This window comes from Vulpes vulpes, chromosome 5 (genome assembly GCF_048418805.1).
Source record: "Vulpes vulpes isolate BD-2025 chromosome 5, VulVul3, whole genome shotgun sequence".
NCBI lineage: Eukaryota > Metazoa > Chordata > Mammalia > Carnivora > Canidae > Vulpes > Vulpes vulpes.
The window spans coordinates 19470378-20623810 of record NC_132784.1 but is presented as its reverse complement, the minus strand read 5'-3'; the positions used below and the strand labels follow the sequence as shown (position 1 = coordinate 20623810).

The window sequence follows — 1153433 nt, the reverse complement described above, 5'->3', positions numbered from 1 at the left end:
AAACAATTTTTTGAAAATGACAGTTTTGAGTTTGCTACTAAACATTAAAACATGGAGGTCCACTTTTACTTTTCTTCCAAGTGTACCTCCAGTTGTATCAGTACTATTTATTAAATAATCCATTTACTCATGTAACTGAACTACCCTGTAGATCGTCTATGACCTTCTCATACATATTGGATGCCATTTCTGTATTCTCTATTCTGTGTCACTGATTTATTTGTCCTGTCTTATATAATGATGAATTAATTAGTCATGATATTTTCTAATAACTAGTATATCATTATTGTATTTTTCTTGACTGTTCTTTGGTAATGACAATCATCTTTAATACAAACCTTAAAGTCATTTTTTTCCAATTAAAAGGAGTTGTTGAGTTTCTGATTGAAATTTCATTAAATTTACAAATTAATTCAGGAGAATGAACAATGCCATGAAATTAAGCTTTCTCATCAAAGGTTGTATGTTCCTTTCAGATTTTGTTTTACACTTTTTAATACAATTTTATAATTTTCTTCATATAGACTAATGACTCTTGAACTCAATACTGCCATTGGAATTCTTAAAAGCTTTGAAAGATGCTGGTGCTAGTTCACACCTAGAAATTCTGATTTGTTTTGTCTGGGGGCATCAGGATATTTTCAAGTTCCCCAACATAATTTTAATGTAAATCCAAGGTTGAAAATCATAAGTATAGATCCTGTGTCATTCATGTTAAATTTATTTAGTATTTTATAGTTTTCTTAGAGCCTTTCCAATAATATATCTTTATTCACCTTTGGAGTCTCTTCTTTTGAGTTTGGTCCATCCAAGTTTCCTGCTACTTAATTTGGCAAATGAGTACATTGCTAGCAATTCGTTCATTTACTCTAGGTTTTCAAATATATTTCTATAGAGTTCCATATTATCTTTCCATTATTATTTTTTGGTGTTGCACTTGACTTTCCCTATGTACTTTTTAGGACCTATTCTTTTTCTCTAGCAATTTTATTTTGTTGGGTGTATGTTATGATTGTTTTTCCTGATTTTCCTCTCTCCTGCTGCTGGCCCTACCTTTCTTTGACATCTCATTGAGACCCATTTCTGATTATTGGAAAAATGCAGATGGGGCAAAAAAAGGGGGGGAAGCTTTGTTCCTATGTGTTCCTATGACCTTGCTCTGTCAGGCTCCTATCAATGCATCTGGAGGAAGCCTCTTTGTACTCTAAATATTCTATTTACTGTAAATGCACAAAATCCACCACTTACCTGTTTGTCTTCTTCACTTTGGGGGGATCAGGAAATCCAGGACCTTGTAGGAGACCCACGTCACCATTTTTCCAGATATGTATTCAGATATTTGAAAGCCAAGCTCTTCCCTAGATAGGTAACTTTTCCACCCATGCTTATCTGTAGGCTTTGACACTGTTCTCTTGTCCCTTGGTCCCTTGCCTACCCATAAGGGAGAAATCCCCACATTGGTGCTCTTTGTTGAAGCCTGAACAGAGTCTCAGTTGAGCCTGATCCCTTCCTGCTGGAGTAAAGAGGAAGCTAGTTATATTTGGGATACCACATTCTTTGCAAAGGGAGGATAGGAGATCACTTAGATCATACTCCACAGCATTTCACTGAGTCTTTCAACTTGTCTATCTTTGGCAAACATTCAACTTCACTCTCCCTTGTACTATTCTGTCCAAACTCATGTTGCAAAGATATTATTCCCCAATTTATAGTTATTTCTAGTTGGCTTCTCACACTTATTTGGCCTGTGTTGTGTAAAGAGAGGAAGCCAAAAAAAACCAAACCAAAACAAAACAAAACAAAAAAAAAACAAAAACAAAAACCAAACAAACAAACAAAAAAAACAACAAAAAAAACCCCTCAGGCATGGGGAAAGGTACATATTAGGAAAAATAGTACTTAATGGGCATGGAATGGATGCAGCTAACGTCTTTATTTTTTTAAGATTTTATTTATTTATTCATGAGAGACACAGAGAGATAGAGGAAGTAGAGACATAGGCAGAGGGAGAAGCAGGCTTCCCTCTAGGAGCCCGATAAGGGACTCGATCCCAGATCCCGGGATTAAGCCTCGAGCTGAAGGCAGACGCCCAACCACTGAGCCACTCAGGTGTTCCCAGCTAAAGTCTTTTATATATTAACTATAAATGCACTGCATAAAAATTTATTCTTTAAAAACTTTCTTTTAGAGTTGATGACAAATCAATACCCATGTCAGAAAGAGTGTTTTATAGTTATTCTAAATATCAAAGGAATATCATTAAGTTAATTAGGAGGCCTCATGTAAATAGGCATCATATTGCATTGAACTTACTTTGGTAGCATATGATCTATAGTAGATGGTGAAACAGTCAGATGTAAGTTATGTTTTTGTGGCTGCATGAATTTCTGATCTGGTATTGGGTTTCTTGATGGAACTTCAACACCCAGGTCAGCTACCAACAAAAACCGGGATAAAAAATGGAGGCAGAAGGTGGAAGCATACTACTACTTTTCTTCTAATGTTTTTGCTTTAGCTTATTGATAAGTAAATTTTTGCTTCTCTTCCAATTCAGTGAGTATGAAGAGAATTATTCTATTCTCATTTTATCCCAACACTGAATAGTCAACTATTCTGTGAGGCTTGTGTTCGCATTGCCTGAAAAACATTGGGTCACATTATCAGTGGAGAAGGTAGCTAGCCCCTCACAAAAAGAAAATAGACTTCTTTCAGGTTTTTAAGTCTATTTTTCTTTTCCTATACTCTATCAGGGCAGACATGTCATTATGCTCCTGGCCCCATATTGCAAGCTATTGTGGGGGAAACTCCAACATTCTGTAATTTTTCCGTTTAAGTTTTGACGGTAACTCATATCAGTTCTATTTCCTACCAGTCTTCATCCCTACATCACATTTTGATCTCAGACTCCAGAAGTGTTTTAATTAACTTGTAACAGAGAATTCCTATGGGAATTTTTAGATGTGTGTCAAAGCATTTAATATTCCAAATAATCATGTAGGGACTCAGGTTTGTTTTCTATGTGTTAGAATGTAATGAAAGGATAGGTAACTCATTGTCATTCCTGGTCTCAAGAAGTTGTAGAATTACCTCCATTTTTAAGATGGCAAATGATTAATTTTTTCAAAAAGCCATTTTTCCAATAAAATTGACATTGATTATTGCCTTTACATATAGATTAGACTTTGTACACTAACCTTAGTGCTAACTGCACATGTTGCTTATAATTTCTAATAGTTTACACTTTCTCTATGAAATAAATTATAAAAGATCCAAATTTTACAAAGACTGAACTCTTTTGGATTTCAAATCAAAACTAGTTTGATTGAAATGGTTAAAAGCAAATTGATTTTATGAAAGCTTCTAACAAGACTAACTTAAACATGTATTGCCATTAATAATGGAATCTTATGCTAGATATGAGAGATATAAAGTCACATAGCCCAGTTCTTCTACAGTTTAATGAGGATTTGGGCATGTATAGTTGTCTTAATCAGTTTGAACTGCTATAACAGGCTACCATAGACTAGGTGGCCTAAGCAACAGAAATTTATTTCTCATAATTCTGGAGGCTAGGAAGTCCAAGATCAGGATGCCAGCAGATTTAGGGGTGGGTAAGAGCCCACTTATGGTTTTGTTGATGGCTGATCTTCTCATTTCCTCATATGGTGGGAGAGAGAGATCATCTCTCTTTTGTCTCTTCTTATAAGGGCATTAATCCCATTCATGAGTGCTCCACTCTTAATGCCCCAATCACTTCCCAAAGGCCTCTCCTCACCCAATACCATCACACTGGGAATGAAGCTTTAACATATGAATTTTAGAGGAGACACAGACATTCCGTCCAGAGCATCAATGAGCACTATTGATGCTCCAGCAGACATCCTGAATCTCTTTGGCTCTTTCTGTCAATCCTTTGCCAGCTGCTTTGTGCTGCTTCTACTTACCTCCATCTAAGACTCTTTGTGGAGATCTCTGCAGCAGGGGGTGCTAGGGAAGTCAGGGCCCTCCCAGCAGCAATTTGGCAATGATCAACATTCAGTTTTAAGTGTCTAACAAGCCCATCCCTTTAGCCTCTTGTTGGATGAGTCTAAAACTGGACTTTTCTGCAACCACAACTTTACTTGTCTTCTCTCTTCCCTACCCTACCTCTGTTACTTCTTCCCCGTTTATCTCTGAGCTCACTTTCTTCATAAATTACTTCCAGTGAAATCCTCATCCCAGGGTATTCTTGAGAAGACCTGCCCTGTCAGCTTACAAATAAAGAGCTCTGCAATCAAATAAGAGGATAACTTTTGTAACCAGGATGTGAGTATAGCACAGACTATGAAGCACAGATTTCGTCTTCAACTGACAATAGCCCAGTACTCTTCAGGGATCCCTCAGGAGTCTGTGGGGAAGGTAAGAAGACAAAATGACAGGCATGGGGCTGAGAACATAAATCAATGAGGGCAGATTTATGACAGTGATCCTGTTTCTACTCATGGGTTACTGATGTCCAAGGAAATGAGGGCTGCACGTTGAATAGATAATGAGGGACCAGCCCAATGGGTGAAGGTAGTTGGCAGCCTGTTTTATATCTGAATTTGGAATGCCACCTCAGAAATCTGTTAGATAGGTAAATCTGGAAGGTGATGTCAGAAAATATCTCCTTTACAGGTTTTCCATAGAACCTGAAATATAATTATGGCACTTACTGAATTTAAGATACAGTTTTGTCTAGGAGAGCCCAGGTAATAGAACATGGTTACATAAATAGATCTGGAGAGGCCCAGAAATGGCAGAAGATTTCTGGAACCTGGAAAAAATTAACTAAAACGTGACAAGTGATTACTTTGGGAAGGAAAGAAATGAAGATAAATTTGCTTTTAATTTGCTGTAATTTTCTTTATTCTCCAAATTGTGCACAATAATGTGTATTAATGCTGTTATCTAAAAAGGTAAATTAAATTTTGAATACTTCATAACTTTATGCTTATAAGAAATTTAAAAACAAAATTAAACTTTATTAGGAAATTGTTGGTAATTACGAACATTCATACAAGGGAATATTATTGTACAACCATTAAAAAATGTTTATAGAGTATTTTGAAGGACAGTGAAAAATATCATGGGGTTATATGAAATGATAAAGGCAGGATTAAATATTTTATAGACTGATATTTTTTATGTTAGAATGTGTAGAAAATATACTAAAGGGAATCACAGTATATAATGGACCTCACTAGATAATGAGGTTTGGATTTTTTTTTATTATTTAGATTTTACAAATATTCTGTACTGAATTTTTAGGATCAGATAAAAGTAAACTTAGGAAATTTAGCAGTGTGTACTTAGATACTCTGGATCTGAAATGGTAGCATCTGAGGCAGTACTTCGTAATAGGCCTAGGAATAATTAGTTCTAGCTGATACATTTGAACTAATTTATGCTTTTAAATAGCTCACATTTTTCTCTGCTACACTTCTCCCATTTTCCTCTAAGCATCTATCTTCCTTTGAATGCCTGCCACTTCTTTGTCTGGGGAAAGCTTAAATTTATTTCCAGCACTTTTCTTCACATTCACATGAAAAATACACATCTGCTTGTGTGTGTGTGTGTGTGTGTGTGTGTGTTCTTTTTTTCTCATATCTCCCTGAGTGTGTGCTAGCATTTTTCTGATGATTTATGGAAAAGTAAATATAGTTTTCCAGTGCTTTTCACCCCATGTAAATTTCTAATGATCCCGAATGTGAGGGTGTGTATGACAATGACGCCTTGGTAAAAAGCCAGCTGCTCTTTTCATTTGAGCAATAGTTTGATATTATTCAACTCACTAAGTGAGCTTGTTTGTTTCAACAGCTGTTGACTTCATCTCCCTCTCAATGGATAAAAAGAAAAAGAAAGGAGAAAGAAAAAGAAAAAAAAAAAAAAAAAAGGAAAAGCTTCCCTCCATATTCCTTGCCTGGCTACCTTTCAGCAGTGCTCTTTTCCTAGGTGTTAGATTTCTTATCCTTGATTAGAATCAGAGACATTTGGAGCTGGAAAGAATCTAATAGATTATAATTGTCAAGCACCCTCTCCGTGAAGTAGTTTTACATTGCATACATTAGGGTAAGTGCCATTAACCACTCTTTGTCAGATAAGAAAATTGAGGCTCAAATTCATTTTGTAGCTTGCCTGTGGTTGCAAACCTTGTGGAGTGAGAATTTGAATTGCCACCTTCTTCCTCTTGCCGATGGAACCGTGAGGTCTAATTAACTTATTTGTCTTAAGGTCTAATGAGGGGTATAAGCCATAAGACAAATACCTTGTTAGGCTTCTGTGCATTAGTACACTTGGTTATAATCTTCAAGCTAGGATGCTGCTGCCCTCTAGCAAGAAGAAGTGGGCCCTTCTGCAGCCCAGAGGATTCAAGGGTTCAAGTCTCTGTGGCTCAGGGTCCTGGGGTTCAAGTCTCTCAAGCTTATCTGTTCTCATGTTTTGATTCCAAGTCTTGAGGTCCCCCTCTTTTCTTATCAAGGCCCTGAATATTGCCTGGGAGACTTGGGGAACTAACAAGCTGGCTTTTCTATAGGTCTGTGACTCTTACGGTGTGGGTCCTGGGCCTGATCTTCAGCATGTCCATCTCTGGCTGTAGAAAAGATCTGTTTAAAATATAGGAAGAAGTTTTCTGACTTTCTACCATGCCTGAAATTGACCAACTTGAGTCTGTCATCGTCACTTCCTCGTGGAACCATCCACAGTCTTTGTGACTACGCTTTAGCTTGTATCTCTCAAAGACCAAGGTCAATTGTGCAGTCTAGTGTATCCCCTTCTGTCAGTATCTCATCTGTATTCATTTCCTAGGGCTGCCATTACAAAGCACTACAAATTGGGTGCCTTAGAAAACCAGAAATTTTTTGTCTCATAATTCTGGAGGCTAAAAGTCCAAAGTCAAATAGTAAGTAGAGTTGTCTCTTAAGGCTATGAGAGAGAATCTGTTCCATGCTTCTCTTGGAGCTTCTGGTGGTTCTTCCTTGGCTAATAGATGGCATTCTTGCTCTACCTTTATATAATTTTTCCTCTGTATGTGTCTGTCTCTAGGTCCAAATTTCCTCTTTTTATAAGGATATCAGTTCTATTGGATTACAGTCCACTCTAATGACCTCATCATAACTTGATCTTCATAAAGATTCTATTTCCAAATAAGGTCACCATCACAGGTACTGGAACCAGGACTTCCACACAATTTTGGGGGACATGATTCAACCTGTAGCATCATTCTAATTCATTAAAAGCAAAAGTTTAGCAATCAGAGTGTTCTAATATGTCAGGGCTGTTAAGCCTCCACATACTACCTGTGATAGGATCCTCATTGCTCTTCGGTTGGTGATACAATTCTAGTGCACCATCCATAGAATCTGACTGCAAGAACAACCACTGCATTCATGGTACCAATTATCTTATATGGGTTTTCCAGAAGCAGACCCTGAGATACAATTTCATGAGTAAGGAGTTCATTAAGGGTCAAGAAAAACATGTAGAAGAGAAGGGAATGCAGAACAGAGACAGGCATAACTTTAGACAACTGCCTACCCTTCTCCTGATCTCTTGGGGAGCTCTAAGCTATAGATCATGTCAGAATTCACCCCACTTTGGAGCAAGGGAGCCAGGCTTTCAGACTCTTGCAATAGTCAGTCATTGGTTATAAGCTGCTCTGGACAGATTTAAGCTACTGAGTCATGTCCAGCTTTGTGTGGGGTTGAACTGATTCATGGCCAGCCCTCTGGAGAAGGCCACAGGTGTAAGGCACTTGAAACAAAGCACAGAAACTAAAGGATGTGTGCATGCAGCTGATAAGGTGGGTTAGAGGGGCTGGCGGAGAGCATGGATGGGGTCCATTCCACAATGCAACACAATTCTTCCCTCTTGTGTATGAAACTTCCTGGGGCTTCAACACCTGAGTGTTTCAGAGAAAACAGGGTTACTGTGGAACACTAGGGATTCCAGGAGGATCGGGAATGCCTCATGATAGAACTCAGTATGTCCTGGAAGCAGCGTATTATGGTATGTGAGGGAGGTGCTTGGTGGAAGTCATTCTCAGATCAGTGGCAGCAGCAATGGCACATACAAGGCAGCTTGACCATGGGCGGGAATTGGCAAGAACCAGCATTCTCGAGTTAGCACAACGAGCAGCAGCTGTTGGTCCTGCCTGAGACCCTGTTTGTCAGACACCCCCACCCCCAACAACTTCCAAAGACAATGCAAGAGAAGCTTCAGTGGAGATGCACTGAGGGCTTCCCTGTAACAGGTCAGTCGGGACAGCCAGAGGAATTCATGCTTATTATTTTTAACATCTCACATGTTTTAATACTGGACAGGCATGGCAATCTTTTGACAAGGACATTTTTTTTCCCCACAATAGTACAGAAAATTCACATAGCTCATTATAAAAATTTAGTGGATGGAAGCTAATTTGAAGAAATAAAGTAAGTTGAAAGTAATAATTCAAAGATATCAGAATTGGGCAAAAAGAAGTAGGAATTGACCTGAAGACAGGTAGATTTCAAACCAGGGACTTAGGAGGGAAAACATTACGTTAACTCTCTCTTTGAGGTGGAGAGTGTGCAGGGAGGGCAAAAACAACTGAATGCTCTATGCCAAAGATTTAGGTATTCTCTTGAGATGAGGTCTGGGGAGTGCAGATTAAATATATTTGAGGAAACTGAGGTTCTGAGGGGTTAAATGATGTTTCTCAAAATTCACAGCTGATGATTTTGCAGCTTAAAAAAAAAAAAAGACACCAAGAGAATTATAACTGAGAAATAGGTCTTTTTGCCAACTATTCTCTGGCAAATCCTACTTAGATTTATATAATCATAGCCCCCCACTGTGCTGCACACGAAGCCCACCCCTACTCTCCAGTGCTTCCAGCGGACCTGAGTTACCTGAACATGGGCTGTCTCTGCGACCCCTAGCCAACCCCAGCTCAGCTGCCATCTGTTTGGTTGCTTAGGCAAATTCCCATCTGGTCAAAGGTCTCTCTCCTATTTGACCCCTTAGCTGCCTCTTACCGGTTGGAGCACTTTGTGCAGCACGTTGGATCTTGTTAGGAGCCTGGTGACCCCTGAAGTGAAGCTTTCTGGGGGAGCCGTTCAGGTGTGGGCCCGCAGGCATCCGCTGGAGCTCGGGACTGCTGCAGGCCGCTTACGCAGGGAAGCTTGGAAGTGCTTTTTGGACACGTGGGAGTTTAACATCCAGCCCAGATCTCGAGCAAGTTAGGCCAGGCTGGCTTCACCTTTCCCAGGCCCATCCCATCCCCTGTGGCCTTTGAGGCTTGTCTCCCTGGGTGCGGGCGCCCTCTGGTGGCCAGCGGCCCCGCGGACGCGGGGAAGGGGCCCCTGCGCGGCCTCGGCCTGCCCTGACCCCGCGCCCCAGCCCTGCAGCTCACCCTACACCGCAGCATAAGCGAGGCTGCGCTTCCTCAACAATCTCTGTCCCGACGCTGGATTTCATTTTATTTTGACAGAGCAGCGTTGGAAAAGGACTTGGGAAGGTTTCCTGTCCTGCACACCGGCTTCCAAAGCTCACTTTGCATTTCCTGAGACCGTGGCCCTCACTTGATGCTCTGGAGGACCAGGGGCTCATCTTCTGCAAGAGTTAAGCTCATTTTAACTTTTTTTTTTAAAAGATTTTATTTATTTATTCATGAGAGACACACACAGAGAGAGAGGCAGAGACACAGGCTGTGGGAGAAGCAGGCTCCTTGCAGGGAGCCCGACGTGGGACTCGATCCAGGGTCCCCAGGATCACACCCTGGGCCAAAGGCAGCTCTAAACCACTGGGCCACCCGGGCTGCTCAGCTTATTTTAACTTTTATTTTTATTATTATTTTTATTTTTATTTTAACTTTTAATGTGAGCTCTTTCCTCTCAGGCTGGAACCCTGTTTCAAAGGATCAGCATTGATTGAATCATATCCACTTCTGCAAGTTTTTGTTTGTTTCTAAACAAGAGAGGTTTTTTTAGAACTCATTTAAGTCATATTATATTTCAAGATACTGGAATGTAGAGATATTGGAATGTAGACCACCAGAATCCCACCAACCACCCGGCATTATTATTATAATTTTAGTGTACTTCCTTTTCTTCTTTTTCTAGAGATATTTACACATCATACGTTTGGGCCACCTGGGTGGCTGAGTCAGTTAAGCATGTGCCTTTGGCTCGCATCACGATCTTGGGGGCTCACGTAAATGATCTTGGGGTTGGGAGTCCAGCCCTGCATCAGGCTCTCTGTTCAGCTGGAGTCTGCTTCTCTCCTTCTGCCTGCTGCTCCCCCACCTCCCCTCACTCATGCTCCTGCTCTCTCTCTCTTAAATAACTAAATACAATCTTTAAAAAATAAAAAATACATTTAGCCTATAATCACTTTTACATGTCTCATAAAAGTTGTGATTATATTAAATCATATAATATATATCATGTTGGGGCACCTGGGTGGCTCAGTGGTTGAGCATCTGCCTTTGGTTCACATTGTGGTCCTGGGGTCAAGTCCTGCATCTTCCTCTGCCTATGTCTCTGCCTCTCTCTCTCTCTCTGTCTCTCATGAATAAATAAATACAATCATTATATATATAATCTTTATATATATAGTTATATATATAGTTATAATTATATATTTTATCATTCATAACATTTTTGGTAATGTTGATCAATTACTATCTTGAGTGAATTATATTCAGAAAATATGCTAGAGCTACTCAAAGCTTAATAACAAAAATTCTGGACTAAAGTGTATCTGGGGGGAGTCTACATCCAAAACATGGGGCATACATGCACATACATATATTCCACCTTTCTCCTGGAGCAATGAGGTTATTAAAATATAACTTGTATTCCTAAGTTTACCATGATTTGTGTGTCCCTTTCACTAAGGATAAACTACAATGAGGAAGAAGAGAAGTTTATGCCTGAAATATCAGACTGTGTTGGTTGGCAGAGAATATTCTTACAGACTAGCACCACCTCTGCCTCTCATTGTCTGTGATGAGTTATCCAAGAATTTAGAGTTTGTGTTGCTTGAGGTATTCAGGTCATTCTGGTAAGGCATGTTTGCTCAATAAACTATATACAGAGACCCCCTGAAGAAAATATGCCTGTCTTTAGTTACATTTCATTATGGTTTTGCTTTTAGTTAGCCAGTCACGTATATAAGTGGTCCTAAGTGTATCAAGATCTATTCTGGCCAACAAGGTGGCCCCCAACAGTTTGGGAACGACGGGGCGTTCAAAGTCTCTGAAATTGCTCCATGGCCTGCAGGCAGTACCTTTCCAGGGTGGGCTGGTCTCATGGAAGCTCCTCAGAACACGAGGCAGGCTGCTCTGTATCTCTTCTCTCCTTAAGTCAGAGAAGGCAAACTCATAGGCACATCCTCCCAGGAGAGCGCCTAAGTATTACAAAATGCTAACATTGACCACAAAGAAAGAAAGAGGTCATCTTTTTTTTTAAAGGGGAAATCAGTTTTTTTTTTTTTTAATTTTATTTATTTATTCATTCGAGACACAGAGAGAGACACAGGCAGAGGAAGAAGCAGGCTCCATGCAAGGGGCCAGATGCATGACTCGATCCCAGGACTCCAGGATCGCACCCTGGGCTGAAGGCAGGTGCCAAACCGCTGAGCCACCCAGGGATCCCAAGAGAGGTCATCTTGAACAAAATGGACTGGGATTTCCAATCAGCAGCTGAAATTCCAGAAATTTCCCCATTACTTGACACTCTTATTATCCACAGATATGGAGAGTCTGGACTTGGGAATGGGGAGCATGGGGGTTCCCCCCTCTCAAACTCCCTACTTCCAGGGAGGGGCTGCCTGCCATTTCCCCCAGCCCTGCCCTCTGGCCTGGTCCTTCTGACCTCCTCCGCAGGAGGTAAAAGCTTGAGCTCACCTCTCCTGGGAAAGATCAGAAGTGAGGAAAAGCTGGGTAGATGGTTGAGGCCTGTTGCTTCTCATATCTAGTCCTAATTTGCATTAGCACTCAGTTTCACATCACTGTCTTTAGATAATTTTTAAGTAGAAAAGAGAAACTCCACCCCTCTTCAGTTTTGAACCTGAGATTATTATAAATAATTTGGTTTATAATATAATTCAATTATTATAAATAATTGCTATTCATCAATCACATTAGGATTTTCTGAAAATTACTCACCTGTTGTCATGTATCTGGCAGACATACACTAAGATATATTGTTGTAGGGATCCCTGGGTGGCGCAGCGGTTTGGCGCCTGCCTTTGGCCCAGGGCGCGATCCTGGAGACCTGGGATCGAATCCCACGTCGGGCTCCCGGTGCATGGAGCCTGCTTCTCCCTCTGCCTGTGTCTCTGCCTGTCTCTCTCTCTCTCTGTGTGACTATCATAAATAAAAAAATAAAAAAATAATAAAAATTAAAAAAATAAAAGATATATTGTTGTAAAATATACTTAGAGGTATTCCATGCCAGACACAATGATTGCAGTTCCTTTCAACTTCAGTCCACAGCATGGGATCTCTTCTGAAAGTGCATATACAAAAGTGATTTTGTTCATTACGGCCAGAAGCATTGACTTCCTTTCTTCTCATTCCTGGAAAGAATTATATTTTTTCCACCCTCCAGAATTTTATAATTACTGTGGAGGGAAGAAAAACTAAATGATGCTACATTTGCTGAGTGCGAATCTTTCAAAACTTCACAGGTAAAGTTGCCACAAAACACTTTTTTTTTTTTTTCCAGAATGGTTCTTACCACTGCTTTAATGAAAGAATTAGCTCAAGACTTGCTGTCTTGATGTGAAATTATGCTCTTCTTACAACACCTTTCTGTCTGTGATTAAAATTTATAATCTTTGTGTCCTCATTTAGCTTTATTACCTACTCTCTATAAGATATATTTAAGCTGATGTGAATTTTCTTTCCCTACCTCATTTCCCTCTTAAGATCTTTAAATTGTTTTCATTTACTGAAACAAGTTTAAAAGTCTAACACACAAGGGGAAATTAAGGAAATACAACAGAATCATCAAATCACAACCCAACGCCTATTTACTGCGTGATTACTAAGTGCTAACTAAGCATTGTGCTAAGTGCTACCCATCCTTTCCTTCATTCTCATAACACTGTCTGAGCTAGGGATGATGAGATGCTCATTTTGCTGGTGGGGAAACAGAGCTGGCAAGGTTGTGCATTTTCCTAATATCACAGAAGGTAGTGCCAGGTCTATCTGGCTTCACATCCTGAGGGCTTAATCCTTAGGCTTTACTGTCTCATGTGTTCCGTGGCCAAGAGCGAGATAACCCACTTGGACTCAGTCGTGCCTTCTCCTTGGTACTGAATGGCTGCATGGACTCCTGTTTGTCTTCTAGATAAAACTTCATGTATCCTGAACCACTCTCAATAGCCATGCTTTTCTGAATACTAAAACCCTCCAAGTCTATGTTCTCTCGAGATTATTTTATCCAATGTCATAACTTGTATTACCTTAGTGCTGATTGTTTCCAGATTAACACCTCCAGTTGTGACTGATCCTAACACTTCAGATTCCCATCTCTCACTGCTGAATTAATGCCTCCACTGGGATATCTGACAGACATCTAGAATTTATGTCCAAAAAGGAGACTTGACTGCTTCCTGTCCCAAATCCGATGCTTCCCATCACTTCCATCGCTTAATAGAAATATTGTCTCTGATCACCCAGTTGTTCAGGCCCTAAATTTAGAAGGCAGCCTGGATTCCCTATTTCTCACACACCCTACATCCAATCCATCGGTGAAGCCTGTCAGCTTTATCCACATGAGCTGTCCTAAAGCTAGTTTGTGTCTCTTCCATACCTACTGTGCCACACTCTGCGTCCATGATCTCTTTCCTAAAGCACTACAGGACCTTCCCACTGGTCTCCCTACTTCCAATATTGTTTCTTTACCACCCCAACTCTAGCCTATTTTTCTTTTTTCTTTTTTTTTAAGATTTTTATTTATTTATTCATGAGAGACACACAGAGAGAGAGAGAGAGAGAGAGAGAGAGAGAGGCAGAGACACAGGCAGAGGGAGAAGCAGGCTCCATGCAGGGAGCCCGATGTAGGACTCGATCCCGGGACTCCAGGATCATGCCCTGGGCAGAAGGCAGGTGCTAAACTGCTGAGCCACCCAGGGATCCCCTAGCCTATTTTTCAAACAGGAGCCACATTGAGTTTTTCAAAAACATTTATCAATTGCATCATTTTTTTGCTCAAATTTTTGCAATGGATGTTCCTCATATGTGCAACAAATCCAGAGTTGTCACTCCTGTCTACCAGCCCCAGATGCTTTGGGTCCTGGTTGTCTTTAGGATTCACCCCCTATCACTTTTCCTTCATTCACTTTATCACTTGTGCGCTACTTTTCTTGCTATTTATTGAATTCTTCTAGCTTTTGCTGCCTTAGGGCCTCTGATTGGCTCTTCCCTCTTCCTCCAGAGGCTGGTGTGGGTGTTTTGTCATTTCTGTCCTTTCGGAGCCATCTCTCTGACTCAGGTCCTCCCTGCCACACACTCACTCCCTGTGTCCCTCTGTCTTCAACCAGGCCTTACTCTCTCTGAGTCCTTATACAACTTAACCCTATACTGAACCTGGTTACTCTCTATTTTCCTCCCTAGAATACAAACTCCATTCTATTCCATCGGTGTAGAAATTCTACTTGGTCACCCTCATATCCCCAAATGTTTTAAAATGTGCCTGACACACAGTACATTTTCAAGGTAAATATTAAATAAAAGATTGTTTAGATTTATTTTTCTAAAATAAGTTTTTATACATACAATCTGAATTGTGGGATTATGCTGAGCACAATAGGCTTCTCTTTAAGATTTTCAGAATTTCTTAGAAACACAAGTTATGCTTTCTGCTAGAAAGGAATGGAAAAGTATGACAAGAGAGCGTGGAAGACTGACGCGGACCGTGGTCTTAATCTCTTTTTGTTGTTTTCTTATATAAACAACAGACATTTATGTCTCATAGTTCTGGGGGCTACAAGTCTGAGATGTGAGTGCCTGCATGGACGGGTGAAGGCTTTCTCCTGAGTTATAGACTTCTTGCTGTGTCCTCACATGGTGAAATGGACCAGTGAGATCTCTGGGCCTCTCTATCTCTATTTTCCTTTTTCCTTCCTTTTTTTAAAATTATAGTTGATACATAGTGTTACATTATTTTCAGCTGTGCAACATCATGATTCAACAGCTATATACCTTATGTTGTGCTGACCACAAGTATAGCTACCGTATGTCACCATACAGCACTCTTACAATAGCATTGACTATGTTACTTATGCTGTACCTTTCATCCCAGTTACTTACTGATTTTATAACTGGAAGCCTGTATCTCTCACTCCTCTTCACCTATTTTTCCCATCCCTCCATCCCCCTGGCAATCCTCAGTGTGTTTCATGTATTTATGCATCTGTTTCTGCTTTTGTTTGCTTGTCTGTTATTGAGATCTCACCTATAAGTGAAATAAGTTGGTATTTGTCTTTCTCTGTCTGACTTATTTCACTTAGCATAATGCCCTATACATGTTAACATGAATGGTAAGATCTCATTCTTCTTTATGGCTAAATAATATTCTATTGCCTACATATACCACATCTTCTTTATCCATTTATCTATCAATGGATACTTAGGTTGCTTCCATATCTTCTTGGCAATTGTAAATAATGCTACAATAAACATAGGGGTGCATATATCTTTTAGAATTAGTGTTTTTGTTTTCTTTGGGTAAATATACCCAATAGTGGGATTACAGGAGCATATAGTATTTCTATTTTAAAATATTTGAAGAACTTCCATTCTGTTTTCCACAACAGCTACACCAATTTACATTCCCACCCAGAGGGTTCCTTTTTTCTCCATTTTCATACAAACACTTATTATTTCAGGTCCTTTTGATATCTGCCATTTTAACAGGCGTGAGGTGAACTCTCTCACTGCGGTTTTGATTTGCATTATCCTGATGATCAGTGATGTTGAATTTCTTTTCATATGTCTGTTCACTATCCGTAGGTCTTCTTTGGAAAAATGTCTATTCAAGTCCTCTTTCCATTTTTAATTGGATTATTTGTGGTTTTTGTTTTGTTTTGGTGTGGAGATGAACGAGTTCTTTATATATTTTGGATATTAACCCCTTATCAAATACATAATTTGCAAATATCTTTCCTCATTCACTGGATGCTCTCTTGTTTTGCTGATAGTTTCTTCCATTGTGCAAAACCTTTTTAATTTTTAGTGCCAATAATTTATTTTTGCTTTTGTTTCCCTTGCCTGAGGAGACATATTTATAAAAATATTGCTAAAGGCTGATGTCAAATAGATTATGGCCTATGGGGTTTTTTGTTTGTTTGTTTTTAAGGAGTTTTAGGATTTCAAATTTCACATTTAGTTAGGTCTTTAATCCATTTTGAGTTTCTCTTTGTGTATGGTGTAAGAAAGTAGTCCAGTTTCATTCTTTTGCAGATAATGTCCATTTTTCCCAGCACCATTTATTGAACAGTCTCCCATTTTATGTTCTTGCTTCTTGTTGTAGATTAATTGACCATATATATGTGGGCTTATTTCTGGGCTCTCTTTTCTTTTCTCTTAATTTATGTATCTGTTTTCATGCCAGTACCATATGGTTTTGATTATTACAACTTTGTTTTTTTTTTTTTTTTTTTTTTTTTATTTATGATAGTCACAGAGAGAGAGAGAGAGAGAGAGAGAGGCAGAGACATAGGCAGAGGGAGAAGCAGGCTCCATGCACCGGGAGCCCGACATGGGATTCGATCCCTGGTCTCCAGGATCGCGCCCTGGGCCAAAGGCAGGCGCTAAACCGCTGCGCCACCCAGGGATCCCTTTTTTTTTTTTTTTTTTTTTTTTTTTTTTTTGATTATTACAACTTTGAAGTAGTGTATCTTGAAAATTGTAATTGTGATATCTCCAGCTTTGTTCTTTCTCAAGCTTGCTTTACCTCTTTGGGATCTTCTGTGGTTCCATACAAATTTTAGAATTATTTGTCTTAGTCTTATGAAAAATACTACTGGAACTTTGACAGGGATTACATTAAACCTGTAGATTGCTTTGGGCAGTATGGACATTTTAGCAATATTACTTCTTGCAATCCATGCATAGGGAGTTTCTTTTCACTTGTGTCATTTTTAATTTCTTCTATCAACATTTTATAGTTTTCGAAGTATAGGTCTTTCACCACCTTATTAAAAGTATATTCATAGATATTTTATTCTTTTTGGTGCACTTACAAATACAATGGTTTCCTTAATTTCTCTTTCTGCTACTTCATTTTTAATGTATAGAAATGTAAAGATTTCTGTATATTAATTTTAGATCCTGCAACTTTGCTGAATTCATTTATTATTTCTAATAGTGTTTTGGTGGATGTCATTTGTCATTTCTTCCTTACCAGTGTGGATGCCTTTTAAAATTGACCTTTAATCTTTGATATTTTAATTATTATGTGTCATAGTGTAGACTTTCTTGGGTTGATCTTGTTTGGAACTTTCTGTGATTTCTGAACCTGGACGTCTGTTTCCTTTCCCAGGTTAGGGATGCTTTCAGGTATTATCTTACTTGGTGTCCAAAAGATCTCCATTTTTTTTTCTTTTAAATGATTTAATTTTTGGAGCACCTGGGTGGCTCAGTGGTTAAGCATCTACCTTTGGCTCAGGTCGTGATCCTAGGGTCCTGGGATTAAGTCCCACCTCAGGTTCCCCATAGGGAGCCTGCTTCTCCTTCTGTCTATGTCTCTGCCTCTCTCTCTGTGTCTCTCATGAATAAGTAATCTCTATACCCAACATGTGGCTCAAACTCATAGCCCCCAGATCAAGAGTTACGTACTCTACCAATGGAGCTAGCCAGGCACCCCTATCTAAAAGATCTCAATCTATCTTTTTTTAAACTCTTTTTTTTTTTCCTGTTTAACTTGGATGCATTTCATTACCCTGTCTTCCAGATCACTGACCTGTTCTCCTACATCCTCAAATCTATCATTGGTTGCCTCTAGTGTATTTTTCATTTAAGTTTTTGTATTGTTCAACAATGATTGGTTCTTTTGTTCATTCTCTCTCTCTCTCTCTCTTTTTTTTTTTTTTTGAAGTTTTTTCTAAGTTCATCCATGCTTCTCTCTAGTCCAGCAATTGGACTGTTTATCAAGTCAATCGGTTTTCTCCATTTCATTTAATTCTTTTTCTGAGGTTTTGTCCAGATCTCCAATATGTTTGGGACATATTCCTCTGTCTCTTATTTTGCTCAATTGTGTTTATTTCTTTAAATTAGGCAGAACATGGGCACCTGGGTGGCACAGTTGGTTGAGTGACTGACTCTTGGTTTCAGCTTGGGTCATGATCTCGGGGTCATGGGATGGACCTCCACATCAGGCTCCATGCTCAGTACAGAGTCTGTTTGGGATTCTCTCCCTCTCCCTCCTACTCTGCCCCTCACACTGCTTGTGTGCTCACATGCATGCACACGTACTCTCTCTCTCAAATAAATAAATAAATAAATAAATAAATAAAATATTTTTAAAAAATCAAAATAAGTAAATAGGCAGAACAACTACCTCTCCTAAACTGAAGAAATGGTCTTGTATTGGGGATCCCCTATGTAGACTGTGTCTGTCTGGTGATTTTGGCTGGTTGATTGGAATCATGGTTGGCATGGCCTGGTGATCCCAGGGCACTGTGTGCTGGGGTTGCCCTGGTGGGATGGCTGGAGCTGAAGTGGGCATTGGCTGGTGTGGTCTTGGGCTCTCTGCATAGAGGGTGCCTGGGAGGACAGCTGACGCTAAAGTAGGTACAAGCTAGTGGTCTTGGGGTGCCCCACATAGAAGACACTCTGACAAAACAGCTGAAACTAAAGTGGGTGCAAGTAGTAGTATCCTGAGATGCTCACTGCAGTCAACCTGGCAGGGTGGTTGGAACTGAGGTCAGAATGGCTTGGGAGGACCTGGGGCACTCCCTGAAGAGGCGCCCTCTGGGGCAGCTAGAGCCAGAGCTACATTCATGCTGGGGTGACCTGGGGTTTTCACATGGGGCATAAACTGACAGGAGCTGGAGCCATGGTGGACATGTGCCAGGGGGTCCTAGGCACTCACTTAAGGGATACCCTCATATAGCAGCTGGAGCCAGAGTGATGTGAGCCTACAGTGTTGCAGTGTTCTTTTCACCTGTGTCACACTGGTGAGCTGGCTGGAATTGTAGGAAGCTCTGATATAGTGTGTCCCAATGTGTGCAATGCCAGAGCTGCCTTGGTGGGATTGCTTGGGATGGTGTGAGTCAGGGGCTCCGGGTTTAGGGCTCACTGAGGGGATTAACTGGCCAGGGCACCCAGACCCAACTCCTGATGGCACTATCATGGTGTAGGGGAATACAATTATGGCATTTGGCAGCCCCTCTGGTCTGGACAGAGTTCTAGTAGCTCCCTCACCATTTGATGGGGTTCTAGGACTAGTTCCTTTATATTCTAGTTGCTCTTTTAAACCCTGGTTTTTTTCTGTGCCTTAAGGCGGAGGAATCTGCTCTGAGTTCCTCAGTACTATCCCTCCCAATTGCAGTTCTCAGCATTGGGAGTGGGAGTTTCTTCTGTCTTTCTTGCCTTTATGTGGTTTTTCTATCCTTTGTTATGCAGAAACTGTTCAGTCAGCCCGCAGTTCTTCCTCAGGATGAATTGCTCTATAAACAGGTGTAGATTTAGTACATATGTGGAGGAGGTGAGTTCAGGATCTTCCTATGTTGCCATCTTTTTTTTTTTTTTTTAAAGACTCTATTTATCCATTCATGAGAGAGAGAGAGAGAGAGAGAGAGAGAGGCAGGCAGAGACACAGGCAGAGGGAGAAGCAGGCTCCATGCAGGGAGCCCAATATGGGACTCGATCCTGGGACTCCAGGACCACACCCTGGGCCAAAGGCAGGCGCCAAACCACTGAGCCACCCAGGTATCCCCCTATGTTGCCATCTTGACCTGGAAGCTCTTAGTCTTTATTTTGAATATCAGCGTAATGGCTCTGTGATTGGAGGCTTTACTACCCTTTGTTAAGTACTACTGATTACATTGCCCATATTTTTCTCCATATCTCTATACTCTGTTCCATAAAATAAATTTCTTTTATAATTTAGTTGTTTGTTGAGGTTTATTTATACCTCAAGAAGCAGTTAAATTTTACCCTCATAAATACTCACAGTTATAATATTTTCTTTCTTCTCTTCAAATATATAGCTAATTATATATAATTTTCCTGGGGGATTTATGATATTATTACAATTTCATTATTGAATGAGCTGGACTTGATGAGGTATAAGCAAAAAGTAGTACTTATTTTATCCACTAACTTTCTAATTCTCTCTCTTATATTTTTCCCCATATCTGTATGTTAGAGATTCCAGAATTTTTCTGGTCATGTTAAGGCACTAAATGTCTCATTTTCATTAATTAAAAGTCTTGTATAAAGCTGTTTAAATATTTACTTGAAAGTACCAAGTAAAATAGCTAAAATAATTTTGAAGAACAAAATTTGAGCATTTGCATTATCAATATCAAGCTTTACCATAAAGCTAAAGTAAATCAGACAATATGGTATTAGATAAGTGTGGACATATAAAATAGTGAAATAGAATAGTCCAGAAACAGGCCTGATATTTGACAAAGGCGCTACTATGACTCAGTGTGATAGAATGATCTTTTCAATAAAAGATGCTGGATCAATTGGATATCTACAAGGGAAAAATTTATTTTGATGTCTCTTCATACCTACACAAAGATTAACTTGCTCTGGATCTGACACTTCAGCAAGGAATATAAAACAAAATAGCTTCTGGAAGAAAATATAGATTAGTTTTGTGATCTTGGGATAGCCAAAGATTTTCTAAACAGTACACAAAATGAATAATCATAATTGTTAAAATAGAATGCTTTAAAAGTAAGAATTTCTGTTCATCAAAAAACACCACTAAGAGAATAAAAAGCCAACCCATGCCCTGGGGAAGATACTGTGATTTTTATATCTATATATTTATGTATCTAAGGATTTATATCATCAGTATATAAATAACTATAAGTACAGAAAACAAACTGCAATAAAAATGGTCAAAATGGCCAAAAGATTAGCACAGAGAATATACACAAGTGTGTGCACACACACATTTACAAAGCAATGATCAATAAGCATAAAAAGAGTTCAACATCATCACTTATTGGGGAAATACAATAACATCCCACTACAAAATGGCTCAAATTTAGAAGACCATCAAATATAACATTTTAAATTAGGAAGTAGTGCAACTGGAACTTTCCAACTCTGCCGATTGCAGTGTAAATTTTCACATCACTTGGAATTATTTGACAGCATCTGCTAACGTTAAATGTGGTCTTCAATGACTCAGTAACTCTCCTGGGTAGGCAGCTAAGAGAAACATTTGTACAAATATGTTCATAGCAGTTTTATTCATAATTGCCACAGCCTGGAAACAGCTTGTCCACCAACAATAAAATGGATAAACTTGATGGTGATACATTCACACAATGGAAGTTATTACAACAACTAAAAAGCACCATTAACACACACAACATTCTGGATGACCCTCACAGACATATTATCAACGGAAAGAAGGCTAGATACAAAAGATTTTATACTATGATTCCATTTGTACAAAGTCAAAAAGAGTTAACCATCTATAAGTGAGAGAAATCAGTTAATGGCTATTTACTCTGCAGATCTGAGTGGTGGTTATGTACAAGTAGAGATATATAAAAGTCATCCAGCTGTACATTCAGCTGCATTTTCACTTTATGTGAATGATTTCTTCACAGGAAGAAGAAAAGCCAGTCCGGGCTAATGTAAAACTCCATTTCCAACTCCCTGCTTCACTACAGGCCTGACTGCCGAGAGGCAGAGGATGTACTTGCACTTTCCATCTCTCTGTTTTCCTCTTGCTCCCAGTCACTAGCTGCACTCAGGTCAGGCACTGGAGTGAAAAAGGATTTGCAGAAAAGGCCAAGTCTCTCTGGCCTGGCACTTGTATGACAAATGTCCAAATTCTGGCCCTTTAATCTCTGGGATTTGTAGAGGATGAAAAAAAACCACACACACACAAAACCAGTTGCCTCTATCCTCTTAAATTCAGTGGACAGGGCTCTGCCCATTAAACTGGCAAGAGACAGATTAACTGGAGAAAAGGAAACCGTTTTTGCACACGGCCCCAATATACCCAGGAGAAACTCCGTGATGAATAACCACAAGGGATGGACAGAACCAACTTCATAGGTGATGCAAAAACAAATATGATAAGGTTTATCTATAGAGGTGTAAGGGGTCTTTCTATCTCCTTAGAACTATAAAACTCCTTTGGAGACGAGATATAAAGTAGGTTTGTTCTATGTACTTTTGGGGGTAAATATGCCCTGAAGAGGAATTTATGGCAGCTTTATTTCTCAGAAATTGCTGGCTTTAGTTAGGTAATGGATGCTCTAAAGAAAGCATGTATTATTATTATTATTATTATTATTATTAATTATTTTGCATCTGTTGACTCTTAAATGTCTTCAGCTTAAAATAATCGTTATTCCAAAGTGGTATATTTTGGGAAGGCATAATCTGGTCCTCTTGGAAGTTATTGCCTATTCTTCACCAGTATCCCCATCCTCAAGGCACCTGCCACCACACTAGTTGTTTGCAGGAGCAGTGTGCCCCCTGATGGACCACCTGAGTCACCTCACCCCATCAGGTTCCTCCTTTGGCCCTGGGGTCTTTTAAGATGACCCTGGTTCTGCTTTTTCTTACAAACTCTTTTTTTCCCAGGTGAAATTCCCACTCCTTTTGTCTTTCTAAACTCTAGAATTGCATACTGTTTCTATTATGTCCTTCAGTTTTTGCTCTGCAACCCAGACCACTTCAGCCAGCTTCTCACAGGTGGTTTTTGGCAAGATGCGCTCTAGGTGCTATCCAGTCAGAGTTCAGTGTCTCGCTAAGCTCTTCCAGCTGGTCTTTAAGTGCTGCTTTCATTTGTCTTGAGATAGTTGTGATGGAACTCCGGGAGAAAGGGAAGGAGCACAGTTTTCTAATAATTCTCTTTAAGGAAAATGTCATCCATCTCCTTTCCCCAATTTCTGGCCTCCTCTTTACAAATACTCTTACTTGGAGGTGGATAATGGGCTACTGATTGCAGAGCATCTTGGGGACCACCTGTCAGGACAACCTGTTAGATGGATTTTCATATTCACCTATCACCCATTGTCCTTCCAATTGAATCTCAGGAAAGTATGAGACCGTTGGGAAAAATGCACTTAAATAATATCATATTTTAAATATATATTTTGATTTACTTGTTTGTAAGCATAATTACTTCCCTCCCCAACATTGGGAACAGAGACTGGAATGTATTTCTTTGTATCTGAAGTACCTAGCTCAAGTCTGACATGGCCTGATATCTAACCAGATTTGCTGGGGAAAAAAATGGGTGAGAGTTATACTTGTTGAGGAACAAATAGATTTATTGTAATTTAAACATTACATGAGCCTCACAGATTTATTATAATTTAAACATTAAATGTGAATCACATACTGGTTTTTCGAGATTGTGCTCAGAAGATACATGTTAATTTCTCTCCCATTTCACTGACCAAGGCGAAGACAGATTGCAAGGAAATGGAAAAGTCTAATCCTCTCCTAGAAAAGGGCAATGAATGTTTAGGAACTATACTTCAGGCTAGCATGCAGTCATATTTCACAAATCAGAAGTAGCCGCTATTTGCAGTCATTCTATTTGCCATCAGTGCTTTTCCTTCTGTTTGCAAAATGGTGAGTGTATTTAATATTTGTGGATTGCGGTATTTCAATCGCTGTTCTAAACACTTGAATATTTAAATTAATTGAATCCTCACACTAAGTCTATGAAGTAGTGCTAATATCATCAGAATCTTAAAATAAGGAAATAGAAGTGCAGAGCAGCTAGGTAACTTGTCTAAAATCACACAGCTAGAGGCAGAGGGATTTAAGCTCAGTAAGTCTGGTTGTAGAGACCAAAATCTTAGTCATATCTATTTATCCATATATCTGAAACATACTATAATTACTACACATAATTCTACATGGAATATATCTGAACAGACATATAGATATAAACACAAATATAAACAATTAAAAAGGACATTTTAATTTAGAGTATTTAATTTAGAGTATTTTTAATTTAGAGTATTATAAAAGGTCGCAAAAACTTTTCTAGATTTTATCTGGACCCCACACTGAGTATTACAAACTTGTTGCATGTGCTTCTAATATTATTTGGCACATTTTTATAGTAAAAGTATCTATTAAAAATGTAATATTGGTTTTGTGCTTTATATCTTAAATGATAATATAAATGACAAGAAATGGCATACACAAATAACTATATTTTTGCCTTTCTTTCTTTCTTTCTTTCTTTCTTTCTTTCTTTCTTTCTTTCCCTTTCGGGCAGCAAAGCAAGGTTTATTGAGCAATAGCAAAGTAATAGTGCAAAGCTCCCAAAGAGGGAGGGGACCTCAGGGGGTTGCCACCTGAGTTTCTAAGTCTAGGAGTTTTATGGGCTTGTTAGCGGGCTGTTTTAATCTGATTAACCTTCCTTGTGCCTGTCATCCAATCAGGATTTTGTCCCTATCTATCACATATGAAAGGATAGAGGGCTCCTTCCAGGGTGGTGTAAAATCCTTTTAAGGATGGCCTCCCTTAGGGTGGAGGCCCCTTCTCCCTGCCTGCCTGCCTTCCAACTATCCTTCATCATTCCCCCTTCTGAAGAGGTAACCCTAAATGCTGTTAGGGAAAAAGGAAGCGAGGATCGTAGCTACTTCCTGCTGGTCAGGGGTGTTGGATAGGGCAGTAGTCAGGGTTCCTGTAGTCTGAATCTATCAAAGGTTCCCCTGTAGATGTCTGGTTTAACCTCCATGTAAGACTCCATGGGAACCTTGGAGTTTGGTGACCTTTATTCTGTAAAATATAAAACAGGTTGGGGCATTTAGGAAGCAAAGCCCAAAGCATAATGCAAGACAGAGTACAGCCAAGGATCAGTTGAGAGATAGAGGATGTTTTAGTGAACTCCCCACATTCTGTGAGGAGAAGGCAGGCAAAGGAATGCAATGAGGATTATGATTTTGAAGGGATAGAGGAAAAGTAACATTTATGAAGACTTATTTGTCTTATTGCTTCAAAACTAGTTTGGGTTCCTTCCTGGGTTCACAGAGGGATTTTGGTTTCTTGTTGTTAGGCCCCTTTGGGGACCAGGGTTTGACTCTGGAATGGTGGATCCAGGCTTCAAATGCAGGCACTTTGACTGCTATTGGAGTGGCTGATTTTAGCCAGACCGGCTCTAATAAGCACTTGGTCCCCACGGTGAAATGGGACAGGTTGGTTATTTTGGTGCTGGGAGTTGGGAAGCTCCCTGCAGGAGGGATGAAATGATATAACAAATCAAAGACTTCCTTGTCTATCAGCAGATCATTTACAGGCAAGTTCTCCCATGTGAGATCTCGAAGGGACTCAAGCCCTTTTCAGTGGGGATGTTCCTAATTCAGAGTATGGCAATAGGAGTAGAGACACCTAATTTTGACTTGTTTTTTGTGCTACTTCATTTTTCTGAGGATTGAAGTCTTCAGGCACAATGTAAGGGATAGTGCCCCACACCTTGAACGCTCCCTGTATTATCACACTAAAGGGACCGGAGAGTCCAAACTGAGATATTTACTGTGCCTTTATCACTTTTGAGGCTTTTTTGGTTCTATATAGGAAGGCCTCAACCCAGCGCATGAAGGTATCTACCCAAACTGGGAGGTACCCGTACCCATGCATTTTAGGCATGTGTGAAGCCCATTTGCCAATCTTCCCCAGGGCAACTTTCTTTTGCCATATGCCTATGGGGATTTGCAGATGGGAGAACAGGTTATTCTTCTGGCAAACTTCACACGTTTTTCCATCCCAGAGTTGGTTTCTATATGTCCCAGGGTTAGTTTCAGAGCTTAGGGAATCAAGGGGATAGGCAGCCACCACATGCTACAAGCCACCAGATCCAGCTCTTTGCTTAAATTTCCCATGGATGTTGAGCTGTTGAGCTGGCCCTGGGGTCTGGGTTAGGAGGCCCAAAGCTACTCTCTTTCTTTCTGTCACATACAAGTTGTAAGTCCTCAAGGTAGGAAGACTTAAAGCTGGGGCACTGAGTGAGGCCGGTTTGAGATTTTTAAAAGCTTTTTCCTACTCTAGATCCCACATTAATCGATAAGTACCAGCTTATCTATGTCCATATGTCCTTGATCAACTGATAGAGGGGGCAAGTCATTCCTCCCTATCCTGGTATCCATGAGTGACAGTACCCTGGTATGCACTAAAAACCTTTCCAACAAGGGAAAGCTGTGGGATCCTTACACAGGTGTATGGGAACAGGCGCTATGGTTAAGGCTTGACCCGCTTAAGTCTGAGTTGCCCAGACCTGGGAATTAATATCAGCCTCTATAAAGGGGAGGCAAAGGCTAGTCTGCCCAGGGGCTATCAGTATGGGAGTTAGTATCTCTACCTAAGAGAGATTGTGGGGCTCTCAGGCATTATGAAAAAGTGAGAGAATATTAGATTTCCCCAGGTGCATCCCAGAAGGTGAGAAAAAAATTTGGCTATGGGCTGCCCAATGACACCCTTAACAACAGTACTGTGGTTGGATAGTTGGCCCAGGGTGGAGAGTAGAACAGAAGAGGTAGCTCCAGTATCAAGAAGGAAATCCAACTAGTTTTCCTTCTATTTCCAAAATTATCAGTTACCAGTTCTGGGGTGTCAGCTCACATTGGTCCTGGCATTATCTCCTAGCTGCAGTACCTTAACTTCTTGTGTCATCGCTTGACACAGGCCCCTGCTTGACACAGACTCCTGCTTGACATGAAAGACTGACTCCATTTTGCTCTCTACACCACCTAATCTTTTAGTAGAAATGTTCTGTTTGGTGTAGCCACATGCAGGGACAAGATGGGCACCCAGGGAGGAAAAATCCATCGGGGATAAGCTACGATGAAACCAAAAAGTTGGGAGATCCCTTAGATCTTAGTTCTTTTTCCCTGCTTGGCCATTCCTTCACATACGTGGTGTGGCCAGTCTGAGGGGTGTCCTAGAAATGCCCAGGATAGAAGGAGTCAGAAACAGGAGACTGTTCCTTGCCATAACAGAGAACTGTGAGTGAGATCACTTGGAGGCCACCTGAACCACTCACAAGGGAATGTCTAGGAGACCATCCAGAGCTTTCCCATTAGTTCTCCCAGGGGAGGGATCAGCTGACAAAAGAGTAGTAAAGGGGTTTCTCTCTGGATGTCCAGAGGAGCAAATAAGTAATCAAGGCTGTCTGAAAGCATTCAGGTGTTCAAAGAGTAGCCTTGGTCAGGTCCTTCAGTGGCTGCTCAGTTTTCGCCAGGTCCCTCACATCTGGTGATCTGCTCCAAAAGGAGTTCTGAAAAAAAAAAAATAAAAAAAAATAAAAAAAACAAACAAACAAACAAAAGGAGTTCTGAGTTCTTACCAAACTGATATTTCCAACTTCTGTTGGGGGATCATTTGGAAAGGAGCCCAAAGAGCCTGTCACCCAAGACTTAAGAATGGCAGATGTGCTAATCGTTCTTACATGACTGATGGGTGCCCATTGTTTCAACAAACAAAATGGAGAGAGAGAGAGAGAGAGAGAGAGAGATGCTGCCCACTATTCACAGTTAGGTGTCCTTAATGATGGTGGAGATCCCAGACAAGCCCCCATAAATGTTACAGGATTTTTTTTTATCTCCATCCCTGCCCTCAGTTCTTGGTCACACCACTTTGAAGAATGAAGAGGTAGACCAGATAGAGTGGTGAGCAGCAAAACAAGTTTTTTTGAGCGATAGCAAAGTAATAGTACAAAGCTCCCGAGGAGGGAGGGCACCCAAGAGGGTTGCCGCCTTTAACACTATAATTTTAAACTATATCTTTGTTGACACATAAAGACCTAATTCATTCCTTTTAAATTCAGTTGACTCATTTTCTAGTTATACTTCATAGTTATCAGATCATATACTTGTTTTCTCAAGAGTCAAATGTGTTTTGTTTTGTTTGGCTTTGTTTGGCTTTAAAATTTTTTTTTCTCTAAAAGAATTAGGGAGTTTCAACAAATAGAAAAAATATGTTCTGTGGCTTCTTTCAGTTTTGTCAACGATGGCATCAGCAAGAGAGCCTTTTAGTCAGGAGTAGAAAGAATCTTGTTAGTTCACAAAGCCCCCTGTGTTATATTCACTCAAACCCTAAGAAAAAAGATCAAAAGTTCCACGGGCCACTACAAGCCCAGCAGTTTGGAAGGGACCTAATATTGTGAGGTCCAAATGTGTCCCATACACAGCATCACAACCACTAACACCTGTATATTAGTAGGTCAACAGCTTTGTCTTCTGGGTGATCTGTATGATACAAATGCCTTCTACTGTTTAGACAAAAATTTCTAGAGTTGAGAAGTATAATGCTTTTTTCAACAAAAGTTGAAGCCTTCAATAGTCATTGAGCCTTGATACAAAATATCCCTGTTAGAAAATACATGATCAAATGAAATTTCAAAGGCTCAAGCAAAAGAATGATCTTATAAACCATATAATAAAGTTGGAGGGGACTATAAATACTTTAATGTACATGTTTTCTTTTAAAATAAAAGATAACCTTTTTTCTTCTTTGGGCAAAAACATTTGGTTGCTTGGAACACGTTTGTACTAGACACCTTTACCTTTCCTACTTTGTGACCTGATTTTAATTTGCTTAAGTTTGGCATACACATTGAACGGCATATTTTACAGTGAAGTGAAAACTTGAGAGATTTTTTTTTTCCAGTTTCCAGTGGTGTTTGAGAGAATGCTGTCTATGATTGGGTAGGTGTATATAATGCTGTGATTCAGTCCTACAGGTAAAGAAGTCATTATTAAATTTTTCTAATATTATTAATGGAATAATCAGCTTAACATGAACTTACACATTCTTTGGAAATGCTGATATTTCCGCCTACAATATTGGTGAAGGACTTTTCTGGATAAGAAGAAAAGGTGTAGAAGGAAATTTCATTTTCAGTCATTTCTGCCTCCTCAAGCCATTTTTATATGTGAATAAAGAAAGAGGTTCAGAATTATATATATACACACAGTCTGATTGGAGGGATTTTTATAAATGATTATAAACTTATCTTTTGAGTGGTTGAGAAAAGCATTTTAGTTATGAACAAGATTTTAGCAAGTCATAAACATCAAATCTAGGACTCTATCAAAAAAATACCACTCTTCTTATAATTTCTTTTCTCAGGAAAATAAGAGCAGGTGTATGAATACCTCTTTTTTTTCTCTAATATGCATAATATTGACTGTGTTGAGATATACATTCTTTGTTATTATAGGAAAATATCTTATTTATTAAAAGGTTTATTTTTATTTTATTTCGTATATTATTTATTTATTTATTTATTTATTTATTTATTTATTTATTTATTTTTAAAGATTTTACTTATTTATTCGTGAGAGACACACACACACAGAGGCAGAGACACAGGCAGAGGGAGAAGCAGGCTCCATGCAGGGAGCATGATGTGGGACTCAATCCTGGGACTCTGGGATCACACCCTGGGCTGAAGGCAGATGCTTAACTGCTGAGCCACCCAGGCATCTCTATTTCATATATAATGGATTTAAATTTAATAACTCCCTTTTGTTTGGCCTCAATCCATATAGTCTTTTTTTTTATCTGACATGCTGATATGATGAAAAATGTAATGACATAATAATGAATTATACTTACCATTCTAGACTACTAATAGTGCTTGATCCTATTTTATGTTCCTTTTGGCATCACACTCGATTTAATTTGATGTACACAATTTTTTTTTATGTTTTTCAGTGATACTGATACTGTTTTACTTTTAGTTCTCTGTTTTGTTAATCTGAGCTCCTCAAAAAGAATTTTTAAACTTAAAAAAAAAATTATATAGCCTGGAAGAGTTTCAATAGGTTAGGATTTGTCCTTTAAATCCCCTATTGGTAAGTCATTCTGAGTTTTATGTATCTCAGGGGAATAAGTTTTAAGTCTTTGTTCAAATAATAGAGATATTTAAAGTTATAAAATATTATTCTGAACTTAATTTGACTATTCACAGGTTTTAATAAGAATAATTTTATTGGGGAGCCTGGGTGGCTCAGTCAGTTAAGCATTTGCCTTCAGCTCACGTTTGGGATGGAGCCCCACATCAGGCTCCCTGCTCAGTGAGAAGCCTGCTTCTTCCCCTCTCTCTGCAACTCCCCTTCCTTGAGCTCTCTCTCTCTCCCTGTCAAATAAATGAATAAAATCACTGAAAAAAATAATTTTATCTTTTCATTTTCAAAGTAGTGTACCAATGCAGTTTATATTTCTTATTTGATGTGAATTATTTGAGATTTTAAAATATTTCCAGTAAGGTATCTTGGGGAATTTATTGTTTATCTATTATTATTGTTCAGCTTAGTAAAATGTGGCCAGGGAATAGTGGCACTAAAATTTTGTAATGTAGATTTTTCTGTATAGCTTACTATTTTGATTTGTACGGAAGTTCCGTGGGAGGCAGCCCAGGTGGCTCAGCGGTTTAGCGCCGACTTCAGCTCAGGGTGTGATCCTGGAGACGCGGGATCAAGTCCCAGTTTGGGCTCCTTGCAGGGAGCCTGCTTCTCCCTCTGTCTGTGTCTCTGCCTCTCTCTCTCTCTCTGTGTGTGTGTCTCTCATGAATAAATAAATAAAATCATAAAAAAGAGAAAGTTCTATGGGTATTAGAAAATAATATTTGTACATTTTTATAAGGTTTCATGTAAAATTTACATTACTGATTATATCGTTCATGTATCTATATTATCCTTTTGTTTAAATTGTTTGCAAATGACTGAAAGATGTGTGTTAAAATCAATTCCTAAGAATGTGTTTTTGCTCTATGTCATAAAGAATACTTCATCCATCAGAAACCTTTTTATCCAATTCTATTATTTTGGCTTTCATTCTTCTTTGTCACACATTAATATTGATGCTCATTTGTTCTTTACTGATGCACATATGTGCTTATTTTTCCTCTTCCACACCAGCCCATAAAATTAAAGGACCAAATTATTGCTTAATGATGAAATGTCAAATTACACACTTGTATAGATGTGAGTAGCTACATTTTTTCACTATAAGCAAAGCTACACTGTTACAATGAGAAGTTTGATTGTGAGTAAGGAATCAAGAGGAGTTAACTAAGATGACTGGACACCTGATGGCATTCTGTTGAGAGCATTCATTGTCAACCCATTCATTGGCTTTTGTATTGAATGACTCAGAAAGGGAGAATCATAGTTTATAGGCTGCAGTTGTCTTTCTTTTTTTATCCCTTTGTATTTGATTTTCTCTTTTATTGTGTTAAAAAGTTGAATCTTATAAATTACATACTATGCATTTCTAACCCAATACAAAATAAATTCTCACGGAGTGCACTGCAGACATTGGTTGCCTATGTCTGAGGACTCACCTCTCCAAGTAGAAGGCTGGGTTCTAGCTTTCATTGGCCATAAAGTATGGTGGACCTCAATGCCTTCTCTGACTGGGGCCACTCATATTATTTTTTAATATAGACTTTTTATGTATTTTGATAATTATTATCTTGTAATTATTTTAAAACAGATGGCAGCTGCACAGAACGTGTCTTACTTTGAATGATACAATATTGTCATGTTTATGGTTATGACACAATTTCTATCAGATTATTCTTGGTCTTTTATTTAAACACATGGGTCTCAGGAAAAAAAAGATAATGAAAACATTTGGATTATAGTATTTTGACGCCAAATAAGATGCCCATTTGTGTGTATGTGTGTGATTAGGAAAGCGTGAGACTTGGTTGGAGGAAGCATCGTGACATCCTACTAAAGTTGTCCTATCCGTGTTGGTTCTTATAAACCAAATTAGCTGGAATAATGCTCTTTTTCTATAAGATCAAGGATGACAATGTCTCACCCTCCACTCCAACCACATATACAAATCCCCATACACACAGAGTCCTGCATTCCACAATGAGGGCAAAACTGGAAGTGAGCATATTACCTGGCATTCTGTGTACAGCACTGGAATGCTACTCTCAAAAGAAGTGATTAATGCCTGCTTCTCATCTACTGTCCTGCCCCAGCACCCAGCTCCTGAACTTGGAGGCATTAGACTATGCTGGTTATCTATTGGACTTTGACTTTACTCATGATGTCTTAACTGTTGCTCAGACATCCTTCATTCTAGTCTCACCTGTACTATATCTTACAAAGATTCTGCAAAATTCCTGGTGTGTGACTGGCATTCATCCTCTATTTCTAATGCTGTATAAATATTTCCCTGTAGTTCCAGAGAGTCGGAGAGGTGGTGGGAAAAGTAGTCAAAGGAGCAAGGCCAATTTGCCCTGTTACATTAAAATGTATAACTTAGTTAATTTAGTCTGTTTAATTAACCATATTAACCTTTTAGTGAATTGCTATGGAATAGTTAAGGGTATATTGGGCTGAGACTAAGGACAAATAGACCTGTTAACAACCTACTACATGAACTTACCCTAGCCACTTAATCGATCAGAGCTTCAGGCTTGTTACCTGAAATATGAGATAAAAAGGGTTTTGATCTCTAAAATTCCTCTCACCTATCTTACTTAATGACTCTGTGGTTTTTAATACTGCATTAACTGAAGCACTAGGACATTTCATTGCAGTTTGACTATTATGAGTTAACCCTGACATGTATGTATGTAAAAGTCTAATCCTAAATATGAAGGTGTCATTTACTCTGAATTTTGAGCAGACTGCAGTAATAACAAACAACCTCTGTGCACCCACTTTATGTATCTATTACATGGTAATTATTCATTTATGATACTTGATACTGTAGATATTTTAAGGGCCATTTCTCCTGGCTGTTCTTGATGAAAAATGTTATGCTCCATTACTCAGCATTTAGAACTAATGACTGCTCCTCTCAGCTTGTTGTCAGCCAGCTCCTTCTTTTATCTCCAGAACACTTATGATGGCAAAAGGCGTCTTTTGAAAGATTTTAGTCAAGAGAGGTCATGTTCATGCAGTCCCCCATCCCTGTCAGTTCTTCAACAAAATATTTAGTCACATGACAACTTCTTGTTGGAAAGCTCCAATTCACCAAGGAAATAGCAAGCAAGACTGCTGCTTATAAAAGGGAGGCAGTATTTATGCTTTCCTTAGCAGTATAGTTTATCTCATTGCTTCATACCATATTAAGTCATGCAAAATTGTCAGATATAGAAAATGCTCTTGGGATTGGTATATACAATGACAAAAATCAATTATATTAACTAACTTGACCAGTTTATTTTTCAAATCTCTTAATTATCTAATATCCAAAGAGATTCTTTTTTCTAAATTATGGTTTGAAATACATTTGACTCTTGGAAAGGATCATAGATGTTACCTCGTATTCCATCCCAACCAGTTCAGTGAGTCCTCTAATACAGCCATGGCAAGTGGCCATCAGCCTTTGTTAAGCATGTCTCATTAGAAAGAAATCACTATTAACAATATAGATATTTCTCTTTTTGAACATGTTTTTATTTTTTATTTTAAGATTTTTAAAAGATTTTATATATCTTTTTGAGAGAGAGAGAACATGAGTGGGAGGGGGGAGGCAAAGGGAGAGGGAGAAGCAGACTCCTCACTGAGCAGGGAGCCTGAGATGGGACTTGATCCCAGGACATCTGGATAATGACCTGAGCTGCAGGCAGACACTTAATCAACTGAGCCACCCAGGTGCCCCTTGAACATGTTTTTTAAAAGTCAAGTTTACTAATTTCCTCTCGATTCTACCAATTGGTCCTAATTTTTCACTTACTTGTTAAGTGAAACCACAACCTTACCCTCTATATCTGCATTGAGTAAGGATTCATTCATACCTGTGGTCATCTGACAAATTAGTTATTGTGTATATAATATGTGTGTATATTTAATACCTACTCTATATTAGGCATCATGCCAGTTACTAGAGTAAAATAGTGATTATGGTAAGAGTTATAGCAACCCTCAGAGAATTTACTGGCTAGGAGTAATATGAATGAAATGAACTGTTCATTTCAACTTATGGACAGTGTTTCCAATCTCTGAATACAAGCTTTCGGAAATACCTTTGCATAGAATATCCTTATATATATTCAATCCTCCCTACCCCACAAATCAATAATTACCCCTGCCTCTTCTGTCATTGATTAGCATTTCAGGACAATGTATAGTTACCAGATACTTTTGACGATATATTACTTAAAATACAATATTGCATTGTATCGTATAGGTGTAGTACTTAATGGAATAATAATGACAAACCCTGTTTCTCATAATTGAGAGTGTCACTTCAATTGTACTTTCATGCATTCTATTACCTTGGCTTCATTTTTAAGAAAAAGAAACTGATTCATCTAAGTGGCTCATTCGAAGTCATAGAACTAGACTAGAGTTGGATCCAATACTCAGTTCTCTAATTTAGGTCTCTCCAGAATATTAGCCATTGGAAAAGAATCTTTGCGGGGGATCCCTGGGTGGCTCAGTGGTTTAGTGCCTGCCTTTGACCCAGGGTGTGACTCTGGAGTCCCAGGATCGAGTCCCACATCAGGCTCCCTACATGGAGCCTGCTTCTCCCTTTGCTTGTGTCTCTGCCTCTCTCTCTCTCTCTCTCTCTGTGTGTGTGTGTGTGTGTGTCTCTCATGAATAAATAAATAAAATCTTAAAAAAAAAGGAAAAGAATCTTTGCATCTGCATGGGGAGGAGGTACCCTCTGCTTTTGACTCAATCTTATAAAGTGATACTAAGTAACACAAATGGAAAGTAGCTCCAACAGCAGAACCAACATTTAGAAAGGTCTTCTTGTATATGCATATTTTAAATATGAATCTTTATAACAAAAGTGATTTTAATTGATACTCAAATAAGAGTAATATGATTATTAGAAACACGCATCAGAATTTTAGATGTGAATCATTTGAAATATGTTTAAAGAAACAAAGACATTTCATTAGATAGCTCTGGAAATAAGTATTGAGGATATCTACATTTACTATTCCAGTGGACTTCAGGCTTCACCCAGTCAGATAAGCCTACTGCAAATAACTACAAAGATAGCTATGAAGTAACGTCACAGAACATTTGTACTTCACAACTCTGAGAAAGTTTTCTTGACTCATTTTGAGAGTGAGTGGTATCTGGTAACTATACATTGTACTGAAATGTTAATCAACGACAGAAGAGGCAGGGGTAAGTCACTTAGTCCTGGATTATTTTTCTGTATATAGCTCTTTCATTCAATTTTTCCTGTTAAAGATTGATTGATTGATTGGTTGGTTGGTTGGTTGGTTGGTTGGTTGATTGAGAGAAAGAGAGAGAAAGTGGGGAGGAGCAGAGGGAGAGAATCCCCATGCAGACTCCCTGTCGAGAATGGAGCCAAGTCACTGCAGGGCTGGATCCCAGGCGCCTGAGATCATGACCTGAGCCAAAACCAAGAGTCCAGCACTCATACAACTGAGCCACCCAGGCAATCTGAATTTTTGCTGTTAATGAACACATGTGACCAAGAAAATATTTTTAGAACACAACTATATAGCTATATAGACTGTTCTCGTTCCATGGAAATGTTTGCATAGAACTTCAGAAATAAAGGCATTTAAGCTTCTCTTTCTTAGACAGACTTAATAACAGAAATGATTTATATTGAATTGAGAAGGCTTAATTATTACCATTTCTAGTTAACTTCAATTTCACAGAATTTGCAAAACACACACACACACACACACACACACACACTTTAAATGACTTTCTAATTCCAAAAGTGAGAAAGTCCAGAACTCCCTTAACATTTTCATGGATGCTTTGATTCTTTAAAGTTCATGTTTGTAAGTACGTTTCACAAGTGACTATAAAATAGTCATAAAAAATAAGTACACTGTTTCTTCTCAAAACTTTGTCTCAAGTATGTTCCACAATAGATAATAGTATGACACTTAAGGCAAGGCAATTTTAGAAAACTTAAGAGAATATCACTTGTTAGATAAAACAAGTAATTGGAAGTTATAGAAAACAATACTTAGATACATAATTCATTCACTTTATATAATTCAACAAAGAATATTTAAAATCCTATTTCTTTCCTCATAAATCAAGCAAATGCATCTGATTCCCTTTACTCATCCTTTACATAATTCTGACTCTAAAACTGAGAGTAGGAGGAAGATGGAGCCAGAGAAAGTTGGAGAAGGAAGGGTTTCTGAACTGTCACAAATAAATATTTAATGAGGTATGTGGCAATGTGTGGTATAATTTTCTTACTTTGTACAGTACACAGCCATGTTATACTCCCTTGCATATCGTAAATGCTTTTTTTCCCATTCCCCAACCATGTTCCCTTGTGGCAATCACCAGTTCTTTGTTTTTATGAGTCTGTTTCTGCTTTTAGTTTATTTGTTTTGTTTTTAAAATTCCACATAAAAGTTAAATCATATTGTATTTGTCTTTCTCCATCTGACTTATTCCAATTAGAATAATACTCACTAGGTACATTGAAGATTTTACAAATGGCAAAACCTCATTCTTTGTTATGATTAAGTAATATTACATTATATATATATAATAATATATATGAGTGTGTATGTATACACACACACACCACTTCTTTTTTTTTAAGTTTTCAATTTTAATTCCAGTGATAGTTAACACATAGCATTATATTAGTTTCAGGTGTATAATATAGTGATTCAATAATTCTACTTACCCAGGGCTCATGATGGTAAGTGTCCTCTTTAACCCCCATCACCGGGCAGCCCTGGTGGCGCAGCGGTTTGGCGCCACCTGCAGCCTGGGGTGTGATCCTGGGGACCCTGGATCGAGTCCCACATCGGGCTCTCTGCATGGAGCCTGCTTCTCCCTCTGCCTGTTCCTCTGCCCCCCCCTCTGTCTCTCTGAATAAATAAATAAAAATAAAATAAAAATCCCCATCACCTAATTCACCCATCCCCCCACCCACCTCCCCTCTGGTAACCATCAGTGTATTCTCCATCGTTAAGAAAGTCTGTTTCTTGGTTTGTCTCTCTCTTCTTTCGCTTGTTTTATTAACTTCCAATTGGGAGTGAAATCATATGGTATTTGTCTTTCTCTGAGTTATTTCACTTAGCATTATACTCTCCAAATCCATCCATGTTGTTGCAAATGGCAAAATTTCATTCCTTTTTATGGCTGAATAATATTCCAGTGTGTGTGTGTGTGTGTGTGTGTGTGTGTGTGTGTGTGAAATCTTCTTTATCCATTCATTTACCAATGGACACTTGGGCTATTTCCAAAATTTAGCTATTGTAAATAATGTAATAAACATGGGGAGGTGCACATGTCCCTCTGAATTGGTGTTTTTCTGTTTTTTGGGTAAATACCCAGTAGTGCAATTACTAGATCATAAGATAGTTCTATTTTTTAACTTTTTGAGCCTCCAAACTCCTTACAGTTTTCCACAGTAGCTGTACCAGTTTGCATTCTCGCCAAAGCACAGGAGTTCCTTTCCTCCACTTCCTCACCAATACTTACTGCTGCTTTTATTTTAGCCATTCTGACAGGTGTGAGGTAATATCTCGTTAGAGTTTTGATTTGCATTTCCCTGATGCTGAGTGATATTGACCATCTTTTCATGTGTCTGTTGGCAATCTGTATATCTCCTTTGGAGAAATGCGTGTTCATGTCTTCTGCCCATTTTTTTTTAACTGGATTATTTGGTTTGGGGGGTTAAATTACGTAAGTTCTTTATATATTTTAGATACTAACTCCTTATCAGATATGTCATTTGGGAATATCTTCTCCCATTCTGCAGGTTGCCTTTTGGGTTTGTTAACTGTTTCATTCACTGTGCAGAATCTTTTTATTTTGATGTAGTCCCAATAGTTTATTTTTGCTTTTATTTTCCCTGCCTCAAGAGGCATATCTAGCAAAAGGTTGCTATAGCCAATGTCAGAGAAATTACTGCTTGTGCTCTCTTCTAGGATTTTTGTGGTATCAGCTCTCACACTTAGGTCCTTAATCCATTTTGAGCTTATTTGTATGTATGATGTAAGAATGTGGTACAGTTTCATTCTTTTGCATGTTGCCATCGAGTTTTGCTTCCAACACTATTTGTTAAAGAGACTGTCTTTTTTATTGGATGTTCTTTCCTGCTTTCTTGAATATTCATTAACCATATAATTGTGGGTTCATTCCTGGGCTTTCTATTCTGTTTCATTGATCTATTTGTCTATTTTTGTGCCACTACCATACCATTTTGATTACCACAGCTTTGTAATATGACTTGAAGTCTGGAATTGTGGTACCTCCAGTTTTGTTTTTCTTTATCAGGATTGCTTTGACTATTTGGGATCTTTTGCAGTTCCATACATATTTTAGGATTGTTTGTTCTAGTTCTATGAAAAATACTCTTGATATTTTGACAAGGATGCATTAAATCTGAAAGATCGCTTTCCATAGTATAGACGTTTTACAAATATTTGTTCTTCCAATCCATGAGCATCAAATGTCTTTCCATTTCTTTGTATCATCTTTAATATCTTTAATTAATGTTTTATAGTTTTCCGAGTAGAGGTCTTTCACCTCTTTGTTTAACTTTGTTCCTAGGCATTCTTTTTGGTGCAATTGTAAATAGAATTGCTTTCTTAATTTCTCTTCCTGCTACTTCATTATTAGTGTATAGAAATTCAATGGATTTCTGTACATTGATTTATATCCTGTGACTTTACCGAACTCATTTATCAGTTCTAGTAGTTTTTTGTTGGTGTCTTTAGGGATTCCTATACATAGTATGTCATCTGTAAATAATGAAAGCTGTACTTCTTCCTTGCCAATTTGCATGCCTTTTATTTTTTTGCGTGTGTCTGATCGCTGTAGCTAGGACTTCCAGTACTGTGTTGAATCAAAGTAGTGGAAGTGGGCATCTTTTCCTTGCTCCTGACATTAGGGAAAAGTTCTCACTCTTTCCCCATTATGAGGTCTGCTGTGAGTTTTTCATGTACAGCCTTTATCACATTGAAGTATGTTCCTTCTAAACCTACTTTGTTGAGAGTTTTTATCATGAGTAGATGTTGTATGTTGTCAAATACTTTTTCAGCATCTATTGAAATTATCGTATGGTTTTTATCTTTTCTCCTAATGATGTCATGCATAACAATGATTGATTTGTGAATATTAAATCAAACTTGCATCCTGGGAATAAATCCCACTTGATCATGATGAATAATTCTTTAAATGTTTTGTTGGATTCAGTTTGCTAGTATTTTGTTTTGTTAGAGTAATGCTAACCTTATAGAATAAGTTTGGAAGTTTACCTTCCCCTTCTATTTTTTTGGTATAGTTTGAAAAAATTAGGTATTAACTCTTCTTTAAATATTTGGTAGAATTCATCTATGAAGCCATCTGGTCCTGGACTTTGTTTTTTTTGGGAGTTTTTGATTACTATTTCTTCTTTACCCATTTTTCAATTGATGGACACTTGGGTTGTTTCTATAACTTGAATGTTGTAAATAATGCCACAATGAACATAGTGGTGCATATATTTTATCAAATTTGTTTTCTTTGAGTAATGGAATTACTGGATCACATGGTATTTAAATTTTTAATTTTTTCAAAAACCTCCATACTTTTTTCCACAGTGGTTGTACCAATTTATATGCCCACCAACATGCATGAAGTTATCCTTTTCTCCACATCCTTGCCAAGACATTTGTCTTTTTGAAACTAGTCATTCTGACCAGTATGGGGTGCTATCTCATCATTATTTTGATTTGCATTTCTCTTATTATGAGTGATGTTGAACACCTTTTCATGTCTCTGTTAGACATCTGTATATCTTCATTGGAAAAGAATGTCTATTCAGGTTCTTTGCCTATTTTCAATTGGATTATTTGGTTTTATTTGGTGTTAGATTATATGAGTTTTTATATATTTTGCATATTAACTTCTTATCAGATACACCATTTACAAATATCTTCTCTTTTTCACTAGGTCATTGTCCTGTTTTGTTCATGGTTACTTTCACTGTGCCAAAACATTTTATTTTGGTGTAGTTCTAATAATTTATTTTTGCCTTATTTGCCTTGCCTGAGGAGCCATCTCCATAAAAATGTTGCTAAGGTCAATGTCTAAGAGATTACTATCTATATTTTCTTTGAGGAGTTCTTTAGTTTCAGGTCCCACATGTAGGCCTTTAATTCATTTTGAATTTTTTTGTCTGTATGGTGTAAGAAAGTGGTCCAGCTTCATTCTTTTGCATGTAGATGTTTTCCCAGCACCATTTATTGAAGAGGTTATCTTTTCCCCATTGTATATTATTTGAAGTACATTAATTGGCCATGTAAGCGTAGGTTTATTTCTGAGATCTCCATTCTGCTCTATTGATCCATGTTTCTTTTTTTTTAAATCTTTTTTTTAATTTTTATTTCTTATTTATTTACTTATGATAGTCACAGAGAGAGAGAGGCAGAGACATAGGCAGAGGGAGAAGCAGGCTCCATGCACCGGGAGCCCGACGTGGGATTCGATCCTGGGTCTCCAGGATCGTGCCCTGGGCCAAAGGCAGGCGCTAAACCGCTGCGCCACCCAGGGATCCCATGATCCATGTTTCCATTTTTCTGGCAGTACCATGCTTTCTCCCCTCAATTTTCATTTAAATTCTAGTTAGTTAACATATAGTGTAATATTGGTTTCAGGAGTAGAATTTAGTGATTCATCATTTACATATAACACCCAGTGCTCAATACAAGTGCCTTACTTAATACCCATAACCCATGTATCCCATCCCTCATCCTATTTTGATCACTGTAGCTTTATAGTATATCTTAAAATCTGGGATTGTTATACCTTCATCTTTGTTCTTCTTTCTAAAGATTGCTTTGGCTCTTTGGGATATTTGTGGTTCCATAGAAATTTTAAAATTATTTTCTGTGAAAAATACTGTTGGTCTTTTGATAGGGATTGCACTGAATCTATAGATTGCTTTAGGTACCATATGCAATTTGACAATATTACTTCTTCCAGTCCATGAGCATGATACATCTCTTCATTTGTTTTTGTCAGTTTCAATTTCTTTCACTAGTTTCTTAGTTTTCATAGTATAGATCTTTCACTTCCTTGGTTAAATTTATTCCTAGGCATTTTATTCTTTTTGATGCGATTTTATATTGGATTATTTTCTTAATTTCTCTTTCTAAGTTTGATACTAGTATATAGAAATGGAACAGATTTCTGTATATTAGTTTTGTATTCTGCTTTATTGAATTCATTTATTATTTCTAATAGTTCTTCTGTGGAATCTTTAGGGTTTTCTATATATAGTATCTCATCTGCAAATACTTACCAATTTGGATGCCTTTTCTTTCTTTTTCTTGTCTCATTCTAGTACCATGTTGAATAAGAATAGTGAGGGTAAATATCTTTGTTTTGTTCCTGATTTTAGAGCAAGAAATTTCAGCTTTTCACCATTGAGTAATATGTTAGCTATGGGTTTTTCATATGTTGCCTTTATTATATTTAGGTATGTTCCCTCAAATCCCACTTTGTTGAGAGTTCTTTTTATCATGAGTAGATGTGGAATATTTCTAAATTTTTTGCATCTATTGAGATGATCATATTGATTTTGCTCTTCATATTGTCAGTGTGATGTATCACATTGATTGATTTGTGTATATTAAACAATACTTGCATCCCTGGAATAAATTCCACTTAATTTGGGTGAATGGTTCTTTTAATATTATTGAATACCGTTTGCTGATATTTTATTGAGGATTTTTCCGTCTGTGTTCATCAGAGATAATGGCTTGTAGTTTTATTTTTCATAGTGTCTTTGTCCTTTGGCATCAGGATATGCTGGCCTTGTAAAGTGAATTTGGAAGCATTCCTTACTCTTCTATTTTTGGAATAGATTGAAAAGAATAGGTAATAACTCCTTATATATTTGGTAAAATTCACCTATGAAGTCATCTGTTCCTAAACTTTTGTTTGTTGAGAGTTTTTAAATAGCCAATTCAATTGAATTCAAAATTCAAAATTGACTTTTTCTGATTCATTGTTGGAAATTATATGTTTCTAGGAATCTACCTATTTTTTGGTTAATTGCCCAATTTGTTGGCATATAGTTTTGTATGATAGTCTCTTATAATCCTTCATGTTTCTATGGTGCTCATTGCTACCTCTTCTTTTTCCTTTCTGATTTTATTTATTTGGGTCCTCTGTCTCTTTTTTATTCTTGATATGTCTGGCTAAAGGTTTTCAATTTTGTTTATCTTTTCAAAGAAATCAGCTCTTGGTTATATTTAATTTTTTTATATTTATTAATTTTTTAGCTTCTATTTCTTTTATTTCTGCTTTGATCTTTATTACTTTCTTCCCTCTCCTAACTTTTTAGCTTTTTCTATTTTTTTCTAGTTACTTTAGGTGTAAGGTTGAATTGTTTATTTGAAATTTTATTTGTTTCAGGAGTTAGGCCTGTATCACTATAAACAATTCCCCTAGAACTGCTTTTGTTGTGTTTCAAAAAATTAGGCCATGTGTTTTCACTTTCATTTGTCTCCATTACTATTTTTATTTCCTATTTTTTTAAAAAATGTTTATTTATTTGAGAGTGAGACAGACAGTATGAGCATGAGTGGAAGGGAAGGGCAGAGGGAGAAGCAGACTACCTACTCAGCGGCAGGGAGCCCAGCTCAGGGCTTGATACCAAAGGCCCTGGGATAATGACCTGAGCTGAAGGCAGATGCTTAACTGACTGAGCCACCCAGGAGCTCCCTTATTTGCTTATTTCTTTGTTGACCCACTACTTTAAGTAGCATGTTGTTTAGCTTATGTATGTTTGTGGGTTTTTTTCTTGTGATTGATTTTTAATTTCATACCATTTTGGTCAGAAAGATGCTTGACATGATTTCATCTTCTTAAATTTATTGAATTTGTGTGTTTAGGCTAACACATGATCTATTCTAGAGAATGTCCCATGTGTATTTGAAAAGAATGTATATTCTGGTGCTTTTGGATGGAATGTTCTATATATATATCTGTTGAGTCCATCTGCTCTAATATGTTGTTTAAGACCACTGTTTCCACTTGACGGGATGAGCACTGGGTGTTATTCTGTATGTTGGCAAATTGAACACCAATAAAAAATAAATTTATTGTTAAAAAAATAAAATAAATAAATAAAAATATATAGTCATCCATTCCTAAGAGAATGAAATGAGAATAAATGAGAAATGGAAAACTGTTTAAAAAAAAACCCCACTGTTTCCTTATTTATTTTCTGTCTAGCTGATCTACCCATTGATGTAGGTGGGGTATTAAAATCCCCTACCATTATTATAATACTGTCAAGTTCTTCTGTTATATCTGTTCATATTTGCTTTATGTATTTAGGGGGTCCTATATTGGATGCATAGATGTATTTACAATTGCTACCCTGTTGTTGAGTTGATATCTTTATCATTATGTAATGCCTTTCCTTGTCTCTTGTGTTTGTTTTAGAGTCTGTTTTGTTTGCTAGAAGTATTGCTACCCTAGCCTTCTTTTTGTTTCCATTTGCATGGGATATCTTTTTTCTCTCCCTTCACTGTCAATCTGTATGTTTCTTGTGATCTAAAGTGAGTCTCTTGTAGGCAGCATATATATTGTTTTGTTTTTCTTTTATCCATTTAATCACTGTATGTGTTTTGATTGCAGCATTTAGACCATTTACATTTAAAGTGCTTATTGATAGGTGTGTACTTTTTTCATTTTTGTTCATTATTTTCTCATTGTTTTTCTAGTTCTTCTCTTTTCCTTTATTCTGTGGCTCTGTGCCCTTGTGACTGATGACTGTATTTAGCATTGTGCTTGAATTTCTTTGTCCTTATTTTTTTGTGTATCTAGGATAGATTTTTGATTTGTGGTTACTATAGGTCTTATATATAGCATACTCAGTAAATAGCAAACTATATTAATGTGTTGGTTTTTTAAATGCCTTCTTAATTTTATCAAAAGAACAATCTTCTTTTCTTCTCAATAAGTGCCAACCAATACTCTTTGTGTGGTTATATTTTTATTCTGGAGCACTAGTTACTAAATAACTTTGCACCATTGAATAACAATTGACACATCTGTAGACAGCAAAACATCAAGATCCATATGAAAATGGCATTCTTAATCCAACATGACATATTTATTTGGTGTCACTGAACATTGGTCAAGATCATACTTAAGACCTAGAGCCCTTCTCTTTGTGGCTGATCAAAAATTTCTATTTGTCAAGTTTCTTCTAGATCTTAATATCAGAATATGATTATATGTTTTTAGGTTTGCACTTCTTTCTTTCTTTGTGACATTAAAATTGTCTCTAAAATAAGGATATTACTAATCAAAGACTATTTTTTAATTAAATGGGTAATGAGAGTGATATGCTTATCATTTGGAAGTACCATGAGCTTAAGAACCATGGAAGACATGTCAGTCTTAGGCCCAGAAATACTTTTTGTTTACATCATGGTGTGCTCAAAAGCATGGCACTAATGATGCATAGGCTTAGTGTTTCTGTCTGTAAAAGTTAGATAAGCTTTTAGGCACAAGTAAATGAAAACCTGAGTTACAGGAGTCCTAATGAATATGGGTGTATTTTTTTTCAAAGCAAGACGAGAGTCTAAGCAAAGCAGCTTCTGCTATTGGTTTAGCAGCTTGATAACAGGGATGTCTCAGATTCCTTGGCCTTTTCTTCATCCTTGCCACCCTGTGGTCCAGAATATCTACCCAAGTCCAGGTATCTTACCTGTATTCAAAGACAAAACAAACAGGAAGGAGACAGCCACAGAGTATTGTCTTTGAAGAAATCAAAAGTATTCTCACTTGAATTGCCAGGGTCATACGGCTATTCTAGCTCCAAGAAATTGTGTCAAAAGGAACATTTAGATTTTCCAGCCTCTAAATGTAGAAGTGAGCCAAAAAGGGTTGGGGTATGAGTAAGTATTGGGTTGCTAACTCACAGTCCCTGCTGTAACTATTGATTTTCAATCTTTTTTGGTCAAAAAGCTACACAGAAGCTACCAGCTAATAGACTCTATAGACTGTCAATTCAGAGAAGTAATGCTTGAATTAACAATACTGAACAGAAGAATAAATTAATTGGTTATATTTCTAACATGTACACTGGTTGGATTTATGTCGTGTAGATACTTCATTATATATATTTGTATATAATATTATAAGTTATATATATGTATATTTAATTTTTCCCCTTCTAGTCTTTTTTTCAATATTTATTTATTTATTATTTATGATAGACATAGAAAGAGAGAGAGGCAGAGACACAGGAGGAGGGAGAAGCAGGCTCCATTCCAGGAGCCCGACGTGGGATTCGATCCTGGGACCCCAGGATCGCTCCCTGGGCCAAAGGCAGGCGCTAAACCACTGAGCCACCCAGGGATCCCCCCCCCCTTCTAGTCTTTAATCAAATGTCACCCTCTCAGTCAGTGGCCTTCTCTGGCTGTGCTGTCTAAAAGTATGATACCTGTCAAAAAAAAAATCACTTCTATTACTCTAATTTTTTTCCATAGTACTTATCACTATGTGTTTTATATATTTACCTTATTTACTATTTGCCTGTCATAATAGAAAATAAGTTTGATAAGGCAGACCTTCTGTCTATTTCCTCCATGTCTATCTCCTGTACTCTTGGCACAGTACCTGTTGCATGATAAGTACTCATAAATGCATACTACAGAAGCCAGTAAATGAGTATCACCACTGAGTTCAGAGAACTTCCCCATTAACCAGATTTATGTAAGCTAGGACTTTGATTCTACTTAGATTACTGAAGATTAAATGGAGTTATTTGTTTATTGTCATTGTACTGTAACATTGATCAGACTAAACTCATCATTTCATATCTCCTTGTATGTAAGACCCCATTGATTGACCATCTTGAAGGCAGGTAAATTTGCTTTTCCTATTGAGGGTACTGAAACTTTCTACTGGATGCTTCATGGTTACAAAATGATAACTTATTTTCTGCTCAGTAAGGATAGCCAATCTGGACAGGGAGAAAGATAATTTGAATAAAGCTATATAGACCAGATATGCTGAGAAAAATGAACAATGCACAACTCGTCAGAAATGTGGGATATAGTATAGAGAAAAATTTTAAATTCTCCTTCATGATTTAGTTTTATTTTAAAGCAGTTCGTTTTCATACATAAAAGTAGATTTAATGTGCATGCATTTAACTTTTCAAAGCCCTTTCATTGCAAACTGTTACCTCATCTAATTTTTGTAACTTGTATAGCTAAGTTCTTAGTATTCTTCCGTCATACCACTAACTCTAGACCTAACTCCCCTAAGGTCTCTAGTGCATTGAAGATAGGGATTGTGTCTTCATCTATGTACCATTTAATTAAAATATTTTTAGAATTCTTTATTTAATTCAATTTAGTTAACATACACTGTATTATTAGCTGCTGGGGTAGAATTTAGTGATTCATCAATTCCATATGACCCCCACCCCCAGTACTCATGACATCAAGTGTCCTCCTTAACGTCCATCACTCAGTTACTGCACCCACACACCCACCTTCTCTCCAGCAACCCCAATTAGTTCCCTAGAGTTCAGCACCTCTTATGGTTTGCCTCCTTCTCAATTTTCATCTTGTTTTATTTTATCTTCCCTTCCCCTATGTTCATCTGTATCGTTTCTTAAATTCCACATATAAGTGAAATCATATGGTATTTGTCTTTTCTGACTGACTTATTTTGCTTAACATAATACCCTCTAGTTCCATCCATATCATTGCAAATGACAAGATTTCATTCTTTTTGATGGCTGGGTAATATTAGTTTAATGTGATATATATTATATATGATTTCTGTTATTATATGTAACTTATATTACATATAATGTGTATACAAATACACATATATAAACTACTCCAGAGGTAATTGTTAATTTATTGCTTCTTGGTAGATCAATTCTTTCTATGTAGCTCCAGAGACAAAAAGAGACCTACTTTATTTCATTCCATTATGTACAAATTTGACATTGACAACAAAACAAATCTATTCAGCTAAAAATAATTGATACAGAGGTTATGAAAGTTATGAATTATTCTAGTTTGTCAATCACAAGATCTTACTGGAAATCTAAAAGTTCTTAGCACAATATTAGATAATTGGAATGTTTTTTCGATATTACATATCTTACATGCCTTTAAGAAACATAGAGTTAGTGACTACTTATAACTCGACCAATGGAATATCCCCTAAAAGTCAGTGGCTTATCTACCAATACAGAGATTTATGCTTATTAAACAGAAATACTTCCATTTTTTGGTTAAAATTGATTCATAGTGCTAAAATACTACTGCTGTTAGTATACTCATGCTGTTAACTCTTCTGCCCTGTGGATTTTATAAAAATCATAATTTAAATTATTACCACAGAGAAAGAAATGCAGGTACTTAATTTTTTTAATTCTAATTTGAGTATAGTTGATATACAATATTGAATTAGCTCAGGTATACAACATAGCAAATCAACTTCTCTATTTGTTATTCTGTGCTCACCTTAAGTGTAGCTATTGTCTGTCACCATATAATACTGTTACACTATCATTAACCTATTCCCTATACTGTGCCTTTTATTCCTGTGATTTATTCATTCTATAACTGAAAGCCTCTATCTCCCACTCCCTTTCACCCACTTTGCCTGTTTCCCCATCTCTTCCCCTCTGGCAACCACCAGTTTGTTCACCGCGTTTATAAATCTGATTCTGCTTTTTTTTGTGTGTGTTTACTCATTTTTTTAAAGTCCACATATGAGTGAAACCATGTGTAATGCTAAGTGAAATAAGTCAGATTGAGAAAAAAAATGGAAGTACTTTTTTTTTAAATGGAAGTACTTTTAACATGCATTCTACCAACCCAAATTTTATCATTAAAATTACATGAAGCTTACCAGTCATCATAAATACTACCAGTATTCAAGAGCCTACCAGTCATCATAAATACTAACTTCTTATTGCTGTTAGCTTCTTGGAAAGAAATCCAGTGGGGCATTGTTGAGTTTTTTTTCCAGGGCATGTCATTGAAAAGACTTCAATGATATGTCCAAACAAGGGCCTACAAGGGCAACTCTTTCCTAATGTTTAAAATGTATTTCGGTGAGCACAGACTGCTTCCTGGGTCAGATGATTGATTAGTTTTTTCTTCTCTGGCTTATGTACCTGGCAGGCTGCCACCAACATCCTCTTAAATACAAATTGGAAAGTTTTAAAAGAGATAGTACTCTCTTTTGAGTCCTACTTTTCAGGTTGGTGACCAGATGCTTGACTCCACAAGCTTTCACCAACATGGTCTCCTCATTCCAGCTGTATAAAGGGTATTGACTTCTTTCACTGAAGACATTAGACCCAGCTGTACAGTGATAGACAGGAGTGAATGATGCTAAAGAAATTGCAAGTTTTCATTGTGAGCCAGTATGTGTTCTGTTTAGTGTATTAAGGAACCCTAATAGAGAGTGTTGGGTGGTCAGACCAACCAGTGTCAAGCTGACATAAATTGCCAGATATTTCACAGCTTCATATTTGCAGTTGACCTACTTTCAAAGTTGTTTTGCTCAAGACTACTGTAACTGACATACAAAGAGAATGAAATATCTTTAAAGTGAAGTTCAGCCAGTTAGACTAATCCCAGCCCCAAGAACAGGAGATCCCTTTGGAGATAGGCCACCTAAGAAGAAGTAGGAAACAACCCAAGGAGAGAAGCTCAGCCTGGGTGATAAGCCCTTCCAATAGATGTGACACAGGGCTGCACATTCACATGCATATCATGGCTATCAGAAAATATGTGCTTTTGAAAAAAAAATGTGCTTCTGTAATGTATGGATTTGCATAAATCCATTAGTAAAGGAAATAGAAAGGTCAAAACAAAAATTAATTTTTTAAAGATTTTATTTATCTATTCATGAGAGACACACACAGAGAGAGAGGCAGAGACATAGGCAGAGGGAGAAGCAGACTCCATGCAGGGAGCCTGATGGGACTCAATCTGAGGAACTCCAGGATCATGCCCTGATGCAAAGGCAGATGCTCAACCACTGAGCCACTAAGACATTCCGATTTAACTAATTAATTATGTATATTTGGGATATTTAGACATATGCACTAGATCTTACTTTTGAATAACTATACATAAAGATACAAAGAACTTCTTACAATTTGCATATCAGCTTTACTTTCATGAAACAACTTATTTACTCTGAGCTCTATACAATAAAATCTAGATGTCAAAGAAAGTGAAGACCAGGGCTAGTACTTTCATAGTTACATAAAGTCACTAAGTCACAAGTCTTTAGCTTATTTGCTCTGATCATTATCTTACTAGAGATACACTGACCTTTAATATCATGATTTCAATGTCATTATGCAGTTCTTATAAATATTATATGTGATTTTTTAAACATTTATTTTCATGTAAATATTCAGCAATCTATGTATAGTATATTCAATATTTTGTGTAATGTATTTATCAAATATATATATATATATATCTCATTACTTGTGTAAAAGGCTGTTTTAAAACATCTCCCATTTTGCCCACCTCCCCACTCCCCCCGACACCCGTGACAACCACCGAATTGTTTTCTGCATCTGTGAGTTCAGTTTTTTAAAATATATTTTAAGTTTTAATAATGATTTTGGTACAAAAAAATTTACTCTCCTTCTCCAGGTTCTTGAATTCTCTATTTAACATATGTCTGATAAGCAACAACTGTTATCATATGGTGGTGTCCTAGTGACTCCGCCAGACCTTTCATACTTTTCTTGCTCTTAGGTGGCCACAAATGTTTAGACTGATAACTGATGATGGAGAGAATAAGCTGGAGGAAGCATTGCTAAGAGGGATATTGAAAATGGAGCTGGGAGGACATTGAGGAAATGAGGCTTATACATGACTCCTGTTTCCAATTCTCAGAATTACTGTTAAACTCAATTAAAAGCCAAGGCCTCTGCTGCATGTTAGAAGGGACATAAATGGACTTCTGACTCAGCACCAACCCTGCAACTAATCAGGTGTAGGTTAGTGTAACTGTAGCTATACCAGCACCAATTCCATTTCTTTCTTTTTTAATTTATTTTTGTATATGTTTTTATTGGAGTTCGATTTGCCACCACATAGCATAACACCCAGTGCTCATCCTGTCAAGTGCCCCCCTCAGTGCCCGTCACCCAGTCACCCCACCCCCCTCCCCTTCCACTACCCCTTGTTTGTTCCTCAGAGTTAGGTGTCTCTCATGTTCTGTCTCCCTCACTGATATTTCCCACTCATTTTCTCTCCTTTCCCCTTTATTCCCTTTTTATATTTCCCAAATGAATGAGACCATATATTCCATGGTCAATTATATTTCATTTAAAATAGTTTATGCAAATCCCCCTTTCCTCTGTAAAAACTCTACTGTCCTTTTTCTCTGGAGCATATTTTCAATTTTGGTCAACTCTGTCTCCTGGATTGCAATCCTTCCGATCTCCAATAAATGTACACATTTCATTTTGCAGCTTGCAGTTTTGTATTTCATTGATCAACACAACCTCACTGAATAAATATTTGAAAAATGATTTTTTAAAATAAAACTAAAGAGGATGCATATACTCCAGTTATTATTTGTGCCAAAACACAATCTTCAATTCAGAGTAATGTGCCTTTAAAAATAAATGTACTGGGGCCCGTGCGTGACTGAGTTGGTTAAACATCTGCCTTCTGCTGGGGTCATGATCCCAGGATCCTGGAGTCAAGCCCCATGTTGGGCTCTCTGCTCAGCGGGGAGCCTGCTTCTCCCTCTCCTTCAGCCTGGCGCTCCTCCTGCTTGAGTTCTCTCTCTATGTCAAATAAGTAAATAAGATATCTTAAATAAATAAATAAAATGTACTAAACATGTAAATATGCTTATTTAAAAATAAGAAAATACAGAAAAAAATCAAGTCACTTAGTTCCACACAAAAAGAACTATTATTTATTATTTGGGTTTTTTATATTTTTTTTTATTGGAGTTCAATTTGCCAACATATACCATACCACTCAGTGCTCATCCTGTCAAGTGTCCCCCTCAGTGCCTGTCACCCAGTCACCCCAACTCCCCGCCCACCTCCCCTTTCACTACCCCTTGTTCATTTCCCAGAGTTAGGTGTCTCTCATGTTCTGTCTCCCTCTCTGATATTTCCCACTCATTTTCTCTCCTTTCCCCTATAATCCTTTTCACTATTTCTAATATTCCTGAAATGAATGAGACCATATAATGTTTGTCCTTCTCCAACTGACTTACTTCACTCAGCATAATACCCTCCAGTTCCATCCATGTTGAAGCAAATGGTGGGTATTTGTCCTTCCTAATGGCTGAGGGATATTCTATTGTATACATAGACCACAGCTTCTTTATCCATTCATCTGTGGATGGAAACCGAGGCTCCTTCCACAGTTTGGCTATTGTGGACATTGCTGCTAGAAACATCGGGGTGCAGGTGTCCTGCCGTTTCACTGCATCTGTATCATTGGGGTAAATCCCCAGCTGTGCAATTGCTGGGTCGTAGGGCAGGTCTAGTTTTAACTCTTTGAGGAACCTCCACACAGTTTTCCAGAGTGGCTGCACCAGTTCACATTCCCACCAACAGTGCAAGAGGATTCCCCTTTCTCCACATCCTCTCCAACATTTGTGGTTTCCTGCCTTGTTAATTTTCACCATTCTCACTGGTGTGAAGTGGTATCTCATTGTGGTTTTGATTTGTATTTCCCTGATGGCCAGTGATGCGGAGCATTTTCTCCTGTGCATGTTGGCCATGTCCATGTCTTCCTCTGTGAGATTTCTCTTCATGTCTTTTGCCCATTTCATGATTGGATTGTTTGTTTCTTGGGTGTTGAGTTTGATAAGTTCTTTATAGATCTTGGATACTAGCCCTTTATCTGATATGTCATTTGCAAATATCCTCTCCCATTCCGTAGGTTGTCTTTTAGCTTTTTTGACTGTTTCTTTTGCTGTGCAGAAGCTTTTTATCTTGATGAAGTCCCAATATTTCATTTTTGCTTTTGTTTCCCTTGCCTTCATAGATGGGTCTTGCAAGAAGTTGCCGTGGCCAATTTCAAAAAGGATGTTGCCTGTGTTCTCCTCTAGGATTTTGATGGACTCTTGTCTCACCTTTAGATCTTTGATTCATTTTGAGTTTATCTTTCTGTAAGGTATAAGAGAATGGTCCAGTTTCATTCTTCTACATGTAGCTGTCCAGTTTTTCCAGCACCATATATTGGAAAGACTGTCCTTTTTCCAGTGGATAGTCTGTCCTGATTTGTCAAATATTAGTTGGCCATAGAGTTGAGGGCCCATTTCTGGGTTCTCTATTCTGCTCCATTGATCTATGTGTCTGTTTTGTGCCAGTACCACACTGTCTTGATGATCACAGCTTTGCAGTACAGCTTGAAATCTGGCATTGTGATGCCCCTGGCTCTGGTTTTCTTTTTCAATATTCCCCTGGCTATTCAGAGACTTTTCTGATGCCCACACAAATCTTAAGATGATTTGTTCCAACTCTGTGAAGAAAGTCCATGGTATTTTGATAGGGATTGTATTCAATGTGTAAATTGCCCTGGGTAGCATAGGCATTTTCACAATATTAATTCTGCCAATCCATGAGCATGGAATATTTTTCCATCTCTTTGTATCTTCCTCAGTTTCTTTCACAAGTGTTCTGTAGTTTTTAGGGTATAGATTCCTTACCTCTTTGGTTAGGTTTATTCCTAGGTATCTTATGCTTTTGGGTGCAATTGTAAATGGGATTGACTCCTTAATTTCTCTTTCTTCAGTCTCATTGTTAGTGTATAGAAGGGCCACTGATTTCTGGGCATTGATTTTGTATCCTGCCATGCTACCAAATTGCTGTATGGGTTCTAACAATCTTGGGGTGGAGTCTTTTGGGTTTTCTATGTACAGTATCATGTCATCTGTGAAGACGGAGAGTTTGACTTCTTCTTTGCCAATTTGAATGCCTGTTATTTCTTTTTGTTGTCTGATTGCTGAGGCTAGGACTTCCAGTACTATGTTAAATAGCAGTGGTGATAGTGGACATCGTCGTGTTCCTGATCTTAGGGGAAAGGCTCCCAGTGTTTCCCCATTGAGAATATTTGCTGTGGGCCTTTTTTAGATGGCTTTTAAGATGCAGATGAATGTTCCCTCTATCCCTACACACTGAAGAGTTTTGACCAGGAATGGATGCTGTATTTTGTCAAATCCTTTCTCTGCATCTATTGAGAGGATCATATGGTTCTTGTTTTTTCTCTTGTTGATATGATCTATCACGTTGATTGCTTTACGAGTGTTGAACCAGCCTTGCATCCCAGGGATGAATCCCACTTGGTCATGGGGAATAATCTTCTTAATGTACTGTTGGATCCTATTGGCTAGTATCTTGTTGAGAATTTTTGCATCTGTGTTCATCAGGGATATTGGTCTATAATTATCTCTTTTGGTGGGGTCTTTGTCTCGTTTTGGAATCAAGGTGATGCTGGCCTCATAGAACAAGTTTGGAAGTATTCCATCCATTTCTATCTTTTGGAACAGCTTTACTGGAATAGGGATTGTTTCTTCTTTAAACGTTTGATAGAATTCCCCTGGGAAGCCATCTAGCCCTGGACTTTTGTGTCCTGGGAGGTTTTTGACGACTGCTTCAATTTCCTCCCTGGTTATTGGCCTGTTCAGGTTTTCTATTCCTTCGTGTTGCAGTTTTGGTAATTTGTGGTTTTCCAGAAATAGGTCCATTTCTTCTAGATTGTCTAATTTATTGGCATATAGCTGCTCATAATACAGGTCTAAAATCATTTGTATTTCCTTGGTATTGGTCGTGATCCCTCCTTTTTCATTATGATTTTATTAATTTGAGTATTTTCTCCTTTATTTTTAATATGGTTGGATAGGGGCCGCCTGGGTGGCTAAGTGGTTCAGCGCTGCCTTCAGCCCAGGGCATGATCCTGGAGTCCCGGGGTCGAGTCACATGTCAGGCTCCCTGCATGGGGCCTCCTTCTCCCCCTGCTTGTGTCTCTGCCTCTCTCTCTCTCTCTCTGTCTCTCGTGAATAAATAAATAAAATATTTTAATTAATTAATTAATTAATTAATTAATTAAAAGCTCAATGGGAGCAGGAATCTTTTTCCTTTTCTCAATATTATAGCCAATAATCTTAAACAGAGATTCTACTTATAGTTTCAACTCATGTTATATCTTCAGTGAATGTTTAAAAATCCCAAACATTCCTACAGGCCGCTTAAATCATGCTTCCTGTCTGTCCTTGAGGCTGCTTGTCAATGTGCCTTGTCTGTTCTGTCAAAACAAATGGTTGAAAGGTTTAAAACCCAATCAAATTATTTTTATGAACTTATATTGAGAATAAAATGCCAATGTTTGACTGTATGAAACTAACTCTTCTTGGGGAGATACTCAAATAGCTCTGGTCACATCTACACAATCTATGCTTTCATAGATAGCATTTAAAATGAATACAATCATAATATTTAACTGTAATCAGATTAACATCCAAATATAAGATTGATCATCTTATATGTACAGAATTATTCTTTTTTTTTTTTAAGATTCTGTTTATTTATTCATGAGAGAGAGACAGAGACGCAGGCAGAGGGAGAAACAGGCCCCATGCAGGGAGCCCGAAGTGGGACTCGATCCCAGGTCTCCAGGATCAGGCCCTGGGCTGAAGGCGGCACTAAACAGCTGAGCCACTGGGCTGCCCTACAGAATTATTCTCATCAAAGTTCTTAATTGCTTGACTAGTTGTGTTCAGAGCCAATGAATGTGCATTCATAACTCAACCAGGTTAGTTCTACATTAAAATTTGGAGCTAATATATTCTTTGTAAAAACCTTATAGTGTTAGTAGTAGGGGGTATGTGAATCCTATCATCTGTTCATTAAGAATGTTTTTTAATACATAAATTTTAATACTTACCCGTTTACCATAGAGTTTAATGAAATTTGGTTAGAAAGAATCACTTAATTGATTTAAAAACAACCTTAAATAGTTTTAGGAGACTGAAAGTCAACATGGTCAGTTAATTAAGCTTACCATTTACTTGAACAGTATACACTATATATTGATCATCTGTCTATTTTAATTGAAAGGTTTCATTTTTTTCTTTTAAAAAATGTACAATTTAACAGGTTTTAGTATATTCATAAGATGGTGCAACTATCATCTCTATATAATTACAGGATATTTCCTTAACACCAAAACAAACTCTGTACTCAATAGTAGCCACTCCCTAGTCCTTCCTTCTCCTGTCTCTGGCAAGCATTAATGTGCTTCCTGTTATTGGCCTATTATTTTTTTTTTAAATTTTTTTAAATTTTTATTTATTTATGATAGTCACAGAGAGATAGAGAGAGAGGCAGAGACACAGGCAGAGGGAGAAGCAGGCTCCATGCACCGGGAGCCCGACGTGGGACTCGATCCGGGGTCTCCAGGATCGCGCCCTGGGCCAAAGGCAGGCGCCAAACCGCTGCGCCACCCAGGGATCCCCTTGGCCTATTATTTTGAACATATCCTGTGAATTGAATCATGCAATATATGACATTTTAGTAGAGTTTCTTCAAGTTTCATCTGCACTGTAGCATCTATTATTACTTCATTTCCTGCCTACCCCTCTTTTAAAAAGCTTTATTGAGATACAATTTACATACTAGACAATTCACATATTTAAAGTGTAAAATTCTATTTCTCTTAGCATATGTAGACAGTTAAATATCATCACCAAAATCTATTGTGGAACATTTCCATTGTTCCAAAAAGAAATCTATTCCCCTTAACTATAACTCCACAATCTCCCAGCCACCCCCAATCAGTCCTAAACAACTACCCCCAATCAGTCCTAAACAGTACTTTTTGTCTCTGTAAATTTGATTATTCTGGACTTTTCATAATAAGGAATCATATAATATGTGGTCCTTTGTGACTAGCTTCTTTTATTTAACAATGTATTTAAGGTTCATCTATTTTATAGTAGATATCAATTATTTATTCCTCTTTTTTTGCCAAACAATATCCCATTGTCTGGATATACCATGTTCTGTTAATTATTTTATCAGTTGATGGACATTATTAGTTGTTTCCAATTTTTGGCTGTTATGAGTAATGCTGCTGTGAACATTTATGTACGGGTAAGTTTTTATGTAAATACATATTCATTTCTCTTGCATATATATCCAGTAATGGTGGTGCTGAGTCATATGCAACTCTATGTTTAACCATTTAATGAACTGACGAATTTTTCCCAAGTGTCTGTACCATGAACGATGAATAAATATCCCTAATTTTCCACATACTTTTCAACACTTGTGATTGTATGTCTTTTTGGTTTTAGTTAATTTAGTGGGTGTGATTTGGTACCTTATTGTAGTTATAATTTACATTTCTATAAAATTAGTGAGTTGCATATTTTTGATATGACTATTGGTCATTTATATATCTTATTTGATGAAATATCCATCCAAATCCTTTGGTCTTTTAAAAATCAGGTTAGGTATCTTTTTATTGTCTGTCATAAATTAATAAATAAAATCTTTTAAAAAATAAATAAAAACCTAAGTTTTTTTATCCCATTCTAAAGCTCAACATTTTTGTTTCCTCCCCAATTTTGTGTTTTTGATGTCACATGTTATATTTGATGTATTTTAATTATGTGTATCCTTTAATTATTGTAATCATATTTTTACTACTTATGTCCTAACTTCCATACTAGCTTCCATACTAGATTAACTTACTATCTTTACTATATGTTTACCTTTCTAGTAACATTTGTTCTTTGCTATGTATTCTTGTTACTAATTAGTACCCTTTCTTCTCAGCTTAAAGAAGTCCCTTTAACATTTCTTATAAGGCTGATTTAGTAGTGATGAATTCCTTTTGCTGTTATTTGTGTGGAAAACTCTTTATCTTTCCTTCCATCTGAAAGATAGTTTTGTCAGGTAAAGTATTCTTGCGTGAAAGTTTGTTTTTCCTTCAGCACTTTGGATATATCATGCTGCTATTTTCTGGCTTGCAAAGTTTCTCTGAAAAATCTGCTTGTAGTCTTCTGGGGTTCCCTTGTACAGAATAAGCTGTTTTTCTTTTCCTCCTTTAAAATTTTCTCCTTGTCATTAGCTTTTGACATTTTACTTATAATATGTCTTGATGTGGGTCTCTTTGAGTTCATCTTTTTGGAATTCTCCATATTTCCAGGATCTGAATATGTTTCTTTCTTCAGGTTACAGAAGTTTATGGCCATTATTTCTTCAAATAGTATCTCTGCCCCTTTCTCTCTCTTTTCCTTTTGGAAACTTATAATGTGAATGTTAAACCATTAATGTTGTCCCTACATCTCTTAAGCTATTTTTACTTTTCTTCATTCTTTTTTCTTTCTTCTGCTCTGGTGGGTTTCACTGATTTGTCTTTGAGTTGACTGATTGTTTCTTCTGCTTCATCCAGTCTGCTGTGGAACCTCTCTAGTGTATTTCTTAGGTCAGTTATATATTCTTCAGCTCTGTGACTTCTATTTGGTACTCTCTTATATTTTCCATCTTTTTGTTGAAGTTCTCACTGACATCACCCATTTTTCTCCCAAAATTGGTAAGCATCTTCATGACCATTACTTTGAACTCTTTATCAGTAAATTATTTGTCTCTTTCATTAAGGTTTATTTTTTCTCGAGTTTTATCTTGTCTTTTGGTTTGGAACATATTTATCTGTTTTTGTTTTGGTTTGGATTGGTTCGGTTTGCTTTTTGTGCCTTTTTTTTTTTTTTTTTCACTCTCTGGGTTGATATCTATATAGCAGATGAAACAATCACCTCTCCCAGTCTTGGAGGAATGGCCTTATGTAGGACATGGACCTTGTTTAACTCTTCTCAATTCTTGGTTGTCTGTCAAATTTTGTGCTTTTCCAAGCAGCCTATTATATTTTCAGTAGCTCCCAGTATTTGAGGATGTGCCAAGTCCTGTCAGTGTCCTAAAGATCTCAGAACCTAAAATTAGGCTGGCTGGAAGCCAGACCCTTAGGCAGCAACTTTTAAAAGTATGCAGATATATACAGTCCTGTGGAACATAAACATAACTTGTGCTGGCTTCTAGAGTCAGGAAATCTGAAGGTATTCATTCACCTGGAGAGCAGTCACAAAGGTCAGGGCTCCACAGAGAAGTACAGAAGCTCTTTTCTTGGAAATACTAGTGATCTGGAATAAGGCAGAGGGAGAGCATCTGCATGCCATCCATAGCCTATGTTCCTTGATAGCAGTCAGTAGACCACTAAATGTTTGCCAAGCCTGAAGCTTACTCCTTAGACTGAAGCTCTGGGAAAAATGAAGAGGCCTCCTTCACAGAAAGTCTTGGGAGAGGGGTGCCTCAGGCTGCTATCTGTGTAATACTCTGGAGTGGCAGCCTACCAAGAACCATCTCTCCAATTGGGAATTGGAAATGTCCCAATTTCCACAGTGCTGTGGGACCCAGGTATGTAAGCCCCCTTACCACAGGTGATAAAGGTTCATCCTCTGAGTGGCAGCTGCAAAAATTACGGTACCAGATACATGTAAAGCTCCCTTCTAGAAGACACTGGTACTCTGCAGCAAGACACAGGGTGAGAAAGAAAATAGTCCTTACCTTCTGAGGTCTCTGGAAAGAATTTTAGTAACCTGGTAGATGTGTTTTTAATTAGAAGCCTACCCCTCGGGCCACAGCCATAATTATCTAATAGGTCTCCTTCACAGAAAGACCTCCTGGGTCTGTTGCCTCTTGGTGTGTCCTGGGGGTGGTAACTGTTTAAGGACTTTCCCCTCACTGGTTACACTTCTTTAGCAAAAGGCCCACTGGCCCTAGAGCCAGATATGGAGGTGTTCCCTGAACACCTGAATAGTTGTAAAAATCAAGATTGCCAGTTATGAGCTCCTATCTGGGTGACACCAGTTTTTCCTGTCCCATGGGATCAGGAACATAAGCTACTGTGGCCTCTGGAGCCAGGTAATCAAGAAGTGCTTCCTAGGCAGCAGCCACAAAAAACACCAGATGGGTAAAAGCTCTCTTCTGGGAGATACTGGTGTGCTGGAGCACGGGCAAAGGGAGAGCTGCCAGCCTTTGGTCCAGAGTTTGTTCCAGGAGGCTCCTAGATTCATGTGTTAAATATACACTCACCCCTCAGGCCAATACTTTAAAGAGATGAGCCTCCTTCACACCAAGTGTGAGCATGATCGCCTTTGAATTGGGCTCTGGGGAAAAAGAGTCCAGGCACTTGAGCCCTTTAAGAGCCATTTCTCAGATCATGAGCCTTCTGGGTTTGGGGACATGAGCCCCTTAAGTTTTCAAAGTTAGATGTTTTTTTGGGGGGGGGGGAGAATGGCACTCATCTGTCAGGTGCATGCCTTAAAATTTAGGGTGCCTAATGTGGGGTTCAAATGTTTTACTCTTCAGGAAGCAGGTTCAGGTTTTAAGTTCCCTCTTGGTTGTTCGTCCCTGCACCTGGGGTGGGATTTATGGCAATATTGTGCCCCAGCCTCTTCTAACCACTTCAATGCTGTTTTCTACTCATTTTATCGCTATATAATCATCACTCAGCTAGCCTTTACATTTTTTAAGAAGAAATTGTTCTATATGTAGCTGTAGAATCGTGTTCATGGGAAGAGATGAGTTTAGGATCTTTCTACATCATCATCTTGAACCGGAACCCCTAAAAAAGAATTGTGTTAATTGAAGTATAGCAGATACACAATGTTAAATTAATTTCAGGTGTAGAGCATAGTGATTCCACAAGTTTACTCATTATCCCTAAAAGCTTTTAATTTTGATGAATATATTTTATACATTTTTTCTTTATTACTTCTGCTTTTGGTTTCGTATCTGAGAAATCATTGCCTAATCCAAGGTAGCAAAAATGTATATGTATGTTTTCCTCTAAGAGTTTATTGTTTTAGCTTTTGCATTCAGATCTGAATAATTCTTAGGTCATTTTTGTATAAGGTTTGAAGTCTGTGTGTGTGTGTGTGTGTGTGTGTGCGCATGTGTGTGTGTGTGTGCCAATGATTTTATTTTACTTCTCTCTTATTTTTCCCCTTCTCCTTCCATTTTTTAAATTCAGGTGTTTCCATTATGTCTGAGCACATTATGTTTCCATTTTATTCTTCCATGTTTACCCACCTTCGATTCTTAGATACAAAATTAAATATTCAGCTCTTTCCACCAATGACTTTGCCAGTTTCCTCAATCATCTCTTAGAGGGAAAAAGTTATCTACTAGTAACTTCTTCAACAATAGTGCCTGGAAAAATATTCATAGATCCTTAAGGGCTTATAAATGTTTTTTTTTCTTACCATAAGCTGATATTGTAAGGAAAACTGAGTTGAATATAGAATATTTTTTATTGAATTTCTTGAAAATATTTCTCTTTTGTATTCCTTTCAATATTTTTGTTGGAGTCTAATTTCAACCCAATTTTCTTTCATTTGTAAGCAGTTTGATATTTTTTGCCTGCAGTTCAGAGGATTGTTTATTCATCTTTAAATTCTAATCATTGAATTAAGAAACATCTATGGGTTGATAATTCAGGGTTTTTTTTTTTTTGGAAACTTTAAATATTGGTAATATAAACCAACTTTTAAACATTGGTTTGGTTTCTATTTTTTCTTTTTCATAGATTCAACAAAAATTAAATATCCCAGATTTAACAAATATAAGTAAATAATGGGTATCTTCAATAAAAACATCTTGTCATTTTCTCTGGAGATTGGTACTTCTAACAAAAGTGATCAGCTCATTTCCCTTTGTCATTACCTGGACATGTGCTACTAATTTTAAATGTTTTGTCTGAAAGAAGATTGTAACCTCAAACTCTGAGGCATTTAATACCTATGAAATGCAAAGGTATTTGAAATCTACATTCAGATTTGCTCTAAAATCTATGCAAATATGTCAGCCATATCTCAGTTCAGTGAGGCATAATTAGTTTGAATCCACTGCCATAGATTGGATATAAAGAACATTGTATTTGGGTTGTCTTTTAAAATCTAAGAATTGAATGAATCCAGTTAGAATGTGTTCATTTGTGACTGTTAATATTTAAAGGTAAAAATTATTTGGATGCACAAAAAAATTACAAGGAGAAAATTTACTCAACTGAAATCTGTTTCTGAGAAAACTAATAATGATTGACCAAGGTGATATTTTCTTTATACTTGGTTAGGCATGACATGATTAGAAAGTTGCCCTTCTAACCTTGAGCTTTCTCTCTTTTTCTATTTAATTCAATGGTCTTAACCAGAAGACTACATTATAGTCACCTATGAAGATTTTTAAAAGTATATATGGAAAGTTGGAACGACTTTTTTGAGTACAATCTGTTACTATCAAAACATACATTATGCATGCCTGGAGCCCAGCAATTTCTATTTCTATGAATTTGTGTGACAGGTGTATATATATATATATATATATGTAGAAAAATATTTAGAAACTAAAAAATTAATATCAATAAGAGGTTAGTTAATTGCATAATCATATAAATATATAAATACTATGCAACTTTTGGAAAGGACAAGAAGACCAACAAAAATATTTTTTCAATTTATTATCATATAAATACACATAAAACAAGTTGTAAATCAATATATATGGTATAATGCCATTTATGTAAATATATTTACATGTATAACTATATTCACATTCATATATACATATATATATACACACACAAGCATAAATAATAAATATACAGTATACACACAACACAAAACAGTAACAGAATATAGGTAGATGAACTCAGGAGACTTATTTTATATCCTGTGTTTTACAAATGTTTTTATTTCCTCTCTAATATTGATAGTAATATTTAATATAAGTATTTAAATTCAACACCCAGAGATTCTTTTCTGGCTCAGTAGTTTTTACAATTCTATACTCTCCACAGCTAGATTTTTATGCACACCATCCTTATTTTCTGAGCACCTATTTTTGATAGGAAGCACTCCAGCTCTGTGTTGCCAAATGTTGATCAAAAACAGACATAATATGCACACATGAAGCTCATAGTCTAGGGGAATATATTATCTAGTTTATGCTACAGTAACAAATCAACCAGAAATATTAGCATTTATCATATATAACAAGAAATTACAACAATCAGTAGGACAGCTCTGGGACCCAGGTGGAAGGAGCTGCAGCTCTCTGGGGTCTACTCTTCTCAGCACAGATGCCAGGAGTTTAAGTTAAAACAAGCAGAAATAGGTAAGACCATTTGAGGCATCTGTTCTTTTTCACCCAGAATAAAAACCAAAGTTGTTGCTTTGGCTGACAAGACTCTACATGATTTGTTCATCAGATGCATTCGTATCTATTTCCCCCTTCCTCCCTCTGCTATGGTTGTTCTGGCCTTTGGCTATTTAGACGCTGCAGACATGCTTATCTTGCTGCACATCTGCAGCTGCAGTTTCTTCTACTTAAGGCAATTACTCAATATTTGCAAAGGAAATTCAAGTTGAGTGAAGAATTTTTGAATCTCTGCTATTCAATATTAATTTTTACCAGTCTGTTTAAAGTCATATAGAATGATTTCAGGTTTTACAATAGAATGGGTAGTTTTTTTGGATGAATCAATAAAATGAATTACTTTTCAAAATTTCATTTACTCAAATCCAAAAGAAATTACATTCACATAGTATGTTCCTGACTGATATTTAAGATTCCTGAAGAGTGGCTCTTGGCTTCTTGTACAGACATTATTTGAATTTCAAATCTTGTAATGTCTTGCTACCAAAAAAAAAAAAAAAAACCCAAACAAAAAACCTTGCAAAGTATAACTATGGTTTACATAGTCTCTTCTTTATCACAGGGAATAATGGGACAGCTGAAAATTGTTTCAGCCTCATGACAAAGATGGGAGAATCACTTTATGGTTTCTAATTATACTCTCGGGAACAGACATGTGAATTCCCCCTGAAATAGTCTAGTTTTTGAGAGCCTTTGCTTGACTCTTTTACATACATTTCCAGTATGGTTGAATAGTGAAGTGCGCCTTGTTTTGCATTTTGTTTCCTGTGATATTTACATGACAATGGTGAGTAAGTCACAATCGGAATAGCAGAGCCATGTCCCAAATACCAGTCCATTTCAAAAGCACGTGTACCTTACAATTAAAGGAGGCACTAGCATTGGTCATTGATCATTTCCCTCTCCACCCTTTTTCATCCTGTTCCTGTATCTCTTGCCCTTCGGATATGGTCAAAGAGCACATTGGCCAAAAGTCAGAGGGCAGGATGAGAAAACGTTCTGTATTCCTCGGGTTACCTCTGGCAGCTGGGCAGGGGCTGTATGCCTTCCTCTGCAGCATCAGCTTGGTGGCCCCTCTTTTCCAGCTGCAGCTCTCACAAGTTCTGGCTATGACCGCCCCTTTCCCTTCAGGCCCTGAGGTAGTAAAGACTCTATACTCTTGTATCCCTTTGCCTCATTCACCTTTACTTGTTGGTTCCTTAACTCGGCCTCCAGCTTTCCAAATAGTCCCTTCAGTAAACTCTTTCAGTGATGATCCTGCTCACTGTGCCATCTGTTTCCTGTCCAGGACCTTGACTCATACAGTCATCTGTCGTGCTCTGTGTCCTACAAAGGTTTTCAGATTGAATTAGCGAGGATGAGAATAAGTTGCACTTCTCCAGCTGACAAGTCTATTTCAAATCATAAAAACAAGATTCAAGTGGGGCACCTGGGTTAGGTGTCTGACTCTTGATTCCGGCTCAAGTCGTGATCTTAGGGGCATGAGATCAAGGCCCACATTGGGCTCTGCAGAGGACATAGAGCCCACTTAAGATTCTCTCTCACTCTGCCCCTCCCTGCTCACATGCCCTTTCTCTTTCTCTAAATTTTTTTTTTTTAAATGGGATTCAACTAATAATCTATTTTCTTTCTATAGACTTGTCCCTAGTGTTCCTCAAACAACTGGGCTGACCTTAATCTTGCTAATTTTCAACCTCAATCTAATTCCCCCACCCTTGGACTCTCTGTGTGTCTTGGAACCTGATGTCTATTGAGGGAAAGAAGTGTGTGGCTTACCTGCTTACTTGGATGTTTTTAACATATTGGGATACTCTATTTACTTTTTGAAAAAATATTTTTCTATAGGCAAAAGATTTTTCTTATGATTATTGAAAAACATTAGTCCCCCTTTGTAATGACATAAGTAATACATGAATATATTATTATTTCATAATAATATGAAAATATGATTTCAAATAATATAAAGTATATGGAGTAGAATGTAAAAAGGCCTCTTTGTTACCTCCCAGTCTTACCTTAGTCCCCAGAAATAACTGCTATTTGACAATCAACTAAGCCTTCTTTCAGTCTTTGTCAATCTAATTATTGTTTTTAACATCAACAGAATCATATTGTATGTATAATTATGTCATATGTATGTTACATAGATGTCTTATATTTGTATATCATATAAAGACATCTTTATATGTATATTGTTCTATATCATATACATATTATCATATAAAATGAATATCTCTGGTTCTCAATCCGTCTGTCTAGTCTCACTACAGATGCCTCGGGACACTTTCCAAGTCTGATAATATTATTATAAGTTGTAAGTGCTGCATAATATTGCACAAAATTAATCTATTTTCTCATTGTTGTAAATAATGCAGTGATAAACAGCTTTTTTACATATATTTAATTGTACTTTTACTTTGGGATAGATATCTGAAAGCAGATGGCTGAGTCAAAAAATATATTCTTTAGAGGCTCAGTCAGTTGAATGTCTGCCTTTGACTCAGGTCATGATCCAAAAGGTCTTGGGATCAAGCCCCATGCCAGTCTCCCTGATGAGCAGGACGCCTACTTCTCCCTCTCTGTCTGCCCCTCCTCTCTCATGCACACCTATTCTCACACACTCTCTCTTTCAAATAAATTAAATTTTTAAAAATGTTCTTTAAAATTTTTGATAGATATTGTCACATTGCCATACCCAGTAGCAGTTACTCCCCATTCCCCTTTAGCCCTAGACCAACATTAATCTATTTTCTGCCTCTGTATATTTGCTTATTCTGGACATTTTATATGAATGGAATCATACACTTATTATCAACATCATAATGTTTTCAGGGTTCCTCCTATTGTAGCATGTGTCAGTACGACATCACTTTTTGCTGCCAAATAATATTCCATTAAATAATATGCCACACATTTATTTATCAGTTATCTATTTATTTATTTATCTATTTTATTCCACTAAATGTATATGCCACACATTATTTATCTTTAATATTCCATTAAATGAATATGCCACACATTTATTTATCTATCTATTGTAAATATTACAATATTTTTTGTGGTTTTTGAGCAGACATATGATTATATTTTTCTTGGGTATACAGGAATACATTTGTGTTTAGATCATATGGTAACTGTAATGTTTAACATTTTGAGAAACTTTGCCAAGAATGTTCAATAATACATTTGGTTCTAGTTATATTGGTAACATTTGCTAAAAGCATCACTGAATCTATAAGTTTGGTAAAGTTTTATAAAGATCATAAATATTTTGTCTGTATAATCAAGAGATTATAATTGTGTTGATAATACAGATTTGCTATTCCAAAAACATTCATAAAAAACATAAAGAAAAAAACTGGAAAAAATAGTCTTTTCTTTGAATCAATGCAATTTAGATGATGGTACAGGTTGAATAACTATTAGAAATGTTTAGAGCTTGAATTCTAAAGATTCATAGATTTAGAGATCATCATTTCAAATGTCTTTACTTTACACTTGAGGAAATAAATTATTGTCCAAATATGACAAACTTGGGGATAAAATTTGGGTTTTGTGTTATGAAAATCTCCTTTTCTATTGTGAGGACCATTTGATTTTTTTGTTGTATATTTGTTTTTACTTGTTTGGTGGTTGCCTGCTCTTCTTATGGAAAAGGGATGATTTGGGGGTACACAAAGATTTTCCCAATAAAGCCTAGCCTGTTTGGTGTCAGGTAAATACTATATACACATAATGGGCAATTTTTTGATGATGAAACGATATATAATGATCTTTGATTTTTATATAGAAATTTTAGTTTATACCTATCTAAAAAATAGTCTCTCCAATATAATAGAGTTTCTATATGCTAATCACCATGATAAATGGTAATTTTAAACCTTTTTTATTTTTTATTTTATTTTATTTTATTTAATAATAAATTTATTTTTTATTGGTGTTCAATTTGCCAACATACAGAATAACACCCAGTGCTCATCCCATCAAGTGCCCCCCTCAGTGCCCGTCACCCATTCACCCCCATCCCCCGCCCTCCTCCCCTCCCATCACCCCTAGTTCGTTTCCCGGAGTTAGGAGTCTTTATGTTCTGTCTCCCTTTCTGATATTTCCCACACATTTCTTCTCCCTTCCCTTATATTCCCTTTCACTATTATTTATATTCCCCAAATGAATGAGAACATACACTGTTTGTCCTTCTCTGATTGACTTACTTCACTCAGCGTAATACCCTCCAGTTCCATCCACGTTGAAGCAAATGGTGGGCATTTGTCGTTTCTAATGGCTGAGTAATATTCCATTGTATACATAGACCACATCTTCTTTATCCATTCATCTTTCGATGGACACTGAGGCTCCTTCCACAATTTGGCTATTGTGGACATTGCTGCTAGAAACATCGGGGTGCAGGTGTCCTGCCGTTTCACTGCATCTGTATCTTTGGGGTAAATCCCCAACAGTGCAATTGCTGGGTCGTAGGGCAGGTCTATTTTTAACTCTTTGAGGAACCTCCGCACAGTTTTCCAGAGTGGCTGCACCAGTTCACATTCCCACCAACAGTGTAAGAGGGTTTCCTTTTCTCCGCATCCTCTCCAACATTTGTGGTTTCCTGCCTTGTTAATTTTCCCCATTATCACTGGTGTGAGGTGGTATCTCATTGTGGTTTTGATTTGTATTTCCCTGATGGCAAGTGATGCAGAGCATTTTCTCATGTGCATGTTGGCCATGTCTATGTCTTCCTCTGTGAGATTTCTGTTCATGTCTTTTGCCCATTTCATGATTGGATTGTTTGTTTCTTTGCTGTTGAGTTTAATAAGTTCTTTATAGATCTTGGAAACTAGCCCTTGATCTGATACGTCATTTGCAAATATCTTCTCCCATTCTGTAGGTTGTCTTTGAGTTTTGTTGACTGTATCCTTTGCTGTGCAAAAGCTTCTTATCTTGATGAAGTCCCAATAGTTCATTTTTGCTTTTGTTTCTTTCGCCTTCGTGGATGTGTCTTGCAAGAAGTTACTGTGGCCGAGTTCAAAAAGGGTGTTGCCTGTGTTCTCCTCTAGGATTTTGATGGAATCTTGTCTCACATTTAGATCTTTCATCCATTTTGAGTTTATCTTTGTGTATGGTGCAAGAGAGTGGTCTAGTTTCATTCTTCTGCATGTGGATGTCCAATTTTCCCAACACCATTTATTGAAGAGACTGTCTTTCTTCCAGTGGATAGTCTTTCCTCCTTTATCGAATATTAGTTGACCATAAAGTTCAGGGTCCACTTCTGGGTTCTCTATTCTGTTCCATTGATCTATGTGTCTGTTTTTGTGCCAGTACCACACTGTCTTGATGACCACAGCTTTGTAGTACAACCTGAAATCTGGCATTGTGATGCCCCCAGCTATGGTTTTCTTTTTTAAAATTCCCCTGGCTATTCGGGGTCTTTTCTGATTCCACACAAATCTTAAAATAATTTGTTCTAAGTCTCTGAAGAAAGTCCATGGTATTTTGATCGGGATTGCATTAAACATGTAAATTGCCCTGTAAACCTTTGTTTTTAAAGAAGTTATGCCACAGATATTATTGAGTTTATGTTTTAGGTAGAAACCACATATTGAGTGGTGATTGGCTTGTTTAAAGTCAGGTGGTGAGGGACACCTGGGTGACTCAGTGGTTGAGGGTCTCCCTTTGGCTCAGGTCATGATCCCGGGGTCCAGCATCAGGCTCACTGCAGGGAGCCTGCTTCTCCCTCTGCCTATGTCTCTGCCTCTCTCTCAGTGTCTCTCATTAATAAGTAAAATATTTTAAAATATTAAAAAAAATAAAGCCAGATGACAAGCAACTGTAATTTGAATCCCCATCTTTAAATTCCGTATCTAGATTTTTATATCACAGCTACAAAAATTTGAAGATAGAGAGGGAATTCACTTTCTAGATTAATTGCCCAAAACAAGTGACTGTCAGTGAAGTGTGAGTGCTTTATGAAAATATTATTTAAACCTTATTGTACCTCTACAGATGGCCTAGGAAGAACTGTAATTCTTCATCTTGTCAGATGTGGTGCCTCTAAAAGAGACCTGCTGGGATCATAAAATACATTGTAGAGCTGCTCAAGGGTTTGGTAGGACTAAGTTTCCTATAATTGTAGCCTTATTTGAAGGACTATGAACACTCCTAGGTACGTAATTTGGGATAAAGAAAAATGCTTTAAATCAAAACTATGCCCTCCACTGTTGAGCCACAGCTATAAGTTGCTAGATAATATTTTCTAAAAAGCTTCTGACAGTTAATATCGAAATTTTTGTGTCAGAAATCTCAAGTCACCAGCATTCAGATGGTTTTCTTTTTTAAAATTTTAATTCCAGTGCCATTAACACAGTGTTAGTTTCGCATGTGCAAGACAGTTATTCAACAATTTGAAATATTTTTCTTTTTAATAAACCCTGTCAACAAAAGGCATTAGAATGAATGACTTTTAAGGTTTAACATCCCAGTTTTATAAATTCAATATATTCTGGGCTCTCTGAGAATAATAAAAGCTTTAGTTGTTTTTTTTTTAAATTTTTATTTTGTGTCCTCTTTGAATTAACTACTTTCTTAGTCACCTGTCTGTCCTTCCAATCTTCCTTCATTTTTTGTTTACTTTTGCTTCTGTAGCATATTGTTGACTTTTCTTGCATGCCTATAAACTCCTGGTTTTCTGTTCATATTTAAGAACAAGGCAGTTGAGTTGATGGGGGTTTTGATTTACATGAATGAGGATTGCTAATTGGCAGGAATATCTAAGGGAGAGGTAGATAAACTGTTTCAGTGGTAGGGGAAATTTTAAATGATTGAAGCTGGATTTCTTTAGCCAGAACACCAATGCCCACTTGAAATTGAGCTACTTCACTGAATGGTTTGTTTAGTTTATGCTGTTTATTTTTATCTGAGGAAGAAGGGAAGATAAGCTCTGCAGTCAAACCACCATCTACCAACACCTTATTTAACACCTATTAACATTATCTTGGGAGTGGCTGGGTTCAAGGGATGCAATCATAAAACTTGGTCTTTCTTTTAAAATAAACCCATATTGTTTGTTGGCGGTGGAACAAAATTTATTCAGATACTGGGAACCAGCATGCTGTCTCATTTTTACCATTTCTGTTAGTGGTCCTGCTGCTCTCCTTGTATCCCACAGTCGAACACATGAAGTTGTCCTTACATCTTCATCTCTCTTCTAGAATTCAGTTTAGTAATTTATCTTACATCTGTTCCTCATTTTCATTTCCTCTGGAACTAACCTTTAAAGGCCTGGGTACTTTTAATAAATAAATTGTATTTGTCAAGAATGAATCCACATTTGAAGGAAGATCGTTTGTATACTCTAGAGCCAGGTAGAACCAGATTTAAATCCTGGCTGTGTCACTTATTATCTGAATGAAATAAGGTACTTATCCTTTCTAAACTGCTATTTCCTCTTCTATAAAGTTGATATAATCATAATCAAAAAACCATATAGGTTTTTTGGGGGAGGTTAAATGACATGCAAAATATAAAGCACTTTATCCAGTGCCTGACACATGGTAAATACTAAAAATATTATGCGTGGCTATTTTTTATTTTTTATTTTACATGTCAATTTAAAAATATTTCCTTTAATCCAACACTCTAAATATATAAAATAAGAACTATAGTATTTCTTTCAAATATTTCTCTTTTGTATAGCAAGTTACTTCCAAATTCTTAATGACAAATCAATGGCTTCTAGCATTTTGCTCTATTATTAACCACTTACAATCCATATCCTACTTACAATCTAAAAATAACAGATTTTTCTAATGCCTTTTTGCATGTCAGCCTCATCCTCAGAAATCATGATTTTTCTTCTAGTTGTCTGGATAATAAAGTCACAATGTCTTAGCTGATATGGAAGGTACTTTCCTACTTGATCTCTACCTACTTTTTATTCTCCATTGATGTTCCATAATCTCTGCATATGAATGAACTGTTCCTTCCAGCAAAATTTATCTGCTTATTGTCTGCAAGTGTACGATTATATATTCCTGTCCTTGTCATTTTTTCTGATGAAATGATCTAAATTATTCCTTGAATTCTCAATTCCAGTTTCAATTCCTACTTGAAATCTGAAATTCAATGGTTTTTAGTTTCTGCATCATTATGGCGTGCCTGTAGCATACTTTTATTAATATTTTTTACAAATATGACAAATCTCTAAAGTCAGGTACCAGGTGTAGTTCAACACCAATAAGTAGAATGTAAATAAAGAGAGACTAAATATTTGTGATTGAGTGTTTAAAAAGTTCATCCCATTGATGCAGCCAATCCAGTTGGCAAAATCCAGAATGAAGAATAACTCAAAATGCAGAAACTATTATGCATACAAATATTCATGATGAGTCTGTTTATAATTGTAAAAATTTCAGAATAACCTTAATGTCTAACTATAATGAGCTCCTTAAGAAATCATAGTTCATTCCCATGGGAATAAATATATATTGTTAAAAATTAGATAGTAATCTGAAAAGCAGAGTGAAATGCCTCTCCTCATATTCCTCACCATTTCTCAAACACTCTATGACAGAATTAAGAGGTTATACACATCCATTATTTCATTCTCTCTATATCACCTGATAATGTTGATATTCCTACTGTTTTCCTATGTATCTATTTGTAGCACTGTAGCCTCTACACTGAGAGCAAACACTCTGAGAAATTTTGCTGATATTATAGATAATAGTCACAGGGCTAATCTACTAAGTACAATGCAGAAAAGTAGATCTTTTTGTTTTTGACCTTTTTTGAGGGAGCTTGTCTTCATAGGTTTGGGCTGTTACAGTCACAGATAGAAGTAAAGTTGAGTTCTTATGTTATTTCCTAGATAGGTGACCTCCAGTGTCTTTTATGGGTTCTAGCTTTCCCTAAGGGTAGTCACGCATTCACAGAACAGGTGATATTTGTAATGTTTAGAAACTAATGCAGCATGGACACTGGCCAGTCAGAACAGTGCCACGCCCAGTAAGAATGGAAACTTGCATAAGTAAGTAATGAGGCCACACCTGTGCAATGGGTGAATACCCACCCTGGTGAGTGGCAACTAGAAAGTGACTTGTCCTTTAAGTCACACTTTGCCAGTAAGCCCAAAACTATTAGACTCTTAGGAATCAACTTGTCTTTTCACGGATGACTGAGCAAAGTTTTAATGAGACACTCCTTTAATACATTGAAAGCAGTTTCCTCATAAAATCCCGATAACCAAGGTAAGTAGGGTTTCCAACAAATTACACTGGGAAATCTGTACAGAGTTCTTAATGAAGTGGCAAAGATAATTACAGACTTCTAATTAACTACTTAATTGCTATGAATTAGTAAATCTCCCAGCTTGGATGACTTTTATTCAGTTTCGTGGTTGAAAAAATACATTCTCTTCAACTTTCTTCTTATTCTTTCAGTGTAATTAACCATTTCCTTGTACCATTGACCTTTTCTAAGAGACATTTAATTACTGTTAATCCTTTGCTCTTGTTTTTAATCATCCAAAAAAATTAATGGCTTTAGCCACAGTAAGCGCCTTAGCTTAGAACCAGGTCCATGTAAATTATAGAACACCGAGTCATAGGGTCTAGAAACTAATGTAGCCTATTTCTTAAATAAATGAGAAACTGTTCGAAACATCTATTACCATGAAAAGGAAAGCATTAGCTAATATTTTATGATACATTCTGGTCTTTGTTATGTGTTAATGCATTTCTCCTCATCATCACCTTTTCATTATAAAACAGAGAAGTACATCATAATGGGACAATTGAATTTCACCTTTAATCTAGGCCAACGAGCAGGAAAACATTAAGAATCTACTTCCAACAATCCTTTCTACTTACTAGACTCATTCACAGAAGCTTGACACAAAGACTCATTGATCCCTTTCTGTTGATTGTAGAAACTGGAAAAAAAAATCACAGAATAGAAATGAAATTTTCACTCCATGTGTTGATAGAGGAAACTAAGAAAGTTTGTCATAACTAATATATGACATGTAATATGAGTTATCACACAGTTGTCTTCCTTAATCTTATGGGTGGGATAAAATATTCCACTGACTCTTGTTTTCTCCCGGTGGTTACTTTGAACAATTATTGCACCCACTTGCTCATCTACTCTTTTATTTTTTTATTTGATAAACCTGTTATCTCCTGAATGAGTCTATCTCATCTAATCCAGAACAAAGGGAAAATGATAGTTCCTGACACAATTGAGTGTTCTTGATAAAAATCCATTCCATTAACAATCCAAATGAGATCCCTTTCAGAGTCATTTCCTCCAACTTAGCAGGGAAGGTATGAAGTAATATATGGTGGAGAGGGGACAAAGATAAATTGTGTCTGAGGATACTGATCAGCTAAATGAAAATTATAATAGTCAAATATGTTTAAGGTTTACTTTTTTAATTTTCTTATTTATATATATTTGGTGGCTGTGTTCCTACATAACATAGGGAAAACCAAAGGGGCTAGAGATGCGAGGGGAATGTCAATATTCATTTTTACTCTCCATGGGAACTTGGGAAAGTCATATGCCTTCTTAGGTCTCTGATTCATCAAGGATTCATTTTACTCGCCTTACAGTACAGTTAATAAATAACACATATATATTTCTTAGTAGAATTCTTGCCATTTATTAGGTACTAAATAAATATTACCAACCAGTCCAACCTAAGTTCTGAATTGAACTAGCTACTTCTCTTTAAAAGCTAAATTCTAGGGGATCCCTGGGTGGCCCAGCAGTTTAGTGCCACCTTCAGCCCAGGGCCTGATCCTGAAGACCCAGGATCGAGTCCCACATCAGGCTCCCTGCATGGAGCCTGCTTCTCCCTCTGCCTGTGTCTCTGCCTGCCTCTCTCTCTCTCTCTCTCTCTCATGAATAAATAAATAAAATCTTTAAAATAAATAAATAAATAAAAGCTAAGCTCTATATAACTTCAGTTTTCAGAATTTCCCAGTGAGGCAGAGAGGAACAAAATATGATGGATTCTTGGGTGATTCTGTTCCAGCATGCTTCTGGCAGGGCTCACTAACTCCCAGCTCTGCTGGGATGTGGCCCTATCTACCACCAATTGGACTGTGCTACCGGTCTTGTCACACTGAATTAATGTGCTTGCCTTGGCATTTACATGGAGCTGAGAATTGAAGACTTCTCAAATACAGAGCTCCATGATTTTCTCTGAAGGAGGTACTTATATTCACAACGCACCACAGAATGTTCTTTCCAAGCTACAGTTGCTCACATACTTTGCCATAGCCTAATTCCCCAAGCTGTGACCATCTCCCCACCACGCCAGTCTCTACCTCAGCTGTGTAAACTCAGGATGGAGGTTGGATTTTCCACACTGCCTTTAAAGTCCTCATGCTGAAGTCCCTGGGATACAGTGAACATTAAGCTTGTGCAAACCTGGGGTGCAATATGGTTACAGGTTCTAGTTTTCTAGTCACAACATGGCTTTCCAGCTCCTGAGGTTTACAGAGATGCCTCAGGAAGAAAGCTGTACCCTCATCCAAAATACAGTGACCTTCTTGATGCAGCCCACCAAAATGAGAGGGTTGGCAAACCCAGGAAGACAAGTCATGGCCAAATCTTTCCTGTTTGTTCCAAGAAGGTCTAGCAGGCATGGAGAGGAATGTTCTGTTTCCTAATTCTGTTGGAAGAATTATGGAATCAAAAAGATCATAGGGGGAAAAGTAAAAGAATTTTGGCATCCTTTATATATTTTTAATGTGCAAATAGTATTTTACTCCATAGTTCCTATAATCAAGGAATTCATCCATTATAGCCATGAAAGAGTTATGTAAAATCCTAAAATAAAATAGTAAAAATATTTTAGATACTATAAACTCAGAAATATTTACAGTGGTTTCAGAAATTACTTTCTCTAATGAACATGTTCCTAAGCAAATTTATTATTAAAACAAGACTATAGGGGGCATAGATTTAGCCTATCTAGAAGCATGATAGGGATCCCTGGGTAGCGCAGCGGTTGGGCGCCTGCCTTTGGCCCAGGGCGCGATCCTGGAGACCCGGGATCGAATCCCACGTCGGGCTCCCAGTGCATGGAGTCTGCCTCTCTCTCTCTCTCTCTCTGTCTCTCTCTGTGACTATCATAAATAAATAAAAATTAAAAAAAAAAAGAAATAAATAGAAGCATGATATATATATATTTTTTACAACTTAAGTACATTGTATCTGGGGTGCTTATGACCAAGGAATTTTTCATTCATTATTTCAGAACTTCCACTTAAAAATAAATGTTAGTGTCATAAGTTTTTAAAAACATTTTAATTTCATTGCCAAAAATTTACTTCTTATTAGGTTAAAAATAAGATTTAGTATAACTTGATGTCATTTATGTGTGTGTGGTAGCAATACACACACACACATACAGGATGTTGCTGCCCTAGACTTTAGGACACAAGTCAAAATGACCATCTTTCGGGGCACCTGGGTGGCTCAGTCAGTTAAACTTATCTTAAGATAGTCTGACTCTTGGTGCTGGCTCAGGCTGTGATCTCAGGGTCATGAGATCAAGCCTTGTGTGGGGCTGCACACTCTGCATGGTGTCAGCTTAGGATTATCTCTCCTTTTCCCTCTGCCCCTCCCCTGATTTGTGCTCACTCTCTCAAATTAATAAATAAATATATTTTTAAAAAGACTGCTCATCTGTGTATACTCATATAGTATATAAATAGCCACTGAAGTATTGACATTGGTATACATGTTCTAGACAACAAAGGATAGGAAAGAATGAAGGAAACATTGTTTTCCTCTTCTATGTTCTCTTCAGATGTTCCCCCCAAAAGCATCTGGGCAAAGTCTATCCCTACATAAGGTACACCAGAAGCCTTCATTTACCCACTAGAGAACTCCACAAGACAGCATGTCTTGGTGTCTAGTGCTAGAGGATGCTGTTAACTGGGTGAAGATGGGAATCGCCCTTTCCTTGTCTCCCAAGCATCCAATGCAGTGTTTAGTTAGGTGGTTAGTTATTCTTCCTTTGAAGTTTGAATGGAAAATCCCCATTCTCAGAAATTCTTCCTTCAGACAATCTGAGATCCCCATATATGCCACGCGCTCTACTAAGTACTCTTCGGAGGCTTATTTAAGTCTTAAATAAGTCTCCAAAATAAGTAAGGATGTTTACAATAATACTATAAGGAAGATATTATGTCCATTTTAGGCATGAAGAAACTGATCATAGAAATGCTAAGTAACATATGCAAGTTTTCACATCAGAGGAAGGATCTGGGATTTAAACTTCAGTCTATTTGAATCTATGCTCTTATCTACAATTAAATGTGACTGGCCAAAATGTAGGTAGAATTTCAGGGTAGATGTGTCCTCGTGCATGCTTACAAGGCTCCTTGCCATTTGCCAAGATGGGGAGGGGGTAAGAGGGGAAAGGAGGCAGGATGCCTTCCCCATCCCCAAAGATGTCCATACTTAATTCCTAAAACCTGAAACTATATTACATTAAGGTAGCAGATTTAATTGAGGTTGTTAATCATTTGCCCTTAAAACAGGAATATTGGTTCTTAATCTGGATTATTTTAGTAGGTCCAGTAGTAGGGTCCTATAGAGCAGAAGAGGGAGAAAAAGAAGAGAGATCCACAGAGATGGGATTGTGAGTAGGCCTGGAGCCAATGCTGCTGACTTTAAGGAAGTCTCTAGAAGCTCGAATAGCCTCGGGAACAGATAGTCCTCTGGAGCCTCCAGGAGTGCATACTGATTTGCTGACACCTTGATTTTAGTCCATGGAGACCCATTTAAGATTTCAGACTTCCAGAAATGTGAGACAATAAACATGTTGTTCTAAGCTGCTACATTTGTGGTAATTTGTTACGGCAAGATTAAGAGACTAATACTAATACATGTTTGGTTGATTAATTGATTGATTGATTTGAGAGAGAGAGAGAGAGAGAGAGAGAGAATGGGAAAGGGTAGAAGGAGAAGGAGAGAGAAAATCTTGAGCAGGCTTCCAAGTCCAGCGTGGAGTCCAATGTGGAACTCAGTCTTACAACACTGAGATCATGACCTGAATCAAAATCCAGAGTTGGATGCTTAACCAACTGAACCACCCAGGCACCCCCTAATAAGCATTTTAGATACCTTAGAATGTGCTGCACCTTCTCTTTTCACATTTATACAGAGGCATTCATCACTGTTACCTGTAGGGGTGGTCTTACTCCAATAGCCAATTCCCTGGGTAACACCAGTGTTATAGGAAGCTCTGCCATGGGCTCAGTATAGAAGCTATTTGTGGTGGAAAGAAATTGTATTTTTTTAGGTATGAAAAAATGATTAGAGGTGGGACGCCTGAGTGGCTCAGTGGTTAAGAATCTGCCTTTGGCTCAGGGCGTGATCCTGGAGGCCTGGGATCAAATCTCACATCAGGCTCCCTGCATGGAGCCTGCTTCTCCCTCTGCCTGTGTCTCTGCTTCTCTCTCTGTGTCTCTCATGAATAAATAAATTAAATCTTTTAAAAAAAAAAAAAAAAGGAGATTGAAGGTAAGTCTATTAGTTGTTGCTCCCTGAACTCCTCCCTAAAATTTTAGTCCAATTGGACAATGCCAAGGGGTCACAATTTCGTTAGGGGTCAGTTTGGAGAGCACATGTTTTTGCTTGTGATTTTAACTATTGCACATTTGCAGTCATGATCCAAGTGTGCAAGGCAGGCCTAATTCTTTCACTTCCCTGTTATACAACATATAAATGTATGTGAGACCGGTCTACCGAAGGAGTGTACATGTGTATATGGAGGCAGCGGCAAGGATTTGATGTTGATTTTGATAGGGTCTCAATTTAAAAAGTAAAATGTATTTTTTATTTCTTTATCAAATTTTTATTTAAATTCTAGTATATGGTAAAATTGGTTTCAGGTGTAGAATTGGAATTTGGTGATTCGTCACTTACACATACCATCCAATGCTCATCACAAATGTCCTCCTTAATACCCTGGAAAGCAAAATTTAAAGACAAATGCGTTACCAGTACCAAAATATTAAGATGCCAGAAATGGTAACTTCTGCCATTAATAATTTTCCCACTAGATGGCAGTATGGTGTAAGCAAAAAGGACGACTGATTCCTTCGCCTTGGGCTTCTCTAGTGCTAGTAAGGGATGCTTTATTGCTCTTTCAGCAAATCAGCCAGATTAACAGAATCAATTTAGATAGTCCCAGGGCAGTGGAGTCCCAGGGCGAGACTGATCCCAGGGCAGTGGAGTCCTAGAAAGAGCATGGATTCTGTAGCTCTCAGTGCCTTTGATTCCTAGCTATGGCACCCTGGCAGTTACTTAGTATCTCAGGGCCTCAGTTTCCACATTTGTGTAATGGGTGTGAATATTACCATCTTCCTCAGAGGACTGTCATGAAGATAAAATGAAGTAATATAGTTAAAAATCTTAGGACATAATAGGCAGCCAGTTACTAACAGTCGTTTCTCTCCCCTGCCTAGGGGAAAATTAATACATAAAATTTAAATGGTGGGCCCTAAACTCATGTAATCTCTAGTTATGGCTGTGATGAAATACAGCCTTGAAAAGTAAGGAGAGATGATTTATTCTTTACTGGGCTTCAGTTTGACCACGAGTTTCCTAAAAGTGCCCTAACCTTCTCTTCATGCTCTTAAATGCAGTTGCTGTCTACCCCGTCTCTCTGTCAAAATTGAAGTTTATCTCCTGTGAGTCTTGTTAACTTTCTCTGAGGTCTGCAATGCTGGGCTAACATCTCCTGCATCCTGTGTCTGCAGTGGGTTGGCCTTTGGTCTGTGGGTGCACGAGAATGCTGCCTAAATAGTGTAGTGAGTGGAATGGTGATTCCCAAAAGACATGTCTACTAGAAACTGTGAATGTGACCTTGTTTAGAGACAGGGTCTTCGCAGATGTAATTAAGGTAGGGATCCTGAGATGGACCCACTGGACCCTAAATCCAAAGATAAGTGTCCTTAAAAAGGCAGAGGAAGATTGGGGCAGAGAGGTGAAGGCCCTGGGAGATGCAGGCAGATTGGAAGGAGACAGCTCCACAGACGGAGAAACGCCAGCAACCACCAGGGGCTGGAAGAGGCAGGGAAGGATCTCCCTGGGAGTCTTCAGAGGGCTGGTGGCTCTGCTGACACCTTGATTTCAGACTTCTGGTCTCCACACTGTGAGAAAATAAATTTCTGTTGTTGTAAGCCACCAGGTTTGTGGTTATTTGTTATGGCAAGCTAATACAGATTTATATCAAGAAAACCCCTGTCCCCAAATATATTTCTGCTGTTGCGAGAAATTCCATCATTAGGAAATTTATTTCTTTGGTTTAAATTGCAGCCTCTTTTAAAATAAAATACATAAGGTCCCTTAGGAAAGGTAACATATTTTGGAGAATGAATTTTTCACATTATGTACTCAGTGAATGGACAGCTTGGACCTGCAGAAAAGCACTGGGTACTTGGAAAGGAGTGATTCTAAAAAGGTGAGGGGAATTGGCTCTAAAAGACCAGCTTGATTTGCAAAGCAACTTGTCTGGCATTTGGCCCAGCGATTCATTATTTCAATGGTTCTCAATGAGAGAAGCCAAGATTTGGAGAAATCTCAAGCAATATTGCCATCTAAGAAGATCCCACTCCAGACTAATTTCAGTATGCCTCTTGCCATAAGATAAGGCCCCTCAAGGCCAATGGAACTCCAAGGTGCTTTAGGACTAGCACCTTCCCCTCCCAGACCAGGATGCAGGTACTCAGCATCCCCCAATTCCTTGTCCAAATGGCCCCCAAACCATTTTCAAGCTACACACAGCTTGCATCTCTAGGTCTACGCTCCCTAGGATCGATCACACCACCAGCATGCACACTCCTAGGCCCAGGGTGGTGAATATGAGAGGACCAGAAGTGGAAAGAAGGGGCTTCCTGGGCCCAGGACCTGTCACTTTTGGAACTTGATAATTCTCAACTCAAACATGGCTTTCTTGGTCTTTATAAAGGTATATCTGTCAAGCATTGAACATATTTTATTAAACAGTTAGCTTGGTCTGTAAATATTTAGACACATGGAATGTGGGTCTGCATTCACACCCTTTCCCAAAAGCTAAGGATGGACCTCACTCCAAGATATGCAATTCTTTAAAGACACTCCATGAAGGCAGAGTAGTGAGCCAACAGCAGTCCATAAAAGTCAGGGCGTAAAAACAGAATCACACTGCTGGAAGTGCCATGGGAAAAAAAAAAAAAACTTGGAAAGGAATTGGCAGTAAAATCTAAAAATCACACCAAGCGTGCAAATGACTACATGGTAAAAAAAAAAAAAAAAAAAAAAAAAAGAAGATACAGGCTCCACCACCTTTCATTTATTTGACTAAAAAAAGCAAAGTCTTTGAACTGCTGTTTCTTCAAATATAAAATTGGGATGATTAAATCCATACAAAAGAGTTACTACGAGAACTCAGAAAGGAGTAAATTAAAGTCACTGCTTTAAGTAAGGGCACATACTGCCTGTCATATAAATTGTAGCTCTTGTTACTATGGACAAACCCTCTCATGGTATCGCTGGGGCTAGGTAGGAAGAGGCTCCTACCCTGCTTTCCAAAATTGACTTTTGCTTGGCCATTCACCCATATATGATGAAAATAAACATCCTGAGACAGCATTGCTCATCTGGCATGCTCATGTTAAGCCCCAGAGTCATAAATGTGAATCTTAAATGTGATTTTTAGTTTGGTTTAGCTCAGACCAGATATCTCTCTGACATGAAATAGAGAGCTGTTGTTACTAATTTTTAATAATTGGGTACTTTATGAGAAAAATAGAAGGGCTGCTTTGAAATGAAAACCCTATGTAATTTATTGAAAGGTAATTTGAGAATAATTACATATATTAAACTAGAAGTTATAAATGGCACACTCTTCAAATCCATTCTATCTTTGCTAATATACAGGTGAATCCTAGGTCAGCTGGGACTGCTGTAGGAATGGCTTTTGTTTCAGTTTAGCTCTGACTTTCTGACTTCTTTCCACCTGCAGAATCTGTTAATTTCCTTTGTGGGCTGCATCCCTCTGGGTCCTCCTGGAAGCTGGGATGATTGCTTCTTGGTATCACCATCTTTGTCGTAATTGCAGAATTTTTTTTCCTTCCGTAACTACAAACACTGAAAGATTTTAGGTAATAAAGTCTTTACCAGGTGTTTCTAGGAAGGGCTTTTCCTGCACAATGGTCTGCAAAAAGCCAGCCTGCTCGCTGTGAGTTATTTGATGCCCAGGAATGACTGGCCTCTCTTTCTGCTTTCTTGGGTCAATAGCCTTCTTCTGTCTTGACCTGGTTGTGTATTTGCCCTGTGTTCTCTGCCCAGTTAACTCCATGTTGTTCATAAAGCTGTGGTAGTGGGTAGACTTTTTTTTTTTTTAAGATTTTATTTATGTATTAAAGAGAGAGTGCATGCATGAGAACTAGAGAGAGAGAGAGAGAGAGAGAGAGAAGCAGACTTCCTCCTAAGGAGGGAGCCTGGTGTGAGGTTTGATCCTCAGACTCTGAGATCATGACCTGAGCCTAAGGCCGAGGCTTAACAGACTGAGCCACCCAGGGACTCCAAAGCATTTTTTTTTTTAAACTCCGAGGCTTTTAAATGAACTTTTTTCCCCCTTTTTATATGCAAAGAGGAGCTTTCCAATTAGATCATAGCTAAATATTGATTCTCTATTAAGCAGACGTGTAAATACCCTTTTATTTCCTGTGTAACAGCATTAAACATCCTCCTGGCTACCATAGTCAAAATTTTATAATTTGTGATGATCTGTACCTTGATCATTTGGTTGCTGAAGTACCCAGGATACTGCAGGGTGAGAAAAAGAGAAGAGGATGGCCAACGTTGTATTACTACACAAGAATGCGATAGCTGAGTGGTGACCAACAATTTCAATTCTATCTTTTAGGCAACATGCACTATGATTTTTTGGGAGCTTATCAATAGCTCAGATAAGAATACTGATGAATGTGGAAAGCTGAAAGAGGTAGCTAATACACAAAAAATTCAGAATCAGGAGACAAAATTATATTGGAATGATTAGTGTACACCAACAATGTCAAATGCAGGATAGATAAATATAAATTCCTCTACTGAAATTGGAAAACCTGTCATTTCAGGTGCAGGTGGGGAGATAATGTCTTAATAGCTGAGCATTTACCAGGGGCTCAGTCTTCACATCAGCATTAGAAGTTGGTGTGGCCTTCAAAGCACTTCACGCTCTGGCCTTTACCTTCCTGTCTGCCTCATAGCTAATGACATTTTCTACCAACCCACTCTCTTCACACAGGTAATGGGGAGGTAGATTTTAGCTCAATGTAAGGAGGAATTTTTTTAACAACAGAGCTGTCCAAAAATAGAATGAACTTTCTCCAGAAGCAGCCAGTCCCCCCAGCAATAACAGGGGTTCCAGCTGAGGCTTAATAACCTTTTGCAAAGTAATTGGAAAGAGGACTGAAACAGTATAACTAAGAAAATAGACTCTCGGATATAAAAAGTTCAAAGACTCTAAATAGATGCATTATTTGGGGCAGAGGGGTGGTTTCTGGAGCTTGTCAGCCTGGTGTTCAATCCCCACCTACCACTTACTAGTGGCACATCATTAAAGCTCTCTGGCCTCAATGATCTCATCTGTAAAATGTGGACTGTAGTATTTTCTTCACAAGCACTATTCTCAGCATTGTCTGAGGATTGAGCAAGTTAATATAAAACTCTTAGAACATTGGCATATAATAAGCATTTAATAAATGTCAGTAATAATTATTATCTAACTACTTAAACCATGTTTTCTCCTTGTTAAAAGATAGATTTTCTTTGAAAAAGGATTGAAGTATGATTGATAAAATGATTAACACCTAAGCACCTAAAATGATTTAACACCTAAACTAATAAGTGGTTATTAGTTTAGTGAAATATTTTGCAACGTGTAATATCCAACATTTGTTATAAACCCGAGATTCATGATGAAATGACTCACCAGTGCCCAGATGCCAGAGGAATTCGGGGGGGGGGGGGGGGGGGGCGGGGATGAGGGAAAAGAAGAAAAAAAAGAAAGAAATTTAAAATTTGAAGATTATAATGCTCACCCCCAATAGTCCATGAAACAACATATGGACAATTAGGTACTAAAAGAGAGACTAAAAAAAAGAAAAAAGAAAAAAGAAAAGAAAAGAAAAAGAAAAAGAAAAAGAAAAAAGACTGCACAGAATAATCATTCTGATGTGCAGTGTATTTGTTATTCCTTATTATCATTGCATTCTTATTGGGCTTGAAAAATATGCATTTTTCAGGTTGAAGGATAGAAATTGATTTCAAAATCCCTACATAATTTTCTAAGAAATTCCTTCTTGCACGGAGCTGTCAGTATCATGACACATGTCAATTGTGCTTCTCTGTGAATAGTATTTTTAAGATATATTTTTTGACATTGTGGATTTAAAGAACGTTCTAATACACATCTTTTAACTTCTGTCTTCTATCCTGGTATTAACACAGTAGGACAGAGCACACCTATGCTCACAATTTCTAGCTCTTATGAATGGGAATTGAGCTGTCCTTCCAACCGGTCTTATTTCAGTTTTCTAACTGGACAATTCATGTATACCTCTGTGTAGGAAGTACATGTTTATGCGTGCACACACAGGCCCTATAGACCATCCAAAGGGAGCACAGAATTTCATCCCAGGTTTCTAGGTTAATATACTATGGTTGGGGTGGAAGAAGGACAAAATACGAAGTGTGACTATAAGATAGATAATAACACAAGCAGCTGACTGTTTACAAGGTGGGTACTATCAGTACTTTGGGGTTCAGAGATCTCTGGATAGATATGGGGACAGCTATTCTTTTTTTAAAGATTTATCTATTCATTTTAGAGAGAGAGAGTGCACGTGCAGTCACATGAATGGGAGGATGGGCAAGGGGAGAGGAAGAGAGAGAATTTCAGTCAGACTCCTCCCTGAGTGTAGAGCCCTGGGTGGGGCTCAATCTCATGACCCTGAGATTATGACCTGAGGTGAAATCAAGAGTCAGTGGCTTAACTGACTGAGACACCCAGGCACCCAGGGAGCAGCTATCCTTAAGAGATGCTGCCACAGGGCAAGAGCAAATGCTTTGTGACCCAGGGCAGGATAAACTCACAGAAACTAGTCATCTCCAGAATGAGCATACCAATGCTTGCCTCTTGGTGGTCATAAGAATTAAAGGCAAAGTATGGACAATACTGAGTATATGAAAATAGCCAATAACTGTGAGCTTGTTGGACATGAATGCGGGTGAGGTTCAGAAAAATAAGTAGAGTTCAGAGATTCACACAAAGATGTGAGGGAAAGCAACAGGAGTAGAAGTCCTATGCTGACAGTGGGGAAGGGGGAAAATTTGGAAAATGTGGAAAGAATGTGAGCAGCCCAGAAAAAAAGGGCAGTGAGTTTTGAACTAATTGTATTTTTTTTAACATAATATAAGCAGGAATAGATCTATTTTTTTAAGCTTGTAGCTTCTATGATTGGGTACCCACATAAGAACTTTTATACAAAATGAGGTACAAAGTGAATGGCTATTTCAAACGAGGACGTGAAATTGTAATAAATTACAAAATGTTATAAATTTTTAAAGGTTGATTCCAAAAACATCACAAAATTTAGGAAAATAGCATAATATGATTGTAAACCCAAAAGGTTATATGCCACTAAATTGGATTGAAATATATTCTCAACTAAAATTCTTGTTATAAAATCCAATATATTCCCACTGCTCCATCACCTCCTGACAAAGAAGGGTATATCAGCAAACAGAAAAACACGGTGGTTTGTTGTATTTGTTTAAAAGAATTTATTAATTTATTCATGAGAGACACAGAGAGAGAGGCAGAGACACAGGCAGAGGGAGAAGCAGGCTCCCTACTGGGAGCCTTATGTGGGACTTGATCCCAGGACCCCCAGGATCATGACCCGAGCTGAAGGCAGATACTCAACCACTGAGCTACCCAGGTGTCCCCTCACCCTTTTTTTAAGAGCATGGCAGTTTTATTTGGGTGCAATTATCCTACCTTTGCTAATTTTTTTTAAAAAGCTTTTTTTAAAATATATTTTATTTATTTATTCATGAGAGACACAGAGAGAAAGGCAGAAATAGAGACAGAGGGAAAAACAGGCTCCTCGAGGGGAATGGGTTGGGGGACTCCAGCCCTGGACTGAGATCGTGCCGGAATGCAGATACTCAACCGCTGAGCCCCCCAGGTGTTTTGTTTTTGTTTTTGTTTTGCTAATTTTACTTTACTTTTGCTAATTTTACAATAACATATGATTACATGAAGGTGATACTGGATCCCCTGCCAGTGAGTAGCCCTCAACACTAAACCTCACTAAATTTGTGGTGAATCACCTCTGCATGAGGACAATAGGAAGACTGTAGGAGTGAGCCATCAGAACTATTGCTTTAGGAAGACAAATCTAGTGTGGTCATAACTAGAAAAGCAACTGCATGGAGAAAGCAACATTTAGAATTCAAAAAAGTGAGAGACACCAGAGAATCAATACTCATTAGATGACTGACAAGAAATGGACAATGACAGAGAGGAGGAGCCAAGAGTGCCAGGATGTTGAGCTCAAATGACTGAGGGAATATACGCTAGAGACTTGGGCAAGGAAACAGCGACCGTCTGTAAGGAAGTCTGTCCACTTCCTGTTGGCCATGGGCTTCAGGAGGTCAGCACATCCAGTGGCTGGCAAGGAAGGAAAATGCCTCCTTTCTGGTCTGCTTGACCACATCAAATACAGAAGTAGCATGAATGGTTATTCCAACACTTGCAGTCCTTAGAAATCAGAGAGAGACTGAGGTCCTCCTATGGCAACACTATCACCACAGTCTAGGGATACCAACTTAACCTGGACCCAGTTTTCAGGAGACCCCAAAGAGAAATATACTCATAACAGGTAGAAGGCAAATTATTCTTGTTTATTGTGGGGCCTCTCTGCAAGTGCTTGGATGGGAACTGTGCTATTCCGGGATCCACCATGTACAGAACTCCTTTTGCTCAGGTCAGACACTTCTCCTTAAATTTAATCCAGAATCCCAGAATCCCAGTCCCAACCACGGAAGCAGATAGACAACAAGTAAGAGCTCGTTTGCCCACAGTGCTGCTGAGCTCGTCTGTTCAGGAGTCTGGGCAATAGCCCCACAGAACTTCCAGGTGAGATGAAGAGAAATTAGGAGTGGGTAGCTGGCCAACCCCAGGTAAAATGAGCACTCCAGCAAGAAGGGGACCAGACGTAGTTTCTGTCTTCAGTAAGCACCTGGAATCCATCTACCACCTTCCCTGACATGGACTAACCTAGAGAATGATTCCAACTACTTGGTAGCAAATTTGCTTTTCTCCTCACATGAGGGAAGCGTTATTCTACTTCACAGATGAGCTGATAAGACTCCAAGTTTAGCTACTTTATGTAACTATAAAGGCAGCACCGGACTAATAGTAATGGTAGGTAACATATCCACTATGTTGGTTCACTTCATTGTCCCCACCACCCTGTAAAGTGGTGCTGTTATTATGGTCTGCATTTCACAGGTGAGCCAACGGAGGCATAGTGAAGTCAGGTAGCTTGTTTGAAGTCACACAGCTTACAAGAGGCTAGGGTCTGAATGAGGTCAGTTCGGTTCGAGGACGTGATATTCACCATGTTATGCGTCTCCAAGATTTCAAAGTGTGACTGCTGATTCCAAGCCATCTGTCTTCACCACTCCACCACTCTGACCTTTATCCACAACTAGATACCCCTCACATAGAGATTGGGAGCATACAACTGTCCCAAGTGCCAACAGGAGAAGTAAGAAGAGGACGGAGTATTTTGCCAGAAAGGTACTCCTTTTTTTTTTTGGAAATGCAAAATGGAGATTGGAGATTTGGAAGTGCCCTGATGAAAAGGATCCTTTGGAATTTATTTGTCCTAGAAATGTAGATTTGAGAGTCAGCAGTAGGAGGAAATAGTCAGAGCTATGAGGTAGGATCTGCTCCTGTATAATTATGTAATTAAAATAATGATACCTTAGAGTCATTTACTACTTTATAATTTTCAAAACACTTCTACATGTATTATTACATCTAATCACCTGTAATATTTTAAACTTTAAGTGATACTGAATCTGCTGCATATTACAAAAAATGTGTGAATGTGTTTCCGTTCCCAAGATAAAAGAACAAGGTAACACAGGGAGGTAGGGAAACCAGCAGATGTTGAACTCATGTGATGTGCCAAGAAATGTGCAAGATGTTTATGCCATTATTTTACTCAATCCGATGACAAATATACAAGAACAAAAATTACATCCTACTTTACAGGTAAGAAAACAAAGACTCAGAGATTTTAGGTAACTTGCCTACGATCACATAGCTAGCAGGCACTCAGGCCAGGTTCTCCGAGGTCTGTCCAACCGCAGGTCATTCCCTTATGCAACAAGACAGCATGCTGCTATTGCAAAGTCTTTGGCGGGGTCGGGGGCTGGGGAGTACTCGGCCCTCTGTGTCATCCAGCACATGCCACTGCCCAAATATCTCTTTCTAGTTTTGGTGCTTCCTAGTATTCATTTATTAAGTTCTGTCTGTTTTACGTACATGTCACACACACATTCAGACAAAATGAACAGACTGACGATCTGGGAGTCTGTGTCCGCGCATCCCCATGACTACCAGACTGCGACTCCCGCTCTAAGCTCAGTTCATCTGGTCCTGGTTACCTTCCACATGAACAACCTTTGCTCTAAAATCAAGCTGCATCCCCATCCGTGTTGCTATTTCTCATTTACTAAGACTTGCTGAATTAACAGATTTTTATCTGCTTCCTCCATCCCCTCTGTATTCTTTAATATCTGTCTCCCAGAACTTCTGTTGACCTTTAGAATTCATCAATTTCAACCCTGACACCTGCTGTGCCTCCTCTAAGCTCAGTCCTCAGCTCAGGGAGCCTGACTGTTGACCACTTTTGCTAAGAGATTTTGGGGTCAGGAAGGCCATTCAAACAAGCATGACATCATATTAGATACAGACAGAAAAAGCCTACCATGCCAAATTGAATAAATGTGTTTGTTTGATCAGGTTTTCCCTAGGTTGGACCCTTTTCTGGGCAGGCTCTAGGCTACACATTCAAAGCTACTTTTCAAGCATCTAGAATAAAGGGTCTTGGATGGGGGCAGTATTAGTGGCTAAGATCAATGAATTTGCGTTTAGATCCTGCTTCCGTTCCCTAATTACTGTGTAAGTTTGGACAACACATCTTAACATATTTAAGATTCAGATTCCCCATTTATAAAATTGAAGGAATATCCACCTCAGGGTTGTTACATGAATTAATGAATGAGAAACATAAGTTACCTATGGAGCACTCATTGAGGCTGCTGCTACTAAGCTTTTATCACTAAGAGTTAAAGGCATAAGATTTTTGAAGATTTATCAGCCTGTTCAAAATGTTACTGTAGGTGCCTAGGGAGTGAAGTGTGATATAGACTCGTGGTTTCCAAACTTTGCTGCATGTTAGAACCACCTGGGGGAGCTTTTCAAAATTCTGATGCCTGGGGCACTGGGTGGCTCAGTCGGTTAAGCATCTGCCTTCGACTCAGCTCAGGTCCTGGGATCGAATCCTGTGTCAGGCTCCCTGTTCAGTGGGGAGTCTTCTTCTCCCTTTCCCTTTGCCCTTCCTCCCTGTTTGTCCTTGTGCTCTCTCTCTCTTTCTCTCTCTCTCAAATAAATAAATAAAATCTTTTAAAAAATTCTGATGCCTATCCAATCCTGGTTTAATTGGAATGTCTGGGAGTGGGAAGGAAGTGTTCATAGTTTTCAAACATCCACAGGTGGTTTCAGTGTGCAATGAAATTTGGAAACAGCTAATAGAGAGAGAGTGATTTTCAGCTCTTCAACTTCTATTTGAAGAACCAGTGTCTGTCCACACTCAACCCCCTGGGAAGCACAGTGACCTTGGCTCCCCATTTGGGTCTGCCTTCCTTCCCTTGGTATATGTACCCCATCATTGGAAACTTTTCTGAGCTCTTCAAGAAAATGGTGAAGGTAGGATATTAAGCAGTGGGCAGATGGGAAGGCTGTGGAAGGCAAAAATTCAGCAAAATAAGGGATGACGGATATAAGCCTTTGGGGGCTGCAAGATGATAGGAGCAGTTATTGAAGTCCTGATCAATTTCTCTCTAGGGTGAGAGCCCTTTGAATGTTTTCAGGGTAATTTCACTCCCACTTTTGCTCCTTTTGATGGGCTAATATAGAATTCTTCCCAGCAAGAAAAGGATGAGCTTTTCAACTAAAGCTTACAAACAATGCCCCTTCTCAAAGGACTTAATGAATAAGGAGGACGAAAGGTACCAGAGAGGAGGGTATTCTTGTGGAGACAGTCAAAGATGAACAAAGCTAGACACTAGCTAAAAGGGTAAGGACAGATTCTAATCAGTAATATCCTATTGCAATAGGGAAAAGGGCCCAATGTGAACTCAACTTTGATTTGAGCAGAGAAGACTGGGTGTTTTAAAGGGAGGGTGAGAGAGGAGAGAGCAGGCCACTGAGGGTTCAGTAGGGTCAGGAAGTGAAAGATGACAAAAAGCTGGAAAGGGTTGGTCCATGTGAACCCCATCTGGGTTAGCGAACTGGTGCTTCTTAAAGTTCGGCTCCTGGGGCACCGAGATAGCTCAGTCAGTTAAGCAGCTGACTTGGTTTCAGCTCAGGTCATGACCTCCTGGGTCCTGAGATGAAGCCCTGCCTTGGGCTACTCGCTTAGCAGGGAGTCCACTTGAGATTCTCTCTCCCCCTCTGTCCCTTCTCCCACTCACACTCAATCAATCAATCAATCTTAAAAAAAATTAAAAAAGTTAGGCTCCCACCCTCCCGCTGAGTCCCTATCTTCAGGTGTTGGCTAGAAGAAAGAGTAAGGTCTTTTATAGGAGCCATGAGTTTTCTCAGAAAGGAACTTCAAGGGGGCCTGCAGAGATCATAGGGATGCATTTTAAGCTGTTGGAAACAGACCCAGGAGGGGTTTTGTTTTAGCTCTGACTCAGATCCCTTGTTCTTTTCCGGTCGTCTGTCTTCTTTTTTGTATCAATCCTGTGGTTCCACTTGGCCTCTCTGCTGTTTGGGGGAGAATATGCCAGAAAGAAAGTGGCAGGTAGCTAAGAACTTCCCACAGAAGTGATGTTCCTGGCCTTCCAGGCCTCAGCCCTCTTGCCAGGATCCAGCAGCCCTCGGCGCCTGGGAAGCTGCAGTGTTGCCGTGGCGGCACAATGAGGCTGGCCCTTCTTGGACTCCAATTCCACGAAAGCTTTCTGGTATTTTGTTTTTTGGTTGTATTTATTTAATTTTTATTTATTTAAATTTTTTTTTAGGATTTTGCAGAAGAGGTTATCCCACAAACCACTACTTTATCACAAGATGGGAAATACTATCATTTAGCTATTTCTTAATAGGCTACAGCCTGTCAGTGCAGGGGCCACTCTCCTGAAACTGTGGCCGGGTGGTGAGGGTGTACATGCTTGGACTGGACTCACTAGGTGGCATCACAGCTCTGCTTCTTATTAGCTGAGTGACATTGGCATTGCTTCTCTGCAGCAGCTTCCAATCCTTTCAGTGGGATAAACTTGTGATAATTATATGATTAATATGTATAAAGTACTTACAACAGTTCCTAATAGATATAAGAATTACTTGCTATTATTAAGCACTTTGCCATTATACCAAAGTTTTCTATAACTTTCCACTTGCCTTTCCCTTTGGCAACAATTTATACTGTGGATTACAGATTTTTCTTAATATTTCTTATTTTCTGTGACTCAGACCCACTTCTGTCTTCTGATTTCTGCCTTTATCCTTGTTCTTATTTCTTCCAATTTCCCACCATCCAGGCATATTAAGCTATTCCAACATTTTATCTATAGCCGTCCTTCTCTTGATTTCTATATATTCCCTTCAAACAAGTTGAATTTCTTCCTATAGCTTGTTCTCTCATAACAAGCTAGATGACTCCAAGCCTCTGCTCTGTCCTTCAGTGCGGTGTGAGGCCTCACTTTGTGGCTGGAACTTGTTTGATTGATTCAGTGATTGATCAGCTTTGGCACCAGAAAGACTTTGTCTGGGCGTTGCTAGATGAATGGTATAATTAGCAAATTACTTAATTTCTCCAAGACCTTTTCTCCCAATAAAATGAGGATAATAACAATAAGTTTCTACTTCATAGAATAATCGTAGGCATTAAATGTATATTTCATATCAAATGCTTGGCAGAGTGCCTGGTGCATGGAATGTGTTCTAGCTATTATATTCAACTTCTCAAATCCAGTGTGTCTAAAACCCAGTTTACTGTTTACCTCCTGCAAAAACCAACCTGTCTTCTAAATTTCTTATTACTGTTAATGGTGCTATCATGTTCTTAGTCACCTGTTTTCGTGAGTTGAGTCAGCCTTGCCTCTTCCCTTATTCACTTCACACCTGATGGATCAGAAAGTTCTATTGACTTTTGTTCAGATTCCTGCTAATATCTACTTTTCCCTGCCTCCCCGCTCCTCATTTTTATTGTCATTGCCCTATATCTTGTTTGGCTTACTACAGTAATCTGCTGAATATTCTCTTTGATTTTAAAGCCCCATTACCTTTATTGGGATCATCCATTACTACTTGCAAAATCAGGGTTACAGACAATGTTAGAGGCCTGAACAGGATGAATGTGTGTGTGTGTGTGTGTTTAAAACTTTATCATTAAATGTTCTCAGTCTTTGCAGTGTATCACAAGTCCTACTGTTTACTTTGCTTTTTATTCTGTTGGTGCCTCAAGATTTTTGGACTTGCAACCTCTGTTAACCCTGTTAATGTAAATCCTTTGATGATATAATGAGCAGAATCGCCCAAAAGTGACCCTGGCAGTTAGCTGAGACCTGGGACCTCTGTCAAGACTCAACTTTCCAAGGGGTCTCCTTCTCCCACAGAGAACACCACAACATCCCATGGGTTCCAAGGTCTCCAAATTCTGGCTACCTGTCTTCCCCAGGTAGCCAAACACAGATACTCCCTACAGATAGGTGGCACCTCAAATTCAGACTCTGTAGAACTAAGTAATCTGTGCTTTCACCCATTATGATCATTAATTTTATGTGTCGACAGACTAGGCCAAGAGGTACCCAGATTAAACATTATTTCTGGGTGTGTCTGTATGGGTGTTTCTGGATGAAGTTAGCATTTGAATCTGTGGGCCCAAATCTTATAGAGTGGCTTGCCCTTCCCAATGTGTGTGGGCATCACCCATTCTGCAGAGGACCTGAATAAGCAAAAAGGCAGAGAAATAAGGAATCCATCCTTTTTGCTTCCTTCCTGCCTGCCTGCTTGAGTCTGGGCATCAGTCTTCTGCCCTCAGACTGGTTTTACATCTCCAACTTCTCCAGTTCTCAGGGCTTCAGATGTGGACTAGAATTACACCATTGGCTTTCCTGGGTCTCTAGGTAATAGACGGCAGATCGTGAGACTTCCCAGCCTTCATAATCACATGAGCCACTTCCTTATAATATATAATTGGTTCTGTTTCCCTGGAGAATCCTGACTAATATATCCAGTCATGGCCTAATTCTCTATACTTATCCTGTAACAAGGGAAAGTGGACTGTCAACTACCGCTTAGTTATTTGTCAAGTTCATCCCCACCTTGAATCCAACACACTTTTCTGTGGAATGAAAGGAGGATCAGGACTCTCAACTACTTTTTTTTCTTCCTTCAGCCTATTTAAGCTTCCCTAATAAAGCCTATTTTTACTGCATACCATAGGAAGTTGTGAATTTTGTCCCAAACCCTAGTGTATTACTGGTGGGAACACAGAAGTGATCTACCTTGCCAAAACAACCTGCTAGCTTTTCAGGTAAAGCTTTTGACCAACTTGCCTCTCTAGTTTCTTCTCCCATTCGTCCTTCCCGTTAATCTTCTATTCACACTGAGGTACTTTTAAGTCACTACCTTGTGGTTCACTACCTCTATGCTTAGTAAGCTCTCATCCCACTCCTGTCTCTTCCTATGGGAATCTTGCCCACCTTCCACCATCTATTTTAAAGGCCATCTAGGAAAGCTTCCCTTCAAGACCAATTCAGTTAAAATCTTCCTAGATGTTCTTTTTCAAACCATCTTTATGGCACCTAACACACATTGCCTTGGGTTGTGAAGATTTGGATACACTTTTTAAAAAATCCCTTTCTCCTTCAGAAAGAAGACTGCTGTTAATCATTATTGTATGTCCCATGGTTAGCACATACAGCTCTGCTTGAAATACTCAATAAATGTGTGGTGACATAGGACTTTTGTGTCATAGCATATATGAAGAAAAGGTGGCCATTGAAATGTCAGGGGCTTTCAAAACTAACACAAAGGTTTTCTTGGATTTTCAAGACTGTACAAGCCAATGATTTACTGAATGCAAACTATAGCTGTTACAGCCTTTCTCTGCCATTCTGACTCATTGGAGATTATCCTCCAGGTCTGAATGTCTGGCAAGTACTCTTAAATGAGATTTTTATTGTAGTTACTATTGTTTTTCTAAGCTACACACAGTAGATAGCCCTGATATTTTTATTTAATTGTGTTTGGCCCTTCAATTACTCTTAAGTTAAGCAGTTTGGTTAGGCAGCTGGGCCGCATTTCCTAGTGAGCCTGCTTATCAAGAAACCAGCTATTTACCGTAGGTGGGCCACCACACCTATTTTACTCTTTTGTATTAAAATATATTTCAAATATGAGTGAATACTTGAAAAGAAGTCTGCATGATAAAATGTCTCTCATCTTATGTAAAACAGAGCTGTATCAACAGGATGTTGAATATCTGGATTTAATGTCAAAACAATCTCAGTACTTGACATAAGCCATACATCTGCCAAGTATTTGCCTTTTTCTCCCACAAGATATTTGGTATCCTTTAGAATAAATTTTTAGATTTATGATATTTGGACTGATTTATTCTGACCTAAAATAGGGATAAATGGAAAGCAAAGCTGTCTATATCTGTATTCTTACAAACAGCTAGTTTTTGTTTTGTTTTTTTGTTTTTTGTTTTTTTTTTTTTACTAAATTCAATTGGACATAAAGTGATTAAAAATTCCACTTCCAATCAAGAGTCACAGGAACTGGCTTTACTTTCTGTATGCACTGGCTGTTTGTGTCCTATGGGTCCTATGGTTGAGCCCCACCCCTCACTATGATGCTAGTAAGGTAGGACCTTTGGGAGGCCATTAGGTTCAGATGAGGTTGTGAGATTTAGACCCCCCATAATGGGATTAGTGTACTTATAAGAAAAGGAAGAATGACCAGCACTCTCTCAATCTCTCCACCATGTGAGGACACAGAAGAAGGCAGCATCCACCTGTGAGCCAGGAAGAATATTGTCACCAAGAACCCAGTCTGCTGGCACCTTGATCTTAGACTTCCTATCTAGGACTGTGAGAAATAATTATCTGTTGTTTAAGCCACCCAGTCAATGGTATTTTTGTTATGGCAGCCTGAGTTGATTAGGATACTTTCCTGTCTTAAAAAAATTAAAAAACGAGACAAAACATGCAAAGCAATAATTTTCAGACAGTGAACAACAGAGTGTGCATAACAATGATCCTTGAGAGAAAGGCTACAAATATCATGAGCTTTATGATTGTTCCAGTCTAATGACTAAAGAAAAATTTCAGCTAATGGTCTAAGGACAGGAATCATCAATGGAGCCTGATAGTCTTTCTGTGTTGAGGAAAACACATTTGGATTTCAGAGGGACTAAGGAAACTTGAATTTGTGGGACAGAATACCAGAGACAAAATAGTTTCATAAAGAGAGAGTTCCAAAGATCCTCAGAGAGTTTTTCCTTAGGGCTTTAGCTGAGAATTGATCAGTGCTCATTAACAAACAACTAAGACCTAGAAAAGAACCATCAGAAAGAAATAATAATAATAATAATAATAATAATAATATTTGGAGTTCACACGGGGTCAAGAGCATTTCCACCTGACAAAGTGAAAATATCTCCTAATATATCTGCACTAAGTGGAGTCCTTAAAAGGGTATTACTTAGAAGTAGGATAAATTAGGCCCAAATAAAGGCTGTTCTATCTCCGATTAATGAATTTTAAAAGCAAGCCTCAAAAGGATGAAACAAGTGATTTAACTGTATCCCAGAACAAAGTTCCAAAATAATTAAGGAAATTTTTTAAAAAGGAAGAAAGAAATAAAAAAAGAATAATTTAAAAAACTCAGCATCCACCAACATAAAATTCACAATATCTGCCGTATACTGATAATGTCACATATACCTAACTCACTGGGGAAGGAAGAAACATGCTGTTTCTTGACTGAATGAGAGAATGACTTTTTCAGCTTTTTACTTGGTGAGGAGGATACAGTGGGAGAGGACTAAAGTAGGTTTACCCCCCTCTACTAGCCCTGTCTCATAGTCTGTGGGCACCGGTGCATAGCATCTATTGTTTTAGCCTTGATTTAACATTGAAGAACACTAATATTTACCTCTTTGTCGCTATCTCGGAATACTTTATGGGGAGGAAAAATATATATCACTGGTTGGATTTCAATGAAAGAGAGTTAAACAATTTACCCTTTCAATTATGCCACCAATAACATAAGTTAAAAATTCCCTTAAATAGGATTTTTCTGAATTTGTAAATAGCAAATAAGTAAGATCTATTTTTTATTCTCTTATTTTAAAAACAATAAAATACAACAACTTACCATGTTATAGCATTGAGTCTAAACCATCCAAAGTCACTTAGCATGCTGTGAAGGAACTAGCAGATGATTTGGAGCCAGACACTTCCAGAGTTGGTTCTACTATTTATTAGTTCTATGGCTTGGGCAATTTATTTAAACTCCCTGAGTTCCAGTATATACCTTTATAAAATGGAGATAGTGACATCTCAGAGGGTTATTATACAGATTAAATGAGGTCATGAAAATAAAGAATCTCTCTCACTCAGCTCTTGACACTCAGTAGGTGATCAACAAATCTTATTCCTCTTTCCTTCCCTTCCTATATCAGTCTTGCCTAAATATCTTAGAATAATTTAAAATTTTAATCCAGTAATGAGCAGATTCATGGCTTTACTCAGTATTTGGAAAAATAAATTTGGATGCTTCCTGATCAAGAGGGCAGACTGAGACACATGCATGCCAAAATATCATTAAAAATAGAGTTTGAGGGGATCTTTGGGTGGCTCAATGGTTTAGCACCTGCCTTTGGCCTGGGGTGTGATCCTGGAGACCTGGGATTGAGTCCCATGTCGAGCTCCCTATATAGAGCCTGCTTCTCCCTCTGCCTGTGTCTCTGCCTCTCTCTCTCTCTGTCTCTGTCTCTCATGAATGAATAAAGACAATCTTAAAAAGTTTGAAAAATTTGAAGTTTAGAGTTTGAAAGTACAAAATGGAATAACTCCTTAGCAGAATGGGAGGAACACCTCAACAAATCAGACATTTGAGGAAAGTGAATGGGACCACGTTGACATAAAAGCCAGAATGCAAGAAAAAGCCCAAAGAAGACAACATTAGGAATATGAACTATGTTTCCTGGTAGAACCCTGGCAAAGCTTCAGGCTCAGAATAATCAGGCAGAGAAAGCAGGAAGAGTGGGGTAATAATCTGAATAATTTATTTTGAAATTGTCTATATAAAAGCTAAGCCAATTGACTTCTTTCAACTCAAATACACCTACATACACCAAGCATCAGAAAGCAGTGCAATTTGCCTCCCTAGCTAAATGTGGAAAATAGTTTTCCAAAAGTTTTGAACAATCTATCCAAGGGTAGGATTCCTAATACGGGTATATGTGCCTAAGAGTAAAGTGCTCCTCTTCCAGTACAGGGAAAGGGCAGTTTGCCTACCTGACCCCCACCTGTGCACTCTAAAAGGACACCTGAAGGCAGCTTGTCCTGCCTAGATGCCCAGGACTTGTAGACTTGTCAGCCCTTCAATTCAAAGAGGGTTTTTGTTTGTCTGTTTTTGGTTTGGTAGTCAGATTGTCAGAAGAAGCTTAGATCAACTACTCGATTATCAAAGGTAATCCACTTCATTGATTACTCCTAAGTAATCAATTATAGAAAGTCAAAGACAACTAGGCATTCCAGGAAAAGAAATGGCTCGATATAGGAGTGCCGAAATGAATACACAGGTTGACTAAACCAGAGGAAAACACATAATTCATTGAAGTTGAAGTAACTTTTTCTTTAAGTTCCAATTTTTACCCTAAAGAGAACTGAGAAGATAATTAGCTTCATTATCAGAGAACCACTAGTGAAAAAAAAAAAAAGAATGCTAAGAGAACACAGAGCATACCTGAACTAAAAACAACTGACAAAAAGGTAAAAAATGAAGAAATCACATAAAACCTATAGCCAGTAGGCTCTTATCTTATGACTTGGACAACTTATTTATACAACAATTTCTTTAATTTCCAGTTAAGTTGAGAGTTAAAACTATGGGAGGAAAATTAAAAATATGAAGTTAGAAAGTCTGTATTTAATAAGAACCCGGTATTATTATTTATCTAGTAGTAATATCTGATTTAAAAGTTAGAAGATTTCAGCAGAGACTGAAAGTTAATTAAGAAGAAGGATAAAAAAAAGAAGAAGGATAATTAATTAAGGTGCAAATTAATGAAGAAAGAGAGAAGAAAATTTACTGGAACTAGAGAAAAATAGGAGAGTTTAATTGAAGTATGATGAGACAAGGTTGAAATCCAGACACATGCTTATGAAATTTCACACCACTAAATATAGAAGATCCTATATTCTCCTGAGAGAATAAGATAAAACATTTCAATAGCAACTAAACTACAATTAACGTGGTATCAGAACTTTTATCAAAAGCACTAAATGCTGGAACAGTAATTCAAAATTATAAAAAAACAAAATCCCAACCATATACATCAAGACTGTATCAGTTAGAGTGGGCTATGTAATGCTGAGGTAACAAATGCCTCCACAAGCTTCCTTTACTTGATCCAGACCTCTTTCTGATTATGGCTGTTCCAGGGACAGGAGAAAAGAGTGTACCCAGAAGAATGACTGAAAGATAATAGTGGCCTTATTCATCAAATATTATGACTTAAAAGCTGTAAGATTTCAGTTACATCAGAAAAGCATGGTTTCTCATACTCAAGAGATAGAGACATAAATAAGAAGGCATCAGACAACAAAGAGCTATATGAGAAGGCCATGCTTGAAGTATAAAACAAAAACCACTACGGAATTCTTTGAACAGTTGATAGATAGCTTTAAAAGATAATTATTTTGACTGATGGGAGGCACATTCTCTTTTCATCAGCATATTCTATGTCATGTCAAATTTTCTTTCTTTCTGTGGGTTCATGTGTACTACTTGGTTCTAAAAGGAGTAGCATTTGGATATGAAAATATTACTACTACTTATTGGCATTCAGATTTAGAATCTTAAACTATTAAGATTTCTAAATTAATTATGGTCTTATACTATAAACTAAATTTCATAAGTTGATAAGTTTCCTAAACTGATAAATCAAGCAATGGACTCATATCCATATTATTCAAATACTGCTAGCCAGCAGAAATCTAAAAACATGAATAGTTAAAAGTGGTTAACAGTGAGATCATTGGAACTTGCAATGGCATAATAACATTTTTCATTACATTTAATACCATTATGTGCACACATTATTTTATAATAAAAATATTGACCAAATTAGAACAATTATGATCAAATTTAGACAATTTTAAAGTAGGAATTGCATATAAGCTATCATAACATTTACTTGGCACAGTTATTTGAGGGATAAATGAGATAACAATTTCAGGAATGATTAGCAGATATATAAAAGATACATAGCCACAGAATTCTGTTGTCTATTCATAATTTATTAATGTCTGATTCCACATAGAGCCTGGTTTTATTCCTTTTTTTAAAAGATTTTATTTATTTATTCATGAGAGACACAGAGAGAGGCAGAGACACAGGCAGAGGGAGAAGCAGGCTCCATGCAGGGAGCCCGATGTGGGACTCGATCCCAGGATTCCGGGATCATATGCTGAGCCAAAGGCAGATGCTCAACTGCTCAGCCCCCCAGGTTTCCCCTGGTTTTATTCCATTATTGCAATAAGATTTATCTCCTCCCAAGCCTTAGTGAAACCATACTGCTTTTGATTACCATGTCTTTGTTCAATTTTTTAAAAAACAATTGACAAGTTGATGTCCTGCATAACTAGAATATTCTTACCAAGTACTCCCTTTCACCTAACCATGTGATAACTTTTGGAGAACCCATTATGTGCCAGGTATCATTCTACGGGTTAGTGATGGTGCCAATTCATATAGATATGCTGCCTTCAAGGAATCTACAGACCATCAGGGAGAGGGCAATTTCAGGACATTGTGGTAATTTCTAGGACCAAGGTAAGTGAAAATATTTTCGTAACATAAAAGAGTTTATTAATTCAGCTAAGTGAGGTCTGAGAGATGTCCCAGAGTAAGTGATGTTCAAGTTGTTCTTGAATGACTAAAAAAAAAAAAAAAAAAAAGACAAAAAAAAAAAAAAAAACGGTCATCAAAATAGGGTATAGAATTGGGTATAGCTTTCCAGGCAGAGGGAGTGGCTGGTACAAGTCATGGAGACATCAGACCAGATGGGGTTTGGGATAACATTAAGTGGTCTGTGTGCCTGGTCTAGAAGTTTCATGTGAAGGAACAGATGAGGATTAAACCAGAGGTATAGCTCAATCATGGCAGAGTTCAATTTGGAATATTATTCTTGAACTGCCGCATCTGGAAACAGTAGCGGGATCATACAGACCAGGCCAGAGTAATCACTCCCTACTCAAACCTCTCTATGCTACATATTCAGGTTCTTTATCAGTTTGTCTTCCACTCATCAAATATGTCATACCTTTCACTTTTCCTCCAAAGACTCTACATTTCAGGAGGCAGAGACTGTGATTCATTTGTATCTGCAATAAATGCTGATATTGGGGCACCCAGGTGGCTCAGTGGTTGGGCATCTGCCTTTGGCTCAGTTGTGATCCTGAGGTTCTGGGATAGAGTCCTGTATCTCCCTCTACCTATGTCTCTGCCTCTCTGTGTTTCTCATGAATAAATAAATAAAATATTTTTTAAAAGTAAATGTTGATATTCTTGGTATACAATGATACTAAATCTATAATTGTTGAATTAGAATGTTTAGGGACATATTTGTTAAATACAACGTGGTACATGTGTGATAGCCTACCTCATAGGATAGCAGCTAAATTAATAAACATAGTGTCATTGTAGATATATTTCTTTCTTTCATATGAATTTTGACATATCTCATTTTAGAATATTTCTCTTTGGGGGGGTTGCTGATATTGAATGAAAAATACAATTGAAATACTACACTACTTTCTCAATTTAGTTTTATATTCAAGATTTTCCCTAAATTTAAAGTGGAAATGATTTCATCAAGCATATGCTTACATATTCAAGAATAACATCACTGTAAAAAGAGTGTTAAAAATAGCTTTTTGTTCTCTTGTCAGTCAGTCCAAACTGCCAAAGTATTGTGGCATTTTGAGCAAAGTCTAGATTCTCATTTTCAAATGTGAGTTTGATTTGTCTTCTAAATTCTGGGCTATGTATCAGCTAGACACCTCATTAAAGCCTAGGTTTATTAAAATAGAGGAGGTGGCAACTCCTAGCATTGCTTTTATAATGTGCACTATCTCTAATAAGCCCAACAAATAGAACTTGAATGGCTGCAGTGTAAAGAAATAACTAATTAGTGAGATGCATTAAAATGAAATAAAAGGAGTTAGAAAATACAACCTAAATATTTTCTATATGATCACCGGGGAACTCCAGCAAAATATCATACTAGTCCCACATAATATAAAGCATTAAGTTCCTCATGGATGATTTTATCACTTTTACTTTTGATTTGTTTGTTAATGTAATAGTAAATCGAATTCTGGCTTATTTATTATGCAAAATAGTCTTCCTCTATGTCCCCATCCCACTACCCAGACCATGTATCTGGACATAACTCTCAATAAACGTTGGTTGGACAGCATTGGACTTCTAGATCCATCACCATTCCTGAAACAAAGGACAGGAGAGCCAAGTCAGAATGAATACTTTTATATTTTGTTTGTTTGTTTGTTTGTTTTATTTAGCTCCCTGCTGGAAACCTTACCCTTTGCAGGGCTGCTTTTTTTTTTTTTTTTCAGGGCTGCTTTGAATCCACATCTGTTACCTTGGCCAAGTGACACATCATATTCATCTCTTCTCCTAAATTGAATTACAGTATGCCTCTATCTATCCCCACTACAAAACTTTTCCTTCTCAATATTCTCTGAAGGAATCATCTAACTTCTAACAGGTTATTTATTGCAGTTTTAAATTTCTGGTCACCAACCTTTACTAGACTGTCGCTCCGAATGTGTTTCTCTATTCTGTCCCACTTTTTTTAATGCTGATATGGTGATGCCTTGTCAGAACTTACATTCTTTTATCTTCTTTTTTTTATTGGTACCTTTAACCTCTCCTTTTCTGCCAATTTCACATGCTAGCTTTTCAGTATGCTCCAGACGTCCTGTTTAAGACAAATAAACACACTTATCCTGTTTTCACTGCTAGTTGCTACACTCTGTGCTCCACTTCATAACCAACTTTTCTTGAAAGAATTTTCTACACTGTCTTCAGTTATTTAACCTTTACTTATGCTTCAATGCATGGCAAACAAGCTCACCATGCCCTGTGCAGAGACTGCTTTGCAACATCCCCAATAACTTCCTTGTCACATAATTTCATCAGACTCTGCAGTTGTCTCTAGCTTTAACCCTTGTAAACAGCATCATACTCCTTGACACTGCAGGAAAAGTAATAAAGCGGTTAGGTCTGCCTATGAGGTTGGGCCAGTGATGAATCACGAAATTCTTCTTGAAGAATTTGAAACTGAAACTAATATTGCACTAGCTGGAATTTAAATACAGATGTGGAAAAACAAACAAATAAACAAATCAAAGTTGGCCCTGAAGACACAGTTATCTGGAACTTGGATTTGCAGAAGGGTTTTTACCATTCCCAGAACTGGCAAGAGTGGCCCTCGATACCTAAACTGCCTGTGCAGACAGTAGGGTTTGTTCTGAACACCAGCTTTCCTTCAGCATGTCTGGAATTTTGATGTATGCCAGGCAGAAAGTGCCTACATGACTGGTCCCCCTTGAAAACTCCAGCCCCTGAGTCACTAATGAGCTTCCCCAGCAATGTTTTACATATGTTGTTTGAACTTGATGCTATGGGAATTATGTATGTCATGTGTGACTTCCCCTGGGAAAGGACACTTGAGAGCTTGTGCCTGACTTTCTCTGAACTTTGCTCATATGCCTTTTCCCTTTGCTGACTTTGCTTTATATTCTTTCATTGCATTAAACCATAGCCAGGAGTACGATTATATGCTGAATCTTGAGAGGCCTCCTAAAGAATTATTGAAACTGGCAGTGGTCTTGGATACTCCAATGCAGACACCCATTCCTTTAAAAAAAAAAAAAAAAAAAAAAAAAACCTCTCTGCACCTCAGACAATACACTTTCCGTGTTTTCTACTTGCCTTTGTGTATCTTTCTTTAATTTTTTAAAGACTTTATTTATTTATTGGACAGAGAGAGAGAGAGAGAGCACAAGAAAGGGGAGTCACAGGCAGAAGGGGAGGGAGAAGCAGGCTCCCCACAGAGCAGGGAGCCCAGTGCAGGACTCTATCTCAGGACCCTGAGATCATAACCTGAGCTGAAGGCAGTTGCTTAACCAACTGAGCCACCCTGGTGGCCTGTATATGTTCCTTTATTATTATTTTTTTTAGATTCCCTTTGTTCTCCCCATCTGTTTAATGTTAATGTACAATGTGTTTTTTTCATTATCAGTATTCATTTTTATGTTAATAATTCCCAAATTTGTATCTTTTCTCCAAGTCTCCCTTCTGAGTTTCAGATTTTTGTATCTGATTGTCAATAGGTCCACTTTGGTGACTCACACATTTCTCAAATATAACAGTTCCAGCACCATACTCTCACTTTCCTTCTCCAAATCTTTCCTCCTCAAGGCTTTCTTACCTCTCTAGTGGCACCAAAACCAAACCATTCCACTAATTCTTATGTTCCTACCTCTAAACATTTCTTGAGTTCATCTACTTTTTTTCTCCCATACTAGCATTATTTGCTCTAATGCAGTCTTGATCCTAGCATATGTTATGTCTTTCCATTTCTGTTCTTGATCTGGACAAGATCTTGTTATGGACAGAGCTGCGTCTCCTCAAATTCATATGTTGAATTCTTAACCCCCAACGTTAACTGTATTTGAGATGGGGCAATTAAAGAGGTTAATTAAAGTTAAATGAGGTCATAAAGGTAGAGCCCTAATCCACTAAGACTAGTGTCCTTACAAGAAGGGAAAGAGATACCAAATCTGAATCTCTGTATTTGCATAGAGACTGCATAATGCAGTCTTGATCCTAGCATATGTTATGTCTTTCCATTTCTGTTCTTGATCTGGACAAGATCTTGTTATGGACAGAGCTGCGTCTCCTCAAATTCATATGTTGAATTCTTAACCCCCAACGTTAACTGTATTTGAGATGGGGCAATTAAAGAGGTTAATTAAAGTTAAATGAGGTCATAAAGGTAGAGCCCTAATCCACTAAGACTAGTGTCCTTACAAGAAGGGAAAGAGATACCAAATCTGAATCTCTGTATTTGCATAGAGAGAAGGTAAGCGGTGTGCAAGCCAGGAAGAGAGCTCTGATCAGACCCCAACCCTAATGATATCTTGATCTTAGACTTCCAGCCTCTAGAACTGTCAGAAAATAGATGTCTGTTGTTTCAGCCACCCAGTCCATGGTATCTTGTAATGGCGGCCCAAGCTGATTATTACAAATCTATTCTCCATACAGCAATTAGAATAAAATTTAAAAATCTAAAGCATAAAGGTAATATAACAGGTCATGTTACTTTCTATTTTTTATTGTTGTTCAAATGAAATACAAACTCACTACTACTGCCTACAAAGCCATGTATGGTAAATCTTCAACTTCACCTTGACTCACTCTGCCCTTCCTTTTATATCCTAGTGACAGTGGCTCTTTTTCATCTTCTCAGATGTACAAGATATGTCTTTCCTCTGACCTTTACATACACTGATCCTTTGCCTAGAATCTTCATTCCATTCTTTACATTGCTGCCTTCTTAACCTTCCATTATCAGCATAAAATACACTTCCTCAGAGATACCTCTTATACCACCTTATCTAGGTGGGTTAACTTCTATTATCCTCTATCACTGTAAGGAGGTTGTTTCCCTCATTGTAGTAATAATAAGCTGTGTCATATATTTATTTGCTTGTTTATTGTCCATTCCTCTCTCTTCTGTAGAAGTTTCACAAAGACAGGAAGGAACTATGTCTATTCTTGAGTACAATGCTAATTCTTGCTACAATGCCTGCCACATAATAGACAATAAGTATTTGTTAAATAAACAAGTAGGTGTGTGTATGGATGGAAGGGTGGATGGTTAGATAACTGCCTGAAAGACATTTCAAATGCCAAATTTCTATTCCTTAAGATGCTTTATAAGAGTCTCTGGGATCTTGACTTCTGGTGATTAGTTAATGGGCAACTAAGCAAAAAAAAATCTTGGTGATGGAATTTGACTCTCCTAATTTAGAGAGTGCTGATCTGATCCTAGAGACATTAACTGATTCAATATTTTGGGGGGTAACTATTTGTTACCCCCATAATTACTATGTCAGCTCTAGCTCAGTTTGGCCCCAGTCTCCCATCACCCCAACATTGTGTACAAACTATAATGAGCACATTGTACTTCTACCAAGGATCAGTGCTCCCTTTGTCTTGCCTTGTCCTTCACACATACTGTTCTTGCTGCCCAAAACACTGTATAGCCACTTTCATTTTGATAATCCTATTTGTCACTATGGTCTTGGCTTAAACATTAATTTTGAAAGGAAGTACTTCTATGCCTCTCAGTCAGGCCCTCCAGATGCAACATCCTCTAAGTCCCCAAACTTCTCACACCTCTCTCTTCTCACAATGTCATTATTACTTGTCTTGACTCTTCGTTTCCATTAAACTAGCAGCTCTATGACATTAGGGACTATGGCACACTTGTATACCATTGTATCTCTAGAAACTAGCAGAGCGGCTAGCAAAAAACAACTATAGGAGTAGATTGATTTTCTATAAATAAGCAAGGTCAGGTTCCAACTCCAGAGCTTTCTGGTTCAGCTATCTACCAACTGGTGGTTGTTAATTTGAAGATCCTATCTACCAAATTAACTTTAGAACTAAAAGGTTTTTAAATTGTATCTTTAAAAAATGTGTCACAATGTTTTGACAGGAGCAGTCTTCATACCAAGGTACTTGACTTTCTACCCTTCATTAAATTCTTCCTTTAGTCTATGGTTCTACTTCAGAAGAAATAATCATCCAAAACCCAAAAGATTTTATGAATGTTTAAATGAGTAAAAAATATAATAATTCCCATTTTGCTGAGTGTCTTTAATTTCTTGGCTCTTTAAAGAGGATTTAATTAATCCCAGTGCTTTCCTGAGAAAGCAGACTTCTATACACTCTGGATTTCTCCATATGATTGCAGTATTAAATAAGATTAGTTGTTACCCCTGTCCTAGGACTAGCATTTTGCTAGTAAACCACGATTGCTTTGAGGCTGGCTGATGAAAAACAAGAGTATAAGCTCAAGAGGCAGAGAGATCTTAGTTACTGGGTAGTTGTGGACTAGGACAACCTGTAAGATATTTGTTGATTTATTGGGTGCATTGAGTGAGTTAACCAAGTTGTGTACATTAGACTGACCTGAATTATACCTGTGTACTGACCTGAATTATAATCTTGAGTCTGATAATGACACACATTTCTCATGTTTTACTACAGCTTTCTTTTCCTCCACCCTTTTTTCTCCCCTAGTCCTGCATGCCTTTCAGGGTCTCTTCTTGGGCATAGAACCTTGAGTACACTCTAGCAACTCTGCCTTATTTATCTCTTAAAGTCATTCTTCTAATCCCCCTATTTTTTTTTTTTTTGAGCCTAATTATATCTTGTGGGTTTGAGCCATTTTTTTGTTGTTGTTGTTCTGAGGGGAAGATGATTTATCAGTTCACCTTATTTATCTTTGTAATTGGTTAAATGTTGCAAAGACAAAGAATAACATAACCCAAAAGCAGCTTAAACAAACTGACAAATTAGGAGCATTTATTGGATTAGGAAGCTAGAAAGGATATCTGGACTTGAGGGAGAGCTATACAAACCAATGTGTTACCTCTTGGACTAACACCAGGATTAAAATTCCATTTCTGACCTTTTTTTAATCCTTGCCTTAATAATATATCTCCTCTAAATTTATAGAACACACTTTTTAACAGTTCCAGATTAATACTACCAGTTTATTAACACCAATGGAAAAATGGCTTCATCCTCTCAGTATCTGTGTGTGTATATATATATATAAAATCAAAAGCTAAATGTCAGCAAACAACAAAAAAGTAATATCTACATCTTGGACTAGTAACTGGTTCAGTAAGAAGGGATATAGCAGTTGGCCATACTTGGGGCATGTGCCCATTCCTATAGCCTGAGGAAAGTAGATTAAGGAAGGATGGTCGCCTAGAAGGTGTAGGGAAGACCAACAATGGGTAACAAGCTGATGTGCTGTAGGAATCCTGAGATAGCAGAGTTCATGTGCTGACTTACCCAAAAAGCTAGCTGAATGGCTTAATTTCCCTGTTTCTCAGTGCTCTTCTTTTCCTTCACACCCAATAGACTAATTGTATCATGTATAATGACATTAACTAGCCAAACTATGAGAACTTCTAGAATGCTATATACATAAGTAGCATATTGACCTGTTCCAAGTTTTGTTTGTTGACTTTTAGCTTTTTTTACATTGAAATATAAGTGACACAGGGATGCCTGGGTGGCTCAGTGGTTGAGTGTCTGCCTTCAGCTCAGGGCGTGATCCTGGAGTCCCAGGATTGAGTCCCGCAATGGGCTCCCTGCATGGAGCCTGCTTCTCCCTCTGCCTGTATCTCTGCCTTCTCTCTCTCTCTCTCTCTCTCTCTCTCTGTGTGTGTGTGTCTTTCATGAATAAATAAATAAATATTTTTTAAAAAGAAAGCAATATAAGTGACACAAAATCTTACATTAGTTTCAGATGTACAAATAGTGATTCAACAACTCTGTATGTTATACTATGCTCACCACAAGTGTAGGTACCATCTGTCACCGTACAATGCTATTACAATATCATTAATTATATTCCTTATGCTGTAATTTTCAACCACATAACTTTTTAAAAAAAGATTTTATTTATTTACTCATGAGAGACACATAGAGAGACATAGGCAGAGGGGAGTCAGTCCCAGGACCCTAGGATCACCACTCGAACCAAAGGCAGATGCTCAATCACTGAGCCACCCAAGGTGCCCCTTCATCCACATAACTGATTCACTCCATAACTAGAAGCTTGTGCCTCCCACTCCCCTTAACCCGTTTTGTCCTGCCCTACCCTCTTCCTCTGGTAACCACCACTTTGTTCTCTGTATTTGCAGGTCTGTTTCTTCTTTTTTAATTTTTCACTTGTTTGTTCTGGTTTTTAGATTCCACATATAAATAAAGTTATATGGTATTTGTCTTTGATTTATTTTAAAATTTATTTTTAAAATATCTTTTAAAAATATTTTATTTAAATTCAATTAGCCAACATAAAGTATATATTTAGTTTCAGATGTAGTGTGTAATGATTTATCAGTTGCATACAACACCCAGTGCTCATCACATCATGTACACTCCTTAATGCCCATAACCCAGTTGCCCCATCTCCCTACCCACCTCCTTCCATCAACTCTCAGTTTGTTTCCTATAGTTTAAGTCTCCAGTGCTTTTTCTTCCTCTCTGGTGACTTTCCATTCAGTTTTCCCTCCCTTATCCTATGATCCTCTGAACAGTTTCTTAAATTCCACATGTGAGTGAAACCACATGATAATTGTCTTTCTCTGATTGACTTATTTCCTTCAGCATAATACCCTCCAGTTTCATCCACATCAATGTAAAGGTAAGTATTTGTCCATTCTGAGCATAATACCCTCTAGGTCCATCATGTTTTTCACAAATAGAAGATCTCATTCATTTTTATTGAGTAATTTTTCATTATATATATATATAACATATTATATATATAGTGATATATATATATATATATATATATATATATATATATATATATCACCTTCTTTATCCATTCATCTATCAGTAGATACTTAGATTGTTTCCACGTCTTGGCTACTGTAAATAATGTTTCAATAAACAGGGATGTATAATATCCTTTTGAATTAGTCTTTTTGTTTTCTCTGGGTAAATACCCATTAGGGGAATTCCTGGATTGTATGGTATTTCTATTTTTAATTTTTTGAAGACTTCCATGCTGTTTTGTACAGTGGCTATACTGGTTTACATTTCCATCAACAGTACATGAGAGTTCCCTTTTCTCCACATCTTTGCAAAGACTTGTCATTTCTTGTTTTTTTCCTACTAGCCATTCTGACAGGTGTCAGGTAATATTTCTTTAAATTTCCATTTCCCTGATGATTAGGGATGTTGGGCATCTTTTCATCTGTCTGTGGCCATCTGTATGTCTTCTTTGGAAAAACCATGTCTGTTTAGGTTCTCTGCAGTTTTTAATCATATTATTTGCTTTTGGGGGGTTGTATAAATTTATTATGTATTTTGGATGTTAATCTCTTGTCAGATATATTATTTGCAGATATATTCTCCCATTCAGAAGGTTGCATTTTTGGCTTGTTGATGGTTTCCATCATTGTGCAAAAGCTGTCTATTTTTGTGTAGTCCCAGTAGTTACTTTGCTTTTGTTTCCCTTGCCTAAGGAGACATATCCATAAATAGGTTATTAAGGTTAATATCTAAAAGATTACTGCTTATGTTTTCTTTTAGGGGTTTTATGGTTTCAGGTTAACATTGAGGTCTTTAATTCATTTTGAGTTTATTTTTATGGATGCTCCAATAAATTGGTCCAGTTTCATTTTTTTTGAATGTACATGTCTAGTTTTCCCAGCATCATTTATTAAAAAGACTTATCTTCTCCCCGTTATACATTCTTCACTCCTTTGTCATAGATTAATTTACTATATGAGTGAGTTTATCTTGGGAGTCTCTACTTTGTTCCATTGATTTATGTGTCTATTTTTGTGCCAGTACCATACTGTTTTGATTACCACAACTTTGTAGTATATCTTGAAATCTGGTATTGTGATACCTCCAGCTTTGTTTTTCTTTTTCAAAATTGCTTTGGCTCTGTGAAGTTTTTTGAAGTTCCATACAAATTTTAGTATTATGGGTTCTAAAGTTCTGTGAAAAATACTATTTGTATTTTGATAGAGATTATATTGAATCTGTAAATTGCTTTGGGTAGTATGGGCATTTTAACTATATTAACTCTTCAAATCCATGAGCATGATGTCTCTTTCCACTTATTTGTGTTGTCCTCAATTTTTCTGTGTTTTATAGTTTTCAGAGTACAAGTCTTTCACCCTCTTGGTTAAGTTTATTCCTAGATATTTTATTCTTTTTGGTACAATTGTAATTGAAATTATTTTCTTAATCTCTTTTTCTACTTCATTATTGGTGTACAGAAACACAATAGATTTCCATATATTAATTTTGTATGCTGCAATGTTACTGAACTCATTGATTAATTCTAATAGTTTTTGGTGGTATCTTTAGGGTTTTATCTATCCAGTATTAGGTAAGGTGCAAATAGTGACAACTTTACTTCTTCCTTACTAATTTTGATGTCTTTTATTTATTTATTTTTTGTATGATTGCTGTGGCCAGCACTTCTCATACTATGTTGAATACAAGTGGTAAAAGTGAGCATCCTTGTATTGTTCCTGACCTTAGGGGAAAAGCTTTTAGTTTTTCACCATTAAGTATGATGTTATCTGTGGGTTTTTCATATATGATCTTTATGAGGAATATTCCTTCAAACCTAGCTTATGGAGAGTTTTTATCATGAACAGATGTTGAATTTTGTCAAATGCTTTTTCTTTTTTTTTTTTTTAGGAGGAAAAACAAAGTTTTATTTCACACACATGGTAGCCCAATGATGAAATTGAGACACAGAAAATGACCAAGGCAGGCAGCTTCTGTATGTTCAGCATACAGAAGCATAAATCTGTGAGATTTTAGCAGGACAATCAATTAAGTAATCAGGTATTAAACCATAGGTCAAATGCTTTTTCTGCATCTATTGAGATGATAATATGATTATTATCCTTTATTCAGTTGATGGTGGAGTATATTACATTGTGAATATTGAACCTACTTGTATCCCTGGGATAAATCCCAATTGATTGTGGTAAATAATCTTTTTAATGGGTTGTTGAATGTGTTTTGCTAATATTTTGTTGAGGATTTTTGGTTATATGTTCATTAGGCATATTGGCCTGTATTTTTCTTTTTCCCTTTCAGGGTATGCTGGCTTCATAGAATATATTTGAAAGCTTTCCTTCCTTTTCTATTTTCTGAAATAGTTTGAGGAGAATAGGTATTAACTCTTTTTTTTAAATGATTGGTAGAATTCACCTGTGAATCCATCTGGTCCTGGACTTTTATTTTTTTGTTATCAGTCCAATTTTGTTTCCAGTAATTTGTCTGCTCAGATTTTTTATTTCTTTCAGATTCACTTTTGGAAGATTGTGTGTTTCTACCAATTTCTTTCTTTTTCTTAAGTTCTCCAACTGGTTGTCATGTAATTTTTCACAGGATGCTGTTATAACCCTTTACATGTGTTTGGTGTCAAAAGTTACTTCTCAACCCTCATTTCTGATTTTATTTGTTTGGGTCCTTTATTTTTTTTTCTTAATATGTTTGCCTAAAGTTTTATCAATTTTATTTATCTTTTCAAAGAACCAACTCTTGGTTTCATTGATTCTTTTCTATAGTTTTTCTAGTCTCTATATCATTTATTTCTGCTGTGATCTTTATCATTTCCCTCATTCTACCCACCTTGGGCATGTTTGCCCTTCTTTCTCTAGTTCTTTTGGTGCATGGTTAGATGGTTTATTTCAATTTTTTTCATATACATGTGTTTGTGGTTGGCTTAAACTGCTATATATGTCACTTTTATGATAGCTTTCACTGTGTCCCAAAGATTTTTGACCTTTGTGTTTGCATTTTCATTTTTCTCCAATATTTTTAAAAATTTCTTATTTGGGACACCTGGGTGGCTCAGCAGTTGAGCGTCTGCCTTCCGCCCAAGGAGTGATCCTGGAGTCCTGGGATCGAGTCCTACATCGGGCTCCCTGCATGGAGCCTGCTTCTCTCTCTGCCTAAGTCTCTGCCTCTGTGTATGTGTGTCTCTCATAAATAAATAAATAAATTAATTAATTAATTAATTATTTCTTATTTGATCCCATTGTTGACTTATTGGTGGTTTAGTATCATGCTGTTTAGCTTCCACATGTTTATGCTTTTCTGTTCTTTTTTTCTTTGTGATTGATTTCTAGTTTCAAACCATTCTGCTCAGAAAAGTTGCATAGTATGACCAGTCTTTTTTAATTTATTGAGGCTGTGTTTTTATTGTTCAGCTTAGGTGCCTTCCATTATTCTATCTTTCAGATCACTAATCTGTTTTTCTGTATCCTATAATCTACTATTGATTCTGTCTAGTGTATTTTTCATTTCAGTTATTGTATTCTTCAACTCTAATTGGTTCTTTTGTTTTTATCTCTTTGTTGAAATGCTTTCTGAATTCATCTACTCTTTTCCAGTCTGTTGAGCATCTGTATGAAAATTGCTTTGAACTCTTTATCAGGTAGATTGTCTCCATTTCATTTAGTTCTATTTCTGAGGTTGTATCTTGTTCTTTCATTTGGAGCACTTTTGTACTGTCCTGTCATTTTGTTTGACTTTCTGTGACTTTGTTTTGCTTTATTTTTGTTTCTATGAATTAGAACAGCTATTACTTCTAAATTTGAAGGAATGATCTGTGTGTGATCATTGCTTGTGTAGACAGTGTGTGCCTGGTGACTCTGGCTGGCTGGCTTGAGCTGTGGCTGGCATGGGCCAACACAAAGACGGTTCCAGCAGCTTCCCACCATCTGGCAGGGTTCTAGGGCTGATTCCTTCATATTCTAGTTGCCATTTTAAACTGTATCTTTTTCTGTGATGCAGGGAAGATGAATCTACTCACAGTCTCTCAATACTATCTCTCCCAACCACAGTTCACAGTCTTGGGGATAAGGGTCCCTTTGTTACTGTGTTTCCATTTCAATGGCTGTTCTCTATATGTTCTCTGTCTTTTGTTCACTAAGAGCTCAGTACTTTTACAGGAGGAATTGCTCTATAAATAGGTGTAGATTTGTTGCATTTGTGGGAAAAGTTAGTTCAAGGTCTTCCCACACCATCATCTTGGACCGTCTCCCCAACTTTTAGCTTTTGATTGCTGTCACTTGTTTTTGTTGTTGTTGTTGTTGTTGTTGTTGTTGTTGTTGTTGTTTTTTCCTATTTGCTATGACAAAGCCTGGCATATATGACTTCTGGGCCATTTTCCATCTGAGTAAGTTGAGTTTCAAAATAGAATTTCTGTTATCTTGTTGTAACAAAGTTATATCACAGATTAATCTCCAAGTAGTCCTGGAGGATTGTCATTAACTATCCCAGGAGAGGGCTGCAGACCTGGTCACATGCCCCGGGCTAGATATTCTATTGCATGGTAGCTGCCTTGTCTCAGTTACCTTGTCTTAAATTTGAGAGATTCTCTATATCCTGGGGTCCATAGCACATTCTCAAGGCAGACTAGAAATAGCAGGTGTTATTCCACAAAGCAAGTGCACCAGGACATTTATAGATATGAGATGACACAAACTAAAATCTGAGCGTCATATCAGTCAGATATCAAATCAGAAAGCCAAGGAGATTGAGAGAAGATATTTTAGAACATCTTCCTGCCCCTGTTCCTGGCTTATGTTTATAAGATAATATACCACTTTGGACCCAATCCATTTCTCCACTCATATATCTGCATTGTTGTCTTCTTTAAGGTTGCAGGTAGGTGGTATAAACATGTTGCATTTGGTAACGTATTTTTTTCAAAGACAGAAATGTAGGATGGCAAAGAACTTTAGTGTTTCATCCAGATACGTTTTTTGGGCTTCCAGTATTTCCAAGACCAGGATTATGGTAGGTCTAATGGAAAACTAGAGAAATGTCTCAGAATTTTTCAGGAGTCAACACATTAGCAGATGTATTGCCTTCTCTCAGCACCTAGGAATTCATTTTTGCAAGTGTGAAACTTATACTCTTTGGCCACCAAGCAAAAGAGCAGCCCTACTGGGTAAAATTTTGCCCCAAGACATTTTAGAGGCTGCCTTTCTTTCAAACACTAATCCATGACCTAATGAGTTAAGATTAAGAGAAAATGTTTTCTATTATTCAATATATGGGGCAGTTATTTAAGCAACTTCTTTCTCACAAAAGTAGCAGGACTTACACCACAGGATGAGGAAGGAGACTTTATTATCCAGGGAACACTGTTTTCCTAATTTAGAAACCCAGTCCTAATTTACAAAAGGAATAAACCCAAGAATTTATGCATGCAATTTACTCATTCATTCACTCATTGAATATCACTTAAAGTTCCCAGATACCATTATATTGTAGGAATTGAAAGGTTAGTAAACCAGTATCCTTAGGTTAGGGGGGCTTACAGTCAATTGGAACAGACATATATGTAAATTGATAATTTAATATAGGTGTTATAAGGGATATACAAATAAAATGTTTTCAGAATACAGAAGTTGTGAATTAAAGTTCCTGGTGATACCCAGAGGGACTATAATATTCCAGTTATCTGTCTCCTAGAAGACTGCAATAAGAGGAAGTAAAGGGCTATTTAGAACTATTGGCTCAAAGTAAATCTTGAAATAAAGGAAGTAAGATTTTTCTGTAGTTTAGATGAGCCCAAAAATGATATATCCTGATCTAAGGATATATGTAAATTGAGAAACCTTTAAGGGACAAAGGAAGCTCTTTTCAAAATTACTCAAGGGCACCAAGCATGTCTTGGGTGTTTTCCTTGGGTTGAATATGAATTTGGAGAATTCAAAACAATTACATTTTAGGGAACCAAAAAAAAAGTCCATTATTAGACTTCTGCTAAGATCTTATCCTATATCTTGCTTATAAGATTCCACAACTAAATAAAGGCTCACTAGATTGCTATGTTCCCTCATTCAATTACATTTGCTCCATCTGTACTTGCTTGTGAAAACTCCCTAATTACCAAGCACACATTTAATTAAGCACCTTTTTAGTCACTTAGCATGAAGTTGTGAAAGTTGTAAGACCGAGAATCAGTCATATGAGACAAATAGCAAAAAGGATAATAGACCCACCTGTTCGAAATTGGTGGAATAAAATAAATATCTAGAGCATTAAATATTCTGAGGAGCAACTTCTACTTTAATGTTTTGCAAAATGGCTTTTGATTCATCATTAATACTCTCAGTAATTAATGAACACCAGATGGAATGTGCAATAGACAGGGCCACATCTATCAGGAGGTATATTCTCAGAGTTAAATGAGGCAATGAGCTTGGAAAGTTTTCATCTCCCATAGTCTTGGTTCAAAGAAGGCCCTTAGATTTATTTTTACATACTTTGGAGGAAACCTGGATGCACAGTTTGACATCTCTGATACTCAAAAGTGAGATACAGCACTTTCCTCCCACCTATTTACAAGCATACCTCAGATATTGCAGATTTGGCTCCAGACTACCACAGTAAAGTGAATATTGCAATGAAGTGAGTCAAATGATTTTTTTTTGTTTTTCAGTGCATATGAAAGTTACATTTTTGCTATACTGTAGTCTACTAAGTGTATAATAGCATTATATCTAAAAAATAATGTACTTTCTTCAATTAAAAATATTCATTGTTGCAATATGCTAACCATCCTCTGAGCTTTCAGCAAGTTGCATCTTTTTGCTGGTGGAGGGTCTCGTCTTGATGTTGATGATTGCTGACAGATTAGGATGGTGAATTCTGAAGGTTGGAGTGGTTATTGCAATTTCTTAAAATAAGACAACAACGAAGTTTTCTACAACAATTGACTCTTCCTTTCACAAGTGATTTTTCTGTAGTATGCAATGCTGTTTGGTAGCTTTTTACCCACAGTAGAACTTCTTTCTAAATTGAAGCCAGTCCTCTCAAATCCTGCCACTGCTTTATCAACTAAGTTTGTATAATAACCCTTTGTTGTTATTTCAATAATTTTCATAGCATCTTCATTAGGAGTAGATTCCATCTCAAGAAACTTTCTTTGCTCATTCATAAGAAGCAACTCCTTCCCCACTAAAGGTTTATCATGAGATTGCAGGAATTTGGTCACATCTTTAGGCTTTACTTCTAATTCTAGTTCTCTTGCTATTTTTTCTAATGAAGTCTTCAACCCCTTAAAGTCATGCATAAGGGTTGGAATCAACTTCCCAACTCCTATTCATGTTGATACTTTGACCACTTCTCATGAATCACGAATGCTTTTCATTGTATCTGGAATCTCCAACATCAATAGGAATGGTAAATCATTTCCAGAAGATTTTCCATTAACTTTGCTCATACTCATCAGAGTGATCACTATCTACGGCAGCTATAGCCTTATGGAATGTATTTCTTAAATAATAAGACTTGAAATTTGAAATGACTCCTTGATCCATGGGCTGCAAAATGGATGTTGCACTAGCAGCATGAAAACAGTAATCTCGTTCATCTCCATCTGTGCTCTTAGTTGACCAGGTGCATTGCCAATGAGCAGTCACATTTTGAAGGAATTTTTTTCCTGAGCAGTAGGTCTCAATAGTAGGGCTTAAGAATATTCAGTAAACCATGTTGTGAACAATCACGCTGTTCCATTTTTAGAGCACAGACGGAATAGATTTAGCATAATTCCTAAGGATTCTAGGACTCTCAGAATGGTAAGTGAGCAGTCGCTTCGGCTTCAAGTCACCAGCTGCATTAGGCCCTAACAAGAGTTAGCCTATGCGTTGAAGCTTTGAAGCCAAGCATTGACTTCTCCTCTTTAGCTATGAAAGTCCTAAATAACATTTTTTTCCAACATAAGGCTATTGAATCTACATTGAAAAATTGTAGCGACTGTCATTTGTTATCTTAGATCTTCTGGATAACTTGCTGCTTCTCCTTGCACTTTTATGTTATGGAGATGGCTCCTTTCCTTAAACCTCAAAAATATGTGCCACCTTCAAGATTTTCTTCAGCTTTGTCAGTTCTCTCAGCTTCAAAGAATTAAAGAGAGTTAGGGGCTTGCCCTGGATTGAGCTTTGGTTGAGGGAATGCTGTGTCTGGTCTATCCGGACCACTAAAAACTTCCTCATATCAGCAATAAGACTGCTTTGCCTTCTTATCATTCATGTGTTCACCGGAGAAGTACCTTTAACTTCTTCCTTTTTTTTTTAAAGATTTATTTATTTATTTATTTATTTATTTATTTATTTATTTGAGAGAGGGAATGCATGAGCAGGGGGAGGAGCAGAGAGAAAGGAAGAGAGAAACCCAAGCAGACACTGCTGAGCTTAGAGCCTGCCACAAGACTTGATCTCAGGACCCTGAGATTGTGATCTGAGCCAAAATCAAAAGTTGGATGCTTAACCAACTGAGCCACCCAGGTGCCTCTGCACCTCTAATTTCTTTCAAGAACTTTTCCTTTGCATTCACAACTTGGCTAACTGTTCAAAGAACCTAGCTTTTGTCCTATTTCAACCAAGAGGGAAAGAGACCGGGGAATGGCTGATCAGGGGAGCATCAGAACACACATTTGTTGATGAAGTTCATCCTCTCACATGGTTACAGTTCATCGTGCCCCCGAACAATTACAATAGTAATGTCAAAGGTCATTGATTACAAATCACCATAACAAATAGTGGTAACAATTAAAAAGTTTGAAATGTATTGAGAATTACCAAAATGTGACCCAGAGACATGAAGTGAGCAAATACTGTTAAAAAATAAATGGTACCAATATACTTGCTCAAAGTAGGGTTGCTGCAAAACTTCAAATTGTAAAAAAAAAAAAAAAAAAAAAAAACAGTGTCTGTAAACCATGATAATGGAAAGCATAATTAAATGACATATGCCTCTATTTCTAATACAAAATTCTACAATCTGACCCCAAATGTCTTCAAGCAAGCTTCTTCCTTCATTGTTAAATAGAAGGAACAATTTTGAGAATCTAAGGAATGAGAGGAAAGAGGAAGAAAGCAATTCCTGTCATTCCACATAGCAAACTCAAAGAAATAAATGAGTGCGTACTCTATAGATCCTTGCTTAGGAGGCAAGGTATATATTCACAGCTGAAGCTTATAATCAGTAATAAAATCAAAGTTCTAAGGTTCTCTAAAGTTCCAATGGACAGGGAACCTGGAGCAGAGCCTAGAGAACTTCACAGGCAGAGAGATGATTGAAGATGAGTTATTATGGGGTTTGGTCGTAAGTTAGGATGCAACATGTGTGTTCTGCAACACAAGAATTGGAAGATTACTTTTCAGACCTTTCTATAACTTTACTTGTATCTAAAACTTTGGGAAGTCTCAAAGGGAATGGAATCAACTTGTTCATCCTAGCAGTGAAAATTTAATTGGTAGAAGAGTTTCTGTGGAAAAGATTCAATCAGAGATGAAGCACAGGAGGATGGGCTGTAATATAGGAAAGCTCTCCTAACAAATAACACACAAATGTAAATGGATACCTGATTTTATGCTAGGTATTGAGTTTGATTTTTATCCAAACCAGTCAGAAAATTGGGAATCTGGCTTAGGCAAGTTAGACATAAACAAATTTCTGCCATTTGAAACTAATATATTGTACAAATTCCTTACTTAACTATTACCACAGCTCACTCTCAAATCTGGGCTTCTGATCACGTAGCCCCCACTAACTGACTTACTATTAACCTTCACTTTGAAAAAAAAAAAAAAAAAAACCTTCACTTTGCCTCCCATCCATCTACGTGATGAATCCACCTACTTTAAAGGTCCAACCCAATTCTAATCTCTAGAAAGACTTATTCATTTGAAACCTCCTTCTTCTGAAATATTTTGACAATCATGATCTGCTCCACCCAATTCTTGACTAAAATATTGTCTGTTCTATAATGCCTACTATTATTTTACATGCACAACCTTATAGCTCCAACTAAATTATAGATTCCTCTGGTTATGACTGTGACTTATACCTCTGTGTACCCATAACATGGATCATAGAGTAACATGGATTCATGGACTCTTTGAGTTGAAACAGAGATTTAATTTAAAATCCCAGATTTAAGGATGAGGCAACGGAGACTCAGAAAAGAATAACTTTTCTAATGGCTTTTAAAGAGGCAGTTACAGTGTCGAAACTGGAATATAAAATTTCTGAGACAAATCTAATGTTTTTGTATTATGCCAGATAACTTTCAGGGTCTGGTACGTAATGTGACTAATTAATTGCTTTAAAGTCTTGTAAATTTTCACAGGCATTTTCTAAAACACAAGTGTCAGAATCTACCACTCTGGGCAGGGGAAGGGGAGGCTTTTTTAAAATTGGCCAACTGAAGAGTTTCCCTAAAAATAACATTTAACCTGTTTGGTTGGAGCAGGGAGCTTTAGTTTTTCTCACCACTGTCCCTGCTCCTTGTTTCTACTAAGAATCAGCAAGAAGCAAGAAGGAGGGTTAATGTCATTTAAAGTAAATCACACTACCTGACTATGAGACCATCTTTCTGTCTTCTCTGGTAGTTAGGAAGTCTATAAATTTGGTGCCAGTGCCAAGTGGAAAAGGTCTAACTACAACGTGAGACTTCATCAAAAACCTTCCTGTCCCTCCTAGCTATAGATCACTCAGCATTTTTTGAGCAGCATATGGACTTTCTTCCAAAGAAAAAGTAACAAATACACAGTGAGTGAAGAAGGGAAAAAGGCAGACAAAAGGCACAATGTGATAGGAAACCACAGAGTCTTGTAGGGACAGTGCCCCCTGAGCATAGGTACAGAAACAACAAAAGGGGGCTTACATGAGTGCTCCATGACATTAGCAATCTACATTTTCCTTGAATCCTGAACAGATAACAGAGCCTTAACCTTAGGGGAAAGGATTGGCCAACTAATAAGTCCAAGGTGGGAAAGTTGAAGCGCTTCTACTAAACTTCTTGATTTTTAAATTTGTCTTAAACTAGTATTTTTTTTTCCTCTGAGGAAGTTATCAGAGCTGCCTTAAATACTCTTTCATACTTCTTGCCATTTTTGAAAGTGTTTACTACAAAGTTAGATTTCCGAAATGTGCTGACTTTTACAAATTAATTCACATAGGAGATAAAACACTAGGTATCTTTCATGTTTTCAATAGCTCAGGAAAAAAAATTGAGACTTTACTTGACAACTAAAGGGAGTTAGAAAACAATTTATGCTTATGCTTCTTTGAAAACCACTCCTTCAACATATCCACGATTTTCTTCCTGTTGTGCTGAACCAAAATGATTCCTGGAACCAAAGATAATAAAGGCGGGTCCTACTTGGTACTGATTAATTATAAAACAACCGGTTACTGAAAAAATTTATATATGTGTGTGTGCATGTAAATTCTAACCTTGGCTTGGCAAACGTTTTACTACAAGTTAAAGTAAATGTGCATTTCCAAGCTTTGAATGCTACTATACATTTATGGTTAATGTGACTTAGGGTTGCAATTCGGTGCTGGGACTAAGGTGCAGTGAGTGAGTGTGTTTCTCCTAGGAAACGAAACAGGAGACCTTCACTCTTGGGACTGACACTCTGAGTCCTGCACCCTGGGAGTTTCATGGCCTCACTTTGGTTCCAAACTAGTTGCAATCCCATAGATGCTCCATCATACTATCTTGGCCTGAGCATTATAGTGTTGTCCATCCTGATACAATCTCTTTTCTGACCATCTCTTTCTATTCTAGTAAACAGGTTAGTCTCAAAAGTGCCTGTTTATTATTATTTTTTAAAGATTTTATTTATTTATTCATGAGACACACACACATTGAGAGAGAGAGAGAGAGGCAGAGACACGGGCAGATGGAGAAGCAGGCTCCATGCAGGGAGCCCGATGTGGGACTCAATCCTGGGTCTCCAGGATCACACCCTGGGCTGAAGGCAAAAAGTGCCTGTTTAAATGTATGGAAGGGGTAGCCACAGATCAAAGACACAAAAGAGTATCATCTTGGAAGCTAAAATGCCAAGTACTGAAGAACTAGAATAAACCCTGGTGAAATACCATGTTCTGACTTCAGGGGACTTCAAGTCAATAGGAGAAAAATTGCCAGTTTATGGATCTGGCAACCATCTCCTCGGAGACTAAGCTATAAAAAGTCAACACAGTTGTGATTCAGCTATTTTAATGGATATCATCATTTTGTGACCTTCTATCTCATTCTAGATATGTTGCTAGATATGTGTCACATATTCAATTCTCACAGTAACCTGTTTCATACATGAAGTTGCAGAGTATCAGTGATTATGGTGATTGCTTGCACCCATAATGCTAGCAATTGTCAGTACCTGGACTTTAATCTATGTTCATATAGATCCAAAGCCTTCAGTATAGATCCTTGCTTGTGTTACATGGCTGTAAAGTGTAAAAACGAAGTAATTACTACGAATAAGGAAGCCAGGATGATGTTATAATCCATTGGAATATACTGTGATAGGCTTTATGACTTGGGAAATCTCACCCTGAAACCAGATTACTAAACTGTATTCTCACTGGGTTTCCCAGTAAAAACACTGCACTATACTACTCTACACACACCCTTTAATACAGATTGAAACAGAAACACATTTTTTTCATATCAATATAAAGAATTAAAGATCAGTTTCCCCAAAGCTTGCTAGGCTAGCATAAGCTTGAAAATAATCATTTTTCTTGTAAACTTTTAGGAAAGGAACTATCTCACTTCAATTAGTAATTATAGCAATGTTGCATGGATTCAAGAAGATTAAAGTGCTTCATATTTTATTATTATAATCTTATCAATAAGAGGTTTTCCATTTGCATTTGCTTTTCTTGGATTTAGAAAGAGCCACTGTATCTTGTGCTTACAGGAAGTGAGAAAAAAGAAAAGCTCTTTTATAAAGAGAACATGCCTGAACTCATAGTTAATAAGAAAGTTTTTTTCCTAAGTTGTTTCTTTCTGGTTTGAGGGATAACTTGGAAAGAATCCACCCATTCTCACACATATATCATTGTGTTAGGAAAGGGAATGTGTATGTGCATTGTGCTTTGGGATTCGTGTACATGTGGGAGAGTGGGACAGATATTTGCTAAATATCTTAAATGTGTCAGACTCTCTGTTAGCTCTTTCCATAGTTTTTCATTTCATTCTCACAAAATTTGATGATGCTCTATATTTTTCAGAACACTTGTGGTTTCAGTTGGTAGAAATCCAACTCAAAATGTCTTAAGTCAAAAAAGCGGTTTATAAAATAGGCACATATAATCACAAATGCAGGAGTAGGCGGACTGCAGGCATAGGTGGGTCCAGGGGCTTAGACATGTTCATCAGGACACAGAATTATTCTCCAGCTCTGAGGTCTACAGTGTCATCATGACTCAGGTCTCCAGCAAGTTCTCAAATCATATTAGCAAATCAGCTGTCAGTAGCTCCAAACTTATATCTGCATCTCTTTAGCTCCGAGAAAGTAAATTTTTCTTTGGGTTGTTTCATTGAGTCCCAGAATTGAGTCCAACTGGCTTATTGCAGGTCATAGGCCCAGCCCTGACCAAGAAACAGTGGCAAAAAGAATTTGGTGTCTAACTGGCCAAACCTGCATTCTATTACCTGTTTAGTACTGAGGTGATAGTCGCTTTACCTGAAACACATAGATTTTATTTGGGAGGAGGGGTGATTCTCCAGAAAAGCATCAGGAATTATCAGATAGTAAGGGGATGGATAAGCATAGAGTTGCTGGATAAATTGAAAATAATCATGTAAATTTGTATTTCAGACAAACAATGAATAATTTTTGGTATAACTATGTCCCAAATATTCCATAACTCTTAGTATAAATAAGATCCAGCAATATTTTGGTCATACACTAAGATGTGATCATTTGAAGCTCAAAGTTAAATGGGTGTTCTTTATTTTTATTTGCTAAACCTTGTAACCCTAAATAAGCAGAAGCAGCAGAGGCCCCATATAGATGTCCTATTATTTACATTCTTTACATGAGAATGTTATAGCCCAGAGAAGTTTCAGAAGAGGTTCCAAATCATACACATATTACATATCTTGATAGAATATAAGTCCATGGCTATCTGATTAGAAAGCCTCTGTTATTCTGTTCCTATCCTTCTCCACCTCACAGCCCTTAAAGGGTCGTATGTTCTCACTGGACCGAAGGAACTAATCTTGGCCTTCACCCTGGTGGTGTTGGGATCAATTGAAGTGACCTCTTGACTCAACACTAACTTCAGTAGGATCAGCACACGTTTGCAGCTTCATGTTATTCTAAGAATTTAACTTAGCCAATATTCTTTAAAATGTACCTTTTCAGGGCGTCTGAGTGGCTCAGTCACTAGTGTCCGATTCTTGATCTTGGCTCACGTCACGATCTTATGATCTAGAGGGTCGGACTCACGGGATCAGGCCTGTGTCAGGCTTCATGCTGGGTGTGGAGCCTGTTTGGGATTCTCTCTCTCCTTCTCCTTCTGCCCCTTCCCTCCTTTCTCTGTCTCTGGAAGAAAGAAAGCAAGAGAAATTGAGAGAAAGAAAAAAACAGAGAAAAAGAAAACGCACCTTTTCTCACTGAGTTCCTGATTACATGACACATGGAGAGAGTATTCCAAGGCAGAAGGGGAGACTATCTGGAAAAGGACACAGGGTGATTTACCCAGAAAGTGACCTCCATCACACATATCTTACCAATATAAAATTAAAGGAGCTTGGTAGTGCGGAGCCAGAAGGTTCAGGGTGACAGGAAACACTGACAACTTGGGCTCTGTGGAAGAACAGAGGAAGTTAAAAACCTAACAGACAATTTAAAGAGAACCAAAATCTTGTTTCATTGGCTTTAAGTACATAAAGTGAATTCTAGACTTAACTTTATCATGCCAATGTTAAAAAATAATGCAAGGTTTCCATTTCATCTTCTGATACAGTATACCCATAATGTTTTTTTTAATAATCGTCTTATGGTATATTAAGGTTAAATAAACCTTCTAATGTGCTTAAAAACTTTCCTCTGAAGACAAAGTACAAAGTACTGAGTGTAGACAAAATAGAGCCAAGAGAATCGCTGCTTAAACTGATTTATTAGCTCATTAGGATGGATTAACCTCTATCATTTACGGACACTTGGTCCGGATGAAACCAAAACAAATGACCAAGTCAGACAAAATAGTAAGACACAGTAATAAAATCAATACCTGGATTCAGTTAATGGGTCATTTTATTCAGTCCATTCCTGTTTCTATAATGATCCAGTACCACCAAGCTGACAGAAGAAAATCATAACTAGGACAACAACAACACCTAACATTTCTACTGACTTAGGTTCTGTGCTTAATTCTTGGACTGGTTTATTTAAAATTTGTAACAATTACAGTAGGTAAGTTTTATCTTCACATTGTACATATTAGGAGACTGTAGTTCCAAGATTTGTAATGGAATTTGTTCAGTGACAGCCGTGGAGTTTTAGCACAAATCTGTTCAGTTTTAAAGATCCATTCTGTTGGGACATCTGAATGGTTCATCAGTTGAGTATCTGCCTTCAGCTCAGGGCATGATGATGGTCTGGGGATGGAGTCCCACATCTGGCTCCCTGCGGAAGCATGCTTCCCCCTCTGCCTGTGTCTCTGCCTCTCTCTGTCTCTCGTGAATAAATAAAATCTTTAAAAATTTTTTTAAAAATTAAAAATCCATTCTCTTAACCACTGCACCATACTGCCCCTTTAGGCTGCAAAATAGGTATAAAAGCAAGGTCAAAAAAACTTTAAAAACTTTTGAAAGCATATCCTGGTGCACATCGGCTATTCATCAAAATAATTTAAGTAGATGACCTGTAAGTCTCCTTTCACGAAAATTACCTAGGGCCTAATCCTCTCAGGGAATCTTGCAACTGTGAAACACAGAGCTCTTACCTGTACTCTGATGCCTGGGGCTCCCATCTCAGGGCCTGATGTAGGACTTTCTTGCTTGGCTGGCACCTGAAAGTCTCAGCAGAATTCCTCCATGTGGAATGGGCACAGCAGCTTTCATGTGGAGAGTCGTGTGTGACTCCTTGCAGCTAACAGCCCAAATATAAGGAGGTAAGATGCCTTCTTCAAACACCACATCCTGGTTTGTGGGTATTCAGCTCTACTGCTCCTCTCTCAAGTAGCCCATTTTATTTCTAGTCCATAATGATCCAGCAATACTGTCAATTAAAAAAAAAAAAAGAACATTTTTCAGGATACAATTAAGGAACTATCTGGATATATATATTTTGGAGGTGAAATCTATATGTGGACTGCTATTCATTTTTCTTGATGCCCCACAATTCCCAACCTGACCTCCCAAACGACAGTAAATGACACCACTACTTACACAGTTGTTCAGGCTCAGTAAATGACACCACCACTTATGCAGTTGTTCAGGCTGATAGATTGGTCAGGTAACCAATTATCTATACCTGTTGCATCAGAGCTGGTAGAGTTGAAGTGAAAAGAAAGAACCATAGCCATTTGGTTGAGGGCTCGTGGCCTGTTTAACTCTGTGACCAGTTTTGTGCATGGTACTACCATCAGATTAGCTGTGAGCATTTAACAAGGACAATAAGAAGACACTCTCTTAACCCAGAGGAATGAGTCTAATACTTGGAATCTCCAGTCCCAAGTGATGAGTACAGAACATTATAAAAGGAGAAGTATGCTTTTCCATATCTCAAATCACACTTACATTGATGCCATTCTATTGTAAATACAAAGCCAACCTGGGCCACAGGGTGAAGGAGAGCACCTGTCCTGGGAATTAAATCCGAGGACCTCTGTTATAGAGTATTGCCTCCCACTTTAAAGGCAAGATTTGGGGGGAGGGGGAAAGCCATTTAATCCCCTTAAGACTGTTTACTAAAAAAAAAAAAAAAAAAAGACTGTTTACTAAATTATAGATGCGCTCTAGAACTTTGTCCTGATTGAGAGACTTTTATGATTCTATACAATCGATAAAAGATGAATCTCTTTATCTAGAAGCATCTGAGCACTGGCCTTAGTTCAGGCCACTGTTACAGATGCCACCGTCCCATTGACAGACCCTCTTCCAGGTTTGCAGGAAGTGGTCTTCTCCTTATGACCTCACAGAGTTTGGAGGGTGTCTGGTATCTCTTCTATTTATAAAGGCATTATTCCCATCATGCGGGGCCCATTCTCAGTACCTAATCTAATCCTAATCACCTCCCAAAGTCCTTATTTGCAAATACTTTCACATCGGTGTTAGGGCTTCAACATGGGAATTTGGAAGGGCACACCAACATTCAGTCCATAATAGTATTTTCTGCCTAAACATCATTTTCAACATACTCATTGGAAAGTATTTAAGTGTCTGCTAATGTTTCTGTGCCAACAAGAATTCCACGGACAGGGAGCTTTCCTGGGTCATTCTTAAGCAGATAGTGCTTATTAGGTACTTACAGTCTAAAAAGTGTGCTAATACATATTCTAATCTGTAAAACAACTCTTCAAGGTAAGCATTATTTCCCCCTTCTTTGCAAGTGAGAAAACTAAAACTCAGCGAAAAACTAGTTGGTAGAGACAACAGGATTTAGCTCCAAAGAACTAGATCCTGCTTCTGCTCATAGGGATGAAAGGAAAGCTAGCATTCCTTCTGAATTGCTTGCTGCTGAGTAAACTGGACAGAGAACACCAGGGATGAAGGGATCCTATGGCATTCCCACAGGGAAATAGGATAGTCATTAAGGGACTGATTGCTTTGTAGCTAGACCTGAGGTCAAATTTTGTTTGTCTTTTCAGCTATGTGCCCTCAGGTATTAACTATATGTTTCTGATATTTTGATACCTAGGGTCCCTGGAAAGACTGCCTTGCCCAGGTTGAGCCAACTCCTTGAGTTAGTGAAGGACTCAGCTGACCAACCAATCCAACGTCTGTACTCCCAACAGCCTCCCTTCATGGGGCATTTATACCCCAGACCACTATGCCCTCAGCCCTAACCACCCAAGACCAGGTACCAGTCAACTAGGGGAAGCTCCTCCACCTGAGAGCCAGCGGAAATTGTTCAAACTAGCCAACCCTAAACCTGCTTACCTTGCCCGTTTGTGCCCACAGAAACCACAATAAAAACTCTTGCCAACTTTTCCTCCCACTCTCTCTGCCTTCTAGTCAGCCCTGGTGCTTCCCTGTGCGTCTTCCCTGGCAGGGCATGCCTCCTACTCTTGGGAACTGTAACAAACTCTTTTCAATTACAGTTGTCTTCTGAACTGTTGACTCCACCAAACCTGAATAATAGTAAAATCTACATTTCGAAACACCTCAGGAAGTTCATTTAACTCTCCAATCTCAATTTATTGTCTGTATAGTTGTTGACCACAACTTTCTATATGAGGATGTGCATGAAAGGCTCAGCACAGGGCCAGGCCTGTGGTATGAATTCAACAACCATTCAACATTGTTGATGTTGTCCTTAATCAGATTATTGTTATTGTTACACAGTTTGCTTCTGGAAAGCATGGACCACATCTGATTCATCTTTGTGTGTCTAGTAGCTGGCAGAGAGTAGACACTCAAAAAATGTTTGTTGAATTTTAAATAAGTTAAAGCTTTTATCCTTCTCAAGAGTCCCGTATGACTGACATTAAAGACCTAATTGGGCCAAACTGCCTTTCACATCAGAGTGCTATAAATTATCGGTACCTTTGCAAAATGACTTAGCAAAACCACTAGGTCTCCAATGTGTATATTTTAACCTTGTTTATATTTTGGGTAAGTACATCAACCTATTAAACACACAAAAACAATACAATGACAGGAAAATTCTTTTATGTGCACTTTTCTCCATCTTGCTCTATAGACTATTAAGAGTCTAGAGTTTGGGATATATCTTTTGAGGAAAATAAAACCTTTGCATTCTTTTTAAAATGAGATAAATAATACATGTTCTTACCTCACAACATGGTGTCTGCCTGGTACAAATGATTGCCACATTAAGTGGAAACAGCACGCATCCTTTTTAAACAGGGTTCTTCTAGAATTGTTGGATGTCTTTCTTATTCTAATTGTGGATTCCAGAGGCATAGCATAGCACAAAGGCCTGGTGAGTGAAGTGGAGCCATTCTCAGGAAGCCTTTGGACTCAAATGACAATTAGTGAAGAATGAGATGATCTGAACTTTCTGTCCCATATGCACAGGCTCTGATCTGCCTCCGAGGTGGATTTATTTTCTTGAGATGGGGAAATGTTACCCAGGGCGCTGAACAGAAAACATTGGTATTAAGAGCAGTCACTGTCATGTCTATAGAATAATTTCTTGGAACCTAAAATTCTCTGTAATAACTTCAAATCATGTGGTACCTATGGAGAACAGGGTATAAAGAGAATGAATGTGGTACTGTAGGAAACTTCTAAATACCATTATTGCCAATTTTGACTGACAAAGTGATTACAAGGTAATGGCCACAAAGCTGCCCCAGAATCCCCTCTGCTCTCCACTTTTGTCTCTCTACTCTTGTCTCTTTCCAGATACCCTCTCTGTGGGCTGATGCAGTCTGGTTTAGGGAGAGACCTCCTTTCTCTCCTTCCAGGACATGGAGTCTCCCTTTCTTTTTCTTGGTGATTTGTCTTTCATCTGTGTGGCAAAACTTATCCCTTATTTTGCCTATAATTTGAGGCAATAGCGGGACTTGGACCAATATCAATAACACATACCTTCTTGATAACTTACAATTTTTTTCTAATGTTACTTTTAAACATGTGGATATTACATGGCTAAAATTACTTCTGTTTTTCTAATATTGGCTAACTATTAGAATAGGCCTGAAAATATATCTATAAATAATAGATATTTTAATCTATAAATGATTACTTAAATAATCATTTCCTGTGTCCCCACTGTATGCTGGGCATTGTGCCAAGTTTATTACTCATTATCTCTTACCCTTACAAAAATTCTCTAGGCTGGACAACATACTCATTTTATAAATGAGGAAATGAAGACCCAGGGAAGTTAAATTGGGCAGCAAAAGTCACGTAGATAGAAGTAAGAGATTATGAATCTTTCAGCCTATATAACCTACTACTACCACCACCACCACCACTACTACTATTACTACTACATCATCTTGAGTGTCAAATACTATCCTTTTTAGTGAATTCCCAGAGCTTTAAAAAAGTATTTATTAGGTTATTGAATGTAGAAATCCACACCATTTCTGTCCTTGAATGTGTTAAAGATATAGATATTGAGAATTTAGGAAACAAGGATGGATTTTTCTGATTGATTCTGATTTAATTCCACAGCATTTCTGAGGAAAGTTGATCTTTTAAGTCTTGTCCAGTCTCCAAATTGAATATGTAACTCTGTGCTTTTTCCTTCCCTGTGGAAACATTCCTACTCAGCTGTGAAGAGTCCCAGGCACGTACCAGGCCCCCTCCTGATGTCACAGTCCCCAAAGCTGAGCTGGATGGCAGATGTTACATGATTTCATGAAGGTCTAGGATTAGGCGGGCCTTTTGATGAGGCATTTAATTTGGAGTTTAGCACTCTTTCATGCAGCAAGCACTGCTGGGCCATTGATAATGCCTGGGACCTAGGCCTTTAATCACTGGATGTTTGTTCTGCCTTGCTAAGGTGATTTCTTCAGCTTAGCATATAAAACAATAAGAATTATCAAACAGAAAGCTGCTTGAATGCCAGCAAACAAGCACTGGGATATAAACTATGTCTAAAGTTTACCAGAAGTCACCCACAAAAAGCTCATCCTGGGGATAAACAGTGAAAGAGAGGAAGGAGGGATCCAAGGTCCACCCCCTATCACCAGGACCAGGGAACCACAGGGCAGCCAGCCTCCTGGTATGCTCCCTTTATCAGCACCCCCAGTGAATAAATGGGACATGTGGCTCTACTTTTCTTTCCCTCTTTTCTCTCCTTTGTTTTCATTTCTCAGCTGTTTAAGGTTTAAGGCAGAGAGTTACTTTTGTGTGTTTTCTCTCTCTCTTTCTCTCTCTCTCTCTCCTCTTTTTTTCCCCACCAGCCTTATCTAAAGTGTTAATGCTGAGAAATTTGCAATCTCTCAGAACCAATGCCCTTCTGTAGCCCTAGCTTTTCAGTGTAATGACAAGGTCATGCCATGCTGACCTTACAGACAGCATGAGGATTTTACTTGTTCAGGACTCAGTTCCTGTTGTCCCCTAAATACTTTGGTTGTTATAGGGCAATATTTTTAAAAAGGCATATTGGTATGGGAAAGAGAAAATGGAAGTATAGCAGACTGAAGATCAGGAAGGGCACTTTTTGCAATGCAGCTTTGCTGGGCTTAGAATAAGAGGAAGTGAAAGACCTCACTCCTACATCTTTCTGAATAGGTGTGGTCAAGACACTGGGTCAAAGGCTTTTCTTAGCCTTTCTATGCTCTGACAAAATGTGGTCAGGAATAGAGATGAAACTGAGAAATCCGGAGGAAAAGGAGTAGGTATGAGGAATATCTCTCAGCTCACACCTACACCTCATCTGTCCCAGGTGGAGTTGGTTACATAGTTCCCAAAAACATTTTTCTTACTTTTTTAAAATTTAAAAACACACTGGAAAAGTAAAGAGAAAATAGGATAATTCATATTCCTTAATCCAAACTAGCTCCTGTACATCTTGGCATTCTTGCGTTAAGCCAGTTGTTTCCCCCTTTAAAGGAAAACTTTTAAAATTGTTTTTATGAAAGGAAAAAAAAGTTCCTATGGAATTTACACAATGAAAAAGGCAGAAAAGACATATGAAAAAATGTTCCACATCATCAGGAAAATATAAATTAAAATGAGATTCTACTGCATATCTAGTAGACTGGCCAAAATCCGGAACATGAACACCACCAAATGTGCTGAGGATGTGGAACAGCAGGGACCCTTCGTTGCTAGTAGGAATGCACAATTTTCATATAGCCTCTTTGGAAGATACTTTAGTAGTTTCTTAGAAAAGTAAACATGCTCTTAGAAAAATATAAAGTAGGGGATCCCTGGGTGGCGCAGCGGTTTGGCGCCTGCCTTTGGCCCAGGGCGCGATCCTGGAGACCCCGGATCGAATCCCACGTCAGGCTCCCGGTGCATGGAGCCTGCTTCTCCTTCCGCCTGTGTCTCTGCCTCTCTCTCTCTCTCTCTCTGTGACTATCAAAAATAAATAAAAAATTAAAAAAAAAAAAAAGAAAAATATAAAGTAATCACATTCTCTGGTATTTATCTAAAGGAACTAAAAACATGTCTACACCAAAGCCCATACATGGATTTTTCATAAATTATGCATAATTGCCAAAACTGGGAAGCAACTGAGATGTCCTTCTCTAGGCAAATGGATGAATAGTGGAACATTCAGATGGTAGGATGTTAATCAATACTTTTTATCATTTTTATAGTTTTCTTTTTAGAAGTGTTGTATCAATCCATGGAAACAAGTGAAGGAAGTTTACATGCATGTTAAGTGAAAGAAGCCAATCTGAGAAAGCCATATATTGTACAATTCCAATTATATGGCATTCTGGAAAAGGCATAATACAGAGTAAAGTGGTCAGTGGTTACCAGAGTTTAAGGGAAGGGAGGAGTGAATAGGGGGAGCACAGAGGATTTTTTAGAGCAGTGAAGCTGTTCTGTATGATACAATAATGGATACATGTCATTCTATATGTCAAAACTCATCAAGTATACAGCTTCATAAACCCTGAACTATAGGATTTGGGTGACAGTGATGTGTCAGTGAAGATTCAGTGATCATAGCAACTCTGGTATGGGATGGTGATAGTGGGGAGGGGTGTGTGTTTGTGTGTAGAGGGAGAAATCAGTATAGGAGAACTCTCTTGCCGCTTAATTATCATTCAATTTTGTTATGAATCTAGAACTGCTCTAAAAAACACATGAAGGTGAAGTTTCTTTTTAATATGTGATTCTTACTATACATACATTATTTAACTAGTTGGGTATTATTTTCTAGGTATCCAGAAAATGAATTATAAATGAAGATAAATACATAAGTAAAATATATTTATAGAGCACATTTTATTTTAATAACAGGATGTAGACTATTCTGGGTCTTTTGCTTCTATACATAAACTTTAGAATCCAAAAAAATAAAAAAACTTTAGAATCCATTAATGATAGCCATGAAATAACTTGCTGTTACTTTGATTGGAATTGCATTGAATCCATAGATCAAATTTGGGAAGAACTGCCCTCTTGTCAATATTGAGTCTTCCTATCTATGAGCATAGAGTATCTCTCTATTCTTTAATTTATCAGAGTTTTGTAGTTTTCCTCATATAGATGTACATATTTTGTTAAAATTATTCCAAAGTATTTCATTTTGTGGAGTACTAATATAATTTTTTTTAATCTCAAATTCTAGTTGTTGTTGGTATTCAGGAAAAAAAAACTGACCTTTACACAATAATTTTGTATCTTACAACTTTGGTATAATCATTTATCAGTTCAATTGGTCAATTATATCAGATTTACAGCCTAGACAACTGCATATACAGTTTTATTCTTTCCTAATCTGAACATCTCTTATTTCTCTTTCTTACTGCATTGGCTCTGACTTCCAGTATGATGTTGAAAAGGAGTGGTGAGAGGAGACACCTTTTTCTTGTTTCCTGATTTTAATGGGGAAAACACCTAGTTTTTAGCTACTAAGCTACAGGTCTTTGAAGATGTTCTTCATCAAACTGAGGAATTCCCATCTATTTCAAGTTTGCTGAGTTTTTTTTTTTTTTATCATGAATGAGTGTTGAATTTTGTCACATGCTTTTCCTGCATCTATCAATAAGATCCTAAGATGTTATTAATTGACTTCTGTATATTGTATCTTTTGCAGTTGATATTTTTACACTTAACTCGTCTCTGATTGAGTTAATCCCCCACACACCAGACAAGATTGGATTTTAATCCTATCATGTGGCTAGACTAGGAAAATTAACTAAATCCATTCGGGAATTGAGCTAATTTGAAGTTGATTTGTATTTATAAAGGCTCCCTGTTTCCAATGTACATTTATTTCTAGTGTGTGATTCTGCTAGAGCCACCTAGTTTGTGGTTCTTTTGAGTTGATTGTAACTAGAAATCTGGAACATTTAAAAGGGTTCTTTCTCCCTGATGATTTCTAAACTCTAATTTTTTATTGTTCATTCATATGAAATAGCCCAAATCCCAAATAACAAGTTTTATTATTTTCTTTCCAATTGAATGACTCATCTTTTTCTTCTCTAATTGCTGTGGCTAGTATCTCCAATACTACCTTGAATAAAAATGAGATTGGTAATCTTTGTCTTACTCCTGAGCTTAGAAGAAGAGCTTTCTGCTTTTCATTGTGAAAATTATATTAGCTATAGGTTTGCCATATTTTTATTAGGTTGAAATGTGTTCCCTCTATACCAACTTTGTTGCTACCTTTTTTTAAAGTTTTTAAATTCCAGTTAACATACAGCATATAGCATTAGTTTCAGCTATAGAATTCAGTGATTCATAAATACATATAACACCCAGTGTTCATCACACAGCAAGTATCCTCCTTAATCTCCATCACCAATTTAACCCATCCTTCCTCTACCCCCACCTCAACCTCCGCTCCAGCAACCCTCAATTTCCTCTCTGTAGTTAAGAGTCTGTGTTATGGTTTGCCTTTCATTTTTCCCTATGTTCATCTGATTTGTTTCTTAAATTCCTCATATGAATAAAAGCATATGGTATTTTTCTTTTTCTGACTTATTTTGCTTAGCATGGTATTCTCTAGCTCCATCCATGTCATTGCAAATGCAAGATTTCATTCTTTTTATTGGCTGAGTAATATTCCAATATATATACATACCATTTCTTTTTATCCATTCATCAGTCAATAGACATTTGGGCTCTTTCCATAATTTGACTATTGTTGATAATACTGCTATAAACATCAGGTTGCATGTGCCCCTTCAAGTCAGTAATTTTGTATCCTATGAGTAAATACCTAGTAGCACAATTGCTGATTCATAGGGTAGTTCTGTCTTTAATTTTTTGAGGAAACTCCATACTGTCTTCCAGACGGGCTGTACCAATTTGCAATCCCACCAACAGTATAAGAAGGTTCCCCTTTCTCTGTATCCTCACTACCAATGCCTGTTGTTTCCTATGTTAATTTTAGCCATTCTTATGGATGGGAGGTGGTATCTCATTATAGTTTTGATTTGCATTTAGCTGATGATGAGTGACATTGAACATCTTTTCATGAATCTGTTGGCCATCTGTATGGTTGTTCATGTCCTGCTGATTTTTTAAATTGGATTATTTGGAGTTTTTTTGGTATCAAACTGTGTAAGTCCATTATAGATCCTGGATACCAACTCTATCAGATAGGTCATTTGCAAATATATTCTCCCATTCTGAAAATTGCCTTTTAGTTTTGTTTCCTTCACCATGAAGAAGCTTTTTATCTTGGTGAAGTCCTAATATTTTATTGTTGCTTTTGCTGCCCTTGCCTCAAGAGAGCTATCTAGTAAGAAGTTGCTATGACTTATGTCAAAGAGGTTACTTCCCATGTTCTCCTCTAGGATTTTGATGTTTCCTATCTTACATTTAGGTCTTTCATCCATCTTGAATTTATTTTTGTGTATGGTATAAGAAAGTGGTCCAGTTTCATTCTTTCACATGTTTCTGTCCAGTTTTCCCAACACCATTTGTCAGAGAGATTATTTTTTCCACTGGATCTTCTTTCCTGCTTTGTTGGAGAATAGTTGACCATATAGTTATGAGTCTATTTCTGGGTTTTCTATTCTGTTCCATTGATCTAAGTGTCTGTTTTTGTGCCAGTGCCATGCTGTCTTGATCACTACAGCTTTGTAATATAGTGTGAAGTCCAGAATGGTGATGCCTCCAGCTTTGCTTTTCTTTATCAAAATTGCTTTGGCTATTCAGGGTCTTTGGTGGTTCCATCCAAATTTAGAATTTTTTGCTACTTTTTGTTATAAATAAATGCTGAATTTTGCCAAGTGCTTTTTCTGTACCATTCAAGTAATCACATTTTTTGAGGTTTTAATATTTATTCATGTTTTACTTTAAGTGATGTTAATCACAGCATTTGAAGGGGAGGATCTAATTCCACACAAAATGGAAGACTCTAAAATTTACCCAATGAACTGCTAAAAATTAAACTGAGTTGTGAGAATATAACAAGTCCAGTTTTAATTCTGAATGTTGTCACAATATGATTACAGTCATAGGACTCTTCCCTGCTTAGAGCTGGGACTCTCTCTTTCATACTCTGATGCAAGGGCAGAAAACCGCAACATGACAGGGAATTAAGTCCTAAATCATTGGCTTCATCACATTCACCTTCTCCACCCCAAAATGGCAGAAAAGAAACCACTACCATGCCCTGCAGACTACTTTTGGCGTAAAAGAGATGATGGACTAGGGTGGAAACAGGTCATGAACATCGGTTTAAAGTCTCTTTAAGGTGAGTTTGTGTATACTATCAATGAATCTTTCCCTCATTTAGGTAGGAAACCAAAGTTCAAGTCTCAGGAAGTCATAATTTCATTCATTTACACATTACCAATTAACAAAGTGCTTACAAATTATCAGTTTCCACTTGTAGCCATTTATAGATAAAAAAAGAAACCTGAATACTCTAGAGGGGCCACCTTGTTCCCCTAAAGTCTACAGCTGAAAGGACTTTCTCCTGTATCTCTGAAAGGGTAACACCTTAAAGCGGAATCATCTTTAACCCGGAGATCTTACATGGTATTTAGCAATATTTGCATCTTAGACATACAATATTAAAAGGTACACTAAATTCTGAAGATAACTATGATTAAAATAGTTTAAAATTAAACAATTGTACATAATTCACATATGCTTGAAATTCCCATCCTAGATGAAGCTTGTGGCCACCAGTATTGACATTCTTGCCATCCAGTAGAGCCAAAAGTGTCAGTTTGATATCTGGCATTAGAGTCTGAGTATACCCTAAACCTATCAGGCTGGATTTATTCACTTTAGCTGAGAAGCAGACATTCAGGTCAATGTGATACTTGGCCACTATTCTGATCTTTATTCTTTGTTTTATTTTGTGGTGTATCCTGTTGACTTCTGAATGTCACTCTTGCTTCTCTGGTGTATGATCCTTTTAATGTATAGTTGAATTCTGTTTGCTAATATTTTGTTGAACATTTTTTGTACCTATGTTGATGAGGGATATGGTCTGTAATGTTCTCTTTTTTGTAGTATCTTTTTCTGGTTTGGTATCAGGCTAATGCTATTCTCATAAAATAAGTTTGGAAACATTTTATCCTCTTCTAGTATGGAATAGTTTAAGAAGGATAAGTATTAACTCTTATTTAAAGTTTACCTATAAAGCACCCTTGACTTTTGATTGAAGTTTTTTGATTGAGTCAGTATCATTACCAGTAATTCATCTTCATATTTTCTATTTCTTCATTATTCAGACCCAGCAGACTGTAGGTTTCTAGAAACTTATCCATTTCTTCTAGATTGTCCAATGTGTAGGTGTGTAATTGTTTATAGGAGATACTTATGATCATTTCTGTGGTATTAACTGAAACTTCTCTTTTCAGTCCTGACTTTATTTGAGCCCTCATTTTCTTGCTGTGTCTGCCTAAAGGTTTATCAATTAAAAAAAACAGCTATATTTGGAGCATTTCTCTTTTTTTAACCTCATTTATACTTGCTCTGATTTTTATTTCCCTCTAATATGAGGCTTTGTTATACTTTTTCTAGTTCTTTTAGGTATAAAATTAGGTGGTTTGAGATTTTCGTTTTGTTTTCTTGAGGTAAGCTTCTATTGCTATGAACTTCTGCTTTTGCTACATCCTATATATTTTGGGAAAGTTGTAGTTCCATTTTAACTTCTCTTGAAGCATATTTTGATTTCTTTAATTTTTCATTGACCCTTTGGTTGTGCGGGTTTCTACTTGCCTATTCTTACAGGGCAGTGGCTGTGGGATTATGGTATGTGGGATTTCCCCCTATTTCAGCTGCCTGGGGCTCTAGTAGTATTTGGAGCTCTCCCCCTGGCCTGACTGGTTAGGATACCTCACCTATCCACTGTGACTATGGTGGTCGTTGGGGTTCTAAGGCCTGGCTGGCTGAGCAGCTGTATTTGCTGCTGCAATTGTAGTAGCAAGTGGGGCATTCTCTCCCAGACTAGTTTGCTGAGGTGCCTCAGCGGCTGCCTCAGCTATGGGGGTTGGCAGGGCATGCCCACCAACATTTGCAGGCTAGAGCATTCAAAGATTACACCCACCAGGATCAGAAATACTAAAGTAGGATGTGATTGCAAAAATGGTGCTCAACAGTTTCCTTTCCCAGAGGCTCAGCAGTTTTCTGCCTCTCTGATAGATGTCTCAGGGCTAGTAAGTCTCTGTCACCTATGTTCTAGGCACTTTTGTGATTGGTGTTTTATCTCTGGGTCCTGGAGCAAGTGAGACTGTGTGTGAGGACTTTAATATTGGGCTATCCATTCCTTTTAGCTCTATGGATTTTCTTGGCATAATCCCTATTAGTTTTCAAAGTCTGGTTTTGGGGTTTCATCTCTCCTGTGTAGGATCTAAGGGGTGGAGTACCTGATAAAGAGCTCCAACCCACGACTCCTCAGGGAAAAGTTTTGTGTTTTCTTTTTTCTTTTTTAATATAGTTGACACATAATATTACATTAGTTTCCGGTGCACAGCTTAGTGATTTGACAAGTTCATGGATTATGCTATGTTCATCACGAGTACAGCAACCATCTTTCTTGCTGCACTGCTATTACAATATTATTGACTATATTCTCTAGGCTGTGCCTTTTATTCTGTGACTTATTCATTCCATAACTGGAAGCCTGGATCTCCTTCTTTCCTTCAACCATTTTTCCCAACCTCTTCTCTCTGCAAATATCAGTTCTTTTAATTGGTTGGATTCTGCTTTTTGTTTATTCATTTGCTTTCATTGTTATTTTGTAGATCCCACATATGAGTGGAGTCCTAAGGTAATTGTCTTTCCCAGCCTGACTTATTTCACTTAGCATAATAACCCTCTAGGTCCACCTATTTTGTCTCAAATGGCTTGATCCTGTCATTTTTATGGCTGCATAATGTTCCATTGTGTATATATATCACATTTGCCTTATCCATTTGTCTATTGATAGACACTTAGGGTGCTTCGATATCTTGGCTATTTTAAATAATGCTGCCATAAACATAGGGGTGCATATATCCTTTTGAGTCAGTGTTTTCATTTCCTTCAGGTAAATATCCAGTAGTGAAATTACTGCATCATGTGGCATTTCTATTTTCCATACACTTTTTCACAGTCACTACACCAATTTATATTCCTACCAATGGTGCATAACAGTGCATTTTCTTCACATCCTCACCAACACTTGCTGTTTCTTATCAATTGGATTTTAGTCCTTCTATTTGGTGTAGGTGACATCACGTGATTTTGATTTGCATTTCCTGGATGATTAGTGATGTTGCGCTTCTTTTCACGTGTGTTGGCCACCTGTAGGTTTTCTCTGACAAAAGTCTGTTCAGATCCTGTTTCTTTTTTTTTTTTAATGAGTTGGGTTTTTGTTTTGTAAGTTAATTCAACTATGAGTTCTTTGTGTTGCCTGTATTACTATATATTTCCCTTTTAGAAGTACTTTTGCTGTGTCCCAAAGTCTTCTGCTGGACTGCTGTGTTTTCATTTTCATTTGTCTCCACGTATTTTATTTCTTCTTTGATTGGCTGACTCATTGAGTGTTTAGTATCATGTTGTTGAATCTCCACATTTTTGTGGGGGATTTCTTTCCAGTTTATTTTTCTTGTACTTATTTCTAGTTTCATACCATTGTGATAAAGATGCATGGTGTGATTTCAGTTTTCTTAAATTTATTGAGACTTGTTTTATGGCCTAATATGTGATCTCTTCTGGAAAATGTCCTATGTGTACTTGAATGTGTATTCTGTATTTTGGATAGAACATTCTGTATATATCTATTACATCCATCTAGTTGAACATGCCATTCAAAGACCTTGTTTCCTTATTGATTTTCTTCTTGGATTATCTATCCATTGATATAAGTGGGGTGTTAAATTCCCCTACTATTATTGTATTACTATCAATTACTCCCTTCATGTCTATTCAAACACTTGTGTTACATATTTAGATGCTTTAGGGCTGGGTGTGTAGATACTTACAATTGTAATATCCTCTTGTTGGACTGATCTCTTAATCATATAATGTCCTCTTGTCTCTTTTTTTACAGTTTTTGTTTTAAATCTATTTTGTCTGATACAAATATGGCTCTTCTGCCTTCTTTTTTTCATTCTATTTGCATGATGAATATTTTTCTACCCTTTCACTTTCAGTCTGTGTCTGTCTTTAGTACTGAAGTGAGCCTCTTATGGGCAGCATATTTTGTTGGTCTTATTTTTGTTGTTTTTTTTTAATCCATTTTGCTGCCCTATGTCTTTTGATTGGAGCATTTAGATCATTTATTTCAAAGTAATTATTGGTATGTATTTATTGCTATTTTTAAATTTGTTTTCTAGTTCTTGCTATTCTTTGTCCTTGTTCTTTCTTTGTGACTGAGTTTCTGTAGTGTTATGTTTGGCTTTCTTTGTACTTATTTTACTGTATGTGTTATAGGTTTTGGGTTTGTACTTACCGTGAGGTTCCTATATAACATTCTAAGTAAATAGCAGTCTATATTAATTTGGTCACTTAAGTTCACACATTCTTAAAATTTTTTTGTTTATCCCTTCTCTTCCTCTTTTACTCACTCTTTCACATGCTATGTATTTATGTTGTCATCTTTTATATGTTTTTATTCTAAATTTCCTTGCATCTAATTATGGACATTTCTACTTAAAAATGTCCTTTAACACTTCTTGTAGGGCTGGTTTGGTGGCAATAAAGTCCTTTAAACTCATTTATCTTTTTACATTTTTATTTCTCCTACAAATATGAATGATAGCCTTGCCTGGTTGAATATTCCTGGTTTTAGGTTGTTTCCTTTCAGCACTTTGAATATATCATGTCAATCCCTTCAGTCTTCAAAGTTTCTGCTGAAAAATAAACTGATGGCCTTGTAAGTTTTTCCTTGTAATTTTTCTTTCTCTCTTGATGGTTTTAAGATTCTCTATCTTTAATCTCTGACATTTCAATTATTATGTGCCATAGTATATTGGTCTCCATGGTTCATCTTGTTGGGAACTCTGTGCTTCTTGGATTTGGATATCTATTTCCCTGCCTCTTAGTGAAATTTTCATGTAGTATTTCTTCAGGTAAGTTTTCTATACCTTTCTCAGTGTCTCTCTTCTGAAATCTCTATAATGCACATATTTGTTCACTTAATCACTTAATGTTGTTAAGTGATTAATCTCTTAATCTTTTTGCTGTTCAGCTTCTATAGTTTCTATTACCCTGTTTTCCAATTGCTGACACTTTCTTCTGCATCCTCTGATCTACTGATGATTTCCTCTGTTTATTTTAATTATTGTATTCTTCAACTATGATTGGTTCTCGTTAACATTTTCTCTTTATTAAAGGTCTCACTGAGTTCTTCCACTTTTCTCTCTGGTCCACTGTGTCTTTATAATCATTACTTTAAGTTCTTTATCAAGATTCTGCTTGTCTGTTTCATTTAGTTTTAGTTTTAGTTTTTTATTTTTTTTCCTGAGAGTGGTTGTTGCTCTTTGCCTATTTTTCTGTCTTTCCAGTTTGCTCAACTTTCTGTGTTTGTTTTTGTGGATTAGGCAAACAGATACCTCTCTTAAACTTGGAGTGGTCTTGTATATGGTGTTCCTATGTAGACTGTGTTTTTGGTGACTTTGGCTGGCTGGCTGATGCTGTGTCTGTATATGCTAGTTACTTTCAGATTATGTTCTAATCTGGTGTTTTAAGGTGGAAGGGAAGAGAACATTCCCATAGCTCAGCAGCCCTTTTAAACTCCAGCTTTTGTGTGTGTATCTCAGCACACCCAGAGCTGATGTAGGTTTTTGAACACTGGGCTCAGTCAAGTTTGTTGTGATTAGCTGACCTGCCTGTTAGGATATCTAGTCCCTGCTCAGGTCTAGCCTCTTAAGGTGGTGCAGGAATGTAAACTGTATGATTCTTCAGTCCCTCTGATTTGGAAAGTATTTCTACAGCTCCTCTGCCATTTGGCAAAATTCTAATGTTAACTCTTTTATAAGATTTTTGCTCCTTTAAATCATGGCTTTTTCTTTTTTCAAGGACAGAAATAGGTTCCCAGTTCCTCAGTACTATCCTTCCCCACTACTATTTGCTGTTTTGGGGATAGGGGTTCCCTTTGGTATCATGAATCCATCTCCCTTGCTATTGTCTTACCACTCTATGTATCTGTTATTGTTCAGTAGCTATTAAGTCAGCCCTCAGCTCCTGAGGAGCAATTGTTGTATTAATAGATATAATTTGGTGTTCTGTGGAGGAGAGGAGTTCAGGGTCTTTCTACTCCACTGTCTTCAACCAGAACTCCACAACGATCTGTTTTTGAGATGACCTTCCAAATGTGGAATGCCACTCCTGGAGTAGAGTTTTTCTCTTCTTTGGTGAGACCTTCTCTCTGCCACTCCTACCTATCTTGATGCTCTTCCATTGTCCTTAATGTGGAGGCTCTGTTGCTGTTTTTAGGGCATTTCTCTGAGGAAATTATTCCATATGTAAGTGTATAATTGCGTCTGTTGGAGGAAGTGAGTTCAGGATCTTCCCATGCCCCACCTTGAGTCCTCCTCTTTTTGAAGTTTTATTTTCCAGAACCCAGGTTCATTCTGGTGTCTCTACCATTTTTAACAGATAACTTTGAACTCAACATATTGTCTTTATCAAGGTGACAAAGACAAATAACCATATTGTATTTCATGTGGAATTTTCTGATGGGCCCGTTCTTTCTTTCTTTGTCTTCTTCCCTCCTATCTCTTCCTTTTTCCTGTTTTCAACCATCTTTTTCCCTTAGGTTGGCCTAGTTGCCAAGATTGCTTTATTTTCTATTCTTCTTTTTGGAAGTCTCTATCTACATATGCTATTTATTCTGATATATTGTGGTTAACTTTTAGACTCTTTCTCCAGAAATTAATTTTTTTTTCCTTCTTCACTATGAGCTATAGTGAGAGCAGAATACTTTGTATTATTTCCATTTTTATACAACCTGAGGAAATGGCAAAGAAATGGATAAAACTCAGCTGAGGCGATGTGTATTCCAGTTGGAATAGCTCAAATTTTGTTTCCTCTCCTGAGACTTTTGTAATGGGAATTATGAAGTAATAACATTTATTCTTCCTAGCTGTGGCTATGGTGAGTTGGTTATAATATTCCAATCGGAACAGCCTAGAGAGATTGGTTTTCCAAGATTAATTGCACTTAATCAAGTTGTGTGAGGGTGAGAGACATTAGGCCCTTGGCAACCCATCTTCAACTCTTGAACATATTTTGTCTTCATTATATAGCTCTCAATCCCTTCCATCTTTCCAGATTAATCCTCTACTTTATTATTTTTCAATTTCCTATCATAGGGACTCTCAGTATTTTCAGTATTTTACCATCCAGAATTTCCAAAGTGTTCTCAAGCATTAAAGTTTTTCAGTTCCTCTAGAACCACAGAAGCTGGAGTAAATGTCCTCTGTCATATGTCTCATGAAACAAAACAGGTTACTGATGTTCCTAGGCTATAAATAGGGCACCAATAATAGGTTCCTGGTAGATAAAAAAGGCACCTTAGTTTAAGAATGAATGGATATCCCACCTACTTCCCTAATACAGGGAAAGTGATTCCTAAATCATAGGCCTTCTAGTTAGGCTTTTTAATCACTTCTTTTGTGCAAATTCACACAGAACACTTATGACTTCCCTAATGAGACATATTACCTTAGACAAATTGTATTGAGCCCTATGTTAAATGAGTATTTTTACCTTAAAACTCTTCCTTTGGCAAGGTAAATAATACTTAAGGAAAAGATATTTATAGGCATATTAGATTTATTAATGAAAAATGGAAACATCTTTAATATTCCCAAATAGATTGAGAACTACCATTGTCCACATAATTATCTTATATAGGATATCATGAAGCTTAAACATTTAAATACTTGTAAATGACAGTAAAAACTGAAAATGTAACCAAGCTGTCAGCTCTACAAGGTTAAATACAGTGTCTATGCTGTTCACCATTTTATCCCCATGGCTATTATAGTGTCTGGCAGTATAAATAAACTAAAAAAGGCAAATAAGTCAAGAATTAATGACTACTTTCCTGCAAGAAGTGGGGGGGGGGGGTAAGGTGATAGATATCTAGTGTAATCAATTCCAAGAGCCACTTACAAATAGAGACTCATATCTAAAGGATATTATACACCTAATACTACAGACTTTATTTATTTATTTTTTGGTCCCAGTGGAACTTGAAGTTTTTGAGTCTTCTTAATGAACTCAGGCCGTTTAAAAATCTCAAAAGAAATCTACGTCACATTGATAGTCTACCAAGTTCTAAGCAGCCACATTTTTCTTAGCTCCTAATTACTATGAAATTTTGACAAGTATTTCACACATTCAAGATTTTGTGCTCTGTTTTTCAGACCCTTTAATCATTTCATCATGTCAACATGTCAGTGCAGAACCAGGGAGGAGCAGTCAATAAGGAGTGGAACGACCCAGTCCTTCCTCCTTTGAAGCCTGGAGTAACAGACAAGATACAAAATAAAGCATAGCCACTAAGCCAGGGTGTCTTTTTCAAAGACCAACTGAAATTTAATGAACAGGGAAAGTTTTCATAAAGCTAAAGAATCAGAAAACAAAGTTTGAGACATTTTACTCTTTAGAAGAGTCAGGATACAGAAATTGAGATCAAAGAATACTTAGGGGTTTGTAATATATGGTCAGGTATCTTTAAAGTACCTACTCTGCAAAGATTCATGTAAGGGAAGGAGGGAAAACAATATGACACTTCTCATTTTTCAGCACTTCAAAGTTTATTCATCTGATCTTTGCAGTTTTGTGAACTGTTTGACTTATTCTCAATATGGTAATAATTCATAAGAGAATTCATTTATTCACTCTTCCAACAAACTAGTGTAGAGTCACTTTTCTAGGCACAGGATAAAATATAGAACTTGTCCATGCTATGGACAGGGAGACAAGTGAACAAATAAATAATAAAACTAAAAAAAAAAAACCTAAAATTCTGGCTATCAGAAAATAATTCATAGTTCCATCCCCACCTCATTCTCTTTGGTAATATAAATCACATCAAAATATTCATGAGACATTGCTTGAAATACATACAAAATGGTTCAACTTAAATGTTTTGAATGATGGGAGCAGATAAAAATAAGTAGAAAACATGCTATTTCAAATAAAGACCTCAACTCTTCCAACTTTTCCAGTGATAGGCCAGTGGAGGGAGAGTCAAGACTGTGAACTCTGGGACTTGTTTTTGCGTCATAGCCCTGCTTCTTTTCAACTGTCCAAACTGGCCAAATTATTTACTACAGATACTTCAGTATCATTGTCCTGAAATGTGAGCAGTAATAGCACTCATTGTGGGTTCTGTGAGGATTACATTATGATATAAAGGACTTAGAATGTTACCTGGCTCATAAAATAAGTCACTTATAAACCAAAAAGTGACTTATAAGTGAAAACTCTTATTATTCAAGATATGTCCTTTCATAAATGAAATGGCAAACAGTATACAATCTGAGCATAATAATATAAAAACTGTATTTGTATATTGTCACATATGTATATAAAGGCACATATAAATCCATTTTGGTAGCATATATATTCAACTATTAAAAATAGCCTTTGAGTGGGAAATCTGGGATAATTTTTTTTTTAATGAGGGATTTTCTAGGTGTTCCAGCATCATGTATTAAAAAGACTGTTATTAACCCTATTCTATTAGATGATTTTGACACTGTTGGTGAAAATTAATTGACCATAGACACATGGGCTTGTGGACTCAAATTCTATTCCTTTGATCTATAGTTACTTCTACCAATACTACTGTCTTGATTATGCTAGCTTTGCAGTAAGTTTTGAAATTAGGAAGAGTCTTCCTTCTTTGTCCTTTTCTTTCTTTTTTCTTCTTCTGTTTTAGGATTGTTTTTGGCCACTCTAGGTCCCTCAGGATTCCACGTGAATATTTAATCAGTTTCATAATTCAAGAAATCAATTAGGATTCTCAAAGTAATTAATTGCCTTCAATCTCTAAATAATTTTGAGGAATATTCTCATCTTAATAACACTGTCTTCTAATAAGTTACCATGAAATGTTTCCTTTTATTTAGATCTTTAATTTTTATCAAATATTTTGTAATTTTCAGCCTATATATTGTAAACTTCTTTCATTAAATTTATACCTAAATATTGCTTATGATGCTATTTTATTTTTTTTAATTTTTTTTTATGATGCTATTTTAAATGGAATTTTATTTTGGATTGTTCATTGCAAGTGTATAGAAATGCAGTTGACTTCTTTTTTGTATATTCTTGTTTCCTGTAATCTTATGAAACTTCCTTGTTAGCTTTAACAGTTTGTAAGTTAATTCCTTAAGCTCCTCTATGTACATGATTATGACATCTGCAAGCAGATACAGTTTTACTTCTTCCTTTCAAATCTGGATGACATTTATTTCTTGCTTAATTGCCCTGGCTAGAACCTCCACTGCAATGTTTAATAAAAGTGCCAAGAGTGAACATTTTCTAGGAACTGTTTCCTGATCTTAGGGGAAAGAAGCTAGTCTTTTACCTTTCAGAACAATGTTAGCTATACATTTTTCAGAGATGCATCTGGTCAGATTGGGGAAGTTTGCTTCTATTTCTACTTTTCCATGTGTTTTTTTTATCATGAAAGGGGGTTAGATTTTGTCAAGTTCTTATATATTATGAGATTATCATGCAGTTTTTCTATTTATGCTTTATTGATAATGGTGTATTACATTAACTTATTTTCAGATGTTATGTCAACTTTGCATTTCTGGGATAAATCCCACTTAATCATGTTTTATAATTCTTCATAGGCTGCAATTTAGTTTGATGTTTTGTTGAGGATTTTGGTGTCCATGTAAGTGAGAAATTGGTTTGTAATGTTCTGGTGATATTTTATCTGTTATCAAAATAATACCAGCCAAGGAGCAATGGAGAATATTATTTCCTTCTTTTTTTTCTTCTTTGGTAGAACTTGTGGAAAAATGGTAATTCTTTTTTAAATGTTTGGAAAAACTCAGCCATGAAGTCCCATGTTCCTGGATTTTTCTTTGTTGGCAGTTTCTTTAGTCCTAATTAAATCTGTTTGCTTACTATAGATTTAGTTAGGTTGTTTATCTTTTCTTGCATTAGTTTTAGGAGTTTGTGACTTTTTAAAAAATACATCTATTTCATTTATTATATTAGCATGCAATGCTTCAGTATTCCTTTACAATTTGTGTTTCTGTCAGACCACTCCTAATGTTCTCTTTCATTTCTAATTCTAGAATTTGAGTCATCCCCCCCACCTTGGTCAATCCAGATAAAGGTTTGTGAATTTTTGCTGATCTTTTCAAAGAACCTGTTATTGGTTTCATCAGTTTTCTACATTTTGCTATTTGGTACTTCACTAGTATCTATTCTAATCTTATTTTCTACAGTTTGGTTTTGGTTGATTTCTCTTTTTGTCAGTTGCTACAATGGGAGGGTTGTTTTTAACATTACTTAAATGAGTTCCCTCTAAAGACTATTTTAGCTTTGTTCTGTAAGGTTGGTATGTTGTCTCTTCATTTTCATTACTATCAAAGTATTTTCCTGACATCGTTTTATTCGTATGACCCACTGGTTATTTAGGAGTGTGTTTTTAAATTTTCACATATTTTTATTGCCCCAAATTCCTCATTATTTCTAAATTTATTATGCATATTTTGCCTCAAAATAAAAAAGGAAAAGGAAACTGTGTTAACTGCAAGAAGACAATAGCAGTCAAATAGTAACGTGGTAGACTTAAACCCAATCAGAGCAATAATTACAATAAATAGAAATGGGCAAAACACTTTAAAAGACAGAAATGATCACACTGGATAAAAACATATGGCTCTATTATGTTTATAAAGGAGGCATATAAATATAAAGATACTCTAAATATTTAGGTTACTTTAAATATAAAAGTGTTAAAAAACAATAAAAATATTATGCAAATATCAAACTTAAGACATCTAGTATGATTGCTTTAATATCAAACTAGAGTTGAAGACCAGGAATAAACCTTAGAAAAAAGAGAAGGTATTGTCATAGTCATAAAAATGAAAAAAAAAAAATCCTGTCTAAAAATAAGAGAATTTGAAAATAAATCAAGCCTCTCTCCTGAAAAGAAAAAAAAAAAAAAAAAGACAGACTAAAAGGAAAATGGGCAATTCCATACACCTACTTGGATATTTGAATACTTTTTGCTAATTGATTATTTTTTTAATTGATTATTTTTGAAAGCCCATAAATAAATATACAGAAAATTTTAGTAATACTTGGATTATTCTAAGGTTTGGTTTCCTGAGAAACAGAAACTGATATTTGCACGTAGAAATATAATGAAGAATACTTTTGTAAACAACTTTAAAGAGAAGGAAGCAGAATTGAGCGGAACTGAATTGCTACAGAAGAAAATTACAGAAACTAAGTGTAGTCTTGGTGTAAGGATAAATATTAGAGTCCAAAATTTACCAATGCTTATACAATCAGTAGATAGATGCCAAGATAATGAGAAAAGAATGATTTTCAACAAATGTGATTTGACAAACTGGTTATTCATGCAAAAAAAATGAACACATATGAAAATATAAACACATAATGGTTACATATGACAAAGGACTTTTGTCCAACATATATAAACAACTACTGTGAATCAACTATAAGAAAATTGATCCATTTTAAAATGAGAAGTCTGGAACAGTTTACAAAATATAAGAATAGCTAATTAGCACATGATAGGATCTTCAACCTTATTAGTCATCAAGAAAATGCACACTGAAATCATGACACACCATTTTGCACAGACTACAAAAGGGTAAAATTAAGTTTACAATGTCAAACATAGAAGAAGTTATGAAGCAACTGGATCTCTCAAACGCTGATTTGAGTGTAATATTGTTCCATTACTCAGGAAAACCGGGTAGTAATTTCTTAAATACCAACGTAAAGAACCAGAAATTTCACTCCTGTTTACCAAAGATGAAAATATCCACAAAAAATTGTAAAAGAATGTTTATTTCAGCCATATTCACGATAGCCTCAAACTGGAAAATACTCAGATATCCATCAGCTGGTAAACGGAAAAAGGCCTTTTGGGAAAATTTACACAATGAATGATTTTCAGCAATAACAAGGAGTGAATCACTGATACACTCAACAATATAGATGGATTTTTCAAAAAATCATATTGAACAAAAGCCAAACACTAAGATATATATTGTAAATTTTTTAAAAAGATTTTGAGAGAGCAAAAGAGAATGCACATAGAGGGAGAAATAGAGAAACAGACTCCCCACTGAACAGAGAGCCCTACAAGGGGCTCAATCCCAGGATCCTGAGATTATGTCTTGAGCTGAAGGCAGACACCTAACTGGAGCCACCCAAGTACCCCTGCTGTACAAGTTCTTAAATGAAGCTCTAGAAAAGACAAAAGTAAGCTATGGTGATAGGGTAACATAAATCCTCTCAGTGGCTGTTTTTGTGTCAAGAGTGGGGAGTAACAGGGCAGGTCATTGTTTCAAAATGAGTACAAGGAAACCTTCTGAGTTAATGGAAATATTCTGTATCTTGATTAGAGTGGTAAGTACATTGGCTTATTAATTTCTTCAAGCTTAACTCTACACTTAAAATATGCATTGTATTATATGTAAAATACCTCATTATATGCCAAAATTTAATACATTTTTGGCCTTTGAAAAACAAAACTACTTAAAAATTAAACCCCAGAATCTAAAACTAAGACACCAGTGATAGAGGAAGTCATGGTTTAAAAAGCATTGAATTTTCTTACATGTAGGATTAAATAATTGTGGAAATTATGGTGTAGAATATAAATTTTAAAAATATAGTCATGAAATATTAACCTACACAATGGGGTCAGGAGTAGGGAGAGAAAGTTTTAAGCACATTCATTTTATCAGCTTTTATTATGTAAATTGTTCTAATCATTATAAACTTTTACTATGGATTTCAACTAGATGCTTATACATGTAAAATATTTTTTGGTTGAGTTTTTTGAAATAACTTCTATACATATATAAAAGTGTCATCACAGAGGAAAAAGGGAACAATTTCAGAAGGACATGCTGGTTCCAAAAGCTTGTACTCATCAATAACATGCATCCTTTCTGCTAAAAATTTATTGGTTAAAACAAGTTCTAGATAAGACTGAAGTTAATAAGTTGGGGTATGTAATCCTCCCATAAGGAAGAATAGAAAATATTTTGTGTAATAATCTAATAGAGACTCCATTCTTCCTCTTTTTTAAGATTTTATTTATGTATTAGAGAGAGGGGGGGGAGCAAAGGGATAGAGATAAGCAGACTCCATGCTGAGCATGGAGCTGAATGCAGGGCTTGATCTTATGACCCTAAGATGATGACCTGAGCCAAAATCAAGAGTCAGACAGTCAACCAACTGAGCTACATAGGTGCCTCATTCTTCTTCTTGTTGTTTTCTTTAAGAACAAAACAAAACACAAAACCTTCTGTATTAGATAAGTATTTAAATATTGCTATAGATATAAATTCATTCTGATTTTAGTTAATAGATCCCAGTATCCTTTCACTGTATGTCCAGTATATCTTAGACAAGAACTCTCCCAAGTGTCTAGCTGATGTATCCAGATATATAAAGATTTGAGCATTGTCCTTCATTATGCTATGAAAATATTATCTTTAGTTGACATGTATTACTACACTACCAAAAGTTTTGGATAGCTATTGAAACCTAATTCAAAGGAGAATTTCTTAAGTTTAAAATATGTTAGGAAAAAATTAACTTTAGGAAGAAAGAAAGAAAATTAAGCCTGTCAGCTTAGTAAGATTACTATTGACATCTGCTGGATAGAAAATTAAGCAAAAACTATAGTCACCTTGTGAGAACTGTTGTTCTGATTGACATGTGTTATACTAAAAAAAAATCCAGAGCTGGCAATTAATTTATTTTTGGCTATCCAATTATACTCGAAAGTCATTCTTTTATGACATTATAGTGGCTATGAAACTATTTCACAGTAATTTCATCGAAACATGTGACCAATCCCTCTGTCCATATATATTAAGCATCCCTATGTACTGGTTGTTGGGATACACATGGGAAATAATATCCAACAGCTTCTAATATTAAGGATATTCATTGTACCAGGAACTATATTAGCTGCTTACGTATAATGTTAAACATTATCAAGAACGTTGAAGGCTTGGAGATTTTACTCTTCTTGCAAACTAGCAAGTTAGCCTGCCACAGCTTCATTGGTGCAGGATAGACTACATAAGAACTCTGGTTCAGAAATGACTATCACTTGTAGTGGTAGCAAAAGTATCTGCGTTTATGTTTGCACTGTGTATCCAAGTCCCAATTTCTACTCCTCTATGTGAGGAAAAACAGTGCTTGCACTTGCTGTGGGTTGTGTTAGAGGAGAAAAGCTTTGTTATTAGGACCCTAATATTTCATAATATGTCTGTCCTTTGCTCAGGAGGGAAATGTTATATTTGAGAACGAGCATGTTTGCTCTTTGCTTTGAGTGGAAACACTAGGCTCTGTCTTTCAAGGCTATTCTCTGTATAAACATCCTTAAGAAGATAGCTAGAGAATAGGCTAGTAACTGCCTTCTTTATGAGACCTGCAAAAACATGAGAGATCCCTGGAGAACCCTCTACCAACAATATCTGCCCCTTTTTGATACTGTATCAGCTCCTGGTGAATTTCTCCAGGTGTATGCCCACCCTTATTACTTTGAACTATGTAGGCTGGAACCAAGTTCATGAATTTGTTTCAAAAATTCAAAAAAGACTGTCATCACCAAGACTTAAAGTAGCAGGAGGAGGCCAATCTGCAGTATCAACCATGCCCTCCAGCTGGACTTGTCTAGCTGAATAAATTCCATAAACCATCAGGGTCTACCACAGAATCCTAAGTAACTTTCTTAAATTTCTGAATTAATCTTTTTACTTGGTCTAAAACCTTTAATCTGGGTATAATAAAGTGTAACCTTGATGATACAGACTTAATCTTATCCCACGTTGGGGAACGTTTAGGGTAATTTGATCATATATCAGAACCCTGGCCATTGAGTTGTTGGCTATCTGAATGCTAAGATAATATTAGTGATCAAGTCAGATAAGTTAGGGATAAATTTCATATTACCTTTTCAAATTGGAAAACTCTCATTGTAGAAATAACTGCTCATAGGATGTGCATAAATGATGAGAACTTTATCTCTGTAAGAATCTCCTCTGAGTTACCAAGGGTGATCAAATTTTAGGGAGATCTCCACAGTTGTATGAGGGCTACATTATCTACTGGTTGTGTTCTCTGAAATACTTAAATATCTGCTAAGGTCAAGTCATCATGTTGTCAGGAAGAAGTCAAAATAATGCCTGGGTTACACATGAGCAAATGTGCATGGTACCTTGGAATAAAGCGGTGTTTATAATTGTTAGTGCCCCCAAAGTAGGACCTGCATTTGTCAGGGCTACAGCTTGACTGGACTTCTACTTGGCCTACTATCTGGCTAGTGAATCTTAGGGTCTCCAATTCTGTTAATTTAGTCAAGTCCTTATTTGAGAGGAATTGCTTGAGGGAAGTCAATGCAACCTGTCCTGTTTGTCTATGCTATAAGTTGCATGGAATTAGTCTGCCTCATGGAACTGATACAGTGAGGGTAGGGAAAACATCTGGATGTGTTGGCAGATATTTTGCATGGGAGGTACAGGAGCTGCTTTTTCCCAATCAGCTTTTCAGTAATGTTAAGGGAGATGACAATCAAATTATGGTCACAGGTACTTCATGAGGGATGATACAACAAGTAGCCTTTTCAATATAGAGTTCTTGTAACATTTTTGGAATGCAAAATCAGAGAACATTCCTTTGTGAAACAGGCTGCAGGGGTGATTTTGAGAAAAATTATTCTGGTGTCAGAGGTGTTCCTCCTCTTGAAGCCAGAATGTTAGTTTTATACCACCACACAATCAGTATGCCCCATTTCAGTATCCGTAATTTTTCCTTTTTTATAATCTCACCTATTCAAACCTAGCCTTCTCATTTAGGAAGGTTAAGTATGAAAGAAAAAAAATGTATTTTTATAAAACTTACACAAACATATTTCCTCACATTTATCCTGGGTGGGCTCCACAGCAGAGAGACTTGGGAGATTATTATCCTATGACCTAGGACCATGTCAATCCAATAAGAGAGCCTGGGTGTTTGAACCAGAATTAAGCTCCTTTTCTTTATATGTCCCTTTTTAGCGGGGCTGCCATCCAAAGAGGGTCCCAGCCAAGCTGACCTAGGTTTTCCATTAGGGGAAAGTGTAAAGCTTTATGCCCAGGAATGGTAAGGGAGGAATTCTGAATTTTCAAAATAGGTCTGTATAACTTTCTACCCTTAGATCTTAATCATTACCCAAGAAGCAGCCACAATGAGATGGTCTCTTGCTGGGGACAGCTGCATTCAGTGACCAAACTGTCCTACTAGGATGTGTAGATCATGAGAAAGTAAGAAAAGGCAGTGTAAAAAATTATTTGTCATTTCTTGAGGAGTCTGTTGCAACATACAATATCAGATATATGTGGGTGAAAGGAAATATGGAAATTTCACCCACAACCTTAATAAACAACTCTTTAAGTGCTTTTTATTAGGATGCCTGGGTGGCTCAGCAGTTGAGCATCTGCCTTTGGCCTAGGGCATGATCGAGTCCCATATCAGGCTCCCTGCATGGAACCTGCTTCTCCCTCTGCCTATGTCTCTGACTGTCTCTCTCTGTCTCTCATGAATAAATAAATAAAATTTATAAAAAATATTTTAAAAACATAAGTGATTTTTATTATGGAAGTCACCGATTAGGCTGCTAATGGTTTGGAAGCCCAAACACATGGGAAGGATCATTTTTAAGAATCATAATTGTGGCCAGATATAGCTGAGCATATAGAAACATGATAAAAGAAAAAGTATGTAGTGATAAATCACCATTATTGCCTTCATAAGGAGTCAAATTCTTTCTCTGGTCAATTTACAGGTGTGGATAAAGAGCCCTCTCCTGTCTAGTATGGTCTTCCACACCATAAGATAAATGGTTCCACTTTTGGCATGGGTCATGAATCTGGGAAATGGCAGAAGGAAACCTCTGTATCAGAAATAATCCCTTATATTGTTCAAACCTATGATGGTGAATGTCTTGCCCTATTTGGTGATGAATCCAGGTAATAGTGGTGGCAATCTGAATAGTGCAAATTCAAGCAGTCTGTCTCATCAGAGAACGGACTCTGACCATGGACATCTGTGTGAGTCCAGGATAGCTCTATTACTAGCCATGATTTGTTTCACTGTTTCTGGCCTCAGAGAAGATTACTTTAAATGGTTAGTCTGTAGTGTACCAAATGGTAGACTAAGCAGATAGGCCATTGCCAAGAGCCCCAAAGCCAGCAGAAGTAGAAGGTTCACCCAGAAAAATACTACCCACCAGCCAGAGTTATTACATACATTTTTGGTTCTTCAGAGCTGGTGCTGATGTTGAATAGCTGTAGCAGCCCAGTGAGCACCATTGGGTTTCAGCTTAGGTGTTCCATCAGTGTAGTTAGAGCACAACTGAGTTAGCAGATTTGTTTTAGATATTAGAGAAGACAAATATTTCCCCACATTGGGTTCCCAGCAAAAAGCCTGCTTCTCCCTCTACCTGTGTCTCTGCCTCTCTCCCTGTGTCTCATGAATAAATAAACAAAATCTTAAAAAAAAAAAAAAAAAAGAAGTGTAAGAGGTAATTAAGAATAATGGTCTTCTTGTCAGAAATAATAAAGTTCAGAAGAAAATGGAATGACATCTTTAAATTGCTGAAGGAAAAACAATTCTTTATCTAGAAAAACTATGTTTCAAAACAGAGGGCAAAATAAAAACATTTTATTTTTTAAAACGTTTTTTAAAAGATTTTATTTATTTATTCATGAGAGACACAGAGACATAGGCAAAGGGAGAAGCAGGCTCCTTGCGGGGAGCCTGATGCAAGACTCCATCCTAGGACGCTGGGATCATGTCCTGACCCAAAGGCAGATACTCAACCGCTGAGCAACCCAGGTGTCCCTAAAAACATTTTTAGATGAATAAAAAAGTAGAGAATTCATCTCAAGCACCTTGAATTGTAAGATGTTAGAAAAAAATTCACACTAAAGGAAAAGGATACCAGCTTGAATCTCTAGAACAAACATTGTAATTTTATTTTCAATTTTTTATAACCTATTTAAAGCAAAACTTTATTGCTATATGATATGTATACAAAGCATATAGATATAAATGCTGATAATAGCACAAAAAGCAGAATGTTAAATGAAAATATTCTATTTTTACAAAGTTCCTATATTTCACACAAAATAATATTCTAAGCAGATTATGATAATTTAATGATTTCTATTATAATCTTTAGAGCAACCACTAAAGGAAATAATGCAGGAAAGTATAGCAAAAAAAGACCAAATGAGGAGTCATAATATTAAATATAAACTTGTTTAACCCAAAAGTAGAAAGGAAACAATAAAAAAATAGATGAGCTAAATAGAAAATAAATATCAAATGGCAGATTTGATAATATAAAAGTAGACTATAGACTCCAACTAAAAGGCAGAAATGATCACACTGGATAAAAATCAAGATTCAACTATTCTCACTGAGATGCATTCTAAATATAAAGTTAGAGTAATCTGTACTTGACATTCTCGTAGACAATAGTCACACTATATTAGGTAACTAAAACCTTTAATCAGTCTGCAAATATTTACAGATAAAAAATATGGAGACTGAGCTAGAGTCAGACTAAAATTTGTTACTGTTATCACAAAAGTACAGTCCTAAATCCTGAAGACAGAAAACTGAAAATCTGAAAAGCATTTTAAAAAGGAAAAACTGGAATCAGTGACAAATTGGATACAAAATGTGATAAAAAGGTGAAAAATAACTTTGAATTTATTACAAGAGTATTACATTTTATTGAGCAACCTTTTTTTATGAATTCAATGATCTTTAGTGGTTGCCATAAAGGAAGCAAATATACTCTTGTGTATCTTATTTCCACCCCACCCCCTCTATTTGGCCTCAATTAGTGACCAATGGATTCCAGAACAGAGAGCCACCATCCAGAGCCTTGAATTATGGAAAATGGCAGAACCCAATTAATTCATGAGAGAAATTGAGTTTCTACCTTTTTTTTCCAGGAAGTTTATTCTCTATTCCTCAGCTAAATTTCCTCTTCTGATACTATCAAAATGCTCAGCTGTCATTTTCTCTTCCCTAATCTTACTAATTCTTATATGTGATCCTATATGTAATGGAAAAGGTTATCTTGCTGAGGGAGTAAAACTCCAGATACATGACTTAGCTATAATACAAAGAACCCACAGCGTCTTTGCCATCACCACTCAGTATGTAGAGATGGGCATGATACCATGTTTTGAGAATCCAGAGTAAATTCCACACATAAATCACATTCAGTCTCAGTACCTCTAACTTACAAATTAATGTTATGTACAATTAAAACTGCTTTGGTTTTTCCATGAGGTGAAAATGTTCATCCTAAAATCGCTCTAGGAATCTCCCTGGAGCGCTGGATTGATTGGAGAGCACATTGTGCTCCTTACCTCTTGGCAAACCGCCCCCCCCCCCACCCTCCTCAAGTCTCACCAGGATGTTTTTCGGAACAGATTTTCCTCTAATGTCAAAGATGTCGCTATGTTTAGATTAGCTTAATATGCTCATATCAGAATAAGAAATAGCCTTGTGGGGATAATACCCCTGTAAAGGAGACATTAATAATCCAAATAAATCCCAACTATCCTGAGGAGATAAGATATGAAGAAATGAGTAGGAGGCTAAATGTAGCTTGAAAAAGAGATGTCAAGTACACAAAAGACTATTCTAGGGAGGAAACCACCTACTATTCTCGATCTGAATACACAGTTTTAGATGTTGATGTACTGATTTACTAAAGCAAACACTGCAAGGTTGATAAGAATTACTATGTTTTCTAAAAGCACATATTCTCCGTCTCAGAACATACATTGCATTATAAAGTCAGTTGAGCAAGCATCATGTAAAGTAGTTCTACAATTGTCTTTCCTTCCCAGTCTTGCTGAGATGTCCTCAGGTAGAGCAAAGATATTTCACATTTAGTGGTAAGTATAAAATATTTAGGAAAGTAAATTTATTTCCAGGGAGTTAAAAAGTACAGTCGGATAAAATACTTATTTTTGAAATAGTTTTGATTTTTGTTTCTTGGGCTATATTGTTCTTCCTTTGGATAGCATGTACAAGGACAGAATTAAGCCCCATTAGGACTGTATCATATACATATAACTGCTTAGCTGGCTAATCCACTCAGGGCACCAGAATCTTGAGTCTAATTTTATAAGGTGGTTTCCATTCATCCCATAACAAAATATGGAGGGTGATTTAATTGGGAAATATTATCTCTCTTTTGTCCTTTCCTATTAGAACTACATAAAATTCCATCTACACACATATAATGAGTTGTAAAGTAATTCAGTGGCTCTTGGCCTATTTGCAGTTCTAATTACCATGGAGCTGATAATCTCTAAGCATGTAATAAGGGACTAGTCCCGCTGTTCTCTGAATTCTCTTGTTTGGGTGTGCTCTGATGTCTACTTCTTTGTTTGGGTCCTAATTATTTATTTCTCCCTTTGCTCATGGGACACCCATTGGCAATTGATTTCCATAGAAGCTGCATTTTACTCCTACAGGTTCTGTGCAATGCTAGCATCCTAGTTTTCATATTATCAAATATAGCCGTGGGCTCTTGAAGCCTCTACTCTTTACCTCAGGGATGTGGCTGTGCCCTCTGTCACCCATGTCCTCTCTGTGACATCAGTATTATCTTGGGTGCTATTGAGATGCAAGGGCATTTCAAAACCTCTTCATTGGAAAAAGTCATTTTCTGCCTGGAGATTTTATAGAAGTTGTGCTGCAATCTAACATGAGCCAATGTAGGGTTATTCACAATTATGAGGTTCTTTCTTGGTTGATAGTGGGAAGTCTCCAGTAGCTTAGAGGGGTTTGGGAGCTATAGGTATCCCCCTTATAGTCTTACCACCACAAGCAGCAAGTGACAATGAAAAATTCTTCCATGTAGGATCAAGATATATTAGCATGCATGCACAAAAACCATGGAATTTGTTCAGTAATACTGATTCAGTTCAGGTCTCTGACCATTTCATTGTTCTAACATCACTGTATGTAATTATTTGAGATGGATGTGACCTCATTCTAAAGCAGCAATAACTTAATGTTTTGCTTGGGACAAATGTCAAAATTCTTAGGTAGTTATGACGGTTAATTTTATCTATTAGTTTGATTGGACTTTGGGGTGCCCAGATACTTGTTCATACATTATCCTCAGTGTTTCTGTGAGGGTGTTTCTGGATGAATTTAACCATTAAATGGATAGAGTAAAGCAGATTGTTTTTCCTAATGTAGGTGGGCTTTTTGTTGTTGTTTTTGTTAAAGCAGCATTATATATCATATTATTTGGGGGGGGGGGCTACAGTATACTTTATTGATGGTACATGACAAGGTAGGGTTCCCCAAGCCCCTCCCCTTCCTCGGGGTCTGGGATGTAAATTGAAGGTCGGGAGATTCTCAGTGTGTTGGGGGATTAAATTGGGGCAGGGACTCCCCAGCAGCTGAGGACCTCTCTCTTCCTCTTGTTCTTGCTGTGGCTGGTAGTCCAGGAGGCTCTTACTCCTTGGAGGCCATGTGGGCCATGAGGTCCACCATCCAGTTGCTATAGCCGAATTCATTGTCATACCAGGAAATGAGCTTGATGAAGTGGTCATTGAGGGCAATGCTAGCCTCGATGTCAAAGGTGGAAGAGTAGGTGTCACTGTTGAAGTCGCAGGAGACAACCTGGTCCTCAGTGTAGCCCAGGATGCCCTTGAGGGGGCCCTCTAATGCCTTCTTCAGCACCTTCTTTATGTCATCATATTTGGCAGCTTTCTCCAGGTGGCAGGTCAGATCCACAACTGACACGTTGTGGGTGGGGACACGGAAGGCCATTCCAGTGAGCTTCCCATTCAGCTCAGGGATGACCTTGCCCACAGCCTTGGTGGCACCAGTGGAAGCAGGGATGATGTTCTGGGCAGCCCCTCGGCCATCATGCACAGCTTCCCAGAGGGGCCATCCATGGTCTTTGGGGTGACAGTGATGGCATGGACGGTGGTCATGAGGACCTCCACGATGCCAAAGTGGTCATGGATGACTTTGGCCAGAGGAGCCAAGAAGTTGGTCGTGCAGGTGGCATTGCTGGCAATCTTGAGGGAGTTGTCATACTTCTTGTGGTTCACGCCCATCACAAACATGGGGGCATCAGCAGAAGGAGCAGAGATGATGACCCTCTTGGTGCTGCCTTTCAAGTGAGCCCCAGCCTTCTCCATGGTGATAAAGACCCCAGTGGACTCCACAACATACTCAGCACAAGCATCACCCCATTTGATGTTGGCGAGATCTTACTCCTGGAAGATGGAGATGGACTTCCCTTTGATGACAAGTTTCCCATTCTCAGCCTTGACCATGCCATGGGATTTGCCGTTGGTAGAATCATACTGGAACATGTACACCATGTAGTTGAGGTCAATGAAGGGGTCATTGATGGTGACAATATCCACTTTGCCAGAGTTAAAAGCAGCCTTGGTGACCAAGCACCCAATATGGCCAAATCCATTCACTCTGACCTTCACCATTGTGTCTTGGGGACACGACTGGCACTGCACCAGAAGATGCAGCTGTCTGTCGAACGGGGAGGAACAGAGTCTATATGTCGTATTCTTATAATAAGGTAACATAGGGAAAAAGAAAATGCTAAAAAATCATAAAAAAATACATCTGCAGTATTGTACTATATTTATCAAAAAACAATTAGTATAAGTGAGCCTGTGTAGTTCCAACTGGTGGTGTTCAAGGATCAGTTCTAGTTGAGAACAGTATGTACCAGACATTGGCAACAAAGTCCAAGGCACACCATCCCTACCTTCAGTGAATTAGGAGTCAAATAGGACACAGATCCTGAACAGTTACAAGGGAATTGATTACTCTGAAAAAGGAAGTATAGGATGATATGGGAACATATAAACAGAGACCTAATTAATTATATGGGGAAGGGATAAGCCTAGATCCAGCACTTGCCCTCCCAATCAGTTGAAGGCCTGAATAGAGCAAACAAACCGACCTTTCCCCAGAAAATAGGGAATTCCTTCTGCCTAACTATCTCTAAAGAGAGACACTGGTTTTATCTTGACCTTAGATTTAAACTGAAACATCAGGGCAGCCCCGGTGGTGCAGTGGTTTAGCGCTGCCTGCAGCCCAGAGCGTGATCCTGGAGACCCAGGATCAAGTCTTGCATTGGGCTCCCTGCATGGAGCCTGCTTCTCCCTCTGCCTGTGTCTCTGCCTCTCTCCCCCTCTCTCTCTCTGAATGAATAAATAAATAAATCTTAAAAAAAAAAAAAAAAACTGAAACATCAGCTCTGTCTGGGTTTCAGGCCAGCCAGCCTTCAGACTAGAACTTACATCATCGGCTTTCCTGGATCTCTAGCTTGTCCACTACAGATCTTGGATCTGGCCAGCCTCTGTAATTGCTTTTAGCCAATTCTTTATGATAATTATATATTTAATATCCTATTGGTTCTATTTCTCTGGAGAATGCTAATACAGTGGTAAAATACAGATCGAATTTCAGAATCCTAAATCTAAGATTATATCCTATAGGACTGAGACTATTGGGTGTGCTGATTCTTATTCTCCATTCTTACAAAAGGTTTGGAGTGAGACATGTCACCATGAACAATAACTCTCTCCACACCCATCTTAAATGCCACTTGGTTCACTGATGAAAGCACATTTTATCATCCAATATGTTAGCTTTTAAGGGCTCTGATGTTGATTGAGGACAAAAACACAAAGCTTCTGGACTAGGAATGAACATAGTTACAGGCTACTATAGTCCAGTCAAAGAACTTGAAATGTTCACTCAGCACCCCTAAGTTAAAGATTAAAAACAATACACACTTACTGTCTGTGCTATTTTAAAATCAAGTACAGTCAATATAACATAAGCATCTTCTTACCACAAGTACATCAGCAGCAAAACCCTTCATATATAATCCATTAATTTCCTCTCAGTGGCAGGAACTTGAGGCCCTCCTGTCTTATTAGTCCACGTCCCATATTATGGAACTATCCAAGAAGTATGACCTTTCATATTTTGTATAAGACCAAATCTTCAGATCAGGCTTTACTATCACCACTTTTAAAAGCATTTAGAGACAGATGTCTTAATGTCACACAAATATGTATTCACATCTCAGCTCACAACCTTTTCTGAAGATAAACTGTTTTATTGCCCAAGTATCATGTATCTGGCAACATTTCATGGAAGCAAATTTCATGGTGCCTGGGATCCTTTGAATATATGAATTTACAGATACAAAACCAACATTCACTCCATATTATTCTAACCTCAGTTGGTTAGCTCTTTCTTTAAAATGATTCCAATTCCTTATTTATTTATTTATTTATTTATTTATTTATTTTTTATTTATTTATTTATTTATTTATTTATTTATTTATTTATTTATTTATTTATTTATTTTACAGAGAGAGTGTGTGAGCAGGGAGGTAGGGGAGGGGTAGAAGGAAAGAGGGAGAATCTCAAGCAGGCTCCATGCTCAGCACAGAGCCCAAGATCATGACCCAAGCTGAAATTAGAGTTAGATGCTTAACCTACTTAGCCACCCAAGTGCCCAAAATGATTCCAATTCCTAAACATCCTCCTTGATATTTATTCCTTTGAGTAAGGAAATAACATATACTTCTCTGTCTCTTTATGTTGTTTTTTTTAAAAAAAAAAAAAAAAAAAAACAGAACCTGGAGCTGCTGTATTTTGCCTCCTGTGAAACCCTAGCATATAGATTAGATCAACTTGGAACTAAAACTCTCTTCCCTTTTGATAATAGCCTTTGTATTTTAACATAACCCTTGCTGATAACCTTCTGATATTGACTCAGTTTAGCAATGCCATCAAGGCACTTAGTCTGATTATTGCTAACCACCCACAGTGCTAACTGAACTGTTTTTCAGCCTCAAATGCAGTGACCAATATAAATTCCAAATATGTGAAAAAATACTACTTCAAGCCAAAGTCCATATCCAAATAAAGCATCTCTCCTATCAATTTGGCATTCAACACAGGAAAGCAGCAAATTAAAGACTTTCCAGATCTAACCTGAGTGCTTCTGGGGAACAATTGGTTCCTTTCTCATTTATCCTTCTCATTTCCTATCAGGCTATCAGGAAAGCTTCCCTCCATTTTGAATTTTAAGGTATAATAGCAATACACTTCTTAAGCTCACAACTCATCTGTCCTAAAATTTGGACCATTTTTCTTGAATTCAGTCTGAAATGGAAGCATCAGGCATTTACTCCCCAACTTCAGTCAACTAATGTGCAAAATAGTTTTCATAATTCCTTAATAAACAAGCCAATTAGCTAGAATAGGCCAAGCAGTTATTTGAGTAATTTCCTGTTATCTGATTAAATTTAGCAGCCTGTTTAATTTGCTATTTCCAGGGCTTTTTTTTTTTTTTTTTTTTGAGTAGGTTCTTTTCTGGTAGGTCAGAATTAACTAATAATCTCTATGGACTTATTGGATAGACTGCTCTAGCACTTCCTAGATTTGATGACCCAAACTGTAGGAGAGGAAACAGAGAGATATGATGATTAATTTCACTCTTGCATCCTCTTCCTCCTTCTGTCCAGAATGATTTTGGAAGCCCTTGCCAAATCCAGAGAGGCACTACAGGCTATGAAGGCCAGGCAGTTTTCTTTTGGCAAGTTTTAGTAGTACTCCATAGGCCTGGATACCTGGAGGGTAAGAGAAGGGGTAGGGCTGCAGGTTCAGACTACCTTCAGGGAAAAGTACATTGAATCTAAATTCCTTGGGAAGAAGAGAGCATAGTAGAAGTGTCTGTGGTAGCAGGGAAGAAGTTAGAGGCAGAAGACAAAGAGCACAATGGCATAGGGAAACTTGGCATCATTCCTGTCACCCCAAAAGTAGCAGGGCTGAACTGGTTGGTAGAGATTAGAGCAACTGGTTGTAGGAGCAGCTGATGAAGTGCCTGCTTAACCATCAGATCAGTAGCTGCCTGTGCATTGTGATAAGGAAATGCAAATGCCATGGGGTTCAAGGGGGGAGAATAATGGTGCATCTTCAACGGACAAGTTGTAATTGTCCTGTAGGACTGGTGAAAGACCAGCCTCCCAAAGAATAACACTTCAAAAAATACCAGGAGGAAACCTCAGGGTTTCTAAGCTGCTTAGAAATCTATGTACTCTTTCAGTGTCATTACAGGAGCACTCAGCCCTGCAGGGTTTGCCGGTGTTAAGTGACTGAGCGGGAGGAGCTGAACAAAGGGACGGGTAACAGGCTGAATTTCCAGGTCAGCACTTGGGAAGGCATATTTAAGGCTGGTTTGCTTCTTTCTTAAAGCAGTACTGGTAACTGTTCAGAAGAGCTCTCTGGAGTCATGTAGATTCACATTCTAGCTCTGTGACCCACTGTGTGACCCTAAGTAACAATTGCTTGGCCTTGGTTTACTTAAGCCTTAAAATGAAGAAACCAATGTTGAGAGGTAAAAGGAATGATTGGAATGGAGGAGGCTTGGACCAGTACCTGGAGCCAACTGCTGGATAACAAATTTTTGTTGGGATTTCTCATGGCTCCCATGTGCTGCCTAGGCTGAAAGAAAAAGCCTTTAGAATTCAATGCTTTCTCTTGACAATGAGAATGAACATGATCAGATGGCTCCTTTCTGTGTGCCTTTTTAGGTGGGGGATTTGGGTGGAGATCATAGGAAGGAAGTTGCCAATGAGACCTCCAGGGCATGATGACAGCCGTGGACGTCTACTTAGAAGACAGTGACAGCCTCTCACACAGATGGGAGTAAGAGTTTACTGCTGTTTTGTTGTCTTTCCATATTTGACTGAGGCAAAAAAAAAAAAAAAAAAAGCCTCCTGATGTCCACTCTTGGCATTTTCATCACATTGCCAGTTCCAGATGTCACAATGGGATAACTTGGTGGTGCTAAGCTATTTCCAGAAATCTGTTTCTGGGAAAATGGTTTTCAAATGAAAGAGGCCAAGCACCTTACACAGCTAAACTATTACAGGTATTGTGAAGGGTCAAAATCTTTTGCTAAGTTAATGAAGTAGTAGTCTTCTGCCTACAGCTTACAACACCTTGTCAGTTCAATTTACTTTCTTGCCCATTTTCTCTTCCGATGCAAGCAAGGCTGTTGAAACCAAGCTTCATTTTTTTTTTTTTTTTTTTTTTTTTGTTGAGGCGTCTGTTTTATATTCATTTAGTTACTGTGTGGCATTTTTATGTTCTGAAAACCACAATTGCTGTCATGAAATGACCCTGAGGTAATGAACCATGAATTATCTTTAAAACCTGGTAAAGGATTTTGAAGTTATAAACAAGGAAAATAATTTGCAGACACTGTTATTTCCACATCAGATTTACCTAAAGAGATGATTTTATGGCAAGATCGATTTATTATATAAATCATTGTAAAGATGGTGAATGGGTATTCCAATTTTTATGTACTTTGCTTTCAAATTGGGAGAGAACTGGAGGTGGAAGTTGTTGGGGGAAAGCTCCAAAATCAAGTTCACAAAAGAATTAGAGAAATAATTTTAAAGTAAGCAAGCACCTTTAAGACTCGTGTCATGTTTAGTGTAAGAAATGGAGAAATTGCTTTAAGTCTGATATAGAATAAAATTTTTAAAAGTGCAAGTATTACATACATACAAATTGACATTTTATACCAGCAAGTACTATGTCATGCTATGAAAATCACTGGGATCAAGATGTACCAAGAAGAGCTTCCTTTTTTGTATCTTTTTTCACCAGTGATATGTTACCATTTTGTAATAGACTCTCTAAAGAGAGCACCAACCAGTATATATAATGTGTATCTACACACATATATATGTTTACACATATGAGTGTGTGTGCATAGCCAGTTCACTGACAGTATGAGTCATTATATTTGTCTGCTAAACTGATTCCTCTTTATATTTTACATAATTTCAGTAGCTTAAACACTTGGGATGGTGGGAAAGAGAGAATAAAATAACTGATTTTTCAAAAATGCGATATATATTTAAAGATGGATTAAATGGAAAAGTAAAGAGAAGACAAAATAGAGGTAAAGAAAAACTAAGAGAAGAGATAAAAGCAGAGGAGAAGAGTAGAGTAAGAAGGAAAGTAATCGGGTGCTGAAGAAAAAGAATCAAATTAGGGAAAGGAACTAAAAAAGAATTGGAGGCAGTATCTCAATTATCTATGAATAAGAGGCTCAGAAATAATTCCCTGAGGGAGACCTCTTCTTAAAGAATAGGAAAAAAAGAAGAGAATGCTACAGATCCTCTTAGGATTGAAGACACAATGGAAAGATGAAATATTGCCAATCATCAACTAAAAGTACAGGAAAGCAGACTTGAAAATGTCCTTAAAAATGATCATTTCTTAGAGTCCATCTCTTAAACATAATTTGCTTCCTTTTTATTTATTTTTTTCCCCTATGGCTGTGTAACTGTTGGAGATTGAATTTGCCCACCTGGCTTCCTGTAATTTACATTGGGGATTTATAATCTACTCTCACAGTTAAATCTGAAGCCAGGCATTAGCAGGCATTGGGCCTGCTGCTAAAAGGTATCTGAGTCCAAGTTTCTGTGATTTTTCTTGGCTTTTCATTAATGGTCTTAAGCTGGCTGCTCCAGCATCAGCTCTCATACTCGCACCAGACAGAAGGAGATGGTAAAGGGTAAAAGGGCATAAATGTGCTGAGTCTACTCATTTTAAAGGAGATTTTCAGGAAGATCTATCAGCTATTTGTACTTCTATCTACTTGGCCAAAATTGCATTACTTGGCCTTTGCTGTTTGAGAGAGGGACAAGGTAGTGTAGGTTTTTAAAACTGAGCCCTTTGGTGCTGCCCACACAATCGGGATGTCAGTAATGAAGGGGAGAAGACTGAACCTTTTGAATTAAGTAAGTTAAATTCACTGAAATTATATAAAATAATAGGACTGTTTTTTTTTTTACCATTTCTTTGATATTAAAGTATTATATGCTTTTAGTGAATACCTATGCTTTAGGATGATTTGTTTTTTATAAGACATAACTTAAACAAAGACAACTCAGTGTTTAATAATGACTACATTTTCTTTTCTTTTAATATACTCCAAATAATCACTAGGGGAAATCGAAAACTTAAATGCAAGTGAATAAACTGTTTAGATGAATAAAATCAACATGAATAAAAAAAAGATGAAAATACTTCTTGCATTAGCGGTATGGATGTCCACAGTCTCTGGAAATGTTTAGGGATTATTTGTAAGCAAAATTCCTTATTAAAATAATAGTAATGTTTGGCAGCTTATAGAGGGATATTAGGACTATGAATTGGAATAATTTGGCTGCAAAAAGAAAAAGTCTGAAATAACAGTGAGATAAAAATACATAAGAAGTAGGTAGGCCAGTCTCACTGGATGGTTTGATGAATTACTCAGCCACCTAACTCCTTCTAGGTTTCTGCTCAAGTATCTTCACTACAGGGCTTCTATCTTCAAGTTTCTTTCTTGACAAATATGAATTCTAAGGTTCAAGCCATCTTGTCTTCAATACAGATCACAAGAAAAGTGGAAAGAAGGATAGAGGCTGTGGAGCTGAATTAGCACTCCCCACCTGCAACTTTGCTGGAAGCTCTGTCCCACACTCCAATGTCTTATGGTCAGGGACATAATCACACACCCCTACCTTGTGGAAAAGAAAGCTGGAAAAAAGAATGGAAAATCGATTATATTGTCACACTAAATACAAATTTAGGGTTCGGTTTTTATGGAAGTAATGGAAAAATAGATGGGTGGCAATTAGCAGCATCTGCCACAGCAAGTGAAACTACTTCCAGCAATTTGCAGGGCTCTTAACACACAATAAATAGAGCAATGGCCACTCGGCCAAATTCCTGAATAGAAATAGCAGCTCTATGGCACACATAATACAGTAACAACAAAGAAAAAGGATTTGGGTTGCATACTGTAACATAGGTACCTTTGCAGCTCTGCTCCTGTCTTCTGCTCCTGCTCAGGTGAGGTGCGGCATTTGGTGACTTCTCCTACAAATCCCGTATATTCAACCTTAGATGATTTGCTGAGTAATAAAGATGTCAGGTAAGGTTTGTGCAGGGAAAGAGATGATTACTTTGCACATAATGTAGGAAGTATGCCTGTATGCCATATCAAACCACTTGGTCGTCCTTTATGGGTCTTTTACCTTTGGTAGCCATACCTCTACCCTCTTGTCTAAGCCTTGCTTCTTCAGAAGCTCCTCCTGCCTTCTATTTAGGCCAAACCCTAACTCAAATTCTCAGAGCCTTCATATCTTATCCATGGAAACACCAACAATGAATCCAGAAGTCCCCTGCCCCACACTGCCCCATCCACCAAGTGAAGACCATATGGTATCCCTTACTATCATTACATATTGAATAATTATTATTAGGTTTAGCAGGATTCTGAATTCTTAGCAGAGTACAAAAATATATAAACTGGTGTCTTGGGGCTCTAGGAGTTTGAGCTCTAGTGTAATGTAGAATGTAAATTCCATGAGGACTAAAGTTGTTCTGCTTGGCTACCAGTGAGAACTATGGCTACCAGTGAGAACCAGTGAGGAAAATCATGAGCAAGCATTGACTTTATTTCGCATGGGGCCCAACATACCTTCTCTGCAGCTATGTGTTCTCTCCCTGGTGGCTGCTTTCAACAAATGTTATTCCAGAGTCTTTTCTGCTTGCATTTTTCCAGCTGCTTTTGTAATGAACACTAAAAAAAGAAATTTGATTATTTTTTTCAATAGGAACAGAAAGTGTGTGCTCCCCACAGGGCTAATAGAAACAGCTACCATTGAGGTGCCTCTGTGGCTCAGTCAGCTAAATACCCCCCTCTTAAAAAATAAATAAATAAATAAATAAATAAATAAATAAATAAATAAATACTCCCCTCTTGATTTCAGCTTAGGCCATGATCTCAGGGTTATGAGATGGAGCCCTACATTGGGCTCTGCACTCAGCAGGGAGACTTCGTGAGGTTCCTTCCCTCAGCCCCTCCCCCTGCTCACATTGGCTTCCCACAAGTTCTCTCTCTCAAATCTTAAAAAGCAGCTATCACTTATTATACTTTACTGTGTGCCAAGAGCAGAATGCTAGGTGCCTGCCTTCTAGATATTATTTCATCCTTTATACAGGGCTTTAAGCTAGTTACCTTTTTTAAATTTAATTTTAAAATTTAAGTAGAGTTGACATACAATATTATTGGTTTCAGATGTACAATATATTGATTTGACATATATGCACATTACAAAATGATCAACATGAAAGGTCTAGTCACCATCTGTCACTATACATAGCTATTCAATATTATTGACTATGTTTTCTATGTTGTATTCTATATTCCTGTGACTTATTTTATAACTGGAAGTTTGTACCTCTTAATCCCCTTCACCTATTTAGCCCATCCTCCCTCACTTCCTCCCTTCTAGCACCTACCAGGTCTTTGAATACATGAGTCCATTTCAGTTTTGTTTTGGGGATTCATTTGTTTTTATTTTTTAAAAGATTTTATTTATTCATGAGACACAGAGAGAGAGTCAGAGACACAGACAGAGGGGAGCAGGCTCCTTGCAGCGACCCTGGTGCAAAACTCAATTCAGGGACCCCGGGATCACGCCCTGAACCAAAGGCAGATAGTCAACCGTCAAGCCACCCAGGCATCCCTGTTTTGATTTTTTAATTTCACATATAAATGAAACAATGTATAGTATTTGTCTTTCTCTGACTTATTTAACCTAGCATAATACCCTCTAGGTCCATTCATGTTATAGCAAATAACAAGATTTTATTCTTTCTTATGTCTGAGTAATAGTCCATTGTATATCCCCATGTATACATATACCATATCATCTTTATCCATTCATCCATCAGTGGACACTTAGGTTGCTTCCAAATCTTGGCTATTGTAAATAATGTTACTGTAAATGTCTTTCGAATTAGTGTTTTCATTTTCTTCAGGTAAATACTCAGAAGTGGAATTTCTGGATTTTGATATTTCTATTTTTAAATTTTTGAGAAACCTCCATAATATTTCCACAGCAGCTGCACCAATTTTTTTTTAAAGATTTTATTTATTTATTAAAGACAGAGAGAGAGAGAGGCAGAGACACAGGCAAAGGGAGAAGCAGGCTCCATGCAGGGAGCCTAAGGTGGGACTCAATCCCGAGTCTCCAGGATCAGGCCCTGGGATGAAGGCGGTGCTAGACCACTGAGCCACCGGGGCTACCCTGCACCAATTTATAGTCCCACCAACAGTGCATGAGGGTTAGCTTTCCTCCACATCCTTGCCAATATTTGTTATTTCTTGCTGTGGTTTTTTTTTTGTTGCTAGTCATTCTGGTAGGTATGAGGTGATATATCATTGTGGTTTTGATTTGCATTTTCCCAAAGATGCTATTGAATATCTTTTCATATGTCTGTGACCATCTGTATGTTTTCTTTGGGAGGAAAAAAGTCTATTTAGGTCCTGTACCATTTGTTTTAATTGGATTTTTTTAGTGTGGAGTTGTAAAAGTCCCTTATATATTTTTGTTATTAACCCCTTATCAAATATATCATTTGCAAATATATTATTCCATTCAGTAGGTTGCCTTTTTGTACTTATAAATGTTTTCCTTTGCTGTGCAAAAACCTTTTAGTTTGATTTAGTCCTTATTATTTGTTTTTTATTTAGTTGTCCTTTCTGAGTAGACAGATCCAAAGATTACTGCTAAGACCAAAGACAAAGAGCTTATATTTAGGTGTTTTATGGTTTTGGGTCTAAGATTTAGATCTTTAATCCATCTTGAGTTCATTTGGTATATGAAGTACAGAAGTAGTCCAGTTTCATTCATTTGCATGTAGCTCTCAAGTTTTCCCAACACCATTTAAGGAAGAGACTGTCCTTCCCCCTTTTGTATATTCTTGTTTCTTTTCCAATATGTTAATTGATCATGAGTTTTTTTTCTAGGCTCTCTGTTTGGTTCCATTGATCTATGTGTGTACGTGCCAGTACTATACTCTTTTGATTACTATAGATTTGCAATATAGTTTGAAATCTGGGATTGTGATACCTCCAGACTTTGTTCTTTCTCAAGATTGGTTTGGTGATTTGGGGTCTTCTGTGGTTCCATACAAATTTTAGGATTCTTTGTTCTTGTTCTGTGAAAAATGCCATTGGTATTGTGATAGGAATTGCTTGAATCTTAGATTGCCTTGGGTAATATACAGACAATATATAGACAATATAACAATACTCTTCCAATCCCCGAGTATGATATATCTTTCTGTTTATTTGTGTCATCCTCACTTTCTTTCACCAATGTCTTACATAATTATATTCTTATATTCGGAGTACCAGTCTTTCACCTGTTGGCTAAATTTATTCTAAATATTTTATACTTGTTGATGCAATCATATTATTTTCTAAATTTCTACTTTTGACAGTTCACTATTAGCATATAGAAATGCAACAAATTTCTGTATATTCTATATTCTGCAACTTTACTGAGTTTATTAGTACAAAAAATTTTTTGATGTCTTTTGGGTTTTCTGTATATGGTATCCTGTCATTTGCAAATACTGACAGTTTTACTTCATCCTTTCCAATTTTGGTGCCTTTCATTTCATTTTCTTGTCTGATTGCTATAGCTAGTAATTCCAGTACTATGTTCAATAAAAGTGGCATGAGTGGGAATTCTTGTCTTGTCCCTGATCTTAGAAAAAAAATCTTTCAGCTTTCCATCATTGAGTATGTAGCAATGTGTTTGTTAAATATGGCTTATATTATATTGAGGTATGCCCCTTTTATATCCACTTGTTGAGAGTTTTTATTGTGAATGGATGTTGAATTTTCTCAAATTCTTTTTCTGCACCTAGTGAGATGATTTTATGATTTTTGTGCTAGCCTGATAGAATAAATTTGGAAGCATCCTTAGCTCTTCAATATTTTTGGAATAGTTTGAGAAGGATAGATATTAACTCTTCTTTAAATGTTTAGTAAATTCACCTATGAAGCCATCTACTCCTGGACTTTTATTTTCTGGGACTTTTTGATTACTGATTTAATTTCATTTCTAGTAATATGTTCAGACTTTCTATTTTTCACTAATGCAGTGGGAGAAGATTGCATGTGGTTTTCCAATTTGTTTGCATGTAATTATTTATAAAAGTTTCATAATCTTGTGTATTTTTGTGGTGTCAGGTATGACTTTTATTTCATTTCTGATTTTATTTATTTGAGTTTCCTTTTTCTTGATGAGTCTGGCTAAAGTTTTATCAATTTTATTTATATGCTCAAAGAACCAGCTCTTCTCTAATTTTTTGTCTCTATTTTCATTCTCATCTTTATTCTTTCCCTCCTTCTGCTAACTTTGGACTTTTTTCATTCTCCCTTAGCCAGTTCCTTTAGGTATAAAGTTAGATTTTTTTTTTTTTGAGATTTCTCTTATTTCTTGAGGTAGGCCTGTATTGATATAAATTTCCCTCTTAACTCTGTTTTTCCTGAGTCTCATAGATTTGGGAATGTTGTGTTTTTGTTTTTATTTTCATTTGTCTCTTGGTAACTTTTTATTTCTTTGATTTCTTTGTTGACCCACTGGTTGTTTAGTAGCATGTTGTTTAGCTTCCATGTGTTTGTTTGTTTTCCTTTTTTCTTATAATTGATTTCTAGTTTCATACCATTGTGTTTGGAAAAGATGCTTGATATGATTTAGATATTAAATTTATTGAGATTTGTTGTGGTCTAACTTGTGATCTATCCTGGAGAATCTTTCACATGTACTTGAAAATAATATGTATTCTGCTGTTTTGGGTTGGAAATTTCTGTACATATCTGTTAAGTACATCTAGTCTAATGTGTTATTCAAGGCCAATGTTTCCTTATTGATTTTCTGTCTGGATTATCTATCCATTAACACAGGTGGGATATTAATGTCTTTTACTATTACCATATTACTGTCAATTTATCCCTTACATCTGTTAATATTTGCTTCATATATTTAGGTGCTTTCATGTGGGGTATACAGATATTTATAACTGCCATATCCTCTTGTTGAATTGATGCCTTTATCACTATGTAATAACTTTCTTTGTCTCTTGTTAGTCTTTGTTTTAAAGTTTATTTTGTCTGATATAAGTATTGTTACCGTAGCTTGTTTTTGTTTCCATTTGCATAGAATAACTTTGTCTCGGCTGGAAAAAGGAGCCTTGATTAAAATTTTATGTTTATACTAATACAGAAAAAAATTAAATCATAAACTATGTTTCATTATTTACATAGATTTTTTTTCTCTACTTGTGATAGTTTTATCATAGTTTTGATAGTTTAAACATTTCCGATGCAGTAATTCCTATCTTCCCTCTAAGAGCTTAAGAGTGAGGTACTTGCCTCTGTTCTCTACCTGGGCCGTCTATACCTTATTTAAAATAATTAAGAAGTCTGTGACTTATAAATGAAGAAGAAACTTAAATACATTATGTAACATCCCCAATGTTATGTAACTAGTAGCAGAACAGGAATTTAAAGTGAACTATCAAGCACAAATTTCATTCCTCCTAATCATTATTATATTAAGTCCTTTAGATTATTAGTATTAGGGCAGGCTCTCCCATAAACAAAAAATAAAACTTTGAATGAAGCAAACCTCAAGTGACCATATTACTTATTAGAAAGAATGTGCTGGTAAATGTTTAATGACTGGCTATCCAAAAAGCCCTCATTTTTAGCATTTGCTGATTTTTGTGATATGAATACTCCTTCCATGGCTGATGGTAAGCAATCAATCTGACAGCACTAAAAGAAGTTGAGAAAAGATATGCACAAAAGGCTGTCATTATCCACTGTGAGCCAGTACATCAGAGATTCCATGAAAATTACTAACAGTATCTATGCTTTGCTTTAACAATTAGATAATCTGTGAACTAAATAAGGTGTATGAGGTATAGAAAAGAGTTAGACTTTTCATTAAGGTCATTCAAAATTGAATCCTGGCCATACTACTAAAGAGCTGATAGTTAATATACATGTGTATATACCTATACACATATCACACAGTTTTTCTTTGTTTACCTATTGGCAGGCACTTAGGTTGTATCTATGTCTTAGCTATTGTAAGTAATGCTGCAATGAATATGGGGGTACTTATATCTTTTTTAGTTTGAATTTTTATTTCCTTCCAACAAATATCTAGCAGTGGAATTTCTTTAATAATTAGATAATTAATCTGTGGACTAAATAAGGTGTATGTGGTATGGGAAAGAGTTAGACCTAGCACTGAAATTACTGGATCATAGGTAATTCTGTTTTTAATTTTTTTGAGGGGACTCTACTGTTTTCCATAGTGGTTTTACCAATTTACATTCTTACCAAAAGCATACAAAGGTTGCCCTTTTTCCATGTGCTAATACTTGTTATTTCTTGTCTTTTTTGATAATAGCCATTCTAACAAGTATAAGTTAATATCTTATGGTTTTGATTTGCATTTCTCTGATGATAGTGATGATGGGCACTTTTTTTATATACCAATTATCCATCTGTATATCTTCCTTGGAAAAATGTCTATTCAGATCTCCTGCCCATTTTTTAATTGAATTGAGGTTTTTGTTTTGTTTTGTTTTTTGTTTTGCTATTAAGTTGTATGAATTTTTTAATGTATTTCAAATATCAACCCCAATCAGATCTATGATTTGCAAATGTGTTCTCCATTTGTTAAGTTACCTTTTCATTTTGTTGATGGTTTCCCTTGCTGTGAGGAAGCTTTCTAGTTTGATATAGTCCTACTTGTTAATTTTTGCTTTTGTTGCCTTTGCTTTTGGTGTCAAATCCAAAAAAATTATCATGAAGACCAACATCAAGGATGCTTTTCTAGGGGTTTGATGGTTTCAGAGCTTACATGCAAGTCTTTAATCCATTTTGAGGTGATGTTTGTGTATTGTATAAGAGAATGGCCCAGTTTCATCCTAATTTTTAAAAATATCTTCCTTTAAAGCACCAATAAAACCAGTGCTGGATTAGGCCAGGTCTGATAATCTGCTATGAGTTTGCAGCTTCTGAATTAGTGAATGAGGAGGGCTTGGGTAGCAGATAAAGTAGAAAAGGGAGCCTGAACAAGAAGATATAGAGACAGGAATAATGAAGAAAGGGGCATTTGGGGCATAGTTTAGGCAGAGTAGGAAGTCTGCTGCTGGAGAGAAGTACTCTTAAAATAGATAAACTTGGATCAGTATCATTGGGAAAAATTGAGCATGGTCTAGAATTCCAAGAAATATGATATTTCTTCTGTAAAAAATGAAGAATTTTTATCATAGAAAGTGATATAATTAATCTGGTAGTTGTAGATGAATATAAGAATAGAAAAGCAATACATGTGTTTTTTGGGGTTTGTTTTTGGTTTATCTTATTTTGTTTTATTAGAGCCTCATCTTTGGGGCACCTGGGTGGTGCAGTCAGTTAAGCTTTCAACTCTTGGTTTCAGCTCAGGTTGTGATTTCCGGATCCTGGGATTGAGCCCTGTGTTGGGCTCCACACTCAGTGCAGAGTCTGCTTAAGACTCCCCCCTCCCACTCCCTCTGCTGCTCCCCCCTATACACTCTGTCTCTAAAATAAATAAATAAATCTTTTTTTTTTTTAATTTTTAAAGCTTCATCCTTGGTGCCAGGCTGTCAGGGTTTGTATCTGATTCACCATTTTATAATTCTGCTACTGTGAAGAAATGTTATCTTTCTGGGTCTCATGATAATACAATTATTGTGAAGATTAAATGAATTACTGATTATGAAGTGTTAAGGTAGTGCCAAGCACTTAGGAAGCATTCAAAGCAACGTTAACTGTTATCCTCAGTGTTCAGATAAAGGAAAGGAGCAGCAGAAACATTGGTTAAGAAGATACTAGAAAATGCAGATGCAAATTGTTTAATGAAAGAATCAGACATTTGATAGCTTTAAAAAGAAAGTGTAAAAGTAAAGACTGAGGTCTTTTGTTTTGTTTTGTTTTTTGTTTTTTAACTTGACTAATAAGAAAAATGTCCCACCTTGACAAAAATAAGGAATTCTAAAGAATCTTGTGATCAGGAGTAAATGAGTTCAGCTTCACATGTGAGTAGAATTTGAGATAAAATATAAATATGTGCTGTCAGCAGTTAAAGATATGGGACAAGAGGTAGATTGTAATTTGAATATGGTACATTTACTGAATAGTGAATGATGTGCAGCATTTTATGTTCAGTGCTTTGGAAAAAAACAGAAATGCAAAACAAAATCTAGGTCATTCATCAAACAATATGCAGTTTATTTAACACAGAAAATCAGACAAGGAAAATTAGATAAGGATGACCATTCCACCAGGTAAGCACTAAAGAAATGGTGGCAACAGTGCTCTGGATGTTCACAGAAGAGAAAGATAATGTTGGATATGGAGTAACATCGGAGGCTTTGAAAAAGGCTTTCTACAGGATGCAGTGATGTGGTACAGAGTTGGAGGGGAAAAAGTAATCTTGAGAAAACAGGTACTGTGGAATGTATGGGGCATATTGGGGAACCAGGTTCCAGTTACTTTGGCTGGAATATGGGGTTTCTTTGGATCTACACATTGTTAAAGCAGAAAAAAATGGTTAGGAATATATTACAGAAGGTCTTTAAAAGTATGGATTTGGATTTACTTACTTATTCATGAGAGACACAGAGAGAGGCAGAGACACAGGCAGAGGGAGAAGCAGGCTCCTAGCAGGGAGCTCGATGTGGGACTCAATCCCAGGACTCCGGGATCACACCCTGAGCCAAAGGCAGATGCTCAACTGCTGAGACATCCAGGTGTCCCATACAGAAGGTCTTAATGTCAGGATGATGACTTTTTTTTTAAGGCATAAGGTGAAGAGTGGGCACTGAGCATTTTGGCAGTGCAGTAATACACGGATTCTCTGCTTTTGAAAGAATGCCATTTTCAAATAGGACTGAGTAGATAGAAAAGGCAGATAATTACATGAGATACAATCTACATGATTTAGCATGGACTATGTGAAGATAGTGAGTTGAAGGAGATGAGATGTGCATTTAAGGAAAACAGCACAGTTGGGCAAAGCAGCTGGTGCCCAGGAAAACATCTGCAACTCAGAAAAGAGACTCAGCTTTAAATTGCAAATTTAATAATCACCTAGAAATCATTGTTGAAACCAGAAGGGAATGGGATTGTCAAAGGAGTAAAACCAGAAGCAGAGAAAGGGATTCAGGGTTAGAGACATGGGTGATGCATACACAGAAGGAATAGGAGGAAGAAGAAAACTTAGCAAAAAGGATAGCGATCCTGGAGACCCGGGATCGAATCCCACATCGGGCTCCTGGTGCATGGAGCCTGCTTCTCCCTCTGCCTATGTCTCTGCCTCTCTCTCTTTCTCTCTCTGTGACTATCATTAAAAAAAAAAAAAAAAAAAGCAAAAAGGATAGAAAAAAGTGTTCATCGATGTAAAGAAGGAGCCAAAATAGGTCACTGTCATGGAAAACAAAGATACAAGAATGCCAGGCAGCAGAGAGCCAAAATTATGACTGGAGTTGAGTTCCTGGGCCTCCTTCAAAGAAAAGGGAGTCTGAGGAAAAAGCACACTGAGCTCCATCCAATACTGGGGAAGACCCTACATTGTAGGGGACAGAATAGGAACAACCAGAAAGAAAGCAGAAGTCTAAAATATTCCCAACTACAACTAAAAATGCAATTGGATTTCTTGGAAACTTATCTATATAATATATCTCTACATAAATTATTTGGATTTTAAAAGTTATTTACTTCTAATGGAAATGTCTGGTTCTATGTAGACATATCTTGATAATATAAGTCCATTACACTAAGAAGCCATTCTGTAGTTCGAGATTTATCATCCTTGGCACTAATGACATTTTGGGCTATTGTGTCGTTTAGGACTGTTCCATGATTACAAGATGTTCAGTATCCCTAGCCTCTGCCCACTAGATGCCATAGCATCCCTCAGCAGTTGTGACAACCCCAAATTTCTTCAGTTATCAAATATTCTTTGAAGGGCAAGATTGTCCCCTCTCCCCTGCATTTGGGGAACCACTGCTATAGTTTAACAGTGGCCAGAGTAAGGTTGTTGTTGTTGTTGTTGCTTCTTATTTCCTGGAGAATAAAATTATAGTTACCAGATTTGTGACATAAAGATGTCATAGACACATACATAAACATATACATATATTGGCAGAAAGAAAAAGTTACGCTTTTAAGTATCTAACGAGTGGAAGAGGCTGAAGTTATAAAACCACAAAATAAATTAACCATTATATCTAAACAGATATGCCAGAGGGTAGTATTTCCATTTAGTGGCAAATACAATTAAGCAGACATTCAGTTTGAAGCAAATAAAATCCTCCATATATCTGGTGGCATCTTTACACTGATATAAATTGCAGTGAGAAGCAATTTGTATAAATCACTATTATTCCACAGAGAGATATATAGACCAAGCAAATCTAATGTGACAGATGTTATAAATGTCGTCATTATGGTTTTTCATTTCAATTCAAACAGTTCATAGACTTCCTCCACTGATTGTATTAAAGAGGGGATGGGATCTTCTCTTTTCAAAAAAGAAACAACCTTGTCACACAGTAAATTTGTTCACTCAAATTGAGCCTTTTACCTTCCTGTGGATAAAATGCGCTCTGCAATATGGTATTCAAAACAAATACCTTGGATCAGAAATAGTCTATATCTGAAATCACAGATCAAGACAAAACAAGAAAGACAAAAATCTAGTCTGTATGTAAACAATTTTAGATAAGTCTATGCAAAATAATGATTTTATATTTTTTCATATCAATAAATTTCAAAATGCACAATACAGGACCATATCAATGGTTTATAAAGGTCTCAATTCCTATATGTAGACACTATAAGAGCTGTCTTGTAGCAGAAGTTGGCAATTTCTTTTCATTCCCTCAAATGCAGTAGATGACGTAGAGCAAAATTTATCTGTCTGTATATGTAGGTTTGTAAGGCTATTTCATGAAAAATATTATTTCCCCCTAAGATCTTTCCTAAAATAACAGTATACTGCTATCTATTAGTGGTGAGTTGACTATGTAATCTTAACCATAAAATGCAGACTCTATTTTAAGATCTTCTCAGAATAGTAAGCTTAATACTTATAATATTTATATACATATTCCTGTATATAACATTTATGAATGTGATTTATTATATATAGAAAATAAAAATATAGCAACATTAAAGATTACTCTTTTGAATGAGCAGCTACCTATAAAACCAGTGTATCCTGGGGTTTAGTAGATAGTATAGACCGAATTGTATCCCCCTAAGAATTCATATACTGATGTCCTAACCCCCCAGTATGACTGTATTTGGAGACAGGGCCTATATTAAGATAATTAAGATTAAATGAGGTCTTAAGATTGAGGCCCTAATCCAATATGACTGGTGTATTTATAAGAGGAAGGGACACTAGGGAGGCATGCATGCCCAGAGAAAAGGCCATCTAAAAACCAAGGAGAGAGACCTCATGAGAAACCCAATCTACTGACCACTTAATGTTGGACTTCCAGCCTCTAGAACCATGAGAAAATAAATTTCTGTTGCGAAAGGCATCTAGTTTGTGCTTGTGATATTTTGTTACAGCAGCCCTAGAAGACGAATGTAATGTAATGTTTGCCCAAAGTTCCCAGAACTTTTATGCTCACTGCTCCCACCTCTTAGACATATAAGAACATACAGAATTCAAAAGATTCCTCCTCTGCAAATATCTCTCAAGTGCCTTATGAATATATATGCTTCTATGCACATATGAGAATTGAGTAAAACTTTGTCCTTGCCCAGTGGAATAGCAATGAATATAGCCTGTCAAGCCAGAGCTCTAAACCACTGGTTTTAAGGTTAGTTGCCCAGGAAAGTTTGGGCTGCTGTCTTCTCAGGGTATTGCCCCACAAAATGGTACTAGAAAATTTGACACAGCTGCCACTGTCTTGGAGGACTAGTTTGGAAAATGCTTTGCTGCCATCATATTCTAGATGTCGTTTCTACAGAAAAAAAAGGGGGGGGGGGCTGCTACCACATTTGTGGCAGTTGTGCATAGATCTAAAAGCAGCAGAGGCAAAAAAAAAACCCACCTAGCCACATGGAGCTTGTAATCTAATGAGAGAAGTAGAAATTCAGTAAATTATATTGTAGTTAAATAAGAGCATTTTCAGGTAACTGAAGTACATAATGTAATCATGGAGGCTGAAAAGGTTTCTCTAGAAGAAAGCTGAGACCAGAATGATGACTAAGTCAGTTATTTGGAGAATTAACCAGTGAACCATACCAGTGAAGATGTGAGGAAGCACCGAGCTGGGGAATCCCAGGCAATAGGATGCCTACATGCCACACAACAGGGCGCATGCACAAAGGGGCTGGACAGGCAGTGGGAGAAAAGGCTGGTGAAAATATATGCTCCAGTAGGGCAGGTGCAGAGCCCATGGAATATGAACCTTACAAACCACTGTTCGTGTCTGGCTAAAAGTGAAATCTACTTTGTGATGCTTCCAGATGATTAATTCTGCTATGCCAAATAATTTTGAAATAAATTACCTTGAAGCAATAATTTAATGTGTATTTTGGCAGTAATTGAGTGGTCAAATGAGATTAATTCGGTTGAATATATGAGAGTATTTCTTTGGAGCTGGTGCAGAAATTGCCTGTGTTTCATCTGTTGCTTGAAATAGATGCTGGTGGGTATTTGAAACACTTAAGCTAGAGTGTTAGCTCTAGCTCTAGCTCTAAACACTGGAGCTAGAGTGTGTTCAAAATATGCAAAACTCTGACTCCTGATAAGAGTCTTCACTTGCCCACATGGAATGGGTTGTCTCCTAGTTTGTTATAGCCCAGATGTCAGCTGTGTGAAGAATTACAGCTTCTGAGACTAATTCTTTGCCTAACTAGAGTTGCGCTGAGTTTGGGAGTTGAGACTTCTAATACTGACCTGCCTTATATGTTGTGCTCCCAGCTGAAAGGTGAAAGTATGTGATTGTCTTTGTGTTAAACTACTGCTTAGTCTTAGATATAAGAACTGTATCTTCAATAGCAGGTCAACAAAAGTAGTAAATATACTCTCAGTCCATGTTGTTACTAAATAAAGATTCCTGCTTACTTTTAAAATAATTTCCAAGTCAGAGTAGCTTTTGAAAGTTGTAACCAGCTGGTGCCTCAGCCCCAATCTATTATAACCCAGTCTGATAATTTCAGCAAATGAGTCTTAAATGCAAATGGCTCAACAATGCTTGTAGCCTATAATTTATTTCCAAGACACTTATTATTATCTACCCTAGAGCTGTTGAAATTGTTAAAGCTAGAAAAATAGTGATGCCTTTAAAAATGAAAACTAAGTAATTAGGGATGGCCCTCAAAATACCCTCCCGGTGATCACAGGATTCATAAAGCAAAGAAAACTGGTGAAATAAGACTTTAAGTCTTTATCCTTGTTGAGCTACCTGGTAAGCCTCTATAGTAAAGATTTAAACATTATGGGTAAAAGAAGTGCTGGTTGGCCCATATTTTATTCTCATGTATTTCCCACTCAACCCTACACTAACAAAAACCAATATTTTTCTCCCAGGCTACATGCATAGCATAACCTTGATAACATATATAGTCAATGCTCAGTAATAAGACCTATCCTGGGTATGATGCACAAGAGAACCATTTTCCCTCCAAGGGGAATACCATTTAATGGAAGAGAAGGAAATCTTCATAAATATAATACCAACTATGAACTGCAGGTGCTAAGAGTAAAGGATAAGAAGTACCATTAGACCAAGATTTGGTGCCCGTTGATCATTAAATAAGAAATGGAAGGAAAATATAAAGGGATTTTTCATAAAATTAAATATATTTAGTTGAAAAGATTCAACTTAGGAGTGCCTAGGTAGCTCAAACAGTTAAGCCTCTGACTCTTGATTTTAACTTAGGTCATGATCTTAGGGTGATGAGACCCCACCCTGCTTCAGGCTCACGAGCTAGATGTGGAGCCTGCTTAAGTTTCTCTTTCTCCCTCCCCGTTTGCCCCTCCCCCTCCCAGCATGTGCGTGGATGCATGCTCGCTCTTTCTCTCTCTCTCTCTCTCAAAGAAAAAAAAAAGTGACTCAGTTTTAACATGGAAATCCTTCCTGATTTTTTTTTTTTTTGGAGGGGAGGAAATGAACATAATTATTTTATAAAAAGATAGTGTTATAGACGGTAAGGCGAAAAATCGAGTGATGAACGCAGAATCTCTTTACTGGATAACTTCCTCTAAATACCTGAGATCCATTGTTTTGGGATCCAAAGAGGAACAATTCAGTACCTGTATTTAAGTACATCTTCATAAAGGAGGTGGTTTTGAGTTAGGTCTGCCTTAAATAGAGTACTCAACCTTCTGATTTTGTTCTTTGCTCTCCACAATTGATAATTAAAATATTGTTGATAGGAAAATAAATATTAAACAGATCGCTCTAGTAACCTTAACATTTACTAGTACTAGAATATTCTCTATAATCAAGAGCTGTAACTCTTACATATTATGAAGTCTCTTTTGTGAAAGAAATAGAAATCAAGGAAAGATGTAAACACTAAATAGAAGAACCTATGAGAAAAAAAAAAAAAAAAAAAAAAAAGAAGAACCTATGAGTTTCCCCTAGAACCTAAAGCTGGATCTCAACAACAACAATAACGAAAGAAAGAAAGAAAGAAAGAAAGAAAGAAAGAAAGAAAGAAAGAAGAAAGAAAAGAAAGGAAGAAGAAAGAAAGAAGAAAAGAAAGAAAGAAAGAAAGGAAAGAAGAAAAAGAAAGAAAGAAAGAAAGAAAGAAAGAAAGAAAGAAAGAAAGAAAGAAAGAAAGAAAGAAAGAAAGAAAAAAAGAAAGAAAGAAAGAAAAAGCTCAAAGGCACAGGCATAACACAACTCTCAGTTTCACTTGTTCCAGTTCAAGTTATCAACAGAAACTAACTTTCTAAGTGTTATTCTCAGGAGATTTCTACTTGAAACAGATGATTCCTTCCCATAAAATTAATTTTACCTGGGATGTAGAAGGGGCAATGGACACATGGGTTTGTATAAAATAATAGCCATATGTCAGATACTATTTTAAAAGCAGTACTAGTATTACTATCATTACATTGTATTATAGAATCAGTATTGTATTTGTTATTTAATCCACCAGCAATTCAGTGAAGAAGCATTATAGCCATTATCCTCAATTTAAAGATGAGAAAACTAAGGTCCAGAAAGGTTAAGATCCTTGCTCAAGGTCGTACAACACTTAAGTGGAAGAACTTGAGTCTAAACTCATGTAAGTTGGCTGTGCAATCAGAACTTATATCACAGGATTCCTGAGCTCTCATAGCTGTGAATCAGAGAACAATTATCTCAAAAAGGGGGATCATTGTGAGCTGGAGAGACTATAAAAGAAAAGCTATTCTAGTTGTAACCACCGAAAGGTACAGACATAGAAATGGTAGAAAGCTTCAGTTTTTCAAAACCACTACAAATGAAAATTGAGTTTTTAGAATGTGCAATTAGAGTATGAATTCGGATACAGCATATTATTAAACTTACTCTTATGTTGAGGAAGTTATGCAAATATGTTCTACTTGACAGAAAAAACAATTAGTATCAAAATAGGGATAATTGTCATGCTGAATTCTTTCTCCTTAAAACTGCAATATTCTAACAAAATTAGAATAACAATTTACCAAGATTTTAGTAGCCACACTTTAATAAATACTGCTATTTTAGACATTGGACTATATCATGACCATAGGCTTTCATATGCCAATTATAAACAACAAGTTAAATACCAAAAGACAATTAGTGCAAGGCTATCATTGTGATGAAAGACAACATCCAAGATGAGCTAGGAAAATATAAAAGTATTTAAAAATATATAAATTGGTATACATGGATACTGGTAAACTCTCCTGATCTAGGAAAATAAGCCCTTCAAAGTTGAATTTGCTATGAAGAAACTGTGATGTACCTTATGGTCTTAAATAAATATCCAAGGAAAAGTAATAAATAAACTAAAAGGTAAAGGAGTCAATTTTCCTTTATATGAACCTAAAAGCGGGTTAAAAAGTAGATCGAATATATATAAAATTATATCAAACAGCATTTTTATTGTAAAATATTTTCAAAAAAAAGAAAAGGAAGAATGAAAAAAATGTTTCTAAGGAAGATAAAGTTAGAAAAAAGAAAAATAAAATCCCAGATGCATTTATTAGCTATTGAAGTAAAGTTATATTGAGTGTTTCAGATTAGATGTAACTGAACCGAAAATACATTTCCGTTGATATTAGTAGATACATAGTTTAATTCTTGTAATTGAAACATTTCCATCATGAAAATAATCTTTTCATAAATATGTTAAGACTTAAACTTGAATTAAAAGTACACTCAATCTAAAGTGAAAATGGAGAGGTTTTCAACTCTTTTGGAGTTGGAAATGGGAGAAAAACCTTCCCAGGGGTACGTTCCCCTTTTTTACTCTTACAGATTTGAGATCTTGGCCTGGTGATTCTACAGGAACCTCCAGTTAGATGTGTCCCCAACTCCGCTCATTATCTTTTTTTCTCAAACCAGATCCACACATCTTTTCAGTTCTTCTCCTTTTTGTTTCCATAGCCACTTCCCCTTGCCTCTATTACCCTACGCCCTGTTCCATGCTACTAAAATATAAATCTGAATTGTGCTCTGCTTAAGCACGCAAAATGGGTCTCCGTGCCTTTGGGTAATGTCCACACTGTTTAACATGCTACAGATAACTCTTTACAATCTAGCTCCTCTCTCCTTCTCAAGAAGCCCGTTCTTTAGTTCCACTTAACTTATGTTTCTGTCATACTGGTCTAATGATAGTTTCCAAATATATCAGGTATCCTATACCATGATACCCTACCTGTGTTTCCTCTGCTCAGAATGCCATTCCCCAGTCTGTCTCAAAACTTATCTCCAAATCCTTTGGACAGACATCACCTAGTCATCCTAGGCAAACTTAGCATATTTGATTTTTCAATATATTCTGGACATGCTACCTAATAATACTACCTAAACTTTTTATTGTATCACAGCACTTACGAGTCCTCCTTCCCCATAAAAGATTATAAATTCCTTGATGGCAACATTCCTATCCCAACATCTAATGCACAACCTTGCTAAGTAGATATGATTACATACTACTGTCCTACCAGTTGTGGCACAATATCCTGGATAAACTAGAAAAGATAGAGGCACTTCAGATTGTAATGACTTGTGAAATTTGTTATCCTCTCAGTCAATAGTCTATCAAAACAAAGTAAATGGAACCCTTATGGTCATCTCAAAGGTGTATATGTTGTCATAAGTATATATCTTAAATACCTTTCACCTCTTTTGTAGTTTGCCTTACATATTTTAGCCTTTTCCATATGTTAACAATCCCATTATTTTAAATAATGACAGTGTCTTTAGAATAATACTGAATAATAGCAATCATACTGGGTACCCTTGACATGTTCCTGTCAAAAATGTATGATCACGATACATTTTTTAAAACAAATGTTTGGTTAGGATGCTAATATTTTTTAAAGTTATTTACATCAATGGGCACAGTTAGCTGTAGTTTTCCTTTTTATTTATTTTTGGTCTTTCATTTTAAATCTTTATCTTCATTTTCTATTATTTATCTTATGTTTACATATCTATTCACTGTAACAAAAACTAATCTTTAAGGGTTATGTTTTTCTTAATTTACATTTGTCTAATCCCCTTATTCTCATCTTTCCACACATGTCAATCCTTACCTCCTACCAAGAATGTAGGCATTATTCAAAATTCCCCATGATCTCATAGTAATATATAAAATTTATGTATATAAAATGTATACTTTTATTTATTTATATTTATATGAATATATATTAATGTATACTCATATTTATATGTTTTATATATAAATATAAATATATACAAATATATATAAAACAGAAGTTTGGGTGATTTTTTTTTAGTGAAAATTAAATACTCTAACTCCTTTTCCTACTCCTCACTTTATTTACTTGATATTTCATGGAAATATTTCCAAGTCAAATAGTAATTCTAATTCTAATGGCTGTATCATATCCCATGATGTGCAGATACCATCATATATTAAACAGTCTTCATTATAAGGAATTTGTCACTCTTTTTTTTTTTTTTTTTTTAAATTGCCCTTTCCAGTTAATCACTACCATGGCAGATTTTTAGTGGCACAGAATTCTGAAGCAGTTTGTTAAGTGCTCTTGCCTGGGAAATTAGTCTTTTTTTTTTTTTTTAATTTATTTTATTTTATTTATTTATGATAGTCATACAGAGAGAAAGAGAGGCAGAGACACAGGCAGAGGGAGAAGCAGGCTCCATGCACCGGGAGCCCGACGTGGGATTCGATCCCGGGTCTCCAGGATCGCGCCCTGGGCCAAAGGCAGACGCCAAACCGCTGCGCCACCCAGGGATCCCATCTTTTTCTATGAAAATTCTACAGTTAACACCATTGCATATATGTACTTATGCATTGGTGCTTTAATTTCTGTTTTGGTTTCCTAGGAAATACATTTTTGGAAACCTGTAAATGTATATTTGATTATTTTCCAGTGAATGTTTAATAGCATATCATGCATGCCAAATACTGCACAAATCATAAATGTACACCACATAGTTTAACATATACAAAATTAACAGTATTCCATTATTGAACTTTACATAGAATCATGCAGTATACATTCCATTGTGTATGATTTCTTTTGCTTAACCTATGTGTGAAATTAATCTTCATTTCATGTAAAAATATTGACATCATTGTCATTTTATGGCACTCCATTGTATTAACTGACCACACTTTACCCAATCCTCCATCAAAGATTTGGGTTGTTTCTAGTTTAGGGTTATAAGTAATGGCATATTTATGTATATTCTTCTACATATCTCTTAGGTCCATTTATACAAAGAAATGGAATCTATGGGTCATTGGATGTGCTTTTATTCTATTTTAGTGGAAATTGCTACAAAGTCTATAGAAGGTCACAGTACAAATTTACACTCCCTTTGTTAATTTACAAGGGCTTCCATTATGCCATACTCTTACCCTTGATACTATCTTATTTTACATTTATTTTTATTTTTACCATTTTGCAAATGTATCGTGATATCTCATTGTAGTTTCAGCTTTGGTTTGTTGAGGACTAGTGAAATTTACTACTTTTTCATTAATTGACCATTTGGATATTGTTTTATAACTTGTTCAGGTCATTGGTTTATTTTCCTATTGTATTGTCTTCCTTTTATTGGTTCATAATAGTTCGTATGTTCTGGATGCATATATATTCTTGCTTTACCTTTTCACTTTCTGTAATGGTGTCTTTTGATTAATAAATACTTTAAATGTTAATATAATTTATCTATCAGTCTTTTATTTCATAGTTTATGTTTCTATGTCCAGCATAAGAAATCTTTGCCAACCCAAAACTTATTATGATATTATAACATATTTGCTTCCAGAAGTTTTATTGCTTTATCTATGACATTTAGATTTACAGTCCTTCTGGAACTGATTTTTGCATATGGTGTGAGGTATGTGTCAAGATTAAATATTTTTCTATATGGGTATCCAGTAGACTCAGCATCAATTACTGAAAAGATAATTCTTGTATATTACAGAGTCCTCTTTGATATAAATTAAAGATGTGTAGAGCCTTTTTTAGATCTCTATTTTATTCATTTGATTTATTAGTCTGTTTTGCATCAACACTACATGGCCTTAATTGGTGTTGCTTTATAATAAGTTTTGATATCTGGTATTAACATTCCTCCAATTGTGTTCTTCTTTTACAGCTTTGTCTTGTATGTTCTTGGCCTATTGTATTGTATTCTCATATATATTTAAGAACCAGCTTGTGAATTTACACAAACATATATTTTGAAATTTCCTTTAATTTACTGATAAATTTGGAGATAATTAACATTTTTATAATTCCTACTATTATGATTCATAAAGTTTCAGTTACTTGGACAGGTTACCTTTAAATTCTCTCAAAAATGTCTTATAATTTTTCTATCTTATACAACTTTCAATTTTACTCTTCGGTATTTGGTTCTTGGTGCTAATTAAATAGTATAATTTCAAGAAAGCATGAGTTTGTAATTTTATGTTATTGCATAGAAATATGTGTATATAATGACTTTGTGTTGTCGTTATATAAACCTTACTAAATTCATTTTTCAAGGCCTTGTTAAATTCATTTTTCAATTTTACTTTTAATATTATGGTTTTTCAAATGATGATGTCAGATGTGAATTATGACCATTTTGTTATTTTTTCCTAAACCCTATACTTTTTCTCTTCTTGCCATGTTTCAATTAGCAATAATCACGACTTGGATAAACCTCATTGGGTACGATACTGCCACTGTGCAAAACTTCTTGCCATGTTGTAGTAGAGAGAAATTTACACAATGTTGTACAATGTTGGGTAGAGATAGTAATAATGGACATCTTCATCTTGTTTTTTTTTTTTATTTCACAAAGAAAATTCAAAAGTTCACTATTAAATAGAATGTTATATCTCTCTATATAAATTTTGATTTGTTTTAAGTTTTTATTTAAATTCTAGTTAGTTAACATATAGGGTAATATTGGTTTCCGGAGTAGAATTTAGTGATTCATCACTTAATTACACCCCATGCTCTTCACAGGTTGGAGTTTACACACACAGTGAAGTGCACAAATATTAAGTATTCAGCCTAACTAACACGTATGTATACTTTTGGAGCCACCACTGAATCAACCATCATGAATCCTGGTACATTGCAGGTATCTCAGAATGGTCAGACATGGCCTCCTTCCATTTCTACCAGTATGTTTTGCTTAGTGACTTAACCAAATTGGTGTTAAATGGGTAAGGGAGTTCACTGTTGTGATTTATAAATTATTTTCTAGAGCATAAAGCATGAGAAATGTGAAAGTTAAATCTGCAGGACAAAAAGTGAGATTCAGCCTTTCATTTTCCTCCTCAGAATACACTTTTCCCTCTGTTCTTTTAAAAACATCAGGCTCCATGCAAAGTCCTAATAGCTACCTTATCATCCTGAGATGGTATCAATTCAATGAAACCTAAAACACTACTCTTTGTTCTTCATATATGACAGCAGGAAAAATAGTGAAGGATGGGAGAAAAACGAATTAACATAAAATATGTATGTTGGAGTTCTGACCTCGGTTAAAATAGAATCACAAAATAACTGAGCACATTAATATTAAGAAAAAGCATAAAACTTTATATACTATTTAAAGCCATGAAAGAACTAAGGTATAAACAAGTCTAAATAAAATAATTTTTGAAAGATGATGGCCCTTCAGAGATGAGAAAGACGAGCAACACTCTTTATTAATGCGGGTGTTGAGTCTACAGAGAAAAGAAAATTGGTACAAAACATTATACACAAAGGAACATTAAGCAGAAATCAGCTGAGATCTTTGCCACTGCAAAACGGCTGACATGGCTGCTAGCCAATTCTCCTCATAAGAAATCTGGGTAACTGAGTAATGGTCCTAAAAAATTAGGGGCTGTTTGGAAAATGAAAAGAAATTATTTAATTTCTTTTTGACCAAATTTCAAAGCCCTGCTAGAGGACAGGACCTAATCTCACTGTGAAAAACTAGAATACAAGTCACCTAACCTATCGCTTAAAGTGAAGATATAAGCACCTAACGGCATAACAAAGGAGCAAAGCAAGTCGTTTCTGGAAGAATTTATTATCTACTCGAGTTTCTGCTACTATTTTATATCTAAAATACAGGATACACAAGAGTAATTAGAAGACCTGCAAAATGGCAGGTCAATGTGATTACAGTAAAAAGTAAAAAAAGTCCCAAGAAGCAGAACTGTAGATGACACAAATGAAGGAATTAATAGAGTAAAAAATAAGAATTAGAAATGTGGATTAAATGGTATAAAGATGAAGAGTTTAAGTAGAAAAAAACAAAATTCTGGAACTAAAAATTATATTTGAAATGAAAAATTCTTTTGATTGGCTTAAAAGTAGATTGGATACAGAAGAAAAACAGAATTACTAACTTCAAAGGTCATTTGAAATTATCTAAACAAAAACACGGGGAAAAAGAGATATAAATTAAAAAATTGTGGATAAGAGCCACTTAGACCATCAGTTTCTATAAATGTATAGTAATAAATGGGAAATAAAATTGAAAAATAATATAATTTATAGCAGTATCCCAAAAAACTTAAAATACTTAATTTTTACCACATGTAAAAACTATACATTGAAAATTAGTGAAAGAAGTTAAAGGTATACATAAATGTAGAGAGATACTATTGTCACAAATTGAAAGTCTGAATATTAATATATCATTTCTCCTGAAGTTGATCTGTAGATTCACATTTACCCCCTTCCAAATTCTAGTGGGTTTTTATTTTAGAACTTAAAGTTGATTGCTTATAAAAGAATTATAAACCTTATAGTCGATACATAATTACATATTACTATGTTTTAATAATCATGTATGTTATATATTCTTATCATTAGACTTCTAAAACATAGTACATAAATTATTATAAATATACATTTTGGGACACCTGGGTGGCTCAGCAGTTTAGCACCTGCCTTTGGCCCAGGGCGTGATCCTCGAGTCCCAGGATCGAGTCCCACATGGGGCTCCCTACCTAGAGCCTGCTTCTCCCTCTGCCTGTGTCTCTGCCTCTCTCTTTCTCTCTCTCTGTGTTTCTCATGAATAAATAAATAAATAAAATCTTTTAAAAATATAAAAATAAATGATTATAAAAATACATTTTATATATACATTTAAAGAAAGAAGAGCCAAGGCACACTAGAAAAAGAAAAAGAAGGCTGAGGTACATATTTCAACATATTTCAACATTTAGAATAAAACTACATTAATTGAGCCAATGAAATATTAGCATACATGTGAGCAAATAGACTAGTAGAACAACAACAAAAAGTCTAGAAATAAACCCATATATGTAATTACTTGGTTTTGATGGAGGCACCTATGCAGTTCAGTAAGATGAAGAGAGATTTATTCAATTAAAAAATTTAGGATTCCCCAGAGAAATGGAACTAATTAGATATATATAGAGAGATAGGTGTAGATAAAAGGAGATATATTATAGGAATTGTCTCATGTGATTATGGAATCTAAGTTTCACAATATACCTCCTCTGCAAGCTGTAGCACCAGGAAAGCCAGTGATATAGTCTAAATCTGAAGGGTAGGTGCTTGTTTAAGTCCCAAAGTCTAAAGGCCCAAGAACCAGGAGCTCCACAGGTTTGAGGAAAAGATGGATGTCTCAGCTTCAGATAAGAGAAAGAGAGAATTCACTCTTCCTTCACTTTTTTGTTCTACTTAGACCCTCAATGTATTGGCTGATGCCCATCACATTGGTCAGGATAGCGGGGAAGGGCATAAGGAGACAGAAAATCTTAAGCAGACTTTATGCCCATCATGGGCCTGATGTGGGGCCCATCTTACAACTCTGAGATAATGACCTGAGCTGCAATCAAGAGTGACATATTTAACCGACTGAGCCATCTGGGAGCTCCATGAGTGGATGTCTATTCAGTCTACTGAATCAAAATGCCAATCTCTTACAGAAACATCCTCACAGGTACACCCAGAAATAATGTTTTGCCAGCTAGCTGGGCCTCCCTTAGCCCAGTCAGGTTGATACATAAAATTAATCATCACAACAAATATTGCTGGAGAAATTAGATACCCAAATGGAAGAAAAAATGTTTATAAAATTAGTTACCACTGACCCCCTCCACACATACACCTTACCCCTTGTACCAAAATTAATACAAAATGGATCAGAAGCCTAAATGTCAAAGGTAATATTTTAAGCTTCTAGAAGGAAACACAGATAAATCTGGCATAGGCAAATATTTCTTAATTAGAACAAAGAAGGTGCTAAGCATAAAAACAATTTGACTTAAAAATAAAATCTCCAAAATACACCAAAAGATGAAGTTAAGGAAGTAAAAAGACAAACCACAACTTGGAAGGTATATTTACAAAACCTGTATCTGGCAAAGGATTTACATCCAAAACATATAAAATAATCCTACAGATCATTAAAATGATAACTTTTTTTTTCAGATAACAAAAATACTTGGGCAAATACTTCAGAAAAATAAGATATCCATATGTCAATAAGCATATGAAAAGGTTCTTAATTCCATGACTATAATACAAATTATAGTCACAATGAGATTTTAAAATTAATTACAAACACCATACATACCAAACCAGCTAATATTAAACTCCAAGGATTTGTAAGGATATAGAGCAACTAGAACTCTTCTGTTGAGAGTGTAATACTGTACAACTACTTTGGAAACTGTCTGCTAGTCTCTAATAAAAACCAAGCTTTGGTCATATGAACCAGCAATTCTCTATGACAATGCACATCTTGCACAAGAATGTTCATTAAAATTTAATTTATAGAAGTTTATAACTAGATAGAACATGAATTTTAACCAATAACATATTGGGTCAATAAACTGAGGTCTCTAAGACCTCCAAACATACCAATCCCCAGATGCTATGAACAGAATGCAAAAATTCTTTGGGTGATTTGGTGAAATCGAAGAGTAATTTACTCTTACCTTGCAATGGACTGAACATTTATCTGTCCAAAATTTGTATGTTGAAACTTAATCCCCAATGCAATGGCATTTGGAGGTGGGGTTTGCGAGGGTATTAGGTCAGGATGGAGCACTCTCATAAATAGGATTAATACCCCAGGACATGAGGCCTTAGGGATCTCTCCCAACCATTCCTCTCATGCTGAGGTCAAAGTGAAAATATAGCTCTGTAGGGGATGAAAGGTGCAGCATAGGGAATATAGTCAATGATATAATAGTATTATTATAGGTTGATAGATGAGAGCTACACTTGTGGTGAGCAGAGAGTTGCATAAAGTTGTTGAATCCCTGTTATACACATAAAAATAATATAACATTGTCAGCTATACTAAAAAAAAAAAAAACCCAAAACAAAAACAAGCTTATCAAGGAAGTGGGCTCTTACCAGACACAGAATTTGCTAGTGCATTTATCTTGGACTTCCCAGAACTATAAGTTTATACAGTTCCCAAAATTGTAAAAAAAATTTCTGTTGTTCATAAGCCATGCAGTATATGTTATTGTGTCGTAGGAGCCCAAACAGACTAAGACGTACCCCCAACACTTTGATTTTACAACCCATGTGTTGGGGAGATTATTGCTGGTGGATAACTTAAAGGGGCTCCTTTTGACTTGAAGCAGTGTCCCAAAAGTTGTCATCCTTTAGCAATTCCACCTTCAACTGAGTCAGCTTCTTATGGGACATGGGAGCATGTGGTGAGACTTCTGAATTTAATGAACCTATTGTGACAATGTGTGTGAAATGAGTTCTCTAGTCCCAGGTGATACTGTGTGGACTACCTTACAAGTGATAATAATTCTGTAAGTCTGTTAGAGGTGTTGGGAAAGGTAATTGATAGCAAATCCTAACCCAGAGTATATTTCTATCTTTGTGAGATCAGCCCCTTCTTCCTTCTATTATAAACAATCAGCTATCTGGGAACTAGCTGGTTTCTTTGGAACTGGTGACATTTTGGTCTCAATATTGGTCTCTGTTATTAACAGATTTTGCACTCAACAATAATGATATGTAGTTAAGCTTTTGCAAGAGAAAGTACATGCTATTGAGCTATGTATAGCCTCTGCCCCTGCTATCAGGGCTTCATTATATATGAGCTCATTGAGCAAATGCCAGAGTGCCTGGGGAAAGAGGCTGACATCAAAGAATGGATCTTATGCATTAATTATTAAGAGTGTCTGATGCTGTAGATACCCTCTGATAGGCATTTATGTAGCATGTGAATATTATTATACTCTTTGCTAAGGTATTCATCCACTTAGATTTGTTGTCACCAGTTTTCCAATTTTGTTCAAGTTCCTGATTTACCAGCTAGCATATAGTATCACCTATGAATTATGTCAGTCTTTACCATGGGTCATCTCTAATGTAAGTGAACAACCCACTCACTAGGAAGATACCCATCAGCACTGTCTTTCTTTTTTCTCCATTTCCACCTAGTAAGAGAATATTGTGTTGATTTATTCATAATCCAGATCTTTCCTTTTTCCTTTTCATTAACTCTTCTCACAGTACTTTCGGTGAGGCCATAACTAGGATGAAGGAGAGACAGGGAAGTAGCAGGAGCAGGCACTGAAATCTTGACCACTTTGTGCCATTTAACCCATGCATTCTATTGACCTGCTAGCGCTAGATTGCATGCTATTTCCACTTTATAATACAATTACTTCTGTAAATGTTCCAATTTTATGATTTGGTAAGTTATATAACACCGAGTATATAACAAGCGATTTAGATTGCATAAATAGTGCTCCGTAGTGTGTTCAGTTTCTCCTTCTGCCCAGTAGCAAACCAGGGGCTACTTTTCCAGTGGAGTATAGTTGTTAGTTAAAGAGAGCAAAGACCCCACAGGGTCTGCACTGTGGTTCTTCTATGGGGGCTTGCTAGATGTTTCATTAAGCATCTCTCTAGCACAGTATTTCCAAAACAGTATGTCTATGGGTCACAAGTCCCAATGACAGTGCAGCTTGCACTGCAGCCTATACTTGCTGCAGAGACTTTATGTTGCAAGGCTCCACCCAAATCAGGAGTCTTCCAGTTAACCCAGTAAACACCTTTAAACAGTATGCCTTAATAAATAATAGCCCCAGATCTAGAGTATCACCACAATTGGATCTGTTTCTTCATTGATGAGCAGGGCAAAGTATAGCAGTTTCTCTTTTTACTTTATAGGAGATATCCCAACATGCTGCCGATCAGTGGGTCCAGAATTTTCAACATGGCAGGCCTCTGAATGTTCATAGATATTTATGGCCTACTCTCTGGCACACATGTTTTACTTTGTACTCTTTAAGTGTAATGAGGAAATGTTACCAATATAATGAACTAGTGTAATATTTTGTAGCACATCAGGAAAATCAAGCTCCCTTTGGAATATATTATGGATAGAGAACAAAAGGGTTAGAAATGGTCTGGTGACAAGATCATAATATTGTATCATTGCCAATATGTGAAGATACACAGCTTCTAACTAACTTCGTTCATACCAATAAGGGGAAAACTTACCAAGTTAGTATCTGTATACTAGGTGCCAAGGACTGTGTTTTTTTGCTCCAGGAAAATACTACATCCAGAAAGAGAACTGTAATTAATATCACCATCTAATTAAGTTTGTGGTGACGTATACTAGAAGACCTCTGGCTTTTGCACTGTTCAGATAAGATAAAAGAGCATAAATGGCTCTCATTCCATGTATCAGAAAATGATATTTCGAGAACCACTAAGTTAGAAAAATACTCAATTGGTTACCTGAACCATAGAACAAGGGATATTATGGTAGACAGGGTTTATAATCTCCAGACTAGAAGCATCACTATCACTCAGAAACTTAGATGTGCAGACAGGCAGGCTCCAGCAGAGACTTTACAGGCAGAGACTTGGTTAGAGGGTGTCCTGCAATCTGTATTTTAGCTAATATTCCAGGCAACTCCAATATATGGTAAAGTTTGAAAACTGCTATTCTCTTATTAACCAAGTCTTAATTCTTGGACAGGGTAAATCAGCGCAGGATGTGTATGAGCTTCTCTGGACTCATTGTGAGATAATGATTGGAGTCAGAAGTTTACCTGTCACCTGACCTTCACAAGTCCCCTCTTTCACTTGTGAAATGTAGTAATGTTTTCAGCACCTAGGGATTTGCATCAGTTAATAGCCAGTACCTAATTATGTCCCAAAGTTCAGAATTATGTCTGTACGTTTCCATATCTGTAGGGCAAAAAGATGATGGAAAATGGCCACAGGTCTCTCTGGGGAAGGCTCGAGCTATGATTTATAGTATACTGTACTAGTTACATTGTAGATCTCCTTTCCTATCAAGGGGCTCTAGGTCCATAAATTATCCTAAATCTGGGTATTGTATAAGAGACCACAATTCTCTAATATAGTTAGCCAGGTCTGTGCCACACAGATCTAGAATTTTTCTTTCTATATATGTATAGCAGTGCCCTAAAGACCTTCCAATCTATTTCTAGGGAACTTGTGGTCAATTAACAATCACCACAGATCCTTATGGATTGAAATATTCTGATTACCACTCTGTCCTGCAAATTTTTGTGAATATTGTTCCCAGTTTCCATTGCTGATTTTTAAGTACAGCAGCCTGAACTTTCCCATGTAGAATCTTATTATTCTCTTTAAAAACAGGGAACCTAATTCCATTGCAGCATTATCCACCATTATCTCTAGCCTACAGAAATCAGCTACCACAGAACTTATTATGGAAACTGGAGCTCTCTTTTCAATGCATTTTTTTTTTTAAATCTTCCTTCAGTTTTATTGAGACATAATTGGCATACAGCACTATACAATTTTAAGGCATACAGCATAATGACTTATATATTTTGCAAAATGATTACTGCAGTAAGTTAATATCTAGCATTTCCTATAGATACATTTTATTTTTTTATAGATACATTTTAAAAGAATTATTTTTCTTTTTTCTATTGCTATTTGTCAGACTTCTCATTTTGTTCATGTTGTTTTCCTAATTCTGTTCAATTGTCTGCATGTGTGTTCTTAAAGTTCACTAAACTTCAAGAGAATTATTCTGAATTCTCCATCTGATAGTTCATAGATCACCATTTCTTTAGGATCAGTCTTTGGAGCTTTATTAGTTTCCTTTGATGGCATCATATCTACCTTGTTTTTCACTATCCTTGATTCTTACATTTGGTATCTGTGCATTTGAGTAAGCCATGCTGTGTTCCAGACTTTATGGGTTCACTTTGGCAGAGATATTTCTTTACTAGTACGTCCAGGTTAGGTTAGGGCTCTGGATATAGTCAGTTGAAAACATCCTTGGGTAGGGAGAGTGTGCTATCAGGATCTATTTTGGGACAACATTACTGCCTAAGTTCTGAGGTTGATGGGGGTGAAGCTGCTGGCTGACAGCAGCTAAATAGGACAAATGTGCTGGTTCCCTGCCCAAGCAAGGCTGTAGGATGGATTCCACAATTGCTTGGATTCTCTGGACAAGACTCCTATGTGGGTGGGACTGGACTGGGTACTATACTCACCAATAGATGTGACTATGAATTAGCTTCCACTGCCTTGTTGGGGCAGCAGAATAAGCCCCAAAGCCTATATGGCTCATGTTTTGGGGACCAGAATCAAGCAATTTGAGTACTGAATTCCCTGGCTAGACAGGGCTACCAATTTTGCTCTGCAGATGGATTATTTTCATTTTAAGCAAGGCTGTAGGGTGGGCTAGACTGCTTTCCCCTGTGCTCTATTTACATTCCCTTGTCAGGCGGACAGAAGACTGTATTCACCCATGGGCAGGATTGTGAATTAGTTTTCCCTGCCTAGGCAGGGCCCCATACATTCCCCAAGGCTGGCAAAGGTCTTGTTTAGGAATCAAATTAGGCAGAACTATGCACTAGGTTCCCTCTCCTAATGGGCCATTATCCTAGCACTGGAAATAGGTAGAGTTGCCAGCCAGAATCTCTGCTCAAGTGCCACTGTAATCAAAATTTCAGAATGGGCTCCGTAGATTCTTGGAAGCTCCTGGTTAGATTTCCTGGTCAGGTCAGGCTGGAGGCTGTATTCAGCTTTGTAGAGGGATGTAAATTAGCTGCTCTTCCCAGTTGGGATTGCAGACCCTGGGGCTGTCAAGGCTCTTTGGGAATCAAATCAGACAAGACTTCATGCTAAGCTCCCTGATCAGACGTGGCCATTGTCTTGGTTCTGCAGATGGAGAGCTACCGGTCAGCCTCTCAAGTGCCACTATAATCTGGGCTGCAGAGTAAGCTGCCAAAGTTCCCCAGAGATCTGGAAAAGTATCCTGACCGGCAAGGTTTGGAGGCTATATTCAGCTGTGGTAGGACTATAGATTAATTTCCCTGCCTCAAAAGGGTAGGGCACACAGCAGTCCCCAAATCTGGCAAGACTTTTATTTGAGGAGCTAATCAGACAGACCTATGCACCAAACTCTTTGGCCGGGCAGGATTGCTGACTTGACTCTCCAGATAGGCAAGGTGCTGACTGGGCTCACTGCTTGAGTGATGCTGGCCTAAGCCATTCCTCAGAACTCAGGCCTGGCTTCCTGATCAGGTAGGATGGAAAGCTATCCTCAGCAGTGGGCAGGGCGATGAGTTCGCTCCCTCCCCCTTGGCAGAGATAGCTCTAAGTCTGGCAACACTCTGTGTTTGGGATCTTGACTCAAGCCAAACTGTGGCCCACGTTCCCCCAGGCAAATGAAGCCCCTGGCCTTGCTGTGTGGATGATCATTACTGCCTACCAGGCTCTCTGCTCCAGTGTTCTGGGCTAAGTAGCCCACTAGATGTCCCAACTAAGCTTTCTGGCCATATGGGCTGGGAGCTACACTCATCAATGAACAGGGGTACATTGCTCTCCTGCCCCAGGGAAGGGACCAGCCAAGTTCCAGGGCCAGCAGAGCTCTTTATTTAAAGTTCTAATAAGACAGACTTATATCCCATCAAGTATCCTGGTCAGGTTTGGTCACCACTTTTCTTTTTAAATATTTTATTTATTTATTCATGAGAGACACAGAGAGAGAGGCCGAGACATAGGCAGAGGGAGAAGCAGACTCCTTATAGGGAGCCCGATGTGGGACTCGATCCCAGAACCCCAGGATCACGCCCTGTGCCAAAGACAAACGCTCAACTGCTAAGCCACTCAGGCATCCCTGATCACCATCTTGAGTCTGCAGTTGAACAAAGCTGATGGTTGAGACTACTACTTGTTAGTCTCCTCTTCAAGGAGGAGCTTAGTATGACAAGTTCCAAGTGTTGGCTGCTGTAAGCTCCTCTCCCCTTCTCCATTACAACTCAATTCCTAGTCCTCAAGCCCTGCAGATTCCTCCATGATCTCCATGAGGAGAGACCAGAGGGGGACTCCCAATAAGCAACCCACAATGGTGAGGAGGTTAGATGTCTCCTGGGCTCCTTTTTACCTCTAGAAGAACTGTAGGCTCAGGGAAGCCCTCTTCATTTGCTGCTGTGCCAGCCTGGGGGAGAGGTGATGTGGTTAATCTGTAGACTCTCCACTTAACCTTGTGATGCATTCTTTCCATCTCTGTGGTATGGGGAGGGGAGATTGCTTCAGACTCAGTCCCATGTTTTCAGCATTTTCACAAGGCATCCAAAAACAGTTGTTCTCGTGAAAGGGAGTGAAGTCAAGAATGACCTTGCTACCTCTCGGTAAAATTATTTTCCCAGTTTACCAGTGCATTAATTACTTAATGCCTTGGTAAAGGTGGTATGTTCTGAGAATTTCATGAAAGCAAAGTTAATGAGTGAGCAGGTTCAAAGTAGTTCCATTCAAACTCTTCATCTCCTTGAGCTTTTGTGCTCTTAGAGCATGTTTAATCCAACACTGTCTCCAGGCTTAAATTAGCCAACCTAGGTGCCTATTAATAGGACTCCTTAGATATTCAATGTAACACATTAAACCATAAATTCCAGGTGACTGTATCCATGGTGACAAACTTGGGTTAATCAAGTCTCCAACTTTCCGTTTTGGATCTAACTATCACTAGAATCTACTCACATGCATGCTCCTCATATTCCTGCCTAAACAAATTCGGTGAATATTTTCATTTTTTTCCCCACCTACTGTAGTGGCTGAGCCCCATTTGCAAGGGCTCTCTTTTAGCTTCTCACTAGTCTCTGACCTTCCTACCCTCTTCAGTGTGGCCTCTTCTCTGTATTTAGCTTTAGAGAACCTGTTCTTCCAGTCTTCAGGACATTTTCTGTTTTTACACTGATGTGGTGTACATGTGAAACAAAGTCAGTTTAGGATCTTTCTGCTCCCCTATCTTCCCCAAAAGTACAGTTCACAGTTTTTATAGCTCCTTTGGTATATAGGTCCTGATATTTTTTTTTTAGCCTCTGTGGTAGTCATAGGTCACAGCTTCTCAACACATTGTTTAAATTGGTTATTTCATTCCTTAAATATCCCAGTCTTAGGAAGATCATTTGGTAGTCAACTTGGTGGTTAGTAGGTGCAAACAGGCATTTAAAACTTTTGAGAGAATATAGTGCACCCAAGAGATGCTTATGATTACTCTAAGCAGGATAATCCCCAATATATTTGGACTGTACTTTGTAATGCTGGTCTCCAAGACCTAAAGAAATCAAAATCAAATAAGTCGAAGAAAGACCTCATGAAAGAAGTTACTTTTTAAAAAGCCAATTGGCTTATTCCTAAGTAATTGAGTTTTAACTTCCCCAGAAGGGTTAATCCAGGCACAGCAGGTAGTTGGACACAGCTCAAACACCTCCTTGCTCAGCTCAACAATAACCAAGAGCTATTCTATTATTAAGGACAGCCTAGGATAGAGAGACTAAGGATTTTTGTTAGGCTGCTATTGCTTTTAGAAGATTTTAGGCAGTAATTTTAAGAATTAAGGAGAAGTTTTTTATCATAACCTCATTTACATCTATCCCTAACTAAGGAAATGGGGATCTGCCACATGAGGTTTCCTTTTTAACTCAGCAATGTGAATTTAGGGAAGTGACCAAGGAGAGGTCTATTTTTTTCTTGTGAAAAGTTAGATGCCTAGTTAGATTTTTTTTTTTTCTAACCTGAAATAAAAGAGGTTATCTTCCCTTAACAGTGGCCTGAGAGATACTAATGAGGTTGCCATCCTTTTAGGCCAATTCCAGAGTAAAGGAACAGAAAAGAAAGAGAAAGGATTTTATGTTTAGTTGAAATATGAAGTCCTGATCTGGTGTCTTGAGTGGAAGCAGCCCATACCTTAATGTTAGTTAATTCTCCTTCTTGTCAGTTTGATTTAGAGGCCTCTAGCATCTTTTAGCTTTGTAGCAGTGTCAGTGGTCAGGAGCACACGGTAAGGTTGCTTTTCATGGTACAAGGGCTGTCTTTTTTGATGTTTTAGAGTACCAAGTTACCAGGCTGTAGATTGAGATGGATAGGCTTTTTTGAATTAGAATTTAAGAAGGCTTTTTTTAATCAGTTGATGACAGACCTGAGAATAAAACATTAGAGACTTAACAGTACCAGGTTATACCAGTATAAGACAATAATAGATCAATAGAAGGTTCTATACTAATAGAGTTTCAAGAATTTTGTAAGGTTTTTATTAAGGCTTCTTTGATTTGTCCAGTGAAATGGGTGCTTTGATCACTGGAAATAATGGAAAATTCACCTCAGGTGGGAAACTTTAAAAAAAAATTGTGTTTTGTTTTGTTTTACCGCAAGCTTTGTAGTAAAGAAAGACTGTAACCCATCCATAATACATACATATAGTAAAGACATATTGATAACTCATACAGTTTATAAGGGCAGTTTAATAAGGGTAAGTTTCAGGTTTAAAAATTTTATAGAAGTCTCTACACTAAAGTTTGTTCATAAATATGAGTCATTTTAAGTGTACTATTGTGAGTGAAGGAATGTAAAAACTGAAAAGTGGGGTTTGTCAGAGAGCCAGGAAGGCTATCCTGGGCTTCTTCTAGCCCTAACTGTGTATTAAATTCACAGCCATTATTTGTATATATTAATTTGTTTTCAGAAGCAAACTATTGACATGTCACAAGAATATTAGAATGGCAAAAATCTGATGAGGTGTCATTTTTGCAGAAACTGACTGGACTATAGCTACATATACCACAATCTTACAAACATAATCTAAAGAACACTTAGTATTACTTATCTGACAATAATTGCTATGTTTTTGCATATTAAATAAGCCTGAGTATTCCAGGTTAAAAAGATACACACACATATATTATATATATTATATATATTCTTTTCCGTTTATGTTTTATCCTGTTTTTATCCTAAGTTTTTCTTTCTTTCTTTTTTTTTTTCTTTAAAGATTCTACTTATTTATTCATGACAGACACACAGAGAGAGAGAGACAGAGACACAGGCAGAGGGAGAGGCAGGCTCCCTGCAGGAAGCCCAATGCAGGACTTGATCCCAGGACTTGGGGATCATGCCCTGAGCCAAAGGCAGACACTCAACCACTGAGCAACCCAGGCATCCCTATGCTAAGTTTTTCTTCTCTATACCCACCCAGTCTCATTTTAGGACAAAACTACTTACTTTCCCCTCTACAAAAATGTATTTCCATTTCTCATATCTTTTTTTTTTTTTAACAAAAACACATATCTTTTCTTGCATATAGATTTATTTCCTTCAGTATTTCCAGTAGTTTTAATTACATTTATTATTATCCTTTATGCTTAGAAACCTTAATTTCTAGTAAAAATTAAGTAGTAGGTAGCTGTGAATGGCCTGCCATATCAGCATTTTTTTGATTTGCGAATTTATGAATAAATTTAAAACTTATTATGAATGTGCTTTTTTGAAGTACAGCCAGTAAAACATGTTTACTAACAGACCAAAACTTATCTTTAGTTTCTTTGTGATCAGACACAAGTGTATAAACCTATGTTTAATAATCAATATTTTAGTATTTTAACTTATTTGGAAAAGACTTTAGATTTCCAATGAATTCAACCTCATTTATCACTCAACCTAGCAAAACTGCAAAATTTTAGGTTACCAAATATTTTGGAATTATTTAAAAGTTTATCTACAAACCTTTTAATTTATTCAATTACTTATTCTTAACAATTACCATGGAAAACTTCATGAAACAAACAAAATCAACCATCATTTTAAGTCACTTTTGCTGACAAATTCCAACAGATACAACATGAATTTAAGAAACTTAAGTAGAATAAAAGTTGGTTATTTGTATTATATTTGAGATTGGTAACTCCAAATGACACGTCTATTTTAATTCAACTAATGGAGGATAATTGGAAGAGAGGCAGACAGGGTCAAGACCCTCCCTCAGCCACCTGCCCCCACCCCAGCCACATCCTAAGAGGAAAGTATGCTTAAGAAGAAAAAGACACCTTTCTGTTACTCAACACCACCTTGGAAGGAGCCCTCTACCCTTTTCCACATGATAGGTAGATGAGTACATGGACAAAAACCTGTTTGGGTGACAGGAGCATGGAGGGTTAATCAGATTAAAATGCCCTGCCAACATTCTCATAAAACCCCCTAGACATAGAAACTCTGGGGTCAAGCCTCTCAGGTCCCCTCCTTCTTTGAGAGTTTTATACTATTGCTCAATAAACTTTCCTTTGCTGCCCACACTCTTTGATCCACCACTTAATTCTTCAAAGTGGCATGACCAAGAACCATGGGCATTGAAGGAAAAGAAATCCTGAAACAATACCATCAATCTCAAACTAGCTTTTATTATCAAATACATAGATTTTTTTTAGATTCTGTGAACTTTAAAAGCACTTCCATTAGTTTTTATCTTGCTGAGTTTTAGAATGCCCAATCTTTATAAGTACTTACCTTCAAACCAACTAAATGTTATTTTACAAATTAATTTTAGTATACCACCTGGAGGTCTGAACACATTTACAACACGAATATGAATACATGTCAACATACAGATAGATGCAGACCTTATAGCTTCTGTTTTAAAACTACTGCCATCAAAAAAAAATAAATAAATAAAAATAAAATAAAACTACTGCCATCAAATAGGTACAAAATTTACTACTTAGGAAAGCTGGATCTGAGTCTGTTTTTCCGGTAGATAAAATAAGTTAGTTATTGGTCTAGCTGGTTAAAGCTTTCTTTTAATATTTGTGGAGAATACACTTAAGATTTTTATTTGTCGTTGATAAGTTTTAAATGGCTTTTTTTTTTTTTTTTTTTTTAACTACCCACTGACGTTTGCATTTTAGAAAGGTGGGCTAGGTAAAGAATTCCGCAGAAGACCAAGGGAACATTGTATAATTACATTGTAAAGGCACAAGGGGAAAATGCAAGCACTTTCTAGAAGAAAGACTTTTGTTCTCCTTAAGGATAGATTTTTTACAATAAATTTATTGGTTATTCAAAAGATAGCCAAATAAGGAATTGACAGCCTGCATGTCACAGGCAGGCAGAAAGACAAATCATGTTCTTAGGATGTAAAACAGGACTAGCAAGAAGGAGAAAGTTATTCCCAGGAGAAAAAAAGATTAATAACCAATAGATCTGGATTTGGAAAGGAAAGGATGACACAAATTTTTATTTCCCCCCTCTCAACTGTGCTCAGAAAGTAATCTACTAAAGAAACAAAAACAAGAAAACTTTCTAGGATTCTCTCTGGGTTTAAATCTTTTACTATGGCCCTAGTCTTTGACCAAGGACTGAAATACCTGAGGAGGATCTCCTATAACTTTAGGTGATTTTGTTTTCAAAGGTGATTGTCTCTTCACAGTGGGAAGGCAGTTGAGACAGAAAATTAGCTGAATACTGGGTAAAAAGGGGGTAGAAGAGTAAGAGTCACCTCAGTCTTACAGTCTTTTGTCTTAGGTACGTGTGTATATTAACCTTTGTAATGAATCTTTTTTTTTTTTTTTAAGATTTTATTTGTTTGTTTATGAGAGACACAGGGAGAAGGGGGCAGAGACATAGGCAGAGGAACAAGCAGGCTCCCTGCAAGGAGACCAATGTGGGACTCAATCCCGGACCCCGGGATCACGTCCTGAGCATAAGGCAGAGACTCAACTACTGAGCCACCCACGCGTCCCTGTAATGAATCTTTTAATGAGACTACTTTGGAATTTTGAAAACTTTTGGAGGTTTCTGTATACCAGTTAAAATGGATATCCCATTTTGTTTAATTTGGGAACACTTACTTTTAAGTGCACTTCTTAAATGAACAATCTTATCTAATTGGAACATTCCCCATAATGGCCACTGTAATTTTAAGATTTTTTTTTTAAATTTCATCTTGCTAGATATCTGGAACTTCTGGAACTATAATTCTTAGATACGGTAAGCAAGTGTGTAGCATGCTTGACTCTTTAGAATTTGAATATCTCAATAGCTAAGACTTTGGGTTTCTTGGGGCCAAACTAGTACCGTAAAGGGATGTTGCTGGGTTAGGAGATTGTGCATGCAACATAGTGTAACTTATTGCACAGAAGTTTACTTGAAGTTGGCAGATGATCTAGTGTCAATGTAACCTGTTCCATGACCAACTTTTCCTATAATGGGAGTCTTTTTGAGGTGGCAAGCACTGTAATATTCTTTAAATGCTCTACCTGTGCCCATCAGTTTTTGCTGCTTTTTGGGCTCCTAGAGGCTCACTAGAAATAACCTTTATTTACATAAAACAAGACAAATATTGGTGTCAATATATTAGAAGTACTGCATCCTGACTATAAAAAGGCCCTGTGAGCACCACCACCAATTCCTGTGAAACCTTACTGACGTTTTTCACCTAGGAATTATCTAGGGGCTTGCTTCTAGGCAAAAATATGACATCTCTACTGGGCTCAGTATAATTGGTATAATCGTCTTCTAGCTCAAGCTGACTTAGTAAAGGAAAGGAAAGCCAATTAGATCAGGAGTTCAAACAGGAAATAGAGCAGAGCTCAGAGTGAGATGAATTTACTTTCAGCCCTCTGACATGGCAAGAAAGAGTGAACTCAAAGTGTTCGCAGATACCATACCTGTGTTTTTTGTTGTCTCTGGATGCTTCTGGAAGTTCACTTTGGATCCCACTGATGTGGGAAACAAAGGCAAAAGGAAATGTAGCTAAAATTAAATGTCCCTATAGCCTGTAGCCCATTGACAAATACTTGAAGGAGTCAGAGTATAACCTGCCTCCAGGAAGCTCCTAACTTTCTTAATGTTAATGCCTTGCTCAAGGGAAAAACAACCTTAGTTTGACAATAGCAAGGCCTCCTGTGAGTCTTCTTTAGCACATGCAAATCATATTGGAATTTCCCTTATCTTTAATTACCCCCAACCTCAAAGTGTATACTCAGTTGCTCCTCACAGTCTTGGGACAGCAGGGAGCAGCAGGCAGCAGCAGGCAGCAGCAGCTCTTCCCATGGATCCTATCCCTGTGCTTCAATAAAACCACCTTTTTTGTACCAAAGACGTCTCAAGAATTCTTTCTTGGCCTTCAGCTCTGGACCCCACCCAGCCTCACCTGTATTCAAAAAACTACATCACCTCTACTCCCACTAAATCTCTCAAAAAACAAACCAAGTTTGGAGATCTAATTGGCTTTATTAAATGATTCATGAATCAGGCATCACCTCACCTAGCAAGTAGAGATGTGCTCTAAAGAGTTGTACAAAAGGGTTTTATACAAAGGAAAGTTTTTATAGGAAGGAGGGTGGGGCAAGGAAGTTATAAGCAGAAGAAAAGAAAGGATTGTTTCAGGCTAGATCACTTTCCTTTAGAGGAAAGGACAGGAGGTCTTCTCAGGCAGATTACTTCATCTTCCTTTGGGGGGGGTGGGTGGAGAGCACACATGTGACCCATTACTTCATTGGTGCTGATCAAAATTAAAGCATGAGGACAGGACCTGTAGGCAGAAAGAGCAGCGCTGAGGTCATGAGGAGTGGCCCATTATATACTTGGAAGTTGGGAGGGACAGCATAAGTCTCTAAGGAATTTGAAAGCAAAGCTCCCAGGACCTTGAGGGAGTAGCTATTGTTGGGAAAAGGTCATTAATTACCGTCTAATAAAACCTTAGTCATGAGACCCTTCAGATATATATTGGTGGGTCATTTGCTTGTGGGATGATTGCCAACATGTGTCTTGGGGGGACTTAGAGATTAAGGAAAATTTTAAAGGAATTTTTATATATTAAAGTAGACTTACAGGGTCCTGGGGGTTGGGCTAAGATCGTCTTTTGCTCTTAGCAAAGTATTAACATCGAAGCAGTTGAGTCCCTAGAAAAATGTCCCTCTGCCTGTTTCAAGGACTTGTCAATGGGCTGTAGTAGTAAGGAAATTTATTCAGTCTTCTGCCTGTGCTTCTCACATTGGTGAGTGCTAAGTCCCAGTTTGGGAACTTGGTGTAAATGACAACATTTTGGGCCTGCGGTTTTAATTATAATTTCTAGAATCATATGCCTTTTTAAAATTTTCCATTGAAGGATTAGTATTTCCAAGCGTGTTTTGGTTTCTCTGTAATAAGAAACCAAAAGTAGATAAACTTATGTTTAGTAATTACTGTTATAGTCATTTGTCCTGTTTAAAAAATGATCCAGACAATTACTGAAATTCCATTATCTAATTTAACTTAGCAAAACTCTAAGGTTTTAAGTTACCAAAAGGATTTAGGAGACTATTTAAACCTAAGTTATTTGTTCTTTATAACTGTGTTTAGATTAGTCATCAAAATTTTGCAAGACATTAAACCGCTAACCATCATCTTCACGTTATTTTTGCCAACAAATCACAAAAGATAAAACATTTAATTTAACTAGTAAATTGAGGTAGAATACAAGTTTATCCGCATTATATTCAATGTTAATAACTCTAAAGACATGCCTGTTTCAAACAAATCAACAAATTTAAACTAGTTCTTATGTTAAATATTTATCCAGATCATATGAACTTAAAAATATTTGGGTTGGTTTCTATCTTCCTGAGAGTTTCAGACTGCCCATTTTTTTTTTTCAGACTGCCCAATTTTTACAAGCACCTGCCTTTAAACCAACTAAATAAAGCTCTTTACCTATTAATTTTAACAATGCCATCCAGGGGTATAAAAATCTCATATTTGCAATATTTAGGTGTGTGTGTGTGTGTGTGTATATATATATATATACATATATATATATATATACACACACAATAAAGATACACAGACTAATGTAAAGACATTATAGTTACTAATATTTGTGGAGAATATTTTTTAAGATTTTTATTTGTTGCCGGAACTAATCTTAAGGAGGCTGTGCTAGAGTTTGGACACGAGTGACCTTTTAACAGTGTATGTTTTCAAAAAAGCTCTTTCCCTTTTCTTTTTATTCCCCCTTCAGTCTCCAGTGATTGTTGGCTGTGTTTATATTTTAAAGATATGATAGGATGAATGACTTTAAGGGACAGAGAAAGAAATTTAAGTTCCTGGGAGAAGGACTTTGTTTTCCTAAGGCCAATAATGTACAAGTCTTTTGAGATAAACAGGGTAAGTTTGGAGTTGGTAAAGGAATAGCCGAACTGAATGAATTGCCTCTAGAGCTATGTTTCTAGTTTTGTAAAGATTTGTAAGATAAGGACAGTTGCTTTCAATTTCTCTAAGAATTGGGTTGTAACTTAAATGACATCATAGGTTGATCCACTTATCTAACTACAATACCTTCCATTTGCTTCTTTCCTTCTGGGTACATAGTTCTAATTTTAACTTAAAGGAGGTCTTAAAAAAAAAAAAAAGATTCCCATCAGGCTTTGAATACCAGCTTCCAATCTGGCTGACTTTTGACTGGAGAGCAACTTTAAAAATTCTTTTTAGGGGCAGCCTGGGTGGCTCAGCGGTTTAGCACTGCCTTCGGCCCAGGCCATGATCCTGGGGACCTGGGATCGAGTCCCATGTCGGGCTCTCTGCATGGAGCCTGTTTCTCCCTCTGCCTGTGTCTCTGCCTCTCTTTCTCTGTCTCTCATGAATAAATAAATAAAATCTTTTTTAAAAAATTCTTTTTAGTTTTCAGCCAGGGCAAACAGTAAATATTTCTGGCAGTATTTAAAGACCCATCTCTTTGGTTTAAGATGGGTTCCCAAGTAAGTCATAGAGGATGCTGTCTTCCTGAGATTGAGTTACTCCCAAAGATAACCAAAAGAACTCACTGTTTCAGGATTTCTTTTCCTTTGGTACCCACGGTTCTTGGTCTTGCCACTTGGAGAATGAAGTGGTAGACCAGAAAAAGAATGTAAACAGCAAAGGAAAGTTTATTGAGCAATTGTACAAAGTTCCCAAACAGGGAGGGGACCTGAGAGGCTTGTCCCCAGAGTTCCTAAGTCTAGGGGGTTTTATGAGGATGCTGGCAGGGTGTTTTAATCTGATTAACCCTCCATGCACCTGTCACCCAATCAGGTTTTTGTCCATGTGCGCATCTACCTATCATGTTGTTGTTCATGTGGAAAAGGGTGGAGAACTCCCTTCAAGGTGGTGTAAAATCCTTTTAAAGGTGGTTTCCTCTTAGGGTGGGACCCCTTGTCCCTGCCTGCCTTTCTTCTATTTTTCATTACTACAACCTCTATGACCCAGGCAGGAAGACAAAATGAGACAAACAGGAAGGCAATAGGTATTTCTTTTCAGCCTGCAGGATCTCCCTTGCCTTCAGCACAAAATTGTCCAGTTGCCAAGGTGGCATATTTTGGGGTGAACTTGCTCTGAACTCCTTCAGGCCTGCTTTAGAAACTTTAAAGAAAATTTGCAATCTAGAAGCAAAAATGAATTTTATGTGCTGCTTTGCTAAGGCTCTAGAGGAGAAGGTAGATAGGAATGGATAGAAATAGAATGGGGAGACAACAGGAGGAAGTGTTGAGATACTTAGGGGAAGGAATTGATGCAAGAGAGCTTGGTTCTTAGTCTCATAGAATTGAAGAATGAATCTTGTGGACAAAGGAGAGTGAATAAAGTGATGGAAGTTTATTAAGTGAGGATACAGAGAAAGCTCTCAGAAGTGAGGAGGGTCCCAACAGGGTTGCCACTGAGGGCTTTTTTGGCTGGCCTTTTATTGAAAACCTGACTAGGGAGTTGATGGACTTGAGATTTCTTGTGCTGTCTTGAGTGAATGACATAAGATTATTGAGTCTCTGTGATTATTTGATAGCCATTAAAGGAAGATACTCTCTAGAATTTTGGATCCAGGCGGCCAGATTTACTTCCTTATCTCTGTTTTTGTTGCATTTCAGTGTCCTTGGGATTTATGGAAGTCTGCCTTTGGGGCCTCTCAGTGTCCTTGGGTTTTATGGGAGCACAGAATTTGTGGGAACCTGATTCTGGGCCTTTCCCTTATCTTTCCGTGCCTAGCCCTATCTATCCCTAACTCAGAATGGCGGGTGGGACAAAAGGAGGAGGAGGAGGTGCTTGTGAGGGTTCGGCCCACATACCAATTTTGAAATCCTCTCGAAAGATTTCAATTAGCTTTTGAATATTTTGAGTTAAGTCCTTGAAGGGAAACAACGTTTTGATATTTCTTTTGGAGGCCTACAGATGCCAATTAAAATAAACTCTGGATTCATTTGCTTTGATTTCTATAATTTTTCTCTTTCCAATTGTGCCTACACTAAATAATTTGAGGATTTCAAAAGTATCCCATCTTAGACAATGAAGTTTTAAATTAGCCTGGGTAATGAGTCTAATAGGGCAAAAATTTATAACATAAAGGACCATATTCTTTATTTTTTTATTTTTAAAAGATTTTTATTTATTTATTCATGAGAGACACACAGAGAGAGGTAGAGACACAGGCAGAGGGATAAGCAGGCTCCCTGCAGGGAATCTGATATGGGACTCCATCCCAGGACCCCTGGTATCACAACCTGGGCCAAAGGCGGATGCTCAACCACTGTGCCCCCCAGGTGTCCCAGGACCATATTTTTTAAACATAAATCCAGCAGGGTTTCCCAAAGAAGGTTGATCATTTAGGGCTGTTGTAGAGGAAATCTTTCCCTGTGATTAGAAAGGATTTAAGTTGAATGAAAATGTGGCCACTTGAAAATAAGTTGAACACCCACCAATAAATATCTTGTAATCCAAATCCTCCCCTACTCTGAAAGAGTGAGGACAGAACTAGTTAACTTTGCTCAAATAAAGTCTGGCCTATACCTTGAATAAAAAAGGTAGGAAGTTCAGATTGAAGAGAACTCACAGCCAGACCTCTGAGCCTCACCCCTTGGAGAGGCATAGAGAACAATGGTCTCCTAAGGACAATCCACATGTCCATACAAGCAACCAAGTTCCAGTATTCATTCCTTTGAATCCTGCCAACTATGCCAAAAAATGTCAACCAAGAAAGAATTCATTAAAAATTTAAGCAAACAGGTATTTATTTAAGCAATTAGTATTAAAATTTGGGAGACAGATTCAAATAGAAAGCTGAACTCTGTACTGAAGAAGACATAAAAAGGGAAGAGGTATAAAGGTGAAAAGACATGAGGACAGTTCTCATTTATGTTCCTCTAGACAGAACAGGGATTGAAACTAGGTTAACTGGACTTCTTGGCTTAATATGCAAATGAGGCATTGAATTTGTAGAATGGCATTGACTCCTTTAGAAGTGAAGAATGCAAACAATCCAGGTGTCAGAGTGAGGAAGAAATGTAGTTCAGGCTGAAGGTTTGTAGCTGGCAAAAAGTTTTTAGTTCAACCCTGATGGCCTCCTGACCCTATTAAAGGAGATTTTCTTGGCTAGGCTTCCTTGCTCCATTTTGAAGACTTCTTTTACAGTGACCATCAGTACAACACAAGCTTTGATGGGAGCCACATTGTTGTTACATTTAAACATCCACATTTATTTTGAAAAGCATGATTTCTTCTTGTTTTTTAATATATGATACTTTACAGCATCTAGCAATATACTATCCTGCTTTATTGGTCTTGAATTTTATATGAGTGAATGTCTTCCTTAAAATACTCACAATAAAATATTCTTTGCTTCCCAACCCTTAGGGAACAGTGTGCTTTAATTAACATATACATTACGGAAATATCTGCTCATCTTAGTTTTCTGCCTGAAAGGGATTGAAATTTGTTCCACCAAAGAAGCAAAATCAACACACTTGGAGCCTGGGTACAGGTGTATTAGCATTTCAGAAGCTCAAGTGTCATAACTGGTTTAACTAAACAAAGCCATAATGTACATTTTAGAAAACTGCCGGGAAGGAAAATCAATTCTGTATTTCAATTGAATTCAAATAAATCCACCACCATGTTTCTGCACTCTGCATATCCCTGGTAGGATTTCTATGAATTATTTGCAATCAAAGTCTTACTTAAGCTTGTTTGAAAAGCACAAATTTGCCATTCTTCTTAAACTGAAAGGTTTGTTCTCAACAGATTTATGGAGATTTTGTATCTTTAGAAGTGACGAATGTTGACCTGTTTTTCAATTTATAATTAGATTTAATTATTAAATTTTTAGACTTTAATTATAAATGTACTCAAGTTTGGAAGAAGGATTAAGTGAATTGGTAGCAGTTTATAATGTAAGTGAAGAAAATGCACCAAATATTGTCATGTGTACATTTAGTGTTTCTATCAATTAATATGATTTCCTTTTAAGAGAGATCTAGGAAGCTAATGGATTGGTGGATTACTATTTAGTATTTAAAAGTTATTTATATTTTTTTTTCTAAATCTTAGGATAAGACAAATTGCTAGTGGGGTGTCATAATATTTTTAACATACACTGCAGATGAAAAGCTGACAAATTTAAGATCTTTACTTAAAGTCAATCTATTTAAAGAATAAATCAAAACAATATAGTTTTCAGGTAAAAAAGTAAATTTATAGGACTTTTCTTTCTTCAAGCTTCTGTTTATTTGGTGTTCTAGCTTCAGTGTAAACATTCTTTTTTTTTTTTTTTTTTGCCCTGGGGAGGTGGGGGAGATGAGGAGGGGGAAGAGAGAATCTTATGCAGGCTCCATGCCCACCACAGAGTCCTACATGGGGCTTGATCTCACAACCCTAAGATCATGACCTGAGCCAAAATCAAGAGTCAGAGGCTCAACCTACTTAGCAACCCAAGTGCCCCTAATTGAGTCCTTTCAACTATTTAGTATTCAATATTCATATCTGTAATTTCATGAAAAATCTCTTTATATTTTCCTTCCTTTTCTTACTTCACGATCAACTAGCACCAAACCTTGGTCTGATGGCACTTTTATTCTTCCCTTTAACACCTGTGAGTTCATAGTTAGTATTGTATTTATGGAGAAATCTTTGTCTTCTATTAAATGGTATTCTTCTTGGAAAGAAAATGGTTGTCATATGCATCATACACAGGACTATATATAAGTTATCAAAGGTTATGCTATGCATGTAGCCTCTGAGAAATTTATCAGTTTTTGTTTTTTTGTTTGTTTTTTTGTTTGTTTGTTTGTTTGGTAGTGTAGAGTTGAGTGGGAAATACATAAGAATAAAATTTGGGCCGATAGCACTTCTTTTACCTACACTGTTTAAATCTTTAGAGACTACCAAGTAGCTCAACAAACATAAAGACTTAAAGCCTTATTTCACCAATTATCCTTGCTTTATGAGTCCTGTGATTACCTGGGGGGTATTTTGAGGGCCATCCCTAATTACCTAGTTTTCATTTTTAAAGGCATCACTATTTTTCTACTTTTAACAATTTCAACAGCCTCTAGAGTAGAAATAATAAGTGTCTAGGAAATAAAGTATAGGCTAAAGGCATTGTTAAGCAATTTGCATTTAAGGTTCATTTACTGAAACTCTCATGCTGGATTATGCTTTCAGGTCTCATATTTAGGTCCTTAATCCATTTTGAATTTATTTTTGTGTATGGTACAAGACGGTGGTCTAGTTTCATTCTTTTGCATGTTGCTCTCCAGTTTTCCCAGCACCATTTGTTGAAGAGACTGTCTTTTATCCATTGGACATTCTTTGCTACTTTGTTGAATATTACTTGACTATACAGTTTTGAGTACATTTCTGGGTTTTCTTTCTTTTTTTAAAAAATGATTTTATTTATTCATTCATGACAGACAGAGAGAGAGAGAGAGAGAGAGAGAGGCAGAGGGAGAAGCATGCTCCCTGTGGGGAGCCCAATGTGGGACTCGATTCCAGGACCCCAGGATCACACCCTGAGCCAAAGGCAGATGCTCAACTACTGAACCTCCCAGGCATCCCCAATTCTGGGTTTTCTATTCTGTTCCATTGATCTATGTGGCTGTTTTTGCACCAGTACCACACTGTTTTGATTACTACAGCTTTGAATTATAACTTAAAATCTGGGATTGTGATACCTCCATCTTTCTGTTTCTTCTTTCAAGGTTGCTTTGCTTTGGCTATGTGGAGTCTTTTGCAGTTCCATACAAATTTTAGGGTTATTCTAGTTCTGTGAAAAATGCTGTTGTCTTTTGATAGGCATTGCATTCAGTGTAAAATATTCTTTATTTAAAATATAAAATAGTATAATTTATCTTCCAAAATACTAAAATTAGAGGCAATTACTCCAAACTATCAAACTATAAAGACCATCAGGTCTGGAGCGTTACACAACTACAGATGGAATAAATAGAAAACATTGAGAATAGCAACCCTCTTTTGCAACCATGTGTGAATGGAGCTCTTTAGGGTTGGGCAACACCCTACAGCCTCCATGAAGGCTGTAAATATTTCTTATCTTTTTCATCAAGTAGCCAAACAAGAGGACTTGAAACCCTTTACATGTTTTCTCTTGCTCTTTCTATCTCTACTAATGACAACTCTTTAAACTGCCAAAGTATTTTCTCCATTTCCCTCCAAGTGATTATCCTCATTGGCTTGTCCTATTGTTCTGTCCAAGGGAAGATGTAGTATGGAGCTATTAAGAGGGACTATCCCTTATTCTGTTAAAGATAAAAGAACAGGAATGATACTTTTTAGAATTCTTCAGTGACCATGCATGGAGCATGGCTGTATGTTCACACTTAAAATCACAGATAAATCTGTATGAAAATATTAGTTTGCAATGTGATTAACAGCAGTTCCAAACATTGGCTAGGCTATGAGATTGCCTGTTAGTTAAAAGATTAATCCCCTGAGTACTCACAGACTTATTCTAGTGGATTTGTTACAACTTACTGATGGAATTATCTTTCATATGCCTAACCTCAATGCAAAATGAGAATAATAATGTATTTCTTGCCTAATGTAATTATGTACAATATATTAACTATTGAGTAGCTTCAGATCTCCTCTTGTTGGACTTAAAATTTGAATTCCCTGAGAAAATGCATATACATATATGCGTATATGTATACACATATATATCTAGTCTCAACTTTTTAGTCATGAACAAAACTTTCATGTATTGCTTATTGCTTTTTATTATAATGGCCTTGGATCCTTGCAATTTATGATGTAATAATCAGTAAAGAATGGTTTTTCTCCATTTTTTTTTTACCTCTCTGTTCTTTCAATTTTTCTGAAGCTTCTTGCCTTTTCATATTTGCTCTTCTAATTATATGTTTTCTGGATACTACTTTGCTGTATATAAGTATGGCTATGTTAAAAAGGTGTTAATGAGGGATGCCTGGGTGGCTTATGGGTTGAGTATCTGCCTTCAGCTCAGGGGTCTGGGATTGAATCCTGCACTGGGGTCCCTGCAGGGAGCCTGCTTCTCCCTCTGCCCATGTCTCTGCCTCTCTGTGTCTCCCATAAATAAATAAATAAATAAATAAATAAATAAATAAATAAATATTTTTTTTTAAAAAAAAAGGTGTTAATAAGAGGTGTTTGGGTAAAGGGTCTGGTAATAGAGAACTTGAAGGGGAAGTACATAGTATTCCATTTTAGGAAACTATAAAAACATCTGTACAGAACATATTTACTAGGCATGAGTGGTTCCACACACATGAATCTTTTGACTGCTTCCCTTGTGCCTTTAAATATATTGTAAATCAATAATGTTTGATACAGAGACATTTGGAGAATTAAGAAATAAATTGAAGCTGCATTTTTAAGAACCAAAACAACAACAGCAACAAATGAGGCTCAAGTGGTTATTCATCCCTGAAATGAAAAACAAGTCCATGGAAAATAGACATGGATATCTAAAGCTGAGATATACACAGGGCTCTTCAAAAACAAAATTCTGATTGGTTGTGTATCGACAGTTTCTTTGGAATTACATCCACCAGATTTTAAATTTACAAAGAAAACACAGCAAAATGTAGCATCTGTCAGATATGGTGTGAACTTCTAGCTTGAGGTAGTTCATATTTCAACATTAGATTGTACTACATTTATTTCAATGAGGTCATATCTTTATGAAACTGGGTTTTTACTGATGTGATAAAAATGAATCATGAATGAAAATCAATATGGAATAGGAAAAGAGAGTGGCAGCATCCAATCTAATTCCAAGGCTTAAGTTACAGAAGCACAAATCCACTTTATATGTGACTATAGTTATTTAAAAATGAAGAAGAAATTCTTTTAATTTGTGTGTATTTTTTTCCCAGAAGGTTGCTAAGTTGTTAAGACATAAATTATTAGGTTGTTTGGATCTCACTACTTCATAAACAGAATAATCAGGTATTGCTTTTGGCCTTTGGAGCACCATGGAATAATTACTGAGACACTCAGGGCTCTATAAATCAAGGAAGTGTAGGAAACTCTGAATTACACAATTGTAGTCTTTGACACTGTTAAACAGTTTGAATCTGTTGATTTTTTTTAAAGAATAAACAAAAAAGGCCAAGTGACACTCTAGGGTCTTTCACTGTTGTTGCTGTCAGGCTTTTTTGGGTTTTTGGAGTGTATATGTGTGTATGATCTCGGGACTATTGTTAAATATTCCCCAGTTTCCCTGTCTCTAACTACCAATGGATTGAGGTAGATTTTTCCTAATTATGTATCTGAGTAGCATGTTCTGCTTTCCACAACGCCCATTTGTTGTGTGAGATTGATGAGATTGCTCCATGATAGACATGGGATATAAGCTCATTGGTAAGGAATCTAGTGATTTGGTTCTGAGAAGAAGGGTCTTAAGGAGTTGTAAGGGAAGAACGATTTCACACTGCTTTATAAAGGAACTAATACATCTCAATTTGGGCTGATTTGAGATTATTCTCATCTTGGTGCATATTCCAAGGAATGTAAAAATTATATCTCTGGAATAGCAATGTGTAGGCAATTAGCAATCCCCTTTCCTCTACTTCAAGAAGAGTCTTGATTCTTGAGTGTATGGCTCAAATTCCAGTTTCTTCCTAAGCTCTTCCTTGATCTCTCATATGAAATTTGTCAAGCTTCCCTTGTGCCCCCATTTATATTAGTGTTCTTTACTGTTTATGTGCATTTCCTTTAGTTTTTAAATTTATTAAAATAAGAATATATCCAAGAAGCCTTTGTCAAATTCTCCTAATGAGCCTCATAATCTTAGCAGTTGCCAAATATTTTTTTTATTTTTCTTCTCTTTTGGAAAACAAATTCATTAACTAAGTCCATTGCAGGATTTCTTAACTTTATGGCATTCATATAAAATACTCATTTTATATCAAATCAGGATAAATGGATGAGATTATGACTAAGCTGAGAGGGTTCTGGTCAACCCCAAGGTAGAGGGAGGGTGATCCCTCAGAGCACCTGTAATCAATGGGTAGCATGCATGTGCACCCATATTGATTGGTAAGCTGGGTTTTATTGTACTTTGGGTACAATAACATCTTGGCATACATTTCTCAGAAGATAACTTATAAGTGTTATAACAACTATAATTCATAAACTTTATGAAAATCACACAGATCAAAGCTGTGTCAAAATCATTGAGGTTGCTATTTAATGTTGTTATTGAAGAACTATGCAGAGCTTGCCAGTAAACCCTTCTTTCCTTGAGGTTTCTGTTCACATAAGAATTTTTTTAGGTAGAGTCGTCATTAAACACTGGTCTTACAAGATTCTACTATCATAATCATTTCTCATTCATGGAGTATTTGCTGTACTAAAATGTATAGTACAGGCTAGGTAAGTAATAGATGAAGTGTCCTGGTTGATTTGGGCAAGGAGTATAGAAGTCATGGGACTATGGTAGGCTGCACCATGTTACTCTGCTGTTTAAAACCCTCCTGTGACTGGCCATGGATCAGAATAATATCCAAATTTCTCACAATGGCTTCCATAGTTGTATGCTATATACTGCTTATTTCTCTGACCTCATTTTATCAGTCTATAAATATTTTTTGAGTGCCTACCATATTCTACATATTTGGAATACATATAGAAACAAAATTAAGATCCTTGCCCTGATGTTGTTAACATCTTTATGTAAGGAAAAAAATGCAATAAGCTATAAAATAAATATGTATAGTAAATAGAATTTTAGAGATGGTAGGGTTATGGCAAAAAGAGAAACTTGGGGAATAGAAGATCGTAGAGTACCAGCAGGAACGGGGTTAGTAATTCTTTTTTTAACAAAGGGCCAGATAATATTTTAAGTTTTACAGGCCATAGGGTCTCTGTTACAACTGCTCAAACCTACCCTTGTAGCACATAAGCAACAATAGACAGACAATATGTTAGTGAACAGCATGGCTGTGCTCCAATAAACCTTCCAAAAACAAGCAGTTGGCCTCATTTGGCTGTTGAGCTATAATTTGAAGAATTTCGGATTACATTATTGAATCATCGCTGGAGAACATTCCATTGAGAATGTAGGATTTGTGCTAAGTTACTTTCTGTCCCCATGTCCTATATAGATTGAATCATAACAATGCTGACATGTTTTATTTGCATGTTTGTTTTTAAGCTTTGTTTCTGTCTTAGCCTCTGAATACAGAAGTGCAATGAGGGCTGTGAGCTGGTCTCTTTTTACTCAGCATCTAGAATAGTGTCTGGCACATAGTAGATATTCACTGAGTACCTGTTAAGTGGTGAGTGGAGAGGAAATGTTATTTCTAAAGGGTGCAATCAATACTCAGTTCCAGCAAATTATTAACATGAAAGATTGAGGCATTTGTTACCAGATCTTCTAAATTTTGAAGAGATGCTAGAAATCCAAAATTTTGCATAAAATCTCTCCATTTTAAATGACTGCAACTAATAAAAAGTATAAAAATCTCTGCATGTCTTCAGATTGACTTGGATGTGGATAGTTAGGTGAAAACATCGGATGAGCTGAGCTCAGGGTCATCCTACTGTACCATCTTAATAAGTTCCCTCACCACCTTTTATTTCTTATCTTTTTTTATTATAGCCATTCTAACAATTATGAGGTGGTATCTCATCATTCTTTTTATTTGCATTCCCTGATGATTAGTGATGATGGGTACCTTTTCATGTATCTATCGCCCATCTCTATGTGTTCTTTGAAAAAAAAATGTCTATTACAGATTCTCTGCTCATGTGAATCAGACTTTTTCACTATTATTGTATAAATTATTTATATATTTTGGATATTAACCCCTTATCAGATATCTGATTTTCAAATATTTTTTCCCATTTTATAATTTATCTTTTCATTTTATTGGTAGTTTCTTTTTTTATTTTTATAAATTTATTTTTTATTGGTGTTCAATTTGCCAACATATAGAATAACACCCAGTGCTCATCCCGTCAAGTGCCCACCTCAGTGCCTGTCACCCAGTCACCCCCACCCCCCCGCCCACCTCCCCTTCCACCACCCCTAGTTCGTTTCCCAGAGTTAGGAGTCTCTCATGTTCTGTCTCCCTTCTGATATTTCCCACTCATTTTTTCTCCTTTCCCTTTTCAGTATTTTTTATATTCCCCAAATGAATGAGACCATATAATGTTTGTCCTTCTCTGATTGACTTATTTCACTCAGCATAATACCCTCCAGTTCCATCCACGTCGAAGCAAATGGTGGGTATTTGTCGTTTCTAATGGCTGAGTAATATTCCATTGTATACATATATTGTTGGTAGTTTCTTTTGCTGCACGGAAAGTTTTTGGCTCGATGTAGTCCTTCCTGTTTATTTTTTTCTTTGTCGCCTTTGCTTATTGGTGTCAGATCTAAAACATCATCACCAAGAACAATGTCAAGGAGCTTAACACCTATGTTTTCTTCTAGGAGTTTGATAGTCTCAGAGTTTACATTCAAGTCTTTAATTCATTTTGAGTTGATTTCTGTGTACACTGTAAGACAGTGGTCCAGTTTCATTATTTTGCATGCGGCTGACCAGTTTTCCCTGTGCCACTTACTGAAGAAACTATATTTTCCCCATTGTACATTCTCGACTCCTTTGTTATAAATTAATTGACCATATATGTATGGGATTATTTCTGGGCTCTCCATTCTGTGCCATTGTTCTATGTGTCTGTTCCTATGCCAATACCATATAGTTTTGATTACTACACTGTGTAATACAATTTGAAATCAGGCATCATAATGACTCCAGAAATTTTTTTTTCCTCCTTCAGTATTCCTTTAGCTGTTAGGGATCTTTTGTAGTTCCTTTACACCCACTTTGCTGAGAGTTTTTATCATAAATGGTTGTTGAATTTTGTCCAATTATTTTTCTTTTTTGGGGGGGGGTTATTTATTTATTCATGAGAGACACACACACAAACAGAGAGAGAGAGAGGCAGAGACACAGGCAGAGGGAGAAGCAGGCTCCATGCAGGGAGTCCGATGCGGGACTTAATCCAGGGACTCCAGGATCACACCCTGGGCGGAAGGCAGGTGCTAAACAACTGAGCCACCCAGGGATCCCCTGTCCAATTATTTTTCTGTGTCTATTGAGATGATCATATGACTTTATCCTTTGTTTTGTTAATGTAGTGTATGATGATGATGGTTGATTGGCTTATACTGAACCATACTTGCACTGCTTTTCAATTTGATATTTGCCTGCACTGTGCAAAACCTTTTTAGCGTCGTGTAGTCTCGATTCTTTATTTTTTGCTTTTGTTTTCCCTTGCCTGGGGAGAAACCTATCTAGGAATATATTGATAAGGCCAATATACATGAGTTTATTTCCTGTTTTCCTTTAGGAGATTTAAGACTTGGGGTCTTACATTTAAGTCTTTATTTATTTCAAATTTGTTTGTGTATGGTTTAAGAAAGTTGTCCAGGGATGCCTGGGTGGCTCAGCCTGCCTTCGGCTCAGGTCATGATCCTGGGACTCAGGATCAAGTCCTGCATTGGGCTCCCTGGGGGGTGCTTCTTCTCCCTCTGCCTATGTCTCTCTCTCTCTCTCTCTCTCTCTCTCTCCTGTGTCTCTCATGAATAAATAAATAAATATTTAAAATAAAAAATAAAGTTGTCCAGTTTCATTCTTTTGCACCTAGTTGTCCAGTTATCCCAACACCATTTATGGAAGAGACTGTTTTTCCCCATTGCATATCCTTACCATCTTTGTTGAAGATTAATTGACCAGGAAACTGGGTTCTCTATTTTGTTCCATTGATCTATGTGTCTATTTTTGTGTCAGTACCATACTGTTTTAATTACTGTAGCTTTGCAATATAGTTTGAAATCTAGAGTTGTGATACCTCTAGCTTTGTTCTTTCTCAAGATTGCTTTGTTTATTTGGTGTCTTTTATGATTTCATAAAATTTTAGGATTTTTAGTTTTACTTATGTGAAAAAATTTGGTATTTTTATAAGAATTTCATTAAGTTTGTAGGTTGCTTTTGGTACTATGGACATTTTAACAATGTTGATTCTTTCAAGCTATGAACATGTAATATCTTACTATTTATTTCTGTCTTCTTTGATTTCTTTCATCATTGTCTTATAGTTTTTAAAGTATAAGTCTTTTACCTTCTGAATTAAATTTATTACTATTCTATTATTTTTTATGTAGTTGTAAATGGAGTTGTTATCTTTATTTCTCTTTCTGTTTTTTTGTTATTTATGTATAGAAACAACAGATTTTGGCAAATTGATTTTGTTCTGCAGTTTTACTGAATATGTTTATTACTCCTAATTTTTGTTTGTTTGTTTTTTGTGGGTCTTTAGGGTTTTCTACAGGTAGGATCATGTTATCTGCAAATAGTTTTATTTCTTCCTTACCAATGTAGATGCCTTTTATTTTTTCTGCTTTTCTGAATATTTCAACTAGTACTTTCAGTCTATTTGAGTAAAAGTGAGAGTGGGTATGTCTTGTTCCTGATGGAAACTAAGAGTAAGATGTTTAGCTTTTCACCATTGAGTATGATGTTAGCTGAGGGGTTGTCATGTATGGCCTCCTTATGCTGAGATATGTTTCTTCTATCCCTACTTGATTGAGAGTTTTTAACATGAATGGGTGTTAAATTTTGTCAAATGCATTTTCTGTATCAAGATGATTGTAGGATTTTTATATTTCACTTTCTTAATGTGATGATCACATTGATTTGTATATATTGAATTATCCTTGTATCACTGGAATAACTACCAGTTGATTATGGTGAATGATCCTTTTAATATATTTTTTTAATTTAGTTTGCTCATATTTGATAGAGAGTTCTTGGCATTTATGTTCATCAGGGACACTGATATGTAACTTTTTTTGTAGTGTCTTGTCCAGTTTTGATATCAAGGTAATGCTGGCCTAATCCTAATGGGATGAATTTAGAGGTGCTCTTTCTTCTATTTTTTGAAACAACTTGAGAAGAATAGATATTAACTCATTTATACATTTGGTTGAATTCATATATAAATTCATCTGATCCTGGACTTGTTTGTTGGCAGGTCTTTTTTTTTTTTTAATTAATGATTCAATTTCATTGCTAGTAGTTGGTCTGTTCAGGTTTTCTATTTTCCTTTATTTGTTTTTGGGAGATTGATGTTTCTAGGAATTTATATATTTCTTCTAGGTTGTACTATCATTGGCATAAGTTTTTTTGTAGTAGTCTCTTCTAATCCTTTGTATTTCTGTGGTGTCATTTATAACCTCTCTTCTTTTATTTCTAGTATTATTTATTTGGGTTTTCTGTCTCTCTGTCTTTTGATTAGTCTGCCTAAGTTTTATCATTTTTATCTTTTCAAAGAAAGTGCTTTTAGTTTCATTGATTTTTCTATTTTTTATTTCTTCAAGTTTCAATTTAAATTCCAGTTGGTTAAAATACAGTGTAGTACTAGCTTCAGGTATAGAATTTAGTGATTCATCACTTACATACAACACCCTGTGCTCATCAGTACTAGTGCCCTCCTTAACACATCACCCATTTAACTCATCCTCCCACCCACCTCCCCTTCAGTAACCCTCCATGTGCTCTCTAGAGTTAAGAGTCTGTTTTAAGGTCTGCCTCTCCCCTCCCACACGTTCATCTGTTTTGTTTCTTAAATTCCACATGTGCATGGAGTCATATGGTATTCTTTCTCTGACTGAAATAATTTGCATAGCATAATACTCTTTAGCTCATCCACATCATTGCAAATGGCAAGATTTCATTCTTTTTTTATGGCTGAGTAATATTGCAGTGTGTGTGTGTGTGTGTGTGTGTGTGTGTGTGTGAAGATAAAGAACAATATCTTCTTTATCTGTTCGTCATTGATGGGTATTTAGGCTATTTCCATAATTTGGCTGTTGTTGCTAATGCTGCCACAAACATCAGGGTGCATGTTTCTTTTTTGAGTCAGTGTTTTTATACTCTTTGGGTAAATACCTGGTAGTATAATTGATGGATCATAGCGTAGTTATATTTTTAAATTTTGAGGAACTTGTATACTGTTTTTCAGAGTGGCTGCATCAGTTTGTATTCTCACCAAAAGTGCATGAGGGTTCCCTTTTCTCCACATCCCGGCCAACACCTGTTGTTTCCTGTATTGTTAATTTGAGCCATTTTGCCTGGTGTGAAGTGGTATCTCATTGTACTTTTGATTTGTACTTCCCTAATGATGAGTGATGCTGAACATCTTTTCATGCATCTATTAGCCATCTGGATGTCTTTGGGGAAATGTCTATTCATGTCCTTTGGCCATTTTTTAACTCACTATTTGTTTTTTGAGTGTTGAATTTGATAAGTTCTTTATATAATTTGGATACTAACCCTTTATTAGAGATGGCATTTGTAAATATCTTCTCCCTTTCCAAAAGTTGCCTTTTAGTTTTGTTGATTATTTCCTTTGCTGTGCAGTAGCTTTTTTTCTTAACAAAGTCCCAAGAGTTTATTTTTGCTTATGTTTCCCATCATTAGGAGACGTATCTAGTTAGAGGTTGCTACAGCCAATGTTAATGAGGTTACTGCCTATATTCTCCTCATGTGAGATGGTTTTCTTTCTCACATTTAGGTCTTTCATCAATTTTGAATTTATTTTTGTGTATAGTATAATAAAGTGGTCCACTTTCATTATTGTGCATGTTGCTGTCCAGTTTTCCCAATACCATTTGTTGAAGAGACTATTTTTTCCAATAGCCAAAAGACTATTGTTTCCTGCTTTGTCAAAGATTAGTTGACCATATAGTTGTGAGTTCATGTTTGGGTTTTCTATTCTGTTCCATTGATCTACATTTCTGTTTTTATGCCAGTTCTATACTGTCTTGATCACTACAGCTTTGTAATATAACTTGAAGTCCTTAATTGTGATGCTCCAGCTTTGCTTTTCTTTTTCAAGATTGCTTTGGCTATTCAGGATCTATTGTGGTTCCATACAATTTTAGGATCATTTGTTCTAGCTCTGTGAAAAATGCTGGGTGTATTTTGATAGGGATTGCATTAAATCTGGAGATTGATTTCAGTAGTTAAAGACATTTTAACAATATTTGTTCTTCCATTCTGGGAGCATTGGATGTTTTTCCACTGTTTTGTGTGTCCTCTGATTTTTTCATCAGTGTTTTATAGTTTTCAACATGCAGATCTTTACCTCTTTGGTTAGTTTATTCCTAGGTATTTTATAGTCTTTGGTGCAATTGTAAGTGGGATCAATTCCTTTATTTCTCTTTCTTACACTTCATTATTGGTGTATAGAAATATGACTGGCTTCTGTATATTGATTTTGTGTATCCTTTGACTTTACTGAATTCATGTCAGTTCTACCAATTTTTTTGTGAATTCTTCTTGGTTTTCCACATAGAGTATCATTTCATCTGCAAACTGAAAGTTTGACTTCTTCTTTGCTGATTTGGATGCCTTTCATTCCTTTTTGTTGTTTGATGCTGAGGCTAGGACTTCTAGTACTAAGTTAAGTACCAGTGGTGAGAGTGGATATCCCTGTCCTGTTCCTAACCAGAGGCGAAAAGCTCTGTTTTTCTCCATTAAGGATGATATAAGGTGTTTTTTTTCATTTTATGGCCTTTATTATGTTGAGGTATATTCCCTCTATTCCTACTTTGTTGAGGGCTTTTAATCAAGAAAGGGTATTATACTTTGTCAAATGCTTTCTGTGCATCTATCCAGAGGATCATATGGCTCTTATCCTTTCTTTTATTAATGTGGTGTATCGCATTGATTGATTTGCGAATGTCAAACCACTCTTGCAGCCCAGGGAGAAATCCCACTTGATCGTGGTGGATAATTCTTTTAATGTACTCTGGATTCTAAATGCAAGCATGTTGTCAAGAATTTTTGCATCCATGTTCATCAGGGATACTGGCCTGTAAGTTTTTTCTTTCTTCCTTTTTTTTTTTAAGATTTTATTTATTCATAAGAAACACACAGAGAGAGAGAGAGAGAGAGAGAGAGAGAGAGAGAGAGAGGCAGAGACACAGGTAGAGGGAGAAGCAGGCTCCATGCAGGGAGCCCAATGTGGGACTCAATTCTGGTCTCCAGGATTATGCCCTGGGCTGACGGCAGCACTAAACCACTGAGCCACCCGGGCTGCCCCCTTGCTCGTTTCTTTCTTTCTTTCTTTCTTTCTTTCTTTCTTTCTTTCTTTCTTTCTTTCTTTCTTTTTTCTTTCTTTCTTTCTTTCTTTCTTTCTTTCTTTCTTTCTTTCTTTCTTTCTTTTCTTTCTTCCTTCCTTCCTTCCTTCCTTCCTTCCTTCCTTCCTTCCTTCCTTTCTCTTTCTTCCTTCCTTCCTTCCTTCCTTCCTTCCTTCCTTCCTTCCTTCCCCTTTTAAGTGGAATCTTTGGTTTTGGAAGCAGGTAATGCTGGCCTCATTGAATAAGTTTAGAAGTCTCCCCTCCATTTCTATATTTTGGAATAGTTTGAAAAGAACAGGTATTGGGATCCCTGGGTGGCGTAGCGGTTTGGCGCCTGCCTTTGGCCCAGGGCGCGATCCTGGAGACCCGGGATCGAATCCCACGTCGGGCTCCCGGTGCATGGAGCCTGCTTCTCCCTCTGCCTGTGTCTCTGCCTCTCTCTCTCTCAATCTCTCTATCATAAATAAATAAAAAAATTTTAAAAAAAAAGGAACAGGTATTAATTTTTTAAATGTTTGGTAGAATTCCCCTGTGAAGCCATTTGGGACTTTGCTTGTTGGGAGATTTTTGATTACTGATTCAATTTCTTTGCTGGTTATCCATCTGTTTAAGTTTTCTACTCCTGTTTCAATTCTAATAGCTTATATACTTCTAGGAATTTATTTCCTGTAGATTGTCCAATTTGTCAACATATAGTTTTTCATAATATTCTAATTGTTTGTATATCTACAGTGTTGGTTATTTCTCATCTCTCATTTTAATTTTATTTATTTGGGTTCTTTCTCTTTTCTTTTTCATGTGGTTGACTTTAAGTTTCATAGCATTGTAGTCAGAAAACATGCATGGTATCACCCCAATCTCTTTGTACTTTTTGAGGTCTGATTTGTGACCTGGTATATGATCTATTCTGGAGAATGTCCCATGTGCAGTTTAAAAGAATGTGCATTTTCCTGGTTTAGGATGAAATATTCTGAATATATTTATTAACTCCATCTGGTCCAATGTGTCATTCAAAGCCATTATTTACCTTTTTTATTTTCTGCTTAGACAATCTGTCCGTTGATGTAAGTGGATATTAAAGTCCCCTACTATTATTGTATTATTATCAATAAGTTTATTTTTGTTATTGTTTTATAGAGTTGGGTACTCCCAAGTTGAGGCATAAGTATTTACAACTGTTAGATTTTTTTTTCTTGTTGATGCATAGTCCCCTTTATTATGATGTAGTGCCCTTATTCATCTTTTGTTACACTCTTTGCTTTAAAATTCAGTTTGTCTGATACAAGTATTGCTATTCCAGCTTTCCTTTAAAGTTCATTTGCATGATAAATGTTTCTCTATTCCCTCACTTTCAATCTTTAGAAATCTTTAGGTCTAAAATTAGTCTCTTGTAGGCAGCATATAGATGGGTCTTGGTTTTTTTTTTTTTTTTTTTTCTTTTTTTTTAATCCATCCTGACATCCTGTCTTTTGATTGGAGAGTTTAGTTCATTTACATTCAGAGTAGTAGTAGTAGTAGTAGTAGTAGTAGTACTCCATGTAAAGTGTGGAGCCCAAAGTGGGACTTCAACTCATGACCCTGAGATCAAGAATCCAGACAATTAACCAACTGAGGCACCCAAGCACTCCCAGAGCAATTACTGATAGAGATGGATTTAGTGCCATTTTATTACTTGTTTTGTTATTCATAGAGATTTTTCTATTCCTTTCTAGTCTTTGTCACTTTTGGTCTTTCTGATTCAAAGAGTTCCCTCTAATATTTCTTTAACAGTTTAGTGGTCATAACTCTTAGTTTTTGCTTGTCTGGAAAACTCTTTATCTCTCCTATTCTGACTGATAGCCTTGCTGAATAGAATATTCTTGGCTGCAGATTTTTCCCATTGAATATATCCTGCCACTTTCTTGTGGTTTGTCAGGTTTCTGTGGAAAGATCTGCTCCTACCCTTATGGGTCTTTCCTTGTAAATAGGGACTTCCTTTGTCTTGGCACTTTTAGGATTTGTTCTTTATCACTGTATTTTGTAAATTTAACTGCAATATGTTTTTAATGTTAGCCTGCTTCTGTTGATTTTGATGAGAGTTCTCTGTGCCTCCTGGATTTCAATGTCTGTTTTCCTTTCCCAGATTAGGAAAGTTTTCAATTATAATTTCCCTGAGTAAACCTTCTACCCCCTTTTCTCTCTCCTTCTTCTTTTGGGACTCCTATGATGCAAATGTTATGTTTGATAGAGTCACTGAATTCCCTAAGTCTACTCTCCTGATTCAAAATTTTTCTTTCTTTTGTTCATCTTCATTATTCCATAATTCTGTCTTCTATATCAGTTATTCATTCCTCTGCTTCTTCCATTCTGTGGTCATTATATAAAGTGAGTTTCAAATCTTAGTTATTTCATTTTTAATATTGGCCTGTTTTTAAGCTCATTTATCTCTGTGATAAGGGTCTCCCTGATGACTTCTGTGCTTTTCTCAAGCCCAGCTAGCATCTTTATGATTGTTGCTATAAATTCTAATCAGGCATATTTATTTATATCTATTTCAATAGATGGCTGGCTATGACCCTTTCTTCTTTCTTTAGGGATGAATTCCTCTGTGTTAGCATTTTGTCTAGGCCTCTGTCTTCTCTGTGTTAAAAAAGACTGTTATGTTCCTAAGAGTGCTTCTCAATATGCTTCTGAGAGTAATGGCTTTATGAAGAAGAGGTCATATAATGTCCAGTGCCTGGAGCTTCAAGAAATGTTTCTTGTGTGCTCTGTGCACTCTACTACTGTGTTTTGACTGCTCTATCCCTTGGGTAGGTTGTCTACAGAGGTTCTCCTTGCCTGCAGTGGGGAGTGTTTGGACGTTGGCCACAGTGCAGTAAGTTTTAACTTGTTGTGCTCTGGTCTGCTTGTTAAAAGAGATCTGATGCTATTTTCACTAGAACTGATGCTTTGTAGAACTCTATGATCAATAGATATAGTGTATGCAGGGGCTTTTGCTGGTCTTCTGGGGAAGGAGCCTGCTGCACTTGTCCTCAGGCACACTAGCCTGAGAAGGTACAGGGGGGTGGGACTTGATATGAGCAGGTTAGGCAGCCAATATTGGTGCTGTACCTTTTACTGAAGTTGGTTTATGCTGAGTGCCATGGAGGGAAATGACCCAAGCCATTTCCTTTGTCCCCAGAGAGGGGAGTCTGTACTTGCTACTCTCAGGGAATTACTTTCAGAGGAGCAAATAACTTCCCCTCCTGTGTGCCAGGCATTTTTCGGATTGCTGTTTTCACATTATTTTTCTCTATGTCACTTGCCTACCTGGAGCAGTTCAAAGAACATTCGGCTTTATCCCAGCCATGCCTACTGATTTAAATTCCAAATACTAGGGACCTGGTGTGGCAGGTACCTGTTCTGGTTCTCTGTCAGAGTATCCCACTGTCCTGGGAGTGATGCACGTTTGACCTTCTTCTGAAATTTATTAAGACTTGTTTGTAGCCCAACATGATCTATCCTCAATAATGTTCTCTGTACAATTGAGAACGTGTATTTTGCACATTGTTATATACATATATATATTAAGTCCAACTGATCTAATGTAGTATTCAAAGTCACTGTTTTCTTATTGATTTTCTGTTTCAATTATCTATCCAATGATATAAGTAAGATGTTAAAGTCCCCCACTATTGCCATATTCCTGCCAATTTCTTTTTTATATATCTGTTAGTATTTGCTTTATATATTTAGGTGCTCAAATTTTTGATGCATAGATATTTACAATCTTTTAAATTGATCCCTTCATCATTATGTAATGCTCATCTTTGTCTCTTGTTAGTCTTCATTTTATCTTTTCTTTACTCATTTTTAAAACTAAGATATAATTGACATGTAACATTGTATTTTCGGTGTATAATGCAATAATTTGATATATGTATTATTACAAAATGAGTACCAAAATAAGTTTAGTTAACATCCATTATCATGTATAGTTACATCTTTTGTTTTCTTGTGATGAGAACTTTTAAGATCTACTCTCAGTAACTTTCAAATACCAAGACAGCATTGTTAACTATAGTCACCATACTGTACAGTGAGAAGGCTTTTGTAAACAAAATGACTTGGGAGAAGGGCACCACCACACTTAGTGGGTGGGGCAAGGGATGCTAAACACCCTACAAGGAGCCCCACTGCCCCACAATACAGCAAGATTCTTCACTGTATTGGCCTGTTTTTAAGCTTGTAGGGATGCTAAACACCCTACAAGGAGCCCCACTGCCCCACAATACAGCAAGATTCTTCACTGTATTGGCCTGTTTTTAAGCAAATGATTCCTGCAACCAAATGCCAGGGATACTCATGCAGTTTTCACAAACACCAACCTCACAAACACCAACTTTATATATATATATATATATAAATATACATATATATTTATTTATATTTATATATATATAAAAGTATAGTTGACATGCAATGTTACATTACTTTCAGGTATACAATATAGTGATTTGACAAGCCTATGTGTTATGCTATGGTCACCACAAGTATAGCTACCCTCTGTCACCATAAAACATAATTATAATACCATTGAGTATATTCCCTATGCTATATCTTTCATATATATACTTTTAAGATTTTATTTATTTATTCATGAGTGACACACAGAGAGAGGCAGAGACATAGGCAGAGAGAGAAGTGGGCTCGATGCAGGGAACCCGATGTGAGACTCGATCCCAGGACCCCAGAATCACGCCCTGAGCTGAAGTCAGACACTCAACCACTGAACCACCCAGATGTCCCTATATCTTTCATATCTTATTCATTCCTTAACTGGAAACCTGTATCTACCATTCCCCTTCACCGCTTTTTGCCCATCCCCCAATTCCCTCCCCTCCTAGCATCCACTCATTTGTTCTCCATTTTTGTAAGTCTGTTTTTTGTTTGTTTGTTCTTTACATTACACATATGAGTGAGATCATACAGCATTTATCTTTCTGTGACTGATTTATTTTAAATAAGATTATACCTTCCAGGTCTACACAAGTTGTTGGAAATGGCAGGATTTCATTCTTTTTTTATGGCTAATATTATACTTATATATGTACCATATATTTTTTTATCCATTCATCTATGGACGAACACTTGGGTTGCTTTCATATCATGGCTATTGTAAATATTTGCAATAAACATAGGGGTGCATCTGTCTTTTAAATTAGTATTTTTATTTTCTTTGGGTAAATATCCAGTAATAGAATTACTGAATCATATATTCTTTCTTTCTTTCTTTTTTTTTTTTTTTGAGAACTTCCAAAATGTTTTAAAGGCTGCACCAATTTACTTTTTCAGCAATAATTCACAAAGGCCCCTTTTCCTCCACTTCCTTGCCAACACTTTTCTTATCTTTTTGATTCTAGCCATTATGACTGGTGTAAGGTGATACCTTATTATAGTTTTGATCTGATTTTCCCTGATAATTAGTGATGTTGACCATCTTTTCATGTGTCTATTTACCATCTCTCCTCTTGGAAAAAAAAATCTCTATTCAGGTCCTCTGCCCATTTTTATTTATTTAATTAATTAATTTATTTTTTTCTCTTCCCATTGTTAATTAGATTATGATGTGTGTGTGTATATGTGTGTGTGTGTGTGTGTGTGTGTGTTATGTAAGTTCTTTATATTCTTTTGGATATTAACCCCTTGTCAGAATATCACTTGCAAATATCATCCCCCACCCAGGAGGCTGCCTTTGTCTTGTTGATGGTTTCCATCACTGTGTAAAAATCTTTTTATTCTGGGCAGACCAGGTGGCTCAGCAGTTTAGCACCACTTCAGCCCAGGGTGTGATCCTGGAGACCAGGGATGGAGTCCCACATCAGGCTTCCTTCATGGAGCTTGCTTCTCCCTCTGCCTGTGTCTCTGCCTCTCTCTCTCTCTCTCACTCTCTCTCTCTCTCTCTCTCTGTGTCTCTCATGAATAAATAAATAATTTTTTTAAAAATCTTTATTCTGGTGTATTCCTAATAGTTTAGTTTTGACCTTATTTCCCTGGCCTGAGGAGACATATCTAGAACAATGTTACAAAGGCTGATGTCAAATTACTGCCTACATTTTTTTCTGGGGGTTTTATGGTTAGAGGTCCCACATGTAGGTCTTTAATCTCTTTTGAGTTTATTTTTGTGTATGGTATAAGAAGGTATTCCAGTTTCATTCTTTTGCATGTAGCCATTTACTTTTACCAGCATCATTTGTGAAGAGACCTTTTCATTGTCTATCCTTCCATTGGCTTATGTGGCTGTTTTTATGCCAGTACCATAATATTTGTATTATTACAGCTTTATGTAGTATACCTCAAAATCTGAGACTGTGATATCTCTAGCTTTGTTCTTTTTTCTCAAGATTATTTTGGTTATTAGGCATGTTTTGTGATTTCATACAAATTTTAGGATTATTCTAGTTCTGTGAAAAATGCCATTGGTATTTTGATAGGGATTTCATTGAATCTGTAGATTTCTTTGGATAGTTTGGACATTTTAACAATATTAATTTTTTCCAATCTAGGAGCATGAAATATTTTTCCATTTTTTTGTATTATTTTCATTATTCTGGGTTCTATAATTTTCAAATTATAGGTCTTTCACTTTCTTGGTTAGGTTTATTTCTAGGTATTATTTTTGGTGCAATTATAAATATTGTTTTCTTAATTTCTCTTCTGCTGCTTCATTATTAATTATATAGAAATGCAACCAACTTTGGTGTATTAATTTTGTATCTGTCAACTTTACTGAATTTATCTCTTCTACTACTTTTTGGTAGAGACTTTCAGGTTTTCTATGAATAGTATCATTTATTTGGAAGATAGTGACTTTAACTTCTTCCTTACCAATTTGGATGCCTTTTATTTTCTTGCTTGATTTGCTGTCCTAGGACTTTTCTACTATCCCATGTCTTCTTGATGGATCATTTAGATCATTTACATTTAAAGTAGTTATTGATAAGTATATTCTTACTGCCATTTTATTAATTGTTTTCTAGTTGTTTTTGTAGTCTCTCTGTTGTTTTCTCTTACTTTCCTTGTGATTGATGACTTTCTGCAGTGTTATGCTTGGCTTTCTTTCCCTTTATTTTTTGTGAATCTATAATAGGTTTTGGATTTGTGGTTACCATAATGTTTATATATTAACAATCTAAGTATATAGTAGTCTATTTAAGTTGATGACCACTTAAATTTGGACACATTCTAAAAGGACTTTTTTTAATTCCTCCATGCTTTATGTAAATCTCATATTTTTACATCTTTTGGTTTATAATTTTCTTTTAAATATTCTTTTTCTTTTCCACTTAAAGCAATCCTGTTAACAGTTCTTATAAGGCACAATTAGTGACTGACTCCTATATCAATTATTTATCTGGGAAACTATTTTTCTCTCTTTCAATGATAACCTTGCTTGGCACAGTAGGCAAGAGTTGTAGGGTTTTTTTTTTTTTCCATTCAGTACTGTGAGTATATCATGCCACCCTCTTCTGGTCTGCAAATGAAAAATCAGCTGACAGTGTTACAGGGATTTAACGTTTTTGCTTCACCTTTGCTGCTTTTAAAAATCTGTTTATCTTTAATCTTTGACATTTTAATGTGTGTCTTGGTGTGGACCTCCTCGGGTTCATCTTGTTTAGAACTTTTGTGCATTCCTGAACCTGGATGTCAGTTTCCTTTCTCAGGTTACAGAAGTTTTCAGATTTTATTTATTTAAATTAACTCCCCCCACCTTTCTCTTTTCTCCTTCCAGGACCCCTATAATGTAGTATTTTTTGTTTGATGTTGCCAAAAGATTCCTTAACCTATCCTCATTTTTAGAAATCTTTTTCCGTCTTGTACTTCATCTTGGTTGCTTTTCATTACCTCTTATTTCGGTTGCCTATCCATTCTTCTGCATTCTCTGATCTTCTGCTAAATTCCTTGTAGTGTATTTTAATTTCAGTTACTTTATTCTTCAGCTCTATTGGTGTTGTTTTCTCTCTCCTTTGACATTCTCACTGAGTTTTGCCACTCTTCTTTCTAGTGTGGTAAGCATCTTTATGATTATTACCTTAAATTTTTTTCAGACATGTTGCTTATCTCTGTTTCATTTGTTTTTTTTCCTGAAGTATTGTATTTTTTTTTTTTGCATTTGAAACGTACTCCTCTATCTCTTCATCGTGCTTGATGTTTTCTGTTTTTTTCTATGAATTAGGTAGAATAATTATTTCCTCTAAACTTGAAGGAATGTTCCTGTATGTGGTAGTCCCTCATATTAGTTGTGTGTGTTTTGTGTCTTTGGTTGTTGTCATGGATTAAGATTCCTGGGATACTCCATGCTGGGAATGTCCTTGATGGATGGGCAGCACTGAAGTGGATGTGGGTCAGCAGGGTCCTAGGGTTCTCTGTGCAGAGGGCACTTTGGTAGAGGTATTGTAGCCAAGGTAGGACATGAGCTGGGGTCTCGGGGGTGCTTCATGCAGGGAGTGCCCTGACAGCATAGCTGTAGATGAAGCAGGTGCAGGCCAGGGGATTCTGCCACTCTAATCACTGAGGGTACTCCAGGAAGACAGCTAAAGCTGAGGAAGTGCAAACTGGTGTTTTCTTGCACAGAACACCTTGGAGAGGCATCTGTGAGGTGTGATCCGGGAGTTACCAGAGAGCATTGCACGAGGAATTCCCTAGCAAGCTGTCTGGAGCCCAGGTGGTGAAGGTCTGGAGTGTTCTGGGGTGCTTAGAACCTGTGTCATCTTGGCACTGCAGTTGGAGCTATAGCAAGTGATGACTGTGGTGTCTCGGTGTGCACTGCACTGGGGCCACCTTGGTGGGATAGCTGAGGCTAGTATGGTCTAGAAGCCCAGGGCTTGGGGACATGGTAAGCCAGCTAGGGTATCTGGATCATGTTTCTCTCCATGCTACCAAGTTGGAGGGGAACATGAACCATTGTGGCAGACAGCTTCTCAGTCCTAGAGAGAGTTTCAGCAGCTCCCTTGCCATTTGGCTGTTATTTTTGGCCAGTTTCTTTCTATTCTAGTAGAACACTCATTTATTCTCATTTATCTCGCTTGCTCTCTCTCACATGCACTCTATCTCTGTGTAACACAATTGACACACAGTGTTATACTAGTTCTAGGTATTCAACTTTATGATTTGATAAGTTTATACATTATGCTATGTTCACCATAAGTACATTGCTATTTCAGTATCACTGACTATTCCTTATGCTCTGCCTTTTAGTCTTGTGACTTATTCATTCCATAACTTGAAGCCTATATCTGCCATTCCCTTCCACCCATTTTGCTCAACCCAGTTTGTTTTTTGTATTTGTATGTTTGATTCTGCTTTTTGTTTATTTATTTTTTCTTTTTAGAATCTTCTTATGAGTGGAATCATATTTGTTTTTCTCAGCCTGATTTATTTCACTTAGCATAATATCCTCTAGGTCCATCTTTGCTGTTTCAAATGGCACAACTTCCTCCTTTTTAAAAATAGATACTTAATATTCCATTATATGTATATATATTTATTTATATACATGCATGTACACATCATATTTTCCTTATGCATTCACCTATTGATGGACGCTCAGATTACTTCCATATCTTGGCTATTGTAAATAGTGCTTCAGTAAGCATAGAGATGTGTATATCTTTTAGAAATAATGTTTTCATTTTCTTTGGGTAATACCCAGTAGTGGAATTATTGGACCACATATCTATTTTTAATTTTTTTGTATGATGAAAATAGATGCTTTATTTGCCAACATAGGAAAAGAAAGATGATTAGTAACTCTCAAAAACAGAAGGATATACTAGGAAATTATAGTCCAAATGTGCCAAACTAAATAAAAATGGCATGATTTTCTATAGCTTAGTAGGTAAGAAAAGAGATTTTGTTTAATCTCCATACCTTTTAACTGGATAAGTAATTCCATTGGTGAATCCATTCATGGTACTGATGTAAATAATATTCCAAATAAACACACAATTAAATAGACTGTTAATGGTTTCCAGTTTTTAGCATCAAGTTACAAAGCATAAAAACCTTATATTTAATAAGCAGATAAACCCAGACACTGTAGAAGTAATGGTATATAAAGCTTTAAAAAGAAAAGCTGGCAAGAAGTCAAGGGAAGTTTAGATATATATTAACTATGTTTTGGAAAATCATTAGATTCTGACTGGAATTAAAAGGCCAAGAAATGGGATCCCTGGGTGGCGCAGCGGTTTGGCGCCTGCCTTTGGCCCAGGGCGCGATCCTGGAGACCCGGGATCGAATCCCACATCGGGCTCTCGGTGCATGGAGCCTGCTTCTCCCTCTGCCTGTGTCTCTGCCTCTCTCTCTCACTGTGTGCCTATCATAAATAAATAAAAAAAAATTAAAAAAAAAAAAAAGGCCAAGAAATAAAATATAACTTATAAAGAATGAAAAAATACTTTTAAACAAGTTAAGAAAGCATTTATGGATAGAGTTCTTGACATTCGTGTAAGTATATAATATTCATTATGTGATGTCAGTTTTTAAGAAACTATTAAAGAGATGATGGTGGGGCACTTAGGTGGGTCAGTAAGTTAAGTGTCTGCCTTTAGCTCAGGTCATGATCCCAGGGCCTCAGATCCAGCCCCATATTGGGCAGGCTCCCTGCTCATTGGGGGAGTCAGTCTCTCCCTCTCCCTCTGCCACTCTGCCCTGATCATGCTCTCTCTCTTGCTGTCTCTTTCAAATAAATAAATAAAATCTTTAAATAATAAAAAAAATAAATAAAACAATGGTGGTAATCACTAGGAGAACTAAAAGTGAAAACCTAAAATTGGTTACTTTTAGGAATGAGAAATGTCTATTTTTAATTGTTCAAGGAAGCTTCATATTATTCTCCACAGTGACTGTAACAATTTACATTCCCACTGATTGCACACAAGGGTTCCTTTTCCTCCCCATCCTCATCAACACTTGTTATTTTTGTCGTTTTAATCATAGCTATTCTGTCTGGTGTAAGGTGATGTTTCAAATGTGATTTTGATTTGCATTTCTCTGATTAGTAATGCTGAGCATCTTTACTTGTGTCTGTTGGTCATTTATCTTCTTTGGAGAAATGTCTGTACATGTCTTTGCCCATTTATTAATTGGATTATTTGGTTTCTTTTGGTGTTGTGCAAATTCTTTATAAATTTGGATATTAACCCCTTATCAGTTACATCTTTTGAAAATATCTTCTCCTATTCAGTAGTTGATTTGTTTGTTTCATCAGTGGTTTCCTTTGGTGTGAAAAAGTGTATTTTGCTTTTTCTTTTTTTTTTTGGTTTTTTTTTTTTGCTGTCTCAATAGTTTATTTTGGCTTTCCCCCCCAGGCCTTAGGATATATATCTAGAAAAATGTTGCCACAGTCAATGTCAGAAAAATTACCGCCTGTACTATGTTATAGGATTTTTATGGTTTTAGGTCTCACATTTAGGTCTTTAATCCATTTTGAGTTTATTATTGTATATGGTGTTAGAGTGTGGTCTAATTTCATTCTTTTACATGTAACTATCTAGTTATCCCAGCACGATTTATTGAATAGCCCATCTTTTCTTGTATATTCTTGCCTCTTTTGTCATCAATTAATTGACCAGATAGTTGTGATTTCATATCCGGAGCCTCTATTATATTTCATTGAGTTGTGTGTCTATTTTTGTGTCAGTACATACTATTTTTATTGCTGCAGCTTTGTAATATAGTTGGAAATCTGGAGTTGTGATACCTCTAGTTTTGTATTTCTTTCTCAGAATTTCTTTGGATATTCTAGGTCTTACGTAATTCCATATAAATTTTAGGAGTTTTTATTCTACTCTGGTGAGAACTGCTATTGGTATTTAATAGAGATTGCATTCAATCTGTAGATGCTTTGGATAATATGAACAACATTTTAACAATATTCAGTCTTCAAATTCATGAGCATGGAACATCTTTCTATTTGTTATGTCATCTCCAATTTCTTCAATCAGTGTTTTATAGTTTTCAGGGTACAGATCTTTCACCTCCTTGGTTAAGTTTATTACTAGATATTTTATTCCTTTTTGTACAGTTGTAAACAGTGTTATTTTTAAAATTACTCTCTTTTTACTACTTCATTATTAGTGTATAGAAATACTACCAATTTCTGGGTATTAATTTTGTATCCTTCCAATTTGCTGAATTGGTTTATTACTTCTAGTAGTTTGTTGTTGGTTGTTGTTTTTGGTGGAGTATTTAGGGTTCTCTCTATATAGTATTATGTCATCTATGAATAGTGACAGTTTCACTTCTTCCTTATGGATATAGATGTCTCTTATTTATTTTTCTTATCTGATTGCTATGGCTAGAACTTTTAGTGTTACATTAAATAAAAGTGGTGGAGTGGACATTCTTGTCTTGTTCCTGACCTTAGAGGTATAGCTTTCAGTATTTTTCAATGAGTATGTTGTTAACTGTGAGTTTTAATACATGCTCTTTATTATATTGAGGTGTGTTTCCTCTAACCCCAGTTTGTTGAGAGTTTTTATCATGAATGAATGTTAAATCTTGTCAAAAATTTGTATGTTTATTGAGATGACCATGTGATTTTTATCCTGCATTTTGTTTATGTTGTGTATCATGTTGATTGATTTGCAAATATTGAACCACCCTTGAACCCTGGAATAAATCTCACCTAATTGTAGTGAACAGTCTTTAATGTATTGCTGAATTCAGTTTTCTAATATTTTATTGAGGATTTTCACATTTATATTCATCAAGATTATTGGCCTGTGATTTTCTTTTTTGTGGTGTCCTTATTTGGTTTTGGTATTAGGTAATGCTGACCTCATAGAATGTATTTCAAACCTTTCCTTCCTTTTTTTTAATATTTGAAGAGAGTAGGTATTAATGCTTCTTTAAATGTTTGATAAAATTCCCCTGTGAATCTATCTGGTCCTGGACTTGTATTTTTTGGTAAGTTTTATTATTATTATTATTATTATTATTATAGATTAAATTTTGTTACTTGGAATCAGTCTGTTCATATTTTCCATTTCTTTCTGGCTTAGTTTTGAAAGATTTTATATTACCTATATTACCTATTCCTTCCAGGTTGTCCAGTTTGTTGGCATGTAATTTATTGCTTGTATTCTTTTGTAATCCTGTGTGCTTCTTTGGCGTAAATTGTTACTTAATCTTTCTCATTTCTGATTTTATTTATCTGAATCTTTTCTCTTTTTTTCTGGATGAGTCTGGTTTGTCAATTTTATTCGTCATTTCAAAATAAAAAAACAGCTCTTGGTTTCATTGATTTTCTCTATTGTTTTATTAGTCACTATGCCAGGTACTTCTGCTCTGGTCTTTATTATTTTCTTTCATCTACTCACCGTAGGTTTTGTTTGTTTGTCCTTTTCTAGTTCTTGTAGGTGGAAATTTAGATTGTTTTTTGAGCTTTTTCTTATGTTTTTGAGGTAGGCCTGCATCAATAGATTCTTTTCTCTTAGAACTGCTTCTTCTATGTTCCAAAGACTTTGAACTGTTTTTCAATTTCATTTATCAACTTGTATTTTTTTTAAAATATTCTCTTTGATTGCTTGGTTGACCCCTTGGTTGTTTAGTATCATGTTTAATCTCCATATGTTTGTGTTTTTTCCAGGTGTGTGTGTTTGTCTGTGTGTATCTTGTGTGAGATTTAATTCTCGGTTCATACTGTTATGATATTAAAATATGCATGGCTAAATCCAATTTCCTTAAATTTACTGAAGCTTGTTTTATGACCTAATATGTGATCTCTTTTGGATAATGTTACATACACCCTTGACAAGAATGTGTATTCTATTCTCTTTGGATGGAATGTTCTATATATATCTGTATGTACATCTGGTCCCATATGTCATTCAAAGACATTGTTTCTTTATGGATTTTCTGTCTGGATAATCTATCCATTGAAGTAAGTAGAGTGTTAATAATAAGTATACGACCTCCAGTTTTTCTCTTCATGTCCATTAATATTTGTTTTATGTATAAATGCTTCAGTGTGGGTGCTTAGATATTACACTTGTTATATCCTCTTGTTGGATTGATTTCTTTATCATTTTGTAATGCCTTTCTTCATCTCTTGTTATAGTCTTTATTTTAAAATCTATTTTGTCTGATATAAGTATTGCTACCCTGGCTTTTTAATTTTCTGCTTCCATTTCCATTGTGAATGTTTTTACAATCCTTTACTTTCAGTCTGTGTGTCTTTAGGTCTGAGGTGAGCCTCATGTAGGTAGCATATCAATCTATCCATTCTGCCATCCTATGTCTTTTGATTGGAACATTTAGGCCATTTACATTTAAAGTGATTTTTGATAGGTTTATTCTTATTGCCATTTAAAAAATTTGTTTTCTGGTTTGTTTTTTCATTTTATAGTTCTTCTTTGTTCCTTCGTTTCTTCTCTCTTTGTGATTAACAAGTTTCTATAGTGTTATATTTGTCTTCTTTTTTGGGAAGGGGGTGTCTGTCATAAGTTTTGAGTTTCTGGTTACTGTTAAGTTCATACATAACATCCTAAGTAAAGAGCAGTCTATATGCATTTGATAGTCATGTAAGTTCAAACATATTCTTAAAAACATATACTTTTTCTTTTCCCCCTTATCTTCCCTTTTTACTCTCTCCCCCACATTTTATGAATATGTTGTCATATTTATATCATTTTATTCATAATTTTCTTATGTCTAATTGTGGCCATTTCTTACACTTAAAGATGTCCTTTTATCATTTCTTGTGACAAACTCCTGGGTTGTTTTTTGTTTGTTTTTTGGTCTCAAAATCTTTATCTCATGGTCAAGTCTGGATGATAAGTTGCTGGCTAGAATATTCTTGGTTGTAGGTTTTTTTCCTTTCAGCATTCTGAATATATCATGACACTTTCGTGTGGCCTGAAAAGTTTCTGCTAAAAAATCAGCTCATAGCCTTATAGGACCTCCCTTAAAGTAACTTTTTGTTTCTCTCTTGCTGCCTTACAGATTCTTTCTCTTTAATCTTTGAATTTTATTAATTATTAAAGGATTTATTTATTTATGATAATGCAGGTAGGGAGGGGCATAGAGAGAGACTCTCAAGAGATGCCCTGCTGAGCATGGAACCTGACACAGGACTGAACTCATGATGCTGAGATTGTGACCTGAGTCAAAATCAAGACAATTACCTGAGTCACCCTGGAGCCCATAATCTTTGACATTTTAATTATGTACTGTGGTGTGTGTACCTTTCTGATTTCATGTTGTTTGGAACTTTTCATGTTGTTGTTGTTTTTTTTTTTTTTTAACTTAGAGTTTATTTCCTTCTCAAGGTTAGGGAAATTTTATTATTCAGATAAGTTTTCTACACATTTCTCTTTTTTTTCTGGGACACCTATAATGTGAATGTTTGTTTACTTGATGTTGTCTAAGAGATCTCTTAATCTATCATCATTTTATTTTTTCCTCTTTTTGCTGTTCAGTTTGCCTTCTTTCCTTACCCTGTCTTCCACATTGCTGATCTATTTCTTGGCATCTTATAATCTACTGTTGATTCCCTCTAGTTTGTTTTGATAATTTTATTCTTCAACTCAGATTGATTCCTTTTAATGTTTTCTCTTTCTTGAAGGTTCTTAGTGAGAACTTCCACTTCTTTCTCTAGCCCAGTTAGTATCTCTATGATCATTTCTTTAAATTCTTTATCAGAAATATTGCTTGCTTCTGTTTTATTTTGATCTTTTTCTGAGGTTTCTTCTTGTTTTTTCTTTTGGAGCATATTCCTGTGTTTCTCCATTTTGCTTGACTTTGTGTGTGTTTCTGTGGATTAGGCAGAATGGTTACTTTTCCTAAAAAGAAGGAGTATTTTTGTGTATTGTGTCCCCTATGTAGACTGTGTACTTGGTGGCTCTTGCTGTCTGGCTTGCTGTTAGCTACCTTTTTAAAAACTTATTTATTTATTTATTTATTTATATATTTATTTATTTATTTATTTATGAGAGACACAGAGGCAGAGACATAGGCAGAGGGAGAAGCAGGCTCCATGCAAGGAGTCCGATGCAGGACTTGATCTCAGGACCCCAGTATCACAACATGGGCCAAAGGCAGATGCTCAACCACTGTGCCACCCAGGTGTCCCACTAGCTACCCTTTAAAGTCATTATTTTTTATAGAAAAGAGAATAATAATAAGAAAATAAAAAAAGAAAAGGAAAGTAATAGAAGAAAAAGAAAAAATACAAAAAGCATAAAAACTAAACAAGACAGATTGGAAAAGAAAGTAAAATTAATCATTAAAAAGCAAATAAAAACTTTAATAAAACAAAGTCAGAAACAACAAGAACAAAAATACAGGAAGTGTAAATGTTCACCCACATTTCTTTTACCTGGAGAGCATTCCTATAGCTCCTCTTCTGCTTGGCAGAGTAGTTCTAGTGTTGTCTCTTTTATGTGCTAGTTGATTTTGAGTCATGACTTTTTTTTTCTTTTCTTTTCTTGTCTGTGCCCAAGGACAGAAGAATCTGTTCCCAGTCCCTCAATACAAAGCTTCCTCATTGCTGTTCACAGTGGAGTTCCCCTAGTTACCATCTCTGTATTTCTTGCTGTTCTTTGTCATTCTCTCTTTTTGGTAGTGTAGGAGCCTGTTAATTCATTCTTTTTCAAGAGGAATTGTTTTATTAATATAATATAATAGATGTAATTTGGTGTGTTCTGTGGAGGAGGTGAGTTCAGTGTCTTCTTTCATTGCCATCTTGGACAACTGTCTAGTTGCTCTTTTAAACTTTTTGTGTATGTGTGTTTATTTGTTTTGTTTTATTTTATCTGCCCTGAGGCACAGAAAAAAATCAACTCATGGCCCCTTAGTACTATCCCTCCGTATGAGGTTTTCCTTGGTTACTGTGTCTCAGTCTCTCTTGTCATTCTCTATGTGGTCTCTCTCTTTTCATAAAGAAACTGTTTAGTTAGGCCTCTAAGTAGATGTCTATTTGGTGTCTAGAAGTTCATAGACATAATTCATAGGGCCTATCACCTTAGGTGGAAACTGTATTCATCGCCTTTGTTTTGTCTCATGAAAGTGTTACTACAACAGGTTTCTTTTTGTTTCCATTTACATCCAATACCTTTCCCCATCTATTCACTTTCATTCTGTATGTGTCTTTGAGTCTAAAGTATGTCCGCTATAGGTGGCAGGGTCTTATTTTTTTTATCCAGTTATGCTATATCTTTTGATTGGAGCATTTAGTCCATTTACCTTTAAAGTAAATATCAATATGTATGTTCTGATTGCCTTTTCCTGGCTGCATTTTGGTTATTTTTGTAGTTCTCATTCTTTCTTTTTTTCATGCCCTCTTCCCTTATGGTTTGGTGACTTTCTTCAGTGTTGAATTTAGATTCCTTTTTCTTTCTTTCTTCTTTCTTTCTTTTTCTTTCTTTCTTTCTTTCTTCTTTCTTTCTTTCTTTCTTCTTTCTTTCTTTCTTTCTTTCTTTCTTTTTTTCTTTCTTTCTTCTCTCTTTCTTTCTTTCTTTCTTTCTTTTTCTTTCTTTCTTTCTTTCATTCTTCTTTCTTTCTTTCTTCTTTCTTTCTTTCTTCTTTTTCTTTCTTGTGCTATAAATTTTTAGTTTTGGGTTATAATGAGGTTCATATATAATATTCTATGTGAACAGCATTCTTTATTAAGTTGATGGTTATTTATGTTTTAACACATTCTAAAAGTACTAAATTTTTACTTTCTCTTTCCTGTTTTATGTATATGATACCCTATTTTACATTTTTTGTGCATCCCTTGACTGATTTTTGTCAATCTATTTTATTACATTTGTGTTTTAACTTTCATAATAGCTTTATAAGTGATTCATCTACTGCCTTTACTGTATTTTTACTGTTACCGGTAAAAAATTTTTTTTTCTAGTTATGGCCCTTTTGTTTCCACTTATAGAAGTCTCTTCACAAGGGGCACCTCTGTGTCTCAGTGGCTGAGCATCTGTCTTGGGCTCAGGTCGTGATCCTGGAGCCCGGGATGCAGTTCCACACCAGGCTCCCCTCAGGGAGCCTGCCTCTCTCTGTATCTCTCATAAATAAATAAATAAAATCTTAAAAAAAAAAGAAATTTCTTCACAAGAAATGTTAATGCTGGTTTAGTGGTGATAAAGTCCTTTAACATGTTTGCTGGGAAATTATTTCTCCCATTTGAATGATAACTTTGTGGTGTAGAACATCCTTGGTTATAGTTTTTGTTGCTGCTGTTGTTTCCCTTCAGTACTTTGAATGTATCATGCCACTTTCTTCCAGTCTGCAAAGTTTCTCCTGAAAAATCAGCTGATAGTCTTATGGGGTTATCATTGTGTGTGGCTACATGCTTTTCTCTTGCTGCTTTTGTTGCCTTATCATTTATTTTTGTCATTTTAACTATATTATTTTGGTGTGGATCTGCTTGGGTTTATCTTGTCTGGGGCTCCCTGTGATTCCTGAACCTAAATGTCTATTTCTTTGCCCAGAAGAAGGACGTTTACAGCTATTATTTCTTCAAATAATAAATATTTCTTTTCTGTCCCCTTCTCTTTTCTCCTTCTGGGACTCTGGTAATGTGAACATTACTAGCTTCTTGTCTCAGAGGTAATTTACTCTATCTTTTAAAAATCTTGTTTATTCTTCATCTAGATTGCTTTCCATTACCCTATTTTCCAGATTGTTGGACCATTCTTTTGCATCCTCAAACCTTCTATTGCTTCCCTTAGTTTATTTTTCATTTGTTATTATATTCTTGAGTCCTATCTGGTTCTTTTTTATATTTTCTCTCTCTTTTTTGAGGTTCTCACTAAGTTAATCCACTCTTCTTTCAAATTTGTTATCTTTATGACTGTTACTTTAAATTTTTATCAGGTAAGTTACTTGTCTCTGTTTCATTTAGCTCCTTTTCTTTGGTTTTTCTGTTTCTTTCATTTGATATATAATCTTGTCTTCTCATTTTGTCTGACTCCACATTTGCTTCTGTGTATTATGTACATCAACTACATCTCCTGGTCCTGAAAGTAGTGGCATTATATAAAAAGCATTTTGTGGTGCCCTATAGCACAATCCTCCCTGGTCACCAGAACCAGGTGTTCCAGTGATATACCTTGTGTGTGTTGCCCGTGCCATCCTTTTGCGGCTGAACAGCAACTGATGGTGGTGTGCTGGGCTTGTTTCCATCATGGCTGACTGAGAAGTCCTCCTGCAAATGCTTTATGTGGTGCCGGCCCTCAGCTAGGCTGTCTGCCATGGTAGGCTGTGACTGCTGTGTGCACCCTCATTGGTAGGAACTGCCCCCTCCCCATCCTGGCTGAGAGGCACAGTTGCAGGTATTATGGGTGTGCTGGTGAGTAGGGTTTGCATATAGCACTGTTAGCTGAGAGGCCTTGCTTCAGCTACTTCAGACTTATTGTTAGGTGAGGCCAACTCTCAGTCCCGCTGTCTGCAATATTTGGATGTTATTGCTGTGAGTGCACTGGTGGGCAGAGCCTTCCCCTGTCTTTGTTGATTCAGCTGCAGCTAGTGCAGGAGCACTCATCTCTAGAGTAGGCATAGCTTTGATGTATCAGTCCCAGCTAGGACTTCCTTCTGGGTGTGGAAGGCCACTTTGGGGAGATACTGGTCTGACCTGAGTCTGCTTGCTGGATATAGTGGGGCAGAAGCCACTTTGGAAGGGCACCTGCTGGAGTCGGTAGATGGGGTGGGGCAGGTCTACATGGGAATGATGTGGTGCGCAAGCAGTGCTGGCAAGACAAATGGAGGGTGTCAGAATAGCCTCCCAAAGCATCTGGCTATCCAGGCTGATGGGGGACAAGAAAAATGATGCCCACCAGCACTTCTATTTCCAGAGAAAGCTCCTGTAGATCCCTGCCCCTCTGGCACATGTCCTAAAATTAGTCAATAAATCTTCATGTAAACGAAGTGCTTTTCAAACTGCTGTTTCTTTGCTGGGTCTCAGACTAAGTAATAAATTGTGCTGGTTCTTTAAGGGCAGAAATTTCGTTTTCTATAGTGCTCTGGCTCTCCCAGAGTCAAGTCCCACTGATTTTCAAAGCCAGACATTATGGGGACTCATTTTCCCAGTGCAGGTTTCCATGGCCAGGGATCCCCAGTGTAGGGCTTGATTCCCCTCACTCTTCTATGCTTATGATATCCCTCTAATTGGTGGGTAGCCATGCTTGGGGTTCCTGAGCACATCTATTCCCTTCCTACCCTTCAATGTATCTTTGTTCTTATCATTTTAGCTGTGGAAGATTTGTTTTGTCCATCTTCAGGTCTTTTTAGAGTGAGGTGCAATATATGTAGTTGTTAATTTGGTGTGTCTGTGGGAGGAGGTGAGCTCAGGATCCTTCTACTCTGCCTCCTTCCTGAGATCTTTCTTGTTTCTTGATGTAGGCATTATCATTATAATATATGCATTATCATGATCGCTATTGGTTTTACAAAACATGTTTACTCTGTACATATATGAGGATTTTCTAGTTTTTTTTTCTTGTAGTTGATTTCTAGTTTTATACCATTGTGTTCAGAAAAGATGCTTGATATAATTTTAGTCTTCTTGAATTTGTTATATTATTTTGTGTGAGAATGTTCCATGTGTGCTTGAGAAAAATGTGTGTTCTGCTGCTTTGGGACAAAATGTCCTGTATATGTCAAGTCCATCTGGCCAAACATGTTAAAGGATAATTTTTCCCTTATTGATTTTAATCTGTCCTTGATGAAAGTGGGGATATAAAGTCCCCTCTTATTGTACTGATATTTCTCTCCTTAGATCTATTAATATTTGCTTTCTCTATTTTAGGTGTTTCTATGTTGGGTACATAAATATTTACAAATTTTATATACTTTTTGTACTGACCCCTTTATCATTATGTAATGATGTTCTTTGTCTCTGGTAACAGTCTGCATTAAAGCCTGTTTTGTGTAATAAGAGTCTAGATATCCCACCTTTTGGTTTCCACTTGCATGCGATATCTTTATCTCTTCATTTTCAGTCTACGTCTGTCCTTAGATCTGAAGTGAGTCTCTTGTAGTACATAGATGGGTCGGTGACTGCTCCAAATGAAAGAACAAGATAAAACTGCAGAAAAAGATGTGATTTATCTGACAAAGTGTTCAAAAGAACACATTCCTATTTCTTCATTTGCCTTGATTCTGTGTTGGTTTCTATCTGTTGGATAAAATAGCCACCTCTACCAGTTTTGAAGGAGTAGGCTTTGCACTGATGAAACTTTTGGATTAACCCGGCTGGTCTGTCAAACTTTTGTGACTGTCCAAGTAACCTATTTAGTTCTTTGTGGCTCTCGGTAGGTGAGGGTCTGTCAAGACCTGTTACTGAACTAAAGGGGAGGACCTCAGCCAACACTTAGGTTCAGGCTCATTAGAAGCTAGACTCTTGGGCAGCAGCTTTTCAACTATGCAAATATACCTCTTATAGGAGATGACTAGGAGATGGGCTCTCCTGTCTGCTCCTTATTCACTGAGCCCTAGGGTAATAGCCAGTTAAGTACTGTTTGTCATTTAATATCTTTTCATTGAATCTATGCACACAATGCCCAGTGGCCACCAGTCAGATGATCAGAAAGCCTCCCTTGGATTACAGCCACAGTCTCCTTTCTAGGAGGTATTAGCCACCTGAATAACTTAGTGGGTGAGCATAAAGATGGTGTCCACCAGCCTTTATGATCTTTGTATCTTAGTAGGCCCCTAGATTTGTATTAAATTAGATACCTGACCCTCAGGTCATAGCTTTTAAGGGATGTAGATAGCCTCTTTCACAGAAAGAATGCTGCCTGTATGCTGTGCCCTGGAGGTTAGCCATTGTAAGTCTGTGTGAATCCTTGAAGAACTATTTCTCAGTTTTCTAGTCTTACAGTTTTGTGGCTAGAAGCACCATCGGCTTTCACAGCTAGATGGTGTATGTGTGTGGGGGATCCACATCTCAGGCACGAGTCTTAAAAGTTGGGAGTGCCAAAAGTGAGGTTCAAACATATGCTGCTGTGGAAGAATCTTGTTGTGTGTTCCCTTCCAACTGTGGGTCACTGCACCATGGGTGGAGCTTACAGTGAGATTGTGTCTCAGCCTGTCCTGTTCTAATGTTTATATTTCCTCATTTGTCTGATGTGTAGTAGTTCTGTTATTTGTGGGTTATATTATATTATGGGTTTATTTCATTGGTAATTGTTCCATAGGAAGCTGTAGATTTGGTTTGTCTCGAGGTGGGGGGGATGAGTTGGTGATCCTCTTACATTGCTATTTTGAACCAAAAAACCCATTTGATATTTATTTTAATGTCTAACTTAAGAGGATAATGATTTCATTATTGTATGGGTCAACAACTGAGGCAGAGATAGTTTGTAATCCTTATGCTGGATCACACATGGGTAAAGGGCATAGCCAAGATTTGATTTATGAAGCAGGATCTCTTGAATTACTATGAAGCCCGTTGATGCTTTCATTTAAGTGAACTAGTAAGAGGCCAATTCCAGGGCTTATTTGCTCAGTCACACTATTGATATAAACCATCCTTTTTTTTTTTTTTCTTTTTAAACAATAGTGCCACTGGACCAAACCAGTTAACAGAAGAAGTCATAGTATAAATGAAAGCATCCTCTTTTCCTCACTGTATCACATTTCTAACATTTCCAACATTTCCATTTTCTTAGGTCATTTACATATCAGTGTTGGCCTTATTTCAGCAGTTTGTTCTAATATTAACTGAGCTTTAAATATCCCTTCAAAGCTACTCTGTAATTGTATTTGGCTCTATTTCATAGTGTAGTTGATAGTGTTGAGAAAGTGCAAAAAGGATCCTTTTCTTTGGCAGTGATTTCAGCTGTCAACCCCTACAAGGGTAACACAGGGAAGCTGTCAGTAAAACAGTTTTTGTCAAAGCAAGGGCAATTCATAAGTGAATAAATCTAGAATAGGCAACATCTCAGTCTCTTGAGCACTTTATTTGTTATAAATACAAGTCAATACCACAAGATGGCACCTTCTTACTCTCAACATCTACGATTACAAACAATTATCTTCATAAAATGGTTTCAGCTTTTTAATGGTTTTAGGTATTATTGAAACCTTATAAAAGCAAGACTTGCTACAAACAGGATTGGTGTTCGATGTATATTAAATGAGGTCAGATAATTAAATTCAAAAAAAGAATTTATAAATATTCAGATAAGAAAATTGAAATTACAAAAGCAGAGTTTGTCATCGTTAAACTGAATTACAAGTGTGGATGGTATAGTACTATATCTACATGGCTAAATTTCTGTTAAAATACAGTTTTAGTAACCAAATAATCTACCTCATTCTCCCTCATTCTCCAATATAACCACCTAACACTCAATACATATTTCATTCAGAAGCCACCTAGCTTTCATCTAAACTAGCATTCATGTCCACTCTTTTTTATTTTTATTTTTTCAATAAACGCAACCCATGAAGTGCCATCATCCCCTGGCTACAAAACAAAATACAATATTTAAAGGTAAAAACTCAGAGAATTTCTGAAATGGTAAACCATTCTCTCTGTGTTCATGAAAATAGGCAATCCAATTTGAAAGTCTTTGAACCAATGTAAACTCTAGAAAACTCAGTGTTGAATTATGGGAAGAATAAAGACTTGCACTAATATAGTGCATAACAAAGCAGTGTCAGGCTCGTCATTTACAGTAAATGCCTTGATTGGACTTTCCTCCAGATTGTCATCATGCTGCTGAAGATAAAGTTTACTGAAGTCTGTGGGAATTCCATCATGTTTTCTTCCATTTCCAAACAGGAAGAGAAGGGTTTTCAGGACCCTTGGGAAAATCAAAAAATTAAACACACCCACAAACAACTTGAAAGCAAAATGGCAGACTTAATAATCCTTGACTCCATGTCCAAATGAAGTTGAGGCAATATTACTTTTGCAGTATTTGTATTCTGCCCAATGTGTCACATCATGAGATTCCTCAAAAAACTGAGAAGTCTGAGAGCTACAAAAGAGAAAGTGGTTAAGGCAGTTGATGTCTACATTTGGATTTCTTTTTCAGGTTACATGTCTAAGTCTCCATCGTAGGCTAAGGTCAGAGGCTTCTGTTGGGGAGGTGTGCTTTGATGTGGTTTTGGCTTCTTGCTGCAAAGGGAAAAAAAATCCTCATATAAAGGTTCACAGATTTCTGCTTCATCTGCCAAAGACAACTGTGAGATACAGAAATTCAAGTAGTTAAGTGGCAAAAGATTGAGCGCTCTGAAACTGTGGGTTTCATTTTTGTGTACTTGCATATATTTTTTTAAATTTTTATTTATTATTTATGTATTATAGTCACAGAGAGAGAGAGAGAGAGGCAGAGACACAGGCAGAGGGAGAAGCAGGCTCCATGCACTGGGAGCCTGACGTGGGATTCGATCCCGGGTCTCCAGGATCGCGCCCTGGGCCAAAGGCAGGCGCCAAACCGCTGCGCCACCCAGGGATCCCTGTACTTGCATATTTTATCCTTATTTTAAGGAGAAGCTATCATTTTTTCCCCCAAAATCCTAGAAAAGGACTTCATGGAAACAATGAACTTGGTAGAGAGCTACTTTTCTCGTTCTTGTTTATACTCAGTAATGAAAGCATCTGCTGTTCACTAATTCCTAAGCTACTGTGACCCCTACATCAGAGATGTTTCACATGAGCAGCTGAAGCAGCCAGATTCCTCTGCCTTACCCTAGTTCTGTTAGTAAGTAAACATGCCTCTGTGCTGGCCTCAAACCTGACATTTAGATGCTATGTCACCAGAGTCTGTCAGGAAACTTTCTCTGATCCTGCACCATGCAGAGTCACTCTCACCTGGCCTGTTTCACCTGAGGTTGACAATTTTGCCAGGACAGAAAGGGCTGCTCCTCCTTCTCACAGAGAAGCTGGAGCTGAGTAACCTTGGCAAATCATACAGTGATAGCCCAGATCTGGGGCAAGACAGCCTGCATTATACTTTGTTTCTTAGTGTGGTTGAAACTCAGTTTGCATTTATGAATGCTTATACTTTGAATTTTGTCACATAGTGCCCCACACCTACCATACTGTCTCTCTTCCTTCTTCAGTGCCTTTGCTTTTCCATGCCTTTAGAGCTCATCTCTTTGGGGTTACCCTTATGAGTAGGGAGTCAACTCTTTCCTTGTCTTCAACTGTATTAATTTTACAGTAGCATCTATTATTAATTAGAAATATACTAAATGCCCTGGCTTGTGTTCAGCATTTTACATAAAATATATTAAAATAGCTCATAAAATATCTCAATTCCAGAACAACCTTGAGAGAGGGGAAGCATTAAGGTCAATACATTTTTTTTTTTTTTTACAGAGAAGGACTAGAGAGATCACTTGCCTTCCCACAAGTCACTGAGTGGCTGAGGCTGAAATTTAAGCACATCTAACACATAAGCCCAGGCCCTTAACCTCTTCAGTCCACTCTCTCTGTATCCATGCCATTAACTTGGCATGTGGTAGAAATATTTTGTCTGTACATGGGAATTTTTAAGCTTTGAGCTTAAATTAGAAACACATTTTAATGTATACAATTCAGTGGCATTTAGTAATGCACAATGTTGTGTAACCATCACCCTATCTTGTTCCAGAACTTTTCAAAGAGAAATTCTGTACCCACAGAAGTGGTAGTCCTATCTCCCCCACCATCAGCCCCTGGCAACCACTTAACTTTCCATCTCTTAGGGATTTGCCTATTCTGGATATTTCATGCAGTCATAATATATGCGGTCTTTGTGTCTGGTTTCTTTTTCTTTATTAAAATGGAGAATTTTGTATTAGGTGAATTTACCACACACACAGAAATACACACAAAGAGATGCTTGATAGAATTAAAATGGGTCTAAGGAGAATCACCTAATTTAAATGTTCAAATTCTAAAACTATCTTCCTTGGTTTGATAATGCAGCAAACTTAAGAAATTAGAAATGGTTTTAAAAATCACTATAGGAAAAGCCACAGGTTCCATCAGTGCTCCTTCTTGGCATCTGTGGGGCAGTGGGTGCTCAATGGGTGAAGAGCTGAGTGCTGGGCACGGGCTGCAAGCAATTACCTTCCAATCAGAGAAGCTGAGGAAAGGCAGAAACCTCCTGTGGGATCCTCAGCCACTAATTTCGTGCTCTAAAAAGGTATTCATTGTATAATTATTAGAATAACATTCAATTTAACTTTATATTAATATATATTTCAGTGGCTCTAGTTCTATTGCTTGGCCTATACTATAGCATAAAGAATGATGGACCCATGGGGATCCCTGGGTGGCTCAGCGGTTTGGTGCCAGGGCACGATCCTGGAGTCCCGGGATCGAGTCCCGCATCGGGCTCATGGCATGGAGCCTGCTTCTCCCTCCTCCTGTGTCTCTGCCTCTCTCTCTCTCTATCATAAATAAATAAATAAATCCTTAAAAAAAAAAAAAAGAATGATGGACCCAGCTTGAAATGAGGTCCAGAGAGTGCTAATTTGCAGCATTTAAAAGTACTAAGAAATCACACAACAGTTTAGGACAATTGGGAAGTGACAGTTTGTGCATTCACTGTGGTGGTGTTTCTGGTGATAGTGGAGGTTGTCCTGATACAAGACAGTTCATCTGAAATGACAATTGGGATCTTCCCCATTCTATAGCTCCTGCCTTTTGGAAGGGATGGGAAGAGAGAGGGAGGAAATGTAGGTGCTTCCAACTAGTTTTTAACAATCCATTCTTAGTATTTGCTAAAGGCTATTGGGCAAAGAGAAATGGAAGAAGAACTGACTCCTGGGGAATGGGGAAAGGGACAGAGAGGGCTGAATCCATATATTGATACTGCCAGGAAGACATCAAAATTTGGCCACCTTGTGTGTTAGGCCTATAAAATTCTGCTCCAAATATTAGAGATATTTTTATGAATAAGTTTCCATGTATGGAATTTTGGAGAAAAAGAGGGGTCCAGATGGGGTGGTCCACATGGGGTTTGCTGGGGATCACTGGGATGAAGGCCTTATTTTATTATGAATCTCTTAGAATTGTGTAATCTCTCAACAGATAGATCCTAATATCCTAACTATAAATAGTTCTCAAATGTTGGCAAACTGAGTAAGGTGGTACATGCTGGGTAGCTGTAGCTTTACAAGGCTTCCTGGCAAGGTAAAAAGATCCCTGAGAGGAGGGGCTGTGTGGCAGGGCTGTCCTTAGTAAATCTAGCAACTAGGAGATCTCCCTTTTTTTCCCTTAAAAATACTTTAAAAATATTTTTTTTTTTTCTCTTCAACTCTGGTATCAGGAAAGGTGCGACCACCTCACACTAAATCAGGACCTGCAGATGCCTGCCTCATAGGCCACCACCACTCATCCTGTACCCAAGGTAGATCTCTAATCCATCACATTATTCTTGCCTGTCGAACTGAGGTGTTGCCTCATAACTCTTCCTAATGGAGCACTCGTGACAGCCACCACCACTTTCGGGGTTGGCACAGGGATAAAGCTATTACACAACAGTGGCTGTACAGAGATCACTGCATGACACACATTTAAAGTGACCTCTTCCATGATCAGTTGCATTTTAGCAAAGGATGAACGTGTGAAGCTGGGAAAGCAAATTGATTATCAACTGATGGGCAAACTCTTGGCACTTAATAGCACCACTGAATTCAAGCCCTAAGGACTCATCCCCAGGGCAGTAGAGAATAAATAGCTTGATGAAAGCCTGAAATGGTCTTCGGGTTAGGTAGCCACTCATGAGGGCAGAGCCCCTAGAAGTGGGGACACTACTCAAACCTGGGCCCAACGAGGGCCCATTTGCTGAGTTGTATTGGGCAGTGCAGAATAGATGTGCTGTAGTTATCTGGAACAATTTTCTGGCACTATGTCTAGATTAAGCTTACCCAGTGCTTGTCTTCACTAAATTGCCTCATGGATCTTTACTGCCAGGGGAGCAGGGGCATCAATAATATTTCAAAAACTCTGAACACTAATGGTAGATGTACAAAGCGTTGTATCTGAACGAAGTAGTCCTTAAGAAGGCTATTTTTCTATATTTTCTCAAAAGCATTTCTAAGTTTTATTATAAATTGCCTTCATCTAAAGTATACACTTAAGGCCTAGAATATTATAGTAGTTCTCTTAGCCTAAGTCTTTTATTTTGGGGAGAAAATATAAAATCTCAAAGACTGTCATCTTCTAACTCCTCTGCAAGCTATTTAATAGAAGTAAATGCCATGAAAGTATCTATTTGGACTCTTTAGGTAACTCATAAGTAACAGTAAATGGTATGTGTTTTGATATCAATAGGTCTGTTCCCAGGTCTATAGCTTACTTGGGAAACAAGGAGCTTCTAAAAAATATGAAAGCTATTGATGGCACATTGAATCTAAAAAGTTTTTAGGATTATTCAAGAGAAAGAAATTACAGACTAGGAAGACCAGTGGAAAGAGAAACCTTCTGGGCCTAGGCAAACCTAGAGGTGATTTTACCAGGCTGATGACCTCAGAGAAGTTATTGAACTTTTCCGGGGATCACTTAGCTCTCTTTAAAATAGGTATAACAGTAAAAACTCAATAGATTATTGTGAGGATGGGAAAGGCAACCTATGTATAATATTTATTTATCCACTATTCTACTTTGGGTGGTAGAGGCAGAAGATATTTATAGAAATTATTATAATCACAGCCTTGAGTAAATGCCAGAGAGGAGGAATGGCCAAGTTATTCTAGGCTGTTTGATGAGAAAATGCTAGCATTTGAGTTTTACTGGGAAGAACCAATAGAGTGTCAATATCTAATGATGAAAAACCATTCTAGATGAATGGGATAGGAGGAGGAAACCCTGGAAACAGAAGTCTCCTTGCAAAATTAGAAGGTAACACTATAAGTACCCTAATATAAGGTTCTTGCAAAAAATTATCCTCCAGAAAGAGGTGGAAGCCTTATATTCAATACTTATAACTTTTTCATATAATGAAGAGTTTATAATATAAAGAAGTGCATAATAGACATCAAAACTACACATGCACAGTACAAATAAAATGATGAACTTCTCTAATGCATGTGAATGGGTATGTGGGGTCTTGGGATAAAACTTCTGAAACAGCAACACAAATAGATTAAAAGTGCTGTATCTCAACAACTTGGATAGAAATGAAGATGGTAAACTTGAAAACCTGAAACCTGTGGAAAGGAGTGATCTGAAAGATGGATACAAACTTTGTTATGAAATATGATAGTAGAGAAAATGAGTATATTATAATGAACTAAAATAATAGAGGATTGATGGGATTGTAGAACTAAGCACATAGGTTAAACATTCCAGTAGGAAATTTACCATTTTATCAAAATAGTTTAGTTTTTAAAGGAAATATTTTTTTTAATGTCTTTAATGAGAAAAATCTATCTGGGCTTACACAACACACCAGACAGACTGTCCAAGGCATATGGAGATAGAAGATGAAATTGCAAGGATTGTTCAGGCTTAAATTATAGAAGACTTTAATTGGCTGGCTAGGCAGCCAAAACATGACTTTCATTTTGCTGTCAAAGGAAGCCCCTGATGGTATCTGTGTAGGAGAGGGGCTGATTATAAATTTTAGGAAGACTATTTGGCTGTAGATAGCAGAAAAGAGCATTTGTTTTGAGTCCCAATATGTAGCCATTGTGCTACTCCCAAAAGGAGATGACTAAATCCAAGCACTGAAGATGAAAAAATAGATGTGAGAAATACTGTACATCAATATTTATGTAATTTGGTCACTAAAAAGTAAGGGAAAATTGCATTGATCTTTTAAAAATTCTCTAGAAAATTGTTTCCAGAATTCAGTGATGTACCTAATTAATCCCTAGAGTTTAGAGTCATTCAGAAAGGGCCTCAATAAATATTTATCGTTGAAGGATAGAGAAATGTAGAAAGGCAAATTTAATGACTTTTACTATTAATTACTATGTCCCCAATTCCAAATCCTATGGTTCCCTCTTCCCTAGAATACCTAAGAGATTAAACATTAATTAACAACTAGAATCCCTCCAAGCTTTTACAGAACAAACTATCTGATTCCCTTACACTGTGTTGGGCCATTACTTTCAGAGATGTTTCTGTCAAATCTTCATGTCTTTTGTTGCAATATAAGATATTTTCCTCCTTTTCTAATCTTTTCTAGTGATGAATAGACCCTATCACTGTAAACCTCATATAAGGCTTTCAACTTCACATTTGTTCATTAGGACAGGATCTAGGAATATACACAAAATATATCAACTGAGACATAAAAATTGGTTAAATCATTTGATTATAGGGTGAAGGACTACCTGAAGGTGTTACTTTTTACTACAGCACTATGGAAAAATTAGTTGGGTAGAAATTCAATTTCTAGCACTATAGGTGGCAGAAAGAATTAAAGTCATCTTATTTTCACTGATCCAGAGCAAAGATTTAAAAACCTGTGTGACCTTGGAAACATAATTTGAGGCTAAATATGACTCAAATATGAATATTTGAGGCTACATTTGAATCAAGATTAAAACTTGGGTAAAAACTCTCAAGGAAATACTTTAATAGATTATAAGGATCTCAATCTGGAGAAAAAAGCAAAGTAACACTTTGATCTCATGAAAATTTTTTTTTAAAAAGAAGGACCCTTTAGAAATTTTGCTTGGGAAGCTAAATAAAATATACTCAACACACTTGAAAACATTCAAACGTATTTACTTCTGTCTGGCTTCAATAGCAGCTCATACAGTAAACTGATAATCATTTTCTGAGAATGATAAAAATTTCAGGCACAAGCCACTTACAAAATGGGGGTCTTGGAATTGACAGAAAATTTTCTTTCAAATCTGGTCAATGTGGATGAACACCTGGCTCCACTACTTAAAATGTACTAAACAGGTTGTTTGAACCCACTGGTCAAGATAGGTCAATTTAAGAATTAGAATGATCTAAAGTAATAGCTCTTAGCCTTAGCTGCATTTAAGGATTACCTGGAGCGCTTTTAAACATCTGGATGACCTGGCCACAGGCAAGACTAAGTAAATCAGAATCACTAGGGCTGGGGCCCAAGTATCAGTCCCCAGCAGGTACTAAGAGATGCTAAGGTGCAGTCAAGGCTGAAAAATAATTTATCTCTTATATCTTCTGATATTATATGAAAACTACATAAAAGAAAGTTATGTCAAATGATGACACTAAAGATAAATTATTTCAACTATTCTGTTGATAATTATTTGTGGGTTAAGAGTCTAGTTATAATGGCCAATGACACTTTAGTATAATATGTCACTTATCTTTAAGAATATGGAATACAAGCGTTTTGCTTGTCAGTACTTACCAAAGAAGGTAGGAAGTAAATACTAGGAAAATCATTATAAGAAAACCTCCACCTGAAACGCCATAAACCCAAATTTTTACTCGGCCATCTGTTTAAAAATAGAGATTAAATAACAAGTTTAGCATACAAAAGTCTTCTCATCTGAGTTTAATATTTATCATCTGAATTCTGAGACTGGCATAAATCACAATCAGTGAAACTACTCATATGTGACAGCTAGAAAATGTCCAACAAAGGTGAAAATGTAAAATGTAAGTCTATCAAATTTTTCAAATGGGAAGCACACAACAATAATCATTACTTCATAAAATCTAACATTTGTCAGGCTTTTTAAATATGTTTTTATGTGTGTATAGTCTTATATATTTAATACAAAAGTATTGCAATACATTTGGCAACACCGAGAGAACCAAAAAATTAAGAGGTAATCCTGTATGTAAACAAAATTGTTACATCACCACTTTTGGTGATTTTGCTTCCTGAAATGATGTTGAATGAACAAAATCTATATGCCCAAATATGGTAATAAAGTCACCAAATTATGTCAAATTGTAACCACACACGTAAAGTAGACATTTCTTTTTAAATTTTTTATTTATTTATGATAGGCAGAGGGAGAAGCAGGCTCCATGCACCGGGAGCCCGACGTGGGATTCGATCCCGGGTCTCCAGGATCGTGCCCTGGGCCAAAGGCAGGCGCCAAACCGCTGCGCCACCCAGAGATCCCTAAAGTAGACATTTTTGATGTCCCATCTGCCAGAATTAAGAAAAATAAAACCAAATAAGTCTGATCTATTTATGTGAGCACAGTTAACTGGACTGAGAAGACAATGCCTTAGCATCCCAAAGGAACTGCATTCCTTTCTGAAGCACAGATACACACAGAAGATTCATTAGACTACATGAATATAATTAACTGCAGGTCCAAAAAACCATATCAGCATCATATTTGAAAGGCATATGTGTGATGAACAACTATCAAAGTGTATTGTAAGCAACACTTGTTTGGAATAAAATCACAATTACATTCAATTATATTGTCGCTACCCATTACAGTTTTTGTTTACAGGACACTTTAAAGCCTCAGTCAGGTTTTAGAATGAGGTTTCAAGGTTAGTAATGATACTTTTCTATGGTCATAAAACTTTTAACAAAGCTTTGATTCTGACCTCTTTGAAACACTAATGATGAAATCCCCTCTTCTGAGTTTTTTTACACTTGAAAAAAAAAATCTTCCCTGAGTGAGAAAACACCTTTCATCTTTTCACTCCTAAATCTCACAGACCTGAAGTACTTGGAGGATTCAGTACTTTTAAATCCCAAGAGCAGAGGTATGTGGTCCATGTTACTTAAAAAAGAATATAACTTTTTATAATAACATAATGGATAGGATCAAACTTCAAAGTATTAAAAGATGTGTAGTGAAAAATAAGTCACCCTGATACCCTCTCTCAATTCCCGAGCCAAGAGCTATCACTGTTACCAGTTTCCTTGTGAAGCATTTTAGCTCCCTTTGTATATGCAAACATATGAGTACATGCATACAAATACATAACACCTTTTTTTTTTTAAAGAAATGCAAATGGCATATATTTTGATTTGTACTTTTTTTTAAAGCAATTTTCCATGCTAGGTCACAAGGCAGGTCTCATTCTTTTTAATAGGAGACATTGTATAATTGTATCATATTTTCTTTTTCCTTATTCTGCTTATACATAAGTATCAATGTTTTCCTCATGAGGAGAATATAAATTGGAGCAAACTCTAGAGAGACATTTAGGCAATATGTATCATATTTTGTAAAATTTCTTTTCTAAGAACTCATCATACAAATATATATGTGCACAAAATGATATTCATAATTCATTTACATTCTCATGAGGAAAACATACATATACATATTCATATGCATACAGTTACATATACTAAAAAATATATATATAATATATAGTTACATGCATATCACTATTGAGGTTTTAATTAGCCACCCAAAGGCTAAGGACCTCATTTAGGGAATTGAGCAATCCTTTCTCTAGAACCTCACCCTAATTCTCTTCTGGAACTGGAGTCTGCAGGCAGTGGGTGAGCCTGGCTACATTTCAGATCACACTTCCTTCAGATTTAAAGCTACTGCTAATTTAATCACAAAATGAATGAAATGATTTTAAAATCTATGGCATACCCAAATATATACAGTGGAGTCAGAAATGCATAAGATACCGTAATCATTCTGAAAAGTTGGATGAGGAGCATACATCTGGTTTCTCCTACTAGATCTAGTGTCTTTTGAGTCCCAGGCTCTGGTTTTTGGTTCATTGAAGTACATCATTAAGGCACTTTTGATTTGTAGAGGCCTGAGGTCTGGGAGGAAATTTCCAGGGTATTTTTTGCCTGAGCTCTGTCTGCCTTTTTCCTCTCCATGCCCTGTTAGGCCACTTTGCTTAGTTATTAGTAGAATTTTGTTTCCTGGAAAAGGTACTTCTGATTAGCACCAAGCATCTTGTTTTTATTTTCTGCATACTTTACAAGGGGGAAAACTGAGATAAATACTATGAAAGAGCTGAATGGCCCACCTTTTGGATCTTCCTATTAGTGGTGGTAGGACCTTGGTCAAATTCATTTTCTCTGTTTCAGACTCCTAATCTCAAAAATGGCAATGATAGCATCTCATTAGGTTTTTGCAACCTAATGAGATCATTCATGCAATGTAACCAGCACAGAAGGACAGGGTACACAGAAAGCATCTAACAAATTTCATTTCTATCTTTAATAACCATCATTTCCTGGGACACCTGAGTGGCTCAGTGGTTGAGCGTATGCCTTCCGCTCAGGGCATGGTCCCGGGGTTCCAGGATTGAGTCCCGTGTTGGGTTCCCCACAGGGAGTCTGCTTCTCCCTCTGTCTATGTCTATATCTCTGCCTCTGTCTTTTTCTGTGTCTCTCATGAATAAATAAATAAAATCTTAAAAAAAAAATAACCACCAATTTCTGAGCCCTGTACGCCCAGCACTGTTAAAACTCACAAAAGTTCTGCAAGGAAGGTGACTTTGGACAGGTTTCCTCACTATGAAGTCAATCGAGAGGTGAAAGCGTTACACTCAATCACAAAACAGGTACATTCTGAGCCGTGGTGCCAAGGTCTGTCTCTGAGATTAAGGCTTTTTACAGTTCCAACAGCATTTTTCAAACCACATAGGGTCCCTAGACATTTCCTAAGGTTATCTGCAGGTTCTTGATCTATTCCAACTTTTGCTCTTAATTTCAATTCTATATACACATTTGCAGAGGTAATTTACAATGAAAAGATAATTTTAAAAGTTACTATTTGGGGACTTAATTCCATATCTCAGACTGGGGGTAAGAGAGACTCATCTTCATTTATCTTCACCCAACCATGGGAACATTTTACATTTAAAGGGACTACCTCTTTTTGACACGCAAATCTGGGAAACCTTGAATTGGACCACATTACCTCTTCTGTCTCACCTCTTTTTCTTCTTCCCTCCATTTTTTCTGTCATAAGTAGTGGTGACAATGTGAACCCCAATGCCCCATGAGAAAACGTGTATGTCTTACTCTTAACTGAAATGTACCTGGATCAAGGGGTTGAAGTGACCATCCTTTGAAAATGTCATGTATCTTTGAATTCACAGGTCTGTTTTTCCCCGCAAGGTTCTTCGCATCAGCTTTTTTATCATCTGAGCCGGGTACTTTCATGCAGTAATCCAGGAAACCATTTGATCTCATGATCTCTATATAGCCCTTCTCACAGCCACAGACTCCACCCTACAGAATACAAAATAGTTTCATGGTTACACAGTGGTGAAAAAGAACAATTTAAAAGCTGGAATCATTTAATACATGTGCGATGTGTTATGGCAATTTGGGGTTTTTCAGTAACAGAGTTGCCAGAGATGAAAAACCAAGCAGTTCATTTTTCCAAATTCCTAAGTCAACCCTTTGTTTTTAAAATATTTTATTTAATTATTCGTGAGAGAGACATAGAGAGAGGGGCAGAGACATAGGCAGAGGGAGAAGCAGGTTCCCTGCGGGGAGCCCAATGCAGGACTCAAGCCTAGGACCCCTGGATCATGACCTGAGTCAAAGGCAGACGCTCAACCACTGAGCCACCCCTTAAAGACATCATCAGATTTCTCTACAGGTTGACAATTCTTACAGCTTGCAAGTAAGAAATCACGATTCTTTGTCAACGGAGGGCATTAACTCCATTCTTTTTCTCTAGTACAGAGATGTTTAAGATATTTAATCAAATTATCCTCCATTCTCCCCACAACTCTTTCAGATTCCTGCCCACTCATTCGAACCTGCTGCCCTTGATGCTGAGAAGTAAAGCAACAGGGATTATGTATGTAGTGCCTCTGGGCTTTGTGCTCTTTGATGTCTGTTACTGTGCCAGCTGCTGAATGCTGCTTACCACCTTCTACCACTGATCACTAACTAGTCTGAACTACCTCTCTGCTTGCAGGCTTGGTTTTGCACTCAAGGAAGGCAGCCTAAGTGGAGAAAAAACAGACTTCACCCAAGGCACTTGTCCCATATCCTTCCTTGTAGTAACCTGAGTGTCACATTACATCCAAGTTGGCATTATGACAATGTGTCCTTCATGCTTGTCTGTGAATTCCTGGTCATTTTCATTGTACAATAAACCTCTCCAAGATGCTGGCTATGGTGAGTTACAGCAAGGATTTCTTTCTGCCTTTAGAAGTGAAACAAAATAATTGCTCTTCCATCCTCCAGCAAATATGAAGACAACAGAGAAGAACAGAACATAAAAGTTAAGCATGAAATTATGACTCTGTATGACTTTGCTGTTGTAGTGCCTTACCTAAAACTATTTGGCATTTTTTAAACAGGCCCATCTGTTCACCCACTCAAGTTTGGGTGAGTCTAAGGAACTATGTATTTGGGTCACTGATTGTTAACTGAACACATGATTTTAAGGAGCAGTAAATAGTAAGTATTAGATACTAAATAGATACTAAAACTAAAGACTAAAAACTAAAACCTCAGTATTCTACAAAAGGAAAAGGTCAGAAAACTAGGATAAAATAATTAGTAATTGCCCATTGTTTAGCAAATAGGCAGCATTCCTATAATAGTGACATTACAGCATTTCATTTAAGGATATTGCATGGTGTTCAATAGAGTGCTAATTAAGACAATTAAGATCATCTCTTGTCTAAGGGAAAAGCTATAACCAATCAGGTGTGCCAAAGGTTCAAGGCAAACGCTATTTATGTTTTATTAAAGAGGGTATCTGGACAAGGGGTGGAAAGCTATGACTTCTATTTTGCAAATCTGATTAGTATATGAAGTTTTGCTGACCTCTTTTCTCCTCTATAAGCTTAGGCATTAGTTTTTCTGTGGTAAAGATTTAACCCACCTTGAAGTGAAAAAAGCCATAAACTAGGACTGAATACTTAAATTATTTTTAACCAGCTCATTTTTAGAAAGAGCACATAAGAAGAAGAAACTTGTTTCTTTAAGGAACATGACATAACTTTTATATGCACTGCTCACTATGAGTGCCATTGATTAGAACACATTGCACATCCTGCATTAATTCCTGAACAGTCATAAATGGGAGTTAAGAGAGAAGAACAGAGATAAAGAGCTCTGCTTTAAGAAAATGTGTGCACATGAGCATAATACTTTTTCTCCATAGCCGAATATTTAACTTATTTAAAATGAACTAAAAATTTACTTGTACCATAGTCATCAAGTGTAATCAATTTTATTCAATATTAGCAAATATGAACATTTATAATATCTTTCTAAATAGATTGACTAGATGGAAGGCTAAGAATGAAAGAATAAATCAACTGAGAACATTTATTGATAATCAGAGCTAGTATGAATTAGCTATCTATAGGCAGATTTGGTTATAGATGGAGATATATAGAAAAAGACTGTTTTACTTAAGACCCGGCCCTATTAAAAAAAAAAAAAAAATCCTTAGTAGCTGTGATTATTCCTGCAAAGTCCTCTAGATGGTACCGTGAGTACATGGAACTGTTGTTGGGGCTGTAGCCTACTAGAAAACACACAACATATGCAGAAGACGGCAATTAACTGTAGAAGGCTCTAGCACAGGACTCACCTGTGTACAGTAGGAAAAAGGTTTTCTGCAGGCTGGATTACACTGGCGAATAGCAGCAGGACGTGCCTGAGGGGAGCAGCCTCCTACAAAAACCAAACCAAAACAAAAAAATAACACAAAAACCCACCATCATCATTTGTGGACTTTTCTATGATAAACATTATATTTTTTTTTTCCTCTCAGGCACTGGCCACTCTGTAACAGTAATATTTTTTATATGTATTTGCCTATACATGGTCCAGCTTTATTTTATTGATTACTCTAGGAAGAATTGTTCAAGATGAAAGGCTCTGCTAACAAGATGTTTGCAGTAATTTTTATACCTGCTTATTGGCAATGTCATTCTATCATATGGCTCTGCTTGAGGGCAACATCTGTGTGCTGGGCCAAGATCAGGAAAAGAATGGATGAAATTTCAGTTTAAGTTCAGGAGCAGAAAATATATCTGCTTGAAGACTCATTCTATGTGTAGTTTTTTCCAGTGCCTGAATACCCCAAGTAGGCAATAAGCCAATTGTCAACAACCAAATGCTAAAAGAATGCCACAATAGATTCATGGACCACACCAGCCAAGTCTTTGGTAACATTTTAAAATGTATCGCAACCAGAATACACACACACACAGAGTCACGTATAGAGCTTCACACATTTTTAAAAGTAAATGTATAAGCTGCAGGAGAAGCAGTCATACATCTAATACAGTACTTGCAGGTATGCAAGATTTTTGAGTAAATGGATGGACTAAGGTGTCTATAATCTGAAAGTCATTTACATATTAGTCATGACTTTCTGGATTCAAAGTACTAGCCTAAGAAGATGATGTATTATTTGAGGGCAGGATTTAAAGTATTTGAATACTGGTTTCATTTCTAGATTCTAGCTTTTGTCTTAATACAATTGTCACCCAGTTATAGTTTATGACTTGTAGCTAGCAAAAAGCTTTGGGTTAAGATTGTAGAGGAAACATCTATGTTTTGCCTGAGAATGAAACAGCTAAATTCCTACTGTTACTGGAAGAATAAGAAAATAATCCCCAGAGGGGGAAAACAAAACAAAACAAAACAAGCCTACAATCGAGAACTATATCTATGTGTGAAATGGATAATTTGGACATTAGCGGCAATAACCACATGGTCTTGGTGCTACCAGTAACTGCTTGGGGGGGGGGGGCGGTTGTTTCCACTCTTTTAACCAGTGTTCTCCAAAGAACAGTGCCTGTACCCCTGGGGATAGAATCTCTAGAGGATTGGTTAGAAAATACTAGAGTTTTTATAGTTCATACAGTAGTTTGTTTAAATTTAAAAATGAAATTAAGCTGTAATACTTAGCAGCTGATAGTAATAACCTGAGCTCATCATTAGATGGCCCGGTTATACACTGTGCACCAAGTACTCTGCAGAGACTTTGACAGTGTAACCCTCACCAGCCAAAGCTCAGCATGATGTGGAGGATGCTGCTTTTGGTATTCCTGATTAAATAGATTTACAGTGTATTTAGTTTCAACCATAACTTACAGAATGGACAAGCAGCTTAAAATAAATTACCGTATGGATAAACTATGGGTTAGAGGGAATACAATAATGCAAATATAGGCAAACTAGACAAAGGCGGAGCTGACAATTCTTCAATTCCCACAGAAGAATAGAAATTCTCTCACTGATACAATAAGCTTTGTCAGCTGCAGTAGCAGTAAAACAATATTTTTCTGAGAAGGCATTAACAAACTTTAAAATTGAGATCATTTGTACTATCAAATTGTAGCCACTGTCATAAGTGAGGAAACCTTTGCTCAGTCTGTTTAGATATTAAATAGTGACAACTAGAAAAATATCCAAAATCAAGCTTCCAGTGCATGATGCAAACATCTATAACTTACAGAAAAGAAGTTCTGCACTATTAATGAATATATTTTATTATATCTTTATCCATCCTTTCAATTCAACTTTGTACGTGTTTTATAATACGATACTGGAGCATAATAGTGCAAGAAGAGGATATGTTGAGATAGGTCGTCAAAAACTTTTTACTGAGAAGGTACACGATTTAAAACTTTAGAGACTGTTGCTTTAAACTGTCATGTCTCTTTTTCAGCCATTGTCTCAGAACACGGTATTTAAGGAAATTTTACTATGTAAGTTGTTTTATTTTTTATTTTTTTTTATTTTTTAATTTTTTATTTATTTATGATAGTCACAGAGAGAGAGAGAGAGGCAGAGACACAGGCGGAGGGAGAAGCAGGCTCCATGCACTGGGAGCCCGATGTGGGATTTGATCCCGGGTCTCCAGGATCGCGCCCTGGGCCAAAGGCAGGCGCCAAACCGCTGTGCCACCCAGGGATCCCTGTAAGTTGTTTTATATATTATGGGTCTTTGGATCAAACTGTTTGCTTTCTAAGATGCAAAGGTCTATTACTCAGCCATAAGAATGAAGTCTTGCCATTTACAACAACATGGATGGACCTGGAGGGTATTATGCTAAGTGAGATAAGCAAGACAGAAAAAGACAAATACCATATGATTTCACTTATATGTAGAATCTAAAAAACAGAATAAGCAAACACAACAAAAAAAGAAAGAACCAGACTTACAGATACAGAGAACAAACTGGTGGTTGCCAAAGGTAGGGGTGGGGGGTGGGTTGGGTGAAATGGGTGAAGAGGATTAAAAGGCACAAATTTCTAGTTATAAAATAAGTCACAGGGAAGAAAAATGCAGCATAGGGAATAGAGTCTGCAATACACTCATCATGGTGGGCATCTTGTATATAATTTTTGGATCACTATGTTGTACACCTAAATCTAATTTAATGTTATATGCCAAGTATACTTTAATTAAAAATTTAAAACAAAATAAGATCCAATGACAATTTGCTATGAAGATCATCTAAGTCCACCTGCCCAGTCTTTTGCTTATAATTTGTAAGCTAATTCTTCTCACAAACAGCAACACTCAGAGATCTTTTTGAAGTGCCCACACAAATCTTAGGCAGGAATACCTGTGACATTAATGCCATCTGAACGTTGGCACCATACAGTTCGTTCATTATTGTTCCAAAGACTTGCTTTCCATGTGTAGTGATAACATTTGCCTCCTGCAAGTAAATACGATAACAGCGGTTCTATTATACCTCACATAAAAACAGATAAGCATTGATCAATCAAGGCTGAGAACTGAAAAGTGCTCTTGGTACCTGTACAAGGGCGTGTTTCTAGAACCTGCTGGGGGCAGCTGTCTTGGTTCTCAAAAGACTGAACTATAAATGTCCTTGACCTAGATTGGCGGCCCATTGTCTCAAAGCTTCTTCCATTGATGCAGGTTAATTCGCATGTGCTCCACTCAGACCATTCCGTCAAATGGCAGTCTCCTAGATGATGGTGCGGGACAGGGCAAGGAAAATAATGTGAAAACTAGCACCTGAAAACATTTACGTGGACAGGGTTCACAGTGAGATTTGTGGTGATGGCACAGTGATGTAGGTTGGTTGTAGGCACTATACATTCTACCTTGACCAATTTTCTACTTAGAATATACTAAGAATGATATATTTTTTTTTATTTAATCTAGTTCAGCAAGAAAGTATCAAAAGCTAGACTGCCATTACTTCAAATCATGATAGTCTTGTCTAGAGGACACCATAAGTAGAAGTAGAAATGCAAATTTAATATAGTAAGCTAATATAGTAAGCTTTTCAAAAGGGAGATACAAAAATGATAGCAACTCAGTTTTCAAAGAGCCACATAATAGCCGTCATAAAGTAGACGTTCACTGAAAGCATGTAACAGGAAGAAACTGGTCTCTGAAGTGGAATATCCTTGAGGCTAAATGATGTTTAATATTCTAAACATACATAATTGTGTGCGTGTGTATACATATATATGTGTGTGTACATATGTATGTGTTTACACACATGTGGATATATTCAGCCACTTTAAACTTAGGCCATACAAGGTAGGTTGGTTATTAGGATTAAAATCACTCATGCACTTTCTGTAATTAATAATGACTTTCACGATTACAGAAGGCTTTCATGAACCTACAATCTTACTTGCTCCCACCACACCATCATTCAGGGATTCATCAACTCAAGGATCCAGTCAACATTTTTTGAGTACTGGCCAGTGTACTAGATGTGGTCAGGTTGGGCATTGCTAACACATTTTCCAGACAGAGCAACTACTGGTCCAAGGCACTAGACTCTAGGTCCCTGATAAAACACCAGTGATGTGGCAAAATTTCTACTTCATTCTTAAATTTCCAAATCCAGTGCTTTTTTGCCTCTCACCTACTTTACCTGCATTGAAGCCGTAGAGATCTCCCAAAGTGATAACTTTATTGCATTTTTAATTTTGATTAATGCAAAATTTCAGTTTTGATGAGCGCTTCTCCAGAAAAATAAAATAGAAAATGAATTTAAAAATCACCAGGGAAGTCCCTCCCCATCACTGCAAACTGCATACCTGGGCAAGGCACAGAACATGGCTGTTTCAGGATGCTGTCTTGAAAGGGCATTTCTCCACACAGTGCATCATCTACACTTATAGCCAAGTCAGAGATTGAACCATTGTGGACCACACAGGACAGGCTGCGGATCTGGAATCCTTCCCCACAGTCTCCACCCTATCAAAGGAAAGGATGCTGTCAGAATTACCCAAACAGTTAGCATCTTCCATTTTTTGCTCCTACCACCTCTTGCTCAAGAAAATCAGCAGTTTCCTCCTCTTGGGAATTATCTTTTGATTGTTGACAATAAAGCATCACTGAGCAATTCTCCTAGAGCTGATAGAGAAGCTGAAGTAGAAATGCAAATTTATTCCATGGAATTTATGAACTCAGAACATGACGATTCATTTTGGAACTCAGCCAGGATCGACTGAAAAAGAGCAAACAATACAAAATTTGTCTAGGTATATGTATTAAAATGGCCTAATCCATAATCACTCCCCAAGAGAGCATGTATGGCCGGGGGGCATACATTTCTTTCTTTGCTGTTTTTTTTTTTTTGCAGGGAATTCAGTACTTTCTCATATGGTTTAGATGGGGTTTCTAATAAAACACTGATTTCTTTCCTGCCACAAGAAGTTGTTTTCCCAGCATGCCTCCTGTGTTGAATAATGTTCTTTGAAGGTACTTAATACAAATCCCACTCAGATTTTTCTGGGCAATTAGAAAAAAATTGTGCAGTGTCTCACAGAAACAGAAACTTCGAACAGGAAAGCTCTTAGTGGTTATCTGACCTAACCATCTGCCTGATGAAAGGTTTCCTATTATAACATTTTTGGCAGATACTCATGAGTATTTTCTCCTCAGTTTTTGTCAGGTGCTCATACATCAAAACGAAGACCACTGGATATTTGGATAGCTTTAGAGAGTAGCTCTGTTTTTCCATAAATACCTTAGAAAACAGAGCCAAAGGCAGAGCTTCTCTGCTAAGGAAGTAAAATCCTAGGATGACAAGAGTCGGGGTAAAGAACTATAGCAGGAATGGAGGAAAAGCAGATACAAGCTAGTGTGTCACCAAGCTGGCCTCAACTTTACAAACAAGCACAGCTGGTTTCTTGGTCACCCATATCTTCCACGCAGGCCATGTTGTAATACCATGTCCCAGTACCATCTGTGATGGGGGAGGGAGGAAATCCCAGGCAATGCCCTTAAACTCCTGGGGAGTGTTACTAAGAATTTCTCACTAAGTGCAGAAGTCAGTGGAGGAGCTAGAGTTTTCATGACTACTGCTCATACAGTGGGAGAGGGGAGAGAGAAGGAGCTCGAGCGAGCTCCCATCTCTGCACTTGTGCTGCTGCAGTCAGGGATGTCATGTGCTATCATCGATGAATTCATTATTAGGTGTTAGTCTGGTAACTATGCCCTGCACTGAGAAACTCGGTTTAATGTTCTTTTTATGCTATTCCCCTTGCTGGGGCTGAAAACTGCTTTCCTGAGGCTTTGGAGCTGCTGTGGCCTTTAGAGTGGCAGGAGCAAAGGAAGAAGAGGTGGTTGACTAATGCAGTTATGACCGTGGGCCAGGGTATGGAGCAGGTCTGGGGACCGAGGGGCCTGCTGAGCACCAGCCAGGTGCAGGCACTGTTGCAGCAGCTGCTGAGTGCCAAGGGCAGACTGCTGGACATTCAGGCTGGTACGGAGTGGCCTCTGAGAAAAATTCTTTACATAATAGGGAATTTAGGATTCAAAGACCTACTGGCAAGAAAGAAAAGGTCCAACATAGAGGAGGTCCAAGTTGTAGCAACTTAAAGCTTGAAAATCTGAATAGGCCCATAAATTGGGGCCATCACCTTTGCTTCTAAATATGTTTGAACAAGAATTATCATTTGTTTATCTAAGATGGCAATTCTCACACTAGATTCACCAATACTTCATAATTGCTGTAATCATTTCTATGGCTATTATGAATCTGTCAAAAAATGCACCTTAATTTTGAACCTACATGCGGTTTTGGGGAAATTCAGAGTTAATTTACAGTAGATTCATTTTGCTCTTGTAAATGTTCACTCTCTAAAGTGTAAAATAGTACAAGTTTAATTTCTTTTTTGGGGGAAGGATCTCTCTTGGAAACTATTATTCCAGATGATGGATCCATTGCAGAATTGTCTAAGATGTTATATTTTGCTATAGAGTACTTGGAGAGAAGAGTCAGAAGACTACAGCATGTATGAAATTTGAAATTTCCTGTCTGGAACCTTGGGTAACAGAAGATACAGTTGATTCGCGTTTTGTTTGACATTCCAGGAGATGGAGTGTGAAGAAATGACAGGAAACAAGTCTCCATCAGGAATCCCTTTAAAAACCAAGACAAACAATAATATGCTACTAGTATGTGTCCATAGTCAACCTTAATCTCTTCTATCTTTGACAACAGCGGCCGTAAGAGGGAGAGAAATCAGTATCAGAATGATAATCTCATTCATAAAGCAAGCATTCACTCATTCTCATTCATGAAGCTTTATACACTAGAGACTAAAATCAGACCCAGGCTTCTGTGAGCAAGACTGTCAATAAGTGAGGATTCTCTCACCGACTCTCCACTGTCCGCATTATTAATGGATGTTTTTATATGCTCCGAATTGGCATCTCCACCAGATGTGAAAAGGCAGATGGTGATAATAATCATAATCATAGTTCTTATCAAAATTATAATAGCAACAAATTTATTGAGCTCTTAATGCACGTCAGGTACCATGATAAGCACTGTATAAAAACTATGTAATCCCTACCAAAAGTTCCTAGAGAAATAGGTACCATTGCTACTCTCCTGATAGAGATAAAAACCAAAACAGACTTGGAGAGCTTAATAAGTTGGAAAAATTTACAGAGCTAAGAACTGCCAGAACCTTGACCAAAATTAAGCCCACTAGACTTAGTCTGAGCACCTAAGGCAGATTCATCAACATATGTGTGCATACATGTTATCAACGGAGAAATCTGGAAAGAAAAAGAAAACACTAAAAAAAAAAAAAAAAGTGAAGCCTGAGGATAAACACTCCTGTGCTAATTTCTTTCTATAAGATAATGGCAGAACTGGCACATCCACTGTGCCACTGATAGTCTGATCCACTGGATGGCAGTGGGCCATTTGGACGTCACAGCCACCTTCAGGGAACGAGCTCCCACCCTGTATTTATCTGGCAGAAGTGCAGCTGTGAGAGAAGTGATCTTCCTTTGTGTGCAAAGGCCCATGGGTACTTCCAAACTTAGTAATTCCAAACTCTGATTACATATACATTTAAGAAAAGGCCACCTGCTACAAAGATACTGGGTTATCTGTCTCACAAAGAGTTCACAGTTAGGCTTCAAGAAAAGCAGAAATGCAGCTTGAACTCAGGCAACGTTCATCAGGGAAATACAAATCAAAACCACAATGAGATACCACCTCACACCAGTGAGAATGGGGAAAATTAACAAGGCAGAAAACCACAAATGTTGGAGAGGATGCGGAGAAAGGGGAACCCTCTTACACTGCTGGTGGGAATGTGAACTGGTGCAGCCACTCTGGGAAACTGTGTGGAGGTTCCTCAAAGAGTTAAAAATAGATCTGCCCTACGACCCAGCAATTGCACAGCTGGGGATTTACCCCAAAGATTCAGATGCAGTGAAATGGCAGGACACCTGCACCCCGATGTTTATAGCAGCAATGTCCACAATAGCCAAAGTGTGGAAGGAGCCTCGGTGTCCATCGAAAGATGAATGGATAAAGAAGATGTGGTCTATGTATACAATGGAATATTACTCAGCCATTAGAAATGACAAATACCCACCATTTGCTTCGACGTGGATGGAACTGGACGGTATTATGCTGAGTGAATAAGTCAATCAGAGAAGGACAAACATTATATGGTCTCATTCATTTGGGGAATATAAATAATAGTGAAAGGGAATAGAAGGGAAGGGAGAAGAAATGGGTAGGAAATATCAGACAGGGAGACAACATGAAGACTCCTAACTCTGGGAAACGAACTAGGGGTGGTGGAAGGGGAGGAGGGCGGGGGGTGAGGGTGAATGGGTGACGGGCACTGAGGGGGGCACTTGACAGGATGAGCACTGGGTGTTATTCTGTATGTTGGCAAATTGAACACCAATAAAAAATAAATTTATTATTAAAAAAAAAGAACTCAGGCAACGTTCAACTCCTTTAATCATGATTCCCTTTCTCTTTTGCCTCTTTTTTTTTTTGGCACGTCACCTATGTTCATTCTCCCTTCTGAGTGACTTATTTTAGCTACAAGGCAGTAAAGTGTGGCAGGTAAGGGTTCCCAAATACACTGTCTTCAAACAGCTTCAGTTCCATTCCAAATTTTTAAGGAAGAATGCTGAGTGGGCTGTTTGGGTAAGGTGCTCACGGCAGAACTACAGACTTGTTTTTCAAGAGCTTTGCCTGGATTAGGTTGAACTGTGGAGTTTCCTCCTGATTGGAGGTGCCAATGAACAAGAATAAGCTCATCTAGAAATCAGAAGCAGCTCTGAAATTTCTGGATACACTTGCTGCTAGGGTCTCCAAGGGCCTCCAAGTCTGGGTATCTCCAATGGATGCCAAGCCCCTCAGCCCCACACTGGCAATTCTACAGAAAATGTTCATAACCCACCACTCTTGCTCCTATCATTCTCCAAAAGCTTAGTATGTGACAGCAAAAGGAAACCCTACATGCGGCAGTGCCCCATAATGTCCCCAGACAAGTGGGCAGATCTGTATGTTTGAAAAAGGCTCCTTACCCCTGAGAAGAGAAAAAGGGAAGGCATGAAAGAACAAATGAGGGAGAGTAGTAGTCGTATGCCTGGGAAGACTTGGAGCAGGGGGTTTTTATCAGGCCTCTTCCCTTTTCTCCCTGCCCTCTTAATTTTTTCTCCCTTCCCCTGCAATGGGTTCCTGAATTCTTTGAGTTCATTTTCTCTACTCTGTCAATAGTTATCACCGTGCTAAGGAAAAATATTCCTTCCATTTTTTTATTGGGATTCCAAGCAACATTTAAAAATTGCTGAAAATTTAGTAAAGAAGATTTTCGACTAGTAGACAAAGTATCCATATTTAAAGCCATTAGGTTACTATTGAATTAATGAGCATGGTTATCTTATTTTCTGTAAAAAGAGACTGAACAAATGTAGCACACATTTTTGTTCCTCTGGGACTTATTAAAATACATGGGCATTTAACTTCTGCAAGATAGTAATGCTGCATGACAATGTCATCCTGACAGGAACACTAAACATCTCTATGAGAATACTCTGCAGATTTCTTAACACATAATCACAATTATTGTTACCTAATTAAAATGTGCTTTGCAATATGAACCGAAGGATAAACTAGTAAAATAAGGAAATAAAGAAAATCAATGTGCTTTTTCTCATACAAGAAACCACAGAGAAAATGTGGTGGAGGATCTTTGCTGATCCAGCAAAAGCTCTGGGTATATGATATATGATGTTGCAAGGCATTTATATTTCAGGTCAATAAAAAAGTAATCATTGAGGAAAATGGAGTAACCTTGGTTCGTGTAATAATGTTAAAATATAACTTTCATACACTTTTGGTTTTCTGCCCATATGCAAGATTTTGCCTAAGCCTAAAAATGCCTCTTTTAAGAAATACGGTACCCAGCAAGCTATGCATTTCCATTGCAACAGGGTTTTGCCTAATTAAATAACACTTGATATTTTCAAGAAGCCAAGAACATAATATTGTATTCCTGAGGCTACCTAAGAGAATGAAAGCCCCTTGACCCTGTTAGAATCAGTGCCTAATGAATGGCTATTTTCCTAGCAACAACACTTGGCATGAGGTTAGACTTTTGGTTGTAGTTTTGCATGAGCTCTATTGCATAAAAATACATCGTGCCAGGCCCCTGGTGCTGTAAAATTTATTCCATCAGTGCATAGGTTGCCCAGATGCTTCAGATGTACTGAGCAGCATTTCTTTAAGTATCATCAGGTGACCTACCTCCAATTTACATGTGGACCAGTTTCCGAGGACCCAGCTGTAGCAGGGTGTCACTGGGCAGGTTTTCTGCTGGGTGAGCTCTGTGGGGCATGGCCGTCCTTCACCTTGGGTTGGCATGATGATAAATCGAGTCCGGCTCATTCGACCTAAAATGATAAGGAAGGCATTGGCTTTTTGTTTACAGGCTGGCTTCGAAAGGGAATTAAAAGACAGAATGTTGCCTGACATGCATAAGTCTTCATAAAATATGCTGAACTTTGTCACGGCTGGCTCTCAGGTTTCCTGCCATTTTAAGTTAGGTCTCTAGGGACACACAGGTTCTATAAGGTCTGCATAATGCTTCAGGTTTTGGAATTCTGTCTGCCTTCTACTTCTTTAGTCTTCCTAACTCCAAACTCTGTGTTGTTGCCCAGACTGACCCTGTAAACACTGGGGGAATGTTTGTTAATTCAACAAATATTTATTAAGCTCCAGTATGATCTAGGCGTCTTGCTATATGCTAGGGATACAGGGATGAAATTGCCAGATATAGCTTCTGCCCTCATGGAGCTTGTATTTTAGGCTAAGATTAAAAATATTAAAAATAGAGTTGTGCCTTTGTTAAGTTCTAAATTAGCAAGTAGAGGAAAAATTGCACACAACCCAAATTACTCTAGAAAATTCCTTAGGAAGGTGCCATTCCAAGGTTTCCAGGCTATCTCTCAATTAATATGGACAATCTTCCTACAATTTAGGGCCAAATTCTTTTTTTCATAAGATAAAGTTGTTAGCTTCTGTGAAGGAGGCATGTTTAAAAACACATGTTCAAATACCAGTATTCCATTTCATATATATATTTAAAAAAAGGGAAACTGGTTAATGGGAATAGCCAAGGAAAGAGCAAGGTACCCATGTCATTTTATGCCCACTCAGAGGCATCAGGTCATAAACCCATTAAAGGAGAATAATGGACAGAATTTAAATGTCCATGTTTCTCCCTTGCTCTCTCCCCCACTCAATCCTGTCCTCAACTTTTTTTTTTTTTTTTGTTGATGACATACTATATGCAAGTAGTTTCATTACTATTATCTGTGAATATGATGTCCTTCCATTGTTGTTTTAAAGTTAACTGTAATTGTATTTGTGATAACAAAGAAAAACAGAGGGTTCCATGAGAGAATGTTATGGGGATATATGTCAATCTGGAAGAAATCAGAAAATACTTCCGTGAACAGCTGACCTTTAAGCAGAAGTCTAAAGTCAGCCGGACATATGTACAGAAAGTGTCTCATGCTGAAGAAAGGGCATGTAAAGAAGTCCTGAGATGCAAAGGAGTAAACCGCATTTGAAGAACTGACCGAAGGCCAATGTGGCCGAGAAAGAGATAGATGAAGGATAGGTTGAAGCAATGCTATTAAAGCTATTTAAAGTGGGATCTTTTAGTTGATATCAAAGATTCTAGATTTATATATTAAGAAAAATGGAAAGCTAGAAAGGACTTCAACACAGAATTCACTTGAAAGCCCTGGGTAGGAGTAATTCTCAGATGCCCTCAAGTTCAGAGACAAGTAAGAGTGACTCACCTTTCAGTGGACTAGACCTCTTACTGGCCACCAGAAGATTTTTTTTTTTTTAAGATTTTACTTATTTATTCATGAGAGACACAAAGAGATGCAGAGCAGAATCAGGCTCCCTGCAGGGAAGGGACTTAATCCTAGGACCCCAGGAGCACAACCTGAGCTCAACTCAGATGCTCAACTACTGAACCATCCAGGTCCCTTGGCCATCAGAAGATTGGGTTTTGTGGTAAACTAATTCCCTCTGAGAAGACCTTTGAGGAAAACAGGAAAACTAGGAGGTTTGGGGTTTTGTTTTAAATTAGGCTCCACTCCCAGTGTACAGTCCAACACAGGGCTTGAACTCACTACCCTGTGATTGAGACCTGAGCTGATATCAAGAATTGGATGCTTGGGATCCCCAGGTGGCCCGGCGGTTTAGCGCCGCTTTCAGCCCAGGGAGTGATCCTGGAGTCCTGGGATGGAGTCCCACGTCAGGCTCCCAGCATGGAGCCTGATTCTCCCTCTGCCTGTGTCTCTGCCTCTCTCTCTCTCTGTCATGAATGAATAAATAAAATCTTAAAAAAAAAAAAAAAAGAATTGGATGCTTGACTGACTGAGCCACCCAGGCACCCCTAGGAGGTTCTAATCACTGCATGCTCCATTCCTTAAGGTTTGGGCTTCTGTCCCTACCATGGTGCTTCACATATATTAGGCACTATTTCTTTAATTCATATTTTCATGATATCTGGTATCTGAAAATATGTGATGATATATCAATACAATTATTGAGCAGGTACCAAATACTAAGGTAATATTCTAAATACTGACATGCTGAGGAATAATAACAACCCTAAAGGAAAATTCTTCCTATATTATGGATAAGGAAAATGAGGGAGACTTTAACTCACTTGTCTAAGGTCAAAAAACATGAGTAAGTTGCAGAATGGGATTCAAACTCAAAGTTTTGCTCTAGAGGCTGCTGTATTAGCCCTGAGTTGAGAGAGCAAGGATAGCTACTTACCACAGTTTTTCATAGGAAACAAAAAAAGAACTTTGGATGAAGGTAAAATTTGAGTCAACAATGACACGTGCTTGTAAACAACAGTATTGACCCATTCTGCAAGTGCCAAGTTCCTATAAAGACAATGCATTTTTGAACTGGTGTTCCATCCAGCATCACTTAAATCATACTGGTTGGACACATCCGTATGAAATGTTGCCCCTGCTTGGTGAATGTATTTGGCTCAAGATTTTACATTAATTCTTGCTTGAATACTCTTCAGTTTTATAATAATCTTTATGTTTATTCTCTTGACCTAAATGCCTGTCACCCTAAATGTCATTATAATTGCATTCTATTCTCTCCATCGCTGAGAGAATAATAGCAATGCAGTGTTGCCTTTATCACAGCTAAAGAGGCTCTATTTTATTACAAGCAAATAATATCTAGTTTGTTCTTGAATTGGTGGCATGCAGATGGCCATTACTTTGGAACTTTTACAAATTATTTCTATTAAAGCGATTGATATCTTTTGCTGGACATAGAGGTGGGGGGAACCTAATGTATTCAACAGAAAAAAATGATGCTATTACTTTTTGAAATGATGAAGTCTTAAAATCATTCATTGAAAGCTCAGCCATATGACTTCCTCTGCCTTTTGCTATCCTAACACAAAAATAAGGTTTTCAAACAATGCCAATTACTACCAAGAACACATTTTTAAAACCATAGAGCTTATACTAATCCTACATTTTGAAGTATATTGTCCTGTTTAAGTGGCTAATATTAAAGTTCAATGACAAAAATATTTCTAATGAAGGTATGAGTGTATAAAAGGTTTCTGTGGGGTACTTAATATCTTTTATTAAGTTCCTTTTTAAAAAAGATCTTATTTATTTGTTTTGGAGAGCAAGAGCATGAGCAGGGAAGGACCAGAGGGAGAAGTAGACTGCTCACTGAATAAAGATGTGGTGTGTAATACAGACACACACACACACACACACACACACACACACTGGAATTATTACTCAGCCATCAAAAAATTGAAATCTTGCCATTTGCAATGACGTGGATGGAACTAGAGTGTATCATGCTAAGTAAAATAAGTCAATCAGAGAAAGATAATTATCATATGATCTCACTCATGTGAATTTAAGAAACGTAACAGAGGATCATAGGAGAATACAGGAAAAAATAAAATAAGATGAAATAAAAGAGGGAGATAAACCATGAGAGACTCTTAACCATAGGAAAGAGATTGAGAGTTGCTGGAGGGAAGGAGGTAGTGGGATGGAGTAACTGGGTGATGGACATTAAGGAACACATGTGATGTAATGAGCATTAGGTATTACATAAGACTGACAGGGATGCCTGGGTGGTTCAGTGGTTGAGTGTCTGCCTTTGGCTCAGGGCATGATCCTGGAGACCCGGGATCGAATCCCACGTCAGGCTCCCTGCATGAAGCCTGCTTCTCCCTCTGCCTATGTCTCTGCCTCTCTCTCTTTCTCTCTCTCTCTCTCTGTGACTATCATAAATAAATAAAATTTAAAAAAATAAAATCAGGAGCCTAAAGAAATTGTTTTGGTGATAGTAAATTTTCATGTGATGGGTAAAGCAGTGGAAAACGTGGTCAAATTAAAGATATTTAAAGTTTCAAGTTGATATAGAATTTAAGAAAAAGAGAATTTTAAAATAGCTGATGTATGGTGAAAAGAAACCTGGACTTGGCATCAAAATTCTCTAGTTGAAAACAGTTCTCTCAAATTAACAGCTCATAAATGATGTGACTACATAGAAGTATTTTAACTCCTCTGAACATGAATTTCCACTTCTGTAAAATAAAGTATACAGAAAGTTCTTATTTTCTGAGGATAATTCATGCTGGGGAAAATGCCACTTAATAATCAATCTGCTTGGGCAGCCCGGGTGGCTCAGCGGTTTAGCGCCGCCTTCAGTTCAGGGCCTGATCCTGGAGACCCAGGATCGAGTCCCACGTCAGGCTCCCTGTGTGGAGCCTGCTTCTCCCTCTGCCTGTGTCTCTGCCTCTCTCTCTCTCTCTCATGAATAAATAAATAAAAAATCTTAAAAAAAATAATCAATCTGTTTAAATGGGAATTAAATTATTTTTAATAAATAACAGTCTAAATGTGACTTTTTCTGGAACTGAAAGTTATGCAGGTGAGTTTATTTGATCTAATATCAACTACCATGTAGAGGATAATTACAATAATGAATCATTAGGATGAATAATAAATCAGCTACTAATATTTCTCATGTAATTTTACAATTACCCTATAAAATCAATTTTTCATGACTGGCTTTTGTAGTTTGGTCATCAGGGACTTTGGCCTTCCACTCACTTTTCATCAATTTTCTCAAGTGCTCCCTATAATCTTTGGTGTACATATTGTTCCATTTTGTATCCTTTTGTTCTGGGTACAGAAGCTATTTGCAGCTAGAGACTGATGATGAAATGACGGAACATGTCAGTGTAGAAAGGTTGTTGGTTGAGGGATGGCTTCATACATGGCCAGTTCATTAGTGAATATTTTGACATTATAAAGGGTTTGGCTTCCTCAGAACTCACAATTATGCTGATTCAGGTGAAAAATACTGAGATGACAAGATTCCTTAGAGTCATCTCATCTTGATTATATAAATTAAAAAATACCATATATAAATCACCTTAACAGTATGTCTAAAATATAGCAAGTGGTTGTTAAAACTTCTATTTTTAACCTTTATTTTAATAACTAATATTTCATATCTATTCCTAGAATGGGCCTTGGCTGCTTTTACTGGTATTCTACTGGGCTTATGATACGAAATGCATGCAACTATGAAATCCTTAATGATTCCCAACCCACCAAACCTCTTACACCATAGCTTGGATTTCTTCTGCCCTCAGAATAAGAGTGAAGATTGCTACCATGCATAAACTAATGCTTCCAATCTGAAAATAGGGGCATTTTCTTTGACACTCTGCCTGGATTCCCCTTGTTTGGTTTATATTTTTCAATAAAAGTAAAAGATACAGGACTAGGAATCTCTTTGGAACCTGAATTCAACAGTAGCTATAGATAAAGCGTTTAACAAGCAGTACCAATGAGATGTAGAAACAGAAATTGACTCTGTTCATCTACTCATCAGGCTATAAAAGAGAGAAAAGGACTCCTTTACAAAATATGTTTCCAATTTAATAAAGACCCAAATTATAGTAGGGTAGGTTAGCTAGCAATTCTCTGAATCTTTTCCTCTCCTCTCTTGGGGAATATTGGGAACTCATTATGAGCAACAGTGATATTGGACCTACTGTTAAATTAGCAATAATTACTTGCAATGAAAGAAAAAGAATTACATGGTAAGAACTCCATTAAAAAAAAACAGACAACGAGATACACAAATGGTAACACACACACATACACACATGCACACACCACATACACACCCAAAGAGAAGCCTATATTGGTACCTGCATATAGGTTTAAAGCATATTGGATCACATTCTCATTGAAGTATTCAGACTTCACTATGGGGCTCCACTGACAAAGGGAATGTGGAAAATATAAGCAGTAAAAAAACCTCTCAAAACTGTTTAAGTATTTGTTAATTTATAAATTCATAAAAGGAAATAGAGTCAATGCAATTGTTCTCTGACCAGACTTTCAGATCCAGGGAGCCAGGCATCATGTGTCTTTACTTTGCATGCTTTAAACAATAGTTCTTCTGTGGCCCTGATTATGGTCACTAGATTAAATGAAAATTATGGTTTTGATGGCTCTGGACAGTTTGAATATGACCAGGCAAACAATGCAAAATATGTATGTAGGGGACAGTGAAAAAGGAAATGCAAGAATAATGAGCAACAAAGAATATACCTGTTTATTCATTAGTTCATTAAGTAAAATATCTGAGCAATTTAGAGAAACATTCCCATAAACTCCAATGCACCGTAGACATATAAATATAGTAACAGTAGTATAAGAAGTCACTCTGAGCTTATAGCATGTTATTTGAATAATATGACTGGTTTGCTTTCCACCTGGGCATTATTTCTTTTAAGTAGGAACTGAATTTTCAAGGCTTATGCATAATTGTTGGCAAGGAATGGTCTTCCAGAGCTGACATCTACAAGGGACTGGCCCAACTTATACTACGAAGGATGGGGCTCAATGTCACTAACCTTGATTTGATGGTGGTCCTTTCTGATGTGCACTGATCAATTAGGTTATTGAATACAGTGTTTCCACTTTTAAGTATTTCTTCCTATGAATTTATTCTTAAGCTTTTGGTGCCTGCTACTTAATATTAGTAGCAAATACTAGCAGATGACAAAATAAAAAGAAGCAAGGGGATCCTAGTAAAAACCTCATTAATAGCTGGTCATGTCAATCTATTAATCAATTTTTATCACATATGTTTCTGGTTAAGGCAATTTATTGTATAATACCTTTTGTCATTGCAAAAGTATTCCTTCTTAGGAAGGGAGGGACTAAGTTACTTAAGTGAATATAATGTGCTATGAAACAGAGGTGATACAGCATATTCTTGCTTAGTTCTTTTTCCTTCCTTACCCTTCTTGCTTTGTGGCCCCCTTCTCCTGAGAGCATCTGTTCTTCCCGCCACCCTCAAATAAATCACTTCAACAAGAATCTCAATCTTAGACTCTGCTTTAGACACAGTTATTACTATTCTCACTTCATAAACTGAAGCTCAAAGAGTTAAATATTTTTTGCAAGATCACGCAGCTAGCAGGATTGGAACAAAGATCTATATTACTCCAAAAGCATGTGCTTCTCAAAGGTTTTCATCTGGTCCAAGTCAGGCATCAGATGTTATGCTGTAATTGTCAGACTACTTGGATAAGTCTGAGATATGTACTTAGTCTACTCTGCAATAAATGTGTTGTCTGGGGATGCCTGGGTGGCTCAGTGGTTGAGTGTCCGCCTTTGGCTCAGGGTGTGATCCTGGAGACCCGGGATCGAGTCCCACATCAGGCTCCCTGCATGAAGCCTCCTTCTCCCTCTGCCTCTGTTTATGCTTTTCTCTCTATGTGTGTCTTTCATGAATGAATAAATAAAATCTTTTAAAAAATGTGTTGTCTGTATTAATAAATTTCCTATTTTCTTTTAGTAAAAAAAGTAATTATAGTACTAATGTCTTCCACTCTGATAGCTCTTTATTGTTTTGGGTACTTGTCAGTAAATTTCTGAAAGCAGTGGAAGGTTACAGTGTCTAAAATGTTTAGTTAATTTCATGGGGCTCTTTAGACTGGAATTTACCATTTAATTCTCTTGAAAATATCACTTTGAGGTGCCTGGCTGACTTTGTTGGTAGGATGTTTGACTCTTGATTTTGGTGTTGTGAGTTTGAGCTGTAAGTGTGGTGTGGGGTTTACTTAAAAAAACAACAAAAAAGTACTGCCTAGATTTTTTTTTAATCAAAGTAAGTGCAAACATTGTTTTAAATATACTCTGGTGAAGGTGGATTTGGGATCAATGTTGTTCTCTAATGTAACAGAGTAGGAAAAAAATTTGGCCCTGATCTGCAACCTAAAGACTGATCTATGGTTAGCATTGCTACAGATGGAAGACATGGTAACAGTTCTGCATTCAGAGCTATGGTCCAAGAGTTTTCCCTATAGAGGGATTCCTTGGTCTATCTGAAAATTGCTGCAGGCACCCAGATACCTGTCATCCTAGAGAATACTCAATCAGGCAAGATAAAGGTTCCATAAGCCTTTCATAGTAAAGTAGGCTAGTCCGAACCTTGACTATCTATCTAGGAGTGAGGTCAACTAAGTAAGAAATAACAAGATCATAGTTTTAGAGATCAAGACAGACAATGGTATCATGCATTAGGACAGAAGATTAGGCACCTTTGGCTTTGCTTGGAAATACAGAGCTCCAGACTTGGTAGTGTGCTCTGGGCCACTCACTTCCCATTCCACTTACAACAATCACATGTCAGTCCCATTAAAAGCTAACAAAACTTGATAGACCACTGTAAAAACCTATACATAGCAGAAATATCTCAATAAGGAGCTTCCCATGTGATGCAAGGGCAGAGAGAGTGATTCTGGCTGTCCTGCAGCTACAGTGTCCATCAGAGTCAAACGTTTCCCTGGTAGTATTGTCTCCTTGCAGCTACATCCCAACTGATGGACTAGATAATATGAAACATTATTGATTATGAAATAAGTATACATTTAGGAGGCTTAAAAATCTGAGTGACTTCTTAAAATCCTTACCACCCTTTGTGTTCCAATCTGAGATCCATTTTGTCTTATTTTTTTAAAATATCTATAAGTTATGAGAATTTTTACAAAAGTGATACACAGGGCCATGGACATAGCATAAACATACACAAGTACAGTGTCAGATGCAAAGGGGCAAAGTGGAACAAAGGGGGCTTTGGAGACACCTGAACCCAGGTTTGACTCTTTCCTTGGTAACTGACAAGCTACATGACCTTGAGCAGGTTACCTGTTTATCACCTCACCTGTAAAGTTCTGCCTATGCCTATACTTTGTAGTGTTGTTGTAACAAGTTCCTAAAACACTCCTGGCTATAACATCTGTGTCTCTGACCAACAGATGTTAAAAAGCAATTATTGTAACATTTCATCAGTTTACATATAAAAAGTAGTGCAAGTGAGTTCTGCAAAGCCTCGTTCAAAGTCCTACAACTTGCCATTGGAAAAGCCAGCTTGACAGCTCAGATCTTCTGGTTTCCTGTTCAGTCTTTTGTGTTCCCCATTCTGCCATTCTAATAATTTAGCTTCTTATTCTCTTGTCATAGGAACTAATTGCTTGATATAAGAAATATGTTTGAAGTGTTATAACTGTTGGACTGTGCCTGATAAAGGATACCACACTGGAAATACAGACACTAAAAATGACAGTTATACAGACACTAAAAATGACGGTTACTAGCTTACCTTTGCTAAAAAATAATAATAATAATAAGCAACATCACAAAGTTGGGGTACTTCGGAGTTAATACAAAATTATTTTTTCATTATAGAGTTGACAGAAAAATTATATGCCAACTGGGAAACAAAGAATCAGGCCGGATTACATAATATAGAAATTATAAACTCATATACATTGAATTAAAAATATGAAATAGGAAAGAAATCATAGTTTGGGATTAATAACATTCTTAGAGTGTTATCAGTTAAATAATAACCATGAATAATTCATGATATGCTAAATTTAGGGAGTTCTACATTCCATTGAACTGATGAAAATTCAACAAAGAACATGACTAATCCAAATATTAAGCTCTTCTATTACAAGCTTTGATCTTTGAAATCTATCTAAAAAGATCCCTTAGTGGAAGCTTAGAATCAGTCTCTCTCTAACGTGAAATAAATTGGATTCGAACTGTTCTGACCTTGAAATCTTTAACACAATTAGAAAGTATATGCCAAGCATCAGGTGTACATTAAAGAGGCAATCCAGACACTTGGAAAACAAAGGAAGAGCTCATTTCAAAATCTCTTCCCAGATCAATGTAGTTCTGTGGATCTGATGGCGAAGTATGGCTTGTGAGGGAGCATCTGAGACATCTAGCACACCAGCATTTGCCTGACAGGAGCAAATTTATAAACTGAGACAACTGTGTGAACTTTTTTGCCTTTGATAAAGAAGTCAGCCGAGAGCCGCAGGTGCTGGAGTCAGACTCCCGTGCAACTTGCTTGCCCACTTTAATGCGACTAAATAAACTATCTCTTCTCATGGTTTCTGTCCCATTGCCACCACCAGTTGAAAAAATGAAAGCGGCTCATACAAAAGACAGCCGCTGGCACACTGTCTCAGAAGGGAGAAGGTACAGATGCTTTTCAATGATAGTTTCCAATCCTTTCAGCTCCAGAGTTTGGTCTCTTTTAAGAAACACATTCATCTGTGCCATACATTTTTGCTTTTGATTATCACTGTTTGCTTATTGCTTTTAGGTCGTGCTGCACGAGGATTAAGGCATGATCTAAATACACAATACTCTCATTTTGGACACATTACTATCTGCCCATGGTGGGGGTAGGTGATGATCAGAAAAGAGTGGTGCTCTCAAGACTGGGGCTGCAACTGGGAAGAAGTTTGGGAGCCGTGGGGTATAATGTAATGTAAGCACAAAGGCTGCCTCAGCAATATCGGAGGGTGGGTGTTTAAAAATTCTATGGCTATGTGTCCTATTCTTCTTTGTACCGTTCAATTTATTTAAGACTGAAATAGGGCACAAATATAATTAGAAAAATACTTAGTTTTAGGTTTTTGTCTGTAGGTCCTGACAGCCTTGCATGTTAGAGGTCAGAAAATGCTTGTGAAGTTGAGTAAGAGCACTATCCCACTATCCCCCACTCCCGTGCAAAATACTTGATCTCCTTATGCTCCATCGCATGATCTGTTTTGGTTTCCTCTTGGACATTGGCCATTTTTGTGTTTATTTTCTCGGTTATTTGCTATCTGTCTTGTCATCACCATCCAATTTTCTACTGGAATATTTGTTTAATGAAGTCAAGGGACTCTGTTTGCCTGGGGTCCTTTCTCTTCCCTACAGTGTGGCCTCAGCTGTGGGGAGAATGCCCAACACTCTGAAAGCATCCGATGAATATTTGTAAAACGTATGAATACACTTCTACAATCCTGTCTTTGAGAACAGATGTCTAAATAGCACGGTTACCATATAATTTATTTTTCACATTGCCACTTTTGACAATGAAAGAAGACACTGTAGATGCCAGGATAACAGGTAAAAAAATTCAATCTTTGTTGGATGAATAAAAGGAACATGGAATACACACTCATTTAGATCACTGGAGGGTCTGACAGATATCAGGATTATGGAATAATACCTTGAATTAAAATTTTATTTAAAATTCAAATAAATTTTAATTTTAAAATATGCTTTATTATTTAAAAATTATTTTAAAAGTATTTTATTATTACATCTAACAATTCAGAAGATCGAGACATCTAAAGGTCAAGAAAGGATTCCCAAAAAGATATCCTAATAGACCCTTAGAAATTGGCTAGAGGTGGTTTATAACTAGTGTTACATTGAATGCCAAGGGATACTACTTATTTGACTTCCAAATGTTTTATGCAACTTGATTTCTCCAAGTAGTTAACTTTTCTTCCTCAGTCCCAGTGGTATGTTAGTTCACAAAATTACTTCCTTAGGAAACCCTTGATTGTTTCTCTTTATTATTCTGAGGCTTAGAAAAGGTGAATTTAAGTTCAAACTCTAATTACCTAAAATTCTCCAATAGTGGGATTCAGATATGGAAAGGTTTTTCTTTTGTTTTTGTCTTTCTAACAAACGGGCTGTTGCATCCACAGTACTAACAGAGCTGTTTGAAAAATTAAAGTAATACCTGAACACTAAACCTACAGTTAAGGCTCTTATTTTTAAAGGTAGTATATTAGCATAACACAGAGATATGTCGAGTTTCACTGACTTTATACAGTGGCAGAATTTGGACTGCCAGGCAAAAATAATAATAAGCAGATATGTCGCCTTTGCATTGAACACATTCTTGTCCTAAGTAATGGTACTTATGAATATGCAATTAGTTAGAAGGTGAGGAAAACTGGCAGGGGTTGGCTGCCTTTGGGCTCGTGATCCAGTCTGTAGGCCCGTCCCCTTTGAGTTTTCCCCTATGATCCAGAACCACATGAGCAATGACAGATATTAATTGAAATTCCTCCTATGTGTCAGGTACTGTGCTCATGGAAACTGGGGGGATTTACCCACGAAGAACCCAAACAAGGCCTTTGGCCCTTCAGGTATACAGAGTTACAAGTGATTCAATTTGGGTATGAGAAGAGAGTAACAGGAGGCAGCAGTGAGATGATGGTAAGATGTTCCACCTAAGGAAAAGTAGCACACACTCAAGGGTGTGAATGAAATACACTGTATTAGAACAGAGAGAGCCAATGTGCCAATGGAGGGTGATGGACATAGAGAGGCAGGCATGGGTGAGATCCTACACATCCTTGTGGACCACATTTACAGTACAGACTTCATCCTTTCTCTACTTTTCCATGCTACCCTTTACCACTGTAAAAGTCACACTCCCCGGAAGACACATGAGGACAAGATTGCAGTGTTTATAGGTGTAGAATAGCCAGGGTGAGTCATTGCTGGACGGACAGAGGAGCAACCAGTTCTGACAAAAGACATCACTAGTATGAAAAACACCTCTCATTTGTATGAGTCTGTAGTGAACTCATCAACATACAATATTACCTGTTTGCTTGTTTACCATCTGTTGTCCTTCAACTATTTAGTAAACTCCATGAGAAAAGGGCAAGTGTCTACCTCCCATCCACTGCTGCATCCCTAACTCACTGAACTAGAACTAGCACATGGGTATTTGTTTAACGGCTAAATGACTCTTAAGTTAATAGGAAAACAACTGTTCAAATTTGAGTTTTTAAAATACACTTAGGCTGTTATTATAATGTATAGATTTTAAGTGGGGTGAAAGGATGAGAAATGATATTGGGAGACAGAGTGACTAAGTCTATAGAATTTTCCTTGAAAGATCCTAGGGAGTCTCTAATGACCCTTTCTACTATTGAGGGCTAAGAAGATGGAGATGGAAATTAACATAGAATAAATACCCATGATGTGTCAATTACTGTGCTAGGTGTTCATATACTTTGTATCATTTAATTCTCAAACTAAAAACACCTCCAGTGTACATGAATTCTATTTTATAGATAAAGAAACTGAGAATCAGATTAGGTAATTTGCCTAAATAGCTGCAATTTGAACCTAGATTTACCCAACTTTAAAGTGGATGCCCAACTGGAAACTATAACATGCTATTGATCAGAACATTTGAGGAGCAGTAGGTCAATAACTGAAATCTTGAGATTTACCATTTGGTTTTCTGAGGTTCCTTATAGGCTCTCAGCTGTGCAGGAAAATGCATGTCATTATTGGACATTGTGACTCCCATATTTTCATTGTGAGTGATGTTCTTTGCAGAAGTCATTTTCAGTTTCCTTAGGCCCATTTTCCTCATACAAATCCTGACTACTGCTTTCATCTCTACCCTCTCCAAAATCTGAGAGGTAAGTTCACAGAAGAACCCCTTTTCCATGCTGCATCCTGCCCCAGTTCCTTAGATAATCCCAACTGAGGCAGATAATTATCTGCAACCCCAGCACACTTATTTGGGAGGAGCTGAGAAATGCATCTATGTCCTAGTGCCAATGGTCCAGTCACTTCTAGAAACCTGCTCCCAAATATTTTTGTTTGGCAATCAGATCCAGGTCTTGGTATACTCTCCTCCCAATCCTGATTCCATGATTCCTGCAATTTACAATTCTTCCTTTCTTCTCCCCTGTTGAGTGCCTAGCCATACAACAAGATTTTACCCCAGGGCCCTCCTCCAGTAACTGACTCCTACCTTGGGATAAATTAGAACTCTTTTTCAGAACCAGAGTTCTATCCTAAACCATAGGTTCCAATTATTTTCTGGTTGTGCTCTCTTCTATGGACAATGTCTTAATCCTCACTTGAGGCTGATGCTGGAGTGCCATCTATATATCCATTTGCCAAGCTTCTGAGTATCATTTGCCTTTCATTCCTTGCCATTGTATATCATTTTCCCACTGGGATCCTGGGAACTTGTGGTAATGGTTGCTATCTGTTCACCACAGATTTATATTCCTTTTCCTCCAGAGTGTAACACTATTGCTGAGAAGTGACTGGACATCTAGAAGCTACATTTGCTGCCCAATCATCTTGCATTGAGCTGGGAACATGGGACTAAATTTTGTATAATATAGATGGAAGGGATGTATGCTACTTCCAAACTGTCCCATAAAAACCTGCATGGAGCCAACTGGATGGCACCCTCCAGAGAAAATTGGTTATGTTAAAGTGATAGACCCTCCATCAGCCTGTGTCCTTGATTCATTTTTTAAAGTGCAAACAACCCCTCCTTTTATGTGAGTGAAAAATTAGTCTCTAGTCTAGGATATTAAGCTATTGTGACTTGGGGGTTTCCGTGACACAGGATCCAGCTATACTTATATAATACATACTTCTTCCAAAAACCATGGAGGCCTTTTTTTTTTTTTTTTTTTTTAGTTGGTTGAGCTTATGATTTTTTTTTTAGAGAGGTCAGGGGGCAAAGGGAGAAGAAGAGAATTTAAGCAGGCTCCACACCCAGCGCAGAGCCTGAGGCAGGGTTCCATCTCACAAGCCTGATATCATGACTTCAGATGAAATCAAGAGTCAGATGCTTAGCCAACTGAGCCACCCAGGAGCCCCAAACTTATAACCCTTTGGAACAAACACTGTCCTACTGGGCTAGCAGCTCCTCTAGTGTCTGCCACTGTGACCAGGTCAGTTTTGCAACCTCTACTTAGACATAAAGGACTGATACAAGATCAAGTTCTATCTTGCTTCCCCGCTGGGTCAGCTTCATATTCCCTCTACTGGCCAACCTATGCCCATTTGTCAAGCTATGACATAGAGAAAGATAGTTAGAAACCAAACTATGGGGGTGCCTGGTGGCTCAGTCAGTTAAGTGACCAACTCTTGATCTCAGGGTTGTGAGTTCAAGACTCACGTTGGGCTCCACACTGAGCATGGAGCCTATTTAAAAAAACTAAATTGGGATGCCTGGGTGGCTCAACAGTTGGGTGTCTGCCTTTGGCTTGGGGTGTAATCCTGGAGTCCTGGGATCAAGTCCTGCATGGGGCTCCCTGCATGGAGCCTGCTTCTCCTTCTGCCTGTGTCTCTGCCTCTCTCTATCTCTGTCTCATGAATAAATAAATAAAATCTTTTTTTTTAAAGTTTAAATTAAAAAAATTAATAAAAAAATAAAAACCAAACTGTTTGGTAGGAACAAACATGGGGAACCCAAATACCTCCATGGCCACAAGTCTTTGAACATTCTGTCCAAGCTGTCCATCCTGAGAGCTGACAGTTGACCACACATTCCACCAGGCAGTGAATGCTCACTTTCTGGGGCTTTTCCAAGTTACGCTGCAGATGGAAATAAAATATGATTTTACTGCAGAAATCATATCACTGTCAAATCAAGTCACTATCCTTTCATGAGAAAAACTTTATTCTCTGCCCTTTAATCCATGATAATAATCTTTTTACATTTTGTATGGAAAAATATCCTTTCTTATATAAATTGATGGCAGTCCTAGGAAATGGTTGTCCTAACTTCACAAAATAGAAGTTTGTTGGCTCAACTTTCTTTTTTTTTTTTTTTTAATCCTCAACTATAGAATAGACCTGCAATTAGGGTACTGGGAAAGTAGGCAGTTATGTGACACAGAAATCTGTCCTCACTTAGCAAACACAGAAACAGGAGGATGCCTCAGTGTTAAATTCAGCTACTTTGCACTTCTGGATGGGCCAGTAGTACATAGAGAGCTCCAAATTAACAGCTAGCCAGGCTAAAAAAAGTAAATAAGAATAAAAGCAGAATCAACAACCCAAATATACTCATTAAAAAGACCTATTAGTTTGAAAATATAACCATACTCTAAATCATGAGAAAAATTGATGACCTGGTTTATTTTTCTCTTGCCCTCTCTTAAACCAGCATGTAGGCCAAAATCTATAGATTTTTCTAATGGCCAAATAGAAGAGATCTTAGCGAAATAAAATAAATCATCTAAGAAACACAGAGAGAATAATGAAAAACTGCTACAGAAATCACAGACTGTGCACTTATTGAGGAGGACTCTGACATTCAACACGTGCTAAATGTTAGCAATGTTCACACCAAGCTAAAATGAATGATTATAGCATGATTATCTGCTGCATGGGCAAAAGCTGAATTACCACATAGGATCTTCAATCCATTTGAGATATAGGAATATTCCAGGTAGGTTAATACTTTGGGACTTCTTTAAACTAATATTTTTTAAATATTCGTTGAACATATGGTATTTGGAAAGCAGAGAAACTGATTTTTCTATTAATGAATAGTGCATATCTTACTTTGTATCAGAGGAAAGATTTATTACATACACCAAATGTAATAAGATTTTCAATGTATTTGGAGTCGCAGTAGATTGGGGATTTATTTTTCCTAAAGCAGACAACTTCATGGGGGGTCAGATTGAATGAAATGTTAAAATAAAGCGCTGACACTTGCTGGGCAGAACTCTGCACTGTCTTATCTGGTTTTAGAGTATTTCACCGAATGGGATGTCCAATTTCAGATGGCCTGGTCCCAGGGTTGTTGTTTATCTGAGCCAGCTGTATGGCTGGTTCAGAGAGCCATGTTTTTAAAATATTTAATAGGAGAATACTTAAGTCAGGATAGGTGAGAAAAGCTTGGTTTTTATTTTAATTCCACTTGTGGACTCTACCTGTGTCAGGAGAAATGGGACCAATTTTCATTTTGCCAATTTGTTTAAGAAGCTTCTGTGGAAACCTGAGTTAACTGACCCCGTATTTTCAAATTAGTCCAAAGACCATGTTGGTGATTCTTCTAGTGTGATAGCATGTGGTCATCTTTATTTCTATTAAACTGTCCCCACAGAGGTTTTTCTCTGTTAGGAAGGAAATGCAAATTCTTTGGAACATGTTTGACTACAGCTTTTGCCCAAAGTCTACACAGTTTATCACAGGAAAAAAAGGAACAATAACATGAAAAAAAATTCAGAACTCATTAATTGGAACTTGGTAGGAAGGCATTTTAACTTAGATTGAGAAGAAAAATACAACTGTGCTGTTTACCTAGTGATCATTTGCTAAGAAAATGAGCAGCATATTCTTATAGCAAGTGTCGGTGTTCACCTTAAAGGAAAGGCACAGTGTTCATATATGCAAATGAATTACTGTCCTAATACAGAGTCCTATCTAAATATTAAAGTCACCTGCTGTGAATAGTTTGTTAGCAAGCAAGTACATCTATATAAGTTCTTGAAAGTAATAAAAATAATTTTTTAATGACTCCACTTAGTGCAAAAGGATTTTGCATTTTGACCAAGTTCCCAGTCATTTTGACTAAATTCAAACTAATAAAGCATAACTGCGCTACACCAGTTGCCTCTCACTCTAACAGAACCTAAGCTTCAAGAAGCTTCCAGAAGGAATCAGAGCTTGTTTATATCAAGCATCAAGGTTGCAGACTAATATTAAGACACACACAGCTCTGAGTGTGAGATACAAATATAGACAAATTACCTGCTCACACTGGTCCACACCAACTGGCTTGCCATCACTGCGTACACAGCTCAGAAGGCGGGTCCTGACGCCTTGTCCACAGGTGGCATTTTCACTCAGCTGGCATGTGCTCCATTCTACAGGTATAGGATCACCGCAATGAGTTTCAGAATTATGGTCATGTGAGCAAAAGACAGCAAACCTTTGATTATTTGCATTGGTGAGGAAGGACAGTGTATACATAATCCTAAAATCATTCCCAGGTGGCTTAAAAAAGCACCCCGCAATTCTTTAATTGCAAAACAAATAAACAACCAAATAAAAGTGAGTTACCTTCCTAAATTTGCGTTCTAAAAGTAAAAAGCTGAATGGTTTGTTAAAGACCACGTCACTGTCAACTGAAGAGGGAAAGACACTAACCAGGATGGAAAGGAAAACTAGTTTGGAATCATCTGTTTGCTGGGGATAACAGAGAAAAGGAACCCAGAAACAATGCTCCCCTTTGACGTAAGCTGAAAAAATTTCAAGGATTAAATCCAATCATCTAAACCATTCTATATGTTCAGTACAGTGGAGCTATGACAGGTGCCTCGGAAAGGACAGAGAGAGGGATGCCTGGGTGGCTCAGCAGTTGAGTGTCTGCCTTTGGGTCAGGGCGTGATCCTGGAGTCCTGGGATCCAGTCTCACATCAGGCTCCCTGCATGGAGCGTGCTTCTCCCTCTGCCTGTGTCTCTGCCTCTCTCTTTCTGTGTCTCTCATGAATGAATGAATGAATGAATAAATAAATAAATAAATAAATAAATAAATAAATAAATAAATAAAATCTTTAAACAATAAAGAAAGAAAGAAAATAAAAGAAAGAATGAACGAACGGAGAAGGACTTCAGAACTACATGTTTATTACAGAAAATCTAATTTTTTCAAATTATTCTCTCATGAGGGAAGATTTTATAGATTTGGAAAGTTGCATTACAAACTAGACAACTGGGAGTTTGAACAAATTATCCCATAACTAATCTGACTCTTAAAAAAAAAAACACCTCTTACTTTTGGTGTAGAGTGTTCTATGATGATAAACATTGAGAACCTCTTTAAAGACATGTTTCATGTTGGATAAGTGATCTGTGATGTAACAGGAATAGTAAACACATAAAATAACTATATTATTTTATTTATTTGAGAGAGAGAGGGAGAGAGAATGCATGTGAGGGCAAGTACTTGTGTGCTAGTGGAGGAAGGGCAGAGGGAGGGAGAGAAGCAGTCTCCCTGCTGAGCCCCCCCACACACAGGGCTTTATCTCATGACCCCAAGATCACAACCTCAGAGGAAATCAAAAGTTGGTCACTTAACTGACTGTGCTACCCAGGAGCCCCATAAAAATCAGCATTTAACAGATATGTTCTTCCAGGAAAGCAAATTGTACTGTATTTCTAAAAAAATTACTATGAAAATCAAGGATCTGAAGCACCTTTAACTAGACAAAAAGGTCAATACACTAGATCATCTTTCATCAATAAAGACAATCAAATTGCCCCCTAGAATTCACTATGAAGTTTCTATGTGAGAAATCTCAGTGGTGCCACTGTGACCTCAGTAGGGAATTGAAGAGGTTATTGCTTGGCCTCTGCAGGCATGTGATAGTTTGGTTGTCAGCACCGAATTCAATTATGAGACTTAACATGGTTCTACATTTGGTGGCATTTTGTATATCGGCTACTGCAGGGAATGGCAGGTTGCAAGTCAATGAAACTAAACAGTCTGTGGTATTACGCACTGTGGTAAACAGAAAAATCCTGGGCAGTGGCTGAATAATGAAGTGTATGGGATTCCTGGTGCCTCTAAAATATCCCTGTCCACTCAGGTCTACCATTTATTCTCATTGAGAACCATAGAGCAAAGTACATCACAAGCCTGAATTTCTTGAAATAATAAGGGCCATGAAAGAGCTAAATGCTACGACAGCATGACTACATTCTTCTCTAAATGGTAAATTATGCCCTGCTGCATATTTTTCTTGTTTCAGTTTATCATGGCTTAATTCAGTTCTATTCTGAAACTTTGCCAAGTCTTTCTAAGTATCTTGGAATTCAGAGATTCCAGGTGGCTTTTCTGAACCTACATGCCAAAAGTGGGCATTTCTTTTGTGAAGGGACACTGGAAATGTCAAATCCTCAGCCTTTCCGTGCAATACACTCTCACATCCTGTCAGACCTTAATCCCAAGAATGAAAACATACACACACATTGTCCCATTAGTCAGTGTGCAGGGGAAATGGCACGGCTGTGGATTTCAACTGTACCTGTTAGATTGTACTGGAACTGGAAGCAATTTTCATTGAGGAGGCAAGGCCGCACCTGTGAGTCTTCAGCACATGTCCTTGAATTCAGTGGGGGCCTTAGCAGATGGCGGGTTCTTCTCTGCATTGAGTGAGGATCACATGACTATGAAAATAAAACAGCAGGCCGAGTTAGAATGGACCCAGACTTAGTTGGTAAATTATATATGATTATCTGTATAATAACGTATCACAGCTATAGGGAAAAGACAACTGAGAATGTTAAACATAGTGCTTAGAAAATAAAACCATTTTGTGATTCAGTATAAATTATTTTTTGTTTGTTTTGCCCTCCTGACAGCTTTTTCTTTTTCTATGCTATGGTGAAGGCTACATTTCCATCTCCCACATAGAATTAGGCACATAGAGACTATTTTCATCAATTAAACATACTCTGTGCTCCACACTGTGAATGTTTAAATAAATGAAAAAAAGAAGACCATGTCCCTGTGCCTCAGATAGTCTAGCCCAATAGATATAATCACACAGAACATTTTAATGAGAAAATCATTTTTAAAACCCTAGAACAGGTATATAGAGATAATTATAAAATCAATATTGAAAATATACCAGAACTTTCTCTTATTTGAGAGGTCTGATCCACAGGGGATGAGCCACTACACAATACTGCCCTTTTAGCAAAGCAAATATATAAATGTGAACTTCAAAGGTCTCTTGCAAATATCACTTTGCCCAAGGGTCCTCTTACAGCCCAGTTCATATAATGCCCTTGAGCCAGGTAAACCTCTCTGCCATATTTCATCCAGCCCCTCTACCCATGGTGAATCTTCAAGCCCCCCCTCACCCACTAGAATAATCTTTCAACTCCTAAATCCTACCCTTCCTCCCCTTCAGAACTCTAATCAAGGCTTCATCACGGACACTCTTTCTTTCGATAAAGATAAATTCTTCTCTTCCTTCCTGAGAAACTCTCCACCCATGCTCAGGAATTACTCTATAAGATCTGTTTCTGAATATATGCTACACCTGCCTTAATAATACTGCCACTCTTTCTTTATTACCCTGGCTCCTTCCTTTACCTATAAACTCTTAGAGGGCATGATAGATCATGATTTCTACTTTCCATGTCAATCTCTAAAAATCTTGGTATGTATTTGATACAATAATTGTTTGATAGATATCATCAAGTATGGTCACAACAACACAATTCCAGACCCCTAAAGAGGCACATAGATGCTTAAACCACAGGAGAAATAAAAAGTCTCTGAATTAAGGTCATCAAATCATCATTTCTATATCGGGATGTTTCATTTATTTTTATTCCTTTTACTTTTTCAGATTTTGTAGCAAGACCACAACCTGTAAACTGAATCTTGGCTGTTAATCAAGATGATAATGTTGGATTGCACTGAAATATGCAGAAAAAGCCTACAAAATTTTCTTCTAATTTTAAATGTTTGGAGCCACAGAAACAAATTTTTTATCCATGTGACTTTATAGTTGTATAATCTGTCAATATTGGTAAACTAATTTTACATTTTAATTGTATCGAATTGTCTCTGTATGATAAAGGGCCAACAAAACCAGGTAATTATACTTAATTATCTGCAAATGAATCCCATGCTAAATGCTTACCAATAATTTATTACAAGTTCACCAATTAATTTGATTATTTGTTCTCATAAGAAGGAATAAGAGCTTAAGTGATTTGCCAATGAATGAAAAACGAAGGTAAATAGGTAGATATCCCTGATTAGTGTTCAATTGATTTTCTACCTTATAAAAAAATCAATTGATGTTGGAACCAACTGACTGTTAGAATCTATATACCTGCTTAGTCTAAGCCATCAAAGCAAAAAAGAAAATAACACATGCACACATCAAATTGTTATGCTACTTTGAACAATTTACTTATATGCTCTATATCTTACTTAGCTCCTCATCTAAACCTGAGGGAGAAGAGGGTATAGGGACATAGGTGTAATTTGACATTTAAGAATTTCCTCACTCAGACCTCAGTCTATCAGTCTCCAATTCGGCTGGATATGGTTTTAAAATATTCAGTTGAGCATAACCCATTGTTCGCAGTCATGTAGACATTGGTAGTTATTTTCTAGAAATTAATATATTGAAAACCAACACCGCAGCTAACCTCTTTACTAATTTTCTCTCTATAGAAATAGATAGGGGAAAGTGTGGGTGGCTGGAATCCACAAACACAACCCAACCTAATCTTAGGCAATATTTTTATGTTCCACTTAAAAAAAAATGCCCTACCACTGCTAATGACTGATAGATAGGTTAATGTTTTCTCCTTATTTCTTTCTATTAGCTATTTATAAGAAGTTCATAAAGTAATGAATTTGTCACAAGGAAGGAGTGGGGCTAAATAAAAAAAAATGGTAAAGGATGCTTATGTCTGGATGATTTCTTTATTGGATCAAGACTCGTCAAATACAAACCTGGATCTCCTTTCCTCTAGAGTATTGATATAAAGACATATTGTCAATTTCCTAAATGAAGAGAGAAAGTGATGTGCGGATAACTAACCCAAAGTCTACTTTAGACCAGTTTTATTATAAAGATCAAGGTTATATAGCTAAAGTTTATTTGCTAGGGAAAAAGATGACCAATAAGAACCAGTTAATCTCTGGTAAACAAGCCCCCTTTATGAGACTGCATTTTCTAGCTTATTACCTTTGAAATCCAGCACTTATCTTAAAGTTCAATCTTTCCTTATGACATTGTGTTTTCATACCTTTTGTTCTCTCTAGCAATATGGCCTTTACACTTGAGCCTGACCTGAATATTTGTATTCATCTGTAAAAATTATTTTTTAAAAAAGATTTTATTTATTTATTTGTGAGAGACACAGAGAGAGGCAGAGACATAGGCAGAGAGAGAAGTAGGCTCCCTGTAGGGAGCCTGATGCGGGACTCAATCCCAAAACCCTGGGATCACACCATGAGCCAAAGGCAAACATTCCTTCATCTGTTAAAATTAAATCAGATATCCACCTGAGAGCCTCAAGTGACTCCCTTGCACCCATAAAATTAAACCTGAGTACAGGAGGATTTTGTATACTTTAAGAGCAGGTGACTGACTATAAGGAGTCCATGGAGAGGTTTTGGGTGTTGATGCAGTATGAGTTGAATGAACTCTTAACATTAACAACCAAAATTAACAACTGTCCTTTACCAGACAGTTTCCTGCACTGAAAATAAGTGGTTTGAGAAGAGTCCTAAATTGAGTAAAACAGGGAAAATAGCAATGAAGGAAAAGGAAGGACCAATACATGAATGGGGAAGGAAACAAGATCCAGTAAACAGTACAAAGTAAGTTGCTATAGTTCTGAACACTAAAAACAAAAGAGGGAAAGAATGAATAAGCCCTGGACCACGAAAATGACAGTAGGGAAAAACAATCCTTAACTACATCCCCTCCTAAAAGTTTACAAAATTTTACTTTACACACAAAAAATAGGGTGCCTAGGTGGCTCAGTTGATTAGGTGACTCACTCTGGATTTTGGCCTAGGTCATGATCTCAGGGTCAAAAAATTGAGCCCTATCTCAGTCAGGCTCTGCACTGGGCATGGAGCCTGCTTAAGATTCTCTTTCTCCCTCTCTGCCTTTCTCTCCCTTCTCTTTTTCTTTCCCCAGGCTTCTAAAAAAAAGGCAAAGAAAATTATCAAATTCAAATCCCAAACAACAGTATTATGATAAAAGATAATAAAGTTCAAAATATAATCCCCCCCCAAAAAAAATAGTAGAAAGACATGCATAAAAAAGTGGATGAAAGACGCTATTTCAAAGTGAACAAATCAGAATTTAGAAAATGGAACAAGATAAGAGAGATCATAAATAAGAATTGGAAAAGCATAGACTTTTAGTGATAGAACTCAACTCAGTAAATAGAAATAAAAGAAACATCATTTTCAGAAATAAAGATAAAACTAGGAAAAATACAAGAATAAAAATATACAAATTGTTTTTGTTCAAGAAAAACAAAAAGAAAAAATGAAATTAAAAAAAAAAACATTTAACAAGGGAGAACAGTTTTTGAGAAAAACTAGCAAAGAGAAAAGTCAGTCAAAACAGATGCCACATGCATATAAGATTTTATGAAGAAGAAAACCTAAGCAAGAGAACAGAACTGAAAAAAGATGTAAAAATCTTTGAAAAAAGGAAAGACTCAAAACTACTTATTGAAAGGGCACTTCAGACTCACTGAGACATATCCTAGTAAAAGTATTAAGCTTTAAAAAAAAGAAGAAAAGATTCTGTATCTGGGCAAGATACCAGGATGGTTTACAAAGGATAAAAAAAAGATTGGCCATTAGACTTTTGGACAAGAAACCTTAATACCATAAAAAATTCAGAGTTATTATAAAGATATATAAAGAAAACAAACAAATATGACCCAAGGATTTTATATTCAGCAAAGCTGACTTTCAATTAAAAGACCATGCATAAACTGTTGACAATATGCGAGAACTCAAGGAATGATGTTTCCAGGAGTCTTTCCATAGGAATTTACTGGTTACTGAGTTTTAGACATCCAAAAGGACTGGGAAGACATTAATGCAAAGACATGTGGTGAGCCAACTTTACATGCAGAATCTATATGAAGAAATAGATAAAATTCAAATATAAATAATAAGAGCCAATGAAAAAAATTAACATTTTAAAGTACTCATGTTTGTGGTAGAAGTATTGTTATACTGAGAATGTTTTCTGTGTTACATGGAAAAAATAAAATGTGTAATTATGATACATTCTGTTTCTTTTAAATCCAGTGTCCTGGAAAAAGTGATTCTTAGTATAGAAAAAAGGAGATATAGATATAATGTGGAACTTAAAAGAACTCCTATAGGTCATCAGTATGAACCCCTGAAGTTTATCATTTGAAATAATGATATACGTTTCAAACCTCTGCCTTTGGGATACTTAATGAGTTTAATGAGATTAACAAATATAAGCATTCTGAATTCTTAAAAGAGTTGTGGATTTTGCAAGTGCAAAGAACTCATCAATGTACTTTACATGGATAAAGAGTTTCATACAAAAAAGAATACTTACTATGATGTCATAGCAAATATGATCAGAAATTAAAATACCATAAACTAAAGTTACTGGTCAGTCAGAAGGGACAGAGGTTGGATTCCTGGACCCTACACACGCAGGCTCTGTTTCTTCCTATACTTTACTCCAGATTTGAGGAGTCTAACAAGGCATTTAATCCTATGTATAGCAGAATAGCCTCTTACAGCTTCTATTTGTCTTTTGAGGGATTAAAGGGATAACAGTGGATTCTGAAATCATATTTTGGATGCTGTCTTAAAACCTAAATAGCAATAGGTAACATTTTAGAGTATGAACATTGACATTACATGGGGATTACTGCATAAAGCTTCCTACTGATATTCAACTTCCTACTGATATAGGTATACTTCTAATATCCTTGTTTTTACAGATGATGAAATTGAAGTTCAAGGAATAGAACAATTTCATAGTAGGTGCTCAAGACAAGATTTTAATTGAGGGGGGCTAATTTGTTCTTCAGTATTTTCAGCTGTTCTACGTGTAAAATAGCAGTACTTGTCTAGTATGTTGAGGTGGGGACAGTGGGTAAAACAGTGCACCAGAGAGCTGTTCTGTGACTGTGATTATTGTGACTGCTATCTATTTTAACCTGGGAAGCTTTTAGTATGGACGATGGTAATTAGAGATGGAAAAGGAGGGAGAGAGAACAGACACAAGGAACTATGGCTTATAAACTAATCGAAGAGCAAGAGAAGCCAGGCTGAAGAATGAGTCAAGCTAAGGACAGGACAGTGAATAAGCCTTGCTTCCTGTCTTTGAGGAGACGACGGTTCATGAAAGATGCTCAAAGTCTAGGGGCTGTTGCATCGTATTTAGAGAGTTAATTGGAAAGAGGGGTGCCACACGTCTCAGTGTAATGAAACTGACAAGAGCAGGGGCAAAAGCTATCATATCATCAACATGAAATAATGTTCCTGGTAAAGCTTTGCTGGCCTATTGCTGGAGGAAGTTAGGATGACACATAAATATCTGGAGATTTTTGCTTAGCTAGGATGTTTGGGTGAAGATTTTATAATAGTCAGGGACATCCCCACATAGTCCTTCTGGTTGATATTTTACAATACTAAGGAATAGTGAAGGTACAAAGTTATAACCCAATCAGAGGCCCTGGAACAAATGAATGATGTATGTATGGCCTATCCAATCACCATTTATATGTATAAATGGTGTTAGCTGTTTATATTATTATTGGGGCTTGGGAATGAAGAAAGAAGAATGACCAAACACAACTCAAAATAATGGCCTACATGCTTCAAAAATGTAAAAATCATGAAAGGAAAAGATTAAAGAGACCAAAGGTATATAAAGATTAAATACAGTATGGTCTGGGTTTTGTAATCATAGGGCTATAGTGCTCGCATTGGCAGCACATATACTAAAATCAAAGGGCTATAAATGTTAGAAAGGACATTATTGGGACCATTGAGAACTTGGAAATCTAGCCCACAGATTAACTGCAAGTACTGCTGATGATATATTTCCTGAACTTGTTAACTATACTATGATTATGTTAGAGAATACCCTATAATTAGGGAATGCATACTGAATGGTCAGTATATATATATGTATTAAAAATATTTTTATATATAGCATATATTTATAAAATATACATATTATACATAGCATATATTTATAAAATATACATATTTTATAAATAGCATATATCTATACATAAATATATATCATATATATTAGAAAGAGATATATATAATATCTATATAACTATATATCTCTCCAAATATATTAGGGAGAGAGAAAAAAGGATATATATCTATTTCTATCTATATATTAGATAGGGAGAGGGAGAGAGAAAGATAGACTTAAGCAGGATCCATGGAGCCTGTTACGGAGGTCGATCTCACAACCCTGCAATCATGACCTGAGCCAAAATCAAGAGTCAGATGTTTAACTGACTGAGCCACCCAGGTATGAAGGTATACATACATACATACATACAGTCATAACTAATTATATGCCACCTAGAGGATCCCTAGGTAACAACTGCTTTTTGAATTGAGCGCACACAAACTCAATCTCAATGTCCTTCTCTCTACCTTTTTCTTTTTTCTCCTTTCCTTCTCTTATTTTTCCATATGACTCTTACTTTTCTTTCTTCATTCTAAGCCCCAACCATCCAAGAACCAAATAAAAAGCCAAACCAACATAAGCAATTAACTGCAGTGCAATTCCAGGTATGTGATGGGCTCCAGGAAGCTGTAGGCAATGAGAATCTCAGCACAGAGTGTGGTGTCTGCCAGCAGTGCAGCAGTGCAGAGCCCCTTTTCAGATCTCAGAAGACTAAGAGAGAGTCAATTCTGTGATATTTGTTTTAACGTTTGCGTCACCATCCATTCCCAGTCCCCACCATAAACCAAAGAAAAGGGGTTAAATAATGCACCCTAGAATGTGTCTAGGATTCTTCATTCTTCATTTTTGTCTGTCTTCTCCTACCCAAGATCCTTGGGCTCCTTTCCTCTTAGGAGAATCTGATTAGCCAAAACCACTTGATCTGCCAGCAGAAGAAAAGTGCTATTAAGTTCTATACATGGGGCTTACAACACAGAAGGTGCCCTCATGGGAAGCTGATCTGGGCTCATTTTTTTCCAGTCATACCTTTGCTCTGGGCTCTTGCTCACACGGAGTCTTCTATTTCCTCCCTCCATCATCTACTCTACTTTGCCTATCTAACCCTTACTCATCTCCGAGGTTTCCATATATCTATTTTCTGCCTAGAAAACTTCAGGGATCCTCCTAGGTGTTAGATAATGTGCCAATATATGCTGACATGACAACCTTTGCTTTTTCTCTTTTAACACCTGCTACTCTGTTGAAATGGACTAGACATTTTCTGTATTCCTCATTAGACTGTAGGTTACTTGATGACAAGTGCTGTTCATCATTATATCCCAAGGTCTAACGTAGCATTCATCACACAGGGGCACTTAATATTGGTCTAATGCATAATATTTGCAATTTATTTTTGTACACATATACTTTGTGCTAGGTACTGTGCTAAATGATTTACATGTATTAATCCTTACTATAACTTCTAAGTTGTGCACGATTATTTTAATTTTCCTGATTTATTCAAGTTAAATAACTTTCTCAAAGCGTCGGTGTTAAGAAGAGAGACAGGGAGAGAAGAGAATACAAATGTATCTTGGCTATTTTCTAAACTTCAAACTTATTCTCTGCAAATGTTTACTCAACACTGCTGTGTAACTAACATTTGCCTTTCAACATGGAATTTACTATCTAGAAAATAAGACATGCAACCAAATTGAGAAAGTCCATTTTATCTGAGGGTCTTCTAAAACTGGAAAAAAAAAACCCTGAGGGTGAGGGGGTAGGAAGTTGGTCTCTATACAATCTGAAATTATAAACTAATTTGAAGGTAAAAAAAAAATCTCATAGTATTTTTATCTGCCATTTCAGAATTACCATTTTTTCTTTTACTACCACATAATAAGTGTACTATTTTAAAACTTCAACAACCCTACAGATAAATATGAAGAATAAAGGAATACTAGTGAGATAGGATAAATCTAATCTAGCCAAACATATTATACCCTTTAAGAAAATATAGTTCACTTCTAATTATTCACAGATACTTTTAAAGGTGATATGAATATTATAATCAACAAGGAAAGGACCTTAAGATTTGGAGAACACATAAATTTTAAAAAATCTGAAGTGTATAGAAACATCACCAAGAGACAGTCCATTATAGCTGATCAGACATGCCATTTTATGGAGAGTTTCCATGGCAATCAGTGCTGAAAATATATCTACCATAGGGGTAGATATATTTTCACTTTTTTTTTTTCCATTTTACCAACTTGGGGGATTGAAATGATACAAAGAAGGATTTGTAGGGTAACCTTCACATACTGTAAACACATGTTTAAAATTCAAAGTGAAAGCCTGGCCTTTTCTACTTAGACATGAAACCTACATTTGGGATGAAATCGAAACCCAAGTGAAATGGAATATAGATCACAAACCTAAGTTTAAAACCATTAATTCACACTACTTTAATACTAAAGTTTTAATAATAGCCATCATAATAATGAAATATCATTGACAGTAAAGACAGCTCCTACATAGATCAAAGAGAGCAATTGAGTCATTTCAAAAAACTAAATTTTACATTTCACTATTTTAAAAAGTTGAAATAGTTGTTCTTTTCATTAAAAGAAAAGTTACAGTTACAGTTACCTCTTAGAGAAAACTACTTACTTGTAGAAAGCTGTGAGCAATTGGAAATGTTACAAGTAAATTTGGGCTCTCACTCTTTTAAAATTTTTAATATTATTAATTTTTTGATATACTTTTAATCCCCATAAAATCATATTTGATAAAGAGTAATTATTATCCTCACTTTTATAGATTGATAAATAGAGCTTCAAATAGTGTCAACAACCTGTCATAGACACAGTATAATACAAAGAACAGAAACCAAATTCTTGATACCCCCTTTTGTTATCTTCTTGGATATCAGTAATTACATCAAATACTTTATATACCCACCCTATAAATAATGTTTTACCAATATTAATTCAAAAGCAAGAAGAGTTATAATAGTGGCTAGTTTCATGCCCCATTCTACATTGTATGGATGATTGAAATCTTCCAAGTACACTGTTCAAAGATGTGGATGTTCCAATGTCAAAACTATCCTAAATAGAAAGATTTTGAGAACCGATTTTAGCACATTGTGGTTACAAAAGGGGCATTAAGAGAAGCCTACTGCCCTGGCAAACTAAGGCCATTGCCTCTAGAAATAAAAGTCATTTCTCTATGTCTGTTTCTTCACTCACTGATTTACCCCACATAATTCACAATGAAGACAATAAAGTAAGTTTAAGAGTACTCTGAAGAACAAAAAGCACTTTACAAACACACAGGGTTCTTGGTGAGGGGAGGAGTTCATGCTGGACTGTGCCACAAGGCAGCAGTTGATTCAGCAAAACATCATCTAGATGAAAACTAAGAGGCATCAAGTTCCAACTCATCACCAATTACCCAAAGGTTGGAGCCAGTCAATCAAGTGCCACCAGAAACAAATTGAAAATTGGTGGAGCACAAAATAGATGACAGTCAGACTCTAGAATGTGAGTCAGTGAGCATGAGGAGGGCTAATGACTGCCAACACAGAGTCTTTGGGGACTGCAGGTGCACAGGAGAGGAACGGCATAAACAGAACTCCCCATTGTGAAGTTTCTCAACTCCCTATTGACATAAACTTAGATGTACAAAGGATAATTTGGAGTGTATTCCAAGAAGGATGGTGTTTTCTTAGGTTAGAAGTCCAATGCAATAAGAAAGAGGCAAAAGAAAGCAATTTAGGTAAATGTGTGTGTTGGGGGTGGGGACAGGCTGCTTAGTAACTTTGGAAACTCAAACAGTTCACAGAGGCAAAGTTTCGCAGCATTCTATTCAACAGACATGACCAGTGTTCATAAGATAAGAATCTCTTGCCATAGTTACAGAGAAATAGGCCAAGCCGAAAGAATACAGATGCTGGTTTTTGAATTAGGCTCAATTTCATTTTTTTAAAAGATTTTATTTATTTATTCATGAGAGACACAGAGAGAGGCAGAGACATAGAGATAGAAGCAGGCTCCATGCAGGGAGCCTGATGCGGGGCTCGATCCCAGGACTCCAGGATCATGCCCTGGGCTGAAGGCAGGCGCTAAACCGCTGAGCCACTGAGGGATTTCAAATCTCAGATCCTGCAACCTCAGATATGAATCTCCTAAACCTTTCACTTTCCTCACTAATAAAAGGGGGCTAATCATGCTATTCTATAAGCGTATGCAATATAATTACATACAGAATGCTAGCATAGAGAAACAATGGGTTGGTTTGTTTTTATTTGTTTCTTTGTTTTGAATTTGCTTTTACTTAGAAGAGTTATTCCAAGGGTACACTGAAACCAATGGTCTATATATTGTTTCCAAAGCTGAATGCCCATTTTGCTTCTGATGTATCCTAAATGATAAAATTGGTGGAGATAGGAGTAGATAAAATGTGTCTGCTTGGTTCCTACATGATTGTGGGTGTGTGTGTGTAAGGGAGAAGTAGGAGAAGGAGGAGGAGGAGAGAGGAGGAGGGAGGAGAAAGGAAGCTGGAGGAAAATAGAGCACAAAGGAAGACTCAAGGCATAGGAAATTTGTCACTCCTTGGGGCTACAAGCCTGCAGAGAATTCCTGAGGCTTCCAGGAAGGGAAAGCTTGGTAGGGAAAGGGGAAGAGGATATGTGAGTGAAGACCAACCTACAGGAGCAGTGAGAGTCACTCCATAGGCTTCTGGTTGATTCTTTTTGTTATACATTAAATCTAGCTTCTATTAAAAAGTAAAGCTTTATAAAAGTATTCAAAATGAATATCTTTGAGGTAAATGTTTGTTGCTATCATATGAGAGGAGGGGGAAAAAACAAGAGAAAAATCTCTAAGGTTTTCTTTAGTGGGTTGCAAATCATTGAATTATGAATTACACAGATATTTACAAGTTTGGCCTAGATAGAGTATAGTAATCTATAAATGCTGTTCAAGTGATTTATGGCACAACTGTTCTAACACATTACCAATAGCAGGAAATATATTTAATTTATTCTCAGGGACGCACATTTACATTATTCACAACAAGCCATTTATAGGGAAATGTGCAACCCTTAAACTAAAGTGAATGCATCTCTAGTGGGTTTTGAACAGTTATAACTGTCTAATAAATGCTCATATCCTAACTTACTGTAGAAGCCAGTGTAAATGTTCACTAGCTATCCTGTAAACACTTGATTCCTTGTATTAGTGAATAGTTCTGGAACACATGGCAAAACATGTAGACTAACAAAGTTGTTTGTGTCCTGAAAGATAAAGAACCTACTGTCTTTGATGAAATGCATAAAAAAGAAACTCCTCTTTTATTCCTGATCCCATATTCTAGATTTGTCAGATGTAGCAGAGTGATATATTTCAAAGTTCTGAGGATCTCTTAGCATATTTGGCTACTGACCAGAGAATGTACCATCTGGCAGACTCTAGGTCATTGGTCTAATTTGGAATCTACCTGTATTAAGACAAAAATAATATTCTGAGCCTTTCTGGCTTCTTTATAAAAATATACATGCATACAGGTTGGAGACTGAGGTGAAGAAGAAAAGGGAAAAAAAGAGGGGGGAAAGAGGTGACAGGAATAGGGATGAGAGGGAGTGAGGGATATAAGAAGAGGGAGTTCCATGCTAAATCACCAAGGGTTTTCATGTTTTATCATTTATTTTCCTCAGGAATCCCTTGGTATAGTGATCTAAATAACACTGTTATATATATAAAAAATGAGGTATATACCTCTAGATACTCTGTTTACAATTCCAATAATTCAATCTCTCACCAGTCAACAGTGTAGCCCCAATTTAAAGTAATTAAATTGGAACTGCCACAACCATGTACTCTTTGTAGGTCTTAATTCAAAAACTCCATGAGCAGAATATTTCTCTTTTATAAATTCTGACAGCTGTAAAATAGAATTATGTACTTGAAACATAACATTTCATTGACTTTGTGTCTTTTGTTCTTGATGATGCCACAGTTTCTCTTTACCATTGGTCAAGTCATTCCTTGTCATTAAGCAAATACTTAAAGTGAACTAGAAGCCAATTCTTCCAAGGTCTAGATTCCCAGATATGTTCTGTTTAGTGATAAGGTATCTACAGACAACCACTTGCATTTTAAAAAAAACAAAGCTTTTCCCCCTCTTTTGCACTGGACTTTCTTGAATTAGTAAAGGACTTTGACAGCTATTTGGTATAACTGATATATTCAAAACGCAAAGAAACTTATTTTCAAACAATGAAAAACCATGCCCTGAGGCCTAGTGGACATTGGAGAGTTCCAAGGCCTAAAGACTGTTCTAGAGTCAGGGAATCATAACTCAATTTTATAGGTGTTTGATAATATAGGCAGAATTCCATTATTCTAAATGCCATGACAAAGATTGTATACAACAATCTATCTCCATGTATCATGCAATTGTCCATGACAACAGTCATTTGTTGCATTAATTACATCAATGCTCTATTGTAAAAAGTTGCCCAACAAAAATTTCAGCTCATTTCTTTCAAACTAAGGGTCATTATCAATGAGAACAAAGAGTGTATTATATTAGCAAAGTCATTCCCATTGCAATTTCTCTGCAAAAGTAAGAGTCTAAATAGGGAAGAGCAGAGCAAAGAGGGCAAAGAGCTTTATTCATTAATGAACATGAAAGAGCGAAATTGTACTTTAAAATCTATCTCAAAGTTTTACACTAACCATTAATAGAAGGAAGAATCAGAAAGTTTTTGTAACTGACTAGGGCCATTACCAGTTATTGTACTCTGGGAATAACTACTTAGCCTTGTGTCCTCATCTACCATTAGAGACATGATCATAACTGTCCCCAAACCCTCATAATATGCTTGTGAGATCAGGTATGCTAAGGTGTAGAATTACAATAAGTATTTCTTTAACTTTGGATTTCCTCAGCAGTCATCAACACATTCTGAAGAATGTAGTTTTATTGTCTTAGTATTTTCTCTAGTGACTCTGTGTGTGTGCATGCACATGTAGAATAATCAGAGGGAAACTACATATGCATCATTGTGTCATAAATTTTACCTTGTTTTTACAGTTCCCACTATAACTTTTCCAAAGTTGTGCTGAGATTTACTCTTAAATTACCTCCTAATATTGGCTACTTCCAATATACTAATGCTACAAAATTTCAAAACCACATACCACATTACCTCATATCCATGGATTTTGAACACTGGGCTACCAGAAATACCAGTTTCAAAATATTTTTGTGTGTGTGAAATGCTACATTGTAGCTTACATATTGATGAAACTAGTGAGTAAATATTAAATATTATTATACTCTTCTACTGTTTCTATGGCAATGCACATTCTCTAGCATCTCTGAAATTTATACATAATCATCTTTTATTAATTTAGTTCAAACCTTTAAAAATAATGTAAAATGTATAGTAACAGAGACAAAAAATTACCAATCAATCCACTGTTACTTGATCATAGAAAATACTACACATTATCACCAAGTTTTCAGAGAAAGAATGAGGAAGAGGAATAATAGAGGAAGAGGAGGTCAAGGAAGAGAAGGGGGAAGAGAAAGTGAAGGGGAGGAGGAGAAGAAGAATCAGAAGAGAGAAGGAAGGAGGAAAATAAACTATACATTTTAGGGACTCCAGCACAACTCTCACATTAACTCAATTTGTAAGTACTTTTATGAATCTGATTTTATTTCAATGTAAGATAAATACAAGTTGAGATAAAGCCAGCAGCATCTGATACCTCATCAGAGTATGTTTAAAGGATATCAGATTTTGCTTTAAGTTTTATCTGCTTGTATGAGCAAGAGATGATGTTTGAACACAGACTTAAATAAAATATAATTAAAGGAATATCTAAAATGGAAGTTTTGAGTAAGCATGCAGCTATCAAAATGCATACTAATTAATTCTATATGCTGTGAATTCAAAAGTAATTCATTAATCCACCATTTAAAGTTTTGTTCTTGGTTCCCATTTAACTGAATCCCCTCAGTTTGTTAACAGCTCCACTGTACTCCAGGGAAGGCAGCTCTGGCCTGTCCTTAGAGGATGCTATACCAACCAGTATGTTCTCATGCTTTTTGCCAGTGTTTAGGGACTTGCTGTGTGTTCATCATGCCTGTAAGATATATGACTTTTACTAGGAATCTTTCTCACCCTCTTAGGATTAAAATAGTCTCATCCTCTTGTGATCCCACACTAAGATCTAAACACTGACATATATTTGACTATTTTGTATTATTTTCTCTTTTTGCCACTCATATAAATAACTTTACTCTCTTCACTGAGATTTTGGGTTCTTTAAGGATTAGAACAGTGTAATATAGATATGCAAAAGTACCAAGCAATGTATAAGCTCTCTAGAGCTTATACTTAATACTTAATAATTAAAATATTAAGTAGCCATCTACTTTCACCTAAAGGAGTTTGTAATAAATATGACTTATAAGTAATTCATGATGGATCTATACTGATACCTGTATTTATCTTCATTGCTAGAAATGTGTGTATATGTATAAATATATAAACATACATACATATACAAGCACACATATTTTAAAAATAAGAATCCTCCTAAAGGATGACTAGCAAAAAGGGATATTAGCCTATATATAAAAAATAGTTCATCTTGTTATAAAGTTAAAAAATACTTCGAAACCAAGCCAACATAATAAATCACTAAATTGTTCTGGATTAATATTTGAATAAGTCTTAAGCTAAACAAATTGATTTGAAATTATACAAACATGACAACAAAAGTATTAGGAATCAGGAACGTTTTTCTGTATTATACCACTCTCACTGCTTTGAGAAACTGTTTATTTCTTGGTTGTTAGAATGTGTCTGCCTTAGAGGTACTTAGTTGCCCAGATTGCTATAAATATATAGAAAGCATGCCATGCCTTATGAAACCCACCATAATAATCTTCTCATACCATTTCCTATGAAAAGATAGATACAGAAAGGAGAAACTGGATAGACTGACAAATAAAAGGGGCAGATGTGGCATTTTTATGTCTTCTTATAATTAAATATTATAATTTTTGAATAAGGAAGAATAGAAAATTAAGCAAGAGGAGAACTTGAATTTTAGAGGCCATGATAGTGATGAAATATCATAAGGAAAAGAAAGTCATGAAGTCTGGAAAGACATTTTTCTTCCTATAGAAAGAGAATTTTTTTTTTTAAGATTTATTTATTTATCTATTTGAGAGAGAGTGCAAAGATGAGTGTGGGGAGGGACAGAAGGAGAGAATCTTCAGGTAGACTCCCGCTATGCACAGAGCTTGACATGGGGCTCAATCCCACCACCCATGAGATCACAACCTGAGCTGAAATCAAGAGCCAGAGAGGCTCAATCACTTGAGCCACCCAGGTGCCCCTCTTCAGAAAGAGTTTTTAGCAGTACTGAATTTAGCACAGTAATTTTATATAAATTTAATATTAAAAAATTAATTAATATTTTTACATTAGCAGTCCTGCTTGAACAGGGAGGCTGACAGTGCAGAAAAGAGATCTCAAGGTTACAGAATGCTTTCCCATTGTTACAGAATGCTTCTCTGAAGGCCGATTTAGGTTTTGCCTTGTAGAAATCACTGTGGGGAGTCAGCAAACTATACCACAGGGGATTATGTAGAGATGAAGAAGGGGGACAGGGCTCAGAACAACAAGCACATGGATCTTCACAACCTATATTTCTTTCGGCAATGATGTCCAAGCAGAAATGCCAGTCCGTGGCTCTGCCTATACTTGTTACTGAGCTGGTGGCCACCTTTGGCTAGGGAGCTTTGTGAATAGTTCTTTCCGGTTTATATCCCCAGCCAATGAGTTATCCTGGCCATGGAACCTATTTTACAGCCCTATCTGGATAATAAAGCATGTCAGCAGCCCTGCCAACTGATGAGCATAGCCTCTAGCACTACCTATTCAGGAAGCCTTGCTGGAGACCTTCATTAGCCATGAAGCTCATCCAGTAGCTAGCCTGGATAAAAGACCGAATTAGTAGCCCTGCACAATGATTGAGAAGGGCCTCCAGCCCTGCCTGAGCAGGGAGGCTGACAGTGACCATGGACAGTCTCAGAGCCCAGCCTACAGTAGTGCCTCACTGTGGAGCTCAGCATATAGCCTCAACTGGCAAAAGGGTACATGCTATAGTCTGATTGTTGAATGCAGCTACAGTCTCATTCAGGGAAGGAGCTCAGCTAGTAATTGTGCTAAATTGTGGAATCCAACAAATAGTACTGCCCTGTCATGGAACATAGCCTATGACACTGTACAACCAGAGGAGATTGCAGAATTCAGAGAGTGGCTCTACCTAATGGTGGAGCTCAGCCACCAGCCCTGCTTCATCAGTGAGCTGAGTGAGTGGTCCCAATTGAATGTGGAACCCGGCAGCACTCCCCAACCTCAGAGCATAGACAACAACCTCACTCAACTAAAGACCACACAGTACGTGTCACCTGCCACAGACATTATTCAGAAAAATAAACTGATCTGAAAGGAAAAGGTCTTGTCCTGCTAAAGGGAAACTATAAAGGCTGGACATGGAGGCCACTTCCTCAATTGTAGTTACCAACGTAAGAATACAAGGATCATAAAGAATATTCAGATAAACCAGAGACTACCAAAGGAAACTAATAAAGATCCAATACCTAATTCTAAAGAAATGAAGATCAATGAACTGTCTACAAATAATTCAGAATAATCCTCTCAAGTTCAACAAATGCATAAATAACTAAACAAATTTGGGGAAACAATGAATAAACAAAATGAGAAGTTCAGTAAACAAATAGAAACCATCTCACACACACACACACACACACACACATGCACACACACACATACACACACACACACAAAAACCACACACAAAATTCCCAAAGCTGAAGAATACAATGACTGAACTGAAAACCTGAATAGTTTTAACAGGGGACTTGACAAAGTAGAAGGAAGAAACAGTGGACTTGAAGATAAGTTACTTGAAATCAAAAAGTCAGAGGAAAAAAAAGAAATAAAAATGAAAGAGTGAAAAAAGCCTATGATACTTATGAGACAATATCAAAAGATTCAATGTATGTATTATGAGAATCCCAGAAAAAAGAGGGAGAAAAAGATACAGAAAGTCTATTTTTAAAGTAATGGGTGAAAACTTCCCAAAAGTGAGGAATAAAAGAATGCCTCTGAACAATACACTGAGATAACAGCTACAACTGAATAAGTAACTCTGAAAGTGGCCTGAAGACTGGCAGAAGAGACCTCTGCAGTTAATCATAGAGAAAAGGACACATTGGAAAGGGTTGGAGGGGCAGAGATGTGCTTGTGAACCAAATCCCACTTGAGACTAACCACAAATAGAAGGGACACCACAAGCCCGGAGAAGCAAGAGGATCAGCCTCCACACTAGGCAGGGACTTGTGCCAAAGAAAGTACCTCCTACCCTTGGGAGAAGGAGAGATAGATAATCCGTAAACCAGTGCACATGCAGTTCCAGCAGCCAAGCCTTTCAGTTGACAGTACAGGTAGAAAGCCCGGGCATTGGATGCACCTTCAATTGTAGCAGAGAGGCTGAATACAGACCCCTACTCTGACTGCAGCCCTATCCACCAATTAAAGCCTCTGTGGGGCTTGAAGAAAGACTAATTGCAGATAGCTAACCTGATTGCTGCCTCTGTCTACCTATGAACCTACCTAGGCCTCAGATAAGCCCCTCAATAGCTCAGGGACCAAAAAGCCCAGCATGCTCACAGCAGGCAGTATATCATTGGAGCTAACTGGGCTGAAGACAAATGTGGCTCAGGCACAGAAGCAGGACATACACACCACTCATGTAAGACACCCTTGGGGTACCTGGTTCTAGTGAGTAGCAGGAATTACACTACAGAGGACCACGGTAGCTCTTCTAACAAGGACACGACTTTTAAGACAAGGAGACATAGTTGACCTCCCTAATACATAGAAACAACACAGAGAGACAAAATGAGAAAGAAGATTTACCAAATGAAAGAATAGACAAAATCACGGCCAAAAGGCTAAGTGAAACAAATAAACATTATGCCTGATGAATAATCCAAAATAATGGTCATAAAGATACCCACTGAACCTCAGAACAAAGTGGATGAATCGAGTGAGAACTTCAACAATGACAAAATAGAAAATATAAACCAGACGCTGTAAGAGACGAATTTAGTAATGAAACAAAAGTCAGATTAGAATGAATAAACAGCAGGTTAGGGGAGGCAGAAGGGTAAATCAACAATCTGGAAGACAGAGTAATAGAAACAATCAAGGACAACAGCAAAAAGAAAAGAGAATAATAAAAACTGAAATTCACTCTAGGGAACTCAATGATATCAAGTGTAATAACATCCACATTATAGGAATTCCAGAAAGAGAAGAGATGGGGTGGGGGCAGAATTATTTGAGGAAATAATAGCTAGAAAATCCTAACCCAGGGCAGGAAACAGACATCCAGTCCTGGAAGTACAAAGAGCTCCTAAGAAGATGAACCAAAAAAAAATCTACACCAAGACATATAATGATTAAAGTGGAAAAATTAATGATAAAGAAAATTTTAAAGGTATCAAGAGAAAATAGTTACACACATAGGAAAACCTATAAGGCTATATTTTGACTTATCAGCTGAAACTTTGTAGGCCCAAAGGAGTGGTAGGATATTTAAAGTGCTGAAAGGAAACAACAACAAGAATTAAAATTAAGAATACTCTATCTAGCAAGGTAATATTCAGAATAGAAGGAGCGATACAGACTTTTCCAGATAAAACAAAATTAAAGGTGTTCATCACTACTAAGCCAGTCTTACAAAAGAAATGCTAAAGGGAATTCTTGGAGTGAAAAGGCCATAATTAAAAGGAAGAATATTATGAAAAACAATCCACAGCTAAAAGCAGACATATAAGAAAGGTAGTATCACTTATAAAGACAGTAAGAAGGTTAAAACACAAACGTAATTAAATCAATTATATCTATAAAAGTCATGCAAGAGATACACAAAATAAAAAGATATAAAATATGACATCATACACAAAATGTGGAGAGGAGAGTAAATATAATGCTTTTAAAATGTGTTTGGCTTAAGCAACCACAAGTTAATATAGACTGCTATACACATTAGATGTTGTCTATGAAACTAATGGTAACCACAAATCAAAAACCTATAACAGGTATACAAAAAATAAATACAAAGGAACTGAAGCATAACACTACTGATAGCCCTCAAGCCACAAAGAAAGAGAGCAAGACAAGAAGAAAGAAACAGAACTACAGAAACAACTGGAAAAAAATTAACAAAATAGCATAAGAATATACCTTTAATTATTTTAAATATAAATGGACTAAATGCTCTAATCAAAGGACAGAGTGGTTGAATGGATCTTTTTTTTTTTTTTAAAGGAGACTCTCCTATATGTGTCCTACAAAAGACTCACTTCAGATGTAAAGACATGTGCAGACTTAAAATGAAGGGCTAGAAAAACATATACAAATAAATGTAAGAAAAAAAAAGTCAGGGTCATAATACTTACATCAGACAAAATAAACTTTAAAACAAAGACTAAAGCAAGAGACAAACAAGGGCACTACAATAACAATAAAGGGATCAACAAACAAGAGAATATAACAATTATAAATATCTATATATCCAACCTAGGACCATGAAAATACATAAAGCAAATATTAACAGACATAAGGTAGGGGATTAATAATAGTAGGGGACTTTAATACTTTGCTTACATTAATAGATATCTCATCCAGACAGAAAAATCAACAAGGATACAGTGGCTTTGAATGACACAGTACTGGATGGCTTAACAGATAAATTAAGAATATTATGACCACAAACAGCAAAATATACATTCTTTTCTTTAAAAAAAAGTATTTATTTACTTTAAAGAGACAGTGCAAGTACATGAACTAGGGAGGGGCAGAGGGAGAGGGAATCCTCAAGCAGACTTCCTGCTGAGAATGGAGCCCAGCACAACAGCACAACACTCAATCCTGGGACCTTGAGGTCATGACCTGAGCCAAAATCAAGAGTCAGTTGCTTAACCAGCTGAGCCACGGGGTCACCTCAGAATACACATTATTTTCAAGTGCCCTTGGAATATTCTCCAAGGAAGATCACATGTTAGGCCACAAAACAAGTCTCAATAAATTTAAGAGGATTGAAATAGTATTAAGCATCTTTTCTGACCACAGTAGTATGAAAAAAGAAATCAATTACAAGAAAAAAGCTGGAAAGGGCATAAATACAAGGAGGCCAAACAACAAGAAAACAAAAAGGAAACAAAAAATACATGGAGGCGGGATCCCTGGGTGGCGCAGCGGTTTGGCGCCAGCCTTTGGCCCAGGGCGTGATCCTGGAGACCCCGGATCGAATCCCACATCAGGCTCCCGGTGCATGGAGCCTGCCTTCTCCCTCTGCCTGTGTCTCTGCCTCTCTCTCTCTCTCTCTCTCTCTCTCTCTCTCTGACTATCATAAATAAAAAAAGAAAAAAGAAAAAGAAAAAAAAAATACATGGAGGCAAATGAATATGAAAACACAATGATCCAAAAACTTTGGTATGCAATGAAAGCAGTTCTTAGAAATTTATAGTACCTTAAGAATGAAGAGAAATCTTAAATAACCTAACACACACCTGAAAAAAACTATAAAGGAACAAAGGCCAAACCTAGGAGAAGGAAGGAAAGAATAAAAAATTAAAAGAGAAATAAATTAAAGACTAAATAAAAGGGAAAGGTCAATGAAACCAAAATCTGGTTCTTTGAGAAGATCAACAAAATTGATAAAAACTTTATACAGATTCATAGAAGAAAAAGAGGACCCTGATAAATAAAATTAGAAATGGAGAAATAACAACAGAGGCCACAGAAATGCAAAGGATTACAAGAGAATATTATGAAAAATTACATGCCAAAAAAATTGGAAAACCTAGGAGAAATAAATTCCTAAAAACATAATATTCCAAACTGAATCAGGAAGAAATAGAATATTTGAACAAACTAATTACTAGTAATGAAATTGAATCAAAGCAAAAACACCTCTCACTCAACAAAAAAAGCCCAGGGGTAGATGGCTTTACGGGTGAATTCTACCCAATGTTCTTAAAGTATTCCAAAAAATAGTGAAGGAAGGAAAACTTCCAAATTCATTCTATGAGGCCAGCATTACCCTAATGCCAAAATCAAAGAAAACTATAGGCCAATATCTGATAAACATAGATGCAAAAATCCTTAACAAAATCCTCAACTGAGTTTAATAATATGCTGAAAACATCATTTATCAAAATCAAGTAAGATTCATTTCACAGATACAAGGGTTGTTCAATATTTGCAAGTCAAACAATATGATACATCATATTAACAAGGGAAAAAATAAAAACCATATGTTTATCTCAATAGATGTAGAAAAAAACATGGACAAAACACAAGATCTATTCATAATAAAAATTCTCAACAAGTGAGTTTAGAGGGAATATACCTCAACATAATAAAGGAAATGCATAGCTTTACATCATATTCAATAGTGAAATACTGAGAGCCAAGAGTATCCATTCTTACCACTTTTATTTAACACAGTGCTGGAAGTCCTAGCTGCAGGAAACAAACAAGTAAAAGAAATAAAAGGCATTTAAATTGGTAAGGAAGAAATTAAACTGTCATTATTTGCAGAATAAATAATGCTATTCATAGGAAACCAACCCTCAAGACTCCATAATACTATTAGAAGTAACAGATTCAGTAAAGTTTCAAGATACACAATTAATAAACTAAACTCAGTTGTGTTTATATGTACTAGTAACAAAGTAGCAGAAATTTCAAAAAATCCCATCTTCAATTACATCAAAAAGAGTAAACTACCTAGGTATAAACAACCAAGAAGGTGAAAGACCGATATTCTGTAAAATATAAAACATTGATGAAAAGAGAATGATGAAAGAGAATGAAAATAACATGAACCAATGGAAAGATATTCCATGCTCTTGGATTGAAAAAATATTGTTAATATGTCTCTACTACGGAAAGCAATCCAGATTCAATATAATCCCTATCAAAATACTGATAGCATTTTTTCAAGGAACTAGAATAATCCTAAAATTTGTAGGGAACCACAAAAGACCCTGAATAGCCAAAACAATCTTGAGAAAGAAGTACAAAGCAATATGGAAGAAATTCAAGTGTCCATTTATAGATGAATAGATTGAAAAATGTGGTATATATGTACAATGAAATATTAGTCATAAAAAGAAATTGATCTTGTCTTTTGTGACATGAGTGGACACAGAGTGCATTATTCTTTTTTTTTTTTTTAGATTTTATTTATTCATTCATGAAGGACACACAGAGAGAGAGAGAGAGAGAGAGAGAGAGAGAGAGGCAGAGACAGAGGCAGACAGAGGCAGAGGGAGAAGCAGGTTCCCTGCAAGTAGCCCAATGTAGGACTCTATCCTGGATCCTGGGATCAGGACCTGAGTTGAAGGCAGACACCCAACCACCAAGCCATCCAGGTGTCCCCAGAGTATGTTATTCTAAATGAAGTCAGTCAGGCAGAAAAACGACAAATACCATATGATCTCATTTATATGTGGAATCTAAAAATAACAAAACAGATGGAAAAAAAAAAAAAACCAAAAAACAGACTTAAATACAGAGAACAAACTGGTGGTGTCCAGAGGGGAGGGAGTGGAGGGCATGGGTAAAATAAAAGAGATTAAGAGGTACAAACTCCCAGTTATAAATAAATAAATCACAGAGATGAGAAGTTCAACAAAGGGAATATAGTCAATAATATTGTAATACTGTGGTATGGTGACAGATGGTTACTATATTTATTATGGTAAGAACAGATAATATATGAAATTGTTGAATTAATTTGTTGTTTACCTGAACTAGTAGAACATAATGTAATTATACTTCATAAAAAGAAAAACAAAAGGAATAAAAGTGGAAGCACAACATATGAAAATTTATGGAATTCAACAGCATTTCTGAGACTTAAATTTTTAGCTATAAAAGTCTTAAGAAAAATAAACTCAAATAAATGATCTGATATTATACTTCAAGGAAATACATAAAAATTGGCTAAGCAAAAATTAGGAGGAAAAATAGTAAGTATTATAGCAGAAGTAAATGAAAGAGCTTATGAAAATAGAAAATATTGGGATGCCTGGGTGTTTCAGTGGTTAAGTGCCTGCCTTTAGTCCAGGGCATGATCCTAGAGACCCAGGATTGAGTCTCAGATCAGGCTCCCTGCATGGAGCCTGCCTTTCTCTTTGCCTGTGTCTCTGCCTCTCTCTCTCTCTCTCTGTCTCTCATGAATAAATAGAAATATTTTTAAAAAATAGAAAATATCAACAAAATAAGGCTCCATTATTTGAAAAGGAAAAAAAATAGAAACCTTTAGCTAAACTCACCAGGAAAAAAAGAGAACTCAAATAAATAAAAAAATAGTTAAGAGAATAAACTTGATCCTTGAACAATGTGGAGATTAGAGGCACTGACTCCCCATGCTGTCAAAAATCCAGGTATAATTTTTACCCCCCCCAAAACTTAACTACTAATAGCCTACATAAACAATTAACACATTTATTTTATGCTAATGTATTAGTTACTGTATTCTTTATAATAGAGAAAGAAAATGTTAAGAAAATCATAAGGAAAATACATTTAAAGTATTCTATTTATTTTTTAAAAATCACATATAAGTGTACCCACACAGTTCAAATAAGTGTTTTTCAATGTGCACATTACAATTGATATGATAGAAATACAAAGATCATAAATGACTACTATGAACAAGTACATACCAACAACTGGCACCTTGAAAAAATGGATAAATTCCCAGAAACACATAATCTATCAAGCCTAAATCAGTAATAGAAAATGTGAACAAAACAATAATTCCATGTGATCAATAATCAGAAACTTGTAAACATAGAAAACACCAAAACCAGATTTTTTTCAGTGGCAATTCCTATTAGATATTTAATGAAGGATTAACCCCAATCCTTCTCAAGCTCCTTCAAAAATAAAATAATCCAATTTAAAAATTGGCAAAAGATCTAAGTAGGCATTTTTTTCCAAAGAAGAAACATAAATGGCTAACAGGTACATAAATAGATGCTCAACATCTCAAATCATCAAGGGGATTAAAATCAAAACAACAATTACATATCATTTCACACTCATTAGAATGGCTATCAACAAAAAGACAAGAAATAACAAATGTTAGCAAGGATGTACAGAAAAATATTATGTAGTGTTGGTGGGATTATAAATTGGTACAATCATAATGGAAAATGGTAGAAGTACATAAAAAAAAAAATTAAAAGTAGTACTACCATAACATTCCAAACACTGGAAACAGCTTAAGTGCTAGTTCACAGATAAATGGGTAAAGAAAATGTGGTACACATACAATGGAATGTTATTCAGCCATAAAAAAAAAGAAAATCATGTCATTTGTGTCATGGATGAACCCCAAGGATTAAGCTAAGTCAAATAAGTCACACAGAGAAAGACAAATAATTTACAATCTCACCTATTGGTAGAGTATAAAAATATGAAATTCATTAAATAGAGTAAAATAGGGGCAGTCCCGGTGGCTCAGCAGTTTGGCACCACCTTCAGCCCAGGGCATGATCCTGGAGGCCCAGGATAGAGCCCCACATCGGGCTCCTTGCATGGAAACTGCTTATCCCTCTGCCTGTGTCTCTGTTTCTCTCTCTCTCTCTCTCTCTCTCTCTCTCTCTCTCTGTGTGTGTGTGTGTGTGTCTCTCATGAATAAATAAATAAAAATCTTAAAAAAAATAGAGTAGGTTGTCTTTTAGTTTTGTTGAGTGTTTCTTTTGCTGTGTAAAAGCTTCTTATCTTGATGAAGTCCCAATAGTTCATTTTTGCTTTTGTTTCTCTTGCCTTCATGACAAGGGCAAAAGACATGAACAGAAATCTCACAGAAGAAGACATAGACATGGCCAACAAGCACATGAGAAAATGCTCTGCATCACTTGCCATCAGGGAAATACAAATCAAAACCACAATGAGATACCACCTCACACTAGTGAGAATGGGGAAAATTAACAAGGCAGGAAACAACAAATGTTGGAGAGGATGTGGAGAAAGAGGAACCCTCTTGCACTGTTGGTGGGAATGTGAACTGGTGCAGCCACTCTGGAAAACTGTGTGGAGGTTCCTCAAAGAGTTAAAAATAGACCTGCCCTACGACCCAGCAATTGCACTGTTGGGGATTTACCCCAAAGATACTGATGCAGTGAAACGCCAGGACACCTGCACCCTGATGTTTCTAGCAGCAATGTCCACAATAGCCAAACTGTGGAAGGAGCCTCGGTGTCCATTGAAAGATGAATGGATAAAGAAGCTGTGGTCTATGTATACAATGGAATGTTACTCAGCCATTAGAAACGACAAATACCCACCATTTGCTTCAACATGGATGGAACTGGAGGGTATTATACTGAGTGAAATAAGTCAATCGGAGAAGGACAAACATTATATGGTCTCATTCATTTGGAGAATATAAAAAATAGTGAAAGGGAATAAAGGAGAAAGGAGAAAAAATGAGTGGGAAATATCAGAAAGGGAGACAGAACATGAGAGACTCCTAACTCTGGGAAACGAACTAGGGGTGGTAGAAAGGGAGGTGGGCGGGGGGTTGGGGTGACTGGGTGACAGGCACTGAGGGGGGCACTTGATGGGATGAGCACTGGGTGTTATTCTATATGTTGGCATATTGAACACCAATAAATTTTAAAAAATAAAATAAATAAAATTTAAAAATTTTTAAAAATAGAGTAGAATAGTGTGCCATTGACTGACAGTGGGGAAACCGGAGAAATACTAGTCAAAGGTACATTCAGTTATAAGATGAATACACTTTTGAAGTATAATGTTAGCATGACAACTATAGCTAAGAATACTGTACTGTTTTCTTAAAATTTGCTAAGAGAGAAAAAGAGTTAATACTTATTCTTCTCAATCTATTCCAAAAATTAGAAAAGGAAGGAAAACTTCCAAGTTCTTTCTATGAGGCCAGCAGTACCCTGATACCAAAAACAGATGAAGAATCTACTAAAAAAGAGAACTAAAAAAAAAAAAAGAAAGAAAGAGACAGAGAGAGAGAGAGAGAGAGAACTACAGGCCAATATCCCTGATGAACATAGATGCAAACATTCTCCACAAATGTAGGAAACTGATTTCAAGAATACATTTAAAAAAAAGCATTTACCACAATCAAGTTGGATTTATTTCTGGGTTGCAAGGGAGGCTCATTATTTGCAAATCAATCAACATGATACACCATATCAACAGGAGAAAGGATGAGAAACATAGGATCATTTCAACAGATACAGAAAAAGGATTTGACAAAGTACAATATCCATTCATGAGAGAAACCCACTACAAAGTTGGTTTAGAGAGAACATACCTCAACATCATAAAGGCCACTTATGAAAAACCCACAGCTAATATTATCCTCAGTGAGAAAAAAATGAGAATTTTTCATATAGTCAGGAGCAAGACATAATGTCCATCCTCACCACTGTTATTTAACATAGTACTAGAAGTCCTAGCCACAGCAACCAGGCGACAGCAACAACAACAACAACAACAAAAAAAAAAAAAAAAAAAGAAAGAAAGAAAGAAAGAAAGAAAGAAAGAAAGAAAGAAAGAAAGAAAGAAAGAAAAGGCATCCAAACATGCAAGGGAGAAGTAAAACTTCCACCATTTGCAAATGACATGATAGTATACATAGAAAACCCAAAGGCTCTCAAAAACTGCTAGAACTGATAAATTAATTCAGTAAAGTCGCAGGATTCAAAATCAACATACAGAAACCTGTTGCATTTCTATATACCCAAAACAAAACAACAGAAAGAGAAATTAAGGAATCAATTCCATTTACAAGTGCATCAAAAGTAATAAGATACCTAGGAATAAATCAAACCAAAGAGGAGAAAGACCTATTCTGAAAAACACTGATGAAAGTAAGTGAAGATGACAGAAAGAAATGAGAAAACATTCCATGCTTATAGATTGGAAAAACAAATATTGTTAAAACATCTATACTACCCAAAGCAATCTGCACATTTAATGAAATCCCTATCAAAACACCAACAGCATCTTTCAAAGAGCTAGAAAAAATAATCCTAAGACTTGTATGGAACCCCCAAAGTCCTCATATAGCCAAAGCAACCTTTAAAAAATAAAAGCTTGAGGCACCACAATTCCAGACTTCAAGTTATATTACAAAGCTGTGGTGATCAAAACAGTACAGTACTGACACAAAAATAGACATATAGCTCAATAGAACACAACAGAAAACCCAGAAATGAACCACAACTACATGGTCAACTAATCTTCACAAATGGAAGAATAACCAATGGGAAAAAAAGACAAATGATATTGGGAAAACTGGGCAGTCAGATACAAAAGAATGAAACTAGACCACTTTCTTAAACCACACACAAAAATTATTTCAAATGGATTAAAGAACTAAATATGAGACTTGAAACCATCAAAATCCTAGAGAACACAGGCAATAACCTTTTTGACATCAAACATAGAAACTTCTTTCTAGATATGTCTCCTGAAGCATGGGAAATAAAAGCAAAAATAAAGGATCGAGACTACATCAAAATAAAATAAAAGGCTTCTGCAAAGGAAAGAAAACAATAATTAAAAAAAAAGACAACCTTTAAAATGAGAGAAGATATTTGCAAATGACAGTCTGATAAAGGGTTTAGTGTCCAAAATATATAAAGAACTTATAAAACTTAATACTCAAACAGTGAGTGTTTCTGTTTAAAATTAAAAAATGGGCAGAAGGCATAGACATTTTTCCAAAGATGACATTGGGATGGCCAATAGACAGATGAAAAGTTGCTCAACATCACTCATCATCAGGGGAGTGCCACTCAAAACTCTAATGAGATATCACCTCATACCTGTCAGAATGGCTAAAATCAACAACACAAGAAACAAGGGGTTGATGGTGAGAATGTAGACAAAGGAGAACCCTCTTATACTGTTGGTGGGAATGTCAACTGGTACAACCACTCTGGAAAACAGTATGGAGGTTCCTCAAAAAGTTAAAATATGGGGCACCTGGGTGGCTCAGTTGAGTAAGCATCTGCCTTTGGCTTAGGTCATGATCCCAGGGTCCTGGAATCAAGCCCTGCATGGAGCTCCCTGCTCAGCAGGGAGCCTGCTTCTCTCTTTCTCTCCTTCTGCCTATGGCTCTGCCTACTTGTGCTCTGTCAAATAAATAAATAAAATCTTTTTTAAAAAGTTGAAATATATGATCCAACAGTTGCACTACTAGGTATTTACTTAAAGAATACAAAAGTACTAATTCTAAAGGGTACATGTATTGTGGAGGATCCCTGGGTGGCTCAGTGGTTTGGTGCCTGCCTTCAGCCCAGGGCATGATCCTGGACCGAGATCGAGTCCCTCATTGGGTTCCCTGCATGGAGCCTACTTCTCCCTCTATGTCTCTGCATCTCTCTCTCTCTCTCTCTCTCTCTGTGTGTGTGTGTGTGTCTCTCATGAATAAATAAATAAAATCTTTAAAAAATGGGTACATGTATCCTGATGTTTATAGCAGCATTATCTACAATAGCCAAAATAAGGAAACAGACCATATATCCATTAACTGATAAATGGATAGAAAAGATGTGATATGTATACACACACACATACACACACACACACTAGGATAATAAGTCAGAGAAAGACAAATACCATATGATGTCGCTCATACGTGAAATTTAAGAAACAAAACAAGCAAAGGAAAAAAAGGAGAGAGAGAGGCAAACTAAGACACAGACTCTTCACTAGAGAGAACAAACTGATAGTTACCAGAGGGGAGATGAATGGGGGGGAGGATGAAATAGGTGATTGGGATTAAGGAGTAGACTTATGATAAGTATAGAGTGTCATATGGAAGTGTTGAATCACTATGAAACTAATATTACACTGTATGTTAACTGGAATTTAAATAAAAACTTAATGTAAATGGTCTCACCACAAAATCAAAAACAAAAAAAGGTAACTATGTGAGGTGAAGGATGTGTTACTTACCTCTATTGTTGGAATCATTTCACAACACATACACATATACATATATCAAACTATTGCATTGTACATCTTTAAATTTAAACAATGATATTGTCTATCTTTTTCCCAATAAATCTTGGGAGAAAACTAAAAAAAACAAATAAGAAAACTATGACCCCATGATAAAAGTAAATCAATGCATTTAAAAAACAAATAGGTAATTGACTTAAACAGGCATTTTACCAGTAAGATATCTAAGTGGCCCATTAGCCCATGAAAATTTACTCAACATTATTAGTCATCAGAGATATGCAAGTTAAAATTACAATGAGAGATTATTACAAATCCAGTGGAATGGCTAAAATTTAAAAAAGGAAAAAAAAAACTTGAAAACTATTAATGTAGATGCAGATGTGTTAGAATTGGTATACTCGTGCATTGCTGTAAGTAATGTAAAATGGTTCTGTAAGTTTGAAAATTGCCTGAACATTTCGTTAAAAAATATTTATTTATTCAAGTGAGACGCAGAGAATGGGTACAAGTAGGGGAAGGGACACAGGGAAAGAATACCCAAGCAGACTTCCACTGAGTGCAGAGCCCAACATGGGGCTCCATCCCACAAGCCATGAGATCAGAACCTGAGCCGAAACCAAGTCGGACACTTAAATGACTGAGCCACCCAGGTGCCCCAGGACATTTCTAATATACAAATATACCTATCTTATGACCTGATTATTTCCCTCCCAGATATATGCTCAAGAGATATAAACTCATATATCCACCAAACAACTCACAGAATGTTCAGAGCAGCTATATTTATAATAGTCCTAAACTAGAAATGACCTAAATGTCATTAACAAGAGAATGCATAAATAAATGCTATATTCCTATAATAAAACACTGTTTAGTACTAAAAAATAGCAACATTCATAAATCTCAAACTCATTTTATTTAGCAAAATAAGCTAGACACAAAATACATATTCCATTTACATAATGGAATGATGTGATTCCATTTATATAAGACATAAAGCTAATAAGATCAGACTCAAAAGTGTACATATTGTCGTATTCCAATTCCTTGAAGTTTAAGACAAGCAAAACCAATACATTTGATAAAAATAATAATAGTGGTTAGTTTGACTATGAAATTGTGCATATAAAAAGAAAAGTGGCATCAAGTGCCTGTACAGTGCTAGGATTGGCCTACGTTTTGATCTGTTTGGTGGTTAACTAGATGTATAAAAAGTAAAACTATATTCAATTGTACCCTTAAGATCTGTGCATTTTAATGTATGAAATTTATGCCTCATCAGAAGACTATTAAAAATTCCTAGAATTAGAAAGGGAAAATGCACATATAATACCCTAAATCATACTACACTTGATAATAAAGAAATGCAGCATGGATAAAGATACATCCAGTAACAGGTGAAAATGAGAGGGAGTGTGGGAATAATAGTTTTGGCCTTAGAATACAGTAAAGCATTTGGGCTTTAAGTTTTGTCATAGTTGGGCAGCCCTGGTGGTTCAGTGGTTTAGCGCCACCTGCAGCCCAGGGTGTGATCCTGGAGACCTGGGGTCGAGTCCCAACGTCAGGCTCCTGCATGGAGCCTGCTTCTCCCTCTGCCTGTGTCTCTGCCTCTCTCTCTCTCTCTCTCTCTCTCTTTCTCTTTCTGTGTGTGTGTGTGTGTGTGTGTGTGTGTGTCTCATGAATAAATAAAAATCTTTAAAAAAAGTTTTGTCATAATTAATAAACTCAAGGTATCATTCCAATTTGTTTGAGGAGATGTTTATGATTAAAATATAGAGTATTATGGTCTTAAAAGCAAAAATAGTGTAATAGGAAAACAAAAAAAATGACCATTTTCTATGTGGAAGTCTACAAATAGTAAATGATTATGTAAGATATTGAAGCTGATAAAAATGATCATTTAGCTCCATAATTGCAGATTATATTGACAAAGATAGGAATTTTTTTTAAGATTTATTTATTTTTTTTAGTTTAGAGAGAAAGAGAGAGAGACTACAGGAGGGGGAGAGGAAGGGAGAAAATCTCAAGCAGACTATGCTGAGGGCAGAGCCCAACACAGGACTCGTTCCCAGGAACCCAAGATAATGACCTAAACTGAAGCCAAGAGTCTGACATTCAAACCAATTGCACCACTTAGCAAAGACAGAAATTTGAGAGAAGAAATAAAATAAGATAGATATCTTTAACATACAATGTTCATAACTAGTGTTCTTTCTCTGCTTGTGCTCTCTCTCAAATAAAATAAAACCTTAAAAAAAAAAAAAAAGAAAGAAAGAAAAGTAGTTTTGGTCAAGACACAGCCATGTGGTGCACGCAGAGCCTGATCCTGACATGAGCCAGTTAGATGATTGTTTTCTGAGTTAGAACTGTGGGCAGGGTGAGGCCAACTGTAATGATGCTACTGAATATTCAGCATTCTTGTCAGATTCCTGAGTTTCACAGTAACACTAAGTATTTTATAGTTATTATGACTATTATATAGAGATAAATAATTTATAATATTTTTCTGTTGGCTTCAGGGAATAAAACACCAAGACCAAAAACTAATTAGTGTTCATATGTTCATAACAGAAAAATATATTCAAAGTTTTTTTTATAAAAATGAAAGAAAGTAGTAATATTAAAATACTGAAATGCATAGAAAAATTCAAGGCACAGACAGTAATGGAAGCAACAGAAAAAAAAAAAAACAATCATCTAACTGGCTTATGTCAGGATCAGGCTCTGTGTACACCACATTGCTCTGTCTTGACCAAAACTGCTTTTCTTTTGTTTTCCTTTTTAAGATTTTGATTTGAGAGAGAGAGAGAGAAAGAGGGAAAGAGAGAGAGAGAGCACAAGCAGGGGGAAGGCAGAGGGAGAGGGGGAAGCAGACTCCTCTCTCAGCAAGGAGCCCAAAGCAGGGCTCAATCCCAGGACCTTGGGATTATGACCTGAACCAGAGGCAGCTGCTTAACTTACTGAGCCACCCAAGCAACCCAACCAAAATTGCTTTTCCTGGCGTTAGCCATGGTAATCAGCTCAGTCAGGGGCCTAGTTCTTCCTTGGACTTGCACACAAGAATACTGCAAGTGCTGTTGAGGCACAAGGAATAGTGGAAGCACAGCTCAGACATGCAAAGTGAACTTAGGCCCTAACAGCAAAGAGAAAAATCAGGAGGATTATGGAAGAGAGATGTGAACTCAAGAGACCATTTAACTTCAATTTCTGTATCTTTTTTTTTTTTTTTTTTTTAATGTAAGTGGCACTTTGGTGGTCTTGGCTTTAGTTTTTGGTCTTGGTCTTTTATTCCTTAAGGCCAAAAGAAGAAGATTATAAATTATTTATCTCTACATAATAGTCATAATAAGTGTAAAATACTTAATGTTGCTGTGAAACTCAGGAGTATGACAAGGATGCCCAATAATCAGTAGGGTCTTTGATCACAGTTATTGTTAACTCTGCCTAACTAAATACGTCCTGATAAAAAATTAACAATCATACACACTCAGAATAAGGATACATTCATTATTTGAGATGATATAGTTCTCTTAAAATATCAAAAAAAAAAAAAAAAACAGACCCAAAATATAAAAAAACAAGTACAAAAGCCTAGTGAAATGAATAGAAACATGGAAAAAAAAAAGAAAAGAAAAACCAACACTTTGGGCTCCATGCCAGCAATAACATTTAAAGTGGTACTATTTAAAATGGTAATGCCTAAGTATAAACTTAACATAAAATATCTACATAAGGAAGGCCACAAAATTTCACAAAGATATATAAAAGAAGGGCTGAATTTTAAAAAAATGAAGTACACAAATTGCTAAGATTTTACAAAGCTAGAAGTTGGACCACTAAAAGTTTTATTTACATAATTCTCTGTAGTTTTCTGTATGACTAAAATATTTCATGATTAAAGAAAGAGAGCCCAACCATGATGGTAGTGTAGGAGGATCCTGAGCTCACATCCCCACATGGACACACCAAAGCTGCAACTATGTATGGAGCAAGTCTGAGTGTGAAAAGCTCGCATGTGGCTAACGGTACAAAGGAAAAGTTACAACTAGGAAGTAGGAGTGGCAGATGAGGTCTGGTTGGGACCCATAACCCTAGCACTGTGACCCACAAACACAAGTAGTATCACAGGCATGGATGTCCTCTTTGAGGAGGGGGCTCAAGTTCCACATCAGTCACCCCTCATCATTCCACCCCCACTTTGGGGATCTGCGTAAGGAAAACTAGCCACCATAACATCTGGCTTTGAAAATCAGGAGGGCTTCGTTCTGGGAGTGCCAGAGGGTTATAGATACTCAGCTATAATGGGCCCGTGCACAAACTCACTCGTCTGAGACTCAGCACAGAGGCAGCATTTGAAAAGTGCCTGGGCCACTTATGAAAACAACCTAAGTATTCATCAATAGATAAATGGATAAAAAATATATTGTGTATATATATATATATATATATATATATATATATATATATGATGGACTCATATATATCATATATATATATATATATATATATATATGATGGAATATTACTCAGCCATTTACAAAATTAAATACTGCCATTGGTGACAATGTGGATAGACCTAGTGGGCCTTGTGGTAAGTAAAATAAGTCAAAGACAAATAACATATGCTCTCACTTATATGTGGAATCTATAAACTAAAACATATCAACAAACAAAATCAAAACAGCCTCAGAAATATAGAAAACACAATGGTGGTTGCCTGAGGGAAGAGGGGTGGGACAATGAGTGAAATAGATGAAGGGGATTAAGAGATACAGTATATAAGATACAAAGTACAGGATGTGGAATTATAGTCAATAATATTATAATAACTATATGTCACCAATGTATGGTGACAGCTTTTCATAATGCATATAAATGTCATACAACTATGTTGTACATCTAAACATTTGTCCTGGAGAGCCCCATTGAACTAAGAATTTGACCAGCAAGTACATCTAAAAAAGGAGGTGAAATTAGGACTCAAAACTAGAATACTCATTAAAAGTCTGTTTTTGAAGTAATTACCCTGACCTTGTAGTCACTTAGCTGCCCACTTAGCAGACCCAGATGCTTGCCTTTCTCAACTCTGGTTAAAGATGGACCTTTATTATTTTTAAAAAGGTAAAACCACACTATATATTAACTAACTGGAATTTAAATAAAAATTTGAAAAAAGAACCTTTGAGTAGACAAAATTGACCATTTTAAGTCATCTTTTAGCTAACGAATTGCAACAGAGATAACACGAGCTTATTCAACCTTCGGTAATGCTCGTTATAATAAAAGTTTTATATTTAATGCTAATTGAAAAATAAAAATAAAACATAAAAATAAAAAAGGTAAAACAGAATTCTCTGCACAGGGACACTAGACACAAGTAAGCATAAAGCTAACATTTGGAAAATAAAGGGCTGACGTGAAAGGTGAAAGGCTCCCTATATAATAAACATTTAGACCTCTAGCCTTTTCTCCTACTTTGTTCTCACAGTATTGGTCAACCAGGATTATTTGATCCAGGTAACATTATCTGAGGACTACAGCCATTCTTATATTTAGAATAATTTCAGCTATTACTTCCTTAAATATTTTTCTGTCTACTCCCTACTCTTCTTCAGGGCTCCAATTATAGTTCATTAAATCACTTGTTCATGTTCCTCACATCATTTTGTCTCTACTCCTTTTCTTTCATTTTTTTAAAAAGATTTTATTTATGCATTCTTGAGAGACACAAAGAAAGAGGTGCAGACACAGAGGAAGAAGAAGGCTCCCTGCAGGGAGCTCCATGTGGGACTCAATCCTAGGACCCCAGGATCACAACTTTAACCAAAGGCAAATGCTCAAGAACTGAGCCACCCAGGTGCCCTTCTATCAGTCTTTTTGTTTTGCTTTAGTGTAGAGTTTTTATTATCTTAAAGTTCACATCCTTTCTTCTGTAAAGTCTAATATGTCATTACTCCCATTTGGTACATTTTTCATTTCAAACATATTTTATATCTCTAAAAAGTTATATATAGGTCTTTTCAATATCATCTATTTCATTCCTTATGTTCATATTTTCCTTTAAATTCTAGAACATACTTAAAATATTTATTGTTGCTGTTTTAAGTTCCTTATCTCAATTTCTATAATCTCTGTTATTTCTGATTCTGCTTATATTGACTAGTTTTCCTCTAGCAATGGATCACAGATTGTTGCATTCTCATATGTATTATAACTGCAGAGAAGATAAGATACATGCAGAGAAATGCAAATATCATGGGGACTCAGCTCAATGACTTTTCACAATGTGAAAATATTTGTATAACCAGACCAGAGCTCAAAAAATAAATATTACCAGTACTACCACTTAAGTCCCTATTTTGCCAATCTAATCCAAATATACCCAATGATATTCCATCATTGCTAGAAGTAAAAATTTTCTGCCCTAATTCTGTTTGAACCTGTCTTATAGTTATGCTGGTTTAATTATTAAGATGTTAATTAATTTGACACTTTGTATAAGAGTTATGTTTTTAATTTTCTATGATCATACCCCTACAAGATATAAACAACATGGTTATGTTTTGCTGTCATTGTGATTCATCATTATCTCCTAGAAAGATATACAGAAATTTATGGATGAAGTGATAGATGCATAGGATCTATTTTAAACTCACCTATTGGAGAAGGGATAAGAAGTGGGAAAGAAGAAATAAAATATTATATGTAGATAATTATTAAAGCTGTGTGATCACTGTTGACTCTGGATAATTAACTTATGAGACTCATTATACTATTTTTTGAGAATTTCTATTTAAAAATATCTCTTTTTTTTAAATAAAGATAAGTAGAGGCAGTCAAGGAGAGAGACAGAGATATTAAGAGCAATGGAATCCTTATTTTGTATTCCAAATTAGTGATAATGAGATTCAAAAAAAATCACACTGCATAAGAAAGAATAACAAATTACAAAAAAAATAAAAAACTGGAACAGCCCAAAGATTGCCTTTATAGGATTATCATCTCCTGCCATATTGTATGAAATGAGGCCTCTTTCTGCAGGGCCTAACGTAATTCTGGAAGTAAGAATGGCTCTAGGTTATATTGAATCTCACCGCACACTGGGTAAAATACTCCACAAAGCTCTGAGTAATGAATTATTGGCTTCTGATTAAGAGCCAATATCAATTTAACAAAAACAACCAGAGTCCAAAGTATAGAAAATTATCATCATTCTCCTCCTCTGGCTTTCAGTTGTGAGTCAAAGAAAAGCACTAGGCAACTTGAGAGTTGTGACCAGTAGACATGCCATCCAGAGACAAATACAGGTTGTTACCTGCATGTTATGGACTGAGGAGAGGTTGATAAAGTGCTTGGAGGTAAATACTAGTTGTATACGTTGGGGTACATTGTTTTCTTGGAAACATAACTTTCAGAGTGTTGTTTCAGTGCTAAGGTACTGAAAATGCTGAGTCATCAGTAATAAAATGTCATTGTTGACAGCCTTTACCAAAAAAAAACATTGGAGCACCATGAAAAATTAAGGTTTTTCTTTCTTTCTTTCTTTTAAGATTTTATTTTTTTGAGTGAGCATAAGCATAGGGAGGGGCAGAGGGAGAGGGTCAAGTACATCCCCCGCTGAGTGGGTAGCCCAATATGGGGCTTGACGTGGGGCTCAATCCCAGGACCCTGAAATCATGACCTGAGCTAAAGTCAGACACTTAACTGACTGAGCCACTGAGGAGCTCCCCAAAATAAGGTTTTTCTTAACCCTCAAATGCTTAATTCTGGAAGGCCTAGAAAATTGGTCTACTTTTCTGTTTCTTTTTTAAAGAAGTCTCTTTATCTGCAAGAATAATGGTAGTATCTATCTGTCAGTATATACTTGTATTGGCTTTCACTAGTATGTCCTGCACACAAAGACTCAGAGAAGAATCAAGTATAGAAAATGCCCTTTGGAAGCACAATATTAAGACTATGAAAGAACACAGATTCAATTGCACTTCAGCTCTATATCTTTGCAAAGTCTTCCTTTGTGATGCTTTCTCAGAGTTTGTCCTGGTAAGAAGGCAAAGATTTAGAGTCACTGCTTGATCATGAGATTGCATGCAGATCACCGTTAAATGAGTCTCCCATTCCTACAGTGTAAGGGGATGCCTGGCTATAGCTCTAACCAGCTTTTGATACATTGAGCTGGAAGTGAATCAATTAAAGTTCAAGTAAGTTTGCTAAACTTAAGTCACCTTTCTGGAGAGGAATTATACAGGCTTGCTTCTATAAAGTATACATCAGTTTGGAAATTTAACCTCCAGGACCTTCTTTGCTTTCTTCTATCAACATTATTGTTTAATAAATTCCTTTGTTGGGGGACACCTGGGTGGCTCAGTGGTTGAGCATCTGTCTTCAGCTCAACTTATGATCCTGAGGTCCTGGGATCAAGTCCTTCATTGGGCTCCCCATAGGGAGCCTGCTTCTCCCTCTGCCTATGTCTCTGCCTCTCTCTGTGTGTCCCTCATGAATAAGTAAATGAAATCTTAAAAAAAAAAAAAAAGAAATTCCTTTGTTGAGCTTTCAAGGAGAGTCACATATTATTCAATGGCAAATTGCTATAAGGATTAAAAGCATACATGAAGAGAATTAGGGATCCCTGGGGGGCACAGCAGTTTAGCGCCTGCCTTTGGCCCAGGGCGCAATCCTGGAGACCCGGGATCGAATCCCATATCGGGCTCCCAGTGCATGGAGTCTGCTTCTCCCTCTGCCTGTGTCTCTGCCTCTCTCTCTCTCTGTGACTATCATACATAAATAAATAAAAATTTAAAAAAAGAAGAGAATTATATATTCTTTTAGATATGTCAAGGGCTGAACAGTTTCTGAATTTAGAAATTTATAAACCTTTCTTGAAGAATGTATGATTCTATGAATAATAATCACCAGCATAATTAAGAAGAATAAGGATTAAAATGGGAAATAATTAAGATTGGGTAGAAAAAAGAGAAATACTTGGTAATAAATAATGAACTATTATATAAATGTATTTGTCATATGTATGTACAAATACACATGTATTTATACACATATATGCATGCCTTTAAAGAGTGAATACTATTGCAAAGGTTTTTAAATATACAACTTCATAAGCTTCTTTTCCCATTAAAGCATTCTGGAGAAGTGAGCATATTGGAGTAAAAAATAAATGAGGTGTGTGTGTGTGTGTATGTGTGTGTATGTGTGTGTGTTGTGAGAACATGAAAAAACAAGAACATAAAAATAAGTGAAACACATGGTTTTCTATTTTCTTCAAATTCTGCCTTGAACTGTGTTTTGCTTGATCCATTTATAGTCTTCAATTCTTGCCAATACAGTTAAAATGATCTCAACACAATTTTTAATGTCTTTGTTTTGTTTGCTCTTTGGTATGGTTTGTAATCACTTTAAGGTCAGTGACCCATTCATTTGAAGTTATGATGCCTTATTTTTTGGGACTGCTAACAAATTAGGCATAAGTCATTTTTCAGTAAAGGAGGTGACATTTTATTTCTGTAAGATCATGTAATAACCCATTTTGTGTGAAGGAAGGGATATTTCCTGTATGACTTAGAAAATATATAGCAACCTGTCTTATGTTTCTCAACCACTTTGTAACAATACAAGGGGAGCTTTGATTTGCTGCTTCTTTTTCCTTTTTTTAAAAAAAAAACAAAGTAAGTAATTCTTTGTGCTGTTCATCTTATATATATTATCTCTAATCTTTAAATAACCTGGGAAAACTACGATCATTGTCCTTCTTTTCCTGATGAGGAACCTGTAAGTAACTTGGTTTTAAGTAACTTGGTTCCTGTCATGTAGCCGGCAAATGTTGCAGGGCATTAGATCACACCCTCTTTTTTGACTCCTTTTCTTTCCATCCTTGGCAAACTACTCAGATTACTCAATTGAGAAGTATCTTCCTTCACAAATCCAATAACCAAAGTAAACCAGAAAAGAATACAACAGATTTTATGGGTTACCATAATCTAGAACAGGAAGTACAGATTCTATGTTTTTGAAGTAGTTAGGGGTTATGTGCGAATTACATGGGCTTAAGGAATCACTATGCCTTTTACTAGCTCTTCAAAAGTAGCAGATTACTAAACTGAAACTCAGTTTACTTACCTATACATTGGGAGTATAATAGCATCTATTCATAGTGGCATTATGCAGATTAAGTGGGAAAATAAAGTGCTAAGCACATTGGCACAAGAAAAGCATCTGCAAATATACGCTAAATATCCAATTACTGCTAATGCTTAATATTCAACAGATAGTTGTGATAAAAGTGAGGTTCAGAAAAAAACATGGTTTGAATGTAATGGCCAACAGTCTTGTGACTCAGAGTGTGTTCCCAGAATAGCAGAATCAGCATCACATGGCAACTTTATAAATGCCAACTCATGGGCCCCAACCAGATGTACTGAATCATAATCTCTGGGATAGGGCAAAGTTGCTGTGTGTTAGTACTTTCTAGATGCTTCTTATGTGTGCTACTGTGAAAGTCACTGATCCAGAGGTTAGGAAGTATATTTAATTATTTTATATATTGCCTACCACTCTATTAGAAAACATTGTGTAAACTAATAAACACTATCACACAGCTATTGAATCCTTTGTTATCCATACACAGTTCACAGTTATAAAGATACTGAGGACTGTGATTCCTTGGTAGCAGTGATGGTCTGTCATATATGTTTGGCTTCAGAGTGTGGGACACATATTGGGAATTCAAGATATAGGTTTACTTGATTAATTGGTTTTGCTAAGTTTCTTTTAATTAGCTGGCAAATCTACTTATTTTATAATGTTTAAAACATATTAAGCTTATTTCACATTAAATATATATACTTTGATAGTGGGCATTGAGGAGGGCACTTGACGGGATGAGCACTGGGTGTTATGCTCTATGTTGGCAAATCGAACTTCAATAAAAAATATTTAAAAATTTTAAAAAATCTAATGTAATTTTCAGAGTAATTTATAAATAAGTATAGGAGAAACATATTTTTGTGTCAGAAATATTCGGAGTCTGGTTTTTTTTGGTGAGGGAGTAGGGTGGACTACTGTTTTGCTTTTTTGGTTATGTGAAGAAGTGCCCTGGGAAGAACAAGATGAAAGAGAAATAGTGAATAGTCTGACACATGTCACACTACAGACTATCAAAAGAGAATTTGGTAAAATAATGGCCAATATTTAGATCCACAAATCAGAACATACTATAGAGAATAATTACACAATAACTGTTTTATTTTTCTCAGAAAATGCACATTGAAGTGCTAATTAAACTTCAAGTACAAAGATCCAGATTGCTAACTTCACTATAATCATGATCATGATCATTGTCAAGTACTGCTTAAGCACCTATGATGTTGGAGCATTATGCTAGGATGTTGCAATTTATTAAAATTATGTAACATATTTAAGAGATGGGGAAGATAATCAACTGTGAGCCCTGATTGCTACTTTTTATTTTTCCATTTTAAAGTCTTTATTTACATTCAAGAGCAGCATGGCATCTGAGAGACAGCTAGGCCATTGTGATAGAACAGACCTGAATGACTGTGGATAAATACCTATCATCAAAGCATAGTGTTATGAAATTCCAGCACTCTGCTTGTTACATAAGATGTGCTCAATGAAAGTTATTACTGTTGTCATAGCTATGATGATGATAATGAAGATGTAACTTAGCAGGTGCATAAGCAGTTGACAGACTAACCCTTTCTCTTCATGCTGACAGGTAAGTAACTACTTATGTCATCTTCTGAAAGGAGGCTAAAATGTTTTCTCTATCTCCAATTTCTGAATGCTCCAAAAATAGTGTGATTAACTTTGGAAAAACAAACCTTAAAGAAAATTGCCTTTTAGAAACCCAAAGAAATAAACATAGAGTGCCAGACCATCACAACATTGTATAAAATACTCCTATAAAGGACATTTGAGTTCAGTGGCCAGAATCTTTGAATTTAAAAGGGCAACATTTTCATTGTAAAATCATTATACCTTAATGGAATTTACTATGAGCAAATTAGAAAAACACCAAAGTAAGATCATGACCTCTACATTTAACTTCTTCAGATTGCTAAGTCTGCAAGTTGATTAATAAAGAATGTACACTGCCACATTTTCTAAAGTGTGAATATATGTACCTATGACTACACATATGTGGTCACAGAATAATCATACAGACAGCTAACTTGCTCTGTTCTTATAATAAATAAATGCTGCATCTTAAAGAAAGAAAAGTATGGATCTAGATCTACCTTAATTCTTCTAAGAGCCAAGGACATAAGGCAAAGGCTTTGGCTTCATCTGGTAGTATAAAGTTTAGCCCAGCTCCAACACTTATTCAGTGCAAGCTACTTACCTTCCTGAGAATTAGTTTCTCCATCTGTGCAATGAGACTGATAATAGTATGTACTTAACGTACTTAATAGGATTGGTATGGGGACTAAAGAGAATAATTTTACATGTGACTTGCACACAGTAAGTGCCCAGTAAATATTAACTTTCATCATATTTAAGTTATACACAACATAGGACCAACATTCCATTCCTATAAATTCCCTTAATTAATACCTCATCTTAATGTAGTGTTGTCCTAGCCCCCAAAAAACGACTCAACAAAGAAAAAATACAAAAGGAAATCTCAGGAATAGAATTATGGGAATGCCAAAGATAAGGTTGCAAAAATTAATGATGAGTCAATAATTCAAAACTGCAAATGCAGGATATTTACTGATTTCAAAAATACTTTCCATTTCTATACAAAGATTTTGCACAATCATCCCACACATTATATTGCCATTGAATTCAGAGTAAACCTATGTCTCCTTTCCTAATGTTTGGAGCCATATAGCATATTCCTTACCCTCGTTTTCTTTTTCAGCTCGTTAAGCCAAAATACAAGTCTAAAATATCAGAGTTTAGCTGCTGAGAATATTAAGTGGAACTATTCTATTTGAGGAATATTTATTTTTCTATAGTCACATTATATTTCCATTTTTTAAAAAAAAGAAAATTAAAGGCAAATGCTTTAGACTTTAAAAAGGGTCTTTCTTTTTGTCAGCTTTGGAAGAAGAACATGACAAAAGAACACCTCATCTTTGGGAAAACAGCAAAAGGCAAAAACAGATCATCACGAACAGAAGCTAAATTACACAGTAGAGTTGAGCTACTAAGATATAATTGATTCTGCCAGGATAAAAATGGAACAGAACCAAGAGATTATAATGAGAATCATTTTGGTACTAAAGAAGACCCCTTTAACAATGGGTGTGCATTCGAATCCTAGTGTGATTATTATAGGCTCATTTTCCTTGTTCATGTTCCCATGATAAAGGCCTTAAGAGAAGCACTGGCATTTTAAATTGCTCAGTCTCGCTATTTTTTTTTCTTTCTTCTTAGGTAAAATTATGTTCTCGTGTTACTAGAAGGATGTTTTGGAGAGCAAGTAGTGTGAATTAGCAGTCAAAAGTGAGGGCAGGGCTGGAGAATTAGGGTATTGACAAGGGAAGAGAAATTACCTGTGGGCATTTGCTCCAAGGTCCCCACTCGGACATGACACATTCACTGGGACACAGGAGAGAGCAGGACTGGGTTTCTGGGGGAATTTCATCCTGGTTGCACAGGCTGTTATCCACGGCTCCCCCTTCACCATCAGCAGCATTCATGCATCTGCAAGGCAAGATCACAGGATAAAACAGTGGAGACTTAAAACAGTGGAGAGTAAATTTGGTTGTAGTTTAGATATAGCGTAGATCTTCCCCTCAAAGATAATTAAACATAAAATAAGGCCAGCAAAGAAATCAAGGGGAAAAAAATTTTCCTTCTTCAGCCAGTTGACCTCTATTGAGTGATAACCCTTTGGTCAGAGCAGGAGAGAAGGATGGAAACACTGGGGACCACTGTAATCCTTGAAGAACTCTCCATGTCAAGAGACCTGCGCTCTTTTTACTCAGGTTCAGCACAGAGTGGATTTTCTTTTTACTGTAACAAATCTTGAAGACTCTTCTTCTCTGAATGAGTTCATCACTTTGTAATAGTGAGACACTTCACAATTCCCATGACTTAGACCTTTCCTACACTTTTATCTCACATCATCCAAACTTCCCTAATATTTGTCCAACACATTTAAAGTCATGGCCAAGGAATGTGAAACATAATTGAACATGTTTTTCTTTCAGGTATTTTCTGCATTTCAGTAAGGAATTTTGGTATCATAAACCAAAGGGCAATATGTAACAGCATTTTCATGCAGCATTTGAGGAAACAGTATGCAGATTCTTGGCCTAATCTGTGTCAGACTTTGAGATGAGTGCTAGCAAAGGCAAGATAATCATGCTATTTATCAAATCCAATCAAAATCAAAGTGTTGTACCAGTATGCCACTATGTATCCACCAGAATGGCTTTAATTAAAAAAAAAAAAAAAGGAAAATATCAAGGGTTGGCAAGAACATACAACAACTCTAACTCTTCTTACTCTGCTGGTTGGACCATAAACTCTTTGAAAAACTAGTCTGCAGTATTTACTAAAGCACAACATATATATATCATATAACCCCACAATTCCATGCCTATTTATATACACTAAAGAAATGTGTATGAATGTGCACCAAAAAAGAAAAAAAACTGACAGAAAATATTCATATTAGAACTATTTGTAATCATCCAAATTAGAAATAGTCCAAGTATTCAACAACAAGGTCAATAGATAAATATATTGTGGTAAATGGTGGGAAAGCATGAACTACTGTTAAATGACAGAGCATGAGTGAAGCTCAAAAATACAAATGCTGCACAAAAGAAGCTAGACACAAAACAATTTGCTGTATGATATCATTCATAGAAAGAAATAGGCAATAGTCATGTATGGTGTCAGAAGTCAGAATAGTGGTTACCTTTAGGGGAATGGTTACTTACTACTAGGGGCTTAAGGTAGTCCTGGTAATATTTTATTTCTTGGCCTCAGAGCTGGTTACACAGTAGTATCCCTGTTGCATAAATTCATTTAACTATACTCCTATGAGGGGCATTTCTCTGTCTTTACATTAAATCTCAATTAGAATTTTATGTTTGAAATATTTTTTTTCAAAATTGTTTAAGGAATACCAGCTACATGTAAACCTCTTTTGCTAGGCATGGGATACAAACTTAGTATTTATTTATTTATAATAATTCATTTAGTAAATATTTTTGAGTACTGACTATGTACTAAGCCTTTGCCTGGCTGCAGGGGCAAACACTCCCTCCCCCCAAAGAAGAAAGAAAGAAGATCCCTATTGTTATGATATTCTTCTTCTAGTAATAATAATCACAGTGAAGGTGAAAATGACAATGATGACGACATAAGTGGTGCCATTTGCTGATGTGATCACTTGAGATACAATGGCACAGGAATAAGCGTTTTAAGACAGACATGCTGGAGAGCTATTGGTGCTCTCCAAATCATGCTTGGCTAGAATGAATTATCCTATACGTTAGGAGTTTCTTTTATACATGTAATTTTTTTTTTAATTCAGGAAAATTGCAATGTAGCCTACTACGTTGTACAGAACATAGTAAGCTTTATGACTTGCTAAGTAATAAAAACCTGTACATTGTAAAAATGAAGTTAACATAGAATGGTAGAAGATGTAAGTAATGCCTTCTAATATAGGGAGGCATGGTATAGAGTCATCTATGGACTTTAATTTCTTTTGTGGTAATAGTCAATAGTGGAAGGAAGGACCACAAAATAGCTTATATGTCTTGCTCCGGACAAACTTAAAAGCTGGAAATTGCTTTCCTTCTTGCCTGCACACTATCAGCTGACATTCTTTTATTATTTCACTTAGAAAAAGGAGATAGGACTTCTAGTCAGTGGCATCCAGTTGAATGTACGCATTAGTCTTTGTTCACTCCTAATATGCCACAAAAACAATAGTAAAGGAATTTGTTACAAAAACCACAAAAAACCCCCCACAAACAAAGAAAACTCAAAAATCCAAGGCAGAAGGAAAGGCATTACCCTACAAGACAAAGAACATGGGTGAGGACAAAGAAAACAAATGGAAAATAAATGAACTGGACACTAGATGAACTAGTATAGCAAGAAGGCTGAAATACTAAGACTTCAAGGAAAAAAAAAGAAAGTAACTCAATTTACTCCACAAAACACACAAAAAATTCAGGAACGTGGGGCACCAAGTACCTCTGGAAATATGGATGAGGCTGAAAAACTGGAAGATTTATGAAAGTATGTTTAAGAAGTACCTGGGCCCTCAGATCTCCTCCTGCAATCCATAGGGCTATGTGATGGCCCCTCCCCTCCCCCTGCAGGTAACTGAAGATTTATTATCTGGAGAGGATCACAAAAAGAGACAGTCTTTGAGCTAGAGAACACATGGCTCACTTAAGGATGGGAATATCATACTGAAAACAAGGGTTTGAGTACAAGTTAACACACTGGAAGAATTATTACAAACCTAGTGCTTTAAAGAATGTAAACTATTATCTTACAATTCTGTAGTATACAAACCCAACATGGATCTCACTAAGCTAACATCAATGCTTTGGTAGAGCTGGATTCCTTTCTGGAGGCTGTAGAAGAGACCACTTCCTTACCTTTTACCAGGTCCCAGGGGCCACCCTCGTTCCCTGGGCATGGTCCCTTTCTCCATCTTCAAAAACAACAGACTTTCATCTCTCTGTCCCTTGAATCTGTGGTCACATTTTCCTCTTTCCCTTTCATTTCCCCTTTCATGCTTAAGAACCCTTGTGAATAACTTGTCCCACCCAGACAATTCAGAAATATCTTTCTGGCTCAAAATCCTCACCTAATCACATCTGTAATGTCCCTTTTGCTGTGTAAGGTGACAGATCCACAGACTTCAGGTATTAGATACGGATATCTTTGGGGGGCCACCATTCTGCCTACCACATCAACAGCCTTCTTTCATTAGGTTCCCAAAAGAGTGGCTGCTAGGATTATCTATTTTCAACATGATTTATGAAAAGACTTTTCTGGGGGTTTTGGCAAGCCCAAGAGTAAAGACTTAAAAAGACTGAAATTGAAGATGTTCCCAAATGAAAATGCCCCTGCAGTTACACCCTGCGTCATCAATTTCCTTCCCATATGTCCCTTCAATTGTTACCTCATTTCTACTCAAAACTCAGAGCAAAACTGCTTTAAAGCATATTTGTTTTCCCCACAGCCTTACCCCCCACTTCCTTCATGACTATCTTTGAATTTAATCACACTTCTATTACCATTCCAGAGAAACCTCTTACCTGGATCATTAACAGACTCCCCATTGCCAAACTCAAGTCAATTGTCATCTTAGTAAATTTCTGAGAACCATTTGAAACAACTGATTACTATCTTTTTCTTGAAAAACCTTCTTGCCTTCCATGTTTCTTGGTTTTCCTCCTTCTCCAACAGCCGTTTTCTCAGTCTCATTTGTAGAGCTTTCTCTTTGCTGTCAACTATGAATATTGAAATTCCCTATGGTTCAATTTCTTATGTCATTTCTTATCAATATACATCAAATGCATAAGCTGCTGATGCCCAAATTTATACCACTGTCTCTCTCTCTGAACTCCAGTCTGTATTGTCACAGTTGGAAGGCAAGGATCATCTCAAATTTAATGTGTTCAAAAGCTAGCTTTTGATTTTCTCTCTCAAATGTCCTAATACTCCTTAATTCAACAAATAGCACCATCATTCCTATGACTGTTAGGCACTAAAACATAGCAGTCATCTTTGATGTTTTTCTTTCTTCCACATTCTACAATCACTTTATAAATAAATCTTGTGGTCTGTACCTTCCAAATATAGTCCAAATATGACCTTCTCACCACCTTCATTATTACCAAGGCCAGTCCAGCCATCAGGGTCTCTCACCTGGAATTCTAGAATGTCTTTGAAACCTTCATTCCTGCTTCTATTTATATACCCCAAAATACCTTCTCTACGTCCAACATGGTCCTTTCAAATGTAAATAAGACTATGTCATTTCCTCTGCCTCAAACATTTCATGGCAAGTACAGTTAGAAAAAAAATCCTTTTACCTTCTTTTAGAAGATTGTATGATTTGAGTTCTGGCACCAACCATTTGGGACATCTTGTTATTCATTTTGTAACAAGCCAAGAAGATTTCTGCTTTGGACACTCCTTCTCCCTGGGATTTCTTTCTACAGATCTTCATATTCATTCAGGTCTCTCATTTCATTTAGATCTCTGCTTGGATATTTTGCTGATCAATCTCTCCAAAACAGTATCCCCCCCATCACTCCAACCCAATTTTTTTCTTGACATTTCAGAGCAAAGACATTCCATTGTATTTATGTATTTGTCTTTTTCTCTGCTGCTATATTAGAAGTTATTTGAGGGTAGAAACTTCTTTTGTTCGCTTTTTTTTATCCTCAGTGCCTAGACTGCCTGATACATAGAATATCTTTTTAAGATAATAAGTGATTGCAACCCAATTTGAACTATGAAGATGTCCTCCAGTTTGAAAGTTTCAAGAAAGAGAAAGGATAAGCTATTTTATTCATTATAACAGTATCTTATTAAGGTCAATAAAAGTTTGAAATGCAAGATACCTAGAAAATCTGCTGCACGATTCACATGTGACCGTACACATAAAGCATACAACAAAATCTGTCACAACAAGATATCACAGACTAGATGCCTTAAAAAAAATAGAAAACTATTATCTCACAAGCTTCTTTCCAGAGGCTTCAAGTCTGAGATCAAGGTGTTGACAGGGTTGGTTTCTTTTGACACCTCTCTCCTTGGCTTGTAGATGGCTGATGACTGCCTTTTCCCTGTGTCTTTACATGTTCCTCCTTCTCTGTGTATCTATGTCCTAATATCCTCTTTTTATAAGGAGATGAATCAAATTGGATTAGGGTCCATTTCAGTGACCTCATTAACATTAATTACCTCTTTAAAGAGCATATCTCTAAATATAGCCTTAATTTGAGGTGCTGAAGGTTAGGACTACAATACATAGATTTTTCACGAATGCAATTCAGCCCATAACAGAGTAGTATTCAGTAGCTGTGTTATTTTTATTATATTGAGCTTTTTATGTTTGAGCTGAGGAGTATGGCTTAAAGGTCTTCTTGTTTCAGTATGTTTTTCCTCAGTCAGCCTGCCACAATTCTGTCGGTAGCAATTTATTCTCTTAAAGCTTTCCTTTTTCTCCTGAGATTTTGCTTTAGTAGTGCTAAGAGGCTTGGTTGGGATGAGTGTGGGAGGTACCACAACTCATCTGCTTGTTACTTAATAAGCTAAGTTATCAGTCATTTTTCACGACCATGAGAACAAGACACAGGAGACACAGATTTTGAAGAGAAAAAGTCTGTGAGAGCTTGAGCATACTAGTCCCCAGAGGAAAGGGGAATGGAAAATGTGAAAGAAAGATAATTTGTCTATTAGCCATTTGCTTGGGTTGATGATAGTTTCATCAACAGCTACTTCTTCCAACATGGCTACCAGTGATTTTGCAACATTGGGACTAAGTCTCAGAAATGGTAGGTATATAATGAATTACTGAATATAGTAAGTTCACTGATGTTGAATAACAATCAACACAAATAAGTAGGCTCTGCCTTAACAAATGACTTCAATGTAACAACTCAACAGGGAGTTATAAGACTTGAGCACGTCCATTTGAAATGGAGCTTCCTAACTCTCACAAAATGATGTGCTAATGCAACTGAATAGTTAGCTGACTAAACTACATTTTCTTCTTGATGTTACATAATACTATTGTTTATCATTAATATTTGCGTTTTCAATTTGTTTAGTCTAACATTTATTACCATTATCCTCAGTTGGTAAAGGAATTCTTTCTTTCCAATTCATTTTTAAATAGGTCATTTTTACAAACTTGACCATTTCCTTTGCTTATTACTACCTGTATTTACAAAACAAAAACTCTAAACAAGATCCCTCTGTAAATAACCCAGAATATACTGAATTCTTTCAGAGGTGTGCTCTTTTTATATTAAAATTCAAAAAAAAAAATAAAAAAAAATAAAAAAAATAAAATTCATCACTGTTGTTTATATTCTCAGACTCTAGTTTCCAAGACCAATAGTGAGGGTTTAAATTGACCTTTTCAATGTACTGACATTCAAAATTAAGATAATGTCCATTAGCTACACTACCCATAGAGCAAAAAAGAGGTATGGTGTCACAGCCAAAAATCTCCCGATTTGTTAACTGTGATGGCTATGAATCAATGGAAGGATTCCAGCCTGCTCCTATACAGTTAGCTTTCCCACTGATGTCTTTTGCAAGGAACAGTACAGATTGTGACCACACTGCAGAGGAAATTCCACTGTACACATAGCAATTAAGACACATATGCTTCTAAAGATACTTAATGATCAGCAAAAGCCAATGTATGTGGTATGAAAATCAGAGTGCATGTGGACAAGCAACACTTTTTTTTTTTTAATAAAAATGCGTAAGTTCCACTGCCCCATTTCCCAAATGTCTCCATTTCCACACACCTGATTTTCCTAGATTGTGTTCCTCCTCCACAGCGCAGAGACCTCAGCTCATTGTGGATTTTGCATGGAGACCAGTGTTCTACAACCCAGGAATACTGATTGCATTCACTGTAGCATGGGACTGCCTCATGCACCTGTCAAGAAGAGGGAAGAAACAAAAAATTATGTGGAACTATCCAAGTTATATAAAACAGCCTATCTTTTAGTAATGCCTGTGGAACATAACCCAAGAACTATACTCTGGCTAAAACAGCCAAATTACACTCCCCAAAAGCAAGATGTATTTGGCTTCTCTGAAATTACTGACTTGCCTAAAGAAACATACAGGGGTAATCAACTAAGACATAATGGTATACCTTCACAGAAGAGAACAAAGGACGGTCATTTCCTATCACTGAGAATAGGAATTCCATTACCATTTCATTTCCTCAAAGACCTCACAAAACATCTATTAGATGGTCCAGCTCTCAATTATATGGCATATCATATTCTCAGATGTACTTTAACATGTCAATTGAAACAAATATATGTAAGGAAAATTTACTCTTGAATATAAGAAGTCCTTATAATGCATAAGAAAAGTGGTATTATTTGCACCGGAAATTTCTCTTTATGACCCCGAATGATCAATGCTAACAGGCAGTCATTTAGCCTCCTGGGTATTGTGGCTTCATATGAATTCAGCTATTTGTAGAATGTTTTCAGAGCATAGCTATAACACACACACACACACACACACACACACACACACACACACACAAGACAAACACTGCTAGACTATTAGAGACTGGGTATGAGTGATTACTGATTGTGAATATTTACAATTTCATGATAAAAACAATGATTACAGTAAATGAATTCTTAGGGTACTTCCTATGCAATTGTTTGTGATGATTTTTTTTTTCCTGAAATTGTATCCCAATGGATAGTCAATTGAGTTTGCCCGCCTTTTTAACACTGAATTTAAAATGCATTACTCAGTTTAGAGCACAGAACTCTCCCTCAGTAGGAAAATGTTTCATTGCATGATAGGTTATTCTAGATCACAAAAATGGCTCTAGTAGAGCATACTGATGAAGAGTGATTCAACCTATTACCAAAATAGTTAATTAATGCTCTTCCTTTTAAATAAGAACTTAAGCTCGAGATTTTTTCTCCCACTGCCTTTCTAATTCCACAGAATTGTAAATGATGACTAGGCAGTGCTATCCAAACAGAAGCATTACTTGCAAGTTTCCACTAAATGTGAGGGAAAGCACTATGTAATGGGATAATCAGAAAACAAGATTGGAGCACTGTCAGCACGTTAGATGGAAATCAAATGAGAAAAGGTTATTTGTGAGACTACATCTTAGGAATCACAAATAATGTCAGAAACTATTTTTAACCATGGGGTTCTATTTGGCTCTCTCATGTAGAGCACACAAGGAAAAAGAAAATCACAAAGTGAAAAATATGTGAGGGCAAAATGAAAGGAGATGGGAAAATAGAAGTGGAAATGGATGTAGGAAAGTAAAGAATTAAGTAATAAAAGAAGCACATTTCATGCTGTGAATGCTGCCAAGAATGGAATGAAAGGTTTGGAAGCAGAACCTACATTAGAATAAGGAGGTAATAACTTGTAAGGGAGAAACGTCTGACTCATAGCATGGTAAAGGTAAGAGGAAAAAAATCTATAAAAATGAAGACATGACCCCAATGGAACAGACACCTGGAAAGTGAGGTGATCAAAGCTGAGGGTTTAGCCAACTCCCCTATACCACAGGAATGAAGATTGCACTGAATTTGTGGGCTCATTTTATAAACTTTTCAATATGTATCAGACAGTTTAAATAAAGCTCTTTGGCTTTCATATGAGATACATGAAAGTCTGCCAGAGCACTTTGTATAAATCGGGGGTAGATGAAAATATTAATTAAAAAAATATCTTCCCATACCTCATGCATGAATTTGTGAGCAAATGGATGGAATATTCTGAGAGGGACCTATTCTTCTAAAGGTATCAATACTAAGCAGAGCTTACATTTTCACCCTCCCTCGTGCATAAAGCCCAAAGACACATAGAATAATGAAAGCCTGTGTAGTTGTCTGTTGCTCTGATTTACACATTTGAATGAATGTCTGATTGCATATTTGATTAACTATTTTTACTCTTTATGCTTTGCAATCTACACCTAAGTAGAGTAGCTAACCTCAATGAAAAGCTGTTGGAAGAGAGGGGGGAAATCTATGTATGAAGATGTTGAACGACCTTCTTAACTAATGGATAAAAAAAAATAGCACCTCTTAAAAAAGATTCACATGGATTGATTTATTTTTCCCCCCCATAAATGTATGCTATTTTAATACTGCTTATACTGTCACTGCTAGCAGATAAACCCCTACCCTTCCTTCAAGGAAATCCACCACTTCCACAAGACTTTGCCCATGACCCCTTTTTTACATGTTTTTGGTACTCAGTGGACAGTATTAGTTTTAAGCAGACTTGTGGCCAGATTATAACATCAGGATGCACACATATGGGACTGGGACAGTGCTGGTGGTTAGAACCTCATTGTGTTGCTGGAGGAGCAGACACATTTAATAAAGTCATCATCTGACTAAGTGTTTCCTGCTTCTCACACTACTTTAGCTCTTTTCTCACTTTGCTCTTAATGTCTACTTTTTACTTTATCTAATGTCCATTTTTTACTTTAAATAAAACTGAGAGAATAAGCTCAGAGAAACACAATTTGTACCTTTCACACCTAAGGATGCTTCTAGTTCTAACAAAAGTCAGATCTGGACAAGCAGCATTTGTTTGGGTGGCTACTTAAAAAAAAAAAAAAACAAACCTTGAGTCTTAGGCAGGTGGAAGCTATGTTTCAATGGTATCTGTATTTCACAAGACATGGAGAATGGAGTGGGTTCAATAAGTATTTGTTGAAATGAAACTAATTTTTGAAGGGGCCCAGGTTGCTAATTGGCCCTCACACAATTCTCTAGAGAACAACAGACTCACTAAACATAATGCGAATGGGGTATTTTAAAAAGTCCAAATGACAATAAGAAGGAGGAAAAACAAAAGCCTTTCCTTTCCATAATGGGGTTGAGGTGAATAGCAATCACTACGTCATCAAAAGGTGCTGTGTGATGATTTTGTAATGGGAAAGACAGACTGTCCCTTAAGAATTGTGAAAATTATCTCCTTAGAGTCCTTGTCCATTAGGCATGGAAGCTTATCGAGAGGACTGGAAACAACCACAAGAGGCAAAAAGTGCAGCAGGCATTCAAGAATAAAAATTAACTACCCAGATGGCCAATTTCTTCTCCTGTCAGTCCTTTATGTTCTGGCTATTTCATATCTATTTCATATTGCTATTTAGTTGGTGCTTATTACAATTTTATAATGGAAATGTGTTAAAGCATGGACTTTATCAAGGAATCATATGGAAATGTTCCGAAGGAAAGAAATGAGCCATGGGAAAGTTAAATGAAAATCATTCCTAAATGGCACAAATTAGGAAGAAAATAACAGGGTTTAATAGGGCCATAGATGCTAAAAATGCCATTGAAAAATCTAAATCCTCTGAGAGAGGCAACATTTCATTCTCCTAGTAATGAGTTCTATTTATTACTTCTTCAGTGGGGAATTGTGTTTTTATAATTTTGCTAGTTCCAGAGTCACATCATAAACTCATTCATTGACTCAGTCTTTTAATATTTATTAAATAAGTCTCTGCTCATTGCAATTGATCATTTTAATTAAGTACTATTTTCTGACATCCATCTCTAACTATAGACAGATTTCCCTGGCATAAACTTGGAAGCAGGGTCTCTCTGGAGCTCAGCAGATGTCATTACTGCATATCAGAGTCCTAGGGTTCAAGGGCTCCAATAAAGCACACAAACAATAACCACAATAAAAACAAAAATAAAGGAAAAATGACTTCCAATTTTCTGTAGTAAAAACCCTTTGCTCCAGTGAAGCTGCCAGTCAACAACCATGTAGAAGTCTTCATGCTGGAGACTTCCATGCTGGGCACTTACTCAGCAGAACTTGACAATCAGTTCAAAAACCCATCTAGGACCAGAAATTCCTGCAAGTCTGGGCCAGGGCCTGTATGTTGGAATATGAGAGGAAGTGGTCTCCTGGGAGTGAGATCAATAAGGTACTATGAGTTCCCTTCATCCCCAAATGCTGTGAGCTTCTAACATAAGATGTACAAATTTGCCTCAGGTCTAGGGCACTCATCTCTTAATTCAAAGAGCTTTGCTCCCAAACCAGCTCTTCTCTACTTGTCTAGTGTTTCTTTCTTTGTTTCTCCAGGGCTCATGCTTTCCCTTTAGGAGAGAACCCTACACTATACCCTTCCTCAACTTAACCAAATTTTGCTCCTTTTCACTGTTAATCAACTAAATTATGCATTCCTCTATTAAGAATGTAGGAATGACTGGAAAGTATTACATTTATACGAGTAAACTTTTGCTTTCATTTGTGTTAATCATGTATTTACACTTGTCTCTACTCAGCGTAATACATTCAATGCTACAGTTCAGTCCTAAAGCAACTACATCCACATGTTTTACAATGTGCTCATCACTGGCCACTGGTTATCAAGGACACCATAAAATGCTGTGTAGAAGTTTACAGTTTACATAAGATATTTTATGTCTCAGGTCTCAATCATCAGGGTCATTTGAGTTACACAAGATTAGCAAAATCCCTATTTCTAGGTAAAAATAAATAAAATTTGAAGATGCTCCGTGAGTCATTCATGGGATGAATGGTGCTCAAACTGAGATGATTTTAGAATCCCACTCTGATGATGCAAACAGTGTGTGGGTTTTGCCTGTTTAGCTTGTTTGGGCACATTGCCATGCTCTGAGAATATCTTTCCAATGAGGAAAATAATGCTAATATTTATAAATTCCTAAGAAGGGAAAACCAAGAACAAAATTTTCAAAGATGTCTACATAGTAGATGATGCCTATTACTTTATTTATATATGTGTAACTGCACAAACAATTGATCCCAAGGCTTCAGGTACAGAGCCTCTTCATAATTTCAAAAAAGCAAGAAGTATCTCAGGAAACCAACTTCCAAGAGAAGGTCTAAGTCTTTTAGAGGGTTGCAATTCTTTGTGTGAATGGGGGGGGGGTGGGTAAAAAATCCAAAACTGTTTTTAAATTGGTATCTGTGGGAAAACTATTATGCCTAACATTTTTGCAATGTGTTCCTCAACACATATGGAGTTTTCTGGAAATCTGGAATAAAGTGACCCATACTTGCAAGGTGGGCAACTGCCAGTTCCAGACTCAATGTTCAAGACTAAGGCCCTGGATGGCTTCCTCTTTCAAGACACTTTCTCACACTAGCTTCTCTAGCTACAAAGTAATTGAAAAGATTTCCCAAGCATGCCCTGTACTTATCACCATACCTGGTTTGTGAGTTCACCAGTGGTTTTATTTATTTATTTTTTTTAATTTTTTTTATTTATTTATGATAGTCACAGAGAGAGAGAGAGAGAGGCAGAGACATAGGCAGAGGGAGAAGCAGGCTCCATGCACCGGGAGCCTGATGTGGGATTCGATCCCGGGTCTCCAGGATCGCGCCCTGGGCCAAAGGCAAGCGCCAAACCACTGCGCCACCCAGGGATCCCTCACCAGTGGTTTTAAATATATATGTTTTCTTTTCAGTTTTCATAGTAAAAACAAAAACAAAAACAAAACAAAACAAAACAAAACCTCAAAATAAAGCTCAAAATGCTGAATGAATCTTATTTGCAAAATTAGGAGACAAACGGTTGAACTTAAAGTCAATGGAAAGTTTATTAGAAAAGTAATGGAGGTGGCTACAGTACTCATCTTCTAAGAACAGTAGTTTCTTATCTAGATGTACAGGTTCTGAGAACTGTAACATTGTATTGAGAGGCCCATAAATGCATTCCCATACCAAACCATGTCTGTAGTCTCAGTGAAGAATATAATCTCAAACATAGTGTCACCACCACTCATCAAATGAATGTAGGCAATGCTGTGATTAATGAAGTTTTAATTTAATTTGAAAGCATTGCTGTATTTGAAATTGCTCATTAGAAAGTTTTTCAATCCAGTTTGGCCAAAAGTACAAGATCCTTATAAGAAAAATGTAGAGAACTACTGCCTTTACATACAAAAGGAGGAAAAAAATGGACTAACAATGAGGCTATGCCTTAAAAACACATTACTGTTTCTATTTTGATAGAAGATACAGTGTACAGAATAGCCTTTTTCTAAAGTGAATATGGAAGAATGTTTCGTATGAGAAGGTCTAACCTCTAGAATTTTTTCCCTTTCATTTTTTAATCGTCTAAAGCACATAACCCATTACCTCCAGTCTGAATACCACTGATGACTGAAAAAATAGGGTCCTAAGCCGTGCACATACTTCCTCCCCTACCCCATTTTTCCTGCCTCCCTTAGGATATTACATGTAACCTGAACTTTACAGAGGGTATTTAATATTGGGGAGCCACCAAGTCATCATGTAAAAGACCATAGTTAAAGCTCAGTTACCTGTGTTAACGTAATTTAGATTATTTGTAATGGCAAACAAATAATAATGCCTTAGTTTTTTTTAACCCACAATATTTCCCAAGTAGCAGATTTACATTTCTTACTATGCATGATTTAAATGACTATGAAACTACAGTCCTATAGTGAAATGCATGGTAATAGGCAATCAACAAAAATGATGGTTGTGCAGATCCTACACAGTACATGATATTTTACAGTAGAGCACTAACACACACATACACACAGGGGCACGATCAGACTCCCTCTGTGTCTGATAGGTGGTACAGAATTACGGGAACATATTGACATAGACAAGTTGGGGCACGCTGAACTATAAGGCCTACACTCTGTACCTCAGCACTAGTAACCAATCATGAAAGACAGAATAAGGGGGAAACTCACTCCAGAGTCAGACTGACTTTTCCAACACCCTGGGAGATGCCACCCACTGCCATGCTGTGTTAACTGAAAAGAAATTAGATGGGATTTTTGCAGATTGCTCATAATATGCCAAAGACTATTATCATGGTGGTCCATTGGATTTGTGTAGAACAGCTTGCAGTAATCAGTAATCACACTGAAGTGGAGGGAAAAAAAAAAAAAAACCTATGCCAATATCATGGATATTTCCAGAAGACTCTGGAAGGGTTGAACTAATAGCCCTTCAGAAAAGAGGTTATGAATGAACCTTGAGAACATTATATGAAATAAGCTAATTACAGAAGGACAAATACTATGAGTCCACTTACAGGAGGTATTTCAAATAGTCAAACTCATTGAAGCAAAGAGTAGTGGTTGTCAGGGGTAGAAGAAGAGGGAAATGGGAAGATGTTAAATACTGAACATATAATTTCAATTATGCAAAATGAATAAATTCTAGAGATTTGCCTACAACTTTGTGCTATGGATAACAAATACTGTATTACATACTTAAAAATTTATTGAGGGTGGATCTCATGTTAAGTTTTTTTTTTATTTTTTATTTTTTCATGTTAAGTATTTCTACCATAATAAAAATTTTAAAATTTAAAAAGAGAGTGTGTCTCAAAGTTAGATTGTGCCATGGTAACCGGACTAGAGAAAAAACAAAACAAAACAAAACGTGCCTGCCTGCCCTTATTACATATGAGATACTGTTGAGAAGTTTGGTGCAAAGATTAGATAGATAGATAGTTAGATAGATAGATAGATAGATGGATAGATGATAGATAGATGAATGGAGAGAGAGAAAGAGAAAGTATGTGAGTGGGTGAGTCTGTCACTTATCTGGGTCACAGCATATGACCATCAGAAATCAGGGGAGAAAGAAACTTTCTCTGTAGACAAGAGCCTGAAATGGAAACTCCTGCCTTCCGGCAGGTAACAAAAGTTTTACAAGTTAGAGGCATAAAGCAGAAATGAACAGACCTCAGTTCTTACAAACACACATCCTCAGGGTATCTAGATCAGAAAGGTATATGGTACTGTTTAGGGTTTATCAAGACAGGGAGGAGAAGGGGTTTGGCCTGAGGCTTGCAACTCTTTACCTAAGTGTCAAACAAAAGTGAAAGCTTGGGGGAAAGTCTTTACTCTCCTTATTGGCCTTTGCTAGGACAGGATCTTGTACAGCTAGCTCCCACTTATTCTCAGTAGCTGAGAGCATCATGCTATCCCAATATTCTAAGATATATGCAACTGTTTCTTCACTCACTAAATGCAAAAAGCCTCTGAAAACATGCCTAGGAAATCAATATAATTTGGATGATAAAAACATAATTTCATAAAGAAGTAGTTTAATCTAAGTTGCACACCCCTTAGGCAGAGAAATCCTATGTTTGTGTGGCCAGCCTCTCACATACAAATGACAGAGAAAAGCCCTAGTTAGGATAATCTAATAGGAACTACTTTGGATGAGAAATTTGCCAATCAAGCAAACAAACCAAAATGTAAATATAATTCTCATAAACTGTACACAAGGGCCCCTGCACGTATGAGATGAAGCCTGGAGACTGCAGCTAGCTGGGGTAAGTAAATGGGGAAATGTGGTGAGATAGAATTTTATTTGTAGACAATGGGAGCCACTAGTTTCTGAGATTTCTATCAAGAGATATACTCCAAATAAAGTTTGGGGAACATAAATTACCTCAAACAGAAGGGAGATGAAAGTGGGAGAGAGCTCTGAGCAAGGCAGAAATGGCAGCAGTCCCAGTAGGAGGCTACAGTTTGGGAATAATGATCTTCGTAACTGCTATTTCCACAAAGCTTCCAACACGATGAGGAAGAAGAGACACTGGGATTTGGAAGTGAAAATGAAAGAGACAATCCAAACATCAGTGCTACTTTTTGAAATTATTTAAGATTAGTGTATTCTAGAACCTAGGGACACATGAAAGCTTCCTCTTTTTCACCAACAGAATTGTGAAGAAAAAGACAAGGCATCAGTTTCCTAAGAGCCCTAAATTCCAGGGAGTATTGCTAATGAGCAGAGCAGCAGAAACTCTTGGGTATTTGCCCAGAAAACTTTTCATGACATATTTACCATCTTATCTTGTCTTAAGTTGGCTTAGTTGGCATAAATCTGATGCCGTATAGGACCTGAAAAGCAATCCAGTCTTTGTAGGATTTGCTCAGAACTTACCAATACTAGGCAAGCACAAAATTGGCTTCCAGCACCGTGACCAAAAAGAAAGCCTCATAATTGGTGTTGCACATGCAATGAGAGCTCTAAGCTCATCAGGCTATAGTCGTTTAATCATTACCACAAATAAACCTTACCTACTCTGAAATGCATCAGAATTCTCATATAGCACTATTTTATTTTTTTAAAAGATTTTATTTATTCATGAGAGACACTCAGAGAGAGAGAGAGAGAGAGAGAGAGAGAGAGATAGGCAGAGACATAGAGGGAGAAACAGGCTCCCACATGCAGGGAGCCCAATATGGGACTCCATCCTTGGGACTCCAGGATCACGCCCTGTGCCAAAGGCAGGTGCTAAACTGCTACGCCACCCAGGTGTCCCATATAGCACTATTTCAACGGTCAATCAGGAAGTCAAAGAGAACAAAAGGAACCATTAAAAATTTAAATAAAAACTTAAAAAAAAAAAGAAAAAGATGGTCCTTTTTCTGGTTAGTAAAACCTATTTTAAAAAAAAAGGAAAAGCAGGGATCCCTGGGTGGCTCAGCGGTTTGGCGCCTGCCTTTGGCCCAGGGCACGATCCTGGAGTCCCAGGGATCGGGTCCCACGTCGGGCTCCCGGCATGGAGCCTGCTTCTCCCTCTTCCTGTGTCTCTGCCTCTTTCTCTCTCTGTGTGTCATAAATAAAAATAAGTAAATCTTAAAAAAAATAAAACATAAAAGAAGGAAAAGCATAAGAATTGCTGACTGCAAACTTCCTTCCTAATTTGGCTAATTTCTAAAAGATCCTAGCATAAAAGGCAGGAGAAGAGAAGGAAATCACTGTACTTTTCATCCAACAAAAACAGATGCAATTATTAATTCCTTATAGGTCGGAGCCAGAGAGGAAAATAATTATAAAATATCTTCAAGAGACTTTTTGCACAAAGGTTATATGTTACACACACACAGAACTACCTTTTTCTTCTGTGCATAAACGTATAAAGCAGCTGTTCTCAGCCTGCACTGTGCTCTCACAGTGTTCCCTGTTAAAATGCAAGACCAGGCACAGCACAAAATGGCTTTTTAAAATGTGAACTCTTAGTGTGAGTTCTCCCATAACAAACCTGATGTGTCGGGGACAAAGTTAAAGTGAAACAGAGAGTCACACATGATGTTTTATAACCCAGGATAGCACAGCCTGACCTTTGCAGAAATGAGAGGCAAGATTGATTGGATAATGGAATCCCTGCCATTCACTTACATGGTGATAAATTGAGATCCTGGCTCCGATTTTCACCCCAGTTTCCTGAGTCGGAGAGTCTTATTAGGGACTAATTGGAAGCTGCTGCTTTATGGAATAAAAAAATATCGCATTGCAAACATTCTTCCTCTGAGGCAGAAAGTGAGGAAGACGCAAGGACTAAGGCAGACCTTTCTGGTTCTTCATGAAATAAAAACAGAAGATGATTGCTGCAGGAAAATGATAGTTTAAGGCAGACAGTACCTGGCCTCTATTTTAGTAAATTTTATTGCGACCAAAGGGAAGACAGCTGATAGTAAGAAGTCATGTCTAACAAGAGCAAATATTACTATATACAACACCAATAACAAACCTATTCCTGGGTACTTCCACCCCACAGGTTATTCAAAAAAAACATGACAGTGAAGGTCTTAAAATGTGCTACAGTATGATCAGTTAACTCATTTACAAAAGTGGACATTTTCTACAAATTTGGCCGGGATAAACAGTTAAACCATAAATATACCTGTGCCTGTGCAACCAATAGCAGCCTTCCTGGGATCTGTACTAAGGATTCCAGAAATCGTTTTTTGTACAAATAACCCTCCCTGCCCCACCAAAATAAATAGGATATAAAGTTATTTCATGTCCCTGGTTTCTACCTTGTGCTTAATAGATGTATATTTGCATAAATATAAATGAATGAGTGCAGAAATATTTCTCTGAGCATGCTTCCTGAAGAGCATACACCTAGCACAAAACATGATGCTGGCATCATCTGGAGCTAAAACTATTGCCCTCTTTACAATTTTACAGGAGTTTTAGTATTATACATTAGTAATTAAAATCTAATTGCCTATAATTGTACTCTGGTCCCATGATTTGGAAGTAGATATCCAAATGAATTCCGAGCCTTATGTTTTTAGATTTATATAATTTCAAAATTCTCTCATTTCTAAATTTCTGATCTCTGAATATAGATGCTAGTAATTGGACAATATTACCCCATTTCCCCATTCCAATTATGGGTGCCTTGAATTAAGAAATATACTAGCTTCTAAAGCAATTGACTTTGTCTTCCCTTTTTTAAAAAAAAGATATTATTTATTTATTCACGAGAGAGAGAGAGAGAGAGAGAGAGAGGCAGAGACACAGGTAGAGGGAGAAGCAGGCTCCATGCAGGGAGCCTGATGCGGAACTCGATCCCAGGACTCCAGGATCACACCCAGAGCCGAAGGCAGGCGCTCAACCACTGAGCCACCCAGCTGTCCCTGACTTTGTCTTCCTGAAAGGCAGGTAATATTCAAGGTGATCCGCACTCACCATGCTTGGCTAAAGGCAGAGTCTGCTGGCATGAGGGAGCCAGGCTCATAGTGACTATGGATCTCTCAGAAGGTGGAGGTGATACCTTGCACCTTGCATTGCACATAGCCTTTGGCATGGGCAGGGCCCTTGACAGACTCAATAAATTCCTGTTGAACTAAACTATAGGAAGAACCTGGGTGGCTCATTTGGTTAAGTACCTGCCTTAAAACTCAGGTCACAATCCCAGGGTCTTGGGATTGAGCCCCACATCAGTCTCCCTGCTCTGTGAGGAGCCTGCTTCTTCTCCCTCTTACCCAGCCTGCTGCTCCCTCTGCTTGTGCTCTCTGGCAAATAAATAAAGTCTTTAAAAGAAAATAATCTGCCTTAGCAGGAATCACCTGCTTTGGATTGATGAACTTGACAAATTGACATTTGTAGAGTAATTTAGGAGATGAGCAGCCATCAAGGACTTTACTTGTATTGGATTCTGGTTCTCCATTATTAGATTATTTGGGACCCTATTAAGTTAATAATGGGGTCCTCTTTGGGGTTACCTTCATTTCACTCATGAGGTGATCCTTTATACTGTGTGAAAAATTATCTGTGGTCTAGTGAGCAGAGAAGGAAGCTGTGAGAAAGGGGGTTTGTATTAGGTTATGCCACTGATTTCTTGGCAGCTCACTTAAGGGACTCTCAGGGTCTACCTTTTGGTTTTCATCTCTTGACTTTAGTGTGTATTTTCAAGAGAAGAACAATAATGATATATGAGCTTTAGAAAGTTTGAGAGTTCACTGTAATAAGTAATAATATCTGTTTTGAGGAAGATCAGCATTGAAACACGGAACTGAAGGTAAACTTTATGATCATCTAGTTCAACTGCACCATTTTCTTTGTCAAAAACACACCGGCATTTCCATGTGGATTAACTTGATAAACTTAATAAACTTTACAATAAACATTGCAAGTTCAAAACCTGGGAGAGATGATAGAATGATAGAGACAAATGCCTTGAAATTTTATGCTTTCTCACCCTCCACAGCACCTAATATATTGCTGAGAAAAAGAGATGTACAATCAGTGACAGCTAAGCCAGCAAAACAACTTCAGTCACTCCGAAAATAGCACTACTATTTCTGACTATTTCTGATAAAGATACAAGGGGTATTTACAATTCCATAGTCACATCAATTTTTGACATTTCTTTTGAGTATGAAATGGTTCCTCCTAAAAAGGCAAAATCTTTTTAGAGCTGAGACATATAAAGTGCCCAACGTTGCAAGACTTAATTAAAAACTATTAATTTATTGATCACTTACAAGGCAGAGTAGCATTGAGGAGGAATAGAATAAATATAGAATGAATATAATGAGAACTATTCTTCATTAAAGATACATGTTATCAGATAACAGCAGTTATAGATTGTTTAACAGCTGGAACTAGGTATCTTATTCACTCATGTATTAATTCATCAGATACTACTGATGTTCCACTACGTAACACCAAGAACCTCCTTAACCATTGGATGAATAAAGATGACACAAATCCTTTTCTTTTGCATGTTCTTGAACTATGGCCCATGGGCCAAATATGACCTGCCACTTTTTCTTTTTTAAAAAATGAGATATACTTTTTCCTAAAATTCTCTTTTATAGTATACAATTCAGTTTTTGTAAATGCATTTGTAAAGTTGTGAAATCATCACTACTTTTGATTCCACAATATTTTCATCACCCTGAAAAGATGCCTATGCCTACACTAGCAGTCATTACCCATTCTCTCCTTCCCCCTTCCCCTGGCAACTGACCATTATCTTTTTGCCTCTTTTCTTACCTATTCCAGACACTTCATATAAATGAAATCATATAATATGTGGCCTTTTGTGTCTGGTTAATTTCACTGAGTATAATATTTTTGAAGTTCATACATGTAGGACAAGTACTTCATCATTGTTTACAGCTGAGTAACATTCTAATGTATTGATAGACCAAATTTGTTTATTCATTTTTGGATAGTTGATGGAAATTTGGGTCGTTTTGATCTTTTGGTTATGAATAATCATGCTATGAATATTTGTGTACACATTTTTGCATTGGATTTATGTTTTCGATTCTGTTGGCTATATACCTTGGAGTAGAATTGTTGGGTCATGTGGAAACTGTTTATGCTTACTTGTTAACTGCAAGAGTTTTCCAAAGTGGCTGTAACATTTACATTTCCTCTAGGAATGTACAAGGGTTATGATTATGCTACCTTCAACACTTATTATTGTCTTTTTTATTGTGATTATAGACATCTTAGTGGCTGTGAAGTGATACCTCATTGTGATTTTGATTTGTATTTCCCGAATGACTAATTATTAGCATCTGAGCATCTTTTCACGTGCTTATTGGCCATTTGTATATCTTATTTGGAGAAATGTCTACTAAGAATCTGTACCTGTTGATTAATTAGTCTTCTAATTGTTGAGTTTTAAGATTTCTTTGTTATTTCTTGGATACTGAATCCTTATCAGATAGATGATTTGTAAATATTTTGTCTCATTCTGTGGATTGTCTCAGCACTTTTTTGATGATGTACTTTGAGTTACAAAAGCTGTTAGTTTTGATGAAATCCAATTTACCATTTCTTCCCTGTCACAGCTTGAGCTTCAGGTATCTGTTGTCTAATCAAAGGTCACAAAGATTTGCACCAATGTTTTCTTTTAACAGTATATAGTTTTTACCTTTAAATTTTGGTCTTTGAGGATGCCTAGGTGGCTCAGCAATTTAGCGCCAGCCTTCAGCCCAGGGCGTCATCTTGGAGTCCCAAGATCGAGTCCCGTATCAGGCTCCCTGAATGGAGCCTGCTTCTCCCTTTGCCTGTGTCTCTGCCTCTCTCTCTCTCTCTCTCTCTCTCTGTGTGTGTCTCATGAATAAATAAAATATTTAAAATAAATAAATAAATGTTGGTCTTTGGCCCATCTTTAATTAATTTTTCTCTGTATGGAATATGCCTTCTTTTTTATTTGTATAGCTCATATTTTTTTGTTGAAAAATTAGATATTTAAAATAATATAATATGGAAACTCTGGAGACCAGCTTCTTCCCTCTCTCCAGTATGTGTTGTTGTTGCTGCTATTATTATTGTTGTTGTTGATCAACTTTTTTAACCTAATTCTGTGAAGTCTGTTTGTCATGCCTAATGATATCTCTGTCTAATGATCTGATGTCGATTCCCCTTAATGCCTGGCACCAAAATTTCTCCAGTCTTTGCTCAGGGCCTCTGTGTGTGTTGAGGCACACATTTAACCCTCAGCCAGGCCATTTACAATTTTCTCTTTGTGTTAATTTTCTGCTTGCACAGAGCCTTAAGGTTAGCCTGAAGCGAAAGAGTCTTTCTTGTTAGGGCTTTCATAAGTATGTGCACAGCTATCTGCATGTCCATGGTCTTGTAACTGCCAGGAATATGTCAGAGTTTTTCCAAACTCCTGTTCACATCTTATTCCCTAGCTTTTTCTTTTAAGCTTTTTTGTTATTCTATTGTTTTTCCCTACTGTTAACTATTGTCTCAGGTAGCTACAAGTTAAACAATTACCTCTGATTGTTTTAGAGTAATATGTCCAAGTTCTTCACACTGAGCCTGTTCTGAGGCAGGTCAAACAAAAATAGCCTTGTGAATGGGTTCTTCCAGGGAGTCACCAGACAGTTAAATAATGACACTTCTTCAAGAATAAGACCTTGAAGGAGCTCCAATCCTGTTCAGCCCTCTCCAGTGGCTGACAGGCTACTTATTATTATTGTTACTTATTATACTACAATTGTGGGCAGCTTCATTTAAGAACACTATGGAGCTGCAGTTATGAGCACTGATGTAAAACAATTTAAAATGTAATAATCTGTTCTGAGATTTAGCCATTTTCCTTGAATAAATGTTTCCCATATTGCACAGCTTTTGATTAATTTACAGAGTCCTAAGAAACATTACTTGGACAATTTTTGCCAGTATTCTTATTGCTTTTATGCAGGAAAGGATTTTGGGAGATCCCTCCTCTATTATTTTTACTGATATTGCCTATTTATTTAAATTTTACTGAGTCACAGACATGTTCATTCATGTAGGCCTTATCTATGACTGCTTTTGTGCCACTATAATAGAGCTGAGGAGTTGTGGCATGATCTTAATGCCTATAAAGTTATATTTGCTTACCCTTTCTCTATAACCCAGTCCATTCCACAACATATTCTCTATGTTATAGTCTATATTAAACTTCTAATCGTTTATTTCTTACATTGTAATTTTATGAACCAATTTTGAGAGAAATCTTCAAACGAGTGTCTTTTTTGGTGTAAAGTTAAATAAAAAGGAAATATACTAATCAATAAGATAAAGGATTGGTTATTCAGAAAGAATTATGTCATGAACAAGGAGAAGGATATACACAATTTTCAATCTATAAAAAAATGACTTTATGTCAACAAAATGAAACATTTGGGGTCAGTGAGCTAAAACACCACCTCAAGCTGCATGTACTATGGTACATAGTAGATAGCCCTGTTAGCAAAAAGTCATTATTTTCACTCAGAGAAAGAGGTTTCTAAGGGACTCTAAGAACTCATCCTGACAGATCATTATAATAATCTTAGAGTTAAATATGAGACTATGAAATGAATCTTTAATTTTAGCAAATGCATCTTCTTCATAAATGGTTTGTGTAGGCCGACCATGAAATGGGAGATGACCCTAAGAATAACATGTCATAATTCTATATGCCATATGACCAGAAAAAAACAACTTGACCATTTAGAAGACACTTAGATATAACAGAAGGTAACACATTATAAAATTCTTTGGATTTGAAATCCTGCTATCTAACTCCAGTTAATAGTAGGTTGAATCAGTTGAAGTTGTATATTCTATACTCTCCCCAGTGTACAGGATCCAAATTACCTAGCCATTTTATCTTTCATTGACAGACCCTGTAAAACTTTGCACAGGAAAAAAAAAAAAAAATCTGGATTCTCCTCTAACTGACAAACTCACTTTTAGGTGTACTTAGCTCTTGGCTCCTAATGCATCAGAAATATCACTCTAGTCTACTATACTGGTAGCCTCTGAAAACGTTACTGATGTTTTTATTTATTATATGACCAACAATATTTTTTAAAAATTAGGGTGGACAGAGATAGCATGTGGATTTATTAAAACTATAAAGGAACTTGAGATTTATATGAGAAATTGATGTAAACCTGAAAAAGATTAATTCCTTTAAAGAACAAAGAGAGAGATTGAAAGAGAGAAAACTATTGATATGCTAAATGCTATTTAGTGACCCTGAAATCAGCATCTCAGGAATTTCTGTATGGAATTTGTATGGAATTTTTGACGATGTTTGGAGATAGAGAGATCAAGCACAATACCATCTAATATACTCTGAAAGTACAGAGCAGATTTAATATCAGAAACCTTTCCAGGGCCTGATATATTCTGATTCTAAAGTCGTAAAGTGTTATTTTCTCGATTTCATAAAATAATATTGGCATGACAAATTTAAGCAGATACAAATCAATTTTCTGGATTTCTAAAATGGTCCTTCTGCTGGTGTAAAGTCATACATTTAAGAGCAACATACAGGCAACTGACTCTCCTACGGGAAGATATTTTTCTTCCGTGTGTGAACAATGTTTTGATCGTGATTTACAAAGAGAAAAAAAGCTGATTTGTGAAGGAAAACATCAAAGCTTCTTTTCACTAAATGAAAACAGTAAAGATCAAAACAGATTGCAACACCAACCTGAGCCTTTGTAGAAGTCCATGTTGGCAGTGCATGACAAGCAAAAAGGAAAGAAAATTATATATGCATTAGTTGAGCTGCTATTATAATGCAGAATTGAAAAAAAAAAGTAGAAATCCTTTTCCCGGGTTATTCAAAATTAATGGCTTACATTTCATCTAGAATTTGAATGTTTCCCTCCCAAAAATGCTTTATTTTAGTAAATATGAAACATATAATTGTGTAGGATAAAGAACACATGGATCTGAAAAAGTTGAACAGGTTTTCCCCAGCTGTCCTCTGGCTATGAGGGTTGAGTTCTAAGAGAAAGGCTTAAGGAAATACATTAAATCTCTGAAGCTTAACTCAAATTCCCTTAGTATCCCAGTTACAGTTCACCAATCAAAGCAGGAAAAAAAAATTAAGGATACAGCACGTGTAGACCAGACTCTTAGAATGTAGACTCCATGATACTTGTTCTTACTGCCTACTTTTTCTGCATCATGTATCTTTACTTTTTAATCTTATAATTTTAATTTTGAACTTATTTAAGTGGCTATTAATTACTGTCATTTCTACAAATAGATTATAAGACTATATGCTTCCCAAGAGCAGGGCCAGAAACATTTTGTTCTATTGTTGTTCATCATTGTCTTCCCAATGTTCATCTAGTGCCTGGCATTGAGTAGATATTTCAAAAATATTTGTAGAAATATAAATGAATGTAGTCCCAAGGCAATGTAAATCACAAATTTTATGATATGTCTGAAGAACTATAACCCAACTCTCAAATCAATTTTCTATTTGAATTCGTTTTTTACATAATAGATCATAAATCTTAACTTAACATAATAATAGTTGCAAAGAATCTAAGTTGGGTAGGTCAACTAAACATCCATATACCTGGTATCTTGCGAATTCTAGTCACATTTGAATCAATCCATCATCATCATAATGTGTAACTAATGGTTGTTTACAACCAGAAGTCACTTCACAAACTTAGCAGGTAGCTAAACTTACTATCAGTATTTCAAAAGCGCCATTAAAATGGATTTGTTGGTTATAAATAATACAGGTCAAAAGAGTATTATTGGCTTTATATAGAAGTATAAAAACTTGTAGAAGTGGTTAATGATAAGGAACTTAGGGAAATTTCCAATAGTAGAGAAATGTGTTTCATGATAATGGCTAGATATAATTAAGTCAAAATTAAGTGAACGATGAACAATGTTCACATAATTATTTTATTGCACATTAGTATCACATCTATGGAAGTGGTTCATTTGCTTCAATAGTTAATATTAAATATTTTAATATTTAAATTAATATTACTACCAAATCTTGATGATTGCTGCTTGTGGATTGGAATTTAGATAGATGAACAGAGAGATTTGGGTATATTGCTTGCTTTACTCATGTGGTGTGTCAACACCTTGAGTTTTTTGGCCTATCCAGAACTTAGAGTTAGTAGGGTTCTGTGAATACAGCTCTACAGCTCAAGGGTTGCTAAAACTATTTCATTTCAGTTAATTGCACATCTATAGAAAACATGTATATGTGTAAATAACAAATGCTTTATTAATATTAAAAGCCAAGAATTCTCTCAATGGATAATAATGGGTAATTTCTTTAATATAGTTGGCTACATTTCTAAAGAGCAATAATCAAAGTAACTTCTTTGTTATCGTCAGGATATTTACCGAGGAAGTTTTTCAAAGCATTAATAATCATATCAGATCTGGCAATGTGACTCTACTTGATGAACTCAGTTATTTTCCAGAAACCACATATACTACCTTTTCTTTTTCTGTCTTTTAAAAAAGCTTGGTACCGTAATGATTTAATCTGTGGTTAAAGTATGTAATTTTTGGATGAGATTAATCCTCTATTGTTAATGCTCAAAATTCTTTGAAATATTTCAACCACTCTCACCTCTAGATGCAACCTTATTATTTTTTTTCCTTAGCCTAACTTATACTGTTTTTGGCTCTTTCTACTTTAAAATACTACTATTGGATAAACTGTAATGTGCCTAAACAGAAACTGCCCACCTTTCCTGCTGGGCCAACTCCATTTTCACACATCTAAATACTACTCTAAATACTACTCTAACTTTAAAGCTCAGTTCAGTTCAGGTCTGACTTTCTCTTCCTCTAAATTTCCCCAAATCTGTGCTTCCATACTCCTCTGGATTCCCGAGGCTCAAACAAACAAACAAAAATATATATATATATATATATATATATATATATATATTCTATATATATTCTATGTTTCCAGATACAGTTTGAGTCTGTTTTAAGACTGGGATCCATAGAACATACATCCAACAAATTCAAACCAATTCACTTGACTACTCAAAACACTGCAGGAGCTCCTATTGCACTTAGAACCATACCTGTGGTTCTCTTATTCCTGACCCACTGAATTGTCAGGGAGCCCACCCTGCCTATTTCTCTAAAATTATCTCCAAGTCTCTCCCTGTAGCTCATTCCACTCCAGCCATTCAGCCCTTCATACTGTTCCTCAGACAAGAAAGGGAAAGCCTGTTTCTGTATCCCTCTCCATCTCCTCTCCATTATAATATTCGTTCTTTAGGCTTCCACAGCTTCCCTTCGCACATCACTCTGGACTATGCTCTGATGTCACTATCTCAAAGAAATCTTTCCTGATTATTCTATCCCTTTACCTTTCTTTATTTTCTTCATATGACCCATCATTACTTGTAAGTATATTTATAGGCTTACTTATTTGCAATCTATTTCCTTCACTAGAATATAAGCTTTACCTGAGCAGAGCTTTTGGCTGTTTTGTCCTTAGCTGTATTCTAAGCCTATGGCAATAGGAGGTACTACACAATTATTTATTTCACGAATAATTACCTCTTTATACATTAGGCACCTAGTATGATGTTTTAAGCATGGACTGAGAGGTTTGGCAACTAAAGAGTAAGAAAACTTGGTAAAAAGATACTTCGTAGATATGTTATGTGTGTCAGTGTGGTCAGCTTAAATAGGGATAGGTGTCAGAATTCTATTTTTAGGCAACCTGATTTATTAATTACTTTAAATTACATATCAATGACAGTTAACAGACATGGTAATTAAGACAGCTTTCTAGGAGACATGAACATCTTTCTTTTTTATTTACATGTGTTTTCTAGCACACACCCCCCTCTGCATTTCCACAAATAACGAATTTTCAGCCAGGTGTATTAACATGAATGGAGAAAAAACTGTTTAGACATGTAAATAATGAATACTAATTGAGGAAATGTGATTTGAAATATGAACCATAAGTAAAAATGAACTGATTTGTTACCAAATTTTACATACTATGTGCTTACCATAGTGCTAACTGTATTTACAACTGTTTTTAGACCCAAGCACCATAGTATAATGTAAAATGCTGCAGAATACCTGAAATCTACCTTAGAAAAACTGGAGAACAACAGAGATTTTTATGAATAGGTAGTTAAAGAGGATTTCGGTAGACAAAATCAAATTTTGATTCTAGGAGGATATATGCATTGAATGGTTTTTCTTCTTATGAAACATTAAAATTAAACTAAGGTATGCCATAATAGTCATTCTCACTATTTTTATATGAAAGGATATGCTATTATATGGCTTTTATATTACAGTTATTCACTGTGATCATATCACATGTTTTTTTTTTTTTTTTCACTTACTGGAGAACCTCCCATAGGGATGCTTATGGTATATTTTTCACAGATCCATGTGTATGTTTCTGCATATTTTCAAAATTGGGGAAAAAAATCTTATCATTATGTATATTTTTAATATAAGGTGCACAAAATGTCCCCATAAGTTATGTATTTTGTATTCAGTGCATGGGGACATAAATGATTTAAGTATTCTATACATTTTACAATTAAAGAGAAAAGCTATGGCACCGACATAACTCAAACATGCTTCCTCTTTCCTTTTTTATTTTTTATTTTTGCTTCCTCTTTCTTAGGGCGCCTGTATTTTGATGTCTCCTCAAAGATCAAATACAAAAAAATGCATTCCCTAGGAATCTCATCAATGATATTTTTCAGAGCACAACTTCTAGTTAGTCAGAAAGTACTATTCTATGATCACAATTACATAGAAAGGATTGTGATGCACGATACAATAGTCACCACTGACTTCTAAAAGTAGATAAATGCTATTAGAACCCTGGTTATCGTTAATTGTCTGAAACTTTCCAAAAATAGGTAAGAGGGGAAAAAAAGAAATGACTTTTTATTGGATGGTACAGAAACCAGAAACTAGAAATGGAGGAATAAACGTGTATCAAAGTAAAAGGGGAAATAGAAGGATTAGGAGAATAACCAGTGTTTCAAACTCTGTGGAAAATCAGAGTTGGAGCAAAACAAACTCCTCCACTAACACTATTAATTCCGCACAGATGCATGTGTGTGTGCTCGTTTGTGTCCGCAGGTCATGTGTGGGCAGGCGTACATGTGTAGAGTTACTTATTACTTTAAGGATATTTGAATAAACAAGAGTGCTATTAGAGATAGAACGCTTTTAAGATTGGAGTTGTCAAATCAAGTGTTTAGTCAAAGTTTTCATTGTGCTTCCATCTAATAAGAGAATCAATCAGGCAGTCAAATAAACAACATTATCAGAAGCAAATTGCAGGTTTTGAGGGTCCTTTAATGAGATGCAACTTGCAGAAATCTCAGTAACCAAAAAGCCCAGTGGCATCCCAGGCTAAGTGAGTGCATGCTATGACTACATTAAGACAAATACAATCATCTATCTGGAGATTCATTACTTTCTTTTGCAGAGAGCTATTTATGTAACATTTACAATATACTACTTTGCACAGCACTGGATTAGGTCACTAAACAAAGCCATTTGGAATGGATTTTCTAAAATAAAGAAACCAAAACCATGAAGCAATAATAACTAACCAGCACTCCAACTACTTTAACTGTTTGCTGCATAACAGAACAGCAAGAATCTTTTTTTTTTTTTTTTTAATGGGTAGGCGTGCTAAAATGGAGTGATGAAATTAGATTAAGGTAAACTAAAAATCATAAAATAACACGAGAAAGAAGTTTTTCATGCAAAGATTCAGATATAGACTTAACTAGTGTAGGAATAACAGGTTTTACTCTGTATTCTGTTTATTTCTATGAGGCAAATTTATGGCCAGTCATATTATGAAGAATTGCAACATTCCTAATACTAGAGGAATGAGTCAAGAATAATGCATTCTGAAGAAATCAAATTAACAGTGAAGAGTTATTTACACTCAAAATTAACATATTTTGTCTTCCTCATCTGATATTTCTAGGCTACATACTGTTAAGAAATATGCTACTTCGGGCAGCCCCGGTGGCCCAGTGGTTTAGCACTGCCTTTGGCACAGGGCCTGATCCTATAGACCCGGGATAGAGTCCCATGTCGGGCTCCCTGCATGGAGCCTGCTTCTCCCTCTGCCTGTGTCTCTGCCTCTCTCTCTTTCCTGTGTATTCTCATGAATAAATAAATAAAATTTTAAAGAAAAAGAAGTATGCTGCTTCATTATGTATCCCTGTATCATTATATATTTATATATAAATAATATTACATATAATTTGTATTACATAAGACATAGGTATGTGTATGTATGCATAGAAATATAGATATACAGATATGTAGGCATATGTGTTTATGTAGATATAAATCTATACCTATATACCTATGGTACATATTTAGTTTAACTGAGCAATCATTATATAGTCAAATACCTGCCCATTTTTCTGAACCACATATTTTAAGATGTTTCAACTCAATTTTTAATATCAAAAACATGGTTTATGCACTATTTTGATTCATTGGCATCAGACTTGTTTGTCCTAATGATAGACATTTAATGTATATAGTCACTAACCAGCTAGTTTATAGACTTGTTTGCATAAACAAGTTATAAAAATTCTAAATTAACCATTACTAAGAAACTATAAGGTCATAACACTCTACAGCTAAGAGCAGTGTCAGAATAAGAGGAAGGAGAAAGCCAACCATCCTCTGTATCTTGAGACAAACTCTGGGGAATACAAACAACATATTTTGTCTCTATTCTATAACCATGCACTTTAATCGTTATGGGAAATAATTTAATTTCTTGCACTCTCTAATAAGAAAATCTTACCTTAGAGATGTTCACTCTTCCCCAAGGGCTGTAATCTCATCAAATTAAATCTAAATTAAATGTGTTTTGTAGGAATTTATTAAGTTATAAAAAACATAGAAACAATAATCTAGAATATTTTCCCCCCTCAATCTAAAAGTTTTGCCTTTCCTATAATTAGACTGTCTCTAGTTTCTTCAATGATTAGTAATACCAAAAGTCTAAGAATTTCCCTTTTAGGAGCTAAGTCAGTAATAACTTCATTTACTTAGAAAAACATCCTTTGCTGGCATTTGAAATGCAGAGAAAATGGCATAATACATTTGACCAAGAAGGTTCTAATGATTTCCCAAGATGCAGATTCAAAATGGTCCTAAAGTAATTGCAAGGTTTGTTCATTCATTCACCAAACATTTCTTGAAAGCTTCTGGTATTCTTATTATGCTAAACAACTGACTTGGTAAATCAGAGCTACTATCCTCACTTCCTTAAGATTCAACTCCAAAAATACAATTAAAATGAGCTCTTCCTTTCAAGTACACTTCATTCTGTCAAATATACTCTTTGTTTATTTTAGAAGAGTTTAATCATCTCTATTTGGCTATACACCCTGGATTTGGACTGATTTAACCACAGAGAAAGCACTACTTGAAATTCTGTGAGAATACCACAACTCACCCAAAGTCTCCATGTCACTTCAGGAAGACACTTTACCACTAAGAATTTAAGATAATGCTGAATTAAGCATAAGTCACCAAGCAGTGGTATAAAGCAAATGAGGATTAAGGGCAAATAGTCACATAGGCTTCTTTGTCTTAAGTCCACCTTTAGCCCTTGCAATTAACTGCAGGTGTACCAAATTACATGCAGATATAATTGCACCTGAAATTAGCTGACTGCAGGTGTAACTGGTCAGTTGTACCCTCCCAAGGGAGTCCTTGGTTAATTACCTCAATTATTAGGTAATTATAGGTATAATTATATGAATTTCCATATAATTTTATTGCTTAAGAAACTAGTGCAGAAAGTAAGATAGTAACATGAGCTGCCATAAAATTTTTATTAAGTGAGAGTGTTTTGGGGTTTCAATGCTGAATAATTGAATTTCACACCAATAGTTCTTAGCCTGGGTGCCTGCCCTTGTACACATTCATTGTTTACTTGAATCATACCTGTATGTTTTTGTTTTTTTTTTTTTTTTTGACAAAGTGGTGCAGCAAGGGCATCTGAGTCAGTATATTTTCTTGGATTCAGGATCAAGTCTAAATACCATTATTAAATGTTGGGAACATCATGCTCTGTAAGACTGCTTTCCTGATCTTCAGAGACCAAGCAATGTAAATATTATACAATCAAGATCCGTTTTCAGAGGAAAGCAAGATATGTATTTCACCTTACTGCTGCTCTGGGATAGAATGCCAGTATTCTCCTAGTAAAAATAACTTGCTCACTTCGATTTTGTTCTATTTTCTGGATATGCAAACAATGAATTTAACGTTTAACAATAAGATTCAGGCTATAAAAATGTTTTATACTACTCTAAAATCTATCTCAAATATTGCAGGTTTTTTGGATATTTGAGAACTGGTGAATCTGGCTAGTTATGCCTCAGAATTCAAGGATCTGTGGTGCTCATGTCCTAATCCCAGCTACTAAGCTCTTGCCATATTCCTTGTGGGACCAAGCCCTGTTACTTACCGAGAATAGGGTCATAGGCTCTACCCGTGTTCTCAAATGCTTGAGTCTACTTTGTGCTCCATGAAACCCTGTTTGCTCTTTCCAGGCCTCCTGAAGTCCCATTCTGGATCATGACCCATAAGATCAGGGCTATAATAACGATCACAAGGACTCCCTTTAATGCTGCCTCTTTGCATCTCCCAATTGGGTCTTCAGCAGTATGGCTCATCTTCCTATCTTGATAATTAAAAGGGCCTTGTGCTAAAACAGCACAATTACCCAAGTGAGTCCAATGATCAATCTGACTTGAAGTGCTAGCTTGTCATTATAACTATCACCTGGCAAATTCAGGTGGTATCAATCACATTGCTATTTAATCCTGTTTCTGTTTTGCTCCCACAACACCCTTTGCAGTATGAATTGTGCACCCTGTCACAGAGAAACATGGCGAGGCCCTGTAGGTCATTTAGTCATGTCCAGCAATATCTCCATGGAAATCTCACAAATGGCTTAACAGATCAGATTGCAACAACTTTGTGGCCAAAGCAAGAGCTATCAATCTGTGAAATGTTCAATTTTTTTCAAAAGTTCAGTAGTCAGATTTATTTGTGAGATATTGCATTATCTATTTATGATATATAGATACGTGTAATATACATATCCCCTTTCATAATGCACATTTATATATCAGAAGTCTGAGACTTATAGAAGAAAAAGGTTATATTTGTTAAAATTCATGCTTTTCAAACTTATTTTAACATGAAACTCTTTTGGGAAGAGAATATCTGACACTAGTCTTTATAATGTCCCCGGAACATTCTCTGGAAAATACTATTCAAAAGCTGCATTTGTAAACATGGCTTACTCATTTTGGATCCCCAGAATTTCTTATTATTTAGTCAATAATTGGCTACCACAAATGGTAGAAGACATAGGCACATCTCTATAGCTTATTGCAAGAGCAAGAGGATGAGGATTTTTCTTACAGATCGGCACAGCCTTTAACGTCTAATTCTCTCAGGTGTACTACAGAACAGGCTGTGCCACTAACAGTAACTTTTTCAATTAATAGTATTTAGAGAGAGCAGTAAAAAGATTTTAAAGGCTCCTTTCCGCTTAATTGTTCCCATACACTACTTGGAAGGCATTTTCTTTCCCTTTTAATGTTAATTGAGTCATCATCTGTTTGTCACTCAAATTTCAAATGTGTGGCAGCACAGTCCTTTAAGTGCTACCTTGTAGTTACATGGGCACACTCCAAACCCACGTGTGTGGTTATTCTCCTCTCTCATCTCAACCACAGCCAAAAAACTAAGTGTGCTAGTTTCAGGACAGTTTAATTATTCTTATATAAAACACATGTCCCTCTCGAAAAGTTTATACTTTCTATCTGAATTTCTGAAGTTTGCTATAGTTTATCCAAGTACAGGTGCATGGTGATATCTTTTATTTTTTGGAGGATTCTAAATTCCTTAAAATATCCAGATTCTCCTTGCTGGTCTTTTTTTTTTAAGATTTTATTTATTTATTCATGAGAATACACAGAGAGGAGAGAGAGAAGCAGAGACATAGGCAGAAGGAGAAGCAGGCTCCATGCGGGGAGCCCGACGCGGGACTCGATCCTGGGTCTCCAGGATCACGCCCTGGGCTGAAGGCATACGCTAAACCACTGAGCCACCCGGCCGTCCTCCTTGCTGGTCTTTAATGCTTGCTTATTCTTCTCCTTCAAAACTCAACTTTTCACCTTTTTTGTGAGGCTCCTCTAAGCCCAATAAAATTATTCAGGCTTTATCTTTCAATTATTAGCCCCTCAGCACATTCAAGTCTCATGTTGTTAAATAAATTTTAGGTAAAAGAGCTAACTCCTTGTTATTGTATTTCTAATGCATGTCACAATCAATCACTCATTCTTCCTTTCACTCATCCATTCATTAAACAAACATCTACAGAGAACCTCATTAAATAGTATCTAGACTGCTGATATTCCAGTAGAAAAAGTGAGGGAGGGAAGGTAGGTGAGCATCAAATAAAAATGAGTACTTCATAAAAGCAAAAAGTGTCTTAGAAAGGAAAAGGACTACACTGTGAAATCTGGAGAATCCCAGAAGATTTATTTTAACCTCTATCATTAGTGATAAGTAGGAACTTGCTAAAAAAAAAATGAAAAGAAAGATTTTTTCATGTGAAAATAATTACCTATATGAAAATTTAATGACTACAGGTAATTATATGCTCAAGGAATGCCAAGAAATCTTAGAGTGGCTGGAATGTAGAGGGTGGAGAAAGAGGTAAATGGTAGAAAGGTTGTGTCTGGAAAGTGCTAGTCAGTCAAGTGTTTCATGTGTCATCCCAATTAACATGGTCTTATCCTAGGGATGAAGAGATCTCAACTCTGAGGTATATTCAGAAGCTCCTAAGGATTCTAAGGAAGGAGGTCTACAGTCAAAGCCAGGAATATGTGTTTGTAACATTTATAGTGATTCTTGTATCTTATTGATTTTATTTATTTATTCATGAGAGACGGGGAGGGAGAGAGAGGCAGAGGGAGAAGCAGGCTCCATGCAGGGAGCCCGATGTGGGACTCGATCCCGGATCTCCAGGATCACGCCCTGGGCTGAAGTCGGCGCTAAACCACTGAGCCACTCAGGCTGCCCATTTATAGCGATTCTGATACAGGTTACCCTCAAATGAAGTTGTGAGAAATGTCATATGTACACAATGGGAAACCTAAGGGAGTTATTAAGTAGACTGTGTGGAAACTGGATTAAACTGGGGAGTTTAATTCTCCACTACTAGGAGGCTTCGGAACTAGATGAGGCAAGGGAAGTTATATAATGCTAATTATAAACAGATTAATTAACTAATTATTAGATTAGTTATTTGCTTCTATTCTTTCATAAACCAAGATTATGCCTGAATGATCTATAAATAAAGGCACTTAAGTATCTTTTGTTGGCTTTATAATATTCTAGCAAGAATCACTTTTATTACACAGCATATTATTTCACTTAAGCCTCATAAAAATCCTATGAGGTATTTATTATTATCTCTAACACATGAAGAAACAAGGGCTCAAAGAGTTGAAATGAGACAGTGTTCCACAATGCATGCATGATAGGACCTGGAGGATATTCAGGTGCTAAGTGAAATAAGTAGACTGAGAAAGACAAATAATCTATGATTTCACTTATATGTAGAATCTTAAGAAATGCATGAGTGAACAAACAAAAAGCAGAATCAGACCTATAAATACGAAGAACAAACTGATGGTTGCAGAGGGGAAGGGGTGGGAGGATAGCAAAATGGGTGAACAGAAGTACAGGCTTCTGATTATGGGATGAATAAGTCATGGGGATGAAAGGTACCCAGCACTGGGAATATAGTCAATGGTTTTGGAGTAGTGTTGTATGGTGACAGATAGGAGCTAGACTTGTGGTGAGCACTGCGTAACATGTAAAGTTGTTGAATCACTATGTTGTACACTTGAAACTAATTTAACATTGTGGGCAAACTATACATAAAAATTAAAAAAAAAAAAACTCTAGGTCTGTGATTCCTTCTCCTACACCATGCTACCTTTCCAAATGACTGCAAACTCATGTCCAAAGTATGCAATGAAATACAATAGTCATCAATTTTGTGCCTAACAAAGTTGAACATATATTTGACATTACTGAAGGTTAAAAATATAGATACCAATCTTATCTTAGGATTATTCTTATTGCTGACAGCAACAAACCAAGGGCAAATGGTTTAAAGAAAATGATAATTTATTAGTTCTTATAGTCAGTCCATGGTAGACTCTATGTATCACTTGATTTAGGGAACCAGAAATGACTCTAGAAACCAGTTTCTCACTCCCTATCTTTTGACTGCTTTCTTTTTGTTATCTCCATGTGTTTCTACTGATCTTGGCAAGATGGCTTCCTCTACAACACTAGCCTCACATCCTCCAAACTTTAAAAAAGGAGCACAGTTTCCCGTCCAGCTACTTCTGTCAGAGAATGCTGAAGTTCTTATTGGGTCACATGTTGATCCCTGAGTCAAATGCTATATTCCAGGGCTGCTCAGTACTCTGACTCTCTAGGTGAGAACCTATTATTTACCTTTGGACTAAACTTAGACTCAACACCACAGCCTACAAGTTGGGGAAAGGGTTCCTCAAAATAAAATTAGATCAATGGTACCAAAAACAGCGGGCTTCAATTTGGGGCAGCAAAATTAGCAAATATCTACCACCTTCCCCTGAAGAAAGGGGCAGGATAACTGACTGTATTATTATGACAGATCAATTAAACTCACTGAGGAATTAGAAAATACTTTTCTAAATTTCCTAATATCTTTAGGATAACACACTGTCAAGTGGAATTTTATTTTAATAAGAAATATGTTTTGATATGGTTTCTACACACACACGCACACACACACACACACACACACACTGATTTCTGTAAGATTATTTGGTTAAGAATTGAATACATTCACATAAGATTATTCTGTAAACAAGTGAATCCTGTCATTTTGTTTTCAAAGTAACACTGCTCAACTGAAGTCAAGCACTTAAAAAAAAAAAAAAACTTGAAATTAGTTTGTGTGCACATACAGCCAAACTCATTCTTGGGTAAAAGTTCACTGGTCCTTTTAATCCTTTAATCAATACTTCATTCCAGCAATTCATATCTTTTTATTCCCTTTCCAAAATAATTCATTTCTCTAAAGAAAGTGGAAGATTTTACTGATCCATCTCTTTAGCAGTTTGTTTCAGATTGGAGTAGCAGTACAAAATTCCTGGGAGTTTTCCTCTTTGGTGATATTTAATTTTTTTGTTTTTGAGTATATGTGTTAGTTTTCAACTTGTTAATCCTTCAAGTCATAGCTCAAGTCTCTAAGACACCTCTTCTCTATGCTTCAATAGCCCCTTATTCAAAACATTTATCAAAGTGTGACACAATTATTAAGTATTAATAGTAAAATTGATTACACAAATTAAAAATTAGTTAATTAAACTAAGAAAAATAACTTCACTCCTACATAAACTAAAAGCTCAGTGAGGTCATGGCCCTGAATTTTCAGCCTCTCACATAATGTCTTGCAAATAATTGTTGGCTGAATGAATATATTATAAGCAGTCATGTGGTAACTGAATAGTTTATTTTTGCAAAAAGTTGATTTTGCTCAATCCTCCTGAATCAAAGTTTAGGGAGGGAACGTGCTTAGTAGCCAGGTATTTTATTCTTGCAAAGTGGAGGCTGGTAGCGGACATAGCTCTAACCACCACCACTCCTTACCTAGGCAGTACACGTACTGAAAATGGGGAGAAGAGGGAAAATGAGGCGGAGAACACAAACCAAATAGGTGCTGAGTTGGAAGGAGCTGGCTAGACACAAGTATCTGGAGCTGACGAGTCAGAGCTGGGAAATAAGACCCAGATACCAGAGAGGAGGTGCTTACAGACTAAGGAGAAAACAGGCTGGATGAAGCTGGCTTTGCTGTGACTCCAAAACAGAGATTTATGACTATACTGAGAGTTATGAACAGCGGGAGTAGTTTGGGCACACAGACACTTACTTATCCAGCCCCCTCTGACTCATTCAATACCTATAAATGTGTGAACTCACAGGCAGCTCTTTGTTCTCCAGCTTTTCGTCTCATTAGTTGCTACATTTTCTGACTGCCACATTTCATCTGTAAGCATGGCACATTATGAAATATTGGCATTAATGATATTTAAACGAATTAAATTGCACTAGTTTGGTTGCCCAATGTGGTCCACATGGATCAACACAACAGATTACAAATGCAAAACACTACTTAAGCTGCATAATGACAGCATATTTTAAAATTTATCCCTGAGTGGCAGTTAAGAGCTTCAAGAGGAGAGAAAAGAATTGTACTTGGTGGGAAATAGATAAATAGGTATAAGTAACTACTTCTGGAAAAAGGTTTGCCTAATGAAATACATGTCCCCAAGACATGCTGATAGGCTACCTGCCTAAGTGAGGAGATTTAGCAGCATCCAAGGAGTTGGAAGCTCCCCCCTCAGCTACCACATGGGACCACGATGTTAAGAGTTAAAATAAACGGAGATATCCAGGATCAGGGAGAGAGAGTGCCAGAAATTATACACGATGGCGGTCTTCTATTTTTTTTCCTTAGGAGTTCATGCTAAATATATTGCTCATGTGAATAGAACATTCATGAGAGTGGTCCCACTACTCTGGGTACTTTGAACTTCCTAACCAAACAACAGATATGTATTTCATACTGAGTACCAAGGATGTGCAAAGCATATGGGGAAAATAAAACTTAAACAACAAAAAATACAGTCCAACAGCAATCTCTTAGAGCACGCGGCAAGAAGTCTTCAATCCCAGTTGTTGGCACACACGAAAAAGACGGTGGGCAGCAAAACACCAAACAATGCTGTTCAGAACTCAAATGTGCACACGTTCTAGAGCAGTGATGACATTCAAAATGTTTAATAACCTGTGGCTGTGTAACACAATACAAAATATGTATTTGGTCTCTGCCCCTGGTTACTGACACAGAGCTGCTAAATCTCTTGTTTCCTAGATAAGAAAGCATCTTTTTTTTTTTTTTTTTTTAGCATCTTTTGTTTTAATGAGGTAACTAGAGATTGGCTACTGGATAGCCATGATTAGAAGTTAGTACCTTTTAGCCCTAACCTCTGACCTCCAGGAAGGGAGGAGGGGCTGAAGATTAAGTTAATCACCAGTGACCAATGATGTAATCATCCATGCCTTTGTGATGGAACCTCCATAAAACCTGAACAACAGGGTTTGGAGAGTTTCTGGGTTGTTGAACACATCCACACGCTGGAGGGTGGCACATCATAACTCCAAGGGAACAAAACTCCTGTGTATAGGACCTATTAGGACCTTATTCTATCTAGCTCTTCATCTATATTCTTTATAGTAATATCCTTTATAATAAGTCAGTAAATGTAAGTAAATGTTTTCCTGCATTTTGTGAGCTGTTTTAGCAAATTATCAAATCTGAGGGGGGTTGTGGGAACCCTTGACTTAACAGCCTAGTCAGAGAGAAGTGTGGGTACCTTGGGGACTCAATGCTTATGACTGGTCCCTCAAGTGAGAATATTATGGGGCTGAACCCTTAAATCTATGGTACTTGAAACTAATTCTCAGTAGTGTCAGAATGGAATTAAATCCTACGACATCCAGTTGGTGTCCAGAGACTAGGAGAATTGGTTGGTGTAAGGAAAGAACCTATACACATTTGGAGCCAGAAGTGTTGTGGATAGACTAAAAGTTTTCCTTTAGGCTACTAATCACCAATTAGAAAAGTCACCACGCCGATCAGAAGGAGGAACAGTTAAGGAGCTGGGCAGGTACTTATCCATGGACTGTCAGTCCAAAGAGGACGGGCTCCTCCAAGTAGGAATGACCTAAGATTGGAAGCTGACCTCAGATCACCACACATCAATTTCCTGACTTTACATTCTTTTTATGCATACTCAATACTTATAAAACAGAATCTAAACTCTTTGAGAGTTGAGACTTTCTTATTTAACATTTAGTACAGGGCAGTTGATTTTAGAACATTGGCTTGACAAATGTGATCAAGAATGCAGAGAGCATCTATTAAAATTGTAGAGGTTTCTGTTCTGGACTGTGCAGGAAAGTGATAAGGCACCTTGTACTCCAAAATAACTTGGACCCAAAAATAGTAGCGAGCAGGAAAGAAAGAAAAATGAACAATGAGCTCTAACAAGCATGGGTCCCACGCTCTGCCAGTCAAGCAGCAATTTCTCGTGGCCCATGGCAGGGATGGTGAGGAGGCAGTTCCACATGAGGGACTTCTTCATGAGTTGGAAAATGTCTCTTAGGCTAACTGCAAAGCCTCCCCAAGCTGGGTTGGGATTTTCCAGTGGCTTACTGAATATCCTATTCGTATCTCAAGGCATTCTTTCAAAATGAGGTTTTGATGCCAAATGTTTTGACATTTTGACAGGCTACAAAACTCAAAGCAGCAGGACTTTGTGTTGTTGCTGTTGTTTGGATTTCAATGCAGTAAACACACATGTAGTTTCACTCAGTGGACTGTAAATAGAATTGGATGAAATCCAGAAACTGATTAGTCAATTATTTTAATGGGAAAAAAATCCATAAACAACTACCCTCACATAAAATTAAATCCCTCCAATGGATTTTTTATGTAAGAGGCATGTGTTGAGAACTTACTTGTCCAGACTATGGTACAACAGTGTTTTTTCAATCATGGCTTCACATTTAAAATCACATAATAATCCTTTAAAAAACAGTGTTGCAAAAAAATTGTTTTAATAAATAAATAAACAAAACTAAACAAAACAGAAAATAGTGTTGCCTGAGTAACACACCCTTGAGCTTACAGTGTGCCCTGGAGATCTGTAAGTAGAAGTTGCAAGGACTAGGTCACAAGCTAACTGAAACAGCATAATAGATTAACCATGACTGGCTTAAACCCATTTTTATGAACGCTGGATGTATTTATGGCTGGATGTATTACTGACTGTACACATTTGGGGTCTATGAACATGAAAAAAGGAATGGAAGGAAGAATGGCTATGAAGAATGCAACCAACTGCGTCTGCTATATACTCCAAGTATCTCAAATTGTTAGAAATTTTCAGAGTGAGATGGGAAACTTACCAGAGCATAGTTTGAAAATAAAAGTATTTATCATATCAATTCAGTTAGTACCCTTCTTATTTTGTGTGAGTACAATACACAAAAATAACTGGCAATGGCTCAGGAAAACATGGGATCGGATTCAATAATGTTTAACTTTCTACCTTTAAAACCTCATGATTCAAGACACTGTGGGAAACTCCAAATGTGAGAAGAAATAGAACTTTCTGGCCCAGAAAATATGACAATCTTGTGAAGACATATTAGGACACACAAAAATATCTGAAGATATATTGACAAATAAAATTCATGTGACAATAAGTGAATTTTGAATTAATGATAGGAGCTATTAATAAATAACAACTGCAACCCGTACTCACATCACTGAATATATGCATAGTCCATTACTACCTGTGTGAATCCAAAATAATATATATATACCTTACATTGACCTAAGGAAAGTATATCACTCCTTGCAGCATTTTTAGGTTGTGGCATTTATGATGTCAAACATTAATCCTCCAGAATATTCATTTAAATACACATTTCTACTTAGTATCCACTATGTGGAACATCCTCCACAATGTGTTAGGGATATTTAAAGATGAATGAGATGCAATCCTTGCCATCAGACAGGTAAACAACTAGTTTGAATGCAATCACCCAGCACAAATGGTAGTAATTGGCAGACTCTTAAATGCAGAAATAATCTATCCGGAGCAAGTATATACTGTGTCATAACCTATAATTCTAAGTGCTCTGTTCTGCTCTGCTGAGAGACTTCTAATCATATTCTGTTTTGTTCTCATTTATGTAGCAGGTAGGTTTGCTACAAACTTTGCTCTTATGAAGTTGGGTTTATAACAATGTCAGTGAAGTAATACAAAGCAGTAGAAAGCCTGCAGCAAAACAAGTTGTAACTAAGGTTTTCCAAGTGCTAAGGAATGCCACAGTTGCCCCATCCTTATTCTTCCCTCTATATTAAAAAAAAAAAAGCCACTCTGAATCACTTTCTTTCCCTCATCAGCAATTCAATCAATAAACTATGCAGCAAGAAATATGCTAAACACAGAGAAGAAAATGAAGCTTGTAAGGCAGCCACAACCGGGAAATTTCCAGCTTGTCATTATTCTATTTTTGAGACGAACAGATAGAGACACACTACCTGACTTGCTCATGTTACAAAAAAAAAAAAAAAAAAAAAGAAGAAGAAGTATAAAACTAGGAGTTAAGATTAGGTGTCTTATAGTTAAAGGCTGTTTACACAGGGCATCCGTGGGGGTTACGGCATCAAGAAGGGGCAAAGTGCAGGGCCATATGGGACACATGGGACTGTGCTTCATGGCAATCAGTGAGGCCTTGGAGCAGTGAGTGTCTTGTGCTTGAACATAAAGCAGAACATGAAGGCAGGGAACTCAACAGCTCAGGGACCCATGCCAGCAGAGCCTGGCTCTGCTCTGTGGACATTCTACAACTGACAGGCCCTCTAATGCTCTACCATGTGACACAGTGACCATATGCTAGGAGCACTCCTGCTCTGTGGGGAACCAGATGGTCAGAAAAATCTCAAAAACCAGGCAGATGCCAGCAACTCCTCTACTGTCCCTGATCTACCAGAAACAGCCTTGCCAGCTGGCATCTCCATCTCCTCTAACCATGCTCTCATCACAGAAAACAAACAGGGCTGAGACACTAACAGCTCTATTCCTATATCAGCACAGCTCCGACAGTGAGAGATGAACTAATGGCCAAAGGCAAAGGTCCAAAAAAGGAGGCAAAGAGGCATGGGACGAGTATGAATGTGCCTTCCTCTGGGCTTCTTTTCCTTAGATGAGCTTGTGACGCACTTTGCATGGTCTACGATAAATTATTTATTGCATAATCTCCCTACTCATTAAAGAATAAGCTTCTCCATGACAGTGACTGTCTCACTGACTTCAGTCGTCACAACTCTTTCCCGGCACAGTGGCTGACACAGAATGAGCACTCAACAAATATGTTTTGCTATTTTTTGTTAAGAATGATGCTGTGGTCGTGAATTGCAATAGAATATGTATTAAATAAGGAATGTGAGATTTACGTGATATGGGGTCGTGACATACCAGGAATATCTCCTTTTCATCTAGAATTTCATACAAATTACACATCATCCCATAGGTGACGCCCAAGTGGCTATCTGCCTCTATAGCAGGTTTGTCCCAATACCAGAAACAGCAACCCAACCCCAGCCCCACTCCAGCTCAGATAAATGATTAGAAACAGGAAGGATCTAGTATTTTAATTTTCTCTGACCACAGACTTTGCCACATATAATTTTCAAACAATTTTGGGGGGGTGTTAAAAGTCTAAGTGCTGATGGTTTTTAAGCAATAATCATGATTCATCCAGCATATTAAATTATCAAATATAATTCTGTAGAAATTTCATCTCTCTAGCATTATGAAAGCAATATTATATAACTGCAATTTAATATGAAGCACTGACATGCTTATTGGTTTCCTAGTACATATACTATGCCACAAAGATGCTAAAGATAAAATGTATATTATACCAAAGAATAGCATATGGATGGACTGGTTAAAAGGAAATCAAGCAATAAATGATCTTACTATTCTAACAAGTGCTCCTACTGCCACAGGGCCTACTTAGGAGTCCTCAGACTTAAAATACACCTAGTCTTTACAGGCATCTTTGTTTTACACATTTAATGCATTTAATGGAGAGTTGAAAATTAGTTTCAGTTCTGGATCCAGCTTCCCTTACATGAACAGGGTAACTAGTTCACTTGCACCTCACTCGTTCATCTGTTGAGTAGGGGTACTTCAACATACTAATGATGATGATTATATAGATAGATGCGTCTCTTAGTGTCTGGCATATGGTTAGCATTCAATAACAATTAGATTCTATTAGTTACAGAAGATGCCATCATCATCTTTCATGAAACAGAACAATAATGTTGGATGGCTTTAAGAGAATTAGCTAATCCACACTCTTTTTCTTCAGAGAAAAGAAGCCACACTCTACTAACTAATGTGTTATCAAAGTCACCCAACAAATCAGGGAGGAAAATGAAAATGTATCCTAGTTCCAAGCTTAGAGCTTTTTCACCCAACTATTAAATAATACATACTGTTTTTAGGTTATTAAGGGTATCAGACAATATCAGAAACAGGGAATCTTTACCTCGTAGCATCTCTCTTGCAAAGTTCCCGTGACAAGGCTCCCATAGATAGGCTCTCTGTCTGTACCTGTTCAGCTGTCTTTTAATATCAAAAAGGAAAGGACAATAGGTAATGAAAGGTTTTGGTATTCTTTTGCTGACATTCACTCATTCTCTGAAATATGTTCTCTTTTAAAAGTTCCCGTGACCAAGAAAAGTTGCTGTTCTTATATTTTAAGTATTTATGAATTTTTAAGAAGAATTTGAAGGAAACTATAAGGTCTACATGCATAAAAATAGGACCATTAACATCTCTACCTTATGGCAGATGCTTTTTTTTTGTTTCCTTTTGATGTGTTAGACATTTATCTATTAAATTTCAGCCCTATATTTTTCCTTCTATATTCACCTTCAAGCTGCTAGGGCTAGTAGCCTGCAATCTACAATTTGGAGGCTTCCTTGCCAGCAAGTTTCTCATTATACTCTGTCATTCATGTCAAAATGGAAATCACTAAAAAGTTAGACATTCAGCTTCTGGATGATCCTCCTATAGTGGTGGTGGCAGCAGCCACCTAAGTTCCACTAATTAAGCATTTTAAAAGCAGCAGCTAGGCATTCCATCAAATGGAGTAAAAACAGCTCCTATTCATGGTTGCGTGCATGATTACAGCAGCATTGAAGATAATTGTTCTAACAATCTTAGTGGCAAGAATGTTCTTATGAACTTCAGCCCAAAGACAGTGGCATCTTCCTGACATCTGGGCTTTTTTCTTCTTTTCCAAAACTTCTGATACTTTTTAAAATAGGTTTTTATTAATTAATTATTTAAAGGATTATTTATTTATTTATTCATGAGAGACACACAGAGACAGAGAGGCAGAGACATAGGCAAAGGGAGAAGCAGGCTCCCTGTGGGGAGCCTGATATGGGACTCAATCCCAGGACCCCGGGATCACGCTCTGAGCTGAAGGCAGACACTCAACCAATTAGCCACCCAGGCGTCCCCTGTTTATTTTTTTTTTAAAAAAGATTTATTTATTTTATTTGAGAGAGAGAGCATGTGTGCACAAGCAGGGGGATGGGCAGAGGGAGAGGGAGAGAATCTCAAGCAGACTCCCTGCTGAGTGTGGAACTTCACCCCAGTCTGGATCTCATAACCTGAGCTGAAGTCAAGATTTGGACACTTAATGGACTGAGCCACCCAGGCATCTCTCTTTCTAAGTTTTCCTCATTAAAAAAAAATCTTGTGGCTTAACTAGATTTGTGTTAATTTCCTGAGTGAACAATGACTGATAAATACACTAAATTTTTACAATAACTCTTCAAGCCAGTATTATTACCTCCACTTTGCAGATGAAAAAATAATTTTTGGGAAAGTTAAGTGATATGCCCAGGGTGATCAGGCCAACAAAATAATTAGAAATGTAACTATAGTTTTATTGAGCTCAAATATCCTATTTTTCAATGTTAAGAACTACCTATTTAAGCAATGTGTGACAGTTTTAAGGGTATTTTATTCTAATTTTGAAATAATATGTAATAAATTTATAAAACCTGGAAAAATACAAGGAATAAGCATTGCCTCCTGGATTTTTAAGTGAACTGAGGAGTGCTCTGGTAACTCCCCGTAGTCTTTAATTGATGTGACATACAATACGTATATGCTGTCATATATGTTAGGAGTAAGGAAGGATGCAAGGTCAGTTTTGAGTCACTTATCAATTCTCAATTAGTGTTTAGTGGGAAAACACTATCAATAATGAAAAGAGACAGTCACAGAAAGGGTAGGAAAAAGAAAAAAATACAGTAAGGCACAAAGATAGAGAGAGTAACTGAATTATTACTTTGAGACATATAAAAATTGTATTTTACAAAGATAAATGGAATGTTATAGTCATACTCTGCATCTGAAACAATTTATATCTCCTCTCAGAGCCCCTGGATATCACCTGTCTCCCATTACTCCAGCTTTGATCATAGAGACTCCCACCTTCAATGGCTGCCAATCTGCAAACTCTGCTCCTTGCCGGGACAACCTCAATTAGGCGTCAGGTTGTAGAATAGCCCTAACCCTGTTTCCTCTAGCTTTGCCTCAAAATCTGTTTTTCCATAGTATCCTGAGTAAAATAGAAGGCAAAAAAAAAAATCAATGAAAAATTTACCTATTTGAGTTAAATTATGTTTGTTAAATTGAAAAGATTTTTGTTATATTTAATATGTGGCCACAACCTTTAAAAGTTATTGAAGCCTTGAAATTTATCAAAGACAATGTATTTATGTCTACCTGCAATATTTGGATCATAGTTTTTTCTAACAAACTATTAAAAGATTTTTGCTTTTCTGCTCCATTGACAAGCCTAATTTTTTATGTGAAGCTGAATCCTCCACTCTCCACTTCTCTGCTTCCAATTAAAACATCAATGCTACAGAGAGGTCATCAATTTTTCAACAGTTACTTTATTATGCCCTTTCAGATACGTGTTGCAGCAAAACTTCATATCTCCCCCCCAAATCCTCCACTTCAAATAATTCATGCAGAATGTGACAATGTAACCTGCTTCTTCTTATTTGACCTGTTGACTGTATTAAGTATAGAGTATGAATTGGAGAAACAAACAACATTGTTAAAAATATGATAAACAAGCCCTGATTGCTTAAAGAATCTTGAGCTCTTTAATGTGAGAAAGCTTGAGGAAGACACCAGGAAATATCAGAGATCTATACAGTATATTCTTCTGAGGTTTTCAGTGGTGTTGCTTAAACATTCAGTGTTTTTGTTCTTTTAAAGTTTAATTCAGCTAGTGTCAGAAGGTGAGTAATAGTCCTTGAGAAGCTTTGATATTATCCCAGGTTTGCTTCTCAAATGCTATGAAAGAAGAGACTCTATATGCTGGTGATTATTCCAGAATGCCTGAATTTAAATCCTGGCTCTGCCATTTAGTGGCTAGAAGATCTTAGGCAAGACATTTATTCTGTTCGTGCTTAGTTTACTCATCTAAAATGAGGTCAATAATAATACTGTCTCACAGGAGAGCTGTGAAGATAAAATACATGATTACACAGAAAGAATTAAGAATCGTGCCTGCATTAAGATAATCTTTAAATACAATAAATCTTTTATTGTAGACTTTTCAAGATCCTTTAAAAGTCTGATTAAAGACTTTTAAATGAAAAACATTAATTTAGAAAATAAAACCTTACATACATACAGATTCCATGCATGATTTCAAACAATTTATGAAAAACATTTAAAATAAAATGTAAGAATTTTACTTCTAACAATGCTTTAATGAGGAACATGGCTGGTTGGACCTTGCAGAAAACAGGTTTTAAATTGGTAAAAACTGTTAAAAATAACCATTTCAGGACATTGAAAAATAAAGGTAAGCAATGAATTGCATTGATTTATAAAATACTGCTAATTTATCCATAAGAATAGATTTTGTGGCCATATTGCTGGATATATTCCCATTACCTCAGTTCAGTGGCACAATATTATAGCTCTACCAAACGGCATTTATAGACTCAGTGGCAAACCAGAACAGGTGGCAAAACAACCAGAAATTTAAGTGAGGAACTTTGCAAGTGGGAAAAATCTAGAAAGGCTGAAAAATTACTGGTTTACTCTTCTATTACACACCAGGGATGCAGGTGAAAAATGAAAGCCTGGGGAGTAGTGTGGATTTGCCATGCTTTTAAGTCCATCTGTCAACAAACAAGCAGCTCAGGGGATAGAGGATGGAAACTTTACTGGAATGGGATGTATGAACATAACCTCTGTATATATCACTGACTGACCATGAAACTGCAAGAAACCAGGCTATTAACACTGAGAAGACATATCAGAGACTGTACACTACAGGGCAAACAGATTTTTAAGTCCAGAGAATTTAACTAACTTGTTAAAATAACACAATAGCCCTCAGAATAACAGGATGCTGGCATAAAAGTAACTACAACATATTATCTACATTGTCCAGTTCCTCACAAAAGAAATTATTTGACATGCAAAGAAAAAAGAAAGTTATCAATACATAGGGGAAAAAAAAACAGTCCATAGAAATTGACCTGGAATGGATGGGACTAAGACTTCAAACTAGCTATCCTAAGTCTGCTTAAACTTATGGAAAATAGATACAAAGAAGTGGAAGGAGATATAATCAAAGAATTGAATGTTTTCAACATATGGATAATGAACAAATAAATAAATATGAGAACAGATCAATATCCAATTCAAAGAAGACACAGAATAATGTTTAAGGGAAATGAACAGAGCCTCAGAAATCTGCAATACAATAGCAAGCATTCCAACACTCATATAATTGAAGCTCCAGAAGATGAGAGTGGGAAACAGTAAGAAAAAATATTTTAACAAACATAAATCTTGAAAGTAGCAAGAGAAAAATGACAAATCACATACAAAGTAAAAACTATATGATTAATGGTAGAATTATCTTCAGAAACAGTGGAATGCAGAGCACTGGAATATCATTCAAAGTGCTAACAGAAAAAAAAATCAATGAAGAATTTGATGTCTAGCAAAATTTTTCTTCAAAAATGAAAGTGAAATAAAGACTTTTCCAAAATAAGGAAAACCAGAAAGAATTTGTTGGCAGGAAAACTATGTTATAAAACATACTAAAAGAAGTGCTTTAGGCAGAAGAAAAATAACACAAAATGATAACTTAGCTGCACTGGAAGAAATAAAGAGCACCAGAAATGGTAAATATGGGTAAATAACACACACACACGCGCACACACACACACACACATTTGCATTTCTTTTTTTCTTAACTTCTTTAAGACTCAGAATTGTGTAAAGTAGAATTTTTAATGTTATTTTTGGGGGGGTTGTAAGGCATAGAGATATAATATACTTGAGGCATATATACTTAATATATATATAATATATTACATAATGTATATATACTTAATATATACATAATATACTTAAGGCATAGAGATATAATATACTTGACAACAATGCAAAATAGATGGGTGAGATAGAGCTACACTTGTGCAAAGTTCCTATATTTTATCAAAAGCCAGTATGAGATTATAATAAATTAAAGATGGTATTATAATCCCTAGAGCAATAACTTTATTTTTTTTAAGATTTTATTTATTTATTCATGAGAGACACAGAAAGGCAGAAACCCAGGCAGAGGGAGAAGCAGGCTCCCTGTGAGGAGACTGATGTGGGACTTGATTTCAGGACCCTAGGATCATGACCTGAACCAAAGGGAGACACTCAATCACTGAGCCACCCAGGTGCCTGAGCAGTAACTTTATATTTTTAAGGATTTTATTTATTCATTCATGAGACAGGGAGAAAGAGGTAGAGACAGAAGAAAAGGGAGAAGCAGGCTCCATGCAGGGAGCCCGATGTGGGACTCAATCCTGGGTCTCCAGAATCACGCCATGGACTAAAGGCAGGAGCTAAACCACCAAGCCACCCAGGCGTCCCCGGAGCAATAACTTTAAAAAGAGTAAAGGAATATATCTAAAAAGTTAATAGAGAAGATAAAATGGCTATTTTAATTCATAAAAGAAGTAAGAAAGGAGCAATAAAAAAAGAGAACTAGAAAATGTAGCTAAATACTGTATCTAAATCCAACCCTATGAATTATGTTAAATGTTAACTTACTAAACACATCAAACAGTAGAAATTTTCAGACTGGATAAAAAAGAAACTCCAACTATATATAATGTGCATAGGAAACACACTTTAGAATTTAAAAATGTAAATAGGTTGAAAATAAAAGGGTGGAAAAAGTTAAGCCAATAAAATAAATAGGAGTTGGAACTGCTCTAATTCCAGAGAAAACAGACTTCAAGAGAAGAAATATTCTTAGAGAAAGGAACTTCATGTTTAATGATAAAAAGGATAATAAATCATAATAAGTCTATAACAGTTACCAAAGTAAAAGAATCAAACTACAGGGAAAATGGCAAAGGAACATGAGGGACATCTGGGGGATAAGAGAAGTGTTCTAAAACTTGATTTTGGAAGTAGCCAAAATTCATCTCACTGTAAACTTAGAATGGCTAGATTCTACTGTTATACAAAATACACATAAAAGAGGAAAGAAAAAAAAATATACAGAGAGAGATAGGAAGATGACCTTAGCCTCCATAGGGCTGTCCAGGGTTTGGAGGGCCCTGGGCAACTATTTTTGGTAATGTTCCTATCTATAGAAGCAATTTGAGTGCTCCAAAATCAAGGTCAGTATTCTTCTGTTAGCCTGATCTCATATGATCCTGAAAAGAAATTATGCTGTGGTCATCGAGAATGACTCACTGACTGGCCAGGTTGCCTCTCAGGAATGAGGACCTGCCATAGTGCCCAAGACAGCGGCAGTCCATGGAGTTTTCTGAGGTAGAAAACGAGACACATCCTACATAAGTCTAGGTCTGGCTCAGGACCCATCCTAGATGCCTGGATGGTTTTAGGCACAGGATATTTTCTATCAAGGAGGGAACTCCAAAACTCAAAATCCTTTGAGAGGAGTCAGGATTACCAGGCACAGGGCCAGTGGTAATACTGAGACTGTGCTTATATATGTACATTTGCTTTCATTAATTCAGTTTAAAAATGAGGTATTCAAATAAATCAAATCTAAACTCGGTTAACTTGTCTGTTTTCAAACACTTTAGGGTATTTCAGTACTATTTAACAAATATAGTGATTGTTGTGTTCCAGTTACTATTTTAAATGTTTAGCAAATATTAACTTCTTTCATAATGATAAAAACTTTGTGGGGTAATGCTGTTAGCCTAAACCATCTTTCTAAAAAATCTATTTTATCTAACATAAATTAAAAAGAGGGGCAGAAAAAAAAGGAAGGAAAGCAGAGAGGGAGGGAAGAAAATGGATTTGAATATAGCAAATCTCAAGATTTGAAATTCAGCTCCTAGTTGAAGGGAAATTATAACTTTTCAATGAGCTTTATTCTCATTTTTACTTATTTCAGGCTTTCACTAAAGTCACAGAAAGGAAGTGTGGGGATCTAGGATTTCATGGAGTTTGCTACCCGCCTATAGTGGCAGAGCTACCTAGTAACAGAGCAGTTCTCACTGAGTCCTGTTGACTCCAACAACTTCACTCCAGAATTTCCAAATCACCAAACTCCAAAGTCACAGGAATTTGTCGCTGGTGGGGAAAAAACAGTAGACCTTCTGGTATGATTTATATTCTGGAAATCCCAAACGCATTTTGCGTGATTGCAGTTTGACCTCCCCCAGGCTGGCAATTCTTGGGTTTTGTGTTGAGGTGGCTCTATTTTCAGTGGTTTAAAAAGAAGCCTAAAGGTAGGATTGTTACTTTCTGGCATGGAAGTGAGACCCATTTGTAATTTCCCTCCCACCGCTAGCTGACATTGTAAGATGGTTGACAAACAGGCCAGATTTTGGATGACTGCAAATGCTCTATTCCTGGAGGGATTATCTATTTTCCTTTCAAGGATATAATTATGTACCATGCTGCCCTCCCAAATATCTTTAAGTACCTAAGTCTGCCAGCTGAGCTTGTATTGTTATCCCAAAGTAAATACTACTTTCTTCAGAAAACACCAATTATGTGATTATTTCTTGCAAGCCTCTGGAGATGAGTGTGTCTGCTGAGTTTAAGTTTGTCAGTTCACTTTTCTTTCCATTTGCTGCACAGGACTCCTTTCTGACTCAGAAATTTTTACTATTAGCTGCCTCCTGAGCCCAGGAGACAGGCAGTCTTACTTACAGTAGCTTCCAGGACATTCCCACACAACAAAGGCTTAAAGTCTATTACCACTGAATCAAGTTTTTATCATGAGGTCATCAGAAAACTTGAAAGAACATTGTAAAGAGAGTGAAAGATGCCCACTCTCTGAAGCTTTTTGTGTGGTAAAGGCTAATGGATAAGCTATTTGTGGGCTTTCCTGAACCTCCCCCCTGAGTATTTACCTAAGACTTTCCACATCCCCTTTGCTCTCTTCAAAGCAATGCTTCAGAGTCAGAAGTACAGACAATCAAAGGCAGGTAGATTCATTCTTCTTAGAGAATAAAAGGCTGGTTGATATTAGTATAAAAATAAGAATTTGAATAAGTTTTTATCCAGCAATACTGAAGAAATTAAAAGGAAATAAGAAAATGCCTATACTTGCTAGAAAATGGTTTTCCCACAGGCGTAACAAATCTCTAGAGCAAACTGCCTTCAGATGTAACCAGAATTACTTATAAGAGAGACATCTAAATGCTTTTTGTGCTTATAAGTCATTTCTGAAACAAAGCCACTGACTGTATTAATGATGGTTCTAGTTTCTGTAAGTTTGATATTTTAACATCTATGATATATATATATATGTATGTGTGTATATATATATATATATATATATATATATATATATATATATCCTGATAATATGTCTGATTTACCTTGCCATGGTCTTTTGTCTCCCTCAACTAACCCAACTACTCCTTAGGGGGATCTTCTTCCCAGAGTTGTGCTTTTTCACATGCAAACCAATCAGTCCAGAGCCCATACCCAAATAACTCCTTTATGAGGCTTTCAGGCTCCTGGCTACTATAAATCTGTCCTGATCATCCCTGGAACTGATACCAAACTAGAGACAATCCTTTTGCCCCAGAGCCCACTGAAATGATTTGAACTAGCTAATCCTAAACCTGCTTAGCCTGCCTCACCCATTCCCTCCTGTGAGAAGCACAATAAAGGCTTTTGGCCACAGTAGTTCTCCACTCCCCCACAGCCTCACTGCCAAACCTGGTGCTTTCCAGTGTGGCCCTGTGTGGTGTGCTCCCTCTTTTTTTTTTTTTAAGATTTATTTATTTATTTATGATAGACATGAGAGAGAGAAAGAGGCAGAGACACAGGAGGAGGGAGAAACAGGCTCCATGCCGGGAGCCCGATGTGGGACTCGATCCCGGGACTCCAGGATCACGCCCTGGGCCAAAGGCAGGTGCTAAACCGCTGAACCACCCAGGGATCCCCTGTGCTCCCTCTTCTTGGGATTGATGAGTAACAAACTACCTATTCAATGACAGTTATCACCTGATCTATTTGTCTTACTATGTTTCCAATTTTCTATTAATATATATTTTAAAATCTAGTATTTATTATGCAAAATTACAATTCTTTGTACATCATTCCAGATGGCTGGTCACAGATAATTGGTCCAGGGATGATCATGTGACACAGAGCAATCATCTAAAGAATGGACAATGGGCAATGAGTTGATCTGGGATATAAGTCCAACGGAACTAGGCTTTGTGGATTACAAGTGTAGGAGTAATGGGAAAATTGGACATCCACATGCAGAAGAATGAAACTAGACCATTCTCTTACACCATACACAAAGATAAACTCAAAATGGATGAAAGATCTAAATGTGAGACAAGATTCCATCAAAATCCTAGAGGAGAACACAGGCAACACCCTTTTTGAACTTGGCCACAGTAACTTCTTGCAAGATACATCCATGAAGGCAAGAGAAACAAAAGCGAAAATGAATTATTGGGACTTCATCAAGATAAAAAGCTTCTGCACAGCAAAAGAAACAGTCAACAAAATTAGAAGACAACCTACAGAATGGGAGAAGATATTTGCAAATTACCTAACAGATCAAGGGCTAGTATCCAAGATCTATAAAGAACTTATTAAACTCAACACCAAAGAAACAAACAATCCAATCATGAAATGGGCAAAAGACATGAACAGAAATTTCACAGAGGAAGACGTACACATGGCCAACAAGCACATGAGAAAATGCTCCGCATCCCTGGCCATCAGGGAAACACAAATCAAAACCACAATGAGATACCACCTCACACCAGTGAGAATGGCGAAAATTAACAAGGCAGGAAAAAACAAATGTTGGAGAGGATGTGGAGAAAGGGGAACCCTCCTGCACTGTTGATGGGAATGTGAACTGGTGCAGCCACTCTGGAAAACTGTGCGGAGGTTCTCAAAGAGTTAAAAATAGATCTGCTCTATGACCCAGCAATGGCACTGCTGGGGATTGACCCCAAAGATACAGATGCAGTGAAATGCCGGGACACCTGCACCCCGATGTTTCTAGCAGCAATGTCCCCAATAGCCAAACTGTGGAAGGAGCCTCGGTGTCCATCGAAAGATGAATGGATAAAGAAGATGTGGTCTATGTATACATGGAATGTTACTCAGCCATTAGGAAGGACAAATACCCACCATTTGCTTCAACGTGGATGGAAATGGAGGGTATTATGCTGAGTGAAATAAGTCAATTGGAAAAGGACAAACATTATATGGTCTCATTCATTTGGGGAATATAAAAATTAGTGAAAGGAAATAAAGGGAAAGGAGAGAAAATGAGTGAAAATATCAGTGAGGGTGACAAAACGTGAGAGGCACCTAACTCTGGGAAATGAACAAGGGGTAGTGGAAGGGGAGGTGGGCAGGGGGTTGGGGTGACTGGGTGATGGGCACTGAGGGGGGCACTTGACGGGACGAGCACTGGGTGTTATGCTATACGTTGGCAAATTGAACTCCAATAAAATTTTTTTTTAAAAAAAGTGTAGGAGTAATGGGATCACAAATGAGGACTGATCAATAACTGGGTGCTTTCTACCACTGCAATCCAATGTGCAGTACTTGGACCAGGGGCAAAAGCAGATCATGGGAACACATCAGAGCTGCAGAATCTTAGATCCCTCGGAGGACAAGCTGACTCAGAATCTGCCTTTTAACAAAAATCCCTAAATGACCTCTATGCTCATTGAAAAGGGCCACTTTTGGTGGTCATGAGAATCATCTCTCAATACCACAAACTGCTGAACTCTGAAACCCTTCACTGTGTTTGTACTGAGACAAGCTTCCCAGCAGCTGCTCCTAGCTTGTAACTGATTGCAACAGGAATATTATGTAGGCCCATTGTCAGGAAACCAAGGACTCCCGCAACAGGTAAACTTGACTCAATTTGCCTTAGAACTGTATTCTAAGATGTCTGCACCAATCTTCCTTGCCTCCCTCTCTCCTTCACTCGGAGTCAGACCTGCACTGTGGTGTGATGGCTCTACCAATACTACTGTGTTTTCTCCCACAAGCATGACCCCAATAAATTGCTGACACCTTTAATCCTGAGAATCTGCCTTTTGAACAACTTGGATTAACCCACAACCTACACCATTTCAAGTAGCAGATCTACAGATCTACAAAAACTACAAAAGTGACAAAGAAACTGCCTGAGTTTGAATTACATGGATATAGATATTTATCTTTCCTCGAGAGAAGCAGGTCTCAGATATCTCTTCCTAAAGTTATGATCTAAGACTAAATATCAGACAAATGTTGGACCCCAGGTAAGTATATATAGAAAAGGCAAAAAAAGGGGGGGGGGCACTTTTCTAAAACTGTGATAGGGATCTGATTTTTGTTTGACTCAATCATATTTTTATTATATCAACAACTATTTTAGGTAAAGATCATACTGAGTCTCCTTATTGAAAGGACAGGTGTTGGAATTGTTGCTATTACTTTGAGCAAGTTCATAAAAATAGTCAACCTACATGGATTAGATAGGAAGGAAATAATCCAACATCAACTCTGAAAGCTGATATCCCAGCAGAGCAGAATAGGTTGAGAAACAAGAGACAGACCTTTAAATCCTTTAAATTAGGCAGATGAAATAATAAATATTATCACCTAAAAATACATACAAAATATTCTTTTCCTTACATTGTATTCCAACACATAAGCATATATAATTTGCTTGTATTTCTACAGTACTCTAAGAATGTTATAAACTTATCACCCTGAAAAGAAACATTATGAGCCAAGACCCAGGGAATTAGAGATCCTGCACAGGACTGAGATGGACCAGAAGAGGTCTTCAAAGTAAATATAGTTTGAAGATAAGGTATGTTCAGTACCATAAAAGGGACAATCACTGATTGACTGGGTGAATCCTCTATAGGATCCAGTTTCTCTTTTCTACACTTTAAGTGGGTATTATCCCCATTTAATAGGGGAGGGACCCAGAGTTCATAGAAGTTATGGAACTTGAATGAAATTTATGCATTAAGAAAGTAGTAATCTGGAAGTTGAAAGCAGATCTGTTTTGTATCAAACCCAGTGCTATTTTTACTGCTGTCCAGCTGTGTTGCTTAATATTCTTCTCATGAGAAAAGCATAAACATAAGATTATATAACTATAGTATCTATATATGCAGAAGGGTAGAATTTTCAAAACACTTTCACATGTTTCTGTCCCCTAACACAGCACATGCTTACTAGTACTGCATATGGTGACAAGCTTAGGATGGGGATACACTGCTTCAACTAGAGTGGTAGTTACACAAGCATATAAGCTTGCCATAATTCATTGAACTGTACAGTATACTTAGAAATGCATCTTATTATATATAAATCAAACCTCAGTGAAGTTGATTTTATGAGTTAAAAAAAAAGTGTCCCAGAGTTATAACAATGGTATGCTTACATATTATATGTTCCATTTGGATGCATGATATTCTGCAAATAGCAATGACAGAATGAAAGTTTTGCTTAAAAATATCGTTTTGTCCCCACTGCTTCTTTGGAAATTTTCTTATCATATATAGGCCCTTACATAATGTGTATAATACGCAATAATGACTATCATTCTCTAAAAATTACACAGGGCAAAGCTTTTTTTCCAATCACATTATATTCTATGAACATACACACTTTGCATGATTTTCTGCAGTGCTTTAAGAACATAAATTCATCAACCTGAAAATAAACATTATAAACCATGAGCCATAGAGTCAAAGATATCATAGGAGGCTGAGATTGATTAGAAGTGGTCTTTTAAGTAAGGGCAATTTAAGGAAAAGGTAAGTCACCACTGGGTTGATCAAAGTGGAGACTGTCCCAAGGTGTAAAAATCTCAATTCATTTAAATTTACCCAGTTAATATTTATTGCAGCCATGATGAAAATTTTAGTTCCCCAGAGTCAGCTAATTTTGCCACATTTTAGTCTTAATCCACAAGTAAAGTAGGTGATTTGGAAGCATTTACTTAGGGCCAAGTTTAGCAAGGAGCTAGATTGTATCCAATTTGCCCTTGAGGTTTCCTGAACAGAATCAATGAACTCCCTTTCAAATGTCAGAGTTGTTTCTTCTCTTTCTCTCACAACATACGTGGACGCAGTACACACACACACACACACACACACACACACACATACATATGTATCTACCTATCTATATTTAAGGAATTATGTTGTACAGTGATCCTCCTGATTTGACTTACTAAGAGAACTGCTAAAGTGCAAAATCATTTTGATGAAAGAATGTTAATGGTGAAAGAATAATAAACACGAGGATCCTAGTTTTAATGCATACAACCTGACTTCATCATCATGGGTTTTATTATCTAATATATTTTCAGCTTATGCTAAAACGTTTCACCATGCATCATTTATTGGTTTATGAGTTTCTTGCATTTAGGCTTAGGATAAGCACTGAGAGCAGACAAATCAACACTTTTAGCTTGTGCATTGATCATCAGTGCCCATTTAATCCTTTCCTGTTTAAATTACTCAATTCATTAGCCAGACCACAGCCGCAAAAGCACTTCCCAGTTGCATTCAGGAGAAGCTCAACATTCAGCATATTGTAGGAAAGCCATGCTTGGATTTCTCTAACTACCCTTACATTTAGGCTCTGAATTTAACTTACCTCCACTCTTCTGTGGCTTTAGAGATGTTAATTTCCTCATTAACCCACAATTAGGGGAGTATATCATAGGCAATTTTCTTAAATAAACACTGAATTAAATGCAAATTACTTGAGTGATTCTTATAAGTACAATCATATTAGCAATGCATCCATGACTCTTTTGTGTTGTGGGAAGGGGGCAGGGCTAAATTTTATCCTACTTTAAGGCAAGTTTCCCATCTCTGAAGCCATCTACAGTAGCATCAATTAATATAAGTAAAACAAATGGATGGAAGAATGGATTCATTTTCATAGCACGTCAGAAAAAAATCCAATCAAAACCTTTTTTAGAAATGACCTGTTTTCACCTCTTTAATAAAACACCTTTACCAAATTCACTGTTTTCTTTTAGAAGATGGATGCAGAACACCTCAAGGTGATAGTGAAATAATTCTGATATTAAGAGTGAATTCATTCTGCATTCTATACTGACAGGGCTTCCATTTTATTGTAGATATTTTGTGTGCAGAGATATACCATTTTCTGTTAAGAGAGATCATTCCCCCTCCTCTCTGCTATATTGTGGCTCCTCCTTTCAGTCTATGAATACCCTTCAATGTTGGTTAAAGAGACACCTTTCCATAGTATACACCTATCATTTTGTTTAATCCTTAGGGAAGCCCCCGTAAATACATATTAGTATGCGTATTTTACACATTTAAGTAGTTTCAGGGAGTCTAAGTGACTTTCAGCGTTAAACTGATAGTAGGTCATGGACCTGGAAGGCAAACATAAGGGAGCCTCACTTAAAACAGGCTTTTCTAATTTCCCTCATTTGCTTTGTTGTGTTAATTCTCTAGGCTCTGGAAACTCTCAAGAACAAACTGGCATCTATCAAACCGAAATGTGAAGTGGGCCATCAGCCTGAATACGCACATCTATAATCAAGATCTTTGGTATTGGGCCAACAAGACGCATCTCTGAATTACTCACATAAGCGCTTTAATTTGTATTTTTGATAGCAGATCTAAACAGAGTCAGAACTTATTCTTAGCTTATGTTAGGTTGTTTTATTATACTATCTTACACACCCAGATAGGTTTTATTACCCAACATTCTTTATTCTAAGGTTTCATAATGGGTCACAATTTCACTAATGACTGATGATTTTCAAGTAAAGAGGAGTCTTCAAATGGAACTGAGGATTTTTTCTCTGAACTCCATGCTTACATAGCAGGTGTCTTGAAATCCGTCTGCTTTTGTTATTTTTCCTCCTACGTTATCAGAGATTAGACACCACTACAGTCTTTTACTATCCATTTTTTCTTCATAAGCTGCATTCCTTTTGATTTAGAATATTTTAACCTCATCTTCCCCAGCTGCTCCCCGCCAGCCCTGCCCTGGGATTTATATGTATTCCAATATCCTTCTCATTGATCACAGTTCATATAGTTTGGCCTGATCTCTTGCAATGTGTTCCTTCCCCCCAAATTTGGTATTCCTCAAGAAGGAGAGGGAGGAGGACAGTGGAGATAGTCACTGTCACTTTCAGCTATAGTCAGCTACCATCACTACATGGTATTTCTCAATCAATCCTCTCCGCTGCTCTACCTCATATTCCTCATTGTTGATATACTCTGTTTGTGAAGCCACTTAGATTTTCCATATCGAGCAGGCCAGGTGGCTCAGCAGTTTAGCACCGCCTTTGGCCCAGGGCGTGATCCTGGAGACCCAGGATCAAGTTCTACGTCGGGCTCCATGCATGGAGCCTGCTTCTTCCTCTGCCTGTGTCTCTGCCTCTCTCTCTCTGTGTCTCTCATGAATAAATAAATAAAATATTAAAAAAAAGATTTTCGATATCATCATAGCTCATGGAGCCTCTGGAGAGAATACTATTACCCACTGATGGGCATTGCTAAGAATGTAAGCAATTCAATACTTATCAGATAAAAATACCATCAGAATTGAATGAAAACCCATCAGAGTTCATAGGCTGATATTCTTTGATATAAAATGTTGAAAGAGCATAAGTAGCATAAGATGAGAGGGCTCCTCTACCACAAATTTCAGAGTGGATGCAAAATCAGAGGAATGAGTTGCAAGAAAATAATGAACTGTTGGAATGAGAAAATTATTTTGTTGTTACTCATGCAAGCATCAGTTAAAATGTATTTGTGCTTCAACCAGGCTAAAAATATCCATATCCTTTTTTTCTGCAAGTGCCAAGATATATTTAAAGTTTCTCAAAATAATGCAGGTTGGGCAAGTCTCTGCAAACTCTATAATAACTTATGTTTACAATGAACAATTGAGACTAAAAGAAGAATTGGTCTTATTAGATTGGAATAGATAGATTGAAGAAGCAACTGTTCTGTGGACCTCACTATCTTCCATGGAGATAAATTAAATCCCATTAGATCAAAATTGAGATTTTTTAGTCTTATCACCAGACCTCCCATTTGTGTGTCTCTTAAAAGAGGCTCCCAGAGTACTCCAAGTTTTCTAGAAGTCTGGAATAGGTGTCCACAGATGTTAATGAGCCAGGGTCCAAAACTCCCTTGTCTGTATTCTATACCCAGGAAACCAGCTGAACAAACTCAATACTGTCCCTGTTAGAGGTCATGGTGACAATGCCTAAATCCATGTCAAGGTGAAATTTGTCTGCATTCTCTAGAGGTCAGAACACCATAGGATTCTTGGCAGAAGGGAAGTATATCCCTTTCCCCATCAAGGTGCAGCTTACTCTCACTTAGGTCCTAAGATTGTTTTTGCTTCTCCTAGAGTTTCACAAAGTCTACTATAACGATCATTTCTCTAGGATTATGTTCATCTCTCTCTCCATTAACAACTTGTCTAGGTGGGCAATTCCTATCCTTCCCTCTTTTTCTCTACTTTATCTCTATGTCTCATTTCAGCAATAAAATATCCCCGTCTAATAGATCCAAAAAAGAGGCACTGACAAGTAAACTTTATAAACTCTGAATCTTAGTTTGGGATTGGTGGGGCATCATTTTTGAGATTATTCAATTTGAGAAGATTATATAGGATTCCCTGGTCTGATGTTTTTATTTAAGGTCAGGAGACTGAGGCCTAATCTGCATGCTCAAAGTCTCTGGGCTACCTAGTCATGAAATCAATTAAAATTGTCCAAATCATGATAATAAATTCTGCATGTGAAAAAAAACCTCATTGTCCATTTACAGAGACTCAATATACTGAACTAAGTAGTATCAATTCACCTTTTTATTCCCTGGGCCTAACATAATACCTTGACACATACAAAACTGGAGTGGGGTGTGGAAAGGAAGTGGCTCAAAAAATATAACCTCAATAAAGTCAAAGAGAAGATAGTATAATCGCTAGATTAATTCCATTTCCTATCTATCTGAAAAATACTTAACCAATCACAAGAACTGTTAGTTATTATACTACCATTTTATATATGGCTAAGTTCTTTATGCCTTAGAAAGAAGGCATATGCCTTCAAATTGCAATGGCAGTGAAGTTGGTATTCTACGGCACAATGAGTCCTATTAAGGTGCTTAGCATCCAGGACTGCAAGGGAAGTAAATTACCAGTGAATCTAAGATCTCCACATGAAGGTTACATTTTGTTTCACCTTGGTGAAAAATATTCAATTTCAGACTTTTGAAGCTTAGAAGGAAATCAGCTCTCCATGAAAACCAATATTAGTTTACTCTTTAACGTTGCACATGTGTGATTTTAAAAATGAGAGCCAATGAGGGAGTCATGAAACCTTCCTGCTACCTAACAATGCTTTTATTTCATGAGGGTAACTTTAGTTTGCAGTAACTGGCAGTTGGAAATAAGTTATAGTGCTATTAGGGATTTTTTAAAAGGAGTTAATTTTTCCCCATATGACAAGGAAATTGACCATTCAGGAAAATTCTTTTTTCTGTATTCAATCAAAGAAAGGTTGTATGCAATTGCTACATTTGGAAATGAATCTAGCCTCAAAACAGTGCTAAAATAACTATATTTAACAATACTGAGCTTGGAGGAGATGTACACTATTTATAACAAAGTTAAAAAAATTAGGTCCACATTAAATATTTTTAGGATCTAAGATTTTTTTGGCCAGGAAGTAGTTGAAAAAAAAAGTAATTCAATTAAAAGTTACTGATCATCAGTGTTAATAAACAGAACTTTACCTTCTTTAACAAGCTGAAAGAGACTTAAAGTAAGAGCTAGTTTGTGTGTATATTAAGTAAGAGCTAGTTTGTGTACAGGGGAAATTCCTGTAAGAAGCCTAACAAAGGCAATGAATGATATTTCTGGAAGTTTGGATTTATTTTATTATAGTTTGGGTAAGGGCTATCTTGAATGAATATTTCTTAACCATTTTTTGGATTATAAATCTTTGATAAACCTAATAAAGCCTATGACTGCTCTCTGTAGAAAAAAAAATATGGACAAATAAACAGTCATAGAATTTTTCCTACACTTTTAGGTGGTTCACTGACCCCAGAAGAATACATGGACTGGGTGATTGGAACCTTCCTGGGGCAACCTCTGAATGTATTAATTTCTACATTCTACAACTCTACATTCTACTAATTTCCTACAGTCCAGGGGCATTGGAGGCACTAAAAAATTATGGCTGAATTAAAAGTTATCTTTATGAAAAGAATTAAAGAGAAGTCCCAACTCTATGGATAGATATTAAATCCATTTTTTTAGGGGATCCCTCGGTGGTTCAGTGGTTTAGCGCCTGCCTTTGGCCTAGGCAGCCATCCTAGAGTCCCGGGATCGAGTCCCACATCAGGCTCCCAGCATGGAGCCTGCTTCTCCCTCCTCCTGTGTCTCTGCCTCTCTCTCTCTCTCTCTCTCTCTCTCATAAATAAATAAATGAATAAATCTTAAAAAAAATAAACCCATTTTTTAAACTATCCCTACTTGCAGGGTGTCTATAACATCATGATCACATCAGAAACTCTTCCAATTGTAAGAGTTTATCTTATAAATAGGTGGTTCAGAGATTTACACTGCCCAAAGAGCTCAAATATCGTCCACAGTTTTTCAGATGTGAAATTGAAGGAGAGAAGAATGTACAGCAATTATAATTGGTAATAACTTAAAAGAGCTGGCACCTAAGAGAACTCAGCATGTAAAGAAACTGCCCAAATATTTGGGAGTATAAAGAAAACTACAAAATAAAGAGGACTCCAAGAGGTATAGAATGGGTCTGCAGGTGAGGAGAGACAAAATTTTGACAGGGATCATGGATTAGTATACCCAGATTTAACTTTAAAATCTCAGAGGACACAGACTTATATTAGTTGGAGTGCACAGATATGGTTGTCAGGAAACCTAGTGCTGGTCAAAATCGGTTACTCTTTGGCTACAGAAGGAGACTTTAGGAAAGTCATTTGTAAGTGTTAGTCTGGAATTTACCCATCACCTGCACAATGAGAGGGCTCATTAACCGAGCTTGAAAGTCTTGTTGGCTTTAAAATTTTAGCTTTCTTTGATACATCTCTACTTGCACAATTTCAAAGGATAGTTCAAACCACAACTCACCGATATCAAATTTTTCTTGCTTAAATTTTTGTGACTGATTTGGGACACATAACATTTTTAAAAATAAGAAAAAGGTAAAATGTAAATAAGTCTACATTCCAATGTGATTCCCTAGAAAGAGAACTTGTTTTTGATTTTTTAAATGTAAAAAAGAGAGACAAAATTTGCAAATGAATGTAGTGGGCTTGCAAGGAAATAGAACTTTAATTTTGTTTGGATAGAATGCATCATTTAAAAGTTGAGAGGCATATATCTTGTCTAAGTATAAATATCAAAGATATTTTAGAGAACTTTGTTCTGTTAAGAACCATGTGTATAGTGTCTTTCAGTTACATAACCACTCACTGCTCAAAAGGTATGAAGTAAAAGGGCACTGGAGAGGTTGGTAGGCAGTTGGAATTTTGGGACCCCTTAGCAGACCCTGGAACTCATCATTGGGATGCTAATGAGAGCTGAGGTTTGGACCTTCTAAATGACTAACTTATTCTCAGGTTACTCTCAAGATAGCACTTGGGTTGATAAGGGAGTTAATCTCAGAGTAAATCTCTCCAGATTTTGGAATTATTATGGATGAAGGAAGGTTAGACCTGACTTCCTGCCAGGACCATCAGGGAAGAAGGGTTCATTCAACTGGGTAGAGTAGCTATAAAAGCCAGGGATCAGAAGGCAGCTTTGAAAGAAAAGAAAGAAGTCAAGGCTAATGGGCCTACTGTCTTATCGCCTGGCTAAACTATATATTATACCTGCCATTTTTGTCATGGGTATTATTTAATCTGAAATGACATATTCACTGCTGTTTTGTTGTTTGTTTGTTTTATTCATGAGACACACACACACACACACACGGGGGGGGGCGGGGGGGCAGAGGGAGAAGGAGGCTCCATGCAGGGGGCCCGACGTGGGACTCGATCCTAGGAATCGATCCTGGGACTTGATCCTGGGACTCCAGGATCACATGCTGGGCTGAAGGCAGAAGCTTAACCACTGAGCCACCCAGGCATGCCAAGAAGGGACGTTTTAATAAAATTCTAGATGACTGAGGTGTCTAGAGAGAGATTGTAAAAGCCATGGTTACAAAGCTAGAGAATAAACCTCTTGATATAATAAATAGTAGCTACAAAAGTTATTATAGAAGCAAAATATAGTTTAAGAAGTTAAAAGTAGGTATGAGATAGAAAAATATGCAGAAAGAATAATGGGGGAATGGGCAGGAATGGTGGAGTGACTTAATAAATGCTTCCCAAGAAAAAGGAGATTACTATTTTGTATTACCTGCTAAACTAGATGTTTAAAAAGGGCAGGAAAAGAAGATGATAGATTATATTCTCTGTCCATATATTACATGGTCACAGGTTCATCTCTGAACAGGGTATAGAAGGAAATCAGAATATATAGGATCTTAACTAAATACTTTCCTCGTGTTTTTCCATACTTAACACCCCGAAAGAGAGAAAGGTGAGGAAAACTGGCAAAAAGTATAAATTTATTTTTCAAAAGAGTAAATTCTAAGGAATATTTATAGTTCATCTGATCTACTTGCCTCTATTTTATGAACCTTTATTGTACTCTCAGGTACAAAATAATATTTAGAAAATATATGAGATCTAATCATCAGAGAATATTCCATTTTTTTACATTCATCATGCCATGCTCTATTTAATAAGGCTATGAAATAGACGAATAATTTGAAGCTATTTTCAACAGCAAAGATTAAATTAGTAACTTTCTGTTAACCACAGCTTTAAATTTTAATAATGAATGCCCTCTCTCCATGCATTTTAGTTAATCAAGAGTCAGGAAGATTGATTTCTCATGGGGAAATGATATGCTATTGTTCAATTTATTTACTAGTAAAGATTTTATATTCAAAAACTCCATGCATCAAATTTAATTACTAAGCAGATGATTCCACATAAAAAAGGGTAAGGTACTAAGAAAAGTGAAGATTTAAGCTGTAAATTTTAACATCATTTTCCAAATGATGCAAAAGGTAAAATGTGCCCAGTAGTAGGTCCATTTCCCTGTATGTTGGTATTACTCTTCTTAAACTACATGGTGATCAAAATGAAAAAAAAATATTAAAAAAGAAATAGGAGCAGGGGATAACAAATTTCCAGTATGCTACTATTCTCTGCCTTTTTAGAAAATTTCAGACTTTAAAAGTTGTCAGCACCTTGCCTCACATCTGTGTGGCTTTGTTTCTCCCCAGTCCACAAACCAAAGGTAAAATTGGACTCATGAGCTGACCTTTACCATCAGCCATTCTTTTATTTGAAGATGATAATGGATTTTCCTCATGGAGGAAGTTGTGAACCACAAGAGCCCTCATTTATCATACTGTTCAAGTGTGTGAAGTGGTGACAGTGGGGGGAACAGGAGGCAGCAGCTCCTAGGACAACAGTAGACAGGCATAGCTGCATCATGGTTTAATACTTCAAAACGTTCTTTGATTACATAAAATAAAGTTAATCTCTTGCTGACATTTAACTTGCATCTTTGTGGCCAAAATAACAAGACCCATTCTGCAAGCTGTTAGAGAAAGCATTTGTTAAAACTATAAAGGAAAGGCCTCAGTAAGTTTTACTCCTAACTTCCTATAAATCTCTTTCCAGAAAAACAAGGCAGATTTGAGGAATACTATAGATAAAATATGAAAACAACAAAGAGCTGCTGTTCAAAAATATTTTCTTTAGTGTATTGGCAAAATACTTAAAATTGTACCATTTCTAAGTGCTGATTTTTTTGTGTGTGTTATTTATTAGCTGCTAATTTATGTTGGACCCTATGCTTGGTGCTTTAAAGTATATCATCTAATTGCATCACTGCAAGGTTCCTGAAAGCTAGACACTGTCAAACCTTTTTACAGAGCAGGAAACAGGACTGAATGGGGCAAGAATGACCACTCAAGTGTTCCTGATGCCAAATCTTAAGTTTTTTCCATTAAGCCCATTTACCTACTCTCCACTTAGCTTGAATTAAGAATTTTTGTTTCATAGGGCAAATTGTACTGGACAGATGACAATACTATGCCTATCAGCTGCTTACTTAAACCTTACTGTCATTTCATTTCAGGTGATTTCCACCCTAGAGTTGGTTTAGTTGATGCTAGAATGGGAGTTTATAGGTACATAAGTAAAAGAGGCATGCTTAAAGGGTCCTATTAGGCGCATGGATACAATGAATATTTGGTGGTGGTGGGTGGGGTGGGCAATGAACCTTGGAAAATAGGTGCAAAATGGAAAGAAAAGGAAGTTTCAAAAATTAAATTCATTGTTTTGCTATTAGCTGACCCTGCTTAACTGAAGTTGTATTCTGCTCTGAAAGTTGGTATCTAAAGTCTCATTTTCCTACCATTGCAGTCCTGGGTATGTACTTGTATCCTAAAGTAGCAGAAAAAGAATTCAGGGTTAAATGTAAAATTGTGAAGGATGGATATAGTTGAAGATAGAACTAATCAAGAAATTGCTCTTGTCTTCTTAATTGAAGTACCAAGAGATTAGCTAAAACCAAGACCAGATTAGAAGTAGTACTCTTAAAGAAAAAGAGAAGGAAAGAAAACACTTTAGATTTTGCAAAGATTAAATACAGCACAGATTGCTTACTAAAATCAGGTAATAATCATGGCATGTAGGAACCTGGAAACAATCTGGAAATTAATAGAGTTGTACACTAATTTTCTAGAAACAACTCAATTCATTTGCTTCAAAGAATTTTTCTCCCACATGTAAATCATAAATGGTTTACCGTTCTTTCAGCTGACACTGAAAATAAGGAAGGCAAAATCTTATAAAACTCAATTGGAATATTATTATAAACAGAATAGCGGATAGCATGAAACAGGTCTGGGCTCAAAGTTGTGGCCTACATAGTAAGCCATTTCCAGCAGCCTGAGAGTGAAGAGGCTTATCAACTGCTAAGTCTTCTGACCAAGCCTGTATCCAAACTTGTATCCACCTGGCGGCAAAATAGTCTATCTAGTTAAAACATATTGAGAAGAAGGGGGAAAGGCACTAATTAAACACATTCCTTGGCACCGTGTAAACGACTGAGCAGCTGACTTGACTTTGTATTATTTCCTCCAGTTCCTAGCTGTTACACACATCTAGACTAATGGACACAGTCAATAGTAATAGTCCTACAGGCCACCCCTATAATTCCTGATAATCTTTTCCAGTATTTAATTCAGAAAAAAAGATAAATGTGTTTTCTCCCTCTTCATCCTTCCTTTTCACTTTAAATCCAGTTCTGTGTGTGTTTCCTTTCTTCAAGGATCCAGTGAAAAGCTACCTTTTGATTTTAAGAGGTCCTAGCTTTACTACATAGTATTACTATGCATATATTAAGTACTCAACTAGACAATGGCCTATCTGCTGGAGAATACATCCTTGTAATTATGTGGGACAATGTGTCTTTAGCTTAAAAATATAGGAACACGTAAAAACTTCACTCCCATGTTCACTGCAGCATTATTCACAATAGCCAAGATGTGGAAATAACCTACGTGTCCACTGACGGAAGAATGGATCAAGAAAATGTGGCATATATGTAAATTTGAATATTTTTCAGCCTTAAAAAAGGATGAATCTTGAGGACACTATGTTAAGTGAGATAGTCCAGTCATTGAAAAAATACTGCATGATTCCAGTTGTATGAAGTATCTAAAAGAATAAAAATTCATAAGAGCAGATAGTAGAATGGTGGTTGCCAGATGGGGGGAAGAGAGGAAAGTAAGTAGTTAATTTTATTTATTATTTAATTAATTTAATCAATTAATTTATTATTCTATTAATTTTATTTATTATTCACAGGCATAAAATTTTAGTTACTTAAGATGAATAAGTTCTAGAGATCCACTATACAACATTGTGCTTTTAGTTGACAGCACTATATCGTACACAATAATTTTTTCTAAGAAGGTATATCTCATGTTAAGGGTTCTTACCCTTAACAATAAAGACAAACCAAAACAAAAACTGGGATCAACTGAATAAATAACTGTCACTGGTCTGCAGATCTCAAATTCAGATTTAAAATAAACCTTTGAGGTAATTACTTGTTATTAGTATGACCAGAAAGGCAAATGTAAAGGTTCAATTACATCCTATATAAGTTTATAAAGCATTTGTTTGAAATCCAGAATATACTTAAATTTATTTTTACAAGAATTATCTTTGTAATAAAACATAATCATATGTACATACATGGACCGTTCTTTTAAAAAACTTCTGGCGTGTCTAGATTTGTCCATTATGCCCTGGAGATCCTCAGGCCCTGATGGATAAACTATCATGTAAAAGATTATAGCATACTTATCCCTTTCTCAATAATAATGTTTCTGTTAGGATCTTCCAAGGGATAAAAAACAAAACAACAGAATTCTGGCATCCTACTAAAATCCTTATCCTACTTTCTACCATCATTTGGAATGGATTTATAAAAATCTTATGTATTTAAACTGAATTGTCATCAATAAAAAATGTAATTAAAATTTACAGTTTGGATTCTATAACATCTAGCAGAAGGTTCTAAAAAGTCTCTGTCCTGTTAATGATCCACAGGAGGTCACACTTAGCTGGTACTCAATGCCTTTTGAATGTTAGTAGGCAAATATTAATGGTCAGAAATACACGTTTTAGTTGTATCCACTTTACCACTATTTACACATCATCATCCACGCTGGCTGGGTGATTACTCTGATCTCACATTCTGTCCAATATATTTGCATTTTCTTCTTGGGGAAACTCAAATTACCACTGATTTCTCTGATGGATTTTTTTTTTTAGAGATTTTATTTATTTATTTATGAGAGACGCAGAGAAAGAGAGAAAGAGAGAGAGAGAGAGAGAGAGAGAGGCAGGCAGAGACACGGGCAGAGAGGGAGAAGCAGGTTCCATGCAGGGAGCCCGACGTGGGACTCAATCCCAGGTCTCCAGGATCACGCCCTGGGCTGAAGGCGGCGCTAATCCGATGAGCCACCCGGGCTGCCCTCTGATGGATTTTTCTAATGAATATCTGTTGTTTTTGAGTTGCTCAAGTGTTTTCTCCATGTGATTCCATGCAGAACAAAAATACTGTTCACAGTCATATGGTGTACAGCAAGTGGTATGCATGTAGTGATGCAGGAAGGAGACTGCAGAGGAAGAAGAGGTTTCCTCTTAAAACTGAGGGATGGTAAAGAAATGGTTGGTGATTTCAGTCAGGGAAACATAAAAACATTCCATATTGAGGATGTATCTAGGGTATGTGCGTGTATATACACATCAAGAATAATGCTGAGTTCCAATTTGGGATTTCCTCCTTCCCCAACAAGCTTATTGAGGTATAACTGAATAGCTGCACATTTGATATATACAATTTGTTAGGCTTGATATACACATGTCAAACACACTAGGCTTCAGGTCTAAATATCTAACAATTGATTGAAAAGCTATGCCTAACTACTTTAAGGAACATTTGACATGTACGTACCAACCCCTGATACTATCACCATAATCACAGTAACAAACGTATATTATCCTCGAAATTTTCTTTCTGTCCCTGTTTTGTTGTAAGAACGCTTGAGATTTATATACTTAAGTTTAAGTTTACAACATCATATTTTTAACTACAGGCACTATTCAGGATTTCCTACTTTTAAACATTCATTTAAAGAATAACTCCACAGTGATTTCAAAAGCTATGGTTAGAATTTTTAAATATATATTTGATTTTAATTCAATGAATGCAATTCTTAAAACAAAGAGAAAGCAACTTGTGGTCCTTAAGACTAAAATTTTTAAGCACCAAAGAAACAAAGATTAATTTCTTTCATTGGTAATGTGATTAGGTAAATCGGTAAATTTTCTTAGGAAGAGGAGAAATATGAGACCAAATCAGTGTTTTCTATTTATTAGCATTATAAGTCACCCAGAAAATAAAATGCCTCCCTTGATCAAATTTAATAAATATAGGGAACTAGGTTAACATAAATAGAATTCAATTTTATCCCTAAAATCAGAGAACTGAGGGCAGCAAGGAGATGCTGCTTTGGGAATGCTGGAAACTTCATTCTAGTCCTGGATTTGCCTGTCATGATAGGAAAATTATATTACTATATTGTACACATAAAATTCGGTCCCGATGATTTCCAACTCTCCTCTCAAGCGATACACAAGTGAATGCTCCCTTCTCCAAAAATTGATGGGACAGGTTTTAGTTTTTTAACCTCAAAAGACTTGTGATTCTGAGTAATCTACTATTTGTACATTTACAAACATGAAATGGGGAAATAGAAAATGGGAGGACAAAACTGTGAGGTCTCAATCCCATTGAGACAGAGCCACTTTGTTAATAGCTTTTAGAGGTCAGCACCTTTATTACATACACCTTGTGTGGCAATCATTTCTCACCCTGAATGAGTAATATCTGGGCCTCTAGCACCTCTTTTCCAATTTCATGATCAATGAAAATGTATATTTTACATTGTAAGCAGTAGATAAAATTATGAAGGTCCAATCTTAAAGTCATACTCCCAAATCTACTTCTATACCAACGTTTTGAAATTCAAAGTGCCTTTTCTCATAGAAGATATACATATTTGCATATACTTATACATATATTTATGTATAGAGAAGGTACATCTAGAGAAGATAGAAGATATACATATATGCATACATATATCAAACATATGCATCTTTTATTATATATAATATATAAAATATACATAATATGTGTATTGTATACATATGTATTATGTACACATATACATGATATGTGAGACTACCTTATCTAGTGTTTATTTCATAACTTTAATAAGTTACTTCTGTTTTTATTATAAAAGTTAATAATAGATGAAATGGGGAATCCCTGGATGGCTCAGCGGTTTAGTGCTTGCCTTTGACCCAGGGTGCGATCCTGGAGTCGCAGGATCGAGTCCTGTGTCGGGCTCCCGGCATGGAGCCTGCTTCTTCCTCCTCCTGTGTCTCTGCCTCTCTCTCTCTATGTCTACCATGAATAAATAAATAAATAAATCTTTAAAAAAATAATAGATGAAATATTTCTACCTTCTTCATTCTACCCCAGTTTGTCCTATACTGAGTGTTTTGCTATGCTTAAGATCTAAATACCAAACAATTGATTGGAAAGTTACACCTAACTACTTTAAGGAACCTCAAATTAAGCATGTCTGGAACTAATCACATCTTGTCCAGCCCTCAAGGTTTTCTCTGTCCATTAATAGTGTTAGCATCTTACTAGCCAGCCAGCTTGAAAAATGATTCTTTCTAAACCCTCTCTCCCTGGAGTTCCAATCCATCAATATGTCCTACAAATTCTGCCTGTGAAATGATTTCTGAGGCTATAACCAGTTATACCTGACAACTTACTGTTCCTGGCCCCCACCAATGGCTGAGGACTTTTGTCTTCTCCTATGCTCAGAAGGCCTTTTTTTTTTTTTTTTTTTTTTTCCACTTCCTATTTGTTAACGTCATCTTACAGGCTCAGGTCAGTTGTAACTTTCTTTATGAAACCCTCCCTAATGTTATTACTCAGAATTAATTTTTCCCTACTCAGAGCTTCTGGAAATCCAACTATAAAAAAAACAAATACACAATAACTAGAATTCAAAGAAGCGGGTACTGTAAGTGCTTTCAGGGTAAGGGCTAGATCATATTTACTTCTGAGTGTATTGCTCCTGGAACAGTGCCCGAACAGTGCCCAGCATATTCAGTGGTCATTAAAGCTTTCAGCTGGGATTAGGAGCTTCTGCTCCCTCAAGTACCATGTCAGAAGAGGCAGGCATTAATTCAGACTCTGGAGACAGGCTTCCTTAGGTTTTAGTCCTTTATCTATGAGTTACTAGCTGTGCAACTAGGGCAATGACTTAAACCTCCATGAAGATCACTTTTTTCAGCTTTAAAAAAGGCAAGGGAGCGGCACCTTCCTCACATAATTAATCCAAGAACTAAAGAGATAACACAGGTAAAACATTCTGCTCATCAGTTTGAACTCTTAATATTATTATTTCCTTGAGCAGTAGAGCCACCAGAGCATCAGAACAAATGATGGTTTGGTGCAGCAGAGGACCAGCACAAGCGAGGAGCCATAGATCCTGAGGCTTCCTGTTGAGGACGCTTCTCACTCCTAAATGAGGCAGAACATACTTTCATAGCTTTTACCCATTACTTCTGTCACTTAATTACTTTTAAAACTCTAGACACTTCCACTCTTTCTGCCTCCTCAAGCTGTTTGTTAGAACCAGAGTATTGTGCAAAGTTTTCATGTTCCAGGAGTCTGAATTACAACTGATCTATAATTCAGAGAACCTAGGTTGAACCTAGGCTGTAGTGGGCGTAAGGATCCACCACATTCCTTTCCCCAATTCTTGTCAGTTCTCCCTGTTCTGAAACAAGGTGAGAAGTCAGGATACAATCAAGGTGGAAAGGATGGTGCTAAGAAGATAAAGCCCTGCATGTAGACTGAGGAAAGGAATAATTATCCTAAGGAGCCTACTGAGCCCTTCAGCCAGGAAAGCTATTTCCAGATGGCAAGTTATAATTAAGAAGGCTGGTAGGCGTCCTGAAGCCCAGCACTAGCATTTCTCAAACTATGTTGCATGTATCTCCTGTGATTGCTCAATGGGGCTTTCGTGATTAAGTAAGTTTGGGAAATAAATCCACGTCATCTGGAGATTTACATTATTTATTGGTATATAGTAAAATTTTTATAAATAAAAGTTTAATTCTGTATTTCTGAAAATTATTTGTACGTGAGAATTCACACAATCACTTCTACCTTAGAATGCTAAGTAACTTCTTGGTGAACATGTGAGATATACTTGAAGAGCAAGCCTATAATAATAAGTAGTCAATAGTTTTGTATGCAGAAATGAACCTTATGGCTAAGCTTTCACAGAATGCTATTTCCAAAAGCCCAGAAGAAATGCACTCTTCACTTTTATAGGCACTGTTCCTGAGAGCCCTTGGATGTGTGAAAGGCTAATGGGATCTGCAATTTTATTGATGTGTTCTGATTTTTACTATCTTCTCTAACTCCAGATATTCTGTGAAGCTATTTATAGGAGGCTTGAGGGTTGGTGAATGACTATCCATAGACCAAATCCAGTCTACTGCCTGTTTGTGTAAGGAAAGTTTTTTGTGAAACCCAGACATGCTCTTTGTTTATTTACTGTTTATGGTTAACTTTGCCATACAACAGAGCTGAATAGTACTGATAGATATCAGGTGGCCTGCAAAGTCTAAAATATTTACTATCTGGTCCCTTACAGAAGAAACTTGCTGACTCTAATTTCTAGGATTATTATTAAATTTAAAATTAGATACCTTCTAAAAGTAAGATTATAGACTTTATTATCCATTTAATTCAATCCAGAAAATGTTTACTTGATAACTTTATCTTGTGCCAAGACAAAAACCTTAAAACTGTCACAGATATAAAACTAAAACATCAAAACTGGATGTTTCAGGCTCAGTGGTTTAGCACAGCCTTCAGCCCAGGGTGTGATCCTGGAGAGCCGGGATCTAGTCCCATGTCAGGCTCCCTGCATGGAGCCTGCTTCTCCCTCTGCCTGTGTCACTGCCTCTCTCTCTCTCTCTCTCTCTCTCTCTCTCTGTCTCATGAATAAATAAATAAAATCTTAAAAAACAAAACAAAACATAACTGGATGTTCCATATGAGTGCAAAAGTCATGGCATGCAGATAGTCTCAGTGTTTTGAGAGATACCTAAGAGTTGCATACTTAGAGAAATTTTTTTCAGAATTCTGACAATTTTCAAAGCTTTACTAAGCTGCCTTCTTAAAACTCTAGACACTTCTCATAGTCTTTCACATGGTTAAAATTTTAATCTTGTTAATTTATTAATGCACTTAAATTTAGCCTCTTCTGAACACTAATGAAAATCTCTATTTGAATTATAATTAATTGGAAAGTTCTTGAAACATGCAATTTAGCTTTAATCAAAAGTGAAAACTCTCATCTTTCCTCAATAAAGACAGAACTTCAGAGTTATTGCTCAGTAGTAGAACACTCTACATATATATTGAATAAAATAAATCTAATACTTATAGTTGGTTTTTTATTGAATTGCAATATCAAATTGCAAAATTTGATGAGACCTACATGGGTACTATGATAAACATCTTGTATTGGTATTTTAAATCAGCATATCCTGTAAATCAAAATGAGTTTCCAAAAACTCTAAAATAACATGGTCACAGACTTTTTGTAAATATTGAGATAACAGTTATGATTTTAAATTGCTATAAAAGAATATCCTGAACATATTCTTTGTAGAATTACTATTGGTGATCTAATATGACATTCTTATCTCACATATTAAAGAGCATTCCAAAAGTACTTTAAAAGTGCTAAGTTGGAAGACATTAACATTGATTGTACATATAAATACATGTGAACTCCAACGGACTGTTAGAAATACACATGGAGAGTAAATGACATTATTCACTTCCATTGAGGGCACTGGTCCTTCTGAAAAGTTTATTTCCCTTTTAGAGTCTCTGAGAAGGAATACCCAATCCTACAGCAACTTACACTTGGACAAAGAACTAAGTGAATAGAGGGACACCTGGGTGGCTCAGTGGTTGAGTGTCTGCCTTCGGCTCAGCACGTGATTCTGGCGTCTGGGATAGAGTCCTGCATCCGGCTCCTTGTGGGGAGCCCGCTTCTCCCTCTGCCTATGTCTCTGCCTCTCTCTCTCTCTCTCTCTCTCTCTCTCTCTGCCTCTCATGAATAAATACATAAACAAATAAAAAAAAAAAGAAAAAAATAACTAAGTGAATAGAAATGGGATATAGCTCTTAGAATGATCTGTTAACTTTAGCAGTGACAGCTATCATTTCTTAAGGATCAATATAGTTATAAACTGTGGTACAAGAATTCTGTGTATTATTTTCCATATGATAATTCAATAATATAGGTATTATTACCATTTGTGATCAGGATGTCAGGATTCTGAGAGTTTAATCTTGCCAAAGGTTAATTCAATAAATGAATACAATTTTAAGGCATGCTTACTGGATGGACTCTAATGCCTAGGCCCTTATAAGTATGCCCTAAGATACTAATGAACAGGTTCATTAATTAGAGCAGATGAAAAGATGAAGAAAGCACGATTGGAAATTTTAAAATCTTGACAGACACCTAAGGTATCTGTGTTACGATTCAGAGTTTAAACTAACACCAAGCTTATGGGAGTAAATAAAATGACACATCTTGTGAAATATCTGAAATTCCCACACAACCTGGTCAAGTTAAGCAGTTGACTTTGTGGTCTCTATCTTGGGAGAATGGGTGAAGTGTGTTCCACTGGTAATACTAAGGAAAGGAAAGGAGAGGAAAGGAAAGGAAAGGAAAGGAAAGGAAAGGAAAGGAAAGGAAAGGAAAGGAAAAAAGAGGGGGGGAGGAAGGAAGTAGGAAAAAGGAAGGAAGGGAGGAAGAAAGAAAAAGAAAAGAAGAGAGAGAAAGAAAAAGAATAAGAGAGAGAGAGAAGGAAAGAAAGAAAGAAAGAAAGAAAGAAAGAAAGAAAGAAAGAAAGAAAAGGCAGACCTAGAAGAACATACTTTGACAATCAGAATCTGAAACCATCTGATGGCTTTCCTTGATCTGATGACTTAAATGAGACCTGGGATAAGCAGAACTCAAGGAAAAAGACTAATTAATGGCACGCAAAGTAAGTTTTTTGGAAAAGCCTAACATTACCAAAAACCAGAAGATTGAGGAGCAACTTAAGAGCAGTTACAGAGCAGAATTATATAAAGCATGGTAAGAGTATGTACTCACACAGTGATCCTAAACTTCAGTAGGAAAGATTTTGGTCATGAATGAAAAGTAGCTTTCTGAAAGTGAGGATCATAAGAACTGTAATGTCTTGGCAAAAGGAGTTAGGTAGCATCCTTTAAAAATGTTTTTTTTTTTTTTAACCCTCTAAAGTCATTTATAAATGGCTTTATTATGATTAAGTGGGAAATCTAAAAGGGAAATGTTGATTTACTTCAAGAGGTTCTACACTCATCCTTCTACTGTTAAGGTAGTAAGTTTTGTTTTTTAAAGATTTTATTTATCTATTTGAAGGACAGAGAGTGCATAAGAGAGAGCATGAGCAGAAGAAGGAAGAGGGGCAGGAGAAGAAGAAGCAAGTCCCTTGCTGAGCAAGGAGCCAAATGATGGAGCTAGATCCCAGAACCCTGATATCATGACCTGAGCTGAAGACAGATGCTTAATGAACTGAGCCACCCAGGTGCCCCAGTAGTTTTGAAAGTGTGGTTCATAGACACCTGAGGAGTCCTTGAGACACTTCCAGAGGGTGTATAGATCCAAACTATTTTCATAATAGCAATAATATAGATGTCATTGGCCTTTTAGTTTAATTCTTATGCATCCGTGATGATGATGTACAAGCAGTGTGGGTAAAACTACTGGTATCTAAAATGAATCAAGGAATGGCATAAAACTATACTATTGTCACTGCATTCTTCCCCACTACACACTTGGCTATACATCCTTATAATATGCTGCATGACTAATTTTGAAGCGTGTATAAAGTAATTCTGCATATTGAAGTTGGATGGTTCTCTCAAGAAAAGGCACTTACAATTGAGTTGCAAGCTAAACTCATTCCTTCGATTATGTGTTAACACTTTTACTTAAAAGAACATTTTGCAGACAAACTATGGTTATATAGACTTCAACAGTCAGCAAATAAATTCTCAAAAAAAGAAATGAAGAAAAATAACTAATGGTATCTGCTCACAGTGATTAAATCAGGCTTCCAAGGAAAAAGTATAATTGTGGAAAATCTGAATCTGCACCATAAGCTTACAAAGTTTCTCAATACTTATTTTTTTCCTGATGAGATCAGTAGTGATATTAATATGATTTTTTATATTATGTAGTGAAATGTCAACATTTCAGCATAACTCAATAGACAAATAAATATGTTCTAAATGACCAGTGCATGATGTTATAAGATCATGGGTGAAAGATTTATACAAAATGTCAGATAGCTCACTGGACTTTAAAGTAACAGAACATAAAAAGTAGATTGTTAGGATTTCATGTTTTATACTGCAATTAAACTTTGAAAAACTACTGTTAGTAAAATTTTGCTATATATCAAAGACTACCCAAAGTTACCTAAAAAGGTCTACTAAAATACTTCCTTTTCTATCTATATATCTGTGTAACACTAGAATTTCTTCTTATGCTTCACTAAAACACCTTATTACAAACAACTGAACACAGAAACAGATATGAGAACTCAGCTGTCATGCTAGAGATGCTATGAGATGCTAGAGAAAAAAAAATTACAAAATGTCAAACAAATGGCACTTTTTAAAACTTTGTTTTGGAATATATAGTTATTTTTCATAAAACTATTGTTAATATGCAATGGATTTAATTTTGATTATTTTAAAGAAATTCTTTTTAAGATTTTTCACTTTATATTTTGAAAATAGTAAACATAGATACACAATCCATATAAACAAAAGTTCCTTTGAATCTTCAATTTTCAAAGGGCCTTAAAACCAGAAAATTTGAGGATCATTGTTTTAAGGGCACTTTCCTAAGAGCCTTTTATTTTTTCTAAAGATTTTATTTATTTGGGCAGGGGCCTGAGGGAGAGGGACAACCAAACTCCCTGCTGAGCAAGGAACTCGACATAGGGCTTCATTCTGGGACCCAGAGACCACCACCTGAGCTGAAGTCAGATGCTCAAACAACTGTCTGAGCCACCCAGGTGCCCCACTAAAAGCCTTTTAGATGAAACTGATTAATTTCCTATTTCAACTGAAATGATTTATTAAGCGTTCTACAAATTTCAGTCTCTGGCATTAAGAAAATCAATTAATATTCATGAACAACAACTGTGTACCATAAAGCAATACAAAAAGGGCAGGAGAATGACTAAATTAAGACTTTGAACTCAAACACCTGCAGATTCTAGGCATGTGACATAAATACATAAAATAATCTCCATCTAAAAACAGTCTTAAAATTCTCCACACTATTATTCCATCAGTCGTGTTATTTTTCATAGAAACTTCAATTCCAAGAATAATGCTTTCACTGGAAAAACCACACACACACACACACACACAAAAGCAATATCACTAGTGTCACCATAGTCACTGACCCTATTGTCTCTGGCTTCTTCCCTGAGTATAGAGAACCCCTCTCTGGCCCTGTTCTAGGTGCACCTCTTCGTTATGGTGAAGAATCTACATAGGCAAGGAAGGGCACATGCCTGTAGGTGGTCTGCTCTGTGCCTCTTTCTAGAATGTTAGACCACATTCCACAAGCCTGAACTCCAGATTTCTCTGCCAAATGTTTCTCAAAAACTTAAAAATAGAGCTACCCTATGATCCAGTAATCACACTTTTGGGTATTTACCCAAAGAATATGAAAACACTAAGTCGATGTATATATGCACCCCCATATTCATTGCAACATTATTTACAATAGCCAAATTACAGAAGCAGCCCAAGTTCCATTGATGCGTGAATGAAGAAAGATGTGGCATATATACATACAAGGGACTATTAGCCAGAAAAAGGAAAATCTTTCCATTTATAACACGGATGGATGTACAGAGTATAGTGCTAAGAAAATAGGAAAGAGAAAGACAAATACCATACGATTTCATTCATATGTAGAATTTAAGAAACAAAGCAAAAAATAAAAAATAAAGGAAAAAAAAAAGACATACAAAGAAAACCAGACTCTTCACTATTGAGAACAAACGGTTACCAAAGGGGAGGTGGAGGGAGGTTGGGTAAAATAGGTGAGTGGGACTGAGGACTGCGTTTGTTGTGATGAGCACTGAGTAATGTGTGGGACTGTTAGATCACTCTAGTGTACTCCTGAAACTAATATAGTACTGTATGTTAACTATACTGGGACTAAAGTTAAATGTGTATACACACACACACACCCACACACACACACACCCCACACAGAGCAGTAAAAAATGTTTTCTGCTGAATGAGTCTGAGTTGCTTTCATAACTGGGTCTCTTCCCTAGGTTTATTCTGAAGGATGGGACTGCACCTCTACCTGCACATAAGCATTCCTAGGCCTGAAGAGTGGACATGGGGTATTAGTCTGCAGTGGACAGAGCTTGTACAAATAGTGGGGTACCATATGGACTGGAAGAGCACGAGTACAAACCATGGGCTGAAGACTGGTTCTCCTTATAGCCCCACATTGCACTCCAAACTTCTGAGAATCCCAAATTTAAATTTAGCCTTCGGGTTGTCATAAAGGTCTATTTGTTAAGGGAAAAAGATGCAAAATATTTTTTCTCCCTTACTTTCCCCTCTCCTGGAAGCAACATATTTTATGTTGTCCTGATCTATAACTTAATTATCAATAATGAAATGTTGGTATCTGCTTGTATGCTGTTGCCAGGCTATAACTATTAAGAGATAAGCCTGGCTATTGATGCCTGGCCTAGGTGCAGGGCAGGATGGGGGTACAGGGAAAGTTGATGACGATTGAACTGATGGAGTCTGTGTAAAGAGGACAGGCATTTTCAGATTAACCTGAAATTTGCCAGATATTCTGATTTTTAGAGATATTAGGAATCCAAATTTTAACGAAGAAATTCTTATTTTCAAATCTTGACAGTTAATCAGAAAAATACCTGATAGCAAACACTGATCAGTCTAAAAAAAATGAACTCAGAAGTTGATAACTTTCTAGTGGACCACCGGATTATAATATTTGAACTGGAAGGAAGGTTGTAATATGGTGAGATTTTTGAAAACCTTCTCCCCAAATCCTTACCAGTATCATAACTAATAATGATGTTAATAATAGCTGCTACTTACAGAATGCCTAATACAAAGCCAGACATATACTGTTGACTATGTTATCTCAATAGCATTTATACTTTTGAAGGTTTTCTCATCCATGGGAAAGCTTTGGAACTCAACCATCAGTTCCCACTTAGCCAGTCCCATTTATAATTCTTATCAAGAAGTTTGTTTACATTTCTGCGTGGTTACTTGATTGTGGAAGTATAAAGTATGCGCTTGTAGATTAGAACAATTTACCTGATCTGTGGAGGGATTAAATCTTGGCACAAATTGTAATCAAGTGAGTTAATCTGCTTCCCATATTGATTCCAAGCCTGTAATTCAATAACAGGTTCTGGGCAAGTACAAGTTGAACCCTTTTGAGCAATATGGGCACCAGGCATGAAACTCTTCCCCTTCTATGCCAATAAAGTGTCATCTCTTGATTATGACTTCTTTTATAGCTTTTCCATAACTCCTAGAAATGGTATTCTAGATGGGCTATAAAGTAGTTAATCAGAATAAATTAAAATTTGTACTTAGCACTAAAATGTAAATTAATTGTAGGTTTTCTCCCAAATCTAACCATTTTAAACATCTGGTATATATATTTTAGTGCTTCATTCACTCTAATGGTGATAATTTTAGCAAGTTGTTAAAACTACTTTTCACTTCCTCATCATAGCAGTTCAAGGGATGCAGCTAATGTGTCAGCATCGAAGCATCTCTTACATACTCATTAGAGAAACAACCAGTCAGTCCTCTTTGGTTCATCATAAAGTAAAATAGAGCAGAACGTTATCATCTGCCCACTGCCAACCAGAAAATGAAACCACTGGCCTTACTGTGAAGAAAGTTTAAAGTTTCCAAGAATCAAGGGCATTGAGTACAGAAAATTAATCTTTTCCCTGCCACGTTTTATACTTCTGAATATCAATTTTCACCAGCTGTGATAGTTTCTTTTGTAACATCTGCTAGAGAGTGGAAAAGATGCACAGCGATTGTATTTAAGCATAGCAATGCTTTTTTCTTGATGATTAAGGCCAACAGAATTATGGGAAATTCATGACTTGCAAATGATATAAATTATATAAAGATTGAAAATGCTCATAACTTACTTTTAATTAAGTAATAAGCCAGAACAGATTTTTCAGTAGTTTTGAGTAATGTGCATTGCAAATGACAGGCAATAATTCATGCAAAGAGGATCATATATTGAGTTCAAGATGTTCATATTTCATTTTTACACTCCAAAGCTGTTTCAATTCAGTTTTTCTCTTAGATCTTTGCTATCCCTATTTTGCACTAAACAGCCAACTTGACCAGTTGTTTCCCCGGAATTATTCAGTATTTTACTCAATTGTCTTTCTGATTTGGTTTTCTAGATACACAGGACTTTAGCCCTAATGCTTACAACTCTGGGGTGAGAGTAAAGATAAAATCCAGATAGGTCTTGATTCACGTCATCAAATGTTCCACTTTCATAAATGATTTTCCCTGGACTTTACTGAACTTGCCATTTGTTCAGCTTCATATAGACATAGCTTTAGTCGCTACATGTAGAAATTCACCATTTTTTTTAAAAGTGGACAAATATAAAGTTAGCAATTCAGTTTTCAACAAAAATGGTGCATGGATATACTGATCATGTGATGTGAAGTCTGCTTATTTATTACATGGACTGAGGCACTGGAATGTTTGTTATGCCAAATAACTTGCAAACTGGAATGATGCCCTTCCAAGAAAGAAAGAAAGAAAGAAAGAAAGAAAGAAAGAAAGAAAGAAAGAAAGAAAGAAAGAAAGAAGAAAAAGAAGAGAAAGAGAGAGAGAGAAAAAGGGAAAGGAAAAGAAAGGAAAGAAAAAAAGAAAAAAAAAGAAAAAAGATAAAAGAAAAAAGAAAAGAAAAGGAAAGAAAAGTCAGTCAGTCATGGAAGAGTCAAGGCAATTCAGGCAATTCATATCCTCACAGGGTAAGTTTTTTTCTTCACACAAAACAGACTTGCAGATACTTGATTAAAAACTTTTTTTTTCCAAAAACACCAAAAAACAAAAAAAAAAAAAACATTTTTCCATATCAATATAAGGCTCAAAATGTTACTTAAAATTGTGCCTTATCAAATTAAATGTCAAAAAGAGTAAAATTAAGACTATACAGTGGGCATTTTAGTTCACTCCTCCATCCCAGGTGATTCTCCAGTTTCAAAAAGAGCTTCTCAACTGCTATACACTAGCTTCTCAAGGTGTAATCTGCAGACCCAGAGCTTTGCCCCACTCTGGGAGCTTGTTAAAATCACAGTCTCTTATCCTCTTCCCCCCAGATCTACTCAGTCAGAGCCTGCATTCTAGCAAGATATGTCGCATAATTCACATGTACATTAAAGCATTGCCCTGCCACATCAGTGTCCCTTAAGTGGATTTCAGATGTGCTTGAGACATTGAGTCTAGGATCTCAGACCATTCACTCTTGCCATAGACAGCTTTAAACACATATTCTAGTTTGCCAGACAAACATTACTGATTGTGCCATGAAATTAAAAAAAAATAATAATAAAAGTTTGGAAAGTTCTTGATTGAGCTAATCAAGTCATCTCATGATTCCTTCCAGAGATGGCTTAGGAGTGAACACAAAATCCAACTTCAGCCAAGGAAGCATGAGGTAGTCTTTCAGGGGAATGAGGGAGGCTCTGGGAAAATTTTGTTGTTCCTAAGTTCCCTCAAAGAGACACTCTCTTATTCTTCTGGTTGTTACTGCATCAGGAGGCTATGCCTGAAACTGCTGATGGCAGTCGTCCTAAAATCCTGAGGATTAAATCAATATCAAAGATGACAAAGCAGAGAGATTGAGAGCAACTATATTCTTGATAATAGTGCTGAGCCACAGAAACAACCAGTCTACATCACCACTAGATTTCTTATTACATGAGATAATATATTTATTTTTTCAGCCAATTTGGGTTGAGGTTTCCATTAGTTGCAAATCATCTTAATATAGAAAAGGAATGGATATTTTTGCTGATTGGGTCCAAATTGCTTCATGCATTTTTAAAGGTAGAGCAGTTCTGATACCATAAGCATCTAGAGTATTATCTCTAATTCCAACCTATCCAACCATTCACTTGAGCTTCCAGGAATGCAAGTTCCCAGTGGAAACTGAACAGGGGTGTTGAAATGAGTATAGATGAGGTCTCCTTATGGCATAGCATTTATGCTCAGTGTTTGCCAAATGAATGAATGATGGCACAGGTGCACAGAATTAAAGTTGCCTTTCAAAACATTTATAATTACCTTGAGTTCCATTTTATTTTTACCTCATCTCTTTCTGAAAGCTACCAGGGCTCATTAAAAAAATTACTGTTGCTAAGAAGTCCCTATCAACATCATACACTTAGGTAATCTTATCTGCTACATTTCTCTAGGTCTCCTCCCAAAGTCCCTAGTTATATGTCATATATTTGAATAATTCAAAGTAAAGCATACTAACTACCATATCGTATCACTCCAAACCATGGGTCTGTCCAGTATCTTATGTTTTTCTGCATATTCAGGGGTATTTGCACAGTCAGCAGGTAAGTCCCCTTATGCCTAAGGAAAAGGGAGTTGCTGGAGGCCATATGTTCAGTTAAATCATCTCCCTGAAGAGGTCTCTTCCTCATGGTGAAGGTGATTCTCCCCTTTAATGGTACAGGGAGATTCACTGTCGGAATAGTGTTGCAGAATGAGCAACACTTGTTTTCCTAGAGAATAGTGAATATGTAGTATACACCTGTGTCACTGATATTTCTTACTGCCCTTTCACCATGAATATCCCAACTTCCTGGCCCTTCTGGTGTGAAAAAAACTTGGGCATAGGTTTTGCAAGTGTCCTAGAGTTCCCAGAAAGCTTCAGTTTTGGTGGCTGCCATGGTTTCTGGCTTAATAACACACCTCTTACTGGTTTTTACCCTCCCTGAAGTACTTCTTATTTTCTTCCCTAGTGGTGCTCCCTGCACTTGAGAAATATAATTCTTATTTTTGAATCCTGTCTGAAGTCTGCTTCTGGGAGAACCTAATCTAAAACCTCATCATCACTTTTTAAGGTGCTCATCCAGTACCAGGGAGTATACCTGTTTTAGGGGTAGCATTGAGAGACAGCCAAAAATTAAAATCAAAAGGAAATCAAGTAGTAAGAAAAGGAGAACCAAGGAAGGGTAAATGGAAGAAGCGTGGGTAAATAGGTGGTCAGGTAAGACACTCTTAGAAAGTGAATTTGAGCAAAGATTTAAATATATATATATTTTATATATATATATAAAATATATATACTATATATATATATTATATATATATATAGTTATATATATATATAACTATGCACTTATCACAATGTCTTTTTAAATGAACAAAATGTAAAATTTTGGATCTGCAGTGACTTAAATACAATTGTGTTCCCTTGCTCCAAAACAGAGCAAAGCAATAGCAATTTCACTCTGTGTTATTACCATTCTAGTTTATGACACATGGAACCTGCTGGCCTCCATTTGACATACAGGGCATTGGAGAGTCGGCACAACTCAAACTTCTTCCCTAATATTGCTACTCAAATCAATTTACCTTCAGTTCCAAGGGTGACAAGATTGTTGTCTATTAGGATGGAAGATGGCTTTGGACAACCCTTCTGCTATTAGAGAATATTCTTTGGAGGCAGACTTTGCAATTGGATCTGTACTTTCATGCTTTCAGCACAGGTAATAAGCAGTGTCCCTTACCTTGCCATCTAAGAGAAAGATTTCTCTCAGGGAAGACAGTGACAACTCCAAATGGCCTTGGGCAGTCTATATTTAAATAGCAGTGGAGCAGGACTTTATTTTTTTTTTTAAGATTTTATTTATTTATTTATGAGAGACACAGAGAGAGAGGAGAGAGAGAGAGAGAGAGGCAGAGACACAGGCAGAGGGAGAAGCAGGCTCCATGCAAGGTGCCTGACATGGGACTCAAACCGGGATCTCCAGGATCACACCCTGGGATGGCGCTAAACCACTGAGCACCCCCCCCCCCCCCCCCCCGGGCTGCCCTGGGGCAGGACTTTAATCCAATGTGGAGGGAATTTGATGAATAGCTTCCAGAAAGAAGGCAACAGAGTAAATCCAAATATCTAACGTCATTAAAGAGTGTTTGGTGACTTGCATATTGAAAGTCAATTTTTGTTAAAAGACAGCATGTTAGACAACCACTTGATTTATACGATCAGCCTTAAAAGGTGAGATTCTCACTCTCTATGAGAAAGCCTGTATGAGTGCTGTTGAGGAGCCAGCAATAGAGAAGTGGCTCTTTCCTCCTGACTCTTAAGCAGCTTCCCTGGCCTGAGGGTCTTGCTAACTTGAAAGGGATTCTGAACTCAGAGACATGTGTTTCAGGCAAGATCATTAAAGGTCTTATTAACTATATTACGTAGTTTGCACTTTATCCTGAAGGTAACAAGAGACCCATTAAAGGTTTTATGTATGGGCAGATCTGTGATTTAGGAAGTTCAGAGTGGCTGCTGTGTAAGGAATGGGGTGTAGGGGTGGTGGAGGTGGATTAGAGACAGAGGAAATATAATGCTTATTATGGTTGTTTAGAAAAGAGGTGAGCAGAATTTGGCCAGGAGGCAGTGGTTGTACACTTGTTCTCTTTGGGAAGGCAGATGTGACTCTAGGGTAGACACCAGTCACAGATATGCCTTGAGAGAACACGTGCTGAGATAAACATTTAATGTAGCTATATGACTTCCACACCACTTTTCATGATGCCAGACAGGTCATATTTCAGGTCATTATCTAGAAGTCTATAGTATCTGTGTTTAGGACAATCTGAGATAATTTACAAGTTAAAAAGAAATGCCATATTTCTGAAGTTGAATTTATATTCATATCCTATGACAGGAATTCTACTCTTAGGTATGTACTCAACAGAAATGCACACATACGAGCACCACACGATGTGTATAGGGATGGTCATAGCAGTGTTATTTCTGATAGCTCCAAATATCCAACCATCAACAATAAAAATAGGTAAGATGGGTGAATACAGTAATGTGATATACATAAAGACATAACAGAGCAATGAAAATGAAATATTAGCACAAATCACAACATGGATAAATATCACAAACATTTTGAGGAGGAAAAAGCAGGCACAAAGAGTAGATAGTGCAAAATTGATTTATGTCAAGTTTTTTTTTTAATGATAAACTATAGTGAAGTGGCAAAGTATACCATTAAAGTATACCACCTAAAATATGCCTCTTTTTGGCATATTGATTCTTTTAATCTAGTTATTTTTAAGAAACTGCAAGCACAGGAGAAGCTGTGAAAACCAAGGAGAAGTTACTTTGTTATAAGAGATATTTACATGTATAAAGAAAACGTCCATTTGTAAGGATGCCTCCCTCTCTGTACCAGGAAAGGGGGTATGACTCAATCTCTAGAAACTCTTATCAATGGAGAAAGAAACAACTTAAAATATGCATAACAACTTTACTTGTGTTTACTGTGTTTTCTCTGTAACCTGCCATGACTCATTCCCCAATCCCAACATCTTCTTTGTCTTTAGCTGAAGATGGTATTTAAGGTGATGACTTCTGGTCATCTGGAAATCAGGGAGTTATTCAGTATCCCTGGGTCACTTCCATGCTTACAAGACGTATATTGTTATTAAACATTTGTTTTTGTCCTGTTAATCTGTCCCATGTGATTTTAATTCTTAGACCACCCAGAAGAATCTTGAAGGATAAAATAAAAAAATTTTCCTCCCCAATAATAGTGTTGGAAATCTGAATAGTAGTTTTATTTGGTGAGAGGAAGGTGGTAATAAGAAAGATTGAGCAAAAGGGGGGCATCTGAAATATTGATAACTGAATGGAAAGGTTCACTATGTGAAAATTCACAGAGCTTTACTCATAACAATTTGGCTTATCTTTCTGTTATACTCCTTAACAAAAATATTTATAAAAATAAGGATGTAAAGAATCACAAATTCATAAGGAATTAGTCACAAATATACGTAAAGTTATGTTCCTTTCTGCCACTAAAAAAATGCAGTGCTGAACAGGATGTTTAGAAATAAAATAAATTAGGTTTCCCATACAGGAAGCAGTGACAGCAGCTTTTACAATGTATCTAATCTGAGTTATTACAACGAAAATATTTGACTACAAATGTTCAAGTAGCTAAATGCAAAAAGAGAAGCGATAAATGCATAAATTAGTTCTAGCAATATGGTATAGCTGAAAGCAAATGGAGTTGGAAACACAAATTATGTGTTAAAAGAATAAAGTGTTAAAGGAAAAAGAATCTTATCTAACATTTTTCAAGCACCTACTATATGCCCAACAACGAGATAGAAAGTTTGTGTTTTCATTTTATATTCATACAGTAATTTTATGAAGTTGTTGGCATTATTATGCCCATTTGACAGATTATGAAATTGAGACTCAGGTTAAATAATTCTCTCCTGTTCTCACAGCTAAGAGATATCAGGGCAGCATTTGATCTCGATGTCATTGACTCTTAACCTCTTCTATGTATCAGTGGGTGGATTTGAGGCTCTGTAAGCCTCAGTCTCCTCTTCTGTCAAGTGGGAGGGTCCTCCCAGATCTGCTTTGAGTATCAAACAAATAGTTGTGTTCATTGTTTAGCTTAGAAAGGGCAGCCTGAGTCAAGTGCAAAGAAAATCTTTTCCAGAGCTGAACTCAGCAGAAAAGGTAGCCTCAGTGGCAAGAATCTCAATTCTGGCAGCGTTTACCAACTTCCCTGATGTGAAGAGCCAGCAAAACCAAACCTTTGTTAACAAATACACATTCCTGGACCCACTGTAACTGTGCAGGCCACAGTCTCCAGAGCAGGGTCTGGGGAAACCATCTTTATATCACTCTCCACCCCCATGGTGATTATTCTGTTATGATCAATAAAAGTTATGAAACAATGAACTCTGGATTTCAAAATATTTAAATAAGCTTCTCTGAGAAACTATATTTATCCTGACTCTTAAGTCATGTAGAAAAAAATAAATCATGATTTCACTAATGCTTTCCTGTAGGGATCTATTACAGGATCCAGGTAACTTGCTTTCTGGTAACAATATTGGCATAAAGCTTAAAAAATCTAAACGGGATAAACTTCAATTCATAGGTGAGTCCTGAAGATCTAATATACAGCACAGTGATTATAATCAACAATACTGTAAGCTTCAAAGTTGCTAAGAGAGTAGGTCTTAATTGTTCTCACCACAAAAAGGAAATGATAACTATGTGACATGGGAGATGTGTTAGTTAGTGCCTTGATAATCACATTGCAATATATAAATGTATCAAATTGGTACACAGTACATCTTAGGCTTATATAATGTTAAATGTCAAATTATATCTCAAGGAGTTAGAGAATTAGTATGCCATTAAAATTTTACTTTCAAGTAGATATTCAGCAAGTTTTTTTTAAAGGTGTTACACTCCCATCATTTCAATTTAATTTTATAAAAAGTATGTTTATAAAATCAAATCTTGAGGTTAAAGTCAAAACCACATTCTTTCAATACCTGAAAAAAAGAGAGAAACTTCCACTCTGTATTTAAGGCTTTAGGACAGAATGATTCAAGAAGGATATGAAAAGCAGGTTATGCCACCATTTTTCTAGAAAAATACTTGAGAACTTCTACATTAAGTACTTGGTTAAGAAGATAGTTTTATAAAATTGCAAACATAGATGATGTGATTCCCTACTGAAGCTGATGTTATCCAATGAAATATTTCGGGACTTCAGGAGTTAAGGGACCAAGGATAATATGAGGTATGGAAACATAGTGAAAGTGTTACGAAGACGAAATTTGACAAAATTTGCTTGCTTCATAGCTCTATGGCTGTCCCTAGCCAGTCCTAGTGTTTCTGCCTAGAGACAGTATAGGGGCTAAGGGCAGGCTGCCCCAAGATGGGCTACTTTGCCATGAAAATTACTGTAAGCTGAAAGCAATCAAGACCCTACAGGCTCAAGAGAACTTCACAGAAGAACCTAAATTGGAGGTCTTTCTCAGAATAAGTATTATTCTCAGAGATAAATTTTATTGGAGTGACTCATCTATAAAGCAGGGCAAACATCTAATTACCAAACATCAGCTCTTCTTATCGCCCTGTGAATTTCATTCCTTTCCTCTAAAGTCCCAGACTACAGTCCCCCTTTCCCTTAGTTCAGAATGACATGCATACCTCATATTGCCTGTCTTTGGGATTTCCATGTCTGTGTGGATTCCCCGTACATGCAGTACTAAATTTGATTTTCTCCTGTTAATCTCCCCCAAATGAATTCCATTCTTAGTCCAGCTAGAAGGACCCTTGAAGAGGAAATGAATTCTTGCTCCCTGACAATAGCATTAGGAACATTTACTAAGCCAGCTTAATAAAGACCATTCTAGAGGTAGATAAGATCATCTTGAATAAGAATTAAAAGTGATTTTGAAAAAAAAAAGAAAAAAAAAGTGATTTTGAGTACTTGCAGAGTAGCAATACCCAGTATTAAACACAGTAAAATTCAAGACAGTAGACAACAGGTATAAGAAAATTGCTTTCATGAGTGATTTTGGCAGCTCTCAAGAAAAATTATCAAAGTTCCAAAACATTTTAATAAGCCTGAGAACTATTACTTTGGAATGATCAAGAATAGTTTATGTGTAGACACAAATGTCCAGGGGTGGGGGGAGAGAAATTTCTTAAGAAAAACAATTTTTCTTGAGAGACGGTGACAGGGCAAGAACAGAAAAGAAAAATTGCATCCCTTCTGAGCTCTACTCAGCTCAATTAGTGAGCTATCACAACTTGAGAGCCTTTTGGGTTGGCACACAGACATAAAGGATAAACAAATGGAAAAGCACTAGCCCCTAGGAGCTAGATTGTGCTGCTTCTGAGATGGAGTGTAGTGTACTTAGGTTTTGGAATAACTACTACTGTGTTGGGGAGAGATGAAATCTTCTAGGAGTATCTGCCCTATTGAATCCTCCCAAGTAACCCTGAGGAAAGAATCACTGTGCTTCCCTTAATTCTACGGCATATGATATTTCATACTTAAAATCTTATCAAAGGTGCAAAAACCAACACCCCTCCCCACACAAGAATGGTATACCTGAATGTATTTAATCATGGATAAGCCTGGGCTGCCTTCAATATTAATGCTTGAGAACAGGACCTCTTACTGCATTACAGTCTGGGTCTCCTGCCAAAGTACTAAGTCCAAAGTGAGCAGGACACTGCCAGGAATGATTTGGACTAGCCTAGAATGAGTGATAGTTCGGCTGGTGGAAAAGAAGCAAAAAGCCAAAACTGGTTAACTCAAATTAAAGCTTAAGTGTAGCCATATTTTTCTGGGTAAACAGGCATTCAGATAGAGTGACAGTTTCCACCGTAATATGCTACTATTAATGTAGTATTAAATGAGCATAAGCTCTTTCTCTTTAGCAACCTTTTTATTTTTTCATCCAAAAGCCTCTTCTAAGGAAGAAACATTCATGCTAAAATATTTTTATGTATCTTTGGGAAGAAAGTATTTTTAAAAACATTATTGGGGAGCCCAGGTGGCTCAGCGGTTTAGAGCTGCCTTCAGCCCAGGGCTTGATCCTGGAGACCCAGGATCGAGTTGTGATCCTGGAGACCTGGGATGGAGTCCCACATTGGGCTCCCTGTATAGAGCCTGCTTCTCCCTCTGCCTGTGTCTCTCTGCCTCTCTCTCTCATGAATAAATAAATAAAATCTTAAAAAGACAAAAACAAAAACATTACTACCCTGCTATGAAAAATAAAATGCATCATATTCATTTCCAGTTTTAGACCATTTCTCTTTGAGGGAAAAGACACAACTTTAAAAGAGCAATTGTTTCTAAAAAACACACATATTCAATTTATATACTCTCATTCAGTTGCGAACTTAATCAAAACTCTTTCAAAAATGTATTTAAGTAGACAGCATACATTTTTTAAGAGTATAGGTAATGAATCTCAATGTATGATTTTTTTCCACATCTACACTGTGAACACACAAGATTTGCAACCTATAAACAAAGGATTATTTTCTAGAACTCTTGTCTTCAGTCATATGAAGAACTCATAAGGGGAAATATAAGTCCAACAGAGCTTTAATGTCCCTATATTTAAGCTTCTATTAAGGAGAAGTTCAAAAGAAAAAAAAAGCAAAAATAAACAGTATAAATAATCTACTCAAGATATTATAGGCTGTGAAAAAATTAAAATGTATTATGTATTTTATTATGCAAAGGAGAGTCAAGGGCATCAGCCAAATGACCTGATAATCCAATAAACTGTTTAGAAGTTTTCTGCCTTGATAAGAGTTTTGGGTAAACTGTATGCCAGAGCTACTTAGCATCACAAATATACTTAGCAGAAAGCTATTCAAGTATTGCTGTCATTTTGGCACTTCTAGAGAAAAAGCTATCACATTGATAGGTTTGGGTTTAAAAGAGAGGCTTTTTATGAGAGATTATAAAAATTGATTCCACTAACAGGTTCAGAACAGTTTATGAGCTTGTGTATATAACACCAACCTCACCCCCCCCAACTTTTTTTTTTTTTTTTTTTAAATCACTGAATTAGATTTCAATGGGCAGCCAACATCCAGGAGTTTTCAGACAAATCCTGAAAGACTCTTGGGGTAATAATAGTTTGGAGGTTACTTTTTTCTTCCAGAAGGACTAATGTTTTTGAGGATTTGAATGACACATCAGAGCACAGGAGACCAGGGTTCTAACATTTTTTCTATGGAACTAACCACCCACTCATCCAGAGAAAAGGCTTCTTTTAAAATAAAGCATCTAGTATATGTAATCTGACAATACACAAGGTAGTTCACTAAAGGCTGGAATGAGTTACAAAAGTAGAAATACTTTGTCTTCAAAAGACCTCTCGTTCTAAAGAGAAACGGAGAAGAATGAATAAGCATATGTAGGTATACTGACATTTACGTAAGCATATATGTTATATATACACACACACAAGTTGTATATATGTTTACAGATACACTTATGAACAATATATTTGGCTCAATCTGACATATACAGAATTTTCCTCTTGTACAAGTACTAACGATATGTGCCTCTCTTACTGTTAAAATGTGTTTATATATTTTTCTAAGCTCTTACTTATGTGAATGGAACAGAGAACATTAACCTGGTTCTAAAAATAGGAAAAAATAAATTTAAACCTGAGAACCAATTGGAAAGGAGACAAATAACCTAAGGCCAGTAGTAAAATTTAACTTTACAAACAAGCCTCAGTGGGTGTACCTTTAACTGGATCACAGCTTATAGAAACAAATAGCAATCTTTTCTAAAGAAGACTTGCTGTAAATAATGTAAGCTGGGGAATATTTCCTCAATAATGAAAATTCCTGTCAACCCAATTTTTTTCAGTTAAGAAAATATGGATAACTTTAAACAGATTTCTATATATTATGTAATGTGCACACACACACATACATACACACACAGCGGCTGCTATTGGATTTAAGAGCAAATATATAATGAAGTCAGCAAAGATAGCTTTCCACAAATCTTAAGGTAATATGTGCCTACTTTGGAAAAGGAATTTCTCTAAGCAGAATTCTGTCTAAATTTAGATTTTTTTTACAATAAAATTTACTATTTATAATAGTATTTTACAATAGTATTCTCCTTATAAATAAGAGGGAAGCCTTATTACTTAATACCCCTATCAATTAACTTATGTTAAAATACAAAGCATGGATTAGGGTGAAGTTTTTCAATTTAAGTTGAATTAAGCCACACACGTGCTAGATATCTGAAACCTCCTTATAGTAGTATATATACCACACTAAATTTGAATTCTCATTAAATCCTAGGATTCGTTTCAAAGCATAAACAAATGTCTCTGGAATGCCAAAATTCCCTTCTTGAACTCAAGGGTTAGAAATACCTCTTGCAGATGGCCCCATCCTCACATAATTTTCACTTATAGAATTTATCTAAGTTATCCTTAAAAGTTGGGCTTAATTTTTTTTTTTTTAGCTTGTACTACTTCTGAAGGTTACCAGTTTTATATGTCAATCAAGCATTTTGAAAAAAGTTTCCTTTAAGTCACAACAGCTTGACAAGTATCTTCATCTTCTTTATACTCTCAAATTTGATAGACACACTTCTACACATTTGCCTTTGCATACTGAAAATAGTCTTCAATGAAGTCTGCACTCCAAAGAAGTCCCTTTAATCCCTTGCTAATTTCCTATTTCATATAATTAGCATATTAAAAACTGGTGTTTAACATAATTGTTATTAAGGTTTAGCTTTCATTGAAGATTTTGAGAAAGAATAAGAATTACCATGCATTGTTTATAAATTCTTAGTAGTTATTTTCCATTTTAAATGCCTAGAAAATCCTCTAGGGAGGGTCAAATAGTCCTCAGACATAGAAGTCACTTGAAAATCTTCCTTGTAATCATAAAACTGTCTTATATATTTCTTTGTACTAAGGTAAGGCTTATCTCTTAGACCACCTCTGCTTTGACTATTTCCCTCCTGTTTTTATTAATCATATCTTAATCTTCCCTTCACCAAACTACTATATCTGTGGTGTTTAGGGGGTTTTTTTGCTTGTTTTTGCAACTTCTATGTTGATTTTATGATCCTCTGCTTTGTCTTCCCCCATAGGTTTGCATTAGCTTTGAGAGAAGAAACTATGATCACTATTTTACCATAAAACCTTAAAAAAAGAGAACACTCTGCCATCTTAGAACAGAAATATTCTTTGGTGGAATGGTAATTTTTCACTTTTCAATGAGCTATGGGTCTTTTAACAAAACTTTAGGGGAAAAAAATAGCTCGAGATACTGGCCTTAATTGACACCTGATATCTTGTGTCATGTGTTTGTATGCTTTTCAAATTAATTAAGAATAGACACATGGATTTCCCTTCCATTCAACAACCTGTATAGAAAATCTAATCAAAAGGAGGTATCATAGGGCAGAAATAAATAGAATTAGTAATAGATGCCTATGCAGCTATTCTGTTCAAATTATCTGCAGGATCACACTTTTCACAACTTTAAAAATAAGGAATTTTCAACTATCATCAATTTATGCTCTATCTATTCAATTGATTAAAAAAATACATATTGGTCCTAATCTGATAACCACTATGTAATCATGGGAGAAATTTGTGGTCTTTATTATGATTCTTAACTAAATCTTCGGCTCTGTTACATAGGAAAAGCCAACTAACAAGATCTAACAATACTTTGCCTGGGATGGTAATTTTATTAGACATCTATCTATATGGAAGGGTATTCTTCAGGGTTCTATTTATGAAAATGGCTTTGACTTTGGGGAAATAGTTAGAGAAATCGGTCAGAAAAGATATGAAAAACTGGAAACTTTGGTGTTGTTGAGAAGAAAAAAATTAGATGAAGAGTTTGGTGATGGAAAATAGTATCCCATTTTTAGAATACATGGATGAAACTACTAACTCTACTTATCACTGTAAAGTACTAGACATTCTTCCTACATTAGTATTTATATATTTTTAATACTTAAATGTATTGTATGTATTTATATATATATATATACAAACAAATTACTTTTATAACATGAATAATCAAATTACACTTCAAGACCATATAAAATCAGTTGGATTATTTCTTGTAAACATTATTATTGCTAGTAACACCAAGTTGATCTCTGTATTACCTAGGAGTGGGCAAGGTTTCTATTACTAACTCTGTTATATTACTTTATGTCCTCTTAACCCTTCTTCTGAGCTTGTGATGACTTTTTATGAGCTACTTGTAACAAGACAATGACTTCAAATTCCACGAGAAATAATCAACTGGGTAATTTTTTCCCATTTTGTTGTTGTTGCTTCATACACTTTACCTGATTCTTGAGATCCAGTCTGGGACATGGGCGACCCCCATTGTAAGGTTTTTCTTTTAGCCATTTGGACCGAATTCTCACTCCAATCCCACAAGATGAACTGCAAGACCCCCAACTAGACCAGTCGCTTAACTTGCAATCAAAAGGGCATGGGATGACACATTCTTCTTGAATATAACCTGAAAGAAAAAGATTTATGTAAAGGGAGGAAAGCCTAATCAAAATGTACTGATCAAATTACTTATTTACAGAAAGTAAATAATTACAGCTCAGATTTTTCAACAATGTCACTGCAATGGCTTCAGTGATTTTTCTGTTCAAATAAACAAAGGTTTTAAGAGACAGGTACAAATTGTTAAGTTTGCATTCCAAATTTGTGCCATCTAACACTTTATAGCCAATTCTGTGAAGGAAGAGCAAAGTAGTTAGTCCTGCTTTCTGTTAGGAAGAAATAGTGTTTCAAAGCTAAGGATGGCACTATCTCCCCTCACTGAGCCTTGGGTTCTATATAATTCTCACAATTCTCCATGTGGGACAGAGTGCATAGGAGAGTCCAGCTCTATTAGTATCTGATCTGCAAGGCTTTCACTAAGAGAGCTCTTGATTCTCACTTTATGGCTTGGAGGTGGAAGGAGTACAGAGTGGATCAAAAATTAGGAAGACCAGGATATTATTTACCAACTACGGGAAGAATGAAAGATTGCGTGATGAGATTATACTGGAATCAAGAGGCATGGGTAGAAACGTACAGGCAGATGTTCTAGCTTTACTTAGACTTACACCTAATCCCAGTCCACTTCTTGCTATAGTCTTTCTCTGGATGATCTCACAATTTAACTATTACCTCTACTAATTATTACCAAATACATATTTCCTATGTTAATCTTACTACTAACTTCTCTAAGACCTACTGATCCACTCCTATTGGATTCCTAATTATCTTCAAATTCAACATATCTAAAACTAAAACCATCAATTTCATTATTTATTTATTTATTTATTTATCAATTTCCTTTAAAAACTGCTAATTCTCTTGTATCATTCATCTTAATTAAGTGCAACATATTTGATCCCTGTATCTGGTGGTGCATGCCTGTATAATTTAATCCCTTTAAGTGTGGGCAGGACTTTGAATATAATGGGATGCCACTCCCATGATTAGGTTATGGTATATAGCAAAAAGGAAGGGAATTTGCCAATTTAATACTATGTTATATTAGTTGATTTTGAGATGATCAAAAAGGAAGATTGAGAGATTAGCCCAGGAAAGTAGCATAAGAAGACCCTGAACTCACCTCCTCTGTGGACATACCAAATCTAAACCTAGTTATATGGCAATTCCTCCTGAAAAACCGTGGCTGATTGAAAACCTTCTGCCCAAAAAAAAGGTAGACCATGTAGAGAATGGCAAGACAGATGGTGACATGGTAGCTAAAGAAACCCCACAAGTAATGCTGGGAAGTACAGTGGGAAAAGATAGTACTGAGGGACCATGAGCAGGTTCATCTACCTGGGGCCCAGAAACAAACAAACATGGTTTTAAAAAGCAACTAGAATGAAAAGAACAGTCTTAGAACCCTGCCAAATAGATAGCTGTTGGAACTCTCTCCAGGTTGGACAGGCTGGCTAGCATTACAATATACATTCCCCTTCCATCCTGCAGACATGAGCAGGGTCCACGCATCCTAGTCAGCCTGCTACCTCAGCAACCCCTGGACCCCTACCCCCATGAGCCTCAGATTCTCTGGGGGCACAGAAAAAAGCCAAAGTTTATTTATTTATTTTTTTAAGATTTTATTTATTTATTCATGAGAGACACACAGAGAGAGAGAAAGGCAGGGACACAGGAAGAGGGAGAAGCAGATTCTATGCAAGGAGCCTGACGTGGAAAAAAAGAAAAAAAAGGAGCCTGACGTGGGACTCGATCTCAGGTCTCCAGGATCAGGCCCTGGGTGGAAGGCAGCACTAAACCGCTGAGCCACCTGGGCTGCCCAAAAGTCAAAGTTTAAAAGAGCAACTAGAATATAAAGGATTCGGTCCTTGATCTCTGCTAAACAGTGGAAGAGTTTGCTAACTCCAAGGTGGAGAGTCCGGCAAGTGCCACAGTTAATGTTCTCCTTCCATCTTGATAGTGTGGACAAAAATAGGATCCAGGCACCACAGTTGGCCTACTGCCTCAGTAAGCCTTTTGTCCCTAACCAACACTAGTGCCAGCTGTCCCATCAAGGAAGCCCCAGGGCTGCGCATAATGAGACACACCTGGTCAGCACTCACCGTAGCTCCAGCCATCTTACCAAGATGGCATAGGCACAAAGCACCCCAGAACATTCCAAGTTTGTACCACTTAGCTCCATACAACTTGGCAGGGTGACCCTACATGGAGTGCTTTGGGAATAACTAGCCCATTTCCATCTCTGTTCTAGCCATTGTGCCAGGATGCCTTGGTATGGCATTCCCTGGGATAGACAGCCCATGCCCATATAGGCTCCAGTCACCCTGACAGGGTATTCCTGTGCAGAGTACCCTCGGACATCCAAGCTTGCATCCACTTCAACTCAGCTGTCCTAGGACAGTCCCAGCATGGAGAGTCCCAGGACTCCCAGCCCACAACAGCCATACCTCCAGCCATCCAGCCAAAGTCACCAGACACACCTCTAGTTTAGGTGAAATAGCTGTTCTGCTGAATTCATACAAACAAAAACAAAATCAAGCAAAATGAAGAGACAGAAGAATATGTTCTAAATGGGAAAAAAAGAGGCAAAACCTCAGGAAATGAATAATATGCTTGATACAGAGTTGAAAGTGATGGTCACAAAGGTATATACCAGACTGGAAAGAGGAACGGATAAACTCAGAGAGAATGTCAAAGAAATAGAAACATACAAAAATAATAATCAGAGTTGAATATAATAACTTCAATGAAAAAATACATTAAAGGGAATCAACAGAAAATTAGAAGATGCAAAAGAATGAACCAGTGATCTGGAAGGCTGGGTAATGGAAAGCAGCTAAACTGAATAGCAAAGAGACACAAGGTAAATAAATGAGGATAGGTTAAGGGATCCTTTGGACAACATCATATAAACACACATATGCATTATATGGGGTCTTAGAGAAAAGAGAATAAAAGGCAGAAAACTTATTTGAAGAAATAGTAGCTGAAAAATTTCCTAAGCTGGGGAATAAGAGATATCCAAGCTCAGAAAGCACAAAAAGCCTCAAACAAGATGAGCCCAAGGAGGTCCATATCACAACAGACAACAATGAAAGTGGCAAAGACTAAAGATAAAGAGAGTTTTATGGGGCACCTGGATGGTTTAGTTGGTTAAGTGTCTGTCTTCACCCGGGGATATGATCCAAGGGTACTGGGATCAAGCCCCAAATCAAGCTCCCTGCACAGTGGGGAGCCTGCTTCTCCCTCTCCCTCTGTCCCTTCCTCTGCTTGTGTTCTCTCTCAAATAAACTCTTTAAATTAAAAAGTAAAGATAAAGAGAATTTTAAAAGCAGCAAGGGAGAAGCAACTTTATGCACAAAGGAATCTCAAGAAGTCTATCAGCTGATTTTTATTTTTTTATTTTTATTTTTTTTTAAAGATTCTATTTATTTATTCATGAGAGATAAAAAGAGAGAGGCAGAGACACAGGCAGAGGGAGTAGCAGGCTCCATGCAGGGAGCCTGATGTGGGACTCAATCCCGGGACTCCAGGATCATGCCCTGGACCGAAGGCAGGTGCTAAACTGCTAAGCCACCCAGGGATCCCCCTATCAGCTGATTTTTAACAGAAACTTGGCAAACCAAAAAAGAGTGGCATGATATAGTCAAAGTCCTAAAGGGAAAAGAAAACAAAACAATACCCATAATTAAGAATACTCTTTTAAACAAGATCATTAATCATAATTAAAGAAGAAATAAAATGTTTTCCAAACAAAAGTCAAGAGTTCATCACCACTAAACTTACCTGAAAAGAAATGTTAAAGGAACTTCTATAAGTGGTAAAGAAAAGGCTATAAAGAGTAAAAAAAAAAAAGGGGGGGGATCCCTGGGTGGCTCAATGGTTTAGCACCTGCCTTCAGCCCAGGGCATGATCCTGGAGTCCCTGGATCGAGTCCCGCATCAGGCTCCCTGCATGGAGCCTGCTTCTCCCTCTGCCTGTGTCTCTGCCTCTCTCTCTCTGTGTCTCTCATGAAAAAATGAATAAAATCTTTAAAAAAAAAGAGAAGAAGAAGAAGAAGAAGAAGAAGAAGAAGAAGAAGAAGAAGAAGAAGAAGGAGAAGAAGAAGAAGAAGAAGAAGAAGAAGAAGAAGAAGAAGAAGAAGAAGAAGAAGAAGTAAAATATGACAACATGTACATGAACTATGGAGGGAAGAGTAAAAAATGTTCTTTTAGAATGTTTTCAAACTTAAGTGACCACCAACTTAATACAGACTGCTATATATTTAGGATGTCATATATGAATATCATGGTAACCACCAACCAAAATTTATAATAGAAACACAAAAATATAAACAGAAAAAAGCCAAGCATAAGACTACAGAAAGTCATCAATTACAAGATAAGAAAGGAGCAGAGAAGTACATAAACAACCAGAAAACTATAAGAAAATGGCATTGTGTATAAATACCAATAATTACTTTCAATGTAAATGAGCTAAACACTGTAATCAAAATATGTGAGTTAACTGAATGGATGAAAATCAAGCCCCAACTCTATACTACCCATAAGAGACTCACTTGCTATAGACCTAAAGACACATACAAACTAGAAGGGAAAGGATAGAAAAAGATATTCCATGAAAATGGAAGTGAGGGAGAAAAAAGCTGACATAGCAGAACTTATATTAGACAAAATAGTGTTAAATCAAAGATTGTTTTGGGCAGCTGGGTGGCTCAGTGATTAAGCATCTGCCTTTGGCTCAGATTGTAAACCTGGGGTCCTGGGATTGAGTCCTGTATCAGGCTCCCCACAAGGAGTCTGCTTCTCCCTCTGCCTATATCTCTGTCTCTGTGTGTCTCTCATGAATAAATAAATAAAATCTTTAAACAAAACAAAACAAAAATAACAAAGACTATATCAAGAGATAAGGACACTAAATAATGCAACGGTGATCAATTCAGTTATAATGATTTCATATATCAAGTCATCCAACACTGGAGCACCCAAATACATAAAGCAACTATTTGAAGACATAAAAGTTGAAACTGACAATAATAGAACAATAATAAAGGACTCTAATATCCTATTTATATCAATGGATAGATAATCCAGGTAGAAAAAATGAATAAAAAGCAGTGGCTTTGGATGACACATTAGACCAGATGGACTTAAGATAAACACAGAAAATTCCATCCCAAAACACACAATACACATTCTTTTGGGGGCCCATGAACATTTTCCGGGATAGATGTGTAGGTCACAAAGCAGGTCCCAATAAATTTAGGATGATTGAAATCTTATCAAGCATCTATCTTTTCCAATCCCAATGGTATGAAGCTAGAAATCAATTATAAGAAAAGGACTAAAAAAAGACACACTCACATGGAAGTTCAATAATATGCTACTAAACAACCAGTGAGTCAATGGAGAAATCAAACTGAAGAAGTTTAAAACCGAGACAAATGACAATAAAAATGTAGTGGTCTGAAAGTTTTTGGACATTATGAAATGTATTCTAAGAAGGAAATTTGTAGTGATATAGGCTTATCTCAAGAAACAAACAAAACCAAATTATCTAATCTTATGACTAAAGAATTAGAAAATGAAGAATAAAGTAAGCCTAAAGTTAAAAAGAAGGAAATAATAAATTCAGAGGAGAAATAAAAGAGAGATGAAAAAATAGAAAAGATAAAAAGACAAAATTGACAAACTTTAGCCAAATTACAAAAAAAGATTCCCCCCAAATAAATAAAGTCAAAAATGAAAGAGAAGAAGTGACAGCTGATACCACAAATACATAAAGGATCATAAGATTGTAGGCCAACAAATTGGACAACCTAGAAGAAATAGATAAATGCTTAGAAAAGGAAATCTTTCAAAACTAAATCAGAGGGATCCCTGGGTGGCTCAACAGTTTAGTGTCTGCCTTTGGCCCAGGGCATGATCCCGGAGTCCTGGGATTGAGTCCCACATTGGGCTCCCTACATGGAGCCTGCTTCTCCCTCTGCCTGTGTTTCTGCCTCTCTCTCTCTCTCTCTCTCTCTTTGTGTGTCTCTCATGAATAAATAAATAAAATCTTAAAAAAAAACTAAATCAGGAAGAAATTAAAAATCTGAATAGAGAGATGCCTGGGTGACTCAGTGGTTGAGGGTCTGCCTTCCACTCAGGATGTGATCTCAGGGCCCCGGATTGAGTCCTGCACTGGGCTCCATGCAGGAAGTCTGCTTTTCACTCTGCCTATGTCTTTGCCTCTCTCTCTCTCTCTCTCTCTCTGTGTCTCTCATGAATAAATAAAATCTTTTAAAAATATGAATAGATTATGAGTAATAAAACTAAATCAGTTATCAAAAATAAAAAAAAAAAAACCTATAAGACAAAAGTCCAAGACCAGATGTATTTACAGGTAAATTCTATAAACACTTATAGAAGAGTTAATACATTCTCCCCAAATTAATTTAAAAAAGAAGAAGAAGAAGAAGAAGAAGAAGAAGAAGAAGAAGAAGAAGAAGAAGAAGAAGAGGAGGAGGAGGAGGAGGAGGAGGAGGAGGAGGAGGAGGAGGAGGAGGAGGAGGAGGAGGAGGAAAGAAAGATTGCAAATACATCTGCAAGGCCAGCATTACCAAAGACACTATAAAAAACTACAGGCCAATATCCCAACAAACATAGATGCAAAAATCCTCAACAAAATATTAAGAAACTGAATTCAATAATACATTAAAAGGATCATTCACCGTGATCTAGTGGTATTTATTCTGGGGATGCAAGGATGGTTCAATATCCACAAATCAATCAATATGATATACTACATCAATGAAACAAAGGATAAAAATGATTAGGTCATCTCAATATACACAGAAAAAGCCTTTGACAAAATTCAACATCCATTTATGATAAAAACTCACAATGGAGTGGTCTTATAGGGTACACATCTCAGCATAATTAAGGCCATATATGACAAATCCAGGGCTAACATCATACTAAACAATGAAAAAAAAACGTTTTCTGTAATGTTAGGGGGAAAAAAAAAAAAACAAGGATGTTCATTCTTACCAGCTTCATTTAATATAGTGCTAGAAATCCTAGTCATAGTAGTCAGACAAAATGGGCATCCAAATAGCTAAGAAAACATTAAATCTTCACTATTTGCAGATGACATGATGCTATACATATAAAAAAAAAACCCTACAGAAAGCAAAAAAAATTATTAGAATAAATGAATTCAGTAAAATGTAGGGTATGAAATATACAGAAATATGTTGTGTTTCTACATATTAACAGCAAATTAGCAGAAAGGGAAATTAACGATCTCATTTATAATTGCACCAAAAAGCATAAAATACCTAAGAATAAACTGAACCAAGGAGATGAAATACTTATACTCTGAAAACTATAAAATGCTAATTAAAGAAACTGGAGATGACACAGACTAGAACATACCCCAAGCTCATGGATGAGAAGAATCAATATTGTTAAAATGTCTATTTTACCCTCAAGCAAAGGACAGATTTAATGCAGTGCCTCTCAAAACACCAATGGCATTATTCATAACATAGAACAAATACTAAAATTTGTATGGGGCCACAAATGATTAGCCAAATAGCCAAAAGCACTCTTAAGAAGAAAGAACAAAACTGGAGTTATCATAATCCTAGATTTCAAGATTTACAACAAAGCTCTAATAAAACAGTATGGTACCAGGCCAAAAAGAGACACACAGGTCAACAGAACATTATATAGGGCAGAAAAATAAAACTATGTTTATATGATCAGTTAATCTATGACAAAGAGTGCAAAAATATAGAGTGGAGAAAAGATAGTTTCTTCAACAAATGGTTCTGGGAAAACTGGACAGCTACATGCAAAAGAATGAAACTGGGCCACTTTCTTACACTATTTGCAAAAATAAATTCAAAATGGATTAAAGACCTAAATGTGAGACCAGAATCCATAGAACCCCTAGGAGAAAATAGAGGCAGTAATCTCTAAGATGTTGACTTTAGCTACATTTTTCTAGATAGGTCTCCTCAAGTAAGGGAAACAAGCTATTGGGGCTACAACAAAATAAAAACCTTTTGCACAGCAAAGGAATCTATCAATAAAATAATAAGGTAACCTGAATGGGAGAAGGTATATGCAAATGATATGTCTGATAAGGGGTAATATCCAAAATATATAAAGAACTCTTAAAACTCAACACAAGAGAAAACCAAAACAAATCCAATTAGAACACAAGCAGAAGACTTGAATATTTTTCATTTGTATGTATTTTTCAATACATACAAATGGCCAAGAGATGCATGAAAAGATGTTTAATATCACTAGTCATCAGATAACTGCAAATAAAAACCCCAAAGAGACATGATCTTATACCTCTAAGAATGGCTAGTACCAAAAAGACAAGTAATAACAAATGTTGGTGAGGATGTAGAGAAAATGGAACCCTCACACGCTGCTGGTGGGAATGTAAATTGGTACAACCACTGTGGAAACCAGTATGGTGTTTCCTCAAAAAATTAAAAACAGAAATACCATATGATCCAGTAATCCCACTACTGGGTATTTGCCCAGAGAAAACAAAGTAACCAGCTTGGGAAGCCATATATGCACCCTTATGTCTATAGTAGCATTATTTACAATAGCTAAAGTAAGAAAGCAACTCAAGTGCCCATCAGCTGATGAGTAGATAAATAAGTAGTGTGTATATATAATGGAATGTTATTCAGTCATAAATAAGAATGAAATCTTGCCATTTGTGACATGGATAGACCTAGAGGGTATTATTCTAAATGAAATAAATTAGGGAAAGATAAATACCACATGACTTCACTTATATGTGGATAACAACCAAACAAAAACAAGGTAGGAACAGACTCAGAGAACAGAACTTCAGAGAACAAACCAAAGGTTTCATTGGGGAGGATACTGAAAGGATGGGCAAAACGTGTGAAGGGGAATGGGAGGTACAAGCTTCTAGCTATGGGATGTGTAACTCAGGAGGAAGAACTTTACAGAATAGGGAATGCAGTCGATGGTATTTTAATAGTGTTATATGGTGATAGATGGTAGCTCCACTTGTCAGCATAACATAAGATAAGTAGTCGTCAAAGCAATGTTGTAAACACAAAAATATTATGTTTTGTGTTAACTATATTTCAATAATAATTATTTTTCTTAAATTTTTTTTATTTACTTATGATAGTCACAGAGAGAGAGAGAGAGGCAGAGACACAGGCTGAGGGAGAAGCAGGCTCCATGCACCGGGAGCCCGATGTGGGATTCGATCCCGGGTCTCCAGGATCGCGCCCTGGGCCAAAGGCAGGTGCCAAACCGCTGCGCCACCCAGGGATCCCATATTTCAATAATAATTAAAAAGGACACTGTGTCCATGAAAGAATATTAGGTGCAAAACAAATAGCTACCACAACAAGAACAAAAAAGGAGGGAGGAGTTAATCTGGGGGTGGGCATGACTTAATCAGGTGAAAACTCTTAACAGAGTTTCTGTGGAGTAAGAGATCTTCTGTTGGCCTTAAAGATGCAAACAGCCATGGATAAAATGCCTGTGGAGTGGCCACATTTCAGGCAACTGCAAGCACCCTCCAAAATCTGAAGGCAGCCTAGGTCTGTCAACCAGTGGGAGAGCAGGGACCTCAGCCCACAGTTCACACCAGATGAATTCTGCCAAGAATTCCAAGGGAGTTTGGAAGAGGAGCTTCCCCAAGTCATGCCTCTGCTGGCATAACTGTGGCCTGTTGAGACTCCTAAGCAGAGAATCTAGGAAAGCCATTCCTGTGCTTCTGACCCGTGCAAATGGAGATTGAGCTGCTGAGTCTTTACTGATTTACGCGGCAATTAAAAATTAACATATTATCCCCATTAAAAATCTGTTATCTTAAACCTTCCTCCATCATTTTATTTATTTATTTATTTATTTATTTATTTATTTATTTATTTATTTTAAATATTGTTTGTTTTTTTTAAGATTATTTATTTATTTATTCATGAGACAGAGAGAGAAAGAGGCAGAGACACAGGCAGAGGGAGAAGCAGGCTCCATGCAGGGAGCCCGACAAGGGACTCAATCCCGGGACCCCAGGATCAGGCTCTGGGCTGAAGGCGGCGCTAAATTGCTGAGCCACTGGGGCTGCCCCCTCCATTATTTTGTACATATTTTATTAGGTATAATAAATTCCAATTGTTGAAGCATCACAGACATGTCATTTGCTCTATAATTCCTGGTTCAAGATCTTACAGTTTCTGGCCCCGAATACCATAATATTTTCTCCACCAGTCTCCCTTTTTACTAATCATTCCTTTTGTTATTGGCCAGTCACTCCAAAGAAAAAGTTACTTTTCTAAAAGTAACTTATGGTATTCCTACTTTGAAAACCTTTGCTGATTTCCTTAAAACTAAACTGCCATCTACTTTGTAAAATCTCTAAAATTCCTTACAAGAGGCTCTAAGCAAAGATTTTTGACCCTGGCTGTAAGATATATTCCCACTGCACAAGACACACTACAGATCAATTTGACCAGAATGCCATGGAATAGGACCTAGAGGAATACCAAGAGGAATCTAAAGTGTAGTCAAAGCTGAGGGCCACCTCCAGAACTCATTCTCCACCTGCCCTTCCCTCTCCTGAATCTTGAAATATGTCCCCATAGACAATTTCATCTTCTCTAGTAATGCCCATGCCTTTCCTCATGCAGAAAAATTTTCTCCAACCAGGTTAGCCTTCCTCATTCATTACATCAGCCACTCCTTGCCAACAGAGTCAACTACCTGGTGCCACCATTTGTCTGCCGTGCCAGTCTGGCAAAACTTCAGACCTAGATTGGTCTAACTGTTTTCCTATTCTGCTTCATCCTGGATGACCAGCAGAGATGAAGAAAATGCTAACTCTACACTTGTGACACTGTTAATTTCACACTTGTGACAACCACATTCTCATACCGACTAGAGATTTTTCTGAGTTTCCTCTCACTCCCTTTTCATATTACAGCTTGTTCAAACCTTTTCCACCAGTTCTCAAACTTTTAAGACCTCAACCCTTCTTTCCCAGAGAAAAACAGAAATAAGAGCTCCTTTATACTCCTGTGAATATGTCTGTATTCATTCCCATGTTTTTCTTCTGTCTACATATCATAATGGAAAAGACATCCATTTTGCCTATGTAGGACACATTTTTACTGTTTAAGTTCTCTACAACTCTTTCAGGACCTTATTTTCTTGATTGTAATTCCCCCTCCCTCCCCATATGTGTGTGTCTGTGTGTTTGCATATATGTGTTATATACATATTTTAAGTTCTACATTAAACAAATAATAAAAATAAATTATATTTAAGTTCATTTTCTCTTTGATTAATATTATAATGACTTTACACCAAACATCTAAGGGTCATCAGGAAGGATCTTTGTGGGGTTGAGAAAAATTACTCCATTTGAGGTCATTAAAAGACTAATTTTCAGGCAGCCCTGGTGGCTCAGCAGGTTAGCACCACCTTCCGCCTGGAGACCCAGGATGGAGTCCCACGTCAGGCTCCCTGCATGGAGCCTGCTTCTCCCTCTGCCTGTGTCTCTGCCTTTCTCTCTCTGTGTCTCTCATGAATAAATGAATAAAATTTTTTAAAAAGACTAATTATCTGTTTAACATAATTATAATTCTATAGTTCTTTCTAAGGAGACTTGAGAACAAATTTAGGCTTAGGTACATAACAAATGCTAATGTAAGATTAAATACATACGACAAGCATTGCTTCATTTTATAGAGGAACTGAGTCAGAACATGACTCCATTTGCCACTGAATGAAAGCAGAGGACTAGTAAGTGGAATTAGTTCTCATGGCATGCAAGTTTCAAATATAAAATTCCAGGAGACTTTATATAACTTTTATAACTTTTAAAGATTTCAATCCCTGGGGTGCCTGGGTGCCTCAGTGGTTGAGTGTCTGCCTTTGGCAGGTCGTGTTCCTGGAGTCTTGGGATCAAGTTCCACATCAGGCTATCCATAGGGAGCCTGCTTCTCTCTCTGCCTATGTCTCTGTCTCTCTCTGTATCTCTGATGAATAAATAAATAAAATTAAAAAGAAAAGATTTGAATCCCCATATAGAACCTATTTTAAAGTGTATTTTGAATTAGATGCTCTTTTAATGCAATGAGATTTTTAGATCATTTTCATCTATGCTTGCATGTTGAAGGATTTTAGAGAGCCTGTAGCAACACATTTTTTTTTTCTTTCACCATAAGACATAAACCCAGAAGATCTCTATGAAAGTCAAGGTCACAAATTCAAGGAGTATAAAATAATTTTGAAATTCAACAGGATTAAGCAACAGTGACATTTATTTTTCAGGAAAGTTATTTTCATGCTAAAGCATACCCCAAAGGAAAGCCCATAGTAAGAACTATTAATAATTGCATATTTTTATACCTATTTCATAATTGAAAGGATTAGCTTTACCCACATACTTAATACTTACAATTTTTGGCAACAGAATATGATCAAATGTGACTACATACAAGGTTAACCTGCCATATGAGAATTCCAAATCTTGACTATGTAAACTTCACTAATGTTTTAAAAACTCATTTACATAAAATATATCACAGAATAGCTTCACTGGCAACATTCATAAATCTAAATCCAATTGCTATGAAAGAGGCAGTTTTTCTGACAAAAATATTTTACGCTACAATTTATATGCAGAATACATTGCTTGGACCATCATATTACTTGGCCCAGGGATGCTTCATGTTCCATCTTAGTTATCCATATCCATATGAAAATAGGTATGAAGTAGTCATTATAGGATTATCAATAGAACATGAACCCACACTGTGATTGTAAAGTATAAGACATTACACATAGCAGGTGCTCAAAAAGTGCCTGTTTATATTATGGTTAAAGATGAACTGCATAGATCCATTAACAGTATCTCTTATGTATATTGTAACTAAAGAAATTTATTCAATGACTTATACCCAATGAGACTGAAGCCCAGAAACCTGGAATGACTTTTCAATCTATATTACTAAATCCAAACTTTGCTCTTTAGATAGCTACAATGGACACAGGTGGAAACACAGCTCGCTGAATCAGGTGGTCTCAGATAAAACTACTTCGAAGGATATTACCCATGCACTGTCTTTCTTCCATCATTCAAGCACTAATAGTAACACATCCCCACCACTTGAAAGATCTTGTTTTGGAGAATATGAAATATTGATGATATTAAGCCTGAGGAAATAACCTAGATCAATTTATTAATATTTTCCTACTGTGTAAAAATAAGAGCAAACATCCGAACTAGACAGGGCATGTTCTATTTACTGACACTGCTAAAATAATGAGAACACAGTCCCAATAATAAGACAGGGAGAAGATAAAATGTTGATCGTTGCTTTCTCACTTCCAAATGAGAAATCTGAGAGCACCTTGTGAATTAAAATTAGATCATGTCTTAATTTATTAATCTTTAAAGATTTACTATTTTAATTTATATATCTTAGTGGTACTATTTATCTATTAATACCCCATACTGAAAAGTATCTAATGACTTAAAGTACTTTAAAGTATTTGTTTAGGGGAGACACCTGGGTGGCTCAGCAGTTGAGCATCTCCCTTCAGCCCAGGGCGTGATCCTGGGGTCCTGGGATCGAGTCCCACATCAGGATCCCTGCATGGGGCCTGCTTCTCCCTCTGCCTGTATCTCTCCCTTTCTCTCTCTCTCTCTCTCTCTATCTCTCTCTCTCTGTGTCTATCATGAATAAATGAATAAAATCTTTAAAAAAATGTATTTGTTTAGGGGAAATAGGCAGAAACATGATGGCTAATGTTTTGACAATATTGCAATAACAACTTGAGAAAGTGGATTAATACTTTGCCCTTGTTCTCAAGGGAAGAACTGACTATATTAAACATTTATTTAAAATATCAATCCAGTGACACCTGGATGGCACAGTTGGTTAAGATTCTGACTCTTGGTTTCAGCTCGTCATGATCTCAGGGTCATGAGATTGAACCCTCTGAGCCTACTTAAGACTCTCGTCTCTCCCTACTGCCCTCTCAAAATAAATAAATCTTAAAAAATAAAATAAAATCTTGATCCATTAGTGTGTGGAAATGTAGATCAAATTCAGTAAGACTGCCAGCTTGTTCTGGTAAATTTTTATTTTGACCTAATACTGCTTCTAAATAGCAGCTACGTTTCTTTCGAAGACGGTACCAACTTTGTTTAGGCCTCTGTGGGGTCTGAGACAGGAAAGTTGGAAAGCCCCAGAATTATCATTACCTCTTGTTTTTTTAAATTCTGAGTTATCAAACAAAGGTTTTGAAAGACTCTCTAGTAAAATGAAAGTATCTTAACTGCATATTACTTTTTAGGCCATCAGAAAGCTTCTCTAATGTTAAACCTTATAAAATGATGGTTATGATATTCCAAATAAGAAAGTATCTGTTGGACTGACAGCCTAATCAGATACCCGAAATACAGTTGATTAGAAGTTACACAAAATTCAAACCATCATGTTGAGGAAAGAGTATTCCTGGACTCTTTAAAACTCAAATATTTCATAACATACTTATTAAAATTTAATCATCTAAGTATCAACTAGTTTCTTTAATTAAAAATATAACTTACTGGTGTTCTTTTAGACGCAGATGGGCTATTCAAAGTCATGTAAGCAAATAGCTTCATTTTATAGACTGGTCAGAAATAGAAAGGGAACTCTAAACCAGACTTGATTGAGCTACTCAGCTCACTGGCAAGAAGAAAAAAAAAATCACTATACAGACCCAGAATGTTCTTTTTAGTGCTAGAGTAATAAAGTAGGAAATCAACCCTGCCCTTAAAGAAATTCATATTTTGGAAGGTATCAGTCTTATAAATGGGGAAAAATGGCATATAATTAACTACTTAAATCTTGCGATACAAATAATAAACAGAAATTTTAACACAATAGGAGGTATAATGAATGTACATCCAATCTATTTTTAAAATAATTATTGTGAAAATATTGGCATAATATGTGGTAGACAGATTTTTTTTTGTCTAATTGCTTGAGATGGTTCACCTGCTAAGACTAAATGTATCAGTGTCAATTTATTAGTCAATCAACCAAATCATATAAGGAACTGATCTTTTCAATTGAATTGTCCAAGCAATTTAATTGAGATGGTATTTCCAGTTGTTCATATAGACCAAGTTTCACATTAACAACCTTGTGCCAAGTTCCTCCAGGCAGACAAAAGAGATGTTTTTCTCTTAGAAGACATGAGAATATTAGGACAAACAGAACATTAGACACAGAACAATCTGAACTGTTCAATTAGGACAGTATGTACTAAAGCAGTTTTTATCAATACTACAAATAAATGCTATTAAAATTAGTGACTGAAAGCTTTCACCACAGAATAAATTTGACATTTGAAACACTACAAGGTACACAGATGGTTGACAAACCAGTAGTGCTGTGTAATTCTTAGAACTGTGGCAGCAAGAAACTGTATGAAGTCCTGTCATTACATTTCCTTCCCCTAAAAAATCTTGAAACACACCAAACATTCTCTACACTTCTTTAAAAAAATCCTGAAAGTTGATCTGAGAGAGTGCCTTGTATTCATCAGTGCTATTGCCCAAATGTTTTAGGTTCTGCTCCCTGATCCTTGAAGTTAGGTGTGATCTTTAATTGCTTTAGCCAATGAGATGTGAGAAGTGAAACATGCCACTTCTAGGTGGAAGTTTTAAGAGTTCAAATGTACCTTGCATACTCTTTCTTTCCTTTAAGCCACAGGGACCAAAAATGTGAGATAGTGGCAACTCCATTAGCCGGGGTTCCTGAGTAAGCAAAACCCCTAGCTAACCCAAGATGGACATGGATAGTAAGTGATCTTTGTGACTTTCAACCATTATGATCTTGAAATATTGGTTGCATTTATTATTGTACCATAATCTACATCATCCTGATGGATCTACCTTGGAGTAGCGAAGTTTATCTTTCAGAAAATAAAGTGCAAGTCCCATAGAATATTTAAAGCATTTTGAGAACTTATATTATAATGCCCTGACACCATAAAATTAAGCCATATCAGCAGTTAGTCTATTTTGAAAGGGAACAGCATCAAATGAGAACTTGACCTTGAAAAAGTTGAGCCTATGGATATGTAATTCAGGAAAATTTATAATTTATTATTTAAAAAAGGACTAGAGATATGGATTATAAATCAAGGTCTAACCTTATGTGATCTGGAATAAAATATTAGATCCTAATAGTTCAGTCTCCTCATGTGAAAATAAAAATGCAAAATACTTGTCCTTTTTAACTTGTTTTAAAACTGTAAGGTCAAAAAACATAAGCAGGCTGTTGTGAAAAAAATTAAGATACAGCATAAATGACATGGTAATAATTTACCACCACTAAAAGCTTTACAGCAAGGTAAAAATGTTTTTGTCTTGTCCTATTTTTGGTGCTAGTGATTGATGGAGAATATAATTCTGTAAAGGTGCTTTAGTAAAAAAAAAAATGAATGCAGTGTAATAATTTTCAAATTTGGGTGCCACTTCTAATTCCAAATCATTCTCATGTAAATTAGAAGCTAGGCTAACATTGACAAAATGAGAGATTCTGTATTGCATCGGTAAATCAGTTGTTTGAGTCCATCTCTGTCTTTCCAAGTATGCTGCGAGCCAAGGCCAGACATTCATTATCTCTCACCTGGACTATTATAATGGCCCCTCAACTGACTCCATGTCTCTAATCTCTTCTCATCCATTCATGTCTGCTCAGTTCCCATATTAATGTCCCAAAGCATGTTTAATGTCCTAAATATATCATGGCCTAACTTTAAATAACTTCTAAAGCATGGCAAAACTTTGATAAAAAGGCAATCCAGGTGGGAGAGATATCACAAATTAAATTTAAAAGATGCAAATGGACATAAAATGTTCACAAATCAATGGAGAAATCTTTTGTATGAAAATCTGAGGTTGGGGAGAAGTATAATATTGGCTACATCAGGTGGGGCTGTACTGGAAGGTCATGCTGGAGGGCTTAAAAGTTATTAAGAATTGTGGCACTAATTCAGGTGTGCTATTGAAGAAAAGACATCATGAGAATGGGGTGCCCTCTTAAAAGAGGATTTGAAAATTCAGAACTTTAGTGACAAATGACTAGGACTTAGGTTAAGAAACCATTAAGTATAATAGATATATATTACATTTACTTATATATAGTTAGAGAATAATATAAGGAAATATAATTGACTATTACTTATAATTAACTAGCTCTGACATGTACATATGGCTAATATACTTTCTAAATGGAAATTATTATCTTCAAAATGATCAATGAACCAGCTCTTTAAATAGCAGCTTCATTTCCCAACTGTTAAAGACAGGTTTAACATAACACATTCTAACCATGAGCAATGGCCAGTTTATGAGATAGATGCTTCTAAGTATTCCATGAGATTCAGAAATAGATGAGCTTCAAAGTGCCCTTTTTGCTTCATCTTGTAGATACCTAAAGGAAGCTCTGACCTAAATCCAGACATAATATTAGACCAGCATATTGAATTTATTTATTGTCTATTTTCTTATTTATGTGTCTATTTTGAGACTAAAAGTTCACTACTGGGGGATTTCATATGAAAATAAAGATTTGCAGCTTCTCTTGAAAATGTGGAGGATCTAGGAACACCTGGGTCTCATCCTAGCATGGCAATAATTGGCTGAAACTGAGTAGCAGGGCCTCTTCAGGTGAAATATGCCTTAGCAGTTCTCTATAGTCCCTTGGAGTAATAGTCTAAATTTCTAAACCAAGGACTCCCCCCCACCCAACTAAGGCAAAACTTAACTCACAATTCTAATAGGAAAAGAGATGAAGGGGGGCTGCTGGAATCGTAGGGGAAGGAAGAAGATAAAGAAGCCCATGAATCAGGGCTCTATGAAGGCATCCATGAGGAATCTAGCTAGAAATTCCTATCTTGGAAGAAGCCCAGGCAACAATGAGTTCCTAGAATGTAAGCTTCATTGGGGGATTGAGTGCTACTATCATTAATACCCTGGATATTACTCATATCAGCACTTAAACTTAATTCCTAAAGGTGTCAAAAAGAGACATCAAAAGCACCTAGACCAGCATGTATACCTAAAATGAGATGGAGGAAGGCATTCTTCATTCAGAGCCAACCTTCTCCAATCTCTGAGGCACAGAACAAAGCTCGTAAGTGGTGAGGTGTGCATGAAAGAGACTTCAGAGATGAAATTCTTTTTTATTTGTTGGAATTTTGGGTCATTCAATGATTTGTATTCATGAACAACAAAACGCGTTATTATAAATTCTAAATTATGGAGTACATGATGAAGAAAATTTACCTCCAAAAGTTTGCTTTTGCCAAAGAACCGCATGTTTCACTGAGCTAATGCAGAAATCAATGTACTGGAATGAATTCACAGTACATTAACTTTTTGCAAGTTACTGTAAAAAACTTTGAAATATCGCCAAGGTGTAAAATTAAATATGACTCCCTGCCTTGATTTATATTGTAAGCTGGTAATGGTGAGTTTGTTTCACTTACCAATAAATTTGTTTACTAATGGATTGTGCATCACCTAACCCAGAGATTTAGACTTTTCTTATCTCCTATAGACAAACAGCCATGTTATGATTTTATTTAATAATATACCAACGAAAGGAAAAAAAAGTTATGAGAGTGGAATGAGGTTTTTTTTTTTTTCTCTAATAAAACTGAAATAGTCAACAATCTTCTAGTTATACTAATAATGTCAAGGAACTGTGGCAATTTCAATTCACTTAAAAAGAGGACCTTTTAAACCAGGAAAAGTATCGAGAGTGACCAGAAATTTGCTTCTGAAAACTTAAAGGAAGAGAGAAAGAGTTGATTAGTTTCCTAGTTTCTTGGCTTGTGGCAGCATTCTTCCGTTTCCTGCCTTCTCTCTCTCTCTCTCTCTCTCTCTCTCTCTCTCTCACTCTCTCTCTCTTTTTTAGATTTTATTTATTTATTCATGAGACACACACACACACACACACACAGAGAGAGAGAGAGAGAGAGAGAGAGGCAGAGACACAGGCAGAGGGAGGAGCAGATTCCATGCAGGGAGCCCAATATGGGATTTAATCCCGGGTCTCCAGGATCAGGCCCTGAGCTGAAGGTGGCATGGAACAACTGAGCCACCCGGGCTGCCCTCCTGCCTTTTCTTCATGGTCATCTTCCCTGTGTTTCACAACTCCTTCTCCTTTCTCTTATAAGGACATTAGAATCCTCACTAAATTCAGGATAATCTCATCTCAATTTTCTTAATTTTATCTGCAAAGACACCATTTGCAAATAAGTTCACATTCATAAAGAGCATGAGTTAGAACTTAAACATATCTTTTGTGGGGGACATAATGCACTAGAGTGAGGAATAAAGATTATGATAAGGAAGACAATATAACACAAGGATGAGAACCTGGCCTTTGAGATCAAACCTACCTAGGCTTATATTCCACTTTAATATCAACTGCCTAGATCCTCTAAGCTTCAATCTTATTATCCATAACAAAAATTGGTGAACTATGGCTTATAGGTCAAATCCAGCTTCTGCTTGTTCTATAGATATAATTTGCTGGAACAAAGATGAATCCATTTAAGTGCTCTCTATGGTGGTTTTGGCACTGCAACAGCAGAGGTGACTAATGCAAAGGACACAGTATGATGTGCAAAGCAGGAATATTTACTATCTGGACTTTTATAAAAAGAGATATGCAAATTATGATTTGTAAGAGAATGACAGTACTGACTGCATACGAGGATCAAATGAGAACTCTAAATATGGCTAAGCAAACAAGCACTATGAGTCAGCTGTTTCTTTTTTATTATTTTTTAAGATGTTATTTATTTATTCATGAGAGATACAAAGAGAGAGGCAGAGACATAGGCAGAGGGAGAGGCAGGCTCCATGCAGGGAGGCAGGCCCTCAACCAGTAAGCCACCCAGGCGTCCCAAGTTTGTTTCTATGAGAGAGGCAAAGTGTCATGGCCTATAATAGCATGGGCTTAGAATTAAGATACATCTGAGTTCAAAGTGAAGCAGGCCACTTCTTACTAGTGGTATTTTTTTTTTTTTTGTGCCTGTCAATGACCATCTTCGAGCCTTGATTTTATCATCTGCAAAATGGGAGTAATTATTATCATCAATCTCAAAGAACTGTTCTGTAGACTAGAGGATCTGAGACAAAGGGTGAGCTATTGCTGCTACTATTATTATTCTCCAACAAAGAAGGTATAACACATCTTAAGTGTATGACATAGGGATGGGAAACGGGAAGACAGTCGAGTTTGAGAAATCCTTTACAAGAAGAAAATCTAACATCTTGAGTCTTCAAGAATGATATGTTCTCCTCAAGGCCAAAACGTCTGTGGCATGCAGGAATGGGTAGAGTACTTGAGAGAATTTTGAACACATAGAACAGGTAATGATTGGCTTTTGGTATTTGGCCATTAATAGTCACATGCTAATTAAAGCAGGCATATCAAAATATTAAATAAATAGCTTGAAGGCACATAAAAATGGGGATGACATCACAGACTTTAAAAACTAAATGAACTCATTATCACCCCCACCAATCACATTCTTCCTTTTGTGTTACCTCTATCCTGCTCCTATATTAAAGTTCAGGCTCTTGACATGACTTACGGAACTTCCCTAATCTGCTGCTTCCATGTATCTCCATTGGTATTTAAGGTACATGAGATTCTGTAACTTCACAATGATCACCATGTGGTAATAATTTGGCAAAGGGAAGATTTAATTCAGGAAGCACTTAACACCTCTTTCCTTAGTTTTACTTCATGCAGTACACACACATCATAGCTTTATAGTATCCCTTTACAATCATTATTAGTTTAGGAAAAAAGCTGAGACTATAGCTTTGGTTCAGGTGCTGAATTATTTCATCTAAATTTGAAGTGCACTACAAGCATCCTTCCAATGTCTCCAAAGATGATCAGATAGAAAAAATCTTCGCAAGCCTTCTCACTCAATAGAATTGAAGTAGTACCAACCAAAGTATTTTAAGGTGTGAATTCTTGTTTTGCATTTGTTTTTGTACCTGATTTATTAAAAAATTAGATACACAAAATACAGACCATAGAGGTAAAAATTACTCTCGGGCTTTGATTCTGCATATGAGACTCAAAATGTGAGGGTTGTCAATAGTATGACTCTAAATGTAGAGATAGAAAATGGAAAGCAAAAGGAGTAAAGAGTTTGAGGAAGAAAACATTCTTACCATTCAAACGCTACCAACTACTGATTTTTTTATATATATCTCCTTTCTTTCTTGCTAGTGTTCTTAATTGGGGAGGGGGACAAACTGTACTTATAATATTTTACTAGCTACCTAGTAATCATTCTGGAGCACAAGGTATTATTATTATTTTTTAAAATTTTTATTTTTATTTATCATAGGCACACAGTGAGAGAAGAGAGGCAGAGACACAGGCAGAGGGAGAAGCAGGCTCCATGCACCGGGAGCCCGACATGGGATTCGATCCCGGGTCTCCAGGATCGCGCCCTGGGCCAAAGGCAGGCGCCAAACCGCTGCGCCACCCAGGGATCCCAGCACAAGGTATAATGATAGGACTATTCACAACATCCTTGGTTATCTGGCCCAAACTAAAATAAGGCCTGGATAATCACTACCATTGGAAAAGAAATATAAAATGCTAAATATGTGTAAAAGATAGAATATTATACAATGTCCCCAAAGGAACAAACAAATATATAAAAGGAAGAATGGAGGCAGTTAATATATTAAGAGATACACTCTGGAATCAAACTGCATGGATGAGAAAACAAGCTCTCACATTACTACTTGGGCAATCTTGTTCAACCTCTCTACTCATTAATTCCTTAATCTAACATAGTAATAAATAACTGATATTATTGATATAAAAATAAAATGAGCTAATAGAGTACTTACGGACAGGTATAGCCTATTATAAATGCTAAGTACTAGCCATCATTATTTATCAGGAAAAAAAATAGGAATACAACTCCCTATGATCCAGCAGCCCCACTACTGAGTATATACATAATGGAAATTAAACAGTGTACTGGATCGCTTCTCGGCCTTTTGGCTAAGATCAAGTGTAGTATCTGTTCTTATCAGATTAAACAGTGTACTGGAGAGAGAGCTATACTCCCAAGTTCATTGCACCATTATTCACAATAGTTTAGATGTGGAGACAATCTATATGTTGATGCATAAAGAAAATATGTCATTTATATAGAATCGAATAGGACTTAGTAAGGAAGGAAATTCTGTTATTTGCAACAGCATAAATGAACTTGGGGCCCATTATACTAAGAAGCCAGACACAGAAAGACAATACCACATGATTTCACTTCTATACAGGATAAAATAGTTGAACTCAGAAGCACAGTAGAATGGTAGTTGCCAAAAGTTGGAGGGTAAAGTGGGGAGACACTGATCAAAGGTGCAAAGTTTCAGTTGTACAAGGTGAATCAGTTATGGAAATCTCATGTACAGTATGGTGACTATAGTTAGCAATACTGTATCATATCCTTGAAATATGTTAAGAGGGTAGATCCTAATTGTTCTCATCACACATAAAAAAAAAAATGGTAACTATGTGAGGTGAATGTGTTAACCAGCTTGATTGTGCTGATCATTTCCCAATGTACACATGTACGAAAACATCAAATTATACAACTAAAATATACACAACTTATATTTATCAATTATATTCCAATAGAGGTGATAATGAGATGTATGTATATTATAAATGTAAATGAAAACACAAGCTAAATAATCACATGTATTTATACTTCAGAAATATATATACTTTATGATAAACACAGGCAGAGTGGATTAGAAGGTTATAAATTAAATATGAGGGAAGTTAATAGGATTGGGGATAGAAAATGAAAGGGGAAATTATGAAACTGAATTAGAAATCAAAGAAGTATGTGCATGGACTGAGGATGAGAGCATGCCGTAACCCATCAGATCCTCTCTCCAAGTATTTTATTTTATTTTATTTTATTTTATTTTATTTTATTTTATTTTATTTTATTATTTTATATTTTATTTTATTTTATTTTTTATTTTTTTAAAGATTTATTTATTTATTCAGAGAGAGAGAGAGAGAGAGAGGCAGAGACACAGGCAGAGGGAGAAGCAGTCTCCATGCAGGAAGCCCAACGTGGGACTCGATCCCGGTCTCCAGGATCACACCCCAGGCTGCAGGTGGCGCTAAAACGCTGCGCCACTGGGGCTACCTCTCCAGGTATTTTAAATATGAAACACAGAGGGTGGGAGAGACAAGTCTAGGTCATCAAGCAAAATTCAAGAGATGAAAAGACACAGAGGCACATGGTGGGGAGCAGTAAGCAGAGCCTAGAACCAGGAGTCAAGTGTGTTTCCTCCTGGGGCTGAGGAGGTTCTCCTTTCTTCCATCATCTCCATGACCTAAAAATGGGCCCCAAAGCCTGAAGTTACTTAAGTTTGTCCTCATTTTTGAGATTAAAATTAGCCTGATAATGTGTCAATATGAGTGGGTACTCCAAAGAGAAAATTTCCCCAAGACACACACAAAAAAGTACTTTAGTTCAGCTTGAGACATAAAATACAAGGACAAAATCATGATGACTTTCAAGACACTTGTTATTTTCTCTCCTGTCCGAAGCCCTGCAGTGGACACTGGGAGGGGCAGTAATGGGTAAAATAGTATATTTGAAATTTCTGTGCGTCATGATCCATGCTTCCACTTCTTTGTACCACATGGAGAATCTGAAAAGATTTAAAATACGTGGATTTCTTCCAATGCTATACCATATCAAGACTGGGCTGTGTGGGCACTGAGATTTTATTCTATGTAAATGGAGGTTATATATTAGGCAGATTGCCTAGCATATTTGAGAAGCTAATGTCTTAAACCTCACCTTTCCTAGGCATGGCTCCAATATCCAGAAATAACTGTTAAAACTTAATTGATTGTTACTTTCATTGATGATATCAGTGGGAAAGAATATAAGAATATAACTGATGAGGAATCTGAATGTAGCTCCTAGGACTTAACAGTCTTTGATGTGAGGATAATGGATTTGGGAAGAAACAGTAGAATCAAGAATACCTTTGAAAATTGAGTCCAGGATGGATCGGGACACTGGCAAGAGTACAATACAAACTTGAGAGTGGAAAGTGGAGAACTCAGTTTCAGAAAGTTTGCAGGCTGAGCAGAACAATTAAAGAAGTTAAAATAATAGAAAATATTTGAAGTTGGGAGAAAATAAATCACTGTAATTACACGTCTGGGATATAAATATTGGCATAGTATCTAGGTGACAAGGTAGGTTGATAAGGGTGATGTTGAGAGCAGGAGGAGATTTTCTCAGAATGCTAGGCCATCTTTTTTATTTGGGATGGTGAGAGACGAATCATCTACCTTCTGCTCAAACCTCCTCACTGACTAGGAACTATCCTACAACAGTCAGCTGAACAGCTGTAAAATTGGAAAGATCTTTTTAAAATCTAAATGGAGCTCCCTTTACTTACTGGTTCCAAATTAACTTTATTCGATTAAAAATCCAAAATATTGTCTACATAAAAGTATTTCAAAAATCTGAATTTATATATATATATATATATACACACACACACACACTGTATATATAGTTGTGTGACATTTTTAAGTTTATAAACATTTTACTTTTCAGGCTAAATATAGAGTGTTTTATAATGAAGCTCGTATGCAATATCTAGCCCTTGATTATTATGCTCATTTTTCTCCAATATGTTTCTATTTGGCAGTAAGCACTTAAATGATGGTAAAGGGAACATGGTGTCCCAATATCACTTTAAGCCACAGATTTCATGTACCATCTGCTACAACCATACTGGACTTCCTCCCACTGCTCCCCACGCACCTTCTGCCCTTGAATGACTCCTTCCTTTGCTTATTATGTTCATTCCTCAGTCTTTTCTTTTACAAGTGTCTCTCTTTATAATGAACTTCCACTCATCTTTTGAACCCTCACTCAAGTCCATTGCTTCAAGAGCATTTTTCCCAACTTTGCCAGACTGGTTCTATACTCTTACAGAAATATGGTCATACTTCCATGTAAAACATGATTTATATTAGATTTTATCTCCTTACATGTTTTTCTCCCTTTTCAAATTATTAGCATCCAACTCTTAAGCTCATTAATTCACTAATGCAGGACGGATTTATCGAATACTTAGTATGTGTCAAGCACTACGCTATACTTTGGTTATGCAGTGTGAGACAAAAGTTATGTGATCCTTGCTTTCTTGGGGCTTGTAGTTTAGTTATTGACAGATATATCAAGAAAATATATAAACGGGAAATATAATTTCAAATTTTCTTAAGTGCTAGGACAAAACTGATCAGGGAACAGAATAAGGGAATATTATTTAAAATGGGCAATCATGGCCAGCCTGTGTGGCTCAACGGTTTAGTGCTGCCTTCAGTCCGGGGTGTGATCCTGAAGACCCCGGGTCGAGTCCCACGTAGGGCTTCCTACATGGAGCCTGCTTCTCCCTCTGCCTGTGTCTCTGTCTCTGTCTCTCTCTCTCTCTCTCTCTCTGTGTCTCTATGAATAAACAAATAAAATCTTTAAAAAAAACAAAAACAAACCGGTAATCACAGGCAGCCCAGATTGCTCAGCGGTTTAGCATGTCTTCGGCCCAGGGCATGATCCTGGAGACCTGGGAGCGAGTCCCGTGTTGGGCTCCCTGCATGGAGCCTGCTTCTCTCTCTTTGCCTCTCTCTGCCTGTGTCTCTGCCTCTTTCTCTGTGTCTCTTATGAGTAAATTAAAAAATGAATAAATAAAAATAAAAAAATAAAATGGGTAATCAAACAGGGCCACTCTAAGGAAGAAAATATGATCTAAAAAAGTGAAGAATAGTAGATGTACAATAGGCAAACACTACTCTTCAGCCAAAATAGATGCTCAATGTCCCTTGAATAAAACGGAGTACAGTAGGGGATCCCTGGGTGGCGCAGCGGTTTGGCGCCTGCCTTTGGCCCAGGGCACGATCCTGGAGACCCGGGATCGAATCCTGCATTGGGCTCCCGGTGCATGGAGCCTGCTCCTCCCTCTGCCTGTGTCTCTGCCTCTCTCTCTCTCTCTGTGTGTGTGTGTGTGACTATCATAAATAAATAAAAATTTTTAAAAAAGGAGTACAATATTCTCCATATTATAATGTATTTACCCATTTCCTCTGGGCCACTTAGGTTGTACTTTTGTGCATGTTTTGTTAATTATCTCAAATACTTCCCAGTAGATGAAGTTAACATTAAAATAAACGAAACGCATAGCTTGTGGAGCGACAATGATGCATTTTCAGTTTGTAGCCAAATTTGAAAGTCTTGTTTTTTTAGAATCTGCTATAAAGTTTTGTATTCTCCCAGCCTGAGTATGTATGTTCAGTTGCCTTTTGGGTACCATAATGCAGAACGATGCTTTTTCCTATCTTTTTTCTCCTATTCTTAGTTGTAGCTCATTATGCTAGCTTGTTAAGCACTCTGGATCTTGATTCTGACATCCAACATATTAGCTATAACTCTCAGCTTTATATCATCCCAAAATTTGATAAGCATGCCATCTGTGTCTTTATCGGAGCTGTTAATCAAAATGTTGAACAAAAAGGACCAAGCATTTTCCCCTCAGCATTCAGCCTGGAAAATAAAATGTTTATAAATTTGTAAATGTAGGGGACATTATATTGAATCATATATACATTATACTGAATATATAGATATATATTTTTCAGATTTTTTTGAAATATTCTTATGTGAACAATATTTTAGGTTTTTTAATTGAAGAAAGTTAATTTGGAACCAGTGAGTAGAGGGAGCTCCATCTAGATTTTAAAAAGATCTTTCCAATTTTACAGCTGTTCAGTTGACTGTTGTAGGATAGTTTCTAGTCAGTGAGGAGGTTTGAGCAGAAGGTAGATGATTTGTCTCTCATCATCCCAAATAAAAAAGATGGCCTAGCATTCTGAGAAAATCTCTGTTCTCAACATCACCCTGCCACCTAGATACTATGCCAATATTTATACTCCAGACCTATAATTAGTGATTTTTTCTCCCAACTTCAATTATTTTCAATTATTTTAACTTCTTTGTTCTTCTCAGCCTGCAAACTTTCTGAAACTGAGTTCTCCACTTTCCACTCTCAAGTTTGTATTGTACTCTTGCCAGTGTCCCCATCCATTCCCGACCCAATTTTCAAAAGTATTGCTGATTGTGCCCTGTTCTTCCACCTCTTACCACTGTTGTCACCCTCTCAGATAATTTCTTTACTCTGCTCCCCTACTGCCTCTGCCTTTTCTCATTCTCACAGGGGCTGCTACAACTCTCTTCTGGCCGGTTCCTCTACCTTTAATTTTTCTTTTATCTAATCCACAACCTCAAACCTGAAATCAGAATGATCTTTCCAAAACAAATATGAAATCCTATCACAGCCCTGATTAACGACCTTATGTTTTTTAAAAGATTTTATTTATTTATTTGAGAGAAAGAGAGAACACAAGTGGGGGGGGGGGGCAGGAGGAGAGGGAGAAACAGAGCCCCCACCGAGCAGGAAGCCTGATGTGGGGCTTGATCCCAGGACGCTTGGATCATGACCTGAGCTGAAGGCAGAAGCTTAACTGACTGAGCCAACCAGGTGCCTCAACAACCTTATTGCAGCAAGGTCTTGACATTTTGAAATTTGTGGAATCAGTGGCAGAGACAAAAGTACAGAGAACAAGATCTCCTGGTTTCGCCTGTCCTCAAGCATTTTTACATATGAGGCAACCATTGGGAGTATCTACTACTGCTGAGTGTATGCTAAGCAAACATTATGGGATATATAAGTCCCCAGAGTGAAAAAAGGTTGAGAACTACTGTCCTAAAGCTGTTCTACAGGTATGGCCATGGCTCTTAAACCCTGCAGGTATTCCTTAGAGAACAGTAGATTTCAAGTTTCAACATTTAAAATTTTATACGTCGGGCAGCCCGGGTGGCTCAATGATTTAGCGCCTGCCTTCAGCCCAGGGAGTGATCCTGAAGACCTGGGATCAAGTCCCACGTCAGGCTCCCTGCATGGAGCCTGCTTCTCCCTCTGCCTGTGTCTCTGCCTCTCTCTCTCCTGTGTTTCTCATGAATAAATAAATAAATAAACTCTTAAAAACATTAAAAAAAATAAAATTTTATATCTCTTTCAGCTTTATATAGCTCTGTCCCATGAGTATAAGGAAATTCTGTTTTATATTGATACATTCTTTAGTTTTATCATTAAAGTAATTTTAGTAACAATGAAGCTTTGCTGGATATCCCTTTTAAAAAGTTCAAACATTATTTAGGTTAAAAAAAAAATGTATCCTGAGTAACAGCCTTTCTGCCATTTGAGTTCCTATACAAGTTAACTCTAACTTGTATTTCCAACCTTGTATTCTAACACCTACATATCTCCTGGTCACACAGAACTAGTCACCTTTATGAAACCACAATGTCCACTCTTCTCTAAGACCCACTTCCAATCTCTTTTCTCTTCTGAGACACTGTTACTAAAATTATCCTACAATTAGTTTATCACAGACTTCCTCAAATACTTGGCTCATATTTCTCTTCTGGCACATTCTGTATTTGAGTTTACTTATTTACAAGTCTGTTCATTTTTTAATGATGTATTTATTTATTGGGGAGGAGGGGACACAGAGAGAGGAGGGCAGAGAGAATTCAAGGCAGACTCCCCCTACTGAGAATGGAGCCTGACACTGGGCTTGGTCTCACAACCCTGAAATGAATGACCTGAGCCAAAATCAAGAGTCAGACACACCAAGTAAGCCAACAAGGCACTCCTCCAAGTATATTTTCATCAAAAGAGATTCTCAGGAAAATCCTCAAAATGAGTCAGAATCCCTAGGGCCAATATTTTAGTATGTGTATGAATATATGTATGTATACATTTATATATACATGTATGTATAAACAAACATGTAATGAGTATATATTTTACATTAAATCATTCTTTTGAATTATAAATTTCTGATTAACTTTTAGAGTTTACTTTTAACTTTAATGTGTGAATTATATCTCAAACTTAAAGTAAAGTATACAATTTTTTACGATATTCAGTGTTGGACAACTACTACCACAATCAATTTTAGAATACTATTGTCATCCCCCAAGAAAACTGCAGATCCATTACCAGTCTGCTGTAGTAAGAATTGTATTCTCTTAAAATTCAGATATTGAAGCCCTAACTCCCAAAGTGATGATATGTGGTAATTAGGCTTGGATGAGGTCATGAGGGTGGGATCCTCATAATGAGATTACTGCCCTTGTAAGAAGAGATATCAGACAGGGGTCTCTTCTCCACTCCACTGGATAGATGGAGGATATATCTTTGTTTCTTTGTAATTAAAAAAAACAAAAACAAACAAACAAAAAAACCTAAAGCATGTTCTGACTTGGAAAAGGGGAATAATACCAAATTTAGAAGTCTTCCAAACAGTCTTACATTAGATTGAATATCTCCAATGTGTATTACTCACTCATCTTTATAAATGTACTGTTATATAGAAAAAAAGCTTGATATAAACTAAACTAAATGTTTCATTGATGTTTGTTGAAAGAATAAATGATTACATAAACAAAAAGGGCTGCATTAGGAACAGTGGTTCATTAGTTGAGGTCTTAAACTAGGAGTTCCTCAAACATTTTTAGTAGTAGGCTCCTCCTTCAAATGAGAGGTTATCAGTAAAACTTTGTCTCTAATAATTGTTAAACAGGTTAAAATTAGAAAATAAAAAGAAATAAACTACATAATATAGGAACTAGATAGAAGTGGATCCCCTATGCCCTACAACAAACAAAACCCAAAACCAAAAAAAGTAATGGAAATATCACTTCCATATATTGTTCAAGAAAATAACCAAAAGCCCAATTTTCTTTCTTATGACATTTCAGCATTATATTTTGTCAAGTAATTTTCCAGATTGTGATATCATTCGCATAAATCCCCTTGTGTAGACACTATACATATGAAGAAATAAAGAACTCACCCTAGATGAATGTTTCTAATATTTGAGATGTTTCCAATTGTTTTTCATTTGCACATCTTTAAAAAAGTTGTTTCAAAAATTTAACAGGCTGTGGTAGGCTGAATAATGGCCTCTAATGATATCCTAGTTTTAATCTCTAGAATCTAGGAATGTTACCTTATATGTCAAAAGAAACTTTGCAGTTGTGACTAAATTACCAATATTGGTATGGAAAAATTATCATGGATTATCAGCACAGGCCAGATAATCATAAGTGTCTTTTTAAGAGGGATGTAGAAGGAGACTTGACACAGAATAAGGAAGCAATGAGACAATGAAGCAAGGGCTATGCCACTGGTTTTAAAGACCCAAGAAGAGGCCATTAGCCAAGGAATGTAGCTTTAGAAGCAAGAAAAGGCCAGGAAACACATTTTCTTCTAGAGTGTTTGAAGGGAGCATGGCCCTGATGACACTTTAATTTTGTCCCAGTGAAATCGATTTTGGATTTCTGACCTCTAAAACTATGAGAGAATAAAAGTTTTATTTTAAGCCACCAAGTTTGTGGTTTTGTTATGGCAGTCTTAAGAAACACATATACATTAAAATTCTTGATACATAAGCATGGATTTACATCTTGTTTTGTTAATTATTGAGTATATATGATGTGCTGACTCTGCCAGATGTTGGTGAGGAAAGAGTGATGGAGTAGACAGTCCCTTTCCCAAGGAGCACATGTCACCCTCTGGCAGGATTAACTAGCAATAAAGTAAATGAAATGTGAGAAGCATCTTTCTAAGAGAAAACACAGATATTCTCAGCTCTTAACGGGTTTCTAGAGGTTGGGGAGGGTGGCCTGGCAAGATAGCTTGTGATCTCCTGGAGGGGGTGATGTTTCTGATGCATGTCTGGAAAAGTTATAAGGAGTTAACCAGAAAAGTAGGTTGTAAAGCAGAAAAATTAGTCAGAGCTGAAATGAAATGCAGAGGTACAAAAGACTAAAGCCCTGGGAGAATGCCTGGTAGGTGTTGAGATGTGCAAGAACGTGGAAAGTCTGGAGTTAAACATAGGAAGGATGAGGGATAAGCCTTTAGAGATTAAGAAAAGGTAAAACCATGAAGGGCCTTGTAGGTCACACTAAGGGATCTGGGTCACAGGTTTTAAATTCACATCAACCTAGGAAAGTCGTAATTCCATTTGTCTTTTGGAAAGATCCCTCTTGAAATGGGAGAAAAAAAGTGGTGGAAGGAAGGATCCATTGAGGACAGTGGATAGGCAGTTACTATATTCCATCTAGGCAAAAGATAAGTTTGAACTAACAAAAAGGGAGAGTGGGATGGAAACTTGTAGAAGCGAGAAACATCTATAAAGCAGCAACATCCCGTGTATTTGTTTTAAAGCAACACTCCTATTAAAACAAACAAACAAAAATACACTTTCAACATGAAAACACAAACATAGTCATCTTGTCAATTTTAAGTTTTCTTTTCTCAAAACAGACACTATTAATTCTTTCGAGTCGCGATTTGAAAAGCTTTTCAATGTCACAAGAAAGAGAGACGTAGAAGATAAAGGAAATGGGTCATTTGGCAAAAGATGCAGATAACTAAAATGTGTCTCTTTCTGTAACTGAGGGTGGGGTTTAACTATTTCATCCATTCTTTGTAGCAAACTTATAAGAAGACCTCACAATAGTTTAACAAGTTTGTCCCATCTTTGCTGTAAACAAATCTGTGCCAAAACACTTTGTAAAATGCTGTCTAAACCACCTCAGTTAATAAAAATGTGAATTTTCAGTCCCTGAACATGCTCTATCAGCTCAAGCAAAATAAGCTTATCTATATGTAGTTGTAGCAGAAATTTTTCAGTATTTTAAAATTCAGTATCTACACGTAGAATATAAACTTTCTAAATATATTAAGATTGAATTGACTTTTCTTTTCCTAGTAACTGCAAATATGTGAAACATTGTTCTTTAAATGACAGATTTTTTTTTTTTTAGGTTTTTTTGTTTGTTTGTTTGTTCTCTCTGCTATCCATACCTCTTTATATATGAGAGCAAGTCAATAAAATTGTTGTAAACATTAAGCTGAAAATGCTGTTATCTCTGGATGAAATGTTAATAAAGATAATTAACCGCCTATTAAAAATGATAATCCATCTGGAATCAGCTATAAAACTGATTACATTTTTACTTTTCAGTTTGATGAATTAAAATTGTACATAGCTATCCCTGGATCACTTGGAAATCTTTTACTATATTCTTTCTTCCATTCTTGAAAAACATTGCTTGTCCAATTAGAGCAATACAACTTCATTTCCTCTAATCCTCAATTCTAGATCAAAGGTGAAGTAGAGCAGTAGAATCAGATATTCTTGTAGTCTTTGACCATGTATTGCCCAGCTGACTTCTCTATGGATCTATGTTCATTATACATAGCTCTTCTACCTAAAGATCTATTGAAACAAATGCATAGACACATATAGATGCACACAAACTTCAGAACTTCTATAAAGGCATATGTGTGTTGACTCATGTCATGTCTACACTAGTCTTTCCATTCATTCAATCTACCTATATTGATAGCCTTGATGAGCCAGACACTGCGTTACACATTGAGGATGAAGAAATGAACAAGATTTAGTCCTGAATTCCAATGAGATATAATTTTAGTGGGAGAAAAAAATATACATGGAGAAATTTTTAAAATAAGGTAAATAAAGTCATAAAAAGAATTACAAGGAATCATGGGCATCCTTGGATTGATCCTCTCACTTCTCCTGGGAGAAGTAATCCTACTTCCTGGAGCTGGTAGCACTTGATCTTCTCCAAAGAGCAAAGAGTCTCCTGCAGTGAGGAGAAAGAGCATGTCAAGTAGACTAATCAAGAATGTTGTGTCCTCTTTAGGAGATGATATGTGAAGAGGAGACCTGGAAAGAGTGCAGGCAGAAGACTGGCATAGTCACACCTGCCTTTTAGTATGATGGCTGATGGCTCCTGGCATGATAAATGTCAAATGGATAGGCAAAGGCAAGATAGTTCAACATCTACCATTATTATATAGCAGGATAAAAGGAGAAGACTGAGAAATATTTAGGGGACAATTATTAAGCATTATCAAGACTTGATCATTCAGTCCTATATTAAAAAAATCTGGAAAACCTACTAAGTTTCAGGCACTATTGGTGCTATGTATATAGTTAAAAAAAGAAAAAAAGAGCAAAAAAGTAGCTATTTTTCTTGGAACTTTACTATTTACTGGTAGGAAGGAAATAATAAGCAATTTTAAGTGAATATACATTATTTTGATTGGTGGTTAAGTGGACTATAAAGAAAAATAAAGGCTGGTAAGGGGCATAGGAAGTAATGAAGTGGACTGATTGTTAATATCCAGTCTTTCTCTAACTCCTCTCAGAGAACCAAATGAAGGGAAGGGTGAAGGTAGGGCAAGAGAAAAAAAAAAAAAACAGTGTATGCTTTATATCCTATTCTTAGGCAAGTTATCAGTGGGATAAGAAACTAAGTTGGGGGGATCCCTGGGTGGCTCAATGGTTTAGTGCTGCCTTCAGTCCAGGGTGTGATCCTGGAGACCTGGGATCGAGTTCCACGTCGGGCTTCCTGTATGGAGCCTGCTTCTCCCTCTGCCTGTGCCTCTGCTTCTCTCTCTCATGAATAAATAAATAAAATCTTAAAAAAAAAAAAAAACTTAGTTGGAAATAACTCACCTCAAGCATATTAATTTTGGCACATGCTATTTTGTTTTAAGAACTAGATAATCCCAGTCAACCTCTGGCTTGTTGTCCCACACTTGGAGAATACATTATATTCTTTGGCATTAAACCATGATGGTACTCAACAGGAATCAACAATTGTTAACAAAACATATATTCCTTTATTTTTTAATAATAAAATGCAATTTTAATATTAGTCCCAATAGTGAACAGACTTGGCTGAGATTATCTGTGGTCTGACTCACCTATAGGATCCAGACAGAATAGGAGAATAGATAATTGAAAATTTACTAGATTGTATTGCCCATAGCTATATTTACCACCAGTCCACAAAGGACACCTCAGCATGAGGAGTACTTATCCTCATGAAGAAACTTATGATATAATCATGGGGAATTTCTATTTATACCATACACATGCAGATGGAAGACAAATCTATGTAAGAACTTAAAAGGGCAAAGTATTCGCTGTTCTTATTAGGACAGCCAGGTTGCGATCACTGCTCTGTGTTTATACATGAAGTTAGAATTTTTTCTAGTGAGTGAACTCAGATTAGAACAAAATAAAACAAAATAAAACCCATGTCTTTATCAGTGCTGTTAAGTTCCCTACACCATCATTACCCTGCCTTGATAAATGGGGGTGTGTCTCATTCCTAGATATGACAAAATGAAGTACTGTCACTTACTCTTTTTAAAAATCTTCTTTTGAAACATGTACTATAAAGTTACATTAACACAAATATAAAGGATATATGTATATGCTAAATCTTGATCAAAGCACTATTTTCATTTGGTAAGTATATTTTAGATTCTCTAATAGTTTTGCTGTTGCTTTACAAATTGAATCAGTTGATCTCTTTTTCCTCAAGGAAATACCCTTTCTTAACCTGAAACAACTTTCTAAATTAATAAGACATGAAAAATTACAGGTTAATAACCTATAAAAATGAATGCCATTTACACTAATTTTGCCAACTTTATCTCAAAAATTTTACTATAAAACTACATTTTCTCTATTTCTTCATTGCTATCATTCTGGTTTAACCTAAAATCACGTCTTATACCATGACAACTGCAATCGTCTCCTATGGCATCCTTTCCCCATGAAGACAATCTATACACAGTATATAATTTTTAATGATTCTTTAAGAGAAAAAGTGATTTTTAAGAGAAAAAGATCATTATAAATGATAAAAGGGTCAACACAGCATGAGGATATAACATATACAACAAAGTAGCACCTAGAGATATCAAGAAAAACTTAGAAATAGGAGGAGAATTATCCAGCAATACACTAATGAAGAATTTTAATGCTACAGTTACATCAATGGATGTAATCCAGGCAGAAAAATAGGTAAGAAAATATTGACATTAGACTTGTTAGACAAAGTAGACTTTACAGACATATACAGAAGATTGCATCCAAAAGCCACAGAATACACATTTCTCCCAAGTGTTCATAGAAAATCCTCCTGGATAACATGAGTTAGGCCACAAAACAAGTTTTACTAAAATTAAGAATATCAAAATCACATCAAGCATTTTTCTAACCACAACAGTATAAAACTAGAAGTTTTAAGAAGAAAACTGGAAAGTTGAAAAATATATGAAGATTAGGCAACATTCTCCTGAAAAACTAATAGGTCAAAGAAGGAATAAAAATAAATAAAAAAATGCTCCAAGTCAGTGAAAATGGAAATTCCCACACCAAAACTTAAGAGATGCAGCTCAAGCAGTACTAAGAGGAAAGTTCATAGTGGTCAATGCCTACTTCAAGGAACAAGAAAAATCTAATTAATAACTTAATTTTACATCCTAAGAAATTAGAAAAATAATGAAGCCCAGAGTTAGAGGAAAGAGAATAAATGAGAGCAGAAATAAATGAAATAGAAACGCAAAAGAAAACAGAAGAGGCCAATGAAACCCAGAACCAATTCTTTGAAAAGATAAAATTAATCAATCTTTAGCTGGACTCACCAAGAAAAAGACAGTATCCAAAGTAAGAAATGGAAAGAGAAATAATAACCAGTATCACAGATCACAGATATACAAAGGATCTTAAGAAACTACTATGAAAAATTATATGCCAACTAATTGGACAATGTATATAAAATGAATATATTTCTAGAAATATACAATCTACCAACACTGAATCACAAAGTAGAAAGTCTGAACAGATCAATTACTGGTAAGAAGGCGGAATCAGTTATCAAAAACCTCCCAGGAGGGATCCCTGGGTGGCGCAGTGGTTTGGCGCTTGCCTTTGGCCCAGGGCGCGATCCTGGAGACCCGGGATCGAATCCCACATCAGGCTCCCGGTGCATGGAGCCTGCTTCTCCCTCTGCCTATGTCTCTGCCTCTCTCTCTCTCTCTCTGTGACTATCATAAATTAAAAAAAAAAAAAAAAAAAAAAAAAAAAACCTCCCAGGAAACCAAAGTTCAGGACCAGATGGCTTCACTGGTGAATTCTACCAAACATACAAAAAAGAATACCAATGCTTCTCTAAGTCTTTCAAAAAGACAGAAAAGGAGGGAAAAGTTCCAAATTCATCTTAACAGGCCAGCATTACCTTGATACTAAAACCAGATAAGGATAACACATGAAAAAAATAACCAATATATCTCATGATCATAGATGCAAAAATCCTCAAAATATTAGCAAAGTGAATTAAAAAATACAGTAAAAGGATCGTATACTATTAAGTGGGACTTATTCTAGGAATGACAGGATGGTTTAACATCCATACAATCAACGTGATATACCAAATTAACAAAACCAAAAATAAAAAGCATATGGTCATCTCAATAGATGCAAAAAAAGCATTTGACAGAATGGAACATCAATTTATGATAAAAACTCTCAACAAAGCATATACAGAGAAAATACACTTTAACATAATATGACAAGCCAACTGCTAACATCATACCTAATGATAATAAGCTGGAGATTGTTCAAGGATCGGTAACAGAACAGGATGGCCACTCTTACTACTTTTATTCAACATAGTAATAGGAGTCCTAGCCAGAGATAAGAAAGAAAAGGCATCCAAATTGGAAAGGAAGAAATAAAGCTGTCACTATTTGCAGATGCATGACTTAGTGTATAGAAAACTCTCAACACTCCACAAAAATAAATAAATAAATAAATAAATAAAAAATAAATAAATAAATAAATAAATAAATAATAAAAATCTTAAGAATAGATTAAGGGGAAAAAAAGATTAGGTAAGCTTGCATAATACAGAAATGTAATATATAGATCTATGGTCACTTGCATTTCTATATATATATGCACTAATAATGAACTACCAGAAAGAGAAATTAAGAAAACAATCCCATTTAAAATTACATCAAAAGAATAAAATCTAGGAATAAATTTAATCAAGGAGATAGATGAAAGACCTACAAACTGAAAATTATATGACACTAATACAAGAAATTAAATAAATGGAAAGAAATTCTGTGCTCCTGGACCAGAACTGATATTACAATGTCCATACTAATCAAAAGAATCTACATAATCATTGTAATCCTTACAAAAATTCCCATGGCATTTTTTTCAAAAGAAATAAAACAAAATCCTAAAATTTCTATGGAGCAACAAACACCCCAAGTAGCCAAAGTAATCCTGAGAAAGAGCGAAGCCAGAGATATCATGCTTGATGTCAAACTATATTAAAAAGCTAATCACAATAGTATGATCTTGACATTAGAAACAGACACATCTATCAGTGTAACAGAACAGGTAGCTCATAAATAAACCCACACCTATATGGTCAATTAATTTATAACAAAGGAGCCAAGAATATCAAATGGATAAAGAATGGTCTCTAACAAATACTGTTGGGAATACTGGACAGCCACAAGAAAAGAATGAAATTGGACCACTATCTTACACTTTACACAAAAAATTAACTCAAAATGGAATAAAGACTTAAATGTAAGACCTGGAACCACAAAACTCCTGGAAGAAAACATAGGTGATAAGCTCTATACTTCAGCCTTGATATAATGATTGTTTTTTTTTTGATTTGACACAAAAGGCAAAAGAAGCAAAACTAAACAACTGGGACTACATCAAACTAATAAGACTTCTGCAATTAAAGGAGACCATCAGCAAAATGGAAAGAACCTATAAAAGGAAAGAAAATATTTGCAAATCATATATCTGATGGGGGTTAATAACCAAAATAGATATAGAATTCATACAACTCAGTAGCAAACCAACCCCATAAAAACACTAAAAACAAGAGGGAAAAGAAAACCCCCAAAAACTAAGATTAGGAAGTGGATAGAGGATCTGAATAGACTTTTTTTCAGACAGATAGATGGCCAACAGACACATGAAAAGATGCTCAACATCCCTCATCATTAAGAAGATGCAAATCATAGCCACAAGAAGATACCATCTTGCATCTCTTAGAATGGCTATTATCAAAAAGACAAGAAATAATAAGTATTGGCAAGGATGTGGAGAAAGAACATTTGTGCACTGTTGATCAGAATGTAAATTGGTTCAGACATCATTGAAAACAGTATAAATGGTCCTTAGAAAATTAAAAAAAAAAAAAAAAAACCAGAACATCTGATCCAGAAATTCCACTTCTGGTATTTATCTGGAAAAAAAGAAACAAAACATTAATTTTAAAAGATATGTGTACCCCCACATTCGCTGCAGATTATTTCCAATAGTAAAGTAACCTGGATATCCACTCATGGATGTGTAGATAAAATAGGATAGAAATATACAACAGAATATCATCCAGCCATTAAAAAAAAATTGCCATTCATGACAATACAGATAGATTCCGAGGGCGTTATACTAAGTGAAATAAGTCAGAGAGAAAGACAAAATAATGTATGATCTCACTTATATGTAGAGAGAGGGGAGAAAAACCACCACCACCACCACTAACAACACACACACACACACACACACACACACACACAAAACCAAAGGCAAAACTCAACTCAGACATAACAGATGGTGGTTGTCAAAGGTAGGAAATCAGGAGTGGGCAAAATGAAAAAAAGGTACAAACTTCCAGGTATAAATAAGTCATGGGTATGTAATGTACAACATAGTTAATAATCTATTGTATATTTGAAAATTCTAAGCCTTAAAACTTCTCATCACAAGACTTGTAACTATATATGGTAATACCTATTAATTAGAATTATTGTTCCAATTTTACCATATATACAAATACTGAAAATTAGGCTATATGCCTAAAATTAACATTGTATATTAAAACTAATTTTTTAAAACTTAAGTTGGATTATATTACCTGACATTTTCACATATGATTATACTTAAATTAGATCTGTACTCCTTGCTTTGTCTCACAAGACTCTGTCTACTTTTTCAACCTTATTTCACAGAATTCTCTCCTCACTCCCTCAATTCAATCCATAGAGCTTCCTTCGTTTTGTTGCCAGAACTTCTTTCCTACCCTACTCTTTCGGACATGCTTATTTCACTACCTAAAATGATCTTGTATGTACTTTTCACATGGTTGCTTCTCTCTCATAGTTCACATCTCAAATTTTTGTCACTTTAGCATGGACCTCCCTAAATATTATTTAAAGATTTTATATTTAGCATCAAAAGAGCTAAAAAAAAAAAACCTTGAAATTCCTTTCATTTTTATCCCCCACTAGACAACAAACTTCACAAAAACTCTATTTCCCCTTAAATATGCACCCAAGTCATAGAAGACCAGGTATATAGCTGATGTACCGCACCTCCTGCTGGCTGATGGGCCAAATGAATATAGACTTTGACCAAATGAATGACTAAATCAATATGTAGATGACCTCAGGATCATAATGGTAGGAGTCACTTTTTTCTCCTTTTTAATAACTAGAATTAGACATCTGTAACAGAACAAAAGTGCCTTGGCACAATGCACTACAGGATCCAAGAGATTTCTAGTTAACACATGCATCCAAAAGTAAGCAAATGGTTCAACAGATGTAGAAAAAGCATTTGACATAGTACAATATCCATTCATGATAAAAACCCACAACAATGTAGACTGAGAGGGAACATAACTCAACATAATAAAGACAATGTATGAAAAACCCACAGCCAATGTCATCCTTAAAAGGGAAAAAGAGAGCTTTTCCTCTACAGTCAAAACCAAAACAGGGATGTTCACTTTCACCACTTTTATCAGACAACAAAAATTTTAAAAAGGTATCCATGGGGATCCATGAGTGGCTCAGCGGTTTAGTGCCCGCTTTCAGCGCAGGGCGTGATCCTGGAGTCTCAGGATCGAGTCCCACATCAGGCTCCATGCATAGAGCCTGCTTCTCCCTCCGGCTGTGTCTCTGCCTCTCTCTCTCTCTGTATCTCTCATGAATAAATTTTTTTAAAAGGCATCCAAATCAGCAAGGAAGAAGTCCAACTTTCACTATTCGCAGATGACATAGTATATAAAGAAAACCTGAAAGACTCCACCAAAACAGTACTATAATGGATACACAGATTCACTGAAGTTGCAGGATACAAAATCAATGTACAGAAATCTGTTCAATTTCTGTACACTGATAATGAAAAGAAATTAAGGAATCTATCCCATGTACAGTTGTACCAAAACAATAAGATACCTAGGAATAAATCTTAACCAAAGAGGTGAAAGACCTGTACTCTGAAAACTATAGAACATTGAAAGAAAATTGAAGAGGACAAAGAAATAGCATGACATTCCATGCTCATGGATTGGAAAAACAAATATTGGTAAAATCTGTACTACCCAAAGTAATCTACACATTTAGAACAATCCCTAACAAAATTCTACCATATTTTTTACCGAGCTGGAATAAACAACCCTAAAATTTGTATGGAACCACACACTGAACAGCCAAAGCAATCTTGAAAAAGAAAAGCAAAGCTGGAAGCATCACAACTCCAGACTTCAAATTATATTATAAAGCTGTAGTCATCAAGACAGAATGGTAGTGGCACAAAAACAGACACTTAGATCAATGGAACAAAATAGAAAATTCAGAAATGGACCAACAACTATATGGTCAATCTCTGATAAAAGCAAAAAAAAAATATATCTAATGGGAAAAAAGACAGTCTCTTCCATAAATGCTGGGAAAACTGGACAGCAACATGAATGAAACTGGACCACTATCTTATACTATACACTAAGTTCCAAAGAGATTGAAGACCTAAATGTGATACCTGAAACAATAAAAATCCTAGAAGAGAACACAGACAGTAATTTTGACATCAGCTGTAGAATCTTCTTTCTAGATATGTCTCCTGAGGTGAGAGAAACAAAAGCAAAAATGAAGACTTCATCAAGATAAAAAGCTTTGGCTCAGTAAAGGAAACAATCAACAAACCTAATAAAGCAACCTTCCAAATGGGAGAAGATATTTGCAAATGACATATCTGATAAAGACTTAGTATCCAAAATATATAAAGAACTCCTAAAATGCAACATCCAAAAATGAGTAATCCAATTAAAAAGTGAGCAGAAGGCATGAACAGATACTTCTCCGAAGACGACAGCCACGCTAACAGATGCATGAAAAAATACTCAACATCACTCATCATCAGAGACATACAAACCAAAACTATAATGAGATATCATTTCATACCTATCAGAGTGGCTAAAATGAACAATTCAAGAGACAATAGGTATTGACAAAGATGCGGAGAGAGGGGAACCTTCTTACTTTGTTGGTAGGAATGCAAACTAACTCAAGCACTCTGGAAAACAGTATGGAGGTTCCTCAAAAAGTTAAAAATAGAACTACCATATGATCCAGCAGTTGTACTACTAGGTATTTACCTAAAGAATACAAAAATATTAACTTAAAGGAATACATGCTCCCTGATGTTTATAGCAGCATTATCAACAGTAGCCAATTCATGGAAGCAGCTCAACTGTCAATGGACTGATGAATGGATAAGGAAGATGTGGAGATATATATATATATTTTTTTTTTCTTTTTTAAACAATAAAAGGACATCTTTATTTTATCTATATACTTTAGTAAGCTGAAAGTCTGGGTCTCCAACTGTAATCCAACAGAAAGGAAAATCAACATAGTTAACTAGGCATAGACAAAACTACATGCAAACAGAAGAGGTATAATAAATTAGGACAAGGAACAGAGCTGTTGCTTATTAACACTGGCAATGGAAGAATATATTTAAAGCTAAAAGAATGAAATCTAGAAATGAACCAGACTTAATGAGTATATTAACCTTCCATCCTTACTGATGCCAAGAATTGTTTTTACAACTTTTAAGTTGTAGGAAATGAAAGAGTTACATGAGTGTGGGAGAGATCTAAACCCTTCTGAAGTACTAGCCTTATAAAATGCCTGACCATTTTTCCAGGAGGTAATACAGGGTGTATATGGTAAAGATCAGGAGAAGTAAGGATACACAATGAAATGAGGAAACATTTTCCAAGGCCATCACACTTAATGGGTATTAGATGTTATAGGCCTTCCTTAAGCAATATGAAGAGATCAGACCTTGAAGATGATTTATCTGGAAGTAGTCCATGCTTCTCTTGACCTGGCTAACCCCATCAGTCTCTGTTCATAGAGTCTGTTGGACTGGTAGCTGGAAACCAGGAAGACTCTCTAGTCTATATATATATATATATATATATATATATATATATATATATATATTCTCCATATATATGTGTGTATATATGTATATGTATGCATATATATATATTTATATTTATATACACACACAAATGGAATATTACTATTCCATTTGCAATGATGTGGTTGGAGGTAGAGGGTATTATTCTAAGCAAAATAAGTCAGAGAAAGACAAATGCATATGACTTTACTCATACATGGAATTTAAAAAACAAAGCAAGTGAGCAAAGGGAGAAAAAAGAAAAGGAGAGAAGAGGAGAAGAGATAGGCAAACCAAGGAACAGACTCTTAACTATAGAGAACAAACTGTTAGTTACCAGTGGAGAGGTTGGAGGGGAGACGGTTAAATAGATGAGGAGGATTAGGAGTATAGTTGTGATGATGAGCTCGAGGTAGCATATGGAAGTGTAAAAAAAAACCATCACTATATTGTATACCTGAGACCAATATTACACTGTCTGTTAACTGGAATTTAAATAAAAACCGAACGGGTGCTTGGGTGGCTCAGTCAATTAAGCATCTGCCTCTTGATTTTGGCTCAGGTCATCATCTTCAGGTTGTGAGACAGAACCCCACATTGGGCTCCACACTGGGCATGCAGCCTGCTTAAGATTCTCCCTCTCCCTATTTCCCTCCACCCCTCCATGTGAGTATGTGCTCTGTCTCTAAGAAAAAAAAAAGGAAAGAAAAAGAAGAAAGAAAGAAAGAAAGAAAGAAAGAAAGAAAGAAAGAAAGAAAGAAAAAGAAAGAAAGAAAGAAAGAAAAACTTAAAAAGGGTAAAAGAAACTTTGCATTTGATCAGAATATAAAAAATTGGTATATAGAAGGAGAAGAATGGTGCAAATAGGCAGAGTTTAAAGAAACAAAAGCTGAGAACCTCCCAAACCTATGGAAGGACTTAAATATACATATTCAGGAAGCTGAGAGAAGACTCCATTACTTCAGTGCAAGAATACCTTTTCCAAGACACATCATATTGGAACTGTCAAAAATCAATGGTAAAGAATCTTAAAGACAACCAGGGGAAAGAAGTTACCTACAGAACAACCCCCCATTAGGCCATTGACAGATTTCTCAGCAGAAACTCTACAGGCCAGGAGAGAGCAGATGACACATAGATGGTATATTCAAAATGTTGAAAGATAAAAACTGCTAGCCAAGAATAACTGATCCGTAAGCTAGCTTTCAGATAGGAGAGAGAAATAAAGGCTTTCTCAAACTAAAAACATTGAGGGAGTTCACTACCAATAGACTCACAAAAAACAAAACAAAACAAAACAAAACAAAAAAACACTGAAAGGAACAAGGTGGGATGAAAAGATATTAACCAGAGAAAGGAGAACATAAAGTACATAACAGTCTGGTAAAGTTGAAGAACAGAATTAGAAAACTAAATCTGCTAGAATGTGTGTTAACCATTGAACTGTAGTATAAAAGCTAGAGAGTATTAACAATAATCATAGTGACTACAATTTGTTAAAGAATATAAAAGCATAAAGCATAAAAGAAGTAAACATCAAATATATAGAAGAGTCTAAGGGTAGAAACTCTATAGGCAAATTGAGATTAATTATTATCAGCAGAATATGGACTGTTTTATCTCTGGGAATTTTTGAGTAAAGTTCATAATAACTGCAAATAAAAAATCTGGAGTAGATGAAATAAAAAAGGGGAAGATAGAACATATCACTATGGAAAAGTATCAATTTACAAAGGTAGGCAGAAAGAGAAGGAAGAAAAACAACAACAACACTGGAGATACACAACAACCAGAGGCAAAGAATAAAAATGGCAGTTGTAAGTCCTTACATATCAATATATAATCACTCTAAGTATAAATGGATTGAATTCTCCAATCAAAAGGCATAGAACGGCTGGATAGATTGTCTTGTTTCTCTATTGTATGGTACCTACAGGAGACTCATTGTAGCTTTAAAGACACACATACACTCAAATTTTCAAAAGCTAGAAGAATATATCTCATGCAAGTAGATACCAAAAGAATGTAGGTATCGCACTATTTAGACAAAACAGGCTCCAAGCCAAGAGAAAAAAAAAGGCAATAATAAACATTATATAATAAAGGAGTCAATACACCAAGAAGATATAACATTCATAAATGGATATACATCCATTATCAGAGCCCCTAAATGTATTAAGTAAATACTAATGGATCCGATGAGAAAAATAGACAGCTATATAAAAACAATAAGGGAGTTCAACACCATACTGTCAGTAATGGCTGCATCACCCAAACAGAAAACCAAAACCAAAACAAAAACCCAAGGAATTGTTAAAATTGAACCATATTTTAGACCAAATGGACTTGATAGATATAGCACATTCCATCCAACAGAACAATATATAGTTTCCTCAAGTACACATGGAACATTCTCCAGTATAGAACATAGAGTAGGACATAAAACAATACTTACCAAATTTAAGAGTGAAATCATACCAATTATCTTTTCTGACCACAATGGTATGAAATCAGAAATCAGTAGGAGAAAGGTAGAAAATCTACAAGTATGTTGAAACCAAACAAAAAGCTTATCAAGAACAAATGCGTCAAAGAAATAAAAAGAGAAATTAGAAAGTTAACTCCAAACAAATGAAAATGGAAAAACAACTTATCAAATCCTACGGGATCCTGCAAAAGTAGTTCTGGGAGGAAAATTTATAGCAATAAATGGATACATTAAGAAATCCGATCTCAAACTAACCTAACATCTCAAACAACTAGAAAAAGACCAAATTAAGCACAAAGTTGTCAAAAGGAAGGAAATAATTAAGATCAAAGAGGAAATAAATGAGATAGGAATCAGACAAATTGGAAAGATCAATGAAACTAAGGGTTGTTTTTTTATCTTTTTTTTTTTTTTTTAACAAAATCGACAAACCTTTAGCTAAGAAAACAAAGGCACAAGCTTGGAAATGGAAGATGTTATAACTGATACCACAGAAATACATAGAATCATAAAAGACTACTGTGAATGATTGCATGCTAAAAGATTATATAATGTAGAAGACCTAATTTTTAGGAACACACAACCTACCAACACTGAAAAGCAGAAAAATCAGAAAAATCTTAACAAGCCAGTAATGAGTAAAGGGATTAAATCAGTTATGAAAAACCTTCCAAAACAGAAAATCCCAGGACCAGATGGCTTCACTTGGGAATTCTACCAAACATTTAAAAAAATTCATCCCAATTCTTCTCAAACTTTGCAATGGAGGAAAAATGAACTGGAGAAAACATTCCCAATCTCCTTCTACAGAGCCAGCATTAACCTGATGTCAAAGCCAGATATGGACACCACAAGAAAAAAGTATTACAGAACAATATTACTTAGGAAATATGTGAAAAAAATAACAAAATATTAGGAGACTGAAATGAAGAACACATTGAGAAGATTATACACCATTATCAAGTAGGATTTATTCCTTCAATTCAAGGATGATTCAACATATACAGATCAATAAATGTAATACATCACTGGGGTACCTGTGTGGCTCAGTTGCTTAAGTGTCTGCCCCATGGCTCAGGTCACAATCTCAGTGTCCTGGGATCCAGCCCTGCACTGGACTCTCTGCTCAGCAAAGAGTCTACTTTTCCCTCTCATTCTCCCTCTGTGCTCTTGCTCTCTTTCAAATAAATAAAATCTTTAAAAAAATAAATGTAATGCATCACTTTAATAGAATAAATGTAATACATCACTTTAATAGAATAAGAGATAAACATCACATGGTCATTTCAATAAATGCTAAAAAAGCATTTGAAAAAGTATCACATCTTTTCACAATATAAAACCTCAACAGGTTATGTATAGAAGAAACATACCTCAAAAGGATACAGGCCATATATGACAAACTTACAGCTAACATTATATTCAACGTTGAAAAACAGAAAACTTTCCTTTTAAGAACAGGAAAAAAGACAAAATTGTCCATGCTCACCTCTCTCTTATTTGATACAGTACTGGAAGTCCTAGCTGGAACAATTACATAAGACAGAAAAAAAAATGATATCCAAATTGGAAAAGAAATAAAATTGCCACTATTTTCAGTTGATATTATTTTGCATATAGAAAATTTTAAGGATTCAACCAAAAAACTGTTGAAACTAATCAGCAAATTTTTTTAATTGTTCTGTTTATTTAAAAAAAAAAAAAGGGCTCTAGTATCAGCTATTAGAAGGGACATAAATTGAAATGGTGCCATCCCGACACACAGTATCAGAATGTCCTAAAATTGCATTCTCCTGCTACTAGCATACCACCGAGAGTGATGCACTGCTATGTTATGGTGATGATTTGACATGATCCGTTCTCTTTAACTAAAGCTTTAGCTTCTGTTGTTGTCTGAGGTTTTGGTGGCCATTCTTCAGCAAAGTTCCAAGATTTATAAAATAAATGTACAGAAATCAGTTATGTTACTATACACTAATCATGAAGTATCTGAAAAAGAAAACTATCCCATGCACAATTGCACCAAAACAATAGAATATCTAGTAATAAATTTAACCAAGGAAGTAAAAGATCTGTATATTAAAAACTACAAAAGTTACTTGAAAAAAATTGATGTAGATACAACAAATGGAAAAAAAAAACCTGTGTTCATGGATCTGAAGAATTTTGTTAAAATGTCCATGCTACCCAAAGTCTTCTATAGATTCAAAGTAATCTCTGTCAAAATTCAAATGGCATTGTTCACATTAATAGAGAAATGGAATCACCAAGTATCCCAAATAGCTAAAACAATCCTGAGGAAGATGATGGAGGTATCACATTTCCTGATTTAAAACTATACTACAAAGCTATTGGGATAAAAACAGAATAATTTTTGGTATAAAAAGACACATGGACCAAAGAAACAGAATCAAGAGCCCAGAATAAAACCCTTATATATTCAGTCAACTAATACTTGACAAGAGAATAGGTGTTATTTACCTAATGGGGAAATGGTTTCTTCAAATGGTGTTGGAAAAACAATGTAGGACAATGAAACTAAACTGCTATTTTATATCACTCCAAAAAATTAACTCAAAATAGATCAAAGCCTTAAATATAAAACCTGAGGAAACTCTTAGAAGAAAATGTAGTCAAGAAGCTCTTTAACATTGGTTTTAGTAATGATGTTTTGCATTGGTCACCAAACACCAACAAAAAATCAAACAGGACTACATCAAGCTTAAACGTCTGCATAGCAAAGGAAACAACAAAATGAAATGGCAACATAACAAACAGGAGAAAGTTTTTTGCCAACCATGTGTCAGGCAGCAGGTTAATATCCAAGATATACAAAGAACACACTCAATCTGAGCATGAAATAGGCAGAGAAATAGACATTTTCCCAAAGACATCCAAATGGCCAACAGGTACGTGAAAAGATGCTCAACAAAATCATCAGAGAACTACAACTCAAAACCACAGTGAAATAACACTATATGCCTATTAGGATGGCTATAATCAAGAAGACAAATAATGAGTGTTGAGTAGGATATGGAGAAAAGGGAACCCTTGCACATTGTTGGTGGGAATGTAAATTTGTTCAAATGCTATGGAAAATGATATTAAAGTTAATTGATCTACTATAGGATATAGCAAAAATTAATTGATCTACTATAGGATATAGCAATCCCACATCTGGGTATATACCCAAAGGAAATGAAAATAGAATATCAAAGATAATATACTCATGTGCCCATTGCAGCATATTTTGCAATAGTCAATTTATGGAAACAACTTAAGGGCCCATCAACAGATGAATGGATAGAGAAGATGTAATATCTACAATAAATATATATCTCATATATAAAAAATGGAATATTATTTGGTCATAAGAAAGGGCATCTTACCATCTGTTACAATATGGATGGACCCTGAGAACATTACACTAAGGTAGGTCAGAGAAAGGCACATTCTGTAGGATATCACTTATATGTGAAATTTAAAGAAGTCAACGTGTAAAAACACAGAGTAGAACGGCGGTTACCAGGAGATGGAGGGTGGGGAGGGGTGGATAGGACAGACATTATTAAACTATATAAATTTGCAATGAGTAGTATAAGTCCTAGAGATTTAATACACAGTATAGCCCATATACACACCAATCTTGCATTATAACCAAACTTGCTAAGAGACTAGAACTTCATTATTCCAACCAGTTTAAAAAATATAAATAACTCTAATGTGAAAGCGGTGCTAATTATCACTACAATGTCAATCACTTCCATATAAAAATCAAATTAATATGTTGTACACCTTAAATTTATACATTGTAAATCACACGTATTTCAATTGGAAAAAGGAAAAGCAATTTTAGAAAATAAATCAATACATATTTAAAAACCAAAAGACAAAGATTAAAGTCAATCAGCTTAGCTTCCCTAAGATGGGTCCACTACTTGCTTCTGAAATGTTTAACATTTCTCTGACCCGACTGCTGAAGACAATTTTATTACCCAGGAAGCAGAGCAATATCACCAATTAAAAAGTCATTAAACTTTAAGTTAAATTCAGGGGCAGCCCTTGTGGCTCAGAGGTTTGGTGCCGCCTTCAGTCCAGGGCCTGATCCTGGAGACCTGCGATCGAGTCCCACGTCGGGCTCCCTGCATGGAGCCTGCTTCTCCCTCTGCCTGTGTCTCTGTCTCTCTCTCTCTCTCTGTGTGTCTCTCATGAATAAATAAATAAAAAAATCTTAAAAAAATCATATAATGATAGGGGCATATTTTAAAGAACAGCCAATCCATTGGCAATGCAGACAAATTGTCATTTACCTGACTTCTGTAACAGAACTGATTTCAACTTACCATTATTATTATTGAGAAAGCTTATTAGAACATAAGGCTTTGATGACAGAGACCAAATATTTTTTCCTCCCAGAGTTTGCCAGTCATACATGAATTCTTTCATGTAAAATTCCTAACTTTTTAAGTCTTAAAACAAACCACAAAGTAGAATATGAAATTCATAAGTTCCATTGTAAACATTAGTCTCAGCACCACCCCCATCAACATTTACCCTGACTGTATTTAATCTCATTCTTTTCCCCATTAACCCATATCTTTTGAATTCTCCCAAGGTTCAAAAAAGACAACCTTCTCCCTGCTTAACAGCTCACAAAATTCTCCCAGATTGCCCTTTTTCCCCCTACAGTTTTATTTTATTATTAATTTGGGTATATTTATATATTGGTATATATAAACCAATATATAAATATATATTCATTGGTATTTTGTCAGCTAACTTAGAAGGAATTCAAGGCCTGATGCTTTGTATATGTATGATCAGAGCACAAAAATAAAATCACAAAATATATTTTGTATTAAATATGGCTTTTCCAGGGCAGCACAGTAACTGCACTTATCCACAGTTAACCAAATGGCCAAAGGTGCAGTATGGAATGAGGTGAGTCAAAGATCTAAAACAATCACATTCCAAATAATCAATCACATTCCAAATTATCACTGAAATATGTATATGTGCATTCCAAATGCTTATACTTTATGAAAGGTAGTGTGTTATTAACAAAGGAGAACTGAAAGAATTGTGAAAGAACAAAGCTACTAATTCCAGATCTTCTACACTACCTCCTAGGCTATGTGTATGTTCCCAGGTTACTCCTCATCCATCTCCTTACCAGAGCTGCTGCAGTGGGAGGGGTCAACAGGTCTTCCATTTTTATCAGAGCAAGCTATTGCTCGAAAGCGCACGCCTTTTCCACATTCTTTGCCATCTCCTTGTATCCGAAATCCTCGTTGAGACTCCCTTCTGCCTTCTGGAAGAATGCAATCTGACCAGTTTCCATAAGGCTGAGATATAAATACATCACAAGGGCACAGTTCTGTTTCTATGAGAGGGTACAGGTCAGAGTCCTGACACTTCTCCTTCTTCCTGCTTTTCCCTGTTCCAAAAAGAGACATTGATATATTAATTTCACGTTTGTTTTGTTAAAAGTCATTGTCTTTACTAGCTCTTCAAATATTAAATGCTAAATAAAATATAAGGTTCTCCTTCATTTCTCCACTTTTTTGCCCTGAAAATAAATCCTAGGACAATGGAAGCAACTCTCAAATCAATGGTGAAATTCAAGTTAATTTGAAAAAAAAAAAATTAAAAATGGTTTTATATTGGAGAGTGGCAAAAATGAAACCAAAAAGATGTTTGCTTTAGTGACTCAACAGCTAGAAAATTATTGTTAGTTTATTTAGTATGATTTTCCCTATAACTTGTTGGTAAGAACACATGGATTACCTTGTCTCCATTTTCCTTTGAATTAATAGTTTCCAAGGAAACCAACAAAACGGCAAATATTAACATCCTCTTTTTGACGTACATTTTTGAAAACAGTTCATGTATTCAAAGAACAAAATTCTATCCTTCCATACAATGGCCCTGGAGTGAGGCTAGGTGTCACTCGGGATGTGGCAAAGTACAACTTATTTTGGTCCTTGCCATGAGGCAGCTCACAAATGCTGACATAATACAGTGAAATAAACACTCAAATACTGTTGGGTAATTTAATCTGAAAAAAGTTATGGCTTCCACTTTGAGAGACCTTTTCAACTTACATGTTCTAGAATATGACTTTACCTTAACCAATTGACTTTGATGGACCTTTCAGCTGTGATCCTGTCTTTGAGTAATGAGAATGCAGAATCATTTTCCACTGTTCTGAGTATTTGATAATTATGTTTAATGGGATTTCAAGTCAGCCTATAGCTTGATTCAACTTTTCTACTAACACGCTTCCACTAGATTCCTAAAAATTTTCTAATAGATCTAATTATAGTTTGTTTCCTCATTAATAAGTCAGCAGCTGGAGTGTTGGCTGCGTATAAAAAAAAAAATGAAACAGGTTGCTTTATTAGTCTTACTCCCAGTGTTTATAGGTGTTTTAAAAATGTTTGATTTCAGCTGATGTAATGGGATATTATCTCACTGTCAAATAGTTTATACATAATTTTGCAGTTGCTGCTGGGATGATTGGTTCTGTGGTCTAATATGTTTGCTTATGGCCACAATAAATAAAGATTCCTGACCATTCCTGAAATGGTCAGCCATGCCACTATCTCTCTGGGAGGATGTATTGACTTGCCTCCACCATAAGGGGCACTTCATGAAAAAACAGTTTGAGAGGGGCAGCCTCTATCATGGCTATGAGAATGTACTGGTTGAGAAATCAATGTGTGGTGTCTGGTTTCTTCCTACCAGCATTTAACATACCCAAGTCTCTGGTAGTTCTTAAATGTCTGTGAAGAACTATTGTCTCCATCTCTTCAATTTCTATCTGTTTTCAATTCACCTCAGCCTGGATTCAGAGTCCACCTATTCTTTGAAACTACTTACTACTGACAAAGTAATAAAACAAAGGAAGCCGTGGAATATCTTTATACCTTATCCTTCAGACTCAAAGATTGTGCAGAATGTTGACCACACCATCATTGTTGAAATATCCTTCCTAAATTCCATCATACCTTACCTTTTTGTCCCTCACCCCCAACATTTCTCTGGGAACAGCTTATCTGTTTGTTTGATTATTTCTCCTCTGTACATCTCTTAACTAATGGGCTTTCTCAGGGCATTGCCCTAGGTTCTCTTCTTTTCTGATCCATTATCTTCACTCACAGAAAGTTTTTAAAACTTTCTCTATCTCTTGATTCCTAATTATTATCCCCATTCTAGAGATTTCTTGCTCTAGCTTCAAGCCACAGACTGGAACTTCAAAGGCCAATCAAACTCAGCCTGGCAAAATCCATACTCAAGCTCTTCACAGGATGACCTTCCTTTCTCCATCTTCATTTCCCAATTATTCCAATATGACCAAGTGTAAAATCTCAAATGTCACACTGAAACTCTTTTGTACTACCTGTATCTGTTTAACGACAAAGATCTATCATTTCAAATGTCTAAGTACTTCTTGAATCAGTCCTTGTTTCCATTCTGACCAATACCACCCATATTTAGTCCATCTCCAGATTTCTAGCTTAAATCCTCACAACAGCTTCTTTGGGTATCATATTGCCATTGTGCCTCATATTCCCTTTGATCTTCTCCCCACACTGCAGCTAGAACTAGCTGACAAAAGACAGAGTCTGATTACATCATTCATCTACTTAAAACTCTTCAGAAGTCTAAACTCCTTGTTATGATTGTTAAGACTCCATAGTATGAGTTCACTAGCATGTGCCCTTGCCTATGTTGTGCCATTCTGCCTCTGGCAAGTTACCAGCTAGATATACTGAACATCTTTCAGATCCTGGAAATTAGTCATTGGTTTCTGGCCTTTGCATTTCTTATACCAGAAATATTCTTAAGTTCCAAACTCCCTCAATAGTCTAGTTAATGCCTACTCATCCTTCAGGTCCAAACTAATGCATTACCCCTACCAGAAAGTCATACAGAGACTCTTCACCTCAGGTACAGAAAAGGTACTCTTCTGTACTTTCATTATTCTGCCTATCACAAATTATGCCTTTCCAAGGATGTTCATATCTCAATTCTTGGAACCTATAATCATGCTACCTTAGATGGAAAAACAGATTTTGTAGACATGACTAAGATTATGGATCTTAAAATGAGATTATTCTGGATTATACGGGTGTTTTCAACCTAATCATGTAGTCAGGAAAGGCTTTTCTAATTTTAAGACCAAGTCAAAGGAGAATAATCAGAGAGACTCAGTGTTACTGAATTTCAAGATGGAAGAAGAGAATCATGAGGCAAGGAATGTGGATAGCCTCTAGATGCTCTAGGGTGGGTGGGGGTGGGGGAAGGAAATACATTTTCCCCTAGAGCCTCCAGCAAGGCATGTAGTTCCACCAACATCTTATTTTCCATCTCGTGAAACTGGTGTTTGCTTTAGATATACACAACCATGAGATCATAAATTTGTGTTGGTTTTAAGCCACTAAATTGGTAGTAATTTGTCACACCAGTAATAAGAAACTAATGTAGTGTTAATATAACAGCTATTGTCACAAGTTCTAGGTTAAAATTATAATAAAATCTCTGTTTCTCTCCCATTATACTGTAAGAGATGTTCCCTCCCTTAAGTCAGAGGGAAATTTGTGACTATTCCAAAACATAAACCTACAAGTACATGTTAAATATTATTTATTTAGTTATTTTGTACGTTAACAACCTGAACAAATCTACTTAATATATTATTTTTTCAGCACTGTATAAACGACTCCTAAAACTACCATCCAATCTCAAACCTGTGATGATCTAGTTGAAGTACAGCACCCAGGATACCCAGATATTGAATTAAAGCCTCTTTTTTTTTAAATTTTTTTTTGAATTAAAGCCTCTTGTTAAAAATAGAAAAAAGAAAAACATACTAGATGGTCCCCTAAAACATACTAGATGGTCCCCTATTCCATAGAGTGGCTGGTATTTTTGTCTGTATGCTTCTCTATGTGTGTCTGTGTTAAAGAGAGTCATGCTGCTTTACAGTCTAAGTCCGTGCCTTTTATTACCATTCATGTTAGAGATTACTTAAATTTACCACCAAATTACATGGGAGAGACCAAAATACAAGCATAGTACTGCAACAATAAACATAAGTCTTAAGAAGTGAAAAATTTCAATTCTTTACTGTACTGCACATACAATGATATAGTACTGTGGATTTTTGTTTGTTTGCTTTTGCTACAACTCATTTGTTTCAGAAGACTGACCAGTTGTTTTGGTGTTTCCAATATATGAAGAGACAAAAAGATTAATTACCCAGCAGAAAACATAACCAATAATAATTTAGAAAAATTCTAAGTAGTATTTTGGCATGGTAATTCTTGGGATAGAGTTTGCAGAAAAGTGTACAAGGGTCCTTGAATATTTACATAAAAATTATATTTTAAAACAAACCAAATTAATTAGCTTTGACAATTCATAGCAAAATGTACTATTTTAATAAATATTCTAGATTTTTTCACTATCCCTATTCTCAATTTGCAGGTATAAAATACCATTAATAAACTCTCAAGAAAAGAAAACTGGCCACTAATTAAAAATGTCTAAGAGAAATTCTCTTTGCTTCTAAGAGAAATTCTCATCTCAAAGGTAAAGAGAATTGCCAGGATGATGGCTTCCAAAGCCTTCTGCATGAACCTGCACACTAAGTTTTATTGTTACACCTGAACTTGAAATTACTCCTGTCTAACACACTCTACCCCATTATATTTCCTGTAAGAGTTTCTTTCATCTTAGAAACACAAGCAATGTTGCATAAAGTTATATATGCACAGATTTTTGTAGAAGCGAGCAAAGAGTACAGCATTTTTTTATTTGATTATGTATTTTACTTATGCTCATAAATGGGCTTCTGATTTGTGTGCAGAAACCCTGTTAAAGGCTCTCATCGATTAAGTAAATCCATTAGAGTGAGTTAAATTTAAAACATAATCTTGTAAGCCATACATTCAAACAAAGGGAATTTGAAACCAAGAGAATTAGCATTTGAACTGCTTATAAGAACAAATGGTCTTCTGTGCTTAATTCTTCAATGTCAACAACTATTTTATTATCCCAATGATTATTTTGGCATTTTTCCTTTGGGTCTTCATTACCTAAATTAAGTTTTCTGCATATTCAAATACACCTAAAAGAAATTCTAGGATATTTATCTAGACAAGTAGTATAATACACTATACTGCATCAATTATTTGTATATTACAAGCAAAAGTGGCTCCAGCACCTTGATTAAACTATTAATTGCTTTAATTTCCATTAAATTGCATGGATGTAAACAGAACAGACCAAAATAATAGACCACAAAAGTTAACTTACATATGTGAGTTCTGCTTTTATCTTACACTACTAAAATTTTAAAAGGTCAAATTGCTTGTAGAGTAATGGCAAAAGAGAATGATACAGGTTAGAGATGCCTTTGATGTGTTTTACACATCAGTCACTGTTTTCAACCCCGCTGAGATCCACTCATGACAAAATAGCAGAAATTTGCCATTAACTACTCCAAGGTAGTAGGGTGGCTATGTTGCCATTCACCACTCTAAAGATTATAAAGCCATATAGCGAGGAACTTCATAGCTATTGAATGGTCCACATCACTCATTTCACAAGTATTAACCAAGTGCATTGCGTGTGTCAGGTGTAGGCCAGAAGAGACACAATGTCAGGGAGGGGCTGGGAAAGGGAGAGGCCCAACACAATTTCTAGTCTTGCTTCCAAGAGTAAGTGGAAGTACTTACTTCCAGGAGTACACCCCTGGTCTGAAAGGCATACCCTACCCTACCCTACCCTACCCTACCTGTGAGCTGTCGCCGTCGACTTCGGGATGTTTCACAGTTTGCGGAGCAGGGTGTAAACCTGGACCAAACCGTGAAGGTGCAGTCATCTCGACAGGGTACTGCGCATTCTTGTACAAGGGGAGGCATGCCATTGGTCTGCTTGAGGCATTCCATCATTTCCGCTGACTGGTTATCTTCAGAGATACAGGAGACCGCTTTTAAAAAAAAAACATGGATTCTTTTGTTATTATTTTGATTAAATCAGTCCACTGCTTGCTGTTCAACAAAATAGCAATCCCCCAATGTTTGAAAATTTGGTTATCACTGTGATTATAAAAGGCGTTCAACACAGCTAACCTTATTTCTCTCTGGAAATTAAACGTTTATCGTCGCCAGTGGCGGTATTTGAAGATTTAATTGGTTTCATTATTAATCCAATTTGGTTGCATTGACAGCAACCAAAATAACTTCCAGTAATTTATTGTACATGAGCTTATGAGTATCTGATCTCTAGGGAAGATCTAAAAGTAGGAAAAAAACGTGCAAGAGTAAAATAGGAGGACAAAAAGGGGACAAAATCATGGATATCACGTGAATTCTTCCTAGATTTTAATTTGCTTTGCTTGTTTGAATGCATTTCTAGAAATAGGACCATTTTCACTCTACAATCAGTATTTAAAAAAATTTCTTAAAAAAAAAAATTCTATTGTTTATTAGTAAACTTTTTTTCCCTTAACACTGCAGGATTAGGAATTTTAAATATTTTTCAAGTATAGGCATAACCTATCCAGATAACTCCCATTATAAATATTCTATTAATTGCAGATAATTCTTCAAAATTTCACTCACAAACTTTTTCAAGTAGAAGGTCTCTAGTCCTATCATAAAATAATCAGTAATCTTAAGGTAAAGAATTTATGAAATTTTGCTTATTTCTATATTTGATTCTTTGGGCCAATGACATTTTATTCACTTATAAATGGTATTTTTATGCATCTTTTTTAAAAATATTTATTTATTTATTTATTTATTTATTTATTTATTTATGCTAGTCACACACAGAGAGAGAGAGAGAGAGAGAGAGAGAGGCAGAGACATAGGCAGAGGGAGAAGCAGGCTCCGTGCACTGGGAGCCTGACATGGGATTCGATCCTGGGTCTCCAGGATCGCGCCCTGGGCCAAAGGCAGGCGCCAAACCGCTGCGCCACCCAGGGATCCCCTATTTTTATGCATCTTTTATTCATCCTAATTATATACAATGTAGGGGTATGTCTTTATGTTCTCTCGAGCAGTATTTCTCAACGATGCACTATTGACACTTCAGGTTGGATACTTTGAGTAGGTATTTCCTGTGCACTGTAAGATTTTTTTTTTAAGATTTTATTTATTTATGAGAGAGAGAGAGAGAGAGAGAGGCAGAGACACAAGCAGAGGGAGAAGCAGGCTCCCTGTGAAGAGCCTGATGTGGGATTTGATCCCAGGACCCCAGGATAACGACCAGAGCCAAAGGCAGATGCTCAACCACTGAGCCACCCAGGTGCCCCATGTGCACTGTAAGATATTTAGCAGCATCTCTTGCCTCTACCGACTAGAGGCCAGTAGCACACACACGCTCCCAGTTATGAAAACCAAAAGCTACAGACATTGCCAAATGTTGCCTCGGGTGAAAACTATTTTCTAAACTGATTCCTAATCATGGAGATAGAGGAGAATACATAGATTCTATGGCATGACTTCAGACCTACTTCAACATCTCCAGGATAGAATTCTAGGAATCTTTTTATTTTTAAGTGTCCCAGAGGGTTCTGATCCAGCCTGTCTACTGACAACCCACATTTGGTATGGTACTTTTTTTTTTTGTAAAGATATTCATTTGAGAGAGAGAAAAAGAGAGCAAGTGAGCAAGCACTCATGCCAAGAGAGAGAACACGAGCTGGGGGAGGGACAGGAGAGGCAGGCTCCCCACTGAGCAAAGAGCCTGATGTGAGGCTCAATCCCAGGACCTCAGGATCATGACCTGAGCCGAAGGCAGCTGCTTAACAGACTGAGTCACCTGGTATGGTGCATGTCAATGGATATTTGCTGAATTTTTTATCCTACAGAAATCATTTAGGATCATTTTTATGACAATTCTAAAATCAACCAAGTTACAAGCAATAAACATACCACAGTTTAGGATCAACATTGTTAAGAATGCTTTATATGAAAACTTCTACAATGCAGGGTAACTATATAGAGGGGATTAATTTAATTGCCCATTCTTCTTATATTCTGAACTCCTTTCATTATTCTGAGTACAGAGAACAATTCAATCTGATTTTTTTTAATAACTGAAAGTCAAATCCATTGAATGTTTTAGGATTAAGGAATTAGCTAAGATAACAATGGATGCATACACAATACTTCCCAATTTGTACATCTGCTCTATGGAAAGTGGGGTTATTCATTGATTTTGAACAATTTTTGATTTTGTTTTTAATCGACATCCTAGGAATAAATCCATTGCACATCAGGCCAGCATCACCTGTGTTTGTTTGGTTGAGAATACCACAGCCATTCATGAATATACCAACATACCTTACGTAGTCTGCAAACAAATATTATTTGAATTACATGTTTAGATAACCCATCTGGAATCAATTTAGGGGACTTTTATCTTGCCAAGCTATTTCTCCCCCCAAAAGGACACTGATTAACATGAAGAGGAATTTTAAGCATTTTTAAAAAGCTTTGCTATTTGAAATATGAACACTCCAATGAAGTTTTTAAAAATAATTTTTCATATGAGTTCATAATTTGACAACTATGATAAACATTCTTTTTTTTTTTTTTTAAAGATTTTTTTTTTTAAATTTTTATTTATTTATGATAGGCACACAGTGAGAGAGAGAGAAGCAGAGACATAGGCAGAGGGAGAAGCAGGCTCCATGCACCGGGAGCCCGACGTGGGATTCGATCCCGGGTCTCCAGGATCGCGCCCCGGGCCAAAGACAGGCGCCAAACCACTGCGCCACCCAGGGATCCCCCTATGATAAACATTCAATGATACTTTGAAATTCTACAAACTAAATTTGCAAACACTGGATTTATGAATGCCCATATTGAGCTATTTTGTATTAATGAAAGAAAGCATTAAAAATAAAGAATAGCTTTAGTATATGATGCATTTCAGAGACATTCTTATCAAATGGTATGAATGCAAATTCCAACTCCAAACATCAGGAGTTACATGAATGGAGTTATTTAATATTTATGCTTAAATATTGTCTCCTAATCTTTAAAATGATTATAATAAGAACACTCATAACAAAGAGTTGTGAGAAGTCTTAAAACAGTATCTCTTATACACTGAGGGTTCAATAAATGCTGTCAACTATTATCCTTTGGAATTTTTAATTTATCTTTTAAAGCAAGCAGGCAGATAGTTCTCCTCGCATGTGTACATGTACACATTGTCACTCTCCATGGCTTATTTCTTACTTGGCCATCCTCAGAATCTGAGGGATAAAGGAAAGGAGAGAATCATAGTTGAATCTCACAGGATTCTGGCATTGTACTTAAAATGACCATTAGTCAAACTATGTCAAATACACCCTAAAAACTTTCACTACATTAATAGGGCTATGTAGAATGAATCAGATCCATTGCTCCTATACAAACTGATGTATCAGAGTTGTCTAATGGAGATGTTAGTGATCTCTAGGGGCCAAAGCAAACATTCACAGTTGTAGCATGAAGTTTCACAACATCCACATTTAATCACAAGACCATTGCTCTGTGTCATTACTGATGGTCTATTAACTCAATGGTGAGTGGCAATTGACACGCTGCATACCATACAATCATGTACTTAGGTCAAGCATTATGATTTTCAGATTTCTCCAAGTTCAAGATTCTATTTTTTTTTTCAAGTGTGGAAAAAAAAAACAAACAAACAAACCACCAGACACAAAAACATAAATGAAAGGCACTTGGGTGGCTCAGTCGGTTGACTCTTGGTTTCAGCTCACGTCATAGTGTTGGGGTTGTAAGACTGCTGCATTCCCTGCTGCATTCCCACTGGATGGGAAGTCTGCTTGGGATTCTCTTTCCCTCTCTCCCTTTCTCCCTCTCCCCACATTGCAAGCCTGAACATGCACATATTCTCTCTCTCCCTCTCAAATGAAATCTTATTTTTTTTTCTTGGGAATGTTCTAGTATAAAATGAATCATTTAATAAACATTTATTGGATGATTGGATATTGAACTGTACTAGTGGGTAGGAAATTACAGAAGACAAACTGCAAGCACAAAGTCTGCAGGACTGGAAAACCAGAAAATAAGAAAAATATTTGGAGTAAATGAGAATAACTAGTAGCTAGTGGCACAATCTAATTCAGAGTCTACTTCCCTTAAGCAGCTCACAGAGAAAGGATACTTTAAAAAATGTATTATTTTAGATCTACAGTGTAGTTCTTAACCAATAAAGGTGTGTGGACTCCTTAAGTCAGAGAACTTATTTTGAGAAAACAGAGTGGCAGAGTATACTGATAAAATTATAAGCCCTGGTGTCAGATAGGACTAAGAGTGATCCTTCATTTTTAATTTTTTTGTTACCTGGGCAATTTATGTGAAAAGACTCAATTAACTCATCCACACAATAAGAAGACCACCTCATCTTATAATAAATTGATGCAGATGAAGCACTTAGCACAATACTAAGCACTTAGTATATATGCCCAGAGAGTGACTTTTTTTCTTAAGAGAGAGAGTGCAAGCACACAAGCACATGTGCAAAAGGGGAGGGCCAGAGGGAGAGAATTTCAAGCACATCTGTGCTGAGTGGGGAGCCCAAAGTGTGGCTCCATCTCACAACTTTGAGATCATGGCCTGAGCTGAAACCAAGAGTCAGACTCTTAACCAGCTGAGCCACCCAGGCATCACATGGAGAGTGACTTATTATTATGATAAATCCCTCTCTAAAGAGGGGGCACCTGAGTGGCTCAGTGGCTGAGCATCTGCCTTGGCTCAGGTCAGAATCCCAGGGTCCTGGGATCGAGTTCTCATCAGGCTCCCTGGAGCGAATCTGCTTCTCTCTCAGCCTATGTCTCTGCCTCTCTTTGTGTGTCTCTCATGAATAAATAAAAATCTTAAAAAAAATTCTACTAGAAATGAAAACATAACAAGCATCAGGAAAGAAGAATCCAACATCATTTGACTTGGTTCAGGAAGAATTTTCCAAATCCCATCAATAGTCTTGGCCCCTAAGAACTAGGGCCTCCCTTCATTTATAATATCAGTCAGTAGCCTATTCCAAAGACTGCACAGCATTCCCCAAGCTATTGTCTGTTCTAGTTCCAAGTGATACTCTGTGCATTCCACTTATTATTTATAAAAACGGGGCGTATAAGCTACCATATGAGATCAGAACTCCCGAGAAAGTCAGAAACTGAAATCCAAGGCCTGTTGGGAATTCTTTCCAGAAGAACCAAGCTCAAAATCCTGAACTCTTGAGAGTTTCATGAGAGGACAGTTCACATTTGCATAGAAGAGTGCTGGCCATATTTGCAGCTTTCTACCTCATGCACTGAGGTGGTCATATCCAGCACAAAGAGGTACCATGCCTCTCTATGCTACAGCTGAATTCAAAGGCATTTTAACATCCAAGGTTTAGGAGGGTTTATCAAACTTTTCTGACCATTAGAACCATTTGTGCTTCATTACCGATCAGGAGAGGGCTGAAATAAGGCAAAGAAATATAGCTTATGCCCTAAGATCCGAAATACATCTTGAAGTCATTTTCTCTACTTTGAGGGTGGTCTAAACAGTAGACTTTGCTTCTACACCTGGATCGTTATTACCTACAGCTTGTTCCCTATTGAACTTACTGAACTTGATCCAGTCGTCCATCCAGTCACAATATGTAAGCAGCCATGAACAATTATAAAAGAACTGTGTGTATACCACATATGCACATACATATAAGTAATCTGGCTTCTAGGAGGCTATAGTAGCAGTAGTGACAGAAGAGTAGACAGATTGTACAATACTGTAGTCTCCCTAATGGAGACAACCAATGAGGATACTTGGCTTAGAAAGGAAAAGTAGGTACTTCAATCTTACATGGAAAAGATGTACAGTGGGCAGGAAGAAAAAAAATAAGCCATTACAGAGAATTTATCTGTCAGACATTTGCTATTTCACTCTAAGTCCTGGGTCCTTTGAATCATAGCAAATCATTTGCAGGCCACCATATGGAGAAAATATTTCTCTTTTGCTGTTTTTAAGTAGTTGAAGTACTGTCCTATATACTAGAAGGCAAAGTCTTTCTATGAGGAAAGGGAGAAGCATTGACTACTGACCCTTTCCGTGACGTATTTCTACCTAGACCGGATTAAGTAATGGCAGTTCAATGCTCAATTATGATCATTTATTAAACTTGGAATACTGTTGTCTTTGTGAGAGGAAAATTGTACTCCCAGATAAAATTAGTTCCAATAGCTGCAGAACATTCTCATTATTGGGCATTATCTGAAATTTAGCTACCTTAGGCTTTGGGCAGAAAGTTCTCAGACTAGCTGCCTGGGACAGCTGAGTATTCTTAAGGAATAATGGAGAAGCACGTGTTTGAGCCAAGCCACTTAGAGCAGAGCTCTCAGACAATGGTCACCTAGTAAATGGGTATGGTAGGGTGACCTGGAACCTCCAAAAACCTTTGTGAAGACTGAGGTCACATTTTCCCATTCACAGTGTCTAACGAAGTACACAACACATAGAAGGGAGTTCAGCTTTTTCACCTCTCTCATAATTATGACACAAACTGAGCCTTGGAAGGAAAAAAAATATCACAAAAAAGCAGAGAAGAGTTACTAATTGCTTTCCCCTGTTACCTGACTCTTTTCAATTTTAGCAGCATGAAAAGGAATGCCCTGACACAAAGTGTAAAATTATCTGATAATTTAGCAAAAGAAACAAAGCAAGGACTATATGAATTCTCCAAGTGTCTGAGTTAATTTTTTTAAAAAAGAACTACCTGCTGTTAATGTAGGAGGCTTAGGCAGCCTCCTCAGGCTTCCATGGTGACTAAATAATCAGATTTTTAACTGTTACTAAACAGCTAGTCTTTCTGCCCCCCATCACCTCTACACTCGGATAGTCAGATACACCATGATAAGTTGATCTTTTTTTCCACTTATGGTATGAAGAAGGCAGGGGTCACTGTCCTTATAGGAAAGGATGATATTCTTCCTGGGAAGAGTAAGTAAGTGATGGAAGCTGCTACTTCCCATCTGTCTACACTCCTCACCTTCACCAAGGATAACCACATTACTTTCCCCAAGTTGCAGTGGATTAGAGTTCAATTGCCATAGTTGACAGGAAAGGTTAAGAATTTATTTCAAGAGGTCATGATTTCCAGGCAATGAGGGTGACATGCTACAAAACGAGAGGGGCTCCATGAGCCTGCTGTCCTGCAGTGGTGAGCGGCTTCAAGTACAAAGCTCCATTTACATATGTGTCAAGAAGCAGAAACGATGGGCAATAGTTCCTCCACTCAACCAACATTCAGACAACATATTCTCTATATCAGGCCCTGCACATGTAGCCGGGGTACACAGATGGAAGGAATGTGGAAAGAAAAGGTCACTATACTCATCATCCTGCAAGAGCACAGCACTGGGGCCTCTGGCACTGGGCAGTCAGAGCAGCTTTCTGGAAGGACTGGCACAACAAAGTGGAGTAGGATGTATTCAGTAAAGACAACTGGAGTCAGGTCAGGGACCTGACATGCCACAGGCCTGTGCAGAGAACCAGCAAGCTGGTGGGCTGCCTTCCTGTCCTTGTTATGCACACTCCTAGGACTCTACTTCCCTTTTGATAAGATCCATAATGCATAGAAATACATGGGCTGTATCTGGGAAGTTACTAATTTAATGACATTATGCCAAGCTGCCCCAGACATGTGTGGGATGCAGTGTGAGAATGCAAGAAGAGGTCATAAACCAGAAGTCTAAAGAGTTAGAAGCTAAAATTGAAATTAACAGATGTGTAACAGATCCATTTGCTTTCATAATGTCTTGGAAAGCTAGGTTCTAATAAAAATTCTGGGATGAAGTTTTAGTCTGGAATGTGCCTGCACCCCATACCCTGACCCCCTTCCTTCCCTTCTCACTCCCAGGTCAATTCTACCTTCAGGCAGGACCTTCTTGGACTTGTGAATGGGCACTACTGTTAATCTTGCAAAGCTCAATCCACAAGTCAGCTGCCTGTCTTCCACCCTCAGGCCTAGAGGACCCACAGAGCCAGAGTAAGCTTTCCTCAGATAAGCTCTGAAGATAAGCTTCTGATCTTATAAGACTCTGATAAGACTCTGAAGAGGCTCCTTTCATCCTTGAAGCTGGTGTAGGGCCATATGGGCAGAGAGTTCTAGGGTCCTCAGGACTATGCAGACTTTGAATAAGGGATGGGTCAGGAAGCTGGACTCTGGTGGGACCCCTTACCTATGACAGGGAAGAAAGCTGGAAAGCCCAGAGAGGGGCCCTTGAAGACACAGGAGCTAGGAGCAACCATCTTTTGCTGAGTCTAAGGGAAGAACCGCTTTCCCTTCCAATTATTTCATTATAGACTGATATAATCTTCCTTAAGGGCTCCCTTCTTGGTAGATAATTGGGAGAAAATACAAGCACCAATTAAAGTTATATCGGAATGGGCTATTTTAATTTGTTCCCTTCCTATTTAAGACAAATTTTGGGGTAAATTATTTTTAGTCTTCCTCTTTCAGCTCCTAAGCATCTAGGTGTGGCAACCAGCAAAAGTCTTGCATCTGCAAGAAGGTTCTTCAGAAGCAGTCTCTGGACCTCTCTCAATGTCTGCAGTGAGACACCCTTGTTAATTTGGGGACTGCCGACTCTGGTGACATTCACTGCTAGAGTCTCATCTCAGGCTGAAAACCTTGTGGTGATTCCCTCTCACCGCTGTCAGAGACCACCTTCCTTTAGCAGATGAAGCCTAACCTGCCCCAGTGCCTGCTAGGGCTGAGGGTTCAGTGCCCTGGGAGATCCGGAGTAGATTCTCCTGTTATGACCACTGGACAAGCACCAGCAGCCACCTCACTTTCCTCATGAAGGCATTTCTGGAGACTCTGTAGTAGAAGAAACTCTGGGGAGCTAGTAAGGTCCTCCTTCTCGAGTGGAACCCCTGTGGGGCCATCTCTTCCCAGAGTACCAAACACAGCATGGAACACAAACCCCTCAGCTTTCTTCCTTTTCCTTAGCCAAACCCTCCACCCTTACCGCATCAGCTTGAGTCAGAGAAACCATGACACGTATTCCTTTGGCTTTATTTCCCCCTTTCTCAGGCTCTTTGCATTTCCTTCCCCAGCACCCATTCTGGCAGTAACAGGAGAGCTTTCCATTCTTCTTGTCGGGCAGACCCTTCTCCTGTATTGCATCCATCTCCCATGTGAGATGGCCTTTACTCTGTCCTTTTCCCTAAAGCCATAATGGCAGACAGGCTGCAGAGAGAAACCTAATTAGATTAAGTGTATAAATTAAGCAGTATCTAAAAAACGTGAAGCCTGCCATGCACATTCTTCACCACTAGGTAGTGAGGCCCAGGATTGCTGAACCTGAGTCTGGCTTGTGTATAGACTGGTCTCCCAATAAGTGGCTGACATATTCAGGAACCACTAGATACAGGGATGGATTCTTTGAGGCCCATCATGGAGTAGGAGGCAGAGGCACAAAAGCACTCTTTGGGAAAGCCCAACACTTCCCTTTAGTTTCAGAAAAGCCCCAGGATTTTTTTTTTTAAATGCTAATTTATTTCCAAGGGGTTATTGTTTTCTTGTTGCCATGCCACTGTAACAAATTTAGCTACTGAAAGAACAAAAATCTGTTTTCTTATAAGTTCTGGAAGTCAGAAGTCCGATATCTGTTTCACAAGGCCAAAATCAAGATGCCAGCAGGGCTGGTTCTTTCTGGAGGCTAGGGGGAATCAAGTTATCTCACACACTCTTTCCAGCTTCTAGAGGCCTCCTATACCCTTCAAGGATAGGTCCTGGCTCCAGCTTCAAAGCCCACGTTGTAAGAGAAACATACCTCCTCTCCATTCCCCTATTACCTTCATCACATTGTCTCCTGCATCCCTTATAAAGGCTGTTGTGATTATATGGGATCCACCTGGAAAATCTGGGATAATCTCCCCACCTCAGGATCCTTAATTTAATTACATCTGTAAACTTCTTTTTGCTTATAAGGTAAGACATTCACAGATTCTAGAGATTAGAATCTCTGGATTCTTTGGTGGGATGGTGGGGGGCTGTGGGGGGGGTGGGGGGGGAAATGGTTATTTATCCTGCAACACAGGGGAGAGGTATTTCTTCCTAGTTCTGAGGTACTGCCTCATTCACTGGAATAAAAGCCAGGTCTACTTCATTTGCTCCCAAAAAGAAAGAATGTGGATTTGACACAATGAGATTTACCATGACTTCCCCATTCCCTGCTCTCACATTGGTTTGTTTTGTTTTGTCTTGATTCTTTGGTTATCAATCACCATGCCTGGCTTTCCTTAGTCATCCAGACTACCTTTAGAATTACTCTCCCCATACTCTGATGGGATATTCTTAGGGAAAACAGACAAGTGGACTTATATCTTATTCAAGATCATGCATAATTAAGAATGTACATCTAGGGGCACCTGGCTGGCTCAGGGGGTAGAGCATTTGACTCTAGACTTCAGGTTGTGAGTTGACTCCCCACATTGGGCGTGGAACTTACTTAAAGAAAAAGAATTTACATCTACATTAAATAAAAGTGCATTATTCTCTTTGGGTCAGTCTGAGCCAAGCAAAATGCAAAGCCACATCCCACCCCCACCTCGCCCCACCCCCATCCAACTTTCATGATTCAATTATTGGCGTCATGAATGACTGAAAGGAAAAATCTCTTCAGGGAAATACTGGAATTGAGAAGAGAGTGAGAACAGCTAGAAGCAATGGAAAGTTCTATATCCCAAATAAGAAGGCCAATTCTATGCTCTCTTTCACAGCAAGCATGTCTTGTCATCTCTATTATGGGGGTATGCTCTGAAATATCCACCATGAGCTACAGCAGCCCTGAGCCACTCCCATTTTCCACTCCAAGTTCTAGAGCCAAGTGCTGGCTAGGGGGAGGATGCATGTCAATATGGTCACTTGCATGCTGTGTTTCAGAATAGAGTCTTCCCATCTTGTCTGTGCTGTTACTCTGGCTACAGACTAAGGAAAAAGACTGCTCTAGTCCTCTCCGAATGTGGCCAACCCTGGTCGGGGGTAGGACCAGAAACCCTGGTAGCAAAAGGAAGAACAGGAAAGCTGGTCATTTAGCACTTGCATTACCTATGTACGGGTATAAGGGTCACCCAGGCAAGACCAAACCAACTTCTCCATACAAGGATCAAACCCAGACCCTTGCCCTTTGGACTTAAATCATTTGAGCTGAACCAACGAATTACTCCACATATTCTAAATTCACTCGGTGGCTATCTTAGCAATTGTATTTCTGTAACCATTGTAAATTAGTGGAGAAGGCATTTTTACTTGCTATATCCAAAGAAGTTGATTTGGAAGTAAAAGGCAGTTCTTGCTGTACCCCACATGCATTTGTTTTTCCCTTGTATTTTCTCTCTCCTTGTGCAGAGCACGGCATGTGGGAACACAGTATTTGGAAGTCCTATTCTTCCAAACTGGAGTTGGAATAAAGTGTGTGCTTATGATTACATGCTGACTGACATATATGCAACTTTTGAGTGGAACAGCATGAATTGTGGAAATTGAATTAAACAATAAACCCGTAATTGCTTGTTAGGGTGCTTTAATTGACTCATAAGTACCATATGCGAAGCTGGGTGACTGCAGGAGCCCAATTATAAGCTTGCTTATGGAAAGATACAACTCATTTTGCATGTTGGAAATATACTCCCCAATTATTGTTGCTCTCAGAAAAAAAAAAGCATTTTTAAATAAATAAGAAATACTTGGTAAGCTAATAATGTATGTGTAATCCCAAAGTAACCCTGAAGCACTTTATTTAGGTTCTGATACAAGATCAGAAGATGCAGAGTGAAAAAATGCCCATTTGCTTTATTCCAAGGCATCCGTTAAGCTCCGGAGCTTTGTGTTCACAGCTAACCAAAGAGGTGTACACAGATAGGGCTCTTGGCTTAAGGGATTCTTTCTCCTGACAAAAACTGAAAAATAAACACATATGGAAAAAAGAGAACAAAGTAAAATTACAAACAATTCATAAATTATATTTAAAAATAGCTAATATGGGCCAGGGTCACAGAGGAGAAAGAAGGGAGATCTTAAAGTCTGGCTGCCAATCTAGTGGGGCAAATTCCACTAGAATTTGATTCCGCTAGGAATTGAGGTCAGGTTATCTAGCTGGAAGCACCCTGATCAGGATCAGCTACAGACCTTCGGGCGTGCGTGATGAAAGTGGGAAACACAGGAGGTGCTTGTTGAACACAGTAAAATCAGGAAATCAGGAGGTTCCAGATAAGTAGAATGAGCACCTTCATAAACTAGAGTGGAGAAGAAGCAATCCGTAGGAATCCTAAATCCAAGAAGAAAATCCAAGAAGAAGCAATCTGTAGGAATCCTAAATCCAAGAAGAAAAAAAAAAATTGTCCTCTAGGGTGCCATAGAGCTTGACCATGGTGTTTGTATGAACACAAATGGTCTTAGAGTACCCCAGTGATTTCCAATAGGCCACAGTGAAACCACCCAAAGTAAATACGTAAATACAAAGAGCAGCTTGTTTGTTAACAAGGCTTCCAGACAAGTCTTTTAATCTCCAGCTACTCCCTCCCTTAAACTAGACCAAAAAGACATACACCCTGAATAGAAAGACAGGGCATGGTATGTAAACTGAGCTTGGAAAGTTCTTAGCCACTCCTGCCATTTAGATTGCCTCTTTGAGTCCTTCCTCCTGCAGAGATAGTAAGACTTGTATTGAAAAAAAAAAAAACATTATAAATGCCTATAAATCATCAAACTCAGCAAGACATTGGCAGCAATCACTCTAAGTGAAGTCATGACAGTGAATAGAAGGAGCCATCCAAGCTCGTTATACATCAGCGATTCTCTCCCTGATTTTACAACTCCTTAGAGTAGATCCATTTATCTCAGTTGACTTTCTTCCATTAAAAATAATTCAATGGGGAACGACTGCTAATGGGATAGTGTTTCTTTGGGGGACGACAAAAAAGTTCTGGAATTAGTTTATGGTGATGGTTGCACAACTCTGTGAATAAACTAAAAATGACCAACTTGTACATGTTGAAGAGCTAATTGTATCCCAACCCAATAAAGCTGCTCTAAAAATTCATAACGTAAATATTCTGAATCTTGAACAAATATAAATTACAAATATAATTCTAAAGAATTACATCTCAAAAGGCATGTCACAAAATCATGTCAAGTAGATGCTGCATTTCTAGAAATCTGGAGAATCATAAGCAGTTAGAAGCTACAAAAGAAATTATCCTCCCAAAAGTTATGCTGAAAATCATTTACATTAACTTTTATAAACAAAGATGTTCCTGTAAATAATGAATTAGGATTTTATCATTAATACAGTTCTTTTCACATGTTTCCGACCTGCAAAGTTTCATTTTTAAATTTTGTCCTCCATTAAGAAAAACAAAACATAAAATTTAAAAAAAACCCCACATTTGCCTAGACTTTCCGTGGTGCCACACTTGCCAAATTAGAATCCTGTAGACTTTTATTTGGAGGCAATAGTCAGTTGAACCATGAAACATAAGAGTAATATAAGATAGAATTTCTGCCCTAAGAGGATTTATAATCTACACAGAAAACTTGTAATGTGTGTGGGGAACCCGGTAAATACTTAAATTCCTAAGAACCACCTGCGTGTAAATGGATTTAGAATACAAAAGCATTGTGTGGTGGTTAGAGCTAATTTATTAACACATTTTAAGAGCTGTCAGGTAAGAAATTATCTAACTCCCCTTAAAAATTATTTTTCTTTCCTCTGTCTCTATCATGGCCTCATTAGAGGTGTAAACTAATGATGAGATGCTTTCTAGTATTTTCAAGTCGTTTTTCTCACTACCGCTAAAAACTCTTCAGATTCCTTCAGAAATACCTCCCACATCTAAATTCTGTGTCTTATGCTGAATGAAGTCCTCAATACAAATCATATGAAAGTTTCTTGACGTTTCTTTTATATATTTAGAAAAAAAATTCATACACACTTCATTCTACAGAATATTGCCTATAACTATGCAATCTGCTAGAAGCTTTATACTCCTCTAGCCCCTATTTTATGTACATGTACAAGGGAAATGTATATTTGGAAGCTGTGAAAGAATAAATATGCTAATTCATACACTGCATGTAGAAGGTGATTTATTCCATTTTTAAAGGAATATGGCAGTATTTACATAAGTTTCACCTGTATCTCTGCAAACAGCTGTTGTGCAAACAACTTTCAAATCAGGAGAAAAAATGGGCTGGGTATTTTTTTAACAGTTGCTCTGGGCTTGACAGATGGATGGTGCTTTAGTTACCTACTTCACTTCACAGAAAGGCACAGGGTAGTCTCAGGCCAGATCACTGCACCAAGTAATTACAGAATTAAAAGGAAAAAAAAAAAACCCACAAAACTCACTCTTGGAGTATGAAAGCTAAGATTCTTAGACCCTGTATAAAAGAGGAGCTTTAACTATATGTATCCGCCATGAAATAAACTATCTTGATAATGAGTGCTCGATCGTTTATCAGGATGCTAAACTTGGGATCATATAATCCTTCTAGTAATAGTAACTAACAAATGAGATATGAAACTCCTAATTAAGAGGTAATTTGGTGTTCTCTATTGAAACCAAAGATCCAGAATATTAATCTCACTGCTACAGAGAAACAATAAATCAGCATAATATCCACATGTACTCCCCCCACCCCTTGCCGAAGTATACTTCATTGTCTTGTGGATCTACTTAAAACATGTTTGAAGAAACTTTTTCTACAAATGATTTCCTCTGTAGATCACCATGAGTACTCATGCTTTACATGAAACCATAATCACTGCCATTATAATCAGTTGTCTGTTATGTACCAAGCTGATGCCATGTCAAGAAGACATTTGTTTTCATTTTGTTAGGTCTCCTCCTCCATACACTCTGCCAAGATGCTGCTGAAATTATGTTTATTCATCCCTATTTTGTCTTTGGTCCCTCTGGAGACCATGTATTTGCTGCATCTTTTATGAAAAACAAATTTGTTACTCTTTAATTCTGTTCTAGAATCTCAAACTTAATAAAACCCTATAATAAAAGTCTGAGTAATGGTGGATTCAGAGGATCATATTGTATGCCTTACGCACTATATATATTCGCTAGTCACACAACTTAGCTTCTCTCACAAGATGTTTTAATGAGGAACAACTCACTTCATACAATATGCAGATGGATTCCTGAAAAGTTGTGTGCGATAAATATGAAGGAAATGAATCTATTTTAATGCAATAGGGAAGCCTGCTATCAAAAGGTTTTTCTATCCAGAATAAGGGTACTTAACCACAGAGATTCATTTTTCAATGTAAACAATGCATGTTCTTATGTGAAATTCTATTCAGTTGAAGTGATAGATCGCTCAAAATCAACTGACCTCCGATTTCTTATGTGTAATGATTTTTAACCTGCTAAAGTTAGCTCAGTTAAGACTAAAACTGCCTTCCAAAGTCTTACCAGTTATAAGTTAAGAACTTGATCTATTTCTACCTTTAAGCACTGAGAAATGATTAACCTTAATGTGACTAACAATATTCAATTCATATACTTAACTACTTTGAGCTAGTACCAGCCACTTGCATAATTCAAATTACCAAGGCTAATTGGGGCCTATAATCAAATCTTCTGATGATTCATTGTTTTACACATTTACGTCAAGTCTTCATAGCACCCAAGTGGCACCTGCTTTTTAACCATAGGTCTACACAAATGACAGGATCCAAACACAATCTGAAGAGGCAACAGGGTCAGTCAGGAGATTGAGCCTGGCTCTGGCTTCTCCTGTGAGAGCCGTTCTGGGTTGGACTCAGTAAGAATCAAATATATTTATGTGCATAATGAAGGAGTTGGACTAGGTTGATCTACGTCCCTTCTGGCTGTAATTCTCCATAATGACATTGCTAGTACAGGCAGGGCAGAGCATTCTCAAATGTATTGTGGTAATCCACAGTTTCATTGAGAACTTGCAAGATTAGCATAGCCAGCTGGAACTAAAGTAAGCATTTATGCATAATTGTTTTTATTTCCTTTAATGACATGTTGTTAAATCCATGCAGCATGCAAACACATGGGTGCTAAAACATTCTATAATTTTGGTAAAAATAAATCCGTACTTCACTTAGGAAGGCACTTTATATAACACATATAAATTGGTTGGACTTCTAGGTAAAGATGGCAGAATGGAAACATGATTATACTTCCACTTTCTTCTAAGCTTTGTGATTCCTTAACACATTAAGAGAATGGGAAAGCCGAAAATCAACGGACAAAAGGCAAAGGACTGAACAGATGGAGGAAAATATTCAATTCTAAGCAGTCAAGAACAAAAGCCAAAAGATAATCTGACTTGCAACACAGACTCTCTAGATATGAGGCTGAATGATTGAAATTGAGATTGAATAGGTCAGAAAGACTTATGAGAGTTTTTCTGAAATATGATACTGAAAGATCTGATTATCTTGAGAAAATACTCCAATCAGTGGAGGGTTTGGGAGTTTTTTAGGGTTGAAAAGATGAAAAACAATGCAAAGAAAAAAAAATAGGGTCACCTGGTGGCTTAGTTGGCTAAGCTTCATCCTTTGGCTCAGGTAATGATCTCAGGGTCCTGGGATCTAGGAGTCAGGCTCCCTGGAGTCGGCTTCTCCTTCTCCCTCTGCCCCTATATCCCCGCTTCTGCTCCTGCTCTCTCAAAATAAATAAAATAAAAATCTAAAATAAGGGGAAAAATCTAGAAAATTAATAACTCAGGATAATAAATAAAATGTTTCAATGGGATGCCTGGGTGGCTCAGTGGTTAAGTGTCTGCCTTTGGGCATGATCCTGGAGTCCTGGGATCAAGTCTCACATCAGGCTTCCTACATGGAGCCTGCTTCTCCTCTGCCTGTGTCTCTGCCATTCTCTCTCTCTCTCTCTCTGTGTGTGTGTGTCTCTCATGAATAAATAAATAAAATCTTTTAAAAAATAAAATTGAAATAAAAAAATAAAATGTTTCAAGAAAAGAATGATTATCATAGTTCACTTACACATAGTAAGACTTTAAAAAATACTTATATTAATCATACCAATATAAACAGCAAATATATCGATCTAATGAAATTACATGATAATCATATGGGGAAAATGGGAGGTGTACCAGCATATTGAGGGCAGGATAAAGCAAGAGAACTGTATCCTTATTATTGATAGTGAGAAGGCAATAGTTAATGTTCAAATATGAAAATATAACAAATCAAAAAGCAAACACAGTTTCTGGAGATACTGTTTAAAAACAGCATAATCAGCTAAAATAGTTGAAAGTAGTTGAAGCAAATGGAGGCAAGGAGAAAACCTCACAGAGTTATTTAAGTTTTTATTTCTGTTAAGGAACTATTTGATCCTTCAAATTATGAAGATGTATACATTTGATAAGACTTTCAAATAAAATCGACTAACTCTAACATATTTAAAATACTCTCAGGTATATAAAATACCTGAGAATAAAATCGACTAACTTTAACATATTTAAAATACTCTCAGGTATATAAAATACCATATTAAATTAAATCCATAATATACTAGATGATGTCTCATAAATACATTCTGTATAGGCAAAGCCTTTCCAAATTGTCTTCTTTTGCCAATAAACTAAAATGGAGTTTAATTTCCTATTTTAATACTCCAGATACTCTACCTATGTATTTATCTTTCTCAAAAAAAAGCAATGTACCAAAGGTGGCCTATTTTTTTTTTTGACTTTGTAAAAATAACAGAAACAGCTACTCACTCATTTCATATATTAATGGCTTACTATGTGTTCAATTAAACATTATAAAGCAAAAACACACACGAAAGAAACCCAGTCCTTGGCTTTTAACAGTTGTAGCAGCTGGTTGGCCCAGGTGGCTGATGTAATTTACTTTTAACCTCTAGAAAGAAAAGCTAGGGCCAGCCACAGAGAAAACTGTTGATAACAGAGGTCAAAATGATGAAGACAAAGTGCAATGGTTCTTGGCTTATAATGAGAGAAGAACTTGCAGAAACACTGGGGACTATAGACCAGAGTAACTTGTTCCTGAGCTGTGTAGAAAGGCAAGTGTAGCTGGTTATTTAGAAGTTTTCAGTTCACTTTGCTCCTTTAGAACAATTCTGTCCCTTTAAGGACATTTAGTCCCCGAAGACCACTGATTCAGAAATCACAGAATCTCATATTTCATATTTTTATTTCTCTATTTCTAGAAGAATAGCTCAAATTTATGTATCCCTTAGATTTCATGAGTCACAAAGAAAAAGTCTGGTGCAAATTCAAAGCAGCCGACATGAATCTTGGTATTAAAGGTGTCTCCAATCCTCCAAGCTGCTGCTTGCTGAAGCAAATAATGTCAGAAATCAATTTGAGAGATTGCCGATGACAATTAACAAACCCAACCCAAAATAATCTAATTTTATTCTCAGCCAAACTCATTACTATGAGATACCTGCTTCCTCCAAAACTGTGGGACCTTGTGGAGTAAAGAAAGGGAAATGTCTGAAGTTGTTTCGACCAACCACCACCAGGAAGGGATAATTTACGAGTTCAAATCAAATCCAAGGAAAGCTCATGGACTGGGTGGGAAAATAGTAAAATATTCTTTAAAAATTTGACTTTAACACACTTAAGTAACGCTAACATTCCAATCTGCTACCTAGTCTGTTTACTTGGGAAAAATCAACCCTATAAAAGAAACTAAGAAGACATAGCAAATAAATATCAAAATGGACCGAGTTTGAGGAAATATCAAACATAGTTCTAAGACTACTTAAAAATGATTGAGAATTCTGAAAATTATGGGATGGAGATTTTTTGTGGTCAGTGTTCCCAATGCAAGTAACATAATGAATATATTTATAACTGGATGGAAATTGGGAATTAATGAATCAGGATAAACTTAAAACTCAACACATAATTTTCTTCCTAAGGAGTTGGTAAGAACATTTAGTTTCTTTTTAATAATACTTTTCAAGAGTGCCTGGGTGGTGCAGTTGGTTAAGTATCTACCTCTTGGTTTTGGCTAAAGTCATTATCTCAGGGTTTTGAGATTGAGCCCCAAGTTGGGTTCAGTACTCAGTGTGGAGTCTGCTTGAGACTCTCTTGCCCTCTCCCTCTGTCCCTCCCCCCATTCTCTCACTCTCTCTCAAATAAATAAATAAATCTTAAAAAAAAATAATTCTTTCCAAATGGTGGAAACTTAGACACTTATTTTTTTTAAAACACTGAAGTGTTATTGACTCTATAATCTTCAATTCTGATCATCTAAATGATCACAGTAAAACAAATGTCTGGAAAGGAACCCAGTTATTTGAATATGACATCATTGACAAAATAGGCTTGTATTGAAACCAGCTGAGTTGGTATATTACCCTCTAAGAAACAATTCAATGTAAGCTAGCTGAAGAATCCAAAATTAAGTTAGCTAAATACCTCCTTCACTGAAGACATAATTTTCATATTGCTGGAGGAAAATCAAAGGGTTAAATAACTGCCAAAATTACTGATCCATACTTTTTTTTAGGAGAAAAAAAAAGAGGAAGAAAGAGAAAAAAAAAATAGGTTAGCATTTTGGTAAGAAATTTTAGTATAAAATTCTGTAATTTTTTTTCTTTTTTTAGTCTAGAGATTTGGGTTAATTTATAATTTTTTTTTAACATTTCCTAAATCTATCCTTCTTTAATATTGGAAGGCAATTCCTTTTTTTTCCCCTCTCATTAAAAGAGCCCAAAAATAGTGAGCTCATATTCTCTCCCTAATCTCTGGGTATAAGGAAGGTTTTATTCCCTTTCAACCATCTCTCTTCAAAGGAAAATGGCTCTCAGTCTTTTAGGCCCTCAACCACTTTCTCCAATATGCTCAGGGAGATACAACAAATGGGTTATGTTATGAACTGAATATTTGTGTCCTCTAAAATTCATATGTTGAAGCCCCAAACCCTAATACTCTGGTGCTTAGAGATGAGAACTTTGAGGGGGGCAATTAGGATTAGATTAGGTGATAAGGGTGGGGCCCCATGGTGGGACTAGTAACTTTATAAGAAAAGGGAATGTGGGAGAGAGAAATATCTCTCTCTCCACTGGCACACACCCAGGAAAAATCATATAAGCACATAGCAATAAGGAGGCCATCTGCGAGCCACAAAGAGAGTCCTCATCAGAACCCAACTCTGCTGGAACCTTAATCTTGATTTCTAGCCTCCAAAACTGTGAGAAAATAAATTTCTGTTGTTTCAGCCAACCAGTGTATTGTGTTTGGTTATGGTAGCCAAAACTAATGTAGTTATAAATATTATAGTATTTATATTATATATATATGCTTTATAATATATATATATATATATATATATATATATATATATACTGGAAAGGTACACACAGGTGACCCAAGCAATCCACAGATTAAAAACTGGTGGTCTTCTGAATTAGCCTGCAAACTTGTTTTGTAGGCGTGCATAGAATTAAAGAATACTTTAGGGGTAATAACTGTAATTTTACAGAAGCCCTGTTATTGTCAATTGCATCACTCCTGCCCTAGTAACACATTTGTATACTTGCTTCATGCCTGTGTCTCTGATTTCTGTTGACTCTCTCCCTTTATACATGAAGAAACTAAATTTCAGAGATGTAGGGGGACCTAAGTTGAGGCAAGTAATTACAATGAAAAATGGGTCTAGAATCCAGATTTCTTGATACCGTATCTGGTTATTTGCTATGTAGGCAGTCTAAGGCTTAGCTAGCTACATATTAGTTATGCTAGTTAACCATATCACCAAGACATGAGACTAGAATAATTTGGCTACCTGAAGCATGAATGACAGGAGAAAATATCAAGGAAAAACAGTCATTTATTTTTCATTTTGTCTATTCTTCTGCTGAGAAGGATTAATTCTGAAAAAGTACATAATAACCTTGAAGGTGAAATTCCATCACTCTGAAAGTAAAGAGGCAGAGCAAAAATTTCATACTATCCTCTTTGAGCTAGTTCTGTTCATATTCATTTCAAATTGAATTTAAAACATTTTTGGTAGACAAATATGATAATAGAGATGATAGCAAAGGAAATAACATAAAAAGGAAAAAATAGTTATGGAAATTCTATAGTTTAATATTGTATTAGAAGGGTGAACACATCTATTAAATCTCCATATTTTAATTACATTATGTAATTAAATGTAATTACATTTATAGGAAATATTAAAAATTATTTAAGGTTTTATTTATTTATTTATTTGAGAAAGAGTTGAGAGAGAGCACAAATTGGGGGAGGAGCAGAGGGAGAGGGACAAGTAGGCTTTATGCTGAGTATAGAATCTGACTTGGGGTTCGATCTCACAACCCTCACACATTCCTGGGTGTATGCCAGTGGAGAGAGAGATATTTCTCTCTCTCACACTCCCCTTTCTTAAAAGGTTTCTAGGCCCATTATGGAGTCCCATTCTGTGACCTCAATCTCATGGCTTGAGTTGAAATCAAGAGTCGGACACTCAACCGACTGAGCCACCCAGGCACCCCTAAATATTATTTAAATATTAAATATTAAATAAGTATTGCAATTAAAATCCCCCAAAGCTTGCTTTTCAGACACATCCTATATGTTACCCATCTCCTTCTGGTATTTCTTCTCACAATATCTTATTGGTATATAACCGGTTAAAGAAAAATTGGAGAATAATTATGCCTTTTTTGCAAATCTTGCAATAATCTGAAAAGGCAAATAGTGATAGCTAAGGCAGGGAATTATTCCATTTCAGAGAAGAGGAATATAAAGCTCAAAAATGCTCAACCTCAAGTCCAGCAGGGTCAGCCACAAATCCACATTTTCTGCATTCTGGTTATATTTCATATGTTGAGATAAGGTCTCTGAGGACATTGTTTCACTAAAAAAAAAAAGAGTCATAGACTTCTGTGTATTTTTATCTGGTAAGTTAATTTTTATTTATTTTTTATTTTATTTTATTTTATTTTTGACAAGTTAATTTTTAGTACTCATTACCTATAGCTTAAAAAAAATAACAGTTACTTAGTTAATGTAGCACTGCTAGATATATTTTAAGCCTGTATTTTATCCATATTACTGGATTTCATATTAAGATTTCTATATCATAAGTGAGCTATTCATTATTTCAATAAAAATATTTCAGATGCCACCTGTCTTGGGATCTTGTATGTATTTGTGAAAATGGAGTCGGGAGGTCTGGAAAGGATAGAAACCTAAGTGTGGAGCAAATCCCACAGGACCTTACTACAGTAGAGCAGGAGAGGTGTGTCATATGCACATGTGAAAAGACTACGGGGTGCATGACCTACTTTCCTAGAAGTTCATGGTGCCCTGGAGGGAACTAAATGTTTTAGCAAGTGTTGAAGGTTACTACAATAGCCCACAAGTTAACATGTTCTTCCAAAATGTAGGTCTGGAGTAAGTCAAGGGGAGTTTAAGGCCAGAGACCTGTCTGTAGCATCCTAATTTCTCTCTGTCCAGCTGCCCTCCCTCAAAGAGAACCTACTCTGGATCTACACCCCACCCCTCACAGCTTTCTTGGAAGTACCATGGCTTGAAGTTCCCCATAATGTCTCTAAAATTTCACCTCCTTTTCCTCTGCTCTGATGCCTTAACACTGACTTCCCTTTTCTCTAACTCTCAGGTTATTTTTAGATAAGCTGTTCTTTCTGTGTCCTGTACTAAGCCCTACCAGGCTTTTCTTTCAAATGCAACCTATACAGTCCTGGTCCCCTCCCTGTCTGTGGCTCACTCTACCCCTGGACGAGCAGTGACTGAGATGCTCTTGGATATAGCTCCTTCCCAGGACCATGAATGATGCATACAGTTTTGCCTGATAATATGGGGAAGGACCACATCCTATAGAGAGGGAAAGGCATGGCTAATTAGCCCTCCTTGGACTAAATCTAAGGTTTATGTGGGAAATAAGGCTATAAAAGCACACACAAAATTGTAGTAGACCCTAGATGCCCTATTAAGGACTTTGGTCTCTACAGGTAGTGGGGATCTGTGGAATTTGTTTTGTTTTCAGTAGAGGAATATGTATTTTAGGATATCTGATGAATGTCCATAAGTAAAGGCCTTCTCTGTAAACAGCTGCAGGCACTCAGAGAACCCACAAATCCATACATTTATAACCAAGGACACCAATATAAATGATTCACGAAACTTGACAACCAGATTGTGATACTTGGAAAAGTGAAATTATTAAAGCCATGATGAAACCATCACTCACGGAGTAAGTATTCATAAAGCACCTTCATGACACTGTGTTTGGCACTGAAGGGATCCAGAGTATAAGACGGCTTATTGCGTCTACAACAACTCCCGATCACTGCTGCTTCCCGCAAACCTCCAGGTGGTGACAATAGCAGAAATAGATTGGCAGAGGTCACTGACGTTGCTACTGAGAGCCATTTTCCCAAATGCATTCCCTTTGCTTCCTGTGAGGTGATCTTTCATAAACCATAAATAGCCTTGCAATTGTTTGAGATACTGTTTTCTCAAATTAATTTGCCATATTCATCTCCAGAGTTAAATATACATACTTTTTGTAGTTGTAGTAAGTTTACATCTAAATCATCTACTGTCTTCAAATTAAATCAGCCCTTAATCATCACCAAGAATGCTCTTCCAGATGTTATTAAATGAGATTGAAAGGTCTGTTCTATTTTGAAATCATTTTATAAAACAAAAGAAAAAGAAATAAGGTTCTTAATAGAGCCTTGGATAGCAATTAAATATATACATATATGTGTGTATGAGTTTTCAGGGAACACGACCATGAAGAAATTTCAGTTGGAAATCTCAGAATTCATTTTAGAAAATAAAATGACTAAGAAGTCTTCTATATCTCAAAAGAAGTTTGCTTTACTTATTCTCAAATACTGGAAAGAGACACATTTCAGGACCGGTGCCTGAAGACAACACCATGAATAAGGAAACATGTCAGGGAAAAGGCACAGACAATGGAGAAATATTTGCTCTATAATGTGAATATGTGATAGGATTAAAATTCACACTTACAAAGGGACTATTAGAAACACAGGCTTTACTCTCTATTTGAAATGTTCTAACAGGTGTGAATAAGTGTGAGCTGCAGAGAAAATTATCACAGCTCTTCCCACAGTTATGATTACATGGGCTACTGCAGTTTCATCCCTATGATGTGTCTCATCTTACAACTCTTAATATTTGGAGATGGGAGATTAGAGAGGGGGTATAGGCATTGGTCATGCATTATCCTTAAAAGAGAAACTTAGAAGTTCTCCAAAGTTAGACTGTCCATTTTCTCCAAATATCTTTTTCAAACAGCAACACATTCCAGTGGTTTTATTGGAAATCTGTCCAGATGGTCTCAAAACTGGCAACCTGTAACGGCAAGGAGAGCCCTGAACATACTCAACAACTAAGACAGGACGGCCCAACATTTTGCTACATGCTTGATGAAATCATTGTCTGATACCTTAACAGTCCTATACAAAGGACAAAATAGTCCTTGGCTTGTAGATAAAACTAAAGCTCAGAAAAACCTATCATTTTTCCCCGTATCACAAAACTAGTAAATGGAGATGCCGGAAATTATACCTATGGCCACCAAACTTCATAGGATATGGTCACTGCTATTATAGTTAGATGCTTCCAAATGGGGAAACAGATAGTTCTGAACCATAACAACATCTGCAGGTGTTTAACTGTAAAATATTGATTTTATTATTTTTTATTCTTTTTACACACTTTCCTTAAGGTTGAATTTTCTTAATACCTAGTAAAATCGTTTCCTGGGCATTTACCAAATCTTTAATTTAATGAATCATACACATACAATTAATCATTAATCTGCTTTGACAAATATAATTATAAGCTACATTTCTTATGAACACCTAATAGTTTCCTATGAACACCTAATACATCTTCAAGCCAAGCATAACAGTGTCTGCTACCAAAGAGTAAAAGTATATGTGTGGTGTGTGCATGTGTGTGTGTGTGTGTGTGTGTGTTTCTCTTCACCAGGGAGAGAGGTGTTTGATAATACTTTTGTTTGATTAGTAGGCATTGACACTGTATCAGTTTATCTATTGATGCATACAAACTAGGCAAAACAAAGGCTTATAACTATGGGTTGTCTGGGCAATGTTCTTGTTGCATGGGCTCACTCATGGGATAGCATTAAGCTGGAGGATCAGCTAGAGGCTGGACTGAACTGTCACAGATAGAATGGCTGGGCTTCTTTTCCATGTGGTCTTATACCTGAAAGAGGGCAAGACTTCTTCAAATAACAGCAGCCATCTAATGGGCAAGCACTTGTCAAATCTATGCTTCTGTCATCTTAACTAATATCCTACTGGGCAAGTCACGTGGGCAAGCACAGAATCAATGTTGGAGGGTGCTACACCATGGTCATGGATAGTGGGCTATGAGACTCATTAGGAATCTCATTAAAATAACACTCTAACATAGACGTCTTTTTGGACTTGAAGACAGTTTTCCCTTGGAAGAGTGAGTGAGCAGCCTTGTTGTTCAAGCTCCTAAAGGGATGTTATCAGATACTTGGTGTTTAAGGATTTAAGAGACAAGTGGGGCAAGTGTTATAGCCCATTTATTGGTGGATCATGGAATCGGTTCTGAATGGACATACTGGGACAGGTATAGAACTCAAGGGGATATGCCAGAGAAATAAAAGTACTGAGCAAAATTGGTAACTTGTGACAGGGTACCTTGGCCAGGGTACCTATGGGTATAGAACTGTCTTCACATTAAGAACCTTGGCGGCCCAGTGATACCCAATGAAGATTAACACTACAGGACCACCACAACGGACTAGCTGTCAACAGCAACTAACTGTATCGCTGAAAAGCCATGCCTGCAGGGGACTCCCTGGATGCCCATTCTTACCCCCTTACATGTGCATGGCAGGCTACTACATCTATGATTTTCAGGAAAGAATAAGATAGGGCAAAGGGGCAAAAAAGCATAGTAATTAGTTAAACATTGCATAGCATTTACTTTGTGCCAAGTACCATCCTATCCTATACACTCTACAGTTGCATTCTATTATCATTGCCACTCTTTACAGAAAGAAATAGAAGAAGAAAAAATTAACTTTTCAAATCCAAGGAGCTGTTATAGAGGTAGGGCTCAACATCAGGAATTCTCACTCCAGAGTATAGGCCTTGAAACACTGGTCATTCTGCCTTCACAGAGGATCAATTAATTAGAAAAAATTAATGGTGTGTCTATATTTACAACTCTTTGGAAAGTTCATGCTGATTTTATTTTATTTTATTTTATTTTATTTTATTTTATTTTTTTTTGTTCATGCTGATTTTAAAAAGCATTCATGCATTAGGAATTATCTATTAATATGCTTTAATATTAACCAAACTGCAGGTCCCTCCCAGATCCCTGTGTCTATACAGAGATCTATATTTTTTCTCAATAGTAAATGGGCATTTCTTATACTTTTCATCCTGTCTTAAGATACTTTTAGAAGAATATATAGGTGCTATAATATATCTTTACAAAAGAAATCCTTTATTCTTACTGAAATATTCCTGCTATAGCTGCGTCATTTTCTTTCTTGTAAAGTAAATACCAGTCATATAATGTTGCCTATTTTGTAATACAGCTTTGATGGGTCATTCTGATCCTCAGCCTTGCAGCATTTAAATGACCATCCACATTTCTGTTAAGAGTTGATAGAAACTGGCTCATTTTTTATTGCTCTGGCTCTAGCAAAAATAAAACCCTCCATAAGAACATGAAGCCTATAAAAAGCTTTAAAGTTTGTGGCTCTTCTTAAAAAGCATAAATATTTGAGGTCTGAAACTCATTCATGATTACTACTTTCACAAACCATTAAAAAAATCAATCATTCCAAATAAATCTATTAAAGATACTTATAGTGAGTGCTTACTAAATTTTTTTTTATTTGGTTGTTTACTTTTCCATTTCCTTACTAGACTGCAGTAGTCCCTTGCTATTCTTTTTATTTAACAGTTATTTCCAATCTCTCATAACATCTGCTTGAAGCCTCACTGTTAATTTTAGACAAAATGAAAATGCATTCAGAATATTCCCTTTTGATTAGATGATCAAGTCACAGAAATAAATGGCTGTTCAGATAACCAGAGGGACCTGAAATTCAAATTTTGACCAAAATAGGACTGGGTTTATGAGCTATTTTTTTAAAAAAAGTAGTTCCATCTTGATTCTATAGTTCATAAATACAAAAAAAAATTCCAGATTACCATAGATTTCACAATATGATATATAACCACAAAGGCAACTGTTAAACAGCCCAGTGACTGGTGATGATGGAACCTGTATTCACAGCTCTTAACTTGAGGTGATTTCCTATATGCCAGATGTACTCTATGTTATTTTATTTATATATGTATAAATATATTTATAATTTTATATACATTTTTATATATAGTATATGAATATATACATATTTATATAAATATAAAAACTGCTTGAACATCCATAACATAAAGAATCTAAAAGTACTAATATGTTGCCTTTATGTTGCTTAGCAGAGGATCTGAATATATGAGTATTAAAGAAAAATCCATTCAACTGGTGAAATCATGAATATAAATTATTGGCTCTTTCCAACAGTGGACCTACAGGTAATTTAATCAGTTTCCTTTTCCTCTTAAAAGAGGGACTTTTAAAATGTAAAGTGTCATGAATTGCACATTTACCAGAATTAAGATATCAAGAATAAAGAATTCTATCCTGATGGCAGTATTATAGTCATGCATTCAACATCCAAAATCTATGAGGTTGTAGGGATAGAAAGGAAGTAAGACACTATTCTAGCCCTTAAGAAACTCATAATCTTACAGGAAAGACAAATATATAAACAAATAACTATAAGGTTACATAATAAAGTCTTTCAGTGGAGATAAGCACATAGTTGTCTAGAAGCAGAGGGGAGAAAGACACTAGCTTTGCCTCCAGGGCCAGCCACGTAGTTGCAAACAGGATTACTGTGAGAGAGAGGAGCATCAGATATCAGACCCATTTAGAAGACTGGAAAGCAGGCCATTTGGTTGTAAGATTACCTTTCTTTAACAGAATGTGACATAGAGATTGATTCAAATGTGCTATATTTTTTTTGGTACAGCCACAGCCTAGTAATTCTCCTAAAATATACTTTATCTCTTTTTTTCAACTGTGTGTGGAATTTACTAAATATGTAAAACAAGGATTATGAAAGATTTGAAGGAAAGCTTCTATATGGCTGAAGCACCTATTATGTTCAGCAGAGTAGGCATAAGATTCTTTTATTCATATGTATTTATTTACAAACCTTTATCAATAAAAATGGAAACAATAAGTCCAGGTCAGTTCTCACTAGTAAAGACTTTAAAAGAGTGCCTAATATATACAGGACACTGGAAAATCTGGAATAATAATTCCTCACTCCTATAATTCTTTTAGGGAAATCTGTGCCATCATCCAGGACAGGACAGAGTGAACAGAACATTCCAACTTCAAGGAATATGGTTGGTTAGCTGTGTTAAGGATACACAGGGAGGCAGGGATGCTGGACAACTGTCTGCAGCTGTACACCTGGGCCTTGCAGAGAACTGGGACAAAGGTTCACTACTGATCAGAAGCCAACAGTAACAAGAATGGTCTAACAGCATATTTGATAACTGATGCATCTTGCTAAACTCTCAGATGAGTCCATCTATTTCTCCTGAAGTTAACATATCATACTCATTACTTAGTTTCTTTCTTACTGCTTTTCTTACTATCCATATCTCCACTTACTTCTGACTTCCTTCCAACACTGCATACCTGTCTTTAAAAAATTAAGACTTTGAGTCCAATAGTCACTGACTAATGCAGAACAACTCAACTGAGCAGATTTTCACAACTAGGTCAACTGATACGGTACCTAGTCTCTTTTAAGGCTACCTCAACATTTCTACTCTATTGGAATAGTCCCTGGAGCAGACACTAATTCTACCAGATGTCAAGCAGAGTTTACTCTGCCATCGAAAAAGCTAGGGAAGATGTATACTAAATCTACCTCTTACAAAGTCATATATATATTTATGTATTGAAGCCTCTATAATGTCCTAAAAGAAAATCAGTTTATGTTTCAAAGTTATTTATTTATTTATTTATTAAATATTTTATTTATTTATTCATGAGAGACACAAAGAGAGAGAGAGTGTCAGAGACACAGGCAGAGGGAGAAACAGGCCCCATGCAGGGACCCTGATGATGGACTTGATCGTGGGACTCCAGGATCACACCCTGAGCCAAAGGCAGGCTCCAAACCACTGAGCCACCCAGGGATCCCGTTTTGAGATAATGAAGCTGCAGAGCCAATCAAACCAGTGGCTCTCAAACAAAGTCTTTTGGATAGATGGGCTTCCCCAGAGTTTCTGAAGTCTTTTTTATTTTATTTTATTTTTTTGTATTTTTTTAATTGGAGTTCAATTTGCTAACATACAGTGTAACAGCCAGTGCTCATCCCGTCAAATGCCCCCCTCAGTGCCCATCACCTAGTCACCCCATCCCCCCGCCTGCCTCCCCTTCCACTACCCCTTGTTCGTTTCCCAGAGTTAGGAGTCTCTCATGTTCTGTCTCCCTCTCTGATATTTCCCACTCATTTTCTCTCCTTTCCCCTTTATTCCCTTTCACTGTTTTTATATTCCCTGAATGAATGAGACCATATAATGTTTGTCCTTCTCCAACTGACTTACTGCACTCAGCATAATACCCTCCAGTTCTATCCACGTTGAAGCAAATGGTGGGTATTTGTCGTTTCTACTAGCTGAGTAATATTCCATTGTATACATAGACCACAGCTTCTTTAACCATTCATCTTTTGATAGACACCCAGGCTTCTTCCACAGTTTTGTTATTTGGACATTGCTGCTATAAACATTGGGGTGCAGGTGTCCTGCCATTTCACTGCATCTGTATCTTTGGGCTAAATCTCCAGCAGTGCAATTGCTGGGTCTTAGGGTAGCTCTATTTATAACTCTTTGAGGAAGCTCCACACAGTTTTCCAGAGTGGCTGCACCAGTTCACATTCTCACCAAGAGGGTTCCCCATTCTCCACATCCTCTCCAAAATTTGTTGTTTTCTGTCTTGTTAATTTTCCCCATTCTCACTGTTGTGAGGTGGTATCTCACTGTGGTTTTGATTTGTATTTTCCTGATGGCAAGGGATGTGGAGCATTTTCTCATGAACTTGTTGGCCATGTCTATGTTTTCCTCTGTGAAATTTCTGTTCATGTCTTTCTCCCATTTCATGGTTGGATTGTTTGTTTCTTGGGTGTTGAGTTTAATAAGTTCTTTATAGATCTTGGATACTAGACTTTTATCTTATAGGTCATTTGCAAATATTTTATCCCATTCTATAGGTTGTCTATTAGTTTTGTTGACTGTTTCTTTTGCTGTGCAGAAGGTTTTTCTTGATGAAGTCCCAATAATTCATTTTTGCTTTTGTTTCCCTTGCCTTCATAGATGTATCTTGCTAGAAGTTGCTGTGGCCAAGTTCAAAAATTCTAAACAAGATACTAGCCAATAGGATCCAACAATACATTAAGAAGATTATTCACCATGACCAAGTGGGATTTATCCCTGGGATGCAAGGCTGGTTCAACACTGGTAAAGCAATCAACGTGATAGATCATATCGACAACAGAAAAATGAAGAACCATATGATCCTCTCAATAGATGCAGAGAAAGTATTTGACAAAATACAGCATCCATTCCTGATCAAAACTCTTTAGAGTGTAGGGATAGAGGGAACATTCCTCAGCATCTTAAAAGCCATCTATGACAAGCCCACAGCAAATATTCTCAATGGGTATACACTGGCAGCCTTTCCCCTAAGGTCAGGAACATGACAGGGATGTCCACTCTCACCACTGCTATTTAACATAGTACTAGAAGTCCTAGCCTCAGCAATCAGGCAACAAAAAGAAATAAAAAGCATTCAAATTGGCAAAGAAGAAGTCAAACTCTTCCTCTTCGCAGATGACATGATACTCTACATAGAAAACCCAAAAGACTCCACCCCGAGATTGCTAGAACTCATACAGCAATTCGGCAGTGTGGCAGGATACAAAATCAATGCCCAAAAATCAGTGGCATTTCTATACACTAACAATGAGACTGAAGAAAGAGAAGCGAAAGAGTCAATCCCATTTACAATTGCACCCAAAAGCATAAGATGCCTAGGAATAAATCTAACCAAAGAGGTAAAGGATCTATACCCTAAAAACTACAGAACACTTCTGAAAGAAACTGAGGAAGACACAAAGAGATGAAAAAATATTCCATGCTCATGGATTGGAAGAATTAATACTGTGAAAATGTCAATGCTACCCAGGGCAATGTACACATTCAATGCAATCCCTATCAAAATACCATAGACTTTATTCAGAGAAGTTGGAACAAATCATCTTAAGATTTGTGTGGCATCAGAAAAGACCCCAAATAGCCAGGGGAATATTAAAAAAGAAAACCACAGACAGGGGCATCGCAATGCCAGATTTTAGGTTGTACTACAAAGCTGTGATCATCAAGACAGTGTGGTACTGGCACAAAAACAGACACATAGATCAATGGAACAGAATAGAGAACCCACAAATGGGCCCTCAACTCTGTGGTCAACTAATATTTGACAAAGCAGGAAAGACTGTCCACTGGGAAAAAGATAATCTCTTCAATAAATGGTGCTGGGAAAATTGGACAGCCACGTGCAGAAGAATGAAACTAGCCCATTCTCTTAAACCTTACACAAAGATAAACTCAAAATGGATGAAAGATATAAATGTGAGACAAGAATCCATCACAGTTATTTATTTTAAAGACTTTTATTATATTTTCCTGAACACTTTTAGCCCTCTGCACATTTAAACATATCCCCACAAGTTGAAACTTAACTCTAGTTTGGGAAGCACTGCTCTGGTCAGCTTCAAGTAGAGGTCTGATATTTGGTCCATGAGTTGTGGGGTGAATGTCAGGGACACATGAAACATACTCAGCAGTTTGTATCAGGAACCACTGGTGAACAGCCCTCAGGAGAGAGGTGAGTCATGGGAGGTATTTTGAATCTTGTAGATCCCACTCTAGGTAAACCCCATAGACCTTGAGACAATAATTTAAAAAACAAGACTGGTTAGATCCTCTAAAGCTGAGAGGATTTTTTCTCAACCCATGAGCTGAGTCAGATTCTGGAAAGACCAACAAAACTGTTGAGTAGGAAGGAAACAAATTTTTGTCCCTCCTTAAAAAGTGGGACATTAAACATTAAAACATGTGGACTTTCAGAAGAAATCATGGTTCATTTCAGGTGAACCATTTGCCTAAAAACTTCCATTTGGATTACACAGGCAGATGAGAAAAGCAAGGGAGAGCCAGTGTCTATTTTGTCCTGACTGGCACACAGAATCCATCTTTCTTTTAGAACTATAGAATTTTTTTCTCTCCTTTATTTTTCTCTTTTTAAGGTAAAGTGTTCTTTGGAAAAAAGAATAAATGATATGGCTATTTAGTATTTTGTGGCTTTAGGGAGGATCAAATTAAAATTATCAATCTTATTGAAAGTCTATCCTTAAAAAGTTCAGTTGGCAAAATTTATCTGTATGCTTTCCCATCTTCTAATTGTCTTAGTTACATCTGGATCTTCTTTTCACCTCCATGTTCTATGTCCTCATGCTAAGTTTGACCCAGAGTCCCATGCTGATAATCACCTACATTTTATCTATTTCCTAAACTCTCTTAAGACTTATCTTGTCTCATTTTATCCACCTCTATTTTCTCTTGAGTTGGCAATTATCCCCAGTATAAATTTTTGCTAATGTTGTAACTCACTCTGCTCATGCACAGAGGGTTAGGCAGTCTTTCATTTTACCAACAAATAATCTGAAGCTTTAGAGGCCCAGACTTGTCTGAAATTTTAGGCGTATTGTGTGCATCCTGGTGAAAATACAGTACTTCATTTGATGGTGATGAAAAACAATCTAGCAAATGCATGACTTTAATATTCTAATGTTCTATGTTTAACATAACTTGCTAATTAAATAAATTATTAAACGACCATGTTCTATCACTTGACCATCATATGTTGGAGCTCCTCAGGTCTTGGTCTTAAGTCTTCATCTCTTCTCACTTGACATTCTCCATCTCTCAAATCAGTGGCTCTCACCCAATCCCAAAGATCCAATTACCAATACTGAGACCAAGGATTACCAGGCTTGAATCTGCAATCCAAATTTTTCTATTTAGCTCTAGTTGTCCACTATACATTTCTCCTAGGCTATTTTTTTAAGATTTTCAAACGCGACATTTCCAAAGTCTTTTCTCTATTCTGTTCCACTTTAGGGGCTAACTTATTAGTAACATCAATGCTGTCATTGCTCAAGCTGGAAACCTGAGTGTTTTTTCCTGGGTACTTCTCTCCATTTTACTCCCCTATTCCACTTAATCTTGGGTAGTCTCCTTTTAAAATACCTCTTCAGCACCTCCTTTTCTCTCCATCTCTACTGGTATGTTGATAAAGTTACTACAAGTCTTCACTGAATTATGAAAACGGTGTCTTATATGGTCTCTCTCTATTTTTTTTTTAAGATTTTATTTATTTGAGAGAGAGAGAGAGGCAGAGACATAGGCAGACGGAGAAGCAGGTTCCATGCAGGGAGCCCAATGTGAGACTCGATCCTGGGACTCCAGGATCACGCCCTGAGCCAAAGGCAGACGCTCAACCACTAAGCCACCCAGGCGTCCCTTATATGGTCTCTCTTAGTCTAGTCTCTCCTCACAAAAAATTCCTTCCAAACACTGCTGCCAGAGTAATTCTTTTAGAACCTAAATCTAATCATGCCACTCCCAACTTAACACCCTACTATGGTTCTATTACTTTCATCATAAAGTCTAGGCATACTGGCTTACAGACTCCTATATGATCCTTCTTCCCTCTCCACTGATGTAGCTTTATTTAAGGGTAGTCTCTAACTCTATTACTGGCTATACTTTAGCCACTAGTTCTATTTTAATTATTCCAATGCACCGAACAATTTCCTTACATACAGATTTACCTATACTACTTCTTTTGTTGGAAATAAATAACCCTCCTTGACCAATCAAGTTCCTTTAATCTGGCATCAATTTTATTAAACTCATTTATTTTATTCTGAACTTTACCTTTATAGCACTTATCAGAATAATAATTATTTATTTTTATAAACATTTGTTTAGTACATAACTTCCCCATTACATTAAAAGATCCACAGGGGTAATGTTTTATATACCTTATTCTCCATTCTATCCTCAGCACCTTGATACATAGCAAGTTATCAAAGTACTTCTTTTTAAAAGTAATTATGAGAAACACCTATACTATTTAAAAGACCCTTTTAGTGACATGTGATAGCAATATCACTCTTTCCAATCCCTATGTGTTTCATAATAGAAGTATGAAAAACTTAGTCTAGCAAATTAAGATGAACAATTACCACACCTTATGATTTATCTGGGGTTAGCAGAAAAGACAGATTCTTTAAAAAGACAATTCTCACTCTTAATCTCTGGTAGTTATTTGATGTTATGACTTTAGTATATAACAGTTCCCATTGGCTGATCACTGAGCAGGATTCTGATATAGTATGGACTCATTTTTAAAAAATGAGAGAGAATAGAAATTTGAAATAACTATCACAAGTAACTACCTGGGTATTCAAGAGTCAAAGAAAAATTGTCTCAATAAAATGTTGAACACAGCAGGCAGTAGCAATAGCCTACTTTGAAACTGTAACTGGAAGCAGAGTTTGCAGTAAGTATAAGTGGGTCAGACAGCTTTGCCCTCCTGGCATAAGTTTTTAAGGAAATTGAAAGGTTCATGAATTAAAGATAGACCTTTCTAAAATATTACAAATCTATAGCTATCACCTGGCACATTATTTAACAAATTGCTAAGGATTTTCATGAACTTTGCACATGCCGGGCATGATTCTTATAAACAGCATTGGGGTACTATGTCCCAGCTGGCTTTAATCAGCTGAAATGGAATGCAATCAGCATCAGAAATTAGTAATATTCCTTTTCATGATCATCTTGTTCCATAAAGAAATGACAAATGGGTAAAAACGCTGTTAACAAAATCATAAAATAATGTCTCCATAGGGAACATAAGTTAGTTTGATTTGAAGATTCCCATGATTGCTTATACGTGATTTCCCAAAGCAATAGATTTGAACGGACTTCTGAAACTGTTTTTCATTTTGATCATGGAGTCAAATAAAGGGTTTTACCAGAGGACAAAATGTATCAGTAACCTTATCTAAATTTATCCCAGACTGTGGAAATAGTTATGCATACACATACATACATACACACATGAGCACATACATGCACGTTCAGGAAATTACGTGCATTTTAGATTGCCAGAAAAATATTATTTCATAATTATTTTACAATGTTATTGATTTTTTAAAACTTTCAGATTTATTATCACTTTTTAAAACCTCAAGAAAAGTAAAGAACAATATCCTGTAGCCAGGAATATGCTACCCATATGCACAAATTAATAAGCTTTCAAGACAATAGGAATAAAAAAATGCATATGTAGATTCTAGTGCCTTGACTTTGACCATGACTAAGTTAAACTTTTGTGCTTCACCACAACCCAAGGAAAACTGGAAAGGTGAAACAAAAATCAAAATAAAACAAAACAAAAAAAGCCTGCATTCTTAGAGATAGGATAAAAAACTGTTCTACCCAGCTCATGAAATACTACTACTGTTTCAGATAGACACTTTGATTTAATGTGCATTGCAGACAATTCAAAAATTATGACTGAACCCTTATGTGACACACGTACTTGCTACAAAGCTTGAATTACTCATTTGTTTATCTCATAAAGCATAGGCTGGTGCAACATAAGGACATTTCTAGCACACTCCATGGAGACATAATCTGTAACTGTTTAAAATGATAAAAGGCTAACAAAATGGATTGAACACTGCATATCGAGGGCATATGATTAACAGCACTCAGAAAATCAAAAACTAAAGAAAACACACAAAAAAGTGAGTCTGAACATCTGGCCTTGCAGTTATGGATATTGTCATTAGGCATTCAGTGGCAAACAATTGCTTTTTAGTTACTAAATCATATTTGGCTCTTGACACTACCTCGTGTAACCTGAATCTAGATAGTCTATTGGTGACATTTTAATCATATCTTTTGTTGACTGTCTATGTCAATTGAATATCCATGAAATTTTGCATTTATTTTTTTTCATGATATCTTTCTTCACACGAGAGTCTTTAAGATGGGTCAGATGCCCCCATGTGGACTTTCCACACTGGTGAATTAACACAAACAAAATGATTAATAGTTCAATTCAAGTGCAGCTACTGTGAAACTCTGGTCTAGAGTCCCTCTAGTAATGCTACATTTTTTGAAAATGAATCCCCTACAACTCAACAACAAGAAGAACAAATAACTCAATTGAAAAATGGCCAAAAAAAAAAAAAAAAACCCTCAAAACCCTACAAAAACCCTTGAATAGACATTCCTCCAAAGACACACAAATGGCCCATAAGCATATGAAAAGCTGCTAGTTGATCAGGGAAATACAAATCAAAACCACAATGAGATATCACCTGACACTTATTAGGTGGCCTCTATCAAAACCTCCCAGGGGTGCCTGGGTGGCTCAGTTGGTTAAGCATCTGCCTTCAGTTCCTGATCTCAGGGATCTGGGATGGAGTCCCATGTCGGGCTCCCTGCTCAGCAGAGAGCCTGCTTCTCCCTCTCCCTCTGCTTCTCCCCGTTTGTACTCTTTCTCTCTTTCTCTATGTCAAAACAAAACAAAAACAAAACAAAACAACCCTCTCAAACCCTGTCCTGCCCAAAAAATAAACCCAAAGGTTTGCAAGGGTGTGGAGAAATAGAAAACCCCTGCACAGTGTTGGTGGGATGTAAAGTGGTGCAGTCACTTTGGAAAACAGTATGGTGATTTCTCAGAAAATTAAACATACAATTACTATATGATTCAGAATGCTGTTCTGGACATATATCCAAAAGAATTGAAAACAGAATCTCAAAGAGATATTTGCACACCCATACTCATTGCAGAATCATTCACAAAAGCCTGAAGGTGGAAACAATCTCACTGTCCATTGATAGATCAATAAAGAAAACGTGGAATATGCAAACACTGGAGTATTGCTCAGCTTTATAAAAGAAGAAAATCCTGTTATATGTTACAGCATGAATTTTGAAGACACTATGCTAAGTGCAATATGTCAGTCACAAACAAAAACAAAAACAAAAAAAACAATAAACAAACTATACTGCTTGATTTCACTTATATGAGGTATCTAAAAGCAGCCAAATTTAGGAACAGAAAGAATGGTGGTTTTTAGGGGCTGAGCGAAGGGGAAAGAGGGGAACTTTTTATGAGTATGATGTTTCAGATTGGCAAGATGAAAAGGTTCTAGTGATCTGTTGTACAGCAATGGACAAATAATTAACACTGCTATACAGTACACTTAAAAACAGTTAAAATGGTTAATTTTATGTTGTGTTTTTTGCCATAGTAAAAAAAAAAAAAAAAACACAAAAAGATCCTGGACACAAAAGTAAAGAAGGTAAAGGAAGGCGAACAAGATCAAGAAGCAGCTGATAGCACTCTGGCCTTACACAGATATAAGAAGGCAGATTCTCCTTCCCGCTCCCCCTACCACATGAAGCAACTCAGAACACTTCACCAAGGTGGAGCACAGGGATTACTAAATTAAAAAAATATATATATGTCTTATTGAGATGTATTTTCTTATACTGCTTCTAATTTCTTTTCCTTTCTATTACCTATTTATTTTGCATCAGCTGAATTGCTCACATCCTAAATTTCTCTTATAATCTCACAAACTAGCCCATGGGATCTTCAAGTCCCCTCTTTCCTTCTGCTCTAGTCTAGATGGGCTGTTTTCTAGGCCTGATACACTGGTGTTTTTCTTTGTCTTTATTTAATTGCTCTTCTTGATCACAGTCACTATTTTTGTGATTCCATATCTATTCTCTCTTTCTCTATTTTTAAATTTTTACCTCTTATTTCGATTGAGCATAACCCTCAGTAGCACTGATTCTTACATCCAGTTATTTTCCTCAATTGTTTTTCATCTTTCTGAGGCACCTATCTTCTAATTCTTTCAGAGAGGTCTATGTCTACAAAGCACTCTATGTTTTTGTATATCCATTTTTTTAAGTTTTATTTTCTCCCCACTTATGAGTAGGATAGTGTGGGTTTGGTATAAAGTTCTATGTGCCAAGTTGTTTCCCTTAGTTCCCTGAGGATACTGCTTCATTAAATTCATGTAGCTAGAATGCTTAATCAGAAAATCAATATCTAAATCTGCTTTATTCTCAGGGTGCTTCCTTAGTTAACTCCTGCTGGTAGGAGTAGATTCTTCTATTCATTAAGTTTTCTTCTGTGCTTTGGTAATGGAGGCTTTCCTTAAATGTCTGATGACTAATAATTATTTGCATTTGTTTATAGTTGAGATTTGATGTATCATTATACACTCCTGAAGGTGGCAGGTAGCAACGGCGAGAAATTACTACTCTGGCTTGTATTCATGTCCATTTTCAGAAAGAAGGAGTAGGGGGCTTAATATGTAGTTCCAAAAAGACCCTGGATAGGGTACTCCCTATTTCACTTGGGAATCACCAATTTTTCTTTTCCATCCATATAAGATATCAAATATCAGGCCCCATTTGATAACATGTACCTCTATCACTGCTGCTTGACCCAGGCTGAAGTAGTGTATCTCCCTACACTACTTCAGATACACAAGGGTCAACCTGTTCTGTTTATAACTACCCATCCTTTCATTTGCCCTTAGACCATCCTCATGTTCTTTCTGCTCCTTATGGCCACTTCTCTGAGACACGCCACACCCTTGCTTTTGTAGCAGTAAACTCCAAAGTAATAATTAAATAAATATGACTTTTTCTAACTTATGTTTCTTTCCTCTACATGAATTAAGTTCCACCAGCTCTAACACTCCTAGTCCATCTCTTCTTTTTCATTTTCCCTCCCATGGAGGGCAAGAAATTGACTGGGGTATTTGGAATAATACAGGTATACAAAATATAGCACCTTCCTTTCATCTCATTGAAAATTAGGCCTGCCTGCAGAACTCATGAGGTCTCCTCTGATCATCCACACTATGGACGCTACACAGGTAACAACCACATTTCTAGATGTGGGAAGGCCTGACCCAGTCCGGTGTTGCTATGACTAGCTGGTAAGTCTGTTTCATTCTCATATTTTGAAAACTCATTTGTCCCCAGATATAAACTACATTCTCCAATATCAGCTTGACAAGCAAAACATTTAATTACCTGTGCCTTAGCCCATTGTCCTTCTTCTCAATTCATTCAGAACTCAAAGAGGAAAAGAAACACGATTTATTAGGCCATCTCAAAACTCAACATGTGTATTTGAGACCATAGCTGTCATCACCTATTGAATCTTTTATGTAGGCAATTTCTGGTCCATGAAGGACTCAATATATTTCAAAAAGAATGAAGGTATGCATTAAAATATCTTTTCTACCATTTCTAAGGATTAAGTACACTATGGCATATATTTCTATACTATACAAGCTCTATAGTATTTATGCATTATAGTATGTGTTCAGCCTAACATCTAGAAAAAAAACCCTTTTGTAAAACAAACAAATAAATATATAGTCTAGTCTACAGGTTCTCAATTAAGAGTGGTAGTGCTCCTTTCAGTAGAATTTAAAAATGAGAGGCATTGTTCTTGTTGCAGTGATGAGGTGGTATTTAGTACCTATAAGCAGAAAAGCTAAACATCCTGCATTGCCCAGGGCAATCTTTTAAAAGAGAGTCATCCTGCCCAAAATATCAATAGTGCCAATGTTGGGAAACAGATCATCTAAAACCTGGAGTTATATTTTATTTATTTATTTAATTTTTTAAAAGATTTTATTTATTTATTCACGAGAGACACAGAGAGAGGCAGAGGCAGAGACACAGACAGAAGGAGACGCACGCTCCTCGCAGGGAGCCCAATGTAGGACGCGATCCCGGAACTAGGATCACGTCCTGAGCCAAAGGTAGATGCTCAACTGCTGAGCCACCCAGGTGTCCCTAAAACCTGGAATTTTAAAGTGAAATTGGAATTTTCTTAAATTATATAATATGGAGAACGTATTTCAGATTTGTATCTATTTGATGGAAAGAAAAAGTTCTGGATATAAGAGCACAATTCAAGATAAAATGTCTATAATAAAGGAAGTGATTTCAATTTGCATGGACTATAAACCATAATAATATATACATAATATATATTATATAAATAAATAAATAAATAAATAAATAAAATCTCCGATGTATCAGACACTGAACTAGTAAGTTTCTATCAAAACAAACCTATGCTGTACTTATTAGATCTACAGAAAAGAAAACTGGAATATCAGAATATCAGGCAACCTACTAAATATCACCTGGTTAATAAGTAGAGAAACTGGGATAAAATCCCAGATCTGTCTGATTTTTAAAAAGAAAAAAAAATCTTCTGTTCTCTCTAGTCAATTGTAGTCAATGCCTAGCAATATGGCTAAATTGGGAAGCAAATTGAGCTAAAGAGGGAGGTATGGGCAGAAAAGGAGACAGGCATGTATGTAAGTGAGAACACTGCATCCCTTTCTGACTGTCCCAAAGCCACCAAAACCCACAAATAAAATCCTATGGCTGCTTTTCACATCATGATAATCACTTGGCCCAAAACACTTTTCTTTATTACTCTCAATAAGAGATCAATTTATTAACAATAGCTGCCAGATAAATTTCCCCCAAAGCACAAGAGTGGTTTCATTTAGAAATTAGGACATCTACTTAACTCCTGTTTCCCAATACATCCTCCCTTACAGTACTGCTTTTTTTTCTCTGTTTCATCCACTTCCATGCTCCCAAGTATGGCAAGAAATATTTCTCTTGATATTTTTATTTTTTTTCTTTTCTCATAGCACTCCATAGAGCATTAAAGAGCTTTTCTTGTTTGCTCTTCTCTAGTTATTTTTGCATCTACCACAAACACACCTGCTTCAGTGATTTCTGGATGCACTGGGTGCCTGCCATCTGACAGGAACAGTTGTGCTTATTTGTCTGAGCAGAAAGACTGCAATTCTAATGGCACAAGACTCCGGCTGATGACACAGGTCTTAGGAGAAAAGCACCAGAGGTCAGTCTTTGTCTTCAAAAGATATTTATTCAGAAAAAAAGTTTGTCCTTTGTCAATTTTTAAAAGAAAGTTCACACTGGTACTTCCTTATGTCACAGAGAAATAGATTATAACTTCCTTGAGAGCGAATCCCTGTATCTATTTGCAGAGAGCAAAATGGAGTCTCTCATGTCAAGCAGGGGCCTGTGTCAAGCAATGACGCAAGCAGTTAAGGTATTGCAGCTAGGAGATAATGCCAGGACCAATGTCAGCTGACACCCCAGAACTGATAACGAGCAGAACCAGAAGAGGTCTGCAGAGACCCCAAAACAGATTACATCCCTTTAAAAAGGGAAGGTTTTTGGCAGCAAACTGTCCAACTCTTCACACGTGACCCCTCTACGTTGACCACTTAAAAAAGGCAACTGCTACCAAAGGCTTTGCCGGATTGATCCCTGAACAGAACTGAGATCCTTCACTGCTTGAACATAAGAAGCAGTAAGTGCCGAGAGCTGACCTGGGCCAGACCGAGGCCTTATCTCAACTGCGTGCCTGTAGACTGACTTCGCATTTGGCTGGTTAACTTCCTGCAAACTTCTGTTATCTTGTTTGTTGTGTGGTTTGTCTTCTGTCCCGCTTTGTGTGCTGTGTAAGGAGCCAAGTTTAATCACATGGTGAAATGTCATTGAGTTTGGAAGCCTGAACCTGCTTTATAACTGTGATTTAACTTTGCTTTATGATTGAATAAAGCTGACATTGTAGAAAGACACAGCTCTGTGTACTCATGACGCCACTATACACACGATCTTGTCGACTAAATAAAAGTAGTCAGTCAGTTATAGAATCATGGAAAAGATAACTCCCTAATGCTAAGGGGCCTTAATAAAATTTCTAAAACACATTTAACCTCCACAGACATGAGCTTTACTACCTTTTCTGTCCTTCTTCCCTTCCCTCCATCAGCAAATGATCTCATGATGTGCACTATTACAGGCTGGCTTTGCAATTAATTAAAGGATGAAGTTTAGGATGCCAGATTCAAAAACTTCCTTTCAGTATTTAGTACCACGTCTTAAGCAGATTTTTGGCTTTAATGAAGCAACATCAAATGTCATGTAAATTAATATTGTTAATTAAAAATGTATGGGATTTTTAGTTTGGTTTTAACTTTTCTTACTTTATAATTAATAAGCACTATAAGCATAAATAATATTTTCTTAGTTTTGTGGATTTAGATGTATTAAGTGGCATTAAAATTAAACTAATTGAAATCAATACTAGGTATGTGTGGTGGCTTGTCTCCAAGATGTCATCATCAATTTCTTCTCTCCTTTTTGTACAGTGCATTTCCCCTTGAAAGGAGTTGGCCAGGCCCCACTTTTTAACCTTGAATACACTGGCCTACAATGACTTTGATCAACAGAATTCAGCAGAAGTAATAACATATGATTTCTGAAGCCAGGTCATCAGGAACCTTGAAGTTTCCACATGGGTCTCTTGGAACACCTGGTCTGGGAGAAGTTACCTGCCATGTAAAATGGCCAACTATTTTGAGACTGCTCTAGTATGAGGAGCCTAACTAGCCATTTGGAGTGAATATTTTGAGAAAGAAATACCTGACCAGCTTCTTCCTTTTCCAAACATTTTTGGACAATCTTCAAATACAGAAATAAAGAAGACTTCAGCAGTCCTATCAGCTGACCTAACTAAAACTGCTTGATGGATCCCAAGTGAAATACACCAAACTAAGATAGCCAATTCCTCAAAGTATGAGAACTAATAACACTGTAGTGTTTTGGGTTTGTTACAGCATCATGTAACCATAACATTGTCCATAAGAATATATTTTTACCTCTTTAAAATATATTATAAGGAGCCAACCAACTTGAGGCAACTCTCATTGGCCAAACCTGGAACAACCTAAGCAACAAAACAGTCATAGTAATGGATTATGATTCATTGAGCAAAACAATTATCCATGATATAATATAATATATTCATAATTATAATATATAATTATAATATATATTTATAATTTATATAATTTAATAATATATTTATATATTATATAATTTATATAATTTTTATAATATAATAATTTATATATTAATTAATATGATTTATATAATATATAAATCCATAATATAAATAGTTGAATAAATTGACTGGTGGAGAAGAGACAATTTTTCTTCTCAGTATTATTCAAATGAAAAAATATAGTAAGAATAATGGAAATGGAAAATTATCACTTGACAAATGTTACATTTATGAACTTGGCTAATTAGAATCATTGATGGTTGCTAAAATTAATGGGCAAAAGAATGATGAGAAAAAGGATATCTGTATAGTCTCAAAGTAAATTCTCACAAAAACATTTAGTTACAAGAGAAAAATAGCCACTCCACAGAGGAGAAACCTTCCAGATAACACATTAACAAAGTGATCATAATTACACTGTAAGATGAATGGATAAAGAAGATATTGTATACATACATACAAAAGAAAACAACTCAATCATCAAAAAAATGAAATTTTGCTATTTGCAATGACATGGATGGAACCAGAAGGTATTATGCTAAGTGAAATAAGTCAGAGAAAACCAGTATCATACGATTTCACTCATATTTGGAATTTAAGAAACAAAACAGGATCATAGGTGAAGAAAGGGAAAAATAAAACAAGATGAAATAAGAGAGGGAGACAAACCATAAGAGATTCTTATCACTGGAAACAAACTGAGGGTGCTGAAGGGAAGGGGGATGGAGGGACAGGGTAACTGGGTGATGGACATTAAGAAGGGCACATGATGTAATGAACACTGGGTATTATATAAGACTGATGAGTCACTGAACTCTATCTCTGAAACTAAAAATACATTAAAGGGATCCCTGGGTGGCTCAGCAGTTTGGTGCCTGCCTTTGGCCCAGAGCGTGATTCTAGGATCCTGGGATCGAGTCCCACATCAGGCTCCCTGCATGGAGCCTGCTTCTCCCTCTGCCTGTGTCTCTGCCTCTCTCTCTCTGTGTCTCTCATGAATAAATAAATAAAATCTTTTTTAAAAGGTAAATAAATAAAAAATACATATGTTAATTAATATAATTTAAGTTAATGAAAAGATTAAAAAAATGAAATGAAAAAATAATGCTATAACTACAGTACTTTGATAAAAACCTAGGCATTTATCAATTGGCACTTAGAAAAAAAATAAGCTCTAAGAAGACATGTTGATAATCATGCAACTCCTGATTTGATACAATTTTTTGCCAAAAAGATATAACCTCAATATAAAGAAAAGAAAAATGTCAGACAAACCTAACCTGAGAAACATGCTATAAAAGAAATGATGGGTGATCTTCACAGTTGTCTGGGTCATGAGAGAAAAAAACTGAAGAATTGTCCCCAATTGAGGGCAATGAAGGCAACATGACAACTAAATGCAATATAGAATCCTGAATTGACTCTCAGACCAGAAAAATAAAAATCAAAATTCATGGAACAGTTGGTGAAACTTGAATAAAATCTGAAGATTACTGTTAGTATTATATCACTATTACTTTCCTGGTTCAGGTAATATTATTATTTTAAAGATTTTATTTATTTATTTGAGAGAGAGACAGCAAGGAAGCATGAATGGGGGAAAGAGGGGTGGGAATAGGAGAAGCAGCCTCCTCACTGAGCAGGAAGCCTGATGAGGGCTCAACCCCAGGACCCCAGATCATGGCATGACCTGAGCTGAAGGCAGATGCTTAACCAACTGAACCACCCAGGCATCCCAATCATATTATTGTTTTTATGTAAGATGTTAACAACAGGGAAAACTGGCATACAGATAATCAGTATACTATTTTGCAACTCTTTCACAGTCAAAGATTATCTTAAAAAGAAAATAAATATAAAGCTGATACTTAAAAAAGATTGAAGTGGAGGAGGATTTGGTATGATCTCAAAGATCTTCATTTTATTCTCGAAGTACATTTAAATCATTCATTCATTCATTCATTCATTCACTTACAAAGCCCATGTGTGAGGGGTGCAGGAGGGGCAGAGGGAAATCAGGAATCCCAAGCAGGCTCCTCACTCAGCCCAGAGACCCACATGGGGCTCGATCTTACAACCCTGAGGTCATGACCAGAATCAAGAGTTTGATTCTTAACCAAGTAAATTATTTTTTAAAAGACATTTTTAAAATAATGGGGGACTTTTATGTAATGTAATACTTCACCAAACAGATTAAAAAGAAGTTGACACATACAAGTTGTATGGTCCTCTGACTGAGAACTTGACTTTGCAATTTAATTGCCCATCCTGTGGTCATCTGCGTGGGGTTCTTCGTGTTCCCAGCACAGAGAGTGAGACAATGAAAAGAGACCCTGTTACTGCAATTGATCTGCTGACAGTTTTACACGTCTTGAATTTAGTTTGATATGCAGACCATTTTGAAGGTACAGCTAGAAGGGAAGGGAGTTTAAGTTCTACAGTACTATCTCTGTAAAGTATTTTCTGATGCACAGCGTAGATCCTTTGCTATCGTGTGGATGCTGCAAAATCCTGCCCCACTGGCCACAGACACTCGACCAAGAATTGAATGGATGAAAATTAAACTTATTTGAGTTGAAGTGGACTCAGACAGATGCCATCATATGGTGCTAGTGTAACTTCCAAAGATAATAAAAGTAGAGTTTGGGGAGGAGGCAAGTCACTTTGTAGTTTCGCCTGCTTTAGCTCTTTATATTACATTCTTGGCAGGCAGTTAAATTTCTTAACATCAGACATAAATATTAACTATAAATGGCCCCCAAATATTTCGAGTCACCTTGAATATTTTGGATAATCCAAGCCTCATGATTAACTGCTCCCTTGACACTTCAGTGTTGATAATTGAGCATTTTCTTCTACTGACTCAAGAAAGTAACATGTAACTTTCAATAACTAAGAAACTTTTATATTTGTATACAGATGGTTCCTGACTCACAATGGTTTGAATTAATAATTATTTTTGACTTTACAGAGGTGTGAAAGCCATGCGCATTCAGTAGAACCATATTTGGATTTTTGAATTTAGATCTTTTCTTGGGCTAGATATGTATACAGTGCTCTCTTGTGATGCTCGGCAGTGAGATGCAGCCCCATGGCAAATAACCAATCACTTATCAACCATTCTCTACCATACAGCCATTATGTTTTTTTTTTTTTCCATTATGTTTTTTTAACCTCAGTACAGTATTCAATAAATTACATGAGATATTCAATACTTTATTATACAATAGGCTTTGTGTTGGGTAATTTTGCCTAACGGTAGGCAAATGTAAGTGTTCTGAGCACAGTTAAGTAGGTTAGGCTAGGATGTGATGGTCAGTAGGTTAAGTGTATTAAATGCATTTTTAACTTTTGAATATTTTCAACTTACAAATGGGTTTATCAGGGTAACCCAATGGAGTATTTTGTGCTTCTGTAAGTAGTAAGCATCTCTGTTCTTTGAAAATTAAGTGTACTAAATATTATTTATTAATGGTTCACTAGTGGAATATCTCACTAGTGGAATATCTCAAAAGAAAATTAAAATATATAAATGAATAAAGCAGGAGAAAGAAGAAAATTACCAAAAACTAAAAAAAAGAAACGCTAAACGTTTCAAATGTGGGAGGGCAATATTCCTTACTTCAAACTCAAGCCAGTTTTTTCTTGAATATACTGTCTGAATCCTAATCACTATTCTCTGTAAAAGTAAAATCACCCAAAATCAATATTCAGGCCTTTTCTAGGCTTTTTCTATCTTCAAAACCAGCATTTGATCTATTTACTTTAAGTGCACTGAAGGGCAATAACTACAATTCAAAATCACCTTAATACCCGCTCTGTCCTTAATCTGGTTCCAATCTGTCTAACTAATGTAATGTATGCCAAACACTTTTTCTCATCCCAAACCAATATTATCACCAACTGTTGCTGATTTATATAGAGGCTCTGAGCCTGGGCTATTAGCTCTGGTAGGAAAATTCAATGTGGAGAAGAAAAAATTCTTTCCTGAGGGTGGGGAGAATAAAAGAAAGGTTAAAATAAAAGAAGCAAAATCTGATGCATCTAATCTGTTGTATGTGATGCATTGCTCATCCGTTCTCTCTTGTTTTATGGACCCTTCATGGAAATAGCAGAAGGATAAAGATCAGATAGTGTTTACAGAGCCCATGGAGAACACTCACTTCCCTGGCAGTCTATTACTAATAGTGCTTTTGTTACCTTATCTGCGAGTACTCAGAAAATCCCAATACTAGGCAATTTTTGGCTTACACAGGACAAAGAGACACTGTCTAACCTATGAGTGGTTGTATACTTAGAGTTTGTATGTTATGATTACCTCAATTTGAATCTCCAAATCACTACCATATGTTTCCAAAGAAATAAAATGTTCCTGGGGGTACATTACAGAAATCTAGTTGACACAATTCTAAGCTTATTTAACGGTCTTCTATTAACAGGATCTATTTGGGAAAACATATCAGGTCTCGGCCAACCACAGCCTGTGGATCCAATTTAGATTGCTACCTGTTTGTAAACAGTTTTACTGGCCTGCTGCCACACCCCTGTGTTTACATATTGTCTATGGTTGTTTTTGGGTTGAATGGCAAAAATGAGTAGTTGTGACAGAAACCACATGGTCTGCAAAACCATAAATATCTAAGCAGGGGGAAAGTTTGCTGACTTCTAGTTTAGAACCATCCTGGAGAATGGGTTTAGCTGAATTAAGAGAACTCATATCAAGAGAGAGAGCTTTTCCATCCAGCCCTTCTGCTCGTTCCTTCACCCCATCATCAGCATGCATGTTCTGCTATAGGCAACTGTGGCCCTGAGATGATGCACTAGAAGGAGATTAGTGACAATAGAGAATGGAGGGTTCCTAAGCAGCGATAGAAAGTATAGAACTAAGGAGAGGGAGTGAAGAGAAAGTACCTGGGTATCAGAAGGGAACAGAGTTTTCTTTAGCTATCCAAGGAAAGCTGCTTTTCTTACAGAAGGTCAAATAAAGACCCCCCCTTGCTAGTTCTCTTTTCTCTAATTATCTGTGCTATGAAATTTTGGATTTTGTCTACTAACTGGCTATCTTTTTAATCCATAAAGGAATCTGATTTTCTCATCTAGGCAATAATCTCTTTACGTGAAGATACTATATCTTTTACATCTACCATGATATCTGGCATAGTCTAGATAGGCATTTGCTGAGTAAAATAATCAAGGGTGACATCATGATGGATGGATTAGGTACAGAAGCTATATTCATGCAGAGGTACTCAGAGATAAGAAAACACAAGACTTAATTTGTGGAGGCCGAGAAAATTAGGGTCATTCAAGTTTAACATTGGCACAAGTACAGCCTTGTAGCTTCAGCAGCCATCTCAGGCCACTGTGACCAGGCCATGTGACCAGGTACTGAACTCTACCTTACCCCGGTTACAGAAAAAAACACAAAGCGTGCCCTTATCGGAATAAAGAAGCAAGAGCTTGTGAGACCTCTTTACTGGAGATTCTACCACCCCCACCCTTACTGAAAAAACCCATCTTACCCCTAGACCAGCCCATAAAAACCCAGGTGTAACCCACCTCGGGGTCCAAGTCCCTGCTCCGCTATGTCAGGTATACCTAGACCCAAGCTCGAGCTTGCTAATAAGACCCAGCTGTAACTCACCTCGGGGTCCAAGCCCCTGCTCCACTGTGTCAGGTATACCTGGACCCAAGCTTGAGCTTGTTAATAAACTCTCATGTACTTGCATCAGTGTTGGCTCCTTGGTGGTTTTCTCAGATTCGCAATCTTGGGCACAACAAACTGAGTCAGGTGAGTGTTTCTAAAAATTTACTGACTTAAGAACCATTTTTATAAATATTGACATTTTCCTGAATCTCAAGAAGTTATAATTGGAAAAAAAAGTATATTTATTAAATATTTTGTTTTTTATCTATTTTTGGAAATTACATTGCAAAAAAGCTAAAATTTTCTCTTTCTTTCTTTCTTTCTTTCTTTCTTTCTTTCTTTCTTTCTTTCTTTCTTTCTGTTTTGTTTTTAAATGTTGGCTCTCCATTGCATAGTTGCTATGCCATCACTCATGATGTTCCCAGTAGTTACGTGCTAAAGAAAAGATATTCTGGCAAACATTCAGTGATGAAAGAAAAGCCAGTGAAAAGAGCCAGATAGTAGACAAAGTCCAACATTTTATAGCATAGACAATTAGAGAAAAGTAGACAAGATCCAAAATCCAAAACTTTATAGCTAGATAACTGGAGAAGAGTGAGCCAGAAATCATGTTCATGTCCTGATCCCTGATGGCTCTTAAGGACATCAAAGAAATAGCAATAAGAGATTGCAATTTTAGCATCACACTGTGTATTCAGCTAGCTTGCCATAATATGGCCTTAAAAGGAAATTAGAATGTTGACTAATGCAATTTTAACATAGAGCTAAGTACAATAATGGCATAATATTACTGGCAATAACATCATTAAGACATTATCTAATTTAATTTTTATAATCACTATGTGTTAAATTATTAGCCCTGCTGTAAACTAAGTTTATGGATGATTATGTGACTTGACCAAGGTTACACAGCTAGATAGCAAGGAAGCCAAGACTGGAATTCTAGTCCACCTGACATCAGATCTCACATCTACTATCTTATACTTTCCTTCCACGGATAGTCATACATTTATATATGCATATATAAGAGATCCTAACCATATTAGATTCTGGGAAATTTGAAGTAAGTGCAACAGACATGACTTTATAATTTGGTTATCATGGAGTCTATTATCTGGTCTTGTTGCATCATTAATTAAAGAGTAGTTATTAAGTAACTAATTACACAAATTCATAATGAGCTATAGAAAATGCTACAATGACCAGGGTGTGGGCGGGTGGTCACAGGGAGATCTTAGCACTGTGAAAACAGAGAAGTTTCCTTTCCTGAGGGTATTCCAGGAAGAAGGGAGATATCTGCAGAGGGCCTGATGCTCAAGAGAACATCTCTTCTAGGAACTGAACAAAGACCAGTGTAGCTTGGCATGTAGAGTCTGAGGGGTAATGTGCTTTCCAGGTCTGAAAACGAATACAGATATTCAGGTCTTTCTCAACCATGTTAAGGATCATGCCTTTGTCCTCAGAATAGAGGTAAATCACTGAACCCTTTTAGGCAAGGAAATGGCATTATTCTGTTCTTATATTAAAAAGACTGGCTGGGCTGAAGGATGGGGAATGGATTGAAATGCTAATGTGAATTAGGGTGGTGGCTGTGGAGGTGGAGACAATCTGAGAATCCTCAAAAAGTAAATGTGAGAGAATCTAGAACCGGGCCAGGGATGGAGGGGTAGAGATGTCTAGGATGATGCCTTAGCATGCACTCATCTCGTCTCCACTTATAGCTATTTCCTCTACCCTACAGACCCTCTCAGTTTTTCTCTGGGAAACTTATGGTGAATTGATGCATATGGTTTCTTGTATACACATATGACTATATGACCACCTAACTCATTCTGTTGCTCAATAAACTCTTCTGTGTTAAGAGCATATGGGAAGATATGATGGGTAAGGGAAAACCAGTTGAGCACCACTAGTCAGTAGCCTTCTAATATCATTTCTCCAAGAAAGATACACTCACTGATAATACATATTCCACTGCTATGTTTTCTTGATTCATGTTTTAGAGAATTAAAAAAAAAAGATTTTGTTTTTGTTTGTTTATCACAGTAAAATAACAGGAAAATTAGCAGTGTCCTGATTAACATTTAAATGTTTTATGTGAAATTTCAGAAGTGTTCTCCATGAAATTCAATATAATTAAGCATTAACATAAGAGGACAACCAAAGCCTGTTGCTACTGGAAACTGGTTACTGTATTTGTTCATGAGATTTTCTCTGTCTAATTTTTAGTAGAGAAGCTCTTAAGGGTAAAACAAATTCAATTAAAAAATTAGCAATTTTTTTTCAAATTAATTTTGAAAAATAACATGTTATCTTTACCTAATTGATTGGACCCATGCATATTTAAGAATAAGATGTCAAGTCTCATAAAACCATATTCTACTCATAAAGGAGAAAGAGGGAAAAATGCCAATTACTTGTAAATATCTAATTGTAAAGCAAATTCCCCATATCAATAAGGGAAAGATATTGCAAGAGCACTGTAAACCTTTGCCTCCATGGTATCTTGAAAATTCATCCAGCTTAGAAAAAAATGTCACCCTGGACAATCTACCTTTCAAAATGCACAAAAAGTCCCCTGAAATTATCTGAAAACTTAAAAAGCCACATCTGTAAAATCTGACAGCTTTAACTTAAAATGATTAATGCTGTTTAGCTATTGTGCTATAAAAAATGCATGTGTATGACTAGAAATCAAAATTAATTTCATTCCCTAATAATTCTGACATTGTTTCTTGAAAACATCTTTTTACTGCATCATTTGAAATGTGTAGCTTTACACATTTCAAAGTCAGAGCTTACTTAAAATGAATTGTCTCATATTTATTGATCCATCTATGATAAGGTTGTGATAAATATTTAATGATGGAGAAAGGTAGAGGAGAAGGGAAGAGAGTTGGAGGGAGGAAGTACCAAGGGAGTAAAGAAGAGAAGAGGGTAAAAGGGAAGGGGACATGGAGAAGAGAAAGGGTAGAGAAGAGAAAGTAAAGATGGAGGAAAGTAGAATCCATGGAAGGAAGACGAGAAAGACATCACTGGAAATGTATCAGTCAGAGGTTAGATTAACTAACCACAGTAAGACTATACGAGTTTCTACTCCTTGGTATCGTAAGTAGGAAACCACTATAATGAGGTACTTTTAATATCAACAGTAATAAATCAAAACAAATCAATCAAATCTTGAATGCACTAGGTGGTTACAATGGCCCAATGCTCTAGTGCAAGATTAATAAGGAAGTTCACAATGCTCAGCAGATGTCTCTAAGAGTCTCTAGCATGGCCCATCAGCTTGGCTTGCCAGACCCTCCCTGGCCAGATTGTCCCAGCTGTTTTTGCGCTTGCTCTTTAAATCAGGGACTTTGGCAAGATAATATCCAAATTCTTTAAAAGTACACCTAGATTTCACTTAGAAATGACAAATAACTTACTAACCACTAAAGGAAGGAAAGATGACTTAATCAGCTAGAATAAAACCATTAAGTGTGTGGATAACTGTATTTTCCAGGAAAGAATCAACAAGCTTAAATGTTCTAGCATTGACCCACAGAGAGATTTTATGCATTTATTATTGTCACAGCTAAACATTTATCATAAAACACATCTAAGCATGCCTGCTACATGTATGAAACTACTATTTTATATTCTTAGAAAGTCTTGTGTTTATAGAGAAAAAGGATACATATAGACATATAAGTTAACAGATTGACAAATAGGCTTTTAAACTATTTTTTTAAACTACTATTTCTTAACTGCATGTATCAAGGGGTGTGTGTGCATTCTTCTGACATTCTCATATTGATTTGTGTTGGTTTAGTTGCTATTTTGTGAGGACTCAAGTCATTTTTACTTGTGTACATCCAGTTTCGTCAACTATTTTGTTTTCAAAGAAAATTCATTCCAATGTCTCCTATTTGTTTTTATATCTCCAAGCAGCTCTGCGTTTGGCAGACCTGAAATCAATGCCCTGGACTAACTGACAATCTTTCTTACTCAGAAAGGCAGCATGAGAGAACTGGCAGGCATGATTTTGGGTGGATTTCATGGTTTTAGAAAAAAATAGAGCCACTGTTCTCTTTGTCAATGATTCTGCCCCACTGTTAGAAATAAATCTAAATGGCTTTGTAAAATTTGTTCTGAAGTTTCTTTAGTTCAGTTTGCACTGAGCATCAATTACATACCCGGCAAAGATAAAAGCAGGTGTATATGCTGATGCAATGCTGTTTGCTTTTTATGCATTTATTTATCTACACTTCTCTAATTTTCCTTTAGGTATCTATTGCTCCTCACTATAATTATATGCCTCTAGAGAAGTTAAATCCCTTAATACTGCCAGAGGTAGGCTTGAAAAGTATAAAAGTTATACTCCTATAAATATTGTTTGGATCAAGAATGCAAACTTAATTATATCAGTTCTTGATATTCTCCTATTAACCAGCTTGGTTCTGGAATGGGCTTGTGATCCAATCTAAGTTGATGGTGTATGAGGGAAGATTTCCAAAGGTTTCTAGGAAAAAATGTTCCCTCGCATGTAAAAGAAGTCACTGGGAAGCTACATCTCTTCTCCTTCAGATATCATGGCAACATATGGCTGTTAAATCTGGAAGCCATAGAGAAGCCAGCAAATGAAAGAAATAACAGAAGAGTCAAAACAATCAGAAAAAAAAAAATGATGTAGATGCTAAGCCTTGACTTCTGGGTAGTAGGATAATTTGAGTAGCATTTTAAATTACTTGCACCAAAATCATCCCTCTAAATCCATTTATGTCATCTCATTTCTTCCTGTCAAATATAAGAAATAGACATTATTCCTATATTATAGATATAAACTTAGCTAACAAGTATTGAGCATCAGAGACTGTGCTAAATGTTTTCTTTTTTTAAGATTATTTCATTTCATTCTCAGTAATCTGATGTTGTATCTCATCATTTTAAGGATCATGAAATTGATGTAGGGTGCATAATTCTTCACAGTCAGGCAACTAATACATAAAGAGGTACAGATCTGACAAACCTCAGCACTAGGTTTCCTTCTGCCATATCATTTTGTTGAGTACAGGTATTTTTAACCTGCTTTTACCGTTATCCTTGCTCTTTTCTATGGGAAGCAAAATAGGGAAATGAAAAAAAAAAAGCTGTAGAGGAAAAGTAGACTAAAGTAGAAATCAACGGCATGCTTTCACTTCAGTTTGGTGCTTCCTCCTCCTTGCCCCAGACATGGACCTTATGAGCTATTAAAGAAAAATAAAAAAAGAAGAAGAGGTAGGGAATGGCACAGAAATCAGAGAGATGATTTCTTATTTAGCTGTGGCTGCCTGTCCAGAGACTACTTATTTCTATAGCAACAAAGTCTTGAATAGACACACTACTTAGTGCCAACACCTGTGGCAAAGCCACAGGCTGTATAAGAAATAAAACCACTGAATTTGAGTAAGTCCATCATACCGTATCTCGGAAACTGAACAACCAGTTGAATGCAGTTAACTATGAAATGGAGTTTGCTGACCTCTATTCTCAAGGAAGAGGCATGTATTGATCAAGCTGACTCATGTCTGAGGCTCTCTTCCTCCTGAGAGAAAGCTCCTTGGAAACCAGTCCATAATATGCAGCCTTGATTTTGCTCTGACTCCCATTTTAACTTGTCTTCCTGGTCCTTTCTTTTAACTAGTCCCTTCCTGTCATTAGACTCTTGCTTTGATTAGTGTTTCCCTTGGTTTTTACAAACAAGCTATTTCTTTTTTTTTTTTTTTTTAAGATTTTATTTATTTATTCATGATAGTCACACACAGAGAGAGAGAGGCAGAGACACAGGCAGAGGGAGAAGCAGGCTCCATACACCGGGAGCCCGACACGGGACTCGATCCCAGGTCTCCAGGATCGCGCCCCCGGCCAAAGGCAGGTGCCAAACCGCTGCGCCACCCAGGGATCCCCAAACAAGCTATTTCTTTAACAAGCTAAAGGAATATACATTTTTCCCCCTTACACTGTCCATTGTTAACAAAGGGAGAAGAAGTATGTAAGAATCAATATAAAATACTAACAATCCCTCCAAAACGTCTGTTGGTTAGTAAACATGTCATTTCTTTCCCTTTTAACTATAACCATTTTGAGGACAGGAACTATAGAGGCTTTTTGTTGTTATTTCACAAGGTTTATAATAAAATTCAAAGTAATGAATGAATGGGTTTTAAAGTATTTAGTGATTTATCATTGAATGAAATAAATAGGATGAATTTATTAATTATTGGCGGACTACATTTTTCACCTTAAGAATATTAACTCGGGGATGCCTGGGTGGCTTAGTGGTTGAGCATCTGCCTTTGGCTCATGGTGTGATCCTGTAGTCCTGGGATCGAGTCCCACATCGGGTTCCCCGCAGGGAGCCTGCTTCTCCCTCTGTCTGTGTTTTTGCCTCTCTCTCTCTCTCTCTCTCTCTCTGTGTGTGTGTGTGTGTGTGTCTCTCATGAATGGATAAATAAAATCTTTAAAAAATAAATAAATAAAATTTAAAAAAAAGAATATTAAGCATAGTAGATACAACAATGGATAGGGAAGAGATATCATTAGTTTATTTTTTCATCCATTAATTAAACAAACATTTATTGAGTGCCTGCTGTGTGTCTAACTACACAAGACTCTAGGGCTATATATCGTAAAAGGGGTGATCTTTACCTTCAGGTATTTAGGATTCAGAGAAGTAATTAAAAATTGCAAAATAGTGTGATCTGTGAAAGGCAAATAGCACTATGTGTCAACTTCAAAGGTAACCACTCACTTTTACCTCTGAAGCATATTATATCCCCAAGAGTTCTGACAACAGGGGAAGAGATAACCTACATCTCAAATGATGATATCTCTTGTGGCCATTCATTGCTGTGAGCCTCAGAAAGTGATGTATTTTCCTAATTAAAATTCACTTTCAAAAGGATTATGACCTAGAGAAAATATGAAAATAAATGAAAGGTATCACTGCTGACAATAATGTGGCATTTTGCTTTGCTAGAACTAGAACATTTATTCTTGTCAAATAAAATCTCATTCATCTTCTGAAGTTTTTTCCTATGAAATGATGAATATGTGCCTGTGAAGCTTATGGAATTAATATCTTTCCAAATTACCAATTTGCTTAAGTCCATCTCCAGTTTGGTTTGGCAACAAATTTGTCATCAAGTTTCCTGTCAGATTCATTCACAGAAGCAACAGACTGCACACTCACCTACTTGCTACTACCTATTCAAAACACCTTCCTTTCCTCCCTCCATAGATAATAAGCATCAAAAGAGAGATGGGAGCCCAGAGCTATATGCAAACAAAATTCTCTTCTTAATGCCACACACTACCTTCCAGCATAGTCAGTGAAGAATAGATGCCTTAATTCATTTTTTTGGTTGAAAGTAAAAAGAAGTTACTTATGATACAATGGGAAATGGGAGAGTGCTATAAGGTAATTTTGTCAGGAAAAAAGAAATGAGAATTTCATAAGAATAAAAGAGGACTCTGAACACCAAGCTTCTGGTGGGAGAAAGACACCAGGGGCCAAGGTGAGTCTACTTGTTCCCTTGCTCACGGGCCAAATGGTGTTTCTATCATGTCACCTCTGCCTCTATCCTCATCTTTGTTCCAGTCTATTCTCTCTGTTAACTGTGATTTAATTAACTAATTAATTTGCTATTCTATTTTATGGATCCTTTTTAATCCCATGGTTTCTGCTCACACATAGTTTTTCTCAAAATTCCTGATTGAACATAATCCATCACAGCCTCTTGACATCTCCATCAACACATTTCTTGAGTTTCTACTAAATTATGTGTGTAAATGTGTGATCAGTGGCTTGGGTCAGTGGGCTTGCCCAGGAGTCCGAGGAATGTGGAGCCAAACAGTAACAAACATGGTTGCATAAGGGTTGTCCTTTCAACAGGAGCTTTGGAATGACTTTCGATTACAAAAGCTGTGCAAGTGTCAGACAATATTTTTGATGTGTTTATGACAGAGATAATAAAACATCTTCTCTCCCATATCTTCCCAAACCAACTTAAACTAGGTTTCTATACCTGAAAGACAACAAGAAGAGCCTTTCCTTAGAGATGTTCCAAGTCTAGATGAGAGGGTATCATTTTGGGGCATTTCTTATATCTTACCTAAATATAACCAACCCTAAGACTATGATTTTAAAATGTCTAGTTGTGTCTCAAGGTTAAAATATGCTTCTGTCTCACCTTTAGTCAAACATTTGCCAGCTAACATTTATGAAATGAAGGACAGTCAAGTTAAGGATGTTATCTCTAAAGGGACACAACATGGGCTTGAATCCCAATTCCACACTTTCTTGGTGAATGAGCTTGGCAAAATTAATTTCTGTAAGATTTAACTTCCCAAGCTAACACTTCTTAAATGGGTACAATAATCGTACTTACCTCAAAGGTTTATTTGAGTGCTAACTACAATAATCCATACAGTCAGAATAGAGCTGAAAAATAATTTTCATTGGCTATGGTTATTATTATAGCCGGGTTCCTGCTATATGCTCTACTTCTATACTTGCACTTTAATCATCATAATTTCTCTACTGGGAAAGTGTTACTGCCTGCTTTTGACAGAGAAGGTGGTAGATCTGGGACTGGAATTAAATTTTTCGCAGGAATTTCCAGTCCAGTGATTTGCAATTTTATAAAAGCTTCTGCTAAAAATCCAGATTAGGGTTTAAATTATGATCCCACACTAGAGAGGAAAAGGGAACGAGTTTTGGAATGGGCAAATGACTTTTTAAAGTTTCAAAATTATATTCCCACAGTGGTATTAACACTTGACAACCATAATGCTCTACAACCTTAAAGCCCCACTTAATTCAACATATGAGGAGTAATGGCAATGCATAGGCAGCCACAATACAGAGTCTTCGAGTGCGTAAAAAGCATCTGTTTTCCCATAATGTCTCAATGAATCATTATGACAAACAGAAATAAAGCCAATGCATCTCACTGTATAGCTGATGCTGCTTTTCTGCTCACAAGGCACAGAAGTTAATTATTATGAACAGATGTGCTTAGATTGGACAAGAATTTATACTCCATGAAATTCCGTATGGATTAAAACAACACAATATGTTTGAGATATTTGTATTGGTGGTTGTTGAGAGAGATGTACAGCTCACCATCCCACAGGATTCATGTGAATGCCCTTGAGGAATTAATTTTCCCATTGCCAACATCTTCACGTACATTTCACTCCCCAAGAATCCACTTTGTACATTGCCCCATTGCCTCACTCTTATGGTACTTCATGATTGGTTGGCTCAGCTACTGACATGACAGACTGATGAAGCCAGTCACAGGTATCTTCTTCATCTAGGAAAGTTAATTTTATTCTGTATCATGTGAAGGCTCTCTCACCCCTTCTGGAGGAGGTGATCAGTAGGCTCCAAGCCCCATGTGGAGCCCAACATGGGCTCAAACTCACAACTCTGAGATCAAACCTGAGTTGAGATCAAGAATTGGATGTGCAACTGGCTAAGCCATCCAGGGCCCCCCTGTTTTTTTCACCCCACAACATTTCTATAATGACTCAGAATGTGTATGTATGACATTTATATACAATGCACAAGGCATACAAAAATCAATCATTAATTAATTCATGCAAAGATTCTTAGTATACTTAATATATAAAGAACCCATACTACTAATTAGCAAAAAATCAAACAATCTGATTTAAAAATGGGTAGAAGATCTTCAATAGATATATATTTTTTAAAGAAAACATTCACAAAAAAAAACAAAACAAAAAAGAAAAGAAAACATTCACATGACCAACAAGTACCTGAGATGTTCAACATCACTCATCATCAGGGAAATGCAAATCAAAAGGTCAATGAGGTATCACCTCATGCCTATTAGAATGGCTAAAATCAACAACACAAGAAACTATAGGTGAGGTTCAGGATATTGAGAAATGGGAACTCTTACATGCATGGTGGGAATATAAATTGCTACAGTCACTATACAAAATAGGATGGAGGTCCTCAAAATACTACAAGTAAGACCACATGATACACTATTTCAACTTCTGGGTACTTATTTGAAGAAAATGAAAAACTAACTCTAAAACAGATATGTGCCTACATGTTCATTACAGTATTATTTACAATAGCCAAGATGTGGAAACAACCTAAATGTCCATCGACAAAAGAATGAATATGCAATAGACACACAGACACACGCAAAATATTATTCTCCCATAAAAAAAAGAATGAAATCTTGCCATTTACAACGTGTATGAGCCTTGAAGGCACTATGTTAAATAAGCCAGAAAAAGGCAAACAGCATATGATCTCACTTATATGTGGGATCTAAAAAACAAAACAAAAACTAAACTCATAGATACACAGGATAGACTAGTCTTTGCCAGAGGCAAGGAGTAGTGTGGGTAAAGGAAGTCAAAAGATACAAACTTCCAGTTATAGAGTAAGTAAGTCATAAGGATACAGTAGACAGTATTGCAACCATACCTAATAATATTGTGTATCACCCATTTAACAGTTGCTAAGAGTAAACCTTAAAAGTTCTCATTATACATAAAATTAATTCTGTAATTTTGTAGTGATGGTTGTTAACTAGACTTATTGTGGTGATCACTTCACAATATGTATAAATTTGGAATCATTATGTTGTATGCCTGAAACTAGCATGATGTTGTATGTCAATTATACCTCAATTAACAAAATAAAATAAAAAATACTTATTTTAGATTTACCCTTCTCAATTAGTTAATCACTATTTAGTTTGGGGTTACTCAAAGACAGATAAGAAATTTTCCTGTTCTACACTGCAGAATTTAGCCTTCAAGAGATACAATGCTCTAAAGTATATTTTCAGTGCTAATATGGAAAGAATAGTTCTCACAAAGTTAATGAAGAACATAACAATACTGAAAAATTCTATAATTTGAGGGTTAAATATAGACTAACTTCTTTGTGAAAACTTTATGTAATTGACCTCATCTAATCTCATAGCTATTTTATGGCATAAGTATTGTCATTTTAAAGATGAGAAAATTGAATCTTAAAAGAAATAAGTAATTTGTCTAAGTCACATATAAGTTTAAAGTCAGAGAACCTTAAAAATTAAAATAAAGTCAGAGAGCCTAGTTTAATGCATAAATGCATTTTGTTGTGCTTCTCTTGGAAGTTTGGAAGGCTTGATGGAAAAAGTGCCATCTGACCTGGGCTTTGAGGTTAAGTAGTATTTTATCAGGCAAAGAATGGAAAGAGCATTCAAGGTAAAGGAAATGCTGTCACAAAGATAAGAGCAGAGAATAATTAATGAATCTGCACTAATCTGGACACACTTCTTCCAGTCTACTTTTGTGAGCATTTTTTACATACATATAATAAAACTCATTCTTTTTTTTTTAAGATTTTATTTATTAGAGACAGAGAGAGAGAAGTGCACAAGCAGGGAGGAGGGGCAGAGTGAAAGAGAGAAGCATACTCTCTGCTGAGCAGGGAGCCTGATTTGGGGCTCCATCCCAGGACCCTTAAATTTATGACCTGATCCAAGGGCAGACGCTTAACTGACTGAGCTACCCAGGTGTCTCTAAAACTCATTCTTATTTAGACATGAAAGCATTGTTCAGGCATTTGATACAAAGTGACAATTCCAACACTATTCCACATATTATAGTCAATTTCTACATGGTCCAAATACAGAGATTAACTCAAAATTAATAAGGCTTTACGAAGAGAAAATTCTACATTAAATGTCATTTCCTTAATCAAAGACCAATAAATCTCACTGAAGGTGTGTGATTTCAAAGTAGTTGTACTTCCTAATAAACTTGAATGATTCTTTACAGAAAAAGGAAACATTTTTTCTTGGTATAGGTATGGTACAGTAGCCTAAAAATATTTGACAGTGCTGTGCTATGCAGCAAAATATGTTTATCTATATATATATGGAAAAATATATATGGAAAAAATAGGCTATATGAACTTTATTACATGAACATTTATTTCATGTAACTTTATTACATGTACATTTATATGAACACTATATTACAAAGTGATATGATAATGATATATTTATACTTGGGTCAGACCATATGCTTAATATGGGTACTATGACAAGAAATAAAACAAACAAAATTGTATATTGGAGTATCTATCACTTAGGAATTGTATTCAGCTGTAATAACAAATCCAACTCTAATGGTTTAAACACATTAAATTAGCTTCCAATTTTATCCTCTCTTATAAATAAACTCAGTGACAAGTGGCCACAGGCTGATAGAACAGTTCCCCTAGGCTCTTCCTGTCTTTCTGTTCATGAATCATTGGTATCTGCCCTCTGTCCTTAAAGCCAGAAGATGGTGGCTACAGCACCAAAGGTCTCATCCACCAGCCAGGTAAGAGCAAGCCAAGGGGACAGCCAAGTCAGCTCCACTTAGGGATATTTCCTAGAAGCCCTACTCAATAATTCCTACTTGTAATTCACTTGCTACCTCTAGCTTTGAGGAAACCTGGAAAATAATAATAATGATAACAATAACAATAATAAATTATATATTTTGATTATTTATTTTTAATTTATTATTTTAATAAATAATAATTTATTAGTAATGTTTATTATTATTATTATTATTTTAAACCTGAGTACTTCTAAAAAGCCATATTTCTGTCAATAAGAAAAAGATGAAAGTGACAATTGTGCAGGCAACGAGAAGTTTCCACCATAGTATCTGATATGAAAAATCCAAACTGCTAGATAAGTTGAGAAAAGAGCAGCAAGAGCAGTGATGGATCTTTGCAGTGCTTCACTCTCTGTCAGATGTTTCTGCAGGCCACACAGTCTTGAACATGAAATAATTAAAGAGCAAAAACCCAGATTAAAGGGGCTGGGGCGTGCAGATCCTGAGAGATAGAAATCCCTGTGGGATTCCCAGTAAGAAGTAGCTTTCTGCCAAAAGCATTCTAAACCGCTCCTCTGTGGCCATGGCAGGCAGAGTGACAGGTGAACACAGATACATTATCCTCAGGTGAGAGTTAGAGCTGTAGGTAGCATCATGCAACCAACACTCATTACTGTGTGGAGAAGGGAGTCAGTAGTCTCCAGAGCACACTAAAGGCAAGAAAAACTGTCCACAGAAACATAGAGAGAAACATCCATTGTTGAAGCTTTGAACAAGTCCACTGTGAATAAGTGCTCTGAGTAAGAGAAAAGGAAGACTAGCATCCCTCTGTAGATGGTAGTAAGAACCTGAAGCTGGAGGTGAACATCGTGGGGAAAGGTCACATGCAATAAGCCTGGGAGACATGACTACGCCTGAGACAAAAAGAGGATAGAACAGAACAAACATGTAGCACATTATTACCAGAACCTTAGCGAGGACGAGCTGGCTCTCAGGACCCACTATGTGTCCTTTATAGAAACATATACATGAAGTTTAGTCACTTTAATAGATTGATTGATTGACTGATGATTGATTTGGTCTTCAAAATGCCCCAACTTTAAAAACACTCTGATTTTTCATAGGATTATGGAGAGTATAGATACTTGTAGGGGGTATTGCACTAAAATAGAGTAAGATTTTAGGGTGAGAAACAATAAGAGGGCAACTTGCATTACAAAACTCTGTGTAATGAGTCTTGTTTCCAGATATGCCACACATTACACCTTTCCATATATGATGCAATTCAATCCTCATCATATGCTTTGAGAGAAACTATTCCCATTCTATAGTTGGGAAAACTGCAGAACAAGGAAGTTAGAAGTTAAAATCAAGGTTACACAGCTATTAGATATACAGAAACAATTCAAACTCAGATAATTAAGATTTCAAATCTTGTGCTGTTTCTATTGGAAAGGAGCAGAGAAATAATGTAGTATCATGACTCTCCAACATCATTGTTGTTCAATGTACATTGCTTCCATCTTCTGCTGTCAATACCCTGCTTTTTCCTTGGAGGGGAAAGTTTTGACTTTGTGGTCAGTAGATGATGGGTTCAGTTCTAGACTACAGCAATAAAGTGAGTATCACAATATAGTGAATCATTTTTTTGTTTGTTTCACAGTGCACATAAAAGTTATTATACTATACCGTAGTCTATTAAGTATGCACTAGCATTCCATCTTACAGAAACAATTAGATACCTTAATTAAAAATAGATTTTGCTAAAAAAAATAGATTTTGCTAAAAAATGCTAACTACCAGGGCACCTGGGTGGCTCAGTGGTTGAGCCTCTGCCTTCGGCTCAGGTCGTGATCCTGGGGTCCTGGGATTGAGTCTGGCATTGGGCTCCTGCAGGAAGCCTGCTTTTCCTTCTGCCTATGTCTCTGCCCCTCTCTCTGTGTCTCTCATGAATAGATGAAATCTTTTAAAAAAATTCCAACTATCATCTTAGATTTTATCAAGTAGTAATCTTTGCTAGTGGAAGGTCTGTATCAGTGTTGACTGATCAATGTGGCAGGTTGCTGAAGGTTGGGATGGCTGTGGCAATTTCTTAGAGTAAGACAATAATGAAATTTAATACATCAATGGACTCTTCCTGTTTGAAAGCATTTAGCCACATTAGAACTTCTTTCAAAACTTCAGTAAATTCTCTCAAACTCTGCTATTGCTTTATCAACTAAATTTATGGAATTCTAAATCCTCTGTTGTCATTTCAACAACTCTCAAAGCATCTTCACCAGGCATAGATTCCATCTCAAGAATCCACCTTTCTCTGCTAATCCATAAGAAGAAAGTTCTCATTCATCAAGTTTTATCATGAGATTAAAGCAATTCATCACATTTTCAGGTTCTGCTTCTAATTCTAGCTCTTTCCACTTCATCTGCAGTTACCTTCTCCACTGAAGTCTTGAACTCCTCAAACTTACCCACGAGCACTGAAATTAATTTCTTTAAAAATCCTGTTAAATGCTGATATTTTGGCTTTTTTCCCATGAATCAGGAATGTTCTTAATAGAATCAGGAATGGTAAATTCTTTCTAGAAGGTTTCAACTGACTTTGTCCAGATCAACCAGAGGAATCACTAAAACTTTCTCCATATCAGTAGTAAGGCTCTTCTCTTTTTTTTTTTTTTTTAATTATTTATGTGTACACTAGAGTAGTACTTTTAATTTCCGTCAATAACTTTTCCTTTAGATTCATAACATGGCTAATTGTTTGGCACAAGAGGACTAGCTTTTAGTCTATTTCAGCTTTTGACATCTTCTTCACTAAGTTTAATTTATTTCAAGCTTACGATTCAGTGAGAAATGTGTGGGACGCTGGAGGAAGATGGCGAAGTAGGAGGATCCTGAGCTCACCTTATCCCATGGACATACAGAGATAAAGAGTATATCTATGCAACTAACCCTCAAAATGACCCAAAGATTGGCAGAACAGACTTCCCACAGCTAATCATAGGGAGGAGGCCACATCAAAAAGTATAGATGGTGTGGAGACGTGGCTAGGAACCAAAACTCCTATGAGACTACCACAAGCAGGAGGGACACCAGAAGCACAGAGAAAAGAGGAAAAGATGCCATACCTGGAACCCTAGGCACCAGGGACCTGCACTGGGAAGACAAATTCCCATTACAACTGCCTTTGAAAACCAATCGGTTTTAACTTAGGGAACTTTATTATTATTATTATTATTATTATTATTATTATTATTATTTAAGATTTTATTTATTTATTTGTTCATGAGACACACACACACAACACACACACACAGAGAGAGAGAGAGGCAGAGACACAGGCATAGGGAGAAGCAGGCTCCATGCAGGAAGCCTGATGCGGCACTCGATCCCGGGACTCCAGGATCACACCCTGAGCCAATGGCAGGCGCTCAACCGCTGAGCCACCCAGGGATCCCCTAACATAGGGAGCTTTAAAAGTCAGTAGGCTTACCTCCAGAAGAACTGGAGGACAATAGAAAACTCAGTACCCATCATTAGAGAGCCAGCAGAATGAATAACTCAGCTGACACAGCAAAGAAGCAGCAGTTTGAAAAATGCCTTAGGTATGTATGAAGATCTATTTACTAATCTCAGAATGTGTGTTGGAGGATCAGGGATTTTCAGGAGATGTCTCTGAGGCTCCAAGAATAAAGGAGCTTGAGGGTGCCATTTCTGTTCCCTTACCCTGGCCTAGATAGCCGGACACTTGCAGGAACAAGCACTAGCACTCTTTACATATCTTGCTAGCTCTATATGCCTTGTCCTTGTGTTCACCTGTGAACCAACTACATCCAGTCCTTCTGTCTTGGCTCCAATGCTTCACTGTACAATGTGAGCAGCCCTGGCAGGAACTCCCACCATTCCAAGGTGACTCCTAACCTGGAGAGGGGAGGAAAACCTTACATACCAGCATGTTGGTAGTTCTAGCAGCTGAGCCTTTCAGCTGGCCACATAGGAAGAGAGCCCTGCCATTGAGTGCATTTACAACTATGGCAGAAGCTGATTGCTGACAAGTAGCCTGACTGTTGTCTCACTAACCAATAAAAGCCTTCATGATACCAACAGTGAGAAAGCTTTGCTGATGGATGCATCACTATAGAGAGGCTAGTTAGCTTCTCTAGCCAAACTGCTAACCCTGACCATCTACATGCCCATGGAAGTCTCAGAGGGACTAAATCCTACACAGTGCACCCACAGCAGGCAAAGCAGGTCATTGCAGCTGATTGAGCCAATGGCAAACATGGCTCACACACAAGAACAGGGCACACATAATCAACACAGGATACAACCCTGAAGTGCCTCATTCTGTACAGAAAGCATTGTGTTACAGGGCTAGATAAGACCTCTTCTATATGAGGCCAATAATTTCAAGATCAGCAAACATATCTGACCTCTGTGATTCATAGTAACAAACATGGAGAATTAGACAAAATGAGAAGACAAAGGAATATACCTCAAATGAAAGAAGAGGACAAAATCACAGCAAGAGTACAAAATAAAACTGAGATAAGCAATATGCCTGATAAAAAGTTTAAAGTAATTGTCATAAAGACACTCACTGGACTTGAAGAAAGATTGGAAAAATTCAGTGAGATCCTCAACAAAGAGATAGAAAATATCAAAAAGGAATAAGTCAGAGATGAGGAATTCAATATCTGAAAACAAAACACTGGAGGGAATCAAGAGCCAATTAGAAGAAGCAGAAGAACAGATCAATGATCTGGAACACAGGGTAATGGAAACCAATCAGTTGAACAACAAAAATTAAAAAATAAATAAATAAAAAGAAAGAGAGAAAGAAGAAAAGAGAAAGAAAGAAAGAAAGAAAGAAAGAAAGAAAGAAAGAAAGAAAGAAGAAAGAAAGAAAAGAATAAAACCGAGAAAAGGTTAAGGGAACTCAGCAACATCATCAAGTATACTAACACTTGCATTATAGGGATCTGAGAAGAAGAGAGAAGGAGGTAGAAAACTTACTTGAAGAAATAATAGCTGACAAATTTCCTAACCTGTGGAAGTATCAGATATCCAGATCCAGGAGGCATAAAGAGGCCCCAACAAAATTAACCCAAGGAGGTCCACACCAAGACACATAATAGGTAAAATGGCTAAAAACAGAGATGAAAAGAGAACTGTAAAAGTAGCAGAGGAAATAAAATAGTTACATACAAGGGAAATCCCATAGGCTATCAGCTGATTTTTCGGCAGAAACTTTACAGGCCAGACATGATATATTCAAAGTGCTGAAAGGAAAAACAGAAAAACAAAAAAACAAAAAAACAAAAAGACAAAAAGCTGCAACCAAGAATAATCTATCAAACAAAACTATCATTTAGAATACAAGGAGAGATGGAGTGTTTTGTCAAAAAGAAAAGTTAAAGGAACTCATCATCAGTAAACCAGTTCACGAGAAATATTAAAGGGACTTCTTTGAGTGGAAAGAGAAGACCATAATTAGAACTAAGAAAATTATGAAAGGAGAGTAATTCATAGGTAAAAGCAAACATGTAAAAGGTAGTGAATTAATCACTTAAAATGCCAGTATGGAGTTTAAAATACAAAGGTGGCAAAATTAATTATATATTAAAAAATGTGGTCAAGGGATACAAAACTTAAAATATGTAAAATATGATCTCATATACATAAAATGTGGAGGGGCAGTAAAAGTTTAGTGCCGTTAGAATAGGGTCTAACTTCAGCAACCATTAACTTAATATAGACTGTTATACATAGAAGATACACTTAATGAAAACCATAGATCAAAAACCTGTAAGAGATACACAAAGTAAAGAGAAAGGAATCAAAGCATTTCACTAAAGAAAGCCATCAAACCATAAGTGGAAAAGAGACCAAGAAGAACTGCAAGAACAACTGGAAAACAACTAGCAAAATGTCAATAAGTAAATACCTACCAATAAATACTATAAATATAGATGGATTAATGCTCCAAACAGAAAACGTAGGATGACTGAATGAATAAAAACCAAACCAAAACAAAAAGACCTGTCTATATACTGCCTACAAGAAACTCACTTCGGACCTAAAGACATGTATAGACTGACAATGAAAAAATAGCAAAAGACATTCCACACAACTGAAAGGAAAACAAAAACCAGGGTAGCAATTTTAATATCAGATAAAATAGATTTTATTTTATTATTATTTTTTAAATTATTTTTTATCGGAGTTCAATTTGCCAACATAGAGCATATCACGCAGTGCTCATCCATCAAGTGCCCCCCTCAGTGCCCATCACACAGTCACCCCCACCCCCCACCCACCTCCCTTTCCACTACCCTTTGTTTGTTTCCCAGAGTTAGGAGTCTCTCATGTCTGTCACCCTCACTGGTATTTCCCACTCATTTAGTCTCCTTTCTCCTGTATTCCCTTTCACTATTTTTTATATTCCCCAAATGAATGAGACCATATAATGTCTGTCCTCCGACTGACTTACTCCACTAAGCATAATACCCTACAGTTCCATCCATGACGAAGCAAATGGTGGGTATTTATTGTTTCTAATGGCTGAGTAACATTCCACTGTACACATAGACCACAGCTTCTTTATCCATTCATCTTTCAATGGACACCCAGGCTTCTTCCACAGTTTGGCTATTGTGGACATTGCTGCTATAAACATCCGGGTGCAGGTGTTCTGGCATTGCACTGTATCTGTATCTTTGGGATAAATCCCCAGCAGCGCAATTGCTGGGTCATAGGGAAGATCTTTTTTAACTTTTTGAGGAACCTCAACACAGTTTTCCAGAGTGGCTGTACCAGTTCACATTCCCACCAACAGTGCAAGAGGGTTCCCCTTTCTCCACATCCTCTCCAACATTTATTGTTTCCTGTCTTGTTAATTTCCACCATTCTCACTTGTGTGAGGTGGTATCTCATTGTGGTTTTTATGCGTATTTCCCTGATGGCCAGTGATGCAGAGCATTTTTTCATGTGCTTGTTGGCCATGTCTATGTCTTCTTTGGTGAAATGTCTGTTCATGTCTTTTGCCCATTTCATGATTGGGTTGTTTGTTTCTTGGGTGTTGAGTTTAATAAGTTCTTTATAGATCTTGGATACTTGCCCTTGATCTGATAGGTCATTTGCAAATATCTTCTCCCATTCTGTAGGTTGTCTTTTGTTCTGTTGACTATTTACTTTGCTGTGCATAACACTTTTATCTTTATTAAGGCCCAATAGTTCATTTTTGCTTTGGTTTCCCTTGCCTTCATAGATGTATCTTGCAAGAAGTTGCTGTGGCAGTAAGTCAATCAGAGAAGGACAAACAGTGTATGCTCTCATTCATTTGGGGAATATAAATAATAGTGAAAGGGAATATAAAGGAAGGGAGAAGAAATGTGTGGGGAATATCAGGAAGGGAGACAGAACATAAAGACTCCTAACTCTGGGAAACGAACTAGGGGTGGTGGAAGGGGAGGAGGGCGGGGGGGTGTGGGGGGGAATGGGTGATGGGCACTGAGGGGGACACTTGACGGGATGAGCACTGGGTGTTATTCTGTATGTTGGTAAATTGAAGACCAATAAAAATTAATTTATTAAAAAAAAAGAGTGTTGCCTGTGTCCCCCTCTAGGATTTTGATGGATTCTTGTCTCACATTGAGATCTTATATCCTTTTTGAGTTTATCTTTGTGTAAGGTGTAAGAGAATGGGCTAGTTTCATTCTTCTGCACATGGCTGTCCAATTTTCCCAGCACCATTTATTGAAGAGACTGTTCTCCTTCCAGTGGATAGTTTTTCCTGCTTTGTCGAAAATTTGTTGACCATAGAGTTGAGGGCCCATTTCTGTATTCTCTATTCTGTTCCATTGATCTATGTGTCTGTTTTTGTGCCAGTACCACACTGTCTTGATGACCACAGCTTTGTAGTACAACCTGAAATCGGGCATTGTGATGCCCCCGGCTCTGGTTTTCTTTTTCAATATTCCCCTGGCTATTCGGGGTCTTTTCTGACGCCACACAAATCTTAAGATGATTTGCTCCAACTCTCTGAATAAAGTCCATGGTATTTTGATAGGATTGCATTGAATGTGTACATTGCCCTGGGTAGCATTGACATTTTCAGAGTATTAATTCTTCCAATCCATGAGCATGGAATATTTTTTCATCTCTTTGTGACTTCCTCAGTTTCTTTCAGAAGTGTTCTGTAATTTTTAGGGTATAGATCCTTTACCTCTTTGGTTAGATTTATTCCTAGTTACCTTATGCTTTTGGGTGCAATTGTAAATGGGATTGACTCCTTAATTTCCCTTTCTTCAGTCTCATTGTTAGTGTATAGAAGTGCCACTGATTTCTGGGCATTGATTTTGTATCCTGCCACACTGCTGAATTGCTGTATGAGTTCTAGCAATCTCGGGGTGGAGTATTTTGGGTTTTCTAGGTACAGTATCATGTCATCTGCAATGAGAGAGACTTTGACTTCTTCTTTGCCAATTTGAATGCCTTTTATTTCTTTTTGTTGCCTGATTGCTGAGGCTAGGACTTACTTCTAGTTCTATGTTGAATAGCAGTGGTGAGAGTGGACATCCCTGTCGTGTTCCTGACCTTAGGGGAAAGGCTCCCAATGTTTCCTCATTGAGAATGATATTTGCTGTGGGCTTTTTGTAGATGGCTTTTCAGATGCTGAGGAATGTTCCCTCTATCCCTACACTCTGAAGAGTTTTGATCAGGAATGGATGTTGTATTTTGTCAAATTCTTTCTGTGCATCTATTGAGAGTATCATATGGTTCTTGTTTTTTCTCTTGTTGATATGATCTATCACGTTGATTGCTTTATGAGTGTTGAACCAACATTGCATGATGGGGATAAATCCCACTTGGTCATGGTGAATAATCTTCTTAATGTACTGTTGGATCCTATTGCCTAGTATCTAGTTGAGAATTATTGCATCTGTGTTCATCAGGGATATCGGTCTATAATTCTCCTTTTTGGTGGGGTCTTTGTCTGGTTTTGGAATCAAGGGGATGCTGGCCTCATAGACTGAGTGTGGAAGTACTCCATCTCTTTCTATCTTCAGAACAGCTTTAGTAGAATAGGTATTGTTTCTTCTTTAAATGTTTGATAGAATTCCCCTGGGAAGCCATCTGGCCCTGGACTTTTGTGTCCTGGGAGGTTTTTGATGACTGCTTCAATTTCCTCCCTGGTTATCGGCCTGTTCAGGTTTTCTATATCTATTTCCCTGTTCCACTTTTGGTAGTTTGTGGTTTTCCAGAAATGTGTCCATTTCTTCTAGATTGCCTAATTTATTGGTGTATATTTGCTCAAAATGTTTTTAAAATCGTTTGTATTTCCTTCGTATTAGTGGTGATATCTTTTTTTCATTTGTGATTTTATTAATTTGAGTCTTTTGTCTTTTGTTTTTAATAAGGCTGGCTAATGGTTTATCTACCTTATTAATTCTTTCAAAGAATCAACTCCTGGTTTTGTTGAGCTGTTCCACAGGTCTTCTGGTCTCTAATTCATTGAGTTCTGCTCGAATATTTATTAACTCTCTTCTGCTGGCTGTAGGTTTTATTTGCTGTTCTTTCTCCAGTTCCTCTAGGTGCAATGTTAGCTTTTGTATTTGAGTTATTTCCAGGTTTTTGAGGGATGCTTCTATTGCTATGTATTTCCCTCTCAGGACTACTTTTGCTGTATCACAAAGATTTTGAACGGTTGTATCTTCATTCTCATTAGTTTCCATGAATCTTTTTAATTCTTGTCTAATTTCCTCATTGACTCTTTCATCTTTTAGCAGGATGGTCTTTAACCTCCACGTGTTTGAATTTCTTCCAAATTTCTTCTTGTGATTTAGTTCTAGTTTCAAAGCATTATGGTCTGAAAATATGCAAAGGACTATCCCAATCTTTTGGTATTGGTTAAGACCTTATTTGTGACCTAGCATGTGGTCTATTCTGGAGAAAGTTCCATGTGCACTTGAGAAGAATGTGTATGCAATTGTGTTTGGATGTAAAGTTATGTATATATCTGTGAAATCCATCTGATCCAGTGTTTCATGTAAAGCTCTTGTTTCTTTGGAGATGTTGTGCTTAGATCTTTCACTTACAGAAAGCACTGTGTTTGGAGTCTCCCAGTAGAAGTGTATTATTATCTAAGTATGTCTTAACTTTGGTTATTAATTGATTGATATACTTGGCAGCTCCCACATTAGGGACACAAATATTAATGATTGTTAGGTCCTCTTGTTGGATAGATCCTTTAAGTATGATATAGTGTCCTCTTCATCTCTTACTATAGTCTTTGGAATAAACTTTATCTGATATGAGGATTGCTACCCCAGCTTTCTTTTGAGGACCATTGGCATGGTTCTCCAAACTTATATTTTCAGGCTGGAGGTGTCCTTAGGTCTCAAATGAGTCTCTTGGAGACAGCAAACAGATGGGTCTTGCTTTTTTATCTAGTCTGAAATCCTGCATCTTTTGATGGGCTCGTTAAGCCCATTCATGTTCAGAGTTACTATTGAAAGATATGAATTTAGTGTCATCATGATACTTATTCAGTCCCTGCTTTTGTGGATTGTTTCTTTGGGCTTCCTCTTTCTTTTACAGAGTCCTCCTTAATATTTCTTGCAGCGCTTGTTTGATGGTCACATATTCTTTCAGTTTCCACCTATTTTGGAAGCTCTTTATCTCTCCTTCTATTTCTGAATGAGAGCCTTGCTGGATTAAGTATTCTTGGCTGCATGTTCTTCTCATTTAGGACCCTGAATATATCCTGCCAGCCTTTTCCGGCCTGCCAGGACTCTGTGGAGAGGTCTGCTGTTAATCTAATACTTCTCCCCATATAAGTTAAGGGTCTCTTGTCTTTCACTGCTTTAAGGATTTTCCCTTTATCTTTGGAATTTGCAAGTTTCAGTATTGAATGTCAGGGTGCTGAATATTTTTTATTGATTTTGGAGAGGGGATCTGTCTATCTCCTGGATCTGAATGCCTATTTCCCTCCCCAAAGTAGGTAAGTTCTCAGCTATGATTTGTTCAAATATACTTTCTGGGCCTGTCCCTTTGGGCGCCCTCTGGAACCCCAATTAAGTGTAGATTTTTCCTTCTAAGGCTGTCATTTATTTCCCTTAACCTTTCCTCATGATCTTTTAATTTTCTTTTTATGTTTTTTTCCTCAGCTTCCTTCCCTGCCATCAATGTGTCTTCTATGTCACTCACTCTTTCTTTTACCTCAATAACCCTCATTGTTAGGACCTCCAGTTTGGATTGCATCTCTCTTAAATTAATTTTTAATTTCGGCCTGATTAGATCTAAATTATGCAGTCATGGAGTCTCTTAAACCCTTTATTCTTTTTTTCCAGAGCCACCAGTAGCTTTATAATTGTGCTTCTGAATTGGCTTTCTGACATCAAATTGTAATCCAAATTCTGTAACTCTGTGGGAGAGAGTATTCTTTCTGATTCTTTCTTTTGTGGTGAGTTCTTCTTTCTAGCCATTTTGCTCAGTGCACAGTGGCTAAAAAAAGTTGTACTGGTAAAAGGAAGAAAAAAAAAAGGGAAAAAACAAACAAACAAAAAAATAAAGAACCAAAACCAAAACCAAAACCAAAAACACAGAGGGGTATCCTCTGGATCTATACACTGTAAATCCCTGGACTTTTCCTGGAGGTTTCTAGCACTGCTCCATCAGGAACTTGCTGTTCCCCTGTCTTTCCAGTTGGTCTTCTGGGGAAGGGGCCTGCTGTACTGAATCTCAGGTGTGTGCACTTGGGGGAGCTTCCCTGCCCCCTGCCAGGTTCAGGGTTCAGTGGGAGCTGTTTATCCTGTGAGGTCCCTGCTCCCTGGTGCCTGCTCCATCCCAGGCACAAGGTGACACTAGGAGGAACAACAACAGTGGTGGCAGCCAGTCCTCCAGCTCTAGAGTCAGCTCCCACAGTAACTACCGCAGCTCCCAGTCCACACTGGCCTGGATGCTCCCAGGCTGGGGGGTCACCGATCTGCACAGCTTGGGGATGCTTGGCGGCAGAAGCGTCCTCACCCTCCTGTGCCCTTCTTGCCACTGCCTGGCCCAGCGGGAGCGCAGGATCCTGGGTTGTGTCCTCTGGTGTCCTGGGCTCTGGGGCCTGCACCACTGGGATTGTGCTCCCAGGCCGCACAGCCCCCTCCATGTGGAGCCGCCACCTGAGCTGCTCCTGAGGCCCCACCTGGGGCTCCAGCCCTTTACCATGCTTGGCCTGCACTGTGTGGTGGGCTCTCCCCCAGGGCACACTTCCTCTGTTAGTGATCCCGGGAACCTGGGGGCTCCACCGCCCCTCCTGGAATCCCGCCCAAGTTCCCCGCGAGCTCCTTTCCCTCTAGGAAGAATCCAGGGTAGATTTTTAAAGTTCCTGCTTCTCTGGGACTGGGCTTTCCAGTCCTGGAGGCTCTCGCCACCTGGCCTTAGCCCGGCTCCTCGTGGGGGCCCTTCCTCCACTGGATCTTTTTTATTTATTTATTTTTTCCGTCTTCCTACTGTGTTAGAAGCGCAAACTCTTCTCTCTGCAGCATTCCAGCTGTTCTCTCTTTAAATCTCAGGCCGAATTCGTAGGTTTTCAGGATGATTTGAAAGTTATCTAGGTAAGTCGGTGGGAACAGGTGACCTGGGGACTCTACCCTTCCGCCATCTTAGCGTCTCCAGATAAAATAGATTTTAAAACAAAGACACTAACAAAAGACAAAGTAGGGTGCTACATAATGATAAAGGGAATAATCCAAGAAGATATAACAATTACAAATATCTATGCATGCATCATAGGAGCACTCAAATAGATAAAGCTACTGCTTACAGACATAAAGGCAGAAATTTGACAATAATACAATAATACTAGGAGACTTGACCTAGATTGGGTAAACCAACAATGGAAACAGTAACTGTGGATGACATGTTAGACCAGATGGACCTAACAGATATATTCAGAACATTCCATCCAAAACCAACAGAATACCCATTTTCTTTAAGTCCACATGGGACATCCTCTATAAGGGAGATCACATGTTAGGCCACAAAATAGGTCTCAATAAATTTAGGAAGAATGAAATCATATAAAGCATCTTTTCTGACTACAATAGTATGAAATTAGAAATCAATTACAGGAAAAGATTTGGAAAGAACACAAATATATGGAGGCCAAACCACATACTGGTAAACAATGAATGGGTCAACCAAAAAATCAAAGAGGAAATTAAAAACAAAACAAAACAAAACATAGAGACAAATGGAAATGAAAACACAATGATCCAAAATTTTGGAAAACAGCAAAAGCAGTCCTGAAAGGGAAGTGGATAGCAATAGAGGCTTACCTCAAGACACAAGAAAAATCTCAAATACACAACCTGACTTTACATGTAAAAGAGCTAGAGAAAATAAAAGAAACAAAATGCCTACCTAGAAAATAGAAGGAAATGAAATAGAGATTAAAAGAGTAATAGAACAGATAAATGAAACCAGGAGCTGTTTCTTTGAAAAGCTAAACAAAATTGATAAGCTTTTATCAAGACATACCAAGGAAAAAGAAAAGAAAAAGAGAACTCAAATAAAATCAGAAATGAAGGAGGATAAATAGCATCTGACACTAGAGAAATACAAAGGAAATACAAAGGATTATAAGAGAACATTATGAAAAATTATATGCCAATGAATTGGACAACCTAGAAGAAATGGGTAAATTCCTAGAAACATATAATCTTCTAAAACTGAATGAGAAAGAAACAGAAAACCCAAGCAGACTGATTACTAGTAATGAAAGTGAATCAGTAATCAAAAAACTCTCAACAAACAAAAGTCCAGGACCAAATGGATTCACAGGTAAACTCTACCAAATATTAAAGAAGAGTTTACACCTATTCTCAAACTATTCCAAAAAAATAGAAAAGGAAGGAAAACTTCCAAAATCATACTATAAGGCCAGGGTTAACCTGATGCCAAAACCAGATACTACAAAAGAGAAAAAAAAAAAAAAAAGAAACTATAAAACAAACAAACAAAAAAAAGACACTACAAAACCAAAAAACTATATAGGCCAATATCTCTGATGAACATAAATGCAAAAATCCTTAGCAAAATATTAGAAAACCAAATTAAGAATACATTAGGAACTCATTCTCTGAGATCAAGTAGGACTTATTTTAAAGATGCAAAGATGGTTCAGTATTCCCAAATCAATCATTATGATACATCACATTAAGAGAAAAGATTGAAGAAAAACATAATCATCTTAATAGATGTAGAAAAAGAGCACTTGACGAAATGTAACATCCAGTCATGATAAAAGCCCTCAACAAAGTGTGTTTAGAAGGAACATATCTCAACATTATAAAGGCCATATATAACAAAGCCACAGCTAACATCAGACTCAACTGAAAAACAGAGATTCTGCCTTAGATCAGGAAAAAAGACAAGGACATCCACTTTCATCACCTCTATTCAGCATAGTACTGGAAGTCCTAACTTAGTAATCAGACAAGAAGAAACAAAAGGCCTCCAGATTAGTAAGGAAGAAGTTAAACTGTCACTATTTATAGACAGCATGATACTATATATAGAAAACTCTAAAGAGTCCAGTACAAAAAAAAGAGTCCAGTACAAAACTATGCAAATTGATAAATGAATTCAGTAAAGTTGCAGAATATAAAATTAATATACAGAAATGTGTTGCTTTTCTATACACTAATAAGAAAGTAGCAGAAAGAGAAATTAAGAAAACAAGTCCAGTTACAACTGCACCAAAAAAATAAAATTAAATACCTAGGAATAAACTGTACCAACAAAGTGAAAGACCTGTGATCTGAAATGTATAAAACATTGATAAAAAAATGAAGATGACAAAAATGTAAAGATACCCCGCACTCAGGACTAGAAGAACCAATATTCTTAAAACGTCCATACCATCTAGGGGCATCTGGGTGGCTCATTTGGTTAAGTGTCTGCCTTCAGTTCATGATCTCAGGATCCTGAGACTGAGTCCTGTGTAGGGCTCCCTGCTCAATGGGGAGTTTGCTTCTCCTTCTGCCCCTAACGTCACTCATTCCCTCTCTCTCTCAAATAAATAATCTTTTTTTTAATGTCCATACCATCTAAGCAATCTGCAGACTTGATTCAATACCTATCATAATACTTTTTTTTTCCTCACAGAAATAGAACAAGTGATCCTAAAATCTGTACAGAACCAAAGAAGACCCCAAATAGTCAAAGCAATCCTGAGAAAGTTGAAGGTATCACAAATCCAGATTTAGAGATATACTACAAAGCTAGAGTAATCAAAACAGTATAGTACTGGCACAAAAATAAACATGTAGATTAATGAAAAAAATAGAGAGCCTAGAAATAAACCCAGGATTACATGGTCAATTACTCAATGACAAATGAGGCAAGAATATGCAACAGGGAAGAGACATTGTCTTCAATAAAAGATGCTGGAAAAACTGGACCTCCACATGCAAAAGAATGAAACTGGACCACTTTGTTGAACCATACATAAATTCAAAATAGATTAAAGACCTAAATAGATTAAAGACATGAAACCATAAAATTCCTAGAAAATACAGGCAGGAATCTCTCTGACACTGGTCTATGCAACATTTTTCTAGATATGTCTCTTCGGGCAAGAGAAACAAAAGCAAAAGTAAACTATCAGGACTACACCAAAATAAAAAGCTTCTGTACAGTGAAGGAAATCACCAACAAAGGCAACCTACAGAATGGGAGAAGGTATTTGCAAATGATATATCCAATAAAGGGTCAATATCCAAAATAAACATTAAAAACTTATCCAACACAATACCAACAAAACAAATAATCCTATTAAAATGGGCAGAGGACCCGAATTGACATTTTTCTAAAGACCAAAAGACACATTAAAAGGTATTCAACAAAAAATAAATAAATAAATAAATAAATAAATAAATAAATGGTATTCAACATCAATCATCGTCAGGGAAACGACAATGAGATATCACCTCTCAGAATATCTAGAATAAAAAACATAAGAAATAACAAGTGTTGGTGAGGATATGGAGAAAAAGGAACCCTTATGCACTGTTAGTGAGAACATAAATTGGTGCAACCACTATGGAAAACAGTATGTAGCATCCTCAAAAAATTAAAAACAGAAAAACCATATGATCCAGTAATTACACTACTCATTATTTATCCAAATAAAACAAAAACATTAATTCAAAAATATATATGTATCCCTATGTTCATAACAGTGTGATTTACAATAGTCATATATGGAAGAAACCCAAATGTCCATCAATAGGTGAATGAATAAAGAACATGGGAAAATATATGCAATTGAGTATTACTAACCATAAAAAAGAATGAGATCTTGCCATTTGCAACAACATGGATGGACCCAGAGGGTATTATGCTAAGTTAAATAAATCAGAATAAGACAAATATCCTATGATTTCACTTATATGTGGAATCTAAGAAACAAAACTACTGAACAAAGAAACAGACGAAAAAATAAAAACAGAAACTTAAATGTAGTGAACAAATTAGTGGTTGCCAGAGGGAAGGTCGGTGGGGTGGTGGGTGAAATAGATAAAGGGCACTGAGAGGTAAAAACTTCCAGTTATAAAAGAAATAAGTCACAGAGATATAAAGTGCAACATAAGGAATATAGTCAATAATATTGTGATAACATTGTATGGTGACAGATGGCGATGACACAGTGATAAGCACTGAATAACGTATAGTATTGTTGAATCAATGTGTTGTACACCTGAAACTAATATAACACTTATGTTCCTTATACATCAATAACGAGAAGGAGTTTTCAAAAAAAAAAATCGAGAGAGTTGTGACTCTTCCTTTCACCTGAAATGTAGAAGCTACTGCAGGTTATTAATTGGCCTAATTTCAGTATTGTTTCTCAGGGAGCAGGAAGGTCCAAGGAGAGGGAGAGAAGACAGGGAATGGCTGGTGGGTGGAACGGATGGAACACACACAACAAACATCTAAATTTGCTGTCTTTATGGGTGCAGTTCATGGTGCCTCCAAACAATAACAGTAACATCAAAAATGACTGATCACAGATAACCATAACAAATACAGTAATAATAAAGTTTGAAATATTATGCGAATTACCAAAATGTGACATAGAGACAAAAAAGAGAGCAGATGCTTTACATAGGATTGACACAAATCTTAAGTTTGGGAAAAAGACAATCTCTGCAAAGCACAATAAATCAAAGCATAATAAAAAGAGGTAGGCCTGTATTTGGGAAAGGCTTGACTCTATCTCACATCCCCTTCAGTGGGTACTGGACTTAGAGCTAACCTATTAGAGTCATATTGACTGTTTCAGGGACATAACCCTAAATCAGGCATTAGCCTCAATTTGCCACACCTTTTGCAAAGCATAAGCTCTCATTGTCCTGTGGTTGTTAGGTCTGAAGTGGAGAAGTACTTCCCTCATGGCTAGGGACAGCCAGAGAATGGAGCCAAGGCATAGGGAAAGAGAGCCAAGAAGGAAACTCAAGCTCTGATGACATTATTTGAATTCTCAAATTCAGTCATGTTTGATGCATGATCTATGTATGCCCTACAGTTTTGAACTATGTAAGATAAGAAGTTCCATCTTTTTGCAATCAGCCTAATTTGTTATATTTCCTGTTACAGCAATGAAAACAGTCTTGACTAATAAAGTTGGTTTACAAAAGACAAAATATTGTGTACCTAAAGGATGCAATTAATATTAAAAATCACTTAGAACTCAGTCCAGGTATAGCTACATATAACCCAGGATCCATACCTTTCAGAGCCAAAGTGTGAGTTAGTACAAGTATTTTACCTCCTGGAGACATTTGTGAATAAACTCTAAAAGTATTCGACTAGAATATTCTAGAATATTCTTTTATTTTGACATCATTTGATCCTCTAGAATAAGTAGCCCAGTTACCATATTTCATAAAGTCTCTTTATAAGTAGGTAACTGCAGAAAATATAGCCACATTGTATTACAAAAAAGGTTTATGTGTAATAGGGTTATTACACAACGATCAGTAAACTCTGTCTGAACACTTTCCATTCATAAAGAATATTTCAGTTTATGAAATGACTTCAAATGACTGTTCACAGATGTTTGTGAAAAATAAAGATAGATTAGAAAACTGCTATGTAGGCCAGTGTCATTTTACAAATAAAAGTAATATATGATCAATATTTTGCAAAGATAAAGGAACAGAAAAAAAATCAAGATCTACAAAAAATTTACATATCAACACCACCTAGGACAAACTGTCAACTGCATTCAGGGATGAATGAATCATTATGAATAAGAATTACATTTATAAATTATTTCAATTTTCTACTCTAAATTCCAGAGACTTCTTCTCCTGTGGTTTAGTTACTCTTGAAATACTGATTATGTCAGAACCTGCCAAGTGAGAGAATTAAAAAGCCTTAATTATCCATTGGGAGTAATAAATTGATAAAATATTTGCAACACTCAATGATTATAAACTCTGCTTCTTTCACTGATTCATCTTTCCACTTATCCTTTTCCTCAGTAAAGTTAAGAAATATGGAAACGTGACCATTGTTTCTTCACAGCAATTAGTTCTTACTTAGATGACTGACTTCTGTGAACTTTGATGTTTTTCAATACATTAGAAATATTATAAGAAAAATTGGGAAGAGGGAAATAAACTCATCAGGAAAACTGCTGGAGCAAATTCTTAATAACTTTTTGTTTGGTTGGTTAGTTGGGTTTTTTGGGTAAGTGTCAGAGGTTATTTTTAGCATAGAAATAAAAACTAGCATTCTGTAAGATAAGCATTTAACCTTTACCATATCCTACAGATTCTTCGTTTTAAGGATTCACTTGAAGCTACCATTTGTAGTAATCTTTTCTCCCTCCATGCAGCCTATCCAAAGACTATAACTTCTAACACATCCATGAAAATATATACCGCTTTGCTCTAATTCCTAATATATTTCCACCAGATTTATCTTTCTAAGGTAATATGTTTTACTCAAGCAATAACTCTGAGTTGATGTCAAAGACTATAGAATGCATAAAACAGCAAGTCTTTGAAATCAAAATCAACACTTGATAAAGGATTCAAAAGTTCACGTAGAAGAATATAGAAATACTTAAAATGGAAGGTACAATGGGAACAATTTGCTTGGAGATGTTAAAACATATTACAATACTAGGAATGTCACAGCGGTGGAACTTGTAATGTGTGAGTACATGGATTGAGAGAAAATAGGGCTCAGAAACAGACCCTTACATGGGAAATTTTGATAGGCTGCTTTTCAAACCATGAAGTAGCTGGGATAACTGGTTGGGTACTTAGAAAACAAGACATTCAATCTCTACCTCAATCTTTACCCCAAACATGTTACAACTCAATACAACAATTAAATTTTAATATAACATCAAAAGTATAGGTAGATATTTTTATAAGCTTCGGGTAGAGGAACTTTTCTAATATAATTGCAAAACTATTGGGGATCCCTGGGTGGCTCAGCGGTTTAGTGCCACCTTCGGCCCAGGGTGTGATCCTGGAATCCTAGGATCCAGTCCCACACCAGGCTCCCTGCATGGAGCCTGCTTCTCCCTCTACCTGTGTCTGTACCTCTCTCTCTCTGTGTCTTATGAATAAATAAATAAAATCTTAAAAAAATAATTGCAAGGCTATAAACCAGAGTAAAATTTGGTAGGCATGCCACCAGAAAATGTTTAAAAATTATGTGTATCAATTTCTGAATTCTGTCCAATAATTTTTAAAAACACATAAAAAGTCCTAAACAAGGTTAAAAGATAAATATCAGATTGGGAACATACTTGAAAAACATATCACAAATAAAAGTTTACTATTCATAATATATCAAAGAACTCTTTCAAACTATACGAAAAGACAGTAAGACAAATGGTCATATAAAAACAAAGAACTTTGAGGGATAATGTTTACAAGGGAATATAATTGACTAAGAAATACCAGTAATCAAGGAAATACTAGTATAAAAACATGTTATCGCTTATCCATTTTGATCAATAAATACTAAGTCTTGAGTAGATTTAGCATTAACTAAAATAGGGAGGACATAGCCACTTGCTATACTATTGTTGAGAGAATAAAATATTAGATTTCAGAAGCTAATTTGGAAGTATTACTAAAATTTTTAAAGATATACGATCCCTGACCCAACAATGTACATGTAGAAGAAAATCCTAAATTAAAAGTAGATAAAGTTATTCATTGCGGTTTCTGATAAACACCTTCACATCAGTCAGTAACAGATTAGTTACCACAAAACAAAGCATGCATATAAGCAGTAGCTTTGCACTAATTAAAAAGGACTCTTAGAAATGTCTATTACAAACTATAAGGAAATTTTAAAAAAACAGGTATGTTTCTGCATGTGCATTTATAAAAAGATGTGTGAAAGATTCCTTGCTAAAATTTAAGTAGTGGCTTTCCTAGGCCTGTGATATTGCAGATACTTTTTATTATATTATTTTCTCACAGAATTCTGTGTAACAATGAGACTTAAAAATATATATGTGTATATATATATAATGTTATAAACAAAACATACTGTATTTTGGAAACTAAGAAAATGATATAAAAATAGTCATTGATATCTATACCTTGACAACTCTGTGTTAGTGTGTTCTACTGTGCAGTTTAGGGCTAGTATACATCAACTATTCATAATGATTCCGAATGAAATCTAAAATAGGTCTTCTTAAATGTGGCTGTTATAAATAATAATACTCCATCACTTGTAAAGACCCTCTAGGACTTCAAAGAAAAGAAACATTTTTGCTAGATCTTTATTCATAGATGAAAGAAGCCTAAGTGGAAAATAAATTGGTCTAGAACCTCATCAGAAAACTCAGGACCAGTAAAATGAGTCATCATACACTGTTGAAAAATTCCTGCTTCCTTATAACTGGTTATCTTTTCTGCTTGGAGCTCTAATGGAGCAGACCCCACCCTACCTGGCTGGTGGTGTGGCTTGAGTTTGTTGAGTGTGTGTGCACATCTGTGCAACATTGTAGGGGTAGATGGGAGGAGCAATAAAAGGTTAATTTAACACCTTCAGGAAAGCATAATGGGAAGCTTCCATTCTTTCCTCTACAGTACCTCTCATGTATTTATCAGATAGGCAACAGGGATAGGATGACAAAGTGCCTGGATGATAGGAAATAGCTGCTCTACTTGCAACCATTCCCAAAAGAGTTTTTGCCTCTTATTGGCAGGTGGTAGCAGCTTCCATGAGTGAACTATAAAAAACTTCTATTATCAGAGTTCCCAGAGAGGAACATTCCTGCTGGTGAGATTCTGGAATCCTCTGACTAACAAAGGCATCAAAGTCAAGAATTATAAGCCATAAAATACATGCCAATCCTATAATTTACTCTGAGAAAAGTATAGTTTATGTTTGTGCAACATAAATCCAATTTATCAATTCAAATTGCACACTGAACAGTAAAAGATGTTCAGTGGTAAATGATCATTGACTTTACCTTTCATGAAAATACATGTATGATTTCCTATAAGTGGACACCTGATAGCATTTTTTAGGGACACATTTCACATTTGGCACTTGGCATTCCCATTTCCACACTTCAATAAATAAAGCTGCAATTTATCCAGAGTGTTCTCATGGCTATTCTAATATGTGTGTCTTTAGAAGGTAAATGAACATCACCTTTGGATTCCGGATGAAATAGAAATTGATATTGATTCAGAGCAGCTTCTTCTTATTCCTGGATTGTCAAGACATGTTCCTAGAAAGTTTAGTGCCTCTTTTTTTTTTTTTTTCCTGCTTGAGATCACTTAATGCCCCTTTTTGTCCTAGGGGATCTGGGAGTTACCTTGACTGAAGGTAGTCCGTGGTAGAAGGGCTAAAAAAGGAGCTTCTCACAGGACTGCTGGGAGCACCACCATCAAAGGCAAAAAGGCAACTTGAACTCCTCTCTTAAGGGTCTCCCTGTGTTGTTAGACCTAAAGGGGTGCTAATACTAAACTAATCCTTCTCTTCCACAGATATACCTATTTTGTAATGCTGCTGCAAAAACCCATGTTCCATGTTTAGCCCTTCAAGTGTAAATATAAATGAACCAAGAATCCCAAGACATACAAATGATGAAAACCAACAGCTTAACAGAGAAAAACTAAGATCAATAGACTTAATGAAGATTGTAGCAGATAATTTAAAATATTCTTGTTTTCGAAGACATAAAAGGACACTGTATCACTTTTTAAAAAATGGTTGTTACCGAAAATATTATGTTCTTCTCTCCATATACCTATCTCTTCCTTTATACTTTTTGAAAAAGGGACGATCAGAAATGAAAATTATCAAAATTAAAAAAGTAACATCACTGGTATTTACAAACATTCAGTAAACATGTTACAAAATAGAATATACATGGCTGAAAACCATACCTAGATCTGAACAATAAAAAAAAAAAATCAAAGGGAAAAAGAAAGGGACAATAAGAGAAAAAAGTAAGGTATAGAACATAAACACAGAAAATATATATCAGTGTAAAGATATTACAGAAAAAAGAATAGAAAGAAGCATAGAAAATAAAATATAAATTCTTCATTGTAGATAAATAAATCTGTATATTTTGTCCACTAACTATAGAGAAAAACCTAAAATAATAAAATGATATTAAAACGATTAACTATATAGAAGAGTGCTGATAAATACATTGGCAAATTCTTATAAAATTTTAGAAGGCCATTTTAAAAAGAAATCTTAAAGTTTGGAGAAATTTGTGAAATAAAATATCACAAATAGCCTACCTAAAAATATGTGTTTTGATGGTTTTTTAACGTGTTAACTTGGCTAGATTCCCAGAAATGTGGATATTTCCCAGGGCTCCCTTACTTGTATGTTTCAGGTTAGAGTGGACCACAAGGAAGATTTCCAGGGATGTGAAAGAAGGATGCATCTCATCCCCTACAGATGGCAGCCATCTGTAGTTCAACAATGCTTCTTGATCTGCTGACTTGCTTCCTTGCATGAAGTTGCAGGTAGGCCTACCTACAACTGTTCTACTCCCCCTGGATCCACCTATAGGTTTGCTGGGATACCCTCAGTACTAAAATCGAAGATGAACCTGAGGTTCAATTCATCCTTGTGAGTTTCCAGTTACTGCTTATGGGTTCCAGCCTACTCGTGACCTCTTCTTCCCACATGCCCACTCTGTAGAACTCAAACTTCAGTATCAGATAGATACAGCCTTATAGAGACTGCTTAACTAGTTTCCATAATTGTGTAAGCTAACTCCCTTATTAAATCCATATCTCCTACTGGTTTTGTTTTTCTGATTGATCCTGGACTGATACAAGGAGTGTCTGATGGGCATGATTTAGGGCCTGCATGTAGTATGTATGTGCATGTGTGTGTGTGGGGGGGGGGGGGATGCAATTATTTCAGAGCCAGAATGCTATACTTAATCAGAGTGTTATTTAAATTTGAGGAAAAATAACCTAATCTTTAAACATAGGAATCTCAGGAAATCTACCACCTCAGGACTTCTGAAACATAAGCCAAGAAAAATTAAATGCAAAGGTATATACACACATACACCCCCCCCACACACACACACACAAAGACACAAACAGAGAAAGAAGAAAGAGAGAAAGAGAAGGAAAAGAAAAAAAGAAAGTAAAATTGAATTTATGTTCAAGTCCTAGTTTTATGGTCAAGCCCCATGGGCATGTTTTCAAGAAGACAGTATTCACCATTAAACAACTGTATGATCAAAATCTGGAAATATAATTATGATACATGGTTGCTAAGAAAAACACCTATCTCTTTTTTAAAGATTTTATTTATTTGAGAGAGAAAAAGAGGGAGAAAGAGCACAAGTGGGAGAGAGGAGTAGATGGAGACGGAGAGGCAGACTTCCTATTGAGCAGGCACCCTGATGCAGGTTGGATCCCAGGACCCCGAGATCATGACTTGAGCCAAAGGCAGGTGTTTAACCAACTGAACCACCTGGGTGCCACAATCGTCTTTTTCATTTTTCTTTTTTAAACTAAAGAAACAAAGAAGAAACTTTAGGTAAAGAAAAGAGATCCATAGTTCATAGGTGAAAAAGCTAAATGTGGTGTGACTTGAAGCAATTAACACGGCATGCCAGAATTTTCTGGAAAAACAAGAGCATACATATAAGAGTAAAGAAACTGAAGATGATATAAGGGCCTACTGAGAATATGAAGTCATGTGATTTGTAATTTTTATCTAATTTATAAGAGGTACTAATAATTATCCCATGATCAATTTTTTTCTTAAAAAATGTTTTGTCACTTATAAGGATTTTGCCTTTCCCTATGTTATTTTTAAATCTAGATTTCTATATAAAAAATGTTGTTGTTCTTGTTTTTATTTTTCATTTATTTTTCAATTTTTTTATTGAAATTCTAGTTACTTAGCATATAGTGTAATACTGGTTTCAGAAGGAGAATTTAGTGATTCATCTCCTACATATAGCACCCAGTGCTCATCACAACAAGTGCCCTCCTTAATACCTATCACCCTTTTAGGCCATCCGCTACCTTCCTTCCTTCCATCAACCCTCAGTTTGTTCTTTGTAGTTGAGTCTCTTATGGTTTACTTCACTCTCTCTTTGTTTCCCCTTCCCCTATGTTCATCTGTTTTGTTTTTAAAATCCCACATAAGTAAAATCATATGGTATTTGTCTTACTCTGACTGCCTTTATTCACTTAGCATAATACACTCTAATTCCATCAATGTCATTTCAAATGGCAAGATTTCATTCTTTTTGATGGCTGAATAGTATTTCATTGTATATATATATACATATATATGTGTACACACACACACACACACATACACACACACACTGCTTCTTCTTTATCCATTCATCAGTTGATGGACATTTGAGCTCTTTCCATAATTTGGCTATTGTTGGTAATGCTGCTATAAACATCAGGTTGCATGTGCCTCTTTGAGTCACTATTTTGCATCATTTGGGTAAATACCTAGTAATGTACTTGCTTGGTTGTAGGGTAGCTCTATCTTTAACCTTTTGAGGAACCTCCACACTGTTTTCCAGAGTGGCTACATCAGTTTGCATTCCCACCAACAATGTAAAGGAGCTCCCCTTACTCTGCATCCTAGTCAATATCTCTTATGCTCTGTGTTATTAATTTTAGCCATTTTGACAGGTGTTAGGTAGTTATCACAGTTTGATTAGTATTTCCCTGATGCTGAATATCTTTTCATGCGTCATTAGTCATCTGGATAACTTCTTTGGAGAAATATTTGGTCTTCTGCCCATTTCTTAACTGATTATTTGGTTTTTGGGTGTTGACTTTGATACGTTCTTTATAGATTTTGGATACTAAGCCTATATTGTATGTCATTGGCAAATATCTTCTCCCATTTCATAGGATGAATTTAGTTTTCTTGTTTCCTTTGCTGTGTAGAAGCTTTTTATCTTTTTTTTTAATTAATTTTTATTGGTGTTCAATTTACCAACATACAGAAAAACACCAGGTGCTCATCCCGTCAAGTGTCCACCTCAGTGCCCGTCACCCATTCCCCTCCAACACCCACCCTCCTCCCCTTCCACCACCCCTAGTTCGTTTCCCCGAGTTAGGAGTCTTTATGTTCTGTCTCCCTTCCTGATATTTCCCAACATTTCTTTTCCCTTCCTTTATATTCCCTTTCACTATTATTCATATTCCCCAAATGAATGAATACCCTCCAGTTCCATCCACGTCGAAGCAAATGGTGGGTATTTGTCGTTTCTAATGGCTGAGTAATATTCCATTGTATACATAAACCACATCTTCTTTATCCATTCATCTTTCGATGGACACCGAGGCTCCTTCCACAGTTTGGCTATTGTGGCCATTGCTGATAGAAACATCGGGGTGCAGGTGTCCCGATGTTTCATTGCATCTGAATCTTTGGGGTAAATCCCCAACAGTGCAATTGCTGGGTCGTAGGGCAGGTCTATTTTTAACTCTTTGAGGAACCTCCACACAGTTTTCCAGAGTGGCTGCACCAGTTCACATTCCCACCAACAGTGTAAGAGGGTTCCCTTTTCTCCACATCCTCTCCGACATTTGGGGTTTCCTGCCTTGTTAATTTTCCCCATTCTCACTGGTGTGAGGTGGTATCTCACTGTGGTTTTGATTTGTATTTCCCTGATGGCAAGTGATGCAGAGCATTTTCTCATGTGCATGTTGGCCATGTCCATGTCTTCCTCTGTGAGATTTCTCTTCATGTCTTTTGCCCATTTCATGATTGGATTGTTTGTTTCTTTGGTGTTGAGTTTAATAAGTTCTTTATAGATTTTGGAAACTAGCCCTTTATCTGATATGTCATTTGCAAATATCTTCTCCCATTCTGTAGGTTGTCTTTTAGTTTTCTTGACTGTATCCTTTGCTGTGCAAAAGCTTCTTATCTTGATGAAGTCCCAATAGTTCATTTTTGCTTTTGTTTCTTTTGCCTTTGTGGATGTATCTTGCAAGAAGTTACTGTGGCCGAGTTCAAAAAGGGTGTTGCCTGTGTTCTCTTCTATGATTTTGATGGACTCTTGTCTCACATTTAGATCTCTCATCCATTTTGAGTTTATCTTTGTGTATGGTGAAAGAGAGTGGTCCAGCTTCATTCTTCTGCATGTGGATGTCCAATTTTCCCAACACCATTTATTGAAGAGACTGTCTTTCTTCCAATGGATAGTCTTTCCTCCTTTATCGAATATTAGATGACCATACATTTCAGGGTCCACTTCTGGGTTCTCTATTCTGTTCCATTGATCTATGTGTCTGTTTTTGTGCCAGTACCACACTGTCTTGATGACCACAGCTTTGTAGTACAACCTGAAATCTGGCATGGTGATGCCCCCAGCTATGGTTTTCTTTTTTAAAATTCCCCTGGCTATTCGGGGTCTTTTCTGATCCCACACAAATCTTAAAATAATTTGTTCTAACTCTCTGAAGAAAGTCCATGGTATTTTGATAGGGATTGCATTAAACGTGTAAATTGCCCTGGGTAACATTGACATTTTCACAATATTAATTCTGCCAATCCATGAGCATGGAATATTTTTCCATCTCTTTGTGTCTTCCTCAATTTCTTTCAGAAGTGTTCTATAGTTTTTAGGGTATAGATCATTCACCTCTTTGGTTAGGTTTAACCAAACCTAGGTATCTTATGCTTTTGGGTGCAATTGTAAATGGGATTGACTCCTTAATTTCTCTTTCTTCAGTCTCATTGTTAGTGTATAGAAATGCCATTGATTTCTGGGCATTGATTTTGTATCCTGCCACGCTACCAAATTGCTGTATGAGTTCTAGCAATCTTGGGGTGGAGGTTTTTGGGTTTTCTATGTAGAGTATCATGTCATCGGCGAAGAGGGAGAGTTTGACTTCTTCTTTGCCAATTTGAATGCCTTTAGTGTCTTTTTGTTGTCTGATTGCTGAGGCGAGGACTTCCAGAACTATGTTGAACAGCAGTGATGAGAGTGGACATCCCTGTCTTGTTCCTGATCTTAGGGGAAAGGCTCCCAGTGCTTCCCCATTGAGAATGATATTTGCTGTGGGCTTTTCGTAAATGGCTTTTAAGATGTCGAGGAAAGTTCCCTCTATCCCAACACTCTGAAGGGTTTTGATCAGGAATGGATGCTGTATTTTGTCAAATGCTTTCTCTGCATCTAATGAGAGTATCATATGGTTCTTGGTTTTTCTCTTGCTGATATGATGAATCACATTGATGGTTTTACGAGTGTTGAACCAGCCTTGTGTCCCAGGGATAAATCCTACTTGGTCATGGTGAATAATTTTCTTAATGTGTTGTTGGATCCTATTGGCTAGTATCTTGTTGAGAATTTTTGCATCCATGTTCATCAGGGATATTGGTCTGTAATTCTCCTTTTTGGTGGGGTCTTTGTCTGGTTTCGGAATTAAGGTGATGCTGGCCTCATAGAACGAATTTGGAAGTACTCCATCTCTTTCTATCTTTCCAAACAGCTTTAGTAGAATAGGTATTTCTTCTTTAAACGTTTGATAGAATTCCCCTGGGAAGCCATCTGGCCCTGGACTCTTGTGTCTCGGGAGGTTTTTGATGACTGATTCAATTTCCTCCCTGGTTATTGGCCTGTTCAGGTTTTCTATTTCTTCCTGCTCCAGTTTTGGTAGTTTGTGGCTTTCCAGGAATGCGTCCATTTCTTCTAGATTTCCTAATTTGTTGGCGTACAGCTGTTCATAATACGTTTTTAGAATCGTTTGTATTTCCTTGGTGTTGGTAGTGATCTCTCCTTTCTCATTCATGATTTTATTAATTTGAGTGTTCTCTCTCTTCTTTTTAATAAGGTTGGCTAATGGTTTATCTATCTTATTAATTCTTTCAAAGAACCAACTCCTGGTTCTGTTGATCTGTTCCACAGTTCTTTTGGTCTCGATATCATTGAGTTCTGCTCGAATTTTAATTAACTCTCTTCTTCTGCTGGGGGTGGGGTCTATTTGTTGCTTTTTCTCTAGTTCCTTTATGTGTAAGGTGAGCTTTTGAATTTGAGTTCTTTCCAGTTTTTGAATGGATGCTTGTATTGGGATGTATTTCCCCCTCAGGACTGCTTTTGCTGCGTCCCAAAGATTTTGAACGGTTGTATCTTCATTCTCATTAGTTTCCATGTATCTTCTCAATTCTTCCTTAATTTCCTGGTTGACCTTTTCATCTTTTAGCAGGATGGTCCTTAACCTCCACGTGTTTGTGGTCCTTCCATACTTCTTGTTGTGATTAAGTTCTAATTTCAAGGCATTATGGTCTGAGAATATACAGGGGACTATCCCGATCTTTTGGTATCGGTTCAGACCCGATTTGTGACCCAGTATGTGGTCTATTCTGGAGAAAGTTCCATGTGCACTTGAGAAGAATGTGTATTCAGTTGAGTTTGGATGTAAAGTTCTGTAGATATCTGTGAAATCCATCTGGTCCAGTGTATCATTTAAAGCTCTCGTTTCTTTGGAGATGTTGTGCTTAGAAGACCTATCCAGGGTAGAAAGAGCTAGATTGAAGTCACCAAGTATAAGTGTATTATTATCAAGGTATTTCTTGAGTTTGGTTATTAATTGGTTTAAATATTTGGCAGCTCCCACATTCGGGGCATATATATTGAGGAGTGTTAAGTCCTCTTGTTGGATAGATCCTTTGAGTATGAGATAGTGTCCCTCTTCATCTCTCACTATAGTCTTCGGGGTAAATTTTAATTTATCTGATATAAGGATGGCAACCCCTGCTTTCTTTTGAGGACCATTTGAATGGTAAATGGTTCTCCAACCTTTTATTTTCAGGTTGTAGGTGTCCTTCTGTCTAAAATGAGTCTCTTGTAGACAGCAAATAGATGGGTCCTGCTTTTTTATCCAGTCTGAAACCCTGTGCCTTTTGATGGGGTCATTAAGCCCGTTCACGTTCAGAGTTACTATTGATAGATATGAGTTTAGTGTCATCATATCTATTCAGTCCTTGTTTTTGTGGATTGTTCCACTGAACTTCTTCTTAAAGGGGAATTTTAAGAGTCCCCCTTAAAATTTCTTGCAGAGCTGGTTTGGAGGTTACATATTCTTTCAGTTCCTGCCTGTCTTGGAAGCTCTTTATCTCTCCTTCCATTTTGAATGAAAGCCTTGCTGGGTAAAGTATTCTTGGTTGCATGTTCTTTTCATTTAGGACCCTGAATATATCCTGCCAGCCCTTTCTGGCCTGCCAGGTCTCTGTGGAGAGGTCTGCTGTTACCCTAATATTCCTCCCCATAAAAGTCAGGGACTTTTTTTCTCTTGCTGCTTTAAGGATCTTCTCCTTATCTTTGGAATTTGCAAGCTTCACTATTAAATGTCGAGGTGTTGAACGGTTTTTGTTGATTTTAGGGGGGGATCTCTCTATTTCCTGGATCTGAATGCCTGTTTGCCTTCCCAGATTAGGAAAGTTTTCAGCTAGGATTTGTTCAAATACATATTCTGGCCCTCTGTCCCTTTCGGCGCCCTCAGGAACCCCAATTAAACGTAGGTTTTTCTTCCTCAGGCTGTCATTTATTTCCCTTAATCTATCCTCATGGTCTTTTAATTGCCTGTCTCTTTTTTCCTCAGTTTCCCTCTTTGCCATCAACTTGTCTTCTATGTCACTCACTCGTTCTTCCACCTCGTCAAGCCTCGTCGTTAGGACTTCTAGCTTGGATTGCATCTCATTTAATTGATTTTTAATTTCTGCCTGATTGGATCTAAATTCTGCAGTCATGAAGTCTCTTGAGTCCTTTATGGTTTTTTCTAGAGCCACCAGTAGCTGTAAAATAGTGCTTCTGAATTGGCTTTCTGACATTGAATTGTAATCCATATTTTGTAACTCTGTGGGAGAGAGGGCTGTTTCTGATTCTTTTTTTTGAGGTGAGGTTTTCCTTCTAGTCATTTTGCTCAGTGCAGAGTGGCCAAAAACAAGTTGTATTGGGAAAAGGAGAAAAAGAGAGAGAAGGAAATAAAAGAGAAAAAGAAAAAAGAGAAAGAAGAAAAAATAGGGGAAAAAGAGAAGAAAAAGAAAGAAAGGAGAAAAAAGAAAAAAAAAAGGGGGGGTGGGGGAAGCAATCAGAAATCAAGAAGAAAGAAAAGAAAAAGCACAAAACAAAACAAAAAAAAAAACAAAAACAAAAACAAAAAAACAAAAAACAAAAAAAAACCACGGGGAGTATCTTCCGATTCTGTGTACTTTAAGTCCCTTGACTTCCCTTGGAACTGGTCCGTCTCGCTGGTCTTCTGGGGGAGGGGCCTGCTGTGCTGATTCTCAGGTGTGAGCACTTGGGGGAGCTGCTCTGCCCCTGCCTGGTGCAGGGCTCAGTGGGGGTTGTTCACCCCGTGAGGCCCCGGGAGGAAGCCACAGTGGCGGGGGCAGCTCTGGGACCCTGGAGTCAGCTCCCGCAGTAGCTCCGGGGCTCTCCGTCTGCAGGGCCTGGGGGCTCCCGGGCGGGGCCGCTGATCTGCTCAGCTCCAGGCAGGAGCGTCCTTGCTGTCCTGGGCCCTCCCGGCCTCTGCCTGTCCCGGGGGAGGCCGGATCCTGGGCTGTGTCCCGGCGCCCTGTGCTCTGGGGCCTGCGCTGTTGGATTCGCTCCCGCCCCGCAGCCCCCTCCGAGCTGTTCCCGGAGCCGCGCAGCCCCCTCCGCGGAGCTTCTTCCTCCGCCCGAGCCGCCGCCGCTGAGCTGTTCCCGGAGCCGCGCAGCCCCCTCCGCGGAGCCGCCGCCCGAGCCCCTCCGAGCTGTTCCCGGAGCCGCGCAGCCCCCTCCGCGGAGCTTCTTCCTCCGCCCGAGCCGCCGCCGCTGAGCTGTTCCCGGAGCCCCGTAGCCCCCTCCGCGGAGCCGCCGCCGCCGCCGAGCTGTTCCCGGAGCCCCGCAGCCCCCTCCGCGGAGCCGCCGCCCGAGCCCCTCCGAGCTGTTCCCGGAGCCGCGCCGCCCCCTCCGCGGAGCCGCCGCCCGAGCTGCCGCCGCTGAGCTGTTCCCGGAGCCCCGCAGCCCCCTCCGCGGAGCCGCCGCCCGAGCCCCTCCGAGCTGCTCCGGGTCCCGCCGAGCGCTGCAGCCCTTAGGGAGCTCGGCGCACTCTCCGGGGCTCGGTTCCTCTGTTACTGTCCCAGGGAGCCCGAGGGCATCCCCGCCTTTCTGGGGATCCTGCTCCAATTCCCCGGGAGGCCTTTCCCCCGGGAAGGTTGGTGCAGCTCCTGCTCCTCCGGGACGGGGCTCTCCTGTCCTGGGGACACTCGCCCCGGCCTCAGCCCGGCTCCTCGCGGGGCCCCTCCCCCTTGGAGGCCTTTTGTGTCTTTATTTCTTTTTCCCCGTCTTCCTACCTTGATAGAAGCGCGAACTCTTCTCACTGCAGCGTTCCAGCTGGTCTCTCTTTAAATCTCAGGCCGAATTCGTAGATTTTCAGGATGATTGGATGGTTTTCTAGGTAAATTGTTGAGGACAGGTGACTTGGGGACCCTACTCCTCCGCAGTCTTGCCAGAAGCTTTTTATCTTGATGAAGTTTCAATAGTTCATTTTTGCTTTTGTTTCTCTTGCCTCAGGCTATTTTTCTAGTAAGAAATTGGTATGGCCAATTGCCACTCAGGGATCCCTGTTGAAGGTTCTTATCAAGAATGAATGCTGTGGGATCCCTGGGTGGTGCAGTGGTTTAGCGCTTGCCTTTGGCCCAGGGCGTGATCCTGGAGACCCGGGATCGAATCCCACGTCGGGCTCCGGGTACATGGAGCCTGCTTCTCCCTCTGCCTGTGTCTCTGCCTCTCTCTCTCTCTCTCTCTCTCTCTCTCTCTCTGTGTGACTATCAGAAATAAAAAAAAAAAAAAAATGAATGAATGCTGTGTTGTGTCAAATGCTTTTTCTGCATCTACTGAGAGGATCATATAGCTCTTATCCTTACTTTTATTAATGTATAATGTTGATTGACTTGAAAATATTAAACTAACCATGCCACCCAGGAATAAAGCCCACGTGATCATGGCGAATAATTCTTTTAATGTACTATTGGATTCGATTTGCTAGTATCTTGTTGAGAATTTTTGCATTCATGTTCATCAGGGATATTGTTTTATAATTCTCCTTTTTAGTGGAGTCTTTGTCTGGTTTTGAATCGGGGTAATGCTGGCCTCCTAGAAGGAATTTGGCATTTTTCCTTCCATTTATATTTTCTTGGAATACTCGGAATCTATTCTGGAGACTGTTCCATGCGCATTCTTAAGAATGTGTATTCTGCTGCCCTTGATGAAATGCTCTGAATATATAACATATATAAGTTCATCTGGTCCAGTGTGTCATTCAATGCCATTGTTTCCTTACTGATTTTCAGCTTAGATAATCTGTCTATTGCTGTAAGTAGGGTGTTAAACTCCCCTACCAAGAATTTCGTCATGTTTGTTATTAGTTGATTTATATATTTGAGTGTTCTCACATTGGGGACATAAATATTTACAATTGTTATATCTTCTTGTTGGATAAGCCACTTACTTATGATATAGTGCCCTTCTTCATCTCATTACAGTCTTTGCTTTAAAGTCTATAGTTTGTCAGATATGAGTATGGCTACTCCAGCATTCTTTTGGCATCCAATAATATGATCAATGTTTCCCCATCCCCTCATTTTCAATCTGCAGGTATCTTTAGATCTAAAATGAGTCTCTTGTAGGCAGCATATAGATGGGTCTTGGTTTTTTTGTTTTGCTTTGTTTTAATCCATTCTGATACCCTATGGTTTAATTGGAGCATTTAGTCCATTTACATTCGGAGTGATTGTTGATAGATATTAATTTAGTACTATTGTATGACCTGTAAAGTCATTGTTTCTGGAGATTGTCTCTGTTCCTTTCTAGTCTTTGTTGCTTTTGGTCTTTCTTCCTTACTCAAAAAGTGTCTTTTAATATTTCTTGCAGGATTGTTTGGTGGTCACAAACTCCATTAGTTTTTGTTTGTCTGGGAAATTCTATCTCTCCTCCTATTCTGAACAACAGTGTTGCCAGATAAAATATTCTTGGCTACTTATTTTTTCTGATCATGTATATTGAATATATCATGCCACTTTCTACTAGCCTGTTAGATTTCTGTGGAGATACTTTCTGGTAACCTGATTTACCTTCCCTTGTATGTTAGGGACTTCTTTTCCCTTGCTGCTTTCAGGATTCTTTCCTTATCTCTCTGTATTTTGCAAATTTAACTATACTCCACCTCGGTGTTGGCCAGCTTTTGCTGATTTTGATGGGACTTCTCTGTGCCTCCTGGATTCAGATATCCATTCCTTTCCCAGATTAGGGAAGTTTTCAGCTATAATTTGCCCAAAAAAATCTCCTTTCCCTTTTCTCTCTCTTCTTCTGGGACTCCTATGCCATGAATGTTATTACACTTTATGGAGTTGCTGAGCTCCCTAAGTCTACACTCATGATCAATATTTTTTTCTCTCTTCTTTTCACCTACGTTATTGTTCATAATTTTATCTTCTATATCACAGATTCATTCCTCTGCTTCTTCCATCCTTGCAGTCACTATTTCCAATCAGTTTTGCATCTTGGTTATAGCATTTTTTTTTTTAAATTGCAGCCTAACTAGTTTTTAGGTCTTTTATCTCTATGGTAAAGGTCTCTCTGGTTTCTTCCATGCTTTTCTCAAGCCCAGCTCGCATCCTTATGGTTGTTTTAAATTCTGGTCCAGGAACATTATTTATATCTATTTTGATTAGCTCCCTTGCCATGACCTCTCCTTGTTCTTTCTTTTGGGTTGAATTCCTCTGTTTTGGCATTTTGTCTAGGTCTCTGTCTTTTTTGTGTTAAAAAAGCCTACGCTTTCACCCGGTTTGTGTCAGTGCTGTCTGCCTGCCCAGTAACAATGCAGTGCTTCTGTGTTTTATCCTAGGTATAGGGCTGGGTTTCAAAACTACAAATTTTAGGGACTCCATGTGGTACAGACCCATGCTGATTCTCCAGGGGAGTGTCTCACCTTGCTGCAGCTCATTCTGGTTTGTTCCAGAAAAGCAGTCTTGACCACACAGGTGCTTGGATTTTATGGTAAAGCATAGCAAAAAGCAGGCATCCAGGTTAGTCGCCCTTAGCAACTCTATGCCTGCCAGGCTCCACCCAACAATGGTGCAGACTTTCAAAACTTGTCTTTGAGCTCTGCTGCTTGTAAAATTTTTCAATAATCAATCCCGCAGCACCCACAGATTCTTTTCTTCCCCAAATCACATCACCAAACCCCCTACCTTTCACAATGTGCCCTTTCTGTCCCTCTAGTTGTGCAGTTTGTTTTCTCAGAACTTAGATGGATTTCCCGGGTGTTCAGAATGATTTGATAATTATCTAGTTGTGTTCTAGGAACAAGGCAAGCAAAATCCTCCTATACTACTTGTATTCTTGTTTTTAAAATGAAGGCAAGGCCTCTACTTGCATTGAAATGATTCCATCTTTGCTTCATAAAATAATGCCTACCACATAGTCATTGCTTGATATTTTTGAATTAATTCTTAAAATATAGAAAACCTGAGTTTGCTGTTTAGACAACAGCAGTACATTCTGATTTTTATGATACAGTTTACCAATTATTATTAATGGAAATAAATTTATGGCCATTAAGAAACACAATTAAAATTACAATAAGGGACGCCTGATTGGCTCAGTGGCTGAGTGCCTGCCTTTGGCCCAGGGTGTGATCCTGGAATCCCAGGGTCAAGTCCCACATTGGGCTCCCTGCATGGAGCGTGCTTCTCCCTCTGCCTATGTCTCTGCCTCTTTCTCTCTGTGTCTCATAAATATAAAATAAGATAAAATAAAATAAAATAAAATAAAATAATAAAATAAAATAAAATAAAAAATAAAATAATATATAATAAAATTACAACAATAACTTTAACTTCTTAATGGATCCCTGAATTTTTTTTTTTTAACTTTAGATTAATTTTTGAGAATAAAGCAAGTTTTTTGAAACTAAAATCACTGGGATTAAAGCAAAGCTGTCATATGCATTCCTGTTCCTTTTCTTCTGCTACATTTATATGAAATAAAATGTAACACTCTTGAATAAAAATATTAATAGATGTCTTATCTCATGGAAGTGAGTTTAGGAAAAAAGTATTTGCTTTACATGACAGAGAATTTTTCCTTATTTTCTAACGGTTTTATTAACAATGTATATCCATTTTTGTAATCAGAGAAAAAGATAAACATAAGTATAAAAATGAATGAAAAGGACAGCCTGGGTGGCTCAGCGGTTTAGCGCCGCCTTCAGCCCAGGGCGTGATCCTGGAGACCCGGGACCGAGTCCCATGTCGGGCTCCCTGCATGGAGCCTGCTTCTCCCTCTGCCTGTGCCTCTCTTTGTGTGTCTCTCATGAATAAATAAATAAAATATTTAAAAAAAAAAAGAAAAAGAAGAACAGCCCAGAGCAGATCCAAGTTTTGTGAGGCCTGAAGCTTATACAATTTAGAAACCCTGTTTAAGAAAAATAATACAAAGTTCCAAAGGCAAAATTAGGTCCAAGGCCTTGGAAGCCATGTGTGCAAATGAAGGGCCCTGAATTCTACACTTCATTCACTTTACTGTAAATCCTCCTCTAGGAATAGTTGTAACAGGATCCCTGGACATATGTGTTCTCCTGAGTTCTTTTCTATACATAATAATGTGTGCCCTGGTGAGAAACAGTTAGTTACCTCTAGCCACACAAAATAGAGGCCATTCTGTCAACAAATATGCATTGAGGGTCTGTTCTACATAAAGCATATTTAAGGGGACAGAGAAAGGTATGGAAGCTGGAGTACAGCTGAGGAGATGAGACTTGAACTCACAAGACCACTGGCACCAGTTTTCCTTACCAGCTGTGGAACTGTGGTCGGGGCCAGGGCATCTCAGGGAGCCCAGCTTCTGTTTCTCTCCCCGGTTTTGGTCTGAGAGAGTCCTCTTCCTCAGATGAATGGAGAATGGACCTCAATGTGAGTAAAACCCTTTGGGGTTTCTGGATGGAACATTTGTTAAAGTTTAAATGACATTTCTACAACTGGGCACTGCCTGCCACCCAGGTTCCTTAAATATTAAATCACCAGCTTGGAATTCATGATGGCCACTTTTCCCCAAAACATACCTAATGCCATTGAAATAACTAGAACAGTATAAGGATCCTGAGTAAGCTGTATGTATATTCTCAAGAAATTTATTTAGGGGAGGAGGATGGAGGATGGGGTGACTGAGTGACGGGCACTAAGGAGGACACTTGATGGGATGAGCACTGGGTGTTATATACTGGCAAATTGAATTTAAATACAAATTTAAAAAAAAAAAGAAAAAGCCTGAATTTATACTGTACCTTTCTTTTATTTTCCTTTTCGATGGCCATAACTTTTTAATACACAGAACATTAAAAAGTAAGACTCATCCCTTCTTGCTTTTAAGACAATCCTTCCAGCAATTCCTTCCTCCTTCTCCATCATGAGTTTCTTTCTACTGAATCATTTACCTCAGCTATTAATTTTCCAGTATTAGAAACTAACAAAATAAATGAATAAACTCCATTGCCTCACTACTTTATTCCCTTCACGCCAAAAGTTGTAACAAGGTTTTTTATTTTTATTGTTTTCCCCAATCACTACCTCCAATCTTCTCTTAAACCCACAGAAATCTGGCTCTCACAATCCTGCCCCCTATATCCACATAACTCTTTTTGCCAAGATCAACAGTGACCTCCAAGTTGTTATGGCTCATGGACCATTCTCCAATCCATCTTACTTCTTTTTCCAGTAATACTTAGCACGGTCAATCCTTCTTCCTCCTTGAAATATTCCATTCTCCCGGTGTGCAAGGCTCTGCACTCACCTGGTTTTCCACTTATACAATTGATTTCTTTTCCTCTATCTCCTTTGCTAGCTACTCCTCATTTCTCCAATCTTTTAGCCTTGTGTCAGTCCTTGGACTCTTTGCTAGCTAATGGATTCCTTTAGAATCATTCCACCTAAAGTGGAAGGAATTACTAACTTGTAAGTCAGATCACATCAGTATTCTGCATGAAGTCTTTAATAGCTGCCCATTCCACTTAGAATAAAAATAAAAAGTCCTTACAAGACTCTCTTCCACCTATGTGACCTCTTTGCTCCCTTTTCTCCTCCTGGATTTTATGCTTAAGATTTAGTTTTTTGCTATTCCTCGAATACACCTGGCTCTTTACTATCTCAGGACTTTTATATTTCCCAGGTACAAACATCATTCATTCCCTCCCCTCTTTCAAATATTTGCTCAAATGCCACTTTCTTACCAAGAGCTTCCCTGATCAGTATGTTGGAAATTAAGCCATTTTCTTCACCAAACTCCTACATTTCTGATCCCTCTTTCCTGATTCACATTTCTCCAACATTTTTCACCAACTGATCTAACATACCACTCTTTTCTTCTGCTGACAATCTATTTCCTTTCATTATAATTTAATTTCCAAAGTAAGGAGTTTTTAAGTTTTGTTTATTAATGTATTTAGTATCTAGAACTGGTGCTTATCTGTATCTCATATATACAACTGGTGCCCATTAAGTATCTGCTTAATAAATTAATAAATAAGTGAATGAATTGACAAACAATCATGCCTGAGAGAGCCAAAAGAACATTTTGAAAGCTGGGGTCCAGAGCCAGTCACCTGGGAGCCAGGAAGGAAAAAGCAAGATCAGCAGTTCAAAAGGAAGCTGGGGGCAGTTGGGTTAATATACATAATAAACATTAACAGGCTAGTTGTGATGCAGTGCCAGGTGCAATGATTTTTTTTAAAGAGCCAGTGGGAGGGAGGTTTTCATATTGTTTTATGAATTATAAGAAAGGTTATAAATTCCAATTATGAAAAGACTTTAGTTCCTTTTGTCAGATATGAGAATTACAATAAATAAATTCATCCTTAGCACAGCCACATATACTTTATTCTCCACACCTCCACACCAAGGTGGTTTTTACAGCTTTAAGGTTTTATTTCACATGTCCTCTGCTTTCTTTGTCCTCTCTGGCTTGTCTTTTCCTCTCCTCTCCTCAGTCATTGAAAGAGCTCTTTCAATGTTGCTTCCCATACACATTTGATCCACCATCTTTACTTTTCTCATATTCCAATATCAAATAAACTACTCATCTTCACAAGCATGAATGTTTTTCCTTGGCTGATTTCACTTTTCCTTTTTCCAGCATGTGCCTTCTATTAGAGCAGTGTTCTCCTCTCATGACTTTTTATAAATTTCTCATCTCCTAATTTTCAGGCAGTATAAATTACATGTCAGGGACAAGGTATCCCTGCTTTTTCACACTGAATGGGTAATAAATTTTGAAAATTTCATTTTCTATATGGAAATGTCCTAACAAACAATAGCTGGATAGAAAACAAACACACACGCACACACACTTATCTTATAATCATGGACCAAACTATGTCATTAAACAGGCAGATGAAATGGAGATAGCACACCATAAAATTATGATTCAAAGAAAGGAAGGAAGGAAAAAGGGAAGGCAGGAAGGCAAACTTGTAAATGTTCATAACCTTTTGTAAATTACAAAATAACATGCCCAGGTTAAATTCTTCATTATAGTTGATTAAATGATATTGCTATATTAAGGATGGATATTTCAGTTGGAATAAATTAACATTTTTTTCCTTGTGGTTTAGAAACTTGCAGAGGTCAGGGGCAAGTAGGAATAAGAAGCAATTAAAATAGCATTAAGTTTATAAATGCTAACTATAATGAGATTCCTATTTGATTTCCCTTAGTACATAAAATGTGGAGGAACAATTCTATCCATGAAACAGATTTTTGAAAAATCATAATCAACCTTTATCTACTTCTATTCATTCCATGAAGTAGATAAAATATTTTTCATCAAGCATATAACAGTGAGACATAGCAATGCTCTTGTAAGGAATATTGTTCAATGCTTTATTGCCCAATTGAGAAAACAGACATAAAAGATTGCATATAATATCATGTTTTATGGTTTAAAAGCAATTTCTCAAAAATATAACAAATCTATACAGAGAGAAAGTTTAAAAACCATATCTATCATTCACTTGTGCCAAATCAATTTCCTATAGTGAATAGAAAAAAAAGATACAATAGCAACTATTCAAAGTTAAAAATATGTATGTTTAGTTTAATAGTTAAGCCCACAAGTTTAGATATTTTTTAAATGTGATAAGAGTATGTTGTTGCTTTTCAACAACAACAAAAAAAATGTTTCCCCAAATCTTTCTATATCTTAAAAAGCAGCTGATAGTTGCACTAAAATTTATTTTGTAGGTTTGTCCTCAGATTTCTTCATCTGAAAAATCTAAATGCAACCTTTCAATGGCACGGAATAAAATCAATAGCTCTTATAGTTCATCATATATTTATACACGTTTAAATAAAGACTACACCAAATTAGTTTAGTAAATTTGCTCTAGAATATTGTCTGTACTATAGAAGTTAGGCACTTTGGTTTCAGTCCAAGAGTGTGAGAGGAGAAAATGATGTACAACACCAACTTCAAGGTCAGATAATGAGTTATGATGGAACTTGGCTTTAAATATTTAAATTGCCATATTTATGGACTCATCTTTTGGCAATCAATTTATTCTGCTTTAAATATCTGTGTATTTCTTACCTGGAATTTGTGGCTTTAGAAAAAAATCTCAAATCTCACCAAGCTAAACTCAGTATGCTTACCTATAAAATATGTTGTAAAGGCAAGGGAAAGGATGCTAGGACAATAGGGTCATCCTATTATTTATTTTCTGAGATCTCCTCCAACCTTCGTATCTATAATTCTTTAGAAAAGACAACATATCTTAACAAGAATGCCCAATTCAAGCATTATGAGAATAATAATAAAACAGTTCACTGGAAAAAAAAACAAAACAGTTCACTGGAGATAAAGACAGAAAGGTAAAGCAGTAGACAGGTGTCAAATATTTGAATCAGATAGGCCAGTTATAGGGAACTTGGTGGTAATATAATGTGATATTAATTCCAGATCATTCAGAAATATGAGGCAGAGATTTGGAATATATTATATAGTCCAGAGAGGATGATGAGGACTTGGACTAAATTGGCAGTAGTAAGAAGAGAAATAAGAGATTGGGGGTAAACTCTGTAACTCTGCTCAATAAGATATGATGAGTCAAGAATTGGGAAGATTCTAGAATAATAAAAGGGTTGCCATTGTTTTGAATATGAAATACAAGAATAACAAGTTTGTTGTACTGATGTGAATTGAGAATTATGAAATTGCAACTGAGGGGTGCCTGGGTGTCTCAGTCAGTTAAGCATTTGACTCTTGGTTTAGGTTCAGGTCATGATCTCAGGAGTCATGACATCTAACCTCACATTGGATTTTGCACTCAATGGGGAGTCTCTTTGAAGATTCTCTTCCTCTGCCCCTCCCCTCACTCATACTCTCTCTCAAATAAATAAATAGATCTTTAAAAATATTAAAAAAAAATAAAATTGCAACCGAGAGAACCAGTTCTGGTTAACTTAAACCAAAGAGACAGAGAGACAGAAATGGAGACATAAAGATAGGGAGAAAGAAGGATATGAGATATTTCACAGAACAGGAGAAAAAAAAAAAAACAATTCCATATCTAAAAAAATACAAGCAAACAAAAAATTAGGGCAGTTCTTAAGTTTGTATAGTAAGAAAATTCTATAGGAAGCACCATAATTGGTTCACTCAACTAAATATTCAAAACTTAGGAGTCTAGTCTTAATGACTGGCTGGAGAATTATGCCTCTTATACTTCGGCAAGAAGAGAGCAGCAATCTGATTCATAGTTCTGCTAAGAAATAAGAAAATTCTGTAGTGGAGATAGGAGTGCTGACATTTGCATTTTACCTATAAGATGAAATGAGTCAAGAGCTAGTCATGTTATACGAGGAAAGGCTGATGCAGAGTGAGGTCATGACCAAGTCATGGCTAGAGCAATTAGAAGGAACTGGGATGATGAAACTTTTGCTGGACACTAGGGAAAGGTGGGCATCTTTATGTCCAACAGATATTGGTGGTTAGCCTGAGAGAAGAAATAGCCTCATATGGAAAAAATATTAGGAGATAAAAAGTTGTGGTGACAGTGTTATTCCTCTAGCAATACAAGGAAGAAAGTATATATAACAAATGCCAACGGTGTTAACAGTTGATTAGATGATTACAGTGATACCATTACAAGTTAAAATTAGCAGTTTCCAAAATATAAACACAGAATATTCTTTATGTGAGGTATAATTATACCACTCGTGTCACTCCAAAATCCAGACTTTCAAGGGGAAGTCGCTGATAAGAACAGAGTACTCAAATCTGCATGAGTACTTCAGTATTTAATTATGAGTTTGCAGTTTTGTAACTGTCATTATTACCATTTTCCATCCAGTTGCAAATTCTTAACTACTCTCAATCTACACATCAAAATCAGTTCTTTAAAAATGCCTTTAGCATGACTCTGGCTTAAACTGCATTTGTAATTATTTTACAGCTATACACGTAGTTAACCAATTAGCTTATTAACCTCAGCACAATTTGTAAGAATTATTTATATGTGAAGCATTCTGATTAGTCCCTTAAATGAAAAAATGGTATTTTAAAATTATATCTGTTTAATCATAAGAAAATGAAGCTAACACTATACTTCTGGCTCTAGAAGTAGAATTTCTCAACTTCGGCACTACTGATGTGCCGCAACCAAGCCAAACTGTACCTCCTGCTTTCCAGTCTTTACCATAAAAAATGCTTCCAGATGTTGCCAAATGTCCACACACACAAACACACACACACACACCCCACACATAGGGGGGAAAATTCACCACAGGTGGAAAATCATCACTTTAGAGAAAGCGAAGTAACACTTTCTGGTGCTCTACTGTAGGTAAGGGACAAAAATCCTTCCACTTTCATGTAAGTTCCTGGAGAGGAACATGATAAGTACACAAGTTTAATTCATGATCCCAATATCGGAGAATCAGGTTGTATGATATTTTATCATCATCTGATTATCTTACATAAGAAATATATATTTGAAACAATTTGTAAAATATGCACACTATAGAGTAAAGGTGACACAGACTCTACTCTCTAGGAGATTAAACTCCCATAAGCACATGGTTCCTTTATTTCTTGATTGAAGCATAGATAAAATTTGTTGCAATAGCAATTTTAATATGTCTTACTTTCTGACTTTGCCTTGACAGAATAAAAGCACACATGAATTATGTGTTCTTCTACTCATCGTATTTTGAGCAATATTCTGAACTTCTTATTCTGGTACACAAAGTAGTAACTGTTTAGCAAACATTTACTGAACAATTATTAGTTGTTCACCACATAGTACAGGGTGATTTGGAAGCATTGGTGATACACAGATGAATAAGGTACATTTCTGCATTCTGGGGGCTGAAATGTATAATAAGGGAGCCACTGAAGGCATAATATGAAGGCATAATATAATACAACACATAAATTATGAGTAAGTAGGGAGTGTACACTTGGAAATGTCTAACTATAAGTGGAAGAATGGAATTATGTGGGGAAGGAAATAATATCTGAGATGGGACTAGGAAGTGTAGGACTGAACAAGTGGAGGAAGATATAAAGATTTCTAGGCTGAAGAAAAGGCTTGACATTAATGAATGCTTTATGGATGACAAGTGTCACTTGGGCAATAGCTATCTGGTGGGGCTCCGGGAGACAATGATGAGAGAAGTAAAAGAGAATATAAGGTTAGGAGAATATTTAGGGCATATAGTAATGGCTTTGAATGGGAAAAGACCAGCCAATGAAACTCTTTTGTAGATGAATGGTAAAAATCAAGCTTAAAGTTCTAGAGAAAGTTAGGGTTCTCTAGACAGACACCATAGATGCAAGAACAAAAGCAAAGAGGAAAGTATGAAGAATGATGCCATATAAGGTTTGGATAGAAGTAGAAAAGTCTGGCTTAGAGATTAGAATCTAAATATTCAAGAGAGGCAGAGAGGCACCAGGAGAAAATTGGGACCTCGGAGTGGACATGGGGAGTCTCAAAAAAGAAAAGGAGACCTTCTGGATATATATACAATTCAAATATATACAGGACTTAAAATTAGAAGATCACAGATGACTACCAGGAAAGTCATTTTATGAAAACACTTTCATCTTTCTTCCTCACTGCTTCTGCATCTGTGTCTTGATATTTTCCTTTAGAGTTTAGAATTAAGGAAAAAAGGATTCTTCTTTCTAACTCCTGAATTTCTCTCTCCATTCAGTTGCATCCCCTCCAGAATCATACTCACATTCATATATTCTCACTCTGTAGTATATTTCTTTAACCATTTATTTCTACTTTTTCTTCATATTTGTGTAACGTAGTCCATTTGTGCTCTTTGAACCCTAAGCTATAATGTTATTTCTTTCCTTCTTTTCTTTGGCAAACACTCTGAAAGTTCATCCATGAAATATCCATTTCCTTTTAGACCCTGGTCTCAAAACTATGATTTTTTTTTCATCTACAATTACTTCACTGAGATTAGACTGTGAATATTCAGCTACATCCAGTCAGTTGTCAAATCCTTCCTCTCATTTATGTTTACACAATTATTTCTAAAATATTTGGCAAGACCACATACATATTTCTTTAAAATTTCCCCTCTGTGATTTTTATGATATAGTACCTACATTTCTCAATACCATAAAAAAATGTTTGGTATTTTATGAAAAATACCATCTGTGGACAAATAGATTTGGGCAAATTCTCTGCTAAAAAGAAAAAAGAAATAGATGTCCTCACTGCATCATTTCTAAAAGACTTCAATATGCTAATCCTTCATGGAGAACTTTTAAGAGGAAGGTCATATAGTCACAGAAGAGCCTTTTTTGTTTCATGTAATCAATTAATCTTTCCACTAATTTCCCCTTAGTTTTACAATATTCACATTCTCCTTGGACCTGAAATATTCCTATCAACACAAGCTTTGAAAGGGGGGAGGGAATTAACACATTCTGAGCAACCATAAATACTGGTAAAAGCAGCAGTTTCCAGCAAGAAACTGGAATCATTATTCTCATTGTGGGTTGGACAATTGAGGCCAAGGTAAGTCATATCACTTGATCAAGTTCACACAAGTAGTGAGTGGCAAAACTGTGATTTGAGCCAACGTCCTTCACATTCCAAAGAGAAAATTCTTTTCATCACATGAGATTGCCTCTAGGTCTTAGGCCTCTACTCTTTCTCTGTCCTTTCTCCTGGAAAGAACTGGCATCAACTACAACCTTTATGCAGACAATTTCAAAATACACACTATTTTTCTAAAAGTGATGTCAAATTTCTTGTCAATATCAGTCATTCTCATTGGTCTAAAACTACTGAATCTTTTCAATTCATCAATGTCCTTTGCTCTCTATATACCTTTGGCAACTAAGTACCACTGATTTTTTTTTTCTTAAATGCTTCTTATATACAGTCCTAATACATTCCTAAAGTCAGCATTCTGGTAGAGGCTTTCAAAACCCTTCGTAATTAAAAGCCTCAATGAACCTCAGACTTCTTAGTTTCAGTTCCTACTTTCAATATATTGCTATGAGATTGATCCTTCTATGAACCTATTGAGTTTAATCGATGTTAATAGGTTTTTAAATTTCATTCCTCATGCAAAATATTGGTTTTTGTCCCACCATGTGAATCCTTCAAATCCTGGTTGGCCAAAAATGGCACTTGTTTTGCAACTTTTGTATCTACTTGAATTCAGAGTAGTTAGTGGCTCCTCTGAGTTCTGATGCTCCTCTGTTAGTTTTCAGAGCCTCTAGAGCAAGTAGGAGCTCCTCCTCCTTTTGCTGCTCCCAGAAGGAGTGCAGGAGTTTCTGTTTTCTTTAGAAATGCAAATAAAAATGTAAAAACATTACTTCTTTCTGATACAAGCCTACGATAGCTCCTGGGATAACCAGAAATGAATACCTTGACCTTAGTAACCTGAGCGCTAAGGGAAGCCAGAAGATTCACATCTATTTGAAAAGACTGAATTCTGGTACTGGACAAGAGAAGTATAATCCTATTACATTTACACAGTTTGCAGTAGACTTTGAAATTCCTATTAACATTCCTAAAGGAAAGATAGTACTGTAGCTGAGAGTCATGCGGTCAGAAGAGAAAATCATTGCTCCTAGTTTAGCAAATGATTTCATTACTCAAATGAAAAGAAAAAAATGAACCCCTACCCATCGCCATCTCAGTGACCCATTTCATCAGGGAAATAAATACCTACTAGGGATGTGAGCAGGTGACTTCAGAGCTACTTTGTACTTATAGCTTCTTATGTTAAAAAATGGAGAAGCTGGTGAAAGACAACATCTCCGAATCCACACTTAGTTAACACTCTGTTACTAAAGCATCCTGCCTTAGGTCACTCACCTCCTTTAATATTTATTTTTAATTTATTGCCAATTTTTAAAAATGTGCACATTCTACCTGCAGCAACCATGAGAGCTCCGAAGCTAATCTTATCCTAAAACATGAAAAGGAAATGAAAAATAACTCCTAGAATCATTATTCACTTATGTAAAAATGCAATCTTTGCTAGAAGTTTCACACTTTCCTCTCTAAACCAATGCCCATAGTATTATAAAACCCATTCTTCTGTTAAAATCTGAGGATATTTTAATTTAGAGAGCTGCCCTATACTGTCAATTTAACTTCTACATTCTAACCTGATCCTTCTTGTATTTTCACACTTAAAAAAGTATATTTAGAGGAGATGTTTATAGTTCCTTAAAATATTTATAACTATTTTTGAATCAGGTGCTAATTAATAAGACAGATTAAAAATAATAGAAAAAAACCATGATGCCCTCTACCTTATTACTCTGGTTTTGAAGTCAGAACTGAAGTTAGAAATCACTCCAAGAATGATCTTTAATACAAAGAATAATGGGGTCTGATAACTTTTTCCTGTGAGATGAGCAATTATTAAAAATGATACCACAAGTTATTGATAAAAGTGTCATTCACTGTCTAGCCTGAAAACTTAATTTGGGATCTCAAGTGGTATCATGCTCTCCCTTCTTGAAATTGCCTATAAAAATATCACCACATGTCCTTCCCCCATTTAAGAGACATTTACATCTGTGGAAGTAGTTTCCAAGGCAGGGACAGTAACCCGCCCCACATATACCCAGGAACTGACAGTAACCCGTCCCACATATACCCATTCTCCTCTGGACATGTCCCCAATTCATAGCTCATTTTGGTCATCTTGAATTAAACAGAAGAAGTAACTCCACTTTCTTGCCCAGCAAGCTTTCCACTTCCTCCTCTCATACCAAAAATAAAACAAAAATAATAAAGACTCTATCTGTCTTTATTGCTCAGTCACTGTTAAAACCTATATATTTGTCTTCTCTGAATCTTCTGAAATGATTTATTTTTTTCTTGTTGTCATCTATGGAAATAAATATGACAGAGACTAAACATGAGCTATAAGGTTAAGTGACTCTGACTTTTTCCATATGAAGAATAAAAAGGTCAATTATCCAGAGATACTCTCTTCCTTTCTTAAAATGCAAGGATACTTGGCATCAGAAAGAAGAGCATGACTTGCTGTTTCAACATTTTATCAACAGGCCATAATCACTTCTTTATTTCAAAATGTATGTTTTTGTTGTTGTTGTTGTTGTATCTCCCTCTTTAAGAATAGAGATAAATCAAAACTCATTTTGATAGTGGATTATTTTCCTAACAAAGACCTTTCTTTAAAGAGATCTTTTGGATGCAAAGAAAACACTGATTCCATCAAAACTACTGTGTAAGAAGACGTGCCTCTCACAGGACAAAAAACAATTAAAGAAGAACAAAAAGATCTGATAGAGAAAAGAGTCCTGTCTCCATTGGTCCGCATAAACAGTGTTAGGTGAAAATAAACCAGAGAAGAATTCAGGCACTTAATGGAAGTCAAGGATATCTTAGGACAACTTTAATCTGCAATACTCACCCTGCATCTGGTGGAGGGCTATCTACATCCAGTCCTTAACTATGACAGGGAATTCTCACAAGCTTATGAGTACGAAGAAAGTACCGTCCAAAAGAAACACACTGGCAAGGCCATTAGCCAGTTTTAAAATATTCCCTGTGAATAGCGCAATAAGAATCAGAGTGTATCAGTCTACAGACAGATTCAGTCCTCTTCTAGGAATGGCAGCACCTTTATCTTTTTTATCACTCACATTGTACTCTTAAGGGCAGCTGCATCAAGGTGTTAGAATATGTAAGTTTATTACTTTTATGTTTTCATTTGCCATAAAAGCTGAGCTACCACACCTTCTTTATTCACATTAAGTACAGGAAGCTGGACTGAGAGACTCTGTGGCTCACCCTAAAGTATGGGGCAGCTAGGATATTGGAACCCCAAATGCCCACTTCCTTGGAGATGGTGTAGACATTTAACTCCAGTTGTAATTCTACTTGCCCTTCTATTTTCCTTTTTTTTTTTATGAGAGTATTATATAAATATATTCTTACTGTAAATCTATTAACCAGGTCACCAAGACAAAGAATGGTATAAAACAAGGAGTATTACTGTTTTGAGTAATATAATGACCTAAAAATCATAAAAGATCTTTCAAATGAAAAAAAAAACAAAAAATGAGATAAAATGTATATCTTCTAAGTATATTGTTGGGCTGCCCCCAAATAAAACCCATGAAGCACAAGACAACGTAAAAGCTTGGCATGCAAGGTAAGCAAAAAGACAACTTTTATCCTGAGGGCTTCTACCAAACCTTGGAGACCCCAATTTCCATTGTCATGTCCATGGTCCTGCTATGGAGAATCTCATAAAGGCTCCATACCACAAATGATGATGACAGAGGCTAGCCCTCAGTGTAAGAGTGAAGTAGAGATAAACATGCAAAGCAAAATGCCTTGACAAGGCCACTTGCATATCTAAAATCGAACACTGGATGGTGACGGGAGGGAAATCTCTTGTGAGAATTTATAACTCCAAGCCAGCCTTTCCATGATTTTATGGTCTAAATTCATGCTTCCTCTGTGATTCAAAAACTCCTCAAAGAGAAATTTAAATTTAAAGTGTTTTTTAGATTGATAGGGCATCCATGGGACTGAAAAGTATAAAAGCCACCTGGCTAGCATGCTAAAGCAGGTGAAAGAAGGGAACTGAGCATCTCTTAATTCCTTATTTGGACTTTAATATCTTCCCGATTTGAGACTAGGCCTTTACCTTCATTCTCCTCAGCTGGTTGTCCAAAGTACACATTTCCTCTGGTTTTGTATCCCCAGAGAATAAACCTCTAGGCTCCCCCAAAATAGGAAGAGGGGTGACACCGCTGACTGATCTTTAATCAAACTTTCAAGAGCCTTGCCCACCCCACCCCTCCAAAAACACACATACTTGCACACTTCCTTCCATAGAATGTGGGAACTTTCTGGAGTTCTACACGACAAATCACCTTGTTTTTCTTCAGCCCCCACACCTTCTTTCCTGCCAACACTTGGCATAATCTCATTCTCCAAAGTTATTTTACCTTATCCCCATTCACCTTCTAAACCACATATTATGATTGAGGTTACAGATGGCTCCTCGTTTACTTGAAGGTGAGTTTATTGTGCTGCTTGTTCTCTGGAATAGTTTTATAAAAGAAATCTAATTGGAAATTATTTTTTTCTTATTGTTTCACATCTTCCTTGCTGGTTTTGAAGTAATTTTAGAGAAAAGATGAAGTAGAGATGTCTTTGCTTCACTATCTTAAAATTGTCAAAAAAAAAAAATTGGAGACCCAGTCCACTACTTTAGAAGTATAAGTTTTCCAAAAGATAAACACTAGAAATCTTCTAATATTGGTGTCCATTTAGAGAAAACTCAAGTAGGTTACCTGCCTAGTCTAAGGGACTGTGAAGTCTCCAGCTAGAATCCATTTACATTGAAATCCAGGGCAGCCTGGGTGGCTCAGCAGTTTAGTGCCAACTTCAGCCCAGGGTGTGATCCTGGAGACCAAGGATCGAGTCCCACATTGGGCTCCCTGCATGGCGCTTGCTTTTCCCTCTGCCTGTGTCTCTGCCTCTCTCTCTCTCTCTCTCTCTCTCTCTCTCTGTATATCTCATGAATAAATAAATAAAAATCTTTTAAAAAACTTAAAATAAATTGAAATCCAAAGTGGAATTATTCTAAAGCAGATAAAATAATTCACCATTTATGTGATAAGATTCTATATAATTTAGGAGCAACATCTGCTTAGAAATTACTAAATGGTTTTGCAATGAAAATCAACCACTGGGGATCCCTGGGTGGCTCAGTGGTTTAGCACCTGCCTTTGGCCAAAGGGTATGATCCTGGAGTCCTGGAATCGAGTCCCACTTGGGGCTCCCTGCATGGAGACTGCTTCTCCCTCTGCCTGTGTCTCTGCTTCTCTCTCCCTCTGCATCTCTCATGAATAAATAAATAAAATCTTTAAAAATTTTTTTTTAAAAAAAACCAACCATTATGCTATACTAGTATCAAAATTTCAAGATCTGGGCCACCATACAGAGTAAAGTCATGCACCACACAAAGGTGCCATTTTTAAAGAAGTTAATTCCTAGAGATATTGCTGATCTAGATGTGTTATAACAATTTTTCCAGTAGAAAGTAGTCAAGGTCTTATAATTACAAGATCATATTATTACAATAATTTTCTGATATATGGAAGTAAAATGTTTTAAGGAGGTGGTCCCTTCTCTTAATTTACATAGTCACTATCTAGCTTCACAGAAGTCCTGAATGAAATTAACTTGCCAATCAAATTCACATCTATAATTATTCTGAGAGGGACATCATTTCTAAGTGTAATTGTCATAAACTGAAGTGACCCAAAATTCCTATGTCAAAGCCCTAATCCCACATATTACTATATTTGAAGATAATTAAGACCAAGAGAAACAGTTTGTTTTTAGGTGGTAAGGCCAGCAACACATTTTACCATCCTATCTTAGGGGTATATCGACTCTCCAGCCCTATTTCATAATTTAGTTCTGTGGGGATCTTGATTGTCTTTTCTTTCGATGAGATAGCCTACTAGTCCATTACATTAATGACATCACTCTGAATGGATCAAGTGAGAAAGAAATAGCAACTACTTTAGACATTTTGGTAAGAGGGTAAAAAATACATTTGAAAAAATTCAGAGGCCTTCTACCTCAGGGAAAATTTCTAGAGGTTCAGTGGTATAGGGCACATGAAGATATCCCTTCTATCAAATAATATGATTTTGCATCTGGCCCCTCCTAGTGGGTCTTTTTCGATTTTGGAGGCAACATATTACTTATTCAAGTGTGTTAGACCATCTTAATTACTAAGAGACTCAAAATGCTGCTAGTTTTAAGCAGGTCCCAGAATGAGAAAAACCTCTATAACAATTCAGGCTACTGCGCATACTGTTCTGCCTCTTGGGCCATATGATCCAGCAGATCCAATGCCACTCAGTATCAGTAACAGACAGGAACACTGATTGCAGCCTTTAGAGGCTTCTATAAGTAACTGCAGTACAGGTCCTAGGATTTTGGAGCCAAGCCCTGCCATCTTCTGCAGATAACCATCTTCCTTAGAAAAACAGCTTCTGGTCTGATACTGTGCCTTAGTAGAGATTGAAGGCTTAATCATGGGCCACCAAATTATCATGCAACCCATGTGCCTTCATAAACTGAATGTTACTTAATCCACCAAGCTTACAGTGTAAGTCATCATCAAATGGAAAATGGTATACAGATGATTTAGCCCACACAGGCCCTGATGGCACAAGTAAATTTATATGAATAAGTGGAAAATGTCCATGGTCTCTGCTTCTGCTTCAGCACTTGCTTTCCCCCAGTCTGTACCTATGGCCTCATGGAGAGTTCCCTACAATCAGTTGATGGAAGAAGAGAAGAATCCAGCCTAGTTTACTGATGGTTCTGCATAATATCTAGGCACAATCCCAAAATGGACAGCTATAGCACTATAGCCCCTTTCTGAGATAAAGAGAAATCTTCCTAGTGTATAGAATGTAAAGCAGTATATTTGGTTGTTCACTTTGCTTGGAAGGAGAAATGGCCAGATATGTGATTACATACAGATTCATGGGCTGAGGCCAATGGTTTTGCTCTATGGTCAGGGTCTTAGAAGGAACATGACTGGAAAGTCGGTGACAAGGAAATCTGGGGAAGGGTTTTCTAAACAGACCTCTCTGTATGGGGAAACAATGTGAACAAATTTGAGTCCCATGTGAATGCTCATCAAAGAGTGACTTCAGCAGAGGAACATATTAATAGTCAAATGGATACGATGACCTGTTCTATGGATACTAGTCACTTTAGTCATCCCTCTTTATCCAGTTACTCCTGTCATCATCAAATGGGTTCATGAACAAAGTAGTCATCATGACAGGAATGGAGGTTATTCACAGGCTCAGCAATACGGACTTCCACTCACCAGTGTCAACTTGACTATGGTAATCATTGAGTGCCCAATATGCCAGCAGCAGGAAGCAACACTAAGTCCTCAATATGGCACCACTCCCCAGAGTGGTGAGCTGGCTATATGGTGGTTAGCTGATTACACTGTCCCATTTCCATCATAGGACAGGTAATGTTTTATTCTTACTGAAATATATATTTATCCTAGATATGTATTTCCCTCCCTGCAGACAATACTTCTGCCAGAACTGCCATCCATGAACTTACAGAATGCCTTGTCCATAGTCATGGTATACCACTCAGCATTGCTTCTGATAGAGGAACTCACTTCCCAACAAATAAAAGTGCTGCAATGGGCCCATCCTCGTGGAATTCATTAGTCTTACTCTGTCTCCCACAATCCTGAAGCAGCTGGCTTGAAAGAGTGCTAGGAAGGTCTCTTGTAGACTCAATTACAATATCATTCAGGTGACAATACCTTGCAGGGCTGAGACAAAGTTTAACAGAAGGCTGTATAGGCTCTAAATCAGCACCTGATTTTTGATACCATTTCCCCCCCCTAGGCAGGATTTATAAGTATAGGAATCAAGGGGAGGGAATGAACAGGAGTGGCATAACTCACTATAACCTCTGGTGACTCACTGGTAAAATGTTTGCTTCCTGTCTCCTGCAATCTTATGTTCTGCTGCCCTATAGGTCTTCTTCCAAAGGAAGCAATGCTTCCACTAAGAGACAAGATTCTATTGACCTGGAAGTTAAGACTGCCACCTAGCCATGGTAAACTCCTCACAGCTTGAATCAACAGATAAAATAGGGAGTTCTTGTGCTGGCTGGGATAGATAACTGGTCCTGACCAATAGGTAAAGACACTTAATTCTAAATATGCCTTTTAGAAAAAACTATAAAGCCAGCATAATGCAGTTAGTTCAAAAAGGTCTGATTTTATTACAAAAATCCCTTTAACAACAAAGTGGTTAGATTTAAGATACTTCTTAACAAGCCTCATTTGATTGGTACCTGGATTATGAATGAAACAGAAAAGTAAGCAGTCTGATGAGTCTCTGAATGCTTTTCAGAGATTTCAAGATGTCACACCTTGGCATTGATAATTAAAAGCACTTCTACTTTAATCCAGACGCCTACTTGCAATGTCTTCCAGGAGTTTAAATAATACCTTTCTATGTGTATTATAAGAAGGCAGAGTAAGTACATATATAACCATTATATTTAACTCATGATTATTAAGATTACTCTATTTATTCAATTATCCTTAATTCATTTAACGAATATTAAAGGAGCACCTAAAAAATGCAATGTATACTGTTGGGTCTAATCATAGATATAGTCTTCATTCCTTGGATCACATCCAAAATATGTTTGGAACATAAGTATTGAGATATGCAAATGACTGAGAACAGTCACCTGCTTCTATTGCATTAGTCCTTAGACACACAAGTTGGTTATGGTTAAAAAATGGTAAAAAAAAAAAAAAAAGGTATAATATCAATATTACCTAATGCCAAACTTAAATTCAAATACTGATAAATATAAATAATTTGATCCAATAATATCCTAATTATTCAAATATAAAATAAGCAATAGTTTACAAGAATAACATAATTTTAAATTATATCATAACAGAAAAACTGTTTCAAAATTCTCTTACCTCTTGTTTGTACCCCCTTTCCACAGGGTTCACTAGAGCCCATTATCCCCTGCCTGACAGACTCTGGAACCAAGATACAAGGGCTCCATTTCTGTGGCCTCCACCTGTGATTACAAAGAACAGCAGACTAAAAATTTTACCATGGCAAATGTACAAAAGAAATACACAAAATAAATGAATTTGAAATCCAAAAGCACAAAAACAATAATTCAATAAAAACAGATTTAAAACCAATGTCATACAATGGATCCCTGGGATGCAGTTGGGAGGATAGTAGTCTCCTCTACCCTAGATTGATGGTTAATGCAATATTTCTATTTTTTAAAATGTGGACATTTTCCATAAAAGCTATAGTCTATAGAGCAAAGGGGCAGTAAAAATCTTTAAAAGCAGAGATTAAATCTGGGTTTACCGTCCTATGAGCTTAAAACTATCTAAAAAAGTAGGAGGAAAAAAAAAAAAGTAGGAGGAGGAGGAGGAGGAGGAAGAGGAAGAAAAGGGAGAAAAAGAAAAATTCCTCTGTCCGACACATTGGTGCTTTAGAGAATCAAGGCTTGAACATCTGAAAGTTTGGGGTGCAAACCGTCACACTCGATCTACTTCAAGAAATTTTTGTAAGATGTTTTCTAAGACTTTAGGGTGACTCAGAAATTTCAAAAGTCATAAGGTAAAAGGGAAGGCGGAGTTGAAGGGACCTATCTTATGTGATAGCGCGCCTCATGGAAGAGGAATGGATCCATCTCTGATGAATTGTCAATATTTCTCTTCCTCAAAGAAAATATTTTCTAAGGAAGTCTTGTGGATTTTCACTGTTTTCCTTCCTCAGGTAAACAAAACTTCCTATTTTTAGGACCCACAGGACAGAGTGACTTGTATCCTTAAACCCATCCCTTCAGAATGTAACAGAAAACCCAAACCTTAAGTGTAACCACAGATTCTGCTCCTTCCTTAGTATATTTTCGCACTTTTTCATATGAGCCAACACCTCTGATAGAAATGCTACTTCAAAAAAATGAAACAGAAACATGAAGCAAAAATATTATTGACCAGTTTTGCAAATGAAATAATTGATATATATATATATTGATCTCTAGAATTTTTTCATCTTGCAAAGCTAGTTAATTATATATGTAAAATCATTGACCTCACTCAAGTGGCCTCTATATTGGTACTAGTTGAGAAATTCTAGAGAAATTGAGAAACAGCTAAACATAAAAACTTATCATTTAAAGAAATCACCCCTTAATTTTAAATAACTGTAAATTTACTTTGTATATGCATAGATTCATTGAGTATAATCCCAAAATACAGAAATTGAAATGGCAAGGGGTTTTAGTCCAATTTTTCAATAGGATGAATCACTCATTCAGATATCTTAAGTTTACTGAGGCTTTCTACATCAAAATGAGACTATGGAGCTCAGTGTTGTTTAGTATGCTCCATAAACTGAAATAGAAAAAAATTTAGGACTCTCATTAAACACAGTTTTGGAATGATAAACTTGGGCTCAGAGTGATTAAGTGAAATGTATGATATTCCATAACTCAGCAGGCCAGTTTTCCCTCCTAAAACCCTGGATGTTCAGCTATAGACTCTTGGCCCCACCATCAATTCTATGTAAGGATACATCACCATACTGTCTTCCCTTTTGCTTATTAATTAAATGTGTTCAGAGATGCTCAAATTCACAGAAAATTTTCTAAAGACATTTTGATTCTGTTTTAACTTGTTAAACATGTGAATATGCCACCTTAATGGAGTCAAAAAGAAGAATCAGAAGATAATGATAAAGGTCCTACCTACCTAACACATCAATGAGGAGGGATGCAAAAACTAAATTGGAACCATGGTGCTCAAAATTCAAGAGTATTTTACTAAAAAGCAGAGAATCATGCTGATAACCTGTATGCATATTAAACTAGGCATCAAGAGAAATGATACAATGATACAATCCAGACACAGCAAAAGTGGTTTCTGGGGAAAATTGTAGGAGGTCAATGATGGAAACATGTTCAAACATGAGTGGCTAAAATGAAGTGCAACCAGAGAGTAAAGAGAGTGGACCATAGAAAGGAAAAAAATATCTCACTAATAACTTCTAGGATTTTTCTCTGATTATAATAGCCCTGGATTGATACAAATGTCTAATAACATTTGATTTGGCTATTTCTTTCAATTGGCTACTTTCCCCAAGAGCTCTCTGCTGGGCTCAGAAGTTTCCATATTTATATCTGATACAAAAGGATGAATATTGACAGTGTTTCCACAGCACCCCTGTGGTTAATGAAGGAAAACTGGTGGTCTGGGCATGTTCCCAGTGTTTATAAGTCCTCTTTAAACTGGCTGTTAGATGCATACAATGAGAATAAAAGATAATAAAATTGATGGTAATTTAGACTCTTCAGTGACACTCCATTTAATGTGAGGAGTCTTCTTAAAGAGAGAGAGAGAGAGAGAGGGAGAGAGAAGGAGAGAAAAGGAAAAAGAAAAATAACTTTGTTTTCCTGAACAAATTAGCCCTTGAATTTTATAGCTTTAAGATAATAGTTTCTCAAATAATCAGGGGAAACACTAGGCATTTTGGCTACGGCATTTTTAAGTGTGCTGATTACTATATGAGTTTTAAGACAATTTGTTGTTGTTGTTTTGTTTTTTTTTCTTTATTTATAAATCAGTAAAACTCAGCAGTGAGTGAATTCAATCCAGATGTACTTTAAAGCAATGCTTCAATCCAACATTAAAAGAATGGACATTAATGACTAATCACACAGATCTCAGGCATTGCTTTTATAAATAATAATAACAAACTTGTCAAGAGGAAAGATATATGTAACATACATATTTTAAAAGTCATTTTCTTTTTTAAAAATTTTATCCACAGGTCAAACTTTTTTTTCTAAGTAGATGTTTTTTTAAAATGTACACATGACAAAAATTAAGAACCAATTTTTTTTTTGGAATAAAAGTAAATAATTATTTTATTATATTTTATTTTTTTTTTATGATAGTCACACAGAGAGAGAGAGAGGCAGAGACACAGGCAGAAGGAGAAGCAGGCTCCATGCACCGGGAGCCTGACATGGGATTCGATCCCGGGTCTCCAGGATCGCGCCCTGGGCCAAAGGCAGGCGCCAAACCGCTGCGCCACCCAGGGATCCCAATAATTATTTTAAAAGTACATATTTGTTCTTAGTTCTTGATTAAAGGTTTTAAGATGAAACCAATAGAATAAGGTAAATTATATGTGTTTGTTTTCCAGGTAAAGACTTTATGCTGAATCTCTTTGGATCCTAATCCTTAAAATTGATTGCCTCGGTGCCAGAATTCCAGCAGTTCACTTAAAATCAAAACAAATTTCTTTCTTTTTTTTTTTTTCTGTTAATTAAGCTTTCATATTCTTTACTCCCTCAAAATATATTCAAAATAAGAGGGGAAAATATTGAGGTATTAAAGATAAACATTATCTCATCTTACCTCTCACTAAAAATCAGAAACTACACAAAGAAAATAGGTCATGATTTATACAAAAAAAAATTAAAAATAATTAGTTTAAAAGGTAACTAAGGGGCACCTGGGTGGCTCAGAGGTTGAGTGAGTGCCTTCAGTTCAGGACACAGTCCTGGAGTCCAGAGTCCAGGGACTGAGTCCCACACTGGGCTCCCTGCAGGGAGCCTACTTCTCCCTCTGCCTGTGTCTCTGTCTCTCTCTGTGTGTCTCTCATGAGTAAATAAATTAAATCTTTTAAAAATTTTAAAAATAAAAGGTAACTAATTACCGATACATGGGGCACAGTGAAATATCTTCACACTCTCGCTCTTCAAATAAAGTATCTGGGCATTCTTGACCTCCGTTGGCTGCTTCCTGGATGATAATTCTGTATCGAGACTGTTTTACTGTGGCATTTCCTAAAGTAAAGGAAAAATACAATTGTAGTGCACTTCTGTGTGGATGCAGGGGAAAATCCAGGGTTAGTCACAGGAAGGAAGGAAGGAAGGAAGGAAGGAAGGAAGGAAGGAAGGAAGGAAGGAAGGAAACGAACGAATGAAGAATATGTGTTAAGGCTACTTAGGGAACAAAAATAACAAGCAAAGACCAGGGGTTAATACTTCATATTATACTCAATCTTACTCCCATGAGATGGATAGGTAACACTAATAATTGTGATTTCAAAATTTGTTGTAATATGGAAAGATTGTCATTATGCTTTAAATTAATCAGAATTTATAGAGAGTTACATAGCATAATCTGAGGAACCCCAGAAATCCTCTTTGATCTCAAAACAATAGCTCAAGGGCTTTGAGTTTTACTAGGAAGAATTCCTTCCCTCCAGCAAGGCCCTTCCCTCTATGGGTGACTCTTTACAGTGCAACTACTCATTAAAATTAAGACATTAGGAATTTATTTATTTATGGATATTGGTTTCTTATACTTTTTATTCCTCATACCCTGAGACCATATTATATAGTTGAATTTAGGAAAAGGCACGAAAATTATAACAGAACAAAATATTGTCTACTTTCTGGCTTGGCTGAAAAGGAGAAGTATTAATAGGCACCTCAATAAAGATAGCCAATGTTCAGTTTAATGTGCTGGGGCACTCATCTCATAATCTTTGGATACCTTCTGAATCAATAACAACAATAAAAGCCAATCACAGTTACAACTATTTCAATTACCATGTGCAAACTTTGCACTAGATATAAATATACAAATTCTTGAACTTAAAATTAAAAAGAAAGAGAAAGAGACACACAGGAATACAATAAGTTTAAGACATCAATAGAGCAAGAAGACGTCAACAGTGTGCAGTGTTAGGAGAATATAGAAGAAAGAGTAATCATCTTTGTTTCTGGAAACAAGACAGTTCCTGGAGGAGGCAGATTTTATTCTGGGACTTGAAATCTTAATTGAAAAAAAAAAAGGCTGAAGTCATTTTGGGCCAAGGAAAGTTTGAGAAAAGCTCTGCTGAGACATAAATGAGTGCACAGAATTCACAGAGAAAGACATGTAGGTGCATTCAGATGAAAACTGTGTGCATTTGGCTTCTGAGTGTGTACAAGCTGGGGGAGGGTTACAAAGAATGAAGAGAAGGGGTGATGTAGGAGAAAATAGAATTAATTGGTAGGTTTGGGACAGATAAGGGACTTAACCATATTAAGAGGAAACTTCAACTTCTAGAAAACCAGTAAACCAAGTGGAGTGTGACAAAAGGAAAAAAAAAAAGACTTTTCATTAAAATTATATATTCACATGTTTTGTTTTTAAATCATTAGTACAAAGACAGTGAGAAACAATTGACCCACAACCTATTCCCTGTCCTCCTTCCAGAACACCTCAAAATCTATTTGGTTCTTCTGTGGTTATCTCCAAATCTATACATAATAAGCTTATGCCATTGCTTCTTGATTCATTAATTTTAGACACCATTTATTGACTTTCTGCTATAATTGATGGTACTTTACTTTGCACCACCTTTCAATTGTCTATAATTGTATCACCATTTTTATGCTTCTAAGGGTTATTTAAAGACTTTAAATAGTTCATTTTTTCCCCAGTCCCACTCCTCACTCCTGCCCTCTGTCAGACCAGCCACCATCATTCTAAAGAGTCTTTATGTGTAGATGAGCTTCCTCTTCTATTGCCACCCACATTCCTGATAAGTTAGGTCATGGCTTCCTGTGCTGCGTCACCACTTTCTCTGCTCTTTAGTCTTGTCTATTAAGTTTTTCATAAATGAGTTTAGAGCTTTCATCCACTGATGGTCCTCTCCATTTTTTTTTTAACAAGGAGTTTTACAATTTACTTTTACAATTCATTTCCATTATTTTAATGAGATTATGGAAAGAAGAGTAAACCAAATACTTATATATTTCATGAGCTTGAACTCTAAGTTAAGCAGATGTTTCTTTTCCACCTACTTATAGATCTATCCCCCTGCTTTTTTAAAATCTGCTGTCTATTCAGGTAACTGATCATGGAAAGACTGTATCAGTGACTCCCTTGTCCATTGGCTTCTGGTTGGGTTTGGCCAATAAAAGGATAGTACAAACAATATAAGGATATAAGATAAGAAGAGAGAAAGATAAGGGAATTTATTCCATCAGATTTCACCTAGATCACCTCGGTTTGTTCTCTACCTCAACCAAAAGCCATGGCTTCTATGGAGTGGACCTCTCCTGCAGCTGTAGTCCTACTATTTGTTCTCACTTCTATCAAATTTCAGGTTCCTAGATATCACTAGTCCAGGTACTGAACCGCCCATTATTAGCTTAAGTAACACTTCCCAGTCTTTTGTAAGTAACTCCTTCATTAAAATTTCCCCAGTTGTCTCATTTGAATGGACCACCTGTTTCCTGCCAGGACATGCTAATAAAATCAAAGGAAATATACGACTATACGACAGGGAAGAATTGTATAATTGACCCTTTTCTAAAAGTACTTAAGGTCCTGTGAGAAGTATAAAATAGAAAGTTAAAAAGGAACGAAAAAGTATAATTAAGACAGTTATGGTAAAAAGCTGAGAATTTTCCAAGTTCAGAAACAAGTCAAAAATGCTCACTCGTCACTTTAATTCAACATAGCATTGGAAATTTTAGTCACAGAAATTAGGCAAGATAAAGAAATAAAAGCTTTCAAACTGAAAGGACTGCAGATGACATGATACCACATATAGAAAATCCTAAAGATTCCACCAAAAAACTATTAGAACTAATAAATGAATTCAGTACAGTTGCAGGACACAAAATTAACATGCAGCAATTCGTTGTATTTTTATACATGAACAGCCAACTATCAGGAAGGAAAAAAAATTAAGAAAACAATCCCAGTTACAACTTCATCAAAAATAATAAAATACCTAGGAATAAAATTAGCCAGGGAGGTAGAAGATCTGTACTCTTAAAACTTTAAGACACTGATGAAAGAAATTGAATAAGGCAAAAAGAAATGGAAAGATATACCATGTTCATGGATTGGAATAATTATTATTGTTAAAATGTCCATACTATCCAAAGCAATCTACAGATTCAGTGCCATCAAAATATCAATGGTATTTTTCACAAAATTAGAATAGAAGCCGTAAAATTTGTATAGAACCACAAAAGATCCCAAATAGTCAAAGCAATCCTGAGAAAAAACAACAAAGTGAAGGAATCAAGCATACTCTCTGATTTCAAACTATACTACAAAGCTACAGTAATCAAAACAGTATGGTACTGGCACAAAAACAGATATAGAGATCAATGAAAAAGAAGAGAAATAAAATAGAAACAAAAAATCCATACATATATGGTCAATTAATCTATGGCAAAACAGACAAGAATATACAATGAGGAAAAGACAGTCTCTTCAATAAACGGTGTCAGGAAAACTGGCTAGTTACATGAAAAAGAATGAAGCTGGACCATTGTCTTATACCATACACAAAAATAAGTTAAAAATGGATTAATGACTTGAATATAACATATGAAACTAAAACTCCTAGAAGAAAAGACAGTGAGTTCTGTGACACTAGCCTTAGCAATATTTGTGGACCAGTCTGTTACGCAAGAGCAACAACAGCTAAAATAAACAAATGGAATTACATCAAACTAAAAAACTTGCACAGCAAAGAAAACTATCAACCTATTGAATGAGAGAAGATATCTGCAAATTATATACCTGATAAGAGGTTAATATCCAAAATATATAATGAACTTATACAACGTCATATAAAAAAAAATGAAGTGGGCTTAAATAGATGTTTTTCCAAAGAAGACATACAGATGACCAACAGACACATGGAGCAGTGTTTAACATCACTAATAATCAGGGAAGTACAAATCAAAGTCACAATGAAATATTACCTCACCCCTGTCAAATTGGCTATTATCAAAAACACAAAAAATATCAAAGGCCGGTGAGGGTGTGGAGAAAAGGGAACCCTTGTGCACTGCTGGGAATGAAAACATTCCCAGTTTGGGAGTACGGAGGCTCCTTTGAAAATTAAATATAGAACTACCATAGAATCCAACAATTCTGCTTTGGGGTATTTATCTGGAAAAAAAAATTAAAATATCAATTTAAAGAGATCTATGTACAACTGTATTTCCTGAAGCATTATTTACAATAGCCAAGATATGGAAGCAATCTAAGTGTCCATCAAGAGATGAATGGATAAAGAAAATGTGGTATATATATACACACAAAAGAATATTATTCAGCCATAAAAAAGAATAAGATCTTGCCATTTGCAATGACATGGAAGGAAGTAGAGGGCATAATATTAAATGAAAGCCAGACAGACAGATATCATATGATTTCACTTATATGTGGAATATAAAAAGCAAGACAAACAAACAAAATAAAACAGAAACAGACTTGTAGATACAAGAAACAACCTATTGGTTACCAAAGTGAGTGACGGGGTTTGGGGGGGCAGCAATGAAATTGGGAAAGGGGATTACAAGGTACAAACTTCCAGTTGTAAATAAATAAGTCATGGGGATGTACTTTTCAGCATCAGGAATACAATTAACAATATAGTAATAACTTTATATGGTGACAGATGGCAACTAGACATCATGGGAATCATCTCATGATGCTACAAATATTGAATCACTATTATGTACACCTAAACTAACAGGCTATTACATGCCAATTATACTTAATAAAAAAAATAAAAACAATTCTGTGTAATAATACAAAGCTATCTTCATTTGGGTGGGGCAGCTTTGTAAATAATTATTCCTTTAGGAATGAGTTTCTTCTCCCATTCTCAGTTAATTACAGTTACACTATACTTTGAAAATTATTGCTTACCTTTAGGATTTGTATGTAAGTGTGGGGTTTTAGGTATAATTGTATGTGTTTCTGTGTGGATGTTGTCCAAGTGTTATTTCAGAATACCAGAAATAAAAACTGAAGAGAAAAGGAAAAATAAAATGGATACCTTTACCTCACACTCAGAGAGAACTTTGATGAATGTTTCTCTCTTCACACTGCATGTGTGTGTGCACATGTGCACGCATGCACACACACACAGAAACACACACAATGAACACTCCCACACAGATGTTTTCTGCTTTATGATGTAATTCCAGGTCAAGTCATTCAGAATTTGGGGAACACAATTGCATTGATTATGATGAACTTCAGACATTCAGATGGGGGTTGAGAAAGATGGATTCTATGGGCAAAACAAACTTTTAGAATAGAGGCTAGATTTTTCCAGAAAGAAAGCCAATTGACATTGTACAGAAATGAAGAAAAATGTATTTATTTTCAAAGAGAGAAAGAGAGATGAGGGACAAGCCTAACACAGGGAAACAACACCAGGATCTGAGAGAGATCTGTTAAAAATTTTTTTTTTCTGTGTGATGTGTTTTTTGTCCTTGAACTTTGGAATGGTCATATTTAGCATTCAGCTTTAAAGGATTTTTCCACTCTTTGTGACATCAGTGCCTCAACATAACCAGACCTACAGTGCAGTCAGTCACACACAAGAGACATGATGTAGCTGGTGTCATGGAAACTTAAGGAAAGGCAATCTGGCTTGAGGTGGAACAGTCAATAGTCTTCTCATTCCACTTTTACTTCAGAGCCAGCCTAACGGTAGCAGCTTTGTACTGAGGAAGGAGTAATTCCAGAAACCAAGAGGTAATTAGCAAGAGGAGGCCTCTGGTAGAGGCAACATCCAGGTCTGAAGATGTTATTGAGTAAAAGGCTAGGTGGAAGCTCTCAGGAACTGATGTCAAACAGTCTCCCTTTCTGTTGAATATACAGGAAATGATTTCAGGGAAGTAGACGGAGAATGAAAGTCGCGGGCAGCCCGGGTGGCTCACTGGTTTAGCGCTGCCTTCAGCCCAAGGTGGGATCCTGGAGACCCGGAATTGAGTCCCACATCGGGCTCCCTGCATGGAGCCTGCTTCTCCCTCTGCCTGTGTGCCTGTGTCTCTGCCTCTCTCTCTCTCTCTCTCTCTCTCTCTGTCTCTCATGAATAAATAAATAAAATCTTTAAAAATTTTTAAAAAAGATAGTTGCTTTAGAGGTGGCAAATATTTGAATTACATATGTGTATAAAACACATTAGAATTTTCTAGGAATGATCATCTTAGTCTGTATCAGATCTTCTGGGCATTTTGCATATGCAATCTCATATATTATTATAACACTTTATGAGGCTGGGACTGCTACTACCATTTTCATTTCTTTAAAATTATCATTATTGTTCCCACTTTACAGATAAGAAAATGGAGAGTGGGAGTGTTAAATCATTTGCCCAAAGTCAGCTAGCTAGTTCTTGAGCCATTAAAACTATGTCATTAAAACTATGGCTAAACACACATCAAAACCCATACTCTTTCCATAAGAGACTTTATGGTAGATTTTTTTTTTTTTTTTTTAATGATAGTCACAGAGAGAGAGAGAGAGAGAGAGAGGCAGAGACACAGGCAGAGGGAGAAGCAGGTTCCATGCACCGGGAACCCGATGTGGGATTCGATCCTGGGTCTCCAGGATCGCGCCCCGGGCCAAAGGCAGGCACCAAACCGCTGCGCCACCCAGGGATCCCCGAGACTTTATGGTAAAACAAAGAGAGAGGGATATTGATTCTTGGGAGGAGTTTGCACCATAATTCCTCTGTTATTCTCAAGGAATACCCCCTCCTTTTTAATCAATTCTTCAGTAGTACCCTGTTGGCAGAAAGTTTCAAGTGCCAATAAACACAGAGCTAGTGGGGCTTGGTGAGTGATGCTTCCAACATCATTAGGCCTATGAAAAAATAACAATAAATTAAAGTTCCTGTTTGCAAACATAAATAACTGTTCAAGCATGATTACGGCTAATCAACAACTAGTCTAAACTCAGTTTTGATTTATGCATATTTTATCATCACTTAGTCATCAGGCATAATTATACTTAAGTTATTAATTATAGTCAAAAGAAGTAACATTTATTGAAGATGGCAGCTTAAACATCAAGAGTCATATTTAATATCAGACATATACAAGTGAGTTATTTATAGATATATAAATAATAAGAGATATTTATAGATTCTCTGTGAAGGTCTATATCGGTGCTTCCCAGAAGGATGATAGCAAAAGTGGAAGAAATTTGTAAAGAGTAGCTCTGGGAAAAAAAAAAAAAAAAAAAAAAAAAAAGAGTAGCTCTGGGGCAGCCTGGGTGGCTCAACAGTTTAGTGCCGCCTTCAGCTCAGGGTGTGATCCTGGGTACTTAGGATGAGTACCACATTGGGCTCCCTGCATGGAGCCTGCTTCTCCCTCTGCCTGTGTCTCTGCCTCTCTCTCTCTCTCTCTCTCTCTGTGTGTGTGTGTGTGTGTGTGTGTGTCTGTCTCTCATGAATAAATAAACAAAATTTAAAAAAAAAGAGTAGCTCTGGGTGACTCATGGCCATGCAAGCTGGGGCACATCATAATGAACTGGAGTCATGAGGGTTGGGGCCGGTGTCAGGTGAGTCAATCAAAGACCTGGGGTGAAGAATTGACCCCCTAGGCTATCAATAAATTTGAAATCTGAGAGTTGGGAAAGAGCAAGTGGAACATGGTAGAACACAGTAAATATATGGACTAGCTGACAGGAGAGGTAGGGCTAGAGAAGAACACAGGAGGGGAAGTCCTCTAAAGGTGAGTGGGTGTGCAAAGTAGAGGCAGGATGACTGCGTATCAGCAGTGTGTATCATGATACGCATATTGAATATCAGCAGATATTCCAATGCCAACCTGCAGAAATCTGAAAAGTAGATTAAAAAACAAAACAAAACAAAACAATTAGTGCCCTGTCTTTCCTTTTTTTCTCAATTGTCTCCATTATTAATGGGTCTAATAGATCTTAGTGACTCATTCTGCTTCATGGCCCCAACATTCTTCCAGGATTATTGCCTTAAAACTCTTGGTTCTCACCTGGTGCTCCTTGCCTTCTACTCCATTTACATATCCAGTTTACTATCAAACAAACAGAACCAAAAATCTACTGATGATTCCTCTCTAATTAATCTTGAAGCAAAAGGATGGCACCAGTATTTGAAGATTCCTATCATATATGTAAATACTTCCTGAGGCTGAGTTATAACTCTGCTGCCTACTAGATTCTGAGCCAGCCCTTTAATATTGCTAAACCTCAGCCTCCTTGGCTATGAAACAGACCAAATAAAAACTTTTCATACAATTGTCAGTAGGATTCAATAAAATACTGCATGTGCATATTGGCTGATATAGGAAGTCTTGCCCAAAAAGATCTCATGAGAGAAGATGAGGGGAAAAAAAAATAGAAGATGAAACCCATTTCATGATTGGATTGTTTGTTTCTTTGCTGTTGAGTTTAATAAAGAAACAAACAATCCAATCATGAAATGGGCAGAAGACATGAACAGACATTTCACCAAAGAAGACATAGACATGGCCAATAAGCACATGACAAAATGCTCTGCATCACTGGCCATCAGGGAAATACAAATCAAACCACAATGAGATACCACCTCACACCAGTGAGAATGGGGAAAATTAACAAGTCAGGAAACAACAAATGTTGGAGAGGATGTGGAGAAAGGGGACCCCTCTTGCACTGTTGGTGGGAATGTGAACTGGTACAGCCACTCTGGAAAACTGTGTGGAGGTTCCTCAAAGAGTTAAAAATAGATCTGCCCTACGACCCAGCAATTGCACTGCTGGGGATTTACCCCAAAGATACAGATGCAGTGAAACGCTGGAACACCTGCACCCCGATGTTTCTATCAGCAATGTTCACAAAAGCCAAACTGTGGAAGGAGCCTGGGTGTCCATCAAGAGATGAATGGATAAAGAAGCTGTGGTCTATGTATACAATGGAATGTTACTCAGCCATGAGAAACGACAAATATCCACCATTTGCTTCAATGTGGATGGAACTGGAGGGTATGATGCTGAGTAAAATAAGTCAATCAGAGAAAGACAAACACTATATGGTCTCATTCATTCAGGGAACATAAAAAATAGTGAAAGGGAATAAAGGCGAAAGGAGGGAAAATGAGTGGGAAAAATTAGAGAGGGGGACAGAAGATGAGAGACTCCTAACTCTGGGAAACAAACAAGGGGTAGTGGAAGGGGAGGTGGGCGGGGAGTTGGGGTGACTGGGTGATGGGCACTGAGTGGGGCACTTGATGGGATGAGCACTGAGTGTTATGCTATATGTTGGCAAATTGAACTCCAATAAAAAATATACAAAAAAGAAAAAAGAAAAAGAAACCCTTCAAGAGTTGAGGCTTCTTCATAATAAAAGAAAAATGTGACAAACTGGTCTTCCATTCAGTGCTATGCCTCAGACCATGTTCAGAGTATCTAGGAGTAGACCATGAGTAGCTGAAAATCATCCCACATTCCTAGTAAACTAAATTATGATTGCAAGGCAATTTGTATCAACTACCTTCTTGTATCATTTGGAGAGGAACAGATAAAGTGATCAAATACCTTGTTTACTCAAGGATGTCCTAGTTAATGCCTGTTATCCAGGCTTAAAAATGAAGAGCTCATCTACTTGCTTTCAGAAGTGCTTCTATTTGTATGAAAATTATATGATCACTCCGAGAAAAGACCATCCCTCCATGCGAATGTAGGAAAAAAGCACATTTTGTTTCTCACTGCAGAGCAGGGTTGCATTTCAAATGTATGGAAAAGGTAGACTGCACTGCTGCTCTTAAAATTATCTACTCAATTGGATCACTGGACCTTTTTATTTCTTGTCACAGATTTCAGCCTCAGATAGCTGAAAAAGATGGTCTTGTGCCCCAAGCACACTTGCTCATGAATCATTAAATTAAAACTGAAAGGGAAAAGAGAGTATAGGGCTTACCTGAAGGTAACTGACTGGAGCTACATAATATGTGTTGTTATGATAGAAATATCATGAATGACTAAAAGCTATGTAACTAAAGAGAAGTGTCATTTAATCAAAGTGGAGCTTGAATATGAGAAAACAACTTTCAGTTGGCAAAAATTCCAAATGATCATTAAGAAGTCTGTTCCTAAGTTAGTTCTATAGACAGAGATCACAGTATGAAGATAGACCGCACAAGTTCCTTCAATATTAAATCCCTAAAACCCTAAAAAAGGACATTCTCTCTACTGACTAATTATACACAAGAGAATGCCCCTCTCAGGTCTATTCACAACCATTGCTGAGGTCTCCTTTTTAGGAAAGGTACAAACCAGGATTCACCAGCCCAACTATCTCTCACTTAAATCTGGAGAAATAGATACATGATTCTGAGTTCTTGGAGGGCAGCACTTATGACATACAGTGTTGTCATTGTTGATAAATATTTATCAGGTTTCTGCTATATGTGTAGGAAATGCATGTAGGTGCTGTGCGTGATACTGAAATGTACATACATGCATTATTAAATTTCCCCAGTGAAGCAGAAGTGAAACTTGATGGATGGATAATACTGGAGAAGTTTTTCCACAGTTTATAAGTATTCAGAAATGATCCTATAAGCTTTGTATTTACTATCCAAAGCCCATTAATCCAGTATGTTCTCACTTTGTTAGAGCAGAAATGAAGGGGTTAAACAGTGCACACCACAATGCCCTAGAAGAACTCTGAGAGTTTTCATGTACTTCTTTCCTATTCATCTTGGTATTCCAGACAGAAAGCAGATATATCAAGAGTAGTCTCCCCTACTCCCCAAAGTTCCCTCCCAGCCTAGACCTCCAAGTACTTCAAAATGAATACTGAGCCTATCTATATACCAATGAAATTAAATAAAATTGCCAAGCTTTTCTGCTAAACTTCCCAGAACTGTTGAAAATAAGCTCCAGGATATCCATACACTTCTTTCATTTTAAAATGTTGCCTGAAAAAAATGTACTCTATATTCTTAAATGTTCATAATCATCATTCACTTTGCAACAGAGACCACATTCAATGGCTCTGGCAACAGACAGGACCTCCAGGGCTCTGATTTCTAATCCCAGCTCATTACTGAATTGCTGTATGACCTTGGGCAACGCACTTAACCTTTCAGAGTTTCAATTTTCTTGCTTTATCCTATGTGGGTAATACTGTTGAGCCAACTCATGGGACAGCTGTTAGGAATGCCTAATTAAATGGAATTTAAAGCATTTTGCAAATGTAATATGTGTGTGTGTATCCACTTAAAATTCCTTATATATAAACTCTTAATTTCAGATGAAGCAACCCATGTTTATATCTACATAAACTACCTAGGATGACCATCGAGGCACATAAACATGTAAACGTGGTCTCTCTATGGTAGTCACCAATACTCACTGAAGCCTATGTAATAGTTCTAATTTCTAGAGACCATATCCAATTTCTTCTACTTGCTATCCTCACAATTGCAGCTCTTAAAACATCTACAATTTGTAAAGCTAACCTTATCAAATAGTGACCACTCTGGCCCTTCCTTTCTCTATATATGATAACTGGAGTCAACCACAACTATCTTGCTTTTTGCTCAACCCATATGGTCCTTAACCCTAGCTACCTATTAGAATCACAAGGGGTATTTTCACAGACTCCTAATGACCCCCCCAACCCAAACCATTTAAATCAGAATCTCAGATGGGTGATGCCCAAGCATTGGTATATTTTAAAAATCTCCAGGGCAGAGAACCACTGATTTAGCACATTTAAAGCTGGCATGTCTTATTCATCCAATATGTAAAACTGGAAAAAGACAATGCAGCATGCTTAACCAAGCAATAGAAAACAAATGAGCACTAGCTAAATCATTAATGCTCTCAACACTTAAAAAATGCAACCTGCCCTCTAGCTAAGTACATCATAATGGGTATAATTGAAAATGTGTACTATAAATGAGGAGGGTTAACAACACTATTTATAATGACAATTTGCACTTGTCTTTTCTTCTTGCCAACCCGTGCCGAAATGACAGGGATTTATTTTCCCTCCATCCAGACCCCTTTTCATTTTAGCAGATGAAATGTCTAGTGGCTGCTTGCTACAGGCCTCCCTAACACATTCCACTTCATCAGCCTTAAGAGTAAAATACTCTGCAACACCATACTGCACTGTATATAGATTAGTTTTGGGGAACAGAGATATCATCTAAGATATAAACTCAAGACGTAGTCATCATTAGGCATGAATACTGAACTATATAGTTAAAAAAATTCTTTTGAATAATCCATATTACCCTAACTTCTTAATATGCATTCATGGGCATAAAGGTTGCTATTCATGCCCAGCACTGTGTTGACAGCTAGAGGACAGGAGGACAAGCTTACATGTTACAGCACAACGAGAACACACTCAGGGATGTACAACTAGCAACTTCAGAACCTCAGATCCTCTGTTCTTCTTACAGGTAAGTGAAGTGTATCACTTGCCCATCTGCCTGGCATGCTCAAAATGTACCACCACTCACTATGGGTTAGCCACATGAATCCCAGTTTCTGCATCTTTTTGCAATCTCCCTTCTAGGATGTATCTACATATAAAAAAATGGTTTACCTAAATGTAAGGTGTGAGGGATCATTTAGACATTAATATCAGTTGTGATATTTTAAGTTTTTGTTTTGGGGATAGTAGTAAGACAAGTTAAAGGAAAATAACCATAAAGCTAAACTAATCCAAGTTTTCCACTTTTAACTATAAATTTTAGCACAAAATGCAGACAAGATTTTTTAATTATCACTTGTATGCATGAGATGCATGTTATTTCCTGTCTTCTTCATTATTTTGCAGCATCAATATAAAGCCTCTGGCTTTTGAAATACCTTTTTTGGCTTAGTGTAATAACTTGACTTAGAATTGGTGATTCTGGAATGTCAGGCCTGTGAACTTGGGAAAATACTTATCTTCTGGTACCTCAAAAGAAAAGAATTAGAATTACTTATTTGGGGGTTTGAAGAATAATCAGGTAATGGCATATAATTAGTTCAGGGTTTAGAATCGGGTAATATGTAACAAGATTTATTGGTAGACAGGTCAGTGTGGGGTGAGTTAAGTGTACTTCTTTTCCGTCTTCATCTAGATAACCCCTAAGCTTCCTTTGAGACTGAACAGAGGGTCCCTTCTTTCAAGAAGCCATTCCCAACCCATCCTTAGCCAGTAGTCTCCCTCTTCCAATGCTTCCATGTTTCTAGGAAGATCCACGTTGCATCCTTTTGTATTCTTGTCTCTCTCTGCTTTCTGGGGCTTGTAGTGCTTAAAACCTAGTTAGCATCTAATAAATGATTGTTGAAAAAATAAGGAGATGAACAAATGAAAATCATGATCACATGAAAATATAGCCATCTACAATTTTTTTTTTCTTAAATGGAAAGTTGGAGACATTAGTTTCTATGAATAAGGCAGACTATATCTGAAGAAACTGCTGGCACACAGAAAAAATGCTGGAGAAGTTTGTTTCCCATTTAAGACATTTTTTTTTAATTTTGAAAATTTTCAAACATATGAAATGAACCCAATATATCAGCTTCAATAATCACATGGCTGTGCTTTAAAATATATATATATATACTCCTACCCTTCCTTGCACAGCCGCATTATTTCTAAGAATATTCAAACATCATAACATTTCATTTGTAAATATTTCAGAATATATTTATAAAAGATGAGGGCTCTTTTTAAAATATAACCATTGCAGGCACCTAGGGTGGCTCTGTCGGTTAAGTGTCTGCCTATTAGTTTGGCTCAGTCCATGATCTTATGGGTGGTGAGATGGAGCCCCACAATGGGTCCCACTCAGTGTGGAGTCTGCTTGAAGGTTCTTTCCCTCTACTTCTTGTCCTAATGTAAATGTGCTCTATCTCTCAAATAAATAAATCTTTAAAAAAATGAAATAAAACCATAGTAACACTATCATACATAGAAATGTCAATACCAATTCTAAAATACTAATAAATACCCAACTGTCATCGGGTTGTAATTTGGGTCCCAACTGTTAACTGAGTTGTAATTGGTTTACTTACATGTCCTACAGTTTCCTCCCCCTTTTCTTGTTGTCTTTGAAATTCTTTTTTTGAAATGTTTTCAAAAATATATTATAAATCTACGTCTAAAAAGGCAGGCAAGTAATGTTTTGGAGAACTGGCCCTTGATGAAATTTATCCATTGTTGGCAGTAAGAACATGGCTTTAAATAGATATATTAAATCAAGAAAGAGGAGACAAAACTTCATGGCCAGAGCAAAGAGTGATGTTTGGTCAGAGACTCTCCTACCTATACACACATAAAATTGGAATTCCCTTTGTATGTGGACAGTGAAAAAACCTACTACAACACACAGAAAGAGTGGGGCTGCTTTCTTGTCCTGATCTTGACTCTAGAGAGAACACGGGGAAAAAAAAGAAGTCACTCAGAGTTCAGGGGTGCCTGGGTGGCTCCATTGATTGGAAGTCTGCTTTTGGCTCAAGTCATGTCTCAGGTCATGTTTCCAGAGTTCTGGGATTCAGCCCCTGGTCGGACTCTCTGCTAAGCAGGGAGCCTGCTTCTCCCCCTCCCTCTGCCTGTCACTCTGCCTACTTGTACGCTCACTCTCTCTCTCTCTCTCTCTGTCAAATAAACAAAATCTTTTTAAAAATAAGTTAAATATAGTGTTTCATAAGGCATTTAAATGCTGTGCAACACACACACACACACACACACAAATATAGCAGAGTGATATTGTGCCTGTTTGTGTGTGTGTGTGTGTGTGTGTGTGTGTGTGGCAAAGAGGGAATGATGTAATTTTATTTTTTTCCTTTCTTCTTTTTATATATTATTTAAATTCAATTTGCCAACACATATTGTAACACACAGCAGAGTCAAATTCTAGAGCAAGCAAGGGTATCCAAGGTAGCTGGATCACTGGGTACATTGGAATGTAGAGCTCAGTCAGAGTGGAGGGAGGGGTGATAGAAGAGATCAGTATCTCCACAAAGAAAAAGAAATTGGATTCCTATCTAATATCATACATAAAAATGAATTACTAAAGATTTACACGCAAAAATTTCTGTAGAAAAACAGATATCTTTATGTCTTTGGGATAGGAAAAAAATCTTAAAACACAAAAGTGAAAATCATATAAGTGACTGATAAATTCAATTAATATTAATATTAACCATGTATGTTCATTGAATGACAAACCTTACTCTGAATGGTGATATCTGCACTATGTGAAACCAAGCAAAGTTTATTTTCCAGACTATAATCTTCAAAATAATAATAAAAAATAAAACCCAAGCACCCGCCATGCTTGATTCCTTTGCCAAGTGCTCTACATAAATCAACTCGATCCTCATAACAATTCTAAAACAGTTACTCTTGTTATTCCCATTTTGAAGGTAAGAGAATGGAGGAACAGAGACGTTTTGTATCATCTAAGATGCCAATAAATAATAAAAAGGACTTGAAACTCAAGAAGTCTGCATCCAAACTACGTGCTCTTACTGCTCTGCATTGTTATCCTATGCCTCCAACCCTTGAATGTTCCAAGTGCGAGAATAATCGCAGTCCAATAAAACTGCAATCGAATACTGGCAGTTGTTCCCAGGAATAAAAATTCAAACCAGAAAATTGAAACCAGAAAAAGCCAATAACTACCAACACCAGCCAGTTCACAGGATCCCAGGCTCAGTAGGGCTCTTAGTTTAATGAGGCTCTGCTAGAGCAGTCTTGAAATTTGTAGTAATTTCTAAATAAGGCACCCCACATTTTCATTCTGCACTAGGTCTTGCAAATTATGGTGCTGGTCCTGATAAAAACAATGGTAATGTGGGGGAATTAATGAGATCCTCTCCATCTTTGCGATCATACTATACCTTGGAAATATACAGAGAGAGAGGTGACAAGGAAGGGTTTGCTCCATCCTAGAGTTCTGACAGTTGCTTGGTTTTGTTCCTCTCTTAGCATTTAAATTTCTTGAGCAAGAGAGAGAGTTTGCATAATCATTCAGTTATGTGAACTCCACAGGATGGGCAAAGAACTCAGTACATGCTGGGTCATGAAGATATGCTATTATATAATGTTGAGTTATGGTAATTTATACACTTACCTACAATTCACTTTTTTTTTTGTATTCAAGAAAACAGATTCTCCTCATTTCTTCCCAGATAATTGAATGGCCTCATAATTTTCCCACTGGTTTCCAATGCTGTCTAACCTCATTATTTTCTGTACTACTTTTTTTCTAAAACACAAATCTGATTTTATCACACCCATGCTTAAAGTTTAAAATGTCTATTAGAATTTTAGATAATGTCCAAACTTTTTAGAATGGCATAAATCTTTTCATAAACTGGCTCCTGCATATCTCTCTAACCCTATTTCTTATCACCCCTCTATATGCATTATGCATCCTGAACATCACTAGCTGACTATAAATCATTTAATTAAAATATATTCTACTGCTGCCAAGCCTCCATACACATACATCCCTCTTCTATATTTAAGATACTTGTATTCCATGTTAACTTGGGAACTCCTGATCTACCAAATCTGACATCCTATGACCACTTAGCTGGTATAAGACACCCTCCTCTTTGGCTGCTTAATACTCTGTGCTGATTCCTATAATAGAAAAGATATGTTTACATACTTCTAATCCACTACCAAAAAGTCCCTTGAATAAAGTAACTCCATCTTATCAATGGAATTGATACAGTATACAGTAAACCCTACAGAAAGTTTACTGAATTACTGACACATTCATCTGTTATCATTCATTTGATTACGATTTAGGCACTTTGCAGCAACCACTATTCAACGTGTTTAAACAGTGAACAAGACTTACTTTCTAACAAGACTTACTTATAAGAGCTTACTTTCTAAATGGGAGAATGATTGTTATGAGGAAAACAACACATGGTATGAGCAAGAAAGAAAATGACATGAGGGGGTTTCTAATGAGGTTGTCAGAGAAGGCTCACTGAGACATGATCTTTGACCTGAAATCAAAATATTGAGCAGAAGGCACTCATGCCAAGGGCTGAGAGAAGAGCATTTTAGGAAGAAGGTGAAGCCAGTGAAAGATACAAAGGGTTGTTTGGAAAGGAGGCCAGCATAGCTAAAAGGAAAGTAAAGAAAGCAGTGAAAGGAACAGGGGGTTACACTTGCCTAGCACCTCTGTGAGGGTACAGCCTTTTAAATGATTCCTTCCATGTGAAGGGATAAATCTATCCACCTCCACAGCCCTCTTTTCCCTGGATTTTCTCCTCCTTCTCCACTTGTGTCTTCTTTGGGAAGGATGAGGAGCATCTAAATCATGGTTTTGTGAGAAGGAAGTGGACCTATGTGGCTCTTTCTTCTCTCTCCTTTTCTTTGGGATGTATGTGCTCATAGAATGCACATATTCCAATCTGTTCTGATCAAATTTTTAATTGTCCAACATGGGCTGTGACTAAGTGGTTAATAAGCCTGTCTAATTATAGGGTTGAGGATCAGCTAAAATTTTGATTCCCTGCCTACTTTAACTAATTCTCAATGGCTTCTAAATTTAGGTGGGGGGAAAAGTGGATGGGGAAAAGACAGACTTCCTCAGAGTCCAAGAACAAACATGAGCTTATTTGGTCTTCTATTGTATTTTATGTTCCATGCAATACAGTATATGTTTATTAAACTCTTATTATGGTTCTGTGGGAAGGAAGTCTCTTTCTTTCTTGCTCTCTCTCATTCTCTCTCCATACATACACTTCTAACTCTCTTCAGTTTATAAAATTAATAACTTTATTACTTGAGCATGAGTACTCATGGATCCTACAACCTATTCAGGGAAGATGAAATACAAAATGGAGGAAAAGGAGGGGATTAGCAGATTATGAGCAACTATTGCTAAGCTAGTCTCTTCGTGTAAAATAGGAAAACCCTAGGAAATAAATTGTCTTACAAATGCTACGTATTATGCCTATGTTACAGATGAGCGTATAGAGTCTCAGAGAAGCTAACTAAATTTTATAACACCTTACTAAGGGGCAACAGCAGGAGTCTACCATAAGTATGTTAGATCCCTTCCACTACACATGAACAAAGTAGAGAGAAATTCAATAAAGAATATAATTAAGTGCTAAACTGAATATAATCAAAAGCATGCAGTCGTCCAGCAGAAGAGGATGTTGTTGGCCCATGTTAGAAGCGAGCCACAGAACCTGTCACTGTACATGTGGTCTACATTCTTACTTTGGTTATCATTCATAAGGCCTCTAAATAAAGTTATGATAAGCATATTTCTGGTATCAGAGAAAACCAAATTTAACTTGAAAAGACCTCAAATGGCAGAGAATCGACCATTCCTAGTGCATTTATTTTGGGATACTTTATTCCTCCTCACTGAAAACATGTCATTCAGTACATAGTCTGCCTGAACTCTTTCCATGTGGCGACTTAATTTTGAAGGAATTTCAAGAAATTAGAATATCCAGTGATGTTTCTATTAGGGAACACTTGATAGTTATTTGTCTAAACTATGAGCAATCTACCTCATTTTAAGCACGACTTTAATACCTCCCTGATTTGTTAACTTACATAGATTATTTGACATTGTTATAAAACCTGGAGTTACAAATTGACACATTAAGATCCCCACATTTAACTCTACGTCTGACTCTAAGCTTTGTTGTAGTAGTGAAAGTCTAAAAATAAGCTCCTAATTAGAATGGGTAGGTTGGTTTCTGAAAAGCAGCTTATTTACTTCTGCAGATAAATAAAAACTATATTGTGATGCATTATATTATCTGCAGAGCATTCTAGAGATATGAGAAAGAAACTGGCCAGAACTTAAAAAGAGTTTGAAAAGAAAGCATTTATACCAAAAGAAACACAGATTTTTGCCAACAAGGCTAACAATAAGGCATTACGAATACCCATGTGAGCCTCAGGATTTATTTGTGATAATGTAGCTTGACTATTGAATGAAGGAGATTAATAGTGCTTTATAGAAAGTATCAAATGCAGATGAAGAAGAAATAGGGTAGATTTCAGACACGAACAGAACTTCACGGACCAAATCTACATTTTAAAAATTTTGTTTGCTTTTGTTCATTTGATAAAATAACACTCTTCATGATAGACTGTTGATAGAAATCACAGCCTAGATATTTTGATAAGAATTCAAGTACACACAGACTACAAAATATGTATATTTGGGGGGTTTTTGAAGTAAAATACCTGGCCCAGATCACACTTGGGGTGAGTGCTTTCTCTCTCCTTCCAGTCTATTCTACATGACCATATAATTCTACTGCATTTCTTTCACCTGCGGTTTCATTTTCATTTTCTGTGTTTCTAACGAATGTAAGTAAACCACTTTCTTCCCAAACCAACTCTGAGGTGGAAGAGGGTGGCTTTTGCATTGGAAGTAGGCAGGTAGCTTTCACCATGTCTCTCCTGCAGTTCAGCACCTATAGAGACTGACTGAAACAGAAGTGAGGGAATGAGCCATGTTCTGAATTCTCTCTAAAAGAGCTGGGCTTGGGTATCCTGGAGAGATCAATCTCAGTGGTGAACAATCATTGCCCCATCTGAGGGGATCCACCCATATTCCGTTCCTGCTGTACACTGACCCCTCTCCCTTTCAGATAGGTCCTGACCTCAGGCTGCTGAAGTGGCTGAGGGCCATCAGGCTCCCTTTCTTGGTAACCTGAATTAAGAGCCAGAGGGAAGTTTCTGTCCATGCTGGGTGCTGATGGAACAAAGTGTGGTAGAGTCGATCCTGGGACAGCCATTTCCGGGCTCTGAATCTGTTAGTTAGGAGTATATAGATTCATATAAGATTCATTACAAGGGGCAGGACAGTAGGTGCACACAGAGAAGCAGAGACAGGAGGAAGAACTCGGCTTGAAGCTGAAGTGAGAAGCATTAGTCCCTATTTGCATTTCTAGTTCCCATGATGTCCATGGGAAATTTTTTCCCCTTATTTTTGGATATCTGTGAGATTTCTTGTTATAATTTCATAACAAGGTATTTTAACCTACCATAGTTTAAAAACCTTTGATCTTTGAAAGCCAAAAAAATGATTAGAACAATACAGTAGATGCAAGTTACACATTTCTTAAATAATCCATAAGCTAATGGTTAAATCAAACATCTCCATAGTTCAGGTTCTCAACACCTTAGAATTACTAAGGCGGTTTGTTTAAAAATGCAGATTTTGAGGGCCTAGGCCTGACCTCAAAATCAGAATCTCTTAGGATTTTAACAAGCATCCCCAGTAATTCTGAACTAGAAGGGCCACTCTTTCAGAAACCTGTTCAAATTGTTTTAGACCCTTGGACCAATCTGGGCCACTGCAAGACTGCACATGACCATAATTTTGCATTTCAACATTACACCTTTGGATTTTATTAAAAAAACAAACAACATGAAACCCCTTAATTTCATTTCCTATGGACATACTGTCTCAGTTGGTGACCTCAGATGGAATGTGAAGTTGCAGTAGGAAATGCCTTCTGGGAATCAGCAATTGAATAGGCTTTGGCTCCCACAAGATACTCTTATTATTTCATTAAAAAAATAATAAACAAACAGGCTGATGGGCATAGGAATGAGTGAATTAATGGATGAATGTGTAAACAAACAAAAAAGATGAACCTTGTTTTTAACCATGTTTGCCAGGGAACCAAAGATAAATCTTACTCTCTAAGTCCCATATCTTTTATCACCAACATCACTGTGCATGTTCTTGCAGTAAGCTATGAAATCATTTATGAAAGAAATTTAGTTGTAAAAGCATATCAACTTTCCTCTGCTTCGCTTAAGCAGGTTGCTTCTAACTGGCATCTATTTATTTTATTCATTTATTTTTTTAAAGATTTAATTTATTTATTCATGAGAGACACAGAGAGAAGCAGAGACACAGGCAGAGGGAGAAGCAGGCTCCCTGCAGGGAGCCAGACATCGGACTCGATCCCGGGTCTCCAGGATCACACCCTGGGCTGCAGGCGGCGCTAAACTGCTGAGCCACCTGGGCTGCCTGGCATCTATTTATTTGACATGGATTTACTGAGTTCTGTTCTGTCTTAAGTTTATTACTAGGCACTTTTGGGAATGAACACAGAAAAGGTTCCAGCCTTCAAAGATTTCACATCCCTTCAGAGAGACACAAAACACCTTTACCGATAGTTAGAATGCATGCAAGTCAGACAGGGTTATGGGACTCAAGAATGAGAAGTGGTTGTTTCCAGCAGAAGGATCATGACAAATTCTGTGGAGGAGGCAAGGATTTACACCTTGGTTAGAGCTGGGCAAGCAGCAGAGATAAGGAGAAACAGATGTCTAGACAGAGTGGAATTCCGTTTTTGTTTTTGTTTTGTTTTGTTTTTCGCTTTCTTTCACAGCACTCCAATCTTCTGCCCAGCACATATTATGATTTGTACCTGCATGCATGTTCATTGGGTAATTGTGGGTTCAATGCCTCCATTTTCTTCTGGTAGACTGTCCCCTCCCTAATGGAGGGATGTGTGTCTGTTTCACTCACCACCCTACATATATGCACGCGGTATGGAGCACAACGGCTGGAACACACTGATTGTTCTGCAAATGTTTATTGCTGAGAGAGTGGATAAGAGCCTAGGCTTCCGTGTGGTTTTGTCCTAACCCAAGATTAGTTTTGCAATCTCGGGTCCTATCTTTAGGCTTCTATTTCCTCCTAGTAAAAGAGTAATAATAGTTCTTTCCATATAAGATTGAATTAGAATTAAATAGAATAATGGATATCAATAAATTATAGCTTTTATTAATTTGATAGGAAGAGGCAGTGAGATGAAGCCATGGCATGCTAATATGATAGTCTTTTGGTGATAAGTCTAACCTTGTCTAAATTTTTTTTCCCCTGTAACTGCACAGGCTCACCAGGCAAGGCAATGTGGCCAGTTCAATTTAAACAAAGTATTTTTACCTGCTCTTTGATCCTTTTGGACCAGGTGACCAGAAGTGCTTCCTTTGACCAATTCCATCACATCATCTCTGGAGCAGCACTAATGGAACAGCTGTTCCTGTTTCCCCAAACTGTCCTGATGGTCAATGGAACAGCACATGTGAAAGCAATGTGTGATAGGTCTGTAATGGGTCAAGCCTGTGTCACAGGTTTCAGAGTCCCAAGCTCCAAATTCTTGAATACCTAATAATTAACAGACAAAATGAGCTGTGCCTATCTATATAAGAAATAACTTCTTGTGGGACGCCTGGGTGGCTCAGTGGTTGAGCGGTTGCCTTTGGCTCGGGTTGTAAGCCTGGGATCCTGGGATCAAGTTCCCCATCAGGCTCCCCAATAGGGAGCCTCCCCCTCCCTCTGCCTATGTCTCTGCCTCTCTCTATGTCTTTCATGAATAAATAAATAAAATCTTAAAAAAAAAAATAAGAAAGAACTTGTTATGAGATAAAATGGGTGGGCCCTGGAGTCACCGAATCTGGATTCCGCTCTGGCTCTGGCTCTGTCTCTGCCATGCATGTTGGGTAATCTTGGACTTGTTACTTCACCCTTCTGACCTGGGGGTATGGTTCTTCACCTTGTTAGTCATTGGAATTATACCCAGAGTCCGGGCCCACTGTAGGAAGTGAAGAAAAATCCCAGCTGGTGATGCCATGATCAGGCCAGGTCCCTGCACATGAATCTCTGGTGCCAAAGAAGAGGGGGTTAGGGAAAGGAGAAAGTGTGCAGATTGAGAACACGTCCCTGTCAGCTATTATGTAGGCTAATATTTCCTCTGAAGTTGAGGTGTAGGTAGCACCAGGTGAGTTCCGACCTCCTAGCAGTAGCTCTTCTATCATACAATGCTATTCCTCCTCATTGGGAAATGGTCAAGGGGCTCTGAAGAAATAGTCTTAATTTTTGTTGTTGTTGCCAAATCTGATTTTATTTTATTTTTTCTCAAATCAAATCCCCCTCATACTGGGTTTTAATAGAGTCAGGCAGAAGGTGCCAAATTTTAGCAAAAGCAAAACAAAACCAAGCAAAAACAGACACAAGAGCAAAAAATTACAAGAAATTAAGAGGGTTTTATCCATTATTTTGTTTACCCATGAATGGAGAGAAAGTGTCTTTCATGGCTTTTATCAGCAGAACTCCTCAGTTTGGCAGGAATATGATTGAGAACTGTAATCTCCAGAAGTCCAAATGTTTGTTACTCCCCCTACTAAATTTTCAGGAACATTTATTGAGTACAAGGACAATGTAGTGACATGTGGGCCTTAGATTATAGACTAAAGGGGGAAGCTACCCCCCCCCCATGGAGCCCATATCAAACAAAGGCACCTATGCTCTGCATTTTGAGGCTGGAACTTGGGACATGTACGTGAGATACATCTTATTTTATGTATTTCAAAAACACTCAGGAATAGATAACATCGAACATTTATAGAGGCGGTAACTGAAATTTAGGTTAAGTCACTTTCTCAAAGAAAGTCATCAGATCATCATAATGCCTTCAACACTATTTTGGAGGCCAGTTTCCCAGGCCCAAAATCTTGATTGCTCAAATACAGAAGATCCTTCATTATTTGGGAGTAAATTAGTACTCCATCCAGTACTTCTCAGGTAAACAAAGGGCACAGAGGGGCCTGTGGGGAGAAAGAAAGAGGGAATCCTGTGTGCTGGGAAGGTGTCAGTGAAGAGATGGTGGTGTTAGTATGCATTTGAATGGATTCTAGGATAGATGACCTTTGACTTATCAGACATCCTGAATGACCAATAACTTTTCCCCTAATTGGTCTAGATCCACTGAACAAAGTGTTAATGCTATGACTTCATCTTTATGAAAGCAAAATCTTTAGTAATTAGAACTGGTTGTGGGAAAGTTGCAGAATTCATTTATTCATTTATTCAACAAAAATTACTGAATATCCTTCATGTCCGGGATAAGCACTGCAAGAACATTAATGAAATTAGAAGACACCTGCCCTCTAGATTTTATAATTTGTCTAAGAAAAACACAGACATGGAAACAAATGCCATTGTAGCATGGCATAGGAGGTCTAGAAGTCGCAGAAGACCAACATAATAAAAGACAAGTTCCCTGTTCTTAAGGGAACTTACATGCTACTACCACTACTACTAAATTTCCTACTAATTTAAATACTACTAATACTATTAAATACATAAATTTACTACTAATTTATGCGTGACATTCTTCAACGTGCCCTATTCTCAGTTAATCCTTATAACCACTCTAGGAAGTAGATGCCAATATTATCCCATTTTAGACAGGATGAAACTGAAACACAGCAAGCTGAAAGGGAGTCTAAAGTGACTTACACAGAAAAGATGGGACTTGAGAGTCCATGCTCTTAACCACTGCACCACACCACATAGGCATTAAAAAAATTACCCTCTTTGATACTGAAAAATCTCAAGACATATCTCTAGGAGGTTTGACATAGGAACAAAGGCTACCACCAAATGAAGTTTCCTACAATACCCAGCAGCAGTTTGCCTTTGGCCTTTCCTGTTTCCTTGACACTGCTCTCCAGCTTGTCCTTTGGAGATGAAAGTTAAAGGAGCTCCCTCGGCCTTTAATTATTGATACTGACAAATAATTAATCATTAGCTCTGTGGTTTCTAGGAATTTATAAGAAAAGCTATCTTGCATAAGGCATATTTTATCTTCCAACCTAATAACTTTACCTGCCACATATTTTCCCATCTATAGAAGTGGGATACACATCAGGGAATGATTTCAAAATAATCTATCAGCAGGGTAATAGAAAGGGGGATGATGGTAGCACAGAGAAAACAAGAGTGGCCACAAGTTGTTGATTGTTTTCACTTGGGGATGGTTACACAAGAGCACATTCTATTAATCATTAATCTTCTGCATTAATATTCTATTAATGTATGTGTATGTCTAAAATTTCATGTAATTCAATGCTGGAAATATAAAGTAAGCCCCTTTAAAGATAAGCTGAGATAAATCTTGGAAAATCAGTCCTGCTTTGTGACTTTAAAGTAAAAATATGAAATGTTACAGCTACAAGAACAGTGGCCACTATAATTCCCAACAACACCTACACAAACAATTATCAGTGATCTCCTACAAGAGGTTAAAATTTATTTGAAGGCATGTTGCAAAGTATACAGCACTAAATGAGTGCTTCTCACCTTTACCCATTTAAGAAGTCACTTAAGGAGAGTTTTAATATTGTAAATGTTCCTTCACTGGGAAGAGATCTTGACTAACACGGGCTAGGGTGAGTCTCAGACATCTGTGCATTGAAAAAATAAACAAAACAAAAACAAACAAGAAACCCTGCACAGGGCTGAGAACCTCTCAGTAAGAAAACTGTTGCCATTATTAAACAATAACATTGGATACTTCCAGGAGGCATTTACTTGGTAGGCTGAAGAAAGACTAAAAGAAAACAGCAAGAACAGTACCAAAGGATACTTCTTGGTCATTTGACTAATTTATTACTGGGACTTAAAAATCAGAGGCCACATCTTGACAAATATCTCATTTGCTTAGAAGAATGTGGGACTCTCATTAAGCATTTAAAGAGAGACAGATGAGGAGGATTATAAAGGTATGGGCAGTGGCTGTCTACTAGCTAGAAATCATTCATGGCTTGAGAATACTTTTAGGTCATAGGATTTAGTTCACGAACCCATCCAGGAGAATAAAAGCTCACACAACTCATCCATTGCTAAGGTACAAACCACTCCTGTTATACTCAGACCCCTGAAGCTCTGAGAGGTTTCAAATGGGTTTTGTTTGAGGTTCATATAACCTGGTGATTCCCTGATCATATGAAAAGCCTATTAGACCATGATGTTTTGGAGTAAAACCCAAACACAAAATAAAAGTATATTCTAGAGATCTCTAAGTGGTTCCACTGTGCATCCAAATTTGAGGACCATGAACATAAACTTTTCTTTGATGAACCAATCTGAAACCACAGCTGCAAAAAAGAGCTCCTCCTTCCTCATTAGCCAAGGTTGTCCCCTGCTCTGGCCCATGTTTCTCCTGATTTCTCAGTGCAGATTAAACCTACACTTCTCTTCATCCCACACTGTACCTCATCTGTATTCTCACCTGCTGATTTGTTCTAGGCTAATCTTCTCACTTTACAACTTCAATCACGTCATTACCTTGCTCAAAAATTTCTAATGAACACCACTCTGACCAGGAGCTTTGTAACCAAAATACAGTTATTACCTGGGACCTTACAGAAAGGTATAATTCCAGTCCCCATCTGGGTCTTCTGAATTAGAATCTATATTTACTAAGATCCCCGGGGGTTTGTATGACCATTTAAGTTTGAGAAGTATCATTCTAGAGCACCATTCTCCAAAGTATATTTTAAAGGACATTTTCAAGGACAAGAGAGTTTCCTGCCTGGATTCAAAGTTGCACCATTCTCTCTCTTTACAGGACCTCTGTCCATTCAAAAAGTAGTCATCGAGTGACATCAATGCCTCATCTCTGTGTGGGGTTTAGAGGATCCAGTAGTGAAGATGACAGAAAGGGTCCCTGCATTCATGGACTTATAGCAAGGACAATACTGGCATGGAAAGATAAGTATGGGGTACCATAAAGGGGTATGTGCAAGATGCTCTGGGATGATCTAGTTAATGGGATGAATTGGCAACATCTCAGAGATATGGAAAATGAGAACAGCATTCCTGGGGGAATGCAGGTTCCTGTGGATGCACGGGGTCAAAACAGAAGGGGCATCTGAATACAGTGTGAGCTTCACGCACAACAGGTGCAAAGGCTCAGAGCAACTGTGGAAATGCTTGTGAGGCTGTGCTCTAGGCATTTTCCATATAGGTAGGTGTGACTATTAACCCTGTTTTATAAACAAGAAAACTGAGGCACAGAGAGATGAAGTATGTATCCCCATCACAGAGCAAACTTTGAAACTCAACCCTGTCCATCTGGCTCCAGAGTCTATGTTTTTAGCCATCACACTCTACAGCTATTGACCTGGAAAAACACAATGCATTGAAGAAGCTGAAAAACAGGTCATATGTTTAGAGTTCAAACTGTGTTTGTACATGGATCTATTTTTATTAATCATGAAAAGGAAACTGCATTACCATTCAGGGGTAGCTACTTACAACTCACATTTTTGGGGACCATGCCATAGTTACTGAATCAAAATTTCTAGCTATGGAGCTGAAAATCTGCATTTTAATAATGCTTCCAGGTGATGTGGCAACAATAAAGTCTGAGAACCACAGGTTTAGAGGTACAATTTCCTTCAGTATTCTCCTTCCTCTCATAGTCACCCTAATTAACCCATGGTTATTTAATAATATATTGGTCCCAAGGTATAAACTAAACATGAGGGTAAATAGGATTGAAATGGAAAGTTGGTATAAATCTGAAAATTGAATCTTTGCTCCTCCAGGTCCCCTGGCTGCCAGGCTGTGAAAAGAATTATCTAGGCTTGAAAAATTGGAGGCAAAAAAAAAGACCACAGAGGCTTAGAACTATTTTCATTACGATGCCAACCATTTAAATAACTAATTGAATCTCTGAAAATTGAAGTAAAATTTAAAATTGCTAGAAGAGCAATTATTTCACATGCTCTATGATTCCTCCATCCTTAGCCAGTGCTGGAAGACTCTCAGGCAGCAGAGAATTTTCTTGAATGTCGAATACATGAGCGGTATTGAGCAAGAGCAGTAGCCAAAGTAATCTCTGGCCACTAGGGTGCACTGGCTCAACAAAACTAATAGGCCTCCCTCAGTGTCAGGGGACCCTGACAGCTCCAACACCAATATCTGGCTGCCAGTGGGGTATTATTTTAATTCAGTCTTTCCTTTCTTATAATCACTCAAGAGAGGAATTATGCTAATTTCTCGTGAGGAAGAAACTAAAAGTTAAAGCTGAATCTCAAAACTCCATAATCATAGGTTATTTTGTTTTCTTGCATTTTCCCAATATTTATCTTCATTTATCTTTGAATATTTTTCAAGTACATAACCATTAAAATTCCAAAAGTCAGCCTCCTTAGTCAGCCTCCTGTCTTTCAAATGGTTCAGAGAGATCATAGCTTTTCTGTCCCACTCTGTCTGGAAGTGACATTACTCTGGTTACTGGATAAACCTGGTTCATTCAGTTTACTTACTTTATATCCCCACTCAGGAAAATGAGTTTGGAAAAGTTTCTGGAAGAGACTGTTATTTTATACCCCAAAGACCAAAAAAATATTCCACTGTAATTATCAAAGCTCTTTCATATACAAAATATTTATTTTAATACTACCCATAAGAAAGCTCACTGGATACTATATTAATTCTGTAACAGAAGATCATTAAGAAGATGAAATGGCATGGTTATGAAAGCCTTATGCAGGTTCCCCAGCACTGCAATATAAGACACTGATAATGACAATCTTTTCTATCCATCACTATCCCTTTGCCAATCGTTGGGGGGGGGGGGGGGGGCAGGAGGGGCTATCAGGCAAGTCTATATCAATGTTGGTCATAATTTCACATCATACCCTTAATGATGTGTGAGCCAAAGAACATTTGGGGGATCCTAGATGCACAGTGATAGAATTTCCCAAGGAGATGTGTGAATGCTCTCAGTCTCTGGGGCAGGTTCTCTCCTCCCAGGACTGCATCTGTACTTCTTTGCTCCTTCTTCCAGGAGAGGCTAGTACAGCCTTGTCCTGCTTGAGAAGGCATGACTACCCAGAGATGGCAAGGATGGCTGGATGAAACCCAATTTACTCTGGGCACTAGGGTTACAATTCTATGTATCCTTCCTTTTCTGGATTTGCCTTTTCTTACTGTGGTGATGGTAAGATCCACAGGGCCAAGGCTAGGGTAGAAAACTATGGGAGAAGAACCAGATTATTAATTCTAGGTTTTAGATGGCAATGGAGCTTTTGGACCAGGAGTACTTGTATCTCCACTTGGACTAGCTCATTAGAGGGAGTGCAATAAGTATGGAGGGAAAGACCTGTTTTAAGAAAGAGGGTCATTTTACAAAGTGCTCCTGGGTGATTTTTTAGGACTTAGGTATTAAGTATCCTGGATCACTGCCCTCCAATGACACCCAGGTATATAAAGTATCACCATTAATAGTAAAAAAACACAAATCTTCTATTGTCAATTCCTGTACCTATTCAATGCTTTTTACATATTTATCCTCTTTCTTCCATAAGCTTGTATTTTCAGTGATGTAAGCACAGTGCTTAAGGCCCTATAATCTAATATAGATGTCTACAGTCAGACTCCGAGCACACAGGAGCCACAAGAACCTGTTGGTGATGAGGCTTTATAAGGAACCACATATGAATGGCTATTTAAAACACCACAACAGGGTTCCCAGAGGATGAGCACTCCTGCAATGCATGCCAGTGAAATTATGACATACAGTAACTGAGTATGTTTTCCCTGCCCAGTCCTGATAGATCTGGAAATCCAAGACTTCATTTACAAATTTTACCAACCTTGTTTCCCAGGGGGACATGCAAATGGAAAAGAAAGATGCTCCCATTCTATAATCTCTCATTTATTTAGCATTGGGGAAAACAAATCAGGTGCTTAGAAAGTAAAGCAATACAAACTGAATGCACCGACCTGGTTGGCACGACCTCGGGCAGGGCGTCCACTCACTGAAAGCTGTCACAATACAGTCTTTTTTGCAGGGAAGAAGACAAGGGCGTACTGTTTCGGGCCGGGTCGAATCTGGACACCTGTCAATGTGAAGAGACAATATCAATGCCTCCTGGAAGAAGTAAGTGGTTTAGCAGAGAACTGTAGGATTTCAGAACAGAAAACATTGAGGCCCTGTTGTTCGTTTTAAGATGAGGAAGAGAGAGCCCAAGGGCTCCCAGCCAGGGACAGAGCCAAAGGCAACTTCAGCTCTCTTGACCTAGAGACCAAAATACTTTTCAGTAGTCCAGGAGAAGAGCAATTCCTGAAACTAATGAAAGGCAATGCCTTCACAAGAAAGTGTCACCATGAGCATCAATTCAAATGACGTTTGATTTATTTTTTTCAGAATGAACATATCCGATATATTTTTTGAAAAGCATTTTATTCAGGATAATATATCAAATCAGTGATATTCTACAAAAGGAATAGGAAAATACAAGGCAATACATGGACATATTGGGAAACAAAAATCATTGAAAACCACTTACATATACTCTACGTCTTGGATAATGAACAGAATTTTAGAATACTTAAACAATTGGCAGGTATCTCTTTAGAAAATGTGGATTGATGAGCTGGAGTAAGAAAAATATGACAGATGGCAAATGTCAAATATACTAACTAGCATACTAGCATTAACAAGAGAAATACTCCAGTTCTGTTTTTTTTTTTTTTTTTTTTCTGATAATGAATGCTCACACTTGGGAGGAAAATACTACAGTCAATTGATTCAGAATCACTTGGAAGAACTAAAATCTCAGAAAATGGCAATCAAGCTTTTGTTTGTTTTCTTGCCTACTTACTTGTTTTATGAACACAGAGGGCTAAAACTACATTGATTATCTTCTAAAACAGTGATATGCCAAAAAGAAAAACAGGAAAGCACTCAGCAACATATATTTGCATTTTAAATTCTGTTCCCAAGGAGTTCTTCATAAAGCATATAAATGCAGTGTGGGTAAAACTTCACAGCACGAGCTCTGGTAATAAGTAGGCAGCGCTGCATAAGGGCTTTGGCTACCTTCTTCCATTTATTCCTAATGACAAAATAAGAGGCATTATAACCTTCATTTTCACATGATAAACTAAGGCACTGAAATAATCAGTAATGGACCAAAAGCCACACGGAGACAGACAGACCATTTGAGATAAATTATGATAGAAAAAAAAATACCAGTGTAGCAAATTCAGACAATCAGCAGATCTTCTGGAAGGAGAGAATAGAAAACAGAGGAGATGAAATTAATGAAGATATGATGAATTTAAAAACAACACAGAGCTGATGAAAGGATGCCAGTTCAGATGAAAAGTCCAACAATGGTTTACAAAATGACCAACATGCAAACACAGAGGTTGTCCAGTTTTCAAACACCAAGAAAAAGTAAGAGAAGACAATAATGGATGTAGAAGAAGAAGAAGAAAAATTGGTCATCCAAGAATCTGTCTGACATCAGTTCTCATCAATTTAGATAGTTATCAAAATTAAAACATTTTCCTAGTTTCAAAACTTTAAAAACAATATGTAAGCCAAACATGGAAGACTGAACTTGACCGTGGAACAGAATGTACAGGACACCACTCGTGCCACCATCAGGTGAAGACAGATTGGACAAAGCAGGGGTGGGGAGGAGGAGAGGGAGACACAGTGAAGGCTTAGATGTCTTTATTTGACAAAGCAGGTAAGCTAAATATAAATGATGTAAATATAATTGAAAAAAGAATAAAGTTCTAAAAAGATTAATCAAAAGTACTAATGTAACCTACCAACAGAAAACCAACAATCTGGGAATCGAGACAGGAATTAGTGTAAACGAGCTAAGGTTCATTGCTTTTACAAGAGGGAATCAAGGGATGGGCATTTTACTATTTTCTTAACTTCTTAAAAAGATTTTATTTATTTATTTGAGAGAGAGAGAGCATGATGGGGGACAAGAGAGTAGAGGTAGAGGGCAAAGCAGACTCCTTGCTGAGCAGGGACACAGACACCAGCTTCTATACCAGGACCCTGGGATCGACCTGACCTGAAGACAGACACTTAACTGATTGAGCCACCCAGGCACCCTGCAATGGGTATTTTAGATTGATAAGTGAAGAGATGTATGAAAGTTCTGTGAAAAAATGTATCATTTAGAGTTAAGAGGTAAACAGAAAGGGAGGAGGAAGAAGAATATACACTTGTGCTTGCTTATATTGACATAAAGATACAATGGAAAGAAATAAACTAACATAGTGGCCGCCAGTGGCAGGACAGGAGGTAGAGTGGGTGGGTGGGAGCAGGGCTGTGAGCATCAGGCTTCTCTTTGTTATGTATTATGTATCTCCTTGCATGTTGTTATGATTTGTGATCCAAGTGAAGTTTTGCCCAGTAAACACACAGAGAGAGAGAGAGAGAGAACACAGAATAACTGTTAAAAAGTGGCTGTGGTTGTGTTTGAGATGTAGGATACTAAATGCAGCAGGAGATAGATGGGACCTATCGGTTGCCATCATTAATCTCTCTGTATTATTTTACTTCTTTTATGGAGTGTATAAAAGTTGGATAAAAATAAGGTGAAAAGGAGGCACCTGGGTGGCTCAGTCAATTAAGGGTCTCCTTTCAGCTCAGGTCATTATCCCGGGGTCCTGGGATCAAGCCCCGAAACAGGCTCCCTGATTAGCAGGGAGTCTGCTTCTCCCTCTCCCTCTGCCACTCCCCACTGCTTGGGCTCTGTCTCCCAAGTAAATAAATACAATTAAAAAAAAAAAAATAAGTTGGGGATCCCTGGGTGGCGCAGCGGTTTGGTGCCTGCCTTTGGCCCAGGGCGCGATCCCGGAGATCCGGGATCGAATCCCACGTCGGGCTCCCGGTGCATGGAGCCTGCTTCTCCCTCTGCCTGTGTCTCTGCCTCTCTCTCTCTCTCTCTCTCTGTGACTATCATAAATAAGTAAAAAAAAAAAAAAAAAAAAAAGTTGAAATGGGAAGTGTATGTACTCACAGAAAAAGAATGCTCAATAAATTAACTCTTGGTGACATTAATATTAATCATACTTAATATACACAGAAACGCTATCAAAGAGATCAATAAAACAATGGAAAGAAAGAAGAGTGTGTTTGTGAGAATCTAGTGTTACTTAAGCTATTCGGGTAAGGAAAATTTATGTCATACCTTACTAGAGATAGCAAAAAAACGCTAAAATCATTCCCAAGTCCTTTATTCCTACTCTGAGGGCTACTAAAATTAAATTGAGCTGCTGTTTATGGTAACTTGTCTCCAACAGGGCCTGGTGTATGGCTGGAAATGAAAGTGTGACTTGAGCAATACCAGCTTCCTGTGTGCTCAGTGGGGCAGCAGGGTCCCTGCACCAACCAGCCACTTCACATTCACTGGACCTTTGGCAAAATAGCTTAGAAGCATTTATGGCACTGGCTTTAGGCTTTCTGGAGAGGAAGGCTGATCCTGTAGGGATTTTGCTCACTTCAATTAGGAGTAGGTGTTAATCTCTCTTAGGGAAAGGATATTGTCTACTTGATTTACCCTTAATTAGCATCACTCACACTAAATACTTCCTGGGCATAATGTCAGCTTTTCAAAATACAGCCCCTTTCTCTCTGTGTGTTCTTCCCTTAAGACCATAAGAGAGAAACAGTATCATCTCCTCTGTTGCAAAGATCAAGCTCAGGTTATATTGTTTTTATAGAGGCCACTAACCAAGGGCTTTCCTGGAACATGATTTCTGGTCTGATAGGAGCCAAATATTCTCCTGTCAGTGAAAACTGTTTTTTTGGTTCATTTCTTTTGCCAGTAAGGTTGACCCTTTCTCTAGGGGTTCAACTTCTCTTCCCTTCTATTTACATGATGTCTACTCCTTCAAGAATCATCACATTTCTTACTTTCATAAGTTTCTTCTTAGTCTTCAAAAATACTCTCTTTGCCCATTAGCAATAAACATGCCTTCCGTTTCTAAAAACTCTAAGGTTTATTTTCTGTATTGTTGCATTGACATTGACCAAAAAAGGTTTTTCGACAACTTTCATGCTGTTTTCTTGTGTGTGTAGGTCTGTGTGCCTGTGTATGCATGCACAATACATAGACTAATTTTTAATGATGGATTCCATCTTATATCTTCAAAGTGCCATATTTTAAGCTCAGTGTAAATATTTAATAACAGTAAGTGAATGATTGAATAGTATTCAATGTTATTGGAGCCTGAAGACAAAAAAAAATCCCTGGGGATATTAGGCTAATTTATCCAGCCATTTCCAAAATAAAATTAAAGCCTTAACACCGGGAAACATATGAATTCACTTTTTAGTTAGTAAACAAAGTATGGCCCCTTGGCTTTTGTCATAATTTATACCTAATTTCACATAACACTCTGATCCAAGATAGGCAGTGCTCTCAATAAAAGGATGAATGTATTTCATTTCGGCACATATATTTCCCTGGACCAGCACTGGAATGTTCCATAACTATTATCTCATTGTCGCCCCACAGCCTTTAGCTCCTTATAAACCCTGTGCTGAAATGCATCAAACTGAGCTACAGAGACCTGCCATTTTCCAGTTATGCCTCCATAATCAAGATGCAGAGACAATGCTCCATTTCTTTGATCAGTACCCTGACCCAGAACCAACATACGTCTCACTCAGCTAGGTGGGGCAAACCTGCCAACTTTGTCAACATTAAACGTTTAAACGGAGCCCTGTTTTATTGTATCTCACACAATGCCAGGTGTTTTCACACTAAAGGCAGAAAGTGCCTTATCAGGACTTTTGGAAGGCTTTGAATTGTGTGTTTTTAATCTTTTTTTTTTTTTTTTAATTCTTTGTACACTGCAACTGAAAAAAAAAAAAACAATGAATAGTGAAACAAGACCAAACAAAACCCCAGAACTATCCCAATAAGCTCTCACTTCTGTTCCCCTTGTGCCCTGGCTGGTTCTCATTTTCTGATATGATCAGTTCTATTACTCAAACAATGGTAACATTCTAACCTATACAATTGCATAGAAACCAAACACCAACCCAGGGAAGCAAGAACTTGCAAGGAACTCTGCCTCCCAGTGCAGTCAGCTTGGAGATAAAGTACATTATATCAGCTCATCCATTCCGTGGAGACATGCTTCTTTCTCTGTACCCTGAAGGCCCCTCCTTCTTTAGGATGTTCCCTCCTCCTTTTCTGTTTCCACTCCCACCCTGAGGACTTCACAAATGGCAGGGAATCTTTCTCCACTGCCATAGCTTTCACATAAAAAGAACCAAAAAATATATATTTTTTGAAAGGGCAGAGCAAAGGATATTTTCTACTGCTAATAGTTTCATTATCTCACTATGTGCTTCATGGACACTAGGTATTAACTTCTTAGTTCAATTAATCTCCTTAACCTATAAATTTTTAATTAATTTTCCTAAAGTCAATTCAGACGCCTCATATTTAGCAGAGTTGTTTGACTACATACAGTAAGAATTCAGTCTCCAGCCTCATTAGCAGTGTAAAAAGTAATTAGCAATATCTGTGTGTTTGTGTGTGTGTGTGTGTGTGTGTGTTAAGACATCTGTGCAATTCATTTTTCTGTGACGGTAAACTGAGCAAAACTGGATGGTATTCACAATAACAACATTTATGTGCTCGGGCTTTTACAAAGAAAACAACAACAACAATAAACAAACAAAGAAACAAAAAAAAATCACCTGTCATTTGAAGTAATTATAAGAATAGAAAACAGGCTTCTTGAACATAACGGTCCAAATAGGCCTTTATGTTACAATTTATTTGGTACCACTCTCAATTCTAATATCCCTTTGCTAAGAAATAAACAAACCATACTCATATCAAGTGGACTTTTCTTGTCCCGATTAAGAGCTGAAAAGTTTTGTGTCAGGGAGAAGATCAGACATCAGGCATACAAAAATTTCACATCATGATAAGGAGTAATAGTTTGCTGCATTTTATGGAGAGTTTACTACTATACCTAAGCCATATTTAATTTTATTTGTATATTCAAGCTAATATTCCATGCATCTTTTTTAAGCAGCTGAAAATTTACATCATAAAAATGAACATTATCAAAGCTTCAATCCTTCCCAAGATAAAAGGAGTTCTCATGTCTGCATAATAGCTTCATAAGCCTTCTAGGATTTTCATAACCAGGTGAAATAGATTTTCACCTGAGCCAGGTGATATGGAAAACATATTGTCCATGTCTGGCTATAACTACCATTGATTCAATCAGTCCATGTAGTGCTACGCACACTGGGCAAGTTGCAAAACACAACTGACATAATTTGGTATTCCACATTTGGTATGTCCACATTGTTCACAGCACAAGCAATGTAGAGTCAGGTCTAACGCAGAAATAACATCTACGAATTAATAAGAGTAGCAGGTAATACATATGATCTAGTCATATGTATTGTCCCCTTTGCCAAAATGTATGATGGTAAATAAAGTAATGTTTCTTGAACAAAGGATAGACATCAGCTTTTCTCAGTACTCTGCAATTCATATCCAACCCTGGTTGAACCCTATAGGCTTCCTACACATAAATCTAGTTCATTCATGAATTCCTTTTTTTTTTTTTAAGATTTTATTTATTTGACACAGAGAGAGAGAGAAAGTTAGAGAAAGAGAACACAAGCAGGGGGAAGGGCAGAGGGAAAGGAGAAACAGGCTTCCCACTGAGCAGGGAGTCTGATATGGAGCTCAATTCCAGAACCCTGGGATCATGATCTGAGCTGAAAGCAGATGCTTAACCAACTGCACCACCCAGGTGCCCCTCATTCATGAATTCCGAGGTCATTTAAGGTACACAAAATGCCAGACATTGTGCTTAAGTCTGGGGTTGCAGCAATTAAGAACATCCAACTCCAGCCCTCTAGAAAGCCACCCTTGGAGGAGAGAGAGATGAGGTCTCCTGGACTGTGCTTCACTTCAAGTCATATCATCTTCACTTGCATTTGCAGAACGATCTGCACATCGGACCCTCCAACATGTGTATCTGGTCAGTCTGCACTACTTTGCCCTCAGCCGTTCACTTCTCTTAACTAGCTCCTATGCCTTTCCTTACACAGCTTTTATAGTTTCCACACCAGTGTGGATAAGACCCAGAGCCTAGTATCAAAGTGCCCCAAGGTGAAATCAATCAGCTGTTTGAGTTGCCCAGGACAGCAACACAAATTGGATTAAATTAGGTGGAAGAGCAAATGTTGCCAGGAAGGGTAGGGGCATACTTAGCCGGACAGGACCAGGGCCTGATGCTGCCAAGGACATGTTCTGCTTTAGTTTCTGTTTCTTTCTGAGCATCACTTCCACTGTCCTTGCCTGCTTTTTCTTCCAGGACCATGTCTGGGGCAACTGTCAATTCATATACTTAGAGCCTCATGAATAGAAAGAAGAGAGGGTTTCGTTTTCCCAACTGGGAAATTCCTGGGGCAGAGCTCTAAGTTGCCTTGTTTGTGATACTAGACAAAACACCCTGAGCATGTGCATCCTGGTGATGTATCACTGCTGTGGGGGGAGGGGGGGCGGTAGGGGGAGGGAGGCAGTGAGGGGAGGTTTCTACCATAAGGAGGAGACTAGTTGAAACACATCCACTAGGAAATCAGCACAGACAGGACAGTTACCCAGTCACTGTATACTTCCTAGGTCCCTTACATCTTCTTTTCCATGAGGCTTCCCACAAGGACAGAGGAAAAGCCGTGTCTCCTCAATTGGTCAAGAGATAAAACTCCCACAGCTGAGTTTCTGCTTGATTACTCCTTTTCCCCTATCACTTGCAACTGACTCTGACCCTTTTTGATCTCTATAACCTAGTTCCCATGTCCAAATTATCCTACTGATTTTTTTGTCTTGTTTTGTAATTTATATCTTCAGGGACACCTGGGTGGCTCAGAGGTTGGGTGTTTGCCTTTAGCCCAGGGCGTGATCCCGGAGTTCCAGGATCGAGTCCCACATCAGGCTCCTTGCATGGAGCCTGCTTCTCCCTCTGCCTATGTCTCTGCCTCTCTCTGTGTGTCTCTCATGAATAAATAAATACAATCTTTAAAAGAAATTATATCTTAATGTGCAGAGTCTAACATGTATGAGATTGCAACCTAGTTACAGGCATGAACAGGCATAAAAGATCAATGGAACCTAACAAAAATGTACCACAACCCCATACTTTCAAAGTGGAGGATGTACCTTCACATTGTCCTAGTCCTTACATGATCTAAAAAAAGCCAAAAATACTGAGACAAGGTTGAGAAAATGTTTGATTACTTAAACGGATTCAGTATTTGTGGGCCACGTTTACTTTCCATGAACTAATGCATGTATTGTAACTTTACTAACGATCCATATTATAACAGTTTCTACCTTTGTTTCTGAGAGAGATTTTCTAGTCTTTAAGACTCAAAAGAAACAACACTTTTTCCCTCTAGCATACACTGAAGCATATTCGTTGCTTGATAAATGTTTTTGACTAAAAATACTCAACTATCCAATAATCATATGCATTTTTCAATAAATTATCGGTGATACCTTTTTGTCATCACTTGTCCCACGTGACTCTTGACACAGAAGACCCTCCGTGTCTGAATGCCCACACCACAGGTAGCCTCTCCATTCCAGCCAATGGTTGCATTAAGGGCAGTTACCAATGTGTCTTCAGAACAGGGGCCCCAAGGCAATGTCTCCCAATAGAGCTGCATACAGGAATGGTCATTGCATGAACGATACTCTTGGAGGGCCTGACTAGGAGGACATGGTTTTCCACCTGCGAAAATCAAAAAAAAAAAAAAAAAAAAAAGACATAGTTGTTGCTGTTTGTTATTACCATGTTTCTGTCATTTTGTCGTTCTTAATTTTGTTATTTTTGCTGTTTTAATGGTCCAAAAAAATGGTGTTTTTGACACAGGATTCCAAAGGCCTGAGCCTCTGTACCTTTCTGCCCACTCTGGGGCCATGGTCCTTTTGTCCTGAGTAACAATCTAAGGACAATATATTTCACTTTTCCCTCTTAAGTAATAGGCAGCAGCACATATTGATTAAATCAAAACTAAAATCAACAATAAAACCAGATTCTATTTCCCACCTTCAGATCATGTATCTCTGCGATAAACTCCAAATAAATCTGCTTTTATTTTAGTAACATGATGACTACATAAATTAGCCAGTTACATGTAGTAGTCCATGACCTTGAAGTGATATTAGGTCAAACATATGCATTTATACTCACATTACCTATATATGGCACCTTTTTCCTAAGACAGCATTATTTTTCTCAGAGAATCATTTTAAGACAGCCATCCTCCATCAACCAATACATTCTACTGCAATTTGAGAAGTCCAGAAGTATTTCTTAAAGTTTGGCAGAAGAGAGCCCAGCCTTAAACTCTGAAATAATATCTGACAATGTGTTATCCACTGGCAGGGAAACCAGACAGATGTGCATCCTTACACTCTTGGGTGAGTCAGACAATCAAATTTCATTACTGTCTTTTCTTTCATATTTTTATATCCATGTAAAACTGGCATTTATCTAAAGTATTGATTTTTCCCCCACTCTTCCACCCTATGATGTTTTATTCAGTGGGCCAAATGCTCAAAAAGATTTGTGACCTTGGTTTTGTTATTCTTGTTATTTTTTCCCATTAAATTCTACTGACTTTTTTCTCCTTCCAGAAATATAAAAGACAAGAGTGGGAAGCAACTGCACTTTAAGAATATGAAAATCTTCATTCATCTTGACCCTGGCCCCATTTTTCAGGATCACAGAACAGAATCTTGTTTCAAAAGGAGCTCCTCACAGCCAGGGGCCACACCCCCTGCTGTTCTAACTGAGCCATTGGCAGAGGAAGCCAAGGGAGAGCCTGAAAGAAAGGACATGCGCGTTTGGGGACAGAGACCATCACTGTAAATGATAGAAACAGCTGCTCCTCCAATTTGTTCTGATGTCACCCGTTTACATTTCCATAGCACATTTTAGCTCCTTCAAAGCCATTTTCAGAGCCTTCATCTTCTTCCCTCTCACAACATGCCAGCATGACAGAACAGGAAATCAGGCCGATGTTAGTGGCAGTTCCTAGTTAAGAGCCATGTCTCTTGATTTCTAATTTGGAGCTGTTTTTACCAGATATATTTCAATTATATTCCCAAATGTATGAGCTACCTGAAGCTGGATATGTGTCAATCAAACTTTGTTTTGTTTTTTTTCCCCTCAAGAAAGTATAATGAAAAATAACATCCATCTGACTGCCATGGCCTATACATGGGGTTGGGCTAAGGCAATTCCTTTAGATATGGGATCCATTCTAGATAAACTAGAGGATTTTAGACAAAGGCATACATGGAAATGAAACTTAATTCTTATTCAGGCAATAGAGCTATCATCCATATGTGGCTACATCCACAATACGACTTTCTCAACTGCCTACTAGAAAAAATAATAATAATTTAGCAATAGACTCCACTATTGAACCCTTTACTATTACTCACCTTCTCCAGCCAATGCCAGGATAGTCCTTGACCTGGTCTGTTTCCCATCCGAGTTTTTGTTTGAACAAGACTGGGAACAGGATGACCACTCTGTCCATTCACTCAGCACACAATCCATTCGGCAGGGAATTTCACAAGCCATCCTTTCAGGAGGAGGGGATGCTGGGCAGAGACTCCCTGATACATCTTCTCCTGTAATCAACCAGATCGAGACAGATACTGATTAATGCACAATTGAGGACAGTCCAAGGAACATTTAGGTTCGTTGCTTCCTCTATTACTTCAGTTTAGCGGAGAAGACTTCACCCGGTGTCTAAACCAATAAAGTGTGAAAAATGATGGTTTCTTCAGCAATTCATAATATTTATGTCAAGCAAACCTGCCAGGAGATCATTTGGCATTTAGAAAGGTAGATACCACAGCAAAACTCTCATTTGTCAACCTTCGCAGGGACAAAGTGGACTTTTTCCAGGAACAATTTAGCCATGGATGGCTAGAGATAGACATGATTGACGTGCTATTGACAACCATGTATAATAAGTATATGTTTTCCACAAAACAGAGGCCAGAGTAGTCTGTTGGCCCGAAAACCTCAATTTATGTTGAACATTCTATTCGATGCCATAAGGAATTAAATCATTCTAATTACCTATTGGATGCTTTTACCTCCATAAACATAACTTTAAACAAGTTTATCACATGATGATACTTTTGTTCTATTTGTACATAGTGGTAAATAATCCCAAATCACAATGAAAGGGACTTCTGGTTAAAATTATATAATGTGGACACAAAGGTTGAAAGCCCATCTGAAATTTTTCCTAAAATATTTATTATTCCCCCTCTGAATGATCTGATGAACTACTCAAACCAAAATAATTATATATATAAAATAATGGGGGTTAGTTTTGTTTTACAATGGACAGATGTCAAGACTAAGGGGATCATTTCTAAGTAACTTTTCTCTATCTCTAACTACAATAATTTTAAAAAATCCTCTTTTAGGTTATTTACTCACTATTCTTAGAATTCTAGTGTTACTCTTTACAGATAATAGTAATGGCATCTATAGGAAAGGCAGTTTCGTCTGTGTGACTTTAAGCCCATGGAATTCTCCTGTCATAATATGCTTGACACAAAAAATAACTACAAAGGGGACTAGTTTTTATGGGGCATCTCCTTTGTGCCAGGCACCATCCTCGTAAGAAGCGCTTAGAGACAGATTTAATCCATTTTGTTCTATAGATGAGGAGTCAGCATTTCTGGAAGGGAAAACTTGCTCAGGGCACACAGGCCTGAGTTGGGAATGAAATTAAAACTTTCTGACTCCAAAACTTCTGCTTTTCCCATTAACCACACTGTGTCTAATTCCAAGGAGATGGATATTCCTTTGCTGAGGAAGTAAATAAAACCAGCCGACAGTGAGCAAGACTGCCTGGAGGAGAAGACAGTACACTGTTAATATCTGCATTCATATTTGCAAATGAGGCCAGGCTCATTGCCCCTGAGGTACAAATAAAACTTTTCAAGCATATTATGAGAAGTAATAGAGATTCTAGCAGATAATCAAGCTGAAAGACCAGTTCCAATCATTCTCTTTTCAGTCTTAATCTATTTTCAGGTTGAGTCCACACTATATGTTACACACATAAACACACGCACACAGATATTCTCTGTCTCTCACACACACACCCCGATACAGCCGAAGGGTAGTGCTTTCCAAGTCCGGAAGCAAGGAGACCAAACAAATGCCCAATCTGCATCTAATCAAAAGTTAATTTCCACATTTGTGAATACTATTAACACAATTCTTATACAAAATACTCTAAAGCAGTGTTTTGCAAATGACATTTCTGAGGAATAACAGGGATTAGTGGGGCTCTTACAAAAAAAGTGGGAGAAAGCTGTGAGTACTGAGTTAAAGCAGTAAAACTGGTTTCCTATTGAAGAAATACTTAGTGTTGAAAATGCCAATGTATAATGTAAATTTCCCTGGGTGGAAATGGTGGGTAGTGGTTTTCAGCCTTATTTGACCAATGACAATTCTTTTTTGACAAGAATGTCTCCTATAAGTGATATTTTCATTAATGTTTTTAGAAAACCCTTCCTTCAAGAGTGATAAAACAATTGAGATCTATTTGTTGAGCAAGTACTATATCCAAGATGTATGATGGGGCAAAAATTGGTGAAGATACTATTTACCTCCTCCAAGTTCACGATTCATAAGAGATAAGATACAAACATATACAAAAGAAACTTAGTCCGAAAGCAAATGCCAAGTTGCAAAGGTGTGTCTCAGACAGAAAATTCTGTAGTAGCTCAGGGAATAGAGGGTCCTCTGGAGACTAGCATGATAGTAAAAGGCTTTCAACACAGAAAAAATAGAAAGGTAAAAACTTGGTGGCAATGAAAGAGGGTACTTCAGGCAATGAAAGTATTAATAAAAGTACGGTGGTAGGAAAATACAATGTATTTAAGAGATAATAGGGAAGGTGCATGAGAAGAGAAAACCCACATTGGAAGAGTGATGTGACATAAAGTTCTGAATGACTTAGATGGACACACAAGTTCTGTCATCTTTCTCCCTTCTTTAAATTCCCATTGCTCAAGTTTGCCATGACCCAAATTTAACATCCTTCCCAGCCACCATTCGGTACCCTCAGTATTCATGTCAGGAGCTCAAATGCTTTTTAAAACCTAAGCTTTCGTATAAACTGATATACCTATTTCCTCAGAGCAGTTGAATGTCAATTCCCACCAACATTTTGATAGCTTGTCTATACAGGTTAATTCAGACATGTGAGCAAACAGATGAGATTTTCTTTAGGGAAACCAAACCACTAGTCATAAGCAGGGTCTGTAATTTGTGAGTGAGCTACACAGAGTATCCTAGCTGTCAAGTGTCTAAAGGTGAATCCCAAAAAAATAATAATAATAAAAAAAAATAAAGGAGAATGCTAGCACCATATATCCTCCTGAATACATCACTTATTTGAACCTCAATTATTTGTAATAAAGAAATAAGACATTTCAGGGATATTCTAAGGATTATAAATCATTTATGTGACCTACATAGCAAGGCATCTAGCACATGGAGGACTCTTAATATATACAAAGCTTTAAAAAAAAGTTTGCAAAGATATATGCAACAAAAACCTAATGGTCTTCTTTATCCGAAAAATCTAGAGATTTATGTCACAGCCATGGAAAACACTTGCTTTGCCACTCATATATGTGTACAAATAACAACCAACAGCTTCACAGGTGGGTTCACATAAACTATAAAAACTATTTATAATTATCCAGATCATTTTATTTATATGACTGGTGAATCTAAACCATTAAGAGCCAAAAATAAAGCACTTGAGCCTGAATAACCTCATCTGCCCATCTACATCAGTATAATTATCTTCCCATTGTACAGAGAGAATCCATCTCAAAAGAAGAGTGTTTATACTTTCCTGTTTTCATTTTCTCAGATGGATCAATGAGACCAACTGAAATCTCAGGCAAGCATGGAAAATAAAGTGGCACATGGGACAGAAACGTAGCCATTAAAAGTGATTTTCACAAGCTCTGATAATCTAATGTCATAATAAAATAGAATATATTTAAGAGGGAAATTGAATTCATCTTTCAAGAAGACTGTGAAATTGCTTCCAGCCCTCATCAGCCTCCCTAGGATCAATAATGACAAACTCCACATTCTCTCCTCATAGAGTAGACTTATTTAAACCAATTGTGACTTAGAACATGGAATATGATGCTGCTTCAATGTGGCCACTCAGTATTTTTTTTAATAATTTAACAAGATGAAATTCACATTATATTAAATTAACCGTTTTAGAGTAAACACTTCAGTAACATTTAGTAAACCACAATGTTGTGCAACCACCACCTCTACCTAGTTTCAAAACATTTTCATCACTCTGAATAAAACCCTTTACCCACTAAGCATTTTCTCCATATTACCCTCTCACCTCAGACTCTGGTAGGCACCAAGCTATGTTCTGTCTCTACAGATTTATCTATTTTGAGTATTTCATATCAATGGAATCATATAATTTCTGATCTTTTGTGTCTGGCTTTTTTCACTTACCATAATACTTTGCAGGTCCACCCATGTTGTACCACATACACTACTTTATTCCTTTTATGATGGAATAATATTGCATTGTATGCATATACCACAATTCATTCATCCATTCTTTTGGCTACTGTGAATAGTGCTGCTATGCACATGTTTATATATATACATGTCTGAGTACTTGTTTTCAATTATTTTCAGTATATGTCTAAGAGCAAAATTTCAGGGTCATATTCATCATTCAGTTTTGTTTGTGACTCTGGGGACTATGGCATAGATGGCCAGATGACTAGGTCTTGGCCATAGCTCACACTACTGTCCTCCTGTCTACCCATTCCCAGCTAAAAGCAAAAGTACTTAGATGAAAGAAAGATTCCTGACATTTGAATTCAGTCACAATTCCCTGAAAATGTTTCTTTTTCCAGTTAAAATACTAAAGTATAAAGAGCTCATGTAGACTCTGTGGCTACTGGTCAAGCCACCATGTAAATTTAATGCTAATAAGCTATCAGAATTTGGGCTTCCTGCAGCAAACTGGTATTTAAACTATACCTATGCCATATGCTACATCCTATAACATTGTTTTATGACCTCTAAGGAATTCGAATTTAATATTGTGAAGTACCATCTATCTTTTGTATTTTTAAAGATTTATTTATTTATTTTAGAGAGAGAAGGAGAGAGAGCAAGTGTAGGGGGAAGGGGCAGAGGAAGAGGGAGAATCTAAAGTAGATTCCTCACTGAGTGCAGAGCCCAACAAGGGGCTTGACCTCACAACCCTGAGATCATGATCTGAGCTGAAATCAAGAGTCGGACACTCAGTGGACTGAGGCACACAGGAGCCCCTATCTATCTTTTATAACAATAGAATAAACAACTACTATTCTTAGTTTTCTGACCTATAATATGTGTAGAGAAGAGAAAGGATTATAAACAAAATGGAGGAAGAAAAGAGAAACCCAGCTATTCACAAAGCTACAGTATAATTGGAGAGTAGACCAACATTTTGTCAGTATGTAAACTTCAAACCATCTTGCTCTCTCTCAAATAATGCACTCTGGGTACTTTATTGATATTTTCTCTTGTATGCTATTATACTATCTATGGAAAATAATGAAACAGTTATTGAAAATACTCTACATGTCATAAAATTTTATGTCCTATTTAAATCTCAGAAAAGAATGCCGATAAATGTTGATTAAATGCTTGCCAACAGCTGAGTAAGATGTCAACCGATAGTACATAGCAGATTTACTGGAATTGACATGTGCTTAATTTCATTTTTAAATTTAAATGTTACCTTCTTAAAGGTACGCAGCCCCTGGCCACTTCTGGACTGAGACCCTAATCAGCTAAGGAAATGTTTATATTTCAAGCCAATAAAAAATAAAACAAAAGCTAAGGGCTAAGCAGAATCTGTGTGCAACAATGCAGTGCCAGCAATACAATGACTGTTTCTGCTTACTCACCTCACAATTCGAAATGTATTTGTCTACCTACTTGACACATATAGAGAGATGAAGAAACCCGATATTAGAGATTGTCAAGGTCCTAAAAACAAAAATAACTGTGATGAAATAACATCAGCATCTTATATTTGAGAAAGCATAGAGCATATCATACTCTGTGCTAACCACATTAATGTAGTGGCTTACTGAATATGAAGCATAACATCATCTGTTAGGTACCGTTGGTACACCTGAGACACAGGAAGGTTAAAAACAAACCCTGCTCAAAGCTATATAGCTGGGAAGTGTCTGAATTTGGCCTAGAAAATACATCTACTAGATATTACAACTATATTCTTATCTATGATAGTGTCCTGCTTCCTGGCTCCTATTGCACATCTGCACTCCACATGACATTGTTTTTAGCTGCAGCCAAAGCATAAAGAAGGGATTCCACACAATCCATTGTCAGCTAATCAGCAAATGTGACATTGGGATAAGCCCAAAGGGGTGGGCATTGGTCATCTGGGAATTGCATCTTGGGGTGGGGATGAATATTGCAAAAATGGAAAAGATAAGTAGATGAAAAAAAGCTCAGAATGGAAAGATGGTATAATAAGAGAGAGAACACAAGACCAAATAGGAAGAGGAAAGTAAGAGAGTAGGGTCCTCAGCTCAATGCCCCACAACTTACCTGGATAACTTTCAAACCATCCTGAACACCTACAAACTCCACCTGAGATGTAAAGAGAGCACAGCTGGAACGCTCCAGAGAAGGGTCTGCGCTTCTAACAAGGTGGGAAGGTGGAGAAAAAATAAACAACAATCGAGTGGGGGAGGCCCCCGGGGAGCCGGGCAGAGGGGGCGGGGAGAGCCTGGGGACAGGCAGGCCCAGCCCCCCAGGAAGCGGGAACTTTCCACCCCGCCCTCCTCTCCCGGGAGGGAAAGGCCTCCAGGGCGTCGGCAGGGGTGGGGCAGGCCGGCAGGAGGGCGGGGGAGAGCGCACCCCCACCGCGGCCCATCTCGGGGCAGGGCTGGAGCGCACCCCGGGGCCTCGGGGGAAGCCGGGGGTCGGGTGGGAACCCGGGAGGGGTGGGGGGCGGGGGACACGGGCCTGAGGGGCAACGGCGCCCGCCGAGCCCGACACCTGGCAGGGGCGGGGCATCCCCCAGGGGTGCACACCTGAGATGCAGCACCGCAGGCCCCGCCCCCAGAGGACCAGCTGTAAGGACAGGGGAAGGGCGAGCTCCGGACCCAGCAGGCTGGGAAGCTCCAGGACCCAGGCAATAGCCAGAGAATGTAGTATACACTAGAGGGTCCCTCCCTTTTTAAAATTTTTTTTCTTTCCTTTTTCCAATAAAACTCTTTTTTATATCAGACTATAAATTTCCAATTTTTTTTCTCTTTTCCCACCTTAACTACAATATTTTACCAGCTCTTCATTTTTAAGTTTTTTTTCCTTTTTTGCTTTCATAGTTCTACAATTATAGGTCTTACGTATATTTTTCACTTCTGGATTCCCTTCAACATATTCAATTTAATTTTGGGAGATATACAAGATATGTATTTTTGTTTTGTGTTTTTTGTTTTCTCTGCCTCATTTTGTTCTACACTGGCGAACTTAATACCTTCTAAACCATGACCAGCATAAACCCAGAACTAAGTGGAACACTGTGCTGGTTCATTCTGTGAGATTATATTCTCTCTTCATTCCCATTCTACCCCCCTCTTTTATCTTGTTTATGTTTTGGTGGTCAATGTTGGGGCTTTCTACAAGTATTGCTGGTTTACATAAACTTGAGACTGAGCTGAAACATACGGAATAAAATAGACTCTTAACCAAGAGGATCATCCTCTAGACCTCTCAGATCAATTACATTCTCTTTCCACCACCACTTCTTTACCACCACCATCTCCCAGTACACCCCTTCTTCCCATTTTTCTCTTTTTCCTCTTTACTTTTCTTTGATTCTTTTTATTTTTTCTTCTTCTTTGGGATTTTTCTTTTCTTTTACTATTTTGTTTTAAAGTTTTTCACTTTAGTGGTCTTTTGTTTTATTTTGTTCTGAACTTCTTTTTCATTTTCTGGTCTCTGACCTTGTCAGAATCATCTAGGGTGGAATTTACTTAGGACGGGGTTGATATTCTTGACTCAGCCAGCTCATACAGCCAGTCTACAGAGAGCAAAATGACTAGAAGGAAGAATTCACCATAAAAGAAAGAAACAGAAACAGTACTCTCTGCCACAGAGATACAGAATATGGATTTCAATTCAATGTCAGAAAGCTAATTCAGAAGAAAAGTTATAAAGCTACTGGTGGCTCTGGAAAAAAGCATAAAGGACTCTAGAGACTTCATGACTGCAGAATTTAGATTTAATCAGGCTGAAATTAAAAACAAATTCAATGAGATGCAATCCAAACTGGATGTCCTAAGTGGTAGGGTTAATGAGGTGGAAGAAAGAGTGAGTAACATAGAAGACAACTTGATGGTAAGGAAGGAAGCTGAGGAAAAAAAGAAAAGCAATTAAGAGACCATGAGGAGGGGTGCCTGGTGGCTCAGTGGTGGAGCGTCTGCCTTTGGCTTGGGTCATGATCCCGGTCATGGAATTGTGTCCCTCATCGGGCTCCTCATATGGAATCTGCTTTTCCCTCTCCCTGTGTCTCTGCCTAACTTTCTGTGTTCTTCGTGAATAAATAAGTAAAATCTTAAAAAAAAGAAAGACCATGAGGAAAAGTTGAGAGAAATAGAGGGCCACAAAGTATATTTGAACAAATCATAGCTGAGAACTTCCAAATTTGGGGAGGGAAACAGGCATTCAGATACAGGAGATAGGCTCCCTCCCCCAAATCAATAAAAAACATTCAACACCTTGACATTTAATAGTAAAACTTGCAAATTCCAAGGATGAAGAGAAACTCAAAGCTGTGAGAGACAAGAGATCCCTAACTTATATGGGGAGAAATATCAGATTAACAGCAGACCTCTCCACAGAGACCTGGCAGGCCGGAAAGGGCTGGAACATGCAGCCAAGAATACTTTATGCAGCACCGCTCTCATTCAGAATAGAAGGAGAGATAAAGAGCTTCCAAGATAGGCAGAAATTGAAAGAATATGTGACCACCAAACCAGCACTGCAAGAAATATTAAGGGAGACCCTGTAAAAGAAAGAGGAAGTCCAAAGAAACAATCCAGAAAAACAGGGACTGAATAGGTATTACGATGACACTAAATTCATATCTTTCAATAGTAATTCTGAACGTGAATGGGCTAAATGATCCCACCAAAAGACGAAGGGTTTCAGACTGGATAAAAAAGCAAGACCCATCTATTTGCTGTCTCCAAGAGACTCATTTGAGACCTAAGGACACCTCCATCCTGAAAATGGTATGTTAGACAACCATTTACCATTCAAATGGTCCTCAAAAGAAAGCTGGGGTAGCAATCCTCATATCAGATAAATTAAAGTTTATCCCAAAGACTGCAGTAAGAGATGAAAAGGGACACTATATCATACTTAAAGGGTCTATCCAACAACAAAAAGAACTGCAAATCATGAATTTTTATGCCCCTAATGTGGGAGCTGCCAAGTATATCAATCAATAATCAAAAAGTAAACAGATACTTAGATGATAATACACTAATAGTAGGAGACTTCACATGACACTTTCTGCAAATAACAGATATTCTAAGAACACCAAAGAAACAATGACCTTAAATGATACAATAGACCAGATGGATTTCACAGATATATACAGAACTTTCTATCTGAATACAACTGAATACACATTCTTCTCAAGTGCATATGGCACTTTCTCCAGAATAGACCCCATATGGGGCACAAATCAGGTCTCAACCAATACCAAAAGATTAGGATTGTCTCCTGCATATTTTCAAACCACAACGTTTTGATACTAGAACTGAATCACAAGAAGAAATTTGGAAGATACTCAAACACGTGGAGGTTAAAGAACATTCTACTAAAAGATCAAAGGGTCAACCAGGAAATTAGATAAGAATTAAAGAGATTCATGGAAACTAATGAAAAGGAAGATACAACCATTCAAAATCATTGGGATACAGCAAAAGCAGTCCTAAGAGGGAAATACATCACAATATAATCCTCCCTCTAAAAATTGGAAAAAACTCAAATACACAAGCTTACCTTGCACCTAAAGGAATTGGAGAAAGAACAGCAAGTAAAACCTACACCAGGCAGAAGAAGGGAGATAATAAAGATTCGAGCAGAACTCAATGAAATAGAGACCAGAAGAACTGTAGAACAGGTCAACAAAACCAGGAGTTGGTTCTTTGAAATAATTAATAAGATAGATAAACCATTAAAAAGAAAAAAAAAGACTCAAATTAATAAAATCAAGAATGGAAGATAAGAGATCATGACCAATACCAAGGAAATACAAAGGATTTTTAAAACGTATTATGAGCAGCTATATGCCAACAAATTAGGCAATCTAGAAGAAATGATGCATTTCTGGAAAACCACAGATTACTAAAACTGGAGCAGGAAGAAAGAGAAAACCTTAAGAGGCCAATAACCAGTGAGGAAATTGAAGCAGTCATCAAAAACTTCCCAAGACACAAAGTCCAGGGCTTCCCAGGAGAATTCTATCAAACGTTTAAAGTTGGGCAGCCTGGGTGGCTCAGTGGTTTAGCGCTGCCTTCAGGCCAGGAAGTGGTCCTGGAGACCCAGGATCGAGTGCCACGTCAGGCTCCCTGCACAGAGCGCACTTCTCCCTCAGCCTGTGCCTCTGCCTCTCTGCCTCTCTGTGTCTCTCATGAATAAATAAATAAAAAATATTAAAAAAATGCTTAAAGAAGAAACAACACCTATTCTACTAAAGCTGTTTTGAAGGATATCAAGGGACCTAATACTTTCAAACTCATTTTATGAGGTCAGCATCACTTTGATCCCAAAACCAGATAAAGACCCCACCAAAAAGGAGAATTATAGACCAATATCCTTGATGAACACAGATGCAAAACTTCTCATCAAGATACTAGCCAATAGGATCTAACAGTACATTAAGAAGATTATTCACCATGACCAAGTGGGATTTATCCCCATTATGCAATGTTGGTTCAACACTCATAAAACAATCAACGTGATAGATCATATCAACAAGAGAAAAAAACAAGAACCATACGATCCTGTCAATAGATGCAGAGAAGGCATTTGACAAAATACAGTATCCATTCCTGATCAAAACTCTTCAGAGTGTAGGGATAGAGGGAACATTCCTCAGCATCTTAAAAGCCATCTACTAAAAACCCACAGCAAATATCATTCTCAGTGGGGAAAAACTGAGAGTTTTTCCTCTAGGATCAGGAACATGACAGGGATGTCCACTCTCACCACTGTTACTCAACATAGTACTAGAAGTCCTAGCCTCAGTGATGAGGCAAAAAAAAAAAAAAAAAAAAAAAAAGAAAGAAAGAAAGAAAAAGAAAAAGAAATAAAAGGCATTGAAATTGGCAAAGAAGAAGTCAAACTGTCCCCCTTCACAGATGACATGATACTGTACACAGAGAACCCAAAAGACTCCACCCCAAGATTGCTAGAACTCATACAGCAATTCAGCAGTGTGGCAGGATACAAAATCAGTGCCCAGAAATCAGTGGCATTTCTATACACTAACAAAGAGACTGTAGAAAGAGAAATTAAGGAATCAGTCCCATCTACAATTGCATCTAAAACCATAAGATACCTAGGAATAAACCTAACCAAAATGGGTAAAGGATCTATACCCTAAAAACTACAAACTCTTCTGAAAGAAACTGCGGAAGACACAAAGAGATGGAAAAATATTCCATGCTCATGGATTGAAAGAATTAATATTGTGGAAATGTCTATGCTACCCAGGGCAATGTATACGTTCAATGCAATCCCTATCAAAATACCATGGACTTTCTTCAGAGAGTTGGAACAAATCATCTTAAGATTTGTGTGGAATCAGAAAAGACCCCAAATAGCCAGGGGAATATTGAAAAAGAAAACCAGAGTCAGGGGCATCACAATGCCAGATTTCAAGCTGTATTACAAAGCTGTGATCATCAAGACAGTGTGGTACTGGCACAAAAACAGACACATAGATCAATGGAACAGAATAAAGAACCCAGAAATGGGCCCTCAACTCTATGGTCAATTAATATTCGACAAAGCAGGAACGACTATCCACTGGAAAAAGGACAGGATCTTCAATAAATGGTGCTGGGAAAATTGGACATCCAAACACAGAAGAATGAAACTAGACCATTCTCTTACACCATACACAAAGATAAACTCAAAATGTATGAAAGATGTAAATGTGAGAGAAGAATCATTCGAAATCCTAGAGGAGAATACAGGCAACATTCTTTTAGAACTTGGCCACAGCAACTTTTTGCAAGATACATCTATGAAGGCAAGGGAAACACAGTCAAAAATTAACTACTGGGACTAATCAATATAAAAAGCTTCTGCAGAGCAAAAGAAACAGTCCACAAAACTAAAAGACAACCTACAGAATGGGAGAAGATATTTGAAAATGACATATCAGATTAAGGGCTAGTATCCTAGATCTATGAAGAACTTATGAAAGTCAACATCCAAGAATCAAACAATCCAATCATGAAATGGGCAGAAGACATGAACAGACATTTCACCAAAGAAGACATACACATGGCCAGCAAGTGCATGAGAAAATGCTCCACATCACTTGCCATCAGGGAAATACAAATAAAAAATACAATAAGATACCACCTCACACCAGTGAGAATGGCGAAAATTAACAAGTCAGGAAACACAAATGTTGGAGAGGATGTGGAGAAAGGGGAACCCTCTTGCACTGTTGGTGGGAATGTGAACTAGTACAGCCACTCTGGAAAACTGTGTGAAGGTTCTAAAAGAGTTAAAAATAGAGCTACCCTACGACCCAGCAATTGCACTACTGGGTATTCACCCCAGAGATACAGATGCAGTGGAATGCTGGGACACCTGCACCCCCATGTTTATAGCAGCAATGTTCACAATAGCCAAACTGTGGAAGGAGCCTGGGTGTCCATCAAGAGATGAATGGATAAAGAAGATGTGGTCTATATATACAATGGAATGTTACTCAGCCATGAGAAAGGATGAATACCCACCATTTGCTTTGATGTGGATGGAACTGGAGGGTATGATGCTGAGTGAAGTAAGTCAACCAAAGAAGGACAATCATCATATGGTTTCACTCATATGGGGAATATAAGAAATAGTGAAGGGGATTTTAAGGGAAAGAGGGAAATTGAGTGGGAAAAATTAGAGAGGGAGACAGACCATGTGAGACTCCTAACTCTGGTGAACAAACAAAGGGTAGTGAAAGGGGAGGTGGGCGGGGGGATGGTGTAACTGGATGATGGGCAGTGAGGAGGTCACTTGATGGGATGAACACTGGGTATTATACTGGGTATAATTATAATTATACTGCGTATTTCCATATGTTGGAAATCGAACTTCAATTAAAAAAAAGGAAGAGGAAAGTAGGGACATTCAGCAAAAACAGAGCAATGTATGTTTAGATAAATGAGACAAACACAAGCAAAAACAAAATATATAATAATGATATAAGTATACTCATAAGGTAAAAAAAACTCTAATAGCTAATAAAAGAGAAAAAAGAGAACATAAGAGTAAAGGCTAAGATAAATGGCAGAGACTCAAAGAGCTGCTAAAAGAAAATACTTTAGGTAAGAAATAATATCGGCTAAAAACAAGAGAATAATACTTCCAAGTTAAATATGTTTACAGAAGCCAGAAGTTTGCTGAAATTTCATCCACATGGCAGGTGAGCTCTTTGTTCAGAAGCCTAACTGAGCCCTTAAATCAAGTTACCCAACATAAAGTAATATCAACATAGCACTTACAATGTGCCCAGAACAATCTTACATTTTACATGTATTTGTTAACTCATTTAATCTTCAAAGAATTAAAAATAGTAAACACATGTACCATATGTAATAGATGCCATTCACTAAGTGAATTATATATATATATCAGCTCATTTAAAAAAAACATTTTATTTATTTATTCATAGAGACACAGAGAGAGAGAAGGAGAGAGACAGGCAGAGGGAAAAGCAGGCTCCACGCAGGGAGCCCGACGTGGGTCTCGATCCTGGGTCTCCAGGATCACACCCCGGGGCTTCAGGCGGTGCCAAACCACTGCGCCACTGGGGCTGCCCTATCAGCTCATTTTAATGTCACAACAATACTATGAGGTAAGAACTATCATTATGCTCATCATAGAGACAACCATATTGAGTCTTGGAGAAGTAAGACAACCTGCCCATGGACAAACAAGTAAAATGGTAGAGCATGAATTTGGACCCAGGCAACCTAGCTGTAAAATCCATTTCTTAAACATGATGCTTTATTGACACTCATTATCTTCTACTCATTGTCAGGACTAATTTATGTATGTGGCTACACAAAAGCTGATCCAGTAGGAGTGAGTCAAGCATAGAGGATTACAATACCTTTAGGTCATGAGTACTGTACTAAGTGTTACTCAGGGTAAGAGAGAATGAAAAAGATCAGAAACTTGCTCAAATTAAACAGAAAATTGCTCAAATAAAAAACAAAATCTGACAAAATGTCTTAGCACTGAAACGTCACATTTCCTTGGGTCTAGTCACATATTCCAGGAGAAAGCAACCGGTACTGTTTTTGACATCTACCAAAATTGGACCTTAGAAAATAACATCAATTTGCTCACATGCCCCAATTTCTGGTTGGCAGTCGAAGACAGAAAGGAATCAGGAAGGGATAGAGAAACATAAATATATCCATTTAAAGCTCCTACTGCCATATTCCCATTGACTTGGTCTCTGTATTTCAGTACCTAATTTTTAAAGATGCAGCTTCTATTTTCTAGAGTCTCTGACATAGCTTCTGATTTTCTAGTCCACATACATCATACTCACCTGGACCTGACTTCAAGCTAGTTCCAGTTTCCTGGGACAGTCAACACTTCCACATCCCACACTGGGGCACACAGGGATTTTGAGATGCCCCCATGTCCTAAATAGGCCCAGAGAGACCAGGTTGGGAGGGTGGTTAGTAACTAGCTCTGGTGTCCATTCTGTGCCTAAACACAGTATACCGCTGTCTCACTGTTGCAGCCCCTTTCCTATATGTGGGTGCAGGGAACCCTGTGTGTAAAGTCTCTTCCCAAAGTGTCAAGCAAGGAAACAGTCCATCTGCTTTTGCTTTACCTTTAGCCTAACTGAAACAGCCATAGTTTTCATTTTCACAGCCCAATAGTTCATTTGCAAAGGAAGGGAGGGGCCAGGACGCTCATCTGTATACTTTCCCTTGCTGTCCTCACTAGGCTCCTCCTTTCTGGCCCAGGCCAATGTAGAATTCCTGCTGATGCTAAAGCTGTATGGAGTGCTTTGGCCTCTCATCTTGATATCTACAGGGAGCTATTTGGAATTTACAAAACACTCTTTTCCCATATGCCTGGCTCTTGCATAGGAAAGCCTGGTTTTCAGGATTATTGTCTCGTGAAAAGAGCTTCAAATGCCATTTTAGGGCACCAACTTGTACTATTTGTTTGCATTCAAGGTATAGTAATATTGATCTTTTGGACACAGTGGGTAGCTCAGAAATCAGGGTTTTTGTGTGGGGGTGGTGGTCTTGTCCACAATGAAAAAAAAAGCACAATCTCACAACACAATCTACTTACTATCCATTTAGTATGGAAACTCTGTCATGAGAATTTTATAGAGATTCTCTGTATCTTTTAAAATATGAATCTAGAAATGTTAACAATGGAATATGTAATGTAGGACATGGTTCTTCAAAAGGGAAAATCTTGAAGTAAACAGTGATTTATAAAGAACATTATATTAGATGAGGAATTGTGACATGTGGATTTGAGTTCTGCCTTTAACACCTGACCAAAATGTGGCCCTACAAAACTGTTAGTTTTTTTTTTTTCTTTTTTTTTCAGGCTTCAGATGCCTTGTATAAGTAGTAGGAGGGACACTGCTATCATCCCTGATTATATTATTGGGTCTGGTGATAGATCAAAGAGGCTAATGCAAAATAATACTTTGGAAATTGCAAAGCACTATTTATATATAATGTGGCTTTTTATTATTGGAAAAAATGGGGATAAAGGATAGCCTAAATAGAAAAATGATTTGGATCAAAGATACTATCTCTATTCTCCAACCTAATTTTGTCTTAGCTAAAAAAATAAAAGAGGAATTGAAATGAGCATAAAGGCAGAAATGATATTATTCATTATGTCTATCTATCTACCTATTTTTATTTATTTATTTATTTATTTTTATAATTTTTTTTTTTTAAGATTTTATTTATTTATTCATGATAGTCACAGAGAGAGAGAGAGAGGCAGAGACAGGCAGAGGGAGAAACAGGCTCCATGCACCGGGAGCCCGACGTGGGACCTGATCCCGGGTCTCCAGGATCGCGCCCCGGGCCAAAGGCAGGCGCCAAACCGCTGCGCCACCCAGGGATCCCTACCTATTTTTATATCTAGCTATTCAGTAAAGGATCTGGACCAGCTTGAATACATACATGGTATACCATTAGAGAGTACTTCAGATTATCTAGAAGTTTGCAAATATTTGAAAATCAATGTTTTTAAGTTAAACTGGGTAAGACAATAGAGTAAAATAATAATATAGCAGTAAAGAATGATCATTTCTTTCTGTAGAATTAACCTGAAGGAAATTAAATGTAAGGGGTGCAAATCTATAATTTATAATCTATAATCTATAATTTAAAAGCCTGTAAAAAAGAAATATAGCTTATTTAGCTACCTTATTTTTTTAATATCATGTTTTATTTTTTTCAAGATTTTATTTATTTATTCATGAGAGATACAGAGAGAGAGAGAGAAGCAGAGACACAGGCAGAGGGAGAAGCAGGCTCCATGCAGAGAGCCCGATGTGGGACTTGATCCTGGGACTCCAGGATCATGCCCTGGGCTGAAGGCAGGCACTAAACCACTGAGCCACCCAGGGATCCCCTAGCTACCTTATTATAATTGTACAATTAAGATGTTTTCAATTTCTCTGTGACACATTACAATGTAAAGAATATTTCTGACCATAACATGGATTGCTTTCCTAAGACTAAATTTTGAGAAATGGAAAAATGAAGTCAAGGGACATGAACTTCATTACAGTACTCGCACATGAAAAATTGCCAATGTGTGTTTTTTTCATTATTTACTATTATCTACAAACTTTAAAATTTACATACAATAAAATGTACCCTGTATTGTATAGCTCAACGGGTTTTGGCAAATTCATAGAGCTTGTTCTATCTACTACCATTATCATGATACAGAACTGCTCTATCAATACAAACACATCCTTGTGCTGCCCTTCTGGAGTCAGTCTGTCCCCTGCAATCCTAATCCTTGGAAACCAGTGATCTGTTCTTTGTCTCTATAGTTTTGCTTCCCCTCCACCCCCAGAATGTCATAAAAAAATGGAATTATACAGCATGTAGTCTTTGTAACAAAGTACATTTGTGGGGTGACCATGTTGCTGCTTGTATTAAGAACATTGTTTTTTAATCTGGGTAGCATTCCATTGTTTGGATATAGCATATTTTGTTTATCCATTCACTGGCTAAACAACTTTTGGGTTGCTTCCATGTTTTGGTGATTATGAATATATTCACATAGGTTTTTGCATGAATACAAGTTTTCATTTGGGGTGCATAAATAATTAGGTGTTCATTGTAACACTGGGTGATATGTAAGTGTAGCTCTTATGACATTGTCAAGCTATTTTCCAAAATGGCTTTACCATTTTGCCTTCCCATCAACAATGTATGGAGTTTCCAGTTCCTCTGTGTCCTTACCGATGCTTGATATGACCATATTTTTGGTGTTGTTTTTTTAATTTTCATCATTCATAGAAAGATACAGTGAGATTACACTGAAATGTTTATTTACATTTTCTTAATGACTAATGATGTTAAATATCTTTCCATGTGCTCATTTCTCATCTCTACGTTTTCATTGGTAAAGTGTCTATTTAAGTCTTTAACTCATTTTGTAACTGGATTGTGCTACACACTGAATGTCTGTGTCCCTCCAAAATTTATAAACTGAACCCAAAATGTGATGGTATTGGAAGTGGGGCCTTTAGGAAAAAATTAAGTTTAGATTTGCATGATATTGAGACCTTCATGATGAGATTAGTGTCCTTATAAGAAGAAAAAGGAGCACATGATAAAAAGGTGTCTGCCTATAATTCAAGAAGCAGGTCCTCACCAGATATGCAGGCATCTTGATCTTGGACTTTCAAAACTGTGATAAATAAATGTCTGTTGTTTAAGCCACCTAGTCCAGCTTTGATACAGCCAAAACTGACAAAAGCAGGTCGTTTGTTTTCATATTGTTAGGTTTTGAGAGTTCTTTATAAAGTTAGGTATTGAGAAGATATGACCACTGGTTGACCAGTGAGTTGGACCCAGGCAATCAAAGTCTCTTTACTCCCTCCCTCCTTTGTCTTTGGAATATGCATTCCTTTAACCTTCCCCTCTCTCAGAGGCTGCCCCTGAAACATAGCCTTGAGATAGCCTTCAACACTGGATTATTCTACCGGGCAGGGAGGTTTGGCCCAATGAGGGAAATCTATAAGGGTGGTACAACAAATTCTTAGGGACCTGAGAATGAGACAGGCCATCTACATACCTGCCTTTGAAGACCTTCTCAAGCCACATTCAGTACAATGAAAACTAAGATATCCCAGTCTGCCCTCAGTACCTGGTATGAGACACTGATATACATGCTGAGCCCAGTTGTAAGACGAGATATTTATAATGTTGAGCAATTCATCGGTGACTGGGGGAAAGTGACAAATTCCAGGAATGCATATGAGCTGCGGAGAAGACCCAAGACAGAGCGAGAAAGCTCAGAATACCAAGAGACTAGCCCACTTGGCTATAAAGGGTCCAGTAAAAATAACCTGAAAGCAGATATGGTTTGACTTCATTGATGCAGGGACCTCATGTAAACTGTCAGGTAGACTGACAACCTAATGCTGTGTTGGTTGGCCTTTGAAAAGCCTTAAAATCTGGACAACAGTTCAGATATGTCCCATCTATCCCTACCATCCATGATGCCGGTCCTGCTCCAGCAGAGGCCTCACAGATGCAGTCCTATTTGGGGTGAGTGCCTCCCATGTCCTGGGGATAGGATACAGACCAAGCCTGCCTCCAGGTGAGAACCACTGGAGGAGACGGGAGACTTCATGTTGAGTTCAGTATTCACTAGCCCTCCAGGAATACGCAAAAGGTGACAGGTATGGATGATTCGGTAACCATACATACTCTAATACATGGTAACCCTCAGAACTTTTCTGGCCCCTCATTGCCATCAATAGGGAGGGCAAAAAGTTACAGTCAGGAAGGTCCTCTTGACACTGCAAATTGGGCATTCTCTCAACTCTCCCCTCATATGGGGTTTTTATCTCCCCAATGCCAGAGAATATATTCAGTGCTAATGTTTTACAAGGTCAAACTTTGCAAACCTCTATCACTGAATTCTGCTTCCAGGTTAAAGTCATCAAACCAGTATTAAGGGGAAATGCCAACTGGCAACCAGTAAGCCTGCTACCCTGCAAAGAGTGGTAACTGTTACACAATATAAATAGCCTAGGGGCATAAACAGATAGGAGAAAACATCCAAGAAGTGCACTGAATGATTGTTGTATGTCCTGTCCATAGTTCTTTCAACATCCCAGCATGGCTGGTAAAAAAATACCAAGTTTTTTCTCAACCTACCCAGAATTGAACAAGGTAATGTCCCCTATCCATGCAGCTGTGCCCACCATTGCCACTATTTTAGATGCCTTTTCCAGGGTCATAGGAGTGCACCATGTTGTGCTGGACTTAGCAAATGCCTTTTCCAATATACCTCAGGCCATCACAAGATTTACCTTCACATGAATGGAGCAACAATGGGCTTTTCAAGTGCTTCCCCAAGGTTACCTACCATATGTCATGGGATGGTAGCTTGTGACGTGTCCCTGTTTTCCTTCCCCAGGTTAGTAAAAGACCTATGATATTGATGATATAATGTTAACAAGTGAAGACATGCCTCTGCTGCAGGACACTCTGCAGGCTTTGCTGAAATATCTGTGAGGGAGAGGATGGATGGTTAACCCACAGAAATTCAAGACCAGGAACCACCATAAGGTTTTTGGAAGTTATCTGGTCAGGCGAGATGCATCTTTGTCCCAGAATCTGTGACTGATATAATGCAAGCTCATCAAACCTCTAAAAATGTGAGTCCATGCAAGACTCTCTAGAGATTTGGGAGTTTTGGAAAACTTGTTTTCCCCATCTGACACAATGCCTCCATCTCTTATACCACCTGGTAAAGAAAGGACACATAAGGAAGTGGGAATCAGAGTAGCAAGCTGCCTTTGTGAAGACAAAACTCAAGTGAAGCAGATTAGAGCTCTTGGGTATTTCTCAAGCAGAGCAACCATTTGAGTTATATATGTCCATGACTCTGGAAGGTATGGGTTAGGCATCTTGGCAGAAAGAACAAAAGGAGAGAATTCCCCAAGGATTTTGGACCTAGCTCTGGAAGGGATCAAAAACCTGTTAATGCCCCATAAAGGAAAAGCTCCTAACAATGCATACAGAGCTCCTCTAGGTAGAACCTCTCTTGAAGGAACAGCATATCAAAGGAAGAATTTCCTTTCTATCAAGGGTAGGTTGAGAACTTATTCCATCAACCCACCTCTGCCATGGTTCAAACCCATTTTTGACAAACATATTTGTAGCAGAGGAGAACCCTGTCCATCAGCCCACTATCTCTAGAAATGTGGGTGCTAATAGGCCCTGTAGAATATGTAGGACCCCAAATGCCCCTGTCCTTATTACTGTGGTGGCCCCTGTGGCCTGTAGAGAGGAAGTGGAGGAAATTCCCACTGATGTCTGCAATAAAGATGGGTCTTGTGGAGGCAATCTGTCCTCATGGATTCTGGTCCCTATTCAGCCCAGCACTGACACCATCTGGATGGACACAAGAACAAAACTCAGCAGCCAATGAGCTGAACTTACGGCAGTTTGGCCAGTGAACATCCATGAGCCGGAGCTGTGAACGCATTATACATCAGTTGGGCTCTTCTAAAGGAATTTGCCCTACGGATTGGACAACGGGAAGCCAAGGAGTAGATGATTGTATGGATAAACCTTTGTGAGGTCAGGATATATGGGAAGACATTTGAATTCTCCTACAGGAGCTTGAGGCATCCTCACTGTCTTCCTCATTCCAGCTCATATGATACTGACACCCCCCCCCCCCAGCAATCTGAAAGCTGATATTCTCAGGTACAAGCCTTAGCAAATGACCCTTCAGTTGATACAGCAGCTTAGGTGCACAGAAAGAGTGGCTACGACAGTGCCTGGTGGATGACATATTGCCAAGGATGCCAGATTGCTTTTGAAATACAGTGATTTGATTAATGAAGTAAGAGCTGTCCCTGTGTACTTTCAATGATGTCCAAGGCAAGTGCCAAAGAAGTCTGAGACCATCCACCTGAGTTCCCAACTGATGAAGGATTGATAAATTGATTATATTGGCTTCTGCCTCCCTGAGTGAATTTTCTAAATATATCCTGGTTTGTGTGGACACTGCAACAGACCTAATCCAAGCTTTCCCTTGTCACTTTGCAAAGTAGGCTGCCACCATTAGGGGGTTAGAGAAGAGTACAATGTATGGATGCCCTTGTTGAAATGACAGGGAATAGGGGTCACATTTCAAAGGTCATGATGTGCAAGACTTGGCAAAAGAATAGGCTATTAAATAGAGATTCCCTCTCTCCTATAACCTGGAAGTAGTAGGGCTGGTAGAACGAAAAAAAAAATGCAATACTGAAACAACAGATTAAATTAATAACAAGTAAAACCACCTTGACTGGGTGAACTAAAGTACTATCTCAAGCTTTAAGACATTTGAATGATCAATCAGTAGAGCCTGTTGTTTCATATGCCTAACTGGAGACCTTTGCTGAGGCACCAAACACCATAAAGGTATGGAAGTCTTGGGAAACAGTCACTGCTCCAATTTTCACTGTGGATTAACAGGCTGTGTTGCTTAGAACACCAAGTTCCATCATGCCTGAGAAAGGAGTTATTTACAAGAATTTGCAATGGGATGGCTGAGTTACTTTGCACCCCTTGGGAAAGAGGAGCTACTCAATCTCCACTGGGATCACACTGTCTTGCTGCACACTGACCTACTGAAATGCACTATAGCTGGAATAAAAGAGGGGGAAGGAAAGGGTCCTGGTCTGACCTATCATCCCAAATCCATCTTTTCATGCCTGGCAATGCTGCCTCCTCCAGCTAACAGGTGTGGTATGCACAACGAGACCACACTCCTAAAGTTGCAGCCACATTAACATCTAAGGATCAGGCCACAGGTATAATTTTTATAGAAGGAGGTCTTCCTATACAAGTTTCTATCAAATATTTGTCTTTGTGGCCTTAGACTTCTACTGGTTCTATGGTATCTGGTCACAAGATGGGCACCTGATAGAAATAACCTTTCTACAGTGGACCCACTCATGTGGCCAACAAAGGAATCAATACAACTGTTAAGTATGTGGGCAGCTTGTCAAGATTGCCATAGTGGTATCGCCACTACAGGGAGAGGATTGGAAGACTCTAAAGCAATACATTAAGGAACAGTAACTTAGAACTAATACTTTTAATTCATCTGATATCACAACTAATGATCCAGAAACTCATGCCACACACTACCAGTAACGCTGGGCATGGGTATTCTTTTACTGTCAATCAAACTGCACAGGCAGCCCACCAAACTGCTGACCAGAAGCATCCTGAAAGTATACCATCAAAGCCATGGGTAGTTATGCTCAGATTTAGGACAGGTTCATGTGGCTTACCCTGGGTCATAGACACTGAGCACATGGGTAGCCCTATGTCAGGAACAGAAAAATCACGCTAGACAGAGCCAACTTAACTGTACAAGAAATATGGGATGTATATCACCAGAACTGTACGATCATTCTGTCATATTAAAGGAGAGTGGCTGGTTTGGCACTGATTGGGTATGGCTGCCAGGTACTTGTTAAGTGGCCCTGAAAGGGACCCAGTGGTTATGTGGCACAAACTTTTGGCCATGGCTTCCACCTGAGTGGTTGGGCTGCTGCACCCTGGGTTTTCCCTGAAAACAGGAGAAAATCCACCCCATATTAGCAATTGCCAACTGCACCCTTCCCAAGGCCAGATGGGCACATTCTGTTTTCCACTGATATGATTATTGGGTGCCATCTTTGCCTTCCCACCTCTGACCTGGAGGATGTACAGCACATACAGAAGCCCTTACTAAATCCACCAGCGAGCCTTGAATGATAGTCAACCAAGTCCGTCCTTCCTGAACAGTTAAATGTCTCTAATGAGAAAAGCCTGTCCAAGGCCATCGTCCCAAACAGGAAGGCCTTGGACATTATTCTACTTCACAAGGAAGCATCTGTGTAGTTCTCCAAATAGAATGTTATGTGTTCAATCAGAGTATGCATCATCTTTATTAAATCAAATGGGGACACCCTGAGTGATCTGACCCCCAGGCTAGAGGATTTTGGAACAAGGGCTCTCAGTGGAAACAGTGTCACTGATTTTAAGAATCAATCTCTTAATATGTTTTATCTTGCACGTGCCTATATCACTACTGTGGCATCTGACATCTGCCTCCAATGCAGCCACACTACTGCCAAAGAAGCTACCTCCATGGTAGTGAAACCCCTTACTGACTGCTGAGAGCACATTGGTGGGGGGGGGGGTGGCTGTGGGACACTATAAGAGCTAGTCATAATGGATGGAGTGTCGCAGGTCATGGAGAAGTCATAACTGCTGGCTGACCTGTGAGTTGGATCCAGGCAAACAGAGGCTCTTCACCCTGTCCTCTGTCCTCAAAATGCACATTCTGCTGGTCTTCTTCACTTCCAGGAGCCCAAGTGATGTGGTAGTGAGACCACATGGACAGTATATGTGACTGAACTCACTTGAGGCTTTTATATAAATTTTACGTTTTGGCAGGCAGGCTCAGAAATCTACTAATTTTGCAGCCCCCCAAAGACAAGCCTCATGTATAAGTTCTCTTTGCTTATTAAATGTGGCACCTACCAATCAGGAACAGCCCGTCTCTGTCTCGGGTATCTCTCTGCTCTATGCTCACAGGGGCCAGCTTCAGATTATACCCAGGAAATGCCTGGGCTTGCAAACCAACATCTGGATGCCAGGTCTTTATTAGACTTGTGATATGCAAATATATTCTCATAGTCTGTGTTTTCTCCCCATTTTCTTAAGAGAATATTTTGCAAAGTGAAATTTTAATTAAAATTTTCATTTTATCTAATTTATCAACTTTTCTTTTCTGGATTGTACCTTGGTGTCATATTTGATTTCCTTTTAAGAAGACAAATGTTCAAGAAGGAACAGAAAATATACTTCCTGATACAAACAAAAAAATGAGTTGAAATTTATACATTAGGACCTAAACTTTCAAAATTGTGAATACTGTGATTTGTCTAACCAGCATGTCCTAGTGTATAAGTTTTTCACATTTGGTGCAAAAGCACAGATTTTTCTATGGCAAATATTTACTGATATAACAACAGAGAGTTCAACATTATAATATACTGTGACACAATGGACATTAGTTTCTGGCTAAAATATTTATGTAGTACCCAAACAGTATAACATACAGTTTATGAAGGTGAGACTTTGTATTTTACAACATTGCCTCAAATATCTGACACATTATCAAGCACATCGTAGGTCTCAATAAATTCTGGATGAAGGTAGAGGGAAAGATGGTTAGTCTATTTAAGGTATAAACTATATCTTACGCTTTTGTAGAAAGCACTCCAGCCTGTACTCCTGATAGATACCTGTGATGAGTCGTATTGAGACATCAGGCATTGACTGGAAACAATTCCCAAAAGTCAGATTTTCACCCCCAACATTAACTGAGAAGCAGTACATCATAATGGACTCTGGAATCAGACTGCCTGGGTTTAGATCCTACCTCTCCCACCTATTTGCCAATACTTCTCTGTGCCTCAGTGTCCTCATCTGTACAATGAGAATTTTTAGTTCATGGCTGACTGTGAGAATAACAGTATCTTTTTCACTGCACTATTTTCCTCAGTTAATGTAAAAAAAATCAGCTGATATATGCAAAGCTTTGAGCTGAGAACCTATAACATAATAGCTACTATAACAGTTATTATGATATAATTGTGATAGTAACATATTGAAAGCTACAGAGTATAGCAAACTATTTTCATTCCAACAAATTTTTAAGCTCAGGCCTCTAGGAAGCTTGCCTTTGAATAAAGTATAAGAAAGGCAAGATAAGTTTGCCTTTTTCTTGAGTTGGTGTATCCCTCTTCTTTTCTGTTTGAATTCTATCCCTGCTACTATAGGAACCATAATACCAGTTCTTCCCTTCAGACCTCGCACAATTTGAGATCTATGAAAAATATGTAGAGTTCACCAACATCTTTTAAGGATTTCTGTACCAGAGAACCATTCTACAAAAGCAAAATATTTTAAAGCAGTCTCTGACTACATAATTCTCAGAGGACAACCATACTGTTTTCCTTTAAAAAACATTGTTGATGTCATTTACTGTACTTGATCTCCTAGCTATTAAACTGTTCCTATTCAATTCTGCAGAACATGGCAGGTGTCTAATGACTACTTTTGTACCATATTGAAGAAGTATAATAAAACGTCAAACCACAAAACTACACTGAAGGTTTGCGGTGTTGAAATTGTGGAGAATCGCACAATGTCATTTTCTTATCAAAATGTTGCAAATTAATTAAGATCTCCAAATAATAACCGTATACTTCTTTTCCAATAATAACTGTATACTTCTTTTCCAATTTTTTTCCATCTACAGTTCAGATGTAGGATTACAGTATCATAGACCAGAGGGCACACACATTAATACTCAGAATATGTTCCATTGTCCATCAGAACTGGAGGTCCAACAGAAAACAGAAAGCTTTTAAAAGCTTAGTTCAGTCTTTCATAGAGCAGACAAATGAAAAATAAATCTCCAAATGAAAATGAGGTATCTTATAATTAGAAAAACAGAATGCTAAAAGATGAACACTGAAGGTTTATTAAAGTTCTTATTCAAATCAATCTGATGTCAAGGGGAAATATGCAGGAATGACAAAAATGTTTTCACCTAGATTAATTACATGGATGGTATGAAGTCAGTGATTATATAGATTCCACTTTACAATTTTTATCTACTCTACCTCACTAATGTCATCTTAAGATTGATATTAAGTCTCTTACCAATTGAATAGATTCTAAAGTAGAATAAACTCTATTTGTCTAGCTTCCACAAACTGATCTACTAGTTATAATGACAATCCAATTAGTTAAAAAAAAAGACCATAAACGAAAACTTAAGTAAAGCTTAAAATACAAATAAAACACAAGGTATTTCAAAACACAAGGAATAAACTTAAGCAAACATCCAAAACATCACTTTATATCATCGCCAAATTCTCCTCAATACTGCATAAGAGTAACTGTGACATTTGATTCAAACTATGTGCTCAGAATAATAAAAGCTGAATATAGACACTTGAAATCTATATACTTTTTCTTCTGCAGTGAGACCAAAAAGAAACATGAGCTTATTTCATGAAATAAATATTATTTATTGGATGTCTGCTTTACTTAAGAGGTCAAATCCTTAATTAGATCATTAATAATTATGTTGACATTTACTGCCTGCAAGGCATGGTTTCTTCGGAAGCAATTTAAGAACATGAGATATTTCTGATCATTTATCTTATTCTAACTGGCCCACTGGTTAGAAGAATAATTTTCTAATCCTTCTAGGCAGTTAAACTAGCACTTATTAGGTTATTTGTACATAGTACTTTTCTTCCTGAGACATAATAAATGAAGGGAAGCATCTGCTCAATAAATTTAAAGTTGTAGAATGTCTTAAGTCTTTAACCCATGACACTGTTTGGCTAAAGAAAATAATATAGCTTATGTATTTCTGAATTCTCATTGCCTAGAACAGTCTCCCTCATGGTAAGTGTTCAATAAATGCTAATTGAACTAAGTTAAATATAATTGATCTAAAGAGATGTTTAGAGCCTGAGACATTTCTCGTACCCATGGAGCAATCACAAATTGAGGAAAATTTAAAATGGTTAGGAATGTGCTAACATTCATATATCTTAATGAGGTCTGAAAGTCGGGTTTGAATTCTATCCTATCTTTATAGTTGTGTGTCACTGAGTAAGTTATTTTAATTCTCCATATATTGGCTTCCTCATCTAACTATGTGTATAATGATTCTTAACAATATACCATAGGAGTTATATGATGATTTAAGTGGTAAGACTGAAGTAACAAGCGTATAGTAAGTGTTCAATATGTTGGTGATGATGATGATGATGTCAACAGCAGTGACAACGTATGTCTATCAACCTCTATCAATGCCTTAAGATGCTGCACAAGGTCATTGTAGATACATACAATCAAGTCTGATAAAGACTATTTTAGCAGAGGAGAGGATTAAGAAAGAAATGTAAAAAAAAAATTAAAATTAAAATTAAAAAAAAAAAAGAAATGTAGAAAACAATGGGCATACCAAAAGGCATATATGGAAAACTTTGTAAGGCATTATCTGATTTGTCAGTTTGCTTTGGCAGTGGATTTATTTGTCCAGGTTTTTTTTTTTATTTTATTTTTGCTTGGGGTAACATTCCACTAGCATACGTTTCCTCAGGGGGAGATGCTAAGAAACAATGCTGAATAGCAAGAGAAACAGGTCAAATAGAAAATTTTACAACAGGGGCTCTCATTTAGGTAATCAAAAATGACTGAATGAGCCAAGAAAGGATAACGGAATATTCAAAAAATAGTTGCATTCTCATTACACATACATTGGAAGACATAGAAGCAATTTTGCCATGAAGCAGTTGGGGGAGGTAACCTAGATAGTGCTATTACAGTTTCTTTAAAAATATGAACATTACCATTGGCAGTGAGCATCTTCTTACAGATCTATCCTCATGTGACTTTCCAACCTAGTTTATGGAGATCAGCCAAAGCTCAGGAAACCACATTTTCTTTCCCTGTGAAATTTCACAGACTATGAGAGCCTAATCATCAACCTGTTCTATCTATCCAGCCAAAGCCAAGCTGATTCGCAAGATCTTGTTGAGTATGTTAAACCCATCCTTGGACATTTGGGTACCATCGTGCACTTTTATCCAACTCAGAATTAAGTCTACATTGTTTACTGCCAGACTGTGCTAGAGATTCCTTTAATTTCATATGTATGAAATGTCAACAATGTGGAAAGGGAACTCTGTTCAGTTTCCTTCGCTCATTGCTTCACCTAAAATCTCAAGCCTGTGAAAATTTCAATACATTTTTCCAAACAAATATGCGGAAATGTAAGAAGAGTATGTGTAATAATTTGCCTCAAAATACACAAAGGCCCAGAGTTAGAGAAAGTAATACTGCTTCTCTTAGAAAATATTCAATTCTCTTCACTATTCAGTTTTAATGGAAGAGAATATCCTGACTACTGCTTTTGGCAGAATTTTTTATACTGACATGGGCAAAGGAGTAAGTATGTAAACAGAGAAAAATATTAAAACTTTCAATGTTAATCTATATTTTAATACTCAAGCATATCTTGACAAACTTTCAAATACAAAATGCATGAAATTCATAAAATATATATAAGTGTGATTGCATTACTGTTTCTAATTTATTTTCCCCCTCAACAAAATTCTGCCTTTGAGTTCTTATTTATTATGCCTTTTATTCAATTGAGTACCAAAGTAGAAAATACAATAAAGCTCTGCTAATTTCATAAAATATTGAAACACTGACACTGCAAATAGAATTTCACTATCTTTATGTACTTCTGGGCCTATTTCACAGTTTAATCTAAAAACCTAGTTAAGGAATGCATAATTTCCTACACCCTTATCCTGATAAATTAAATTCAGCATCTTAGAGAAAAATATTCATATTCCAAAATAACATTTCCAATTGTTCAAAAGTAGTCAAAGAGCAAATTCACAAAGATTAAGAGATTAAAGAAGACAAAAAAAAAAAAAAAAACATGGTCAATGTCTTGACATATTTTTTTTTTAAGTGTGTCTCCTATCCTCTTGCATGGTTTAGAATTGAGTTGAAATCTCTTCAGAGAATATAGACTACTTCTTAGGTGGTCATGTTTATTGGGTAAGCATTTAAAAATGGGATCCCTGGGTGGCGCAGCGGTTTGGCGCCTGCCTTTGGCCCAGGGCGTGATCCTGGAGACCTCGGATCGAATCCCACGTGGGGCTCCCGGTGCATGGAGCCTGCTTCTCCCTCTGCCTGTGTCTCTGCCTCTCTCTCTCTCTCTGTGACTATCATAAATAAATAAAAAATTTAAAAAAAAATAAAAAAATAAAAATAAAAATGCAAAAATGCTCATTGTACTGTCCTAACTTTCTAATAATCAGATCTCTTTCAGCGGCTAAGGTATATGGAGCTCTCCAGGTTAGCACACTCCTCCCTATATTCCAGGAGGCAAACTCTTTATTCCAAATAACTTCTCTCTCTAGAGGACTTGACTATTCGTTTCCAGAACTCACATAACCCTTATGGAATCCTTGATTTTGTAGAAAAGGATGAAAATAATTTCAGTTAAAATGCTTATGTCTCTCTCTACCTCCTATCAAAGCCAGAACTTTCAAGACTTGCATATATATATATATATACACATATATATATGTATATATATATATATATATATATACACATTATATACCATGCTAGAGATGCTTATTAGAGTTCATATTCTTCTTTTAATAGCTCCATATGTCCTCTGGTCCCTGATGCATCAACCTTACTATCTAAATATAGAGAAGATGGTACACAAAAGGAAAATCCAGGTAAAGTACATAAATAGGTGTGGTAACAATAATAAGAATTTCTTATTTCTTGGTACGCCTGGGTGCTGAGCGGTTGAGCATATGCCTTAGGCTCAGGTTGTGATCCTGGAGTCCCGGGATTGAGTTCCACATCTGACTCCCTGCACGGAACCTGCTTCTCCTTCTGCCTCTCTCTCTCTCTCTCTCTCTCTCTGTCTGTCTCTCATGAATAAATAAAATCTTTTTTTTTAATAAAATCTTTAAAAAAATTCTAAAAAAGAAAAATAATTTATTTCTTAAAAAGAGTAACATATATGGGAAAAGCATGTATACTACCATTTACACATAGAATCTATGAAATGAAGTTATTAGCTAGAATTAGAGCCTCTAGCTTATTTTATTTCCTTTCCTCCCACTTGAACCATACTGACATGCAAATTCTACCTGTGAATAAAATATATTATTACATGAAACTCAGCATCAAAAATATCCTGTTTGATGTTAAATCAATGTCAATAGTCTTCCTTGTTTCTTTTTCTATTATGTTAACTTGATTTTCCAAACATTCTAGGAAGCAAAATATAATCATCCTATTAAAAACAAAAGTTACATATCATTCTCTAAAGGGTATATGCATATATATATATATATATAAATATACACATATATATATATACACACTCATGTGTGTGTGTGTGTGTGTGTATTTTCTTAGGTGTGTATCTGGTATAGCCACATTTATATCAATCATAGTAATTACACACAAAAATAACTTTAAAAAAATGTGTTTCTATAGCATTTGTTTCAGGGCTTTATGCTTTGATGACAAATGTGAGCAAATAAAACTGGCTGAGGTCGTTGATTTAACCTCAGTTTTTAGTCTAACTTTTTTGTTTATATATATGAAAAAGAGAAGATGAGATTTTTTTCAAAATATTTTATTTATTCATGAGAGACACAGAGGGAAAGACCGAGACATAGGCAGAGGGAGAAGCAGGCTTCCTGCAAGCAGCCTGATGGAGGGACTCAAACCCAGGACCCTGGGATCATGACCTAAGCCAAAGACACTCAACCACTGAGTGACCCAGGTGCCTAGATGATGAGACTTTTCAGTATACTTTAAAAAATTAAAAATAATCTAGAGGCGCCTGAGTGGCTCAGTCAGTTAAGCATCTGCCTTGCTCAGGTCAAGATCCCAGAGTCCTGAGATTGAGTCCTGCTTTGTCCTTGTCCAGCTCATTGCTCAGCAGGGAGTCTGCTTCTTTCCCTCTCCCTCTGCTCTTCTCCCTGGCTCATGTTTTCTCACACATGCATGCTCTGCTCTAGCTCTCTCTCTCAAATAAAATATCTTTTTAAATGTTAAAAATAATTTTATTTAATTTTGAACAGCACTGACTTTAATTATAGAGCCTACTAAATAAATGGTGATCCTAGATATTAAAACCATAAACAGAACCTGAATCCGTGGCTTCTGTTTATTAAAACACTACCCTAATGTAATAAGTGGATTCTGAAAATTTTGCTCACATATCATACAGATTTTCCTTACTGTATGGTTACTGGAATGGCTGAGGGGTGCCTGGGCAGTTCCCAAATCTGGCCCTGTGGTCCAATTCTGCTTGCTGTTTAGATCACCGGATGGCTGCTGTCTACTTTGGTTTAAATGAGGATGAGAACAACTCCAAGTCTTAAGCCTGGCTGAGATTCCCAGGACCAAGATCAAGATTTCAAAATGGTTTTGTTAGTGTTGGTTTTGTCAGCCCAATCCAACTGGGGGAATATTGGAGAGTGAAGGATCTACTCTCTACTTCTCTACATGAATTTTGTTTTAGATTCAGTAGGTAATTATATACACTATGTATAATACATGTGATCATCTGCTATTACATATGCTGTATCATACTATGGACCTTATTATAGCATAATATAAACTGCATTACATTACCTACTATATACAATCTAATACATAATCTATATAAGCTAAAAATACATCTTATATACCACCTTAACTAGGTTAGTCTAATATTAATAACATCAAATATAACATATAATACATATAATATACTATGTTATGCTTTTCTATATTATAATTTTTATATGATAATTTAGCAAGAAATTCAAGTGGAGGGAGAGAGTTGGTGGTATATAGCACCAGATATACTGAAAGAATGTCAGATATTGGATATTTACTCACTGGAATACAAATTTTAAAAGCAGTCATAGAAAATTTGGAGAGCTTATATGCTCTGTCAAAGAGAAGCCAGAGATGACCAGTAGTTAAAGCAGTAAACAGATTGATTTATTCAAGACTCCTTTATGGAGTCTTGCAACAGTGAGGAAGGAAACTTGCATACAGAACCGGGCTCAGGTCTGAATAGAACAAGGAAAAGTGGGGATTTATAGCCAAGGAGCAGAGTGGGGAGCTGGTGGATAGAAAGATTATTAAAAGGGTAGTGTAATTCTTGTTAAACTGACCTAACAGAATTCTTCCTGAAGAAGGCCGGGATGATAGGGATCCCTGGGTGGCGCAGCGGTTTGGTGCCTGCCTTTGGCCCAGGGCGCGATCCTGGAGACCCGGGATCGAATCCCACGTCGGGCTCCCGGTGCATGGAGCCTGCTTCTCCCTCTGCCTGTGTCTCTGCCCCTCTCTCTCTCTCTCTCTCTCTCTCTCTCTCTGTGACTATCATAAATAAATAAAAATTTAAAAAAAATAAAAAATAAATAAAAAAAAAGAAGGCTGGGATGATCATGTATTACTGGGGGGAAAATGGAAGATGAGGAATCTGGTCAGATATCGATAGTGATAAGGTATCAAGTGTGGGGATTCTCTGTAAATTGACTGAGTAGGATACTTGTTGACACTGGGACTCTACGAGGCTGGAGACTAAAGTCCAAGGTGGGGCCTCGCTGAGAATAGGGCTCAAAGAAGTCTCACTAAACTTGGCCAAAGAGAGAATCTTTGTTGGCTCCTAATATACTAACAGTCCTCAATGTATTTGGAATTACCTCACAGCCTCCTTCAAATTCGGGCTTTCAAAGTGACTATATACTTCACAAGGCTTTCCTGTAGCTGTTTGTTTGGCATACAATGCCACAAATCTGAGTCTGAGTTGAACTACAAGAATGCAAGAGTTGAACAGCAAGAATGTTCTCGAAACTTCACTCAGGTATCAACCATCAAGAAGAATACTCTTCTTATTTTTATTCATGAGCCATAATTCTGTATCATTTGCTCTTCTCTCCCAGGCCTTCTCTTCATAGCATCTATCTCATCCCTAGGGCTGTCCTCAATCCTCAGTGTGACTTTTTACACATTCACAGACTTGGCTCTCACCTTGAAAATGCTTTATGTTCATAGCTGACTATAGACTACCCTGAGCAATACAATTTCTGAACTAAAAGTCACAGGACAAAGGCGGTATTCTTTGTGTAGCAAAGAAAACACCAACTTGGAGATGAGGCCTACCTTAAAGAATTTATTATTTCCATACCAGCTGTCAGTACTTTCTACTTTGAAAGTCATTGGGCTCAATTTAGAACATGTTTTAATTTGCTGTGAAATTATGCTACACACTATTTCTCTTAGATACATCTTCAATCACTCAATTTGAAAAAAATATTGACAAATGAAATTAAACCCCAAATAATTTTCAAGCATTTTCAACTCTTGCTAAATGTTGACAAAGAGTTTCCTTATGAAGGTTTATCATAATTCTGATAAGAATAGCTATTGTAACATTGTGTGTCAATTATACTCAAATAAAATGAAATATGTTGAAAATAAATTTTTCATTAAAAAAACCCCAGATGATTCTGTATCATTTAAGTGTCTCTGAAATGCTAGTAGAGACATGCCTTTGAGAATAAAATCAATACAAAAGTCCAATCACAGACTGAATTCAGGAAAAGCCACCCATAAAACTACGATATCTGCCAAAAAAAGATGCTTAAAACTGACCAGAACCAGAGGTAATGAATCCAAGAAAGGCATTGTTTTACACAGAATGTAGGTTTTAAAAATATTTAATAACAATTTAACGAAATTGCTGACTTTTCTTTTTTTAATAGATTTATTTTTTATTGGTGTTCAATTTGTCAACATACAGAATAACACCCAGTGCTCATCCTGTCAAGTGCCCACCTCAGTGCCCGTCACCCAGTCACCCCCACCCCCCGCCCACCTCTAGTTCGTTTCCCAGAGTTAGGAGTATTTCATGTTCTGTCTCCATTTATGATATTTCCCACTTATTTTTTCTCCTTTCCCCTTTATTCCCCTTCACTATTTTTTATATTCCCCAAATGAATGAGACCATATAATGTTCGTCCTTCTCCGATTGACTTATTTCACTCAGCATAATACCCTCCAGTTCCATCCATGTTGAAGCAAATGGTGGGTATTTGTCGTTTCTAAAGGCTGAGTAATTTTTCAAACATGTGTTAGGACATATCACTACAAATACTGTTGTGGCTTTATATTAATGTGGGGTTTTATTTTGTTTTTGGATTGATGTTAGAATTCCTCTTTTATTTAGCTCCAAGATGACAAAATCTGTTCCTATTTTTCTCAGCATAGTATACTCATTCCTACACTGGACTTAGCATGAAATATGCACTCAACAATGACCTCTTGAATGAACTGATGCAGGCTTAACAAGGAAAGCTGATTTTTTTCCAAGCTTTATTGATCTATAATTGAGATATGATATTGTGTGAGTGTAAGGTATACAATATGATGATCTGATAAACATATATACTGCAAAATGACAACCACAATAAAGTTAGTTAACACATCCTTCACCTCACATAATTCCCATTTTCTTGTATGTGGTGGTGGTGGTGGTGGTGGTGGTGGTGGTGGTGGTGGTAACATTTATGTTCTATTCTCTTAGTAATTTTTAAGGATACAGTCCAGTATTGTCAACTATAGTCACTATGCTGTATATTAAGTCTCCAGAACTTATTCTTCTTATAACTAAAAGTTTGTATTCTTTGACCAATAACTCCTCATTTCCTCCACTCCCCAGTCCTGGCAACCAGCATTCTATTCTGTTATTACAAGTTTGGCTGTTTAGAATCTACATATAAGTGAAAGCATTCATGTAGCATTTGTCTTTCTCTGATTTAATTCACTTAGCATAATTCCCATAAGGCCCATCTGTGTTGCTCCAAATGTACTCAGAAGTGGAATTGCTGGATACATGGTAGTTTTAATTCCCTGAGGAGCCTCCATACTGTTTTCCATAGTGGCTGCACCAATTTACATTCCCACCAACAGTGCAGAGTTTTCTTTTTTCTCCATATCCCTGCCAACATATGTTGTCTCTTGTCTTTTTGGTGATGGCCATTCTGATAGGTGTGAGATGATATTTCTTTGTAGTTTTGATTTACGTATTCTGTGGTGATTAGTGATATAAGCATCTTTTCATGTATTTTTGGCCATTTGTATGTCTTCTTTGGAGAAACGTTTGTTCAAGTCCTTTGTTTAATTTTTTAATTGGATTTTTTTAAAGGATTTATCTATTTATTTGAGGGAGATAAAGAGTGGAAGCAGGGCTGCGCAGAGGGAGAGACTCTCCAGCAGATTCCATGCTGAGCAGGGCTTGATCTCACAATCCCCAATCACAACCTGAGCCAAAACCAAGAGTCAGACACTTAACAATCGAGGCCACTCAGGCAGCCCTTGTTTGGACTGTTTTTATTGTTATTGCCATTGAGTTGTATGAGTTCTTTATATATGTTAGATATTAAACCAATTATCAGATATATGGTTTGAAAATATTTTTCCTACTTAGTAGCTTATTATTTTCATTTTGTCGATTCTTTAGCTAGGCAAAAGCCTTTTAGTTTGATACAGTCTCACTTACTGACTTTTGCTTTTGTTGCTGGTAATTTTGGTTTAAAATCCAAAAGACTATCAAGATTAATGTCAAAGAGCTTTTCCCTATGCTTTCTTCTAGGAGTTTTATAGTTTCAGGTCTAACACTTAATTCTTTTTTAATCCATTTTGAGTTAATTTTTATGAGTGGTAAAAACAGGGGTCCAATTTCATTCTTTTGCATGAGAATATACAGTTTTGTCAACACCATTTATTGAGGGACTTTTTCCAATTGAGTTTCTTGGCTTCATGTCCAATATAAGTTGATCTTATATGTGTTGGTTTATTTCTGGGTTCTCAAGTCTGTTCCATCACTCTATATGTCTGTTTTTACGCCAGGATCATACTATTTTTCTAAAAGAATGTATGTATGTATGTATGTATGTATGTATTTGTGAGACAGAGAGAGTGAAAATGAGAGGAGGGGTAGGGGAAGAGAGAGAGAAGATGACTCCTAGCTGAATGCAGAAAAGTCCCTTCTGCTGACTACTATTATATCTTTGGCATTCATACCTAGTAGTGCAATTGCTGAGTGGTGGGGTACCTCTATTTTTAACTTCTTGAGGAAACTTTGTACCATTTTTCAGAGTGGCTGGACCAGCTTACATTCCCACCAACAACATAAAAGTGTTCCCTTTTCTCTTCATCCTTACCAACATCTGTTGTTTCCTGACTTGTTAATTTTAGCCATTCTGATTGGTGTGAGTTGGTATTGCATTGTGGTTTTGATTTGTATTTCCCTGATGCCAAGTAAGGTGGAACATTTTTTCATGTGTCTATTGGCCATTTGTATGTCTTTTTTTTTTTTTTTTTTTTTGAGAAATGTCTGTTTATATCATCTGCCCATTTCTTGACTGGATTCTTTGTATTTTGGGTATTAAGTTGGATAAATCAATTCTTTTTTTTAATTTTTATTTATTTATGATAGTCACACACACACACACACACACACAGAGAGAGAGAGAGAGAGAGAGAGGCAGAGACACAGGCAGAGGGAGAAGCAGGCTCCATGCACCAGGAGCCCGATGTGGGACTTGATCCCGGGTCTCCAGGATCGCGCCCTGGGCCAAAGGCAGGCGCTAAACCGCTGCGCCACCCAGGGATCCCAAATCAATTCTTTATAGATATTGGACTTTGCCCTTTACCTGATATGTCATTTCCAAAAATCTTCTCCCATTCCATAGGTTGCCTTTTAGTTTTATTGCCTGTTTTCTTTGCTGTGAAGAAGCTTTCATCTTGATGCAGTCCCAATAGTTCATTTTTGCTTTTGCTTCCCTTGCCTTTGGAGATGTATCTAGTAAGAAGTTGCGTGGCCAAGGTTGAAAAAGTTGCTGTCTGTGTTCTCCTTGAGGATTTTGATGGATTCCTGTCTCACATTTAGGTCTTTTATATATTATAAATTTATCTTTGTGCATGTGACTGGTCCATTCTTCTACATGTGGCTGTCCAATTTTCCCAAAACCATTTGTTGAAGACACTTTTGTTCCCATTGGATATTCTTTCCTTCTTTGTCAAAGATTTGTTGACCATGAAGTTGAGGATCCATTTATGGGTTATTTATTCTGTTCCATTGATCTATGTGTCTGTTTTTGTGCCTGTACCATACTGTCTTGATGATTACAGCTTTGTCATAGAGCTTGAAGTTCAGCATTGTGATGCTACCAGCTTTGGTTTTCTTTTTCAACATTCCTTTGGCATTCAGTCTTTTCTGGTTCAACACAAATGTTAGGATTGTTTGTTCTAGCTCTGTGAAAAATGTCAATAGTATTTTGATGGGGATTGCATTGAATATGTAGATTACTCTAGGTAGCTTACACATTTTCACAATGTTTATTTTTCTGATCCATGAGCATGGAATGTTTTTCCACTTTCTGTGTCTTCCTCAATTTCTTTCATAAGTGTTCTCTAGTGTTTAGAGTATAGATCCTTTACCTTTTTGGTTAGGTTTATTCCTAGGTATCATATCGTTTTTGGTATGTGTATTCTGTTGATTTAGGATGAAATACTGTGTATATATCTGTGAAATCCATGTGGTAAAGGGTGTCATTCAAAGTCCTTGTTTCCTTGTTGATAATCTGCACAGATGATCTGTCCCTTGCTGTGAGTGGGGTGTTAAAAATCCCCTACTATGTGTTATTATCAGTGTTTCTTTAATTTTATTATTAATTGGTTTATACAATTGGCTTCTCCCAAGTTAGGAGCATAAATATTTGAAATCATTAGATATTGTTGGCTAGCCCCTTTAAATATGGCATAGTGTCCCTTTTCATTCCTTTCTATGGTCTTTGGTTTAAAATCTAATTTGTCTAATATAAAGATTGCTATCCCAGTGCTCTTTCGATGTCCATTAGCATGATAAATCATTCTCTGTCCCGTCACTTTCAATCTGGAGGTATCTTTGGGTCTAAAACAAGTCTCTTGTAGATAGCATATGGATGAGTCTTGCTTTTTTATCCAATCTGATACTGTGTGTTTTTTGATTGGAGCATTTAGCCCATTTACATTCACAGTAACTACTGAAAGATATGAATTTAGTGCCATTGTATTACCTGTAAAGTCCCTGTTTCTGTAGATTGTCTCATTTCTTTCTGGTCTATGTTACTTTGGGGCTCTCTCTTTGCTTACAGGATCCCCCTTAATATTTCTTGCAAGGCTGTTTTAGTGATCACAAATTCTTTTAGTTTCTGTTTGTCCTAGCAACTCTTTATCTCTCCTTCCATACTCAATGACAGTCTTTATGGATAATGTATTCTTGGCTGCCTATTTTTCTCATTTAGCATCCTGAATATATCATGCCAGCACTTTCTGGCCTGCCAGGTCTCTGTGGACAGGTCTGCTGTCAGTCTAATGTTCCTACCCTTGTAAGTTAAAGACCTCTTATCTCAAGCTGCTTTCAGGATTTTCTCTTTCTCTGAAAATTGCAAGTTTCACTATTACATGTCAGTGTGTTGGTTTATTTTTATTGATTTTGTGGGGGGTTCTCTGTACCTCTTGGGCTTGAATGTCTGTTTCCTTCCCCAGATTAGAGAAGTTCTCAGTATAATTTGCTTATTCTCTCTCTCTCTCTGGAACGGAAAGATCACTGCCCCACTCTTCAGTGCTCCCTCAGGGAAAAGCAATCAATCCCTTTTGATGCGCCAAACTCCTCAAAACTCTGAGGTGCACATATGTACCAATACTCCCAGGGGAGGGGGGCAGGTCTCCCAGCTCACTGGGCCCCTGCTCAGAGAGTGGATTCCAATCTTGTGCACACTTGCCCCTCCTTCCAGGGGAAGGAGTAGTGTCTCCCAGAGGTCATCACTTGCTGGCCCCCTGACTGGAGGGCAGTCACCTGATCATGCCTTGATTGGAGGTTTATGGCAACCCCAAGCTGAGAGGCCACTCTGGGGCCTGCTAGTTATAGCTGACTTCACTCTCCAATTCTTCAAAACTCTGCCACAGTCAAGCACCTCCATTCTTTCTGTGACCCCAGGGCTCCTGAGACTACACTGTCCCATCTAGGATTTGCCCTGATTCTCCATCTGAGCATCTTTCAGGCAGGATAACTCTCACCAGAGCAGACTTCCAAAAGTTCCAATTTGGCAATCTGCTGATAGATATATCATTTTCAGGTGCTGGCTGGTAGACGCTCTCTCTCCTCACAGTTTATCTTCCCATATACCCCTCAGTTTCACATCTCTGAACCTCCTACCTTGCAAAAAGTGGTCGCTTTTCTATTTGTAGAATTACAGCAATTCTTTTCTTGGGGCACAGGTTGAATTCACAGGTGTTCAGAATGGTTTGATGGATAACTAGGTGAATTCAAGGGACCAAGTGAAACATGGGTTCTGTACTCTTCCACCATTTCCCTCCCTCTCCCTGCAACTGATTTTGTATGTTGATTTTGTATCCTGAAACCTCACTGATTTCATTTATCTTTTTTTTTTTATTTATTAGGCTCTATACCAGCATGGAGACCAATGCAGGGCTTGAACTCACGAACCCAAGATCAAGACCTGAGCTGAGATCAAGAGTTGGGTGTGCAACTAAGCCACCCAGGTGCCCCTCATTTATCAATTCTAACAGTATTTTTTGGTGGAGCTTTTAAGATTTTCTACATTTATGATCAAGTTATATGCAAAGAGAGAAAATTTTACTTTTTCTTTTCAAATTTGGATGCCTGAAGGCTGATTTTCATTCCTTGATTTTCTTTTCATAATCTCATAATATGCAGGTGCTCATATAAATTCATGAAAGATACTTTAAAATAATAGCTAATTTCACTGACAAAAAAATAACAAAAATAAATAAATAAACTTATGGAGCACAAAACTGTTTGTCAAGCAATTTCCTACATGGCAAATCATACATTCCTCACCATAGGTACTAGTAGAGATACTAATAGTCTTATTTTGATGAGGAATCTAAGGCACAAGAAAATTAATTTGGTTGCCCCAGTCAGCCAACACATGGTAAAGCCACATCTCAAACACAGGTCTTTCCACTAAGATCATGTATAAATTCTATACTAAAAGTTTAGTTAAGTAATTAAGGTACAATAATATAATATTAAAATAAAATAATATTAAAACTAAAAATTACATAAATGTGCATACACTTGCCCAATAAGTTGATTTTTATCCCCACTTTTTTCATGTAAAACTCTAGCTTTATTGAGAAAATGTTGAGTTTGGGACATCAAAAGCACAATTATGCCCCATCTCTGTGTGTATGTGTGGGGATGGAGAGTGTGTGTGCATGTGCGTGTTGTGAGTATAGAGATGGCAGAGTCTGGGTGAAGAAATAGACAAGTAACCTAGGTTAATAGTTTTAAATAGGCTATGTGCTATTTTCAATGTCAAATTTTATGAGCAAAAATATCAAACAGTTGGACCACTCTTTCTTATGGGCAGTATCTATATTTGTTTATGCAAATCTCACCTCCTGAGTGAAATGAAAGATATTTGAGGTCATTTGGTACCTGTGAAACATTAAATGCCTGGGAAGTAACTGGCTATAATAGGTTCTCAATGGATGTTGACCTTCACAAGCTGCTGAACTCCAGGAAAAAAAAAAAAAGCCAAAAAAATTAACTAATGTTCCTGCAATCAATAGTATCAAAGTTTCAAAGAAACAGCTATAGTTTCAATAAATTCTCCTTTTCTCCCCAGATTAAATTATTCTAAAAAGCCTTAAGAATAAATGAAAAATAGATAAGGAGTTCAAAACTCAGATGACATCCAAAAGCCTGAAATACCTAGAGGGCTAAATTCTATCTTCTGAAATAACTTTTTTTTTTTTTAAGTTTCAAGTAGAACATAATCTCATTAAATAACATAATGCAAAAGTGAACATAAAAGTTGTACAAGAGAAATATTAAACACTTTCAGAACGAATTAATGTTTATTGCTATAGTCTTTGATACTCTTCTCCTCTCTACTTAAATGCTGTTTAAATGTATTACTATACATCAAGCCAAGTCAGCCTAGTAAATTCTTATAAAATTCTCCCACTCAAAGTTTATAAAGATTTGACAATGACTTATAGGTATTTTACAGAGATTTATTCTTGAATGTTTTCAATGTTTAACTTGAAAAGAAAAAAAAAATAGAAGCTCCTATGTGACTGTAAGAGCAAATGCTTCAAATCAGATTCAATAAGTAATTTTAAATAAATGCATATATTTTAACATCATTTTACAGAATACCTCTTTCCCCCATATATCTCTGCACCAATTATGCAAATTTTTTTCCAACTACATGGGGCAGAACTCTTTAATATTTTCTGCCTAGGTGCTTAGACATGATGTACTTATGCTTATTGATTACTTAGTGGGAATAGCTACTTAAATGTCAAAAAGTGAAGGGTTGATAGACTATGAAGAAATTAGATGAGCAGCATCGTTGAAGAGAAAAATGAACAGCATGCTGTGTTAGTTTGTTCAGGTTGCCATGAAAAATTACCACAGACATGGTAGCGATAAACAACAGAAATTTATTTTCTCACAGTTCTGCAAGCTGAAAGTCCAAGATCAAGGAGTCAGGAGGCTTGGTTACTTCCGAGGCCTCTTTCTTTGGCTTGAAGATGATTGTCTTCTCAACTGTGTGCCCATGTGGTCTTCTGTGCATGCACCTCCCGGGTGTCTCTGTGCGTCCAAATTCCCTCTTCTTATAGTGACACCACTCAGAATGGATTAGGACCCACTCTAAAGGCACTATTTTAACTAATCACTTCTTTAAAAAGTCTATCTCCAAGTACAGTCACATTCTGAGGTGCTAGGGATTAAGACCAACACATGATTTTTTTGGGAGAATACGATTCAGCTCACAACACATGCCAAATTACTGTAACTGTAGCATTTCTTAAATTCAGATAATACTTGGTAACTTACTCTGTATCTTCCATGTTAGAATTACAGGTAAATCAAATAAATATTTGGGCATTATTGTAGTGATTTGGTCATTTGTAGAATCCAGTGGTACCTAGTTCAAGTTCTTAAATTTGAATATTAAACAAGTGAGTTTATATGTATGATAGGATTTTCTTAGTTTTTATTTAAATTCTAGCTAGTTAACATACAGTGTAACATTAGCTTCAGGGGTATGACTAGATTGTTAAAGTACTTAAGAGGTATAGTAGTAATTATATTACTTCCAGGTAAGCAATGTAATTATAACTTGTGTTTGGCCACATATCTGGCACACTGTGGGACCTGGTGTGCGAGTCACTAATGAAAAGGCTGAACTGAGCCCACCTATCCATTCATTTGTTATTCATTATATTTAATGGGAGAAAACATCTGATGTTGGGAGTTACAGATTCAAGAATTAAAGCACGTTTTCTGCCTTCAAGAGGGTCAGAATGTAGTGGAGTCAGCTATATAAGCACAAACCTAATTAATCAGTATTATAGGTATTTGAGAATACCAGTGATGGTACAGAGGACATAATCAATAACATGTGCAGAGATAGGAAAAGGCTTCACAGAATAGGTGTCAAGAAACTGAGGTTTGAATGGAAGAGAAAATCACACAGTCCAGACTTCTGTTCTTATGTTCTTATCCCATCACTTACTTCTTAAGTGACCCGCCTCCCCAACTGTCTACAAATTCAATGCCATCTCTACTAAAGTCATGCTCTTTTCACTTGTTTTTATGCTGCATGATTTATTAATATGCTTTTCTTCCTGCAAGCCATTTGACTCCTGCTCTAGTAGACAAAAGATGAAGAGCAAAGTGGTATGTAGAAATTTGTCACCACCTATTGTTTCACATGTATTAATTCAATAATTCTGATTAACTGAAGGTTCTTTACAATGTGTGTCTTTCCAAGGTGTGGGGCTTGGTAGAGAAGTGAAATGAAAAGTGAAATGTACCAAGCTTTCATCCAGAAAGTTCCACATTTGAGCAATAACATTACCCATTTCTAATATTCTGACCTTGAGCAATTAAGTTAAATTTGCTCAGCCTCCCCTTCCTCATTCGTAATATTTAAATATTAAATATTTAAATAGGGTTAATTGACAATAAACTCTACCTGGTTTAGCTGTTAATATATGAAAGTATAGAACACAGTAGGCACCCCTGACTAGTACATGCACTATCTTCCTCCTCCTCCTCCTTTTCGTTTTCACCTCCTGCCTCTTCTCTTCATTCCTTCTGATACTGTCCCAAATTACCTATTTAAATATCCATCCTAGGGCAACTAGGTGGTTCAGTCATCTAAGTGTCTGCCTTCGGCTCAGGTCATGATTCCAGAGTCCTAGGACAGAATCCCACATTGGGCTCCCTGCTCAGCAGGGAGTCTGCTTCCCTCTTTCCCTCTGCCCCTCCTCCCTGCTTGTGTTCTCTCTCAAATAAACAAATAAAAACTTTAATAAATAAATAAATATCCATTCCTTTCAGAAAAAAAATATTGATTCCTCACAACATCCTCTCCCTTTAAAAACTTCTTTCTAGAAAAATAGTGACAACCTTCCTGAAGCCTCACCTGATCAATTCACATCCATTCTGTGAACAGTGCACAATCTTGTTCTAATTAGATCAAATCCTCCCCATATCTAATTGCTTCTATTTCTCCCAGTATGGTCATTTGTATTCATAGCTCCAACCATGAAAATGCATCGATTATTCTTCTTGCATTCAACTTCAAGTACTGGGTCTCAGCAAACAATATGCTCATGAATAGTGACTGTCTAATAAGTTAAACAATGTGTATCCTTGCCCTTACTCAACTACATTGCCACAAACATACTTCTTCTCCCTACCCAGAATGTCTTTCAGAGCAAAACGCAGTACATTTTTATTCCATTCAAACACCAGACCTGTTCAGTTCTTATACATAGAGCAGTTATTCTCAGCCCTGTTTATATATTAGAATTATCTGGGGATCTTAAAGATATATATATTGATGCTAGGGTTCAATCTTCATTCAATTAAATCACTCATGTTTGGGGATAGGTCCATTAATGTTTTTTAAAAGCTCACCAAGTAATTCTAATGTGCAGTCAGGGCTATGACCCTTTGAGTGGCAACTGGTTACATATGATTGGATGTTTGGGGTTTTAAACACTTTCATTTACATTTATTGTTTCTCCTTCATTAAATATATAGTTGAAAATAAAGACCATTTCCCTGTTTAGTTTGTCCAGGTAGTAGATGAATGCGCTTAGGCAAGTCATTTAACCTCCTATCACTGTACAGTCCTGATCTTCCGAACTTATTGAGGTCCCCTACCTCCTAGCATAGTGGCAGGAATTTATTAAATGAGAGTGTAGGTGGGAGATGGCAGTACAGATAGGTGTAAGGTTCTTAAGAATCAGCCACTGAAAATAAAATGCCCTTCCTCTAAAATCACCTTCTACAATCCTTTCCCTTAAAGGGATATGAAAGATATGCAAACTCTCAAAAAAAAAAATAGGCAAAACGGAGAATCTTTGCTGAAAATCTAAACTACTTTCTTGGTCAGAAGAGGTGCAGATTTGTATTGCCAATTTACTTCGGTAATAAAAGGAAATAAGTTAGTAGATAATATCAATATGGAGAAATATGCTGACAACAATTTACTGCTGACATTATTTTTAACACAATGATAAATAATGTATTAGAAGAGCAAGTAGAGTCTGAATTAATGCAAAGTACTGTAAAATAAATGTACAGCTATTGTAGAATCACTTCCCTGGGATTTAAGATGCACATAATATTAAAAATGAAATATTTAAATTCAAAGGCAGGGCTCTCCAGGACTCTAGAACTTTTCAATCTGGAGCTACTTCTACACACCTGCATTTTTCTAGAAATGGATGAACTTGGAAGCAAAGAGTTTCCAAACTGGACAGTGATGTCCAAAGTCATCTAAAACCATTATACTGTAGAGGCCTTATACCTACTGAACTCAGAGATAACCACGAGAAAAGATTTTGCCTGTACCAAACCCCCAAAATATATAAAAGAACCAAAACTGCATAACCTAAAAATAAAACAAGCATTGAAGGATTGGATTTAACCATCCATTTCCTTAATTTCCTGAATACATCCCCAGCAAATATTCCCTCATTTCTGGATTTTTTCCAGTGACAATAAATTTAGATATTCATTACAGTGACTGAAAAGATTTCTTATAAATTCCATTCATTTGTAGCAGAAGAATCTTTGGGATTCTCTAGAGTCTCTCTGGGACCATACAGAACAAGTTGAAGACATGTTCTACTTGGCCAACTTTAAATACCTAACGACAACTTTTTCAATCCCCAAGAAATCTCTAAAAAAACTAGTTTTCCACTGTTACTGACACTGTTCAATAAAAACTGAATAGAAAAACTGGCATTAGAAAAATGGTATCCAGTGGCTTTCTGCTATCTTCCTTCCACTGAGATTTGAACTATGGTGGGATCTGGACCTAGTTCTTCCAGAGTCAACAGAGATTAATGAGGGTGGTAGGGCAAAGAAGCCTCTTACACAATAAGTGGATGCTATATTCAGATCCAGTATCCCATGATGATGCAGGCTTTTGTCCTGTGTCATTGATGTTCTTGATTCTAGTTTTTGTTAGTCATTTTTATAGTCTTACAACTGCTAACGTGTTTCACTAATTTTTTGCCTTTTAGTAAATCTGCTAAAATCCATATGAAATCACTACATTGTGAGCTATAAAAAATGCTACATATCACAATTCATACTTTTCAAATACACTTTAAGCTATTCAGTTGACTTTCAGTTTCCTGATGAATTTTATGTAGGCAATATGCCAGAACAAAGCCACATATATAGTAAACAAATGTATGTGCATGTAAATATAATTATATATGTATTTTTAAAAGAAAATGTATCATTTTTGAAATAGTTTCCTTTAAAAAATCAACAATAGAATGTCAATTATAATTTCTCAGTCTAATCCTTTAAAATCAGATCTCAATTTCACATAGATAACTGAACAGCAAATAAACTGACATGCAAAAGGTTGCTAATAATAATTTACAGCTTATATTGTAGCACAGAATATATGGAAATCTGAAGACAACACCAAGGGAAAATAATACACACCATGGTTCTCCTGACCATTAATAGGCATTTTCTACTGGAAAACAAGTAAATAATGCGGAAAATGAATTTTCTCTTTTATCCCTACTTTAGAAGTTTGATGTATTCATACTTAGTTTATTTAGAGGAACACTGAAGTAACTTTTTTTTTTTGAAGCAACTTTTTTAAAAACTTGATTTTCCTTTTAAAAAAGTTTGTAACTTTAAACTAACAGATTGGAATGTTAGTTTCATGGTGCCCACCCCAGGGGCCATGCAACAGACTGTCTTCTATATAGAACCCCCAGAGGACTCAACAACATACCTCTTGTCTGTCATTCTGTTCCAATTATCATCACATCACATCACCAATCTGAGAAACGTTTGATGTTAATTCCCTTACAGCTCTAAGCTGTTCCTTTTCCCTTGAGATTGTCTATGGTTATCCTCTCACACACTCATATTTCTCTGAATGGCCTGCATACTTCCAACTGGCAAGAGAAAGACTGCCTCTGAGGAGAGTATGCTTTATGGTATAATATCTCCAAATTCTCAGAAAATCAAAGTTCATGCAAAGGTGTGTGTGATGCCAGATTTCCAAAGTTCCTGTTCTAACTTTTTATTTTAATGAATAGCAATACAATATGAGAAATACAGTGCATAAGATCCTATTCTCTGAAGTTCAAAGATCCTTTCTAATATGCACACACACACACACACACACACACCCCTCATTCTTTGATATGTTTTAAGGTTCCCAGTGTTAGTTCATCTCAGTCCTCAATGCATTAAGCAATCCTCAAAGCTACTAATAAGAAATTACTATTTTAACTGTTAACAAATTACTAAAAGAATTTTTAATTTTTCCTTTATCTCATATCCCAATGAAAAAGTAAGAGTATTAGACTAGAACCAGAAGCATGACCATGGTCTAGTCCATATGTTAATTAATCAACAAATACATAAAATTAGATATTATTTGTTTTCCTTCCCACCATTGAGAACTAGAGAAATATATCTATTTAAAATGTGAATTATAGCCTAGGTGGCTCAGTGGTTGAGCATCTGCCTTCAGCTCAGGGCATGATCCTGAAGTCCTGGGATCAGGTCCCACATCAGGCTCCTTGCATGGAGCCTGCTTCTCCTACTGCCTGTGTCTCTGCCTCTCTCTCTCTCTCTCTCTCTCTCTCATGAATAAATAAAATATTTTAAAAATAAATAAATAAATGGAATGTGAATGACTTGGGGCACCTGGGTGGCTCAGTTGGTTAAGCATCCAACTCTTGGTTTCATCTCAAGTCATGATTTCAGGGTTGTGAGATAAACCCTGGCACTGGGCTCTGCACTCAGCATGGAGTCTACTTGAGATTCACTCCCTCTCCCTCTCCCTCTCCCTCTCCCTGTTCACTCACTCTTGTGAACACAACTCTCTCTTTGTCTAAAATAAATACATAAATAAAATCTTTAAAAAATATAAACTATCTCTCTTTACTCCAACATTCACCCTAATGCCAGAAAAATAAAACATAATTATTTTCCTATCAAGGAAATGATAAATTTTTAAAAACCAACTTTATTTTGGACATATTAATATCTAAAAGGTGTTAGGAGTTCTTGTTATATTCACTGTTTGATTCCTTATACTAGAGGACATCTTATCTAAGAATCAGGAACAGATATCATTTGTCTTTTTGGAGAACAAAGTAAATTTTAGGAAAAAGTGGAGAGAATTCCAATTAAACAAAAAGTTTACATGAGACTTCTACTTTTGGTTATGATGGAATAGCTTGACACATACCAACAATCCTACTGAGAACAACAAAAAGCCAATTAAATACTGTCTATCAATTGATCAATCAATCAATCATCCAACACCACAGGATTACTGCTGAGCCAAACTAGAATCTGGAGGTTAAGATTCCAGAAAGATGGAATCACTAAGACTTGACTACACTCTTCAATCTTTCTGTCTCTAGATCATTTGCCAATTCTTGGTGTGTGAATCTGGGCCAAATTCATGGAGCCATAAATAAGAAACCCTATGAAACCTGTATTTCCCAGGGCTGCTGTAACAAATCACTATAAACTTCGTGCATAACACAACAGAAACATTTTCTCTCACCATTCTGAAGACCAGAAGTCCAAAGTGAAGGTGCCAGCAGGCCTGTATTCTCTACAGAAGCTCTAGGGTAGAAAGGGTTCCTTGCTTCTTCTAGCTATCGGTAGCATTTGTTATTACTTGACTTGTGGCCACATAACACTCTAATACGTTTCTGTCTTTTTATATCACCTTTTCCTTTCTGTGTCTTTCTCCTCTGGGTGTCTTTCTTCTCTTCTCTTTTATAAGGATAGTTGGGATGGCATTTATGGCCCATGTGATATAATTACCAGGATTCTTTCCTCATCTCAGGATTCTTAAGTTAATCATATATGAAAACACACTTTTTTCCAAAGAAAGTAACATTCACAGGTTCCAGGGATTTAATGCAGATATCATTGAGGGAACCATTTTTTAGCTTCCCACAAAACTCAAGGAAAACAATAAAAATAAAATCATCCATAAGCTCACTCAAAAAAAGCATAATCATTAAAAGACATTTTTAATAAATTTGTTATACAGAAATTTAAAAATCTCTTTTCTTCAAAAGACAATGTTATGAAAGTGAAATTGCACAGTAAACAATGGGTAAAAGATTGTGTGAATCAAAGAAGCCATGTCCAAAATACATTGAGAATCAAGTACTCTTAGAGATCAACAAAACAGAAGAGAGACCATCAGAGAAATTGGCAAAGGTTACAGGAACTTCACAGAATAGATATAAGAATGGCTGACAAGGATATGAAAAGGGCTCAATCTCTTTAGTCATCAGAGGAATGCAGATTAAATCACAAAAGGGATACTGCTACTTTCCAACCTGAGTGCCTAAATGTGAAAGACCAACAGCCCTCATACTGACAAGGTATGTAGCACCTAGGACTCTCCTCCCCTGGCGTTAGGCTCCTACCTGGTATAGTCATGTTGGAGAACTGTGGGACAGCTTGTAATAAAAGTGGAGGCATGCAGACATATGACTTAAGAGTGCTGCACTGAGTTTTAAATGCAAAACAGACACAAATAGAAATGACAATAAAAATACAGTGAGTAAATAAATTTATCACAAACAATGGAATGCTATTTTGTAAAGAAAGAGAATGAACTACATGTATATTTATCACTAATATTCAATACAGAGAAACCCTAGAAACATAATGTTGAAAGAAAATAGGTTATCTCTAAATAATTTCAAAAACCAGGCAAAATTAGACTATGATTACAAGTCAAAATAATAATTACCTTGGACAGTATGTACACCTAGGATGGGACAGAAGGACGAATTCTAGGGACTTAGGAATGTGCTATTTCTTAATATGTGTACTAGGTACATGTATGATTATATTTTACAACTTCATCCAGGGAACATTATGATTTATATTGATTTCTAGTACATATTATGCTTTATAAAATTTATTTTAAAAATAAACAGAATAAACTCTTTTAAAAAATCAGTTCCTAATAAGCTAAGAAACAAATAAAAATGTAGAGAGATCTAAAACAACTTCAAACTCAAGGCATTTACATAATTTTTGCATATAAAATGCCATGATAAAGTAGACTCAATGGAGATTTAAATTGATACAAATGATTTAGTTCTCTTATTAATTTAATAACACTTATAGAGCAGCCATATCATACTCAAATTGGGGTGAGAAACACTAGGGTATAAGGAATGTATAGGAAGAAAAAGGCGCCACCATGCTCTTGAATAATTTACAGCCATCACAGAGAAATTATGTAAAATATATATATTTTTTTCCTCTTTGAGTAGATGAATTTGAATATCCTGGATTTGAACTATTTATTTGATATTAACAATCAAAAGAATGGATGACATGAGGCCCCCTCATATTCCAAAAGGGGGATATCTATCTATCCATCCATTCATCTATCTGAAATATCTAAGGGAGAATGCAGCAGTACAGATGTAAGAATTTGAGTAAAGGGCAAATCATTGAAGACTGAAAAATATTCAAGTTTCCAATGTTCCTTGAAAAGTTAAAAGGGTTTAATTATGTGAAGATTCAGCAACAATCTAGTTAGATTCTGAGGTTATTTCTTCCCATATCTCAGTTGTGTCTCTAGAAATGTTTGGCCAATAGCATTGCTTTCTCATTAATCATTCTAGCCACCTGGACTCTAGAAAATATTTTACATTACCTTCAAATTTTTCATTTTCTCAATTAAAACCCATTTCCAAGTGAAGTTCAAAATTTTAATGCAAGAGTCTCATATTTCAATATTTCCCTTAGTTAAGCAAATATAAAGAACAATTTTCAAAAATCTGAGATAGGGAAGTAAATCATCCTCACTTATTAAAAGCAAAGACACAATATGTTATGTTTATTTTCAACATTCTTTTAGGGATATTCATCACAGCATGATTTTTATATATGTATATGAATGTATGAAAGATATTTTGAAATGTTAACAAGCCATCCCTTGTTGATTATTGAGACTAGAGGGAAGGGTTGAATAAAGAAGAGGCTTTGAGAAGGGGAACTTTTATCTTTGATGTTATACATATTTTTAGTTTTTAAAGTATTTCCAATGTGCATTAACTTGTATAGTGCATAGTCCTAAAGTTATAAAAGACTAGAAATATCATACTCCCTTTTAATATACTTTCTACAAAAGAGAAAAATGAAAATAAAAACCTGAAAAAAAAAAAGCATCATTCTTAAAACATTTTCACCATTACTAGTGAAGAGATACACATAAAAAGTTATGTGTATGTTCATACAGGGAACATAATTCCTGGATTATGTTCAGGAATGTATAATTCAAGTCACTTGTAGAATTGGAGGCCATAGCCAAAATTTGTCTTATTATACTGTAGACCACACAGGACTGCTCTGGTGAAGCCATGTAACTCAGCTCTGCCCCCCACTGGAATAGTGAGTGGTCCTAATGCTCTCCACTCTTAATTTCAAATATACAATGCAAACTCAATTTCTCTACTCAAAGATCTTAAGTAAAACCATGATAATATTCTCCCAAAAGTATCCTACTACTCAAATAATAAGGTTAAAAAATAATAGTAAGGTAATTTAAATTTTTAGCCTAGGAAACAAAACAAAAATGCCCTCCAAAAGATTTTTCACATATAACTGCTCACTTACCAACTTATCATAGAGGAAAGGTTTAGTGTTGAGAATACAACCATTTAATGAGAATCTTCAGAAATCAGGAGTTAATCAGGAAACAAGTTCCGAGTTATACATATGGGACCCCTACCCCTAGCCTTTTTCTAAACACATTTTTTAAAAGATTTTATTTATTTATTTATTTATTTATTTATTTATTTATTTATTTATTTATTTATTTTTTATTTATTCATGAGAGACACAGAGAGGTAGAGTCGTAGGCAGAGGGAGAAGCAGGCTCCATGCAGGAGCTCAATGCAGGACTCAATCCCAGGACCCCGGGATCATACCCTGAAGCCAAAGGCAGACAGACACTCAACTGCTGAGCCACCCAGGCCTCCCTAAACATAGTCTTATAACACAAAGAGCATATATGCAGTGGAGGGGAAGGGGGCATTATCTGGTCATCACTCAGATGGTTGAAAGTAGGAACTGAAACTCTGAGTCCCTTTTCCCAGGTTAGGTAGTTGAAAATAACAGCAGAATTGTATTGAAAGTGGAGATTCTAAAAGCTTGGGAGGAACTGTGCAGGAAATGTGGACTCTAGTTAAGTGTTTTTCCATTTGCTCTCAAGTAAGCAGATTTCAGTTAACCATAAGTCATTCCTCTCTAAGCGTCCTGATCTACCCTTCAGAGGTTTAGGCATGATGATACAGGTTACACCACTGAAAAGCTTATAAGGAGAAAATGTCACTTCTCAAATTCTCCTTTTGCAGCTGGGGAAGAGAGCAGGCAGTGGAGAGGGGAATCCCAGAAGGAAGAAAACAAATGAGGACAAGAGAAATTCACTCATCTCATTGATTTCTGAACCCATCACACCTCTGAAGAATTTCTGATAAATGACTATATAGATTCATTAGTATTTCCACTTTTCTTTTTCCCTTTGGTAAAGAAATAATGAAAAGTAGGAACTAAATAAATGAAGAGCTGGCAAGCAGAAAGATGGAGTAGAAACAGAGGCATGAAGGATGTACTTGCTACTCTTTGAAAATACAAACTCTCTCTCTCACACACACACACACACACACACACACCATGCATGTGGATGCATGTATCTATCTATCCATGAGTACGTATTGGACAGGAAGTGGCCAGGTCTTTTGATTGATAGAGGATTCAAGTGGCTATCAATAACTGGTGTAGACAGTCTTAGTCTCATTACTATAATGGGTATTTTTTACACTACAGGGAGTTACACATTTTCAGTTTTCACAAATAATGTGTACCAAATGCTCTGAACAAATGCTGATACCCTAACATTATGGGAAGAGAATGCTGAGACTGTATCGGTGATGTTTCCAAGCATCCCAAACCCGAGAACAAAGGTTCCTCCTGCCCCTTCTGACTAGAGCATTTCTGAACTGCCAGCTATACTCCATATGTCCTCTATTCATCTTCCCAAAACTTATGACTTGCCTTGACATCTCCTACTCAAATCTTCAATAGCTCCCCATTTCATAGTGTCCAAACTTCTCTCTCTACAGCCCAGTTTCTATGTCTTCTGCTGAATGATTTTTAACGGGCATTTGTTTTGGTAATTTAATCTTTATTTCAACCTATTTTTCATTTTTACATGATTTCAAATTGCTATAGATGATCCCCCCAAATTCATATGTCAATACCTAATTCCTAACGTGATGGTGCCTGAAGATGGGGCCTTTGGGCAGTGACTTGGTCATGTGGTGAGATCTCATGAATGGGACCAGCATCCTTATAAAGGGACCCAAGAACTCTCTTGCCCTCTCTGCCATCCTAAAAAATAAAGAGAAGTGAGCTGTCTGTGAACCAAAAAGCTGGCCCCCACTAGAACCCTGAATTTACTGGAGACTTGACTTTAGACTTCCAGCCTGCCTCTGCTGTTGTTATATATAGATGTCTGATCAAGACTAAGACATACACTTCCATGAAAGGTACAAAAATAAAGCAATGTATTCCTGCATGCATTCAACAAGATTGCCTGAATGTTTTATTTTACTATACACTAAACTGGATTCTTTTCTCTCTCTCTCTCTCTCTCTCTCCCCTCTCCCCCACCCCCAACCTCTTCCTTCCTCTCTCTCTTCCAGGTTTCACAAACAATGCAATTTAGCATTGAAAATAATATCATCACCTAATTTCCAGATATTTTTTCAGATTTTGCTAATTATACCAATAATGTAAATCCAAAATCATATTATATTTTGCATCCATTTGTCATGACTCCTTTTCTCCTTTAATCTAAAAGAGTTACTCAGTCTTTCATGTCAGGACTGACTAATTTGTGTTTGTCCAAAATTTCTTCCTGATTACATTAGATGTTTCCTCATGATCAGAGTCAGAATCCAAGCCTTTGGCAGGTAGGGACATCACAAAAGTGCTATTGAGTTCTTAGGATATCATAATCGGAGGAGGGTGTCCATCCATTTAATTCATTCCTGCTGATATTTGATTGTTTAAAGTGATGTCCCCTCATTCTTTTCATCTGTGAAGTTACCATTTTACTCTTTGTTGTTAAACAATATCTTGTGGGCATGTACTTTTAAGTTATGTAAATATCTGTTCCTCATCAGACTTTCATCCACTAGTTTCAACATCCCTTGATGATTCTTCCCTGACTCAATAATTATTATGATAGTTGTAAATAGTTATTTCCTAATTTCAGCATTCATTGTACATTCAGTAGTTCTAGCTTTCTTGTGCAAGGAAGAGCTTTTCCTCCTCCCCCTTGCTCATGCATTCATTCATTTATTCATTTTTATCAAAGCAGATTTACATTTTATCTAATAGATTCTAATACCTAAACATAATTTATTTGAAATTCCAATTGTCCAAGTTGTGGCCAGGAGAAACTCCTTCGCAGTGGCCCTCCTTTCTTTTGCTATATCCTTAGTATCCTTTGAGTGTTTTCTTACTTTTAGGCATAAGATATCCCAGTGTTATCTTTTTCCTTAATCCAGTCCTGAAATCAGCTTTTCCCAAGGAGCTTAGGGTCATTTCAGTGGAGAATGACATTTAGAAACCAAAATCTGGGCTCTAGGAGTATTTATTGCTACTGAAATATCATTGCTTCTGGATCCTTTGAGGAAAAAGCTGGAAAACAGATGTTTGTTTACACATACATACATATCATCCATCCATGTATATATACACACACCCACAAGCACACATCTACATATATATGTATGTTAATTTATATTCAGTGTTCTGCTTCTTTCAGTTTTTAAATAAATGTTTTATTTGGTAGAGTTTTAGATTTACAGAAAAGCTGTGAATATACTACAGACAGTTCCCATATATTCCAAATTCCACTTCTATTATTGACATCTTACACTGGTATGGTACATTCATTCACAATTTAATGAGCCAATATTGAGACCTTATTATTAAGTAAAGTCCACACTTTTTCTAGACATCCTTATTTTTTACCTAATGAATTTTTCTGATCCGGGATCCCATTCAAATGTACCACATTACATTTAATTATTATGTTTCCTTAAATTCCTGCTAGCTGTGACAGTTTCTGAGACTTTCCATATTTTTGATGACCTGGATAGTTTTGAGGAGTGCTATTCAGATATGTTATAGAATATTTTTCAATTTGAGTTTGGGACTTTTCTCATGGTTAGACTACAGGTTATGGGATCAGGGGAAGGAGACAAAGACAAAATATCTTTCTAATTACCTCTTATCAAAAGTATATACTATCAAAAAATCATATTTTTTTGCTCAAATTGTTACAGCTTTGGCCATTGGTGAGCCTCTTCAGGTACTTCTGTATTCCTCTGACATACACACATCTGTGTGTGTGTGTGTGTGTGTGTGTGTGTGTGTGTGTGTAAAAGAGGCTGTTTAGCACTTTTTCACCGTCTAGCACTACAAGACATTCCAGGCTCATTATCCTCCAGTCTTATGTCTCATTATTCATTATTTCTCCAAGGAGCATTGGTGCCTTTACTTGGAGAAAGATATTAGAAATAAAGTTCTGGGTGCAGAGTGTGTTCATTGCTACTGTGACGACATTGCTTCTAAGTCCTCTTAGCTGATAGAACTAAATATATGTGTTATCTAGTAATCCGTGTAGTTACACATACCTATAAATATTTCCATACATATCCATCCATTAAACAAAACACAAGTTCATACCAATGTCTCCAAGTCTAACCCGTTACCACATGGATCATTCTAGGTTCCTCCCTTTCTTTGTAAACTTCCACTCCAACAATGAGACATCTTGCTCCCACCATCTACCATCTATTTAGGTAATCGTTCAATGCCAGTACACATGTAGAATAGTTTCAGAATTGCTAGCCTATAACCCTCCATGTGGAGAATAATCCTATAACTTGGGAGTTGCTTATGCATAGTTCTTTATGCTTGTCATCTTATACTTTCCAGTCATTTCCAAATTTATTAAGTCAGTACCTTTTCTGTCCATATTCTTCAGTTAAGTCATTTCATACATTTTAATAGATTATTTTGTCACCGTCTACATTCCATCTCAGGATATTCAATAATTAAAATAATTTTCCCTATGGCTTTTAGAAAATGTTTCTCTTTATCTGTGGTTTTTCTGCAGTTTCAATATGATATATCTAGGTGTTTTTGCTGTTGTCTCTTTGGGGTGTTTATTCTTGGGCATCCTACACTGCTCCATTTTTTCTTCCTTCTCCTTCTGTCAATTACATGCATGTTATACCTTTTGAAATTTTCCTACAGTTCTTGAATGTTCTGTTTCATCTTTTTCATTTTTTTTTCTCTTCTCATTTCATTTTGGGTATTTTCTAATGATCTGTCTTCAAGCTGATTCTTTCTTCACTGTGTCCAGCTTATTAACTGACCATCAACAGTTTATTCTTTATTTCTGTTACAGGATTTTTATTTCTAGTACTTCCTTTTGATTCCTTCTTATATTACTTATCTGTTCTTACATGCTGTTACTTTTTTTCTACTAGAGCTGTTAACATTTTAGTCATTATTGTTTTAAATTCTCTGATAATTCCAACATCTGTGTCACATCTGACTCTGGTTCTAATAATTGCTTTGACTCTTCAGAGTGTGTTTTCTTACTTTTGGCATTCTCTCATAGGTTTTGGTAAAAGTTGGACATATCATACCAAGTAATGAGAATTGAGGTAAAAGGAACTTTATTACATGGATTTATATTAATCTGAAGGAAAGCTAAGCTGCGTTTAATTTTGGTGATAAATATAAACACGAAAGCCTTCAAATTCTTCTCCTGTCTGTTTATGTCTTCACTCTTGACTCTGGGCTTCCCCACATATTCCTCCTTGGAGAGACTCTGCGTTTTGAAGTTCTTGGTAATCTACTGTTATTTTAATGGAGCCCTGTTGGTATGATGTTAAGGTCCATTCCATAATCTTATAATTAAATCTCAGTCTTTTAGTGGTCTCGTGTTTCAGGGCTGTGACTTCCACAGTGTCACTATAATGCTATATACCTTTTTTCCCCCTGCCCACTCTTCTCTTCCCTGCAGCATTCCTAATCTATTTCCTTTTCGGACTTAACTCCATTCCACTTAGCCTAGGGGGGCTGAAGTATTCCCTTCCTTCCCCAGGATGGGATAAAGTTATAGACTTGAGTTCTGGTAAAGTCCTTCCTTAGGAGGAGTAGATCTTTGTGATAGATTTAGTATATTTTGCAACTGCTTCTCTTCCTCTCCCCCTGCCACTGCGAAAGGGATCTTTCTACAATTTTCACCATGAGAACCTGATGGGGTTCCTGAAGGGGAGGCCCAGAAAAGTGTGGGCCTATCCCCCAGACTGTAGCCCTTCGAGTTGCTGTCAAGCTAGCCTACATTCTACCCCTTAGCAATTTGATAAAATTACTATTTATATGTTCATTTTTATTTATGACTCCAACAGCTTCTATGCAATGTGCACAGATCTCGGTAGCTGTATTTTTGTAGATGCACCTGTCTCTCCAGATGTTAGAATGGCACTTTGCTCTGAGGCTTTGGTTCTCTGTCAGGTCCAAGAAAATTAGTTTTTAGTTTTCCAGCTTTCTTTAGTCGTAAATATGTAAGTGAAGTCTTTCAAGCTCTCTACATGCTGGAAATAATTGTGTGCCTGTCTGTCTTTCTGTCTATCTAGTCATCTGTCATAATCTTTTTTTTTTAATTTTTATTTATTTATGATAGTCACAGAGAGAGAGAGAGAAAGAGGCAGAGACATAGGCAGAGGGAGAAGCAGGCTCCATGCACCGGGAGTCCGACATGGGATTCGATCCTGGGTCTTCAGGATCACGCCCTGAGCCAAAGGCAGGCGCCAAACCGCTGCGCCATCCAGGGATCCCTAGTCATCTGTCATATATGGAAGGTCATCATTTCATATCGATATCAATTGTAAACCAAAACCACAGTGCTCATTCTGTTTTCTTCTTTCCAGATATGAAACTTACTTCATCAATGGTGCAAAACTTGGCTTATAGAATAATGAATAATAATGAAGTTGTTTCAGAACTGCTAACCCATGCCTCTGCAAAGAGAACTTTTTATGAGAGGATTAGAGTTCAATACTTCTTTAGAATATTTTGATTTGTTTTTCTGTCTTTTGATGAAAAGTGAATGAACCAAACACTCTCTTTAAAAGTTACTTGAGGGATGCCTGGGTGGCTCAGCGGTTGAGCGTCTGCCTTTGGCTCAGGGGGTGACCCCTGAGTCCTGGGATTGAGTCCCACATCGGGTTTCCTTCATGGAACCTGCTTCTCCCTCTGCCTATGTCTCTGCCTCTCTCTCGGTGTCTCTCATGAATAAATAATAAAATCTTAAAAATAAAATAAAATAAAAGTTACTTGAGTTGGGACACCTGGGTGGCTCAGCAGTTGAATGTCTGCCTTCGGATTGGGGTGTGATCCCAGAGGCCTGGGGTTGAGTCCTACATCGAGTTCCCTGCAAGGAGCCTGCTTCTCCCTCTGCCTATGTTTCTGCCTCTCTCTCTCTGTCTCCCATGAATAAATAAATAAAATCTATAAATAAATAAATAATAAATAAATAAATAAATAAATAAATAAATAAATAAATATTACTTGAGTTAGTTCCCTCCCTCACCTCACTTTATGGTGACTATATTTATTCATTTTAGATATAGTTCAGTTAATTTCTTTCTATTTGATTTTGCTTCAGTTTTACCCCCTTATTATTATGGGCTTTATTTATTTCTATTGTTTTTTATTTATTTTTGAATATGTGAAGCATTAACATAGCTCTAAAAATCAGGTCTGTAAAAATGGTATATTCACAAAAGGATCATTTTCTACCACCACTATCCCTAGTTCCTTCTATCCTTTCCACTCAATTCCTACTCACACAGTATAGGTAATCTTAATCTCTGGATTTTCTTTTGTATTTCTTAATGTTTCTTACACAAAAGGTAGCATAGTATAGTAATATTTATGTGCTTTGCATCTTTAATTTAACAATACATCCTGAAAATCAGCTTATATCACTTGAATGTGTGGGCATATTGTAGTTTACTCAACACTTGCCACCCAATACCTCTCCTATGGATGGCCATTGTGATTTGTAATCACAAACAATGCCACAATAAATAACTTTGCTTATGTATCTTTTTATACTAAGGGATGTGCATTTTTCTGGGTAAATATATGTAAGGGGGAAGGCCAAATAAAAGTATAAAAGTGTATATAATTTATAATTTCAGTAGATATTTCCAAATTCCACTTCATAAGGGTCAATATCAATTTTTTTATTCCAATGAGCAGTATGAAGGGATGCCTATATCTCACGTTTCACCAACAGAGTATGCTGTTTTATGCTAATCTCGTGAGAAGTCATGTCTCAGTATAGTTTTCATTCACAATACCATGAGTAAAGGCGAACAATTTTTTATGTGACTAAAGACTACTCATATATATTTTTTGTGAATTATATGTTAATGCTTCTTCAAAAATTTACATTGAGGTTTTTTTTTACCTTTTCCACCATTTTTAAAAGAATTCTTTATATGGTAGGAGTATTAACCTTTAAGCTATGCTATGCAAAATAAGTAATGACAAGGAAGAAATAACTCTTTAACTAGAAGGGATTTTAGAAGGAGTGAACTTGTGATGATGAGCACCAGGTGTTCCATGAAGTGCTGAATCACTACCTTGTACACCTGAAGCTACTATTACACTGTACATTAACTGGAATTTAAGTAAAAACTTTTAAAAACCACAAGAAACTACTTAGTAAACCTCTATGCAAATAAATTTGAAAATCCAAATGAAATGGATAATTTCCTAGGGAAATACAGTTTACTAGTATTGATGTCATTAAAAATAGAAAGCTTAAACAGATCAATTTTCCTAGAATAAATAGAGAAAGTAATCATGGAATCATACCATGCCAGGCCCATATGGTTTCACAGGGGAATTATCTCAGTCTTGGAAGGACCAAATTGCTCTACTAAATGTTACAGAAAATAGTACTGATAACTAAACCTGGTAAAGGCTAGCTAAATTGGTACAGAATATACAAATATGTCTAAATGTTAATATAGATATTCTAAATAAAATAGTACTAAACAAAATCCAATACCATATCAAGAAAATAATACACCATGGCCAAGTGGGACTTATCTAAGGAAAGCAAGGTTGGTTAAGTATTAGGAAATCCACTTGTGCAATGCATCATTTGGCAAAATTCTACATGCATTCCTGATTTTAAAAATTACATATGTATAAGAAAATGGGAATTGATGAACACATTCCTAAAATATATTTATCTTAGTCGTAAAGCTAGTATCTTTCTTAAATGGTGATGCTAAAGATATCTCCACTAAGATCAGGTAAAGGCAAGGTTTGTCACTGCCCAAAATATTATCCATCAATAATGTATTTAGACAAGAGAAATTAATTGTTTGGATAAAAAATGAATAAAGAGAAGTAAAGCAATATTTTTTGCAAGGATTATATTATTGTGTACTTGGGAAACCCTAAAGAATCGATGTTAAAATTAACACCAAGGATAAAAGGATTCAATGAAGTAGCAAGCTATAAAATTAGCATAAATCAATAGTCTTAAATTACACATAAAATATTTAATTAGAAGATACAAAGAGAAAAAAATCACCATTTACAACAGCAACAAAAGGATGAAATATTTAAGAATAATTTTAACAAGAAATGTACAAAACTTACATAAGGAAAATATTAAAACACTCCTGAGAGACATAAAGGATTACTCGAACATTGGCTCTTTGCTGGAAGAATCAACATTATAAAGATAGAAGTTCTCCCTCAGTTAATTCACAAAATTAATGTAATCCAAATAAAAATGTTCACATACTTCTTTCTCCCTATACAGTATTATCTTTCTAGGGTGGCCTGCTCAGACCAGGGATGCATTTTTAAGTCTTCCCAGAAGTGAAAGCTCTGAACTTGAGTGTATTTTTCAAATGTTCACACAAGGGGTGATTTTTTTTTCTTTCTTGTGGTGGCTTTAGGAAAGTTTTAAGTCTGCTGCTAGTCCTCCTGTTCCTCTTTCTTACAGGGCACCCCTCTCTCCTCAGCGCTCAGGTACCCTTGCACTTCCTGAAGGCAGGGAGTGCTAGAGATAGCTTACTGGATTTGGTGTCTACCTTCCTACTTCATGTATTTCTGAGTTTGGTCTTCTATGTCTTCTAGATATGCTGATGTTGTTGGTTTTGTATACTTGTATTTGTTACTCTCATTTTTTTTTGGAGAAGTTGGGGGTACCCATTTTATATGACCTGCATTGCATTGGGTATTACCTCATTTAATTGTTACAGGAAATCTGTGAGACTATTAACCCATTTCCTGATAAGAAAGAAAGAAAATTCACATTCATCTAATGCATACCTAAAGAGATCAGGGGCAAAAAAAAGTAGAGTTGGGAGTAATATTGAAGATGAACAAAAGTACTTCTGTGATCTGCCATCTAAGTCTAAGAAATGACTGATGCTTCAAGGCCTGCAGGTCATAAGTCTTGTATGCATCTCCTATTCTTCCGGCTTTCATATTCTAGTTACCATAATTAACATTCCTAAACAACAAAGTTTTGATTTTATAGGAATCTGAACTGTTTACAGAAAATCTAATGGCATGCTTATCATTAAGGATATAAATGAGGTGGGACACAGTAGTGCCAAGAGTATCAGAAGCCATTCCTTCCCTTCAAAATTTGGGTCTGCTCCCTCAAGATGCTTTCTTATCAATGAGATTTGTCATGTCACTTCTTATCTCCATTTCAAAAGTAAGAAACATACACTCTACATACAATCCAGCTTATACACATATACAAATGTCCAGGGGTGTGTATGCACATATATACATACATGTACACAACTACTGGTGTAGCATGGGTACTCATTAAATTGCTATATTGTAGAGAGTTCTGGTAAAATGTGGGAGAGGCAATGGGCTGTGGAGGGGCACTAGAGATGGGTGGATGAGTGACTATTTACCAACCCACAGTAAACTATTTTAATGCTTCCACAACCAGTACATGTTCTCTGAAAATCAGTCACGTAAACATGTACACACACACACACACACACACAGTCATACACATGTATAAACACAAGAAACTTTCCTTTCTAAGCAATGGAAAATATATCAAGATCAGACTTCAAGGCAACATGCCCAATAACTTAGCTTAATATAAAGACCTCACTCGCATTTTTATGGTTCTTTGTCCTTTGCCCCACGTTTCCCAAAGCTAAAGGTGAACAAAGAAATACTTATTTTCCCTGTAAGGTAAAACAGATATTAACATGCAGTTAGTTAATTAATAAGTCTTATTAGATTCAAAAATATATGAATAGAAGCATGCAGTTACAGCAAGAAGCATAAAGGTGGCATGCAAATGACAGGCATTAAAAAACAAGCATGGATGTTTCTTATTCATGGGGTAATTGGAAACTCTCACTATTATGAAAAAATACCCATTGCTTTTCTGCTTCTAAGCTCTGTTTTACAATTCTTTGCACTTCAAATTTTGTCTCCAGCTCCTATTTCTCTTCTCCCATGTGCAAATCACACCAATGCTTTGAGGCTCCTTTCAAATACTACCTTATCTAGAGAGTTTCCTTACCCCAACCACCCTGGCCAGAAAGACCACCGAGATTGATCATCAACAGCATTTGAGCTACTCCTCATTTAGGATTTTTTCCCTGATTATGCCATTTCTGAATGCATCTTGTTCACACTCTATTCTATAACAGTTTTAGAGTATATATTTTATGTATCTTCCTATATCCCAGAACACATATGCATGCCCTCACATGTTTTGTTGAATACGTGCTATATAATGATACCGTATTATTTATGATATAGCTGTGATCATACTGGAATAAATGTAGAGAGTTGCAGGGGCTTTCCACACCCCATCTCTTCCCCCACTCTGTGGTGAATCCTTCAATCCCAAGAATTCTGTGGGAGGTAAAAATCCACAAAACACAAATAGTGACAGCAGCAATTACCCTTCTAACAATTCATCCGAAGGAAAGCATAAAGATTCAGTTATTCAATATTCATCTCAGGGTTATTTATAATGGCCTAAAAAATGTAACATCCTAAATATCCAACAATAGGTGATTCTTTAAATAAATCATGGTGTATTAGTCCTATGGTATATACACTGAAGCCATTAAAAGCTGAGATAGAAAAACATGTCAATGATACAGTGCTCATAACACAGTGGAGGTCATTCTGCAGAATGTACACTGAAATCCATGTCTGCACAACTGTGTAAAACCATGCACATGTGAAAATGGGGGCATATCTGGGAGACAGTCAACCAAATGTGGGGACAAGAGAGAGCTTCCTAGAGGAGACAACCTAAGCTGAGTGGCTGAGGGGAGTTGGGAGGGGAAATTCAGGTATGGTACAGAACATGCTCCAGGCACATGAAACTACGTAAATAAAGACCAGAGGCAAGAAGAAAAATAAGTCTGGGGAACCCCAAGGAGGTTACTACACACTCTACTCAGAAATCTAATAAGGAAAGCAGCCAAAGTGGAACAAGCACCAAACTCCCTACTGTTGTGCCAGGCTGGCTCAAAGCAGAGAGGGAACTCTCCATCCCAACCTAAGCCCCATTTAATACCCACCTACGCCTTGGGACAGTGAAAATCCAAGTGATAATTACAGAATTCTCATAAACTTTAGGAAATAAATTACACATGGACTGTAAAAGAAACAATGATATCTCGTAATAACAAACTAATGTGGAGAGGATAAAATTGAGGAGGAAAACATAGGGCCTACACTAATGTTTTCAAAACATTAAAACTTATTAAAACCTACATTAATGGTTTGAATAAGTGTTTTATCGAATAAATACCTGCCAGGCCAATAGGTGAAGGAATCAAGGATGGTGATATTTGTGCTTTGAAAACTGCTTGCCATCCTCAAGAAGAGTGGCTTCACCTGAGAAGTTATCACTAGCACCTCCACAGGTTGAGGAAACCCTCACTAAGAGAAGAGTCCCTACTGGTCCCTAAGACCACTGCGGTGCGCAGCACGGCTTGCATGATCCCCTGTCAGCAGCCTTGTGGCTGTGAAACTGCAGCATCTCTCGACCCTCCTGAGCCCCATGATAAGTGGTCTGCCCTGAGGAGACAGACAGCATTCCAGAGCCACCTGCCAGCCACCAGGTTGTCAGTAGGCAGCTGTCTCTCAGAGCAGCAATGACAGCTGACCAGACGAGTGCCCCATCAACTATCTACATGTGGGAAAAGGTGCGATCCCCTAAAAGCCTTGGAAAAAACCTACACTTGTCAGAAATGTTATTTCCTGACACTGTGAACTGCAAGTCATTTCCTCTGTGAATTAAAGTGGTGGGTATGCATACATTCTTTAGCCGGACCCAGGGGAGCCTTGCTAGGCAGTCAGTACTGAAGCTGTCATTCTGACCCTTGAAAGACCAGGAAATGATGACCAGGAGAGCCATGTGGTACAAAATCCAAGGCTGTAAATACTTTGCCAAGCATCATCAAAGTCAGTGGGTTCAGAAAAAGAGCAAGCTCCCTTGCTGCAGGTGGGGCTTATCACCATGGCAATCCCACACTCCCCAACTCTCCTCAGAGACAGCTCAGAGCAGATGTTGTGATGTTGAGTCTTCATAAAATGCTGCCCAAACTCAGGCAACTTGCTCTAGTCCTTCAAGCAATCAGGACACAGAAGAATTCAAAACTGGCAATAAAACAATTGATATGAACTACAATACACTAAGTGCCTCATATGCCCCAGATTCCGAGTAACACATGACATACATGCAGTCTTGCATAAGCCTCACTGCAAGCTTGCACAGTTCATAAAAATCACCTCCACAATATCGACTATGAGAAATACTGAGGAGTCAATGAGAGGCAGATAATCCCTAGTCAGTCAAATCCAGAACAAGGCTTCAATCATTTAAACCTCTATAGCCTCAGTTGTGGACTACTCCCTTCTTATTAATCAACAATCTTTTCTAGCAGCCTGGATTGGCCTTCCACACAGAGGTGACCTTCTGCAAGTTGCTGGACAATGTTTAAGGGCTAAGCCCGATGGAGTCTAAAATATCATCTGTGGTTGAAACTCCCTGATTTGTGGGAGCCTTGTGATATGCTAGGCATGGTAGGCAATTTAGAATCATTAAGCCAGTTTCTATTTTCAAGGAGCATATATTATATGAAAGAAATCCAAATTAAAATACACAGTTGAGCAATTGAGTGTAAAGCTATATAGTAATAATTACATGTGAAATAGGAAAGGAAGAAAGGGAACAGACAATTTGGGCACCATAGTCACAGAAGGCTCCATCTGCAACACAGAGCATGGTACCATGGCAAGTAGAGGAAGGCAATCAAGTGACCAGAACACCCAAGTGCTGCATCCTGAGGCTCCCATGGAACAGACCCAGGCCAGAGCTCCAGAGAGTGCAGACCACAGGTTATTTGGTCCTAAATGGTGAACCTACAGGCATAATGAGAAAGAGCAGGGCCTGTAGTAGATATGATGGGTGAGGACAGCATAGGACCTAATTTATACATAATTGTTCTAATTTTCTGAGTATTTCACTCATGGGTTCTTAGCAACTGACATGAAAGTTCTTCAGGAGAAGCCTGTTTCCACAGCAAGAATTTTTGAAAACCTGACTTCTGTTGGAAAGAGCTGACCCCCGGGTCCCAGGTAGCTAGTGGGTGGCACAGCAGCATTGGGAGAAGAAGTGAGAACTGAACGTGGTGTTCAGGAAGGTCAAGGAGGAAGATGACATGTGAACTACCTCCCAAAGGGGAGAATGAGTTGAAGAGAAATGGTGGCTCATGTAGCATGGGGTGGGTATAAGAGAATTACTAGGTGTCCAAACCGAGATATTTCTGAGATTGTAAAAGGGTAGCATTTGTTATTATGGAAGGACAATGGGAAAAAACTGGGTTTTACTGAGTGAACCAGGATGAATGGCCATTCTATGCAAAGTTCTCTTTCTAGACTTCCTATGAACACTTCAACATCACATACATTTCTTACAGATGCCTCAGTTTAACTATTATCTATAGCGGGAAAGAAAAAAATCAAGACTTCCCGCAGACTATATCACTACAGAAAAACCAGCATTAAAAAAAAAAAAAACAAAAAAAACAGAGGCTGTTCCTAAGAACTGAAGAGCATTGGGTAACAGTTGGTCAACCTTAGAAAGTAGATAACAGCAATCCTGCAAATGTCATCCTTGGGAATACTGTTATAGAAAGCGTCAGCATGCATGTATGCATGTTGCAAATAAAGTGTTCAATACTCAATTTTAGGAGGCTCCTGAGGAAACTTAATTAAATAGGTTTTTCAAAGGCCTTCTTCTTGGAGCCCTTTCTACCACAAAGACACATTATGAGTTTCTATAAGAGAAATAACATGTGCATCATTTTCCACTTTTTTTATCCACTTTTATTTAACCAGAGAATCTATGTTTCCAGGTTACTTATTAGGAAGCCCTGGAACCCATGTTCCATGGTACCTGATTTGGAAAATGCTCTGTTGCAAGGGATGAGGTAGATTTCCAGATACAATATCTACCTACAATGTTCCAACTCATAAAATCAGGAACATCAAAGTAGCCCTGCCTTGAGAAACGGAATATCCATTTGCTGATAAATGGAGTGGCAGAAAGGGGACTTGGCAGGCTGCAAAGGTGACTGGATTCTAATCTTAGCTTTACCTCTCTGAAAAATGAAACCCTTTTGAATCTCAATGCCTAAGAGTCCATAAGCTCATAAATCTTATGATTCCTATGGTGCTATTAGGGAGATCTAGCATTCCTTTAACTCATCAAACAAATACTGAGTGCCTACCATGTGTCAGGCACTGCGCTAAATTTTAAGGTTACAGGATGAGCAATGAGACCTTTCCTGCGGTGTCTAGAGCCAGTTTCTTCAATCTCCTGGGTTTTCCCATGGAAAGCAACATTTTTTTTTTCAAATTTAGTATAAAAATCTTATATCTTGAATATAAACATTGTTTGGAAACAGTGTGGATGAGGGGGTATATTTTAAAGAAGATGAAATAAAATTAAAATCGATTACTCATATTAGGGAACATTGAAATATATTTGAAACTAACAACAAAGAAAATATTTGAACATTCTTGTCTAATAACCACAAAATATTATCTCATGCAAAATAAATAACAACATACGTCCTTCATCACAGCCCAGCATCCTCTCTTTAGATGCTCATGCTTTGCCTGGTTTGGTAGTTATGGTGGTTGTTGTTAATCTGACATTCATATCAGGCTTCCCAAATCACCTTATCAAATCTTGAACTTGTAGTCTCTTAAAAGCAAAGGGATTAGAAATACATCTGCCTAAACTATGCACTGACCACTCAGGTGCTCTTTGTGGTGTCTTCTTATTCCTGAACTTGTACGTTTCCAAAATCTTAGCTACTGAATCCTGGGATTCTATATAGGGACATGGAGTCGAGACAGATATTATTAAGTATATATATATATATATATATATATATATATATATATATATACACACACACACATATATATGATATGGGGAATATATATATGTATGTATGTCATACACATATATATGTGTATATTTATAAATATATATATGAAAAATTGACCAATATTTCTCATTATGTAATCTAGGAGAATAAAAAATCCACATCTATATGTCTATATGTCCATCTGTGTCTCTATCTCTGTATCTGTTTTTCTGTATCTCTCTATCTCTAGCTACGTCTAAAACTCCAGTTCCCTAGACCAATATCTTGGAGAAGAGGAGGAAAGGGAGTCAGGGAGCCAAAGGAAAGACAAAATAATGGAATGCCCATGTACTATAAATCTATTATTTCTAGAAATAGATGGGCCAAAACTATTTTGAAATATATTTATAGGTGATGATAAGCATTTAGGATTATGAGGCTTCATTCCACTCAACCAAAATTGAATTACTGGGAATAATTTTTAGGGTCTTTTGAAATATATGTTATTTATTTATAAATTAATAACTTTATAACCTTTATAACTTCAGCCTTTTGGTTTTTTTTTAAAGATTTTATTTATTATTCTTGAGAGACACACAGAGAGAGGCAGAGACATAGGCAGAGGGAGAAGCAAGCTCTCCGTGGGGAGCTTGGTGCAGGACTTGATCCCATAACCCTGGGATCACGACTTGAGCCAAAAGCAGATGTTCAACCACTGAGCTACCCAGGTGCCCCTGTTTTGTTTTATTTTATCATTCCCACAGTGACTTATGTATTACAACAAACTATGTAGAGTTATGTGGAATAAAATGGAGACTTTGCTCAAAGTATATTTGCATATACAAAATATTATGTAGCAAGGCAATAAGAACATTTTATTTTAAAATTAGCAATAAGAACTTTTAAGGGATCTCTGGGTGGCTCAGTCAGTTAAGCAGCTGCCTTCAGCTTAGGTCATGATCTCAGGGTCCTGCGATCAAGCCCAACATCAGGTTCCCTGCTCAGCAGGTGTCTACTTCTCCCTCTCCCTCTGCCCTCACCCCCAACTAGTGCTGTCTTTCTCTCTCTCTCAATAAATAAATAAAATCTTTTAAAAAAGAAGACAACACATGTGTTTGCTTTATGATCTCGGGCAAGTCATATAACCTCTCTTGTCTTCAGTCTCCTCTGCCATAAAATAAGAGTAAGCCACAAATTACTGACCACCATGCGAGGCTGTTGTGAGTAGTAAAATGAAATAATGTAAGTGAAAGTAAGTGTTCTGAAGAGTGTAAAGTAGCATATAAGTGGAAGGTGCTATTATCTTTAATCAAAACCACCAGAATACACATGCATTTTTCATCCTTATCACACACCATAAACAAATTTGAACTCTAAAAATGAAATCAGCCCAAAGTAAAATGTTAGAAATGACAGTAAGTCATTTTTCAGAACAAAGAAATTGATTTTCCATAGATGTTCTTTCCTGCTGCATGTAAGGACCTATATCCATCAATGGCTAGGTCCCTTGTCTTGACACTGGGTATAATTATGGCCAATCACACAGTTGCTTGGTTCATGTTACTATCAGAGCTTGGGGCCACTATGTTTCCTCTGTATTACCACAGGGATATGCCAGGATTTATAGCAAATTGTGCTGTTACCAAGACATTTTTTTAAATTAATTTAAAAAAAAAAAACCTATTCTTTTCATGAATGTGATCTAAGCCTAAAGTTTGGGCTATGTGTGCACTTTCCAGTTCAAAAGTTCTAAGTCCTTTACAATCATTATTTTAAGCAATGCTTTCAAACATCAAACTAGACTGACTAAAGATTACTAAACACTCTACTTTTGTAGACAAGATAAATTCCCAAGAAAAATCAGGATAGCTGCCAGACCCTCCATTAAGCCTTTATATTATTTTATTTAACCCTCAAAACCAACTATATCTTACCAATGTTAATTTCTGGTTTTGGATAACTGAACCATCATTATGTGAGACGTTAACAATAAGGGACATGGGTGAAGGATATAAGGGGACTCTTTCTACTGTTTTTGCAAATCTTCATTTTTTTTTTCTGTAAGTCAAAATTAGGTAAAAATTAAAAGCAAAAACTAAAATACAAATCTTACAAAATAGCATCCTATTCCCATTAGTCTAGACACTAAGTCTCTGAGAGATTAATCATTTGCCTGAAGTCAATTATTGTTTCCATTAATTTATACCTTCAGTTTAGTCTATAAAGTATTTAAGGCAGCTCATTTACACAAAGTAAAAGATAATAATTATAATAAAAATAGCTAACAATTTTACAGAGTAACCACATACCAGGAACTATCTTAAGAACTTGAAAAAGAAGAAGAAAAAAAAGAACTTGACAAAGATTACATCAATACCTATATCAACTCATGACATAGGTCCTATTTTAATTTCCATTCATAAGAAAAAACTAAGATGCCAAGGAGATCACTAACTTGCTCAAGGTCACACTTCTAGCAGGTGGGGGAATGAGGATGACATCCAGCACTATAGAAGATGACATTCAAATGGCAGAGAAGAAAGGCAGAAAGTTTAGGGGGAACATGAAGTGAATCCAGGAGAGAAGTAACATGGGAGTCTGTCAACAGCACAAATTTCAAAGTGCATTTAACAGAAGTTTGACCATATGATCAGGAGATGGGCAAGCACCTTTGATTTAGGACCACCCAGTGTTTCTCCTAAAGATCCTCAAACAGTATGCTGATAAGTACAGTATAAAGAACCTAACTTTCACATATTTTAAGGAAGTGACAATGGGTTTTATGGGGAAGAGTTTTATAATCTGATATACTATAGGTAGTTGATATCTCAACAATAAATGTTTCTGTAAAAATTCTGTAGGCTGTCAATAGTATGTGCTCAAGGGACACAGCCCTCCTCTTCCCTCACTTAACCCAGGAAATGATTTCGGAATATCTTGCTTAATATATTTTTCTCTCAACTGCACTTGTGCTAAATATTGGGTGGAGCTGATTTTGAGATTGTGTTCCTGCCAATTTCCTTAAAGAACAGGGTTCTACTTATCTCAGTAAACATACTCCTGTATGCCACACTATTCTTCCAAAGAATAAGTCAAGCTTCTCCCTCACATCACTCTCCCACACCCACTGGAACAGGTTATAAAGTAAAAAATCTCATTTATTAATCAGGGAACTCACTGGCCTTTCTTAATAAATAAATTTCCTATTTTCCTGAAATCTAAAATTTTAACTTATAACATGATTGTTTTCATTCACTTTTAGTTGCAATCCATTCAAAATATACTATAAATTTATCCACCTTAATTTTTCTTATTTAAATTAACTAATTAATTAAAATTCATTATTTAATTAAACATAACATTTTCTTGATTACTTTGGGAAGACTAGGCATCTCCTTGCCTGTGTTTCCCATCAGGAGAAATCCTCCTAGTGGTAACTGAAAATATGTGGGCCATTCTGGGCTGACACAATGATTAGAGGGCACAACTGGCATTTTATGGGAGAGAGTCAGGGATGCTAAATATCCTTAAGTGCAGGAAAATCAAGAACAATATAGAACTATCCTGTCCAAAATGACAGCAGAGGACCTTCAGAGCTACGCTCTCTTGAAGAACAGTGTGGAGATTTTTACCACAATAATCCTGAAAGAAGGTCTCTAGCCTCCATGTAAAATGCTTTTAGTGCAGTGAGCTCATTACTCTCATCACCATTGCTAAAGCAGCTAAAATGGAACATGTATTCACATATTAACCTAAAATTTGTCATGGTTTAATTTCGACCTGTTTGCCTTCTAGAGTAATATGCCCCAGGAAAATCATGTCCTCTTCTCAATGAATCACTATTTCAGTTTATTTTGATAAACTTTCATGAAATAATAAGGACCACTTTGGTTTATAGAATGTTGCTTGTTTTTTACTCCTTCAACTTCACAAATTCCTTCTACTTCACAATATAGTGTTATTAGCAATTCAGTTACTGCCTCCCTGTAGGAATACCTCTACCCTGAAGGAATGAAAAACTAGTTGTCTCTCAGGAGCTGTTTTTCACCATCTCCTTCGTGATTTCACCTATCTTCTTTTTTAGAGAATCTGCTTCTTTCTCTACTTCTAATCCAATCTGATGAATGAATTCTATGCCACTTAGCTGCCTGAATATGATCAAGATTAGAACTAAAGTTGCCAGGGAAAACCAGATAAGTACTAAATATCTGGCTCAAATACATTTTGTCATGCCAGAAGGAAACATGCATGGGCTATATGTTTTCATTGTACCTGATGATCTCTCCCTTGCTGTTGGCTCAGATCAAAGAAAAAAGGTGCAAGATGCTTAATGTGTAGTCAGGAACGGGTTTCGTCTTGTGGACATACATCAGTCAGCTGGCAGCAGCTGCCTTGAGTGCAGCATGGAGAGTGAATCTTAGACTACGTCTCATTTAACAAAAACTAATAAAAGCTATTGCAAGAGTCTGAGACATGGCAATGCCAATGTTGCTGGTACCTACGCTATGCATTTGCTAACACTGATAAAGTAGAAGAAGCACTGGTTTGGAGTCCTAGGTCTGAAATGCAAAATTCTAGTGTTAGAACTTACTAGTTGACTGAGCTATCAACATCTCTGGGCTACAACATCCTCATCAATAAATTTGTAATAATAATAATAATAATAATAATGTATCCCAATTGGGCTGTTGTATAAATGAACTGAAATGACTCTTTTAAGTTCTATAAATATTTATTTAGTACAACTTAGTAGCCCAGACACTCTGGCATCATGACAAGAATAAAACCACAAATGAGTCAAGGTCACTGCCCTTGAAAAACTAAGAGTCAAAAGGGGGGAAAAAAAACAAGTAAGCAGATAATCTCAATATAAAGTGATAAAGACATTAATAATTGAACCACAAAGTGTTATGAGAATGTAGAAGACAGGCATTCCATCAATGACTTCTGCAGCAGCTGATAAAAACTCTGATAGAAACTGGCTTTTACAATGGGGAACTCTATGATCCTATGTAACAGCCAGTGCTGAGATTGTTGACTCATAGGCTCAACAATGTCTTTTAGGACCCATCATGTCTTTATATCTTAGAGAAAGCAATGCTTTCATCCAGAAGTCACAGAATCTGTAGATCTTACAATGGAATGGATCATGGCAGCAACTCAAACAATACCCTTTATTTTCATGTCCCTTTTCTCACATCTCACTGGTTCAGATGGATTCAACCTGGCATGTTTCTGAACTGATCATCAATCAAGGAAATAGAATTATCATGATTGACTGTGACAGATACTCTGAAGTGGGTGGTAACCATAATGTTCACTTCAGAGTCTAGATCAGCTTACCAGAGGTGGGGTGGTAGTGAAGGGATGGTTTTTTAAAGGACATCAATCCAAATTTTCAAAGAATGAGTAAAATTAGCTAAAATAAGAGGATGAACATCTCAGGCAGAGGAACAACATAACTAGAGGAAAATTATCACAGAAATAACAGAGGTAAAAGTAGCACTTGGTATGAGCTATGGATTTCCTATATGCTTGTGGACTGAAATCTACCTCTGGAGTCAGAGAAGTATCATGGTCTTAAGACACCCTTAAATTAACATTCAACATTTTTTTTAACTTTAGTTGTGTTTCTTTGAAATATAACATATGATTTCTCTAAACATTTTTTGATTTCTACTTCTTAGATATCTCTCTGTGGGAAATGATCAAGTTCTTTGGGTATAGCAGACACTCAACTCAGTAACTATGGAATTGACAGCACAGCAGAAAGGATTATATACTATGAATTCTTAACTTGGATTAATTAATCACTTAGATACAGTTTATGTACAAATTATTTTAATTTAGAAATTCCAAAAATTCTTAACTATAAAGTCTAAGTAAAATTTTCTTCTAACCTAAATAAAATTCTCTTCTAATGGATTTTTGCATGGGATATATAGGCCTTTCCAGGAGAGATTTATTTCATTATATTCTCTTGAAAATGCTCAAATGGACACAGCACAGGTAAGCCTCCAATTGCATTCTTAATCTAGTCATATTGGCTTTCCTATCAGTGAAAACTACTCCATCAGATGAGAAATGTTTTAATCCAGGTTCCTTACTTTTTCCTGTATCAACATAGAATGAAAAGTGGGGAGATGTTATATCAGGAGTTACCAGCCAAAGGCCACATGAAACAACCAAATACCACTTTAAAATGCATTTCAGAATAAGAAAACAAACTTATATCCCTGTGACTAATGCTAACTAATCCCTATTAGTAACACTACTGGAATGCACAATGGAATAGGGAAAACTCAAAGCATGCCCAGAAAGTTCAAAGTAATGGCCAGGGTGACAATCTCACATTAATTCCCACTGGAAGGTCGGGTTGACTATTTAATCGCATGAACTACATTTTGGAGTTTCAGTACAATCTGTGGTTTTTTTTGCTTTTCGAATCATATGGTCTGGGAACAGAACGTACATAGCTCAGTAAGAATTTCAGAAGATACAGAAAAAGGGAAAGTCTTTCTATGAGACACACAAGTACACTGAGGAAGCAATTTCCTTTAAGGTATTCCCAAATAATAAAATCGGAAAAAATCAGACTATAATTAATAGGATTGTGATGTTAATACAGTCACTTCCTTAGGAATTTTGGTAACAGAGAATAAAGAAAAAAGCTGCACATACATTGCAATATGGGGGTATGTAACAAGGTGGGAAGAGGAAGTAATTCAAAATACAATACCTGTTTATTGACAGACAATGTACAGTAAATATATTTAAGCTGCATTGCAGTTCCTCTCTCTTTAGCATTTAAATTGATTCACCATTTACATCCACTCTCCACCTTCCCGGTAAACATGGATGGGGAAACTCTGATTAGAACAAGCCTCTATTTTTCTCTTTGGATTCCCTCATTGCCAAGCATTATTAAAATTTCACCTTTAATTTCACTGCAAGACATCTAAATGAAAGGGAATGCAGAAGTTGGCTACGGGAACTCTCAAATTTAATCTCCTTTGCAGTCCGATTCCTGTAGCGTGAATAGCAGCCTGATCTTATTGGCACTTTCAACTGCAAAGTCAGGTTCATTTCAAAATTTAATACAACGTATTTGTCATCACCACACTTCCCTCAGTAAGGACACTGACACCAAACTGCTACTGGTTGGTGGTCTGAAAAAGATAGGTTGCTGAAAATGAAAATTCTCTCCTCTAAACCTAAATAACTCATCTCACATATTATGTGTCTTCTGTTTCTGCAAGAGTACACTATTGCTTTCCACAATTTGATCTTTTAGTAATCCATCTAGGTAACAATAAAGAAATAAAAGAATATTTACTCACTGCTTGCTTCTGGAAAGACAGTAATATATTTCACAGATTTCAAAAATAACTTCCCCAGCAGGAAACAAGAAACAACAGATTAGAATCAATATTTCTGTTGATTCTAAGTATAAGACGTATTTGTCACTGCTGTAGCCTACTTCTGTTATACACTAACATTGTGAGGCTGTCCAAAGGCCCCCTTCTGCCTAGAACAGTGTTTCTCAAATTGCAATCCCTAGACCAGCAGCATCAGCATCACCTGGGAACTTGTTAGAAATACAAATCCTTGAGCCTCATCCCAGACCTACTGAATCTGGAGTAAAGGAATTCCGTGTGTGTGTGTGTGTGTGTGTGTGTGTGTGTGTGTGTTTGTTTAAGTGAAGCAAAGTTGACACACAATGTTACATTAGTTTCAGGTGTACAACATAGTGATTTGACAAATTGATTAGTTATGCTATGCTCATCACAAATGTAGCTACCATTAGTCATTATACAACAGTATTAAAATGCCAGTGACTATATTCCCTATGCTGTACCTTTCACCCCCATGACTTATTCATCCCATAACTGCATAACTGGAAACCTGTACTTCTAATTCCCCTTCATCCATTTTGGATCCTCCTACCCCATCCCCTCTGGCAACCATCAGTTTGTTCTTAGTATTTATAGGTCTGTTTCTGTTTTTTTTTTTTTTATTTCCACATATAAATAAAATTATATGGCATTGTTTTTTTCTGCCTGACTTATTTTGCCTAACATATTAGGTCCATCCATGCTGTTTCTTCTTTACAGTTGAGTAATAGTCCATTGCATATATATATACCACATCCTCTTTATCCATTCATCTATTGATAGACACTTGGGTTGCCTCCATATTTTGCTTATTGTAAGTAATACAGCTATAAACATAGGGATGCATGTATCTTTTCAAATTAGTGCTTTTGTTGTCTTTGGACAAATAGTAGTAGAATTACTGAATCTCTAGTATCTCTATTTTTTAATTTTTTGAGGAACCTCCATACTGTTTTCCACAGTGGCTATATCAATTTACATTTCCACCAACAGTGCATAAGGGTTCCCTTTTCTCCAGATGCTCACCAACACTTGTTATTTCTTATCTTTTTGTTACTAGCCATGCTGACAAGTGTAAGGTGATAACATATTGTGGTTTTGATTTGCACTTCTCTGATGACTAGTCTTTCTATAATCCCATGGGTTATTTTAACACTGTAGTTTTTGAATGATCTACAACAAAAGAGATAGTGCAACATGTTCCCCAAACACCTCAGACCCAATTTTCCTACACAAATAATTCCTTTAACATTTTTTCTTGTTTTTATTAAGAAATATTGCAATTTTTTTCTCGTTTCTCATTCAGAAATATTCCAATACATTCTGGAATACACTACAAAATGAAAATATGAACAACCTAGCTAGCCCTTCCCCTAGAGTCATAAATTATTTCAATTGTTAGAAAATAAGACTCAAGAGGATGGTATAAGTTACCAGCACTGCCTAAATGGGAAAGAAATGGGATTCAATAATGCTTTTTATGCTTTCAAAGGGGAGGACAGAGCAGTATATTAAAGCCTGTCAGATATTACCAAATAATTATAAATAGTGAGGGTTGTTTAGGGGCGCCTGGGTGGCTCAGTTGGTTAAGCATCCAACTCTTGGTTTCAGCTCAGATTGTGATCTCAGGCTTGTGAGATCAAGCCCTGTGTTGGGCTCTGTATTCAGTACAGTCTGCTTATCCCTCTCCCTCTGCTCCTCCTCCCTACTCTCTCTCTCTCTAAAATAAAATTTTTAAAAAATATAGGGATGGTTGTTCCAAGTATTGAATGAGTTCTCATGAGTGGCAGCATCATTTCTTTCTTGAAAGCTGTTTAAATATTATCATCAATATGGTATGATTGTAATTGGATCCTCTATCTTCTATAGGAATGGATCCACGAAATACCTTTGCGGGCATCCTTGTCTCAGTTTGAGTCATACCACAACCAAACTCCGTGATAGAGTCTTAGGCAAATATTTATTGGGGAGTAATGCCCGAGAACCAGTGCAAGAATGGAGGATATGACAGAAAGAGAAAGAAGGCTGAGAGAAGGTCTATGATCAAATCAGTCACCTTGATGATTAAACAGAGCTTCCTCTCCCTGGGAGCTCTAGGAAATAGCACAGAACTTGTATCTCAAGGTTACCCCATCTGAGGGGCAAGGGAGCTGATATTTATACAACTCTCAATCATTGGTTGAAGGCTGCTCCCTGGGATTCTCAATTCCCTAGCACTTCTGACTGCCTATGTGGGCAGAGAAATTCCTCAAGCAAAGAGAGCCAGGTGATGTCAGCTGGAATTTGGGGGGCGATATGCACAGAAATGGTAAATGGCCAAGCAGACCTGAGCAAGAAATGACAGTGCATGCTATGTCCGACTATTTCAAAAAAGCTGTCTCTGGATTTGCCCTGCTAATATAAAATGCATGTCCAAATTTATTCCCCTCTCCTTTGATCCCTCTGACTCCTAGCAATGCAGTTTTAAAATTCCCAAACCTTATGCAAAGTTAAGTGTTTGCCTGTGTGTGTGTGTGTCTTTCTCAAAATAGAAACAGTATAAGAAAATAAGCTACCCTCTTGTAACTTAAAAAAGAAAATCTATTATTACTATTATCCCTTCCAAAATGCAAATCTTTAATCCAGATACTTATGTCCACCAAGGTGCCATTGCTCAAAACTTTTAGAAAATTTTTGTTTGAAATTTATTTTGAGGCTCTGTGTTCTCTGTGGTGGTTCTAATTTGTAGAGTCACTTTAACAGGTTGATTGACTGCAGACTGTACTTGTGTGTCAAAGAAATACTTCACTAATAATTTATTCCTTGTTCTTCCTAAAATATAAGAAAGTAAATATTGTGCTAAAATAAGAGTTAGAAAGTCTTGTAAGAAAAAGAAATACAGAGGAGAAATAAAGCAGCACTTGTTGACCAAAATGAGATACAGCATGAGCAAAGGGCTTAGAAAATATGTCTTGAAAACACAAAGGGAGTTCTATTTAGAATTCTGGTGACTCACAAAATATTCTGATAAATAACTTCCTATCTGAATAGAGTTTGACCTTCTTCTCAAAGGTGACCTAAAGGACATTTCTTGAAATTTAAAGATTAAAAAAATAAATAAAGCTTACATTCCAATCAGATTTACAAACATTAGAAAAATTGCAATCTACCCCAGTTAAATGATTATTCTAGCATGCTTTCTACCAATTAAAGTCCTCTTATGGGTACTTACAAGCACATGCTTACAAGAACACGCCATTTTATCCAAGATTAAATATCATATTTTTGGATTGTTCAAGGTTAATGATGCAAGGCAAAAAACTCACAGAAAAATGCCTCCGAAATGTAAAGCAAAGTAACCTTAATGATGGGAAATCTTCCCTCAAACTTTCTGTGCAAATATATACACCACTTACGGAAAATATTTGCGTGGGTAAAATCTAGTGGAACTGAAAAATAAGTATCCCTGTATGCAAGGGGGCATTCTAGTAACACTGGATAACCCTAGCTCCATGTACCTGTCAACATGTGTTCTTCTTGATATATTGTATCCTGCATTACGCTAAAATGGTCATTTGCTTTCTACAAGTACAGAATGTACACAGCATTACCTCTGAATAAAGATATTTGCTGAAATATACAGACTTTTTTTTTTTTCTCCAGATAACCTAGTCAGCAAATTATGGAGCAAAGCAGGTGATGAGTACTCACAGTCTGACTGTCCCAATAAGCAGCCTGGTTTTAATCCAATGACCCTGTGGTATCATCTGTCCACTTTGCATTATGGAGACATGAAAAATGATAAATAGAGGCCACTCGCCAGCCACTGGGAATGCTGTCCAATCCCCTGGCATTATGGGGGTTTTCCCAACCTGCTCTGGGAAGATGTCACATAGTGATAAACTTTCATCAACCACCAGTGAAACTCAGCAACAATGAACTAGTTACATGTTTGAGAAACAAAGTTTAAAACACAGTGAATTCACTTGATAATCTAAAGGAGAAATAGGTTGGGTATGCAGTCTGCATCACACTCCATTTGCTTTCAAATGCCCTCTGACATGGAGGAAACCTGCTTGTCGATGAGACAAGAAAACACTATGTATGTTCTATACTCAGTAGAATTCTATTGACTCAGACTAATGATAAGATACTATGCAGAGGAAAGCAATCAAAGCCCACTGACCATTCAAAGTGGTAGTAATCAGATTCCAAATCAGAATACTCATTGTTTCTATTATACTATTCATGTAATCTATTATATATAATCTAATTTTTCCTAAAATGAATATTACTGACCCATTGTTTGCTGCAATCACAAGCCAGGTAAGCAATAAGAACTTCATTAAGAGTGAACAGTATCACTAATAAATCAAAGTAGAGAATGGGTCAAAACATACCTTCTACAGAGATAGCTGTACAAATTCATTAATGACTACTTAGATCTTTGATTACATTCTTAAACTAACCCAAAAGGTTTGCACATCTCAAATTGCTATTTATAGTTACTGGTTTCAATGTGGCAGACTTTGTGTATTTTGAAAGGTTGTAAGCTAATGATTTATTATTTTTTAAAGATGTTATTTATTCATTTGAGAGAGAGAGAAAAAAAAACACGAGTGCGGGGTGGGGGTGAGAAGGAGAAGCAGACATATATTTATTTACCTAAAAGTAAGTTACCTTTGCACATTATAGCAGGCCTTAAGCCTGATGAGATTTCATGTAAGTTTTTGTTTTTAACCAAAATGAAGATATTTCTTTTGGTCATATGCACTTAACTTTAAATAAATTCTGAAATAAAGGGCGTACAAAACAATAAATTCAGGGTGGTAAAAAGAAAACTATCAAATGTTATAAGAAAAAAATCACAGCTGACTTAAGTTTATTTCAACCTTTTTCTTTCTCTCTAAGCATTTAAATGAGTGTCAACAGTGTGTCAATTTCTGTAGATATAGAAAGACTATGATAATAGGTGGAGAGTCAAAGAGGAGCATTTCTCTGCTAAACTTCTGTCATAAATCACCCAGAATTTCATAGAAGCTGAATTGCAAGATGTGCAACCAGACCACATTTTTAATTTCTCACTGGACAAAAGATGGCTTTAGCTACCAGGAGGCCAGCCTGTTCTTGTAAGCATGACCATGGCTGATACCCCACAAATGATTAGGGAGCCCATTCAAGTATGTAAAAATCACAAAGACTTCATGAAACTGATATGAGCCAGTAGTAATTTCTATTTCTCCCCATAGAAATTGAGAGGCTAGGTCAATGTTGAAAATTAGCCATTTCATAGGAATAAGCAAAACAAAACAAAAACAAAAACAAAAACAAAACAAAACAAAAAAACAAAAACCAAAAAACCCTCTAGAAGTGCTATACAATGGTAACATTGATACCTTTGTAAAAAGATTCTGCATCCATTTTCAGTGGCTAAGGAAGTATATGATGGGGGAGGAAGGGCAGTTTCCCCACAGCACACCACAGAATTCTCCAACACCAGCTGGGTATCCTAATATTCAATTCAATATTCAATTTGTCCCTACCTACAAATAGCATCAGATTCCACAAGTAAAAGGCTCAGTCCAACAAGACTGCCCTGCACTTCAGAGGCCAAATGCAAGCCCAGGTAGGCTATGCTTTTAACCAACCAGCTACAGACTGGAGGTTCCAACAACGCCATCCAACTCAGGATGCCAATTGCAAGTCCAGATTGTTACCTGCACTTCAGACCAATAGGCTATAAATCAGAGGTTGCCACAACTCCCTCACTGGCTTTAATTAATTTTTCAGAGTGGCTCACAGAATTCAGGAAGCCTGTTTTACTTACTAGATGACCCATTTCTTATGAAAGGATGTAATTCAGGAACAGCCGGATGGAAGAGATGCATAGGATGAAGTACAGGGAAAAGGCATAGGGTTTCTACCCACCATTCTCCCCGAATCTCTGTGATGAGTGACAACACACCTTTTTTTCTGAGTCACAACGCACCCATTTCATCTTTCTGGAAGCAATTTCAGGAACTGAGGGCAAGAGGCCAAATGTAATCAAAGATGCTCCCATTGTTCTTATTGCTCAGGAAGTTCCAAGAGTTTTAACAGCTCTGTGCCAGAAATGGGGAGAATATGTATTTCTAATTATAGATCACCATATAACACCTGCAATACGATAGAAGGCACAGAACAAATTGTGAAAATCTCCTCAGCCCTATATACATAATCTATCATGACAAGCCTCTAATACCTGCTGTGAGATGACAAAGTCTGACAGTCACTTGTCTTTGGGACTCAACCAAAGGATCTTCTTGTTTCTTGTTTCCACAGCAGGAGGTTGGGAGGAAGAAGTAGTATGGTTATTCTAATACTAATTATTATTTCCATATTATGTAAGAATGTTCTTTGCACAATTCCCCCAGGGCAGAGTAATAAATGTGCATTATAGTGAAATAAGCTTATAGCATATTTTGAATGGTTATGTGCCAGACACCTCATTAATACTTTTATATAACCAATTTAACTCTCTCAATCTGAGAGTGAGAGGTAGGTTTTATCAATCCATTTTCAAACTGAAGGAAAGGATGCCTCCACAAGTTAATTAATTTTCCTGAGATGGTCTAGCAGGTGAGGAGCAGACTTGAAATTCCAACCTGGCTGCAGGTTCAAACCTGCAGAATCCAGGTTTGAACCTCTAAACTACTCTTCCTGAATTCAAGGAAAAGCAATGATCTTATTTGCCTCTGTTAATAAATTGCACATACATTACCACAATCCAAAAATTATCGGTAATATTAGAAGCCATCATTAGCTGTAACTACTCAAAAAGGTTGCAGTTAATATAATGTGTTGTTGGCCTCTATTTAATTAAACAAATACCTTTCATTAGATAACTGATTACATTTCTTGATAAAGTGTACATCTGTCTAATCATGGCAGTGGTTAAAAAAAAAGAAAGTAGATAAAAAGAGGAAAGAAAGAAGAGGGAGGAGGGAAAGAAAGAAGGAAAAAAGAGTGAGGAAAGGATAGGGAGAGAGTCAAAGAGGGCAAGAAAGAAAAAGGGGTTGTGGGGAGACAGGAAGGAGAGAAACAAGGAAACCACTGCTGAATGTCAATCCCATGTGGGAGAAAATAGCCACTCTGAACCCACTTTGTAATTTCCTTCTATATACTTCATAAGTCAAAACTTTTCACTCCACACACCAAGAGCATTATAAATGGGATTAACAGACATAGTCAATATTCTTCCAAGAGATGGATTTTTTTTCTAAACTATGGGATAAGGTTTAAAAATGTCACTTTTTTCATTTCCATGTGACTTACATATTTTCTAAATCACCCTTCATTCCAAACAACTATTGTACCAGAAGCTTGGCAATGAAGGAAAGATGCCACTGTTAATGGTTTTGTAAAGCTTGACAATTTATATTTTAAAAATGGTTCCTTAGAAATGTCAGTATTATGTCTAGAACTGATTCTAGTTGAATGTTATATAAATGAAAAGATTTAGTATTTTTTTTTCCTTAGGAAAGAACTGCAGCCCTGAAATCCTTACAAACTATAGTATTTATTAATAATATATAAAAGCATGTTGCATATCGACCTCAAAAAAGGCAAAGAAAATTTCTTTGGTATTGATAAATTGAAGACTACCCAAAGGAATTCCGAATGCTCTATCTTGATAGATTGAAAATTGCAGAGAAATTTCTAGGTTCACTATATTGCATTTAGGCATAATCCTATAGTTTTCTTTTGCAGTATATGGCCTCATATTAAGTTAAGGCAGCTTACTTTACAGCAGTGTGGCATCTGACTTAAACATAAATATTCAAAGATAGAAAAGTTGTGTTCCTCTTCCTTGGGAAATTGACCTGTTAGAGAGCAGTGACATGACACAGGGCAGATATCACTTAACAACACATGTTGTTTTGCCTCATACCTTGGTCATTCTGGCAGATGGCCTTCAGGACGCGATGCCCCAGGCCACATTTTCCATGATCAGGGATACAAATCCCTTCGGATACCAGCCATCGGTAACACATCGGATCCTCGCAAGGGATAGACTCCACCAAATGAGGGCAGTGGCCTGCAGACCCTGTGGATTCCATGAGGACATGACGCCGTCTCATTCTAAATCCTGAAAAGAAAAAAAAAAAAATTCACAGTATTCCATCTTTATCCAACAGAAGAAAAGCAGCAGCAACTAGAAGAGAGATGAAACTTTCATTTCATTCTCTATAGTTCTAAACGGTGTATTATTTTAAGGTGTTTTCCTTTATTGGAAAAGGAAGGAATAGATGAAAAGAAAGGGAAAGAAAATGGACAAGAACTAGAGGAGAAAAGCTGTCCTCCAAGACTGAACAACCTTGGAGAGGCCACACATAATCAAACCAAGTAGTAAGTAGCATGTTGTCCAACAGAATCAATAAACCAGCAGAAATAAATGAAGACTCTCAGAAATAGCCTAAACACGGATAAATCCACTTTTTTTTTCTGTTGTTTTTCACATTCTGGTTACTCCACATTGAGTTGAAATGAGTACATCTGTATTAGATGTACATGTGTACATCTGGCGTACATCTGGCATACCCCTGGTAACTAAGAAATTTGTGCACTGAGGTTTCTAGGTCAACCTGCCCTGTGAATATGGCACCTCTTTGGACCACATTCCCCACCTTGGCTTGACATGGGTCTCTAGACTGTTAATCAGTTTAAAAAATAAATATTGTGGGACTAGGGCCAAACACCCCACTATAACAAGGATATAAATGGGCCTTACACGCTATAAGCTTACAGAGTGACAAACTCAGGCTACAAGAGACAAGCAGCTACAAATTGAGGAAAATGATTCAACCATACAACTGTAGGGAGTGTGGAGGTGTGTGGTGAAGTGGAGAATATGTGCTCGCTCCAAAAGAGGTGGCGATTCTACAGCTTCCATGGACTATTACCATGAGGGAGAATGGGGATCCTCTGTTAACAAACCTAATTTTTGACTAAGAAGATAGAAATCCAAGTTGCATTTTGTTTCTATATGAAATCTCTGCATGTTTAACTAATTTATCTTTTTAAAAAAACAAAGTAGCCTAAAAGAAAAGAAAAGTGACTGAGAACTAGATACAACCATTTGGTTTATGAGTTTTCAATCTCTGGCCCTGATGACATATCATTTCTGAAGGCTATGCCTGCCTTCCATGAATCTCATATTTTACTTCCAGTCTCTATCACACCAAATTCTGTTTACCAGCTTAATTCCTTCAATTACTTTTATTTTTTTTTGTTTAAAATTTTATTTATTTATTCATGAGAGATACACAGAGACATACACAGAGGGAGAAGCAGGCTCCCTGCAGGGAACCCAATGTGGGACTTGATCCCAGGATCATGACCTGAGCCAAAGGTAACACTCAACCACACAGCCACCCAAGAGTACCTAGTTCCTTTTATTTTTAATGAAACCAATCTTATTGGGTGATAACATTTTAAGGAATTATTCACTTTTTTCCTTTAGGTAAGTTAAAAGAGACAGACGGGGATGCCTGGGTGGCTCAGTGGTTGAGCCTCTGCCTTTGGCTCAGGTCGTGATCTTAGAGTGCCGTGATTGAGTCCCACATTGGGCTTCCCTTGAGGAGCTGCTTCTCTCTCTGCATATCTCTGCCTCTCTCTCTGTCTCTCGTGAACAAATAAATAAAATCTTTTAAAAAAAAAAAGGGACAGACAGACGACTATGACAGGAAAAAAAGAGAGTATGAGAACACTGAAGTCCCACCATGAAAGTTAGATACCCCACTACCTTTCCCACAAGAGGTGGAAGAAGGACAAGTTAGGGAGCATGTGAAGTCACAAAGCCAGGTATATATCTTTCCCAGATTTCCGAAAGCCGTGCCTATTTTCCCACCAATAGTAATTGAAATGAAAAGTTTACAAAGCTCAAGGTATAGTTGGCAAACGACTGGCTCCTATAAAATTACACAGCCAAGGAAGGAGTTTGGAACTAATGGACACATGGTTTTAGGCCACAAGAGGGAGCTGAGCTTCCTTAGAATATTACAGGGCTGGACAAGTATTTTAGATAAAAATACTCAAGTGCTTTATTTAGTTTTTCTTGCTCTAGGGTTAACCCATGAACTCCTTGTTTTCTTCTTCTTCTTCTTCTTCTTCTTCTTCTTCTTCTTCTTCTTCTTTATTATTTTTTTTAATAAAGGGAGAGGGAAGGAGGAGAAAGGCAGGGGAGGAGGCAGAGGGAGAGGGAGAGGGAGAATCTTAAGGAGGCTCCACACCCAGCGCAGAGCCTGACATGGGGCTCCACCTCACAACCCTGAGATCATGACCTGAGCTGAAATCCAGAGTTGGACGCTTAACCAAATGAGCCAGCCAGGCACCTCTGAGCTCCTTTTAGAAGAGATTCTTTGATTTTTATACTGACAATCAGCCATGTAGGGGAAGGTATCATTCAGCCAATCAGAGACCACATTCATGATCATGGCATTGAAAATATTAAGGTCAGGGACAATTAAAATAATAGATGGCTTCTGCCATACTTTATACCTACAAGTCTGTATCATTAATTAGTTAAAATCTGCAGAAAGGGGGAAGCCTGGGTGGCTCAGCGGTTGAACGTCTGCCTTCGGCTCAGGATGTGATCCTGGAGTTCCAGGATTGAGTCCTACATGGGGTTGGCTCCCTGCATGGAGCTTGCTTCTCCTCCCTCTGCCTGTGTCTCTGACTCCCTCTGTGTCTCTGACTCCCTCTGTGTCTCTCATGAATAAATAAGTAAAACCTCTAAACAACAACAACAACAACAACAACAACAATCTGCAGAATCTCCCTTCCTGGGCCACCTTCAGAAAAGACACAGGAAACATACAAGGTTTCAACTGCACTTGATGGTCACCCAGCTACACTGAGCTCCAAGCTCTCATTGCCACACAGCTTGGGTCATGACCTCTATTCTTATGTGTCCATATGCTGCTTATTTACCATCTTATGTTTATGTTTGTTTAGTTTACACATTTGAGCAGGACATAGCATGGATCTCCATGATTTATAAGGTTTGACAACTGAGAAACTTAGTCGTCTTTACTGAGGATTCTAGGTGTACTAGTACCTAGAACTTAAGGCCATTGAGGGGTATGTGAAGTTTCCCTCCATAAATCAAATTGCATCCATCTCACAATAAATCTATAGATTACACCTCCTTAGTCAATAAATTTGTCCAGTCTTTCATCTATGCTGCCCTTGTCCTGATCGTAACTAGGATCAAATCACAGCACAAGCTCAGCACAAAACAAAAACCTTGGAGCCTCTTGTTTGTGCTTAACCTTTAATCACACATTCATGTTCATGCCTGCAATAGACATCAGGCTTCCCCTGGGTGCTTCTGTTCCAAAAGATACACAACTGCCAAGTCCACAGTGTCTGGGGCCAGCCAACCACTTACCTTCATTTACCGAATTCCATATTAATACGATAGCGTCATTCAGTAAACATTAACTGCCATATGTAGATCACTGTAATGTACTGTGGGAAGCCAAAGGAGGAACAGAAAACATAAATCTATTCTTCATGGAGCATACAGTCCAACAAAGGGAAAAGGTACATGTATTAAATATCTACCTATCCCAAGATGGTGCCAGCCATTTTACTTATATTACCCCAAAATAATAAATCTTCAAAACTGTTTTGTAAGTTGCCATTCACATTTTATGCATGTGAAAACTAAGATCAGACAAGACTATATTACTGCTCCATGTTATTGATTAACTAGATATGTATGAAATTCAGTCGAGGACTTTTTGAGTCATCACCTCTTCATAAGAAATAATTCAAGTCGGCTCCTCTGTGTGATGCATTCTAGCCCCACTTCATACAGTGAATCTGCAGGAACTGTGGATCATTTCCTCAAAATGAAAGTGTGCAGGCCGGAGAGTGAGATTTTAGGCACGAGGCAGCAAGAATGAGTTTTAACAATCACTTAATGACTACAGATTCAATCCACCTTTAATGAAACTGGTATTTGCAGGATTTTTTTTTAATTTAATGAACCCAAAGTTTAGTGTATATTCTGCTGGTTTACTATGTATTTTATTGAATTTTAGCAAAGAGTGAATTGTGGATTGGGGAGAGAAAAGGGAAGAAGCACAAATGGCAGAAGATGGGCCAAAGTTTTTCAAATGAAATCATGGGAAAATTAAAGGAGATAGGAGGTAAATGTAGGTTTGAGGCCATGTACTTGTGACCCCAAAGTGTCCATGTAAGCTTCTATGGAGCTATCCATGGGCAATACTGTGTCTCCACACTAACGTCACTTGAACAGGCCTGAAGCAGTAGCCAGCAGGTTGACCAAGGATGACAAAAGCTTATTCCATCTTAAGCATCTCATTGGTTCCTCATCCCTGGCAGCCCTAGAAATAGCGTAACAACTTTGTGCCAGGAAACCTGAGCACATTGATTCCAACCCTTTAGAAATCAACCACCATTCCTGCAAGAGTAGAGATTTATAGTATCATTATTAGTTTGCACCCTGCTGTGAATATACAAAATAAGAAAAACTAATGTTAGGGAAATTTTGATCATGAGAACTCTCAACACTTAGAATGAGAAGTAGGCATGCAACCCCCCACATCCTAACACACACAGACATAGAAAAATAGGGAAAAGAAAAAACTATCTCTTGGCATACACATTTTCTATAACAAAGCAAAATGATTTTTATAGACTTCTCACTGAAAGTTGATATAGCAGGCAAGAACAGAAAATGGAAATTTTCCCCCATTGTTGTTATATAAGATCTAAAATATGCAGTATTGCCCTGCTTTGGTGTGTTATCTAAATTGATTTGTTTCAGAGCATAAAAAACTGTCTTTGTAAAGATATTCATGGCTTCCCAGTTTCAGGATGTCTTTACCTATGGGAATTTTAGAACTTTAAGATGTATGACTGGGGGTAAATACATTATTGGGTGAGTTAAGAAATCCCTGAAGTCCTACCACATAAGCAGTTACCTATTGTGACACTGTATTGAGAAGCCTCCATCAAATGTTCTTTAAAACAACTTCTGTGGGCAAGGATGTCTTTCTGGAATATGTATGAAAAGGACAAGGATGTCATATAAATGTATGTCTCTGTATCAAAAAGAATTTTTAAAAATGTATTATATCTTTGTGTAGAGTTCACTCATCAGCAATTTTTTCAGGTTATTTCTCTTACATATATCTCTAATTATAACTCCCTAGGAGTGTATCAAAGATAAAGCAATGAATGATAAAACCTGATCCAATTTAAATTCTTCTGAAAGGCATCCTAGCTTCACTTGACAAGTACCAACCCGCTGAGTACTGTTCCCCTTGTCTGCCTATCAAAGACCTGGTGGAAAGTGTGAAGGCTGCGTACAACGGCTGATTTTCTAATGTACTCTGAATGGCTGACAGTCACAAACCTTACAGGATTTCTGATTGAAGGATGCCTGCCTTAGAATAACAGCCATATTATGATCATTTCTAGAGTAACTAATTTCTTCTGTTAGATGCACAAAATTAACTGCTTTCCCATCCTTTTCTTTTTCTTTTTTTTTTTTAATTTGAACAAAAGGAACATACCAAAGCAATAGCACAGTGACTGAGGAAAAGACTATTGAAGAGAAAAAAGTAATTATCTCCAACCTAACACATTAATTTTCTTGCTGTTGTTTGCTGATATTTCCCTCAAATCCTCTATCTTCCATATATATATATATATATATATATATATATATATATATATATATATATATATGAAATGCATATAGGAAGGTTCACTGCATTTCTTTAGGGTAGGGAATTCAAATGTGAAGCTTAACAGTTCAGTTTACATCCCAGAGTTTTGTGATGTTTAATGCATTAGCTCATGTATTGCAGCCTCTGTGGAATTCCAAATTGCATTTACGTTGTGCCAGTCAGCGACTCTGGCAGCCCTCATGGCAGGACCGTGGGACAGACAGATTGAAAAGATCCCAGACCTCAGGCTCACAAGTCAGTAGAAATAACAAGAAGATTACTTACCATCATCATAACATGCTTGGACTCCTTGTAGGCACAGAATCACTTCCCTAGAGGAAAAACTCTATTCTTTATTTTTCCCAAGAGGGATTAGAGGCAGGTGGTCCTGGCAGATTTTAGAAAGACCTTAAAAATCAAAATTGTCTCTGCTCTGGGGAAGCATTTATAAAATACCTAACTTCCAGACCTGAATAACAATCATTGCTGTATACATGCTCTTCTGTTTGTGATTACTTAGTGCCTAGGGCAGGTGATTCAGCCTAAGAATAGGCCCTATAAAACAGAGACTGGTTCTCATCAATTCCAACATGACCCTTCACTCTGCAAGTAGCTGGGTGACAGTACTACCTTCACCATCTTCAGGTGAGTTCTATCGTCTCCACCCTTTCCTTCGGCTCCATAGGCTGTGCCTCTCTTGGAAAAATTTATTGTTTGAGGCAAAAAACATTCCAGTTACCTGCTTCTCTCAAGCTACTCTTGGAACACCCTTCCTTTCTCACTCAACTGCAGTCCAAAGGTAGCACACTGGAGCTAAAACAAATCCCATGTCCCATGCCTTATCCTACATTGGTTCAATTATTGGCTCCCAAGATTAATGGGTTCCACTGGCCAATATGGTGCATGTGGGCAGAGGCCTTCTTTGCTAAGCTTGGCATTGGATTTGTGCCTTTATCCAAACTTCCTTAGGCTATGGAGGGAATCACTAAGGAAGCCCAGTATTTGAAGGAACACTGGACTAGGGAGATAGGAAGCCAGGTTCTTAGTGCTGGCTGGGCCACTATTAAATCCTTGTGGGATTTAAGACAAATTGGTTCACTTCTCCACACTTTAGTTTTGAAATATTATGAAGTGTCATACCTTGCTGAGCCTAAATGCTGATGCAAAGTTGGTATTAGTATACCTAGGGCTGCCAAAAGAGAAGACCACAGTGGGTGATGTAAGATAACAGAATTTTTTTTGGTCTCACAGTTCTGGAGAAATCAAAGGGTCTGTAGAGCCATGCTTCCTCTGAATGTGCTGGGGAAAGACTGCCCCCATCCTTTCCCTAGCTTCTGGTGGTTATTGGCAATCCTTCACACTCCTTGGCTTATACATGTATCACTCTAATGTCTGCCTTTGCATAGCATTCTCCTCTGTGTATATCTGTGTCCAAATCTCAGTCTTTGTGTAAGGACATCAGTCGTTAAAATAGGGCCTATCCTAATCCAATATGACCTCATCTTAACTTGAGTCCATCTGCAATAACCCTATTTCCCTATAAGGTCATATTCACATATACTAGGTGTTAGGAATGAAGATTTTTTTTTGAAGGATATAATTCAACTCACAACAGGTGATATCTAATGAATGATGGACCAGGGTGCATTTGCAAGAGTTAACTCATACAATAGACGAATAGGGGCTAATGAAGAAAAGGTTTGGCATTAAAGCATCTGGGGCCAAGGGGGCAAACAGAGGGGTCTGAAGGTTGTGAGACTCCCAGCTGAGTTCCACAGACCAGTTCAGAATTATGTGGAAAAGGAAGATTGAAAAAAAAAAAAAGTTGAAAGAGCACTTTTAACAAAGGGTTTTATAGAAATTTGCTCAAGTGACAAAAATTACAACATAGAATGAAGAAGAAAGAATTCTCTGAATTACTGTAGAAATTCTGGCCCAGAACAAAGGGGATAAGCAATTAATAACCATCTATTAAGATTAACCTCAGCATTGCTTTTACTTCCCATAGTATCAGCACCTCGTATTTCCTTGAGGAAGCCAACCCTCCCTGTCAGTGGTGAGGCTTGCCTAGCCTTGTCCCTGCAGGGGTGGTCTCATGTAGGACTTGGTCAGAGTAGCACATGGTTAGCCAATCAGATTCAGTTCCAGGATTCTTCCTGGAAGTATTAAGAAAGACATTTCTTTCTACTTTATCTACACTCTAAAATCATAATTCTTTTTTCTTTTCGTAGTGAGAATCTTAAAGATTTAATCTCTTAGCAACTTTCAAGTATATAATACAGTATTGTTGATATCATGCTGCACATTGGATCCTCAAACTTACTAACTTTATAACTGGAAGTTTGTAAACTTTGATCAATATCTCCCCATTTTTTCCCCACCATCCAGCCTCTGGCAACCAGTATTCTACTCTTTGTTACTACAATTCCAGGTTTTTTAGAATCTACATATAAGTGAGAACATACAATGTTTGTCTTTCTCTGACTTATTTTACTTTGTATAATATCCTCAAGTTTCATCCATGTTGTCACAATGGTAGCATTTCCTTCTTTTTTATGGCTAAATAATATCCCTATAAATATATATGAGTGACTGTATATATGTAAGTGTGTGTGTGTGTATATATCAAATTTCCTTTATCTATTTATGCATCGATAGTCACTTAGGTTGTTTCCACACCTTTACTATTGTGTGCTGCACTAGTACTATTTAACACTGCAAGGAACATGGGGATACAAACAGCACATCTTAAAAATTCTTACCACAGGAAAAAGGTAACTATGTGAGGATGGATAGATGTGTTAACTAACCTTATTGTGGCAATTGTTTTGCTATATATATTTATATCAAATCAGCATGTCATATCCTTAAAATTACCCAATACCGCATGTCAATTATATCTCAATAAAGCTAGACAAAATTAATTGACCATAAAAATAAGAGAGCTCCTTTATAACATACTATGTTGCTTTTATTACAATGTTTTGGAGAAAAAAATTCCTCTACATAAAATGTACATATCAGTTTTGTGACATACTAATTCTAGAAAGCTAAAGTATAAAAGGAATGTATCTAAGGATCCAGGAAACAAAAATTTTTTAGCTTCATTCTCCAATTTCCAATTTGCAAACCATGCTGAAAGTTTAGATAAAAAAAAGACTCTTCACAATCTGCCTTACTAAAATCCCAAATGGAATTTTATGTACTTGAGTTGGGATTATTAGGATGAGATGGGGTGTCTCTTTTTTTTTTTTTTTTTGCTTTATTTTAAATCAAAAGCCAATTGGATAAAATACTGTTAAATATTATGCTGCCTCCAAAAAAAACAAAAAAAAAATAATTATTTCACTGAAGCGATTTAGAGCATCTGGTACTGGACTTTTTGTTAACAAACTTTAAAAAATAGATATTTAAGATCAGAGTGCTTCTAAGAGTTACAGAAATTTTTGTTATCTATCAGCCAGGGGCATGAATAATCACTAAAAGACATTTGCTAACTAAACCTAAATCTACTAATGAGAAGTATACACAATAAAAGTTCATCAAAGAAAGAAAGACAGAGAGAGAGAAAGAGAAATTAGGAAGGAAGGAAGGAAGGAAGGAAGGAAGGAAGGAAGGAAGGAAGGAAGGAAGAAGGAAGGGAGGAAGGGAGGGAGGAAGAGAGAAAGAAAAAGAAAAAAATCAATAAATCAATGCTGAGCTCTTCTACATGGAGAGGGCCTGCCTTAAACTAAACTGAATACAGAGAAAAGCAGAACTAAGAGATGGAGAAATAGAAGACTGTAAATGGAAAGAGAAGAACAGAAGACTGTAGAAATAGAAGTCTGTAAAGAGAAAGAATGAGAATGAGACTGCTGGCCTCTTGATATTTTTGGCTGCAGCCCTATCTTCCCTTCTATTTTTAGCCACATAAGCTACTAAATTTCCTTCTTTTGGCTTAATCCAGTTTGAATTGGGTTTCTGTTACTTATAACAAAAATCTATAAAATAATATGAGGCCCCCTTGGCCTAGTTGGGTTCTACAACTTCAAAAGCAAAGGAAGGCAGCACTCAGAATAGCCAATGTACATGAGTATCCACACCCACAGCCACAGTGGCTGCGGAAGCCAGAGTCCAATCTTCAGGGATTTTTTTTAGACAACAATGTTAAATGGATTGGCTCAAACATAAGAAGGCTGGTTCTGATAACATGTAAGTCATCCTGGGGAGTCTCATATGCAACTACAGGAGACCTACAAGGTCCAATAATACATATGTAAACCACAAGACAACAACTTGTGGGTGTTAGCATTAATGGGAAATTATTTTTATTCATAAACTGAAGAGGCTTGAAGATATTCTGGATATAAGTCTAATAAAAAAGTAGCATGGGCATCTCCACTGCACCCTTCCAGGTTCCACAGAGATCCAGATTTCTATTATTTGATAAAAGAGTTAAAATTAGCTTCTTCCTCCTCAATCTAGACTCAACACACATTCTCTTCTTCTGTCTTAGGACAAAGAGTCAGAGTAAAGAGAAAAGTCCAGAGCGTGGGTGTGTGAACTTGGACATGCACATGTGTGCATGTGAGCAATCCAGGAATCACTGAAATGTGGATTTTCAAATGGACACAGAATTAAGCTGAGAGCATCAGCTTTGTAGCACAAAGCACTTGGCCACACATTCTCTCTTTGCATGTGACAGGGTTAGGGCTTAGCAAACACAACCTAATTTCCGGAATGTTCTTGGAGCTCATTTCTCCTAGAAAAAGAAATACTTCTTTTTAGCATTTCTGTTGAAGGGAATATAGTATCAATACAAATTGAAAGGCCAATGGAAAAAAAAGCCAAAGTGTCACCAAAAATGAACTTCTGAAGATGAAGATGTGTAAATAACAGCAAACTAATGGAAACAAGACTACAGAGGCCTACAGAATTAAACAAGCATATCAAATCTGAAGACCTCACTCTAAGCCCAAGGACATCAAAAAGTAAACAACACGCATAAATGCCCTTTGTGAAAAATCTGAAATAGAACATCAAGTTCGGCATGTGGAAATCTGAAAATAAATAGATGTGCAAAACAGTTGTTTCCTGATGTGATTACAGAAATCATGTCTCATTTCCTCAGAATAAGCATTATACATATAAAACATGGCTATACCATACTGAGTAGTAGTCACTTCATCAGCTATGAGCCTAACTTGAAGGTCAATCAAGGTCAGATTCTTGTTCCATGGAAATGTCCTCCACAGCCTCCCTAATAACTAAATGCTGTCAGGCTTGAGCTGGTTATCTACATTTTACAAACAAATATTGTCTTAAGCAGGCTTAATTGGCTACTTAGCTACCAGAATAATTGTGTGTACACTGGAAGTAAATGAAGCACGCACAAACAAGACACTCACCTTTTCTCCCCTGAGGATCACGGCAGTTTTCATGGATGCACAGGCCCCAGTCTGACCAGGAAGATACGATACAGTCTGTAGAGCAAGGGATATTGCAGAGCTGAGAGGCTGAAGGGGCAGGTCCCAAACATAATGTCTTTTTCACAGGTCTAGAGACTAAAGGATAGAAAAAAAAAAAAAAAGGTCTATGTCACATTCTCTGGATACCCCTCGAATTATTAATGTCTATATTTGTATGCCTACCTTGCCCACAGTTAGCTTTCTGGTTAAAGGGTATAGACAAACAAAACATAAACACTCTCTAATACCTGTTGCTTAGCTCTACACTATTAGCATTTGGGGTGAGAAAAGGTTAGGGAAAAAAAAAAGTCAGCAACAAAGGGCATGCACCTGAGTTTCCTGTTTCACAAAGTATTCTCTGGGAATTCAAGAGAGGACTGGAAATACAGATACAAATTATCTAGAGTTATGATTCAAAAAAAATAAATGGCTTTGTAAAGTTTCAAGATGAGTCTATCTCAACTATATAAATGACTAGGTTGCTGCGAAAAAATCAAAATCGAAACCCTGAGGTGGGGTGTTTAGCATAACCAATCTACTGCTGCTACTCCCCTGAGGTGTGGAGCTCTCAAAGACACAGAAGAAAAATGGTTTTTAGAAAAGAAGAAAAATTTGGATCTGTGACTGCAGAATTAGCCCCTCAAAGTCAGTTTCATTAGTGAGGCTATCCAGAAGCACAAGGAATATCTGAGAAGCCATGGGGAGATGCCAAAGAGGGAGCTTTCCCACCCTTCCTGGTGCACCTGCACTCAGGGTACGCCCAGAACTGTGTCCCTTCAGGATACAGGGACCACCTGGCCATGAGTGGCACTCACCAAGTGCCTTCTCCATGCAGATTCACTCTGGGGACCATGAAAATACACAGATGAAGGAGAAGATGAGATTCTGACTCTTATGGAGATTATAACAGGATAGGAGTTAAGATAGAAATGACACAATAAAAGAAGAGCCAGATGCATAACTATGTTTGCACTGAGTGATTCCACATAAAAGTGGTTTGGGAGCAGTTCAGAGCTTGTGAGCAAACGGTTTAAGTTCAGACAGTCTTATCTTATGAACCGGCTTATACTCTTGTCTAAATATTTCCCATGTGTCATGTCCACCTTGTTAAGCAGATTAGAAGTGCTTCAAAGACAAAGATGGGTGTGACAGGATTGGGTGGTAAATCATACCATCTACTTTGCTTCTTTACTATTTACATGGATGTCAGTTGTATCTGGCAAAGACGGCAATAAATCGCAGCTCTGACCAGCAGAACTTTGTACATAAATTTTTAAAAAGCAAAAACCACTGTGTTTTTTTTTTTGAAAGATTGTATTTATTTATTTCACAGAGAGAGAGAGAAAGAGAGAGAGCGAGCACAAGCAGGGGGAGGAGAAGAGGGAAAGGGGGAAGTAGACTCCCTGCTGAGCAGGGAGCCTGATGCAAGGCTCAATCCCAGGATCCCAGGATCATGGCCCGAGCTGAAGGCAGACATTTAACTGACTGAGCCATGCAGGTGCCCCCCGAAATACTGTTTTCAAGAAGTTGTAAATCATGGCAGAAGTGTTTCTAATGAATAGTGAGGCAGCTTGAGGTGCTTGTGACAGTCAATGGGAAAAGCAAAGGTCACAAAAAAATGTAAGAAATTGTTTGGTTTTCAACTAATTCTTATATATTTTACCAAAAGGATTTGACTTGACTTAAAAGACGGGAGCAAAGCAAGATGGTCAATGGAAATGTCAAAGATCACAAGCCATGTGGAGGAGGAAGAGATAGAAAGAGAGCATAGATATTGGTGGCAATTGGCGGGTTACCTGGCAGGCTCAGGAGTGGCAGTGATCAAACAGAGATTGTGTTGGCCAGAATGGTGAGATGGGGGGTTGGAGTGACCAGGACTGGGATGTACATATGACACTGGTGGATTGTGGATAAAGAACAACCTGTGATATACTTGAGTAAGATGAAAATAAAGAGAGAAGGGGGCAGCAACCACCACCCCATCACCATCACCTGTGAGTTTAGGGGAGGGGGCCTGTGATTCCTTACCCAGGAGGGAGCAAAAGAAAACACATAAGACTGCCCTTCACTGAATACATTATGCATTCATTCCAAAACCATTAGTACCCACTTTAAATCAGACTTTCTTGGATGGTGTCTGCTTTCAAAGAGCTCTCAATCAAGAAGGGCAAGTCAAGTAGCATATTAATAAAACTGATGGAAAGTGATGCTTCAAAGCATCACAGGAATTGAAAGCTGTATAGTCAGAGGTCTTAAGACAGAAAGGCCTTTGGGTCTGGGCCCAGGCTTATGAGCATGTGTTCTCACAAACTCTAAAGTTCGTTTCTCCCCAAAAAACTAAGTAGTGATGGAAAAGGAAGTAGGGCATGTAAACTAATTAATCTACTTAAACATATTTAGTGAATCCCAGGCACTGGTTATAAATTAATTCACTTAACCTGCATAACTTTGAGATACATGTTATAACCATCTCAAGTTAAAAATGGGGATTTTGCAACAGAGAAACATTTATTCACTTGCTCACATTCTTAATTAGTTAGGAGCCGAGCTGAGATTGTGATCCAGGCAGCCTGGCTCCAGGGTCTGTGCTCTTAACCACTGTATTATGTAGTCTTATTTCAGGCCATTCAACCTACACTGATATGTAAGTACCTACTGAGTATCAACCCTGTGCTAGGAGCTGAAGTCAGAATAGTGAGTAAAAGAGATAAGGTCCTTGTCCCCATGGAACTCATATTTTTGTGAGTTGATACTAGTCATACACAAATTCGTGAGCCCCAACAACAAGACTAGAAAGCTGTTAGTATTGCTTCTCTTTCCTTTGTCATGGCTGTCTTACTGCAACACCAGACAGATGTTAGGTGTCTGATGGTCAATGCTGAGAAGATATCCCAACTCTTTCAGCTCCAAGATCCAGTAGATACTTGCTGCTACAACTTTTGTACTTGAGGTTGAGGCCAGCCATTGAAACTAATCAATCTGCAAGTGTAGCACCTAGACCCACAGTAGGCCTTCACTAATCTGATTAGAAGCTCCTGAATGTCTTCAGATTGGCAGTGCAGTTGGAAAGAGACTGGGATCCTGTTCTATGTCAAGGACAACGTTTTTACAGATCATTATGTTTACCTAGCTTATTTTTGGAGAGCTATTAAGAATGTTTGGGAGGTAGGCAGTTAAGTCTCCCAAAGTCCCCTTTGATAAATACTTAACTGTCAATCAGTTGACTGCTGGATATTATGGATAATGGTACTCCTAAGATTTGGAAGTTAGGAGAGACGTGGTGTGCTAGAGAGGAGCTAGGGGTAGTGGGGTTCCCTGGAGACTATTAAGTGACATAATTAGGAGACCCAGGAGTGAGAGTGAGGCTATTTGTCAGGCAACCATGCCTCTTTAGCACCTACTGCTTTGACAGACAGTAGATCTTAATCCATATAGATAAATTTTTCTAGTCCCAGGTGACATGTCTAAGATGCTTCATTTAGCATTGAATCAATGTACTTGGGCCAACCTATCTCTATCTCAGGCCCTCTGGGCTACATTTGCTCTAGAAATAAATCATAAGTAAGTCACAAAGCACTTACCAGCTTCAGACCACTTAGGCAGTTTTCTCCCCAAGAACAGCAAACACAGAATATCTCTAAGACTATTAACTATTAAGAGCTAGAAGGGAGCTAATTTAGTTTAATTAATCAATTTTACTGAAAAACTGAGCTCCAAAGACATTAGACAGTTTCTATAGATTTACTCAGCAAGTCCAGGGCAGAGCAAGACCTGAGCTTTGTCCCAGGTGGTTGACTCATCTCTACATGTCCCTGTTGATTTTCCTTCCATGGAATGAAGCCATCAGATAGGACTCATGAGTTCGTTTGTACCAAGGATATTCTGTTGATGAATCATAGTGACTACAATGGAGGTAATCAGTGACACAACAGATCCAAAACGTCCATGAAGGCTACAGACTCATTATAACCTTTTAAATAAAATCCAAATCTTTCCCCTACTTTATCACTACCTTTTTTAAAAAAAAAAATTATTTATTTACTCATAAGAGACAAAGAGAAAGAGTCAGAGACATAGACAGTAAGAGAAACAGGCTCCTCACAGGGAGCCCGATGCAAGACTCTATCCCATGATCCCAGGATCATGCCCTGAGCCAAAGGCAGACACTCAACAGCTGAGCCATCCAGGCGTCCCTTTGTTGCTATGTTTAAACACCTTCAAAGATTTGTCCAGATCTCCCCCACCAAGCAGGAGGCAGTGAGACCAAACTTTGCTCCACTTCAAATGTGACTATTTACTTCTTTAATTTGCAGCAATTGGGATCCCTGGGTGGCGCAGCGGTTTGACGCCTGCCTTTGGCCCAGGGTGCGATCCTGAAGACCCAGGATCGAATCCCACATCAGGCTCCCGGTGCATGGAGCCTGCTTCTCCCTCTGCCTATGTCTCTGCCTCTCTCTCTCTCTCTCTGTATGACTATCATAAATAAATAATTAAAAAAAATAAAAAAAATTAATTTGCAGCAATTCACATTGTAATATAATTAAGGGATGGGTAGAATGTGGGGATGACAAGGACCACATGAATTTAGATGGTTTGTGAAGTTTACCTGCCCAAACTGCAGGTATGATATTTGTAGAAAGAAGTGTTGTTTTTCTACTCATCTGAAAATCTTTTTCTGGATATACTGACTGAAACAACTTTATTTCTATTTACCAACTCTGTTATCTCTGATGCAATCAATCCCTGCTTTAATCAGTGCAGGTCTATGCTTGTATCTCTTGTGTCTCTTATACCAGATATTTGTTTTTTTTTTTTTAAGATTTATTTATTTATTTGAGAGAGAGAAAGAGAAAGAGAAGAGGGAGAAAGAGAAAGAGAGCAGAGGGAGGGGGAGAGGGAGAGAAGCAGACTCCCTGCAGAGCACGGAGCCCCATATGGGGTTCAACCTCACAACCCCAAGATCATGACCTAAGCCAAAACCAAGAGTCAGATGCCTAGTCCACAGAGCCACCCAGGTGCCCCTCAGATACTATTTAGGTTATGTCACCTTGACACCTTCCTGTGCTGACCAACTGTCTGACTAGATAAGCAACTACCCAAGGCCTTACAGTCTATTTAGGTTTTTCAGGCAGCATAGTCAGTCCCAATAGAGACTTTTCATGGCCACAAAGTGTTAAAGAGCCAAAATAACTTTCAACTCAGAAATTGAGATTGCTACATAGTGGTAGCTTTCCAAATGCTAGAAAATATATTACAGTATTATAAGTGATTATACATATGCAATAGTCATTAATACTTGGGATATTTTGGTGCCTATCCTGGCATTTTTCATTTGCAATAAGAAATTATTACATTGACCTGCCTTACAAGAAATGTGAAAGCCTGCTACTAAAGATTGCAAAGTTGTCTTAAATAATGAATTGCTCCATGAACAGAATGCTAATTAACAAAAGGGAAAATATATTGGTTAGGTGATATGTTTAATGTTAAAAAATAAACACACACAAAACTGTTCTTAATTCTAGAAATTTACAATTTTTCATGATTTTCCTTAATGACAAAGTGATTTCAGATGAGCATACAAATTCAATCAAAATGATTTATAATTAAGAAGAAAAATGCCTGTTGTGACATTAGCATGTGACTGCCATTGTAAAGAAAAATGAGTACCTTCATATTTTATTTTTGAGACTAAATCAAGCTCTAATCCGAACTAATTTGAATTAACAGAAATAAGTTGGCAGATTCAATAAAAGTATATCATCCCGCACCCTACTGATGACTATTTTGTAAGATCTAAATTTCAATGCCTCTTAATGACTCAAGATGATATTAAACCGAAATAGCATAATAATAATATTTAATTAATTATAATTAATAACCTGGTACTCTTCCTGTAATTAAAAAAATGAGTTATATTTGCTTAAATTAGAAAGAGCTATTGCAGGAGCCAATGACATTTTCTTTTCTTTTAATATATCTATTACTGGGTGAAAAATCAAGTCAGGCTTTGAAAATTCAGGAAGTGAGATAATTGTCATGGCACAATGGAGCTCACCATTCCCTCTGTACAGAAGGAAGTGTCTTGAAGATGGTCAAGGAATTAGTTACAACATATTGATTTTTTTTCCTACTATTTTCAAGAAAGTGGAGATTAAAAAAAAAAAAAAAGAAGAAGAAGTAAAGTGATGTTACTTCCTGGGGACTCTTAAAACCTGGAAAATTTTGCTGCTTTTTATCTTAGTGATACCAAGGTCCTCCTGCAAACAATACATTCCATCTTCAGTTGATTTTACATTATTTGATTTCTAGAATGACATCAACCTTCACAAAGAAGCTAGACCAAAAAAGCAATATTCATTTCAACTTTCCAAATCAAATGCAGGCACTGTAAACTCCACAGGGTATTTTCACTCAAAGCTTAGAACCCCCTCATTCCATGGACTCTCCAAGAACAATCATAATAGAAACAGCAATTGCTAAGATTTAATTCAAAACTAATGAAAGAGCCTACTTATGTAAAAATGCTGCTTTCTAAATGATTTTTGAGAAACAATATTGCCTCTGACATATCCATTTAGGGAGTATACTGACTTGGCAGAAATTCAATCCACCTTACTGCTAAAATAAATAGGCCTCTTCTACAGACTGAAGGAGTCAAATGGTTGAAGGGGAAAGATAAATAATATTACAATTTTAACCAGAAAGCTATTTTCCTTCAAGAAGCTTCATGTATTATTTCAATTGCCTTTTGCCACTGGGATTTGCAAAATAATGGATCATTCTTTTAACTTAGTGGATAGAATAAAAGCAATCTGTCTTCTAGCACTTATAGGCAGCTTAAAGAATTAAATCACATCTCATCCTATTATACCTAATAAAGCTTAATTTTAGCCATATTGTGACTCTCTTGGCCAAGTTCTGTGCAATACAACTTGGCAGGAAGATTCATGTGTATGTACTGCGAATTTAATACCTAAAAATAATTCCTGCAATTAGAAATAATTATGGGAAATGTGACCACATATCAAAGAGTTTTCCAAATTTCATTCATTTCATAAAGCCAATCAGAAAATGCCTAGTGATTCTTAATGCTACAGAGTAACAATACTCTAGGTAAAGATGGAAAACAATATTCAGAATACAAATGAAAGCAAAATAAATGAGATACCTGTACAATTCTAGAAAGAAATCAGAATCAATATCCAACAATTACATAACATAGCAGCCTTTGGGCCGATATTCATATATTTCTATTATCATATAGTCTCACCTCCGTTCCTCTTTTGAAAATTTCTTTCTGATTGTTTCACAGCCTTTTAGCTTGGCGGAGCTAAAAGTAGGGGACAGAGAGTATGGAAGGAACAAAAGCTGACCTATATGGCATCTTTCACTGTCTACAGAGTTAAAAATACCATTATTGATGAGAAAGAATAGAAAAGAGATCAATGAGAGATGAGGAAGTGGTCAGGCAAGGAAAAAAAGTGAAAAAGCAGAGAGTCAGGTAAGAGGAAGAGTTACCTCCCAAGATGTCAACAGCATTAACTACTCCATATCGGGCAAATACAGTTTTCTTCCCCCCCCCCCCCCCCCAACCACAACTTTTGCAAGGGTTTTAGCACAGGAGTCCTTTTCCTACTCATGGTATTTTGCAACCTACAGTCCATTCCCCGTAGGAAAAATGACAAAAGCTGAATGAGAGCAAGTCTTCCAGGAATGACCACAAATGCCTCTTCTACTGGTTAATGTTAGTAATAATAGCTAATACACACTAGCAACCCTCTCGGTTCTAGGCACCATGCTAAGGACTTACATGCAATTTCTCATTCATCATGACCACTCGGAAGGAAGTATCATTATCACATCCACTCTGAAGATGAAATTACTAAGGGTAAATTATTTATCCAAAATGACAAAGCTAATATGTGACAAACACAGGTTCAAGGTTCCTCAAAGCCCCAAATCTTTAATATCATACTCTACTATGATTTTGTATTTACAGTAAAAATTATGATAGAAAAAACCCTTCTGAATGGGTCAGTCCATTAAGCATCTGTTTTCAGCTTAGGTCATGACCTCTGGGTCTTGGGATCAAGTCAGAATTGGGCTCCCTGCTCTTTGGGGGGGGTCTGCTTCTCCTTCTCCCTCTGCCTCTCCCCGCAGCTTGTGCACATGCGCTCTCTCTCTATCTAATGAAAAAAAAATTAAAAAAGAAAGAAAAGGGAGTGGATTAAATTAGATTATGTTGACTATTTTCATGTTAAAATTTAGGTTTAGGGTCATTTAGGTTTAAGGAATTACAGTGAGTTCTCAATCAGCAAACCCCACCCCCTTAAGATTTCTTAAAGAGCAAAAGATGACCAAAGAAACCAGGGAAGGGTGACAAGTGCACGTGCATGCCCAGCTCCCCTTCCTCTGGATGCCCCTACTATTCCTAGCACAATTCTCTCTCTTATCACCCATATCTAACCCAGCAACTGAGAAAGGGCAGAGGTGACAGTAAGACATCCCTAAGTCCCATGGGCAAAAAGTAAAAGGAAGAGGATGTTTTAAAAAAATAGAAGAAAACAGGGAAGCCCAAGTGGCTCAGTGGTTTAGCGATGCCTTCAGCCCAGGGCCTGATCCTGGAGTCCCGGGATCGAGTCCCACATCGGGCTCCCTGCATGGAGCCTGCTTGTGTCTCTGCCTCTCTCTCTCTCCCTGTGTTTCTCATGAATAAATAAATAAAATCTTTAAAAAAATAGAACAACAACAACAAAAAGACATGGTTGAAACAAGGATGTCTCAGAGGAGGAGGAAAAGCAGCAGGAAGATCTGGTAAGAAGTGTAAGAGGGAGAAAACAGAAAGCAGAGCTGGGTCTCCCAGACTTCGGTCCTGGTCACAGATACCCTATTATTCCACCATCAAGGCTGACCTTCACCTGTGCTGATTTAGAAGGTGGCATTTCAACCTCGGAATAGCTAAGTGGAAACTTTTAATTATGGTAACAAGAAGGAGAAGTACAATATTCCCTAAGGTAACACAAATCTCTAAAAACAGCATCACAACTCCAAAACTTAAAGCTCTAAGAGTCAAACCCCCAGAAAAAAAAAAAAAAAAAACAAAGAAAAAAAACAAGGGGTGGGGGGATATGTGACACTTATTTTAGAGAGCCAGGAAAGAACTATTTGTCTCTAAAATAAATAGGCACAGCATCCTGTTTTTAATGGAAGGGATATTGAAGGCCTCACTGTACCCGATATCCTTGTTAGCATATGCTACTTTAAATTTGCAAATCATTTTAGACTGAACAAGTTAATTCAGCTTCAAAGGAAGGCTCATGGGATTCACCGGGTCCCTAAGTAGTGGTAGGAACGAGACACCGCATAATAATTTTTAAAATGCAGAATAGCTCATTCTTTTGTATGAGGAACTGCTTTATACATTTTTGAAGTAAAACAAAAATTACAAACCAAAACCTCTGCACTGCAAAGCTAGATAAAAGCTCCTTCCTCCCAGGCCTATTCAGACATTGCCAAGTCCTACATTGCATAGCTACCTCTCACTATGTCAAGGCCAATATTAAAAATGAGTAGCTTTCAGCCCTCCTAAACCAACCGGGTTTAACATGGTCCCAACTCAGAAGCACTGAGTCAGAACTGGGAAGAGGTTAGGTAGCAGAGAGTACAGTGAAGATTTACATCTTTAAAAAACCTTTATAATTAGCAGGTTGGGGAGTCAGTGCTCTCAGTAATTAATGAAGTATCATTTTGAAAAACCAACTGACAAGATACTATTATTTTAACAAACATTAAGCTGATAATCTACTCATGTGAATTGAGTAAATTTGTTGGTGATTGAGCTTCTGTAAAATAAAAGGACTATCCAATATTTCTCACCTTTGTTACATTTTATCCTCCCTAAGGAGGCTTTGTAAAATATTTTTTTCCTAATGGTCCCTCCCTTCCCCATGGTATTTTCACACCACAATTGTACTGGGTATACGTGTATGCTTTATATACAAAAAAAGTGTAAGTTTTACAAAAATTGGTTCATGGGATTTTTTTTAATCCTGTGAATCAAATTTTGTCCCCTTGGAGGCAATATCATCCTCCATTGGGATGAATTGGGAGAACACATACTCAACTTAAATTGTGTGCTAAGAAATGTATAAGTATGTTCTGAGTTAATTAGTAAAAGGTTCTATGAAGTACTACTAATATCTGCAGTTACCAGTGAGACAAGTGAAGTTTTAAAACTTTAAAGCCCGAGTTTCAGTAATTAGTAAATGCAGAGGCAGGACTTGAACCTAGCCAGTGTGATTCTGGTTTACCCTCTTCATCACCACATTAGACTCTTGCAGCTCAGGGCTCTAAAATTATTGAATTCATCACACATTTCCATGGCTCCTGGCTAGAATCTATCTTTTTAATTTGACTACAGTGCTTCTAAATACTTGCGTTTTTCCTGAAGTTGAAATCTATATGCTGATATTTTCATTGCAATAGCAAGAGACAATTCCATTAGCCAAAAAGATAAGCTATTTTCTGATGCATTCACAGAATACAGATAATTTAAAACAGTGGATACGCTGTATAATTTTATGCATTTTTGCTTAAATACTAATCATATTAAAAATCTGTCTTAAGAGGTTGCATACTGTATTTTTTTACATTTATATACATCACCAGAGCAAAATAGGCTATAAGATCAAAAGGACAGTGATTTATATTTTAAGGCATTATAATTGTTTTCTATGAAGTCTTAATTTGGGAGAGCATTGAAAAATAATGAGAATAATTTTTTAATTTAAAAATGCAGTTAGTTGATACTACATTAAAAGCAGCATGCATATATTATAGGCTACTAAATGCAAATAACTCTGAAAGTGTTATTACTGATTTTGTGAATCTGAAAGTGTTATTATCTATTTTCAAAAGGATGGGTGCGTTGAATTTTTCAAAATAAAATATATTTTTATAACATGAAAGATATATAGTTGCATGGAACAATCATTTAATTTTTTTAACATTTGCATTTTCGTAATTCAAGTGCTCTAACAAATCCTGTTTAGTTCAACCCAATGAGGCTTAAAGGTAATACACACTTATCACGACTGTTCCTTTGGAAGCGGGGAACCCTGAAAGAATAGTAATGGTTCAGAAACATTCTCAGACCTTTGGTAGCTCAAGATCCTTAATATAGTGAACTCAGCACAAAAGTTAGGGAGCTTCAGGGGCTCTCAATAGGAGATTACACAGAATCATGAAGCACCAGATTTGAGGACCCGTACTACCTCCCCAGAACCATTTTGCTTCCAATCTGACTCAAAAGAATCCACATGGATACAGGCTCCTCACAACACTATTTCTGCTCTCTGACATTTTGCCTGCCCTGAGAACAAAGACAAAGCTGCATCTTGTAGGCCACCAGCAAGCCCATTTTTTTTCCTCTCTACTTAACTTGTAGGCCACCAGCAATATCCAATTTTGTTCTCTCTACTTAGATTGCCAACTAATTATATAAGAGGTTTCATCCAGAGTTATTTTCTTCTTTATATTTGTAATGATTACAAACAAATACAAATTGCTACCTCTCATTTTTCTTCCTGAATTGATAGTCATGGTTTGAGGAAGTTTTATGTTAAAGAGTAACCAGCCAAATCCTAAAGAAAACGGTAGCCTACTTAGAACATCCCCTCCTGGGCAGCCTGGGGGGGCTCAGCAGTTTAGCGCCACCTTCAGCCCAGGATGTGATCCTGGAGTCCCAGGATCGAGTCCCACGTCAGGCTCCCTGCAGGGAGCCTGCTTCTCCCTCTGCCTGTGTCTCTGCCCCCCCCCCCTCTCTCTGTCTCTCTCTTTCTCTTTGTGTTTCTCATAAATAAATAAAATTAAAAAAAAAAAGAATATCCCCTCCTTTCAGAGATATGCTCCCTCGTAGAATCTTGGAATGGAAGAGATTCTTTTTAATTTTTTTTTAATTTTTTATTTATTTATGATAGTCACAGAGAGAGAGAGAGAGAGAGAGGCAGACACAGGCAGAGGGAGAAGCAGGCTCCATGCACCAGGAGCCCGACGTGGGATTCGATCCCAGGTCTCCAGGATCGTGCCCTGAGTCAAAGGCAGGCACCAAACCGCTGCGCCACCCAGGGATCCCCAATGGAAGAGATTCTTAACAATATCTTATACAATATCCGTTTAGACAAATGAGAAAATCAAGGCCTAAAGGATACATGACTTGGCCAAGACCAACAGGAAGTGTAAATATCAACCTTGAATCCCCTATACTGATATTTATTAACTCACTTATGCTGCCTATAGTTAAAAAAATTAAAAATCCTTGATTAACCTTATCATATCCCATTCATATCTACAGTTTACATTCATTTAAGGCATATTTTATTCTGCAGATGACATTCTTCTGTATGAAATGGGTTTTTCTTCTCCTTCTCAAATTGCAAAAACCCAGTTATTAGAGCTGAATCACTAACTTGTACCTAGAGTCATTATTAGCTGCAAAGGGTGAGTAGGGGCTGAAACCCAGCACATGATCCTGTTGTAAATTATACCCCCCAGTTTATGCCCAGAAGGATGCCTTTTTCTAATATTTGCACCCAGAGGGTGAGATGTTTTCTAATTCACACAACAGTGCAGTTTACACTGCCTACAATTCATATAAACTTTTTTTTTTCTTTTTTTCCCACGAGAGAAACAGGTGGTGGAAGGAGCTGAGGGAGAAGGAGAGAGAGAATCCTAAGCCCAGAGACATGAATTTGTTTTTTTTTAAAGCCTAAGTCATACATATTTTAAAAAGAAAAAAAAATTCAGGTGGCTGATCAAGAAATACCCCACATCAATGAAAACTCAGTAGATGGAAGAACTAATCAGTAATAGATTCTTAGGGTCTGTCATTTACTAGAAATAAGATGCTAAGACATAGAGTGAAAAGTCTCCAGGGGAGCTCAGAGTGAGGTTAATGGAGGTATGCATTAAAGGTCAGAATGTTAAATTTATTTGTTAATGATTCCAAAGTCCAAAAATTTAAATAGAAGCAGTGTGAAAGTGTCCACATTAGACCACTTCCCTTCCATAACCTCTTAGCAATATGAAGTGTAATTTTAAAAGGAAAGACTATATTCTTCACAAAAGGAAATATTCTGAAAGCAGAAAGGACCTACTTAACACAAATCACTGTCAAATAAGACATACCAACTGAGCTGAAATTGCAATAAAGTGGTGAACTTGTAAATCCCCCTTCCTACCCCACTGCCTGTTTCTTCAAGGCAAAGCAGCTATTATTAACACCCAATCCTTTTTTCTAAGCACTGCTACAAAGCCCCAGAGAAAAAAGCATTATCCTGTATCTTGATGAGTTTACCATTTCATCAGCTGATTTAGATTTACACTAATGAAAACCAGGGATTATTATCAAATAGGTATGAATGAGACATCCATGTGCCTAGAGTCAATTGTACGTGACACAGGTATTCCCAGAAGAAAACAGATCAGAAGGGGGAGAAATTCTGAAACAGCATGGGATAACCTGAACATAATCATAAAGTCGTTCTGTAGGAACTTGTCCTTTTCTTTTTTTTCCTGGTGTTTTTTCTTTTTTTTTTCTTTCTTCCTTCCTTCCTTCCTTCCTTCCTTCCTTCCTTCCTTCCTTCCTTCCTTCCTTTTTTTTCCTTCCTTCCTCCCTCCCTCCTTTCCTTCCTTCCCTCCCTCTCTCCCTCTCTCCTTCCTTCCTTCCTTCCTTCCTTCCTTCCTTCCTTCCTTCCTTCCTTCCTTTCCTTCTTTGTGTAATATAACAATGTTATATTAGTTTTAGGCATACAACATAGTGATTCAACAATTCTGTATGCTATGTTCACAAGTGTATCTATGATCTTGTTGGCGTCTCATTTAATATCCCAGGTACACAGCACCCTCTTGCTGCTTTTTGGACAATATATACACACCGGAGGGGACACAAGCCTGGGTATCTCAACACTCTTACTATTCTTTCTACTCCATATTAAATTTCCATTCTTACCATGTAACTGATCCCATTTTGTATTTTATAACCCGACATTCGAGGACATCAGAGGGAAAAAGAAATCTTTATATAATGAAATTGCATCAATATATTGTACACTTGAAACTAATATAACACTGTATGTTAACTAACTGAAATTAAAATGAAACTTAAAAAAAAATGAAATTGCTCTTTTAAATAAATAAGCAAAAATCCAAATGATAATCATTCAAAAAAATTCCTTCTTGTAGTATATCCATGGAACCACAAATTTAATCTAGCAGGACATTAAAAGAATGAAAAAAATGTAAAAATTAAAAGAGCAAGATTTTTTCTTCCCTATAAATGCAGGGTTGGCTCAATATCAGGGTATTTGTTAATGTAACTTAATGCATGGATAGACTGAAAAAAGAAACGCAAAAGCTGATCTCAGGGTTGCCTGTGTGGCTCAGTTGGTTTCAGCTCAGGTGGTGATCTCATGGATTGTGGGATCAAGCCCTGAGCTGGGCTTCCAAGAGCTCAGCAGGAAGTCTGCCTGGAGATTCTCTCCCTCTGTCCTACCCTACCCCAGTAAATAAATCCTAAAAAAAAAAAAAAAAAAAAAAAAAATGCTCATCTCAGTGTGTGTGTGGTATAATAAGGTGTAACATGTCATATATATATAAATATTATCTGCTTACATGTAAATTCCACAACCACTAATAACCAAATACTCAAATCCTTAAAACAAACTGTCTTACTTAATAAGTGCCATCTAACATAAATCACAACTAGATCACATTTAGAAGTGAAAAATTACATATTTAAGTGATAAACAAGACAGAGATATCAGCTAACATTTTATCACCTACTATCATTTTTTAAATTTTATTTAAATTCAATTTGCCAGCATATATTATGACACCCAGTGCTTATCTCGTCCTGTGCCCTCAGTGCCCATCACCCAGTTACCCTATACCCCCACTTCTGACCTACTATCGTCTTACATTTCCTAGCCAGTGCAAAACAATTTTAAAAGATAAATGTCATAACTCTTAAATGAGAAAAGATAAATTTTTCAAAAACGTTTTTGTGTAAACTAGGGGCAGGATGGCAGAGGAGTAGGGGCCTCAGCTCACGGGCCCCACAACTTACCTGGAGAACTTTCAAACCATCCTGAACACCTACAAACTCCACCTGAGATGTAAAGAGAGCACAGCTGGAACGCTCCAGAGAAGGGTCTGCGCTTCTAACAAGGTGGGAAGGTGGAAAAGAATAAACAATCCAGTGGCGGAGGCCCCCGGAGAGCGGGGAGCTGGGCCGAGGGGGCGGGGAGAGCCGGGGGACAGGCAGGCCCAGCCCCCGGGAAGCGGGAACTTTCCACCCCGCCCTCCTCTCCCGGGAGGGAAAGGCCTCCAGGGCGTCGGCAGGGGTCGGGCAGGCCGGCAGGAGGGCAGGGGAGCCCCCAGGTCCCGGGGTCACGAGCAGAGGAGGGCGCCGGGGGAGAGCGCACCCCCACCGCGGCCCATCTCGGGGCAGGGCTGGAGCGCACCCCGGGGCCTCAGGGGAAGTCGGGGGTCGGGCGGGGGCCCCGGGGAGGGGTGGGGGCGGGGGACACGGGCCTGAAGGACAACGGCGCCCGCTGAGCCAGCACCTGGCGGGGGCGGGGCATCCCCCAGGGGCGCGCACCTGAGACGCACCGCAGGCCCCGCCCCCAGAGGACCAGCTGGAAGGATGGGGGAAGGGCGAGCTCCGGACCCAGCAGGCTGGGAAGCTCCAGGACCGAGGGAATAGAGTATGTACAACTAGAGGGTCCCCACCCCCCCGTTTTAATTTTTTTTCTTTTTCCGTTACAACTCTTTTTTATATCTGACTAAGAATTTCCTATATTTTTTCTCTTTTCCCGCCTTAACTACAATATTTTAGCACCTCTTCATTTTTAAGTTTCTTCCTTTTTGACTTTCATAAATCTACAATTACAGGTCCTAGATATATTTTTCACTTCTGAATTCCCTTCAACATACTCAATTTAATTTTAGGAGATATATGGGATAATGGGTTTTTGTTTTGTGTTTTTGTTTTCTCTCCCTCATTTTGTTCTATAATGGCAGAACTTAATACCTTCTAAACCATGACCAACATACACCCAGAACTAAGTGGAACACTGTGCTGGTTCATCCTGTGAGATTATATTCTCTCTTCCTTCCCATTCTGCCCCCGTTTATGTTTTGGTGGTCAATGTTGGGGCTTTCTACAAGTATTGCTGGTTTATAAGTTTCAGATTGAGGATCTTCTAACATACAGAATTTAATACACTCACAACCAAGAGGATCACCCTCTAGGACCCCTCAGTTAGACTACATTTTCCCTCCACTACAACTTCTTAACCACCATCTCCCAGTTCCCCACCCCCTTTTTTTCCTTTTTTCTCTTTTTTCCTCTTTACTTTTTTTTTTTCCTTCTTTGGGATTTTTGGCCTTTTATTTTTTACTACTTTGTTTTAAAATATGTTTTTCACTTTAGTGGTCCTTTTATTTTGTTCTTATCTTCTTTTTCATTTTCTGGTCTCCGACCTTGTCAGAATCATCTAGGGTGGAATTTACTTAGGACGCGGTTGATATTTTTGACTCAGCCCACTCATACAACCACTCTACACTGAACTAAATGACTAGAAAGGATTCACCATAAAACAAAGAATCAGAAACAGTACTCTCAGCCAGACTTACAGAATATGGATTTCAATTTGACGTCAGAAAGCCAGTTCAGAAGCACAATTATAAAGCTACTGGTGGCTCTGTAAAAAAAAGCATAAAGGACTCTAGAGACTTCGTTAGTGCAAAATTTAGATCTAATCAGGCTGAAATTAAAAATAAATTAAATGAGATGCAATCCAAACTGGATGTCCTAACTGCTAGGGTTAATGAGGTGGAAGAAAGAGTGAGTGACATGGAAGACAAGTTGATGGTAAGGAAGGAAGCTGAGGAAAAAGAAAAACAATTAATAGACCATGAGGAAAGGCTAAGGGGAATAAATGATCACCTCAGAAGGAAGAATATACATAAAATTAGGGTTCCAGGAGATGCCGAGAGGGAGAGAGGGTCACAAAGTATATTTGAACAAATCAAGCTGATAACTTCCTTAATTTGGGGAGGGAAACAGATATTCACATCCAGGAGATGGATCCCCCCAAAAAATCAATAAAAAACGTTCAACACCTCGACATTTAATAGTAAAACTTGCAAATTCCAAAGATAAGGAGAAAATCCTTAAAGCAGTGAGAGACAAGATATCCCTAACTTCTATGGGGAGAAATATCAGATTAACAGCAGACCTCTCCACAGAGACCTGGCAGGCCAGAAAGGGCTGGCAGGGTATATTCAGGGTCCTAAATGAGAAGAACATGCAGCCAAAAATATCTTATCCAGCAAGGCTCTCATTCAGAATAGAAGGAGAGATAAAGAGCTTCCAAGATAGGCAGAAACTGAAAGAATATGTAACCACCAAAACAGCGCTGCAAGAAATATTAAGGGGGACTCTGTAAACGAATGAGGAAGCCCAAAGAAATAATCCACAAGAACAGGGACTGAATAGGTATTACGATGACACTAAATTCATCTTTCGATAGTAACTTTGAACGTGATTGGGCTAAATGATCCCATCAAAAGACGAAGGGTTTCAGACTGGATAAAAAAGCAAGACCCCTCTATTTGCTGTCTACAAGAGACCCTTTGAGACCTAAGGACACCTCCAGCTTGAAAGTGAAAGGTTGGAGAACAACTTACCATCCAAATGGTCCTCAAAAGAAAGCCGGAGTAGCAATCCTCATATCAGATAAATGAAAGTTTATCTCAAAGACTGTAGTAAGAGATGAAAAGGGACATTATATCATACTTAAAGGGTCTATCCAACAAGAAGACCTACGAATCATGAATTTTTATGCCCCTAATGTGGGAGCTGCCAAGTATATCAATCAATTAATAACCAAAAAGTAACGAGATGCTTAGATGATAATACACTAATAGTAGGAGACTTCAACATGGCACTTTCTGCAAATAACAGATTTTCTAAGAAGAACACCAAAGAAACAAGGGCCTTAAATGATACACTGGACCAGATGGATTTCAGAGATATTTACAGAACTTTGCATCTGAATGCAACTGAATACACATTCTTCTCAAGTGCACATGGAACTTTCTCCAGAATAGACCCCATATGAGTCACAAATCAGGTCTCAACTGACACCAAAAGATTGGGATTGTCCCCTGCATATCTTCAGACCACAATGTTTTGAAACTAGAATTGAACCACAAGAAGAAATTTGGAAGAAACTCAAACATGTGGAGGTTAAAGAGCATCCTACTAAATGATTAAAGGGTCAACCAGGAAATTAGATAAGAATTAAAAAGATTCATGGGAACTAATGAAAAGGAAGATACAACTGTTCAAAATCGTTGGGATATAGCAAAAGCAGTCCTAAGAGGGAAATACATCATAATATAAGCCTCCTTCTAAAACTTGGGAAAAAACTCAAATATACAAGCTTACCTTGCACCTAAAGGAATTAGGGAAAGAACAGCAAGTAAAACCTACACCAGGCAGAAGAAGGGAGATAATAAAGATTCGAGCAGAACTCAATGAAATAGAGACCAGAAGAACTGTAGAAAAGGTCAACAAAACCAGGAGTTGGTTCTTGAAAGAACTGATAAGTTAGATAAACCAGGCTAGCCAGCCTTATTTAAAAGAAAAAAAGACTCAAATTGATAAAATCAAGAATGAAAGAGGAGAGATCACAACCAATACCAAGGAAATACAAACGATTTTAAAAACATATTAGGAGCAGCTATATGCCAACAAATTAGGCAACCTAGAAGAAATGATGCATTTCTGGAAAACCACAAATTACCAAAACTGGAGCAGGAAGAAAGAGAAAACCTGAACAGGCCAATAACCAGTGAGGAAATTTAAGCAGTCATCAAAAAGCTCACAAGACACAAAAATCCAGGGCCAGATGGCTTCCCAGGGAAATTCTATCAAATGTTTATGGAAGAAATAATACCTATTCTACTAAAGCTGTTTCGAAGGATAGAAAGGGACTACTTCCAAACCCATTTTGTGTGTCCAGCATTACCTTGATTTCAAAGCCAAACACCCCACCACGAAGGAGAATTATAGACCAATATCCCTGATGAACATGGATGCAAAAATTCTCAACAAGATACTAGCCAATAGGATCCAACAGTACATTAAGAAGATAGTTCACCATGACCAGTGGGATTTATCCCCATGATGCAAGGTTGGTTCACACTGGTAAAGCAATCAACGTGATAGATCACATCAACAGGAGAAAAACAAGACCGTATGATCCTCTCAATAGATGCAGAGAAAGCATTTGACAAAATACTGCATCCATTCCTGATCAAAAATCTTCAGAGTGTAGGGATAGAGGGAACATTCCTTAGTATCTTAAAAGCCATCTATGAAAAACCTACAGAAATCATTCTCAATGGGGAAAAAGCCTTCCCCTAAGATCAGGAACATGACAGGAATGTCCACTCTCATCCCTGTTATTCAACATAGTACTAGAAGTCCTAGCCTCAGCAATCAGACAACAAAAATAAATAAAAGGCAACCAAATTTGCAAAGAAGTAGTCAAATTCTGTTTTTGCAGATGACATGATACTCTATATAGAAAACCTAAAAGACTCCACCCCAAGATTGCTAGAACTCTTACAGCAATTCAGCAATGTGGCAGGGTACAAAATCAATGCCCAGAAATTAGTGGCATTTTTACACACTGAGACTGAAGAAAGAGAAATGAAGGAGTCAATCCCATTTATAATTGCACCCAAAAGCATAAGATACGTAGGAATAAACCTAAACAAAGAGGTAAAGGATCTATACCCTAAAAACTACAGAACACTTCTGAAAGAAATTGAGGAAGACACAAAGAGATGGAAAAATATTCCATGCTCATGGATTGGCAGAATTAATATTGTGAAAATGTCAATGCTACCCAGGGAAATTTACACATTTAATGCAATCCCTATCAAAATACCATGGACTTTCTTCACAGGGTTGGAACAAATCATCTTAAGATTTGTGTGGAATCAGAAAAGATCCTGAATAGCCAGAGGAATATTTAAAAAGAAAAACAAACAAACAAACAAACAAACAAACAAAAAAGAAAGCCAGGAGCATCACAATGCCAGATTTCAAGCTGTACTACAAAGCTGTGATCATCAAGACAGTGTGGTACTGGCACAAAAACAGACACATAGGTCAATGCAACAGAATAGAGAGCCCAGAAATGGGCCCTCAACTCTATGGCCAAGAAATATTTGAGAAAGCAGGAAAGACTATCCACTGGAAAGAGGACAGTCTCTTCAATAAATGGTGCTGGGAAAATTGGACAGCCACGTGCAGATGAATGAAACTGGACCAACCTCTTACACCTTACAACAAAGATAAACTCAAAATGGGTGATAGATCTAAATGTGAGACAAAATGCATCAAAATCCTAGAGGAGAACACAGGCAACACCCTTTTTGAACTTGGCCACAGTAACTTCTTGCAAGATATACCTATGAAGGCAAGTGAAACAAAACAAAAATGACTACCGGAACCTAATCAGGATAAAAAGCTTCTGCACAGCAAAAGAAACAGTCCACAAAACTAAAAGACAACCTACAGAATGGGAGAAGATATTTGCAAATGACACATCAGATCAAGGGCTAGTATCCAAGATCTATAAAGAATTTATTAAACTCAACACCCAAGAAACAAACAATCCAATCATGAAATGGGCAGAAGACATGAACAGACATTTCACCAAAGAAGACATACACATGGCCAATAAGCACATGAGAAATGCTCCACATCACTTGCCATCAGGGAAATACAAATCAAAACCACAATAAGATACCACCTCACACTAGTGAGAATGGTGAAAATTAACAAGTCAGGAAACAACAAATGTTGGAGAAAATGTGGAGAAAGGGGAACCCTCTTGTACTGTTGGTGGGAATGTGAACTGGTGCAGCCACTCTGGAAAACTGTGTGGAGGTTCCTCAGAGTTAAAAATAGAGCTACCCCATGACACTGCAACTACATTGCTGGGGATATACCCCAAAGATACAGATTTAGTGAAAGACCGAGACACCTGCACCCCAATGTTTATAGCAGCAATGTCCACAATAGCCAAACCGTGGAAGGAGCCTCGGCGTCCATTGACAGATGAATGGATAAAGAAGCTGTGGTCTATGTACACAGTGGAATATTATTCAGCCATTAGGAAGGACAAATACCCACCATTTGCTTTGACATAGATGGAACTGGAAGGTATTATATTGAGTGAAATAAATCAATCGGAGAAGGATAATCCTCATAGGGTTTCACTCCATACGGGGAATATAAAAAATAGTGAAAGGGATTATGAGGGAAAGGAGGGAAAATGAGTGGGAAATATCAGTAAGGGAGGCAGAACATGAGAGACTCCTAACTCTGGGAAACGAACAAGGGGTGGTGGAAAGGGAGGCGGGTGGGGGGATGGGGTGACTGGGTGATGGGCACTGAGGGAGGCATTTGATGGGATGAGCACTGGGTGTTATGTTCGCAAATCAAACTTCAATTAAAAAGAAACTTTTTAAAAAATTTGAGTATAGCTGATACACGTTGTTACATTAGTTCAGGTGTACAACAGAGTCATTTAACAGATTTCTACAATATGCTATACTCACCCCAAGTCTAGCCACCACCTGTCACCATACAGTGCTGTTATATTATCACTGAGTATATTCCCTATGCTGTGTGTTTTATTCCTGTGACTTATTCATTTCATAACTGGACTGGAAACTTTTATGTCCCATTCCCCTTCACCCATTTTGCCCATTCCCCACCCACCTCCCTTCTGGCAACCGTCAGTTTGTTATCTGTACAAATCTGTTTCTTGGCTATTGGAAATAACACTGCCATAAACACAAGGGTACACAGATATTTTCAAATTAGCATTTTAATTTTCTTTGGGTAAATATCCAGTAGTGCAATTATTAGATCATATGGTATTTCTATCTAATTTTTTGAGGAACCTCCATACTATTTTCCATAGTGGCTGTACCAATACACATTTCCCACCAACTGTGTATGAAGGCTCCTTTTTCTACATATTCAATCCAATATTCATTATTTTGTGTTTTTACTTTAGCTATCCTGACAGGTGTAAACTGATATCTCATTGTGGTTTTGATTTGCATTTTCCTGATGATTAGTGATATTGAGCCCCTTTTCATGTTTCTGTTGGCCATTTGCATGTCTCTTTTGGAAATAGGTTCTCTGCCCATTTTTTAAAATCAAATTACTTGTTTTGTTTGTATGTTTTGTTTTGTTTTGGTGTTGAATTGTGTAAGTTCTTCATATATTTTGAATATTAATCCCTCAGATATATTGTTATCAAATATTTTCTGCCATTCAGTAGGTTGCCTTATTGTTTTATTGATGGTTTCCATCTACATGCGAAAGCATTTAATTTTCATTTAATCCCAATAGTTTTTTTTTCTTTTATATCCCTTGTTTTAGGATACATATCTTTAAAAAATATTTCTGCTTGTCTTTTTTTCAGTCTTTGTGTCATTTATTTCTGATCTTTGTTATTTCCTTCCTTTTACTCACCTTCAGGTTTCTTTGTTCTTATTTTTCTAGTTCCTTTAGGTGTAAGGCTAGATTGTTTATTGGAGCTTTTTCTTGTTTCTTGAGGTAGGCCTGTATTGCTAAATGTTTTCCTTTCATTTATTTTTTATTTTATTATTATTTTTTTAATGTTTTCCTTTTAGCTTTTACTGCATCCCAAATAATTTGGACAACTGTGCTTTCATTTTCATTTCTCTCTCTCTTTTTAATTTCTTCTTTGATTGTTTTTTGACCCACAGTTATTCAGCATCATGTCATTTAGCTTCCATGTGCTTGTGTTTTTTCCCACTTTTTTTTTCCTTGAGATTGATTTCTAGTTTCATACTGCTTTGGCCAAAAAAGATGCATGTTATGATTTCAATCTTAAATTTGAGAATTGTTTTATGACATAACATGAGATCTACTCTGGAGAATGTTTCATGTGCACTTGAAAAAATATGTATTTGGTTGTCTTTGTATAGAATATTTTATTTATATCTGTTATGTCTATCTGGTCTAATGTGTCATTCAAAGACACCGTTTACTTATTGATTTTCTGCCTGGATGATCAATCCATTGATTTGAGTGGGCTGTTAAAGTCCCCTACTATATTGTTCATTACCATAAATTTTTCTCTTTATGCTCTTTATGTCTGTTAATATTTGTTTATGTATTTAGATGCTCCAATGTTGGATGCACACATATTTACAACTGATATATCTTCTTTTTTGATTGATACCTTTATCATCATGTAATGCTCATCTCTGTCTCCTGTTAGTCTTGTTTTAAAGGCAATTTTGTGGTTTGTCTCCCTCTCTGATTTTGTCTTATCTTATTTTTCCCATCTCATAAGAGACTCTTAACTATAGGAAACAGACAGAGTGTTGCTGGAGGGGAGGTTGGTGGGGGTAGGGTAAGATGGGCATTAAGGAGGACACATGAGGCAATGCACACTTAGTGTTATATGTAACTGATGAATCATTGAACTCTACCTTTAAAATTCATAATACATTATATGTGAATTAATTGTTTAAATTAAATTAATTTAAAAAATAAAATAAAAGCTCTTTTGTCTGAGTATTACTACCCTAGCTTTTTCATTTGTTTGTTTTTGGTTTCATAAGCATTACAAATGTTTTCTCTCCCTTCACATTCCATTTGCATGTATCCTTAGGTCTGAGGTGAGTCTATTTTAGACAGATCCCAGAAGGATTTTGTTTTTTTTTTTTAATCCATTCTGCCACCCTAGGTCTTTTTATTGGAGTATTTAAGCTATTTACATTTAATGTAATTATTGATAGATATGCACTTACTGCCATTTTGTTAATATTTTCTGGCTGTTTGTGTAGTTCTCAGTTCCTTTCTTCTCTTGTTCCCTTTCTTTGTAAATTAATGAGTTTTTGTAGCATTATGTTTGTAATTTTTTCCTCTGTTTTTGTGTATGCACTATAGCTTTTTGGTTTGTGATTGCTATGAAGCTTATATATAACATCCTAAGTATACAGTAGTCTATATTAAGTTGATGGTCATTTAAGTTCAAATACACTCTTAAAAAAAAACCTCTCCCTCTCTCTCTCCCTCACTCATTCCTCCATGTTTTATGTATATACTGTCATATTTTACAACTTTCTAGTCATAAATTACTTATATCTTATTACGGCCATTTCTTTTCCGCTTAAAGAAGGCCCTTTAACATTTCCCGTTAGGCCAATTTAGTGGTGATAACCTCTTTAACTTTTTGTTTGGGAAACTTTTTATGTCTCCTTAAAATATGAATGATAGTGTTGCTGGGCAGAGTACTCTTTTAGGTTTGTTTCTTTCAGTACTGAGTCTCTTCTGGCCTGCAAAGTTTCTGCTGAAAAATCGGTTGATAGACTTATGGAGTTTCCTTTGTAGGCAGCTTTTTGCTCCTCTCTTACCCTTTTAAAATTGTCTTTATCTTTGGCATTTAACTATTGTGTGTCATGGCATGGTCCTTCTTTGGTTCATCTTATTTAGTATTCTCTGTGCTTCGTGAACCTGAATATCTGTTTCCTTCCCCAGGTTAGGGAAGTTTTCAGCTATTATTTCTTTTTTTATTTTTTATTTTTTATTGGTGTTCAATTTACCAACATACAGAATAACTCCCAGTGCCTGTCACCCATTCACTCCCACCCCCCTCTCCCCTTCTACCACCCCTAGTTTGTTTCCCAGAGTTAGGAGTCTTTATGTTCTGTCTCCCTTTCTGATATTTCCCACACATTTCTTCTCCCTTCCCTTATATTACCTTTCACTATTATTTATATTCTCCAAATGAATGAGAACATATAATGTTTGTCCTTCTCCGATTGACTTACTTCACTCAGCATAATACCCTCCAGTTCCATCCACGTTGAAGCAAATGGTGGGTATTTGTCATTTCTAATGGCTGAGTAATATTCCATTGTATACATAAACCACATCTTCTCTATCCACTCATCTTTTGATGGACACCGAGGTTCCTTCCACACTTTGGCTATTGTGGCCATTGCTGCTATAAACATCGGGGTGCAGGTGTCCCGGCGTTTCATTGCATCTGTATCTTTGGAGTAAATCCCCAACAGTGCAATTGCTGGGTCTAGGGCAAATCTATTTTTAACTCTTTGAGGAACCTCCACACAGTTTTCCAGAGTGGCTGCACCAGTTCACATTCCCACCAACAGTACAAGAGGGTTCCCTTTTCTCCGCATCCTCTCCAACATTTGTGGTTTCTTGCCTTGTTAATTTTCCCCATTCTCACTGGTGTGAGGTGGTATCTCATTGTGGTTTTGATTTGTATTTCCCTGATGGCAAGTGATGCAGAGCATTTTCTCATGTGCACGTTGGCCATGTCCATGTCTTCCTCTGTGAGATTTCTCTTCATGTCTTTTGCCCGCTATTATTTCTTCAAATAAGTTTTCTGCCCCTTTCTCTCTCTTCTTCTGAGATCCCTATATATGAATGTTTGTTTGCTTGATATTGTACAAGAGTTCTCTCAACTTACTCTTTTTTAATTCTTTTGCCTTTCTGCATTCAGCTTGAGTGCTTCCCATTATCCTATTTTTCAGATCATTGATCAATTCTTCTGCATCATCTAATCTACTGTTACTTCCCTGTAGTTTTTTGTTTGTGTTTTTAATTTCCATTACTATGTTCTTCAACTCTGATTTGGTTCTTGTTTATATTTTCCATCTCTTTTTAAAGGTATTAATCAGTTCTTCCCCTCTTCTCTGCAGCCCAGTGAGCATCTTTATGATTATTATTTTAAATTCTTTATCAGGCATATTGCTTATCACCATTTAATTAGTTCTTTTTCTGAAGTTTTGTGATTTTATTTCTTTTGGAGTTCATCTATCTTTCCATTTTTCTTGACTTTCTTTGTTTCTATGAATTAGACAGAACAGCTACTTCTCCTATACTTGAAGGAATGATCTTGTGTATGATCATTCCCTGTGTAAACTGTGTGTGCCTGTTGACTTTGCTGTCTGGCTGGAGCTATGGCTGGTGAGGGATAGACATCCTGGGACTCATCATGCAGCAGGCACCTTAGCAAGATAGCTAAAACTGAAGTGGGCACAGATTGGTATGGTCCTTGGGCTCTCCATGAAGCAAGTGCCATGGCAGGTCAGCTAAGGCTAAAATTGGAGCAAGTTGGCATGTCCTAAGGTTCTACAAACAGAGGACACCTTGACAGGATAGCTAAAGCTACAATGTGTGTTATCTGGTGTGTCTGAGGCTTTCTGTGCAGAGGGTGCCCTGGCAGGGTCATTCAAGCTGAGTCAGGGTGTAGACTAGGAAGTCCCAGGGCTTTCCACACAGCGGATGGCCTCACAAGACAGATAATGCTGAAGTGGATGTAAGATGCAGTATTCTACATGCTGTGGGCACACTAGCAGGACAGCTGAAGCTTAAATAAGTGCTCTTTGTGGTGTCCTGGGATGCTTTTTGCAGGGAGTACCCTCTAGGGTGGCTAGAACTGAGGTAGTGTGTGAACTGGGAGGTCCCTAGGCTTACTGAACAGAGTATATCTTAGAAGGATAACTAAAACTAAAGTCAATGCAAGCCAACAGACTCAGGGGTCAATGCAGAGGTGGGCACCTTGACAAAGTAGCTAAAACCCAAAGTGAGTGTGAAATAGGATGTTCTAGGACTCTCTGCACAGAGAGTGCCTGGAGGGGCACTTAGAGTCAAGATGAAGTATAGGCCAGGGAGTCCTGGGGTGCTCTGCACAGTGGGAAGGACAACTAAAGCTAAAGTGGTTGCAGGCTGATGTGGTCCTTAGGCTCTCTGAAAAATGGAGGACCATTGAAGTTGAAGTAGCTGCAAGCCAGGTTGTCCTAGGGCTCTCTGCACTGAAGGTGACCTAAAGGGATAGCTGAAGCTCACTTGGGTGTAAACCACACTGTTCCATGGTATTCAGTGCAGGGAGTGACTTGGTGGGATGGCTAGAACTAATGCAAGCTAGGGCCAGGGATTCCTGAAGCACTCTGCCCAGGGGGCACTCAGGCAGGGCAACTGGATATAAGGTAGACATCAGCTGGGAGATTCTGGAGCACTGTGCACCAAGGGTTCCCTAGTAGGACATATGATGCCAAAGTGGTGTGGGTCTGAAGTGTTTTGGGGTTCTTGGCACCTGTGTCACCTTGACGCCAAAGCTAGAGCTGTAGTGGGTGATAACCAGGGGTTTCCCGGTGTGTACTTCCCTGGAGCCACCCTGGTGGATGGCTGGATGTGGTATGGGCTAAGGTCCTGAGGCTCATTGAAGTGGCAGGTCAATTAGGATGCCCAGACTGCACTGGTCTGTACTTTCTAGGTGGAGAAAGAGTGTATACTACATCCATCAGCCTCTCCCATCTGAAGAGAGTTCCAGCAGCTCCTCACAGAGTTCTAGGGCTGACTCTTATATTCCAGTTGGTCTTTTAAACCTTGGCTTTTTTTTCTGTGTCCAAAGACAGACAATCTTCTCACAGTCCTTCAGTACTATCCCTCCTCACTGCAATACCCCATATCTGGGTATCTTCATTACCTTATCTCTGTCTCTCTTGGTGTTCCTATTTGTTATTCTCATTATCTCTTATTGTACAGAAGCTGTTTAGTCACTCCTCTGTTCTTCTTCAAGAAGAATGTATATGTATATATATATATAGCCTAGATTATTTAAGAGCATCAAGTAAAAACTAAGAATTAATAAAATAGTACAATAAATAAGATTTTAGGTATTGTCTTTCTCAGTCTTCACTTACACTTATTTTTTAAGTTATCTACTACATTCTGTAATAACTTTTTCTCTGTTTAAAAATATTGTGGGTGTATTTTTATCCAAGTATGGAGTGTCATATGTAAACATAAAAAAACAAAAACAAAAAAAACTATATAAGGAGGAACTTCCTGGTAATCATTTAAACAAGTCTATAGCTATATCTGTGTCATGTTCTCCATTAAAATTTGTGTTCACTATACCCACTATCCAAATGCTAGATAATGGTGATGGATGATAAAGAACATTAAACATAAGTGGGAGGCTGTAACAGTGAGTTTTAGCCTGGAGCAGGGAGAGTGGCCTGTCCCAGGGAAGAAGTATTTTACCACTGATATTGTTAAGAACTATAGGCATATAGTGATAATTTTTTTAAACATTTTTTATTTTGAAGTAATTATAGATTCACAGAAAACTACAAAAAAAATGTGCTTGAAGGTCCTGTGTACTTTTGCTACGTTTCCTCCATGGTAACCTATTGTACACTAGAGTACTACATCAAAACCAGGAAATGGACATTGGTACACTATTTGACACTTATTCAGAGTTCATCAGCTTCACATACATTCATTTATTTGCATGTATGTGTGTGATTCCATGAAAATTTTCACCTGTGTAGATTTGTGTGACCAGAAACACAATCACAATATAGAACTGTTCCATTTCACCATACGGCTCTCTTGTGCTATCCAATTATAGCCACACCTACCGCCTCCCAACATCAATTAACCTGGCAGCAACTAATCTGTTCTCTATTGTTTTTCTAATTGGTCTTTTTTTAAAGATTATTTATTTACTCATGAGAGACACAGACAGACAGAGAGAGAGAGAGAGAGAGGCAGAGACACAGGCAGAAGGAGAAGCAGGCTCCATGCAGGGAGCCCGATGTGGGACTCGATCCCGGGTCTCCAGGATCATGCCCTGGGCTGAAAGCAGCGTGAAACTGCTGAGCCACCCTGGCTGCCCCTCTAATTGGTCTTATTATTGCTTATAAATTCCCTATAGACAGTGTACCCCTTATTGCCCAAAGCAGCCTTACTCTTGCATTGCCCTGCCCTTCATTCACCAGTGGGCTGTGATAACACCCAGAGAAATCTGACATCTCATCTCACTCAACTAAATCCCAAATGTTTGCCTTGGCCAACACCTCTCTGAATCATCTGCCCTGGTCTCCAGCTAAGCCATTGCTGTGTCTCCTGCCTCACACTCTTCCGTGTGAGAACCTCTTTGCTACACCAAAGACCATTATAAGCACACAGCTACCCTAGGCCTTTGCACCTTTTCTTCTGCTTGGAATATTCTATTTCCACAAAGTTAGTCTCACTCTCTTCCTTTTTTTAAGCCTCTGCTCAAATATCACCTCTGGCAAAAGAATTTTTCTGACTTTCCTATTTAAAGTGATAAAACTCATACCTATCTCTTCATTATTATCTTGATTTGTAGCCTGCTTTATTTTTCTTCATCACACCCATCACCTCTCAATATGTATTTTTTGTCAAATTATCCTTTATCCCTCTTCCCTTTAGAATATAAATACACAGGAAGGACTTTAGGTGCTTACATACAATACAGCTTTAAGGCTGTATTCCAAGTGTATAAAATAGTTCTTAGCATATAAATAGATATATAGTAAATACATAGTATATATACCATATATTATTACCATTTACCAAGGAAACTATAATTCTCTCTTACCCAGTCAGCAATCTGGAAAAATATGAAGAAACTGGCAAGTTTGGACATTGTTAATGAAATTAGAAATGGCACAGCATTTTGGAGAAGGGATTTTGGCAGTTTATATTAAATCTGAAATGCTCAAATCCAACAATTCTACTTCTAGGAATCTTATTAAAATATTGACAGTTGACATTTGAACAAAGCTAGATGTATAGTTGAATACTCTCCTCAGCATTATTTGAGGAGAGCTGGATGGTCTCCTCAATACTATATGTTATAGGAAATAAAGTTCTGAATGCCTTTCTAATGGGAAATGATTAACTAAGATCACCCTTACCATGGATATTATGCAATGTTATGATGAGGGACTTCTATATTTATACTATCATGGAAAAATCAAGTGACCAAAGGCAAGTTATAAAAGATTATGTGAGGTATGACTTCTTTTTTGTAATAAGAAAAAAATATATATACATATGAAGGCGCATTTAGATGTGTGTGTATGCATGTGTGTATGCTGTGTACATACAATGCCAGACCGGGAAATACTTATACCAGTTAATTTATGCTATCCCTGAAAGAGGAATAAACTGTTCACGGCAGAATTTCAGCAAGGTTATTTCTACTATGGAGGGCTTCCTAGCATCTCACAATGGATGATGAAGGCAAATGCAATATCTGCATCAATCAAAGGACAGATTGGAGGACTAACTCTCCTTTTATTTACTATCTAAAATCATGGCTTATTGGCTGGCAAACTTCTTATGGGCTTAGAGTGGAATGTTCGGGATTCCATAATTGGAATTCAAATGATTACAGAGAGGAAATCCCCCCTCTTTGTTCCACTCTTTAATCTAATCTTAATACCAGGTGCTCACTTCACCTGGGGCATCTCCTGGTTTACCTGATGTTCCAGCAGCACTGGTCATGAGTGGATGTGCCTCTGTAGCACACTCTCTATCCTGCATCCAAATTGCCTAAAAAATCCGTTCCTTTAGATCCAGAATAGCAGATCCACTCATTACTTACTCAGTCTTTTCAACATAAAAATTGTCAGTACAAGACTTTCTCAGGTGTTCTGCTAAGAAAATGGGATGACTAGGTGCAATTTAGTTAACATTACTCGAAAATAATTCTATGCACATACCCTACTGACCCTCAATCAACAGCAACATGTCCATACAGTAGGGGATGCATATTAACACAGCCATTAACACTCAATGAATAATTATAGGGTGTACTTCAAGCTGAGAATGAATGGAAAGAAAGAAAAGGACAAAAATAAAGCTGCAAAATGCAATACACGGAGGACAGAATGTTGAGTGATAGGACAGAAAAAAAAACCAGTAGAAGGTATGCTTAATAACGCAGAGGAGTAAATAATTAAAAATTTAATAACAGTAATATTAAATAATGCAATGATTCCATCATACAGGATGAATGGGAAATATGGCAAAAGGAGGTTCATAGGATATTTTAGGTATGACTTAAAATAAAATGCCCATGACTTGCTGAGCAAGGGTCCTCAACTAAAGTATGGAATACAGCTACCATCAAAAGAAACCAACAATTCTATATTAAAAAGGAGGTAGCAAAATAATTTAATTTGTTAAATTTTCAGAATATAGTAGTTTCACATACATTTTCACATAAAATTCACAGCTCTGCTCATTTGCTTAGAAATCAATGAATCTAAACATATGGTGGGTAGCTCAGGGGAGGCACAAAAAGAGATGGAGGAAGAGAAATAACCTTTGGAGGGAATGATAAGCCCAGCCAATCTGGAGGACAAGGACTGTACTTTATTATCCTAGGATGAAAATCTATCATAGCCCTTTCCCCAATGGGGAAAAGATTCCAACTTTACAAAAGATATACAATGAGCACATGAAGAAGTACTCCACTCTGTTACTCACCAGGGAAGTGCAAATTAAAACCAAATTGAGACACCACCTCATATTCAACAAAATAGTCAAAACAAAAAAGTCTGAAAAGCCTAAATGTTGGTAAGGATAGAAGACAACCAGAACTTCATATTTACACAGAAATGGCAGATGTGCAGAATGGTACCATCTATTGGGGGGGGGTAAGGATTTGAAATATCCTGATAAAACTATGCCTGCCACATTGCCCAGCAATTGCATTCCTAGGTAAACCTGAGAGAAATGAAAGCATTTGTTCACAAAAGGCCCTGTACAAGAATGTTCAATGATGACTTTGTAAATAATAGTGAAAAACAATCTGATGTCAACAAGCAGGAGAATTTATTTATACATTAACATTATACAGTATCATTATACATCAACATTGTGTTATATTCATCCAAGGGAATATTATTCTGCAATATAAGGACAACATGGATGAAATTCAGAAATTCTATGCTGAGTGAAAGGCAACACAAAAAAGTATATATTATATGATTCTATTATAGAAAATCCTAAAATAGTATACACTAACTGAAGGAGAATGGGACTGACTGGGAAGGGGCAGAGGGAACTTTTTGGGGTAATGGAAATACTTGTCTTGATATGCTTGCCTTAAAACATAACGTTTACCATCTGAACATTTTGGTATCTGTAAATTGTACCCCAGTTAAAAATCATAGAGGTTTGTTAAAGTAAAATGAGAATTTCGGCTGTGTAAATATTTTATAAAAATATCATTCACCTAAAATTACAGCATCTGAAAAATTCTACCAGCAGTATATTCATAGTTGAAATTGTAAAGAAAGTAAGGAAAGGAGCTGCTATCCCAGGACAAAGTCTGACAAAGGAGAAGCTATCGGTTTGTTGGCAGTGTAGACATGATGAGCACACTGGCAGGGAGCAATAAGCATAGGGTTCATTGAGATTCTGTCCCCTATAGCCTATTTGGTCACAGTATTTGGACATCTTTTTCCAACCCCCAAATGTTTTATTTGCTAAATGTAGGATGGTTAACAGGAACATTGAATTTTCTTTTAAAAAAGGAGAAGGAAGCAAAAGAAAGGAAAGGAAGAGGAGCCGGAAAAGGAGAAGGAGGCAGAGGAAAGATAAGAGTTTAAAGTGAAAAAGGAGCCAAAGAGCCCACCAGAGGATACAAATTGGGAAGATGATCCTGAGGAACAATAGTGTAACCTAATGAGGAACACTATTAAGTGAAATTGTTTGATGTAGGATGTGTCTCTTCATTTTTCTCTTCCCTTTAATCTTTAGGAAAGCATCTATTACTCAGTAAATCATTGTTTCAATGAAATTCTGTCTGAAGGTTGCATTCAGAACCTCAGTCTTGTTCCAAGATGGAGATGGGTCAAGGGTGGGGACCACCAGAGATGGCTGTGGCTATTCTGGGTTCCCTTCAAGTTTTTGTAGAATTTGTGATAGATAGAAGACTGAGCTAGACTTGCAAATCAGATCTGAGAAATCCAAAAGGATCAGAGAAAAGTCATGAGCTAAATCTCTGAAGGTATAATATACTTTAAGGTGTAGCCTCCCCCCAAAAGGAATACTGACCCCCAAATTGCAAGAACCCAAAAAAGGATTAAATTGAATAAAGCCCCAAGGGGATCTTGATGGACTGCGTTGGGAGTTCTCCAATGAGCTCACATTTTAAAGATTTGCACAAATTTAGAAAAGAAGAAAACACAGCCAAGAACAGTTATTAGTGATTTCAGCATGGCATTATAATGATGTTACAAGGGCCAAGGCTTATAATAAACTGGGCCTATAAAAATGCTAAATAAAGCCAAAAGAGGGGAAGGGGCACTTTAAAAGTTTTATAGTAAAAATAAGGAAAGAGACAGGATCATTTTTCAGCTTGGGCAAATAGAATAATGAGCTATAAAGGGAAAGAATGGCAATAATTGCTTAAGAGTTAACACTCATTGAATATTTCCTAAGTACCAGGTGCTAAGTTAAGCGTTTTATGATTACTATTTTATATGATGTTTATAACAGCCCTGGGAGACCAGTGAGTGATGTCATGAGCCTTACTTTAAGATCACAGAAACCAGAGGTTTACAGAGGACAAGTGATTTTGTCTAGGTCACACAGCTAGCAGAGGATAGGGACAAAAGTTCGAATGCAGCATTCTGAGTCCAGAGCCTGTTCTCTTAGGCATCATGTGGTAATATATCTTCCAAGTTTTCATTGTTGCTGTTATTACTAAAACCCTTGTTTACATCTAAATAGGGTAGAAATAATTTGGTTAAGAAGGGACCAAAAATCTAAAATAAGCAAAGAGATCATGTAGCTTTTCAAAATAAAATTAGCCTCCTGTTCCAGGTAAATTACAGCCTAGAAGAGACAGGAAATTTAGATAATCAATGAGTCAACCACTATTGAGATGGGAGAAAAGGGCCCAAAAGTTGGCTGTTTCCCTTTGACACTCAAACTAAATCATTCAAGCCCTCACCCTATATGGCTATTAGAAGGCCTGGCCTCTGGAAATAGGTTGGAGAATTTCCCCCACAGTGCCAATGCATGTCCTGAGGTTGGTCCCATCATCCTGTGGACCACTGATCCAGCTAACCCAGCCACCTCTGTCATTCTCTGCAAATGAATTTACATGATCCCCAAGCTTCCCCAACAAAGTTAGTTCCCACAGGCACTGTCAATAGGAGGCCTCTCTTACTAAGCTATAGTGGTCAATCAACTGTACTAGAGACTTAAAGATACCATAAGGAAAATACATTACATAAAAATAAATTTGAAACTCAGCACAGGAGTGTTTAGTGGTCATACCTCCATAGGGAATCATCCTAGTTGGACTTTCTATCCTAAAGCCAGGCCTGCTGCTCCCATTCCATGAGGACTAGCCTCCCTCATAGGGCCCTCTGTCCTGGAGCACTGGTTAAGAGGTTGGGCTCCAGAGTCACACTCTTTAGATAAGAATCCTAGCCCTGCCATTGCAACTTCAGGCCAGCTACGGCTAACCGCACTTTCTTCAAATCTATGATGGGCTAATAATGTTTCTTATGGTATAGGGATGTTATAAGGATTTTATGAGATTATTTATTTAAAGCATTTATATGGCATGCACATCTTGTAACAGTATCATGAATAGAGTAAGCATCAGCAAATATTAATTATTTGTATTCTAGTTCTGAGAGATTCAGACCTCTACATCTATAGCTGTGCTATCCAGTATGTTAGTCAGGAGCCGTGTAGGTACATATAGCTATGGAGCATTGAAATGTGGATAATCCAATAGGAGATAAAGTATAAAGCAAATACAATTTTCTTTTTTTTTTTTTTTCAAATACGATTTTCAATACATAGTTTAAAAAAGAATGTAAAATATCTTTTTTATGCTGATCGCATATTGAAATGACATTTTAGATATCTTGAGTTTAATAAATATTATTACAATTAATTTCATTTGACCCATTTCTTTTTGCATTTTTTTAGTATGTGTACTAGGAAACTAAAAATTACATATGACTCAGATTTGTGACTCGCCTTAGATTTCTATTGGACAGTGCTTGTCCAACTATGGTCCATAGAGCAACAGCATAGGCATCTCCTGGGAGCTTACTAGAACTGCAAGATCCCTACTCCACCCCAGACATACTGAATCACAATACGAATTTCAAAAGATCCCCAGGTAATTTGCATGCTAATTAAAATCTGAGAAGCAGTATCCCACAAGAAAAATGAGTTCGCCTACTACATTGTCTGTATGGGAGGGGAATCTCTTTTTATTTTGTTAAATGGAGAAGGTGAGGCCCTGCATGCTCTCTTTCAGACTTTGCGTACTGAAGACCCATGAAAATCCTCATCCCCCCACCTTCACCCACAGAACTCTATGTCTTCAGATTGCTTTGAGATAGATTAGATGAGTAAATTTGGACATAGAAGTGGAAGGAGAAAACAAATCAATTTTGAATAATTGCTCACAAAGGGAAAGAGGGTGGATTCCACTGTGTATTCAGTATGATAATAATTCCAGGCAAAACTCAAAAGCTTATTTTTAAATAGTAACCAAGAAGAAAGGAAATCATACTTCATTATGAAATTATTAGAGTTCATTAAGCATCCTTTATGATGAAAGACTATGAAAATTTGGCCCCTGGGGAAAAAGTTGAAGACTGGGGGTTGTTTGGTATAGAAAGAAAAAATGTCAAGAATATAGTGTGGCTATCTTTAAATTTTTGAAGGGTTTTTATATGAAAAATATATTAATTTTATGCTGCTCCTAAGTGCAGAACTGGGGAAAACGGATGGAAATTAACAAGAAGCAAATGAATATATGAGAAGTCTATATAATAATTGGAACTTTACAGAGGACTGAATTAGTTATCACTAGCACACAATCTGAAACCACACTTGAGGATGCCTGAAGAAGCAGCCACTGTGTCAGAAAGGTATATGAACCAGACAACCAATCCAGCCCCTTTGTTGGTTTGTAAGCTCCTGCCTGCTAGATCTTACAAGTTTATATAGAGGTTTTAACTGGCTTCAGTCATGTATATTGTCGACAAAGTCTCAACACTGCATCACTATCTCAAGGCTGGGTCCTTGGGGCAGCTTCTGGGAGTGGGGAAGGCAAGCAGAACCCAAATTCCAAGCCCGGGGAATGGTGTGAGGAGCCTCCGATTACATGGGTCCAAATCACAGGTCAACCAGTGGTCACTTTTCTATGACCTTCCTCAACATTCTTTCAAATTATATTTACATTATGATTCTAATTTCTGTTAGTAAAGACAACAGAAATAGTCACAAGAACACTGCTAAGGTTATACTTTGACTTATAGCCTTAACCTGCATAAAGTAGTGAAGAGAAGATTAGCCTGGAACTAAGAGACAGTCACTTAATTTTGGGCACTTAATAAATGTCTTGATACTATATTATGTGAACACAAGTAAGACAGTTTCCTTATCTTACCAATAGAAAAAGGTCTATTTCATTTTATTCCAATTAAAAAGAAACACTCTCAAAGACAAATGTGTATGTGGCTTCTTTAAAAAAAAAGGAGGTGGGTTTGGGGAAGGGGTGGATTGGAAAAAAAAAAAGCTCCTTTATGAAGCCTTTTATCTGATATAAAAAGAAGAGCAAAACAGATTGAACTGTGACAACAGGATCTAAATTATACTATATAGAATGCTTTCCTCTGCTAAGGAGAAAATAAAAATCAGGAGAAAGTGTTAATAAACTGAGCTTCAGAGTTTTAAGAAGAGAGTAAGCAGACTGATGCTTGCCATACAGCATTATGTCTTTTAAGCATTAAGTCCATCTCAAACCATTTGGAAATGGAGTTAAAAAACAAAACTCATCTTCATCTTTCTAACAGGTTACAGATTTTCAAGGATCTTTGACATAGTCCTATCACAAGTTTTCTGCAGGGTCATAAAGAAAAGCCATGTGGCTTATATAAGAAATAAGAATAACCAGGAAACAGAACGCCATAAAATCCTAGCTAAAAACAATCTGAGTTAGCAAGTCATTAAAAGCTCTGATGTTAAAGCTGCAAACTCCACACTGAACCCTGACATCTGAAGTTATTATCATTGGAAACAAGTTCTCATAGGAGCTCTCTGATTTCTGGAGCTCCTTTCCAGCCCCTGGAACTTGAATAGTAGTCAAATTTAGCAGGAAAGAAAATATTAGACTAGTGAGTACATAAATATGGGGGGAAATCAGTGCGAGTTAGAGAAGGTGCATGTTTTGTAAGCACATTAACAGTTAAAGCCAGAGTGATGGATGGAGAACTGGCCAAGGTGTTAGAAGTCTAAAGCCTACATTGATCAACTGTGAAAGCCCAGCAAGTTTCGGCTACTGCATTTCTCAATATGCATACTTGAGAATAAAAATATCAAATGGTGTCAATCTTTCCTAACCTTCATCATTGATAAGAATAATCTATTTTAATACATATATTTTTAAAAAAGTTTTACAGGGACGCCTCGGTGGCTCAGCAGTTGAGCATCACCCTTTGGCTCAGGGCAAGATCCTGGAGTCCCGGGATCAAGTTCCATGTCGGGCTCCCTGCATGGAGCCTGCTTCTCTCTCTGCCTGCATCTCTACCTCTCTCGCTGTGTGTCTCTCATGAATAAATAAATAGAATCTTGAAAAAAAAAAGTTTTACAAATTTCTAGGTCCACACTAAGCCCACTGGATGGAATTTCTAGGGGAGGAGCCCAGGAAGGAATACATTTAACAAGTACCATAGATAATTCATATCATCAGGTTTGCTGATAATTACTGCTTACATAAAACTGAAATTTCCTCTCAGTTCCAAAATTCTGCTTCTTTTTTTATTTGTTTCAAATAGTAGTTTCTCATAACCTAAAGAGATAAATGTAGAAAGCTTCTATTTCATCAACAAATAATTATAAAAGTTAGCTTAATGAAGCTGTCAGTCTTAAAAATGATAGATGTGGTTGCAAGCTTTACCCAGTCTGAGGAATATTAAAGGAGTCTGGCCAACCAGGGACGTCTAGCCTATCTGACTAGCCAAAACCAAATTGAAGGTATAGAATTTAGGGGAAATAATGTATTTGTAGTGTCAATTCTATTTTGGTGAAAAGGAGACATTGGAGAAATAAGAAAAAGACTATTACATATAAATAAGTTTTCTTCTGAATGTAACTAATTTTTACACTTATATTTCCCACTGGCCTTTAATATACCTATGAGATAAGAATAAATACATTCTATTATCCCTGCTTTATAAAGGGATAAATTGAAGCCCAAATTGGGTAACTCATCTGTCCCAAGGTTAAGTACCATCATCAATGGTATAGGCGGAATTAGAATTCTGTTCACTTAATTCCCAGTTCAATATTTCTTTCCACATTATTTCATTTTACCAAAAAGTAATAACTATTATCTCCACTTTACATACATTTGAAAATTCCCATGATAAAATCTCCCTCCAAAAAAGGTTGTTACTTTGAGATTAATAGGAGGCAACTTATAGATACAAATCCTTCATTCTCTGGAGTAGAATTCCTAAAATATTAGCTCTACAGACTAACAATTTGGGCAGAATCATTTTAAATTTTACATCTCAAAAAAATGCTGCGGGAGAAGCCAATCTGCTGCATATTTATTTCTCTATCCTTAACAAATTCTTCTCATAGCTTGTTGGATAAAGCTACACATCAATAGCCCGATACTTCTATGATATGTTTGATTCAGAGAAATAGAACATATTTCCCAAGACTGTGGGTGCTGTAATTTTCATAACAGAGAGGTCATTTCCTAAATAAAAGTAGTTGATGCTTTTATTTCTTGACTATAATACCTTCCTTCTATGAATTAACATCACAAAGTAGGATATCAAAATGTAAGATAGCTTTTTTTTTTTTTTTTTTATCTACGATAGTCACACAGAGAGAGAGAGAGAGAGAGAGAAGCAGAGACACAGGCAGATGGAGAAGCAGGCTCCATGCACCAGGAGCCCAACGTGGGATTCGATCCTGGATCTCCAGGATCGCGCCCCGGGCCAAAGGCAGGTGCCAAACCCCTGCACCACCCAGGGATCCCTGTAAGGTTGCTTTTGGATAATCAAAGATTTTGGAGGACATAGGGTATTTTAATGGTTTCCTGTAGTGGAGACATAGCTCCTGATTATAATTGGAAAAGTGGCCTATCAGTCACTATGTACAACTACTTTAGTTACATTTTAAATGAAAGGTATATAGTAACCAGTGTGCAAGTGTGTGTGTCAGGCGTGTATGTGCATGCATGTATGTTGTTGCTGGGAGACAATTTCTCCATGGATTTCTTTTTTCTGCATATCTTATAATTAGAGACACTGACAATTTTTGTTCCAGGCCACATTTTTCAAGGATGTTTTTATATCAAATAGCCTTGGAAGAGAAGGATAATGTCACCCTCCGGGGCAAAGGTTTTGCAGGGTTTTTGGTTTTGTGTGTGTGTGTGTGTGTGTGTGTGTGTGTGTGTGTGTGTGTGTTCAGTCCTCTTATAAAAGATTGGGGTTTCTGAAGCTCGGTATGTCCCTTCTATCATAGAACTCACTTTGTGTGTAGGCATGGCATGGTCCTACTAATGTGTTGCACTGTGGGAACTGGGGCTCAAAAAACAAATATAGATCTGGCTACTGACATTGCTGTGGGTATCAAGCTGCCCTTTGCCTCTGATCCGGGATCTCATGTCTTCTGTCAGTATCTACGAAATGGTTGTAGGCTAAGATGTTAGTTTGCAAGGAGGATAACACATGGGATCCTTCATAGTTCTTGATATGCATGTATGTATATCAGTTATTCATGTTTGAGCTTACAAATAGCTCTTCCTACAATGGCTTTGTGCAATTTTTTTTTTAGATTTTATTTATTCATGAGAGACAGAGAGAGAGAGAGAGAGGCAGAGACACAAGCAGAGGGAGAAGCAGGCTCCATGCAGGGAGGCCGATGTGGGTCTTGATCCCAGGTCTCCAGGATCACACCCTGGGCCGAAGGGAGGCACCCAAACCGCTGAGCCACCCAGGCATCCTGGCTTTGCACAATTTTTTTAGAACTATTTGTCTTTCTGCTCTCTCTGTGTGCTAAGAAATCCTGGAGAGTCATTTTATGACTGATCACTTCAATTAAGTAACTGAACAGCCCTGGGAAATTTTTTCAAAAATCAAAACTTTTGTCATGTGTTCTATTATACATTCCACAATTCTCATATCTACCACTTTTTCTGTGTCAAAGTATTGCAAAGAATGCTTAAGGCATGGTCTATGGACATTTTGCATTGAAATCAATTGGGATGTTTTGAGTGGGATGCTGATGTACCCAATTCCCAAATTTCTAGTACAGTATCAAATCTATGAGTGGTCAGTTCTGAAAGCACTCAGAGAACTCAGAGTAGTAGTGCTGGGTTCTCAATGACTGACTAAGCTCAAGTAGGTATTAAGTGCTAGGGAACTTAGAGAGTGATCCCTCACACACATGTTGTACTAGATGTGGGGCAGTAAAGTGTCCGGGTGAGTACCCGCGTCATGCTCTACTGGCTGCTCAGCTAAAACCCCTTCCTAGAGAGGACAGATCATATAATCCTATTACTAAAAGAGATTTTGCCATTGGATCATATTCTAACTTTCTCATTTTACAGATGAGAAAGATGAAGTGTTTGCATTCCAACAGAACCTTTAAGTGGCATACTCCTTTCCTCTTCTAGGTTGTTTGCTTTTGAAACCTACATTTTAAAAATGCTTTTTACACATACATAACAGAATACTCATTGCATTAAGCCTACATGATTTGTTTTTATGTTTCTCTCTCCAAATTGGCTTTGCCTTCTTAATATATAAGGTTGATTTGTTCATCCCTCAATCTCTACTATTTCACAGAGTGTCTAACCTATGGCAGGGCTTTGGTAAATATGTGAATGCACAAAAGAGCAAAGCCTTCAGCATCTGAAAAGGAGAAAAACAGCTTACTGAATGCTTACTATGTATCAGGAACTGTGCTATAATTGTTTCTCCTTTAAACATAGATCATCTCATTTAGTCTTGACAAGTCTGTTGTTATCTCCATGTTACACATGAGAAAACTGGATGCTTAAAGAGGCTGCATGACTTGCCCAACATCACACAGCCAGGAAAAGGGGGGGGCTGGTGCTCAAATACAATAATCCCCACCTCAGAACTAAGTTTGTTCTTATTAAGTTAACTGGGACCCCTGTGCCCCTATATATATATTTAATTTTTATTTATGATAGTCATACAGAGAAAGAGAGAGAGGCAGAGACACAGGCAGAGAAAGAAGCAGGCTCCATGCACTGGGAGCCCGACATGGGACTCGATCCCGGGTCTCCAGGATCGCGCCCTGGGCCAAAGGCAGGCGCCAAACCGCTGCGCCACCCAGGGATCCCACTCTGTGCCCCTTTATATCATACCACATAATCCACATATTCATAAGGATTATCCTCTTGATTCATTTTTAAAAACCCCAAGTATTATTTTTATAATAAATTTATTTTTTATTAGTGTTCAATTCACCAACATACAGAATAACACCCAGTGCTCATCCCGCCAAGTGCCCCCCTCAGTGCCTGTCACCCATTCACCGCCACCCCCAGCCCTCCTCCCCTTCCACCAAGTATTATTTATTTCTCAGAGGAAGTGGGAGGAAGCTCCCAGAGTAACGGCCACCCAAACATATCTAAATCTTACTGTCTACTACTTGTGAATATTAGGTTATTTGGCAAAGGGAGTTAGGGTCATATGGAATTGAGATTCCTAATCAGTTGATCTTGAGATGTGAATATTATCCCAGATTATCATGGCATACCCAATGTAATTACAAGGTAATTGAGGTAATGGAATTGTAATTCCATTATATAAATGGAAAAAGGAGGTATAAGAATCATAGGCAGAAAGACACTTGAAGATGATATGTTGCTGGCTTTGAAGATAAAGGAGTCATAAGCAAGAAATAGGAGAAGTCTCTTGAAGCTGGGAAAAGCAAAGAAAGGATTCTTCCTCACAGCCCCCAGAAGGAACACACACCTGCTTTTATGTTGATTTTAACCCATTGAGGCCCATTTTGGACTTCTGACCTTCAGCACTATAAAATAATCAATCTGTGTTGTCTGAAGTCACTAAATTTGTAGTAGTTTGCTACAACAACCATAGGAATAATAGAGAGGGGTAGATAATAGGAAATAATGCCTGAGCCAGAGATAGCAAGCTACCCCTCAAAGATTGGCATTTCCTTTTCAAAGCATATAGCTGTTGCTAGAAAGTGGCTGCTCAGCCAGACATCCCATTTTCCAAGGACCTCTCATCCCCCTGTCCTCCTCTGCACTGAGAGAGGGACAATGCCCCAGGGGACATTAATGTATAATGTCTCCTCTGGGGACTATAGAAGTATCTTCCTTCTGAGTTCAGGATGTTTAAGTTCTAGGTCTGTGATTCTCATTTCTCTGCTGTCTAGATAATATGATGCTAGCTTATAACCACAAGATGAAAACTCAAGCACAGAAAGATCAGCTAAGCTCATCTAAGGCCACCAAGTGTGGCTGCAATAGAATGAGTAGAATCGGAAATGGAGCATGTCGAGGCTACAGAAGTAGGCAAGCCCCAGATCATACATGGCTCTGTGAGTGATGTTAAAGAAGTTTTGATTTAGAAAAAGTCACTGAAGTCATTTTGCATGGGAATCATACACTCAGATAAGCTCTCCTATAAGGTTGCTTTGGCAGGAGGATGGAGAGGAAAAATAATAATAGCTAACAGTTATTAAGTGCTTTCTGTATTCAGCTCTAAGTGGTGTGTAAGTATGTGTGTATTAAACCCACCCTGTGTTCATTTGATGAGTCAGGAATTATTATTATTTCTACCTAACAGAAGAAGAAACTGAAGGTAAAAGAATTAACTTGTCCAAGATTATACAACTTACAAGTGACAAAGTAAGAATATGGCCAGAGGTAGTGGGTCTGCAGAGCCCATGCACTGAACCACATCAAATACACTCCCGTCTATTTAGAAGGGGTAAGAGTAGGAGGGAAATCAGCCAGGAAACTATCATAACAGTTCATGTGAGAAATAATGCTAGAAGAGGAAAGAAATGAAATAAATAGAATAAACAAATAGTATATATATATTTGGAAGTAGAATTCACAGGATGTGGTGCTAAGTTGAATGGGGGCAAAGAGGTGAAAGACAGTAAAATATAGGATGTTTTACTGGATGTTACTCAGGTTTCTAGCATAAGCATTTTGCAGGAAGAAAGACAATTACCTAATTCTGGAACACTGGAAAAGGATCTGATATGGGATTGTGTAGGATAATGAAGAATCTGGGGAACACTGAATTTAAAATGGTATATATTATCTACATAGAACCAGCTGGGTCCAGTACTGAGCTCTGAATCTAAAAAGAATTAGGACACTTTGGACACATTTCTGACCACAAGTAAGAAATAAAGTCTTAGAAAAAACAGTTCTTAAAAGATTAGATGACTTGTGATTATATATTCCACATGGAGACCCATGGAATGTTTGAATGAGAGGTAGCACCACAATCCAGCCGGTCTTCCAGCTTTTCCATTGATATGGGGATTGATTCTCTGCAGCCTCCCAGTATGCCTGAGGAAATGGCCAGAAGACACAAGGAGTAACGTAACCAATCTTAAGCACCCAGAGGTCTTACTAAGCAACTCCTCTCTTGAGGATAGAACCTGATAAGAATTTTACAGTAGAGAAATTTACATGGAAAATGCTAAATACTAGGATTAGTTGAGGAGGAAACTGTGAAACTTTCCTGCAAGAAGAGTTGGACAATAAGCAGATGTTTCTTCTAGATCCTACTTGCCAGGGCATTCACATATTCAACGAGGCTGGAGAAATAGATTTGGAAGGAGTAACTCTGTTTCAGAAATTGCACTGCCAAGAGGAACCTCATTACCTCTTGGCTTGGTGTTCATGAAAAATCTAATCCGGCTGACAAAATGAAGTTTAGTAAGACACTCAACTAAAGATTGTAAATGCACCAGTCTCAGCATGTTTTTCTAAATGCAATCTTCTACCCTGAAAAGGAGAATCTAACTGTTCATTAATGAAGTGCAGGTGTATGTGAACAATGGAAATAAAGGGAAAAGTTGTTCCAAGGTGAAAAGAAATGCCTAAAACTGAATGGTAAGACTATATGCAGGGGGTTTATTCATTTGCTCAAAAAAATACCCATTGAGATCTTATTTGCCTTTGGCCAGGCAGTGTGCTAACTGCTGTGAAGTCTACCCTGGTTACTAAAACTGTTGCTGCTCTCAAAATTTACCCAAGATGAAAAAAAAAGAAGAAAAGACGAGCAGGGGGGCAGAAATAAAAAAAAAAATTGGATGATGAGGAAGAGAAAATATATAAAAGAAGAGGAAGAAAAATGAGGTTGAGAGAGGAGACAAGGAAAAGGAAAGACAAAAAGAATTGTTCACAATCCCCGCCGCACTTCAGGTTGGTACCAAGTCCCATCTAGATCAGTAGAGAAAAATCCTTCAAAACAGTGTCTCTCATTATTTCTTTTGACACATATTAATGGTTCTGCTATGCCTGAGTCCTCTAAAAAGGAGAGCCTTCTATGAGGATTCAGGTGTTAATACTTTACCTGGGGGGAACAGGTGAGGAGGCAGTGATGGGGAGACAGTAGGAGGACCAAAGCAAGGGAAACATGAAGAAATGCTATGTGATCTGTGATTGTCCCGGGTACCATTTTGCATTAGATCACATAGATATATAGCCTATATATAGAACCTATATATAGGTTCATGCATTTGGAAAATAATTTCTCTGGGAGGATTGCAAGAATACGCTGGAATGATATACAGATGCACTGGATATAGCCTGGCTCCCTCCTAAATCCTGTTTCCATCTGGTGAAGTTTCACACCTTAAGGAGCTAAGTGTCCTCCACTTCCAGGTTCCAACACCTTAGCTCCTCAGTTACTCCTCAGGTAGCTCCTATTAGGAAAGTAGATCCATGGTGCTTAGAGAGCATCAACCAGGAGAAAGAAAGAAGGTGGAAAGGAACATGAGAAGGGGCAAAGCTTAAATTCAATGCAAGTATCCTTTCTGTGCCAGAGATGGTGCTGAGTGCTGGGGAAACAACAGTGAACAACAGATACGGCTCCTGAGATTGCGTAGTAGCCTGCTTAGTGGCGCACAAACAAGCAACTGCATTGTAGTGAGATAAAGTGCTTTGACTACTGAGGACCAGAGACCCTCTGTAGTCTCTAAAGGTTCCCAGAGGAGTAATTTCTAAGAAGTAAGTGTTATCCAGGTGATAGGTTAGAGCCAGGGAGTAAGTTTGTGTTGGGGGAGGGGGTGCAGAGGGAGACTATAGGTCAGTGGTCATACAGAGACTGGCTCCTCAGGCCTAGAGAGTTAAATAAAGTGTTCAGTATTACTGGAGCCCGGGGCATTGGACAGGGATAAAGAATGTAATAGTTTTAATCCCTCCCATCTCATGGTCTGATAATTATAAGGCCCAACACTATAGCCTAGAATTCCATCTGTCTGCCTTAAATCCACAGCACTTACCTTTAGCTGCTCCTTGTTCATGTCACACTTCATTATTGGTTTTGTTCTATTTTCTACTATGACTTTCTACTTCTGTGCCTTTACTCCAATAGTTTGTTTCACCTGGGACTCTGTCCCCTCCATATAATCACCTGTCTAAACACCTGCGCTTCTTTTAAGTCTACGAAAAGTTTTCTTCTTCATGAACCTACTCTATATCCCACTAGTTTAATCTCACCTTCCCTAAAATTTTCATTTTCTCCTAAGGTACTCAGGTCATTTCTGCACATACTCTTTGACTGTCTCATCTTCCCTCCTAGGCTATCGAAGAACAAAACTGAAACAGATGAAAGGGGCACCAGGGTGGCTCAGTTGGTTAAGCATCTGCCTTAGGCTCAGGTCATGATCTCAGGGTCCTGGGATGGAGCCCCATATCAGGCTCCCTGCTCAGCAGGGAGTCTGCTTCTCCCTCTCCCTCTGCCACTCCCCTCTGCTTGTGCTCTCTCTTGAATAAATGAATAAAATCTTTATAAAAATAACTAAAACAGATGGACATAAATAATTTGAAATCATTTGTGGCTTCTATAATCTCTTTTCTCTGGAGAACAAGAGGAATATATTTTGGAAATTATTCAGAAACCAACTACCTAATGTTATGGGCCAGGATCACTCAATAAATGCACTGTTTGAGTCCAAGCAGACCGCCCTGGGCCAGTGACCCTCCTTGTTGTCTCCTTTGCATTCTTTTTCAATCTTTCCCCATGGACTATTTCCATCACTTTATGATCCTCAGATCTTCTATTTTATCTGATTCCATTCCAGGCCCTCTGGACCACCTGGGCTTGACAAGGAATGATGACATCCAAATAGCAGATCATTTTGGGTTTATTAACAGTAAAGCAATTTCTTTCTCTGCTCTGTCCATAAAGGAAAGGAATCCAACAAAACTTAACGTATTGGTCTCTCACAAAATGAGTTTTTCATTTTGAATTCCATATACATTTGCAATTTTCCATTTATGTGATGGGCTGTGGCACTTGGAAATATAAAGTAGGATCCCATGAATAGCCTTCAAGGACTTTATAGCCTAACGGGTGACAAGGGCAATAATATCAATGGCTGGATATCAGGCAAAAAGGGATGTTTTGTTACAGGGGTATGAGCTTAGTGCCACAGGATTAGCAAAGCTGAAATATCACTGGTAAAAGAATTGGAAAAATCCAAACACATCTAGTTCTAGGTTCTTGACAATCTTGCTCCTGCATGATGCCACATGTTTTGATTTCATTAACACATGGTATTGAATTATCAATTCAGTCATGTGGATTTTGGAAAAAAATAATACATTGTATGAAGAAGAACCTGTGTTCTCCCTCTTAAGGAGATCAAATTAGGCAGAATGTGTCATCTAAAAGGATTCTTTTTCCATAAGTCATTTATTTTTCCCAGGAGTAGCATCTACTCAATGCTAGGCTTTCTCCTCAAATATCCCACCTCTATCATTCGTCCAGGGCAGCTCCCTCCCATTCCCATTCCAATCATATGAATTATACCTTGAGCTAAATAAATTAAGACATTTTTAATGTCAAGAACAGCTTGATAATTTAATGAGTGCTAAAGTAAGAACTCATCAATAGTTTTGCTAAGGATAGTAATTCAACAAACATTTGCCATATCACACCAAGATAAGTTTGTTATACTTGATTTAAAAAAAAATCACTAAACTGAGATACATAAGTGATGAAACGGAACCAGTAGGAATTTCTAATCAAGGTAACCTAATTGCCTTTAAATATTAGACAGATATTAGAATATCTAATATTCTTTTTCTAAACTTTTTTTAGCTTTCACACTTTTGGGGAGAATGTTTGGGGAGAATATTTGAAATACATATGTGTGTCCATGTGTATGTGTATACATATGAAGTATACATATACTGACTTTCTCCTATACCCATAACTCCAATAATTGAGGATATTCCCAAAGTGGAATGATTACAGGCCAACTGTCTTCTATCTTTTGGTCTCATGTGACCTGCCATCAACTAGCCTGCTGTTAATAAGCAAAGATAATTTCATCCAGTTATCAGTTTCTCTTAGCATAAAGCAAAAAAAAAAAAAAAATCCTACAAACCCATTTCTCCTCTGAAAGCCAACACTAAAGGAAGTTCTAAGAGCATTTTTTCCTTAAACTTTATTCTCACACCAAAATAAGCTTATTGACTTTAAAACCAATTTCTAAAGACAGGCCATCAAATAATGGTGGAATAGATATTTCCTTCAATTGCCCCTTAAGAAATCTGTTCATCTGTTCATCATGTAAATTACTTTATTTCATATCTCAAAAACTTCTTGGATAACCAGATAAGTTTGCAAGTAGGATATGAGCACTCCCAAGAATTCTCTTGGTATACTGATATTTATGCATTCTTTTATATAGCTAAGAATATGAGATTTCTTCTCTGCTTAAAAACTTGCAGTGGGGAAAGAAAGGCTGTACCCATATCTCAAAAGCCAAGTCTTACCTCCAGAATAGTACAAAAGGACTAGATTTCCAGTGTCACTGTCACTTCCTTATTCCCTGTGCTCCGCTCACACCAATTCACGTGCCACCACTGAACACAAATGTCTCTATTCCTTTCCATATGTCCCTTCTGCCCCCCCCCACTTAGAACATTCTTTCCTAATGATCCTACAAACTCTCTTCAAACATTACCTCCTTTATAAAGATAACCCTCAGGAATCATTAAATGGTTTTAGTCATATTATACATATAACGATCACATTATTTATGACACTATTGCATAATTGTTAGTTTAATTGTTGTTCCAATTAAAAAAACAAGTAATGAGGGGCATCTTCATAATACAGTGTCTAGTACATAGCCTAAAATATAGCTGGCACTTAATGAATTATTTTTTTAAAAGACTGATTTTCATCAATTTTTACTAACCAAATCAATTTTTAAAAATAATACAATGAGGGATGCATGAGTGGCTTAGCAGTTAAGTGCCTGTCTTCAGTTCAGGGTATGATCCTGGAGTCCTAGGTTCGAGTCCCACATCAGGGTGTTGCATGGAGCCTGCTTCTCCCTCTGCTCATGTCTCTACCTCTCTCTGTCTCTCATGAATAAATAAATAAAATCTTTTTAAAAATCATACAATGAACTATAAGACAGGAACAACAATCATGTAACTTATCAAAATTCCATACAGGTAAAAATTAGAGCCTGCAATCCAAGCATTTTAAGTCTCCATACACACTTCTTAGACAGAAAATACATTAAGTCTCCATATACTACTTAATCTTCCAGGACACATCTCTTATCTGACCATGTATTTCCTTATTGTCAACTCTGGGCCCAACATGATAAAGATGTAGGACTTTTAAGAACTACTTAATCTTACTGTAGTGGAGGAAGCAAGTAATGCATTTGACAACTCAAAGCTGAACTGTGTCCCATCCTTAGAAAAGTTGTGCCCATTTAATGCCAAATAATGAATCTCAAATACAAAAAAAATTCAGGAAGTGTTCTTAACTGCAACTGCACCAATACCTTTCCCCAATGTTTTATTTAGTTTTTTTTTTCTTGGGAGGGGGTGGGAGGGAGGTTTATATTTTCCTCACCATAAAAATACATTTTATCTCCATGTCATTTCACTCCATATTTGTTGATACTTCAGTCTCCAGGCCATGTTTTCATGAATGGAAAATAACTATGTCCCAAATCTTTATTAGATTTTGAAGATGTCCTCTTTATTTCAATGCTTCATCTCCTGAGAAACAATGCTTGAATGAGGCTGAGTGGCTTTAATTTCATTTGAGAAAAGAGCAAGAAAAAAATGGTCTCACCAAACCAACCTTTTAGACCTCCAGGTAAGCATTACTCTTGCTGGTATTTGTGAATTATACAAGACAAGCTCAATTCTCTCTAAACAATAACTGGTGAACAAAATCATAAATATCCTTCTATATTTTCATTCCCAATTCTATTGGCTTGGCTACTATTATGGGTAATGCTTCTCATATTGATTGTTACAGCACTATTTTTTTGGCTGTATTTAAAACATCACATGAACACTAAACAAAAGAACTAGGTAAATATCCCAAAAATATTATGCCATTTTTATAACCACCATGAATTGAGGTCAAATGGGGAATGGGACATCACTAAAAATAAGTCGCTAACAGAACTGTGTCAAAGTCAGAATTCCTACCTCAGCATCCACCCCAGGCAAGAGACTTAGAGGCACTTGGGAGAGAAATAGCTATCCTTTTAGTTCCCCCCACTGCCCCCTGTATTCTGGAATTTACAATCTGTTTCATACTATTGCATGAGAGATCCATGGAAATGGGTCTTGGTTGGGGGGTTTGTTTTGGTTTTGGTTTTGGTTCACTAGGGGTGGTGGTAGTGTTTTACCCAGGGTTGTGTTTCTCTAAGATCAGGTTCTTAAAATACAGAGCAGCTAACTTACAGTGGATGGTGGGATTTTGTAGAGAAGAAAAGTCAAGCAATTTCAGTTCAGAGATTGTAAACAAAGTATCCTAGAGTCTAAGGAAAAATTAACCTGTGGGAAAGTCAGTTGTCATTGAGAAAAGAGTTTCCAAAATCAACGCTATTAAAATTTCTTCTCCCTCTACAATCTAATATTTAAAAAAAGAAAAGCCAATGTTCACAAAAACTGAAATGCAAAAACTGTTACCAATGCTAGCCTTTATTACTGTATTAACAGAAAATGTTAGAAATATTTAAATTTGACCTCTTTCATTGAGCAAACACACTGACTGGTCCCTTACAATAGCAATTCAATTGTTCTCTTATGTTTAACTTGAGCCAAGAAGAAATTCTCATGTTGCCAGATATGTCAAGGCATATCTATAGATGATAACTGTAGGAAATTAAGGCATTTATAAGAAAGGAAAGTAATAGATCAACATTTTTAAAATATTTTATTTATTTATTCACGAGAGACACAGAGAGAGAGAGAGAGAGAGAGAGATAGGCGGAGACACAGGCAGAGGAAGAAGCAGGCTCCACACAGGGAGCCCAACATGGGACTCGATCCTGGGACTCCAGGACCATGCCCTGGGCAGGCAGTAAACCGCTGAGCCACCCAGGGTCCCCTAGATCAACAACTTTTATTGTTCACTTTCATATAAGACCAAAATAAAACCTTTGTTAATGACTACCAAGGTAAATAGTAAGCAATACTATGTCCTCAATGCATTTGCTAACCTCTGAAAACCCTAGTACTATAGAAAACAGTAAAAGGGAAGAAAGAGGTAGAATAAAAAAATTATCAAGGTCTGAAAGAATAATATAGAGTTCTTTATCTAAATTTTGTTCTCCAAAGTCAGAGAAGTAAGCATAATCATGTTCTACCCTAGAACAGAAAGTGTAAGTTGCCAGTTTCCAGTGGTGACATTAGATAAGGAAGAAAATGTAATTATTTTTAAAATGACTCCAACTCTGTAAATGAGACACTGTAACTTTAGTTGTTGAAGCAAACACTAAGGATTCTGTAAAGATAATCCCTCTATGAGTGAGAGGGTGAATTATCCAAGGTTAGGGTCAGAGATACCTCCGGAATATTGAAAGGCCATGTGCCCCCCCCCCCCCCCCACCAAATGTACTTGGTATGAAAAGCTTTATAGGGTAAAACGCATGCATTTCCATACCAAGAAAGCTTTCATCTTGCTTTTATACCAAATTCTACAGTAGAGGATTTATGTGCAGACTCAAGAAAACATTCCCACTTTGACTACTTCTGCAATGTTCTGTCTTCCAATGTGACTGGAACAGGCCACACATTCTTCTAGAGTGGAAGCGGTATTGCTCACTTTTGGCTTTCAATCAACTGACTTAATCTGGGCCAGGTTTTCAGTCCCTATCTGTCATCAATGTCTTAAATTCTGGAACAAATGGACTACTTGCCTATCAGAGAGCCTAATGTGGAAAAAGTTGTTTTTCCTACTCCTCAACCTCTTTTCTCTACTTCTTTTCACATTATTTAAAACTTGCCAGTAAAACAGTAGATCCTTGACATTTGAAGGTGGTTATGTCTGTAGAAATTCCTACATTCACAAATAAACACAAACAACTCTCTTGAGAGAAATAAACAAAAAAGAATGCTACTAATTTATGAGGAGTTGACTCACTCCAGCCTAACAGCCTCTCTCAGCTTATAGCATTTATTCTTGCTATAGCGCTTAGTTATATTTTCTCTTTTAATTTTCACAATGATCTCTTGAGTCTGAAGTTATTATTATTGCTATCATTTTTTAAATATCCCCAATTGTTGCAAGTAGCAGAACTTAGGACTGGTTTGCAAATTCTCAATAAATCAAATGTTAAATCTGTGAGTGCTGAGGGCCCATTACATCAAGAAGAACATGAGGAGATGGTGTTGGAGGTGATTTGTCCTCCAACAAGAGCACCATCTGTCCCCAGAACAGGACGCCTACCTTCCTTGGTCTTCTGTATGGTGGACGCTGGTATGCTCTGGGCACAGTATACATCTCGGGTCTGGATCCCGCCTCCACAAACGGGTCCTGTCACATGCCAGCGGGGGTCCTGCTGCTCCAGGAGAAGAGAGACTTGGCATTCTTTCCATTCAGAGGTCCTCCAGGAATACCTGTTAGATTTGATTTATTTTAAAGAATAAGTAAGGAAAATATAAGATTCTAAAGAAAATATAAGTCATGACATTAAATGTATGTAATAATCTCTCTTTCTAGGGCCAAATCTTCACCTATGGATAAGGAAGTCTACTGGCTTTGAACACTAAATCCCTTTTATTTCCTAGGGGAAAAAAAAAAAAAGGAAAACACAGCAGCCTCTCATGATAGCAGTATGGGATGAGAGGAGTACAGAAAGGAAATATGGATAAATAGGGTTTGTGTCTCAGCCCTGAAGCCATAAGAGAGTGAAGAATCAGAAGAAGAAGGTGGAAACCAGATGAACTTGTTCCCTACCAGCTGAACTTGTCATGGGGTATCACTTCACAGACATCTAGAGAACTATGTGAAAGTCAGCCTTTTGAAGTTAGTAATGTGTGAAGTTGGGGATATATGATTTTAAAAAGAGATGACCAACTTTTAAACCTCCTTGATATAGTAAAGTATTTCCACTTGACCCCAATGGGATAAAGATGTACATGTTAAAAATGAGTTGACAATGTGGCACTATATTTAACAGATGGGTACTTAAAAAAAAAAAGATTGTATTTATTTATTTATGAGAGACACATAGAGAGAGGCAGAGACATAGGCAGAGGGAGAAGCAGGCTCCATGTAGGAAGCCTGATGTAGAACTCGATCCCAGATCCCCGGATAACGCCCTGAGCCAAAGGCAGATGCTCAATCGCTGAGCCACCCAGGCAACCCACCCAGGATGGGTGCTTTTTTATATACATAGACATGCTGTTATTTAAACTGACTTAGGAATATAGCTTCCTGGTTTATAATGGGTTAAGATACATATTAATAGACACACACATATACAAATAAGGGGAGAAAACATAATGGAGTTTGTACATAACTTGCGGAAAACAAAACAACTATAACAACGCTGTGCTCAGACCTGGAGCATTATTTCAGACAGAATTTCCTTTTGGGGGTTATTACAACATTCTTCAAGCCCACAGCATAAAAAGAACCCTACAGCATTCACATAAATACCAATAGTCTCATTAACTTCTAGAACAATAAACAAAACCTAAGAACATTCTCATAACTGCTGTCCCATTTCAGATCTGGGGAAAAATATCTCAGCTTTGTGACTGCTTAAAATAAAAAAAAAAAAAAAACAGCAATAAAAATAAGTGTGTGCCACCAAAATCCTTGCCTTACAGAAACTAGCATAAAATTAAGTCACAGACATCAAAATAAGAAAGCAAATCTCTAACAAGCTTAATAGTGATCAAACTCCTTCACAATACATGTCATCACTTTAAAAAAGCTTGAGATTTGACAATCATATGTCTTATAAAAAGTCCACTGTAGAAAAAGGCTTTGGACAATCCCGTGGTATTTGTTGTAACACAACTGTTCTCTCTCTGCCTCCCTACTTCATTTTCACATGGTTTTCCAAGGCTGGAAAATTAGTCAGTAGGCTGGGCAAGACTTTGGAGTGCAGAGTGCAGGTCCTGCTTAATGCAGGCAATACAGACAATAATCTGTTTCCAATTCCTGGGTGTGAGAGACCAAGAAAAGTATGATTCTTCCCAAAGGCAGGCCTTCTCCAGAGGTGAAGTTCTGAAACCTCTTCGCCCCACTCAAAGTTCTCACACTGTTCTCCACGGTCACTCAAGCAGAAGGCTTGTCCCTCATGTATCTGAGTCTCAGGGCATGTGACTCTGTATTCTAGGGCAAAGTGCAATCAGGAGGTAAGGATTTGTTGGGGTGGATGGTTACCAAGGTCTCACTTCAGACCCTTTTCCTCCATAGGTTCTCTAGCAGAAGAGTTCCCTGGCCATTAAGCAGGGAGTCAGATACAGGAACTATGTAGGCGTCTCCTAGGGTATAATTAGCAAATAAGGCAGGCAGAAAAGGGAACGGTGTGGTATAGACAACAGGCATGATTTACAGCTCAGCTGACCTATGCCCTGCCATGTATTAGGCACATGTGACCGTGGCCCAGTTCTGTTTTCTCATCTGTAAAATGGGTATAATAAAACCAAATGATGAACATGGCATATAATAAATGTTCAATAAATGCTAAATCCCTTCCTGTTTACATCCTACTACAAGTACCTTTTGTTCCTTGCTTCCACAGAAAACACACACACACACACACACACACACACACACACACAAATTAATGTGTTATGTATGAGGAGTTCATTGATTTCATCAAGTCCTAATAATAGAGATCCAGGAATACCATGGCCTAACTTCCAGCAACCAAAGTTCAGCAAACATAGAGTTCAGAAGTACAGCAAGTCAAAGCAATTTGCTTGTCTGAAAGGACCAGGCCACACAGCTTTTTCAATTAATTTATCATGACCCTCTAAGAATTAGCAATGGAAGAATTTTGGAAGTTGTTATAGAGAAAAATGAAAAGTCTAATGACTATGGTTTTATATAAAGTAACAAAAACCCTGTCAGTAGCTCATTAACCAACAACACCCAAATTCCATTCACTGGCAAACAAATTCTCTAAAGAAATAGAAGGCATTTATCACTATCTCTATTGTTGACCTCATCAGAGAAAACACCAGTCCAACAAGTGGCAGAGGGAAAACACACACCAGGAAGGGACTTCTGTAATCCTTTTTAAAATGCCTGTCTTTCACCATCTTGCCTCATCCTCTTTATTTGTTTCAAAGCACTATGTTTAGTCACAAATCACCCTGCAATGATGAAAAGTGAACATCCTGAACTCCATCAACCTGGGAAAGTGTCTCCAGGAACTGACAAAAGGAGAAAACAAAGGGATCCTCTTGACTAACTGGTACTCGTTCTCCTTTAGAAGCTGTTACAGCTGGAGGCCCCCAGACAACTTGCCTTCCTGACCGCCTGGGACATTCTCTTCAAAGGCGAAGTTCCTGTCAAAAACCAGGCCTTTTCTATCCTCTCTCCCCCACCTCTGATGCCTTTTAACATACCCTCATTTTCTCCTTCTAGTTAGAAGGGAAATGTGGAAATCTCAAAGGCCAGAGTCCTACCTCCTGTGGGTATACAGCACTTTGAAATTTATTGTGGAAATGCCTCAAGTAGAGTTAAGAGGGCCACGGAATGAAAAACAGTAGTCCATCCTCATCCTACAAATGTGTAGGATCCATTTGCTTTTTTCAAACTTCTGGCTGACCACAATGGCTAAGGTATTAATTTACTTGAGCTCCTTGAGTCTCATGACATATCATTCAAGTAACAATAACAACAACCAATACTTTCTACATGCCTACCCTGTGCCAGGCAGTGCACTAACAAATTTAGGTGGGTTACTTCATTAAATCATCCCAACAACCCTATGAGGAAGATACTCTTTCCCCTTTTACAGATGGGGTAATTGGAATAAAAAAGAAATAATTCTTCCAAGGTCATATAAGTAATTGAAAGAGTAATGTTTAAAGTCAGATTTATCTGACTCCATAGCACATCTTTTTAGTGAAAATGAAAGGAAGACTAAAATTGTGAATGACAAACCAAAGAAACGTGGTCAAAGGATTTAGAAAATAGGTTCAGTTGGGACTAGGTAGCTACCTATCCAGCCTAATATTATGAGGACAAGCAAATGTTGGTCATGGCCTGAGGAAGTGTGTTCTGGACTGAAGCAAAACCAAACCAAACAAAAACAAAAAAACTCCCTTTGTTGGTGACAAAGATATTGCCAGTGACAACCAACTGATAATATTTGGCACTGCCACATTTTTATTTTATTGTCTCAAATTTTATTTTTTTATTTTATAAAAAATATTTTTTATTTTATTTTATTTCTTTGTCTCAAATGAAAAATACATTTTGAGAATATTTTACAGCCCACTTATATAATTAGAGCACTGTGGTCACGTTGGGTTAAACTTTAGTACTTTTAGGATATAACTGTGAATTAAAAAAAGAAATAATATATAAGCCAAATAAAAGTCTCTAACTATAAAAATTAAAATTCCCACTAAAAATTACAGAAGACAACTTTTTAAAGAGGCTTGAAACCAAATTCTTCACACTGTTCCGTGGTGATTCTGTATCTTAGGTAAACTTGTTATGATCCATTCATGTGAAAACTCCCATATTCCCACTATTAGTGAAAGAGCAAACTGCCAGCCACTCTGGGACCCCCAACCTCGGAGAAGGGAAATGCTGATAACTCAATACTGAATGCACAGGGAAAATAACTCATGCAAGGGCATTTTATTTAACATACAGATACGTAAGAAAGACTGAAAGCAGGGAAAGAGCTAAAAAACGAGACTCCCTAGGAAAAATAGCCTGCCCAACTAGTAAGTGAGTCACTTATGCAACCACACATTCACTCATCCTTTCTTTCATTGAGTAAATCCTGAGCTCCAGCTATGTGCCAGGAAAGATTTCAGACAACAGAAATGCAAAGCAGTGAGCAAGACAAAGCTCCTGACCTTGAGAAGATTGCCTTCTAGTGGGGCAGAGAGACAGAAGTGCCTCACACATAACATGGCAGCAGACACTGCAGAGAAGAAAGAGATGGACCAGAAGAGCTATTTCAGTGCCATGACCAGGGAAGTCTTCAGAATCCTGAAGAACATGAGGGAATGAGCGCAGTGAATAAGTGGGCAGGGACCATTCTAGGCAGAGAGGAGGGCATGCCTGAAGTTCCCAGGGAGGAAGACTGCATGCACTTTCTAGGACATCACAGAAGCCAGTGTGGCTGGGCCAGGTAGGTCAGGATAAGAGGGAAAGGAAATGAGGAATGGTCAGGAGCCAGGCTATAAACACCTCTGTAGGCCAGAGTTAGGAGTATGAGTGTCACTCCAAATGTGCTGGGAAATCATTGCAAAGCTTTGAGAAAGAGAGTAATATGATGTGATTTAAATTTTTAAAGGATCATCCTGGCTACTGAGCGAAGAATAGGCAATGAGGGATGTGAAGAAGGAAGACAAATTTGAAGGTCTTTGGTCATTTAGGAGGGACAATAGTGGCTTTAACTGGGCTGATCATAGCGAATGTGGTGAGAAGTGACCAGATTAGGGATATACTAGGAGGCAGAGACAGCTTCTAATGGATTTGATATGGATGGGAGAGAAAGGGAGAAATGAAGAATGATTCCAAATTGTTTTTTCCCCAAGTATTAGCACCACAATTTTTTGGCATTGAATTCTTAAATGAGGCAGGCCAGAAAAGGGGACAATAACCCAAATATCAGGGCAATCAAATTTGTAACTCTAAAATTGTAACTCTAAAATTCAGTTTTTCTTCATTAACCTTCTAGAATCTGCTTTCTAAATCTGTGTCTCATGCCTGAAACTTAGGGTCCAGTCTCATGTGTTCCCTATAATGTACGTCTCCTCTTAGGAAATGGTCAATAAATGTATCCACATGATACATACTAAAAGTTGGGTGTGTACTTGTGATGAGCACCAGGTGATGTATGGAATTGCTGAATCGCTATATTGTGCACCTGAAACCAACACTGTAATGTTAACTATAGTGGAATAAATAAATTATTAAAAAGCTAATATTAAATATGTTATCATTCGAAGGAGGTGTATGCAGCTTAAAGAAGAAATCAAGATTAAATAAAAGAAAGAAAATCCTAAAGATAGAAATACATATTCCCATTAATAGATACAGAAGAGAAATTCTGGGGTAGGAAAAGTGAATCAAGGCCCCCAAATTCAATTCCTGAGATAACCAGCTTGTCTTCCAGACAGTGGTGTTAATTCAAGGAATCCTGTAATCAAGCTACTCTTCAAATGCAAAGGGGAAAGGCAGAGGAGTAAGGAATGGATTCATTGCTGTGAAGCAACGAGTAGAGACACCCTAAATTAGCAAAGCCAAAATTAGAAAAGTAGGCACATTTGGTGACTGTTTTTGAAAGACCTCCATCCTACTAATATGCCATAAAGTGATTTTAATGGCAACAGGATGGCAGGCCCATCAGAGTTTTCTAGGAACCTCTGCCCTTTAGAATATATGTTTTATCACTTTCACAAGGCTTAGAATTGCTTACAAAGTGTGGATTTCTTTTCTCCTTCTAAAGGCTTGGGTTTAAAGCAAAGCAACGTGGAATAAAATCTTAAGTGATTCAATGATGACAGACTGAAAGAATAATTGCATTAGTTAATGGTCATGTTTTGACTAAGCATTTATAGATGTGCAAACACTCTTAGAATTGAAACCCTAGTGCAAGGTATTCAAATTAAATGTGTGTATATTAACAATCAGTGTACTGCAGCATGACTAATTTATGATAATGTCTGTTGTCCTTTTAAAGTTGTAAATGCATTTTGAAAAGAATTAACTTGTCATTTTTTGCTGAACAGACGACCAAAATAAAGGGAATGGATCAAGCTTTATATATTTTATGCTCTAGTAATTTTTTATTGAATAGAGTGGGACTATTGATTATGGAAAGCTACTCTAAAGTGCAAAGCTCTTTGCCCTTCAGCAGATGGCTTCGCTAGCCAAACTCCACATATGTATTATTAATAGACTCCTATCGCTATGCACAGCACTTAGCAGTACGTTAACTTTCTTACACTAACACGGGAACAAATCTACTATCCAAGAGGACTTAAAGTGACACAATGGGGACTCATGAAACAACATACACCAGTAAAAGACAGACTCAATAAAAAGACATCAGTCTTCTTCTGTTGAAACAATTTATAGATTATTTGAAACTATTGTTCCTCGTCTAAAGCAGAGTCTCCTGAGGGCTCCAGGTGATGACTCCTTTACTCAAGTGCTGCTGAAAAGCAGCTTAATTAAAACATTTTTTAAAACATCCTTAATGAATCAATTAAAATATTTTTAAAATGCATGGAGTTCCTATCATGTACAGGGTGTTAGTGCTGTAGTGGAGGATCAATGGGAGAAGATACAGAAGATGTGATAGGTGATATGCATGCCATTCTGTTCTGGAAGGCAAACTTTTGCAAATTCAGACTGTGATCTCATTTCTCACCCTTTCTGCAGCTATACTTACAACCTAATGAAAATAGAAACTTCTTATCTGGAAAACCAGACACGCTGTTAGCAGAAGCAAGACAGCCATTGGGGACCATGTCAAATCAAGCTTCATGTGTCCCTCCCTGTTCTGGGTAGATGTTCTTATTTAATCTCTTTGACGATGCCAATTTCAGCTGCTCTTAATAAGAAATGACTTTGAATCCTTCACACATGTTATATAATAAGTATGATCATGGAAGAAAATATCCTGTGCATGATGTTATTCTGGAATTGCCCTACCTAAGAACATTCATTCATTCATTCATTCATTCATTCATTCATCCATTCACTCACTCATTGTTTTCTGAGCATTTACAATGAGCCAGGCATTTTTATAAGTGTTACCCATTTTTAATTAGAGGAAAAAATAAACAAAAAAAGTCACATCTCTATGTATGGGATGATTTGTAAGAACATTACCAACTATTAAATACTCTTAAAGAATATGGTTATCTTGTTTTGGATCCTCTAGTTTTTATTTTTATTTTTTATTTTTTATTTTTTATTTTTTTTATTTTTTTATTTTTTGGATCCTCTAGTTTTTAAACAAGAATATTACAGAGAGTCTCTGACTTACAAGAGCTCAACTTACATATTTCTGATTTGTGATGGTATGAAAGTGAGACACATTCAGTAGAAACCATACTTTCAAATTTGATCTTTTCCCACCTAGCAATGTGTAGTCTGATACTCTCATGGTGCTGGGCAATGGCAGTAAGCCACAGTTCTCAGTCAGCCATGTGATCACAAGGGTAAATTACAGGTACACTTAAAACCATTTTGTTTTTCACTTTCAGTAGTCAAAAAATTACATGATATGCAATATTATTATAAAAGAGGCTTTGTGTTAGATGATTTTGCCCAACTTTAAGCTGATTTAAGCATTCTATGCACATTTAAGGTAGGCTAGGCTAAACTATGATGCTTGGTAGGTTAAAATAGAATAAATGCATTTTCAACTCACATCTTTTCGACTTCCATAGGTGTATCGAGAGGTAACTTCAACGTAAGTCAAAGAAGATCTTTTTACAAGATTCTTAAGAAGCCTGCACTAAGTGAACACAAACTGAAAGTTTTCCATTTCCTGAATTCCCCAGCCATTAGCACATTGACAGGGTGAAGCAGGTGTTGGACCAACACCTCTTCACAACACACAAACCCTATTTCAGCACTTACACAGTTCCAGTTGGCAAAGGAGGCCAATAACCAAGTCAAGTTTTGACTACCATCCTTTTCCTTAGCTCTATCCCTGGATTCAATATCATCTATAAAGATATATCAATGAATCCCCAGAGCTTTCTCAAAGAAAAAAGAATTTCATCTAGAAAAATCTAAAATTGGGTTCAATGCCTTAAAGAGATGTTAGGAACAAACAGGCTGGCCACAGGGAGTTGTTACAGAAACAAATCAAAGTAGGCTGCAGGAGGCCCAGACACTTCTCTCTGTATGAGTCTGCACAGATAAACCATAATAAGATAAATTCATACATACCAGAGATAAGGAGGGATGGATTGTGAGAGCCCATCTATTCAGTGCCAGACCCAAGTATTGAAACAATGTGTTACAAATGGGCTTTTCTGTGTAGTTTTTTTTCACACAGTATATGTAATAGTATTAACCACTCAGCCCCTGCCTCAAGATCTAAGCAGTTTTAATCTACATTGGTCACTGTCACCTTTTAACAGTGCCTTATAGTATCTTATAATCCATTTCAAATTCCAAATGATCATTTAAGAGGCAGAACAGCCATTTTTGTGTGAAAATTGCTATCTCCTGCAGAAGTGGTGGAAGCTGCTGGTGCGTCACCTAAGGTGTCACTTCCAAGAAAGATGTTGACATTTTTTAATATTTGTGTGTGTTACAGTGTCTTCACTCTCTACACAAATACACAAGATCTGGAGTCACAGCTGTTCCAGCATCAGGCCATGCCTCAATTATCTGACATTAAGCATTTAAGATCTTTTTTTTTTTTTAATTTTTATTTATTTATGATAGTCACAGAGAGAGAGGCAGAGACACAGGCAGAGGGAGAAGCAGGCTCCATGCACTGGGAGCCCGACGTGGGATTCGATCCCGGGTCTCCAGGATCGCGCCCTGGGCCAAAGGCAGGTGCCAAACTGCTGCGCCACCTAGGGATCCCGACATTAAGCATTTAAAATGCTTTCCTTATACTATAGTAAACAGGGCCACCTTATTTATGGTCTTAGAATGCTTTTCACCATCCTCTGAGTTGAGGTGTAGGATCTAATAATCAGGACATAAGAAAAGACACAAGAACCAAGGTAGCTTATAAAACACATATCTTTCAATGTTTTGAGGTAGACATTAACATAATGCCTAAGGTCACAATGCCTAATGACAGGAGATAAACACACAAGAGAAAAGGTGACAAGTGACAAGCAGATTCATCTTGTCTCTCTCATTTCTATGCCCACCCCCATAAGATGCAATGTGAGTATTTGTTATGTTGGAAGGGGACATGAACTTAGAAGTAGGTTGCGGAATGCAGAATGAAGAGGCTTCTGGGAGTCTATACATGTCTTAGTTAAAAACATACTCTTGAAACAAACTTAAGGCTTTACTATGCTAACTTCTTTATAGTTCTGTAATTTCCATGGTGGCATAACATAGACTAGCTTCTGTGTCCTTTCAAGTTTACTTAAATTCTGGTCTCAGGGAGCACTTCTTAAAACGGGCTCCTCTTGGTCACCTTTAATGGGATCACAACTTAGGGACTGACACTCATGGTATTTACCACTAAAATGCTGACCAGCAGAGTCCAGCTGGTGAGAAGAGTAGCCCCAAAGTTAGGCAAGTGAAGAACTTTTTGAGCAATATTAATATGTAGAACCAAGTATACTTCTCTAGCTCTTCCCTCTTCCTGGAATATTTTCCCTCGAGTTATCTAAAAGGTTGATTTCCTCACTTTTTCAAGGTCCCCTATCATATTCTGCTTGTGCAAATGAGACTTCTGCAATGACCCTGTTTAATTGTGTAACCTGAGCTGACCCCACAGCACAGCATCCCAGCAATCTTGCTATAATTTTTTTTTCCCACAGCTCATGCACACAGTGTAAGCTTATTTATTATATTTATTTGGTATACCTTCACTAAAATTTAAGCCCAATGAGTAGGGGAAGGATTTTGACTATTCTGTTCTCTGAGGTATCACAAACATTAAACATAGTGTTCAGCACATAGCAAGAGGTCAATGTACATTTATTGAATGGATGAACACAACTCTTATAGCACAGATGGTGAATGGGTAAAAGCCAAATTGCATTCTGAGAGAGTTTTAAAAAACACTATGAGAAGCCACTGAACATTTCCCTACTGGGGAGAAATATGGTAAATTAGATTGCTTGATGTATATGAATTGCTCATGAATTCTGGGAAAGGAGAAATGGGCATTTTTTATTCCCTAATAGATTTTTGTTTCCATTTCCCCTGTTCACAATGAATTTTAATCACCATTGTCACACTAGAAACAAAAGTTAGTACACAGCCTTTATGCTTTCCTGTGGTAGAGGCCACAGCTCAGATTTCAGACAAATAAGAATGTCAGCCAATGTTAATTCTGTTGTTATTTATGCATTCTCCTGGAATCAGTTGCTAACACATCATTCTCCCTAGGAAACATTGGTTGGTATTCAGTGAGTTCTCAAGGACTCCTATTTCCTACAAATGTACTATTTGAGAAGGTTTTTTTTTTTTTAAAAAAAAGTCAAATTCAGTAACATTTCCAAACAGCAGAACTAGCGGGCCAGGTTCGTTGTCAATGAAATTTGTCAGATCTATTTTCAGATGTTAAAGTTCAATCAAATGAAGATCAATAAAGAAATTCATCTTTGGTACATCTTGAATCATTACCATTCCACATCATTTTGTTGGAAAGAAACAATACCCATAAACACATAAATATGTGTATATATGCCCTTACCTGGGGATGTGTCTTCATTACAGCTATCATGAAAGTCATGGAAAGAATATTGACTTTGAAGCCAAATAGACTTCAGTTTTGATTCTGAACAATACCGATTTGCATCACTTTTACCCACAAAAGTGTCCCATTTTGATGATAAGCTTACTGTTCTTCTAAATAATCTTTGTTAAATCTCTGACATAGTTATTGGCCAACAATAGGTACACAATAAAAGGTAGTCATTATTTAACAAATGTAAATGCAACTCAGCTTTCTAGTAATCAGAGACGAACTGCTCTGACTCCCAAGAGAACTGTAATAATTTTTAACAAAGAAAAAAGAAGAAAAAAATGGACAGATGTCTATAAATCAACATCTAGAAGAGGTCGCTATCCTTCCATGAAAGGAATGAAGGAAAAAGGAATCAAGATCAAGTTTATCATTAAACCCAGATTCCATTCCTGGAAGCCTAACATTGGGAGCCCTTCTGAATTATGCCTCCATAGAGAAAAATATTTCACATTACTCAGAAAAAATAATTTTTCCTACCCCAATAAATCACCATAATATGCCATCTAAGGAAAGGAGAGATTTTCTTTCTGGAGGAAATGAACACACCTGCAAATAGCAACAAAAAGATTGATTCCCTTCTTTGTAGTGCCCTCTATGTGCTGAGCGCTGGGACTGACATTTCACTTTGTAGTGCCTGGTCTATATGTATTCAACCCTCAATATAGGCAGTATAATTGGACTCATTTTATTGAAAAGGAAAATGCCTTGGAGAGATTGTATATCTTGCCCCAAAACGCACAATTAATATATGATGGTGATGCAATTTTAATCCAAGTGTGTCTAAAATCAAAAGGAACAAAGATCTCAGGCTTTATGAAATTTCCAATCACATTCTTTTCCCCAATATCAGCGTTTTGAAAGAATTGACACATATTCAACACAACTAGGAAAAATTCTGTGCGACAATAAATTAATCTGTAAAGGATCATAAATTACATCTACCTCTTCTGCTTTTCAGGTACAGAATGATACGAATCTAAGGGGTCATCTTGGTAAAAAATGAACAAGCAGTAAGTAAGGAGTTGAATCTACACTGAAATCAATGATGAAGTGGAGGAAGTGAGTGGCTAAGAATCTGACAACAGGAACTTGCCCCTTTATTCATCCATCCCTGCCTCATCTTATATACACATCATCTCAAGCGTAAAGAATAGTAAGCCCATCAATAATGCTTGTTGATTTTGATTAATTGTGTCATTAATTTTTGTAAGAAGCTGTTTTTTGCCTCATTTTACTTTTCATTGATTCTTGAACCTTACACACCCTAAGAAACTATAGAAAAGATCTATCTAAAATAGCTACAGATTTAAAAGATAGAGTTCAGGGCAGCTGTCCAGCAGCAGCAAATGTATCCCTAAAAGACTTCTGAATAGTCAGCTCCAAATGACTTCTGTCATTATCAGACTTGGCCTACCAGTGAGTCAACAACCTAGAGAAAAATACATTGGAGGTCTTCACCAAGGACGATACATACAGACAGGCAAAATATAACTAATATAAAAATATTAAAACATGGTTACTAATTTTACTAATCCAAGTCAAGCCTTTTCCCAACATTCTTTGGCTCCCCCAGGACTCTGTACTAGAAACAATGTGCAGGGTGACAATAATCTTTACAGACAGAATTGCATTAGAATCAGGGTGTTGCCACCCACTAGCTATGTAATCTCAAAAATTATTTAATCTCGCTAAGCATCAACAGCCTCATTTGCAAAATGAAGCTGTTATGAAATTCATCTTTGGTAAAAATATGGCTAGTCTCTAGGCTGTCTTCTAGTCTCTTAGGTTGTCATAAAATTTAGGTGTTACATGTCAGGTAATGATAACAAATGGTTATTGAGCATTCATTATATGCCAGGTGCTAGATGAAGTAAGTATGCTAGCAGATGCATAAACTAAGGCACTAGATTTAAGTTACTTGCCAAAATTCACAAATTTAGAAAGTCACAGAAATAGGATTGCAGCCCAAGGAATCAGAAGCCCATGCTCTTACTCCACCATGCTGTACTGCTTTGTGTGGATCTCAAAACTGAGTAAAGACTCAACAATTATGAGTCACAGTTACTGTTGTTACCACCCCTACACTACATAAAATGAGGTTATATGGAACACTCGATACTCATGGAAAGAATGTATAATACCTGTGACATGGTTGCAAGAGTTCTTCAACAATACAGGCCTCTTTCTCAAGAAGTTCAGGGCATTCCTTTCCACCTCCAATAGCAACATGCTTCACTTTCCGGCTCCTGCTCCTAAATCCTGGTGAGAGACTTTCTGAACGACACGTCTTAGAGCAAGGGCTCCAGGAGGACCATTCCGTAGTTTCACAGTCTTTCGGCATGATGCAGGACTGGACAGTCAAAGGGAAGGAGTCTTGCATGCAAAGGCTGAAGGAACAGAAGCAAAAAACAGTAGAGCACAGATTAAACAGATGCAAGCAACATTATGAAGCACCTGTTATGGAAAAAAAAAACTCCGACATTTGATATAAGCTTTCAAATATGGTTAAAAATGTTAGAGGCATCATGATAAAATAAGAAAGAACATCCATTTTAAGAAAGTATGCTCTATTTTAACTGAAACTGTGAAGTTATTTTACTCTAGCAGGACATATATGTAAGAAGAGTCCACCCTGAACTTTGTCTGAAGCATTATCAAAAATAATGGAGGCTCTCCTACTATGCTTTCACCTACAATATAACATACGGTTGCCATTTGTTGACTGGTCCCCAGGTGCCACACACTGTGCTGCATCTCACACAGTCTCATGAGATTATGTATTATTACCTCCATCTGTAGAAAACAGGCTCAGGAAATCTAAGTCATTTGTCAAAGGTCAAACAACAGTACAAGTAAACTGTAGAGTATTAATCTAGATATTCTTTTACATACTGAGCTATGAAAAAAAAATAAACAAATGTGATAACATGTTTCCGCCACACTGCTAGGCTCTGATCATTAATTTCCTCATTTGCAAAATTAACGTGCTATCAAATGCTAACAATCTAATTGGGAAACAAATAAATAAATAAAAAGGATAATGGGATACTGGGATGAATCCAACACAAAAGCATTTATAATGATGAGGAAAACAGTTGATGAGTCAGTGATGGACCCACTAGGAAGGCCTGGGGGATGAGAGGAGCTGAGGAGGAGGTTCTAAGTAATAGGACATTAGAGCTGCATTTCTTTGAAAGATTAATAGGAACTTCTGGGGTACAGAAAGATTATTTTAGGTCACTGAAATAGCATATTTGAAGCCTTGATGTAAAACTTTGTGAGGATGGAAGCCAATGGTATGCCAGTGCTAGATGTACTATTGTTTCACAAGAACTATTAAATGTTCAGGAATTTTGCATGCTAGCTAATTTCCTGCAAGTAACTTAAAATTGGCTATGGTGGGGGTATTTACACTACAGAAATCAACAAATTCTGTAAAACAAGGTGCCCACCCCTACTGGACTGGGAGTTAAACATTGATAAACATTGAGAATATGCTATCCTCAACCTAACCCTCCCAACTCCCAGGTATATAATTAGTCACCCCTCACAGGCCCAGGGCAGCAACTCTTCCTGCCCACAAGTTCTGTCCTCATGCTTTAAAAACCAATTTGTCAGCTGCCAAATATCTGTCAATTTGTAAAGCACAATGTTCAAAGAGGAAAGTGGATAAATATTAGGTATGTGGGTTCTTCAAGAGTATGTCTGGAAAGACTTCATACTGTAGGTAAAGAAATTCATATTTAATTAAACATGAAATAATTTTAAATGGAGGAATATTAGATTCCTATAGGAAGATATATTTCACATATTAATTGACCTCTTTTTTCCCCCACTTTTTGTTAGCCATTTCCTCATTCTATCAAAAGCATCCATTACCTTGGGGAAGAAAGGGATGATTTTGATAGGAATATAAGTCAATACATTTTCAAACGTTGACTTCCAAAAGTGGGGCTGTGAAAACTGGTGGAGTAATGAGCTACATAGTCAGGATTCAATAATGGTTCCTCTGCATGTGTTTAAAAAGAGAGAAGTAGTAAAAACGATTCCATGTTTTTTATATACATCACTGACTCATCAACTGTTTTTATTTCAATGTTGATAAGGGAGCCACCACCAGATAAATGGATTACAGAAGGTGATGTCCATGGAAGAATAAAACATGTTGAAATTCAAGTAAATTATAGTGAAGTTTCTATATTGATATCCCTCATCAAGCCACAGAAAGTTCATGTGTATATATGAGTTAGGGACAAATGGGGCTAGGCAGGGCTAGGTAGGGGACCAGGGAAGCAGGCTCACAAAAATCCAAAAATGTGGAGATGAGAGGAAACCAGAGATAAATAAATCAGATCATCCTGTCCCAGGTGCCAGAGGTGGGGTCATGTTATAACAGCTATTTGTGACCAACAAAGAATTACCAAAAAAGGACCCTAAAAAGGAAGTTAGCCATTAAAGATGTTATCACTAGTCCTTACTCAATGATGATATCAATAGATACGTCAAAAGATTTAGGTTCCCTGGTTGGCTTTCAATAAAAGACCAACACATATATACTTAATAAAGACCAGTGGCAACCTTATCTGGACCCCTCTCACTCCTGAGAGTTTTCTCTGTATCTTTGCTTAATAAACTTGCATCCCTTTACTCACTCTCCTGTGTCCACAAGATACATTCTTTGACTCTGTGAGACAAGAACCAAGATCTCCCGTATCACATATGTGTGTACATATATATAAATACATACACACATATATACTTAATATAGACACATATATACTTAATATATACATATATACACATATATACTTTTAAGTCTATTCACATCAGATTATTCCCTTCAAAATGAAAAAGGCAATGTATACCTCATTACCATTATTCCCTCCAATGTAACATTTTGGGAGATTTGTATTGATGGGGGAACAGAGGACTAGCTGAGGACAAAGCACAAGCCTGGGGCTGCACATTGACGAGTCCTTGAAACAGGGAGAGGGACATTCCTCTGTGGACTCAACTCCCTCAATGTTAATACTTTGCTAAGGGCAGAAGGCAATCTTAGCCTGACCCCCAGGATCCTGTAAATCGACTTTAACATATAAAAAATCCTTTAGAAATTTCCTTTATCTCTAAACCCCCAAGATCTGTGTTGGCAATCATCCCCCAAGCACATGGCCCACCAATATATATCTGAAGGGTCTCATGGCTCAGGTTTTATTAGACGGTAATAAGTGACCTTCTCTTTTTTTTTTCTTAAGGTTTTATTTATTTATTCATGAGAGACACACAGAGAGAGAGAGGCAGAGATGCAGGCAGAGGGAGAAGCAGGCTCCACACAGGGAGCCCAATGTATGACTCGATCCCAGGACTCCAGGATCACGCCCTGGACCCAAGGCAGGTGCTAAACCACTGAGCCACCCAAGGATCCTGTAAGTGACCTTTTCCCAATAATAGCTAGGCCCCTCAAGGTCCCGGAAACTCTGTTTCCAAAATTCCTTAGAGAGTATGCTATCCTCAACCTAACCCTCCCAACTCCCAGGTATATAATTAGTCACCCCTCACAGGCCCAGGGCAGCAACTCTTCCTGCCCACAAGTTCTGTCCCCATGCTTTAATAAAACCACCATGTTGCACCAAAGATGTCTCAAGAATTCTTTCTTGGTCATCGGCTCTAGACCTCACCCCACCAACCTTCACCTATATTCCAAAACTTCATCAGTATTTAGACACAGTAGGAGGAACTTCTCTTGAAAATGTCCCATCTATGTCAGAATATACTATCTCTGTGCATGCTGGGGGTAGGGGTAAGAGACCTCTTTTAGTGTATCACACAGCAGAAACCTGTTGATCAAGAAGTATCTAGGTTTCTCACCTTTCAGGAATTATCGGCTTCCAAATTCATACATTGAAGTACCAACTGTTAGTACCTCAGAATATGTGTCTATTTGAAGGTCTTTAGAGAAATAATAAAGTTAAAATGAGCTCACCAGCGTGGGCTCTAATCCCACGTATGAATGAATGGTATGAATGGTCTGCTTCCAAGAAGAGATTAGAACACGGGCACATACAGAAGGAAGACTATGTGAAGACAGAGAAAGAAGATACTGTCTACAAGCCAAGCAGAGAGGCATCAGATCACTGACACCTGATCTTAGATTTTCCAGACTCCAGAACAGTGAGAAAATTAATTCCCACTGTTTCATCCACCCAGTCAGTGATACTTTGTTAAGGCAGCTCTACCTCACACAGTAATACAAAACTTAATGGAGTTTTTCAATTTATGTGTTTTTAGAAAAAAAAAAAGGCTCAATTCCCAAGACAGACTTTCCTCTCCCTTTTATAAAGAAGGTCCCACACTATGTAGTTCTCTGTCTATAACTGAAGTGGTGGTTTTGTTCTTCCCATTTACCAGCTTTCACTCTCTGTTGCTCATCTTCCCCAAAATGACTTCCCTACTGCCTCAGTAGAATGGATGATAAGACTTGCAAGGAGTTGCAGGGATTGATCAGGGACTTTCACATTTTTGAAAAAGGCTCCTAATTTTTGGAATAAGGAAATGCATATGTTCCATTGAAAACATACTCACTAATTTTTAATGCTATTTTTACAAAGGTACCTTCTTGGTGTAAAAAAAAAATTCATAAAAGGTACCACAGAAGGCCCTGGTCTACTTTGATCAGTGAGATTACATTTTACTGGAATAGTAGATAAGCACTAAGTGGTGAATAAGAAATACCTGGGCATTGAATTTTGCATCACAATACATTAGCATGACCTTAGTTTCTTGGCTACTTAATTTCATTATCTGAAGGAAAAAAAAAAAAAAAGATAATAAAATGTGATTTACTCACCCCTACCCATCATAGTTGTAGTAACTTTTAGTATAAATAGAATAACCTTATAAACCAAAGCCCATTACAAATATTATCATCTACTTACAGAAATGGAAATTAATCCTTTTATAGAAGGTGGTGTGTCTTCTTAAAACAGACATATACTGTGGATTTGTCTTAAAAAAAAGATGCTATGGTAATTATAACTGCTTGACATTTACAGAACACGTTGTCATTTGTAAATTACTTCACAAGTATTCACTGTAAAGGAAATCACTGAAACTAAAAATTACTCTAGTAATTCTTACTTCCTCTGAAAATGTAGGAAAATCTCTTTATTTAGAAAATAAGACAGAAACTCTTACAAGACAAAATTCAACAGAAAACTATCTTCTCTTCATCAACACTTCAGTTACTATTTTTAAAAATGTTAAATATCTCAAACATTCAGAAAAGTTAAGTAATTGAATGCATACTCCTAGACTTTACTAGCATAGTTAACGTTTATGTCAGATTTCATTAAATAAAAATATTTTATTTTGTAAAATAAATAAAATTTATTAAAAAAACAAATTCAGGTAAACTTCCCTGTGTTCCTTGTGATTCCTTCTCCAGACATAGCCACCATCTTGACATCTATTTTTGTTATTCTCTACAATGTCTTTATACTTCAACTAAATATGTATATGTTCATAAATATCTATAGCATTCATTGTCTTGCATGTTTTTAAAAGTTTTACTTAAATGTTTTATTAAATGTATTACTTTTGGAAATTATTTTCCTCACTTAATATTATTTCTTCTAGATCTACCCATGTTGATAAATACAGATAGTGTGCTTTCATTTTCATTAGTAATATTCCAATATGAGTACATAGAAATTCATTTATTCATTTTCCCATTAGTACACATTTTGGTTGTGTTTACTTTCTTGCAAATCCACAGGATTATTTATTGAACCTCTTTTTATATGTCTTTGTACTACATATGTGAAGTATTTTCTTTAGTGTATTTGTCCTGAGTTGAGCCATAAATATTCACATAGCGAATGTATTAAGTATTGTGAGATGTTTCCTTTCTTACATGTTCAAAAAGGCAGCATCAGATGTGTTTTTTTTTGAATATTAGAAAAGTACATTTGTTTTTTGAGCTTACCAATGAGTTTTATATTCTTCTTACACTTAAATGGCTATTCAGTCATCCTATCCATATTGACCATCCATATTGCTTGTTCATTATGGTAGACTGACTAATGCCCACCTTTTTCCCAAGAAAGGAATTCTCTTATCTCTTGTTTCATTGTATAGATCTGACTATTAGTTTTAAGAAAGCTGACTGGAGGAAGGAAGCTGTCAGGGCACTCTCACAAATTATGTATGGATCTTCATTCCATTTACATGTTCACAGAATGATTTTCACACTTACACTATATTCTGTGTGTAAAGGAGAAACTTTCAGACCTATTGAACATATTTACCCTCAGAGTTACTTATTGCCTATAACTGTTAAGCCTTGTATTAGTCAAAATCAAATAGATTATACTGTGGTAACAAACCCTGAAAACTGAATGATTTAACAAAATAACTGTTCATTTTCCTTCTGCATACAGTTCAGTGTAGACTATCCTAGAAGGCACTCTACCTAAAGAGTAGGTAGATCCAGTTTGTCCATCTTATATATTCACCATCTAGAATACATGAATTCTAAGTTCACCTTTAGAAAGGAAAGGCAGGGTAGGAGGATGGCCCAAAGTGATTTATAACTTTAGCTAAGAAGTGGCTTACTTTACTTCTGTCTATATTTCATTGGCCAAATCAGTCAAATGGCTCTAATATAACTGCAAAGAAGATGGTGAAATAGCTTTCTATGTGCTATGGAAGAGGCGAAAATGTGATAAACACACAGCTTTGTGTCTCGTGAATCTGTGCCATGTAAGCTGACTTGCTTCTTGCAGATCTTCCAACTGAAAGGGAGCTTTCAGTTTTTTCCACTCTGCTAGGTAAATTACCACTCATCCATCTGCTTTCCAGCTCCCAAAATTTGTTGGCATTTCTATTTAGCTGTCATATCCCTTCCTATTATATTTGCCCTTGAGAGTTTATGTCTTTTTTATTCCTTTACTGTTAGTTAAGTGGGATTCTATAATATAGCAGTGATAAATGATCATGTTCATTTTGCCATATTTAACAAGAAGCCAAAAAAGTTAACTGACACGGAGCTTTGTTAAAGCCACATAATGATCCGATCTATAAATTAACAAATTTCTGAAGAGCTGAATCTACTCTACACATGGAAAAACTACTGGCTAGAAGTAATTAAACATATATGAATAAAGTATCAAATTGTGGAATTATTTTCACTTTCATTAATCTTGTTCTACATTATGTAACATTTGTTTACAGAATTTAATACTTCAAAAACACGCTATATAGTTAAAAACTTATTTTTATAGAAGTGAAACCGCAACTAACTTGGGCCCTTTGGAAGCACAATTATTCTAATTATTTAGCAAAAACACTGCTATTCATATGTTAGCAGCTTACCCAAATCATAGCTGACTAACAAGGGAACAGTTACTTCCAGAGCTCACAGATTCTAACTTAGAGAATTATTGCAAGATCACATCATGAAAATAACACTAGGGAATAAAAGGTGAATGGAGAAATGAAGAGAAATGAACTAAAACTGAGATAGGCTTAAAAAAGAATACATTTGGGAAATCAGATATAATATATGCCATTTATTTTAAGAATTTTGACTCCAAACTGGTGGTATTTTTCTGCCACTGGTTAAACTAACTGGGATATCTGAAAAGAAAATAAGAGTTATAGCCTAAAGAAGAAAAAAGGCACATAACAAGTCTTACATGAAATCCCTAGATGCTTCAGAAAGTGGACTAAAACGTGGGCTGCCTATGACAATATAAAATTCAGCAAAAAAAGACATTCAAATAACCAAAGTTTCTAAAATGTCTTGAAGGCAAATTTGAAAATGTAAGAATTAAAATTAGTCAGAAAAAATACTAAACACTAAGCATTACTGAGAAATTTTAGCTGGAAGATTATGAGTTTACTTCCTTTCGATGACCTCCTTGTGCGGCCAAATTAAAAGATGAGGTAAAAGATGTCTTGTTTAACAAAAAAATACTTAGGTTAAAATGTACAACTAAGAGGGCCATCCTGAAGTTATTTAAATTTTTTCTCTGATTCTCAATAAAATAAAACTATTGAATAAAATAAAGTTATTGAACTCCATAAAATAAAGCTATTGGAATGCCTTTCAATTTCTTTTTTTCCAATTTTATTGAAAAATTATTGACATACATCACTGTGTAAGTTTAAAACATACAGCATAATGGTTGGGGTTTACATTATTGTGAAATGATGACCATATTAGAATTAGCCAATGCCCATCTTCTCAGATAAAATAAGAAAAGAAAGAAGAAAAGAAAAAAGTAAAAGAACAAAATTCCTCTTTGTGATGAGAACTCAGGACTTAGTCTCTTAACTTCTCTATGTAGCATACAGCAGTGTTAGCTATAATCATTATGCTGTACATCACATCCTTATATTTACTTACCTTAAAACTGGAAGTTTATATCTTTTCCCACCTTCCTCTGCTTCTACCTCTCCCTCACCCTCCGCCTCTGGTAACCATAAGTCTGATCTCTTTTTCTATGAGTTTTTATTTGTTTGTTTGTTTGTTTAAGATTACACATGTAAGTGAGATCATGTAATATGCATTTTTTCTGCCTTATTTCGCTTAGCATAATGCCTTCAAGGTCCATCCAAGTCTTCACAAATGGTAAGGTTTCTTATTTTTTATACCTAATAATATTCAATTACATATATTTTATACATTATATATAGTGCATATCTATATACACATATATACACACTTATACACACATACACATACATACACACACATACACAGACCCCACAATTCACAATTTCTTTATCCATGCATCCATCAGTGGATACTTAGGTTGTGTCCATGAATGGTTATTGTAAATATGCTACTATGAACATGGGGGTGAAAACATCTTTTTAAGTTGGTGTTTTCGTTTCCTTTGGATACATTCTCAGAAGTGGAATTGGTACATCATATTGTAGTTCTATTTTTATTTTGGGGGGGATCCTCCTACTGCTTTCCATAGTTGCTATGCCAAGTTACAATCCCATCAACAGTACACAAGGGTTCCCTTTTCTCCACATCCAAATCAGCATTTGCTATCTCTTGTCTTTTTGATGATGGCCATCCTAAGACACATGAGGTGATTCTTATTGTAGTTTTTAATCTGCATTTCCCTAATGACTAATGATGTTGAGCATCTTTTCCTGTAACTGTGGCCCTTTGGGATTATCTTCTTTGAAGAAATGTTTATTCAGGTCCTTTACCCATTTTTAAATTAGAGTATGTAGTATATATGCAAGTATGTATTGAGTTGTATAAATTCTTTATATATTTTGGATATTAAACCCTTATCAAATATACAGTTTGCAAATATTTTTTCCCATTCTGTAGGTAGTCTTTTCACTTTGTCAATAGCTTCTTTTGCTGTGCAGAGCTTTTTAGTTTGATATAGTCCCATTTATCTATTTTGTTGTTATTGTTGTTGTTTCTTACGCTTAAGGTGTTATGTCCAAAAAACCATTACCAAGACCATGTCAAGGAGCTTTATTCTTTAGTTTTCTTCTAAGATTTTCAGTTCCAGGTATTATATCTAAGTCTTTAATCCATTTCAAGGTAATTTTGTGAGTGGTGTAAAATATAGGGTCCAGTTTCATTCTGATACATATGAATACCCAATTATCTCAGCACCACTTATTAAAGAAATGGACTTTTCTCCATTGAGTATTCTTGGCTTCAAATATCACTCGGTCAAATATCACCTGACCATATATATTTGAGTTAATTTCTGGGCCCTTAACTCTATTCCATGAGTCCATTTACCTGTTTTCATGCCAGTACATACTGTTTTGATGATTACTGCTTTATAATATAGCTAGAAATAAAAAAATGTGATGTCTCCTGCTTTTCTCTTCTTTCTCATGATTTCTTTGGCTCTTCCGGGTTTTTTGTGATCCACATAAATTTTAGGAGTGTTTTTTATCTATTTCTGTAAAAAATGCCATTGGAATCTTGATAGGGATTGCATAATCTATAAAATGGCTTTGGTAGTATTGACATTTTAACAATATTAATTCTTCTAACTCATGAACATGAAATACTTTTCCATTTATTTGTGTCTTCGTTGATTTGTCTCCATGTCTTATAGTTTTCAGCACAGAGGTCTTTCAATTCCTTAAATTTATTTCTAAGCATTTTGTTCTTTTTTGGCGTTATTGTAAATGGGATCAATTTATTTCGTTTTCAAAAATTGTGTGGTTGGTGTATAAAAACACCACTGACTTTTGAATGTTGACTTTATATCCTGCAACTTCACTGAATTCATCGATCAGGCCTAACAAGTTTGTCTTTTTTTTTTTTTTTTTGGTTGAATCTTTAGAATTTTCTAAATAGACAATTTTATTTCTTCCTTTTTAATTCTGATACCTTTTGTTTTTTCTTACTTCATTGCTCTAGCTGGGACTTCTAGTACTATGTTGAACAAAGGTAGTGAGAGTGGAGACTTTTGTTCCTGATGTTAGAGGAAAATCTTTCAGCCTGTAATTACTGAGTATGATGTTAGCTGTGGACTTTTCATAAAATGCTTTAACTGTGTTGAAATATGTTTCTTATATACCTAATTTGTTAAGAATTTTTATCATGGGGCAGCCCTCATGGTGCAGCGGTTCAGCGCCGCCTGCAGCCCAGGGTGTGATCCTAAAGACCCAGGATAGAGTCCCACATCAGGCTCCCTGCATGGAGCCTGCTTCTCCTTCTGCCTGTGTCTCTGCCTCTCTGTGTGTCTCTATGGATAAATAAAATAAAAAATCTTTAAAATAAATAAATAATTTGTAGCTTAAAAAAAGAATTTTTATCATGAATGGATGTTGAATTTTGTTAAATGCTTTTTCTGCATATATGGAGATGATCATATGATTCTCTCATTCTATCATTGTGAGGTATCACATTGATTGGTGCATTAAAACATGACTGCATCGCAGAAATAAAGCCCACTTGATCACAGCATACCATCCTTTTAATGTGTTGCTAATTTCAGTTTGCATCAGCGTCCATCAAGGATATTGACCTATAGTTTTCTTTAATAGTAATATCGTTTTTTGGTTTTGGTACCAGGATAGTGCTAGCCTTGTAAAATGAGTTTGGGATGGTTCCTTCCGCTTTAATATTTTAGAAGAGTTTGAGAAGGAATGGTGTTGAGTCTTCTTCAAATGTATGGTAAAACTCATCAGTGAAGCCATCTGGTCCTGGGCTTTTCTAGGTTGAGTGATTTTTTATTACTAACTCAATCCCCTTCCTAGTAATTGGTTTATTTAGATTTTCTATTACTTCCTGATTTAGTCTTAGTAAACTCTATGTTTTAATAATTTTTCCATTTCTTCTAGGTTGTCCAGTTGTCGGGTTACAACTTTATAGTGGCCCCTCATGATCTTTTCCACACCTCTGGTATCAGTTGTAACATCTACTTTTTCACCTATAATTTCTAAATTGTAGGGTTTTCTTTTTTCCTTGGTTAGTCTCGCTAGGGGTTTGTCAATTTTATCTTTTTTTTTTTTTTAGATTTTATTTATTTATTCATGAGATACAGAGAGAGAGAGAGGCAGAAACACAGGCAGAAGGAGAAGCAGGCTCCATGCAGGGAGCTCGACGTGGGACTCGACCCCGGGTCTCTAGGATCACGTCCTGGACTGAAGGCAGCACTAAACCGCTGAGCCACCTGGGCTGCCTCTCAATTTTCTCTCTTTAAATAACCAACGTTGTTCATTGATCTTTTCTAGTGCTTTTCTGCTGTCTATTCCATTTATTTATGTTCAAATCTTTATTATTTCCTTTATTCCACTAATTTTGGGCTCAGTTTGTTCTCCTTTTCCGTGTTCCTTAGGTGTAGAGTTCGATTACTTACTTAGCATCTTTTTTGCTTCTTAATATAAGCATATACTGCTATAAACCACCCTCCTAGAACTGCTTTTGCTGCATCCCATAAATAATGGAAGTTATTTTTCCTATTTTGTCTGTCTTAAGAAACATTTTTTATTTCCCCTTTCACTTCTTCAATTCACTGGTTCTTCAGGAGAGTGTTGTTTTTATTTCCATGTGTTTGTGAATTTTCTAATTTTCTTCTTGTTACTGATTCCAAGTTTCATCATTCTGATCAGAGAAGATACTTGGTATGATTTCAATATTCTTGAATTTTATAAGACATTTTGTGGCTTAACATATGCTCTAACCTATTCAATAGTCCATGGTTATTTGAAAAGACTGTGTATTCTGCTGTTGTTGAATAGAATACTCTATGTGTGCCTGTTAGGTCTATAGTGCTATTAAAATCTGCTGCTTCTTTATTGATTCTCTGTCTAGATGATTTATACATTATTGACAGTGGGGTATTAAAGTTCCTAACTATTACTGTTTATTTTTCCTTTTAGCTCTGTTAGTGTGTGCTTTCTATAGTTAGGTGCTCCAATACTGGGCACATCAATATTTATAATTGTTAAATCTTCTTGATGTATTAACTCAATTGTCATTACATTATGACCTTGTTTCTTTACCATTTTTAGTTTAAAGCCTATTTTGTCTGATATAAGGAAGGTACCCCTGCTTTTTTGGGGTTTCCATTTGCTTGAAATATCTTTTTTCCATCCCTTTACTCTCAATGTGTGTTATTAGGGCTAAAGTGAATCTCTTCTAGGTAGCTTTTTGTTGAATCTTAGTTCTTTTTTATCCATTCTGCCATTCTATATGTCTTAATTTAAAGTGACTATTGTTAAATAAAGACTTCTTGTTGGGATCCTTGGGTGGCGCAGCGGTTTGGCGCCTGCCTTTGGCCCAGGGCACGATCCTGGAGACCCGGGATCGAATCCCACGTCGGGCTCCCGGTGAATGGAGCCTGCTTCTCCCTCTGCCTGTGTCTCTGCCTCTCTCTCTCTCTGTGACTATCATAAATAAATAAAAATTAAAAAAAAGACTTCTTGTTATTTTTAATTGTTTTCCATTGTTTTGTAGATTCAATGTTCCTTATTTTTTATTCACTGTCTTTGTGTGTGTGTGTTTTGATGTCTTTTGGTCAGTATGCTTTGTCTTCATCAGGTTCTTTTGTGTAATTACTATAGGATTTCCCTTTGTTGTTTCCAGGACTTACATAAACTATCTTAAATTTATAGCATCCTCTTTTTAAAACTGAAAACTTCAATAGAATTCATAAACTTTACACTTACTTCTCCACCCCTTCCATTTTAGGTCATTGCTATTATAATTCACATTTTTTTATATTGAATAACTAATAAGAGATTACTGTAGTCATTATTTTTGCAATATTCTTTTTTTAACTTTTAAACCAGTTATTGAGTGAGTTATGCAGCACCATTCTCATACTGCAAAATCTAACTATGACTATATATTTATCATTACTGTGAATTTTATGTGAGTTTTTTCCTTCTTTTTTCTTAAATGTTTTCATGATTTTAATTAGTGCTGTTTACTTGCACTCAAATAATTCCCTTTAGCAATTCTTGTAAGGCATATTTGGTGATAATAAACTCCCTCAGCTTTTGTTTGTATTAGAAAGTTGTTATCCCTCCATTATTTCTGAAGAACAGCTTCACCAGGTATATAATTCTTAGTTGATGTCTTTTTTTTCTTTTAGTATTTTTAATATGTCATCCCATTCTCTCCTGACCTAAAAAGTTTGCTCTTAATTTCTAGGTTTTATTTATATGATTTTAAACTTTTCAATAGGTAGTAAAACTAACATCATGCACTAATGCTAAAATAACAATGTTAAATTATATTTTCTTTTTATTATTTCTTAAATATTTTATTTATTTATTCATGAGAGACAGAGAGAGGCAGACATAGGCAGAGGGAGAAGCAAGCTCCCTGCACGGATCCTGATGTAGGACTCAATCCCAGACCCCGGGATCACACCCTGAGCTGAAGGCAGGTGTTCAACTGCTGAGCCACCCAGGTGTCCCTGAAATTGTATTTTAAATATGTTGTTTGGTTGTTTGGGTGCGATGGAGAAATTGTGCTATGAATATAAAGATAAGCATAGTGATATATTGAGATATAAAATTTGTAGAAGGAATATCCTTGACAGTGATATTAAAATGGAATATTTTTGGTATTGTAATCATTTCTTGTTACTAGAAAACATTATTCAACACAGATTTAAAATGTGGTACAAGTCCCAGAATAAAATGGGTTTTATTTTCTCCAAATTTCTTAGGATACTAAGAATGATATATAAGCACATATTTATGGATATTTATGTATATAAACAGAGATAAAACCAATATTTGCAATCATCTGAAGATCTTAGCCATTATCCTCATTTTATGGAAAAGTGAATTAATGCCTATTTTTTCCTAAATGGGCACAAAAAAAAGTATAGGATGGTCAAGATTAAAAATTAAATCCCTGTCTTTTAAGCCAAAATTATGTTTACAGGTAATCCATGTGAGAATTCTGTTTACAAACTCAACTTCATAAGATCTGATGGTGCATTTAAAAAAAAAATGCCTATCATGACTTTCAGGTTGGGAGAACAATGGCAGTTGTCTGATGCTGAATTTTTCCCATACCAATATTGCACCAAAAATTTATTATTATTATTTTTTAAAGATTTTATTTATTTATTTATTTATTTATTTATTTATTTATTTATTCATTTATTCATAAGAGACACACAGAGAGACAGAGAGGGAGACAGAGGCAGAAACTCAGGCAGAGGGAGAAGCAGGCTCCATGCAGGGAGCCTGATGTGGGACTCGATCCCAGGTCTCCAGGATCATGCCCTGGACCAAAGGTGGCACTAAACTGCTGAGCCACCCAGGCTACCGCAAAAAAAATTATTAATAACAAGAGAAAATCAAACCACACATGACCCTTGTGTCCACCATTAGTAGACACAGAGAACATGGACTCACATGCACACACCCCTTCAAATTATGTGTGAGTAGAAAGGTTCTAACAAGATTACTACACTGACTGCCTATAAATGCAACATAACCAGTTGTGGAAAGCAGGGGAGAGTGTCCCAAGAGATCCCATGAAGAAAACTAATAATTGCAAAACTCTTAGATGAAGAACAGACAAATAATTTTCAGAAAAAGATAGTTCATCAGTAATTCAAAATACATAACAGAGGTCAAACTTGGTAGCTCATTTTCAGGGCATGAAAGTGTGTGGGCCTGGAAGTGGCAGTCTTGGAGAATAATTTCTGGGGGAAAATCATATAGAGAGAAAATGGTTGGTAGGACTTAGAAATGAGGCCATAAAGAGAAGGAAGGAAACTGGGGGTCAGGGGGATAAAGAATCCTACAGAAACAAAGGTGAAATAAGACAGACCAGTATTCCTACACAGATATACACACTACTACTGGCAACAGCATACTAAATGAGACTTCACAAAAGAGGGCACTACTGACAGAAGAGGGTATTTCTGAAATAGACAATGTGTTCAGGAAATGAATTAGAACAGAACTAAAGCAGACTAAATCCATTCAAAACTGTGAAGAAAAATCAGAAAACATAAAATATTTTCTGCAGGTGAGACGTCTCCTCTACATAAACAGGAAGGAAGTTGAGAAAATAGTGTAACATAACACATGAAATTGCACTAAATATCCCCGAATAAACATGTGGAAATATTTTTAAAAATCTACCTTGAATGAGAAATACAAAAACCTAAGACCACAATGGAAAAGAAGGAGGAGGAGGAGGAGGAGGAGGAGGAGGAGGAGGAGGAGAAGGAGGAGAAATAAAATGAGAATTGATTGAACTCAGAAAAAAAAAACCAGATCATTTCAAAAAATTAATTACTGAATTACAAGATGCCCAAGAAAGAACATATTCAAATGAACACAAAATACAAGGTGCTGAGAAAAAACCTAGGGAAAAAAAAAGAGAAATAAGATGAGATTATGAAAGAAGCAAAATGGGCCCAAGAAAGTAGAATAAAAAAATGAAAGTAGAAAATAGGCAGGACAGTCCAACACAGTAAATTTTCTTGGGGGAAAAATACACTAGAATAAATCACTGTTTAAAAATATAAGTTAGGGATCCCTGGGTGGCGCAGTGGTTTGGCGCCTGCCTTTGGCCCAGGGCGCGATCCTGGAGACCCGGGATCGAATCCCACATCAGGCTCCCGGTGCATGGAGCCTGCTTCTTCCTCCGCCTGTGTCTCTGCCTCTCTCTCTCTGTGACTATCATAAAAAAATAATAATAAAAAAAATAAAAATATAAGTTAAAACAATGTTCCAAAAATAAAAGAAGACCAGAATCTATATACATTGAAAGGACTGGCCAGAAACTAAGGATATCTGACCCAGAGCAATCGACCCTGAGATACATATTGGTAAAACTATTAGAGTTTATTTTGTTTAATATTTTATTTATTTATTTATTTATTTAATCATTCATTCATTCATTCATGAGAGAGAGAGAGAGAGAGGCAGAGAGAGAAGCAGGTTCCATGCAGGGGGGCCTATATGGAACTTGACCCTGGAACTCCAGGATCACACCCTGGGCCACAGGCAGATGCTCAACCACTGAGCCACCCAGGCATCCCAAAACTATTAGATTTTAAAGACAAAGAAAAGTAATCTAACAAAAAGATGAAATAACTAACCAAGGCCAAAAGATAAACAGCAACAGACTTCTTGGAAACATACAGATCAAGACTGAAGTGAATTTTCAAGAAAGGTAAAGAGAAAATGTGAACTAAGAATATTATACCCTGCTAAATTGTCCTTCAAATAGTTTTTAACATGCCAGACTCAGTAAGTACTTTATGTTGTGACTCTCTAAAGCCATCTACTATATATTGAGCTACATCTTGCCAAAGACAATTTGAAAAGCTTTGGCTAAAGGACTGCATGTAAGCATTTCATCGATAAAACTAAGACTATGATGAGGGTGGAGTCATGCATAGAAGAATAATATATACATGTTACTTGTTCTGACAAATAGAAAAAAATTCACCTAAAATACAAAAGGATAAGAAAGAGAAAAAGGGGAGAGTAGAATAAGATCCAGGTAATAGCTAAAAGTCATTTAAAACTAACATAATACATAATAATAGGTTAGATAAAGGGGAAGAAAAGGCATTATAAGAAGAGTTAATATAAAGATAATCCCTAAAATAAAAATACAAGCATTCCTAAATACCAAAACTAGATTTAAAAGCAAAAGGTATATTCCAAATAATGATACACAGTAAATATGAATGCTATACACTATAATTCAACATAAAATGATGGACTTGAGACAAGTCATATCAATAGTCATATCAACAAATATGAAAGTTAATTCATCTGTTAAAAGAAATAGAATGTTTACATTCACTCACAACGTGGAACCCAGCTCCATGCTGATGGTGAATATGGGACATATTTAAAATATGGTGATTCCAAAAGGCTAATAATAAAGGGATAGACAAAGATTTAGTAAGCAAATGAAAACAGTAAGAATGTATGTGTTGCAACCCTTATATCAGACAAAGTAAAATTAGCCAAAAATGATGAGAAGAGTCAAATAAGGATATTTCATAATGTTAAATCTACATTCCACAATGAAGATATAACAGTTTTTAGTATCTATATGCCAAATAATAAATGCAACCATGAATGGATAAAAAATAGAAGATGCAAGAGAATGATATAGAAATGCTAATAATAGGGAATTTAATAACTGTTTTCAGTCTAAGTGAGGCCAAGTAGACAAAAATTAAGATATTAAAAAACCTAAATTGTATAATTAGTAAGGTACATATATAATCACACCAATAATAGAGATGATCCATCTTCCCTTTTTTTTTTTTATGATCCATCTTCCTAAGTGCACAGAAGCCACTTATAAAGATCACTTATAAATTATAACACAAAGAAAATAACAGTAGGTTCTATAAAATAGAAGTGTCACAATTATTAACATAACTTAAACACCCTATTCAAAAACATTTCTTTTTTTTTTTAAGATTTTATTTATTTATTCTTGAGAGATAGAAGGAGAGACAGAGCCAGAGACACAGGCAGAGACAGAGCCAGAGACACAGGCAGAGGGAGAAGCAGGCTCCATGCACCGGGAGCCCGACGTGGGATTCGATCCTGGGTCTCCAGGATCGCGCCCTGGGCCAAAGGCAGGCGCCAAACCGCTGCGCCACCCAGGGATCCCTCAAAAACATTTCTTATAAAAATAACAAAAATAAATAAATGCAAAGTATGAGGAAGCTAATAGTGAAGAAAAATATCAAAATCAATGAAGTATGGAACATAACAACAATCAACCAAATTAAGAATCCAAATTCTTGTTCTGTTTAAAAAATATAACCAAAAGACAAACCACTATTTTAAATACTAACTAAAGAAAGGACAGATATATAAAAGTAAAAAATGGCATAGGGTAAATAATTCTATATTGGAAAGACATCTATGCAAATAAATCGGAAAATCTAGAGAAAATGAGTCATTTATCTTAAGAATATAGTCTATTGAAACTATTTCCAGTTTGAATAGACCAGTCTCCACAGAAAAAAATAGAGATAGTTTTCAAAGAAATAACATGATAAAGTATCAGGTCTAACTATTTTCACAAAGAAATCCCACCACATCTTTAGTGACCAGAGAGTCCCAAAACTACAGAGATTCTTTAGAACATAGAAAATGAAAGGGAACTTTCACATTATTGTTACAAAGTAAGCATTATAATATCTCAACTTGGTATACAAAGAAAAAGGAAGAAAATCACCAAATGAAGTACGTGTTACAAATACAAAAATGGCTCATTATTAGAAAAATGTATTAATGTAAGTTGCCCTATTAATAGATTCAAAGAAAAAAAACTTATGTTTATATATTTATCTTCAAAGATACACCAAGTCCTTCAACACAATTTAATATATGTTCTATAAAAACTCTTGACAAAAAAACAGAAACGGATGGCTACTCCCTTAATATGACTGACAAACACACATACACACACACACACACACACCCAACTTTGTGACATGCAGAATATGCCTCTCTCCTCATAGAAGTTCATACCCTAATCCCCAGAATCTGTGCATGTGCTCTGTTACAGAGCAAAAAGTACTCTGCAAATATGACAAAATCAAGGATTTTAAGATGGGGAGATTACACCAGATTAGCCTGATGGGCCCAATGTGTAAACAGGTTTCCTAAAAGTAAAAGACAGATGCAGGGAAGTGAGGGGCAGAGAAATCTCAGAAAAAAGATTTGAAGAAACTATATCTTCAACCAAAGAACTCAAGTAGTCTTTATAAACTAGAAAACGCAAGGAAATGGACTCTCTGCTAGAGCCTCCAGAATAAATGCAGCCTGCTGACAACTTGACTTTATCCCCGTGAGATCCATTTCAGACTTCTGACCTCCAGAACTGCAAAATAATAAATGCGTTGTTTTAAGGCACTAAGTTTGTGGTAATTTGTTACAGGTGTGATAGAAAATTGATAAATGCCTCAATCCTAAAAATAAAAATCTTACTTAATGGGAAAATTCTAGACATTGTCAATGGGATTTGAGAAAGGTAAGAATATGCACCATATTCATGACTATTTAAGATTTTTCTGCATTCAGTACATTAAACTAGAGAAAACAAAGGCATGAGAATGAGAAAAGAATATAAAAAAACTATCTCTACTTGCTGATATCATGACATTATATTTGAAAAGCATCAAGATAAATGATAAAATGACTCATTTAATAAAAGAATTCAGCCAGTTAACATACACACATCAATAGCATTTTGTATTAACCACTTACAGAATGTAATGGATGACAAAAACATCTATAACACCACCAAAATTACAGAACTTAGGGAAACAAGAAGTGTTCAAGAGCCCTATAAATAAAACTATTAAACATCTCTAATAGACACATATATAGACTTGAAACAAACAAAAATACATCCCTTGTTTTTTGTTAGGATGTCTCAACACCAATGTATCAGTTCTTTCTAAATTAATTTACAAATTTTATTTGATCACAAAAATTCTCATGAGCTTATTTTATTGAGCTGGTCAAGTTGCTCATAAATTTTGTATGGAAGAGCTATGAAATATAGAAAAAGAACAGTTATGAAGAGGGACTAGCCGTATCAGAATTATATTGAATTAAATTATATTGGCAAAGTCTCTCTAATCAAAATAGTTGGGGACCAACTCATACATAGATAACTAAAAAAGAACAGAATCCCAACTACATATAGAAAGTTAATATATGACAAAGATGTTCTCTCAATTATAGGGTCAAAGAGATAGTCTTTTATAAATGGAAAAGGTACTGGAAAGACTTTTGGAAAAAGATAAAATTGGATCCATTCTCCACATCATACACAAGACCACAGTCTAAACTGATCCAAAATTCAAATGTTAATAATAAAATTATGTTTGTAGTGAGAGAAATCATGGCTGCATTTAACTTGGGCATGGAAAAGATATTCTAATCATGACTAAAATTCCAAATGCAATATATCCAACAACCTGACAATGTAAAAAATATTTAAACTTTTGCATAACAAAAATCACCATAAATAAAGTCAACACACAAACTGCCAACTGAGAGATAATATAAGAACATCCCTAACTATAAAAGTTCAAAATATGGCTAACATCCCTAATTACAACAGTTTGAAAATAAAAGCAAAGATAAAAATTGTGTATAGAAATATAGGCAAGCAAGATAAACAGGTAAGTCACAAAAGGATCTACAAATGTGGCCCCTAAATATATGGGCCACACATAGTAAGAGAAATGCAAATTAAAATCCTATTTAAAATACCATTTCTCATATTTCAGTTTAGGAAAAAGTTCAAAAGCTTACCAATATACTCTCTTTGTACGTTTGTTGATGGTAATGCAAGATGGCATCATTCCCATAAAGCATTTGGCAATAACTAAACTTTTCCCAGCAATCATACTTCTAGGAATTTATCCTAAAAAATATCTCCAACGATATCAAAATATATTAGCAAAAAGTTTTTTCATTGAGGAATTATTTGTAAGTGCAAAATATGAGAAACCTAGATGCCTAAGCACAGGAATCTGTTCAAATAAGGTATGCTGTACACACTCAATGAAGTAGTATGCAATGGTTAAAAAAAAAAAAGAGTGAGGAACGTCTTGAATAATTGATAAGGAGTTTATAGAAAATAATATGTGAAAATACAAGGGAGATTATACAATATGCTACTCTTTGTATAAAAAAAATGAAAGTGAGAAAACATAAAGAAATATAGGATAAACCAGAAAACAAGAACACTGATTATCTACCAAACATAGGAGACACAGGATAAAGATATTACAAGAGGGAGTAAATCTCCTCCCAGTAATTTTACGTTTACTTTTTATTTTAGAAATATTTTAATATTCAATATATTTTAAAAATACAATTAAATCAATACATATGAGAAGAGGAACACAAAATCTGAAACTGAAAGTAAACTGAAAAGGAAAAACAGGGAAAAAAGTTTTCTGTTCTCATTCCTACCAACACAACAAAAGCAACAAAATATTCTCTACCGCTTACAAAAACGAAATTATAAAAATAACATTTTATATGCAGGGTCAGCATTTGTTTATGCTTTAAAAGGGATAGGAATAGAACATTTCTTTCTGAATATACTCTGGTAGTAAAGATAAAATAACAAACAAAAGCAAACAATAAGATTTGAGCTTTAGTGATAGGATTCTTTTTAAAGTCAAAATTTATTACCTTTCAGGAACTCTTTTCAAAGGAACTCACAGAGTATTTAACCATAGTGGCCTAAGAATTTAAAATATATTTAACATGTACCAAATGATCATAGCTCTTAAAAGATTGCCCATGCCAAGCATTTCTATCAAAATAAAAGTAAAATCCGTTCACCTAAATTTTATTCACTAGAATAATAAATATAAATCACTTTTTTTTATTCATATAAGTAGAATGCCTAGTCTACAGCTCAGATTTCTTAACTCAGATGCACTTCTACTTCAGCAACAAAAAAAAGAAACAAAATAAAACAAAACCAAAAACTGAATAAAAAAGGCCACTTTATTTCACTAAGTTAGGTATTATAAAGGTTCAATAACAGCGTCATTGATATCTGGGGGACAAAACAGGCTGTGGGATAGCTATTTAAAAATGAAATAATGCAATCTCAGAGAAACGCCTATCAAAATAAAAGAGAAAAAAATAGGATATGCAATGAGATAATTAAAAACAAAAGATCTTTAAAACCCAATAGGCAAATCAATGATGAGGGAGCGCAGTAGCACCAAGAGGTAATACAACTGCCTGCCACACAGCAAATAGAAGTGTGAAAGGAAAATTGCTTGGGGTGATCACCAAAAGTTAACCGTAATCAATGAGAGAACTAGTAAAGGACATTAATTAAACCTCTGTGGTGTCCTAAATTGTGAAAGTGACTTTCCAGCAAGGCATAAGCAGGAGCTTGCATAATGGAAGTATCCTATCTTAAATGGTATGACAACCAGCCATTGCCACAATCAAAACAAAGGGAACAAACTGCCACTTGTTCCTACAGTCTCAAAGAGACCACCAAAGGAAAGTGATGTAAAGGTAGATATAAGTTTGGCATAAAAGGAATTCATTATTTAGCACAATTTTTACTGATTAAGAGAAATTTAAACTTTACCCTAGAAGTCAACAGACACACAAAAATAACAATGTTTTCCTGAATGTATCAGATCCACAAAAAGGAAAAAAAAAAAGAGCACTTTGCAGAGATGGATTTGAGACACTTTAGTAAAAACTCTGGGGGACTATGCCCACACAATTCATCAAGTTGGATAAAAATTAGACAACACTGTCAACAGTGTGATCTCACAGATGTTAAGGGTAATGTTTCTGTTCATTGTCGTGTAAAGTAGAGAAATAGAAATGTTGCCACTTGACACCCAATTTTCCTAATAATCTAAACATTTTATGATAGTATGTGAGTCATTTCATTATTCTTTGATGACTCAATGAAATAAATGGTATAAAATTCATGATATATATTTTTAAAAAGTTGTTTTAGTTCAACATGCTGCCTAGAACTCGGAAGAGAACATGGTGACTTCTGGTTTCCATTCCAGTGTCTCAGCAGCTTTAAAGGTGTCACTGCTGTCATCAAAATGAGAAAAACAGCTAAATGAACTGAAAATCAACAACTGTTCTTCAATTCATCAGAGAATTCAGTCGTGGGACAGATGGCTGTCCCAAGAAATGGAGAGACAAACAGGTGGATATGGAGAATCATAACATAACTGAAGCACTGCAGAAGCAGAAAATGCCGTGGAGCCACTAAAAGCCAGGGAAACTTAAGCTGTGACCAACAAAATTGCTGAAGGTTTCAGTGTAGATAAGCTTTACAGGCAAAAGTTTCAGGTGGGCCCAGTCCTACTAGAAATCCTATATTTTCATAGTTATACCTCTAGAAGGCTGACCAGGTTCTCACAATAAAGAAAAATCTCATGCTCCCATCAAGGGGAGTGGAAAAGCAGCTATTCTGAAGTATATCCAGCGAATTTGTCTTGGAAAGGTCCATCCTCAAAGGAAACTATTTTACCAAAGCCTAACCAACTGTATTTTACCAGAGCCTGACTGATCTGGGCACAGAAAACACCCAACTCTAGTCCCTCTATCATTCCTAAATGGGAAGGAAAAGCTTGTGAAATGGGAAAAGCATTTTTAAAGGCCACATTTTAGGAGAACAGGTTCAATAAAGGATTGAGACCAATCATGGACTACAAAACATTTCTCCTCTCCCCAAAAATCAGTATAACATTAATGAGGCTCCAAATCAATAATAGAGAATTACAATAAAAAGAACATCACATACCAGACCTTAATTAAGATGATTTTTTTAAGGAAACCCAAGAACAAAAAGGAAAAAGGGGAAAAGATATAACAAGGATAGTAGAATAGAAGAAAAATTTAGTCTTTTACCCCTACAACTACAGTAAACACAACCTAATCCTAGACAAATAAATATAAAATCTCACTAAAAGCCTATTTATCTCAGTTCCTTTTACCCAGTACATCATGTCCAGCTTTCAACAAAAGAAAACAAGGCATACTAAAAGACAAAGCACACAGTTTGAAAAGACAGAGCAAGGATCAGATTCAAATTCAGACATAGCAAAAATTTTGGCATTATCCTACTGGGAATTTAAAACAACTATAATTAATATGCTAAAGCCCTAAAATAAAAAATTTACAATATGCAATCTCATATATAGATTATGAACAGAGAGATGGAAATTTTGTGAAAAAATCAAAAGGAAATGACGGAAGTTGAAAACACTAACACAGACATGAAGAATGACCTCTGATAGGCTTATCAATAAGCTTGACATAGCCAAGGAAAGAATCACTAAGCTTGAAAAAAATGACAATAGAAAATTTCCAAAACTGAAATGTAAAAAACCAGATTCTCAAGAACTACAGGACAATTACAAATAATGTAATGCTCATGTACTAGGGATACCAGAAGTAAAAGAAGGAAGAGAGAAGAGAAGGAAAGTAAAGGAATAGAAAAAAAGAAGTGTTTTGGAGTAATTATGAGGGAGAAATTTTCAAAATTAATGACAGACAACCAACCAAAGATTCAGAAAGCTCAGGGTACACCAAGCACAGGATAAACTTTTTTTAAAAAGAGGGGGGAAAAATACCCCTATACCACAGCATATAATATTTAAAACAGAAAATCAAAGACAAAGAGACTATCTTGATAAAAACTGGGGATGGGAAGTTGGAATGAGGTGAGGAAAAACACCTTAGCTGTAGAGGAGCAAGGATAAAAATTACATCGAATTTCTTCTTAAAAACTATTCAAGCAAAAAAGAGAGTAGAGTGTTGGAAGAAAAACTTCCACCAACCTAAATTTTGTATCCAGTGAAATTACCTTTCAAAAGTAGATAAATAAAGACTTTCTAAAAAAAAAAAAAAATTAGGAAATTTGTCATCATTAGACCTGCCTTGAAAAATTATTAAAAGGAAGCTCTTCAGAGAGAGGAAAATGAATCAGATATTAAACTTGGACTACATAAAGGACTGCTGATGAAGGAATAATTGAAGGTAAAATATTTTATTTTTCTCAGTCATAACTGATCTAATAGTTAATAATTTGTTCAAAATTATAATAACAATGTATTGGGTAATTATGGGTTATGGGTAAGTGAAATTAATGACAACAATGTTATAGGTATGGGAAAAAAGGACTGGGAATATTCTGTTACAAGATACTTGCACTATGTGTGAAGTGATACAGTGTTATTTGAAAGTAGACTTGAATTAATTGTAAATTTACATTGCAAACTCTAGGGTGACCTTTGAAGAAGTTAAAGAAAAGAGACTAAAATTGATATGCTAAGGGAGGAGACAAAATGGCACAATAAAAAATGTTCAATTAAAATCAGAGATGTAAAACAAAGGAAGTCAAGATAGGAACAACGAACATAGCAATAAATAGTAAACAAATGTAATATATATTAATCCAATTATATAATCATTTTAATGTCAATGATACAAATATAACCAATTATATTATTATATTCTTTAGGACAGAGAGTAGATAAATTAAATTAGAAGTATGTCAGTTTTACTGATCATTTTTGAGAAGTAGCTTTTGATTTCAGATATTTCTCTACTGATTTTATGTTTTCAGTTTTATTGATTTCAATTCTAATTTTTATTATTTTCATTTTGCCTACTTTGGATTTAAGTTGCTTTTCTTTTTCTAGTTTTCTAAGGTAACTTAGGTACAAAGATTTTTTTTTTTATTTATTAGAGAGAGAGAACATGCATAAGCATGAGCAGAGGGAGAGAAACTCAAGCAGACTGCGTTGAGCACAGAACCTGTTGGGGAGCTTGATCTCACAACCCTGAGATCATGATTTGAGCTGAAATCAAGAGTTGGACACTCAACCAACTGAGCCACTCAGGCTCTCCATGGATGTTCTTTATCATGTTGAAGAACTCCCTCTATATTCCTAGTTTGCTGAGAATTTTTATATGCATTGGTATTGGTCTTTGTCAAGTACTTTTTCTGTGTCTATGGAGTTGATTGTATTACTTTACTGTAGTCTGTAGATATATTAGACTGTGTTAATTTATTTTTGAATGTTGAACCAGCTTTGCGTATATGGAATAAATCACATTTGGTTGTGGTGTAGTATTTTTTTATGTATTGTTGGATATTATTTGCTAATATTTTTTTGAGAATTTTTGCATATATGTATATAGATATTGGTCTTGGTTTTACTATCTTATAATATCTTCTCCTGGTTTTTGATAATAGGGTAATGCTGGCCTCATGGATGAATTGGGAAATGTGTACTCTATTTCTGAAATAAAGTATAGCAACTTAGTTTTCTTCTTCACTTGTAGAATTCACAGTGGACCCATTGGGACCAGGTGCTTCATGGTTTGGCAGGTTACTAATGATTGATTCAATTTCTTTAATAGCTATACACCTATTCATATTAGAGAATTTTTTCTTCTGCAAGTTTTAGCAGGTTGTGTATTTCTTTTTTAAGATTTTATTTATTTATTCATGAGAGACACAGAGACAGAGAGAGGGAGGCAGAGACACAGGAAGAGGGAGAAGCAGGCTCCCTGCAGGGAGCCTGATGTGGGACTCGATCCCAGGTCTCCAGGATCACGTCCTGGGCTGAAGGCAGCACTAAACCGCTGAGCCACCCAGGCTGCTCGCAGGTTGTGTATTTCAAAGAATTGATCCATTCATCTAATTTATCAAATTTGTGAGCATAAATTTGTTCATAATATTCCTTTATTATCCTTTTAATGTCCATGAGATCATTAGTGATGACCTCTCTTTCATTACTGATATTAGTATTTTGTGTCCTCTTTCTTAAAAAAATATTAGCCAATAATATCCATAAATAAAATGCATTTATATTAGCACCAAAAACATGAAATAACTAAGTATCAATCTAATAAAATATGACAAGATATACATGATAAAATGTACAAAACTCTGATGAAGAAATCAAAGATGTACATAAATGGAGAAATATTCCAGGTACATGGAAAGGATTTCTTTGCAAATTGCTCCATACACTACAAACAATACAAATCAAAATCTTGGCAAATTATTTTGTAGATATTGAAAAAACTAACTCTAAAGTTTATATGGAAAAACAAAAAGACCCATAAGAGTCAATATAATATTAAAAAAGAACAAATTAAGAGGACTGACACTACCCAACTTCAGGACTTACTATAAAGCTTCAGTATTTAAGACATTTTTTACTGGCAAATAGATAAATGGATCAATGGAATAAAAACAAGAGAGCCCAGAAATGGATCCACATAAATATAGTCAAATAATCTTTGGCAAAGGAACAAAGGCAATTCAATAGAAAAAGAAGAGTCTTTTTAACAATTGGCACTAGAACAATTGAATTTTCATATACAAAAAAAAAAAAAAAAGGAATTCAGACACCAACCTTATCCTGTCATAAAAAATAGACTGGATCATAGACCTGAATGAAAACTGTAAAACTATAAAATCACTAGAAAACAATATAGGAGGAAATCTAGTTGATCCTAGGTTTAGAGAATTTATTGTTTTAGATGCATCACCAAAGAATAATCCACGAAAGAAATATTGATAAATTTTATTTCATTTAAATTTAAAAAAAAAAGCTTCTTTGTGAAAGACGCTTTTGAGAGAATGAAAATACAGGCCATCGATGAGAAAGAAATTTTTTCAAAACATATCTGATAAGGGACTGGTATCCAAAATACACAAAGAATTTATAAAACTCAACCATAAGAAAACAACTCAAAAAAGAGGCAAAATCCCTGGACACCTCACCAAGGAAGATAAACAGATGGTAACCAAGCATATAAAAAGATGCTGAACATCATATGTGATTAAGGAATTGCAAATTAAAACAAGATACCACTACATACCTATCAAAAAATGGCTAAAATCCAAAACACTGACAATAGCAAATGCTGGCCAGAATGTGAAGCAATAGGAACTCTCATTTATTGCTGGTGGGAATGCAAAATGATACAGCCACTTTGGAAGACAGTTTGGCAGTTTCTTACAAAACTAAACAAACTCTTACCATAATATACAAAAATATGCCCACTGGTATTTTTCCAAATGAGTTGAAAACGTATGTTCACATAAAAATCTGCAGATGAATGTTTATGGAAGCTTTATTTATATCTGCCAAAACTTGGAAGCAACCAAGATGTCCTTCGATAAGGGAGTGGAGTGGAAAACAAACTGTGATATATCCATACAATAGAATACTGCTGGAGGAGGTAATCAAGAGGACAGGACTTCCAGTTGACCCTTAGGCTAGACCCAGACAATTGGGAGCTCCTCACCCGCTCCCTTGTCCTTGCAACGTATGCTCTGTACACAGTGGGACCACCTCTAAGGACATAGCATTAAGGAAGTAGGTGTTTTGAAACCATCTAGATGGTATACGTGACTGGACCCAATTAAGGCCTTTATATAAACTTTTAAGATTTGGCAGGTGGGTACAGAGATCACCTCATTTTACATCCACCTAAAATAAGCCTTATAAGTAGGTTTCCTTGCTTATTAAAATGCCACCTACCAATCTGGAGTAGTCTGCCTCTTTCTTTGGTTTCTCCTTGCCCTGTGTATATATGGTGGGTGGGGCAGTAGTTTGTAAACCAACAAACATCATTCAGTGATAAAATGAACTGAGCTATTAAGCCATGGTACACATGGAAGAACCTTAAATACATATTGCTAAGCAAAAGAAGCCAATATTAAAAGGCTATATATTGCCTCATCCCAACTATATAACACTCTGGAAAAGATAGAACTATGCAACCAGTAAAAAGATCATTGAATGTCAGGAATGGAACTGGGGAAAGGCAGGATCAATAGGTAGAGCACAGATTTTTAGGGCAATGTAACTATTCTTTATGATACAATCATGGTGGTTACATATCATACATTTGTCCAAACCCACAGAAGTACAACACAGTGAACTCCAACGTAAACTATGAGCATAGTAATATATTGGTATTGGCTCATGAATTGAAACAAATACACTACACTGATGGAAGATGTATGTATGAAACTGTATGTGTGGAGGGGAGTGATGAGAAGGTATATGGAAACTGTATTTTGCACTCAATCTTTCTGTAAATCTAAAATCACTCAAAAAATAAAATCTCTTAATAAAAAAATGGCAAAAACAAGCAAACTAAAAACGAAAACATTCTTGGAATATTAAGAATACAATGTCTTAAAAAATACAATGTCTACAGAATCCCACATACAAATTCAAACAATAATCACCCAAATCATCTGCTTAATCTCTTGGGCTTCACAGAAGCAGGCAATAAAAGGCAGAAAATCACTCTTCAGTGGAACTGCCAATTGCATATAGCATAAATCAGAATGAAGCATCAAAGATAAAATATGCTCATTTGTGAAGTCAAATGGAAAAAAAAAATCATCACATTACTTTGTTCTAGAATAGCAGAGGTACTCTTTTGAGCCTCTCCCAGCCAGCTATGGGTTATGAGAAAACAGTAACTGATAATGACTAATTCTAGAGATGAGCATTTCACTGTTTTGTAATTTAAGTACTAGTGAAAGGTATTTAAATTTGGAACAAACTTGGTAATATACAAGTGTTTCCATTTAAGGCCTTCTGGGGAAAATTAAACAAATACTATTTTGAACATATTTCTATATACTTATGTCATGATTTTTTTGTACTAGGGATTCCAGCGCTGCTCAGCAGTTTAGCACCTGCCTTGGGCTCACTGCATGATCCAGAGTCCCAGGATCGAGTCCCGCATAGGGCTCCCTGCATGGAGCCTGCTTCTCCCTCTGCCTCTCTCTCTCTCTGTGTCCCTCATGAATAAATAAATAAAATCTTTAAAAACAAATAAATAAATTAATTAATTAATTAAAATAAAATAAAATAAACTATTCCTTTTAAAAGTTCCAGTTCAGGGGATCCCTGGGTGGCTCAGCAGTTTAGCGCCTGCCTTCCGCCCAGGGCGCGATCCTGGAGTCCCGGGATCGAGTACCACATCGGGCTTCTTGCATGGAGCCTGCTTCTCCCTCTGCCTGTGTCTCTGTCTCTGTCTCTCTCTCTCTATCATGAATGAATGAATGAATAAATAAATAAATAAATAAATAAATAAATAAATACATCTTTAAAAAAAGAAAAATTCCAGTTCATTCCCTCTCTAGGTTTGTAATTCTATTTATTGCTATACAAGGTAATTTTTTTTCAAAACAATGCCATAGAAAGCATTCTTGTATTAACTTTATCATTACTACTATAAAAAATCTACAACTAAAATGTTAGAGAACCTTCTTAATCATGAAAACAAAAGTAAACAAAAACAAATGTAAAAACCATGAACATTATGAAAAATGATAAATATTTGCATAATATATATCCCAGTTTTAAGAGTCAGTTGGAATTTTTATCATTATAAAGAAAGGCTTGGGGCGCCTGGGTGGCTCAGTGGTTGAGCATCTGCCTTTGGCCTAGGGCCTGATCCCAGGGTCCTGGGATCGAGTCCTGCATCAGGTTCCACACAGGGAGTCTGCTTCTTCTGCCTAAATCTTTGTTCTCTCTGTCTCTCATGAATAAATAAATAAAATCTAAAAAAAAAAAAAAAAAAAGAAAGGCTTAGTCTTTTATTACTGTAAACCAGTTGATACTTTGACAAAATGCGGCAATACATGCCTTATCCTGTATAGTTGCACTACTAATTATGCAAGAATTCAGAGCTCTTCCTGGTCTCCAGTCTGAATTATTCATAACAGAAATTGAAAACTTCTTAGATGGAACTTCTAAATATCCAAATCCCAACCCAGTTATAATTTTCCCTTCATAAGGAATCAAAGAAACTTTATGAAATTGCATTGTACAAGAGGTAGGTGAACCAAAGATATAAACACTGAAGGCCTCCTACCTTAACACGGCATTTCTCCCATCACTTCTGGTGCACCAGACCTGCCGGGTTTGATAACCGATCTCTAGGTCCCAGGGCTTGGGATGGTGATGTGGCTTGTAACTTTGATGTCGAAAGGTGACTCGCTCCTTTGAATCCGAGTTAAAATCCAGAACAGTTCTTCCACTTAGGTTAATTTCTTTAAGATGAGGCAGTCTACACTTACTCCATGGTCCTACCTTAAGGCTAAAAGTATACTCCTCTTCGCCCAGAGGACAGGACATCGGGGTGTCACAGGCTCTTGACTCGGTCAGGTTGGGACACTGGGACCCACCATAGAGAGGGGGGGAGATGGCTGCACGGATTCGGTGCTGCAGTTGCCTCTCGCATCCCCTGCTGCACTCCGACCACTGTGAGAACTCAGACACGACACAATCCCGGGGACAGGGAATGAGGCAAGCTTGTTCTGTGGGGGGCTGAGGGGCAAAGTGTTCGCATATTTCGTTTACAACCACGGTTCTGTTCAACTTCTGAATACAGCGCACGGTCCGGTGCTGCAGCCCATGCTGCGCTGTCACACACTCTGCAGTCCGAGGCTTGGCTTGGCCAAGGTTGGAAGGCACCAGCACGCAATGGTGCCAGTCAGAGACCTCCCACTGGAAGAGGTCTCTGTGCCAGTCACACACCCGGAAGCAGCTCCTTTCCTTTGGAGGCCTGTTGTTCTCATCACAGTTAGATAGGTGACCCGTCCACCCTTCCAAGTGGAAACACCACAGTGCCCGGCTCTGCACTCCTCCCGGTCCACAGTCTCCTGTGCACCTTCCCCAGGGGCCTAGGGCAGAAAGACAAAGGGGTCAACCACTCAGAGATTCCATGATGCCATCCCCACAGAAATGGGTCAATGCGCACACTTCCCAGCACAACCCCTATGAAATTATGGATCTGAGTGGACAATATAATCTGCTTGCTAAAGAGTGTGGATGCTGAATCCTCTTTGCCTTTGTTGCAACCCCCACTCCAACTCTTACCAGCAATGTCAACTTGGACGAATTACTTGCACTTTCTAAGCCCTACACTCCTTAACTACATAAGGGAGAGAATAAAAACACTCACTTGTAGAGCTGTTCTGAGGATCAGTGGTAAAAAGTGGTGCCAGGGAGACAACACATGCTCAATACATGATTGGTATCATTATAATCATTATGATGCAAAGCCTATATATCTAACCCAAAATTAATACATTCTAGTTAGACAATGTGTCAATCTAAAAGAGCCCTAAAACTAGGATTTTTTTTTTTAAACAAACTTTATTTTTTTTTATTTTTTTAAATTTTTATTTATTTATGATAGTCACAGAGAGAGAGAGAGAGGCAGAGACACAGGCGGAGGGAGAAGCAGGCTCCATGCACCGGGAGCCCGACGTGGGATTCGATCCCGGGTCTCCAGGATCGTGCCCTGGGCCAAAGGCAGGCGCCAAACCGCTGCGCCACCCAGGGATCCCTAAAACTAGGATTTTAATAAAGTAGGATTTTTCACATTTCCAAGCCTTTGACTCAATATTGCAGGTGGCTCCGAAGAGAAATACATTTAGAAAAATAACAATAACCTGAGAAAGTATCCTAAATATATTTTCATTTGCTAAATAGGTGTCTCTGCTTTTGGATTTTGCTCACAGAGTGAACTGCATGAAACAGAAAATATCTGATGGAAGAGGATCTACTAAAAGCAGCGTCAGTAACACTGAACTGCCTGCGGAAATTCTGCACTTCTGATTCCTGAAATATACCCACTTTGATTTCTGATAGGTACAGACTCCCGGGTAAAGCTTCCAACATTAGTTTGTAATCTGCCAAATCTTTTAATTAATGAATATGTTTTCATGGGAAAGAGTCCCACAAAGAAATGGACAGATAAAACAGCGTCAAGCGATGTTTCTCACGTTGTTTTGCATCTAATTGGTAGACATACCAGCCAGCCTTATCTAGAAGGCTGATGATACAACGTTTCATAAGGATGGCAAGTAATCAGATTTTTGTATCAATGGGAAAAAAAATACTTCCCTCTCTTTCACTTTACTTAATATGTAACATGAACCCAAGAAAACTTTACCCAGCTTAACCATGTAAATGTTGTCCTTGTGATAATAAAGGCAATCCATACCCTGAGAAAGGTTTGAATTTACCTAGGTACGAGAAAGTAGGTGCAGTCTTTCTCTCTTCCCCCAAGTCTGATCAAACACCCAAAACTTCATGGAATATTGTTTTCATGCACATCCACTACAATTCTAGGACAGGAAATGTGTACAGAGTCGTGCACATTTAGGAAGAGACATATACATCCCCCCAAAATAGGTATTTGCATCTGTGGCCACATGCTGCAATGAAATCTCTCACTATAGCAGGACATCAGTTTGGGGGTTCTAATGTACAATCTTCCCAATTCTTCCTCACAGTACTGTCTAGATATGCAGACCTACCATGCCAATGACTTCTGTTACTTTGTAAGTGAGATTAACATAGAAAATACTCTCTTGTCCTTTCAGTGTCCCCATCCTGGAGTCTCCCCTGGCTGAAATGGACAGAGGAGTTTCACTGGAATAAGTCAACTTTTACTCATACCAATGCCCTTGAGTTTGCCCATACTTTTCCCAGGTGTGGTGTCTCAGCACTGACTGCCCCTGGCACAGTACATGCACAGAAAAAAAAAACAAAACAAAAAAAAACAAAACAAAACAAAAAAAAGGTACTCTCAACACAAGCTGATTTCATCAATTGCCCTCAATTCTGTTGATTTTCTCCTGGATCACCCACAGTTTTGTGCTTTGTAAATTGAGATGTTTATTGCTGCATGAAAGCCATTTACAGGCTTCATGTGCCCAGGCATTCTGGAGCAATTGCAGTTCAAATATGCCATCCCTTGTCCATCATGTCAGAGTATACATGCACATTTTTATTATTGCGCCCCCCCCCAAAAAATCTCCATGGTTACTCAGTAAAGAAATACTTCCAAAAAATATATCTTTGTAGCAAACTTTTAAAATCTAAAGTCAGTTTTGAATAACATAAAACAGCTATTGGATGAAATTGAAAGAAGCACTTTTTGAAAGTACTAGGTTTTTAAATAATAGCTGTCTGCTTATCTTTATTTGTTGAAGGATGAAATACACACAATTTTCCCCTTAGGACTTTTTTTGTGTAAAGAAAGTAAGACCAGAAATATCAAACCATTTCTAAGCAATCTGAAAAAGCTAATATTAAACTTAAGTCATCTAGAACAGCTTACAAAGTGATCTTTATTCTTACTTTTAAAGCATTTTACTAACACATTTTCTTATTAAAATGTTTTCTTCTTGTTGTAAGTTTTCCGCCTACTTTCAAAATTGTTAAGGTAGCTCTTTTTTGTTATTTGAAATCATTAATATTTTAAACCTTATACATTACTATTCTTTCCTTAGCTTTCACATTCTCCATCTATACAGAAATACACCAAACAGCAAAAATTCCCTTAGATCAATGGAAGACAAAATATAACTATTAAATGATTATCGTCATTTGTTAAGGGCTAGCAGTGCTGTGCTGGGCTTGGACTGGTACCAGAGGACTATTATATATTTAAGAATTTTACCAGGTGGTTGTTAAATCATTCATAGTTTGACATCAACCATGATGGGAGCATTTACACCACACCACAATTTAAGGCAAATCAAGACATTAAAAGCAAACAACCAACAATGACAAAAACCCAACAGCTGGTTTGTTATATACTACTAGTGATTTGCCCAGTTCCTTCCTATTCCTTACAACAGTCCTCTGACATGGGGCTAGAATGCTTATTTTAGCAGCTGGAGAAGTGAAGATCAGAGAAGTTTTAAAGCATATCCAAGGTTACACATGGTAGTACATGGTAGGCAAATGGGACTGCAGCTCCACAAGACTCCAAGCATGGGCTCCTGCCCTGCATTTGAAAAGTCTTTTCTAGAGTGAGCATTGGTGTATGTGCTCCTTACATCCCAAGGCAGATAGATCTGTTTCTTAGCTTAGCTCTGATCTCTCCGATCTGTTAGTTAATACTCCTTTGGATATCAGTACAAGTAATCAAGGTGGTATGTGGGCAATGATTTCCCCCTCCTGGCCCTGGAAATTTAGGATGGCAGGTCTTGCACAGTAAGACACATGCATGTTGATAAGCATTAGTCAGTACATTCAGGAAGGCACAGTCAGGGGAGAATAGTTTCTCTTCATATTAATAGCAAACTTTGCAGACAACTGAACAACATGTAAGTAACAAGCAAATATAAAGTGAATTGTGTACGCTTGGAATAAATGAAAAACGAATTGCAAGCAAGATATACAAGATGGAGACAAGACCTCTCAACAATTGACCTATAACAATTTGCATTTCTCAGGCATACAGAAGAATGTGTTCCCTGATTTATTCAGTTGTGTTTGCCTATGAACTTTAAACACACACACTAGTGAAAATCACATAGCCCTGAGGGATTTGCCATTTTGGAAAACATGCATATTGAAGTAAAATGTGAACTGCAGTCTGAGAAATCTTGTATCCCTTGTCCAGGTTCAGAAATAGAACATATTAAAGCTTTGAGCAGTTGTGTGGAGAAAATGAATATCACCTTTAAATTTTCCACATGTGTAAAATGTGATTATAGTCACAATATATATCTGAGATGAGTAATCTAAAGAAACATATAGGAAACCCATGCTTTTAAACATCAGTCATTTGGTATTTTTTTAATTGAAAACAGGCCGCAAGTAATACAAATTAAAAAAAAAAAAGAATTTACAACCAGTAAAGGATTAAAAATTTAGTGAGACATACTGTTCCTTTAAACCAAAACATTGTGTTACAGTCTCAGAAAATACTACGTATTAATAAGAATAATAATTCAGTACTTGTTTACCTGGACCGACATTATATAAAAACATCATCCACCTGCAACTTACTACCTTTTCTGTGCAATAAACACAGTCACTTTGAAATAAACTGCTAAATCCTTTAAATCACACCAGTTTTAATTAACACATTAACATTTTGGTTTAGAAGCAAAATCTTTGGGAGTGAAAGGGTGGCATTTGTTAATTGTTGGATCACGTTCACATTAGACTCTGTGATTCCTCTTTTTTTTTCTTTTTTTTTTTTTCCTGCCTGTGCTTTTGCAGAAAATGCAAATATGTGAATGCTCTAATGTAATATTCCCCTAGAAGAGAAAAGTGCTGGCACATTGTGGTCTCTTAATTAAGTTATCCTTAACTGGGTTAGTTAAGATTTATGTATCTCTCAATCTAAATCATCATATTTAAGATGACCTGCCAGATGCCTGAATTTTAGGTGTGGCATTCACTAAGATGCCTACAACAAAGGAAAAAGGGAACTCAAGAGGTTAGGGAGCATAAACACATTCCAGCATTTGCCACTGTTGAAGGCAGCAATGCTGACTTAATACCATTCATGCAATAGGAAAAGATGTTTATTTTACTGTGCATTTTTTTTCAACCACAGTTATTATTAACCTTTATTTTTAACTTGGGCAATGCGGTTGAGGCATGACAGGAATGTCAATGCAAAACTTTGATATCTTAACCAAATTATTTGTGGAAAATTACTATACCAAAGAACTCATAAACCTCAACACTACCAAATGTGATATAAAACAACATTGACCAACTGGTAAGATGCCTTTCCTCCAAGAAATAGCTTGAAACTTATGCAGTAGCTTTCACTTCTTACATAGCCTTCATATCAACCATGGAGTAATTAAGTAATGCTTCCCTTACATAGTGGACAAATATCTAAGAAATCACACTTTTTAAAATACATAAAAAAACCCAAGGAATGAGAAAAGAGTAACATCTGTGCATTCATTCACTAACATAACAATTACTCATTAACGACTACTTGACAAGTAGTGTATTAGACTCTGGAAATATAAAAATAAATGAGACACCAAGTATCTCTCACAAAATCTGTACGCTAAATGTAATGCCAATTTGCTCCTGAGGAGGACATTTGGTCTCTCCTTCAAGTCTATTTACATTTACTTGGTACACAGTTTAACAATTTTAATGCTTTGGTTTCCAGAGCTCGTTAGACTTAAAGCAGCAAACCAGAGACTGGAAGGGATTACTGGAAGCAGGGATACTGAGAGAAAATGGAAACCAGAAGAGATGGCTCTTCTACAGGCTACGTTTCTGAAACTATCATGTTAATAACTCCTACTAGCAGAGGATGCCCAAAGCCATGCAGCACTTCCCAAACTCAGAGAAAACTGTTATACAAATAAAGTATTGACTATCAATAGAAATACAACACAGAAAATGTACAAACATGGAAAAAATTTAAATGAAAAAAACATTTAAACCATAATGCATTTTGTTTAAAAAGTTGCACTGCACTCTTTACAGGAACCAAAAAAAAAAAATCCTTTATTAATAATAAAACTTTTTTTTTTTTTAAGATTTTATCCATTTACTCATGAGAGACACAGAGAGAGGCAGAGACATAGGCAGAGGGAGAAGCAGGCTCCTGATGATGTGGGACTCGATCCCAGGACCCCGGGATCACGTCCTGAACCAAAGGCAGATTCTCAACCACTGAGCCACCCAGGTGTCCCAGTAATAAAACTATTTTCAAAACACATTTGCAGTCTGAAGGATATGTGTGCTAAAGTATTCCAATGATTTCCATTAGAAGATTTTAACAGCAACAGTTCAGGGCTACCAAATGTAACTTCAACTTCACTTTCATAGGTATAAAGGCTGACTTTTGAAGACAGTTTATGATTCCATACAAGGCCACCACAGAGCATTTGAACTGAATATTTATATATACTTCCAGAAAGCATAAGCATTGTTGCTAACCTTCCAGGCTCTTTCTGTACGATTGTGTTTTTGTTTGACACCTAACAGCACGTTCTAAGTTCATCTTTGTGGACAGATGCCTCTGACTGAAAAGCAAAGTGCCTCTGTTACTTATCATTTATGATTACAGATTATTAGTTGCCAGTGGCTAGAACATCCATTAACAGGAGCTTGACAGCAAGGCAGATTAGAAATATATCTGAACGACTCATCAGCTAATGCAAACACCACAGAGACAGAAAACCACTCTTTAAAAAATTGTTTATCAATAGTTCTGGTTTGAATTCTACTTTCTAAAGATTCTGAAGCCTAAAAGGAATTCTCAAACCTCATATTCTTCACTACATTCTGACATAAAGTGGGTCCTTTCAGATCACTAAAACCTACAGGCTGCTAAGTGACTCAGATGGGGGAATGGAAAGGTAATGTGACAGCCCACAGATCTGGGAGGAGGAAAGGAAGCCCAGACAAGTCCTATGGGTTGCCCAAGGTCATGCAGTCATTTGGAGAAGAAATGGGACAGACAAATCCGTTGCAGGCACCCACTCCAATGATCTTTACACTATAGCATGTGGGCTTCTATTGTAACATCCTAAGAATGCAAGGGAAGAACAAGGACTCTGTAAATGGTTGTAATCCAAGAAGTGGGGAAGGGAAAGTAGGAAAAACATAAAAATAGAAATTACATAAAGACACATATAACACAAGCAACGAATTGTCTGATAATGATGAGAGCTTTCAGCCTCCTGTACCAGCACCTGGACCTGTTCCCAGGGGCCCTTTCACAATGTATTACGTGAAATGGGATCCTTCCTGACTTTGCATGCTTGAGAACATGGACTGAGCTGCTGTTCAAGAACATAGAGAACCAATAAGGGCGAGTGGCTTAAAGGACAAATGAAGTCTCAGGCATGCGTCCCTAAAATAACTATAGTAAATAATAGTAATAACATGTTTTTGATCACCTACCATCTTCCCAATACCACATGTACATTGTTGATATTCTTCTGCTTTGCTAGATGGGACCATCAAAGCATGAGGTCGAAGAACGCGCTTCAGGTAAACAGCTCTTGGGGTCACCTCGGTGTCAGTTGGTTAAGCGTCTGACTCTAGATTTTGTCTCAGGTCATGACCTCAGAGTTGTGAGATCAAGCCCTGTGTGGGGCTCCTCACTGGGTGTGGAGCCTGCTTGAGATTCCCTCTTCCTCTTTCCCTCCCCCTCTCTCAGATAAACAAACAAATAAGGTTAACAGCTCAGCAGCCCTGACATTGAAATCTCCAGTTCTATCTACTTTATGCCTTCTCCACAACAACTGCAATTTAACTACCTTTAGCAGCCATATCTCTTGAGCAAATGAAGCCTTGCAATGTCCATTAGATACACTATATTTAGAAGAGGGTCTTTGTGAGCACAGCTGGTGTGAGGGGCTCAGGGCATAACCACTCTTCTCCTGCCTAAAGCCGTTTGCCCCTAGCTTGGTCTCAGCTCAATGGCATGGCTCGAGTGATGGCCCCGGAACTCCTGGGGCTCTGATACTTGTCAACGGATATTTATGGGATGTTCTCATCCCATAAATATGGCTCCACTCAACTTTGACTTTACTTACAATAAATGCTTTGGCTAAGCCCTCTCAATTCCCTGGAGAAGCAGAAGACAATCATTTACTCAGCTGTTTGGCATCAGTTAAGTGAAAAAGGCAATGAACAGTCCCCCAGAAACAGAGTGAAGCTGAGTACCACACAATATTCTTCTGAAGGACTTTCTCCCTCAGCTTATCGGCCACTCAGGCAGTGACTAAACTTCAGGAGGGCCAGAAATTTGTTTGCTTTACACATCAGAGAAAGCAAACTGGAACAGGGGCTTGGGAGGCTGAAATTTTTAAGTTGTGCCCCTCCCGCTCCAAAAAAGAATAAAGTGCTATGTCCACAGTGAATAATCAATATATGTTGGGCTTGATAAAGAAGGCCCTTTTTACTGTCGCCTTAGAGGTTCACTGGAAAAGCAACAATGTTGAGACTACGCATAGGCTTTAAAAATACAGAATGCAAAAGGGCAGGGTGGCATCCACTTTATCATTAAGCAACTGAAGGATTAATTTTGCCTAGGATAAAAATTGCACTAGAGATAATATTTTTTTCTTAGTAATTTCAATTCTCTAGCAGTTACATGGAGTATATCTGCTTCTCAATACACCTTCTCTCTAGTAGCAGATATTCACGGTGAACAAACCAGAGAGAACCAAAACACATAAGCTACATTTGGGTGGACAAAACATCTAGTTCATTCAATTTTTTCTTCCCAAAGGAATAGTTCTTTCAGTTCTGAAACAGCAATTTTAAGACTGTTTGAGACTCTTCTCATCTGAAAAATAACTTTCAAGTTACTGATTTGAAAACATATTTGAGAAACAGCAGTAACATGGCATAATCACAGTATCATACTCTATCTGAAAACACTAGAAATATCTATTTATCCTAAATAGTCTAATGAGCATCCTAAGGATTCTATTTACAAAGAGCAAATCTAATCAGTCACCCATCAGCTTTACTTCCTAAACATCTATCCAGTCTATCCATGCTTCTTCATTCCTACTGTCACTACCCTCACCCAAACCACCACCTTTTTCTTTTTTTTTTTTTTAAGATTTTATTTATATATTCATGAGAGACACAGAGAGAGAGAGAGGCAGAGACATAGGCAGAGGGAGAAGCAGGCTCCATGCAGGGAGCCTGAGATGGGACTCAATCCTGGGACCCCAAGATCACACCCTAGGCCACAGGCCAGTGCTCAACCACGGAGCCACCCAGGGATCCCCCACACCACCTTTTCTTGTATGAATGAAAGGAGTAGCCTCTTGACTGACCTTCTGGCATGTTCTGTCCCACCCCACTATACCCATGACATCAATTCTTTCTCCATATTATAGACATATATCTTTTAATAATTCAAATTTGTACCACTTTGGGTGCAGGTTATCATCTCTATGGTATTTCTATGCTTAAAGCTCATCAGTGACTTCCCATTCTTCTCAAAGAAAAAATTTCAGCATGTCATACAAGTGTCCACCTGACCTGGCCCCTTCCCACCCCCTTAGTATCTGATCACCAGAGCCACCCACATTCACTCACTGCTCTGCCATTCAGTTGGCCACCTCTCTGTTCCTCCAATATTCCAAGTTCCCTAACATATCTGGGAAGCCACATGCACTATTCCTCAAGGAAAACCACATACTCCACCACCTATGGCCAAATTAATTCCTTCTCTTCATATCTCAAGTCACTTTCTTAGGGAACTCTTCCCTATGCTCTGGCACTACCTTACTCTTCTACAAAACACTCATCGCACTTGCAATTACAAATCCGACTGTGTAATTTAAACTTTGTCTCTCCCACTTGATTCTAAATTCTGTGATGGCAGAAACATGTCGGTCCTAGTCACCATTCTATTCCCAGCAGTAACCTAGTGGTTGGCATATGGTTAGCCTCCCACCCATTATCAAAACTGGAGCAAACAGCATTGAAGGAGCAGAATCATGTCTAAATATAACAAGGAGTAATGTCACCCCCGGAAACTCATCACACAAATGAGTGGATGGTTTTGCCCAAATGAGAGGAAAAAAGAAAAAAAAAAGTCTGTTCTGTGTTTTCTTAGCATATGTTTAAAGGAAGAAATCCTCAACGTGATGTCCAATAGAATTCTTAAAAATCTGTTTTCCACAACCCTGTTTATAACACTCATTATTCTTTGTTGCAACTTTCTGGGCCCCTTCTTTCCAGACTCCACAAAGCCCCTGCATTGAGGAATGGGGTACTCTGTCTTCTCATGATTACTATGCTAATTTTACCATTAATAAATACACAAGTCTCCAGAAATACCTTTGATCTGGGACAGAGATCTCATCCAAATATTCTAATTGACCAAGGAAGTTGACTCAACACATAAGATTGCTATTATCTTTTTTTCTCAGAGGATTCAAAGCTTTCTTCCCCCCCACCTCAGAGAATTACAAATCAGATCCTATCATCCCAGCCTACTACTAGCAAAACTAAAGAGTGACTGGGGATAAAATTATTACGGTGGTTACAATTTCACTATAATAAAAGCAACAGCAGTACTGCAGACACTCTGGACAGACATCGTGCTCAACCCTTTATAACAATCATGTCACTCAGTCCTCAAAGCAGTCTTGCAAAGTAGACTAATTTTCAGAACTCCCAGATGCCTCAAGTTTCTAATTTCAGGAAAATTGGCAGAAGAAATGAAGAGAGTGAATGTGTCACTTTATAGTCTGTTGATATGATTACAAATTCTCTGACACCGAGAAAAGACCTAAGAAGATAAGGGTCTGGAAAGTGTACTTAAAAGACTGTTCATTTGGACCACTCCTCTGTCTAAGGAGAAGAAGCACCAGAAGCAGAAGGAAACTCAAGAAATTTGGGTGCCCTGGTTCCTGGCTGGATTCTGAAGGATTCTGTGTAAAATGTCTTTGTGCTCAAACCCTAGTGCAGCTCTGAGTGGGGTTGTTATTCTGAAGGGAGGAGTGGGTAAGAGACCAAGTCCCCATCTTCGTGTGGGGTTCGGAGAGGGGACAAATATATTTAAGGAGTACATTTGGTTTAAAGAAACACAGATTTGGGATATCTGGATGGCTCAGCTGTTGAGCAGCTGCCTTCAGCTCAGAGCATGATCATGGGGTCCTGGGATCGACCCAGGATCCCTGGGCTCCCCACAGGGAGCCTGCTTCTCCCTCTGCCTATGTCTCTGCCTCTTTTTTCGTGCCTTTCATGAATGAATGAATCAATGAATCAATGAATAAATAAATAAATAAAATCAAGAAAGAAAAAAAGAAAGAAAGAAAGAAAGAAAGAAAGAAAGAAAGAAAGAAAGAAAGAAGAAAGAAGAAAGAAAGAAATTATTTTAATTAGAAGGAACACTTTTTTAAAAAAAAACTTTTTTTTAGAGAAAGAATGCTCATGTGCAGAGACCAGGAGTGGAGAAGTGGGGAGGGACAGGGATGGGCAGAAAGAGGGGGAGAGAGACTCTGAAGCAGACTCCTTGCACAGGACTGGATCTCAGGACTCTGAGATCATTGTCTGAGCTGAAATCAAGAGTGGGACACTTAACTGACTAAGCCACCCCGGTGCCCTTTGAGGACACTTTTGGGAATGAGCACAGACAGCCCAAACAGATTCTGCCTTTTGTATTGCCAGAAGTCTTTTCATCAAGGTCATGTCAGATGTTTCTTCTCTTGGCACAGAGCTCCTAATTCAAAAATACAAACTTCCTCCCTGCCCCTTTGTCCTATCTGGTGTGAGACTGATAAGAATAGAGATGTTGGTGTTAGTAACAGAGACACAAGCACCATGTACCTTGCTTCCCCAGAGAGGGAATGGCAGCCTAGGGTGTCGAGGCAGAGAAGGCCAAGGCTACTGAGCACCTCCTGCAGATCCAGGCGCTCAGCACAGTGGGAGAACAGCAACAGCATAAAGGGCAAGATACAGCATAGAATTCAGGAGAGGTCAGCCAACCTGTCAGGAGTAAGGGCCTTCTAGGTGGTGACCAGTATGAACACATGGCTAAGAAATATGTGGACCTACCAAAGAAAAAGTAGGGGACTGGGTGGTATAAAGAGCTCCAAAAAAATAACCAAACTAAGTTAAACAAAATTATGTTTCTTGCACAATGAAAGTTTTAGCTGAGATGAGTGCCCACTACGATAATCACCACCACATATAATAATTAAAGGAAATCAGAGAAGCAATAATAAACACATCCCCCACCAGCCCAAGGGCTGACAGCCCCGTAGAACATTCAAGCCATTGGCTCAATAGCACACTGAGAAAATCCATCCTCATTACCCTTTTCTAGCTGACTGAGCACAAGGCAGTGGCCTGAAGCCTGTATCAACTCTTTTTAGCCTCCTCCTTCCCTGCATGGCTGGAATTTCCCAGGGTGCTTTGTGCAAATCCAATTTACAGTGAAAGTGAATTGAGGAAATGTCATCCGAGTTACGGGGGTAGTTTACATTTACATAACGAAAATAATTATTGTAAAGTAGCATTTATCATCTGATAGACAATGTTAGTACATAGATGACTGGGAAAAAATGCTGAATTTTAACAGCTTCTGGGGACAAGGAAGGACAGGGCTGCCTCCTGGCCTTTCCTGTGGTAATCACTTCATCTGATTCCAGCTGAAGATAACATATCATCATTCAGGAAATCCCAAAATGTTTTCAGTGGAACAGCTGCATCCTCTGAGATCAGTACACAGAGAGGAGTGCTGGTATTAAATAAATTTGGGAACAATGCAGAGTTCAGTGAAATTTAAAGTTTTCTACTTCCAGGAATCTTCGATGCTTTTTAAATATACATTGTGAATCTCAAAGAATTTATCCCTAGAATGCAATGGTTCGCAAACTTCTTTCCATACATCATTCTTTTCCTGGAAGAAAAAAATATATATATGCGTATATATCTATATTTTGCATGCATGATGCTTTTTCCTTGTTAGATGAGATGGCTGACCATATTTTTGTAACCTCAATAATTTTAAATAACATGAAATAAAACGATAATTTCAACTTTAGAGTCCAATGAAACTTTCAATCCAAAGCCTAGCACTTATATTCTCAAAAGACAGAAACACACACAACCACAAAGTATAAGTCAGAATAAGTCTAATTCATAAGTTGACCTATAATAAGTCAATCACACATCAGAATAAGTCTAAGATCTGCCACCTGTTCACAAAGAATGAGACAAATATAAAACACATAGCAGAGATCCACCTGTCCATTAGGAGTTACCTGAGCAATTTCAAAGACAGAGGACACGAGATCAAAGTGCATGGGACTGTGACAAGGCTTAAGGTTGCAAAGGGATGAAACAATTCAGAGCAAGTACTGAACATGTCACTGATTTGCAGCCCAATAAAAAAGTCCTGCATATGTTACACTTCTCTAATTTTAGACTTTCTATATCATTTCAAACATAGTTTGTGCTCTGCTAGATTTTACTTCAGGATATGACAAGATGTACTTTATTGGCCACACATTAGTGAATTAGTATAATTACAGTAATGTAATCACTGGTTCTAGGTTTAGAAGACAGATTTGTTGACTCTGTATTCCATGAAGGAACATTACATAAATGTGATTCTCTGTAATACACAACAAACTGAATTGACTTAAATATATTTATATATCTATATAATTACATTTGTATGGTATTATATGTTGTATTAAATATATAGTATATACAATACTAATTTTATATTAATGTGTGACATATATTTAAGCCAATTCTATTTCCTATGCATATTTAACTATACGTATTTATGATGTGTATATATAAATGTGTATGTCATATAATAGTTTATGTAATCATATTAGATATAATATGTATGTATGAGTGTGCAAGTATATAAACACACAGACACATACATTCATGTAAATCCATGTTGACTATTGATTCTGTTAACCTGTTATTGTATTTCTTTCTTTTTTTAATAATAATTTTATTTTTTATTGGTGTTCAATTAGCCAACATACAGAATAACACCCACTGCTCATCCCGCCCAGTGCCCCCCTCAGTGTCCATCACCAACTCACCCCCACCCCCGCCCTCCTCCCCTTCCACCACCCCTAGTTCATTTCCCAGAGTTAGGAGTCTTCATGCTCTGTCTCCCTTTCTGATATTGCCTACCCATTTCATTAGTATAAATCAATACCCACCACTAGAATGCATGGCCTCAATGACAGAAAGTATTGCTTATCTGCATCCCCCATCCCACCACCCATAACCTCAAGGAGACTTTTTCTGCTTCTCTTCCTTCTACCCAAAGACAAATGGACAACTATTCCCCTTAGTTAAAATAGGGTGCTTCTGAATATAAACATCAGAGTACTGATATCCAACACTTAAGGAATATCAGTTCTTTCTCCACATGGACCACACAGAAACTCATGACCCACAGAAAGATACTTCTGATTCATCCAAACAATTATTAATTGACAATCACTGTCAACTCTACTCTGGTATATTTCTGTTCTCTAAAAATCAATATGTAATTCATGGTCTAGGTATATAAATTTAATATGAACCATAACATTCTACTCCCTGGGCACTAACTTTCTGTAATACGCTATTAGAACTCTTTATCCCCCTTGTGATTTCAGAGAATTAGTTTGAGCACCTCATAATTCCTATCCTGATGAAACACAGTATCAAAAGCCTATGCCACTTTGAAGTAATTGAAGTCCATACTTTCTAATCTTCATTAAGATTTACTTGAGGTTTTCTTTTATTCCATTCAACACAGATGTCATCTCAGCATGAATCCCTCTCCTCTGCTTTTTTCCAGTTGACTTCATGAGCCATGGGATATGTTGGACGACTGATATACTGGGTCTCAGTAAAGATAATGCTACCTCTGTTCAACGAGGAGAAAGGAAGAATCAAAATTAGCTTTCATACTCACATGAGGGTCAGGGGTCTGGGGACCCCACAGCTCTTCTGCCTTTCCATTAGAATACATATGTAAGCATTCTCTAGCCTTTGTAATTCTCACTGAAGAGACCCCTGACCTGCTTCCCTTTGGCCCATTCCTCTTTGACCTGCTTCTATCTTTTGATAATTACAGTAAGCAATGGAGGCAGAGCATCACTCACAGTGCTGCCAAACCTTTTGTTCTACTATGGGGGTGACTACAGATGTGAACAATTTGTCAGTGGTTTGGAAGCTTTGTATGAGTAGACTAGGATGGTGCACGGGGCAAAAACAGCCAACCCCAACCTGAAAATCAACATCTTACCTGACCATCTGGGCATGGGAATTGGACAGAAACACAGTAGAGTGGGCAAGGATCTGCTCACAGTGTCTGACAAACTACCCTTAAATGCTTATGCTCATTCATTCTTCCAAACACCTAAAGCAAAGAGTCAACAATGGTAACCACTTTAAAATAGAAGAGAGCAGACTCATAGAGAGTGTTTTGGAGCTATACAGACTTGAGTTCAAATCCTGATTGTGCCATTCAGCACTCTGTGATGTTCAGTTGCACTATTTACTTTGATTTTTAATAATTTCAACCTGTATGTGGGCAAGAATAGAGATGCTGTATGAAAAGCTCTTGACACAGTGCCTGGCACACAGTGAGCACCGAATGAGGTATTGTCTGGTACCAAGCTCTTGGTCTACATAAGCGTGGATCTCAAATTTGGCATTTGGCATTTGGGACTGGATAATTCCCTGTTGTGGAGGGCGGTCCTGCGCACTGTAAGATATTCAGAGGCATCCTTGACTTCCACTCTCTAAGCACCAGTAGCCCCCTTCTGCCCCCAGTTTCCAGGCATTGCCAAATGTACCCTAGACAGCAAAACTGCCACACATGAGAACCACTGATGTACACTGCATCATTTAATCCTAACACAAATCCTGGGAGGTGGGTGACTTGTCCATTCTACAAAAAAAGTGACATTACCTATCCAGGATCCCAGCAGTAATAAGGGGGAGATCCAGAACAGTGAGCCAAGAGCCTGAATCCGCCTGTGTCCCCCATCTGTATTTTAAAGAAGAACAACAGAAGTCCCTGACACTTATTCAGCAGTCTATGTACAACCTCGGGCTGCCCAAAGCAATATTTATTGACTGCAGGATTCACCTTTCTCCCATTTTTACTAATCTTGGATACACAAATTTTCAAAACCACCCTTCCCCATAGGTTTCAGTGCTACTTTATTAAGGCTCACTTTACCTTCCCCGTCCTCTGCTCTGGAAATAACCTAGGCTTCGGAATCACAGTCTGGATTTGAACTGTGGCTCCTCCACTTTCTAGCTATATGACCATGGTCATGTTATTTGATCTTGCCTTCATGTGCTACAGAACAGCAACCCAGATTTTGTAGACTTTGCGGTTGTATGGACAGCCAGCTGTCCCGTGCAGTCTGCTATGCGGAGCAAAGCTAAAAGGTTCATAATTGCAGTTGGGAAGTGAAATGCTGCCCTCCACCCTTTTGTGTTGGCCATTGCTAGAGGCAGGATGATTCCTTCCCCTGCATTAAATGTACTCTATTCAAATACTCAAAAAGATTAATCTTATCTCCCCCCACAGAAACACAAGTTTAAAATAATCCAACTCAACAAACTGAATAACCCAACCGCCCCAGCTAGTTTAAGGCTAAGAAACCTTACAATGGGCCCAGCAGCAGTGCTTTTTGGCAGCCAAAGGCAGTGGAGGCTCTTTTCCCAGGGAAGGGGCCAGGATCCTCCACAGTGCAATCCATGAGAGGGCAGTAGAGACCTGCGGCCCAGCACAGACAGCCCAAACCTTTTCCTAGTAAGATTGAACATGACCATTTACCTTTTGACCTCTTGCTGTAGTGATTTTGAAGGAGGTTTTAATAAGATCTTTAAAAATCTCACAGAGGGACGCCTGAGTGGCTCAGCGGTTGAGCGTCTGCCTTCAGTGCAGGGTGTGATCCTGGAGTCCTGGGATCGAGTCCTACCCACATCGGGCTCCCTGCATGGAGCCTGCTTCTCTCTCTGCCTCTCTCTCTCTCTCATAAATAAAATCTTTTTAAAAATTAAAAAAAATAAACATAAAAATCTCACAGAGAAAATGTCAAGTATTTCAATCACTTTCCACTCCTAGAACTTCAAAAATCATCAGACATTCTTAAGTAAGGCCATTTTTAAGAACACACAGCTCCTTGGGAGCATCTGGGTAGCTCAGTCAGTTAAGCATCCAACTCTTGGCTTCAGGTCAGATCGTGATTTGGGGGTCCTGAAATCAAGCCCCATGTGTGTCTTGATGCTCAGCAGGAAGTCTGCTTGAGATTCTCCCTCTGCCCCTCCCCTTTGCTCATGTACACTCTTTCTCTCTAATAAATAAATAAATCTTAAAAATGAAGAAGAAGAAGAACACATAGTCCTTTAAATTTCAAACTGAGAGATAACTACATGACCATCTTGAGCTCAAACTCTGCAGGTGCAATGAGACACTATGGATCAGGGTTTCATCCTATGTTAGAAATTTTACAAAGTAAAAAAAGAAGAAAACAATTCCAATTGATTCACCAAAGGAAGAGACCAATAAAACATTTTTATTTTTATTAAGCATTAAATAAGATGTAAATCTTAACATATAAATAAGAATATTTAGGATTATCCTTCTCATAAGTGATGCAACCACCACTAGTTCTTTTTTATATATCATCCTTGATTTAAAACATCCTCTCTAACATCCTTAAAGTTATTCTTAATGTCCTCTGAATAACCTTTTCCATACTATCAGTAAGACATGCATCTATTATATGCTACACTCTTTATACCACCTTGTCACACAATTGGAAACATGTGAGAAAAAGCAATCTTAAGATACCACTTGTTAGTGCAAAAAGTGCTTTCGTTAGATAAATCCATATTTATCTTCTTGAGAGATGAAGGAGGAGAGAATAAAGTAAAACTGTGATACACCCTCCTTCCCAGGTTAACACTAGTCGGAAAATAAAAATAAGACCTTTTTTCAGATAAAGAAGTAGGAAGAATGAAAACAGCAGATTATATTCACATAAAAAAATACACTGGACCTCTACAGGCCTGTCCTTTTAAAACAAAAAAACAATAATCACAACATGCCACATACACATATATTCATTTCAGAAACATGAGCTCCACTTTCAAATGGCTCTTGATTAGCCTGAGTAAAAGAATCTGGTATTCATTTATATTTAGATCATTTTAATAAATAAGCATAAAGTATTCAAGTTGAAATTGCATCTACCTATATAAAATATGAATTCTGTATTAATTGTAAATTGTATTACAGTATTATTTATAGTACTTAAATATATAAACAATTCAATTCTGCATTAAGTGACTGCTGTGTAGAAAACAAAGATATCACGATTATGTCTGAAATATCAAAAATTGATATTTAAGATGCCATTTCTGCTCTCAGATTGCTTAGAATCTCCTAGGAAAAGAAGACTTAGCTAAAATCTTGTCCATATAAAGAATAATTAGTTTCTTCAACCAATGTACAGAGGCTTTAGAAACACTGGGTTAGAAGAAGTTATTCATGCTGAAAACTGGATGTTTCATGGACAGTAGAGTCTTATAAAGACACTTTTTTTTTCTTAGAGAAGGAGGAGAAAATGGGAATGATGTGAACAATTTTTGGAAATCCTAACAAATGGTCTTGATTTTGTCAATCAAATAGGAGGGAAGCAACAAACTTCCAGCTATAAAACACATAAGTCACAGGGATGAAAAACATAGCAGAGAGAACATAATCAGTAAGATTGTAATAATTTTGTATGGTGACAGATGGTAACTACACTTAACATGGTGAGCATTTTTTAATGTTGAATCATTTAATTGTTGAATCACTATGCTGTACACCTGAATCTAATACAATATGTCAACTATACTTCAATATAAAAAAGAAGAAGAAGAAGAAGAAGAAGAAGAAGAAGAAGAAGAAGAAGCAGCAGCAGCAGGGAGGAGTCTGGGTATGAGAAGTGACCTGACATTTATTGATCGTATGCTCTCTGCCAGCCACTATGCTGACTGCTTGAAGCACTCAGAGACCATAGTATATGCCATCTTCCTTGCTCTTATGAACAAAGATATACATTGGCTCATGCTGAGTATCATTAGAAGCAGTCACTTTTATATAAGGATCTAAAGGAAGGAAGGGTTCAACACAGTGCTCTACAGCTGTTGATGTCAAAATATGTTATGATCACAGAAGAGTTGTTGACAGAGCTGGTGTTTCAATTAAATATGGTTTAACACAAAGGAAAAAAAGGCCTAAAAAATGGAAGGGAAACAGAGAGAGAAAGTTTCAGGCCAGCCACTGTGAGACAGTGAGAGAGACAAAGAATCCAGTAGGGATAAGTAATAGTCCCTCTACATCTGCTGTCTGATACTACACTATGCAAATATTTAAAGGTTACCTTGCATCTGTGATAGAGATACCCTTTCAACGATATTCCCCTACTTTGCTAAGTCCCTCTGGGAAAGGATTGCACACACCATTCTGATGAAATACTTTTAGAATGACACTACACAGCAGACACTACACAAAAGTTAGAGATATTTCAGAATAGCCCTCCTTAAGCAAAAGTCTACTTGTGACAGGTATATCTTTTTGTGTTTCTGAAAATCATATTGAGAAAGCTGTAACAGTTCTGCAAGTATACTGAAAGTGAATAATCACTCTTTGGAAATATTGGTAATGATAATATATCTTCATCCTTCATAGTTACTCCTAAGTTTGATAGTGTAACTGAGAGGGAAAAATGAGTATTGCTCTGAAAATAATTGTGATGTTACATTTGCCACATTGGTGACATAAAAAAAAAAAAAAGACGTAACAGGAAGACTATGTGTGCTGACATTTCATTAAAAGCACTGTGGACGTTTGTATATGGCTATTAAGCAGGAACACCAGGAAATGAAGATTACCTTTCAGAAAAAGAAAATCATAAGGTAATTCTACTGAACATTTTGAATTGAATAGTGAGAATTTCATGAGAATTTGTAAAAATAACTGAAAGTTGTGGTGTTTGTAATAATGTCTTAAAAATACTTATAATTCCATATGAAAAGCTCTGAATCATGTAATCTTTTTTAAAGCATCTAGTGAGTTGTTTTAAGCATTTGCACATTTTGAATATGTGGAAGCACATTTTATGTACTCCAGAGTACTGCTGATGTAGTAGGTAGTATATCATCAAACTACCACAGCAGCAATTCTAAGGTCAAAGCTATTGCTTTTGGGTTTGATACATTTTATACATGATTTATGGATTAATTTTATGGAAAATATGTAAGCTATATGTCCCAAAAAGCATTTTATGGCATTATAACAATAAAATGTTATAGTTATGGGATGCCCTTCATCTAGTCATATCAAAGCCCTTTCCTGACGTTAGTTAATCCTTGTAATACCTCCTCCGAGACAAGGAAGTATTACTTGCACTACCTTTTTTTTAGAACACAGAGCGCACTGGGGATTTTCACAAGTCTACCTGGATTTAGAAATACTAAAAATCATTGATGTGTTTATTCAGCCAGTCAGTGTATGATGAACCATAGAAAACATGCTAGGACCTGGGGATAGAATGGTCTGGAAAAACAGGACCACTATCCATGGTCTCTTTCTTGGGACTTCTTGTGAAATGTGTGAAATACTTCAATTCACAGGGAACAATACAAAACAATAAAGTAATATTTCTCTTATCTAAAAGCTCACACTCATAATCTGGGGACATACCTCTCTACAATATTTTCTAGCAGCAAAAAGCTCAGCTTCCAAGGAGCAAAAATGTGTCACCCAAAGGCGAGCTCCTCCTGCCACAGATTGTTCTGAGAATTACTTTACACTTCTCCCTGACAGAGATTGGTTAACTGGTTTCCAAGCCAGTGAGTCAAAGTAAAATGAGAAAAGAAAGGGGTACAGTTAAATGGTGGTAAAAAGCAGGTGCTTCAACAACAAATATAACACAAGTAGCTTCGTGATAAAAAAGAGACACACATACCCCCACAAAAGGCAAATTGTAGGGCTCAAAGCTCATACCAATCAGAGATTAATAATTTTGTCAGGGGCTAAGAGTCCTGAAACCCATTCTATCTTGATCATGTTATTGATGATGGCACACTTTCAATGCTCCCTGTATCCAAACTCTTTGCAGCAATTCCATCAAGATGTGGAATCTACTTCTTCATCCCCTGAAATACTGACTTACTTTGTTAAGAACAATGGCTGGGACTGACTATGCCAGTTCTGAGAGATCTCAAGAAGCCTTGTGCCCTCCTGCTTCCTGTGTACTCCTGCTGCCATGTGAACTAAGCTAAGCCTTGGCTAGCCTGCCGGAGGATGGGACACCATATGCACCAGAAATGAATCACATCAGCCATGACCATCTCAGATCAGTCAGCTTCCAGCAGACCCTCTAACTGACTAGAGATATAAGGGTAAATCCAGCCCAGAGCAGCAGAATCATCTACTCACCTATACACACATGTACAATAATAAAATTATATATTATTCTGGATAAGCCTAATTGAAGACTTGAGGTCACTATGATGAAGAGCTCCAAAGGAATCACCCCAACCCCCACATGTATGTAAAAGTATGATTCCCTAAGCCCTTCAGCAAGCTTTGAGATCTTCTTCTCTAAGTATCCTGCATGTCCTACTGGAGTACTGACTGTGGTCTGTATACAATATAGACATTTTTGTATTTGTGTTTATCCCACCAATCTTCCTCTAAATCCATATGTTTATGTATGTGCACACTTGCATGTGTGCATGTGCACACTTTAGGAATCACAACATGGTGATACTCCTTCCCTTTTGCAGATTTGCAATGCACATTAGCTTATTAAGGCCTCTGAGAAATCCCACAATAAACTGTCCCAAACCTGACCAACAACTTTGAAAAACCTTTTGGTTCATATAACAGAAGTACACTCAACAGGGCACTGACTCCAGGAAGAGGTTCTGAGAGACTGTAAATTTCAGAAGTTTCTGCTTCTGTAGTCCTAGTAGTCAAGGAAAATTAATACTTCCTCAATCTGACATTTTGAGCTATCCTCAAGAGATACAGATTTTGCCATATTATTACAAATATGTTTGCATATCTTTGAATATCTTAAAAATAGAGTATTAGTTGCCAGTGATATTTTTTAAATGCAGATAATGGAAACAGTCTAAATTTACAATTATGAGGAAAGAGTTAGATTTATCCACAAGATGGGATACCTTTTAGCCATTAAAACAATGCTAACAAAAAAACCTGGAAAATACTCATTATTCTAAGTGACAAAACAAAAATTTTATATTGTGCTATTTCAATTATATAAAGTTTACACAGGGATAAAATAAACTGAAATGTTAACAATTTTCTTTGGTTGATGGGATATGAAAATGTATATATGTATCAGTATATTTTTATATAATTTCTAATATAACAATATAAAACAAACAAAAAGTAAATTCTATTCAGAAAAAAAGTCAACTCTAAGTCCTCGGAGACTGCCAAAGCATCGTTTACCTGACTAGCTTCGATCTACTTTTCAGGTCTGAGCTTAGATGTGATTTCTTCTCGGAGACTATTCAAAACCCTATAACTGCAGTAGATTCCCTTCGTGAGAATGTCCACAGCATGTTCTGCTTTTTACTATCATGGCACTTAAAACTTGGCATTCCATTTCTCATTTACTTGTTTATATACCTGCCAATATAATCTCCCTCTGCCTAGTTCATCACTGAAATCCCAGTGCCTAGCACAGAGTCTGGTTACATGGCACCTGTTAAATAAACATTACTGAATAATTGAAAGTTTTAATGCTTCCTCCTTTCCTAAATATATTGCATAAAGTGTGGCATGGATAATGTAATATCTTCATTCTAGAACAATGAAATTTCCCTGTTAAATAATATCTTTCATTAAGGCAGCTGATTTATTTTGGTAACTTGTCAGTAATTTAAACTTCCCATAAAATTTTACCTACAAGCTCTTTCTTCCATACTCTGTTTAAAGAATAACAGAGATCCTTGTCATTTGTTACATAATTTTATCAGCAGGACTATCTAAGTTCTATAAGGTTACATATGCTCCTATTTGAGGTTCTCAATATGCCTTAGGTTGGAATATGCTCCTCTAACTGTATGAGGCAAAACCAGTAAATTGTTTTAAGATCAACTCTTATTTAGATCCAAAACAACCACCTTAATAATGGAAATTGTTTTAATTCCAGAATGAAATTCTATTCAATTATTCTCAAAATTTCATGGTGTGGTGCATCTGGGGAGATACATACATAGAGAATAACAGGAATAATAACACAATTAGCTTACATTTACTGAATGCTTACTATATGCTGGGCACAATGCTAAGCAATATATATATATATTATGTCATCTGACCCTGATTTTATGAGGCAGATAATATAAATTTACCCTCTAATGATGGGCAAAATTGAAGCAACTATCTTGAGTTTATAATAAGTGCCAGAGTCAGGATTATGAATCTCAGAGTTTAATTTATTAATCATATTGTCATCCCCTCTACAAATATTTACTGAGTTCTTATTCTAATAAAGATATTGCTCTGTGTCCTGGGAATATACCAATGAACAAATATAAAATCCCCGGGCTCCTAGAGCTTACATTTTAATCAAGGTAGTTAGAACCTTAAACACATGTATGCATGCACACTATGGCAAGATGGCTGGATGGCCACCAAAACATGTATTTCCTCTGGCATAGAATATATTTGTCACTGAGAGGCAGTTGTTCAGCCAGGCTTAAATTTCTCAGCTCCCTTTGCATAAAGATGTGGCCATGTGACTACTTCTTGCCAAGAGAATGTGAGTTAAAGTGTGAGTTAAAGAGATCTGCATTCTGCTTGGGCAAAGACTTCAAGAAATCTGGTTGGAGTGCCATCCCTACTTCTCTATTATCTAAAGTCCTAAGAAACAGAGAAACCTACACATGGATGCTGCTTGAGTCTCCAAATTACTACTTAGAGGAAAGACACCTGTCAATCAGGAAGACATGCCTTGGACTGTTCTATGAGGGATAAATAGCCATTTGAGGGCTAAGGCATTATATTGGGCTCTATTTTTCTTTTTAAGATTTATTTATTTGAGAAAGAAAAAACAGCGGGGGCAGGGATAGAGGGAGAGGGAGACTCCTTATTGAGTGCAGAACCTGATGTGGGGCTTGACCCCATGACCCTAAGATCACCACCTGAGCTAACTGTGCTACCCAGGTGTATCTGGGCTTTATTTTTTATAGCAGCTAGCACTACCCTAAACAATACAGAATATGATACCTTGATTTGGGTGCTGCCATGAAAATAACCTAAATATGTGACATTAATTCAATGGTCAAGCAGTGACATGGAACAGATATCACAGGCTAGAAACATGAAGACTTATACTTAAAAATATTTGAGAACACTGTCACCTACAACAACTGGGAAGATAGACAAAGAACCTACTTAGCCTATAGCTCCAGGAAGCTTGACTTTCGCATATTGGCTTTTGTCTGGTTATACTTGCTGCTTTTTCCAATGTATTATAAGAAACTAATAAGCTCAGGGTGAAGTTGACTGCTTAGTAAACAGAAAACTAAGGAACTCGCTGGGATAGAGAGACAAATGATAAATGACCATAAATATCCTGCGATGGGAATGAAAAATGAGGACAAATTCTTATTAAAAAAAATTGTAATTTAAACAAATATACTCAGCTGGAAACAAAAATAAGATTGTGGGTGTGGCTTTCCAACTCATACACATTGTTTCAAGTGGCCACCATAGGATGATAGGCATGGGTCAGAGGAATCAAAGAACCAAAGCAGTCTCAAAGAAGATATATTGGGAACTGTGGTAGTGGGAGTTGGGGCATAGACACACAACATGGATTGAAGACACATATAGCAAAGGTTAATAAATTTTGAGGAAATTTTATTGCTGAAAAAACCATGAGCCGGACCTTTAAAAAGCCTTGGACTCTCAAACTGTTAAAGCAATCCTTGATCTCCCAAAGTTTCATGAGCAGGAAGCAAGTTGCAAAAACTGCATAGCCTCTAAAAAAGGTATTTTCCTAAAGCTCACTTCAGATGTGCCCCCATGGAGAAAACTGAACAAGAGTTTCTTTGAAGGCAAGCCAAGAACCACAGAAGGCACGGGAGAAACAAGTTCCTCCCGAATGCAATCTAGGTTCTAACCAAGAGAATTTCTCCACTGGAAAAGCAGAGTCTCCATAACCTCTCTCCTAAGGATTCCATTATTGCTCTGGACGGCTGACTGCCACGTGATTGCCCATCTTCCCTGTTCTGAATGGGAACTGTGTTATACATATGCTGTTCCCATTCTATCACTTTATTTAAAGGTAAGAAAGTGATTTTTTTTTCATCACCTCTGCCTCCTTGCAAGTAGATGATGTGACTAGTGTGACTTATGTGACTAGTTATGACCAAAAGATTTTGAACAGGGTATATGTGCCTATTCCGGACAAAGATTTTAAGAAGTGAGTGTGCTTCTTACACACTCATTTTCCCCTTCTGCTGCCTTCAGACTCTGGAGAATAATATCTGGATGAAAGACATCCGGGACTATGAAACCTCCCATGGAGGACAGTCGTCTGCCAAACGGGAACATTTATCTTGAGCTATTGCACAAGCAATAAATAACCTTCTATAGTGCTAGAACTATCACACTATGTGGTGTTCTATTTGTAATTCCACTTAGCTTACTCTAAATAACCCACAATAAAATTCTAAATAGGTGAAGTTCTACGAAGAAAATAAAACAGGGTGAGGGGTAGAGCTACTTTCCCATTAGTTGGCATGACTGAGAAAGGAAGATCAGAGAAGTTTGCGCTGAAGAGGTTACACTTTAGTTGAGAAAGGGCTTGCACGTGGATTGGACATTCTGGGTGAAGAAAAAATGGGAGACAAATGATACTTCTACATTTGTCCCCAAAAAACAAGTGGATTGTGCTATTCTTTGCTGAAATGTTAAAAACTGAGGGACTATTAAGTTGACTATATGTGGGAGAAGCAAGAATTGTGCGTTTGCATGTGTGTGCTTTTAGCTAAGTACCTGACACAGGTTATGAATTAACTGTGAGTTTTTACTATCGGTACACTAATATATATTTGTTTTCAGATTACACCGATTAAAATGGGAAAGGGGTGCTAATCTTTGGAGGTTTCAGAGGGACTCAATAAATATATCACATCTCCCTTCTTCTGAAGCCTAAATTTGAACTTGACTGAGAAACAAATCCAGAAACTAATTATGCAAAGATCTAAGTATCATTTTTATAAATGTTGATGTTGATTAAAGAGTGCAATGCTAGACTCCAGGCTAAGTAGCTGTACTAGTACTAAATCCCTCTTCCTTCCCTGTCACAGGCAGCTCTGAAAAAGAGTGTGCCTACATTGCATTGAGGTTCCTAAACACATAATGGAGAACAGAAGCCAATATGAACTTTCTGAAAAACAAGGCCAGAAATGCCAGAGCCATACATGTGTAGGTTCTTCTCTCAAACCCAACACCAGCCAGTTAAGTGTATCCCATTCTTCTGGGGGAAGAGTGAGTCAATAGACCATGAGCCCGCAAGTTCTACGTACTCCAGAATATAAAGGAAAGGAAAAGAAGTTTCTACCTTAAAACAAATACAAATAAGTGAATATTATAGATGTCTGGGAAACATCTATATAGGATATAATGAGGACAAAAACTGGGAATTTTCAATGAATTTTCTTTCTTTTGAAAGAAGGGTGAACATGTAAGAAATAGCTTTTTCCCTGATACTTTCAAACCCAGCTCTTCAAACTAAGGGACGGATTGAAACAAAATTGAGATTTTACTTTATTCCAGATAGTCAAAGAAGAAGAAAAAAAATAAAACCTAAAAGGGAAAACAAATGTCTTGTCCATTAGCTGGATTTGAAGTGAAATTCTGTTTTCCTATTTTCCAATCTCATATTGTATGGGTGGCTCATACCCAGAAGGAAAAATTGTCACACTTCCTCTAGCTACAAACCGCCAGCACACATTCCATCACTGCCACCACTTCTCGCAAGTTCCTGATGATTTACTGACAGAACTGATAACTCCATCTGAGGACTCTGGTCCTTGGGCCTTTCATCTTTGTTCTTTCTTGACTAACCATTCTTCCCTGAGGGATTAAATAGTAAAACTACTAAAAAGAGTCCGACAAAAAGGAAGGAAATAAGCTGCACAAAATGCTGTTCTTGGCCACCAGGCTAGCTCAAAGCTCCTTCCTTTCCTTTCATTTTACGTTTAATCTGTGGACAAGAAGGCGTGTTGCTCCCAGGCCCTTTCTTTCCTCATGCTTCTGGGGTTCTGCTCAACATTGCAGGGAACTACACTTCCCAGATTCCCTTCCTGATGTAGGTTCACCCACTTCAAGGCATTGGCAGAAGACTGGAGGGGCAGAAAGTAGTGGGAACCCCAGCAGCTACTAGACTTCTCCCAGTGCCTAGTCTCACTGACAGCCACTCCACCTGTAGTCCGATCTCATGACTGGCAGCCCCCAATATGGCACCAGCTCCTGCTCATAAACTCTAAGAACACTCCTCCCCCACATAAACTCTAAGAACATTTCCATTGTCTATACACATCTCAGGGTGATAACTTCCAGTGCTTTCTAAGTTCTAGAATAGTTTGCCACCCCAGTTAGCTTCCCAGCTCTTGTATCCAATTCCCTATTAAACTCCTTCTGTGAAAACACCTAAGACGGTCTCTTGCATATAGACTGGAATGTATCTGATACAGCCAATGCTTGTGGGGTTTTTGCTGTAAGTTTGTTTATATTCATCATACCAGGGAGAAGTAAACTATGGCCTTCGGGCCCACTGCTGGTTTTTGTAAGTAAAGTTTTATTGGAACACAGCCATGCTCATTCACTTAAGTATTATCTGTAGTTGGTTTTGTGCTACAACAGCAGAGTTGAGTACATGTGACAGAAACTTTATGGCACTCAAAGTCTAAAATATTTATTACCTGGCCTTTCACTGAATATGTTTGCTGACTCTTGCACTAAATAAAATAAGATCTTCCATCTAGAGGCCCAGGTGGGCTCTGTGACCATAATAGTCCAGACCAGCACTATCCAATAGAAATATAGTGTGAGCTACCATCTAATTTTAAATTTTCCAATGGTCACATTAAAAATAGTAAAAAAAAAAGAAACAGGTGAAATAAATTTCAATGATATAATTTTATTTAGGCCAATGTATCCTATAGTACTTTCAACATGTTGCCAGTATAAAAAACTGTTGAGACATTTCACATTTTAAGTACTATGCTTTCAAAATACATTGTGTTTTTTACACTTAGAGTATCTCATTTGGAATACTACATTTTCATTGCAAATACTTGATTTCTATGTAGATTTCACAAAATCTATAGTTGAAAGATGTATATGTACAGTACATAACCTATTATAACTAATATAAAAAAATAGTGACAACACTAAATGCTGGCCAAGGCGCAGATAGACTGGCTCACTCATGCATTGCTACTGGGAATGTACAATGGTACAGCCACTCCAAAAGCAATTTAGCAGTTTCTTATAAAATTAAACATGCAACTCCAGATGATCCAGCAATTGCACTCTTGGACATGTATATCAGTTAAATCAAAACTTATGTTCACACACAAACCTATGCACAAATGTTTTATTGTAGTTTTATTCATAACAGCCCGAACTGGAAAAAATATGAAAGTCCTTCAATGGGTAGGTGGTTAAACAATCTGTGGGACATCCATACACTAAAACACTACTCAGCAATAAAAAGGAGCAAACTACTGAAACATAGAATAATATGGATAAATCTTAAAATTAAGTGAAAAAAAAACCCAGACTCCAAATCAGCTTACCATACAATTCTACTTATATAGACAAAATTATAGAAATGGAGAATAATTAGAGGTTGCCAAGGTCTGAATGGGAGATGTAGGGAGGAATATACATGTGACTATAATAAAAAGAAGAGCACATAAAGGATTCTGTGGTGATGGAAATGCTTTGAATACAACTCTATGTCAGTATCGTAGTCATGATCTTCCAAAACTATAGGTTTTGCAAGATGTTATCACTGGAGAAACTGAGTCAAGGATACATGGGATCGGGGTTCCCTGGGTGGCTCAGCGGTTTAGCGCCACCTTTGGCGCAGGGTGTGATCCTGGAATCTCCAGATCAAGTCCCATGTTGGACTCCCTGCGTGGAGCCCGCTTCTGCCTCTGCCTGTGTCTCTGCCTCTCTTTCTCTCTCTCTCCCTCTCTCTCTCTGTCTCTCATGAATAAATAAAAAATCTTTAAAAAAAAAATGGATACATGGGATCACTCTGCATTATTTCTTTCAACTGCATGTAAATCTACAGGGTAAAAAGTTAATTTTTCATAAAAATATATTCATACAACCCAGTTTCTCTAATAATTAAAAGTTTCCAACAACTGAATCAAGTATCAGCATTTTATAAATTTTAAAATTCGAGTAAATTTTTAAAAATGAGAAATTCGAGACACCTGAGTGGCTCAGTGGTTGAGCGTCTGCCTTTGGCTCAGGGTGTGATCCCAGGCTGCTGGGATTGAGTCCCACATCAGGCTCCCTGCAGAGAGCCTGTTTCTCCCTCTACCTATGTGTCTCCCTCTCTGTGTCTCTCATTAATAAATAAATAAAATATTTTAAAAAAATAAAAATGAGAAATTCAATCCTTAGTCACCCTTGTCACATTTCAAGAGCTTGACAGCCACATGTAGTGACTCTGGATCCTCTTTCTGGGGTACAACATAGCCAACAATAGCCACCATAGCTGGTCAAGATATAGTCAACTTTAAGCCATTCAACAGGAAAATGGCCACACAAAACTACTCCCAGAAAGCACACTTCCTTCAAAGAAACACACATTTTTACTTGAAAAATTCTGCAATTCCAAAAGAGGTAATGAAACTTCCACGGTATTAAAAACTAACCAGTTGTGACAAACTGCTTATAGAGATGCATTGTTCTTTAGACAGTTTCTCAGCCAGCTAACAGGATGTTGCCTCCTAGATAAGATGTACATTTCCTCCTTCTACTCCCTTATTTAAAAGGAGGAATACAATAAATAAAAGTGAATTATTTTATATTACAGCTTTTCCCACCAATCCTTATTTCTACATGAACAATGGGGTTTAGTATGATGAGCGGTGATGGTGATGGCACACATTCACAAAAGGGAAGCGGATGCTGTGCTCAGAAGGTCCCTCTCTCTGACAAGATGACAAATGAAACTGGGAGATGAAATGAAATTGCAGCTCCTGCACACTCTGGCTGTCCGCCATGCAGAAGGGCCCATGGGAGAATGGTGGGGGTGGTCTCTGGGAGTGGAGCACTGAAGAGAGGTGTGCAGGGTTCACGGGTTCTGCTGTCTGGTGACCATGGTGATTAGCTGCTCAATGAAACAGTGGCGGGGGTCCGGTGGTACAGCTCATCTGCTGTGCTCTTCATGTACGCATTGCTGCTGGTAGGGACTTGGGTGAGGTATGCTCCTTTTAAATAGACATCAATTGGATCAGGTTGTGAGAAAATCAGCGGAAACAATTTTCTAAAGGAACTGCAGCATTTTAGCAGTTCTGGAAAGGAGTCAACAGCCCCTCCGTCTAGCACTCAAGGCCTTCCATCACCTGGACCTTTCTGCCCGCCAGCTCTTCATGCCTCCACCCTCCACTCACATTAGCCTGCTTGTCTCCATCAGAACACAGCCTGGATTGCCCCTGCACCTTTGCTTTTGCTACTACCTCTGCCTACAGGGACACCTGTTTCATCTCCTTTTATTCATCCTCTAACGTCTGGGCAAAACCACATCTCCTGGAAATCCAGCCCAGCTATAAGTGAGCTTGCCTTCTGCAGGATTTCCAGAGCAAATAACAACAACAGCTACCATATGATTACACTCATGATGGAATCTAAAAAACAAATGAACAAAGAGAAACAAACCCATAAATACAGAGAACGGACTGATGGTTGCCAGATGGGAGGTGGGTGGGGGATGGGCAGAATGGGTGATGTCGAGTGGGAGATACAGGCCTCCAGTTATGGAATGAATAAGTCATGGGAATAAAAGGTACAGCCCCGGGAATGTAGTCACTGGTATTTTAACAGTTTTGTCTGGTGACAGATGGTAGCTACCCTTCTGAGCACAGCATAACGCATAAACTTGTTGAATCACTATGCTGTACACCTGAAACTAAAGTAACATTGTATGTCAACTTTACTCAAGTTTAATTTTTTTAAAAAAATAAGGGTGCCTAGGTGGCTTAGTTTGTTCAGCATCTGCCTTCAGCTCAGATCATGATCTCAGGATCCTAGGATCAAGCTCCCAGCTAGGCTCAAAGGGGAGTCTGCTTCTTCCTCTGCCCCTACCCTCTGCTCATGTTCTCTCTCACTCACTCATGCACTCTTTCTCTCTCAAATAAATAAAATCTAAAAAAGTTTAAATAATCTTAAAAAATAGTAACAGCTGCCATTCATTGGGAAACTTCATGCTCCCAGTTCTGTGGCTGCAATTTTCATGCTCCCTAATTTAATCCTCATAAACCTACTGGGAATGAGTCATTATCCCCATTTTGCAGACAAGTGCAGAACTTGCACTTTTTGCAACTAAGGATCAGAGCTATTAAGTAGCTAGCCTAAGGTCACACAGAAGGTAACTGTCAAAATCAGCATTCAAGTGAAATCTTCTTTCAGTCTCCAAAACATGTGCTTTTATCCATGCACTATTCTATTAACTCAGGACACAGGCATTTAATCAAACTACATTTATGGAGCATCTGAAGGATGCCAGGCACTGAGCTGGGCACTAAGGGCACAGTAAATAATAAATTAAAGTCACTCACAATATAGCCACATAAGTGACCTTTGTAAAAACATATACAAAGAATCATAAGGTTTCACAGGATATGACATTTACGGCAGGTTTGCAAGATGTATGAAAGTTTAGCAGGTGGAAAAGACCTAGTCAAAGGCCTGGGAAAGGATGGGAGGATGCAGGATGATATATTCTAGGTGGAGAAAATATATGTTAAGAGGTAAAGAATTCTAAAGTCTACAGACTTTTAGTTTAGCAGCATGCTAGAAATATGGCCAAGGACAGGTTGTCAGGAACTGCATTGTCATGTGTAGGAGCTGGAATGTATTCTGTGGGTAAACAGAGCCACAAAAGGATTTTTAAGCAGATTATGATAAGATCTCATGGATATCTCTCTCATTTACTGGTCAAATATATATTGAGTACTAAGCGTTATGCTGAAATTGGAGACCTAAATAAGAGTTTCCAGTTGAATAGTAGAAAGAAGCAAGCAAATCAGACTAACAACTGCAGAAAAGTAGAGTAAGTAACTCCTAGACAGAGATTTATGCAGGGTTATATGAACACAGAGCATAGGACACTGGTTAGAATGGCAGGGACGATGGGTATCAGGACCAGTTCCCTGGGGGAGATGCCACGTTGGGAGTGGGTGAAGGATGGTCCAGAAGATGTGAGAATTAAAACCAGAATAAGAATATATTTGAGAGTCATGTCATAGAAATGATTAAAATATTTCCTGACAATAAATAGATGTGGGGCCTAGGAAGAAATAGAGGGAAGAACTGGGTGGTGACTAAACCCTTTAGTTTACTGTCCCTACAGGATGGCAGTGTATTTGCACACAACAGAAGGAGCTGTCAATAATTCACAAACAAAAAGAGAACTATATACAAAGACTATACTGGAAACAGAAAAACAGAAGGCCAGATAATAGTATCATACTTTTGTTATTTTTTAATATTAATCATTATATTGTTTGGCTAATTATAGTAAATTTTGAGCCATTTCACTCAGCAAAACAGTGCACGCTTGAGCTTAATAAAAAAATAAATCCTATTTTTTTTTTTTTTTTGCTTTCTTGCTCCATAGGTTTCTTTCACAGCATAAACTGAATTCCCTGAAAATGTGGAGCTTGTACTTATAAATATACAATAGAGTTTTCCAGAAGCCCTATTTTATTTGTTACATCACTCTGAGAGCACAGATGTGTGCTTCTGAATCCTTGTGCTTTTCTAAAATTTTCCATGGTCCAGAGTATGGCTTTGTACATTTCCAGAGATTACCTAAGTACTTCTGTTGTGTCCTTATGAAGTTTCTTTGGTTTTACCTGCTATGATGTTCGTAACCTCATTACCAACCAATCAGTCATTATTTTGAAATCTTACAATTTGTCCCTGTGCTTATGTGGGAACACAGTAAAAGCATACTTTGCTTTCCTATATTATAATACTATTTTTTAAAAAATCCTAAAGTTTAAAATGTGATCTATGTGTTATTTTTTTTAAAGACTTTATTTATCTATTCATAGAGACACACAGAGAGAGAGAGAGAGAGAGAGGCAGAGACACAGGCAGAGGGAGAACCGGGCTCTGTGCTGGGAGCCCGACGCGGGACTCGATCCAAGGTCTCCAGGATCACACCCCGGGCTGCAGGGGGCTGCGCCACTGAGGCTGCCCTATGTGTTATTTTTTAAATCTAATATTTTATTCTAAAATTTAAAAAACTTATATTTTTCTTATATTTAAGGACAGATTGTTAGTTTTTTTAAAAAAGACAGACTTCAAGGCCCACTTTCTCAATCGACATCAATCTATATGTAAAATTGTTGAAAGAGATCAGAGTTCTTGACTGAGGAAAGGAAAGAATCCACTCCAAAGAAAGTTAAAATAAGTCAAAAAGTGTCTTTCCTTCATCCTCATAGATGTTAAAATTTGTCTCGTTGCATCTTATAAAAGAGAATTTTGGAAATATTATAATGGTGCAAGCTAAGTGCTAAGTCACAGCATTAATTTTGAATTTTGAATTGCTTAGTATTTAAAGAAAAAGGAATTAGATATTTCTTTTTGATGAGATCTTCAAAAGTTAAAAATGTGTGCTACTTTTCAAGCTAAAAATGAAAAGCCACGAGAGCATCTTCAAGGATAAGACATTGTGTTGCATTGAGTGGAGAAGGGCCCACAGTACCTGAGGGACTAACAGGTCTGTACAAGGCACAACGAGAATGCAAAGGATGTCCTGACATCAAAGTCTGAGAGCCAGGAATCCATGCTTCAGCTGCATGGTCAGTTCCCCTTGAAGGTCTGTTTCACACACTGGCATTTGCCCTTTCAGACCCAAATATTGTCCCTACAATATTAAGAAGAATGTATTAGCACCCCCCACCTACCGCCAACCATGAAAACTAGCTTATCAGGCTTGTGCTTACATGTGCTGCCTGCTTCCCACTCACAGAACCAGCCACTCTACACTCCCTGCCCCTGCCCTGTCCTCCAGGCTAGCAGCTGGCATCCTGCCCCTTCTACTCTCTCCAAGGTGCAAATCTCTCCTCCAACCTCTTCCCAAAATTGGTTCCATTTCCACCAATAATTAAGTTTTTCTTATAAAAAGAAAAGAGTGAGAGGAAGAGAACCCTTTCTTTCAACTCCAGTTTTGCCTCCAGTTACTATTTCACTTCTTGTTGTTTTTGTTTGCTTTCTGGTTTTGAATAGTGGATATAGACTACAGGTCCATAATCCCTTATCAACAATGAAGTGCAAAAAGCTCTAAAAACTATATATATATATATATATATATATATATATATATTGCACATTTTACAATTTATTTGAGAGCAAAATCTTATCTTCTAATTTGACAGTAAAACCTGCAAGAAACTGACATTTGAACTGAATTGTCTTAGATTCTGCTGTGGAAATATCACCATGACTGATCATAATGTGTTGGGGGTACTATGTAACACACAGTACACATGCACTGTACTGTATTTTTAAAGCATTTAAGGTTTGAAAGGCATCTGGCCTCGAGGACTTGGGGTAAAGGACTATAAACCTGAAATATTTTTTATATCAATCTCAATAATTAGGAGCAACTACAAAAGCATTTACACTCTATCCGTGATTAATTCAAAGGCTGATATGAAACACCAGTGGTTTCTGACTTAAGAAGTCCGACTACAGTCTGCGGTCTAATTTACACGACCGTACTACATTAATGGGCATTAACATGTCTAGACACTCTTCATATACCATTTAATATTCTCACAGAATGTATCCTGGTCTAAGTACAGAGAGCTGTCTTAATGAAATAAACCCTGATGATCCCCATGAGAATCAAACAACAGATACAAAGAGAAAATTACTGCGGTTTCTCTCCCAGCCATGAGCCTGTGGGAGCAATTTTCACGGAAAGGTGTGTGCAGTGGGGAGTGGGGCTCATACTCAGGTGTCAGTGTTTGTCCAGTTGACCAAGGAGGTAAGATTACATGTACCATCATTCCAAACTGAAGTCAAAATTGAAGCCTCTAAAAGATGTAGTTTGAGAGAGATGGTGACAGATGACATTTGTCAAAAATATCTCCCAAAAGTCTGCTGCACACTCCAATCTTATATACCCTGCAACTCTCATATTTGTTATCTTTTTACTTTAAAAAAGAAAGGGCCACCAGTCTGCACAAAGCTGCTGATAAAATTCTCTTTTATTATTAGTTGGTGGCGAAAGCTCTCAAGGGTCTCTTTTGCCTAATTATTCATCCAACAGACCCCCATCCGTCTTTAGAGGGGAAAGAGCAGCAGAGGTAAGACGGCAGGCTCTGGGGTCGGGCTGACTGGGCTGGGATGACATGACTTTATGACATGATTTAACCTCTCTGAGCCACTCTGTTCCTTATATATGAGATTAGGAATCACCTACCTCAAGGCGTTCCTGTGAGGATTACACGTGATTTACCTGTAAGGCATTCAGCAGAGCCTCTGACACACAGCAAGCATTCAACAAATGTTAGTATAGCAGGATATGAACATTCAGACTCTTTTATTATGTAAATTTAATTATTCCGTCTTACTATTCACTGCTGCACTAGAAAAAGGGAACACAAATATTTCCATTTCTCTTCATCTCCTAAGAGGTTTTGATGATTAAGTCCTCCCAGCTCTCAAGGAAAGGGGAAATAGTTTTTGTGCGCCACTAGTTCAGGTTCTGAAATTCAAAGGACATCAAAGTTTACTTTTGAAAGAAGAGGAGAATGGATGGTATTTAGGGAAGGAATAAAGAGCAGCAGAGAAGCAGAAAGCAAAGAGGGGTTTCCTGAGATTAGAAAGAGATTCTTTAAAGTAGGAGTAATGATACCGGAGAGTTTTTGGTTCTGGAATAATAAAGACTCAGCTCTTATAACACTAACTGCGTCCAGGGAGGCAGAACTTACCTTCAAGGAATGAAATATGGTTATGTCAAGGAGGTGTGCTCCGAAAACCTTAATGTCTACTCCCACCATGATTTCCAGTCCCACCCACAGCACCGAAGCAGCAGCTGACTGCAGAGGCAATGGCTATTTTAGAAGTAACTTCTGTGAGCACATGAGTGATAATCAGAAAAGCTCCAATAGTAGGGTGGGTGCAAGCGCAGTGACAGAGAAGTCCCTAAGTCCAACAAAGCTGAATCTCCAAATAGCCCATCAGAGTAATTCAGAGTCAAAACTTATGTTTACCCATAGCAATAAATAAGGGCATTTCTTGAAATACCGGGTGCTTAGAATGAGACTCACACCCTCTACTTCAGATATCACGATCCTGACTCTGTCCGGCTATTTCTGAGAGGCTGTGGGTACAGCACAGTGAGCAAGACAATGGTCATTTCCCCCAAGAGTTTATAGTTTAAGAGAGACACTTGAAAAGTCATTTTAATAAGTGGTTGTGTTTCAATTCAGGAAGTCTGAGATAAAAGTGGATTCAAGGGAACAGGACCAAGTCTAGGTATCAGGGAAGGCCTCTCTGAGGGTGAGAGGCTAGAGCTGAGCTCCGGAAGGTGAAGAGTTGGGCAGGGGAAGCCTTCCAGGCTGGGAGAATAACATGGTCAAAGCTTCAGAGATCAAGAGAGCACAATGGACTTGAAGACACAGAAGATGTCTACTTGGACTGAGGCACAGGTGGCTTAGGGAGGAAGCAGCTTGGGGTGAGGTCTGAGGGAGGCAGAGGTCTGATCTCAGAGAGCCAATCCCACTGAATGACTCCAGTGAATTTACCAGGGCAGCTCGCAGTGGAGTCAGGGCCACCCTCGCTGTCATGATCACGAAGACAGTTGGAGGAAAGGGATGAGGCAGAGGTCAATGCTGAGCAGACTGGACAGGGAGTTCCAAGGGGGACCAGAGAAGCTGGTGGGACCAGAAAGAACTACATGGGGTAGCAATGTGTGTGTATCCGTGTGGCATGAGCATGCTCCTGGCAAATTAGTGGGGACATCATTGCAAATTAATTAGGGAACAGAATATAACCAATGGAATAGACTACTGTTATGGACTGAATGTTTGTGTCCCCCTAAAATTCATTGTGGCCCTATCCCTCAATGTGAAGACATTAGGAAATGTGGCCTCTGGGAGTTAATTAGGTTTAGATAAGTCATGAGGATGTGGTCTTCATGATGGGATGAGTGCCTTCAAGGGACCAGAGGGCACTCTTTCTCAATCTCCCCTTTCCCACTCCAGTTGCTCTCCCCTGCCAGATGAGGCTATAGCCAGAAGGCTGCCTTCTGTCGGCCACTAAAAGGGTCTTCACCAGAACCTGAACATGCTGCCAACCTGATATCAGATTTCATAACCTTCATAACCATGAGAAAAAATATCTGCTGTTTAAGGCACCCAGACTATGGGTATTTTGTCACCCAAAGATGACTAAGACAGGCATTTAAACTTTTACAGACCAAAACAAAACAAAACAAAACAATCTCCAGGACTGACAACATTTGAAAAAATCTCCAAGTCAAGGGAATGGCTTTCAGTAAGCAGGCATGGCTCTGAGCTTTGTGGAAAAGCAGCAAAGAGAACTGTCAGTCCTGGCCTGCAGGTGAGGAGACATGTCTTAAGCAATGAACCTAGCTGTCTGCATGCACAGCGGCACCAAGGAAAGGGCCACAACCATACAAGTGCCCAATCATAAGACCATTCACAGCTCATCTACTCTGCAAAACTATCTGCATCCATACTAAACTATGCTGATGGAATCCATGACCACACAAGCAAATGCACAAACATCTGAACGTTGAGCACAAAGCTGAAATCCTGGCAACCACATCCTAGCTCCACTGCTGTGGATGAGTTACTAGCTTCTCTGGACTTCATTTTTCTCATTAGGAAAATATAGGAAACAATTGCTTTCAAGGCTTGTTGCTGGCAGAAACCCAGCCAACCAGCACAAGAAAAAGAACATGGCTTTGTTGGAAGGATTTGGGTGATGATATGGATCCTACTGGAAGGACATGCAGTCAAGTGTTCCTAGGGTAGCAAAGCAAAAACTAGAAAGCGTGTGGAGAGCAATTACACTATTAATGGCTCTGTCTCTGCTTCACATCTTCACCCACAACCTCTAGTTCCCAAATTGAACATGAAGAATTGTGACTCTCCATGACCATCATGTTAACTTCTAATTACTAACAGAGACTAACCAGTTTCTTCAAATCTTAATTCCTAATTCCCAGGAGAGCACCTAGGTGGCCCAGCTCTGCCCCTGAGGTGGCAAGCCACTTACATCAGCCTGCTGGGGGACAGAGTAGGGTTTGGGCATGGATCTTAAAGAAAGACCTGTAGGATGACAGGGAATTCCCCACAGGGAAAGCTCATAACAGGCTGTGTTTAGGATTCTTTAATTGCTACATGTAGAATGGCTAGCAAATAAAATAATCAGTATATTATAACCTAGCAAAAAAATTAAGTAAATAGTCACTTCATGCACAGTTATTCTGACTGACTGAAATGAAACCACCTGAGTGGGCATGGCATTTGACCCATAAATTCTTCACCACATAAGTATTTCTCAGGTAAAAGTATATACCCCAGGCCTTTTTTTTTTTTTAAATCTAGTTGTTCTATTTGGAAATAATATAATTCACTTTACTATTTAAAAGAGTTTATTTATAAGAAAGCATGAGATATGCCCATGCTTCAGAAATCCCCATGCAGTCTGTTAAATGTGCAAATGAAAGCACAAGGAGCACTATCAATCATAACCTAAGTGGAGTAAACACACACTAGGAGACCCGAGATGCCAGCACGCAATGTTAGAAAGCTGTGGTTGTCCTACACTTCTCAGATGTCATTAAAAGGACCTTGAATTTGGTTCTCTAGTGTTTAATAATTACCTGAATGCCACACAAGTACTGAATAAATAGATACACTCTGAATAACAAGTTTTATTTGGACACAGAAAGAATGGAATGTGCAGGCTTTTCTTTCAGTGAGACCTATTAACTTACCCGTCAAGAGTTAAGCCAAACAATTAACATCTAGAAAGATACATATGTGCTTTGTCTGAATAGATGCCCCTTTTCATGCATTCCTCTCCAAGGACCTTGTTACCTTGTTACCAGAGATCATCAAGTTCAAGTTCTTTTTTTTTTTTTTTTAATTTTTTATTTATTTATGATAGTCACAGAGAGAGAGAGAGAGAGAGAGAGAGACAGGCGGAGGGAGAAGCAGGCTCCATGCACCGGGAGCCTGATGTGGGATTCGATCCCGGGTCTCCAGGATCGCGCCCTGGGCCAAAGGCAGGCGCCAAACCGCTGCGCCACCCAGGGATCCCAAGTTCAAGTTCTTAAATGGTTACGAACCATCTTTTGCTTAAGGAGCTAAAAATGAGGTGGAGCCTTGCTGCAGATGTGGAAGTCTATTACTTAAAGGGTTCTGACCATCCAACTCTGGATCATCCTAGATGGAGAATATCTTCTTTCAGAAAAAGTAGCTCTGTATATTCAGTTCCACTAATACCAGCTATGGAACCTCCACAGGATTTGTTATACTTGAATTGTACATTGAGTTCCTAAAAAATTAATTTTCCAAAATGACTGATTGCTATGAAGACCATGCCATCTGTGTTATTTATCACTTCTCCTGGCAAAGGATGGGGTTGTTGGTTAATAAGGGCACTTCTGCTAAATTCAACCCATTACTTAATGAATATCCTTATTCTGAGTATTTTTCTAGATGCCTCATGGAGATGCAAAGGTGACTAAGTGTGGTCTCTTCTTTGGGAGAATTTATAATCTAGGTGAGATAAAAGGATGTAAGCTTTTCAATAAACAACATGAGACTCAGCTAATGAATGAAGATAGCAATGATCAACATAAATGACTGTGAATAGGAATTCAGAGGTAGAAGAGGTGAAACACACTGTAAGACTTAGGAAGAGGCTTCATGCAATAGGAGAAATTCCAGTTGGGTCTTAAGGGACAGGTGGGATTCACTAGAGAAGAGAAAGGAGCTTGTGGTGTGGCATAAGCAACACATTGGGCCAGCAAGAGCACGTGCAGGAGACATTATAATACAACAGCCAGATGGATGGAGAAGGTTCCTAAAAGGCAGCAGTTTTCATTTGAGGCCAATTTTGGCTCCCAGGGGACATTTGGCATTGCCCAGAGACATTTTCAATGGTTGCAATTAAAGAGGAGATGCTACTAGCATCTAAGGAGTACAGATTGGAGATGCCGCTGAACATTCTAGAATGTACAAAACAGCCTCTCAAGAATTATCTGACTCAAAATGTTAAAGGTGCCAAGGATGAGAAACCCTACTATAAGAAGAGCTTAAGAAGTATTTGAAGTAGCTCACTGAAGTAATCTTCTTTATACCAAATAAAAGAAAGAAAGGTGGGGCCTGTTTAGGAGACAAATAGACCATAAGGTTTTAGAGGTAAAGCCTCCTTATCAAGGGCCTCATATGCAGACTGGGTGGACCAAGGTCACAGAAATTATTCATTACATGGTCAAAACATCTATTTCAAAATAAAATCTACCCCCAAACCCCAGTTTTTACTGGTGGTTTCAAGGGGAATCAGGTCAGAGAATGTAAATAGTTAAGCATCCTTATCAGAAAGATAAATCAAGGTACAAGTTCTACCAATGAAATACTGATAGCAACACCTTGATGATAATGTTAATCATGATAATGATAAAAATACTATGTTAATTACTTCCTGAGAAACCCTTCCTCGCCACTCTTTATAAAACAGGCCTCCTCCATCACTCTTATCTCATTTTGCTATATTTTTTTCATAAAACTTATCCATTCACAAATATCATAAATTATGTAGGTAGGTAGGTAGGTAGGTAGAAGAGAGAGAGAAAGAGAAAGAAATTTCAGTTCTTATTGACTGCCTGGCCCACTAGAATGCAAGGTTCATGAAGTCAGGAATTTAAATCAACTCCTTGATGTATTTCTAAATTTAGAGACTACCCCAAATGGGCTTTGAAAAAGTGGATGCTCATTAAATATATATTGAATGAATAAGTGACAATTACTAATACTTGTATACTATATGTTCTTACAAAACACTTTCATTTCTTTAACTGAGGAATGCTATATATCGGCACTTTGATGGAGACTAGTGAGAAAGAGATATGCGCCTGCCCCTTACATACCTTACAGGCCCCCAAGAGTACCAAGCAATGAAAAGAGAATTACAACCAAGTGTGATGAGTATGCCAATACAGTGCCAGGGAGGTAGATATTACTGTTCTTTTATCGGTGAGGAAATAGCAGGTCAGAGAACTTTGTGGAATTTTTCTAAGTCACGTAGCTGAAAAGTGGAGATGAGATTCTTGTAAATATATACTGACCCCTTAGCTATAGAGATTAATATAGTGCGCACCTAACTGCAGTCAGAGCCCTGGCTCACTCTGCCAATATCAAGTTTCTTCCCCCCTGCGGGCTGTGTGTGGTTCTCTATCTGATTGCAATGGATTACACAACTCCTTACATTAAAATGAGCAAAGATGTCTACACAGTGAGACGACCTGCTGCTAACACTCTCCCAGCACTGCACAGCTCTAAGTCCTCAAGTGGAAGTGGGGCAGGGGTGGGGGGTAAGGGAGGGAGTATAGTGTAGGTGGAGAAGGCAAAGTCACCTGAATTTATTTGGAGTTAGACACCAGAATTAGGGATGGGAAATCAGAGTTGCCTTCCCCCTCTGACATGACTAAATGACATGTCCAGATGCATTCAAATTCAGAACAAATTTCTGGATTCCCTGGTAAATATGTTCTTGTTTTATGCAGCAGCATCACTATACTTATATCTTCAGGAAGTATTTACTAAATGTCAACTATGTGCCAGACATTGAGCTGGCCCTTATCTGGAGACATTCTTGATCATCATGGCACGGTGTCTAGGGGGGAGTGGTCTTCTGGCATCTAGTGGGTAGAGGCCAGATATGTTGCTAAACATCCTATATCACACAAAACAGCACCTAATAATAAAGAATTATCTAGTTCAAAGTGTCAAAATTACCAAGGTTGAAAAATCCCAGTGTAGACCTAAAGATCAAAAGAAGGAACTCCTGCCCTCAAGGATGTAAGGCATGCAAGTAATGATAATCTGACGCAATAAGCCCGATAATGGACAATAGCTAAAATACCATAGGTGCACAAAGGAAGAAGTACTCATCTCCACACTCCTGACAAAGTCACCAGAGGAAATCATGATTCTCTACCCTTGCTCTCTGATACTCAACATCATTGTGATGTCATATATCACCTGAGTTTAAATGAAGATACTAGACATCATATCAAAGAATTAGGAAATTTACTTCCAATGATTTTTTTCACTACTTTATTTTTTTAAATTCTTTATTTAAATTTAAGTTAGTTCACATATACTGTGATTTTAGTTTCAGGGGTAAGAATTTAGTGATTCATCAGTTGCATATAACACCCACAGCTCATGACTTCAAGTGTCCTCCTTAATGCCCATCACCCAATTATCCCTTCCTTCCACCAAACTCCCCTCCAGGAACCCTCAGTTTGTTTCATTGAGTTCAGTGTCTCTTATGGTTTGCCTATCTCTCCATTTTCATCTTATTTTATTTCCCCTTCCCTTCCTCTATGGTCATTTGTTTTATTTCTTAAATTCCACATATGAATGAAATCTCACAATATTTGTCTTTCTCTGAGTGACTTATTTCACTTAGCATAATCTTCTACTTCCACCCACATCTTTGCAAATGGCAAGATTTCACTCTTTTGATGGCTGAGTAATATTCCATTATATATATACATACATACATACACACACACACACACACACATACATGCACACACACATCTTCTTTATCCATTCATCTCAGGTCAATGGACACCTGAGCTTTCCATAGTTTGCCTATTGTGGACATTGCTGCTATAAACATGGGAGTGCATGTGCCCCTTTGAATCACTATGTTTGTATCCTTTGGATAAATACCTAGTAATATAATTGCTGGGTCTTAAGGTGGCTCTATTTTTAACTTGTTGAGGAACCTCCATACTATTTTCCAGAGTGATTTTTAACTTACTCTGTCCCTTTCTGTCTGCAGAACAAAAAAGCCCCATGTGACATTTTAGGTCTAGAGACTGTCAGAAGCATTTTTATGTCAATCCTTAAAGAACAGAGTAAGCTGATGTTTCCAATAACAAAAATTACACTGTATTTTGTACAAGAATGTGGAACAAATGACTCAGTTCAGAAATGAAAGAACAAAAGGAGAGGAGGTTACTTTAAGGTCATTTGTATCCCCAGTGGTTAACAAGTATAATTTATGAATTATCACTCCTTCATAAACAAGAATATTTTTATTATGACTCTCCTCATTCATATGAAACAAAGTATTTTATACAATGTGATATGTCCATGAAAATAGGTTTCTATTGTAAGATAGGCTCTTCAAAAAAAAAAAAAAAAAGATTTCTATCTCTTTACATTGAATAGAAACACACATACACACACCAGAAAAGTCAAGCACATTAAACTAAAGAGGATAGTAAAATTTAATCTTATTCTGGAAGAATTTACTTCCATCTGGTCAACTAAAGACATACACCACGGACTTGGGCTTGCCATTAGGTCATAAGTTCAGTTCTATTAACAGCTAACAAAGACAATTTATAAATTGACATCTGAAGATGTAATGTACCCTTTGGTTTAAGTATTTGTATTATAGTTCCCCCTTAATTAAAGTTGATTTACCTCTTTTCTTTTTTTTCAAAAAGTGGCTTCTTAAAATAATTTGTTTGCACATGTTCAACTCTGTCTGCCACAGGACATTCTCATTAAGATGCATTTCCACCCACTCTTCTATCATTACACCATAGAAAGCAGAAAGGGCTTTTCACCCTGGGTTGCAAATAGACATTCTGGCCTCAGGCTATTTTCCTGATCAAGTCCAAACTAGGATACAGTCTTTTACTGATAATAGAATGCTTATCCATGCCTTGCTATTAGAATGGATTAGATATGAAACCATTAAGTCTTATAGCTTTGACATCACATAAAATTTATCTGGATAGCTGGATCCTTCAAGTAATTATTGCTGAAACCAAGCCAAGGAATATCAATCATGCTCAGAAAAGTATTCCACATATCATTCCATATTTTATGATAGATATTTGTTTCATAGATATTAAAAGAACTAATGATAACATCAATTGACCTGGAATTAAATTGGTTCAGGTGATTCATAGTTAAATAAAAAGACTTCTGGCCTAATGAATTCAAAATAAAGAGTTCTTCAAGTTTTTCATTGGCAATATGATCCCTATAGGAACATTACTGTTGAGATTTGCCTTAATTTCTGCTTTTTTAATGTTACCATGAAAATGGCAAAAGGATGTCTCTTTGCAATCCTTATCCTATTACATTGTACCTTTACAATGAATGGTCCAAGTGTAGAATTCTAAGTCTGACCAGGCCACAGGCATCATTTATCTCTCACTGATACAAACTACAAGTCATCCTCCATTAACTTGTATTTTCTTCACAAGTTGTTTATTCTCGGATGTGGAAATATGTTAAACTAGCCAACCCTAATCCTTTCCAGAGAGCTCCTGCCTTCATCTCTCTGTAAGGTGGTCATCTGTCTTTACTGGATGTTAATGTGATTCAAATCCACAGGAAACTTTTAATTGCTAAAATGCTCCATATTGTAATTTAAACATTCCTGTGAGAATTAGTATACATTAGAGTCTTCTAAATTTTCTCAGGCATAATTTAATCTGCCCACAAAGTCTTTCCCTTAAAGTGACAAATGTCTAATTTGACTATAGATTCATTCACTACTGCCCATTTTTAAATGAATATTTACATCTTAGAGCTGAGACAGCCTACATATTACACTCAGGAATGTCTGTCTGCATGCAAATTTTCACTATTAGTCATCAGCAATGATATGACAGAAAATTTTCTAAAGTTACCCTAATAGAATTAAACGTAATACCTTCAAAACTAAGAGAACACTAAGATTAATTTGCTTGTCATCTACACAGTTAGGAAGAAAATGTTTTGTACAATACCAATTTAAGTAAATTTGCTTTTTTTTTCATGGAAAATTCTCGTTCAATTGTTTATATTCTAGTCTTTGATATCATAGTTTCATGGAGTCATGAGAAATAGTTTATAATTATATAGCTATAGAAAAATTGAAGACTACATGATACAGAATTTGCAAAATATAAAATGGTCAACAAATATGAAATAAGATATTCAATATCCAATCAATTCATATTCGTTATAGTATTAACCTGGGCTGAGGTAAATATTTAAGTATTTTGTTACATACCACTAATGTCTAAAAGAAGTTGGAAGAATTGGCTAAGCTTTCTTTTTCACCATTGATATGGATGGGGATATAGCAGGGAATCAAAAAACATACCAGCAGAATAAGGATTACAGGAGGCATTCTTTAACCTCCTTTATACAAATTTCAGGCCATGTCACAGACAACTGTGCACACTGCTCACAAATCTCCCATATTTGTTACTTAAAATGGCTCAGATGGGACTTCAGGTTGTGTATTTTTTGAAGTTGTTCTTACTGCTTCAGTATTTAAAGGTGTGAAAACGGTTCTCAGATTTTCTTGTTAATAATTTGCAAAAGATGTAAAGTTTAGGATTTTTCATAAATGTACACACACACATACATACACATAAAGTGTCAAATGAGTTCTCTCTCTACTCTGGTACCACCACAACTACCTAATCAATACTTTATTAAATTGACTTTAACTCCAAGGCAAAATGAAATCTTTAGAAGGTAAAACTTCAGTTTACAATATGACAAGACTGTGCCATTTGATATATATATATATATATATATATATGTATATATATATATATATATAACTGAATCTAGGAAAATAAACTTTTCTGCCACTTCTTTGTATAATAAAAAACCTAAATTGTAGGTTCATCTTTCTCTATGAGAGAAGCCAAATTAATTGGCTGACTTTAAATTTGTGGAACTTGGCAACTGCAGAAGTAATTATGACCTAGAGTAGTCAACAAGAGAGGTGCACAGTTAACTTCTGTCAAGATATCTCAATTTCTTCCTATAGTCATGCCAACACACGCAGTCTGGGCTCCAAGCATCATAACATCTTACAGCAGTCACAAGGTGCTAGTGCAACAAAGTACGGGATGGACAGTTTCACCACAGCAAAGCCCAGCTAGCTATTGCCCTGGGGAAAGAAAACAGCAGGTGATATTCATTTCTTGCCTTAGGGAATTCAAAAAGGAAACAACCTGTGCTCAGGCAGGCTTCAGAACCTTTCAACCCCACCAGTTAACTTGTTCATAAACATTTGTTAGCTCAAGAGGAAAATTATTGGTAAAAGGACTTGGCTGGGAACTGAAATCACATCTTCATTTAAAAATTAACATCAATGTAGAACACAAGTAAGCAAATAAATAAATAGCCTGAAAACATTCTAGCTCTCCTGTTTTACATCAAATAATTCTTTAAAGGGTTGGCAGAGGAGACTTTTCTAATATATAACACATGCATTATTTCACTAGGATTTTTTGAGCAGTTAGACTTATTTGCTTAATAAGACTATGTTTATTTTATCAAATTATTTTACAAAAAGGAAGAAAAGTTATAAAACGCACTCATGTATGAATAAATAGTACCTTTATATGATACCCAACTTCAAAAAGAAAAATAGAAGAATATGATGATGTAACTCTTAGCAGATATTTAAAATAGAAGAGATCTAAGGAGGTTGAAATAAATTTTATAATAAAAATGCAGTGTATTCGTGAATAGATTTCAAGTCATTACAAAAATCTAACAAAATGAAGACTGCACATCCTTGAATGTAAATATTCACAGGGAAATGGGAAATTTTTTTTTAAATGGGAAATTTTACTCAGATATTTGGGTTCAATAAAATGCTCTCAAACCTGGCTGATTATTTTAAACAGAATTTAAGATGGTATTAACATAATCAGAATATTTCTATAAACACACAGAGAATGCTATTGGAATTTTTTTTTAAGATTTTATTTATTTATTCATGAGAGACACAGAGAGAAAGAGAGAAAGGAGAGGCAGAGACACAGGCAGAGGGCAAAGGAAGCTCCATGCAGGGAGCCTGACGTGGGACTCGATCCCGCAATTCCAGGATCATGCCCTGGGCTGAAGGCAGCACTAAACCACTGAGCCACCTAGGCTGCCCGGTATTGGGATTGTTAAAAGGAGGTTTCTTCAAAGTTTCATATAGGACCATAATTTTTCACAAACACAAATGATCTGAGTCAGATAGCAATTTTCCCCATGAAGTAACCTGTTCTTTTGTATTTCACTGCCTTTTTTTCCCCAGTCCAGCATAAGTGGCACTTTCAAAAGCTTTAGTAACTTCCCTGAGCTCATAAGCAACCATTTCCTTAAGAACAAATAATTAATATAATGAGGTGCTATAGTCACACGACTTTATAGTGGTTCTTCCTGAATGGTGAGTATTTGAGTGTGCAAGGGATCGTGTGTGCGTGCACGTGCACTGGATCAGGAGAAGAGGATGAAGGTGAATGAACATCAGCAGTCCATTCTATGAATGGGTAAATATGCATACCTCCAGTTTTACACAAAGCCATCTTTGAATCCTCATCATGACGTTTTTTTCTTTCAACTGATGAAAAAAATAATTTCCATATAATTATTAATGTTGGTTTTTTGGAAACTTTCCATATTTTCACAGTTGAGACACTAGGCAGAGTCGTGACCCTCCACCTGAGTGCACAATTAATTTCAGGAAGCAGTGATAGGAGCTAGGGAGGTGAAGGGCATTTCTTAGGCATCAATGGAAGGAGTCAAACAGAGTAGGGTTTCCACCATTCCACCAACTACAGAAAAACAGCATCTAGTTCAACTTTTCCCATTAGGCAGATTACCATATTGCTGCTAACCGACTTAAAAACTGATAAATGAAGAGATTTCCCAGTGAAATACCTCAAACATTTGAAAAGTTCACGAGGCAACAGCAGCCAACTAGATAAAACAATGAATTAGCACAGAGAGGGTTAATTTACTTATACTACAGAAACAAAGTGCAAAGGCTCCAACACTAATTGCCACCCAGGTTATTGGGTTTTGCTGTCCATGCATTAAGAAAAGAGCCATTAATTACCTACCTTTATCTTCTAACTAAAATATAATTATAATATAAGAAGTATCGGAACAAAAAGCACAAAATGGAAAGCTAGTATGATGCAGACAAATATAATTTTTAAAATAACGGGAACTTGGGGGAAAAGAGTTAAAGCAAAAGAGAGGGAAAAGGAAGTAAAAGAAATGAGCAAAATGATATGGCATCAAATATAGAGAAATTGAGGCAGAAAACAAAATAAAAAGGCTAGCATGATACGGACAATGATACTTGCATTTAGTGAACATCTGTGAATTAAATTTGTGTTAGATGTTACAGAGGACGATAGAAGACAGAAGGTAAAAGCAAGGAGGTATGATCCCTGAATTCTAAGAATTTACAAAGTAACTGAGGTGTAAAAGACATATGCATAAGGAAAGTTTAAAAAAAAACTCATAAGATACCAAGGGAGGTATATATTTGTGTGTGCTGAGATATAACAGGTGCAAGGATAGGCATGGGATTTGGAGTCATCAGGTTCTATTCTAATACTTAAGGGCCTTGCAATCTTGAGCAGTCCAGTGACCCATTGTGGACCTCAGTTTCTTCATCTGTAACATAAGGAGATTTGACTACTGATCTCAAAGGTATTTAAGAGGATTCTATAATCCCAATCCCATGAGGAGGCATAGCTCATAATCTAGATGTAAAACACTCTTGAAAGAAAGTATGTCTGAAGAACTTAAGGGAGGGGAAGTAAATGGAGTCTTGACAAAGTATTTTTTTTTCTTGACAAAGTATTAAAGAGGAAACTCCGCATAGTGCATAAGTCACATATCAAACCCCAGAGCTAGAAATGAGAGAGTCAAATGTGAAACGCAAAATGTATGGTTGATTGGCTGGAATGTGAACTTACTCAAAGAGAAATAACAGTAATGAGATTAGGGGGGGAAAAAAAAAGGTCAGGTCTTGGAGCCTAGCAGCTCAAGTGAAGACAGGGCAACAGCAGAAAATAACAAGAATAAAATAATGAGGCGCATCTGAAGAGTGAGAACAAAATTTTTAAGGCAAAAAGAAAAATGTTTGAAAATGGGAAACAAAGAAATCAAGTGCAATTAAAAGTCAAAGAAGTAGAAAAATAGCTCTTTGGTTGATATATAGGTGAAAAAAGTAAGTGGGTGTAAGGAAATGAATGAGGAGGAGGTGGTTTAGAAAAGGGATATTAAGGTTAGAACATAGATAAATGGTCAAAGATTTTAGTATTATTTTTGAACTAGCCTGTAGGCCTGCATCAAAATGGACATTTGAGGGTCACTGAAGCAACCAAGAGAGTTCAGCTTCTGTTAAGTGCCCTAGCTGCCAAATTCCAAGCATCTCCAAGCAGGAGTGGTATGCAACAGGAAGTGAAATTGCTGGAGAATTCTGATGAAATATTTTCTTTCTTCCAAACTCAAAACCAATTAATTGGTCTCCTATTGGACTTGCAGCAGGATCAAATGCAATGCAATGCTAACAATAATTATTATCTTAGCTAACATTTATTGAACCCTTCCATGCGCCAGGAACCATGCTGTGTTTTAAAGGCACTATCTCATTTAGTGCTTCCTACGGAAGGACAGGAACAGAAGTAGGTGGCCAGAAAGGGTGATTCTCTCCCGGTTATCCTCATTTACATAAGAAGCTCAATACTTCCAGTAAGCAAGAGTATTGAAAGGTCAGTGCTGAGGGCAGAAGGATGCTCTCCATCAGTTGTCAGCACACCAGGGAAGTGCAGGTAGTAGTATCATTACCACCTCACTCAGGAGAGTGCAAATGAATTCACAGCATTAAAAAGAAATCAGGGAAATGTCAAACGTGAAAAGGACTGCAGTGCATAAAAGTTAAATGAGGCAATATGATAGAACACATGCTCTTCAAACCCTCAGCCTCTCATTTTTATTCTGTAATGTAAACATGATATTACTACCTGGAGGGTGGATGAGGAAAACAGCTGGGACAGTTTAGTTCTCATGAGGAGTAAAACGAGGAAACATCACTCAAATTTATAATTAACAAGATTGCTTCTGTCACAACTCTGGGAGACACCCTTTTCAAATGCACTGGCTTCTTGTTGAAGTTTCCTTCTAGCAACTAACAACACAAAATAAAATAAAAACATCTTCAAAGGTCTGCCTGGTAGTTTTCTAATTAATGATCAAAATTGCATTTACTTCAGCATAATTTCACATTTTTATGTAAAGTATTATTTGATTGTAATTAGCACAGACTACAGAACTTAATTAGGACTAATCATTCCTTAATGCAATCAGAATCCCAGAAGAACAATATAAACAGATTTTTATTGGTATTAGTGATGCAAACTTGTAAAATATAGAGCCAATTAACCTATAACAATGCTTCCAAAATATAAAATAAAAATAAATTATGGGTGCATTACCAAACAGTTTCATGAACACACTAGCAACATAATAACAGAGTTAATAATCAAACCCCACAGGATCAGTCTTCCTTCTTAAGTGCTAAAGATAGCAGTCCCAACTGTGATGCATATTAAAATATACTACCTCTTAATGAGATTAAGCATTAAAAGAGTTTCTAAGGCACCGTAGGTAGGTTCTATGATATCAACACAGCTTCCCAGCTAAAATCTGAGAGATAAGAATTTCACAATTTCTGGATGACATAACAGACCTTAGTCATAGTCACCTTAAATTTTGAAAAGTTAAGCTTAGGGGGTAAAAAAGTTGGGAGGGCTTAGTAAAGATTTCTGCTCTACAAGCTTCAGAGCATAATGGCAAATGTATTTCTCTTGTTTACTGCACCCTAACTTTGTAAGTTTGCTCCTCCAGCCTCATAAAATGACTTAATCTCTCTGGAGAGAAATGGGTAGCCAATAACTGCAGTTAGACATTCCTGACGCAATTTATGAAAAGACAGTAAATATAATTTGTCTTAACGTAGAACTCTCTAATGAAATTTCTCCATTGGAATTCACCCTAAAATGTCAGGAATATTTCACACAATTAGATTTGGAACTTCAACTGTTCTCCATCCATTTCCAAAAAGACCCAAACTGAACACGTTAGCACAGGATGGATTCTCTTCCCTAAGCCTTGAAGCAAAACTTGAAAATACAAATTGGTGTACAACTTCTACTAAACCAAAATTACTTCCCAGCTGGGCTTTAGTCAGACATTAAGGGGGAGGTGCAATATTTGAAATATGTAATCTAAACAGTATGCTCATATTTCTTAAATATTGTGAGTTTTTCCTCAAAATGTTGTAGATTTGTAGCAGCTTGCTGGTGAGACAGATGCCAAAATCATATGGTAGGAGGGTAGGGGAACAGACTTGTAGATTTGGGGAATTAACTAATCCCTTACCTGCTGCCATAATTTCTCAGTATTTCTAGGGTGAGTTCAGGCAAGTTCATCACAATGATGCACACACAAAAAATAAATCAACCACTACCATACTTAAACAGGTAACCAAATCTCTGACTTTAATCTATCATCCTCCACCACTTTTACCCAGAACCTTCCTAGTCTTTTGTTTTTTTCAGTCAACACACAAGTTCATCATGCTCCACTTTTCAGTAAACATGACTTAGCAGAGCTGATTAAAAGGATTCACTAGGAATTTCTAAAAGACTGTGTTGCTTATTTGGGATAGTTGTGTGGTTTTTTTTTTTTTAAGACTTTATTTATTTATTTATTTATTTATTTATTTATTTATTTATTTATTTATTTATTTATGAGAGACACAGACGGAGGGAGAAGCAGGCTCCATGCAGGGAGCCTGATGTGGGACTCAATCCCAGGACCCCAGGATCATGCCCTGGGCTGAAGACAGCACTAAACCACTGAGCCACCCGGGCTGCCTGAGTTGTATGGGTTTAACATTAGTTATCAAGTATTAAGTATCTCCTTTGTGCCCAGAAGAGCAGGGTGAGATCACAAGACATCACTGCTGTCTTTATGGGGCTTATAAACTTTCCTGAGGAAACATTAAGCTCTCAGAAAACTGTTGATAAATCTTGAGGCAAAATACAATTAGTCCCTAAATAAGGAAGACTAAATAAATATTCAGAAGAAGGAAGAGACGGCGGTGTTTGTGTAAGCCTTCAACAAGGAGGAGAATCTTGAATAGGATCTTCATCCGTGCTTAAAACGTAGATAAAAGGCAAGTGGATAGGAGTGTGGTGTGTCTGTGAGTGTGTGTGTGTGTGTGTGCACTTGTGCACGCGCAAGCACATGTGCACTCATACACACGTTAGGGATTATTTCAAAAAGCATGAAGTAGTAGATGATGAAAATGAATGCCACTGATTACTTATTTTACCTACCAATAAGTGTGTTTTTAAGCTTCTCAAGGCTGTCACTTATCTTTCTCCTTCTTAAAACAGCTTTAGACTCAGAGTTTGAGAATCTTTGACCTGAACTTCCCATCCTCCTAAAAGAAAGCACTACCAGCAGTATTCTTGAGTGAAAAGTACTAAATGAAAGCAGGTCTGTTCTTTGACGCTAGAAAGCCATTCTGTATTCTACAACCAGCAAACACTCACTCTCAAAAGATTGTTTGTGTGGTTCAATCATTCACATAACTTGATATGGTAAAGCTTTATTTTTAAAGTCTAATTCCTCAGAAAAACTTAACAAAGATCTTCTCGTTTCTTCCAATACAAGTGCCCTCACGGTGGGGGGGGGGGGCGGGGGGAAGAGGAGAGAGAGAAAGAAACTATAGGAGATTCCTAAGGATAGAAAACAAACTGAGGGTTGATGGAGGCAGGGAGGTGGGAGATGGGCAGGATGGGTGATGGGAATTAAGTAGAGTACTTGTTGTGCTGAGCACTTGGTGTTGTTTGTAAGTGAAGAATCACTGAATTCTCCTCCAGAAATCACTACTGCACTGTAGGTTGACTAAGCAAAAAAAAAAAAAAAAAAAAGAAAGAAAAAAAAAAGAGTACCCTCTCCATTCTTCCTACAGATGGGATATGGAGAAAAGAACCAGCTGCTCTCAGATATTTTTTGTGAATTATGGGTTGAAATAAACATGTTATGCTCAAATGTACAGCAAAAATATCCCTGCCTCATAAAAATATGAAGTTTAAAAAGTTACAATACACATCTTTTAGGTTCTTTCTGCTTATAAGTTTATTTTAGAAAGCAAATTCTGTCTTTTAAAGATAAGTTATGGGCTTTTCTCTTCCTAAAGTGGCACCTTAAGAGTAGCAAAAGCAGGGCTCCTGGGTGGCGCAGTCCATTGAGTGTCTGACTCTTGGTTTCAGCTCAGGTCATGACCTCAGGGTCATGAGATCAAGCCCCACATCTGGCTGTACACTCAGCTCGGAGTCTGCTTGAGATTCTCTCTCTCTCTCTCTCTCTCTCTCTGTTCCTCCCACTTGGGCTCTCTCTCTCTCTCTCTCTCTCTCTCTCTCTCTCTCTCTCACTCTTTCTCTGGAATAAATAAATCTTTTAAAAAAAGAAAAATAGTAGCAAAAACATAGATGATACCACATAATTAGGTGGGGTCCTTGATTTTTGCATGGGTCTTTGGTTGATGTCTTCTGCTGATCTAGTATGTCCTGAGAACCTTGTGACATTGTCTGCTAAAGTGTGTCTGGTGAATTCTTGACTTTTTTTTCCCCTTAGTTCAGTCCAGACCAGTTCTCTGCCCCACCTCCCCCTTCGGTAGTGTGGGGGAACCCTTTGAGTCTTAGCAATATCCTGCAGTTTGACCAAGGCCTAACCTGCAGCCTATATGGTGACAGGCTTTGAGCTCAGCTTCCTCTTGTATTCCCAAAAGGTCACCAGGAACACCCAAATCACTTCCAGGACAGAAAGCTCCCAGGTTAGGAACAGAGTCATTAACTCAGCCCTTCACTGTGACCAACTATTCTTATTTTATGGTGACTAGACGAGGCAACAAGAACATACATAGATGTCAGATCACTTGTTTCTACTGTTTCAGTTTCTTCTCCTCTATTCTCCCACTCACAAAGACTTGCTGGTTTTATCATTTCCTCCTTCACCTCCTGGTGGTGCCTATGCACCTGCTTTTCACTTTCCAAAGTAAGTAGAGTAAAAAAAAAAAAAATCAATGAATGAAGGTCATAAGCCAACAACATTGGCTTAATATTTTCTTTTCTTTTGGCTTAATATTTTCAAAATATTATCCCCATGGAGTCAACACATGACACCAGCCATACAAAATCAGAGAACTTGTATATTTTATACTTAATCCCTACTTAAACAAATCTCTCAAGCATGTGGATTTAGTGTTCTATTTGTACTCTACTTTGAGAAGCATAAAGTTATTGCCAATTAAATAATTCCATAAGTAGGATTTTGACTAAAGAAGAGAAGAAAGAGTAGGATGAGAAGGAGATAAAAGAGAAGAAAAAGGAGGAACACAAGAGGAGCATCTTCCCATACCAGGCATATTCTCAGCTGGATACAGGTTCAGCCATCTATTTTATTTCTCAACTTTATAACAACCTTTGATGCTTACTATGACTAACTGACAGTACTTGAAAAACATGCTGAATCCAAAGACCTATCAATTACATTTATTGGGGCTGTTTTTCCAAGGATGAAGACCAGGTAAATAGCAGTACAGACTTTCAACAGTAAGTATGGAAGAAAGAAATAATTTCCATCAATACTTATAAAATGCATCCAGGAAAGATAATCCACCTCCCCATCACTCTGATCCATGAAACTTTAATCAAGAATATTTCCAATTCAGTCCAACATCAAAGAAAGTACAGTATTTCACTAATACCATTAAAAGACAGCTCTCTTGATCATTTATTTACACTTCTGTGTGCTTGTTAGATGTCTTTGTTTTGCCATCCAGCATGCTCCTTCCAAGAGTTCCCAATGGATACTGATTGATTGATCATGAAATTATCTTATCAAAGGCACTAATTTGTGTTCTTAGTATGTTTCTAAATCACATGTTAAAAACACAGTCTAACTCATCTGTTAGTAATTTAAAATATTTTCAATGTCTTTTCTAATGACCTAGTGAATTGTGAAGCAGCTTCTTCTAGTCCACTAGCCTGTGCACAGACAGTTCCGGGAAAATAGAAATTAATGCTACAACAACATCTGTGCAGAGGTGTCAACACAGAATTAAGCTATTAAAAAATTAGCATAACTTCAAATCATGCTATTACATCTTTAAATTATGTGTTGCTATTCAGGGATACAAAATGTTATGTGAGCTAACGCAAAAAGTAAAGATGATTCCTCAAAAACTTTGGGATAAAAATCAGTTGGTGGATCAAGGGATGAGGGATGAAAAAACTAATGTGGGACACACTGCTATTGACTCTGATCTCAATAATGACATGTATTTTGTCCTCATTCCAACTATCTATAAATAAGACCCAGAATTAAAAATGAATAGCCCAGAGAAAATTGTCTCAATATAGCATGTAGAATTCTACTTTCAACAAGTTTTTCTCAATTTCCTCTTTAAAATGAAACAGACAAAAGCAAGTAACAACCACCTTTCTTATTTCTTAGTGAGCTTTTGTCTCCTTAAGATGATGAAGTCATGAGAAGTAATTACTTGCCAATCATATTCTTCTTTTTCCCAAGTAAAGAAGAAATGATGGCTTTGATATTGATTCACATCACACTTCCCCAAGAAAGGTCTCCTTCGATGGGGTCATTCCATTTCACAGAACAGAAACATATTCAGACTAGTTCAAATTAAAAATAGGTATTTATTTGAAGAATTCAGAGAACAGAATAGAAAGATAGGCAGGAAGAAGAGCTTGTTCTTGGAATAGGAAAAGGTGAAGAAGTGTTGCTCTCTCCTTTCTCAGGGCTATAGATTTGCTGGTCCCTGCCTCTCTGTGTGAGTTTCTGCTTTACTACTCTCAATCTGCTCATCTGCCCTATGCTAACCTCCAACTACATCTTTGCTTTTGCTGCTTTGATGACACACTACATAACTATTTACTGACAAACATCCATTTCCGACCTTCTCACAGCCCCCATCAGAATTTGTTCTGAGACAGTCATTCTCAGCCATGAAGTTCTAGGTTGGGTAGGATTGATCCTCTTCCTCTGCTCTAGGCATAAGCTTTGAATTGCTTGAAATGTCTGCTGATAGGTTAAAACACTGCTCTGAAAAAATGTAGCCAACCTGTTAAAGACTTCAGGAGACAAATAGGTCATGGAGTAATGCAGGCAGCTAGCTCAGGCATCATGAGAGGGACATGCTGTATCTGAAAGTGCCCAAATTAGACAACACTTCCTAGCTTGTAATCCAAAGAGGAATATCATACACAAATACGAATTAATGCATATATTTCCTGCTTTCTGGAAAATGTAGACAATACTTGCTGCTTAGAATACCTTATGCATGGACCTTTATGCATACTTTAAGAAGTATGATTTAAGAGAGCCTTGGCACTCATGGGTACTGCTTCTATAATCTGTAGCAAACTATTAAAACTTGTTTTTTTGGGACGCCTGGGTGGCTCAGTGGTTGAGCACCTCTCTTTGGCTCAGAGCGTTATCCCCAGGGTCCGGGGATCGAGTCCCACATCGGGCTCCCTGCATGGAGTCTGCTTCTCCCTCTGCCTATGTCTCTGCCTCTCTCATGAATAAATAAATAAAATCTTTAAGAAAAAATAAAACTTTTGGTTTTTATGTACACAAATGTATAGAGGGATATATTCTCACTTCTCTAAAATGGTTTCTTAACATCATCCAAGATTGTTGTTGGGATTAAATGAGATAATAAAGACAAAATAAATACCTTAAACCCAGCACTCAACATATGCTGTTCCTTTCTCAAGCCACAATTCAAAGTCCTTAAGAATTTTTCCATGCCATCCCCTTGTATGAAACAAGTCATTTATATCTCTCACCTTAGGCCAGACCTATTCAATTATGGATTCCCCTGCAAATCCACATACATACCAAGAAATTCTCTTGGCAAAAATCTTTTCTGATAGAGGCAAGGATTCAGTGATGGAGCAATGGCTGAGTTGGCCTTGAAGTGAGAACATGACTGACATGGCAGAAAAATATGGAAAACACTTTTACTATCCTCCACATTCATCATCTCAGAGAATATATTGGTCTCATCGTTTTCAATAAAATGCATGTATGCATAGATACACATATATAAATGCATATGTACCTATATTCATCATGAGCATATCAGGTGATTCTGTCTCCGTGTCTGTCTGTCTCCCTCTATCTCTCCCTCACATTCACACATACACACATACACCCCTCTTCCACCTTCAGAAGTGAAAGTCATCTAGTATCCATACATCTCTCTGTGTCAGAAGTCTCCAACTAAATTTGACTTGCATGCTGAATCTGGTCAGCACATGTGTTTTATCTGGCTCCAATACGTTTGGGCCACAAAGTGTTTTAAATGTATGTGAATTGCCTATTCATTTAAAACTTCAGACAATGTCCCATGAACACCCATATACCTACTACAGAAGGTCTGGCTGATCCATAACCAGTGAGACCGCATCTCCACGTGGCAGTCGGTCCCCTTTAGTTGGGGCTCAAGCTCTGCATTTTACTGAAGACTGTATGACTCACTATTCTATTCCTGACCATGAGGCTGTGTTACTTACTAGTTATCAAATTACACCTGGCTTGCTTTCTCATTTACTTTGCTTTCATGGCCCTTATTTCATTTTGTGCACTCTGGACTATGCTTTTATAACCATTTCAATATTTTGTTCAGATTTTAGATTCCAAGGGGAGAGGAGCACACCAGTTTGACTTGCTTTTTATGCTGTTTGAAAGTGTCATATTCAAATGGAGATGCCTACTAAATGTGTGACATTAATGATGGCAATGATACAAGCACAAGATGATTTGTTCTTGTGTACAGCTGAAGCAGCTAAAGCATCCTCTTAGCTGCAAAGGCCCGGTCTGACAACCCTTGATTATTCATGATCTACTTCTCCAGTTTATGAATCATTCAGGTAGCTTTGTTTCTCTTCATTTTGCCCACTGCCAGATTGCCACTGAGTATCTCCTCCAGTGCAAAAGCATGAGTAGAAAGCTGAAGAAATTTCTTGATTAAACTATCAATGAGGGAAACAGGTAGAAGTAATGACTTAAAAAGAGAGCAAAGATTTTAGGATGTAACTTTGTCCTCTCTATCCCTCTATTTGTCAGATAATCTAAAATTGGAGAAACAACATTGTCAATGTCCCAGGGTTGTCCTGAAGCCATTCTGTGTGCTGATATCAGGCTGACTTCCCATTACAAGTAGCTGACCTTTGGAATGATAGAAAGATGAGTTGCCCAGTTGTGCTATTGGATGGCAGGCCAGAAGTGCCAAGAAGTTAATAACCCCAGGAGCAGGGCAGTCTCAACCAATGTCTCCAGACTTGGTAATGCAGTTATCGCCTCACCCTTTAGTTGTGTGTTTCGTATTGTTTCCCAGAGTCTGACCTCTGGGTCAAGCTACAGGTACCCACTGTAATACTGGTTGAATAGCTCACCTTTACTAGCTGCCTTCCCTTCCCTGAATCACTTCCCTACTCCCTACAGGTAGGTTTTTCTTACACTTTCCATGTAAACATCTTCCCATCAACCCTGTTAAATTTCACATGTACTGCTGAAAGAACCCTGAGCAATGTATATGTGCATCAGCAACAGCTAAACTACCAAGAAACTAACAATTAAATTGGGTCTCATGATTGTACATCAGCAACAGCTAAACTACCAAGAAACAAACAATTAAATTGGGTCTCGTGATTGTCCCAGAGCCAAAATGACAATTTAAGAGAAAAACTCCTTCAGATCAGTCACAGCCATCAGTCAGTAAAAGTCTGGCCAGAGAAAAACTTTTATATGTGCTACTTCAGTCACTTAAGTAAGGCCCTGGTAAGTTGAGATAAAAGATTATTGTGAAACAAAGACAGTTTAGTCAAGTTTTTTTTTTTTTTTTAAATCTCGGTTGATCTAAGATGTCTTTTTATTGCTATATCAATCAAGTAAATTATTTTTCCAAGTCTGAAATAAAATTATATATTGTTGTGTTGGGCAAGAGAGACAATGAGGATACAATCTTAATTTGTTTTTGTGAATGTGACTTTATAGCTTATGTGACTGCTGACGAGGACTCCGTAATTTTCATTATGGTAAAGTGACTAAGGAAGAAGGCAGAAGCCAAGTAAGAAATCCTGTTTTGGAGCCAGATAAGCTTCTGAAAACTGTGAAAACCCACCAGTTGCGGTTTGGCCTTCAAAGTCTATGGACCTGAGTTCCAAAATACTCTTGACGAATTTAATTTGGCCTTGGGGCAGTGGTGAGGAAATAAGAGAATTTTAAGGAAAGAAGTGAGGCAGAATAAAAATTAATGGGATGAAAGAATTGGCTATGAGGACAGAATGTGAACCATAAGGCTAATAAGTAGAATTCACAATACTCTCTGCCTCATAAATGAATGGTAAATTGAAGAACTGACAAACTGAGGCACTGCGCTCCATCTGCCCATCCCTTCCAGCTACTCAGAGGTTGGGGATCACCCAGCTACCATTTAGCAGTTCGCTACTCTGGAGCCAAAGTGACCCAAGTACAGAAGTGAGGAAGGAAGAGGCTCACCTCCCCCACTGTACACCCAGCATGTAGAGTGACCTCCAACAACACAAAGATAATCAAAGGAGAGACTTTTTTGCAAATACATCATTTAACCAATCCATGTTTCTCAACATGATGGACGACCTTCATAGTTTAATTTTGCACACTAATTATCAACGAAGCTTATCATTCACATGACCAAAGCTTTTTTTTTTTCCTTACCTGCTTAATAGCAGCTATGTTAGAATTATTTTTGTGTGTGTTCTTCCTAAAATAGTGAGTGATTGAGATATGGGATCCTATCTAGCTCGATTTTTGCATCACCAGAACCTAGCACCTAGCTCTGCATTTGGTCCATAATAACTGCTCCAAACAAATCTCTCGAGTTAAAATGCTAAATAACATACCAAGTACTTTCTCATAACATAAAAAAGCATAGCCTCTCTATTGAATCTCATATTTGCTCAGGCTCTTTAATGTATAAACATCTTTATTTTTTATTCTTTTGTGGGTTTTTTGTTTTTTTGGCATGAAACTGTGCCAACAGAGAAGATGTGACAGCTTTGATGTGTTTCCCACATCTGATTTTGATTTACTTGCTGACTTGTGTTATGAAAATCACCTCATCTGTCATGTTATACATTGTTTCGCTTCTGAATATTTTACTTCTAAGGGAATTTTAATTTGTGAAAATGCTCAATGCTCAGAAGAAATGCCATTGGCTGGGCACCGTGGTGTGTCCTAATCGGTATCTCCATCTCAAACACAGCATTAGAGGGGGAAAAAGCAAACTGCAAATGTTTTCCTAGTTCCTCAATTTAGTGCATTTAATGTAGAAAGCTGTTGTGAACTGGTCCACTGTTACAGCAAATGTTCTATGAAATAAGGCCATTTCCCCCATGTTTTGCAAAGCACCTCCATCACGAGTAATTAGTGTCAACGATAGTGTCACTCACTCCATGTTCCGTCACAGCCCATCTGCTGACTGTCCCATAATGCCCTCGGACCGTCTCAGGTTCATCTCCTCCCTGCCTGGCGTTACCCCCCTACAGCTCTGTCCATCTGCTATCTTCATCACCCTGACCTCTAAAGTCCTGTCAATTTTCTGGCTCTTTCCCACTCTTGCTCAGGCATCTTGATCACCTTGGGTTGACACAATGATCTACTCTGCCAACTTGTCTTACTAACTCAGGCCTCTCGGCCCACTGACCAATACATCTGACTCTCACATCACACAATACTAAAATGAGCACATTTTATGAGAATACCACCCAGGCTGGACATTAGTGGAAGGAAAAATTGGTGAGGAACCTGAAGCTTGGGTTCCCCTCTTGGCTCTGTCATTAACAAGATGAATAAACTCAGACAAGTCACTGATTTCCCTCTTAACTTCAATCACCTCAATTCTAAAATGAGGGGATTGCACTATTTTATCTCTAAAGAATATTTTTATTCAATGACTTAAAGTCATCCTCACTGTAGGTTAGTCAATTCAATGGGAACTATTAAAAAAAGAAAGAAAGAAAGAAAGAAAGAAAGAAAGAAAGAAAGAAAGCAAAAGATGTCACTAACAGGACATATGCACAAAGAATGAAAAGACAAAGCGTCAAGAATCAACATGTGTGAAACTACCAGAAGTCACCATGACCCGAGTACAAGCCACTCCCAGCTTCCTCCCTTAACACCTGAATTCCACTTTACACCCCGATACCAAGAGTAATCTGGATTAAATGTAAATCAGATCATATCACTGCCCCTTCTCCCTGGTAGCTTCCTATTGTACTTAGAATAAATACCAAATGCCTTGCCATGGGTCCCAGCCTCTCTGACCTCACCTCGGAAAACTCATTTCTTTCGAAGTTATGGCCACAATGGCCTTGTTTTGGTCTTTCATACACACCAAGATCCTGCCCACTACTTCGGGCAATTGCTGCATGCTCTGCTTTGAACGCCTGTTGAGCAAATAAATCTTCACATGACTGGCTTCCTGTGTGACTCCAGTCTCAGCTGCACTGGAGGCTTTCTCCTGATCATTCTATCTGTATTAAACACACCATCCTGCATCATTGGTCATTCCTACTGCAAACCCTGCTTTGACGGCTATCACTGCCTTCTGTCTGAATTTACCTTATTTCACATTTCTCTTCCCTTACTAAAATGTAAACTTCAGGGGAACAATGGCATTGCTTTTCTTCTTCACACTTGTGTCCCATCATTTAGAATAATGTTCAAAATGACAAATTCTTGTTCCATGGAAAAATGAGAGAAGGGAGAGTTATCAGGGTGGTGAAGCCTTCTTGGAGATTTTAAATGACAGGCTTGATTTTGCATTGAGCAAGAGTGAAACAGATTTTGAATGGAGAACAGATAGGGTGGCATCTTCGCTGCCAAATCAACCAGAGAAAGTTGAAAAACTGCGATAAAAAGCAGTCTGAGATGACTCAATCCTTTCTCCAACCAGAGTGTGACCTCAGGTGATCTTACCTGGGAATACCAGCCTTCACTAACATGTGAGAAAAAAATTCACATGCCCAAAGTTGGAAATCCATGAAAAGCTTCTCAAGGTTATAGACAAGTTTCTTTGGGAAAGGGAAATATTTTCCAAGGGTGAGGACAAACTCCTCTCCCTGGCAGTCACTCCAAGGACAGTCTTCAGTGGAAGATCCTCACTACTGAACCAGTATACTTAACACATCACTGGAGGCCAGTCTTCCCTAGAAAGATCATCTGAGGTCACACTCTGGCCAGAGAAATGATTCAACAATCTCAAACTACTTTTCAAAGAAGTTTCTCAACTCACTCTCACACCTTTGGAAGCAAATACAGATTAGGTCTTGTTTCTTCCACTGCCCATGGCCACTTTCTCAGATAATCGTTCAAAATCAAGACTCACAATATTCAGAATGCAGTACCTGAGCTCATATTTAGCACTAACACGCCACCTCAGAGGCCAGAGACACCAAAATCCAACCAAAACTTCCTGGCCCAGTTTGCTTTCCTTAAATTAAAGTTTTTGGCAATTTTGTAGAGATCTAAAGTACATTAGTAGTTGCCTAGAACTGGAGGCAAAGCAGATTAACTATAAAAGGGCAGCAAGGATCTCACTGGGGTGGGAGATGTGTTCTAAAATGAGATTTTCATTGACAAGATTTTTGTGATGACTGAACAACTCAGTAAATTTACCAAAAATTATTAAAATGTATACTTAAAAAGGCGAATTCTATGGAATGCAAGTTATACCTCAATAGAGTTTGCTGTGTTTTGTTTTAAATGAAGTTTTTTGACTTAAACATCTGGGTTCCCCTGGCTTTATTTCAAGGAGGACATTTCTACTCCATGTAAAAATTAAGTTTTCTCAGTTCTTCTCTCAACATAATCGAAGGATCTGCGGAAGTCTTCATTAGATAGTATTGCCAGAAGTTCCCAGAAGAGGTAGTTCCTACTCCAGAAATAAGGTGTCATATCTTCTTCAGTCCTTTTGGCAAGTATTAAGCAACTAGATGTAAAACCATTAGCATATAGCCTGTACTTGATAAAATACAAAAGGACACAATGACTAGGTTATATCAAATGTTGAGAGATTAAGCCAAATCAAGTTAAAATGGCACTAGTCTGGAGTTAAAGTCAGAAGAAGCCTATGTTGTAAGGTGGAAAGGCTGGCAGGAATGATGGTCTTCCAGGGCTTTCTCAGCCCCTCAACTTGATGATTCCAGTCTCCACAGCTGCCTCATTCCTATCTCCAGGTAGTGAAAATGCAGACATTATTTTTCACCTTTACTCCATCCTCACACGCCTGACATCTATCTTGACTGTGTTGCCCCTATTCCATTTATGACTAACTTTTGGTTCTGTTTTTACCCTAGTTTTTATATTTTTAAAATGACCCTTTCATCAAGGCACTAAATCAATGAATAGCCCCAGTGGCTCTCCACCATGGAATTTCCACAGGAATAGCATAGTTTCCCCAAAAGGACATGCCAATCTTCAATTCCATAGCAGTCAGTCATCTGGCATGGCTAAATTACTTTGCAAAATCAAAAGGACTCTTTCGTTTGTTCTCTAGCATATAATCTGAATGTCAGATGTGACAGATATATATATATATATATATATATATATATATATATATATATATACACATACACACACACATATATATAGGTATATATATATATATATATATATATGGACTGTGTGAACTACTAAGAAACTGTTTTCATCTGAGAAATGGATGTATGGATGACTACCTTTCTGGACTGCTGGCAGGTAGTAAGATAACACCACGGTGCTGTCACAAAGTAGGTGCTGAATTTAGGGGGCTAAATAACTTAGGAGTCAACACTTTTACTGCCACCAACACCTCTGAACCCTGAGATAGCACCAAGTTACTCCCTGTAACCACTAGGCACACCTTTAGTGTGTTGAAACAGCATTGGTCCTGTTTCAAAAATTATAAGCTGTCCTTACAGTCAGAGTTTCGTGGGAGCTGACAAGATGACAGAAATAAACTTTCTATGATGATGTTTACAAAGGTACACTTACTCCTGTTGGCGGGAATGGTGAGCTACCCTGTGATTCATATTCTTAAATAATGTACACTTATTTGATTGAAAAAAATCATGGCAAAACAGTTCTTTGAAATTCCCCTAAGAAACCCAAGAGAAGCTTTCCAACTATCTCTACATTTTGAAACCTATGTTATTTGCTTCTACATACCTGTTCATTTCACATCCTTTATAGCTAAACCATTCAACATGATGACATGAGCAGATAAGACTTATGGAAATGGAAGAACATGAAGCTCACAGAACTTACTGTCCACTTGGTAGTTCATCACAGACTTTTCTTTATTGGTGCTTGTAGAATGCTTTCTCTCTTAAAAAAATCTTAACTTCTAGGCTTTCACGTCATATTTTCCTATCTAAGGGGTACTACCTTAGAGGAAGAAACTATGCTTACACTTTGCATCTTACAAAACAGTTTAACTTGCATAATCAGTATTGAATTAACCCTCATTGACTTAAGGAGTTTGGATTGTCCAGAAACTTCTCCCTCAACATGTCTGTGCTACATACTAAGCACATTCATGAAGTCCAGGTTAGCAGCCTGCAAGTTCCTGAAAACAGAGACTTAATACATTATATTCAGCACATCATATATATCATGGTATTTCTTTACTCTAACATAGTATACTTCTCATTTCTCTGCCAGAGATTCTTTTTTTAAGATTTTATTTATTCATTCATGAGAGACACACAGAGAGAGGCAGAGACATAGGCAGAGGGAGAAGCAGGCTCCCTAAGGAGAGCCTGATGTGGGACTCGATCCCAGGACACTGGGATCATGCCCTGAGCTGAAGGTAGATGCTCAACCACTGAGCCACCCAGGCGTCCCTCTGACAGAGCTTTTAAACAAACAGGTCACAGTGTGTTACAGTTAGCTGTTTATGTGTCTATCTCCCCAAATCAATTGTGAGTTCCTTGAGAACATAATAGAACACATACATTTTGGTATCCCCAAAACCTCACCCAGTGTCTCCTCCATAGTGGCTGTCAAGAGCTCCATCAGAGAGCCAGGCATTTTGATAGGTACTGAACAATAAATGAAAAAGACAAAGTCCTCACTGCCATGGAGCTCCCTGGCCAGTAAGAAAGAGAGTTAGATAAACCAATCATTACAATATGTCACCATAAGTGCTCTAACGTAGGTGGCCTGGAACTTGAGTGGGCAATGAGAACCTCTACTCAGATTGCAGGAGTCTGGTAAGGTTTTCCAGATAAGTGATAATGAAGAGGAAATATGGTGAGTGAACAAATAGAAGGCATTCACTCTAGACTTATGAATTGAATCAGCAAGGAGACATGGTATAAGTGACAATAATAGAGAACCCAAGGCTCCGCAAGCCATAGTGCCAGGCGAGTAAGAACACCTGATGCCTAAGAGTTCCCCAGAGAAAGGACACAGAGCTACTCTCAAAAAAGAAAGGGCTAGAATCAAATTAAGCTAAAAAGCAGAGTTAGTAACAAAGCAAGAAGAAAAAAACACTTCTGCAAATTATTTAAATTATCATATACACAAGATGGAAGATCAGATATCTACGGTGGGAGGTTGAATCTCACAACTATGTACGTACACATCACAGAGCCCAGATCAACATGCAGCCCTCCTTCTTCTTGTCCCAACACTTCACTCTTTTTCATCTTCTCAGCATCCTGTGTTGGTTGGATAAAAACAGAATCTCCATCTAGCACTTGACATAATTTTCAAGGTTAAGATCACCAGGAGAAACTTCTTGTCCTTTGTAGCTGTAGCACTGACAACTACATATTCTCTCTTGTTTGCTGACCAACACATTGCTTTGGTTTTTGTTTAGAGGTAAGGCACACCGCTTTCCTTAAACTACATTACAACCACTTGGCAATTCTCTCCCAAGAAAAAAAACTTTCCCAACTCCCTCGGTCAAGTGCCTAGAAATCACTCTGTAAGGTATGCTACAGAGAAAAGTATTTAAACATCAATTGTTTGTATTTATATAGAGTTTTTTCCTGTAAGAGAAATAGAAAATAAGGTCTTCTAAGTTTATTTTTCAGTTTAGCATTAATTTATTACATATATAAATTCTCATTTGGGGGTTATAAAAAAACTGACACTAAATCTTAACCTAAAAAATCATCTGAATGACCATTCTATGAATTTCATCTAAAAAGAGGTTAAATATATGTAATATTTCTTTTTTATTTCTAATTAAAGAAAACATTTTACCATCTACATTAGGTATGTACTCCCAATAGGAAGATAATATTTTTCAAAGAATGATATTTAATTGCATTCCCTTAAGTCTAATAAAAATAGAATTCATTTATTCATTTTCCCCCTGTTTTGAGTATATCAAATTCAAAAGTATACAACTGTCTCCCATGGAACCAACTAAGAATACAGAGGGGAGTATATTAATTGACATAATCGCTCACCTTAGACAGTTTATGAAATATTTTTAAAATGTACATTATTATATATGTTAAAATTATTTTGTTTTGCTCAGTATTTTTAAAATAGTAAATTAATGCTAATTATACCTCTTTAGGTTTTGTGTTCATATTCATATATATTATTATTTTTCTTTATTGGCATACCTACATGCACATATTCAAATAGACAACAAATAGTGGCATGGGACAATGCAGAGAAGTTAACCTAAATTATACAAATTACATGTAATAAAAGTCTTTAAAAATTTAACTATATATGTCATCTTTTAAGCTCATTATGCTTTTGACCTCAATGATATGACCTACTCAAGCTGATCATGTCCTAAACAAGTTAGGCTTTTGGCAGTAATAGCCCAAACCTTAAGCAATGTGATTGCATTGATGCCACCTTGCTGAGTTATCAAGATGTGTAAATTCAGTTATTTTGATCAACCTAACAAATCACACACATTGCACAACACTCTGATTAACTTCTCAGTAATTAACATTTTTTATCTCCAACACCAAATAAACTGGTATGCTGTATATTCAGAGATAGCCTAGAGATACAGTCTCTTAAATCTCAGAGGATATATTCCATTTATTAATTAATTACCTCTCAGGCCAAACCCACCTCTTCTGTACTCTGCTTTAGGACCCAGGGCCTAGAAGTGTACAAACTACATTCATTTCTCAGATTCCCTTAACAGCTGCCTTCTGGTTAGCCTCTGCTGCTGGGAGACACAGATATAAGATGAGAGGGATGGGAAGAAGAGGAAAGGGATGATAAGACACTCTTTCTCTTCAACTCCTATCACTATTCTTCCAGTGGCAGGAAATAGCTCTAGCCTCCCCTCTCTGTGACATATGAGCAGCCCCAAGGCATATCTTTAGGACCAAGATCAGCCTTGAAAGACTCTCCTGAAGGCCCTAGCCTCCCAATGGAGCCTCTCAGCATCACCATTCCTGGCCCCATGGTGGCTACACCTCAAGCTCCTTGGTTCTCATAACACCATCTCTTCCTTTTGTAGCCCAGCCCAGAAGAGTGACAGCCTATTTCTGCAATTACCAGTTTCTGGGTCATCTCTTTGACCACTTGATAGTCTCGCAGTTTCCCAATACCCATATTAAATCCATTCTGTTTTATCTTTTTTTATTAAAGATTTTATTTATTTGAGAGAGAGAGTGCGCACCTGAGGGAATGAGTGCTCATAAGCGGGAGGGAGGAGAGAGAGAGAGAGAGAGAGAGAGAGAGAGAGAGAGAGAGAGAGAGAAGCAGACTTCCAGCAGAGCAGGGAGCCCAGATGAACAAGGGGCTCCATCCTAGGACCCCAAGATCATGACCAGAGCCGAAGGCAGACACTTAACCAACTGAGCCACCAGGGTGCCCCAAATCCCTTCTGTTTTATTTTTTTTTCCCTTCTGTTTTAAAAGCCTGCCGTATATTTTACTTCTTGAGTGGAGCCTGATTAACATACTATATTTTTTTTTATTGAACTATAATTAACATATAGTACACTACAATGATCCAACAATTCTTTGCATTTTCAGTGCTCATCAAGATAAGGTATTCTTGATGCTGCTTACTCATTTCACTCATCCTCTCACCCACCTCCTCTCTGGTAACCACCAGTTTGTTCTCTATATTTAAGAATCTGCAGTTTTTGTGTCTTTTTTTGGTTCTTAATTTGTTTTGTTTTTTAAATTCCACATATGAGTGAAATGATGTATTTCTTTCTCTGAGTGACTTATTTCACTTAGCATTATACCCTCTAGGTCCATTCATGTGGTTACAAATAGAAAAATTTCATTCTTTTCATGCCTGAGTAATATTACACTGTATATATCTTCCTTATATATTCATCTTTCTTATTTATCTATGGGGTGAACACTTAGGTTGCTCCCATTTCTTGGCTATTATAAACAATACTGCTATGAACATAAGGGTGCATGTATCTTTTTGAATTAGGTTTTTGTTTGCTTTGGTTAAATAGTAGTGAAATTACTGGATTACGTGGTAATTCTATTTTTAATTTTTTGAGGAACCTCAATAACGTTTTCCACTGTGGCAGCACTACTTTACATCCCCATCAACCATACACAAGAGCTTATTTTACTCCACATCTTCGCCAACACCTGGTATTTCTTGTGGGGTTTTGTTTTGTTTTGTTTAATTTTAGCCATTATAATCAATATAAAGTAATATCTCATTGTGGTTTTAATTTGCATTTCCCTAATGATGAGTGATGTTGAGCATCTTTTCATGTGTCTGTTGGCCATCTGGATGTCTTCTTTGGAAAAATGTCTATTTAGGTCCTCTGCTCATTTCTAATTATATTCTTTGTCTGTTTGGTGTTAAGTTGTAGGAGTTCTTTATATATTTTGGATATTAAGCCCTTATCAGATATATCATTTGCAAATTGAATCTTCTCCCATTCATTAGGTTACCTGTGTGTTTTGTTCATTTTTTTTTTTCTGTGTGAAAGCTTTTTATTTTGGTGTAGGTCCAATAGTTTAATTTTACTTTTATTTTCCTTGCCTGAGGAGACATATCTAGAAAAATGTTTCTGAGGCTGATGTCAAAGAAATTACTGCCTATGTTTTCTTCTAGGACTTTTATGGTTTTGGGCCTCACATTTAGGCCTTTAATCTATTTTGAGTTTATTTTTGTGTATGGTATAATCATATTAGCCATAAGGCCTGGGTGAATTTGAAAAAAAAATATAACCTCTAGGCCTCTTTTCATTCATATATAAATTAAAAATAATAGTTAATATCTATTTAAGACATTATTATTTGTTTTTATGAGGTTAAAAGAAATATGGGACGCCTGGGTGGCTCAGCGGTTGGGCGTCTGCCTTTGGCTTAGGGCGTGATACTGGGATCTGGGATTGAGTCCCCCATCGGGCTCCTTGTGGGGAGCCTGCTTCTCCCTCTGCCTGTGTCTTTGCCTCTGTGTGTGTGTGTGTGTGTGTGTGTGTGACGAATAAATAAATAAAATCTTTAAAAAAAAAAGAAAGCAGGCTAATCTTTCAACATAGTATGTGATAAACACTCAATAAATGTTTACTTTATTATTATAATTATCATTATTACCACTAACCAAATACAACATTCTACCCATGTTTCTAGGTGATTATGAATCCTTCCAAAACATACCTATAATAATCATATAACCAACTAAACCATAACTCTAAAACTATGATATTCTATATAACCACTGTACAAAGGCATCACTGAAAGAGAATGATCTACATTAATTTTTTTTATATCTTAAAGACATCAACTATAAAATCGCCATTTAAAATGAACTTTAAAAATAATTTAAAAAAATGAACTTCAGTATCTCAAGTTCCTTAATCGATAACTTTTACCTAGAAGAGATTTGTTCATTTTTTTTTTTTGCATATATCTTAATTTAAATGGTAACATATGAAACTTTTTATAAAAGTAAAATAAAACATTTTGGCACAAACCATATCAAGCATTTTGAATCATATTAATACCAAAATATTATAAGCATAACAATATACAGTACAAAGAGCAAATAAGTGTCAATAGCAGGATGAAAATAAATGTCATAAGTTCAGATGAACATTCATTAAACTCATATAAACCATAATGAGAAAAACCATAATCTGAATCATCATTAATCACTGCCATTTAGTCAAACTTTCATTAAAGTATAAAATCCTTTTGAAATATGTGATTATACAAAGCATTACCTCATGATATTTTAAAATATTGCTTCCCTAAGCAACAGGAATCATTGAGGAATAAAATATTTGCTTTCATCAAAACTCTACATGCTAACATATACTCTCTAAAATGCCAGAGTTGAAAAATATTGCCGTAAATATTAAAACTCAAGGGTGTTACTTTAATGAACTTAATCATGCAAAATACTAAATGCAAAATGTACTAACAAAGGAGCAATTTGAAACAGATGCGTAGTTATAGTAGCTTGCTACAGATGGCATAGCAGTACAATGTATTTGTCAAGTTTGGCTTTGATCAGAAAAGTAAATTGAAAATGCTTTTCTACTGGTACAGTAATTGAATATGTTGAAGACTGGGAAATCCATTTTCACAAATAGTTTTTGAAAATAATGAATTTTCCTTGTTCTGTAATGACAAATACTGATTTTAAAAAACACTCCATTATAAGGAGAAAAGTGCAAAGTAATTAGAAACAATGATATTTAGTCTTTAAATTCAATTTATTTGCCAAAATAGAATGTAAAAGTAGAAACGAAGTATTCACATTGAAAAGCAAGAACTATTCAAGAATATGAAAGAATCCAAGTGTGAGGCGTTTAAAAATAGGAGAGTAGTGACACTCTTAAAGAAGCACGTAATTCAGAATGGCCAATACAGACAACACATCCTCTGCTCCATTAGAAAAATGAGAAGACTGGTTACACACAAAAAAAGGAAAAAAGAAAGAAATTATACTCCCAATTATAAATTTTGTGCTTCTAATCCTAAACTTTCTTCCCTTGAGGCATGGGGATGGGATTGTGAGTAACAAAAAAAGTAAGACTAGAGATGAGAGAAGATATGAATGGGAAAGTAATGAGTGTAAGAAATGATATAATTATAATATAAATTCAATATATACCACAAGCATAGTAAATGTTTTTAAATCATCTGTTAGTTTGGGGTTATTCTGAAGGGGAATCAATCTCCTTGAATCCAGTGACATTCAAACTTGTGTAGTCACTATATCACTGGAAGTTTTCAAAGTAAACTCACATCTATGTAGCTGCCCCACCCTTCAAAAAAGTTTTGATTCAGTTGCCTGGGGTGCAGCCCGAGTATTGGGATATTCTAAAACCCCTCCAAACAATTCCTATATGCTGTCTCATTTGAGAACCACCATTTTAATCTTTTAGAGCTTTCTTCCTAATAATAACTTGCCTCGAACCAAGTTTATTTAATGTTTATACATATGTCCAAAGATGTTTAAATGAAACTAAGGCTCACCCTTCATGTTCGTATCAGCAAAAGTTTTCAACAACCTAAATATGTATCAATAGGGGATTTACTAAATGTTATAGAAAATTGTATAGAAAAATGTGTTATTTCTTTAAATTGTGGTATTAGGCTTAATACTATTTTATTTTTAAGTAGCATTTTTTTTCAAATATACACACATTGTTTAAAATATCAAACATTACTGAAATGCATAAAGAAGTATTTTAAAAAGCAACAACTTGTTCTCCCCCTTCTTGCTTGTTCCCCAGAGTAACCGCCAGATTAACTGCCTTCTGCTAATATTGACCACCAGACTTATAAATAATGTACTTAGACTTCTATATCTCAATTCATCAATGTTGGACATTATACACTAACTTCCAAGGAAGATAAGGACACAGGTCTCACTACTCCTGAACACGTCCTATTCCAAGTTCAGCAGGAAACCTTTGGCTTCCTATCCAACATTTACCCTTGATCTAAGACTCTAACCCCATCATGGTGGTCCTTTCTCCTTGACAGTGATTTGGTCATAGGAGTGAGCCTGTAACTAGTCCTGCTTATAGAGAGTTGGTGGGAAGTCTTCTGTGGAGTGACTGGAGAAGGTTTCCTAGATCCTAAGAAAAAGACCTCAGCAGAATTTATTCTTTTGCTGTTTCTGGGCTTTCTCATAACTGAACATAATGCTTGGAAACTCCTGCAGCCATCTTGTTAACTGTCTAAGGATGGAGCCAAACAAAGGAGAGGAGAACTAAACATTTGATGAGAAGTGGAGCCCAAGCCCTGCCAGCACTGTGGCAGTTTCCCATCTAGATTTCTTTTCAAGTGAGATATTAAATTTGAATTTTGATGAAGACAAAATGAGTTGGCATTCCCTACTAGAGTTCAAATATATCTTTAATATCCCTCAGTTCAGTTTTTCTCTCCATCATACTATATATTATTATTTTTTTGGTTAAACCAATAATTCAGTGTTTGTTTTGTATCTATATAAGTTCTGTTCAGTGATAAACAATACTCACATTTGCTTTTCTGTGCAATAGTTAACGTTCTTAGAATTTAAAATACATCTCATTTTTCATTTGCTTAGTTTGCTTTGTGCCTATGCTTTTTTATTCCTACACCATATATGAGACTTCCGAGGCAATTTTTCACTTGGTGGAACATATCTAGGGTGACCATGTAATTTAATATCCTTCAACATTCCTGAAAGTGAAAGTATGTGTTATCAATGAATACGCCAGAACTACGGGTATAAATCAGGATTATACTGAGAAAACCATGACATGTAGTTTTCATAAATATACCTAAAAACCTATTAATGCATTTTTAATTAAAGGTCTTTTTAATTAAGGTCTCTATGGGTCTTCCTTTCTCCAGCTATAAACTAGACCAGCTGTTTTTTAGGCAAGTAAGACTAGTTTTATAACTTTTCATTACAGACTTCCTGGACAGTCCCTTTGTCTTACTCTTCCTCGTGTTAGATACCCTGTGTCTAACTCTCATGTTTTCTCTTTACATACAAAATATTTTCCAGTAGTTTCTGCTTTATTGGTTTACTCCACTGTACTGTTGAAACACATGATTAAGTAGCTTCCTTAAAAAAATAATTTTTGAGGGTGACTGGGTGGCTCAGTCAGCTAAGTGTCTTTCTTTGACTCAAGTCATGATCCCAGAGTCCCGGGATCAATTCCCACATAGGGCTCCCTGCTCCCTGGAGAGCCTGATTCTCCCTCTCCCTCTGCCTACCACTCCCCTTGTTTTTGCTCTTTCTCCTTCTCTTTTTGTCAAATAAATAAATAAATAAAACCTGTTTAAAAATTAATTTTTGAAATAGAGAGGCATGGAAATCTCTACATTTATGCTCAATTAATAGTTTAGTTAAACTAACAAAAGCTTTGATATATTACTGTACAGGTCTCAAAAGTTCTCCAGGAACAAAATGTAATTTTTATTCCATTTTTGGTATATAATTTGGGTTTTTCTCTTTTGTTCCTTTTGCAAAATTTTAGGATGTTCTCTTTATTTCTGATATACTGTATTTCACCATTTGTACTATGGAGTAGATTTGTTTCTTTTCACTTACTGAGCTGGATATTGATTAGATCTTTCAATCTAGTTACTGATACATTTCAATTTGGGGAAATTTCTTGTGATTTCTTCTGTTACTTCATCACCATTGTTTAGGTCTGTATTTATGAAATTATTACTTCTTTTTTTTTTTAATTTTTTTTTTTAATTTTTATTTATTTATGATAGTCAGAGAGAGAGAGAGAGAGAGAGAGGCAGAGGCACAGGCAGAGGGAGAAGCAGGCTCCATGCACCGGGAGCCTCATGTGGGATTTGATCCCGGGTCTCCAGGATCGCGCCCTGGGCCAAAGGCAGGCGCCAAACCGCTGCGCCACCCAGGGATCCCAAATTATTACTTCTCAAATGTTAGAACTCTGAAGTGGAGTTTTTAAATGTTTTTATATATTTTTTAAGGTTTTATTTATTTATTCATGAGACACACACACACACACACAGAGAGAGAGAGAGATAGAGAGAGAGAGAAAGAGAGGCAGAGACACAGGCAGAGGGAGAAGCAGGCTCCATAAAGGGAGCCCGATGTGGGACTCGATCCCGTGTCTCCAGGATCTGGCCCTGGTCTGAAGGTGGTGCTAAATCGCTGAGCCACGTGGGCTGCCTCTATATTTTCTTTTTGTTTTTATTCTTTCTTATATTTTTCCTCTTTTTTTCTCTTTTGTTGTTTATTTGGTTCTGAGCATCCTCAACTTTTGATTTCTATTTTATTTTTAATTTTCTAGAGTACTTGGATATTTTTTAAGTATCCTGATATTTGTCATGGATTCAATATTTTATCCTATTTCTCTCAAGATACTGACTTTTAAAAATATTTTATGTTTTCCTGCATTGCTGCTACATTCTATAAGTTTCTTTTGTAGGAATGAGGTTGTTTTGTTATAACCCAGTTGTTCAACTTCTGTGTTGGAATTTTCCTTCAAATGCATGGTGATCTTGGTTTCAATTATATCATGCACAAAACACTGAAAGCTAATTGGAACCTTGCTGACTGGTGAGCTTCACTTCTGGAGATTAGGTTGTGCTGTTGTGGGGGGTTTTTTGTTTTTGTTTTTGTTTTTAGAGGAATCTCTTTTCCTCAAATACAGAAATTTTCAATGTCTTTCTCCTGAGGTTATTCAGTCTATATATATATATATAAAAAAAAATCCTCTATGTCCTACCTGATGAGTTCTGGAAACAGGCAGTTCATGAAGGCTGCAGGTCTCCATCTATTCCTTCCTTTATATTTTCACTTGTTTTCACAGAATTTTTGCAAAAAGATATTCTTATAATTAAAAAACAATTATAAACTCATAAGAATGGAAAATAAGATGAACTGGTGAACAAAATTACTTCAGAAATATATATATTTGGGGGGCTGCCCGGGTGGCACAGTTGGTTAAGTGTCTGACTCTTGGTTTTGGCTCAGGTTGTTATCTCAGGGTCTTGAGGTCAAGCCTCACAGAGGCTTCAAGCTGAGTGAAGAGTATGACTGGGATTCTTTCTTTTTCCCTCACTCTCTGCCCCTCTTACTCATGCTCTCTCTCCCTCTCTCCCACAACATGTAAGGCATATGTCTGAAGCTCTCTAAAATTCAAAAATTGTTGAGATTAAATGTTTGCTCACAGTTCACAACCTGCTATAGAGAAAGACATTGACATAACTAAGTTTAGAATAAGAACTCTGTTTCATGGTCTTACAGAGAGATAAATCTGGCAACGGAGGTATTCCCTAATTTGCACTGAGAGGTAAAGGTAGAGCAGACCTTTTTCACTAAAGGAGCCTAGGACGGTTTTGAGAATGAGTTAGATTTTATAAGACATAAAGAATTTTAGAAGGTCAAAATCAGATAAAGAGGTAAAGGAGAGCTGACAGGGGAAAGTCCAAGACACAGAAGCAAGGAAATCAAGGCAAGAATTATTACTAGAACAGCAAGCAGGTCAGTAGTTGACACAGTAATAGGAGTTCAAGATGAGAGTGAAAACTTGCAAATGGAGACTAGGGTCACCCAAGTAGTGTCTTAAATTTTAAGGTAAAAAGTTAGGTTATTTTCTCTGGGCAATTGAAAAGTATTAATATTTATTTAATTAATTCTTAATGCAGGTTGGGTAACATGCTGCGTTACTTTTCAGATACAAACTACCCAAGCTACTGTTTTAGAGATGTGAGTTTGGTTGCCAACTGTGAGATAGCCAGGAGGTGAGATAAATCAGAGGTCAAACCAGAAAGAGTAAAGAGTTAAAGGCTATCTAATAGCTGAAACAAAAATCAATCAAAGATGAAATAAGACCTAAATATTAAAAGCCTCCAGAAAATAACATATGTAAATTACAGCATAAGCTCCAAGTAGGAAAGAATTTCTTAAACAAGATTTTAGATTCTAACTATAAATATTGATAAGTTTCTTTCTCTTAAAATTAAGAACTTCCGTTTTTTTAATACCACAAAGAAAATGAAAATACAGACATAGCAGGAAAATACATTTGCACTGTATATAACCAACAAAGGTCTCTTCCCAGAAACATTTAAGGAATTCCTAAAAACTCATAAGAAATAAAGAGAAAAACAAAATAGGCAAATGGGCAAAAATACTGAACAGATATTTAACAACGAAGGAAATCCAAATGTCCAATAAATAAAAAAAGATCCTCAACTTTTCTAGTAATAACAAAAATGCAAATCAAAATGACAAAAAGATGCCTTTAAACACATATCTATTCATGCATACACATAACACCCACAAACAAAATTAAAAAAATGTTTTAAAGCTGGATAATTCCATATATTGTGAGAATATAGAAGAATATGGATGTCTACATAATGCTAAAACAAGTGTAAGTTGGTTTCATCATTTTGGAAAACAGCTTGTCATTGATAGATTAAAGATAAACATGGCCAGCAAACCCACTCCAAGATAAAAAATCCTGTAGAAACTCATGCTTATCTATATCGTGATACATTCATAAAATGTTCAGAGCAGCACTATTTTTAATAGGAAAAGTGGAACCCACCCAAATGTCCATTAATAACAGAATGGATAAACAAACTATGTCATATTCATTCAACTAAATGTTATATAGCAATAAGAACATACAGCAACATGACACAATATGGATGAATCTCGGGAACACAAGTGGAGTGTAAGAAGCAAATCAAAGAAGATCCATATCTTCAGTACTAACTCCAAAGTAAAGAAATGAAAACATTATTACAAATGTCAGAAAAAAGTGCTTTCCTCTGGCTGAAAGGGAGTAGATTATGATAAAGATGAGGCACATGTGGGTACAGGCAACATTCTATTTCTTGGCCTGAATTCTTTACCATTATTCTTTAGAATTGCATTTATGCATATTTTACTCTAAGAATCTCCACCAAAAAAAAAAATAAAATAAATACATACCTATTTTGAAATTCATGAACAAGGCAGAAAAGACTAGCAGAAAAAAGCCAAGGAGTGGGCTATTTCAACAACAAAAGAGAAAAAAATGGGGGTCTTAAACTACAATCGTGGAAGGGAAAGGAACGGTACTGGGAATTTCCATAGTAGAAGTAGAATTAATAGAATTTGGTGAATGGTTGTATATGATAGCAAAAGGAATTAGAAGAAATGAGGATGTCTTGGGCTGCTTGGGTGGCTCAGTCAGTTAAGCGTCTGACTCTTGATTTCAGCTCAGGCCATGATCCCAGGGTCCTGGAATCTAGCTCTGCATTCAGCTACATGCTCAGCACAGAGTCTGTTTGTCCCTCTCCTTTTGCTCCTCCCACTGCTCTCCTAAAAAAATAAATAAATAAATAAATAAATAAATAAATAAATAAATAAATAAGTAAAATTGTAAAAAAAAGAAAAAAAAAGAAAAGACGTCTTCAAGACTGTATTGTAAATGGTAGAGAGAGAGGCAATAGAGGAAGGTCAAGCAAGTTAGCAGGAAACGGTGGGGTAGGTGACAAGAACAGCTCAGGCATATTCACATCTTTGTGTAACACCCCTGTAGAGATATCCACTAGTTTTGACATACTCATTTAAAATATTATAATAATTTACTTCAGAGAGTCAATCAAGAAATGTTTTTCTAAATACCTCCCACCTGCAAAATCCCATACTGAACACTGCAGATGATACAATAAAGCATAAGCAGCATTCTGTTCCCCAGGAACAGTTTACAATTAGCCAAGGACACAGGACATGCATAAAGGAAATGGCAGCTAAATAAAAAAGAAGGCTAAATGAGTTGAAGAGATGATGACTGATAGTGAGTTTAACAGGGGAAGGAAGAAGAAAGGAATGGAGGGAGGGAGAGAGAAAGTAAGGATGAATAGGTGATTAGAAGAGAGAGAGTGAGGGAGTTGTTTACAAGAAATATTTCTTTTGGTCTCTGTCTTGGAACACAAAGAGGACTTAGGAAGAAGGAAAGTCTTTCCAGACAGGGAAGGTGCTTACTAGCATATTCAGAGGACACTAAACAGACACGTCTAGGTAGAATTAGAGGAGCAGCAAAGACAACATGGGAATGCTAGGTCAGAGCCAGATTTCTTCAGCAGCTAAGCAGTTGATAAGAAAAAAAAAAAAAAATCAAGAACACAGCTCAGAGACCATGCCACTAAAGGAGTCTAGACAGAAAGATACAGACCAAGGCTCAAATGTGGCAGCAGGAATGGAAGCAAAGGAACAGAATAGAGAAATGTTCTTTATTTTTTTTTTTGTTTTTGATATTTTTTTATTTATTTATGATAGTCACACAGAGAGAGAGAGAGGCAGACACAGGCACAGGGAAAAGCAGGCTCCATGCACCGGGAGCCAGACGTGGGATTGGATCCCAGGTCTCCAGCACCTCGCCCTGGGCCAAAGGCAGGCGCCAAACCGCTGCGCCACCCAGGGATCCCGAGAAATGGTCTTTAAATAGAATTAATATAGAATTGATTTGGAGGAGAGAGAAAAACTAAAGCAAGCTCTGAAGTGTTAAGTCTAGATGGCAAGATCCTTGCCACTGGGATAAAAAAGTTAGCCAGGAGGAGGAGATCTGGAGAGGGACCTGGATTCAATTTTAAGCACAGGAAGATAATGAAACAGAAGCTCATGAGGGACGCCTGGGTGGCTCAGTGGTTGAGCATCTGCCTTCAGCTCAGGTCATGATCCCGGGGTCCTGGGATCAAGTCCCACATCAGGCTCCCTGCAGGGAGTCTGCTTGTCCTTCTGCCTATGTCTCTGCTTCTCTCTCTGTGTCCCTCATGAATAAATACATAAAATCTTAAAAGAAAAGAAAAAGAATTGCAGAGAGAAGTGAAAGAAATAAGCTTAATAGTTAGGAAGAAACCATTAAAGAATGACTATGATTAGCAACTCTCCACTTCCCCCTGGCAACCACGGGTATAAATTTCAATTATGCAAGATGAGTAATTCCTAGAGATCTGCTGTACAACCGTGTGCCTAGAGCCAACAATATTGTATTTACACTTAAAAATCTTTTAAGAGAGTAAATCTCGGGTGGCCCCGGTGGCTCAGCGGCTTAGTGCCGCCTGCAGCCTGAGGTGTGATCCTGGAGACCCCGGATCGAGTCCCATGTCGAGCTCCCTGCATGGAGCCTGCTCTTCCCTCTGCCTGTGTCTCTGCCTCTCTTTCTCTCTGTGTCTCTCATGAATAAATAAATAAAATCTTTAAAAAAAAATAAGAGAGTAAATCTCGTAGCAAGTATGATTATCACCAAAAGGTTTTTAAAAGATATATTCCAATAAAATCAAAGACAAAAATCAGATGGCAAAGGAAAACCAAATTATCTCATCAGGACAGTAATAAATAAGAAAGAAAGAAAGAAAGAAAGAAAGAAAGAAAGAAAGAAAGAAAGAAAGAAAGAAAGAAAGAAAGAAAGAAAGAAAGAAAGAAAGAAAGAAAGAAAGAAAAAGAAAATGGTTGAAGGAAGACTGTCAGAGACGTCAAAAACAAATGAACAGAGAAAGAACCACTGAAAGGCCACCGACAGTTAACATGCCACAGGTGAACTTTGGGAAAGTAGTTTCATTAAGCGAAGCAGATGAAAGTCAATTGGGGAAGAGGGTTCCATCTCTTTTAGAGCACTTTTCCTCATGGCTGATCATTTATCTCCTTCAGATCTTCAAATGCCATCTTCTTAGTGAGACCTTCCTTAAGACCCTTATTAAAACAACCCTCCCAGCATTCCTCATACTGTTTGCACTGCACCATTTAACACCATGTATGTTACTTATTTAAATCTATCAGGATGCCTGCGTAGGCCGGTGGTTAACTATCTGCCTTTGGATCAGGGCATGATCCTGGGGTCCTGGGATCGAGGACCTGCCTTCTCTCTCTGCTTATGTCTCTGTGCCTCTCCCTGTGTCTCTCATAAATAAATAAAATATTTATAAATAAATAATCTATCATCTATCTATGTATCATCATCTGTCTCAGCCCATATAGACTGCATGAGAGCAGGGATTTACATCTAGTATTTGTAGCTCCAGTGCTGAGATCAGGGCCTATACAGAAGATGTCCTCAAAATCAAGCCAAGAGGAAGGCATGTTAACTGAGTTACATGAAAGGTCAGATAAGAAGAAGCCAGAGAACTGACAATAGGATTTTGGAATATGACCTTAGCAAGGGCAATTTCAAAAGAAAGGTGTGAAAACTATGTCCTGGAGCCAGTAAAAGTGTTCATGGGTAGTGAAGAAGTAATGCTATGTGGTATAAACAGTCCTCCTAAGGAGGTTTGCTATATGGAGAACAAGAGAGATGGCTTTGTTTTTGTTTTGTTGTGAGATAAGAGATGTTATATAATATTGCTATAAGGATGAGAGTGTTCACATAGAAAGGGAAAAAGTTACTAATGCAAAATAAGAGGAATAGTTAGTAAAGCCATACTCTTGAGAAGTCAGGAGTGGTAGATTCTCGTGCATGCTTTGGAGATGGTCCTGAACAGAAGTAGAGACAATTATCCCATTGGGAAAGCAAGGCCTAGCACAAGTGCAAGTTGACTCAAGATGAGATCATTTTCTTCTAATTCCTTTCTTAGTGCAAGGAGAATTGAATCTACTGAAGATTTAAGAAAAGAAGACATGATACAGTTGTCTTGAGCATGAGACAATAAATGGACCAGTGGGATGTGAATCTCTAGGTAATACCAAGTGCCTGTGGAAATTGTATAGTACGGAATTCTAAGTGAGAACATTCAGAGATACAACTGTGGATTCTCTCCCAGCCATGTTCTGTTGTGAGGGTACAACTGTAAAGTCAGTAAAAGGTTAGTTTAACCACTATGACTGGTGATATTTTCTTTTTTTTTTAAAGATTTTATTTATTTATTCATGAGAGACACGAAGAGAGAGAGAGAGGCAGAGACACAGGCAGAGGGAGAAGCAGGCTCCATGCAGGGAGCCTGATGTGGGACTCGATCCCGGGACTCCAGGATCACGCCCTGGGCTGCAGGCAGCGCTAAACCACTGAGCCACCGGGCTGCCCGATATTTTCTACCAAACAATAACATAGTAACATATATAGTTGTAACCCAAATAAACATCAGATCTTCAAGTGGCCTAGTCTTACCATTTAGCATTTTAACACACACGTACATAAAATCTAACAATCAAAAGGAATTATTTACTCATAATTCTCAAAGAACATTTGAGGAGAGCTAATTCAAAACACACAAATATCATTTTTCCTTATCCTGTTCCCTCTCTCCCTCAGGGATACCCTTGAAGCTTTTGACATCTTCCGACTCTCCCGATCAAAATTTCTGTGACATGGGGTTGGCACAGGCTCTGCTCTTTCCTCCCTCATTACCTTCCTTTGTTACCTTTATTCTTTTCAACTTCTCTGGAGCAAATCATAAGCCTTTCCAATACAAACAGCCTATCTTTTCTTCTCCTTTACTTCCTTCCTAATTACTCTGATCTGCAAAATAAATGGAGGGGTAGGTGGGAGGGATGCTAGAAAGTGGGAAATGCCAAACAAGCCAGTCCAAAGTCTTCCATAGCAAGTGGAAACAGGAAGCAATGATGAATATTGATGCATTCATCCCTGTTACACAGCTTTAGTTTTGTCATTCTTATTCAAAACAAACAAACAAACAATATTTTGACCTACTGACTCCATCTCTGGAATACGTAATATTCAGAACCAATAATGTAATCCCCATTCATCATTCTATTAGAACCTCTACTCTGACCCTCTGTTGAAAGGAGCAAATGAATAACACAACAAAAACCTGGATTTCAGAATGAATATTTTATGATCAAAATTCAAGTTTTAGCTTTTATGTTCATTCGTGCAAACTATGTATGTTTTATAAGTGGCAAAACATATCCCCCAAAACGTGTTATTTTCATAAGAAAAGTAATAGATCACTTTTCTTTATTAAGTTACATTTCTCAGCAAATATATATCATATTTTCTGTAGTACTTTCATATCGTTTCACTCAGGATTTCTCCTCAAGTGTCCTGGGAGTATTTTCTACACTAAGGTCCTGAAGAGGCCTCTTAAGTCCAAGAACTCTACTGCTGTCTCTGTCTTCTGTTCACCTGTCCCCAGAGACTCTGTTTCTTTGTCTTCAGAGGCTGACATGACATGCACTTCTGTGGAGGCCCTGCCTTCCTCCTTTTTGCTCAAGACTGACTGTGGAGGAGGGTACAGCCAGCTGGCCCAACTCTCCATAACTCTGCAGTTTGCATAACTCTGCTGTTTCCAAAGCAAGGTCCTTCAACTTTTAAAATTTTTGTCATATACTGTGAAGAAATAGATAACAAATTTTTAATAAAAACATACAGTATATTTGTTCCCTATTGCTGCTGCAACAAATGACCACAAACTTGGTGGCTTAAAACAACACAGATGTAGTATCTTACAGTTCTAACAGCTAGCTGTGTGAAATGGGTCTCACTCGGCTAAAAATCAAGGTATTAGCAGAGCTCGGCTCTCTCTGTAGGCTCTAGAAAAGAATCCATGCCTTGCCTTTTGTAACAAGAGTCTGCCTGGAGTCTTGTCTCATGGCCCCCTTCCGTCTTCAAAACCAGCACTTGCCAGTCTAGTCTTTTTCATGTGCCTCACTCTGCCTCTCTCTCACACACATAAGGACTCTGGTGATTACCTCAGGCCCAGCCAGAAAATCCAGAATAATCTTTCCATCTTGGGTTCTGCCAATTAGCAACATTTGCATCTACAATTTCAACTGCACTTTGCTATGTAACGTAACATATGGCAGGTTCGGGAGATGAGGTCAGGGGTATCTTAGAGGTACGAGGATGATACATTACTCTGTCTACCACAGATACAAACACTATAAACTTAAGAAATTATTTTAACTTCTCAGATTCCTTGAGTTCTTGATTCCCTTGATAATATAGTAAGTAACTGGAAGTTGCAGGAGACTTCTATTCTCTTCCATTGTTATTCAAGGTGGAGCTTTTCATGGTGTACCATTCATGAAGAGCCCAAATGGACTCCCCTCTTCCATGATCATTTATCCTCCTTAAATATAAAGGTAAAGGTGGAATAAATCCATAATAAAAAGGGCCTCCTTGTTTCAAGTTGCATATGCATATATTTGATGACCTCCATAGTAAAGGACACCAAATTCTCCCAAGAATGGTCCATTCTGGGCATTTCCTCCAAGTTTTACTATTTACATTGAAAAATATTTACCCAAATACCAGTAATACCTATAAGTTAATTTAAAAGACTCCCATCAGAAGCAGAAATCTTACATTTTACCTGAGAATTTCTACGTTTTCTGGTCTTACATTTTCAAATATGCCATTGGTTTTTATTCCCCCCTGCAAGTCCACACTTCATCATCTATTCTTCTGTTTGTGGAACCTTAAGTGACAATGACAGCTAAAACTTGTCTCTCCTTAAAAGATTCAAGATAGAAAACTTGTTGGATAGGGAAGGCCTGACTTGAGAGGCTCTGTGTTAAAGCTGTCCTTTGAAAAGCACTCCTTAGAATGGCATTGAAATTATCCATTGCAAAGAATGGAATAAAGCCAAAGGTGCTCACGGAAAGGCTAAGGCATTCCTGGCTGAATGCCCTCAAATGAGTATCAATAGGTGACAAGCTGCTGCAATATCACTTCAAATGCAAACAAATAACCCAGAACTCACTAACACAAAATGGTTAGATTTCAGCTATTAGTTCTGAATCTGGGTAATGTTAACTCTGAATCAAGTTGATCTTCCTGTAGTATGGTGTGCTGGTTCTTTCACTAAACTTAATATCTGATTCCTGCCTCTGAAGCCCCCCTCCAGAGTTTTTCTCTTTCCAGTTCTCAATTCTAGTTGAGGATAAATGTCAAAATTATTTTAACTGAATTAGCATAAAAGCACACCTTGCTACCTCTGCAATATATTTATGGAGGTAACTGGTAGGGATGTGAATACCTCCTTCCCCTTTGATAGGTATTCCACTTCTGCTCACCCAGATTTCAGCCTGAAAAACCCTTGTCTCAGGAGGAATCATGACTTTAAGTAACTTGAAGTTCACATGCTGCCAAAAAACCAATAAGGAAACTCAAGATGATTTCTCTGACCAAATACAAAGTGTTATTTTAAAAAGTTCACAGAATGACTATTTTGACAACTATGCAATTTTAAGAGAAATGGAAAGTAGTAGGTTTTTACAAAACCCATGTTTAGGGGCAAAGTGAAGCAGTAAGTTCAGAGAAAGAGAAATCCCATGACATGAAAAGGTAGACATCAGAGCTCAGTTTCAGTAATTCATTGGGACAAACTGGGCTAAAGGATGCTAAGCGGCTGGTCAAAAGAGCAGAAGCTCACCTGTTTCAATGAATGTCTACCTCCCTGAGCAACCACAAGCAGAAGTCAGAGAAGAATACAGTACTATGAAAGAAGCAAGAAATTATTTAAAAGTCATAATGACTAAAGCATTGGGTTGAAAATGTATGATATCAAAGTAGCTCTTGGCTCTAGAATGTTCTAAGGATCCCTAATGTCTGATTTCTGAGCTTTCCTTGTGACTCTGCCATGGATACCACTTGAAACCAATTCTACTTCTGAATGAATAGCCAAAATCCCAGATTGGAGGGAGTGCAAAAGTCAGTTGCACTGTCCCTCTCACCACCACTACCACATCTACCAGCAATACCATACTCTCTGAGGCTTGTCTATCTGAAACCACTCTGGAAGAAGTTCAGCCCACTTCAGGGCAGTTCTACTAGACTGTTCCATTTTTAAAGTTACCTGAAACCAGCCTCCAAATAGTAGGTAGGCCCAGTTCTGTTCTCCAATGCCACTGAAAATAAATTTATTCACTCTCTCACCTAAATATCAATTTAAAGATAGCTAGGTTTGCCATCACTCTTCATTCCTATAAGGCAAGCATCTCAAACCCTCAGCATAGTGAAAAGCACTCTCCCATGACCTGCCTTTACTCTGAATCCCTCCCTTACATCAATACCCACCACCCAACACCCACCCTACCCCAAAACCCCCACCCCACCCCAAGCAAAACGCCAAAACAACTGATTCTTCAGAGGTGGCCTCATTATCCCTGGATAAGAGGTGACTGTTACCTCCTGAGTTTGGGATTTTGTATCTAGATGAAACCAGTCTACAACTAAATCAATGCATCTAAACCAACCATTTTGGCCAGTACACCAAGTTAAATCATATTGTGCTTGCAATCAACTAAAACCACTAAATCATTTTCAGTGTTGCTGATAAACCACACATCTCCTTCATCCTGTGCTCCTGTAGTCTGCAGTTTATTTGAAGGACACAATTATAGATCTTTACTTATAGAACTGTTTAGAGAGACTTTTGATTTTTGATTTAAAAATAATTGAGTATCCAGTATCTGCATTTTAATAAATTCCAAAATATCTTTACCTTACCTCCTCAATCATTACATTTGAAATTGTTTCCACAAAGTAAATTAAGATGAAAATATTAACTTGTTTTGGTAAATGTATTTAAAATGCTAAAATTAATAAGAAAAATTGGCTTGATAAATCTTACCAGTGTATACTATTATAAGACACTGTAACTGTTAAATTTCATCTTGTTACTTAAAAAATAATTATTTTAATTATTGAAGACCTTTGTGTATCCTGATTCAGATATACAAAACATTACTCCTCACTTTCAGTTGTGTATCAAACTGATAAATATCTCCATTAATGGCTAATTTTAACATGCTAAGAAAAATAATGACCAGATTGAAGCAACTGACAGCCCTAAGGCACACTTTTAACAACAAGTAAATATCACAGCTTCAATCATCACAATCTCAGTACAGTCTTTCCATGAGTCAGGGGCCCCTCTAGCTTGGGACTATCATTTGGCTCAAATGTACATATCCATATTAATTCAGATGTAGAGTGCTTTAATCCAGACACAAAACACAAAACCCAAGAGGCTCTTTAAAACATAACAAAGAAAATGAAATGCTTTAGGCCAATGAAACTGTATTTATCAGAACTCTGATGCAAGTTCCAAAAAGAAAATATTACTAATAACAATGACTACTAATAATGAACTAGTCAAGGCAAAAAATAAACAGTTTTGGCCCAGGTCACTGAAAAGTCTCAGGTAGTTGCAGCAGGATGCTGACCTCACAGCGTGCTGTAAGGGACCTCGCTGTCTATCTCTCAGCTTTGCTCTCCTCCTGTTGACTGCACAAGGTAGCAAGAAGGCTGCCAGCAGCTATTACCCTATGTTTTCTCAGAGTCAATTCTTGAATGGTAGCACCAGCCCAAGATCTAGGAATGAATAAATGAACCAATACTGGGACTAAATGACACACACTGGCCAGGGCAAGTCACATGCTCCTGTCTAGACCCTGCAGACAAGCCCTTTTTGAACATTGTGAGGAAAGCAGCGGGAATTTGAACTACTGTCAGCAAAGGAAGGGGCAATAGTTGCTAATGGGCTCAAACTTAAACTGGCCACTGCATAAGCCTAATAAATGTCTCATGTTACACTATCCACAGGAGAACATTTGGCCATAGAAAAGAAGGAAGTAGTGCTGCTATGGGTCAGACCAGTAGGCAAACTCACATTTTCAGGTGCAAATAGCCTAGCCACGTCTCCCAGATTTGTAAAATATGCAACCACGTTTTCCATTTCCAGTGTGAGATTCATTCTTACTCGGGGCCAAACTGGCATTGTATGCTTCTAAATAATTTATTTTGCTGACATGAAGTTAAAAACCAGTCATGTCTGCCTTGCAAAGTGCCTCTGAGATCAAAGATTTAGTTCAGGATTCATGCAGCTGACTTCCTTACATATTTAAAAAATTTAGGGTAAATTTAATCTTACTCCATGCCTGATTTATTTATTAAATTTCTACTGCCTAAGAGTAAGAACTTTAATGTTTTTCGTGTGCAAGAGAGCATGTAGTTTCTACATTCCTCTCTTCTGCTGTCTCCTCTAAAGGAAATGCCCTCACTTTTACCCTGCTTTTGCATTCACATCCTTTATATACAACAATCTAAAATCTTTCCATAGCAATTTAAAATCTGAAAAAATCTAATAAAAAACCCCTCATATCCTAAAATTAAACCTAATTGATACCAAAAATTTTTAAGGAAACTGCAACTTTAAAGGATCCTTGACAGCTGATTCTGTGACTGGATTTCTTGAGATGGCATATCTGTTTCTCTGAGAGTTTCCTTTTCAAGGAGCTTGAGAAGCTATTATTAACACATAGAAAGAATCTATAGAGAGGAGATTATGTTGGTCATATCAAATCCAATTCTCTCCTGAAGTGAGGCTAATTTAGCTAGGTGATTTTCTAAATTAAGTTAAAACAATTTGATGTTACAGGGCTGAAACTTACTCAGTTAAAGATCTAGGTAAACAATAGTTCTCTAAATTACCATTTATACACCAGCTCTATCAAGGTGACCCAATATATTCCAGCTATCTGAAAATCACCTTAAATTGCATACAATTCTATTGCTAAGTTTTCAATCTCAAACAAGGGCAGAAATTTCCCAAGCTGTAACTCAGGTTCACCGGTGGGTAGTCCTCATTTCTACAGTGTTAGTATGACTGTTCTTCCCTTCACTCTCCATGATAGTCCTAGAGTCCCTCCAATAAAAGTCAATCCAAATATGTGGATTTGAAGGATAATAACAACTTTAAAAAGCAAGATTACGGGCAACCCAGGTGTCTCAGCAGTTTAGTGCTGCTTTCAGCCCAGGGTGTGATCCTGGAGACCGGGGATCGAGTCCCACTTCGGGCTCCCTGCATGGAGCCTGCTTCTCCCTCTGCCTGTATCGCTGCCTCTCTCTCTCTCTCTCTCTCTCTCTCTCTCTCTCTCTCTGTGGGTTACTCACGAATAAATAAATCTTTAAAAGAAAAAAAGCAAGATTACAATCTACTGATAAAAAGCAAAGTGGGTTAACTGTAGAGCCTACTGAAATACACAAAGAAACTACTACAGAAGACCATATACAAATGCTCAATGAAATACAAAAAAAAAAAAATCTGGATACTGCAGGCCAAAGCTGAGAACCCAGAATTGCATTCCTTTATAGCCTAGTAGAAGAAGCAAAAGCAATAATATAAGTCAAAGAATAGGAGAGCTCTTATATGATATTGTAAAAATAAGACATTCACTAACTGGCCAACATGTCAAACGAAGAGGAAAATCACTACAAGATAAGTTGACCAAGGAAGGTCTGTGGAACACGATACATTTTCCACTTGGCTACACTTTGATGGGTTGCTTTCAATCTCAGTTTCAACATCACCTCCTCAGAGAGCCTTTCTGACTCCAGATTAAACCAGATTAGCCCCCTTTAAACATTTAAACTCCTAGAGCAGCCCATTTTTCTCTTCTGGAAACATTTCACAATTCAGACCCCATAATGTATAGTGTAATTTTTTATATCTGATTACATATTATAAGCTCAATGACTACAAGAGAGCATGTCCATGTTCCCAGCACCTAAGAGTATCAATAAATAATCCAATAAGTAATTTTTGAGAGAATAACTGAATGAACCATCTGACTCTCTCATTCCCTAGATTTTGACTCTAAAATAAGATCCTAAAGCACATTACTATTTAGATGACTAGGTAAGGCTGTATTTCTGATACATCTGTCATTAAGCAGATCTCTTATCTCTCTTCAACTTGAACCCTAGCAATGTCGACAATATTGATAACCCTCAGTACCTTAGAGAAAAGTGAAAATTGTAAACATGACGATGTCCATATGATTCTGGGAGGAAAAAAAAAACCCAAGGATTGGGAATTAGTAGGAGCTTTAAGAATAGATGCTTATTTGCAGGCTTTATTGTGCACATGTTTGGGACTGATGAGATTAATCTATAAGGAAAGTGATGTTCAGTTAATGTACAAAGATGGTAAAGTGGCTCTGGGGGTCATTTCTCCTTCCATCATGGTGCTCCATTTAATCCTGACCTATGTGAACCCTTACTAATGACTATCATACATTTGTACTTAAGTGGTCTCATAATGAAATAACTGTAGAAATAATCTCTACATGTATGAGAAAAGCTTAAGTATAAGGATACACAATTCTTTCTTACCGTTTCTCTGCTTGAGTCTCTTATTACTTGGGTAGTAAACACTGTAGCCTAATATGAAAAGAAATTCCCCAGGCTGAAAATAGTAGTTCTTTAAAATAGCTTAATGTGTTCTTCAAAACCAGTAATCGGATTAAGCTGCAGTGTCTTCAAAGGAGTCAGCCAGCCTTGAAGCTCAATAAAGAAGTTTGTCTTTCCAGCAAAATTAATCTAAGAGTAAATTTTCATTTCTACAGAGGGGCCCGCAGCTGTCTGTTCCTTTGCCTTCACAGTACAAGTTAAAAACTATAAATGAAAAACCTGAACCATGTTTATCTTACTACTTTTCCCCTCTACAAACTTCTCTTTTATTTTAATATTCTGCCATTTTTTTATTGGATCAATAACAAGCCTCTTGTCATGTTACCAACACAATATTACATTTTTATTTGTTTCTTTACCTTGAGCTTTATTTTTCCCCCTGAGGATGTATAATATTAGCCAAATGATGTGTGACTTATCTAAAGTTATTTGGCTAAAGTTATAAGTTACCATAAACATTTGCTTTGGGAGAATCCATATAAAACTCTAATTCTAAGTGGTTTATGAATTTTTTATTCCCACTAATAGCAAATCTCAGATACACACAAGGGAGAAGGTAACCCGCCACCTTAATGTTCTTCAAGAGTATCTCTAGAGATGTAAACGTCATAGGCTGTCTAAGGTCAAAAGTGAAATGGGTTCAAGGTCTTCACATTTGATTCTAGACAATTTGGTCACGACAACAAAAGAATGGTATCTCTTTGTTACCACACTCAACATAAAATATATGAAGAATTTTAGGTTCTTTGAGAACTTCTTTAGAAGTGTGGGGAAATCATACATTTGACATAGTAATTCACAGAGTAAAAATATTAAAGTGGATTTGGGTCTCCTAGATGATTTACTGACTTACTCAGATGAAAAAACCCTCCAAAGATTAGTCCTCTGCCACTGAACAAGCTTGTACTTAAATCATCTCAGATAGTTCTAGGAAAGGAGACTCAATAACTTACACTAACAAGAAAACAATACTCATACACAACAAAGTCTTCTGCCCAGACTAAGTCTCTCAGTGCATTTATATTTTCCTATTGAAACAGAAGCTACAGTGCATTACTCAAATTCAAATGCATGAAAAATCTCATTAAAACAATTAACTTGACAAAGAATCATCTAAATCCCGAAGTTATTTCCACATCATGACCCAGTGAAATATTATTAGTTGCTGCAATTTCCATGAGTTCATTATAAGTGCTATTTTTTTCTTGGTCCCTTTTTATTTAAAATGTATTGGATATTATAAAAAAAAAATCTTGGGGCACCTGAGTGGCTCAGTGGTTGAGTATCTGCCTTTGGCTCAGGTTGTGATCCCAGAGTCCTGGGATCGAGTACGGCATCAGGCTCTTTGCAAGGAGCCTGCTTCTCCCTCTGCCTATGTCTCTACCTCTGTCTCTTTGTCTCTCATGAATAAATAAATAAAATCTTTAAAATTTATTTTAAATAAATAAAAATTAAAAAAAAATCTTGATGATGAGTCACCTGCTTTGTAATGGCAGAGAAGAGCTGATTTATGACTTAGGTTGAAATTTCACAATTCTTTTTCTCTGACCACTGAAGAGCAATGATTATGTTGGTTAATAAGCTATGTGGTTTAAAATGCATGTCTTTTAAGATACAGATTTATAATTTTTTTTTTAATGAGGAGAGTTTGCTCACTTTTATTTACCAGCCTATTTGAATTATGTGAATTCAAAAATCTGCCAAAACTATGAAACCATCCTAATAAAATACCATTCTGAAGCTCTGGTACTAACAGCAAAGAATGAAGGATACTAATCTTAGAGGAAGTTAGAATAACTATTGTCTCCTTTTGGATTCATGCCACATTTTTTTCCCCTCTAGTTTATTCACTACAGAACTAGTTAGACCTTAGCTGTGTTTCTTCCCATACCTACTGACCAGGAATGAATTTTATATATACAATGAATTCTAATAGTATTTCTTGACAAAAAAAAAAAAAAAGATGTTACTATACAGAGTTCACCATATTACAATTATCAGTCATATTTTTATTTTAAAAAACACTGTACAGAGCACATTAATCAGCAAACTACTTAAATTGAGCCTGGTGGGGGGACTGTGTCAAGGAGAAACAATAATAATGAGATGAAACAAGACAGGAGAGAAACAGAGAATGTTTCATGGTATCTCTCTGCCTTAAGTCATTCAATAACATATTTCCTAAAAGCTAACCGTCCTGTGCATGCTTCATCACCAGGTAGACTGATTCTCCGTAGGGACCATGATGCCAATGGTGGGAGCCTCTCCATTACCTCAACAGGTAGATTTTCCTCAAGTCTTTTCCGTCTCCAGCCAGTGAATATGGGAGTCTTTACCATAAGTACTGCCTATTTGCATCTGCCCAATGCTCCTAACACAGGATAATCTGAATAGAAATAAACGTGGAAGTTATTTCTTTGTTCCTTTCTCCAACATCAAGAGAATGCCATGCATATGATCAGCCTTTCTTCAACATCCCTCACAAGAATTATGAGATAACTGGATGGGGCAAAACAACAGTGAATACCATCATTTGTGTTGAAGATTTCTTCTCTCTACTCCCTGAATCCTCACTGTACACAATCATCTTTGCTTTTTTTTCACAACGGTGATTTTGAAGGTGAGGGTAAGAACTTTCATGAACAATTTTAGTGATTATTCAAATAATGCAGACATCATCAAGGGTAAATTCATGTCATCTGAGCTTAATATGAAGAATCACACTTAAACCCACTTCGATCACTAGGGTAGAGAGTAAAGAAGAAAGTCTGAGATAACATCTTACTTCTGGACCAGTGGATCCCAACTGTAGCAGAATGTTAAAATCATCCAAAGAGCTTTTTAAAATGTAGGTGTTCAAGTCTCATCACAGGCTAAGTATAATCAGAAACTCTTGGATAGTTGCCTCTTAAAGGTATCAATCTCAGTCATGATTGTAACACAAGCCAAGGTTGAGAACCCCTGGTCTACAATTATCACCAGTACCACACCAGATTTTGCTACAATGCTGAGATGTTTTTCAGACCACCATAGCAGCAATGCTGGAATGGTCACTGCAGAACAGTTTCATCAATTACGCTGCAGCAACCAACAATTCTTCAAATCTCAGTGGTTGCAAGTAGCAAGCTATGTGGTTTAAAATGCATGTCTTTTAAGATACAGACTTATAATTTTTTTTAATGAGGAGAGTTTGCTCACTTTTATTTATTTTTTTAAAGATTTTATTTGTTTATTTGAGAGCAAGAGTGAGTGAGCAAGAAAGAGTACAGACGCTGGGGGAGGGGTAGAGGGAGAGGAAAAAGCAGACTCCCCTCTGAGCAAGGAGCCAGATGTGTGAGGCTGATCCCAGGACCCTGGGATCATGACCTGGGCCAAAGGCAGATGCTTAACTGACTGAGCCTCATATCATTCTTACCAAGGGAATCAGGCTGAAGAGGACCCCTATATTCATTAAATTAATGAATTAATTCATTCATCATTACACAAAGCTAAAGCAGGAAAGTAATGAATGTAGAGAATCCCACAGTCATTCTTCCTGCTTTCCTCTGGCTGAGACTTGCACTTGTGGAGAAGGTAAGTCTCAGTACCATTCAGTTCCCGAAAGGACAAGGATGCATGACTATACCAGGTGACAGAAGGGGAGGAGGGCAGATCCATAAATCTTTGGTGAACATTGCTGGTGATAACTCCAGTAGCCTACCAGCTTACTTCAGCCTTCCAGAAGGCCTTCAAACTAAGAAAACCTAAGGTTTAGAAACCCCCTTAGAAATGCAAATCTCACAACCAGACATGCAGCCACAGACATTGCACCTTATGAAGGAATGAGGTACAAAAATTAGTGCATAAGGTAGAAGTCATGTCTAGTAAAAAGCAACTTGGAAAATGAATTTGAAAGCTCTCATGTTGACACGTTACTGACATAGGTGCTCTCAGTAAGTCCAATAGAGCTAGCTTTTCCTCTGTGTTCAGAATAGATATCCATTTCTTTAGTTGAGCAACAAATGAAATAGTTGGTTCTCGTTCTGGGGCCATGTTAAACAGAAATGCGTTATCTTTTAACACAAAAGTATCACCCAGAGAGGCAAAATGCTGGAGGCCAATGAGCGGAGAGCAGAATCAAATTTCCTATCTTGGGTTTAGTCCAGGATATATGACCCCTGAAGAGAAGAGAGGGAAGGATATGATATATTGCTTAGGTTGCTGTTCTCTCTATAAAAACTGTCATCACTAAGACTGTATGGTTGAACTGGTATAAACTAAATTCACACCTGATGCAACTTCTCTGTGTTTCTACAACACATTAGAAGATGTGCTCCTTACTCTTTTCTGCTGAAATTGTATTCAATTAATACTACAGTTCTGTAGTATGAGGTCATTGTGCAAAGTTAAATTATTTAAATAAGAGAGTATTATAAAATTTTAAAATATTTGAAGTATCAGTAATAATGTGAATCATCCAAACTTTTTTTAATTATCCAAACTGAATAGTTTTTAAGCCTACGACTCTCTGAATTGTTAAGTTATACCTTTATTACTACTACACAGTAACAATATCCAAGATTTTCTAGGAGCAGTCTTCAAGTCTCCAAGTTTTCTCCTTGTCTACTTCTACAAGTCAAGAATTTCTCTCACGTAAAAGACCTTCTTCCTAGGGAAATGACAAAGGCCAAGACAGAAGGAAGAGAGAGATGAATCAACATAATCTTCAAATTGGATCATCTCTGATCAGGGTGGGTGGTTAACATAAATTCTTAGATTTAAACTATCTCTTCTTAAAGGATCTCAGCTATAATAGAATATCTTAAACCAAAACTCGACACTAATTGGTAGTTGATGCATTTTTCACTGTTCAAAAAGGTAGCATTGTGTATGAAAGTATTGCAACAAATTTGGAAAATCATTTGTAATGTGATTCCTTTATCTGTGTGCTTGAAGAATAAAAAAAAAAGGCGAAAGGAATACCTAATAATCATAGATTGTATACTATGTTACAAATATCTCAATCAAATATTTCTATCTGCCCATGTTTGTGTCATTTCTCACCTCTTCCTTTTCACCTTTCAATGCAGAAATGACTGAAAACATAATACATAGAAAATGACAAAGCTTCCAATACTTTCCCTGGTAGAAGAAAGACCTTCCCTTAGCTGCATGCAATTACAAACATTAAGATTATATCAAAAAAGAACCTAAGGGAGGATTAGTTTTGCGGACCCAAGGATTTTCCTGGCAAGGATGGTAGTGAGATGTGTGAGTATATACTGCTCTTTTTACACAAAAACAAAACCTCTGTGTTACCACTGGGTGCTTTAGGATGAGATGGTGGCAGTGGCAATGGGGAGGGGCAGTTAAAGAGGATACTAAAGTCTAAACTCTCTGGCCTAGGGATCCAGTTTTATAAATGCTGCCCTTGTACGAGATGGCTCAACAGAGGGTGGGGTAGGGATCCCTGGGTGGCGCAGCGGTTTGGCGCCTGCCTTTGGCCCAGGGCGCGATCCTGGACACCCGGGATCGAATCCCACGTCGGGCTCCCGGTGCATGGAGCCTGCTTCTCCCTCTGCCTATGTCTCTGCCTCTCTCTCCGTCTCTCTGTGACTATCATAAATAAATAAAAATTAAAAAAAAAATTAAAAAAAAACAGAGGGTGGGGTAAAATTTGTGTCTGTGAAGCAAAGTGTTCAAAAGTGAGATGGTGACATGTATATATAAGACAATCTTAAGTGTTACAATAGAGAGACAATATGCACATAATGGTTCAGAGAAGAGTAAGATCATTGCCATTGGTCAGAGAGATAAGAAGGCTCTGTGGAAGAAACAGATAAACCAGGGCTCAGGGAATAACAGGTGATTGGGGTATGTATTCCCCATTCATAGAGAAAGGAAAGGCCCAACTTGGCAGGAATTATATTATAAAATCACAGGGCATTTGGGGATAAAGCTATAAGGGCCAGTATGGCAGATGGAATTAAATGGAGCTATTACCTATAGTTAATAGGGGAAAAAAGTTAAAAATCTCAGTAGCATGATAACATATCAGCATCTGTGTTTGGAGAAAATTAATCTAGTATCTTCTACTCCAGAACTGATTAGGAAAGAGCATATCAAAAAAAAAAAAAAAAAAGGAAAGAGCATATCAAGAGTGTGTAGAACAATCTGGCAGCTGCTGCTAAAGTGGCGGCAATAGAAATGCAAAGGTAATTTCAAGAAATTCTCAACAAAACTTGATTAACTGGACTTGGGATGTGAACAAGGGAACTAAGTCAAGGCCAGCTACAGAAATGCAGGCCCAGGTAACCAGACAAATGATGCAGCCAACAAAAGCGATGAGAAATGTGTTTTTATTGAAACCGGCTTGAAAGGAAGATACTTACGAATGATGCCATGGAATCTTGTTTTGCATGGCCAGCTGGGCTAGTGGCCAACAGGAACTCAACAAATAGCAAGGGAGTTATATAAGATCCTTTCTATTACTATTGTCAAGTCACATATACGTATCTTGATTTCTAAGGCAGTGTGGGTTGTATTATTTCCCTTTTTTCCCTATTAATTCTCTAGTGATGAGAATCTGCAAAAGAACAAATATTCTATTTTGGCAGTCACCTCTGTAATGCCACACAAACTCAGATTGGTTTATTCATCAAATTACTCTATTACAGACATGGACACAATGGGGGCTTCATCAATTTGGGTCCTCATCCTATTTTTCTTTTCAAAAGCTTTGTCCACACCTTGCAGCATCAAGTAACAACCTTCCCTGTGATGCACTATGCTACAAAAAAAGGAAAAATGTGTCTCAATACAAAGTCTAATCTTTGCTACAACAAAAGCAAAGAACATTATATTATCTAAAGGAAAAGAACATTTATTTCAGATCCTATGTACCAAAGTGCCTGAATAAAAGCCAAACACATGGAAAAATTGTGTGTGTGTGTGTGTGTGTGTGTGTGTGTAATAAGTAAAAAAAATATTGTTTTTGAGGGGAAATAGAATGGGGTCAGTATTAAAGTTTCAGTGTTTGAAATGAAGGAAAACAAAAAAACTCTGCTTGCCTTTTCCTACTATACTATAAGCTCAAAGTGAATTATATTTTTCTTGCTCCTTCAGTTTCTTAGTCTCTGGGGTCTGCATCTTTCCTTTGCTTCTCTCTTCCTGTCTTAGCATTTTCTGTCACTCAATAACCCAGGCTTATTTTCCTTCCTTTTAAGCCCAACTCCTCAAAATCTCACATTCTACTCCTTAGAGGGATGGGCACTTCAGTCTCTCCAAGCCCTATTTCTCTGGGTATGATCCACAAACCACCCACATAAGCATCCCCTTTAGTGTAGGTAAAAATGCAGTACCCAGGACCCCTGGGTGGCTCAGCAGTAGAGCATCTGCCTTTGGCTTATGGCGTGATCCTGGGGTCCAGAGATGGAGTCCCACATCAGGCTCCCTGTGAGGAGTCTGCTTCTCCATATGCCTGTGTCTCTGCCTCTCTCTGTGTGTCTCTCATGAATAAATAAATAAAATCTTTAAGAAATAAAATAAAATAAAAATGCAGTGTCCAAAGCACAGCCTGGACTTCTCTCCCCTTCCTTTACTTGTTACTCTTTTGTGGACTTCCTCCATCTCTCAAAGTACTTTTTTATTTTTCTTTATCCTAATTCAAATTGTATAAAAATTGGATAAAAGTAGAGTATGTCTTGATACAAACCCTGACATGTAGGATGCAGCCACCTGAGGACAAATGCTCAGCTGTGGCAAGTATTTTATTGACTCAATCATGAAATTAAGCAACTAGTCTACTCAGCTACATATTTAATAGTTAAAATCAAGATTTATTTAACTGCAAGTGAGATCATAGCTTTGTCTAAGCAAAAAGTATCTACCAGAGGCCAAAGAAGCAGACCTTTTAAATTATAAGAAAGTGAAGATGACTTACAATCCAATCTGGGCAACTGTGTCAAGCAGGTAAGTGAGTAGAGATGACAGTTAATATCCAAGGAACCACTAGATAGTCTGTAAGACACATGTAGATCAAGCATCCTATACTTAATTTGGGAAAATAATGCCAACATATGAGCAATTAAAATAAGATTTTGGTTTAAAACAGGATTTGACAAAAGACTGAATAAAATATGCCTGCCAGTTCGAGAAATGTAGGCTCAGAGACACTGAGACATCAGCAAAGGTTTACAGAGAAGATGAGATTTGAACTAGGATTAAGAGTGTCTGCATAGATAGAACAGGAGGACAGGTTTAGCAAAGTGAAGGAAGCAGAAGATGGGACAAGTGGGCAGAGATGACAAAGCAAAAACTGTGTACCAGACAACTTGAATAAACTGTACAGAAATTCCAATCAGAGGAAATGTAGGAGAAAGGTTGAAAAATGAGAGAAGAAATAGAAAGTAGGTTGCTGGTTGCCTATGGCCAGGGGACCTGGACATTACTAACAGATATGGAGTTTCTTTCAGGGGATGACAAAAACTTAAAATTAGAATATGGTTGTGAATATACTAAAAACCACTGAACTGAATATTTTAAATGGGTAAGTGTAATGGTATATGAATTCTATCTCAATAAAGCTTTAAAAAAAGAGGGAAGACAGTTTGACAATCATTGTCACTAAAGGGTCTTCACTTTTATCTACTCAGCTACAGATTTAACAAATCTAACAAATATCTCTGCATATACCAAAACAAAAAACAAAACAAAACAAAACAAAACAAAAAAAAAAACATGACTGCCATTGTCCCTTTCAATCCCCATAGAGTATAGCTCTTCTCCCATGTTCTTATTTACTCCAAGGTAGGACTGACTGACTTAGCATTCATCACAGCTTGGGGAAGAGTAAATGATATTAGTTACATCTGATTTCCTCCTATTAAAGAAAGACACTGAGTTCAGAATGTATCTGAAACTCAAGAGACTGCTGTCTTTTGCCCACAGAAATTTTCCCTCACGTTAAAAACACTTGTCCCTAATCTCATCCATTCTGTTGATATGCAAATGGCTTAAAGTAGCTAGTTATTGATAATTTCAGGATTTATTTAATATGTTCCATCTACTTCTATCTCTTACATTTTAAATAGTAAAAATGACACAATAAAAATAGCTTAACTACACTGTTATTATTACTAGCATGTGCTGAACATTTTCTACAGACACTCATTAAATCCTCACCACAATGCCATGATGCAGGTTTAATGATGCCCATCATGTAGATGAAAAAGGTAAGGCTCAGGAAAGTGTAGTAATTTTCCCCATCACTAGGAGATAGTTTAATCAATGTTCAAGCAGGTCTATCTGACCCAAAGCCTATCAAGAAATGTTCCAAAGGGACAATGAGCAGAGATGTGTGTAAGAACAAACAGCAAGTAAGGTTAAGAAAGAAGGCAGATTTATACCTGAATCATTCCAAAACAGTCTTTGGATGCCTTTAAGTCTAAATGTGAGCCTCTAATTGCCTTCTGATCCATGAACCTATTCTCATGATCATATTCTGCATCAATACTGCAGTTTTATAGTGAAGTAGGCAAACATCTTTTACATTCATCTTAATTTTTAAAGTTTCTTGAATGCTCTAGAGATAATGAATTGTAATGATAGTATTGCCTTGTCTATTCACTAAAATTGTGATGTGACTTAGGAATTAAAATCTAAATACAAATGAATCAGCATTTTCATAGAATGAAATGTTAGAAATTTTGAGAGAGGCTAAAAAATAATAATTGAACATGCAGCCAGAAGAAAAGGGAAATTATATCCTAAGATACTAAAATGACTTAAGTATGTCAAATTTCTTTTTGCCACACTACATTTATTTTCTCAAGTTAAGCTAACCAGTTATCTATTTTTATTAAAAATAAATCATCCCTAGTGCATATACAACTGTTGTCTATCTCCATCTACAGAAGGTGCAGAGATTCCTAGATCTTGCCAGACAAATACAAATTCTGTGGGTTCCACAAAATCATTTGGCAATAATTTGTTTATGCAATGATGAGGCAGTGAAGTTACCCATGTTTAAGTGTAAAACAATGGAAGATATAAATTTAGTTTTACTCAAAATGAGAGAGTGTTCCACTGTTCTGAACAATCCATTAACTACTATACCTAAACAAAGTCTTTATAATGTTATGTTTCTCATTTCATGAATTTTTATAGCTAATGTGTTTTCAGCCAAGAATAATGTGGCGATTAGAAGAGAATTCGATAAGAATATGTGGCAATGCAGGAAGTATAGAAGTTAATGAATTCTTCAGTAACTAGAAAACAATTATTGATCACCAATGTTTGGTAAGCTTTAAATCAATATCTCCTACAAAAAGTTTCTGAGAAAATCAAGAGGAGTTAGATCAAAGGTTTTGAAACCAATAAAATACAGCAGCCTCCCTTACGCATGGTTTCACTTTCCACAATTTCAGTTCTCCAAGGTCAACCTTGGTTCAGAAGCAGATGATTCTTCTTCTGACATATCGTCAGAAGGTCAACAGTAGCCTAATGCTACGTCACAGTGCTGTTTGTGTCATTCATCTCACTTCACCTCATTCCATAAGCATTTTATCATCCCATATCATCCTGAGAACAAGATGAATACAGCACACAAGATATTTTGAGAGGCCACATTCACATCATTTTTATTACAGTATATTATTATAATTGTTCTGTTTTATTATTTATTATTATTGTTACTCTTTTACTGTGCTAATTTATAAATTAGAGTGTATCATGGCATGTATGTATAAGATAAAACATACTGTGTATATATAAATATGTGTGTGTGTATATATATATTATGGTTCAATATTATCTGTGGCTTTAGGCATCCACCAGGGGCTTGTAATATATCCCCAGAGGATAAGGGGGAAGACTACTGGAATGATTTTTCTAACTTTGTATGCTAATTTGTGGATTTTAGACTAATGCCTTTTGCATAAACATGGCTTGTAGGGAAAAGCTACCTGACAAACTGTCTGAATTGCTGAACTGATGTAACTCCAAAGAGGGGGAAATTAATACACTTGTAGCTTGGGAAACTTAGTTAATATCACAATCTAAATAGCTATGGATTTGGAAGATCTATATAGTTTCACACTTGTTCCTTATTTACTTGCCACTTCAGATCACTAGAAGAGATTAGAAATTGGTTAAAATTTTCAATTACATTCACTATCAATTAGGTCAATATGATTCAGCATTAGAATATGAAAAGAGAGGAGACACTTCATTTCTGTGGTAATGCTGAAGGATGGGAGAGACAGAATGCAGAGAGAGAAAGAAAGAATGAGAGAAACAGATTGATTATAGAAATAAGAGTAATGTAATTAAAATCTATCAATAATAAAAAAATCCAGTTGGAGTCTCTTAACTAATCAATAGTTTGCTAAGATGCCAGTAGGCAGTAATTACCTACTGGTGATTACATAGATCTGAGTTTACCTTTTATTTTCTGAATCAACCTACTTGAGAATGTATTTAAAAAAAACAACAAAAGAGTCAGATGTTTAATAACAACAACAAATATATATATATATATATATATATATATATATATATATATATATATGGAGAATTAGCTCCTGAATAAAATCTAATACTAAGATATTCCCTGAATAACGGAAAGTAAAATAACATATATCAATCACGTTTACCTTTCAACCATTATCAACGCTACTCAATGCTTTATCTACAGGGACAGCCCTACTGCCTATAGTACCTGCCAAAGTCCCTGGGACATTACCACCCCCTGGCGATTAGAAACTCCAGTTCCCCCGTGTTTGTTTACCACTTTATTCCACCACCACCACCACCCCCTCCGCTCTATAAACTCACATTGTGTTTTCTCTCTTTCCATATCTTCCTGCTTGACTCAAGGAATCAGCTTCAGATTTATTCACATATCCAGCTCTCCATGTCTCAACTTCTGTATCTCTTCCAGTTTTTAGTCACTTCCTTTAGGAAAACAATTTTCTGTCTCCTGACCCTTCTTTCTATCTCACTCTTTGATCTCTATAATGAGTTTAAAATGGATTAATGAGTTTAGGATTCAGGTAAATCATCACTAATAAGTATATTATTTCTAATGATAGGACTTTAGAAAATTATACTAGAGGCATAAATGAGATGTAACTATATCAACAAAAAGGAAAGCCACAAATGTAATTGAAATACATATCAAGACCAGTACTATCTACATTAAATGTAATTTTAAAGAATGTTAGATCCAGTAAACCTACATTAAGTCTAATTGAAAAAAAATACCAGGCTATTAGTGTCTACATTAAATCATTTGATAGATGTCCAAAGTGTCATTTGAAATCTCCACAACTATTTCCCCCATCTATTAAAACCTTTTAACCAAATATTCCTATATATTACAAGTGTTATATGTTAACAGCTAGTCATAGTTTAATTTTGCCAACTTTTGTTATGGGCAACAAAACATTCTACTTTTTTCATTATTAGCATGGACTGGATTTTTTTATTATATATATATATATATATATATATATATATATATATATATATATATTAGTCCCTGTGTTTCATATAACTGAGGATCACACAGATGTGGAGAACATGTCACCCTCTTATAGCACAGAGCAAAGTTACAAGGGCTGTGTTTTCTGAGAACATACACTTGCCCCATAAAAGACAGACCAGGAAAGTACAATTATTCAGCATTTAATCTAAACATCACCGTCCACCACCATCATGAGATAAGCCTCATAAAGAGAAAAGAGCTCTGGTTTGGAACCAGACAAACTCAGGCTTTGATTTTCAATCTACCATGTAAGTTCCTATTTAACCTTAACCAAATTGCTAGGTTTTCTGAGCAATGATTTCCTCATCTGCAAAATGTAGTTAATAAGGTTTATATTAGTACACCTATATGTATGCACACAGACATATCCAAATACACATGCATATATGTTCACACTCATATATTTCCCTCCAACCGCCTAGTCACTGATCTTATCGCTACATCTTACTGAATGCTGGCTTCATTCTCTTGGGCTTGCTGTCCCAAGAAGCTGTAACAATACTGGCAGGCAGATCTAGTCTTATATCCTTATTGCTTCATGGCAGAAGGGAAAATACGACTTTCTCTAACTAGAAAAATCAGGAAAAAAGTATGGAAAACACTCTTACTGGTCTACATGGAGTTAAATGGACATCATAAGACAAATCACTCTGCCCTAGGAGGTGTAGGGCAAATCAACTTGAGCAGGATTTAAGGGGCACAAGGCCTCTCAGCCAAAGAGGCTGAGCAGGCATCCTAAGCAGATGCAGGTGCTGGACTATACAATGACTGAGTCCACATCTTGGAGTCTTTGCTCTCTAGTGTTTTTTTTTTTTTTAAGTTACTAATCATCTTGGATGACTGTAGTAGTTTTCCAGCTAAGTACCACTGCCAGATTCATATGCCCACCACTGTGTTTTTTTAGATTACTTCATGGCTCAAGAAACAATAATGGTTTGGGGTGTCCTGTCATAAAAGATCTAACTCTGCCACTTTCCCTTAAATCGCCTCGATGCCTGGACCTTCCCTGTCCAGCCAGCCTTCTCTGCATCTATTCCTTAACATGAACCATTCTCCTTGGATACTCAATATCCCCTGTCCCATCATAATCATTTTCCCCCAGGTCTCTGTGCTAATCTCATTAGTTAAAATGGTCTACTCTCCCATTTCCAAATTCCAATCATCTATTACAACCTAATGTTCTATTTTTGTCCTATTTTTATAGACAACTCATGCTGATCCCACCTGCCCTTGAATACTTATAGCACCCAGGTAGAATCAATTATGTAATAATTTCCTATTTCCTATTTTTTTTTTGCTATCTCTATCTCTCTGTGCCTGGGAGCACAGTCACAACTTAGAGATATCTTCCTCTCAGATATCTTACTTAGGGACACCATCCTCACAATGCCAGCATAATGGGCACTCAACAACAAACAACTGATTTTTGTGCCCTTTACAAATAGAAAACTTGGATACCCTACATAGGTTAACCCTAAGATAAAAACACACAGAACTGCTCTTTGATTAAACTCATCTATCCCACTTCTCCGAAGCTGCCATGAAAATGCTGTTTCCAATTCAACATTTAAGTCCAGTTCTGCTACCGGATAAAGTTCATCTTCAAATGGTCATGTGACACAGGAGGAGTAAAAAACTGGAAATTTGCACGTTTACAACCACAACTCTCCCATAGGGTGCTTTTGTTTGAAAATAAGTAGCAGTCTGCTTGGTGGACTCTGGAAACCATTTTCTGAAAACTTCTGAAAACCTGGATTCCCGAATCCTAAGTAGCCAATTCATCCTTATGTCAAACTGATAAGACAATCACAACTGCTTTGTGTTTTAACTGAACCAATGTCAGTGGTTGCTATTTCCAGGAGTGATGAAAACTTTCTAACAGAGTGGCTTCTTAAGGTGTCCTTTCTTTTTTAACTCCTGAATTCATAGAACCTAAAACTACCAAAATTTAGATTACAAATCTGGCAATCTAAAGCAAATGGATCAGACCAATGACTTCGTAGAAAAACAATATATACATATTTCAGTTCTATTGTTCTACTTATGTAGAAAATTGCCGAAACGGGAAGTCATCGCAGAAAGTAATCAGGAAAGCGAACAATTGCTGATTTGGAGTGATAAGAGTTTCAAAACTAAATTGAAAAAACTAAAGCAACCATATGTTTTATAAACTTAAATGATTAATGTTTAGTAAATCTTCTGATGGAGCACTATTTTTGGCAGAGCATTAATTTATAGGAAACAGAACAAACGGGCAATCCAGCACATTTCATAAAGGATAACTACATTTCCCAGTTATCCATCTGGGTCCTTTTCATTTCAGTGGTTTAATTAAAACTCAATGGTATTATCAATCTGTTACATTTTTCATGTTGATGGTTATTACATTTACAGTACAGCAGGAGTACAAATTAAAGTGAGAAGATGATAAATCTCATTTCCAAATTTCATTTCTGTTTCTCTAGTAACTAATACTCTGGTAATATTTTTTAGCTCACTCATGTTTATAGAACAATTTTCATTTTTTTCTGATTAAGATAAAGGGAAAAAAGAGAAGAATGATTTTTTTCAATACTTTATTTCTCTTTTTGCATGTATTATATTTTATGACTCTATCAACCCACTCTGTAGAAACATTTGGGTTGCACTCCTCAAAATCTGTAATAAACTTCTTTTTATTTCTTCCTTTTTTTTAAAAAAAAGTTGTCTTTTATCTGACAATCTTTTAATATTAGATTTCCACAAATTAAAGAAGTATATCATTCAATTATGAATTTGGGGGTTTTAAATTTATATGTAAAACATGGTTATTTTCTGTACAAATCATTAACAAAAGAAATGAGTGCCTTTTTCATATCAAGAATGCTTCTTCAAACCTAGAGCATTAAATATATATTCTTTGGAGTATGCCAGGGATACAGACACATAATCTTGTTAACATATGATTATAAATTGGTTTACAATAATGCCAAAAATAAGATGCAGTGGGTTATACTGAAAAAAATGCTATTCAAATGCTTTCAAAGTATTAAAAACTATACAAATATAAGCAAAGTTGTGAAAAATCAAATGAGGCTATTTTCAAAAGAAAAAATATGTATAAAACTCTTTCCTTCTTCCTCCCAACCTCCAGACCTGGAGAGGACTCACATGATAAGAATGGATATAATCCAATGTGTCTCGACAGACAATTAGAAGTACTTTAACTTGGTGACCACCCCTTAAGAAAAAGAAACAATTATATTGAAATAACTGTTGTCAATAATTGATCTGGCAAAATCTCTACTCTTGTCAATATTCTTGCATTTCTAAGCACTGATTGTCCCCTATCAATGTCTGTCATCAGTCAGTCCTATTTACAGTCTACCTGCTTGGACCAAGGTAGACTTCCATCCATAGAGGCAAAATTTACTATGATCAAGTCAACCTTTCTCAAAAATTAGCACCTGTTCCTCAGAAATGCTAATGAAATGCCCCACAGTTTGACAGACTTAAGCCCTTTGCTACTTACACAGCTGACTTTATCATTTCGACACTCTGAACAAGCACTCTATTCTTGCAGCCAATTATTTAATAAGGATCCCACAACATTATCTAAATGTCAAAAGATGTATGTTCTAGTTGAGTAGCAATAGAAGAAAATCCTCTTGTTAGTATTCCCTAAGTCATTTTGCCTGAAACTCAAACCTTGTCTTAGGCAGCAGAACAATGAAAATATAACTCTCCAGAAGTCAACATACCTGGGTACCTAGCTGAGGTAGGTCTATTCTAATCATATGTCTATGTGTGTGAGGTAAGTGATCAGGATAGAGCTCATGAAGCCAGAGATGTTTTTGCTGTTCTGGAAAGACTAAAAGAATTTAATTATGTAGACATAAGAGAGAAATTCTGAAAAAAGTCACAAAGTCAGAAACGGGAGGAGGAAGGGAGAGAAAAAATAAGGTGAAGAAGGAGAAGGAGAGATGAGAGGGAGAGATGAAAAAACTATCAAGTAAAAGAAATACACTTTCTTGGAAAGACAAGTAGTTTCATATTGCTCAAAATTGTATATTATGATTGTTTCCATATCTTAATTATTGTAAATAATGCTACAATTCAAGTGTCCATCAGCAGATAAATGGATATACAGTAGAATATTATTAACCATAAAAAAGAATGAAATCTTGCCATTTGCAACAATATGGGTAGATCTAGAGGGTGTAACACTAAGTAAAAAAAGTCAGAGAAAGACGTATCATATGTTTTTACTCATATGTAGAATTTAAGAAATAAATTAATAAAGAAAAAAGAGACAAGCAAACAAAAACAGACTCTTAAATTCAGAGAACAAACAAGTGGTTGTCAGAGGGGAGGTGAGTAAGGAGATGGGTGAAATAGATAAAGGACATTAAGCATGCATTTATTTTGATGAGCACTGTGTAAGGTATGGAACTGTTGAATCATTATATTTATACCTGATACCAATACAGCATGGTATATTAATTACACTTCAATTTTTTAAATTACAAAAAAAAAAAAAAAAAACTATGTGACAGAACACAGAATATAAAGCTGAGGTAGTAGACAAACCATAGAGTCTTCCTGGTATACAAAGGAGTTCAGATTTTATCCTAAAACCGGTAAAGGATTATCCCAGTTTACTTGCTAAAGGATTTTATGCAGCAAATTTTCAGAAGCAAGTTTGTGTTTTATAACAATAACTTGGAAACGACTCAAAAGTTGGAAACAAAGAGACCATTTATGAACAATAGGATAGCAACATATTTGAGAAACAAGGAGAAAAATAGGAACATTTAAGATGCAGATAGGGGAAAGGGAATTAGTGAGAAGTGGATGGGATAAGGAATTTTTTATTAACATAAACAGTATGGCTGAGAAGGTCTCAAAGAAATTCACAGAAATTATAAGTAGAATGAGCAGAAGAGTTTCTCAGAGATGCTGATGAGCAATAATTTGGACCAACTGAGCTTGAAGTGACTATATAGCATCCAGGGAGACCTGTAGACCATAAGCATGTCTGGATTTCAGAAGAAATTTGGGGGTACATATGTTATCTCCCATGTATATATGCTGTACCCCAAATGAATATTAAAAATGTACATATGATTCTGAGTGCAAGAGCTCAGAAAACAGTAAGCACAAGGAGAAAAGAACTGAAGGCAGACCCTTGCAGAATAAAGACACTAAAGGGCAAGTGAAGGAAATGAACTTATCGAGAAAAAAGGAATGTCCAGAGATGTAGGATGAAATTTTAAAAACATATTTTCAAGAGAGGAAGCAATTTCCAGGAAGAAAATATTCCAAATACATCAGAGATATCCAGGAAGATCAAGATCAACACATGTACGTGATAGCCTTTACAATTCCAACTATTTAAGGGTGATATTATCATTATTACTGTGGTTTTTTTGTCTTTATTTTAAATCAAGAAAATGAAGGCTCACAAGGTTTATGTAAGTAGTTTCTGTAACCAGAGAAGGGAATGCTGGAGCAGAATTTTGAATCTACCATAGTCTTTCACAATTTGACAGCAAAAGTACCAGTAGTAAATAAAGGTAAATGAGGTTTAAAAGGAAAGCATTTCTTTAAGGGATGAAGAAAAAGGGAAAGGGAAACAGAATTAGGATTACTTATTGGAGGAAGTTAATGGAAAGAGATTACCAGATGGAGAGTTCAGGGGAAGAGATGAGACCAAAAATGGTAGAAGGAATCTATCTACCTCAGACATGAGGTAAGGAGGGAGTAACATCAAAATCCCAACAAATAAAAGCCCAAGACAAGATGGCTCCCCTAGAGAATTCAACTAAATATTTAAAGAAGCATTGATGCTAATCTTTCTCAAATTCCCCAAAGAATCAAAAAGGAGAGAACATTTCAAAACTCATTTTATGAGGCCAGTATTATTCTGACACCAAAACTAGACAAAGACACAATAAGAAAACAATTCAGATCAATATCCTTTTTGAATACTGATGTAAAAATCCACAACAAAATACTAGTGAAACCTAATTCAATGTCACATTAAAAGGATTATACACCAAGTGGGATTTACAAATATGCAAGGATGGTTCAACAAACAAAAATCAATCAATACAATAAGCTGTATAAGCAAGATAAAGTATAAAAACCACACTATCATCTCAAATGATACATAAAATATATTTGACAAAAGTCAACATCCTTTAATGATAAAAATATTCAGCAGACTAGGAATGTAAGGAAACTATCTCAATATAATAAAATCCATATACAAAAACTCCATAGTTAACATCATAGTCAATGGTAAAAATCAGATCTTCCTCTAAGATCAGGAACAAGGCAAGGATGTTCACTCTCACCACTATTACTCAGCATAGTACTAGAAGTCCTAGCAAAAGAAATTAGATAAGAAAAAAATAAATGGCTTATAAATTGTAAAAGAAATAGTGAGATTATCACTGATCACAGATGACATGATCTCATTTGCAAAAAATTCAAAAGATTCCATGGGGATGGGAGATGGTTACAACTAATAAACAATTTCGGCAAGGTTGCAGAATACAAAATCAACACACAAAATTTACTTGTATTTCTGTACACTAACAATGACCAATCCTAAAAGGAAACCAAGAAAACAAATTACTATAGGGCATCCAAAAGGATAAAATACTTAGGAATATACTTAAACAAGGAGATGAAAGACTTGTACACTGAAAACTACAAAATAGTATTCAAAGAAATGGAAAATAAATGGGAAGTTATCCCATACCCATGAGGTGGAAGACTTAATATTGTTAAAATGTCAATGCTACCCAAAGCAATCTATAGATTCAAAGCAATATACCTATCAAAATTCTATGACATTTTAATATATTAAATTATAAAGATAATATAAAAACCATAAAAAATATAAAAACCATCTAAAATTCATATGGAATCTCAAAGGACCTCAAACAGACAATGTCAAGACTACACATTAAGGAAAGACTAAACATTCAACAAATGGTATAGGGAAAACTGAATGTCCACTGCACAAAATGCAGTAGGACCCTTATACCATATACAAATATTAACTCAAAATAGATTAAAGACCTAAATGTAAGCACTAAAGCTATAAAACTTAGAAGAAAACAGGGAAAAGCTTCATAACACTGGATTTTATAATATGTTCTTACACATGACATCAAAAGAACAAGCAACAAAAAACAGATGAGACTATATCAAACTAAAAACTGCTGTGTATCAAAGGAAACAATAAGGTTGAAGGGCAACCAACCTACAGAATCACAATAAATTTACTACTCATATATATAGTAAGAAGTTAATATCCAGAATATTTAAAGAATTTCAACAACAAAACAAATAACTTGATTTAAAAATATAAGCGATATAGCTTAAGTCTGGCATCGTGATGCTACCAGCTTTAGTTTTCCTTTTCAACATTCCTCTGGTTATTCAGGGTCTTTTTTGATTCCATACAAATTTTAGGAATATTTGTTCCAGCTCTATGAAAATTGTCAATGGTATTTTGATAGGGATTGCATTGAATGTGTAGATTGCTCTGGGTAGCATAGACATTTTAACAATATTTGTTCTTCCATTCCATGAGCATGGAATGTTTTTCCATTTCTTTGTGTCTTCCTCAATTTCTTTCATATGTTTTCTATAGTTTTTAGATTACAAATCTTTTACCTCTTTGGTTAGGTTTATTCCTAGGTATCTTATGGTTTTTGGTGTAATTGCAAACGGGATTGATTTCTTAGTTTCTCCTTCTTCTGTCTCAGTATATAGAGTTGCAACTGATTTCTGTGCATTGATTTTATATCCTGCCATATTACTGAATGCCTGTAAGACTTCTAACAATTTTAGGGTAGAGTTTTTTGGGTTTTCCACATAAAATATCATGTCATCTGCAGAGAGTGAGAGTTTGACTTCTTCTTTGCCAATTCGAATGCCTTTTACTTCTGTTGTCTGATTGCTGAGGCTAGGATTTCCAGCACTACATTGAACAACAGTAGTTAGAGAGGACATTCCTGTTGTGTTCCTGACCTTGGGGAAAAACTCTCAGTTTTTCCTCATTGAGAATGACATTTGCTTTCAGCTTTTTGTAGATGGCTTTTATGATATTGAGGTATGTTCCTCCTATCCCTACATTATGGACAGGTTTAATCAAGAAAGGATACTATACTTTGTCAAATGCTTTTTTCTGCATCAATTGAAAGGATCAAATGGTTCTTGTCCTTTCTTTTACTACTGTGATGTATCATGTTGATTGATTTGCAAATGTTGAACCACTCTTGCACCCCAGGAATAAATCACACTTGGTTGTGGTGAATAATCCTTTTAATGTACTGTTGGATTCTATTGGCTAGTATCTTGGTGGGGGTTTTGGCATCCATGTCCGTTAGAGATATTGGTATGTAGTTCTCCTTTTTGATAGAGTCTTTATCAGGTTTGAGGATCAAGGTAATGCTGAGACAGTATGGTATTGGCACAAAATCAGAAACATAAATCAATGCAACAGAATAAGAACCCAGAAATGGACCCTCAACTCTATGGTCAATTAATTTTTGACAAAGCAGGAAAGACTATCCAATGGAAAAAGGCCTGTCTCTTCAATAAATGGTGCTGGGAAAACTGGATAGCCACATATAGAAGAATGAAACTGGACCATTTTCTTACAACATACACAAAGATAAACTCAAAACATATGAAAGACCTAAATGGAATCCATCAAGAATCCAACAAAATCCTAGAGGAGAACACAGGCAGCAAGCCTTGTGACCTTAGCCGAAGTGACTTCTTGCTAGACAGTTCTCCAAAGGCAAGGGAAACAAAAGCAAAAATGAACTATTGGGACTTCATCAAGATGAAAACCTTCTGCACAACAAAGGAAACAATCAACAAAAACTAAAAGACAACCTACAAAATAGAAGAAAATATATGCAAATGACCTATCCGGTAAAGGGCTAGTATCCCAAATCTATAAAGAACTTATCAAACTCAATACCCAAAGAACAAATAATCCAGTCAAGAAATGGACAAAAGACATGAACAGACATTTTTCCAAAGAAGATATACATGGCCAATGGACACATGAAAAAACATTCCATATCACTCGACATCAGGGAAATACAAATCAAAACTACAATGAGATACTACCTCACACCAGTCAGAATGGCTAAAATTAACAAGTCAGGAAACAAAAAATGTTGGTGAGGATGAAGAGAAAGGGGAATCCTCTTATATTGGTGAGAATGCAAGCTGGTATAGCCAATCTGAAAAACAGTATGGCGGTTCCTCAAGAAGTTAAAACTAGAGCTACCCTATGACCCAACAACTGCACTACTATTTACCCCAAAGATACAAATGTAGTGATTTGTAGGGTCACCAGCATCCCAACGTTTATAGGAATATTGTCCGCAATAGCCAAACTGTGGAAAGAGCCAAGATGTCCACCAACAGATGAATGGATAAAGATGTGAGGTATATATATACACATACGTACACATACACACATATAATGGAATATTAGCCATCAGAAAGGATGAATACTTACGATTTACATCACCATTTACATCCGTGTGGATGGAACTGGAGGGTGTTATGCTGAGCAAAATAAGTCAATCAGAGAAAAACAATTATCATATGGTTTCAATTGTATGTGGAATATAAGAAACAATGTAGAAGATCATAAGGGAAGGGAGGGAAAACTGAATGGGGAGCCATCAGAGAGGGAGAAAAACCATCCATGAGAGACTCTTGACTATAGTAACAAACTGATGGTTGCTAAAGAGAGGTGGGTAGGGGGATGGGGTAATTGGGTGATGGGCATTAAGGAGGGCACATGATGTGATGAGCATTGGATGTTATATGGAAATGATAAATTACTGAATTCTACATCTGAGACTAATGATGTGCTATAAGGTGGCTAAATGAATTTAAATTAAAAATGAGCAAAGTGCTTGAATAAACAATTTCCCCTAAAATGATGTACAAATGGCCAAAAAGCATATGAAAAGATTGTTCCACATCACTAATTGTAAGATAAATGCAAATCAAAACTATGATAGGATAACAGCCCATACCCATTAGTATGGCTACTATCAGAAGAACAAAAAACAAAATTGTTTTTTGAACAAAAAACAATTGTTAATAAGAATGTGGATAAATTGGAGCCCTTATACACTGTTCCCTAGAATGCAAAATGCAGCAGCTATTACGGAAAGAGTAAAGGGGTTCCTTTAAAAATTTTAAATAGGGTAGCCTGGGTGGCTCAGCAGTTTAGCGCCGCCTTCAACCCAGAGTGTGATCCTGGAGACCCAAGACTGAGTCCCATGTCAGGTTCCCCGCATGGAGCCTGCTTCTCCCTCTGCCTGTGTTTCTGCCTCTCTCTCTCTCTCTGTCTCTCTTTGTCTCTGTCTCTGTCTCTGTCTCTCTCTCTCTCTCTGGGTCTCTCATGAATTAATAAATAAAATCTTAAAAAAAAAAAATTTAAATAGAACTACCCAAAACCAGAAAGCCCACTTCTAGGTATAGATCCAGAAGAATTCAAAGTAGGATCTTGGAGAGACGTCTGCATATCTATGTTCATCACAGCTTTATTCACAATAACTAGGAGTTGAAAGCAACTCATACATCCACTGATATATGAATGGAGAAAGAAAATGTGCTGTAATCATATAATGGAATACTATGCAGCTTTATAAAGGAAGGAAATTCTATCATATGCTACAACATGGACATTTTACTAAGTGAAATGAGCCTGTCACAAAAGGATAAGTGCTGTGTAAATCCACTCATCTGAAATATCTAAAGTAGTCAAAAGCATAGAAACAGCAAGCAAAAAGGTGATTGGTTGTCAGGGGCTAACGGGAGGACAATGGGAAATTAATGTTTAGTAGGTATAGATTTTCAGGGTAGCAAGATGACAATGACTAGAGATCCACTGGAAAACAATGACTATGCTGAGCCATAGACTTAAAACTGGTTAAGAAAGTAAATTTTACAAGCATGTCTTTTTTTACCACAATAAAAAAAGGCTTTGGAAAAAATGTAAAAAACAAAACAAAACAAAAAACCAGAGTACCTGTGAATCCATATGCACATAAACTGCATGAAGGTTCAGAGGGATGGCATTTGGGCTGAAAGAATGTATTATAGGACGTCAGTGGTCTCTGACATGCAAATGAGAGGGTTATCATTCACTTTGTCATTTTAATGACAAGGTGGGCAAGAGCTATCCTGAGGAAAAGAGAGACTAGTGGTGGAAAAGAGCGCATTAGGAAGTTTTAATTTTAGAAAAATGTAGAATTCTGTCAAGGTTATCTACTTTAAAAGCTAAATGTAGCAAACAAGGGTTCATCAATCAAGTATAACAAACAATGTATGTCTCATAGCTATATCTCCAGCTCACTGGAGAAGCTGAAAATTGAAACCATAGAGAAGAGATAAGGAAGCTTATTACTTGTTTTAGGTATAATTTCTGGTTGATAGGCTGAAAAGATTATCAACTGGAAATTATTTCATGGCCAACTAAGTGAATGCTCTCTTCCAAATAATGTAGCTTTGTTAGACACACCTTCCTTCTCCTTTCCACCACCTTCAGAAAGCTGGGAACAGCATAATTTCTAAGCCAAGAGAAATTGATTATGGGGTAGGTGTGATCTCAGTAGAATCAGGTGGGGGGGGGGGAAAGGCAGAAATTATAATATAGGATTATATAATGGTATTATACTACTGTGTGGCTACAATCCCTTCTGGTCAGAGCAGGGCTGCAGCAGCCCCTCAGATTGAATCCTCACTGTAAACCACACAGCCAAGTGTAAATAAAAGTAAAGTTGATTCCACACACAGTCCCCTTGGGCTTGGTTGCTCATGCCCACCAGAGGTGGGGGCAAGTAGCCCAGAACCAAGAGTCCAGACAGTGAAGGAGCAATAATAGGATACTGCAGAGAACATTAGGGCTTTTCATTCCTTTGATAATATGTAGAAAAGCATCCCTGAGTTTTTATCTTAGTAAAAACTAAGAAAAGAAGATTGAAAAAGCACAAAGCATCCCCAGGCTCCAAATTCTCTAACCTATCTTTACACCTTGGGAAGGTTTGAGGAAAACAGCAATCTATGTAAAACGATAACCAGTCAAAAGATAAGAGACATGTGAGTTCTCAGACTCAAGGAACAGGGTGCAATTTGGCCCAATTGCTCTATTGACTGTAATTAAAACCACAGCGCTCTGTTGTGCAAATAATGGTTCGTAAAAACAGAGGCTTTATGAATTCCGCCATCTAATGATTTTTCCATCAACATGCTAATTAATTCTGTAATTAAGAAAATGTTAAGATTCTAAAAACTTAGAAAATCAAGGAAATAATGAATTTAAATTGCCATCTAGTTTTTAGAACAGTACAGTTAGTTGGTAGCATCCTGAACAAATTCCAAACATTCTTTCTTTTTCACAATTAAACTTTGCTTTCCACCTTCCTTAGCTTAATGCATTTTACCTGTGCCATGGCTGACCTGATAAGAAAAACAAAACCCAGTACATGCAAAATAAAAAAAAAAAAAAAGTGGCCTTGCACATAAGAGAGTAAGTCGTTGGCCTATGTGGTGTTCTTTGGGGGTCTCTAGCATGAAAAGTCCCCTGAACTGCAATTTAGACAAGTCTGACTGTCAGGACATAGATTTAGTTTTCTGGTTTAAGACATTGCACATTAAAACAAATCTAGGGGAAGTGAGCATTTTTATGAGAAGCAACTGATGTTATAAACAGACATTAACATAATCTGATCTGGGTCAGCAGAATGAAGGAAGCCAGTCTTCTAAAAAGCAGACAGGCTGCAAGTTTCTAAGTGTGCAAGAGAAAGAGAGGGGGCAGCCCTTGCAGGGGAAATTGCTGCCTTTGGTTCTGCTGGAGGCTAGTCCTAATTACCAGGAAATAATCAAAGAATGTATTTTGGCCGAAGAAAAAATGACTCCAAGGTATTACTGTTTTAAGCAACTATGTCCTTTGTGGTTGTTTTATGTGAGTGCCATCTTTAGTCAAGAGCTTCCAGAGAGTAAAAAGGACTTAAGAGCTATTGAATTGCCAATTATTTACTACTGCTGTCCTAAACTCCATGCATTTTTAAGGAATTCATCATTTGGGGAATTGTTTCACTTTTGGACTTAAGAAGAACTACTTTAAAGAACTTGAATTAAAGGCACTTTTTAGAAGACTTCTACATTGAGTGCCTAACAAAGAACCTGAGGAGCAAATGCCTCCATGAAGAGAGTGCCAAGTCACCCACTGGCACCAGCATTCACAGAAGTCGTGTCCTGGGGCTTCACAGGTAAAGGGTACTTTGTTCTCCCAGTTCTGGAGACCAGTACAGCCTATGATGGGAAAGGAAAGATACCAAATGGAAGAAACGAATATCCTTTTTTAAACTCCATTGGTTGAATCGAGTTATTTTCTTAAATAGGGAAGCCAAATTAAAGTTGCACTTCCAGAAAGTCACTAAGGAGGCCAGGGTCCCCCGTCTGGTCCTGAGAGGCAGCTCCAGTTCAGAATCCCTGTCACAGAAGAGAGTAACAAAGCTCTAGACACCTTGTGTTGTTTTCCTTCCTCCTGAAGAGCGTGAGTTATGAACCTTTCAGTAGTAGGGCTGTAACTGTCAGACCTTTTAACTACAAGGATGCTGTCACTGGGCATGGTCTACCCCAAAGTCTTCATTGCATGTATTCAGAAAGGAAAAAAAAAAAAGAAAAAAGAAAAAGAGGAGAAGGAAAAGGACAGGCTCAAGGAGCAGGTCTTATCCAGACAGGATAAGAATAGACAGAATGTAGCAACTATATTTGGCAAGGTGATTCAACGGAGGAAAGGGGAGATGGATCTAGTTCCCCCTTCCCTTTCTATTTCCAACTCACTGAAACCATAGTGGGGGAATGAACATGACAGAGGCCTGGGCTGCAATTCTTTACTGAAATAGGAGGATGCGGATGGGAGATGATGTAACAAAAAAAAGGTCTTTCAAAAGTCAGGTCATTTGGGTACTGGTTCTAACCATGTGCCCTTCGACAAGTCAATTTTGTTTCTAAGCTCAGTAGTTTTTCACAGAAAAACTAAACAGATTTTGTAAGAATAAGCTCTGTTGTCTATTTCACTGTCCTGAAAAATCCATGACCAAAATGCATTTCTAATCAAACTAAATTGCACAAATAAAAAAAATAAAACTTGAACTTTTCAGCATCAGTGAAAATGAATGGCGTTTACAGGTTCAAATTTCTTCAGACAACAACCAGTAACACAGTTTGGGAACTGCAATTAGTGTTCTAGAAATTTCTTCCATCTAACCCTAAGCCAACAGAGAATGCTAAGCTTTTGGATATTGTACTTGAGACCTTATGCCAAAGTAAAGAAATCGCTCAAGGCACATTTGAATTTTTATGACTCTAATGATGTCAGTTCACAAGATGGACTATTTCCTTTGGAAAATAAAGAGTCCTCCAGGGTGACAGAACAGACGGTGGGCCAACTTTTACTTATGGCTCAGATTACATAGATGCTGTACCTTAAATAATTTATATGATGTGATCATACTCAGGCCTCATCTGTGGAAACAGACTGAACTGAAACCAAATATGTCCCAATCTGTATACTAATCACTGTTCAATAGCAGAGATGCGGTGGCAAGTCCATTAGGCTGGCCAGAGTCTGGAGGCTCAGGCTACTTAAGCACTGAGCAGATGTTCAATTCTGGTTAAAATGCCTGGTTCCACCCCACCCCCAGCTGAGAGCTCCAGCTCTGTAAATGTAAGCTGATTCACTGACTCAATTAGACTAGAGTTGATTTTGGGCGTCCGTACACAAAACCACTCACAAGCAGTCTTGTCCATTCCTACTGAAAGAACCCAAGAAAGCATGCCACTTCAATAAGCTAAATTAATTATACCTACAAACACTGTGACAGTACAAATATACTTCCTTTGACTAACAGGAAGTAGGAGAATAGGAACAAATGAGGAATGGTAAAAGCACTATTGCAAACCGGAGATTTCATACAAAGTTGTTGCCCTGAAGTTTGAGATTGGATAATGTCATCATCTCTCAAAATCATACTATAGTAAAAAAAAAAAAAAATCCACCTCATGGAAGTTAATAATTATTTATCCTAACTGCCTCCTATATGAGACTGTTAACACCAGTGTTGATCTAAAAGCTACTTTTGTAGGTATTTCTACAAACTTTCTTTTGGAGGCATATAAGAGTTCCCTCTGTAACCATAAGGTGCCTAACTCTAATTATTCATTTTCTAGATAGGAGCCCTAAAGTCTATTCAAACAAGTACAATGCCACGACTGAGGAATGAAATCTCTGACTCATGACAACCATTATCAGGTTTCGGGTCCTTTTACTCTGTAAAGCATTAAGTGATCTTTGCCTCCTCCATCCCTATCTGTGAGCAGGGAGCAAAGCCAGATACAGTGGCAAAGCCGTCTCCACAGGCTGAACAATCGGGATCAAAAAGGAGGCAAGGGAAGGTGAGAGACTCCAGAAAAATCATACCAGCTGGAAATTATCCTTCTGCCCTGTGAGAAGTAATGGGAAGAAGCATTTTCTAGATCACACACTTGAACTATAATAAAAGGCATTATGGGCAGGTGGAAGGTGGGCAGGAATCCCAGAGATGTGAATCCAAAAATGAGTTCTGTTGCTCATGAGCTGTGTGACTTTGAGCAAATTTTAGAATTTCTGTATTCCTGGATCTTTTTACCTGTTATACAGGGATAACCAGGCCTTCTTTGCATTGTTGTTGTAAGGAAATGAGTCAATGTATGTAAATTAGTCCATTGCATGGTGGGGCCTCCATTAATAGCACATTTCTTACATGCAGCTGCCAAGCCCTTTCAAGGCCAGTAGACAAAGTTCAATCTGAACCAGCGGACACAAATATTGGGCATCATGAGCAGAGGTTAGTACATGCTCTTCCCCACAGGCCACCAATCAAAACAATCTCATAACTAACAGGCACAATGAAATTTGCTTTTCTGGCATTTTTCTTAAGTGGACTAAAGAATAAAAATACCTTTAGTCTACTTCTTCCTTCCAGCAAAATTTACATCAAAAAAGAAGGCAATTGAACAATTATCAGGCAAAGTAAGAGGAGCTCTTTATCTCCTTTTGTACTGGAAGGGAAAGGAGATGGTTATTTCTGCTATTTTAAAATGTCCTTCATGGGGCACCTGGGTGGCTCAGTCAGCCTTCCACTCAGGTCATGATCCTGGAGTCCTCGGATCAAGCTCCACATTGGGCTCCTTGCTCAGTGGGGAGTCTGCTTATCTCTCCTTCTGCTCAAGCTCTCATTCACACTCTCTCTCTCTATCAAATGAATAAAATCTTTTTTTTTAATGTACTTCAAGTACACATACTTGACACAAACCTACAAACCTAGAAATGAATTCTCATGTTAAGCAGAAATCTTTTTCTTGCTATATTTAACACTAGATATTATAACCATTCAAAAATATCAAGCACTTGTTATATAAAACATAGTTTAGTATCCAGGCTCTGGAATCACGTGGAGTTTGAATCTGGGCTCCAGTACTGACTTGCTGTGTGACCTTGGGCTATGTACTTAACCTCTCTGTGCTACAGTCTCCGGATCCACAAAATCAAAATAGTAACAATATCAACCTCCTAACAATCCCAGTGAGGAGAAATAATATAAAATCCATGCTAAGCAATTGGAACAGTGCCTGACCATTAAGAAAAAGTAGTAAATGTTATCAATTCTGCTTAGTTATTACTGAGTGAATCTCATAGGTCTTGAAAGAAGTGTGTAAGTAAAAACTGGGCAAGTTAAACTCTTGAGAATTTGAATCACATTTTATAATAAAGTTGCTGAAAACTCTTTGATACTTATGTTGCCTATCAATGCAGGATAGGATAGGATATATATATATATATGTATATATATATATATATGTATATATGTATATGCATATATATTTATACCTGATATGGGACATGCAACAATTTATGATAAAGTTCTCTCTCTCTACCTTTGGAATGAGTGCCCTGATTAATTCTACACTCTGAAAAACTAACCATTACTCCTTGCTTTGGAAAAGAGATTTTAAGTCCCTTAACTCAGTTCAAAGCGGAGTGTGGTCCCCATATGAATGTTTCCTTAATACTGATGTCTTAAAGAGAGAGGTACTCACCCTATTGCATGGATATGGCTCCACCTCACCTAATATCCCATTCTGTAGGTAAAAACATCTTCCTTTTGGGACATTTCATGGCACAAACTGTCCAACTCCCATCTGATATAACCCAGAAGCTATATTTTGTTCCTTCTAGCTAAAATGCAATTGATTTTAAGTCTTGTGGTATAAAATGGTATCTTAAAAATTTCATTGTATTTGCCTATCTCTTTATCTTTTTTCAACAATGTCACTAATAATACAGCACAAAATTATATAGCCATATAGTGCCTACCATGCAACAGACATTGATTGCAACACTTCAAATAACTCATTTTTGTTCTCATAGTCCTACGAGGTGCTATGATAATGACCTTTTAGTGCAGGTGATAAAACACAGAAAGAACTTGCGTAAATTGCCCAGTCATAGAGCTGGAAAGCACAGAGTTAGAAGCACATGTACCACTGTGCTACACTCTAGTTCCTTCCTTTCCTGTCTGCCACATCTATCTGTCCATCCATCCACCCATCCATATGTCCTCTTATCTATCTGCCCATCTCTCCAACCAGCTATCAACCAAGAAATAGATGGAGAGGAAGAAAGAATTAAAGCATAAACTTAGAAAGAAATTTGGAATTTAACTAATTTAAATATATCAGTAGGATTTGTTGGCTGTAAAGATCTCTCCTGTAGTAAGCTCAGCATGACATGCATTATTAAAGAAACAGTACTTTAAATGAGTGTCAGTGTCTCAAAATGTAAAGACTAGCTCTATTCAAGAAACCCAGCAGATTTGAAGGGACACCCACAGACTTACCATACACCAGACACACTACTCAGATATGAACACTGTATCTAAAAAGGAAAGACATAATCAACAATTGTTCCTTTTCTTTCACTAAGAAGAAAGCTAGGTAGGAGTATGTCTAAACTATCTTTCCTTCCTTAATGAAACTGCTATTGATTTTTTATCCTAGTGAATCATTGCCTTGAAGCAATTTCTTTTAGCTGCAGGTTCTCACATTTAATTTGGATGTATGCTTAAGGGAGAGTTTATCAATAAAATGTCCAGAGGAACGCCAAAAGGTTTTTATTAGAAAGAAACAGTGAAAGCAATTTTATCAATTTTGTTAAACACACAGATGATCAAAGAATTATTAATGAATGGCATTTAAAGAGCAATTTCAATGTGAATATGGGTCATATCAACATAATCATCACTCTAAATGTTCTCAGTGGGCATAAACATTAAAGATTGCCATGAACAACACATAAATTTGCCTGCCCTTACAGGAAAGAGCACATATTGCTCTCTCCAAAAGCTGGCCTTAAAGGTGACTTTGCTGACCAAAAATAGTATCTCCCCAAATTCTCTCAGCATCATCCCATATTATGTACTTGTTACTGAACAAAGCATGAACTCTGCATTATCTCATTTGCTCTTACAGTTCAGGTACCCAATTTATACATAAAGGAAAGCAGAGAGAATTTAAGAAATTTACCCCAAATTATATAATTACCAAATGGCAGAGTCGGCAGTCAAATTCATGTTTGTATATTTCCAGAACTCATCTTTATAATCCATGTACATGCAAAGCACTTTGATTTTTTTACCATATATAAAAAAGCCTTCCACTGGGTTCCTGGGTGGCTCAGACAGTTAAAAATCTGCTTTCAGCTCAGGTCATGATCCTAGGTTCCTGGGATAGAGCCCTGGCATCAGGCTCCCTGCTCAGCGTGGAGTCTGCTTCTCCCTCTACCCCTCCCCCCTGCTCCTGCCCTCCCTCTCTCTCACTCTTAAATAAATATTTTTTTAAAAAATAAATAAAAAAGCCTTCAACTAAGTGAATATTTTCATTAACAATCATTAATGCTTCAGGATCATAGAGGTTTAGACTAAACTAAGTCTGTACAATGACAATAACCACAAAACATATTGTAATGTTGGAAAACAAGGCATTTTTAAAATAAAACATTCTTGAGGTTCAATTTATTTACTTTAGATCCTCAAATCCATATAGGAATCATAATATCCTAAATGGATATGACTAAGTCCCTCTCAGAATGTAGTCTCTTATTCCTAAAAGTTCACTGCATTCAAGAATGATGCCATCCAAATCGAATTTCAATTTAAATAAAAAAAAAAAAAGAATGATGCCATCATTGACAGGAGTACTTCCAGAACCAACTGCACATTGATTTTTCTGAGACCTTGGTCTCTGACCTCTCTCCTTCTCTCCTGCTCTGCGCCTCTTACTTAGCATGATGTTTAGTCCTTACTCAGTACTGGATGGTTGTAGTTCAAGTAATTTTCTCTCTCCTGACAGGGAGAAAATTCAACTCTTCTTTGCCCAGGAAACTGTTCCAGGACTCCTAGAACCTAGGTCTGCTCTTGAAAGTAGCTCAAGCCAGTGGGGAGATACCACTCCACAGATCTTAAAAGGGCCCCTGGAGTCAATTTATATCTAAAAAGAGGACTGATGATTCTGCCAACGACACTCCTTACTATGCTATTCTACTCTCAGAGTTCCCAGAAAAGTCATCCCATTATGCCAGTAATTTGTATTCACCTCCAAGGTAATATGCAGAAAAATGAATAGCAACAATAATCCCCCAAAATGACTAATCCAATTTAAAAATGGGCAGAAAACACAAATAGATGTTTTTCTAAAGAAGACATCCAGACAGCCAATAGACACATGAAAAGATGCTCAACATCACTCATCACCAGGGAAGTACAAATCAAAACTACAATGAGATATCACCTCATACATGTCAGAAAGGTTAAAATCAACAACACAAGAAACAACAGGTGTTGGTGAGGATGTGGAGAAAGCGGAATCCTCTTAAATTATTGGTGGGAATGCAAACTGGTGCAACCACTGTGGAAAACAGTATAGAGGTTCCTCCAAAAGTTAAAAACAGAATTACCCTACGATCCAACAATTACACTACTAGATATGTACACAAGGAATCCAAAAATACTAATTCAAAGGGTTCCATGTACCCCACTGTTTATAGTGGTATTATCTACAATTGCCAAATTATGGAAACAGCCCAAGTGTCCATCAATTGATGAATGCATAAAGAAGATGTGGCACATACATAAAATAGAATATTGCTCAGCCAAAAAAAAAAAAAAAAGAAATCCTGCCATTTGTAAAAAAACTGGATAGAAGTAGAGAGTATTATGCTAAGTGAAATAAGTCAGTCAGAGAAAAACAAATACCAAATGACTTTGTTCTTAAAATCATATGGATGTTAAGAAACAAAACAAATGAGCAAACGGAGGTAGAGAGAAAGAAGAGAGAGAGAGGCAACTCAATAATCAGACTGTTTACTATAAAGAACAAACTGATGGTTACCAGAGGGGAGGTAGGAGGTGTGCATAAAATAAGTGATAGAGATTAAAGAGCACACTTGTGATGAGCACAGGGTGTTGTACACATGTGCTGAATCACTATTTCATACACCTGACACAAATATTACACTATAGGTTAACTAACTAAAATTTATTTATTTATTTATTTTTTAACTAACTAAAATTTAAATAAAAACTTAAAAATAAATACTTCAGTTCCTCAAACAAAACAGAAATGATTACCAAAGGCAGAACAAGAGAAACAGTGACAACAGAAAAGGACCTAAGTAGTTCAGCCATAACACAAATACTAAAGCATCATGTAGATTCCATCACTACATTCATTTTGAACAGTTAGGGCACATTCACAAGCTCTCGGTTAATAATGCCATCTACTCTTTTCTCTTTATTTCCAATACAATTTTGTATCATTACATGTCAGACACAATCTGATTAATATTTGGGATTTCTCAGATAAAAAGAAGCTCAAACTGCATTTTCCAGTCATGTGTATTTGTCATGCACTCATTTTCCTGTGTACTACACATTTATGGAGATCAAAACTGAGCAAGGCTCTGAAATCAAAATTATGAGGGATTCAAAGATGAATAAGAAAAGATGCCACTCTCAAAGTGTTTCTATTCTAGGAGTGTAATGGTGTACCAGCCATCACTAGGGATGGACATAACAAGGAAACATCTCTTGATGTTCGTTCGTCCCTTGTCTTTCCCTTGGCTTCATTTCTCACATTCTACCCTTGCTCCCCAACCGTCTCCCATCCTGCCATCTTTCAGGCACTTAGGCTTTCAGGGCTCATTCTTGCGCTTCCCTATGGTGCCATAAGCTGAAAGGGATTATTCGAATGCACTTTCTATGACAGTCCCACTTTTAATTACATCTGCCCTCTTGTTCCCATAAGTTTACTTACTTCTTCTATTTGTATGAATTCAAAAAACACAATCCTCCATATCCAAGCCTCAAGGAGCCCTTGATGTGGTTAACACAAATAACTAAGATGTGATGCCATTCATTCAAAACTATTTTCTCCTTTATTTATCCCTTCAGTAAGTACGTGTTATAAGCTAGTGAGCGCAGACTCTCTCTTAGGTGGATGACTATAGACTTAGGGCTCCCAGGGAGGGTTGTCTTTTCCAAATGAAAGTCCAAGGGTCTTGATAGACTCCCACCTAGAGTCTCAGTGTTGCATTTTTTAAAGCAATTGTTTAGAAGCAAGAGTCTATTATCAAGAATATTCTTGTTCAAATTCCAACTCAGCTACTCATCTCACTGTTGTCAGTTTCATTAGACCCAATATGGGGATGATGACGCCATAGGAGTTTTGTGAAGAGTCAATGAAATAAAGCATGTGAAAGCAATCAGACATCTAGGAAGTGGTCAGTCACATAAATATTATCGTTGCCTCTATTATTTCTAGCACATTTTGTGGTAGTTTTTATGAGATTTTTCTTATGTATTATTAATTTTAGACATCTTTTCTTATGCATCTTATGTAGCACTGGAGATTTTTAAATGAGCCTGGGAAGTAAGTTTTGGCAGCCATACTAAATATTTCTGTGCAAAAAAATTAAAACTATTAAAAAACATAAAGTATTTTAAATCAAAGCTGTCAAATAAATTCCCTGAAAAGATTAAATAAAAACTGAATCACTCAATTTTGCGAAGTTTAAGATACTAAATTTTCAGGCAAATACAAAAACTTGAGATGAATGTTTTTCATCCGCCAATGTCAAATTCCTCTACTATTAGTGTCATCCCTATCACCGAAAATACAGCACCAGAGGAGACATCCTACTGCTTAGTGTTGGTGACATTTATTTTTCAGCTTGAGAAGGAAAAACACAAACCTCTAAACTGAAATCTGTGGGGCCAGTGAAATACGGCAGTTGTCTTATCAAAAAAGAAGAAAAAGACAATTTTTCAGTTTTTGAGACCATAATTGTTACTTCAGTTTCTCTTAAAGAAAAAAAAATAAAAATTCTCAAATTTTAAAAAGTAGATTTTCACTACCATAGCAGATTGCTAAAATTGAAGTTATTTCATGATTCCTATTTATCATTTTATTATTTTCTTACTTTATTTATTCTGTCTCTTGGTTATCAAACATTGCTTTGACCCAATGTAAGTGAATAAACGTGTAGATTGAAATGTACCCTTGTATATATATATTTGAAAATTTTTTAAATATGACTTACAATTTTAAAAACCATCAGTATTTTCTACCTTTATAGCTAATTCAGTGAAAGAACTCTAAGACCACTTAATCCTCTGTCATATTTCCTTTTTTGTTCACTTTAATGACAAATATAGTAAAATCTTTTTTCATATTTCTCATCCAGAAAAATTACTTTTTGATTCTGCATAGAAGTGAGATCATACAATATTTATCTTTTTCTGTCTGACTTAGTTCATTTAGCATAAGGCCCTCAAGGATCCATCCATTTTGTCACAAATGGCAAAATCTCCTTCTTTTTATGGCTGAATAATATTCTAATTTATATATATAAATAATATATAACATGTAAATATAGTATATGTAATATGTATAATATTTTATATATAAATTTATCCATTCATCTGTCAATAGACACTTTGGTTGTTTCCATGTCTTGGCCATTGTAAATAATGTTGCTATGAATATGGAGGTGCAGACATCTCTTTGAGACAATTCTTTCAATGCCTTTGGATATACAGAAGTGAAATTGCTTGAGCAGATGGTAGTTCCATTTTTAATTTTCTGAGACTATCTATTTTCCATAATAGAATCACTCATTACTTATACAATGTTGTATGTCAATTATATCTTATTAAAACAGAAAAAAAATTCTGTAAAAACAATACCTTGAAATGTAAGGGAAGTATATACATTTGAGTGACTTTTAGTGGTAAACAACAATTTGTTCAACCTGTTTTCCACAAGCTCTAATAATAATTTTCACGTTATCTTCATTTTATTTTTTTTCCAAAGATTTTATTTATTTATTCATGAGAAGCACAGAGAGAGAGACAGAGACAGAGGCAGAGGGAGAAGCAGACTCCCTGCAGGAACCCGATGCGGGGCTCCGTCCCAGGACCGCAGGATAATGCCCAGAGCTAAAGTCAGACACACCGCTGAGCCACCCAGGAGCCCTATTTTCATCTTAAAACTAGTATTTCACAAATTATCTTTGCAGATATTTTATAGAAAAACTAAAAATGTGACTTACAATTTTAAAAACAATCAGTAATTTCTACCTTTATAGCTGATTAAAAGATGAGATCATGCTTCATCCTCTGTTCTATCCTATATACAAAGTTATTTTTCAATTATTTATTCTCTAAACCAAAAATAGATGGAGATTCTGCAAAAGTTATCAGAACTTATAAGGCAAATATACTTCTAAATTACTATTTGGAAGTATCTATACTCTTTCTGTTGCCATAGTCAACAAATTAAAAATATAAAAATGACCACAAAAATCTGTTTCCTTTATGCTACCCCCTCTGCCCCCAATACATCCTCCTTTTTTACTGAAACACCCTGTAAGGACTAAAAATCAGTGTGTACACTTTCCCCACCCACATATCTCTTCCTTACACACACACACTTATTCTCTTCCTGTCGCTCTGTGTATATATATATGTGTATGTATATGTATGTATTTCTTTATATGTATTATTTCATATGTATATACACACATAACACTTTTTTTTTTAACCAATACACAGAACATTTTGAACGATGAGATGTTTTGAGGAAGGGGACTCTCATAGGGTGTTAGCCTGCAGTTGAATTTTTTGTTGTTGTTTGCTCCAAACCTTAGATTCCCAGGAAATTCACTCCAAACAAGGAAGTAGGATAAAAGAGGGAAAAGAGTATCTTTAAAGATTTCTGTGAAGAAATGGAGAGAAAATTTAAAAAGGGATAACAAAAAGCAGAGCAGAAGAAAAAGGTGGTTGGATACCAGGTAAATGTGTTAGAATGTTGAAACGTCCCACTAGCAACTTGAGTGAGAACCTCAGTCTATACTTGCAGAGCTGCCCAGACAAGCGAATACCACAGCTTGATTCTGCTGGTAGCTGTGAGTATCTCCCACTGGTATTCAACATCCAGAGCCACTTGCATGCCTCCCTCTAGTCCCCAGTATCAGAGGCTCCAACTCTAGACCCAACTGTCCTCTTCCATTTGACTTTCATTGATTTTCTGTCTTTGCATGAGTCTACAAGCTCCCTCAATTTTATTATCCACAATGATAATGTTTCTCCATGTTTAATGATGAGTTTGTTTCAAATTATTGGTTATCATTGGTTTATCTGCCTAAAACCAAGTGATATGTTATTCCTGATATACAATATTGTATTAGATTGCATTGTCTTAAATACTATACAAGATATGAAAGAACATTCTACTGAATCTTGGTGAAGAGAAGAAGGACTATTATGATTAGGAAGGATGACTATATACCTAGCTATGTATTGAAGACCAATGAAATAGTCTTTCTAATATATAAACAGCATAATTTACTCAAAGCACTTAGCCCAGTGCCTAGTATTACAGACTATTATAGCTCCTTTCCACCATTCAAAGCAATATTTATTATATAATCTTTACATTCTCATATTGCTTTTGATGTATCTCTGTTAGATTTTCTTTCTGTAATTGACCATTTATGTGCTAAGTCACTAACTGGATGATAAACTCCCTGAGAGTGGAGAAAAGGAAATCACCATTGTATCGTCAGGGCCTAGAATGTGGTAAGTACCTTAGAAAATTCCCTATACATATCTGACAGCTAAGTGAAGGAATGAAAGTAGAATTAAGTTTTATAAAAATTCACTACTATACTAGGTAAGATGATGATAAGAGCACTCAACCTCAACCACTTCTCTGGAAAGCTGGATTTTAATTTCACATCCACCAATAATTTCCTGCATTGCCTTAGGCAACCCGTGTGCAAACTGAGAATAACCTACAAAGATCCTAGGGTTGCTGAGGATTATAGTTGATAGTAATGGGAGGATGAAGGCCAAAGATATAATGAACAGAGTCCCTTCCCTCCCCACAGACTCAGTATCCTCAGTTGGAAAATGGAATGTGGTACCAACTTCAACACTGTGTGAGTCTGAGGAATCAATCCTTAGACAAACTATAATAAAGGATGGGGTGAAGTGGGCAGAAAGACCTCCATCCATGCTCCAGGTTTGTAGTAGCCAATCAGCATCACCTCTGGGGTGTACATAAGAAAAAAACATATTTTAAATGCTTTATTCTCTCCTGTAACTAAAAAAGAAAAAGCATCTGAAGGCAACCAAGCAAATGAACAAAAACAAAACATGACAAATCCAAGTTACTTCTTAGAATCAGGAAAAGATGAGCCTCAAAACCATGTCATCTCCCCATAACCTTTTAGCCATTTTCCCTCTAAATTCTTTATCCAGTAAGTTTTTCCCAGCCAGAAACCTGGTTTTCCAATGCCAACAGATTAGCACTAGCAACAATTTTATCTCCTATGATGCATTTACCATAGGCTACATTTGATACTACATTATCCATTCACATTAAAAAAACAAAAACAAAAACAAAAACTTTCTGGGATGGATATCAATAATCTTATTTTACAAGATACGATAGGGTCCATAATAAATACTACATAAATGTTTACCAAGTGAATGTGGAAAGAAATAAATTGCTGAAGAAAATATCGAGGTATGGAAAGGATGCACATCTGGCCCAAACTCATATGCAGGCAAGGACAAAGCTTAGACACAAATGGGATTCATCCAATTTCAAAATGTCCCATGCTGGACTACACTGTGATGGCATTTTTGGCACTGAGTTTAAAATGATCGGCTCCCCCCCACACACACCACATCATTATTTGAAGCAGCTGTCTCTTTTAACCAGATTCCAGAGCTGCCAACTCTAGTCCCCATCTCTCAGAAGAACAAAAGTTCTTCCTTGCCCTTTTACGATGGGGGAATCGTGACCTGTCAAATTATTCTGGACATCTCCACTATATTTGTTCATCTTCCCTTTCTCTTGAGGACTATGATCTGAATTTACTGATTTTGTCTCCCATTTTTAATGACTACCTACTATTTTGACTATAAAAAGTGGAATGGGTACCACTAAGGTTCACCATCCATTCTCTCACCATGATGCTCTGATCTCTCACACCATCAGCCCATGTGGTCGAAGAAAGTGAACTGCACTTGAAAGAGAGAAAGGAGGGTGGAGTTAGAGCACCCCTGTCCCAGTGCCCCAGTTCCATCCCTGGTGCTCCAAGCTGTTTTCTGGGCTCTCAGTTGGCTCACTGTTAATAAGGCAGCCAGGCTTGATAGCCTCAAGACCCATTCCAGCTCCCAAATCCCATGAAAACAGTGACATATATACGCTTCGTAGTGATACAAACAACCATAGTAATCTTTGAAACTACTAAACAAGAAATGGAACTTTAGCTCATCTCTGGTGTCAGTACAGTCCTCAGTGTTCAGGCTGCTAATTTAATCACCCTACAATGTGGTCCCAGGTCAGTCAACAAATTGAGTATCTCCTACTTCTGTCCTTTCCTTCATTTTCTAAACTCTAGATTCTTAAATGGACCCAGAATTTCCATTATGCAACTTAAATGAATTTATCTCACATTAAGAGGGACCCTCTGACATTTAGAATTGAAGACCTGAAGGGAAATGTGCTACCCTTCGGTCAGCAGAGGGGTATCAGATATCAGCGACATATACGCTACATCTGTTCATTAATTCATTCTGAACACTGTTTCAACATACCTTCAAATCTGATTTTGGGCCTTGAGTTCTGTAATAATTAAATCATTCTCCTGCGCTGAAAGCTGGCTCATCTATTTCAAAAGCAATCAAGGACAAACAAATCAGATAGTCTAACAAAGATGGAATAAGAAATGGCAAAGTCTAACTTTTAATGCATCACTGATTTTAATACAGAATGCTTTACAAAAGTTTTTTTTTTTTTAATAATTGTATTTGCGGGACTCCTGGGCAGCTCAGCAGTTGAGCGTCTGCCTTTGGCCCAGGGCGTGACCTGGAGTCCTGGGATCTAGTCCCACATCAGGCTCCCTGCGAGGAGCCTGCTTCTCCCTCTCTCTCTCTCTCTCTCTCTCTCATAAATAAATAAAATCTTTTTTTAAAAAAACTATATTTGCTTTGTAGAATCCCTGATGGTCACGCAGTTTCTTTCTTGAGTATATAAATAAAACTCTCTGGGGAAACTCTTCTTGTCAAAGTTCACCCTAATGGAAATGTTTTTAAAATATCAAAAGGACTTAAAGAGCTAAAGTCACTTCCCCAGCAATTTTCAAAAATTTAACCTCAGCACTGAGGAGTGCTTAAATATCGATGAAACTCTCCTCAAACATCCCTTTTCCAGTTATCTTGTTACCATCCTTTACTGTCCTTATTGTCTACTTCAGAATTTTTTTTTAAGGATTTTATTTTTTTATTCATGAGAGACAGAGAAAGGCAGAGACACAGGCAGAGGGAGAAGCAGGCTCCACGCAGGGAGAAGAGGTGGGACTTGATCTCGGGTCTCTAGGATCACGCCCTGGGCTGGAGGCAGCGCTTAACCGCTGAGCCATCCGCTCAGCTAAACCGCTGAGCCCTCTCTGACCTCTGCCCCCTACTTCTGAATTTAATGATTAGGAAGCACTTGAGGCTTTCACAGGTTATAATCTAGGGCTTTCAAAAAAAAAAAAAAAAAAGAGAGAGAGAGAGAGAGAGAGAGAGAAGCACTGAGGAAAGGGTATATTCTTAAGAAGTCCAAAGTTGTGCATCAGTATTACTTAGAAATTCTTGGCATTCTTTTAGAATGGGTCTTTGAGGGCCACAGTCTCTTTGCTCCACATGGAGATCACTAAGTGGCACCCCCCCCCCCACTTTTAAACAAGAACTGTGTCTGGCTCCATTTTGTAACTCTCCCAGCAGAGCACCTGGCGTATAGGAAAGCCCAAGAACTATTTGCTGCACGAATAGAATGAACATTCAAGCATAAAGGCAGAAAAATGAACCTAAGTCATGTCAGACCAAAGCTTCTCTATCAAAATAATCATAAAATCCAAGGAATGAGAACACTTTCCTGATTTACAGAAGCATTGAGTAAAAGTTCTTATGATAGTTTTATATAAGTGTCATGAATTTATATAATCTTTTCACCTCACCCCTTATGATAGAGACTTGTAGATCAGACACTTTTCAAAAAGAAGAGGCATGCATTTTGTTTATTCAGGAACACACACCCACTCATTTACAGGCTCAGAAATAAATCTCATTAAGTTGAAGCGCCATGCTGAAATCACAGCTGTGAATCTTTCTCCTTCTTTCATCAAAATTTGAGGCACCATCTTTGATGGATGTTAATATTTTTCTCTTAAAAAGTAAATTTTGAATAACTTTTAAATTGCCATAACATATTTATTTAAATGTGACAGAATGCATAAAAATAGACGAGTGGCATATAAATGATATATTTATAATTAAAAGTATTCTTTGGAAATATGAGGTACCAAGTAAATGTAAGCTGATAAAGCATTAGACAAACAGATGTTTTTTATGTTTTTTTTTAAATAAAATGCAATAAAAGGCTTTTCTGTATGATCACACTGCTGTAATATTGAAAATGTTTTCCACGCTAAAATACTAAAATATGGCTTTGTTGTGCACTGTATGTGTGTAGTGTGTTCTAAATTAAGCCATGGTTCAGAGGCAACCTTGGTTCTATGGATCAATAGCAACACACAAGTCAAAGGCATCCCTAGGGTAAAGGAGCCAAGGAATCTTTTTAACCATCACAAACAGCTCATCACAAAGACAGAAAGGCAACAAAAACAGACACACACACACAAACAGTCCTCCCGGACTAGGTTATGAGCAAGACCTAACATTTTATGGACCAAGTGGATAAGTAACTGGTTTTGAGATCCTATTCTCAACATCAGTGGGACATCAAGTAAGGGTACAATGCTCAGCTGCAAGATATATCAGATCTTCATTCATGGCGTTCCGATTGGACTGTCTTTGAACATATGCCCTTTCAAGTGAAATTAATCAATCTCTTTATCACTCTCACTGCATCTGGAGCCATAATCATTACCCAACTGCTGAGAAAGAAATGAAACCACTAATCGCACAGGGAATGGAGCTTAGTGTTCAGACCAGGAAAGTTTTTATTAAATTCTAATTTGAAAAGTGATTTTTCATGACTAGCCATATAAGACATACTTATGTCCAGGAGGTTCCACTACCAAAGCTGCCAGCTAAGTATCCACCAGCATGTTACCAACACATTAACAACTATAGAACTTATGCTTTCTTTAAATTATTCAATGATTGGAGCAACTGAGTGGCTCAGTCAATTAAGCGTCCAACTCTTGATTTTGGCTCAGGTCTTGATCTCAGGATTGTGAGATCGAGCCCCACATCAGGCTCCATGCTCAGCAGGGAGTCTGCTCCAGAGTCTCTCTCTTCTCCTTCTGCCCCTCCCACTGCTCTCTCTCTCAAAGGAAATAAATATATTTTTTAAAATAATTAAAAATAAATAAATTATTCAATGATTGAATCTTATGATGAACTTACAATACTCAACATGTAACACTCCAGATAGGAATATCAGAATCCATCTGATTCTCTGAATTTAACATAAATGCTGCCAACTATCAAAACATTAATGTCTAGTTATTCATAAGCCTGGAATTTCCCCACCAGAAATTTTAGGAACCCCACTTAACAGCTGTGACATAAACCCACTCAAATGTAATCAATAAGAGTGTCACCTAGTTGTCACTTATTTAACTTTCAAATACCTCCCGCGCTTTCAGAACACTACATAGAACTGTGCTTTGCTAGAAAACTACAGGCATTTTCTTGTACAAAACTGATTTATACCAACTGAAAAAGATTGCCCAATGGACTTACCTTATAAAACTGGACATGTGTTCCCAGAAGAAAAGTTACACTGTTAAAATACAGTTTTAAAATCACATTTAGGAATTCAATAAGCATCTTTGCATCATATAGTTGAACGATAAATTGTAGTTACTTGAAGTGTATCATAATACATGAGGTAGACATACATTAACACAAAAGTAAGACATTTAACTCCCAAGAGGCTAGAATTATAAAGCACCAGACATAGACTGCAGGACTGATCTTTTTTTTTTTTTTTGTAAGATTTTATTTATTTATTCATGAGAGACACACACAGAGAGATAGGCAGAGACACAGGCAGAGGGAGAAGCAGGCTCCATGCAGGGAACCCGATGTGGGACTCGATCCTGGGTCTCCAGGATCACGCCCTGGACTGAAGCCGCCTTAAACCTCTGAGCTACCCAGGCTGCCCCCTTTAATTATTTAAAATGTACATACAGAATTATAGTGTGATGACTACTTTCATATTTCTGGCATATTTATTAAATAAGACATAATAAATATATTTACTTTCTCTTTCCCTAATAAGAAAACTAGAATGCAAACATGCCTTCACTGTTGTTGCTTATTTTGAGGATACCTTAGATTTTGGTATGAGATTGATATCATTTTTCAAGTTAAAGCAAAAATAATTGTTTAGAATTAAATTTAAGACTTACTAAATTATTTGCTTACACATTGTTTTTGTAGCTCATGCTTTTCTTCATGGATATATTTTTTTTATTTTTTTAAGATTTTTTTATTTATTCATGAGAGAGAGAGAGAGAGAGAGAGAAAGAGAGAAGGGCAGAAACACAGGCAGAGGGAGAAGCAGGCTTCATGCAGGGAGCCTGACAGGGGACTCGATCCCGGGACTCCAGGACCACAACCTGAGCTGAAGGCGGCACTAAACTGCTGAGCCACCCAGGAATCCCCAGGACTGATCTTTAAGTAGTTCTAAGAAACAGAAAAACAATGCCCCTCTCCCTTTCCTAGGCACTCTTTGCAATAAGCTACACGCATGGGCCAGCTGCTGCCCTGTCTTAATAGCTTATTCATTTAACTGAAGATATTTTCCTTAACACGCTTCATTGGTGCTTTAAGGCATATTTGCTTTTATTGATCTGTTTGCCAAAACAAAGGCTCTTGCCATGATGCAGTGCTAGGAGTGGCCTTCTGGACTAAAGAGGTAATAGTACTCATTAAAAGTTATATATCCTAAGTAAGTTTTACACTTCTGTTACACAAGAAGCTTCTGTTAGGCAAGAAGTACTGCAAGTAAATTTTACTCCTATAGTTAATATCTAGAAAGTCCAGGAAATTCTACATAGATCCCTGGTATCATCCATTTTAAATCAAAGAATCCCTTAATCTATCAAAACAGGCTTAATAACCAGTCATGGCAAAACACAAGATCTATGTAAGGAATCCATCATATTTCTTTGTACTACCAATAAACAATCTTAAAGTATAATTAAGAGAACAACGCCATTCAGGGGATCCTGGGTGGCTCAGTCAGCTAACCGCCTACCTTCAGCTCAAGTCATGAACTCAGGGTCCGGGGATTCAGCCCCATGTCCGGGCTCCCTGCTTGGTGGGGACCCTACTTCTCCTACTTCTCCCTCTCCCTTTGCTGCTCCTCCTGCATGTGCTCCCCCTGGCTACCTCTCAATTAAATAAATAAAATCTTACCCCAAAAATGAAAAAAAGAGAATAACCTCATTGAAAATAAATAAAATACTTATAAATAATTTAAAGGAAGTAAAAGGTTTATAACGTGAAGATTACAAAATATTACTAGGGGAAATAAAACAAATGGAGAAATATTCCATGTTAATGGACTGAAAAATTCAATATTCTTAAAATGGCAATTCCTTCTAAATTGATTGATAGATTAGGCATCATTCCTATCAAAATTTCAGCAGACCTTCATGTAGAAGTTGACAAATTGATCCTAAAAAGGAAATGTAAGAGACTCAGAATAGCAAAGGCAATTTTTAAAAGAACAAAGTTTGGGGCACCTGGGTGACTCAGTCGGTTAAGCATCTGACTCTTGATTTCGGCTCAGGTAATAATCTCAGGGTTGTGAGATGGAGCCCTGCATCAAGTTCCACACCCAGTGGAACCTGCTTAAGATTCTCTCTCTCCCTTTCCCTCTCCCTCTGCCCCTCCACCCCCATACCCGCTCACTCTCTAAATAAATAAATAGATAGATAGATGATAGATAGATAGATGATAGATAGATAGATAGATAAATAAATAAATAAATAAATAAATAAATAAATAAATAAAACAAAGTTGGAGGATTTTCACTTTCCAATTTCTGAACTTCTTATAAAGTTATCAAAATAAAAAATGATAATAAATAATAAAGCTGCCAAGATAAGCTACAGTTATCAAGACAGCATAATATTAACATGAGGATAGACATACAAGAAATAGTGGAATATAGCAAAAAGTCCAGAAATAAACCCTTTTATTTATGGTCAATTGATGTTCACAAAAATGACAAGGCAACTCAATGAAAAAAATATAGCCTTTCAACAAACGGTGCTGGTACAACTGGATAGCCACATGCAATGAAATGAACTTAGATCTTTACCCCCACCATAAAGAGCCGTAATTTAGAATCTATCATAGACCTAAGCATAAGAGTTAAAACTATAAAATTTTTAAAAGAAAATATAGGAAAAAATCTTTGAGAACTTGAATAAGGCAAAGATTTTTTATCTATGGGTTGAACAGTGCAATCTATAAATGAAAACACTGATAAATTGGACTTCAAAATTCAAAACTTTTGCACTTCAAAGATATCATTAAAAATCGAAAAGCCAAACCACAGACTGAAAGTATTTTCAAATCACATGTCTAATAAAGCAGTTGTATCCAAAACATAAAAGAACTTTTGAAACTCACAAATAAGATTATCACCCAATTTTGAAATGCAAAAAGAATTTGAATAGACATTTCACCAAAGAAAATACATAAATGGCTAATAAATACATATAGAGACAATATCATTAATCATTAATAAATTTCAAATCAAAACCATAATGAGACTCTGTTTCACACTGACTATAATGAATTTAATAAAAAATATAGACAATAACAAATGTTATTGTCTAGAATACGATAAAAATATTGCTGGTAGGAATGTAAGATGCATGACCTCTTTGGAAAATGGTGTCTCATTTCTTAAAGAGTTAACAATCTATTTGCCATATAACCCAACAAATCCATTCCCAGGAAAAAAGAAAATGTATGTCTACACCAAAACTTGCACATGTACATTCATAGCAGCACCATATACAGTAGCAGTAAAGTGGAAACAACTCAAATGTCCCTCAATTTGTGAATAAAAGAAATTATATTAACACAGTAGACTATTATACTATTCAGTAATACAAAGGAATGAGATATTAAGGCATGCTGTAATATGAATGAAATTCAAAAACATCATGCTATATGAAAGAAGCCAGTCACAAGAGACTACATCCTGTATGATTCCATTTATAGGAAATATCCAGACAAGGCAAATCTACAGAGCCCAAAAGTAGATCAGTAGTTGCCTGGGGTTGCAGGTGGGAATGAGGATTAGTGGTACTGTGGTGATGATTGCAAAACTTGGTACACAGTAAAAATAATTGAAATATACATATTAAATGGGTAATTTTTTTACATATGTATTATACTTTAATAAAATTTTTAGAATTTTAAAAATAATCGTTCGTGCTAATAATTACTAGTATTGTAACATCATAGAATGCTATAAAGAGAAGCTTCCACTTGGCATAAAACATGTTTATCTGGATCATCAACTGTAGGCATTAATGATAAGCAATTAATATGAAATCTGAGGAAATAGAGAAGGTGGACATTTTGGGGGTTCATGGGCTTCTCTACTGAGAATGGCAAACATCATAAGCAGTTCTAAGTCAGAAGTTTCAAAAGAGGAAAACCAAAGGCCTTTGCATAATGAAAATTCAAGGTCATTGGGCTAGCTGTTGTCTCATCACTTAATACCTATGCTATTCAAAGTGAGTTTCCTCCTTAATCTGCCTGCAACATCTCAAGCTGTTGTGAGGAAAGTGTAATACATAAAGAAAAGGCATTACAGTATAATTACATTTTTACCTTATTGACAAATATTGAGGTGTTCTTGTACTCTTGCTTTTTTTCCTCATTCTGAGTCTGAAGATAGAAGTCAATCAGATAAATCCATTTAAGTTCAAACCTAGGTTTGGTCAAAATCAGGCCACATATTCTTGGCCCTTAAGAAAGCTCTGAGACTGCATTCTTCCTGGTAATTGTTTTGGATAGCATCCCATAGCTTGTGCCTTGGAAATAATAAAGTAGAATTTTATGAATGGAAATGTCAGGGGACATTATTTTTTGAAGGTCCAATATTTGAAAGAGCTAAGGTACTTGAGGAATGCCACTAAAAGTAAACAAAATGACAACTTAAAAAAATATGTATTTTAGTAAATAAATTTTAAAGTGGAGAAAAAGAATGTCCAATCATCTCTTGAGAGAAATGATATTCATTATACCTTCATGTCTATCTGTCCAAACTAAATCGGGTTCTACATTTCAGAATGTGCAAGGTACAGGACATAATCTCTCACAGTAGCACCCATTTAATAGTGATAAAGGAGTAGCACTGAATATTTAACATGACTTTGTGCAATATTTACTTTGCTTTTTTTCAAATCATTCCTTTTTATTATTTAATTTAGTTTTTAAGACATCTCATGATGCAGATGGCAAGAATAAACACTTTTTGTGAGGTGGATCTAATTTTCACAGTAAGTGTTGATTAGGCTGGTTAAGAAGGCAAATCAGAACAATTGAAACTATCCCTCCCTGAAGGAATGGACGGATCTTGGGGGGCGTAGGGCTTGGGGAGACCTCTTTGGCTGTCAATAACCCACATCTTATCGACCATTCATTTATTGGTTCAGTTCATATGATGTCCTCAGGTATATGGTTCTGCAACTTTGAGTATAGAAAAAGTTCTTAAAGTATGTACCATAGACTATGAACTATATTTTACAAATATTTTCTCATTTACTCCCCATTGACTGATGAGAAAGTAAAGGCATAAACTTGAGGTCACACACAGCTTGGCTTAGGACCCAGACAATCTGACTGTGGTGTCCAAGTTTAGGACCATTCCATCAGGCCGCCTAATATATAGTGTCGGCATCTTTATTGTTTACAGGTTCTTTACAAAGAGAGCTAAGTAATTAAGCTTCAAAATTGTTTTCTAAAAAAAATTTTAAATGCAGTCCCTCCTTTTCAACACAGTGCACATACTTAGCAACAAAAATCTTTGAACAGCTGCATTCAATTAAAAAATTATTAACCCTGAGGAAAAACACATACACAAAAAATATATCCATATGCTATTCTTATCATTTCTTATGTTCCATTTGTAGTAAAGTATATTCATGAATGAAATCCACCATTGGGTGATAAAACTACTTATTCCACATTAGCTTATTATCTTTTTCTTTTGGGGGGAAAATGATCAATATAAGGGGATAATAATATCAAGACTCTCTACATGAACCACAGTTTGGTTACTATAGTAACTCCAAAGAAGCAAAGGAACAAAAGGATGAGATGGTTCATTCATATTCATACTTTTGCTATGAAAATAAGCTTTAAAAGTACATAACATTAAAGAGAGTAGTAAATATGAATAGTGTTAAATGTATACCTTTTTTAAAAATATTTTATTTATTTATTTGAGAGAGAGAAAGAGAGAGAGAAGTAGAGGGGTGAGGGCAGAGGAAGAAGCAAACTCCTTGTCAAGCAGGAAGCCCTATGCTCTGGGCTCCATCCCAAGACTCAGGACCAAGACCTGAGCCACCCAGGTACCCCAAATGTATACTTTCTGAGTTATTTTTCTCTGAGTCTCAGATATTATCTAATGTCTGCAGCACAGATGCCATCTGTGACTGTAAACTCCGGGGAACTTTGTGGATGTATCAAAACAAGCGTATGGGGATGCCTGGGTGGCTCAGCAGTTGAGCATCTGCCTTTGGATCAGGGCGTGATCCCAGGATCCAGGAGTCCCACATTGGGCTTCCTGCGAGGAGCCTGTTTCTCCATCTGCCCGTGTTTCTGCCTCTGTGTGTGTGTGTCTCATGAATGAATAAATAAATCTTTTTTAAAAACAATGTATGGATTGAGTAAATCTATAACAACCTATAAGAAGGCAGGCTTTTTTATTATTATTATTATTTGTTTCCAGTCAAGATTGACTGTATTTGATGGTACCTAAGGTGATAAGCATGAATATGTTTGTAAAATGAGCTTTTGGGGAACCTGGGTAGCTCAGTCAGTTGAACATCTGCTTTTGGCTTAGGTCATAATCCTGGGGTCCTGAGCTGGAGCCCAGTATCGGGCTTTCAGCTCATCAGGGAGTCTGGTTCTCTCTCTCTCCCTCTGCCTTTCTCCCACTCATGCTCTCTCCCTCTCTCAAATAAATAAATAAAATCTTTAAGAAAATAAAATAAATTAAATAAGCTTTTAAGGTTGCTTTTTTGAATTCATAATAATGTCTTCTAGCCTTTAGTTCATGTTTCAATCCCACTTTGATAGATCTCACTTGTTTTCATTTTTTACTTTTTTCTTTCTTTCCATGGAAGCCTCTATTTTCTTAGTTAAGAATAATTCAAATGTATGTAAGGATCAAAATTCTACCATGGAAGGAAAAGTTAAGGCAGATATTTCCAGGTGGCCATAAAAGAACTTTCCGTTGATAATCTGACCTCCAGAGAGAAACTGTTCCCAGATTAAACCCCAGTCCAATAGCTCAGTCCAACCCAAAACATAGAGAGACAATAAACATTCAAATTAAAATTTTAAAAATTTTAACCTGGGCGCAGTTTGGTTGGCCAGTTAACTTTATTAGTGACAGATTTTGTAACATATGCTCAAAGAGAATAACTGAGTCAATCACAAAGATTACCATTTAGACATCCTCTCCATTCCAGAATAAACAACCTTTAGTAAAACTGGCAGAAAAATAATTGAGACTTCTCATCAACTCAGGGAGTACAATACAAGTATATATTTTCACTCCTCCTAATACTCCACTGAACTGACAATAATGGCATTAAAAGATATAACTCAATAAGGGTCAAAAATATATTCAGTAAGAGGTGAAGAACAGATAGCAATAAATTCTGGAGCACAGAGAGCAGAGGAGCACTAGGCAACCTGACAAAGTAAAGGAAGCTGAGGATTAGGGGCTTACAGAAGAGCATGGAAACAAGAGAAAAAGCCAATTTATACTTGCAGAACGTTGGGCAGACTTGGGACCTAGGGGCACCAGAAAGGAGTAAGGCTTGTGGCTTGATATGGGGAATAATTAAAAGGCTATAAATAGAATTAATTAGCTCCACAGATGCCTCTCTCTGTTCCTTCCTCAATCCAGACAGCAAAATTCATCTCCTCAAGAGAACATTTTTGAGGACAGCATCCACATTGGAAGACAATGATGAGGTATGCTATTCAAAAGAGAGGAATTAAGTGAAATGTTGAGGACTCAATGTTGAACCATCTCTGCCAAGGTCATTCTGCCCTGGTCATTTCTGTAGTGCAGTATAAGCAGTCAAGGAAAAGTTCATTTCAGAAGACGAAGGGATAATGGTCAATTTTATGTGTCAACTTGATTGGACCACAGGATGCCCGATATTTAGTTAAACATTATTTATTAGTGTATCTGTGAGGGTGCTTCTGAGGAGACTAGCATTTGAATCAGTAAACTGAGTAAAGCAGATTTCCATCCGCAATTTGGACAGACATCCTCTAACCCACTGAGGGCCTGAACAGAACAAAAAGACAGAGAAAGGAAAAATTCACTCTGCTTGACTTCTTGAGCTGAGACACTATTCTTCTCCTGCATTTGAACTGGGACTTGCACCACTGGTTCCTCTGGTTCTCAGGCTTTTAGGCTAAAACTGAAACTACAGTACTGGTTTTCTGGGGCCTCCAGATGGCAGATCACAGGATTACTTAGGCTTCATAATCACGTGAGCCAATTACTTATAATAGATTATATATAATCTCTCTCCTTCCCTGTCTCCCCTCCTTCTTTCTCTCTTTCTCTCTCTCTATATATGTATATAGATTGATACATGATAGATAGAGATATAGATATATAGATACATGTGTGTGTATGTATACATAGGTATATTTACTCATGCACATATATACATATATATCACATGTATACATGCTATATGCTCTGTTTCTCTGGAGAACCCTGAGCAATCCAGACACTAAATAACCCCTGTAATGAAGACTGCAAATTATTTGACTCACCTCCTGTCAAAAGATGGAACCTAAGTTCCCCTCTTACAGACTCCCTTGCAACCAACAAAAGGTAGCAGAAATGATCGTGCATGGCTCCTAGTCTAGGTTAGAAAAAGCCATACCACTCCTGCCTGTTTCTCTTTGGAATTTGCTCTGAGAGTCGTCAGCTACAATGTAAGAATTCTGGCTACCCTGAAGCCTCAATATGAAGAGACCATGCATACAGACCACACAGAGAAAGAGAAAGAGATACCTAGAGGCCCAGCTATTCTAACCATAGCTTTTTGAGGCAGCTGAGTGAAGAAGACTTCCACATGACTCAGCCCATGCCACCATCTGACTGCAACAGCATAAGAGACCCCAAGTGAGATCACCTCGCTGGACCATCACCCTCAGATGTGTGAGCATCTTGTGTGAGTCATAAAATATTTGTAGTAGTTTAATTTTCTCCCTTTTCATCCTCTGTACCATTTATCCTTCCTCTAAATTTCTTCTTTTCTATTTATGTGTTTGTTTGATCGTGGTCTCCGAGGTAGGGAGCTTTCTTTTAATGTCAATTGGTTATGGCCTATCTCCTTAGTGTTTCCCAAGAGTGAAACTTGATGACTATCAATGTTTGAAACCATTATTTTGGAGTGGGCTGTTGCACAGAAATAGAGAAATGAAAAGGTGTATGAAACTTCTATGTTACTTGTTGAAGTTAACTTTCTTTTTTCATGATTATAATTTTTATTTCTAAGAAAGACGTTTTAAAAATGAAATAATTGCAAATCAATAACACAAGTTAACTTTCCACTAACTAGAACATAGAAATGACTGATCTCACCTAGATGGGCAGAAAAGGATAATATCCTCCCACAAGACTGAAATAAAACATATGGCTAAAGGACTACATGTTGCTGAATCACTGATCAGTCTGGACCACTAACTTCATGAGACTTTCCCATGAGAGCCACAGAGGAGCTATTGTTTTTACACCACTGCACTTGGGTGTATCTTTGTTATGGCAGCTTAGCTTCACCTTAAATAAACCCATGGTTAAGGCCCAGAGTAAAGCCTTTTAAGACTGACAGATATAGACTTTTGAGGAACCCATTCTTCAATAAAAAGGCCAGTTCATCACTCAGAGAAGCCTGATATGAAGCCCAAGTGGAATACATAGGCAGAGTGCCCCATTTGTCTTTAGTGCTTCACTCTTGGGAAACACTAAGGAGATAGGCCATAACCAATTGACATTAAAAGAAAGCTCCCTACCTCAGAGACCGTGATCAAACAAACACATGAATAGAAAAGAAGAAATTTAGAGGAAGGATAAATGGTACAAAGGATGAAAAGGGAAAAAATTAAACTACTATGAACATATTCTAAATGAAAAGACACTAAATCTATGAAACAAGATGCACTAAAAATATAATGAGAAAAAGAGACCTCAGAAATTCAAAAACATGATACTGAAATAAAAAAGTATTCAAAGGAAAGGCTGAAAGGTTAAGTAGAATCAATATTTTAGAAATTAAAATAAAAATGCAAACAAAAGAAAGCACACAGAAAAACAGGGAATATCTAAAAATTAAAGATCGGCTAGAGAGCTAAAGTATCTGTCTTGAGAAGTTTCAGGAGGGAGGAAACCACATACAAAATAAATGTCAACACTGTAGAACCTGAGCATATTAATTAAAATATCCTCCTAATGTTCAGGACAATAAGGAAAAAAGAAGTACCTCAAAGTATATAATCATGAAATTTCAGAACATCCTACATAAAAAGAAGGTTCCAGAAAGAGGAAAACAAGTAAATGATGTACAAAGAGATGAGATCAGAATAACATCAAACTTCTTAGCAACAACACTGGAAGCTAAAACACAGGGAAGCCAAAAACCTTCAAAATTCTGAAGTGTACTATGTACACTTCATACATCCCCACATAAGAGACCATGATCAAACAAACACATGAATAGAAGAGAAAAAGAAAGAGGAAGCATAAATGGTACAAAACACTCCTTTTAACCTTGAACTCCATACCCGAGCTATCAGTGAAGTATATGACAAATACAGAAACACTTTCAGACAGGAAAAATTACTTCCAATGTACCCGATTTTAGCAGTTCTAACAGGTAAGTTTAGTAATTCTAGAAAATAAGCCAACAAAGGCAAAGAGGAGAAACAGAGCAGGGTCCATGAGCTTTCAGATGAAAACATGAAGGAACACTCCCAAGAAAACAACAGTGGAAAGATCTCCCAAAGAAAACATTTGGTAGAGTATTGGCAGCCGTGCTTGAGTGCTTCAAAAAATTTCACAATGGGTGTGTGACACATCAAGTCCAGCATCAGGGGAAGACAGCAATAGGCTCAAAAAAGGGGAAACCAAAGGGAAAAATGAGGCAATTTATCACTTCTGTGCCAAACAAAAAGCTGAGAAGAGGGATGCAGAAGCATTGTACACTGCTTGGCTCAGCGGAGAACAGTTATCCATGTAAAAATAATCGCTGATTTAAAGATTGTGATCCCACCAGTTTGAAGGGGGTTGGTAAGGAGGAAAAGTGGCAGGAGATGAGGGATACATCCTCAATAACATCACAGAAAATCAATAGGAAATATCTAGTCTGTATAAATCAATAACTCTCAGTAACAAGCAGATGGCTTAGAAACATCGAGGGGAACATCAGGATAAATAGCACAAGGTACTGGAAGTGGCTCCCCTGTGAAAATGACCTAGGAGGTGACATGCAACTGTAATGCATCATCAGAAGGATTAGAGGACAGTAAATTTCGAACTATGCACCCATTCCTCGTTATAAAAACGTGTCTTCAAGATCTTTTTCCAGAGATGATCAGAAACAGTCCTGGAACCAAACAACAAGGAAATATGGACCTATTTTCATATTTACTGATCTATAGGTTTGACTTTGGTTTTTATTAATTTTATATTCTCTCCTTAACATTCATATCGAGTTCTAGAATACAGGACATCATACCTTCTATTTCTGCAGTCTCATCACCCTCTTAAATACACACATTTACACAGACAAACCCACAGAAGACAGTTCCCCACACTCTGCAAATACGTAATGTGCTGGGAATATTTCGTGCAACAGTTATCTGTGTTCTAGGTACCTGGTACATATCCATGAATAAAATCGGCAAAATCCCTGTCCTCAGGGAGTGTGTATTACAGCATTACTCAGGAAAAAAAGCAGAATAATTTATTTTATATTACTTAAATAATAAAGACTTGTTCTGACTTTTTGGGAGCATTATAACATTATTAGTACCTGTGGTCTCTAAAGAAAAATAATTAGAATTTTTAGCAGTGAATCCCATGCCATATATGTCTATGCTTTTTGATGTCAAAGAAATCACACCACTGAGAGTATATTATGCACTGTCTCTAAGATTAATATCCATATGAGTAATTTAAATGATTTCAATTTAATAAAATTCTCAAAAGAAATATTTCATGGGCATAGGCAAGAAATTGGCTCTCTCCCGAAAACATTATATTTTCTCTAGGATCCCTAAACTTTAAGTTATATATATTATATAAATGTAATATATATAATTTTTGTATTATTTTTTCTTAAAGTGCTTTCAATGCTGAAAACATAACTATTTAAGCTATTAATAAATATTACTCTATGTAAGATCCTTTTTCCTTATATAATGTCATTTTCATAATCCCCCTTTTTTTCCAAAAAAAAAGATTAATTCCAACTTAACCACTTAGTTCTTAGAACATGAGTCATTATTCTCACCCTTTTCATTCACTGGGAAGGAGCTACTGAAATGAAAGCTTTCCAAGACCATGTCATATAGAAAGTTCTAGGCCTAAAAAGTTAGTGAAATTACTTATGACTACTTATTAATAAAATACATTTAACTGTCAAGCTGATCTCCCCTTTTCTGTATGTTTAAAGAGCAAAAGTATGCAAAAATTGGATAACATAAAAGGAAGTATATTGTACACACTGGATTATTAATAATGATAAAAATAATAATAATAGGTAACATTTATTGAGTAGGTATATTATACACAGGTATTTCCATATATTGTTTTACTTAATGTTCAGAAAAGTCCCATGAAGTATTTATTATCCTTATTTTGGATGGATAAATAGGACTGAACTCTCTTCTCTTTAGATAACTAGGATTCGAATGTGGGTCGGCCTGCGTATAAAGCTCTAGCTCTTTCATATACTCAAAGGATCTCTTAGGATGATTTAAGGCTATTAAAAGAACTTCTCACAAAGAGACAAATGTAGATTATTTTTTTTCCTTTCATACCTTATTATTCATAGCAAAACTTGTTTTCCAGGCTTTTTATAAACTCACTTGCAAGATGTAATTTGGAGTGATGAAAATGTTCTGGAACTAGAGAGTGGTGATGTCTGCACCAACTGTGAGCATACTAAATGTCACTGAATTGTATACTTCAAAATGGTTACAATGGTAAAGTTTATGTTATGTGTATTTTACTACTGCAATTTTTAATGTCTTTGGGCACAAAGGAAGCACAGTGAAAGTGGATCCTCTACATGCATAGGATGACAAATTTTAAGGTCATCTCTTCAGTTCTAAGGCTACATATTTAAATTCTATCACTTTGCTAGTGACTTCTTCACTGAAGTCTCTGCACTGGCAGAGACTTTCTCCTAATTTAAGTAAGACCCATATATTCGGGCAGCCCCAGTGGCTCAGCAGTTTAGCTCTTCCTTAAGCCCAGGACCTGATCCTGGAGACCCGGGATTGAGTCCCACATAGGGCTCCCTGCATGGAGCCTGCTTCTCCCTCTGCCTATGTCTCTGCGCCCCACCCCTCTCTGATGAATAAATAAATAAAATATTTTTTTTAAAAAGACCCATATATTCAACATCCTAGTCAGCATCTCTCACAAATTTCTCAACAATGTAACATGCAGTCCCAAATTGCTAATGGTGTCTCCATGCCAGTTCCTTCATAGTCAGCCTGTGTTAAGTGACAGCAGCTCCCCTGGTCCAGCTGTTCAGAGCAGTCTCAGTGTTACCCATGAGTCTCCTTGCTTCCCTGTACCCTCATATCAGTAAGTCATGATGCTTTACCTTCAATCAAGGTTTCTCAGTCTGGGCACTATTGACCCTTGGGGGCCTGGTCATTGTTGTGGGGGGGCCATCATGTCACTTCTACCTATGGTTGTCAGTAGCTCACCCCAGTTGTGACAAACAGAAAAGTCCCCTGCGGGGCAAAGTCACCCCTGGTTGAAAACCATGGCCTTAAATATATCCAGAATTCAATCTCTCCTCACCACCTTCACTGCCATGACCTTGGGTCAAGCTGTATCATCATTCTTCATTATTTTTACAGAAGCCTCCTCACTCTCCTTCCTGCTTCCACCATTCTTAATTGACCACCCACAATGATTCTACTATAATCTTATTAAAAATAAAGATCATGTCACCACGCTCTCAAAACTCCCCAGTGTCTTTCTGTCTCACCCAAATTGTATGTATGACACCTGATTTGAGTCCCATTCTGTCTACTGACCTGATTTGTCACTGTCCCCCATGCTCACTCTGTTCCAGCAAGCTGGCTTCTTCTCTGGTCTCCAAACATGTTGCACACACTCTTGCTGCAGGGCCTTTTGCCTCTGTTGATCCTTTCATCTGGAAAATTCTTTACCCTCTATCCCCATGGCTGACTCCCTTCTTGCTTCAGATATTGATTCAAACTCACCTCTTTAGTGAAGCATCCCACAGCCCACCTGCTGGCAATTTTGGTCTCTCCATCTTATTGCATATCCCTCTTCCTTGCCTTCTCTTTCCTTCTAAACACTTACCACCATCTAGCATACTGTTTATTTACCTTCTCTATCATGTTCATTACCCCATTCCTTTGTCTGTTTTATTCTTAGTTTATCTCATGTGCTTATAGCAGTGCCTGACACACAATAAGGACTCGATAGGTATTAGTGGAATGAATGAACCTCTTAGAACCAATACTAAGAAATGTTTTGAGACCACTAGTTGCTATGGCTTTAGAAACCATGATCTGTTCAGATGAACAGATCTCTTCAAAGCTGCAGGCATGAATAGTTATATATTTACTTAAAGCAATAAGCAACATCACTCCTTATCTGGTGCTCTTGCTGATGCAATCCTTCTTCCTTGGCATGGATGGTAGATTGCTTGACACTAAATATAGATCAGAGGAGCTCACTGCAATGAAAACAGGCATTCAACAGCTTTGCCAGATCAATGACCCCACATCCTACAGCTCACTACTTTCTCTCAGTACAGAAATCCTCAGCAACATAATATCCCACTCACTTATTATTCATCAGTCCATTGTTTACCCAAAGCCCGGAATCACTTAGAAATGCCTCCAGTTTGGATGAGGTTGACTAACAGCTCATCCATGAACTCAGGGAAAACAGGAGACACCAACACAAAGCTTAAGTTGTTGATATTGCAATCTAAACCGAGAGAAGGGTTTCTAGGTTTCTAAAATATACTTATCTGGGTCTCCTGGGAAAGCTGTTCAAATTTCAGAATATACTGGACCTGAGTTGTCAGATTTGATAACATACTCCAAAAATATAACTGATGTCATTAGAAATACAAGTTTTTTTTTTTAAAAAAATCCAAATGAAACATAATAAACTCATGTAGAAGCACATTAACAGATTCTAAGATGCTAAAATCGCCTTGAAGGTAACAACCCAGAACTGCTCTAGTGCATATACCTCTTCAAAATGCTATGTTGTTTACCTTTATAATAGTGTAGCATTCATGTCACTATAATTTATAGTAGCAAAACACCAAAAACTGCTGATATGCCAAGCAGTAGGAAAAGAAAAGATAAAGCTACAAGGCACTGGTTAAATAAATTACTGAATAAAAATACAAAAGAATACTATATAACCATTAAAAGATAAAATTGCCCCATGTACACTAATAGGTAATGTTCATCAAGACATCATTATGTGATAAAATAAAGCTACAAAGGGTTCATAGTATGATTCTTATTGTATGAAGCAGAGTGTGTATATATGTACATATACATATCTATGAATTAGATATTTTCAAGACCACCTTCTCCATCATTATCTACTCAGCTTCCAGCCCAGGAGACTGGTCTGTATAGATAAATCAATGAGGTCTCCTGGCCCTGTGGCTTCTGGTTGGATTCAGCCAATGAGATCTCTGGCAGGAGATGTGAGGGCAACAGATATATTCCCTTGACCCCTTTCCTACTTCTCACTGCAGGTTAGTTATAGCCCTCTAAAGGTCATGGCATCTGGGGGGCATCCTTTCCTTAAAGTTTTCTCTCCAGATTCCAGAAACCACTTCCTTTTTTTGCCCCTGAAGATCCAGAAGTCATGAAAACTGACACTAGCTCAGGGGTACTCCACAATTCCTTGTAGCTGTTCTTAAACTCTGCTCACACTTTACCACTTTCATTAATAGTCCTTTTATTAAACTCCTCCCAATGACCTTCTTTGCATGTACTGCTTCTTTTTTGTCAGAACTTTAAATAACAATAGTAGTACTTTGTTTGTGTGTATGTGTGTATCTTATGTGGTTTATATACATAAATATGCATGGATATATACTTTCATGTGCAAAGAAAATCTCTGAAGGATACATAAGAGATTGAAGATTGGAATATATGGTCTGGACGTTTGCTTTTCATTTTGTATCTTTTAAATTTTTTCTACTTTTAAAATATCTGGTCATATTCAAGTAATAAACTTGTAATTTTGAAGCAAACCCACATGGGAAATATATATTTATCACTTTTTTGATCGCACATTAAGGAGAGAAAGAGGTAATAAACACCAGGGGAAATGAGAGTGACGACAGAGACTCATTTGGAACAGTGCAATGTGTCTGATGGGAAGGAATGTATCTCTGAAACTGAAGTTTGACAGTTATCAAAGAATTCATCCACTGCAGCATTGGTCTGTACCATCTTGTTCCAACGACCTGCTTTTAGAAAAGCAGACTTATTTTTAAAATTTGTTTCCAAATAAGCCCTTTTTCTTCACACATCTCATTTGCAGTTCAGATTTGCTACTTTCCTTCCATCCTAATTGCACTTTTTTTTTGAGAATTTTAGACAAGAGTGAAGTCACATAAATGTGTTCATTTAGATTTGATAAAGTGTTTAGCCTTTTGTGATTAAAACAAAATAGCTCCTTTCACAGAATTGCAAGACTTACTTCTAGAACTATTCCAAAGCTTACTAAAACTACCATGAGGTAAAAAATACAAAGCACTAATGTAGTATTAGAGCCCACAATTAAATTAATTTATAGGAGCTTTAGTGCAATTAAATTTCCTCCAGACCATATCTCTAACGGCACTAGGTTTTTTACTTAATATACTTTAAAGTATAATTTACTTTCATTTTTGCAAAGTCATTTAAATATTACAAATATCACTTTTGTACATATTTCCATAGTGACACAATACATTTGCAGTCTATTTAATTTACAACGATGAGAATAAAATGAAATCTCTTCAAGGACCATACATCTTCTACAACATAACATTCTCCTATTCTAAGATATTAAGTATATAAGTTATCTGTATTTGTAAGAATGGACTATTGAAACAGTAATAAATATTTTAAATGATCTGATTATGAAACTACAAAAATTAAAATCTAGAGCAAAGAAACACATCAGTAATACAAAGAAGCCAAGATGTTTAGGGTTCATCATTTAAGATAATAAAGTGTTAGCCTTTAAAATTAAATTTAACAGCTCTTTTCCACACTCAAATTAAGGAAATACTTACAGAAGAATATGAGTTATATGCAAACCTCCAAATTTCAATTCAACTTATTCATATACTGATGAACAAGGTAGCTGAGGATCTCAAAATCTATTTAAGGAGACTTTATAGTCACAGCTAATGAGCAAAGTTGTTAGGACAATTCTTCATGCTCTCCAAACCTAGATATGTAGGATCTAGGCTAAAAAATATTCAATAATAAATAGCTAACTAGTTTGTCAGCTAAAAGGGAGAGACATACAGAACTAGTATAAAGCATTTTTAGCTGAGGATATCAGCTAAATTCAGATGTCATTTTTGTTACAAATGTGCTGCACAGTGGTGATACATTTGACAAAGGAGAAGCAGATGTAATTACGGAAATCATAACTTTAATTGACAACAACATGAAAATTCAGAAGTGTAACAGCATCACAGAAAGAGGTGACAATTATGCAGAAATAAAAATTAAATGTAAGTTTTATTGTAAAGAGAAAGAGTCTATTTTTCCTCTCTGGATATTTCCTACTATTCCAGAAATACAAACAAGGATGCATAGGATATTCTTATCATTAATGAAAGTGGGACAAAGGACAACAGCCAGGACATTCCTACCTGGTTTCCAGATGAACTGATTATCCTTTTTGCCTTCCAAATGAGCTGCATGGGACAGCAAGAGAGAAAGTAATAGAAATAGCTTCCTCATGCTCCTCCATAACCAGCAAATGACAGCCAGATTACCCTTTGAAAACATTCTTCAGATTTTCAGCCTCTTGACTTGCCTATTCCTAAAAAAAACCAAAAACAAAAGGAAAAGAAAGAAAGAAAACCAGATAAGTTTCTTCTGTACAAATTACAAAAACTCACATTGACTGCTAGAACCTTTACCATGATGACATTACAAACTCCCATTTCCATAAAAGGAATACTTATACTATTAACATTTTAAGATCAAAGGTTAATTAGCCATGCTTTCAATCCTTACCCATTGAAGATACTATCAGTCTTAAGGGCTTCATAGTCCCCCATTCAGTCTACTATTATTTGTAAGAGCAAGGTTGGCAGATACACGGTTTATTCCCACCTTCGATTTAGCCAAACTCTTTGAGGAGCTCACGATTTGGGATTAAACAGAACATGAAGCAAAATCCAAAATAGGGGAAAGAATGCTCTAACAGTAGTATTAAGAAAGTGAAATGGAAAGACAGAAGGGGATGCAATTAGGTCTTCTGTGGTGAGAAAAAAAGAGAGGGAAATCTCATACAGGTAATATCTGTGAGGAGCCTTAGGAAAACAAGGGCTTGAAGAAGCCAAGAAGGGCACTTCAGGCCACAAGAACCATGTGCTGTCATGCATTTTGTGTTTGGGGGTTGATGAGTGGGCCAGTGGCTGCTGTGAGGGATGCAAAGCAGAGGGATGAATGGACCAAGATGAAATTTAGAACATAGGTTGGGAAGCAAATTATGAAGAGCCTTGAATGTCATATGAGTGAGTTGAGCTTCATTCTGCAAATAATAACAATAAGCATTTCAGGAGAGCAAATGACTTTTAAATAAGTGACATCAGGGTGCATCAGGGATGGGGCTAGTTAGGAAATAAGGCATAGTCCAGGCAAGAACTGACGAATGAAAGGATATAGGAAGATGTGAAATGTAATGCAGCAGCCCGGTTCAGTTAACGATCTCATGGGTTATGAGAGGAAAGCAAGACTCCCAACTTACAAGACTGAACAAATGGGACCCCATTACCAAAGGAGGAAAGGGAAAGAGGGGCAGGTTTGAAAGAGAAGACAAAAAGAATTTCCTTTAGAGAATATTAAATCTGATGTGCCTATAGGATATCCAGGTAGTTTCCCAAAAGATAATAAGAAAAGTCAACCTAGAGCTAAGGAGATTGGAGATAACTTGCCACAGAGCAATACCAGAAAAATGGATTAAGAGACATAGCCGGACAAAGACAAAAGGATTGAATGGTAAAAGGATACCAAAGGTAGAAGTTACTGTCCCTACATATTTACCCACAACATTACTAAAAGCAGGGAGTGAATGTGACTGTGAGCTTCCTAGTGACCAAAGAAAGAAGTACCTATGTATGTAGGAGAAAATTATATCTTCTTTTTTTTTTTTCATTATTGTTTTAGGAGGAGCCACTGCTCTGCTCTCAAGCACTAATAGAATTTACCCCACGAGTCCTCATCATAAACATAGATGATGTGCTGAGCAATGTGCCAAACACAGCACCTCATCAAATAAAAGAAACGGTGGCGAGCTGTATACAGCAGAGTCTTGTGGCACTCCTGGAACACTGCAAGGGTACAGTGGAAAAGTACAGATCAGTAAAAAAGATTCTAGAAAGGAGTGAAGCAGTGCAGTTCAAGTGCACAGCTCTCCAATGGTCTGCCTGGATCCAGGAATGAAAAGGGAACTTGAATAAGCAACCAAAACCTTTTTTTTTTTTTTCAAATTCTGTACTGCATACCAATACTGAGAAACATCAAAGTGGAGTGATCCAGCTGAAATAAGATAGAGCTCTCTTGCTTGACTGCCCCCAAGACCAGCCTGTTAGACTATTTCACGGAACCTTTGCAGCATTACTGGACACGATTCAAAAACCTCAGGCTTAGAGAACTGAACTGGCCACATTTCTCTGTGGCAAGCATCCGAGAGTATGATTTGCTACAACTATGCTTTTGCAACATGGATATTAATTTTAGTTTATTCTAAGGATAGAACTTTTGGTAAAAATGATTTGCATCTTAGGGTAGTCTATCCTAAACTATTATTATTACTATTAATAAATTAATTGCCTAGCAGGACCAGCTCTCTACTAAGAAAACTTCTTTTATGACAGGAAATCATCAGGGTATAAGAGGAGACGTTGTCCATTCCCATCAGTGACAGACACTTATCCAGCATATCTAAAAACATTCAAATCATCAAATCATCATGTGCTATGTAAATGGAAGAGGAGGACCAAAAGCATATTTACTACACTCTAAATAGCTATAGGTGGAAGCCAAAAAAGATATAAAAGAATTAAAGAGTTCCAGTGCAACTTCATGTGAGATGGAATGATTAGTCAAAAAATCATATTTAAATATCTTGAAGTTTGCATCAATCTTTGGATTTTAACTTTAACATAAAAACAATCAAAATAAAACCATTACACTTACCTGAGTAGAGGCTGTTGTGAACCCTGATCTCCTTTTAGGCTTCCTTACTGTTCCAGAACCCTGTGCTGACTCTGCAAAGGGATCCAACGTCTTTCAGGTTCCTTTTGTGTTCACCTACGCCAGTGGCAGATCCCTAGGCAGAGTGGCTTGGGAGCCTCCTACTAGATGCCTACAGTCACTATATCTTCTGGCTATCACTGACTAACAAGGATAGTGCCAGGAGAAATCTTAGGTTGATCTTAACAACAATAACACAAATCTGAAATACAGATCTTAGAGAATGAACAAAAGTATTTCAATTTAGGATGCCTCATCAATCTTGCTCCTAGAAACATCTACACATTTTTAGTATCTGTATAATCAATAATCCTATTCCTCACTACCTCCCTTTCTGCAAGAAGTTTAGAGACAGAGAATGGGGATCTAGATTTGGTAAAGCTGCCACTTGCCTTGCTGCATGTCTTAGATATATAAGTAAAATGAGAAGCTCTGCCGAGTTGATGTACAGCACAGGATGGAATTTGAATTCAGGTTTGTCTTACTCCACTAAACTGTGTTACTATCTTTCTACCAAATGCCTGAAACTTTACTCAATTCTCCCTTCAAAGACACTGAGAGTCATTTTTGTATCCATTACTTGAAAAGCCACACAATAATTCACAATAAAAAAAGAGGGGAAACAAGAAACAATGAGAGATTCCACTCCTCTATTTGTAGAGCATAAATGGATAAACGCTGTAACTGCTATAAAAATATACACTATGCAGGAAGCATGTGCTATTCCACGATGGCATGAATAATTTATATCACGACCATTGTTTAGTTTCCAAATCAACTTATTTACTATGTATCTTAGCATCCAAAATATATTTGCAAGGTTAGCTCTAAAATGATGAATACTAAGAAAAATAAAAAACAGTTTCTCCTTTTAGCCTTAGTTTTCTAATCATTTAAAGGCCATTCAAACTATGAAAAATGTGTCTTACACTTTATACGCATTTCATTTCCCTTTAAATGTATTCTTATCATTGAAGTCCTTGAATATTTAAAAGGCACAAAACTTAAGAAAAAAGAAAAAGAAAGAAAAGAAAAGCTGTTCCAATTTGCTCTCAGCCTGCGGGAACAGTAATGAAAAGGAGGAAAGCAAACTTGACCACGCATATCCCCATAGTGCCATCTCATGGCAACTTGGGCACAAGATGGCTCGACAGAGATGGCTGAGTGACAGGGGCTAGAACAGAGACTGCCCGAGGACAAGACCCACCCCACCGACTGACCCGCTCAGCTGATTCAACTAATGGCTACTCCAACTAGCCTCCCGCTACAAGTGATTGTCAACTAAATAGTACTGGAGATGGAAGTGGAGGATATTATGCTAAGTGAAGTAAGTCAATCGGAGAAAGACCATCATCATATGGTTTCACTCATACATAGAATATAAGAAATAGTGAAAGGGACCATAAGGGAAGGAGGGGAAACTGAGGGGGGTGGGGAACTAGAGAGGAAAACAAACTATGAGAGACCCCTAACTCTGGGAAACAAACAAAGGATTGCAGAAGGGGAGGTGGGTGGGGGGATGGGATAACTGGATGATGGGTATTAAGGGGGCACGTGATGGGATGAGCACTGGGTGTTATACTATATGTTAGCAAATTGAATATATATACATATACTGAATATATATACACATATATTGAATGTATATTTATATATATATAAAATAGTACTGGAGAAACCACAGAAGTATTTGCTTTTTCTCAGCTCTGAGCCTGATTTTAGAGCACAATACTGTAAATTCCATTTCATCTTTCCTAATCTGTCAATATACAAAATATTGACCTAAGTTATTCCTATCTTCCCTCATTTCAGAGACGAGAGAACTGAAGCATGGAGAGTCAAGTGCCAAGCCCAAAGTCACAGAGGTGGTAAGTCATTTGCAAGTGATCTCAATGGCCTTCCTCCTCAACAAAAGACAGGAGCATTATAACCCTGTATCAATGCAAGCAATTTTTCATAACCCTGAAAATGGAGATTCTTTATAGCTCTATATAGGGTCTCTCAACAGCTTATGCAAGGCAATTTTCATATCATTTCACTCCATCCTCATACAACACTATGAGCAATTATTCCTATTTTTCAGATATAAAGGAGGTTGATCATTAAAGATGTTAAATAATTATTCCAAGGTTACCTCAGCTAGAAAATGTCAAAACTGGATTACAAAATGTGCCTGACACCACAGCCCTGATCTGTTTATTGCATCACATGGGGTGACCCTGGCAGGTCAACTGGCCTCAGAGCCTCAGGGTTCTCATCTCCAAAATGAGGAGGGAAGTCATCTCCTAACCTTTAGGGGGCAAGGATGGGATCAAATAATGGGTGGAAAGTATTAGATGGGGCCAGCCAGAGAATGAGCACTTGCTAAATAAAGGTTACCATTGTTACTACTGTCATTTTCTCAAAATTCAGAAAAACTCTTACTCTAGAAATATTTAAAGAACAGTTTGAATGCAATCCTGCCCTGCAGCAAAGGAATGAGAGATGATTTTTTTCAACCACCCAATCTTCTGACTTTGTGCAGTATTTCTGAAGAGCTAAAAGCACTCTGTACCAAGAGCCCCATTAAAGATTCACACTGACCCTGTGAAGGAGAAAACAGGTATTATCATCTCTATTTTATGAGAAAGTAACCTCTGGCCTTATGATGACATGATGTTTAGTAACTTCCTCAAGCCTTCTAACCACCAGCCTTCTTCCTCCACACGCCTCACTCTGTAGAATCCTAAATCACGTCAATATAAGCATGAGGTATCTGCAAGCACACTAAAAAATATATAATCATGTGGTCTACGGTTTTCTGTATTAATAATTGCAGTAGGCTTGCATCATGCAGAAGATTCTGCACAAAGTCCACACAAATATTTTATGTATCTCTGAACAAACTTTTGCTACAGGACACGATAGAAAGAGGGCTTGAAACAGATTTGCCAAAACCTTCAAAATTATATCTTGGTGGCTGTGGTAGATCACATTTCCAGATTTTCTTTTAGTTAAAGTGACCATATAACAGTTCTGATTAATAGTTTGGGTGTCAAATATAGTTTTATTCCAATAAAAATATAAAATCCCAAAGGAGAAAATATGAAAGTGTGGTTCTTTGCCATTGACTCCTTTCCCATAATCCTTGCCTCGAACACAGATATAATGCCTGTAGGTATCAGACCCATTTTAACCCCATGACGATGAACACTGCCCACCACGAATGATGGAGTGGGGATGTAAATGGCTCTGAGACTTTGATACCATAATGGAGCTACAGCAACTGTCCTAGATTGTCAACCTCTGAACTTCCCATGTTGTTAGGGAAATAAATCCCTTTATTTTAATCCACCTTTTTGTGTATTTTCTGTATATGAGCTGAAAGCAACTCTAACTCCTACGTTACCCATGTCCAAACATGCAGTGAGTCTATCTAAAGATCGACCTATCTGTATGAGTGTCCCTCTGTCTATGACTTCTATAGGTTGAAACACACACCTCGCGTGATTCAAGCAACACATTGAAACTCTCTGTAAACCTGAATGCGATGTCCCTGTTTCTAACCAGGTGAGGTTGGTTTATTTCCCATACTGACTACTTCAGGTAATAGACACATTATTCAAAGAAAAGTCACTGCATCTGTTGTCATTTTTCATAAGAGTCACTACAGTCAAGGGTGCTTCTGTATAATAAACTGTGAGTAAACGAGAAGGGTAGTGATTACTCTGGTAAGCTGCCTCAGATTCCCCAGTGAGAACAAATCCACTCATACATAGTCCAATTTAAGAATATATTTATGCAGTTATCCCCCATGCTGAGGTGGATTAGCCCTCCCTGATTCTGGAGGTATTATGGACACATTTTATTTGAGAACTACCTTGTCATCTCCCCATGGAAAGCCATTTATTATCACACAGAATCATATCCTTGTTACCCCTTGTGTTCCTGCTTGTTGTGAAAACTTCTACTTCCTTTGTCAATCACTTTTTTTCACTTGGTACAGGAACATCAAAATTTTTTACTTCTCACTGGCTGCTTCTCAAACTCCTTTTCTAGCATTTCCTCTCATTTTGACATCCACATTGATATATCTCTTACTCTGTCCTCAGGCTCCTCTTCTTTCCTTGCTTTCCAAGTCATCTTATTTAGTGCCCCAGCATTATATGCCATGCTTCATGTTCCCATTTCCTTATATCCATCCAATATCTCCAGTCCTGATTTATTCCCTGAATTCATGCATCTAATTTACTGTTGAACATCTCCAAAGGACTGATAGGTGACTCATGTGTAGCACACATAGGGACGTGTGCAATTCTCTTTTGTAGCCTGCAGCCCAGTTCTCCCCATCTCAAAAATGGTATCACATTTCACCAGCCAAGCAGCCCAGGAGTCATCCTGAAATCCTATCTTCTTTTCACATCTGAAAACAAATCCATTAGTAAACCTAGTTGGTAATACCTTCACAATCTGTCCAGTATTAGACCACCTCCCATCTCCTTCACCACTACCTTCCTAGTGACAGCCACCATCATTTTTCACCTATATAGTTGGGAGACTGGTTCTCCTGCTTTCACTCTTGATTGCCTTCTGAGCATTCTCCATTTAAATCCAGCATGATACTTAGGAAAGAAAAATGCACTGCCCTCCTTAAAATCCTTTCAGGGCTTCCCACTATGGAATAAAATCTATAGATTCTGCCGGTTGGATTTTTGCTTCCCTTCCTTCTTACAAATCTCCATTCACTCTTCTCGCTCAGACATGCTGGCCTTTCTTGTTCCTCAAGGATGCACCTTCTCAAGGTCCTTACCGTACTGTTATTCAGGTATCCAAATGGCTTGCTTCCTTACTTCATTATTCTCAAAGGCCTTCTCAGACCACCATCTGTTCAGCACAGGTGTAATCAACCTACCCTCTTGACATTTGTTTGTTGTTTGTAACACTTAGAAAAAATCAATATTTAACAACCTAGTATGTATTGATTTTATTTTATTTTTTTTATTTTCATCTCCTCTGGTACCATCTGCATACTTTATCTTGTTCACTGCTATACGCACAGTGCCTTGTGCATTGACTGGGAAACAGGAGATGTTCAATAAATATTCACTAAATAAATGAGTGAATGAATGATTGAGTCTACATTTGTAAATTGTTTGAGGTAAGTTTTCTTGATGGTGAACTATAATTTTGATGAAGAGGCTTTAACATATAAGGGCAAATCAAATAGCTAGAGAAGCCCATCTACCTGAAAAATTAGACTACTTTGAAATATATTAAAATTATTTCTAAAATCCCAATGTTTGGAACATATGTAGCATGTCCAAATACACAGATAATGGGGTCTTATCCAGCACACAGAATTATCAGCTGCAAATTTAAGAGAGAAGTAAAAGTGCTGACTCTCAGAGCATCTGGCTGGGGCTATCAGAGGAGTACGAGACTCTTGATCTCACGGTCCTGAGTTCCAGCCCTACATTAGATATAGAGATTACTTAAATAAATAAATATTTAAAAATAAGTAAATAAAAATGTGACTTTCATTTTAAAAGAATCATATTTCCATACTTTTAGGTGAAAAAAATTATCACTTACTTTTTTTAAAGTGCAAAATGGTTCCAAACATAAAGTTTTATGTCTCCTATGGGAAGGGAATAAAATTATGAAACCAACAAAAACAAAGTAAGTCATGGTTTCTAAAAACGTATAGTTTCCTGGGGCATCCAGTTGACTCAGTTAAGCATCCACCTGTTGATTTTGGCTCAGGTCATGAACTCAGGGTCCTGAGATTGATCTCCATATGGATTCCATGCTCAGTGGGGAGTCTGATTCTCTCTCTTCTTTTTTGGCCCCTTCCCCACTCACTCTCTCATGTGCACTCTCTGTCTAAAATAAATAAGTAAATCTTTAAAAAAATATATAGCATATATAGTTTCCTACTTGTCATCATATGGTCTTCCTTGCATTATTATTCAACAACTGCCGTCAGTACTGAATGCTGCTCTGCTTCGATAAATGATGTTGTCAGGATCCCAATCCTTGTTTTTAAAGCAAAAAAAGGAAATCTTTGATTAAAATGTATACTTGTCACTTTAATTGTAATGGCTACTATAACTTATTTAGTTTATAGACAAATGAATATTATTTAAATTTAGAACAAAAGACTGTATCTGAAATAACATTCATCAGATTTTCAACAGACCAATGAGAAACTGGATAATGTTATGAATTTCCCTTGGTTCAAGTTTTGGAATTCTTTCCTCTGTGCCCAGTAAATTTAGTAATTGTGAAACCATGAAAATCATGTGAGTTACAGCAAATGGCTGAAAAATTCCTCTCACTTTATAAATAAATTACAAACATCCTATTCCACACCCCCAAAAGATCGGGAGAATAAAATAGTTCTATATTGCCTATAACTAAATACTCAGGTGAAGACTCTTTCTTCATATAAAGTAGGAAAGTTAAGTAGTTTAATGGAAACAATATGAAAAAGCATACGGTAGTCACCAAAGAAAAAATAAAATCTGTATAATTTTTTTGGAGGAGCTTAGGTTAATCACAAAATGGAAATGCATTCAATTTGAAAGCATTACATTCTAGAAAGAGTAATAAAGTTAGTACAATCGGTTCTATAGGTATTTTAAGAAATAAAATAGGCACCTAATGGTGTTAGTCTCATTATGCTTAAAGATGCAGAAGAGAATTTGATAATCTCTTTTTACCAAATTTTATAAATATGTATATATTTATTTTATATATATGAATGCAGAGAGTGATTTTTTTGTGTGTAGGGTTATATTTAACAATTATTCTAAAGAGCTTTATAAGAATCCAGTATAACTAGAATGTGTGAATAAGATAACATCCTCTTCTCAAATACTATTGACCTTTGAAATTAAAAAAATACTTAATTACTCATTAATATTTTCTGCAATGTAAGATTCTAAATATTTAATGTCAGGAGAATTATCCAGTTAAACTGTAAATATAGCTTTGTGTTCTCTTCATTAATTATGCATCTACTGTTGCAAAGAAACTTATTGAAAAATGTGTCCACAGTTGACATAAAAATAGTTAACATGTTTATAAGCCTGTAAAATTTTCTAGCAGTATCTCCCATTATCTTTTACAAGTTTTCACTTATTATGGTTAGGCATTGACCATTAATGAGTTGCACATTAGATTCAGAAGATTTGATAGAATTTGCTCTCATCCTTTCTCATCTCATTCTTCCCAAAAGAATGGAATAATCCCCGAAAGAGAACATTCCAAATTAAGTTGAAATGCAAAAGGTGTTTTTAGATTCTTTTGTTGTATAAGCCGCAAAGAAAGTTGTAAGAATATGCTTAACCAATGGAAAATGGATTATATTCTTTCTACTAGAAGTTCCAAGGGTTTTTTAATTTTATTGTTTCTAGATATTTTAAATATATCAACAAAACCTGAAGGCAGCTGCCTTGAAATACATTTCATTTTACCATTTTCTTACCTTAAAAAATGCACTACATTCATTTATCAATACTATCTACCTTCAACTTCATAGAAACAGACAGAAATTGATACTAAAAAGGCATTCCTCATCCTAATGTACTATATTACACTATTATTGTGCATGTACTTATGTGTACACACATACACAAATACTTTTAAAATAATAAAATGATCAAAACACAAAACCAAGACTTTCAAAGAGTGATTTCTCTCAGAAAGAAAACAAGTTCACTGGGTACCCTGGCAATTTGCCACTGGAAATTTTACATTTAGAAGTTTAATTACAAACTTAGATAAGTGGATTATAATGAAAGATATCTCTAGTAAGGGAGCCCAGACAGATGCATCATGAATGCATTAAAGAAAACACTAGAGAGAGAACTTTCCATCAGCAGAAAGATTTTAATTAAACAGCAATAGGATAGATCTCTTCTGTGAAATGATACTACTGTTACCCACAGTTCATTAAAACTATTTACTATATAATATATTCTTTGAAACAATTTCACTCTGGAAAGTATGTTTAAATCTTTCAATCTCAGTTATGAGGGCAGAAAACTGTGGAGACGGAGGAGAGGGAAGGTCCACTGATGAAATGTGGGGATGAAAACCATTTCACTATTTGCATGGTGTCCTTGGCGAACCATACCTGCGGTAGCTCCATACTGCATGGAGACCACGGGCTTTAGAAGAAGGCAAAGAGCCAACAGCGACCACCAAAGTGGTCCAGTAAGTGTTAACCATGGTCCATCTAGGACACCAATAGATGGCTGAGATGAGTGTTAACGTCACATGTCTATAGTTTATTCTTGTTATGCATTCAATTACCTTCTTGGGACACTAGGTTGTTAAAGACCAGCATATCCCTGTGGTCTCTGTAGTGTCTGACCAAAAGGGTTTTTCCTTGAAGTTAGAAGACATATTTTGTTCATTTTGTATTCCTAGCCTGTAGCCTAACAACTAGACACAGTATGTTTATAGTAAATGTTGAATAAGGGAAGGATAAATGAAGTGAATAGGTATAGCAGGGTATATTCTAATCTTATAAAATTATAATGAACAAAAAGAATCAGACTGGGAAAGCCATTAACCTCAAACACAAACAAAATATTGATTCTAGGGGTACCTGAGTAGCTCAGTCAGTTAAGCATTCGACTCTTGGTTTTAGCTGAGGTCATGATATTGGGGTCATGAGATCAAGACCTGCTTTGGGCTCCACACTGGGCATGGAGCCTGCTTGATATTCTCTCTCTCTCTCTCTGCCCCTCCCTGCCCTACTCACATTCATTCTCTCTATATATATAAATATTTAAAAAAATTCCAAATGCCCTTAAAATACACTGAAGAACTCCATTCTCAAATACTTCTTTAGATACCTAACATTTGCTAGTCACTCTATTAATGTTATACCTTTTCTTCTTTTCTAACATACAACTTTCCAGACTGTTGCCAATTCCAAGCTAGAATGAGGACCAAAAGCAATGTTGGAGGGGCTCTAAAGCCCCAAGGAGGAAAACTTTTGTGAGTGTAGCAGTGCATAGAAAATTAAATACCAAATGGATGTTTCAATAAAACAAGTAAATATTAATTAATGATTAAAGTTCTTAAAGAAAACTAAATGCCTCATGTCCCCTGGACAATAGTCTTGAACTGGCAGATGCCTTACAATTTCTAAAAATCATTACCCACTTTAAAAGAGTTAATGGTGAATCTCAGGAAGCCTTCAAAGAACCTTGAACTTTAAAAATAATGTTTTAGTGTAGTATTTTTTATTAAAATTCAAAATATAACTCTCTATTCATCGATATTTGCTGTATCAGAGCACTGGATGTTAACAACAACATAGACATAATTTCTGTCAGCCAGGGGGAAAGGAATTATGCTCAGAAATCTTAAGGTCAGGAAGAGATGTCTGTGAGAACAAAACCTTGGAAAAGAGAGCTAAAAATTGTTAAATGACAACATTACATTTCCTGAACAACTTCCAACACATGCAATTGCTATTCTAAATCTGATCCTCCTCTTGCTCTAGAGCAACTCTTCTTGCACCTTCTGTCCTACAAGACAAGATGAAATAAATGTTGTGGTAAATACTGAAACACATAAGAGGCTATTGATAACACTAATACAAACATTTAAAAGATCAAGGAATGAAAAGAATGTTAGAATAGATCTCTATAACTTAGTTTTCCTAATACTTGTTATTTTTCAGTTTCCCTAACACTCTTAGTAATAATGGAATATTCACAATGACTAAGAACTAACTCTGCCCCACAAAGCAGCCCATCCCATTTTGGGATAACTTCAATAATTAGGACTTGCACCTCAACTGGAATAATTATTCTTCTTTCGTATCTAAAGCCTTCGACCTTAACTCTTCCCTTTATAGTTATCGCAAAAGTGTATCTCATCTGTTTGCCACATGACAAAACTCCAAATATTCTCCTTTCTAGGCTCAACATGTTTATCTCATGGCCCATTATTCATGCTTCTGGTTTCTACATCCTTCACATCCTTCACGCCCTTTTCTCCAGACATGCCTCCACAAAGTGGAAGACAACTCTATGGAGAAGGAAAGGCTGTGAGCTATTAGTAGCCAGATTCACAGTAGCTGGTCAGGTGAAGGGGCTTTGGATGGAACAAGCACTGCCCCAGAAACAATTCTAAGTACAAGAAAAAAAATAACCTGTGCAGGGAAGCATTCATATCAGAGTTTATTATTAATGTTAATTAGAAACATGGTAGTGTTAATTAGAAAGACAGTAACCAAAATGTCTATTATACAGAAATGATAATTCACTTTATTGCACCTTCTCAATGGAGTACTGTGTAGCCATATTATACAGTTATAAAGAGTATAAAAATATGGAATATGTGTATATGATAAGTTGAAAAATACTTCAATATTATTTTTGACTAAAATTATGTGAGAAAAATCTATGAATTAAATGTTTTGTAAAAAACATATTAAGGATGCTAGTTGTATTTACATAGTATAAAAATGAGAGATTTTGTTGATTCTTGTCTTCTCATTTATCCAAACATTTTTATAAGATTTTATTTATTCATTCATGAGAAACACAGAGACAGAGGCAGAGACATAGGCAGAGGGAGAAGCAGTCCCTGAGGGAGCCCAATGCGGGACTTGCTCCCGGGACCCCAGGATCACTGGAGCCACCCAGGCATCCCTTATCCAAGTTTTAAAAACATTAAATTAGGATGTGTAATGAGATTACCTTTATTTTACAGATTTTTCAAGTTTTATTAATAAATTAATAATATACCACATTGTATAAGTTAAAAGTATACAGCATGGTTGTTTGATTCACATATATTATTAAATGATTATCACAATAGATTCAGCTAATATCCCTCATCTCATATAGAAACATTACAAAGAAAAGAAGAAAAAGGGGGAGGAAGTCGCTAGGCAATGAGGACTCACAGGATTTACTCTCCTAACAACTTCCCTGTGTATCACACAGCAGTGTTAGCTCTAGTCCGTATGCTGTCCATTACACCCCCCAGTACTTACTTATCTCATTCCTAGATATTTGTACTTTTTGATTACCTTCCTCCAATTACTCCTCCCTCTACTTTCTGCCTCTGGTAACCACAACTCTGATCTCTTTTTCTAGGAGTTTGGTTTTGGTTTTCGTTGTTTTATTTGATTCCACCTGTAGGTGAGATCATATACTACTTGTCTTTCTGTACCTGACATTCTATAATGCCTTTAATGTCCATCCGTGTTGTCACAAATGGTAGGTAGGATTTCCTTTTTCATTGGCTAAATAATATTCCATCGTATAAATATATATCACAACTTCATTGTCCATTCATCCATCTTTGCCTCCTTGCTTACACATCTTGGCTACTGCAAATAATGCTGCTATGAATATAGGAGGTGCAGATATCCTTTCAAGTTATTGTTTTATTTTCCTTTGGATATGTTCTCAGAAATGGAATTGCTGGAGCAAATGGTAGTTCTATTTTCAATTTTTTTGAGAATCTTCTATACCATTTACCATAGTGGCTATACCAATTTACATTCCTACTTACAGTTCACAAGGATTCCCTTTTCTCCACATCCACCCCAGCGTTTGTTATCTGGTCTTTGTTATGACAGCCATTCTAATCGGCATGGGATGACATCATATTGTGGTTTTAATTTGCATTTCTCTAATGACTAGTGATGCTGAACATCTTTTAATATGCCTTTGGCCTTTCATATATCTTCTTCTTCATATATATTTCTAATGTGTTGCTTTTTCACTACTGAATTGTATAAGTTTTTAACATATTTTGGATATTAATCCCTTATCAGATACATAGATTAACAAATATGTTTTACAATTCCATAGGTTGTCCTTTCACTTTATTGATGATTTCTTTTGTTGTACTAAATACTTTTAATTTGATGTAGTCCCACTTATTTTTTATTGTGTTGCTTATACTTTAGGTGTCATATTCAAAAAACCACTGCCAAGACCCATGTCAAGGAGTTTTATTCTTTTTTGTTTTGTTTTGTTTTGTTTTTATTTTATTTTATTTTATTTTATTTAAATTAACTTTTATTGGTGTTCAATTTACCAACATACAGAAAAACACCCAGTGCTCATCCCGTCAAGTGTCCACCTCAGTGCCCGTCACCCATTCCCCTCCAACACTCGCCCTCCTCCCCTTCCACCACCCCTAGTTCATTTCCCCGAGTTAGGAGTCTTTATGTTCTGTCTCCCTTCCTGATATTTCCCAACATTTCTTTTCCCTTCCTTTATATTCCCTTTCACTATTATTCATATTCCCCAAATGAATGAGAACATACACTGTTTGTCCTTCTCCGATTGACTTATTTCACTCAGCATAATACCCTCCAGTTCCATCCACGTTGAAGCAAATGGTGGGTATTTGTCATTTCTAATTGCTGAGTAATATTCCATTGTATACATAAACCACATCTTCTTTATCCATTCATCTTTCGATGGACACCGAGGCTCCTTCCACAGTTTGGCTATTGTGGCCATTGCTGATAGAAACATCGGGGTGCAGGTGTCCCGACGTTTCATTGCATCTGAATCTTTGGGGTAAATCCCCAACAGTGCAATTGCTGGTTCGTAGGAGTTTTATTCTTATGTTTTCTTCTAGGAGTTTTATGATTTCAGTCTCACAATTAAGGCTTTAATTCAGTTTGATTTATTTTTTGGTGAATGGTGTATGATAATTGGTCAAGTTTTATGTTTTATACATGAATATCCAATTATTTGAGTACCACTTATTGAAGCCTTTTCTCCACTCAGTATTCTTGGTTCCCTTGTCACTTATCAGTGGACCGTATATTCTTGGGATTATTTTGGGGTTCTTAATTCTGTTCCATTGGTCTATTTGTCTGTTTTTATACCAGTACCATATGTTTTGATAACCATAGCTTGAAATAAAGAAATGTGATACCTCTTACTTTGTTCTTCTTTTTGAGGATTCCCTTGGCTATTTGGGGTCTTTTGTGGTTTCATATACACTTTAGGAATGTTTCTACATCTTTACTGTAAAAAAAAAAAAAATGCCATTGGAATCTTGATGAAGACTGCACTGAATCTATAGTTTGAATGGTTTTTGCCATTTTAACAATATTAACCTGTCCAATCCACAAACATGAGAGACCTTTCCATTTACTTGTATCTTCTTCAATTTTTTCCATCAACAACTTGTAGTTTTCAGAATACAGATATCTCACCTTCTTGGTTCGATATATTCCTAAGTATTATATTGTTTTTATGCTATTATAAATGAGATTTCCTTACCTTTTTTCACAAAATTTGCTGTTAGTGTATAGACATGATACTAATATTTGTATGTTCAGTTTGTATCTTGCAACTTTACCGAATTCATTGACAGATCTAACGGGTTTTTGGTTACATCTTTAGGATATTCTATATTTAAAATTATGTCATCTGTAAGTAGAAACTTTACTTCTTTCTTTACAATTCTGATACATTTTCTTTTCTTGACTGATTGCTATAGCTAGGACTTCTAGTACTATATTGAACAGAAGTGGTAAAAATGAGCATCTCCATCTTTCCTGACCTTCAAGAAAAAGCTTTAAACTTTTCACCAATGAGTATGATATTAGTTGTGGGATTGGTATATATGGCCTTTATTATGCTAAGAGAGGTTCCTTCTGGGCCTAATTTGTAGAGTTTTTATCATGAATGGATGTTAAATGTTGTGAAATGCTTTTTCTGTGTCTATTGAGATGATCATATGATTCTTTTCTTTTATTCTACTAATGCATTGTATAACATTGACTGATTTGCAATGTTGAACCATCCTTGCATCCTAGGGATAAGTCCCATTTGATTATGATGGATGATCCTTTTATTGTGCTGTTGAATTTGGTTTACTAGTATTTTATTGAGAATTTTGCATCTATATTCATCAGGGATATTGGCCTATATATAGTTTTCTAATATTGTCTTTTTCTAGTTTTAGGATAATGCTGCAGATATTTTTTTAAGACAATCCAGAGAACACATGGTATATGCCCACCACCAAGTACAGTACAACTTGCAGCACATATTGAGTGCTTAATAAGCATCTGCTGCCTACTGGAAGAAGCCAACTCAGCAAGGCCATTTCAGTGCACTGTGTGGATTTTGGCAATCTGTCAGTGAAATAAGCTTTTTCCCAGGAAGGCAAATAATCTATTGCTAAAGAAAATTTAATGTTTCCTCAAAACTTCAATGTTTTAACCACTTTAAAAATATTGTTGTTTCCTCATGTAGCCATTCCTCTCCAAGTAACAAAATGCGACATGCTTCCCCAATCCTTCATGCTCTGCAAAACTCATCTAAACACAGAATTACCATCAACTTTTAATGGAAATGCCTAGAGCAAGAGAGGAAGCAGACCCTTGGGTTTCATGGTACTGCATAAATAATTAAAACTGGTTGCAGGATAACTTTTATATCTTTTATGATGAGAAGTAAAATTAATGTAAACAATTTGCCTCTTTCAAGAAGGTAATCTTAGTTTGATTTACTTCTATTGAAGCTGGTCCTGTGTTTAATAATGAAAGTTTAAAAATCGAGCAGAGATCAAGATGTCTACCTAATTTCCTTTCCTACTCCTTCCAGTTGTACCAGTCATCAGACCCTCTTTCTAGTCCAATGCCAACTGAAATCCATTGAAAAATATTTTCCCAACATTCTCTGTTCTACTTGGCTGTCCATTCAGAAACTGAGGCCAAATTCTATCACAGTGATAATTACTGTCCCAGCCAATCACCAGCTGATTTCATTTAACATTATATGAATTTCCAGTGCAAAAGGATCTGGGTAGTCCCTTGAATGAAATTAAACCCAACATACACTTAACTCCATGATATTATGTCATAGCAACACAATAAACAGAATCCTATAATTCTGCTCCACTTTAACACGGTATTTCTAACAAATACTGCCATCACCAAATATTTAATGAGTACCCGAATGTAGAGACAAAGTACAGTGCTAGGCTCAGGTAAAATCAAGAAAGATTATAGTTGGCCCCTCTTTTTCAGAGTTTGCCAACTAATTATAATTACTGGACATATAATAAGTAATAGATTTAACTCACGAAACAAAATTGCTTATGTAAGTGCCAATTTCCCATTTGCAGACCAGGAGCACTCTAGAAGTTCCTTGTATTCATTCTAGGAAGAAGAAGACCTTGAAAGATTTTAGACAAGATCAGAACATAGGGCAACAAATGGGATTTTAAGGAAGAAATGACATGAAGTAAAATGCTGAAATGTGGGATAAAGCTTTAGGAATATATTGGAACCACATGTTAAATACGAAAACCTGACAGCAGATAACTGACTATATAACTGACAGCACCAAACCGGCAGATTAAGGAACATAAGGTCAAAGTAGAAGACTAGAGCAGTAGCTTATGTGTAAACACATGCTATAGGTAGAGTGGCCACTATGGAAATGAAAAAATGGAAGGGAAAAAAAAGGAAAAATGGAAGGGCAGCAAGAGATATAACAAAGGAAATGCAAAGTGGAGGAAGAAAGGAGAGGGTCAGAGTTAACAATGAGGTCTCAAGCTTGGAAGTTTTTTTTGTTTTTGTTTTTTTTTAAAGATTTTATTTATTTATTTATTCATGAGAGACACAGAGAGAGAGACAGAGAGAGGCAGAGACACAGGCAGAGGGAGAAGCAGGCTCCATGCAGGGAGCCCAATGTGGGACTCGATCCCAGGACTCTAGGATCACGTCCTGGGCCAAAGGAAGGCACCAAACCACTGAGACCCAGGGATCCCCCTCAAGCTTGGAAGTTTGAGTTGGAAGAAGGAGAGCTGGTTAAGGAAAGTGATGATTTTTTTTCTTTGTCACAAATTTGATGTAATAATGTAATATTCAAGTAATGATGTCTATTAAAGATTTAAAGAAATGGAATTGAGAGAGGGTCAAAGTTAGAGATACAGTGTGGAAAATCAGGCCCTTTAAGTTAGTGAAGTCCACAAAAGCACAAAAATTGGGCAAGATCTCCAATTGTGAGAATGCTGCACTGAAAGAACAGGAGGAAAGGGCTAAGCCCTTCAGTCTGCTCATACTCAACAGGAAGCAGCAGCAGCAGTTTTTGCTTATGCTATCTTTTCTAGGCAAAATGCTCTTTTCTTCTTGACAGCTTTATGAACTTGTCTGCAACACTCAAGGGGTAGCACAAATGGCACCCTATCTGTAGAAACTTCTCCAGCTCACCTGGGCAGAGTTATTCACTATCCGATTTATAATGCTAAAGTATGTTGTACAATACTTTATACATTTATTTCATCCATTACACTGTGAACTCCACAGTGATAAAAATTTTGCCTTAGTTTTTACATTCCTAGCACAGTGCCTGGTCAGAGAGACATTTAATCAATGCTTACTGAAAAAAAAAAAAAATGACCTGACCTACTAAGAGGGAACCAAAAATTGCAAAATTTTGTGGAATAATAATACCTGGATTTGACTTAGATGATGGGATTCTGGACTCTGAGCTGATGCTAGGAGACTATGGGGGGCCTGGAAAGGGAGCAAATGCAGTTTGCATGTGGGAAAGATGGGAACCATGGGAGGCTGTGGAAGCCAGCCTCCAAGAAGGTCTCTGATAATTCTCACCTCCTGCTATTCACACCTTGTATAATCCCCTTCCCCACTAAATAGGAAATCATCAAAGAGATAGTGGGTTACTTCCTAGGTTAGGTCATAAAGGACATTGCAACTTTTGCCCTACTGCTCTCTTGATCATTTATCTGGGTAACCGAAGATACCATGTCATCAGGACACTCCAACAATCCTACTGCAAGTTCATATGGCAATAAACTAAGGCCCCCTGCCAACAAGTTGCACTAATGTGGTGGGCATGTGTGTGAGTCCCTGTAGAAGCAGATCCTCCAGCCCCAGTCATGCTTTCAGATGAATGCAGTGCTAGCTGATGTCTTTAACTACAACCTTATGGAAGAACCAGAGCCAGATTCTTGACCTACAAGAATGAGATAATAAATGTGTATTCTTGTTTTAGGCTGTCAAATTTTGGAATAATACATTACACAACAATAAATGACTAATACATTTAAGTTCCTTCCATTTCTCTAGATCTCTAGAAAAAGAAGAAAGTGATAAGGGATAGTAAATGAAATGACTTTTACAGAGTAGACACTTGATTCTGCTGATAGATTAGAGACTGCAAAGTGGCATGCATCTGATTCAAAACTAAAAGAACCAAATTAAAGTCTTCATTCTGTCATTGGCTTACTCTAGGACTCTGGTCAAGTCCCTTCATCCTTTAATGTCTATTTCCACCTGCCCTGCAAAATGAGAATAATGACACCCAAAGCACAGGGTTATTGTGGGATTATCTTAGATAAAATTTCTTGAGCACACATTATTATAGGATCTAGCACATGGCAGAGGCTCAACAAATATGAAATAAAAATCTAAAGGCTATTCAAAGAGAAACCAGTGTAAGAGACTAAGAAGTAAGTGGAAGAAGCTATTATAAAATGTGAACCACAAAATAATAAGGTTCTAAAATTAGACTTTTGCCTGACATAAAGCATTTCTATACAAAGTCTCATCTCCTACATATAGCGAAATAGGTCCATCTCACTTCTTTGGCAAATCCCTCCCATGCTACCCAAATCACCTTTGGGCATATTTCTTAATTAAAAATAAATTCAAAAAAAAAAAAATAAAAAAAAAAATAAATAAAAATAAATTCAAAAAATAGATTGACTAATTAATTAATTAATCATTTCTACCAATATATATTTAGTGAGTACCTACTCTATGCCACATACTGGTTTTGATGCTAAGAGTACAGCAGTAAACAAAACAAAACAAAACTTCAAGCAAATAAGCATAAGCTATACAGATATCTGGGAAACAGTGTTGCAGGCAGAAGGAACAGTAAATGCCCAGCTTCTGAGGCCTGAAGGCCTGTGAAGTTGGAGTAAAAGTTAGCAAGAGGAAAAGCAGAGTATAGGGCCTTAAAGACCACTATAATAATTTGACACTTACTATGAGTGAGATGGGGAGCTACAGGAGTGCTTTGAGCAGAAGAATGACACGTTGTGATTTACCTTTAAGCAGGATCTCTCTAGCTTCTATGTTGAGAACAGGCTGCAGGAGGGGAAAATACAGAAACAGGGAGACTAGATGTGAGGCAGTTATGAGTGACAATGGTAAGAATTGGTCAAGTTTTAGAAATATTTTGAAGAAAGTGCCAACAATATTTGCTGCCTGATTGGATGTGAGTAAAAGAAAAGAATCAAGATTTTGGATATAAGGCAAATGAAAGAATGAATTGCAACTCACAGCATGTGAGATGAGAGGAGAGATATAGAGTAGGAAAGATATCAGGAGCTCAGATTCAGATGTAAAGATGCTTATTATATATCCAAGTAGAGATGACATGAAGGAAATTGAATCCATGAATCCATAGTTCAGGAGAGAGTCCTGAGCTGGTGATATTCAGAAGACATCAGCTACAAATAGTGTGAGATTACATGTAGCCACCAAGGTGATGTGAGGATAAAGACCAAGGATTGCACCAAATCCACCATCAATAATAATGTGCTCATTCTATTCACATTTCCATGTCTTCTGAGTTCTCCCTTCTTCCACTTTTCAGGTCTCCTATGATACTGCCCTCCATTCCTCAAATAAACCATGAATCACCTTCTCCAATCCACTCTCTTATTAAACTGGCCTCCATATTTAACTCTTTCAATTCCTGGAATGATCTGCTTTTCTGTAGCTGTTCTCTTCATGTACTGACAAACAATGGGAAAACTGATTCTCAATCCCTGCTGTCATTCCCACTACAGTTCGACTGATGTGTCTGAATTCTTCCTACCCTTCTCTCCTGACACTCTGAGTTCTGGATTTCTCTTTTGGGGTCATACCACTCCTCTTAAAAAATATATGAAAGAGCTTATAGGAAGGCTCTTGCAAATGACATTAAAACATCCTATGGCAGCAGATGCTGACCGCTCAGTCTTCTCTTGGATGCTACCCACAAGTATGGCATTCACAACCAATCATACCAACTCTCTAATCAATCTTTTTATCGCTCATCTTATTGGGGATTGCCACTCACCTTTTCTCTAAACTCACTTCTCTGAACTCAATAAATTCATTCTCAGTGTAGTGTCTTCTCCAATTGTTGTCTCTAGAGTCATCATGTATTAGCATATCAACACAGTGTTTCTCAATTTTGACTAACTTTGAGTCCACCTCCTGCACCAAATCCAATTATTTGAGTGGAGAATTTGTAATTCTAGTTAAAACAACTTTTAAAACAAATACACGCATAATGCTTCTCTCCTTAAAAAAATTATTCATGAGCATGTAAAGGCCTCGTTTCAGACATTTTAAAATAGATGGTATCTTGTTTTCCTTTTGAAAATGATAATGAAAAAATGATGAAAGTATAATTGAACAACATTAAGTGACCTCTCTAAAGCCATGATTTATAGTTAAGACTCCTGGTTTAGTAACCTGTTAACAGAGACTGCCAGCCCAACCCAAGTTTCCAGGAAGGTCATAAGAATGTAGAGTTCAAATTGTATCTCTGCTCCTATAATTTGTCCTTCCCTGCTGTCACTCTCATTATGGTTCAATTAACAGTGGAAGCCGGGAGCGACTTGATGAACATCTGTCGCGTCCACCTGGAAATAATTCAATGAGGGTGCATCATGGGAAAACATGATGGGATGTCAGCCTGTTTTTTCCCCCATTTTGACACTGGGTGGCAAGAGCAATTCAGATAATGAAAGAAAGAAGGGTACTTCATTACCTGGAAATATTAGGTCAATTTCCAAGTGTAGCATTCCAACACATATTTGAAAGGAATACAAAAATAATAACAAAAATGGATTGGACTCATGAAGCTGCATGATCACGATGGCACCACTGTTTTAGATCATATAAATAAAATATAGTGTTGGCAAAAGGTGCTATCAAGCAAAGCATCGCTATCTAGATCATGTGTTTGGTATAAAAGAATACATCTTTTATATACTACTTAAGCATTTCATAGGATGCCTAGGGATGGTCTGAAAATGGACAAAAACATGAAGAACCATTAGCCGTATATTGTGTAGAACAAATGGAGAATGGCAATCACAATTTAAGATAAGCCTGCATGAGCCACATTTCTGCATGTCTGAAATTCCCAAATTAGATCTACTTATCACTGGATGGACCTACAGATTCATTTTAAATGACCATGATTTGTTGATTTCTTCAAACTAGATATTTTCAATCCCCAAAAGAAAAGGTTCCAAAAACAGTGAAAATTTGCTACCCAAGCCTACATAACTATTTGCTTAATAATCATCACTTTAAAATTGCTTTAATTAGCATATCTAAATAACAAATCTCTATTCATTTAAATCGTTAATTATTTTCCTCAAATGCTGTGCTCAATTATGTTTTTAAGACATCTGTTAGTAATGCTACTCCCATCCAGAATAAAAAGTTGAGATATTAGGCTTAAGAAAAAAGGCTACAGGAACCACAAACATTTCAGAATAAAAACGAAGACAGCCAGTGAATAAATACAATTGCCTTCAAGCAATACAATGGGTAGTAGACAGACAAGGGAAGCAAATCACTATTTTCTACAGATGCTAGCACAGCAACAAATGGGCTTAAACTGCAGGTGAGGAGACAGGATTCAGTTTGGACCGATGAAAGATGATCTATCAATGTTCAACAATGGAGACCATTATTATGAAGGACGTGACTCCATTCTTTTCCTCAAACAGTTGTAAAACTATTTGATTATTGTGTGAAATTTTGTTGGAGTTGTCTTGTGTGAATTTAGCAACCCATATCTGGTGGACCCTCTAGATATATGATTCTGTCTCTACTTGATAATCATGCCAGCAAATGTCACATAGCCATAGAAATATTTCATAGACATTGAATAGGATAGATCTGAGTGAAAAATTAAACAGGGGGTGGGAAACACAGGATGCCTAGAGAAACCTGAAAAACCGACATCTGCTTTAACACTTTAGGCTGTAAGGGAGAGAGCAGCACAAGTTGCTGTTTATTGTTACATCTAATGGAAATGGAGGCATGTGGCTTACGGTGGGAGCATGGACCCTGTGGGATCAGAGCACTCCAACCCTGCAGCCTGAGCCTGTGGTGAACATACCCTTGTCACATGGAGAGCTGACTCTGGCAACCTGAAAACTTGTCATTTTGTTTGTTATTAAACATTTAAGCTCAGTCACATAATTTCATGAACTCACATTTTCAAGTTGATGACAATTTAAAATCAATATAGTCAATCTGAATTTTAATACTTACATCGAATGACTTTTCAGAGAGAACAAGCCACATTTCTGGTGACTGGTGGAATGAATCAGCTCAAAACAGAGTAACATCTCATCAAAAAACCATTCTAGGTCTCTATTCTAAAAAAAAGACAATAGGGGTGCCTGGGTGGCTCAGTCAGTTAAGCATCTGCCTTTGGCTCAGGTCATGATCCCAGGAGCCTGGGATCAAGTCCTCCCTGTGGAGCAGGGAGACTGCTTTTCCCTTTCCCTTTGCCTGCTGCTGCTCCCTATGCTTGTGCGCTCTCACTCTCTCTCTCAATCAAATAAATAAATAAAATCACTAAAGGAATGACAATTAAGCATATCAAAAAAGTAATATCTGAAATATTGGGCTCTCCCTCCCTCCTTCTTTCCTTTCTTCCTTCTCTGTCTCCCTTCCTCCCGCCTTCCCTTCCTCCCTTCCTTCTTTCCTCTCTGTCTCTTTTATCCTCTCTGTCTCTGACTAGGAGAAAATGTTAAAAGGAAGATTGAAGGAAAACAATTAACAGGAATTCTGAACACCACTCAAATATGGAGCTCATTATAATTGAGTGATCTATCTCTTCGAGAGCTAAATAAATTGACCTAAGTTCAAGAGAGGATTTAGCACTGACATTAAAAGTCATTTTCAAGAAAATTTGGAAAAGAATCATCACACTCAATGCAATAATAAGAGCCTTTAAGTGAAAGGTAACAGGTAAGCTGGCATTAACCTGTAAAAAAACGTAACTGAAGTGTGCTCTCCCTATATTTAGACTCCGCCAACTCCCTAAATGCCCAATGCATCTGGTAGGCATAGTTCATTCATTCATTCAACAAGCAGTTATTAAGAGTCTACAATGTGCCAGTGACTATGGTAAGAATAGCGTCCTGCCCTCCCCTTGACCCTGAGGAAATTAAGAAGTAAACAAATACTTGTGCAAAATTCTTTCTGAGAATGATAAGTGCTATGAAGAAAATAAAACAGGGTGGTGTGATAGAAAGTGCTGATGGGAATAACAACTGGGTGGTACACAGGAAAAGCTTCCTTGAGAAAGTGACATTTGAGTTGACACTTGAATGGTGAGAAGAAACCAGCCATTGTTCTGGGAAAAGGGAGAGCAGTAATGTAGGCACTAGGGACAGTTATTACAAGACCACAGGGAGGGGGTGAAGTTGATCTATATGAGGGCAAAAAAGGTGCTCATTGAGGCTGGATCATAATAAGTGAGGGAGAAAGTGATGAGAGAAGAAGAGGGGAAACAGATGGGTGCCAGGTCATATGGGGCTTGATAAGTCCTGATAAGTAGTTTGAATTTATTCTAAGATGACAGGGAACCAGCATAAGGTTTCAAGCACTGGGTGTGTGGGTGATATGATCTGATGTACATGGGAAAGAAGATATTCAAATTGTACTCAAGATGTACCCCATCTTCATTATATACATAGAATTAAACCCAAATACATTAAAAATATGTACATAAACATACAGAAAACCAAAGAGACATATCTCTATAGGTAAACAGTAAGTAAAGTTAAAACCACAAAATGCTGATCTCCATTTTTAGAAGTAGCCAAAGTGGCCAAACTTTCATCTACCAATGCAGAAAAGGAAACTAAAAATGCTTTATGTAATGTAACATTACATAAAAAAAGTGAAAGAGAAAAGTGAAGCTAATTACTTTAAGCCAGTATCTGGGATAGCATTTTCCATATTTAGAAAAGACACTGAAACAATGAAAACTCTTGCTGACCATCATTTGAGCCTATGGCTTATAGAAAATGTTGGTAAAAGGGATGAAACATAAACTAGCAGCCAGAAACTGAACCAAGGTGCCCAGCACTTCCATGGTTGGACACCTGCATCTCCAATATCACTCCAAGTCAGGAACACAAAATGCCGCCATAAAACTCTCAGCCAAGATGGATAACTAAAGAGACAGAGAGAGATTACTGAGCCACTTCTCATTAAACATGACCCAGATGCCTTATTTTTCATATCTTAACTTATAAATTTTCCTTCTCATCTTTCCTTCTTTTCTCCTTCTAAACTGGTCAAAAAGAGCATTGTGGAAGCTCTTGGAAGCAAGGCAATGAGGAAGAAAGTATGCTGCACTGAGACTATGATGATGTGCAGAGAGAAAATTAGACAAAGCAGAGGAGGGCAGCAACGGAGAGGCAGGTGGTGAAAAAAGTGGTGTGAGGCTGGGAAGTGGATTATTGAACAAATATATTAACTGAGTGAGTAAAGTAGTAAATATACTAAAGATAAGGGGAGCTACTTCTTACTGTCTAAGAAGAGACCTATAAACATGGAAAAAGAAGATGAAGAACTGTCAAGAGTTCAACTGGAATTGGGAGTGTTGGTATGAACTCATGGGATTTAAATAAATAAACACTTAAGTAAATATACATGAATGTTGTTATATAATTCCACATGCATACATACATAAATATCTATTTATTATTTATTTGAGTTTTTTTCCCCTAGCTCTGTCATATAATAGGAAATGACAAGCTTCTTAAGAGCAATGACATCCAGTCATCCTAAGAGCAATGACATTCCAGTGGCAGTGAGCATACTGAATATCCTGATCTGGCCTTGAACGACCATCCTCCAGGAAAAGTAGCTGATTATAGGCTAGGTCAGGAAAAGTACAAGATGAAAAGATGAGCCTACAACACCCTAGTATGCCAGAAAGTAACACAGAATTCAGTTCCTTGCATTCAGACTGCAGTCCCTGTTTCCTTGATGGCTATCACCTCAGCACTGCTCTTAGCTCCTACAGGCTCTCTCCCTATTCCATGTCTATATGCCCATGTACCTCAGAACCATTCTCAAACTTGGACTCTCTGACTGCCCCATCTCTTACATCTCTCGTGGCTTCCACTTCTATAACATCATTCTGTTCTAATAAGGGTTCACGTGATTCAGTTGGCCCCCTTGAAAAATGCAGGGTCATCTCCCTACTTTAAAGACCAGACTTTATTAAATCTACAAAATCTCCTTTTGCCACAAAACATATCCCTAGGGATCAGACTGTAAGAATCTTTTAGGGACTACTACTCTGTTATAACTCTGTTAAAAACATAGTCTTCATGGATTGCATTATTGGCCTCAATTCTTCATTTTTCCCTGGGGCTATAACCTTCTTCATCATCTTCTGAATTCCTCCCATAAAAGCAGAATGTATCTTCACATCCCTTGACTTTGGGCTCAGCCAATATGAATCACTTTGCCCAACTAAAAGAAGTAGAAATGATGCAAGACTAAGCTTGCATCAAAAATTTTTGACTGTTTCCATTTGCCCTCTGATATCTCTATAATCACCATGTGAAGAATATCTCTTTCTAGCCCCCTGGTTCAAGAAAGACGAGAAACACATGCTAAACATCCACTCCAGCTGAGTCCAGCCAAGATCAGCTGATTTCCACCTGACCCATAGACAGGTAAACAATAATAAGAGAGATTTAAGTCACTGAATTGGAAGATGATTTGGAGGAATAATAGCTAACAATATGATGAGATAAGTGCTAACCTACACATAATCAAAGAAAAGAATTAGCTAATCAGAAAGTATTATAAGAAATCCATCAAAGACAAAGGAAGAAATAGCAAGAAGGTGCAGTTCAAAGATATGGAGTGTAGAATAAAGGGCTATATAACATGGAATTGATTGTAGTTACAGAAAAAATAATATAAGAAATAATGAACAAGAATACTTACAGAGATAATAGATGAAAATTTGACATAATTTAGGAAAGATGAACCCTCAGATTAAAAGGATATGTTGAGTATCAAGCAAGAAAATTAAAGATGAAATTATATCTAGATATATCATAGAAAAACTACAGGGCACAACAAATAGAAAAAAAGAGACTGCATTTTCAGAATGAGAAGAGAGATGATCTCTAACTGAACAATTATTCTGACAGCAGAGTTCTCAACAGCAGCAACAACAAAAATGTAGCAGTATCTTTAAATAGTTGAGAAAAAAATAAATTTATATCTCTAATTTATAATCAAATTATCACGACTGAGTTCAATATAGTTTTAGGCACACAAATACAATGAAAATGTAGCTAAGCTAGTAAAGAATACACTTTAGAAAGAAAAAAATGAAAATAAAGGAATAGGACATAAGAAGTGATAGTGGGCACAAAATATTGATAAAAATTAGTCAGGAAATTAAAATATAATAAAACATTGCCTATAGCATTTATTTTATGCCTAAAAATAGATAAAACCATCCTTTATTCATTGCCAAATAACATATGAAAAAAGGTCCAACATCAATAATTAGGAAAATGAAAATCAAAACCACATTAACATACCAACTTTATACTTCTCAGACTGAAAAGGTCTTAATTATCTGATATTATCGTCTTACAATAAAGAATTCTGATATACTGCTGGTGGTAGTGTTCACTGGTACAACCCTTTAAGAAAACAGGCATCATCCAGGAAAATCAAAGATGCCGAAAATACTTTATCCCTGCAATTTCACTTCTAAGTTTCTTATACTATTTGCTTTACTTTTCTCTCAGGTATATATTAGAGAAATCTTCAAATGTACTCATGGAGAAAAATACACAAAAATGATCACTATATCACTGTTTTTAATAGCAAAATCAGGAAACAACCTAAATGGCCATTCACAAGAAAATGAATCATCTTTAGTGTAGCCATACAATAATACAGCATTAAAAGCTGCAAAAAAAATCAATGAACTAAAATCACATTTATCAACATAGATAAATCTCAAAAAACATAAGGTTGAGTGAAAAAGCAAATTATAGAATGATGCACAAAATATGAGACCATTTATGTAAAGTTTAAAAACACTGAACAGGATATTTTTCAAAATATATAATATACATGCAGCAGTAGTATAAAAATGCATATTGGAACCACAAGCACCAGATAAAGGCTAGTGTTTAACTCAGCAAGGGGTGAAGAAAAATGAGTTTGAAACAAAGAACATAAGAGGTTTCCAATGTAAAAAAAAAAGTGTTAAGAGTATTTAAAAAAACTGAAATAAATATGGAAAATTAAGATTTGATAAAGCTCAGTGGTATACACACAAATGTTACATTATTTCTTTTCCTTTCTGTATGTCTCTAATACTCTATAACAAAAATATCTGAACCTTTTTTTCTAAAGAAAGGCCATTCGGCTAATTTTTGTAGAGAATGAAATGCAATCTCAGAGGGCATTTTAGTGCATTAGCCCTCCCAAGGATGGACGCATTTGCAGAAGACAACTGCAGAGAGCAAGGATGCATTTATAGTTCTAAAATACTAATGGACAACTAGCAGGCTCTCTAGTCCCTGCACAATTTACTAGAAAGGCAGGGTGGGGACAGGACTTACCCATACACCACAAATCTCTCTAGCAAAGAAGACTTCCTGCTCTGCCCATAGTTAAGTCTGACCACGATTAGATGAAATAACCACAACAGTTATCAATTTTAATACCAATTACAGTAAGAGCATTTCCAGCTTTAGGAAAGCACTGTGATGTCTAATGAATAGTACACGCTTAGGAGCCAGAAAGGCTCAGATTCAAATGATGCTCCTCAAATTCTTTATGTAACTCCCTTACTCTTTCTCAAAGCTCTAGAATTCTCATCCTCAAATGAAGTTAACACATTATTCCACTTGCAGGATATAATAAGGAGTAAATAAAATCACATATACAAAATGAATAGCAACTAGAAGGCACTCAGTACATCTTAAACTTTCTTCAACTAACGTTGATATACACAAACCCAAAATGCTTCAGAAAGCAGATATATCATGGGGGGAGGGGGGGGTTAAGGGAGAAGATGAAAGTCTTTACAATCTAACACACCAAACAGCATATGTCATGTAGTGATTCAAGGTCCTCATCTGAAAAACAATAGTAAAAAAAAAAATTAACTTACATAATGATGGGGAGACTTGGAGACCCCAAACATTAAAGTGCTGGGCAGAGAAATGTGTTCACTCAAGAAATAGTAGCTGCTATTGCTATTGTTACTATTAATATTATTCTCTAAAAACTGAGAGAAGAGAGGAAGAAATTGGGAATTTGTGATCACAGGGTGAGAAATTATGTATTTTGAAACTACTAAAAATCTTGTTCAATCTAATGTGCCTCTGCACAAACTTTCAAGAGAATAAGAACATTTCATCCTTAACAAAACTTTGCATAACTAAAACCCCTACAGCTTTCTCAAAATGATTGGCAGACTTACTTCTTGGCAAAAAGTGAATAGAAAGATGTAATAAATGCTTAGGCCTTAAGTCTTCATTGCTCTCAACAAATATATTCAAAGGAGCATAACAAAATCTAAAATTAAGATTTTAAAATGAGAAGCATTCTTGAAAAAGTTATTAGAGTTCATGGTGTATACGTAATTTAGCATTTTTTATTACATGTTCTTTTGTTAATTTTCAAATCTCAAGAACCACCAAAAACGACAGGTTATATTTTCGTTCCCAAAATACAGTGTCTGGACAAGCAACACCTGTAAATATGTTATAAATGCAAGTTCTAGGGCCTTGTCCTCAACACACTGAATCAAAAGCTTCAACCTGTTGGGCCCAGCAATATGTTTTACAAGCCTTCCAGTGATTCTAATGTGGGCCCAAGTTGAGAAGAACTGGGTTGAATAATAGGAGATCTCCAGTGTACAAATCTCAAGGGAACAGCCAGTGTAAGTTACTTGTATTGCTCTGACCACACCTGCCAGAGGTACATTGTGCAAAGAATTTCACACTGGCCTCAGCCTAGACTAGAAGACCTCTAAAGGACCTACCATCTTTGATGCTATAAATAATGGAGTCTGTACTCAAAGAAAGTTCTTCAAAGCACAGGGAAGGAAGTTCTACATGATGACCTTTCCATCTCAAAAGTTTCATGACAGACATGAGAATGGCGTGAGAATGGCATGCAAATATTCAGACATGCACTGTAATCTTGGCAAATATTTTCCTGTAAGAATTGATGAATAAGACCAAGTTGGGCTGCATGATCTTAGAATTCTACATCATGTTTATTTCTAACAAATTCATTCAAACTAAATAAAAGCCTGAAGAAGGGACTCTGCCAGTATCTAAAAATTGAAGACACACATGAGAATCTCAAAAGACAATGATCTGCTTATATGCTCTTTGATATGGTTTTGACAGGTGGGCCTTGGACAGACATCTGTGCATGATATGACAAAGAGAACCAATCAAACTCAGGGATTCCGTGCTCCTACAGAGAATCAACTGATAATCATATCCATGCATCTCTTATTCAGGTTTACTACAGAGAAAACTCTTAAAAGAACATTAATATACTGTCTATGATAACCTGCATATTTTACTATCTCAAAGCTAACACTAACTCCAGACATATACTCACTTGTTTCTAAACTGTCCACTAAAGACTTCTATGAAAGGCATGGGGCAAAAAAGGAGGGGGGGATCCCAGGGTGGCTCAGTGGTTTAGCACCTGCCTTCACCCAGGGCCTGATCCTGGAGACCCGGGATCAGGTCCCTTGTCGGGCTCCCTGCATGGAGCCTGCTTCTCCCTCTGCCTATGTCTCTGCCTCTGTGTGTGTGTGTGTCTCTCATGAATAAATAAATAAAATCTGAAAAAGAAAGAAGAAAGAAAGAAAGAAGAAAGAAAGAAAGAAAGAAAGAAAGAAAGAAAGAAAGAAAGAAAAAAGGAAAAGAAAAGAAAAGAAAGAAAAGAAAAGAAAAGAAAAGAAAAGAAAAGAAAAGAAAAGAAAAGACAAAACAAGACAGAGAGACATGGTGCCCTTCCCAGGAATAGTCATCCCCTTGCTCCAGGAGACAGAAAGCATCTCTAAAGCCCCCAGCTATCCTTTCCCCCTTTAGCCTATAGTCTGCATCAAACAGAGGCCTCCAAAGATTGCCTTCCAGAGAATTCTAGATGGAGCTAAAGTAAAGCAACCCTCAATACTCATTTTCATCATGGAAGGTCCACCCTCAGATTTCATTGGCCAAATGTGACTTTCTCATTCTAGTTTCTCCATGACTTTATTAGCATAGCAGCACCTTGGCCAGCAGCACAGTCTTTTTCTAAATAGGGCAGCAGGCTTTCTTGCCAGAAGGTTGATTCTAAATCAAAATGATTCCATTTATTTCCATCCAAACTAACATGTGTTCATAATACATCTTCATTCCCACCTTTAATTCAGCAATAAAAGTCTTTCTCGTGGCGTGTATACAGAAGGGAGGACTACAATAGGAAAATTGTCAGATAAAAGCTTTTCACATGTGTCTCCTGTGACCAGAGCTAAGCTTTATATAAATTCTAAATAAGCTACATGGTTACATAGAGATCCAGCAGGATGTATAAAAATTGAAATCTCAACTTTTCACCATTATTTTTATTATTGATATTTATTGCACATCAATAGAGTCCTAATAAAGAGAGTTGCTTGTAAATTCTAATGTTATCCTAAAGTTACTATGGGAAGCTGTGTATCATAAAACCCTTACAGTGCTTCAGCATGTGATTTTCTTCTCCTCATACCAAGCTCTGATCCTATTCTTGCTGAATTCTACATCGTATGAATAAAAAAGTTATATCCCAGTAGGGCAATTTTCAATGTATAATTACGGTGATGTCTTTGTTGCCTGCACTCTGAATGAATTACCAAGTAAGGTTAAAATGGAATAACGAAGTGCTTTTTAATAAAACAAGGGCATCTATAAACAATTGTCATGTTGATTATTTAGCATCAGCTTCATAACTAAAGAAAATCAGACAAGTACTAGGGTGCTACTCCTGCTTCATGTAATATATAAATTTCATTACCAAATTACTTCAGCGGAAAGTATATTCAAGAGTGTATTCAAGAGTAGCTTTCAGACATTTGTCTCAGTGCTTGGTATCTCCTTTGTCACCATACTTAGATTCCTATGAGAAGAGGCAACTCTGAAGCCCAAGTTACTGTAAATGTATATACTTGTGGCAATGAAGGCCTGATTTTATCAGGAAGACTCTACTCTTGATTTGACCTCTGGTGATAAGCAACCATCATTAATAAAAAAAGAAAGTCTCTAATTGGTCTCAGGAATCTAATGAGTCTCCCCAGGGCCAAAATAAGGGGCAGGACAGGACAATGTCTGCCTACCCCATACACTCACCACAACTCCCTCATCAGGCTACCACATCTCTTGGGAAATGTAATTTTTAAACAGATTTGCTAAAACTCTAACATTCCACCAATAGGCATCGAGCATGGTCCAAATATTCTTTTTATATCTTAGACATATTCTAGGATTGTCTAAGAACACAAGAAATCAATAGGAACTTTCAACTTAAGCTCCTAAATATTCAGAAATAATTTTTGATGATAACTTTCTCTGCCTCAATACAGCCATGAGATAATATTTGCATTTTTAGCATAGTTATCTTCTTTAGAAGCATGATAAATCCATGTTCACAGACTACCTAAATCCACCCTGGAAGAAACAAAAAGGCATATCTTGCTTTTGTGTACTACTGTGCAACTCCTTTCTTAAACCAAAGTTTATAATAGGTTAGCACACCACGGCATTATGTAATTGCTTATAATAGTGCCTTTCTGATTTCCTTCCTTTCTAATATGAAATCCCAGAAAATAAAAAAGAATTTGTATCTAAACAATGACTTTTCTATCTGGCTCATTTACGCTTTTGTGACTAAAGGTTTTCATGGGGCAAAAAACAAAAATGAACAAGTATACAAAATCTTGTTAAAAAGCTTATTTAAAATCTGCACACCTCCTTCTGCCATACTGTGAAAATATATTTCCCCCAGATGCTGCAAAGTTTAAAAGAAAAACCTTTCTCTTATCATGGCTCCTAGTCCTTCCCTAGAGCAGAATTTAGGACCTGGCATCAGTCCTAAATTCCTGTTCAACCTCTTGAACTAAGCATAATAGTTCCCACTGTTACACCTTCAGTCGAGCTCTTCATCTCTTCCAGAACCTCCCCTTACTGCTACCCACCCATTCAAGTCTCCTATTCCCTTCCCCTCCCTCCATGATGGCATGCTCAAATTCTCTAATGCTCAAGGGACTCTCCGTTTTCTGGTGCTTCTCTAATCTGTATGGCTTTGTTTCCACCTCATATCCAAAACCTATTCTTTTCTCCCTCTGCCCTAGACCACACCTGACATTTGAGTTGACAAATACACCCAAGTTCAAGTGATCTAAAAGCAGATATTGAAATGGAGTTGAGGCCCAAGGGACATATTAGGTATTCCACCTGTGAAAGGAAGAAGGAAAAAGCAGAAGTGGTTAGAGGGAGAAGTCAAACTGCAATTCAGGCTTGACAAGGTCTTGGCCACCCATCTTGGAGCTTTAGAGATAACACCACTAGTAGAGTTGTAACACGGAGACCTGATGACAAGGCCATCATATCATTCTCTTAGCTCAGGCACCAGATGACCTCAGGCAGGCAGGCTCCCTGGAGCTGAGACAAACTGAAGGAGCTAGCAGTTGGAGGCTGTCTGCCAGCCACACTTCCTGCAGCTGGTTGTTGCCTAACAGGGCCAACCTCCATGTCGGCCTCTGTGGCAATCACCTGTTTGAGCTCAGATGTGATCTTGACCCTTCTATGAATGACCTTCCACAAGTTCCCAGTTCCCTTACTAGGTTACAATTGGAATCAACTGAAGAGCAGCAGCAAAGGAGAAGCCAAGGTACTTCTTTCCTTGTCTCTGATGGGTGGGCTTTACTCCTTGGTTCCAGCTCTGCTAGAAAATCCTGCCCTCTGTAGCAACCAAAAATCAGGCCAGTCACAACTCCAACCTCCACTAAGTGCCCTGAGCTCCTGAGCTTTGGCTACACCTCTCCCCTCCCCTGTTTCTCCAGACTTAGGAAACATAGTAGCTTCTAGATGTCACCTCATAGCTACCACACTGTCCACTGTTTGGCTTCTCAGCTCTTCCATCACCTGTGTTACTAAATCCCTATGCTATGTTCTCTGTGCTTAAAATAACTAGAATAATTTTTGTTTGGATGACTGGACCCTATCTAATACAACTTTCTCAGAAACAAGACCGTAAGTAGAAACTCAACATCTAAAAAAGATCAGTCATGGAACTTTGGCCAAAGGGAGTTGGGAGCACTGTGCTTTCTGTCCCAGAAAGGCCTCTAGGCTCTCAGAACACAGAGTTTAATTCACAATGGATGTTCCTCAATTACTACTTTACACATTGCCCCCACATCTTGGTTCAGCACATGGTTGTTGGATTATAGGATCATGCAAACCAAAGTAAACTCCCAGAGTTCAAAGAGCACCCAGTACTCCTAAAATAACAAGGAGTGTTTCAGAACCCAACCATATGAGAATTCAGCACATAAGCAGCCACCTCAAAACTGTAAGGGTACCTTGGATATCTCCTCACCCGCCCACTATTGAGAAATAGCCTTACTAACACATGTACCTTATCTGCAAACCAGGTGGTAAGTTACTGCACATGGATCATCTTTAGATATCTATAATAATATGCCTCCATTATAGCACTGTCTTTGCTGTTTGTTGGTTTTTCATTTATGTCTCTTCCATTGGAGTATGGAAATAATTCTGTCTTTTTATCAAATTCCACCATAAGAAAGTGTATGACATAAAGTCAATTCTCACTACTTTTCTATTGAAAGTTTTTTTCATTTTTATGGTTTACCTATACATGTGAAATGGTTATGGTGCAGGAGGAAAGAACAATGGGACATTCATGAATAGGACTCCATTATGAGGGATAAGCTTATAAATAAAAGTAACATCAGAGAGAACTCTAGATGAAGCTAGGATTCCTCTTGGGAAATGTAAGAAATGTAATCTTTAAACAGACTTGCTAAAATTCTAACATTCCCCCTGCAGGCATCAATAACTGTAACAATGGGACATTGCCTTACTCCAAATGAATGATTACCCTTGGCAATAGAAGTATAAACAGTGCTTTTAAATATGTTAAGTTAAATAAAAGAAAAGCAAGCAATGTCTTAGTAGAAAGCAAAAGAAAAAGCAAAAAGAAAGAAACCACTTGGTATGAGTGAATAATTATTTGCTCAGCTTCAAAAATACAATAATTTTTTGTGGGGGTTTTTTTAAAGGGAGACCATGCCACTATGTACCTGATTAGAGTCTGTTATTCAGGAGGGAAAAAATAGTTATTGAACAATTATAGTACATGAAGGACTATGCTTGATGCTTTCACATACATTTTCTTGTTCAATCCCTAAAATAAGTCTGTGAAATACATTATTGCTCTACTTCATGGAGAAAGAATCAGACACTTGTAAAGACTGAATTACTTGCCCAAAGTCAAATAGGGAAGTGATAGGGTGGGGATTCAAAGACAAAGCAATCTGATGTAAATCCCCATATTTCTTCTCCCCCAATGTACTGTGATTGGGGTGAAATTATTGCTCCCTTAGTGAAAATATTTTGCTTATTATTTTTGGAAACACTTTCCCATAGAGAAGAGAAATTTACTTTGCACTCTACTTTCAAATGTCATTTTTAAGAACACAGCTTTATTTTCCTGATAATAAAGGGTTGAAATTGGGGGTTCCACTTAGGGCATTTTCCCCTGAAATCACCTCATTGAATAAATTTTCTAATTTATTGCCTTCTTGGTAAGATAATATCTGTTAAATGCATGGCTATTTGTGAACTGATATTCATCCACTTATTAGAATTAACCTATCTCTGACCCTCATAATGGGACCAGATTGATATAGTTGAGATTAATGAGTCAATTATTTTTGGACAAGGTACAAGGAACACAAACTGTTTCCACGGTTAGTATCTCGTGGTGTTCCTCAGTTCCTGTGTAGCTTTTGACACCCATAAAATAACCTGGTACAGTTTTTTTCCCCAACTTAACAATGATGAATACTGATATTTTCCCAAGAACACAGAAATCATTTGGATGAAAAAGTAAGCGATAATGCAAGAGTGCAAGCTATTCTTTAAAAACAATTGTCTTTAAATCCTTTTATTTGACAAATTCATGCTTCCATAGACTTAGCTGCCTCAGAGTGTCATTTTTATAGTTCAATTAGCCTGGTAGGAGGACTTAGTTCCTATTATTGGTGAAACAGGAGACACTGACAAATCCACAAGAGACTAATGTGGAAAAAATCTAGAAATCTCCAGAATCATTGAGGGAACCTTGATCATGACAGTAAGTATGAGGTTCCATACAAATCTGCTTACACAAACCAATTTCTTCATTTCTTCAAACAAAATCTCAATTTACTTATTTCTTCAAACAAAATCTCAATTTACTTATTTGTCTGTTTGCTTATTTTTTTGTGGAGGGTCAAGTCCATATAGTTGCAAGAGTGAAGAAACTTTGGGTGTTTTCTTTAACATAGTTTCTCCATTTTTATGGTTTATCTACCACTGGACAGAAACAAATATGTTTTTCTAGCTGATTGCTAGTCCAATATTCATACTCATATATTCAACCACCTACAAGATTATCTTGGTGGTGTAACCTGTAGACATCTCAAACTCCTCTCTTCTCCTCTCCTCACATGAAAGTTCACTCAGAATAAGAGAGGCAAGATTCAGCTTTTTGTCTGGCAAGACTATGAATGACTATTTTTCCTGTTCTTGCTTTTAGGTAATTTCTCATTTATAAAATGAATGCTCATTATCTTTAAAGGGGAATGATATTAAACATTAAATGTATAAATTTAAAATATTTTTAATTTGCTTTAAAATTATGGTGCTCAATGACTTCATAATTGAGATTGGGTGCAAATCCTAGTTGTGACACTTCTATTTCTGAGACTTTGGCCAAGGCATCAAACCCCTTGGAACTCAAAAAGTAAGGATCAGTAATGATCTTTCTCTCTTAGTGCTGTTAGAATAATTAACGAAGAATAACAACTACAAAAGGCATGACAAATAGCACATGCTCAGTAAATTCCAGCTGCACTGATAATAACATAGGAAGATCTTTTTGCTACTTCCCTCTTCTTCAGTAACACCACCTAATATCCAATCAAGCAAACCCAAACCTCTGAAGTCATGCCATATTTTCCATCTCTTTTCCCACTACCCTAATCTCCTATTTGGTCACTTTACTTATTTCATACATCTTGACTCTCTACTTTTCCCTTTTCCCCTATCATCTTTTGCCTTGACCTATCTGGTTTCCTAGCAGGCTCATTACCTTACAGCTGATTTTCCACACAATACCCAGAGCAAGTTCCCTGAAATGCAAGTCAGATCCTATCCTTCCTGTGTTTAAAATCCTACAATGAAAAACGAAAAAAAAATCCTACAATGCATCCCCCCCCCATTTTTAGGATAAAGTCCAAACTCTTCTGCAAGACAACCAAGGCCTTTGGTGACCTGACCCTGTTGACTTTGACAACCTCATTTCTTGCCAATCCTTCAAAATTCTGTCCCACCTAATACAAACTTATTTAGAATCCCTGAAACTCTAAATTCACCACATTTGCCTCAATGCCTTTGTTTGCACAACTCCCCTTCTGCCTGCCTGCCAAGCTGTTTTTCAACTTCCAACTCAGTGATAACCTTCCCTGATCTGACCTGCAACTACCAAACATTACTGGCAATTTCTTGTCCTGTGCTCTGTATGTCTTCTTATTCATGCCTCTGTAGTTGTATGCTATCAATCTGCTTTATACTTATTCTTTTATCTGCCTATTTCCTTTACTAAACTGGGTTCTCCTTGAAGCTAAAACCCAAGTCTTTTCAATTTATATTCCCAGACCATAATAGAGTATCAAGCACATACCATTCCATAAATGCTTATTAAACTCGTGTTCTTGAAATAAGACATGTGTATAAGACATATATGTAAGAGATGTTATTTTAAAGCTCAGTGACTCTAGTCAGGTAGATGCATTTGTCCAGATCTGCTTGATTGATTTGATGGATATCATGAAATTAGCAGGACCATCATAAACAGGTGACAGCTAGATGCTCATCAGGCCCCAAAGACCCAGGAAAAAACGGGGATTATGAAACATTGTAATGCCATAATATTATCAACACATTAAAGAGAAATATTGATCATTCCTTTGAAAGTCTTTTCCCTCCACCCCTCCACTTTGAATGTCAAGTATCTCCTGAGAAGAGGAGAGAGGGTTCAGCCTAAAGGAAGAAGGTCAATGCTACACACTGAGTCTCAAGTCTAAATTGAGTCCATGGTGAGATAATAATTCTGAAGGCAAAGGTTTATAGCAAAATTTAAAGTTTGGGTTTTCTTTACTATTATTATTATTGTTGTTGTTATTATTATTAACTCCCCACTTATATATCAAAAGTAAATATGTTAACTCAAATATAGAGTTTAACTATAAGCCTTAGGGGATTGGGGTAGAGGATACGCTACTGGGGAAGCATCTACAAGAAAGGAAGCAAAAAGAATAATTCGTCCTCTGATTCTGATTAGTAGGGACTAACAAGAGAGAGGAGGAAGCAAGAGGTGATATATACCATATCCTCTCAGCCAGAAATAAACCTCAGGCAGTGGAGTGGAGGGAAGTGTAACAGAAAGCCTCAAGTTTATGAGGTAGCTCCAGTGTAAGGGCTGCTTGGTCTCTGCTCTTCACAGAATAGTCTAGAAAAATCTGCAAGCTCCTCTATGAATTCTTTTGTTCAATATGTCATGGGAGCGACATGACAGTATTCCAAAAGTAGTTTAGAAATGGATGGAAAATAAAAAAAAGAAATGGGTGGCAAAAGTTTCTATGTTTCTAGGGCCAAAGTGTTCTCTTCCTAGGTTCTAGAAGTCCAGCATGGTGAATGTAGCTAAGCAGCTGAGGGATCCTGCTATCTTCCCCCGTGGTCCAGGGCTTTCCAGGTGCTGAGAGAATGAAGGAACCTAAAGAAACATGTATTTCTAGAACAAGGTTGGTGGAGACCTGAGGCAGGAAACTGAGATTGTATATAAAAAAAAAAATCAGTAATGAGCACTAGTAGAGTACCTAAAAAATGCAGGTCAGGCCTGACTCACCTCTGAAAGCACAATGCCCAGATGCCCTAGGCCTGAGCAAAATGGCCACAGCCTACTGAACTCCAACAAAGGCAAAGAAGTCAGTGTGCCAGGCTCATAAGCCTCTCCTGCCACATGGGTCCAATCTTTGGAAGAAAAACAGAAAGAAGAAAATTTCAGGAAAACTGGATATGTACCCACAAAAAAATTAAGTGACCAAAATATGAGCCATTTTTTGTAAAAAAAAAAAAAATGAGAAGAGACTAGTATACCTTTCATTAGCAAGGTTATGTTTTCCCAAATTCTGATACTTGATGGAGGGAGGCTAACAAGCAAGATGAGATCAATTACAGAAAATGCATAAATTATATTTGTTGCAAACTTCATTTGTTTTAGTTTAAATATCAACTCTACTGCATATGTAAATGATAAAAGGGGGACTGCCCACACTTCTATCCAAACCCAAACTTCTCATTTATAAGCGGTCAAGTAACCTGCCCACCTTCCTTCCTTCTCCAAAGAAAGAAGATCCTAAGAAAACCCAGATCACATCCAGACCATCAAACAAAAAGACTGACAAATGTGATTATGTGGATCAAGATTTGACCAGCAAAAAATTTGTTTACATATTCTCTAGCAATGAAGGTAGTAAGAAAAAGGTAGCAAGCACATTAGAGCATTAACTCTATACTAGGAGCTTTACTATACGTGATTTTATTCTTTATAACAAACAAATGAATGTGGTATCATTACCCTGAGTTTACAAATGAGGAATGAGGTCAAGGGAAGTGAATCAAACTGTCCAAAAATCATAAAGTCAGTAATTAGGCAACATTAAACTCCCAGCTGTTTCTTTCCAAGTCCTGAGTCTAGACCCATTATGCTCTTTCAACTGCCTCTTAAATCGGATGCTCCTCTCCTCTACAGGGACCAGAACATTGTTGAGTATTCACAGTTACTTAGGATGGGATATAAAGAGACAGTTTAAATTATCACAAGATAAAAACTGGGGAATGAGTAAGGATATCAGGAAGAAAAATGAATGTAAATGTATCATGTATTCATTCCTTCATCATATGCCAGATACCATTGCTGGAGACACAGCAGCAGACATACAAACAATGCCACATCCAAATGGAGCTTCCATACTTTCTGGGGAGACAGACAATGAGCAAATAAGTGAAAAAAACAATATTTTTTCAGGTAATGTGAATTGCTATAAAATATTAGGCAACAGTAGAGAGTGATAGGATTGCTATTTTAACTGGAGCAGTCAAAAGAACATCCTGAATGAGATGAGAAAGGGAAGCCTGCAGATAACTGGGGGGAAGAGAAAGGAGTAAACGAGGGAATAAGCCATGCATTTATCTGGGGGAGGCACACTGTCAGCAAAGGGAATAAAAGCTTTAGGTGGAGAGTTGGTGGGCCAGGAGGGAGGCCAGTATAGCTAAAAAAGAATCAATGAGGTGGGGACAGAAGAAAAAATGGTAGAAAATGAATAAAGAGTGATAGGCAGGGGAAGCTTGGTGTCTCAGTGATTGAGCATCTGCCTTTGGCTCAGGGTGTGTTCCTGGGGTCGCATCCCACATCAGGCTCCCCCGCCAGGAGCCTGCTTCTCCCTCTGTCTACGTCTCTGCCTCTCTCTGTGTGCCCCTCATGAATAAATAAATAAAATCTTAAAAAAAAAAAAAAGAGTGATAGGCAATGGCCAAACCACGGCAGACCTTGCAGACCATGGAAAGAACTTGAGACTTCATTCCCAGAAGGACAAAAAGTCTTCCTTTAGAAGACAGGGAGTGATAGGATTAATTTTAAATTTTTGATGATTCCTTCTAAACACAGAAGGTGGAATAGTGACCACCATCAGGTTAATAGTGAACACAGATCTTTTGGGAAAACGAAGCCAGTCCGATGCAAGAAGATAACTGTTTAGCTGCTGGGATTTATTTTGGAACATGCGTGTTACAGATCTTAAAAGCATAGCTACAGGACCTGCTAATGGACTGAATGTGAAATGGATGAGAAGAGAAAGTTCAAGGCTAATCCCTAGGTTTTTGTGCCTGGGCAACTGGGTAAATGGTAATGCCATTTACGAGGTCAGGAAGACAGGATAGGAATAAGATGGGGAGTGTATGTGTTCGTGTGTATAGCAGAAATCAGTATTTAGTATTTCAGGTACACTAAGTTTGAGATGACTTTAGACGCCCAAGGAGAGATAAACAGCAGACAATGTACATAAAAGTCTGAAATTCAGGAGCTACTAGGGCTGGAAACAAAAATCTGGACACCTTCAGCATGTAGATGGCATTTAAAGCCATGGGCTTGGATGCAATCATCTAAGGAGTGACTATAGTTACAGAAAGGAGTGGTCCAGTAACTAAGCCTTGCAGCACTCCAACACTCAGAGGCCAATAAAGGATGGGGATCTAAGAAAAGTGACGGGAAAGGACAGAAAGCAGTGCTAAACTCTCTTGGAGGACGTAAGGTTGGTTGCAAGTTGGTTTCAACACATATAAAACATGAATGCACATAAGCTAATGAATCTCCTCCCTACTAACCACAGAACTAGACAATATGAAGTTAAAATATTGTGTGCACATACTGCCAACTCTGTCAAAAGTTGAGTTATGTACCAACTCAGAAAAGGAAACCAAATTAATACCCTTGCCCAATTTGTAGCTGGAGCTCAGCATCAGTGAAGTTTTCATTTGTGATTACACCCATAGGATATTTGTATAGCAGCACACATACGCATTTTTGAATAGATATGTTTTAAATAATGTAATAACATTTCCCAAATGGCCTACACTGTTTTGACTAGCAGTTTCTTCAGCTTTGAAATTAACTTCAAATTCTTTAATTTCATATTTGAAAACATACACCAGCTGAATGTTCTTCCCACATGCAATGATCTTTTTAATAATGCAGTCTGCTGTTTTCTGAAACAAAGATTAAAGAGTACAGTCAGAAACTTCCTAAATATCTTTGATGAGATTAGTTTAATTTCTTCCCTGAAAGCAAAGATAAACAGACATTAATTCTCATTTTCTCTGTCCTTATGTATTTCAAACTTCTGTGTTCCTGTATCAATATCAAGGGTAGATACTGTCCTTTATCTAACATTCCAAATGTGTGCCAGTCTTTCTTCTCAAAGTGTAGAACATTCAAGAAGTATAGCATGTTTTTCAGAATGGAAAAATGTATGTCTATTATTTCCCCATTGTCTGTAGGGAAACTAAAAGTCTAAGAGATAATATTTTAGATATTATTCATGCCTAAGCATTAAAATGCTAAAAGAAATTATTGACAATAGGGTTAACACCCTAAGAAAATAAAGATATAATTCAAAAGGTTATTCACAGAGTGAAGAGGGGAAAGGTACACAGCTCGCCAAAGGGCCTAAACTATTACTGACATCAGTGAAGGGACAGATGTTACAGCCACAGCTTTCTCTCAGCAGCAAAACTTAATAATTCGCATTCCACATCATGATAATTCACATCATCAATATTCCTAATTTAAAAGTTACACAACACTCAATAATATCTCTTATGAGACAAGCTAGCATTAATAAACCTAACTCAATAACTTAAAAAAAGACAAAAAGATATAGGTTAGCAATCTCCAGAGAATTATGCCTGGACTCAATCAAAGAGTTCAAAATATTATCCTACTGCCCTCTCATTCCATGAATGATGTACATTCAACAATAAATATGACATTATTTTTTTACATTTAGTGCTTTTCTTTCATTGTGTTTGTTTCATGACTTGGAAATTCCCCCTAACTTTACAGGTATCTTATTTGTATTTGAAATATTACATGGTTATAGGATCCTGATAATGCAGAAAGTCCTAGTATCTGAGCTGGGGTGGGGGGGAGTGAGTTTCAAGTGGGCTCTGGGGTTAGATCTGAGGTCTTAACTTTAACTATCATTCAAAAGCATCTGGATTCCATTAAGTCATGTAATCTGTATAAAAAAACATATAGTAGCACCTTCTTGTTGGTTTTATAAAGATAAAATGAGGCAGTGTGTACATCTGAATACTTATTTAGATCTAACCTTGTTTTCATTAATGATTTAAGACATTTACTGCTACATAATATATAGAAGGTAACATAAATTTGTCAGAAGCCACCAATTTAGTCCTTTAATGAGTCCTGGAGTTAAAGCATTTCAGCCACCTCTAGAATTTATTTGTGTCTATACTCACAGCTAATATGCCTATAATCTCCAATCCTAAACATCTCTAGCATAAAACTCTTGAGAGCTCCACAAATATTTCACACAATCAACCTACATACATTCTTTTGGGAAATAATGCTAGCAACCAGACAGAAAAATAAAAAACAAGCATTATCCCATTCACTTTTGCCTGGATATACAGGGCTTTTTAAAAAAGCATGATATTTACCAGTTGGAAGATTCTATTACTGATTTACATTGGGACAATATCTGTAAAAGAACATTCAAAAGCTACCTCTCAGATTGGCAAGAACAGGAGAGAGACAGGGCCACTAAGTTACACATCTTTGCATGTTATGGAAGAAAGACTGAAACAACAACCAAAGGTGATATTCAAAACACAGCCATCACCAGGATGGATGCTGGCCATAAGCAGGGTCCTTGGTGGCCTCTAATGTACTAGACGTATCCCTAGCTCTTGAATTCTGAGAAGTTTCAACAAGTAGGGGCAGTAACTTTTACCAACCAACCAGAAAATATTTCAGTATTTTGACAAGTAATGTGGTCATACTGCTGTGTACTACCTACATATTAGCCACGGAAACAACTCTTCGGCCAAAAAAGTTCTGATTTGAGTTCTGCCCATAGTTTTGAGCTCCAAAACTCCAGAAATAAATCTCAAGAAGACCTATGTGGTTTTGGAGACTATGCCACACATTTTAGATAAGGAAGTAAAATTACAACAAATATTTTTATTGTTTTTAATTTAGTGAATTTTATAATTTTTTATGAATTAACACTTGTCTCAACAAAATTTCCTTTTATCTGCTCTCCAGTGCCTTTCATTTCTGTGCCCTCATCAAATGAGGCTGAACAAGTGCACCTATAACACATGAAAAGAAACAAGGGCTTAATGATGCCCTAAATTATTCTACTTTGCCTCTTATATTTTGCCTGAGTGAAAAACACTAGGTTTTTCACCTTCTATGAACTAGGTTCTAAATCAGCCAGTTTCAGAAATGTGACTTTGAATAAACAAAAGTAAAATTGCAAAGTAGGATATTTCTCACAATATTCGTTGAAAAGTTCTTTAAATTATGAGACACATATTTGACCCTTCATAGTTATCCAGCCAAGATTAGCTCTAATTATTGTCTTAAATCTAACAAGGAAAAAGATGAATCGTTAAAATTACCAAACAGCTAAGTGTAAAAAATAATACTAATAATCCTAAAAATAATCAAGATCTATGCACCTAATTGCCCTGTGTTTTCAAATTTAGAGAATTAATTTCTACCAGCAAGATAACCACTCATCACAGACAGAAGGCAAAGACAAAGGCCAGTTTAAAGTTATATCTAGAGAATGGACACTGGGAAGGCTTCAAGAGACAGTATGATGAAAGAAAGAGGACATCCCAAGTCTGCTACTTACTTGGTAACCCTGGGCAAGTTACTCAACTTCCTAAGCTACAGTGTCTCAACTATAAAATGGGAAACCAACACCATAAAGATCTAGCATAGTGCCTGCTATTTACTAGATGAAAGACAAATGACGGCTGTATTTTTATTATTATTATTTATTTATTTATTTTTGACTGCTGTATTTTTAAAAGGTTATATAAATGACTATAGATGAGCATGGCTAGTGACAAAGTGGTTGGACCACTGAGGACAGTACTACCCATCCACTATTGACCAACAGTTAATACAAAGAAGTTTAAGCATAGTTCCATCCTCAAGAGACCTCAAATACAGTCAAAGAAGCAAAGCATTTACAAGGAAATTAAGCTAACATTTTCTAAGTGCTAAGTGAGTAGAGCAGACAATTATAGTAGGAGGGTCCCAAAAGAAAGATATCCTATTGTCCCGGGAAACATGGAGAAGGCCCACAAAGAAGGGTTATGCTGGACTCTAAGAAACAAACAAACAAACAAACAAACAAACAAACAAAAAAATTATTTAAGTAGTCTATGGCAGAAAAGGGAAATGGTAGACCAAGGATCATGTACCAAGACTAGGGAAGATACTCCCAAAGGGTAATGCTGGGTAGAGCCTCAAATTCTCCTAAAGCCTACAAAACCATTTGACTCTAACTATTGAATTCTCTCTGGTACGTGAACCTTTGGCAAGTCTACCAACAGCTGATATCCATGGATTAAGGATCAAGTCTGCACTACTAGGCAAAATATTTTAACAGATTATGTCTCTACCATAGAGAAATGTCTTCATCATGTTTTCTGGAGAACAGCTCTTTATACAGAACTTCAGGCAGCCACTGCCCACTTACAGGTCAGCTCTTCTACCAAAGGCATAGGAAAATACACAGAGGAAAGCCCAAAGCATCTGTAGACAAATGAGTGGGTTGTAGCTCAAGCTCTGCTGTCCAACAGCTATATAGTCTTTGATCATTTTCAAATGATCAGTTTCTTCATTCATAAACAGAATATAAATATCTGCCTACCTATAGGATTAGGTTGTTTGTTGTAAGGGTCAAATGAAATATTATAAAAATATTAGTTACTAAGTAGGCATATCATTATTAATCTTTAGTTATGGTCCTTATTTCTTCTTAATGTAGAGATACTGTTACGATAATAGCATTTCAAGTTGCCTCTGATGAAGAGAATTTTAAAAATTCATTGGCAAAAAGAATGTAACTAAACAGGATTCTTCTGCAGACCTAGAAGTCCAGAGTAACACCCAAATAAGGCAAAGTAGGAAATAGGGGCACAGTTCCAAAAGACTGTAAGAAAGACCAAATATTTTATTGATAGCAATTACCAATTGAAGATTGTTTTATGTATTTATAATTGATCTATATATGTCATTTTCTGCTAAGCAATGTGACTCCTTCCTTTTCTAAAAACAAAACCTAAAAAGAATCAATGGGTATTTACACATCACTTACCACAAGATCTAACTCCTAATTTCAAGAGATCTACAATAATGATGGAGTAAAAAATTAGTAAACATTAACAAGGAGCAATTCTGGACTGGAGGTTAGTAAGTGACAAATTGTGTATTGAACGAAAGTCAAAGACCATGATATAGCCAATGAAACATATTTTTAAAATAAGCTACTATTTAAAATATCTAGGTACAGGTGATTAGAAGGGAAAAAAAAGGTTTTAGAAACTGGGAGAAAATGAATAACTGAAAAATCTGAAAGGGCAAAGAGAAAAAAATTTGCATTTACGGTATAATTTGACATTAGAGAAAGAAAACATTACAGTATCTTACTGAAACTCTTTTCCAAATACTTTAAGGCTAAAGAAACTCAGAGCACCTTAACACACTATCTGTGTAAGCTGAATAATAAAGGCAGAAGGAAAGAACCCCCAAGAGGAAATAAAATGAAATCTGAGTACTTGGAAAAACATATTCAGAAGATCACTGGGGACCTAACTTATTTGTTTGGTTAAGTTTCCCATTTAATTCTTTTTCAATGGAAGAAATGTTCATTACAGTATGCAGCTAATTTTCCATCTTTTAGCTTAATGTACTAAAACAGTTTTACATAAAGAATTTCATTTGTCAAATGCCAAACATCTGCACCCTGATTACAGCCTTGCTACTGAGACTCTGGTTTTTCAGGTACCATATGTCACAGCATTTCACTTTAGTTCAATCTTTGTTTTTGCACATTCAGGTGTGTGTATGTGGGGAGAAGAGGTGGATGTGTGCGTATGAACGGGCGCATCAACACACGGGTGCACAAAAAAGAAAATGACATCTGGTGCTTAGAAAAGAAAGGAGCAGAAGGACTGTGAGGAAATGCAATGAGATTTGCATGTGAACATAAACTAAGCTACACACAGGAGCCCTTGAGTTACAGACTATGAGACCCTGTGGGGTCACAACTTATAGCTTTTATACACAAACATATAAAAAATATAAAAAGAGCAAGAGAGAAAAGGAGATTTTTTAAAGGGATGTTTTAATGGATAATTTATTCAATAAATAAAAATTAAAGTAGGAAAGCATAAGGGAAGTAGATACAACACATATGATTCTAACAAAAGTAATTTCTAAACAATGTTTTTTGCCAAATATATAACCCTTCACCTGGCTTCATCTACACACCCATATTTTCTTCCAGGCTCTTCCTGGCTTTCCTTTTCCCTATTAATTGCAATTCCCAGCATGTGTGCCTCATCCTATTAATGAAAGCTTAATCTTTCTTCTCTAAATTTAAATGAGACAACCCAGCAAAGAACAATGAGCCTAGAGTCAGGGGACCCAAGTTATGGCCACAACTTTTCTTCTAATTAATTATGCAACCTGGTCCAATTTACTGCACATCTGCCTTGTGTAAGGCAAGACCTTCTCCTCTCCAGGTCTCAGTTACCTGATCTGAAAGGTGAAGAGCTGAAGGCTGCTCTCTGGGTTCCATTAAGCTTCCACAAAGAAGGGAGTCTCAGTCAATGGCTCTATGCCCTCTCTCTTCTCTTCTGTCCCCACTCATAAGCCCTATGTATAAGAGGGCTGGAGGACCCAGCCAAGAAAAGAGGCACCAAGTTCAAAAGATAATGGCTGAACCTCCACATACAGGTGAACAAAGGGAAACCAGTCCCCAGGTCCTAGTTCAAACCTGCAATGTGTTCAGGATCATTTGGGGCATTTTGAAGAACTTTTTAAATAAAGATATAGATCTACAACTATATATATAGCTACATATGTATCTATAGATTAATAGATATATGAATAGTATTTATTTATTTGAGAGAGTATAGGCACGAGTGTGCACAAGTGAGAGGAAGGGGCAGAGGAAAAGGGAGAAGTAGAGTCCATGCTAAGTGCGAATTCCCAAGCAAGTTTCCACCAGGGCATGATCCCAGGAGCCTGAGATCATGACCTGAGCTCAAGTCAGATGTTAAACTGACTGACTGAGCCACTCAGACACCCCTTGGAGAATTTTTTAAGCATAAGATACGTTCCCCATCATCAGAGAACTTAAATTTTGTCCTTTTAGAACTGACTCTCTAATTAGAAGAAAACTCTAATGTACAATAAAGGAAAGAACAGGAGCACTGACACGTAAGTGATGAACACTAGAGTAACCTTGAAAAGGGAGAACTTCACAGTATGAATAGCTAATGAAGACTTCATAGTGGAAGATTCCATTCATTTCACAAATACTTACTGAGTGCACACTCTGTGTCAGCTGCTAACACAGGCAAGGTTTCTGCTCTCATAGTTCACAGTCTAGTAGGACACCATCACTAACTGGGGAGTCTCACGCTGCTATGTGACAGACAGAAGGGAGAAGGGATTTAGTAAGGAAACTCAGAAGTCTCTCTCCTCCCCTCGCCCCCCCCCCCCCCAACTCTCTTTTCAGGGTAACTAACAGTTTCTAGCTCTATCCTCCTAATGACAACTAATGCCTACACCTAAGTATCAACTCAAGAAGTTTGCCTCTATCTTCCACTAAAGAAAGTGGTTCATGACACATTCTTAGCACCAGGAGAGCTTCTGCTTGGTTTTCAATCCAGTGTCTGAGGCTGAGAGGTCCTCTCTGGCACTCACCACCCTACTCTCAACCTCTGTTAAACTGCGGCAACACACTAGTAACAGAGGCTGGCTACGTAAGGGCCATTCTTTCCTCAAACAAGACTTGACTTTCACCCTCTAGTGTAGACATAAATCAGTGCCATTTGCCTTACCTGAAAAACTAAAATTTCTCTCCCCCCCTGCTGCTTAAGCCCACATGTGATTCTTGTTCTGTCGTCCCCAACATTTTAGGAAGTTGGCTCACATAGGTCTGGACACCAGAGTACCATAAATATGGATATTTTAGACATCTTGGATACTTCCTGCAGCACTCCTTATTATGTTGTATGTTCTAAGTCAATAACAGACTCCACCAAAAAATGAGTCAGAAATCCTGGAGAAGTCTGGAGCTGACCTAGCATGACCAATGGGATTGGTTACTTCTCATGATTCTATTTACTGTGGTTACTATAAGGTCCTAATCTGCCTGTTAAACACAGAAACTATATTAACTACACTAATACTTGCGTGTTTTCTTTTCCTGCACTGTTTCTGGTTTTCTAATTCTAGGTTTCTTTTTTTTAATTAATTAATTAATTAATTTATTTATTTATTTATTTATTTTTTAATTCTATGTTTCTATTTATTAGTATATCCTGCAGTATAAAAAGCCAGAAACTCTATCCTCAAAGTGACAGGGATATAAATATATAAGTTAACCAACAAATCCGTGTCTACCCAGAGTCAGATACTACACTCAAGGCTACTTACTAAAATATATCAGATCACCCTTTTCCCATCACTGAACATGTAGCAATGGAGACATCTTCCACTGCAGAGGAAATAGGGAGTGTAGTATGATTTGAGGACTACCAGGAAACCCTTATCACTAAGAAATTCCTCTTCCATTTGTTGTATGCATCTGAAGTCCCATCACCTCTCTCAGGTAGTTTTCATGAATATTGCAATGCAAAAACATTTTGTTAGGCATCATGAGTAAAGAATTTGATAGCAATTTTTGCTAGGACAATAAGCTCCCATACCTTCCAGAGGACAGGATATGGGACAGTGTGACATGGAATGGTAGAGAGGGAAAAGTGGCCAAAATCAGAAAACACCCTTTGAGCCTTGCCCAATGTTCCTTTGGTCAGCCTGACTGCAATTATTTAGTAATTGAACAGCTTATTAACAGCAATCAACAAATGAACAAGAAAGCCTGGGCTCAGCATGGAGCATGACCTTTTGGGGAAGGCTAGATGAGTGACATTTATCTCTTTGGTTTATTTGGGAGCTATCACAAATGCACAAAATCATTTCAAACCACAGAAAACAATAACAAATTCTCTCAATTCTGATGCTAGAGAACTGGCTTCTTAACCTGAGGGAAGTTAGTAAATAAGAGCCTCCTTATTTCATATCTGCCATTTCTTGAAATCTGTTTCATTGGAGTACTTTTAAATAACTATGAACTACTTTATATTTCAGAAAGCCTACTTCAGAGCCTATAATTCCATAACTAAAAGGATGAGACTAGTACATATAAAGAGTTCTTGAATCTATGTCATGACATTGGGGGAACCCGCACTACCAGAATGATGACCCTGCTAAAGATGGTCACATCGTTATCTCCAGAATCTTCAAATAGGTTACCTTACATAACAAAAAGGGCACTGCAGATGTCATTAAGGATCAGATTCTTGAGATGGGGAGATTATCCTGGGTTATCAGGCCAGGCCCAAACTAATCTTATGAGTCCCTAAAAGCAGAGGAATGGATGCTGGGTGGGTTAAAGAGAGAGGGAAGAAGAGACTGGAAGCATCTGAAGGTCTAGATTGTTGTTCTTGATCCAAGGGAGGGGAATGAGCCAAAGAATGCAGGTAGCCTCCAGAAATTGGAAGAGGCCAGAAAACAGATTCTCCCCTGGAGCCTCCAGAAAGGAGCAGAGCCCTGCCGATGCCCTGATTTTAGCCTTCCGAGACCCAAGTCAGAATATGACCTAAAGATCACTAAGATAATAAATTTGTCCATTTAAGACATTAAGTTTGTGATAATTTGTTGTAGCAGCAATAGAAAACTAACTTGTCTTCCCTTTTATATGTTATCATCTGCAAGAATGGGGATGATTGTCTTCATTTCTCCTTAAATTGTTGCAAAAATTAAAAGGCAAAAGCTAGACAAAATCTTTAAAGAACTGAGTAGGGAGAAATAGCATTTTAACATTTTCTTCAATGCATCTTCCCTTCCTAAATTTTACAGAATTCAGTCAATCAGAAAATAAACCAGAAGCCTAATATATGTTAACAGTTTCATGGTGTCCCCAGGTAATCAGAGGCAATCTTTCATATTGATCATAATATAAAACTAGTTGAGTTATAGAGACACATATCTTGTCAGTTCTTTGGCAAATGTAAAGCCTCCCTTAGAAAAATACAGTAATGAAATATTCTCAAAGTCAGTATGCAGATCTCCAACTGCTAGGCAAGTTAATGAGATGCATAGCTAGGGACTTAGCATGCATCTCAAGCACTGGTTCTGCATAAGAAACACAGTTGATTCTGATCTCATCACCTTATCCATTTTTTTACAGAAACATCTATCAGCAAGAGAAGACAGTCTATGTATTAAAAGTTTCCACACCCACCCTTGGCTATCTGAAACATGACAGCAGGCCATGTATTAGAGTTTGCAAACCTAATAAAATATTTTGCAAGTAACATATTTAATCAGTCAAACACTGATTATATTTGGTACACTCAAAATACTGAAGCCCAGCCACACACAATGATTTGTCAACACTCCGGGAATAGCCCTCTAAAAGAAATAACTTAGGGGTTTATATTTTAGTTGGGTCCAAAGAACTGAGCTTCCAATCTCACATAACAGAAAATCATCACCTAGATATAAACAAAAAAAGGAATCTTAACCTCATATAATATTAAGTAGAGGTACTTATATGTAACAAGAGTACAAATTCCAAAATTAATATGTTTATAGTCTTTAAAAAATAAAAAGAAAAGAAAAGCAGAGGAGAATAGAATGTGTCCAAAACAACTATTTACATTCAAATCTTGGCTATAGGAGAATAGAATGTGTCCAAAACAACTATTTACATTTAAATCTTGGCTATACCATCTACTATTTGTATCTTTGAGAAATTTACTTAATGGCTTTCCACATAACTTTCCTCATAGGTAATAGCATTTAAAAATTTTTTATCTTAAGTAGCATTTAAAATTTGGAGTCTGCTCCCCACTCCTCCCCTCCCTCTATTTCTCCTCCCTCCAACTCTCCTACCAGAGGCCTGGCCCTTTTGTCCTCAATAGGCCAGCTGCAGTGTCTCTGTGTGAGACCTCATTTACATTGGTGGCATCAACACCCAGGAAGGATGGTCTGAATACACATGGTGAACAGCAATCACATAATGACTAAAATCTACAGTCTTAGCTTCCCTGGAACCCTGGGCAAGGGGCGGCATGGATTGGTGTCTCAATGGGTGGGGGAACCCCATAAAACAGTCTCTGATATTCTTGGGCCCCAAGAAACCACCTATTCTGGGCTGTTCCCTTGGAGGAGACTCCACCTTCAAACCACCCCAGCTCCACCAGTTTCCTCAGTACCTTTTCCTTCTCTAAAGAGAAGGGGGAATAAAAGGACTGAGTTCAGCACATCGTTAACAAGGATAAGAGGAGAGAATAGTGGCAAAATATTCACTACAGCATCTGAGCCATAGTAGGTACTCAACATATATTAAGAATTACTTTCATCAATTATGATCATCATGGCAGGAACAACTTACCACAAAATCTGCTAAAGAATCCTATTAACGTATCAGTGTTCATGAGGTCCATTTTTTTTTCCTCATGTCTTGGCCAATTTCCTAATATCAGTAAGAAACAATTCATAGGAAGATACTTACCCAGATGTTCTTTGTCATATAAGTATAGATTTTTCAAGGGTATACATTTCGTAAGGGTATAAATGTTAAAGCAACTACCCTAAGAAAGCAAAAACCCTAAGAAAAGGAGGAGAAAAATCAGGAAGACAATAAAAATGAACTTTAGAAAAGAAAACTTTGGCTAAAATGAGATCTTTGTGGAGAATAAAGAGCAAATGGGAATGTTGTCATAAAAAGCAAAAATTAGGCCAGGTTTTATGTATAAAAAAGTAAATTGTGAAGATACAAGTTTAGAAAATGTAAAAAAAAAAGTTACTGGCAAAAGACAAAGAGGACTTTATGAAGTAAAAGAGAGACAAAGGAAGAAAGGTTAACTCATAATTTTAAGGATAATTTAAAAAAGAAGTATCATCTGCTTTCTCCTAACCAAAGCGAGTAAGTACTGTCTGTCACAAGTAAAAAGAAAATGAAACCAAAATTGAGAGAGAACATACTAAAATGTCCTCTAGCAGCTGGATATCTTCAAATCAGCCGAGTCTTAATGGCTCACGCTGGATGAGAGTTGAGGAATTTCCAAATGTTATTACTGACAGCCCCATTCTCCTTGGTTATCCATTATCTCTGCCTTTGTCTTTGAAAAGCCATCTTGTAGAAAGCTATCGTATGTGGAACTGCACCTCTTCCAGATGACACACATCTCGTCCACATTAAAGAACCAACCAATTAACAGAAAGCAGGTACTATGCCAATCAATGTTCTAAATATTGCCCAAGTTCTAAGAGAAGGTGCTTAATTGACAATGCTGCTTAATAATTAGAGCTCAAGCTTTTTCAAGGAAAGGTCCCCAATAGTACACCTACAAAATAAATTAGAAGCCACATGTTTACTTAGAATAAACAATGTAATTGATGTACACAGTTAAGTCTAGCAAATTCTCTGGGGTAGTTAAGACATCCAAATCACCTGGGGTGCTCCTACAACTATCAGAACACCACTCCATCCACTGAGTCATGATGTCTGGAGGTAGACACCTCCCATTTAAAACTGCTTCATGGTGATATTCAAGTACATTAAAGTATGTGCCCTGGGCATTCAACCACTGCTCCTTCCACAGGACGCTTCATTTCCTCCTTTATTGGACATTCTTAGACGTATTTTAAGACAAGCCTCTAGAGCAACAGGCTTCAAATCAATCAGAACTAGAGTCAAAACCTTGCTATAAACTATGATAACCATGTGACTTCCCTAAGACTCAGTTTCTTCATCTGTAAATTGGTAGCAATAAGGCCTATCTCAAAAATTTGCTCTTTGAGTACTAAAGGACTCCAAGTGTGTAAGGTGCTTAAAGGAGTGCTTGATGCTCATTTATCCCTCAATAATGGACCTTTAGGGGTGCCCAAAGTGGCAGCAGCACCAGTAGCAGTAATAGGAATCCATCTCAGGGGAGGCCCATGATGGCTTTTAAGAGGATAAGATGCCTCTTGGCTTTTGTATTTCCATACACACTCCTATGGTCCCAAGGGATTCCTGGCTAAATTAAATCATCCTAAAGTGTGTTTGGTGGAAGCATGTCCAGATGTGGTCTCAGCAATACAGTCCTCATAACTGAACAATCAACTCTCCAGGAAGGGTAGCGCACTGGTCTCTGTATCATTTATAGAAATACAAGAGGGAAGAGGATGGAACTTCCTCATTACACTGCCAACTCTTCCTAGTTTTGCAAGAGTTGCTCTGTCTTATCTAGTGTGAATGTAGCTCACTCTCCCTCTCCAGAGAAGCATGAATTAAATGATCCATGATCTAGGGCCAAGCCATCTATTATGTGGCTGGTCATTCACATCCTGATATAGTTTGTTGTGCTCTCTACAGCCAGCACACATTTACAGAACTCTTACCAAATCCCGTGAACACTTGCAAAGCTGTGTCCTGCTAAGGTTTTCAAGAGAGCAAGCAGAATCATAGTCAAGGGTGGGTTGTGGTAGGTATCACTGGTAAAAGGATATAAAAAGATATAAAGGCTCCACTAGAGATCAACAAGTTTGAAATCGAGGCAGGGCACAAAAATTACATGTGCTAAAAAAAAAAAAAAAAAATTACGTGTGCTGAGAACACCAAGGCAGGAGAAAAGCACAGGAGACCACAGCCGAAGACAGCAAGGAGACCTTGCAGAAGTTTCAGCCATCCACCTCCAGCAACAGCCAGGGAGGCAAGTGATAACAGAAAAGGAACCTCTCCCACCCGTGTAGCCACTGTGCTTGTGCTCTTGTCATGGAAGAGCACACTCCCCTCCCTGCCACTGCCACTCCTACGGCCACCCAGCCACCACTGCTTAGGAGCAGTTCCAAGAGTGGGATGGGAGGGACAGTGGGAGGGAGGGAAGAGAACAGAGCCCCCTCGAAGCAAGTCTAAGAGATACATTCCTGAGGAGCCAGGACCAGGGAGCTCTGAACAACAACGCAGGATGAAGGTTGGAGTTTTAAACTGATTATAAATGAACATCAAGTATGACAAAATTATCATTAGAGACTGGGAAATCACTAATTGGCAACTTTATATTTTCTTTCTTTCTTTCCCTCAGCAAATACAGAAAATATGAAACCTTAAAAAGTTGAGCTGATATAAATTACGGGAAAAATGATCCATATAAATACATTATCCAGTAAGAATTGTCCAGTTATACCTACCATATTTGCTTCCTTTTTAAGTTTTTTCATTAAAAAAAATCAAACTCAAAGAGAAGTTGCAAGAGTATTGAATAAACTATATGAAATTTCCACTTTTATAAGTAAAAAACGATCAAATATTGGTAGTTTCACATGGCTCCACCTAATATTATTCTTATAATTTAGAGGTAAGTTTTTTTTTAATATAATGACTTTTCGTTTATTCTTCATCTAAATTCTTTAATTGCTAATATTTTATAGCATTTACTTTTTTGACAAATAGCTATAAATATGGATATATAAATATAAATATATAGATACGAACAGTCCTGAAACTTTTGACAGTTGCAAACCCCCTAATGCTTTACTCTAAATAATTCTGTATGTATTATATAAGAATAAGGACAATACCTTCTTTAATCAGAGTATCATTATCAAATTCAAGGATTTGACTTTGGTATGCTACTATTATATAATATATGGTCCATATTAAAATTCTTCCAATTTTCCAATAATGACCCTGTTAACTTTTCTGACCCAGGATCACTCATTGCATTTAGTCGCCATATCTCTTTAATTTCCTTTAATACAGAATGTTTCTAGGGATGCCTGGGTGGCTCAGTGGTTGAGCGTCTGCCTTCAACTGAGGGCATGATCCCAGGGTCCTGCAATCGAGTCCCTTGTCGGGCTCCCTGCATCGAGCCTACTTCTCCCTCTGCCTGTGTCTCTGCCTCTCTCTCTCTCTCTCTCTCATGAATAAATAAATAAAATCTTAAAAAAAAAAAGTTTCTCAGCTTTTTTTTTTTTTTTCATTTATAATACTGGCATCTCTGAAGAACAGAAGCGAGCTGTTTTGCAGAATGGTTCTCAGGTTGGATTTTTCTGATATTTTTATGTTTCTTTTCATTTGTGGCAAGCTGACACAGACCTCAGTGCATCGATTTAGGAGGCACGTGACACCGACTTGTCCCATTCCTGGTGACGTTGACTTTGACCACGTAGCTAACATGGTGTCCTCCAGGTTACTGTACTGTGTAGCCACTTCCCCTTTGGAATTAGTAAGTAATCTCTGGAGAAACTAGCTACCATTTTTATACAGTTCAACAAGCATTTACTCAGCAGCCACCCTAGCTAGTGCTTCAAATGCTAGGGATACTACAGAAAATAAAATGAACACAAATCCCTTCCTTTAAGAATCTCATATTACAGTGGATGTGAGAGAATTCTGATGATTTACAAATATTAGGGATTTAGCATGCTAGAAAGCAGTTAAAAAGGGGTTATGGAGGGATGTATATGCTTGCATTTTAAATAAGGATCCTGGAAATGCCTCCCTAAGGATGTGATCCCTGAGCACAGATGTGAAGGGGTGAGGACCACAGCCACAGGAAGGGAAGAGTTTTCCAGACACAAGGACTAGCAATTGCAAATGGCCTGAGGTACCTGACATGTTTCAGGGACAGCAAAGGGCCAGTGTGGCTGAAGCAGAATAAGCAGGGTTAGAATAATAATAGATTTCTCAGGAGTCTTTCCTTTACAGAAAGACCAAAATAGTCCCTAATCTTCTACAATGAATTTAAAGGGAGGAAAAAAGGGAAAATGTATTGGTGAACATGATTTTTAACATCCATGGAAGAGGCTGTTTCAGCCACAGCTGGTGGGGAGGTGGTGCTAAAGCAAGCCCCTCAGGAGCCTGTATCTCTCTAGGTCTTTGATTTCTTCTCCCCAAGTGGTGGCTCAGATGGCCATCCCTAGCGCAGCCTTTCATTACCTCATTTAGTCCTCCCAGGGGGAAGTGAATGCCTCCTCCCAGAAGACTGAGGACACTGCCTGAGAACAATGTGGGCTGGCCTTGCTTGGCTTATGTCCCAATCCTGAGTAAATCCTAAAGAGGTAGGGGTGAAAGAGAAGAGCAGGGGAGGATGTTTGGATTGACAAGGTCAGGACCACAAACTCAGATAGCCTAAGGGTGAGGTCAATTCTACCCTAGGACACAGTGAGAGAATGAGTGTGATTCTCTCCAAAGGCAGATTAAGGTCTTAATTCTAAAGAAAGGAAGAAGGTGTACTGAGCAAGAAAAACAACAGATGTGTACGGTTAGTGTATTTACATAATGACACTTAGTATCCTTAAGAAAATAATAATGATCTCGACTTTCAAAGCCCCTGATAAATGACAGTTTGACTGAGATATTTTGCCCATTATACTTTTTTTCAAGGACACTAGTTTGAATCCTTTTGTTCCCAGTGTTGACATTGGAGGATTGAGAAGAAATAAGCAAAACAAGGTATTAAGCACACAGCTTCTCAGTGGTTTTCATGTTCATTAAATCTGCTTTCACCCATGCATAAATACCTAATTCTCCACTGAGATGCCAAGGTATCAAGAGTACAAAAGTCTGATAGTATCTAAAATGACAATTCTCCTTTATAACAGCATCATTTTATTAGAGTTATAAGCAGCCAAATCTAGTGCCCTAAAAACTAACTTATTTGAAAGCCAGTGGACATTGCTAAATGAAAAAATTAGAAATGAAGAATCAGTGACATTTTATTATATCATTGGCCTTAACACTCATGTTAAACAATTTCACATAAAGGCTGAAAAACTAAATTAAAGCATAAATTCTGTTTTAAGCTAAAAGAAGCAAGGGACTGTAGTCATTTCCTAACCCATTCCAGGTTCTTTGTAATGCTGAACACAATTTAACCCTTTCCTTACAAAAATCATATTCTCTCTTTTTTTAAGCAAATATGACAAGCAACACTAAACAAGAACTTAGTATTTCTAAAAGTTATACTCTTAAAGAATAGCATTCAAAATTACAAATTAATCTGGTTGTATTCACCCAAATTAGATCCTAGCAGCATTTTACTTACTAGCATTGTTTTTTGACTTAGATAAGAATGTACCAACAACAGAGGTTTTTCTGTGCACTTTCACATACAGTGAGAAAAATAGAAGATTTTTATTCCTAGGATCTATTCTGTGTTGTCCTCTGTGTTGTCCAAATGCAAACTGACTGAATCAACTCAAATACTGTTAGAATGAACAGTAGAATTCAGTAATATGACCACATATAAAATACATAAAAAATAATTGTTTTCTTAATACACCAGCAAAAAAGTCAATAGAAAATAATGAAATAAAGAGTCTCATTCATCATACTAACAAATAAATAAATCTTTGAGTATAATATTCATGAGAAATGTGCCAGTCCATAAAAAAACATGAAACTTTTCTCAGATATACAGATATAAACATTAAACAAACAGGGCATTCATGTACATTCCCAAGGGAAACACAATCTATACAACCTTTCCGGTGGGCAATTTGCCATTATCTGTGTAGAAATCTATCCTCAGAAAATTATAAGAAATGTAACCAAAGATGAAGGTTGTTTATCTCACTATTATTTATGATAGCAAAACAAAAATCCAAATTTTAGGAAGAGTGAACTAACTAATCTATGTTTCATTCATGTAGTAGAACCCTATGCAGCTAATAAAATCATTATTTTCAAGACTATAAAACAGCCTCAAACAATAGACTATTGAAGCAGGATACCAAGTTGAAGATGCAGAATATTCCCCATTTCAGAATTAGTATGTATGTAATAATAGATACTTCACATTTTCAAGCTTCTTAAAGTCCCCAAATCTGCAAGCATCAATATAACAAATAATCTCTCCCCTAAGATGCAATCAGATATAATGAAATAATGTCAAAAGTCTCTAAACTCAAAACCTAAAGAAAGAAACACTAAAAAGCATGGGGCACAGAAATGCTTTCTTCATGTTCCAAATAATCACAAAGCTAAATTCTAATGTCCCCTCCCTGATCCTTGCTCCCCATTAGAAGAGCCTCACGTTCAGCTGGGCATTCCTTCATCCCATTTCTTCAAAATTTACTTCTCTATGTGTTTTTGACATGCCCTGGATCTTACAACTAAACTCATAACCTAATCATTTTTATCTTTTTTAAATCATGTTTTACAAAATTTGGTTATTTCTCTGCAAAGTTCACAATATTTACCAAATTTGCATATTATTACTCTCTACTTCTTTATAGCAGCTCATATTTTATGTAAATATTTTAATCTCACATCACCCAAGAAACCAAAAGTTTGATGCTAAAATATATTAGAAAAAAACAATTATGTCAAATCGCTTCATCAAAGAAAAAAAAAAAAACATTGAATAAATTCACCTCATAAACGAAGATCACTGCTAACAATTCCAGCAGGAAACATGTAGGAAACACCAACTTAGTAGATGCTGACAGGTGACCTGGGTATAGTTTAACAGGATTTACCAAGAGAAATAGTGTCTTACTCCAAATCAATGCCTCTCTTAACACCAAGTTAAGAATCATGGAAGGCTGGCAGGGGCTATCTTATAGCCATTCTTGCCCTATCAGTAAATCCTATGCTTCTCCTCTCCAAAATCAAAGAGGCAATACCATTTATTAAGGAAATAAAAGATGTATTCAAATACTAATACACTTTCCTATAATTTTCCTTAGGTCAAAAGTTTGCAAACTATTGGTGACAGAGCTAGATAATAAATATTTTTGAGTCTGTAAATCATACAGTCTGTCACAACTGTTCACCTGTCATTACAATGCAAAAGTAAAAAGAGATGGTGCATAAACGAATGATGGCTGTGGTCCTCTAAAACTTTATTCTTAGATACTAAAAGTAGAATATGATATAATTTCACATGTCATGAAATATTTTTCTTTTTTATTTATTTTCGACCATCAAGAAGTATTTTAAAAAAATAAAAACTTTTCATAGCTTGAGAACCATTCAAAAACAGAGAACAGGCTAGATTTAGCTCATGGGCCACAGTTCACCAACGCTTGATTTAGACCATCAGGGTTGGCAATTTTACTACTCATATAAACTGATGAAAGCAAAATCCAAGTGTTTATAACAATTTTTCCATAAGATTTATTTGCAAACACAAAATATTATGTATCAAGGCAATAAGAACATGTGTTTTATTTTAAAATATATTTTTTAAAACTTTTAAGAAGAATTACAAGAGTCAAAGATGGTGGAGGAGCAGGAGACCTTACTTTCATCGAGTCCCAGGAATTCAGTTAGATAGCTATGAAATCATCCTGATCACCTGCAAATTCAACCATAGATCTAAGAAAAGAATAGCTGCATCTCTACAAATAGAAAAGTGACCACTTTCTGCAAGAATGACAAGACAGAAAAACTCACCTCAAAAAAGAGAACAAGAGACAGTACTGACTGCCAGGGACATAATCAGAATGGACATAAGATATCGGAACAGGAGTTCAGAATAACAGTTATAAAGATACTAGCTAGGTTATACTAGATAGCTTGAAAAAAGCATAAAAAACGCTAGAGAATCCCTTTCTGGAGAAACAAAAGAACTAAAAATCTAAATAAGTTGAAATAAAAAAAGCTATTAAATATACAATAAAAAAATAGAGGCTATAACTGCTAGGATAAATGGAGCAGAAGAGAGAATTAGAGATATAGAAGACAAAATGATGGAAAATAAAGAAACCGAGGAAAAGAGAGATAAAAAAAAAAAAAACTACTGGATCATGAGGGCTGAATTCAAGAAATAAGTGATACCATAAAGTGAAAGAATATTAGAATAACTGGAGTCCCAGAAGAAGAGGAAAGAGAGAGGATGGAGCAGGAGGCATACTGGGGCAAATTGGCAGGGAACTTCCCTAATCTTGGGAAAGAAGCAGGCATACAAGTCCAGGAGGCATAGAGAACATCCCTCAAAATAATAAAAAAATAGGTCAATACCCCAAAACATAGTAGTGAAACATGCAAATCTCAGAGACAAAGAGAAAATCTTGAAAGCAACTTAGAAAAAGAGGTCTGTAAACTACAAGGATGGGAACAATAAACTGGCAGCAGGCTTATCCACAGAAACCTGGCAGGCCATTTAGCATCAATTCAGGATGCTAAATGAGAAAAATATTCAGCTAAGCCTAAGCCTATCAAGCTAGGATGTTATTCAAAACAGAGTGATAAAAACCTTCCAGAACAAACAGAAACTAAAGGAATTTTTGAACACCAAATCAGCCCTACAAGAAATATTAAAAGAGAGAGCCCAAAAGTAACATACACCAGAAAGGAATAGAAATAATATACAAAACCAGTAACTTTACAGGTATTAACAATGGAGCTAAATTTATAACTTTCAATAGTTACTCTGAATGCAAATGGGCTACATGCCCCAATAAAAGACAAAAATCAAATTGGGCAAAAGGCAAGATCCATGGATATGATGTCTGCAAGAGATTCATTTTAGACTCAAAGACCCTTCCAGATTTAAAGTCAGCATGTGGAAAACCACTTATTATGCTAATGAACATCAAAAGAAAGCTGAAGTGGCAATCCTTACATCAAATTAGATTCTAAACCAAAGACTGTAATAAGAGATGAGGAAGGACACTATACCATATTTTAAGGGTCTATCCAACAAGGTCTAAGAATTTAAATATTTATGCCACTAACACGGGAGAAGCCAAATATATAAGTCAATTGATAACAAAATAGAAGAAATACATTGATAATGATAGAATAACAGTAGGGGACTTTAACACCCCCACTCACTGCAATGGACAGATCATTTAAGCAGAAGATCAACAAGGAAACAAGGGCTTTGAATGACACACTGGACCTGATGGACTTCACAGATATATTCAGAAAATTCCATCCAACAAAATACACATTCTTCTGAAGTGTACATGGAACATTCTCCAGAACAAATCACATACTGGTAATGAATCAGTTCTCCAACAGTACCAAAACACTGGCATCATTCCCTGCATATTTTCAGACCACAATACTCTGAAACTGGAACTCAATCACAAGAGGAAATTTGAAAAGAACCCAAATACATGGAGGCTAAAGAGCATCCTTCTAAAGAATGAATGGGTCAACCAGGCAATTAAAGAAGAATTTTAAAAACTCATGGAAGCAAATTAAAATGAAAGCACAACGTTCAAAACCTTTGGGATCCAACAAAGGCAGTCCTATGAGGGAAACATATAGCAAGACAAGCCTCTTTTCAAGAAACAAGAAAGGTCTCAAATACACAACCTCATTTTTTCCTTTAAAGGTACTGAAAAAGGAACAGCAGAAAAAAACTAAACCCAGCAGGAGAAGACAAATAATAAAAATTAAAGCAGAAACCAATGAAATAGAATCCAAAAGAACAGTAAAACAGATCAACAAAACTAAGAACTGGTTCTTTGAAAGAATTAATAGGATTGATAACCTTCTGGCCGTACTAATCAAAAAGAAAAAAATACCCAAATAAATAAAATCATGAATGAAAGAGAAGAGATCACTACCAACACCAAAGAAATACAAACAGTTATAAGAACATATTATGAGCAACGATATGCCAACAAATTAGGCAATCTGGAGAACTGGATGCATTCCTAGAAACTTATAAACTACCAAAACTAAAACAGGAAGAAATAGAAAATCTGAACAGACCCATAACCAGCAAGCATATTGAAGCAGTAATCAAAAATCTCCCAACAAACAAGAGTCCAGGGCCAGATGGCTTCCCAGGGGAATTCTACCAACATTTAAAGAAGAAGTAATACCTATTCTACTGAAGCTGTTTCAAAAAATATAAATGGAAGGAACACTTACAAACTCTTTCAATGAGGCCAGCATTACCTTGATCCCAAAACCAGACAAAGACCCCACCAAAAAGAATTATAGACCAATAACCCTGATGAATAGGGATGTAAACATTCTCACCAAAATACTAGCCAATAAGATCCAACAGTACATTAAAAGGATTATTCACCACACCCATGTGGGATTTATTCCTGGGCTGCAAGGGTGGTTCAACACCTGCAAATCAATGTGATACACATTAATAAAAGAAAGGATGAGAACCATATGATCCTCTCAGTTGATGCAGAAAAAAGCATTTGACAAAGTATAACATCCTTTCTTGATTAAAACTCTTCAGAGTCTAGGGATAGTGGAAACATACCTCAATATTATAAAAGCCATCTATGAAAAGCCCACAGCCAATATCATTCTCAATGGGGAAAACCTGAGAATTTTTCCCCTAAGATCAGGAACATGACAGGGGATGTAAACTCCCACCACCGTTGTTCAAGATAGTACTAGAAGTCCTAGCTTCAGCAATCAGACAAGAAATAAAAGGTATCTTAATCAGCAAAGTAGAAGTCAAACTCTCACTCTTTGCAGATGACATGATACTCTAAAATGGAAAATCCAAAAGACTCCACCCCAAAATTGCTAGAACTCATACAAGAATTCAGCATATTGGCAGGATATAAAATCAATGAACAAGTCAGTTGCATTTCTATATACTAACAATGAGACAAAAGAAAGAGAAATTAAGGGGTTGATCCCACCTACAATTGTACCCACAACCATTGGATACCCAGGAATAAACCTAACCAAAGAGGCAAAGGATCTGTACTAAGAAAACTATGGAATAATCATGAAAGAAATTGAGGAAGACACAAAGAAATGGGAAAACGTTCCATGTTCATGGACTGGAAGAACAAATACTGTTAAAATGTCTATGCTACCTAGAGCAACCTATACATTCAATGCAATCCCTATCAAAATACCATCAACTTATTTCACAGAGTTGGAACAAATAATCCTAAATTTTCTATGGAACCAGAAAAGACCCTGAACAGCCAAAGGAACATTGAAAAAGAAAACCAAATCTGGTGGCATCACAATTTCGGACTTCAAGCTCTATTACAAAGCTGTAATCATGAAGGCAGTATGGTGCTGACACAAAAACAGACATGTATATCAATGGAACAGAATATAGAAGGCAGAAATGGACCCTCAACTCTATGGTCAACTAATCTCTAACAAAGCAGGAAAGAATATCCAATGGAAAAAAGATAGTTTCCTCAATAAATGGTGTTGGGAAAATTTGACAGCCACATGCAGAAGAATGAAACTGGACCATTTCCTCAAACCATACACAAAAATAGACTCAAGACAGATGAAAGACCTAAATGTAAGACAGGAATCCATCAAAATCTCCTAGAGGAGAACACAGGCAGCAACACTTGTAACCTCGGCCATAGCAAATTCATACTAGACAGGTCTCCAAAGGCAAGAGAAACAAAGGGAAAAATGAACTACTGGGATCTCATCAAGATTAAAACCTTTGCACAGCATAGGAAACAGTTGACAAAATCAAAAGACAACTGACGGAATGGGAAAAGATATTTGCAAATGACTTATCAGGTAAAGGACTAGTATCCAAAATCTATAAAGAACTTATCAAGCTCAATACCCAAAGAACAAATAATCCAGTCTATAAATGGGCAGAAGACATGAACAGACATTTCTTCCAAGAAGACATACAAATGGCCAACAGACACATGAAAAATGCTCCACATCACTTGGCACATCACTAGGACATTCAAAGTTGTGAAAATTCAAATAGGAAATCAAGAATTAGAAATCTTCAGCTGTCTGCAAACTAAAACCCACGTTAATTCAGTCAAGCCATTGGTCAGGAAAATATAAATCAAATCCACAATGAGATACCACCTCACACCAGTCAGAATGGTTAAAATTAACAAGTCAGGAAATGACAGGATGCAGAGAAAGGAGAACCCTTGTACACTGTTGGTGGGAATGCCAACTGGTGCAGCCACTCTGGAAAACAGTATGGAGGATCCTTAAAAAGTTGAAAATAGAGCTACCCTATAACCCAGCAATTTTACTGCTGGATATTTACTCCAAAGATACAAATATAGTGATCTGTAGGGGCTCCTGCACCCTAATGTTTATAGAAGCAATGTCCACAATAGCCAAATTATGGAAAGAGCTGAGATGTCCATCAACAGATAAATGGATAAAGAAGATGTGGTATAATATATATATACACACAATGGAATATTACTCAGCCACCAAAAAAAAAATGAAATCTTGTCATTTGCATCAACATGGATGTAACTAGAAGATATCATGTTAAGTGAAATAAGTCAATCAGAGAAAGAATTATCATATGAACTCATTCGTGTGGAGTTGAACAAACAAAACAGAGGATCATAGGGGAAGAGAGGAAAAAATAAAACAAGACAAAATCAGAGAAGGAGACAAGCCATGAGAGACTTAACTATAGGAAACAAACTGAGGGTCACTGGTTGAGTGAGGAATATGGGGAGGGGGTAACTGGGTGATGGACATTAAGGAGAACACATGATGTGATGAGCCCTGAGTATTATATAAGACTGATGAATCACTGATCTCTACCTCTAAAAACAATATTATATGTTAATTAATTGAATTTAAATTTAAAAATTTATTAAAAAAATAATTACAACTGGCACCATTTAATTATGCATATATAATTACCAGTAATTCCATTCTGAGACTAATCTAAGTGAGTATGCATTATAATAGAGCTTTAACTTTTCCACTTCCCATTTAAGGCCTGTTTTCATTTTGTGGGAATTTAGACATCCTCATCCAAGAACAAAGCAATATATGCGGTTCATGTAACTCTTATTCAATGATTACTCTAAGGAAATTCTGACCCAATTCAAAGATCAAAGAAAAATAGAAGCCAAAGTTCCTTACTGGCAGTTCTGGAAAGCATGTTTAACAGAACACTGGAAGATACTGAGAATTAGAATTAAGAGAGCTTGCAATAGCCCAAGGTCACCAGTCCTGTGTTGCCACATACCAAGCTCAGAGAGCAAGTCAGGATGTCACTTCACTGAGTCACAGATCTTCATTTGTAAAATGAGGATCACTTAATTTACAAAACTTTTCTGAGAATCGCAGAAGAAAATCCTTTAGGGAAGGATAATGCAAAAATTAATGAAATCTAAAAGAGAAATTTGGTAGAGTCACGAGCACAGAAATAAGCTGATCATGCTCAGCAAGTAACACAACAACTTCACTTGGAAGAACACGGTCATCGTTTAACCCTGTGTTTTGGTATACAACAAAAAATTCACTCTGCAGTGCTCACTAAAATTAAATAAATAACAGAATAACACTTGAACTGAATCACAGCATTTTGATAAATATTATTCTTAATTTCACAGTTGACATTCCAAGTTGTGTAAAATCAAATGGGAAATCGAGAATTAGAAATCTTCAGCTGTCTGCAAACTAAAACCCATGTTAATTCACTCAAGCCATTTGTCAATTCTGTTTAAGTCACCGAAAAGAGAGGAGGTCCATTTTGCCTTCTCTTGGGAAATGAGAAGTATCCATCATTAACTTTCCAACCGATGTGAGCCTCATAGTCATACTGTGAGGCTAATCTAAAGGGTCTGAATGCACAAAGAACTCCAGTAAGTCACAGCAGGTCTGAGGGCAGGTTAAATGGCCTTAATTAAGAATAATAATAAAAAAGAAAGATCATTTGACACATAGGTCAATATTTTTCTTCAAACTCTATGTAGGCATACTGGGGGAAAAACCATTGCATATTCATCAAAATGAAGCAAGTATGAAGGCCTCAGAAAGGATATTAATTAACAAGAGAAAAAGTAATTAAACAGAAGAAAAATGTGGTACCTAAGGCACACTTTTACCCAATCGTATTGTTATTTTATTTGGTAAATCACCTGATTTAATAATAGCTGGGGAATTTAACTTACTGCTGCTTAAACACCAGCTGAAACTGCCCATTTGCATCATTAGAAATCTGTGACTGGATTCATATTCACCCAACAAAAATGGCTTGAGTGAGCTTTCAAAAATAACTTCCCTTTAGAACAACGCTTTTTGTAGTCCAATAAGCAACAGCATCCTGAATTAGAAGATTTGGTACTGTCACTTATTAGTAGAATAACCTAGAAAGCTCATGGTGGTGACGTTCGAGCAAAACAAGCCTGAGGCCAAATTCCACTCCACTGCCTATCTGTGTATGTCCTGTAACAAACTTCTTCAAGTTTCCAAACTTCCATCTCTTCACCTCAGAAATGAAGATATTGGTGCCCACTTCTTTGAGTTGGGCTGATGAGTATACAAGATATTTGTAAAGTCTTTAGCACTGTGCCTGGCAGGTAGAAACTTCTTAATAAATAGTAGCTGTTATTGCTATTATAATTACCATTATCATCATGATCATCATGATCATTTTGCTCAACTTCTGTTTTAGCTTATAGCTTCTTCCCCAAGAACTTATCCCGATCATGTAAGCTACAGCATGAAAACATGCTCTTTGTATTACAAAGAACCAAACAAATACAAAAAATAGTGTCAACCACCGAGCACTGGGTCAACTTAATGCTATTAATTTTTATATTCTTTTCAGATAATTCCCTGTGAATGCCATTAAAATTTTTCATGACAATCATTAGTCAAATAACAGGAAAGTATTGGCCAATTAAACAAGAGAAGAAATCACCATTTCTAGGCTGAAATAACTAAGCGTGCTTAAAGAGCGCTCTGGCAATTTCAAAAGGACTCCAGAATGAGTTTTGAAGTTCTTGATATTTAAGCAGCCGAGCTATACTTTATTTAGTGTTAATCACTTATATGTGATCCGTAAGATCATGAAATATTTGAAAACCAGTGCTCTAATCAAGTAATTTGCTTTATATTGCACTTAACAATTCACTTCATGTTTGTTTAGATAGGAGTTGAAAGTAAATTCTTAACTGCAAAGCACAGTCTTGACTCTGCACAGAGGGGTATCTCTCATCTGCCATGTTTCCTGCTACCAGACACCCCAGATATGGCCTGGACTTTGGGGCTTCCGCCCCCCTTATTGGACTAGACAGGTATCTTCTTTTGGTTAGGAGTTTGGATTTTATTTTACGAACTCGTGAAGTAGTAGAGAGTAGTACTTCACCTCGGGCCTTAAAATAAATGTTCACTACATGGCAGGCAAAAAAAAAAAAAAAAAAAAAAGCCAAGTGAAATAGTCAAGGGATGGAGGTGAGTATTCACACCTGTCTTACTTTAAAGCTTTGCCCTCTGCCTTCCTGGGGTGGTTTATTATCTAGATCACAGAATGCTCAGCAATTATCACTGGGTTAGTTTTTTAGATTCTCTATATTAATTTCAATGTTCACAAGAACTATTTTTGGTGAAAATTTCTTTTCCTCAGCTCTTTTTTGGCTCATTAGCTTACCACCCTTAACACATTTTATTTTGAAAAAGGCAGGCTATTCATACACTAGGGTGGAGCTTAATTAAGAATAAGCATTTCAGTGGCTGAATCTAGCCTTTAGACATGGTTTGTTTGGTCTGAACTAGGTTTGGAATCTTTTTTAATTAGTTTCCACTGTTTAAAAATCAGGAGATTTTACATAAGACTTGTGATTTCTGGGCGTCTGTTGAAATGTCTCCAGATGGCAGCTACACTTGCAAATAGTGACCACAACAGGTGCTCTGTAATGGTTGTCCTCTATTTTTTTTAATTTAAATTCAATTAGCCAATATATAGTACATCATTAGTTTCAGATGTAGAGTTCAATAGTTCATCAGTTACATACAACACCCAGTGCTCATCACTTCATGAGCCTTCCTTAATGCCCGTCACTGAGTTACCCCACACCCCCACCCACCTCCCCTCCAGCAACCCTCAGTTTGTTTCCTAGAGTTCTTTTTTGAAGGTTGTGTTCCCATAGTCATCTCTACTCCTTTAGGTCACACGCCTGATCTCAGTGGTAGTGGATTTGGGGTCCACTGCTCTGGAGGATAAATTTCTCTAAGACCGTGTTTTATAGTTGAGAGTTTAGTTTCAACCCCTACCTAAACGAACATAAAATGAATTATGGATAGACCCCACTGACAGGCTAAAATAACACATTTGCCACCCCCCCCCCCCACAAAACACTGTTCTAGAAAGAATAGAAACCACCTCGACAAAGGGGAACTGAAGAGTAAAGGAATCTCACCAGGACTCTGCCATCAGGGACTAACTGCACCTCCTAAGGTGGCTGTCAAGGTGGCTCCTATCACCTCACATTCGGTGCAGGAGCAGAAGTCAAACATGACACCCCCATAAATAAATGCAAATGATTCCTGCCAGGAATTGGTGCCAGTGCCACCCCAAGGGTTACAATATCATCGCATGTTATTTCTTTACCTTTTAAACAGGTTTGGCACAGTGCTGATGCATCGCCCACAAGGAACATGCCTCATGGATCAGACCATATTTATCTAAGTAAAAATGGAATCCAAACCAGCGCAAGTGCAGAGCGCTGAAGGGCGCCACAGCTAACCAACCAGGTGGCAGGGCCCAGCGCACTGCCAGAAAACACTGAAGGGTGAAGTGACCCTTCATAAAGGAACCCAGTGCAGGCACTATTCAACAAGCAGCGTGAGTAAGACGTTCCCAGAGAAACCACACCATCTCAGCAGCTACAGAAAACATGATGTATCTCTCATGGTTTCATTTTTGGACAAGACATATCTTCAGGCTACTTTTGCAGTGGGGAGTGGGAGATTAACTACCAGACACAGCCTGGAACCTGGCATAGGCATCTGTGGCTCTCTCCTCTTGCACTTAGTGACCGCTTTTATAGTCGCACAGAGACATTTTTAAAGAGATATCCCTTCCATCTGCTCACGGAGAGAAGCCTGAAACAAATGACTTGGGTCTGTTTTGCTTTTCCTCTGGCAGGTGCAATTTCTTTGAAAGCCTACTCTCTGGAAAATTCAAAGTTCAGCTTAGCTCTTCCGTGGCTACTCTGCTTTCCAGGAAAAGCTTTCATGGGCCATGAACTCAGGCAGCAGCACATGACAGCAGAAGTGAAAAGTAAAAGACAAGCCTCTTAACTACACTCCTCTCTCCCACATGTTAACTACCCAGAGTCTCCTAAATTAAACCCAATCACTTCTTAGGTAGAGCACCGGTGTAAGCACACCTTGCCTTTGCATGAATTTTAAGAAGGCATCCATTTCCTTCTGAAGGGAGGAATTGTGGAAGAGATGTCTCCCTCTCAGCTAACAAATTACAAAATAAAAAGCTTAACAAACGGAATGTAGCTGGATGTCCAGCTCAATATACCCACTCTTAGTATCCTGGGCAGTGCACAAGCTACACAACTGTGCCGGCTGGCATTTTTGTTATTACTGCCATCACCACCACCCCATGACCAAGCACAAGAATATTTCACCCAGACTATAGCAGCAGCCTTCTGGCTGGCCTCTGGGCTTTCTCCTTGACTTCCTCAGAGGACTCAGCACACAACGAGCTGAGGAGACTTCAGAATTATAAATCAAGTTACATCACTCCTGTGCTGGAATCTTCCTCACACTTCTAGTTTTGCTCAGAAAAAAACCACGACAAGAGTTTCCCACTTTGCTATTCATATTGTAGTCCATGGACCAGCAGCAGTGCCATTACCCAGAAGCGTATTAGAAATGATCCCAGGTCCCCCCGCCCCCAGACCTATGGAATCAGAATCTGCATTTCAACAAGATTCCCAGGTGATGCCTGGGCACAGAAAATTTTAAGAAGCAGTGATCTCCCAAATCCAATAAGACCCAGTCCCTACCCTCTCTCCAACTTCATATCCTACCACTCTTGCTTACTCCATTTCAGCCGCCCTGGATACCTCACTGCTACTCAAAAATGACAAGCACAATGCCACTTCAGTGTATCTGCTCCCACTCTTCTCTATGCTGGAATGTTCACTCCTCTGGACATCCACCTGGCTCATCCCTTCACCACTTTTAGAGATGTACTCACTCTCCTCTTCTCCAGGAGTCTTTCCACTTTCCCCCCAAAACTCTTGTGTTCTCTAAAGTCCTAGACCCGACTTTAGTTTATTTTTTTAAGATTTTATTTACTTATTGATGAGACACACACACAGAGAGAGAGAGAGAGAGAGGCAGAGACACAGGCAGAGGGAGAAGTAGGCTCCATGCAGGGAGCCCGATGTGGGACTCAATCCCGGGTCCCCTGGATCATGCCCTGGGCTGAAGGCAGAGGCTCAACCGCTGAGCCACCCAGGCATCCCCCAACTTTAGTTCAGACATAACACTTACCAGTTCCTTATATTGTATCCTATAACATATTACATTATATATATTATATATGAAAAGTTGCTCTTCCCCACAAACGTAAGCTCTGTTAACTACAGAAATCTTGTCACTTTTTTCTCACTGCTCTATCCCCAAGGTTCAACATATAGTGGGCATTCAATAAAAACTTGATAAACAAGTGATTTTATAAAACTACTGCTTCTAGTGAACAGTGGCTCAGGCAAGTCTCCAGCAATGGAAAGATAACTTGGGAACTTTGGACTTCTGCCAGAAAATTAGCCCTAGTTGACAACATGGTCAAAGCTCCAGCACAGGACACAGATCCAAAAGAAGGCCTAAAGACCCTTGGTAGCTTTAACTGTGGCCAGATGCTATAAATCGTTCAAAAATAGAAAATGCGTGTGTTTAAACTGGGGTATTTTTAGGGATGGAAAGAACTGGTATACCAAGCACTAATGAGGATGTGGAGGAACAGAAACACACGCTGCTGGAGGGAATGCAGGATGGTGCAGTCACTCTAGGAGTCCCACACCAGGGCCCCTGGGTGCCTCAGTTGGTTAAGCTGCTGGCTTCTGCTCAAGTCATGATCTCAGGGTCCTGGGATCAAGTCCTGCATTAGGCTCCCTGTTCTGTGGGGAGCCTGCTTCTCCCTCCCCCTCTGCCTGCCACTTCTGCTTGTGCTCTCTCTCCCTCTGTCAACTAAATAATAAAATCTTAAAAAAAAGACCAGAAGGCTCACACGTGGGTCTTTCCCCAACTGATCTGAAAACATGTATCTATGCAAAAACTCACACACAAAAGTTTAGTGGCTTTCGTTATAATTATCAAAACCTAGAAGAAATCACATTGCCTTTCAGTAGGTGAATGGATATACAAATTGCAGTACAACCATACTACAGATGATATTGCACAGTGATGAAAAGGAACAGGCTATTAATTCATATAACAACATGGATAACCCTTAAATGCACGGTGCTAAATGAAAGAAGTTAGACTGGGAAAGCACTATATTGTATGATTTCACTTATATGACATTCTACAGAAAACAAAATTATAGATAGAACAATAGAACAGTGATTGCCAGGTGTCTGAGGGGAAGAGACAGAGACTCAAATGAGTGAAGCACATGGGATTTTATTTTTAGGGCAGTGAAGTTATTCTATGTAATACTTTAATGGTGAACACATGACACTGCACCTTTTCCAAAACCCATAGGATTTTATGCAACATAAGGAAGGAAGTTCAGTGCATATAAAATAAGAAAAAAAATCAATCAGGAAATTGGGGTATCCCAGGATGGAATGCAGACTGTGACAAACAACTGAAACTTTATTCCACATGTATGACAGACCTTCACTGAAGGGATTGAGGGAAAAGAGGTGCTGACCTACCTAACTTTAGAAATGACTGGAAACTGTTAAGACTATAGACAAAAGGAACTGTCCATGACACTCTAATTGATAACATTGTTTCTCAAGAGGACACAGGTTGACAATTCTGAAAGCACTGTACATGGATACCTGAATTAGACAAGTAAATAAATGTGTGACTGATCATGGGAGCCAGATTTCTTGCTATTAAGTAGGAGATTAGAAAAAAGCAAGAGAAGAGTAAACATGTAGTAACAGATTATAATTGGCGATACTAGTAGGAAGTCATCAGGTTTAGCTTAACATTGACATTCTCTACCTACAGACACATCTCACTTTACTATGCTTCACTTTATTGCACTCTGCAGGTAATTGTGTTTTTTTGTTTTGTTTTGTTTTGTTTTGTTTTTACAAACTGAAGGTTTGTGGCAACCTTGTGTCAAATAAGTCTACTGGTGAGCATTTTTTCCAACAGCATTTGCTCACTTCATGTCTCTGCATCACATTTTGGTAATTCTTCAAGTATTTCAAACTATTTTGTCATTATTAGATTTGCTGTCATAATCTGTGATCAGTGAGTTATGATTGTAATTGTTGTCACAAACCATGCCCACATAAGACAGCGAACTTAATTCACAAATGTGCATGTTCTGGTTACTCCACTGACCTACTAGCTGTTGTCCTGTCTCCCTCCCTCTCCTCGGGCTTCCCTATTCCCTGGGACACAACAATACTGAAATTAGGTCAGTTCATAACCTTACAATGCCCTCTAAGTGTTCAAGTAAAAGGAAGTGTCACTCATTTCTCACTAGCTAGAAATGATCAAGCTTAGTGAGGAAGGCATGTTGAAAAGGCTAAGATAAGCCAAAAGCTAGGCCTCTTGCACCAAACAGGAATGTAAAGGAAACATTCTTAAAGGAATTAAAAGTGCTACTCCAGTGAACACTTTATCAGTCTTCACACCTGAGCCAGGTTTCAGACTCAGAACCCACTGAATGAAGAAGTCAGATCTCCAGGAGGAAGAACCCATGGTTTTGTCTTCTGGCTGGTTTACTCCACTGTTGAAAGGAAGCCCATAAGCAGCTACAAGAGAAACACACCTGCTGCTCCAGCCAGTGAAAGACAGTGAACCTCAACCACCTGAACCTTAAGTTAAAGCCTTTTCTTCAGACTGGATCAACTTGGTTTGGTTGGCCAACGCTTTACTAGTAAAAATTGCTCTGATTGGCCAAGACCAGGTACTGAACCAATCATTGCCAAGAAGAATGATATCACAATGAAGAATTCAAACCAGTTAGGATCCATCCCCGGAGCCGAACTCTCACAAGCTTTACAGGCTGCCTGGAGAAAGGATAGCTACTGCTCAAGCTAAGGGCTCAGGTGAACCATCCTGTGGAGAGCAGGCTTGGGCTGACATAGAATGCAGCTGTGCTCCCAGGAAAGGCTATCATTCTTATTGTTCTCCACTTTCATGATCAAAAACAATTCAGTTTGGTATGGTGATGATGTTAACTAGACTTATTGTGTTGATCATTTTGCAATACATACAAATATTGAACACCTGAAATTAATATAATGCTATATATCCATTATATCTCAAAAGTTTTTTCTAATAATTAAAAATGATTTAAAAACAAAAAAAATGATAAGAAAGTGAAATGATAAGAAATTCACTTTATCACAAATGATAAGAAAGTGAAACAGCCTGAGTGCTAATGTGGAAACAGTTTTGGTTGTTCGGACAGAAGACCAAACCAGCCCCAACACTCCCTTAAACCCAAGCTTAATCCAGAGCAAGACCCTTACTCTCTTCAATTCTATGAAAGCTGAGAGGGGAGGAAGCTGAAGAGGAAAAGTCTGAAGCTAGCAGAGGTTGGTTCGTGAGCTTTAAGGAAAGAAGCAGCCTCCATAACATCAAAGTGCAAGGTGAAGCAGGAAACACTGATGTGAAAGGTGCAGCAAGTTCTCCAGAATATCTAGCTAAGATAAGAATGAAGGTGGCTATACAGCAAATTATCAAACAGATTTTCAATGTAGATGAAGCAGCCTTCTATTGGAAGCAGTTGCCATCTAGGACTTCATAGCTAGAGAGGAGAAGTCAATGGCTGGCTTCAAAGCTTCAAAGCACAGGTTGACTCTCCTCATAGGGGTGAATGCAGCTGGTGACTTGGAGTTGAAGCCAATGTTTACCATTCCGAAAATCCCAAGGTGCTTAAGAACTATGCTAAATCTACTCTGTCTGTGCTCTATAAATGGAACAATAAAGTCTGGATGACAGCACATCTATTTGCCATGTGGTTTACAGATTTTAAGCCCACTATGAGATCTGCTGCTCAGGAAAAAAAAAAAAAATAAGATTTAATTCAGGAAAAAAGAAAAGATTCTATTAAAAATATTACTGCTCACTGACTGACAATGCACCTGGTCACCCAAGAGCTCTGACAGAGAGAGTACAACCAAATTAATATTGTTTTCATGTCTTCTAACACAAGATTCATTCTGCAGCCCATGGATCATGGAGCAAATCTGTATTTTAAGTCTTATTATGTAGGATACATTGTGTAAGGCTACAACTGCTACAGACAGTGATTCTTCTGATAGACAAAGTACATTACAAACGTTCTGGGGGCAGCCCCCATGGCGCAGTGGTTTAGCACCACCTGCAGCCTGGGGTGTGATCCTGGAGACCAGGGATCGAGTCCCATGTCAGGCTCCCTGCATGGAGCCTGCTTCTCTCTCTGCCTGTGTCTCTGCCTCTCTCTCTCTCTCTCTCTCTCTCTCTCTCTGTGTGTGTGTGTGTGTGTGTATGAATAAATAAATAAAATCTTAAAAAAAAAACTTCTGGGAAGGACTCACTATTCTAGATGCCATGAAGAATGTTCGTGATTCAAGGAAAGAGGTCAAAACATCAACCTTCACAGGAGTTTGGAAGAAATTGATTCCAACCCTCCTCCTTGAGGGATTCAACACTTCAGTGGAGGAAGTAACTGAATGTGTTGTAGAAATAGCAAGAGAACTAGAATTAGAAGTAGAGCCTAAAGATGTGACTGAATTGCTGGCATCTCATGAGAAAACTTGAACGGATGAGGAGCTGCCTCTTATGAATGAACAAAGAAAATGGTTTCTTGAGATGGAATCTACTCTTGAAGATGCTATAGTGTTGAAATAACAATAAAGGACTTAGAATGTTTCACAAACTTAGTTGATAAAGCAGTGGCAGGATTTGAGAAGCCTGATACCAATTTTGAAAGTAGTTCTATTATGAGGTAAAGTGCTATCACCATCCCCCATTACAGAGAAATCACTCATGAAAGCAAAAGTCAATTGATGCGCAAATTGCATTTTTGTCTTACTTTAAGAAATGGCCAGCCTTCGATGACCATCACCCTGCCAAGCCAGCAGCCATCAACATCAAGACAAGGCCTTCCACCAGCAAAAAGATTAGGACTCGCTGTAAGCTCAGATAATGGTTAGTATTTTTTCACAATAAAGTATATTTTTTAAGATTTTATTTATTCTTGAGAGATGCAGAGAGAGAGAGAGAGAGAGAGGCAGAGACCCAGGTAGAGGGTCCATGCAGGCTCCATGCAGGGAGCCCCATGTGGGACTCGATCCCGGGACTCCAGAATCACATCCTGGGCTGAAGGCAGCACTAAACTGCCCACAATAAAGTATTTTTAAATTAAGATATGTACTTTGCTTTTTAGATATAATGCTACTACACACTTAATAGTCTATACTATAGTGTAAACATAACCCTTTTTATGTACTGGGAAAAATTCTTTTGACACGCTTTTTTGCAATATTCCATTTATTGCAATGATCTGGAGCCAAACCTGCAATATCTCTGAACTATGACTGTACATATATTTCCTAGCTCTATCTGCTGAAAGGGTCTAAGAAGCACTAACACCACAGTAGCAAAGAGCACACCCTGTGCCCAGATCTTAGCTTCTAATACTAAGTTTCTCAAATAAAAAGAACAAAGGTTTCTTGGAAAAATGGCTAGTTCTAAGATGGGATGAAAAACAGAGAAGGGGAGTCAGAAACATCTTATAATGCCAGAAAGTAAAGATGTGCTCAAAACCAAAAATGAAAGAGTTTATCAAAGGACATAAGAGCCAAATGAAAGAATACTCAAGAGCCAAAATCAGAATGTGAACAACAAAATAAATAGTGTCATATTGCATTATAACCCAAAGTATAAGATAGTTATGAGTTCATGCTGACATAAACAATTGGATAAGTAAATAAGGGAGGGGGGAGAATAAATTTCCTGTACAAAAAAATTCTAAGCAATTTATGTAAATATCTCCCCCTTCCAAGATGTAGACCACAACTTCTCCATCCTTTAAGTTTGGGTTGTGCTTAGTGACTTGCTTCCAGAGAGCAAAACACGGAAAAAAGTAACCTGATAAACATGAGCTCAGCCAGCTGATGAAGGTTAAAAGGTTAACCCAACAGTGATGAGTCATATTAATAGCATGTACCCTTGACATGTTGAGAACACTTCACCTGTGTCCTGCCTTCTAAAAATCCATAGCCCCAATCTAATCATGAGAAAAATATTAGGCAATCCAAAATTTTAAAAAAAACTCTTACAAATTTCCTGACCATTACTCCCCAAAACCGTCAAGTTCATTAAAACCCAGGAAAATGTGAGGAACTGTCATAGTCCAAAGGAGCTAAGGAGACATGATGACTAGATGTGATGTGGTATCCTGAATGGGATCCTGGAAGAGAAAGAAGAAATCAGGAACAACCAACAAAATTGAAATAAAGTATAGAATTTAGTTAATCATAATAGATCAGTAAGTATTCATCAGTAGATGTTCAAAATAGACCAATAGGTGTTCATCAGCTGTGAGAACTGCATCATAGTGACATAAAACATTACCACAGGGGAAACTGGATGCTAGGGGTATGGTAACCCCTGTTCTACATTTATACCCTTTCTTTAAAGCTATTCCCAACTTTAAAGGCATTTAAGAAAATGAATTCAAAACTGGAAATAAAATATTTCTGTATCCTCTTGCTAAGCTGTGTCATCCCTCATTAGCAAGTCTCCCGTATATACACACACCATCCTTGGTGGTTTACATACATCATCTTACTTAGTCTCATAACAATCATAAGAGCCAAGTATTATTCTCACATTTTATAGATGGAGAAATATAGATTATATAAAGTACCTAGGAGTCATGCAGCTAGGAAGTGGGAGAGGTGGAATTCACACCCATATTTTCCTGCTTCCAGAGCATATACACCATTCTGACTCCATAATACAATTCCCAAAACTTCTAAAATATCACGAGCAGAAAAAGGCAAAAAAACTTGTTTTGATTCTACAATCCTCAAGAAGTAGCATCAATATTATGACCCGCAAGAGACAAAGAATCAGCTTTGGCGATGCCTTAGCCAAGTTATATTTGGCTCTATTTACCAGAAACCAGAATCGCCCCTAACCTGAATCTCCTGTGGCTCCCTCTACCCTCTAGGTAGACATCAACATTAAAGGACAACAGCAATCAGAGGCCCCGAAGACACAGAGGCACTCTCAAATTGGGTAATATGAGGAGAGTTCAATAAAGGAATTATTTGCATAGGTGTGGGCTGGATATAGAGAAACAAAGAGGAATTGTGGGATATCCCTGAGGTAGCAACCTTAGAGCTGCTATCAGCCCCCAGGCTGAAGCGACCAGACAGCAGAGAAGCTGCTAGAGCCTGAGATAAAAAGCCAGATGAAGAAGGCCATCTGACGGGAGCTACAGACCTCACAGGGAGGGAACCAACCTTACTTTTCTCCCACCTATATTCCCCACACCAGCCAAACCCACTCAGAAGCCAATGGGCAAAGGAGACTAAAGACGAAGCAAATATGGTTCTGCCTGCTGGAGCTCATGGAATGACAAACAAAAGGGAAGAATGGATCTGGAGGGGCAAACAGGAGCTCTTCAACACAGCAGGGAACCTGGTTAGCTGTTCTACCTCCAAATAGCTCCAAAGACTCTGAGCAAGCTCGACCTAGCAAGGTCCACTCTCATTGCTGCCATTTGAGAGTTAGAGGCTGTCTCTATTTAGACTCCCAAAACAGATCACCTCTCTCATCCCCCTGGTGGACACACAAAAATGCTGTTTTAAATATACAATACTTTCTCCCCTTTGTTTCGAATTCAAGCAAATTTTAAAAGACTGAAGTTTGATCACTGAATTGTTTAAATGCAGCATATACAGGTGTCTACTCCAACAGAAGGTTTAGCATTGAAGGGAGCTGATAAGAGACAGTGCTGCTTATCTGATAACTCCCAAGAGCAACAATCGTAATTGTATGGAATCACTTGTACTTTCAATGTTTTTGTAGGGAGAATGAAGAGCAGTCATGCCTGGAGTCCTTGAAGGTTTAGCTCCGTTTACCAGTCTGCTATGTGGACTTCATACAATTCTTTTTTTTTTTTTTTTTTTAAATATCTGAAATCAAGAACTCCATGGATGAGTTTATTTTTTTCTCTTTTTTTTTTAATTGGAGTTCAATTTGCCAACATATAACACCCAGTGTTCATCCCATCAAGTGCCCTCCTCAGTGTCCATCACCCAGTTACCCTATCCCCCCCACCCCCGCCCACCTCCCCTTCCACTACCCTTTGTTCATTTCCCAGAATTAGGAGTCTCATGATTTGTCTCCCTTTCTAATTTTTCCCCACTCGTTTTCCCTCCTTTCCCTTATAATCCCTTTCACCATTTGCTTTGACGTGGATGGAACTGGAGGGTGTTATGCCGAGTGAAGTAAGTCAATCAGAGAAGGACAATCATCATTTGGTTTCACTTCCTACAATTCCAACTTAGGTTTGTTTAGCCACCAACCTGAAAATGTCCTTGCTTGCCTAACTCCTGCAGGATCATTACTTAATGACTGCAGGGGGCACCATTTCCCTAGAACAAAAAGTGAACTGACAGTGAACCGAGTGGTCCAGAGTGGTGGCCCTGACCCTAAGGAAGTCATACTTACCACTACCTGGAAGCAGCATGACCCCTCAGTCTTAATAATTAAATAAGTGTTCTTTTAAAGTTACTTAAGAGAAAGTGCCCATAGAAGTTACTGTAAAGGCATTTCTTTTAAAGTACCCAAACAGAAAGGGGGACCTCAAGAAAAGGATCCAAATAACTAAGCAGCCCCAGGTTGTCTGTAAAAATGATGATCTGTAGCCTCCTCTTCAATAGAATCAAAAGCTTTCAAAGAATAATGCCCAAGATCTTAACATTCTGGCAAACAACCTTGTAATAATGTTATACACCATAACATTATTAAAACACCCTAAGCTAAACTTTGATATTCATATTGATCATCATGGCTTTAAATCTAATAAAGAATCAGATCTATTTTTCCCAGCATGAATATATTCAAGGATGAATCTCAAGTGAAAAAGATGTGCGTGGTACAACCACTTATAAGTGGGCTAAGAGACCAAGGAATGAACTGAGATTGAGTTTCAATCTCTACATAAAGACATTAATTCATTATATCTTTTCCAATAACTCTATAAGACAGATCTTTGCAGATGAGGAAACTGAGCATAGAAAGCATAGTTAAATTGCTGAAGATCATGCAGATATAAAAGGACAAACTAGTGTTCACATGGCAAGCCGTTGCTAATACACCAGATTTCCCTCAGAGGCCATATTGTACCAAGCTTTGTATGGGAGCATACGATATCATTTTTTATTCTACGTTAAACAAGCAAGCAAAAAATTTGCATTATTCTATCAAACAGCCACTGTTGACATTTAACTCTCACAATACCCAAAGTCTTCTACACATGATCCTATATAAAATAATTCTTTCAGGATTTTGTGTTGACAGAAGTTCATGTTTAAGAAATGCCATGTTGGGGGGATCCCTGGGTGGCGCAGTGGTTTGGCGCCTGCCTTTCGCCCAGGGCGCGATCCTGGAGACCCGGGATCGCATCCCACATCGGGCTCCCGGTGCATGGAGCCTGCTTCTCCCTCTGCCTGTGTCTCTGACTCTCTCTCTCTCTCTCTCTCTCTCTCTCTGTGTGACTATCATAAATAAATAAAAATTAAAAAAAAAAGAAATGGCATATTCTCCCCTTTCCTCATAACAAGAATTTTGCATTCCATCCTAGTGCACCTCCCAGTCTTGACTGCCAGGAAAGCCAGCATCAAAATTAAGACTCCATCACAATAGCTCAATTAGGTTTGTTATAAAGAATTTGCTTTTTCCTTCTTTTTATGGTCTTGAGTGTTCATTATATGAATTTATTGCATGCTTAATGAAAATTCAGGCAAAACAAATTAACACATCTTTTGTATATATGCATCTATATTCCAGGAAATATGATTTCATCCATGATATATCTAAATCCATGAAATATGAATCCATAATATTGAGGAAATTTCTTAGAGGATCAAATGTTTGTTTTTTTAAATAAGCATCTTTTTCTTAAGCTGAGCTATGACTCATAATGTTTGTGAGCTTAGATTCACTCTCTAAAAAACAATAGCACTAGAATCTATTATTAGATATTAGCCCTATTTGTTTCAGAAGAAACGTTTCCTAGCATGCCCATCATTAGGTGATAATAAGACCCAAATAATAATAATGGCATTAAAAATTTATTTGGTTATATAGCAAGTGTCCCTCTAAGTGAAGAGAAAGGTCTCACATTTCGAAACCACTCTGTTGCAGTTCAGCAGGTGAATTAAATATTTAGTGGGCTGCTTAATATTTCATTATAGACAAATCATAGTGGGTTTTACCCACTTCGGTACAAAAGCAGTGATCAAATACCACAGGTATATATAAATTTAGTTCATAAATCATTTCTAAAGGCATTTGGCCAGTAGTACACATGTAAGGATGCTTGAAGGACCATACCACCAGGTCTTCATAGAGCAATTACAGCCTTTTGTTTGTGGCCTATTTTGCAATCCTCTCGAGAGAAGCGACCTGAGGACAGGGAGACTTCACTTCTGCTCCATATGTTTCTGAAATCAAGAGAAACCATGTTCACTGCTTCTGTTATAAAGGAAGTCAGTACTTCAGCCAAAATATTCTGGCTCCCTCGCTACAAAATAGCTCTCCCCTTTGCCTTCACTGAACATATATTGCTAAAATCTATTTGGAAATGAAAGGAAGATAATTCTCCAAGGATCCATGGGATTGTATTGCCTCTGGCTCTTCTCACTTCCTTTCCCACATGGTGCATTTGTCGGCTCTGAATACCTCTCGTGATGGTAATTGGCAGTTTACCCCATTAATGTTCCCCTTATATTGAAAGTGTTTCCCTCATTACCAGCTATTTCTTATTCTGTCCCTAATAATGGGGAAGAATAATCCATCTCTACCCGAGTTACAGTGACTCAGGGAGGTTTTCAAGGAATTGCTTATTAAACAATTATTAACTGTTCGGAAACCACACATGCATTTGTGTTATTGTAACAGCCACTCATTTTGATACAAGCAGCTCACTAAATATGCATAAGCCATTTTGCTACAATAACAGTTTAACCACCGAGTCTACATTATGCAACCAAAATGAAATAATGCTCTGGTTTAAGATACTATCATTTCCTTCTCTGAAGTCTCCTCTTAGTGCTAGCCCTCCAGATCACAGCATGTGCTGAAAATTACTGCCTTCATTTTAGCCATTCAAAGCTGTACAATCACATCCCAGCCCTCAGACACAACTCCACTCACTGCCTTGCCAATTGCATTACAATACTATTCAAACCATCCTCCCAGCTTTCAAAATGCTCTCTTAGACTTGTTAGAGCCCTTTAATGGGCCCTTCCTTTGCTTTCCTGCCATTTTTCTTCTCCTAATGTACATGTTAACCAGAGAATACTGAAACAGGGAACAGAAGGAGGAAGAACAAACTGCGTGAACCTTTCTGAACAGGTGGTCTTAACTACTTCCAGCTGAGATCAAAAGACACCATCCTTAGAGCTCAGGACAAAGCAAACTAACCCTATCATCTCTCTTTCTTAAAACGGGTTATATCCCAAAAGTGTCCATCCAGTGCGATCTCAAATGATTCTGGATACAATCAGGTCTACAGAATGGAAATTACATTTGGGGAAGGTCCTCAGTTTTCCCCATCTCTAAAATGAGAAATCCGAACAGAAAAAAAAAAGGTCAAGGTTTATTTTAGTTCTAAAGTTACATATGCCTGTTTCTCCAGTGGTCAAGGTAGATGGAGCTACAAGTTACATCACTTGACAGAATAAATGTCTCTGCCTTCCAAGTCACAAATTATACTGGGGGCAGAGATATCCAAACCATCAAGATTTAGGACTGTTCCTAAAATGGACATACAGAGAGGATAAGGGAAAACCAGAAGAAAACATTGCAGGTCTACCTGGGAAAGACAGGAAAAGCTTCATGAATGAGGTGGCTCTGCATGTGTTTGAGAGGATGAGTAGGAGAGCATCTAGTAGACACACAGGGTGAGCTCGCGATAAGCCCAGGGAACTGCATAGGCCATAATAGTGAAAGTCTTCAAGATCCTAGGGTACTCTGAGCACTACAAAACTTTTGTGCTGAGAAGCAAGAAAATTCAGGAGAAGAAAATCTGAAAAGTCGCTCTCTCTGGCTCCCTCTTTCTCTCTCCCTCTCTCAATATCCCCTTCTTGGTATCTTTCTCCCCCTCTCTGTCTTCTTTCTCTTGTATCTCTCATATAGCTCCTATAGACTCTTAATAGCACTATTCAAACGTTAAGACAGAAAACATGAGAAAACTATGAAAATCTATACAAATCTTTCTCTTTTTGAAAACAGCTCATCTCACAAATACTTTACTTCCAAAATACAACCGTTTCAGCAGGTTCAGTACAAGCTGTACAATCTACCACTCTAAAGAGATTCACTTAGCTGTGTGATTAAGAGATGAAAAAACACCCATTCCCCCCTTGATTAGTTTTACAGTGCCCTATTCTGAGCTGGCAGTGACAAGTCATACAATATTGCACCCCACTTTGTGGAGAAGACCCCACAAAAAAATCACCTACTGATAGATACGGCATATAAGCCACAGAGAGGTGAAATAAACCATGCAATAGTGGATACAGACTTCAAAACCAGGCAGTCTCACCCAAGGTCTTACGCTTAATATGTTTACCTCAATAAAGAAGGAGGTAGTCACACACACACACACACACACACACACACACACACACACATTTATTGTAAAAATATTTGAAACTGATGCAAATATGATGGCTGGGTAAAATTCTGGTGGCCCAGGAGTGGAAAATATTTCTAAGTATATACTACATAAAAGATTATAGTACATAATGTATTATAAGAAATTATGTGGGAGGGACGCCTGGGTGGCTCAGGGGTTGAGCGTCTGCCTTTGGCTCAGGGTATGATCTCAGTCCATGGATTGAGTCCTGCATTAGGCTCCCTGTGAGGAGCCTGCTTCTCCCCCTGCCTATGTCTCTGCCTCTCTCTCTGTGTCTCTCATGAATAAATAAATAAAATCTTTAAAAAAGGAAAGAAATGATGTGGGATTTTAGATACAAACAGATCAGGGTTTCCTTAAATCATGGAATATAAAATTGTCTTTTCAAATAAAATCAAATTTCCATAGACTACCACTCATCAGAATATTTTTCATTCCACTCAGAGTGGATGCATATGTAAAAAGAAACTCCATATGTTTTAAAAGGCTTTCTTCCTGCAAACACTATTTTAAAGTAATATTTGCATAGTTATTTTATTTGCACAATGACTCAATAATGTCCATGTTATTAAGAGCAGAAGTAAAATCAAAGTGACCCACCTTGGGATCTAGAAGAGTGGAGACACCCTTGTATGCATAGAGATAAACAGCAATGAGTCTTTAAGAACAACTTAGTTGGGGAAGATAGTAAAAACTTATGTTGATCCCATTGAAAAGGCAATACTCCAATCTCTGGAAATTCTATATTTCTTTTAAAGTAACACTAATCCAGGAGAAGTACTCCACAATGACCAAAATAGTATATGTAACATATAAATAAAGATGTACTGGAGCGCCTAGGTGCTGAGTCAGTTAAGCATCTGCCTTTGGCTCGGGTCATGATCTCTGGATTCTGGGATAAACCCTGCATCAGGCTCCCTGCTCAGTGGAGGGCCTGCTTCTCCCTCTTCCCCTCTGCTCGTGCTCTCTCAAATAAATAAATAAAATCTTTAAAAAGAAAACGACGTGACTGGATATCTATGTGGGATATGTGTGTATGTGTGCACATGTGTGAATGCACACACACACACATGAGTAGTCACACTTTTAGCAAGTAAAAAGTGACTTTGAACTCTGAAAAATCAAATGCTGATTGGCTGCAAAGGAGGTAATGACTTACAATACATCTCAACTGACCTGAATTAAATTATAGACTTGCTTGGAACACAGGTCAGTGAATTTGAAGGTGAAATTGGGTTGCAAAAAAAGCAATCTATGGAAACTATTGATTAACAAGTAAGGGATTTTTTTTTGTCACTGAAATAAAATAAACAGGCTCTGTTTAATGGTTCCAGCTGTTCAGAAGAAACATTTCTAACATTTGTGAAACTTAAAATTATTTTTTCAATCTTCTAAAACACTTCCAAAAGGTATTCTGTACTACAAAATTGGACTATTACAGCATAGGTCAGTAATGACATTATAGTAAAATCCCAGAGCCAGCCTCTGTCTCCCTTGCTATATGAAAATAAATTATTTTTCTTATTCATCTAACAAATACGTGTTGAGCACTATCCTATATAGTAAGTTTAGATGGAACTTATTGCTTCTGGTCAGTAAAGAAGAGTAGGAAAAGGAGTTCTTCCATCAATAAAAATTAAGCTTTAAAAAGAAAATCTTTATACAAACCCAAAAATCTACAGATTCCTGTTGAAAGCAGCTACATAAAAGTATAACAAGGAAGATGTTCAAACTGACAAGTGAATCCCTCGATAGGGCCTAAAGGAAGTTGGGAAATGAATATAGACGATAAAACCAAGAAGAAAACATTACTAACTACTTCTATTATCTATCTGACCAACGTTTACAGGAATTTGAGTTTTCAAAGGAAACTGGCTAGATAAACTGTAAACAAATGATCACTCCTTTTACATAAATCCACAGAGAGTGGCCATAGTTATTGTGGCCTTGGTCAGTGTTGATTTCACAAGAGAGTAAAAATGTGTAGCCAACCGGTTTGGCAAGTGTTGCTTTGGTTTTGGTTTGGTACAGTGCTGATATGTCAGTGGCTCTCAACCTGTTATAATGCCACATCCCCAAGAGCTCTGTTGGAAATGTGTGTAGACATGATGGAAGGTAGCACGTAGAAGACAGGGAAGAAGGCAAAGACACTAACTGTCCTAAAACAACTGCTGTTAACAACCACATTAAAGAATTCTGGTGTATTTCCCTACCCACAAAATCCCCTCCCTTTGGAGGCCAATCGTTGGGAGTCTAAAGCAACCACTATAACTTTGCAACCTTGGAAAGAGACCCAAAAACTGAATGCAAAGCTTTCAAGGAATTGTTCCCAACTGGTTAGTGCCAGTCAGGGCTAGTCCACAATCAAAAGCAACACAGGCATATAATAATGTGTAAATAGGTGTTACTAAATAGTCAAGATTGGAGGAATCCAGCCTCCAAATCCTGTTCTAATAAGAGAGGGAAGAGAGTCAAACTGAAGAAAGTTATATGGAGTAAACATAATTTTAGAGCTCAGGGCACTCTCACACAATAGGCATCCTTGAGTCTCAGGTAGGTCCAAGAAATGACATTACAAATAGGAAATGGTCATAGAGGAGAGTATAGGAGAAAGAGAAAACAAACTTAACAGAATGCATAATTTTGCTAGATTCTCCTCTTACAATTTTAGTAATGATAGCCCTTTAAATTCTCTGGAAATCATTCTACACACCAGTTTTTGCAAGGTGGTGGCTCATCTTGTATATAATCACCTCCAAACAAAAGTCAGATATATTAAATGGCCAAACATAAAATTCAGCAGCCCGTTTGATACAGGCATGCAAAATACCCCATGTAAAATCCAGTTATAAATAACTATAAGTGTTTGCATATGGTAGAGAACCCTTGGAAATGTCATTTGCTTTGTAAGAAGGTGTAAGCTTTTGAAACTTGAGCATCACTTGATATCAGGCTAAATGTTTGGTTCGAATGAAAAGACTGAAAGGAAGGATGAATAAAAAGCAAATATAATACATTCCCCTAAAGGTTCAGAAAAATGGAAGTGCCAACACTCAATAAAAATGATTAAAATGTGTGCAGAGCTGTATTGCTTTCCATCTGACCAGTCTCAAAAAGATCGTGAACAGTCATTATGTGTAATCAATGGACTATTCATCTGCAACACATGAACAAGTCCATTTTAAATAAGCCCGACTCCATAGTCTTTACCCTGATGTTTCATCTGCACTAGTGAGACATCACTGGGCAGATGTCTGCTCTGAGTTTGCTCATTCTGATGAAGTTGCCTGTGAAAAGACTTATGTCCTCTCCAATTGTTTTTAAGTCCATTAATTCAAAATGCAGAGAGGCTATATAATGAATTTGTGTGCTTTAGTGACTTGTGGCCTTGAAAGAGCTAGAGAAGTGGTCCTTTAAATCTTTCCCTTGACTTGGGGGTGAAAAGGAGTGATGAGTATCTAAACCAACTCATGGAGACTGGAATGATTTCCCAGAAAGAAAATTTCTCACCCTCTCTCAAACTGTTCCACTATCTGAAGGTTAGTGATACACAGGAATACTACTCTCTTGTTCATCAAAGTCTCTTGAGTGAACAAAATTTGACTTTTACCAAAGATGTCCCAGACACTTCATTTATTACTAATTACACTTTCTTTCCTTTTTAAGAAAGACTAATGAATCTTCACTTCTCTTTTTTTGCAGGTCAACAAATATTTTAATATTTTGGGTAGTCAAACTGACAATGTTTTGTCCTGCCAAACAGTTCCAAAATTTAACTAAGCGTTCTTCATAAATGACCCAGATACATAAACAGAGCAAATTCTGTTTATAATTTTAAATTGCTATCTAAAGAAGCCTAACATTAAAAATGGAAGCTCTTCAAAGAGAAGGACAAGGTCCTGACATGACAATTTTATCCAGTCTCGATAAAATTTATATTGTGACATGTCTGTAACTTCATAAAGAATCCCTTTCCAAACCTAAACAAATATTGACTTCAGAAGAATTCAAGAATCCCAGAACTGATTGGAAGCACAAAGCTTAAAATACTGAGAAATATTTCAATTTTATCATTGACTAATTAATCACTGAACAGCTTGAATTAGAGTTTATAATTAAATGTTTTCCTCCTGCTACCTATAGGTAATAGTCAACTCTTACAATCCATTCTTTTAAAGATTTTATTTATTTATCTATGATGGACAGAGAGAGAGAGAGAGAGAGAGAGAGAGGGGCAGAGACACAGGCAGAGGGAGAAGCAGGCTCCATGCAGGGAGCCCGACGTGGGACTCAATCCCGGGACTCCAGGATCGCACCCTGGGCCAACAAAGGCAGGCGCTAAACCGCTGAGCCACCCAGGGATCCCTTGCAATCCATTTTAAAAAGATTTCAGTGGGAGTTTAGTAAACTAGACCAGTTTCCAAGCAGTACCACTGAGAGCTGTGTGAATTAGATAGCCATAGCCATCTAGTCTATTGTTGAAGTTTCACAGTTCCCAGCAGGAATTCACATCGTGTCAAAATTTACTAACCTTCATAGGAAGAAACTACTAAAGTCATGGGAAAACAAAAGGAAAAGTGCCCTCATACACCAGCTCGTGCCACTTCTCAGGTCAAGCCAACGTCTATACCAAGTTACCTAACAATCAGCCTGCCATGTTCCATAGAGCTCCTTTAACTTTTCTCCCTCATAGAGGCTATTGGGTGGCTAAGTCATTTGAGTGTCTGACTCTTGGTTTCTTTTTTTTTTTAATTTTATTATTTATTCATGAGAGACACAGGGGGAGAGAGAGGCAGAGACACAGGCAGAGGGAGAAGCAGGCTCCACGCAGGGAGCTGGACGTGGGACTCGATCCTGGGTCTGTAGGATCATGCCCTGGGCCGAAGGCAGCACTAAACCACTGAGCTACCAGGGCTGCCCTGACTCTTGATTTCAATTCAAGTTATGATCTCAGGGTAATGAGATCAAGGCCATTGTCAGGCTCCAGGAGAGGCATAGGGTCAGCTGGGGATTCTCTCTCTCCTGCTCCCTCTGGCTTTTACCCCCCACTCTCTCTTTCTCAAATAAATAAACAAATCTTAAAAAAAAAAAAACTTTTATCCCTCATAAATGATACTTCCTGACTTATCTTTTAGTATGGTTGGACATGTCATGCTATGGATTCCTAAGGTCCTGCTGCAACTACCATAAATTAAATAAATAAATAAATAAATAAATAAATTTCAAAAATCATATTTTAAAAGACATCAAAAAGATGTGGGAATAACGAAGGCTAAATGGACTAAAATCACACAAAGGCAAGAACACTTTTTAGGTGTGAAGAGGGTAAATGAAGGTAAGATATTATGTCTGTGTGTACTCAATATGTAAATGAGACTGATAATCAATAAGAAAATAAAAATAAAAGCAAATTCACATATAGTTCAGCTATTAGAGATAGCATACAAGAGCTTTAAAAAAAAATATGTTATAAAAAATATTTCAAGATAGACTCTAGTGTCCTGGATGCATACTGAAATCTCCAAGATAACCACTAAAAGTCATCTAACTATACATAACTATAAAGACTGGACAAGAAAAAAGAAAATAAAATACTTGTTTAATCCACAAAAAGGCAGGATAAAGAGGACAACAAGTAGAAAATGAGGAGCAAATGTTACACATAAACTCACTTCAGCCATCAATTATATCACACATAAATGGATGAATAATCAAAAGACAAAAACTGTCAATATGTGTAAAAATAACAGCAAATACATGTTGGTTGTTAAGCAGGATAACAATTCCCATAAAGATGTCCCTGTCCTACTCCCAGAAGCTGTGAATATGTTACTTTATATGGCAAAGGGACTCTGCAGATATGATTAAATTAAGGATCTTAAAACAGGAAGATTATCTTGGATTGTCCAGGTGGCCCAACGTAATCACAAGTGTCTTCATAAATGAAAGAAGGATTGAGGAAAGTTAGCATCATGAGTCACCAGCATGAGAAAAAATGGACCGGCAACTGCTGGTCATGAATATGGAAGGGGATCATGAGCTAAGACACATGGACAGTCTCTAGATGCTAGAAAAGGCAGGAAAATGGATTTTCCCATTAGGAATCCATTAGGAATGCAGGCCTGCCAAAGCTTTGATTTTAGACCAGTGAGACCCATGTTGGTTATCTAAACTCCAGAACTATAAAAAATACAGATTTTTTTACTGTTTTAAATCAACAAGTTATGGTAATTTGTTACAGCAGCAATAGAAAATAAATACAACTAGTTGTAAGAGAAACATCTTAAATATAAGGATATAGGTAAGTCAGAGGTAAAGAATGGTAAAAGATATATCAAGAATATAAAACCAAAGAAGGTAAGTGTGGCTAAATTAATACTAGACCACACACACACACACACACACACACACACACACACGTGTTTATTATGTACATTTATGCTTAACACAGAAAGAAAGGAAGGAAGGAAGGGAGGGAGGGAGGGAGGGAGGGAGGGAGGGAGGGAGGGGAAAGATAAATCCACTATTATTATTAGAGATTTTAATAACCTTCCATTAAGAATGGAAAGAATAGCAGACAAAAAAAAAATTAGTAACAGTAATAAAGAAAATATGAACAATAGAGTGAATTAAACTGATTTAATGAAAAGTATATAGAACAATTCCCAATAACTGGCAGGATATACATACTTTTGAACTACATATAGGGCATTTTCAAAGTAGATCATAAAGCCAAAAAAAAAAAAATCTCAAGGGAATGAATCATACAGACAATGTGCTCTGATCCCAGGGGAATGAATTTAGAAATAAAAAGAAGAAAAATAACTAGAAAAGTCCATCAACTGTTTGAAAGTACAATCCTAAACAAGAAAAGGAAGAAGTTATAAAATATTTTAAGTGAATAAAATTGAAAATGTAACTTATCAAAACTTGCACAATGCAGCTAAAGCAGTGCTTAGAGGGAAATTTAGCTACATGCAGAGTATTAGAAATGTATAGAGGTAAAAAATCAATGTTTCTGTCTCAAGAAAACAACAAAACATTAAAATTGAACAAAGTATAAGAAAGGAAATAAGAGAGATAAGGTAAAAATTAATGAAGAAATCAAATATACAGAACTCAATAGAGGGAAAAAGCTGCTTCTTTTAAAAGATATACAAAATTAGGGCAGCCTGGGTGGCTCAGCGGTTTAGCGCCACCTTCAGCCCAGGGCCTGATCCTGGGGACCCAGGATCGAGTCCCACGTCGGGCTCCCTGCATGGAGCCTGCTTCTTCCTCTGCCTGTGTCTCTGCCTCTCTCTCTCTTTCTCTGTCTCACATGAATAAATTTTTAAAAAGATATACAAAATTAATATACACTTAGCCAACTGATCAAGAGAAAAAAACAAAAATACAAATGCATATATCAGTAATTAATAAGGGGGCATCACTACAGACAAAAAGATAATAAGAGAGTGTTATGACCAAACTTATGCTAATAAATTTGTCAATCTATATGACATGGATTCACAAAAAAATACAAATTAACAAAATGTATGGAAACATAAATAAAAATTGAATCCATAATTAAAAATTGTTCCACAAAAGCCCACAAGCCTCAAGCCTTTATTGATGAATGCCTTCAAATATCTAAGGAAGAAACAATACCAAAATTAAACATACTCCTTTATGGAATAAATAAAGTGGAAATACTTTCTAATTTATTTTCTGAGGCTAGAATAATCCCAACACTGAAACTCAAGAAGGATATTACAAGAAAAAAATTACGAACTGTTATCCCTCATCAACATAAATACAAAAATCCCAAACAGAATTTTAGCAAATTAAATGCAGCAATACATAAGAAAAATGATATAAGATGATCAAGTGGTTTTATTTCAGAAATGCAAGATTGGTTTAATATTCAAACATCAGTCAATGGAGCACGAATAATAAAAAATAAAATTTATGAATGGTACTGACTCAAAACTAAGTAATCTCTTCAAAAGACATTGTTAAAGAAAAAGATAAACCATACACTGGGGGAAATGTATAACATATATATAAAATAAATGACTTCTATCCAGAATATATGGAGCCATTGTAAGTCAATAATAAAAATTAAAAAACTCATTTTTTTAGATGGGCCAAAGATTTGATCAAATGATTCACAAAAAAAAAAAAAAAAAAAAAATACACAAATAGAAAATAAGCACATGGAAAAATGTTCAACATCATTAATAATCAGGGAAATGAAAATAAAAACCAAATGAGATAGCATCACATACTCAAAAGAATGGCAAACATCAAAACGATGGACATTATGGGTTGACAAGGAAGTGGAGAAACTGGAAAACTCATACATTAGTCATAAAAGTCTAAAACGGTACTGCTATGCTGCTAAAGGGTTAAACAGTTTCTTAAAAGTTAAACATACCCTAACATACAACACAAGAATTCCACTTGTGTTTATTAATTTAAAGAAATGAAAGCATATGCCCTCACAAAACGACTGGCACCCAATGTTCATAGTCACAGTATTCATAACATCCAAAAGCTGAAGTAATTCAAATAGCTTTAACACAGTAAAAAATAGCAATAATAATAATCAAAATGTCATATACCTCTGAGGTAGGATACTAGTAAAAAGGCATTAACTACTGATACATGAGCAATATTCTCTCATGTTGCTGAAAGAACTTCAAAAACATCCTGGTAAGAGAAAGAAGCCTATCACAAAAGGATTATGTTTGCATGATTCCATTTCTATAAAATTTCTAAGAAGGGCAGTATAACTATAAAAAATAAAAAAAGATCAATGGCTGCTTAAGTTTGGAATGGGGATTTACTGAAAATTAACAGAGAGGAGCATTTAAAAAAAAAAAACAGATGTTCTTTTTTAGAGTAATTTTAGGTTTGTGGCCAATTTGAGAGAAAAGTACAGAGATTTTTTTCCCCCCATGTACTCCCTGCCTCTACACATATACAGCCTCCCCATTATCAACATCCCACACCAGAGGGATACACTTGTTACAATGGATGAATCGACACTGCCATGTCATTACCACTCAAAGTCCAGGGTTTACATTAGAGTGTACCTTTGGTGTTGTATGCCCTATGGACTTTGACAAATGTATGATGTATGTATCCACCATTACAGTATTATACACAATAATTTTCACTGCCCTTAAAATCCTCTGTGCTCTGACTATTCAACTCTTTACCCTCCCAACCATCTCCATAGCTTTGCCTTTTCCAGAATGTCATAGATTTGGAATCCTAAAGTATGTAGTAGCCCTTACAGCTTGGCTTTTTTCACTTAGTGATACGTATTTAGGGTTCCTCACAGAAGAATTTTTGAGGCATGATAAAATTATTCTTTTTTTAGTTCAGTTTTTTTTTCTTTTACTTAAATTCAAGTTAGTTAACATATTAGATGATGGAAGTATTCTTAACCCTTGATTGTGACTCATGATGCTGAGCATCAAGAGTCATCAGGAAAATAAAAATACAAAGCATGAGATACCACTTCACACCCATTAGGGTCAAAAGGACAAGTAACAGCAAAAGTTGACAAGAATATAGAAAATTAAGACTCTGAGGAACTGCTGGTGGGAATGCAAAATGGTGTCGTGAAAAACAGGATAGCAGTTCACAAGATTAAACATACAGCTACAGACTATGGTCCAGCAATACTACTCCTAGGAAATGTCCAAGAGAAATTCAAATAGGCCCACATAAAGTCTTGTACGGGACTGTTCATAGCAATAATACTAACAATAGCTAAAAAAGCAGTAACACCTAAATGGCCATTAAGTAATGAATAAAATGTGGTATATTCGGCCAATGAAATATTACTAGACAATAAAAGGAAAGGAATACTGGTAGATACTGATCCACATGGGTGAACCTTGAAAACATTATGCTAAGTGAAAGACACCAGTCACAAAAGATCATATATACCGTATAGTTCCATTTATCTGAAATTTCCAGAAGAAGAAAACCTATAGAAAAATAACAGCCCTAGAAGTAGGGCTGTCAAGGGTCAGGAAAGAGAACACTTGTTAGAAACTGGGGCATTCACTATTAATGGAAATGGGACTTCTCTTTGGGGTAATGACAACGGTCTAAAACATACTGTGGTAATGGTTACACAACTCTGTAAACACACTAAAAAACACCAAGTTGTACATTTTAAATGGTTGAATCATATGGTATATGAATTGCACCTCAAGAAGGTTGTTATATTAAAAAAAGAACAAACCTACTATTTTGATGCAGTTGAAACAACTAGCTTGTGGAGATGGTTGCATAACTATGGACTTTCCAGGTTTTTTTTGTCCAAGAGCACTATCTATCGGCATGAAGAGGTACAGCTTTTTGGGGGGATGGATGGCTAGGAGTCACATCTTCCAATTTTGTGATTTTGTTTCTCAAGGGCCCTTAGTTTTTCCCTTTCTTCTTTCTTTTGCATTACTACCAAGTCTGCAGTGAATGCTCCCCATGTCAAGCCACACGCATATCCACTAGATGTAATGCCTCCCTGAGAAAGCCATCTCTATTCTCATAAATATTCAAATCATTCCCGTTTAATTCCCCACCAGCCAACACTCTGATATGCCAAGTCTTAGACTTTCTCCTAAAGGCTCCAGTGTAGGTGGTACTTGCCCTCCTGCTAGTGAATATATTCCGTGCTTCCATCAACCCTACTGTTTCCCTTTCCTCTCTTTTGATTTCCTCTGCTAGACTTGGGTGTTTCTTTAACTTGAGGTAATTTGAAGTCTGCAGTGTCCTAGGTCTCATAGTTATGCTATGGTTTTATGTGCTTTCTTTGTTAATCTGTATTCTTTCTTTGGAAGATGTATGGATAGATCTGGATGTAGGCAGATGCTATCACGCAATGGGAACCTAGAAGCTCTATGTAGCATGTTTACAACTACCTCAGAGGAGATAGTGTAAATTACAGTCCTTGAAATCTCCAAGGACTTTCATCTTTTTAGGGAGAAAATGTTTTAATATAGACAATAGGAGATGAGATATAAGGCAATTCAGAATTGACAGCTCCATTACATACAGAAATTGTAAATGTTATAGAAATTTGGAATAAAAGTGGAGATAGCTGTGACAAATTATTGACAAAACCTTCATAAAGAAGGCAGAATTTTATTTTAACTTTCACAAGCAAATATGATTTGTTGTAGAACTGAAACCTGGATGTTGCAACAATATCTAGTTCAATAAAAGTAACCCGATATTATTGTAGTATTTTAAAATATTAAATAGGTTTTTATTTTCCTTCACATTTTTTATATTATCTATGATTTCTTCCATCTAATCAATGGGGTTTATTACCTGTGGGGCAACATAACTTATCCAAAGTCAGGTGGGGGAGAAATTTCAATACACACACACACACACACACACACACACACACACACACATGCACACAGAGCTTCTTGGGTACTAGGGAGCAATAGACAGTTAGATAGCAAACACCTCTGAGCTAAGGATTTGTTAGGTCCCGAGAACAAAGCCCTTTGCCTTCCCTAGGCATGAAAGATCTCTAGATAGATTTGAGAAATAAAAGAGTATTGGATACCATTCTTTCTGTCTCTTGAAACAAAAGAATCCTTTGCTTATAGAATGTCACATGCTATAAGAACTAGTAATAGTTACATATTCATTATTCTCTAAACTATCCCCTAGCCAGTTTTTATAATGTATATCTTAACTTTGCTGCTTTCTAGGTTTAGAAGTCAACTTTGAAAATAACATGTTTTCACAATGTTTTGTCTATCTTTCCCTATTTCCCCATAATAGAATTACTCTGTAATATTCCCATAATGCTGTGTATCAAGTTACGACGTACTGCTTTTTTAGTGTGTTTTCCTTCCTAGGTTGTAAGCCTCATGAGGGTGGGGAGCAAAGTTCTTCATCACTGTAACACCAGTTTAGCATAGTGACCAACACTCAGTAGGAATTTAGTGAACTGACCTTAGTCATTCAAATTAACAATACGTAGTGACTATCAATTTGTTAGGATTGGGCAATGTGTATTCACCTTTTTTTATGTTAAAAGGATCACTTTTTGCTGAAGACTGAAGTGTAGAAGGAAATGGCCTCGAAGCAATTTGAAAAACTATAAAAACCTTAAAAACCAAATTGTTACCTTTTTAATTATTAAATCTTGGCAATAATATCCCTTTAAATAGTGATTTTAAATATCCTTACACCTTCAAGAACCTAGTTTTATCCTGAAAATGCAAATCTAGAGGTCATTTCATTTAATAAATACATACTTCCTAATCAGCTGCATACTAATGAAGCTAATCTGAAGGCTAAATTTCAGTTATAAATTATAGACTCTCCTCTCTGTTTCTTGATTCTCTTAATTACCTATATCCGAAAATTTCTAATACATAGCAAAATGATCTGCTGAGAAAGAACATCCTTTTGAACACCAGCTTCAGTCAGTCAGATGAGGTGAACAGTGATGTGTCTCTAATTCTTAATTTGTATGTGACTCTCCTTATGCAGAATAATGATTTATAACCACCTAGTAACTTGGCTAACTTGGCTAACTTAAGGCATGCTGCACAGGTTTGGATGCTTAAACTGAGCCATAAAACTTAAGATCCCTGAGGTTTGTAATTAAGGCACACACTTCAGCAGGAGTATTTATCCTGCTTCAGTTCTGAGAAATTAATTTCCATTGAGGAGAGAATGGTTTTTCCTCTCAATTCACAGCTCTCAAACTTTATTCTGAGCATGTTTTCTCCTAAAAAAAAAAATCAAGTATAAAGGAATTTTTTTTCCTAAGCTGAGTAGGACATACATCAGCTGACATTTATACCTCAGTTGAAAATTAATTTGTGTGACTATAAAAGCAACAGATTGTGTTATTTCACAATGTGACACTGCAATTCAAATAACTATCTCAAATAGCATATCTGAAAGAGAAATAATTAAAAAGTTCCAGCTCACTTTCAGTTAATTGTTCCAACAAATCACTAGTGCTAACCTCAAAGAAGACTAATGCTCCAATCAGAGAAAGTTCTTTCTCATTCTTGCAAGCAGTTCTGATTTGTGATGTTATGCATGACTTTAGTAGCTTAACGCAACTCCCCATGGGCACTTTAACCCTGTTCTAGTTTGGCAGCTTACTTTATTGAATCACAGAACTGAAAGAAAATCCAGATGCCTTCAAGACAGGTGTGCTGAGGATCACCAACTAAAATTCTCAACCATACCCTCTAGCTGGTATCAGTACAGCCCTCTGCATTCACACATCTCACATCTCCTCTGTGGCAATCAGTTTAGGCTACGTGATGCTGCAATAACAAACAAACCAAAATGTTACTGGCTTCCAACCACAAACAAGGTTCATTTCTCAAATATGTTATACATTCGTCAGAGATCTAAGAGCCAGGTTGAAAGAGCATCTGCTACCTGGGGCATGCCAGTCTCGGAGCAGAGGAAGAAAAGAACATTGGTAGAATAGCACGATGATTCCTAAAACTTTTGCTTGGAAATGGTACTCATAATTTACTCTCATATTTCATTGGCCAAAGCAAGTCACATAGCTAAGCTACGCCTAGGAGACACCTGAGCAAGGGACAGCAATATGTTTCTAATAATATAATCAGTAAGAAGGTAATAATACAACAATATAATCCACCATACCTCTTAAAACCACCCATCTTTATAAGATAAGCAAAACTTCAAATTCTGTTCCAAGTCTTCAGAGGACTTTGAATCTTGTCACCCAAGGGGACAAACAGACCATCAAAGTTGGTTCCTCCTCCAATCTTATACTCTGGGTACATTTTCCAAAGCAGCAAGTTCCTAAAAAATTAGATCTGGAAGCTCTTTAAGAATCCGATACACATCTAATCCTCCCAACAAGCTTAGAAGTAGTCAGTGCGCCAGAGCACAGGGTAATTTACTCCTGGCAAACAGAACAGAATAATTTACATCTGGAGAGCAGAAAAGAGAGGGCTTATGAAGAAATTGTCAGAGCTCATAAAATCCTGGTACTTCATCAAAATATACTATACTTATAAAAAAGAAAAAAGAATTCCAACTCGAGACTTCCCTTGAAAAAAAGAGTCATCCAACCTCAATTTTTGAAGTACCTTAGATTTCATTTTTAAAGTGCCTTGAATTTTTTGAGTAACATTTGATCAGGAATTCCATCATTTTCTAAATTTTCACCCTCCCCTTACACTCATCCCATGCACAAACTCAAAATCCTTCTTGGTTAAAGTGACCCTACGCTTCCTTCTGAATTTTAGGCTCAATTTTTTTTATATTTCTGGCAATCCTATGTGTCTCGGCCAAAAAGATATGTCTCAGCCAAAGACTACTAAGATCTGGCCTCCTTCCTAACTTGAACAGGGAAAGCTTATATAGCTGATACAGCTACTTTTTAAAAAGCCTCCATGCCAATCTCCATCTCTGTAACACACTGTCATTTCTTTTGATTCAAAAATAGCTTTATTCATTACAATTAGTGCTAAAACTATAAGGTGAATACTAGATGAGGAATTAGACATTCAAAGAATGCCAAAATAACCTCATACACATCGCTTACTAGACAGAATGGGAAATACTTAACCGCACAGTGAAAGCGTCAGAGAGCTGTCACCCTAATGCAGCCATTAATTTTAGCACCACTAAGATTTTGTATTCTGATATGAAGTGATCTACAGCATCAACAATGAAGCCAAGTTAAACTAAATTAAAAAAAAAAAAAAAACTTTAGACAAAATGTCCTGTCAACAAACAACAGAGGAACAAGTGAAACATCTTGAAGAAGAAATAGGACAAACCCAGAAGGTAAGACATTCCACAAGACAACTGGACAGGTCTCCTCAACAGGCCAATGACAGCAAAAAATACATCACTCTTACTTAAATAGGATGTAAGATACATAACAAACACAGGCAATGTGCACCCCTTCTTTGGATGCTTACTGGGATAACCAGCAGCAAAAGACATTTTGAGGACAAGGAAAAAGGAGAACATTCTTTGGCTCCAAATGAGATGAAAATTATGTTATAAATTTATGTATGCATATATATGTATACAGAGAGAACTAGAGAGATCAAAGTAAATATATGCTACACTGTTAAAAGTAGTAATCTCTGCATGTGGGAATATGGTGACTTTTTCTTATTTTTGCTTGTCAGTGGTGCCCAATTTCCTCTAGCACATATGTATTGCTTCTCTACTAACACAAGACTTTTCTAGGCTTTGCCTCTCCAGAATTACAGGAGTAACACTTTGAATTATAGCCCTGAATCTCCTTTCTGATTTTATTTGATATTGTGTATCTACCTCAGTTAAACTGCTCTGTCCCTCTAAACTATGGGGGAAGATAAGTGGAAAAGAACTAACATTTTTTGACTAGTCACTGAGGGTGGCAGCTGACCTGATCTATCACACTTATTCTTTATAATAGCCACCTAAACTGGGCAGATGAGGAAATAGGCCCTCAAGAGTTACACAACAGGCTTTAAGAAAGCTAATGGGGTATTGTGTGAGGCTCCCTCATCTGAGCTTAATGGAATTTCTTCACTGGGACCATAGGCCTTTCCCCATAGGACCTCTACTGAATTGTCCTAAAGGTCATGTCTATAAGAGAATCAGGGAAACAAAAATCTCCAAGTCCTAACTTTTAGGCTTAAAAATTGGCATTGTAAATATTTCTTGAGAGCTCAGAAACATTTAAAGGGAAACAGAAGAGTTAAATATAGTTTGGGTTTCTAAGAAGGATGGAGGAGGGAAACAATTAGGACCCACCCCCTGCCCCCTGCCCCGGGCTGTCATGTCTTCCTTCCCTTTTGGAGCCTTCAGAAATGGTAAGTGACCCTCTGCCCCCCACATCTTACTGTTCTCACACTCCCGTGGCCCAAAATACCAGGTAGGCTGCCTCAGCAAGCTCACTGCATGATGTGAGGTGCAGGCAAACAGCACCCTCATCACTAAGAGGGGCAAGGTTGTGACAGCAGGACAAGACAGCAGACAATAGGGACCTTCCCCGCCAAGAGAGAGGATGCTGTTGGAAAGGGCAGGATGGACCAACTGAAGGGAGCGTGGGTAGGAACTGGAATATTCTGCAGGAGCCAGTATGAGGAAGGCCTGACAATGCCCAGGGTCAAGGGTTTACATCTCAGAGAATGTCAACTTGGACCTTGGCAGACCCCCAGGAGCTAGATACGCCTCCCACAACAGGTGCCAGCCAGGAAAAAAAGGGAAGGGAATATCTTGAATTGAATGAGAAAAAAAAAAAAATATATATATATATATATGATGAAGTTACCCCATAACTAAAAAATTTACTTATTTGCACTCTTAAGTATGGGACTTAAAATACTATAGCGAGTATAATAACTTATCCCGGTTTACAGAGCCAGTGGATGTCAGTGTAACTTGCCTTGTAAATTACACTTTGCAGTGCTACTAACAGAGGAAAGGATAACAAATATTTCACCATGGCCACAATTTTATAGACTAAGAATAAAAAACGTATCTGGCGTATAACGCCTTTGAAAACCAAAGCTCAATGTTAGCTCTGAAGTAGAGCTACAGAATACACAGAAATACAACTTTTTTGTTAAATTTAAGATACATTTATTAAAATTAAATTGCATTTTTTTTATTTCACTAGTACTTCCTCCTTGTAAGGAGGAATTAGTCAATGACTTTAAAAGCTTTTCTTTCATGTATTTTATAAAAACGAAACAAAGAATGGAATCTACAAAGTAAGGACTGTATAGTCTTTTCACTGACCTGAGCCCTTTAATATCTTTCCCAAAAAATAATAATAACAATCTGTACCTTGCCATTTCTGTAGTATATAGCATTGGTGTGCTAAATGATACAAGGAAGGAACCAAATGAAAAAGGCAACCCAAATAGAAAGAATGCTTTCAGTCTCCAGGATAGACTGCTCAAAATCATTATTTGTAAAAGCCCCATTTTGATTACTTTTGTTTTGCCCTGGAGAATATTTAAGATTCAGGTGGAAATATAATTTCTAGGTGACAAAATTGCCTATAAACTGCAAGGAAAATAAGACAGGGTAAAGGTGAGAAGCACAGCATTGCTCCTATGACTTGAAGCTAGAGAGAGACCATTTTTTTTCTATTTTTTTTTTATTTTTATTTATTTATGATAGTCACAGAGAGAGAGAGAGAGAGGCAGAGACACAGGCAGAGGGAGAAGCAGGCTCCACGCACCGGGAGCCCGATGTGGGATTCGATCCCGAGTCTCCAGGATCGCGCCCTGAGCCAGGGGCAGGCGCCAAACCGCTGCGCCACCCAGGGATCCCGAGAGACCATTTTTTTAAAAAAAATATTTTGTATCATGACTCATTAAGAAAAAAGTTTCTTCAGGACACATATTGCACCCCTCTGGTTAGATAGATCCATGTGACACACACTTATAAATGTTCCATTAACCAGTAAGGTTTTTTATACGGAAACTCTGAAGTCCTAACTATTGTGTATTTCTCTCACAAACTGATGAAGAAGAATGTCACAAAATGACCCATTAGACAGCACTCACACCACTGGTCACTTCATTTGTTGAAAAGAATGCAATGAAGCTGTGGAGCCACACCAATCTTTTGCCCCATTGTGCTCTCCTTCCCCAGCCTAGCTGCTAGTTATGGGCTAACTTCGTCTTATCTATTTTTGTTCTCATTCAATTCAAGATATTCCTTTCACCTTTCTTCCGTGGCTGCCCTGCTCTATAGGGTAGGGAACTCATTTCAGCAACCCACACTCCCACACTCTGTCACCAACTGGCATCTAAGGGAAGTTCTTACAATGGGAGGCACTGGCTGGGAATTTGGGATGATGCAAGGACAGGAGAAACTGGGTGTTTTTTAGCCTCTCTCTCTCTTTCTCCCTTTGCTTAGGCAGCATTTTCATCAATGACCATGTCCCCCCTTTTGGGGAGCCATATCCCTCTAGGTAGCTCTGGCCTTCGGGTCCGGTAAGACCACCCCCTTCATTGGTTTCTCCAGTCCTAGGGTGGGCAGCAGCTTTCTGCTGTAGTCAACCTCTGAACTGCCTTACCATGCCCTTTGCTTTTTCTTTTTAAATAAAAATTATATGTATTTAAGGTATACAACATGATGATTTGATACACATAACACAGTGAGATGATTACTATAATCAAGCTAATTGATATATCTTCTCCTCGGTGACTGTGTTTGTGATGAGAGCACCTGAAATCTACTCCCTTAGCAAATTTCCAATACTCAGTACAGCATTATTGACTATAGTTATCATGCTGTACATTAGATGTCTAGAGTTATTTACACTACATAACAACAACTTTGTATCCTTGGCCAACGTCTCCCCAATTGCCCCATGCCCCCACCCCTGATAACCACCATTCTGCTCTCTGCTTCTATATATTTGCCTTTTTAAGATTCCACATATAAGTGAGATCATCTTTTTTTTTTCTTTCTGTGTTTGGCTTATTTTCACTTAACATAATATCTTCCAGGTTCATCTGTGTTGTTGAAAATAGAAGAATCTCCTTTGCATCAAGGCTAAACAATACTCCATTGTGTATGTATGTGTATATATAATTTCTTTACTCAATCATCCCTCAACAGACACTTAGGCTTTTTTTTAGCTCTGAAAAATACCTTTTTAATAAATACCCATCTTAAGTCTCCTCCATCGAACATCTTGATGTAAGTTCTGCTTTTCCATCTCAATTCTGCCCAATACAGGGAACATGTGGATAATTAAGGGGAAAAAAAACATCATATATGGTTAGCTCTCTAAATTTAAGAAAATAACAAAACACCAAACCCATAATCAGCCATAAACCTTTCAATAATAAGGTATCCAACAGAAATTAGAGTCTGAGAATACAGAAGATGAAGGGAAACTAGACAGAAAGATTCACTTATTTGTCAAGTGCCTACTACTAAGCAGACAATGTGCCAGATGGTGGAGTTACAAGGATGACCAAGTACAAATACAGCCCTGCCTCTATAGTGTCTGGTCTAATGGAGAAGATGGGCATTCATGGAAAAGCACACAAATACATGTATGTTTATAAGAGCATCCACTCAGTTCTGCTGACACCTGTTTTGAAGCTGTGAAGTTGATGTATTAGAGAACAGTTTGAGCATAGCATGATTTTGTGTTTGCTTATGCAGAGATTTCATCCATGAGGAACTCAAAATGAACACGCATCTACATCTGTACCCATCTGAACAGAGCCAGGTAGGAATACATAAACAGAACATAAGCACAAACCACTTCCAGCGACCTACCTCAGCTCACCTTGGGCCACACCCATCTAGTAGTACAACTTTCCAAAGGATTTCAGATGGCCTTCCTTCCACCACTCCACAACTCACAAGCGGCAGCTTTTCCAAAGCCCACTTCCACAAGTAAACACCATGTCTTTCTCAAGGTAAAATGCCATCTTAAAATGCCATTTAGCACACCAATGCTATACACTTACAAAAGTGTACTACCATTTGGGGTTTTGGGGGGTTTTGTGGGTTTTTTAAAGGTTTTATTTATTTATTCATGACAGACACAAAGAGAGAGAGCGAGAGAGCAAGAGAGAGAGAGAGAGAGAGAGAGAGGCAGAGACACAGGCAGAGGGAGAAGCAGGCTCCCTGCAGGGAACCCAACGTGGGACTCTGATCCTGGGTCTCCAGAAGGTGGCGCTAAACTGCTGAGCCACCAGGACTGCCCGTGTACTACCATTTTGTTTTAGCTTCTGGTCTCCTATATGTGTTACTCAGGGAAGTTTGGAAATTTTGTGTTCCTACTGCATTTTCCCATAAGCCCTGGGGTTTTCACTGTGCCATTCTGCACAGTTGGTAATTTTTTAAAATGTAAACATTGCATTTCAACAGAACTGACTCTATTTTGAATGAAAGGCCAATAGTGCTATGAATACATATACTAAGAGAAAAGGGAGAGGACACAGGGCATTGGTACAAGGAACCAGGAAGGCTAGGGCAGGGTAATTGAAAACAAAGAGACAGGAGTATAGTCTGGCAAGAAGGCCAATGAGCTGGAGTGGTAGAAAGGGACTGCCTGTGATGGCCACCAGGTGTGGGAAGTGATGATGGACATAGTCCTAGCTGAAGGGAGCTGCACACCTAAAGGTTCCATTTTCTCAACAACAAAATGCAAAATAATTCGGAACCAAAGTGAATAGTTATATACACACACACACAAACCCACACACACCCCTTTGGGGATATGTATTAAATTGAAACTATCTACTTGTAAAAAAAAGGAAAATAGCTACTTGTAAAAGTTCAAGTTATTAATTTTGTTACAAATGCATATTTAAGATCATATAATATGAAAACATGCAGTAATTTTATTTTTTAAAGACTTTTTATAGAGAGAGAGCATGCACAGGTGCATATGGAAGAGCAGAGGGGAGGGGCAGAGAGAGAAGGAGAAAGAGAAACTCTAAAGCAGACTCCCTACTGAGCAGGGAGCCAGAGGCAGGGGTGAATCCCACAACTCTGAGATGGTGGCCTGAGCTTAAATCAAGAGTTGGACACTTAACCAACTGAGCCACCCAAGTGCCCCTCACAGAGTGATTTTTAAAAGATTGATCTTTACAGTCACTCATCTCATGAAGCATTTTACTCATGACCTTCACATCCTCTATATGCACTGCTGGCATCAGTGTTTATCTTCACAATGGGTACCTCCCTTCTAATTATTTCTCCTTTAATTATAGGTAGAAAAAAAAATGGACCTTTTTGGCCCTGGTCCAAAGATATCAGATTTGGATAAGGAATTTAAAACATATGTTTAAATTCTTATTTAAAAACTACGTATTTGAAAGAGAGTCCTATAGGAAACCTCAGTAGGTGATTCTTACCATTTCTTAGTAAAAATCGATTTTTACTAAGGAATAAATTGGAGAAGAGTCTTTTACATATAGTGAAAATGAAAAGCAAGTCAAAGTCAGACATCGGAGAGTGCTGGGCTATGGGACAAACTAGAATCTTCCTGCCCTCTAAAGAGAAAGTCAAGTTTAGCTGGGGTTGAGTGGGGGCAGACAGAGAACGAGAAAGGATACACACACATACACACACACCCCAAAGATCCATATCTGCAGTGAGCAGAGTCTGCAGCCCTTGCCAATCCATTCCCGCATCTCTGGCCTTTACATTTCACCCAGATTCAGAGCAGATCCTTTGCTGTCCCACAATTTCTGTCCATGTACTCTGAGTACACACCTTTAGCAGAAGGTCTGGCATCCATCCCCTCCATCAGATTAGCACTATTTGCATCAATAGCCAGTCTGTTTGCATTCTTCCATAGGATTGCTGAGACTGAATGGGTTCGTGTGCATGCATATCTATTTCTATTTATAGCAAAATCCCATTTATTATATGTCTAAAACCCAAGAAAACTTAAATAAACAGAATTTATAGCGCCATTCAGTGGTAATTGATTTTCTTAGTATTTCTGGGAATACTCCAAGTTTCTAAAGGAACTCTAAATCATCAAAGCAAGATTAACCTATGTTCAATGAAGTTTCCAAGTATTTTTTCCTGACTCTAACATGATTCACTGAAGAAATGCTTAAATTAGCTCCTACTATATACATAGTAATGTGCTCAGCATAAAAGAGAGAATCCAAATATAATACAAGTTTCGGAACCTTAAAGTAATTACAATACTCATATGAAAAGAAAAGCCAGAACATAAATTAAGCTACAATACAGCAATACTTATATTAATGCCACGCGCCAACAAAGACACTTTTCTTTCTACTCTAATGTGTCCTGAGAAAGTAGGTCATAAATTAGATTATATTTCCCAAAGGAAAAATATTATAAATTATGCCTGGAGGTTGTTTCTTGATCAAGGACTTGGCATTTAAAAGAAAATGTACACAGGCACACACACATACACACTCAGCAACATGTCACAAAATAAATAAAAATTGCAACAAATCCTAGTAGCTACTTAACATAAGCGTCCCCAAAATGGGATAATAATTATGTAGAAATTACACAATGAGATCCAGTGTACTCAAGTGTATACATAGCACAAAAATAAAACTCTAATGTAAACTCTAATGTATCATAAATTTTACTTAATGCTATAATGCCAGCTCTGATAAACACAAGCATATCATTAACCATAGTTTTGCTTGACTTGTTGGATTTAAAAGGGTACTTTGGGGAAGACTTGATGGCATGAGTCTTTTTAAAAAATGAGCTGATGCATTCTTTTTCTCTAGATAAATTTCCCTGCAGAGCATCTGAGCACTCAGAATTTCTCACTGACCTTACAGCTGACTTAGAGGACCATGGCAGGTGTTTAATAAATGTCTGCTCCTGATGATGATGGCGACATTAGTATGTCTCTCCTCTTTTAGAGGGACTGACTTAACATTTATTCCCTCTAATCTCTCAACTCTCTTGAAATTCTTAAAGTGACAGTTTCTGAACAACAAAAACAAAAAAGAGGAGGAAAATGTATATATCAAGTCAATGTAGAGTATCTATAAATAGGTATCTAAGAATTTAATTGGGAAACCCTACCTCCACCAGCAATTATTAGATAGGGGTGTTCTTTGAAAGATGATTCCAATGATTATGTGTCAACCAGAATAGTCTACAAGCACATCCTTCATCCGCTCCACACTGAATCAATAAGTTTGGTGCTCATAAGGACATCTGTGTCTTAGTGCATGTTTGTCTTTACGCATTCCTTAAAATTTTACCACTTTTTACTTCCTTCTTAGGCTTCAAAATCTTCTAGAAATAGGAGATTAGTATACATGTCTTAGTATACAAGTCTGTATACTAAGCAATGTTTTCCTCATCCCCTGGCGAGTTAACATGGTTATCTTCCATGAAGGACTGTTATATTGTCTACTAATAAATCCTAATTAAATTTGCCTTTTACTTACCCATATCTTGCTCAATTTCCAAAGGCTGATATTCCAATTTCAACTTTATTTCGGAACCATTCTTTTTGGCAAAATGTTATACATTTCAATCTTTTCCAGTTTATGTGTAGTCCAAAATTACCCATTTTGCTTGTCTAAATCTTCTGTAGTTATTTTGGCAGCTTTAAAATAGAGAATCAAAATGGTAGGATCATGGGAACTTTGCCAATCCATTCTTGGCTTCTCTAATATACTAAGATTCTTCTTTTAATCATCACAATAAAAAGAGACTGGAAAATGTCCATTGGATTTGACAACTGAGAAACAATTCATGACTTTGGCAAGAACCTTTTCAATTGGAGCAGTCGAGGCAGAGTCCAGGCTGGGGGATTTGAAGAGCAAATGCACAGTGAAGACAGCAGATTCTAGCAGTTTCGGAAGGTAGAATGGGGAAGGCAAGAGATTAGGAGATAACTGGGAAGGGAATCAAGAGTACATTCATAACTTCAGAAAGACTGAATTGGAAAGACTTGGGCTTGCATATACTACATATGAACTTCCGACGGGATGTTATAGATAGAACTAAATGTTGCTATATCTCACTGCCTTATTTCTCTCCCATTTGTTTCTGATCTTGTTCATGCATCTCTAGATCTGAGAGAATGCATAATCTGACTGGGGTGTACGGATTTCTCCTACCTTTGCCACAGGCCCAGCCTCTGCTGCAGTATGCTCGCTTTCTGAAAGCTTTTCCTCTCTCCCTTCGAACTGACAACTCATTTGCTAGCTTCAAATGAATGATATTTCTGAACACATGTCTAGTTCCAACAAGTGACAGTGCTCTTCCCCTTCCAGTGGAAGTTTTCACCTCCTCTTTCCCATGTCATTTCTCATCTTGTATTTGCCATCACTCCCTTATCAAATACATGTATGTTTTCTTTGGTGTGCACGCGTAATGTGTGTGTGCATGCTCACACATGTGCCCTACCAAATTCCCATCATCTTAAAAGGTCACTTCCTAAAGTCTTCACACCATAAATGATTTCATACTATTTTGAGCATCCCTGAGCTTTCAGTTCTTGGGGCTGATTGACTACTTTGCTATTTCAAATGCTTTTAACTTGTAGGCTTTTACCAAACATCTACACTTCCCAAACTTGTTGCCAAATCAATGGATAATTCTATCCCTGTGCACATTTTCCTGCCACACACTGCCACACACCAGGACAAAACTGTTTACCTTAGATTATAAGGATTTGGGTCTCACTTTATTTAGACTGCGAGCATCACAAGTTTTCAAAACACAGAGTTGGAGAATGCGATCAAGTTCTATGCAGACCAGTAAACCAGGGATAAGCCATTCTGCCCACATTGCCAGGCTGCGGAGGAGTGTATTGTTGTTCTTGTTGTTTTTAATGAATCCTGAAGAGGTTTCTTAAGCCACTGACTTCAAAACACTATATAAAATAAGATTTCATATTAAAGAAAATATAAATAACCAGTCTTAGAGACTAGAGTATATGACCCAGAACTAGAAATAATGTTGAGAAAACTATGTGAAAAACAAATAGGTTGACAGAGATCTCACTTTTTTCCTTCCCACACTGAATCTACTAATCTATAAAACTGCACAGAAGTATTTTTTAATCTTTGAAGCATACTTCCTTTTTTCCTCCTATCTTTTAACTCCATGAAAATTCCTTAAGGATGGCCAATTCTTGAGTATGGCCATACAATCCCAAACATAGTGAACGGCACATCAAAGTAGCACAGTGTTTCTATTGGTTAATATTTCCTTCAAGGAATCCTGTAGTCTGGAAAGAATTCTTTTAACCTTTCTTTTAATTCTTTTAAAATATATTAAAACCCCGGCATGTAAAATGCTAAGAAATGTTTTCCTGATGATCCAATGCCCAGTTTATACCATTTTTTCTGCAAGCAGTTCAGATAGCCAAACTAGCAGTGCAGCATAATCTATGCACTTAATGGGATATTCCAAGGGGGCTCCACCTCTGGAGGTTATATAGCCTTGCTAATTTTTAGCTGATTCCATTTTGTTCACAAATACTAAATGGTCATCCTGGTATTATTTAGCACTATATTCTCTTTTTATAATTTAACATATTTTATTTCCCCAATATATCCAAACTATTACCATTTCAACATAAGACCAGTATAAAAAATTGAGGTATTTAACTTTCATTTATCATACTGTTTGAAATCCAGCATGCATTTTACACTTAAAGTATATTTCAGCTTGGAGTAGCCACATTTTAAGAGATCACTAGTCACACACATCTAATAACTATCACATTTATTGATCCGTATGTGTCTAAACCAAAAATCCTAGAAGGGCAGGGGCCTTGTCTCTTTCATTTACTGCTTTGCAAGATCCTGGCATGTGATATATAGTCAAGAAAAATTTGCTGAATTAATTTAATATCACATTATTAATTAAAGTTTAAAAATATATATGTATATATTCATTCCATATATAGTCTTTTCAAAAGATCTTGATGATTTTCTAGATTTTTTTTTATGAGCTATTACACACAATGCCAAAACTCTTCATAAAAAAAAAAGTCTTTGGAACTTTGTTACTTGTTAGTCTGGTATTCAATCTGAAAAAATCTAAGTCACTTTATCTTCTGTATCTGTGTTTTCATCACTAAAACCTGCATATACTTCTAAAGTTCAAAACAACCTAGACACATACCTGTCCCCAATACTTCTGCATTGCCCCTTTCACCAACCCCAAGCCTACCCTATTGCTCCTGGTCACTCCAGGACTATCATATTCTGGACTTGAGGGCTCTGTAGCAGAAGAGCACCTTGGAGCTCCTAATGAGCAGGATGGCCAGAAGACAAATCCTCTGTTCATCTCTTTGAGCATCTACCTCCTTCAAGAATAGTTCCAACACACTGAAAGAAGCTCCTGAATTATTCTTGGGATTTTTTTTTTTATTCTTCAGAATGAAAGAATTTCTTAGATATAGAGAGTCTGAAAACACTGATGACATGAAAGGAAAAAACAGCAGAACTCAGCTAAGCAAACCAAAGATTTAAAAATACTATCTAGAAGCTGGAGAACTAGTGATTCTAACTGATGATTTGAGGCCTGGGTTTTTTTCCACTTTTATTTTGAAATAATTGATGTCCTATCATGTATAAGTCTAACACATACAGCATGATAGTTTTGTTTGTTTGTTTGTTTGTTTTTTTACATCTCTTGTGAAATGATTATCCAGTAGATTCCACTGGCAAACATCTTTTCATATAGATACAATAAAAAGAAGTGAAAGAAAAAAGGAAAAAAATGTTTTCCTCATAGCGTGAACTCTTAGGATTTCCTCTCTTAACTTTCCTATATATTCTATAACAGTCTCAGCTATCATCACCATGTGGTACATTACATTTCTAAGATTCGGTTTATCTTCTAACTTGAATTATATACCTTCTGACCACATTCCTCCAATCCCCTTTCCCTCACCCTCCACTTCTGGTAACCAAGAGTCTGACCTCTTTTTCTATGAGCTTTGTTTTCTTTTGTTTTTAGAATCCACATGTAAGATCATACAGTATTTGTCTTTCTCTGTCTGACTTATTTCACTTAGCATAATACCTTCTAGGTCTGTCAATGTTGTCTCAAACAGCAGGATTTCCTTGTTTTTCTATGGCTGAATAAAATTCCACTGTGTGTATATGTATCACAATTCCTTTATCCATTCATCCCTCAATGGACACTTAGGTTGTTTCCATGTCTTAGCTACTATAAATAATGGGGGTGTAGGTATCTTTTTGAGTCAATGTTTTCATTTTCTTTGGATATAGTCCCAGAAGTGGAATTGCTGGATCATACAGTAGTTCTATTTTTGATCTTTTAAGAATCCTCCATCTATTTTCCATAGAAGCTATACAAATTTTCTTTTTTTAAAAGATTTTATTTATTCATGTGAGAGAGAGAGAGAGAGAGAGAGAGAGAGAGAGGCAGGCAGAGACACAGGCAGAGGGAGAAGCAGACTCCATGCAGGGAGCCCAACGTGGGACTAGATCCCAGGTCTCCAAGATCACACCCTGGGCTGAAGGCAGCACTAAACCACTGGGCCACTGGGGCTGCCCTATACCAACTTTCAATCCCACCCACAGTGTTCGAGGTTCCCTTTTCTCCACATCCATGCCAGCATTTGTCTCTTGTTCTTTTGATGATGGCCATTCTAACAAGTGTGAGGTGATAGCCCATTGTGGTCTTAATTTGCATTTTCTTATTGGCTGGTGATGTTGAGCATCCTTCATGTACCTGTTGGCCTTTCATATATCCTCTTATGAGAGATGCCTATTCAGGTTGTTGGCTCATTTTGTATTTGTTTTTTTTTTCTTTTCTCACTATTGGGTTATATTAGTTCTTTATACATTTTAGATATCAATCTTTATCAGATGTATGGTTTGCAAATATTTTTTGCCATTCCATAGGCTGTCTTTTCATTTTGTTGATGGTTTATTTTGCTGTGCAGAAGCTTTTTAACTTGAGGTAGTCCCATTTGTTCATTTTTTATTTTGTTGCTTTTTCTTTAGATGTCATATACAAAAAATCATTATCAAGACCCACATCAAGGAGATTTATTTCTTAGGAGTTTCATGATTTGGGGGTCTTATATTTAAGTCTTTAATCCATTTTTATTTTTTTTCAAATGGTGCAAGATATGGGTCCAGCTTCACCCTTTACACATGAAAATCCAATTATCCCAGCACCATTTACTGACAAGACTGTCTTTTCTGCATTGACTATTCTTGGCTTCCTTGTCAAATATTAGTTGACTGCATATGCTTGGGTTTATTTCTGGGCTTGTGATTCTGTTTCATTGCTGCATTTGTCTGTTTTTACGCCAGTACCATATTGTTTTGATGACTATAGCTTTATAGTAGAGCTTGAAATCAGGAAGTGTGATACCTCCTGCTGCATTCTTCTTTCTCACAATCTTTGTTGGTTTTGGGTCTTTTATAGCACTATTATTCAGTAGTCATCTGAAACCTTATACAGGCATATGTAAACATAATTTTTATCCTACTCAATCCCCCATCTCTTATATCCACATTTCTAAGAATTTTTAATGTGATTAAATATCAAGTTTGTTCATCTCCAGAACAAAATATTATATATATATATATAGAATATATATATATATATTCTAAACTGAAGGAGTCCATGCCTGAGGTTAAATCCTACTATGACACTGGCATTCCAAGAAAAGAGGCCTACATTTCCTTCAAGTTAACACCATCTTTTTCAACTGTAGCTGAACTGTCAGAAGTCACCAACTGGAGTCAGCAGAGGAGTGAGCACAGTAAGCACAGTAGCAAAGACACTGAGACTAGACTTTATTCATCTTCATTATTTATATATAGGTGGTCTCATTATAAATATGGTGTATTGGCTATTTTTTAATTCACATGTATAAATAAAATTAATGTACCACTTCCCCTTCTCTAACACATACCCATAGTTTTTTTCTGTAAGGTGAAAAAGATCCAAATATAAGTAAGATGCATTCCCTGATTTTCTGGAACTCATACTTAGTAAGAGAGGTAGACATATAAAGTAAGGTAATTTGGCTTTGCTAATGGCAGAAGATGTGCATGTCACATCTCCCCCAGTTAGACTGCAAATTCCTGAAAATTAGGGCTGGTATCCTATACTTATATTCATACTCTATGCCATGGACACAAAATGGACTCAATAAATTACCTTTAAATTTATTCATATAGCTCACAAACAATTGCATCTTGCGCTTTCCATTGGTTTGTCTTGCTCTGTGAAAACTGTTTAGTTATTTAAAAAAAAATACTGAAAGATGTGCCTCACTGGGGATATTTTATGTCCACAAGTATTATGTTTTAATTCCACCAACTCTATAATCCAAATGAAATATCTAATATTCATGCACATAATATTAGATGACACATCCTTAGAGTCTGTCCCCACAAGGAAATTCTTCCCTATGAAGTTTAGAATTTTTCTCTCTTTCCAACTGAAGCCTTGTTCCTAATATTTTTCTTTCAATAAGCAACTGAAGTCAGATTTAAGGTACCCACGTAATATGCCCCCCCCCCAAAGAGACTTGGAATTATTAAAATGTTTCACATTATCATGTATAGCTGAATAGTGGCTGCACTAACAAAGGAGACACAGGACTTTTTTGTGTGTTCCACGCAATGAAAGGCATGTCACATTCTGCTTTTTCAATTGAAGCATGCCGCAGCCCAGAGGGTCGGTTACTGTCAGAAATCCGACTTGAGAAAGGCCCTCAGATCACTGGGAAGAATGCTACCTGCCAGGAAATGAATCAAACCTACCAAAAAAATTACTACAATTTGGTCAGAAATATCACTTTGGTGGGCCGCATGTAATTTCTGACTGCAGTAATCATAATAAGGGTATAGTAAAAGAGAACAGAGAAATACGCATGAAGTGTAAATGAGAAAAAATTGGTTAAGTTCACTCTTAGGCAAAGGTTATTTTTTTCCTTCTCATTCTCACTAGAAATAAGCAGATTCTCAGCTGTGCCCATTTCCTATGCATCAGCCTACACAGCTACCCTAGCAAACCAATAAAAAACAAGCAAAAATAATAAACCACAAAAGAAACTGTGTTCTTTAGCCTGGAAATGAGAAGGGCGAGGCGATTTCATAATGTGTATGAATAGTTGTAAAGTGGAAGCAATCCAGATATGCTCCATCTTCACAAATGAAAGACATATGGGATTCATTTTGTAACAGATGAGATACAGAGAGATCTTCCTATTTTACAGGTTTTTAAAGTAAATATGTTCCTGAGAGAAGTCATGGAAAGTGTTTTAAGGTTTTGTTTTTTTTTTTTTTAGAGATAATTCATGCTGGTATTTAAGGGCAAAATTAATACATAGATGAATGGTCTCACACACACAGACTGATGTGATGCCCTGGAAGGAAACTTGGCAGTCAATACACAGAGGTAGAGTAGAAATGTTCCTAGTATGGGTTTTAGCCATGTCCCATATGGTGGCCACCCCCTGCACAGGTGGCCATTAAGCACTCGAAACATGGCTAGTCTGAACAGAGATGTGCTTGTAAGTGAAAAATAACTTTTTCATAATTGATACATGCTGAGATAATATTCTAGATATATTAGGTTAATAAAACACACTCTTCTTCAACTTCAATTTTTTTCTTCCTTTTACAATGAGACTACTAGGGAATTTAGAATTGCACATGTGAATTGTATTTGCAGCTTGCATTCGATTTCTATTGAGGAGTTCTGCTCGTAAGCTCAAACTGCCTGAGTGCAGATCCTGACCAGAAGCAAGGCATTTACCATTTCTGCAACTCTAAAGTGGGAGGAAGAATAATCCAATCAGATTTAAGCTTTTTTAGAGGATTTCATAAATTAATATATGTAGAATAATGTCTGGCATGTAGTAAATGCTCAATAAATCTGTTATTAATGTCCAATGCAGAATAAATACCCTGGGATGTCTTTGCTTCTCTGGTTTGAAAACCTTCAAAGATAGGGAAGTCATATTTCCTTGATTCAGTCTATGGCATTCCTAGACATCTCTGAATGTGAAAAAGTTCAATCGTGGAATAAGTAAAAATCTCTCTTTACAACTTTGAATCTTCTGAGCTTCTTTATATATGATTGTGCCAGAGGCAAAGAGAGAAACTGGTCCAATTCCAACACTGTATTTCTATGAAAATTGTTAAGAGACTTGGGTATTGGAAATGGGATATTATATATTCCCATGGAAGTTCATGTCAAGAGACTTCATGCTGACCCAAGAAAATGCTGTTAAGGAACCGATCTATAGAAATATGATTTGTCCGTACATGCTTACCCAAAGAACCAGCCTCCTCTTCTTAGTAGCATTGCCTCCTTGCAACCAAGGATGGATATGGACCAAGGAGAGCAGACACAGGCTCTCACCTGACCAGACTGCTCAGGCTGATCACAGGAGTGGCCAAGGCTACTGCCAGTCCACCCACACTTCTACGTGAAAACGAGTCGTCCCTCTTTCCTGCTCTCTGTGCTAATTTTAAGAGCCAATATTTTGCATATTTGGCAGAACAATTCTGTCGTAATGATAAGCCATTAATGAAAAGGAATATGATGTGGATGTCCTAAATATGCTTGGATCTTCTGAATCTTCCAGTGGCTCCTCAGGAAGCCCACACTTTTACATATGAATGTCTTGAGTTCTTTACAATTCTGAGACATTACCATCTTCATGCAGAAGATCTGTGTCAAATCAAAATGCAGCCTTTCCCAATATTTTCAAGTGACACTTTCACCTCCAGGTAGAAGTAATTCAGCAATACTCTTCCTGTGAGTCACCTCTGTTGTGTGTGGCAACTGGCAGTATGAGTGTGCTCTTGCCTTGGGAGAAATATCAGCTGAGGTGAAAGCTACATTTTTTGACCTGAACTTCAGGCTCTAGGGCAGTGTAGTGTATGAGGAGCAGAATAGGCCATGTAGTCCAACAGATTGGGATGGGGATCTTGGCTTGGGGGTTTTACCAGCTGCATTAGCCTCACACCAGGTGCAAAGGTCCCTCAGCCCCGTTTCCTAGTATGAACAAATGATACTAAATAAAAGAACCCATGCTGCAGCATTATCATGAAGATTAGACCTACTGAATCTAATGCACCTAGCCTGGTACACAGTAAGCTGTAAATAATCAATAATTAGGAGTTCCTCTTGTTGCCTACCAGTATATTATTAAGCCTTGCCTCAGGGATGCTCAAAGGGCTGTTACTACAGACAGCCCTACCTTCCATCACATCCTGCTCTCCAACAGTTTCTAGAATTCTCAAAAAACAGTGCCCTTTCTCATTCAAATCCTTTACCATCAGACCTCCACGAGTAGATGCTAATAAGAAAACTGATTCAATCAAACATTAAAATTAGAATTTACCACCTGAGTTGCTCGGACAGGGAGAGGGCTTTGTGAATTGGCAATCAGAGAAAGCTCAGTGGAAGTATAATTAAAACTGGGTCTTGATTGATAGGTAGAATCTGGATAACTGGAGTTTGGGAGTGGAGAAGGCAGCATTTGGGGTCTTTTTAAGCAGGTGTGGGTCTTGTAGGTGACTTAAAGCGGGCAGACCTTATAGAGGAAAGTGGGTGGGAGGAAGTTAATGGCTGGCCTGAGTATATTTGACGTATACACTATTTTTTCTGTTCAAGAAGGAAGCCTAGTTTGAGTCGTGTTTTTTTAAGGGCCCAATTAGCAGTGTTTGTTTTTACTTTTAGCTAGAAGAGATCTAGAAGAAAGTCCCCCAAATTTTTCCTTATGGAGTTTGTGAAATCGACAACAGCCTGTTCCTCTCCGTGATTGGCCAGAAGGCATTCCAGTTTATGGAATGGGTCAAGTCAGGTGAGATTAAGCTGATTAACAATTCTGAATCACAAAAATGAATGGAAGTCAATATGAAATAAATTGAGTTAATTCTGAGGACTAGAAATGGAGATGGAAAAAAATAATTACTTTTTCTCCAAAAGAAAAAAAGTCTGTTGAACTACTCCCACATACATACTTTTTAATTAAAAAGACTGAGACGGTTGTGTGGTAGCAGAAAGTACAGCTGTAGCAGACAAGCTGGGTTGAAAATCTAGTTTGGCCCCCTTAACTACCTACGGTATGACTTAGAATGTGTGGTTTATGTTTTGGTGGGAAACAAATTAAATTGAAGACATAGTGGCTTTATATGCCATGGCAACTCAATTAAAAGGGATCTGTGTACCTTTGCGCTCTTTGGCAATCTAAATATATGCAGATAATACTTAAGTGTTTTTAACAAGTATAAATGTTAGACATAAAAAAATTAAAACGTAAATTTAAACAGAGTTGAACTTCAGCTACTTGATAGTGCCAATGGTTACATTTATTCATGTTATAAGAAAAAATATCAAAGGATGATAAAGAATGTCTGCTAAGTGCTAGGGCTCAAGCACCAACTGATTACAATAAGCTTGGACAACAGCCCTGGAGCTGGACCCAAGGCCTCCCTGCCATACATACTAAGTGGTGACTCTCTTAGTGGCTAAAACAGAGATAACTTAAGAGGTGTTAGGGGAGTGGCCTGTAGGCCTTCAGGGAGCTTAGAACAGTAACCATTTACCAAGTAGTACAGAGGTACTTCAATATTTTTACAACCAGTAAGGCTGTCTCAGTGTACACTGGCTAAATCACCTTGAATACATCTAATGTAAGTATACAGGGTAGAAATCAATAGAGGAGAGCCCAGAAGGAAACTCTGCAAGGAGAGATTAATGCAAGCTTTAGTCTTATTATAATTAAAATCTTCCATTTATATGTGCTACTTGGTATGCTTTTTAAAACACCCACTTGAAAAAAAATCCTTAAATACACATTACTACAAAATGATAGTCTAAGACAAGGAGATGGTGCCTAACTGCTATGAAGCTGAGAGCTTTTCTCAACATTACGATTCTTCCAGAAGTAATGAGCTGTTCACTAATATAACACTATGGTACAAATCTGCACCCAACCTTCATGCAGGCAGGTGGAACACGGCAGAGTTTCTCTCCAGTCCAGGCACCAAAGAGTCGCTTTTACATTAGTTACTTAGGATTCTGTTTTTAGCTACAGCATATTTAATTACAAGAGGCTCATAATTAAAATATGTCTAGAGAGGCAAAATCAAAAGCAAACATCATGTCCCTTGCTACAAAATACCTACATTCCACAATCACAGCCTTTTGTTCTTCATAGGAAACAGTTCCGCATTTTACAGATCCTTACGTGTAGGTCAAATATCCAAACTTTCCTGATATGGGAACCTCTCCTTTTTTTAATTTCAAAAAATTCTACAGATTCCCCCATCACAGCAAAAAGTTGTACTTTTAGAATCCACAAATTGCAAACATACCTAATGACCAAAACCTAGGATGGACAGTGACGCCTTTAAATGTGCTAGGTTTTACTTATCACCAGAGCAGACACACACTCTTAAAATACAGTAGTTCTTATATATCCTGGATAACTTAACTGTCAGATTACAAACCAAGACTTGGACTGAACTCTCTACCTTGCAAGAACTCTGAGTTCCTACCAGCACTGAAACTCTATTCTGCAGCACCTCCAGATCTGGTTTCAGAAGCCTAGCAAAGGACATGGAGAAAGAAGATTTCACGAATATCCTATTTTCCTTTACAAATGAATTCCTTGATCTAGTAGCTATGGAATGCTAATAATAAATCATGGGTGGGTCAACTGAAAAAACTAAGTATTTCTATCTTGTATAACTGGTCCACTCCAGGCAAGATGGCTTAGAATGAAGGTATCATCTTAGGAATTCAATGACTGTAATCTCTACTTGCTCCTTAGTCCAGAGCTACATACAAACTGACCGGGAACTGCACCTAATCCCCTTTGACTTGCTTTCATCAATAGCCATTGTTAAATAATTGTTAAATGGGTAAATAACCACCCATGAGAATACTAGTAAAAACATCAACAAAATAATCCCAATTAATGGAGAAATTTTAACAGGTGAATAAAATGTTTATCACTGAAGCAAGCATGCCACAGATTTAACATCTGCTAAAACACTGATCCCACTCAAACTCACAATCTCCAAAATTTCTAGAATTAAAAGTAGAGTTTAAAATCTTTCTACTTTCACAGGTTTAACGTGTTAATTATCACTTAGATATTAATCTTGTTAACAGCTCTAAATTAAGGAACTGTGTTATATTTAGGAAGCTGCCTGGTGTTCAAAGTCAATGCAGCTGCTTCTTTTATAGCTATAGACTGGAAAAGTGTCTCCTTTTAAAAATGTAAAGCATTTATGTGTAGTTCATATTCAATAATCCAGAAGTATATCTAAACAGCTCACATAAATAGTTCTGAATACTGTAATACCCGCTAGTTAGTCGGAGACCCATCCTTCACCCTTTGTCTGTAGAGTATCTCTGAAGCTGTGCTGTTAATGGTGCTGTTCTTTTCTCCACCAAGTGGTATAGCTGTTACTACTTAGGATCCTTTAATCTGTTTGTCTTGATCGTGTACTTAATACATTGTACCATTTGTCATTTTGACTCTTAATTCAATAGGACCAGTCAACTATTCTTCATCGTTCTATTCAAACTTTTGAAGCAATGTTATTACTTTCACGCCTAATCTTTATAAAGGTGTGCAGAACAGTGAAACTGCAGTTTGGGCAAGATTGTTTTCCTTTGAAGAAATCACACGACTTCAGCTTCAGTTTGTGAAATGTAATTAAATGCGCTGATGTGCTTTGGAATTTTTCATGTTTGAACACTCCCTTCCACTAACTTAGCTCCTTTTCATGCTGCTTTGTCAGTCTGTTATTTAAGTACAAACTTTTCTTTTACGGATATTAATAAAAGAATCATTGCTTCCAAAACAAGAGCTGCAGCAAAGTAGACAAGGTTCTTAATAGCTTTTCTGATAAGGTACATTATAGGAGTACCATCTTTCTTTAATTCTTTGCTTTCTTTCTCTTGAAAGGCACACTCAGCAGAGACCAGAAAGGTGCTTTATTTGCCAATTTATTAACATTAATACTCCAAGGATGGAATCTGTGTTGGTACTTTTATTGTGATCAGTAATTTTGTTCACCTGCCTCAAACTTCCTGTTTCTTAGCCCTTCAAACTCTGTAACAACCAACCAACTTTGACTAAAACAATGGTGGGGGGGGAGTGGTGGCACAGAGGAATAAGAAACCTTGTAAAGATCATTTCTCAAGTATTGATATAAATAAGGTAGATATGAAGTCTACTTGTTCTGAACCCTCAAAATCTGGACTACCAGACTCCATCAGCAGTAGGCAGTCCTTTCCTAGATGATACATCTCCAAGCACTTGTCACGGATTAATCTCAAACCTTCAGAACTCTGAATGGTTTGCAGGTGTTCAGCAATGCGAGAACTGGTTGGTGCTAACGTGCGAGACTATGCCACAGTTTTTAAGTCAGCAGTTATATTTGTGTGTGTTGTTACATGTCAGGGGGATTATCTTCACAATTATTTTTTTACTTAAATTTGAATAAGAAGAGTCCTTAACTTACAGCAGTTAGGTGGAAAAAAAACCATAATGCTCGGGCATAAAAAGTCAATTCCAGGGAATCTGCCCAATAGGCTCATCTACCCAGAGAAAGCAGAAAACTGGTCACATTAAGTTTTAAAAGAAGATTACTGGTATTAATAGCATTGAGGTTTAAAAACAGCAGTGCTTGAAAGTGAAGTCTCAAGACAAGGACTTTATACAGCATTCAACCCACAAATACATGAGCTTTTCACTCACTACTAGATAGGACTTCTTGATTTGGTTAGTAATTCTAAGGGGCTTTCAGGAAGCCTTAACCAATGGCTGTAGTATAGACCAGAGTGAAAAAGGCTTCCCTGGAGATCACTGCCTCCCAGTTACCTAACAAACGCAGACTGTCCTGACAGTGCCTGAAAGATAAATGTATCATCTTGACATCCAAAGACTGTCAAAAGGAAATCCCAGATGCACATGTGCACAACTATACACACACACACACACACACACACCACAGCCTAGCTGACATGCACCCTACCATTTGCACGATGACAGACACCCACAGGTGCAGTCCTGAAAAACACCAACAAGACTCCTCCAGCCAGGCTGTCATTACAAGAGCACAAATGCACTCAAAGCAGACCACCTGGCAATGAACAGCACACCAAATAATGCTAGCGTCTTCCACAGAACACACCCAAGTACTATAATCTTAAACTAAACTCCGCCTTGACCATAGGGAACCAAATAAAATTGTAATTGCTCTTAAGACATACTCAGAATATTTCCAAGAAAACATGCCAGACACATCACACACTTTTCCCCTGAAATAAAGTGTTTTTCCCCTTGTATTTAAAAAGATTGAGAGAGCTTAAAGCTCCCTTCCCCAAACATACACACCCCAAGCTTTCCAACTTCTAGACTCGAAACTCTGCAGACTTGGAAAAAAGGGGAGGTTCATTTGCGTATCCGAATAACTTTAATACTGCGGGAGGTGTTCGAAAGGAAAGAGGACAGGAACACACGGGTGATGCTTTACGTGCGTCCTCTTTCTTGTCCCTCATTCTCACCGTCTATTCCCAGTTTTGTCTTGGTAAACTGCGAGATGACACGGGCGGACCCGGGAGTCCCATTCTCCCCGGCTCGCCCCCGGCCCCCAACAGGGGCAGTGGAAATGTAAACTGTTGCTGCAGCCTCCTGACACTCCCCTGAGACATCAGAGGAAACTGCAAAACTTCTGGCCTCACTGAGCCGGTCCCCGGGCACCTGAGCGCCCCCGCCGACCTCCCGGTCAGCACCATGGAGAGGGACCCGCGGTCCACCGGCTCCCGGTCAGCACCACGGAGAGCGACCCGCAGCCCACCTGCTCCCGGTCAGCACCACGGAGAGCGACCCGCAGCCCACCTGCTCCCGGTCAGCACCACGGAGAGCGACCCGCAGCCCACCTGCTCCCGGTCAGCACCACGGAGAGCGACCCGCAGTCCACCTGCTCGCAAAGCCCGCAGGACTCCCCGCGCTCCGAGGCTCCCAGCGCAGGACGGGGACCCCCGGTTCCCTTCACCCGTAAACCCTACCGCAAGCTGGAGAGGGGCGTCCACGGACCCTGCCGGCCCAATCCGACGGCTCGGTCCTGTGGTCGAGGTCTGTGCCCGGCTCTCCGCGCGGGGCATCTCCGCCCGCCCCGCACCCTTCCCGCAGCCCCGACCCGGCCGGAGGCGACGCAGAAGCTCCGCTTCCAAGTTCCCGCGTCTGGCGGGGAGAAGGGGCGGGAGGCTGCCCCCCGCCCCCCGCGCCCCCCGCGCCCCCTGCGCCCCGCGGCCACCCCTCCCGCGCCGCCCGGAGGGCCACCCCGCCCGGGGCGCAGCGCAGCCGCACTCACCCGCCTCGCCCGCGCCACCGCCGCAGCCGCCGGCAGCCGCCGAGCCCCGAGCTTCCCGAGCGCAGGAAAGATGGTGCTGCGCGTCGGGAGACCACCCATTCCAGCGTCTGGCAACCTCAGCACTGAAGGAAGAGGAGGAGGACGAGGAGGAGGAGGAGGAAGGAACGGCGCAGTCGGACGCCATCTGCTGTACACCTCTGCGCAGCCATTGGCTGGCGGGTGCGTCCCCGGGAGCCGCGGGCGCGGGGCGCGCGGAGCCACCTTGCGCCTCGCCTCCCCCCGGCCTGCTCCCCCGCCCGCCCGCCTCCTCCCCCTGCTCCCCCGCCCGCCTCCCCCCTCCCCGCCCGACCCCCGCTCCCTCCGCTGCCCCGGGCGGGAGCCGCCAGCGCGCCGGCCTCGACCTCAGCCCCCGGCTCCCCGCGACTGTTCCCCGCAACTTTGAAGCTCGGGGGTGCAGGTGAAGCCGCGTGACGGGGGCCTCCCCGCGGGCCTGAGCCGGGGTCCCCACGCCGCTGATCGCCTTGGACAGGGGCGAGCGCTTTGTGCCTCGGGATCCACGAAGTAATGGGGGGGGGGGAGGAGGAAGAAAGAGTGGGGAGGGGGGAGGCGTTACTCATCATTTATAGTCCCCCCCCCCAGTACCGAGACGCGTGCGAACACGGACACACACACGGTAAAGCGCGCGCACGGAGAGCCAGGCCGCCCGGTCCGATGGCCCGGGTTCCTCCGCAGTCCCCGGGCACGACAGGGCTTTAGTGTTACGGGCAAAAAGACAAAGAAGACCCCAGCGGGATATGCAGAAAAGAGAGACAGGAAGAAATTGGGGTGACTCCCGGGGAACGCCTGAACCCGGGTCGCACCTGCCTGGACGTCCCCTCGTGGTGGGGCTGTCGGAGGCTGTCAGCTCCTGCAGACCGGAGTCTGGGAGTCTGGAAGAACCAGCCTCTGTTTTAAAGGGTTTTTTTTTACGCCTGGAGCTTGGGAGGAGGGAGGGCGGGTGCCTCGGAGGCAGGAGGATCTCGGAGGGCAGGTGGGAGACTCGAGTGGGTCCAGGTGAGCGGGGCGCAGAGCACGTGGGCAGGCCAGGCGCACCGGCTCCTAGTCATTTGCTTACTCTCCGACACTTGTTCCAAACCCTACTGGTTTTTGACACCTTTGATCTAAGAAACTTCTTAGGCTCCTTCGGAGAGATGAACAAGTTTCTTCAAAAGGGAGAAAGGGGGGAAAGCACGAGGACCACCTATTGCCAATTACAGGATATTTTGCCTGTCATACCTCTTTAAATGTGTGAGCCCAGGGACAGCAGGGATTGTATCTTTCCGATTTTATCCAATGCTTGGCACACCATGGGTGCTTAAAAAGAAGCAAAATAATCATGAGAAAATTAAGGCTTGGTGTCATAGCGCAAATTAGATTAAAGAGATAAATAGAGGAGCTAGGGTTGTCACAGGAAAAGAATCAAAAGAATGTAAGTGCCACTGATAAGGGAACCGTGAATGTTATGGATGTAATGGTGAGGGGTTCTGATCCATCTTGCTGGAAAGCATCAGATCCCTTCAGAAAGTAGAAGAGGGAACCCACCCTACTTAATATTTTAAACAGCGATCTCTATTCTCCCAGTGAGCACTGCCGTCACACTCTGGGTTATGCTTTTCTTTTTGACATCACTGTCTTAAAAATAAATCAGCTGCCATCCAGATCCTAGAATATTTCCTCAAATCCAAGACTGTGATTTATTACTCTCAAGAAATAAAATGCCAATTCTGTGAGCCAGGGGAAAGAGAAACGGGTCCATTATGTTTTATTGTAATCTCAATATATACAGATCAATAGCCAATGAGTCTCATTTAAGTAACTTCAGGAACAACAGCCAAAGAAAAACATTTCTGTTTTCCTGAACTGTTACATCCAGCCTTCCCAGATTTCAGTCTTCCCAGAATCAACGAAGCGTTTTCAGACCACATCCCATGTACGCACAGCCATATGGTGGAAAGATCTGTGTTTGCAATCCTTCTGGAAAGAGGCCATCAAGGATGACTTCTGAATATGTCATTTATGGACATCTTTATAGCTATGTATCCCCCTCCCTCTTCAGAAGTAGTGATATGTATATTTTTCTTTAGGCTGGCAATTTGGTTTCAACATGCATTCTAATTTAATGTTAGCTGATTCTCACTAGACCCGCCTGCTCTAAGTCAGTGATCACTTACAGTACTCATAAGAATACTTTGATTCCTAAGATATGACTTTCCTCCTCTGTCATTAGTGCTTACCTGTGGTCCCCTGTGTTTTGAATCTAGATATAAGAGATAATAGCTACAAGGCAACTGTGTCTTAGACATTGGGCTTCTTAAAATCAAAACCAAGTAATTCAAGAATGAAATCTAAATGATTTCTAAAATACAAACAGCTATGAGCTTTAAACATTGCTAGATTTTGCTAGCTTACTGACTCCTTTCAACTACTAAATACTTTTTATTAAGGTGCTATGCCAACAACAGGTATTTCAGTATAGTCAAATAATACAAGGTGCCCGAACATTCTCTAACATTCAATTGCATACAAATCTAGTAAAAAGAAAAGGCAGGCATTTCTAACCCAAACTCCCAATTTATGTCTTATATACATATATTACTAGTAATGTGAGTTTCTTGCCAAGGTAGTCAACTTTAGTCCTTACTAAAAGCACTGCCCTTCAAATCTAGATCAGGTTATAAACATTAAGAGAATAACATAGGCAGGAAAAGAAACATTGTCAGTGAACACTGATGGGGGCTGAGAGGGAATTTAACAATATAATTGACCAAAGACAAGATTTGGAAGAAGTGGCCATGAAAAATAGGTGACATTATTATATGTAAGGAATAGATCAGTGTTTCAATGTAGAAAATAAGCTAGAGATTATAAATACCCACAACCCCACACACAGAGATTCCAAAAGCTCCAATCACCTCCAGCTTCCAGTGAATAGGGAACAAAACAATAGAACAATGGAAGAGGAAAGGGGGTGGGAGGAGAAGGTCTCTTGGGACCAAGTCACTAGTGAGAACCAAGAGGGAGCCACAGAGGAAAGTAACCCTGTACTATCCAAATACTGCTGGGGTTTAAATGTTCATTTTTGTTGTTGTGTGTGTATTTGTCATTGTTCTTTCTGAACATGATATTCTCCATACAGCCTAACAAGCTTAGGATGGGAAAGTGCTGTGTAAATAAAAGAGAGAGGCATTGGCATTAAATAAATAAGAGATAAAGAAGGCATATAGATAAAGAAGCCCAAAGTAAAATAGGAGCAAGAAATGCAAGCCTGAACCAACATCTTGGGCCAACTACCCAGAAGTCCTTGGATCTACACTCACCCAACCATTGAAGCAATGAATTGAGTCAAAAGTTCAGTCACTTTGGTAGGCAACACAAGAGTGGGGTGAGGGGGAGTATCCATGATTGTCAAAATTTACACAATTCATTCAGGCCAATTCCAGGTTGGGTGAGATGCCATGGCAAATCTGAACATTTTTTCAGCCAAAAAAGAGCATTTAATGCTGGCATACAAATGTAAGTTTTGAGCTTGGTCCAGTAATTTGATTTTGATGTGTCAACATCTTAAAATACAATGTAAAGATAATGTATTGAAAAGTAGTGTAGTGGAACTCCACTGGCTTCTGGCCCAGCCCAGTCCTTCTGAGGTGCCAACGCTTTCCCAGCAGACACTCAGCATTCACAAACTTAGTCCTGAACCATTAGCTTTAGTCGTTCATTTAGCAAGATATTTGTTGAATGTCTGCAGCACAACATTCATTATACAGTGATCTAGTAGGCTGGGTCCTTGCCCTCATGGAGTTTATAATCTAATGGGAGGAATCAGACAATAAATAGACATACAAATAATTATAAGCATATAAAATGAGTGACAAGTTTTATGAAAAAGAAATGCAGTAGAAAGGGATTGAAAAGAAGGATCAGACTCAGTTGAGTTCTCTCAGAGGAAATGATGTTTAGGCTGAGACCCAAAAGATAATAAGAAGTAATATTATTTATTGAAATTTTTCTAGCTATTGAGCATTGGGTTAAGTCCTTTACATGTATCATTTAAACCTCACAACTAGCCCATGAGGCAGGCCTTATTATCAACTCCAGTTTACAAGAGAGGCAGCAGGAGAGTAAGCAACTTCTTCATCACACAGCTGGTAAGTAGAAAAGGTAGAATTTGGCCATGCAATCTGTCACGTATACATATTTAACTGCTAAGATGCATTGGATCTCATATAAGTAGACATCAGCCAAGAAAAGGAGAAGGGGAAAACATGACCAAAGGCCTGTGGCTAGAAGACTTTGGTACATAAAGAACCCATGAGGGCCCAAAGCAGATAGAGACTAGTGAGCCTGGAGTGGGGGGGGGGGGGCAGTGATATGATGTGGGGCAGGAGGGAAGCGACGACCAGAACTTGCAGGTCCTTGCAAGCCAATGGCTGGTTTTAACTCTGTGGAGCAATATGATCTAATTTAGAGTTTTAAAAGATCATCAGCATGCTGTACAGAGACAACAAACAGCAAGACTGGAATAGTTGTGCAGGTAAGAGATGATGGGGTTCTTAATGGAAAGGGAGGGAACAGGCTGATGGATATTTGGAAGACTTTGTTCATCTCCTCATTTCTACTTCTGCCTTCCCAGATCTCCCCAAGTTGACATGCAGTTTTACCTCAGGATCCAAAATCCTAAATTCTTTATATCAGTTGCTGGATCTTAGGTCTGTTTTATTGTCATGTGTATTTGTATTGTACTTAGGATGAGTGGCAATGAGCCCCCTCATTTGCCCAGCTCTGGGACCTTTGCTTATGAGCACTATCATAGAATGCCCCTTCCGGACCCAGTATTATCTGAGTTCTTTGTTCTACTTCTTATCCGCCGACAATATTTATTGACCAAGAAATCAAGAATATGATGGCCTCTTTATGATGGCATCTTCTTCCCCACTGCTCTCTAACATCACCAAGCCAAGGCAGAATCGGGGGAGGCAGTCACGCAATCCACACTAAACAAGAGAACTGGGGCAGGCAACTTCAATATATATAAGAAACAACTCCGACTAATTTGAAAATAATAAAACCCCTGGAGTGACAACTTGGATCACATTCATAATGACTTGGTTTGTAAAGACCAGGTGTTATGTAGATTGGAGCTTGTTATTATCCAAAGATTTGGCAACCCTAATCCTCTTCTACTGGGCACAAAGCCATGCAATACTCACAGGCCTAAGTTTGACAAGATGGGCATGAGAGCCTATATCTTCTATTTTGCTGTTTTTCAAGGACACCAGTATATCTAATGGGCAGCAGGTCCCTCTGTAATTAGGAAGGATAGAAAACACTGGAAAATGACTGGATTGTTAATAGATCGCAAGTTACTGTGTTTGTGAGTGTGAGACGTGGTGTAGAACAAATAGAAGAGGTTTTTCTCATTTCTTAATCATTTAAGCTATAATATCCACTTATTTAGATTACAAAAAGTCCCCAATACAATGCTGAAAACAAAATTTATATAAGAGAAAATTTCTTAACTAAAGCTTTCTAGCATGTTCTTCATAGATTCTGAATTATGCAATTTTTCTTGCTGCTTCTACATTGACTTTCCACCTTTCTCTGTATGATATGTTATCTTCCTGAAATACCTTTTGCCACATCACTGTGATTCCCAGGAATCTACTATTCTTTTAATCTTCTCAGTTGGTCTCTTCATAAATATCAGCTCCTCAGAAAAGCCTTCCCTGACCCTCCCTTATAGAAAACGGCATGTTCTATTTCTCTGTATCTCCTTAATCTGCCCGACTGTGCTTCATAGTGTTTATCACAATCTGAAATATAGCTAAATAGTTGTTTCAATGTTTTTATCATCCTCTCATCAACAAATGTCATCTCCATGAGGTCTGAGACTACCCATGGAAACACACACACACACGCACACACACACGCACACCATACTTAAAATAGTGGCTGATACATGGTAGGGACTTAAAACATGTTTCACAAGTGAATGAATATGTTAATAAATGAATTACCAGTTTGCTGATTTTGAAATCCTGCCTAATCTGACCCCACTCTATCTTTCCAACCATGGTTGTGGCCACTGCCTGCCTGATAAACACCCTTTCTCTGGTTTCAGGGGTCTCCTCACTTGCCCCTTCACAGTCATCATCTCTGATTCAGCACCTCTCTCTGTGTCCCTCCCCAGCCTTGCGGATCTGACCTGCCCTCAAAGTCCCACCTTCTCTATGATATTTTCCTAGATCTAATTTCATTTTACATTCATTTATTTCTTCCCCTTATCAAACTCCTATAATGCTCATTGCCTGTGGCATTCACTTTTTCAATTAACTGTACATCATCTCGTTGGGTTCATAGCCATTAGCCTCATCCTCTCAACTCCACTGTTACTTCTTTGAGGGTAGAAGCTAAGATAGATACTTTCTTTCTTCCCTTTAATGCATAATTTTTGGTACCCACCAGGCATGTGGTAAATACTTGTTGATGGACTAGGTATGTGAAGAATCTGAACAAGAAAGTTAGGTTTCCTTTGGTTATAGGACATTAACAAAAATACTGCCTTATGTTTGTGACAACCAGCACCCTTACTTATCACCTCATGTTTGTAGGAGATGACCTTGCCAGGTGCCAGGAAAGACTGTCCATGCATTGAACAAACACTGACTGAGAATCTGCTTCTTGACAGATACCTTCATGAGTGCTAGGGAGAGTCCTAGAGGAAATGATTATCTGAGAAAACAAGACACCTAAATTGTAATATAACAAGCCTCAGAGACCTCCTGTGGACCTGGTGGAAACCTCAGGAAGGAGCTTCTAGCATCACCTAGTGTGGGGTGAGTCAGGAAAAGCTTTCCATGTTGGATCTATCTGCATCTGTCCAAATCCAGAGCCAAGAAAAAAAAAAATCCTCCAATCTTGTGACCTGCTGGCTTGAAATAGTGTACCAAGGTAGCCTTTTACAGTGTGCTGTGCCCCACTTGGATTGCATTCTAAGCAATCACAGCCCAGGCTCTCTCCTACAACCAACAAAGTAGAGAAGACACAACTCCCATTGCAATGTCTATGCATACTGCAAAATCATTCCTTATGCTCACATGCTCAGGATTCAGACTCCTATTTTTACACTTCATCTTCTCTTAGCTCCTGACATACCACACAACTCTGGCCTCTCTGCTCTTGTTCAAGCTCATTGTGTTAGAGTACATTAGAGTTTTAGATTGGACTCCCTTTTCCTCTTCATCTGCACTTTCTCCTTACATGAAAATGTCCATTGCCATGATTTCCTGTAATATATATATATATATATATATATATTACAGGAAATATGTATATATATATATATATTACAGGAAATATTACAGGATATATATATATATATATATATAATTTTTTTTTTAACTGGGCAGTTCGGGTTGCTCAGCAGTTTAGTGCTGCCTTCAGCCCAGGGCATGATCCTGGAGACTTGGGATTGAGTCCCACGTCGGGCTCCCTGCATGGAACCTGCTTCTCCCTCGGCCTGTGTCTCTGCCTCTCTCTCTCTCTCTTGCTCATGAATAAATAAATAAAATATTAAAAATATGTATATATTATTTTTACTGAAAATGCCTAAATGCGTTTATCTGGCTGTCCTAGTCAGTACAGGCTCAGCTGTGCTAGAATAACAAATGAACCCCCAAACCCAGTGCCTTAACACAAGAAGGTTTCTTTCTTTCTCACCCCTTGTGACCAATACAGATTAGCAGAGAGAATATTGACTCTGCTTCAACATTCATCAGGGACCCAAGCTGAAAAGCACTCTTCCATCTGTAACACTGCTGGTTACTCTGGCAGCAGAAGTAGAGATCACAGAGAACTTAAAATTCCCTCTTCAGTGCTTTAGCCCAAGGTGACATAGCCCGTTGACCAGAGTAGTTACATGACCCTCACCGAAATGCAAAGTAGTCAAAAATATAGAAACGCACATGCATATAGAGTAAACAATAACTCTTCCTGCCATACTAAAACTGAGCATCCTTGGTGCTCCAACTGTATATCCAAGTACTTGCTTGATATCTTTTTTGACATCACCGGTATACTTCAAACTGAGCATTGGTTTTCCCCCAAAACCTGCTTCTGTTCCAGTCTTAGTATATACAACCATCTGTTAAGCTGTTCAACCCAAGCCCTAAGAATTACTCTTCATTCCTTCTTCCTCTTTATCCACATGGAAATAACTAATTATGTTATTTCTATCCTCAAAATAAATTCTACATGCATCCACTTCTCCTCATCTCCACTACCAAAATAGTGAGCTAAACCATCAGAGTCTTTCAGGGTGGGTGACAGTAACCACTTCCTAACTCGCCTGCTTTCTTACAGTCTTGTCCTTATGCATTTCATTTTCTACAGAGCAGCCAGGGTGATCTTTAAACAGTACATTGATAAAATCTTTTCCTGGCTTAAAAACTTCCAATAATTTCCCAATACTGTTAGGACGAATTCTGAATTTCTTGTGTCTGGCTCCTACTTTTCCCTTAGAAGCCATCTCTTACTTCTCTGTCGTCACTAAGCCACAGCTTTAATGCCAATTTCAGTGCTGCCTTGGGGCCTTTGAGCCAACTCCGTGCTGTGCCTGGAATGCTCACTCCCGGACCTGCATGGGCTGCTCCTCTCTTGTCATTCAGATCACAGAATTAATGTCATTTCTTCCGGGAGGCTTTTCTGGGCATCTAAGTAAAGTAACCTCTAGTTATTCTCCATCGCACCCACCTACCTCGTTCGTTGTGTAGTGTTTGTCACTATTTGATATTTTTCTATTTCCATATTTGTTTCTGCATAGGAATATAGGCTTGATGGGAGCCAAACTCTCCCTTCCCATTTACCCTTGTACCCCTCAGTGCCTAGAGGCATCCACAACAGGTGTTCAATAGACATGGACTACAGAAACACATTCATCAATGCCCTTAGAAACTCTGGCGCCATTGCTAAGTCTCACCTTCATCTTAAGAGTGAGCACTGGCCTCTTTTCCATGTGTCCTTTTGATACAAAAGACTCAGGCTGAAATTCTTATTTGAACTGATGGAAACAAATCTAAAGGAATAAAATAGTGAAGTGATCATCTATGCGTTGGTGATTTGCAGTCTTCTCCTTGCCAATCAGAAGGTGGAAGTTAACTACAGAGCCAGCTACTTGTCACATCTAGAGGTCCTTTTGACCCCAGCGATTAAGATGATGTGCCTGATATGGTGAACTTTTATATTACCTTGCCAGAGAACTGTGAAAACAGCCCTTTTGTCACACTGAGTTCTCAATTTTGGTGATGGCTTGTCACTGTTCTGGAAGGAGATGACTCACCTAGAATAGGGGGTGGGAAGTGGGGACAGTGACAGGACAGGAGACAGGACCCATCTGAGGGTCTGTTTCCAAGCCCACTGAAATAAATAGAAAATGAAAGTGCCATAACACACAGGCACACCTTAATTTAATACCACAACATTATAGAACTTTGGTCCAATTTCTAAAGCCCTCAAGGAAAGAAAGATAATCCCCTCCTTAGTTAGTAGTGTCCTCTCACTAAAATGAGGATGCCCAGAGACCAAAAGCAGTTTATCTTCTAGCATCTGCTTCTTCTTTTTTTTTTTAAGATTTTATTTATTTAGTCATGAGAGACACAGAGAGAGGCAGAAGCAAAGGCAGAGGGAGAAGCAGGCTCCCCATAGGGAGCCAGGGAGGCCCAGGACTTGGGGATCCTGACCAAGCCCAAGGCAGATGCTCAACCACTGAACCACCCAGGTGTCCCCTAGTGTCTAGTTCTACTTAGCTTTTCAAAACTCTCAGGATAGGCAGCTGGGGCCATAGAAATGAAGGCTTTCCTGTATCTACTTTATCCAGCCCTGCTTTCATTGAGCATATTCTCACATCTTGCTTCTCGACTTGCTTCTGATTTCCCCATCACTGAATTCTTGATCTAGCTTCTTGTTTATAGGCTCTCTTTCACCCCATTATCACAGTGCGTCTTAGCATGCTTCTCCCACTAAGACAACTTGCCTTCCATGTCAATTGTGATTTGCACAATCTCTTAGTGATATTTCTTCAGGTGTTTGAGAACAACACCCTACCCAGTCTAGTATGACCTCCATGTCCTTATTTGTCAAAGCAAACTCCCTAGCTAGGTTACCGTTCTTAGAGCTACAACTTTCCCAGCTAGTTAGTTATTATGGATGAAATGTTTGTGTTCTTCTCCCCCAAATTTCATATGTTGAAACCCTAAGTGCTAATGTGATGATATTTGGAGGTGGAGCCTTTAGGAGGTAATTAGGATTAGATGACATCATGAAGGTGAGGTCCCCATGCTGAGATTAGTACCCTTGTAAGAAGAAACAAAAGAACTTGCTCTCTCTCTCTCTGCCATATGAGAATATAGCAAAAAGGTGGCCTCTGCAAGCCAGGAAGAGGGCCCTGACTGGAACCTGACCATGCTGACACCCTGATCTCAGACTTCCAGCCTCTAGAACTTTGAGAAATAGATGTCTGTGGATAAATCCACCTAGACTATGGTGTTCTGTTATAGCAGCCTGAGCTAAAATGATATTCATCTTTCCTAAAAGTCTGTGCATTAAAGAAAAAGTTCTATTATCTTGAAACCTTTAGAGTCAGTCAGGGAGAAAGGAGGTCTTCCATATTTCCAGTCTAAATTTCTCAGGATTTAATTTAATTAGAGCTCATACCAAAATGAAGATTTTGACCTCATGAAAAAAAAAAAAAAAAAAGCTTCTTATTTCATTCCTATAAAGAGAACTTTTTCAATCTTTAAGGAACCTTATTTCAATGGTATTTGATCTATCCCTGATTATACAATTATTAGCCTTTTGGTGATCTAACCAATGACATTTAAATGGCATTTATGTGCAGGGCTTGAATTATAGAATCACAAAACTTTTGAGCTGAAAGATACCTCAGAGAAAATATAGTCCAATTCCTGAATTTAAAAGATAAGGGAAGTTGAGCCCTAGATAACTGAGGTGTCTTGTACAAGGTCACAGCTTGTCGAGAAATAGAAGAGGAGAAAACATGTGAGATGGCCTTCTTACCACTCCACCTGTAGTGGAAGAAAAGTATTTAAAAAGATAAAAAGGAAAAGAAATGGTTTTAGATTCTTATACAAAAAAAATAAAAAATAAAATAAAAAACCCACACTGAACGGATGTCTTCCCAACATACTTTATCACACTTCAAGGATGGTATGTCATTAACACAGAAATTCTTCTGAACATAATTTTGAAAAGAGGCTAATTCCCAGATCACTGGGGTGGAGGGGCAGGGGAAGAGGTAGGAGAGAGGTCTTAAGAATACCAGCTTAAATCAGAGGCCCTGGAACTGGTTTCCCCTGCTCCTATCCTATTGGGAGCCTGTTGTAAGAGAAAACTAGAAATTTTCAGCTGCACACAAATTGCTTTATTTAGCAGACAATCTCAAAAAAACAACATGTTCTCTTGTGATTTGAGGCTTTATTATCTAATTTTCTCTTTGTAGTGTTCCTCCACCAGCAGACACCTGCTAAATGGCCAGAACAGACATGACCATGTTCATGGTCCTGGGCTCTCTAGGTTTCTTGCTCTTCATATTCTCCCTGGGAGTGTCCATCCACTCCCACGGGTACCACCAGATGGGCCCAACCTCAGTCTCCAGCTCTGAGCTTTCCTTGGAACTTTAGACTCATTTCAAACTGCCCACAGTGTATCTCTGCCTTGATGTGGCACAGGCTCTGCAAACCCAGCAAGTCTAAAGATATATTACTTTCCACGCGACACCGATTCAATCTCTCTTCTATAATCTACTCAGCCTATCTTGGTTAATAGTGTCTCTAGGCATTTGGTTGCCTCAGAAGCTTCTCTGATTCTTCCTTCCACCTCACCCACTACATCCAGCCAATCACCAGTCTCTCCTGTCCATCTCTTAGGTATCTCTGGGATCTGCCTCCTATTCTCTATCCCTTCATCATGTGCCCAAAGTCCAACTCCATAATCTTTTGCCTAGACTCTTATAATAATCTTCTCACAAGATGATAATCTTATTTACTTTGCCTTCTCCAATTTCAGTGCATTCCTGCTGAAAACCCTTCTGTGGATCTCTACTACCCAAAGGATAAATTCCAGACTCTTTAGCATGGAAAAACAGATGATTTTAAATTTACTTACTTTACATTTAGTTGTACTAAGCCATACAAATATGCCATCCAGAAAATTTTATCCATTAGCAATACATCTGTTCTTAAGGGCCAAATGTGGCATAAGAATATCCAAGCCCTAACTCACAAAGAAAACTATGTATTGGGGTTGAGAGAAAGGGCACCAAAAGAAGATAGAACTAGATGAAGTCCTGACTATACCATGAACCCCACTGTGATCTATTTCCTTATTTGTAAAATGGGGGTGATAATAATTCTTGATGCTTTGGGTTACTGTGGGAATTACATACAATGTGACTAACACCTAGAGGTATCAATATCATTATTATTACTAATATTATTAGTTGGTATTACTAATGTCATCGTTACTACGAACATAGCATCTCTTTAAATATTTTAGGATAATTATTATAGGCCCCTCATTATTCTCTTCTTCAAATGAAACATCGCACTTCTTACAAAACAGTTCCAAAATCATGTTGTTTTGAGAATGACTCTCATTCTGTTCACCTCCCCTGGGCCATTAAGAAACTTAATGACCTTACCCTAAGGCTTGAAGATAAAAAGGAAATCATCCTTCTGAACAGGTGAAAGGTAATTAATAAATACAAAGTCTCTTTTCCAAAGGTGTTTTCTCTTTTAATCATTACGATTCTAGAGGCTTAAGCTCCTCTATACTTTAGTGTATACTTTTGCTTCCTAATTGAGGCTTTCAAGGAAATTTTAGAGTGACTACCTCAGACCACGAATTAGTCTCTCCTTTCTAAAAATGCACCTTCCAGGTTTTGGTCAAAGATTATTGGCAGGAAGTGAGGGGAAGGTTTGCACTTCCTTTCTGTGGCTTCCTAGAGCAGTACTATCAATCTAACACATTTCATCCGCTCTGAATTTACAGTTATCTTCATAAGTAAAAGAGGATAGTTGGTAGAGCAGCAAACTGGTCTTCCCTTGCTGTGAAAATGAAAACAGATAGCAAACACAATATCCTATGAAAGTAAGAGAAGTACTCCCAAGAAGTCAAGATATTGTTAGAGATGTCTTCAAAATATCAACAGATAATGAGATTGGGCAATGAGCCAACGATATCCAACCAGAATATATTTATTTGTTTTTTATGTGAATTAAATGATATTTCAAAAGTACCAGGGAATTTCTATTTAACACATTCACAGACTAGTTATTGTCATCCTGGGTGTGAATATTGAAATCTTAAGCAAAATCAGTGCAATAAAGCTTGATGGAGGTAGCATCATGGGAGAGAGTTCTTAAGTCTAAATATTTCAGTCTTAAAGCCATTACTTACTAGCCCTGTGACCTTGGGCAAGATACTTAATCTCTCTAGACCTCTATTTACTTACCTATAGAATGAAGAGGGGGAAAAAAGAGGACCCCAACACATTGTTTTAGAAAAAGGACCAAGTCAGATAATGCACATCATGTACTAATACAGAGAGTACCACACAGTAAGTACTCAACTGTTGGTCAAACATGACTGTGATTGGATAGAACTGCTATTTGGATAAAACTGCTATGAATCTCACTTCATTTTTGCTTAGAGATCCAATGTAATGATACCAAGTGAAAAATTCAGTCAACAGTTTTAACTTTTTTCCTCTTCATCCAATTGTTTTCAATCTACATAAAATCAAATACTGGTGGCTCTTATTCCCACTAAAATGACCAGCTGTTCTAACACCAGGTAGAAATGCCCTAACTGAATTTTTCCTCTGACACACTGCACTTTCTTGTTCTGTAAATTTAGGTGCTTCTTAGAAACCGATAAGGTCTAAGAAGTTTTATTCCTAAAGTTCTGTGCAAGGTCAGGGAGTAGCATTTGATTAAGAAAAAAATCTTTCAAATATCTTGATTGAGAGTATTCTGCAAAGTAAACTATTATCATGGTGTTGATAATGAAAGATTAAAAAAAAATTATAATAAAAAGTCCACCAAGCACACCAGTGGCTTTAATTAGGGTTGAATATAGCAACATGAGTAAACTGAATCAAGTCATACTCCTGTCAGCCTGGAAAATATTATTATATTTATTGCAGCCAGGAAGGGTGTGGGCAACAGGTTTTAAGAGATGTTTGAACAACTGCAGGACCATTATACAAGTCTCAGATTTCCTTGGATTCCATGGTGATTAGGTAAGCTGCTGCTCTGTTAGGAGTCCAATACAGAGGCACTCTATATACACTCCTCCTTGTTAGATAGTGTTCAAGCGATATTCCAAGGTGCCAAATATGAGATCACAATTAATTAAATTAAATCAACATAAAATACCACAATGTATGTTTATTAAGCTGTTTTCCCAGTATTAATCTACTTAAGTAAACAAACCACATTGTCTTAACTCAAGAATATGTAAATTTTTTATTTTCTTTTGATTGATCAAAATATGTTCATAGATAGTAAAATAGCATCCCTTAATGAAAATTCCAGTGCAGAGCAAAATGTAAATAATATTTGCTGACATTTATTGGTTTCTAGACATACACATGCATAGAGTTCTAAGCACTTCATATTTAATCTTTTAATCCCCATAGTAATTATATGAATATTTAATGTAGACACTATTATTAGCCCCATTTTATAGAGTGGAAAACTGAGACACAAAAAATATCAGCTAAATTGCCCATTGAAACTCATCTAGTAAATTGGTAAGCCAGAATTTGTTTTTTGTTTGATTTTTTTGTTTTATTTAAATTCAATTTGCTAACATATAGTATAATACCCAGTGCTCATCCCATCAAGTGCCCTCCTTAGTGTCTGTCACCCAGTCACCCCATCCTCCCACTCTCCTCCTCCACAACCCTTTGTTTCTTAGAGTTGGTTGTCTCTCATGGTCTGTCTTCCTCTCATATTTTTCCCCATTCAGTTTCCCTCCTTTCCCTTATAATCCCTTTCACTGTTTCTTATATTCCACATATGAGTGAAACCATACAAGGGTTGTCTTTCTCCGACTGACTTATTTCACCCAGCATAACTCTCCAATCCCATCCACATTGAAGTAAATGGCAGGTATTCATCCTTTCTGATGGCTGAGTAATATTCCATTGTATATATAGACCACAGCTTCTTTATCCATCATCCGTCTGTTGAAGGACATTGTGGTAAGCCAGAATGTGAATGCAAACAGTCTGCTCTAGAGTCCTTAGTAATAACCTCTATATAAGTGAACCTCTGAACCAGGGGTGATTTTTACCCCAAGGGATATTTAACAGTACCTGAAGATAGTTTTGACTGTCACAACTAGGAAGGGAGAACTACTTGGCATCCAGTAGATAGAATCCAGGTATATTGGTAAACATCTATAATGTACAGAACAGCCCTACAACAAAGAAGTGTCTGGTCCAAACAGTCAACAGAGGGGAGGTTGAACACACTGCTCTATATCATACTGCCTCTGGGGTTAGTTATACCCTTCCTACAAAAAATACCATCTACAGACCAGCAGCATTTCGTCACCTAGGAGCTTGTTAGAAAAGCCCACCTCAGATATACTGAATTAGAATCTGCATTTTAATAAGATCCCCAGGTGATTAATCTGCACATCGAACTTTGAGAAGCCATGAGTTATTACTATTAGCTATCGTACTGCAAACAGTCTTTAATAAGACAAATACACATTTGTCCTATACAACTACCTCATTTCTGTGCACAGGCATAGAGTGGGAATGCTAGGAAGATGATGGAGCAAGAGAAATGGGGAGGAGGATGGACAGACTCAACAGGGATGTAATTTTAGGGCCTGGAATTCAGCAGATGTTTACCTGAAATAGCAATCTGAAGACAAGAAGTACAATCTGAGTTTATAAAAGATGGACAAAAACAACACTCAGAATCTAACTTCGTCCTCAGGACTAAGAGTAGAAGACATAGGCAGATGGCCAGGAACCATCTGGAGGGAAAAGTGGGACATGGGGGTGAGCTGCAGGATAACTGTCACAAATACACAAGCCAGCCAGGATGGCAAAGTTCTTCACATCTGGATACCAGCTATGTGGACTGAGGATTGGCCTGGTTTAAAGGCAGTAGGACAAAGAAGGCCCATTCACCTGATGAGATTTGGATGTATTTCCACCATGAAAATTAATTCAAGGAAACCCCACAGAGTGAAGTCAGGGGGACAGAAGAGAAGGCTACAATGGGGAGCTGTACCACTCAACATCTATTACAGGAAGAATTATCCTTTATAGACCACAACAGAACAGTCAGCAGGGAAGTATTATCAATCAGAAGCCTGAACAGGGCAAGATGGAGGTTGCACCTCCTATAGGAAATTAACCAGCCCCACAACTAAGCCAATGGAAAACTGTCATCACCCAGAACTCGTCCTTTCTTCTAATGGACTTCCATTTAAAACAAACTGTCCCTACTTCCTCCCTCCTATCCATAAAATATCATTCCTCACTTTTGTTATTGGTCTTGCCTGTGCTTTTGCCATAGCTTGCATGTCTCGAATTGCAATTTTCTGTTATTCCCACATAAACTCATTTTTACTGGTAAAAGACTGTTTTTTTTTAAGATTAACACCACAGAATGAGGCTTTCCCAGAGTATGTTTTTAACAGTCAATAAGGTAAAAGCGCTGCCAAAATACAAAGCTCCAACAATAATGCATCATTCTTTTAGGAAAAGCAAAGACTCCTGTCCTTTTAAGAAATACATGCACAGCAGCTAATGAAGAAGAGATGCAGAGAGAGCTCCTGCTCCCAAGTGGCCCGCAGACTTGACCACAGTCTTTTAGAAGGACATTGATGCATAAACCTTTACACAGTCTCACATTTGGAGATTTAAGACAATACTTTTGTCAAAATATGTTTCCTCCCCCACAGGCTTCTCGAAAACAATAAGCAAAATAACAATGTTTTGTGAACTTTATCAAATGTTAACTGGGAAACCCTACTGTTTTTAATTGTGCTTGAATGAATACAGACCAGGATCTGTGAATGCAAAGAAAGTGGTTTCTTACCCCCTGCCCCTGCCCTCACCCCCACCCCCTCCACTGCCCAGCCTCTAGAATCAGCTTTGTACTGATGGGTGGCTATTCCCAAAGGCAAAGGTGAGGTAAAGGCAAGATTGAAGTAGAATCCTCAGAGCCCAACCACTGTGAAAACCATTTCACGGTAAACCGAGAATTTAAAAATACTATTATTGTGGTTATCCAAATAATTTCCCTTGCCATCATTCTCTATTCTGAAATCAGCACTCTCGCTATTGCATTAAAATCAGAGGATTTGGAGATGAATGGACCGGAAAAGATTTTCTAGCAAATTGGGTTCCAAAAGTGGGGTCTTCATACTTGGGGAGAGAGGGCTACATGAGCATCAGCCAAGATCCTTTCCAAAGTCCACAGTTGCTGGGCCCCACCCCCAAGAGCTCTCCTTCAGCAGGTTTCAAAACGGCCTAAGGAATTTGTGCATCTAACTCCTCTTATCATTCTGATGCTCAGCAGGTTTAGGGAGCACTGTCAAGTTTAACTTCCCCATTTCACAAATCAAGAAAGTGAGAACCAGACAATGAATTCATTATAATGCCAGAACTAGCATCTTGATCTCCAGGCTTAATGTATTTTGATGACCTAATCCTATCTTTTTTTTTTTTATTTGATCAACAGTGCATCATAGTAAAATACAATGACTCAGAGTATGATCCACCAAATGCAGAAGAATCCAGAATTTGGAGCTAGGATCTCTTCTATTTTTTTCTACTTCCCATTCCTACTCATTTTAATCCAGGTGAAGATGAAGCAGCCTCCCTGATACTACTAAACACCAGCCTCCTGGACTTCACAGGATGAGGAGAGGAATGCTTCTTAAGAAACAGTCTGCAAATTTGTTGTGTAATCAATGATGTTCCATAATTGTATTTTCTCCCTTTTGATCTCTTATGGCTTTATTGTTCTTGAATTCTCAAGGAATCTCCAGTTATACCCCAAAGAAAAAACGGCATTATTATAACTTGGGGACAAAGTTACCTCCATGGCCCTATTGACTGGTCAGCTCCAACTATCCTAATTGCCTTTTTACCTACATCTATACATACTTTTTAAAGAGGAAGTTGATTTTAAGAACATATGCACTGTTTTTCTTTCATTTCCCTTCATGATTTAAGAAGCGATTCATCTAACTTATTCACAAAACAAATAGCATTAAGAAGGAAAAGGTGCAAAAGTTAAGATAGTGATTGTTTTGTCTTCTTTGAGAAGCAAAGGATAAAACAAAGAAAAACCCCAAAGAGGTTTTGTGTGTGTGTATGTGTTTTTAAGGAAAGGCTCACTCCTGTTTGTGAAAATATGTCCAAATTCTGGCTGAATTATTTTAGCTCACTGCTTTGCTCTGGGATACAGGTGTACTGTCATTATGTCTATTTCTTTTTCGGGCATTAAGATTTAAAGAAGGGCAGGTAATCCTATGAGCCATGGCTTCCCTGCACAATATGCCTGCTGTTTAGTCCAGAAACTTTATACTCTCTTTTGGTATCTTAATCGCCACATTATTTTCCCTGGTATTATCACGTTAACAATGTGTTTATAAAACATTCAAAGCATATAATACCTTGTTTTCTCCATCTTTCAAAACTGTATAAGCTATAGGGCTACATGGTGTCCTGCCACCTCTGGGAAGCACTCTAGAATCTTCCAGATTCTATTCTTCCTACATATCTGGCATCAAACTTATCTATGCCTTTTCTACACAAAGTGTAGCATCAGCCTCACCTGGAAGCTTGTTAGAAATGCAGAATTTTGGCCCCACCTTAGACCTACTATATCAAATTCTACATTTTACTAAGATCCCCAAGTGATTCATATGTTCATTCAAGTTTGAGAAGCAGTGCTCTATGCCATGTAAGTCTTTGTTAGAGTCTGCTTCAAATCTTTTGTCTCCTCCAACTCAATTCATATAACTTACAGAGAGCAACTTTTGTGTTCTCTCAGCATTTGGTGCCATGTAAGTCTATGATGGGGCTTAAGATAATACTTGTGTAGCAGATACAGGTGGGGGGCCTCTCCAATAGCTCTTTCTCACCTCAAATCTTGTTAATAGTACCTAGACTTCAATCAGGTAAGCATGTTCAGGTGCCCCTAAAGTAAGTGGGGTCCAGTCCCAGGCCCATTGACAAATCACAATTCATTAATGCTGATCATGGTAATCCCACTTCTTTTCCCAATGACTGGGGAGCAGAGTGTATGGGAATGAAGTGTAATTCTAGCCAAGGTACTTTTGAAGAATAGGCCCTGGGAAAGGTTTCATAACAATGACAAGGGATAAAGTATTAAAAAGCCCCATTTTCTGATTCGGGATATTTCTTGATGAAGATGTGCTTAAAATTAAAGAAACCATCTTGTGAAGAGGGTTAGCCCAAGAGAATACTCACAATTGTTGAATGGGAAGTTGGAAGGACCTGGATTTCTACTGCATCACCATGCCACTCAATTCATCAACCTTGGACTTGCTTTACCTCCAGACCTCCTGTCACGTGACCTATAAATCATCTTATTAAGCCATCTGAATTGGATTTTCATTACCTGGAATGCTAAATATTCTAACTCATAAAGCTATAAACTAAAATAAGGACCAATAATTAGGCATGTACAGTCACCCTTTACATATATTATCTCATGTGATTATTATGTCAGTTCTATGCTAAAGACACCATTGTCCCCAACATACTGACATGGAAACTAAAATTCAGAGAGATGAAGAATTCCAAGGTTTAGAATTTGAACCCAGGTTTGCCAGATCTAAGAGCTCAGGCATCTTTTTCCATTCTCCTTCCATGGTTTGACTGGTTAATAGCCATGATAATGTACCATGATCTTTGGGAGGATTATGTGCCAGCTTGGATGGGAAGGGGAGTCCTTTATAGGTTTTCTTGAGAGTGGTTTATTATTTGCTTTACTGATGACGCTGCATGGGTTATTTAAAATGGGAATAGTCTCATTCTACAAAACTCTATTCCCAAAGAGTCCTGCAGCATGCCAAGCAGGTTCAAGATGAATAAAATGAAGCTCCTAGTTTGCAGAACTATTCATTGCAAAGAGATGTTGTGTTATAAAATTAATGAATCCTTCCAAGAGAGTTGATAACAATGAACTGATAGCCAATTCCTGACATGTACACATGGGTCTGAAGGGAGATGAAACCTCTACAAGTAGAGCCAGAGGGAACCATAAATACTGTACTTCTTTTAATCTTCCAGTTCACTTTGAAAGTATGTGGCTCAGCTTTCAAATTTGCCCAATTTAGGAGAGCATCTGCATTCATTTGTTCAGATGTTTTGTCAGAAAGAGGAGCTAAAAAATATCCAAATATGTGGAAGCTTCCAAAAACACTTCCTAAATATTTCATTCACCATTCCCACATGATGGAGTGGTAAAGACACAGTCCTTGAAATGAGGTCAACAGTTTACTCAGGCTAGACTCCAAAATTATAAAAGATGAAAGGCCTTTTGACCATTCCTTAGCTCCCAAGGTAGTATCATTCTTATTCTTAGAAATGTCATTTCCTGGGTAAATACAGATACATTATGAGCACCAATGTTTTTGAAATAAAAGGAGAATACATGCTTAGACACAATTACCAACATTAAAGGGAAGCAGCTACCTTTCCACCAGAACAAGGCCCTGTCCTCACTCAAAATGAATGTCTTGGGACACTGGCCCTCTACTCTCCATGCGCAAGCTATCCTTGGAAGGTCACCCTATGTGAACAGAACACTAAACCTAGCTCTTAATTAGGTTATTTAGTCAATACAGTGGAAAATTCAGTCCCTGTGGTTACATAATGCATGTAAACAATGTTTGTCTTTTTTTTTTATTTTGATGTTAAAATCTCTCAAATTTGTTGTTAGAAGTGACCAATTATTTCAGTTAAAAGAAACGAACTAATAATTCTGTGCAGACACAGGCATTGCTAATTAACTCTGAAAATGGTGTTAATTCACTCAGCATTTTATCCAAAAATATTCTACTTGAGCTTCTTAAAATAAGGATTCCAACTCATTATTGTGAGAATCAGAAAACTGTGTCTCTATCTCAAGTCAATAGAAAAGAATGAAAAGGACTTATTTCAGTATTTCATCTTCTGATTGAATTTCTGAGTTTCACACGGGCATTTCTAGTAATTAGGAGGAAGACAAAAGATGTCCAGGAATAGAGGAAAATGAACCACCCTAACTGCTAAAGTTGATCATGGACTACCAGTTTTGTTGTTAATGCAACTAAAGAAATTTAATTTTTCTTCCTAATTAAAAGTTGATTTAAACCCATCTTTTTTGATAGGTCAATCTGTCCAGTTTGTTAAAGAAGACCTATGATATGATTGATGATTTTTATATATTTTTAGAAGAGAATCTCCAAAATATTAAGCAATCATATCATGGTCAATTCTTTTAAACTATAGACATTTAATGAAGTTAAAATCTTGAATTTATAATCATTTTTAAAAAATACTTATTCATTACTGTACTGAAATCATACGGATAGACATTTTTACTTAAATAGAATATAAAAATGTATATTTTTATAAATGCATATATTGCATTTATTTATTTTAAGTATAAAATAAAAGTATTTTAAGTATAAATGCATCTTATTGAAAGTAAAGCATGTTATCTTTAACATACACATACCTATGACATTATAATAAAAATGTAACTCTGTGGGAATTAAGGACTTGTGATGAGCACTGGGTGATGTATGGAATTGTTGAATCATTACATAGTACACTTGAAACTAATTTAACACTGTATGTTAAATGGAATTTAAAATAAAATATAATTCAAAACATAATTCTAAATATACTATACGTAAGACACAAAGCAACCAAAGAATTAGAAATCCTAAAATCATAATTTCTGTTCCTTTTGCACAGATTATATCATAACAACAAAAAAATTTCAACGGTGGCACAGCATTAAAAAAAGAGACAAAAGTTTTTACATGCTATTTTCAACTAATCTTTAGCTCTTATTCTCATGAAATAATGACAGCCTATCACCTTAAAATTTTTCACTAAGTAGTATAAGATCATGACTTTTTCATTATTTAGGTAATATATGCTGCTTTCTCAGACATATGTAATTATATGTTTGCAAAGATTTTTTTTTTAATGGTGAGCCTATCATATTAGAGTGAATCTTTATTCTCTTGATACAATGGTCAAAGCAAAGCTGAAAGGCAGTTGGGTAACAGTCTCAAATTTTCCCTCATTGTGAATGTTGCTTCCAATGCCTATAGCTTCTGGCAGCACACACTTACAGACTTTATAGAAATACAGAAGTCCTTTATAGCAGCTTACCAGAAAACCTGTGAAGGCTAATATTACATTGACTATTCTTATAGGTGAATAAAGGTTATCTTCTGGAGAAGACAAAAAGCGGCTATAAATGTGAATTCTAATAGCTATGGAGGTAGGAGAATGGAAAGTATCTCTCTCTCCTTTTAAAATCATTTTCCATCAGTCAGTAAAGATTAAACAATCTTTTGGTTCAAAAAAAATTTGTAAAGAGGGCTCTTTTCTGAAGAGACCTACAATTCAAGACATCTATATTTCATTTTCCTCCTCTAGTTAAAGATTTGCTGACCAACCTAAATCCAAGAAGTTCTGTTCTTGGAGTTCTGCTTTAGGAGAATGGTTTACACAATATTAAAAAGTGAGAAGAGACAGCAAACATGATCTACTCCAGTAGTTTTTATTACATTTCAAGGTTGGGAACCTTCTGGGTTCTTTTTATTTCCCCAAACCTTGACAGCTGATGTGATATGAGAACAAGGTTCAAAGGATGTGCAGCAGGAACAGTGAAACATGCCTGCTATGACCAACAGATCCTTGAACTCTCACGTGAAATTCAGTTTATTGCCTTTTAAGTACATTTTATACTTTACTGATGTGCGTCTCTTCCCAACTCAGCACATGGTGTGACCACCTTATTCAGTTCTCATGGACATCCTCCAGCCTCTCAGACCCCCCTGTGTGCCAATGCACTCTCTGGTGACCCTATCCCATGCCTGAGCCACTGTAACATCTAGTTTTCTGAACCATCAGCTTCACTGGAATGCAACCTGACAGTGCTGCACACTGCGCCCAAGCGCCACACTCCTCCCTTCCTGCCCACCACTGCCTGTGAGCCATTAGTGGTGATGTCAACCACATATATGTCAATTTGACTGGCCAAGAAGTGCCTGGATTAAACATATTTCTGGGTGTGTCTGTGAGGGTGTTTTTGGATGAGATTAGCATTTAAATCCATGGACTCAGTAAAGTAGATTACCATCCCCAGCATGGGTAAGCATCATCCAATCCCTTGAGGACTGCACAGAACAAAATGCAGAGGAAGGAGAGATTCACCTCTTTTTTTCCTGTTTCAGTGTTGATCTGGGGCATCTCATATTTTCTCATACCCTCAGACTTGGAATTACATTATCATTGCCCTGTTGTCAGGCCTTCAGATACTCACCAAATTATACCACTAGCTTTCCTGAGTCTCTAGCTTATAGATGGCAGACTGTGGGACTTCTCAATCTCCATAATTATATGAGCCAATCCCTCAAGCTAAATCTCTTTTATAACCTATTGGTTCTGTTTCTCTGGAGATTCCTGATAGCATGCTTCCCTTCTTAGACAAATTTGAAAAACATTTCATAAGGCTCTCCAGAAGGTCCTGACAAGACTGACTATGTCACCTGTAGCAGTGGCCCACTCAGCCACTGATATTAGTTTTCCTCCTTCCCTTTTTCATTTTCCCAGTCCCGAGTGCATTCCCTAGACTCACTTCCCAAATCATCTACCCATACCCAAGGCTCTGACTCAGGCTCCATTTTGAGGAGGACTCAGTCTAAGACATGGAGAACTTCATGATCATACCATGGTTACCTGTGAACAACAGCTCGCCATGAACTAGTTTATTTACTCAAAAAGCTGACAGACTGAAATAAGAAAATTAACACTGAGTAATAGAGTGGGGATGTACATAGGATTCAAATCCAGATCTGCTAGAGACTCAACATTGCCTTTCATGCAATACTGTTTAGAACAATATTCTGCAGACAATGAGAATGTGGCATCAACTAGACATTACATTTCAACGTGCTCCAAAGTTGTTGAGGTATTTCCTAATATAGACAAAAATAACTACTATCTATTGAGGGATTTCTATATGCCAAGTTCTGTGCACATCTGTGATTTCATTTCATCTTTACAACAAACATGTGAAATAAGCCATTTTTCCTCATTTTTGAGTTACAATGCCTGCCAAATAAATAGATAGTACTTGTTTACTGAATTAATGGAACTGAAATAAAGTTTGGAAACTATAGATATGTTACTTCTTTTCACTTTCTTTCAGAAAAATGAAGTGGACCTCATGCTCACAAATTTCCTGAAAATTTCCACTTTGTTCTTTGACAACATATTCTGGTGCCTCCAGAACAAAGAGAGACATATTTTCAAAGCACAAGCTAGTAGTATCTTCAAAGGAGGAATAAAAATGTTGGATTCACTCAAGGAGATTAGTATCGTAGAATTATGGAGTCATGGTGAACCTCAGGAGGTTATCTAGTTTATAACCTTGCCTCCAGGCAGAACTACAACAAAGCTAACAAGAACACATTTCTGTCTGTGTTTGCAGGTCAAATCTTATTATAACCAGGATAATCCCAATCTCCAAATGATTAAAAGATCCCTCTGATCCAACAATTGGCCAGTTTATTTCACACAGTGCTTGATAAGGCAAAATTTTAACAAGAAACATTGCAATGGGCCAGAAAATGAAAACTTAAATGGGAAGAGAATTTCAAAAAGCTACATGAAGGCCAAAGATTCTGGGCACCTAGATTTGCATCCACATGTTCATTTTATTTTTTTGAAACTGCAAACCCTGGACTCTAAGAGAAATTAAAGAGCAAAGAAATCCTGAAACTATAAAACTTCATTACACCAATAAAATAAATATCTATTTCTTATAGGTCAGGAGTAAACGATCATCATTACATGTACTCCTTTATTGGATTAATAAACATGGTCTTGTTCAAGAGCCTCTGGGCAAATGTACAATAAAAATGTGAACAAGAAAAGGAAGAGAAGGATAATATCTTTGAGCACCTTCTAACCCAGCAAGTGAGTTACTTTGTACACTTTTTCCATTAAAAAAAAAAAGCAAAGATCATTTATGAAAATAGGATGATAACAACAGGGCCTGAAGTGCATGTGTCAGAATTCCATTATACTCTAGCTCATTATTAGATGCTTTCTGCATACAGCAGGGGTCAAGATACCTCAACTGCATCCAGCAAAGCACAGCATCAGGTTTTCTCACAGTATCAGGCTTATGAAAACAGAGTCAAATCTCTTCATTCACTACAAATGAAGGAAAATAATGAATTAACTTAATTGACTAGCTAATTTATTAAATAAAGATATCCTAAACTACTGCATCGAGGATGAAGATGCTGATTTTGTGGAGAGTCAGCTGTACAGTGATAGTAGAGATGGCTTTTCCATAATGAACTGGCATAAAAATAGCATTAGTTTTCCCATTCCCCCTCATGCTTGGATCCCACAGGCGCTTATAGTGCCGCCTCTGTTATTCAGAACAAGACACTGGTGTATCCAGTATCATATATTCCATGTGTCCTTAGCCTCTGCCCTTTCTATTTGTAACCATCCCTGCTTGAGCCACATACCCAATTAAGGATCAGTGCAGGCTACAGGGCTATTCTGGCTATCAGAAACCCCTAGGACATGTGTCCTCTGGAAAACTAAACATAGTTGTTATTGCTGATGTTATTGTTTTAATTTTAATAATTTCATCTGGACATCTTCCTTAAAAATGTGTTTCTACTTTAATATAAGATATAGTATAGCATTAGTATTATAGTACAGTACAGTATTAGTATTATAGTATAATATAATGCAGTATAGTATTAGCATAGTACAGCATATTAACATCTTCTAGAAGAATATACTGAATGTATTTCTGTATTAGTGAGGTAAATAATGCTAGCTGCTGTGACAAATACCAGCAGACAAATCCTGGAAGCTCAATATAAAAACTGTTTAGGACAGCCCGGGTAGCTCAGCAGTTTAGCGCCACCTTCAGCCCAGGGCCTGATCCTGGAGACCCGGGATCGGGTCCCACATAGGGCTCCCTGCATGGAGCCTGCTTCTCCCTCTGCCTGTGTTTCTCTCTCTCTCTCTCTCATAAGTAAATAAAAAATTTAAAAAACCTTTACTTTTCAGGACTATCTCATCTAATTCACGACTGCAGCAGGTAGGTTCCCAGACTCATTGCATGTTGTGCCATGTGTTGTCAGCTCCAGTCAGTGGAAAGGGAAAGAGAAGGTAGAAGGGGTACAACAGCTTCTAAAAGTTTTGAATATGAGGGGTGCCTGAGTGGCTCATCAGTTAAGCTTCCAACTCTTTTTTTTTTTTAATTAATTTTTATTGGTGTTCAATTTACCAACATACAGAAAAACACCCAGTGCTCATCCCGTCAAGTGTCCATCTCAGTGCCCGTCACCCATTCCCCTCCAACACCCGCCCTCCTCCCCTTCCACCACCCCTAGTTCGTTTCCCCGAGTTAGGAGTCTTTATGTTCTGTCTCCCTTCCTGATATTTCCCAACATTTCTTTTCCCTTCCTTTATATTCCCTTTCACTATTATTCATATTCCCCAAATGAATGAGAACATACACTGTTTGTCCTTCTCCGATTGACTTATTTCACTCAGCATAATATCCTCCAGTTCCATCCACGTTGAAGCAAATGGTGGGTATTTGTCGTTTCTAATTGCTGAGTAATATTCCATTGTATACATAAACCACATCTTCTTTATCCATTCATCTTTCGATGGACACCGAGGCTCCTTCCACAGTTTGGCTATTGTGGCCATTGCTGCTAGAAACATCGGGGTGCAGGTGTCCCGACGTTTCATTGCATCTGAATCTTTGGGGTAAATCCCCAACAGTGCAATTGCTGGGTCGTAGGGCAGGTCTATTTTTAACTCATTGAGGAACCTCCACACAGTTTTCCAGAGTGGCTGCACCAGTTCACATTCCCACCAACAGTGTAAGAGGGTTCCCTTTTCTCCGCATCCTCTCCAACATTTGTGGTTTCCTGCCTTGTTAATTTTCCCCATTCTCACTGGTGTGAGGTGGTATCTCGTTGTGGTTTTGATTTGTATTTCCCTGATGGCAAGTGATGCAGAGCATTTTCTCATGTGCTTGTTGGCCATGTCCATGTCTTCCTCTGTGAGATTTCTCTTCATGTCTTTTGCCCATTTCATGATTGGATTGTTTGTTTCTTTGGTGTTGAGTTTAATAAGTTCTTTATAGATTTTGGAAACTTGCCCTTTATCTGATACGTCATTTGCAAATATCTTCTCCCATTCTGTAGGTTGTCTTTTAGTTTTGTTGACTGTATCCTTTGCTGTGCAAAAGCTTCTTATCTTGATGAAGTCCCAATAGTTCATTTTTGCTTTTGTTTCTTTTGCCTTTGTGGATGTATCTTGCAAGAAGTTACTGTGGCCGAGTTCAAAGAGGGTGTTGCCTGTGTTCTCTTCTATGATTTTGATGGACTCTTGTCTCACATTTAGATCTCTCATCCATTTTGAGTTTATCTTTGTGTATGGTGAAAGAGAGTGGTCCAGTTTCATTCTTCTGCATGTGGATGTCCAATTTTCCCAGCACCATTTATTGAAGAGACTGTCTTTCTTCCAATGGATAGTCTTTCCTCCTTTATTGAATATTAGATGACCATACATTTCAGGATCCACTTCTGGGTTCTCTATTCTGTTCCATTGATCTATATGTCTCATTAGATGCAGAGAAAGCATTTGACAAAATACAGCATCCATTCCTGATCAAAACCCTTCAGAGTGTTGGGATAGAGGGAACTTTCCTCAACATCTTAAAGGCCATTTACGAAAAGCCCACAGCAAATATCATTCTCAATGGGGAAGCACTGGGAGCCTTTCCCCTAAGATCAGGAACAAGACAGGGATGTCCACTCTCACCACTGCTGTTCAACATAGTTCTGGAAGTCCTCGCCTCAGCAATCAGACAACAAAAAGACATTAAAGGCATTCAAATTGGCAAAGAAGAAGTCAAACTCTCCCTCTTCGCCGATGACATGATACTCTACATAGAAAACCCAAAAGCCTCCACCCCAAGATTGCTAGAACTCATACAGCAATTTGGTGTGGCAGGATACAAAATCAATGCCCAGAAATCAATGGCATTTCTATACACTAACAATGAGACTGAAGAAAGAGATATTAAGGAGTCAATCCCATTTACAATTGCACCCAAAAGCATAAGATACCTAGGAATAAACCTAACCAAAGAGGTAAAAGATCTATATCCTAAAAACTATAGAACACTTCTGAAAGAAATTGAGGAAGACACAAAGAGATGGAAAAATATTCCATGCTCATGGATTGGCAGAATTAATATTGTGAAAATGTCAATGTTACCCAGGGCAATTTATACGTTTAATGCAATCCCTATCAAAATACCATGGACTTTCTTCAGAGAGTTAGAACAAATTATTTTAAGATTTGTGTGGAATCAGAAAAGACCCCGAATAGCCAGGGGAATTTTAAAAAAGAAAACCATAGCTGGGGGCATCACAATGCCAGATTTCAGGTTGTACTACAAAGCTGTGGTCATCAAGACAGTGTGGTACTGGCATAAGCTTCCAACTCTTAATTTCAGCTCAGGCCATGATTTCAGGGTCATGGGATTGAGCCCCACATGGGTCTCTGTGCTCAGCATGGAGTCTGCTTGAGATTCTTTCTCCCTCTCCTTCTTCTCCTAACCTTGCTTGCTAAATAAGTAAGTAAGTAAGTAAGTAAGTAAGTAAATAAATAAATAATCTTTTTAGAAAAATCCTGAATAGAAGTGCCATTCACCACTGGGAATCAGGATGTGACTGGTATAGCCAGAGGCCATATCTAGATGCCAGGAGGGTTGGAAATTCAGCCCCTGATTACACAGTCATTTCCAGCTAAAATTCATTTGGATGATGCAAATGAACTGCATTAGGCAAATAGCCATCTCTCTTACATTGTTCTAGAGCATACCTGTAAAAGACTTTCCCTCTTGGTGTTTTTGTTTTGTTTTGTTTTGTTTTGTATATTTCCCTCTTGTTTTTTGGCTGGGTTTCAGATAGGTGAAATTTGCTATGTGGCTGATATTTAATGAAAGGGTAATCTCTCTACTTACTATGCTTGCTTTACTCACAGACACACATTCATGTCTCAAGTTCTTGTCTACTTGGTAAAATTTTTAGCCAATATCTTAGTGGTTACTCTTCTTTCTGCTCCTAGATCCTTAGCTATATAATACCAAATGATTAATATTGAAATTTCCAAAGAAAGTTGATCACTCAAATGTGTGCTTATATGTAGACCCACCCTGTCTCTAATAAGATCTATGTCTTTTATCCCTCTGAATCTATCATAGCTTCCAAGGTTGAGACAATTAACTTATTTATTAAACAAATATTTATTGAGCACCTACTATGCATAAGATACGGTGCTAGGCTGTGGGATTCCTAAACCTATGTAAAATGCAGTCCCTACTCCCAAAGCATTTATTAGTAACATAAAGAATAAATACAGTCCTTCCTAAATTTTCTTTCTCCTTTCTCTTTTCCCTCAAAGAAACAAAAAACAAAAAACCCTCCCAAATACTTATTTAGAAATCAGGTCCAGTAGAGGGCAGCACACACACATATACACGTCCACTAGCACCCCTGCACCCCAATAAATCTAGCTAAGTAGATAGAACAAAGTGAAGTTCCTTACATAGTACCCAGTGCATGGTAGGTTTGCAATTGATTCTCAAGGAAAAAAAAAAAATGGACATAGAGTAGCAAGGAAAAGAGCATTTACAAACAAGGAGACGCACCTTAAATAAAATTAGTATTCTAAAAGATAACAAAGAACAACCTAATTTATTCCTCATGTCTTAGTAATTGTTGCAAAAACACAGGAAACATAGAATGCAGTAAAAATCCACTTATAGTGAAAATGCTCTATAATTCAGCTCTATTATCATATTACTGTTTGATTTGTTTTCTCTGAACTCTGATACAGCTATGAAAATGAGAAAATCAAGTGTAACATTTTTTCATCAGTGAAAATAGAGATAGATGCAACCTAATTATTAAAACTGTCATGTACCTTAGTCACCCACATGCTTAAATTGTCCAGTTCTCCAGTACATTTTAACCATAAAACAGAGCAAGAGATAAGCACTAACTCATTAACATTGTATGAAATTATTCAGTTTATTAATAAAAGAATCACTGTAAGAGAGCCTTGTGAGTACATAAGGGAGATTTACAACTGACATTTGCAGGAAAAAAAAAAATGTGTAAATTTGCTGTTTATAAATTGAGAGCAAAAGTTTTTTCTCCCTGTAAAGAGTCTATATACATAGGTTATGTATTGTGTTGTAATTATGGTCTTCAAACCAGAGAATTGCTAAATTAGCACATCTAATGAAATCAATATGTTCTGAGGCTCAAAGAACCTTTGTGAGGAGGTCTGCAAGGAAAAGTACTAAGCATGGCATAGCTGCCTTTTGTATCCATAGATTGCTGATTCATCACCTCTAAGTAGATGCCTACTGATTGAACATCTATTACTGAGAGAGTAAGTATGGCATAATATTAACAAGTTTACTCATTCCTACTTTAATTAAAAGGAAAAAATCCCTTTCATTTGAGAGTAGCAAAGTTTTGTTGGCAACATTAGTAGTAGAAATGTCTTTTCCCTCCTCTTTCCTAGATGAGAGCAACTGAGAGGAACAAACAAAAATTAGAAAGACAAAAATGTCGGATAGAAAAAAATAAGGCAACTCTGGGTCACATAAGATATTTTATCCTTCTTCCACTAAGGTTGTAGCCCACCAGATTTTCACCCTGACATTTGGGTTTTTTAATACTGTATTGGGTGTCAGAGTAAACATTTGTCATGCTTTCAGATCAATTGAGAAAAAAAAAATCAATACTTTAAAAGAGTACGTGTCAAAATGCCCCTACCCCTTTCCCACTTTGAACTTTCTCAAGCTCTAAAAAGTTTCTGTCAATTTCTCCCTTCTGAAATCTAAGTGCTCCTCCCACCCTGCCCACAAGTCTTGCATTTCATCAATTCTTGAAAATGAAAAAAAAAAAAAAAAAACCAACACATACACAAAACAACAAAAACCACTAGTCACTGTAAGTTGGTTGGTAAAGGGAAGAAGAGAGTTTCTAACAGATTATTTTCCCTGGTAATGATAATTTCCTGAGGTGTAATTCTTGTAAATATATGCATTTTGGAAGTAGGTGCCCTGCACAGGGAGGTCTGAGCTGGGCCAGGAGGACACATTCATAACTGCACTCATTTGTATGCTAGAAGGGAGAAAATAACTAGGAAGTGCTGCTCCCATAGCACTTTTCCTTACCAGACTTAGTTTAAACAGTGGAATCTACTGAGTTTGATTTTATGAATGTCCTATAAAGAGTGCATTTCCCCAAAAGTGATTCAAGAAAAGGGTGGATTCTCACTGGCTCCTGAATTCGCCATGTTCTCACTTGTGTTGGAAGTCTGAGGAAGTTAAGTTTATTGCCCTTGCTAAAGATCTTCATATTAAGGATTCTCAAGCTTTATACTTTCTCACTGGAAGCACAGATCAATTCTGTAGAGTTGCCTACCCTTGCCCTGCTTCCAGATAGTGATAGTAAATGAGTATCACTCTATAGTATGCACACTACTTCCTTATATGAATGCTTGTGTGAGGCACAGAAGTACTGTGACACAGGCATGCTATCTTTGCCAAATGGTGAATTGTAAAACATACCAAAAACAGATCAACCTTCACTCTGCCAGTCATTAGGCATGTCGTTACATGCTGCCTTGTGCTTCTACTGGCTGCTTTGTGTGTGTTTTTTCTCTCCAACTGGCTTGTAGAATCTTTCAAAGATCATATCTTTGATATATTTTTGTATCACCCTCAGCTCTAGCACAATGTCGAATAAAAATAAATGTTCAATAAATGAGAGAATGAGAAAAAATGAAAAGATGCATGAACAAAGAATGACTCATTAGGGAAGAAGCCATTACAATTTATCCTGAGAAGTATAAAGCCAGAACTTTTGAGTATAAAGTAATGTGGTTCCATGTCTAGGCTGAATCCCTGCCCATTCAATTTTGGGCTTTAATGGCTTTCACAATATGAAGTAGGGATGGAGCATAAGTGATATCTTTTTCCTCTGTCGGGCTTCTCTCCTTAACTTCAGGATACCTATTTGGCCACTTTCTCCACTCTCTGTAAAAAGTCCTCCTTGCCCAAGCTTGAAGATCGGTCCTTCCTCTGAATTTCCATAATATCTGTAGTCAAGCCAGCACTCAGTCATCCACTAGATTATTTTCTTAATTCATTTTTGGACAATTTTGTTTCTCAACTTAGACTGCCTTCTATTTCCTTTTCAATCTCCCAGGGTAGTTAACATAGTAGTAGAGTCATGTAATGGACATTTAATAATATTTTTATTTGGATAATGGTTTTATTCATTCATGCATTCAACAAAGATTGTCAAATACCTACCCTGTACCAAGGATTGTTCTGAGCATAGAGATACAGCGGTAAACAAAACAAAGCCATTGCCTTCATGAAGCTTATTTTCTAGTGGTAGGAGATGTACATAAACAGATAAGCAAATATCTAGTAGGACAAATGGTGAGAAATGCTTACTTACTTAGAAATCAGATGTGGAATGGGAGGAGCAGGAAAGGAGTGAAGGAAGATGCGGAGGTTTTGGTCTGGATGACTAGCAGATGGGATTGATTTTAGCTAAACTGGAGAAGACTGTGGAAGCAATAGCATCAAGGAAAAAAAAAACACCAGTGAATTTTTATTCATATTTCATTTTAGGTGCCTACTAAATGCAAAGGACAGCATCCAACTGTGTTTCCGTATCGAACTTCAGACTATAAATATAAATATGAGGATCCACAGTCTATAATGTTATTTTAAGCCATTAAGAGTAGATGAGATCATTTAGGGAATCAGTGTAGCTAAAAAGCAGAACTGAAAAGACTGAGCCTTGAGGCCATATTTATTTTGATGTCAGGGAGATGAGAAACAAGGAAACAAGCAAGGAAGAGTAAGAAGGACAAGGAGATAGGAGAACTAAAAAAGACCAATGAAAGTTTTATCAGAAAAAGTGTTTCAAGAAGGAAGAAGTTATCAGCTGGGTCGAATCCTGCTGATAGATGGAGCAAGGTGAGGATTTAAGACTGGATCAGGCAACATGGAGGTCATTAGTGACCCTGACAAAAGCATGTTTGCTGGAGTGGTGCCAAGCCTGGTCACAAATGGGTTCAAGAGATAATAGGAAGAAGGGGATTGAAGTTAAGGAAGGGAAGAGGTTGCTGGATATAGACTATAATTTACAATTAATCTTTCTACAGAGATAACCAAAATGCAATAATGCTGTGTGTGTGATGTGTACTATGCAGTCAAGGAGGACTTTTAAAAAATATGTAGTACATGTTTACTCACTGATGGGAAAAATCCAGGAGAACAGGAAAAATTGATGACCCAGAATAAAATGTACATATTCTACAAATACCCATTGGCTAGAGAATGTGCAATATTTAGCCTTTTGTGTAAATAGGGCAGGGGACCTAGCATTGTGCCTTAAAAATTGTTCCTCAGTTATTTATTCTCATTTTGGTACCTGGGTTTTGTTATTGGTTTCCATTTGTTTGGTACACTTGATAGAATCAGGACATTCCTTTTCATCACTTTTGTTCCTTTTTGTGCTTTTATTTTGTGTCATGCTGTCTCAAAACATTGCTTTTCATAAGAAGGAGAATCAACAGGGTAAAACACAGGCACCAGCTCTATAAGACTGTTGATCGAGCTGCTTCCTAGACTACTGAGGCTCTCACAGACTAGTTTCAGTTTGAACAAACTTTGTTCCGGGTTGCCAAGAAAACTTTTCTGTGTCCTAAGAGCCAGGCTTTGAGAGATTGTGTTCTTCCTGGGTTTATGGATTGTTGGGTTTGCATTTGGAGAAGGACAAATATCAGGGTGGGTGCACAAATTGCCACTCCTGTTGGGGGTGTCTAAGTCTCAAGGTTCTCCTCGAAGAAAAACTCTCATCGTAATCTGAATTCTTATGTCTATTTTTCTAGATGGCATAACTTTTCCAAGGATGATTTGGGCCTTCAGGGGCAGCTCTAGGAAACACTTCAAATGGACAAAATTGTTCATATGAGAAGCATTTTAGGAAAGAAAGAGAACATTACTTAGTCTCAAATGGCAGCGGTTTTTTTTTATTGGTAGACAGAGGCCTCCAAATTCTGATCAAACGTAGCTTCACTAAAATATCTTTGACCAAGCTAATGAGCAATTTGACAGACTTAAGCACCAAAAACTAGACTCATTTCCTAGTAGTTCCTCCCTCTACTGGCCTCCCTACATCCAGCTCTCCAGCTTCCCGCCTGGCCTCCATTCTCTCTCCCCTACCTCTATGAATGCCTCTCTTCTTCCCCTTGCCCAGACTTCCTACTTTTTCCCAGTGTTTCTCCTAAGATTCCAAAATGCTGACTGCCTCTGAAAATCCATCTTCCTGGGATCCCTGGGTGGCACAGCGGTTTGGCGCCTGCCTTTGGCCCAGGGCGCGATCCTGGAGACCTGGGATCGAATCCCACATCGGGCTCCCGGTGCATGGAGCCTGCTTCTCCCTCTGCCTGTGTCTCTGCCTCTAAAGATCCATCTTCCTATGAGCTAGGTATACAGGCCAACTACAGAACTTAAACTTTGTACCCAAGCCAAACTAAGAGTTATAATTAAGGATTTCTCTATACTCAGAGAAGTCCAGAAACTATCCAGAAGAGAACTTAGAATTTTAGTGAGTACATGAGACTCAGGGTTGCCTGATGTATATTGAATTGCACACTTATTAGACCCTCAGAGACTAAGTCTTGAATATCAAAAGCCTATTGAACTGACTCAGAGAAGGAGGGACCTACTGGAACTCTCTTCCCATAAGCTTAAGAATCAAAAGAAAACAAAACAAGGTCAGAATGTAAGTCAAAGTTTCCTAAAACTCACACCTAAACCTTTCCAAAAAAATTGGTTGGACCATAATATAAATCATGTAACCAGATAAAAGATGAAATATGATTTTTTCAAGATATACCAAAAAACACCATCAAACAACACTTGGGATCTAAGATAGGTTTTGAGGTAAGAGCAGTTGTTTTAATTCATTTTGTCATTGAGGTTAAATCTGATGTTAGAGACCTAATTAAAGAACAGAAATTAGGGGGATCCCTGGGTGGTGCAGTGGTTTGGCGCCTGCCTTTGGCCCAGGGCGCGATCCTGGAGACCCGGGATCAAATCCCGCATCGGGCTCCCAGTGCATGGAGCCTGCTTCTCCCTCTGCCTCTCTCTCTTTCTCTCTCTGTGACTATCATAAATAAAAAAATAAAAAATAATAATAAAAAAAACTTTAAAAAAAAAAAAGAACAGAAATTAGGATGTGAAATAGCCCCTTTTCCTGACAGAACATTTTAAAAGACCTTAAGAACAAAAAACAGATAATACCCCAAATAAATTAATGGCCCTGCAGACCAGACAGCTAGATGACCCACTTCCTTACTAATCACCTATTGACAAGGACAATTACAGATATCAGAAACAGAAAGGACTCTGGAAAAAAGATTGTCCAGTCTTGCAAAATAGAAACCAAGATGTAAATAAAAAGCAGAAAATTCACATCAGTGAACATGGTCTAAGGAAGGAAAAGGTATCCAGTACCTTGTCTCATCTTTAAACACTGAAGGTAAATTAATTAAATACTTAGATGGTCAACTTTATCAATTCCTGGTAGATATGAAGGTTACTCTTTCTACATGAAACTCTGCCACCTTTTCTCAGCTTCTTCTTCAGAATAATCATACCACACAGGTGTTAGGTATTTCAAATAACCCACAGATTTCTCTATGTCCAATGCCTTAACTTGAGCCCTTAACTGAAAAACATTCCTTCTGCCTTCTGATATCACCCCCGAAATTTAACAAGGAGAGTCAATGGCTTTACTACAGAGATTTCTGCATTGTTCAGTGTGCTTCTAGGCCAAGACAGTAACCATCTATTTGCCTTCACCCAGGAATAACAACAATATTCCTGGACAGGCATGCACAGCTAGTCACTGAAAGCCTCTCCTATCTCCCAGTTCCTCAATCAGACTTAAATTATCTAAAGTCCCTTTGTGATTCAGTATCAATACAATATGTAGATGACCTTTGTTAATCGTTGTTCAGTCAACAAGGAATCCTGTAAAGAAGATTCTGTTTTCTTTTTCGCAGCCTTAGCAAGAAAGGCACATAAAATTTTGGCAAAACACAGTCCATTATTTAGGGCATGATCCATCCCAGGAGGGAGAAACACTCCCATGATATATTTAAGAATATCTTAACTTATCCTAGATACCTTACAAAATGACAGCTGAGAGGATTTCCAGGTTTAACAGGATATTACAGGTAAGGAGTGCTGAATTTTTCTGAGATTGTGACATTTCCATATGAGGTGACGGTGTCCTGAGTAAGAGATCCTCTCCTCTGGAAGCCCAAACGTAAACAGACCTTCTGTAACTTGGTGGAGGCTCTTCCTCCGCTTCCTTCCCTAGACATCCTTAACTACAAAATATCCCTCTGTCTATTTGTACATGAGTGTTCTAGATAAGCTCTTGGGATTTTAATTTAACTTCACGTGAACCATCAAAAACCCATCACCTGCAATATCCCCATCCTTGACCCTATTGCAAAGGCAACCTTGTCTTGACCCTTGTCTTAGGGCAATGGAACCTCATGGTGCCTCATGCAACACAACCATATTAGTACTGGGAGAACATACTTTTCAGCCAGCCAATTAATCTCTTAGGACACTGTTATTCTCTCCTTCACATTACTATTCACTGCAGCCACACCCTGAATTCTGACACTTACTTGCCACCACCAGAAGGGGAACCTCATGATTGCTTTACCTCAGAGAACTTTTCTGTACCTTACTCAGATTAGTTACAAACTCCACTGAGAATCCTGACCTAATATTATTTGTTGATGGAAAACTGAAACCAGATATTATGAAGTAGGATCTGACATCGCTAACTTAAGTTCTATTTTAGACTATAGTACCCCTACTGAGATAAAATCAGCCCAGATGGCCAAAGATTCGAGAGTAAACAAATATACAATAGCAGGTATGCTCTTGGAATCATTTTGGGACACTTTGGAAACAAAGAATAATTCTGCTGCTGGAACCTCCATCAAAAATAGGGATCATATGGAAGGTAAAGAAAATGTCTTAAACTCATTATGTCAAACAAGTAGCCTTAACCAAAGTAGCAAGAGTCTATGCAAATCCTCAAAGCATAAATGTCTGAAATGATTCAAAGAATTCATAAAATATTAATATTTAGCCCTTAACTTCAAAAAAGAAAGAATGGGAAAAATCTAGTTTCACCTTTCACTCAATCTCGGGTGCTCTCAAGGAAACCACATGATGGCATCAAATGATTTCAAATGGATGGATATTTGCTAAATTTCTCCACAAAATTACTCATCCTGGTGTAGACAAATTGGTTACTATCTTAAATCAGGATTGATGAGAGAACTTTAAAAAGAGAGTTGAAGTTATTTTCAGGTCATGTGTGAACTGTCAACAACATAATCCTGGAAAAACTATTAAGGTGGAACATAACCAGGAACCAAGAGTTCTAGGGGTCTTTTGAACATCTTCAGATGGTTTTTACTCAACTTCTACTCTCCATGAGATTTGAATATATTTTAGTTATTGTAGATCTACTTTCAGGATGAGCTGGAGCATTTCCTTGCAAAAAGCTACATTCCTTACAGTTGCAAAAAGAAAGCTGTTTGATTTTGTGTTTCTGATCCAGAATAGACCAACTTTTATGCCAAGTGACTAAGGAATACATTTTATGGGAACCATTATCGATGAACTCTGTAAGGTATTACCCTCTTATTCAAAAACTATATTGCCCTTATCACTACAATCTTCTGGAGAAGTTGAAAGAATCACTGTAATATTTAAATTAAAATCACCAAAACTCTCAGAAACCCTTAAACTCCTCTGGCCAAAGGAAATCCACAAATGCTTATAGCCATATAGTCCATTCCCTTGAGGACACATCAGTTATCATCCTATAAAGTGTTAACTAGTCCAGGCATTTTAGGATTTCACCTCTGATACCAGGCTTGCCCTACTGTGGGCAATTATGGCGAAATATTGTAAGGGAGTCATATATTCTATCCAGTCCTATCACTGAAAGTTTAAGGCTGCCTTTCCACATCTTCTTATACCCATCTTCATGACTGTGAGCCAGAAGTTTCTATCTACTGGAAAATACTTCAAAGAAAAACTGTTCTTTAATCTCATTGGAAAGAACCTTATGAAGTTCTGTTAATAAATTCAGTAGAGAAACTCCAGGTAATCCATCATTGGGCTCATATTTCACAACTTAAAGAAGCGATTTCAAATTTGACCCAACTGGAAGGCTACTCCAATACACACTTTCAAATTGAGGATTCTCATAGATCCACTAATAGCAGCCAGTCTTTGGTAGTATTCAGCTCACCAAAGATCTTCAAAACAAGCTAACAACCTCATATAGTAGACAGCTTTCACCCAGTACAGACTAAGACCCCTAATTCCCATTTTGGCCTTTGCTTGCTTATAATAATTTCTCTTCTCATTTTCTATAAACATCTAGTTATTATTCCTATAATCCCTCTTGCTCTTTTCTTTTCTCCTTCTTAAAACTGTTAGTTCAGAACATACTCATTTTAAAGCCATCTTACGTTATCCCAAATAGCAGCCTCTGCCTTCAATCTTACTGACTGCTGGATACATCATCAATTGCCAGACCCCCATGGTAAAAACCTCTGGCAAATTCTAGTCTCATCAAATGAGACCATAGGGAATTATATCTGATGGCATTTACACCTCACCTGCATGGACAAATGACCTTAAACAAATCAATCTGTGACTATGCTAGTGTTCCTCTCTCCCAGAAAAAAAATAACCAGTTATTACAATCTATTGATCAGACTCTAGGTAATTCTAAAATTGAATTCAGCAACCTTCATATTGATGGGTCAAATAATTGCCACCTCTAAGAATCTAGGTAACACAGTTAAGGTAAGTTTTGTTCTTGTTTTTGTTTTAAAGATTTTATTTATTTATTCATGAAAGACACAGAGAGAGAGGCAGAGACAGGAGCAGGCTCCCCACAGGGAGCCTGATGAGGGTTTCCATCCCAGGACTCTGGGATCACACCCTGAGCGGAAGGCAGACGCTCAACCACTGAGCCACCCTGGTGTCCCAGTAAGGTCGTAGTAAGGTTGTAGTTTTGACCTTGTCTCATAAACCACTTCTTCATTCCTGATGCCAGGATTACTAGAAGATACCACTTCTTTTGTGGCTAGGATATCCGATCTTGTTTGCCTCATACTAAAACCTCATGTACTTTAGGAAGAGTATGCCGATACTCTTTATACACAGAGATCTCAATTCTATAAATCACCAAGGCTCAAAATTTCAACTCAGACAAGAGCTCCAAAATGAAGTCCATCCTTGATTATTCAGGCATTCTACCTGAGTGTTCACAAAACTCATTATTTATGTCAAAAATCAAAGTCATATTCTCATTGGTGGGAATTATATAAATAGGACTGTAATGAACTTATCAGTGGCTCTGGAAGAAGTCATTAACAATACCATCTCTGCCCTAAATGAAACAGAAAGCAATCTAATCTCAATGTCACAGGTATTGATGAGCATTTGGACTGCTCTAGATTTCTTGTCCAACTATGGTAGTGTCTGCACTGTTGGTAATACTTCTACCTATATTTGGATCAATGAAACAGGTAACATAGAATGGCCTATATATATTGCAGCCTATCAGACTTGAACTCTTGGCCTGAGTTGAGCAGTTGGGATTCCCAGTTTCAAAGAATCTTATAGGGATTAATTATTCTTATTCTTATCATAGTGATAATGATGCTGGACAGCTGTATTCTATCCAGTGCCTTAAATGCTTCTGCATAAGTGCTCTCTCCACAGATGATCTCCATCATGATATAACAGCAAAAAGCTAGTAGACAATAGTGGATAGAGTCAAGCAAACCTCATGATACTGTTGTCTATGGAGACAAGTGGACAATATTCAAAGGAGAAGATCTGAATCTCTAGAGCTTGGTGACACAGTCATCCTCACAACTGAGAGAATGATCAAAAGGGGGAATGAAGAAATGAATATACATTGGACATGGCCAATAGATATAGATATAGATATAGATATATAGATATATAGATATATAGATATATAAAATATATAATATATATTGGATGGACAATGGCCAGACCACAGATGACAATAGGTCTCTGGCCCACAATTTTGCAACAACCACCCTGAAAGTGAAACCACAGACTCTGCAGCAATTGGCCTATAATGGCCAGGAGTTGGTCACTGACTGCCAGCTTCCCTATTGTTTTGTCCCCTCTTCCAACATAAGAACAACCAGAGAAAACCAAATACACTCCTCAAACCAATCACATATGACTGCACTCACCCTCTAGTTAGCCTACCACAGGCTTCCTGAACAACTTCCCATCAGAGCATAGTCAAAACCATCTCCTTTAGGTACCATAAAGCTATCCCATCATTCCACCAGCCTTTGAGTCTCTGCCAAACACAAAATGATGGTAGGTGACTTCTCGCTTTAGCAAGCTCTGAACAAATGGCCTCTATCCTTATTAGGATGATTGTTTATTTAAACCCAGGATAGCTGAGAGGCCAGACCCTGGCTGACCCCGAGAGAAAAAGCCATGATCTGATTTAAAGGGTTATTAGAAATCAATGTTTGTCCCTGAATCTCAGACCCCTCAAAACAAATTCATACATTCCAAAGTGCCTATGTTCAGGTTCTTTAAGAAGAAAACCTATTCAATAATTGTATATCTTTTAATTAAAACACACACACACACAATGTCCATTATCCAGTTGTCTTCAGCAATATAGAAACTATTAAATGGTACCTCTGTAGGCAACATCCCAGTGAAAACGTTGGTTTGTTTAATTGGTGGCTATTATGACATTGGAGCCTGGGAATATACAAATATTGTGTTTTTACTATCTATAAAGGTGATAAATCGTATTTCAATTGGGACTGGCATCTAATTTACAGTTCCTGTGCTTTTTATGTTACCTGTTGGAATACTAAAAGAGGATGCGATAGAAAGCTAAATAAACCATACAAATTGTTAAAAATTTAAATATTCACTTAGCAGGATCCACTAACTACTGAGTTTGGTGAATATAAGCAATAGACATGCAGATTCTTTAAGGGAAAGTGCTATCTGGGGGAGGTATGCTTCTATTGTGTTTTGAATTCTCTTTTCAAAAATATTCATTATCCAATTATGTCTACAACTGCAATGCAACTTGATGCTCTTGCTGTACGAAAAGAAAAATGCAATCCTAATTTAAATTTTTTGTTTTAGGCAAGTGTCTCTAGAACGAAAGAAACCCTAGAACAATTCCGAGGACTTGGTCTGTCTCCAGATGGATGGAAGAAAGAAAATTCTGCAATCTTTCAGTCTTTAAGGGCTCAGAAGCCAAGCAGCCCAACACAGAGACTGCAGAGAAAGGCCTGCTGAGCTGGGAAAGTGGTTGGTATGATAAGTATTTTGATGAAGCTATGTACATCTGAAGTGACTATTTAAAATTCAGGATAAATTTCAAGCCATTCCTTTCAAAAATATAGCTTGTAAGATCACCATATGTTGGGGGTAACCTGTAAGAAAACTAGAGAGAAACACATTTATTAATGGCCCCTTAAACTGGAGCTGATGACCAATAAAGGTTTTGGCAGAATCGATATCTAGAGCCAGAAAAATCTCCTGTTAGACCTTTGATCTCCCAGCAACTAGAGGGATAAAGGTTTGACTCACCCACAAGTTTTACAAGGCTGAATTCTATGTTAGGAAACTCAATAGAAATGATTCAGGGATTCCCTCACTATTACTTCCACTTGGCAATAAAACTGCTAATATCAGCCCGGTTTTATAACTTTGATCTGTGACCCTGTTTTCAAGGGCATTGGGTTCCTCTGAGACATATTTGGGCATTTTTTCTAGCCCATCATGGAGTGGCTTAGGAAATGGTGGGTGGCAAGTTTCTCCTCTAAGTCCGCTAATCCATTCCTGTAGTGAAATCAAACAGAATAACCTCATTACTTCCTCAGAATAATGATTACACTTCAGAGAACTTTCACATGTATTAGGGTACTGGCTTTGAAAGTGTGTTCCAAAGGCCACCTGGGGTATGAGCAAATGGAGGTATAGGGGGATCTCACACCAGACCTACTGAGTCAGACTCTCTGGGAATGAGATCCTATAATTTGCATTTTAACAAGCTCACCATGTGAATCTTATACATACAAATGTTTCAAAACCATTGCTTGCAATCTTCAAGCCACTCTTGGAGAGCTAGAAGCCAAGAATCTGGTCTTACTTGTCCTCAGCAACAAATAAATAAATATGAAATGGATAAATGAGTGAGTGAATTACTAAATAATAGAAATTATTTGAAGTATGAGGTGAATAAGTATCAATGATCACACACACGCACACATATATATCATATATCTACTACATTTCAGTGAAATCTTAAATTTTATGACCCACTTAGTTTTATATTACAGCTTCCTGGAGTGCCTGTTAGATTCCCTAGCCCCATTCTAGAACTACACTTCCTACTCCCATAACAATGAGGCATTATTTTTGGTATTCTGAATACCAGCCACTTTTCATTATTGACAAAACATAGTCAAAATAATGATGGCAATTAAATAAAATGTAATATCATTTATTATCACAAATGCCTGGAATAAAAGGTTCTGTTGTCCTTATTTTACATATGGAGAAACAGAAGGTAAAAAAGATGATTTCTTCATTACCCAGTAAGAAAGAGATCCATTAGCTTAATTTGTATCACGAGTCCTCAGTGTTTCTAACACCGTGGAAAAGAAAGCCTACACATAACGAGTGCATTCACCTCCAAATCTTAAATACTGAGATTAAAGGATAGTATGCAAAGTTGTCATGTCATAGCATTTCTTTCTATAAAAATAAATAAAATCTGTAAGTATTTAGTGATAGTTTCATAAGTATATCAAAAGTTAAATTGTAATGCTGGAGTTCAGATATCACAGCAAGTTAATATAGAAAAGCATCAAACAATGTTCTGAAATGAATGCTCCCCCCACCCCACCCAAGATCAACTATGAATCCAATGGTGTAAAAGCAGATCATGGTTGCAAGGAACTGTTAGGGTATCTGGGAAAAGGGATTCACACTAGACTCTAAAGGGAGACAAGATTTAATAACCAAATGGATGAAGAGGTATTCATCTTTTCATTTAACATTTACTGGATTATCTTTTAGATACAAAAACTTATGTTAATTAGCAGGGTGACTGTTTTCCCCGAAATCTAATCCTTTTAGGAATCATCAATCTCCCAATTCCTGTGATTTGAGTGGGCTTACCACATCCATCTGCTTCAGGAGTACACACATGTCTCAAGCATGGGCAATGAAGTCCTCCATTCTCTCTGCCACCAAGGAATAAGCATGGCACCCAAGATGAACTGTTAAGAGCCCTCTGTGAAAGTATTCTATCAGAGAAATTTTAAGATACTAACTTTTCCATCACAAGCTACATGTTCAAAGTATGCAACAGCTGTGTGAGGCCATCTTCTCTGGTTAATATGGGTGAGCCTTGTAGGAGAGAAAATGTGGCTAATATGCCATCTGCAGGAGAGGCAGAGATTACTAATAAAAATCATGTGGCTCCCTGAGCCCAGGCCTGACTGGAGCCTGGATCTTTTCGATCTTTGAGCCAATAAATTTCTTTTTATGCTTAAAGTGATCTGAGTTGGGTTGCTCTTTTTTGCAGCCAAAAGATATTCCAACATTGAAAGCAATGACACAAAGTAAAAAATATTCTCTGTCATCAAGAAGCACAGCTAACCAAACAAGAATACTAATAATTATAAGGCAGTGTGATAAAATCTTATAATAAATGCAAACACTAGATGCTTTGCTGGCATAAAAAAGGGCCACCTTATTCCTTATCTGGAGTTAGAAGTATCAAACTTCTGCCACTGAAAGATATCAGGGATTTATTAGCCTTTATTAGCCTCTCTAATCTTTTCCCTCTGTTCAAACCAATCGGTAGATATTTTCTTCTAAATACAATTTAAAAATGGCACAGAAATCACTGAAAAGAACTGCACACATATCCTGGACTTATTAATAAAGTTACAGTTTACAAAGAATTTTAAATATGACCTCTCTTAACTAGGGAAACTGTCTCAAATTCAACATCAAAGGACATTATTTACATACTCTTAAAATCCCTTATTTTCTAGCTCAGTAGCAAATGCCCAGTTCAAAGATGATCATCAGGAGTTAGATAAATATCCACTGAAAAGTGTTCTGATTTATGTTTAGTTTCAAAGGGGTATACTTAAGGACAGAGGTAACACAAAATTAGGGAAGAGAAGAACCGGAAGGCACCTAACTCTACGTGTGTGGTTAATCACTAATATGTTAACTACAGTGACAAAGAGAACGTAGTCATCAGTCATGTCAACGATAGTTCGATGTTAAGTTAGAGCCAATATTAGTCAATGGAAGGAAAGAAAAAGCAAATTTTGCATAGGATTGTCACAGGGAAGAAGCATCAAGATTTGGTAGATTTCACTGTAATTCCAGAAAAGGGATAAATCCTAGCTCCAAGAAACACAAGAAAGTCAGTGTTAATCCATTCATCAAAAGGTAAATGATGCTGGGAGGTAGAAGGAAAGAGGGCTTTAAAAATACATGGAGTAGCGGGACACCTGGGTAGCTCAGTCAGTTGAGCATCTGACTCTTGATTTCAGGTCAGGTCATTATCTCAGGGTTGTGAGATCGAGCCCTGTGTCAGGCTCTGTGCTGAACACGGAGTCTGCTTAAGATTCTCTCTCCCCCTCTCCCTCTGCTCCTCCCTTCCTGTTTCATGTGTTCTTTCTCTCTCTAAAAAATAGATAAATAAATAAATAAAAAGAAATACATGGAATAATGAAATAAATTAAGTTCTGTCTCATGGACTAATTGAGATCATCTTCTATGTAGAGAAAAGAAGAGGGATAATAACCCCCTATGATTGTTTTCTGCTTGCTAATTCCATGAAGTCTGAAGACTTTTGGAGAACCTGAAAGTTAGCCTTAGTTGCTGCAAGAGAGCATCAACCGCTTATAGGCAAATTCCTAGCAAACTCTAGAAACAAAACTCTTATACTAAAGTTGCTCCTCCAGAAGGAAGGGGAAGGGAGGGGAGAGGAACAACATTTTTATTTAGAGTGTATAACTTGCTATTTCTAAAAGAGGGCTTACAGTAAAGCTTACAGTAAACAGTAGACAATAAATTTCTTAAGGATGGGCAACCCCCTCATCTCCATCTATGTATCTCCGCCAACACCTCTCTCAAAGCTCTGCATGTGGGAGAAGAGTAACATGAATCTAATGGATGTAGATGGATTAACTAATATTCAGCAAAAAGGACAAAGCTGAGAGCCAATATTTGATTTGTTCTATTAAAATAACTGAGATCCTTCTAGCCAAATCTATTTAAGAGAATCTCAGGGCCTAGCATGTGCTTGCCTCACAATTAGATGTTCTAAATAACTGATGTTTTAATAAATGAACGAATGCAATGGATTCCAATTGCTATATTGAGTTTTCAGATACACCCCCAAATCAGTACTGCAGCACTCAATGCAGACAACCATTAACTGAGGCAGAATGGCAGGACGGCCAGCTTCTCCCTGCTGTGGTCTCACAGTTTTGACAGTGTTAGATGAATTTTGGATACAGCAGTCAGAAACTCATCCTTCTCTAAGGAAAAATGCCCCAATTACCAAGATAGTTTCTTCAAGTCCCCAAAATGAGTTCACAGAGACAAAGATGGTGACCTTGAGGAAAGGCTATTTTTTCTCTAACTGCTCTTATTCAAATGCTGTGCCCAAGCCTGTAACTTTGTAGTTTATTTGCAGAAAGACTTTCACGTACAGGTATGCTGGCTGTTTAGAGAACACATTGGGTGCCTGGCTCCGGAAGACTGCACACCGTTTAACCAAAGGATCTAAACCCATGGTTACATTTCATCTCTACTTCTTCACTCTTAATGGAAGAGGCAAGACTTAGATTGTTCCCCAAGCAACTGATCTCTGGTTTTCACCAAGAGACCCTTTTGGTGTGGATTGCACTGGGTAGGATTAGACAACCACCTTCTCAGGGGCAGGGGAAGCATACTTGCAA

At 37.1% G+C, this 1153433-nt stretch overlaps 1 protein-coding gene and 2 pseudogenes across 2 annotated transcripts; 1 reads left to right on the top strand and 2 right to left on the bottom strand.

Annotated features, from left to right (window-relative positions):
- Nucleotides 1-156608: 156608 nt before the first annotated feature.
- LOC112909574 (glyceraldehyde-3-phosphate dehydrogenase pseudogene) lies at nt 156609-157685 on the bottom strand (annotated as a pseudogene).
- An 87803-nt stretch (nt 157686-245488) lies between these two features.
- Nucleotides 245489-1107065, bottom strand: THSD7B (thrombospondin type 1 domain containing 7B). Of its 2 annotated transcripts, none has more exons than XM_072757643.1 (28): nt 1106780-1107065; nt 984242-984414; nt 833517-834327; nt 802733-802978; nt 789413-789582; nt 737381-737536; nt 726179-726376; nt 643799-643990; nt 641843-642077; nt 633264-633379; nt 603576-603705; nt 599801-599904; nt 484622-484816; nt 478991-479254; nt 428731-428909; nt 340760-340893; nt 333776-333926; nt 290411-290552; nt 288132-288247; nt 285845-285962; nt 270412-270557; nt 264428-264587; nt 263161-263334; nt 262966-263061; nt 259972-260054; nt 257444-257636; nt 253851-253938; nt 245489-246673 (listed from the first exon to the last, which is right to left on the bottom strand). In XM_072757643.1, the coding sequence occupies exons 2-28, from the start codon at nt 984378-984380 to the stop codon at nt 246592-246594; spliced, it is 4818 nt and encodes a 1605-aa protein (XP_072613744.1). In that variant the 5' UTR covers nt 984381-984414; nt 1106780-1107065; the 3' UTR covers nt 245489-246591. The 2 variants fall into 2 exon arrangements, with proteins under 2 accessions (XP_072613744.1, XP_072613743.1); XM_072757642.1 differs by lacking the exon at nt 1106780-1107065 and adding an exon at nt 1066631-1066740.
- On the top strand, nt 451009-451189 carry LOC112909581 (U2 spliceosomal RNA; annotated as a pseudogene).
- Nucleotides 1107066-1153433: the final 46368 nt, after the last annotated feature.

Bases quoted from the DNA above. Each gene is read 5' to 3' on its own strand.
- THSD7B (XM_072757643.1), bottom strand. From the start codon at position 984,380: ATGTTTTCAAAGGGTAATCTGGCTGTCATTTGCTGGTTATGGAGGAGC. The intron at 789,583-802,732 runs GTATTATACATT...CAAATCTAACAG, and splicing joins CTCTTGCAACCATGTCACAG to GTATTCCTGGAGGACCTCTG. The intron at 264,588-270,411 runs GTAGGTCACCTG...TTCCTTTGATAG, and splicing joins GGTCCACATGTAAATTGGAG to GGTGGAGACTGTGGGGAAGG.